Source organism: Saimiri boliviensis, chromosome 10 (assembly GCF_048565385.1).
Source record: "Saimiri boliviensis isolate mSaiBol1 chromosome 10, mSaiBol1.pri, whole genome shotgun sequence".
NCBI classification, from domain to species: Eukaryota; Metazoa; Chordata; class Mammalia; order Primates; family Cebidae; genus Saimiri; species Saimiri boliviensis.
The window spans coordinates 68,492,138-69,645,570 of NC_133458.1; the positions used below are offsets into that span (position 1 = coordinate 68,492,138).

Below are 1,153,433 nucleotides of genomic sequence, written 5' to 3' on the forward strand. Positions count from 1 at the left end.
GGAGAGTTCACTGTTTCAGAGTTTTAAATTTAAAAACTAACATTAGAGAATAAACATTGAGCAAGATCACATTAATGTTGTATATACACCCACACTTCCAGAGACTGAAAAGCTAAACTATAAACGGTTCATATGATCATCTCACCCAGCAGAGCTGGGAAACAGACTCTGAATAGTATGAATTTTTACAGTGAGCATCTACTACTCATATAATAACAGAAAAAGATATTTACATTTTGAAGAGAAAAGGAAATATTTGTCTCTTTGATAAAGTGTGGACTCCTCCGAGGAAAGGAGTCTTCCTGCGGAGCTGAGAGGCACTAGAGGATGCTCAGATAACCAAGTTGATTTCCTCTCCAGTATCTTGCAAATCAGAAGGAGGACAGGCAGCAAGATTTTCAAAGCACTCAAGAACAAAAACAAAACCAAAGCCACAGGCAACTGAGTTTTCCTCACAAAACTGTATTTGCCTGGTGCCTGAATCACAAAATGAGGCTGTCATTTGGCCCTCAAATAACTCTCCCAGCTCCTGAGCCAGTGGTCCATCATCCAAAGCCTGGACAGGCGCTGTACTGAGAGGCAGTGTTCTGAGTGACAGTTAGGAGAGTGGCAGTTGGAGCGGGGGTGGGCCTTGGTGGAGGAGGCCCTATGTCAGGCCCAATCTGCCAAGCCTCGTTCTGGTCAAAGAGCCATGTCAACGCACTCCTTATTTTCTTAGGCAGGCTTGCACCCAAATCTCCAAACCCATTTCATGTCAGGGAACAAGAGGCTCCTGGAGGGCGTGGTGTGCCACGACCATGTCATAACTTTCTCCTTAGCAGGAGGAAGATGTTTATGAAACTCCACCTGAGGAGCCCACCAGAGATCCTGCACAGTTATTATGTTAGTGCAAAAGTAATTGTGGTTTTTGCCATTAAAATAATGGTGAGAGCCACAGTTACTTTTGCACCAACCTAGTATTGCAAATAAGTAAGACTTGTGTGTGATGAAGTGTGCATTTTCTTTCTGGTAATGATGATGATGTTGGTACAGGGAGATGGCTACCCACGGGCTCTCCCAATACAGGCAGTATGGTGAGAGAAGTCAGATGACCAGGCAGGGACAGCTTGGATGAGCTCCTCTGCCCAAGGATTTCTAGTCAGGGAGGGGAGTAGAAGCAGAAACTTGTCCTGAATGAAGGCTGTTGCTGAGAAAAGGGTAACTGATACATTAACTCATTCATTAAACTGCTAATTAGTACATGTCTACTATGTGCAAGGAGCAGAGAAGTGGAAGAAACACAAGAAGAAAAAACATATTTCCTGTCCTCAAGATGCTTATAGTCAGTTGGAGGAGACACAAAAGTGAATGCCTAAGGGAGAAGGAAGAGCAATAGAAACCAACAGCTATGTAATGGATTCTGGGCTTGATACCTAGGTGATGGACTGATCTGTGCAGCAAACCACCGTGGCAAACGTTTACCTATGTAACGAACCTGCACATCCTGCACATGTACTCTGGAACTTAAAAGTTGAAGAAAATAAATAAACAAACAACAGCTATGTAGAGTCAGGGAGTTGGGAAAGAAGATGTAACTTCCATTTTGGGTCTGAGCTGATTATTGAGAGATGGTTGGGGTTGGGTGTAAAGAGTTGGGAGGAGGCATGTTCCAGGCACCAAGAACACCCTGAGCCAAGACAACGATGGTGGGAACTGTGGGGCACATACTCCACACAGAAAGTAATGCCATTAGGTTATAACATAGATCATGTGACCACATGTCATGTTCACCTCCTAAGACTCAAAAAAAAAAAAAAAAAAAAGGTCGATAGGAATATCTGTCCTGGTTCTCCTCCCTGAAACCTTCCAGCAGTTTCACATGTCCCTCTCATTTTCTCCCTGTCCAGTCCTCAGTATCTCTTCTAGTTTGTTAATGTAAATAGGCAATTTGAGCTAATTTTTCCAAAATGTAATTAACATGATTTACATGATTATATGTGAGGGGTATAACTACTGACTTGACCAAGATCCAGTCAAAAGAAATGCTTCCTCCTCCTCCTCCTCCTTCTCCTCCTTTCTTATCAGCCTCATAGTTGCTATTAACAAGGCACTTACTAGATGTAAAGTTGTTTATAACCTCACATGAACTACTTTGTGTAATCCTCACATCAACCCTATGGGGTATGTTCTCTTGCTCTCCTCATTTAACAGGTAAGTAAGGCCTGGCATGGTGGCTCACACCTGTAATCCCAGCACTTTGGGAGGCGGAGGTGAGTGGATCACAAGGTCGATTGAGATCATCCTGGCCAACATGGTGAACCCTATCTCTACTAAAAATACAAAAATTAGACAGGTGTGGGGGGTGGGTCTGAAAAAAAAAAAGAAAAAAAAATTAGACGGACATGGTGGCACATGCTGTAGTCCCAGCTACACGGGAGGCTGAGGCAGAGCAAGACTCTGTCTCAAAAACAAAAAAACAAACAGGTAAGTAAACAGAGGCTCAGTGGCAGTGTTCTCCCCACCCCCAAGATATCCAGGAGAAGCGTGCACTGTCAAGGAATTCCACATCTGCCCATACTCATCAAGACACAAAATGTGGTGGATGTGATCTCTTTTGAAACAGAAAATATGCATGCATATTTTATGTATTTGCTTTTTTTTTCACTCTTAAGAGTTTTAATTAATGAACCATGTAACATTTAAATCATGCAAATTAGACTGTGTGCTGGCATTGACAATGCCCTAGAGAATTCAGCATTCTTCTTTTCCCTTACTGTGAAATTTAAGGGCATAGGAGGTATTTATTTCTGTGTCCACAGCTTATACACACCACCACCACCACCACCACCACCACCACCACCACCACAATTTTCTCAACCATCCCATAGATACCAAATTGTCTCCATGAGCTCTGGGTCCAGGCTGAGTATGTCTCTCTCATTGTGTCCTATGGCCTGACTCTGTCCCCCCAATTTTCATGTGTTGAAATTTAATTACCAATGTGATTAAGAAGTAGAGCCTTTGGGAGGGAAGCAAGTCATGAGAGTGGAACCCTCGTGAATGGGATTAGCAACTTTATAAAAGAGCTGGAGAAACTTGCAACTGTCCCCTTTTGCATTTCTGCCCTTCTACCATGTGATGACACCTAGATGGCGCCACCAATGAAGAATGGGCTCTCTCCAGACGCTGATCCTGCTGACGTCTTGATCTTGGACTTCCCACCCTCCAGAACTATAAGAAATAAATTTCTGGCTGGGCACAATGGCTCACACCTGTAATCCCAGCACGTGGGAAATCAACATTGGCAGATCACCTGAGGTCAGGAGTTTGAGACCAGCCTGGCCAACATGGTGAAACCCTATCTCTACTAAAAATACAAAAATTATCTGGGCATGATGGTGAGCATGTGTCATCCCAGCTACTTGGGAGGCTGAGGCAGGAGAATCCCTTGAACCCAGGAGGCAGAGGTGGCAGTGAGCTGAGATCGCACCACTGCACTCCAGCCTGGGCAACAAGAGTGAAACAAAAAGAAAGAGAGACAGAGAAAGAAAGAGAGAGAGAGAGAAAGAGAAACTTCTGTTCTTTACAAATTATCCATTCTCAGGTATTTTGTTACAGTAACACAAATGGACTAAGACATTGTGTCAGTCTGTGAGCTCTCCCCTGGCCAGGCCTACTATGGCTCCAGTTCTTGGAGCACCAGCAGAGCGGGAAGGGAGTTGAGTTGGAGCCTTCATTACGGCTCCTTAAGTTCTTTTCTCTACCTGTTTCCCTCCCTCACCCATTTGAGCCCCATCACCTTCTTCTCTACCTAGTAGTCCCCATTTGTCCACCCATACACTACTGCTATGCTATACTCTAACACATGTGCACAAGTAGTTGTCATACTGTAGCTACTACCGCTTGGAGAAGCCCCATTAATTGAATTATGAGCCAAGCACAATAGCTGATGAAATCTTTACACAGCCCTGAGGTGGACAATATCATCTTCACCCTACAGATGAACTGAGCTTCAGAGACAAGGTCCAGTTGCCAGCCCTCAAACGAGGTACTGTCTACTCTGCACTACTGTCTCTGGCTAGGAGAGAGTTTTAGGGTCAACAAACTGCTCTATTTTCTTCTTTTCCATTTGATACTTTCTCTTCTTGTTTATATTTTTAAATAAAAGTAATGCATACATATGATGAAAAAATGTCAAATAACACAAAGTCAAAAACTCCCTCATCACCCCTGTTAACATCAATTGCCAATAATTCTTCATTTTAAGTTCTAACAACTTAAAAATGCAGCACACACACACACACACACACACACACACATTTCTAATTTACACAAAGCGATCTTATTCTATACTGTTTTATAAATTGCTTTCTTTCTCTCTTAATATCTGATTTTTTTTCTTATCAGAACATATAAAAAATTCAAATACTTTCCTGTCACACTGAAAATAAAATCCCAAGTTCTTACTTTGGCTATTACAATCTGATGCTAAAACTCAAAAAAGATATTACCATAAAGGAAAAGTATGAGTCTATGTCACTTACGAACATAGATATAAAAATCTTAAGCAAAATAGTAGTAAACAAAATCTAGCAATATGTAAAAGGGCTAATATATCAAAACCAAGGTGAGTTCACTCCAGGAATTGCAATGTAAATTTAACATTCAGAAATCTGTCTGTGTCAGACATTAATAAAGAGAAAAAACATGATCATCTTGTAGAGAAAACCATTTGATAAAATGAAACACATTCATGATAAAAATAGAAATAGAAGGCCAGGCGCAGTGGCTCAAGCCTGTAATCCCAGCACTTTGGGACGCCGAGGTGGGTGGATCATGAGGTCGAGAGATCAAGACCAACCTGGTCAACATGGTGAAACCCTGTCTCTACTAAAAATACAAAAAAATTAGCTGGGCATGGTGGCACGTGCCTGTAACCCCAGCTACTCAGGAGGCTGAGGCAGGAGAATTGCCTGAACCCAGGAGGCAGAGGTGGCGGTGAGCCAAGATCGTGCCATTGCACCCCAGCCTGGGTAACAAGAGTGAAACTCCGTCTCAAAAAAAAAAAAAAAAAAGAAATAGAAAAGAAGTACCCTAACCTGATAAAGGGAATCTACAAAATCTATGGTGATATAGGTCAGGATAGTTGTTCTTTCTCGATAAAGGGCAAGAGGGGGACTTCTGGTAGTAATGTCTATTTCTTGATTTGGTTGCTTGGGTGTGGTTGCTTGTGATAAACTGTACACGTATGAGTTGTGTACTTTACTGTATGTGCATCATACTTAATTTTAAAAGGCTGTAAAAAAAAAATATGGGGCAGCTGCCATGGCTGCTTCTGCAAAGTCTAAGTACTGGTCTATATGCTGCAACCATGCCCTACTGCCAACAGGAAGGGAAGGATGGAATCATACTTGTGACTAAAGATGACCAAAAAACTCCAACCAATGTAGAGCTGGTGGCTAATGACCTCAATGATCCATACTCAGCACGGACTGATGCTGCCAAATGAAGACAGTAACTGGAACTGCCTGTGCCTTGGGGGAATGGCCAGCGGCCCCTGTGGGGAACAGTTCAAGTTGGCCTTTTTCTGCTTCCACTATAGTGCAGAGGATCTCAAGGGGAAAGACTGTGTAGACCAGTTCTAGGTCAAGGAGGAATGCATGTAGAAGAAATACCTGGACCTCTATATCCAAAAGTGTGCCCTTGATCAAGTCAGGGTCAGCCACCCCGAATGAATATCAGCACAAGAGGATGAGGAGGAAGAAGAGGAGAAGTCCCTGGAATCAATCCTTCACGGATACCGAGGGACAACTGTACATGTGAATATTGACCTGATCCATGGCTGTGTCTTACAGTGGAGAGGAAGCTGGTGAACTATAGGCCAAAGTTTTCGGTGAGTGAAAGGGAGTAAATTGTAGATGAGTTGCAAGTAGAGATATATGTTACCAAATGGAGAGAGACATCAGGAGCATGGAAATCAAGCACCTAGGATTTCCTCACACTGTAGGTAAGGAAAAACTTCCTTCTCTCCCCCCGACCTTTTTTTTTGAGACAGAGTCTCTCACTTGCTCTGTCCCCCAGTCTGCAACCTCCACCTCCCAGGTTCAAGCAATTCTCCCTCCTCAGCCTCCCAAATAGCTGGGATTACAGGCACCCCACCATACCTGGCTAATTTTTTTGTATTTTTAGTAGAGATGGGATTTCACTATGTTGGCCAGGGTGGTCTCGAACTCCTAACCTCAGGTGATCGCCTGCCTCAGCCTCTCAAAGTGCTGGGATTACAGGCATGAGCCACTCCACCTGGCCTCTTCTCTCCTCTTTGGTTCTGTGGCTGGGCATAAGACAGATTTACTGGGAAATGCATAAAAGTTTTATTTAATATTTGTATATGCACAGGAGCCTTTGTAAGAAAAGTAAATATCAATAGAAGTTATTAGGCCCAAAAGCTTATATGCCTTTTTAAACAAAGAATAATGGCCAGACATGGTGGCTCACACCTGTAATCTCAGCACTTTGGGAGGCTGAGGCAGGTGGAGCACAAGGTCAGGAGTTCAAGACCAGTTTGACCAACATGGTGAAACCCCGTTTCCACTAAAAATACAAAAATTAACTGGGTGTGGTGATGCACACCTGTAATCCCAGCTACTTGAGGCTGAGGCAGGAGAATTGCTCAAACCTGGGAGGCAGAGGTCGCAGTGAGTTGAGATCATGCCTCTGCACTCCAGCCTGGCCGACAGAGCGAGAGTCTGAAAATAATAATAATAATAATAATAATAATAAATTGCATGCAGGGATGTGACAAGACAGAGGGGCTTGGGCTAAGGCCGGTAAATTGTGGGAAAGTGACTAAGAACTGTATGTGGGAAACTAATGGAAAATAGAGGTCACAAATTTTTGTAAGGTTTTGCTTGTAGATTTATCTCAGTGGCAACTCTGCCTCTAGCAATAAGAATATTCTTCTCTTCCTGGTATAGAAAGGGCACCTTGCACAAGGGAACTTTTATGTTCTGCTTCAAACAGAAAGAGGGTGGTCAGAGAGCCTTCCCTGCATCTGTTGTTTGCTCCATTGCCGTTAGCTCAGAGGAATCAATATGCCAGAGTGGCTTATTTTGGGATGGCAGGCCCTAAAGACCTTCAGCATTGTTCTAAAATGAGACAACACTCTTTACCTAGTCTCCTGAACCACTTTTACAGTTCGCCTTAATCCAAACAGTCCTGGAAACTTATTTTTGTTTTTGTTTTTTTTTAAAAGACAGGGTTTCACTACACTGGTCAGGCTGGTCTCAAACTCCTGACCTCTGGTGATCCACCTGCCTCAGCCTGCCAAAGTGCTGGGATTACAAGCGTGAGCCACCGCACCCGGCGGAAATTTACTTTTGTTAGGAAAACGGAAACTTACACGGAAGATAACTGAGCCATAACCCACACCCCAGGGGCCTGCTCCAAAGCCCTCCTCGAAAGTGGTGCCAAGGGCAGCAGTTATGATGACATCCAGTCCACACAGAAGTGCCTCTGTTGATCACCAATTAACAGTAAAATCGGGTAATATCTCATTCCAAGGTTGTCAGAGGCACTAAATGTGGTTTTGTGACATAATAGGCATTTAATGTTTCTCCCCACTGCTTCCTCCCCACCCCAGTATATTCATCAAGATCTCGCCAAGGGTATTAAGTCTAGGAAACCCAGGATCATGAAGAGAGGCTGAGAAGGAGACTGATTTCTCTGGCAAGACCTGCACTGACTAGTGACATTAAAAGAGGTGGTCTGGCTTCTCATACTGTGCTTCTCCCAGGCCAGCTATTTGTCAACGGCTGGGCCCTCAGACCCAAAACTGTTTTCCAACAATGCTAAACCAGTTACTCAATTTTCTTCACATTCTCCAATTGGAATGCTCTTCAGAGTCCACAGGACATGCAACGATATTACCTAATGGCTGAAGAATGTGTGGCTGACGTCTTAGGCTGTAAAATGTCTCAATTTCAATTTCTAATACATAAATATCAGTGGATGACATGTTCTGAACCCCTTGTTGATGTCTGTAAATGGCATGCTCTGAATTCACCTAAACAAAAGAATGGTGGGTGGGGGGCGACATAGGAAGATGTATAACTTTTAAGAGTGTAAAGGGGTCCTGAGTAGGATTGTCAGACATTTATTTATTTATTTATTTTGGAATCTCACTCTGTCAGCCAGGCTGGAGTGTGGTGGCGCGATTTTGGCTCACTGCAACCTCTGCCTCAGCTCCAGTGTAGCTGGGATTACAGGAGCCCGCCACTGCGCCTGGCTAATTTTTGTATTTTTAGTAGAAACGGGATTTCACCATGTTGGGCAGGTTGATCTTGAACTCCTGAGTTCAAGTAATCGGCCCTCCGCCTCCCAAAGTACTGGGATTGCCGCAGGAGCCACCACGCCAGGCCTGTATTGCCAGATTTAGCACATAAAATACAGGACTCCCAGTTAAACGTGTCTGAGATAAACTATTATTACATAGGATACTCTTGTGCTAAAAAAAAAAAAAAAAAAAAAAATCCGTCGTTTACCTAAAAGCCGCATTTAATTCGGTGTTCCGTATTTTACCCGGCAAATTCTAGGCCTGAGACCAAAAAGTTTGAGAACCGCGCCCCTAAGCGACAGCAAGTGGAACTGCAGCAAGCTCCCAGCAATTCCGGGTGCTGCACTTCCGGTCAGGCGGTCGGGCTGTGGGGCCCTAGGGCCAGCCCATCGCCGGAAGTCTCCGTGGGCCGCTGCCTGGCGTTCCTCGCCGGCCGGGTCCGTTCTGCTTCCCGGTGCCTCGGGCCTCCCGGGTCTGGTGCTGGGCGCCGAGCCGGCAGAGCTGGCGGAACCCGCTTTCCGCCTCCAGAGGGCAGCGGCCGCGGCCTAATCCCTTCACGGGCAGCTCGGTGCCGTCGGCCTCACAGCTCTTCCTGTCGCCGGGAGTGGCTGGCCGACCAGTGGGCGGCCGGGCCAGCCTCCGCCATTCCCGTGTCTCTGCGCCCGCGGGGGCCGCCCGAGCCGGCCACCATGCCGCTGGGCCTGAAGCCCACCTGCAGCGTCTGCAAGACCACGTCGTCCTCCATGTGGAAGAAGGGCGCGCAGGGGGAGATCCTCTGTCATCACTGCACGGGCCGGGGCGGCGCGGGCGGCGGGGCTGCCGGCTCGGGGGCGGCCGCAGGGACTGGGGGCAGCAGCGGCGGCGGCGGCTTCGGCGCGGCGACCTTTGCCAGCACCTCCGCCGCCCCTCCGCAGAGCAACGGGGGCGGGGGCGGCAAGCAGGTGAGCTCCTCCGGCCTCTCCCGCCGGCGAAGGCCGGGCAGGCGCTAGGCCGGCCCGGGGAGCGGGCGGGCACGGGCTTCCCGGATCGCGATGCTCCTGCCGGACTGGGACGCCCCCTCCCCACCTCCTACTGGGATCTTTGGTTTGGCCCATTCCGAAGCACCTGTTATTGTAAGAAATTCAAAGCATAAGGAAGCAAGAAAATGTAAAGCCCTTCTGAAAATCTCAGTATACACACGTCTACACAGTCGTAAACAGGGTCATGCCACAGATGCAGGACCTCATTCCTTGTTAATAAAGGTTTTGTCGTAATCAGGTTATGAAATAAGGATTATTGTCGTTATTGTAAATGGCAGCTTAAGTATTCCATTGTAGGAGATGCTATAGCGTAATACTTTCTCTGGCCTTACGGAGTAAAGTTAAGTGTTTTTCTCCTGTAGACACAACAAATGAATAGGTATTTTCTTGGCCTAGACTGACTCCTACTCCTGCCTCCTGCCCTATTATAAGCAGCTCACACCTTTGGGAGGCTGTGTAGAGGCTTGTCCTGCGAGCTCGGAGATTTGGGGTGCTGGACTTGTGGTTTTAGCCCAGTTACTGTAATTACCCCGTTTGAAAAGCAAAGGCGCACTCTTAATTGCTAAATGTTCTTATAAAGTGCATACTCCAGGATCCTTGTAAGATGGTTGTACTGGGACTGCAACCTTTCTACCCTTTTTACTTCTTTCTCTTTTTGTTCTTTAATTTGTGTAACAGAGTAAGCAGGAAATTCACAGGAGGTCTGCTCGGCTCAGAAACACTAAATACAAATCTGCTCCGGCTGCTGAAAAGAAAGTTTCCACCAAAGGAAAAGGGAGAAGACATATATTTAAATTGAAAAATGTAAGATGTCTGTTGACAGTGCCTTTTACTGTAATGATGTTGTGTATATCCTGCCACTGCCTTCATTTCTCCCCACTGAACTTGGACTCTGCCCTTGGAAGCCCTTCCTCAGTATTCTGGGGGTGGTCCAGACTCCCCAAAAGGGAATGAGCTCTGTTGCAGGAGGCTCACTGTTTATAAAGTTAATAATACTCTTTTACTTTTTCCCCTGGAAAATATAAAATACGGGTTTATGGGCCGGGCGCGGTGGCTCAAGCCTGTAATCCCAGCACTTTGGGAGGCCGAGGCGGGTGGATCACGAGGTCGAGAGATCGATACCATCCTGGTCAACATGGTGAAACCCCGTCTCTACTAAAAATACAAAAAATTAGCTGGGCGTGGTGGCGCGTGCCTGTAATCCCAGCTACTCAGGAGGCTGAGGCAGGAGAACTGCTTGAACGCAGGAGGCGGAGGTTGCAGTGAGCCAAGATCGCACCATTGCACTCCAGCCTGGGTAACAAGAGCGAAACTCCGTCTCAAAAAAAAATAAAATAAAATACGGGTTTAAAAGAAATATTGCCCGGCTCGGTGGCTCACGCCTGTAATCCCAGCACTTTGGGAGGCCGAGGCGGGCAGATCACGAGGTCAGGAAATCGAGACCGTCCTGGCTAACACGGTGAAACTGTTTCTACTACAAATGCAAAAAATTGGCTGGGCGTGGTGGTGCGTGCTTGTAGTCCCAGCTACTCTGGAAGCTGAGGCAGGAGAATCGCTTGAATCACGGAGATGGAGCTTGCAGTGAGCCGAGATAGCACCACTGCCCTCCAGCCTGGACGACAGACCAAGACTCCATCTCAAAAAAATAATAATGATAAAAAGAAATACCAGCCTTGAGCCCATTTTTTTGGGTTCTCTATGCAAAGGAAGAGGAGAGATTGTGGTTCTTAATATGGCAAGGTACACTAAGAAAACTTTTTTTTTCATTCTTTAAACATTTAAGTAAATATTAATACTGGAACTCATCATTTGCATATTTATTTGTTATAAAAGCCCCAGAAAATGTATCTTAACTTCAAATGATGATGGATTCGATGACTTTATGAGTCAAAAATTTTGTTTAGCCTTATCTCCTCTTCTGCTCTAAGAAAAGAGATTGCTGAAAGACCTGTGCTGGAAATAGTTAAAAGCATATTTTTATTGAAATTAAATTCTCACTTTTTATAAACAAGGGATAATGGTCAAACACAGTGGACAGTGCATTATGGACTATTTTTTAAAGTCTCAGTATGATACTCTTTTCTTTCAGAACAGGAGTGTTTCACTTAACCGGTAAAGACATTTCTGAAGTTGGGCATATTTCTAAAACACAAAGGGACCCTGCAGTAGACTTATGCAGATGACAGAGTATTAATTTAATACTTTTTAAATTTAATTTATTTTTTAAATTTTACTTTAAGTTCTGGGATACATGTGCAGAAAGTGTTTGTTACATAGTTTACATGTGCCCTGGTGGTTTGCTGCACCTATCAACCAATCATCTAGCTTTAAGCCTTTAATGCATTAGATATTTGTCCTAATGCTCTCCCTCCCCTTACCTCCCACCCCCGACACAGCCCAGTATGTGATATTCCCCTTTCCGAAGCATTTTCTTATTCAGAGTAGTTGCTTCAAATTTATTTAAGATTTTTATAATTTAGTTAAGTGAGGCATTTGTTGATTACACAAAACATGTTGTTTATATTTGTATCACATATACCCATTTTTTTCCTTTTAAGTATGGTATACCATGTTCTCAGTAATTATTATTATTCTCTGCAACCCCTTTCTTCGATGGTACCAAGCAAGACAGATCTGGGGAGGTCTAGTTTCCATGTTGTGGCATAAAAATATGTATTGCACCTTTGGTAGGGATTTCAAAAGTGGTTGGATGGTGGCAAATTACTAAGAATTCTCAAAGTTTCTAATGCCTTAGTTCCAGCTTGCTAGAAAATTGATGTTGAGTATTATGGCTAGTTCCATAGTTGAGTTGAAAAATGTCTTCAGGGAGACACTTTTTCACTTTGTATTCACCTGTACATTCTTTATTACTTGCATTTTGTCATGCTCAGGCTGTTAGAACAGGTATATTTTTATAACTGGAATGTTTATATGTAGTGGAGCACCGAGAGGACTTTGCATTAGATCTCAGCAGCATAATCAGAAGCTTGTCCTTTGTCTCAGAAATTGGAGTGGAAATACTGAGACTGCTTTGCTACAACATTCAGAAAATCATTTATCTTTTTATTGCAGTTCTTGTCACCAAACAATACATTTTAGTATTTCTCAAATTACAGAACTCTCCTAGAGCTGGGAAAATGCCTGTACATACATACATACTATGAATGTGCTAATTTTTTTTTTGTATTTTCATAGCCTATCAAAGCTCCTGAGTCAGTTTCCACCATAATCACCGCAGAATCAATCTTCTACAAGGTAATGTTAAACATCAGATTAGTCTAAAGGTCTCTGCTACTCTTTATTTGTATAAGTTGTGATTATACTTTTTGTTCTTTTCTTAGCTGTTTTCCCCCATAAGTGGCTATTTTTTATTTTTTGAGATGGAGTTTCGTTCTTGTTGCTTATGCTAGAGTGCAATGGTATGGTCTTGGCTCACCGCAGCCTCTGCCTTTCAGTTTCAAGCTGTTCTTCTGTCTCAGCCACTGAAGTAGCTGGGATTACAGGCATGCGCTACCACGTCTGGCTAATATTTTATAATTTTTATAGAGACGGGGTTTCTCCATGTTGATCAGACTGGTCTGGAACTTCTGACCTCAGGTGATCTGCCCACCTCGGCCTCCCAAATTGTTGGGATTACAGGCGTGAGCCACCACGCCCGGCAAGTGGCTGTTATTAAAACATCTCATCTAGAACTGAAGGGGGAGGAGAAGATGCCTACTGAAATACGATGTGAGGATCTTTTTTTTTTTTTTTTTTTTTTTTTTTGAGGCGGAGTTTCACTCTTGTTACCCAGGCTGGAGTGCAATGGCGCGATCTCGGCTCACCGCAACCTCCGCCTCCTGGGTTCAGGCAATTCTCCTGCCTCAGCCTCCTGAGTGGCTGGGATTACAGGCACACGCCACCATGCCCAGCTAATTTTTTGTATCTTTGGTAGAGACGGGGTTTCACCATGTTGACCAGGATGGTCTCGATCTCTCGACCTCGTGATCCACCCGCCTCAGCCTCCCAAAGTGCTGGGATTACAGGCTTGAGCCACCGCGCCCGGCTGAGGATCTTAAGTATTTTTTTAGTGTAGATTATAGGAATGGTTCTTAAAATGCTGATTGTATAGTGTGAAGCCATGGAAGAGTGAGCCATTAGTGTGATGGCATTGAAGAATATGAAGGACAGAGACAGGATTGGGACCAGTAGTGAAGCAGGAGCAGTGAGAAGCAAACCTCGAACACCGAACTGAGGAAGGAAGTGGCTTTTTATTCGGCCAGGAGCTGCTGTGGGGGCTACAGCTTTATTCACCAAGCTCCCCGAGAAGCAGCTTCTTTCCCCTTTTATAGGCTTACAATGCTAAAGGGGAAACTGAGGTGAAACTATGTCCATTGGCTTGACATCAGACCTTACAATCTTTTGGCTTCATTGATTTGCTAGTTTATACACAGTGTGAGTGGGAACAGGCAGGGTTGGGGGCTTACAGAGTCAAGACAAAGGCAGTAAATTATTAGTTGGCAGAAGTATTTCCAGGAGGGAGCCTGGGCTGTGCAGATATAGGGGTGTGACCCAGTGCCAGGCTCCAGCTCCAGCCAGTAGGGATAACATTCATTTGCAACTCTTTCAAGGTTTGTAGATAGCAGAGATACTGGGAACTGAAAAAGGAGTCCTCTTCCCAGCTCTTTGGTATTTTATTTCTTTTTTTTTTTCACCCTCCTTCCCATCTGGAGGGGAGGAGGAGGTGGAGGCCAGGAAGCGAGAAGGGGATAGGGGGTCTCCCCTCTTAGTAGAGGTTGTAGACTGTGTTGTCAAATGGGTAGAGTAGGCTCAGAGATTCTAAAATGCCTTATGTGGAGTTGAGCTGAGTAAGAGTAGTAGTGGGAATTAACACCTACTAGAAATCCATGGTGAGAGGAATTCCAAGATGTTTTGATAAAGAACGAGGAGGTCAAGTTTCCTAGGGTCAAAGTCCATGGAAATCTGATACCTCATTGAGAGAAGTGACAGATTGTTGTGTTTAAACCGGAAGTTTTAGGAAAGGAATTAGAACATAGACCTTTAAGGCTCCGCAGGCCTGGCATGGCATAGGAAGCAACCATTGAAGGGTATTTGGTATTTTGGGATCTGAACTGTCATTTAGGGGACAGTGGTGTGAATACTTTATACTTGACCCAGGTGGACGGAGAAACTCAAGTGATTATGCCCTTAAGTGTACTTTGTTTTTTTTTTTTTTTTTTTTTTTTTTTTTTGAGATGGAGTTTTCCTCTTGTTGCCTCAGCTGAAGTGCAGTGGCACAATCTCAGCTCACCGAAACCTCCCAGGTTCAAGTGATGCTCCTGCCTCAGCCCCCCAGGTAGCTGGGATTACAGGCATGTGCCACCACACCTGGCTAATTTTGTATTTTTAGTAGAGACGGGGTTTCTGCACGTTGGTTAGGCTGATCTCAAACTCCAGACCTCAAGTGATCCGCTCCCCTCAGCCTCCCAAAGTGCTGGGATTTATAGGCATGAGCCACCGCACCTGGCCTAAGTGTACTTTTTTTTTAAGCCCACAGTCTGTATAGTCAAAGTCTGTTCCTCCCCGCAGGAGTACAGTGGCATTCCTCAGCAGGTCTGGGAAAAAACAACAAAAAAAGTCTATACTCTTACTTTTCCCAACATCTCTCTTATTTTTCCAATGTGTCATACATTGTTAATAATAAATAGCTACAGTTTAGCAAACAGTTACTTTGTATCAGTGCCTAAGCATTTTATGTGCTTTATTTCATTCACTTCACTCTATAAGGGGGGTACTGTTATCCCTGTTTTCTGGATGAGAACATTGAGGCACAGCGAGGTTAATTAACTTGTCCAAAATCACATAGCCAACAAGTCATGGAGTGAGGCAGTCTCATGCCAGAGCTTAAGCCTAGAGCATAGTTCCTGGCTATATAGCTTTAGCAAGTGACTGGCTCTGTGATGAGGACCAACCTCTCTAGTGTTTATCTGTAAAATAGGAATTGTAAATAGTTACTACCTCAGTGGACAAAGTGAAATTATATGTGTTAAGCACTTAGCAGAATAAGCACTCAATGAATAGTAGGAGTTATCACATCTTCATATTTGTACATTACCTTCACAGTTGACAGATTAAAGCCAGAAGCAAGTTGTTGAGCTACAGATTTAGTGTACTAATGATTTCCATGTTTGTCTCCATGGAAAGGCATGTGCGATCTGTTACTGTGACTGTCTGTACTTTTGTATTGTTGTCTACCACCCATGTTTATTAAATGATAAGGACAGTAATGCAACAAAGTAGTAAAAGTAATGTTGCAAATGCCCAGTATTGTGGGGGGCTATCACAGCAGTGCCACTGGCAGGCAGCACCTTGGTGGTAAGTTCAAGAGGTCACTGCCAGCCACTAAGCTAGAGCCCAGATCAGGCATGCAAGAGGAAGCTGAGTGGGAGCCACTAGGGATCATGGCCAAGAGTGTGACCACCCAAGACCCAGAATGGCTGAGTGGCATCCCTGGAGCACGGCAGTGGCAGAACAACTCTGTGAACTCAGGTCTGGTGATGTCTAAACTAGTGCTGTTCACCATCTTGTGTGGACCCCTTTTGTTCATCAGAAACCATGAATCATCTCAGCAAATGAGGTGACTACTCAGATCAGTGACTTAGTCCTGTTTGGTGTTAGATATATGTGCACAACAGAGCACATATTAATAAATACCTACTGTATGCCAGGCACTGCTTGCCACTGGAATCTTTCACTCAGACGTTGTCTTTACTTTGCAGTTCTGCTTTCACACTGTGAACGCAGAGTCTGGGAGATGTTTTGGATTCATGTTCATTCAGCATACATTTGAGTGCCTATGATAAGCAAGTATTCTCATTTAGAATTTGAGAATACTAGTTATACATGTTGACAAAGCAAACCATAAATGCAAAGTATTTATATGATAAATAACTTTGGACTAGTGGCTGGGAGGAAGGACCAGCTGTAGATGGGTAGGAACTAGCAAGTAGCAGACTGGCCTGCATAGACCAGACCCATCCATAGTGACGCAGGTGCAACAGCCACCCTCAGACACATGGATAAAAGGTCCACCAGGAAAAAACTCCTGGCCTATCAGGTGCTATGTTGCAGTTCAGTTACTGGAAGTATTTCCTCAGAAGTGTTTTTAGGGTTAAGGTGCACATTCTTGAAGCTTTACCTTCTGCCAAGTCACTGTTTAAGGGAAGCAGCAATGAATTACACTGTTCCCATAGTCAAGGACGTTGTGTCCCACCAAGAACTACACCTACTTAAGGAGGTGCTGAATGTCAAAGATTTGGATCAACCATTATGGGTGTTCAGAGGAGAGATTATTTCCAGTTCAAGACCCAGGGAAGAGGACATAGGATGGATAGCAGAGTCATAGGGAGGATTTAACACAAGACATGTACGCATTAGTTGAGTATAAATAAAACAGAAATGAATGAGACACAAAGCCTTGAATGCCAGAAATACCAGTAGTGTTGTGGAAGGATATAAAACTCAACTGGGAGTAGAAGAGAAAGGCAGCAGTGAGTCTAGGAGATGTACAGTAGGTTGAGGTAAACATATCCTGAAGACTACTTATAATCCAAAGATTATTTTTGGTTTGAATTTGTTTTGGTTTGAATTCATGGTATCTGTTTTCTTTGAATGGATGGTTGGGGAGGGTAGTTCGTAGAATACATTCTTACCAAATCAGCATTGATTTTCAAGACAGTACAGAGAAAGACTACTGAGCTGATGTAGGAGCTTCTGCTACAGTCTCTATGGCTTTGAGCAAGCCATTTAACCTTACTACTGCTTCATGACTGTGGCCAACAAAGAAGGGATAGTACAGAGCACAGAGAATTTTTAGGCCAGTGAAACTATTAATACTCTCTGTGATACTATGATGGTAGGTACATGTCATTATACATTTGCCCAACCCCACACTATACACAGCACCAAGAGTGAACCCTAATGTGAACTCCGGTCTTTGATGATGCTGTGTCAGTGTAGGTTCCTCTATGTAACAAGTGTACCACTCTAGTGGTGGGAGGGATTATTGATAATGGGAAAGGATATGCATGTGTGGGGGCAGGCAGTATATGGGAAATCTTTCTACTTCTGCTAGTTTTGCTGTAAACTTAAAAACTCTCTAAAAAATAAAGTCTATTTTTAAAAAAGTAGGGATAGTACTATGGCAATGTAAAATAAAAGTAGGGCTGGGTGTGGTGGCTCACTCCTGTAATCCCAGCACTTTGGGAGCCTGAAGTGGGCGGATCACGAGGTTAAGAGATCGAGGCCATCCTGGCCAATATGGTGAAACCTCATCTCTACTAAAAATACAAAACTTAGCTGCGCATGGTGGTGCCTGTCTGTAGTCCCAGCTACTTGGGAGGCTGAGGCAGGAAAATCGCTTGAACCCAGGAGGCAGAGGTTGCAGTGAGCTGAGATTATGCCACTGCACTCCAGCCTGGCAACAGAGCCAGACGCCATCTCAAAAAAAAAAAAAAAATCAAAGTACTTTATGAACAAATGTTTTCTCTAAACTGTCGAACATGCACCCTCGTATGTGTATGTATAATTTTCATTCAAAAGTGAAACAACTTTAGCATTGGCCAAACAAATAAACAAACATGTATACATTGATCCATTGGACTACCTCGAACACCTTTCATTGACCACTTTGAAAACTTGCTTACCTATTAAGGTTCATTCATAACTGTGGTGTTCTATTTTTTTTTTTCAATGTGGGATTATCTCTCTTTCCCCCAGGGAGTATATTATCAAATTGGTGATGTTGTTTCTGTGATCGATGAACAAGATGGAAAGCCCTACTACGCTCAGATCAGAGGCTTTATCCAGGACCAGTACTGCGAGAAGAGTGCAGCACTGACGTGGCTCATTCCCACCCTCTCCAGCCCCAGAGACCAATTTGATCCTGCCTCCTATATCATAGGTGAGTTTGACAAATGGTACAGTTCTTTAACTTAGTTAACTCTCCAATATTATGTGAAGGAGTATGTTAGTCAGCTTGGGCTGTTATGACAAAATACCACAGACTGAGTGGCTTAAACAACAGAAAGTCACTTTCTCACAGTTCTGGAGGCTGAAGTCCAACATCAAGGTATTGGCAAAAAGGGTTTCTGGGGAGGCTTTTCTTCCTGGCTTGTAGATGGCCACCTTCTTGCTGTGTCCTCATGTGGCCTTTCCTCTGTGTGTACACATGGAGGGAGAGCTCTTTGATGTTTCTTCTTATAAGGACACCAGTTCTGTCAGATGAGGGCCCTGCGCTTGTGGTTTCATTTAACCTTAATTGCCTCCCTAAAGGTCTCATCTCCAAATACCATCACATTGGGGATTAGGGCTTCAACATATGAATTTAGAGGTTGGTGGGCGAATGCAATTCAGTCCATGACAAAAAAAGCGTAAGTATTATTATGTACAAAAAAATTAGAGGGCTTTATAGAAAATATGAGTTTGAGTGCTGTCAGTTATTTTGAGTTAGAGCAATATGCATCTACTAAGAAGTGATATGGATAAGATTTTTTTAGACTTACCTAGGGTTAAACTGTACTACAAGAATTTATTGCTCAGAACTAAGTTATTTAGGTTACTTACTTATACAAATCTACTAAAAAATAATTTAGAAAAGAACTATCCCAGTTATTCCATACTTGGAAATTCTGACACCTGTAATCCCAGCACTTTGGGAGGCCGAGGTGGATGGATCACGAGGTCAGGAGATCAAAACCATCCTGGCCAGCATGGTGAAACCCCATCTCTATTTAAAAAAAAAAAAAAAAAAAAAAAGAAAATTCTGAGTATGTATGCCTCTGCATGGTACACGTGTTATCTTAGGCCTATATAGCATAAAGGCTGATAATTGAAATGGCAGCTGCTGTGCTTTTGTTAATTTCAAAAGATACGATACAATTTTGACATAGACTCACAAGAATTTACTGATTAATACAACTTTGAAAGTTTTCAGATTTTTAAAGTTACTTCAGACTTTTTTTTTTTTTTTTTTTTTTTTTTTTTTTTTTTTTTTTTGAGGAGGAGTTTCGCTCATTACCCAGGCTGGAGTGCAATGGTGCGATCTCGGCTCACCGCAACCTCCGCCTCCTGCATTCAGGCAATTCTCCTGCCTCAGCCTCCTGAGTAGCTGGGATTACAGGCACGTGCCACCATGCCCAGCTAATTTTTTTGTATTTTTAGTAGAGACGGGGTTTCACCATGTTGACCAGGATGGTCTCGATCTCTTGACCTCGTGATCCACCCGCCTCGGCCTCCCAAAGTGCTGGGATTACAGGCTTGAGCTACCGCGCCCGGCCACTTCAGACTTTTTAATCTTTCTGCAATGAACTTGTATTACTTTTGCATCCTGAAAATAAGCATAAATGTTTTTTTAGAGAGAACTCCAGGGACAAATAGTATACCACTGTTATTCTCACCTACATGTCAAGTTTGATACATTACCAAACAGTTCTGGCCTTCTGCTTGTAAGTACGTAGAACAATGGACTTTCATTTACCTTATCTATGGGATAGGATCCCAGCACAGGCAGTGATGTGTCAGTCACCTTCAGGGAGCCTCTCCTGCCTCCTCTGTCTAATCCCCAGATTCTGATGTGCATCCCTGTCCTACAAGAGGCAGCATGGCATGGGGTCAGAACACCAGTTCTGGAGCCAGACTGTCTGGGTTCATGGCCTGCCATTTACTAGCTATGTGACTTTGGCAGATTTCTTAGTCCCTCTTGACTCACTTTCTTCATATGTAAAATGGGAATAGCGCCTACCTCAGAGGGTTGCTGTGCGGAATGAAGGTATTGATACGTGTAAACCTAGAACAGCGTGGGTACAAAATAAACACAATGTAAGTGTTCATATTGTTATTTTTAAAATCCTTCCTCTATCAAGTCACTGTTTTTGGGAGAATGCCTTATTCTTTAAGCAGTTGAGGAAAAAATGATTAAGAATAACTTCAGAGTAATGCGTGTCTCAAGGGTTAATGCCAGACTGCTCCCAGAGTGGTAGGAATTTTAACATTTTATGAAAATGATCTATATGCTTAAAAATGTATTTAACTTTTCCCTTGGCTTCTTTCTAGGACCAGAGGAAGATCTTCCAAGGAAGATGGAATACTTGGAATTTGTTTGTCATGCACCTTCTGAGTATTTCAAGTCACGGTCATCACCATTTCCCACAGTTCCCACCAGACCAGAGAAGGGCTACATATGGACTCATGTTGGGCCTACTCCTGCAATAACGATTAAGGAAACAGTTGCCAACCATTTGTAGTTCACAGATTAAAACTGGATTTCCAGGCTTGGTGTGGTGGCTCACACCTATAGTTCCAGCTGTCACACAAGTGCTCTCCAGGCTGGGCAACAGAGTGAGATTCCATCTCTTAGAAAAACCATAAAAAAACTGGATTTCCAATTCTCTTATATTCTTAGTACCATGAGATATGTCACAGGTATCTTTAAATGAAATTCTTAGCTAGAAAAATGACTAAAAAGTTTTTCTCTACTACCTAGTAATCATTAGATTGCTTATTACTAGTCACTTAGAAAATTAAAAGCAATAGAGCCAAGCACAGTGGCTAATGCCTGTAATCCCATCACTTTGGGAGGACAAGGTGGTTGGATCACCTGAGCTCAGGAGTTCAAGACAAGCCTGTCCAACATGGCAAAATCCCTTCTCTACTAAAAATACAAAAATTAGCCAGGTGTGAGGCTGAGGCAGAAGAATCACTTGAACCTAGGAGGCTGAAAGTGCTCCACTGCACTTCACCCTGGGCAACAGAGTGAAAAAACAACAGGCTGGGGAAAGTGGCTCACACCTGTAATCCCAGCACTTTGGGAGGCTGAGGCAGGTGGATCACAAGGTCAGGAGTTTGAGACCAGCCTGGCCAGTATGGTGAAACCCCGTCTCTACTAAAAATACAAAAATTAGCCAGGCATAGTGGCGGGCACCTGTAATTCCAGTTACTCGGGAGGCTGAGGCAGGAGAATTGCTTGAACCCAGGAGGCAGAGCTTGCAGTAAGCTGAGATTGCGTCACTGTACTGCAGCCTGGGCGACAGAGCAATACTGTCTCAAAAAACAAAAACAAAAACAAAAAATAAAATGGATAGAATAGAATGAAATATATTTTGAAGTTAAATTATATTCAATATGTGTATCTTCCCAGTCAAAAGCTGTAATTTCCAGAGAGACCATTAGGATCAGGTAGTGTCTATTTTTCTCCGTTATTTATTTCTAGTAACTCATAAAATAGATTGTATTTTTCTATAAGAACAAAATATTAAGGTATAGATGACTGACCAAGGGCTTAATCAAATAAAATGACTAACAGTATCTATCATAAAGCCACACAAGCCTTATGTTCTCATCTCAAAAATGCTGTGGCAGCTTTTTAGTGCTTTAACCATAAGAAAAATGATGGATTATTTTATTAGCCCAGACTTTTTAAAACTTTCATCTAGGCAGGGTGCAGTGGCTCACACCTGAATCCCAACACTTTGGGAGGCCTAGGTGGATGCATCACTTGAAGTCAGGAGCTCAGGACCAACCTGGCCAACATTGTGAAACCCTATCTCTACTAAAAATACAAAACTTATCTGGGTGTTGTGGCACGTACCTGTAATCCCAGTTACTTGGGAGGCTGAGGCTGGAGAGTTGCTTGAACTCGGGAGGTGGAGATTGCAGTAAGCCGAGATTGTGCAACTGCACTCCTGCCTGGGTGATAGAGCCAGACTCTGTGTCAAAAAACAAAAGCAAAAAAACAAAACTTTCATCTAATCCTTCTGTAGCAAACAGGCATTTAGAACCATTCCATTGATCTTCATAGTGCTGTTCTTTACTGTTTCTAGTCAAAATGAGGCTTCCGATCAAATCATAAGATTTTATACTGCAGATAGTCAGCTTCACCAACGCCACAGAGGAAACGTTCAGATCAGGCATTCCGCTTGATGGTTTCTTGGCTACCATTAAAACGAAGATTGGGCAGTCATGAAAGTCATTGATAGGCCATTACCATTGATAATTTTAAAATGTCTACCCTAAACCATCTGCTATGGACCCATAATAAGAGGCCTGTTGTATATGAAATTGTCTAGAATTCAGGTGCAGGTCTTCGCCAGTTAAGTAAGGGAGCACCGTGTAAAGTGGGGGAGGAGTGGGGTGCACTCATTTGCCTCCTCTTTCCTGATCTAACCAGCATTTTTCAACCCTGGGAAAATTTGCAGAATCTAAGTTGATTTTAACGATTTTGAGCTGCAGCACCTTTAACTCTTACCCTTTTTCTACAGTTATGGTTTGTCAGTTGGAAAGAAACAACTGTAGGTAGCTCCATGTACATAATTAGATATCTCTTTATTCACAAAGGGTATAGTAAAATTGTAAATAACTTTCTAAATGCTAATATTCAGAACTTTTGGATTAAAATGTATTTTTCAAAGTGTACTTATTTTTGATTTATTTATTTCATTTAAACAATTTAAATAGGGCTCTTTAACCAAAAATGGTATTTAAAGCCAAAACAGTATAGTGCTTAGAATTTGGAGTAGATAGATTCATCATCAATGAGTAATAAATTTTAGGAAAATCAAAAAATGACTAGTAAAATGAACACAATGGAAGATATTTATTAAAATGTAGACTTAAAAATCTATAAATTGACCATATGTTTATAAATTGGTAGATGTGTACTATCATTTTAAAATAAAGATTAAATTTTCATATTCCTCCTCATCCGGTGCGATGGTTCCCATTGCACATATCTCCTGCTGAGGCTGGACCTGATAGGGCCCTGGTCTGTGTTCCAGCCCTGTCTTCTCACTGCTACTAAATGTTTCCCCTGTACACCTGCCTTGTTTTTCTGGCTCTGAGCCCTCGTTCATACTTTTCTTTCCAATTCTGCCTTACACAGGCCTTTCTAAAGGCCTTCAGATTCTGTCTTTCTATGAGGCCTTTCCAGATTCCCGTGATTCTTTGAAATCAATCTCTATCTTACTGTCATCGCATTTAAGTTTCTACTTCCATCTTCTTCACTCCTATCCCTTTGTTCCTGGGCTGGCAGGGATGCTGTGTTTTATTTACTCATCTTTGTAACTTCCACGTAACCTAACCCAGGTTCTTGCTTGTGGGAGATGCTGAGTGTAGGGTCTGAATTAAATACTGTTAACTAAAGTGCTTGTTGATATTTTAGTTAATACTAGTTTATACTAACTTTGGCTGCAACTTTTAAATTCTATTGTGAATAGTCAAGTAAAATTTAGATTGTTATATTCTGGGTTAATATTAGATTGTTTTTAAGATTGTTTTAGACAAGATATTTTTAAGACGAGGTTTAAATAATTCTCTTATACAAATAAAGCTTAACATGAGTATTTGAAAGAAATTATCCCAAACCATTCCGATTCCTGGCTGTAAAAGACTTTTCCAGGCCTAATAGGTTTTCCATTTCAGTTGTTAAGTAGGTGAAATCAAATAGATAATAGAGGGAAATGTATTTATGTGCCTTACACACATGCATGTGTGTTCTGTCTACATAAATACATTGCACAAGCTTAGAATGAAGTTTCTGTCATACCCAGAAAAGGTAGAGGCATTTCTGTGGATTTTATCTGGCTTCCCTGGGCATGTGTTCAGAACTATGCTACTTACTTCATACCAGGTGTGTGAGCCATACCTTTGGTAGGAGGTTATACCTCCTACACCCAAGAAATACAAGCCAGGAGAAGGTATGTGCCAAGAAGGAACCCAAATGACTCACAAGAGGTGGGCAATTAATGATTGAGTTAGATGCACAAATGCACGGTCATTTATTTAACCACCTTTTTTTTTTTTTTTTTTTTTGAGACGGAGTTTCGCACTTGTTGCCCAGGCTGGAGTGCAATGGCACGATCTCGGCTCACCACAACCTCCGCCTCCTGGGTTCAGGCAATTCTCCTGCCTCAGCCTCCTGAGTAGCTGGGATTACAGGCACATGCCACCATGCCCAGCTAATTTTTAGTATTTTTAGTAGAGACGGGGTTTCACCATGTTGACCAGGATGGTCTCGATCTCTTGACCTTGTGATCCACCCGCTTCGGCCTCCCAAAGTGCTGGGATTACAGGCTTGAGCCACCACGCCCGGCTTAACCACCTCTTAATGGTGACCCACAAGAAAGATTGCTAGTAATAGTGGAAAAGTTCATACTAAACGAGAAAAAAGCAGAATGTAGAACTGTATGATAGCAATTCTTCAAAGAAGCTTTTTTTTTTTTTTGAAGTTGGGGTTTCACCATGATGGCCAGGCTGGTCTTGAACTCCTGACGTCAGGTGATCCACCCACCTTGGCCTCCCAAAGTGCTAGGATTACAGGCGTGAGCCGCCGCACCCGGCCCCAAAGCATCTTTTATAAAAGATGGAAGGAGCCCAGGCACAGCAGTTCATGCCCGTAATCCCAGAACTTTGGGAGGCTGAGGTGGAGGATCACTTGAGCTGCAGTGACCCATAATTGTACCATCACTCCAGCCCGAGTGACCGAAGTGAGACCTTGTCTCAAAAAACAAAACAGAAATACCTCCAGAATTTTAACGTGTCAACAGAGGTTTTCTGCGGTTACTTTTTCTGCTTTATAATTTGCAGTATTTTGCAAATTTTCTCTAATGAGCAGTATTTTCCAGATTTTTTACAATAAGCTCACGTGCATGCACACATGTTTGCATACTGCCCAACTGGTGGTTACCACTGGCTTTTACTTCACACATAGATGAGTATTTTTAAAGTAGTAGTTCTTAAACCCTTGCAAGGGAGATGAATGACCAGCTGAGGAAATAAATTCAGTGATTTCGTTATTTTTCTATATTCACATCATGATTTTAGGAAAGAACTCAGGAGTGACTTCCTTCAGCTTCAGCTACTCCTGGGCTGCGTGCACGCTAAGCTCTGTGGTAAAGGTCACCAACTTCTGCAGGGCACCTGTGTCATCTGAATTGGAGGTTTGTTGAGGGTGAGAGACTGATGCAGGTTAAAGCTGATCTTTCCTCTCCTCCGCTTGAAGTCTATCGTCCCTTCCAGACTGCCTGCGCTGCTGACTTAAGGCCCCAAACACCGAACACAGAAGCAACAGCCTTACACAGAGTGTTCAGCAAGCTCCCTCAATTGTGTAAGGTAAAGTTTCTTTTATAGATTCCTTATTCTATATCGCTCCTAGTGGTTCTGTTTCTCTGATCAAATTCTGGCTGATAACAATTGCTAAGACTTCGAAAGAGAAGGCAAGGAACTACTGTTTTTCATTATAAACTATTTAGAATTATTCGGCCATTTTCTTTTTGCCATGAATATGTAGTACTTTGATACATTTTTCAAATTAAAAAGTAATGAAAGAGATCACATAGGGAAAGATAGATTGGACTATTTTTAAAGTTTATAGATACAAAATTAAAAAGCAAAGAATAAAATGGGAGAAACAGCTCCCTCGTGTGGCTGTTGGCAGGAAGCTTCCGTTCCTCTCTGTGGGCCTCTCTAGGTAGAGCTTTGCACACAGAAAATGATGCGTGACAGAAAGACAGAAGTACACTTACAGCCAAGGTGGAAGCCACCATCTTTTCTATGACCTAATCTGAAAGAAATGACATACTAGCGCTTCTGCCATATGCTGTTGGGTCACACAGACCAACTCTGGTACAGTGTGAATTCACAGGACAACACAAGGGTGTGAATTCCAAGGGCAGAGACCACTAGCGACCATCTCAGAGGCACAGAGGGACACTTTATCCAGTTGGTGGTCAATGCAAATAGCATAGCTTTGTAGGAAAGCAATATGTATCAATAATCTTAAAAGTATTTATACTTTTTGATCCAGTAATTTCATTTCTAAGAATCCATGCTAAGGAAGATATAAAACGTGTACCAAAAAATGGGTGTAAAAAGAGATTATTTCCAGTATTTAACATAGTGAAAAGCCAGAAACAATCCAAACATCCAACAATAGGAAAGTGAATTTTGATATTTTTCTAATAGAATTTTGTACAGTCATCAGAAATACCATTTACAAATAATTTTTAATAATGTGAAAAAACTGTTTATAAAATGTTTAGTGTAAAACCTGGACAGAACTACTTAATGATTCTGATATTGTAAAAAAGAAATCCACATATACACATGAATACCTATGCATATAAAGAAAACTGGAACAAACAAAATGTTGACAACATAATTGGAATTACAGGATGGGCAGCCATGTTGTGTGTGGGTCTCTGGCCTGTGGGCCAGCTTGAATGCTCACTCTGAGTTCATGTCCAGGCTTAGAACACATTCAGGCCTACCACAGGCAAGTCTCCCTTCCTCAGCTCTGGTCATCTGCACAAATATCCCAAGCCTAGAAATAAGGCTTGCCTGTCCTTGTGTCTTGGATTATGAAAGTCTAGGAAAAGGCCTTGGGAACTCAGAAGAATGGAAAAACTGCTCTAAATGCTATGTGTATCAGCTTGCAGAGGAATCACTGAAATGGGGACAAGCAATAAAAGGACAACCCAAAGAGTGGCTGCAGCAATGGCATCGTTTTTCAGAGCAAGCTAGAGAATCCTGCCAGCATCCTCAGGCAGGGCCCCTGGGCATAGAGGTTAGGCAAGGGAGCATCCCAGCATGTTGATGCCCTGAGCATCAGAATAATGCAATAGAGGAACTTCCAAAGAATTCCTGTCAGGTTTTGTAAGCTGAACATTTCTAGGCAAATAAGATTTGATTTTGTGAATAAAGCTAGTTTCTTCAACTCAAGTGCAAATTCTCACAGATTGACAGTGACTTGTGATCCAAATGAAGAAAACAATTTTTCAAAGATTCTTATTCTTTGTAGACATGGATTTAGAGACCATCTAATCTAACTCCTTCATTCTACAGATACAGAAAATGAGGCCTAAAGAAGTTAAGAAAATACCATAGAAATGTCACTGCTGAACTGCCGTAAGTAGGATCCAAAAGAAATTGGGTAAATGCTATTGTGAGAAATACACTATTAGGTCCAAAGAATCTAATACAAATTAAAAGTCTAAATGTTATTTCTAAAGAATCCCTGCACATAGCTGAACTTACGTAGTTTCATTTTCTTTCTTTTCTGTTAAAGAAAAGGCAATTGGTCAGGTGCAGTGGCTCACACCTGTAATCTCAGCACTTTGGGAGGCCAAGGTGGGTGGATCACCTGAGTTTGGGAGTTCCCCATCTCTACTAAAAATACAAAAATTAGCCTGATGTGGTGGCGGGTGCCTGTAATCCCAGCTACTCAGGAGGCTGAGACAGGAGAATTGCTTGAACCCAGGAAGCGGAGGTTGCAGCGAGCCAAGATCGCGCTATTGCACTCCAGCTTGGGTGACAAAAGTGAAAATGTCTCAAGAAAAAAAGAGGCAATCACTAACCTATGTTGTTTATTAAACATGACAGCCTGATGAAGTAATTGCCCAACTATAACAGAAAAGCTACAATCTATTTTTTGTTTGTTTTGTTGTTGTTGCTGTTGCTGTTGTTTGAGATGGAGTCTTGCTCTGTTGCTCAGGCTGAAGTGCAATGGCGAGACCTCTGCTCACTGCAACCTCCGCTTCCTGGGTTCAAGTGATTCTCCTGCCTCAGCCTCCTGAGTAGCTGGGACTTCAGGTGCATGCCACCATGCCTGACTAATTTTTTGTATTTTTAGTAGAGATGGGGTTTCACTGTGTTAGCCAGGAAGGTCTTGATCTCCTGACCTTGTGATCTGCCCGCCTTAGCCTCTCGAAGTGCTGAGATTCCAGGCATTAGCCACCGCGCCTGGCTAAAGAGTACAATCTTTTTTTTTTTTTTTTTTTTTCTTCTTCTTCTTCTAGAGATATCTTTATGTAAACCAAGGAATGAGGACTCAAGATTATTTTGATACAGAATGAAAATACATAGGCTTCATTTATCTATTAATTTATACTTCCCATAGAGTTCTTAAAGAATTTCTAGCTTGTTTCTTTAAACATGTTTTATTAGCTTTCTAAATTATGTAAATAAATAAAACTGGAAAAACACAAAACCCAAAATCAATGTAGTAGAACTCCCTTGTTTCCCATACCCGCGTTGCCATAGTTAACAGTCGGTGTGCACCGTTACAGATGTTTTTTTCTATGAATATACAAACATTGGCTTATTTCTTGGACTTCATGTCGCAGTCTACGGAGAATCATGTGAACGAAATAAAAGCAAGACTCTCTGACCACTGCAAACCATAGCATTTCCAGATCTACTGACTCGGAATTCCGGTTTCTAGAGGACTGCACCCACGTGGCTCCGCACCTGCAGCAACTTGGTCTTTCTTCCTTTGCTGAGTTTGGTTAAGAGTAAGGGCTGATTGTTGAGTGGGCTCAGTTCACAGGTGCCTGAAATTCCGCAATGTTCCCTTCCCGCTAATTCCGCCTCTGAGAACCTTAGGAAAAAATGCTAACAGTTGGAGTGAATCGTCCTTAATCGCTCACTCCAATTATCTAGATGGGTCCAGGTTCGATTTCGATTCAGAGATGAGGACCAGGGGGCGGGGCGCTTCCAGGTGCGCCCCTGGCGAGGCCTGCCTCCCCGCGGAGCGGTCACGGGCCTTGTTGGCTGAGCTGGGCTTTTCAAAACCGGGTAATTTCTCCATCCTGTTGCGCCAGGCTTACCTGGCGGGGGGGGGGGGGGTGGGGGGGTGCTCAGGATTGTGTCAGCTGCGTCTCATTGTCATCTTGGAATGCAGTTCTCTGCCGAGCCCGCCGGAGCCTGTGGCTAGGACGGCGCGTCGGGTGGTCTCGGGGGCCCCTGCTGGTAAGTGTGGCTGGCGTCAAGGCCGCCTCTTGCTGGCGGAGTCCAGCAGTGTCCGTAGGGGGCTGTCAAAGTCTGGCCTTTTAGGTCTCGCCTGGGTATCCGCCCTGCCCTTGGGCTGCGGCCCGGGTTAGAGCCGAGCGCCCCGGCATCTGCGTTTCTGGCTTCCTGAGAGGGGCGTGGGATCTCGAGGAAACCCCTCTGCATGACCCCACGAGGAGAACCAAGCACCCCGCCCCCCCCACCAGTCCTGGACGGCTTCATAAGCCAGAGGATCCAGTGGCAGTGCCAAGCAGGGCACCACCCTGGTTATGAGCACTTAAGAGGGAGCAAAGGTCAGGCCCCAAGGTGGCCCAGACTTCCCTCCACGCCTCCTCTGTGGGGCCATTCCTCTCCACCCCCCAGCACTGGAGGAGGGGGCCGTGGTCGGTCTAGTTGCGGTCACAAACTGGCCAGAAAAGGCCACTGGAGTCTCGCCAGGCGATGCCCTTAGTCCCCTAGCCTCAGACGGACCACAAGAGGGTTCATCCGCAGCTGGAGGGGCGGAGGCTGGAGCTGAGTTCATTGTGTTTTGGAGTTTGGAGCTACTGGGCTTTCCTGGGGGGGTCTTTCCTGGAGACGCCCTTTCCCCAGCTTAACCCTAGGCTTTGCAGTTGGGTGTGTGGGGGCCAAAGGGTCCCAGGAAGCCGCGGAGAGCTGGGGCCTGGGCTCCAAAAGCTACAATCTTAACCTCAACTTCTGATAACACCATCTCTACTTCTAATCACCAACTTCTATGTGCCACCTGGTTAGCAGAAGCGGGATGCAAATAGGTTTGTTTTTTTTTTTACAAAAACAGTTGTACCTTACACACTCCTCCCCATGAATAGTGAAGGTGTGAGTGAAAAAGACAGCAATTTTATTTTTTTTGAAACAGGGTCTGGCACTGTCACCCAGGGTGGAGTTCCCTGGTGTGATCACAGCTCACTGCAGCCTCCACCATCTGGGCTTAAGTGATCCTCTCACCTCAGCCTCCTGAGTAGCTGGGAGCACAGTTGTGCACTACCATGTCCAGATTTTTTTTTTTTTTTTTTTTTTTTTTTTAAAGAGATGGGCTCTCACTATATTGCTTGGGCTAGTTCTCAAACTCCTGGCCTCAAGCAATTCTCCCACCTTGACCTCCCAAAGGGCTATGATTACAGGGGTGAGCCACCGCACCCAGCCAGCAATTTTAGAATAAAGGGTGAAGGTGCCAGGATTTTCCTGGCTCTTCATTCTTAGTCTGACCTAGGTGTGAGAATTTGGTCACTGTCTATAACTATATTTGGAGTTGTAATAAGTGGGGAAATATAATTTAAAAAACAAAATCCTTCTCTCAACCCAGGAATCCTCTCCATGAAGGTAGTAGAGAAAGAAAAGTTTTACTACTGAATAAACATTAAATGAGAACACAAGCACTTTGCTAAGAGACCACAAAGATAGAAGAAAATTTCACCTTTTTTTTTCTTTTTTCTTTTTTCTTTTTCTTTTTTTTTTTTGAGACAGAGTTTCGCTCTTGTTACTCAGGCTGGAGTGCAATGGCGGCGATCTCACCGCAACCTCCGCCTCCTGGGTTCAGGCAATTCTCCTGCCTCAGCCTCCCAAGTAGCTGGGACTACAGGTGTGCGCCACCATGCCCAGCTAATTTTTGTATTTTTAGTAGAGATGGGGTTTCACCATGTTGACCAGTATGGTCTCGATCTCTTGACCTCGTGATCCACCCGTCTTCACTGCAACCTCTGTCTCCTGGGTTCAAGCCCTTCTTCTGCCTCAGCCCCATGAATAGCTGGGATTACAGGCACAACCCACCATGCCTGGGTAATTTTTGTAATTTTAGTAGAGATGGGATTTCTTCATGTTGGCCAGGCTGATCTTGAATTCCTGACCTTGTGATCCGCCCACCTCGGCCTCCCAAAGGGCTGGGATTACAGGTGTGAGACACCACACCCGGCAATTTCACCCCTTTATACAGCCAAGCAGGTACAGCCTGTTACATGTTTGTTTTCAAGATAAATAGTCCTCAACTAAGAGAACTTGACAGTACCATTGGTTACACACAGTTCATCCTAACTTTACTTGATAATTGATGTGACCATCTGTGTTATCTAAGATACCAATTTTTCTGAGGTGGGGGCAGTGTGGAAACAGGAGTTACTTTTACAACTTGGTGCAAGGCGCTCACTGAGGTTAGGCTGTTACCATCCCACAGAGACTGGGAGATGGGTATGCTATCTGGTGATGTTTACATTTCAAAGACATGGCTTCCAGGTCCTTGAGAAAGACATTGGTCATAAAGCTGACAAAAGGCTGATTCAATTTTTAACTATCTATGTATTTCAGGCTGGGCACAGTGGTTCATGCCTGTAATCCCAGCACTTTGGGAGGCCAAGGCAGGAGGATCACCTGAGGGCAGGAGTTCCAAGACCAGCCTGGCCAACATGGTAAAACCCCATCTCTACTAAAAATACGAAAAACTAGCCAGGCATGGTGACATGTGCCTGTAATCCCAGCTACTCAGGATGCTGAGGCAGGAGGATCACTTGAATGTGGGAGGTGGAGGTTGCAGTGAGTCGAGATTGCACCACTGCACTCCAGCCTGTGAGACAAGAGCAAAACTCATTATCAAAAAAAAAAAAAAAAGTGTGTGTGTGTGTGTGTGTGTGTGTGTACTTCAAAGAGACTGAGAAAGTACTTACAAGTTTTTTCAGGTAATAACCTGACATAAAGGGAGGGGAGGAAAATTTCTTGCCTCATTTTCAACAGGTGGAATTAAACCTATTATTTTAAATTCATATTTATCCTTACAGTGCCCATCCTAAATTTGGAAGAGGAAGGACGTGAGCCAACTTTTGGCTCAGGCTCTCGTATCAGGGCTTCTATTAGTACATATGGTACCTTTGTTAGATTTTCAAAATGGCAGCCACTTTGGACTGATCAAGTTGCGAAGCTGAATTAATTGCTGCTGTAGTAAGGGAGAGCTATGCCAGTCAGGCCCAGGCTCCCTTAGCAGAACAGACTGCTGATCTTCTATGGGGTTTGGGGAAAGCTGGAAGTCTAAGGACAGGCAGACTGGAGAGGTACCAACAGGATGATGATGTCATCTAGGGTGGGGATTGATTTGGGAGCCCTACTTAGAGAAGTGAAGAAGGAGTTTAATCTGCTTCAGGCAGAAAAATGCCTAGGAGTAGAATGTCCAGGGCAGGTATGTCAGCTCACTGATGCCATCAAGGAACTAGGGTCCTTCTGTTTTCTTGCCCTACCATTACTGGCCTGCGTGTTTTCACCCTCATGGTTGCAAGATAATTGCTGTATCTCCAGGCATTATGCCCTCATTCCAGAAAAAAAGCCTGCCCCAGGGACTTCTATGTACGTTCACAGTCCAGAACTATGTCACATAGCTACAAATGACTGCCATGAAGATCATGGGACTCAGTAATTCACTTTCCAGAGTACAGGAAGGCAAGGGAGGTGATGTTGGAATGGATGTTGAATGAATTCATCTATAGGATATACCGCAACGTCAGGAATAAGTGGGAGACGGTGCAATAGAAATGGGCTGAATTTAATGAGGATAGGTGGCTGCTGGGGTGGCAGGGGTCAGGCAGTTGGAGTGTAAGAGGCCAGGTGGATGTAGCTACCATAGTCGGCAGTAAAGCCAGCGTGTTAATTACAGTGGTCTGACCTGCAGGGATATTTGGTGCTGCCTAATCATGGTAATACTAGAGTTATTAAGAAATAATTTTTAGGCAGCTAGCAAGAGTAAAGATTCTCAGTGGAAATTTTCTTGTAATAACACTAACTCCAGGAATTAGTGTTAGTGCATACCCAGTGTCTGATAATCCCCAGAGAGTCTGTGCCCTTGGATCCTGTGGGGAAGGCTTGGAGGAAAGCAGATTCATGGCAAGAACTTGTGATGTGATGGCAGGGCCCTTTTCCTGGCTCTTCATTCTTAGTCTGACCTAGGTGTGAGAATTTGGTCAGGGGCCATAACTATATTTGTAGTAAGAAGCAACCCCAAACCATTTCTAACAGAAAACTTGGCTTAAAGAGCCAGGCTGGCAAGCTTTGATATGCAAATGAAGGCCATTAAAAACTAGGTCCACCCAACATAGCTGATTCCCATCCTCTTCTCCTTGTCACCACATGTGCAACATGTCATGGTTCCCTCCAGATAACTCATGTATATTCAGATCATCATGGCGACCCACATTTGCATATTAAATAACTAAGGTGGAAGGGCCAGTTTTTTGCAGCCTACATGAATCACAAACCTGGTCAAACCAATCCCCTGGGCCCTAGGTAAATCAGACACTGCCTCCTCCAGCCTCCCAATATAATCAACCACTTTTCTGCTACACAAATGGTTTTTTCTCCTGGCTTGGAGCCCCCTCATCCCTCTATCTTTGTTTTTTATTGTTCTTTTTTTTTTGTATTTTTATTTTATTTCATTTATTGCATTTTAAGTTTTGGGGTACATGTGAAGAACATGCAAGATTGTTGCATAGGTACACACGTGGCAGTGTGATTTGCTGCCTTCCTCCCCTTCACCTATATCTGGCATTTCTCCCCATGCTATCCCCCACAAGTCCCCACCCCCCTCTGTCCCTGCCCTATTTCCCCCCAACAGACCCCAGTGTGTGATGTTCCCCTCCCTGTGTCCATGTGTTCTCATTGTTCAACACCCACCTGTGAGTGAGAACATGCAGTGTTTGATTTTCTGCTCTTGTGTCAGTTTGCTGAGAATGATGGTTTCCAGGTTCATCCATGTCCCTACAAAGGACATGAACTCATCATTTTTGATGGCTGCGTAATATTCCATGGTGTACGTGTGCCACATTTTCCCTGTCCAGTCTATCATCAATGGGCATTTGGGTTAGTTCTAGGTCTTTTCTATTGTAAACTGTGCTGCAGTGAACATTCATGTGCATGTATCCTTATCATAGAATGATTTATAATCCTTTGGATATATACCCAGTAATGGGATTGCTGGGTCATATGGAATTTCTATTTCTAGGTCCTTGAGGAATCGCCACACTGTCTTCCACAATGGTTGAACTAATTTGCACTCCCACCAACAGTGTAAAAGTGTTCCTATTTCTCCACATCCTCTCCAGCATCTGTTGTCTCCAGATTTTTTAATGACTGCCATTCTTTTTTTTTTAATTTTATTTATTTATTTATTTATTTTTTATTGCATTTTAGGTTTTGGGGTACATGTGATGAACATGCAAGATTGTTGCATAGGTACACACATGGCAGTGTGGTTTGCTGCCTTCCGTCCCCTCACCTGTATCTGTCATTTCTCCCCATGCTATCTCTTCCCATCTCCCCACCCCCACACCCCTCCCCCATTTCCCCCCAACGGACCCCAGTGTGTAGTGCTCCCCTCCCTGTGTCCATGTGTTCTCATTGTTCAACACCCGCCTATGAGTGAGAATATACAGTGTTTGATTTTCTGCTCTTGTGTAATGACTGCCATTCTAACTGGTGTGAGATGGTATCTCAATGTAGTTTTGATTTGCATTTCTCTAATGACCTGTGATGATGAGCATTTTTTTGTATGTTGGCTTCATGTATGTCTTCTTTTGTAAAGTGTTCATATCCTCTGCCCACTTTTGAATGGGCTTGTTTGTTTTTTTCTTGTAAATCTGTTTTAGTTCTTTGTAAATTCTGGATATCAGCCCCTTGTCAAATGGGTAAACTGCAAAAATTTTTTCCCATTCTGTTGGTTGCTGATTCACTCTAATGACTGTTTCTTTTGCTGTGCAGGAGCTGTGGAGTTTGATTAAGTCCCATTTGTCTATTTTGGCTTTTGTTGCCAATGCTTTTGGTGTTTTGGTCATGAAGTCCTTGCCTACGCCTATGTCCTGAATGGTTTTGCCTAGATTTTCTTCTAGGGTTTTTATGGTGTTAGGTCTTATGTTTAAGTCTTTAATCCATCTGGAGTTAATTTTAGTGTAAGGTGTCAGGAAGGGGTCCAGTTTCTGCTTTCTGCACATGGCTAGCCTGTTTTCCCAACACCATTTATTAAATAGGGAATCCTTTCCCCATTGCTTGTTTTTGTCAGGTTTGTCAAAGATCGGATGGTTGTAGATGTGTGGTGTTGCCTCCGAGGCCTCTGTTCAGTTACATTGGTCTATATCTCTGTTTTGGTACCAGTACCATGATGGTTTTTTTTGTTTTGTTTTGTTTTTTGTTTGTTTGTTTGCTTGTTTTGAGATGGAGTTTCGCTCTTGTTACCCAGGCTGGAGTGCAATGGCGCGATCTCGGCCCACTGCAACCTCCGCCTCCTGGGCTCAGGCAATTCTCCTGCCTCAGCCTCCTGAGTAGCTGGGATTACAGGCACGTGCCACCACGCCCAGCTAGTTTTTTGTATTTTTAGTAGAGACGGGGTTTCACCATGTTGACCAGGATGGTCTTGATCTCTCGACCTCGTGATCCACCTGCCTCGGCCTCCCAAAGTGCTGGGATTACAGGCTTGAGCCACCACGCCCGGCAATGATGTTTTGATTACTGTAGCCTTGTAGTATAGTTTGAAGTCCAGTAGTGTGATGCCTCCTGCTTTGTTCTTTTTGCTTAGAATTGACTTGGCTATGCGGGCTCTCTTTTGGTTCCATATGAAGTTTAAGGTGTTTTTTTCCAGCTCTGTGAAGAAGGTCATTGGTAGCTTGATGGGGATAGCGCTGAATCTGTAAATTACTTTGGGCAGTATGGCCATTTTCACGATATTGATTCTTCCTAACCATGAACATGGAGTGTTTCTCCATCCGTTTGTGTCCTCTCTTATTTCGTTGAGCAGTGGTTTGTAGTTCTCCTTGAAGAGGTCCTTTATGTTCCTTGTTTCATGTATTCCTAGGTATTTTATTCTCTTTGTAGCAATTGTGAATGGCAGTTCGTTCTTCATTTGACTGTCTTTAAGTCTGTTATTGGTATACAGAAATGCTTGTGATTTTTGCACATTGATTTTGTATCCTGAGACTTTGCTGAAGTTTATCAGTTTCAGGAGATTTTAGTCTGAGGCAATTTTCAGGGGTCTTCTAGATATACATGTCGTCTGCAAATAGAGAAAATCTGACTTCTTCCTTTCCTATTTGAATACCCTTTATTTCTTTTTCTTGCCTCATTGCTCCAGCTAGAACTTCCAGTACTATATTGAATAGGAGTGGTGAGAGAGGGCATCCTTGTCTAGTGCCAGATTTCAAAGGGAATGCTTCCAGTTTTTGCCCATTCAATATGATATTGGCTGTTGGTTTGTCATAAATAGCTTTTATTATTTTGAGATACGTTCCGTCAATACCTAGTTTATTGAGGGTTTTTAGCATAAAGGGCTGTTGAATTTTTTCAAAGGCCTTCTCTGCATCTATTGAGATAATCATGTGGTTTTTGTCTTTGGTTCTGTTTATGTGGTGAATTACGTTTATAGACTTGCGTATGTTGAACCAGCCTTGCATCCCCGGGATGAATCCTTCTTGATCATGGTGGATAAGCTTTTTGATGTGCTGTTGCAATTGGCTTGTCAGTATTTTATTGAAGATTTTTGCATCTATGTTCATCACGGATATTGGCCTGAAGTTTTCTTTTCTTGTTGAGTCTCTGCTGGGTTTTGGTATCAGGATGATGTTGGTCTCATAACATGATTTGGAAAGGATTCCCTCTTTTTCGATTGTTTGGAATAGTTTCAGAAGGAATGGTACCAGCTCCTCTTTGTATGTCTGGTAGAATTCGGCTGTGAACCCATCTGGACCTGGGCTTTATTTTGGGTGGTAGGCTCTTAATTGCTACCTCAACTCCAGACCTTGTTATTGGTCTATTCAGGGTTTTGACTTCTTCCTGGTTAAGGCTTGGGAGGATGCAAGTGTCCAGGAATTTATCCATTTCTTCCAGGTTTACTAGTTTATGTGCATAGAGTTGTTTGTAATAATCTCTGATGATGGTTTGAATTTCTGTGAAATCTGTGGTGATATCCCCTTTATGATTTTTTTATTGCATCAATTTGGTTATTCTCTCTTCTTTTTTATTAATCTGGCTAGTGGTCTGTCTCTCTTGTTTATCTTTTCGAAAAACCACCTCCTGGATTTATTGATTTTTTTGAAGGGTTTTTTGTGTCTCTATCTCCTTCAGTTCTGCTCTGATCTTAGTTATTTCCTGTCTTCTGCTAGGTTTTGAGTTTTTTTTTATCTTGCTCCTCTAGCTTTTCCAATTTTGATGATAGGGTGTCAATTTTAGATCTCTCCTTTCTTCTCATGTGGGCACTTATTGCTATATATTTTCCTCTAGAGACTGCTTTAAATGTGTCCCAGAGATTCTGGTATGTTGTGTCTTCATTCTCGTTGGTTTTGAAGAAGATCTTTATTTCTGCCTTCATTTCATTGTTTATCCAGTCAACATTCAAGAGCAAGTTGTTCCGTTTCCATGAGGCTGTGCGATTCTGGGTTAGTTTCTGAATTCTGAGTTCTAACTTGATTGCACTGTGGTCTGAGAGACTATTTGTTATGATTTCTGTTCTTTTGTAATTGCTGAGGAGTTATTTGCTTCCAGTTATGTGGTCAATTTTAGAGTAGGTGTGATGTGGTGCTGAGAAGAATGTATATTCTGTGTATTTGGGTTGGAGAGTTCTGTAAATGTCTATTAGGTTTGCTTGTTCCAGGTCTGAGTTCAAGTCCTGGATATCCTTGTTAATTTTCTGTCTGGTTGATCTGTATAATATTGACAATGGGGTGTTAAAGTCTCCCACTATTATTGTGTGGGAGTCTAAGTCTCTTTGTAAGTCATTAAGAACTTGCCTTATGTATCTGGGTGCTCCTGTTTTGGGTGCGTATATATTTAGGATCATTAGCTCTTCTTGTTGCAGTGATCCTTTTACCATTATGTAGTGTCCTTCTTTGTCTCTTTTGATCTTGTTGCTTTAAAGTCTATTTTATCAAAAACAAGAATTGCAACTCCTGCTTTTTTTTTGCTCTTTATTTGCTTGGTAAATCTTCCTCCATCCCTTTATTTTGAGCCTTTGTGTATCCTTGCATGTGAGATGGGTTTCCTGGATACAGCACACTGATGGGTTTTGGCTTTTTATCTAGTTTGCCAGTCTTTGTTTTTTGATTGGGGCTTTTAGTCCATTTACATTTAGGGTTAATATTGTTATGTGTGAATTTGATACTGCCATTTTGATGCTAGCTGGCTGGTGTGCCCATTAGTTAATATAGATTCTTTATTGTGTTGATGCTCTTTACCATTTGGTTTATTTTTGGAGTGGCTGGTACTGGTTGTTCCTTTCTATGTGTAGAGCCTCTTTCAGGAGCTCTTGTAAAGCAGGCCTGGTGGTGATGAAATCTCTGAGTACTTGCTTGTTCGCAAAGGATTTTATGTTTCCTTCACTTATGAAGCATAGTTTGGCTGGATATGCAATTCTGGGTTGAAAGTTCTTTTCTTTAAGGATGTTGAATATTGGCCCCCACTCTCTTCTGACTTGTAGGGTTTCCACTGAGAGATCTCCTGTGAGACGGATGGGCTTCCCTTTGTGGGTAACCCGACCTTTCTCTCTGGCTACCCTTAGCATTTTCTCCTTCATTTCAACCCTGGTGAATCTGACGATTATGTGCCTTGGGGTTGCTCTTCTTGAGGAATATCTTTGTGGTGTTTTCTGTATTTCCTGGACTTCAATATTGGCCTGCCTTGCTAGGTTGGGGAAGTTTTCCTGGATAATATCCTGAAGATTATTTTTCAGCTTAGATTCATTCTCTTCATCACATTCTGGTACACCAATGAAACGTAGATTAGGTCTTTTCACATAGTCCCATATTTCTTGGAGACTTTGTTCATTCCTTTTTACCCTTTTTTTTCTCATCTTGCCTTCTCGTTTTGTTTTATTGAGTTGATCTTCGACCTCTGATATCCTTTCTTCTGCTTAGTCAATTCAGCTGTTGAAATTTGTGCATGCTTTGTGAAGTTCTCGTTGTGTTTTTCAGCTCCATCAATTCGCTTATATTCCTAAGTTGTCCATTCTCATTGGCATTTCGTCAAATCTTTTTTCAAGGTTCTTAGTTTATTTGCATTGGGTTAGAACATGTTCTTTTAGCTCATGGAAGTTCCTTGTTACCCACCTTCTGAAGTCTGATTCTGTCATTTCATCACACTCCTTCTCCATCCAGCCTTGTTCCCTTGCTGGTGAGGAGTTGTGATCCCTCGTAGGAAGACAGGTGTTCTGGTTTCGAGTATTTTCATCCTTTTTGCACTGGTTTCTTCCATGTTTGTGGATTTATCCACCTGTCATCTTTGTAGTTGCTGACTTTCAGATTGGGTCTCTGAGTGGACGTCCAGTTTGTTGGTGATGAAGTTATTTCTGTTTCTTAGTTTTTCTTCTAACAGCCTGGTCCCTCTGCTGTAGGGCTGCTGAGGTCCACTCCAGGCCCTGCTTGCCTGGGGATCACCTGCAGCAGCTGCAGAACAGTAAGGGTTGCTGCCAGTTTCTTTTTCTGCTATCTTTGTCCCAGAAGGATACCCATCAAATGTCAGTCTGATCTCTCCTTTATGAGGCGACTCTTTGGATATACGGGGGTCAGGGAGCTGCTTGAGGAGACAATCTGTCCGTTATAGGAGCTCAAGTGCTGAGCTGTGAGCTCTGTTGTTCATTCAGAGCTGCTGGGCAGGTATGTTTAGGTCTGCTGCAGCAAAACTCATAAACGCCTTTTTTTTCCCCAGGTGCTCTGTCCCAGGGAGTTAGAGCTTTATTTATGAGTTTCTGTTGTGCTGCTGCCTTTTTTTCAGGGCTGCCCTGTGCAGCAAGGAGGCAGCCTAGTCACTGTCTGCCTGCAGAGACTTTGCTAAGCTGCTGTGGGCTCCACCGAGCTGCTGTGTGAACTTCCCTGCAGTCCTGTTTACATGAGTGTAGTTAGAACTGTCTCGGCATTGGTGGCCCACCTCTGTAATGGCGGACTCTCTCTAATGGCAGGTTGCCTCAGCAATGGCGGACTACCTCCACAGAGGTGGACTGCCTCGGTAATGATGGACACCCTTCCCCCACAGAGCTGGACCATTCTGGGTTCAGCTGTGCTTGCTGTGAAACTCTCAACCCAGAGCATTTCCAATTGCTGTTCTTTTTTTTTGGGGTGGGGGGGGGCGGGGGGAAGCGGGGAGTGGGACCAGCTGTGCCTGATCACCTGGCTCCCTGCCTCTGAGCCTTTTTGTTTGTTTTTTTTTTTTTAGTTGAACGGTCGTCTCTCTCCCAGGTGTTCCAGTCGCCTATTGAAAAGGCCCCAGGATCTGTGTGATTTCCCCTGCGGTGATTCACTGCGCTGGCTGAAACAGCGGTGCTGAGATTCGTGGGGCTCTTTTTTTTTGCCCAGGGATCTCCTGGCCTGGCTCCCTGTTTCAGACCCCTTTTTAATCAGATGAATGGGCAACTGTGCCTTCCTGGGGCTCCAATCGCCAGCTAAAAGGGCACCTGGACCAGTGTATTTTGTATGGAGAACCGCCACGCTGGGGCACCAGCAAAGCAGCCATGCCAGCCAAAACAGCTGTGCCAATCAAAACAGCCATGCTGGTGACCCATAGGTCTCCTCCACCTGGGAGCCTCCTGGTCTGTGGGCAATAAAAATCCGTCTGGAAATGCGGCGTTCACTCACCCTCCGCACTTTCACTGGGAGTTGCAATCCTGAGCTATTCCTAAACGGCCATCTTGGATCTCCCTCCAACCTATTTCCTGTCTTTGTTAAACTCTCTGCTCCTTAAAATGACTCCATCTGTGTCCATGTCATTTTATCTAAATCAGTGCAAGACCAAGGATCCTGGTGTTCCTCTATTCATTAGAGCCAAATCATTTGTGTCCTTAAGACCAAAATACATGGGCAAAGATCCTATTTGATTCTTGTAATTTAAAAATCTCCCACTTAGTAAACAAAGGCCTGATTTGAGTCACCACTCTATAGTAGTTATGGCCCCGACCAAATTCTCACACCTAGGTCAGACTAAGAATGAAGAGCCAGGAAAAGGGCCCTGCCATCACATCACAAATTCTTGTGATGAGTCTCCTTTCCTCCAAGCCTTTCCCACAGGATCCAAGGGCACCAGACTCTCTGGGGATTATCAGACACTGGGTATGCACTAACACTAATTCCTGGAGACTCAGAATTCCACTGTGACTTATCTGTCAGAGTGAAAGCATTACTGCTACATTGAGGGAGTAGCCCTCACAAACAGTGGAGTTAGGAAATCTTCAAAGCGAACAGAATTGTTAAGCAATATATCTCCTCCATTTTGTCAGGAGGGAGAGATGTCTGATATAAAAATCTGTGCTGATTTATAGATAGTGGCTAATAATGTAACCAGATGACCAGAAATTTGGAAAGAACACAACTGGCTCTAAGGTCTCAGGGAAAGGTATACCCAGAGTTCTTGGAATGGGCCCAAAGAATCAGAATATCTGTGTCCTATGTGAATGCTCACCTAAAAGCCTTCAGTGCTTATACTAATCAAGTGGTCAAGACAGCCTCTCTGTGGATGTCAGTTAGCTGTCTTTTCCAGCCACCCCAGTGCTTAAGATTCATGTTCAAAGTGGCCAAGATTGCAGAGATGTGGCCTCCACAATGTGGACTTTCTCCTCACAACTGACATGACAACCCAGCTATCCTGACAGCCTAATTGTCATTAAGTGTGCTTTGAATGAAGAGACCCCTAAGCAGGCTTTGTGTCAGCAACATGACTGTTTCTTCACCTGGGTGCAGGCAGGCTGAGTCTGAAGAGGGAGTCAGCAGACTGAGTGGTGGGATAGGAGTTGGTTTTATAGGTTTGGGGTAGGCAGTGGGAAGGTTAGAGAAGTTATAGTTCAGGGCAGTTTTTGCAAGCTGGGAGGGGGTTGTAGGATCTGGAGTCAGAGGTTGACCTATCAGTTGAGCAAGATTGGTTCCAAAGTCCAGTTGCCTTATCAGTTGAGGCAGGAATCAGGAGCAATAGAAGAATATCTCAAAGTTAATTAGGTGCTGCAGGGATTGGTCATTCTTCTCCTTTGGTGGTTTTCCAGTTACTTCAGACTTTCTAGTTCCGGGAACTCATCTGAAGGTGTACGTGCAGGTCACAGAGGTTACCACTGCCATCCATGGCACAGTCGGCCTAAAAGACCTCACATTCCTGTCTTTTTATATTAGTAATATAAAGGAAAAAGAAATGAAGAGTGGAGGGCAGTGGAGTATTAGGAAGGCCAGCACAGAGGGGTGATGGCCTTCTCAGGGCTTCTTCAAGTGGAATTGGGGTGGCGTGGAAACCTAAAAATGGGAAAGAATTTAGACTGCTGGGAGATCTTAGGGCAAGGGTGGTATTGTGGAGTTGTTAGAAGGAGCATTTGTCATATTGACTGATTGGTTATCACTTGTATGTGATTTTGTTGGAATTGAGAGATCAATCGGAAAACACAGGATCCAAATAAAAGAAGGATAAAGATAGGTATCAGAGGACTAAGGACTGGAAGAAGCCATGACACTCAGAGAGTATACAGACAGTCCAGCCAGATCCAGAATAACTGTTTGCCTGATTAGCGAGTTTTTGGGCTCTCTTAATCTACTGATGGCATCATATACGAGGCCAGACTGGTTTACATATAAACAATGTTCTTCATTTAGGAATAGGCAAAGACCTTCTTTTTCATCAGTCAGTAAATCAAGACCTCTGTGGTTTTGGAGGACAACTGCAGCTAGGGAATTTACTTGAGCTTGAAAAAGGGATAGCGATTGAGTTAATTCTGCAATGGTAGCAGAGAAATCGTTAGAGAGGCTACGGGAGGTGACGACTGAAGTGGTAAGGCCTGCTTTGCCTGTGCCGAGTACAGTAGTAATTCCTAACCCTACAAGTAAGGGGATCAATGGAATGACCTGCTTGTGTCATGTGGGGACCACAAGGGGAATAGGGAGGCTTTTGTCTCCATTGGCAAAATGAATTTTGGGAGTAAGGAAAACTAGGGAAAAGTGCCTGTGCAGTTGTAGGAAGGCAGATGTAGGAGGAAGAACCACAAAGGACAAAAAGTCCTTGGCTTAGACAGAACTGGAAGTGTAAACTGAAAAGGGGACAAAGTGTTCTGAGGGGGCTGGGGCTTTGGACCTATATGCCGAGGGAGCCAGCAAGGGCTGTGGCTGTTAAAGGTTGTAGTGGGGTTTGGTAGGGTAACTATGCGGAGGGAGAGCTTTTGTTTTCATGGTGTATAAGGAAGCATGTGATATCTATAAGTAACCACTCACTTTCATTAACAAGATTGGGTGTGAGCAAACAGAAAGAGGGGTCTGGAGGAGATTTCCTGGGGGATTCCAATAGGCGATTGTAGGGAAATGCATAAGGGAGCAATGATAGGAATAATTGTGTGTTTAGCGGTCCAAGAACGGGGCCGGGGGCGGGTGTTGACATACGGGAAAGATTACTTAAGTAGGTGTGTAGAAGAGCAGCAGCCTGTTGGGATGAGATATCTGGGATGTCTCTGTCGACTCCGTGTAGGAGGTAGAGGAGTTCTTCTGGGGGTACAGGTGGGGGTGTTGAAGAAAGTCTGGAGGTATAGAGAAATGGGAGAGTTCGTCCAGTCGGCTAGTAGGGCGGGAATGGCTGTGTAGTGGGATGAGGAGAGGGAAATGCATAGCCAGCAATCTCTGGCTAAGGAAGGGTTTGAGTTGGCTGGGAGAGAGTGGGTTAGGTTCGTTGTATGTTGGAGGTAATCAGGGAGAGGTATGGGGTAGCCGGAGAACGGGAGCGAGATCAAGAGTGAGTATACTAGGCTGAGGCAGGTAGATCATGAGGTCAGGAGTTCGAGACCAGCCTGGCCAACATGGCAAAACCCCATCTCTACTAAAAATGCAAAATTAGCTGGGCATGGTAGTGGGTGCCTGTAATCCCCTACTAGGGAGGCTGAGGCATTAGAATTGCTTGAATCTGGGAGGTGGAGGTTGCAGTGAGCCGAGATTGTGCCATTGCACTCCAGCCTGGGTGACAAGACTCTGTCTCAAAAAAAAAAAAAAAAAAAAAAGTGAGTATGAAACAAAAGAAGAGGACTTCATTGGGGTGGAAGAAGAGTTCCTTGCCACTGAAGATCATCTAACCACTCTAAAAGAGAGCTGAGGATGGCAGCCTGGGGATAAAACCATGAAATATCAGCCGTAATTGCCTGAAGGAAAAATGTAAACCAGCAATGTAAACAAGAACAGGGCATTCAAGTTACTTTGGGAATTCGAGTGAGCTTTAGGGAGGTTGGGGAGAGTACTTGTGACTCTGGCTGTCTGATGGGAACAGCTTCACCCTGGAAGGGTGAACCCACTGGGGAGAGTCTTGCAGGCAGACAGCAGTTGGGGTGATGTAGAAAACCAGAGATTGTAGAGACCTGGGGGTTAGGCTTTTAACTGGGACTGGCCTTCCAGCTAGGGTGTTCTCATATGGCCAGGTGTCTGCAGTGGGTAAGAGGAAATTAGCAGCCTAGTGGATTTCATGTCTGGCCTGTTGGAGGACTGTAAGATAGTCACCAAGAGGACTAGTGTCTGGAATAAGGTTAGGCCCAAGCAGAAAGGTGTGGCCATATAGAGTTCAAGGGGCTATACCCTGTGGGTTCTTTAGGAGTGGCTTGAATCCTGAGTCCGCTGCAGTGAGTAACTCTGGCCTTGGCTGGGAGGAGACTGGCCTTAAGGAGGGCCTTTATTAAGGGGGCATTGATAATAGTGGACCCTTGTGTAGTGAGAAAACCTCTTTCTGCCCATATAACAGCATGGTGGTGAAGGATGTGGAAGGCATATTTAGAGTCAGTGTAAATATTAACATGTAGTCCTTTGGCAAGAGTAAGAGCATGGGTTAGGGCAATTAGTTTAGCTTGCTGAGAAGTGGTGGCCGGGGGAGTGTGGCAGCCTCGATAATACTGAGTGGGATACAACAGCATAACCAGCTTTGGCCAGCCGACTAGGCTTTGAAGAACTGCAAACCATGTGTGGTCTGGGTCTGGATCAGGAAAAAGAGAAATATGGGGAAATGGGGAAGATGCTATATGGATTAGGGAGATACAGTTATGGGGTTCAGGGTTTATGTTGGATATTAAGTGAGAGACTGGGTTGAAGTCAGGACTGAGAGCAATGGTTACTATGGGTGTTTTAATGAATAGTGAATAGAGTTGGAGGCGGCGAGGGGCAGATAGTATGTGTGTAAGGTGTGAAGAGGAAATTAAACTTTGGAGGTTGTGAGAGCTGTAGAGGGTAAGTAGAGTGTAGCCTGTAATTTTAAGGGATTCTAGGAGTATTACAGCCGTGGTAGCCACGGTGCGTAAACATGACGCCAGCCTAGGACTGTGAGGTCAAGTTGTTTAGACAAGAAGGCGTCTGGTCTTGGGCCTGGCTCTTGTGTAAGAACCCTGACTGTGCAGCCTTTTTATTTCTACCGTGTGTTGGGGAAGAGTTGGGAGGAGTTGGGGAGTTAGTGTAGGGGCTGTTTCTATGGCTTTCTTTAGAGAACAAATGGTAGAATGGGGGAAGGATTTGGGTCTATGGGGTCAGCTAGGTTTCCTTTTGTAAGGAAGTGGTTTGGTTAGGAGAGCAAAACCTCCTGGTATCCAGAGGTGAAAGTATCCTGGGAAAGGGTTTGACTGAAGTAATGAGGGCTATCTCGAAAACCTTGGGGAAGAACGGTCCAAGTTAACTGCTGGGACTGGTGGGTGTCAGGTCAGTCCAAGTAAAGGCGAAAAGAGGCTGAGAGGAGGGGTGTAAGGGGATGGTAAAAAAGGCGTCTTTCAGGTCAAGAACAGAATAGTGAGTTGTGGAAGCGGGTATGGAAGGAAGGAGGGTATAGGTGTTTGGTACTATGGGATGGATGGGGGAGTAAAATCTGATTGATGAGGTGGGATTTGTCTAGTTTTTGGACAGCTAAGATAGGGAAATTGTATAGAGTCTGTAGGAATTAAAAAGGCCATGTTGTAATGGTTGGGTGATAACAGGCTTTAGGCCTTCTAAAGCCTGTTGTGGGATGGGGTACTGGTGCTGGGCGGGGTAAGGGTGGTTAGGTTTTAATGGGATGATAAGAGGTGCATGGTCATTTTGACAGGGATGGGGTGGATGTGTCCCATACCTTTGGGTTGAGGTAAGGAGATGTGATGGGGGGTTGTGAGGGAGATTTAGAATTGGGTAGTAGGGTGGCAATGAGGTGTGGCTTAGTCCAGGAATAGCTAAGGAGGCAGACAATTTTGCTAGGATATCGTGGCCTAACAGGGGAACTAGACAAGTGGGGATGATTAGGAAAGAACGTGGAAAGGAATGCTGGCCTAATTGACACCAGACTTGGGGAGTTTTGAGAGGCCTGGAGGCCTTGCCGTTAATTCTCACAACAGTTATGGAGGCCAAGGAGACAGGTCCTTGAAAAGAAGGCAGCATGGGGTGGGTGGCCTCTGTGTTGATTAAGAAGGGGATGGACTTACCCTCCACTGTAAGAGTTACCCAAAGCTTGGCATCCATCATGGTCCTGGAGGCCTCCAAGATGTTCGGGCAGCGTCAGTCTTCAGCTGCCAAGCCGAGGAGATCTGGGAAGCATTCGGTCTAGGAGCTTCCATTTGGAGCTCTGGGATCAGCGACATGAGTTAGACAGTCCGACTTTCAATGGGGGCTCCACACAGACAAGGCAGGGCTTAGGAGGAATCCCGGGCTATGGGCATCCCTTGGCCCAGTGGCCAGGTTTCCAACAACTGAAGCAAGGTCCAGGAGGGGTGGCTGGATGCTGCAGTCTGGGCACTTTGAAGTCTGTGAGCTGGTGGTGTGGCTGGGGTCTGACTGACGGCAGAGGCAAGCATTCATGGTTGTGAGATGCGCTGCTGCTGGGCAGCTTTTTTCCTATTATTATTATTTTTTTATGGTTTGCATGTCATATATATATATATATATATATATATATATATATATATTTTTTTTTTTTAATTGCATTTTATGTTTTGGGGAAGGCTAGGTTGATTGATTCCTGTTGTGGGGTTTGAAGGCCAGATTCTAATTTCTATGGCTTGTTGTAATGTTAGGGGCTGATTGGGTGATAAAATGCATATTGCACATTTTTAAGGGGTGAGAATAGAAGGATAACATTTAAGTTACTCCAGGTGAGATTATAGGACTGGGATAAGTATTGGGACTTCGGTATATATTTAGTAGGATCTGATGAAAAGGAGCCTAACTGTTGGCCGATTTGAGAAAGGTTGGATAAAGAGAAAGGAACGTGTACCCTAACTGTGCCTTTGGCTCCAGCCACCTCTCGAAGGGGCAATTGTTGGGCAGGGGTGGAGGAGTTAGCCATGGGACTAAACTGTAAACAGGATGGGGTATGAGGCGGGAAGGTGACAGGAGGGGAATAAGGAGGTGGGTTGTGGGCAGAGGAAGAGGAGGGAGGCTTTCTGAATGGGGGAGGGGTTAGGGCCTGGATTAGGGTCTAGTTCAGATAGGCGGGGAGGAGAAAGGTTGGAAGGGTTTATGGCCAAGGAAAATTCTGAGTCACTGGCGTCAGCAGGAGGGGCGGACGGAAGGGAGAGAAGGAGCAGAGATTAGGAAGGGATTGGAGTGTAAAGAAATGCCTGGACATATGACACTTCAGACCATTTGCCCATTCACTGACAAAAATTGTCTAGGTCTCGCAGAACAGAAAAAGTAAAGTGCTGTTTTCTGGCCACTTGGAACCATTGTTTAATTTGTATTGAGGCCAGGCCATGTTACAGAAAAAATGAGACCTATAGGTTTCGGATTGGGTGACAGTTGAAGAGGTTTTAGGTTTTTTTCAGAGGCAGGCTAGAGGTGAAGCCTGAGGAATAGAGGGTGGAATATTGCCCATAATGAAGGAGGTAAGTTTTCAGGAGAGAAGTAGAGACGAGAATGAGAGCAGCTACCCTGGTTTTCAGCAGGTGTCCCTGACTGCGTCCTGGGCTGTAAGGTGTTTGAGTGATCAAGGCAGGCGTCCCCCGCTGTTGACCAGACACCAAGGGAAGACTGTCTTCCTAAGTCCGTCACCAATGATGGAGTTTTTGAGCGGGAGGGAGAGGCTTGTTTCCTCTGTCTCTATACAGATAGAGTGTCTCCTTTGTCTCTACTTAGAATGAGAAAGATTTAAAGGAAAAGAGAGTGGGAGAGACTTGTCTCCTTTTGTCTACCTAGAAGAAGGATTTAAATGAGAAAGAGGGAGAGACTTGTCTCTTTTTCTCCAAAGGAAAAGAGAGAGAAAGAGGAAGAGACTGCTTACCCGATCTGAAGGTGGTGAGAGGGTTGTTGGGCTGGTCTGTTGTGCTGAGGTTGCAGGTGGGTCTCTTCACAGAGAGAGAGTGGGGATAGGGGGTTGGTCTCCCAAAGGAGTACCCCTGTCCTGGGTCTCAGCACCAAATGTTAGGTACACTCTGAATGAAGAGACCCCTAAACAGGCTTTGTGTGAGCAACATGGCTGTTTATTCACCTGGGTGTAGGCGGGCTGAGTCTGAGGAGTCAGTGGAGAGTGGTGGGATAGGAGTTGGTTTTATAGGTTTGGGGTAGGCAGTGAAAAGTTAGAGAAGTTACAGTTCAGGGTGGTTTTTGCAAGCTGGAAGTGGGTCATAAGATCTGGAGGTTGACCTATCAGTTGAGCAAGGTCAGTTACAAAGTCCAATTGCCTTATCAGTTGAGGTGGGAATAAGAAGCAATAGAAGAATGTCTCAAAGTTAATTAGGTGCTGCAGGGATTGGTCATTCTTCTCCTTTGGTGGTTTCCCAGTTACTTCAGACTTTCTAGTTCCGGGAACTCATCTGGAGGTGTACGTGCAGGTCACAGAGGTTACCATGCTGTCCATGGCACAGTCAGCCTAAAAGACTTTACCCTTGTTAGCAGCAGTGACCAACTAGGCAAGTCCACACCCGCGAGAGACCAGCCCACGTCTGGTGGCAGGTTGATCATATCTGACCCTCTTCTATCACAGAGGAAGCAGCAATTTGTCCTTCCTGTGTAGGACACACCTTGAAATTGTATTTGTTTTGTATTTCTCCAAACTTTTACCACCACCACCATTCATGTACTAAATGCTTTTTACATTGTTATGCTATCCCATGGATACTGCTTCTGGTCATGAAACTCACTTTATGGTGAAAACAGGGCAGGTATGTCAGCTCAGTGATGCCATCAAAGAACTGAGAAAGTACAGTGGCTGGTGTTACTTCTCAGTTTTATACCAGTGATCCATAAAGTGTTTGCTTCTATCCCCTAGGATTCTGAGGTTTGCTGGTTTAGAGATAATTGAATGACAAATGCTTCTACCCAGTGGTTTGGAAGGGAAGGGTTATGATGCTGGCTGAGTAAATTGATCCTAATGAAGGACTATAGAGGTGGTGCTACACACCGGGGGATGGAGAAAGTATGGATAGACTTTTGTGGATAACATTGGCTAATGACAATATTTAATGGGAGGCTTCTGCAACCTTAGACAGGCAGGCCTACCCATGGTTCACATGGGATAGCCCAAAACCTTCATTCCTATCTTTTTTTAGTTGGAGTCTTGCTGTCGCCCAGGCTGGAGTGCAGTGGTGTGATCTTAGCTCACTGCAATCTCCACCTCCTGAGCTCAAGCAGTTCTCCTGCTTCAGTCTCTCAAATAGCCTCAACCTCCTGGGATCAAGTGATTTTCCTGCCTCAGCCTCCCAGGTAGCTGGGACTAGATGCACACCATCATGCATGGCTAATTTTTTTTTTTTTTTTTTTTTTTTTTTTTGAGACGGCGTTTTGCTCTTGTTACCCAGGCTGGAGTGCAATGGCGCGATCTTGGCTCACTGCAACCTCCGCCTCCTGGGTTCAGGCAATTCTCCTGCCTCAGCCTCCTGAGTAGCTGGGATTACAGGCACGTGCCACCATGTCCAGCTAATTTTTTGTATTTTTAGTAGAGACGGGGTTTCACCATGTTGACCGGGATGGTCTCGATCTCTCGACCTCGTGATCCACCCACCTCAGCCTCCCAAAGTGCTGGGATTACAGGCTTGAGCCACCGTGCCCGGCTATTTTTTTTTTTTTTTTTTTAAAAGAGGTGGAGTCTCACTATGTTGCCCAGACTTATTTGTGTATTTAACTAATGTTTTCTTTTGTGCTTTTTCTTTACCCCATTACTACACAGATATCAGATACACAGATTGTGTTGATAGTGGCTAATGTTACAATTTAGTTTATAGATGAGAGAATATCAAGATAAAATAACTGGAACTAGGAGAGGAATGGATGATATTTAAATATCTTGGGCTTGGAGCCAGATGTAGCATATTAGGGGGATGTGAGTTCATTTCTGGTTGAGTGGATAATTAAATGTATTGGAATTATGTGTAAATTTTGCACTTTTTGATATAAGAACAACAGATAATAGTATCTGTAGGTAATAGAATATTTTATTTCAAAAACAGTGAAGAAGCTGCTAAGCATAAAATTTGTCATATGCTACCAAGATGTTGAATGTGCAACTGTGAATGCCAAGAAATTTAATTTCATTCTTTATTATCTTTTCCTCAAAGGAAATAAAATATAGAATCTGTTATAAATGTCCCAATTTATACTACAGTATTAATCTCAATCCTGATCATTACATAATTATAGCATTTACCAATCTGATTTTATAAATCAACCAAATTTGTTAAATTAAGAAGAAATTTACAGATGCCATTTTTCCCTGTTACAACATATGGACAAGCCATCAAAAACAAAACAAAACCCCAAAACAAGTGTATTTTATGCTAAAGTTACTTTCTGTCCAGGTCGAAACATTGTTCCACTTTGATTTTTCCTCTTCTTTGGATTTTGAAAGCTTTCATATCTGAAAAGAGATAATTTAATATGTGTAAATAGTACAATTACAAAAGATAATGGATTGTTTGCAAACTCATTATATTTTAAGAAATGAATGGGAAATAACTAGAAAAAAAAATGCCAGAAACAGAAATTAAAAGAATTTTTACAAATAAAGCTGCACTACAATAGAAAATGGAACAAAGGGGATGAAAAGACAGATTAGAAAAGATAAAATACTAAGGACAATGAATATAAAAAAATTACAACCTCTACACTTTTAACCAAAGAAATGTAAATTATTAAGATATGATTTTTCTCCAATCAAAAGGGCAAAGTTTAGAAAAATACTGCAACACACAGTATTAGTAGTGATGGTGCAGTGTATCTGGCATTCTCACATACTGCTGTTGAAATATATATTGTACAGTATTTCTGGAAGGCAATTTGGCAATACATTTCAAAAGCCTTAAATGTGAGCTCCCTGTTATGTAACAATTCCACCTCTATACCAGTGAAACAATGAGATATGTGCATAGATTCAGAGCTGCAAGAATGTGGATTGCCTGGGAGCTATTTAAATATCTAAAAATTGGATATTGTAGCATAGCTACACCATAAAATATTATTATTTTTTTTTTGAGACGGAGTTTCGCTCTTGTTACCCAGGCTGGAGTGCAATGGCGCGATCTCGGCTCACCACAACCTCCGCCTGCTGGGTTCAGGCAATTCTCCTGCCTCAGCCTCCTGAGTAGCTGGGATTACAGGCACGTGCCACCATGCCCAGCTAATGTTTTGTATTTTTAGTAGAGACGGGGTTTCACCATGTTGACCAGGATGGTCTCGATCTCTTGACCTCGTGATCCACCCGCCTCGGCCTCCCAAAGTGCTGGGATTACAGGCTTGAGCCACCGTGCCCAGCTCATAAAATATTTTAAAACAAACACTTAAAATGTAAAACAATTTTCAGGATGTATATGGGTAAAGGGGGACTGCTATATAGCAATAGGTACAAGAGTATTCTTATCATAATAGGAAACAGGGCTGGGCCTGGTGGCTCAGGCCTGTAATCCTAGCACTTTGGGAGGCCGAGGTGGGTGGATCACCTGAGGTCAGGAGTTCAAGACCAGCCTGGCCATTATGGTGAAACCCCATCTTAAAAAAAAAAAAGGGAAACAGTATGTAAGCATGTAAACAAATGCTTTGGGAGGTGGTGGAGTTAGGCAAAATTTGTTTCCTCATTTTTCCTTCTGTTTTCTGATTTCTATAATAAATACATAGAACTAATGTATGTATACATACATAGTGCGAAGTACTGCAAAATTAGTTAACAAAGGGCGGCAGCAGCTTCTGAAGACCAGGAATAAACATCTCTTAAATTGAATTACACTGAATCATTGACCTAGAATGATTCCCAGTCATGGGTCTCAGATTCATAAGTGGCCATAAACTCAATTGCAAGAATCTTATAAATCCAATGTATAACAAATACGGCTGGCAAATGAATAAATCTGAATGTATTTAAATGTTGTAGAGATTAATATAAATTATTAAGGCAAAACAAGTATTTTATAACAAATTTTTACAAATTATATATTAGAATCACTTTGAACTTAAGACGGAGTTTTCCTATTCTTGCCTAGGCTGGAGTACAATGGCACTTGGCTCACCACAACCTCTGCCTCCTGGGTTCAAGCAATTCTCCTGCCTTAGCCTCCCAAGTCACTGGGATTACAGGTATGTGCCACCATGCGTGGCTAATTTTGTATTTTTAGTAGAGATGGGGTTTCTCCACGTTGATGAGGCTGGTCTAGAACTCCCAACCTCAGGTGATCCATCTGCCTCCCAAAGTGTTGGGATTAAAGGCATGAGCCACCATGCCTGGCCACTTTGAATTTTTAATTTTCCTTCTAATTTCTTCAAAGTTACTATTCTTAAAAAATTGATGGAGTCTTGCTCTGTTGTCCAGGATGGAGTGCAGTGGTGCGGTCTCATCTCACTGCAACCTCCGCCTCCCAAGTAACTGGGAATATGGGTACATGCCACCACAGCTGGCTAATTTTTGTATTTTTAGTAGAGGTGGCATTTCACTGTACTGGCCAGGATGGTCTTGAACTCCTCACCTCGGGTGATTCATTCACCTCAGCCTCCCAAAGTGTTGGAATTACAGGTGTGAGCCACTGTACCCAGCCTAAAGTTACTAAAATTAAATGAGCATTATGAATAATTCAAATATAATCAAATGAACTGGTTAATGAAAACTCAATTTTGACTTCTGTACTTCTGACATTTTGGGATTTTTAAATGCATAGCTACCACACAGACTTTTTTGAATTGGCTTTTAAATATTCAAAATATTACTTTTTATTCTAAACAAGAACTTAAAATTTTAAGTGTATTACTATGTGACTTGTAATAGTAGCTATACTTCCAAATCAGAATCTGTTACTTACAGTTCAGCAAAATTCTTCCAGTCATCTTCACTAATGGATGGTCTTGTGTGGCCAAGTGCAGTCATTAAATGCGACTGATTAATAGCCAGTCTGGTTTTGATTGGTCCTGGTTGGTTAATGGATTCATCCTCCTTAAGTAATAAAAGAAATTGACAAAGAGTTAACTTAGGGATGTAAAGAAAAATGTGAGTCCAATTGTTATTTATTTTGGTCAGTTTTTCAAGAGATTATATATCCTCTTCCTTCTAACGAAACATCGAAAGCAAGAAAGTACATAACCATTTGAGTTACTGTGTTCTGGTCAAATCAAAGAGATACTATCAAAAAAGGGAGAAACAATCTTTAAGAAGTTTTAAAAATTATAATGAGGAGGAAAAAAGTCATACTCCACTTTGGCTCCGGTATCTGCCTTTAATAATGCTGATATCTGCCCTCAGTTGATCTCTTTGTTCTTGTGTAAGTTCTTGGCAACCCTCTTGTGAAGCTGTCCTCAACACTGGAGGCTGTGAAAACAACTGGTCTTTCCCAGGAACTCCGGGCAAATCCTGAGTCACAGAGCTTGGTGCAGAGAGACACTGTGAGCTCTGCATAGTAAATTGCAGTCATGAAAGATGGAAGTAGGGGAGAGAAAAAACTGTGTTTACCAAAGATAAAAATTAAACATTTTAAGCAATAAAACATTAACACAGATAAGTATACATGTTAGTTAACTGAAGTGAAGCAAGTTGAAAAGTTGTTCATATTCTATAAAGATTCATTGATATCTATGATATAGAACCACCATAGAGTGAAGACTGCCACAACACAAGGTAGGTTTTTTTTAATGCTTTGTTGCTTAAATCCAACACACTAATGCCCAAGGACAGGTTTCTTCGTTTTCGGAAAACAAATTTTCAGAAAACAAAGCTTCTGGGACATTTCTAATAGAAGAAATAAATAGAACTAAAGACTAAAATTAAAACACCACCTTACTATTTTTGGGACTAAAAATGGGTCATATATATATATATATATATATTTTTTTTTTTTTTTTTTTTTTTTTTTTTTGAGACGGAGTTTTGCTCTTGTTACCCAGGCTGGATTGCACTGGCGCGATCTCGGCTCACCGCAACCTCCGCCTCCTGGGTTCAGGCAATTCTCCTGCCTCAGCCTCCTGAGTAGCTGGGATTACAGGCACATGCCACCATGCCCAGCTAAATTTTTTGTATTTTTAGTAGAGGCGGGGTTTCACCATGTTGACCGGGATGGTCTCGATCTCTTGACCTCATGATCCACCCACCTCGGCCTCCCAAAGTGCTGGGATTACAGGCTTGAGCCACCGCGCCCGGCCCATTTTTATATTTTTAAAGTCTTAGTTAGGCTGGGCATCGTGGCTCACACCTGTCATCCTAGCACTTTGGGAGCTCAAGGCAGGCAAACTGCTTGAGCCCATGAGTTTGAGACCAGCCTGGGCAACAGAGTAAAACCTTGCCTCTACAAAAAATACAAAAATTAGCTGGGCATGGTGGCATGTGTCTGTAGTCCCAGCTACTCAGGAGAGGTGGGAGGATCACCTAAGCGCAGGAGGTCAAGGCTGCAGTGAGCCATAATTGTGCCACTGCACTCTAGTTTGGGTGACAGAGTGAGATTCTGTCTCAAAAAAAAAAAAAAAAAAAAAAAAAGCCTGAATAAAGCAAATGTACGAAAACACAGGAAACATAACCAAATATATGTACAAATCTTACATGTACCAATAAAATTACAGTGAACCACTATCAGTTTTGAGAAGAGATGTTGAATGCTAGCAGAGTAACAGTGATACTGCCCACATTTAATCAAAACACTTTCCTGTTGAAACATTATTAGTACACTTCACTGTGCTTATACTTTGCAGCAAAAGTATCACAGATAACATTTTGTTTTCAGGAATTTTTGACATTATTGTATCAAATTACTCATTATCCTCAACTGTTTGTGATAATAAAATTTAAGTTTACTATTAAATGGAACTCCTCCTAAAGACATTTAAAACCACTAGGTAAGAGAGATGAACCTGAGGGCCAGGCGCAATGGCTCATGCCTGCAATTCTAGCACTTTGGGAGGTTGAGGCGGGTGGATCATGAGGTCATGAGATTGAGACCATCTTGGCTAGCATGGTGAAACCCCGTCTCTACTAAAAATACAAAAATTAGCTGGGTGTGGTGGCTCACGCCTGTAATCCCAGCACTTTGGGAGGCCAAGGCAAGCGGATCATGAGGTCAGGAGTTCAAGACCAGCCTGACCAACACGGTGAAACCTTCTCTACTAAAAATACAAAAATTAGCCAGGTGTGGTGGCGTGTACCTGTAATCCCATAATCCCAGCTACTGAAGAGGCTGAGGCAGGAGAACCACTTGGACCTGGGAGTTGGAGGCTGAGCATGGTTGCACCACTGCACTCTAACTTGGGTGAAAGAGTAAGACTCCATCTCAAAAAAAAAAAAAAAGATAAACCTGAAAGAAAGCAAAGGTAAGTAATCACAAGCATGCGCTACTTTGGTTCCTTGCTTCCAGCTCTCTCTTAAAAATCTTAACAAGGAATGAAAATTACCGATTAGTATAGGTAAGAAAACAAGACTATCTTACTGAGGAACCAACCAACCAGGAAGAATATGAAGGGCTGGTTAAGACAGAAATCACTCCAATTTTATAACATACAGCTTTATGTTTTAGAACTATATAATGATGACTGCACAAGATACCAGATCAGAAGAGGTTCCATTTCCAAGTTCCGATTCATAAGAGCTTCCAAAGTAGAGCCGGTACATGTTGAATTTTGATTCATCTGGAAGGATCTCGGACATCTCTAAAGAAACAAGAGATTGATCTAAGCCACATTCTCCATCTCCAGCTGAATCGTCAGAGCCACTGCTATGGTTAAGAAAGACCATTGAAGACAGACTTAGGTCACTATCAGAGCTGGAACTTCCATCCTAAAATACACAAAAGGACAACCAGTTTAAAGATGTAAACAATTTTAGTCTCAGAAATAACAACATAGATAGCATTCTAATAGAGCAATACAAGAAACCTGAAGCATTTTTTCAAAAAGCTCATTAATTCTCTAACGGTTTTGAGGCACATGGTAAAAATTTAACTATTAAAATGTAAAGACAAGACAGAATTTGTAGATAATTTAACACCCACTACCCCCGCCCCTGCAAGCCAGAAAGTCTAATGAAGCTAACACTCAGACCCTCTGGGTTTTATTTTTATGTCTCTGACTTTCCATTCGTACTTTTCCACTCCAAAATGATGAATGAACCATGTTATAGAGTGCTTTCTCCTTATAGCAAGCTCTACAAATATACACCTTTCTTTGTAGTAAAGGGAGGGAGGAGAACTTCAATGGCTTGCCAAAATAAATAACAAAAATTTGGGGAGTATCCGATTTAGAAACTAGGCTCTGTTAGACATTCCAACAAAATGTGGTAAGGGTATACAGAATAATCCTTCCTAGAAAATATATGGGAAAGTCTATAACAGTTCAAATTATCTACTGTAAATAATAAAATCATGATACTATCTTTAGAGAAAAGGCTGATGCTAGGGATGGGATACAGAAAGAATAAGATAAACAATTTATTGTTTTTGAGACAGGGTCTCTGTCACTCAGGCTGGAGCGCAATGACACAATCATGGCTCACTGCATCCTGGACTTCCCTGGCTCACGTGATCCTCCTGCCTCAGCTTCTCCCTAGTAACTAGGACTACAGGTATGTGCCACCAAGCCCAGCTAATTTTTAATTTTTTTGTAGAGACAAGATCCCACTCTGTTGCCCATAGTGGGTATAGTTTGTGTGCCCATAGTTTGGTCTCAAAGTGGGCTCAAGCAATCCTCCTGCCTTGGCCTGCCAAAGTGCTGGGATTATGGGCATGAGCCACCACACCTGGCCAAGAATATCTTGTATCTAGAAGTAAGGAAGTGATCCAAGAATGATGAAGACGCGTTATAAGGATACAGGAGCCATACAAAAAGGGCTTCTATTGGCCAGACTGGGACAATTTGAGCTTCAAAATATCAACTTTTACTGATTTTTTAAAAAAACTAAAGTACAAACAAACTAAAAGAGCTAATCATTTTTCTGTTTGTAATGAAGGCTACATGGTATCCCAAATAATATCCTTGTAAACACCAACTTGTTTATTGCCAATTAAGGTAATGTTAAAGAAACAGACACCAAAATCTTCATAATTATAAATTCTCTGCAAACCCATATTCTAACTATGGAACACTCAAATTTAAATTTCTGTACAGTTTTACCAAAGTTGTTTAAAAAATAGCATTTTGCTGAGGAGTTTGAGGTTACAGGAAGAAAGAAGATACAAAAAAGAAAAAAATAGCATTTTTTTAAGGTTGAAATTTTGACACTTCTCTTATCAATCATAAAAATGTCCTAACAGCTTCGTCATATAACTTACCTGGAGTCCACTCGAGAGCAGCCTTCCATGTAAGGCTTCCAACTGAGCATTGTAAAGTAAAGCTTTCAAATCAGCTCCAGTAAAGGAGTCGGTTACTGATGCTATATGCTGAAGGTCAACATCATCTGCCAGAGGTAGAGAGTCACTGAGAACACTTAAAATTTCAAGACGTGATACCTGAAGAGAGAAAAATGTGTTTAACAAAAAATTAAAAATATCTTAAATTGTGTATCTCATGATTTTCTTCCTAAATTAACCTTATACATCTAATAAGTTTTATTAGTAAGCCGAGAAATGTACCAGCAGCCTACTATTTATCTTCCTTGGAACTTTTTCCCCGACAGAAATAATATAGGTAGGAAAACGAATGAAAATCAACATTCTTAAGGCTGGAAACGGTGGCTGACGCCTGACCCCTATAATCCCAATACTTTGGGAGGCTGAGGCGGGAGGATCACATGAGCCCAGGAGTTTAAGGACAGCCTAGGTAACACAGGAGACCCTATCTCTACAAAATAATTAAAAATAAAGTTAGCTGGGCATGGTAGTATGTGCCTGTGGTCCCAGCTACTCAGGAGGCTAAAGTGGGAATACTGGTTGAGCCTGGGACATAGAGGCTGCAGAGAGTTGTGATTGCATCACTGTACTCCAGCCTGGGTGATAAGTGAGACCTTGTCTCAAAAACAAACAAAAAAACCGACAAAATATTCAGTGTAAATAATTTCTTATTCACAGTGCTTATTTTCTAGATTTGGGCAAGTATGCCAAGAAGGTATTTCAAAAGGAAAATTTATAATAAATAGCTATATGTAACTTATATTCAGATACATACTTTTGACTATTCATTTGTCTATGTTCTTTCATTTATTTGTTCGTTTCTAAATTGGAGAACAAGAGTTGGAACAACAGGACTAGGAAGAATTGAAAAACTATGAAACCTGCTTACATGCTTACGATTCACATGCTTGATTCTGTATCAGTTTTTTTTTGACAAGATAATGGAACTATGATCTTTGAACACAAAAGAAGGTGAAAATACAGTACCTTAGGTTTCTTACATTTTTTTCTCCCAATCAGCCAACAAGGAAGGATTACAAAGTTTTCAGACTTGCATGGAAATGGCTGGGTCAAAGAAAGGCTTTGCATCTAATTCAGAATATTTTTTATGCTTTGAGCAAACAGTGGCTAAGGCCTTTGCCTAAGAAAGCTGGTCTTCTAAGGACAATTGCCATTACCTGGCAGAAGTAAAGCTCACAAGGAAAAAGTGTAGCATTTGTTGGGTTTTGGACTCTAATATGAAATTGTCACCTGATCAGGAGGAGGGCAGTATACACATTTATCTAGTCGACCAGGCCTAAGCAGGGCAGGGTCAATCAAGTCAGGGCGACTAGTAGCAGCCAATACATAAACACCTAGAGGAAAAAAGAACATTTTTTTACTAAAATCTGATCACATGATGACATTTTGTCAAAACATATTTCTGTATGTATAATTATTACCCTGTAAGCCTTCTACTCCATCCAACTGAGTCAGCAACTGGTTAACCACTCTGTCTGTAACTCCTGTATTATCATGACCCCTTCGAGGGGCAATGGATTCAAATTCATCAAAGAAAAGAATGCAGGGCTTTGCAGCCTGTGCTCTGGGAAAAACAAACAACATTTCATATTAGAATCGGGCTTCATGGTTTGCAAAGTGATTTGATATATATATGAATGTATTTTATGTATTAATATATATTTATGTACTTGTTTTAATCTTTACAATAAACCTTTGAAGACAAGGTATATGTAATGATGTATAAATATATATAAATGTTATGTGTATATATATTTATCTATTTATTTTAATTTTCACAACAAACCCTTAAGGCAAGGTATGTGTAATTACCCTCGTATTTAGTAAACTGCTGAGGTCAAGGTGTTTATTAAGACCCATGCCTTCTGGATAGACTAACAGGGATCAAAACAAAAACCTGAGTCTTAGTCAATAAGTCAAACACTTCTTTGATTCCTATTACAAGTAACCATTTTTATATTAATATATACTTATTAGCCACCCTTACTTGTTTCTTTTGCCCATTCAAAATTTGGCAAGCTCATTATGTTGGTATTGTTTTTTTTTTTTTGAGATGGAGTCTCATTCTGCTGCCAGGCTGGAGTGCAGTGGCACTATCTCAGCTCACTGCAACCTCTGCCTCCCGGGTTTAAGCGATTCCCCTGGCTCAGCCTCCTGAGCAGCTGGGACTCAGGCATGCACCACCAGGCTCGGCTAGTTTTTATATTTTAGTAGAGGCAGGTTTTCACCATGTTGGCCAGGATGGTCTCCATCTCTTGACCTCGTGATCTACCTGCCTTGCCTCGCAAAGTGCTGGGATTACAGGTGTGAGCCACTGTGTCTGGTTGTTGGTACTGCTTTGTAAGCGCTCTCTATAAAATAAATTTGATTTCCCTTTTTTAGTAATTTGAACTTTGACTTTTCGTTTTATTAATTTATTCACATTTTAATTCAAAAAAAAAGTGAACAGCTGATTGCGGTGGCACGTGCCTGTAGTCCCAGCTACTTGGGAGGCTGAGGTGGGAGGATTGCTTGAACCCAGGAGTTCTGGGCTGTAGCGGGTGGATTACAAGGTCAAGAGATCGAGACCATCCTGGTCAACATGGTGAAACCCCGTCTCTACTAAAAAAATACAAAAAATTAGCTGGACATGGTGGCACGTGCCTGTAATCCCAGCTACTCAGGAGGCTGAGCAGGAGAATTGCTTGAACCCAGGAGGCGGAGGTTGCGGTGAGCCGAGATCATGCCATTGCACTCCAGCCTGGGCAACAAGAGCGAAACTCCGTCTAAAAAAAAAAAAAAAAGAAAGAAATTGGGGGAAAAAAAGAATTTAGAACTTAAAAAATTTAGAGATAAATTAGGGGCAAGTATTTGCTTCATGTAAGAATCTACTCTGAGAATTCTTTGAATAAGCACTTATGATTCTACTTTGAGGAGTATTTCTATTGTAAATACAAAACCAAATTCCAAAATTTAATATCTAAAATGTCTTATATTTAAGTAGTAGTTGGTGAAATAGAGAATCCATGTCCTCTAGCTTAATAATTCACATAAACCACAGGTTTCAAATATCAGTTCTTCAAAAAACAAGACTTAAAAAAACCACTGATTGATAAATAACAGTTACTTTAAAAACATTCACAGGGAACCAACCTAATAAAAATATCCCGAACAGCTTGTTCACTTGCTCCAATATATTTGCTGAGTAACTCTGGCCCCTATTGGGTAAAACAGTTGAGATAAAATTATTTAAAAAGAAAATATAAATTTGGTTTCTAAGTCTAAATGAATCATGGAAATTTTTAATATGATTAAATGGATGTCTTGTGCATTTAAAAAATTAATGTGTGCTAGAATAAATATCATACCACAAGTTCTATGCCTGGTGTTTCTTCTGCCTGGAACATTTTCCCCCAGATATTCTCATGGCTTGTTGCTTCATTTTATTTAGATCTCTGCCCAAATGCCACTTCTTCAGAAACCCTTTCCTGACAAGTCCATCTGTGACTCACTCCAGTTACTCTAAGCCTCTTTACCCTGCTTTTCTTCCTACATAAGACTTACCAACACCATCTGACAGTGGATTCTATACTGAATGTGTCTATTTGCTTATTGTCACTCTTCACTAGTAAAATATAAACTCCAAAAAGGCAGTTTTGTTCACTGCTGAATTCCTGGTGCCAAAAACAGTATCTGCCACATAAGTATTGGATAATCATTTTTCAAGTGAGTAAGTGAATGGTTTAAGAAGGGACAAAGTCCCATCTATTTCAAATAAAAAATTTGTAGAGATATTACATTATCAGTATATTCAGTTACTGAAACAATTTATTTGCACAGGAGTTAAAGAATGTATCATTTTTAGAACATGTGGGGAAAGGTAAAGTCAAAAAAAGAATATATAAGCTTCCTTTAAAAGCCAACTGAAAAAACTTTCAAAATAAACTTTCCTGCATATAGCAAAATCAATACGAATAGTCTTTCCTTAAATTGGGATCTTAAAAAAAACTGAATAGGTCCTAAAGTGATCTTTAGTAAAAAGTCACTATCTCCAAAAGACCAACTACTGATCAGGATATATGACCAAAATAAAGAATTTCTAATATTCAGCCACATAGATATCTGTTAACATAATAATATTTAATTACATTTCCTCAATATAGTCAGAACTACAGGACTAGAAGAGGAAACATGAAATGAAATAACTAAGGCAACGCTGGGCATGGTGGCTCACTCTGTAATCCCAGCACTTTGCGAGGCCGAGACAGGCGCATCATAAGGTCAGGAACTTGAGAGAGACCAGCCTGGCCAACATGGTAAAACCCCATCTCTACTAAAAATACAAAAATTCACTGGGTGTGGTGGCAGCTGCCTGTAATCCCAGCTACTCAGGAGGCTGAGGCAGGAATCGCTTGAATCCAGGAGGAGGAGGTTACAATGAGCTGAGATCGTACCACTGCACTCCAGCCTGGGTAACAGAGCGACACTTGGTCTCAGGGAAAAAGAAAAAAAACAATGAAGAAATAACTAAGGCAAAATAACGGGAATAAGGCAACATCCTGTTACTTTCAGTGTTTCTCCATCATTGCCAGTACACCCAGGTATCCAGTTCACACATACAAACACAAACATGATAAAAGAATAATTTACAACTGGGCAAAACCCAGTTATACATAACTAAACTGAACTGGGTGTGGTAGCTAATGCCTGCAATCCCAGCACCCTGGGAGACCGAGGTGGGCAGATCACTTGAGGTCAGGAGTTCAAAACCAGCCTGGCCAATATGGTGAAACCCCATCTCTACTAAAAATACAAAAATTAGCCTCACCTGTAATCCCAGCTACTCGAGAGGCTGAGGCAGAAGAACAGCTTCAACCGAGGAGGCAGAGGTTGCACTGGGCCAAGATTGCACCACTGCACTCCAGCATGACCAACGGAGTGAGACTCCATCTCAAAAAAAAATAAAGTGCAAATAAATAAATTATTAAACTGATGTAAAAATCAAATTTGAATAAGGCTAGAATAACACATGATTCCTTTGTCTTAGAATCTGAGTGCCCTTTGGTAAACTAATATTGCTGATGTGCTGAAACTGTACAGCTATTAGATCTGCGACCACAATGACACACGAGTGGTGGACTGTGAGGCATTAACCAAAATGATCTGCCAGCATGCCCCTTAATTATCAAACTCACTTTATGCCTGAAAAATCTTAGATCTAGTCTCACTCTGACACAAGCAAGGGTGAGATATAGTCAACAAGCAACAGAGCCAGAAAACTCCTAGCTTCCTGCCTCAGTATGGTCTCCAGTCTCTAGTTGTCTACTCCTTTTAAGTATAGTTTGCCTTTTATCTGAGTATTTATGTGTAATTCTTTTCATGAAGATCTGCCTTAAGCAAGAACATAAAGCCCTACGAGAGAGGTGGCTCATTACTCAATTTCACACAACTTTTAATAGATGGAACACTGCTCCTACCAGCTTTCCAAATGTGAGACTAGCCCACAATCGAGAAACATAATGGTGTTGGTAAAGATGTGAAGAATCAGGAACCCCCCACATTGCTGGTGGGAATGGTGTAGTTCCTGTGAAAGACAGTTTGGTGGTTCTTTGAAAAGTTAGAAAATTACGCTCAGACTCAACAATTCTCCTCACTTTATACCCAAGAGATGAAAACATGTCCATGGAGAAATTTGTACATGAAAGTTTACAGCAACATTATTCATAATAGTCAAAAGGTAGATACAATTCAAATGTTAACCACTGATATATGGATAAACAGAGTATGGCAATATGTATACAATGGAACATTATTCAGTTGTGAAAAGGAATGAAGTACTGATACACACTACTTGGATGGACCATGAACACATTACGTTAAGGGAAAGAAGCCAGACACAAAAGGTCACATATTGCATGATTCCTTTATATGAAATATACAGAACAGGCAAATTCCTAGAGACAAAGAGCAAATTAATGGTTACCAGGGAATGAGAAGAAGAGTGAATGGAATGAAAAAGTTTTGAAATTAGAGAGAGGTGGTGGTTGCATAGCATTGTGAATGCACTAAATGCCAGTTAACTGTATACTTTAAAATGGCTAACCGCATGTTATGTAAATTTTACCTCAATAAAAAAAAGAATGATAAATGGACAACATACCTTGATGCTTATAAAATTCATTCTACTCTCTTGTGCAATTACCCCAGCTAGTAAGGTTTTTCCTGTTCCAGGAGGACCATACAACAGTATTCCTGTTCTTTGTCGTATGGGCAAGTTTGCAAATAATTCTGGATACTGAGAAATAAATATATGAAAAAGAGCTCAAGTCTAAACAGAAATTACTAAGTAGCACCTAAGGATCAATGTATAGAAAAAAATTCAGATGGTAATCACCACCACCTTTCTTTAGTAACATCAAGTACAACAGTAGAAAATAAAATTTCTACTAAAAACTATAAATGAACTCAAAGGAACTAATAAAATTTTTCCTAATTAAGAACACGTTCTATATAAAATGCATATAGCTGCAGCAGAACTTCTATTTTTCCTGTTTTATTAAAATACTACATTTAAAGAGTAAAAACCAATGTTTTAATAAGCATATGCCTTTCATGCATATGCTTCATGGGGCAAGTTATGAGAGCAGAGTACATTCAAATATATTCCATCAAAGATAGTAAAATATCCCAAGAGTATCCAGGCTGAACAAATGATCAACTGCTTCTCAAATTACCTTCTAAATCACCACTGCTCAAAATACAACAGAACTTTTTGAACAGGCGAGCCAAACATGAGGCTACTGTCAGCTACATCCTGGTCTCCTTTATTAGGTTTGCTTATTTAGTTCCTTCTATTGACCATATTCCCATTCACTTATACCTCTGCTCTGATCTAAGAAGCCCAAAGTCAGCAGCTAACACAGAATCTCCACATATTGTATCTGGATGTACTGAATCTCCATGTACTAATGCTCGATGCTCCCACCCTAGCACAGGGTCATGATCCTGCTAGCTAGTACTTCCACGCCTATGTTCTCTCACACAGGTTTTAATAGTCCTGGGTTGCAATCAACATGTCCCAGGCCCCAGTGGCCACTGTTTCCAGGAGTTAATTGCCATGCAGTTAAATGTAACCCAGGGTCCTTACCCATTTTTTTTTAATCCCTTTGCATGAGTCCTTGATCTCATGCAACAATCTTTGCCTCTCAGATCCCTGATTAAAACATACTACCTCCTAGACTCTACCATCTGATCTTCTGAAGAACAATCTATATTTGCCTCCTTTAACCTGCCATCAGCCTCGTCTGTGCTGCCTGCCAACTCTGCTTTTCAAGGACTGACATTCCAGGTCTGGAAATCTAGCTTCACCCATCAGTCCTGTGAACCTTGATAACTCTTCTCTTCCACCTCCTAGTTTATTCCTAGCTGATTTGACTCAAATCCCAGCAGATAGTTCATCTTGCTTTTAAAATTTGAATGATTAAAGCAAAAAGAATTAGACATCAAAATGTATTTACTGTAACTATCACCTCAGCTTTCTATTATAAATTTCTTATGGCCAAAGACTGTATTATACACTTTAAAATCTGTCAGCCTGGGCAACATAGCAAGACTCTGTCTCTACAAAAAAATTAAAGAGTTAACTGGGCATGGTGGTTCCTCCCTGTAGTTCTAGCTACTGTGGAGGCTGAGGCAGGAGGATTGCTTGAGCCCAGGAGTTCGAGGTTGCAGCGAGGTGTGAGTGTGCCACTGTACTCCAGCCTAGATGACAAGAGTAAGGTCTCGACTCTAATAAAAAATTAATAAAATTAAAATGTGTAAAATTACCTAAAATAGTGCTAGACATTTATTTGGTAATTCACTAAACACTTGTTGACTCACATGGAGATTGGGCAAGCTAACACATAAAGCCAAAGCCAATAATACAGTGGTTCTTCACGTTTTTTTGTTTTGTTTTGTTTTGTTTTAACATACCTTGGCAGGTAACTGGATAGTATCCATGAGTATCTGCCTAACTTCATGTAATCCACCAATCTTGTCCCAACCCAGGTCTCTGGGTTTATGCAGGTTGACACTTCGCAAGGACACAGGAATAAATCCTTGGAGAGCCTTCTGGAAGTCCAATGTTGTTAAAACTAATTCTGTTTAAAAATAAACAAAATTTCTTTTAGTAGTTATATTTCACTATACAAATTTTCAAAATATACCATCATCTTAGCTGGATATGCTAATTTTCTACTCAAATAACTGCTTATTCAAATACTACAATGGAATATATTTAATTCTTGTCTTACTACAATTATATTTCTCCACAATAGAAAGAAGATTCCAAGTTCAGGTTTTAACAGTAAAACATACCCTCCCTGGTGGATATAATCTGATGAGAGAGTCGAGAATGTATGGCTCGATCCACAAGTACTGTAAAATCTCTAGCCACAAACCCTCCAGTTTCTTTAGCTACATGCTGCAGGTCAAGATTGGTGAACTTGTTTATATCACAGTCCAGTTTATTTTTTATTACATTATGCAGAATTTCACGTCTTTGTTCCTAAAGAAAAAATACAAAATTCAAATTTCCAATTTTATTCAGTTATGTATTTTAGAATGTATATTTGGAGAAAATCAGGTTGAAAAATCTATAGTGACAGAAAGCAAACTGGTGGTTGAATGGGGATGGAGCAAGGGAGGGATGGGTAGTAAATGGGCTAGGAGACTTCTGGGAGTGATGAAAATGTTTCCTTAATTGTGTTAATGGTTTCATGGCATCTATGTATGTTAATACTGATCAAATTGTACACTAGAGAGTTTGCTGTAATTAAATTTTATCTCAATAAGGTTGTAAAAAAATCGCATTAATAAATGACTCTTTCTCCAATAAGAAGCATTTTTAGTGATATATGGCTTAAGAATTTTTTGGTTCCTATAAAACTTATTTCTAAAAATATATTCAATGACCATTATCTCAAATACCATTCTATTATCCTTAATAATAGATATAATACCTATGTTCTTCAACAACAGTTAACTAGCACAGGGTCTGAACATTTAGGGTAGATGCTAGGTGAAAATTTTAAACAAGAATTTAAAATATGTTTTCCAGTCCTGGAGCATACTTCTTTCAGCTCACTGCCACTAAAACCCTCATGAGTTTCCAAAGGGGACTAAGTGCCATAATGTGATGGTGGAAAAAAAAATTTAATGAAGTATTTAAAAGCCATCTGTTTATTTCACGCTGTACTTTCTCCAAGAAATGCCATTTTCAAAAAAGTCATTTTCTTGGAAAGTGCATATTAACATTTCAGGTGGCTATAAACTAACTTGTGCCTCTAGCACAATATGTACCAAATGCTGACTTAACTACCCTTAAGATCATTAAGAGAAGCGTAAGTTTAAAGCCATAAATTACTAATAAAATTGAAAAATAATTTCTATAAAAGGAACATAATTTCAATAGTCTTTACAAGTAGTGTATTACCTGATTAGGAGGCTGAATGTGTTGGATGCACTGAAATATGTGAACTCCTTGAGGAGAAACAAGTAAAGGATGTAGAGAATGCTGAGACTGACTTGTGGCAATCAGTGCAACCAAACTTCCCATGGAGATAAACTCTTTTATCATATCATTCAAAGCTGGAATTAAGCAATACAGTGTAAAAGCTTAGGAAAAATAAACATGAAATTTAAAAACTACACATTCATTGAAAATAATGATACTCTAAGGTTGTGTTTTAAGGTAGAGTATGTATGGTATTGCTCTTTCATGCCTTTAAAAAATTAATCCATCTAATTATTCACTGACTTATCTATCAAGGACCTAATACATCTAATGGAGGCACAAGGGGTACTGCAAACTCAGACCGTATACTCAGGGCAATGTCTAGTGAGGTTCCCTACTCCTGGATCTTATGAAATAAATGAATAAGAATGTATCTCTGAAATGAATATTCTAGGAGGATGATAAAATTCCATATTGTATTGTTTGTTAAACAAAATACAGCTCATATTCCTATGACTTCCAGAATAATCTCTATCCTAGTTCTTGTAATGTTTGATATGAGAAGGTCAGAAGTGAAATAAGTAATAATGTACATCTGAGTCCTGTCCTGACCTAGAAATTTGCCGTACTCCCTTAAACACTGGAGTAATAGATTTAGTGTTTAAGATCTAGTTTAAGAACAGTAACAGATCTAGTGTAAGATTAGTAACAGTGTATAGATTTCAAAATTTGAGATTAACACACTAGTTAATAATAATCCAAGCGACTCCTGCTTGCATTTTATATCTATTTCAACTCTTAACCTTGAAGCAAGTCAATGCTGCCAAACCCTCCAACCTCACCTCCTTACCACTCCTCTCCTTGCACTCTAAGCTCCAGTCAACAGGGAATTCCCCAACATACCATTACTTCTTGTACTTCTGTGCCTTTGTCTATAGACCACGCTCCTTTTACTTCTTTATTAGCAAGAAATTGCTTCATGCTAATTTCTACTCTTCCATCAAAACTCAGCTCAGTTATCAACTCCTCCAAAAAGCTGTCCCTGATAACTCCTCCTTATCCCACCTCACTCCCAGTTTAGGTTATATGCTCCTACACTACCCTGTGTATACTTCTCCCATAGTATTTTCTGTCACCTCCGCATTGGTCATGCTGGTCAAATTAATATCTCTGAATTTCCATTTATTGACCTGTAAAGGCCAGAGAATATCTTCATGTAGAATACAAAGCAATCCAAGAAAGCCAAGAAAGGGATGGCTACTCATACATAGTAGCCGTCATTAATAGTATCATTCTGTACTAACACTGTTCACTCTTCTTTTCCTCCTAGACTTTAAGAATACAGACAGTGCACAAGCATTTGATAAATATTTGTCAAATGAACAAAAAAGCAAATCTGTAAATTAAACAACAAGAAGAATGAAAAACCCTAAAGGACTAACCATGAAGTTGCAGAATTGTCACTGTTTTTACTCTACCAATTTTGCTAATACAGTCTATAGGACAATAGCAGAATGCTATCAGGGGCCTTAAACACAACTCTTGAAGCATATAATATTCTCTGAAGAGAGATTTATCATTAAGACTAAAAATACCTACTGACAAAAGAACAAGACCTTAAGCCAGTAGTGGATGCATTTACCATGAGCAAGCCGCTGGCTCTGCACTGCATCAGGACTGTACTCATGTTCCGGGACAGCAGGCAGTCCAGCAATGAGGTCAAGGTCATCCAGCAGAACAACAGATGGCTGCCTCCACACTGCCTCTGAGAAAGCCACCTCTAGGGTTTTTTGTATGTTTTCAAGCCTTTTTCCTTAATACGGAAGATATGAAATGGTTTCAGTATTATTTCAGTGCCGGGAAAGTTCAGGCTGTCCTTTTGAAAGCACTAGAAAAGTTCAATTTTAATTTAACTATAAAAATTTGATCTATATTTTGTTAATATACCAATCACAAAAACTTGTTCATAATTAACATGGTTCAATTAATACAGTCTCAAAAGGTGCAGTAAACTATCAAATTTTATAAAACTAAGAAAAGGACGCCGGCTGCAGTGGCTCATGCTAGTAATCCCAGCACTTTGGGAGGCCAAGGCAGGCAGATCATTTTGAGCTCAGGAGTTTGAGACCAGCCTGGCCAACATAGTGAGATCCCATTTCTACTAAAAATACAAAAATTAGCCAGGTACGGTGGCATTTACCCGTAGTCTCAACTACTTGGGAGGCTGAGGCATGAGAATTGCTTGAACCTGAGGCGGAGGTTGCAGTGAGCCAAGATTGTGCCACTGTACTCCAGCCTGGGCGACACAGCAAGACTCTATCTCAAAAAAAAAAAAAAGAAAAGAAAAGAAAAAGAAAAAGAAAAAAAAATATGCTACCATAATTTCTGTATGCAGGTATTCATTTATACCCAGTTTCATTCCATTGAGAATTTTAGATGGCTTACAACAAAATCAAAAATGTAGGATGTTGGAAAACATAAGTGAGAGTAAGGGATCAAGATTCATGTAACATCAAATGCAAATGCAGCTGCCTAGAGATCCTGTAGTTGCTATATTTAAATCACAAATTTGGCTTCAAACTTCCGGGTGAGTTACAAAGGTTAAATTTGCAAAGAATAGAAAACACACAAGTTCATGATTAGTTGGGACTATATGATAGCGGTACCCAAGGGGGAAAAATGAACTGTTCAAAGTAAAATCTTCCCAATATTTTAATTAATTAATTAATTTTTTTGAGACGGAGTTTAGCTCTTGTTGTCTAGGCTGCAGCGCAACGGCGTGATCTTGGCTCACCACAACCTCTGCCTCCCAGGTAGCTGGGATTACATGCCCAGCTAATTTTTTGTATTTTCAGTTGAGATGGGGTTTCGCTATGTTGGCCAGGCTGATCTTGAACTCAAATATGTAGAGTCACCTGACTTCAGGTGATCCACCCACCTCAGCCTCCCAAAGTGCTGGGATTACAGGCGTGAGCCACCATGCCCAGCCCAGTATTTTTTTAATTGAATAAATAATAATGTAAATGTTAAGGACTTTAAAAGTACAAAAGTATTACATGGTAAACTAATTCTCATTGCTGATCACAAACTCCTACTTTCTCTCCCCTGAAGCAACCATTCTCCCAGTTTCCCATAGCAATTTAGAGATCATTTATACTGATTAGAGTGTATTCTAAGTATTAATTTTTCAGAGCAGTATCAGTGAGCACTTCCAGTAATATAGTCCACGAAGAGTTCTGGCTAGAAAAAAAAAAATAGGCCTCTATCAAATATGGAGAGTTTTAGAAATTTTATCAAAAACATTAGAAAACCAAAGTCTTAAAATAACTAAGAAATTTCAATGACTAAATAATCAAGAGAAAAGTTAAATAAAGACTAATGTGTTATTTATCAGATTGATAGCATTAATTATAAAATTCGTGTCTTTCTAATGAAAAAGGGATTTATGTAGTGTGTTACCATACTCATACCTCGTAAAGCTTTACAGTCAACTCTCTCCACATGGGCATCCAGTTTGTCAAATGCTTCTTTACAGATTGCTTTGGCTAAAGTTGATTTTCCACTTCCCTAGAAAATAATTGCTTTGTAAGAATTCCCAAGATATTCAGTCACAGAAATAGTTTCCGTCATTGTGGTAACCACCAAGTTTCAGCCTAAATTTTATATAACCTCTTACAAAAAAAAAAAAACAAAGAAGGAGGGAATACCTCCCACCTCATTTTATGAGGCCAGAATTACACTGATAGCAAAACCAAACAAACACAATACAAAAACAGAAAACTGCACACTAATAATCACTCTCAAACATATTTGGACAAAAGCTCAACAGAACATTAGCAGACAGAATTAAGCAATGTAGCAAGAATGACACACCACAACCACGTGGTATTTATCACTGGTATGCAAGGCTGGTTCAACATTTGTAAGCACCTTATAGCCTAAAAAAAAAAAAATCATATAATTGTTATCAACTGACACAGAAAAAGGGGAGGGAGAACATCAGTCTTATTCATCACTCCCCCAATACCTGAAAGCAGGCACACTGAAATATTAGTGAACAAATGAGTGCTTTCCATATGTCGTATAAACAACCCTATATAATAGCCAAGAAAGATAAATGAAAAGTTATTAGTTACTGAAAAATGAACACACTGTAACCACTTACCTTTCCTCCTGTGAGTAAAAGAGCTCCATTCCTAAGTCCCGCAACAAGCGACATCAGCTGCCGAGACAAAGGGCGTCCCAGGAGGCTATGAGTGATGTGCTCCAAGGAGGACACGCCTAAGGAATTCACTCCTCTGTAAAAGACATATGTGGTTACATGATAAAAGACTGAAGCAGGATAAAATTTAGCTATAAAAAATGCTGAAGCTTTCCTTCCCAGTGTAGTTAATTTTATTTTTAATCTTTTTTTTTTTTTTTTTTTAGAAAGGGGCTTGCCGTGTCATCCAGGCTGGAGTGCAGTGGCATGAACCCAGCTCCCTGCAGCCTCAAATTTGGTGGCACAAGTGATCCTACCTCAGCCTCCTGAGTAGCTGGAACTTCAGGCATGTACCACCACACACAACTGATATGTGTGTGTGTGTGTGCATGCATTTGTTATAGAGACAGGGTTTTGTCATGTTGGCCAGGCTAGTTTCTAACTCCTGGTCTCAAGTGATCCATCTGCCTTCACCTCCCAAAATGCTGGGATTACAGAAATGAGCCACTGTGCTCAGACTAGTTAATAAACTTTAAGACTAAAATCTTAGAAATTTTCCCCTACTTGAGAGAAAGTATACTGATTAATGTCGTGTCTGAATCCTAGTTTTTTTCTTTTTTTTTTTTTTTGGAGACAGAGTCTTGCTCTGTCGCTCAGGCTGAAGTGCCATGGCACAATCTCAGCTCACTGCAATCTCTGCCTCCCAGGTTCAGGTGATTCTCCTGCCTCAGCCTCCCGAGTAGTTGAGATTACAGGCATCCACCACCACACACGGCTAATTTTTGTATTTTTAGTAGAGATGGGGTTTCACCATGTTGGCCAGGTTGGTCTTGAACTCCTGACCTCAGGTGATCCACCCACCTCGGCCTCCCAAAATGCCGGGGTTATATGCATGAGCCACTGTGCCTGGCCTCCAAGCTTTTTTTTTTTTTTTTTTTTTTTTTTTTTTTTTTGAGACGGAGTTTCGCTTTTGTTACCCAGGCTGGAGTGCAATGGCGCGATCTCGGCTCACCGCAACCTCCGCCTCCTGGGTTCAGGCAATTCTCCTGCCTCAGCCTCCTGAGTAGCTGGGATTACAGGCACGCGACACCATGCCCAGCTAATTTTTTGTATTTTTAATAGAGACGGGGTTTCACCATGTCGACCAGGATGGTCTCGATCTCTCGACCTCGTGATCCACCCGCCTCGGCCTCCCAAAGCTTGAGCCACCGCGCCCGGCCAAAGCTTTTAAAATTAGTTTTATTACTTTTAAAATGTGCAGTTACTGAAAGTTTTGCCCTAATAGAACTCCTTAAGGAATCTTAACACACAAAAAAACCTCTAACCCCCAAATGATTTTTAGTTTAGTAATCAACATAATCATAAATGGTTGCTTCTAAAGTATTGAAGATAACTAAAAACTTAATTTTCTCTTAAACATTATCTATGAAATTCAGTATCAATCTGCAGATTACATTACACAAACATGAAAATACTTGACTGTGACTGCCTACCACTTTATATTATCACGAGAGTCTAAACAGATTTTACTTTATGCTGGGCGCAATGGTTCATGCCTGTAATCCCAGCACTTTGGGAGTCTGAGGCAGGTGGATCACTTGAGACCAGCCTGGCCAAAATGGTGAAAGCCTATCTCTACTAAAAATACAAAAAATTAGGCAGGAGTGGTGGCACATGCTTGTAATTCCAGCTACTTGGGAGGCTGAGGCAGGAGGATCACTTGAACCAGGGAGGTGGAGGTTGTGGTAAGCAAAGATCGCACCACTGCATTCCAGCCTGGGTGACAAAGTGAGACTCCATCTCAAAAAAAAAAAAAAAAAAAAAAAAAAGAGATTTTACTTTATATTAATCAATACTGTTTTATAAACATTTTGACTTCATGGTTTAATCCTTTTACCAGAACATTTACAGATGATACCATTCTAGCACATCAAATCACTACTACTACCTCAACCAAAGCTTCCGTGAAGAATTCTAAGAGGTAATATTTATATGAGATTCTCAAATGATATAAGAAATATGGAAATTAAAAGGAGTTTAAAAAAAATTTTGTATATTATTTAGCCTTACTGAATCAAAAAAGGAATTTTAAAAATATTTGTTTTGAAAGTTGAGAAAAACACAAATAATCCCAAATTATTACAGTAATATAAGACAGTGAAGGAATAACTTAATTTGAAATATTTTTAAACATTCAACTAATGTTTTGGGTTTAACTTTTAAAATATATTCATTTGTTCTAAGAATTATTGTTTTATTCAAGCATATATGATCCAGGTGATATCTGGTTGCTTCATTCTCATTGATCAATCTCAAAGTAAAATTTTTAATAAGCTTCAGACTTCTTGTTATCTAAGAAGACAAGGTTATCACCTTCCAACAGGGACTGACAAAAACAAAAATAAAGAAAAACAAAAAGAAGACAAGGCAAATTACAAGCTACGTGTGAAGATAGAGACAATCCTTGAAAAAAAACTACTAATGCATTAGTAAGATCACTTATTGACATTAACATCTATTTTAATATTTACATTGAAAACTCTGCCAGATATAATGTCAAAACATGTCTCTAAACATGCTAGTTTGGCCATAACTTCTTACCCCAAAGAGCTCAGCTTTAAAAAAGGAAGAATAAAGTCAATTTCCTCACTGTTTTCTTCTTTTACCATAGGATCTAGAAGGACCTACAGTTGTAAGGAAAAATCAGTTTTACATTTCAAAATATGTCTTTTGCATGTTTTTCTCGGGCCCCAGAAAATTAAATTGCTGATTCTGATTATACCAGAGAGAACAGTTAAATTATGCATGCAACATTATTATTTAAACACCCTTGATAATAACAATGTACTCATCCAGGGAACATAAATATTTACGGTCAACAAGCAGAAAGAATGTTACTGCTTTAATACATTTTACAGATATATTTTAAATTTTAATTTGTGTCAATTATCCTTTTCACAATTCTTACACTTGTAACTTCTCTGAATGATATTCCTTCAATATTTCAAAAATAAAGGAACAACATCTAATTCCAAAACACTGAAATTCTAAATGACTAGAGTATCTTCAATTTTATAACGACAAGAATGAATATCATAATCAAAAAATAATCTTGTAAAAAGACCACTCTTGGCTGGGCGTGGTGGCTCACATCTATAATCCCAAGCACTTTGGGAGGAGGGCAGATCACTTGAGGTCAGGAGTTCAAGACCAGCCTGGCCAACATGGTGAAACCCCATCTCTACTAAAAATACAAAAATTAGCAGGATGTGGTAGCATATGCCTGGAATCCTAGCTAGTAGGGAAGCTGAGGTAGGAGAGTCACTTGAACCTGGGAGGTGGAGGTTGCTGTGAGCCGAGATCATGCTACTGCACTCCTGCCTGGGCAGTAGAGAGAGACTTCATCTCACACACGTGCACACACAAAAGACACTATTAAAATACTTCTGGAAGAGCTGGGCTCAGAGGCTTACACTTGTAATCCCACCACTTCAGAAGGCCAAAGCAGAACAATCACTTGAACCCAGGAGTTTAAGAAAAGTCTGGGCAACATGGTGAAACCCTGTCTCTACAAAACATACAAAAATTAGCCAGGCATTGTGGTGTGTGCCTGTGGTCCCAGGTACTAGGGAGGCTGAGGTGGGAGAATCACCTGAGCCCAGAAGGTTGAGGCTGCAGTGAGCCATGATCGTGCTACTGAATTCCAGCCTGGGTGAAAAAGTGAGACACTGTCTTTAAGAAAAAAACATGGAAGAAAAGAAAAGTGATCTGATAATATTTCTGAAGAGTTGGGAATTTAAGAACTGTCAAAATAATATGGGTTGTGCAGTGGAGTTGGATATAAAATAGGAATTTTAAAAATTAAACCCTTAAAACTACATTTTCATTTGTTTCAATCCTAGAAGAATTTTAAATCATGGTCCATTTACCAGTTAACACAATCAACTGTGTTCCTGAACTTAATTGTGCTAAAGCATTCATTTTTAAGTTTAGGATAGGTCAATAATTTGTACACATAAAGAGACTACAGAATAAAATATTTTAAATCAAGTTATTCCTTACTCTTATTCAGGTTTTTAATATACTTCATGATGCATGGTGTTACAAGGAAATTCACTGTATTATCAATCATATGTAACAAATATTATATAACAACATATTCAATAATATGCTATTACTTGTATTGTAGTCTTCTGCAGCAAATTGGGACTCAACAGAAAAATATTTTTTTCTTTTTCTTTTTTCCAAGAATGAACTATACTCAGAGAAAATTCCTTCAGCCCTATTAAAAAGAAAGTAATAAATGCAGAGTTAGTATTGAGACAGAGATTAAATAAGGTTTTATTTAAGGCTTTTTTTTTCCCTCAAATAGGGTCTCACTCTGTTGCCCAGGCTGGAGTGCAGTGGTAGGAACATGGACCTCCTAAGCTCAAGTGATCCTTCTGCCTCAGCCTCCCAAGTAGCTGGGAATACAGGCATACACTACCATGCCTGGCTAATTTTTGTGTTTTTTGTACAGATGGGGTGCACCATGTTGGCAGGCTGCTCTCGAACTCCTGTCCTCAGGTGTTCTGTCCGCCTCAGCCTCCCAAAGTGCTGGGGTTACAGGTGTGAGCCACCACATCTGGCCAAAGACATTTTTCAATATGTAAAATCTACTGTTTAATTATCATAATTATATTTCACTATTGACACGCTGTTCACATGTGTCACAGGTTGCAAGAAAAATTTAAAATGTACAACTATTTAAATAGAAAAAAGGTCAAATAACAAATGTACTCACCATCTTTAGTTTCCAGCTTAATAAATTCTTCCTCTGATATTACTAAAGGAAGCATGGTGGTAGTAGACTGCTGTAGCCATGAATAAAATACAGTTTTTATGTCTTCTTCACTTAGGTCTTTAGGCTGCCAGAGAAAGGAATGGTAATGAATTTTCCCCATATATAAACTTAACTTTAACACCCTTATTTTAACATCTCATCTTCCTAATAAGGTGTGAGCCTTACCAAAAAATCCAGTGAAGGATATTCACATTCTATGGGCACAGGTTTGGGATTTGACATTACAGTTAGTACAATGAGTACAGTGTAGCCTGAAGAAACATCTCTTAGATGGAAAAGTTTTAAATGTCCCTTTTCTCTATGCCCAGTGATACACCTACCATAATCTGGCTCACTCAATAATCATTCCACCCCCATTCTCCCTTTCTTCCCTCTACTATAGAGACAGAAAAGCAAATTCTCTTTTCTCTCTGAGACAGGGGCTTGCTCTGTTGCCCAGGCTGGAGCACAGTGGTGCAACCTCCACTCATTGCAACCTCTCCCTCCTGGGTTCAAGTGATTCTCCTGCCTTAGCCTCCCAAGTTGCTGGGATTACAGGCGTTCCTGGCTAATTTTGTATTTTTAGTCTGGCCTAATAACCTATTTTAAAAGATTTTTTTTTTTTTTTCAGACATTGCCTAGGCTGGAGTACAGTGGCATAATTATAGTTCACTGCAGTGTTGAACACCTGGGCTCAAGAGATCCTCTCATCTCAGTCAGCCTCCTGAGTAGCTAGGACTAAAGGCATGTACCACACCTGTTTCTTTTTTTTTTTTTTTTTGAGATGGAGTCTTAATCTGTTGCCCAGGTGGATGGAGTGCACTAGCAAGATCTAGGCTCACTGCAACTTCCACCTTCTGGGTTCAAGTGATTCTCCTGCCTCAGCCTCCCAAGTAGTCAGGATTACAGGATTAGCCACCATACCCAGCTAGTTTTTGTATTTTTAGTAGAGATGGTGTTTCACCATGTTGGCCAGGCTGGTCTCCAACTCCTGACCTCAAGTGATCTGCCTGCCTCAGCCTCCCAAAGTGCTGGGATTACGAGCATCAGCTACCGCGCCCGGCTTAACTTTTTTACATTTTTTGTAGAGATGGGGTCTTGCTATGTTGCCCAGGCTGTTCTCAAACTCTTGGCCTCAAGCAATCCTCCCACCTTAGCTTCCCAAAGTGCTAGGATTACAGGTGTGAGCCAATGAACCCCATCTACAAAGATCTTTAAGTTCTATATCTCATTTCCTGACTCTACCAGTTTCCACAGAATTAACTGAGTAGAAAAGTAAAACAGTATAGCACTCTTTTAGGCTATAATATTAATACTCAAACAACATGGGACAATGTTTCTAAATTACAACCAAGTGGCAAAAATATCCTTAAAAGCCAAAAATGTCCATATTTGCATTGGCAAATATACATATTTGTGTTATTATTTATCAAAGTTTTCTCAGGTTCTCAAAAAGTTAAACATAATTCCTAAGTATATTCCAAAGGAGCTGAAAAGAGGAACTCAAAAAGATACTTGTACACCAATGTTCACTGTAGCACTATTCACAGTAGCCAAAAATGTGGAAATAACTCAAGTGTCCATCAACAGATGAATGGATAAACAAATGTATACACACACAATGCAGTAGTATTCAGCCATGAAAAGAAATGATGTTCTGATACATGTGACAACACAGATGAGCTTTGAAAACATACATTAAATGAAGTAAGTCAGATACATAAGACAAACGTATACTTCTACTTATTTAGGATATATCTAGAATAAGTAAATTCATAGAGACACAATATACATTAGTGATTACCAGAGACTGGGGAGAGGTGGGGACAGGGAGTTATTGTTTAATGGGTACCAAGTTTCTGTTTGGGGTGATGGAAAAGTTTTAGAAGTAGATAGTGGTGATGGTTGTACAATATTATGAATGTAATTAATGCCTCTGAATTATATACTTAAAAATGACTAACGGCATATATATATTTAAACACAATAAAAACATGTAAAAGAATTTTGATATATATATATTTGAACTCACTAAATTCTCTCTAGGTTGTAACTTTAGAGATCTTGGAATTTTAGGGGTAATTTCCACTGGAGTTATCCTGACTACAGCATGCATTTCTATGTTTAGTCTCTTCCTCAGGTCATCTGGAATCTGCAATTTAAAAATAAATAACCAAACATATAAATATGTTCAAAGCTTAGTTAAGAAATATTTCACAGCATAAATATTGATATATTACCTTCTAAAAATTTAGATGAAACAACAGAAGCTATCATAACAACTGTCTGAGTCCATGCAGGCTGCTATATCAAAATATCCTAAACTGGGTGGCTTATAAATGACAGAACCTTATTTTTCACAGTTCTCTTTTGTAACAGCACTAATCCCATTCATGGGGGCTTTACCCTCATGAACTAATCACTTCCCAAAGACCACACCTCCTAATATCATCACCTTGGGAGATGGGATTTCAACACAGGAATTTGAGATGACACAAACATTCAAATAGCAACAGTGTAACCAGATGGATGTTCAGATATTGTTATATCGTGAACATTTCAATATTCTCCCTACATTTCCTTCCTTTTCTTTACATAATCTTCAGAATTAGAGCTTTAAATGAATGTATTTGACTGTACCCACCAAACCCATCTTTTAAACTATGGTACATTTACATCCTGATTAAATGCTATTTCTAATCTTTGAGCAGCCTTTTATTTTCAAAAGTTGAGAACAAACGAAGAAGCAGGAATGGCCAAAACTAATCATAGACAATCTGCTAATTGTCTGATTAAATGACTAAATACAGACAGAAACTTAGAGCTAAGAGTAAAATTTCTCCCACCCCCTAACGAATATGTTCTGAACTTAGATTGGGATGATGGTTGTACAACTATTATAAATATACTAAAAATGACTGAATTATACACTTTAATTTTTATCTCAATAATGATGTTAAAATTTTTTTTCAACTTCCCAAATATAAGAAAGCACTGAAAGACATAAAGACGACTACTCTCTAATAACTTCTAAAGAGCGGGTGCAGACATATTAATGGTAGACAAAAGTATACATAAAAACTCTAAGGTACATATTCTGACTTAAAGAGAATTTAACAATCAAGTTTCCTGTTTTTTTTTTTAAATCACCATACTTCAGAGGGTAATAAAGTCTCAAGTTAACATGAATTTGTTAGTTTTATCACCAAGTGATCAATTTTGATCTCTCAAGCCAAGTCCATTTGAGTACCTGATTTCAACTACTGTGACTTCTCACTGTCCATGGCTCTCCAACCTTCAGTGGAGTGGGAAGGGTAGAGTTCTTACTGCTATCTTAATATGGTTCACAGGACTTTACCATCAACACTTCTTCTCCCTGTTCTCACCATACAATTTCAAGGAAATAAAAAGATATTCCTGTCTAATGACAAACCAGCTAAATCATAATAAGCTCAGGGTTAAACATCTGGAATTTGAGGACACAGTGGGATCTCCTAATCAAACAGTGTAAAGCAGAAAGTAATGATCTGAGGCCAGGCACAATGGCTCATGCCTGTAATCCCAGAACTTTGGGAGGCGGAGATGGATGGATCATTTGAGACCAGGAGTTTGAGACTAGCCTGGCCAACATGGTGAAACCTTGTCCCTACGAAAAATACAAAAATTAGCCAGGTACAGTGGTGCACACCTGTAGTTCAAGGAGAATTGCTTGAACCAAGGAGGAGGAGGTCGCAGTGAACGGAGATTGCGCCACTGCCGTCCAGCCTGGGCAACAAGGCAGGACTCTGACTCAAAAAAAATAAAGATAAAAATAAAATAATGGTCCGGAGCTTTAGAAAATGATGTAGGCCAGCTGGGCGCAGTGGCTCATGCCTGTAAGCCCAGAACTTTGGGAGGTCAAGGCGGTGGATCACCTCAGGTCAGGAGTTCAAGATCATCCTGGCTAACGTGGTGAAACTCCATTTCTACTAAAAATACAAAAAATTAGCCAGGCATGGTGGTGCATGCCTGTAGTCCCAGCTACTTGGGAGGCTGAGGCAGAAGAATTGATTGAACCCAAGGCAGAGGTTGCAGTGAACTGAGATTGTGCCATTGAACTACAGCTTGGGCAATAAGAGCAAAACTCTGTCAAGAAAGAAAGAAAGAAAGAAAAAGAAAGAAGGAAAAGAAAAGAAAAGAAAAAAGAAAAGCATGTAGGCCAAAGAGATTAAAGCTTTGTAAGTTATTTGGATAAAGGTAAGTTATTTGGATTAAAACTATAGGAGGAAAAAAAAAATTCTACAAAGGAGCCAAACTCCCCTTTCTTTATTCCCTTTCCTAACAGGTTCCTCTCTTTATAACTATGAGTCTTACTTTACAGTGGTTCAAATTTAGGTTCAAATAGAGGGCCTATTGTCTTATGTCATATAAAGGTAGCATTAATATTTGTGGCCAGGATGAGGAGCTGGAACAATAGTTGCCCCATCTACTTCCTCTCTGTTATACAAATTAAAGAGTAGACACCACCAGGGTAAGCAGCTTCTGGGTGCATTCCAATCCAGGTGCCACCACACGCAGCAAGATTACCTCATGCCATAGATCTCTCCCTACACTGAGCCTTTTCCCTAATACTAACAAGTCCTTCCTTTGCTTTCAGTAACTGAGGAACAAATCTGCAAGCATTAAAGATGTAAGGTTTTGTACGGCACTCCATGCTGATGAACACCCGTCAATCTGCCTGAGTTTGAATCCTAGTTGTAACATTTACTAGCTATACAATCTCAGGCAAGTAATTCTGACCTCTCTCGGCCTGAACCTATCTAAACTTGTACCTATTCAAGCTTACTTGGCCAGAAAATATACAATCTTTATCCAAACAAGGTCTTTACTGCACAAGCATAAATGTGTCCCCCAATGCCTTTAGGCACTGTGTTTTTTTAAAATTGATTTTCAATTTATATATAAAATACTATTCTAATTCATAATTGGGGGATGTTTAAGCCACATACAATTTCTCCCAAATCATAAAACTTATACTAACCCACACTTTCCCAAGATGGAGAACTTCTACATTTTTGATGTATTTTATGGCATTCTTCAATTCTTCAAGCCCATTCCAGACTACTTGTAGCACACAGGTCTTCTCATCTTCTTCACTATGATCTGACCTAACTTTTTTTTGATCTAGTGGCTCTGACATCTGTTTCTCTTTTTCAGGTGATAAGACATTTTGTTTTGTTTTACTTTGCTCTTGCTTTGGAGAAAGTAGCTTAACTAGCTTTCCATAGGTCACAGTAAAGCTGGGCTCTACATCAAAATATTCCTGATCCCATGGAAATACATGAATGGCACAGTGCTTATGAAAAACAGAGGTTGCTGATGCATTATATATACTAGGAGGTTGAGATTTGCATACTCTGAAAATATTGTCTAGAGGAACAACCTTTGATTGCATATTTTTGAATGCGTGGATTTCAGTTAAACCCCAGGATGTCTCTTGTTTCTTCTCAGATCGAAAAGAAAAAATGCTTCCTATCATAGTCCATAAACTTGCTACTGATGACGAGTCAACTGGAAACTCTGACTTGTTTTCATTAGACTCAGTGATTCCCGCAGTATTTGACTGAAGTTGCTTGGTTTGAAGTTCTTTCATCACTCCTTTTTGGTCTCTTCCGTAACTATGAAGTTTTTTATATTCAGCATCTGTTTTTGAAAATGCAGATTTCTCTTTGGCTTGGCGTGTCTTTGGCTGAATAAGGAGCTTGGTGTCAGTTTCCAGCCTTCCATAAGTAGCAGTTGGTATTAGTGCAACTGTACAGAAAATAAACCTCATTAGTGCACATTCATTTCTACTTTGGACTCAATGCTATAGTGTATAATTTGACAGCAAATAGTACAATAGCACCTACCAATCTGAATAAATACGTAAGTTTGTTGATCAACCCAAACAGGAAAAATGGCTTTTGGAAAAACGATTCGAATTTGATCTAGAAGATGCTGTTCAAGGGAAACAGCATGCAGCTCCTAGAACCAACAGACGAAAAGATCAATTCACTTTATATTTTGTCCATTCCATGTCTATTAGGAAAAATCTCAATTCATTCTTTTTAAAAAACAAATTTAATGTGCATATTTATTGTATACAACATGATGTTATGAGCTACATGTAGATAGTAAAATGGTTACTATAGTGAAGTAAATTAACACATATATCATCTTAGTTACCCACTTTTTTTGTGGTAAGAGTAGTTAAAATCTACTCATTTAACATGAATTCCCAAATACAATTATATTACCTATAGTTGTCAGGTTGTACATTAGATTGCTACCAATTCATTCTTTTTTTATGTGAAACAAGGTCTCATTCTGTTGTCCAGACTGGAGTACAATGGTGTGATCTTGACTCACTGCAGTCTTGACTTTCTGGGCTCAAGCAATCCTCCTGCCTCAGCCTCCCAAGTAGCTGGGACTCTATAGGCATGCACTATCATGCCCAGCTAATTTTTGTATTTTTAGTAGAGGTGGGGTTTCACCATGTTGCCCAGCCTGGTCTTGAACTCCTGGACTCAAGCAATCCACCTGCCTTGGCCTCCCAAAGTGCTGGGATTATAGGCATTAGCTACTGTGCCCAGCCCCAATTCATTCTTACAATTCAAACCCAACTCGGAATATGTAATAAAGTTTAGAGAAGAGAAATCTAAAGACATTGATATTGTGAAGTAATTTAAGCTTAAATGAGATAGTTCTTATTTGGTTTTCTTTACCAGTATCTCCCAATCATCTGCTGAAAGGGGTTCCACCTCAACTTGTTGACAAGATACCACATAGGAACATGGCTTGAGAAATACCTAGAAAAAAATTAAAAATTTAAAACTACTTTAAACAATTTTTCTGTATCATACAGAAAACAAGAAGTTAGTTATCTTATGATTTTAGGTAAGTAGATATGTGTGTTTTAGAGGGGGTTGTATATGTAGTCTATGTAATCTTTCTTTTTTTTTTTTTTTTTTTTTGAGACGGAGTTTCGCTCTCGTTACCCAGGCTGGAGTGCAATGGCGCGATCTCGGCTCACCGCAACCTCCGCCTCCTGGGTTCAGGCAATTCTCCTGCCTCAGCCTCCTGAGTAGCTGGGATTATAGGCACGCGCCACCATGCCCAGCTAATTTTTTTTGTATTTTTAGTAGAGACGGGGTTTCACCATGTTGACCAGGATGGTCTCGATCTCTTGACCTCGTGATCCACCCGCCTCGGCCTCCCAAAGTGCTGGGATTACAGGCTTGCGCCACCGCGCCCGGCTCTTTTTTTTTTTTTTTTTGAGACAGAGTCTTGTTTCATTGCCAGGCGCCCGGCTGGAGTGTAGTGGCACAATCTCGGCTCACTGCAACTCCGCCTCCCCTGGTTCCAGCAATTCTCCTGCCTCAGCCTCCCGAGTAGCTGGGACTACAGGTGCATGCCAACACGTCCAGTTAATTTTTGTATTTTTAGTAGAGACAGGGTTTTACCATGTTGGCCAGGATGGTCTCGATCTCTTGACCTCGTGATCCGCCCACCTTGGCCTCCCAAAGTGCTGGGATTACAGGCCTGAGCCACCTCGCCTGGCCTCTTTCTCTCTTTTTTTCTTTTTTAAGAAATGGGGCCTAGCTCTGTTACCCACGCCAGAGTGCAGTGGTGCAATCATAGCTCACTGCAGCCTCGAAACCCTGGGTTCAAGCAGTCCTCCTGCCTTAGCCTCCTGGGTAGCTAGGAAAATAGGTACAAGCCACTGTGCCTGGCTATATCTGTAGTCTTTCATGTGACAAATATTTATTAAGTACTTATTCTTAGCCAGGCCTTACTATACTCAGCATTTTAGGAAAAACTGCTTCATAACTAATTACAGATGGAAGAAAAATACATCTCAGCACATTTCCTAAATAAACGTGGTAATAAAGATAATCATTAAAAAATGTAAGTAAAAAATTAAAGAAGAAATGACTATATCATCAAGTTATGGCTTGATCTAATAAATACATACTCTGATTATTTCTAGAAGTTTTGCAACAGCCATGCTGCTTCGAGAAAAGTAAAAAATACACTGAAATAGAAACTAGAGGCAAATATTTAGAAGTATAATCCTTCACAGCTAAAAATTAATTAAAACAAATAATACCCTCTCATTGTAGTTTAAATATATGAAACTCCAGTATGTCTCAATAAGCTGGAGTCACCATCTTACTTCCTTTCCCCTTCTATAGGCATCTCCAAGGATTAAAGAAGTACAATCCAAAGCCTCTGCATGTTAAATATTCTAGGTAATTGACCCTTCCTCTGTTTTTTTGTGGACTGGAGCAGAATTTCCGCGAGTCCCTCACCTCCAGACTCCTCAGTAAATTTCTCTTCAATATCTCCCTTACTGAAAAGGATGATTCTGGGCAAGCACAAAGCAGCTCCTGCCTACCAAGAAGCTACAGACTCCACAGTTTCTTAGCAGGCTTGCTGCAATAAATGATTTTTAAAAAGCAGGTAAAGTCACTTCAAAGCAAATGGGAATTAAAAACAAGTAAGATTCTTCAGAGTACTAATTAAGACATGAAAATCAGGAAGTTGATGTTGCCCACAGGGAAGTGCTCAGTACTCACAGAGCAGAACTGTAACTTGCTAAGCAATCCTGGGTAAAATACACCATCTCCTTGTATTGTAGAACAAAGCACCAAAGTTAATGATTTCTTTTTTTTTTTTTTTTTGAGACAGAGTTTCGCTCTTGTTACCCAGGCTGGAGTGCAATGGCGCGATCTCGGCTCACCGCAACCTCCGCCTCCTGGGTTCAGGCAATTCTCCTGCCTCAGCCTCCTGAGTAGCTGGGATTACAGGCACGTGCCACCATGCCCAGCTAATTTTTTGTATTTTTAGTAGAGACGGGGTTTCACCATGTTGACCAGGATGGTCTCAATCTCTTGACCTCGTGATCCACCCGCCTTGGCCTCCCAAAGTGCTGGGATTACAGGCTTGAGCCACCGCACCCAGCCCAAAGTTAGTGATTTCTAAGGTCCCTTTGGTGCTAAAAATTGTAATATTCTAGCAACAATTGAGAGTATGCAAGGGACTAGTGCTAGGTTTGTAGATTTCTCATGAGTAGCCTACTCTCATAAAAAACATGCATAAACAAAATTAGTCTGTGCTCAAAACAAGTAAAAAGACATGGCACTCTTGTGTATTGTCATGGGAAATTGGTAATAGAGAGCAATGTAGCCCCATCTATACAAGTTTTAAATGTATAGCACCCTTGGCTATTCTGTTTTTAAATGTTTCACTCCACATATATATCTGATTCTGAGAAAGGACAAAGCAGCTCCTGCCCACTAAGAAGCTAAGGACTAGGCTAGCCAGTCCACTTTCTGTTTCTATCAGTGATTCTTTAGGAGACAGTGTCTTCGTGGCAGTGCTGCAACACAGGATCATAAAGATACAGAGAGAGGGAAAGAAATAGACATGTTCAATGCATATTGTAATACATGGAAAGGTATTTGATATATTTTGTGGGATAATAATTTCAGAAAATATGTATGATCTCATTTTTCAAATCCTAAAGGTCTAGTGAGATCCCCCAAAACAGTAGATATTAATTCTGAGGATGGGATTGGGGAAAGGTAAAAACTCATTTTTTACTTTCAATGGTAAAATAGGTATAACGAACATGTATTATTACTATTTCTTCTTAAGAGACAGGGTCGGCCGGGCACGGTGGCTCAAGCCTGTAACCCCAGCACTTTGGGAGGCCGAGGCGGGTGGATCACGAGGTCAAGAGATCGAGACCATCTTGGTCAACATGGTGAAACCCCGTCTCTACTAAAAATACAAAAAAAAAATTAGCTGGGCATGGTGGCACGTGCCTGTAATCCCAGCTACTCAGGAGGCTGAGGCAGGAGAATTGCCTGAACCCAGGAGGTGGAGGTTGCGGTGAGCCGAGATCGCGCCATTGCACTCCAGCCTGGGTAACAAGAGGGAAACTCCGTCTCAAAAAAAAAAAAAAAAAAAGAGACAGGGTCTTGCTGTTGCCCAGGCTGGAGAGCAGAACCATAGGCCACGTAATTCCTGGGCTCAAGCACTCCTCCTACCTCAGTCTCCTGAGTAGCTAGGATTATAAGCATGTGCCACCATGCCTGGCTAATTTTTTTTCATTTTTTCTGTAGAGACAGGGTTTTGCTATGCTGCCTAGCCAGGCTAATCTTGTGAACTCGTGACCTCAAGTGACCTCCTCCCACCTTGGCCTCCCAAAACACTGGGATTACAGGCATAAGCCACTGAGCCCAGCCTTATATTATATTACTTATATTACTTCTACAGTTATTTTTAAAAGAATAACTTGATAAACATAAAACAAAAAATAGAAATGGGTATTCTTCAGGTTTATAATCTAAGCATGTTAAAATCATAAGGGAAGACAAAAATGAAAAAAAAATAATAATCCTGTGTGTAGGATTATTTATTTATTTTGAGAATTTGTTTCCCTTTTGTCACCAAGCTGAAGTGCAGTGGTGCAATCTCGGCTCACTGCATCCTCCACCTCCCAAGTTCAAGCAATTCTTCTGCCTCAGCCTCCCGAGTAGCTGGGATTATAGGTGCCTACCACCATGCCCAGCTAATTTTTGTATTTTTAGTAGAGACAGGGTTTCACCATGTTGGCCAGGCTGAGTCTTGAACTCCTGACCTCATATGATCTGTCCACCTTGGCTTCCCAAAGTGCTGGGATTACAAGCATGAGCCCCTGCACCTGGCTGAATTTTTATTTTTTTTTAATCAAGTGAGACCATGGAAGGTTATAAAATATGTTTGCAACAAAGTTCAATAATAGTAAGTAAAACCTAGTAATTCAAAAGGAAAAATAATTTCATGAAACCAAAATCAGGGTATGTGGAAAATGAGTTAAACAGTAGAATAAGAAGCAAGCAGGCTGGGCGCGGTGGCTCATGTCTGTAATCCCAGCATTTTGGGAAGCCAAGGAGGGAGGATCACAAGGTCAGGAGTTCGACACCAGCCTGGCCGACATGGCAAAACCCTGTCTCCAATAAAAATTAGCCAGGCGTGGTGGCATGGTTCCTGTAATCCAAGATACTGGGGAGGCTGAGGCAGGAGAATTGCTTAAACACAGGAGGCAGAGTTGCAGTAAGCTGAGATCATGCCACTGCAGTCCAGTCTGGGTGACAGAGTAAGACTCTGTCCCCAGAAAAAAAAAAAAAGGAAGCAAGTAGGGAGTAAACTACAAAATAATGACTTAAAAACAGAATGGTCAGCTTCAATATCTTACACTAGTTATATCATAGCATACAAGTTAGGTGTCATCTCATCTTAAAAAAAAAAAAAATCTAAACTTTTATTTCCATTGCTATATTATGTGACATTAGAAGAAAGTTATGGCCGTATTTGCTTACCTGTCCCCCATTTGAGAGTCCAAGCTTTTGACCAACTTGTCTGTTAATTTCAGCCACATTTTCGCCTTGATCACTAAAATGCCTGCCTTCTACCCAGCTCAAGAATGCAGGCTGGTGACTCCAGACCACTTCTATAGCTTGATTCTATTCATATAAGAAATGAGAGGAAAAAAGGTTTTCGATGTTTACACATTTTTCTGGATTCACATGAAAATAAACTATTGCTGCAATTCACACATACAAAAAGAGTTCTATAGGTAGTTCTCTGTTATCTACATTTGTTGTAGCATTTAAAAATCTATAATCATTTCCAATACCCAATGCTGGTGATGGTAATGAATGAAACCTATACCATTATATTCTTATGGCAGCGTTATAAATTTAATCAACCCTTTCAGAATTCAAAATGGCAACAGTCAATAAACTTACATAGCAATTAAGCAACATATAACTATTTGAGCATTTATTCCCAATTAATGATTCAAAGGAAAAAGAAACAACAGCAAAAGCTATTTGCGCAGTTATTTTCTACAATAGTGAACACCTGGGATTGTCTTAAATGTCTATCAATAGGGAAAATATTAAATAAGCTATAAATTTACTATTTTAACATGAGTAAGTAGAAACATATATCATCATCTTTAAAAATGTAACAACATAGTTTTAGAATTATGAAACACCAACCAGATGGAGTATGCAATCCATATTTATTTATTGGAAGAGTAATATATGCATGTGGCAAAAACACAAAAAGTACAAAAGGGGAAAATGTGAAGCCATGTCCCTGTTCTCAGAGGTAATTACTGCTGTTTCTTCTGTACCCTTCCGGAAATGTTATATTATGCAACTTCTTAATAATTTTAAGGGCTCATAACTATGAAGTTTAAAAAAAGTGAAATATAACATTTATTCTTATTAAAAGAGCAATTATGTAAAACATGTTAAGTTTGTGGCCAAGGACCAAACAAGGGTTTTCTACGACTAAACAATTACAAACTCATTATAGGGACCTCGGAAAATACATAAACTTGGAAGGAAACAAAGGAATTACCAATATTCTCTCCACAAAAAAGACAACCATGTGAACAATTTGGTCTATTTCTTGCTAATCCTTTTTTTTCTATGTGCAAAGTAATTTTTCATATAGTTGTGTATTATAGGCACAATTTAATATCCTTTTCTCCTACTCCCCTACTTATATTTATCATAAGCATTTTCAAACTTTTTTTTTTTTGAGACAGGATTTTGTTCTGTTGTCCAGGCTGGAGTGCAGTAGCACAATCACAGGTTACTGTAACTTGAAACTCCTGGGCTCTAGCAACCCTCTCACTTCAGTTTACTGAGTAGCTAAGAATACAGGCACATACCACCACACCTGGCTAATTTTTTCTATAGAGATAGGATCTCACTAGGTTGCTTAGGCTGGTCTTAAGCTCCTGGCCTAAAGTGATAAAGTGATCCTCCCACCTAAGCCTCCAAACTGTTGGGATTACAGGCATGAGCCACCATGCCCAGCCACATGTATCATTTTTAAAATAAAAAGAATTTGATTAATACATATCAAGACTAAATTTTAAAAAATCAGCCAGGTGTGGTGGCACACACCTGCGGTCCCTGCTACTTGGGAAACTGAGGTTGAAGGATCGCTTGAGCCAGGGACGTTGAGGCTACAGTGAGCCATGATAGTGCTATTACACTCCAGCCTGGGAAACAGAGTAGGAATCTGTCACATAAAAAAAATAAATAAATAAATAAAAGAGGCCAGGCGCAGTGGCTCAAGCCTGTAATCCCAGCACTTTGGGCGGCCGAGGTGGGTGGATCACAAGGTCAAGAGATCGAGACCATCCTGGTCAACATGGTGAAACCCTGTCTCTACTAAAAATACAAAAAATTAGCTGGGCATGGTGGCGTTTGCCTGTAATCCCAGCTACTCAGGAGGCTGAGGCAGGAGAATTGCTTGAACCCAGGAGGCGGAGGTTGCAGTGAGCCAAGATCACGCCATTGCACTCCAGCCTGAGTAACAAGAGTGAAACTACATCTCAAAAAAAAAAAAAAGACATATCAGAAACCTTCAGTTTTATTAATTTATTTATATCAAAATAAATTCATTAAGTTTAAAATATTAGGCCAGGCACAGTGGCTCACAGGTGTAATCTTCATACTTTGGGAGGCTGAGATGGGGGGGACTGTTTGAGCCCCAGAAACTCAAGGGCAGCCTGGGCAACCCTTATCTCTACAAGATCCATATCTCTACAGAACATTATTCATAATTTAAAATATTAAATACCAAATTCATTCATTTACACGGATTTTTTTTTTCTTTTTTTCCCTGAGACAGGATCTCACTGTGTTGCTCAGGCTGGAGTGCAGTGGCACAATCATCGGCTCACTGCAGCCTCAACCTCCTGGGCTCAAGTGATCTTCCCACCTCAGTCTCTCAAAGTGTTGGGATTACAGGCGTGAGCCAACATGCCCAGCCTTTATGTTTCTTTAAATGGGAAGAATTTCAAACAATGCTGGAGCAACTTCTAAGACAATATAATGTACTGGAAATTAACCATGTTATTATAATTTTAGGAAAGCCATCATCATGTATCACTTAGTTGTATAATTTTTCTCACAATTTTCACAGAATAGTCCAACTGTTCTGGCTGACAAATTCTTTCAACTGACTGTATTTTGCCTAGATTTGGAGTCAAAAGTCTTAAGTTACTGTATCAGCTATAACCATGTAAGCTATTTCAAGAATGAAGGTGTCCAAGCCCCAGATACTTTTGTGGGTTTTCATCAGAGTCAGCAATACATATTCCAGATCAATTCTACTTCATGTGAAGAAACTTAAGAGATGGAAATATGAAAGATGCCCTGAAATATCAAAAAAGGAAACTCTACCAGCTCATTGAAAAAAGAAAAACGAACCTTATTGAGGAGGAAAAAATACTTCTAATTATTTATTTGGTCAAAAAGTAGTAACCAGCTCCATAAAGCCATAATATGTGCCCAGTTAGATTTTGCAAACTTTGCAGACTAATGTTCTAAGTTCCTTTTCATGTCAAAATACTTCACTGAACCAGAGACCCCTGGCTATTTAGGTAAAGAAAGAGGAGAGACAGACAGCTAGAAAAGAACCTCTTTTCCAGGAGTCAAGTCAAATCAATTAATCAATTGATCTTCTTTGACCTAAACTGAGCTATCAGTATTACCAGAAAATCTGCAGGTAAAACCATCAGTTGGAATGCCTTAGGAATGTCCAGGTCCAAAGCCTGGGGTATCTCTTGTTAACACAAGGAAAATTAAAATTGTGTGGCCATATCCGAATGGTGATTTAGGTTCATTTGCATCCACTACGCATATGAACCCTTTCCCCCTACTGCAATCACGGTCAAGTCCTGAGTACAGAGAAGGTAACTTAGTTGAAGCAGTGGTTCTCAACCAGAGGTGACTTTGTCCTTCAGCAGACATCTAGCATTGTCTGGAGACATTTTTGGTTGTCACAAAGAGTGAGGGAGTACAGGCATCTACTGGATAGAGGCCAAGGGTGCTGTTAAACATTGTAAAATGTACAGGAGAGCCCCCAAAACAAGAAATTATCCAGCTCAAAATGTCAACAGTCAGGCCAGGTGTGGTGGTTCACACACGTAACCCCAGCACCTTGGGAGGACGAGGCAGGTAGATCACAAGGCCAAGAGATTGAGATCATCCTGGTCAGTAAGGTGAAACCCCGCCTCTACTAAAAATACAAAAATTAGCTGGGCGTGGTGGTACGTGTCTGTAGTCCCAGCTACTTGAGAGGCTGAGGCAGAACTGCTTGAACCTGGGAGGCACGGGTTGCAGTGAGCCAAGACTGTGCCACTGCACTCCAGCCTGGCGACAGAGTGAGACACCATCTCAAAAAAAAAAAAAAAAAGAATGTCAACAGTGCCAAAGTTGAGAAATCCTGACCTAAAGCATCTACTGGGTAGTCAGTTCTGAAAGAATGACTTGAGGAAACGAGAATACACACCAGGTGGGGTGGCTCACATCTGTAATCCCAGCACTTTGGGAGGCCAAGGCCGGTGGATCACCACCTAAGGTCAGGAGTTTGAGACCAGCCTGACTAGCATGGAGAAACCTCATCTCTACTAAAAATACAAAATTAGCCGAGCGTGGTGGTGCATGCCTGTAATCCCCGCTACTTGCGAGGATGAGGCAGAAGAATTGCTTGAACCCAGGAGGCGGGGGTTGCTGTGAGCAGAGACCGCTCCACTACACTCCAGCCTGGGCAACAAAAGCGAAACTCCATCTTAAAAAAAAAAGGAGAGAGAATACAATACTTGAAACACAGAATAGAGTCTATCAAGTGTGATGTGTCACATAACACAATAGTGAAGTTTTGAAAGGGAGAAAATGTGGGCAACAAAGAATTGGAAAGCTATGTGGAGGAGGTAGGATTCTGCTCTTTTTAAAGACATGGAATTTGTATGAAAGGAATAAAAGTGACTTAGGGAAGAATGGCATGAGTAAGAGAACAGAAGTGGGCAAAAGATTGGTTATAGAAGAAACAGTGATTGGGTGATGCAGAGTAAGCTATAGACAAGAAGGCAAATCAGCTGCCTGGCAATGGTACTGGCCTAAGAATGCCAGTTTCCTGCCGGGCGCGGTGGCCCAAGCCTGTAATCCCAGCACTTTGGGAGGCCGAGGCGGGTGGATCACGAGGTCGAGAGATCGAGACCATCCTGGTCAACATGGTGAAACCCCGTCTCTACTAAAAGTGCAAAAAATTAGCTGGGCATGGTGGCACATGCCTGTAATCCCAGCTACTCAGGAGGCTGAGGCAGGAGAATTGCTTGAGCCCAGGAGGCGGAGGTTGCGGTGAGCCGAGATCGCGCCATTGCACTCCAGCCTGGGTAACAAGGGCGAAACTCCGTCTCAAAAAAAAAAAAAAAAAAAAAAAAGAATGCCAGTTTCCTTATGTGTAAAACTACAGAAATGACCTAGATGCATAAGGTCCATATCGTCATTAATGTTCTATGACTCTAGGACGTCATTAATGTTCTATGATTCTAGGACAGTATGCTCAACTCTTTTGTGCATCCAAGTAGCACGAATAAATTTTTTAAAGTTAGAGATGCCTAAAGCCTATTCCCTAAGAGTTTGATTTAATAGGTCTGAAGATTGATCAGAACATCTATATTTTTAAAAGCTTCAAGGTGAGTCTGACACAGGCCAGAAAACCATTGTTCCGACCCTTCGTCTCATTACTGCACGATCTGTATTATGTACTCAATGCTTCACGCAAATAAAGTAATTCAAGTATTAACTCACAACTTGTGAACCTTTCTGCTTTCATAATTGTCTATGGTCTCCAACATAGTAATTCTTGGGAATATATCCTAAATGACCAGAAATAAAAATGTTTTCTAAACATAGATGTGTTATTTTCAACGTTTCATTAAAATATAGTTTAACACTTTTTTTTTTTTTTTTTTTGAGACAGAGTTTCGCTCTTGTTACCCAGGCTGGAGTGCAATGGCGCAATCTCGGCTCACCACAACCTCTGCCTCCTGGGTTCAGGCAATTCTCCTGCCTCAGCCTCCTGAGTAGCTGGGATTACAGGCACACACCACCATGCCCAGCTAATTTTTTGTATTTTTAGTAGAGACGGGGTTTCACCATGTTGACCAGGATGGTCTCGATCTCCTGACCTTGTGATCCACCCACCTCGGCCTCCCAAAATGCTGGGATTACAGGCTTGAGCCACCGCACCCGGCCTAGTTTAACACTTCTAATGCCTAAGAATTAAGTACAATCTAAATGGTCAATCATAGTGAACAATTAAATTATGGCAAATTTGTGCTAGAATACTAATTAACAAATTAAAATAATGATGACCTTTTAACAAAATAAAACACTCACAGTAACATTAAAGAAAAACACCAGGACACAAACTGTATCTGTGTATATAAGGACCTCATTTCTGTTAAATCAAGATTAGAAACAAAACTGGAAGATTTGATCCAAACTGTCGACATTAGTCATCTTTAAGTTCTGGGATTATGGTAACTTATTTTCTTGTTAACAATTTTCCATGCTTTCCAAATTTTCTATAAAACGTAAATTCTAAGTTTATATAATTTATCAAAGAATAAATGTGTAATTTGTAGAATCTATAAAGTCATAAACTTATTACATTGATAATCAGAAAGCAAAGTTGCCCTATTCTGCTAATACAGGTTGAATGGAAACAGCAATTTGTTCCAGGGCTAAAGACATTTATATTTCAAAAAGATAACGCATGAATTATTAAAAGTACTTCTTGAAGTCTCAAATTTAAAACAAAGATCAAGACCACTAAACTCTTAAACATTGATGAATGTATTGTAACAACTACATCTTAGGATCAAATTAGAGTTACTGTAAGAAAGCATTCCTACTATTACCTGCAGATTTGAAAACACGTTGAAAATCCCATGCGAGCTGACAGAGCACTGAACAAACTTCTACCTGGAACTTGGTGACAGTGACTGATTTGTCTGTCTCTAGCCATAAAGCCCATCAAGGACCAAAAGATAGTCTACTTATTGGTAAAAAATAATAACGACGACGATAGAGGATTCTGCTGAATTCATGTTTTGAAAGACGGACCAAAAAAATCTTCCCCTAGATATGGGGAAGCAACTCAAGTGGAAAGAAGGGATGCTTGAAATTATTGCAAGCTCTTTATTATTGCATAGATTAGCCACTGGTGGGCACCATGCATCCAGGATTTATGAGTATTAGGGACAAGCTGCTTCAGAAAACCCCTTCGCGCAAGCTGACCCCCACCCCCACCCCCACCCCCGGCTCCGGCTCCGGCCCGGCCCCCACCGCCTGATTGCTCTGCAGCTGCTTTCCATTTCTGAACGCCTATCTAGGTGCTACAATTAAGCAAAGCCTGATTACAGCCATGTGGGCAGGTCGGGGAAGGAAAGGGAAAACGTTTGTTATCCATACTTGTAAATTCCTGTTTTACACATACCTGTAAAATCCTGTTTTTTAAAAAACTGCCGCCACAAAAGTCACAGGATTCGCAGGATGATGTATTGTAAGTCAGTCACAATTAAACAAACCATTTCTGTGCCCGTTACAAGCTGATAAATTATCTCAGTCCTGAAACTCTCTTGAGCCCCTCTCACCCCATAAAAGTCCCTCATTTTGTGAGCTCGGGGCTGCCTCCTCTGATTGTTACCGGCAGCCTGGCAGGTTAATAAAACTTGCTTGCCTGACTTTGGGTCTATTCTCCTTTCCTCTTGGCTAACCTTACAATGAGAACTTCGAATACGCTATCCTTTTGCCCCCATAAGCACACTCAAATTCTTGGGATCATGTGCCTCTATTTTTAATTATGAAAATAGGGACGCTGTATCTCCCCCAGTGGTTACAACTGTGAAACTTCCCTACCACAACGTCCAGAAGGGAGACTGATCTCAGAGCTTCAAGTGATCCTAACTACGATACGTGGTCCTGACACACCACAGCTGTGTTCCGAGGGTCAGCGATGCCGCGCAGAACCATCACTGTATTAACCTTTCCAGCTTATGGGACGCGGTGGTCAGTCCCCGGGAATCTACCCGGGCTCAGCCAACAACTCTCCGCCTCCCTCTCGCGGCCGGGACGGCAGCAGCGCAGGTAACTGGAAATGGCTGGCAAGAAAAACACCTTTTAAAATAATAAAAACAAACGACTTCTCCGGAGATTTTCCAACCTGGAATAAGGAATATTTCTAAAAACAATGGTAGAATGTTAGGATGTTTCTAGGCCCAGTTTCACCAAGTGAAAAGACCTGGGATAAGACAAGCCCAGGGCTGCCCAGGACTTGTGGGACGCAGAGACTGCTCAGAGGGGCCCCGCCCTCGAAGGACCTCAGTCTGACCTCGGCGCGCTTCGGAAGCGCCCGAAAGGCAGCAGGCGTCCCGCCGCTTCCCAGAGAGGCTTCGGCCTAGTCCGACCCCAGGCTGAAGACCAGGTGGCCGGGGCCGGCACGTTACCTGCAGCAGGTGCAGCTGGGCCACGAGACGCCGCGGCAGGTGGAGAAAGCAGTCGCGAGCGTTGGTGAAGACCACAGTCACTGCCGCCCCGCCTCGCCCAGCACCCGTCAGGCGATCGCTGCCCCACATAGTTCCTGAGCGTCGCTTTGGGTTGTCCCACCCTAGCGCCGCAGCGGACCCGGGACCTGGCAGGCCCAGGGCGTCGGAGCCGGAGGAGATCGATCGGCCCGCCCCCTCTCCCCGCTGCGCGTCTCGTCGCACGCCTGTATTAGGTGGGACAAGCAAGCCTCTGTCACTCACCCCGCCTCTCCGCCGCGCAGCTCGGGGGCGGCAACTCGTTCATTAAATCCTCTCACGCCGGAAACGATGGCCGACGCTGTCGATTCTCCAGCCAATCGTGGGCCTCCTTGACCCATCTCGCTCTCTTATTGGGTAAAAGGGAGCTCAGCAGGGCGGATGTTGTCCTCCCTGCGAGTATCAAAGCAGGCAAGATGGCGTCGAGCGGCAGGGAGTTAGGGAGTGTATTTGAACACCACGTCCAGCGGGCGGTTTGCGACACGCGGGCCAAATATCGGGAGGGACGACGGCCTCGTGCTGTCAAGGTAAAGCGATTTTGGTTTCATTCGCTCTCCTCGGTACCTTTATATGAGTGCTAGCGCCATATGGCCAGCCTACAGAAATAAAGGCATGACAAGGCTGTTGTCAGATCTCTCTTTTAGAGCTGGCGTAAAGAATCTTGCTTGGGTCAGGTATCAAAGATTCCCACGACCCTTTTGGTCAACTATTAGAACATCAACTCCACGAGACTAAGGCTTGGTTTTAGTCATTGGATTTTCTGTATTTACAGTACTACTTGGCACAAGGTAAGCGCTCAGTGACTATTCGTTGAGTGATTGTTCCCGGTGAATTCTACCGACTCAATTTCTGGAAAAAAATGTCGACTAAAGGTAATCTGTTATATGCCTTAGTTAGGCACCGTCTCACACGGGCAGTTATTCTTTATGCAAAGGGAATGGCAGACATTTTATTTTGTGTTTTTTGCTGACTGGGTTGAACAGATTATTTGTTTTCAAAGCTCTGTTTCAAAAAAAAAAAAAAAAGCAGCCGGGTGCGGTGGCTCAAGCCTGTAATCCCAGCACTTTGGGAGGCCGAGGCGGGTGGATCACGAGGTCAAGAGATTGAGACCATCCTGGTCAACATGGTGAAACCCCGTCTCTACTAAAAATACAAAAAATTAGCTGGGCATGGTGGCACGTGCCTGTAATCCCAGCTACTCAGGAGGCTGAGGCAGGAGAATTGCCTGAGCCCAGGAGGCGGAGGTTGCGGTGAGCCGAGATCGCGCCATTGCACTCCAGCCTGAGTAACAAGAGCAAAACTCCGTCTCAAAAAAAAAAAAAAAAAGCAGATTCGTCCTAAGTTCATTTGCGAAATACGTTTAACGACTCTGCATTTCTTTCAGGTATATACAATCAATTTGGAATCTCAGTACTTATTAATACAAGGAGTTCCTGCTGTGGGAGCCATGAAGGAATTAGTTGAGCGATTCGCTTTATATGGTCCAATTGAACAGTACAATGCTCTAGATGAATACCCGGCAGAAGACTTTACTGAAGTTTATCTTATTAAATTTATGAACTTACAAAGTGCAAGGTAATATGCAAGTTAAGCAGTGACTCATTTTCTCCGTTCATATTTCTATCATTTTGGCCTCAAGTTTCCCTCATTCATACCTCATTCAACATAATCTAGCCTATATTCCACTTACCTTCCTCCAGCTTTTTTAAAGGTATACTTTACTGAAGCACTGTTCCCATCACATCATTCCCATGCTTAACAATTTAACGTCCTGTGGTATGGTAGATTAAAAGTTGGGTTTGAAGGCAGGGCATGGTGGCTCACGCCTGTAATCCCAGCACTTTGGGAGACTGAGGCAGGCAGATCACTTGATGTCAAGAGTCCAAGACCAGCCTGGCCAACATGACAGAAACCCCAGCTCTACTAAAAATACAAAACTTTGGGCGTGGTGGTGCGGACCTGTAGTCCCAGCTACTCAGGTGGCTGAGGCATGGGAATCACTTGAACCTGGGAGGTGGAGGATTGCAGTGAGCCAAGATCATGCCACAGGACTCCAGCCTAGAGTCCAAAAAGGCTGATGTATGCAATGCCTTATCTATTTTTATGTTATAAAGCGAGGCTCCATCTCAAAAAGAAAAAGAAAAAGAAAAAAAAAGTTGGGTTTGAGGCCAGGCACATGGCTCATGCCTGTAATCCCAGCACTTTGGGAGGTCAAGATAGGTGGAACACCTGAAATCAGGAGTTCAAGCCCAGCCTGGGCAACATGGTGAAACCCTGACTCTACTAAATACAAAAATTAGCCAAGTGTGGTTGCACAAGCCTGTAATCCCAGCTACTGGGAAGATTGAGGCACAAGGATCACTTGAAACCAGGAAATGGAGGTTGTGCTGAACTGAGATCATACCACTGCACTCCAGTCTGGGTGAGAGTGAGGCTGTCTCAAAAAAAAAAAAAGTTGAATTTGATCCCAGCTCTTTGGAAGACCAAGGTGGACAGATCGCTTGGGCCCAGGAGTTCGAGACCAGACTGGCCAACATGGTGAAACCCTGCCTCTACGAAAAATACAAAAATCAAGCTGGGCATGCTGATGCATGCCTGTAGTCCCAGCTACTTGGGAGGCTGAGGTTGGAGAATCAGTTGAGCCCAGGAGGCATAGGTTGCAGTGAGTCGTTTATGGGCCACTACACTTTAGCCTGGGGGACAGAGTGAGACACTGTCTCAAAAAAATAAAACAAAAAATTGGGCTTGGAGTAAGTTTTCCAGTCCCACTGGTTACTAGCTTCATGACCTTGGACAAGTTATTTAACCAGGTTAAACCTGTTTTTCCTCTTCCATAATATCTATATGGTAAAGGAACCTTCTTGAGGTTGTATGCCAATGAAATGAGATGATCCATACAAAGGGTTTAGCATAGTTCCTCCTGGTCAGAATACAGTAAGCATTAGCTATTGTCACTCCTTTCTGCGAACTGACTCAGTTTTTTCCAGCCTTCAATCTGACATAAGCCCTCTGCTCCAAAAAAACTGAAGTATGCAATACCTTATTTGAATCCTTGCTCCTCAAATGAGAGTAAGAGCATGGCTAAGTTATATAATGTCCTCCTAGTGCTTCACTTTCATTATAGGGTTGTTGTGAGGTATTAATTCAAGTGAAGCACTTATGACATTGCTTGGCATATAGTAAAATCTCAACAAGTATTGATCATTATCCCTGGATATAGGACTGGTTAAATTTATTTATTGTAGTACTTGGCAAATCATAGATGCTTACTATTTATTGACTGAATAACATTTTTATTTTCTCATTGGTATATATTTAGTATTTCCTCAGTTATTAAAGGTATGATTATAGTATTTTTCATCTGATTTTTAAGGCATAAATCTGATTACAGAAATACATTGTGCTGAAAAAGCTTAACTGGGTATGAACTAACTCTTCAAGGCCACAGAAAAGCCCCATTTTATGACCACAGTTTACATACTTCAGGCCAACCAGCTGGGTCCTTAGTTGTTTAAAGGCCAGGGAACAAATCGAAGAGATTCAAAGGGAAGAGAAGGCTCTAACAGTACATACTGGATGGGTGGTATGAATACAATCCACAAACAGAGCATCTTAATTCCCAGTCCACAGGATATATACATATACATTGCAAAAGCTGAACATTGGTCTTTAGCTCCAGGTATTGTATACTAGTTAAGCTCTCATTTTTAAGTAAATCTGGATTAAAAAAACATGCTATCTTGTATTTCCATTCAGGACAGCCAAGAGAAAAATGGATGAACAGAGTTTCTTCGGTGGATTGCTTCATGTGTGCTATGCTCCAGAATTTGAAACAGTTGAAGAAACTAGAAAAAAACTAGCAGTGCGAAAGGCATATGTAGTAAGAACTACTAAAAATAAAGGTATGGAAAGCATATTGCTAAATGCCTCCTGTGTGTCAGGCACTCTGCCAAGTGTGTCATCATGCAGTTCCCAGTCTAGTGGGAAGAGAGGCAAGTAAATCATCACAGTACTCAGTTAAGTGTAAACCTCAGGGTTTTCTGCAGCATACTGTGTAATCTGGGTTGAGAAGGGAGAAATGTTGGTTCACAAAAAACTTACTACAGTCTGTAAGACGTGGCTGAATTTTGAGGGATAAGTAGACATTACTTAGAAGGGAGAGGAAAAGATGGAAAGGCAAGCCAGGCAGGATGTTTAAATGCTTAGGGGAATAAATGAGCATCACGTATTTAAGAAACTTTAACTCACACAATATAATCAAAGCCCAGAGGTTTCAGTGAGAGATAAGTTTAGAATAGTGGATAGGAAGTGAATCATGAAGGGCCTTGTGTCCCATGCTAAGGAATTAAGGCTTTGACCAGAATGCAGTGAGAAGCAGTTGTGATTTGCAGACTAAGTGTCACTGCTAGTCATGGAGAAGTTCTACTTTTGACCAAGTAGCCACGTAAATGCCCCACATGCCCCTTCTACCAGATAGTGGTAGAGAGAAATAAAGTGGGAAAACTCTTGGAAAGCTTACTCAGAAATTTGACAAGAGAGCTGTTGAGAATCCCCAGTCATTTGTAGACATTAACTTGTAAGATACGTAAATAGCACCAGGAAAACCTGTATATTTGTGTGGTAAAGGAAATTATAAAATATAAAAAAATAAAAAATGGAAAGGAAATTATAAAATACTAGTGTGGAGGAAGACCTTTGACATTATCTGACCTGTGTCCTAATTCTTGTTGGTGAGGAAACTAAGTCTCAGAGTTTGTGGCTGGCCTATATTACTAGAGATAAGGACAAAAATAAGGATTAAAACCCAAGCTTTGGACTCTCTGTCCAGAGCTTACTTTTAAACTGCTTTAATCATCTCAGTGTTGGTGGTGGCCTAGCATTATTTTCATTATTTGCTCCCCTTCCCCTTAAGACCTTTTTGCCCTGCCCCCTCAGAATTAGATTCAGTGTTGTTAAACTATGATTTTTTTGGCCTTGAACACTTTAGTTAAGCTCTATTTTATCTGCAGCATTCTAGCATCTACACGTATTTGTATATTTGGTCTTTTCAAAAACTTTTATTAATGAAATTTCAAAACACACAGGTAGAAAAACTAAATGTATTAAAACTAAAAACTCCCATGTATTAACAATCATCAACAGATAGCCAATTTCATCTTTACCACATCTTCCACACCCCACTCATGGTGTAGTCTGCTTTTGGGAAAGTAAACCAGGGAAGAGGCCCTTTCCAGCCCTAGAAGTAGGCCACACATATTGCCATATTGCTTTCTTTAGTAACTAGCAAACACAAGCTAAGCAGCATGATATATCCAGATACTGGGAACCTCTGAAATTGCAAAAAAAAAAAAAAAAATATATATATATATATATATATATATATGCATACATATATAGTATATAATGATAAGGAAAAACTTTATAAGATCTACAGTGAAGTGGAAAATACAGAGGTGCAGAGAAGTACATATTATAGGTTTCCTTTTTTAGTGGGGAGAAAAAGAATGGGAGGAAGAAGGCAGCAAAGTAAGGCATACTGACAGATAAATAAAAAACAATAGTGCTTACTTACGGGGTGAAACCAGGCCATGGAGAGCAAGGAAAGGGTGACACTTGATGCTACATATCTTTTTAAATCCATTTTAGGTTTTAAACCATGTGAATATATTCCCTTCTCAAGAAATAAATTTTTTGGAGTAGAATTTGTTACCATTTTTAAGTGATTTTTAAAATTATATGATTCTGAATGATGCAAACAATAAATGACTTCTGTTTTCCTTTCTCTCACCTTTTAAATGGTAATAAAAAGACCATTATGTGACAAAGAAGAAATTGGTTACAGAGCATAAAGACACAGAGGATTTTAGACAAGACTTCCACTCAGAGATGTCTGGATTTTGTACAGCTGCTCTGAACACTTCTGCAGGGAACTCAAATCCTTATCTTCCATATTCCTGTGAATTGCCTTTATGTTATTTCTCCTCAAAATGTATGTGTTCATCTGGGAAGCATTTAGACAGAACATCAGACTCCTCTAAGGATGGTAGAAACCATGACAAAACAATGGAGCATTATAACCACAATGACTCTTTGCAGAAAACACAGATAAACCCTTTTAAAAAATCAGTGGACTGCCCTGGTGCACGAAAGGCTATTATTCCTTCAGAGGCAGTTGACAGATTTATGCCTAGGACAACACAACTGCAAGAGCGCAAGAGAAGACGAGAAGATGATCGTAAACTTGGAACTTTTCTTGAAACAAACCCAAGTAGTAATGAGGTTATGATTGGACCTCTGTTACCAGACATATCTAAAGTGGATATGCATGATGACTCATTGAATACAACGGCAAATTTAATTCGGAATAAACTTAAAGAGGTAAGGTTATTTAAAAAAAAAAAAAAAAACTAAGAGATGATTTGGTTACAGGATTAAATAAATGGAGAATTATTTGTGGGAACAATAGTAATTTTTTTTTCACCTTTTAGTTTTTTGATGTGTTTTTCTACAGTTCTCTGTTGAAATAACTGAATTTGGCTAACATTTTATTTGCTTTGATACTGTTAATACTTGCTTAAACAATGAACAAACATTTAATGTCATTGTAGATACAAAATATTAAAGCAGTATTTTCAGCCACTTAAATCAATCTGTGAGAGTGGAGCCCAGGCCTGCCATTTTTGTTAAAATCTCCCCAGATAGTTCTAATATGAGCCAGAGTTAAGAAGGAAAAGTATTATAAATTATTTCTCTCAAATTTAGAGTTTTTACAGTTTATATAAATTTCAAAATGCTTCATTTGCTTTTGTGATAAAGAGTAATAGAAGGTGATGAGATTTCTAAAAATTGGGCCTCCAGGTATACATTTCAAATGTAGACTTCTTAAATGATTAGGACCAGATTGTGCTGCCTAGGTAGTTTTTTTTTAAATGTCATTTACATAATTATTTTCCATTTCCTAAGCACAAATAAAGTTAACATTTGAGTTAACTTTTGAAAGACACCTTTTTGTGGGGTGGGAGTGGGGGCTGCTGTTACAAATCATAAACTGAGGGTTATGACATTTTCTTACGCTTACTCCAAGATGCAGAAAGTGCTTTTCACAGTTCTACTATGTTTTACAATGTGATTAAGGGAGGCTAAGGTAGGGCCAGGCGCAGTGGCTCACGCCTATAATCCCAGCACTTTGGGAGGCCGAGGCGGGTGGATCACGACATCAAGAAATCAAGACCATACTGGTCAACATGGTTAAACCCTGTCTCTACTAAATATACAAAAAAATTAGCTGAGCACGGTGGCATGCACCTGTAGTCCCAGCTACTCGGGAGGCTGAGGCAGGAGAATTGCTTGAACCCAGGAGGCAGAGGTTGTGGTGAGCCAAGATCGCACCATTGCACTCCAGCCTGGGTAACAAGAGCAAAACTCCGTCTCAAAGAAAAAAAAAAAAAAAAAAAGGAGGCTAAGGTAGTATAATTTCTTGTATGTACATTTTTTTACCTAAAAATTATTAATTATTACCTGATTAAAGAGGCATTATTTAATAATAATTAAAATCCATGGACACAGTTTTTGTGCTGAAGTCTTCTTTAGTTTTTCAGTTTAGGCTGGGCACAGTGGCTTACACCAATAATCTCAGCACTTTGGGAGGCTGAGGCAAGCAGATTGCTTGAACCCAGGAGTCCAAGACCAGCCTGACCAACATGGTGAAACCCCATCTCTACCAAAAATATATAAAAATTAGCCAGGCATGGTGGTACACTCTTGTAGTCCCAGCTACTTGGGAGGCTGAGGTGGAAGGATCACTTGAGCCTGGGAGACGGAGGTTGCAGTGAGCCAAGATCATGCCACTGCACTTCAGCCTGGGTGACAGTGTGAGACTCTGTCTCAAAAAAAAAAAAAGTTTTTCAGTTTGTGCTATCACCCTTCCTTCAGTTATGGCTGAACTGAGGCATAGACATATGTACACAGCTGTCTCAGCCAGAGCTGATTACATTTTCAAGAAAAACGTGTAAAGTCCAAAATCTAGGTCCTTCTAGAAATAGTAGAACAACAAAAAAGTAATTATTAAATAAAATTTACTATAGTTTCTAATAATTTTTCATTTCAAATGAAGACTCTTACTCTGTTTTGACTTACTGTACGCTTTTTGTACATTCTTTTTCTGATAGTGTGTTTGCTTTTCCTTTTTCACCTAGGAAATTGAGGATTATACTGCTTTCTGCTCATTTCTCTAAACGTTTCATTCCCCCCCAATCTATCAAACATTATCAATGTTTCAAGAATGCAAAACCAGGATCTCTATCTGTATCTGTAAAATAACAAGTGACTTTAGATCTATAAAGGAATGTTAAAGTAGAGCGTATGTTCACTTTTCTTCCTCCAATTTCTTTTTTCTTTTTAAATAGCTTTAGAAATTTAATGGAAAACTTCACTCTGTGCCTAGATCATAGGCTGTACCTTGAACTTAGGCCAACTCTGCCTAAGTGATGTCAAGGATTAAACTATTGGATATAATCTTACCTCTTCTAATAGCTTATTTACTCATGCACTATAGAAACTAAGTTTTAATGGTTTTTTTTCTTTAATTAGGTAATTTCATCTGTGCCAAAACTTCCAGAGGACAAGTCAAAAGATATGCATACAAGTCATCCACTAAAACAAAGAAGAAGAATATAGAGTACCAGCAGCAAATTAGTATTTTCTGGAAAGAGCATTTATTTTTTATTTTTAGCCTGTCATTTTAATTCTTCAAGAGATTTTACTGCTGGTATTTTTTAATGCACTCTTCTTTGTAATTTCATTCAAGCTATTTATCTCAGGTCATTTCTTCTTTTTTTGATCCATACTTAATGTTGCAAACTATTCTTGTCATTATAACATTACCTCTCATGTGCAGTAATTATATGTAAATTAACTGAAGCAAATATGGAAACTTTACAATATAAATAAAAATAGGCAACCAGGATCTGTTTCTAATTATAATACAATTATTGAATGAGTCATTGAAACATTAGAAGTCAGGATGTTTCCGAATGCCAGGGTTTCAAAATCAAGACAATTCTGTGAAGTAAAAAGTAGATTAACTATTAGAACAAAGCTGAAATTAGAAGCTTACATGCTTTAGTTAACTTTTAAGAAGAATTTGCTTGACCTGTGGCAATACAAAAATAAATCAGTATTTGTAAATTCTAGACTTCTGTTACTACTTGTGGCATATCCACACTTTTTCCTGTCAGTGGATCACATAATTGGAAATTTCAGTACATCCAGGCTCTCTATTTTTCTTTTTTTATTTTTAGTAGAGACAAGGTCTCACTGTGTTACCCAGGCAGGTACTGAACTCCTGGGCTCAAGTGATCCACCCACCTTGGCCTCCCAAAGTACTGGGATTGCAGGCCTGACACGCTGCACCTGGCCATTTTCTTTACTGATAAAAATAACTTGAGAGGGTCCATACCATGGTGTGTTGTTTTCATTTCTCCCTATCTTTAATGGCCTCCTGCCTAGTAGATTGAATTTGAGCATATCAGTTAATAAGGTTCCATTTCAGCTATGATGTACTGATCTAAATTTCCTAGGATGGCTCTAAGTGGAAAATGGTACTAACAGCAAGCTGCAGATAAGGAGGGTAGGCCCTACCTCCATGTGAGGTAATTAGATACAGTTTTTGCTGAAATCTCAAGGTAAAGGATATATTAGACATCTAGGCATAGAATTGGAAGAGCAAATTGCTGTCTGCTTAGGCTTCTCAGACTATAAATAAGCTGTATGATCTCTTACCTCAGCATCTTGTTAAAATGCAGATTCTAGTGGTGGTGGCCAGGGGTTGTGGGGATGGAAAATGAGGAGTTATTATTTAGTAGGTACAGAATTTCAGTTTTGGAAGATGAAAAGACCTCTACAGATTTGTTGCATGACAAAAGTTATCTGACACTTAAGGAGAGGAGCTGCTAAATGGATCCATGTGCTTCTGAATGGGTTCCTGATAAGTCTTGTGACCTTGTGTAAGTCAGCACTCCTCAACACCACCAACATAATTAATCATGAGGAGAGAAAGAAAAGAAACCTTTGTGGTGTCAAGCAGCAAAACAAAAAGATTCAAGTTCAGTTGGTTTTGGGTAGGGCTTGGGCTTCTGCATTTTTCCCAAGTTCCTAGGTGCTGCTAGTGTTCCTGGTGCACAGACCATGCTTTGAATAGTAAAGCTCTAGATAACTGGGCTACACATGAACTCTGGGAGCAGCTGAAGAACTGTCGGCTGTTCCATCCTAAGTTGTTACTCCCATCTAGTCCATTATGCTATATACTGTTTTCACCTATCTCTTTTCAGATTGGAAGCCTGCCTTTTCTACATTGCTTTTTCCCACATTTCCAGAAAGTTAAAATGTGGGGTAGAGGGAATAAACCACAGGGGGACAAATAGAGAGATGAGAGGGATAAGAATAGCTTAATAACATGTAAGTTAATTTACAAAATTTCCATATAGTTTATTATTTCAGGCATGGTGGCTCATGCCTGTAATCCCAGCACTTTGGGAGGTCAAGGTGGGAGGATTACTTGAGGTCAAGCGTTTGAGACCAGCCTGGCCAACATGACGAAAACCCCATCTCTATAAAAAATACAAAAAGTAGCCAGGCGTGATGGTAAATGCCTATAATCCCAGCTACTCAAGAAGCTGAGGCATGAGAATCGCTTGAACCCAGGAGGCAGAGGTCGCAGTGAGCTGAGATTGCACCACTGCATTCCAGTATGGGCAACAGAGACTCTGTCTCAAAAAAGGAAAAAAAAGTGTTTTTGTATACCAGTGGTTGAAAAGTACAGTTGATAAAGGAAGAATATGTAAGGCCAAATCAATTATTAGACTGACAATTATTAGACTGACACTTGCAGCTCAGAAAACTTTTGTCAGATGCATACATGAAAAACCTTCATAAGCACAAAGTACTCTATGTCTCCAAAATTTTAAAAACATTGACAGCAATTGGGTTGAAAGGGATCAAGTGTTCTAGTAGTTTGTGGTATACTTGCTGAAACTCTTCATTCAGTGTTCTATCCCTTAAGCCAATATACCCTAGATTTGGTTTGAGAAATACACCGAACTTATAGGAAACAGGAATTGTGTGTTGCTAAAGAGGTTAAAAGCTCAATGAAAATCTTGAATATAGTTACTGAAATAATCATGAATGTCTTCTTGGGGCCCAAATGCCAGGATGGGGCTGAACTCTCAATGATTGCCTTAATTTCAGCAGTGGGCTGCAGCCCAACAGAGGAGAGTGTCTAGCAAGTATTACTTTCTGACCCTTTAAAATTTTTCCTGAATCTATTTGGGCTGTTGGCACTAGTAACTATACCTTTGCTTCTGGTAAACATGGTCCAAATACCTCCAACAGAAGTCTGTCTTCTCTTACTGCTTTTTCAAAGTCTGCAAGAGATATCTTGCCATCATTGTCATAATCCTAGAGAGAGAGAAGATATTTCTTGATAAATGCTTGTTTTAAATTTTGCATGGAAAATAGCTCTCTAGGCTAAACAAATTTTACCAAGTAAAAGTTGTCACACTTCTGTAGACTCTCTACATAAATCAAAAATTATTGCGGCCGGGCGCGGTGGCTCATGCCTGTAATCCCAGCACTTTGGGAGGCCGAGGCGGGTGGCTCATGAAGTCAAAGAGATCGAGACCATCCTGGTCAACATGGTGAAACCTCGTCTCTACTAAAAATATAAAAAATTACCTGGGCATGGTGGCGTGTGCCTGTAATTCCAGCTACTCAGGAGGCTGAGGCAGGAGAATTGCTTGAACCCAGGAGGCGGAGGTTGCGGTGAGCCGAGATTGCGCCATTGCACTCCAGCCTGGGTAACAAGAGCGAAACTCTGTCTCAAAAAAAAAAAAAAAAAAAAAAAAAAAATTTGCAGAGTCCCCTTATTTTATTTTTATTATTCTAACAGGCATACCTGAGTTACTTTAAATATATAAAATGTAGCCCTGCTCCTAAAACACTTACACTCTAATTGGAGAAATAAGATAAAAATTAGGGGAAGTTCATTATTATTATTATTTTTTTAAATCTAGCACCGATTAAACATCTCAGGAGGGAAGTTCATTATTATATGGCTATTTTATGATAAAAATAAGTACAATAGGGTAATGATTTTCAAGCTTATTTTTTTGTAGAATTTGCTCCACAAAGGATCTCTTACTTGGGAGCCCACCAGGTAAAAGGGTAACAGTGAAGTTGCTCTGTTAAGGAGCAAGGCACTGGGAGTTATTATGGCAGTAACAGTTCTGAAGAAGACTTGGAGACCACTACTGAACCTTTAAGGATGGTTGGGATCTGGGTAGGTAGAGAGGTATGAGGAGGAAGTGCAGAAGAGTGGCCCACCTGAATTAAGACAGCAAATGAGTATAAATTAAGAAGACAAAGCTGCCTGGAGTGAAGCATTCATGACAGGGATCATGAGCAATTAAGTATGTTGTACAGGAGTAGGGAGTAAACACAGCATGTGTAGAGATTATGAATGCCTTTAAGCGCTTAATTGAATTGGTTTCAACAGGTTCTTGTTTTTTCACTTACGGGCATAATTACATCAGGGCTGCTGAGAGTTTAACCTACAGAAAAACTTAAGTAATTGTAAAAATTTACTCCATTAATTTTCTTTCAAAGGAGAGGTCCTAGCTAGCAATTAGAGAAGAGAGAAATAAAGGTGATCTAAATTAGAAAGGAAGAAATCAAATTATCCTTGTTTGTAAATGATATAACCTTACATTTGGAAAAACCTAAAGACTACACCAAAAACACTAGAACTGACAAATTCAGTAATGCTGTGGTATACAAAATCAACATAGCAAAAATCAGTAGTATTTCTATATGTCAACATTCTGAAAAAGAAGAAAAGTAATCGCATTTACAATAGGTATACATAAAATTAAATTTCTAGGAATTAACCTAAGAAATAAAAGAGTTCTACAGTGAAAACTCTAAGATACTAATGAAAGAAATTGAAGAGGAAACCCAAAAAAATGAAAAGATATTCCATGTTCATGAACTGGAAGAATCAATATTGTTAAAATGTCCATACTACCCAAAGCAATCTACAAATTCAATGTAATCTTCACAGAAATAGAAAAAACAATGCTAAAATTGATATGGAACCACAAAAGACCCAGAATAACCAAAGCTATCCTGAACAAAAAGAAGTGGTGGAATCATGTTACCTAACTTCAAATTATACTACAGTGCTACAGTAACCAAAACAGCATGGTACTGGCATAAAAATACACACATAGAGCAATGGAACACAATAGAGAACTCACAAACAAATCCTTACATCTACAGTGAACTCATTTTTGGCAAAGGTATCAAGAACATGTTAGGGAAAATACAGTCTCTTCAGTAAAGGGTGCTGGGAAAACTAGACATCCATATGCAAAAGAATGAAACTAGACCCCTACCTCTTACCATATACAAAAATTAAGTCAAAATGGATTAAAAGACATAAATGTAAGACCTCAAACTATGAAATGACTACAAGAAAACATCAGAGAAACTCTCCAGGACATTGGTTGGTCTGGCTGAAGATTTCTCACAAGCACAGGCAACCAAAGCGAAAGTGGACAAACTGGATCACATCAAGTTAAAAAACTTCTGCACAGCAAATCAACAAAGTGAAGAGAAAACCCATAGAATGGGAGAAAATATTAATATTTGCAAACTATCCATCTGACAAGGGATTAATAACCAGAATATATAAGGAGTTCAAACAACTCTACAGGAAAGAAATATAATAATAAAATTTAAAAATGGGCAGAAGACCTAACATTTCTCAAAAGAAAATGTAGAAATGTCAAACAGGTATATGAAATGGTACTCAACATTCATGGATCATCAGAGAAATGCAAATCAAAACTACAATGAGATATCATTTCACACCAATTAAAATGGCTTATATCCCAAAATCAGGGAATAACAAATGCTACCAGGGATGTGGAGAAAAAGGAACCTTCGTAAACTGTAGGTGGGAAGTTAAATTAGTACAACAACCATGGAGAACAGTTTGGAGGTTCCTCAAAACTGGACATGGTGGCTCACATCAAACCTAGCAATTTTGGAGGTAGAGGCAGGAGGATCGCTTGAATCTAGAAGTTCAAGACCAGCCTGGACAACATAGTAAGATTCTGTCTCTAAAAAAAGAAATTTAAAAAATTAGCTGGGTATGGTGGCACATGCCTGTAGTCCCAGCTGCTTGAAAGGCTGAGGCAGCAGGACTGCTTGAGCACAGGAGGTCAAGACTGCAGTGAGTTGTGATCATGCCACTGCACTCTAGCCTAGGTGACAGAGTGAGACCTTGTCTCAAAAAACTAACTAAAAATAGAGCTACCATATGATCCACCAATCCCATTGCCTGGTATGTATCTAAAAGAAATCAGGATATTGAAGAGACAGCTGCACTCTCATGCTTATTGCAGTATCACTCACAATAGCCAAGACTTTTAGGAAACAATGTGCCTCTCAACAGGTGAATGGATTAAAAAAAAAAAAATGTGGCTGGGTGTGGTGGCTCAACCCTGTAATCCCAGCACTTTGGGAGGCTGAGGTGGGCAGATCACCTGAGGTCAAAAGTTCGAGACCAGACTGGCCAACATGGTAAAACCCCAACTCTACTAAAAAAAACCCCCAAAATTAGCTGGGTATGGTAGAGGGTGCCTGTAATCCCAGCTACTCAGGAGGCTGAGGCAGGAGAACTGCTTGAACCGGGGAGGCAGAGGCTGCCTTGAGCCAAGATCATGCCACCTGGGCAACAAGAGCAAAACTCAGTCTCAGAAAAAAAAAAAGTGGTACACATATATAATGGAGTACTATTCAGCCATGAAAAAGAATGAGATCCTGTTGTTTGCAACAACATGGATGGAACTATAAGCCATTATGTTAAGTGAAATAAGCCAGACACAGAAAGAGAAACTTCACGTGTTCTCACTTATTTGTGGGAGTTAAAATTAAAACAATTGTGCTCATGGACACAGAGAGTAGAATGATGGTTACCAGAGGCTGGAAAGGGTAGTAGAGGTGTGTGCGTGTGTCTGTGTGTGTGTGGGGGGAATGGTTAATAGGTACAAAAACGGGAAGAATGAAGAGGACCTAGTATTTGATAGCACAACAGGGTGACCATAGTCAATAATCATTTCATTGTACATTTAAAAATAACTAAAAGAGGCAGGCACAGTGGCTCACACCTGTAATCCTAGCACTTTGGAAGGTCAAGGTGGATGGATCACTTGTGGTCAGAAGTTCGAGACCAGCCTGGCCAACATGATGAAACACTATCTCTACTAAAAATACAAAAATAAAGCTGGACATATAATTTTTGGCACCTGTAATCCCAACTACTAGGGAGGCTGAGGCAAGAGAATCCCTTGAACCTGGGAGGCGGAGATTGCAGTGAGCCAGATGGCCCCATTGCACTCCAGCCTGGGCAACAGAGGGACACTACTTCTCAAAAAGAGAAAAAACATAGTATTAATAATAACTAAAAGAGTATAATTGGATTGTTTGTAACACAAAGGATAAATGCTTGAGAGAATGGATACCCCATTTACCATGATGTGATTATTATGCATTACATGCCTATATCAAAGTATCTCATATACCCCATAAATATATACACCTACTACGTACCCAGAAAAATTAAAAATAAAAAATAAATTGATATCCAAAAAAGGGTGTGTGTAGTATAGGGAGCATACTGTCTCTCAAGAATGAATCCACCCTCAGCCTTAACAGGCCGAGTGACTGTACTTCCAAAAGAGGACACTTTGGAGACTGCATTAGCTAGATCTGAGACTCTAAAACCTCCCACTATCTATCTGTTTCTTTCCTGAACTCCAAGGTAATATAGGTGAACTGGGCCTGGGCTGCCTTAGATTCACAAAACCTCACTGGTAACCAGCTTAAGATCAAAGAATAGGGTAGAAATCACCATGACCATAGTAAAATAATTACCTTAAACTTTTTTTTTTTTTTTTAGACAGAGTCTCATTCTGTCACCCAGGCTGGAGTGCAGTAGCATTACCCCGGCTCATTGCAACCTCCATTTCCTGGGTTCAAGCTGGGATTACAGGTGCACACCACCATGCCTGGCTAATTTTTATATTTTCGATAGAGATGGGGTTTCACCATGTTGGCCAGGCTGGTCGTGAACTCCTAACCTCAAGTGATCTGCCCATCTCAGCCTTCCAAAGTGCTGGGATAACAGGCATGAGCCACTGCACTCAGCCAAGAATTACCTTGGGTTTTATTGAGAGATGAATTATGCACCTCATTTTCTAGGGTTACCATCTGGAGCAGCCACTGCAAAGGTGCCAACTGCAGCAAGGAGGCATGGCTGGGGCTATGCACTCCATGTAGCAGGTAGGAGCCCCACCCTCTTGGACACAGCTGTAGCCACTCAAGCCACAGCTGCAGATCCAGGCATCTCTGCACTCTTGGGGACTGGGAAGGGCCCCCTTCCCTCCACAGGCTTGGAGATAACTGCTCCTGGTGCCTACTCTGCAGGCTTGTGAGTGACTGCTGCCACTTCCTGGACTCTCTCTGCTGACTTGGTCCTCTGGACTTTGGACATTAACTAGCATTGGAGGGAGGCTGAGGGGGTGCTGAAGGCAGCTCAGGGCTGGCTTGTAGGCACCCCTTGGCACAAACAACCTGGGCACCATGAACAGCAGCAGGAAGCAGACCGGCTCTGGGGTAAAAAGGGGCAGGTCCCCAATTAAGCCCCACCTTCAAGCTGGGGAAGGCCTGGAACAGAGTGGGAACTTACGGTGGTTTTTCCGGGCTGCTCATAACTAACAGTGGACCAATCAGCACACACTTCTTCCCCTCTGATGCTCATAAAAACCCCCAGACTCAGCCAGACTCAAGGAGACAAGGAGATGACCTGCTTGTGGAGAGGAGCTACACAATTCAGGGTCTCTCCTCTGCTGAGAGCTGAACACGTGGAGAGGAGCTACCCACTGCCGTTCTCCTCTGAGCTGTTCTGTTACTCAGTAAAACTCCTCTTTGCCTTGCTCACCCTCCACTTGTTCACATACCTCATTCTTCTTAGATGCAGGACAAAAACTTGGGATTTGCTGAATGGTGGGACTAAAAGGGCTATAATACAAACAGGGCTGAAACATGCCCCTTGCTCACCATGTTGTGGGTGACAAGGAGAGAAGAAAGGAGGAGAGAAGAGCTGTGGCTCTTCAGAGAGTCCAGACCTAGGAGCTCCCCAAGCCAGGGATGTGACACCCTCGTTGGGGATCTGCAGTTCCTGGCATCTCCAAGCTTCTGGCCACTACCACATTCCCTGGTGCCAACTGTGGAAGCTGCTTGCAGTATACTTGGTCCATCTGTAGCCTCACAGAGAGATAGTGCCTGTGCTGGCACCTGGAGCTACCCACACCGCCACAGCCAGTGTGCCTATCTGTGTGCAGTGGCTGGACCCCATGGTCACTCACTCACGTACCCTTTGTCTGACTCACCCTTGGCAGGCATGGGATCCAGGCCAGTAGCATAAGCCAAGCACAAGTTGGTGGAATGAGTCCAGTGGGCCCGAGTAAAACTTAGACAAAGGTGCCACTAGCCACAGAAGTTTCTCGCTGGCAAAGTGATATCCCAAGAATCCCATGACAGTAAGTTTGTGATGAGGATACAATGAATTCATGGACAGGTGCAGTGGCTCACACCTGTAATCCCAGCACTTTGGGAGGCTGAGGTGGGCAGATCATGAGGTCAGGAGTTTGAGACCAGCCTGCACAACATGGTGAAACCCCGTCTCTACTAAAAATACAAAAATTAGCCAGGTGTGGTGGCACATGCCTGTAATCTAAGTTACTCAGGAGACTGACGCAGAAGAATCAGTTGAACTCAGGAAGCGAAGGTTGCAGTGAGCCGAGATCGCACTACTGAGATTCAGCCTAGGTGACAGAGTGAGACTCTGTCTCAAAATAAAATAAAATGAGTTTCACACATTAAAGCTTCCTGAAGGGCCTCACATTTAGAAAGCACTCTATAGGGGTCAACTATTTTTATTATTATGTTATTGTATTATAATGAATATTTAGATGGATTGGAGGAGTTAGGTCATAAAGACAAAATAGAGTAGCATTCAATTGTACATGCATGCATTGCATCTGGTCTCCCCTGAAACTAATGAGATTTTACTGATACTAAAATTTTTTAAAATAAGAAAATAAATATCCATTTTGTATAGTGATTCATTTAGTGCCCAGCTATTCTACAAATATTTATTGAGCACCACTATCAGCCAGGCATTGTTCTAAGCAATAGATAGGTCAGAGAACAAACAAAAAATCCTGCACTCATAAAGGATGCATTCATTATGGAAGAAATCATTTCCTTAGCTTTATCTAATATCTATTTGACTGAATATAATTCATTGCAGTTTTCTTACCATTTTCTTCAGTGTTATATCAACCAGTTCTTTTATTGCTTCATCAGTATCTTCTTCAGAAGACTGTTGGTGTAGACTGTTCTTCAACATGTCAAACATTTGCTCCTGAGAAATGTAACCATCTCCATTCAAATAAACTTCAAAACAGACTTTTTAAAGCAAAAGAAGTTAAAAGATTTAGACAACGGCAGTTAAAGTGTCATTAGTCTTCTCTTTAGTTATTTCAATTTATAAAACTAAAAGATAAAAACAATTGATATTCCATACAATTACTAATTTAATCCATTATATGGTAGAGATATTTTAGAATAAAGTACTCTTTACTACATTTTTTTCCATTAGATTAAATATTCCTTGGGATGTGAAAATAAAAAAATAATTTCTGGATATTTATATTGAAGGTTTAAAAATGATTTGAAGCTGCAATCAAGAAGCTTTGAGATAAAGTTTTTAAACCTTCAATCATGCAAACATATATACACATACATGTATAAACATGTGTGTATCTATATCAATATTATGATTCTGTTCTTACATAGAGTGCAAAAACGAAGTACACACTTCACTATATGCCTGGCGAAGAACATTTCTGGATATATTTGGACAGTGAATCAGTAATGTCCTTGGGATCTGCCCATCTGCACTATCCAAAATTATCAAATAACCTCTTTCTGGAGAATGCTTTCCATGGCTTAGAGTTTTGTAAGTACCAAACTTCACTCACTCATCCCACAAATGATCTTACTCAGGTCATTTGTGAATAAGGGAGTCCCACAGTGAAGGAACTTTTGTGGAGTTTGTAAATCTAATTAAATGTTTTCACAAAAGTAGGAATAAAACTTGAGAGTATCAGATTAGTTGGGTCTTTCTGCTGAATTTCTTCAATCTGTAGCATATATATGAGTTTGCAAAACAACCTGACCAGAAAGTAGTATTTTCTCAAAAATACCTATCTTTAAATGTATATGAAACATTTTTAGGAACCGAGATTAGAGAAATTTTCTTTGCTAACAGGAGGCTGTTCAATCATGTACAGCTGCATTCAAGTGTCACGACCATTTTCACCAAATATTAGCATTACCACAATTTACATTCAGAAAACAACTTTTCACTCTTCAGTGAGACTTTGGTATAAAACACTGCAGCAAACCTAAGTGGAAACTTTATTTATTTATCTATTTTCATTATTTTTTGAAACAGAGTCTCATCACTCTGTTGCCCAGTCTGGAATGAACTGGTATGATCTCAGCTCACTGCTACCTCTGCCTCCTGGGTTCAAGCTATTCTCCTGCCTCAGCCTCCCTAGTAGCTGGGATTATAGGGATGTTCAACCATGCCCAGCTACTTTTTGTATTTTCTACAGAGATGGGGTTTCACCATGTTGGCAAGGCTGGTCTTGAACTCCTGACCTCAAGTGATCCATTGACCCAGGCCTCCTAAAGTGCTGGGATTACAGGAGTGAGCCACTGTACCCAACTGGAAACTATATTTAAAAGTTATCTTATCTCATGAAAAATCAGAGTGGGAGAAAAAAAGTACAACACAGAGAAACTAAAAAATTCATAAATGTCAAAGAAAAGACAAAAGAATTATACATGTTTCCCCAGAGGCAGCCTTAGAAACTCAGCCTTGCCAGCTGATCAGAGTTAGCACAAGCCCTGACCCTTAGCTGCTGTTCTTAGCATGGGTTAGAAGCCAAAGACTCAACCTGGTGGTAACATTTGGGCATTCCGAAACCAGTGAAGGAAATGTTTTGGGAATCCCAGAGCTGGGGACTCTTCCATGACCTTACAATTATGCCACCCATTTCATCTGCTTTTTTTTTTTTTTTAAGCTATCATGAACTATTTTTGCAAGGCTGTTATAAAGAACACTGATTTTATATTTTTAAACATTTAAGCATTCACTAAGTACAAAATTGACTATATATTACTAAGGCAGTAATGACATATAGAAATCTTACACTTCAGCTTTTCTTCAAAAGTTCCTCGAAGAAACACTGATAATCCTTTAACCCATTCTTTAATATTTATGTAGTTATCATTGTCTTTGTCAAATGCAAAAAACACTGAAAGAAAAAGAATGTGTAAGTGTATTGTAATTTAGGGCTATTATATAATTCAACAGTATGTAAGTATGGATAGAAAAATGTGTCTCCCAAATTGAGGGGGAAAAGTTTTGACACAGTCTTCTTGAAACAATCAAAATTACTGGAAATGTGTTTTTTGCCATATTCGTAAAGATGGAGGATAATGTCTCCATAAGCAATGATGAGCTTCATTTGTGATGTTTTGTACAGTTACTAGGAGCCCAGAAGACACACAGTGGAGTTAATGTGATAATGTTCATTCTTTTTTTTTTCATTTTTAAAATTATTCTAGCCACACATCAGCAGAAGTGATGTTTATTCTAAAAAAAAAAGTGTCAGAAATTCTGTTCTAAAGAGTTTGCACAATATCTGAAGGTAAATTACTAAAATAACACCTTATTTTTTAATTGGAAATTTTATTGTCCTATAAAATAAAACATTATTCTTTTTGAGACGATGAATGTTAATTATTTTGATTGTGGTGATGGTTTAGTAGGTATACACGTGTCAAAACTTATCAAATTGTACATCTTAAAAATCTATTACTAGCCGGGCACATTCCTGTAATCCCTACTACTCTGGAGGTAGAGGCATAAGAATTGCTTTAACCTGGGAGGTGGAAGTTGCAGTGAGCTGAGACTGTACCACTGCACTCCAGCCTGGGCAGCAGAAGGAGACTGGCTGAAAAAAAAAAAAAAAAAAAAAAGATACTGCTAGCTTACTTAGCTCATTATTGGTTATTTCTCTCTCTCTCTCTCTCTCTCTCTCTCTCTCTCAGATGGAGTTTCACTCTTGTGACCCAGGCTGGAGTGCAGTGGCATAATCCTGGCTGACTGCAACCTCCACCTCCTGGGCTCAAGCAATTCCCCTGCTGCAAGCCTCCCAAGTAGCTGAGATTACAGGCGTGCACCACCACGCCTCACTCATTTTTGTATTTTAGGTAGAGACAGGGTTTCATCATGTTGGTCAGGCTGGTCTCAAACTCCTGACCTCAGGTGATCCACCTGCCTTGGCCTCCCAAAGTGTTGGGATTATGGGCATGAGCCACCGTGCCTGGCCCTACTGGTTATTTCTCAAAGCTGTACACGTATGAGATAGGAAATTCTGAGTGAGTTTGTATTGAAAACCATCCTCATAATCAAACCAATAATGTTTGCAGCCTACATTTCTGGAATTTATGCCTTCTAGTTTGGAGTTAAAAAAATTCTAAGTCTTTCATGAAAATGGAATATGTGTATGTTTGCTATTTCAGATAGGCTCTTTTTAGTCTTTTATGACTTCTTACCCCTATTCATCAACATATCATCAGTCATTCCAAATACGCTGTACAGGATTCCTCGAAATGTGTTACAATCTAGCCCAATATTACCAAATCTTCCACCAGCTCTTCCCACAAAGGTGTAGAAGAGTCTTATGAGACACTCTAGCTCACTTTTTTTGACTGTAAAATGAAAAGAGAAATAAATACAACTTAATTGCTGAGTTTTTCAATCCAATTAAATATGATCAGCGGATTAACATTTATCATACAGGAGCAGTGCTTCTTATGGTATCATTTTTGGACCATTTGTATGAGAATTAATCCCCTTTCCACTGCCCCATGCTTACAGTTTCCCAGAACTTGCCCTAGATCTGCTAAACCAGAATTGTTAACAGCAAGCCCAGGAATTAGCTTTTGAACAAGAGCTCAGCTTCTATGCCCCAGGAGTTAAGAATCTTTGGGTTAAGCCACTGAAAATTTTGGAACAGGAGACGGGCATAACAGTAAAAGTGGTTTAGGAAAATCCATCTGGTGAAGCTGTATTGCAGTAGGAAAGCTGGAAGCATGGAAGCCAGGCTTGGAGGGATAGTGTTTGGGATAGGGAGGTGGAAATAAAAACAGAAAGCTAAGGAGGGAGCCTGAGATGCTACAGAAACTCAGTCTTTGTGACTGATCAGATCTGCAGTTTTCAAATGGAAAATTTTAAATATGCACATACCTGGTTCTCACTCCAGACTTAGTAAAATGCTATTTTGAAGAAGTGCACAAGCATCTGATGCACTGTCAGGACTGAGAACCGATGGGTGAGACTTTGTGGGCTGGGGATCCAAACCTCAATAAGCCCCTGGGTTCCACTTCCATTTCTTATCCTAAATAGCTGAGGGACTTACACAAGTCATACAGCTTCTTTATGTCTCACTGCCATCACCTTTAACACTTAGTGATCTCTGAGATTCCTTCAGTCTCTAAAAGCATAAAATGTAATCCTTTTTTTGTTTTTTTAAGAGACAGAATCTCTCTCCCAGGCTGGAGTGCAGCAGTGAAATCATAGCCCACTGCAGTCTTGAACTCCTGGGCTCAAGGGATCCTCCTGTCTCAGCCTCTTGAGTAGCTGGGACTACAGGTATACACCACCATGTCCGGCTAATTTTAATTAAAAATTTTTATTTCAATAGTTTTGGGGGTACATATGGTTTTTGCTTACATGAATAAGTTCTTTAGTGGTCATTTCTGATATTTTGGTGCATTTGTCACCTGGGCAGTGTAGTGTACCCAGTATGTAGTCTTTTATCCCTCACCCACCTCCCACCCTTCCCACAGAGTCCCTAAAGTCCATTGTATCATTCTTATGTGTTTGCATCCTCATAGCTTAGCTCCCACTTATGAAACCATGTGATATTCGGTTCTCCATTCCTGAGTTACTTCACTTTGAATAATAGCCTCCAGCTCCACCCAAGTTGCTCCATCCAAAAGCCATTAACTTTTAAATTTTTAGTAGAGATGAAGTCTCACTATGTTGACCAGACTCCTGGGCTCCTGCCTTGGCCTCCAAAAGTGCTGGGATTACAGGTGTGAGCCACTGCACAGCCTGGAAGTAATTTTTTTTTTTTTTTTTTTGAGGTGGAGTCTTGCTCTGTCACCCAGTCTGGAGGGCAGTGGCATGATCTCAGCTCACTGCAACCTCTGCCTTCCGAATTCAAGCAATTCTCCTATCTCAGCGTCCTGAGTAGTTGGGATTACAGGCGCCTGCCACCATACCTGGCTAATTTTTATATTTTTAGTAGAGATGGGGCTTCACCATGTTGACCAGGCTGGTCTTGAGCTCCTGACCTAAAGTGATTCACCTGCCTCAGCCTCCCAAAGTGCTGGGAGGTGGGTGAGGGATAAAAGACTACTGGCCACCTGGCAGTAGATTCTTGAAACTACCTTATTATTTTTATTTTTTCTTTTTTTTCTTTTTTTTTTTTTTTTTTGAGACGGAGTTTTTGCTCTTGTTACCCAGGCTGGAGTGCAATGGTGCGATCTCGGCTCACCGCAACCTCCGCCTCCTGGGTTCAGGCAATTCTCCTGCCTCAGCCTCCTGAGTAGCTGGGATTACAGGCACGCGCCACCATGCCCAGCTGATTTTTTGTATTTTTAGTAGAGACGGGGTTTCACCATGTTGACCAGGCTGGTCTCGATCTCTTGACCTCGTGATCCACCCACCTCGGCCTCCCAAAGTGCTGGGATTACAGGATTGAGCCACCGCGCCCGGCGAAACTACCTTATTAATGGTGAATTCTGATGAGGCTGTTTGTATTTTCCTAAAAATGATCATATCAATGTACCCACTGAACATGCTCTTCGTGCAATGTGATTTTGATACTCCTCTCTTAGACTGATAGGGGTCTATGTCTTCTCCCTTTAAAACTAGGATTTTTTAAACTCTTTTAACCAATACAGTACAGTGAAAATCAGGCTCGGTGATTGAATGCAGCTGCTTTGAGGACAAAAAGTTGGAATGTTTTTCTTGTTCGGAATATGAAGAAAAATGAAGCTCAGGTATAGATGCATTATATACACTATATTAATGCCTGCCTGAAAGCAACCCTGCTCAACTCTGGTAGAAAGTTATCATCTGAATGGAAATGTTAGCACCAACAGTGGTGTGAAAATGGAAGTCTGCGAAAAGGGAGGTTAGAATAGTAAGTCAAGAGCTGCTCTGAGAGTCAAATATTGACAAGTCATCCAACAAAGCAATCAAATATTTTAGATACAATCTTCAGCAAGTAATAAGCTAACCTTTCCTGAATTTTATCAGTGTATCTCAGATTTCATGATATCTAAATACCTTGCACATGTGGTCAAGAAACCATTGTAAAGCCAGGCATGGTGGCCTTACTAGGTAATCCGGGCACGAGGTTGGCAGATTGCTTGAGCTCAGGATTTCGAGACCAGCTGGGCAATATAATGAAACCCCATCTCTACAAAAAATACAAAAATTAGTCAAGCGTGGTGGCACATGCCTGCAGGCCCAAGCTATTAGGGAAGCTGAGGTGAAAGAATGGCTTGAGTTAGGGAGGTCGAGGGTGCAGTGTGCTTTGTTTGTGCCACTACTACAGTCCAGCCTGGGTGACAAAGTGAGACTCTGTCTAAAAAAGAAAAACGAAAGAAAACCATGGGTCATTAATGAGGATGGTGTTGAGATACTAGAAATTGACCCATTGTAGTTTGGAATAATTTTAGATTAAGAGATGCAAAGATATTACAAAGAGTTCCTATATACTCTTCACCTAGTTTCTTCCTAATGCTAATGTCTTATACCATGGTGCATTTGTCAAAACTAATGTATTAACATTGGTACATTACATTGGTTAACTAGATTTTAATTGGATTTCCAGTTTTTACACTAACATCCTTGGTTTTAATACCAGAATTCAATCTGGGATACCGTATTCAGTTGTCATGTCTCCTCCAACCTGTGATAGTTTTCAATCTTTCCTTGCTTTTCATGAATATGAAAGTTTTGGATTTATTTTGTAGAATGAAATGGTCATCATTTTAAGTTTACCTGTTTTATAAAATTATTTTTTTCTTTTTTTTAAGAGATGGACTCTTGCTATGTTTCCCAGGCTGGAGAGCAGTAGTGTGAGCTCATTGCAGCCTCGAACTCCTGGGCTCAAATTATCCTCCTGCCTTAACCTTCCCAGTAGCTAGGATTACAGGTGCTTGTCATCACATCTGGCTGTGTGCCTGTTTTTCTCATGATTAGACTGTGATTGTCTGTTTTGGGGAATACCACCACAGAGGTAAAGTGCTGCTCTAGCCACATGTAAAGAGAAACATGATCTCAACATGATATATCACTATGGATGTTAAACTTTATCATTTGGTTAAGCTAGAGTCTGCCAGCTTTCTCCACTATAGTTACTATTTTTCTCTTTCCACAATATTCGTTTGAAGCTAGTCACTCAATAAGAGAATTAAGCTCTACTTCCTGGAAAGTGGTTATCTACACTACTATTTAGAATTCTCCCATAAGGAAGATTTTTCCCTTTTCCATTTATTTATAATTATTATTTATTTATGTCAGTATTAAGTCACATGTATTTATTTTATACTACGAGTTACATACTGCTATCGTCTGTTTGGGCCCCTCCCTGCCCACTACCAAATTCATGTTGAAATTTTATCCCCAAACATAATTATATTAGGAGGTGTGGCCTTTGGGAGGCAGTTAGGCCTCATGTTCTTATAAAGTAAGAGGCCCTAGAGAGCTAGCTAGTCCCTTCCATTTCAGTGAGGACACAGCAAGGAAGTGCCATCTATGAGCCAGAAAGCAAGCAGGCCCTTCCTTACTAGACAGTGAATCTGTCTCAACCTTGGGCTTCCCAGCCTCCAGAACTATAAGTACATTCCTGTTGCTTATAAACCATCCAATCTATGGTATTTTGTTCAGAAGCCCAAATAGACTAAGATGCCTATCAATATTATGTTACTTTGCCGCTCAAGTTGTTCCAGGTTTGGCCATTGGTAGTTTTCAGGTTGGCTCCTGTATCTTTTTAATATATCCTCATCTTTTTGCTTTTTAAACATTTCCATGAATCAAGATGTTCAGGCAGCACTGAAGTCTGGCCAGTACTTACAGCTCTTGACACTTTCACTAATGGATTCTACCAGTTTCCTCAGAGCCTTTTGGTCCATGTCCAGTATGGCTTTAACACACACCAGACTTCCCAGATAGCCTAGCTTCAAGCCTGGGCATCCTGAGCTTCCACAGTTCACTACCCCAATCCCAACATGGAATGTGACCATGGCAACATCCCAGCAACCACACACAGAAGATTCTCAAGTAACTAGAAAAGTATGCAATAATGGTTGCTACCACTCCAAATATGGTAATTTCATTACGGTTTCTGTGATCTAAAAATTTATTACTTTCTTTTTGAGACAAGGTCTTGCTCTGCATCGCCTAGGATACAGTGCAGTGGCGCCATCTCAGCTCAATGCAACTTCTACCTCCTGGGCTCAAGTGATCCTCCCACCTCAGTCTCCCCAGTATATGGGATTAAAGGCAAGCACCACCACACCTGACTTATCTTTTGCGTTTTTGTAGAGATGGGGTTTTGCCATGTTGCCCAGGCTGGTCTCGAATTCCTGGGCTCAATCAATCCACTCACCCCAGCCTACCTAAGTACTGGGATTACAGGCCTGAGCCATAGTACTCGGCCTATTTTTATTTTTTAGGCAGGGTCTTACTGTATCACATTGCCCAGGCTGAAGAATAGTGGCACAATCATAGCTCACTGCCACCTCGACTTCCCAGGCTCAAGCCATCCTCCACTTCAGCCTCCCAAGTAGCTGGGACTGTAGGCATGAGCCATGATACCCAGCTAATGTAATTAAAAAATTTATAACAATTCCAACATTTATCTTTTCTTTGGGGCTAAACACCACTTAAAGCAGTATTTGATATCATTTATACTCCTCAGCACCAACAGAACAGTTGAAAACATAAACAGTTGAAAACATTTGAACACATTATAACTAAGATTACAAAAACCCTAATCTCTTTTTTCATAAATGAATAAAGCACTATGACACCTTTATTTCTTACTGCTTTTTTTTAAAGACAGGGTTTCACCATGTTGGTCAGGCTGGTCTCGAACTCCCGACCTCAGGTGATCCGCCCACCTTGGCCTCCAAAGTGCTTGGATTACAGGCATGAGCCACCACACCCGGCCATAAAAACCTTAATCTTTAAGTGGAAATAATTTCCCAGGCTATCAATAGCTCCTTCAAAGATTACAACCTCCTCTAAACTCTAACCAACCACCCTTTTATGATATTCAAACAGGCTTCAGTCTGGGAGTTTCTAGAAAAATGAAAAATGTAAAAACTCACTTTTACCCCTCCAACTTTGATTGGACCGACTGGTAAATCCTGGTAGAGAGAACAAACATGTCATCTACGTCTGCTGGCCTTCACTGTGGTAAGGCAAGAAAATGTATTTAGAATTGTAGAAACTGTATTTAGAAAATGTAATTTAGAATTTAGGACACTACATTCTAACTTTTAAATAAAATATAAAAACAAAATTTAAAATATGGAGGGGAAAACAAAATTTAAAATATGGGGGAGGGGAACACGCAAAATAAAGAAAAAAAAATTTTAAATATAGTAAAGGCTGGGCATGGTGGCTTATGCTTGTAATCTCAGCATTTTGGGAAACTGAAGTAGGAGCATTGCTTGAGCCCAGGAGTTCAAGGCCAGCCTGGGCAACATAGGGAGACCCTATCTTTACAAAAAAATTTAAAAATTAGCAGGGTGTGGTGGTGCATGCCTGTCAAAGGTTCCAGCTATGGGGAAAGCTGAAGTGGGAGGCTGGCTTGAGCCCAGGAAGTCAAGAATGCAATGCCCTATGATTAAATACTGTTGGGGAGAAAATAAAAGTTTCCCAAAACTTTTCTTAAGCAAGTAACAAAATGAGTATTCATAGATTTTAAGTTAAAAGGCGGCAATTTTTTAAAAACTGTGAACCCTGTCACTTAAGTTTTAAGAATAACTTTTCTCACTTGGTTTCCAAGTCTTGTCTATGGTTCTGTATGAAATGTCAGAAAATTAAGCGATAAGTTTTTAATACATCTTGACTGAAGGAATGTAAATCTGTACTCTAATTAAAATACATTCAGGACACTCTAATGGTATTTAAAACATCTATATATACTACAGGCAGCCAAAGGAATCCAAACAATTACAAAGAGGTAGCATGAGTATAAAGTCCATTTTTCTATCTGGACATCCACCAATTTATGCGTTATTCCAGTACCATTATCCTAGTAACATACCTTGTACTTGTAAAAAATTGGTGTAAAGTTTGTCAAGAAAAAGGGTAGTTTGGAAGGGAGGAAGAGATGTTAGTAATTTGCAGAGTAGCAACTTTGGAATAGACATAACTGATAATATTACTCTGCCAGCTGGGTACGGTGGTTCACATCTGTAATCCTAGCACTTTGGGAGGCAGAGAGGGATGGATCACTTGAGCCCAGGAGTTTGGGACTAGCCTAGCCAACATAGTGGAACCCCGTCACTACAAAAAATAGAAAAAATTGGCCTGGTACGGTGGCTCACGCCTGTAATCCCACCACTCTGAGGCGAAATCACCTGAGGTCAAGAGTTCAAGACCAACGTGACCAACATGGAGAAACCCCAACTCTACTAAAAACACAAAAATTGGCCAGGCGTGGTGGCGCATGCCTGTAACCCCAGCTACTCAGGAGGCTGAGGCAGAATTGCTTGAACCCAGGAGGCGGAAGTTGCAGTGAGCCATTGCACTCCAGCCTGGGTAACAAGAGCGAGATTCTGTCTCAAAAAAATTTAAAAAGAGCTGTGGTGGTATGCACCTGAAGTCCCAGCTACTTGGGAGATGGAGGTGGGAGGATCACTTGAGCCTGGGAGGTCGACGCTGCAGTGGGCTGGAGTACAGTGAGCTGAAATCGTCCATTGCACTCCAGCACAGGAAAGAGAGTGAGACCCTATCACCAAAACAAACAAACAAAAACTAAATAAAAATAAAAAAATTACTCCGTCAAATATTCTTTTCTTTCCATACCTTGTGAGGAGACTATTAAGGCTACCATCCTAGTACTAGGAAAAACAGTGTTGCCCAGACAGTTAACAGTCTGAAAAAAGTAGTTTTTTGCCAAATCACTTTCTTCTCCAATCTAATAAAATAAACTGTTGCTTCTAGTGGGATATAATCATCATATACTGGACTAGTCTATAAACTTACACTTCTGTGTCATAACAAAAGTGATGAACATATGACCTGATAAATTTATCTTCTGGCATTTCCATGAACAATTCTAGAAAACTTTCTTCTGGATGTAAAATGTCCCTCAAATTTTCTGAGTATTCAAAAGCATGTAGATATCTTTTACTAGGAAATAGTATGTAGCTTTGAATATCAAATTTAAAGAAACCAAGAAATTTTTTTTTTTACAGCTAAAAATTTAGGGATATATGTCTTACCTATCTACAACTTAACATCTAGGAGTGTTTCTTATCTTTGTTAGTTTACTTGCAGTCCAAAGGGAGCTGATAAGAACACTGCTGTTTTTAAGTAAAATAGCTATTTATTCAGCCTGTTGTCATGCCGACATGTTCTGTGAATATGCCACTACAATTAGCACGCCTTTTGTAATTGGCAAAATTGTACATCAAGTTGTATTTCATGTTACCTGATTATATAAAAATGAAAATGAATTATCAATTCCTTTTAACATTCCTAGTAAACAATTTAGCAGTAGATATGAGGCACAAAATCTTAGTAAAATATGACACAGGAAGAGCAATAATGTAACTCTTATTTAAATTCAACTTGTCATAACTTGTTATTAATATACAAAGACAACAAACCTTTAAAATGTTACATTTACTAAGATTCTGGCAATAAGACACAGCATACCAGGCTTGCCACTCAACTTGTTTATGGTAAGGTAAGTCTCAGCTTCAATATGAAGCTTTTTTTTTTTTTTTTTTTTTTTAAATCAAAACCCTGCTTTTTACATGCTAAATATCTTGGCAAGTAGGCCATTAAACATAGTAATGAACTTAAGACAGCAAGAGTGAGGAGTTAACAAAAGCTAAACATTGCAGCCTAAACAAAATTCATACAAAAAATAAACTATCACTGGTTACATTAAATTTTCCTGACTGGTTAAAACTTAGTATAAAACATGCATTTTAGAATCTTTAGCTATCAAGTTCAAAAAGTACCAGTGTCTATTTAAAATAATTCCTCTCCCAAGCCAAAGTATAATCAAAATTAGTTCAAATGACATAACACATTCTAATGCTAAAAAATATTCATTATTATTGAAGTGGAGGTAAATCCCAGAGCTTTTGGGGCTTTCTCATGCTGCAAATGACTGTTTCTCTGGTTCACTCAAAGCAGCATATGACAGCATCCAAGGATGACACTAAGCTCAGTAAAGGGCAAGACTGCTGGTAGCCAGCTCTGACCTCCCAGTGAAGCATGGCTACTGTGTCCACAATACAGGATGTGTGAAGATCAAAGGCACACTATTCTGCTAGTTAAAGAGATAGCAAACCACCCCCCTCAACCCTAAAAGCTCCTTCCCCACGTAAATAAAAGTATACGAGGGGAAAAAAATTAAAATACACTTATCTACAGAGTAAGGGTTCTGAAATATTAATGTAATCCCTCCTTCAAAAATTTTAACTAGAGTTATCTGGTCATTTCTGATTACACATTAAAGGTGTATCCAGATTCAATTTCTGTTGCTTTATCCTTAGACACTTCTAGTCAAGAGTATTAATTTTATTCCCAAATATCTTAACCACTAGTACGACTGCAGTGTATTATCTCCCAGAGTTATCAAGCACTGAAAGAAACAGATGTTCAAGCAGCAGGCAACATTTATGGCCCTTTCACACAGTGGCATCTGAGTGGCTACTGAACAGTCCAGGAATAATTCTAAAAACAAGAAAATTCATGCATTTTAGTAAATATGTTGTAGGTTTCACAGTTGAAATCTCCTCAGACATTGCACTTTCTTTATAAGAGAATCCTGATTTTTCTTAATGTTATGGTGAGTCAGGACTTGAACTAGCAGCCTTCTTTTTCTTCTTCTTACTGTGTTTCTTATGCTTCTTTTTCTTTTTTGTTTTTTCCTGTAAAGATAATTCCAGATTAGACATTACTACATACAAATATGCAAATTAAAAGTATCTTTACCATGCTTCTTCTAAGCTACCACATGATTATTCCAAACAATCCACACAACCAAGTAAACTACTCAAAGCATTTCTTGAAAAGTCTCAACAACCAGTATCATATGAGGACTAAAAGAGTTCTTGTTGATTTTCAAAAAGATATGGAGAAACTCTTAAGTCATTAGCACATTAACATAATTTCTAACAAAATTTCCTGTAAGAAATAATCAATTGAATCATGCTCCCAATCACTATAGTTTATGCTACATAACTTCTAAAGGTAAAGCAACTGCAGTTACTAGAAAGGAGTAACCACAGAAAAACATAATTGTTTTTATAAAATAGTTTACAGATAGAACAGAAATATTAAATGTGCTACAGGTACTGCATACTGCTCAGACTGGCAGCACTATTTGAAGTTATCATTAATTATTAAATTATTATATTAAATCAACGAATTAGTACAAATTATCGATGTATAGTTAAGCAAAATAGATGTCTGATTTTTAGAACAAAATGCCACTAAAGCCTGGTAAAAAGTAGTTAAACTATGAGTGGATAAAAAGAGAGCTGGAGTTTTGTTGAAGTCTGACTCTCCTATTTCTGTAAAAGGCGGCAGAACTTTTAGAAACATAGATACTTGGAAAGGTAGTATCAAATGAGAGATTGCTGCTTGTCTATTGATATTCAAGAGAAGAAAATGAAAAGCAAGAAAGGAGAAGAGACCTATAAGGACGGCAACAGCAGAGCTTCCAATCCATTTCCTAACTATCAGCACTGTTCACTCTCCCCTCTCTCAAAGGCCTCTATCACTCTGTGGCACTAAGCTAATTTTCATCATTCTTTTTTCACTACATGTTTAAAGTACATAGAAAACTTTACAGAGTCCATAATCTTGTAATTTGGGCTTTTAAAACTAAGTTTTGGGTATAGGCTGCTTTTTCATAAAAGGACAGCTGACCACTCTCTTCTAAAAATTATTTTCTTCTTAGCTTCCATTATACCTCTCTGTTGGTATTCTTCTATTACAAAGACCTCTTCATGTACTTTGCTGACTCTTGTTCCTCTGCTTGGCTTTTCTGGGGCTTCCTTCCCTTGTTTTCCACACACTCTCCCAGTCACATGCTTTATATCAATGATGCCCAATCTTTATATGCAGTCGTACACTTTGACCTCAGGACTGTAAGTGCCTCGTTAACAGCTCTACCTGGGATGTCTAGTAAGGCATATCTGAAATTTCCACAACAAAAGGCTTCATTTTTCTCTCCAAATCCTCAGCCATCTTAGTAACTGGCACCACTAATCTGTCATTTTGCTTAAGTCAAAGAATCTAGGCTATCTTTGATTCTGCTCTTTGCTTTAACTCGACTGTCCACATCCAAACCGGGCAAATCTTATCATTTAAGTAGAAAATATATCTCAAATCTATCCTTGCCAGTCCAACTCCATTACTATCACTGCAGTACAAACATCATTCCTCATTTGTGCCCACTTATCTCCTTTACCAAAGCATTTACAAACGAAAATATTTAGGTTACCTCTTTGTTTAAAACTCTCAAAACAGCTTCTTCTAACATTCTGACGAAAGGTACTCTGTTGTGTGATGTAAGCAGGTCTCTGCTTACTTCCTACCCTCATTGTAAGGCATTCCTCTCTCCTCACCAGGTTTATACCACATAAGTTCTCTCAGTCCTTTAAATATATCAAACTTATTCTCACTATAGGTCCTTAAAAGCCCTTCTCTCTCCCTAGGATGTTCTTTCCTTTGATCTTCACATGGTTGGCTCTTTCTTGTAAATCAGATTTCAGCTTAATTTCACTTCCTCAGAGAGGATTTCATGAGCTCCTCCCCACAATCTCTCTCTTATGTGTCATACTCTTCTATCTTGTACTCCACTGTATTCAAAGATTTAGAAAACTGCCTACATAGAGACACTTCATACATACACACTAGCTGAAAGCATGAAACAGTGAAAGTATGCAAATACTAATCTGGTTATATCTTAATTAATCCAAACCACAGACCAAAGCCGTCTTCACTCGAATTACTTAAACATTCAGAAAAAAACAAAAAACAAAAAAACTTATTTGTCATCGTGGGCTTGGAGCATATAAAACGTTATTTCTGAATCATATATTACTAGGTAAGCCTTCCTATCAGAGAAGGCACCTCATTTTTAGAGTCAGGGAAATTCAGGGAAAAGGTTACTCAAACCTACAAATGATGTTTTCATTTTTCTTTCACCTTTCCCCAAGAAAATGCTTTCAAAGGTCATACCTCACATTTACACTGAGGGCCCCCTAAATTACTTTGCTGATATTATATTTGCAATTACTCTTTGAAAATAATCTGTTAACCATTTTCTCTTGGTTGATCTGCTTCTTGCTTGGATACTGCTTCTATTTTCCTTAATTTGCCTATTTTTTCTCTGTTCTTCTCGATTTGCATTAATAGCAGAGGTTGGCTTTCAAAGCTATCAAAAGAATCATCTTTATTTATTTATTTATTTATTTATTTATTTGAGACGGAGTTTCGCTCTTGTTACCCAGGCTGGAGTGCAATGGCGTGATCTCGGCTCACCGCAACCTCCGTCTCCTGAGTAGCTGGGATTACAGGCACGTGCCACCATGCCCAGCTAATTTTTGTACTTTTAGTAGAGACGGGGTTTCACCATGTTGACCAGGATGGTCTCGATCTCTTGACCTCGTGATCCACCCGCCTCGGCCTCCCAAAGTGCTGGGATTACAAGCTTGAGCCACTGCGCCCGGCCTAAGAATCATCTTTATTAATGAGTCATTTATTTTGTTGTATTCTTATTTTTTCATTGCAGCTAGTGCTTGGAGAGGCTTTTTCTGTTATTACCAGATTTGGCTGTTTTGGAAGTAACTACTCTCAAAGATAAAGGAAATCACCATACTTTGATCTCTTTTATTTCATATTGTAGCTTAAGAAAGTCAAACAGCATTTAAGCTTATATTTCTTCTTTTTTTTCTTTTGACAGAGCCTTGCTCTGTTGCCCAGGTTGGAGTGCAGTGGCGCAATCTCTGCTCACTGCAACCTCTGTCACCTGGGTTCAAGCGATTCTCCTGCCTTAGCTTCCTGAGTAGCTGGGATTACAGATGCCTGCTACCACACCTGGCTAATTTTTGTATTTTTTTTTTTTAAACTAATTGATTTTTTTCTCTTTTCCTCTACACCTAGCCAATGTGCATATGTGTGTGTGTGTGTGTGTGTGTGTGTGTATGTGTGTGTATATATATATATATATATATATATATATATATATTTTTTTTTTTTTTTAGTAGAGATGGGGTTTCACCATCTTGGCCAAGCTGGCCTTGAACTCCTGACCTTGTGATCTACCATGCCTGGCATGAGCTTATATTTCTAACAGTAAAATATTGAAGTGAAAACAGGACATGTTTGCTACCAGGGTATACTTTATTTTTCCTGAACCATTTTAACTTTCTCCTACCAATTAAATGAAGCTGCTGAACACCACACCTTTCCCAACAAATATTTATATGGTCCCAGTAAATCCAATCAAGCTTTACCTGACCCATTTTAAACCAAAACACCTATACTATTGTCTGTAAAAACGTTAAGAGATACTTGCTGTTGCTTTTTCTCGTTCTTCACTGCTTTTCTTCTTTTTGGCTCGTACCTAAAAAGTTTAAATTTTTGTGGGGAACAGAAGACAAACATGTAATTTGTACTCAAGGCATTTTTATTTCAATCTTTATCTTGCATCCTCAAAATGTAAACGTAAAAAACATTTTGACAATCATAGGACATTTAAAATAACTCCTGTTATATCTCAATGAGGTTTCAATAAAAAAACACATAAAGAAAGGACAATAAAGATGTGAAATCTCTAGACACCTTCTCTTATATTCCCTTTTTTTTTTTTTTTTGAGACGGAGTTTCGCTCTTGTTACCCAGGCTGGAGTGCAATGGCGCGATCTCGGCTCACCGCAACCTCCACCTCCTGGGTTCAGGCAATTCTCCTGCCTCAGCCTCCTGAGTAGTTCGGATTACAGGCATGTGCCACCATGCCCAGCTACTTTTTTTTGTATTTTTAGTAGAGACGGGGTTTCACCATGTTGACCAGGATGGTCTTGATCTCTTGACCTGGTGATCCACCCGCCTCGGCCTCCCAAAGTGCTGGGATTACAGGCTTGAGCCACCGCGCCCGGCCTCTTATATTCCCTTTCAGCACCTAAAAAAATGTGGTACAGTGGAAAAAAACATGAGCTCCAGACTAGGTGCGGTAGCTCTCGCTTGTAATCTCAGTACTTTGGGAGGCCAAGGTGGGAGGCTCACTTCAGCCTAGGAGTTCGAGGCCAGCCTGAGGAACATGATAAGACCCCGTTTGCACCACAGCACTCCAGCCTGGGTGACAGAGTGAGTCCTTGTCTCAAAACACACAAATAAAACATCAGCTCTGAAATGAGACAAATTCCAAAGTCTGAATCCTATCTCACTCTCAACATCTGTAAAATGGAGATAATATTCACCTTCAAGGGGAAGTGCCTGAAATATAGCAGGTATTTCTCTCACTCTATGGTGCTCAACAAATGGTAGCTCTATATTCAGTGTAGTTAGTATAAGCCAACAGATTAAAATTATTCTAAGTAAGAATTATCATCCCATTTATATTTTATTTCAATCTTTTTGAGTGTGGTACAATGGATTTAAATTAAACTGAGGCTGGGAGTAGTGGTTCATGCCTGTGATCCCAGACCTTTGATAGGCCAATGTGGTAGAATTACTTGAGGCCAGGAATTCAAGACCAGTCTGGGTAACCTAGGTAACTTCACCTCTATGAAAAAATTTCTGTGAAAAATTAGTGTGGTGTGGTGGCATGTGACTGGAGTCCTAGCTACTTGGGAGGCTGAGGTGGAAAATCACTTGAGCCCAGGAGTTCCAGGGTGCAGTGATCTATGATTGCACTGTTGCACTCTAGCCTGGGCAACAAAGCAAGAACCTACCTCTAAAAAAAATAAGAATAAATAAACTAAAGGTTGCCAAAGCTTATTAATATTTCATGTTAAGTCCAAATGTGAGATATTTCATATTGGCTGGGCGTGCTGGCTCAAGCCTGTAATCCCAGCACTTTGGGAGGCCGAGGCGGGTGGATCACGAGGTCAAGAGATCGAGACCATCCTGGTCAACATGGTGAAAACCCGTCTCTACTAAAAATACAAAAAAAAATTAGCTGGGCATGGTGGCGTGTGCCTGTAATCCCAGCTACTCAGGAGGCTGAGGCAGGAGAATTGCCTGAACCCAGGAGGCGGAGGCTTTGGTGAGCCGAGATCGTGCCATTCCACTCCAGCCTGGGTAACGAGAGCGAAACTCCGTCTCAGAAAAAAAGATACTTCATATTAAACTTCCTATCATGTAGCAGACAAATGTAATACAATACTAATATATTACATAGAAAGCAATACTTATAAAATTGCCTAACATTGAATTGTGTGGTTTCACTGACTACAATATTAAATATATGTCAAATACACAAAAATGCAATTAATAATAAAAGGAAGCATGAGGACTAAAAAAATACAACACATAAGGATTAGAGATTATAAGCTCACAATACAGATCATTAGCTCACTAGCTCTCTTTATGGAGCACCTAGGAAACAATTATTTTTACTGTTATTCTTGTTATTACAATGACTAAGGGTGACAGTAGATGTACTGCATTAATTTAGCCAAGCAGAGATGAGGGATGCTGTCACACCATGTCCTGAACAGCCCTGTATATCCTCCATGACTTTTGAATAGCCTGCTAAACATTCATGTGATTAATGTGTTTGTAATACAGAAACTAAACATTTTTTTTTTTTTTTTTTTTGACAGTCTCACTCTGTTACCCAGGCTAGAGTGCAGTGGTGCAATCTCGGCTCATCGCAACTTCCAACTCCTTGGTTCAAGCGATTTTCCGGCCTCAGCCTCCCGGGTAGTTGGGATTACAGGTCTGTGCCACCATGCCTGGCTAATTTTTTTATTTTTAGTAGAGATAGGGTTTTGCTATGTTGGTCAGGCTGGTTTTGAACTCCTGACCTCAGGTGATCCATCTACCTGGGCCTCCTAAAGTGTTGGGATTACAGGTGTGAGCCACCACTCCTGGCCCAGAAACTAAATTTAAAAAAAACAATTTTTGGCCGGGCGCGGTGGCTCAAGCCTGTAATCCCAGCACTTTGGGAGGCCGAGGCGGGTGGATCACGAGGTCGAGAGATCGAGACCATCCTGGTCAACATGGTGAAACCCCGTCTCTACTAAAAATACAAAAAATCAGCTGGGCATGGTGGCGCGTGCCTGTAATCCCAGCTACTCAGGAGGCTGAGGCAGGAGAATTGCCTGAACCCAGGAGGCGGAGGTTGCGGTGAGCCGAGATCGTGCCATTGCACTCCAGCCTGGGTAACAAGAGCGAAACTCTGTCTCAAAAAAAAAAAAAAAAACAAACAAAACAAACAAACAAACAAACAAAAAAAAAAACAATTTTTTTTTTAAGAGATAGGGTCTCAATATGTTGTCCAGGCTGGTCATGAACTCCTGGCTTGAACTCATTCTCCTGCAACAGCCTCCCAAATTGCTGAGATTATAGGTACCACAAGAGAGCCACTGTATCCAGTCTCTTGTGCAGGATTTTAAGATACAATGTATGGCACCGTATGGTTTTTAAAGGGCATATGTTATATACCTGCTAGAGCCCGCATTTTGTTTCTTCTTCTGGTGTTTTTGTTTTGTTTGTTTTCTGGTGTTATGGCATTTATTTATTTATTTTTTGAGATGGAGTTTCGCTCTTGTTGCCCAGGCTGGAGTGTAATGGCACGATCGTGGCTTACTGCAACCTCTGCCTCCTGGGTTCAAATGATTCTCCTGCCTCAGCCTCCTGAGTAGCTGGGATTACAGGCACCTGCCACCATGCCTAATTTTTTGTATTGTTTGTTTGTTTTTTTTCAGTAGAGATGGGGTTTCACTATGTTGACCAGGCTGGTCTGGAACTCCTGACCTCAGGTGATCCACCTGCCTCAGCCTCCCAAAGTGCTGGGATTACAGGTGTGGGTCAACGCACCCAGCCTGGTGTTACCACATTCAAGCATTTACACTGAAGTACAATTTCATAAAATTACACATTGTCATTACTGTTTTTATAGAGATAGGGTCTTGCTATGTCACCTGGGCTAGAGTGCAGTAGCTATTCACAGGTGAGATCACAGTGCATATAGCCTCAAGCTCCAGGGTTCAAGCAATCTTCTTGCCTCAGCATTAGCAACATATTTCATTTCAGGGGCAATTATAAGACACTGCTATAAAATGGAGAAAACTGGTCTTACAGGACTGAGTGCCACTGTTGCAGACCAAGAACAATGAAATCAGAAAGGAGAGAGGCTGAAACAAACAAAAAGGCAAGACTCAGGGAATGGGGAGATGAGGAATACAGTAGACAGAGACAGAGCTGGGCAGGATCGATATAGGAGGAGGCTAATACGGAAAGGACTAAGCAATCACGAAAAACAGCTCTTGTTGCAATCTGTTGCCACCCCTTGTAAGCACGGGTCAGATCCTCAACTTTTTTAGAATACGCTATTGGGGGTTAAATATGTTGATTGCTAAAGAAAGCTACAGTTTTTTTTTTTTTTTTTTTTGAGACGGAGTTTCGCTCTTGTTGCCCAGGCTGGAGTGCAATGGCACGATCTCGGCTCACCACAACCTCCGCCTCCTGGGTTCAGGCAATTCTCCTGTCTCAGCCTCCTGAGTAGCTGGGATTACAGGCACGTGCCACCATGCCCAGCTAATTTTTTGTATTTTTAGTAGAGACGGGGTTTCACCATGTTGACCAGGATGGTCTCGATATCTTGACCTCGTGATCCACCCGCCTCGGCCTCCCAAAGTGCTGGGATTACAGGCTTGAGCCACCGCGCCCAGCCGAAAGCTACAGTTTTAAAAATAAATGATTCTAGGGCAACCATGGCTTTTTTTTTTTTATTGTAACGCCAAGAATTATGCAAACTTTAGCCACCATTTACTAGGCTCCAGGTATGATGCAACGCCTTTCGTAATTTATCAGCTCATTTAGTTCTCACAATAAAGTAATATGATAGGTTTCCTTCTAACATTTCTTTTCCACCTCATAACTTTTCTACTCCCCAAAAAGTAGCACAAAACAAAGCTAAATAATATCAATTAAACTAAGATAGTATATGCAATGTTCTGTTTTAACAATGTAGGAGAATGTTGGGTTTCAACATGCTATATGTTACACAACTTCTTTCACGTAATAAGAATGGTAGTATAACAAAAAGAAAATATTAGAAGACTAAAAATAAAATATCTCAGATTAGAAAGGTATGTGGAAATATGGTAAATTATAAAAACTAAAAGATAACTGTCTTCCGGAAAAAAGGAAAACTGATTCCAAAATGAAATAACTTTTTTTCATACTAGAAAGGTGAATAAATTAAGTATGAAATATCTTTTTACTGATTCCTATTAATGAAATCAATAACTAAGCATTTTAAAGTAGAGAAAATGGATTTGATCATATACTCACCTCCTCAATATACTCTGATTCTGACAAGGACTCAGATGATAAAGGTTTATCTTCAGAATACATCTTTCTCTTTTTGCCGAGTCCTTTAATGTCCTATGAAAAATAAATACATTTATCCTGACTCAAAAAGATATACTTTGTCACACAGATTTTATGTTTCTATTTAATTCTTCTAATTATTATTATTATTTTTTGTTGAGACAGAGTTTCGCTCTTGTTACCCAGGCTGGAGTGCAATGGCGCGATCTCGGCTCACTGCAACCTCCGCCTCCCGGGTTCAGGCAATTCCCCTGCCTCAGCCTCCTGAGTAGCTGGGATTACAGGCACGCGCCACCACACCCAGCTAATTTTCTGTATTTTTAGTAGAGACGGGGTTTCACCATGTTGACCAAGATGGTCTCGATCTCTTGACCTCGTGATCCACCCACCTCGGCCTCCCAAAGTGCTGGGATTACAGGCTTGAGCCACCGCGCCTGGCCTAATTCTTCTAATTATTACAATTACCCATTTTTATTTTAGAATGTCTAAAAATTGTGACATTTAGCAGGATTTAAGTCTTTAATTCCACTAAAGCAATATTAAATAAAAAGAAGTAACTATGTCTCAATTTAGATGTAATATCCTTCTTATTTTCTTAAATTATACAGAACAGACTTTAAACAGTCATATGAAACCATGCAAATGGTTATAAGATTTGATTCCTTTGTATTCTAACTCTTTTGTTTCCACCCAGGATTGGATTAGACAGGCCCAGTACTGCAGAAAAGAAAATAAATGGGTAACTATTTGCAATGATCTAAAAGGATCTCTACACAGTAATTCCTAAAGTGTTAAATGTAAATTTGTGTTTAAAAAAATTTTAACCTCTAAGTATTTTTAATGTTGAAAAAATGAGTAACTCTGGAGAAAGAAAGGGGACTGAGACTGGGAGTAGCACGTAGGGACTTAAATACATATCTGAAGAAATAAAAAATTACAAAAACACCCAAAGGAAGTATAACAAAATGTTAAGATTTATTAGAGCTGCATAGTGAATATGCTCATTATCATCTTATATTTTTCATATAACTGTTCTGTATGTCTGAAGTAGTTCATAACAAAAACCAAACTACACAATGGAAAAAATGTTCACCACCTAATATTACATAAAAATTCAGGATGGCCGGGTGCAGTGGCTCATGTCTGTAATCCCAGCACTTTGGGAGGCCGAGGTGGGCGGATCACCTGAGATCAGTAGTTTGAGACCAGCCTGGCCAACATGGTGAAACCCCATGTCTACTACAAATATGAAAAATATCAGCTGGGTATAGTGGTGCGTGCCTGTAATCCCAGCTACTCAGCAGGCTGAGGCAGGAGAATCACTTGAACCCGGGAGGCAGAGGTTGCAGTGAGCTGAGATTGTGCCACTGCACTCCAGCCTGGGTGACAAGATTTTATGTTTTGAGACTCTGTCTCAAAAAAAAAAACCCCTCAGGATATAAAACGTTTTATATAGCATGAGTCTAATTTTGAAGACAGACAAAAATGTAGAAAGTAAACTAACAGTGATGATCTCTCTATGGGCGAGATTATAGGTGACTTCCTTTTGTTTCTGCAGACAGCATTTTATTCTGGCTAAAATGTTAAATGTTAATTGTAAGAAAACGGATCCAAATCTCACTACCAAAGATTAAACATCATTAAGATTTTTGGAAACATCTTTCTACAGGTATGTTTACAATACTACATAAATACTTGCCATTTGGAACCTATTCTTCTCACTCAATAATAACTTTCCAAGCCAACTACAACATCATTTATGGCTGCATTTAACATTCACTAAAATACATGCCAGAATTTACTTAACCCATCTCCTTCTGGAGGGCAGGCATGTGGGTTTCTTTGCTATTAAAAACAAAGCTGAAATAGAATGAAGTGTATATGAGTGCAAACTCTTTAATAATGATGACTAAATCAAAGACCAACGTAGCCTGGTTACACAGCCTTCACACAAATGATCACCTTGCTCTCCCAGCATCTCCTAAATCGTCTGTCACCCATTTATGAATCACACTTTATCAAGAACCTCCCTCTCAGGCTCTTTATCAATCGTATCAAATACAGTTTGTGTTTTTAGAGTTGCCTAAACGTATATTTGTCAATTTGTCTATGTGTGGTATTTTTTCCTTATTTAAGATCACTAATTTTTTGTGTTACATATTCTTAGAAGTTTTTCTTAGTCTGATCATTGTATTTAAACCTTGTTCAGTTTAATTTTTATTATCACTTTTTGCCATTCAGAATTTGAAATATGTGATCAAGTTTCTGAGTTTTGAGGCATAAGCCTTCCCCACCCCAGTATTTTAATATTCACCCTTTCTGTAGCTTTATTTTCATACATTTAAAATCTCTGACCTATTTGGGATTTATTTGGCCTTACAGACTGTCCCGCTTTATGTTTTCCAAATGTTAATCATTTTGTTCCAAGAAATGCCCTCTTTGTCATATTAAATTCCACAAATTCTCGAATTTTTACCTGGACTCTACACTGTTCCATTGTTTTATCTATTCCTGTACTAGTACTGCACTGTGTTAATTAAAACATTCTTATAATGTTTTAATACCCAGTATGGCAAGTCATACCCAGGAACATGTTATGACTCTTCATTTATTCAATCTTCATATAGGTCTCTGAATAGACTTGTATAGTTTTCTTCAAATAAGTACTGCTTACTTCTTTAAAATTTTCCTACAGATTTTTGGTTACTACTTTAAATGGGATATTTTCTTCCCACTGTATTTTCTAATTGAGTATTATCAGCACTTTCAGAACAATTTTAAATAATAAAGGGGCTAAAAACAATGATTATGTTGCTTAAAATTAAAGCTGTATATGACTATAATAAATACAAAAACAAAGTAAAGAGAAGCCAAGGATCAGAGAAAATGTTTTGTTCCAACATAAAAATGGACAAAGACAATGAAAGGCAATGCAAAGAAAATAAAATATGAATGACTAATAAGCATGTTAAGAAGCTCAACCATTTGTACACATTAAATTGGCAATAATGACATCTCCCTGGATTGACAAGTATGTGAATTAAGGGTACTTTTATACACTACCAGCAAGAAAGCAAAATAACAAGCACTTAGGCAAGCAAAATGTTGACAAGTCACATGTGTACAGACATCCTAAAACTTAGAAATTATAGACCAAAGTAGCCTTTAGAAAATTAACAGAAACTGGCCAGGCGTGGTGGCTCATGCTTGTAATCCCAGCACTTTGGGAGGCTGAGGTGGGCGGATCACAAGGTCAGGAGTTTGAGACCAGCCTGGCCAACGCAATGAAACCCCATCTCTACTAAAAATAAAAAAATTAGCCGGGCATGGTGACGTGGACCTATAATCCCAGTTACTCGAGAGGCTGAGGCAGAAGAACTGCTTGAACCCAGAAGGCGGAGAGTGCAGTGAGCCAAGATTGTGCCTCTGCACTCTAGCCCCGGTGACATTGTGACACTGTCACACTGTCTCAAAAAAAAAAAAAAAAAAAAAAAAAAAACCAAAACAAAATTAACAGTAACTGTGGAAGAGGAGAAATGGGTAAGAAATATCCACAGTAGCACTGTTTGCATTACTGAAAACTGAAAACAATCCAGATGTCCATAAATAGGAGAATGAAGGAATAATTTGTGGTGAATCAATTAATAGAATACCATAAGCAAAAGAAATAAACTTGAAAGTATCAATAAGGATAGATGTCAATAGTAATGCTGAATGAAAAGAAACAAGTTTTAGAAGGAAACACGATGATACCATTTTGAAAATACACAATATTTTTCTCATTCCACTAAGTATACCTAGTTAAAAAAAAACAACAACACAATATTCTTTTATTTATGAACACATACTAATATAATAAAAGTGTATAGGCCAGGTGCAATGGCTCAAGCCTGTAATCCCAGCACTTTGGGAGGCCGAGGCGGGTGGATCACAAGGTCAAGAGATCGAGACCATCTTGGTCAACATGGTGAAACCCCGTCTCTACTAAAAATACAAAAAAAAAAAAAAAAAAAAAAAAAAAAATTAGCTGGGCATGGTGGTGCATGCCTATAATCCCAGCTACTTAGGAGGCTGAGGCAGGAGAATTGCCTGAACCCAGGAGGCAGAGGTTGCAGTCAGCCGAGATCGTGCCATTGCACTCCAGCCTGGGTAACAAGAGCGAAACTCCATCTCAAAAAAATAAAATAAAAAAAGTGTATAAATGTGGATGGGAAAGACATACACTAGTTTCAGGATCAGCTGCCTCAGAGGAAGAAATGAGAGTCTGGGGAATTTTTTTTTTTAGAGACAGGGTTTTACCCTGTCATTCAAGCTGGAGTGCATGATCATAACTCACTGTAACCTCCAATTTCTGGGCTTAAGTGATCCTCCCACTTCAATTTCCGGAGAAACTAGGACTACCATGCCTGGCTAATTTGTCTTCTTTTTGTAGAGATGGGGTCTCACTATGTTGCCCAAGCTGGTCTGGAACTCCTGGCCTTACGCGATCCTCCTGCCTCAGCCTCCCAAAGTGTTTGGATTATAAGCATAAGCCATTGTACCCCGGTGCCCAGTCTTTTTTTTTTTTTTCCTTAACATAAAGCAAGACCTGAAGCCAATGTAAATCATTTATTAATTCTAGCTGGTACATATATTAATGTTTGTTGATTATACGTGTGTATATTACTCTGTATCTAATAGTTTAAATACATAAAAATCACAATGCAGTTTTAATATTTCATGTTTCTACATCACCAGATTTAATTTCACACACATATATATGTGTAAAATTAGATATGTGTGTGTATAATGGTTTTGAAAATCAGGAATTAATGTTGAATTACATCACATCCTTCTGGCAACTACTGAAATAATCATAAGGTTTCTTTCCTTGATCAGTTAATATGGCAAATTATATTAATAAATTATCCTTGAATTCTCGAAATTGGCCATTACAGTTTCCTTAAGTGTCTTTTTAAATTAAATTTTATTTTTTTAAAATTTAGAAACAGGGTCTCTCTTTCTCTCTCTCTCTCCTGGGATAAAGTGTAGTGGCCTGACTTTGAACTCCTGGGCTCAGTCTTACAAGTATCGAGGACTACAGGCATGTGCCATCAGGCCTTGTTAGTTTTTGAAATGAATTTAAAAAAATTTTTTTAATTAATTTTTTATTTGGGTTATATAAACCACTCCTAGGCATATAATCAAGAGAAATGAAAACAGACATCCATACAAAAAGTTGTGTTTATAAATGCCCATAGCATCATTGTAATAGCCAAAAGGCAGAAGCAAAATCAAATGTCCATCAACAAATAAATGGAGAAATCATCACATACACAGAACATTATTTAGCCACACAAAAATCGAAGTACTAATACATGAAATTTGAAAATACGCTATCTGAAAGACACAAAAGGTTGCATATTGTATGACTGCTTTTATATGATATATCCAGAATAGGCACATTCACTGAGTCAGAAAGCCAATTAGAGGTTGCCAGAGAATGAGGGACTAGTGGTGATTATTTAATGGATATGGAGTGTTTTCATGGGGTGATGAAAAAGTTTTGAAACTAGAGATGGTGGCTGCACAACACTGTAAATACACTAAATATTACTGAATTTTAGCTGTAAAATGTCAATGGTATATTGTGAACTGCATTTCAGTTTCATTTTCATTGATTGACTGATTGATTGAGACAGAGTCTTGCCCAGGCTGGAGTGCAGTGGTGAGATCCGGGCTCACTGCAACCTCCACCTACCAGATTGAAGCAATTCTCCTGCGTCAGCTTCCCGGGGAAGCTGGGATTACAGGCACACACTACCACACCCGGCTAATATTTTTTGTATATTTAGTAGAGACAGGGTTTCACCATGTTGGTCAGGGTGGTCTTGAACTCCTGACCTCATGATCTGCCTGCCTCAGCCTCCCAAAGTGCTGCAATTACAGGCAGGAGCCACTGCGCCTGGCTTTTATCATTTAAAAATATATATATAAATTCTGAGTAAAATATAGTGACATTGGTCTGTAGTTTTCTTTTATTACTGCCCTCTTTATATTTTTCTTTATTTTTAATAACCAGAATAACAATTTTAAACGTAAACTAGAAATTAAGGTAGGCATAAATTCTGCTTTAACTATATAGATAAGTTATAAATGAAGGTAAAACATCTATTTACAATAGTAAGAAGATTTTTCAATATTTATCTATGGCATTTTCCATTTGAAAGAGAAATTCATGGCTGGGCGCAGTGGCTCAAGCCTGTAATCCCAGCACTTTGGGAGGCCGAGGTGGGTGGATCACGAGGTCAAGAGATCGAGACCAACCTGGTCAACATGGTGAAACCCCGTCTCTACTAAAAATACAAAAATTAGCTGGGCGTGGTGGCGCACACCTGTAGTCCCAGCTACTAGGGAGGCTGAGGCAGGAGAATTGCTGGAACCCAGGAGGCGGAGGTTGCGGTGAGCCGAGATCGCGCCATTGCACTCCAGCCTGGGTAACAAGAGCGAAACTCCATCTCAAAAAAAAAAAAAAAAAAAAAGAAAGAGAAATTCATGTTCTTAATTGGAAAGGCCTTCTTCAAAATGATTTAGGAAATCAAAGGAAATAGGCCGGGCGTGGAGAGGCTGAAGTGGCGGATCACTTGAGGTCAGGATTTTGAGACCAGTCTGTCCAACAGGGTTAAAACCTGTTTCTGATAAAAATACAAAAATTAGCTGGGCATGGTGGTGCACACCTGTAGTCCTAGCTACAGGGAGGCTGAGGCACAAGAATTGCTTAAACCCAGGAGTGAGCTGAGATGGCACCACTGTACTCCAGCCTGGGTGACAGAGTGAGACTCCATCACCAAAGAAAAAGAAAAAAAAAAACAAAAAAGAAATCAAAGGAAATGGTTAATCTGCTAATCTGCATTATTTTGTATTTTTAATCTGAGATACTCCATTAATCTATACAAATTCAAACACTCAGCCTGGAATACTCTTTTAATCCTTTATCTTCAATAATGAATCCAAATTAAAAATAGCTTTAATTGAAACAAATATTACACAAGTGTAGGAACTACATCTCTTTTTTTTTTTGAGATGGAGTTTCACTCTTGTTACCCAGGCTGGGTAACAAGAGCAATGGTGCAACTCGGATCACCGCAACCTCTGCCTCCTGGGTTCAAGCAATTCTCCTGCCTCAGTCTCCAGAGTAGCTGGGACTACAGCACGCGCCATCATGCCCAGCTAATTTTTGTATTTTTAGTAGAGACAGGGTTTCATGATGTTGACCAGAATGGTCTCGATCTCTTGACCTTGTGATCCACCTGCCTCGGCCTCCCAAAGTGCTGGGATTATAGGCCCAAGCCACCGCGCCTGGCCAGAACTACATCTCTTAAATTAAAAAAGGTACACATTATTGTATTTAAGTCAACTAAGCATTATATTACACACTATCTTAAGGCAATGTAAAAGTATAGTTACCTTTTCTTTCTCAGTTGCATCTTTTGACTTCTTTTTCTTTTTTAAACTATCCTAAATAAAAAAATATATGTATAAATTTTAAATGCTAAGGACACAGCATTACAGAACAAGGACAAAAATACCCAAAAAGTGATTTGCTCTATGACTGAAAAAAGGCTACTCAATCCCAGTACATTATTCCAAAAACTTAAGAGAAATGAATGTTATGTATACATTTGCTTGTAAGCAAACAGGCTTTTATTTATTTGGTTGTACACCAAATTTACTCTTAAAATGTTAAGTATTGCCTATAATACCCACATGGCTTATTTTAAAATAGGACTTTGTGCCACTGCCTGTGTTTGCTTATGGTAGTCACATGTACTGGCATTGTAATTTGAGGAGGTAACTATTTCTGCTTTTGAATCCTTTGAGTTCTAGCTATTAATCTTCCTGAGCCCAGTTTCCTTATCCACTTTATCTGTAAAGTAGATTACCAAATTACTTCCTAGAGTTGTTGAGATTAAATGAGTTAATAAATTAAGTTCTTAGAATTGTACCTAACGCATAGTAGACACTCAATAAATTTTAGCTATCATCATCATGAGATTGCCTCTTCTGCTTTAAAAGACAAAGAGAAAACCAACATTTACTCATTACTTTCTAGATGCCAGTTTTTTGTCAGAAGACCTCTCACTGGGGCAAGTAGCTATCTGTTATAAATGCAGACAGCTGCTTTGGCTTCCTGAGACCTAGTATATAGCTGTTTGTTAAATTGTGGTCCATATATACCCCAGTATCAGAATCATATAGGGCATCTGTTAAAGATGTCGATTTCTAAGCCTAATCAGATTTGCTAAATCAGACTCTGGAGATAGGGCTCAGGAATCAACAATTTTATTGAGAACTTTGTAACTTTTTCCTGATGACTAACGTTTGACAGCCAACTGTGTGCCTGACAATCCTGGTTCGTACAGAACAAATTTAGGTACAGTATAGAAGAAAGGACACTGGACCAGATTTTAGAAGGTAAATATTCAACTTTTAATTCTAATACTAGCTGTATCATTTTAAGCAAATGCTCTTTCTCTAAACTCTAACTTTTTTATGAAAACGAGGACAATAATGTCAGTTGCCATGGAAACGTGGAGACATGGAAATATACATATGAAAATGCCTGAAGAATTATTAAATGTCACATGCAAGATGTTATCAAGTACATCAAGTGGCATAAAACATCAAGGTACAAATATCAGACTATCTTATTTTTAAACTGAGAGCAACTTAAGGTAGGAAGAAAAACTAAATGTCTTTGTATCCAATATATTAATAATTTAAGTAATTTACCTTACTGTCTGATTCAGTTTCTGACAAGGAGCTTTCAGAAGATTTATGTGAACGGTTCTTCTTCTTCCTTCTTCGTTTTCCTTGTTTTTTATCCTACATAAAATATTTTTAGAAACATTTGCTGTCTCAATATAATTTATACATTTATTAATATAAAACTTATCAATGAACAAAATTTAATGAAAGTATCAGCTTATTAATATATTTTTTCTTAATTAATACTTGATACATCACTTTCCTGTTATAAAGATCAAGTGATTTGAATCACGTGTAATGCCTAGCATCTAGTCAAACAGCATCTGATTTTTCAATTTTTTTTGTACTGATATTTTTAAGTCAACAAAACAAATTTTAAAATCTAAGAAATATATACCAATATTTAAGTTTCTAGATATCACTCATTCATGTTAGTGTTCTAAGTTATGGATAATTAATCAAAACCTGGAAGTCAATATTTCATGATAGGTTTCCACTTGACATTAAAGAAATTAAGAGATGTTATTTAATGAACCATTATAAGCAAACCTTACCTCATCTTCAGAATCAGAAGAACTGCTGGAAGAATCAGAGCTTGATGAAGAAGATGAATACTTGACCAAGCACAAAACAATGAAAGCTTGTGAGATGCGGGAATTTTTTTCTTTTACAAAGTCTCTCAAATACTTAGTGAAATCAATCTAGTGTCTGAGAAACAGATGCCATATTCATAAGTCATAAATATGAAAATGTAAAATGTCACACTTGTTCCCCATACAACAGCTCAACAGAGTAACATGTGGCCATGGTCACCAATCTTCCTTTTTAAATAGCAACAGAAAATTTACTAGGTTATAATGTGGTTGGCACCTTTTTTAAATATCAGTGATAGAACAAAACCACTCTTCACAAAGAACATCTAAGTTCCTTGACTCATCTAGGGTTTAAGTTACCTTGAGCATACAGGTTAAATAAATTATTCTTACTTTTTTTTTGTTTGCTCTTAATTGTAACATTTAGAAAAATGGAAAACTTTTGCTCACCCTACCAGATTTCTTCTTTTCTTTTTTCTTTCTCTAAATGGAAAAAATAAAAGTACAAGTCTAAATAAGCTGATGTGAGTTTCCAAATGCATCTATTAATAGCAGTATACAGCACTATTATGAAAATACAACTATGAGATTAAGAATAGCAATAGACACAAAGTGGTATTACCTGTCTTTTTTTGGATGAGCTCTCACTTCCACTTAACAATTTCTCCCTGTGTTTTTCTAGTTCTTTCTTCCAGTTCTGAAAAAGGTTATAAACACCATCAGGGGCTATCTATCCTTTCTAATACGCCTAATATGCAGAGACGGCCACTGATTCCTTCCCTTCATCCTCTAATACCTCTCACCTATCTCAGCTTCTAATTAAAGTCAAAAGAAACACAGGTGCCAATCTTCGACCCTTATCACCAAAGGACCCTCTACTAGCTCTTTTCAAAGAGAAACAGGTATTATTCAGAGAGGAGCAGGGATGGCGGTTCTGTATTATTGAGGAGCAGGTATTATTACTGAAGCTGAGGTCTCTCCTAGTCTGTAAAAGTTGAATTAATTGATATTGTGATTGATAGGTTATATACATGTTTGTAATCAAAACAAGCAAACAGGCTGGGTACAGTGGCTCACACCATAATCCTAGGACTTTGGGAGGCTAAGGTGGAAGGATTGCTTGGGCTCAGGAGTTGGAGACCAGCCTGGGCAACAACAGAGAGACTTTGTCTCTACTAAAAAAAAAAAAAAAAAAATTAGCTGGGCGTAGTGGCCTGCACCTGTGGTCCCAGCTACTCAGGAGGCTGAAGTGGGAGCACTGCTCAACCCTAACTTGGAATACAAGTAATCTAAGTCTTAAACAACTTATATTACAATATGGTTATTCTCTATTTTTTAAAGCATGCACATAAATACAAACTTGTATTCCCTATGACATAACACTTCTAAAATACAGTACCTCTTTAACTCAGAAAGCTATGCCCAAATACTAAGGGCATTCTTTTATTTTTAATAGAGATAAGGGAGGGTGTCAGGGGTCTTATTTTGCTGCCCAGGCTGGTATTCAACTCCTGGCCTCCTGTCTCAGCTTCCCAAAGTGCTGGAATCATAGGTGTGAGCCTCAACTGGCCAAATTACTCTGTTTTTTTTAACAGATACTTTTTACAAACCTCATTCATTTTTTCTTCAAATTCAGCCAAAGCCTTGGAGCCTTTCTTTTTCTTTTCTAGTTGCTCTTTTACTTCTTCCCTTAAAAAACAGAATGTACGAATAAAATTTCAAGCAACTCAAATTAGATAAATGCTTACAAATAAGACAACAAAATTTCATAAACTCTTCTAAATATCCTAATAGACCACTATTCAATGTTGGTACATTTCAAATTTCTTTGTTCACATCTAAGAAAATAAATTACCATATTAAAGCCTATCAGATAACATCGATCACTCCTTTTTTGAATAAGGATTATAAGAGCTAATACACCAACATCTAAGCACTTACAACAGGCACTATTTAAAACATATTTTCATTTCATTCTCACAATAACCCTGTGAGAAAAGATACGGATCCCCATTTTACAGATAAAGAAACCGAAGCTTGGATAAGGTAAGAAATCCACCTAAGGTCATAAACCTGGTAGTTTTCAGTGTTAGGATGCCCTAAAATCTCTCTGACTGAACGACTATATTCTATATATGACGCATTTAATAAGGTATCTGACATGCTGCTCAGAGAAGAGTTATTACAGCTTGCTGGACTGCTTATTCTTGGAAAGACGAACTTAAAAGACTGGCCCTAGGTGGGCATCTGGGAACTTGAATTTGGAGGATTCCTACTATTCTCTGATAAGAGCAGATCATTTTGCCTAAACTGTACAAACAATATCGTTGAGGCTAAAAACCTGTTTTCTTTCTGAGAATCTGGATTTTTTCTGTTTTTTTAAAAGAGACAAGGCCTGATCTCTTGATTGACAAGAGCTTTCATTTGCTCTGTCACCTAAGCTAGAATGCAGTGGTGCAATCATAGTTCACTGTAATCTTCAACTTCTGGCCTCCAGCAATTCTCCTGCCTCAGTCTCCCAAGTAGCTAAGACTACAGGCATGTACTACTACATCCAGCTAATTTAAAAAAAAAAATATATATATATATACACATATATTTCTTGTAGAGACAGCATCTTGCTATGTTGGCTAGGCTCATCTCAAACTCCTGGCCTCAAGTGATCCTCCTGCGTTGGCCTCCCAAAGTACTGAAACTACAGGCCTGAGCAACCACACCCAGCCCTGGAATCTGGAATTTTGGTTCCAGGTAGAGGCTGACCAGCCTCAATAAAAACCCTGGGCACTGAGTCTCTAACGAGCTTCCGTTGGTTGGCAATATCTTAATGTATTACCACAACTCCTTACTAAGGGAATTAAGTGCCGCTCATGTGATCCCACTAGGAGAGGACCTTTTAAAATCTTCTCCGGGTCTTATCCAAATTTCGCTCCAAGTGCCTTTTCCTTTTGCTGAATGTGCTTGGTAGTCTTTCCTGTAATAAATCTTACCATGAGTACGACTATCTGCTGAAACTCCTGTGAGTCTCTACGAGTTACTCAAACTGAGGGATGTCTTGAAGATCTCTGCTATACATGTAATATATTTACTTGGACATTTCCCCTTTAAAGTTCATTCCCTCTCCCCATTAAAACATACTTTGTTTTGGGATAATGTATTTTCCAGTATGCTGCAATGGTTAACAATGGCACTCATGCACACTGCTAAACAAACCTTACTTCCTATTTAACTCAAAGGAATGATTCCCTATTATATATAAGCATACTTTTTGCCCAGTTTTCAGGGGCACTTGGGATTCTGAAGTTAACAGCTCTGAAGCATGTGTCATATGTTGTCTCAGGAGTATGGTATTAATAACAAGAAAGACATACTAAAGAATAATACAGCCCATACTCTAATGCTTTATTTACAAAAATCAGTTAAGTTTTTCTAACTCATTGAAAAGCTGGCAGACAAAACTAGAAACAAAGCTGAACATTACTCTTCCTGATACTTACTTACACCTCAGTAAAGGACAAGACTATTTAAACTCACTAAACAGCTCTGACCACTGCAACGTTAAGGTCTTTTACAGGACAGAGAAGAGACTGGGATGAAAAATTTACCTGGCAGTGCTTTAGCTAAATTGGGTAGTGGGTTCTCAAATGTTTGCTGTATAATTGCACATGTGTTTCATACATTCAAAAGAGAGCACATAACAAATGTTACTAAAAAAAAAAATCACTTATCTGGTAATTGCTTGACAATCAATAAAATGAATTAAAGTCTTAAGAACAAGCTTTAAAAAGTTGATAAAAAGCTTATAAATAGGTAAAGTGTTTCACAAATACCATGTAGGCCTTGGTCGGTTCAGATAATCCTGTATTGTTGGCCCTGAAGACTGGATTGGACCCCTTGATCTTGCCATTGCTATTGGGTTCATATAGGCCTTTGGGAAAGAACAAAAATTAATTTCATTAAAGCAATCATTAAACATGCAAAAAACTCACTTATTCATCAAGTAATCTTTACTATAAATAAATAATATAACCAGCTAAGTACATGCAATCTGACTAATTAACTTTTCATTCTAAAAAAACTTAATCCTCTTTTAAGTCTTGAAAGTTTAGGAGATAATATCACTGTTGCAGAGAAAATGTGTGTGTGTGTTTTACAAGAAATTTGAGGAAATAATAGATAACTCTGACCTACTAATGTAGCTCTCTCTCCTAAGGCCCAGTAACTCTGTGAGGGTGGTATCAATATGTTCACTGGAAAATTAGGAAACTTTTTCCAGGCTGAGTGCAGTGGCTCATGCCTGTAATCCCGGCACTTTGGGAGGCCGAGGCAGGTGGATCACCTGAGGTCAGGAGTTCAAGATCAGCCTGGCCAACACGGTGAAACCCCATCTTTACTAAAAATACAAAAATTAGTTGGGCATGTGGCACACGCCTGTAATCCTAGCTACTTGGGAGGCTGAGGCAGGAGAATCGCTTGAACCCAGGAGGCGGAGGTTGTAGTGAACCGAGATCGCGCCACTGCACTCCAGCCTGGGCGACAGAGCAAGACTCCCTCTTATAAATAAATAAATAAATAAATAAATAAATAAATTTAAAAAGAAACTCAATTCCAAAGAAGTTAAATAAGATCTAACTCTAAATTCATTGTTTATTCAACGACATCTTGCTTCCCAGGAAATACTATGTCATATTGATGACAATTTTATTCATAAACAGATAACATCAAAAGTTACATACAGGCAACAAAAAAAATAAACAGAACACCAAAATGTAAAATGTTTGTGCATCAAAGGACACTATTAAGAGTGAAAAGGGCCGGGCGCAGTGGCTCGAGCCTGTAATCCTAGCACTTTGGGAGCCAGAGGCAGGTGGATCACAAGGTGAAGAGAGCGAGACCATCCTGGTCAACATGGTGAAACCCTATCTCTACTAAAAATACAAAACATTAGCTGGGCATGGTGGCACGTGCCTGTAATCCCAGCTACTCAGGAGGCTGAGGCAGGAGAATTGCTTGAACCCAGGAGGCGGAGGTTGCGGTGAGCCGAGATCGCACCATTGCACTCCAGCCTGGGTAACAAGAGTGAAACTCCGTCTCAAAAAAAAAAAAAAAAAAAAAAAAAAAAAAGAGTGAAAAGACGATTCACAGAATGAGAGAAGCAAATATTTGTAAATCATAAATCTAATAAGAGGTTAATATCCAGAACGTAAAATGAGCTCCTATAACAACAAAACCCCCAAGTAATTCAAAAATGGGCAAAAGACTTGAACAGATATTTCTCTTAAGAAGGGATACAGTAGGCCGGGCGCGGTGGCTCAAGCCTGTAATCCCAGCACTTTGGGAGGCCGAGGCGGGTGGATCACGAGGTCAAGAGATCGAGACCATCCTGGTCAACATGGTGAAACCCCGTCTCTACCAAAAATACAAAAAAATCAGCTGGGCATGGTGGCGTGTGCCTGTAATCCCAGCTACTCAGCAGGCTGAGGCAGGAGAATTGCCTGAACCCAGGAGGCGGAGGTTGCGGTGAGCCAAGATCGCGCCATTGCACTCCAGCCTGGGTAACAAGAGTGAAACTCCGTCTCAAAAAAAAAAAAAAAAAAAAAAAAAAAGAAGGGATACAGTAAATGGCCAATACAAAGTATGTTCAATATCACTAGTCATTAGGGAAATGCAAATCGAAACCACAAAGAGGTGCCATTCTATACCCATTAGGATGGCTATTATCAAACAGAAAATTGCAAGGGTTAGCAAGGATGTGGAGAAACTGCAACCCTTTCACATTGCTGGTGGGTATGTAAAATGGTGTGGCCACTGTGAAAAACAGTTTAGTGGTTCCTCTAAAAGTTAAACATAGCACTACCACATGAACTTATATTAACACTTCTAGGTATATACCCAAAAGAATTCAAAGAAGGGACTAAACAGATACTTGTACACAAATGTTCACAACTGCAGGGTTCACAAAAGCTGAAACATGGAAATAATGCAAATGTCCATCTACGGATAAATGGATAAACAAAACTGTAGTATATACATACAATGGAATATTATTCGGCCTTAAAAAAGAATGTAATTCTGATACATACTATATACAACCTGGATGAGCCTTGAAAATATGTTAAGTGAAATAAAATAAGAAAAACACAAAGGAACAAATATATTATTCCATTTATATGAGATACTTAGAAAAGAAAATAGAGTGGAGATTACCAAGTCTGGAAAGAAGAGAAGTTTAGGAGTTTATTGTTTAATGGTTACAGAGGTTCTTGTTTGGGATGATGAAAATGGATAGTGGTGATGGTTGTACAACACTATAAATGCGCTTAAGGTCACTAAACTATATATTTAGAAAAAGTTAAATGGTAAATTTTGTTATATATATTTTAGCACAATTAAAACATCTGCAAAAATTTAAATCATGCTGTCTACTACACTAACTATAGCAGAAAAATATTTTAGAGATTTTTTTTCAAAAACATTAAGGCAAAACAAAGCAAAAGGTTTCTTTGTTAATGGCAGTGTCTAGCAAAGAGATGATGTCTTACTAAAATTCACATTGCTACTTATATAAAGTCTGGTCTTTAACTGAGTCTCTTCTTATATTTATTTTTCCAAATTTAAGTCAATAAAAATTTTATTTATTACTATTATCTTTTCAAAGACAGGGTCAGCCAGGCGCAGTGGCTCACACCTATAATCCTAGCACTTTGGGAGGCCAAGGCGGGTGGATCACCTGAGGTCAGGAATTCAAGACCAGCCTGGCCAACATGGTGAAACTCTGTCTCTATTAAAAATACAAAAATTGGTCGGGCGCGGTGGCTCAAGCCTGTAATCCCAGCACTTTGGGAGGCCGAGGCGGGCGGATCACAAGGTCAAGAGATAGAGACCATCCTGGTCAACATGGTGAAACCCCGTCTCTACTAAAAATACAAAAAATTAGCTGGGCATGGTGGTACATGCCTGTAATCCCAGCTACTCAGGAAGCTGAGGCAGGAGAATTGCCTGAACCCAGGAGGCGGAGGTTGCGGTGAGTCGAGATCGCGCCATTGCACTCCAGCCTGGGTAACAAGAGCGAAACTCCCGCCTCAAAATAAATAAATAAATAAAAATACAAAAATTAGCCGAGTGTGGTGGTGGGCACCTATAATCTCAGCTACTTGGGAGGCTGAGGCAGGAGAATTGCTTGAACCCAGTGGGTGGAGGTTGCAGTGAGTCAAGACTGAGCCACTTCACTGCTGCCTGGGCGAAAGAACAATTATGTCTCAAAAAAAAAAAAAAAAAAAAGAAAGACAGGGTCTAGCTCTTTTGCCCAGGCTGGAGGAGTGCATTGGTGTGATCATAGCTCACTGCAGCTTCAAACAATCTCCCTACCTCGGCCTCCGGAGTAGCTAGGACTACAGCCGTGAGCCACCGTGTCCAGTCTCATTCAACCGACATTTATGAAACTCTTCTACTTTCTTTCTTTTTTTGAGATGGAGTTTCGCTTTTGTTGCCCAGGCTGGAGTGCAATGGCGCAATCTCGGCTCACTGCAACCTCTGGCTTCTGGGTTCAAGGGATTCTCCTGCCTTAGCCTCCTGAGTAGCTGGAATTACAGGCATGCGCCACCACACCCGGCTAATACTGTATTTTTAGTAGAAACAGGGTTTCTCCATGTTCCTCAGGCTGGTCTTGAACTCCCGACCTCAGGTGACCCGCCCGCCTCAGCCTCCCAAAGTGCTGGGATTACAGGCATGAGCCATCGTACCTGGCCAACTCTTCTACTTTTTTTTTTTTGTTTTTTTTAGACGGAGTTTCGCTCTTGTTACCCAGGCTGGAGTGCAATGGCGCGATCTCGGCTCACCGCAACCTCCACCTCCTGGGTTCAGGCAATTCTCCTGCCTCATCCTCCTGAGTAGCTGGGATTACAGGCACGCACCACCATGCCCAGCTAATTTTTTTGTATTTTTAGTAGAGATGGGGTTTCACCATGTTGACCAGGTTGGTCTCGATCTCTCGACCTTGTGATCCACCCGCCTCGGCCTCCCAAAGTGCTGGGATTACAGGCTTGAGCCACCGCGCCCGGCAACTCTTCTACTTTTTAAAGAAAAATAATTTTGATTGAATATGACTACCCTCAAGGTTTGTTTTAAGGCCTTATGCCTTGTCATAATTCAAAATAAGTAAAAGGAACAACGTATTTGTTGCATTTTATTTAACATAATCTTTGGAAATCACCATAATTTCTCCCTTTATAACAGATAAAAGTTGTATACTTCCAGATTTTTCTAGCAGAGTAAACAATATAAAACCAGCATAAACAACAGATACTGAGAAGTATTCCACTCAATGGACACAGCCTAATTACTTGGAATGAAAAAAACAAATCTTTGACATACTTTTCTACATGCAGGAACAAAGCTAGAACCCCTAAAGTCAGGAGGGTTTATAGAACCAGGGCAAGATGTGGATATCAAACACAATGTTAAAGACAGAGGCATATTGTTATATTTTTCGTATAAACTTTTATACCCTCAAATATTTCATTCAATTGATTCTACTAAGCATTTCGATTAGTTGGTGTGGAAGTATGACAAACAATGAGAGCAGAAATGCAGACAATGAAGGCAAGTACCATGCGCAGCTTAGCTCACCGTTTGTAAAACAGAGTATTATTTGTACTGTTTACAGTTAAGTTTGGCTCAAAGCTTTCTCCTACTTGGGTAATAAAATTTGGCCCAAAAGGCCAGGCGCACTGGCTCACACCTATAATCTAGAACTTTGGGAGGGTGAAGTGGGAGAAGCTTGAGCTCAGGAGAGACCAACCTGGGTAACAGCAAGATCTTCTCTCTACTGGGTGGTGGGAATAGGCTCAAAGCTGCCTCTGTATATGGTGAGCTGCAACCTGGCTTGATGTGCAAGTAAGTTCTAATCTAATCTAACAGTATACCCTCTTAACCAATCAACTGAGTCTCAGCCAATCACAGTAGCCCAACCCTCAACCAACCCCAAACAGAAGGCTGCCAAATTATGCCCAAATAAGACAAACTCAGAACTGCACCAATCAGGTAATCTCTGTAAGTCATTTCCTGTTGCACTTAGAGCTCACCAGGAAGTAGAACATCTTCCTCCACTTCTATAATCTTTTTCTTGCCAAATAACCTTTGTTAAATTTAACTGGTCTCAGGTTTTTTTAAAACAATATTCATCATATTCTAATTACCTTGGTATCATGTTGTAATTTTGGCAGTACCCAATGACAAAATATTTTAGGTTAGAATAGTAAAAATTGTTTATTTCCAAAGAGTGCAAATATATACATATCAAGGATATTCAGGTCTAAATTACTAAAACAGCAAACACTGAAAACACCCAAATAGCTATCAAACTGGGATTCATTAAATATATTAAATTATACCACCTATGAAATATTATGTAGTTACTAAAATGAATGAAGTAGATTCATAGTTCCTGATAAGAAAGATGTTTAACATTTCTCAAGTGAAAAGCAAAGGCAAGTTGCCAAAATGAAAGAATTATTTTAACAAATAACTAAAAATTTAAAAATCAGGCTGCATGTGGCAAAATATAAAGCGAAACATCCATATTCATTCACACACTGGAGAAAAAATTTAAATAATGACTACCTTTACAAAAGAAAACAAAAAATGTAACTATGCACAAACATTATTACAGTAATCATAAAGGTAAACAAAATGACAAAAATCCAACCACAATACTGCAATTCCAACTCAGAGAGCTGAACTTGTCCTTATGTAAAAATTCACAGATGCAGTAGCAAATTTTTCATTCTAATGAAAAAAATACATAACATTTACCATGTTTTACAGTCTTCAAGTTTTCTAGCATGTATCTTTAAAGTACATATTTTTACTGTCTTACTGTGTGTAAACTGCTTTCTTTTTTTTTTTTTTTTTTTTTTTGAGACGGAGTTTCACTCTTGTTACCCAGGCTGGAGTGCAATGGCGCGATCTCGGCTCACCACAACCTCCGCCTCCTGGGTTCAGGCAATTCTCCTGCCTCAGCCTCCTGAGTAGCTGGGATTACAGGCAGGCGCCACTATGCCCAGCTAATTTTTTGTATTTTTAGTAGAGACGGGGTTTCACCATGTTGACCAGGATGGTCTCGATCTCTCGACCTCGTGATCCACCCGCCTCAGCCTCCCAAAGTGCTGGGATTACAGGCTTGAGCCACCGCGCCCGGCTTAAACTGCTTTCTTAAAGTACATATCAACCTATTCCTACTTTTCAGAAGAAAATAATAGTAAAGTAGTATATTCACATGTTAGGACTACAAGTGCAATTATATGAGCTACTGCTGAATAAGGCTTACTTTAAACTTTTGACCACAAACACTATCTCAGTCTGCTTAAGTACACTCCAAATAGCTCCATTATTTATTTCAATTATAATAGCAATATTTTTAAAGTGCATCTTATGTTCTAGGCTCCATGCGAAACACTTGATAGTCTGCTCTTACTCATTAAACAACAACACTTTTCTTTAAAACTATGCACATTAAAAAGCTTTTAAAACAAGAAAAGTAACTATTTTTACAAAGGTATGACTTTTCAGGCTGCGCACGGTGGCTCAAGCCTGTAATCCCAGTACTTTGGGAGGCCGAGGCGCGTGGATCACACGGTCAAGAGATCGAGACCATCCTGGTCAACATGGTGAAACCCCATTTCTACTAAAAATACAAAAAAAAATTAGCTGGGCATGGCAGTGCGTGCCTGTAATCCCAGCTACTCAGGAGGCTGAGGCAGGAGAATTGCCTGAACCCAGGAGGTGGAGGTTGCGGTGAGCCGAGATCACGCCATTGCACTCCAGCCTGGGTAACAAGAGCGAAACTCAGTCTCAAAAAAAAAAAAAAAAAAAAAAAAAAAAGCTTTTCATTTTTGTATCAGTGTGAAAAGTAATGCTCCTAACATTAAGTGGGTGGTATGGTTAAGCATTCACTAAACTATAGAGATCGTGCAATTTCTTGAAACATTTCACTATGCCTTAATCATTTTACGTACTGTGACCTTGTAAATCAAGCATTCATATCCATATGCAACTAGAATTGTCTGTGGCTTCAAAGTGCTGCATGAGTTTAGGTAACAGAAAATTATTTATTTTTGAAACTCATGACAGTCAAATTGGGCTCAAGGGGATATGTATGTGGGCAGTTACAAAAAGAGCAATGCAGCAAAACTGGCTAAAGACACAATGTGCAGAATTTCATTTGTTCATTTGATTACATATTTTTATCTAGAGGATGTATCTATTTTAGAGGGCCCAAAGTAGCAGAAAAGAACATGAAGACAAATTCCAGAAAACAACAGGCACAAAGGGTGGCCATCATGAACTTAAGAGCCCTTTATGAGTCCTGAATTAACAGTTAAAATTGTCAAAAATGTACACCAAGAGTGAACCCTAATATAAACTACTGACTCCGGATGATGATGATGTGTCAATGTAGGTTCATCAAATGTAACAAATGTACCACCCCCCTGGTGTTGGCGGATGTTGATAATGGGAGAACTGCACAAGTGTGGAGGTATATGGGAACCCTCTGTACTTTCTGTTCGATTTTGCTGTGAACCTAAAACTGCTCTAAAAATAAAATTTAAAAAATTGTTCAATCTGAAATTTCATTTTTTTTTTTTTTTTTTTTTTGGAAAGCAATCCTATCATCTGTAAAACTATGACTGTATCATCAATGTAAGAAAGAACAGGAATTGTTCCTGAGACAATCTCAAAAAATGCCAATATTTTCAGAGGCAAATATTCATTCTGCTACTCAAAATCAAGTGTTATGGCAAAACCATGGAGTCAGTAAAAAGATCAGTGGTTACCTACTTGGGGGCAGGGGTGGCAGAGGAATGATTAGGCCAAACAGAGGATTTTTACTCTTTATACTATATTGGTGAACACATATCATAAAAAATTTGTTGGTTGCATGTGGTGGCACTCCTGTAATCCAAGCACTTTTGGAGGCCGAGGTGGGAGGATTGCTTGAGGCCAGGAATTCGAGACCAGCCTGGGCAATATGGTGAAACTCCATCTCTACAAAAAAAAACACAAAAAATTAGCCAGGTATGGTGGCGCACACCTGTGGTCCCAGCTACTGGGGAGGCTGAGGTGAGAGGATCCCTTGAGCCTGGGAAGTTGAAGCTGCAGTGAGCCATGATGGCGACACTGTAGTCCAGCTTGGGTTACAGAGTGAGATCCTGTCTCAAAATAAACAAATAAATAAGTACATTTGTCGAGGCCCATAGAGAATGAACAGTAAGAGTGAGCACTAATGTAAACTACTGACTGGATGATAGTAACATGTCAATGTAGGTTCATCAATTGTAACAAATGTACACTCTGGTGAAGGATGTTCATAATGGGGAGGTTATGCATGAGTGGGGCCAGGAGGTAAATGAGAGCTCTTTGTACCTTCCCCTCAGTTTTGCGGTAAAACTAAAACTGCTTTAAAAAGATAGTCTTAAAAAGAAAATCAAGAGTTATGACACACAGAACTGAGTGTCAGATAACTAAAGTTTTGGTCCCAGTTTAAACAGTCTTATCCTCCTCTATGCAATGAGGAGATTGAATTAGACAATCTGTGTCTTCTACCTCTTAATTTCTTGTTCTTAATCTCAATCTTTGAAATGCATACAAAATGTTACCAGAATACTCTGTGCCATGTCAGCATACCAAAAGTCTTAAATAGAGCCCAGAGCTATCAAAGTGTTCTAAGTAAATGAAGCTAATTTGCTAAGTTTTTCAAATGCTTTAAAGGGACGTTTAAGCTGAAATGTTTTTTCAGTAGTATGAAACATTTTAGGTCTGTATACGAAACTGTATCCAAGGTCAGGTGATCTCTGAACATTCAAGGTCCAAGGGTATTAAAAGAGCCCAAATACTCAAACACCTAAGGATGCTCCAGCATAACACCATTTCAGTGCTATGACAATCAAGACACCACAACAAAGCCTCATCTGCGGCCAGGAGAAAGAACATTCCACAATCTTGTAATCAAGATTCACTACCACAGTAGTTCCTATACATTTTCCATTATAAAGACTACAAAGTTTTTAAGGTGGTGAAATGGTTTGGATCCGTGTCCCTGCCCAAATCTCATGATGGATTGTAATACCCAAGGTCGGAGGTGAGTCCCGGTGGGAGATGACTGGATCACGGGGGCGGAGTTCTCATGAATGGCTTAGCGCCCCCCTCTCCCGACACTGTATAGTGATGAGTCCTCAAGAGATATGGCTGGCTGTTTAAAACTGTGTAGCACCTCTCCCCTGATCCTCTCTTGGTTCTTTTTGCTCCTGCCATGTAAGATACCTGCTCATGCTTTGCCCTCCACCATGAGTAACGGCTCCTGGAGGCCTCCCCAGAAGCAGAGGCTGCTAAGCTTCCTGTACAGCCCACAGAACTGTGAGCCAAATAAACCCTTTTCTTTATAAATTACCCAGTCTCAGGTTTTTCTTTATAAAAGCCATGCAACAACGGGCTATTACAGATAGGAAGTGTCGTCATTTCATAAACATAAGTCTACTTTAGTGCGAGATACACAGAGCTTGCAAATAATTGTTGTATAAAGAAGTGAGTCCACGAAACGTAGCACATTCGTTTTATGTGAATTTTCCTCATTTTGCTACTCAGTGGCTAAAACTTTGTCACAGACAAGCCCAGAAACTGTCAGGCTGGAACCCAAGCTTATTGGTATTTCATTATGTTTACTATCCCATTCAATCTGATTAATAACCTGAGCTTTCAGCCCTCCCCGCCAGTGACGTAGACATCTCCACCTCTGAAAAGCACTTTTTCTCTTAAATGCCTTTAGAATCTGTAATATCTATCAAGTACTATTTCTTACTCTTTCTGCTGTAAGTTATGTATGCATCTTTTATCTCATTTACTAGAGTAATAATTTTCATGCCCAGTACTTGCTCACACATCTTGCCTTTTGTGGTTTCAATTATTCTGCAAGGTTGTAGATAATGATCCCCCTTTACAAACGAAGGCACAGAGATGAAAAGTAACTTGCTCTAGGTCACCTAACTTCAGACGGAACAAAACTGACATTCCAGTTTTCTGCCAGACTCCAAAGCCAACTATTTTCACGCCATTCATTCCCTCACAGGTTCTATAGGTGCCAGGTCGTATAGGGCGCTGGAGATACGAAGGCAAATACTGCCATCCCATTTTCAAACGAGCCCGCTTGTCAATAAAACCAGGCGTGCTGCTGGCCCTCCCGGGCAGGGACCACGTAGTGGCCTCTGTGTCTCCCTCCCACTTGGGTGCGCAGAAGAAAAGTGCGACCTGGTGGGGGCCGATACGGGGGAGCGGGTATCAAAGGGCCTAACACTTGGGAGTTACATGGCGGGGAGGAGTTCCCCGAGCCCTCGCGGCTCTAAGTGGGCATCGCTGGCCCGCGTGCGGCAGGCAAAACTGCAAAGAAGCAGTGCCAGAGGGAGCGGCGGGGTGAGGGAAGAAAAAAGGGGCGGGCAAGAGAGAGTGTTGGGAACCCTAAAGCGCCAACTTCGTGCGCCGCGCACGCGCATCTGGGATGCGGCAGATGGTGTCGGGTCTCCAAGCCCCAAGTCCGAGGGCTGCCGCTGGCTATCCGGCCCGGCCGGGAACTGCGAGGGGTCTCGCTCTCCCGCCGCCCGGCCCTGCGTCGCTCCATTGTATTCGCCGCCGAGTACTCACCACCCGATTGTCCCTCTTCCCCATGGTGCTGGGCCGAGCGCACAGTCGCAGGCGGAGGGAAACCGGGCCGGAGACGCTGCCGAAGTGGTCCCGCCGCACGTCCTCCTGCCGCCTCCCCACTCCGCCCAGAGAGCGGCACTGCGCGGACCCGACGGCGCGCTTGGCCACAGCGCCCCCTGCCTTTGCGGCGGACACGGCGGCTCCGGCGTTCACAGCAGTTGGCCTGCGGGAGTCCGGTTGTTTATTACGGACCCAGGAGCAGGCGATGCTGCACTTCTGCACCGCAGCCCTACCGAGGCAGCTCGCTTCCGTTTGGCCTTGGATTGTTTTGCTTTCTTCCATTCTTTTTTTTTTTTTTTTTTTTGGAGACAGAGTCTCGCTCTGTCGCCCAGGCTGGAGTGCAGTGGCGAGATCTCAGCTCACTGCAGCCTCTGCCTCCCTGCTTCAAGTGATTCTCCTGCCTCGAGTGGCTGAGATTACAGGCGCCCGCCACCATGCTGGGCTAAATTTTTTGTGTTTTTAATAGAGACGGGGTTTCACCATGTTGGCCAGGCTGGTCTGTAACTCCTGACCTCAAGTGATCCGCCCGCCTCGACCTCCCAAAGTGCTGGGATTATAGGCGGGAGCCACTGCTCCCGGCCTGTCTTTTATTCTTAAAGCACTGAAATACTCATTCTGGGAGACACAAAGATTCTTCCAATGCTTATTTTGTGCTTGGCGGAGTGCAAGTGCTGGGGACAAAGTGAAGACCGAGGAGCCTTGGTCCCTCACGGAGTCCATCAGCTGGTAGCGGGGAAAGACAGTGCTGTCATGGACGCTGCTAACGAAATCACCCTTTAATTTCAATTCCATTCATTCATGACCTATGCATTCATTTCACACTAATTTTTGAACATGTAGTTTGTATAGTTTTCACTAACTGGGTGGCTGGAAGCTGGAGCTGGGTAGGGCACAAAGATGATTAAGAAAAACCCCTATTGTAAAAAACAAAACAAAACAAAAAAATCGCTATTGTCAAGGAGCCTGTTTATAAACCCGTAAGGGAGATAAACACACACAGGGCCAAGTTTACCGCGTGGGATATCATAATACTGGCACTACAGTACTGAAACTTCAAGGAAGATGATCTGGGCTCCAGAGAAGATAAGTTTTATTTAGTAAGTATTTATAGATAATGCGACCCCTCTGGGCTCACCTTGCAAGTGTCATTAGGAAGTAGTTGAAAATCAAATAGGATCGTCTCTGGACTCTTGAAAAATGGCAAAGTGGGGATTATACTCATTACATACAAGAACATGCTTTAAAATCATCTTTCCCAATCTCTGCCTCCCTCCCTGCATTTTTCATGCTACACTGTATGACAGATGCGCCCAACTCCCATTTACTGTCTCAGAACTTTTCCAAACTCTTACATGCAGCCCTTGGTGGTTCTGCTCCCTACAAAATGTTGATTCTTCCTCAGTAACCCACTTTCCAAAATGAGGCCTCCAGTCTCTCATTTCTCCTCCTCCTCCCTTACCCCTGACTTAAGCTGGGGACTCTGACTAAAGACAAGCTTCTCTTTATGCACAGGAGGAAGAGGAGAACTTGTGAATATTAAGTTAATCTTTTTTCCTGGCTCATTTTTCATTTTTTAAATATTCTATGCACTTGACTGATATTATTTTTAATACTCCAACATGATAAGCATGATAATACCTGTGAGAGAATATAGGTTTTTTTCTTCTTCACCCCCTTCTTACCTCCTTCACTTCCTTAGTTGGCTGATTTCACAGAACACAGAGGTTTTTAAAAATACGTTATAAGCCAACAGAAAGGTTGTGTTTCCTTTAGAAGTCTCTCTCTCTGCCAATGTACACAGCCCCTCCTGGATGAAACATGGATCCCTGGGGAGGACAGAGAAACAGGAAAATGACCAGGAGCTGTGGAGATAATGAAGACGGCAAGAGCTATCGGGAGCTCATCTGAGTGGACTCCATAAAGACCAAATTAGTCCAAGACTTCTCAGGATATAATTCAGTCACAGTAGAATTTACACATTCTCTGCACATGTGTGATCTGCTAATAAATACACTTCTCTGCTATCAGGGGGCCTATATACCCTCCCAAATGTTCTGGGCATAACTAAGAGATTACATTCCATTTTGGATGAGAAAAACTGAGTCTAAGAGAAGCGAAGTATTTTGTGCCAACTTCCACAGCAAGACTGAGCTCAGGAGTTGAAGGCCAGCCTGGGCAACAGGGCAAAACCTCATCTCTACAAAAAAATCTGCCGGGATTGGTGGTGCATAATAGTTCCAGCGACTTGGAAGGCTGAGGCAGGAGGATCACCTGAGCATGGGGATGTTGAGGCTGCAGTGAGCCATGTTCATGCTACTTCACTCCAGCCTGGGTGACAGGGTGACAGTGTGAGACCCTGTCTCAAAAACAAACCAACAAAAAAACTGTGAGTATATACAGTATCGCAGTACATGCAACAACAGGACGTATTGGTTGAGCCTTATGAAATTGCTGATAAGCAGTAATTTCTAACCTATGAGAATGGCAATTTCATATGGTTCAACTTTTTACATACGTATACTTGAAACCTTCACTGCTGGTTACTTCATACTGGTATTATATATAATAAAATCCACCAGTTGAAAATGTTTACTTTGATGGGTGTTGACAAATGTATAGAGGGTGGGCATAGGAATTTTTATTTCCCACCGTATTCCCTTCTTTCCTGATTTATTTTATTTAATAGGACTGCTCAACTAATCAATTCCCTTTGCTCCGATTCCACACTCACCATGTAACTTCTGGATGCAATTTTGCCTACATGGAGAGAAAACGATGAGCAGCAAACATGATCATCTTGTGCTCCTGACAACTCTAGTTTTCACTGTAAAATGTTTTAAAAGGATGTTTTTTTAAAAAAGGATTTGGATCATGAAAAGCAAATAGACATTCATTTTAATTAATTTTCCTCTTGTAAACCCCAGGTTGAGTACTATTACTGGATAAAGGCAGTGGAAGCTACCAAGGAAAGTGAGTCAGAAAGGAAAGTTCCTGGTGCTCGTGAGGGCGCCAACTGAATCAATGGGTTATAATTTCACTGTAATTTTCCTCTTGTTCCACCCTTGTTGAGGTGACTCACAAGCTATAAACATTCTTGGGCAATTATTTCAGGATGGCTTTGTTAGCGTTTGAAAGAAAACATCTTTACTTTTTCTTTTAAAAATCAGCTTTATTGAGGTATATTTCATATATAATAAAATCCACCAGTTTGATGAATTTTGACAAATGTGTATGATCATGTAACCATGACTACCATGAGGATATCATTTTCCATCTCTCTAGAAAGTTTCCTTTTGCCCTTTTGCAGTTAATCCTATAACCTTGCTAAATTTATTCATTCTGTTAGCTTTTTTTTTTTTTTTTTTTTCTTGGTAGAGCCTTTGGAGTTTCTGCATAGACACTCATACTGTCTTTGAATAACGAGAGACTTGCCAGGCATGGTAGCTCATGCCTGTAATGCCAGCACTTTGGGAGGCCGAGGCCTCCAAAAAGTGTTTTTCCCACACCACTTACCTAACATCCAAGTTTATTATAGTTATTTGTTTGTTGCCCCTCACTGGAAAATAAGCTCCATAAAAACAAGACATTTTGTGTGTTTTGTTTCCTGCCACATTCCCAGTGTCTAGGACAGTGCCTGGCACATTGTGGTGCTCAGTGAATAGTTACTAAATGAATGAATGAATGGTTTCATCACCATATCTGCCGGTCTGTTTGTACCTGTACCCACAGCTTTACCTGCCCTCCCATTAATCCTTTTCTCTCTCAAGTCCAGCTCTTCCTCTTGTTCTCCTGGCCCCTTCCTCTCCCCCTTCTCATCACCTTGGCTTCTGTTATTCCTTTTCACCCTCCGTCTCTCTGTTTCCACAATGGACTGTCTTCCATCTCGGAAAACAAGAATTTTCCTTTGACACCACATCCTCCCGGAGCTCTACCTCCATTTCTCTGTTCTAGTTTATGATTTAGCTTCTCAAACAGGCTGTCTACATCCTCTGTCTACCTCTCTAACCTCTTCTCTGACCACTCCTCCCCTGACTGAGTATGCTCTAGTTGCCTTGATGTTCTTTCTGCAGACCAAGCCTTCCCACCTTAAGGCTTTCACTTGCCTTCCCCTCAGCACCCCACCTAGCTGCCTTAGTTGCAGAGTAAATACCAAAGTCTGCGCATTGGCCAATGCAAGTACTTTCCACCTTATAGCATTTATAGGACTTAGACTTATCATAGTGTAATTATCTTATGCGAATATTTATGTTAGCTCCATGAGAGCAAGCATCTTGTTTTGTTCACTGCTGTATTTCTAGGGTTTGCTGGTGACCGGAACAGTCCATTAAGTGATGAATGAATGAGTGTATGAGTTTCCAGTGATGAGATGACTTAAAGCTAGCTGCTGATATATGCAAATAAATGCATGCACGGTACTGCCCTTAGAAGCATTGTTCTTTTTTTTTTTTTTCTTTTTGAGACTGAGTCTCACTCTGTCACCCAGGCTGGAGTGCAGCAGCACAATGATGTCTCACTACTTGGACCTCCCTGGCTCAAGCCATCCTCCCACCTCAGTCTCACGAATAGCTGGGACTACAGGTCCATGCCACCGTGCCTGGCTACAGAGTTTTACCATGTTTCTCTCTCTAGGTTATGATCCAGATATTTTGAAGGCCACTGTCCCAGGCACAGTCTCGCCAGCCTCCTGTCCCTCCCTGCCTGCTCTTTTATAAAACTACTGGCCTATGGGCAAAGTACTTCTCCTTGTGAAACTGGAAAACATTGCTCTTTGTTTTTAAGTCCCATCAAGCATGATTTCCATAAAACTCCTTCGCTCATCTCCAGGTGATTAGCAATGAGTTACACAAACCTTTTTCACAGCCTCTTTTCTTTCTTGTAAGCTTCTGAAAGGACTGCCCATTGCCTTACTCATTTTTGTAACTTCAGTGCTTAACATAGTAAACTAATGAAGGTTTAATAAATAGTCATGCACTGCATAATGATGACCTGCATGTATAACGGTAAGATTACAATGGAGCTGAAAAATTACTATTGCCTAGTGATGTCATAGTGTAACACATTACTCACGTTTGTGATGATAATGATAAATGGCTATTACTGATTTATGCATTTACTATACTATACTTTTAATCATTGCTATAGGGTGTACTTTTTTTCTTATAAAAAATAGTTAACTGGGTTTGGCCTGGTGACTCATGCCTGTAATCCCAGCACTTTGGGAGGCTGAGGCGGGAGGATCACCTGAACTTGGGAGTTCAAGACCAGCCTGACCAACATGGAGAAACCCCATCTCTACTAAAAATACAAAATTAGCAGGGTGTGGTGGCGCATGCCTGTAATCCCAGCTACTCTGGAGGCTGAAGCAGGAAAATCTCTTGAATCTGGGAGGTGGAGGTTGTGGTGAGCTGAGATCGTGCCATTGCGCTCCAGCATAGGCAACAAGAGCAAAACTCCATCTCAAAAAAAAAAAAAAAAAAAAAAGAGTTAACTGCAAAACAGCCCGAGGCAGGCCCTTCAGGAGGTATTTGAGAAGGCACTATCAGAGGAGATGACAGCTCTTTGTGTGTTATTGCCCCTGAAGTCCTTCCCGTGGGACAAGATATGGAGGTAGAAGATAATAATATTGATAACCCTGAAGCTGTGTAGGCCTAGGCTAATATGCGTGTTTGCATCTTAGTTTTTAATGAAACAGTTTAAAAAAATTAAAAATTGGCCAGGCGCGGTGGTTCAAGCCTGTAATCCCAGCACTTTGGGAGGCTAAGGTGGGTGGATCACGAGGTCAAGAGATCGAGACCATCCTGGTCAACATGGTGAAACCCCGTCTCTACTAAAAATACAAAAAAAAAAAAAAAAAAAAATCAGCTGGGCATGGTGGCACCTGCCTGTAATCCCAGCTACTCAGGAGGCTGAGGCAGGAGAATTGCCTGAACCCAGGAGGCGGAGGTTGTGGTGAGCCGGCGGAGGTTGTGGTGAGCCGAGATCATGCCATTGCACTCCAGCCTGGGTAACAAGAGCGAAACTCCATCTTAAAAAAAAAAAAAAAAAAAATTAAAAATAGAAAAAAATCTTATAAGTTATTTTTGTACAGCTGAGCAATGTGTTTGTGTTTAAAAATAAAGTGTTATTATAAAAGAGTCAATCATACCCTTGAAGTCCCAGCTACTTGGAGGCGGGGGACTGAAGTGGGAGGATAGCTTCAGCCTGGGAGGTGGAGGCTGCAGTGAGCCATGATCGTGCCACTGCACTCCAGCCTGGGTGACAGAGTGAGACCCTGTCTCAAAAAAAAAAAAAAAAAAAAAAAGGCAAAAAGTTTAAAATATTAAAGTTTATACTCTAAAAAATGTACATAAGCCAAGGTTTATTATGGAATAAAACATTTAAAATAAATTTAGTGTGGCCTAGGTGTACAATATTTATAAAGTCTACAGTAGTGTAATGGCCTAGATCTTCACATTCACTCACCATTCACTGGCTTAGCCAGAGAAACTTCCAGTCCTGAAAGCTCTGTTCATGGTAAGGGACTGATGCAAGTGTACTATTTTTAATCTTTTATACCATAATTTGACTGTAGCTTTTCTATATTTAGATACACAAATACTTACCAGTGTATTAGAATTTGCCTACAGTATTCAGTACTACACAGGTTTGTAGCCTAGGAGCCACAGGCTACAGCATCTAGCCTAGGTGTGCAGTAGGCTATACTACCTAAGTTTGTGTAAATACACTCTATGATGTTCTCACAGTGATGAATCCCCTAACAACTCTCCGACTGTATCCCAGTCATTAAGCAATGCATGATTGTTGAATGAGTTGTTTTTTTTTTTTTGGAGACGGAGTCTCGCTCTGCAGCCCAGGTGGGAGTACAGTGGCATGATCTCAGCTCACTGCAATCTCTGCCTCCCAGTTTCAAGTATTCTCCTGCCTCAGTCTCCTGAGTAGCTGGAATTACAGGGGAGTGTCCTACGCCTGGCTACTTTAAATGTATTTTTAGTAGAGACATGGTTTCACCATGTTGGCCAGGTTGGTCTCGAACTCCTGACCTCGTGACCTGCCAAAGCAGGCCTCCCAAAGTGCTGGGATTACAGGTGTGAATCACTGCGCCCAGGCAGGCTCATGGCTTTAATCCCAGCACTTTAGGAGGCCAAGGTGGGCGGATCATGAGGTCAGGAGTTCCAGACCAGCCAGACCAACATGGTGAAACCCCATCTCTACTAAAACTACAAAAACTAGCCGGGCATGGTGGTATGCGCCTATAATCCCAGCTACTCAGGAGAGTGAGGCAGGAGAATCACTTGAACCCGGGAGGCAGAGGTTGCAGTGAGCCAAGATCATGCCATTGCACTCCAGCCTGGGTGACAACAGAGTGAGACTCTGTCTCAAAAAAAAAAAGGGCATGAGCCACCGTGCCCAACCAATTGTTGAATGAGTTCTGAGGTCACTTAGCTGCTATTTACTTTTTAAACACTGGAAGCCTCTTAATGTAAAAGTTTAAAACACATTCTTTCTATCACATGGCCAGGTTGCAAAGAAGCAAAAAGGAAAAAACAAAAACAAAAACATAAAAAAACAAAGAAAAAAAACATTCTGTTAAAACTTGCAATTTAGTGAACTGTTACTCACTACAGTTATACTCACTTTACATTCAAGTGAAAAAGGAAATAGCCAGGAGAGTAATTCATCTCCAGAAAGCAGTTTAAAATTATTTATTATTTTTATTTGCTACCAATATTTTTATTGTAAGAATTACAAAAGGCATGACAAAATACAAACTATTTTCTCTTTTTGCTTCATTCAATTTAACTTTCACATAAGTGAACACATTGGATAATGATATTTCAACACCAATTTTTGAAAAAAACAATGGATTTTACCATCTGACAATAAATACCTAAATTTGCATTCTAGCACCCAGTAAGACATCCAGTTTCCAAAGGATTATTGGTATGCAGCCCTCTGAATTTTCTGACATGTTACCTTTGCCACTGCAACAGAATCACTACTGCAGTTCTCCCTCTCCCAATAAATCAGAGTAAGGGGCAGGCAAGAATGGCTATCTGACTTCAGAAACCCAGGGTCATAAAGCATCCCTTACTTGAGCTACTTTTAAAAACACATTTTTAATGATAGGGTATGTAACAAAAGTTTTGGTGGTCCTTGACTGACATATTTTACGTTACATATTTACCTTCTTTTCTATTCTCCCCCTCAGATGAGAAGGGTCTAGATAAACTGGCCTATATTTTCATTGGCCTCTTGGGAAGGGAGCAAGAACACTTAGCTCAGAGCACTCTAAAGACAGTAGCCTTAGAGATAAGCTTTCTTTCTTTCTTATTCTTTTGCTTCAAGAGGGCTTTCTGTGCGGAATGGAGGGATGGTTGCTAGAGTGAGAAAGCCCTTCCCCTCTTGCTATGTCTATACCTGAGGCCATTTTTCTTAGAGGGCAAAAATGTTAGAATAGGTAGGAGGATCCTTGCTTTCAGAGAGCTGTGCTGTACCCACAGGGTGGACCTGACAGGCCAGTGTGGTAAATCTCAATCTTGTGTACAAATAAAAGAGAAGAAGCAACATCTGATGCCAAGTCACCTGCCAACATTCTTAAAAGACTGTGTTCCAGGCAGTGAATTTCCATACTGCTTCTTGGGTCTGCAGAACTCAAAGCACCAAAACAGAGCCTTCTGTAGCAATATAAGCAAACGGAATAAGAATAATTATGCACCTTTAAGGAACATGCACCCTTATAAGTCTGTACCCTGATATGAAAATAGCAGAATGAGTTTCAAGTATGAAGAAATACAGTAAAAGTATGGCCTGTAGGTGGAGAGAAAACAGCAGCCTGGAATGTGGTGTATATTTTTGTTTAGTTTTTCTCTTGGTACCACAGCCAAAACTGAATGCTCTGTACAATGACTTGGTTTAAAAATCAAGATGCATACAAAGATGCTAGAGGCATTTCTAATGGGTGCCATGAGCAAAGTCTGTGCCCAGCATCAGGAACCATCTCTTGATGAACCTGGCTAGCCAGAGGTCAAGTTAGGAGTGGTGGCCAGGCCTAGCCAGGCACAGCTGTGGTCCCTGGTGTGGAGGAGGATGGAGAGCACCATGTGGACAGGCCAGGATGGTGGCAGGGAGCACTTTAGTGGTAGAGAGGAAGAGATGCAGGGGACAGGGATGCAGAGGTGTGGGGATGTTGGTCATCTTGGGCTGGTTCACACGGCCTAGATTAGTATCTGATACACATAATTTCTACATTTCTAGAACTGTGATTTCAAACACAGCAATTAACAAGTCAAAATTTCCAAATTAAGAATTTTTTTTTTTTTTTTTTTTTTTTTTTACTTTCAAAACACTTTCTATCATAAGTCAGAAGGAAAAAAGCTTACTGTATATGACACAGTAAGGTTTCTGAAACCTAGTAGAAAGCTTTAACCAGGCCCTATGGCAATGCAGAAACACTAACACATTTTACAGTGAAAACCTACTTTAACACATCTTACAATGACAATCCTATAAAACTCTCTAGTTCTAATTTGCACTCTACGGGAACCAATATTGTTCTTTTCTTAACACATACTGCTTTTCTATACCAAACACTTGCCCTTTAACCTTCAGATCAAAACCTCAAATACCCAAAAAAATGCAACAAGCTTTTGAGGCGTTGGGAATTGTTGGTTGCTATAATAACTTTGTCGGTTATTATACAGGCAATCCTTGCTTTTTATTACCGGGCTGGATTGCTTCTGTATACAGCCAAGTTGCCTGAAGCATGGAAACTTGGACTTCTCCATCTGACACGTTCTGGAAGCCTCAAGGCACAAGCTGACAGTTCTGCTTCTACAGAAAAACTCTCACACTGCTCTCCTCTCAACAGTATTGCCTGTTCCCACTACTGCACATGACACCTACGAGGGCACAAATCACGTGAAGGAAGCTTCTTCATGAGGCCGGACAAGAGGAGGCACCACCTAGGCACCACTCTCTGCCTGGCATGTACTCCGAGAGCCACCTGGCACAGTTCCTAAATTAAGACATATCTGAAATGCTTTTCTACCTTTAGTTTTTATTTTTGCTGTATTTTCACAATCTATTATATGCATACTTAATAAAAACAACTACAAAGTACTTTAATTCCTTTACTTAATGATAAAACATCTAGATACCCAAAATACTACATCTATAGATTCAAACCTACTAATAATGTTAAAAATGCATGCAGCTTATTTGGGGGCTTAGTCTAATTTTTACTTTCTTAGCTCCATCAAGACCATGACAATGAACGTTAAATGCAAGTTCTAACACTTTCTGCCTTCAGTTGTACTTTCACAGGACTAGTGTGATTCAGAAATAAATAATATACATGAATAATAATAGAAATAATTTATGCAAATGTAGAACAACTTGAAAAATATTCTCCACCTGTGAGGTGCTGTTCCTGGGGGTAGCTGATGCTATAAGTTCCATGTACTAACTAATATATTTACTACAGGTTAATAGGAAAACAAATGAATAAAAAGGAGCTATGAGATACATGTATATATTGTTGCGAATACAAGATCAGAATGAAAAGATATACCATGCACTCGGAGATTCAAGAAATGCACTACCGCTGGAATCTGTTTCATTATTCAGACTTTAAAGTCAAACTGAGAGTTGCTGGTGATCACAGAAATATTGCTAGCTGATACATATTATTGCATTTCATAAAACTTAAGATTAGAAACTTTCAAGTAAGGGTACAACGGGTATCTTCAGAACTTTAACCTAAGCACATCAACGGAATTTGGCTAGGAACCACAGAGAGTTAGAAATTAAATAGCTGTGTGGCTCGACGTTTGCTGATTAGTGCTATAGTCATAGTTCTTGGCAGTCAATCTGTACAGTTACATGTCCCCTTTGAGAAAAACCTACATTTGACAATCCAAACTCCTAAAATTGAGAAAGTGTTGTGTGACCAAAGCCACACAGAAGATTCCTCTCAACATGAAAATCCCCTGCTACATGAGATAATGTTTACATACCTTTAATTACCTGACAAAGAAAAGAAAAGAAACTGATAGCTAAAGAATTAGGAGCTTTTGCCAACTGAAGACAAAGCAGAAAATAAACACCTTTTCAAAAAGAAAAAAAAAAAAAAAACTTTTCCAGGCATATCTTTCACTATCACATATGTAGAATGATGGAAAATAAAAAAATAAAAAAAAAATCTTTCCTGCAAGTATACATCTTTTCTTAAAAAAACAAAAACAAAAACAAAACACAAAAACTGAGCTTAGCGCCTGAGAGATGCGGGGTAGACAGCTTCGCACACAGCAGCTGCTACAGCATCTCTTTTTACCCGAACTTTCGGAGAATTGTGTTGTACATGCACAGAAGACACCCGTTTGCTTCTAGGGACATTTTTCTTCCTAAGATTTGCAGAACAGGTGCCTCTGAGACAGCAGCAGGGCACTCTGACCTCGGACAGCAGCCCGCAGAGCCGCACATCATTTCAGACACCAGTAGGTGAGCGGGAGGCGGGGCCCCAGCCGGCCACGCCCACTGCCACTCCTGCCGAAGGGGCAGGGCCACGAGGCAGCGCACCCGGAAGGCTTTCAAGTGGGAGTCAAGTTTTGAACACGAGCAAATAGAGTTAAGACTGGCCACTGATAACAAACCCGGGGGTGAAATTCGGCCTTTCACATGGGGGCTTTAACTGGACTCTAGTTCTTGGGAGCAGAGGAGCAAATGAGGCGGGGGGATTTCTCTGTGGTCTTCTGACTGCCTCTAGTGTATGTGGCACTTTGGTTCAGTATGAATTACTGAGACTCATCTGCTTGCCACTCTGGAGGAAAGTTGGGCACGCACCGTCGAGTGTCTGCCACTCAGAAGGAATAATCTGCTTTCTGTGGTGCTGTGCTAAGGAAACTGAAAAACACTGCAACGTCCGTCCCTACTAAATTTCAAGTGACACTGTTGTGAGGAAGGTGACTCCTAAAATTAATCATTTGGGGGATAAGGAGTACTTAAGTAAACTTGTGAATTTAAACAAATCTCTGTATAAAGTTGCCAAAAAACTTCAAAAGTGAAGAAAATACATAAGTAGACACACTCCTATGTTATGCTCATATTTAGATTTTTTTTAAAAAATTAGAGTTACTTATGAATTTACATTTGTGATTACACAAACGTAAAAAAATCACAAGGTCTTTTGGTATTTTAGGGCTCTGTTTCAATATACCAATTCTTCAGACAAAAGTTTTGTTTACCGAATTACTGATGTGTTATTTATTTTGCTCACCTGATCTTTAAATTAGGATTTTAAACTTTAATCAGTGTTGAAAGGCCACCATGCTAGTGAATGTGAAAGCAGCAGAGAGGGTATGTATGTTATAACTGGGGCCACCAAAGGAGTTTTATACTTCTAATGAAACTATCCTGTTCACAGATGAGGGCTGCCTTTTTAGTAAGAAAGCCTATTTTACTTTAGAAAAGTAAGGTAATTAGGTACCTCAAAAAATGTTTCTTGACTAAATGACATGACTATGCTTTCTTTACTTAAATGGTCAAAATGAGTGTATTATCCATCCTTAAGCACAATTCATTTGCAGACAACTGTTCAGAACCTAGATAACAAGTAAAATAATGAAGTTACAGAACATTATAAAGACTAGTAATCACCCCAAAAAAACAAATGCTAGGAAACAGTTAAATATGTGCAGAAAAATAAAGTTAGAATGAAATCTCTTTTAGAAGTAACTCTTTAGTATTCATCGAATTTGTTTTTCTCTAAAAGTGGCATCTTGTGGAATATACTGGAATAAAACAAGAAAGCTCATCTCTTAGGACAGTGTAAATTTTTAGAAAGACTTTTGCCAAGAAAGCCACCTTCTTTTCCTACCATATTAACTTCAAATTACTGTAATAATATTTCAATAGATGCTCGAAAAGAGCCTGTATTTATTTTCAGGTGGTTCTTCTTTTCTTCCTAAGGCTAGACAAGGTAACAATATGTTGAAGGAAATCCACTTCTACTCATTTATCTAAATGTTATAACTTCCTGGGAATGCTAAGAAATAGAAAGCATTTTGAAGATCTGATTGGTACTTCATTAAGAAAATAAACAAAAATCCCCAGAAAGACTAGTCGAGAAAAAACATTCACAAATTGGATCCCTTCTGTTTCTACATTTCTGTTGCTTACAAAGGTCAGAAGAGAGAGAGGCCAAAGGACTATTTTTGGTTTATTTTCTGAAAAAGTACGAGATAGAAATGCTTGAGATATAGTTATGTATTAAAATTGGGTTGTGAATTGCATTGATATAGAAAGGAAGTCAGTAAGAAATGAAAATGCTAGTTTCTCATGCTTTTGAGGAAAACGGCATTTATAATTATTCTGAGGACTTAATTTCTTGGCAGGCTTTGGTAGCCTCAATAAGTTTTTCCACTGTGGAGAAGGAACATGTAAATATCTTCCTAATTATATACCCAAATGTACTTAATGGACATGATAAATGGTTTTGGGTAGTAATGTTCACTATTTTTCAAAAGTATTGGTGGCATAGGAAACACATGCCTTTGAAAAATTTATTTTTATTTTTTCAATGAACATTCTTAGGCATGTGTAAGAAGTACTGCTTGATGTGGCTGCCTCTTCCCTTGAAATGAGAAAAAAAGTACAGATGATTTCGTTTTGCTTGGAACAGTTTCTTCATAAAATTTGTTTTTGACCATATTAATCCCACAGTTGCCAGATGACCTTAGTATAAATTCTTATACTTTTTTTATAAAGAATTTTTCATAAGAATTTGTTCATAAAGAATATATCCCTCAAAATCTATATAACTTTGAAACTACCCTTTAAATACTTTCATTTTCTCCAGAATTTCCTTTATTTATTGCCCACTGTTTTATAATTTTTAAAGCCTTAGAAATCGTATACCTTTTTCTGTCACAATGTGAAACATGCATTCTTTTGAATTATATAAATATCTAAGAGTTTATAATAATATTCCAATATTTTCTTTCCAAGGTAAATATTCTGCAGTTTCTATACTAACATAATTAAGTAATTATGGTGGCATGTTAACTTTTAACATTATTTTTTCCTAGACCCAATTATGCAATAAAAGCCTGCTTTTGGAAAATGTGAGACACTCTCATGTGCTTATCATAAGAATAGTGAAATTGTCTAACACAGAATTTTAATATGTTTATGATATTAGGAAGCTTATGTAATTTAATTTCCACAATGGAACAATAATTGCCATTACTGACTTTAATAGGCACCACTTTTAAAGGAAGCAGCTACAGTTTCTTAAACACTCACTTTAAATGCATAATTTAAAATTCAAAATGTTCGGTACTATTTAAGAGTTTTCTCATCAAGATGGATAGTACCACATTCTGGAGTCAAACTATAAATTTCTCTATGGAAGAGAAACATGCTTTCTTTGAGATAGGAACATCTTATGCATTCTAAAGCTTTCATGTTGAGATTCTATTCTTAGGTGAATAATTTTGAACTATTTTTAGTAAGTCACCTGGGGCTAAATTAACATTCACAGTGTGTGCTTCCTAAGAGAAAATCATGAGAATAGAGGGGGCCGAAATGGCCCCAAGCTTTCTTCCAAAACAGATTCTTTGCACCTTGAGTTCCCATCCACTTCAAAGAAGGGACAAAGTGGGAGGCTCCAACCCATTGGGTTCTTATGCTTGGAAACTGTGTTTTTAAGATTAGGTCCTTTTTATTACTCTTTGCCGTGGGATTTCTTATGAAAGCTAAACGGACAGATTTCTCTGTTTTCCTTTTTATATGTAGGTTGTTTTGACTCCACCCTGTGCAACAGTTCCCAAAATGTCTGGGCCACCAGAACTCTAACATCAAACAGAAACTAGCAGGCACATCCTTGTTCTGGTCCTACTGTGAAATTCAAACATGATTTCAAATCTGTCACAATATTTTTACTTGTTATGAGCTGCTTCAGTGTAACCTTGGGGCAGTATGCCCGTTTCAATTAACCGCTGCCTAGCTTTTGGCAAAGATGTTTAAAACCATATATTACAGAAGAATAAGCTGTAGTCACTAAGTTCTTACTCTACTATCTGCTTCAAAATGCCCTAATGGCAATTTGTGTTGGATTTGGATTTCAGAAATGGTGAATCTGGACATAAAATACCTAAGTCAAGAGGATATTCACTCAAATGCAATAACTACAATGATGCAAGAGCTGGGGACAGATTTTTACAAAGTTCGGACAGGCTGAGAGATGCCCTTTCATCCTGTGTCATCAGAAGATAATTTACCAACAATTGAATGCCAGAATGTTGGTGCTTTAATTTTTCTTTACAAGCACTGCCTAGAAATGAGACAAAAGCAGATGCTAGAAATAAAAGTTGAGCTCTCTACTCATTTAAAATTCTAAAGAATGCTGAAAAATTCCAGTTCAGAACAGCTGCATTTTTCTTGAGTGAACTTATGAAAACATTTTTACAACAGCAAAAACTAAAGCTATGTTCACTCTAGCCATGAATACTAACCAAAAAGCTCAGGATGAATCAGTGCAGTGAGTTTTAAAATTCAATTTCTAGGCCCCAGCAAAACTGTCTTTGTATTCTGACCCTCAATCAAAGGAAAGGCAGAATTCACTTTTCCATGTGAGACTTCGAGTAGACCTGACCTTGAATGCTGTGGATTTATTATGTCTCAAGCATTTATAATGCTGACAACATGTAACCAGTGTTGTCACAATGGAAGTAGAAAACATGTGTATGGCCCATCTTCTTTATTATCTTCCTTTAGAAAACAATTTCCTGTTCCTTAAGCTACTGAATTAGAACAATGTTAAACAATACAGCAATTAAAAAAGAATAGTTCCCAACCCCAAAAGCTCTTCAGGAGAAACATCTAGTTTTTTCTCTTGTCAAGATAGTCATATAACATATTAAGCTGCAAAGTATTCAGTACAACTTGATAATGCATAAATATCATCTGAATTATTTTCTGAGTGTCGCAACAACCATTCTTGGAAAATCCTAATTCTAAACATGATCTAACTGTTGCATGCACTCTGAACTTGAGTCAGAAAGCACAGGTGGCTAAATTTCCCAAAAGATACTTTCTATGTCTTCTGGTTACTAGAGCCAACTGAGCACTAAACCACTTATAAGGCAGAGATGGTGTGAAATATAAAGGACTGTAGAGAAAACAGTAGGAGAAGGAGGAAAAGCTGTTTACAATGCCCAGGCCAGGCTGGCTCTGTAGAGAGCAGGAGTGAGCACAAGGCACTAGAAACAAGCACAGCCTGGGGGATGGAGAAAGATCATTTGATTAGAGTAACATACCCCTGAAACATGGCTAAAGACATACCCTCAGATAAAGACACTGACAATATCTTCTATAAAAATATAAAACACAAAGTAAGAGTTTATAGCAATTTATGTGCTGGTGATAAAATAAAACAAGATCCTACTCATTGTTTAGGTAACAAAAGTGAACACCAGCTAGAAGGACTGCATTAGAGTGAGAATATATGGGACCCTGTTAGGTTTGCAGAATTGAGGCCATAAACCATAATCTGAGACTGTGAACTTATGGAAGGTTCATTGAAAGCAAGCTAACAGGTGGTGCATGGAGACAGCTTAAGCAATCTGTTACTGGTTATACAGTGGTAGCAATATATTTCAGAAGTGCTGGGAGATAGACAGGATGGATACTTTGCTATCAAGGCAGTGTGTGGCAGAAAGTACAGTGTAATAGATGAGGAGAATGTAAAGGTCACTCCTGTCTCTAGTTAGAGTGAGAACTACTCTCCAAACCAAAACAGGAAACAATATCTGACACATTCCTAAAAACAAAAACCAAATAACAACAACAACAACCACGACTGAGAAAAAAAAAAAAAAGGAAAAAAAAAAAAAAGGTAAAGGAAATAAAGGAATTTCAAACTAGGAAATATAGGCTATTTTTTAAAACCTATCTGAGGTACACTCCCTAAATCTATAGCAAGTAATAAAAAGCTTATAGGGTATTTTCCAAAAGAAATATTGAAGCACGATTATCATATAGAAGGTTAAAACAGACTTAAAATAAGTAAATTCAGCATTTTGAAGACTAAATAGAATGCATGCACATCTCTTAAAATATACTAGAATTTTTTATCCTTTTTGCTGTGTATATAAAACTTCATCTTTTACTGCTAGCAAATTTACTGCTTTTGGCCAGAAAAGAAATGCTGAGGACAAGGGCTTTACTTTCTGATCTGAGAACACCATTTTGGTGAATCACCTTCAGTGAACAAATGACTGTTATTTACCGGTCACCTTGAGTCTTTAAAATTCAATTATTCTTGTTGTTTATAGAAAGTAACACTTTAAGAGATCACAGAATCTCTCTCTCTCACACACACATATGCACACACACACTCAAAAGTACCAAATCAGGCCCGGCAGCTGCAGAGAGATTACATCATAACTCAGCTGTGCCTGGATTACCCACTCCACACTGGCAGCATTCAAGGTTAGAAAAATGAAATGGCAGCACAATTGGTCAGCAGCTTCTCTTCTGGAATTTTTCCAGGTTCTTGAAACAAACAGACAAACAAACAAACAAATGAACATAAAGCTGCAATCACTCTTGCATTGATTTCAAAATAGTAAACTAGGCGGTTTCCTTGGAGAAGCAGAGCCTGTCCAGAAGACAGCAGCTGGAAGGCCTCCAGACAGCAATTCTCCACAGCTCTGTAGGGCTTGCTCAGGGGGACCCAGAAGCCACCAAGGGTGTTCTCTGCAGGATCAGCTTAAGGCAGCTGCTGAAACCTCAGGCTGTATTCATCTCCGAGGTGTTCTGGCTGGGAGGCAGGTGGGAATCCAGGCTTTCTCTGCACCTCTCCAGGTCCTGGAAGTATGGGTGAGACAGGGCGCTGTAGGCAGATATTCTTTTGGCTGGGTTAAATGTCAAACACTTCTGTAATAAAGAAAAAAATAATTGGTTGATACAGAACATATCAACGTAAATAATGTACTTACAGAGTTATCCTTTTTTTCACTACCATGTGTTAAGTGCATCTAGACTGGGAATGAATATTTATTTAAAGGGACACTAACTAATATAGAGACAGTACTCATATATATCCCTAATGTATAAAATGCCCCTCAGAAGACGACCCTTTAGGTGCCTATGGACTGTTTCTTGCCCAGAATTTCCCTCTAAGCCATTAAAGTACGCATATAACTTTATTTAGTAATACTTACAGTGCTAGTAAACTTAGTGCTACAGTCAGAGACTTCAATGTAACTTCTTACCCTGTCCCAAGGCTACATCACGCAGAGACAGGGATGTCTTCCTTCTAATTCATATCAAGGTGCCACATGGCTAGCAGTAGCTCTCCCAGGAGACCATTAGCTTCGGTTTGAGTCACTAAACTCTATTCCATACGGACAGCTCAAGAGTAGGGTTACCAAAGGTGAATGAGCTGGTGGCTGCACTTAATAGGCTCCTGGTCCTGGTCAAGTGGTTTGGGCAGTTTGGCTGGGCTACTAAGGTAGAAGGTGAAAGGAGAGAAAGGAAAACCTTTGCAGTAGCAACAATCTCTATTCCCAAACTGTCCATACCTAAATTAGTCTGAATGTGTCCCTAATCTCAGTCTCATTTCCTTCCACCCCTACCTCAGGTAATCTTGTTCCTCAAATCCTCTTCCTCACCTTCCATCAACACCTCCTGCTGGGTGCCAAGCAGGTGGCAAGCACTAATTAATGATGAGTAAGACCTCTTCAGGGCTTCTCCATCCTAAAGTGCACTGGGTATATGAAATGTCTATGCATTCCAGTCATCTATGTCATTTACAGACTTCATGTTATTATGGTTAACGGAAGACCTCTTCCACTTAAGAGGTCTGCATAACCATGATATTAATAGGACTGCTGCTCACAATGCTAGTCAGGTTCTGACTGGATTAGGGACCTCTCTTATATTCTACTGAAAGCTACTGATCTAGGAAAACAAATACAAACAGAAAGTTCCACATTTCCTTGGGTCCTCTGAAATCGAACTTATCCTGAGCTCTCCATCAGTCCATGGTGCCTAGCCTCCCTATAGGATCTTCTGAACACCAAGAGCTAAAAGGGGCATGTAGAAGAAACAGCTTGTTTGTAGAATGGTTCCAACCGTCTCTAACAGCAATAAACATCTCCAGAAAAGCTTTGCAAAGGCTGAATTCCCAAAGGGTGGGAAAGCAGGGGCAAAATTTTTGAGCCCGAGTTCTCTTTTCCAAGAGTCTAAGAAGAAAATGAGTGGCGTTAGAAAAGGAAGCAGTTAATTCAATCTCCAGGACATAGGAAAGAAGAGAAAAGAGCTGTGGGAATATGCTTACGATAGAGACACATGTCTCTAGAGGATTATGTGAGAATAAGCCCTTTCCTCACAGCTACACTGATGGCTTAAAGCTGGGAAGGGGGTGGAGAGAAGGCGAATGCCTTAGCCAAGTGTGGGGATGCGGGAGAATCTCAAGTTGGAAGTCCTAATACATATTGTCCTATAAAAATATAGTTAAATAAAGGTGTTTAAGTTCTATTATTGCTCTACTTCAGAAACAAGTAGAGCTGGCTTGAGAACTACTTCAAACACCTTATGTTAATAATATTGTTTTTGGAAGAAAATTTAATTTAATTGCCAAATAGTTTACTTATAAAATGAGCTTCTGGAATCACAACTTAGTCAAGAGTTGGATACTATGGTAGATCAGATAACTTTTAGTAAATATTCTCTTTTTTCTCTCCCCTCTCACCATAGGGGGAGCATCCTTTCCTCCACTAAAGTTGGCCTTAGGCATGGAACTTGCTTCAGCCAATGGAACATGGGCAGAGTGGTGGATGCTTCTCCCAAGTATGGGCCTTTGGGGGCATTGTATGCTTCTGCTTGCCCTTCTGGAGCATCCACCTTCTACATGAGAAAAACATGCCCCAGGGAGCTGCTGCCTCTCTGGAATGGGCCCCAGAATGAGATACATGGAGAAAACCTGTACTTTACCCACAGGCAGAAGCAGATATCAAAGGCTGTTAATTCAGGAGGTAGAGGATACACTCATTACTCATTGGGTTTCAGACATCAAGATCAACCCAATAGGTACACTCTTCTACCTATTGTTCTGGCCTCCAAGTACAGGAAATTATGTATACGGTTGAGTATTATGAGTCTGAGTCTCAAACAGAGCACAGAAGTCCTCATTTTCAGTGAGTTAAATGAATCAGTAATAGAAGAAGTATTGTTATATAGTTCTTTTGGAAAAACATCTCCCCAAAGTTGTGGATGTTTAAGAAAAGGCACATTAAAATGACAAACAAATTGCTTAAGGCAGCATGAAACTGTAAGCAAGGAAACATAATATTTACTTCTAAAGAAACATATGTCCAAGTGAATTGTGAGGCTTCCAAAGCTGCACTGAAATAAACATTCAAAGATGGCAGATTTAAAAAAATGTGGATCAGAATCCAAAAGCCACCAGCTGCTGTAAGTGTAAAAATGAAACCTCTGGAGGGAGTTGCCTCCTGTCCCATGTGACTGTGGCATGTGATGCCTATAGCAGCTACTGAACTGGTATTTGTGCCCACCACCCAGTCTGAGTAGGGCAGGTGTCTCATTGGCACAGTGCAGACCACCGTGGCATCACAAAAACTTACCAGAAGTAGGTCTTTGCCTAGTTCATCGATATCTGTCACAAACTTCTCAATTGGTTGGGCAGATTTTGCATGAAAAGCCTGCCTGGGAAGGGCAACATCTCTAGGCCAGTCTTCTTCTCCTGGGAGTCCAATTACGCTACAAAAGAACCACACATGGACATGAGCATTGGCTACTATGCAGAAGCTGTTTTCTCATCAATTTCCAGAGAAAGGTAAAGCCTAAGGGGCAGGCATGGGGGACAGAGTCCCAGGAGACCTTCACTTTATGACTGGCAGGGTCTCTGTTTAGCTCTGTCCTACTGCAATATGGTCATGAGGTAGAAGGTAATCTCATGGACGAATTATAAAACTTACTGGGAGGAGATAAGAGATTGCTCTGGTAGCAGATACAAAATGCAAGGGATGATGTAGAAATAGAAAATATATTACCAGGCAGTAAGCTGTGACTTAGTGACAAAGCAGGACTTACTGTATTCAGAGGAGATATCCATACCCGTATACATTTTCCTTTATGCTCAATAATGCTTTCTGTGTTTCAATGGAACACCCCAGTATTGACATGATTTTATGATGCTCGTCCAACATGGTTTATTAATGTATCAATTTGGTTGCATTTTTGGTTAATTATTCCCCAGTTATTAAGTATATACATTAGAATCAGAAGGAAAAATGAAGCGAAAAGGTGTGTTAGTCCTGCATTAAGCAAACACTATTTTATGAAAGTCTGTGGTATTCCAAAGTGAACAAACAATAAATTAAAAGACTATTATTTATATTTCCCCAGAAGACTATTCTGGGATCAGAAATATGGAAAGAATAGCAAGTGATAAAAAGCTCAGGTTTTGGAAATAGGCAGACTTGGGTTCAAATCTTGGATCTGCCATTTACTGACAGGTAAGGACAAATTACTAAACATCTATGACCCTTAGTGTCTTTATGTATATAATGATAATAATTTACAGTTGTAATGAGGATCAGCTATACTTTATTGAAATTTATAGTAATACATAAATTTATAAAGTACATAGCATAGCTATGTACCTGATACACATCACACATAGTCAATATCAATCAATACATTGCCAATTATTATAATTAGAAAATGTTGTTTTTAATCCAAGATGCATAGAAAATACATCACTACCACATTTAAAATATGAACTGCTTATATCCTATTTATGTATAATTTAAGATTCTTTAAAAATATTAATAGGTCAACATAACTTATGCATTATATGGATATTATTTGTAGTTTACATATAGGTCATAAGTAGGTTTGACAGAGAAAATCAGAGGATGCAGGGACTTATTTCTCACAAAGACTACATAACTCTGAACTAAAAAAAAAAACACACCATAGTTTAGTGGATAGGACATATAGCTATTCAAATACTGGACCAAATAATTTTAACTACAGTTAGAAATTGTGCTGGCCCACATTAGGGTCTTCTGCTTGGCCTATACTTGCTGGGACTAAGGTCCAGGAAGAGGTGTTCTTATGAATGTACTTCCGGATTGCAGGAAGACGTACTACAGGTCTCAAGATTTATAGGACTTCATCCCCTTCCCTCAGCTACACAGAGCCCAGACTACAGACTTCAGCTGGGAAGAGCAGATACCCCTGTCACCATGGCTTCTCTGCCTGGGTGTCTGGGGAAGACACTGTAATTCTGCCTCTATCAGGCATCCTGAGAGAGCTACATTACTGAGGCAAAGACAGACTCATGGACATATTTACTAGAACCAATAAACAGAAATGACAATGAGCAATATATAGATTTGTCCAATAGTAAGGTCTACAATAGAAGTAAAAAGAAAACAAAAATCCCATTATTAATTATGAAAACAAATCCACATGTAAGTGTCTGGATACAATGGGACAGGGTAGAGGAGGGAATGAAGGATGTTTGTTAGATATCTTTCAACATTTTCTTTCATTCCTTTTTAGTTTTTAGCTATCTGTATATCAATATTTTTGTGTATATTCACCAGTCACCTAGAAATTGATTGTATTAATAACAACTCCTAGAAATATTTAAAATCTTTTTATTTGTGGCTTTGAATATATCTACATTGAGTTAAATCTTGCAAGCATATGATCACCTGACTGCCAAAAGCCTTCAGAGAATAGCACGTCTCTGCATGTATGTGTGTATATATACACACGACTCTAGACAAATTTATATAAAATTTTAAACAAACACATAACAATTTATATATATATAAAACCTTAAGTCTATCCCCTCCTCTGATTCCTGTAACAATCTCCTAAGACATATAGGTCAGGTGTATTAGTCTCATTTCATAGATGGGTAAACTGAGAATGAGGAATGAAATGAACTGACAAAGTCACAGATAGCGAGTTCAGTCACAGAGCCCAGAGTGAGCTCAGTTCTATTCCAGTATTTTATTTCCATTTAACTATGACATTGTTCTTAAAAATGCTCTAAAATGTCACAGGCTAAAACTATTGTTTCACTTTTAATACTTGCTATTACTTGAAGGCTTAAATCCTCCTAAACACAGAAATGTTTTTCCCTTTAAGAGTATGTGAACATTGGCCAGGCGGGTGGCTCATGCCTGTAATCCTAGCAGTTTGGGAGGCTGAGGCAGGAGGACCACTTGAGCCCAGGAGTTCAAGACCAGCCTGGGCAACATGGTGAAGCCTCGTCTCTACAAAAACTACAAAAATTAGCCGGCCATGGTGTCCTGAGCCTGTAGTCCCAGCTACTTGGGAGGCTGAGATAGGAGGATTACCCGAGCTTGGGAGGCCAAGGCTTCCGTGAACCAAGATTGCGCCACCGCATTCCAGCCTGGACAACAGGGCAAGACCTTGTCTCAAAAAAAAAAAAAAAAAAAAAGTGAATATGGCTTTCCTTAAAAAAATTTGGTTTTATGTCTACTATAAATTTTTATGGCCCATGTATTTGTTGTGAAATTCTGATAGATCCATTAAAAAATGCTTGCATTTAATTCCACTATTTGAATAGCTGAATATAAGCCTTAAAAGTTGACATTTATACTGGCAAGCCTGACAGGGCACGAAAATCTATAAATGGCAGTGATGGTGGAGACAGAGTATTTTTTTAAATACCCCAGCAGTGACACTAGGGTGCAGCATTGACCCTCTACTCTGGCAAGGTAATGCATTCAAAGGAAATAGAACATCATTTTGATGAAACAATGCCAGAAACCACAAAGTAATATCTAAAGGCACAAACCATAGAACTCGACAGCTTCTTTTCTATTGGCAACCTATGATGTCAGGCCTTTGCCAAAAGTAGAACTGGCTTTTCCTCGGAAGCAAGTCAAACATGCCGATCAAATGTTCCTTCTGGTCCATTTCATGGGCCTCATGTACTAAGGGGGCACTAACAGTGTTAACAAGATAGCAGACATCAGTGCTGGAGGTAGACACAGCGGTCAGGTAGTAGAAATAAGGGAAAGAAGGTGATGGCCTTCAAGGCCTGGCAAGCTGCCTTCAGTCAAGATTCTCTTTCCTTTCAACAGAAGGTCACCAGCATGTCTGATTTCCCTGGTTTCTTCTTTAAGATCACATGCACACAAAATATATTCAACAGTCATGGGGGAAAATAGATGGGAGTTTATCACTGAGTGATTAAAGAACTTGCCATTCAGAAGCAGGGGTAACATGGAGGCTTTGTGTTGAATGTATCCACAGTACAGAGTAGTCAGTAGTAGGAGCAGTAGCATCAGCTGCCCTGGACCCAGGAAGCCCCCAAGCATAAAAAACTAGCAAATGTTATTCAGGCCTTAAAGCTATTAGGTTCTGACTCAGCAGTAGCACTGGCACTAACAGAAGTCTAGCTGCTTCTAGTCACCAACCAACAAAATCAGGTTCCAGTTTTATTAACTGTTTTAAGCAGTGATGCTTGAGCAGATAGTGCTGAAATGCAAATGTGTTCTTTAGGGGTACTTTTTTTTTTCTTTTTTTAAAGAATCTTACAGACTTCGAATTTCACAAAAATCACCGAGATTCCTATAAAATGTCACAGACCAATGATTAGGGCTATTTTTGGTCTAGAACTCCCACCTTCTTCCTACTCCACTCCAATTCTTTTTTTTCTTTTTCTTTTTACCAGTTGAAGATGCTGAAAACTCCACTCCAATTCTGATGGGCCTCACAAATCCAAAAGCCCAAAAAAGGATGCCATACTGCATGCTTTGTGAGAAGTGCCCCAGTTACATTCTAGAAACATTAATGCATACATGCCCTTACATGCATGAACATGCAGACATGAATGAAACTACATAGATCATCAAGGAGCTATGTAACTGAAACCAAAGAATCTGAGCATAAGAAAGGATCTTATGGAGAATTCAAGTCAGAGTTTCATTTCTCAGATGAAGTGAAGGAACAAAAAGGTTAAATAATTAATGATGAACTCTAACAATAACAATAACAGAGAACATTTTTAAAGTGCTTACCTATGTGCCGGGCACTGTGTAAGCCCTTCACAGGGTGTTTTAAAGGACTTTCTCAAAGTTGCTGAGTTATTTTGCCAAAGACTTAGGGTTTTCATTTCCTATTTTGGTGCTCCAAAGAAAAATGAGATGTGTAGCAAACCATCCCTGGCCCAGGAAAACAAAACAATGCAGAACCAACCTGCGTGACCGAGGATACTCAGTGGGGACAGGAAGCTCACTGGACAAGGATGGGATGGGTACGTGGCCACCAGGAGTCCTAACTCTGACGGTGGCTGCATTTGAAATGATCACAAGCAGAGAATGTACTTGAACTAAAGAGCTGGAGCTCAGCCACGCGAACAAAGAGAAGCAGCAAAAAGATCCACCACACAAGCAACATACAAGCTAGCAGAGCAGAGCAGTTAGGGCTCTGCATAAAACAGCGTTTCTACCATGTCTCCACTCACCACACAAATAGTAACGCTGTCTGCAGCAGCTGCTTGAAGTAAGAAAGACAAGAGATAAATATATGATATGAACGTCAGGGAAAGCCACTGTAAATGTTTTAATGCTACGGACACTGATATAAAATTATAGTTATTACTTACTCCAAGATTTTTCCTAGTTGATCGACATCTGAACTTCCACGAAAAAGAGGCCTAAAAGAATAAAGACACATTTTAAACAAGAAATGTTCTCAGATTACATTTTAATCATATTTGCCATTATGATTATTTAACAGGAAGTAAAATATTCTTTATGGGTTAGGAAGAAGTGAAAAATGGAGACATTTTTCCTTTGGTAAGTGAAAGTTTTCCCTGCATTTCCCTTATGGTTAAGGATCTTTCATGAATATCTGGTGGTACATGAATTCTGTTTTACAATCATGCGTATTCTATTTGCAGTCATTGTAACAACAGTGCTACTGTTAAATTCAGTTCCAGGTTTCAAAGATCTGCTTAACTTTGTGATAGGGTGGAACATACCACTGTCCTATTCTTGAACCACGAATAGGTGGGATTCTTTGAAACTTCTCAGAAGTTTCCATACTACTCCGCTATCAGAGTACTTCCTTGTGGGTATCTCGCCTTCCATTTGTCCTCAATGCTGTAGTGAACTACCTCTGGGTCTATTTTTCTAATTATACCACTTTCCTTCCTCCCAGTATTATGGCAGCTAACTATTACCAGTTCTAAATCTTAACTCTGGGCTTTAGTGGCAATTGTGTCCAGTTTGAACATACAGCCTTCCTTGTCTACACTGAGTGTTTAACTGGCAATTAAAAAAGGTCATTTTGTGACATTTCTGGCATTTCCCCAAGAAGATCAAGTAGCCCCATGAGGGAGAGACTTCTTGAGGTTTTCCTATAAATCCCTGCCATAGAGCTTTACTCTGACACATGTATAGTTACTAAATATTTTATTTGATTTTTCATATCCCTATGGTACACAAGTAAATGTTCCCTAACTCCTTCCTCAACAAATGCCATAAACAGGTAATTTTTCAACATTAATATATTAAAAATACTTGTAGCCTATTATTAGGTACCATATTTCTTTTTATATTATCTATCAATGTATAGAGCCTTAACTTGACCTCTTAAATATTTTCTGTGCATAATAAATGAACTCACTATATATGGTCATCTATGGAGAATCCTGCAGTCACAGTATTTCAGTGGTTAGAACACACCTTCACGTTTGTCAACCATACCTTCTATTCATGTTACTATGTCTGCAAATAATTATTTCCAAATGCAGTGGAAAAGAATTTACTTATGACAAAGTGATGGGGTAAATGATTTCCCCCCAAATTCATGTTGAAGTCCAACTACCAGGATCTCTGAATTTAACTGTATTTGGAGATAGAATCTTTAAATAAGTAATTCAATTAAAATAAGATAGGACGAGCCCTAATCCAATCTGACTGTTTTCCTTGTAAGAAGAGGCTATTTGTTGATCACGAGGTCAAGAGATCCAGACCGTCCTGGTCAACATGGTGAAATCCTGTCTCTACTAAAAATACAAAAAAATTAGCTGGGCGTGGTGGCGTGCACCTGTAGTCCCAACTACCCGGAAGGCTGAGGCAGGAGAATTGCTTGAACCCAGGAGGTGGAGGTTGCAGGGAGCTGAGATTGCGCCACTGCACTCCAGCCTGGTGCCTGGCGCCTGGTGGCAGAGTGAGACACTGCCTAAAACAAAACAAAACGAAACAAAAAAACTAGAGGCTATTTGGACACAAAGAGATATCAGGGGTGCACATGCACACAAAGAAATGAACATGTGAGAACCATGAGAAGACAAGCCTAAAAGAGAGCCCTCAGAAGAAACCAAACCTGCTGATACCTTGGACTTCCATCCTCTAGAACTATGAGAAAATAAGCTTTGTTGTTTAAGCAATCCAGTCTGGCATTTTGTTGTAGCAGTCTTATAAAATTAATATAAGCCACTTGCAAATCAGTAATGCAGCCAAATTCATAAAGAATCACAAAGTTGGGTTCTAAAAGACATCTGGATGGGTCTTAAAGGATGACAAGGTGAGAATTCGAAGTTTTTTTCCCAAAAGTTCCAAAAATAAAGTCAAAAAATGGAATCTAAACAACTATAATTTATTGAGCATGAATGTTGTATCTGGCCTAGTGCCCAGTGCCCCAAATATAATCTCACTTAATTCTCACAAAAATTCCAGGAGAAATGTAGTAGTACAATCAACCCTACTTTCAGATGAGGAAACTGAGTACTGTAGATGTTATATGACTTAATTAAGGGCACAATATTCCCATCTCCCTTTATTCCTTTTTAGTTACATTTGTACAGTGACATGTTGATTTTTCAAGATTTTTTTTTTACTGGGGAAAGGGACTATTTGGCAATGGACTGTCCTGGGAGTGAATCTCTACTTAGCTGTTTCTTCCTATATGATCTTAGGAAAGTCTCTTAATTTCTTTGACGTAGGTGCTTCATTTGTAAAATGGAAAAATCATATTGCTTCATAGGATCAACTAAGTGAGGTTATGAATATATCTCGCCTACTAGAATGCCCAGCTTACAGCACAGTTACAATTAAGTGGTAACTACACACACACACGCGCGCGCGCACACACACACACACACACACACACACACACACACAAATCTCTCTTCTTCCTGGCCAATATTATATAATCACATAAAGTATTTCACATGGTGAATTAGAAAGGAAGGGACCATTTACCACCATGTGGTGAGGTCCAAGTCACATTAAAGTCTAACAGTCTTTCCTCTGGGGTCACTATATATTGCTTACATGTTACAGTTCTTACAACTTTATCAAGAAAAGAATTTTCTAAAAAGTGAATGCCAAATTTTTCAATAAGGATTAATTAATTCTAAATTGGCAATATCACTTCCTGTATGCAGTTTCGCAAACTACAACAACAACAACAAAGTATTAAAGTCTATCAGTGAGATAAATTTTCTCAGGTCAAATTATCATGGGATTAAGTTACAGATTATATGTCTTTTTAAACAAACAACTCAAAAACACATACATATCATTTGTAATCTCAGTAACAGTGGCAAACAGCATTTAGAAGTTGGGTATGTTTTTTAACAGATGAGAAGTGTATACTGATATGTCTGTTACAGAAAGGAAATGATTCATGCATAATGGGGGATGAAAGATTTCATTTAGTTACAATACTTTCATTGTACTCAAAAGACAAGGAAGTCAAGGGTTAACCTATAGAACACCTTTGTAACCTGCATTTGACCTGCAGCTATGCTTTGCTATTTTTGATTAGTAGAAGAATTTTCTATGTTCATAAAGTGATCTTTCAAAAAAATATTACTGGGGAAATTATATTATTTTATACTCATTCCCACATTCCATTCAAGAGTTGTTATCAGTTAAGCTAAAATTGTTAACTTATCACCTTACAATTACTACGTATTGAAATAACTGGATTAAACAGAAAATCAATTAACTGATCTGCTTAGTAAACACTAATTGACTGATCACCCACTAAGCATATATGGCTGTAAATGGTGCTGGGAGTTACTAAAAAATACATATATATATAGAAAATATAAATTATGTTGAAAAGTATATAATTATAATGTATATAATATACATATAATGTAATAGTCATAGACATATAACATGTATTTATACATTAATAACAGGAGGCAAGGAGACAAGATACACAAATGCAGAATCAATGAATAGAAGTTTACCTCATTTTACCAGTGGGAGACAGAAGTCTCGGTAATCATTTCACCTTAATAGAATGTTAGGAGGTGGTTTGATTAACCTCCTTTTACAGATGAGAAGTAAAGTAACATCTAAGGAAACACAGATGAGTAAGTGGCTAAGCTGATCTGTCTGATTCCAGTGAACAGCAATATAGAAGAAGTGTTTTAGAAGGATTAATTTGGCAGGGCTTTACTGAGTCAATAAGAGGGGATGGAACCAAGCCAAGGAGGTCAACTGGGAAGTCCATGTACAAGTGAGATGACAAGGGCCTAAATGAGGTGGGACAAGGAAATGGCTAGGGATTCAAAGACATTTAAAAGAAGATGATCAGAACTTGATGGAAGTCTGAACATGACTTGAAAAGAGAAGCATGATTTTAAGTTTGTATTATATTATTAGTAAAGTCAGGCAGAATGAGATAGATGGAGGTGGTGGGGAGAGGAGATTAGAAGGTAACTAATTAGTTTTAAATATTTTCCTTTTATAATAAAATTATATAAAACATTTCACTAAAATTTGAGAATGAATAATATGCAAAAAAGGTAGTTAGGCATACTTATATATATAATATACCCAAGAGAATTAACATACAGGTCTACATCAAAACTTGTACATGAATGTTCACAGTTGCATTATTCATAATAGCCAAAAAGTAGAAACAATCCAAATGTCCATTGACTGATAAATGGATAAACAGAATGTGATAGAGACATACAATGGAGTATCATTGAGCCACATAAAAAGGATGAAGTACTGAGACAACACGGATGACCCTTGAAACCATTATGCTCAGTAAAAGAAGCCAGTCACAAAAGATCACTTATATTATGATTCCATTTATATAGACAATATAAATGTATAGGATCAGAAAGTAGATTGGTGGTTGCCGAGGACTAGGGAATTTGAGGGAACTAACTGTACACAGACTGAAGGTCTGCGCCCCTGAAAATTTCCTGTGTTGAAATCCTAATAATTAAGGCAATGGCATTAGGAAATGGGGCCTTTGGGAGGTGATTATATCATGAAAGGAATTAGTGCCCTTATAACAGAGACCCTAGAAGGCTCCCTTGCCCCCTTTGCCATATGAAGATACAGCAAGATGATTATCATCAATGAATGAGGAAATGGACCCTCACCAGATACTGGCTCTGACCTTGGACCTCCCAGCCTCCAGAACTGTGAGGAAGAACTTTTTGTTGTTTACAAGGCAATCCAGTTCATGGTATTTTGTTAGTAGCCCAAGCTGACTAATACAGACTGCTAATGGGTATGGTATTTCCTTTTGGGGAAATAAAAATGTTCTAAAATGGACTGTGGTGATAGTGGCACAACTCTGTGGATACACTAAACTGAAAAACACTGAATTGTACTATTTATATTGGTAAATTGTGTGGTATATCAATTATATTTTGATAGAGCCGTCTAAAAAGGTAGTTAAGCAATTATATTTCCAAGCAAACATTACAGATTCAGGAGAAGAGTAAAAAAACTGCTAAGAATTTGGAACCCATCCACACACACACAATAATAAATAAATAAATAAAAAAACTGCTAGGAAAACTGTTAGGCCTACATATATGAAAGCCTTAAGCACATGGTATTAAAGTATAGTGACAAACATTTTACCATATATTCAATCAAGTACTCGTCTGGAGACATGTGTTCCTCAAGTTTTGATAATCTATTGTTATGATCTGAATCTTTCCAAACACCTGATTTATCAGATTAGGGTTAAATAATAAACCAAAAATGTCTATGCATGGAAAAAAAGGCCCTGGTATGAAACTATTATCTTATGCTTTACTCTGGATGGTGAGATGATCAGTGATTTGTTTTCTGCATTTTTCTACTTTTCTATATTGCATTTTATGAGTGTTGGTTTTAAAATCAGAAGGAAAAGAAAGAACATTGCCTCTTGCCATATACTACACGTGTATGTTCCGTTTACCTCACCTCTGCATTCCCTACTTTAATACTGATGCACTTCTATGATATTGGTCTCTACACACAAACTGCAAGTTCTCTGAGGACAGGGCCAACCCTTACTTGATTCTGAATTCAGAGCACTTAATTTACTGCCCAGTTTGGCCATGATTAGAACTCAATTAATACATGCTGAGTGGTCATTGCTCCTCCCTGCAAGAAGGCTTTCTCTCCCTTCATTCCTTCAACTTCAGCTCCTCTTGTTTCAAAATTCACTTCCTTGGTTCATCTCTGGGTAATTCAAGTGCAAGCAGGTGTATCTGCAGAGATATGTATGTAGGATTAGATGTATACACACCAAGAGCCAACTCTGAATCCAATTTTTTTTTTTTTTTTTTTTTTTTTTTTTTTTTTTTAGATGGAGTTTCGCTCTTGTTACCCAGGCTGGAGTGCAATGGCGCGATCTCGGCTCACCGCAACCTCCACCTCCTGGGTTCAGGCAATTCTCCTGCCTCAGCTTCCTGAGTAGCTGGGATTATAGGCACGCGCCACCATGCCCAGCTAATTTTTTGTATTTTTAGTAGAGATGGGGTTTCACCATGTTGACCAGGTTGGTCTCGATCTCTCGACCTTGTGATCCACCCGCCTCGGCCTCCCAAAGTGCTGGGATTACAGGCTTGAGCCACCGCGCCCGGCCTGAATCCGATTTATATAGATTTATATTGTTGCGTCTGTTTATGCTTCAACCTGCCTGTGGCACCAGACAATGTCTGCCTGCAAATAATGTGTATTTAAAAACTGGGGCTGGCTGACAATTACTCTCCCACATCCGAAACCTTGCCAAAATCTTCACAGAAGCTCCAAGAGGCAAGCAGGATAGGAACTTTGCCCTCCAGTGCTTGCTTCAGCCAGGTATGCAGGCTAGGGATGGGCTCCTTGGAAGACAAAGAAAGAGAAGTGTTGAGAAAAAGTGTAGCAAAGGCAAAACTAAGAGTATAGGATTAAGGAAGGTGAGGAGGGGACAGACGCACTTGAAGGAAACTGGTCCAGAAAGGGAGAAGGGCTGGTGGGAAAGAGCACAGAAGAAAACAATTAAAAGCCCAAGTAATTAGATGGAAAGACTGTAGCAGAAAGAAGAATCTGAGAGGAAGTTCCCTCACAGAGACTGAGACTGACAGGAAAAACCCTCTGCCAGGGCAGGGAGGTGCCACTTACAGGAAAGCCTCGTGTCTCTAACACAAGTTAGAGAGTGTGCTGGCATCACTGTCCATAGGAGGGACTATGAGTCTGGTAATTTCCTTAAAAATAAATAGCTGAATTAATTTTTCCTTGTTACCAGATGTGAATAATTTATTTATCCACAGAGGGCTCATATTTACTGGACTATGAGTAACTTCCTTTAGAGAGAGAGGGAGAGAAAAAAGAGATGGAGAGCAGAGAGACAAACCCTACCATTTTTCAACTCAAAACTGAGGACTAAAATTAAACTAGAGCTCAAACTACTTCAGATTTCTGAAACATTACAACACTCATAAATTAATATATTTACTGAGTCAATTTTACATATGACTAAAATAAGTGGTCATTGAGATGAAAAAGTCATTTCCAATCACTTTGACAAAAACTGAATGAGTATCTCCTATTTGCAAAAAAAATTATTTCTCTTAAATAGTTAAAGAATTTCATTTCTCTTCTCACAGTGTGATCTCTTCCTGCCTTAGTCTTCTCAGGCTGCAATAACAGAGTACTGCAAACTGGATGACTTAAACAACAGAAATTTATTTTCTTGTGGTTCTGGAGGATGGAAAGCCTCAGATCAGCATGCCAGCGTCGTAACTCAACAATTTAGGGTTCTAGTGAGATTCCTCTTCCTGGCTTGTGCCTGCCTTCTTGCTATGTACTCATGTGGCTAGAGAGAGAGCATGCTCTCTGGCGTCTCTTCTTAGAATGGCACTAATCCAATCATGGGACTCCCATCCTCATGACCTCATTTAACCCTAATCTCCCAGAAGCCCCATCTCCAAATAGCATCACATTGGGGGTTAGGGCTTCAACATAAGAATTTTGGGGGGGACACAAACATTCAGTCAGTAACACATCCTTCCTCACATTACTGAATACAATATACCTTGCATACTTTTAAAATTAAAAAGCTGGGCTAGAACATTCTTGTCCACTATAGCAGCAACAAATGTGATTTGTCTTTCTCTGTCTAGAAGCCAACTCTTCATTTTATATACTTTTTGATGTTTTTTCTTACCAAAGTACATGTTTTTAACTTTAATTAATTAATTAATTACCTTTACAAAGCCTCCCTTATCTCTTGCTCTCCAATCACACTGTTCAGGGGCATTCTTAAGGCTGGGAAAGAAACAATGACGTATTTCCTATTTTCTAAGGGCTGGGTTTCTAACACATTATTGCATTTTAATTCTCACTCTAACCCTGAAGTTAGGCGACTAGCAAGTACTGAATAACTTTGCAACTGAAAGTTTTAGAACCAGGAATATAAATCTGAGTCAAACTTAGGAAGCTATAATTTGCAAGGGTAAAGCATTTATATTAGTATTACTAAAAAACTGGAGGCAATCAAGGATATGGTACCTCCATGGAATCACCCCTGTCACCATGAGCTTCTTTAATAGTAAGATATCGCAGGCTCAACACTCCGGGGAATACTGTCTTCTATCTCTTTATATAACCACAGAGCTTCAATAACCCTCCTGCTCCTTTGTGGAAATTCTAGCTATGATATTCACTATAGTTTAAATTGGGCTTAGGATTGAAAAACTTTAATGACAATATGCTGGAAGGTCATTTGGAGCAAGGGTAATAGTGTTGTGTGGAGACAGAATAGATGATTAGAGATGATCACAGACACCTGGCAAAATTAGTGCCACTGATTAATTAATGAGGCTTTGATTATTAACTGGGCTCAGGGCTTATCAATTGTCTTCACTCTGCAGCAGAACTCTGAAACAGACATACCACTCAACCAAATCAGAACCTCATCATACCCCGTAATAACCTTACTCTCTCTCACAACTCCTAGTCTTGCTTTATACTATGCCTTCCTAGGAGAGAAGGAAAAGCTTTACCAGGGAATTTGTTCATGAGTGGGAACCTTAGCACTGTTGTGCTTCAATATCTGGCAATTTGTGTAGGAGAGGGCCCAGGAATAGGGTAACCAATGATCCCCATTTGCCCAAGATTGTAGCAGTTTCAGTACTGAAAATCCTGTGTCCTGGGAAACCTCCGTCCCAGGCAAACTGGGATAGTTGGTTACCCTATCCAGGAGACTCAGAAGAGGCTGTAGAAGACAGAATTAAAAAAAAATAAGTTCTTTGTTATTTCAGGGGTCAGGCTGTTTAAAAAAATCGAATGAGTATACCTCAAAAAAATCAGAATGAAAGTGGTCCAGACAGACAGGTTTTATTCTCTTTTTTCATAATACTTCCCTGCTACTGTGTAATAAGGAACTAGACCAAGGGGAGTCCCCTCCTCATACCACAGTTCAATAGGTTACTTCTCTCTCTCAGTAAATGACCTTGTAAAACTATATGCATCTTGCCTCTTTTGCAGGGAAAGAGCATTGCCTATGGTTTGGTCCACATGGTTAAATTAATAGTCTGCAGGAAGTGCTGGATCTAAGGAGGCAACCACAACTGGGAGGGGTCACTGAGGTGAAGCTATCTACACATATAGAATGACAAGGAGATTTCATCCAATCTGATTGCTTGGTAGTGATAGGCTGTAAGCTGGGTTGAGAATGATTCTGAAGTGCTATGTAGGTGTAGCAGAAGAGAGTGCTAGATTAATCAGCAACACACACCTCTGAAAACGAACTAGCTAAGTGACTCACGTTTTCTCTCATGATAGGCTGACTTCAAAGCAATACTGACACAAGGAATAAAAATTAGAAAATACAAAAGTAAGTCTGTCTAATAGAGACATTTCAACAGCAAATACTACATACATTACAGTAACCAAAATGTAGCTCTCAAAACCACTTCTTACTTTTAACCTCTGAATCCACTGGTTTTTGTCTTCAACAGATTTTTTGCCAAAGGGAGTCTTAAGGGCTCTGTTGTGCATGTGTCTTTGGGTATATAATAATCATCACATCTATGCTCACATCCTTCTCTTGCAAAAACTTGAATATTGACATCAGCTGGATGTCAGCAAAATGACATCTTTCTGCGGCTGAAGGTTTTAACGTTGCCTTTGGGGGAAAATAATCACTAGACATTTTCTGAAATGGAAGTGTCTGTTGGCTGAAGTGGTTTCTTAAAAAAAAAAAAAAAAAGCTTTGCTCAAAATGGAACCAAAAGTATCAGTCATAGAGTATTACAAATGATCTAAAAATATTCTCAAATTGGATTCAATCATTGGTTAAAAATAGCCTAAACACTGAAAGACTGATTTTCTCATTTTTTCCTTTAAAAAATTATAATCTGCTCAATATATAAGGAAGGGCTCTGGCCCTTGAATGTCAGTGATGTTGTCTACCAGTCTCTAGTATTGAGAGTTTAGTGTGGTGATTAATCAACAAAAGCTAGCATTTATTTTGTCAGAATAAAATTTTGCTGGTCCAACAGCAAGCTTAATTTTTTCAAAAAGCTTATTTACTGAATTAGTATTTTGAATGATGCATCATGGATACTGTTAAAAATAACAAATTATTGCATGCCTGTATCAAAACAACTCATGTACCCCATAAATATATATCTACTATGTACCTACAAAAATTAAAAATAAAAATTTTTTAAAAAGTAACAGATTTTGCTGATTATAAAATATATATGCATTGCAGAAAATTTGGAATATAGTGAAGAGTAAATAGATGAAAATAAATTACACAGCATCGTTTCCATTCTTATCTCTTTTTATATACAAATGGATATGATGGTATCTCTAAAGGTCTTTTATTTTTTTTTGAACAAAAGAACTGAGTCCTGACTATAGTCCTTAGTTTTGAAGACACAGTGTGACAAGAAAGTGCATAACAAAGCTATGATTGAATAAAATCCAAACCTTGGTGAAGAAAAGAATCAAGGACACATTAAGAAAAATTATGGGTACATACATTTTCATCTATCTCTTAGTTTGTATCTTATGACAGGGAGCAGGAGTAATCTTTTCTTTTTCCTTTATGAATGGTAGGGACAACTGGTATCCTGTCTGAATATAATATGCCTATCCAGCACACTTTGGGTAGAATCCAATGATGTGTGATAACTCAACAATTTGGTACAGGAAACAGAGTCCACAACATTCCTCAGAAATTTCACAGACAATCTAGACAGAACAGACCTATTTGAATAGGGTTTTTTGTTCAGTAATATTTGAAAGACGCAACTTTTCATGGTGGACACATTGGGTTTGTGACCGATGCAAATTCAGATATGAATAAAACACAATTAAATGATTCAGACTCTTGAGCTGTGCTTCCACAGACCTGATTTCTGCATGGGTGAAACAAAGGAATTGGTGTTTGACAACTGTGGATGACTCATCAGAGGAAGTTCTTACCATGTGGATGTACTTGTTGAAATAAAGCTGGTTAACAAAGCTAGCCTTTTTTTTTTCTCTCTGTGGGCCAGCGAGGGTTTTGTTTTAGGAAATGGAAGTGTCAATGTGGACAAACTGTTCTGAAGTATTTATAGAATAATGTGTAGTTTCTTTAAACTGCCTTTGGACAAAGAATATATGAATGGAGAATAAGATCTGAATTTCTTTCACTGTCTTGTGTCATCTGAACTGTATTATGTTTATATAACGATTTAGCACTGTGATATGTACAGAGTGTGATAGGAATGTAGTGTAGCTACAGTGTGGCGTGCCAGTGGCTTCCCAATTAATTTTAAGAGCTCTTTTATTCATTAAGGATACTACATCTTTGCCACATTGATTCATTTTCTCCAAGATTATCACATGCTTTTTAACTTGGCAGTGTTTTTATTTTCTGATGAATAAAAGTTTTCAATTTTTATATAGTCAAATATATTAATATTTTTGTTGTGACTTTTTAGTGCTTTGAAAATCTATCTCCATTATAGGGTTACAAATACTTCTTATAGTTTCTTTATTCTTTTATGGTTTCACTTTTAATATTTAACTCTTTAAGCCATTTGTTATTTGTTCTGTAGTAAGGAATAGTGAGAATCTAATCAAGTTACCATTTTACCCCCACAAAATTGACCAATTATCCTTTCTCATTTGTTGCATATGCCATTCTGTTCTCCCAGATTTGTGATTTATGATAAACTGCGTCACTTCCTAAATTACGGTTTCAAGTCTCATTCTCTATTCTGTTCTGTTAATGACTGTCACTTCTGCTGGTACCACATTGTTTTTATTATTGTAGTTGCATAATGTCTTTTAGTGCTTGGTAGCAGGAGTTTTTCTTCATAACTTTTTTTTTTAAGAAAAAATTCTTGGCTATTTTTACCAGTTTAACTCTTCCAAATGCATTTCAGAAAATCCCCCTGGAATTCTGACTGGAGTTGCATAAACATATAAATTAATTTGGAAAGATTTTATATCCTTACAACTAACTATTCAATCTTCTTGTTCAGGAAAATGGCATATTTATTATCTTCCTAATATTCAAATATTCTCTATATCTAGGTAAGTCTTTTATGTCTCCCAATCAAGTTTCTTTCAATACAGATTTCACATATTGATTTACATCATCTACATTTTTGATTGTTATACTGGTAATGAGATGGAGCTGCTGTTAACTCCGGAGAAACTTTCTGCTGGTTTTTTAATCTTTGGACATGATCCTGACTGTTCTCCTGAGTCACGGATTATCTTAGATTTGAAAACTGTAGGAAGCAAAGGACAAGAGGGACATGTTGTGGGATGCAGTAGAGTCTGTTTTATATTCATAGTGAGAAGACTCTGGACCTCCCAGGAGGGCTCTAAAGGTTAAAAAACATGCAACCAAAAGCACCGAGGATTAGTAAAAAGGAGAAATAATGTGCTAGTAAGTGCTCAGAGGGATGACTCACTGCATTGGATCATCCTTGGGAAACCACCTACTAAGCAGAATTTAGCAGCTAAAGCGTTATTTTTGGTGCACAGTTTACTGCTACTTCCTCTTGGGAAAAAAAGATTAATCCTAGCTCCCTAAAACACATAAGAATGGTCATTCTGACAAACCAGCCTGTCAGGTAACAATGCTGTTTCTAGAACACGAGAAGATTGGGTCTCCGGTAGAGATTTCTTTAGAACAAGCCAGAAGCACTTTACAACATGTTATGGAAAGGAGTATAGACCAGGAGACAGAAGACCCAGCTCTTAATGCTGGCTCTGTAACTGATTAACAAATAAATCCCAGAGTGCAGGCAGGCCACTTAAACTCTGCTCATCTGTAAAAAACCAGATATCACAGCTTCTGTCCTACTCCATATCGCAGATGAAAATAACACAAAATAATAAACCATGTGAATGAAGCAGTTAGAACTGCTAAGAAATAAAATTAACCTGCTCAGTAAAAGTAAGGCTACTAATCAAGAGCAAATAGAATGAACTCTTACTCATTCCAAAATTATTCATTTTTGCTTAATACTGTATTATTACCTTCTTCTCTGCCCTTTGGTTTCTTTTCCTTGTTTCATTGTGACTAAATATGCAAGGAAAATTCAATGCTGTTATTTTGGTCCTATCTCTGGATGAAATCTCTAGATTTAATTTGCCCATAATACCTTACTGTGCTATTTACAAAGATCACTAAGAAAATGAAGTTAGGAAAATGACAAATAACGGGATAAATGCATTTCCTTATTTAGGTGAGGGCACTTTGGTTGAGGAGATTCTGTAACTTAGACATAGTCAGGCATGTGATAAGAGCAGGAGCTGTAATCAGTTTTGCTAATCATGATTTCTTAACAATACTATTTTTTCAAGTATTTAAATGTAATCTACCACAGCACATCTAAAAAAAGTTATAATTTTTTTTTTTTTTTTTAGATGGAGTCTTGCTCTGTGGCTCAAGCTGGAGTGCAGTGGTGCAATCTCGGCTCACTGCAACTTCTGCCTCCCCAGTTCAAGCAATTCTCCTTCTGCCTCAGCCTCCCAAGTAGCTAGGATTACAGGCATGCACCACCATGCTGACTAATTTTGTTTTTTAGTAGGAATAGGGATTTTCCATGTTGCCAGGCTGGTCTCGAACTACTGACCTCTGGTCATCTGCCCATCTTGGCCTCCCAAAGTGCTGGGATTACAGGTGTGAGCCACTGCACCCAGCCAAAATATGTTTATATAATATGAAATATATTAATATTATATATGTACATCTATATAAAATACTAGAAATAAGGATATAATGAAAATGTTGATATGTTATCTATGAGTTACAGATAATTTTCGTTCTCTTTTTTTTGATTGTCTGTATTTTCCTTTTTTTTTTTTTTTTTTGAGATGGACTCTCGCTCTGTCGTCCAGGCTGGAGTGCAGTGGCACAATCTTGGCTCACTGCAACCTTGTCTCCTGGGTTCAAGTGATTCTCCTGCCTCAGCCTCCCGAGTAGCTGGGATGACAGGCACCCGCCAGCACACTCAGCTAATTTTTGTTTTAGTAGAGATGGGGTTTTGTCATGTTGACTAGGCTGCTCTCGAACTCCTAACCTCAGGTGATCCGCCACCTCAGCCTCCCGAAGTGTTGGGACCACAGGCTTGAGTCACCGTGCCCAGCCTGATTGTTTGTATTTTCCTAAATCAAATTTCAAAAATTTTGCTAGTATATTACTTTTTAGTATGAAAATACAATAAAAGTTATTAAAATGCAGCCATATGTTGCTACACTTATGGCTTTAGAAACAGATGCATATGTAGACATAAAAAAATAAAAGCTTCAGGGGGGATTTCTTCTATACTGTACTTAAGACTATGTGGCCACAGAGGGCTGTCAGGTTTTACAGACCTACAGGTTAAATAGCAAGTGAATGTTTTACTCAAAAACTCCTTTTTAATTTAGAAAACAAATTGGTCTGATGTTGGAATATTAAGAAAATAAATGTCTACTTCCAACATAAAGGATAATTACTGACCAGTTAGACTTGTTGATCATCACTGGTAGTCTTGGCATTATAACTGAGGAAAACATTTTCTTTGAAAATGAAATTTAGATTCTAACTATAAAATAACTTCTGACAACTTCTGGTGAGATTGAAATCCTGAAAGGAATGTTAAAGAAATATATTAGAGACTTTCCCCTTAAGATCACTATTTTTAAGAAATTAAGTAGATAAAAACCAGTGTGACCTAAAAAATGTTGAGTAGCTAACTTTTCTTCAACATCGACAGCCATAATAATAATAATAAATGCAATTTACTAAACACTTACTACAGGAAAGGGGTTGCTTTGCTCTGTTTTACATATGTTGTCTTATTTAATCCTAATGACATTCTGCTAGGTAAATGTCATTATCCTCATTTCAAAGGGAGAAACTGAGACTTTGGGAGGTTAAGTCAAGATCAAACACCAAATTGTAAATCTCTAACATCTACTATTCAATAGCAGCCAATGATATGGCCAATGGTATACACACAAGGTGATTATCATGTTTTGGGGAAGCAGAAAAAAAGTGAGTCTTGAGATAAATTTCACAATTTGATCACTTGCTGAAAGGCACTGAAAAAAAAAGAAAGTCTGTACTGTGTTTGTTCATCTCATCTAATTAAGTAGAGCCCTTTAAAGCTTACAAAGGATTATGAGTAACAGTATTTAATATATTACAAATAACATGTTGGTATAATTTGTTAACAGACATTGTATGCATTGCTCATAAAATGCACCTTCAGATGGTATAATTTTAGCTATAACTAATGGATACTTTAGATTACTTTGGTTTTGCATGCTAAGAAGTTTAAAAGACATTTTCATTTTCTTTATATGAAAATTTATTAATTTATCAAAAGATAGAAAAAATAAACTTTTAGTATATCTTTGGCATTATTTTTTATTAACATCAGTATATTTTTAAAATAAAATGACTTATTTCAAAAGATTTACCTGGAAGTAGGAAGGCCTTGACACCAGGGAGGAGGCTGCAGGCTGAGCACAGGGCAGCTGAGTGACTCTGCCACGCCAATCCCATGTCCCACCATTGAACAAAGTTTTACTGTCTCAGGTCTTACTGACACACTCATTTGAGGCTGAACTTTTTTGGTACCTTTGCCCACTTGTTTGGGAGTTCTGCCAGAGGCCAGATAGAAGGATGCTTCAGAGCAAATTGGGGTCTGCCTCACTGAGTCTTGCTTTGTGCCTGCTCTGACAGGGAGCAGGACAACACACCCTGTGTTGACCCTCCAGACTGGGCAGGAACCTCAGTCCAGCTCTGCCATTGACCGGCTGTGACCCTCGTGGGCAGCATTACTCTGAGACTCAGTCTCTTTGGTCTATTCCAGAGTGGGTTCCTTGAATGCCTTGAAGGAACATCACTTACCTACTAAATTGTAATAAAAATGTCCACAAATGAAATATGTCTTCTTTACTGGTGCTTGAAGATGTTTTTTGGCACCCCCAGAGTTAAACAAACATTGGATGCCAATGATATGCAGAAAATTGCTTTTCAATGAGAACCACCATATCTCATCAAATCTAAGATGCCACCAACTGACTGCAATTCACATTCTGATTTAAAAAATAAATGTGAAAAAAATGTAGATCTTAGAAACACTGCAATTGTTAGAATAGGTGGCAAAGCAGCGATTTTCTTGTTGAGAGATGATGAAATGCTTCAGCTACACTGTATTCAGACTCTCCTGATGTTACCCTGGTACTTACATCTTCTGCTTCTTTATGGATCTATTTAATATTTCATTCAATGAATATGAATTTACTGAAAGAATTTTCTCAAAATATTAAAAAAAAATCTTGGAGCTTTGGAGAACACACACAGAAAGCTGCCTGCCTAAAGTTCTTGAAATAAAAAAAGTATGCATGAGACAGATTCTTTGCTAAGCACTTCTCAGTTACAATGAACACTTCTTGATAACCAATGAACAATAGCAACATTACTGAACATTTGTTCTGAAAAGGCAGTAAAAAGGACTATGAGATAAACTCTTCTGACATAACTTTGTGACCAGATCCTTAAGGTTCTTTTGCATATTAGTGGTCTGAGGAGCATGTTAGGATGCTGACAAAAATAGTCTCAATTAAAGGCTATTCTCTTCCTTCAAGAAAAGCTCTCTTGCTCAGCAATATTACTGGACAGCATGGCTTTGGTGCTTAAAGCTTTCCTGTTCTCACTGGAAAATTGGAGTCAGTGCCTTAGGCACCACCACGCTGAGGCACCCTCATGCTTAATGATCACATCAGACTATGCAGGCTTCAACCACTTTAAACAATTTCCTTTGTCTCCCCTTCCTTTTCTGTCAATTTTTTTGTTGTTTCGTTGTTATGGGTAGTGACAGTTTCTGGTTTCTTTCGTTTACCAACGGTTTCCTTTACCACAGCCTCTATTCCTCCTTCTGGAAGCCTGGCATGATTGGAAGCTGGAAGAAAAACCACAACTGAATAGGCTGGCACTTACTTTAACAGTCATTTCCAACCACAGATTAATACTGTTACTGGATTTGACTAACGGCTCTCAATCAGACCAACTGTCATCACTTGAGAACAGGCTAGCCAGTGAAAGCCAAAAAGGAAAATATAAGCAAATCCAAATCATGGTATAATGTTTCTGACTGCTCATCTTTTGAATCCAAAGATATTTATCTCTTGAAATATCTTCTTCTGGGTTCTCCTTGATTATATGTTTAATGTATAGATCAAGAGATAATATATCACTCAGCTGCAACTAGTGGGAGGCTGAAGTCAGGAGGTAAGGGTTGCCACAGGCACTGGCTGGCATAAGAGGGCACGCTGCTCAGCTGCCCATGGAACGTATATGTATCCTGCCCCTTGCTCTGCCCACCTGTGGAAATGGCACTGGAAACGGCTGGTGTTCAAGTGTGCTAAGTAGCCAACATCAAAGTGCAGATGAAAGGGGGCCCTCTTGGAGGTTCTGAGTTGATAACAGTGGTGTTGAATGCTAGCAAACAGGAACCAGGTTTTTCTCTTTATCATTTACCTCGACATAGTAAACTTTAGGTACAGTGCAGCAGACAGGATTTTTCAACAGATACAAAAGAAGGATGGTGTAGCACATGATATAGCATATGACTAGCATAACTAAAATAAGAGTCTGTCCCAACTTGGAGCTTCCAGTATCAACAGAAACTCCATTTTCTATGACTGAAGGCTTTGAAAACCATTAATGATCCCAGCTTTTGGTCCTGACAGAATCTAACCTACAGACGCAGAGAAGAGAATTTGGATGACTATTACTTTCTGGGTCTTACTCTGATGTTTCACACAAATTTAATCCCTTCTTAAATCTTCCTTCTTAAAAATGTATTGAATGGCATTCATTTAATATACTCTGGAGGGAAAATAAAGTAGAAAAATCTTTCTGGAGAGCAATTTGGCTCCATGTATCAAAGGACTTAGGGTCTTTAATATGCTTTGTATCACTATTCCGCTTATGAGAGATAGTCCTAAAGGAATAACCATGAGAACACAGAAAACTTATAAGGACAGGCATCACAGCTTTCCTTAAAGAAGTCTTGCAAATTTCATTCAAACTAGTATTTACTACGTGCCTACTAGGTGCCACAGAATATTTAAATACAAATAAGTAAGATCCAGCTATGTTTTTATAGACGAAATGCAGATTACAAAAAAGCATGATGTAATTTTACAAGAAATTAAAATGTTATAACGCACAGGAAACAGTTAAAAGATAACTATTAAACCATTAGTAATAGTCATCTCTTGGCCACTGGTTTATGGTTTATTTTTCTTTCCGCTCTCTTTTCTTATTTTTAACATAAGTATCTTGTAAAGAGCCATTTTGACACTATGTAAATCTCCTGATTAAATTTCCACTCAGTAGTTTTAGCATCCACTGATAATTTTTTAACTCTATCACTCACTCTGTATTTATTGGTTGTCAGTCTGTAGTAAGGCAAAGGTCTTTTTTCTCCCATTTTATTATGATCCTTTACTATAATTATGTATTTTGATGCCCAAATTGTTTCATATTTGTCCAGTGGTTCCTTCAAGCTAAATTCTGTGCCTTTTTGATATGTTTCCATATTATTGAACACGTTCTTACTTTCTGATACAATATATTATAGACTTATACTCTTCACTCTTTTTTTAAAAGTCCTACAACAACCACGTATACTTTTGTTAAATGAAAGAACATAATAAATAGTATTTTAAAAATAATCATACATGAGATGTATACATTATACAAATTTTTATGAGATTAAAAAAAAAGTTCAGATTGCTGATCCTACATGGTTCAGGAATATTAAAACCAATGGGCCTTTACTTTGAGTTCCACCTGAGATGTGAGAGGATAGCACCTCCCATCTCAAGTGGTTTCATTACAAACCAATATGAAAGGAAGTTATGTCCAGCGAGATCATTAAATGTGTAACTCATTGCTCTTTACTTGATTAAAACCAGTGAGCCAGCCACACAGCCTTAGATAAGAAAGGTAACAGTTAAAGTACATTCTGTTCAATTAATTAATGTCTCATAGCCAAACGTCTCTGTCTCGCCCCTTAGAAAACTGCATAGAAGAATGGTGAGACACCATTATTTTCATCTGAGTGATTGAGTTTCTTCCTGCTGACTGTTTGGAGTTCCCCTATGAGCTGGCATAAGGTACTTCTTCCTGTGGCTCAGAGAAGGACTCCGAGAGCCTGGGAGACTGCCCTCTGGATTCTGTGAGGAACTGTGGAAAACAAAGGAAGACCAAGTAGGAGCCCCCAAGTCCTCCTTGTGGAACGGTCAGCTGACTCCATGCCTTGACCCCAGAGCCCTGCCTAGTTTCTTTAAATCTTCTTAGATGGGTTTCCTTAAATTCACTTGCATACTCAGCCTTTTGCCAGACTCTAGGACCAGCTCTGGCCTTTGTGGTAACTGTGGTGGGATGCAGGGGGAAAGACACAAGGAGCTCTGCAATGATAACTCATCATTTGACTATTGAGTCATTTGGCCATGCCATCCAGCCTGTGGTGACTTCAGTTCATGCTCTGTACCCCAGGCTCGAGGCTCTATCTAGAATCCCAGTAGTCCAGGTCCTTGGCCTTTTTTGACTCTGAATTCTTCTAATGTCTTATGTTACCTCCAGCAAGAAGCCATCCTTTATCCTGTTCTAAAAAAATGATACACCAAAGTAACTTAACATTATGAACAGGAAATTCAATGGCTAAGTCTCACTGAACATGTACAATGCAAAATTCAAAAGTGAAGTGCTTTACACATACTCTTTAACCTCAGATCAATGCTATGAGGGAGATATATATTAACATCCTCATTTTACAGTTGAGAAAATTGAAGGTGAGGGATGGTTAGTAATAACTCATCATCATTGAGCTAAGAAATGATAGAGACAAGGCTGGGCGTGGTAGCTCATGCCTGTAATCCCAGCACTTTGGGAGGCTGAGGTGGGCGGATCACGAGGTCAGGAGTTCAAAACCAGACTGGCCAACATGGTGACACCCCACCTCTACTAAAAAAATAAAAAAAATTAGCTCGGCATGGTGGCTTGTGCCTGTAATTCCAGCTACTCAGGAGGCAGAGGTTGCAGTGAAGCAAGATTGCGCCATTGCACTCTAGCCTGGTATACAGAGCAAGACTCCATCTCAAAAGAAAAAAAAAAAGAAATGATAGAGACAACTAGTGGCTCTCATGACCACTTCACTCTATTGCATCGTTTGGCAATGACTATGAAACTGCTAGAGGACTTGAGACTCAGGTTGAACCAAAAAAAAAAAAAAAAGAAAATTTTTTTTTTTGAGATAGGGTCTACTTCCGTCACCAAAGCTGGAATGAAGTTGGGTGATCACAGCTCATTGCAGCCTTGACCTCTTGGGCTCAGGTAATCCTCGCACTTCAGCCCCCAAGGCAGCTGGGACTACAGGCATGCACCACCATCCCTCACTAATTTTTTGCAGAGACAGGGTTTGGGCATGTTGCCCAGGCCGGTCTTGAACTCTTGGGCTCAAGTTATCCGCTTGCCTCAGACTCCCAAAGTGTTGGGATTACAGGCATGAGCCACCACATCCAGCCAAATCCCAGGTTTATAAAAATAAAAAATGAATGAATTGGAATAACACTGGTAAACCTGATGTTGAGACTAAGTAGTGTTCTTCAGTTGGTTCTAAGAAAAGAAAGAGGTGATCCCAAGGAGCCTGTAAGTCCATGAAGAACTTGGAACAGGTTTGCCACACAGCAGCACACTCCAATAGTTCATTAACTCATTCAGCACATTTGGAGTCTGTGATGTGCTCATCACTATGCTGAGTGCAGGGAATACAGAAATAAGACTGAGGTGGTCCCTGCCCTTGTGAGGGAGAAAGAAAGAAAATGATTAAATCAGTGGTGTTATCAAGAAAGTAAGACAGGCTGGTCGAGAATAATAGAAAACACCTCTTTAAGGAGGTAGTATTTAACCTAAAGAATGAAACAGAGGAGTCAGGGCTGCTGAGGTCTATTCACTTTCTTTTTGTCTTTGGTGTAGCTGGAATTTTTGAGTACTCTTCAAGGGAGCCTTATGACTTGGGTTCTGTTTACAAGTCGACCACGATTTTATAATCCATGTGCTTTATCACGAATGCTTTCCTTCACCCTGTTCAAAACATCACAAATGTGATATAAACGGGACACTTGCTATTCAGTCTAAAATGGTCCTCATTTATTTATTTATTAAATACTGAAAAATCCCTTTAGAATCAGGGATAAGAGGAAAGGTCTTTGTGTCTCGCAGAGTTCATCCAAGTGTACTATTTGTTTCTTCCCTGTGGAATTGCCATATCAGCTTTAAGAAAGATGATGAAAGAAAAGAAATGGGCCCAGAAGGACCTAAGAAAACCAGGCCAAGCTTGTTGTTCACGTGGACCCTTAGGGGGAGAATGGAAGGCAAAAGCAGAGAACTGGGTCCAATTTTCTTTCTCAGTGCTATCCGTGCAGTGGTCAGATGTGGCACTCACAACCAAAAGTTTTTGAAACAGCACTGGTGAGTCCTGATCGATCTCCTTCAAATTTCTGAAGCTGATACATTTTATTATCTCATGAGTAGAGATACTGAAGATTCCTCTTAAGGCAGGAGGGGGAGACCTAGGGTCCCTTTCTTTGCTATAATCCCTAACTGCATTTTCTCTGGGAGAACAGAAATTCCCCACGGATTTGTGGGGTTGGGACAAGTGGCCATTTACAGCTAAGGAAGGGAGTATTTTTGAGGTTTAGAGAATTCAAATCATGATTATTACCTCATGTTCAAAGACTGCAATAAAAATGGCTATGCACCCTTCATGGAGCAATCTGACGTTTTGAGACTCTCTACTCCCTGGCTTCTGGAAATCTATTTTCCCTCCATCACAATATTTCCTCTACTGTTGAATAATTAACCCTAAGTGACTAACCTAGTCTCACAGGAAGAAGGCTTGTGAAATCTGCTCCTGATGCATGTAATAAGTGTAGATTAAGTAATGTGTACAGTCTGGGAAGGCCAAAATTCCTTTCCCAAGGCCTGGTCCATGCTGAAAACGAGGAAGGAAAGCTCACACTTTAATAATGAGCAGGCATTTCACGGGTTCACACATCACCAGGACCTTAGAGGTTTCTTCTATCATACAGAAGTCACCTGGATCAGCATGCTTGCCTCTCTTCTTTGTCTGCCAGTGGAACTTCACCACCCGAGGCTGCCCATGTGGGCCTCCAGATTGTGAGGCCATGGGGTCAGATATGGGGCCTGGTGCTGCAATGCCACGGGGCTGTATGTCCAAAGGGGCAAGCAGCCAGGCAGAGCCCTCTCTATCACAGCATGGCCACCTGTCTGAGAGGGAAGACAAATCCCATTTCATTGGGTTTGGCATGGAAAGCAAATTGTCCACCCCCATACGCAAAAGCACTTGAGTGGCGGAAGGAAAAGTACACACCCCAGGTGCAAATATAAAAGTGGGTCTCTTCAGGATGAACCTTCTGGTTAATTTGGTTTGGAGTCTATGGTGTTTTCACTCAGCTCTCATGGGTTTTTAAGCCGTATTACAGCTCCCAGGCTTTTAGGATAATTCTCTTAATGAAGTAATGAAATGCCAAAGAAATGGCATCATAGGGCTTTGCCCTTTCCTGCTTTTTAAAGGCCATCAAAATCATCATTCTCTAACATACCCATACAGGAAAAAAGATGAGGCTTATCTTGTTTTTAAGCTATTGTGTTGCCAGCATTTCCATCGTACAAGAAAGATAAGTAAATGCTTGCAAAATAAAGTCTGACCCAAGCTTCACCTGATATGCAGTTTCTATCTTGCTGAGTGCACATGATAATAAGATTTCAAATCAGCATTAGAAACCATGGTTCAATCCAGAAGTGTGCTCCTGCAACCCTGTGGGAGATCCTGATGACTTCACAGTGAAGCCAGCGTCACAAACAGGATTTCCTAAAGAGGTCTTAGGGTGAAGAAGCTTCATTCTAACTTTGGCTCTGCCATCTGGGCAGCACTGCTGCTCCTCCTCTCCTGTAAACAGGCAGTTGGAGGGGGCTAGGGCACTCCTTCCTATTGTTCCTCATGGCTCTCACTTCCCTTTCATCTTCGGTAATAGATGGAATTTATGAGTATGCTGGATGACCTTCTAAGTCTTTCCTTTGCAGTTTATTTACTTCGTGGATTCTCCTTAGCAAGGCTCCATCTTTTGATGGTTCTCACCCCAGCTGTACTTGTCCAAAGGTGTGGCTTTATCTGTATGGCATTTAACTGAATGGAAAAGGAGTCAAAATGTTTGTGATTCATATAGTCCAACAGTGATTGTGCATACACGACACTATTTCCCAACTTATACCTTCCAGTACAGCCAGGTCTTGCTTTTCTGAGAATGCGCTGCTATTTCTGTAGCTTGCCTCGTGAAATTCTTGTTAAATATCTAATTAAACATTTCCAAAATCCAGCTCAGGACTAACTTCAGAAAGCCCCTATTATTCTAGTTCGGGGTAATATTTAACTTTTTTAAGCTCTTAACAGTTTTAAAAATCTGTACCATGTGGTGTAGCACTTACATATACATGGTCTGATACTGCTTGCTACTACATGCTAACACATCATGCACATTTTTATTTCCTCATGTAGGTTATAACCTCCTTGAGACTCAGTCTTCATTTTCCTATCTTCCACAGTGCCCAGAATGATTGTAAGCACCTGGTAGGTTTCTTTCTTTTTTTTTTTTTAAGACAGAGTCTCGCTCTGTTGCCCAGGCTGGAGTGCAGTGACGCAGTCTCAGCTCCCTGCAGCCTCTGCCTCCCAGGTTCAAGTGATTCTCCTGCCTCAGCCTCCTGAGTAGCTGGGATTACAGGCGCCTGCCACAACATCTGGCTAATTTTTGTATTTTTAGTATAGATTGCGTTTCACCATGTTGGCCAGGCTGGTCACGAACTTCCAATCTCAGGCAATTGGCCTGCCTTGGCCTCCCAAAGTGCTGGGATTACAGGCATGAACCACCACACCTGGCCAGTACCTGGCAGGTTTTCAAAGAATATTTGCTCATTCATTAATTGAGATTAGTGGGATTCTTCTGGAAGTTCCATTTCCTTATTATGCAACTGAGTTAAATACATAAGTGTAAACATTAAAATTACCAAAGGAATAATGCTAGGACCAGTTCTGACTTAATATGTTTATGCTGTTTTGATTAGTAAAATGACATAACACCTCTGAATTTAAAATTAAGTGCTTTCTGGGAATATAATATAAAAAAATGACTAAACTCTACTGAAGAAAAATCTTGAGACTTTGTGACTGACGAGAAAGATGGCAAAATATTTTGAAAAAGGCAAGGAGCAAACAATGCACTTGGCCCATTTTATGCCAAAGCCACTCATAGCGATGGGCTCTGACCCACAGGCTGCAATATGTTCATTCATGTATTCATTCCTCATTTAGTTGGCGGCCACTTTACGCCATGCTCTGTTGCGTACTAGCTATACGGTGGTGAGCAAAATAGAGATGGTCTGGTTTACAGTTTCATGAGTGATAAAGCAAACAGGTTTTAAGCCAGAAAACACTAAAATAAATATAAGTAAAAACTGTGCTAAGTGCTATGAAGGAAAAAAGCCAAGGTGTTGTGAGAGTGAATTCCCAAAAGTACTGATTTTATTTTGGGTTAGGAAAGGTCTCTTTGAGGAAATAACATTTAAGATGAGATTGGAAGAATGAAATGGAGCAGCCAGGTGGTGAGTTGAGGGGGTGAGCGGGCAGTGTTCCAGGCAGATGACTCCAAGAATCTCTGCAGGCAGTTTCTTGAAGGTACCGATATAACTGCTGCTTCTGCACAGCAAAGCCAATAAACTTACGGATCCAAATAAAAAGAATATCGGCAATTCATACACTCATTCAACGCATCTTTATTGAATGCTGACTATGTGCTAGATATAGCTCTCTGCCTCTGAGATATCCAAGTAAACAAAGCAAAGATCCTTGCCCCTGTGGAGTTTAAGTTCTATAATATGAAATAAATGCACCAACATATTTTCATCTAAATATTGCAGGTTTGGCTACAGACCTTGATATATGTGTAATGAAACTTGACATGTCTCAGAGGAAGGAATAGCAATGTAGCAGATATAGGGGACAGCTGTTCCCTGTTGGGAGACAATTCTGCATGGGTCCCTTGTATTTCTGCACACCTTGCAAGTAGAGACATTAACTGCATTTGTGCTGGACTAGATTTTCAAGTAAACTGCTTTGGAAGGTGATAGTGTCTCCCTCTATAGCATGAGCAGGTTTGTTTCCTCTTAAACATAATAATACCTTCCTCTGGGGCAACGGTCAGGCCGACTTACTAAACATTATAAAAGATTCATGTTCCCAAAGCTTGGGGATTTTTTTTGGTAACACACATACTCTGTGTGTTACCAAAAAAAATCCCCAAGCTTTGGGAACACACTGTGTGTGTGTGTGTATGTGTATGTGTGTGTGTTTGTGCATGCATGCAGATGTCATCTGGTCCCCTTATTTTCCTAAGGGAATTGGGAATCTGGTGCAAATGCTGATATTGTAGCTACTGCTATTGGTGTGAATAATAAACTGGCCCTTGTCTCTAACCCAAGAGTCATGTATCTTTTGCCAGCATTCATGAAACTGTGGTAGACTAATTTGTTAACTTGTAAGTAGGGGAAAATCTCACATCCTTCACAGGTCTTGACATGAGTCAAGTGACAAACTAAAAAATGGGGACTTTTTAGTTGAGAAAGACAATGACCAAAGGAGTGGAGGATAAGGCTGAAGTCTATAAATTCAATAAAAGTAAACCTGGTTATATTCACCAGTTTTGAATATCAAGTGAACGGATGAATCCCAGATATTTGAGAGAGGTAAGTTTAGGTCAATAGAAAGAATTTCCTCACATAGAGGATACTAACCTTATAGAACTTACCATCTCAATAAGTGGTGCTGGCTGAAACGACAGATTCTTTTATAAAAGGCCTCACTAAAGTGATGGATGACAAACCATGTATTGATGTATTGACTGGTGCCCAGTTCAATGCATATTTGATGACCGAGTATTTGCCAAGTGACCAGTGACAAGATGATCTCATTATCTGTCAGAGAGGAACTACTGGGAAAAGTCACTAATCTGACCTCACAAGGGCCATTTTTAATCTACAAAATAGGAAATAGACTCTTCACTGCTTTACCTAATTTTAGTTTTTACTATGGATACACATATATAAACATATACTTTTGGGATATGTAAGTATAAAAATCTCCTTTACAACAAGCTACAATTCATAATAATCCTAATTCACAAATGTTAAACAATCCTGGTAAAATATGCTCCTATTTTAAAGCAGCTGTTTCCCAAACTAGATGTGAAGAATACTTCCAGGTAATTTTAAGAGGCATATCCTGAAAAAAAAAGTCCCATAGTCAAATATGTTTGGGGAGCTATGCACTATATGTATATATATCTTTGGAAATTCACAATTTACATTAAATAATAGGGCTTTGTTAAGTCCTGAGTCACAGAAACCTTTGTTTAACCCAATGTTTCCCAAATTATTTAGTATTGACCCATCAATTCACAGCATGCCCATCATTACCTCATAAAATACTACTCCATAAAACAGATTGAGAAATGCATTTTTCAACTGTTATGAAATTAAGATTTATATGGCAAAGACTGCTATAATGCCAACATTATCTATACAGCCTCCCTAATTTGAAGTGAAAAACACCAGTGAAGCGGGGGGACGGATGGGCCTCATAGGTGACTGGCTGTCCTGGTTTGCTTCTCTCATACAGATGGTTGGGACATCTTCACGTGGGGAGAATCATTGGGATTAATTGTTTCTTGTGTCCAAGGAGCCCGAATGCCCCAATTTCATGAATATTTTCATGTTTAAGGAAAGGATAACAATCATAGTATTGCTAACATTTATTGCTTCCAATCAATGTGCTAAAATGCCATTTTGAGCACTTTATATTATAAAATTCTCACAATACACCATGAGAGAGGTAGTTTCATTATCTATTTTCACACCAAAGGAAACTGAGGCACTGGTGATTATGTCACTTGGCCTGGGCTATGCAGCTAGTAAGTGGAAGAGCTAGGATTTAAACCCAGGCAGTCTGGTTCCAACATTATCTCCTATGCTCGACTACCTTTGGAATTACAGCATATGTTAGTAAACTTCCACATTACCAGTGCAATGCATACCACAAAACAATTCACTGTATCTTCTAGTTGAGTTGAGCCTTATGTAAGTAGCCTTCAGAGCTTAGGAACCATAAATAACACCCAGATCTTGTGCTAACACATCTTGAAAAGCATGTCTAAGTTTTACAGTTGTACTAGAAGAAGTAAAGTACTAAAAGGACAGCACGTACCATTGCTAAAACAATCGCCCCTTTGTATAGTTTCTTCTTCTCACCAGTTTGTTACTATAAGCAATAATGACTTTAAGTAAACTAACAAGGAGCTACAAACAATACACCCACCCTCTTTTAATTACAGCACTAAAACAAGGCCACTTTGTTAAAATGGTTCATCTCTAAAATGTTTTTCTTACCAAAAATGATACACAGATACATACATATTCATACATTTCCCCCTAAAACCCCAATCCTTTTTGTATGTTTTTAGTGGAGTGCGGAGAAAAGCTCCCACCAAGGGCTTTTGGCCTTCAGATTTGGTGCTCATTACTGTGTAGATATTCTCGGCCAGAGCGTGACAACAGCCATTCTGAACTGTGTTTTCTGCAATGTTGAGTGTTTATTCCACAACCTTCTGTTAGTTTTTTTGTTGTTGCTGTTATTTTACGTGTTGGTATATTAATTTTCTATTGCTGTTGTAACAAACTGCCACAAATTTAGTGGCTTAAAACAATAGTCATGTATCATCTCACAGTTTCGTAGGTCAAAAGCCCAAGTATGGCAGGGCTCAGCTGGTTCTCTGTTTAGAGCTGTACAAAGCTGACATCAAGTTGTCGGCAGAGCTGCATTCCATTCTGAAAGTTCTGGGGCTAAATCTGCTTCCAATCTCATACATGACTGTTGGCTGAATTCAGTCTGATGTGATTTTAAGACTGAGGTTCCTGTCTCCTTGCTAGCTGACAGTTGGGGGCTGCCCATGGTTTCTAGAGGTCTCTCTCTGGTTCCTAATGTGGCTACTACGTCTCAGAGCCAGCAAAGCATGCTTGATCCTTCCCATGCTTGGAGTCTCTCTTTGTGTCATTGCTTCTAGCCTGAGAAAGTTCTCTGTTTTTAAAGGGCTCTAGATTGGGTCCACTCAGATAATCCAGAATAATCTCCCTATTTTAAGGTTCATAAACTTAAATACATCTGCAAAATCCCTTCTGCTATGTAATGTAACAAATTCATAGTGTTTAGGGTGTAGATCTATTAGGGGATCATTCTGGGTACCACTTCTGGTAAACATTTCTGTGCCAAGATGGCTAACAGCAGTTAATGATAATGCTAAATCTGCCCCAAAACAACAACAACAACAACAACAACAACAACAACAACAACAACAACAAAACCAAAGGAAGAACTTCAGAGCTAGACACTAAATTCCAAATTTTACACATTTCCAGAAGACTTTAAGGTCAAGAAACAGGATAAAGATCAGAAGTGGGTTAGGGACTAGCAGTAGGAGGTCTTTGATATTTTAAGGAGCATAATCAATTGCTCTAGACCAGCAACTGTGCAAATGGTAGCTGGAAGAAACCACTGCCAGAAACAGGATAACTTCAGGGGGCTTAAAGAGAATACAGGAACAACAGCAAATGTCCTAGGAATGCATTTCTCTAATCGGAAATAATACTAAAAAACCCTTTTTTTCTCTTTTTGACATGGAAGAACCCTGGCGTCAGTTATTAACTCTCTAGTGGTGGGATCTTAGGGAGGGCCTGGGGATCTTGGAGACAGACAGGGGCATCCAGGGAGCTGGGGTACTCCAAAGAGAGGCTCTTTACCAGTGGGTCTGGAAGCACATCAATATTTTAACAATGGGTAAGGGATGCAGTAATATTTATAACAATAACACATCCAATAACATGAATGAGAGTTGACACTCTGACAGGGAGGAACACTACAGTACAAATACTTTCAAATTTTAATACTTCACAATGTACTGATAGATTGTGATTTTATTAAGCAATCCCACCAATATTGAACATTTTGATTAATTTCACTTTTTGTATTTACATATACTATTTTCAAGTAGAGAAATGTCTGTTAAGAAAATTGGGGGAAATGCCAGAAATGATATCAGAGGAACATATCACCCACCTGAGTTTAACCCAATTTGCCTTTGCATCACTTTCTCAATTCTCCTCAAGTGTCAGTTGTGTTCTTTGCTGCCTGCCTTAAGGGGACTGTAAATTAGGTACTTCATTTTATGTCTTTATAATTCTTTCTTATCTCATTCATCTCCCTTTCCATTTCATCTTTGGTTTTTCACTTTGAATAGCCTTTTATATATTTATTTTTTAGGTCTTTAGAGACCATTTCTTTCTAGTCAAAGGCGGGCTAAAATAAAACACAATTTTAGTCATACTTAATTAGACTTTTAAATCTGATGGTACACTCTGCCTGAAGCTTTTCAGGGGGAATTTCTGAGGTCCAATTACAGGGCTAGTCTCATAATAAGAACTAATAATTCATAATGAAATTATTTGCTTTTAAACCTCATCCAGATGCTGTTGTGAAAAATATAGTAACCCAACTACATTCCTATAGGGTCATTAACATGGCCAGTACAAACAGGTGAGGTCTGCTGAAGTAATAGCTCTCAGAGTTTCTGTGAAGAGTTGGATGTTGGTTCTGTGACAGTCTCACTACAGGGCAACCGTTTCATACCAGTCCTTTCATAGTATGGCATCCCGTTCTTGATGTACAGATTTTGATATCCTTCTCAGTTAGCTCAGGTATGCCCACTGGGTATTTACCAAATATACAAATGGAAACTGAATCCTTTTATCACTAAACTTTTGTACTGCTTTCACATATTAAGACAACTCAGCTGAAAATAAAGTTCTTGGGTTAAAGACTCTGCCCCCCAAAAAGCTGTAGAATTTTTTCTGTTCTCCTCTATTCAACAAGAGAGTAGTCTGGGGCCAGCCTGATTTTCTTTCCTTTTTGTATAGCTTTAAAATAAATGTATTTGATCCTTGTAGGCTATTTTCTTTCTCCCTGCAATTCAAACATTTTTCCAAATGTGCTGTGTCAGTCTTTGGAGTGAATTCCGTGGGTTGTCTTTTCCCCTTTCACCTTGTAGCACAACGCTGATGTTCTTCAATCTACCATCTATCTGATAAACAAATTCCTTTGTTCTGGTCTTGGTCACTGGTTCTACTGCAGGCCCATATCACAAGCAGTCCTAAGAATGAATCTCAGGGCTCCTGTTAGAAATCCTGACACAGAAGAATGAGCTCTTAGTATCTGAGTATCCTGCAGGGCAGATGTGAAGCCTGGAACTACTGTAACCACTCTGCCATGAGTGAAGACAGCCTTTGAAGATGCCAAGACATAGAAAATGGAATCCTAGGGAGACGGAGCTGCAGCTTCTGGATTAAGCCAACCCTGAAGCTCACCTATGAGGGAATCACCATTTATGTGAGTCAATAAGTTCTTCATTCTTTAGTGGATCCAAAATGAGTTTTCTGTATTCACAGCCCTGAGTATCCCAACTGCTAGTGTCTCTATCGATGATTTTCCCCCAAATATTGCAAGATCTTTTAATCTGTGTACTCAAGTCTTTCCTCAGTTTAGAAACATGTTTCTTTCTTTTTTTTTTTGAGATGGAGTTTCACTCTTGTTACCCAGGCTGGAGTGCAATGATGCGATCTTGGCTCACCGCAACCTCTGCCTCCTGGGTTCAGGCAATTCTCCTGCCTCAGCCTCCTGAGTAGCTGGGATTACAAGCACGCGCCACCATGCCCAGCTAATTTTTTGTATTTTTAGTAGAGATGGGGTTTCACCATGTTGACCAGGATGGTCTCGATCTCTTGACCTCGTGATCCACCCGCCTCGGCCTCCCAAAGTGCTGGGACTTGAGCCATCGTACCCGGCCTAGGAACATGTTTCTTTACTTGTGGCTTTGACTGCTGCATTTTAAGACCATCAGCTTCCTTTCTTTTTTCTTTTTTAGATTCAGGGTGTCACCATGTAGCCCAGGCTGGTTTCGAACTCCTGGGCTTAAGCAAGCCTCTTGCCTTGACCTCCCAAAATGCTGGGATTACAGGAGTGAGCCACTGCACCTGGCCTCATCATCAACTTCTTAGGCCAGATTTCCATTATTTATCTTTCATGTTTGTCAATTTCTCACCATTTTATAAGCCTTTTGTTCTTTTTGCTCAGTACTTTGAGAGAACTTCTAATATTGTCATTTATGTCAGTGGTTCCATTTCCTACAGTATTAATTCTATGTTTTACTGCTTCCTATCAGATTTTGACTGTGCTATATATACTTAGTTTCCTTACTATTCCATGTCTCATTCATTTCCCTTTCCATCTCAGATTGCTGATTCTACATTTTAGAGTGTTCAGTTCTGTGGCTTTTTGTGTCTGTTTTAGAGAGAACGTCTTTTAGCATTCTTTTGAGTTAGTCTACTGACTTTTAGAAATTTTCTTCTAACTTAGCTAAGCATTTTCAGAATTTTTATCTTTTGGCTTTTTGAGCCTTTTGGATAATGTTACTTTGCCTTATCTAGTAGTATTTTTTCAAAAGTTACAATAATTTTTCTTTTAGATAGTTGTTTTTCATTTTCTAAGGGGAGTAATCTAACCAGACAATTTGTAGTTAATGCAATGTAGATGTTACTTTGAACTTATTCTGTAAATTTTTAATTTTAATTTTTTTATTTTGAGATGAAGTCTCGTTCTGTCACTCAGACTGGAGTGCAGTGGCAGAATCCTGGCTCACTACAACCTCCACCTTCCGGGTTCGAGCGATTCTCCTGCCACAACCTCCTGAGTAGCTGGGATTACAGACGCAAGCCACCCCACGCCTAGCTAAATTTTTTGTATTTTTTAGTAGAAAAGGAGTTTCCTCATGTTGGTCAGACTGGTATCGAACTCCCGACCTTGTGATCTGCCTACCTCAGCCTCCCAAAGTGCTGGGATTACAGGTGTGAGCCACTGTGCCTGGCCTCTGTAAATATTTAATGCTCTCTGAGTAGCTTATATGTTAATATCTAGTATGTTTCATCTAATATTCTCTTATGTCTCTGTCCCCACTTACTAAATATCCTATTCTTCTTACTTCCAGACCCCTACTTCCTTTTGGTATGTATGTGTTTTCTGGTATTGGAAGCCTCTTACCTGAGAGAGCAAAAGATGTAATACTGTGGAGTAGGTAAGTCAACAGCACTGTGGAGATCTCAATAGGAAGGGCAGTGGGAAGAGCTGGCTATTTTCTGAACTGAAATCAACCTAGTGTTTCTGAAACAAGGAGAGTTGAGGGAGGGGGGAAAAAGGTCTACCTATTTCCAGGTGCATATAACAAACCTGTGTCACCAAATATATATATATATATTTTCCTGAGACAGAAAAAAAGCCAGTCACCCAGGCTGGATTGCAGTGGTGCGATCACGACTCACTGCAGCCTCAATCTTCCACTTCAGCCTCCCAAGTAGGTGGGACTACAGGCATGTGCCACCATGCCTGGATTTTTTCTTTTTTCTTTTTTTTTGGTAGAGACAGGGTCTCCCAATGTTGCCTAGGCTGGTCTTTAACTCTTGGACTCAAGTGATCTGCCCACCTTGATCTCCCAAAGTGCTGGGATTATCATGTGTGAGCCACTGCACCTGGCCACCAAATGGATTTTTCAATCCAGTTCTGGCTAAATGAAAATTCTTCCTATAATTTTGATAATTATTTCACTGCCAGTCTTAGTTTTCAATGCGGGATGTTTGTGCAGGCCAGTAGGTATCATTTTAAACTAAAATCTCCTAATATTTTCAATAAATTTTGATTGAGGGTTGACAGAGGTAAATGCAACAAGAAGCTGTTAACATGCAATCTGTAAAAAAGGTACTAGTTTAGAGAAAAAAAATGAAAAATGCCTAAGTACTAAGTTCACTGCTATTTTTAATCAGGGCTGTATGCCACCTAACAAAGTGCCTTTTGAAATCAAGTTTATTGCATGCTGATGCCTGGAGAATTCAATATGACTCTGGCAAGCAAAACAGAGCAATTGGCTTCCAAATTACTGCTGAATATTGTAATATTAGGATGTCAAATTATTACCAATTAAATGGTCGGGCAACACAGTGCAAACACATTTGGCAGGCTCTTGTTGCCCCACTTTCAAAGTATTGGATCTCCTCCCAAGTTTTGGACTGGAAATGTCCAGCAAACTTTGTGCCAGTGATAAGAGAAGAGCTGGTAGTATTCAGCTCAGTTCATGGTAAAATCTAATCTCCAGTAGAAATCTGCCATATTGAATTGTCCCTTGCAATGTTTCAATCAGCAAGTAAGTTTAGTCCACATGTCTGCAGTTGTCTGTGTCACACCTTTCTTTCTTCTGTTATAAAAGTCCACGTATGTGTGTGTGCACATATATACACACTCCTAAGCAGTCAACAACTTTTAATTAATCCTATCTGTGAGTAAATTATAATATCTGTAAATTTAATTTGGCAAGCAAAACTGGAGCAATAAATCACAAACCCAATACTATTACGTATTTCCAGAGAAGGTCAGTGTGAAAGACCATGCTGAATGCTCTATATTTCCTATAGTTAAAGTGAGAGGAAGAGAAGGACAAAGGGAGAGAAGGAAAGAGAAGGAGTGGACAGAGGGAAGAGGAGAAAGAAGTGAAGGAAGGGAATAAAAGAAGCTAGGTACTATCTTTTATTTCTGTAAGAATATATCCAATGTTTCTCAGTTAAACCAAGTGCTGGGTCTTATCAGAGGCCAGCTCCTTCAGCCACCACTGGAACACCAGATGGGAGGTAGACTCTCAGCGTAAAACAATACAGCAAGGGTATCAGACAGCCACAGACCACTCCACAGCAGGGGCCCATATGGAGTTACTTGGATTGTCACTACCACCTATCATTTTAGTACAAGATCTACTAGAATATTTTGATACATCTTACTATTTATTGTAATTTAGTACCTTAGTTGCGTTTGGTGGAAAATTGTGTAGGCATACAATAAAATCTCAGCAATCTACATTTACCTGAAATACCTTGCATTAATTACTCTATTTATTATTGTCTAATAAATGTATATGAACACTATAAAACAAATGTAAATGTGACATCATGCTTTAAAGGAGTCACCAAGGCCAGACTCAACACAGATTGGAGGTCCAAGCCCCAGCTAGAATAATTTTGTGCAGGTGTGGTTCTTTCTATTTTGTAGGGCTATGAGGTGCCTCCTGCTCATGAGAAAAACGAGATGGTAAGTTTGCCACCGACTACACATTAGACTGGTAAGAACTGACTTTCCATCCGGGACACAAAAGCATTATCTAATTTTCCTTTAGAGTTGGTCATAAACTTTCATTCCAGAGGTGCCCACCCTATACCTGGAGGAAAGGAGCATTCTTATCTCTGAAGACACGGTGACACAGAAAGCATCTGAACAAGCAGGCCTTGTCAGGTTGCCCCCAGTTTATCACCATTAGAGCATGCCTTTGGTCCTTCCACTCATGCTTCTGCCTGACTGTCCATAAAAACGGACAGTTGTCCCTGTTTCTTTGGGTCTTCATTTTTGAAGGCACCCATGTTACATAAAACATATTAACTACATTTATATGTTTCTCTGAAAAAAAAATGGCTTTCAGTGTATAAAATAACGACTCTCTCTGTCTTATAATCAAAAGTGGGTGGCTTCCTGCCTCCAGCTGAATATTTTCATCCGACTCAATGGTTGAAAGATATGACCAGGAAGACCTGAGACTTTATGACCAGGTAGACTTGAAACTACTAGTTTGATTATTTTCCTATTATAAGTGGCTGATGGAAATGCTTCTACAGTTATTCCAAGGAGTAGACCTGGAAGGCATCCATAGTAACGATGCATAAGCATCAGTGACTAAGAAGGAAAAATGACATGAAGGACCCAAATTCTGTCTGAAAGGAATATCAGAACTCAATATACATTATTCTTCAAGCCTAGGCACTTATGAAATTCTGTAGAATAATCTTTGAACTGCTGTGCACTAGAAAAAAAGCTGGTCTGAAAAACTGCTTGGGACATGATCTGAGATAATTTTTTTTTTAACTGACAAAATGAGGTTGATTCCTTCCCTATCGCTATGCAACTGATAAAAAGGAAACCCACAGTGAATTTTACAGTTGAAAGATGTCTCTTATGCATCAAAGCAAGCTTAACAAAAGTTTTACAAAATTACCATATTCACTTATGTTTTCCACTTATTATTTTTGACACAGTCTCACTGTTGACCAGCCTGGAGTACAGTTGTGCAGCCCTAGCTCACTGCAGCCTCCATCTCCCAGGCTCAAGCGATCCTCCCACCTAGCCTCTGAATAGTAGGAACTACAGGAGCACACCGCTATGCCCGGCTGATTTCTCTCTTTTTTTTTTTTTTTTTATTTTTACTAGAGACAGGGTCTCACCATGTTGCCCAGAGCTCCTGAGCTCAAGTGATTCTCCTGCCTTGGCCTTCCAAAGTGCTTGGATTACAGGTGTAAGCCAACCTGTCCAGCCTCCACTTGATACTATTTTAAAGTAGTGGTACAAAAGGTAGCAAGGCTTATGTAAGAGTTCTTGTCTTGCTTTACTGTTGACAGCGTTTCTTCATCTTTGAGAATCTCGATCCTACCTCCCACCTCAAGCTAAAAACAGAGTTTAGTTGAAACTTCTTGCAGAATAATTTGGTTTAGCTAGCAGAATTTTAAAAATTTACATGTCATTTGACCCTGTAATTTCACTTCTGGAATTTACCATACAGAAATACTTGGGCAAATGCTCCATAAAATAAGCACAAAGATTTTACTGCAACACTGCTTGCTTTAACATTGTTTGTATTTTTTTGACCAAAAAGTACCCTAAATGTCCATCAAGAGGATATTAGTTAATTATGAAATAAATGAACTGTCAGTTATTAATCTGTTTAAAAATGAGTTAAATCTCTGTGTACTGACATATTATAATAAAATAAAGCAAAAAAGCAATGTACAGAAGAATATCAGGTAAGCTTATTTCTGTGAGAGAAATGTACAGATCTACATGTGCACCTACGAATTTTATGCATTTATAAATGCACGCTGCTGTCTCTCGCTCTCTCTCGAATTTGTAACAAGGAAGATGTGGAAGTATATCTAGGGGGATATCTTTGGGAGTTTGGAGGGGAGTACAGGAAAGACAGTGTTCACATTTCATACTTCTGTATTAACATTAGGCGTTTTTACAACCAGACTAGGTTATTTTACTTTTTGGTTTAATCTTATTTTTCAATTAAATAAAACTAACAAGCATTGAAATCTCCTACTTTGATCCTTCCTACAGCAATTTTTGTTTCTTAAAGTGGCATGTGGAACGAAAGCTCACAGAGACAATGAGGCTCCCCAGGCAGAAGCATTTTTAAAGTCGGGACACACTGAGGACAGTTCACTAGTGTCGATCAACACTTTATACTTGCAAGTTGGAGCTCAAGCACCGCGAATTCAGGGGAAGAAGCCCGGACAGCTGCATCAACCTCAGCTTGGCTGGTTTCACATGCAAGAGCCCCAGTGTCTATAGCCCCTCCACAAACCAGAAAAGATGACAACGTGGGAGACAGAGGAACGAGACTTCAGTGAGAAGGGCACTGACTTATTTTCTTCTCTCTTCCTGACAAATGGCAAATTGTCTGTTTCTTCTTTAATTTATCCTTTTATTTGATGACTTAGACCTGCATTGTCCAATCAGTCCATGTGGCTATGGAGCACCTGAAATGTGGCCGGTCTGAACTGAGATGTGCTGTAAGTGCAAAATATACTTTGGAGTTTGAACACTTAGTTAAAAAAAAAAAAGAATGAAAAAATATCTCATTCATCCATATATTTCTATTTATTACATGTTGAAATGATATATTTTAGATGTACTGTGTTAAATAAAATATATTATTAAAAGTAATTCGACTTGTTTCTTTTTACCTCTTAAAGTGTGGCTACTAGAAAATTAAAAAATGTATTTGTGGCTCACATTACATTTCTCCCAGACAGAGCTGGTTTACACTTTATTATAGATATTCCACATGCCAATGCATATGTTCAAAAAAAGGAACAGCAGGGTAGAGAAATAGGCATGTCGCAAACACACACACCTACACACCTACACACATACACACATACTCACCTCCCCCCCACAAGTTGTTTTATTGCTACCCTCTATCTTGTGCCTGCCTAATTTTCCAGTGTAGCTTGTTATAGTTCAGTGTAGCTGCTATAGTTTATATAGCTTTGAGCTCAAGCTCTACCAGTGACCAGATGTGGGGTCCTGGGACGTCACAAGGCAGGATTAAACTGAATAATGTATACCAAGATTTCAGGGTTAGAAGAGTAATGAGTTTGTGTAATAAGCTCTATAGACACACACACACACACACACACACACACACACACACACACATACACACACTCTCTCCTCACACTCTTTCACTCACACACACACACTCTTTCTCACACCCTGTTTCACACACACACACACACACACACACACTTTCCTCACACCCTCTTTCACTCACACACACACTCTCTCTCTCTCTCTCTCCCTCTCTCTCTCTATCTTGAATTCTTAGTAAGGAAGAACTGGAAGTATATACAGGAGGATATCTTTGGGAGTCTGGAGGGGAATACAGGAAACACAATATTCACATTTTATACTTCTGTATTAACATTGGCCATATTAGACATAGTAAGAATTCCAGAAATGACAAGGATATGGTTTTCTCTGGAAGCAAAGAATATCAGAGTTGGAGGAGTGAATCTTTTTTTTTTTTTTTTTTGAGACGGAGTTTTGCTCTTGTTACCCAGGCTGGAGTGCAATGGCGTGATCTCGGCTCACCGCAACCTCCGCCTCCTGGGTTCAGGCAATTCTCCTGCCTCAGCCTCCTGAGTAGCTGGGATTACAGGCACGTGCCACCATGCCCAGCTAATTTTTTGTATTTTTAGTAGAGACGGGGTGGAGTGAACCTTGAGCATCATCCATGCCAGTGTTTTAGAACCCTTTTAAATCTCAGAGGCCCAATAGAGAGAAAAGATGAAAGCAAGATACTCTTGCTGAGTGTGGGAGCAAGAAGGGCTGAGAACTCCCTGGACCATACATAGGAGGGGGATCTAAGTTCTCTGAAGCACAGTTTGAATTCCATGGATGTGGTATTCCAGCCTCTCCATTTTACAGATAAAGATGCTCAGCTCCAGAGGTTGATGGTTTACCTTCAGTCACAGAGCCGTAGGGGCAAGGCTGGAACCCATTCTTAGACGTCTGGTTCCTAAGAAAGAACACTGTGCTCTGCATTACATCACTGCTGCAGCTGTGGTGGACAGCTTGGGTGCATGGAAAGAGTGGTGCAGGAAGGTGTTCTGACACAGGTGCAGACAGAATGCGATGCGGCTACTGGGGTGGGAGACAGCGCTTCAGGCCTCGTCGCTAAAGAAGCAGCTTCTAGGCTCACCTTTGAAAGATGACAGAGGCTGCTGGGTACCCAGGACAAGAGAAGGGCAAGGGTTCTAAGGAGGAAAACCTTGAGGCATGTTTTGAGGCCAAAAGGTAGGTCTCTTTGACTAATAGTGACATCTTGGAGAATAATATATGCTATGGCCAGAATAGCATATATTATTTTAAAAAAAGTCTTGAGAGCCAAGGATCCTATGGCAGTCTTAGCGAGGTTTTGAAAAGGGTGATGATAAGAATATTAATTCATCATAAACACATGAATGGGCAAGATACAGGGAGACAGACTGGTAGGTTACTGGGTGACTGTTAAAGACAGCCTCAATTAGGGAGACATAGGCTGTGATGGAAATGGGCCAGATTGGAGGGGCCCCATGAGATAAAATCCACAGGACCTGGATACAGAAGGATGAAGATGACTCCACGGTGACTCTCAGGACCTAGCTGGGGGTCAGTGGGATGAGGGTTCCATTAACAGAAACGGGGAAAGCAAGAGAAGCTAGTTCAATGGATTCATTGAAGAAAGGGTATCTGTGAGGTGGTTGGTGGAAGAGTCAGCCCATTAGGAAACTGCAGTGCGGCCCTAGGGCCCATCTGAGGGTCACCTGTAGCTTATCTAGATAGAACTCTTTGTAAACACCTACGTTTTGGAGAAGGGAGATGAAGAGCCAGGGAAGGGGATATGAGCAGAGGCACCCAAAAGTGTGCTTTTCACCAACAGTGAGGACAGGGAGGCTTTCATGGAGCGAGTGGCCACAAGATCGAAATGCTGCAGACATCAAGTGAGATAAGGATGGAGAGGAGGTCCCCGGATGCGATGATGAGGAGACCACCATCAACCTCTAACACAGTGGCCTAAGTGTCTGGAGAACTCTGAAGTCAAATAACCCTGGTCAAAGCCTTTTCTTGGGCCTCAGTTTTCTTACCTGTAAAATGGGGATGACAACAGTACCCCCTTATAAAGTTATTCTGAGATTTAAATGAAACTGCTCATTTCTTCATCCCTTCCAATTATAAAAATAATAGATAACATTTATCGTGCACTACTGTGAGCCAAGCTCTGTACAGTTCACCCTTGAACAACAGGTTTGAACTGCACAGGTCCACTTACATACAGGTACTTCTCAGTAAAAGTTACCAAATATAGCTGACCCTTCAACAACACTGGGGTTAAGGGTGCTGACCCCCTGTGCAGTCAAAAGTCCATGTAGAACTTCTGACTCCCCTAAAACTTAACTATAAATAACCTACTATTGACTGGAAACCATACGAATACCAAACAGCTGGTTAACACATATTTGGTATGTTATCTGCATTATACCCTGTATTCTTACAATCAAGTAAGCCAGAGAAAAGAAAATGTTATTAAGAAAATCATGAGAATGAGAAAACATATTTACTATTCACTAAGTGGAAGTGGATCATCATAAGGGTCATCTTCCTCATCTTCATATTGAGTAGGCTGAGGGTAAAGGGGAAGAGGGGTTGGTCCTGCTGTCTCTTAGGTGGCAGAGGCAAAAGAGGTGGAGGAGGTGGAAAGGGAGACAGGAGAGGCAGGCACACTTGGTGTAACTTTTACTGAAAAATGTCTGTATATAAGAGGACCTGTGCAGTTCAAACCTATGTTGTTCAAGGGTGAACTGTACAGAACTTGGCTTACAGTAAGTGCACAATAAATGTTATCTATTATTTTTATGATTGGAAGGGATGAAGAAATGAGCAAGTGATGAAGAAGTGGAGGCTACATGTGCAGACTCTATTCTTTCAAGAAGTTTGGGCATGAAGGGACAGAGAAAGACCAGGGGAATACAAAAGGGAGTGAGAATCTATTCTAGAATGGAGAGGTGAGGTTATGATTTGACTCTTAAGAGGCAAGTCAGAAAGGGATCATGGATGAAGTGAGAACCCAGAAGCAGGGTAGGAACGAGAGCAAGGGTTGAGGGATTTGCCTTACAAGCAGGGAGAATGCATCCTCAGAAACTGGAGGGAAGGAAGGAGAAGGTGAAGATAAAGAGACATTTTTGAATTGAAAGAAAAAAGGAGCTCACTTTGAGGGCTTCACTCATCTTAATTAACTGGAGACGAGACTGTATGTTGGGTTGAGAGTGTAGGTTGGGGCTTAAGGACTCTGGGGATGGGAAGAGAAGGGAATGCTAGCATGGAACTGGGTTTGAGACCAAAGGAGGGGAGCTGGAGGAGAGGGAACATGCCCACCAAAAGCCTAGATGCAAGCGCTGAACAAGCGTGTGCGCTCTAGTTGCTCTTATTTCTGTTTCCAAGTAGAGCTTTCTTTTCAGTGGTGGAACGTTTGGATGATGAAGTCCCTACTGTACAGTGTAGTGAGAACAGAGAAGAGAACATGAATTCTCACAGGGGTCACTAAATGCTTGTGTATAGGCTGGGGGACAGGGAGAGTGCAGGCTGAGTGACGCAGCTGCTCAGTCAATCAAGACCCTCAAACTGCTCTGTCTCCATGTATGTGCAAAACGCTTCCATCAGTGACATTTACTCTTACTCTGTAGTGACTCTGCTTAAAAATCATGGGTCCTGAAAATCTCCAGGTCATGCAATTAGGCCTGGGGAGATGGGAGCATAGGAGAATGGTAAAGAAGTTGAGAGGCTTTGGCAGAATTGTGCCCCCAGGGAGCAGACAGCTAAAAACACTGCAGTTCTCTTCTTAAGGGGATACAGCACCTACAGAAAAAAGGCCTGGTTTTAGTTATTCTGAAGAAGATTGTGAGTAAAAGTTCAGGAAAGAGAAGAACTTCTTCCTATGTGACAAGGAGTCCAAGAGGCAGACTTGAAAGGAGGAGCAGAGAGATGGGAGGTATTGGCTGCTAAGAACAGGGACGGGAACATGGGAGGAAGTAATAAACCAGTAGTTGTTAGTAAGAGGGAAGCAATGGCTTGGGAAGTAAGAGGGAAGAATGGTAGAGTGGCATATGATATATGATAGGATGGTTAGAAGAAGACTAAGCAGAGAAAATCTGGTTTGTGGTAAAGACCACAGAGTAGGCAGACCCAGGATGTGAGACTGGGGGGGCCCTGGAGTGGGAAGGTGGAGGGCCAAGAGATGCCCCCACAGGGAAATGCCAGGTCTGGGGGTGGCTTCTCAATATATGCCCTGAAAACAAATAGAGTTTTCAAATTCATGTTAAAATACATATTAAGAATTTTAAAAAAATCAATATTAATAACATTACAAAAGTATTAATTTGCTCTTACTTAGAACTACCATGTATGCATTACTCAACCAGGATTGGACATTTTCCTGGGTACCATCTTGGATATTTTCTCACTCATGAAAATGATTTTTAAAGAGATCTTCCCATTTGGCTGGTCCTTTAAAGGAAGAAAAAAAAAGTGTCTAGGAAAATATCCAGTAAGAGGTAAGAAATCTGAAAGTCTAGAGTGCCCTGGTTTCCATGCACGTGTTTTGACCTAACTTGAAATGATGAGTTTCTTCTCATAGGCTAGGGTGTGCCTTCTGGTGCCTCAGTGTTCAGGTCAGCTTGTGAAGGACCTCATTTCCTGGAGTTCACCAGGGAGGGTGCTCAAATATGGGGAGGCACCAACACAGTAACCAATGGGAAAATTGGCAAGGCACTCTGACATTTTAAAGACATTTGCTCACTGACCACTGACCCACAAAGGACAGTTTCACTGTCAGTTTCTCAGCTACTGGTGTTTAATTCATAGAAATTAGTGACGACAAGCCTAGAGAGGCCACCAGACAGAGGCAATATGACCGATCATGAAGCCTTGTTTGTTTCCTTCAAACAGTGACTCTATTTGTTACATTCTTCTTGGTAGCATTTGGCATTTCTTTGCTAAGGATTGGCAGAGCTGGCAACTCAGAACTTCTAAGAATTACTGTCTGCTTACCACAATCTTCGTATTCAAAGAATCATGTTTTCTTTTCTTTTTTTTCTTTTTGAGACTGAATCTTGCTCTGTTGCCCAGGCTGGAGTACAGTGGCCCGATCTCAGCTCACTGCAACCTTCACCTCCCGGATTCAAGCTATTCTCCTGCTTCAGCATCTTGAGTAGGTGGGGCTACAGGCGTGCGTCACTATGCCAGGCTAATTTTTTAGTAGAGATGGGGTTTCACCATGTAAGCCAGGATGGTCTCAATCTCCTGACCTCGTAATTCTTCTGCCTCAGCCTCCCAAGGTGCTGGGATTACAGGCATGAGCCCCCACACCTGGCCACATGTTTTATTTTCTAAATGTGCATTTGATGTGACTTTGCTGTAGCCTAGGAAACCCCGTAACTTTCAAACTACAGACAATAGTTCTGACTAGGATCAAAAGGCAACCAAGAGATACCTGGGGAGTTCATTTTGTGAATTTATTTTGCTGTATAGTTAAAAATCAATCTATCACATCCATCCATCCATCCATCCAGCCTCATCATTTAGGATAACTAGTTGGTGACTAACCAAATTTATAACAATGATTTTTTTTTTTTTTTTAGTATTAAAATACAACTCAATGTGGAGTAAGGATGGGTTACTCTGGATGAAAAATTAAAGGAGAAAGATAAAAAATGTAGCTGTTACCCGCTTTGTAGAATGCTTCTGTGGGCCAGTGTGGGTAATTATTAAGCCCAGATAACAGTGACAGATGATATTTAAACTCTCTGGCTCTTTGTCAAGAATCTGCTCTAAGACTCTACTGAGTTTATATTTCCTAGGTATTTCATTTTTGAATAAAGACATGCACCTCTTAATAATATGACAGAGAACGGGCCAACCTTTCCAATACAGGAGAGATTCTTTATCAAAGCTATTAAATAAATGTGTAATTTGCTTCTTGATGACTCTAAAATCATTGCTGCTAAATCATAACTACACAAAACATTCCAGAAAAAAATATGTCCTAAGCTGGGTGTGGTGGCTCACATCTGTAATCCCAGCACTTTGGGAGCCCAAGGTGGGTGGATCATGAGGTCAGGAGTTCGAGACCAGTATGGCCAAGATGGTGAAACCCCATCTCTACTGCAAATACTAAAAAATATTTTTCTACTAAAAAATTAGGTGGGCGTGGTGGCTCATACCTGTAGTCCCAGTTACTCAGGAGGCTGAGGCAGAAGAATTGCTTGAACCCAGGAGGCGGAGGCTGCAGTGAGCCAGGATTGCGCCACTGCATTCCAGCCTGGGCGACAGAGTGAGATGCCATCTCAAAAACAAAAAATAAATAAAATGAAAGGCCTAGTAGGTCAAACAACAGCAATGGTGGAAACTCAGCAGAGTAGAAAAATCAAAGGTGATGGAGTCAGGAAGACGGGGGGTTTGGTGCTGCCATTTAATTATTGTATGCTCATGGGCAAGTTATTCATTCTCCTTGTGGAAGGCTCTAGTTCTTTATCTGTAAGCTCTGGAGAGAAGCCTTCAGAATAGGGGTTTAAGTAGATAATGCACGTGAAGGCCCCCCCACCCACCTCCAGACCCGCTCTGCCACAGCATGGGCCTGTCACATGACAAACGGTAACTCCCTTTGTTTCTTTTCTTTTCTCTAGGTTATGGAGGATGGAGAGCCAGGCTGATGCATAAATGATTATTCCTCAAAGATTTTAAATAAACAACTAGGATGTGACCTCTAAAGAAGGCTAATCCCAACTTCTGGCCTTCCACTGAGACATCTTCCCTCTCCAAAAACAGACTTGTCATTACACCCACTCACAGTACCCTACACTTCTTCCCGGCATTTATCCCAGCTCCAACTAATTAACTAATCGTGCAGGTAATGCATCTTTTCTCTACTAGGATTTAAGTCACCCCTCTAGAAGTGTGCCTGGCATACAGCAGCCACTCAATAAGTTATTTGTAGATTGAAAGGAACACTTGTTATAGGGTTTCCAACATGTGACATATACTGTTGGTGACGTGAGATGATTTAGGGAGTAAAAATGCATTAACTTTCTCAATAATTTTAATGGTTATAAATTTATTCTAATGTGTATCAGACAAATAAATAACTGGTCAAATCTCTGATTTTTATACATAGCCATGATCCTCACAATAACGTTTTGGTCAAAATGAATGAACTGCATATGTGAGGGTGGTCCTCAAAGATTATAACGAAGGGGAATGATTCCTATCTCCTAGTGACGTCATAGCCATCTTAATGTTATTGTTGTGCAGCACATTACTGCACATGTTTGTGGTGATGATGGTGTAAATAAACCTATTGCATTGCCAGTCATATTAAAGTATAGCACATATAACTATATACAGTACATAACATCTGCTAATACAAGACTATGGTACTGGTTTATATATTAACTATATTATACTTTTATCATTATTTTAGAGTGTAGTATTTATAAAAAGAGAGTTAACTGTACAACGGTCTCAGCCAGGTCCTTCATGAGGTATTCTAGAAGAAGGCATTGTTATCACAGGGGATGATGTCTCCAGGTGTGTTATTGCCCCTGAAGACCTCCCAATGGGACAAGAAGTCAAGAAGCAAGACAGTGATACTGACCATCCCAATCCTGTGTGGGTCTGGGCTAATCTGTGTGTTTGTCATGGTTCTTACCAAAAAAGTATAAAAAGTAAAAAAAAAAAAAAATTAAAAATAAAAAAGCTTATGGAATGAGGATATAAAGAAAATATTTTATATAGATGTACAATGTGTTTGTGTTTATTTTTTTGTTTAGTTTTTTCTTTAGAGGGTCATCTAGGCTAGGGTATAGTGGCATGATCCTAGCTCAACCTTGAACTCCTGGGCTCCAGTGATCCTCTCACCTCAGCCTCTTGAGGAGCTAGCACAAAAGATGTGTGCCACCATGCTCAGCTGATTTTTTATTTTTATTTTTTGTAGAGATGGTGGGGTGGGAGGTCTCACTAAGTTTCCCCGGCTGGTCTTGAACGTCTAAGCTCAAGTGATCCTCCTGCCTTAGTTTTCCAAAGTGTTGTGATTACAGTGAGCCACTGCATCAGGCATGCTTGTATTTTAACATGTGTTATTACAAAAGAATAAAACATTTAAAATTTTTTTTAAGGTTTTTTTTTTTTTTTTTTTTTTTTTTTTAAACAGGGTTTCCTTCTGTTGCCCAGGTTGGAGTGCAGTGGTGTGATCTCATGATCTCAGCTCACTGCAACTCCTGCCTCCCAGGCTCAAGCAATCTTCCCACCTCAGCATGTACCACCATGCCTGGGTAATTTTGTCTTTTTTGTAGAGACGGGGTTTTGCCATGTTACCCAGTCTGGTCTTAAATTCTTGAGCTCAAGCAATCCACCTGTCTCAAATCCCAAAGTGCTTGGATTACAGGAGTGAGCCACCATACTCGGCCAAAAAATTGAAAAAGTTTATAAAGTAAAAATGTTACAGTAAGCCAAGGTTAATTCATCATTGAAGAAAAATACTTTTAGATATACTTTTAGACTAAGTATACAGTGTTGATAAAGTCTACAGTAGTGTACAGTAATGTCCTCAGCCTTCAATTCACTCACCACTCACTCACTGACTCACCCAGAGCAACTTCCAGTCCTGCAAGCCTTATTCATGTTAAGTGTTCTATATAGGTATACCATTTTTTAGCTTTTATATCATATTTCTACTGTATCTTTTCTATGTTTAGAGATACAAATACCATTGTTACAACTGCCTACAGTAGTCAGCACAGTAATATGTCATAGAGATTGGCAGCCTAAGAGCCATAAGCTATACCATACAACGTAGGTGTATAGTAGGCTATATCATCTTGCTTTGTGTAAGTACACACTACAATGTTTGCAAAATGACGAAATCATCTAACAATCCATTTCCCAGAATGTAATCCCGTTGTTAAGCAACAAACAACTGTACTTTAGGAGAAGGCTAAACAAAAAAGCAAACTGATAAAGAGTAGTAGAAAAACCCTGAGTAACTAACAGTACCAATGTCATAAGAATATGGCCAAAACAATGCAGGTGATAAAGAAATGACAAAATTTGTCATTACTGCCTTAGCATCAAGTGGGTAACCAGAGTGGTCACATGCCAGGATTCCCTGATTTAGGATTAGCCTAAAGCAATGAACGAGTCTGCTTTAAGAATCTATGGCTTGTGAGGTCTTACTGGGTCAATACTGAATCAGGAGTACTTAAGTCAGAACCAGGTCAAGATGGGGATGGACCCAGAACTCCTCTGGCATAAGAAAGAAGCATGCCACATTCAGATATCTGGGGGTATTACAGGAAATACCAAGGAGACAGGGTACCTACCCTAGGAGGGATATATGTCCAATATTTGAGTCCCACTTCTCAGTCCCAATACTGAGATGGAGAGATGAGTATTCTAGTCTTGGATTGAAACATAGAATGAATTTTCCCACAGAAAAAAATGTTTTGATCAATTACATGACGGGTGTTTTGTATATGTTCCAGGTCATAGAGGATTCTGCAAGCTAGGCTTGGAATCCAATGACCACTTATCGCTTCAGTGGAAAACGCTTTTAATGCTTTAAAATAAAATTGTTCCACAAGTGGAGATTGCCTATATTTAAACATACAGCAAATTTCTTAGTCGTGAATACTTAATTCTATATATCTCAAATTTTATCTTTCTTTTAACATCTTTAAAAAATGGACTTTTATCATCAATCATGACTAGTATCCAAGTCTGTAATTGTTGAAGGACTCTGTCTTTACAGTTGGGACTATTTTAGACACATAAATATAATTCCAATAAGCATTTCTCTAATCAACTCTTGGCTGTGCAGAGTTATTCCTGGGATGAAGCAGAATGACTGTCCAATCTCTGACTGTGCTCTATTGACAGTAAATTATTCTCAGTTCTAACTATAAGCCTTTAACCCATGTCTTCCACACCTGTTGGATAAAATGAATTGCTGAAGGTACTTTTAAAAACAAGAATTCCTGGCCCCAGCCCAGTAATGAATCAGAATCTCAAGGGAGAGGCCTGGGAGCCGCACTTTTAAAAACTGCCCATCCCTGGTGATTGTCATTCAACCCAGGGGTTCTTATCCTGGAAGCTGTATTAGGATCGGAAGACGTGTTAAAACACAGGTTTCTGGATCCCAGCCCAAGACTTCTGAACTGACAGGTCTGGGGAGGGGCCTGAGAATTTGCATTTCCAACAAGGTGCCTGGTGATGCTGAGGTTCCTGGTCCAGGGAGCAAACTTTCAAAATCACTAATTTAGCTGTTTGGCAAGCACTGCAGCTAAATTCAAGATTAACTTTTTCCCTCCCCTCCTTGGGAAAAAATACCAATGCTGGATTAGAACTTGCAAGACTCATACCCCTGCTACTTCTCAGCTGTCTAATGTTAGACAAATAAATGTACCACTTCATCTCAGTTTCCTCTTATTGGTAGGACTAAGAAAGGCAGCATAAAGGAAGAGGTTTTGACACTATACTTGGCATACGGTAGGGCTGCATTAAACATCTGTATACTCTCATCTCTTTGCCATGCTCTCGCATCCTATGAGCCACAGATTAATTTACTGAGCACTAGCAATAATTCCAAAAATTTATTACATGCACAAAACTTTGGTTAAGACCAATCAAACAACAAGCAAACAATGGCTGACCACTTTTCCTTGTGAGCTACCATGGAGCTACATTTTAAATATAACATGTCCAATGGGAATATATTGTTTCTTAAATCATCTAACTCACATTTTCCCACCGAAATAAAAATAGACAAGAAAAGGAGATTAGATTATAACTAGGTTTAATTTTGATTAGGCTGAACTTAATACCCAGGTATGGATTATTTTCCTGGCAAATCTTTATTATGTTATTTGGCAATTTCTTGTGACCTAAAAGTCAAACAAATGAATCACATGCTCTCTCAGAGGGAACTTGGAGGGTGTCTAGCCTACCCACCAACCCTATAAATGCTACTGAAACATCTCCAACGTGTGGAGGTCCAGCCTCTTCTTAGACACACAATGAGAACCCAGTATTTTCACAAACAACAATCTCCTTTTCAGATAACTGCCTAATCATTAGATTTCTACCGCTTTTAACAAAAAATCTTTCTTTTTGTAATTTCTGTATCCTTCGTCCTGTTTCTGCCCTCTAGAGTCCTGAACATGTCTAATCTCTCCCGTACATGGCAGCATTTAAAGTGCTCTGAAGTGGCACTGACATCCCCCTTGCCTATTCTTTTTCAGCCTAAATATTGTTTCTTTTCAACTATTCTCACCATCAAAATTCCATTAAAATTTTTCATATAATTAGCAGTCTTGGTTCTCCTCCTATGAATAAAGTCCACTTTGAGGATATTTCTTCACTAAAAAATGCCAAAATATGTGTAATGTTCACCATGTCCTATCATCACCAATAAAACAATGTAAATTATAAGAGCAGTGAGGTGTTGCTTCCCAGGCAGAGTTTCCAAAAGCTGCAAGCTACAGTCATATAAAACAACACTGTAAGCACTGAGAAGGCTGTTTCAAGACAGACTGGCAAGTGTCAGCCTGGGGCAGATGGATCTGGCCATCATGACCCCTAATGACAGAAATGTCATGCTGCCATTTAAACTCACAAAGATCCACGGTCTCTTTTCAAAGAAAGCAGAGTGAACAAAACATATTTCTTACTTTCTACGAAACATTTCTGCAAATATGCAGCCAACACTCCAGAGATCCACGGGGGTGGCGTAGCTGGACTGGAGCAAGACTTCGGGCGCTCTGTACCACAGCGTGACGACCTGCAATGGCAAGCAGATCTGAGTGTTACTGACGAAGACGGCTGTTGGCTTAGACTCCTCACAAAACCTGGTTTAATGACAAGATCTAGTTCAGAAAGAACTCCTATAAATCATATAAGGACACTGCAATAGAAGCAATAAGTAAATAGGACTCATCACTGAGAGGCCAGGAAATTACGTCATCCCCACAAACTGGGTTCCCACCTCCGACTCTGTGTCTAACTAGGAAGGCATAATAACAAGAGTTTCAGAAAGCAAAGCCTCAAAAACATTTTTTAAAACTTAGAAACTGTTTTTTTTTTTTTTTTTTTTTTTTACCCCTTAAGGCCCTTTAAAAAATAATACACGGAAAACAGGTGATGGCAACAATTACAGCTCAATCCCCAGGTCGGCATTATTGGCAAATTAGAAGATGATGCCATACAGAGCGGTATAATAGACTTTGGATTTTGGAGACTCAGAAAGGTGGGGGGTGGTTATAGAAAGGGGTGAAAAAGAAAAAACGATATATTGGGTAAAATACACACTACTTGGGTGACAAGAACACTAAAATTTCAGACTTCATCACTATACAATTCATCCAAGTAACCCAAAACCACTTGTACCCCAAAAGCTACACACACACACACACACACACACCACACACCTATGTATATATACATATATATATATATGAAGATGGTGCCAGGGCTGCTGGATGGTGACCCTGAAGTCTACAGAACACTCAGGACAAGTCAAAACTCCTCTTACCCTGACAGCTTGGGGAAGCAAAGTAAAACCCTTCTCCATGCTGCTCTTTTCAGAAAACAACTAAAAAATGGAGAAGAACTTGAGAATGTGTAACCCAATTGTTCATATCATATGTGAAAAAGCCAGCCAGAGGAAGGGATTCCAAAAAGACAAGAACCTCATTGAATACAGAGCAGTGTATAGTAATAGATGAAACAAACGCAACTGTAATTTTTTTTCTGCCAGGCTGAGGGCTGAAGAAAGCATATCATGTTAAGGCTGCAGATTTGAGTACATAGTGGGGGTTCAGGTGATTCCTTTTGTGGGGAAAGGGGTAGATAGTCTATTGATACCTAAAAGGTGTATTCTTTATTGTCAGATAAGGAATTCAGAATATAAATCTATTATATTAGAATTTTATAATATTCAGATCCCTTTTATCTTTATTGTTTCATCTAGTTGTGTTATTATGGATATCTATCTAAATTTTCTGAAATTCTGCTATATATATATTTGGTGCTATATTACTTGGTATGCTAAGATTGCAGTAGCAAGTCTCCAAAAATGGCAGCTGCCATCAGTTTCCTTCTCTCCTTATTTGCATACACTGTTTCTCGTATCAAGGGATGGAGTTCATTCGCTTCCCATTGAATCTGAGTTGGCCTTAGTGACTTGCTTGACTACAGAATATGGTAGAAGTAATGTCTGAGACTACCAATGTTACGTCATACGAAGCCTGAGCCTAGGCCTTTTCTCTTGAGATGCTACCTCTTGGAACCCAGCTGTCATGCTGTGAGAAGCCCATGAAGACCACGCCCTGGTTGACAGCCCTAGTTGAGCTCTCAGCTGAAAGCCTGCAAATGAGTCATCCTGGACATTCAAACCAACTGATCTCCCAAATAACTGCAGTCCCAGCCAATGGCACACAGAGTAGAACTGCCAGCTGAGTCCGGTCAGCTGACAATATTATGAGTGATAATAAAATAGCTGTTTGAAGTTTTGAGGTGATTATACGGCAACATCAAATTAAAACAAGATATTTAACAGGTTCTCCCTTTTTATCTCATCTAACTTATTTTGCTTTGAATTCATACACGGGTCAAGTTTTGTTTAAGTAATACCGGTCGATATCTAATGGAGGGATGGTTGTGATGTGAAATAAAAAACAAAACACAAAACTAATAATACCAAAAAAATGTTACTTATCATTTGCCCCCAACATATCTTTCTATCAATGCGTCACCTCCCACAGTACTTTCCATCAATGTATCACCTCTCATAGAACTTCTATACCCTTTATTACCAGTCACATCTGTACTGTACCACTGTTTCTTAAACCTGCCTGTTCATCAGAATCCTCACGGAGCTTTTAGAAAACTTAGGTGTATGGGTCTTATCTTGTGCCACTGAATTAGATTCTCTGTGGATTGAGCTTTTTGGGTTGGAGTTTTCCTCTTTTGTTTCTTCCATCTTTCTTCTTCTTTTTTTTTAGAGATGGAGTCTCCCTCTGTTGCCCATTGTCGCCCAGGGTGGACTGCAGTGGCGTGATCTTGGCTCACCGCAACCTCTGCCTCCCTCTGCCTCCTGGGTTCAAGCAATTCTCTTGCCTCAGCCTCTTGAGTAGCTGGGAATACAGGTGCACACCACCACACCCAGCTAATTTCTTTTGTATTTTAGTAGAGATGAGGTTTCACCGTATTGCCCAGGCTGGTCTCAAACTCAGGCAATCCTCATACCTTGGCTTCCCGAAGTGTTAGGATTACAGGCATGAACAACTGCACCCAACCCTTTCTTCTTCTTTTATTTTTTTTAAAGTTCTTCAAGTAACCCTCACCCTTGGCTAGGTTTGAATACCATTAGATTATGCAAACATATCCTATTGCTCTTATCTCCATGCTTTTGTTTATATCATTTTCCTAGCCTGGGAAATACGGTGAAACCTCATCTCTACTAAAATACAAAAGAAATTAGCTGGGTGTGTCTTCTGTCTCCTCTCCACATGTGTAAATTTCATCTATCCTACAAGGTCTAGCTTAGATGCCAGCACCACCCTGAACTTGCTGCTATCTGAAAAATCATACCTTGTAATATAGCTCATAATATAGTTTGTTCCTGAGGACATGGCCCTGCCTTAATCTATGCTTATATCTGTAAATGCTTATCACAATACTGTAAATACAACAATAAGGGTTTAACACCTATCTAATTCTTTTAAGGCAATCATTCCTAGAAAGATAATTGGGCAAAATTAAATGACCAGTCATTCCCAAAAAAGAAGGTACTGTTTTTGCTGAGAAAGTGTCCAATACTGGGCTCTAGTTTTTAGTTACATGACTTGTTTCTGCTTTATTAATATTTCTAGCTGGAAAAATACTTCGTTGCTTTCCTGACATGCTGTAAACAAAACTGCAGGTGCAAACTGTTCATAAGGTTCCACTTGAGTGGTTCACAGAAATATACAGACAACATGAGGGCACACACTTATCTTTCCATCTCAATTCAAACAATTCAAAATAAAGTCTAGCATCATAAGAAGAAAAGTTTAATCTGAATACAGGCTTATTTTAAGCTGTTCTAAGGAAACTGTGATTTATTTCTTTATTTTTTCTTTTGAGATTGGGCCTTGCTCTGTTGCCCAGACTGGAGTGCAATGGTGCGATTTGGCTCACTGCAACCTCCGACTCCTGGGCTTAAGCGATTCTCATGTCTCGGCCTCCCAGGTAGCTGAGACTTCAGGCACATGCCACCACACTCAGTTAATATTTTGGTATTTTTTGTAGAGACAGGGTTTCACTATGTTGGCCAGGCTGGTTAGGAACTCCTGACCTCAAGTTATCTGCCCACCTTGGCCTCCCCAAATGCTGGAATTATAGGTGTGAGCCACTGTGCCCAGAAAGAAACTGTGGTTTCTGATTGATTATCCATCCTAAAAAAACTTTAATAGGGCTGACTGTCTTCATTTTCAATACTTTAGTCAGCTATACCTATTATGAGCATCAAATAAATGTTTAGACAGTCAAAATAATAACAATATTGATATGTTAGGGAAATTCCCTTCTATTCCTTTTAAAATTTAGTTACCACTCAAAATGTAGAATGAATTTTCATCAAATGTTTTCTAAAAAATGTCTATTAATAATGACCATATGATCGTTAGTCTTTATTTTATTAATGATATATTAATTACATTAACAGATTTTCCAATATTGTAGCACCCTTGCTTTCTTGGAATAAATAATTTCTGATTGTTGTGCATCATTCCTTTAAGACACTCTGAAATTCTATTTGCTAATATCTATTTAGGATATTAACATATTCATAAATGAGACTGATCTGTAATTTTTTGTGTTAATTTTTCATGTTTTGATATCAGAGATATTCAAGTTTCCAATCTTTACTATATTCTGGAATAGTACAAATAACAGAATAATAATCAGTTCCTTGAGGGTTAAACAATCTTGCTCATAGAACTGTCTGGATCTTTGTTAGCAGTGTGTCTTAACAGTCTTTTGAATTTCTTGGTAATTAGTCTGCTCAGCTTTCAAACTCTTTTTGAGCAAATTTTGGTAATGATAAAGTAAAGGATTTTCCTATGAACATCCTTAATCTAGATTTAAACTTGCAATGACTTAAACTTGAACCTAGTATTTCTTTTTTATTTTTTATTGATTTTAATTTCATCTGTTTTCTTGATTATACTGATTTTCTTTTCCTTAATGTTATAAATTTTTGTTTTCTATCTGTCAGGTTTGTCAGAAGTTTAGCCATATTATTTCTTTTAAAAAATGGACACAATTTTATTTCCATTTTGGGAGGATTCTTGTTTTACTTTATTGTATAATTTGTTGATTTCTATTTTTATGTTTTTAAATTTTCTCCTAATTTCTGTTTTTCTTTGTTTTTTTTTTTAAGTTAAAATTTAGCTCATTTCAATTTTAATGATAAAATGCTAACTACATATTTGTAGATGAACTTTTCTCATTTTTGCTCATCTTTAAATACCATGTAATTTATCTTTAATTTTCTCTTTAATCCAAGAGTACACTACTATGATGAATAAATTGTTTAGAAAAGTGTTTTAAAATGTCCATGTAGGTTATTTATGGCTATCTTTTAGCGATTGAATTTCTACTTCTACTGAATTACAACCAGAGACTGTAATCTGTAGAATTTCTACTTGGTAGGATTTATTGTTGTTTTCTTTACAATAATGTATATACTTGGTTTTTGTTCTGAGAGTGTAATGGAAGTACTCACTTTAAAGTTCTTCACGGATAAGAGTTTGTCTTATATAAATCCTTACTTAACATTTATCTATACTTTGTCAAACTCTAAAAGAGAACTGAGTTTCTGTTTTCCTTCCCCCAGTATCTCTCTGTCCTTCTTCGAGTTTCTGCCTTGTGCTCATTGGCCTTATGTTTTTGGCAAATAAAATTTATAGTAACAAAAATATTATTAAAATCATAAAAATTTAGATGATGGTAGACACATGACATAAAATAAATACACAATTCATAGTAATTCAGTCACAAAATAAAATGGAAAAAGAAGCCCATTCATACTAGTAACAAAAAAATGTAAAACATTGAGGAATTAAAAGAAATTTACAAAATCCCTATTAGGAAAATGATATACTGTTGCTGAAGAACATAAAATAAAATAAATAAATGGTGATACAGACATGGCTAAGATGGGAAAAGGCCATATTATAACAGTAACAGTCATCCTGTATTAACATAAAAATTCAGGACAGTCCCATGATTTTGGGGAGAAATCTAACTTTGACAATAAAGAGGCTTTGTTAGAATAATGCTTAAGAAGAGCCATAAATAGTTTGAGAAATAGGAATAACGGGCATTTTTAAAAAAATACCAAAACATACTCTAAGGCGTGTTAAGTAGTAAATAAAATAGTAGGTGTTAACAGATCAAGAAAACAAAATAACGTCCAGAAAGAGGCTGATATATTTATGGGGCTTAACATTCTGATAGGTGGCCAAATTTCAGCTTAGTACCAAAAAAAAAAAAAGAAAAAAAGTTTCTTTCGGTAACTAAAAGAAAGCCAGGTGGGGTGGCCAGTACCTTTAGACCCATCTACTCAGGAGGCTACGATGAGATCACTTGAGCCCAGGAGTTTAGTTCAACTTGGGCAACAAAGGGAGACCCTGCCTCTAAAAAAATTTTTTTTTTAATTGAAAGTAAGACAAACGGCCATTAATTTGGAAGACAGTAAGTTTGATTTCTGCTTTATGTAGATAAAATTGCTTTAAAAAATTCCTATGGATAAAATTTTTAAAAATTTCATGGAATATCTAAATGTATGGAGCAGAACTAGAAAAAGGTACTATAGGAACACAGCAGAGGACCTTGGGATGTGAAGGATTTTTTCAGCATGATGGAAATCTAGAAACCTTAGATGAAGAGTCACAGATCCAGCTATTTAAAATTGAAATCCTTCTCAGCAAAAAACACTAGAAATAAAGGCTGGGAGAAAACACACATAAAGCCAAAGAATAAACATCCATATTTCATAAAGCACTTGCATAAATCTGTAAGAAATAAAACCATACAACAGAAAAATAGATGAAAGATATAAAAAGGAAAGTCACAAAGAAAAAAAACCATCAGAGATAATCTCATTAAAGAAAAGAGGAAAGAAAAGGAAGGAAGGAAAGAAACAGACACCCATTTTGTGCATGATTTGCAGGAATGAACAGAATGACACTGTTCAGGGTTGGCCATCATATTGAAAAAGTGTTTTAAATTGCAATATGGGCTCCTCTTGGTGGCTCATAATGCCTGTAATCCCAGCATCTTGGGAGGTCAAGGCAGGAAAATTGCTTGAGTTGAGGGATTGGAGACCAGCCTGGGCAACATAGTAAAACCTCGCCTTTTTTTTTTTTTTTTTGAGACGGTGTTTCGCTCTTGTTAACCCAGGCTGGAGTGCAATGGCGCGATCTCGGCTCACCGCAACCTCCGCCTCCTGGGTTCAGGCAATTCTCCTGCCTCAGCCTCCTGAGTAGCTGGGACTACAGGCACGTGCCACCATGCCCAGCTAATTTTTTGTATTTTTAGTAGAGACAGGGTTTCACAATGTTGACCAGGATGGTCTCGATCTCTTGACTTTGTGATCCATCCGTCTCGGCCTCCCAAAGTGCTGGGATTATAGGCGTGAGCCACCGCGCCCGGCCCAGTAAAACCTCACCTTTACAAAAAAATTAAAAAATTAGCCAAGTGTGGTAGTACATGCCTGAAGTCTCAGCTACTCAATAGGTTGACATGGGAGGTTTGCTTGAGCCGGAGAGGTCAAGATTGCAGTGAGCCATGATCATGCCACTGTACTCCAGCCAGGGCAACAGAGTGAGACTTTGTTTCAAGTAAGTAAACAAACAAACAAGAAATAAAAACACAAACACAAACATCCCCAAACTCCTGCAAATTGGCACAAACTTTTTAGAAGACAAAATAACAATATCTATAAAATTAATAGCGCACACGTCCCCAACCCAGAGTTCCACTTATGGAAATTTATCTTATAGAAATATTCACACTAGTATACAAACAGATATTCATAAGGATGTTTACTCCACAATAATTACCAAAAGGGGAATATCATTCAGTCATCAAAAAGAATAAGACAGTTCCCATCTTGCTTATTCCTGTTCACACAGAAAAGACATCCATGATACAGTAACTAAGTTAATAAATAAGTTTTGGAACTGTGTAAAATACATTTCAGTTTATGTTAAAAGATTATGTCTGGGTGTAACTATAATAATCATAGATGCATAGAAAAATGTCTGTAAGGACACAAAGACATCAAACTTTAAATGGACAATTGCCACAAAAACAAGGAGGGCTCAAGGAGGGTGGAAAGTGGAAAGGAAAAGAGATGCTGGGTGGTTATTTCAGGGGCACCGAGTTAGTCAGTTGCTGTCAGTAAGCACATTTACAGCTGAGAAAACTGAATTTCAGAGAAGCTGAGTAATCGGCCAGTGTTCATTAGCTGAGATTTGGAAGAGCTGGGATTCTTACCAGGACTGTCTGATTTCAACCCTGTGTCCCTTCTTCAATTTGCAAAATAGCACCTTCAACTCAGCCCCTCCAAACAGTCACAAAATAAGGGGCAAAGATACAGGTTGTAAGTAAAAAAACCAACAGGAAACAATTTTAAATTTACTTTGAAATATCTTAATGTAAAAATTTATAATGGCTTACAAATCCTAAAAGCTCAGCTATCCTTTAGGGTTAAGTGATTTCCTGAAAAATTGTTTAAGAAAAAGGTTTCTATTACTTTCCAGTGCTCTATATAACATCTACTCATCACTTACACATTTAATAACTTCAATGAAAGCTAAAATTTAAATATCTTGTTTTCATCCGTAATATTTTGCGTTAATCTCTGGGTAAATCATTGTAAACAAGTGAGAGAGAAATTAGACTATCCTCTATTTTGAACTATCGACATTTGTATAAAGAGACATCGTTTTTGGTTCAATCTTTGAGGAATTCAATTTTTAAAGAAAGTATGAATTGTGCAAGGCTTACATTTCCAGTTAACTCTCTAATAAAATAACCCCAACAATGACCTGGGCCTACATTTAAAAATAACAAGCTACTGGGCGGGGCGCGGTGGCTCATGCTTGGAAACCCAGCACTTTGGGAGGCTGAGGTGGGCGCATCACTTGAGGTTAGGAGTTTGAGACCAGCTTGGGCAACATGGTGAAACCCCATCTCTACTAAAAGTACAAAAAATTGGCTGGGGGTGGTGATGGATGCCTGTAATTCTAGCTACTAGGGAGGCTGAAGCAGAAAAATTGCTTGAACACGGGAGGTGGAGGTTGCAGGAGCTGAGATCATGCCACTCCACTCTAGTCTGGGCGACAAGTGAGACTCCGTCTCACAGAAATGAAAAACAAATAAACTACTATATTTTGGAATAGATATAAAAGACTACCATTTTCTAATAGTTGTTTCCTTATTTATGTAATATTATTCTATATATCAAGACAGCATCCACAGTTTTAATTTGTTAATTTACTTGGCTGTTATATAATCTCTGAACCAGAGTCTTTTAATCCCTACATTAAGTCACTGTAATTTTAATCATCTCAAATTACGACAACTTCTGTAATTTTGTAGGATTTAAAATAGCTACTGCAACTAAATCTGGATCCAAATTTTTGAGAACAAACTGTAACAAATTTTCCTGACAGTAAAATATAAATTCCCTTTGCTTAGAAATTATTATACTTCTGTGCCTCTAAAAACTTCCGATGGAAGATTGCCTAACTTAAAACCAGTTTAAGTCATGCATGAGCAGAAATTTATTTTTATTTGAAAGCTTTATAAAGAATGAATAATATCAATAAAATTGTCTCAAGGTTTTAGTGCATGAAAGTTCTCAACAATATAATCCATTCTACCAAAAGTTCTCTATGTTTAATAACTCTGTCCTTAAAAACAAAATATAATGCTAAATTTAAATTTTAAGACACGTTGAGGAAAACAATGAGTGCAACATATAAAGATCAACATTTAGAAAGCCGTAACAAAAGTAGCTACTGATGGTAACAATGCAGTTGTCTAGTAAGCAAAGACAACAATAAGAATTACAGACAGAGTTTGGTGATTGGAGCCAGCTGGAACCAAAGCAAATACAATGTTTAATTACAATCATTACACGTATTAACAGCCTCTAGAGGTGCGGAATGGATTTGGCAACATGCGGAATGGATTTGGAGGGGGAGCGGAAGGCAGCGGGGAGTTCAAGGATATTTACACAAGTGGATGTATCTGTTTATACTGCTTTGATCTCTATTCACATTTTTTTGAACCAGTTCAATAATAGTATAAGATAAAGTACAGCCAAGGCCAACTCTGACTTAAAATACATTTCAGAGTAAACTGTTCTCACTCAATATGACATACAACAATCTTTTATCATGCACCCTTTCACCAAGGTCTTAAAAAAGCTAGATGTTATCTGATTCATCCTCATTATATGGCCACAATGGCAGACTAGCACGGTATGAACATTGTGCTGGATGTCTTCTTTTTGTTGCTCCGGAAGCAGAAGTATATCTGCCACATGCCTCCAGTTTCTTATTGGCTTTGGCCAATGGGAAGCCTCGGCAGGAATTCAGAGAAAAGGAGAAACGTGAGGTCAGGATCCTTAACTCCTTGATTTTCCTCCCAGCAAAGCTGTCTAGAGCTGACTAAGTTGCCATCAGAAAGTCAATGTCCATCTCAAGCAGTCTACTCTACTCGATTTCTTCCCCCGGATTCCAGTAATTGCTCCCTCTCCTCTTCTCAGGCCTGAGAGTATGCCATCTATTTCCTCTTGGGACCCCAGCTAATACATCCAGTTTACAGATGGAGAAACTAGCATGGGTGGCAACTTCTCTAAGCCTCAGTTTTCTCATCTGTTAAAGATTTTTTGACTGGGTAAGCTGTAAGGTGTCCTCTGTTAACATTTTCAGAGTCCCTAAATGATATGGGAATGGCAATGAAGGTATAAAAAATATATATTTTACAGACCCAAGAAAGTTATCTTTAAATATCCTCGCTGTCTTTTTATTTAGTAATTACTTACGAAGTGTTCCAATATGGTGATAGTCTCTTTCTTGGGCCCACTTCAACAACATGTGTCAAATGCGAACATACATAATGGTTTATAAGGAATATAAATGTAATCCTTGATACCTATGGTATCTTTATTTTGTCAAAGTGAAGGTTTTCTAAACATTGCTCTTCTGCTTATTTGCATCAGAGCAATAGAAAACTCTCAAATACATGTTTTCCTCCCTATAGAAAACTAGTATGATATAGTTTTAGGAAGTGAAAACCAAAATTAGTGATAATTTTACTGACTTTTCACAGAGTTGCAAAATTTACTTCTTTTGGGGAGGGGGGATTGAGCCTTGCTCTGTAGCCCAGGCTTGAGTACAGTGGTGCGATCTTGGCTCACTGTGAACTCCATCTCCTGGTTCAAGTGATTCTCCTGCCTCAGCATCCCCAGAAGGTGGGATTACATGCCCAACTAATTTTTTAATATTTTTAGTAGAGATGGAGTTTCACCATGTTCCCCAGGCTGGTCTCAAACACCTGACCACAAGTGATCCATCCACCCACCTCAGCCTCCCAAAGTGTTGGAATTACAGGCATGAGCCATTGTGCCCAGCCAAAATTTAGTTCTTTAAAATTATATATTTAAATTAAGAATATGATAATCAATCAGAATTTTAATTCTGCCAAGCACAGTCTTCTCATTATAACACCTTAACTGGTTATGGAAACTATTAAGAATTAAATACCAATATAATAATGGAGTGATTTCAAATCCACCCATTTGTAATCTAAGAGCTAGAAGGAGATGTTTTGACACATGACAAAAAAATGTCTGAGGTCAATACAAAGATGACAGTCTCAGAGCATGGAGCATTGTGCCAATAACTTTGCCCTCACCAGTGCTCTGATGCATCCATTACCAGCAGGAGCTCTGTATTTCCTCAGACCTAGAGCTGCCTTGGCTCACAAGGGGCCACTGGCTCCCTTTAGATGTGTGGATTTCCCATCACTTGCCATTGCCGGTGTGGTTCTGATTCTCTCTGTGGGATTCTCTTTCTTTGATTCTCTTTCTGCAAGTCCAAATCCTACCCATTTTCAAGCCTGACTCACATATTGCCTCCTCCACAAAGGCTTTCCTGATTTCCCAGCTGGAAGTAATGGCTCCCCTCTGAGCTTCCACTGCACTTCTATAGTACTTCACCCTTTCTATCTTGCATTATAGGTTTTCGATTTGTTGGCCACAATGCATTTATAGTGTCAGGCACAGAAGGTGCTCAGTAATTACCTGATAGCTGGATATATGAATGAACCACAGGAAACCCCCAGTGGCGGTGCTGAAGATGGATAGAGGCAATGCCCTAGACTGGAGAATATGAGGACAACATTGCCCAATAATCACTTAATATCTTTGAGTAATCACGTATCTTTAACAAAGGAAATGTTCCTGTGGAGGGAGGAGCTGAACCTGATTAGATTTGGAGAATGCGTAAGAAGACTCAAGGGGCAATGAAAGGCATAGGGAAAATGAGCTGAATGGGTGTTCCCTCCAAAGAAAGACGAAACGCATCTTGGGGGAAGAGAGTCATTCAGTAGACAGCAGGGCTGTGCACTTGTGTCAGGGGAGGGATGATAATGACTCACTGAATGACCAGCAAAGGCGGAATTCAGGGACCCAGGCTTCTGACCTTTTGTGATAGCAGTGGCACTTACTATCTCTTTCTGAGTCGTATACTTCTCCCCCATTTTATCTATGTCTAAGCAGATCAACACAAAAAAGGCCCAGACAACAAATCTTTAGGTCAAAGTAAACTTCCATTCAATTCATGTGAATGTCTACTCTATGAGGCACCATGTTAGTCCTGGACAGTGTGGTCGCAAATTAGGAAAGCAATGAGTCAAATGAGTTGGCTGAAGGACAACTGGGTTGGGGGGAAGAGTGGTCTCTGTGTAGCAATTTAAGTGCAGAATGCTATGGTCCTGTCCTAGTGCTCCTCGTGCCTTTGTCTCTTTTAAATTATTGTTTTATCTAAGGCGACATCCTCAGGCAGTCACTTTTCTTATATGAAGCACAATCCTTGGGGAGCATTCCATGTGCCTATCCCCCAATCCATGCTGTACTCAACTCGGCAAAGTTTCTAACCCACAAATCCAACTGTCTCCTGGAACATCACCACTTAGTACTGCTACCAGTATCTCAAATTCAAAATGCATGCATTCTCTTTCCTCTGGAACTTGCTTTTCCTCTATTTCCTCTCTCTGCAAGCAAAATCACCACCTACCCAGTTTCCCTACTCATCTTGACTTTCAGCGAAGCCACCAGCAGATCCTGACAATTCCGTCGAGAACCTGTCCTCTCCTGCATGGTGCAAACAGCTTCCTCTGGGGTCTTTTCCTGCCAATATGCCCCCTGCCACTCTGTCTTCTCTACTGCATCTGAAGCTGTGCTCACTACTCTCCTGCTTAAAATCCTTCATCTATTCTTTGGAGATTTCAGGGTCAAGCTCGGCTCTAGTTTACCTCCAATGCTCTCATAATCTGGTTCCTACCCATTCTCTGGCTTCACTGTCTGCTCCCCTTTCAGATGAAAGCTTTCCTTAACTTGTCAGAGACCTTGAGGTTCTTCAAACACATGTGCTATGTCATGCCTCATGTGGTCTTCCCACAGGCCCTTCTTTGGAATGCTCTCTTCACAGCTCCATTCTCAATTCCTGTGAAGCATGCTCTGCCTAGTCCTCCTCAAGCATAAATAATTGCGGCACTTATCACACTGCATCACAATCATTGTATCCTTACAGTCTACTAGACCCAAAGCCAGCCCTATTAGGGTAGAGAGTATTTCTGAGTGGACTTTTAAGGCCAGTTCCTTGCAGAGTGCTGTATAAAGCAAGCATAAAATGAACATATGTTCCAACAAATGTATGGGTGGCCAGAAGACAGCAGAATGGAGACTTACAGGGCAGGACAGAGTGTTTCTATTATAGTATAAATTTTATAGGCCATAGTTGTGTCTCCATGTCCACACTAGGCATTCTAAGAGTCCACCAACATGATCCTTAGTCAACAGATGACTTTTTAATAAAGTGCAAAGACCATTTTATTTTTGTAAAATGAAGTTTTAAAATGCCTGAAGGGCCCATGTTTTCCTTCAGGCTTCACTGTTTAAATATCCTCCTGAACTCGTGAAACTTAAAATAGTTACCACTTGCTAAATGTCTATTATGTTTCAAATAACAAACTCATTCCCTTTGTAGAAGTACAGTATAGTGTAGTTTTGATTTTGACACTAAACAATCACACATTTGATCTCTCTCTGCCTTCACCATAGAAACCAAGCAAATATTTGTAGACATTCCTTCAACCTTCACAGATAAGTAGAAATGAAAAGTATTCTGAACACAGGATATGGCAGGCTGCAGGGCTCATTGTTTCCTCTTAAAAGTTGTTTTAACTCTTAAGGAAGTCTATTTGCTTTGAGAGGCCACATAATTACTTAGATTTGTAAGAGAATTTAAAAATCGGTTTTTTCTTCCCCTTCCTATGGAAACAGTCAAATGCCTCTAAAGTCTATGCCTTCTTTCTCATTGGTTACTGTGTTCCTTTTGACACAGGCTGAAAGCAAACCTACTAAAAGAGAACTAGCAGGTTATACGATTAATGCAAGTGATGAGGGAAATGGAAGCATAGTTTTATATTCCAAGTTCAAGCACACACATTCTTGAACATTAAAAATTCTATGGCCACTGCCTTCCTTAAATGGGGAGGATCTGCAGATTGTCAGCTGGCAGTAGTCATGAAGGTGTAGCTCATACAGTCCATTCTGCAGTACGCTCTCCTCCCCAAACACCTTCACCTAAAATGGGTCATCAAGATGTGTGCAGGAAAATAAAACCAGTCACAACATGTCCCAGTAATCCAGGATATCAGAAATGATTTAAAGTCCACAGAGGACTGGGGTGGCGGGGGGGCGTCCCACTATATTTTGTGCTTTAAGCTGTTAAAGGAAAGACATAAAGAAAATATGCTTCTGGCTGGGCACAGTGGCTCATACCTGTAATCCCAGCACTTCAGGAGGCTGAGGTGGGTGGATCACCTGTGGTCAGGAGTTCGAGACCAGCCTGGTCAACATGGCAAAACCCCGTCTCTACTAAAAATTAAAAAAAAACTAGCCAGGTGTGGTTGTAGGCACCTGTAATCCCAGCTACTGGGGAGGCTGAGGCAGGAAAATGGCTTGAACCCGGAAGGTGGAGGTTGCAGTGAGCCGAAATTGTGCCACTGCACTACTCCAGCCTGGGCAACAAGAGCCAGACTTCATCTCAAAAAAAAAATAAATAAATAAAAGAAAATATGCTTCTGAAGATTAGGGTGTTTCATGCTGTTCATTTAGCAAGATTAAAACTGCAAACTGAAAAGGAGGACACACCTGATAGAAGGACTCAGATTGCAGCACTAGAAATTTGGGTTAGAGAGAAGGAAGTATTTTCGGACAATAAGAACTGTTAAATATCAGAATGGATTACTGTGGACCTTTAATGTTTTCTCTTCTCCAAAACTTTTCATTTTTATTTTGAGTGTAAATAAGTAGGGGGCTACGGAATGAGAGAAAGGAAACATTTGTAAAGCACAAAAGATGTAACACACTGTGCTGAATTAACTTCATCTGTTCTCTTATATAATTTTCAGTTTAATGATGTGAGGTGAGTATCAATGACTCTATTTTTATAGATATGGAAGCTGAGACTCACAGAAGTTAAGAACCAATGGCAGAACCAGAATCTGAAGCAGGTCTTATTGAATTCAGGTTCATTCTCCTCACTGCGGAGTCTAAATGACCCCGGGTCTTTTCTTTTTTGGTCTTATGCCTAATGACAGCAAAAAAGTTTGTATTTCCAGAACAGTCAACATTTCCATAGTAATGCAGTTTACGAGAAAAGCTGACAAAAACAAAAGAAGTTGTTTTTCTAAGATAATGAGACCCCAAAGATGGCTGTCAGTTGAGAGATCAGGGTCATTGCATGTGCAAATGATGGGGTCCTGGATGGAGGTTAGAGAAGGTTTGCCTACCCATAATGCTCTGCACAGGATCCAGAAGTCGGGCACTGTGTGCACACGCATGTTTCTGCTGTTCTCTAGAACATCCCTTCCCTGGAGACCAAGCATCACCCTTCCTCCCTAAAATTTTCTCCTTTTGTACTTTATCTCTCTGCAAAGGAAATCAACATCTTACCAGCTCCTCACGTCAGGCTCTTCCTCAAATTCACCCCTCACCCATTTTTGCAGATGTAGTAGAAAAAGGGTGCTTTTTGTTTACAAAAGAACAAAATGCACAGAAGACTATTGCTGTGAAAATAGGAGAGAAGGAAAAAAACGCAGTTTGGGGAATCTGAATACTATCACCCAATAGTTTCTAACATAGTCACTAGGCAACATGTAAAAAAAATCATATTACTTGGCATAGACTTCTTTGGGTTTGAACAGAGTGCAATTCTATCTACTTGATAAAATCACCTGGATTTTACTATCTGATTTCAAAGTTGCTTAAAAAAAGGCCTAATAGGTAATATGTGTCCTAGCCCTTTATTTAATTTCCTTTCTAATAGTTTTCTGTACTTACTGAATTTTAAATGTCTTCACAATCTAAAATTCATTTCATATATCTTCTATGAGCAGAGATCAAAGGATCACTAAAAAGCAATATAGTTTTGTTGATTAAATAATTACAGAATATATAAATTCATTTGCTCTTAATGAGCCGCAATGCTTTTCTCAAAATTGTCTCAGTTTCTAGGAAGAACCACACTAATACCAAGGACTTACAGAGTATTTCTAGGTATATCCGCTGTCAGGAGAGATACATGTGTGAACATAAAAACCAGCGGAAGGCTTCTCACCTAGACTCAGGGACTCATGCTGCACACGTGTTGGCGGCAGTGTGGTTGTTGCATGCAAACACTACTTGAAAGGAAAAGTAACCCTCTGAGTTTGAGTAAAACTTGGCTTCTAACTCAGAACTAATTCAAAGAAACACTACCTTTCCATTTATAAACATTTCAAAGAATGTTATTGCTTTCTAGAAACCTGTGGCAGGAAGCTTCTTTTATCCTGGAAACTGTTAAGGGCTTTGAAAATGGCCTAAGAAATATTCAACAAAAATTATAGGAGACTATCATTTTGGACTAAACTCCTGCACTAGGCCCCAACAAACTGGAATAAAAGTTAAAATGGAGTCACCCATGCTCACCAAAGCAAAAATGGGTAAATCAGGAGAGACAGAGAGGTCAAAAGAGAAAGATGGCCTAATTTCCTAAACAGGATAGTTTCGATCTTAAATCAGCATAGTAATGAAGTTCCCTCTGTTTTAATCTTTACGACAAAGAGTAACTTGAAGTAACCTGATGTTAACCAGTTATCTTTCTATCGTTCTGTCTCCCTGTCCTTTTACATGGAAGTAACTTTGAAATGACCAAGCTGCTTTCTGTTCTTGTTTCTGCTTTCTTCTGCCCCTTTTCTGCCTGTAAAGCCGGTCTCCTTTGTTTGACTCACTGGAACACTTAGACTCTGTTTTACAGAATGTGGTGTTGTCCAATTCTAGAATCGCAATAAAGCCAACTGAGATCTTTAAATCTTTTGTAATCACAGAAGTGATTACAATGATATCTAAGAAAAACATGTAGATTTCATATTTTAACCATCTTTTAGTAACTGAAAAGCACTTTTTTTCCCTCATTTATATATTTATTTATGTATGTACATGAGTAAGTTCTTTAGCGGTGATTTCTGATTTTGGTGCACCCATCACTTGAGCAGTGTACACTCTACCCTATGTGTAGTCTTTTATCTCTCACCCCCACTTCCACCCTTTCCCTGAGTCTGCCTTTGCATCTTCATAGCTTAGCTCCCAGTATTCCATGTTTGGATCCCCTTCCACAACACTCTCTCATGGAAGCCATCTTTCTCTCTCCTGGATTTTCCCTCTGGAGTCCCCTTCCACACTCTCTCATGGAAGCCTGCCTTCCCTCCTAAACTCCATCTCTCTCTATGCTCTTCCACTCAATGTGGAAGCTGCTTTCCTCTCCTGGATTCCATCTGTCTGAATTCTCTCACATATTAAGTGTTAGCTGTGTCCTTCTCTCTCCTGTTTCTCTCTCTTTAAAGAAATTACTTTCTATAAACAAAACAAACAAAACATAGCTTAGCTCCCACCTACAAGTGAGAACATAAGATGTTGGTTTCCATTCCTGAGTTACTTCACTTAGAATAATGGTCTCCAGTTCCATCCCGGTTGCTGCGAATGCCATTATTTTGTTCCTTTTATGGCTGACGTAGTATTTCAGGGTATATATACACCACATTTTCTTTATCCACTTGTTGACTGATGGGCATCTGGTTCCATATTTTTGGAATTGTGAATTGTGCTGCTATAACATGCATGTGCAAGTATCTTTTTTTGTATGATGACTTCTTTTCCTCTGTGTAGATACCTAGGAGTGGGATTGCTGGATCAAATAGCATATCTACTTTTAGTTCTTTAAAGAATCTCCACACTGTTTTCCATAGTGATTGTACTAGTTTACATTCCCATCAACAGTGTAAAAGTTTTCCTTTTTCACCACATCCGTGTCACCATCTATTATTTTTTGATTTTTTAAATATGGCCATTCTTGCAGGAGTAAGGTCATATGGCATTGTGGTTTTGATTTGCATTTTCCTGATAACTAGTGATGTTGGGCATTTTTTTCATATATTTGTTGGCCATTTGTGTATCTTCTTTGGAGAACTGTCTATTCATGTCCTTAGCCCACTTTTTCATAGGAATGTTTTTTTTTTTTTTCTTGCTGATTTTGTTTGAGTTCCTTGTAGATTCTGGATATTAGTCCTTTGTTGGAAGAATAGATTGTGAAGAAAGGTACTCTTAAATCACAATTGTAGACACTTAATAGATAGAGGACTCTGACATATGGCAAAAACAGCAGCAGGGCCCGGTGATACCCTCTGTGAAAGCCTTCCAGAATATTCTGAGAAAGGAAGCAGATTTCTACTCCACACTCCTGCAGTACACCTCTCTTACAGCCCTTGCTGACGTGTAGTGTGATCAGAAGAATCTGAGTCCATCTCTGTTACCCCCATGAAATTGAATGTTACAGTGGCAGGGACTGGGGCTTCGTAGCTAATCTTTGGATCCCCAGTGCTTGGTGCAATATCTGACACAAGGCAGGCAGGCAGACATTCAATGACTATTTGTTAAATATATGACCAAGAAAAGTTTCTTTTCTGATAAAGAAGTTCTTCCAAATTTGCTCTTTTTTATTTATTTATTTATTTATTTTTATTTTTTGGAGACGGAGTTTCGCTCTTGTTACCCAGGCTGGAGTGCAATGGTGCGATCTCGGCTCACCACAACCTCCGCCTCCTGGGTTCAGGCAATTCTCCTGCCTCAGCCTCCTGAGTAGCTGGGATTACAGGCACGCACCACCATGCCCAGCTAATTTTTTGTATTTTTAGTAGAGACGGGGTTTCACCATGTTGACCAGGATGGTCTCGATCTCTCGAGCTCGTGATCCACCCGCCTCGGCCTCCCAAAGTGCTGGGATTACAGGCTTGAGCCACCGCCAAATTTGCTCTTAAACTCCAAAACATCGACTCCCCACAAAGCAACAAATCAAAACAAGAAGGAAAAAAATCCGTTTGTATTTGTGTGATTCTGAAGGTATGAAAAGCATTCTAGATTAATAATTATAGCAATAGAATACATTTTATGCATAACATATTTAAAAATATTTCTTGTAAAGAATAATTTTAGGCACTATTGGCATTGGCTCATATATAATTGCCTAAGGCATTTATTTGTTATACCGAGGTATACACAAATCAACATGTTTATTTTTACACATACATGCACCTATATAACCACCACTTAGACCAACATATAGAATACATCACCACAGAAGATCCTCTCGTATTTTTCCTAGCAATACCATTCCTGCACCTCTATTTATATAACCATGGATTAATGTTGCTGTTTCTTGAATTTCATATAAAGGAATCATGTGTCTTGTTTATTTTGCTCAAGATAATATATAAAAACCGTGCATGCTGTTGTAGTTATCAGGACATAGTTTTCTCCCTTTTATTTCTGTGTAGTATTCCACTGCATCATTATGCCAGAATTAGTTTAGCTATTTTTTTCTGTTGACGGTTATTTCTAGTTTTTGGATATAGTAAAATAAACATTCTACTTTCAACATTTTTGTATATGTCTCTTGTTGAATGTAGGAATGCATTTCTCTTGGGTATATACAGAGAGTAGGCAAATGTTTAGCAGATACTACCAGTTTTCCAAGTGGTTGAACCATTTTACACTCCCACCAGAAATGTATGAGAGTTCCAGTCTCTTACATCTTGGCCAATACTTTATATTCCCAACCATTCAAATTAGTGTGTGGTGATACTTTCTACACTTCTGACTAAACAATTTTTATTCTAAAATGATAATATAATCTGGATTTATTAAAGCACTAACTAGACTTTCTTGGTAATGATAGAATATTATCTGTCATTCTTGACAACATTTTAAATTGTCTTAAACTATTGTGTGACTCAGTAGTTTAAGACAATTTTAAAATGTTAGGCTTTTTTTTCTCACTTTTGTCCCTTCTATGTCTAACTTAGCAAACTCCCAACTCTTTAAGCATCTGCTTGTCCTCCTCTTGAGGTGTATAGATTATATATACATTATACACACGCGTGCGCGCACACACACACACACACACACACACACGAGTTCTTAGGCAATCTGGGCATTGAAAAAGAAATGAACTTAATTCCTACATTAGTTAAGCGCTTCTAAATTACATGTTAAAAACGGTACCACGTGTACACTGATTATTGTCCTTCAGCCTCCCTCCCCTAAAATAGTTGCTGTGGGTCCCCATTTTAAAATCCTATGCATGGGTGAATCTTTGCCTGTGCCTATGTCCTGAAAAGTATTGCCTAGGTTGTCTTCTGGGTTTTTATAGTTTTGGGTTTTACGTTTAAGTCTTTAATCCATCTTGAGTTAATTTTTGTATATGATATAAGGAAGGGGTCCAGTTTCACTCTTCTGCATATGGTTAGCCAGTTATCCTAGCACCGTTTATTGAGTAGGGAATCCTTTCCCCATTGTTTTTGTTAGGTTTGTCAAAAATCAGGCAGTTTTAAGTGTGCAGTTTTGTTTTCGGGCTCTCTGTTCTGTTCCATTGGTCTATGTGCCTGTTTTTGTAGCAGTACAATGATGTTTTGGTTACTGTAGTCCTGTAGTATAGTTTGAAACTGGGTAGCATGACGCCTCCAGCTTTGTTCAAAAAGAAATATTTAATTCAGCATTTACCAAGCTAAATGACTTTCCCCCCTCCTCATATAATACCTATTAACATTTTATAGAATTAGCGTTCCTTGGAAAACAAGTTGAAAAGCACTACTCTATGATAATATATGAGGTTGAACACAAATACTCTACAATAATATTTAAAATATATGTATGCATGTAATTTAATAAGAAAAATAAAAGCTGTGTATCTTGCTTTAAACAAGCAAAATATATGAAAATCTAGTTTTGCATTAAAAATGAAAGTAAAAGTTAAGAACACTTCAGGGCTTTGGTATAACCATTATGGGTGTCAATTACCACTGTATATTATTATAGATGTAGATAGTGAGGACATCTTGCTATCTATCTGTATTACTATATAATTTCTATTATATAGAAATACTCACAGATACACTCACATTCAGGTAGTGGCTTTTCTGAATAAACACCTTATTTACTTTCAAGTACTTCTTCATGATAAAAGTAGAGGGCAGAAAAAATTTTAATTACTTACACTTACACTTTCTGTCTGTACAACATTTAAGAAAACATGTTTTGTAGTATAATGTTGAAGTTCATCAATAATTACTGGGCAATCAACCTACCAACACAGAAGCTGAGACTATAAAGACAAATAATATATCATGTCTGTCCTGGAAGAGTTTTTAGTCAAGCTAGGCAAATATAAAAAGAAATAACTGTAATACTGTGTGGTTGGAAGTATAATAAGGCATTGAGAAAGTGCTACAGAAACACAGATGACTTCATTAAACAGAACGGGTGGTTTATTGCTCCTATAATAAAGTACACACCATGTCTATGTACAATATGTACAATAAATATATGACTGCAATCAAGAAACTAATATTTATTGAGCACCTATTATATATTGTAAATCTGCATGCCAGAATGTCTTAATTATCAAATCACTATTAATCTCATAGCATTTCATATTGTTCTCAAAAGGAATATAAAACATTTCTTAGATTTATGGGCAGTTTTATTATTCAGAATCAGAGGGAGCTAGACAAAAGTTTAATTTTACATTTTAGACAACAGTCTAAGGAAAATACCATCATATGCAAGCAATCCACTGGATTGGTAATCAGAACTATATAGATTACGTGCTTTCATTTCACAGTTAGAGCCAGCAGAGGGAGTAAATCTCTTCCAAGAAAAGACTGAAGGATATATGGAAAAATTAAGACTTCAGATGTAAAGAATGCCTTTGATAAAAAAGAAATTCTGAGTACTGAGACACATATGTCAAATACAGGAAAGTAATCTAACTATACTTTTAAAATTCATTAAATATAAGTGCAAGAGCAAGATCAACCACTGAGTAAACTGAAGGCTGCCATCTTACTGCTTCAATGAGACCTACAGGACTGAAAAGTATTGACTTCCCCATCTGAAAGCTATGACAATAAGAAAGTTCTGTAAACATGTTCTGCAGCAAAATATGACTAAGTGGCATTAACAAGAAGGAATTTCAATAGTCCATTTGCTAACGAGCAAGAGCTACCATCTATTGAGTGCCTGTTTTATTACAAAGGTAAATCCATATAGACCAATCACAGTACATTTCTGCCTGAATTTCTAAGGCTATGAAATTGCTACCTATGAAGAGAAAGAAAACTATCTCGGGCTAGGCACAGCAGCTTATGCCTGTAATAATCTAGCACTTTGGAAGGCCGAGGTAGGCAGACTACTTGAGCCCAGGAGTTCGAGACCAGCCTGGATAACATGGCAAAACCCTGCCTCTACTAAAAATACAAAAAATTAGCTGGGTGTAGTGGTGCATGCCTGTGGTCCCAGCTACTCTGGAGATGGAGGTGGGAAAATCACCTGAGCCTGTGAAGTCGAGACTGTAGTGAGCCGTGATGATCATGCCACCGCACTCCAGCCTGGGTGACAGAGTAAGACTCTGTCTCAAAAATGAAAAAACAAAAATAACTACCTTAAGAACACAAATTCCTTGTTGAATATTTCAATAAACTCATTTTTTAACAGAACTACACAGGACTAAGCCTTTCTTTGATTTTCCTTGTGTGGAGTATTGAGAGAAAAAAATATTATCAATGGACAAGTATTTTTACTGACTTTCATCTCTGGTACACCCATAATATTTTATCATCTTTGCTCTTCACAGGGTACTTCTTGTAGCCTTCTCAGTTGGTAATTTTACCATATTTGATTCACCTACCAAAGAAACTATAAACACAATCTGCACAGTGGAAAATTAGAATAGGAATGTCTGTTTTGCACAGGCCCAAACTCTCTTTTTGCAGGATATTATTTTCCCTGTCTTTTGCTTGCCTGTGAACCTATAACAAGTATAAGTAGGAGATATTTGTTTTTCTTACCTGGGTTAAGAGAAAGAGATACAAGCAGAGAAAGAAATGGGGGTACCCAGGCTTGAGAATCACTGGGTATGGGCTGGGTTCACAAGGAAACCCTGCTCAGCACTCCCTCCCAGCCCTATGTGATCCTGTTTCGTATGCCACAAGTTCTTTCAAAAGCTCTATTACCCAGTAACAAAGTGGGCTGGTGTGATCTAGCAGGTGACTCTCAGGACCAACAGGCAGGTTTATTTTTCCATTTTACTGTTACCTGTTTTCTAATTTAGTCGTTTATGTTTTAAACTTTTCCTGTGTCCTAGTTTATATAGGTATATTCTAATTAATTTATCACTATGAACTTTAGTAATCTTTTAATTTTTCATAATGAGTATATGTAAATACAATAGATGCTTGTTGAAAAGAATTATTTTTCTTTTGTGCTACTTGGATTGAAGGCTTTAGCAATCAATCTTTCTTTTCTAGAGTTTGCTGTGGTCATGAAGTCACTGTTACATATTAAATAGGCAAGAGATGAGGGGGATTTTACAGATTGTGATAAATTTATAGTGAAATTGGGATATGGCAAATTGGTAAGGTGAATGGTTGAAATGTCAGATTCCAGGTACCCTTGGGAACAAGCAAAGATGAAGACCTCATGTTACCTCCTGCTCAGTGCACAAAATGTCTGCTCATAATCATTTCCATGGTCATCTACTTGCTGAAGGTGATCTCTACTTGCTGAAGGATATCAGCCATATTTAGTCTCATCTTTAGTCATCAGTGAACCCATACAGTATAGTGGGTACATGATTAGATGGAGTAAGAGAAAGAGTCCCAGACTGAGATTTGGAAACCTGAGTTTTTGTTCCAGATATACCTCTGGATATTAGTTATAAATAACTTCTATACACTTATTATCTTGCAAAAAAGTAATTTTATATCGTTGGGCCCTAGTTTTCTCAACTAGAAAATCAAGAAGTCACATTTAATTATTTCTAAAGTCTTTCCAATTCCAGAATCCTGTAATTGAGAACAAATAAATTCTACATGCTCACTGACACCATCTGAACATCTCACTGTGTACCAATAAATCCAGGTCAATGATGCTGTTCACAGAAACTTAGCATTTACAGAAATCAAACTTTTACCAAGAGGAAAACTGAAAGAACATTAATAATTACCCAATATAATTTGTGAGTCCATAAAGAGAAACTGGAATTCCAGAAGAGACTGTGAAGAACCTTTAAGAGTTATTTAGCTTGAGCGACAAAAGGCAAAGCCACATATCACTTATCAATGCGGTTACAGGTGAGAGAACAATCATGTATGCATGTCATGTAATATGGGAGGGGCTATTGTCTATCTCATGTTCTTTTCAGAATCAAGCATCATTGATCAAACACAAATGTGTAGTGACTGATTGTGCTTTCATTAGGTAAGCATCGAAATTTATTACAAACTATGCTCAGAGTGGCTGTTTCTGAAGAAATGTCTGTCTCTGAAATAGACAACTGTATATATAAAGACCGCAGCAAAAAGGAAAGACATGGGGTATAATTTTTCTCTTCTTACCTATTGAAACATATCTCTGATTCTTGTCTTTAGGAATTACTGAAGAGAAAAATATCATCTCAAATGACTGAAATTACTTATAGACACAAGGATATTAACTTCCTATGACATATTAAAGTTTGGGAGAGAAAATGTAAGCTACACATGATATCTCTGAAAATTCCATTCTGTTTCATGCAAATGATCAGTGAAAGTGATAACGATACAAAGTTTTGCCAATAATAGACTCTTAAAGAATTAGGTGTAAATGGCAGTGTAAATATACAAATCATCTTGGTTTCTTTTAAACATTACCAAACAAATATGATCCTAGCACTAAGGCAGAAATTAGGGGGAAAAGCCTCATAGCTTCTTTGTTGGCGATTAAGGAACTCTGAAGTACAAATAATAATTCAGTAATAATAAAAAAATCAAGAAGCAATGTTCAAGGTAATAAGTGCTTCCCTGTTTCCAGTTCTCATATCTGAGGGCACTGGATCAAGCTAAAGGACAAAGAGATAAGGACAATATTGCAAGTTACGAACAAATGGCAGATAGAAGAGCTCTTCTGGGTTCTGATTAAGTGACAGCATTCTACACATTCTTTTGACTTGAGAAAGTCAGACTAAGAGCAGCGGCTAAGTTCCATGTGAAGCACCGCTAAATAAGCGTATCTGCATGCTTTCACATTCCGGCAGGACAGGATTCCTCCCCTTTCATTGAACAGAGACATGTTCTCTGCGCTCACAGCAATAATGCGCCTCTGCTTCAACTTCCATAAAAAAAGCATAAATGTATAGGCTGAAAGCACAGAGAAGTTTTGTGCTTTGGGACGTGGTGGCCGGGAGCCAATGTTTACAATCCCCTGGGTGGGGAAGGCAGGCTGAAAGGCTCAGGACGGCAGGCTTTAAAAGTCTTTGCTGTTGCCGCCGGTGACCTTCGCCTCTGTTTTCAAAGCAGCTCTCACATTAACCCCTTGGATTCTGTGTGCACTGGAGCTGCACAAAGGAAATACCTTTCTTTGAAGGACACCTCTCTCATGCACATCGGTTTCTGATTTCAGTTGGAGCAGCTCAGAAACACAGGATTAAGAAAGAAGCATGTATCCAATCTGCTGTCAGACCTATGGGCATGTCAGTGGTATTGGATCTGGATTTCGATGTGTGTTCTCTTCTACAAAGTGAAAGTTTCCAGCTTTAGGCAATGGACTCAAGGTTACAAACCAGGGGATTGTGAAACATGAGCATATTTGGTCTCCAGGGGAGAAGGAAGCATCCAATTTATGCAGAAATGCTCTTTTCCCAGCTAGCCAATGAGACTCGAGGCTTCCAGAGTGGGCTTCCTATTGGGATCTCCTGACTAGAAGAATGGTGCTTAAAATTAAAGACAGGCTAAATTGCTAACAGCCCAACTTAAAAAGCTGCTGAAGAGAAAACACCAATTGTAGAAATGAAAAAGGAGTTTTCTCATTATGAAATCAAAGCTGACCACATTTAGCTTATTATTATATGCTGCTGTTGTTTTGCTGGGAAAGAATTAATAATCTTTTATTCTTAATGATCAGGAGTAAAGATCCTGTAAAATCTTACCAGATATGTGTATTTTAAAATAGTCTTTACTAAACTACTCAAATGATAATATTCAAGAGTGGTATTATTTAAGGCCTCAAAATGTTTTCAGGACACAAGATTTACTTTGAAAAAACTTGTTGATACATCAGGGACTACAACAAATGCTTTGGTCTATGAGAAATTTTGTGGATTTAAAGATGTTTGCCATCTAAACATTGATCATCATTAACATTGTCACCCCTTTATTCAATGGACAGCATATGGAATTCTGGGGTGATAAATTGTACAATTCAGAGGCTATGAACTCCGAACACATTTCCTGTCTTCAAGAGGGTTAAGATTTCTGGAGAAGAAAATGAAAAGCAACATACACCAGAAAATTTAACTGATATGCAAAAAAGTCCTTAAGTCTTACTAAAATCATCCAATCAAATATGAGACAGGAATGAGAGAGAGAGAATTTTCTCTTTACATTTGGAGATGAAGCCTGGCCTCTATGTTACCAGGTAGCCATCTCTAATGTCATAAAGTACGTGTATACTGTAAGCTGGAAGTCCATCTCAGGAACAATGATGATATTCGAGAGAACTGTTTTTCAGGACTAATAATTGGATCATAATAAGTGCTTCTGGAAACAGTTAATAACATTTCAGCTTCTCAAAGAATGCTAAATAGTAATCAACGATCACCCTGGCTTTCATTACAGACCAAACAACCTGTTCCTTGTTATCTATTGTAGAAGTCAATGGTGATTAAGAAAATATATTCCACTCTAATGCAGACACTGACTAGAAAGAATGTTTTGAGAGGCTCAAAGAAACTCCAGAGCTGCACAACAGAGAAGATATAGCTGAGGAAAAACAGTCAAAGTTTATCATGGGTCTTTCATATGCCTGGCACTTCACTAAGGATTTCACACATTTTATGAGATTTAAATATAAAAACTTGTGAGATAGGCACAGAATTTTTTTCCCCTATTTTAGGTAAGATACTGATATTCAAACATGTTAATAACTACAGTAGTCCCAAATTAGCCACTTGTCAGAGTTAGAATTCAAACCCAGGTCTAACTCCAGAGTCTGCAAGTGTAACCACTGAGCATGACAACCAGGCAAACAGCTAGCACTGCAAAGAAGTCCCCGGGAAACAATACTTCACAGCTCGAACCAATTGGTGTACATTACAATTACTCTTTTATTGGGGACTCCAAGGCATGTCAATCTTTTAAGAAGGAAGCTGTGTTCAGTTGGAGATTTTTCATTGTATTACTGAATTAAAAGTCACATATGACTTCTATCAGAGGTTGAGAAGCTGCAATACTTGGTTTCTGCAATAGATTTGCTAACATTTATATATTAATTTCACATTTTAAATAGAATCTAAAAGTAGCAGATGATATTATGCTATCACAAATTTTCATGTTTTATAAGCTAGTGGAAAATGCTTTATTCATAGGCTACAGGATCCATATTCTCATCATTCCCAGTCTGGGCCCCTCACTCCCACCCGAAGCTTTTAAGACACTGTTTCTTGCCATCTTTTATAGTAATGAAATGTCACTTAAAAAGTTTTCAACTTACACTCCGGTTTTTGAAGCAGCTTCTATGTAACTAATAACCTAACAGCTCTCCATGAACTTTAATTATTGCAATAGAATTATTAGGCACCACCAGTTACAACTGAACTCCTCCACACACAGTATAAAGTTAAAACTGTACAAATGAAGCCAAAATATGCACAGCTAAAAGGAATGTTACAGGGGGGCCTCTCTTAGCGAACAAAGCAAGCTCAGTTTGGCTCTTTTTCCCTCGCGCTACCACATCCGCACATCGTTAGTTGGAAAATTCCTGATATATGCTGTAATTTTTTGTGCTTTTTTTTCCCCCCAGCACACTTGAGGCTTTAATGTCCAGATGCCATTTTCCCCCTTATCTGTCCCTGTTTGGGGCTCTGCCAGCTATGGTCAACAATTAATACAGCTGAAGAAAAAAATACAGTACGCTCCCTGGCAACTGGTACAGCCTCGCAGGAAATACCAAATAAAAACTTGATTATGTATTGTTTAACCATTTTGTTTGCCTGTAGGCCACCCCGTCGTCGGTGTAATTCAGACGAGCATGCTTCATCTGGACGGTCTGTGCACTGCACCATTGTTCCCAGAGTCTGTCACGCACAATCACTGGCTTCAGCCTGTGGCCCTCTAAATGAAAGGAGCAGATTTGTGGCAGCTTTCCAACCTGCATTCCTTTTAATTAGTCAACTTGTGGCCCAATGTTATAATAGATAAGTAACCTCTTAATATTCATGTAATTAATTTATTTTTTTCTCATTCAGTTATAAGCCTTTGCATGGGGGAGAAAGGGCTTTTTCCTATATGGGCTCTGGCTTATGAAATAAGCATGCTACTATTATAAAGAACATTAGAGACCATGTGTCAGTGATTCTTCAGGAGGACAATTCCAGAAACCACAGTATGCCCATACCTCTACTTTAAGCATATTATTTTTGCATTTAAAATAGTAACAGAAATCTTTCTTTTGCAATCAATTTGATGTATGTAAGATGAATCATCTTCTTGCCAACTTCAACTGGGCTGATACATTTTAACGGATAAATTAGTTCACTATCAGAGAGACAGAAAGCTTTTGCTTTTTTAGGATCCCTTTTAAAGCAAGGCTGACATGAAGAGTGACCAGGAGTTCCCAAAGTACTAGAAGTCCTTTGCCCTAGACCTCGATTAAGTCAGTAATTAAACTGTGGATGCTGTTAGCTCTTAGTACATGATGAACCTTTAAAAAGATAAGTTGATCTCTATACATACTAATAATCCCCTTGGTACCAGGAATCGGAATGGCTTTTAAAAGCTCCATATTTAAGTTCTTTCAACTATTTACATTTTTCTATTAAACCAAATTCTCCCCAATGGCAGTAACATCATTTTTACTTCTTTTATGTCCTCATGGATGATAGACATGGTGGGTGAAATACAGATATGTCTGTATTACTCTCACATATTCTCAGTAGCACTTCTCATGAGATTTAAGAGACATTTACAATGTCACATCGACAATTCACACAGGTACAAATGTGCCTACTAGGTGACAAGCATTGGATCCCAGTTGCAAAGACGACACAAAGATGACTGAAGAGATCTGTCATATCTGTTCTCCAAAGCTCACAGTTGAGCAGAGGAGGTAGATAGGTAACTTACCAATTGCATAAGCTCTATGCGAGGTTAGAGGTATATAATTTAAAAGCCTGGGTTCAAATTCTGGCTCCTCTTTTATGAGTTAGATCACCTTGGCTAAATAGCTTAACTTCTCCATACCTCTGTTTCCTCACTTGGAAGATGCAGAATCATAGTACCTGCTTCATAGGGCAACTGGAGAATTATATGATTTAAGATACATAAAGTACTTTGCAGGTGGCTGGCTCTATAAACTTTAGCTATCAGCAAATGTTATATACACACCAACTCCACAGGGGTGAAGTAGGGTGTAGAGTAGGGTTTTCTAGTGTTAGAGGCTTCAACGAGGAGGGGCAAGGGCATGACTGATAGAGAGCGCAACATGAGCAAAAATTGAGGAGTATGAAACTCCATGGACCAGATAACAGGACTCCAAGTGTTAACTGATGGAGCTAGGACCTCGTCCTGAGGAGAAGAGGAGGTACGATGTCAGATTTGCATTATTCTACATTTCCATTCCGGTAACTGCGTAGGGTGAAATTGTAGATGATCCCGAAGGCAGGGATCTCAATGAAAAGGCTGTAATGATCCAGATGCACCGGGAGTTATAAAACCATGGCAGTAGGAGAGGAAAGGCAGGAAGAATAACTTTAAATGAGTCTAATGAGGGAGAGAGAAAGATAAATTGAATCTGGGATAATTTCCAGGTTTCTGGCCTAGTGGCCAGGTAGATGGTGAGGCCATCAGCCCGAACAGGGACCCAGAGGGGAATGACTGGAAGGCTTACTGCTTAGGATGATATTTAGAAATATATTGGGGTCTGGGGCTCAAGGGAGTGGACTGAGTTGAATCTACAATGAGTTCCCTGCCTCCAGGATTACCTCCACGGAGTGGAGGGGACTGCTGAGGGAGACAGCATGCACAGGCTATGTGCCATAGGGCAGAACTTTTGGGGAAGGCAGAGGAGGGCAATCAGGTAAGAGAAGTGAGAGACGTGGAAGGAAAAGCAGGATACCACGATGTCACAGAAGTCAAGGTGGATATTTACAAGAAATAAAGAGTAGAGAAGCATACATGTACCTGAAGATGCCAAACAACGTGAAGTCTTTAGAATATCCACTACAGTAATATGATGGGAACAGAAGGCTGCCTGCACAAAATTGAAGGGTTAGTGATATCCTTAGTTACAGAAGAAAAGAGACAGATGACAGAGCCATCTGAAGCTGCTGTCTCTGACTACCATGCATTTCCCACTTGTCTCTAACTCTACCCATAACCTCTGGCTCCTTTAAGGCTTCTTTGGAAAAGAAAGGGTGCAGATTGTGCTTCAAGGCATGGGGGCAGCAAAGACATGATGGAACCGGGATCTGGAGAGGATCAAAGCGGATGGAATCAAGCGGCCAGGTAGTGAGATTAGAAGACCCCAAGGCTACAGACTCAGAAGTGAAGATGTGCACAGATAAACATAGGTTAATTTGCAAGTATATGTTGTAGGGAAGGACTGACAGAATTCACATTCAAAGGTTTATTCACTTGATAAAAATACAAACCTAATATTATCATTAACAGGGCAATCTCTGGTTTGTGAAGCCTAAAGCTTACATACTTTTAAAAAGCCGCAAATGCCACAAAATACAGAAATAAAATCACAATATTTTGATTAATAAACTGATACCTCCACTAGGAAACTCACTTGCCCTCTGGTATTTTGGTCACATACTTGTTGGTGGCCTTTCTTCTGACAACAATTTTTGAAATATTTTCTATAGGAAGGTAATAAAGTTGATCAAAAATTTTTATCAATAGCTGTGATGCAGAAAATATGCCACTTCACATGTGCTCACTGTAGGTGGGAATGCCACAGGTTTTAGCCACCATCAGATAGAATTTTGATAAAATCTATTTTGGTTGATCCTTTTAAGCCTGATTTTTTCCCTTATAAAAGAAAAATTGCATGGTTGCTTTTATCATTAAATACGTTGCATTATCAAGTATATTCTTTTTCTTTTCTTTTTTTTTGGAGTGCAATGGTGCGATCTCGGTTCACTTCAACCTCTGCCTCTTGGGTTCAAGTTATTTTATTGTCTCAGCCTCCCGAGTAGCTGGGATTACAGGTGTGCACCACCATGCCCGGCTGATTTTTATATTTTTGATAGAGATGGGGTTTTGCCATGTTGGCCAGGCTGGTCTCGAACTCCTGACTTCAGGTGATTGGCCTGGTCAGCCCCCTCAAAGTGCAGGGAATAAAGGCATGAGCCATCACGTCCAGCCTCAAGTATATTCTTTTTTTTTTTTTTATTCTAAAAAAAATTGTATTTAGTTAGAAGCATTCAGAATGTCAACAAAACAGCTGCAACTTTTTGTTGTTGTTGTTGTTGTTGTTGTTGTAATTACAGAGTGGTATTCAGTTAACAGAACAACAATTATTTCGTATAAGCTGCATCAGAGACAACTGAAGATGAAAAAACTACCATCCCCATATATAACTAATTTGTGCTGTGTACCAACAAGAACCTGCTTTAAATTTCCATGCCAATTTACAACCCCCATACTGTACCAGGCAAGGTTAGTGGCTATTGAAAATACCACCAGGACAGGGCTATCTAAAGACACATTCGGTAGTGTGTTAACTATACAAAAAAAGACACCGTACAGTTTAAGAACAAATCTTACACAGCCTTACATTTCCATTTTTTTCTTTAAAAGGAGTGAGTTGTGTACAGGGGGGTTAAATGCTTTATAGACAAGAAACAAAACTGCGCTACAACCAACTTATTCATCATCATCATCTTCTTCTTCATCTTCATCTTCCTCCTCGTCCTCTTCATCTTCCTCATCTTCCTCCTCCTCCTTCTTTTTCCTTGCTTTTTTCAGCCTTGACAACTCCCTTTTTGGCTGCATCAGGCTTTCCTTCAGCTCGATATGCAGCAATCTCCTTTTCATATTTTTCCTTCAGCTTCGCAGCCTTCTTTTCATAAGGCTGCTTGCCATCTGCAGCAGTGTTATTCCACATCTCTCCCAGTTTCTTCGCAACATCACCAATGGACAGGCCAGGATTTGGTTCTCCTTTGATTTTTGGGCGATACTCAGAGCAGAACAGGAAAAAGGCCGAAGGAGGCCTCTTGGGTGCATTGGGATCCTTGAACTTCTTTTTTGTCTCCCCTTTAGGAGGAATATAGGTTTTCATTTCTCTCTCATAATGGGCCTTATCCGCCTTTGCCATATCTTCAAATTTTCCTTTCTCTTTAGCAGACATGGTCTTCCACCTCTCTGAGCACTTCTTAGAAAACTCTGAGAAGTTGACTGAAGCATCTGGGTACTTCTTCTTATGCTCCTCCCGACAAGTTTGCACAAAAAATGCATATGATGACATTTTGCCTCTCGGCTTCTTAGGATCTCCTTTGCCCATGTTTAGTTATTTTTCCTCAGCGAGGCACAGAGTCGCCCAGTGCCCGTCCGGCTCTCACTTGCCACGGTGCTGTCTCTATCTCAAGTATATTCTTATTATGAAAAAACTTCCATCTTGACTAGGCATTGATGAGAACAGAAACATTTGCTTTCAAGGCACATGTCTGTTGCCTTGAAGAATTCTCCTCACACTAGCCTTTGGCCCAGTATGTTTCAAACCTTGTTTCTCTCCACTACCCACAAACTTTGGTACCAGAGACCACAGGACATGGTCATGTTGTAAAATGACCTCTGAATCTCAGGCAAGTCAGCACAGTGCTGGTGGGAGTGAATTCCAGGAGGCAATTTCTACACTGGGCTAGCCAGGCATAACTATGTTAGGGGGTTTCTCAATCTGGGCACTTTCGGCATTTGGAGATGGCCAATCTCTACTGCAGGGGGCCGTCCTTTGCATTATAGGATGTTTAATGGTAACCCTAGGCTTCCATCCACTGGATACCAGTAGCAACATCCCTCACCCCCATATTGTAACAACTCAAAATATCTCCAGGCATCAGTGAGTATCCTCTGGGGGATTAAATCATCTCTAATGGAGAACCATAGATATACATGTAACTAGTGAACCCCATATACAGCTTATAAAATCCAAATGAACTCAAGATCCCCTTAGCCAGAGCTCAAAAATGCCCGTGGTCACTCCATTGCCACCTGTCATGAAAACTGTGATGGGTGAGGTGGAAGGTTAATCAGCTGCATTTAAAATAGCTCACTTCCACAATTAAAAAAAAAAAAAGGACCAGATGAACATATTGCTAGAGCCTCTCCCATAACCTTGGTATGTGATGGGGGCTGAAAGTGAGAAACTCTGAAGCTTAAAACTCATTAGACACAGATAAATCCACTTCTGATCATAATTTTAGTCACAAGCCATGACATATTCTTAAAAATTCTCTTTTTATACTGCATAATAACTAATGATATGACATGTTTCATGCACAAACTGTGAATCTCAAGACAGGTGAAAATACATTTCAAATGACCTCATTAATCATTATAATATGACCTATAACAAATATTCTCAATTCTCTGGATAAACATCATGTTTATGTCATAATTGTGTAATAAAAAGAATATCTGTGTGTTATATATGCAAGCAACTAAAATTTTAACATTTCCTTTATCTGGTAAGATGAATGAAGACTTAGATGTAACTAGGTTTCCTGGATTACTTACATTTCTCTCTGGAAGCTCTGCAAGTGTATTATTTTAATCAATTAAATTTTTTCTTGTTTGTGTTTTACTAACAATTGCCTTTTTCCTGCTGTTATGATCCCTATGTTTATCAGCCTAACTCCTTTTCTAGTGTTTGCTTCTAATATGGACCTATTACATTTTAAAATGAATTCAAACACGTTTCCCAGGTCTTGCACAGAGGGGCCTCAGCCTATCTCCCTGATCTCAGCCCTGACCTCTCTCCTTCCCACCCACTCTGCCTCAGCCGCCCTGATCTTCTTGCTTTCCTTGGACAGACCAAACTCCCCCCTACCTTGGGGCCTCTGAATTTATTGCTCCTTATGACTGGAATGCTCTCCCGAATCTCAGCATGCTCTGTCCCTCATCTCGTACACAAAAACCTTCCCTGACCACTTTCCCTCTCTAAAATAGATTCCCGGTGTATCACACTCTATTGCACTGCTGGGCCCCAGAGAATTTAACACTACATAAAGTTATCTAGCATATTAATTTATCATCCACCTTCCTGACAAGAATGAGGGGAGATTTTATATGTCTCGTCAATTTCTACACTCTCAGCTCAGTGCCTGGCCAGCAGAAACTATATAGCAAAATTTGAAGAAAATGTTAAATAAGAGTATGGATCTAAATAAGAACTCAAGAGGTAGGTGCAAGGCTTTAATGACGTCATAGCTATTTGGGTGCTCAGAGCCCTCTTCTCTCTTTTGTTCTTTTACATTTCTAACTCTATTCCCTCGCCTCTTTACTTGTCTTTGCCCTCTCCAGGCAACCACTATCCTAAGTCTCCTGTTTTTGATTTCTTTCCTTAAAAAAAGTTAGATGAGAGTTTTAGGTGTTTCTTGAAAAAGCACAGACTTGGTTTTAGAGAAATATTTTAAAAATCGAATCTAACATTCTTTGTCATTGAACTGCGAAGTTTTGTCCATTTACACTTACTGTGATTAACAATCTATTTGGACATATTTACCAATTTATGTACTTGGCATTCTTTCTTGCATCTCAGACATTCCTTTTGAGATTATTTTCCTTCTTTTTGAAGTATATCCTTTAGAATATTCTTGGTTTTTGTGACTAGGAAAATTTCTTTACCTCATGAGTATAGAATTCCATATACACACAAAATAATAATAAAAAATACAGAATATCCAAAGTATTTCTACTATGATGTCCTTCAAGCACCGAGAGGAAGCATATAACAAGTAGTTATTCACCAAGTAACCAACCTTCCCCTAGGTTTTGGGTCCATGCTAAGGCATGCTTAGCAAACACAAATCATTGTTCCTGGTCTCAAACAGCTTTGAGCAGCATTAAAAAAAATTGGAAGTCACATGAAACCTAAGTAGAGAGCAAAAGATTTCATGTAAAGGATGAAGTGGGTGGCTTAAGAAGAGCTGTGGGCATTCAGAGCAGGAAGTGCCCAAAGAAAGCTGGATCCCAGTCAGGTCATGCTGCAGAAGCTCCCGAATTACATTTCCGCGTACTGCTTATGTGGCCGAACCACACCTTTACCTTGAAACTGAAAAAAGCCAGGGTACGTTTTCTTCTGAGATGGTACTGCGGCTTAACCGAATCCTGAATTGGGCACTAGATAGATAAGAGCAATGTTAAGACAAATGTTCTGAAAGACTCAATTAGAGAATAAGCAATTGTATAAAATGACAAATAGAAATTTCCAGCATGGCAGGTTGAATGTGCTACTGAGTTATTAGTCTAGGTACCAACTCCTTTTCTGAATGGGGGCCATTCCTGCATGGCTTTGTAAAACGAAACAAGACGGTGCAGGTTATACAAGGGCTGGGCTGAAAGCCTCAGGAATTTCTTTTAACTTTTTTGAAAGGTTAATAGCTGAAAGAGTTCTTATATGACACATCTTAAGTAGACTATGTGAAAGAAGTGTATGTTATTTGTGACATTAATTCCTAATCCATAGTACAATGAGTCACTTATTCACTGGAGAAGAATCTAACCTATTTGGGAAACGAAACTTTCTGAATATTAACTACCACATATTCTCAAGAGAAAGGAATCAGTGGAATACAAAATGACTCAGTACAGAAATAACATTAAAATGCTCATTTTGGCTGGAGTGGTGGCTCACACCTGTAATCCCAGCACTCTGGTATGCCAACGGGGGAGGATGACCTTGAGCCCAGAAGGCTGAGACTGCACAGTAAGCTGTGCTTGTCCCACTGCACTCCAGCTTGGGCAAAAGAGTGAGACCTTGTCTTAAAAAAAAAAAAAGTGAATTTTGACTACAGTAGGGAAAGAAATTTAGTTTCATAATTTATGAGCTGTTACTTTCCAGTCAACTACCTTCCACTCTACAGAGATTAAATATACAAAATGTCCTTCATGAAAAACATTTTTCTTGTCTTTGTAGAATTTGTCCTGTGGGTGGTAAAGAAGAAAAGCATAACCATGAAGGTCTGTGCTCCAGGGCCACAACTCAATTCTGTGCCATCCTCAACTACTTGCCTAGTGGTTGAAAGTATGCAAAGAACAAAGGCTGCAGAAACAGCACTGGATTTCTGGGACTCTGAAATGCCACAATGAGAGACAGTGCCTGAAAGTGAAGCAATTAATACTGTCTATGCAGTCCATTCCCAATAACACACTCATTGATTCTTAGACTCTCAGTAAAAATTCTGCAATTGTCTGGATTTGCACATCAACTTCCTGTATTCAAAGAATAGATTTGTGCGTAGCCTTGGAAAAAATATATTTCATTTTTCTCCAGGCTTCAACATCGTTTAAATGACACTGATAATGGAATGATTTCCTCAACATACTCATTTCAGGAATACCAGAAACATTCTCTCTTTTGAGAAATAATAACGAAAAAAGAAAGAATGGTCTCCCTAAGATGTTAGTAATCTAAATTCTAGTAAAAGTGATTTCTAAGTAATTAACAGGAATAAAATGGTTTTATTGTTTTATATTCATTTCTCTACCTGTCTTCATATTCAGGTACAAAGATGAGTATTACTATTATATAATTATAGGACTTTATTGAGTACTTTTTCGTGTATTAACTCATTTAATTCCTACAACCTATTAAGATAGGTATTGTCATTTTCTTCATTTTAGCAGAAAAGAAACCCTGGATACAGAGAGGCTAAAGAATTTATTTAAGGTCACACAGCTTGTTAAGTTGCAAGATAAGCTTTGTCTAAGAGATTTGGTTTCAGAATATGTCCCCTTAACCATGTACTGTGGTATTATACTGTGTATAATAGCAATGTACTGTGCTGTTATACTGCTTTTTGAAGGAAGCAAGATTTTTGTTTTTGTTTTTGTTTTAAATCATCTCTTCGCCTATATTTGAAAATGATAGGAGAGAAAAAGTAATATTCCAGGAACACTTGATCAATTCAAGACTTCAAAAACATGTTGCCAAGAAGGAAGTGAGAAACAAGGGATAAAATTCTAAAACAAGATCAATGAAGTCACTGTTTAAAGAAAAGAAAGGCCTTATTCTCTTGGAAGGGTGTGAACTATTTATTCACAAATACCTGATGAGATACAGAAAACGTGCGTGCGCACATACACACAGTCTCTCTCTCTCTCTCTCTCTCTCTCTCTCTCTCTCTCACAAGATAAATAAATGTAATATTAGAAAGAATGGTAGGTATATAATGTTTTAAATTCTGCTGTCTTTCCATACTCTTCCCTTTGGCCTCAAGAACACGATACTATTCTCTTAAGAGAAATGGCCGTTATCAAGTGTATGATATTATGGGCAGCAGATGAGCAGATGGAGGAAGACATAGTGGTGATGATGAAAGTTTTAGCATATTTAGTTGTTTAAAAAATCCTCAAAGTGAACAGACTCTTACTGGATTATATCCAAAATCTAATTTCTAAACTTGTTATTCTTTAGGAATAGTGAGGGAAGAAGGGTGAAGGTAATTAGCCCCAAGGAGAGAAAAACCTAAAATGGGCTGAAAACAAATTTGACACTTTTCTTTACTTCTTTACGTCTTTCTTTCAAACCCTGGTTTGATTATCTGACTTTGGAAATTGAGAAATAAATCTGTGTTATCATTTTTGAGAAATGAATGGATGAGCTTAACCAAGAATGGAGAATGGAGAAAACCCAAGACCACACAAATTTACCTATAATGAATCATCATTACCAATTGCTATTTGGTGAGCATAATCCCCATTTCTTCCCTCAAGGTGCTTTTTGCCTAAGGAAAAAAGTAAATTATGGTATTTGTTGCTGTTTACATTACAAAACCCTCATTAGGGTTTAGTCATATAATGACAAGTGAGGTATCAAATCTGCCAACTTTAGCAAAAGCTGGATTATATGGGGGGAAAAGGAGAAACAGAAAGATAGGTGGCTAATCAATTAGCACATAACCATGTCACTGTAACTTTAGGCCCAATAAATGAAGCCTTTATCATTTAAGTCCTGATGAAATTTTTTTTAAAAAAGGTTCTGTTTGTAAATGGAAAAAAGGTCATTTTATGATAGATTCATCTGCATTACAATCGGAATAAACATTACATCACTAGAAAATGTCTGATTTCTACAACTACTAGTGAGATGTCTTATGTAGATTCTTCGTTATACAATTTGTTCCATTTTGAATGGAAATGTTAATCATACTGGAATAAATTACTATACATATTTGATATCACTGCCAGTAAAACTAGCAGTGACTACATCAGTAGTGGCTACTACGTTCTAAGCATGCGCCAGGACACATCCACAACAGTATGTTAGGCAGTTGTGACCACAGATGCTTATTCGATTCAAAGAAATATGTTTTTATTTCTTATTTCTCTCACAAAGTAAATTTCATATCAGATTTTTGACATGAACATGTTTTCCCCTCCTTTTCTCTGCATCTACATTTAACAGCCTCCAGTTTCTATCCCATCTCATTCTTGCTCTCATGCAGTCCCTCATCACACATCTTTCTTAAAACAGCCTCCATGCTGGTTTACCTGCCAGCAATTTCTTAATTCACACCAAATCCTCACTACCAATTCATTCAGCACATTGTAGTAGAGTGTTTTTTCTTTAGGGTAAAAAAAGTTTTAAAGCATCCTGCTCAACAACCCACATACTTCTTGCTGCTTAGCTGTTGTGTGTGTGAACATGAGCTGTTGTTTCTCAGCCCCACACCTAGAACACACCTTTCCCCGTGCTTTACCAGGCAAACCCTCCTCACTCCTAAGCCTGGCTCAAAATCAGCTCCCCTGTAAAGCCTTCCCTGGCTCTCCCAGATCTAACAATGCTTGTCTCCTAGATTCACCAGGGTTTATCTGGCTAGGTAAGAGTGGCAGAGGCAACTTCAGATTTATACATGCATATATGTAACTGAAAGAACATATACAGATATATATTTTATGTGTACACTCAAATACTGAATATTACTTTTAATCATATAAATGTATTAATAATGAATATACTATTTAATATATGTTACACAAATATTAATGAAATTCGTATTTTGGAAAAGTTCTTAGTTTAATTTAATTTAATTTTTCTTACTGCCTCCTTGTTTTTAAAAGCAATCCTTAGCTTCCTGAATTTGCGTAAGAATGTTATCTGCTGATTGCTGGTAGATGCATCAGACTCAGATGTATTTGCTGATTGCTATTACTAAGGAATCTACAGAATCATAGTCCTGGTGGGTGTGGCAGGCATTCATTCTTAGTCTAATCAACATTTCCATGAAACTCTAAAGCTTTCTGCTTTCAACATATGTGGAGAATTTATGAAAAAAAGCACTGTACTTTATAAAACATTTTATTAGAGATCAGTGAATATATCAGTGTGTCTCTGAAAGAAACTTTTTCCTACCTATACAGTGGCCCTGCTGCCTTGGTGGGAATGTATCTCTAGATCAATGAAGGGCCTGTCATTCGTTGTTAACCCAACAGTCACCCCCGCCTTTCCTGGCTAGCATAATCCGATTTTCTTCCAGGTAGCAATATGCTTATCTACAGACTGATTGGTCTATGGGCAGCTGTGTGATTCAATTACGGGTGATGAAACCTAAAGTGGAAGTCTAAAAAGAGCTTTTGGAAAAGATTGTCTTCCCTGATTAAAGACACAATAAAACCCGTTTTGGCCCCCCCCGCTTCCTTACCTACTGCTTAGAACACTATTGTATGAGATAGAATGCTTGAAGTTGTGGCAGCCATCTTGAGGCCCTACGGGATGTTACAATCAATTAACCAAAGAGGAAGGAATGACATTTTCCCAGTATTTGGTTATTGGAACCAAGATGATACCATCAAGAAACAGCACCAATTGTAGAATTATCTGTTTCTAGACTTCTTATATCAGATCAAAAAATTATTCTTCTTCGAGACTAAATATATGTTATAAATGGGTCCAGAAAAAATTCTGAAGATTCCAGCTTTGGTGATTACTAGCAATGAAGTTAAGCAAGGGAAAGCAAAGCAGAATTGCCTAGGAAAGGAGAAGCTGATGACTGACCTTTTTGTCATGATCTATTTCTATTGCCAAGGAACACCAGATGGAGATGTGGGGAAAACTAGGGATGAGAGCTGACACCCAGAGGAGACCCCGGCAGACAGATGACTTGGACACCTCTGCACAGAAAGGAAAGTTACAGCCATGGACCTGAGTCAGACACAGAAAGGGCTTAAGTCAGAACATGCCGGATGCTTTATTAGAGGACAGGAGGAGCAGAAAGCGCCAGCAAAGGCAATGGCCAGAGGCACTCAGGAGAGACAAAGCAGCGAGCTCTCTCACATTCAGTCAAGGAGTGCAGGAGTGGGAGCTGAAACCCTTTTGGAGAACAATTCGGCGTTATCACATTTTTGAATGTGCATTCTTTGTCATTGGTCCCGGTAGTGCCTTTCTTAAATACTTATCCTACAAAATATTAGTATTTCAGTGAAAAAACATACGTCCAAAGATGTTCACTGCAGCCAAAAAATGAGAAACCACCCAAGGGTTCAACCTGGGAGACTGGGTAAAAATATGTAAATTTACACAGTGAAAGATATCCAACCAACTGACTAGTCATGCATTTGTGTAAAAGCAATAACTCTGGTTTTCCAGAATAACATCTAAATATAAACACAAGATTTTAGCAAGGAAAGTGACTAACAAAATTAGTTTAATTCCTGGTGTTTAAATCTCAACATGGATGCAGATACAAGCTACAATGACACCTGTCAGGGAAGTCAGTGTTCAGAGAGCAGCATCTCTTCTCAACCTCAGTCCTCCTCTAGCTCCTCTACTCAGAAATTTCTTATTTCACCACCCACATATACCCTATAAACACTCACTGAGCAGTTACCATGTGCCTGTGTATTGTTACCTAAGGTACTGAAATGGCTATTTTGCAGTGTTCATCTTTTTTTTTTTCTTTTTTTGAGACTAAGTCTCACTCTGTCAGCAGGCTGGAGTGCAATGGTGTGATCTTGGCTCACTGTAACCTCTGCCTCCCTGGTTCAAGCGATTTTCCTGCCTCAGCCTCCTGGCACACACCCCCTACACCCACTAATTTTTTGTATTTTTAGTAGAGACAGGGTTTCACCATGTTGCCAGGATGGTCTCAATCTCCTGACCTCGTGATTCACCCGCCTTGGCCTCCCGAAGTGCTGGGATTACAGGCATGAGCCACTGCGCCTGGCCAATGTTAATCTTTTAAAGATAGAAGACAGAAGCCAAACAAATGAGGATATGACCATATGAGAACTACTATATTACAGGCAAATCAAAAGTGCTTGAGAGGGTAGGTACCTAACTTTATCCTGGGGAGCTGAGCAGACTTCAGAGGTGGCATCTGAGTCTTGAAAAATGAGTAAGGAGATTGTTAGGCTGGGAAGGGGAAAGGCAATCTAAGCAGAATGTTTAATGACATGGAAGCATAAAATTTAATGGCATGATTTTTCAAGAAGGAGCAAAAAGGTCTGGATGGCAAGATCATAGGGTGTGTGGAAATGGGTTTGGCTTGGGTGGGAAAGCAAGAATGGAGAGAAACATTAAGAACAGTTGATGGCTGCATTCCAGGGCTCAGAGAATATGGACTTGAGTGTGTGGGCAATGGGGAGTCATCGGTAATTTTTACTCCTCCTTCACCTCCCCAAGCCTGCTTGTTTCCCACGGTGGTCCATGCCGTATCATTGTTCCCACAGGTCCCTTCTCTACACCAGTCTTGTCTTTCCAGGAAAAAGAAAATCTGCTTTTCTGACTAACTGTAGTCTTGATCTTTCATCCATTCTGGAAAAATGGAATTTTATAGGCAGGTAAGGACATTCTCATGAATATATGTGAAGACCATCATTTTAGGAATTTACCTCACATTCTTGATAGTAACTTTTTAAATGCTTTACTTTATAAAAGTTTTATTTTATCTTATTTTTTTCCCTGAATCTGCTTTTTCTAAACTAGTAAAAGCTAGTTTTCTGGAACTAGGTTACAGACAGACTTTGGCCCATTTAACAAGGTCAGACTGTTTATTCTTGACAGAATTCTTTCCCACTGTAAAAAGGTACTTTTAAATGCCACATTCCAAATCCAGTGCCAGTAAGCCACTGAAGCATATTTTCCCACAAGAACTGATACCATGTGCAGTCCCTACCTCACTGAAATCACCCAGGGTTACATAAGGTGTAGATAGTATTTAACGTCACCATGAAATCCATCAACTGAAATATGCCAGCCATATGTTTATAAAACATGTCCATACATTTCAAAACACTGGTAACCTTTAAAAAAGTAATAATAAAAATAGAAATTAAAAAAAGGGAAGGACAGTGCTAGAAATTTAAAAAAAGAATTTTAAGACAGAAGAAGAAAATGTCTTGTAACTTTATATCAGTATCCAAACCTGAAGCAGTAGAGCTTTTTCTCCCTTATTTTGGGGTTTTTATAGTTGAGCTGTTAAATTTACAGCCCCATTTTTAGATTCTGCTGGCCTTCAAAATAAATATACGAGCAGTGCTAAAGTAAATTCTCCTACGCTTTCCCCTTTTCTCTTGTGGATGTTTCCCTGAGATTTGAAGGTAGATTATTCCTCCACAGCCAACAGTAAAGTTCAACATTCAAATTTATGAGGGATTTAAAAATCATCAATATCCTTGTAGACAGATGCTGGGTGCAACAATGTCACTCACCCTGGGTTTCAATCCCTACAGAAGAGGAAAGAAGAAAGCAGGAGCAATAAGAGGAATGGTTCAGTAGCCAAAAGACCATCATTTAGAAACGCATTGGAAAGATTAGCAATAAAGTCAATGCATGCAACAGAAAATCCAACACTACAAAGTAATCATATAAAAGTTTGAGCCCAGCTTTTGGAGAAACCTATTGGAGATAATAGGAACACATATTTAATCTTCTCAAGGACCCAAATGGATTAGATAAAAGACGAAGGAAAACTACAATGGAGACATTTTCAACCCCTTCTTGGGACACCATGTTTCCTCCAAAGATCCCAAGAGATCTTAGCTTTAAAATAAAAGCATAACATACAGAAAATCTAAGTGCACAAGTCGGGAGATCTGGCAAGGTTTGCGATCTCGAATAAAGAAGGACAAAGAACAATAATTATCTGAAGGTAATAAATGGCTGCCCAGACAGAGATTCAAAGTGTAAATGTTACTCGCTCAGAGCTCAAGTTATTCTCAAGGAGTGATGCAGGCAATTGGGAAGATTAGCTGAAAGTTGTGTCTAAAAAAAATTAAAGGCCGGGCGCAGTGGCTCAAGCCTGTAATCCCAGCACTTTGGGAGGCCAAGGCGGGTGGATCACGAGGTCAAGAGATCGAGACCATCCTGGTCAACATGGTGAAACCCCGTCTCTACCAAAAATACAAAAAATTAGCTGGGCATGGTGGCACGTGCCTGTAATCCCAGCTACTCAGGAGGCTGAGGCAGGAGAATTGCCTGAACCCAGGAGGCGGAGGTTGCGGTGAGCCGAGATCGCGCCATTGCACTCCAGCCTGGGTAAAAAGAGCGAAACTCCGTCTCAAAATAAATAAATAAATAAAATAAATAAAAAGATTTTTTTTAGATGCTTATAATTCATGATGGAATGATATAAGCAGTAACACGGAGAATGCAGAGTAGAAAATTCATTCATTGATTCATTTGTAAAAGCAGGGAGTTGTGAAAGCATTTAAGTTCAAAGAATAGTGAAAAGCTGATAAAGAATATGTGCTTATGCATATGGGGGTGGACTCTGGGTAGACGTGATGAAAGGACAGAAAGGTAGGCTGGAGCTGAACTGCAAAAAGCTTTGTATACCATGCTGCAGAGTTGCAATTCATTCTTTAGGCACTGGAGAATCATAAGGATTCATTCATTCATTCACCATGTACTCAAGTGCCCACCTTGTACAAGAAAGGCACTGTGGGAAATGCTAGAATACACAGAATGTTATTTGGACTGAGTGAATAAAAATGAATATAGCCAATGTTACAGAACCTGAGAAGCATTATCTTGATTCAGAAACTTACATTATGATATTATCAAAGTCCAAGCAAAATATAGTGCCACCTCTCCTTTCCTTACAAGGAAGCAGTGACAGCTCTAAAATACAAGCAGCTCACGCAAAAGTCCAAGTTATTGAAATGTTGCTTTATATTCAATCCAAGGACCATATTTCACACTCCTTTGAGTATGAACATAACATTTGAGTTAAGCAAATTTAGGGGAGATGGAATTATCACATTAAATAGAGCTCTAGCCCCTGAACAAGCACAGAGGCACATTCCCAAAAATGTCAAATGTAGGAGGCAAAATGTTTTTTTCATTTTCTGGATCCCTGAGAAGCCCTTTGCTTGCAAGTCTTTCTGAAGCATTTGGTCTCATTAATCTTAAAACGATGCTTGGTCTTTATGTTTAATTTGGCCTCAGGCTTTTAAGATTTTGAATGGCATCATATAGGGTGTTTTTCAACCTGTATGAAAAACAGGTTCAGGCATGGTAACTCACGTCTGTAATCCCAGCACTTTAGGAGACTGAGATAAGAGGATTGCTTGAGGCTAGGAGTTTGAGATCAGCCTGGGCAACGTGGTGAGACTCCTATCTCTAAAAAAAAAAGCAAGTAGCTAGGCATGGCGGTGAGTACCTTTAGTCCTACTACTTGGGAGGCTGAGGCAGGATGATGGCTTGAGCCCAGAAATTGGAGGCTGCAGTGAGCTATGACTGTGCCACTGCACTCTAGCCTGGACAACACGGCAAGATGTGGTCAAGGAAAGGAAAGGAAAGGGAATAGTAAAGGAAAAGGGGAAGGGGAAGGAGGAAGGAAGGAAGGAAGGAAGGAAGGAGGGAAGGAAGGAAAGAGGGAAGGAAGGAGGGAAGGAAGGAGGGAAGGAAGGAGGGAAGGAAGGAAGGAGGGAAGGAAGGAAGGAGGGAAGGAAGGAAGGAGGGAAGGAAGGAGGGAAGGAAGGAAGGAGGGAAGGAAGGAAGGAAGGAACGAAGGAGGGAGGGAAGGAAGGAAGGAAGGAAGGAAGGAAAGAAGGAAGGAAAGAAGGGAGGGAGGGAGGGAAGAAAGAAAAAAAAAAAGACAACTAGACTCTCTCTATATCATACCCTGACAGATGCTGCCTAACACATGCAGGAAGAAAGCAAGGAACATCCAGCTCTTTCTCTGAGTAAAACATCCTCCATGCAGTAGCATTACAGTTGAACTGTTTTTGTCCAAACTAATTCACGACAGTAACCACTTATGAAGGAGCTAGAATTAGGAGAATCAAATGAATGACTATCTTTTATAAACAAGGAAATCAGTCATTTAATTCACTTCACAAATCTACTTGGTGAATTAGATACCCACATGCATGTACATGCACCAACAGCAGCTTTCTGTGCAGTATGGAATACGTTCTCTTTCTACATGGCAGAAATTCACAGTGGTCATCGATATTTGCCTTCACCGCGGAGGCAGAGTTAACCTATCAGATAGTAACTCAAATGTGTTTTATTACCACTGAGAACGCGCAATGGAGAACCTGGATGGGTTTTCATGTTTGTTTTGGCTCTGGCATTTTCCATGTACCCAGCTCTGGGAATCCTAAAGAAAACGTGTGCTGTTCCCAGCTCTATGCACTGCCCCCATTGTGTTCCACTTCCCTCATTGGTGAAAGTGAAAACGAAACCAGCACAAACACTCCATTGTTAACTATGAAATATGTACTGGCAACTGGATGTTTTAACAAAACAGACCTGGTTGTGTCATGGCAAGACATTGAGTGGAGAAGGAATCACAGGAGCCCTTCCTGCTTCAGAGGTGTGTCCTGCACTTTCGCTGAGGTGACGAGGCGACAGGGCTTTGGGTTTTTTCCATTATACTCATGTAATGTTCTTGGTTTGATTTATTCAGCATGCACTGGCAGCGTTTGGAGGCTTCTGTGGGAGCTACTCAGCTGTCCAAGCCGAGGCACAAACCCTGCCAGGTCTCCATAGTAAATACAATGCTCACGAACAGGAAACAAGCATAAACAATTTATTTTCTCCTGTAAAAGATGACATTGTTCTCCGATCTCTGGTCCTGCTTCACTGTGTCACTTGGTGGTGCCAACTAAGTGCTGTAGAATGAGTCACTTCAAACACACACACATACGCACGCACGCAAGCACCCCAAGCACAAATTGCATGATGCACACATTCACAGGGTCCATATCCAGGTGCATTCAAGAGGAGGATACTGGTGACCTCTCTAAGCATCCTGGCTGAGGAGGGAGGGCTTTTGACCTGGCTAAGGAGGGAGGGCTTCTCTGGCCCTCAGCCTAGGCAGGTTCCTGAGCCTTATATGGCCTCATAAAACCATATCCTTTTTTTTTTTTTTTAAATTGCACTTATCTCTGTTTCTAATTATACTTTTCTTTGTGTGACTATCTGATTCAGATCTATCTCCCCATCTCCCTTGTAAGCTCTCTGAGAGCATGGACCTTGTTTATTTCCATTCACCATCATCCCTCAGGTTTACTGACAACATCTGATAGAAAGTGATCAGTAATTTTTTGTTGACTGAAAGCCACAATTCAATTTCATTGATTTTCTCCCCTAGGCTTATCAAGAAGTCTCTGAATCCGCAGCATTCCTTCAGTGTTACTAAATGTTATCAACATTGGGATTAGAGTAAGGAAGATCATCAGAGGCATAAGAAGGGGATGTAAGCAATTTTTTTTTTTCAAGTTCCAGAGTACATGTGCAGGATGTACAGGTTTGTTACAAAGGTAAACATGTGCCATGGTAGTCTGCTACACAGATTATCCCATCACCTAGGTATCAAGACTAGTGCTCGTTAGCTGTTCTTCCTGATGCTTTCCCTGGCAATTTTTGTAATACTTATGGCATTAAATAAGTTAATGATCTCAAATAAAGCAATATTGGGAATCTTATCAGTTACAGATTAAAAAAAATTTCCAAATGAAGTTTTATGCTCTGTACAGCTGTTGAATAAACGTCTTCCCATGTTTAAAATTTACTTGTTGTCTTTTTGGGATTTCTATGGAATAAAAGGTGTTTTTGGAAAATGTGTATCTTTTATTAGTGAAGGTAATATGGAGAAAAAGATCCTTGGAGAAAGAGAATATAATTCATTTAGTGAGAATTTATTAAGTCACTAAAAAGATAGGAACATATTCCTACTCTTCCATTATGGTACAAAAAGGAATTTTTCTTTAAACTATATGGGTGGGTTAGGCACAGGCATTTGAAGGGAAAATGCTAACTTCATTAATAGCATTAAATGAGTGTACAAAGGCCCTCAAAATACAATGGCAGGCCACTCTAGGGTTCAGTGCAAAGAAGAAATTGATGGAAGACAGGCCAATTTTGGATTTCATCTCAGGAGGTGAAGCTACTGAGGTCAAAATGAGGTAAAAAAGCATGACCTCATTTTAGGTTACAGACTTCTCCCTCCCCATGGATAGCTTTATGATGGCTGTCCCGGGGAGTGACTGGCTCTAACTGCCTGGGTGTTGGTCATCACATGTGGTATATAAAAACATCAATACTGGTATCACCTTGGGTGGTCCCCAAAGTAGTCCCATGTACAGTGAGAGCAGCACAATGTGTGTGCTGTTGCAATGATGCACTTGGGTAATTTTAAGGGAGAGGACACAGATAGAAGTGAATCATTTTTCCTAAGCAAAGATACTTTTATAAGACATTCAGGTCCATAGTACGGCAAAAGCTTTATTGAGATCTACATAAAAAAAGAAAACTAGGAGGTACCAGTTCATGACCCAGTGTTTCTCACTGTGTCAAAATGTGGCATGAGCTAGTTGTTTTTCCTCTTACCATTTTAACAAGACTTTAAAAAAATTAAAAAAAAAAAAGGACTCCTAAATATTTATGGAACCTCTAAATACCCTTTGCAGAACCCGAGAGTTCCACAGAACACAATCTGATACCTTCTGAAGCACTGAATTTTTGGTACGGAACAAAGAGGAGTAGGGATGGTGGGTGGGAGCCGGTGTTATAAACATTAGAATTCTGTAAGCCATTTACAATCTATTCGGTGAATAGAATTCGGTGAATTCAAACTTAATCTGGTCACACTGCCTGCTTAAATGGCAGTTTTCCCACTTTCAGAATGAAATGGTTGATAAAGAGTTCCAAGAACACCAAATCCAATGGCAAAAGTATCACCCTCCAAGCTGTATGGTTAGGTTTAGAAAAATAAATAAATAAACATTTTGCATCATAAATGGGAAGATAAGACTGCTCCCTTCCTGAGCTTGCTGGTCACAGTGCTTCGTGACTGTCTGAGCCCTCACTAGGGCAGCTGGTGATGTTCTTGGCTCTGCTCTAAGATGTGTCAGACCCAGGTGCAGTCAGGTAAGAGACTGAAATTGCCAGCTGAGCAGCTGGTCTGTATTTCCCTTATCTTGACAAAAATGAGTTGCACAATGTACTACATTTCACATGAAAAGGACCTAGAAATGTTGACTTCAGAGTGACTCTAAATATAATTTCAGCTAGTCACAACAGTTATTGTACCAAATATGTGTATATTCTTGAAATACTTTTGCTACAGACATTATACAACTGCATGTGTCATGATTCTTACCTATCAGTCACCTGCAATGGAAAGAACCTCCCTAGAACCTGTTCTCACTGGTTTTCCGATGAGAATAAATGTAATTAGTTTAATAGAGGTCAGAGAAGTTAATTTTTCATGGTTTCAGAGAAATTTTTCTGACAAAAGTAACCCATGCCAGGTGTTAAGTGTAACAGGCCCCACTTTTCTGCACATTTCCAACTCCTTCTTTGAACCACAGGGGGCCTCACATACGTGCTTATGGACACTCCAGACTGCAAGTCCAAGCTCTGCTCATATGCTGCAAACAGCTGCCCCTGGGCTTAGGAGTGAATACGCAAGTGGCAAAATCTCTATTAGGAGGAAGGATGAGCCCATGCTGTTCCCATTTAGTCAGGGAACTGCAATGTCCTGTGTGTGGTATGGGGTGGGGGTGGAGGTCTCAAGGAACATGTTTCCTTGGCACCCTGGGTTGTATGCTCCATAAAGGGAGACGAGGCTGGAGCAGGGCCAGGGTAGGCTTCTCTAAAGCATGAGACCCAGGACAGGGGCCCCTTTTGCCTAGGATTAAGGCAAACACTGTTGCCATCCACATCTTAATAATACAACAATTAAAGAAATAGCTATGATACCCTGTATAGGTACATGTGCATGCAAGACACTATATTGAGCAGCAAGAATCCAATACCCCATAAAGACACCTGAATGTCATGCTGGAAGCAGCCTGGCAAAGTTAGGCATCCAAAGGATATTTAACTCTTTGATGAGTCCTCAATTTATCAGATGAGGACAAAATAAGTCATTTGGTACAATGTTACATACCACCTACAGCTATAACTATAGTCTAGGCCACTGTCCTAAATTAATTTCTACCAAAGGCCAACATATGAAGTATATTCTACTCATGAAACTTGTTTTTCAGAACAAGAAACTCATTTTCACTTGAAAAATAAAATAATAAAGATGAGAATATAAGGATTTATACCTTAAGATGCCTGGAAAGCTTACCTGTCTAGAACAACTAATTTCTCAATTAATCCAAAAGATGCCGTGTCTTGAATATTGGCATAGAGCACAGTGGCTCAGGAACTAAGGAGTAGGAGTTGAGGATCTACCAGGTGATCATGAACTTAAAAATGAAAATAAATACTGCTAACTACTTCCTCAAAGTTCCTATGTAAGAACTTTTTGAAGTTTTCAGAAAGAAGCTAAGAATATAAACTTTTATAATTGTTCAAACAGAAATATCATTTATTATGTAAATACATATATATTAACATAGATAGTAAAAGTTGTCTAGTAATTTACCCATTCTTTCATTTAGAGGATGTTAATTATTTTAGAAGAATATAACTCCTCTTCTAAAACTTGCTTTAATACCAAAACACAAGGGGTTAAAGAAAGTCTTCGAATAGGTAGTAGAATTACAATAATGCCACATTCCTCTATCTCTACAGTTTTCTGTTCAGGACAAGGAGTTCAATTCATACACATCATTTGTTTATGAGGTAGCAGAAAAGATTATGGTAAAAACAATACACAGACTATGAACTTGGGTTTGCATCAACTTTTCACTCCTAAGTTGAGACTGAGCTACAGCATGTATCAATAGCTTTCATGATTTTTGAAAGACCTATTATGAAAGGGCATTAATACTTATTAATACCTTTCATGATTTTGAAAATGGACTCAGCCATTTTAAAGTATATGTTCCAGTAAGTCCTTCAGCTGAGCATTACCAGCTATGAGAAATATTGAAACACATCAAATGAGACCATTAAATGTATAACATAACTCCTTCCCTATGCTTATTACAACTGCTTATATCTGCAAGTCAGCATTTATCAATTTATTCACTGAAAAGTATTTTCTGAGTGCCTATCAAAATAAACAAGGCACTGTGTGTTAGGGCTGAATAAGATGAGCATCTGCCTTCGAGGAACTTATAGCTTGATAAATAAAATCCCCAAATAACTAAAAACAAGATAGAAAACAGTATTATGGACCAGGCACAGTGGCTCATGCTTATAATCCTAGCACTTTGGGAGGCCAAGGTGGAACAGATCACTTGAATTCAGGAGTTCAAAACCAGCCTGGCCAAACGTAGTGAAACCCCATCTCTACTAAAAATATAAAAATTAGCCCAGGGTGTTCTGTAATCACAGCTACTTGGGAGGCTGAGATACAAGAATCGCTTGAACCCGGTGGGCAGAGGTTGCAGTGAGCCAAGATAGACAGGGTCACTGACTCCAGCCTGGGCAACAATGTGAAACTCCATCTCAAAACAAAAACAAAAACAAAATATTACTCTGGAAAGACTGAGAGAGTACAGAGGAATTAATTTTTGCAAGGGATACTAGAAAGGGTACCCCTGGAGTCAGGTTTTGAAAGATAAGTAAAATACTAGCCTTTCTCATAGTTTCAAGATGTCAGTTTTGAATCAGTTAACTTGTAATTCCTTTAACATTCCAAAAATTAAGTTGATTCTCAGTTCCTGTATGACATAACCCACTAAAAAATGTGTATTTCCAGGAAGGGGAGTGTAGTCTTTTTTTCTTCAAGAGACACTAAAAATAAGTAACAGTTCACCCTGAAAAATTATGATTCCAAGTTTTTATATGTCACCATGTGTATATAAATCAATGCATTACTATATTAGATGGATATTTTCTTTAAGTAGAAAAATACAAAAGAGTAGGGACATTTAAAAATGTAGTACCCTGTAACAACATATCCTTTATTATTGCCATTTAAATTCCAACTGTCGCTCTTTCAAATAAATTCTGAATTTGTTCTATTCTAGTGTCCTCAGTTGCTAACATGTCTTACTTACGTCATTATAGGAAATACGAAGCATGCAGTAAAAAACTAGGTACTGAAAAACTGTGTATTTATGACTGCCTTTCTCCCTTTCCTCTATGTCTACATTTTCCTGTTTGAACATATCAACTTTCAGCAAGAATGGAATGTTAATTGAGGTTACGCACAAGCTGGGCTATTGTTCCTCAAATTTAATAAGCAAGAAAAATAAAATAAAATCAAAACACAAACCAACTGGGTTTCCTGTTTTTATGTATGGTTTTTAGTGCCCTTTTGGAGGGATTAAAACAAAAGTGTCCATCTCAGTTACAGCTCATCCTTCCCTCAATTAATGTACCCAAGGAGAGGAGTTCCTTCCATCTACTTCCCTGATGACTCTCCGGATCACAAAACCTATTCAAGCTGCTCCCCAGGGCCCCAAAACAACATGCGCAACAACTTCCTAGGGAAACCCAAAGCCTACCTCACCCTTCCCACTGGGGAAATACACATAGAGTCAGCCCTTTCTGGTGTGATTATATAAGAATACAAAGGCTTGCTTGACCCTGCCCAAAGCTGAGACCTATCTTTAAAACATCATCTCGTGCCATCTCTTCTCTAAAGCAATGGTGTATGCTGGGCAAAGAGGAAGCGTGTAGGATTTACCTTCTAACAATGGCAACATTTTCCAAGGAGCCTCTGCACTAAAAGTTCTGATGCCCCAGGAAAAGTTTGTAATGTTTGGAAAGTAATTGGTTTTACATGTCCGGGTGGTAGCACCCCTATTTTGATTGGGGGCAGGAGGTGGGGGACACTTTAATAAATTGGATTTTTTTCCTAAGGCAAGTTATCTGTCTCAGAGAATTTCTAACTCCTCTCTTGAATTTCTACTTATCAGCTGAAGTATTACTGAAATTTGGGGAAACGATTTTTTTGCTGAACAGAATGATCAAAGATGCTGCCAATCATTTCTTAACAACAGGGCCGTGCTGTTGCTGATGTGAGAACCACTCTGAGGCTAAAGATGAACAATATGGCTTCTTTTTATTTTTTATTTCTTTGAATATACGAAGACATTTTCTTTTTCTAAAATTCTTTTTCTTAAGGACTAATTTACTGTATATAATTTATTCAATTTACTGTATATAAGGTGTGAATTTACCATATGCAAAATAGGTCTTTCAAAGAGAAGGGTGTTAACATCTATTTCCAGGCTGCTCTGTTTGTATTTGAGGTGCAGAATTTCACAAAAATCCATCTGAGAAATAATAAACTATATGGAGAAATAGAAGCTAAGCAATGTCAATAGAGATTACGGTTTTGCACCTGAATGGCACAAAGAAACAGGATATCATAATTGTCATTTTTTGCCAAAACAGGGCCGTTGGGTTTGCTGTTTCTATTGAGGCTTATATGAGCCTTCACCTGGCATGGTGGTGTTAAACATTCATGCATTATCCAAGTTCACTGTGAATTTGATTTCTTCTTTAGAGCTGGCACCACAGCTTCAGAGGAGTGATTTAACACACCTGTGTAGGCACTCTGTTTCTCAAACCAGGATGCTGCAGACAGGTCAACATTGCTCATACTCCTTCTTCCCTGACCTTGAGCTGTGTGTTCCCTAGGCATTGTGCATACAGCTCTGAAAACAGTGATTATGGCAGAAAGCAATTGGAAACTTGTAACTGATTCCTGTCCAGTGGCTAAGATGCAACAGGCTATTTCTGCAATGGGTCCTGATCACAATTAGCCCAGCCTGGATATGACTGTAGCTGTAGGCAGAATGCTTTTTGCCTACCCACTGGCATATAAAAAAGGGCAAAGACATTCTATCCACCAACTAGCCATGGGCAGTAGTAACATTAGGGACACGGAAGGGGGACAGACTGTCATTCAAAAGAGGAAAAGTGAGTTTAATAAAGGACAACACTCTCCCACTTACCACTGAAGTTAGAGCCATCTGGAAACTGTAGATGCGGGCAAGGCCGAAGTCAGCGAGTTTTATTTGTCCGTTGCTGGTCACCAGAATGTTTTGTGGTTTTAGATCACGATGCACTACTCGGTGTGAATGAAGAAAGTCCAGACCTCGGAGAAGCTGAAACATCATATCCTAATAAAATAAAAAAAAAAAAAGAGAAAATCAATAAACGCTCAAAACAGAAGTTCAGCCTCAGCATTTTGTGGCTGCTTGGCATGCAGCAGGCATTTGATAAGGATGGCTGATGGAGTGAATCTGTCTCCCTTCCTGCCTTTCCACTCACACACTTTCAACAACACTGCAAAAAATTTCACTCTCAACCTGTATTTTATTAATGAAAGGGCAATTTTAAAATATTTTTGATGGGACAGGAAACGTTCTAGAAGGTTATCTGTCAAAGTGGTCTCAGTGGCTCATGCCGGGGAGAGGAAAGAAGAGGTCGTGATGGGACACTTTTTGCTTCTATACTGTTTAATGTGTCATTTCAACAATTAAAATCCAGTGTATAACAATATTGTTATTAATGGTGATTATTATTTTATGGCACCTAATACTAAACACTCACTGTATATTAAGCACTATGCTAAGCATTGTCCACTTTTAGGCAGGTTCTTGCTGGGTTACCCAGGCTGTAGTGCAGGGGTGTGATCATGGCTCACTGTAGCCTTGACTTCCTGGGCTCAAGAGACCCTCCTGCCTCAGCCTTCCAAGTAGCTGGGACCACAGAAGCACACAACCATGCTAGGCTGGTTTAGTTTTTGTAGAGACAGGGTCTCACTATGTTGACCACGGTGGTCTCAGACTCCTGGGCTCAAGCTATTCTCCTGCCTCAGCCTCCCAAAGTGCCGGGTGTGAGCCACCATGCCCAGTCGTAATCAACTCTTTTAGAGTATTAACAGTCTTGATTTAAACTAGAGTCTGGAAAACCTCAATTCAAATCTCCAATATATTCATTTATCAAATCAATGAAAAAACGGGTATGTAAAATAAGGCAAGCCATTTCACCTCTCTAAGCCTTAGTTTCCCTCTCTGTAAAATGGGAAAGTAACAAAACCCACTTTATCATAGCATCATTGCAAAGCACTTAGCACCACAGTTAATATTCAGTAAATGGCAGCTCTTATTACTGTTATTATTAACCAGCATGGAAGAGGGGAGCATTCAGAATATAGACCAGTATCAGATCTTTTTCGAATTTTAGGATCAATATAAATATGTACAAGATTGAACACTCAGGAACAGTGTCGGAAAGTAGGAACTAAGACATTGGGCATGATGTCATGATTCTCTGAAATTTGTGATAATTAAGAGGGACCTACTCCCCCCAAAGGAGGATGGAGCCGTTTTATTAATACAAGGGTTAGAAAAATGACTGGGCACCCTCATGGATTTCGGAGCTGAAAGGGGCTATGCGGATATACTTATCATCGGCCGGATCACTGACTCCTCTGAGAACAGTATATCTGGTTACTGGTTTATGGTTTTGGTTACTGGTTTACGGTTTTGGTTACTGGTTTACGGTTTTGGTTCTTCCTTTAGAGTTGGGAGTTCTGTCTTTATATCCTAGCTTGTTTAAAACTAAAGCCTTAGTTTTTCCTTTCATTAGGGGGAGAAAGTAGCAATTACTTTTCCCACTACTAGGGGGTAAATGAAGTAACGTATGCCAAGTGCTGGTGCAGTTCCTGGCATATGGTAAGCATCTGACAAACAGTAATTATTAGGATGATTATTGCCAAGATAAGTGTCCTGATTTCTGGGGGAGACAGATTCACAAACAACTAAAGGAAAACATGACCACTGCTACAAGATCGATGTGAACAAAGCACTCGAGGGGGCACGCAGTGACCTAGAATCATTTTTGAGATCTCCCTAAGTGAATATTCTAAACTGGCAGGGGTTACCTTCTAAGCTTCCCAAAACTCTAGAGAAGACTGCACTGGGGAGGGAAAGCCCTTCAAGACCTGAGAAACACTGCAGGTCCAATAAGTTGCAATGAATAAACAGGAGTGTGAAAATGTAGCACAAAATGTTCAAGAAGTCCTCTCTGCTGCGGCAAATAAGTCTTTATTGGAAACACATGCACACAACTTGTAAGCACTGAATTTTAAAAAGCATAACTAACTTAAAGTAATGTCATGTTGGCTCGTCATGTTTAGCTTCTATACAGTTAAGTGTCACTCATTTAAAACAGTTCAAAGAATAAATCTGGGTCATGCTGCAGTGTTCAGACAATTTTAGCAGCCAGTTAGCAGAATAAAAATTTAAAAACATGTCTATTGCTTTTATTTGTGTTATAGCACATATTATGTGTTCTTAATTAAAAAAATTGATAAGATGTATAGATGCATGTTTAATGCAGAAAATAATGTTTAAAAAAATCCAGAGAAGAAGAAAAATCACTCAAAAATTCCACCATTTGGAGAACGGAGAAAACTTCACTGTTAATAACACTTTTTTTGTGTATCTTTCTAGTCTGTCTTTTAAAAATTACATATTTAATTATATTTGTATGTATATTTAAGTAAAAATGGTTATAGTTCTGTACACATTATTTTGTGGCTCTTTTAAAAACATGTAACAATTCATCATCAACATTTTGCCACTTTAATAAAATTCTGCAATGTGACTTTTTTATACAATGAGATTTTTAATGGCTGCATGGTTTTTCTCCTTGGGATATGCCATAATTATTATTATTCAGTTTTAGTTGTTTTACTGTGGCATTTATACTACAGGCCTAGTTCTCCTTTGTTTAAAGGTAGAGTAGATTAAAAGGGCTTGTTAATATCATACCAAAGCATGGGTTAGGCAGTATGAATCTACATGACTGCACTAACATTGATTCCATGTGCACAATGCCTATAGATGTAGGTTGATTCTATATAAGAATTACCATTCTTTAGATTTTATTAGGCTACTTAAAATTTTTATTTGGTTAGCAAATGAGTTTTCTTTTAAATCTCCAATACCTAGATACAATTGGAATTCTGAACCAATAAACACTGAGTTAATGACTTAAAAAACAAAATCTTGCCAAACATCTCATGACCTTCAGTAATTCAACCGTGAGTTAGGCTGTTGGGCGTTATGAGCCTGTTAGCACAATTGGTGAACCCCTCTCAGTCTTCAGCCATCCATTACTGCAATACCTAATTTCAAAGGTGAAATACATTTAGCTATGCCAGGAACTCTGGTCCCAAATAATCATAAGATATGGTCCCAATTCCAGAGGATGATATAAGTAAACACATTACAACATTAAATGAGGTAAGAAAAAACCCCTTTCCTACAGAATCACAAGAAGTGTTTTGATCAAAGACATTTCAAAGGATTCTCTACTTAAGCTTATTATCCGTTCGATCTCAATTTATAGTATTATGAGACATACTCTTAAATTAGCTTCTGAAGATTTTAATCTAAAGTATTCTGTCCCATATATGACTCAAATATTTCATAGTAACCCTAGTGATGCAATGCAATGAAATTACAGACACTACCAATTAAGGTTCTTTCAGTTAAACGCAGGTTTAAAAGTTCCCCTTTTTATGTTATACGGCACAGTTCTGGTATAAAAGGCTTGGACGTGTAGTCATACTTATGATAAACCGTCACTTGGGACCCTCATTCTATCTTTTTAAAACATGTGACTTGCAAACATGTTTCCACAGGACACCAATGTGGAATGAAGTCTGCTCCGAGAGATCTTAGGTGGGGCTTTCTGTTGGCAGTGCCCCTAAAAAGACTCTGGACCTTTCTGAACACAAGAAATCCCTGCAGTCTCGTAACTATTTCCCTTAGGTGTTCTAGAGCTCTAATCCTCTTACTTAAAATTAAGACCAACAAGCAAACTAAAAAAACTACTTTGGGCTTTTCTAAAGGGAAAAGATTTATCATGGGGCCTCATTTTTTTTCTTTTCTTTTTAGAGACAGGGTCTTACTCTGCCACCCAGGCTGGAGTGCAATGGTGTCATCATAGCTCACAGCAACCTCGAATTCCTGTGTTCAAACAATACTTCTGAGTAGTTGGAACCACAGGTATGTGTTACCCTGCCTGGCTACTTTTAAATTTTTGTAGAGATAGGGCTCTTGCTAAGTTGCCCAGGCTAGTCCTGAATTCCTAGCCTGAAGCCATCAATCCTTCTGCCTTGGCCTCCCAAAGTGCTGTAATTACAGGTGTGAGCCACTGCATCTGGCCTGGGCCTTATTTTCTTATTACAAAAAAGTATGATTAGTTCCAAAAGACACTAAAAACACCTAAGTCATATCATATAATAAGTCACAGAATGACAATTTTAAATAGACAGTTCTGGATGTAGAGACATATCTAGTACGATACATCCTCAAAGTTTTAGCACCAAAAATGTACATTGATAATTTATTTATTTAAATATTAAAAACAGGACATATCCAGCTTGTAGGCAAAGATAATCTTTTTTTTCTCCTTATACTTAGTAAACCAAAGTCTTCTGTTATTCAAGTTTTCACAGAAATCTCTCCATAATGGTTTGTCTGTTTCCTATGAAGGGCGTTAGAGGAGCCCGCAGCCTAAAATACATCACATATAACAAAGGCTTTTTTGCACTAAACCAGTAAAAACATCTTGAATTAGGTGAGGGTTACGATTACAGCAACAGAGGGAAAGGTCACCTGAGACTGGAGAAAACTTCTCTTGCACGTCTCCCCATGTTCCTCTCCCCTCAGCCCCTGACAACCACCATTCTACTGTCTATGACTCTGCCTACTCTACATAGCTCATACATGTGGAATCACACTGTAGTTGTCTTTTTGTGGGTGGCTTACTTCAGTTAACATAGTGCCCTCAAGGTTCATTCATGTTGTGGTGTGTGTCATGATTTCCTTCCTCTTTAAGGCTAAATAATATTCCATTGTATGTATATATGACATTTTGTTTATCTAGTCATCTATGGACGGGCAGCTCAGTAGTTTCCACTTTTTGGCTACTGTGAACATTGCTGCTATGAACACGGGTATATAATGATCTCTTTGTGACTCTGCTTTCAACTTTTTTTTTTTTTATATATATACTCAGAAGTGAAATTGCTGGATCTGTTCCCAGAAATTTAGTTCTCCCATAGTTCCCCCATAAAATGTGGTATAATATTGCTACCTAAGCAATGAAATAGTGATTAACAGAGTCATGTTAAGGTCCCAGAGGGTTAGCTAAGTGGCTTCATTCACTCCTTGGAGATTCCACGCACTCCTGTCTGCATTCTGGGAGAATCTATGCTACAAGTCCCCACGTCAGGCTTGCTGTATGTACACATCTTCTACTCTGTTTCAAAACCTGCAGCGTTCCTGGGTGCTCTCACGGATCAATTCGAAATGATAACAATGAGCTTCAAAGGTTGCTTATAAGCAGGTCTCCCCTACTTCTCACTCCGGTCCTCAGGAAGACCCAAAGAATGCTTCATCCAGAAAACAAAGGACAAAACAAATTCTGAGAAAGCAAGAGGAGGGTTCAAGAAGATTCCTTAAAATTTCCAGATTACCTGGAAAGTTGTAGTAGGTGAATTCAAAGAAAGCCATTAACTGGCAATCTAAAAGAGTCACACGTGAGTTTTGTTTCACAGCAGAGCATGGTCAAGCTGTGTCATAGTGCCTGTCTCTTTGCCACTGTTCGTGCTGAGCTAGGCACACATCGCCTCAGGGCCCCTCAGGGGAAACAAACGCATGGACCCTAAATGGAAACACTGGCTTCTTATTTTTACTGCTTCTAGGCAATTGGATAGAAGTGTAGTAAAGTGGCGTTGCATGTAAATTTTAATAATCAAATATGCATTCTGAAATGAGAACAGAACCCATTTTTTATTCATTCCTAGAAGTGATGATAATGCTGAGAAGGTTATCATCAGTCTCAACTAACTAGAAATTAAAAAAAAAAAAAGATAATGAATTATTTCCACCAAGCCTGAAAATGTTGGTGTTTGAGGAACAATGTAATAACTTAAAACAACAGTATGAAAGACTAAATCATTACCTCATCATAATGGCTATTATTAACCCACTGTGGAAAATCATCAGGAACTGAAACTACAAATATGCAATGCTAAATATAATTTCTTCAGAGCAGGAGATAAAAATCAGCACGGGGTAAAAAAGTAAGAAAACATGAAGCCTAAGTGCCTAGGTCGTTGTGTAATGACCCAAGTGGTTATCATTCTATACACATTCATTTCTGAGGCTTTTAAAAACATTTTACAATGTGCTGGGAATATTTCCACATTTCAACACACATTTTTCTATAATGATATTTTAGGCCAGGTGTGGTGGCCCACACCTGTAATCCTAGCACTCTGGGTGGCTGAGGTGGGAGGATCACTAGAGCCCAGGAGTTTGAGAGCAGCCTGGGCAACACAGGGAGATCCCATCTCTACAAAAAACAAAAAATTAGTTGGGTATGGTGGCTCAAGCCTGTGGCCCCAGCTACTTGCGAGGCGTAGGTGGGAAGATCACTCGAGCCTGGGAGGTCGAGGCTGCAGTGAGCCATGATTGCACAACTGCACCCTAGCCTGGGCGGCAGCTCTCAAAGAAAGAAGAAATTTTAATAAGCTTTCTAATAGCTGCAATTGGACAAAATGCCTTCTTATTTAAACATTCTTCCTCTCAATTCCCTCTTTTGAGAATTTTCCCCTCACTTTGTATTTCCTTCCTCTTCAAATGAGGTAATGCTTAGAGAAGCTGGTTTTCCACAAGAGTAGAGCAGATTATGATTTGTGTGTTGTAGAAGACACTGCTGGTTGTCAGCCATGAAGAGTTGGTCCAGGCCACAGAAGGCAATCACATTTCCTTTTGCTAGGAATTGATCCATGGATGAACATGACACCCAGTCCTGTATGGGCAAGCTGGCTCGAGAGTTTCATGAAGCATTTTCCGCCTTGATAAGAGGTGCACAGTAGAATGCTCTCTGTTGCACTTCCTCATCTCCCCTTCCTCACCCATGTCTTATACTGAATGCTACCGCTTCATAGCATCAACTTACAGCTGTAGCCAACCATCTTGAAACATAGTGAGACATCATCTGTACATATAAAAGGCCAGAGTGTAAACAAGGAAAGAGACTGGGTCTTTGATGACATCAGTGAATAGCTGCATCAACTTTCGGGCTGCCTGCCTCCAGTAATAAGATTATTTATATAATAATTTACATATTATATTTACATAACTCACATATTATTATGTAAATAATAATCATTTACTTGTAGTTATGTAAATAATAATGCCTTCTTCTGGAGCCGGTTTTTCATTGAGTGTTCTGTAATTTGCAGTTGAAAATTATTCTAACAAATCTAACTTAATTAAAATTATATTAACTTAAACCTGTTATGAACATTACCTTTCATTTACAGCCACCATGGTTCACCCCAGGGTGAGGTACAGACCCAATGGGGCCTATACCAACATTCTTTTCTTGTTTCCAATTACCCTTTCCAGGTGGTTATCCTTTTCTTTTTGAGGTGTGCACTTCCTTCCATTAATGTGTATAATATTGCTTTCTCCATCACTATCATTTCCTGTCAACTCTCTATATTACCCAGGGACTCTGGTTCACCCTGTCCACCCCACACTCAACATCCTCCTGCAGTACGCCAACATCCCTGGGAAGCCTGAGCTAACATTAGCTTCAGAACTTTTGACTTCTTTAACCTCATTCAATTTTGCCATCTACATAATACTCATGCAGATGGTTAGTCTGTTTTATAAATGGAATGCAAATGCATACAATTTTGTAACTATCTTTTTCACATCACACTGTATACTGAACTCATCTGCATGTAGATCTATTGGCAATATATCCATAGCTTAATTTTTAATGGTTCTATGTTATTCTATTTTTACTTATATACTATGATTAGCAAAAGGGTTTAAGCAGTCATTAAATCAACCACGAATTTTAAATACCACTATCTCTCATGTTCTAAATTACTTGAAGTTATTTTCTGGACTTTCGCTCTTCTGTCTTTGGCTCCGTTTACAGTACCTCTCTCCTTTAATTATTAAATATTTGGAGTAAATTTTAATATCTTCAAGGAACGTTTTCTCTTCCCATTCCTTTTTTTTTTTTTTGAGACGGAGTCTCATCCTGTTGTCCAGGCTGGAGTACAATGGCGCAATCTAGGCTCACTGCAACCTCCGCCTCCTGGGTTCAAATGATTCTCCTGCCTCAGCCTCCTGAGTAGCTGGGATTACAGGCTCCCATCACTATGCCCAGCTAATTTTTGTATTTTTAGTAGAGATGGGTTTCACTATGTTGGCCAGGCTGGTTTCTCTTTCCACTCTTTATAAAACATTCCTGAATATTTTCTTAAAATAAAAATATGTATTTATTTATTTTTAGAGGCTGTTCTCATTATGTTACCCAGGTTGGCCTCAAAACTCCTGGGCTCAAGTTATTTTCCCACCTTAGCCTGGCAAGTAGCTGGGACTACACTTGTGCACCATCATGCCTGGCATTCCTGGATATTCTTGTATGTTATGATTACAGACTGATTTTAGAATCATTTTATTGAGTGCCCATACCTTCCAAAAATTATTTTAGTATTTTCAATGATATTTAAAAATTGGTAAATTGATTTGGGGATAACAGATACCTTTACAATATTGCATCTTTCCTTTTCTTCACTTGTCCTTGTTGTGGGTTCCTCAGTCAAGTCGTGTCTTTTTAAATACAATTCCTATACCTTTGAGGCTCACACTGCAGCAGGCCTGGTTTGCCTTCTCCTTCCTCACATACACTATTACCGAGCCTTTCCCCACTGAGCTCAGTCCGCAAATCCATCTTGTACTCTCCATCTAGACTAAACCCTTAAAAGTGTAAACCTGATCCTATGAGATTATTCTCCTGCTTCAGGCCCCTCTGCCAAAGTCCAACTAGCTCTCTGGCCCTGCCTCCTGGTACTCTGGATTTCTGCCATCTTTACTCATTTACTGTCCCATAGCTCCATCTCCTGAGAGGGTTCTGCTTAAATTGCTCTTCCTCCAGATTTATTGGCTTCCCACCACATTGTGTTAATGGGTGTCAATAAATGCTCAATGACTTTTCATGAAGAAGTGAGGGCCCAAACAAAACTAAAGATGACCATGAAATCTATAAAGGCCATTAGCTTAAAAAGAACTCACTGACTCCTCTGAGGAGGAAGGTGATAAAACTCCAGGGGAATCAGAAAGAGCAGGTTTGGATTAGGCAATAGGGACCGAAGAGCCATGGCACATAAATTAGTATTTGTACCTGTTCGCCATTAAAACATGTTCATATGTGTGTCGAGACTTTGGGCTTATTATTTTAGAAATATAAAACTCCCATGCGTATAATGAACACCGAAGCATGGAACAAAAACAATGAAGGATGTTTCCTTTCTATCTTACCATTTCTTTCAGAAGCAACTTGCCCAGGGAGTCGAGAGACGTGGATTTCAGGACATAGTTCCACAGCTCGGGGTAGGACTATAAGCAAGTACCTTATCCTCTATGAAGTATTTCATGGATCATATCACTTTGCCTGAGTCTGCATTTGGATGCAGAATTGGACTATTGGCCAAATCCCCTAATGCTTTAATTTCGTATCATCATATCAGAGTGTCTCAAAGTACAGTCTCTTAATCCAGTGTTACTAAGTTCCATTCATCTTAGCCACTAGTCAATTGATTAAGCAAGTTCTACCTCCTTTCTTTCTTTTCTAGTACAGATTTTTTATTTCATTTTTTACTTTTGTCAACTTTTAATTTAGGATCAGAAGGTATACGTGTAGGTTTGTTACAAAGGTTAACCACACGACGCGGAGGTTTGGGGGTGTGAATGATCCCATCACCCAGGTAGTGAGCACAGTATCCAATAGGTAGTTTTTCAGCTCTTCCCCACTCCTCTAGTAGTCCCCAGTGCCTATTGAGTCCCAACCTTCGAAGCCTCGGTTTTTCACTTGTAAAAACCAGGATAAATCCTGCCCTGCCTCTATCATAGAACTACGAAGATAAGCTAGACATTTGATCATTTTTATATTACATATTTGATTTGTTTTATAAACTGCCAAGTGCTAGTCAGCTAGTCTACAAATTCCTTGAGGAACAGGAATGCAACGTATCTTTATATTCTCCACAGAATCCAACAAGACACCTTATACACAGAAATCCTTTGGTTTTATTTGATTAAATCAATCACCCAATAGTCTATAGATATGCATTAAGATGAATTATAGTGACCTTTGCTCTTGGCTTTGTGTAAAGGAGTTACGGAACATACTGATGAAACTGATTCCTGAGTCTTTTTTTTAGCAAAAAGGCCATAATCGTGCATTGTGGCTTATTGATTACTCACTAAGAATTTACTGACTGCTTGCCAAGTGGAGGGATGAAAGTATAAAGAAAGTTTCTTTTGGGTAGTATAAACCTAAGTGAGTCAGTTACACGAGACGTAAATTTCCATTTTTGAAGGCAGTATGATTTAAAAGAAAGCACTGGGTTTGGGGCTAAAAGCTTTGGATACAAATTCGTACTTGCAAGTTATGTAATCTAAGACAAGTCACTTACAACTTTTGCAGGCCTTGGTTTTTACTCTGTTTTTGAGGAAATGACCTCAAAAAAAGATTTAAATACCATATTATAGATTACATAATATATATTTATATATAATTATGTGCGTTATGGATATATATATAGGATATTATGATTAAGCACTTTATTTATTACAAAGTTCATACACATAATCAATTGCTACCACTCATTCAAAAGAACTATGAAGCCCCTACTATGTGTAAGGCATTGTGTTAGGAGATGTTACATAGAAGCACCTGAATAGGAGATGTTACATAGAAGCATAGAAGTATCCCAAGGAGCTCATATTTTAGCAGAGAGAGAAGAATATGTATCTACATACTTCATGTCAGTATGTGCCAAGGACCACAAATGGCACAAGAGCTCTAGGCACTGAGTAAGCACCAAGGAGGGAGCAGCATCTAAGCTAATCTGGGAGGAAGGCTGGTATTAGGTTTGGCATGGGGAAGCATCTGTCATAGAAGACACTCGCAGAGGAGTACAGGAGGAAGTGTTTATGTGTTTGTAGGCCAGCTACAATTCCAGCAGGCAGGGTCCTAAAAAGGGCACACTGCTAAATGGGACCACACTGCTAAATGGGCCCACACTGCTAAATGGGACCACACTGCTAAATGGCACCACACTGCAAGGGATTTATTGCTGGGTGGACACAGGGAGTTTACACTGCTTGATCTTACAGCCAGTGAGTAACTAGTGAAAATGCGTGAAACAATGGCATGTTATTATTGACATTTAGCATACATAATGGATGGGAGGTGGTGTAAGGGGGCTATGATACTATTCTGAACATAAGATAGAGAAGGTCTAAACTAGAATATTAGAAACAAAAAGCAAGGGGAAAGGCAATTCAAGACACAAATACGTTAATATTTGTTTTCACAGTTTGATTTTAATGGCCCATCTTTGGAGGGCTGCGCTACATTTCCAGGCTGCACACTATGTGATCTTGGGCCTGCTGTTTAAGCTCCCCTCCGCTAGCATCTAGCCTTGGTTTCCTCATCTGTGAAACAGGGACAACACTTTCTTGCAGGGTGGCTGCAAGGACTGAAAACAAAATGTGTAAACCTCCCATGTTGGGTAATGGGTTCAGCACCGGTGCCACTAAACGAAGATGAGGCTCTGGTACCCACCACTAGTGATGGTATCTGCTAACACTGTAAGTTCAGATCCACTGAGTTTTCCCATTAGTATGTGGACAGCCTTCCATCTTCCCTAACACTCTTTATTAAAATCAACAAATGCAACTTATAACCCTTAAAATATCCATTGTTTTAATTAAATCAAATGTTATATGGTCTGTTCTTAATTTTGAAGGTCTAGGTCCTTAGAAATCATCTGTTATTATTCACTGAATGTATGACATGTTTCTTTTTGTAAATGACCCAACTTGCTAAGATGGGTTTAAGTTGTTTTTCCCTATACCTGGACAGATTTTTCTGTAGGTCCCTCTGACTACTGAGATTTCCTGAAACTGTCCTTGGGTGCTTTTATAGGATAATAACCACAGACTGTAAGCATGAAATATACCGTTTTACTTAATCAACATATATATTCTGAAGCTACTATTGAATAGGGAAAAACATTACAAATGAACTTTCTTACATAGTTAACTCTGGTTGCTTTCTCAGCTTAACAAATAAGAACTAGAATTTGTGGTATGATTTCCTTATGTTATCCATTAATGCTGAACCGCATTCCAATACAGAGAGGGGGAGAGGAGCAAACAAGGACTCTGAAAAGAACACTTAGCTTCATTTGGTCAAAAATGGTCTTTACAAGGGTTTTTATTATGGGTCATAAAACACTGCTTACCACAATGTACCTCCTTGAAAAAGAAAAGAAACCCTTGCAGTGGTGAGAAACTGAAAACAACACATTGAGAGTCCCGGTGCCTCCTTCCCATAAACACATCTGTGCATATTATCTGTTTTGGGTACAGCTGCATGCACAGCTGTTTATGGGGACTCCACAGAGGCAGGACGTCAACATCTTTTATCTTGTGTTATTGCAAGGACTGACTTTTTAATCTGAAGTCAGTTATGACAGAGGTAGCCAATGCATTTCCAGTGGGAGGAGGATCATGGACGCCTCACTAACACCTTCTTTAATCTGCAGGAGGAAGAGGTTCTGGGTGGTCACAACTAGTCAGGAAAAGCATGGAGGCCCAGAGCAAGGGGGACCTTCAGGCCAAATGGAACTGAAGTGCTACCCACCAAGGCAAAACTGAGAACTGGGTTAACAATCTCAAGACTCTTACAAAGAAGAATTCAGCTAATGTTAAAATTGGTATCACAGGCCAGGTGTAGTGGCTCACGCCTGTATTCCAAGCATTTTGGGAGGCTGAGGCGGGCAGATCACCTGAGGTCAGGAGTTTGAGACCAGCATGACCAACATGGTGAAACCTCATCTCTACTAACAATACAAAATTAGCTGGGTGTGGTGGCGCATGCCTGTAATTCCAGCTACACAGGAGGCTGAGGCAAGAGAATTGCTTGAACCCGAAAGGAGGTTACAGTGAGCTGAGATTGTGCCATTGCACTCCAGCCTGGGCAACAAGAGTGAAACTCCATCTCAAAAAAAACTGTATATAGGAATTGCTCAGGGAAACATGGGCATCCCTATGGATAGGAAACTCTTCAGCATAACAGAGTACAGGTATCCAAGTACAGGTGCATTTACGCATTCAGTGCTACTCTGGTTTAGGGATAACCCTGACTAAAAGATAGGGTCCTGTAACTTCTTGAACTAGTTTTCTTAAACATGCCCCTTTTGCCTTCAAACTTTTCCTGGCCCACCTAAAATCCCCAGTCAGCTTTTGGTATTATTTTTTCTCCAGGCACCAAAAATTGGCTTCCGCTGTTCCTTATCTTGGTCCTCTAAGGCCTCATCTCAGAACGTGCCCATCTCTACAACTAAGACTGCTGAGAGAAAATCTTCATAACAAGTCTTAAGTGCTTACACATCATGGTCTCCAATTCATCTGGGCTTTTGGTATAGCCTTCTCTGGGTCTCTGGTAAGCTCCCTTTGCTGTTGTCTATGACGGCTACCACAAACATTCACCATTTGTTTGTGTTTCCATAATTACCTTTGCAATTATGTTTCTTAAGAGTATCTTAAATTTTAAACTCTGCCTTCACCCCTCACCTCACATTCATTGGTGGCTTCAACATTTAGTCACATTCTGAGGCATTCCAAGTCATAAGGCAGCTGGGGCTGCTCTCCCAAGCTCCAGACGTGCAAATTTCTGCAGGTGCAAATGTACAAATGCTTCCTGCTATGTTTTTTAGAATATTCCATGGTAACTGTTACCTCCATCTGTTCCAAAATAACAATACTGTTTCTTCACTTCCATCAAAACCTGTCCTTCCACATGTATTTCTTATCTGGTGTAATGGTACCACCATCTACCCAAATGATCAATCCAGAAATCTGACAGACCTTTTAGATTCTTTCTCTCCTCCCAAACACACATCTAATGAGTCACCAAGTCCGGGTAATTACAGTTTCTACGTTACCTTTCAAATAAGCCCTTCTCTCCCATCTCCTTGGCCCTTGTCAAGTAGTCAATACCTCTTGCCTGGATTACTACAACTGTGTTCCAACACAAATAAATCCTATCTTTAGATTTATGCATCTTTAATCTTTTCTCCACAGCACTAGGTGACATTTCTTTCATTTTGTTTTGTTTTTTTTGAGACAGGATCTCAGTCTGCTGCCCAAGTGGACCGAGTGCGGTGGTGAAACTCACTGCAGCTTCATACTCCTGGGCTCAAGCAATGCTCCTTCCTCAGCCTCCTGAGTAGCTGGGACTATAGCCACATGCCACTATGCTCAGCTAATGTTTTGTTTTTATTTTTGTAGAGACAGGATCTTGTTATGTTGCCCAGGCTGGTCTCAAACTCCTGGGCACAAGTAATCCTCCTGCCTCAGCCTCCCAAAACACTGGGATTACAGGTGTGAGCCATCATGCCTGGCCCTAAGTGATATTCCTAAAAGGTAAATCTGAATCATATAGAAGTTCCCCACTGTTCACCATAAGACAAAGGTAAAACTTTTGATTGTTATCTAACGCATTTTAATGTCTGCTTCCTAACTACCTCTGGATTAATTGCCAGCTGTTCCTACATCCCTGTTAACTATGCTCTGAGGGTGACATGCTCTATTACACCTTTGTCCTGTTGCAATGCTATTCCCTTTTCCTGGAATGCTTCCTCCATTGTCCTATTCCCTGAAATACACACATCTTCCAGCATACACATACACATTTCCTCTGTCTGGCTCTTTTCAACCTGTCTTTCAAGGCTTGCTTTAAGTAATTCTTGGCCACATCCTGGGCAATTCTCCTTGCATGCACAGGCCCAACTCGTATAATCCCACAACACTCTGAGCATAGTTCTGGCACAGAATTTATTCCACTTTACTCTAACTGTAATGTCACCCTCCCTAGATTACAGCCTCTTGATGCTAAGAAAGTAACTGGAAATGGGGGTGGGATGAGAAAAATAAAGGAGGATTCTAGGCATTTCATATATATTATTTTTTCCCAGGTACTTTGCATGTATTATTTCATTTCTTTTTTCTCAGTAACCCCTTGAATAAATTAATATTCATTCACTCATTCTACATTTGTATCATGGGCCAACTCCTGTGGCAGGCTGGAGAACAATGATAACTGGTTCCACAGAGCGAACAGTGGGAGCGGGAAGCTGACTTTGAGAAGTCAGAAAGGTGCATAACACACACAAGGTTGATTCCATCAGAAGCCTAAGCTCCTCCTGACCTGTGCCCAGGTACACCTGGTCCCTCTGCATCTTCTCAAGTCTCCGGCCTCAGACACTAAGTATGAAAGGAATGACCAAATGCTACTTTAAAAATATGCTACAACCTAGTAATTCCACTTCTAGGAATTCATTCTACACAACCAACAATTTTACAATGAATCAACACAAACACGTTCAGTGCTATTTTGTTTGAAAGAGTAAAAAAATGAAGATAGCTAAAATATCCACCAATAGAGGAATAGTTAAATAAATGATGATGTGTCTCTATATGTAATATCCAGCAACAGTTAGAAAGAACATAGGTAATTCTAACATACCAACTAGATATATCAACAGAGAAAGGACTTAGCCTTAGAGTGATGTATACAGCTTGATTTTATTTTGACAAAACAAGAGATAAATGTACATGTTTATGTAGGTGTGGCTGTGTTTGCATTAGGATGGCCAGACAAAACATAGGACACTCAGGTAAATTTGCTTTTCTAATAAACAACAAATACTTTTTAGTTTAAGTGTGTCCCATGCAATATGTGGAACATATTTAAATAAAAAAATCATTTGTTGTTTCTTTGAAATTCAAAGTTAACTGAATGTTCTGATTTTATTTGTTAAATCTGGCAAATTTAGTCTGAATACATATAAAAATGTTTGGAAAAAGATACAGCTACAGTTAAAGATTGTTACCTCTGTCAGGTGTTGAAAATGGTAGCATTATGGATGATTTTTAATTTTTGGATTCCTTCTGAATTGACCAGTTAAAATTATACATATATTTTAATGTTTCTTAGTCAACCAAACTTTTCAAGTTAGTAGCCAGCAGTCTTCTGACAAGAAAAAATGTAATAAGTCTCTGATAAAGTTTGTGAAATAAATCCTCTAAGGACCATTTAAAAAATACTCCACAGAAACAGGTAACATAGCACTTCAAAGTTTTATAAGTAATTGTATATAATTTTCTAAATTGTAGATAAACAATACTGTTTTATGTCCTCAACAGACTACAACTACTTGAAGACAGTAAGTACAAGTTATTTAGTTTTTTTTTTGTTTTTCTTCCCTGCTACTTGCTGACAGATCCTAGGGAAGAATACGTGCTCAGTAAGTTTTATGCTTTTAATATTTAAAGAATAAACTTATTGGAAAAGTAAAAGCTAGAACTGTTGCTGACAGACAATAAAATAAACCATTTCAGAGACAAACAATATAAATTAAGTACTGGGTTTTTTTTTTTTTTTAAGATTTATTCAGTTTGTTTAAAATATTTTAGAATGAAAATAAATCAATAATGGTCTCTCAGAACAACCCTGAACTTTGTTTAGGTTGAGAGTAAAAAGTTTAATCAAAGTTTATAGCTAAATAACCAAGGAAAATACCCTAAGTAAGAAGTTTCTTTTGACACAAATATTGTACTTTCATTCCTTGAATATTTCCAATCTCTGCCTCTGTTCTTCTGTTATGTTTGTCAGAATCAGCATACAGAGCCTTTCAAAAATGTTTTCCGGCCGGGCGTGGCGGCTTATGACTGTAATCCCGGCACTTTGGGAGGCTGAGGCAGGTGGATCTCGGGGTTAGGAAATCGAGACCATCCTGACTAACACGGTGAAACCCTGTCTCTACAAAAAATACAAAAAATTAGCTGGGCATGGTGGTACGTGCCTGCGGTCCCAGCTACTCAGGAGGCTGAGGCAGGATAATCATTTGAACTCGGGAGGTGGAGGTTGCAGTGAGCCAAGATGGCGCCACTGTACTCCAGCCTGGGTGACAGAGCAAGACTCCGTTTAAAAAAAAAAAAAAGTTTTCTGAAGGTTTTAAACTGCTCTCTAAGGCTGTAAGCAGGCAACTTTCTAGCACAGATTTTGGGGTCATCTCAGAGTGTCAGACATGACACTTGCTGGTTTGCCAAGAGGTATCAAGCTCACTAATGCTATCTAATATTTCTTTAATACCTGTATTTGAATGTAGTTTGCTTTTATTTTGCACTTTAATGGTATATTTAAGAGGAATACAGTGTTTACATTCATCTAAAAATACACATACATACACACACACCCCTCTACACACCAAGTTAGACTCTTCTTCCACAAAGTAGCACAATGGGTAAGCTAAACAAATTGTTTCTCTTCTTTAAAGTTTGTTAACTCTTTTTATCTGAATTTGCCAATTAAAATTTTATATGTATAATATATATATTCCTTTTGTACTTTTTGGGAGATAAAATGCAACTGGAAATTTAAAGTGTTTAATGTTTGAAAGCCTAGCTACGAGGCTTTATGACCTGTCACATATATTTAGTCTGCAATTAAAAATATTTTACTGGAGACTTCAGATGTGCAAGTAGGGGATGTTTGAGTTCCATATTATGATTTGCCAAAATAGGCTAAAAGGGAGTAGGGAAACATTTTGTCTCTGTGTTTTTTAAGTGCTCAGAAGAGAAGTTCCAGTGATAAGACCATTAGTTTGCTGCTTTATCTAGGTGAAGAGACAGGGGAAGGATCTTATTCAAATCCCTACATCCTGGGAGATTTTTGGACTGGATATATCTGACAAAAGACTTAATACTCACAATATATAAATAACTCCTGCAACTCAATTAGAAAAAGACACACAATCCAATATTTAAAAATGGGTTAAAGATGTGAACAGGCACTTCACAAAAGAGGAAATCCAAAGTCCAGCAGCTTATGAAAATGTTAACCTCATTACTCATCAGTGAATTGAAAATTAAAAGCACAAGATACCATTACAACGGCTTAAGCTGAGTATATCAAGAGGTGACAAAGATGTAGAGCAGTCACATACGCTGAGGGTAAAACACAAACGGTCTATCCACTTGCGAAACATTTCGGCAGATGGAGGAACAAAAATTGATCTCACAGATAAGCTCCTCAGTAAAAGCAGCTGTACACAAAAAGCACATACTTTTTAGATGAAGTAAGTCAGGGTAGTGATTACCTCTGGGGGAGTGGGTGATAGGCTGGGGAAGGCATGAAGAAGACTGGAATGTTCTGTATCTTGAACTGGATGGTTACACTAGTAAAATATCATCAAGCTGTATGCTTGAGATTGGTGTACTCACTTTATTCTACATCTCTTATTTTGCAACTAAAAAAAAAAAAAACAAAAAAAAAACCCCTGTCTTTCCAATATTCATTCACATCTGGGAAGTTATTTCAGTACAGCTATGCTATTCAGGACCTCCCTGGCAGGCTCATCATTAGAGGTTTCATGGACGGGGAAAGAGACTGTATTAGTCTGTTCTCACACTGCTAATAAAGACATACCAGAGACTGGGTAACTTATAAAGAACAGGAGGTTTAATGGACTCGCAGTTCCACATGGCTGGGGAGGCCTCACAATCATGGTGGAAGGCAAAGGAGGAGCAGGGTCACATCTTACACGGCAGCAGGGAAGACAGAATGAGAGCCAGACAAAAGGGGTTTTCCCTTATAAAACCCACCTGATCGCATGAGACTTATTCATTACCACTAGAACAGTATGGTGGAAACTGTCCCCACGATTCAATTAACTCCCAATGGGTCCTTCCCACAACACATGGGAATTATAGGAGCTACAAATTCAAGATGAGATTTCGGTGGGGACACACCCAAACCATATCAGAGACCTCAGTTTTCCTCTGGGATCTGCTGCTTCTTCTAAGTAGTACTCTACCTAATTTCCACCTGTACCAGTTTTCTCACTGGTAAATGTGAGGCTATGACGTTTCTCTCATACACTATTAATCAGGTAATATGCAAGTGTGTAATTGCTTTGAAAAGTTAAAACTATTATATGAATCTACATATTATCATTTTACAGCACTTGGAAGAATCCAAATTTCTCCAAGTAATGTTAAAGATATAACATTTTTATCACTGTGAACTTCCTGGACAGTTCTCAGTTTCTTGAAATACAAAGAGTAGAAAGTTTATAAGTAAGATAAAAAGTGTATGGTCCTCTTCCTTTCACTCTATAGTACACTGCAAGAGACTCAAGGTACAGGCTTTATGGTTCTAATTCTTACCTTTCTTGCCAGCGACCTTGGGTAATTTTGTGTATTTTATTTTTAATTGACAAGTAATAACTATATATATATTCATGGGGCGCAATGTGATGTTTTGATAAATGTATAAATTGTGAGATGATTAAATCAAGCTAATTAATATGTCAATTTTATTGACTCTAAAGTGCTATATTAAGATTCACTATTACCTTAATGCCGGCGTCCCCAAACTACGGCCCCGCGGGCTGCATGCGGCCCCCTGAGGCCATTTATCTGCCCCCCACCCGCCACCGCACTTTAGGAAGGGGTACCTCTTTCATTGGTGGTCAGTGAGAGGAGCACAGTATGTGGCGGCCCTCCAACGGTCTGAGGGACAGTGAACTGGCCCCCTGTGTAAAAAGTTTGGGGACGCCTGCCTTAATGTAATACTAAGAAAAACAAATGGTTGTCAATTAAACTATGACATGTTGTAGTTTATCATTTAGAAGTTTTAATTATACCCATTAAAAGGGTTTTCTTGCAGACTTCTTCATATTTGGATTGTTGTCTTTATCATTCTTGAACATACATTAAAAATTAAATTTTAAGTGAAGTAATTTGATGAAGGTATTCCAAGAATTTCATCACATTCAGAGTCCTGCTCTTTCACATCCTTTTCTACTCAGAGTTGTTGGATGTCTGTGTTTTCCACACAATTTTGTCTTCTGTCCCATGAAGGGCACTGATGATAGAGCAGTAGAATTCTACTGTGACCTCTAGGATTTTCGTGCATGCCATTGAGTAATTCTGCAAGTTTCAGGCATGTGTGCAGGCAATCACCACTGGATCAGGACTGATGCCTGCCAACAGTGACTTCAAAATGTGTTTTGCTGTCAAAAACCCATTCGTGAAAAAATGGGCAACTTAGAACTGATCAAATATGGTACTTTACTCTTTGAACCTCTTTAATAAAATAATATTTATCTTCACAGGAGATGATAAAGATTAAATTAGATAAGGTTGAGGGTAGAGTATTTGAGTTTGAAAATAACTTTCCATGAAAAAATTTAAAAGGTAGTCACTATTTCCAGGAACCTGTATTGTAAATAAGTCCGCTGCTTTTTCACTTTGGGCCCCAAATCTGCTTCATACTGTATTTAACCATCCAGCCATCCAATAAACACTGAATATACAGAAAAAGAATATACTGGGCACTATACTAAGTGCTGGGGACCCTAAATTAAACAGTCTTTTTCAATAAAAATCTTGTATTGCTATAATATTCTTTGATCTACCAGCTTAGCAATGACATAAAAATGAGACTATGAGACTAGATCTTAAGACAATTGATTAATGAAAGAAGCTAACTTAGTGCTTATTACATTTTTCATTATACACACTTAGATTTTTTTAATCACACAAAGAATATGTGAATACATTTGTGTTATGAAAAAGTATAAAACTTAAACATGGAGTTAAATTTCTACTTTACCAACCACTAGAGCTATCGGATAAAATACAAGACTTTCAGTTAAATTTGATTTCCAGATAAACAAAAAGTAATTTTTTAGTATAAGTATGTCCCAAATATTGCATGGAATATACTTATAATAAAACATTTTCATTATTTATTTGAAATTATTAAATTATTGAAAATTTAGGCACTATCTACTTTTATTTGCTAAATCTGGCAAACTTACCACCTATTCTATTCTCACTCTCTTCCAAAGAGAGAGTCCCTGTTATCAGTTTGTTGTATATTCTTCCAGTTTTGTTCCTGTAAATTACATGAGATATACATGTACTTCAGATAAATGGAACCAACCAGACTGTATCTACAGTCCTAAAAATGGCTTTTCTCCCACTCAACACTGTGCCTTAAACATAATTTCTTATAGATCTATGTCACCCTTTTTAATTGTCACATAGTATTCCATACATAGCAGTCTATTCAGATATCCCTCTACTAATGAACTTAGATTATTTCCATTTTTTCCATTATAATTAATGCTACAGCAAATTTTCTTATTCACACCTCCTTTTGCCCCTGTATCAGGATTTCTCTGAGAAGTGAAAAGGCTCAGTCACTGAACATGTACATTTTACTTCCAGATGACCTCCAAAATGCTTTACAGGTAGAGCATCTCTAATCTAAAAATCCAAAATCCAAAATGCTCCAAAATCTGAAACCTCTTGAATGCCAATATGATGTCACAAATGGAAAATTCCACGTATAAGTACTTAACCAAAACTCTGTTTCATGCACAGAATTATAAATATTATATAAAATTACCTTCAGGCTATGTGTATAAGGCATAAATGAAACATAATTTTGTGTTTAGACTTGAAACCTATCCCAAAGATGTCTCATTATATATATGCAAATATTCCAAAATCTGAAAAAATACAAAATCCAAAACACAGTTCTGGTCCTAAGTATTTCAGATAAGAGATACTCAATCTGTTCTAATTTATATTCCCAACAGTGGTGTATGAGACTATCCATTTCTTAACAGTCTCACCAACACCTGATACTATAAAACTTTTATTTTGCTTGCCTCAATTTATGGCGGAAATATTTCACTATCATTTTACTTTTCATTTCTCTTATTATGGGTGAGATTTGGGCATCTTTTCATACTTCTTAACCAGTTATTTTTCTATATGCTACAATTTATTATCTTAATAACCTAAAATCAGTATCAATTTTGCTGGATTGTATTTTGTAGAATCCATCTTTTACCTGTTTTTAGAAAAACACAGAACATTTCCCACTTCTAGTATTTTGGCATCTCTCCTAGATTCCATGACTCCTCAAAAGTTATGTGGGGCTCAGAAGTTGCAGCCACAAGTTATTGCAGTGCCCTGAGATATAATTTCCTATTCTAGGCCAAATTCAACAAGACTCAACTATATAATCACCTTCCCCAAACTGACAATTAACTTACCTATTTCTGCTTTTCCTTTACTCCAGACAATGAGTAACCAAGTTCTGTCAAGTCTTCTCAATTTCTCATTTCCTTCCAATTAATCATCATTGCCCCACTCCAGGTATAGACCTGATTATTTAATTCCCAAACCACAGGACCATTCTCTTTGACTGATCTCCTGTTGCAATTTCTCCTAAACAAGCACACTGCTACAAGATTAATCGGCTGAAAACATAACAATGATAGTATCAGCCACCCACCCAAGAGCCACCACTATTTCCCAGTGCCTCCACAATCAAGTTCACTTCTCTCCTGCTTAACTGGCTTCTTGTACTCATCTCTCCGGATGTGCCCAGCCTAATGGTGTCTTTCCCCAAGTGGAAACTGGCAAATCTTGAGCAAGACTTCAAATCCCTGGCTTCTGCTGGCTTGTGTCACTCATGCCTCAGAGTAACATCTTCGAGATTCTAAAAAAATCTGCCACTTTAGGAAGCCAATCCTTATTTTTCCCTCCTAATTCCTGTGGCTTTGTCATTTACAATGGTATTTGTACATGTACACTGGCATTTGTACACTTACACTGTATTTTTCATATACTGCTTTAAATATGGTGGCTATTCTCTATATATCGCATTTTCCCTTTCTAGGCTTGAAATTTTCTACAAGCTGCGTGTCCACATTAACATTCTGCTGCACAGGACTTACAGAATAAATAAGATATAAAAATAGGTTATATTTCTTTGCTAGATAGGCCTTCTTGCTCCCATTTAAAGCAGGACAATAAAAGCTGATATATTTTAAATACATCAACTATTAGAACTTTTTTCATAATTACAGGATTTTAATTATACACACAGGATGAAGAGACTGGGTTTTGATAACTTTGATGGAAAGAGGGAGAGACTGATTTAGTTTCTAAGGGGACAGACACTAGGGCTAAGAAGGATTAGAAGGCAATTCTTCTGCACTGAAATATTTTTATTTTCTTTTTTTTTATTATTATACTTTAAGTTCTGGGGTACATGCGCAGATCGTGCAGGTTACATAGGTATACATATCCCATGGTGGTGGTTTGCTGCATCTGTCGCCCTGTCATCTACATTAGGTATTTCTCCTAATGCTATCTCTCCCCAATCCTCCCACCCCCTGCTACTCCTCTGCTAGGATCCCACCCCCCAGGCCCTGGTGTATGATGTAGAACATTTTCAAAATTAGCATTTCAATTGCATCAGCTGCCATCAGGAAAGCATGATGACTAAGAACTGAGAGAAAATGCACAGAGAGTAAATATATTATATTATTCCCAGGGCTTTTACTTTTTAAGTGTTTCAGTACACAATGGAAAACTCTTAAAATTAACTCTAAACTTATTGTGTGTTCTAATGGCATACTGCCTGTTCTATACTCAGAACTTTTACAGGTAATCAGTTACAGAATTTGGCTTTCCAGAGAATCTGAGGATTTTTAATAGTATTTAACCGTATTTAAAGCAGCAACTATTATATCATCAGCAAGAAAGAGAAGGAAATGCAAAAAAGGCATTCTATAGTCAAGAAAGGTCCAAACCAGAAGGAAGAAAGGCCTTTAGGGACAATTGAGTAGATCAAGTGATCTTGGTGGGCCTTTAAGGGTCCACAGAAAATATAGTTGATGTCAGTTTAGGCAATTTTGAAATGCAGTATTATTACTGGTCAGACCCTTGGTATAGTTCTGTGACCAGTTGCAAAGTACATGAAGGTCACCAGAAAATACACAAGAGAATAATCTCCATCCCTTATATCATAGGATGCTGAACTGTCTACAAAATACTTTCTATATTTTAACTCATTTGACTTGCATATTTTAATCCTTGTTTTACAGATAAGAAAACTGGGAATCAGAGAAGTTAAGTGACTTGCTCAAGTCACATGGCTAGTAACCAGGTGTCTGGTTGTCAGGGACTCTCTTTCACAACACTGAATAAATAAAATGAAATAAGCAGCTGGTGTCTCTTGGCCTTAAGACCTCTCAGTACTAGAGTACTTCTCTAAATCTAGTTGAGGCCCTGCTTCCTGAGGCTCCATGGAAGGCAAATATATGACTACTCATATCCCGTCCCCATTCCCCATCCACAACTATGCAATTAATGAATGTGATTTTGCAACTTAAGATCAAGTGAGCCAGGGGTGGTGGCACATGCCTGAAATCCCAGCACTTTGGGAGGCTGAGGCAGGAGAATTACGTAGGCCTAGGAGTTTGAGATTACTCTGGGCAACACAGTGAGACACTGTCTCCACGAAAAAAATTTAAAAATTAGCTAGGTGCGGTAGTGCACACCTGTAGTTTCAGCCATTCGGGAGGCTATGGTGGGAAGATTGCCTGAGCCTAGGAGTTCAAGGCTGAAGTGAGCTATGATTTCACCATTGCATTCTAGCCTGGGTAACAGGAGTGTCTCCGTCTCACAAAAACAAAAACAAACCAAAAACCAAAACCAAACAAACAAAAGATCAACTGAGAAAAAAACAGATGCCAATGTCCAAAACCAAACCTGAAATTCTTCAGGGTTTTCATACCAAATTCTCATTCCTATAATCACATGTACATTTTTGATCCTTTGAGCCGCTTTCCCACTCATATCTAATAGGGAACTTCTGACTGCTCTGCAGCACTTGGTGTGTGCCTCCTGTAAGTTTTTGAAAGCACTCTGCTGTACTTCGTAGCCTTCTTTACTCCCGTGAGGGTGCACAATAAATGTTTACTGAATTGAATAAAAGCCATGTGTTTATTCAACATACATATGTATTTGAAAAATACGCAAGTGATTACCAAGGAAATAGGATAATAACTTTGATAGTACATAATGAGCACTACTGCAATGAAATGAGGAGACATAAATTATTACAATTCTTCACGGATAAAAAATATATACTGTACTTGGAATGAGGCTCTAGTTGAAGAGAATAAAATGTTAAGAATGAAAGCTCTAGTGAAGAGAATATTGCTGATTCTGGGGTAGGTCAGTCTAAATGAGGGCAAAGTTCAAACTAACATTGTTTTTAGAGCAACGTGCAAACAAATATAGTAACTCATTCAAACCAGTAAGAAGATGTTTTAAGTATAGGTCTTTTTTTCTGGGAATTAATTCTACATAAGTGAGAAAAACACATTTGTATGGCTTTTAGAAAGTTCACCGAACTAGAATAATGGGAACTTGGTTACAGTCCTAGCTACTCATCACCCTCTTTGAGACTCACTTCCTTAACCATAAAGTGGGGAGTCTGGGCTATATAAATTCCAGGGTATTTTCTGATTCTAAAAATTTTATAATTTCGTTGATTTGTGTATAAGTGATGGCTTCAGGGCTCTAAAATGGCCTCCTGAGCAGGTTAAAAAATGATTCCTCCAGTTTCGTTTACATTCCTAATTTGTAGATCAGCTTCTCAAGATTTCAATTTGGGTTGCCACTATGCCATATTTTGAAAATTACAAGAAAGAGTAAAATGGGAATGGGCTGAATTTACAGGATCTATAAAGCATATTGAGTCACAGTGATAAAATCTTATCATAATGAGCCATTTCTAAACAAAAGTAACACAAAGAAATGGATTTATGTCACAATGTGGAAAGCAAACCTTTTTAAGCATCCCAGTCATCTTTTAGGACCTGATGGAACAACTGGAATGCTGGCTTTGAAAATGTCTTGTGAATTTGAACTGGTTTTTGCAAGCCCTTCTTTGGCTTAATCCAGTTTTCACAATAAAAAAATTTACCTGGCATAAATGAAGTTTAGAAAAAAGGATTTAATGATACTTAATGACAGAGTTTTCGAAGGCTCATTACTTTCATTCCTAGGTTTTGAGGTAGAACATGGATTATCAGCTAAACTACTACAAGATTTATTTCCTGTACATACGTCATATTTGATCATTACAAGAATTGATAATAAAAATTATGGCTTGCAAAGTCTTCCTATTTTTTACAAAGGAAACAGACAAAGATTCTAATATATACAAAACACTAACTAGACAAATTCCTGGGGTGCTTTCTGAACTGCTGAGAGAAACAATGCCATATAAAAATGCCTTCAAAATGCTACAACTCTGTTTCTAGTGGTCTCTCACAATCTTTGTTTGTTTTCAAATAAAGGTATAAAATACTTCGTCACAAAAGAAAAACTGCTAAGAAATCTTATGCTAGATTGTTGCTGATATTTTAAGGAGAAAAGTGTTCGAGATACATTTTTGTCTTGAATTAAGTTGGGCCCTAATTCACAGCTGTGCTAAAGTTCGAGTCCCATGTATTAACGTTGTGCATCGTATGTTCAGATTTTTTTTTAAGTAGGATTTTTTTTCACTGGAGATAAGATAATTTAACTGGAGACTATCCTAATTCAATGATAACCATACAGCAACAGTAACCATAAACAGGTAACAATTCACAGAGATCTGTGAGGAAACAGCATAAAAATTGTTATCACATAGGCAGTTTTGTTAGCTTTTTGCAACAAAATTAGGCTGTACCTTTACAAAGCACATGGTATGTATTCTTCAATGGCTGTAAATATGCAGAGGTTAAGAGTATATTCTCCTTAACTCTGAATATAATTTTAGAGATGTTAAGCAAAAAGCAATATATTTAATGAATGGCCAGTACTTAATGAAAAACTTTTATTTCTGAATCCTATCATTGATACCAGGTGGTTTAATAATAAAATTAAATATATGTCTTCATTTCATTTCTGAATTTATTTTATACATTAAGAGCATTAAAATAATTAAAATTATAAAAATAAATTACCTTAATGGCCCAGAGGGCATGGAAATGCTAAAACATTTATGTAAGTAGGAGTTAACTCATTAAAGAGCACTGACACAGATATAAAATTATATTTAATTCTACTATGGTGACTTAGATAAAAACAGTCTAATGGGTTGTGCAAGAGTCACAAATCTAGCTTCTGGCTCTTCACTTGTGTGAACTTGGGCAAGTCATTAAGTAGCTATTCATGCCAGCTGCCTCCATCTGTAAAAAAAAAGGACAGTGCTATTTCCCAATTGCATGAGAATGTCCTAGGCTCAGTTTTGAGAAGTTTCCCTCAAAGTTTAATCTTTAAAAAAAGCCAAATCCAATCAAGATATAAAGGTATAGGAAATGCTAAGTTTCCTTAAACTTGCAGACTAGGCAATGTCTTCCAACGGCATTGCAGAGGTTGAACTCTTCCACGAAACAGTCATGTTATTGATTCACTACTAGGCTTGTGTCTACATGAGAAAGAACTCTGAGGGTAAACAGGAGATAAGTTTTGGTGAAAAGAACGCAGTGAGTCATTAGGACCAGAAGTGAAATGAAATGCTATACCAAATGCTGTTGAAACTTTAGGACTTAAAATGAGAAACTACTTTTTCCCATGAGAACTCAGTAATTATCATTTTAATGCAAGTTAGGAAAGATTTTCAAGTTCTTCGATGACATGTTTAAACACGAGTGTTTCAATGAAATATGCCATTTTATAAAATACAGTCACTGTTAATTAATGCCAAAACTAAGAGAATTTTTATGGAATTACATACAGACACATGACTACCAAAGCAGTTCAACATGATTGATGTTATTATTCTGAATACCATAGGAATTAGTAATGATTCGGTGCCTTCCCATGAAGTTCAAGCCAATGTTTTTTTGTCTAATTGGCTCATCATTGTTCACTAAATTGGTATTTTCTCTGCTATTCCTATTTCCAATCCTCTGGTATTCCTCTAGAATCTACACAATCTTCAGGTAATTGCTTCAACTGAAGCCTGACATTATACGACAGATCCTGAAAATAGGCCGAAGAAACAATTCTGAAATAGCAACGCTTTTTAAACACAAAGTAAGCCTAATTTATTTACTTTCTATATATTTTCATATTTAACCAAAGTAACAACCTACATGATAGTGATTAAATCTACTTCTGAACATCGAATTATGACCATTATTATTAAATTATATGCTTCACCTGTGAATACTGAAGCATATAAATTAATAACTTAATGTCACAATTTGATGTTGAAAAGTGGATTTAATCTCAACTAGAATTCAATTACTGATGATCCCCTAAAATTAGAGATCAGCAATAAGAGTAGATGAAAAATCATTTATAGTCTACTCATCTACAAGACAAGAAAAGATCCCGTAATCAGTGATTGAGCCCATACTCACGAGAGCTCACATTTATGCGTACCTTACTGATTTTCCTTTGTGATCTAACATTTGAAAAATTATAAACACGAAATGAGGCAAATTTCTCCAAATCTCCATATTATTTTGACATTAAAATCGAGAAATAAAAATATTTCTTAAAATTGCATAAGAAGACTATCTTTTGAAATTGGCATCGCTTGCTCTAAGAGGGCCAACTTAAACTGGTCCTTCAAGCTTCCTGCCTGACATCATGGCAGAAGTATGGAAGAAAACTGCCTCTACCCCAGATTTGTGGTTCCTTCCTATTTCCTACTGTCAATGAGGCAAGGGGACCCCTTTGTTGCTGCTGGTATTGGTCATAACTACTCCTCTGCTGACTTAGCTCAGGGAATGATACAAACAATTTACCTGGAAATGGGCGCCTTGCGTTCCACCTCTGCTTCACTGTGAGATCATAGACAAGTCCCTAACCACTGATTTCTGTTTTCTGATGTATAAAATGAGGGTCTCAGACTAGATAATGTCACAGGATGGGAACAGCCATAACATTCATCACTGATAATCTCTCTAGGCTCTCCTTGGTGATCCTGACACCACTTCTTCCACAGCGGAAGAGATGAAGTCTCAATAAACACAGTACCAGTGTTACTTCTACTCAGTTATCCTAATGGTTGCTTCTACCCCTCACTTAAATATTTTACATGGTGCCAGCATCTTCCTCAGTAACATTCAGGAAGCATCTCAGTAAAATCTAAAAATGATTATTCTCTGCACTGCATTGTCTTTGGTTCAATCATTTAGATGAACATCAGCTCATGTTTCCTGTACTCATCAGTACTGATCATTTCCAGAACTCCTGTCATTTTTATGCCCCCAAGCAAAATGGTCTTTTTTCAGTAAGGTTTCAGGTCCACAAATATGAACCCAAAACCTGTTGGAGTTAAAACATGGTAAGAACCCATTCTTTCTCTAAATAGTTGTAATGATTAGTTCAATTGAGTAAGTTGGAGCAAACATAATTTCACACAGGACCATCTCAGTCATTCCTCTGTGCCAGCAATCAGACTTTCACCAGACAAAGCCACTCCAAAGCATAGTACCTGCTTACAAAGGTTAGTCGGGACTCTATTTGGATAACAGCAGATTAACAATTTCAATCTTTAAAAAATAAAATAACAGTTTTTAGAAGCCTGTATTTTATTTAGAGTTTCTTTTCTCATCTTGGATTGCCTTTCTCCTCTATAACTCGCTCTCATTACCCAAAGCCTCTTGTGTTTGTGCTCCCTAAAAGTCGCCATAGTGTGTGGTGACGAAGGGTTGACAGTCAGTCAGCAAGATGGATCTTTCTGGAAATAGAAGCTGTCTGGAGCCCACCAATTTTAACTACTTCAGCTTGAACTGAAGAGGAGTTTATTGCTGCTCTTGCCCCCTTCCCTGTGGCAATAAATTACCAACAATTAAGAGTCCGTTTCCTTTCACCCTCTTGGCCCTACCACTCTTCTCTGCTCCCAGGAAAAACATAAAAACGATCCCCCAAAGGACAAAACCTGCCACCAAGGCAGCAGCACTGTGGTAATTTCCCAAGGCATTATGATTGATAATGATCAGCAGAGCGTGGGATAATAGCTCCCCTTAATTTACCGGTCCCTTTGAAGGGTTAAAATATGGCAGATGTTGATAGCCGACACTCCTTGCTAACAGGAAAGACACATTGCTGTGGGGCCCACTTCTAGGCTTTCCTTTCCCCCCGCAGCTGTCTGTGTAGGGCTAATTGTATCCACTTGTTTAACCTCGGGGAACGTCTGGAGGGGACCCAGTGCCACAAGGGTACCTTTTTTTTTTAACGGTCATTTCCTCTCTGGTGTAACTTGCATGACAGTATGTGACAAGCAGAAATTAATGGGGACACTGCTGTGCCAATTCCTCCTGAATTGCTGACACTGGCTACAGGCTGCCTGTTTGCCACCCAGCCAAGACCTCACATGAAACATGGCGAGGGGCCCACAGCTCTATTCACCAACAAGCCAGCTGGTCAGTGATGAGAGGCGCTGAAACAATGTGGTGCGCACAAACCAGGAAGAAAATGCTTTACAAACCGTTTCAAACCGAGGAGGTGGCATTTGCTGGGAGTTAATATGCTAGTTTATTTTCCTGAGTGGCAAATTGCAGGACTCCAATCTCCAAAGTGCTTTAGATATAAAAAGTATTCCTCTTCCAAAGTCTCCTAAGGTCTAAGTTAGGCTACAGATACCATTCAGGCAAAAGGGAACCACGTGAGATTTATTTCCAAGGAGTCTCTTCCAACAGTCAGCTTCCAGGAAGGTCTGGGAGCCAACAGGGTATCTCTTGCCTCTAGCTAACTACCACAGAGCTGCCTGGTTTAAAAATTCTATGCATGGGTATCTCTTTCACTCTTTCTCGCACATACAAGTGCACATACAAACATACGCACAAAAGAACCTCATGTTAAAGCCCATTAATTGCCCACACGTTTTGTAAGGTTGGAGAATCTGCTCCAACCTTGGCAAAGTCCACTTTCTCCCTTTAATATAATCAGAAATCAAACTCGGCTGGCGGTCACTTAAAATGGTGGCTCTGTTATAGGTTAGGTCCTGCTGATTTCGGCACAGATGAGTGAATAGAGGCATGTAAAATCGTAAAAAAAAGACACAGTAAAAAACTCACCTAAATACAATCTTGTGTACAACTCAAAAGTCAAGTTTAAGAAGAAAAGATGGAAAGGTGTAATGGGAAAATTACATTGGTAAGAGTTTTATCACAAATTTGGGAAGCCCTAAGGCCATTTCAAAAAGGCAGAACAAAGAGTCTCCTCAATTTTGTGGCTGGACATGGCATGTAGTGAAATATTGCTGCTCTGAAGTAGTGGAGATGCTCACAAAAACAAGAATCTATCTAATTCGCTTTTCCTTCCATTCAAAGTTTTAAGTGTACCAGTTGATGTGAATTGGCTGTAGCCAGTTTCTGAGAGAATAAGGATCCTTCACAGAAACCAGAGAATTCAGTGAACGGACAATGTAGGTTTCAATCTAGGTTAGACAGGGCTCTTATTTACTGGAGAATAAAAGAGAAGAGAATGCAGTAACTTAAAGTGTTGTATCAGGTACACTGCTGGTATTAATTGAAGGAGGATCTATGCTTCTACTTCAGGGGAATTCTTCCAATGCAGCATTAGAGTGTTGAGTTCAGGATGGTCATTCTTTGGCCATCCTGTTAAAGGGACAGGCAGTCTATCTTTCCAGCCACAAATAGGACTAACGAAATTCTCCAATTCAACTGGGCGAGAAGCACAAGACCAGAGGGGGAAGAAACGGGGTGTGCATACCCATCTCCACTGGATCAAGGCTCTGGGAATAATTTTGGTGGATGGGCTGTTATTTCTCTAAACATAATTTGTAAGACAGCTACTGAATTTAGGAAAGGCTTAAAATGTTTCTAACCCAGAACTGAAACACAGGCTTGGAAAAAAACACACAGGAAGAAGTCATGGAATTGGAAATGCTAAACAAGTACTATACTTGTTTAGCATCCAAAATATACTATATAATGCAACCTGAGCCTTTAAAAAATGTTCACTGTCAATATAGTCTTTAAGGATCTGCACTTTCTGATAATAAAGTACCATAATATTGATTTTTAACTTTTCAGTTTTGGGGTACAGGTGAGATTTGTTATATAGGTAAATGTGTGCCACAGGAGTTTGTTGTACAGCTTATTTCATCACCCAGTTATTAAGCCCAGTACTGAACAGTTATCTTTTCTGCTCCTCTCCCTTCTCCCACATTCCACCCTCAAGTAGGCCCCCGTGTATGATGTTCCCTTTTTTGTGTTCACAAGTTTCATCATTTAGCTCCAACATGTAAGCGAGGACATGCAGTATTTGGTTTTCTGTTCCTGCATTGGTTTACTAAGGATAATAGCCTCCAGCTCTAACCATGTTCCTGCAAAAGATATGATCTCATTCCTTTTTATGGCTGCATAGTATTCCATGCTGTATATGTACAACACTTTCTTTATCCAATCTGTCACTGATGGGCATTTAGGTTGATTCCACGTCTTTGTTATCATGACTAGTGCTACAATGAACATTCACATGCATGTGTCTTTATGGTAGAATGATTATTCCTTTGAGTATATACCCAGTAATGGGATTGCTGGGTCGAATGGTAGTTCCGCTTTTAGCTCTTTGAGGAATTGCCACACTGATTTCTACAATGGTTGAACTAATTTACACTCCCACCAGCAACGTATAGTGTTCCCTTTTCTCACAACCTTGCCAGCATCTACTATTTTTTGACTTTTTAATAACAGCCATTGTGACTGGTGTGAGATGGTATCTCATTCTGGCTTTGATCTGCATTTCTCTAATGATCAGTGATATTGAGCTTTTTAAAAATATGCTTGTTGACCACATGTATGTCGTCTTTTGAAACATGTCTGTTCACATCCTTTGCTCACTTTTTAATGTTTTTTTTTAAATCTTTTAAATTTGTTTAATTTCCATATGGATGCTGGATACTAGACCTTTGTCAGATGCACAGTTTGCAAATATTTTCTCCCATTCTGTAGGTTGTTGTCTGTTTACTCTGTTGATGGTTTTCTTCTTTTGCTGTACAGAACTCAAACTCAATTAGATCTCACTTGTCAATTTTTGCTTTTGGTGTCTTTGTCATGACATCTTTAACCATTTCTATGTCCCGGTTGGTATTGCCTAGGTTATCTTCCAGGGTTTTTATAGTTTTGAGTTTTACATGTAAGTCTTTAATCCATCTTGAATTGATTTTTGTATATGATGTAAGGAAGGGGCCTAGTTTCAATCTTCTCCATATGGGTAGCCAGTTATCCTAGCATCCTTTACTGAATAGAGAATCTTTTCCCCATTGCTTGTTTTTGTCACGTGTGTGGAAGGGCAGACGGTCATATACATGTGGCCACATTTCTGGGCTCTCTATTCTGTTTCATTGGTCTACGTGTCTGTTTTTGTACTAGTACTTGGTTACTGTAGTCCTATAGTATCATTTGAAGTTGGGTAGCATGATGCCTCCAGCTTTTTGTTTTTGCTTAGGATTTTTTTTGCTGTTTTTCCTTGGCTATTTGGGCTCTTTTTTGATTCTATATGAATTTTAAAATAGTTTTTTTTTCTAGTTCTGTGAAGAATGTCATTGGTAGTTTAATAGGAATAGCACTGAATCTGTAAATTTCTTTGGGTAGTATGGTAATTTTAAAGATATTGATTCTTCCTATCCATGAGGATGGGATGTTTTCCATTTGTGTCATCTCTGATTTCTTTGAGCAGTATTTTGTAATTTTCATTGGAGAAATCTTTCACCTCCCTGGTTAGCTGTATTCCTAGGTATTTTATTCTTTTTTGTGGGAACTATGAATGGGATCTGGCCTTCCTGATTTGGCTCTTGGCTTGGCTATTGGTAGTGTATAGGAATGCTAATGATTTTGGTACACTGATTTTATATCCTGAAACTTTGCTGAAGTTGTGGCTAAAAAGCTGCATAGCTTGTCAAAGGCCAGTCAACTATCCACATGTTCTATTTGTGAGTTAGGGAACTACAAATTGTATTTTAAAAGGCAATCCAGCAAGCAGCTGGATATAACACATGCTCAGGCCTCTTAGCCCTTCTTCATGCTTCCTTAGGTCTCTTACCAGAACAAGAAGAATAGAGATCTCTGTTATGGCTTTCCTGTAGCAAGCAAAAGACAAGGCGATGATTTTCCAGTCCATTTGCCCTGGGGAACATGCTCATCAATCACCAAAGGCCAGGACTTTGTTACTTTGGCTAGAGGAAAAAAAGCTCAGTGGTTTCTGTCCTGGTGAAATGGGACCCTCCCGTAACCTGTGTTTTAGATTAGCATCAGGGCTTGCTGCTTCCACCTTAAGAGTATCTGCTTTGATGGCTTATGGGCTCACAGGACCCAGTCTGGAACACAGCAATTTTAGCTACTATAGAAATGATTTGGTCTGAGATAAAAGCCGTTTTTTAAAAATGTGTTTGGTGGTGCCAGTTTCCTAAATCTAACAGGGGCATTACCAAAACTGTGGGTATTTGTCTTTCTATAAGTGATGTGTCCTTAGCAGTTTTCATTTACTGTCATTCACACTGGTCTATTTTCACCTTCATACTTTCAAAAGGCCACAATAGGATGGACAACAGACTTTAAAGGCAAAAAAGAAAATAAAGAAGAAAAAAAGCTTAAAAATAAACATACACAAATTCCTTTTGTTTGGCATCACTTTCCTCTTTTATCCCACTTAATTTGTACATTGTCCTTGAGTGGACAGTGGAGTTATATGCATGTATGTATATATGTACATACAATGAAGACTGGTGTTAGCATTTCATGGCCATGCACATACAATGAAGATTGGTGTTAGCATTTCAAGCCTCAAGTTAAATATTTTGCTTCAAGAAAAACTGGAAAGACATCTGACACTGCTCCATTAAACCAATTCTGCATTCATAATAACTTATTTATTCAGGGGCAATCTCCCTGTACCTGCCAATCCAGGATTTAAAAAGTACGGAAAGTCTAGATATTGTTAAAGAGATCCCTGTACCAGTGCCTGCCATTAGAGTAAAAAAAGGCTTGCAACTTTACTGTACTCTATACACAGACATTAATCTAAAAATCTACTACTCAGAAGCAATTGCTTCCATTTACAATCAAGTGAAATTTCTCCCTAGCTCAATTATATCATTTAATGGTAAAATGTCTGTAAGATTAAAGGAGCTAACGACAGTGTCAGTAAATCTTACTAGAAAACTAATATCATTTTTCCTAGTCCTCCAATGTTTGCTATTTCATCAATATTGTCAATAAACATGTACCAAATGTTTTTAATGTATACACACTGATTATTTTTCTTTTTTTTTTTTTTGTTTTATGGCATTTTAGGTTTGGGGGTACATGTGAAGAACATGCAAGATTGTTGCATAGGTATACACATGGCAGTGTGGTTTGCTGCCTTCCTCCCCCTCACCTATATCTGGCATTTCTCCACATGCCATCCTCCCCAACTCCCCATCCCCCACTGTCCCTCCCCTATGTCCCCACAACTGACCCCAGTGTGTAGTGCTCCCCTCCCTGTGTCCATGTGCTCTCGTTGTTCAACGCCCGCCTTTGAGTGAGAACATGTGGTGTTTGAATTTCTACTCCTGTGCCAGTTTGCTGAGAATGATGGCTTCCAGGTTCATCCATATTCCTACAGAGAACACAATCTCATTGTTTTTGATAGCTGCATAATATTCCATGTTGTATATGTGCCACATTTTCCCTGTCCAGTATATCATTGATGGGCATTTGGGTTAGTTCTAGGTCTTTGCTATTGTAAACAGTGCCGCAATGAACATTCGTGTGCACGTGTCCTTGTAGAAGAATGATTGATAATCCTTTGGATATATACCCAGTAATGGGATTGCTGGGTCATATGGAATTTCTATTTCTAGGTCCTTCAGGAATCGCCACACTGTCTTCCACAATGGTTAAACTAATTTACACTCCCACCAACAGTGTAACAGTGTTCCTATTTCTCCACATCCTCTCCAGCATCTGTTGTCTCCAGATTTTTTAATGATTGCCATTCTAACTGGTGTGAGATGGTATCTCAATGTAGTTTTGATTTGCATTTTTCTAATGACCAGTGATGATGAGCATTTTTTCATATGTTTGTTGGCCTCATGTATGTCTTCTTTTGTAAAGTGTCTGTTCATATCCTTCACCCACTTTTGAATGGGCTTGTTTGTTTTTTTCTTGTAAATCTATTTTAGTTCTTTGTAAATTCTGGATATCAGCCCTTTGTCAGATGGGTAAACTGCAAAAATTTTTTCCCATTCTGTTGGTTGCCAATTCACTTTAATGACCGTTTCTTTTGCCATGCAGAAGCTGTGGAGTTTGATTAGGTCCCATTTGTCTATTTTGGCTTTTGTTGCCAATGCTTTTCGTGTTTTCGTCATGAAGTCCTTGCCTACGCCTATGTCCTGAATGGTTTTGCCTAGATTTTCTTCTATGGTTTTTATGGTGTTAGGTCTTATGTTTAAGTCTTTAATCCATCGGGAGTTAATTTTAGTGTAAGGTGTCAGGAAGGGGGAGAGTTTCTGCTTTCTGCACATGGCTAGCCAGTTTTCCCAATACTATTTATTAAACAGGGAATCCTTTCCCCATTGCTTGTTTTTGTCAGGTTTGTCAAAGATCGCATGGTTGTAGATATGTTGTGTTGCCTCCAAGGCTTCTGTTCTGTTCCATTGGTCCACATTTCTGTTTTGGTACCAGTACCATGCTGTTTTGATTACTGTGCCTTGTAGTATAGTTTGAAGTCCGGTAGTGTGATGCCTCCAGCTTTGTTCTTTTTGCTTAGAATTGACTTGGCTATGCGGGCTCTCTTTTGGTTCCATATGAAGTTTAAGGTGTTTTTTTCTAGTTCTGTGAAGAAGGTCATTGGTAGCTTGATGGGGATAGCGCTGAATCTGTAAATTACTTTGGGCAGTATGGCCATTTTCACGATATTGATTCTTCTTAACCATGAACATGGAATGTTTCTCCATCTGTTTGTGTCCTCTCTTATTTCGTTGAGCAGTGGTTTGTAGTTCTCTTTGAAGAGGTCCTTTACATTCCTTGTTAGTTCTATTCCTAGGTATTTTATTCTCTTTGTAGCAATTGTGAATGGCAGTTCATTCTTGATTTGGCTGTCTTTTAAGTCTGTTATTGGTATATAGGAATGTGTGTGATTTTTGCACATTGATTTTGTATCCTGAGACTTTGCTGAAGTTGTTTATCAGTTTCAGGAGACTTTGGGCTGAGATGATGGGGTCTTCTAGATATATACAATCATGTCATCTGCAAATAGAGACAATTTGACTTCCTCCTTTCCTATTTGAATACCCTTTGTTTCTTTTTCTTGCCTGATTGCTCTGGCTAGAACTTCCAGTACTATATTGAATAGGAGTGATGAGAGAGGGCATCCTTGTCTAGTGCCAGATTTCAAAGGGAATGCTTCCAGTTTTTGCCCATTCAGTATGATATTGGCTGTTGGTTTGTCATAAATAGCTTTTATTATTTTGAGATATGTTCTGTCAATACCTAGTTTATTGAGGGTTTTTAGCATAAAGGGCTGTTGAATTTTGTCAAAGGCCTTCTCTGCATCAATTGAGATAATCATGTGGTTTTTGTCGTTGGTTCTGTTTATGTGGTGAATTACGTTTATGGACTTGCGTATGTAAGTTAAAGCACCCTTTTGTTGGATTATAAAAATATTGGGTTGAATTATATGAAACTGTCATTTTTGTAGGGCAAAACCAGCCAATTATTGGGAATGTCATAGGGTTTAATGTTGAATAGCACAAGCTCATTTTAAACAATAAATTAGAAGGAACTCATAATACCTCGACATCCATCCATCCATATATATATATATATAATATATATATTATATATTATATATATATATACTGTTAGTATTTTAGTATATTTCAGGCTAGTTATTTAATACATGTAATTAAAATATATTCCCAAATTGGGATCATACTGTATACATAATTTGGATTTTGTATTTCTTTAATCAATTATTCTTCAAAAATATAAGATTTTTTGAAAAATCATCCTGTGAGATGTATTCAATTTTTTAGATGAATTTTCATAATGTATTTAATCATACCCTATGGTACATTCTGATTTTTAATGTTTATTTCTTTATTATTTGGGAGGTTGAACATTTCTCATGTCTAACAGCATTCTGTATAAATGTACATCTCTGCAAATTTGTTCATGTTCCTATCCATATCTAAATTGGTTAATACTCTTTTTCTTAGTAGTTTATAAGAGCTTTTTATATATTAAGGATATTAAACCTTTGCCATACATTTTGCAAATATTTTATCATTTGCTTTTTAGTTTTATTTATAATATTTTAAGTTTAAAATTTTTATAGTCTAATGCATGTTATTATTTCCTTTGTGGTATTTTCTACTATTTTGCACTTAGAAAACGCTACTCCTGGATCTGATCAATATTTGCTAATATATTATTCTATCATTAAAAAATTAATAGCTCTCTCCTACACACATATCTTTTGAAACTATAAAGTATTTAGACTGTTTACAAAGTATGAAACAGGCCACTTGCATGGTATCCAAAGCTGAAAGTGCTGTCTTCAGCCTCCTAACCAGCACTAAATGTTACTAAATCAGTCCTGTTTCTAGCAAAATTTACAAGCAAACTCAGCTGTCTTCTTTTCTAAGGAAAATTTCCTGCTGTACAAAGGGTTACCTCTGAACAGTATCTCCATTATTTCACCCATGACTCCATTCCTAATTTTCTGTTTTCTGGCAGCTGCTCTCCAACCTACAAATAATGCGTGTCTTTGTTTAGTGTTCCTTAAAAAAACTGTACATTCTAAATGTGGAAGAAAGCTCAATTTATTTTACTTTGAAACCTGAGAAATCAATAACATGAACCATATGTTAATTATAGAACTTGGTGATAAATAAAGTAAGAAGTCCAGAGAAACTGTGGAGAAAGTGATGGTGGAGTTGAAACAGAAAAGGAGAGAAGTCCTTTCTCTTGATGTGTGATGCTATCATAAATCTCTCTACTTGGGAGCATACCAAAATGCAACTCTTTTTCCTAATTCACTCTAATGTAATTTGTGTTTTACTTCCTTCCAAGTTCCCAAGTGTTTTTATTAGGATCTTACAGCAAAGATAAGATGCCTACCATGGGCTGTTAGTACAGTGGCAGCATTAAGAAAAGATGATGTCAAAGACAAACTTAACTGATATTTGTGTCCTTTTGTGGTGTTTATTTCGATTTATATAGTTTTGTACTAAAAATATAAATCAACTCATCTTTAGTTTCTGGTAGAAATATTAAAGGACTTGAGGTTTACAAGATCAGTTGCTATAATCGGAGTAATAATCATAATGGGAGGACAAGAATTAGCAATGTAATGTTTCAGACACAGCATAATCACATGCTTTTTAAAAAGTCACTTTTTTTTTGGTTTATTTATGGTAAATAAATTTCTCCTTTTCTGTGACCCATTCAACCAATTCTCTTCCTGTGATCACTAAACTTCTCGAACTCCATCCTCCTGACCCAGAATATATTTTGGTAGAGGAAGGAAGTAGAGGGAAGCAGGGCCCTCACTCACAGCTTTTATACTATCTTAGTCTTGACAAACATTTCAAGTCTTCAGCTATGAGTAATGGTGAATTTCTCAGTTCCAGCCTTAAATATTAACATGTGATACACTAGTGAAATTAAAATTTCAACAAGTGTTCATTCCATACTAACCATATTCATAGAACATCTTAAACTGAGGATAGCTATTTCCAGATTGATCTAAATCTGACTGCTTAATAGTAAACTTAACTTTTAATGTTGCAGTTCCTAAACATAATTTGTAGGCCTTGCAGTCCCCAACTCTGCTACATTTGGTTTAGCATTCTAATCTAAAAGTGGTGTGACTATACTACAGTAGAATGATCAGTGTTTTCTTTGGTTTTGGTCAAGAAAGAAAAAATTAGCAAGTATGACCAGTGACAACAGTAAACAATGGTAATATAAAAATCAGAAAAACTGCTAGCTTAAATTTGTTAAAGGCTTAGAATGACAATTAGAAGAAAATGAGATTCTGACTACTCACGGCTTTCAATATATGAGGCTCAGAGTACTATGTTTAGCCACACTGGTGTCAGCACTAAAAACCTATGACTATGATCTATTTAAATTTCATATAGTTTTGGTTCCTTACCAGTAAAACAGGACTAGGAATTCTGACCCATGATATTTGCAAATCTGGTAATGGTTTACTAATTTAAGATCCTAGACAACTGTGAAATCATTAGTATACGTATATGAAACAAAAAGCATCTTTCAAAGATCAAATCATAGATGAGTGATGAATACTTTTTTTAAAGGAAAGATTTCCGCACAGTTTAAGAATTTTTAGTTGGAATTCTCCTATTCCTAAGCATCTCTTTAACACATATCTCCTATTAATGAGTAAGTATTTTTCAAATAGAACATTCTAAGAAGTAAAACTTCGGTGCTTTTAAGTAAGTATTGTACATATGGATGACGTTAGTCAAAGCACCACACCTGACTTCAGCTGGGCTTAGATTGTCTAATCCTACTGAATGGCTGGGGTTACCAATGCACAGGCAAGTAAATGTTCCAGAGGTTTGAGTCGACTCAGAATGTAAGAAATGACACATTTCCCACTTGTGTCATATGTCATACTGCAGGGGGAACATGTCTTAAGCCACAGTGTCTAGTAAGTGTCACCAGAGGGTACTTATTAGAAACTCCCTCCTGAGACTATGTTTGACAAGGGGGAATCAGTTAGGGCAGGACTGTCATTTTAAGTGAGCACCCCAGGTGGTGGTGATGCAGGTCATTCAGTGGCCCCACTTGGAGAAACACAGCATAGTGTCTACTGAGCCTTTATCAACCCTTTATTAGATGGTAACTCATTTCTGCAAAATCTGTTGAGTAAAAAAAAAAAAAAAAATCTGTTGGGTTTAGTCCATTTCCCAGGCATCCTAATTTAGCTAGCCATTACATGATAGTAGCCAAGTTTTTAAAGATTAGAACTACATTTTTTTTTTGAGGCAAAGTCTTGTGGTCTGTTACCCTGGCTGGTGTGCAGGGGTGCGATCACTGTTCACTGCACCCCTCAATTTCCCGGGCTCAAGCAATCCTGCCACCTTAGTCTCCTGAGCAGCTGGGACTACAGTACCACAACGCCCGACTAATTTTTGCATTTTTTTGTCAAGACAGGGTTTTGCTATGCATGGTTTTCCATATTGTTGAACTCCTGGGCTCAAGTGATGTGTCTGCCTTGGCCCCCTGGAGTGTTAGGTTAACAGGTGTGAGCCACTGCACCCAGACCACTTTGTCATTACTGACATTTAAGGAATTCTCTTTTAATTCCTAAAACTCCAAGTGTCACAATGTCCAGATGCCAAGCCCTTGATTAAATATATGAATCCATATTCAGGCCAACCTCTCCTCCTCATCTGATTTACCATCAGAGTCAATCTTTCAGGACAATTTTGCTCTTCGAGGGGGATGATGAGGAAGAGGAAGAAGAGAACGACAGTAACTACTACATTATTTTATATGCTGAAGACACTGGATTCTCATAACTGCCACCATGAGGTTTGCAAGGCTTCATTAAATAACGTTTTATGAAAGTACATATTCATTCAACAAATATTTACTAGAACCAGTAATTACTTTCTTAACTGCAATCAAAGGATTTTTAAATTTTTCCACCTTGCTTAGGAATGAGGAATAAGATACTATCTCAGATAACTGATGGATACCTACTTTGTATGCCTTTCACTAATTTAAAATTTCACAATGATAATATTGCAAATTGTTAGCAATTGCTCTAGTAGAATGGTGCTTTTTTTAAACCTATAAATGCCACAATATATATGGGCATCTGAAATGCTTGGGTAAGAATGATAGAATCCAAATGCATAAATATAGAATAGTATTTTTAGATATATACTCCTGAGTTATGAGAAGAGGGTCTAAGACTCATGACATCAATCTAAGATTCATGACATCAATCTTCATTAAACTTGATTCCCCATCCTTGGTGTAAAAGGTATTTAAGGGTCCCACCTTGGGAAGGAACAGTTTCTGGAATTCAGTATTTTTGGAACTAGTCAGTACTATTTTAAGGAGAAAATGCCTTAGAGTTTTGGAGGGATCAGTTATCGGTTTTAGACTATGTCTAAACCAAGCCAAATTCTTAGCTACAACATAGATAATCCCAGCGTCCCTGCCCACCAGAGAACTGAACGCACAATTGCAAAGCGAATGTGCCGCAATGTGACACACCCTCAGCTGACTTTCTATAATATACATATTTTAAAATTTTATCCTTGAAAAGGTACCATTTCCTCACTTGTACCATAGTGGTATTGAAGCCTACATTTCTGAGTTAATTAGAAGGTAAGCACGTAATACAGTTACAAACATGTGTTTACTGAGGATCCTCCATGTTCCAGGCAGTATGCTGGCCCTAGAGCTAATGCAAAAAGTCTCACCTAGCCGGGCAAGATAAAAAACAAACATAAAAAATAAATGAGATAATTTCAGCTAAGTGCTATGAAGAAGATAAAATAGAATAATGTGGTATAATGTGATAAACTATAACTAGTTGTGGAGTTGTAGCTGAGAGAGTCAGAGAAGGAATGATGAAGACGTGACGTGAACTGAAGGGTGTGGAGCATTCCAAACAGATGATCCCTCAGCATAGAAGCATGCTGAGCTAGAATTGAGCTGGAGAAGAGAAGGCCACTGTGGCTGGGAACAGTGGGCCCAAGGACAGGTGAAGGCAGATCAGAAAGGCAGGAAGTGGGGAGCACTACATCATGTATGACTTCTGATTTTATTCTATAGTCATGAGAAACCACTGGAGCTAAGTTTTTGGTAGAGGAGTTAGAGGATTTTATTTCTGCTTTAATAAGGTCCCTGTGGTTGTTATACAAAGGATGGTCCATAAACAGGCAGAAGCAGAAGTGGTGTGTTGAGTTAGGAAGCTGGTTGATGGGTTAAACTGGAGCTATAGCAATGAAGATATTGAGAAGTAGTCAGATTGGGGATATCTTTTGAGAATAACACCAAAAGCACTTACTGTTAGATTGGATGAAGACTGTGAAGGAAAGCAAAAAATCAAGAATTATGCCTAAGCTAGGGGCTCAAACAACCGGGCAGACAGGGAAGGCTTGAGTTGGGCAGAGGATTCTGGGTCAATGTTTTACATGATTGGCTATCTGCACCAAGAGCATGTGGGAGAGGTCAGGCTGGAGAATAGGTATTTGAAGATTCTGGACTAAATGACATCACTTGATTAGAAATGTAGCCAAGGAAAAGAAGAAGGCTGACAGTGAAGCCTTGGACGTTCTAATGTTTAGAGGAAGAGGAGCCAAAAAAGAGACTGTAACCAAGGAGTTTAGCATAGGCTAAATTTAGATGAGAAATATCCCTCCTTCTAAGCAGGAGAGCACTCTGCTATCTGTTGCCATGGTGATACAAGTGGGTATATACTACCTGCAAGTTTTAATGGACTTTGCAAACAGATCCAATGCCTAGGCTGAGGAAGCATTTTCTAAAGAGATTCCAACTTATCTGTTATTAGCTGAATCTAAGTGTCATTTGCCTATTTAGTGAGTCATTATTTATTTAGTGAGTCAGTCTTACAGTACCTTTAGAAAGAAACTAGCTTTTCTTAAACCCATATTTCCTATCCCCCACCACCACTAGCGACCCTCTGTACCCCACCAAATGTTCCCTTGGCTCTGTATAGCTCTGCCTCAGTTACCTTTTAGACCCTGACTTTAGACTCTCTCCAATCTAAGTCCCAAGATTCTTTCATTTTTAGTTATGCTACTTTTAAAAATTAATGCAGCTTTTTAATAGGATTGGAGATTTTTAAAAACCTACTAAATAACTGTTACGTTTGTTATTAGAATATCAAATACATGCATAATTCTGTCTTCTTTCTCTTCTGATATTTTCAGTGACTACAAAGGTTGGGAATTTGCAAAAGGATTTGTTTCTGAGAGTCTTCAGAATCTAGATTGCATAAAAATGTTCTCTTTTAAGAAGTTGCTTGAGTGACTGAGTTTTCCCTTGGAATGAAAGATACTTGAAAGCACAACATGTATGTTTCTGATTGGAGCTGGGAGAAACAAATGGAAATTATTAGTAAGATTACATGGAAATCTTACTAATTAGAAAGATTACACTGAAGATTTCATTTCTCTCTACACTTTAAATTTGAGCTTCTGAGTTTACTGGTATAAACTACCGCAGTTGTTAGAGTTCATTCATTCTGCATTTCCCCCTGAATTTAGAATATACTCAGTATTGACTCACTAACCTTCTGTCCTTCAAATCATCTCTCCTATTCCACTCCACGGTCAGCTGCTGGCGCTGCTTTGATTTATCCCCGTCTACTCTCAGACTGGCTGCTTAACTTTTGCTTAGCAGTATAGTCTTTAAAAAAAAACCCAAATCTCAAAATTCTCAGTGTGTGTTGGGGGAGGGGCAGTAAAGTTGTGGTTTCTATGGGGAAAATATTTCTTTTTCTTTTTTTGAGATGGAGTTTCCCTCTTGTTGCACAGGCTGGAATGCAATGGCATGATCTCAGCTCACCGCAACCTCCACCTTCCGGCTTAAAGCAATTCTCCTGCCTCAGCCTCCGGAGTAGCTGGGATTACAGGCATGCACCACCATGCCCGGCTGACTTTGTATTTTTTAGTAGAGATGGGGTTTCTCCATGTTAGTCAGGCTAGTCTTGAACTCCTGACCTCAGGTGATCTGCCCACCTTGGCTTCCCAAAGTGTTGGGATTACAGGCATGAGTCACTGTACCCAGCCCCGAGAAAATATTTCTTTTGAGTCAAAAGATTATATTAAAAGCTGATCTTCCACAGAATATAGGTCTCATTTCTGGTAGAAGTTTGGATGCCTGTTTTTTAAAAAACAGAATGCCTCTAAACACAATAGTTAACATACTATAAAATGATATACTTTGAATAAGGCATAAGGGTCTACACTGTGCATAAATCAACTAGGTAAAACATTATAATAACCAATACTGTAAAAAGCTACATTAATGGAGAAAGGCAAAAGAACTAAAAATGAAAGAATCTTGGGACTCAGGGTGGAGAGAGCCTAAAGCCAGGGGAGGCTGGGGCAGAGCTCTGGAGAGCCAAGGGATGCTAAAGGTGGGAGGTTGATAGGGGTGGTGCGAGTTTGTAGCGGGGTAGAGAATGAAGATAGTGAAGAGAAAGGATATAGAAAACATAGGGTCTTGAGTGCTAAGAAGAAAATAAACTGTCTGGGAAACCACACTGGTAAGTTAAAAGCCTTGAAAGATCCACTACATTGTGAGGAGTGAACTACTTTAAGTCAAATTGCTGTAGGTTAAGGCCCATCTTACAGTAAAAGATGGCATTGCTGATCTATGAGGTCTTTCACTCCAGAACTAGTGTTATTCCACCATTTGACTTTGATTCTTTAAAGAGATTTTATTGAACAGTCCTCTCAGGTATCTTTCACATAGGTACTTTCTTTTTAAAATTATTTCCTGTTACTATGAAAAGTAGTTTGCTGCATCAAATACCAGGAGAGAGAGGTGTGTGTGTGTGTGTGCATATGTGTGTGTGTGTGTGTGTGTGTTTTTAAAAACATGGTCTATCTAATTAGTCCAGCTATGATATTAGATTGAAAAAAAATTTCCTTCCGAGATCTTTATCATTATGGTGGAGTATTTGTTCTCTGAATTTCTTGCCTTGTTTTTGGGATCACCTTATTATGCAACATCTGCTCTGAATTTCAAATGTGATAAACAGAGTATGAGTGTCGGTGGCAGATGGCTAATGACCAGCAGCGACAGGGCATTCAAGCCTGCCTTGTTTTCTGGGAAGCGATATTTTCATGTTAATTTGCTCTGTGTCCTGCAAAGATGAGACAAATCACCTGCTCGTAATTCAGGCAAAATGGAGACCACCGGGAGCTGAGAGGGGCCATGGCTTGATTCCTTTAGGAGTGAGAGGAGAAGAAGATCTGAGAGACTTTCCGCATCCGCAGTACAGGAACCAGTCAGTCACTTTGCATTATGTCAATCGAGAAAGATGAATCAGCCCTGGGCATCCCATACTGCCATCAGAGCCACTGTTTACTGCAAGCAGATATTATTCATGAAAACAGATATTTCCCAGAGGCAGAAAACAGGTACCATTAACAGTGTGTGTCAGTCTCCGAAGTCTGGGTTTTGTAAAATAAACCTAATAGTGTGTTTTATCTCTTACTGAAAATATTACAACCAATAGAAAACTCTAAGAAACATTCAACTGAAGATAAAATAAAATCTAATTCACAGAGAAAACGATCCACACGGACATAAATCTGGAGCTTTTCTGATCCTCTTAAGCTCTATATAATTCACTTATTATAAAGATACATAAATCAAATAAAATTTTTATTCCAAGATTGAATCATCAAAAGAGGCCATATGGTCTTGAGCTCAAAGAACTCTGTCCTATTTTAGAGGCTGCTGTTTTTTTGTGTGACCTTTCAGTGCCTCAAACTTGTGAAACTGTATCACCAATTGCATCAAATACTTTTTTCCATCAAACCGGTTACATGCAGTTTCATGCACAGAATGTCCACAGAAAAATTCTAGGTTTTCAGAGTTTATAAGATAGTTGAGAAGTCAGGTCATATCCTAGGAAAGATTAATGTATTATGCAGACAAGTTTAAATACCAAATGAATGATTCAGTAAAAGAAGGCATTACGTTTGGAAAAGTCTGTACAGGAGAATACTTTACAGGAGTCTCTCCCCATCTATATCTTGTTCTGTACAGTTCTTTTTCTGGGTGGCAGTTACAAATGACTAAGAAAAATGGTGAGGAAATCTATTTATAGTTCTTTCCAACCCTCTTTCATAGGATGGCAGATGAGAGCATCAAAGAGAAAAATAAAAATCTGAGAGCTGTTTTTTTTTTCTCATAAAGCTCCATAAATGGAAGGTGCTATATAAGCACAGATACTCTGAATTTATCATGTACCCTAAAAGAAAAAATAACATAATCATTAAGGTATCAATTATTGCCTCATAAATCTGAGCACGGAAACCCAGAAAGGCAATATTAAATCTCAAATGAGCCAATAAAAATTTAATAAAGATGGCACTGAACTCCTCCACAATTAAACAGACCCAAAGATAATATTCTGAATTGGAAAGAGGAAAGCCAGATATGCCAACAATAAGCCTCTGAGGAAAAATTAGAATATCTGTTGACTTCACAGGAAAGCAGCCAACATGCTGCTTTATGCAAATATCGTCAGCCAAGAATGGATGCACCTTAAAGACATCAAGAAAAAGAGGTTAAATAACGTGATGAAAACCCTGAGATGAAGTATGAACGTGATTCCTATGTATCCTTATTTATTTTTTTAGAATAAGGTATATTTAGCGATGTTGGAAAAGTCACCTATGATTTTATTTTATTCTCATGAACTTCTGAATGACAATTTTCAGTTCAGCCTATACACGTAAAGTACTTTATTCAAGTCCTATATGAGCACTGTGCCATAATTAGAGTTTCCCTGATGAGTTCTTCCAACTATGAACCTTTATGAGTATTTATGTCTTATGGCGTGGTTTAATGTCTTTTTTATTTTTTAAAAACAAATGGCATTTAAATGCACTTCAAAAATTGTTATGTGATATAAGTAAGCTGGAAAAATAAGACACAGAGTGAATATTCAACAAATATCTGTACAAGCAATAGTCAGAAAAGCTCTTATTACAGCAGAGCATTCTATATAAAGAATTCATTTCTGTGTTCCCAATAGGTTGTTCATACATACTAACAATATTTGCTTGATCTAGTTGGTAAGACTTCCCATAAATGAGCCTATATAACAACCAAATATTTCTGTTCTCTGGTTGTGTGCTTTAAAACTTCAATTAACCAGAATTCAGAACCTCTCACTTAGCGGCTGTTTATTCTGCATTCCAATTCTTAAAAACAAAGCAACCACAGAAGCAGAAGGTACAAGGTTGATTAAAAATAAATTTGTATCAGTTATATATTCAGCCTAAAACTATCCATTTGATGGTTTTATTATACTTTAAAATGATTATTCAAGTTTTCAACAATGATCTTAAAGCACCACAAACACTCAAAACTTTGTTTTAAATCTTATATTTAATAAGGAAGGAAAATAGGTTAGTATAGTCTGGAAAATTTTTTTTAAATTAAGAATAAAGATAAAAGAGTCTTCTGACTAGCTTTTACGTTAGCAAAAAATAAAGTTCAATTAACCACTAACACATAAGTTAACTGCGTGAAATATTTCACTTGACTATGGTTTATTTTACTATGAAAACATCGATACACCATTAGCCAAAAACCTTCAATAACCAGAGCCCCTTGCCCCCCAACTCCACCTCTATCTGCCAATTTGGAACTAGGGGTGCTGATGCTGATGGCTGAAGAAATTTAACAGCCTCCACGACAATCTCCTGTTCAACACAGAATGAAGTGACATTCCCTTTCCTGGAGACAGACAAAAAGCTCAGAAAAAAACATTTCACTTTTAATGTCACCTTGTTCAAGAGCTTCTGGCAACAAGCAACCCCTTCCAGCAAGCCTCCAGCTCCAGCCTGGCTCAGCCACTGCCCCGAGGCCTCTCCTCCCCTTTCTCACTTTGGTGACCACCCTTCTGCCTGTTCCTTTTCCTATCCTGCTTGCCCCTCCACCCTCACCCTTGAGATTCCCCCACATCCCACTTCATTTCTACTCCTGCCTGATCAAGCCTGAGTCTAGTGAACCACTCTGGCTTATCAACATTTTAACTGCACAGATGTCTTTGCAAATGATTCCACTCAGTAGCCTCCTATATCCTACGAGAATTTAATGTAATGCTCAAAAGATCTATGCAGGTGGTAAGGTAAGATATCAAATAGACCAGGCGTGGTGGCTTACACCTGTAATCCCAGCACTTTGGGAGGCTGAGGCTGAGGCAGGTGGATCTCGAGGCCAGGAGATTAAGAAAATACAAAAAAATTAGCTGGGCATGTTGGTGCATGCCTGTAGTCCCAGCTACTCGGGAGGCTGAGGCAGGAGAATTGCTTGAACCCAGGAGGTGGAGATTGCAGTGAGCCGAGATAGCACCACTCCACTACAGCCTGGGTGACAGTGGGAGGCTCTGTCTCCAAAAAAAAAAAAAGATATAAAATATATGGTTGCCTCATCTGTCTGCTTAAAAAAAAAGGATACTCTCCAAATAATTTTGAACTTAGAAATGTATCAGTAAAAGTCAATGATTATTTTGATAGTCCATGTTTAAAGCCTTTGAAAGTCATTTTAAAAATAATTTTGAAAAGTAATTATATCTAAAGAAAACTTGACAATGTGTCTTATTTATTTAGTACCTATGTGTAGAAATCACTGTGTAAGACAATGTCAGGACACAAGGAAGATTGAATACATAAGATATGTACATTAAAAAAATCCTAATTAAAGGTAGAAAACATGATAAAGAGATAGAGATATGTAGAACAAGTGTTGTAAGGCACATGAGATTACACCCAGCTATAAGAGTTGATCAAATGGCGTTTGAGATGACACTTGAAAAATTTAGGCAGATAGCTACTGGTAAGAAGGAGCAAAAGAAACGGCATGAGAAGGAAGGCCACCAAGGTGAGCAGTCCAATTTGGCTAGAAAACTGTGTAAGAAAAAGGACTATGCCCTGCTCTGCATGCTGAACACGGGGTTTTTGACAAACTCATACAGGAGAGAACTAAAGCTTCAGGAGTAGAATAGAATACCAGAGGAAAGGGTTGCAGACACAGAAGACAGCCAAGAGCAGGTAACTCTCAGGCATACCTACATTTAGAGGGCCTTAATGTTCTTGAGATAGCTCAGGAAGAAATGGGACTATTGTTAAGCACCAGATTCTTTAGTGAGAGCCAGATAAGAAAAAACATATTATTAGTCTATAACAACAACAACAACAATCATTCAGTATGTCAAATTCTAAATGTATCAGTATCTGAGAACGTCATTTAGCTATCACTAAAGACATTTCTTACTCTGTTAAGAAGATAAACTATTTTTAGCTATTAACTTCCATCTAGAATGATGCTGAATTCTATAACTCATTTCTAAACAATGAGTGATAAGGCAGGGAGTCTGTTTAAGCTACCTAATTCACATAGACAAGAAGGTTTTCATGAAGACTTGCACATGATGTGCATACATGTAAAAGATCTACCGGGAAGTTCAGTTAAGCAGAATGCAAATAAGACCAACAAAACTTTATCAGCAGCATTCCTACTCAAAGGTAGGAAGAACTTCCAGTCAATACACTGCATCTAGTTTACTGACCTTTAAGGGTAGAAAGCACGTCTCAACCATCTTTGAATCCCAGGAGTTTAGCATAGTATCTGGTTACTTAGGCTTCCTATAAACGTTTCATGATAAGAAAATGAAGAAAGAAGGAAGGCCTAATAACTAGTATTTCAGATTCACATAGCATAGGCTGTCCTGGAGTTATTATACAATTATAAAATGTGCTCACAAATAATGTTCAAATTATGTCCCTCATAGACAATGAGCCATCAGAAAAAGACCGAGCTATACTTATTAAACTATGTTTTCTAAGGTCTAAGACAAGGCACAAATTGATTTTTTAAATAATTCTAATATGCATTAGAACTAAACAGTTTTTTTTCCACTTAGTTCTAAAATCAATAAACGAGAATACATACGTCCATACTTTGAACATCTCAGTTGATGAACTAGAATATACCCAATCTTTGAACATTTTATTTAGCTGATTTTTTAACTATATATTGAGTTCTTAAAGTTGTAATTCTGACAATTTTCATAAGGAAAAAATGCCATTGCTTAACAGACTATAACAGTTGACTGCCAGATAAGACATGAAGATGATTTTTGATACCTTTATAGTTTCAGTGGGCACTCCAGGCTCTGGAACTTTATCCAAGTAAGTGGTCAAGTCTTGATCGACATGTTCAAACACTAAAGTTAGTTTGGTTTCTCTGTCAGTTCGTGACACTGTGCACACATCAAACAACCTAGAAGAAAAAAGAAAGAGATTGAGTAGATGGCAATAAGCAAAGACAGCCTGTATGTTTTATACATATTCCTCAATGTGGTCTCATAATAGAAAAAAAAAAAGGCCAGTGTTGATCATTTCTTGTGATCATATGTAAAGATACCAAATGAAATCTGATACTTTAATAACAATATGAAGTTCAGGAGAGGGACAGAGTGTGTGGTTAAGGGTGAGAACATGTATAGTAACAATGAGAAAGCAATGCAATTGGAGCACAAGAATGCTTAGAGTTTCTTTAGTTAGGACCTTAGGTAGAACTTGCCAACAGGGATAATTTCAAAAACTTGTGGGCTAGGCAAAATATGTTTCTTCTTAGCTCACAATTTGAGAATTATCAGAGACAGAATGAACATTCTTTGGAGATGCTGAATGCTATAATCAAGATTTTCCTGGAATTTAAGGTGTCACAGCCACGTCTGTGAAAACAAATATGATGGAATATAGAGAAATTTAGTTTATTTCTAAGACAGCCCTCATCCTGCTGAGTCAAATCATTCCCTGGAAAGGGCATATATTTTTAGTTTTTAAAATTCCAATACCACAATCAACATTGTGAAATTTAAAGGTTTTTTTTTTAGCCGGCGGGGGCGGGGAGTGGTAGCCAGGGGAACCTACATTGGTAAACTATATTGCCCTTAAATGATAAAGCAACAGATTAACAAGTGTTTTGAATGGGTGAATCCAGTTTCTTCCATAAAAATCTTAGTATAAGTCAAAACTTAAGTTTTAAAAACAAAACCTTCAGGAGTAAAAAGAATTTTCAAGCCAAAGGACAAAATTTCCTTTAGTTTAAACCACAGTACACTATTTAGCACAACAGATTCTCACCAAATGTTTAAAGAATTAAACTACCCATAAACAAGTAAATTTTTTAACAAGAATGTAATATAAATACTAAGAAAAAGCTAATAAAATGCTATTCATATTACTTTAATTTTTAAAAAATGAATAAATGCCTTCTTCAAAGAAACTAACTATAAATGTGCATAGAATCCAATAACTAATGCACAGGGTTGACTATCAATTATCCAGCTTATATATTATCTGGTTTTTTTTATTACATTTAAGTTCTAAGATACATGTACAGAACGGGCAGGTTTGTTACACAGATACACACATGTGCCATGGTGGTTTGCTGCACCCATCAACCTGTCATCCACATTAGGTATTTCTCCTAATGCTATCCCTCTCCTAGCCTCCCACCCACTGACAGGCCCCAGTGTGTGATGTTCCCTTCCCTGTGTCCTTGTGTTCTCATTGTTCAACTCTCAGGAGTAAGAACATGCGGTGTTTGGTTTTCTGTTCTTTTGTTACTTTGCTAAGAATGATGATGTTCAGCTTTATCCATGTCCCTGCAAAAGACACGAACTCATCCTTTTTTATGGCTACATAGTATTCCATGGTGAATACATGCCATATTTTCTTTATCCAGTCTATCAATAATAGGCATTAGGGTTGGTTCCAAGTCTTTGCTATTGTGAAGAGTGCCACGATAAACATACATGTGCATGTGTCTTTATAGTAAGATGATTTATAATCCTTTAGGTATATACCTAGTAATGGGATTGCTGGGTCAAATGGTATTTCTAGTTCTACATTCTTGATGAATCGCCACACTGTCTTCCATAATGGTTGAACTAATTTACACTCCTACCAATAGTGTAAAAGCATTCCTTTTTCTCCACATCCTCTTCAGCATCTGTTGTTTCCTGACTTTTTGGTGATCACCATTCTAACTGGTGTGAGATGGTATCTCATTGTGGGTTTGATTTGCATTTCTCTAATAACCAGTGATGATGAGCTTTTTTTCATATGTTTTTTGGCCGCATAAATGTCTTCTTTTGAGAAGTGTCTGTTCATATCCTTTGCTTACTTTTTGATGGAGTTGTATTTTTCTTGTAAATTTGCTTAGGTTCCTTGTAGATTCTGAATATTAGGCCTTTGTCAGATGACTAGATTGCAAAAATTTTCTCCCATTCTGTGGGTTGCCTATTCACTCTGATGATAGTTTCTTTTGCTGTGCAGAAGCTCTTAAGTTTAATTAGATCCCATTTGTCAATTTTGACTTTTGTTGCCATTGTTTTTGGTGTTTAGTCATGAAGTCTTTGCCCATGCCTATGTCATGAATGGCATTGCCTAGGTTTTCTTCTAGGGTGTTTATAGTTTACGTCTTATGTTTAAATCTTGAGTTAACTTTTGTATAAGGTGTAAGGAAGGGGTCCTGTTTCAGTTTTCTTCATATGGCTAGCCAGTTTTCCCAGCAACATTTATTAAATAGAGAATCCTTTCACATTGCTTGTTTTTGTCAGGTTTGTCAAAGATCAGATGGTCACAGATGTGTGGCATTACTTCTGAGGCCTCTGTTCTCTTTCATTGGTCTATATATCTGTTTTGGTACCAGGACCATGCTGTTTTGGTTACTGTAGCCTTGTAGTATACCTTGAAATCAGGTAGTGTGATGCCTCCAGCTAGCATGATGCCTCCAGCTTTCTTCTTTTTGCTTAGGATTGTCTTGCCTACACAGGCTCTTTTTTGGTTCCATATGAAATTTAAAGTAGTTTTTTCTAATTCTGTAAAGGAAGTCGATGGAAGCTTGATGGGAGGAAGCACTGAATCTATAAATTACTTTGGGCAGAATAACCATTTTCATGATACTGATTCTTCCCATCCATGAGCATAGAATGTTTTCTATTTGTTTGCATCCTCTCTTACTTCCTTGAGGAGTGGTTTGTAGTTCTCCTTAAAGAGATCCTTCACATCCCTTGTAAGTTGTATTCCTAGGACCTCTGTTAAATTTTTAATGCCTTGCTGGTTCACCATGTCATTCTACTACATTTTTGGGCTTTATGGATCCTACGTTTGCTACTTCTCCGTGAATCTAAACTAAATTTTGAAAGGAAGATTAAAAAAAAAAAGTAAAAGAAACAAACAAAACACCAAAAAACCCACCACTGTCATTAAGTTAAATCTGGTGGGTCAAAATCAACAACTACACCAACAACTTCACAGACTTCACAGCCAGATCCAAACTTCTTTTTAATTGTGGGCAGTTTGAGGTGAGTTATACAACTCCATTAAAATTAACCAGAATCAACTGATATTTTTTTCCTTACATTTACCTACTTCTAAGCATTCTGATTTCTAAGTTTTAATATCTACTTCTAAACTTAATATTTTCCCCTGATGTGACTTATTCTGGAAAATTATTCTGATAAAGTAAAAACTAATAGATTAACCTAATAGATTATTAAAGATAGAACCATAAATCATGTTAAGTCCCACACTCCAAAAATATTATTGCCATCATGCACGGATTTAGTATGTGTGAAATTTATCAAAATTGTTCTTTCAGCTTGGTAATTCGAGGTGACTACCATTATTCATAGGCTTCTTTAAGCCATCTTAATTCTATTATTTCACATAATTGGACAACTTCACTCTTTTCTTTCTATTGAAGAAGAAAAAGGAGTTCCACAATCCAACTTTCTTTATATCTGTTGCTTGTATTTTTCTAATAAAATAAAACAGCAGTGAACCAAAAATAGCACGTCCTAAGGTACAAACACAGACCTGGTTTCATACTACAACCATTTCAGTCGTGTTTTTTAAACACCACTTTAAAAATATTTCCCAATATAATTAATACATTTAGCAAAAAAATTACATTGCTTACCACTGCCTGGAATCAATAATAAGTAACTCCAGTTCTTACTGTATTTATAGTTTATCATATATACAAAAGATATTATAGTAATCTCCAAAAGAAAAAATTTTCTTTTCCTCAGGGACATAACTGGAGAATAAAATGGTCCTAAAACACTGCTGCACCAAAAAGTCATCTGCCCCCTAGACCGTTGTCTTAGAAGTTACCTAACAACCCTGGCAGTACGCTCTGTTGCTTCATCTCACTGAAACCGTTTTCAAGCACTCTTTGCATGACACAATTTAAAAATAACATCTAACCCATCCATGTTGCTTTCCTCAGAGTTCTACTGCTCTCTTCAACATATTAAGACTCACTGATGTCACCTGCAGCAACTGGACTCCAAGCCTCAGTTTCAAAGGATGCTCAAGATAGGAAAGATGAGCTCACTGAAGCCACTACTAATTGTCCTAAATGATAAAAACCTTGGAGAAAAAGCACTCATTTCAATCAGTCGTTTTTTAAAATATGAAATTTTAAAGAGATGTGTAATAGTCCATAGAGCAGAACATTTTCATGTAAACTTTAATGTGTATACTTGCATATTCTTAAAAAATGGTATGAGGTAGAAGTGACTCTTCCAGGTTCAAGGAAATAATCCTCTTTGATTTTTAAGGTGCCATTATTATTAACTTCATTTGGGAAATGGAGCATATGAAAAGACTCCTCAGACATTCATAAATGGCATCAAGGGACATCAAAGTCCTAAGAGTGCCTATAGGATACTCTCCTTTTTGGCTCCAGGACTGGCTGGCCATCCACATCCTATAGACCCAGTACTCCATGGAAGACATCTGGGGAAATACTGCCCTTCACTAAACTATGAAATTTTGTCTGACTTAAATTATGTCTGACTAATGGTTAGTAAACATCACTGTAGTAAAAACTTACAGTTACATTAGTCACAATGGGTGGGAAATGCATTTTGAATCAGGAACTGTAAACATTAATCTTATAAATGTTAGAATATAATATTTATGATGCTTTTTTTTGTCTGCAACGGCTCCCTTTGGAATTGCCCCAAATTAAATAGTAGTCACTTCAGTGGGCAATAAAGAAAAAATAGAAACTTTATTTTTATTGAGATGGAGTCTCACTCTGTCACCCAGGCTGGAGTGCAGTAGTGCAATCTCAGCTTACTACAACCTCCTGCCTCAGCTGCCCGAGTAGCTGGGACTACAGGTGCATGCCACCCTGGCCAGCTGCTTTTTGTATTTTCAGTAGGGAAGGGGTTTCACCACGTTGGCCAGGCTGGTCTCCAATTCCTGACCTCAAGTGATCCACTTGTCTTGGCCTCACAAAGTGCTGGGATTACATGTGTGAGCCACTGTGCCCAGCTAGAAACTTTAATATAATAAATGAGTTTCACGCAAAGTAAGTGAGCTAAACATGAATTAAAATCCCTGGTATTTGGCTGGAGGTAAACAATCTGTAATATATTTATATGTATCAATAAAGAATGTGGCTAGGCTACCTAGAAACCCTATAGTTACAAAACAAAAGAGCCAGACAGGTCTGAACATTTGAATGTAAAAACCGGAAAATAACTTCAACTATGTGATTCCTTATATTGACCAACATTTTAAGACATTCTAAAATCTTTTTTTTCGGGCTAGATAATCTGTAACCTGACAAAAATACCATTTCAGTAATTATATGATAGCAGTTCCATAAGAAAAATGTAATCACAATGTGTTGAATATGAATAAAACATCTCAGATGGCTTTGAAAGGAAAGGATAAATAAATTAAATATTTATCCATTAGAGCTTAGCATAATGTAATCCAAGTGAATGTTCAAAAAGTCAAAGTGCGAACTGGTTATCAGCATTTACTAAGGCGATGCATTCTGTTTAGCTGTGCAAAATGCAATCCAAAAAAGGCAAATAGGTCGTTATCATTTCACAATTAAGTTGGCCAAGCCCCTAACTCTCCCACAAAGTAAGTTCTCTTGCTGTCTCTATTGTCCTGACCCGCCAGCTGCAGGGCAGAGAACAAGGCTTGCAGTCCAGCACAGCACTCAGCTTTCCAGCTGTCCTAGTGATGTAATTATCTAATAACAAAATATCTCTGTGAATTAACTCTGCATCCTACCCATTGTAATTCTTAATGACTACCTTCCTGTTCATGTTCTTAATTTAACTTGCTCTTCTGGAACTATTGCATAGACAAGCTGCCTTCATCTAATGGATGGGATTACATCCAATAGGTTTGGGATTTCCAAAGATTACAATTTACAAAGGTCTCCCAAACAACATGCTTTGTAAACACAAGCCCTGCCTTTCTATTGTGGTTACAATAAAAGGGAAATCTGTATTATTTACTGTGATTAAACTTTGACCTGTCACAGGAAGTTCTATGAGGATTTTTTTCCGGTCACTTTTTTTTCCCCATTCGCTTGAATGTTTGGACATCAAATACTTCAAGAACTGAGAGAGATGTCTGGCACAGCTACCTAAGGGCCACAACAAAATTTTATTTGAACTAGAGCCAGTATTTGGAATTGAGAAGAATTTTTAAAAATATCTAATCTCCTCCTCTTAAGTTCATGAAGCATATTCTGTGGCTACGGCTTGCATGCACCAAATTTATGTTCACACATCTCACTAGCCCTTACACTACTGGATATGGGCCACCATATTCTCTTTTTTTCTCATTAAATATGGACTGTGTGTGCACTTATTCTCAACCAGCACTGAATGGTATAGTGCCAGGAGTACTTGCCACCCAGAATAATGTGCATGCTGCTAGAAGCAAATTGCAATTTCAGCAGGACCCATAAACATTTACCAGCACCTACCATGTGCAGATGCTATACTCAGTTTTAGAGTTTCTAATAGATATGACAGGTATTGTCCTTAAAGCAACTTTACTATCTAGTTGTGGGAAAGAAGACTTACATGTAAAAATGCAGGTAATGATGTATGGCCATGTATTAGTACCAAATAAATTCTATAAACACTGTGTACAACTTTATGTATCACATCAAAGTAAATTCAATCCACATCCTATTAAGTAAACCACAGGTGATTTCTGCCTTCCTATCCATTTACCTCTCCTGGAAGCCATAACCTTATTTTCTGTTCAGGAACTACTCCTGTCCTAGAATCTGGCAATCTGGTTTTAAGGGCAGGGGCCCAGGGATGGCATGTGAACAACCCTGCATTGAGTGACGATGAATGAATCAGAGGTGGAACGAGACTATGAGAATCAGTCCCAGAAATTTGGCTAGGACTTCTGGAAGAGTAAACCTCTCTTTATACTGGGATTATCAAACTGGCAAAGTCTCAACCTGCAGCTACTGATGGCTGTCTTTGCCACCATTTTAGTCAACCTGTCATGGGATGCAGAAGAGGGCCAGAGCAAGGGAGAATGGGCAAGAGATTCCGGAAGACATTATTTATGCACCTGGACCCACTGTGTTTGATCTACCCCTGGATTTATTAATTATGTGAGTCACTAAAGTCAGTGTCTTGCTTATCCAGCTTGAGTTGGGTTTTTATTATTTGCAACAAAAAACTGTCCTAAGACATCTATAAATATTTTGAAATGATTAAATGACTTAAAAACATCAATATCTAACCTCAAGTATGTCTTACAGAGTAGACACAATGAATGAAGCTTAAGCACAAAAGTAGGAGCAGCGTCCTCAAAGTGACTGTCTCAGTTCTCTGACTTGGCTGGGAGTCCATTCACCTTAAATGGCTCCTCCATTCACATGTCCACTGGGCAAAAGTACCTGACAACAGAGAACCAGATGAATTCATCCCTCCCAAGGAGCCAGGCAGCTTCCTTTCAGACCCTACTTGGGGTTCCTGGTCTGAGTATAGAGACACTGCATGGAGAAAAAGCATAGGAGGAAGAAGACAGACAAGCTTATCACAAATAGGAATATAGAAACTAGAACAGAAAATAATGGTAAGAGGAAGCAAGGAGAAGAAAGAACTTAAAAATAATACAAAGATACAGGGTTCAATTAATTTAAAGGTTGAATCCAATGTGTAGAGGTGTGTTCTCCTGAAGCCTTCAATTAACCCTTTCCCACTAGCTGTTGCTGAAAAGCGGACGAGGACAGGAATGTCAAACCAACTCTAAAGCAGAGAATATTTTGTATTTAAACTGATAAGTTTATGGCTGCTATTATCTGACAAGGGAAGGCAAAGTCAACATTGCTTATTTTCTAAATCATTTTATTCCTATAGCCTTAAAAGAGACTATTCATAAGAAAGTTTCACTGTTTATCTTCTTTCCATCATCAGAGTTGCCATTAATCTAGTTTCAGCTTCCACATATATAGACCTGGCACTGTGGCTCCATGAGTTAATATCTTCTGAATCTGTTAACGAAAAATGTTTTATATGTGGAAAGGGAATCCCCTAAACTGGGTAAGTTTACAAGAGATGTGACCCTTGTACTACAGTAAATTTTGAAAACAGAGCAAACAGTAAAACTACGTATATGGAAACACATTCCTACATGTGATCAGCAGCAGAACTGATATACTACTAGCTGGGCCTGAAAAAAAGCTTTTTAGGATAGCTTAATGGTTACATGGGATGCCTATGTACAGCTCTGCTCATTCAAGATGAATTCCTGAACTGGACATTAAATAATAGAATTCAAACTTCTCCTAGAGTCCTACAGCAAGCACTACAGGCACTTCTATGTCATCAAACACAATTCTTCAAACTGCTAATACATTTCATCTGAATGAAAGGCAGAGCGAAGAGTAAGGCTGTAGCATCACTCTCTTATGCTAACTACATGCCATTGTGGGAAAAAGAAAAATATTACTTTAGAGCTGCAACAAAGAAGGCATATCATAAAATCCAATTTGTTGTCTTGCAGGGAAGAGAATGGTAGCAGGGGCAAAATCCATGGTAAGTGAACTCTGAGTCACTAACCGAGTGGATCACTATCACCCCAAAGACAAGAGAACGAAACAGCTAAGCAATAGCTGTTTTCAACAGGCAGCTAAACAATAATCAGTTGATACTTCTGAAGAGCCCAATTCCAATACAAAATACTTTTGGAAGTTCAAAGAGAACACAGCCAACTCTACAAAAAGTAGAAATCTGCCAGCTGAGAAAATTAGGGACTATTAGGTCTAGATTTGAATAAAGAACAATTCACCAACCCCCAGCTATAGGTCAGGAATGGGGCACTGTTTACCTCTTGAGGTCTCTACCTGAACATGATGAACTTTTAGTCTTTCCTTAAAAGTTGACTTCAACCAGCCACTTCACAAACATAAATTTGATGAGAGAATGGGGTGAGTGGAACTCCAAGTCCCAAGCCCTACTGGCAGGTCAGAGATGACAGATTAGCAAACTAAAGATAGCCTTAAACTGGTGGTCCCCGTTTGTGTTTTGCTTATTCTTTTCTTTTAATTCTCAATGGTACCCACTGCTGTGTCTGATACACAGCAGGTGTTCAATAAATATTTATTGAATAAATGACATTTTTCTAAATTATAACTTAGGGAAAAGTCAATGTAAAATAAAGTACAAGTGAGGATACTTTGAGATTTCATTAGGAAAGAATGGCATTTTGAGTAACCTAGATTTTGTAACTGATGTTAAATGAAGATTTAAACACTAAAATATTGTATTTACTAGTTAATTAAAAAATCCTAACAACTATATGAGATGGTATTCATTTTAGAGACGAAGAAATAGACATAAACATTCACTGAATGGTGATGCAGTAAACGTAAACAAATATTCACTGTGGCATCATTCATGACAGCCCAAAACTGAAAATAACCCAAATGCATAAACAAAATGTGGTATATCCATACAATGGAATATTATTTAGTAATAGAAATAAATGAAGAACAAATACATGCAACAACATGACTAGGCCTTGAAGAGATTGTGCTAAGAGAAAGAAGCCAGTCACAAAAGGCTATGTATTGCATTATTTCATCTATATGAAATACTCAACAGGCAGATCTATAGAAACTGAAGTGGATTTGTGGGTGCCTGGGACAAAGTGCAGTGGGGGAATGTGGAGGAATGGGGACTGATAATGCATACTGGATTTCTTTTTAGTGATGAAAATGTCCTAAATTTAGATCCTGGTGATAACTGTGCAACTCAGTAAGTATACTGACCTGAAGTCTTATACAGGTGTATTTTATGGCATGTAAATGATACCTCAGTAAAGCTGTTTAAATACAAGAAAAGGAAACCAACAGTGGTAGAGAGGTTTAATACTTTGCCTAAAGTACAAAGACAGTAGGTGGTAGAGATGGACTTTGAAATTCTGCCTCTGAATGCAGTGCAGCATTTGGAGCTGCAGTAAAGCAGGGGTCAATGAGGAGGAGACTCTGTGACAAGTAAGACATTCTGTTGACAGGCATTATGGGAATGCCAACGCCAAAATGTTTTTGGTAAATTTAGAGATCCCAATACATACTTTATATGCTGGGCTGAAAAAAAAGTTGAGAAAATTCACAGAAAAAAATTTTAAAAGCAAAGACGGTTGATATCTCAAGCCCTCTTACATTTTCCCCTTGACTAGTTAGAAAAATGGCATACTTCAATTTACCCAACAGAGCTTGAAAAAGAGATTCTGATTTCAGAAATAAGTGAGTTAAGCAATATTTTTAAAAGCAAAGTGAACAGCTCTGGCTTAAGTCAGATAGAGTGTGGAACATTCTGGACAACTTTCAACATTTAGTTCTCTGTCCATTTCTGACCTGTGAGAGTCCTGTTCTCCAGCTTTGGGCCCCTCTTGAGGAAAAATGACTAAGCAGCCAAAACTAGGCAGTCGCCTGTGATGAAGACTGTCTGCTGTGTCTTAGAAGAAAGCCAACCAAGCTTTACTTACACTGTAAGCCAAGAACCTTTCATAATCACATCATTAATAGGTGAGTAAATTTATCCCAGCACTAATTCATTCAGGTACTTATGATTAGGTACTGATCTAATAAAACAACCACTGAAGTTAGTTCCTTTTAAGGAAACTTTTGATCATAAACATAGGAGAAAATGTTAAACCTTAGTAACTTAAAGAAACACAAATGAAAACCTCAGTGAAACACTAGACCTTTCAAATTGGGTTAAAAAAAAAAAACTTGTTTAATGATAAAACTGCTGCACAACACTTGTGAAGGTTTATGAAAATGGGCCCACATCACTGTGGAAATACAAACCGGTAAAAACCTTTCTGGAGAATAATCTGGTTGTGTGTGTGTGTGTGTGTGTGTGTGTGTGTGTGTGTGTGTGTGTATACATACATCATATATCCACACACATTATATATGATACATAAATATAAATAAATGATACATACATAAATATAAATAATGATACATATATATGATATATATGATATATATGTATCATATATAATGTATGTATATAATATATATATGTATTATATAATATGGCTCTTAAAATGATGGTACTGATATATATTTATTGAAAATGGAATTTTCAATTGAAAGTGGAAAGATTCACAATATATTATTTTGAAAAATGCAAGTTTCAAAAGAGTATGTACGGTATGATTCCACATATATAAATATAACAGTAGAAAGATAAATCAAGACGTGGCCAGGTGCAGTGGCTTATGCCTGTAATCACAGCACTCTGAGAGGCTGAGATGGGCAGATCACTTGAGGTCAGGAGTTTGTGACAAGCCTGGCCAGCAAGGGGAAACCCAGTTTTCGCAAAAAATACAAAAATTAGCTGGGCTTGCTGGCACATGCCTGTAATCTCAGGTACTCAGGAGGCTGAGGCAGGAGAATCACTCGAATCTGGGAGGTGGAGGTTGCAGTGAGCAGACGTTGTGCCACTGCACTCCAGCCTGCGCAACAGAGTAAGTGAGATTCCATCTAAAAAAAAGATGTGGCCAGTGGTTATTCCTGGGCAATAAGATTTTGGAATGGTTGTTTTCTGCTATTTGCTTATTTAAACTTTCTACTGTAAGAATCTATTAATTTTTAATGAGAAAAATCATTATTTAAAAAGTAAGAATCATAAAAGCCTATTTTTTTCAATTTAAGTTTTTTTCTCCTACCACTCATGTACTTGTCGTCAATCTGTTCCTCTGAATAAGGAAATCCTAATAATCAATCCTGAAATGCAGTGTTGAAAATAAAATATGTAAAAAAATAATTTTTAAAATTTAGAATTGTTTGTCCTCTTAGAACAAAACATAAATTTTTTGTTTTGTTCTCTTAGAATCTTGAAATCTTTACAAATCTTAAAATACTGTTCTAAGAGAAAAAAATAATACGTATGCCTTACTGCCTCATTAAAGTATGTGCTTTTCAATCCCTTCCCAACAGGGAATGACTCTATAAAAAAGAATATGAGAAAAAATTATTTTTCTGATACTTGGCTAAAAAGGTCAAAGTAACAGAACTGCCATGAAACAAAAGAGAAACAACAATGGCTCACAAAGTCTTCAGATTACTCTAATGTTTCTTAAATAAGCCAAAGGAAAATTCTGCATGGTAGAATTCAGTGCCCTTTGTAATATAACAAGGTTCAAGCAACCAAAATAATTAAATTTTGGTCAAAAATAAAGATTCTTATAAAAATTAAAATATAACATCTTCTATTTTTTTTAACATCTTCTATTTTTAAGTTTGATCTACTCCAATAAAATTTCCATGAATTACTGTGTTAAGAACTGAGAAAAATTCTAGAAATATATTTTAAGATCACCAATGACAAACTATGTTAAAAGATTAGAATATAGACCACAGTTGGAGAAGTTAAAAGAACTGGTATTTCTACCAACTTCTAAACTTAAAGATCTAAAATTGGGTTGTTTTGTTCAGTTGTAAATACTTACAAAAATTAAATTATGATTTGCTCTATTTCTATAAGTCCATTTTATTTTAGGGTCTGATCTTCGTTCTAGAAGTCATGGTGTTAACAGTAATGAAAAAGTAAGGGAGATAAGAACTTGTAAACGTAGTTAGTTGCAAGTTTATCTATTTCAAGCCAGACTTTTTCTTTTGCAAAGAACCACAGGAACACCTCATATACTGGTAATCTATTAGGCATCTGGTTGTCCCATGTAAATGAGTATTTTAGATAACTGATTCTTACCCATGTTAATCCCCTAAACTATTTTTTAAAATTAAAGTTTTAGTGGAATTCTTGGTAATATGCATTGAACATTTTCTTGACTTTTTAAGCACAATATTATGTTCCACTGGTAGATGATTCATGGCCATTATTGTTACCATTACATTATAATCATTTCATTCAGCACCATTATTATGATCACTTATTTGAGTGTATACTAGGTACATACAGATAAGACCAAAAGATCCACAATGAGGCACATTGTAATTAAACTATGAAAACCAAAGGCAAAGAGAGTCTTGAAAACAGCAAGACAGAAGCAACTCATCACACCCAAGGGATCTGCAATAAGATTAACAGCTAACTTCTCAGCAGAAACTATGGAGGGCAGAAGGCAGTGGGACGGCAATTTCAAAGTGCTGGAAGAAGCCAGGCACAGTAGCTCATGCCTGTAATCTCAACACTTTGGGAGGACTAGGCAAGAGGAACACTTGAGTCCAGGATTTTGAGACCCACCTGGGTGACACAAAAACTCCCCCTCATCTCTACAAAATATTTTTTAAAAATTAGCTGGTCTTGGTGGTACATGCCTATAGTCCTAGCTACTCAGGAGTCTGAGGCAGAAAGATCATATGAGCCCAGGAGATTGAGGCTGCAGTGAACTATGACTGCACCACTGCACTCTAGCCTGGATATAAGAGTGACACTCTGTTTCTAAATAAATAAAGAAAGAAGTGCTGGGGGGAAAAAAAAACCTGTTAACCAAGAATTCTACATCTGGCAGAACTATTCTTAAAAGATGAAGGCAAAATTATGACATTCTCAGATAAACAAAAGCCGAGAGAGTTTGTTGCCAACAGATCTGCCCTATGAGAAATGCTAGAGGGGATCCTTCAGGCCAAAATAAAAGGACACTAGACAGTAACATGGAGCCATATGTAGAAACAAAGAGCACTGGCAAAGGTAACTAACTACATACGTAAGTGGTTTGTAACTTTTAAAACATGATTTAAATAACAAATGCATATGGCAGTAACTATAAATCTATGTTAATGGTCACACAATGTATGAACATGTAATTTGTGACAATAACAGCATAAAGGAGAAAGGAAAGAACTGCATAGAAAAAAAAATTTACATACTTCATATACTATCAAATCTAAAACAGTATTAATTCAAACTGGATTGTTATAAATTTAAGATGTTAATTGTAATCTCTGGGGTAACCACTAAAACATCTTTGCTTTGAAACTGCTCATACCTTCATGAAAATTTTCTTGAATTTCCTCTTGAATTTACCATTTTAAGAGCACCTTCAGTGAGCCTGGGGCTGTGGCAGGGACTTAATATATGCAAACTTATGAATCCTTTCTCATTTTATAGCTAAAGAAGCTAAGATTCATATAATAATTTGTTCAAGCATGATAGAACAGAGATAAGAGGTAGAACCAGGATTTAAATTAGAAACCTTCACAGGGCCTCTCTCCTTCTTGATCTGGACCTTCAATATCAAGATCTCCTGGACCTATTCTCTTCTTACTGAATGTACTATCACCACTATGACAACCTAAGCAGCAACAGATGATAATTATCTCCTTTATGGCCACAGCTTTAAAGAGTACCTGGAGGTTGGTAAATCTCCAACTTGTCTCTCCAAAACAGTACTTTCTCTAAATTCCGTACCCAGTTATCTCCTGGCCAACTTCATACTCTGAACATCTCAATTTCAAAATGTCTAGAACACAGCCCATTCCCTTTGGTGAATCTCACCCCCATCCAAATAATTTTCTAAACCCAGAAACCTTCAAATAATCCTACATTGTTTCATTTCCCCATATGTTCAATCAGCCACCAATTCTACCACCTAAATATTTTACCATCCACCACCACTACCCTGAGCTCAGGTACTCAACACTCTTGGTTAGTTTTTCCAAATCCTCTGAGACTCCTTATTCTCATCCCTTATTCTGGCCAGTGAGCCTTTCACAGTAACAATCTGATCATGACATTGAAGAAATGCTTTTAACCAGCAAAGGTGCATTAAAGATTTGTTATTTTATAAGCATTGCATTAGGTGCTAGGGATAGAAAAATCAAAGGATAAAATAAAATTTCTGAAATTGTTCGGAGCCTAGTGGAAAAAGTACACAAAATATGGGCTATTCTGTAAATGCTGAGGTATATATGTGTGTGAGGTATGTAAATGCTGAGGTATGTATGTGCATGGCATACATATCCACATATGTGTATACATATATATGTATTCAAATTCACACAGGTGCACACACACATCTTTCTGTCTCTCATGTATATACCTATGTCAATTTAAGCATTATCAAAAGAAGCCCCCAATTCAAACGTGGAGGAAAACTTTGTAGACGAAATGACATTTAACTGTCAGAGTATTAGGAGTTACCCAAGTAAGGGCACTTGAAACCAAGAGAAAGTGTGAGCACGAGGAAAGCAAGAAGTCCCACTGGAGAGAAATTTTGTATGCCATAAAGAACTTTGTTCCTCTGGAAAGTGGGTATCTATTTTTTATGGTTTTCACATAGCCCAATCTGATGGCATGGATAAGGGCAAGTGTGGTAAGACCACCCGTAAGAAGACTGTTGCTGCAGTAGCAACAGTAAGTAAAGAAGGCCTGTCCTAAGGAATTGGCAGAAAGGATGGAGAGGAGAGTACAGATTCCAGAAATATTTAGGAGGTTGAATTGGCAGGACTTACTAAGTGTCTAAATGTGGCGGGGGTGGAGGGATGGGGAAGGAGGAGAAGCCAAAGATGACTCACATGCTTTTGACTTTGGGGACTTGGTGCCACCCCCATGAGACACAGCAGTGTTCCCAGATCTTTGGTTTTCAGAGACCTGGAAACTTTCCAACAACTTTACAGCTCTGGCAGAAAGTTGCAAACTAAAGACATGAATATACGCTACCATCTACTATCAACATCATTTAATAAAGAAAGCCTATTTTAATATCCCAAATGTGAATACAGCTTTCTGAAAATTTTACCACAGGGCTCTATTTTTCTAATTGCATCACAGATGATGGAAAATTGGTACCAGGCCTCAGACCAACACTGGCAAGGAAGCCCTGAGATAGAATATAGGAGAAGACAGTGAGGCAGTAAGATGATGAGTTGAAGTCAGAGGAGTAGGTAGGCCTGCCCTGGCTAACTCTCCAGCCCTACAGGAATGTATATCTATATTAAGAGTTGTAAAAAAAGTTCAAGTGGTGTTGAGGCCCTGAAGAAGCAGCATTCAATGTACCTCGAGAGGAAGTGGCTAGGGAGCTGAGTCTCAAAGGACAGTCTGGAATTTGTCAGATAAACAAAAGAAGTTTGGCATGGTCCTGGCAGAAGGAACAGTATGTTCAAAGGTATGTAGGTACACAGGAAAATTCATATTTGGGGAATTGCGGATAGTTTGGCATGATTTAGTGATTACCTTGGAAAATGGCAAGAGAAGAGCTGGAAAGTACACAGAAGTGAAATTATGAAAGGTTTAGTAATCCAGGCTAAGAAGTCTGGAAATTATCTTATGGGCACTGAGAAAAAAGCAAAGGACTTTCACAGTGAGCTATGCTATGGTAGGATGTGTCACTTGCAAATACTATGCTGGTTGCAGAATGGAAGTTGGATTACATGAGAATAAAAGTGAAGGTGAGGAAAACAAGTAGGAAATACCTGCAACAGCCCAGGTGAAAAACAGAGACAGACTGGTGAGAGAAATAGTAGCAGCAGAGAGAGACCAGTACAACCAACAAATATTTACTGAGCACCTTATACTCTTGAGCTGTCTATCAAGATCATCAGGCAAGATCCCTGCTCTCTTAGAGCTTATTTTCTACTGTCGTTAAACAAAGTTGAATCATGTTTTGCAAGTTAAAATGTTTAAGTGTATCAACCGCTTTCACAAATCTATCTCCATTTTTAGGTTGCACTAAATTATATTCTACATGCAATTTATTAGACCATTTCCCTGTTCTTGTAACATTGGCTCATTATTATCTTATGACAAATTCCTAGAAGTGGCACTATAAAAATAAAAACGTACTTTTTCTGAATTGAAATATATACATTTATTTGAAAGTACTTGATCCAAACCACCTGAAAGATTATTGTACCAATTTATAATTATACTACTTTGAGGGAGAATAAAAAGGTTCTAAAATTAGATTGTAACAATGGTTGCAAAACCCTATAAATATAGGAAAAACAGTGAATCAAGCACTTTAGATGGGTGAATTGCTTTGCATGTCAAGTATGTCTCAATAAAGCTGTTTAAAAGAAATCAAGGGAAGAGTCAGTTTCAAGAAGAAAGAAGTGGTCGATGGTGTATATAAGATAAAGAAGTGTGTTCTGCTCTTTAAAATCCTTCTATTGTTGTCATTTATCCACAAGACAAAGTAGCAGTAGAAATAGCTAACATTTATTCAGTGCTTACTGTGTGCCAGGCATAATGCTAATAACTTTGTTTCATGTATTTAAATCTCTTAACCCTACAATGTAGGTACCATCGTCTTTTTCACAGATGAAAAGAATTAAGGTATAAAAGTTTAGTAAATTGCCTGGCATCCTAAAGACTGTAAATGAAAAGAGCCAGGATTTGTATTCAGATAACCAAGCAAGAGAACCCTCACTCTCAACCACTGCATACCTCCATCCCATGGCTTATTAGGTCACTCGTGATCTTGCCCCACTCACCACTCCATCCTCATCTTTTACTGGATCCTAAAAATACTTACAGTTCCTAGAATGTGCGTGGTTTTTGTGTTGTGCCTGAACACAGCTGTTACTGCTGCCTAGAAAACTGTCTTTTTCTCTGTCCATCTGGTGATCTCCCTATTCATCTTCAAAGATTCTGCTCACACAATCCTTACTGTCTCCCCTTCCACCCTCCCTCTTACACAGCCAGGACTCCTCTGTGCTATCACAACATACTTGACTCACTGCGGGTGCTCAGCCGTCGTTGTTGAATATGATATATAAATTAATAAGAATATTCAATTGTCCTATAAGAGAGTACACTGTATTTTTGGAAGAAGGCTGAACCAAGTCTGATAAATTAATTGGTGGACCAGGCTGAGTAATATTCTTTTGGGTCCAAAAAGAGGTGTGATTATAAAGTAAAGATGTTGATTTTTGGTTTGGCCTGTGAAACAATTCTGATGACAATTCCAAGAGTCTGAAATCGTTTTGCTCAATTAGAGTAGGGCTAGAAAAACTGGACTGCCTCTCATGGGACCTGATTTATTTGGTCATATAACTTCTTGTATGGAGTTTTTCATTTTCTCTTTGTCTCATTATTTTGAAGTTACATGGGATAAGGCAATTATTCTTTTATTAAACATATTCCATTTCCTAAAGAACAAGTCTCTGAAAAGTTACTGTCATGCTTTCTTTCCTCAGTAACTGTCTTGACATGTTCAAGAAATATTTTATTATCAGAAGGGTGATTTTGCTTATTTCCAAAGAGGGAAGCAATTTGCTACCCTTTAATTTAAACTTACCCTTAAATCCAAGGAATGTTTGGCTCATGAAAGGGAAAATAAGGTCCAGAATCTATTAACTTGTGATCCACAGCCTTCAAAGCAATTTACATTCAGTATACATTTGAGTTCATTTAGCTGTCAGAGTAAAGTCTAAATCCTCTGTGTATCTTGCCAGTACAAAAGTATACTCAGACCAAAACTAGGTCACAAAATGTTTTACAATGACAATGTGTTTCACTCTTCCAACATTTTGAGAAATTTCCAAGGAATTACAAAAAAGAAAGCTTCCTCAACGAAACAACTTCATGCCTTAAATCACTCCAAATAAGCCCAGCCCCAATACGGATTAAGGACACCATCAAAACAATAGAAGAGAACTAACCAGTGCCACAGCACACATTCAGTCATGCTATGTCTTCCAAGTCTAAATCTTCCAAGTCTAAATCAATAAGCCCTGTTTCAATGTCCTTCAAAGATTTTAATGTCCAGATAGTTTAATTTAACCAGTTTTTCTTGTGTCTGAATTTATAGATTTTTACATTATCCATTTTTGAATCAGTTTATACAAAGGTCTGATCTAAGCATTAGCCTGTTAAGTACATCTCTGTCAATGTCATTTACTAGCATTTCTTAGCTGTTACTAGGAGGTCATTCTACTAAAGCCACCCTCTTGTTTTACATTTAAGTGTTATTTGAATATAAGATTATTCTCTGAAGAATATTCACTGTAACTAATATGGAAAGTTGTAAACACCGAGCAATGCTATCTAAGTGGAGAAAAAAGGTACCACCACCAGTAGCTGAAATTAACTTGAAAAAGAAATCTCATCCAAAAAAAAAAATTCACTTAGTGCATATCATATTTTTTTCTGTAATAAGCAACAGATTTTTTTTGGAAAAATATAACCCTAGGAATAAATATATTTATACAATTTTAAAAAGTTATAGACATAAGGATATTTAATCACTACCCTCTGGGCTTGCATTTCTTTGTTTGAAGTAAAAGCAAAAAGCAAAATGGACGAATTAGCAGATAACAAGTAGATCTATGAGATCATAGTTTTTACTGACTTGCTTCAAGATACAAAAATGATAACAAACTAGATAGTTTACACAGACTCTTTTAAATCATTCTCGTAGAATAATTTGAGAGAAAATAGTATTTTTCAAGTCGCTATGTACACAAATATTGTTTATTTATCATAAACATTGTTTCTGCAGTCTTGGCTATTCCATGTCTCTTTTCTACATTTTAAAGATATACAGTTTAGTTCTCTTTCACAATTGAAACGGAAAGTTGGTAAGAGTAAGATATTTTCCCCTTAATTGTAAACATATTATTTTTTATTTAAAAGAAAATGATTTCTGTATCAAAATTCAAAAAAAAATTCAAAAAGACCCCTCAAAGTAGAAAATGTATATTTTAGTACCTGTTTAGCCATACAGGTAAATAAAATAATAGGGCACTTTAAAATATTCCACTTATACCAGTTAAAACTCTTTTTTCAAATACCACTATCAAGCGATGTACCAAAAATTTATCTCTAGGAGGTTAGTTTTTAGTCAGAGAAGTTATATCAATGAACAAATGTATCCATGAGCAAGACATGATCAGGTAACATGGTAGCCCCTGAACCAAACTGATGTACAAACTCTAAGATGGAAATAGAGAAAGCCAAAATGTGGGGATGAGGATGCGCAACCGGTAAAAAAGGACCAAAGACTGCGACTACTCCAAATCTAACAGGCTAGCCTGTGACGGCGACTAAACGGTACTTTTACAAAAAGTAGGTATGTTATCTGTAGAAAAGCAAACTCTGGAAAGACACAACTGGCAGCATGGCTCAGTCCTGTCATATTTAAGAGGGTTTGTGTGAATAAAAACGTCCTCTCCTGCTCTCAAAATGGATGCATCTGGCACCAGACATTAAGATCATCAGCTAACTCCCCTCTCCAGGTTCCATGTTGACAATGCGACTATCCCACCATAGCCTGGCTTTCCCCCCGATAAGCACGCGAGGGAGACGACGCTTTGGTTGGCAGTGGCAAGTATACTTGAGACGTACAGCTTTTACTGGAAAAGAATGTATTAACATTTTGGTTCAAACCTCAGTTTTCTTGCAAGGTCGGGAAGAGTCTGCCAACCCTGGACTCCCAAACTTCTAGATATGCTAATGAAATTGGGCTTCGGGGCATTTCGTGCCAGGTAGATACTGGAACATGGCAACCACATCACAGAATTGGCTCCCTATGTTTGGGCAGCCAGCCATCACTCTGACTGCCTCTTAAAAAGGCCCTGACCCTCAGACACACCTTTTCTTCACACTAACATAATGTTTCTGCATTTTGACTTTAACTCCTATTACTTGTAAATTATGAGAATAAAGATCTGGACTACCCTGGTTTGTTAGAAGAATTTCTAGAAAAATTATCTCTTTGGGAAGTACAGATGAGCAGTTTTGAAAAGGCTAATTCTTAGATTCTTTTATACTGAATGGTTTTGGTTATGAATTTCCTCATGGGATGGGAAATCCCCTGCAGGGCCTTGTCAAACACCTCCTCACCCTCCACTGAGAATCAGCCAGGCAGCAATGGGATCTTGGACACCTTCGATGTGCTAACACTGGAGATATTCCAGTGAGCAAAACTATCCCCTCTGGAAGTTACTAGAATCACTATCATGGGAGCCACTATAATAGATAATTCTATGTCTTTCCTTAAGTGTGCTGGGGTGGAAGTTAAATTGAAAATGACTTGTTCTGAATGATGACTTGACTTTTCAAGTGAATTATGTCAACACTGTTACAGAGAATTTTGTTCCTGGCTTTAGCCATACAAAGCCCAAATTTGTTCAATTCATCTGATGTAAGACTAAACAAAGGCATTCATTAATAAGCAGCAGAAAAAACAGTGCCAAAATCTTTGTATATTTTAGTGCATAATACATTTATCTTCTTCTAGGCAAAAGGCATGCAACTTGTTTCTAATTCAAAGAAAGATAATGGAAAAAAAACTGTTTACAGCAGAACAGTGTTCAATAATTCATAGCTTGATGATCTAATGAAATGACTTTAAAATGCCAAATGTCAAAATGCTGTATTAAATCTCTTCTTTTGCATTTCAACTCTAAGTTAACATTTTGATGTAAAACGAATTCAACAAATATTAACTATGTTTTAGGGATGGTTTGCCCAACTTTTGCTAAGCCCAGTTAAGCACATTAATTTTTATATATTTGCTGCATAAAAGAGTTCTTACTATTGGTAAAATGTCACCCTAACAATTTTTAAATGTCTACTTATCAGTGAATAAATCCACTCTTATTGATGGATGGAGAGTCTCTCTGTGGCTAAGGGAACACAAGGGTGCTGACCACTTTAAAGTCTTCCACAGGCTTGGGTCCCTCTTAGGAAAGCCAATCCCTCTGCTTCTTCCTCTTCAACATCTGGCTCCTCCTCCTCCTGCACTCTCTCCCTAACTCCAGACACTTCCTTCGGCCTTTACTTAGGGCTCCCAATTCCTTCCTGCTCCATGCAAATGTCCTTTTCTTGTAATAGAAGCTCAAAGCTATTTGTCGTCTTCTACATGGATTTTCTGTCCCTCATGATTCTTAGGAAAGGGTCTTCCTCTTCAAGACGAACCCTGTTTCTCCTGAACTGTGCCCCTCCACCATGTGCTAAGCTCACATTTCATCAGCTTTCATTCCCTATCATTCCATTCCCCTTTAAATGCTCCCCTCCTGGCTCCTTCTAATACACTTCCCATTTCCCTAATATCCTCACTAACAACAAAGTTTGACTGTGATAACCTCTATCAGATTGTCATTCTGCCAACCACATTCCATATCCCCCAATTTACTGAACAACAGTCTACACTTTGTGCTGCACTTTCTCACTCTTTAGTTACCTATTACCACACTTCCCCTCTTTCTCTTCCAGCGAAATCTTTCTCTCAAATGGATACCAGCAATTCTCCAGTACTGGATGAAGTCTTCAGGCTCTTCTACCTCTTGGGTACATCTGAGATACTAGAATGAGATACTTCCCCCTCCCTGAAACTCTCCCCTCCCATGATTCCCTGAGAGTTTTCTTCTACTTCTCCCTCTACTTCTCTTGTCTCTGCCTTTCTCTCTGCTCTCTTTTTTCTCCTTTAATCCTACATGCAGAGTCTCAAGTTTCCATATTCAGTCCTTTTTTTCTCACTTAAATAGGACTTTTTGCTCATTCATCTATTTAACATACAGGGTCCTATATGCCAGCAGCTCTGAAGATCTACTACAGACAGCAACTGTGTCTGAGGCATTTTTTTAACCACCTGTGCCATGAAAGTTGGTATGGGTGAACAAGTCACTTAGCTGGTGACTAAGCCTAGTCATGTGCTCAGTATACACATTGGGGTATTAGTGGTTTTCTCCTTATTGTGGGACAAATTATGTGAAAAAGTGTTATTCCAAATATGAGGCTCAAAAAGATCTCTATACATCTCCTTTAAGAATATCACAGGTCTGGCCGGGCGCGGTGGCTCAAGCCTGTAATCCCAGCACTTTGGGAGGTCGAGACGGGTGGATCACGAGGTCAAGAGATCGAGACCATCCTGGTCAACATGGTGAAACCCCGTCTCTACTAAAAATACTAAAAATTAGCTGGGCATGGTGGCGCGTGCCTGTAATCCCAGCTACTCAGGAGGCTGAGGCAGGAGAATTGCCTGAACCCAGGAGGCGGAGGTTGCGGTGAGCCGAGATCGCGCCATTGCACTCCAGCCTGGGCAACAAGAGCGAAACTCCGTCTCAAAAAAAAAAAAAGAATGTCACAGGTTTGCTGGATTCCCCTCTGGATAGAGCTCTCAATTTCTTAAACTTTGACTAAAACTCTGCCTTGGCTACTTACTGAAAGCACATTAACTCAACATGTTCAAAACTGAATTCATCATTGTTCCTTCAAACCTGCTCCTTCTCCTGTGAATGCTATTTCTAACAGTAACATCCCCATACTATCCCTTCACTCAAGCATAAAGCTACAATTCATCTTGTTGATCCTACCACTCTGTTCACTCACACATCTAACTAGCTACCCACATTGGTCAATTCTATGACTCAACTATCTCTCATATGCAACCTTTCCTCTAATTTCAAGGGTACTACCCTAATTTAGGCCGCCATTATTTGTTCTCTCTCCAGGGAATGGTCAATCTTGCAACTAGTTCACCTGTCTCTGGATTCCATTTCAAGCTAGTTTAACCTCTGCTATGATTCTGACCCTACCGATTGTGCATTATCACCATTCCTTCTCTTCTCCACACACTGTGGTTAACTCAACACCTTAGGTTCATCTGCCATATGTCATGTAATTCATCTCCATGAGTATGATGTGTCTGTTTCTTTTTACATCGTCTATCTCTTCTTTGGAGCCTAATTTTCCTGCTCCTGCAAATTAAGCTAAATTGTGTCTTCTGAACTAGCCTAGAATTGTATCTTTATCTCTGAATGGTCCTGATGGCTTTATTCTTTGTATTACAGTCGTTGGCATAGGTACACACACACTCTCTCCCCCAACTAGGTTATAAACTCACTAAAAGCAGAGACTAAGCAATACACAATCTGACCCACTGTGCACAGTCCCTAAATTAGGTGCCTTGCATTGTGGGGGGCGGGGTGGGACTCAACCTCTGTTAAACAAAAAGTCATCTAAGGCACTATTTATGAATATGTTCTATAAACATACTGCTATTCCCTGTAGCAACGTTAATTCTGGTAGTAAGATCTAACATGTAGCTGGATATCCTTTGCATCTCTGGGCCCATCCTAAAAACATCTTCAATTTAGGCAATCTCATTATCCAAGTTCTAGAATGGCCTCTGGGGAAACATGTATGCCCTTAACGACACAGACACCATAGAAGCAAGCTTCATTTCTTGGGATATATCCTCAGTCTGGTGAATATCTGAATTGTCACTTCTGGGAATAGAAAAAGGATAAAATTATCAATGCTCTACTTAATTTTCCGTCCAGTAAATAACACTTTTATCATTTTGTCCAGTACCCAATAACTTCTGAAACGATGGATTAAAAACCTTTATAAAGCTTCCAAATGTGTTTTACCTTTACAAGCAAGAAATTTCTTAGATGTGGAACCACCTAAGAAATTCTAACATGAATTGTGTGAGAAAAGTCAGTATTATTAAAATATTTTCTTTATATTTAAATATAAGCAAATAAAATAGATAAAAATTTCAAAATTAGCTAATAATGATACTTGAATCAATTGTAAATTTCATTTCATTCTTTTTATTTTGTTTGGGATCAGAGAACAACTTTTATTTATATTAGGAATTCTTTTCTTTAAACACTGGAATTAAGCTTTTAGAGAAAGAGATGTTTCTGAAATTCTAAGAAACAAACTGGAAAAATTATTGCCTTCAAAGTTTCTTTCTTAAATAACTTTCCCTACATAATCTCTCTCTCTCTTTCTTTTGGAGTGCAGTGGTGCTATATTGGCTCACTCTCACCACCACCTCCCAGGCTCAAGCAATCCTCCTACCTTAGCCTCCTGAGTAGCTGGGACCACAGGTACGCACCATCATGCCTGGCTAATTTTTGTTTTATTTGGTAGAGATGGGGTTTTGCCGTGTTGCCCAGGCTGGTCTCGAACACCTGACTTCAAGTGATCTAGCTGCCTCAGCCACCCAAAAGTGCTAAGATTACAGGCATGAGCCACTTTGCCTCCCCTCCTCTCTTTTCTTCTCCCCTTGCTTCCCCTCCTACATTCCTTCAGTCTCTTCCGTCCTCCCTCCCTTTCTTATTTGAATATATTCATGGGGAATAATCGAAATTTTGCTACACTGCATTATAGTGAAGTCAGGGTCTTCAGTGCATCCATCAATGTTACAAATTATATTGTACCCATCAAACAACCTCCAGTCATCCACCCTCCATCTAGACACCTGCCAGTCTCCACCTCTGAGTCTCCACTGTCCATCATTCCACACTCTGCTTCCATGTGTACACATTCTTTAGGGAAATAATATTATTCTCACACCTTAAAAACTGTCAAGTATTCTTCAAGGAAGCTTTCAAAATATTTGGGAAAATGAAAGGATGTATGTTTCATTCAATTTTCCAATGTAACTATCAATTCTTGCAAAGGAATTCCATTTTATTAAAAATTTGACCTAAAATTCCAATAACCCATCCTTCTGGGCTAGCAAATGTCTCTCATCTTCTAAAATCATGGGCTATATGCATTCAGCATTGAGAGAATTCTGTCTAGTTATCAATCATCCTCTCCTCTTGAAGTCCAGGCCAAAGACATAAAGTGCTCATTTATGTCGAGCAGCTATCACATGCCTTTTAAACTATCAGACTGTTCTACTTTATGTACACAGCTGCAGTTCCCACAGTTTAGGAGTTTACAATGTATGATCATTTCCTCTATATAAAAATGCAGTACTCTTTGCCTGCTTTCATTCCTTTAGGTGGTAAAGTGTGTTAATGATGGTGCCTACTCAATGCTGTAAATTAGAGTTTCTCAACCTTGGAACTATTGACATCTGAGGCTGGGTAACCGTGTTGTGCGGTACTGTCTTAAGCACTGCAGAATGTTTAGCAGCTTCCTTCACCTCTACTCACTAAATACTAGTCATATGCCTCCATTTGTGACAACCAAAAATATCTGGAGATGTTGCCAAATGTCCCCTAGGAGCAAAACTGTCCTCAGTTGAGAACTACTACTAAAGAGGGCCGATTCATGGCTTTGTGTTCTTTGAGTTTTTCAAATATGCCCTTCCCATGTACACCGAGTATTAAGATGACTGGCAGTAATTAACCTTTTCAAGTACTTCTTGTATAATAGTTACTATATTTGTACATATCATTACAATAAAAATTTTAAAGAAACAGGCTATCTTGCAAAGTTGCCTACACAATAAACACTTACTAAGTACTTGCAGTATGGTTAGCAGTATGTGAACCTGCATTAAGTCACAGGTTCTGCTTACAAGGACCTTTCACCATAGGTAAGGAAAGAAGACATGCACATGTGAATAACTAAGGACACTGTAGGACAAGATATAACACGAAGCTAAACCAGGTGATATAAACGTCACAAGGGAGGAGTGAACGTTAGTACTAAAGTTTTCAGAAATGCTCCTATGGAACTGATGACAGCCTTTGAAGATGAGTATCTTCAAAGGTAACACATCACACAGGTAACAAGGAGAAGAGCAAGTAAGCCATGGAGGGAAGCCGCATGAACCAGGCTGGCTGGAGAGTGCAAGCAGGCTCTGTCTGACAGCCACGAGGGCAGAGTCCTCATTTAGAGGACGGTGGGGCACAAACATGTAAGACAGATACAGATCACAGAGAGCTTTGGACCACAAATCGAAAAATCTGGGTTTGAGACAGCAGACATTCAACACCATTTTGGGGCACATGTGTGATGTGGGAAGAAGGCATCATATGAACTGGAAGATAACCCAAACAGAGAGAAAAAAAGTTACCCATACAGGTCTATACTGATGAACTCCTGGGACAGTACAAAAAGTTAAAAAAAAAAAAAAAAGGCCACCAGGAATGTTTTAAAGGGAAAATCTATTAGACTTGGTTACTATCAAACTATGACAAGTAGGAGAAATTAATCTTCAAGGTTCAATTCTGGAAGACTAAAAAAGTAAGTAAAGCCTCAACTTATTATAAGCCATCTACCGTATTCATAGATCTCAATATTACATACCTTAATTAATCTTAAGAGTCACTTCTCCACTGGTGTGTTTCATTTAATCACCTCATATGGATTAGTGACATTTTATAAATGGAGTCATGAAAAGAAAAATATAAAACATGATATACCAACTATATACATTAAGACAATTGAGAGCAGAGATGAGGCAATGCACTCATAATTTAGAGGAAACCCTGATTTGAGGTCTTGGTGGCCTAGAATTACCTAGACCTTCTACACTGGAGGGTATGTATCCCCTCTTATAAGAACCAGTCACTGAGCCAACCCATTACTTCGGCCTCATTCTACTTAGCTTCCTTTTTTAAACCCCCGATTAACTTGCAGGGTCTAAATACAACTAATTCACAAATTCAGCCAGCCAAAACAAATCAACAAAACTTTCAACAGTCTTTTGCCTCTTCATCGTGGATCTAATTCTGAGTCACACTCTTAAGGAAATGCCACATTTTCCAGTTGTCTTTAACTCCATCCGTTTCAGCCATCTCACATTGCTCTCAAACAATTACAGGAAAAGATTATCCTTACTCTTGGTTTTTATCTTGTTGTCCACTGATAGTAATGAAAAATACTAATATTAGGAGCATTCCTAATTATATGAATGATAGCTTGTTAATGCCAGATGGTTGGGTCCATGTGTTTTTTTCCAGTTTATGCCACAGATCTTTCTTGTATTTTGCCTTCTACAACTTGTTAACTAGTGCCTTTTTGCAGTGCAGAGTTCTGAATCTCAGCACTATCAACATTTTGAATTTTATTTGTTGTGGGGAGCCCTTCTGTGCATTGCAGGATATTTAACAACATCAATAATCTCTACCTATTACATGCTAGTGGTAGTAGTAGCAGCAGTAGAAATATCCATAATCTCTACCTCCCCAGTTGTGACAAACAAAATGAGTCCAAATACTGTCAAATCCCCTGGGGAACAAATCTATCCCTGATTCAAGACCACTGCTGTAATGTGATCTTGGAAGACAAATACTGGCCGTGTACTGTTTGTATAATTCTAGGTTCAAAGACTGAACAAATGAGTGGAAAGATTAGATAACCTATTAACTCTGAAAGCCTATAATTTCTTAACTTCTAAGTAAACATATTGCCCTCTCTCTTGATTCAAAGAGCTTGAAGTCTCGATGAAAGAAAATTGGTCACATAGCCCATGCCCTCCAAGTAGGCATACTAAGAGGGGCATGGCTAGACTTGGGACAAGTCAGAGGCTGAATTCATGTACTCTGCCCACTCCACACACTTTGCCACCATCACCTTGCCACTTCCTGTGGCTCAAGTCATTCAGGATCAAAGAGATGCTGCTTTGGGGGTTAGTTGGTAAAAGCATCAGCTTGTGAGTTAATTATATGCAAGGTGTCTCCTAGCCATCATAAAGCCATATAGCATTTCTTCTCAACGGTTTAAAAATCCATTTTCTGCCGGGCGCGGTGGCTCACGCCTATAATCCCAGCACTTTGGGAGGCCGAGGCGGGTGGATCACAAGGTCAAGAGATCGAGACCATCTTGGTCAACAAGGTGAAACCCCGTCTCTACTAAAAATAGAAAAATTAGCTGGGCATGGTGGTGCACGCCTGTAGTCCCAGCTACTCGGGAGGCTGAGGCAGGAGAATTGCTTGAACCCAGGAGGTGGAGGTTGTGGTGAGCCGAGATCGTGCCATTGCACTCCAGTCTGGGTAACAACAGCGAAACTCCATCTCAAAAAATAAAATAAAATAAAATAAAAAATAAAAATCCATTTTCTGTCATGATTTTCCCACCAAAATGAGTGAGCTCAAGATGTCACTATGGCCAAGACTGCTAATGCTCATCCATGAAAACTGCTCTTCATGAATTCCCTCAGCGTAATGAAAATGTGCTTTAGTTCAAATTAGAAAGGATGTTATGACCAGAAAAAACTACTGCAAAGTCTTGGCATGCAGTTCCTGACTAGTGACACTTACATGGCTTCAAAAGGCTCAGTAAAACTTTGAAATGGTTTAAGAATTATCCTAAAGCACTCCACAAAGGCTCCTGTTGTCCAGAACTCCTGTTCCAGGAGACCAGAAGTGTAATGACCCTCATGAACCTTGTTTCCCCTTACAATAAAATCCCTCTTTCTTGAGCTAGATTCACTTGGTCTCTATTATTTCCAGTCTGAACCCTAAGGTTACTGGCTATGGCACAAACTACTAACTGATTCTCTTCTGATTTTAAAATGTTATTAAAATAATATACTCTGCCTACTCCACACACTTTGCCACCATCACCTTGCCACTTCCCGTGGCTCTAAAAAACTATAGAAGATTTTAAAATCTTCTTGTGGGGGAAGGGGAGTGAAGAGTCATTGTTTAATGAGGACAAAATTTCACTTTGAGATGATGAAAAAGTTCTGGAGACAGCAGTGATAGTTGCTCAACAATGTGAATGTACTTAATGTCACCAAATTACACATTTAAAAATGACTAAAACTGTAAATTTTATGTTAGATATATTTTACCGCAGTAAGTTTCAAAAAAAATCTATCTTCCTGAAAAAAGCATGATTGAAATATACTGTCTATAGAAGCGTCTAATCCTCAACGTGAGGTAAACCTAGATAGCTGGGGGTTTTCTCCCTGTACTTAGGAATATATATGAAAGTATGTTTTCAACTCTCCCAAAGTTCAAGTAAAGTATTTTGAGCCTGTATCCAGGACTATCAAAAATGCCCCTGTCAAAAGGTAAACAATCGAAGCCTCAAGTGATCTTTTGCTTTGTCAGTGATTCCCCCCACCATCCCTTTACTTTACCACTACTTACATCCCTTTATCACTGCTTACCACTTTATTAGCATCTTTGTAAAATGATGTAATTAAATGTAAAATGGACATGCACAAGTTCACATGTGAGAGGCAAACCCTGATGGGAAGGAGTGCAGGATGTCAGGGAGGAATGAAGAACCCAATTTTGTGAACTGATTACCACTTACCTATATATTTAAAGCAGTCAGTTCATGTTATGACAAAAATGTCTCTGTAACCAGATGATGGGCAAAGGATATGGTGTATATGAATGCCAACAATAAAAACGAATAGAAATTTTGCAAAGCGTAGAATAGACTTAAATCTTGTTTAGCACACCAGACATTCAGAGCACTTTGCAGAAATCACATTGAGTCAAAACCTGCTGCGAGCCTTCCTCTGTGCTTCACTGAATTTCTTCATTTTGATAACAACTGTTTTGTCCATATTTTTCTACTGTTAAGACCATAAGTTAGATAAATGCAAGATAAATTGACTTTAAAGGACAAATACACATTTATTTAGGTTTTGAGCAACAAGACAACAATTTAAGATAAGCCATACCAAAATTGTAGCTTATACCAATTTTGGAGCTAAGCTCGTTTTAATTCTGTATCACTCCCTTGAAGTTTTTGGTTTGTTCACCACCTGTCCTCTGTTCCCCTGAACTTCATTTCTTCTTTCTCCCTAATCTATAGACCTTCTCTCAGATCCAGAAGTTTTTGCCATACTAATTTTTACCTTTTTATGATATTTTTAAAACTTTAAGAAATCATTTGTTTTCTTAATTCGATCTCTTCTAATTCAGCCATCTTTTATTCTACAGGTATTTACCTACTTTCTGAAAGTGGATCTACATCTATACAGATATATGTATAGATATATCTATATCTAGATATTTATATAGATATATCTACAGATATACATCTATATAGATGTTATCTAATTATAAATATATCTGTAAAATTATATACGTAAATTTATATCTATCCAAAAATAAAACATATTTATCTCTATAACTTTCTATATAGATACATATCGCTATATGTAGGTATAAATACATATTTTTCTTATTTCTCATTATTTTATTCTCCATCTATACTTCCTGATTGCCTTTCACTAGTACTATCTCAACTTTTCCCTCCATAAATAAATTTAAAAAGTGAAACTTTATACCTAACCAAAGCACCATTCAGCAATTGACTTTGTGTTTCCAACAGACACGACACAAGGCCTTCTCTTACCTATCATGATGAATAGCCAAATGATATAACCAAGTGAAAATTGTATTAACTGTAATTCTCTAGTAGCAAGCACAGGCAACATTCATCATAACTACCGTTTTATTAGAGTACAATAAAGGATATATCTTGAAGTATTTTCTTAATACTAAACAAAGGTTAAATTATGAGTTTTGGTGTTAAGTGCATTTTATCACATTCAAATCCTTTGAAAAGGGGACTCAGAAGAGACAGCAACTTTCTAATCACTAAGTCTTCTTATTAACTGGAGTGCTCTATTTCTCAGTGACGGCAAGTTAACAGAAAACTGCCCTGTAAATTAAAAAGAAAATTTAAAAAAACTAGAATCCTCATATGGTATTTTTATGTTTAGTGAGAGTTAAGCAGAATCACCTGCTATCCCTCAATACAAAGAATGCCCATTAAATAAGCAGATGAGTAAAATGCATCTGCTGTAGGGCAGTATCAGAAGCTAGCAGTCTCAAGCATGTGCTCCCAATTCTCAGGTTTCTGCAGCAGCAACTCAGAGAACACGCAAGGAAAGAGTTTTCTTTGCTTTTGCCTATATTGGCCAGTATTCTTACATTCAGAATGCTTGATACTCTCAGGTATAGTTGGCCAAACAGTTTGGTAGAAATGTTACAGACAAGTCTGAAACAAATGATTCACTTAAAGTGCCTTCTATAAAGTAAATGCTACTTGAAATAATTCACTATTAATTGGACAGGTATCCTGCCTAGTAAAAACTGTGTTTGTAAATTGTTTATCTTCTTGCTTTATTTGCTATTTACTTTAATCATCAATGGAGTTAAAGCCAATGTTCAACTTTCCAATGTCCTGAGCCCTTCTGAAAATTGTATGCTTTGGAATGAAACTCTTCATGTGATTTCTCAAGTATTTTGAGGTAGGTGTTTAGATGAACAACCAGAACATAACCCATTTTCAGCTGGAAGGACAGTCAAATAAACAAAAATATATTTCTGAATGAAAGACATTCAAAGGAATACATATTACTGCATATTTTCAGTATGATTATGTAACAAGACTCCACTTCAAAGCTAACTTTTTGTTTGGATTACATGTGCAAGAAGGTCAGGGCTATGTTTTCTGTAGGAATTTTTACTTTTGCTTATTTGGAAGCAGTTAAAGGGCCAGAATTCCTGGCTATTTAGAGGCCTCTGTAAAGATGAAAACACATAGGCCGGGCGCGGTGGCTCAAGCCTGTAATCCCAGCACTTTGGGAGGCTGAGGCGGGTGGATCACGAGGTCAAGAGATCGAGACCATCCTGGTCAACATAGTGAAACCCCGTCTCTACTAAAAAAAAATACAAAAAAAATAGCTGGGCATGGTGGTGCGTGCCTGTAATCCCAGCTATTCAGGAGGCTGAGGCAGGAGAATTGCCTGAACCCAGGAGGCGGAGGTTGCGGTGAGCCGAGATGGCGCCATTGCACTCCAGCCTGGGTAACGAGAGCGAAACTCCGTCTCAAAAAAAAAAAAAAAAAAAAAAATGAAAACACATAAACACATTTAATAATAAATATTTGTATTTTAAATATAGGCATATTTTTGCTATACTATAGCTATTTCCTTCACAGCAAACCACTGGTTTAAGACTTCCTTTAATAAAAAAATATTTCTACAGAAATATATCTGGATAATCTATAAAACAGTTTTAAAATTGTTTCATAACTTTTAAAACAAATTGGTTGTCAACATGGAGAAACTCTCAACAGCCCAGGAAAACTCCGGCTTAAAAAGTTTCAAGGTTTCCTGGAATTTTCAAGTTTTCTGAACATTTTCATCTCTAAATGTACTCAATAATCTTAAGAGTCTAAAGATTGTGGCTGGTCCTAAATATAAAACTAATTAATAACAACAATCTGGTTTCTCTCTTGGTAGACCTATTCCGGACCATGCAGAAAGTGATGAGGGACCCAAGGGGCAGACGCACAATTCCTTTTCCTTACTTGGCCTCATTGGTCACTAAGCCTTTCCTAAAACCAAAGCTGCAAACACAGTGCAACTCAAGTTTGAACTCCATTTCCTTCCACTCCTGCCCTACTTATTAGTTTGCACAGAAACAATAAAAGACCAAATGAGTTATAGCAGGACTGCTCCAACTTGAGAGGTAAGGGTGTATTTATTTATAGTCCAGGGTCAAAGCTACTTCCTTAGATTGTGAACATCTTAAGAACAAAAACTATCTAATCCAGTGTGAAATATAATGGTTCATACCTAGTGCCGTTAATTAATTAAAAATCGAAAGGAAGGGATGACTGCAAATTTTTGATGATGAAGAAACCAAAGTTCCCTGAAACTCACAGTTTGAACCAAGGTCATTCGGTATCATTAGCCAGAGTGTGTGGCTGCAAAGAGAAACCAGGAAGTGCTGAGTCATCGTGAGCATATGCAACATCCTCGTCAGCACTTCTGGTGCCAGATTCAAAGGTAAGAGTACTTCCTTTGACCTGCTACTCTCCGATCCTTTTCTCAGTAACCTAGGGTAGGTTATGGAAAGCTAACTGCCACCAAGTTGAGAAGCAGCATGAACCCTAACAAACACTACTTAACACCCTCATTTCTATATGCTGGTCTCTAGATATGGCTACGAAAATAAGTTCGTTAAAAAATAAATGTGTGTGTGTATATATATGTGTGTGTATATATATAGCATTTAATGCCTGTCAGAATTAAGCCATTGTACCTCTAGTTTCCAGTAAGAGAAGTCAACATAGTTTCCTCTTCAAATAATCAGCATGCCTTTGTCAGCAGGTAGTTGATGTGCATTTAATTTGCCAAACAGGTCTGACCAAAATAGTCAAATCCAAATGATCTTTGTATGGCTGAAACACTTGTAATATTAGACAGAAAAACTATATAACAGGGGAAATAACATGCTGGAGTCAAAAGGCTTGTGGTCTAGTCCTGACTCTGCCAGCAGACAGCTGACCTTGAGCCAGTCATTTACATTCTCCATTGTCTGCTTCTGTATCAGCAAGGTAGGAATAACAATCCTCCCCCAGTCTCCCTCACTGCTGCTCTAAGTGCAATTATATTAACAGCTAATAAGAAGTAGACAACTGTCATGACAAAAAGAAGTGATGAATTCATTACATATTTTTTAAAAAACAAAACTTCAGTCACAGGGTGGCTTCTATGCATTTTGTGAGAAACATACAATAATGCTACTGGGTTTGAATGTTTAAGTCGTCATGCAGGTTGAAAACGACATAAGAAGATAAACAGTAACAGTAAGTAGATGGGCAGAATTCAGTAGTATTGGGCTACATAAAAGTATACTTCAAAAAAGGCAATTATATAGAAGGAATATCACAATAATACTTTATTGTGAGAAAGAAAATTTGAAGTAAATAATCAGTACCTAGCATTTTCTTATAGAATTTCCACAGGTCTCCAGCATTGCTTTCTGCAGTATTTTACTCATCGTCGTACATTCTTCAGCTATATAAATAAGCATTGTGAACTAGCCTGGGATTCAGCTACAATTACAATGTTGTATCTACTAGAAATCCTGAGTGCTCAAACCCCAGTGTAGCAGGGGACTTTAGGCAATCATTTTTTTAGTCCCTTCACCATCCTTGTACACTGAGACATGTAACTAAAAATATTTATGCTCTCCCTACTGTGTGTAAAAACAAAATGAGAAGGTTATTTCTTGGCCTTTGACTCTCAGAAGGAAGAACCAACTAGGGTGGGTTCAAGTAAACAGTCTTGAGATTAAGTGTGGAAATAATTCTAGCACCTGAAGATGGCAGAAGGTGGCATTCAAGATGACGATGTAACTCAATCTAATAGCAAACATTTATTGAACACCTCCTATGTTCACAGTACCCATGCCTTGTCCTTGCAACTACTACCTGATAGAATATCATGCTTACCCAGAGAAAAACTAGACAGACTTGAGAAATTCCTAATGGACTTACTAATCATTTTGTCCAAGACAATGAAAGACGCACATAATATTAGAATTTGAAGAGGATTTTGTCAAGTTCAGCCACCAATCCTATGAAGAAAACCACCCCCATTCAAAATATTCTGAAGGAGAGGAAGAATTAAGGCAACTAAGTATTTGCCAAGTAACAAGCCCTTATATGACACCTAACGTCAGAGACATCAAGCACTTATATAATACCTAACATCATAGACATCAGTATGCATCCTAATTTTACAAATGAAGAAACTGAAGCTTAGACATATGAAGCATAATGGGGTTAAGATACGCAGCCATGTGGCAGAACTGGAACATGAACCTACATTTGACCTCCTCTCTTAGGTAACCAATAATATCCAATGATCAGTAAGTAGTAGTGTTTGTTATTTCCGAGGCCCCATGTGTAGCCTCAAACTTTTAATTTAAATTTTCACACTCCTTTTTTTTTTTTTTTTTTTTAAGAGACAGGGTCTTCCTTTGTCTCCCAGGTTGGAGTGCAGTGGTGGGATCATGGCTCACTGCAGCCTCACACTCCTAGCCTCAAGCCTTGATCTTCCCACCTCAGTCTCCAGAGTAGCTGAAACCACATGTGAGATTTTTAGGAATTTTTTTTTTTTTTCCAGAAATGGGACCTTACTATGTTGCCTAAATTGGTTTTAAACTCCTGGCCTCAAGGAATCCTCCCACCTCAGCCTCCTAAAGTGCTGGGATTACACACATGAGCCACTGTGCCTGACCCACAATCAAACTTTTTAACATGACAACACAGTATCGTTCAAAAGAATATCATATATTGAATTACCGAGCTGTGGTTCATAAATTTGTTCATGGCTTACCTACAGACATCAACCACTGCTCAATAACGTCTAATAACACACGTATAAAGTTGATCCCAATTCACGATCGCCAGAATATATTTTTAATTGTCATACTAACTGGGTGATCAGACCTTCCTCTATGTCAGAAACAAAGGTCACCAATGTGAGTTGACCGCCTAGCCCTAGGGCTGCAGTCTTCTAACCAAGGATCAATTTTCTTCCATGCAAGTTACAAATAAATTCCCAACCTTGGTCTGTATACCCATGATCTAAAGACTTTTTTTGGTCTTTCCCAACAGTGGCCAAACCAAAAACCAAAAACCAAAAAAATACTAAGAAACATGCAATTCATAGTAAGTCATGATTTGGGATTTTATTTCTATGTAAAATGGGATAATTTTTAAGAACCCCCAAATCCTTTAAATCACAAATCACTTTAGGGTAGCAATCTATTCCTGCCAGAATTCGTTTACTGGAATTACAAAGTAAAAAACCACGAAAAGATGATGGAGGTGAAAATCAAGGTTGTAGAAAATTTGAGAGGGAAACAGGGAATCATACTGCTTGCTTCAAATAAAATGCACCAAAGCTTTCTTCATTAAAGCAGCGGGTTTTGTTCCCTAACTGCTCCCCCACATATCTAAGTGCAGTGAGTACATTCCCAACTCCTACTGCCAAGTTAAAATGAAAACGTTCTCAGTCTAGAAATGATTGAGGTGGTTTTCTTTAATCAAATTAGAGCAGCCAAATGTTCCTTTCAAAGGTAACTGTCTACTCTGCAGCTGTATGCAAACTACCACATCAAATGTGAGGGAAAAAAATAGCGATAGAATTGTGTCCTTACAGTACAGAGCTAGCTGCAGAGATGGAGAAACAAAAGCATTTGTACAGTTAAGAATTACATTCACAGTGAGCTTCCAGAAATATGCTGACTTCACAAACTGTGAACAATGTATTGAAACTTCCAGTACATAATTAGCTATTTTGGGGAGGGGAGGAACATTGAGGGAAATGCCCCCTTAAAAACAGCTAAGCAGCAATAGATACCTTGAGTCATTTACCCTCCCGACCAAAGCTTCTCAATGAGAAACATTAAAAGACTGGCTGAGACTTCACTGGAAAAAAAAGTCTCATAGACCTTGCTTTTTCACTTCCTGTCTCCATCAAAAACACACCACAGTGAGTAAACTTGAGTATCCTGCAAGCTTCAATTAAGCTTGTAATGATTCATTTGCATGCAGAATGTATTCTTTTAAATAATCACACATGGGAAATTCCTGCAAAGAATTAATTCATAGTGGGCTTATTTTTTCAGTTTGTTTCCCTTAAGAAAAATCAATTGGCTAACATTCCCAATAGGATGTCAAATTAGCTTTTCTGTTACAATTTATATCAGCTGTTGGTTTCAGGGATGGTACATCAACAGTATGAAAACCTGGAAGATGACAATGAATTTAGAGAGCCAGGTGCAATCAGCAATGGAAGAATGAAACAACGTTCTTTCTAGTTATGGATCCTCTCCAGATGATTATACTGTCCTCATAATTAAGGAATATGGAATAAATAGGGGAAAAGTATATCTCATGTGATCCCAATATTTCTCCAGAGCAGCTGTTCTTAAACTTCTTTGCTTCTGGTGAAATTTGCAGACAACTTCCTTGGTTCACATGCCCTTTGACACTACCCAAATTTAAGGACTGCTGCATACCAAAATATTCCTGCAGGTAATAAGCAATTATTGGACTGCAGTCCTTCTGCTCCCAGCCAGGAAAGCCAGATGAATTGAAAAAAAAATAAAAAGACATTTTAATTATTCAAAGATTTATTTTAAGAAATGTATCAGACAGACTTCCAGTTCAAACTGGTGGACCCATTACATATATTTGCCTCCATTCTTTCTCAGTAGAAGAAATAAACCCATAATTATAAAAGGGTGTCCCAGATACACAAAAAGATGAACATTTAGTAAATTTGCTGGGTGACTGAAAATAAACAAACAAGGTGATGGAAGAAGTCACCAAAGAGACAGTGGTCTCCAAAGTGAAGAACATATAATAAGGAGCTGTATTAAGAAAATAACGTCTATTTGTAGGTATTTTGTATCTCTTTCATCACAAAATCATTATTTTTATTAAATATATAATATCTGTATATGTGCATAATTTTTATAATTCAGTGAATATCAGTGACACGCTCAAATATTTTTACTAGAAGGGAGGCCACGGCCCTTAAGCTACGAGAGCGCTGTGGAGGAAGCAGAAGCTGGACTACGAGTCAACAGGTGCGATGGAAAAAGGGAGGAAGAAGGGCAGCCACTTTCTACATTCAAGGGAGTAAACTGAATGTCTGTATATAGGATAATTACACCAGTTAGCATTCCCACTGCAATCCCCATACCTAAGATCTTGGTGTAAACCCTTTCTTGTTACGACATTTGAGAGTTTCTCCACACCCTCACAGCTGTTTTTCCCAGTCACCCAAAAGTAAAGCCTGCAAAGCATACTCTCACCCCAAGATTCCTATGCCAAACAAGTCTCCCCAAAATTTTACTCAGAAATGAGAGCTAGCAGAGACGGAAAGATTCTATTTAATAGTCTTACTAGCTAACCAGTCTTAATAAAAACGAATGGGCATACAAGGCAGTAAGGGACCAAGAAGGTCCAGACTTCTTACCTGCTAGAAACAACTAGAAACTAAACATATGAAACAACCATTTTTGATATTGGACTATAATGTGTAGTACAGGACTGTGATCCCTGAGAGAGGGGAAACAAATGAGGTGAGCCCTAGATTGCCCTAGCTTTCTGTTTGGAGGCAATTTCCGGACCACAGGCACAGGGAGGAAACTCACAGAGTTCTGTAGTCTTGCCCAGCTGAGTAGGCAGAAATCAGAGTTGAGAAGACAAGGAGGCCAAAGTGGCTAAAATTTGCAAGACACAGTACTGAAGAAGAGCTCCCAGAAATCTACATGGGGTTTATTGAGTCCTGGCTGAATATCAAACTACACATGTGGAACTGCAAGAAGTCAGGCAAAGGACAGCGTCTGAGGAAAGATCACTAAGGAGTTGTAAGATGAATGATTTCAGAGCTCACAGAGGGCAGGAAAATTTTCAAACTCCTTAACAGCCGAAAAGAAGAGACTACAAAAGAGTAATGTCTTAGCAGGGCTAACCTAGCCTTGAAGCAAAGCCTACATACACTAGATACTTTCCCCAACAACAACAAAAGAGACAAACTAAAAATAAGCCTTGAAAGTATAAAACTGACCCACAAGTAACTTTACTCCCTGTCAGAACAAAATGCAATTCTCTTTAAAGGAACAGAACAAAATCCAGCAGTTGACAATGTAATAGTTACAATGTTTGGCATCCAGTAAGACATTATTAGACATGCAGACATACAGAATATGACCCATAAACAGGAGAAAAATCAATCAATAGAAATAGACTCAGAAATGACAGAACTTATGGAATAGCAGACAAAGAAATTAAATAAACTATTATAAATACTACAAAAATTCCCAAGGCCTTAAAGGAAAACATGGGCAAAATGAGGAGAAAATGGGAAATATAAAAAATCAAATGCAACAAGTACCAAGATAAGCTATATGTCAGACCAAAGCAAATCTTACTAACTTTAAAAAGTATTAAAATCATACAAAATTGTTCTCTGATCACAACAGAATTTGACAGAAAGACATTAGAAAAATCCCTTACATGTTTAGAAATGTAAAAATCAATGGACTAAAGAATAACTAAAAATGGCTTAAAATAACCTGAACTGAATGAAAGTGAAGCCACAACATATTCAAATTCATGGGAAGATGCTTATATTAGAAGATCTAAGCTTCTATTTTAAGAAGCTAAAACTAAGAACAAATTAAACCCAATATAAGTAGGAAAATAAGATAAAGACAAAAGTAAATATCAAGAGACTACAGACAAACAGAAGTGAAAGTTAATGAAACAAAAAACCGGGTTATCATCAATAAAACTGAAAAAACTCTATGGTTATTTCAAGATAAAAAGAGGAAACATAAAAATGAGCAATATCAGGAATGAAAGAGTGGATATCACTATAGATTCTACAGACATTAAAAAAGATATGGGAATAGACCAGGGTGGTGGCTCATGCCTGTAATCCCAGTACTTTGGGAGGCTGAGGTGGGTGGCTCACAAGGTTAGGAGTTCAAGACCAGCCTGGCCAGCATGGTGAAACCCTGTCTCTACTAAAAACACAAAAAATTAGCCAGGCATGGTGGGGTGCACCTGTCGTCCCAGCTACTCGGGAGGCTAAGGCAGAAGGATTGCTTGAACCTGGCAGGTGGAGGCTGCAGTGAGCCGAGATCATGCCACTGCACTCCACCCTGGGCGACAGAGCGAGACTCTGTCTCAAAAAAAAAAAAAAAAAAAAAAAAAAAAGATAAGGGAATAAAGAATCTATACCAATAAACTACCCCTCCAAAAAAAACCCTAGAACAGATAAATCCTTTGAAAAATACAAATTATAAAAAGTGCTCTAACCTCTTAGGTCTCATATCTATTAAGAAAATAGAATTTATAGTTAATAACCTACTCAAAAATAAATACTACACCCAGATGACTTTATTAGTAAATTCTATTAAATGTGTAAGAAAGAAACAATGTCAACCCTACACAAAATCTTTCAGAAAATAGAGGAGGTAGAAACACTTCTCACCTTACTTTATGAAGCTAGCATTAACCTCAAAACAAAAACCAGAGTCATTATAAAAAAAATACATATAGACAAATATCATTCACAAAGATTCTTAACAAAATTTTAGCAATATATAAAAAGGTTACATCATGACCAAGTAGTTTATTCCAGGAATGTGAGCTTGGTTTAACTTCCAAAATTCAACCAGTATAATTAACAGCATAATAACAGAGTTTTTAAAAAACCATATAATCAATTCAATTATCCAGAAAAAAACATTGATAAAATTCAGTACCTAATCATGAAAAACTCTCTAAGCAAACTAGGAATATAAGAGAATTTCATCAACCTGATGAAGGACACCTAAGAACACTTAGAGCTAACATCATGCTTTAGGGCAAAAGTCTGAATAGTTTTCTCCTTATTATTGGGAACAAGGCAAAAACATCTGCTCTCACCACTTTTATTTAACATTATACTAGAGGTTCTAGCCAGGGAAAAAAATAAAGGAAAATAAACAAAAGACATATATGTAGGGAGGAAAGTACAACTGTCTATTCTCAGATGATGTATCTGTATATGTAAAGAAACTAAAATTTACAAAGAAGCTACCAGACTAATAAGAAAGGTTTTCAGATCACAAGATACAAGGTCAATATACAATAAAGACTATAGCTGCCAATGATATACCATTTAAAAAGAAAAAACAAGCCTTTTACAATAACAACCAAAAACATTAAATGCAAAGAGATACACTTAATAAAATGCAAGCAAGACCATTACACTAAAAGCTATAAAACTCTGATGAGGGCTCACACCTGTAATTCCAGCACTTTGGGAGGCCAAGGTGGGTGGATCCCCTGAGGTCAGGAGATCGAGGCCATCCTGGCCAACATGGTGAAACCCTATCTCTACTAAATACAAAAAATTAGGCATGGTGGCGCATGCCTGTAGTCCCAGCTACTCGGGAGGCCGAGGCAGGCGAATCACTTGAACCTAGGAGGTAGGGGTTGCAGTGAGCCAAGATTGCCACTGCACTCCAGCCTGGGGACAAAGCAAGACTCCATCTCAAAACAAACAAACAAACAAAAAAGCACAAAAACTCTGATGAGAGAAATTAAAGACCTAAATAAATGAAGAAATATACCATATTGACATAGCATCAATATCTATGTCCTCACCCTAATTAACAGAGTTTAAATGCTATCCCAATCAAATATCAGGAAAATTTTTGTGTTAACTAACAAGCTGACTCTAAAATTTATATGAAAATGCAAAAGAACAAGAGCAACAATAATTTTGAAAAACAAGAACAAAGTTGGAAAATTTATACTACCTGATTAAGATCTATACATTATAATAATTAAAATATTACATTGGCAAAAGGATAGATATATAGATCAATGGAAAAGAACACAGAGTCTAAAAATAGGCCCAAATGTATATGCTCATCTAATGTTTAGCAAAGCTGCCAAGGTATTTCAAAATGAAGAAAACATAGTATTTTCGATAAATGGTGTTGAAATAGCTGGATATCCATATAGGAAAAATGAACCCAAACTCTTACCTCAAGCTACACACAAAGACTTAACTTGACTGCATCACACATCTAACATTAAAACAAAAACTATACAATTCTAGAAGAAAACAGAGGAAAAATCCTGTATGCCCTGGAGGTAAACAAATATTTCTTAGATAGGACACAAAAAGTATAAACTATCAAAAAAAAAGATAAATTGGATTTTGGTTAAATAAAAATCTTCTGTTTGACATAAAGCATTAAGAAAATGAAAAGGCAAGCCACAGATCTGAAGAAAATATTTGTAATACATGTAGCTGACAAAAGACTTCTCCAGAATATATAAAGAGCTCTCACAATACAATAAGATAACTGAGTTTTTAAAAATGATCAATTTGAATAGAAATTTCCCAACAGAAGGTATCAGGATGGTCAATAACCAAATGAAAAGATATCCAACAACATTAGTCATCAAGTAAATGCAAATTAAAACCACAATGTGTTATTAGTTCACATCCACTATAGAATGATTAAAATTAAAAAGATTGACAATATCAGGTGTTCAGGAGGATGCAAATCAAATGAAACCTTTATACACTGGCATTGGAAATAGTACAACCAGTTTGGAGAAGTTTGACAATTAAAAAAAATTAAATACACAATTGCCATACTGGTCAGCAATCTACCTATAGGTATTTACCATACAAATGAAGCATATGCCATATCAATACAAAGACCTGTACACAAATATTCACAACAGCATTATTCATAACAGCCCCAAACTGGAGACAACATAAACGATCATCGCAGGTAAATGAATAAACAAATTGTGGTAAATCCCTATGATGGAAATGAACTACTCAAACAGTCAACAACATAAATAAATCTCAAAAACACTATCCATGAAAGCCAGATATAACAGAACATAATACTCTTTGATACTGTGTATATGAAACTCTAGAAAGGAGAAATATAACCTATAATGACAGAAAGAAGATTAGGTTTCCAGGGGTCCTGGCAGAGAAAGGGGATTGACTGCAAAGGGCCCTATGGGATAATGGGAGTATTTTAGGTATTGATTGTGATGGTGGTGAGTAGGTGAATAAATTTGTCAAAACTCAAAGCACACACTTAAAATGGGTGTATTTCACTGTATAAAAATTATACCTTTAGCTTTTTGGATTTTAAAAAAGCTAAAGGAAATTCAAAGATCACCAGTCATTTTAAAAATCCAGCAGCAGGAAAAACAAAAACAAAACAAAACAAAACACTAAACATTGACAGAACAGAGATAATGTGGAGGACTTTAAAAAAATTCACAGCAATTCAAACACATAGTGCAGAAAACCAGAGGAGAATGTTTTAAAAAGCAACAACAAGCAGAGAACAAAAACTGATGTTTTGAAGTTAAAAATATTTATTGCCAAGAGTAAATTTAGTAGACATTTGGAAAATAATATAGAAGTTTCTTTAGAACACAAAGCAAAAACCAGAGAAAAGAGATTCATTAGAAAACAGATTAAAAGAAGATACAGAGAAATCCCAACTACAAGATCAAATATCTGACTAATAGAAGAACCTCAGAAAGAGGATAGAAGAAATGATGAGGAAAAAGCTATTAAAGAAAATAAAACGAAGCAAATCTGCACTTAGAGTCCACAGAATGCCCAGCAAATTAAATGGCAGGGGTGAAATCCATCATATGTAGACATATACTATTTCTGGAGAATACAGTTTGTGATAAAGGCAAACATGGCAAGAAAAAATAAAAAGGCACTTAGAAACTCCAGGAAAAACAAAATGATACAAGAAAGTCAGGGCCTGAATAAGCACACTTAAAATAGGGCATATTTTAAACAAGTGATGCAGAGCAAGAAGAGAATCTAGATGTCTGTTTTTAAGAAAGAAGGACTCCATCATCTTCACAGGGTTATGATGTTGAACCTGGAGAGAAGGAAACATAAAGGCTGAGTATTTGGCCTAGCACTGAATTCTCTCTATACCGTTAGAAGAATGTGAGCACTGTTTCCCAATGTTGGACTTCAAGGGGTCAACCTTCAGAAAAAGCAAGGAAGCCTCTGTTGCAGTGCAGAACAGAATGCAAATAAACAATTTTAGCAAAGCAGCTGACAGAAATTGTGATGTTAAAGGGAGAACATAGGTGGAAGAAAGGTTGGGGGGATAAAATATTCTCCTCTTACTAAATGGAGAATCAAGAGATACTGCTCAAAGTGAAAGAACAAAAAAAATTGAAGTTTGGGGATATTATTTAAAATTATTATATGAAATAAAAATATCTATCTCACAGAAAGTGAAGGAAATACACAGTAGTATTAACAAGCTAAATCCTCATTTTTCAGAGTAGAAAGTCAATAGATACTATGTGAAGTTTAAGTATCAAGAACTAGAGCAAGAGCATATTATCTACATTTATGGAGACCATAAACAAGAAGCACTAACAAAATGCAGCATGATTAACACTGCTTGTTTTCAGGAACACCAACATTTAGAGTAAGTTCAACTATTCTGAAGCTTTGATGCTGAAAGGAAGTCCAGGCCACATGGGGTAGGTCAGTATAGGTGCTCTTTCAAAAACCCGAGCTCAGATCCCAGCCTATGCCAACCAACTTGCATGAACCACCAGACTTGAAAGCGAAGACAACTAGATTAATCAAACTCCCAGCTGTTGAGTAATTTCCAGCTGATGTCCCAGACATCTTGGAACAGAGATATGCCATTCTCACTGTGCTCTGTCTAAATTCCCCATCCACTAAATCCATGAACATAAGATAATGGTTGTTTTAGGGCCCTACATGTTGGAGTAATTTACTACATAGCAATATTAACCAGAAAAATTGCTTTAATGCAAAAATGTAATTACTTTAAACAAAAAACTGCAAATAACTCTCCTCCCCTGCAGATTTTGGTACTCTATTACAACTTCCTTGCAACACATCTGACAATTGACTGGGAACATCACAAATTTTTTTTTCTTTTCTAGACTGTTACTCCCTCCCTCCCTTCCTTCTCTTTCTTTTCCTAATTCTTTTATTACTACATACAACATGTAAATTGTTATATATATATAATTAGTTTATTGCTATGTAATATATTAGTATTATCAGTGATGTCACAAACCATTAGGTGATCACAATCAACTATTCAAAGCACAGGAGGAAGGTGCTTGGAATGGTAGCCCCAAACAGGAATAATGGGACAAAGTTCTTCATGGGACTGGCCACTTGGGCCCCACTGCTTGTAAAGGCAGCTATAGCCATTTATATAAGGCTCTTTAGGGGAATGTATGCCAATATTTTAATATGACATGCATATTATAAGGACGGCTATAGCCATTTATATAAGGCTCTTTAGACTCATTTTGGAGTAATACAAAAATGAACAGTCACAGCCCAGAGAATCTTAAACCATGTTTTCACAAATTTCCATGAAAACATCTAAATTAAATTTGCAAAAACTGATATGATGATTTAAAGTATCATTAAAATATCACTTAATATTATTGGCTTAAAATTATGTTCATAATTTAATAAAAACAGTAGTGGAAGGATTAGCTTAGAAGGGATCTATCTCAGTGCCCAATCTACTTGCTAATCATTACATTATTAAATAACTCCTAATTCTTAAGTCAGGATCCAATTTACTATCATAATGATTAGAGACTGTATAATCCTGAAGAGTTTTAAATGCAATACTGAGTGAATAGAAAAATAAAATATCTAATAAATTATAGTGTTAATTTATATTTTACTGTCAATAAAGTTACTGTGAAAAGAGTAATCTTTAAGTCATGGCTTCGCTATTTATTCACTCAGTCATTTACTCAATTGATATTTACCAGGCACTATTCTGGATGCTGGGGATAATGCAGTGAGCAAAACAAAAATTCTTGCCCTCAGGGAGCTAATATTTTAATGGGAAGCTGGCATTCAACATTAATTCATACAAATATTCAACAGATACTTGAGTGCTAGGCACACTGGGCAATGAAAAATTGGTTAAAATAAGGTGCCCAAGAAAAAGCAGACAGTGTTTTTGTGGAATTGTAAGAATGATACTCTAAGTTTACTCATTCCATAAGCAGTGGTTTGAGGGTTTTCTAAATATGCCAGAATAATATTCATCTATTTTCAGATCACCAGGGTTCAGATTTTGCAGTTTATCAAGAAACCTCAGATCTACTTGCTATCCCAAGTTCTCTCACTGTCTTTTCTATTTTCTCTCTTACTGCTACCTCAACTTAGCTCATCCTCTGCCATCATCTTCCCTTCTTTTAATGAGCATGTTGCCCTTTCAGATACTTAAATACATCTCTAGACCATTTTCTATTTGCTAATGATAGATTGACCTCTTAGTTTTATCAACTAAAGTGAAAAAAACCTATACCGTCTTTCCTAAACAAAGATGCTTCTCTTGACTCATCTCAAAAGTCTAGTTTCTCCAGGATTGGACTGGTACCACTTGGTCAGTTACATTCATACAGTTCTTCTTGAAATCAGTTCCATCACTTTGCATCAATCAACACTTGAGGAGTCATGTCTGTGAAACAGACTTCTTCCCTTCACAAAACTTTAGCTGAGAACCCAACTGGCATCACTTCTAGTCTAATTAGTTAGAAGTTAAATAGCCACTTACTAAGTTCCATGGGCTTAAGATAATCTGTAACAATTAGCAGAAATCTTCTTTTGTTTCTTAATATGCAAAAAAAAAAAAAATGTGTTATTTCAAAGAAGCTATGTTCTCCCAGTTCCAGGGAACTTAATTTAACATAATGTAAATGTATCTCATTCTGATCAGCACTGGGAGTTCCTTCTAGCCCAATTTCCAAATCTATCTCTTGGTTTTTCATAGTTCACAAGAAAATATCCCATTTTTACCCAAGGTTATTTAATAACTTCTTTAAGTGATTCTATATGGGTGAAATGTATACTATATCATCTAAAACTCCCAACTTCAAACCACTCCGACAGTCTCTTGGGTTCTTCTAAAAAGTTTAAAAATGTACTGGTCAGAGTAAACTAAACTTTTAAACTGAAGTTTAAAAGTCTACCCTTGAAATGAAAATATATCTTTTTTCAGAAAAAAAGTATTTATTCTTTGTAGAGACAGGGTCTCCCTGTGTTGCCCAGGCCGGTCTCTAACTTCTAGGCTCAAGTGATCTTCCTGCCTCAGCCTCCCAAAGTGCTAGGATTACAGGCATGAGCCACTGTGCCTGGCCTTCTTTTGTTTTTCTTGTTCTGCTGCTGGAAAGGTATGAATGTTAATGTTCCTAACTTTATACTTTGTATCTTCTAAAAATGAAAGTATTTTTTAAAAAATAAATGTTTGTTCTAATGATTAGGAATACCCACCACAGAAATTATGAGATTACTTTGCAATAAAAAGCAAAGAAAAAAAAAAAAAAAAAAAAAGAAAATTCACTAAAGATTAGTGCCCCTAAAAGGGAACTACTTCGTTGCTGTGAATAGAACTCTTAATGATTTAAACATAGAAGACAGAGAACAAAATTTTAAATGTCATAGGACAGTCATGCCTCAGAAAATAAACAAGCAGAAATTCCAATTTGTGACATAAAAATGAATAATTCTGTTTCAGATTTTGAAATTTAGAAAAAAGAGAAAAAACAAGCAAAGAATCCAAATCCTCTTTGGGTTAATTTGAATGGTGAAATACAAACGAAATCATCAAGCTCCCATCAGTTTTGACAATGTGTTCTCAGAAACATTTGGTCTACAGACCCTCCCACAATAAATCCATTAATAAGCAGGATAGAGCATTGGGTAAACCTGATACCAATTTCTAATACCCAAATGAAAGATTATGTTTTACCTTAATTATTATAAACTCAATACACATCTTTTCAGAAATACCTAGCTCCATTCATACTTTCACAATGTGAGGTGGAATGAAAGTGCTACCAATCAGTAATACAGATAACTGCGTACATGTCAGTTTCTTCCAGGAAATTATAAACTACTTGGGAGCAGAAATTCATTTTGTTGATAATACCTTATATTTGTTTAATATTGGATCTTTGTATACATGATTTCATTTGATCAGAGTAAACCACTAAGGTCTAAAGAGCAGTAGTAATTCCTATTTTATCATGGGGATATGGCAGCCAAGAGACAAGAGGAATTTACCCTAGGTCACTCAACCATTAAATAGTAATTAGAGAAATCAGGATAAGAATCAGTTTTCTGACTCCAAGTCCACAGGCAGGAACATTTTAAAAGCTTATTATTATGGAAAATTTCAAACATATAAAAATGCAGAGAAACTAGTACAATAAAATTCCAGTTTCAACAGTGATCAACTCATAGTCCAGTCTTATTGCATCTCTACCCCATTTTGAAACAAATTCCAGACCTCATGCCATTTTTTGGGTAAACACTTGAATATGCACTTTTTGTGACTGCTGCCTTACCCCATTCAACAAAAAGCTGAATATGGCAGACACTCATAAATACTTGCTGAATTCCAGAGACCTCACCTGTATTTTCAGACATGATTACCCATTTCGAACTAAAAAAAATTCTGAATTTCTAAATGACACATATTCTGTCATTCACAAATATTTATTCAGGGTTACAAGACGCCAGACATCATGCTAAATGCTTGGAATACTGCAAGGAATAAGACAACAGTCCCTTCTTTCAAGAATCTTGTACTCCACTGTTCTGCATACACACACACACACACACCAACCATGTGTGTCTCAAGGAACTGGAATGAGTTCAAACTGGAAGAATACTTCTTAACTAAACCTACCAGTTTGTTAAGATGGACTCCAAATTCTCTATACACAGATTATGAGGAGGAATAGAAGACAAGGCTTGAATGAAGTTTAGAATCATCATCTTTTAGAAATTGTCAGGAAGGTTTTACCTAATTCTGCTCTAACGGATTTTCCACTACTGAAAGCCAGAGAAATTAATTTAAAAAAATAAAAGAATTCAAACAACTGATCAAAATGTACTTACAGTAACTTACTTTCTTACATCAAAAATGTTCAAATCATTTTCAGCTTTTGCTGAAAGTATGCTCATTTCCTAATGTTAATGTCTTCTTTCCAGTATATAAATTAAGTCCAAGGTTTCACAGTTAACTATTAGAATGAATTATTTTAATTATTTAAATTATTTAAATTTTTAAACTCACTTTAATATAAACTATGTAGATTGGAGTAAAACAAAAATGAAACTTTCTTTTTTCAGTATTTCTTAAATTATTTCCTAGGAAACCCAGTAAGTATAATCCAACATACAGATCCATTCTCCCTCTTGACACTCCTTAGTATTAACATTATTTCACATGATAGAAATAATTCATATAGTGTCCTCCTTTATAACTGGACCCCTTTTCAATGATTTCACTCATTTGTTATGTATTCACCTTATTTTCACTGGATATAGGTTGTAAATAGACATGCTAACAAGACACTCTCTGCCTTAAAGAGCTTATAAACGAGGTAAGAAAGAGTAGAGGGTCAGAACTGAGTGGTCATGGGAGTTAATATTCCATCGTACGTAACAGAAATAATATAAGGGGGCAGATATCTGTTAAGTGCCATAAGGGAGGTCGAAAATTATCAGGGCTCAAAAGAAGTAGAGATGTTATCCAAATCGAGGTGTTAAGGAATACACAACAAAAAAAAGTGACATTAGAGGTTGGCCCTGAAGAATAAGCAGAATTTCAAAGGGTAGAAAAAGTGGTGCAGGAGAGGCACCAAGTACACATTCAGAGATCTGTCCAAATTAAGTTACAGAGGTGGACGGCAAGAAATCCACGCGGGGAAATGGAGTAGTTCATTTTCCTGTAGGATACATGTTAACAAATACAGAAGAAGAACATGAGAAAATTCTGTCAAAGCCAAAGCTAGTACAATATTGAAGACAAAAAACAGATAGTCAGGAAAAGTTTAATATGAATAAGTATTTGAAAACTCTTACTAAATAGACTTCATGTGTGTAAACCAAACCTAATAGTTAATACCCACAGATTTGCCAATGTCAACATTAGTCCAAGATACTTGCTAATGTGATACACAACGCTAAAAGGATAAAAAGCACTCCTCTGAGGGGTTTAAATTTTAATTTATTCTACTTAATTAATTCAGTCAGGAAACATATACTGGTTAACCAATGGTTATGGACACCATGTTATTTATGGATATAAAATACACAATTTTGATCTTCAAGTCAGCAAACATAAAGTCATTAAATCGAAAATACTTTTACATCTCAAGGGATTTTTTTCTGGTATGCAATGACCATTAGTCATCCTGTCCTGCTAATGTTTAATATAAACCTCTGTCTGAATCTCAGCCATCCTCAATCAGTTTGTATCTACGATGCATATAATCACAAAATAAAATTGTTAACTAACAATGAGATAATTTTTTTGCATTCATAAAACAACTCAAATTTTATGATTATAAAACAGACCAAAGGGGGTTGGACTAGGTTAAATTTAAGATTTCTTCCAATTAAAAAATCCTCATGCTGTGATTCTAATTCTACTCAACTGAATCCTTTAGGAAGGCCAGAGAATAGGAATAATTTAAATGGCTACTTAAATTACGAAGCCAGTAGATGTCCAAATTTCAGCAAACTACTACAGGCAAAGGAGATGGTCAAAATGCTTCATAATAATCCTGACTCCAATGGACTTCCATACTACAAATGTACACTTGGACAGATTCCTGCCACATGCCTTACAGTCCCTCCAGTTCACCTCTCAGGCAAGAGCAGCTACACGTGCAGCTGGTAAAATGAAAATCACGTATGGTAGCAAACTGGTGATATTCAAGACAATTACCTAGCAGTTCTTGGAAAAATCTTCTCTTTGATTGATGGCCTCCCTGCTCCACCAAACCTAGCATCTACGGATCATCACTTAAATGGTGACCTTCATGGAAGAATGCTTGTTATCAACCACTGGTACTGGTTTTCAGTGCTGCCTCCTGAACCCTGAACAAAGCTCAACTTCATACACCCTACCTTCTCCTCTTAGCAATTCACTGACACCCAGATATCATCTCTGCTGTGTTCTGTTACATCAAGAAGCTCACAATTAATTTACTTTCTATGAAGACAGAGCAACTCATCTGAACCTCATGAGAAATAGCAATAGTGTGATTAGTTCCCTAGGAGGCATGGAAAACACATATTTGCTTATGTGTCCGATGGTTGTTATGCCATCTAATTTTTAAATATTGTGATGTTTATTTCATTAACCAGAATGTTACATAATGGCACATTATGTAATATTTTATTAATCACACAAATACTAAGCATTTAAATTTTTCCTATTCTTCTTTGTCTAAAAGGAACTCAAGATTATTAATGAATTACCTGATGTTATTTACCTGTATTATCATTTAACTATAGCTATTTTAAATTATTATAATTAAATTATCATAATTATAGCCCAAATTCCTTAAAAGAAGAATTTGTTGGAATAATACTTTTGTACAGATATTCTTCAGTATGGCATACTGCAGAATTCAGGAATTTTATGACTTGTTATTTATTTATTGTTATATCATTTATTCCTGGCAAACTCACTTTTGTCTACATATGGTTCATTTTTTCCAAACTAGAAATGTATTCACCTGATTTAACTGCTTCCATCAAACAAACAAAAATTGCTAGTTTTAAGAACAAGTCCATAAGTTTAAAATGGCATGATAGACAAGTTGCTCAACCTACAGAGTGGCTTCCAACCCTAATAGCCAAGGTTTTACAACGACAGGCTGTATGTATGGGGTGTTTCCTTCTTAAATAACTTTCCTAAGAAATCATTGGTAGTGAGGCATTTTTTAAAAATAAGAAATAATTTATTTTTAATAGGAACCTACTTGCATAGATATTCATTTACCCATGTCTTGAACATAGGGAAATTATCCGCGAAGATATTTAAGTTTTTACAAGTTTTCCTCTTACAGATCATTTTTTCGTTGATTTCATAGAGAAATTCTAATAATTCTCTGTTGATAACAGTTGTATAAAAGAGATATAACTGCAATGTCAAAATTTTAGCATTATCAAGTTCTGTAGGAACAAAAAATGAGCAGAACACCATTGAGAAAATGTTTATTTACTAAACAACCTTGATAAATTAGAAACTTTTCAAGGAACTCTTAGAGACAGAAAGAACAAACATACTTTGAACATACTAAAATTTAAAAGGAGAATTAAACTCCTGCTCTTCCTGCTTTTATTGAAAAGAAGCCCTAGTAGATTATTATTCAACTACACTAATAGCAATTTTATTCAGGATTCCCATGAACTCATCCACTTGAAGACCTGGCCTTAGAGAGTCAAATATGTCATATTTCTTTTACTCTGTTAACAATTAGGTTTTCCAGAAAAAATTGTATTTTTACTCACCTTTTATGCTATATGTTACTGAGATCTTTAAAAAAAGAGAGAAAATTAGAAAACTCTCCTTGAATAATCAGTAAGCTTTACAGCCTCTTCTTTGGGTTTTTTGTTTTGTTTTTAAAGCAGTGACTAAATATTCAAATAATGACATTTAAACATCACAAGTTTATTCACTGATACGTAATGTAATGACTTAGTTTCCAGAACCAATACTTGAATTTGAATTGCTTTTACTGTTACACTAATCAATGTAATCTCTGGAGACAATACAGGTAGCACTTGCTTGTATCTTTCTTAGAGCACATGATCTTTATATATATGTATGTATATTTTATTGTGCTTTAGGTTCTGGGGTACATGCAGCACATGATCTTATCATGAATCAGGGTTATGGTGATCATCTTATTCCTTCAAACACCAGGAGAACTGCTTCAGGCGAGTAGCCAGGTGTGATTTACTCAGGTATCTTTCCCAGTACCCGGCCCCATGGTTTTTAAAGCACATAGCCTTCCTAAATCCTTTTTGAATAAATTGAGCTCAAATGTTCACTTACATTAGCTCTTTGTCAGTATCTCATATAGATCAATACATATGACCCTAAGGTGAAATTTAATCTTCAAAAAGCACTTGATTCCGATTAGCCTTTTGGCTGTTGCCTATTCAATCGAGAAATTCCTGGTAACTGAATTATCAGAAATGTCAGTTGTTTTATAAAACTGGTTCGGTTAAGTATAACAAAACAAGGCAATTAAAGATGAGTAAATTTTTAAAGAGAAAAAAGAACTGCTCATCTCATTACAAGGCAAGTTCTACAAGTGTAGAGACTTTGCTAGACTTGTTCATTGCTATATCCTCAACTTCTAGAAGAGTCTGTCACAGCAAATATTTAGTGAATGAACAGACTGCTGAAAAAGCATGTTATTATTTTATCTCTTTTGTTTTGAGTTCAGGCTGTTAAAAGGGGATCCATCTGTGCAGTGCAGAAACTCTAATACAGGTTCACAGTGAAGTCTTATTCTGGCAAAGGTTCCAGGATTGGGATTACGAAATATTTAAAAAAATAGAGTAAATTTACTTCCCAGACACTGACTGGCTGATCAAGCAAGGGCCTGGGGCACATCAAGTGCAGGTAAAGAAGAATTTCAAGTATTATCCCCGTGCATGCAGGCAGTACCAGTGCCAGCAATAACAAGTCAGTTTTTCTGGCAAATCCATCAAAACTAAATCTTAAACTTTTGAAAAAACTAATATGTTTATTATGCTCCTGTTGGCTTAGAGGCTTAACTATCTGTGGGGAGGGCCTATAATTATGATCAATTACTTATGATTTGAAGGCACTTATAAAACCATCTGCCCTTTTAAGAAACCATTAAAGAACCAGCCTTAAGACTGTAAAACTAATCCTAGGGGCAATAATAAATCACAGGTTTGGGGACCCAACTTTGACAATTCTCCCTTGGAAGGAAAAGAATTGCTGTCACCTGTCCTTATTTCCCCGACCTTGTCTGAGCAAATATTAGCAACCTCCAAAATCCAGAATTCTTAGTCTGGCCAAGTAAGTCATGGGGACCAATGGTTGTTCCAACGCAGAGACAGAAGAGAAGAAACAGGAAGGAAACAAAAAGGGAATGAAGATCTGTAGCTCGTGAGGGTGACATCATCAATAATTTCCTCAAGTGTCACTGAATTTCATGGCTCCTGATTGATAGTGTTTTCTGACATCCTACAGGCTAATTATCCTCAAGTACCTTCTTGGTTCCAGAGCCTGTAATGTCTCAGTTTGAATATGATTTGTTCTACAAAAAAGGTCAGGTGAATGAATTCCTTCCTGCAAAGTTGCTCTATGGCAAGAGACCCACGAATCTGCTGAAATAGAAACAATCCTTAGATATCTGAAGCGCTTTTAAATTTACAAAGTGCTTTCACATACACCATCTCAATTTATTCTCATGATTTTAAGAGGGAGATGCCATCATCACCACTTAACATGTAAAAATAATTTTAGAATTTTAGAAAACAATGTCTTGGTCTTCAGTTCATAAGTATATCCTCCTAAAATTCACAGTACAGAATCCAATTCATGGGTCAGTTAGAAACATCTAGAAACACATCAATCTCAGGAGGATAAATCAAGCGAAAAAGATGGATCAGACAAAATCTATCAGTACAATGGCAAAAAGTGTTCCTCTGTTATAAGAATGGCATGAGCTTTGTAAACAATAGTGTTATACAGGGGTGCCGTAGTACCTCTATGTTGGAAGGACATTGTTTATTCATATACATAACCACTCTTAACTGGGCACTCACAGGTAACAGACAAAATAAAACAAGAACTTTTGTCTTAAAATTGTAGCGGTAGAATTCATCTTTTGGGTGCACTTAGGTGACTTCTCTGGGAAGACAAGTGACTTACAGGGGACTAAATGTACCCTCCCCTTTTCCCTCCAATATCACAAAGAGCCTCCAAAAGGTGTTTTGTTGTTTTTAACAAAGAAAATACACACTAAAGAAGTCATCTATAGCTTTTATATATAATATCATCTTCCAAAACACTCATTCTAGCAGTCTCAGTATCTTTTGTCCTTCCTTTCCTTTCTAGCTAAAGCAGAGGTATAATGCTGTCCTATCTTTATAACCATTTACTACCTTCTTTATGTATTTATGATTCTTTGATGCCTTCTAGCTTGAGTCTAACTGCATTGGGAACAAAGCACCACACAAATCACCAGCCTGGGATGAGAGGAGATAAATAAAAACCTCCCAGGAAGATTCTGTAGATACTTGGTCCCTCTGAGTCTGTAGAGGGTTTGGTATTTCAAAGGTCAGTGTTGGGTCTCTCCACTTTGATGACTAATGTTAAACTGTTTGACTTTTTACAAAAATATTTAGCTGTGCTTATTTACATAATTTCATCCTCAGTGCACACAGTAGGCATGTATTTGTTGAACAGAAGCCCTAGATGGATAAGAAAAAAGATCTTTCGCTACACATGACCTCAAGTCGAAAAAGGTAAAATCACAATCCAATTTGTAGAAGTTTCTAGGCATTCCTTTTCAATGCATTTCTGTTTAAAAAGGAAAAGGATGGCACAACCAAACAATGTCAACCACACAATGGGGAAATTCCAGGATCACTAAGAAAACACCATTATCCTAAGTCACACATTTTCATTTAATACTGGCTACCACACAGGGGAGACTAAGAACTGCTGTTTCCCCACCCACTAGCACAACCCATCTGGGAAAAGCATGGGCAGAACATTTATGATCTAACCATACCACATCTTGGACTCACATTTAACCCTTTAGAGAATTAGTCTAAAGAGTAGTCCACCCAGAGATACAAGGATAACCGTTTTGGAAGAAATTTTTACGACGCTGTTTGAATTTGCGCATCAGCATTCAAACTCCTTAGACCACCAGGAGTCATTCTTGTTACGAAACATTAACAAAGAGAAACTGCGAGTATGATTGGCAAAAATACTCTGATGTTTTGCATCTTCCTAACCTGATTGACACTAGACTCCACCCATAAAATGCTCACTGATTATCACACCGCATCCTCATTCTCCAGTCTCACTCACTCTTTCAAAAATTCCCCAACTGCATGGCCAGGAAAAATAAGCGGGGGATAGCAGGGCATGTCTCAGGTTGGCTTATTCTGTCCCTAAAACGCACCCCCCTCTCCCGGACCCTCCTTCAGGGAGGGTTGGGAGAAAAAACTTGTAAGTTGTACAGCTGCGGAAAGCCCGTGCACGTCACGTTTTCTGACTTGTCTTTCTGCTCGCCGTCTGGCAAGGTCGCCGGCTCTGGCTCACGGCTCTGTCGACAAAACTTAACTCTCACACTGCAAGATCAACGGGTTACGCCGGACCTCCCCAGTCGCCCTCTGCCCCAAACCTTCCTGGGCCTGAGGATTCCCAGCTCGGCCCTCCCCGCCCGCGGCTAGGGCGCAGCTCCCCGGCTCACCTGACCACGTTGGGGTGCTCGAAGGTCTCCAGGTGCCTCAGCACTGCCACCTCGCGGATGGTGGAGAGAGGCATGCCCTCCTCGCCGGTCTGCACCCGCACGCGCTTCAACGCCACGAAACGGCCTCCGTTCTTCAAGTCTCGGGCCTTGAACACCTTTCCATAGGCGCCCTCCCCGATCTCCGCCACGCATTCGTACTGCTGGTCCGCGCGGCTCAGGCCGTCCTTCTCCATGCCGCCTGGACGCCGCCGGGCGCGTCGCTGCTGGGACGGGTTGGGGGTGCGCTCAACTAGCTGGCGGCCGCTGCTCGCCTCCTCCGGGGTTCCCCGGAGCTCGGTCTCGCTTTCTTTGCCTCCTGCCGGCTCAGGCGCTTGGACTCTGGGGCTCTCGAGGCTGTGGAGGCTGGTTGGAGCGACCTCCTTGCGGGGCTGGCGCAACCCTGGTGCCGCCGCTGCGAAACTCCGCCTGCAGAGTCGCCGCCGCCGCGAGCCGATCCCTCCTCTTTCCTCTCCGAAGCGAAGTCCTTAGCACAGACAGAGACGATTACATAGCATCTGCCCAAGCGTGTCTCAGTCCAGAATCATTGCACCTAAAGAAGGAGACGGGAGGATAAGAAGAAAGTGCAATCAGACAGCCCAGAAGCCTTCCTCGGGGTTCCTCCAGACTCCCCTCCTCCTCCTTCACGAAGCCTCCATCGCTACCCTTCGCGCGCTCCTGCCCTCTCCCAAGCCGCTTAATCCTTCCTGGTTCCTCCAAGAAAAGCGAAGTTACTTTTCTTTCCCTGCAGGGCTGAAGCAGTCTTCGCGCGGAGAGGTTGCAGGGGCCCCTCGGGGATGAGCGGCGCGGGACGCAGTGGAACGGGAGGGGGCGTGCCGAGCAGCCCAGAGTGTGCCGGGAGCGCGGGGGAGGGGAGGCACCGGGCACGTCAATGTCACGGCTTAATATTTATCCCTATATCATTGTGTTGCGCCGCCACCCTCTCCACCTCCTGAGGCCTGGACGTGCAGGGAGAGGGGGTCCAGGGGTGCCGGAGGGCGTTCACGGGTCGCGCACAGCTGGAGCGGAAAGACTGTGGGTCCATCCGTGTGGGGCCGCAGAATGCGGGTGGGGGCTCCCAGGACCCTGTAACCCGATGCTGGGAGTGTGCGAGAAGGGGTGGTCAGACATCTGCTCAGAAATTGCTTCCTTTCTTTCTACTTTCAGTTTTTCTACGAGGAGACATTTAAAAACGACTTGCACACACAAGTGGTCTTTTTGGGGTAAAAGAGTCCCGGTTGGAAACGGAATTCTCTCTGCAACTGGGAGGACCTCCCTGGCGGAAACCTTGGGAAGACCAGCCATCTGGTCCGGGAGGGTTGGGGCTACTCGGGGGTGGGCGAGCGAGAGGCCTTGGGGGAAGGGAGACCCCATCACCCACGGGATCCCAAGGGTGGGAAGAACGGGGTGTTCGCCACACTTTGGCTTGGGAGACGTCCTTAAAAGATACTTCAGGAAGAGGACAGCATAATCGCGCCTGGTCCTGAAGTTTTAAGCTGATTTCGACCTGAGCAAAACTCAACCTCTCTTTCAAAGGGTGGGGGGTGGAGGGTTAAATTCTGCGCCTCCAGGGGTGAGAAAGAAGGTCTGTGCCTTCGGGGTTCGGACTCGGGAACCTTTTCCCACTCCTAGGACCTCCCGGCTGTAGGTAGCGGAGGTGGCTGCCCCACTTCCCCTCCGGCTAAAGGCCAGGTCCAGGCTGCAGCTGGACGCCTCGGAGCCCTGTGCACAACAAAGCGCCGGAGAAGGGTACCCTAACCTTTCCTCACCATTCAGCAGTGATCAGGGACTAGGGGGCCTCCCTCCCTCACGGCCGCCGCGGCCTCGTCAGTACTTTCGCCACGCCGGCCGCGTGTCCGGAATTCCCGGGTCACCTCGGAATTACCTGTCCTGCAACCGCTGGCCCGCACGCCTTTTGCCAGGAATTAAACAAACAGCGCGACCCCACAGTGGGCGGGTGGAGCGGACCGCGGCCAGAGCAGGGATTCTGGCACTCACTCCATTCAGAACTTAAAATCCGAGGAAAGAGCCCCCAGGGACTGCCCGGGGTCTGAGCCGGGTCGAGGAGGGCCACACAGGTAGCCGAGGAGTCGCCGCTGGCCGCCCAACCCGCCTTTCCTCCGTCCCCCCCATCCCCCTCCCGCTCGAGTCTAGCCCCGGGCTCCGCAGCGAAGGAAGCGTCGAGGACGTCCCACCCCCGCAGGGAACTGTGCCTGCTTCCCCCGCAGGGCCCCGCACCGCCCCGGCTCTCCCCCCACTCGCCCCCCAGAAGGTCGGCTACGGCGGAGAGAAACGGGAGCAGCAATGCCTTTTCCCCCCCTCTCCTCCACTTTTTTTTGTTGTTGTTGTTGCTTTCCCACGCTGGCTGAATGTGACTTGACCCCATTTCAAAAAAGTTTGACATAGTGCTTCAACATTTCCGCATTCCTCCGCGACTACAAAGGCTGCAGCCGCCTCCTTCTGCTTTCTGTCTCTGCTCTCTGTCTTCACACTCAATGAAATCCTTCATGCGCCTCTCCCGAAGCCTGCCAAGCACCACAAGGGTCGCCACCAGCACAGCGACAAGAGGCCACACCGGGGACCGCGACTCCCGCGTGTGCGCACACGCAGATGCGCCCATGTGCACACGGTCGGGCGCCCTGCGGGTACCAGGGTTGCTCACCGCGGGGCGTGTGTTTAACTCCAATATTTTAAATTATAAAAGTAAACTTGGAAACTAAAGCAAACATGCGTTTTCGCGGGGCTCCAAGCCTGGGCACTGGCCGGTTGCGTGCACTCTTCTGTGCATAACACGCCCGCAGGAAGCCTGCGTTAACATTTATCTCGTGGAGGGGAGGTGGAGCCCACACCCACACCTCAGCGAGCTGGAGGGGGAGGTTTGGAGGGGGAAATATGGGGGATAGAAGCACATTTTCCATCATGGAGTCCCCAGAGGCAGTGCATTTTAAACCCTAAATGTGAATTTATGTGAGTGTCCGAGTAGAGTTCCAGTTCCGTTGGAGAAACTGGATGAGGAGTGTTCTGCGTGGGTGTGTGTGCGCACGGATACGTGGAAGCAGGATCTCGGTGTCGTGGGTGTCCCTAGCATGGGATCTCCCCTATCGTCAGGAGATTCCTCTAGCTCCCCAAAACTGGCCCCCATAACCAACCACAGTTCGTAAGGGGTTAACCAAAGTCGGTTCCAGGGAAACACGGGTTCCCCTCCCTCACCCCCGCCCCCCCCCACCGCCACCCTCCACTTACCCCCACCCACAGTTCTGCCTCGGACCCAAGCCAATCCCTCAGATCTCCCCCGGGACCCCCCAGACCGCAGCCCACCCACCCGAGCGCACAGCTCCTCACCTGAGGGGCCCAGTCGCGTCCGGCCTCCCGAGGGGGCTGCGAGTGTCAGTCGGCTCTGCGCACGTGTCCACGGCCAGGCGGAGCAGGTAATCAGACTCTGGGGAAGGAGTTACTAGTACTCTCTCCGGCGAGGGGGTGGGCACAGCGGCGGAGGGCGGAGGGACGGCGGAGGGCGCCGCCCGCGCGGCTCGCTGGGGGCGGACGGGGCCGCAGAGCTCCGGCCGGTGCTGGGGGCCCCAGCCGGGGAGGCAGCGTGGGAGACCGCGCTGGGGAGGCGGGGACCCACGAAGCCAGCTCTGCGGGAGAGCCACCCCTCGGTGGGGCTGGGGGCTCCTGGCGCAGAGGCAAGCTAGTGTGCAAATTAAAGCCTTCCGGAGAAAGGGGAGGCGGCCCGAGCCCCGGCAGTGTTCCGAGCTCTGGGATCCCCAGCTCCGGTCTCCGCGTCGGGGGCTAGAAGGGCTCGAGGCGGGGGCGGGGGAGTTAAATGAAAATTTCCGGCTTTCACTGAAACTGGAGTAGGGGGATCCCGCGACTAAAATAAGCGGCGTTAGTGGGAGAGAGTGGGGACGTGTCGGGAGTCGGCGGAGTTTCCAAACCCAGGGTCTCCAAGAGTTAGGGTTTTGACAGGGTAAAGTGGGGGTTATCCTCACTGTGTGACGTGGACGGATGGGACAAACAGAAAACAACCAACAATAATTATGAGGGGCCGATGGGGGTGGTAAATACCAATACTTTCCAAGAAACTGAAAAATCAGACCAAAAAATAACTCTTATTTTAAAAAAAAGTTTGGCAGGATGCCTTACAGAAAAGAAATACTAATCTGTCCAAGCACTTTTCACTTTCAGCATGAGCTACGTTTGTTTTGTTTTCCTTCGCTTCCTTTCGGCCTCACAAAGCCCTATATTTTCCTTTTAGAGGATATGGTTTGGAAATTGTCAGGCACTCTTATGGTTAACGATCTACTTGAAGGGGCTGGCGGGTTCACAATTATTAAGTGGTTACTAACTGCTGAGGGTTCACTAATGTATTTCAGAGGAGCTAAAAAGACTAAAATTTAGTGCAAATAATAGAACTGCAGATAGTAGATATATACACACAAAGAGGAGTGCTCAGTTTAAATGCATTATTGGAATTCTGAAATTTGAAACCTTGTAAGAATGTATACTTTACCTGCTGATAAACCCTTGAATACAATTATTTTAGGTGAAAATGAGATTTTGGACAAAAAAAAAATGTCTTTAAAACTTTCTACAAAGGAGTAAAAGAAAACTTGAAATAGCTGTCTTTTTGGAAAGAATTTAGTATTCTCCAAAATCTGTATCTGTAGAATACTTGAAACCCTTTAAAACATCTAAAAGCAAAACTTTTCACAAAATTACTTACTTCAGTTCTTTGTAGAAAAATTAAAACCCAGCAAAATTCTGTTTGAGTTGGAAATACTACTTCTATAAATCTTTTGACTTTAAAACCATGTTATTAATCTCACAGTAAATCAAAATTTTGCCTTTTTAAATTGATTCTATATTGCAGTGTGAGGTAGGGCTAGGGAAATAAAAATTGATGCATTTCCAGTGGCATATATTTTGCAATGCATTATAATACTTTTTTCCTAAAAAATAAAAGTGAATAATTGTATGTCTTTAAGCTTAAGATAATTCATAAAATACATTTTGTGTTAAGAGCATATCTTCTAAAATAAGATCCAGTTTTCTGAACAAAATTTGCATTTGTAAAGCTATCTATAAACTCACATACCTTATAAATTGAAGAAAGCAAATTAGATTTTATATTTACATAAAATATTGGATCACTAGAAATCACTAATTAGACTTTAAGCCAGAGACACAAATGGGTATCCTCCATTTTGGTACTTGTTCACACTTATTTGCTTTTTAAAACAAGATTTACTTGATGGTAATTAACATGTTTATATAATCCAGAAATAATTGCCAGTAAATAGGAACCAGCACATCATGACTAGAATTTATTTGACTAAATCATTTATTTAAAAAATAGTAAGCTACAAATATCTTTGAAATTCACAGAGAAGTGTCTTTTCCACACTGGGTTGAATTTTTAATTACTGAATTTGACAACAACCATTTTTAGATCAGAAATTCCATGATTTAGGTTACTAGTTGATTTGGGCAATGTAAAAAACAATGAAACTTTAATTATATATGTTAATACTGAGTGTTAACTCTCTGTCCTTTTTTCCTGTTATTGCCATCTTTTATGTTAATTTATTGTTGTTCACTCTTCCTGGTTATGGTTCACATTAAATCCCAGTTGGTTAAAGCTTCAGACCCAAGGAAGTTTTACAATTGATTGTAAAAAATTAGTAAATACCAGATTATTTTTGTTTATGGATAACTTCTGCTGTGGGTAACAGGTTATCATAACAAAATTTGTTCAGAGTTTATGAACTGTGAACCAAATTCCAACTTCTTTGTTTAGGAGTCTTCTGAGAATGAATATATAGGACTCTAGAATGACTCCAACCAGTATTTTCACACCACATATCAGATATTCTAAAGTTGCAAATCATCTTACAGATACTTAAAAATTAGAATTCATGGACTTATTTCCAAATATGGTGGTGTAACTTACACTGAAAGACTTATTAGTGTCACATAAGGAATGTGTTTCATGTGTGAGCATTTATATATCAAATATCTGTAAAGTTTTGTTTTCACTTAAACAAACATAAAATTTTAAATTCTGGTCTATAATTTTTAACCTTGTTAAGGAAATGAGTAATTTATTTAAAAATAATAATTGCATGATGTACACCTAAGTCTAATTCATTTCTGATTTATATTGGTTATTTGAGTTTATAAAATACATTTTTCAGAAACTCAGAAATGAGATATTGCTATAACCTACTACACATTTCAAAAAACATTTCTAGTTTAGCTTTGAAACAAGTTACCCTACTTTTTAACCTGATTTGTGTGTTTATGTAAATGTTATCTTTATTGAGTAATTATGAAAAACTATAATTTAAACAGAAATAGGATAATATAAATGCAGTGCATTTTAATGCATTCTTCTCTCCTTTCTCAGGCATTTCCAAGATATTTTCTTGGGTTTTCCACTAAACTATATTATTGAAAGTTTGCTGAATATCTTAGGAAAAGTCAATTGTATTATCAACTTTTTGCTTTGTAAAATTCTGAGCTTTAAATGATTTTTAAAGCTCAGTCTTCTATTTAAATTATTTCTATCAATTTAGAAATGACCTGGATTTTTCTTTTTATTGTTTCATGTGATCTATTGGATTGCATATGGGCAGTGAAACTTGAAATGATTTTGATATCTGCCATGAGAGAAAAAAATACATATAACCTAGTAGCTTATAACATTTAAGCAGGAAAAAAAACCAAAACATTACTATCTTTTGGAACATTCTGCTTCCATTGGTTCTACTACTCTATAATTTTCCTTGTGCAACATGTCAGTACTATGTTCATATTTGTATAATTGCCATCGTCTTTTAAAAATTTTCCCTTTTTGATAGACACCCATATCTTCTTTTTCCTTTGTGTGTGTGTGTGTGTGAATACCTGTATGTTCTTGGCATATTGTTATGACATGTTTGAAACATGTTCTTAAGATCCTTTCATCATCTATATTAGAATTCTGAGTAACCAGAAAAATAACTATGGAAATATACTTACAAAAGAATGTGATAATCACATTAAAATACCTATATTTTCTTTCTATTTACAGTGACCTGTAATTTTCACTGGCTTCTAACATTTCTTTTCTGAGATAATACTTGCATCTCAGCTGCACACAGGGCCTAAAAACTGTGTTGCCATAGCTGCTTTTGGTTGAGCTAAAAGGTGTGTACATGCTAGATCACTCAGTTGGAGCAGCGAAGGTGTAATACAGTGGGGGTGAACAATGATAAAGTGTGATCTTGGAGGTAGAAGGAGGGACAAAGAAGGCACCCAGGGAGAAACTTCTGTGAATGGCCTGGCAGCAAGGACAAGTGAAGGAAGCACATGCTGAGGTTGTGGGGCTGAGGGATGCAGCTTTAGTGCTAGAGGTATGGCGTAGCCAGGCAACCCGATTCTTTCAGAATGAATGGCCTTCTGTGTCTATCCTATTATGCAATTAAATCTGTCTTATTAAATGAAGTTATATACTGTTTATGATCTATATTCACATGTAAATCTATTTTATGTTGTCTTATTCTGGATTTTTCCTGAAAATAACATAGAATGGAATTCTTTGCGGAATTATTTCAATGGCTAGAAGAAAATATATCAGGACGTAGGTCTGTGGATCAAGCATTTTACCGTAAATTGAAGCAAGGTTCTGATTGCTAAACCTTGTTATAAAGTTTTTCAAAATTACTCATCTCTTTGCATCCCCAGTACCTAGCACAATAACTGGCAAGCATTTTATGTCTAATAAATGTTTGTCTACAGAAACGTTGCCTTCACATCCTTTAGACCCTCTTCTTTGGGACTACTTCTTTCTATTTCCTTCAGAGAATACATTAGAATAATTTTTTAGATAATCTTAGCAAAGTATTTTAATAAAGTTTAAGGATCTATGTGCCAATTTCAGGACCTCAGCAATATGTTTTCTCTACCTACGGTTCTTTACCTTTTTAGCCCTTTTTTCTAAGTCCTATCACCCTTGCAACGCTCAGCTCTTCCATAAAACCTTTGGAATTCCTTCAGCTGGAAGACATCCCCCTTTGCTCTAACTCCTTGAGGTAGTTTGCTTTCTATCTTACTGAGCCACCCTGAGTTCCCCCAGAGCATCCAGCAGATGGGTTGCAGACGTCAGAGTCCTATCCTCCCATATTATTCTTGTTTTCCCTTTAACAATCCTCCAACTCCTGGTTGTGCCCTCTGGCTCTAGTAAGTGGTCAATGAATGCAGCAACGGTTCTTGTCCCTTTCTGGGAGTGTTGCTGAGCCAAGCAGGCACAGAACAGACTGGAACACCGTGACATAACTAGAATAACATTTGAAAGTTGATGACTGGTGTTCCATGTTGCTTAAACAGGAAAGCCAGGTCATCCTGCTACTTGGGGTAAATTTGGTCTGTTTTTTCTCATGTTGCCGATATTAGTCATTTAAAACATTTTTATCTGAAAGAAAATGTGTTTAGGTACATTTCTAGATTTGTTTGAAAGACAAATTTCTAAAATCTTGGTTGAAGAAAATGTGTTTAGATAAATATCTCTGTTGCTTCAAAATTCCAATTAAATATATTTTATTTAAAAAGAGCAAATACTAGACTTTGAGGTAGATACTATAGAGCCCAGAGTTTGGAAAGATTGCTGATTTTATTTGTCAATATCCTTAATATCTATGTGACCATGTCCTAAAAGATAGAATCCTTGATTTCTAAGTCAGAAGACTTGTGTTTTCATTCCCAGTTCTTTCTCTCTTGGTACTTACTATTCATTGCATCCTTGCTGACCAGTCCATTTAATTCTTCTGACCTTCAGTGTCCATTCCTATTAAATGAGTTTTCTTATCATTCAGAAAGATATTATAAAATAGTCTGGAGACAGACAACAAACCATTTTATCTTCACAAGAGAAGATACAAAGATATAATGGAGGTTGCTATTCTGGGTATTGAAAGACCTGAAATTTAAACTGGAGTTGGCCACAAACTACCTGTATGACCTTGGGCAACACACTCAGCCTCTGGGCTTTAAGGTCCTCATCAATAAATGATGATTTATAATTTATTGACTGGATGATTTCTGTAGCTGCTGCAGCTTGAAAATGCTGTAGTTCTGAGCAGCATGACATGCCAGGTGCCGTAATTATAGAATTGTTTTTATAAACCTCCTAAACAAGAGTAATATGGGAGGATAGGACTCTGATGTCTGCAACCCAGAGAGGTATCTGGATTTCAAATGTGGATTATATTAATTCTCTCTAACTTAACCTGTAGGTTTTTAAGACTGAATAAAAATGAAGACTTCTAGAAAAACATTAGGGAAATTCACTAGTGTTTCCATTAGAGAAGGGGAGGTAGGCTTTAATTATTTGGCCAGAACTAAAAGTGATAAATTAATCAACCCTCATTAATAAAAATGTGATAAATAAATTACAATAGTATACATAGAACCAGGATATCCAAGATTAGAAATGTTGGGTTATCACAGAAATTCTTCAAAGGTGTCCTGAAGCTTATCTGTAAACTATTAAAAACGTCAGTGCCAGTTGGACTCCAGTGAGACAGTGGGAAGGTGGGGGTGGGAGGGTCAAAGGCAATATATTGTGAATTTAAAAGGTTCCAGCATATTTCTTCAGTTATTGATTAAAAGCCATTATTAAAACGTGAGTAGAGGAACAGCTGTTCTCTCTGTGTTCTTATTTTCCACAACATCAGACCATGTGCATTGTTTGAAGGTCCTCTCTAGATGTTCAGGGGAGGGAAATATAGGCAGTTAGGACCAGACAGTCATGGAATAAAAGTCTGGCTTTATTATGACCTTAGGCTGTTCTTAAGCTTTCAGATCACCCATTTCCCTTATCCCTAAAGTAGGGGTACTATAATCTGCCACATTAGGCTGGTGTGAGGATTAAATAAATGCCTGGAATATGCATTTTGCATGTAATGGACATTTAATAAATATTTGTGTATAGTCAGTATCCCTTTCACAAAATCATATTTTCCATTTTTTTCTCTTTTGGGAGACAACTATCCTTTAACGGACATGTCTTTCTTTTTAACTGGAGTGAAACATCCACTTATTGCAGAAGAGCAACCCAAGAAACAGCACACCCGAGATTATCTTGGGCCTTGACAAAAACCATAGCTGACTCTAGGTATGTGAGGAATGGAGGAGAGGGTGGATTTTCTCATCGGAGACCTCTGCGTCTTGTTCAGATCTTATCTCAGTACTGCTGAATCTCCTTATTCTGTTCCTTCCTGTTTTTCTTACCCCTTTCCCTCCACGTAGTTCTGTTTTTCCTTTTCTTACTGCTTCGATGTGGCACAGTGACCACCCAATAATGTCCCTTAAATCTATACCCCATATATTTGCTGGTATTTTTCTTTAAAACCCCTAATTTTCTGCCTTATTGCAAGAGGTACCTCACTGGTTACTCTTCCATAGTCACTATGTCCTCTTCCATTTCGGTTGAAGTGCTGAGTGTCTCCATGTTTGTCACTGACATGGTTTGGCTCTGTGTCCCCACCCAAATCTCATCTTGAATTGTAGTCCCCATGTCAAGAGAGGGAGGTGATTGGTTCATGGGGGTGGTTTCCCCCATGCTGTTCTTGTAATAGTGAGTTCTCACAAGATTTTACGGGTTTATAAGGCAGTTTTCCCTGCTCTTACTTGCTCTCTCTGCTGCTGCCTTTTGAAGAAGATGCCTGTTTCCCCTTCCACTAAGATTGTAAGTTTCCTGCAGCTTCCCCAGCCATGTGGAACTGTGAGTCAATTAAAGTCCTTTGTTTATAAATTACCCAGTCTTGGGTAGTATCTTTGTAGCAATGTGAAAACAGACTAATACAATCACCATATCAGTCTCTTCCCTACCACTTGCCTTATCTTTTTGGCTTAGCATGACATTGCATTTCCTACCCCATACTCTCTCTCTAAAAACCCTCAAGGGGAGCTACCTACCACACTTGTCCCCATGCATTTTTTTTTAACCTCCCACGGATATTTCCACAGTTCCTTGGCTTCTTGACCTTTGATATGCAAATGTTACCTTGTCAGCCATTTTCCTCCCAGCTTTCTTATCCTTATCCATAGGCCATCAGGTACCTTGACCACATAGTCCCTGTGCTTTTCTTCTCCACTGACTCCTACTAAGAGAGGCTTTAAAAATGTATATAGGACTATATGCATGGTGCCATAAAGGATGATGGACTCAAAGTTAGGAGGGGCTGAGGACTTTATATTCGGAGTCCTAGTCCAGCATCCTTGAACAGTAAGTATAGGTTGAATAAAAGATATATCATAGACCAGGCGCGGTGGCTCAGCGTGTAATCCCAGCACTTTGGGAGGCCGAGGCGGGTGAATCACGAGGTCAAGAGATCGAGACCATCCCAGTCAACATGGTGAAACCCCGTCTCTACTAAAAATACAAAAAATTAGCTGGGCATGGTGGTGCGTGCCTGTAATCCCAGCTACTCAGGAGGCTGAGGCAGGAGAATTGCCTGAACCCAGGAGGCGGAGGTTGCGGTGAGCCGAGATCGCGCCATTGCACTCCAGCCTGGGTAACAAGAGCGAAACTCCATCTCAAAAAAAAAAAAAAGATATATCATAAGAAACACAGGTGCTATCAGAACATTTTCCACCTCAGAAGTCACCTGGTACACACTTCTAGGCCACATCTTACTTATTGGTTTTTTTTTTTTTTTTTTGAGACAAAGTCTCACTGTGTCACCAGCCTGGAATGCAGTGGTGCCATCTCAGTTCACTCCAACCTCTGCCTCCTGGTTCAAGTGATTCTCCTGCCTCAGCCTCTGAGTAGCTGGGATTACAGGCATGCACCACCATGCCCAGCTAATTTTTTTTATTTTTAGTAGAAACAGGGTTTCACCATATTGGCCAGGATGGTCTCGATTTCTTGACCTTGTTGTGATCTGCCCACCTCGGCCTCCCAAAGTACTGGGATTACATGCATGAGCCACTGTGCCTGGTCACTTATCGGTTTTCTTGTCATGGATTCCATATTATCTCCTTTGAGGATGAACTCTTAGGCATGGCTGGTAAAAATCTTCATTTTTATTGTTCCAACACCCTCAGTCTCCATCTTTGGGTTGCACGATCATGACCTCCCTCAAAAGCAGCATAGAGAGTGGTGGATAGGAAGCTCAGGAAGCTAAATCAGTCTGACCCACCTGGGTCTGCATATGTCAAAAAGAGCCCTGAAATCCAGGCAGGGAAACTTAAACCTGATTATTAGGCAGAAAACACGATTTAAGATCTTCAAGCAGAAAGGGTAGCTCTTAGAGCAGTGATAGGACAAAAGCTTTGCAAAAATCTATGACTTGGCAGTCACAGGTGCAAGAAGGGGGAGTCCGAGAAGCCAACCTTCAGGATCCTGCAAGTGGTGAAAAGACCCCGGGTGATAGTCTAGGAAAGAGGGGAAAGAAAGAATGTCTACCAGAGAGAATTTGAAGTAAACATTTGACAGGGTTTGGTTAAGAAGACAGACAATAATGAGAAGAGTGATACATATACAGCCTGCCAGGATACCTCTAAGCACTTTACGTAATTTGCCCATTTAAACCCAATTATCTCCATTTTGCAGACAATGAAACTGAAGCATGGGACCAAACTCCTTATTAGGTTTTGGGTTTGAGGTATTAAAAAAAAAATGGTGCCGCTCACAAGAGATAAAAGACAGACGGCAAAAGAAGATGCCCTGATGAAGGTTTTGAATTTGAGATGGGAGCCAAATAAAAATATCTAGTGGCACAGGGAGTAGAGAGCTTTTTATCTTTGCCTAGCTCTGCCTCAAAATAACACCCAGACCTACCATCCTGGAGAAACCCACTGCTGTTTCCAGATGACATTCTACTTTTCTTCTTTCCTGTCTGTGGGGCCAGCTTCATGGGTCCTTCAGTGTAGCACAGGCCCTAGCCTTGGTATAATTTCAGCTTTGCCGTCTTAATAATTTTTGAATTAGGTGTCCCACATTTTCATTTTGTACTGGGTCATGCAAATTATGTAGTCAGTGCTGCCTACCCGATAGAAGCTCTCGGGTGGACAGTCCAGATGTGGACATTCATTTTACAGTTTCAGGTTCCTTCACCTTCAAGGAATGTCTGCTCCTTTGTCTCTTTCATGAAATTGTTCTGTCCAACACCGTCACTGATGCAGTCAGATGCGGATTTTCTTAGTTGTTAGGCCCTGCACTTCTAACACTGGTTTTCAATATTTTCTCAAAATTCTCTTCTCTCTTAGCTGTCATGACAGACGACTTCTGCCACTTCTTGATTCAATGTTCCTTTGTCTTGCATTGCCAGCTTTTCCTCCTGGTCTTGCCTGACATCTGGAGGTATCTTCTAAGACTTAACAATCAGCAGTTGAATTGTTCCTTTACAAGCTCATTTACTCCCATGGAAGTTATCAAGCCTTTCCCTGTGCTGTGCACATAAAAATAGGTTTCCATCATCCTTCTAGGATTCATTGTCTCACCCCTAACCACAAACCCGACCTATTTCACTCTCCTTTTCCTACCTGCCTACACTGCTTCCCACTTGCTGACTTAGTAACTCTTTTCAAACTTATGGCCTCTTCTCACATTAGCCTTCATCTTTGGCTTTTGCTAGTCAGTGTCAGGCCTTCTCTGATTCCAGCTGTTTTAGGCCACCCTGGAAAATACTTTACCTAATGCAGTCCTATTCTGAGCAGGCACTAGAGGCTGATGCTCCATGGGGTTGGCCCTAACTCTGTTAGAGTCCTTCCCACAACTTCTGCAAATCTTCTGTCCGACACTGAAGCTGAGCAAGTCTGAGACTGAATTTTGCAAATCAGAGCCACCCAACCCACCCACCCACCCTTTTTTTTTTTTTTTTTTTTTTTCTGAGACATGGTTTTGCTCCGGAGTACAGGCTGGAGTACAGTGGGATGATCTCTGCTCACTGCAACCTCTGTCTCCTGGGCTCAAGTGATCTTCCCACCTCACTCTCCCAAGTAGCTGGGACCACAAGCATGCACCACTACACTCGGCTAATTTTTGTTTTTTGTATTTTTTGTAGAGATGGTATCACCATGTTGCCCAGGCTCGTCTCAAACTCCTGAGCTCAAGCTATCGAGCCACCTTGGCCTCCCATAGTTCTGAGATTACAGGCGTGAGCTACTGCACCTGGCCTCCAAGCCACCCTCTTCTACGTTTGCTAAAAGAGCAGCTTTCTTTAACAGCACACCACTTATAGGCAATGCTACTGTGTTTCTCTAGTCAATTCTCTATCCTGCTTTCCAGAGATTATTTCATTTCTTCTCCTATCTTCTCTTTTTTTTTTTTTTTTTTTTTTTGAGACGGAGTTTCACTCTTGTTACCCAGGCTGGAGTGCAATGGCGCGATCTCGGCTCACCGCAACCTCCGCCTCCTGGGTTCAAGCAATTCTCCTGCCTCAGCCTCCCAAGCTGGGATTACAGGCAGGCGCCACCACGCCCAGCTAATTTTTTTTTGTATTTTTAGTAGAGACGGGGTTTCACCATGTTGACCAGGATGGTCTCGATCTCTCGACCTCATGATCCACCCGCCTCGGCCTCCCAAAGTGCTGGGATTACAGGCTTGAGCCACCGCGCCCGGCTTCTCCTATCTTCTCGAATTTCCAGCACCTTCTTCCCGGCCTCAGTGTCATGATGCCTTTGCTTTTTATTTTATTGAGAAAATAGAAGACATCAGGGGAAAAGTCCCATGCACGTTCCTTGCTCACTCTCCTTGAACTGCTGCCTTCATTGTCCCAGGACTTCACTCCCTTGCTTCTTCTCAACCTCCCTCACAGCCACTCCTATTCACTCTCCTTGTTGGTTACATCTTCCTCTTCCCAACCTCTAGATTGCTGTATTCTGGGGCTTAGTGCTCAGACCTCATCTTCCCCTCTGCACTCTCACTCTGGGTAACCTCATCTAGTTCCATGACTTTAAGTATTATTTGCATATTGACTCTCCAAAATTTATATCTCCATTCAGATATCCTCTTAGAATTTCAGACACGTATATCCATCTACTTACTGGATATTTCTGCATGAATGTCTAACAGACATCTCAAACTTACACATCCAAAACTGACCTCCCAAAATCCCTTCACCTACATTTTTTTCGTCATAGAAAGTGAAGAAATGTATTCTTTTGTCACGTAGTCAAAAATTTACCAACCAAGTTTGACTCTTGTGTTTTTTGCATACTCTATAGGCAATCCATCAGAAAATCCTGCTAGCCTTATAGTCACAGCTTGACCACTGGTGCAGCCACCTTCGTCTTTCACCTGGTCTATTGCATTTGTTGCAATAGGCTCCCAACTGATCACCCTGGATCACAGTCAAAGTGATCCTTTTAAAACCAAAGCCAAATTATATCAGTCCTCTTCAGTATTCAGATCCTTCAGTGACATCTCATTTCTCTCAGAGTAAAATCTAAGTCCCTTTCATGGTTTGTAAGGCCTTACACAATCTGACCCTACCCCACCACTACTCTGATTCTTCTCATCACTCTCCCTCTTGCTTTCTCCATGACATCCAGACTGGCCCCCTTGCCATTCCTGAACTCATCAAGTATGTCACACCTTTGAGTCTTTGCACTTGCTGCTCCCTACAGCTGAAATACTCTTCACCCACAGGTCTGTCTTCCTCATTTCCTTCAGGGCTCACTCAAAAGTCACCAGAGGGGCATTCTCTGACTCCACTACATAAATTGCATTCACCCCAGGCCTTCCCTTTCTCCATCTTACTTCAATTTATTTTTTGTTCTCAGCACTTGTCACCATCTGACACATTATAGGCTTATTTGTTTATTTGTTTAGTGTCAGCCTCCACCATACTCACCAGAATGTTTTCTACAGGAGAGCCAGAACTTTGCTATATAGGCTCTTGTATCACCAAAACAAGCATTTGGCATATAGTGGGCCCTAAATAAATATTTGAATGAATAAATGAACTCCCCTCCTATTACCCAGGCTTGCAACTGGCCTGTCCTTGGCAAGGTTACAGTTTACTAGTTAAGAATAACTATCTATAATACTCACTTTAGTATAATCTTCTGAAATTTAGGTATTTTATTTCCAGACAATTTCCTACTAGCAGCCTTCAGCTGGGATTGTTAAACTTTTACTTAAGGATAATTTGTCTCATACACCAAAGATAAAATATAAAATGCTTACGACTACAGAGCAAGTATATTCAATTAATTGAAATTATCTCCTACACTGGAATGTGTGTATAACAAATGTGAGTTTTGTTTAAAACATTTGTCTTTCCTCATAGAGAAATACAGTCTGAAAGCCAGAGGTGGCCAGATTCAAGTCTCAATCCAACAGCTTATTGCTTCAGCTTCTTGCATGCTTGATGAGAGGAGTAGCATAGTGCCTAAGACTAGGGACACTGGGACGAGACTATGTTGGTTCAAATCCAGGGTCTGTCACTTGTTAGCTTTGTGACCCTGGGTAAGTTGCTTAACTTCCCTGAGTCTCAGTTTCTTTATCTGGGTTGATAAAATAGTTGATAATGAATATGACTCCCTAGTTTATTTTTTTTTATTTTTAGACAGGGTCTTGTTCTGTCACCTAGGCTGGAGTGCAGTGGTGCAGTCAGCTCACCATTGATTGCAACCTCAAACTTCTGAGCTCAAGCAGTACTTCCTCAGCCTCCGGAGTAGCTATGTCCTGATGATTTATTGAGTTAATCCATGTAAGCATTTACAGGATTGGCACATAGAAAGTACATGTTAGCCATGATTATTACTAATATTCTTCCAGAAAAAAACAGCTGTCACTTCTTAGAGTTTTACTGTCCTTGTTCCTGTGCACGTGGCACAGGATTTACTGCATAGCACTGAGTCCAACTGGTACAGTCATCACATCCTTTGAGCCCTTGCCACTAGTGTTGTATGTTCAGTCTTTTTCTTCCTTTTCCTTTTTCCCTTTCTTTTCTTCCTTCTCTCCCTCCCTCCCACCCATAAGTTCTGCCTTTTCTTACTTTTTTCTATACATCCTCTCTCATACGCTAGTCTATTCTGCATTTGCTCTCTCTCTTCTCTCTTCCTTCTGCTGTTTCTACTCTCATTCACAGAGTTAGAGTTCTGGAGGGGAAAGACTTGTCATGTCACCAGGAAGAGTCCTCATAAGCAAATCTTTCCCAGTTCTCACTTCCTGGGTAGAATTTTGCTCTTTCAAGCAGACCCTACTTTTAGAGATCAGAGACTCTGATCATCAAAGACTGCTTGTTGCTCAAGTTGATCAGAAATGCTATCCCAGCACTTTTAACCCATGTGTGGGTTGTACCAGCAATGTCTATTTCTTTAAAAAACAGTGACTCTCTTATCAACAATCATGGGCTAACCGTAAAATTGACCATAACCAATTGTCTTGATTGCTACTCCTAAGGGGCATTGATAAAATAATGTGGTTGTTTTGGTGCCTAATAAAGTTCAACTCCAATGATTGTGAGAATGTAGGAACAATGAAAGACATGTTCAGTGGAAACATTTTTTTCCCTTTCTTCTATTAGATTAGGAATTCCTCAAGTGAAGACCATACATGCTCTATTTATTTTTAATATATATGACTAGTGCCCAGCTTAGTGCCTTACAATACATGCTCAGCAAGTAAATGCACCTTTAATTTTTGCTTCCCAAGAATTAGGCAAACATGGTAAAAAATTCTGAGAACTCAAAGCCTAAAACCATGAATAAAGGCAGTGCTTTGTGTGATTTTCATTCAGGCAGCCTTGTAAAACACACAATTCTATGCACTAAATTGTCACCCTAATGAGATAATTATCACAGATCTGTACAGTCCTATGCGTTTTTATGACATCTCTTTTGTGGTGATTATTATAAGTTATAGTGAAATATAAATATACATTAATTCTTTGTATTATTTGAAAAACTCCTTGGGGAATTAACTCACAATTTACTCCACACATTCTATACCTGTTTGCTGAATAAATGAATGAATGATTAAATGAATGACATTATACTTAGATTCATTCAGAATATTTGAAGAGGTTTATATAAGTGAATGGTTTTATTAAGTAACAGTATCTATAGACTCTACTGGATTATATTAGACTGTAAAATTAAGTGAATATTAAATTATATTAAACATAGTGTTACTTTTTGCTATTCAAAAGGCACTTCAAGATTTTTAAGCTACAAAATTAAAAGAAACCAACAGGTCTCCTAAAAATATGTCTTCATCTTTTGTTTTGGTCTGCCAGTACTTTACTAAGTCTTTAAAATAAACCTGCTTTTACAAGTTATAAAAAGCAACTTTACATTCTGTTCGAAAGTTTTAAAGTTAAATTACTTTGAAAAAGACTATAACACCAAACCAAAGTGATGAAAATATTTGTGCTTTAATTTTTCTTCAATCTATTTGTATCTCAACATATTACATTTCTAGACAAAACTGGTTTGTACATCTCTCTTGCTTGAGCAGGAGGAAATCATTATAATGAAAAGAGTTATTGAAAATGGTCCATGTTGTGTAATTCCCAGGATAACTGGGCTGAGTAGCAAATATTTCTGTTGTGAACTGTTTTATACTGAAATGTGCATTATTAAACCCATTTGTTGAACACATTGAAAGAGGGAATATCTTCCTAACCCGATACTGGAAGATGTTTATTTGCCATTTTTCTCCTTCCCCTTCTCAGATCTGGTTAGATGTTATTTCTGGGCTTCCTGGAATTTATCCACATTTAAGGGGCAAAAATATCATAGATGAAGAAATCAGAAAAACAGAATTTAAAATGTATAAACATATATTTTAAATAAGATCACAAGAAATTTAAAATAGTATACATAACAGAAACAGCATGTGGAAAAGCATATAGAACAATGTGGTAAGTGACCGTTTTTTACACTGTTACAAACTTCCAATACACCTGAAGAATGAAGAAAGCACAGTGGTTACCAGACTATAGGAATCTGAAGGTAGCAAAAAGGAAGCTCATAATCAGGGTGGTTTGGGGGTGATTTCACACACTTTCTGCTTTTATAAGGATATAACTTTAGATATACTGTGTATTTAAGTAATATATATTTAACTCTTGCCCTTTAAAACATTGTATATGCAATCGGGTTGCTTTTATTTCAACTAGATTAATCTTATGTATGTCCAATTCCATATTCCAAACAACCCTAAAAAAACCTCAGTTAAAAAAAATCACTGGACTGCTCCAATACTAGATTTGAAGATAATAGTAGCAGCTGGAGTAGAAGGAGCAGAAAGCTGCTTTCCACTACAAAAGAAAACATTCTTCCTCTTTGATGATTCTTTTTCTTTCTTTTCCAGTAACTCTACTTTTTTAGAATCGTATTGAAAGTAGCACATTCGTGTATAGATACATTTATTTATTCATTCATATGATAAATATCTACTGGGTGTCAACCATACACTAGCTCTAGACTAAGCACTGGGACATGTTATAAGAAACTTTTAACGTGGCATTAGACTTCAGGAGAGATCTCAAGGTTAACAGTATAAGAATGGGGGTTAGGTATGTGTTGGTAATAGTGCCTTTGCAGTAGATGGAAATGGAGGGAGTTAAGTGAAGGGACAGCTATATATTGAGGTGAAGAGGAGGGGAGGGTAGATGAGACCTGTTTATAGTTGATTGTTTTATGAAGTCTTTGCATGAATGGTACAGGGAAGATACAAAAGGCTTTGAGGTAAATGAGCAAGAATGATGTTTGTAGAGCTGTTGGAGAGAATGTTCCCAGCAATGAATCAGCGGATTGCTGTTAGCATTTCCAGCACAGTGGAAGCTAGTGTGAGTATGTTATAGGCAATCCTAGGTTTTCTCCAGCAATGCTTGTCAGTTAAAGCAGACAAATTAGAGTATGTATGATATAAGTTTATCCACCGACACAGTGGGTAATGAGAACTGGAGACTCAGTGTTAGAAAGGATGATAAAAGGGGCTGAAAAGAAGAAACTAGAAGAGGGTCCCATTTTATAGAAAGTTAATGAAGGCATTAAACTATGAGGGTTTTCGTGTTTATTGAAGTTGGTGAATATAAAGCAAGGTGGGAGGTGGGAAGATGGAGAGGTACAGTGGTAGAACTGGGGTTGTGTGGAGAAGGAATATTCTTAGCACTGGTAATGATTAAATTCAGTGAATGATCTTGCTGGTGCATAACTCAGATAGGGTGGGGTTGGAGGATTACAGGTAGCAAGATTATGGGACTATATAGTTGAGGTATCTCATGGCTCCCTAGCATGAATTTTGAAGTTATCAGAGGTGATGATGAAGAATGAAGATGTGGAGGAAAATCAAAACCAGGTTCTGCATTCTTTTAGAAACGTGAAAGTGGGTCTCATAGGAGTTCAGGAAACAACAGCCCTGGTGCCTTTAAGATAGTAGAACAAAGATCCAGTGTAAATTTTAAATGAGAAGAAAGAAATAGACAATTGAGTAGTGAGTAGTTTAAAGACTTGTGAATTACTAGAAGAAAAATCCCAAGAGGATCAGAATTTATTCTGAAGACGCTCATATACTCTATTCCAATCAGACAGCCATAATTTACCAGACTCTTTTCAAATCAATATTAGTTGTTGTTGATTTGGTTTTTCATCATTATAAATACTGTCTATAAGTATCTATATGTTATTTTATTCTGCCTTAATTCGTTTCTGACACTGTTTTTGTAGTATTTCTTCATAGTTTCCAGACTTTAAAAATGCCAATTAGTGGGAGGATATACTTTTCCAAATATCAGATATCATAAGTTTTTTAAATATATATCAAGGCTGTGATCCAATTGGCAGAATCACTAAACTAGAGAGCATGTTATTTTTCAAATCATCTGTATCTGAAAAGAAAACACTGTATTCTTCCTAATATTTTTCCCTGAATACCAAAATGTATTTAATCTCACTCATATGATTATACTCTTGGACTAGTTTTCAAAGCCACCATTATATTAAGTATGTAAACTGTAACTGATATAATTTAATTTACCTTTTGTGTTAGAATAGAGAACATACATTTCTATGATTTTCTTGATGTATAAATAATGATCTGATAACTTTACAGGCACACAAGTATATTCACAGATATTCTGGTCATTACAAAGCCAGTTTCTCAAGCTTGTTGCTAAATAATTTCTATACAAAGCACACTATATGCTATTTAAATCACAAGTCTCTTCCTAGAAATTTATTTTCTTCCAAGAAAATTCTTTAGTAGGGGTAATATATGCTAGCAGTAAAGGTTGATGGTGACAAACACCTGTCTTTTACAGTCAAGCGCTAAAAGGCAGGTGTTCTCACATTTATTATACTTCGATTGTTTTCCATCACTATTATAACACTTATATGAAAATTGATAATTTTGAAAGGTTTCATAGCTGTAGTACTCTTTGTGCTTTATCACTAAAAACAAACAAACCCTATTCATTCAGTGGGATGGACTTACTACTTTTCACTCCTTATTTAAGTAAACCTAGTTTATGGAATTCCAAAGTAAGATATTACTGCTTTCCTACTTTCCTTCCTGCAGTGTTAATTCTTTGGAAGACAGACATCTTGCCTGCTGTACCACTCTCTTAGTCTAACTCTTGTTTGATATAAGATCAAAAGGTTTTTCGGTATCAATCAGGCAGGCTGTCTTGTCTCAATGAGATTAAGTAGCCTCTAGAGAGAAGTGACACCAGGGAGGAGGTAGATGAACTGATAGTTAGCATACAATATGGCTGTCTTAATTCCTTCTAAATGATAGTGTGTCTAGTCTGATGTCTTTCTTTTATATGTGTGTCCATGGCTCATTTGTTCAAGGCAACCAAGCAGCACACACCAGACCTGATAATCAGTGGTTTGGGTTTCTAATAAAGCTGGAGGGACACATCAATTCTTTCCCAGGCTTAACATTTTTTTTTTTTGTACTAGGGAAAGGCCCTAATATTTTCTTGTTTCTTTGATTTTTTTGTAAGGATATTCATGAAGTACCAAAATATTTTATTCAAATAAATTATAAGGTCAATACCTACTATCAACCCCCAAATTGCTTAAAGCAAATGTTATCAAAAGCAATTATTGAGCCCTAGACAAAGCTATGTAAGCAGGATATCAGTCCTGCTTTAGGTAGACTCTATCTAGAAGTTTATAAATTGAGTTTTCCATAGTCATATTTAACAAGGTTTCTTGAGATAAAACTTTATCTTATTATAGAAAGTGAAGCAGTGTTTTCAAAGGAGCAAACAAAACACTGGTATTTATTAACAACATTTTCTTTCAGCATATTTTCTCTCACTTCACTTTCAGAGATCTAGCAGTTGCTTCTCTAAAAAAAAACATTGTTAGGCACAAACTCCCTGAGTTTAGCTTCCTTGCCATCATCAGACTTCTAGACGTGAACCTATTTTTATCTACTTCCTATTATCCCAGAGGCAACATTTCTACCCCTTTTTAAGTCTTAGCCTTCAATCTGTGCCCAATCTGGCTTCCTCTGGTATCCCCTGTTCTCATGGTTTTGACCCGTCATTTTTCTTCTGGCTGTGCATGTGCTCAAGACATTACAGAAGTTAAAAACAAGTGATCCAAACAACCATTCTTTCTTTAGCTCTTTTCTTTAACCTAGCTTCTTTTCTTACTAGGTTAATGCCTTACATTTCTCCATCATCAAATTTTTAAGAAATATATTTACATAACAATTACTCTAATCATTAGTTCTATTTTCTTTGCAATCCACCCCTGGCTGATTTCTGCTTCCACCTGCTGATCTCTCCAAGGTGGTAACAGTGATGAAGCAAAATCTTCAAACCACAGCACAGTAAGAAGATGCTGAGTTTATGTGGACAATGCTTTTGTGACTATGACTATTGTGGTGGGTTTCCTTGCATTCCATCTTTCCACCACAAGAAGGGAGAGATGTCACCCTTCTTGACATTGTACAGCTATTTCCTTTGTAATACAGAAACTGTCTCTTACAGCATCTTTTTCCACAGCTGGCTTTCATTACTTCTTGATAGATACCTAAATATTTCAGTTTTTTCTACTTGATTTTCCTTTAACAATAACTGTTGCCCAATTAAATCATTTATCTTTTCCCTTGTATAAGTATTTGTGGTACTGAATGAATGTTTATCAAGCACCATTTGGAATCTCCTATTCTCTCTTGCTTGGCTTTTTCACAGACTGTTGATCTCAATTACACATGGCAGTTTGAATTAAGTTTATTTAACCACTTTAAAATTAAGAATGAGTTTAGAATTTGTTTTAGAATTTTTCCCATGCTATAGAGATGATTATGTGTAAACTGAAGACTAACTTTAAAATCCAAGAGTTTGTCATATAATAGATCATACACATTTATAAATAACATTCAGAAGTGTGACAAAGAAAAGCAAACATTATGCTTTAAAATGTTCACAGATGATAATAACTAATGTTTATTTCCTGTTTACTATGAGGTAGGTGTATAACTAGGTTCTTTATGGGCATTAATTTATTTAACCTTTCCATCAGCCCTAGAAGTTTGGAATTTTATTATTAGTTCCAGAAAGGTTGCAAAACTTGCCCTAGACAGCTCAAAACTGGTGTAGTTGGGATTCTCAAGTCTCACCCCTGCATCATATGCCATTCTGCCTCTCCAAGAATGTCTACATGTCGGTGAGTTTGATAAAACAAATACTGCCATGGCTTCTTGATTCTAAGATACCATCAAGTGTAAGCTGCATCATCTATTTAATATCACCTTTCCAGGATAAAGTGTATTGCTACCAACAGAGTGTGTGTGTGTGTGTGTGTGTGTGTGTGTGTGTGTGTGTGTGTGTAGATATATCATACTGTATCTAGTCTCTTGGTCTCAAATTATAATTTTTGACATTGAGAACATGTATGTCTTAATTTTTCATACATATGGGAATTTTCAAATATTAAAATATATAAAATATTTAAGTATCTAATTACTATACTAATATGAATTATGTATATATTATATGTGATTATATATTATGTAATAACTTATAACTATATGCTTAAGTATATTATATATTTTAAATACAGAAATTAGTATTCCTTTCCTCTCATTTTACCCTCTATATTAAGTCTTTATTCTACAAAATGGTAAAAAAAAATTAATCATATTGATTTTAAGGGAGCTCAGTTTTTAAGATTTTAGAATCCTCAATCAGGATTTATTTCTACACACTTTTCCTTAAGTTCCATCTGAGTTTCTGGAGTTTGTGCTAAAATTACGCAGTTACCACGAAGGGGATATTTGCTCTTCATTTGTCCTCAATCTTTCGCTGGCTTCTGCTGAGAGAGGAACGCCACATAGTTTTTGGTTGCCTGCCTCTGTGTCTTCGTCCTATGTTAGAAGACCTCGACCTCACAGAACTCCTGATTGTGAAGACTATGAACGACCCCCTCCTTTTCCCAACTGTCGGGATTCTGGGGTCTGTTGGCCTTCTTTCAGTCACATATATGCCTCTCCTTGGGGTACAGTGGCTGTCAGTTGTTCTCTGGTATCACACTGGGGGTGCTTGAGGCTCCTCCTAATCTCCACCTCATTTAGCCCCTGGAACTTCATTCTGCCTTGAACCCCGGGGAGAAGTGGAGTAAGGCTCCTTCCTAGATCTTTTCTTATCTGCCCTTGGTATAGCAACCAAGACTTCTCCTTGTAGGGGTAGAAAAACGCACCCTTTTATTGTTAAATAACTACTCTTATCTCTATGGTATAAACCCAACTTCTTCAGGGTTTTTGCTTTTTATATTCAGTGCCAATCTTTTAGTGCTCAAAATGCTTCTTTAAAAAAAAAAAACTGGGCAATTCCCAAATCAAAAGCTCATTGGCTTTCAAGACTAAGTCCTCTATTATAAATTTTTTAAAAATCTATTGCCTTTTTGTTTTCCCCTTGTTAAATTGTGTCCTGTTTTCTCTGGGACAAATAAATGTTCCCAGAGGCTGTGAATACGATTTACTCTAGAGGTAGTCATCACCAAGACAACAGCAAAAAAGTTGGTTAATATCTCCATTTGTAATTCCTCCCCATATATTAAAATGTAAAAATATATAACATATAAGTATAATCATATAACATATATTAATATAAGTAATTCAACATTTATGGTTTTATATATTATATGTGTGTGTAACATGTATACGTATATATGTATAGAATTTTTTCTGCCTTCTTATGTGAAGACAAATGTCATCAGGACACCCTGGACCAGCACAATGGCAGTAAGAGTAGTGTTAAAAAAAATACATATGAGAGATATCCATACGAGAGATATTTCAAAGAAAGAGTGGTTGCAACTTAGCAACAATGTGAAGACATGGCACTGTCTACACTGGTAGGAATGTTTATATTGAAAGAGTAGACAGATTTTGGCAAATCACCTTACCTTACTTTGCTGTTACAGAAATGGCCTTGCAGGTTAATGAACCTTAGACACAGGTTTCAGCATTTTTCCATCCCTTACAATCTGCTGTGCTTTGAATGTTTGTCTCTTCCAAAACTCATGTTGAAATTTAACTGATATTGTCACAGGCAATGGTGGGACCATTTAAGAGGTTATTTGGCCATAACAGCTCTGACCTCATGTGTGGGATTAATGCCTTTCTAAAATAGAGGGCTTGGCCCCTTTTAGGTCTTTGTTCTTGAGCTCTTATGCCATATGAGGAATAGCATTCCTGAAGGATGCTGCATTAAAGGCACCATCTTGGAAGCAGAGACTGGGCCCTTATACCAAACATCCTGTCACCTTGATCTTAAGCTTTCCAGCCTCCAGAACTGTGAGAAATAAATTTCTGCTCTATATAAAGTACTCAGTTTCAGGTATTCTGTGGTAGCAGCAAAAAACAAAGACACAGTCACATAGTCACATTATACTCAACAAATATTTATTAAGCATGCATTACATGCAAATATTTGAATAAAGTGTTTCAAAGAATTCAGAGATGATTGAAACACGTGCTTGAGCTGAAAATCATATAGTAAGGACTAAGTATATATCGTACTTCAAAGAATATAAAGGAAACTTCATACAGCTCAAAAGCGGCCTGATCAGAGAAGCGTTTTGTACATTACAGAGATGTAGAATTTAGGGATCTTATTAATAATAATTATATTGGACTTGGAAGACATCAGGGAGCCAGCAAGGAATAAGCTCCAAAATTACAGAGTAACTAAAGTTAGAACTAAATATGTAATCAAATTAGAAAAAAATGAAAAGTTATGATGTCAAGTATGACATGGTAAAGAACAGTGATATAGGCAAGCTCATATCCTGCTGCTGGTTGTATCTTTCTATCTTTTTGGAAAATCGTTTTTTACTCATGAATCAAAATCCTCAAACAAGTTTGACCAAAGGAAATCATTTGGTAAATGTGCAGGAATGTTTTTATAAGTCTTTCATCACAGCAAAATTAGGAAAAGCTCAGGTTAAATACTTTGTATAGTATTATAATGGACATTCACCTAGCAATTTTACTGCCAAATAAGTTTTCTCAGAATTGCCCCTTCACCCATCTCTTTCCACTTAATCGAGTTGGGGCTGTTATTTAACAATCTAGCAAGGTACAACTGATTAATCTAATTGATGGAATTGCCTAGGAAGTTTAGAAAATAGCAAGAGCAAGAATAGAAACCACCTAGGTACGAGAAAGAGAAAAACACCAGGTGGACCAAGAACATACACACTCCTGGAGCTGTTGGTAGATTTTTTTTTTTTTTTTTTTGCCACCACAGGAAGCTATCTATACAAAGAGAGAAGAATAAAACATGTACATACTAGAGACAGTTCTGATAGCTTAATAACCTCTGCTTCTGATTTGTTCCAGAGGTTCCAGAGGTTTTCTTACCCTTAGTGTCCATGAAAAATATCTGATCATTATAATAGTTTGAGTTGTAACCAAAAAAAGATTCATTTGTGTTAACATGATATATGTCATCATATATGCCTATGTCTGTGTGGGTTTGTAAAATAGAGTATATCCCAGGCAAGGAGAGATCAGATATAAAAGAGTGCTCTGTCCATCTCATACTGAATATACAAAGGCCCAGGGGAACCTTCTGGGGGAAAAATACCATACCAAGTATTTGAGTCGGGAGGCTAACTTGCAAGGATTTCATTTGCATGGGTCCACTGAAAGGACTTGACTTTGAAAGAAGAAACTTTGAAGGTCTGAGGGGTTGAATAAGTAAAACATAAATTGGTTTAAAAAACACAAAGATATACAATAAAACTCTCCCTACCATCCTTGTCCTCTGATCAGTTCCCATGCAGTTCCTTCCACTGATAAGTACTGTACTTAATATTGTATGCGAATTTTCATAGTTGCTTCAAACATATACAAACAAAAACAAGTATTGATTCTTATTTTTCATTTGTTTATAAAGGTAGTATATTGTACATACTGTTCTGTACCTTACTTTAAATATATATACATTTATATATCTATATTGTTATAGATTTATTATATATCTAAATATATATATATATATCTTCTTTATCAGTATAAACAAAGATTCCTCATTTTTTTACAGTTTCCCAATGTCCTATGGTATAGATACATTATCACTTATTGAACTAGATCCTATTGATAGACACTTAGTTGTTTGGCTCTTACAAATAATGCTACAATAAATAACTTTGCACAAAAGTCATTTCTCACCTGTGCATAAGTATCTGCATGATACATTTTTCCATAACTAATTGTGAGTCTTTAGTGTCTTTTGTTTTTTGAAAAAACTTACATGATTATGTTTTCTGTGGAGATGTACCCTGGTGGGAGAAAGGATGTGTTTCTATAAAGTTAAAAAGCTGTAACATGTTTAGGGCTGAAGCCACTCTGTTACAAGGACTCCTTAAGACAGTCCAACCCGGAGAAGATCCAAGATGGCCAATTAGACACAACTCCAGCGCACAACACCCAGTGAGAGAGATGCAGAAATCCAGAGATCTCCTAGCTCCAACCAAGGTACCAGGTGCATTTCAACAGGTTTGGTCTGATGGTAGGCAAAACCCACTGAGGGCAGACTGAGGCAGGGAGGGGTGCTGCTTCACCCAGAAAGTGCATCTGACCGGTGAGTCAGAGGCTTCCCCTCTGGCAGTCCAGTCCATATACAGCGCTTACCCCAAAGCCTCAGCAATACACAGAACAGGGGATCTTTGCCAGTCAAGCACCGGGAATCACAATTGTGGAATTGAACAAGAGCCTGTGGACTGAGCGCTATTGCCCCCTCCTCCCACTCAGAGAGAGAGGGAGCTGTAAGTGGGAGCAGCTGGGTCGGCCCCTACCCCATGACAGGAGAGAGAGGAAGCTGAAAGGGGGAGATGGCCAGGTGCGGCTGGGTGAGTCCCTACCTTCCCCTACAAACCCCAGAGGGCTGAAGCTCTGATTCTAGCGGGTTGCACAGCCAGTGCCAGAGTCTGAGATGAACCCTGAATGATCTAGCCCAGTGGAGGAAGGGCACAACCCACCACTAGAGTAGTGGGACTGGGCTACATGTTTTAACAAAAAACAGGGGAATCCTACATAGTAACGGGACAGCGTTCTTGACAACTCAGCAGCGCCTACAGGTCAGTGGAAGAGGCAGGCCTAATCTCTCAGTATAAATGAAAAAGACACAGGAAGCTTCCCTAGTAACCTGAAGGAGTCCCTAGAAACCCAGTAGTGCCTCCACAGGCAGACAAGCGACCTCACCAAGCAGCTCCCTGACATCACAGCCAGGTAAATCCACAGATGGGAAAAAAACAGTGCAAAAAAAGATGAAACCATCAAAGACCAGAACACCTCTTCTCCTTCAAGGGATCACAACTCCTCAACAACACAGGATCACAACTTGACCAAGGAGTGCAACGAATTGACAGAAATAGGCTTCAGAAGGTGGATAATAACAAACTTTTCTGAGCTAAAGGAACATGTCTAACTCAATGCAAAGAAACCAAAAACCTTGAAAAAAGGTTAGACAAAATGCTAACTAGAATAACCAGCTTAGAGAAGAACGTAAATGACTTGATGGAGTTGAAAAACACAGCATGAGAACTACGTGAAGCAAACACAAGTTTTAATAGCCGAATCGATCAAGCAAAAGAAAGGATATCAGAGATTGAAGATCAACTCAATGAAATAAAAAGAGAAGGCAAGGCAAGACAAGACTAAAAAGAGGGAAAAGAAGTGAACAAAGCCTCCAAGAAATATGGGATTATGTGAAAAGACCTAATCTATGTTTGATCAGTGTATCTGAATATGATGGGGAGAATAAATCCAAGCTGGAAAACACGCTCCAGGATATTTTCCAGGAGAACTTCCCAAGCCTAGTAAGGCAGTCCAAATTTCAAATTCAGGAAATACAGAGAACTTCACAAAGATGTTCCTCAAGAAGAGCAACCCCAAGGCACATAATCATCAGATTCACCAGGGTTGAAATGAAGGGAAAAATGCTAAGGGCAGTCAGAGAGAAAGGTCAGGTTACCACAGATAGAAGCCAATCAGACTCACAGCATATCTCTCGGCAGAAACCCTACAAGCCAGAAGAGAGTGGGGGCCAATATTCAACATCCTTAAAGAAACTTTCAACCCGGAATCTCATATCCAGCCAAATTAAGCTTCGTAAGTGAAGGAGAAATAAAATCCTTTATGGACAAGCCAATTATTGAGAGATTTTGTCACCACCAGACCTGCCCTGTAAGAGCTCCTGAAAGAAACACTAAGCACAGAAAGAACAAGTAGCAGTCACTGCAAAAGCAAACCAGTTGGCAAACACCACAAATGCAATGAAGAAAATAAGTCAACTAATGGGAAAGAAAACCAGCCAGTAACAAAATGGCAGGATCAAATTCACACATAACAATATTAACACTGAATGTAAATGGCCTAAATGCCCCAATCAAAAGACACAGACTGGCAAACTGGATAAAAAGTCAGAACTCATTGGTGTGTTGTATTCAGGAAACCCATCTCACATACAAAGACACACATAGACTCAAAATGAAGGGATGGAAGATGATTTATTAAGCAAATGGAGAACAAAAAAAAAGCAGGGATTACAATCCTAGTCTCTGATAAAATGGGCTTCAAACCAACAAAGATCAAAAGAGACAAAGAAGGATACTACATAATGGTAAAAGGATCAATCCAACAGGAAGAGCTAACTATCCTAAATATATACACCCCCAACACAGGAGCACCCAGATACATAAAGCAAGTTCTTAACGACCTAAAACGAGATTTAGACTCCCACACAATAATAGTGGGAGACGTCAACACTCCACTGTCAATATTAGACAGATTGACGAGACAGAAAATTAACAAGGACATCCAGGACTTGAATGCAGAGCTGGACCAAGCAGACCTAATAGGCATATACAGAACGCTGCACTCCAAATCCACATAATATACATTTTTCTCAGCACCACATTGCACTTACTCTAAAATTGACCACATCATTGGAAGCAAATCACTGCTCAGCAAATGCAAAAGAACAGAAATCATAACAAACAGTCTATCAAACCACAGCGCAATCAGACTCGAACTCGGAATCAAGAAACACACCCAAACCCACACAACCCTTGGAAACCAAACAACTTGCTTCTGAGTGTCAACTGGATAAATAATGAAATGAAGGCAGAAATAAAGATGTTCTTCAAAACCAACTAGAATGAAAACACAACTTACCAGAATCTCTGGGACACCTTTAAAGCAGTGTCAAGAAGGAAATTTATAGCAACAAATGCCCACCAGAGAAGAGAGGAAAGATCTAAAATCAACACCCTATTGTCAAAATTGAAAGAGCTAGAGGAGCAAGATAAAAAAACAAACAAACAAACCCAAAAGCTACCAGAAGACAAGAAATAACTAAGATCAGAGCAGAACTGAAGGAGATAGAGACACAAAAAAACCCTTCAAAAAATCAATAAATCCAGGAGCTGGTGTTTTGAGATCAACAAAATAGACAGACCGCTAGCCAGATTAATAAAAAAGAAAAGGGAGAAGAACCAAATTGATGCAATAAAAAACGATAAAGGGGATATCACCACTGATCCCACAGAAATACAAACTACCATCAGAGATTACTACAAACAGCTCTACTCACATAAACCAGTAAACCCGAAAGAAATGAATAAATTTCTAGACACATGTACAAGAGCAGAAAATCAAACACCGCATGTTCTCACTCATAGGCGGGTATTGAACAATGAGAACACATGGACACAGGGAGGGGAGCACTACACGCTGGGGTCCGTTGGGGGGAAATGGGGGTGGGACGGGGAGGTGGGGAGGTGGGAAGAGGTAGCATGGGGAGAAATGACAGATACAGGTGAGGGGAAGGAAGGCAGCAAACCACACTGCCATGTGTGTACCTATGCAACAATCTTGCATGTTCTTCACATGTACCCCCAAACCTAAAATGTAATAAAAAAAAAAGTAAAAACAACAACAACAACAACAAAAAAAAACAATGAGTTTGTATCCTTTGCAGGGACGTGGATGAATCTGGAAACCATAATTCTCAGCAAACTGACACAAGAACACAAAGCCAAACACCATATGTTCTCACTCGTAGGTGGATGTTGAACAACAAGAACATGTGGACTCAGGGAGAGGAGCATCATACACTGGGGGCTGTTGGGTAGGGTAGGGGAGAGACAGCAGGGGTGGGAAGAGAGGGGAGGGTAGGGAGGGATAACATGGGGGAGAAATGCCAGATATAGTATGCACCTAAAGTACAATAAATAAATTAAAAATAAAAAAAGATAGTCCAACCCAAGAAGAAGAGCCATGTTTTTGTCTACTTTCGCAGACAGGATGAGTAGTGGTCCTAAACATAGACAAATAGATGAAATTGGGGTGGAGATAGTAACACTGGGCTGTGGCTCAAATTTGAGGCCATGGTTGTGTTATGGGCTACTGAGGTTTGAGCAGAATTTTGCAAAGATGAGTGACTCTAGCAGTGCAAGTGGCAAAGGGTAGCACAAGGGTAACTTGTTTCCATGTTCTTATATTTTCTCACATTTTTCACAGCTAATGTAAGCCATAGCACTGTAAAGCTTATTGACATTTGAGTAATATATGTTAGAAAAGGTTGAGAAGAATAGAACCATATTAATGGTGGTTTTCTCTAGGAGTACAAGGTAGTAAGTGAATGTATCACTTTACCCATTTCTTGACATTAATAAGTGCAACCTCTGTTGAGAATTGGTGTATATCTCTCCTGATCTTTTCTCATATAGGTACATGTATTTACCAGTGTAAATGATTTTCTTTTATTGTATGGCGAGGATGTTTCTACCTATACATATGATTGTGAAATTATCTGTTTTTACATTGTATATATTTTGGAGATCTTTCCAGGTCCAGATGTGAATCTAGGTCTAGATCTAGAAGAAGCTCCCAAAGGCATTCTGCACGGTCATGGTCTGGGTCCTACTCCCACAGACGATCCCCTACAGGTCTCCCAAGTGGGGATTTTCACAGACTGCACAGCCGCAGTAATTTTCTCAAATCTACTTGCAGGTGCAATGTTGGGAGTCTGGCAAATCCTGATCTTGACTGTTGTCTTGGAGTATTTGGGTTGAGCTTGCACACCACAGAAAGAGATCTAAGGGAAGTTCTCTCACTGCGGTACCATGGGTGATGTGTCTAAAGTATGACCAGCAGTCTAGGTGTTCAAGAGGATTTGCCATTGGATTTTTGAATATGTGGGGGATTCCAAGGAAGCTAAAGATTGTGCCAATGGAAGGAGCTCAATGGGCGTGGGATCAGAGTTGATTTCTCTATCACAAAAAGACCACGTACCCCAACATCAGGAATTTACATAGGGAGACTACCTAAGGCAGCTCTCCCATTGGGATCACTACCATAGAGGATATGATGGAGGCTACAACTATCAGGATTACTGTAGCAGATCATACAGAAGAGTAGGTGAAGGAGAAAGATGGAGAGCTGGCCAAGAGAGGGATCAGATTTATAGAAGGCAGCAGTCTTCTGCTTACTACAGTTGTGGAGGATACAGATCACGTTCTATATCTCTGTACTCATGTCCTTGCTATTAAAGCACGAAGTTGAAGACTTTCTGAAACCTGACCTACAGATAGGATGTTGTTTGTGGATAACATATTTTATGGACTTATGTTTAAAAAGTGAACAGTGCTTTTGAAGTTAGGTAACTTTTACACCTTTTGTGATGACTACTTTTGGTGGAGTTGAAATCATGTTTTCATTCTGCACTGGTGTAGTTCAGGTTTTTCTCTGATTCCAGGGTATTCTGAAGACTGAAGTTTGTGTGTAAACTGCTACCAGGTTGTAAAAAGTAACAATAAACAGTTTGATATTTTAAAATATGTAAAGATTGATTCTAATGTTGAAAAAAAGTGTACATTTTTATTATGCCCTTAGAAAAAGCCTTCAAAATGTTAGAAAGCCTTCAAAATGTTAAAGGTGTATATCTTTGGGTTGGCTCTAAGTTTACAAATATTTATGTTCATGCTTATTTTATTTTAAAAGTTTTTTTATAAGAATTCCTTTTATAATTAGCAAAATTCATTAACTACAATACAATTTGTACTACAATATAGTACCTACAGTCCTGTGCCACAGGAGAAGACAGACATAGGAAGAGTTTGAAGAAGTGGGTTTTAGAGTTTTGGGAGGAGGGATCAATTAAGAAAACCTCTCTACCGCATGGACTTTGCACCAGCTGAGAGAGGGGCAAATGGAGATCAAATTATCACTATTACCAGAACAAATACTGCATAATATCAGTTGTATGTGGAATCTAAAGGAGTCCAACTCATGAAAGTAGAGAATAGAATGGTCATTACAAGGTATATTAGTCCATTTTTATGCTGCTGATAAAGATGTACCTAAGACTGGGCAATTTACAAAAGAGAGGTTTATTGAACTTACAGCCCCATGTGGCTGGGGAGTCCACACAATCATGGTGGAAGGTAAAGGGCTCATCTCACATGGCAGCAGACAAGAGAAGAGAGCTTGGTCAGGGAAACTCCTTTTTTTTTAAAACCATCAGATCTTGTGAGACTCATTCACTATCATAAGAACAGTGCAGGAAAGACCCACTCCCATAATTCAATCACCTCCCACCAGGTTTCTCCCACGATATGGGGGAACTGTGGGAGTTATAATTCAAGATGAGATTTGGGTGGGGACGCAACCAAACCATATCTTTCTTCCCCTGGCCCCTCCAAATCTCATGTTCTCACATTTCAAAACCAATCATGCTTTCCCAACAGTCCTCCAAAGTCTTAACTCATTTCAGCATCAACTCAAAAGTCCAAGTCCAATGTCTTATCTGAGAGACAAGGCAAGTCCCTTTCCCTATGAGCCTGTAAATTCAAAAGCAAGTTAGTCACTTCCTAGATACAATGGGTGATCCACCTGCCTTGGTCTCCCAAAGTGCTGGGACTACAGGCATGAGCTACCATGCCGACCCATTTTGGGGTATCTTTTCTTCAGCACCTTACTCTACTGGTACCAGTTTACTGTATTAATCCATTTACATGCTGCTGATAAAGACATACCTGAGACTGGGCAATTGACAAAAAAAAGAGGTTTATCAGCTTTACAGTTCCACATGGCTGGGGAAGACTCACAATCATGCTGGAAGGTGAAAGGCATGTTTCATGTGGTGACAGACAAGAGAAGAGAGCTTGTGCAGGGGAACTCCCCTTTTAAGAATCATCAGATCTCATTCAATATCACGAGAACAGCTCAGGAAAGACCCATCCCCATAATTCAATCACCATCCACCAGGTTTCTCCCATGACATGTGGGAATTGTGGGATGAGACACAGCCAAACCATATCACAAGGGTAGAGGAGAAAAATGAAGAGTTTTTAATCAAATGATACAAGTTTCAATTAGACAAGAAAAATGAATTTTGAGGTCATTGTAGAACAAGGTAACTATAGTCAATAATAACATATTGCCTGTTTCCAAACAAATGAGAGTACATTTCAAATGTCTTCACACAAAATGATAAGTGAGGTGATGAATATCTTAATTAGCTTGACTTAATCATTCCACTTTGTATACATGTATCGAAACATCACACTGTACTTTGTAAGTGTAGACAACTATGATTTGTCAATTAAAACTAATAATTTTTTTTAGGCAGTCTTGCTCTTTTGCCTAGGCTGGAGTGCAGTGGTACAATGATGGTTCACTGCATCCTCCATCTCCCAGGTTCAAACAATTCTCCTGCCTCAGCCTCCTGAGTAGCTGGGACTACAGGCATGCATCACCATGCCCAGTTTATTTTTGTATTTTTAGCAGAGATGGGATTTCACCATGTTGGCCAGGGTGGTCTTGAACTCCTGACCTCAAGCAATCTGCCCACCTCGGCCTCCCAAAGTGATGTTTTTAAAAGTAAAATAAATAAATAAAAACACATTATTCTAAAGAAGCTTTCTCCCCCTAAACCAATCACTGTTATTACTAATAAAGATGAAAGGATATACCTTTACGTTTGTTAGCTAAGCTGGCTTGCTTAGCTAACAAAACAAGACAGTTTTATAAGGGTGGTCTCTGAAAGTTTTGCCATAAGTCACCTTAGAGCAAGGAAAGGCAAGGAAGAATGCATCTTCTCTGTAAGGAAGAGGCTGACAAGCAAAGCTCTGCTCCTTCTCTTAAACTCATCAATCAGAAAATTTATTCTTTCCCTGTGGAGGGCAAAGAAAGTGCTACTTTAGGGATCCTTGTTCCACATGAAAATGCGTAGCCAGAAAAACATGGAGATGCCCCATTCCCAACACTGGGGAATGTTCAGTCAAGTCAATACCATAGGAAGATAAACTAAGCAAAGTACCAAAAATAATTTCTGCAGAATGGTGAAGAAGAAATTAGAATAATTCACTGGAGTAGGACAGTAGAGATGGTCTAAATAGACTACCCTTTAAGATGTATGCCAGTTAAAAGGTGGGAGAATGGGATGTAGGTTGAAAGAGAGTGCATAGAGAAAATAAAGTTTACTTTTTATTTTAATTTCATATAATCATTTAAAAAATTTTAGAATCAGAGAAACTTAAGCCTGTTTATAGCTTGAGGAGAGAGAGTGAAGAGGGGGAATTTAAACAGGAGAGAGAGAGTAACTGGTAGTGTGGCTGTCTGGAGTTGGTTAGAGGCAAAGTAAAGCATATTTGTTCTGAAGCAGGCGGTTTCATCATCAGTTCAGCCCAAGAATGAAGTCATGGAGAGTAACTGGGAGCTGACTACAGATAGTTGAACCATATTTGGTCAAGTATGAAGTCCCCAACAAATTTGTAATTAAATTGATAATACAGTTATTTAATTTAACTTAATTATTATAAGGGCTTAGAAGCAAAGGAGATAAATATTTTGTTACATTTGGTTTGGAGAAATTGGCAAGGCAGAAATAGCTTATAAAGACTGGGCAAACAACCCAAGCAAATAAATAAAATTTAACAGATCATGAATTTTTTTTCCTGAAAAGAAACCTGTTCTAGAGAATAAAATTCAAAAGGAGTTTTGGGACACATAATGTTTAGGTTATAGTAAACATAAGAAATAAAAGTTCACTTTGTTGACCAACTCTGAATTATGCTTTATTGTTATTATCATGTCAAGTTCTATTAAAATAAGCATAGTTAATAATGCAAGCTAGTATGTCAAATACGTTACTAATAGAAAATCTTAAGTGATAATGTTAAGTGTCATAAATGATCTACTGAACTGAGAATATAAGCCTATAGCAGTATTTGATTTGAATTACATATACGTATGTGGACATGTTCAATGAGACAAAGCAGATAAACATACAAGCATTGGTTTTATCTAGTTACTATGATCATTCAATCCTTTGCTCTCATGAACCTTCAAAACTGGCAAAAGAACAAAGTTAGAACTGAACAGTGCTGCTATTTTTAATCAGTCATGTGTTCCAAATACATTAATTGCATACCAGCTCTTTGAAATAAGTGTGCTTGGCTAAGAGACAGGACATTGTGTTTTAGAAATAAAGAATTTCCCCAAATGTCTACTTTTTATAAATGTAATTCATGTTAAGATTTTATTACAGATTAATCATAAATATCATACTGACTACAATATGAAGTTAGGAACTACAATACTTAATATATGACCTTCTTCATGTTGGATCTCATTTACGCTATAGGCTGTTTTAATTGGAAGATACTTTATGTGCATGGGAGGTACTCATCAAGTAACAGAGATTCAGGGTCAAGTTACCAGTTTGTATAAAAGCTAAAAGCATGGAGGGTGGAAGGTAGGAAAGATGGAGATCAGAAGCAGGTTGCCATGTTTAAGCCAGGACTTAGCAAACAAGGCAGGCTTGTCAAATCAAGGTCAGAACATGTAGTAATCAGTAAAGTAAGGGAAAGTAGAGAAACATTCTAATAAAGGATAGTCATGTTAGTGAGAGGTTTTAAGTAGCTTAATTCTTCTCTCTCTAACTGATCCCACCTATCAATTGAACTCCCATTTAGTTAAACCATGTTCTGTGAATTCACATTTTAGTGCATTCCATGAAAATAAGTCATCTATTGTAAGTTAACAGGGTGTTTCTGAACACCATGTAAGCGTATGTTTCTGGAATGATTATACCTGTAGTGATGATCATTCTCAAGAGCCCAAAGCCTTCCTTGGGATGTGTCTGTGAGCACCTGCATGCCTTGGTGGAAGAGTGGACTGGAATTAGCTGTTGGTCTGTATTCACGGTGATGATGCAGAACAAAACCAGTTAGGGGTCAGGGTCTTGACTTTGGGTTTAGTTGTACCCTTTTCTAACCTATTGAGCCAATTTGCCATAGACAGAGTTGGATCAAAGTTATGCATATTTAACTTAAGGAAAGGGTATTTTCTGACCCTTCATCTTTAAAATACAGTTTTGAAATCTTTTTAGTAAAGCCAATCTAGACTTTTTAGTCAAGGAAATAAATAAATAAAGACGGGTAAAAAGGTGTGAATGAAAAGCATTCTATACTTGTTTCTGAATACTGGTAATAAGTGACAAGATTTCTTTGGTAAAAATCAAGTTTTACACATTGTGATTAGACATTTATTCTTGTGAATATAAAGCTGTTTTATTTAATATCTTTCAAATTATCACTTCCATTTTCTAAATTAGGGGTCAGTGCGCTTTCTCTATAAAGGGAGAAAATATTTTAATTTTTGTGGATGATGCTGTCTCTGTGGCAGCTGTTCAACTCTGCAGAGTGAAAGTACCCATGGACAATATGTAAATGGTTAGATGTGCTTATGTGCCAGTAAAACTTTATTTACAAAACAGGTGACAGACTGCATTTGGCTCTGCTAGCTGTTTAATTACATTTAGGAAATTGAAAGCATCAGTTTGCTTTTGATAATAATACAATTATTAACTTGACAGCATTGATTGGATACTTACTCTATGCTAGGTACTGCTGTGAAATCTTTATTAATTCATTTAATCCCCCACTAACCCCAATTCTGTGTTTATAGGTGAAGTAACTTAAGATTCCACAGTCTGCTTGAAGCAGGGATTTTGACCTTAACAGTGTAACTCCAGAGTCTGAACTCTTAACAATGAAAAATACATATCACCCAAGAGACACTCTACCCTTTTCTAGTGTCAGTTTATTATTTTGCACTTGGGAAAGCCTGGCAGATGAATTTACCCCACCGTACCTGAGTTGTCTAACTGATAGCCATTTCTCCCACTTTGTGACTGGCTGGCCCCTGTTCACTATGCTGCAGCTTCCCCATGTGGATGTCCACAGGAAGGAAGACGTGGGCCAGGTCACATCCCTAGATACTGCTCTGACTCTGCATGCCACACACCACATAGAGGTGAATCTAAATGATCAGGAATTCTTTGTGTGATTAACGAGATTTCTGACTTAGTGGGGCAACATTTGAAAGTCTACCCTGTATGGCTCTGTTCCCATGCCCAAAAGAAAAACACACACACACACAAAAGACAAACTTGGTATGGGGGAGCCCTTGGTGGATCCACCCCTGTTTCTAACCTTCCTAATTTTGGGGCTCCTCTCCTCTTTAAGGGGCTTCTTCAAAATGGCACTGTATGAATCCTCATACTGTGGGGATTCACCTTTTTGAGAATTTTGCTGCCCAACCCACAGACTGTGATCTGGAGCTTGGTTCTACCTTCTTCCCCAACACTCCAGGTAATCTACGGAATCCAGTAACCTGTAAGGACTCCATCAAAGAATTATCCATCTTCTAACTACTGATTGGGCTTAGCTGATGGAGAGCCCTGGAAGTGGGTAAGAGGGAAGCAAAGAGGAAGAAGAGAGAGGTCAGGATGTGTATTCCTTGGATCCTGTTTTCAAGATATCAGAGATGGTTAATTTTTTTTTTTTTTTTTTTTTTTTTTTTTTTGACGGAGTTTCGCTCTTGTTACCCAGGCTGGAGTGCAATGGCGTGATCTCGGCTCACCGCAACCTCCGCCTCCTGGGTTCAGGCAATTCTCCTGCCTCAGCCTCCTGAGTAGCTGGGATTACAGGCACGTGCCACCATGCCCAGCTAATTTTTTGTGTTTTTAGTAGAGACGGGTTTCACTATGCTGACCAGGATGGTTTCCATCTCTTGACCTCATGATCCACCCGCCTCGGCCTCCCAAAGTGCTGGGATTACAGGCTTCAGCCACTGCACCCGGCCAGAGATGGTTAATTTTTATGTCAACATGGCTAGACAATAGGCGCCAGTTATTCAGTTAAACACAAATCTGGATGTTGCCATGAAAGTATTTAGTAGATGTGATTAAAGTCTATAGCCAATTGCCGGTAAGGGAGAGAGATTATCTTAGGTGGGTCTGACTCAATTCATTGAAAGGCCTTAAGAGATAACTTAAGCTTCCCAGAAGCTTCTGCCTGTGGACTGTTGCTTCACCCCGTGCCTGAGTGTTCCAGCCTGCCCTTTCTTACGGTGGCCTGCCATACAGATATTGGACTTGCCTTGTCAGCCCCCACAATCACATAAGCCAATTCTTCACAAGTCTCACAATATATAGCTCTTACCAGTTCTGTTTCTCTGTTTGGCCTGGATTGATATAGTGGTCTTGAACTGGTTGTGTCTTTTAATCAAAGGTCAATGTTCCTCTGAAGCGGCTAACTCTGCCTAACTCTTTATCCTTCCTTTTACTGGAAACATTTCCAGCCCGAGGGTGATAATAGTTTAAGTTACATCCCATTACTAGTAGTTGCTTTACACCCACATTTGTATATAATCTCTTTGTAAGTCAACTACCCTTGAATTGTCCTATTTTGAGTGTGCTGTCTCTTTCCTCTTGAGAGTTACTAGATTCACTAATTAAGAATACTTAAAATCTAAGGCAATCATCATATACATTAATTCATTTATTCAAAATACTGGTGAGTGCCCTTTAAGAGCTTGCCAAGTGATAAGTTCAAGGGATACAATGGTTAATTTAAGAGCATGGATCATGTATTCTTGAGCTTACAATTTAGTGAAAGAGGTAGACAGCTAAACAATTACTGTTTTGTCGGGGAAATTTTATGTTGAGGAAAGCCAGCGTGTTGTGAAAAATGCAGGGTCAGGCATGGTGACTCATGCCTGTAATCAATCCCAGCACATTGGGAGGCCAAGGCAGGCAGATCACCTGAGGTTGGGAGTTTGAGACCAGCCTGACCAATATGGAAAAACCCCATCTCTACTAAAACAAACAAACAAACAAACAAACAAACAAACAAAATTAGCTGGGTGTGGTGGTGCATGTCTGTAATCCCAGCTACTTGGGAGGCAGAAGCAGGAGAATCCCTTGAACCTGGGAGGCAGAGATTTGCTTTGAGCTGAGATCGCACCATTGCACTCCAGCCTGGGCAAAAGGAGTGAAACTCCATATCAAAAAGAAAGAGAGAGAAAAAAAGGAGAAGTTTCTAACCAAATACTATTGAGTTTAGGCATCCAGGAAAACTTCCTGGAGGAAGAGATCCCTAAGCTGAGACGTGAAGTAGGAGAAAGAATGAGCAAGGCAAAAGTGTGTGTGGCGTAAATGGTATATGTGTGTGGTGGGGAGAAGGTGTCTCAGACAAGGGAGTAACATGTCCTAAGAGAGTGTGGCTTCTTTATAACCCGGAGAGTTGCTGGGTATACATGGGGGCAAGCACAGGCTGCAGAAGCTGGCAGGCACCAGATCGTGGAAGACTTTGCTGTCATGATGAAGAGTTGGGGAAGGGGAAACCACTGGAGGGTTTTAGGCCTGGGGATGTTGTAATCAGATTTGAGTTTTAGAAAGCTTTCTCTGCAGAGTGGAGAAAATATCAAAGGGCCAAGCCTGGAGTTCTAGTTACGCAGGCAGAAGATGATGGTGACTTGCACAAGAGCTGAGACTAGCCCAGGAAAAGAGAAAATGGTAGGTTTTTAGAGATGTTTAGAAAGTAAATTTGACTGATCTTGAGGAAAATTTGGATTTTGGCTCTGGGGATTGTGGAAGATAAAATAAAAAGAAGATCTAAAGTCCCTTAGGTTTCAGCATTGGGTGGGTAGATGATGGAGCATTTCCTGAGATAGAAAACACAGGTTTGGGAGAAGATGAGTAACGTTATGAACATGTTAAGTTTGAGGAACCTATGAGATGAGCAGGTGGATGGTGAGTAGTAGGGTTAACAGGCCTGAAGGTCAGAGGAGAGTTTTGAGAAAGAGGTAAAAATCTGAGATTTATCAGTAAATAGATAAGTCTTGCTGAAAACTCTGTAAGTCCTGGAGTCAAGAAATCAGTTAAGACTGGGCATGGCAGCTCACACCCATAATCCCAGCACTTGGGCAGGCTGAGGCTCTGTGGAGTCACCTCAGGTCAGGAGTTTAAGACCAGCATGGCCAACATGGTGAAACCCTGTCTCTACTAAAAATACAAAAATTAGCTGTGGATGGTGGTACATGCCTGTAATCCCAGCTATTCAGGAAGCTGAGGCAGGAGAGTCACTTGAACCCGGAAAGTAGAGGTTTCAGTGAGCCGAGATTGCACCACTGCACTCCAGTCTGGGCAACAGAATGAGACTCCGTCTCAAAGAAAAGAAAAAAAAACATTATTCTTAGCGAATTGACACAAGAACAGAAAAGCAAACACTGCATGTTCTCACTTATAAGTGGGTGTTGAACAATGAGAACACATGGACACAGGGAGGGGAACATCACACACTGGGGCCTGTTGTGGGGTGGGAGAGCTAGGGGAGGGATAGCAGGGGGTGGGTGGATTGGGAAGGGATAACATTAGGAGAAACACCCAATGTAGATGACGGGGGGATGGATGCAGTAAATCACCGTGGCATATGTATACCTATGTAACAATCCTGCATGATCTGCACATGTACCCCAGAACTTAAAAGTATTTAAAAAAAATCAAGCCAGGAGAAATTCTTTGCTGTCACACACAGTTAACTCCTGGAATAGTTTTCTGTTAAGATCAGTTTTAGAAGTATTTGAATAGTTGCTCTTGAACAATAACAAAATGTGTAGTGATATGCTGTAATATTATAGCTAAATACCTAAGGAAATCCAATCAAAGCTAAAGCCTATTCAGGTGCGGTTTTATTTGTTTTTAATCATATCATGCAGAGGGCTTTTTGGTTTTCTTTTTTCTGTAGAGTTGGGGGTCTCTCTACATTGCCTAGGCTGGTCTTGAACTCCTGGTCTCAAGTGATCCTCCTGCCTCAGCCTCCCAAAGTCCTGGGATTATAGGCATGAGCCATCATGCCTGGCCCTTGCTTGAAGCTGTAGATATCCCAGTCTGTTGGCTATGCTCAAAAATAACGGTGGCAAATATTTATTGTCATTGACAGTGTTTCAGGCAGCATTCTAAGCACTTTACAGGTATTAACACATTCATTCTTCAAAATCAGCTGTGAAGTAAGTACTATTATTATCCACATTTCATGGATGAAGGTTCTGAGGCACAGAGGTCATGTCATGCCCAGGCTCATACAATTGGGTCCAGAGCTCTAGCCCTTGGCTACACTGCTTTGCTACTCTCTGATGGGCTTCTTATAGCCAGCCTGATCTGCTGAAGCTCAATTTCACCTCTTCACAGCGGGATTGGCTACCTGTAAATTTGCCAGAATAATGAATGATAGATGGAAGTGCATTTAAACTATCCAGTACTGAACTTTTCACAGGCTTTTGAAATAGTAGGAGCCCCAGGTGAATTCTCTTTGAAAAAGAGTTACTAAAGTATATTTTATCACATTTCTAAGGAACCATTAACTTGGGGGAAGAGTCCACCTCTAGCCTCTCTAGAAGGAGTTTGCCAGGATGAACTTATTTCTCGGTCTGGATTTATTTTGGGAAATGCTCTGGGACCCAGGGAAAGGCTCTGGATTCAAGACTCTTGGCACCAAGGCTCCCAGGAAGTGGTTAGGCTAGAGTTGGCTAATGTTTCAGGCAGTGAGATCTGCTAATCCCTAACATCAGTTATGGTGGGCCACCATCCTAAATCTCTGCTCAGTTCCTAAGCTTTCATATGTAATTAAACTTTCATATGAGAAGAAATAAAGTTTTGATTTTGTGCCTTTTTGGAAAGTGCTTACATAAAACCAGTGACTCAGTTGGCTCCAATAAAATAATTATTTTATGCCACTCTGAGAGTCCAGTGAACTGGTGATAAATAAGCAACTAGTAGAGGATCTGGAAACTTTCAGTCCTAATTTAGCCAATGTGGTTCTGCTCCTCTTTTGTGGCCAAATTACACTGGAAAAAGCATTTGCAAATACCTCTGGATACCTTGAAAGTTCATCCTGCATTAATGATACGCTGTGTGCGTGTGTGTGTTTTCATACCAAAGTCAATCCCGTTGAGGGGGCAGAGATTGAAACATTTAATTTAAAGAAATTAAAGCAAGAACTAAATATCAGGAAACTCAATAAAGGGAAATTGAAATTAAAGTAATATTCCTTGAACAGCGAGTATAATTTTAATAAAATCATAAAACACAGTTACACAAAAGCACAGAGAACCCACAAATATAAGCAATAAATCTCTTTGGCTAATTTGGAGTGTAAGCAGGTATAGAAGGTAGGAAATGTGTTTGTTGATTCCTAGAACACTAGCAGTGAAGCCCAACGATAGAAGGGTAGAAAACTCTGTTTTGTTAGTGTCTTGTTTATTCTTGAAATAGAACTTTTATTCCTGTTATTTTGGTTCTGTCCATTTTCCACTAAACTGACAGATGTTTCAGTTTATCACAGCAGCGTCTGGTCAGTCTGGAGATCAATTAATAAGGTGTCTTTGTAATCACCTGATAAATCATATTGAGATAAAAGCCCTTTGCTCATTCAGAGATGGAGTAAAATATGTGGGATCCAAAACTGGTTCACAGGCCATTTGCTGATAAGCTGTTGTTTCAGAAGAATTTAAGCTTTTAAGAAATCCCATCCTACTCTTCTGGGTTTCCAGTTTGTTTTTACTAGTAACTGCACATTAAAACACCACTTTGCTTTGCTTAACAGATGACATCTAATACGATGGGTGACAAAAGACAGATTACCAAAGGAAGTTGGGGGAACTCTTTCTAAACCATTTTAAGAAAAGAAAAGCTTTAAGCCAGGAGTAACTAAACCCAGCCAGGCCTAAAGTCAACATGCACAGACTATGTATTGGGGGCACTTCTATCCCTATAGTTGAATAATTTTATAGCTTAGTGCAACCTTTGTGAAGAAATGAGTCTGCTGTTGGATAGAGCAAGATAACACAGAAAGATTATAACTATCTCTAGATCAATTAGGGTCAAAAATATAATATTGTCTTAATTATCTTGTTCTTGTCAAAAATGCAGGATAAAGAATGCCCGTAAATTTCTCACACTACATACTCCTATTATTTTCTAAAGAGCTTTGTAGCAAATTTAATGCCTTTTTGGTATTTATTTGATTCTGCTTTGTTTTCAGGTAAGGGCATATGAAAACACTAGATTAATAGCATAACAAAAATTTTACATGTGTTAAAAAATTTCTAGAGGGCATCATAGGCATTTTCTATTCATACTTCAAGACCCAGCTGAAAGGTCACCTTCACAGGACGCTTTCTCAGCTTTACTCATACAGTCAGTTATTTCCTCCGCTGTTTCCACAGAACTTAGTCCAGACCATTGTATAGCATTTTAATCTATTACTTTTAGTGTAATTATTTGCTTCCCTTGAAGCTGGAAATTCTTCAGAAACAGAGGCCTTGCTTTAGTCATTATGTCTTTAGCATCTAGCACAGTGTGTGTCATACAGTAGGTATGTAATAATTACTATGGGACAACAATATTTATGGTAAATGAATGTAGAAACCCATGTTTAGCTTGCAGATATACAGCTGCAATTCAGAAGTTGAAGCCCTTTCAGACTTCATTTTTGCCATTAGCTTGTCTGATGACTGTTAACAAATTCAGCATGGTCTGGTTCGGTTTTCTAGTCTTCCAAGTCTCCCAAAGAGTGATTACATTGGATTTGTTATTTTGAATTCAGCTTGAGGTTAAAAGGCTATAGGAGACAAAATTGGAAATCTTTGGGCTTTAAATAAAGACTTGGAGGGGAGTAATATCAGCAAGATGGCAGATAGGAGGTCTTAGGCTTTTGTCCTCCACACAGAAAGTCCAACTAGCAACTATTCAGACAAGAAGACTTCTGTGAAAACTGCAAAACTTGGAAATGAGACTGAGATACCTACATGGACCACAAAAATGAAAAACTATATTAGAAGGGTAAGAGGAACTGTCTCACTTTCACCATGTCAGCACAGTGCCACACAGAGAAAATTCCTCAGGCCTATGGTTTCTAAAGTAGGAAAGTGAGCCTGATTGGACATCCAGCTTCCCCAGCATCATGGGACACCCACTCTTATCTTGCCTTATGGGGAATACTATGAGTAATGGTGGGACTAGAGTGCTTGGAGTCAGGTAAAAACCAAAAAAGGGGGCGGGATTCAGAGTAACCACTATGCAGATCTTGGTGGTAGCTCTATATTCCTGCCAATGGTGGCACCAGTGCCTGGCCAGTAGGTCGGCCAGACTGCAGAGTCCAGTAAATGGTCTCACTGGACAGCAGACCCCAATGGTAATCCCTCACAACCTCACAGCAAGGGCAATGGAACCTAAATAAACAGAGATCTATAAAATGATGGACAAATAATTCAGAATAAATCTCATAAAGAAGTTTGATGACCTATAAAAGATAAGTATAGAAAATTAAATAACATTTGGAAGCCAATACCTGAAAAAAAAGTTAAGTTTCATAAAAAACAAAAACAAATAAAAACAAAATAGAAGACATAGAAATGAAAAAGACAATTGCTAAATAGAATAATTCAATAGGAAGCTTCAACATCAGATTCAATTAGGCAGAAGAAAGAATAAGTGCCCTCAAAGAGGGAACATTTTAAATTTTATAGAAAGAGAACCATAAAGAAAAAAATGAGAAAAAAATGAAGAAAGTCTACAGGAATTGTGGGGTACTATCAAGAGAACTGAGTTTTGTATAACAAAAATACCAGGAGAGGATAAAGAAAGGGCCAGGAACCATATTTTAAGAAATAATAACTGAAAACTCTCCAAATCTGGGGAAGGATGCCAACATCCAGGTACCAGAATTCCAGAGGACTCCAGTAAAATTCAACCCAAAGAGGAGTTCACTAAGACACATCTAATCAGACTATTAAAAATCAAAGACCAAAAAGAAAAAGATAAAAAAAGAATTCTGAAAGCAGTGAGAAAAAGGAGACTCATCACATAAAAGGGAGTCCTAACGCAGCTATTAGCCGATTTCTTAGCAGAAATTTTGCAGGCCAGGAAAGAGTGGGATGATATATTAAAAGTGCTGAAGAAAAAAATATTTGCCAATTAAGAGTACTGTACCTAACAAAGCTATCCTTTGAAAATGAGGAAGAAATAAAAACTTTCCCAGACAAACAAAAGCTAAGGGAGCTTATCACAAGGCCTACTTTACAGAAATTGCTACAGGGAGTTCTTTAAGCTGAAACAAAGGCTGCTAATTAATAACACAAAACATATGAAATTATAAAACCCAATGGTATAAGTAATATGTAGTCATATTCAGAACACTCTAGTATTGTAATAATGGTGGTGTGTAAAGTAATTTTATCTCTAGCATATGGGTTAAAAGACAAAACTATTGAAAACAGCTATAACTACAATAATTTGTTAAGGGATATAAGTTACAAAGAAATGTAAATTTTGACACTAAAATCATGAAATGTAGGGGATGGGGAGTAAAAATGTATAGTTTTAAAGTATGATCAGATCTAAGTTGTTACCACTTTGTAAAAGCCCGTTATAAACGTAAGAAGTGTTATGTAACCCTCATCATAACCACAAAGAAAAAATCTGTAGTACCTGCACAAAACATAAAAAGGATTCAAAGCACCCACTACAGAAAATCATCAAACCGCAAGGTGAAACAAGAGAGGAAGAAAGGAACAAGGGATCTACAAAAGAAACTTAAACAAATGACAAAATGGGGGTGGTAAGTCTATATTGATCAATAATTACTTTGAATGTAAATGAATTAAAGTATTCAATGAAAAGATACACAGTGGCTGCATAGATTAAAAAAAGACACAATGATATGCTGCTCATAACAGACTTATTTCATTCTTAAGGACACACATACACTGAAAGTAAAGGGATATAAAAAGATATTACATGCAAATGGAAACCAAAAGATAGCAGGAGTAGCTATATTTAAATCAAAGTAGAATTTAAGCCAAAAACTAAAATAAGACAAAGAAGGTCAACATATAGAGAAAGGAGTCAGTTCCCTAAAAGGATATAACAATTATAAATACATATGCACCCAACTTTGGAGAACCTAAATATATAAATCAAAAATTAAATGATCTCAAGGGAGAGATAGATTGTAATATAATAGTAATGGACTTTACTAATCCCACTTTCAACAATGGACACATCATTCAGACAGAAATCGATAAGAAAACACTGGACTTGCATTGTACATTAGAACAAATGGACCCAACAGATAAATACACACATCCCATCCAACAGCAGCAGAATACACATTCTTCTCAAGTGCACATGAAACATTCTCCATGGTAGATTATATGTTAGGCCATAAAAGCAGCCTTAACAAATTTAACAGGACTGAAATAATATTAATTATCTTTCTAAACACAATGCTATAAAACTAGAAAATAAGAGAAATCTTGGATCAATCACAAAAATGTACATATTAACAAGCTCCAGAACAATTTGTGAGTCAAAGAAATAAAAAAAGAAATAAAACGATCTCAAGACAAATGAAAATGGAAACACAACATATTAAATCTTCTGAGCTACAAAAAAAAAGCAGTTCTAAGAAGGAAATTATAGCAATGAATGCCTATATCAAAAAATAAGTATTACAGATAGCAACCTGAAATTATATCAAGAAACCAGAAAAAGAAGAAAAACTAAATCCAAAATTAGCAAAAGGAAGGGAATAACAAATATCAGAGTACAAATAAATGACATAGACTATAAAAGCAATAGAAAAATTAATAGCAGGAAGAGTTGGTTTTTGGAAAGATCAACAAAATCAACAAACTACACACACACACACACACACACACACACACACACACACACACAAAGAGAGAGAAGATTCAAATAGAACCAGATGAAAGAGAAGACATCCCACAGAAATACAAAGGATCACAAGAAACTACTATAAACAATTTTATGCCAACAAATTGGATAACCTAGAAGAAATGGACAAATTCTTAGAAATATATAACCTATCAAGACTGAATCATGAAGAAATAGAAAATCCAAATAACTAATAACAAGTAAGGAGATTGAATCAATAATAAAAAGGCTCTTATCAAAGGAAAGCTAAGGACCTAATGGCTTTACACCTGAATTCTACCAAACAACCCTTGCAAAACCCTTTCAAAAAACTGAAGTGGATGGAATACTTCCAGACTCATTTTATGGTGTCAGCATTATCCTCATCCCAAAGCCAAACAAAGACACTATAAGAGCTGAAAATTATAGGCCAGTATCCCTAATGAACATAGACGCAAAGTTTTTCAACAACATACAAGCATACCAAATTCAACAGTACACTGGAAAGGATCATTTAGTATGATCATGTATTGGCTTCCAAATGTTCCATCCTTTGGATTCAAGAATGATTCAACACACAAATCAATAAATGTGATATACCGTATAAATAAAAGGACAAAATTATATGGTCATCTCAATAGATGCATATAAAGAATTTGACAAAATTCAACACTCATGATAAAAACTCTCAACAAATTCAGTATAGAAGGAATATACCTCAATAAAGGTCATATATGACAAGCCCTCAGCTAACATCATATTCATTGGTGAAAAGTTAAAAGCTTTTCCTCTAAGATAAGGAGTAAGACCAACATGTCCTTTCTCACTACTTCTTTCCAACATATTACTGGAAGTCCTGGTCAGAGCTATTAGGCAAGAAAAATAAATAAAGGGCATCCCAATAGGAAAGAAAAGATTGGAATTATTTGCCAATGACATGATATGGACCACTAGGATGTAGAAAATCCTAAAGACTACACTAAAAGACTGTTAGAACTGATAAGTGAATTAAGTTGCAGGACAAAAAAAAATCAGTGTGCAAGAATCAGTAGTGTTCCAATAAGCTAATAATAAACTAGCCAGGAAAGGAATTAAGAAAAAAATCCAATGTAATAAAAATTAAAACACTTAGGAGATGAACGATCCCTATACTGAAAACAAGAAAACATTGATGAAAGAGGAGGGGCTTCAAGATGGTTGATTAGGTGCATCTGGTATTCACCTCTTCCATGGAGAGGAACCAAAATAGTGAGTGGATAATCACATTTTGAATAGATTATCTAAACGAGAACACTGAAAGAGAGAGTTGGGAGAGAGAGAGGGGAGAGGGGAGAGGAGAGATGGGGGAGGGAGAGGGTAAGGGATAGGGAGAGCACACTAGCTCTTTCCACAGAGAGAGTTCATGCTGGGTCCCACAAACCCCCAAGTGCTAAGCAGCTGCAGCATGGCATATTTTGAGAGCTTGGCTTCTACCTGACTATGTCTTGCCCTGGGGTTCAACAGTTTCTGCAACCCTACATCCTTAGCGTCTTACTGACAACAGAGAAGTGATGGGAGGGACTGACAGCAACAAAGGAGAGAGAAGTGAGGCAGCCTGTTCAACTGGGATTGGCTAGGAGACTGGAGAGCTACCTAATGTGGGTAAAGGGTAAATGAGTGACCCCTAGTGGTCCACTTTCCCACCATGTACACCTATAATTCTAACCATGGGAAAGTCCCTTCACGTAGGGAGCTTCCTGAGTACTGTGAGGCATTACTCCAGAGAGAGAGAGCTCATGCGTGATCCCACAGACCTCCAAGTCCTAAGAAGATGCAGCATGGCACACTTTGAGAGCCTGACTTTACCAGACTGTGTTCTGCCCTGGGGTTCCACAGTCTCAGCATCTCTACATCCTTGGAGCCCCACTGACATTCCACTGCCCACAACTGCCGTCACTAAGGGCTGCTGCAGGGCAAGGCACAAGTGAAGGATACGCTCCTGCTCCCCTGCTCCCACTGAAAGCAACCCCATCCTCTCAGTAGCAGAGCAGCAATGCAGCCACAGCTGTCCCCCACCCATCTGACCATTTTGTCAGTGGCCTGGGATCACCTTGTCAGTGGCCTGGGATCACCTTGCCACTGGTTATAACAGCTAGCAACTGTAGGCACCACTTGGAGTCCTGAGGACAGGTCTGCCTGACCCAGCTCCACACCTCCAGTACCCAAGTACGCCATTCGGGGGCCTGGGGATTGCCCAACCTAGTTCACCACCATTGGCACCTGAGCATTCCTCCCAGGATATGAAGTCAGGCCCACTCAACCTGCCTCAGCCACCATAGCTGGCACACAGCTGTATGTGCCATTTGCAGGTCTGAGGACTGGCCTGCACAGCCCATCATAACCAACACCAATGTGAACTGCTTGGTTCCCCAGAAAGTTTTCCCACCACTGCTCTTTCCATTGCCCATGCCATGCCCACCACCCAGGGGGCTGGGGAACTCACCTATTTGCCGAGCCTACTGCTGCCATTCCAGGCACCCAAGTCGGTCACTTGTAGGCCCATGAATTGGCTGGCCCATATGTGCTAACACCAGTGCCTGCATACATCACTCTGGGGCCCAAGAACAAGCAAACTCAGACCACTACTGCCACCACTGGGGCCTGAAGACTAGCCTGCCTGGTATCCTTGTCTGAGCAAAACTTCACCACAAGCCTCTACTAACAATCACATCCTAAGTCACTGAGGAAATCACAGACACCACTGATGCTGTTTACAGCCAAAGAAATCATACAGCAACGACACTACTATATACATTCAAAATCAAAGCCAAAGTGCCTTACCGAATCTTCATAGATAGATCTTCAGGAAAAGTCCTCCACTATGAAAGCAAATTGAAACAATTAGAAGCAACGCATTACACCAGATGTGCAGATACCAATGTAATGACACAGGAAACATAAGTAGGAAAATAAAATACCTCCAAAGGAACACAATAATTCTCTAGCAACATCCCAATCAAAAGGAAATTTATGAAATAATAGAAAAGAATTCAAAATGTTGATACTAAGGAAGCACAATGAGATACAAGAGAAAAAGTAGTACAAAATGATCAGAAAAACAAATCAGTATATGAATGAGAACTTTATCAAAGAGTTACCTGTCATAAAAAAGAAATAAACATATTTTGGAAATGAAGAATGCATTGAATGAAATATAAAAATCAAAAGCTTCAATAACAAGCTAGATCAAAGAGAAGAAAAATCTCAGAACTTAAAGACAGGTCTTCTGAAATAACCCAGTCGGACAAAAATAAAAAGAACCAAAAAGACTGAGCAAAGCCTTTCTGGCATACAGGACACCATAAAGCAACCAACCAAGTATTCTAATTCTTGGTGTCCCAGAAGGTTAAGTGAAAACTAAAGGGTTAGGAAACCTGCTTAACAAAATAATAGATGAAAATCTCTCAAGTTTAGTAAAAGACTTAGATGTGCAAATACAGGAGGTTTAAAGATCCTCAAATAGATAAGATTCAAAAATTCTTCTCCATGGCACATTATAGTCAAACTGTTAAAAGTCAAGGAAAAAGAAAATTCTAAAAATAGCAAGAGGACAGTATTTAGTACCATAAAAGAACCTCATCAGAGTAACAACAGACATCTCAGCAGAAACCTTACAGGCCAGGAGAGAATAGGATGATATATTCAAAGTGTAATAGAAAAACACCTGCTGCCAATGACATTATACTCACAAAGCTATGCTTCATAAATGAGGGATAAATAAAAGTCTTTCCCAGACAAGCAAAAGCTGAGGGAATTCATCCCCACTAGATCAACCATATGAGAAATACTTAAGGAACTTCTATACCTAGAAGGGAAAGAACAATAACTACCATCATGAAAAGACATGAAAAGATTTAAAACAAACAAAAAAAAAAAACCCAAAAAACAAAAAACAATGGCAGAGCAAATACAGATAAAAAAACTCAAATGTTACCACTACAGAATACTACCAAACCACAATGATGAACAATAAGAAAGAAAGGAGCAAGGATATATAAAACAACCATAAGTCAATCAATAAAATGACAGAAATAAGCCCTCACATATCAATAATAACAATGAATGTAAATGAATTAAATTTTCCACTTGAAAGATATAGACTGGTTGAATTGATTAAGAAAACCCAACAAAAAAGAAAACTCGAATCCACTATATGCTGCTTACAAGAAGTTCATCTCAGTTGTTAAGATACATATATTGAAAGCAAAAGGTAGAAAAAATATTCTATGCAATTGGAAACCCAAACAAGCAGGAACACTTGAACACTTGATGTATTATATAAAACAAATATTATTAGATCTAAAGTGACTGATAGACTTGAACACAACAATAGTTGGGGACATTAAGACCCCATTCCCAGCGTTAGACAGATATCGAGACAAAAAACTAACAAAGAAACATTGGATTTAAACTGTACATTAGACTACATGTACCTAACAGACATTTACAGAACATTTGGTTGAACAGCTGCAGAATACACATTTCTCTCCTCAGCACATGGAAGATTATTCAGGATAGACCATATATTTGGACAAGGTGAACAAGTAAGTGTGAACGAATTTTTCAAAATTGAAATCCTGCCTAGTATCTTTTCAGAACACAATGGACTAAAACTAGAAATCAATAAAAAGAGGAACTTTAGAAACAGTACAAATACATAGAAATTAAACAATATGCTCCTGAATATCACTGAATCAAGGAAGAAATTAAAGAGAAAATGGAAAAAAAAAATGTGCTGAAACAAATGAGAGCTGGGCATGGTGGCTCATGCCTGTAATCCCAGCACTTCGGGAGGCCAGGGCAGGAAGATCACTTGAGGTCAAGAGTGTTTTTTGAGACCAGCTAGGCCAACATGGTGAAACACCATCACTACCAAAAATACAAAAATTAGCTGGGTGTGGTGTTAGGTGCCTGTAATCTAGCTACTTGGGAGGCTGAGGCAGGAGAATCACTTGAACGGGGGAGGTGGAGGTTGCAGTGAGCTGAGACTGCACCACTGTACTCCACCCTGGGTGACAGAGCAAGAGTCCATCTTCACAAAACAAAAACAAAAACAAATGAAAAGTGACATACAACACACCCAAACCTATGTAATACAGTAAAAGCAGTGCTAATGGTGAAATTTCTAGCAATAAATGCCTACATCAAAAAAGTAGAAAAGTTTCAAATGCACACTCTAATAATAAACCTCAAGGAACCAGAAAAGTAAGAACAAACCAAGCTCAAAATTGGGAGAAGAAAAGAAATAATAAATATCAGAGCTGAAATAAATGAAATAGAGACTTAAAAACAATGCAAGGATTGATGCAATGTAAAGTTGGTTCTTTGAAAAGAGAAATGAAATTGTTAAACTGCTAGCTCTTCTAACAAAGAAAAAAGAGAAAAGACTTAATTTTATATAACCAAATCCCAATTGAAAAAGGAGACATTACAACTGAAACTATAGAAATATAAAATATCACTAGAGACTATTATGAACAACTACATACTAATGAACTAGAAAACCTAGAAGAAATGGATAAATTCCTGGACTCATACAACCTCCCAAGAAACAGAAAGCCTGAACAGACCAATAATAAGTAATGAGATTGGATCAGCATAAAAAGTCTCCCCAAAAAGAAAAGTCCAGAAGCAGATGACTTCACTGCTGAATTCTACCAAGCTTTCAAAGAAAAACTAATACTAAATTATCTTCAAACAATTACAAGAAATTGAAGGGGAAATTCCTTTTAACTCATTCTGAGACAAACATTAGCCTGATACAAAAAAACAGAAAAGGACTACAGACTACAGGACGATATCCCTGATAAATATAGATGCAAAGATTCTCAACAAAATTCTAGCAAACTGAATTCAACAGCGTGCACGCGCGCGCGCACACACACACACACGTGACCAAGTGGGATTCATCCCAAGGGTGCAACAATGGTTTCACTACACAAATCCATAAATGTGATACATCAAATCAATAGAATGAAGGGCAAAAATTGTATGATCATCTTGATGGATGTAGAAAAAGCAATTTAATAAAGTTCAGTCTCCCTTCATGATTAAAAACTCTCAAGAAACTAGGAACAGAGGGAACATACCTCAACTTAATAAAGCACATATATGACACACCTAGAGCTAACATCATACTGGGTGAACTGGAGCAAGGCAAGGATGCCCACTTCCACCACTCCTACTCAACACAGTACGCGAAGTCCTAGCCACAGAAACCAGGCAAAAGAAAGAAAGAAAAAGCATCCAAATTGGAAAAGAAGTGGTCAGATTGTTCCTTTTTGCTGATAGTATGATTTTATATTTAGCAAAACCTCAAGACTCCACCAAAAAACTTTATATCTGATAAATACATTTAGTAAACTTTCAGAATACAAAGTCAATATACGAAAATCAGCTTTTCACTATACCAGTGATGAGCTTGCTGAAAAGAATATCAAGAAGGTAATTCTATTTATAATAGCTAAAAGAAAGCAAATTATCTAGATACAAATTTTTGAAATTAATTTTAATGTTAAGTTCTGGGGTACATGTGCAGGATGTGCAGGTTTGTTACATAGGTAAATGTGTGCCACGGTATTTTGTTGTACCTATCAACCCCCCACCTACATATTAAGCCCAGCATGCATTACCTATTTTTCCCAATGCTCTCCCTCCTCCTACCCCATACTCCAATAGGCTCCAGTGCATATTGTTCCCCTCCCTGTGTCCATGTGTTCTCATCCTTCAGCTCCTATTTATAAGTGAGGACATGTGGTATTTGGTGTTTTTTTTTGTTGTTGTTGTTGTTGTTCCTGAATTAGTTTGCTGAAGATAATGGCTTCCAGCTCCATCCATGTCCCTGCAAAGGACATGATTTCATTCCTTCTTATTGGCTGCATAATATTCTGTGGTGCATATGTACCACATTTTCTTTTCTTTATATATATTTTATTGTACTTTAGGTTCTGTGCAGATCATGCAGGATTGTTGCATGTGTACATACACGGTAATGTGGTTTGCTGCCTCCATCCCCCTGTCACCTATATCTGGCATTTCTTCCCATCCCATGTTATCCCTCCCCAACCTCCCTACCCACTGCTGTCCCTCCCCTAGTCCCCCCCCAACAGACCCTAGTGTGTGCTGCTCCTCTCCCTGAGTCCATGTGTTCTCATTGTTCAACACCCACCTATGAGTGAGAACATGCGATGTTTGATTTTCTGTTCTTGTGTCAGTTTGCTGAGAATAATGGTTTCCAGATTCATCCATGTCCCTATAAAGGACACAAACTCATTGCTTTTTATGGCTGCATAGTATTTCATGGTATATATGTCCCACATTTTCCTTGTCCAGTCCATCATTGATGGGCATTTGGGTTGGTTCCAGGTCTTTGCTATTGTAAACAGTGCTGGAATGAACATATGTGTGCATGTGTCTTTATAATAGAATGATTTATGATCCTTTGGATATATACTCAGTAATGGGATTGCTGGGTCAAATGGAATTTCTATTTCTAGGTCCTTGAGGAATTGCCCCACTGTCTTCCACATGGTTGAATTAATTACCTTCCTAGGACAGTGCCAGGTGTGCACTACTATGCCTAGTTTAATTTTTGTATTTTTAGTAGAGATGGGATTTCTCCCTGTTAGCCAGGCTGGTCTCAAACATCTGACCTCAGTGATCCACCTACTTCAGCCTCCCAAAGTGCTGGGATTACAGGCATGAGCCATCATACCAGGTCTTCTTTTCTTCTTTATTAGTCTAGCTAACAGTCTGTATATTTTACTTTTTTTTTTTTTTTTTTTTTTTGAGACGGAGTTTCGCTCTCGTTACCCAGGCTGGAGTGCAATGGCACCATCTCGGCTCACCGCAACCTCCACCTCCTGGGTTCAGGCAATTCTCCTGCCTCAGCCTCCTGAGTAGCTGGGATTACAGGCACATGCCACCATGCCCAGCTAATTTTTTGTATTTTTAGTAGAGACGGGGTTTCACCATGTTGACCAGGATGGTCTCGATCTCTCAACCTCGTGATTCACCCGCCTCGGCCTCCCAAAATGCTGGAATTACAGGCTTGAGCCACCACGCCCAGCCTATTTTACTTTAAAAAAAAAAAAAAAAAACTAGCTCCTGATTTTTTTTTTTAAGGATTTTTTTGTGTCTCTATCTCTTTTAGTTCTGCTCTGATTTTGGTTATTTCTCATCTTCTGCTAGCTTTGAGATTTGTTTGCTCTTGGTTTTCTAATTCTTTTAGTTATTATGTCAGGGTGTTGGTTTGAGATCTTTCTAGTTTTCTGATGTGGGCATTCAGTGCTATAAATTTCCCACCGAACACTGCTTTGACTGTGTCCCAGAGATTCTGGTACACTGTCTCTTTGTTCTCACTGGTATCAAAGAACTTCTTGATTTATGCCTTAATTTCATTATTTACCCAGGAATCATTTGGAAGTGGGTTGTTTAATTTTCATGTACTTGTGTGGTTTTGAGTGACTTTCTTAATCTTGAATTCTAATTTGATGGTGTTGTGGTTTGAGAGACTGTTATGATTTCAGTTCTTTTGCATTTGCTGAGGAGTGATTTACTAACAATTATGTGATCAATTTTAGATTAAGTGCCATATAGTGCCAAGAAGAATGTATATTTTGTTGTTTTGTGGTGGAGAGTTCTGTAGATATCTATCAGGTCTACTTGATCCAGAGCTGAATTCAAGTCTTGAATATTTTTGTCAATTTTCTGCCTCAATGATCTGTGTAATATTGACAGTGGAATATTAAAGTATCCCACTATTATTGTGTGAGAGTCTAAGTCTCTTTGTATGTCTCTAAGAACTCGTTTTATGAATCTGGATGCTTCTGTACTGGGAGCATATATATTTAGGGTAATTAGCTCTTCTCGTTGAATTGACTTATTTACCATTATGCAATGCCCTTGTCTTCTTTGATCTTTGTTGGTTTAAAGTCTATTGTGTCAGGAACTAGGATTGCAACCCCTGCTTTTTTCTGTTTTCTATTTGCTTGGTAAATTTTCGTCCATCCTTTTATTTTGAGTCTATGTGTATCTTTGCATGTGAGATGGGTCTCTTGAATACAGCACACTGACGGATATTGACTCGTTATCTAGCTTACCATTTGTATCTTTTAATTGGAGCATTTAGTGCATTTACGTTTAAGGCTAATATTGTTATGTGTGAATTTGATCCTGTTATAGTGATACTAGCTGGTGTGATACTAGCTGGTTATTTTGCAGACTCGTTTATGTAGTTGCTTCATAGTGTCCCTGGTCTGTGTATTTCAGTGTGTTTTTGTAGTTGCTGGGAACAGTTTTTCCTTTCCGTATTCAGTGCTTTATTCAGAGCTCTTCCAAGGCAGGCCTAGTGGTGATGAATTCCCTCAGCATTTGCTTGTCTGAAAAAGATTTTATTTCTTCTTTGCTTATAATGCTTAGTTTGGCCAGATACAAAATTCTGAGTTGGAAATTCTTTTCTTTAAGAATGTTGAATATTGGCCCCCAGTCTCTTAGGGCTTGTAAGGTTTCTTCTGAGAGGTCTGCTGTTAGGCTGATGGGCTTTCCTTTATTGGTGACCTGGCCTTTCTCTCTGGCTACCCTTAACATTTTTTCTTTCATTTTGACCTTGGAGAATCTTATAACTATACGTCTGGGGGTTGATCTTCTTGTGGATTATCTTACTGGGGTTCTCTGGATTTCCTTAATTTTTATAATGGCCTGTCTTGCTTGGTTGGTGAAGTTTTTTTGGATGATATCCTGAAGTGTGTTTTCCAACTTGGTTCCATTGTACTCATACCTTTCAGGTACCTCTGTCAGTACCAGGTCTTTTAATATAGTTCCATAGTTCTTGGAGGTTTTGTTGGTTCCTTTTCATTCATTTTTCTCTAATCTTGTCTGCCTCCCTTATTTCAGCAAGATAGTTTTTAAGCTCTGATATCCTTTTCTTCCACTTGGTCTATTCAGCTATTGATACTTGAGTTTGCATTGTGAAGTTTCTTGTGTTTTTCAGCTTCATCAGTTCATTTATGTTCCTCTCTAAACTAGTTATTCTGATTAATAGTTCCTGTAATGTTTTATCATGGTTTTTAGCTTCTTTCCAATGAGTTAGAACATAATCCTTTAGCTCAGCAAAGTTCATTATTACCCATCTTCTGAAGCCTACTTCTGCCAATTCATCCATCTCAGTCTCAGTCCAGTTCTGTGCCCTTGCTGGAGACATGTTGCTATCATTTGGAGGGGAAAAGACACTCTGGCTTTTTGAGCTTTCAGCATTTTTGTGTTGATTCTTTCTCATCTTCATGGGTTTCTCTACCTTTGATCTTTGAGGCTGCTGACCTTTGGATGGGGTTTTTGTGGGGTCTTTTTTGATGTTGTTATTGTTGCTTTGTTTGTTTTTCTTTTAGCAGTCAGATCCCTCTTTTATAGGGCTGCTAAGGTTTGCTGGGGGTCTACTCCAGACCGTATTTTCCTGGGTCCCTCCTGCTCTTGGAGGTATCACAAGTGGAGGCTGCAGACCAGTAAAGATAGCAGCCTGCTACTTCCTCTAGGAGGAGGAGTACTCTCTCAGAGTGGCACCAACTGATGCCAGCAAGAAAACTGCAGTATGAGGTGTCTGGAGACTCCTGTTGGGAGGTGTCACCCAGTCAGGATAAGTGGGATTAGGGACTTGCTTAAGTAAGCAGTCTGGCTGCCCCTGGGTGGAGTGGGTGTACTGTGCTGGGGGTAATCCCCCTTTTCTGGGCTGCCCTGACTCTCCAGAGCCAGCAGGCAGAAAAGACTAAGACCATTGATTCATGATACCACAGACACCCCTCCTCCTAGGGGCTCCTCTCAGGGATATCAGGATTCTGTCCATAAGGCCCTCACTGGGAATGCTGAAATTCCCAGAGACAGGCCTCTCCCAGTGAAGAGGAGTGGATCAGGGTCCTGCTCAAAGAAGCAGTCTGGTCATGAAATGACCCAGTTCCTGTGCTGCACCGTAGAAAATTGCTCTTGGTCCAGACTGTCCAGTCTCGCTGGCACCAGTGGCAGGAGGGAATATGATCAACTGTAGCTGCACTGATGGTGGCTGCCCCTCCCCACTGGGAACTCAGTCTTCTTAAGCAGTCTTCGGCTTGCTGTGCTAGCTGGCAGGGATTCCAAGCCAGTAGGTTTTAGCTTGTGGGGTTTCATGGGAGTGAGGCCACTTGACTCCCTGGCTTCAGGTCCCTTCCCATGGGAGTGGACAAATCTCCTGCCTCATGGGAATTCCCAGAGCTGGAATATGCAAATACTCTTGTGTCTCAGTGTCTGCTTAAATGTATGTCCACTTGAGCAGCCACTGTGATTCTTCACAGCTCTGTGCTTGGGACCCAAGGCCTTGGTGTTAAGAGCTCACAAGAGTACCTCCTGATCAGTGGTTTGCAAGGATCCATGGGAAAAGTGTGGTTTTCAGGGAGGGGTAGCATAATCCCTCACCACCTCTCTTGGCTGGGAGAGGGAGCTCCTTTTGCTCCATGCAGCTCCAGGGTGTGACCTTGCAGCACCCTGCTTTTCCTTGCTTTCTGTGGGTTGCACCAACTACCTGATCAGTCCCAGTGAGAGAACCTTGGTGTCTCAGCTGAAGATGCAGAATTCACTCACCATTTTTCATCCTGAATACAGCTGTTTCTATTCAGTTTTCTTGTCTGCTCCTCCCAGGTATAAATTTAACCAAGGAGATGAAAGATCTTTACAAAGATTACTGTAAAATGCTGATGAAGGAAATGGAAGAAGGCACAGACAAATGGAAAAAACATCCCAAGCTCATGGATCAGAATAAATACCATTAAAATGACCACATTGTCAAAAGCAATCTACAGAGTCAGTGTAATTCCTATGAAAATACCAATGTCATTTTCATAGAAATATAAAAAACATTCCTAAAATTTATTTGAAACCAAGAAAGAGCCCAAATAGTCAAAGAAATCCTGAGCAAAAAGAAAAAAGCTAGAAGCATCGTATTTCCTGACTTCACAGTATATTATGAGGCCATGGTAAACAAAAAAGCATGGTATTGGTTTAAAACAAGATAGAGTTCAATGGAACTGACTAGGGAATCCAGATAGAAGTCCACAAATTTATTGCCAACTGATTTTCAGCAAAGGTGCCAAGAACATACATTGAGGAAAGCATACTCTCTTCAATAAATGGTGCCAGGAAAACTGTCTACTCACATGCAGAAGAATGAAACTGGATCTCTACTTCTCACCATATAAAAGAAAAACAACTAAATATGTATTAATGACTTAAACTTAAGGCCTGAAATGAATAAATAGGAAACATAGGGAAAATACTTCAGGACATTGGTATAGGCAAAGGTTTTGTGGCTAAGACCTCAAAAGCAGAGACAACTAAAACAGCTCTGTGCTTGGGACTCAAGCAAGGCCCTGGAGGTGAGGGCTCACAAGTAAAACAAAAGTAGACAAAAAGTCTATATTAACTGAAAAAGCTTCTGCAAAGGAAGCAATCAACAGAGGAAAGAGACACCTGTTGAAGATGGGAAAATACTTGCAAACTGTTTAGTCAACAAGGTACTAATATCTACAATATATGAGGAACCCAAGCCACTCTTTAGTAAAAAATGCCAAATAATCTCATGAAAAAGTAGGCAAAGGACATGAATAGAGATTTCTCAAAAGAAGGCATATGAATGGCCAACAATAAAAAATGCTTAACATTGCTAATCATCAGAGAAATGCAAATCAAAACCATAATGGGATATCATCTTACCCCAGTTAGAATGGCTAGTATTAAAAACAACAACAACAACAAAATATAGCAGATGCCGACAAGGATAGAGAGAAAAGGGAATCCTTATACACTGTTGATGGGAGTATATATTGGTACAGTCAATATGGAAAAAGGGATAGAAATTTCTCACAAAATTAAAAACAGAACTACCATATGATCCAGCAATCTTGCTACTGGGTATTTACCCAAAAGAAAGGAAATTAGTATATCAAAGGGATACCTGCATCCCCAGGTTTATTGCAGCACTATTCACAATAGCAAAGACGTGGAATCAACCTAAGTTGTCCTGGACCTGGACCTAAGTGTCCATCGATGGATAAATGGATAAAGAGAATATGGTATACACACAATGGAATACTATTTATTATGTTCCTTAAGAAATAATAAAATTCTTGGCCAGGTGCAGTGGCTCATGCCTGTAATCCCAGCACTTTGGGAGGCCAAGGTGGGTGGATCACAAGGTCAGGAGTTCAAAAACAACCTGGCCAAAAACACTGTCTCTACTGAAAAACAAAAATTAGCTGGGCTTGGTGGCGGTATGTGCCTGTAACCCCAGATACTTGGAAGACTGAGACAGGATATTTTCTTGAACCCAGGAGGCAGAGGTTGCTCCACTTCACTCCAGCCTGGGTGACAGAGCAAGACTCCATCTCAAAAAAAAAAAAAAAAAAAAAGAAAAGAAAAGAGAAAGAAATAGTAAAATTCTCTTAATGTGACAACAAGAAATAGCCTGGAAGACATTATGCTAAGTGTAATAAGCCAGTCGCAAAAAGACAAATATGGCATGATTTCACTCATATGTAAAATCTGAAAAACTCAAACTTACAGAACTAGAGAGTAGAATGGTAGTTACCAGAGGCTGGGAGTTGTGGGAGGATGGAAAATGGGGAGAAGGTAATCAAAGAGTAAAAAATTTCAAGTTAGATAGGAGAAATGAATTTTCAATATCTATTGAACAGCAAGGTGACCATAGTTAATAATAATGTGTTGTATGTTTCAAAATTGCTAAGAGGAGATTTTAAATATTCTCACTACAAGAAAATGATGGGTATGTGGGGTGAGGTATCCTGATATAATTATTCCACAGTATATTAATGTATCAAAACATCACACCACACCCCATGCATGTATACAATTATTTGTCAATTAAAAATAAAAATTTAAAGAAAAAAAGACTTGAATGTAAGGCTTAATCAGTTTCTATATATCAAACAAGAATGCACCATGTTAGTTACCACATAACATTCACTGTAGAAGTATGGGTGGGCAGTCTTTATGTCACCATTTTTAAAATTCAGCTAAATTTTGTTGCATTAAAAAAGAAGTTGTATTGAGATATAACAGTGTGAACAGAGATAAGCAACACACAGGTAAGATATCTATACAATATAGGTAATAGACGGATTAATATTCAGAACTTATTGAGTTCCCCTAAATCAGCAAGAAAGACAAGAAACAGCCGATAGAAATATCGGCAAAGGATATGCATAGGCAATTTACATACAAAATATCACAATCTGATAAAAAAAATATAAGAGAATGCTCAAACTCACTAGTAATTAGGTAACTGAAATGTAAAACAATAGCTTTTTTTCCTGATCATTTTAGCAAACATTTAAAATGATGGATAGTATCAAAAGCAGACAAAAATGCAGAATAATAGGAACTTCTGATAGGGATCTGTCCTTTATTACTTTCTTTATTAATCACTAAGCTCATATGTTTGATTGTTTACAGCTGAGTCTCCCAACTAACTTCCCTGATTCTTTTCTCCCTGAGTTCAGCTTGCATAGTACTACTAGATACATCCTAATTCTTTTTCTCTTACATACACATACACACACAATGCCTTAACATTATTTGTAACAACCTCAGCCTGGAAACCACTAACTGATTAACAACTATAGCCTGGATAAAAAAACTTGTGATATATTCATGCAACAAATTATTTATGGTAAAGAAAGTGAGTATAAACTACAAGAATTAGCATGGATGACTCTTCAAAAATACTGTTGGGTAAGAAGCAAAACAACAAAGAAAACATCAAGCATGATTGTATTTAAACAAGTTCAAAAACGGCAAAACAAATTCAAAAATCCCAAATGGAGGAGAGAGATCCAAGATGGCTGATCACTAGCAGCTCGGGATTGCAGCTCCCAGTGAAAGCGCAAAGAAAGAGAGGATGCCACACGTTCACATGAATTCTTGTTGCTCACGCACCAGGAGATTCCCAGCGGAGGAGCCCCATGGGTCGCCAGCGCAACTCTTGTGACCGGCGAGGCGGTTTTGCCTGCGCCTTGGAGCGTCGGTTCTTGGTGCAGAGTCAGAAAAGCACCATCAATCTTAACGCCACTGATTTAGTCCACGCAGTGCGTTGCTCAGATTTCGGCGCTGAGAATCAGTAAGTTGGACGTCCACTCAGAAACCCAATTACAAAGACGGTAAATACAAAGACCACAGATGGATAAATTTGTAACGAAGGGAAGAAAACAGCCAAAAAAGGCTGAGAATACCCAAGATCAGAACGCCTCTCTCTCAGCAGGGGATCCCAGTTCCTCATCAGCAACGGAACAAGGCTTGATGGAGAACGAGTGTGTTCCAATTACAGAAGCAGGCTTCAAAATGTGGATAATGAGAAACTTCTGTGAATTCAAAGAACTTGTTTTAACCCTAAGAAACTAAGAACTTTGAAAAGAGATTTGGCGAAATATTAACAAGAATACACAATTTAGAGAGGAATATAAGTGAATTGATGGAGCTGAAAAACACAATACGAGAACTTCGTGAAGTATGCACAAGTTTCAACAGCCGAATTGATCAAGCAGAAGAAAGGATATCAGAGGTCGAAGACCAACTCAATGAAATAAAACAAGAAGACAAGATTAGAGAAAAAAGGATAAAAAGGAACGAGCAAAGTCTCCAAGAAATATGGGACTATGTGAAAAGACCTAATCTTCGCTTGATAGGTGTACCTGAATGTGACGAAGAGAATGAATCCAAGCTGGAAAATATGCTTCAGGACATTATTCAGGAAAATTTTCCCAACCTAGTAAGGCAGGATAATATTCAACTCCAGGTAATACAGAGAACACCACAAAGATATTCCTCAAGAAGAGCAACCCCAAGGCACATAATCGTCAGATTCACCAGGGTTGAAATGAAGGAGAAAATACTAAGGGCAGCCAGAGAGAAAGGTCAGGTTACCCACAAAGGGAAGCCTATCAGACTCACAGCAGATCTCTCAGCAGAAACCCTACAAGCCAGAAGAGAGTGGGGACCAATATTCAACATCCTTAAAGAAAAGAACTTTCAACCCAGAATTTCACATCCAGCCAAACTAAGCTTCACAAGTGAAGGAAAAATAAAGTTTTTTGTGAATAAGCAAGCACTCAGAGATTTCATCACCACCAGGCCTGCTTTACAAGAGCTTCTGAAAGAACCACTACACATAGAAAGGAAGAAACAGTATCAGCCTTTCTAAAAAAATACCAAAAAGAGCATCAATATAATGAAGAATTTACGTCAACTAATGGGCAAAATAGCCAGCTAATATTAAATGGCAGTATTAAACTCACATATATTATTATTAATTCTAAATTTAAATTGACTAAATCCCCCAATCCAAAGACAGACAGGCAATTTGAATAAAAAACTAAAACCCATCAGTATGCTGCATCCAGACCCATCTCACATTCAAGGATACACAAAGACTCAAAACAAGGGATGGAGAAGGATTTACCAACCAACCAGAGAGCTGAAATAAATAAATAAAAAGCAGAAGTTACAATTAAGCAACAAAGATCAAAAGAAGCAAAGAAGGACATTATATAATGATAAAAGGATCAATGCAACAACAAGAAGAGCTAAAGACCCTAAATATATATGCACCCAATACAGGAATACGCAGACATACAAGACTTATAAAGAGACTTAGACTCCCACATAATAATAGTGGGAGACTTCAACATTAATATTAGACAGATCAATGAGACAGAAAATTAACAACGATATCCAGGACTTGAACTCAGATCTGGAACAAGTAAATGTAATTAACATTTATAGAACTCTCCACTTTAAATATACAAAATATACACTCTTATCAGTACCACATATCAACTTAGAAGTTTAAACGAAATGTTGGCTGGCTCCTTGTTTGTTATTCTCTTCCCTCATTTTCTTTCATGTCTCCATTATTAAGGACAATTATAGGCATACCCATATTTAGACTGCATTCTAGCCCGGGCAATAAAGCAATACTCCCATCCTCTCTCCCTCTTCCTCTTTCTCTTTCTTCCTCTTCTTTATTCTTTTTCTTATTTAAAAAAAAAAAAAAGAACAACAAAAGAAAACTGTAGCAACTATATCAGATGATTGAGGGTGGTTGCAGCCTACTTCTTACTCCTAGGCTTTTACAAATATTGTACTCCCAGGATCTGTTAATTCAGCAGGGCAGAATATTTAAATGATATAACTAGGAAACATTAGGTTAATACATCACAGTATTACCTGAATTTTGGCTATGCTGATGTTCCATATTTTATGAATAGCTATAATCCTTAAAATATCTGTTCAAATCTCACCTTGTCAGTAAAGTCTTCTCTCTTCTCCTCCTTAGTGTTCTCTATTTCTACTACCCTGTTTTATCTTTCTTTACAACACTTATCATAATTTGACATATATATTTGCTTACTTATTTTCTATCTCCTTCCACTAGAATGCAAGCTTGAGCAGCAGCTTTATGTACTTAGTTTATTGCTGTATTACAGGTATCTAGAAAAATTCTGGCATAAGTATATACTCAGTATTATTTGCCAAATGAATGAACAAATGAAAATTGAAAAATTAGTTTGATAAGAAAGAAAATAATGATTTCTAATTTTTTTATGCTACAGTATTGGAAAGGTATTCCATGAGAAATATTTGTCCCAGAATCTAAAGAGAAATCTCTCTTCAGATAGTTCTCAAGCCAATTTTAGACAGATTTACTTGAAGTATGTTTTATATCAATTAAAAAAATGGCAAAACTAAACTATCTTATTTAGCGATGCATATCTAGGTGGTAAAACCATAAAGAAAAGCAAAGAAATGGTTATTCCAAATATTTGGGTAGTGATTACCTTATGGTTTGGGAGTGAGGAATGGGGAGGGAGAGAGCTGTGATTTGGAAGTTAAGCTCAGGAGATTTCTGGGGTGCTTTTGATCTTAGACTTCTTGATCTTGATGGCAATGACATGTTAAACAGACACATTTTATGTTTTCTCTTTATTTGGTTATAGTTCATAATTTTTAAATTTAAGAATACCACGAGGGAACTTCCTGAGGTGCTGGTAGTTTTCTATTTCTTGACATGAATGGTGGTTGAGAAATGTGTGATTTAAAAAAATTAAATCTACTTAAATTTTCCGCACTTTCCTCTTTGTTCTATTTGGCTAAAAAATTGTAAAAATAAAGTAGATAAAAAACTTTTATGAATTACTCCCGGCGTACAGAATAACGTTCAGACTCCTAACCTTTCAAATTCCTCCACATATTGACTACCACAGCCTTTCAAATCCTAACTCCCACTGTTGCCTTCAATAGAAACCAATAATGATAGCTCAAAATAAATAAAAAACCCCCCAAAAACTCCAATCCTCAAAACTTCAAACAAAACAAAAAAGTCCCCAAAGACACTAATTTTACTAAATGTCCTTTAAGAAAAAACTTGACCTTGCCTCTTTTTATTCTTTATTTGAAGGATTTTGTATTGCCTACCACATGTTTTCCTAAGATGAATCAGAGCAGGATGAAATGCTTGCTTAGTCTTTGATGATAATGAATGTGTGTTTACACATTCGTCAGAAAGGACAGATTTCTCCCAAGTTGTTACCTAACTGGTATTGTGTGTTTAGATTAAGAATTTTCTTTCTGATTTAAAACAACTAAAGCCAGTTTTTTAGAGAACATATATATATTTATATTTATTATATATTTATTTTTCATACATATATATTTGTTTTTCACTGTGTTTTCTTGGGCACAAACTGGTTATATATATGCTGTTAGTTACTGGTTTGTGCCCAAGAAAACACAGTGAAAAATGACCGAAATCAAGCCCCGTGTCTTCATGTGCAGACTCTCAGCTTCACACTTAGTCATAGTTAACTTCACACTTAAACGCCATTGAAAGAAGCAGGGCCAAATGTTCCTGGAAAATGGGACTCTTAGGTTCACAGACATTTGCTGCAAATACCTGAGCCCCATGCTTCGGGAGGATCTCACTAAGATTGATGTGCAGCTTCCAGGGGAAAGAATGAGGGAGGGGCAGGATGTGGTCTTGGTGAATAAGAGGCGGCCCTCCTTCCCCACCCCTCTTCTGAGTCAGCATGCAGACACACGGCCCCACATGGTGCAGTTCTGGCTCTCGGATGAGCTGTCACACCCGGTCCTCCCTGTCTGTCTTCATTAAAGCACTTGGTGATTTCCAGCAGCCCGATTTGTCATATGAATAGTTTTGTTCTGTCTATAAATTAGTCAAGCAATGAATTTTTGAATCTTTCTGATAAGTGACACAGTGGCTTGAGGTGGTGTTGGGCTTGCTTCTTGGTGGATTTGCTTGCCTAATTTGGTCCTTAAAATGGTAAAGTAACATCAGCTCTTTGTAGACAGTCTCGCAAAAATTTGAGCCCCTGCTTTTGGAACCAAGTCAGCTGGGTTGAAATTCCTGCTTGCCACCTTCCAGACCTGGGATTTTATAGGTGCATGCATTCCTTTTTGCTTTAGGGCATGAAACATGTGCTCAACACTTGGTTGCTGCAGTGGGAACTAAGAGTCATTCTTGCTGGTGGTGCTGGTGGCAGAAGTTATGGCAATCTTCCAGAGAGCAGTGGCAGATTAGCCAGCGCCCATGTCTGGGTTTCAGGGCTGGCAGTGTGGCAGAGTGGGTCACACTCTCCAGTGCTGGGCAATAAAACAGTGTTTTCACACTGGACTCAACTTGGCTATTCTCGCAACTCTGGGAGTTCTGCAATGCCCTTTTAAGCACATTCCCTTTTGCTTAAACCAAACTTGGTCTCTTTTAAATGTAACAAAAGATATTGACTGATACACTGACCTTGTGAAAATTTACTTTCTCATCTATAAAGCAGCTTAATAATATTTATCTCTAAGGGTTACTGGGAGATTTCAATGTATTAATGCATGCAAGCACTGAGTGGTGTCTGCACTAAAATACTAACTATTAATTATTAATAATGTGCTGGACACAGGACGAACATTGAACTGTCTGTAATGAGAGTGCATCTTGTTATCAGGAGGGCCTCACTGTTTTAGCTTTAGGAATGATAGGATTAAAAGTAATTTGGGAATTTTTATGACTCACGACTTTAAGGTGGTTGGTTTAGGCAACCATTTTGTTTCACTTATTTAAATTTAATTTATGGACTGGTAAAGGCATAAACATTAATTTTACAGCTTGATTATGACATAAAGCAAGATACTGAACATTAACACCACCACAGAGGCCCACTTTGTGCTCCTGCCCCTGTTGTTACTTCCTCCAAAGGTACCACGGCACAGATTCCTATTACTATAAATTTGTGTTGCCCGTTTTTGAAGTTTATTTGAATGAGATTACATAGTATATACTCTTTTTGTTGCTAAATGTTATACCTTTGAGATTCATTAATGTTTTTATAATTTTCTTCATTGCAAAATTGTATTCCACTGTACATATATACCACAATTTATCCATTCTATTGTCAATGGGTGATATGGTTTGGCTCTGTGTTCCTACCAAAATCTCATGTCAAATTGTATCCCCAGTGTTGGAGGAGGGACCTGGTGAGAGGTGATTGAATCATGGGGACAGACTTCCTCACTGCTGCTCTTGAGATGTACTCGTCACAAGATCTGGTTGTTTGCAAGTGTGTACCACCTCCCACTTCACTACCTCTTTGTCCTCCCAGCCATGTGAAGACTGTGCCTGCTTTCCCTTTGCCTCCCACCATAACTGTAAGTTTCCTGAGGCCTCCTCAGAAGCAGAAGCCTGTACAGCCTGCAGAACTGCAAGCTGATTAAACCTTTTTTCTTTATAAATTACCCAGTCTCAGGTATGTCTTTGTAGCAGTGTGATAATGGATTAATACAATGGGCATTTGGGTTGCTTCTAGTTTGGTGCTATGGAGAATAATGTGCTAGGAATATTCTCATCCTCATAACTGTGTTTTTGTGCACATATATATGCATTTCGGTTAGGTTTATACCTGTGGATTGAATTACTGAATCATAGGGCGCACATATGTTCAGCTTTACTGGCAACAAAATTTCCAAAGTGGCTTTTACCAATTTACACCCCTCAAAGCATCCTATGAGTTTCTGTTGCTGTATATCCTCACAAATGCTTGGTATTGTCAATCTTTTTAATTTTAGCCATTCTGGGGTATGTGTAGAGATATCCTATTTTGTTTTCAATTTGCATTTTCCAGACAACTAGTGATGTTGAATACCTTTGCATGTTCATCGGCCATTTGGATATCGCTTATTAAAGGCCTGTTCAAGTTTTTTGCCCTTTTAGAAAAAAATTGAGTCTGTCTTTTTTAAAAGATTTATAAGAGATATTTATATAGTCTAGATATGAGTTGTATGATTTAAAAGTCAAATATCTTCTTTCACTTTGCATCTTGCCTTATCATTCTCTTAATCACGTCTTTTGATGAGTAGAAGCTTTAAATTTTAATAAGTTCAAATAATCAATCATCTTATTTTGGTTAGGACATTTTATTTTGATTAGACTTTATTTTTAAAGCAATTTTAGTTTTACAGAAAAATTGAGCAAAAGAACAGAGATTCCCATATACTCCCTGCTCTTCCAGTTTCCCTATTAATTTATGTCTTACATTGATGTGATACATTTGTTATAGTTGATGAACTGATATTGATACACTGTTATTAATATAAAGTCCATCTCTTCTTATATATTTATAAATATCCTATTGGTTCTGTTTGTCTGGAAAGACCTGATTAATACACACTGGCAACCACTAATCTTTTTACTCTCTCTATAGTTTTGTCTTTTCCAAAATGAGATTTGTTGGAAATACACATATGTAGTCTTTCAGACTGGCATCTTTCACTTGGCAATATGCATTTAAGTTTTCTCTATACCTGTTTTTAGCTTATTTTTTCTTATTGTTCAGTAATATTAATATTCCATTGTAAGGATGTACCACAGTTTGTTAATCCATTTATCTGTTGAAAGACATCTTGGTTGCATTCAATTTTAGGCAATTATTAATAAAGTTCCTATAAACATTCATGTCAAATTTTTGTGTTAATGTAAGTTTTTAACTTATGTGGGCAAATATATAGGAGTATGATTGTTGGATCATAAGGTGAGACAAGGTTTACCATTGTCATAAAATTCCATTTGTCTTCCAAAGTGGCTGTACCATTTTGCATTCCTACCAGCAACGAATAAGAGTTATGGATGGATATGTGTGCTTGGGTGTGTGTGTGTGTGTGTGTGTGTGTGTGTGTGTTTGTGTTTGTATACTATATATGTATATGTGTTTCTGTTTGTGTATATATGTGTGTACGTAAAACTTAACTCCAACTTCACATCAGATATAAATATCAATTCCAGATGGATTGAAAGATAAATCAATAAAGGTTCTAGAATATAACATAGGAGAATATTCTGTTTATAATATCCTTCAAAGCATGAACTTAAGAGAATTAAAAACAAGTCACAGACTAAGGGGAAATATTTGCAAAACACATATCTGATAAAGGTCTTGTGTCCAAAATATACAAAGAACTCTTAAAACTCAACAGTGAGAAAACAAATAACCCTATTACAAAGTGGGCAAAAGACCAAACACTTCACCAAAGAAGATATACAGATGGCAAATGGCATCTCAACAGATGTCCAACATCATATGCCATCAGAGAATTCCAAATTACAAAAAGATATCACTACACATCTATTAGAATGGTTAAAATCCAAAACACTGATAATACCAAATGCTGATGAGAATGTAGAACAATCAATCCAGCATAATTTATTTAAAAGACCATCCTTTTTCCACTGCATCATAGTAACACTGTTGTTGAAAATCAGGTAACTGTATATCAGGACTATTTCTGGATTCAGTTCTATCCTCTTGGTCTATTTTTCCTGATGCCAATATCACTCTTTTGGCTACTTTAAAATAAACTTTTAAAAAGCTTTAAAATAAACTTTGATAGCTGTAAGCTAATCTTCACAATTCTCTTGGCTATTCTTGATCCTTTTATTTCCATATGAAGATCAGAAACAGCTTGCCAATTTCCATAGACACAGACAGATAAACAAAAACGTGCTGAGAACTTGATTGTAAGTATTTTGAATCTATAGATTAGTGTTATCAAACCTTTTGGTCTTGCAACCCTTTTACAATCTTAAAAAGTATTTAGAACTCTAAAGAGCTTTTGTTTATGTGGGTTATATCTATTAATGGTTACCATAATTAAATGGAAGACTGAGAACATTTAAGACTTATTAAATTACTTAAAAATAACAATAAACCCATTACATGTTAAAATATATAAATAAGTGAAAACAGCTGTATTTTCTAAAACAAAAACATATTAAGTGAGAAAAAGAACCTTGCTTTATGTTTTTACAATTTTTTTAAATGCCCAGCTTAAGGGAAGAGTGGGATTCTCTTATTGCTTCTGTCTTTAATCCACTGTGGTGTGTTGTTTTGATTGTAGTACATAAAGAAAATCTGGGCTCAGGTATATGTAATTGAAAAGGGAAATGTTTTAATAGTGTTTTCCAGAAAATGGTGAATATTCTTCTATGATACTACAATGAAACATAAAAAGTGGTAGTTTCTTCAATTTTAATTGTAGTGTTTGATACTTAAAAAAAAAAAACGGATTTTAATTCCCTGGTGATTTTTAAAAAAATCTTCTCATCTATGTTTTTTCAAAATATCAGTTTACAGCTACTTTAAAGTCAGTGTCTTATAACTCCAATATCTGTATCACCTATGGTTCTATTTTTAATTGTCTATTTTTTCTCTTTATTTTTGTTTGGCCCCATTTCCTACTAAGGATTTTTTTAACTGAATATAAGAAATGTATTGTAAATATTGTAGAGTCTCTGAATGATAAAAGCTTTTCCAGAAAAGATTTAATTTTCTTTCCTGGATGGCAGGTAGAATACGTGCAGAACACTTTAATCTGGCTATGGCTTTTATATTTCTGTATTATTCTTACTCCTAGGTTATATCTTATTCAGAGCTTTAATTGAAAGCCTGAAGTGTTTACTAGTGTCTCTTTTACTTGGTAGTTCCTGAATTCCAATTTTTGTTTCCTTGGTACCATGAGATTGCCTAAATATCTGCTTAGCTTTTTAGCTTCTTAGCAGCTTCTGTCTAGTTTCTGCCATCTTGCCCTATGTGTGCTCATTTCAGAAATCAGGAAATGCTTCATAGGAAAATTTGCATGCTGAATGTTGGAATTTCTTCACTGTAACTCCCTTTTCTCCTGGAGCTGAATTCTTATATTCTGGGCCTTAATTTCTCTTCTATGTGTAGAACGTATATTAAAAGTAAGAAAAAAGTTTATTACAGAAAGCAAATATGTCTTAATATTGGGGAATTTATTAATATGATTCATCAAAATGTTTAAAAAATGAACAATCCTTTCTTAGAAAACTCTAAATGTTTTTCGTAGTAAACTATAGCTTGATGACTGCTTTATCAACAGGACTTAAAAAAAAACTTATTTATCTATCCAAGGGGTTGACAAATACCGTACATGGTTTAGTCTCTTGTTTTTGTAAATAAAGTTTTATTGAAACACTGACATGACAATTTATTTATGACGTCTATGGCAGTCTGATGGTAGAGCCATTTCTATTATTTCTCTAAGAATATAACACAGGCAGAGTAGCTGAGAGCTTAAGAATTCAGGCTTTGATCTGGATTCAAATCTGTGCTCTACCACTTTCTATCTATATAACAGGAAATGTATTTAATATTCCTAAGCCACCGTTTCTCATAAAATAGTAAGAATACTTTATAGGGTTGTTGTGAGGATTATATGAGATAATGCATATAAAATCTTAATTGTAAGAGTACAATAAATAGTACTTTTTATTATTATTGCAAGTGAATGGTACAGCCAAGATTTTTTGGACTCATTTATCTTACTATCTTTAGGACTTAGAGTAGTATATAGTCTTCAACAGAGAGAGTTCTCACACAGCACAGAGAAAGTGAGTGAAAGACTATTTAGGGATAATTAAACAATAAGGATCTTCATAGGCCTACAGAATAGCAATATTGACAACATATGTACCTAAAAGTATGAAAGGAAAATATGCAGAGTTTGATATTTTTGTTGGTTTGCTTCAAAAATACCAATAAATACATTGCAATGCAGTGAGAGATTATTTTTTAATCTGATGACAGTGCATGACTTCAACTGGGTCAGAGAAAACTAAATTGAGGGTTGAGCCTTGGATGAGAGGGAATGAAGGCCTGCTCCAGGGTGGCAAAGGGAACAAAAGAAATGCATAGATTTCAGAGACATCATGAAGGAAGATGCAGACTCAACAAAGTTTCTTGAGTGTCTGCTGTGGGTTAGGTGTCATGCTAGGAGCCTGCATAGTTTTCTCATTGATTTGAAGGTGACAAACCGAGGCTTTGAGAGACTAAGTGATTTGCTTAGTGTCACGGAACTAATAACAGATTTAATGTGGGGCTCTAATTTCAAGGCCAGCTTTGATTTTTAAAGATACCTCAACTACCTCTTTTGGAGTCAATGACAAACTGGACATGGAAGAAAGATGAGGTGGGAAGCGAGATAATTGAGAGCAAAATACCATGAGAAATCAAGAAGTAAACTTATACCAGCATGCATATGTATACACATGCGCGCGCGCGCGCACACACACACACACACACACACACACACACAGAGTCCCATCCTCCCTGTTATGGTCTAAATGTTGGTGTCTCTCTCAAATTCATACATTGGAACCTAGACCCCAACAAACATGATAGTATTAAGAAGTGGGAGTCCTTTGGGAATAAAGTTATGAGGGCTCTGTCTTCTTTAATGTGATTGGTGCCTCTTGCAAAAGAGGGTGAAGGGAGCTGCCTTGTCCCTACTGCCATGTCAAGATGAAACAACAAGGTGTCCTCTGTGAAGCAGAGATTCCTTACCAGCCACTGAATTTGCTGGTGCCTTGATCTGGATTTTCCAGCCTCTGGGACTGTGAGAAATAAATGGCTATTACTTGTAAGTCTGTAAGTCAGCCTCCAGCATGAGCATCCAGTTTTCTCTGACCCTACTGAAATTACGTACTGTCGTCACATTTAAAAACCATTTCTCCTGCATTTAATTTATTTACTGATATTTTTGAGCACCCAGCCTAAGGTATTTTATTATAGCAGTCTGAATGGGCTAAGACACTCCGAAATGTATAACAATACACACAGATTCTCTAGTTAATATCCATAATCACACAGAATCCACAAATTTCTTATCTGACAGCAATGTTGTGAAATAAACTTGTGTAATATGCTTCCCAATAAGAATGAAATACAAACAGATATAGTAAAGATTTATGGCTAATTTTTATGGAACAATTATCAAATCATAGTACTGTGGTTACATGTGTTAGGCCGTTGAATCACAACCCTGTGAGAGTCTTATGAGATAGATATTCTCACTGAATCCATTTTACAAACAAGGAAACAAATGCACAGAAAGATTGCCCAATGTCAACTATAGTGTACAGCTGGCATTGTCTTTCAGCTACAAATTGGAAATTGGAAGCATAAGTCTACTCCATGTTCTGCTTTGCGCAATTCCTATTTTTAGGATATTTAGGTGCTACATGGCAGGGGTTGTAGGCAAATCAGATAAACAAACATTATCTTTCTGCATTGAGGACCCAGTGACAAAATGACAATGTATTATGATCTTTGTGTATATATGAAAAGCGTATCTTAGAACTTTGCCCATAGCAAACAGAATAAATGTACTATTTTCTCTGAAAAAAAAAAAAAAAAAAAAAAAAAGGAGATGTTGCTTCTAGCTAGTGTTCCCTCTTCCTGTTTCTTAGGTATGGTATGCATTTTTTAGTTGTTTACCTCTTTTTCTCTGTTATTTATCTTTCTTGCTGGAGACTTACATTTTTGAAAAATGCCCATCAATTTTTACTACCAGTCCCAAAACAGAGCTTCTCTTTTTAGCTCCTCGCCAGTCTTGAGCATCTTCCTACTCCACTTTGGAAGCTGAAAACCTCACAGGCCACGCTTTTATGGATGCCTGGACATCCCCAGTGTGGGCAATGAAGCTCTTTATATAGAAGATGGAATTGACTTGGTATGTATTTGAATTTGCTGTTCCTAGAACCAGAGATAGTTTATTTGTGGCCAACAGAAAACTTACTAATCTTTCTCTTTTAAGGGACCAGTGACAGAAACCCAGCACAAACTTAAGCAAAGGAAAAATATTTTGGGTGACTGACTGCATTTTTTTTCTTTAATCTGTGAAAAGTCATATATTATTTTTTAAAAGCCACACTTGCATATATAACAACTGAAGTGAAAATAACTGCATATAGTTGCATTAGTTTCTAAGCTCACCCTTACAAACAGGAGTACTTATTCTTAATATCAGTTACTCAAGTGCAACAATGTATAAGTTTTGGAAGAAATAAGTCAATATAAATGTATGAAATGTTAGGAAGGCATTTCTAGGTATAGTAAATGTAATGATTCAACTTTGCTTTTGAAAAGTACAATAGCTAGAAAATTATTTTTTAAAACCCATATTAATTTCTTATTTTGATAAAATTCTTAGAGAGAAATAAAACATGAGAAGCTCTGCCATGAAGATAACTAATGGGAAGGTGTTCTTGATTATGTTAAAGTAAGGCAAAGTATCTTTAAAAACTGTGAAAATGTATTTTAAAATGCAAATTTTCTATGCAGTATGATACAGCAAAAATATATGAGAAACAATTTGTTTTTTGGCTTAATTGATAGAATGTGTATTTTATTTAACCTTGGTTACAGGTCAAATGGATTTAAAAAATTAACTTTTGCTAAGAACATGAGACAGTGGTAAGGGGTCAGTTGAACTCATTTAATATTACTGTTTTGAAAAAGTAAAGACTATATGGTATAAAAATATTTTTTAAAAATGGACTATATTGGTCGTAATCTTGTTCAACATATCTGTAAGCCTCATGCTTATAAAATCTGAAGCAAAAATAACTACTGATCACCCTGTTAATCCTTTGGGCATTCCTAGTTGAATTAAGTTTGTCCTTGTTAAAGAAATTATCTTCGTTTTTTCCCCCTCAGGCATGCATGTAAAACAGTTCCTCTCTCAATGTATGCCTTAGGCAAAAAGTTCAGTGCTCAATTACCTGCTGTCTGAAGTCTCGTATTTTGCAGTAAGCAAGTGAAATAGCATTTTAATCAGAAGTCTTGACCTCTGCTCTTCTTTTCCCTTCACAGCCATACAAGCTATTTGGCATATGAAGGTCTTGACCTGAGAAAACCATCTTGGATAACCACAGCAAGGAAAAGGAAAAATGCAACACCTAGGAGATTTCAGTAAACAGTAGAATCATGCCAACCTAATCTGTGTTAAAATGCTTGGAATGTGGGAGCCGCTGATGATGCCTGTTGTCTGTGTGTCTGACTGAATCCTTTCTTTTCTCAGAGCAGCAAAGCAAAGCCTGGGAACCAGGCCAAATGCCTGCCACTTACCTTAAATTGATCAGCCACTTTGAGATTAAAACCCCTGAAAGCTGCCACACCGTGAAAACAAGGCCTCCTTCACATTAAAGGCAAATTGCGACTTTGGGTTTGCTGTGATCTTTTTTCCATTTTATCCAGTTTTTCACAGTGTACTTTTTTTCCCCCTTTCCATTTATGCTCCAATATAGAAGCCAATAGTTACAGCATCTTGGCCAAGCATTCATTAAGGTTTATAAGAACAAAATTTATGGTTATTTAGGAGTTGGCGCAAAGGCAGGCTGTTGCTGGAAAAAGAAAAAGAAATACAGGTGGGAAATAGAAGCCTTCATAAAAGCCCATACTATACAGTAGTATACTGAGCTCTAGTAGTGGGCTGGGAGGAAAATGAAATAGTATTTGAAACCAGCTACTCTTCTATTCTGAATTATTCTCGTTATGGCTCTGCAGATTATTGAAACAAGTATGCTGGTTATTACAAGAGATTTATCTGTCTTGGGTAAACGCTTCCATTTATAGGAGCTGGCAGTAGAGATAAATATATGTGTGTTAATCAGGCTGATTTGCCATTTTGGCTAAAGGACAAAGAGCATTTTAAAAAGTGCATCCATACACACACACACACACACACACACACACACACACACACACACGACCAGAATGAGGGCTGTCGCATAAAGAGAAGAGTCACATTATCCTCCTCCTCAGCAGACCTTACATAATGCAGGGCCTGTGTTCCCAAAAATCTAGGGTGTGAGTAAAACACACCCTTAATCTTAGAATTCTGGTAGTAATGTGGAATTCTGATACAGGCTGGAAGGCTGTATTCTCCTTCAGGAAATACTGTTAATGATTCTTCCTTTAAAAAAATACCCTGATTTTCTTCACGAGGGGAATAAGAAAGCTCTTTGCCCCATCTTTGCAATATTTATGAAGTAAGCCCTTTAAAAATATAGTTTAATTTCTACTCATTGTTGTCTAAGAACTACCCAGGGTATTTTCATTTATTGAAAAAATATAAAGTTTCAGTGTTTCATGATGTAAACTGTTCCTAAAATATCACTTATTTTAGCTGACCCGGTAACTCACTGTATGACCTGGGAGATTTTAATTTAGATGTTCAGCCATCTCCTATTATCCAATAGGAATACTAATAACAATGATGATAATAAAACATACTCTACCAGGTACGCTGTGATGAGGCATTTGCTTCTACGTCCATAACTTTGCACATGCTAGTATATTTTACCCTTTTCTCCCCATGAAATTAAGTTCATCATTTTTACTGATACTGTTTTGAAAATCTTCCACCTGATTCTTTTTATTCCTTTTTATCAGCATCACTTCAACAGGGATGCACATACTGATATTTTGACCCGCATTTGTTCACAGGTTGCTCTGCAACAGACCTATTTAATTGTGCATGGATATAAGTACTTCTTCCTAACTACACACTCTTAAAGCTCCCCAAGGGCAAGGGTAATGACCTTCTTGATATCTTGTTCTTATTATAGTCCTCTGTTCTGAAAAGACACTCATTAAATTTGGAGAATTGAAGATGGGCAGAATCTTTTGTGTCATTTCATAAAATTCCAGCTACAACTCTGGATGCATGAGCACATATGTGATCATCATTTGCAGATAATACTGATTATTTCTGAGCCTGGGTTAGTCTGTTTAGTAATCATAAGTCATTTACCTTGTTTTGTGGAGTGTCAGAAAACCAGAGCTGTGATAAAAGGAAACAGAAAAAAGCTATGGTTCAGTCTGTTGGTCAACTCTGTTTCTGCCTCTTTTTAACCAGTTTGTGTTAAAATTTTGTCACTTAAATTTTCCACCACACCTAATAAACTTGTATCTTGACCACAAATTTTATAATTTCCAAGTCTTCATATTTCCTATTACTTCTGATTCTTCTGTATTTCTTTAGCTATCAAATATTTCCAGAAGTCCTAGTATATATTTAATGTTAGGGTAATGATAATTCAAAAGTCGCTATATAAAATGAAGTAGTTGGTAAGAAAATACAAACAAGCAAATGACTGCCTGTAGCAGTTTGCTTTGTATTTTGTTGCAAAGGGTAACAATTAGAGGACAATCCAAGAAAATACATTGAAGAGTCATATTCCACCATGAAACAGTCAATATGGACGGTTGAGAGAGTATACATTGAAAACGCCATCACAGAATGTATAAGATTTGAACAGGGTCTAGAGGGATGAAGGAGAAAGGAGGTAAGGATCTTTAAGTGGGGGAATGGCATAAACAAAGGCACAGAGGTGGGAATGATCTTGGTGAGCTCACAAAGCAGTCAACCAGGCTTCCGATGGAGAGGTGGGAGTGTAGCTAAAAGTGTGGCTGGAAATAGGATTGAGAGAGAGACAAGAGCCAACTAATGGAAGGTCTTCAAAGTCAAACAGAAGAGTTGTCACTGTCTTGGGAAAAAAGCGGGACACTCTTAAGATTTGGAGTCCAAGAATAAAAGATTTTAAAATGATTATCCTTTTTTCTTTTTGGTGCAAAGAGCATCGAACCTGGAAACAGAATGCCTAGGCTGTGGTCTTGGTTTCACCATTTTCAAAATGTGCAATCTTGAGCAAGTGAGTGAATCTTTCTGAGCTTTAGTTCTTGCATTCATAAATGGGGGCTGACAATATCAGCCTTGCTAGTCAGGTTCAGCACACCATTAAGCCACTGTAGCTACACAGGTGTGAGGAAATGAGGATCTGGAGGGTGGCAGTGGCTGCAGAAAATGAGTGGGAGAAACAAATCAAAGAGATGCTGCAGAGGCCGACCTTGTGTCACACAGGTGACTTTGGTCTGCCTGTCTCCAGAAATAAGTAACACTTCCAATTCACTGCTTTCCCTGAAACTTTATCTTGTCACCTGAGGTCCTTTACACATTGTCACATTTTGCTGTTCTCTTTCTTCCCTTGTCCATTTTGGGAATCACCCAAGAGGGTTCAGACTCTCTCTGAGGAGTCACCAACAGATTTCCAAAAGACCTCTGTTGTCTACTGAGTTTCTTCACCACTCAGCTTATATGCTTTCATCTATTAACCTGTTAACATCTTTCCTTAATAATATACATCTTTTTTTTTTTTTTAGTTCAAATGATTGTTTTATTGCAAAAGGAAATAAACTAAGTTAAACTACCACATGTGAGTTACAGGTGTCACTGCATGAATGTATTGACTGAACATCTGCTGGGAAATGAAATGTGAAACTCAAGCATACTTTTAGAATTATATACATATTTTTGTTTAAAGCACATTTTAATGGTTCTGTAAAAGTGTAACATCTTCCTTAGAGCATACAAATGATTAGTATCAAAATCAGACATATAAATACCATGTGAGTTCATTAATTTTTCATTATGCCTGTTGCAGAACTAGCCCTGTGACCAGGTTCTGGCTGTGGCTTAAATCACATGCACACTACATTAGTCCTTCCCTCTTCTTCTGTTCTGGGCTAAGGGAGTCCAGAATAGGCACCATTAGCAATTCCTAATGAAAGCTCTACTTCCTACTTAGAAGCAAACAGTAGGAAATTAAATCGGTTCAATCTAAAAACATACGGTGGTAATTCTGTTTCACAAGGGATGCTGTTTAAACAGTTAACTCAGAGTGAACTCCTCCTGTTCTTTGATTGGGAAGCCTTTCAGACCTTAATTACTGTGTTCTGTGAATCTGTGACAGATCTTGGTAATGTACCTTATTTTCTGTAGCTCTACAGAGTTTCTGCAGAGTGTGATTCTAAACGACTTTTATTTCCCACCTAAAACAATTCTTGAGAGTGGTGCCAGCAAGAATCACTTTTTGATTATCATAACCCCACAGAAGCACTCATTTTAATAACCACACATGCATGAGAGTACCTTTGAGGGAGTCTGGGAGTCCAGTGGACAAGTTCCAGCACACCATTAAAGAAGAAAATTTGAGAATAGATGCATTGAAGAGGGTAAGAAAAACAATTTCATTTACGTATGTCACTCTTCTAGGTACAGCGCAATACCAAGAGAGACCCCTTTAGCCCATGATTCTCCTGCAGGAAAAAGTGAGAGTATAGTGAGTGAGCACCCAGCTTACTCAACCATGGGGTGGTGCCAAAGAGGCCCACTTGTTTCTAGCCCCACCCAGAATACTGAGGTGGTTAGCACTGCTGAGTGGCTGGGAGAAGCTGGAAGAAGGGAAGAGAGATGGGGATTCACAGCAACCAGGGCGTGGAACTCAACCAAAGGCCTTGGATTCTACTAACTACTTTGGGGACTTCATCAGAAAACCTGCCCATGAGCTGCTTGGGAGACCTCGCCTGCAGACCCCTTCAGCTGGCTCTTGGGAACCCCCAACACTATGTACCTCACTCCTGCCCCTGACTACAGCTGGCCTTGTACATGTCCTCCTGAACAGAAAGTAAAAGTCTCTGCAGATGGCTTGTGAGCTTGCACAGACAACCAGCCTGATTCTGAAAAAGAGGAAGAAGGTATATAAATTTAAGCATTTCAGGGCACTGATATAGGCATAAGAAATGGTAGCCTTTTATTATCTACCATGGCTTGTGTGATTGAGAGAAGACATACAATCTTAAGCATTTTTCTTGAGGAGGGAACAAGAGATATTGAGTGGGCAAATCCATAGGTAAGTTTTGAGACAGCCTCAGAAATCCCTAGTCAGGCCTGTTGGTGATGGTGTTTCTTTTCTGAAGCTAGTCAGTGGAGACTTGAGGAGGTGATTACTTTTTCAGGTGTCTTTACTTTCAGGAACAAGAAAAACCAAGTGAACATGATACTATCAGAGGAATATAATAATTTTCCAGTAACTGACCCTAAAGAAATGGAGATCTACAAACTTCTCACAAAGAATTTTAAATAATTGTTTTAAGAAAACTCAGCTGTGTTCAGCATCTGTTCAACACAGACAACATGATCAAGTAAAATGAGAAGTTTAGAAAGAGAGAAATTATAAGAAAGAACCCTTATGAAATTCTGGAATTGAAGAACAGAATGAATAAAAAAATATGCAACAAAGAGCACCGAAAGCAGACTCGATCAAGGAAAAAAAAAAATAAGAACTCAAAGACAGGTCATTTGAAATTATCCAGTAAGTGAAGAAAAAAGAATGAAAAGAAACAACAAAGAAGCCTATGGGATTTATGGGACACCTTCAAGAGAATGAATTTATGAATTAATGGAATTCCCAAAGAAGAAGGGTGAGAGAAAATAGAAGAAAAGCTCATTTAGAGAAATAATAACTGAAAACTTCCCAAATCTGGGAGAGATATGGACCACCAGGGATATAACACATTTTAATCAAACTATCAAAAATCAAAGTCAAGGAGAGATTTTTGAAAGCAGCAAAAGAGACTCATCACATACAAGAGAATCCCCATTAAACTATCAGTGGGCTTCTGAGCAGAAATTTTGCAGGCCAGGAAAAAGTATATGATACATTCAATGTGCTTAAAGAAAAAACTGCCATCAAGAGTACTTTACCCAGCAAATCTGTCTCAGAAATGAAGAAGAGAGAAAGACAAACAAAAGCTAAGCTTCTAAATTCCTTAATAAGTGGATATTTAAGATCTCTGGATCTGCAACAAATATGCCTTTTTTTTTTCTTTTTCTTTTTTTTTTTTGAGATGGAGTCTCCCAGGCTGGAGTGCAATGGCACAATCTAGCACATCACCACTAGACCTGCCTTGTAAGAAAGCTAAGGGAGTTATTTGAACTGAAAGAATGCCAATTAGCAATACAAAAATATATGAAAGTATAAAATCCACTGGTAAAGCTAAGTATATAGTCAAATTCTGAATACCCAAATACTGTAATGATGGTATGTAAATCAATTTAAACTCTAGTATAAAGGTTAAAATACAAAAATATTAAAAATAACCAGAACTACAATAACTTGTCTATATATATATATATATATATATATATATATATATAGTATAAAAAACAGACTGTGGTATCAGAACACAAAATGTGGGGATAGACACTAGAAATGTAGAGTTTTTATATGGATATTTCAATATGCCTCACATAGAAAGACAAATACAGCATCATCTTATGTATATGTGTAATCCAAAAAAGTTGAACCTGTAGAAACAGCAGAATGGTGGTTATCAGGGGCTGGAAGGTAGGGAAAACTGGGAGATTTAATTAGAGTGCAAACTTTCAGTCATAATGTGAATAAGTTCTGGTGACTTAACGTACAGCATGGTCTCTCAAGTTAATAATAATACATTCTTGAAATTTTTTAAGAGAGTAGATCTCAGCTGCGTGTATTGGCTCATGCCCGTAATCCCTGGCACTTTTTGGGGCTGAGGCAGATGGATCACCTGAGGTCAGGAGTTCAGGACCAGCCTGGCCAACATGGTGAAACCCCATCTCTACTAAACATACAAAAATTAACCAGGCATGGTGGTGGGTGCCTGTAATCCCAGCTACTTGGGAGGCTGAGGCAGGAGAATTGTTTGAACCCGAGAGGCAGTGGTTGTAGTGAGCCAAGATTGTGCCATTGCACTCCAGCCTGGGAGACTGCATCTCAAAAAAAAAAGATAAAAGAAAAAGAAAAAGAAAAAAAAAAAAGGCATATTTGTTGTAGATCCAGAGATCTTAAATATCCACTTATTAAAGAATTTTGAAGCTTAGTCTATCATCTTTCCTCATTCCTGGTTTTCTCCATGATAATACCATCTCTTTCTACTCTGACTGTTCTCCTAGAACATGAGTGTAAGTCGCAACAAATTTTTCTTTTTTAAATTTTCTAGTGAGAAGTATAATTCGATTCAGTCATTTCACCTACTGTCTGTGACAACTTCTTCCTCACATAAGGAAATTTATTCCCTTAAATGCTGAGGTGGTTGCATTTAACATTGCTCAAGGTGTACAATTAGCCTGACTATGTTTTAACTCTCCTGTCTATTCCTCATTCCTTAATGTTCTCTTTGGAGGGGAGCATAGAACAACAAGCATGGACTTTGGAGTCATATCTAAGTTTGAATTCATGCTTATTCACTTCTTAGACGTATCACTTTGGGCAAGTTATCTAACTTCTCTTAACTTCGGTTTCCATAAATGTAAAGTAATGACACTAAAACCAGCCTTTTAGAACTGGTGAAATAGTATATACAAGGAGCCTAGCACAGATGCATTGCATCATTGCCTGGCATGCGGTAGCTTCAATAAACTACAGCTGCTGCTAAACCAATAATGCTTCTGCTACTAATCTTGCTATTGTCACAATCAGATTCATTTGTCTTAACCTTTTTCTCTACCCCCGAAAACTTTATTATTTAAAAAAAAAATTTTACCTTCAGTTCTAAGATACATGTGCAGAACATGCAGGTTTGTTCCATAGGTGTACATGTGACATGGTGGTTTGCAGCACCCATCAACCCATCATCTAGGTTTTAAATTTTGCATGCATTAGTTATTTGTCCTAATGCTCTCCCTCCCCTTAACCTTGACCCTCAAAAAAAATTTTTTTTAGTACTTTAAGTTCTAGGGTACATGTACAGAATGTATAGGCTTCTTACACAGGTATACACATGCCATGGTGGTTTGCTGAGCCCATCAACCCGTCATCTACATTGGGTATTTCTCCTAATGCTATCCTTCCCTCCACCCCCCACCCCCCACCCTCCCAATATAAAAAATATTTTTTAAGAACATTATACTGGGCTGAGCATTACATAGTGGCTCATGCCTGTAATCCCAACACTTTGGGAGGCCAAGGAAGGTGGATCACTTGAGGTCAGGTGTTCAAGACCAGCCTGACCAACATGGTGAAACCCCATTTCTACTAAAAAAAAATATACCAGATTAGCTGGATGTGGTGGAGAGCACCTGCAATCTCAGTTACTTGGAAGGCTGAGGCAGGAGAATCGCTTGAACCCGGGAGGCAGAGGTTGCAGTGAGCCAAAATCGTGCCATTGCACTCCAGCCTGAATAACCAGAGTGAAACTGCATCTCAAATAAAATAAACATTATGCTGATTGAACATTGTGTTTACTTTTAAAGGATGTCTTTAAAAGTCTTCCATTCCCTCCACGTTTCCAGTCTCACTTTTCCAGAGTCTTCAGGTTCCCTTCTCTCCTACCTAGCCAGCCTCTCCCAACCTGCCAAGTCTTCGCCAAGTCAAGATCCCACCCCTTCTGTTCTGTTTGTCTGCATTAGAACATAAACTCCCCAGGGCAGGAAACTTGTCTTTCTACATATTTGTCAAATACCGTGTACGTTTAGAGAGCTAAACAAATAACAAATATTACCCAGTCAGCATGAACTTGTTCAATAAATATCTTAGGTATTATCTCTAGGCTCTAATTACACCAGTTCTATGGACATGAGATATATAAACAGAGAGCTGGCTAAAAAAATAAAATTACATTTTTGGCTTCTCTGCATCAGAAAGAGGCTGTCGATGTGGATGGATAGCTAAGTGCTTCCTATCTCCCACTCCTTGAGAGCTGAGTTCCAGCTATCACTCACATCACGTATCACATCAAAGGGCCAGCCATAGGTCAAAGATTAGTCCAATAAAGTCATCTTTCCTCTGCAACACTGACCATAGACAAGCTGCTAAAACCTCTCGAGTGAAATTTCTCTAGTACGTGTAGGTTGTGCTACACAAATACCTGCCTATGCATATGTTGTTTCCTAGTTATTGTATTGATCTGGCTCTGTATTCTTAACTGGACTCTAGACTCCCAGAAAGTGCCCTTTCCTTCTTTCTTATTCCCTCACAATACTGGGAACTTAATATGTACTCAAGAATTACTTGTTTTGACTTGAAAAGCCACCAAACTGATGGTCTCCTCCGTGTAAGATTTTGGCTAATTTCTCATTTCTAAGTGTTTTCAAAATGCTTATATAAAATATTTTAAACATACAGAAATGAATTTATAAAATGATACTTATGTACCCAGTGCCTGGATTAAACATATGTTAATATTTTGCCATGTTTTCATCAACTTTCTTGTGTTAAATAAAAACAGAGAGAAAATCACCTCCATTCCTCATTACTTCTTCCAACCATCTCTCAAGGTAAGATATCTTTCAGCTGGACTATATCATTCTCATCTAAGGTTTTTAACTACTACATGTGTAATTATCTATAAACGATGTATTTTTGTTACATGTGTTTTAAATTTTCCATCCATAGTGTTACTGGGTATATTTTGCTGCACCTTGGTTTTCTTCCTGCAAGATTCTATTTTTGAGATTTTCCATGTTAATATTTGTAGATCCAGTTCCTTAATTTTAGCTCCTGACAATAGTCCATGGGTATATCCATGCACTCTTTTGAAGGGGCAAGTTCGAATATTCATACCTTTTTATTGTTCTAAGTAGTGTTGCAGAGAACACTCATAATAATCATCATTCCTGGAACCTGTGTTATTACAGGCAGTATTAGGTGTTCTGGAGCCTAACGGCTCCACTCTAAACCACAGCTCTACCACAACAGTACGACCTTGGGTGTGTTATTTAACTTCTCTGCACCTTGGTTTCCCAATTAGTAAAATTAGGATAATGATAGAACCTTCTTGAAGAGAATAAAGCAAAAAACGGTCTTCCTGTATTTGTTCATTCTCATGCTGCTAATAAAGACATGCTGGAGACTAGGTAGTTTATAAAGAAAAGAGGTTTGACTCACAGTTCAATATGGCTGAGGAGACATCAGCAGATTTACAATCCCGGCAGAAAGGGAAGCAAACACATCCATCTTCACAGGGCAGTAGGAAGGAAAATGAGTGCCCCAGGAAGGGGGAAGCCCCTTATAAAACCATCAGATCTCGGGAGAACTAACTCATTCTCACGATAACACGATGGGAGAAACTGCTTCCATGATTCAATTATCTCCACCTGGTCCCTCCCACAACATGTGGGGATTATGGGAACCACAAGTCAAGATGAGATTTCAGTGGGGGCACAGACAAACCATATCACTTGCACTTAGTAGGACCTAACTTTCTAGGTGTCTGCCCTAATGATAATTGTAATTGACAATTACAGGTCAGGTGCTGAGCATCTTTTTAATATCTATTGCCAAACTGATTTCCAATTGGTTGTACCAGCTTACACTCTCTCCAGCACTACATGAGTTTCTGCATCTCCATATCCTTTTCAGGACCTGGCATTAGCAGTGTGACTTTCTAATTCTTTCAAATACAAGCAGACTCAAGAAAAAAATGAGGGAACAGGAAAAAAGACGTGTGCTGGTAACAAGTAATCAGAAAGGTCAGGTGGCCAACAGAAAGGAAAAAATTAGTGAAATATTTGGGAAATTGTGAAAAAGAGACTCTTTTACCCCCTCAGCTTAATATTGAGTATGACTGACAAATAAAAATTGTTATGTATTTAAGGTATACAAAATGGTTTTGATATTAGTATACATTGCAAAATGATTATCACAATCAAGCTCACTGACATATCAATCACAGTATTACATTTTTTGTTGTGTGGAAAGAACATATGAGATCCACTCTCTCTCTCTGTCTCTTTTTTTTTTTTCAGGCGGAATTTTACTCATGTCACTCAGGCTGGAATCCAATGACCTCCCAAAGGGCTGGAATTACAGGTGCAAGCCACCACGCCCGACCTACTTTTCATTCTTGAGTCTCTGATCAGGTTGTTCTGGCTGCCTGTCTCTCCCCCTGAAACCCATTGTACAAGGTTCCATTGCATGGAAATCAGTCTGTTTATTTCTATTGTCTGTTTATCCATCAATCCATCTTTATCTGTCTATATATCTAATAATCTCCCACCTTTTTTCCAAAAGGATTTAAAATAAGTTTTAATAAAATTATATTAATAGATATAATTCATAAGATAAAGTATGATAATATATCTATTCAATAAGATACTATAGGTAAAATTATATCTATTCAATAAGGTTAATAAAAGTGAAATGATTATAAATTTACCTGAAATACTCTTTCCCAGCCCCTCACTCCCATTCAACCACCTACCCATCACATTTCTATCATATTTTAAGATCCAGCTCAAAATTCCTTGTCAATCTGATGCTTCTAGGTTGCCCTACCACTGTTCCATGTACATAATTTTATAATAGCACTTATTATATGATTTTATAACTAGTTGTTTCTTGTAAGTTTTCTCACAAGACTACAAGGTCCTTGAGGTGGGAACCCAAGTTTTGCTCAAAATGTCTGGCATGTATTAGGCACACAAATCATTATTGAATAAGTGGATGACTAGAAAAAATGAGAAAAAAGGAAAGAAGAGGAAGCAAGTGTGCTAAGTGTATGGATTAACATGTACTTCTGTTGCTGAGCATCAGATTTAATTCTGGAAGCTAGGGCAAAAGGGAAACACAGAAAGTCACGTAATTCTCATCAAAAAGGAATGGCAAGCATATTCTCAGGGAGGCAATATTTATGGCTATTTATGTCTGACTAGCCTTTATTTGGGGGCCTTTGTAAATTGTTATAAGTAACATGAAATAAGTAATATGTTCTAAACTGATTTTTTTTCAAGCAGGAGTTTCATATTAAATAAAGCATATCTCCTTATCTAATAATGGATGGCAAGGTTGCCAAAGAGCTATAACCAGAATTTCCCAGTACTATTGACAAAAGATCCCTAAATTTATTAAGAAATGTGACACAATATTACCATGAAAATGCTTTCACTTTGTTGTCAATGAGTTAGTATGCCACCAAAGGAAATAGTGTGCTAATCACCAATTAATGTAATTCACAGCAGCATTAAAAAAAACATACGTCAAGTGCCTTCTTTTTCAGCATATTTATTTTTTAAATTTAAATTTCTCTTTGAAATGACAAATAGTAATTGTGTATGTTTATGGGGTAAAATGTGATGTTTTGATATATATATGTACACGTTGAGATATGCTCATATCAAGCAAATTGATGTATCAGTCACCTCACGTAATTATTTTTGTAGTGAGAACATTTAAAATTTATCATTTTAGCAATTTTGAACTCTGCAACCCATTAACTATGGTCACCTTGCTGAGCAATAGATACTGAAAAGTTATTTCTCTTATCTAATTGAAACTTTGCACCTTTTGGTCAACCTCTTTCCATTCCTTTCCCCTCCTCTCACCTCTGGCAATCACCTTCTCACCTTTATTTCTATGAGTTTGACTTTTTTAGATTCCATATATAAGTGAAATCATGTGGTATGTGTTTTTCTGTGCCTGGTACATTTTAGCATAATGTCCTCCAGATTCATTCACATTGTTACAAATGACAGAATTTGCTTCTTTTTAAAGACTGAATAATATTTCATCATATGTATGTATAAAAACACTTTCATAATCTATTCTTGCATTGATGGACACAGGTTTGTTCCATGTCTTGACTATTGTGTATAACAGCATATTTGTTTTGAGACATGTGGTTCAGTAAATAGAAGATGCATCTTGGAATCAAGCATCCTTCGGCTCAGTTCCTAGCTCTGCCACTTATTTGTCATGCAATCTTGGAAAAATTATAGTATCTCTGAGCTTCAGTCCCTCATCTGTAAAAATTCTATAAGCAGTGTATACAGCAGTATATGTCACACACCTAGGGATTTCACATAGTAGCCACTCATTCAATTATGGTTATTATTGAAGGCAAAAATGCAATGCTTCCCTGGTTGCCTTTTATTAGGATATTTGAAATCATTCTATGTGTTTTAAGAGTGGTAAGTGAGGAGTGAACACCTTTCAGGTTGTTTCCCTGGGGTGGGTTGCCTCTGACTGTTGCTTTGCTGATTATGGCCCAAACTATCACTGTCTTAGCACTTACCCTGGGAATGAGCCCATATGTTGCCAAAAGGGGAACTGAAATGTTTGCCTATCTGAAGCCTTCTTGCTTTGAGTGGTACCATTTTCTTCCTGGCATCTAACCCTGCTGAAGAAGATACTAAAATTTTCCCATATTTATGCTTTCTCTTTTTGTATTTTTTTTCTTTTTAGTAGAGTTGGGATTTTACCAAGTTGGCCAGGCTGGTTTCAAACTCCTGACCTCAAGTGATCCTCCCACCTCAGCCTCCCAAAGTTCTGGAATTACAGGTGTGAGCCACTGCACCCAGCCTATGCTTTCTCTTTTTAATCTTCATAGCCTGCATCCTGGTCACTGATCACTACTCATCTCGTTTCAGTTCATTCTAAAGAAATGACTAGGATGATCTTACTGAAGCTCTGAGTTCAGGATTTAATTACCATTTTCAAGAATTTAAGAGACAAGACATACTAACCTACTCAGATCGTGAATCCGTTCATAACAGTATTTTACTTCTGCACCAAGGAACATTTTTTGAGGAGGCTCAAAAGGTTATGAAAATACCCATTACCTTTAGTAACTTCCTAGTAAGCTGTTACCTATATATCTAGAATCGTTTTCTTTTCTCAGGATTGGCTCCTTGAGACAGACAGTGACATACTGTAGGGTAGAAAAAGCACCAAAGAACAAAAGGATAGAGATCCCCGCCCCCCCACCCCCCCAAGTTAATCTCAAACTTTCTGCAGATAATGGGAAGCAGTCACCCAAGGCATATAAGCTAGAGGTGCTTGAGCTAGAGGTGATAATTGGGGTCATGCATTTTTTTTCAATAAAGAAGAAGTGAAGACAAAAATGCTCTGGTCTGGTGACTTCTGATTTCCTCAGAAAATAGAGCTTCAGAAGGAAAAAGCAAAGAGATGTCTAGACACACATAGAAATGAAATGATAAAGGTCTGCCTACAAGGAAGGCTAATAGTAACTATAACAATAGGCACCATTGACTTAGAACCTTCTGTTCCTAATTTTCATTCCCTTTTAAAGTCCTGATTTGTGCTCATCAGAAAGACTATTTAGCATCTATTTAGGTGCCGAAATTCTGTAGCTTCTCCGTAAAGTTTTATTTATTTATTTATTTATATATTTTCCGTAAAGTTAAACTATTCAGTTCATCAATCACAAATATTTATTCATTGACTACTGCAAGAAAGAAAATGAGCCAGGTTTTGTAGCACAAATAAAGTAACATATGACTGCAGTGGATATTTGTAGGATTTTGTGTTTGTGTGTGTGTGTGTGTGTGTGTGTGTGTGTGTGATCAATATTCAAGCTCCTTTTCACTTGCGGACATGCCCCAATGTGTGGTTCTGGTGAAATCGAAGCAGAATGGGGCAGATGTCCCTTTTGTCTTACCCCTCTTGTATCTAGAGTATGAATATATGATGTAAGCTGAGGTCATGTCTCCCCCTGGTAATTTTATCCTGAAAACAGTGACCCAAAGACACAGGATTGTTTAGAAATTATTTGTGGTGGCAAAGAGAGTCCAAGAGCAGTGATGTCCCCTGGGGCAGGGATGATGCAACCAGCAGCAGTATTTTAACCAGATTGTTCCTATGGCTTGACTTTGACTATGACTCTTGTTTTGGAGTCTCTGATTCTCACATGCTTTCTGAATCTGTTTCTCCAGCTTCCCTTTGATATTTTGCCTCAGTTACCTAGAGCAGATTTCTATTATTTGTCAGCCAAGAAGTCTGACTGATGAAATACCAATACAGCTCCTTTCTACACACGCTGTGTCTGGGATTCAGCCTATTTCCATCTTGTGACTCCACCATTTCAGCATGGCTTCCAGGGTTGCTGCAGCAGAGAAAGGGAGTGTGTGAGAACTCATAATCTCTCTTAAATACTTTGGCCCAGAAGCACACAAAGCACTTTTTCTCATGACTGTTACCCGAACCAGTCACATGACTTCACCTGACCGCAAGGACTCAGGAACTAGACACCTGTGTATCCAGGAGGAAGAGGATGTTCACATATGTGTGGGCACTAGAAGTCTGTGTCATAGAGAGTGTAGATGAAGTGGTAAGAGTTCACTAAAAGCTGAAAGTGACAGAGATTTAGAAGGTCAGAGAAAGTGTCTCAGAAACAGCTTGAGTGCTTCCTCAGGTTGCTCTGCACCAACATCTCCTGAAACCATTACTCTTAGCCGCAGAGCCCAGGTTGTTCCGGTACCCACTGCTACCCAGTTGCTGGGTGGGCTGGGCTGTGTAGCTTCTTCTGCCACTTTTTAATTTGAGTGAAATGTTGCCCAGCAATGTGTGGAATCTCTTTCCAAGTAAATAGCAAAGGGGCTGAATGCAGCTACCTGGAAGGGCTAGGAAACAGACTGCCTGTGGATCAAACGTGACTAATGGAAAACAGGGGTCAGGACGGAATTAGGCAGATACAATCCTTTTTTCTTCCTCTTCTTTGAGGCAATTTCTCTGTAAGGTCAGTCAGTAGACCTGTTGTGTCTCTTCACGGCTCATTATAAATCAGTGGCCAGCATGGAAACATTAATATTTCTCCTCGTATGTTTTCCCATCTTTTCCTGTTTTATTTTCTTTCTGCCTCACTCTTGTTGACCTAGGATTGTATTCCCAAATAAACCATCCACACTTAGTACCTGGCCTGAGGCTCTGCTTTCTAGGAAACGCAGACTAAAAGGAGGCTTCCTGCCATACAAATTAATATTATACACACTTATTTGAGCTTTAAAAATACTAATTATATGCAAGACTTACATTAAGAAAATTTGAAGAATAGAAGTTTAGTCTGTTATAAATTAAGAGATAATGGTGTGCTTTCAGAAAGCATTCCTTTCCGTATTTACCAGTCTTTCACTGTCATTTCGGGAGAGGATGAAGAGTTTTAGGAACGTTGAGATCATAATAAAAGCTTACAACTTGCAAGTTCTGTGAAACTAAACTATATTGTTGCAAAGGTAAATCTAGTCATCACACAAGGATGGAAGGTAGCACAGAACAGTGTGGCTATCAAAATAACAAATAGAATTTGTAATGCAGAGTATTTAGTATTCAGATACAAAGCAAATAACTTAAGATATAGATAGGTACAGGTAAGCAGATGGAATAGAGTCAAATCAGTTAGCCAAGTTCAAAACAGTTGAATTGTTTGAGGACAGACTTGAGTTTTACTAAGCTATACATGTTTGATAAACATTCATATTATTCTATGAGGTTCTGAATGGGAGGCGCCTAGAAAAAAATAACTTCTACTGGAAACATGTCAACCTGATTCAGAATCTGGAAAGATGGCAAAAGAATATCATACTATAGGTATTCACTATCTAAAAGTTCTAATCGAGGAGATTAGAAATCCATTATATTATACCTGAATCTCTCCCACAATATCTTCACCTCTAGGCCTTCTGCTTTTGCTTGCAGAATGCTAATCATGGGGAATTTGCATTCTCAATTGAAAAATGGTTTCTGGGGTCATTGTGTGAGTGTATGTCTTAGAAGTAAAATTTGCTGCCCTTTAACTTTAACTGATCCTAGGTCCTTAAATCAAACAAAAACGGTCTAAAATCTAACTGCTCTTCTATATGACAGTACTTAAAATACTTGAAGAGAGTTTTCATATTTCCTCAGGGAAATATGAACATAAAAACATCTCCTGTGCTCCAGGCTAAATATCTATCACTTCATCAATCACTCTTCCTATGATTTTGCATTTTGAGTTTCTAAGTGAAGGAGAATCAGTCACTTTCTCTGATTGAGGCATCATATTCTTCAAAAGGGTAATGCCCAGAATTGAACACAAAATTTTAGGTATTGTGAGACCTGTGTAGACAGGATTGTCAGTTTCTTTATTAAAGATTCCCTACTTCTATTAATGCAATCTAAAATTACACTCCTTTTTTTTAGTGGCCACTGTTGATGGCAATAAAACATAGCCAGCTGCTAAACTATTAGTTTTTTTCCCTTCTGTTTCTTCCCAGCCATGTGTCTTTCATTTGGTCCTTGTTTTAATTTGTTTTGAACCCCAAATGAGTGCTTTACATGAATTGTTATTAAAGTTCATTTTATTTGATTCAGGCCATCATTAATGCCTGTGGAGATTCTTTTTTGATCCAGAATCTGCTAACTAATATATTTACTATCTTCTTAGATTTTGAACACAGGCCTTCAATGATAAGCAACTTGACAAGACAGAACCAAGGATGACACTGTGCATATCAGTAGATAGAGCAGGTTGACCTCAACCTGATATTTAATCTGTATTCATTGGGTACCATCATCAGTCATTTAAAATGTGTAGCTGTACCAAGCTTAAGAGACTTTGTCAGGAGATTTGTTGAAATACATTTCTACTTTTTCTACCACTTTTCTCTTCTACTGCCTAGTGACACTCAAGAAAGAGAAAGCAGCTCTTGGCATCCTGCTTTATTCCAGGCACAGTCAATGAGGCCTTGGTGTTACCAGCTGGCCTGGTGTTCACAACTAGGTCTTGGTTTTCTCTTGTTGGATATAATCAATTTCACAGAACATGCCCCATCAAATCAGACCCACTCTGTGACCCTGATGGATCAAGATAATGACTCTATAATCATGTTTGAACACAGACAAAACATTAATGTTGCCCAAGTCTGATATGGTTTGGTTGTGTTCCCATCCAAATCTCATCTTGAATTGTAGCTCCCATAATTCCCACATGTTGTGGGAGGGACCTGGTGGTAGATAATTGAATCATGGGGGTGGTTTCCCTCATACTGTTCTGTGGTCTGACGAGATCTGATGGTTTTATGAGGGGAAATACCTTTTGCTTGACTCTCATTTTCTCTCCTGTCCGCTGCCATGTAAGATGTGCCTTTCACCTTCCATCATGTTTATGAGACCTCCCCAGCCATGTGGAACTGTGAGTCAATTAAACCTCTTTCCCTTATGAATTACCCAGTCTCAGGTATGTCTATATTAGCAGCGTTAGAACAGAAATACAAAGTCACAAGTTATCAAACCTTTCTCTCTCTTGCCTAATGTAATGGACTATTACTTCTTTGGCAATTACAGCTTTATCTTTGCTCTACTCTGCTCTTCCTATAGGTAAGGTTTACTGAGATACCTAATCATAGAATTGTCTCCACTTTCTTACAGAACCCAACCTAAAATGAACTTCCACTTCCATAGAGCCTCCCCAAAGGACTCAAGCCCACATTTTATAATAGGTTATTTCTAACACCATCTTGCTGGGTGCCTCATGGTTTCCCCATAATGAACGTTATCCCATGTGGCAATGTGTAATAAATCTAACTTAATCAGCTAGAATTGTGTTTTTGGTAGTCTTTGGGTGGAGGTGTTGACACCCTATCAGAAAAGAAGGAAATAGTGTCCTACACAAATGCATACACACGCTCTCTCTCTTAACAGATTTATTATTTTCATTTTGGCTCTGGGGGTTAGATAGGAGTCCACAGTCACAGAAACCTATTAGCGTTTTCTGCAGTTAGGATCCAGAGTGGCCCCTGGCTTTCCTAAAGTAGGAGTTGGCCTTGTCTCCCTCTGCATGAACAGAGCTCTGTTCATGCTGATTTGAGCACTGAGAGTGGAACCCAGGGCAGAGTATATACTATCCTGGCCCTGTGTCCTTAGCAGAAGTCTTCTGCTTGTGTTGTCACCAAATCCAATGACGCTTAAAGTGGCATAAGGAAACTATTGGCTTGTGGTGACTGTGGTATCTGGCTCTGGGAGAGTAATTCTTCTCTTGAGTTATGGGCAAGCCTGGCTCATGGGCTGAGGCCAGGGGTGGGCTAGAGATAAAAGCTTTTCTCTTCTCTGCAGTACCCAGCTAGAACCAGAGTCACTGAACCAGACCTAGCATTACAAATATTGTATTCATGTGTAGCTCATATTCATTTAGTTTCAGGGAACGTCAGTGTTTTCTTGGCACTGGATGCTATTTGCACTTAAAGCCTGTGATTTTTTTTTTTTTTTTTTTTGCTACCAGTTTACATACTAACTGTTGCCCTTTAAAACAGACTTTATCTTTGCATTGAATTTAATAAATATTTATTCAGCAACTATAGAGCTGTAAGAATACACAGATGAGTGAAATATAACTGATTTAAAGCAGTAGATAATCTGGAAAAGGAGATCAGACATATACATGAATAGCTGGTGTTACCCTTTCAGCCAACAAATATTTATTAGGCAATACTTGTTCAAAGGAGTTCAAAGGATAATAATCTGTGTATTGAGCACCTTCTTTACATTAATACTGAACCAAGAACTTTTCTCTGGATAGCTCCCTTAATTCTCAGAACAGTGCTTTGAGATTGATGTTATCACTCCATTTTGTAGAGGAGATAGCTGTGGCTGTGGTATGACTTGCTGAGATCCCGGGACTAGTCATGTGTGAGAGCCTGGATTCAAACCCAGACACGGTGACTTTGGATCTGTGCCCTTAACAAACACTTATCATTTGTGTTTTGTTATTCTTTGGGTTCACAGTTGTTTGAGATGTTGTTGATCTCTGAGAACCTCTGCTTTGAGAAAGCTTGGAAAAATTGTGATGCAAGTGGACGTTTTAGAAGGTGTTTGAATGATTTTCCTGTAGTCACTTCTCCTAGGAGCACATGCAAACACATAGGCACCAAAGCAGACCCTGGTGTCTGCGGCTGTGACTGTACTCCCGTTGTTCTATGTATTCTGTACAGTCTTGGGAAGTTATTTTTAATGCAACATGCCAGAGTGGCATGTTGAAAGATCCATAGTAACCAGCTAACAGTAACAGCAGGGCCTGCCAAGTAAAAGTTCTGTAAATCAGTCATAAATGCAGTTACAAAATTGAGGCCAGTATCGTGTGCATGAGGGAGTGTCTCTGGAGAAGGCACAATTCATGCACAGTTTCATGGGATCTCCATGAAATTCCATGGGAGTAGAGAGCTCTCTGTCAAAAACAAAACAAACAAACAAACAAACAAAAAAAACCAAAAAAATAAATTGAGATGGAAAGTGAAAGAGGCTTTCTAATAGGAAACTTTCTCCTATGCCATCAGATAACTCAGAAAAGCGAAGGAAAAACAGTGTGATGAATGCTTTAGATACCAAGTGTCCTCTTGTCTCATGTTTTTAATATTTTTGGAATCATTTCTTTTCCACGACCACAGCCCACGTTCAGGCCTTAATGACTTGGTATTCTGCAAAGCCTCATTGCTTTGATGTATCCTCCCTCAAATCCACCAAACGCCAAACAGTAATAATTATCCCAAGCAGAATTTTGAATATCTTACTTATCTTTTGAGTGAGAATTTTACAAGGCGCTCCCAAGCACTACCAACCCCCACCAAAAATCTGTAATTTGAAACACTAGAGGCTTTCTCCTATGATAGACTTACAGAAAACTCTTTGAGGGAGCAAGATGCTTTACCTGGGATTTGAGAACTGTCAGGCTTTGAGATAAGGACTTTCTTGTCAGGCTATAGGGACATCGCCAATGAGTACTAACAAATTATATGTTGCTTTTAAAAAGTTGGAGAAATCACCCTCCCTGATTTAGCTCCCTGCTGTTACAGGAGATCTGGTCATAGGAGGCAGACCATTCATGAGTGACAGTATATTATAGAAGTATAAAATACACCACAGGCAGGGAATTGGAGCACTGACAAAGCTCAATAAAAGAGTTAATCTGTGCCTGCTGGAGTGGACTATGTTGCCCCTTCCCTTTGATGCCCCTTCTGACTTTACAAATAGCTGGCTCTCTCTTTGCTTACCTATTTGCTTACAAATCACTGTCCTCTTTGCAGAGGAGTGTTAGGTATGGGAAGAAAAGGATTGGAGAAACCCAGAGGAAAAACTTGGAGCAATGCCACCACCTGAACAGCAATTTTAATTTAGATAAAACCCTTCTGCCTATATAACCGAGGTTATGACCTGGGAAGATATGATTTGGCTTACAACTTTACAGAAACATCGGTACTGGTAAAATGAGGTGTGGCTGTGAAACCCAAAGGACTAGAGATAAGTTTAAGTGGAAAGGTCTTTCCAATATGCTTGATGAGGCCGCTACCCTGGCTGGGAATTCCCCACTTCAGGTGTTCTCTCAGAATGAGACTCTTGTTGAACAGAAGGGAGTCACGAGGCTGATTTTACTCTATTGACTACAAATGTTTTTTATTTCAGTAATTTTAATATTTTGCCAACTTCTGTTTCTTTTTATTGTGGTGATATATACATAATGCGAAATTAATCATTTTAGCTATCTTTAAGTGGTGCAACTCAGTGGCATTAAATATATTCATGATGTTGAGGCCAGGCGTGGTGACTCACACCTGTAATCCCAGCTCTTTGGGAGGCCAAGGTGGGCAGATCATGAGGTCAAGAGATCAAGACCATCCTGACTAACATGGTGAAACTCCGTCTCTACTAAAAATACAAAAAATTAGCTGGGTGTGGTGGCGTGCACCTGTAGTATCAGCGTCTCGGGAGGCTGAGACAGGAGCATCACTTGAACTTGGGAGGCGGAGGTTGGAGTGAACCGAGACCGTGCCACTGCACCCCAGCCTGGCGACAGAGCAAGACTCCATCTCAAAATATACATACACCCCAGCCTGGCAACAGAGCAAGACTCCATCTCAAAATATACATATATACACGTGCATATATATATATACACGTGTATATATACATATGTATATATATTCATGATGTTGAACAACCATCAACACTAGCCATTTCCAGAACTTTTTCATCATGCCAAATAGAAACTCTGCGCCCCTTAAACATTAATTGCCTATTTCTCCTTTCCCCAGCCCCTGGTGACCTCTACTACTTTCTGTCTCTATGAACGTGCCTATTCTAGGTATTGCATATAAATGGAATCATAGAATATTTTCCCTTTTGTGTCTGGCTTCTTTTGCTCAGCATGTCTTCAAAGTTCATCCGTATTGTAGCTTGTATCAGAATTTCATTTCTTTTTAAGGCTGAATAATATTCCATTGCATGTAATATACCCATATTTTTTATCCATTACTGGCATTGTGGCTCGTTTTCACCTTTTGACTATCATGTATAATGCTGCTATGAACATTGGTGTACACATATCTAAGTCCCTGCTTTCCTTTACTTTGGATATATACCTAGCAGCAGAATTGCTAGGTCGTTTGATAATTCTATGTTTAACTTTTTGAGAAACTTTGGAGACTTGTAAAGAGAGTATAAATCAAAGAGGCAAATTCATTTCAGAGTCGGAGCTGAAACTCAAATGAGGAGTATTAATAAGATTTAATACTTTTTTTTTAAAGTTAGTACTCACTTAAAAAAAAAAGTGACTGTTGACCCTGATACGCACAGTTTGAGTGGAGCAGTGGAGACAGAAACCAGGCATATTTAAGATGGCGGAATCCTGAGCATACTTAAGTGTTGTGGGAGATGTGAAAGTGGGGAGACAGTCAGCAGAGTGAGATCTCCAAGAAGGCAGGAGGAAGAGTTGCCTTGGCTTGCTTTGAGAACCTGCTTTGTCATAATGAGAGGCAAGGACAGCTTCAGGTGCAACCCAGTGTAATCAGTTAAAGGTATTTATTGAGTTTGGCATAATGCAGGAAGATAAAGTGAAACACGACTTGGATTCTACCGTAAATGGCACAGTGGAAAGGCTTGAACCCTGAACCAAAAATAGAATGGAAAATGCTAAATGTCACAAGATGAAGGTGAAAAGCAGGTGATAGATCCTCAGCAGAGGGACAAGATACTTTCAGCTGTGGAGAAGGACAAATAACGAGGGAAGCCTTCACTGCGGTGCAAACTATTCTGGAGGGCATTTGAGATCTGGATAGGCACTGATGCCTGGTAAAGTGGGGGAAAGGTCATGCTACCCAAACTGTATTCTACCACATACTTAGGTATTATGTGAAAAATGGAGCAGTGGTCAAATTAATTTAGAAAGTGCTGTATCTAGGAAAACCATATTGGACAATGTGAGGCATTTTTACAAGCTGAAGGGGACACTTAATTATGCTGGGATGACAGGTATACATTAAGACTGTTCTAGGCTGGCTGAGATGAATGGTTATCTTGCTTCTATACTGTATTTTACCTTTGGAGATTTAAATGAACATTAGAATTTTAAAAGGTTCTGAGAAGTACTATATCAAGGAAACCCATTTTATGCTGGTTAATCCGGCATTTTCCAAATTTATTTGACTGTGGAATCCCCACCCTGCTTTCCCCCCTGAGGAGTACTTATTAGCACCTAATAAATACTCCAAAGGCAGAGAGATGAAAGAGATGTGGGGATCAGGGAGGATTTGGTTTGGCAGAAAGAGAGCAATGGAAGATGAGATGAGAAATGTGGGTTAAGCCATGTCCGAGGCTTTTGAGGGCCAGATTTAGAACTTTTACTTGATGAAAGTCTTTTCTTTCTTTTCTTATAGCACCAAATGGTGCTGTGTGCATACAACTCAAAAAGAATTTTGAAGAATCATGACTTTTCAGGAGGATAAAATGGCATATTTTTCCTGGTTTTCCTACTGCTGTTCCTTCTTTAATCTCCGAGATTAGTGGAGACAAAACCCTCCAATTTTGGAGTTTTCTTCCATTTATAAGGTATTAAGGGATGAGTTGTAAAACTCCTATCTGAAGTCATGTCTTCTTCTCTTAATCTGGTTTCATTTGTGAGGTCTAAAGGATTAAGGCATCGGAAAATGCATAGGTTTTGAAAAGAAAAGTCATCTAGATTTCATTTGCTATTGTGACTGCTATACTTTAAATACAGATTTGAATGCAAAGAGTTAGCATGGTTAGAGCAGCCTAGTAATAAGTGAAGATCAATGATGATTATTACATGATTATGGTTATGCTTTTCTTAACTAAGGGTCACATATCTGGCAACCTGGTTAACTGGATGATAGACAGGTAAGAAACAGGAGTAATTAAAAACAAACTTCTTGAGAAGTTATGACACAAACTCTATATACACTAAAGGCCACAGACAATTCTCAGAAAAACTAATTTATTATTTGTAAAGCCTTACTTATTTGCACACATACTTCCAGTAAATTAACTGAGCTAGATTTTTAGTACATGATAAATTTAACAGCAAATTAAAAGGGAAGAAAAAATTAACAGTGGTAGGCAAATTTAAGTGAAAAGAAAAGCGTGAACTATAAAAATTCAATCAAAGGACTAACATGGTATAAGGTTCTGAAGGCATTTTAGAGGCAAAAAGTTCCATCAGATCTCAGTTGTTCTCACTGAGGATACAATTTACAAGGCTTACCTTTGATTCACCAAAGGATATTAAAACATGTACCATTACTCAGTTTAAGGTGGCAAGAAAGGTCTGCATGTGGTTCTACACTTTGGAAGGTTGAGGTGGATGGATCACTTGAGGCCGGGGATTCAAGACCAGCGTGGTCAACCTAGCAAGATCCCATCTCTACAAAAAATAAGAAAATTTGCTGGATATGGTGGCTTGTGCTGTAGTTCCTGCTACTCGGGGGGCTGAGGTGGGAGGATTGAGCACAGGAGGTCAAGGCTGCAGTGAGCTGTGATTGTGCTACTGTACTCCAGCCTAGACAACAGAGTAAGACTCTGTCCCAAAAATATATATATATGGCAAGACATATATGACATTTTGGAAAGAGTTCAATCCAAAATGCTTGTGATTTTAAAAGTTTGGTCACTTGAAAGTTTTGTTATCTGAGACACTCAATATATAAATCTGATATTCTATCCAGGTGTCTTTTCCTTTAGAAAGGAGTTCATTGTCAACCTTTTTCCAACTGTATTTCAACATCAATTATTAATCCTTTAGGTTAAAAGAGGATCAATATGGCAACAAAGTGTTTTGGAAATAGCCTCTTGTGATTTGAAGATTAAATAAATCATTAAATTAAATTACTATATAATCAAATGTTTATGGCTGTTTGAAGTTGGCTGTCCACTGGCACTCTGTAAAGAGACATTGGCTGAATTATGTCATAAAATATGGCAGCTAAACTTTTATCTTATCACCTTAAAAGCCACTTGTGGTTCTTATATGGGGGTGTTGGCTGTTCAGGATAGTGAGCAACAATCCTGTGTGTCAAGAAGCAGCTGTGGCATTGTATCAGCTGCCTTCCAGGAAGAGAGGGTCAACAGTGCAGTCCACACAGAGCTACTTTTTTTCTTTATATTTGATTTTGAAATATTTTTGCCCACTTTAAAGGTACTTGACAATTTTTGCCTCATCAAAAAGTGGGGAAAAGAAAAAACAGACAAAGCTGCCTTTAAGCTAGACACAAGTAGAATTTGGAAATTATGAAAAACAAAAAAAAAAAAAAACAAAAAAACCACTCATACTCAGTTTGCCACTATTAAGAATAACAAAGCACCGTTCATAACATAGGACCATCATTCTTATTTCTTGGAAAACAAAAACATTTCCACTTCTTATTCTAAATTGAGCTAGACAGCTGAACAGTAAATCATAATTAGAAGAGCACATTTCCTCTCTGATAATTTGAACATGCTAAGATTGATCAGTCTCTTATGTGATTTAATGTGGTTTGCTTTTATCCATTTTTTATTGATTAGAAATATTGGTAGATTTCTTAGAAAAAAATATGTCTCTAATGTATTAGGAAACTCTGGAATTTTTAAACAATTAGCTATAAAAGGCTATGTTGAAAGTATGTAGGATAATCTCTTGACTAGCAGTTTGGACAGAGAAAAACAAGCACACAAACCAACCTATTGTATGGCTCAGGGGCATTATGGCTGCCATTCCATTGGAGAGGTTGCAAGGGACACAAAATTGGTTCAAGCCATACAGTTTGATTTTTTTTTTTAAGTAGTAGAATTTTAGGACTTGAGGGAATGCCAGTGTGTGATCCTGGACCAGCAGCATTTGCACCACCTGGGAGCCTGATGGAAATGCAAATTCATGGATCTTACCACCCCAGGACACCTGGATCAGAATTGCTCAGGGTGGAACCACAGTAACATGTGTCATAGAAACTCTCCCAGGTGATCCTGGTGTCTACTAAAGTTTGAGATCCATCTGCTGATTGACTTTCCTTTCTGAGATCACTGTGGAGCATCATTAACTCTATGGATTGTATGGGGAATATTTACTAGCTTCTAAGGCAACCCATTCCATATTTGGATAGCTTTGATTTTTTAGAGATAAATCTGATATTCAGCTGATAAGTGTGTCTCTTTTGTGGCCCTAATTCTACTCATTAGGAGTCACACAAACAAGCCTGGTTGCTTTTCCTCTGCAGGGTTGTGAGACAACCCTGAAGAATGAGTAAGGGCAGACACATTCTGGGTTTGAATACTAGCTCTGTCATTAATGCATGTGTGATTTTGTACAACTTTTCTGACTTTCTGAGTTTTCGTTTCCTCATCCACAAAGGGAGGATAATATCAGCACTTTTCTACAGTGGTGTGGTGAGGATTAATTGAGATGATGTATGTACTTAGCACATGGTGGTGACTATTATTCTGGAGGATGCCCCTACACATTTTGAGACAGTTGTCATAATCCCTGTGAGTTTATTTCTATCCAAGGTAGATGTCCCAAGTTCTCTCCACTGTCAATGTTATGATATGCTTTCGGATCCTCTCACCATTCTGATTACTTTTTACCGAATACCCTTCAGTTTCTATATTCATGTCCCTACCAAAGTGTGGCTCCCAAAATGGAAGGAGTACCATATTCCAGCTTTGCATAGTTGAACACTAGTATGGCCTTTTGATTTTAAATAACTAGTCTTCTGTCAATGTAGTCAAACATACCTATTTTGACTATTATGAGTACTGTAGACTCACACTAACCCTGCTTTCAACAAAAACACTGAAGTCTTAAAAGAAGTATTACTTTTTTAGCTGGGTGTGGCGACATACCTATAGTCCCAGCTATTCAGGAGGTGGGAAGATTGCTTGGGTCCAGGAATTTGAGAACTGCCTGGGCAATATGGTGAGACTGTATCTTTAAAATAAATAAATATATATTTTTTGAGATGGAGTCTCACTCTGCCCAGACCGGAGTGCAGTGGCACAATCTCAGCTCACTGCAACCTCTGCATCCCGGGTTCAAGCAATTCTGCTGCCCCAGACTCCCAAGTAGTTGGGATTACAGGTGCTCACCACCATGCCCAGATAATTTTTATATTTTCATAGAGGTGGGGTTTCACCATGTTGGTCAGGCTGGTCTCAAACTCTTGGCCTCAAATGAACCACCCACCTTGGCTCCCAAAGTATTGGGATTACAGGCATGAGCCATTGAGCCAATAAATATTATTTTAATTACACAAATGATATGTATTCAATAAGCAAAAAAGAAAAAAAATGCCACCAATAATCACTATACAGGGATAATTATAGTTGACATTTTAGGATACACTTTTCCAGACTATAAAATAAGATATTTGGTAGTGAATGTTTTGGAACAGAGCCAACAGCATGGACTTTGGAGCCTAAGAGAACTATATTCAAATACTAGCTAGTTGTGTAACACTTGAAAAATTGTATAATCTCTCCTAATCCCGTTCTTCACTGGTAAGATGGGACTAGTTAGATTTATCCTTTTAGCTGATGTGAGATCAAATGAGATACTATTTGTGAACCACAAAACAAGATTTCATCTTGTTTTGGTACTCTTATCATCATCATAACTACATAAATTACATGGATATTTTACCAAAAAAAGAATTACACCTTCTGATTTGATATCAGCTCTTTTTCAATAAAAAGCTTTCCATTTTAATAAATTTATTCTTTTTATTTCAAAATTATGATAGACTTACAAAAATTTGAAAAACTATTCCAAAGAAGTCCTGTGCACCCTTCAATTAGCCTCCCATGCAATGGCAACCTTTTACATAACTGTAGTACATTGTCAAAATCAGAAAATTGACATTAGTATAATACCATTAACTATACTATAGATTTTGTTCATATGATCCTTTCCTATTGGGAATGTTTTAGATGCATATTCATGAGTATGTGTGTATGTTTTTCCATTACTAACAATGTTATGTTTAACCCTCTGGTAGCTAAATATTATGTGCATCCTTAATTATTTAATGAACAAAAGTTCTATAAGTGTAATTGTTAAGATGAAAGCTCTGAATGGCTTTTTTTTTTCTGTTTTTTGAGACGAAGTCTTACTCTGTCGTCCAGGCTGGAGTGCAGTGGCACAATCTTGGCTCACTGCAAACTCCACCTCCCAGGTTCAGGCAATTCTCCTGCCTCAGCCTCCTGAATAGCTGGGATTACAGGCATGTGCCACCACACCCAGCTAATTTTTGTATTTCCAGTAGATACTAGGTTTCACCATGTTGGTCAGGCTGGTCTCGAACTCCTGACCTCATGATCCACCTGCCTCGGCCTCCCAAAGTGCTGGGATTACAGGTGTGAGCCACTGCGCCCGGCCGAAAGCTCTGCATGGCTTTTTTATTTCCAATACACATGGCCAAATTGTTCCTGAGGGACTTACCAATTCACACTTTCACATGATGTATATGAGAAAGTCTATTTCTTCACACTGTTTTCAGCACTGAGAATTATAATTATTTGTAGCTTATCAGTTTGGTAGATTGAGGGATTACTGTTTTAATTTGATTAATAATGCATATAGTTTTATTTATTATTTACATTTCTTCTTTATATGGTTGTCAGTTCAAGCTAGTTCAAGCCTGAGCCTTTAAAACACACACACACACACACACACACATATACACAGACACACTCACACACAGACACACTCACAACACTGTTCCATGCCTCTCCCATCCCGTACTTCCATGCCTCTCCCATCCCGTACTTGTACATAGTGTTTTTTATATGGGCCAGAGTGCAGAAACTTACACTGTAATCATTTTGTTAAATTCAGCCAAATGTTTCAGCTTTTTGGATCCTGATTCTCTTATCCTGTGTTTGCTATCCTTTCTGGTTTGTTTTTAACTGCAAATCTGATAAATATGCAAAAAACATCTTTTTATTCTCATCTTTCAAAACAAGGTTAGCAAGACATGGCTCTACCCAGAGCCTGTGGCCCTCGCTCTGGAACTGGTGCCTGTCTTGACTTTAACCAGTTAATTAGATGGATTTACGGGATTACTTCCTGGTAGGGAGGGCTGTCACCTCCACTATGGATAGCGTTGGAATCCCAGGTGTTCAAATGCTCTTTCAGCCTTAGTGTGTTGATCACTGCAGCTGTGTGTTGAGGTCCTCTGATGCAAAAAGGATCACAAAGGTTTGATTTCCCTGTTGTCTGTAGACTTCTAAGAGGTTGGTAATAATATCTCATTTGTCCTTTTAAGTCTCTCCTCATCCCTCCCCCAGTTTCTTTCCATAGCAGTCATTCAATGAAAGTATATAAAACTGAGTATAAATTTTCCTGGTTCTTTTGCACTTAGGGACAAATGATTCACCTCCTCTCCCTTCCCCACAGTTAGGCCTTTCAATCCTATATCCAAGTAGCAATATATGCACAATAAGACCTCAATTAAATAGACTCCAATTACCAAGAAATCTAAATTAATTAGATAATATTATGCACTCCATCGTTGAAAAGGGAGAGAGATTGCACAAAAATGTTTATACCCTATAGCTTTAAAAGAGTACTTTCTTATTTGTTTTCTGGATTTGTAGAGCTACAATAAGAATTTATTATTGAAGGATGAACTTGAAGCACTTAGAGTTTCTAGGTCATAACAACTAAATTATCTTCTTTAATGAGAAAAGCAGATCAACACACTTAGAAAATATTTTCAAGGAGAAGTGAAGCTTATACATAAATTTCTGGTTATTCAAAAACACATCAGTCTCAAACATTCTAGTTAATTGAGATTTATTATGCCCTCTTTTCACTTAAGTCTAGCTTCTTTGTGGTTTCAGACCATGAGCATCTTATCATTAGTTATTTTCCCAAGCCTTAACTCTACATTGCTTACCTAAACACTATAAACCTATCTCACTGAATCCTCTCAACAAAAAAATATACAGAACCTTTTTAGAAGAAAATAATTTACTTGGACTTCTAATGGGGAGGTCAATTATTTTAAATACCATACTTCTATAGTACGCACAGTGATAAAACTGGTTTCAGACTCATGATACTTACAGCTCCTATTAAAATAACAAAACAAGGGTATATTTAGGAATCTAATACAAATAAAAGGACAAAACAATGTAATTTGGATGAACCATATATGATCCATGTGATGGATGGTTTTGTTTGAACTTTGGGTTCAATATAAGAAAAGAGGCTTATGTTGTCTTGATTCTTTTGATTTTGAGCACTATGAGCCATTGTTTGAATAATCATTATGAGTAGTATCATTAATTTTTCTCTTAACCAATTATCTTGTTTTTAACATTAGCCTTTGTTTTGATGGAGCAGTCATTTGAATAAGGCATCCCAAAAACAATAATAAAAAGTGGTTAAAAGTTGTTTTTATAACAAACTTCACCACAGGTATACTATCACCCACACTGTTAACGAGCTGGGACAATTTGGTCTGTACAAACCGGGACCTGCAATACATCCACTACCAAGGCTCCCAGGATGTGGTGGTCTGACTGCTGTTGTGAGTAATTTGAGTTTAGTTTCCTTTTATTGCCATGAACTCTGTGGTGGCTGGGCTTTCCCATCACTTTTCTCTACTTAAATGACTCTCAGCCTCTTATTTCTGCAGCTTGCCCCAAGGCCTTTTGGCTTTTCCCATGGTGAGAAGAAGATAGTAAACATGAATAAAGCGTGGGCACTAATGTTATCTGTTGGTGGTCATCAAGATAATCTCAACAAACTTCTATCCTACTTTTTTCAACTTTTATTGAAAATTCCAAATTGAAACATTCTAAGGTAACTTCACAGGGGTTGATATTTTGAGACACTTTTTAAACAGCTTTATTACAATATAGTTCACATACCACACAATTCACACAATTAAAGTGTACAGTTCAATGGTTTTATTACATTGGTGCAAAAGTAATTGCACTTTTGCCATTACAATTTCAATGGCAATTATTTTTGCACCATCCTAATAGTATATTAACAGAGTTGTGCAGCCACCACCAGTTGATTTTAAAATATTTTATTCACTTCAAAAAGAAACCCTGTACCTGTCATCTATCACCCCCCTATTCTTTTATCCTCTATCACCCCATTTCCCCAGACTTTTTTTTGTTTTCTGTCTCTGAGGCTGGAGCACAGTGCTGTGATCATAGCTCACTACAGCCTCTACTTCCTGGGTTTCACTCCCGCCTCAGCCTCCTAAGTAGTTGGGACTACAGGTATGTGGTACCATGCCTGGCTCTTCTCTCTTAGTTATTAAACCATCACTAATTTACTTTCTGCCTCTTTGGATTTCTCGGTTCTGGCCTTTCATATGAATAAAACCATATAGCATGTGGTTTTTTGCAACTAGCTTATTTTACTTAACAAAATGTCTTCAAGATTCATCCACCCTGTAGCATGTATCAGTATTTCATTTCTTTTGAGAACGAAATCTTTCATTGTATAGACATACTGCATTTTGTTCATCCATTTGTCAGTTGATGGATGTTTAGATTGTTTCCACCTTTGGACTATGATAAAACATTCATGTAAAAGTTTGTGTTAATATATGTTTTCATTTCTCTCAAGTATATATCTAGAAGTGAAATTGCTGGATCAAATAATAACTCTATGTTTAATTCTTTGAGGAAAAACAAGACTGATTTTCAAAGTGCTGCACCATTTTACATTACCACCAGCAAACCATCATAGCACACTCCTTTTACTGTTTTTTTTTTTTCCTTAAATAAATAGGTCATTGTAGGGACCCTAGCAAAATGTGGGCAAACCAAACCTAGCTTCCTTTGTAATATTTGAAGACATGAGATCAAATAGGTAGACTGGAGCAGCAATTAGTCCCTTCCAAGAAGACATGTGTGCTATACTTTGCCACAGATATCACTACTCCTAGTTTTTCCCCAACCCGGAGCCCCTGTGCCAGTAGCATTTATCATCACACCAGTCTCTTGTTTTACTTATGCTCAGTTCCATACATTAATTTTCACACCTACTTGGCCACTATGGTCATTTCAGTTTGTGATTCATATATAAAATCAATTTTTATTTTTCTCTTCTGAAGCTAAACTTTTATGGATATTTCTCATAAGTTTTCTGAGACAAGCTAAAAAGCAGCATTAATTATCCCAAATACTGAACAGCTGAGTTCAGGCCAACTCTCAGATGAAACTCATGTATGCCACCTTTCTTGGCCTGACTAGTTTTGTGCATTCATTGAGAAAGGGGGTCTGCCAGGCGTTGTTTTCTATCTGATGGTAGGCCAACAGATGCTGTGAAATCATGCCAACACGTGCCAAGCTGTCACCTCTGCATCCTTATTTATCAGGGAGTCCATTGTACAAGTCTTCTGCCTGCTATTACGTCATGTTTACTTGCTCAGAGAGATAAAGGCCCATACCCAGATGAACAAATTCTTTGGAAAGTGCTATTTTTACCCAATTTGCTCAACCACATATGAGTGACAAATATTTCCATAGGATTAATGAATAGGTGTTTCAGTCTCCTTCACCCTTATTAAATACTAGCTTTTACTTTCACGCTTGGAACTGTTGAATTTGTGGATGAGAAACATTTTCCATATGTAGTGAATCCAAGGACTTTTTAACCTGTTAGATTTTGTTGCATATATTGGTCACTCTTTTAAATAATAGTTTTCAATCTAACCAAAAATCAAATAACTTGAGAATCTGGTATGCCTTCATTTGGAATATTCTCATATTTTAAAAGTAATGTACACAGAGCTTATTTTCTTGATAAGATTGAGAATTGACCAAGGGAATCATGTAGCTTTAGCCATCTGTAGTTTTATCATTAGCCAAAAAATTTCTTGAGCTTCATAGAAACCACATAGAAACCAAATGACTTGGTTTTATTTCCATTTCTCTAGGCAATAAACCAATTTTTCAGTCTCCATGGACACCCACTTAAGCAACAGTATTTAGATCTGTAAAAACTGCTATCTGACTTAGAGTCTGATGGTGGCCTGCCCAACAGCACTGGACGTCAATTCAGGCTTGACCCTCTAAGGTACCGAATGGGTAAGAGATTGCACATGAGCATCTGGAATAGTGCCAAGCTACTGTTTCAGGTTCTTAATTTGTGGAAGTTCACAAATAATTATGGACCTTGTCTTGAAAGCTGGGCAGTGAGAAAGTCCAAAATAAGGCAGTGGAAATAGAAAAAAAAAAAAAAAATTAAAGGTCTGGTTGAAATAGATTTATTTTCCACTTGGTTAAGCAAGAGCCCTCACATACTGATGGGTATGTTAACTCAGTTAAGAAAGAATACATATTTGGAAATCCTTGTGGAAAGCCCAAAATAATACTTGAAGTAAGAGAAGTCATAGGCTTATGTGTTACTACATATGAAAGACAGCTTTGAATCTAGGCAGTAACTGCAAAGTCTGCCCTTTCAATCGCAGCAGCAATATAAGAAAAGATTGAACTAAATTGCTTTGTGTCATATATTGGTCCTCTAGGGCTGGTTTCATCTAGCCTAAAATAGTGATTAAACAATTAATCCGGTTTCGAGGTTTTGAATATGTGGTTCTTTGTTCTTGCTTGCATTGTGTAAAACTCCCTATTTCCCAGTTACTCTAAAATTAACTAATTGAAAACTAGGTCTTGCAGATCATTAAACAGCATTGGAAATGTTGAAAAAGAAAGGCATATGAAAAGGCCATGTTAATTGGCATTAGGAGACGCAATACAACTCTGTGATAAATATGCCAGACCATTCCAGGTATCACATTTCTGTTTTTTGGGGTTTTGCCTCCTTGTCTGTAAAGGGTGTGGGGTGGTTGCTAATATTCCTTCTAGTACTAATATTCTAATCATTAATGAAAAGTCAGTTTTCATTTCACATACAACAAAGGTTATGACATGGTCTTGAGAAATCTAGCTTTCTACAGGAAGAAAACATTCAACTTCATGATCTCAGGGAATTGGATGAAGGAATCAATCTTGGGCTGTTTGAAAAAGCTCTAATCATTCCTATTTCTCCTTGTACCATGGAACATTTCCATGAATTCCACAGAAAATGAATTCCTGGGGAGTAAGAATAGGTGCATTTTCTCAGAGACTTTTATTTTTGGTTTGCTCCTAGAAATATGAGATAAAATAAAAATAGAATCTAAAAATGTAAATTGTTTTTTAAAAAGAGGAGATAGTAATAGATGACAGTTAACTATCAGAAATCAGCAACAGTTTTGTGGATGTACAATGAACTAATGATTTGAGGTGATATATTTAAAAATTACCTTGGGAACAGGAGATTTAGTATTAATGCTACAGAAGAAGTCTTTAGCTTTACAAACCCAGGAATTGTCACATATATATGTAATTATTCCTCGACAGCACCTTCCCTCTGTTCAATGTTTTCCATCTCACTCAAGTCACATGGGCACACAAGGAGGGAAAAACATTCCAGGCAGAAGTGACAACATGAACTAGAGAGAGGAAGTGTGAGACTGCATGGCATGTGGAGGCAATGCAAGGGGTATAAAGTGTAGAAAGAGGCTGGATTATTCAGAGTTCAGGTGCAGGTAATAGAAACCACGTGAGCAATTTTGAGCAGAGTTTTAATATAGGCATGTGGTGCTTACAAACCTGTGGGAAGGAGCAGAATAGCAGGCTTCCAGCAGGCCCTTCAGAAATGATTCTTAAATTGACACTCAGGACCTAGCTGCCTCTTCGCCTCAGGAACACACACCTTAGCCATAATCTGTTTATAAAATAAGCCAACTCAGAACCAAGCTGCACCTGTTAGATTCTTTTAGCAAAATAGAGTCTTAGTGCCTTGCCCGTCTCTCCCTTTAATTCAATACCAAAATCAAATCTTGGAAGAGTACGTCTGATTGGAGAAATCTAAATCACTTCCAGAACTCTAACTGCAAGGAATTTGGGGAAATAAGTTCTTTAGTTTTCCTTCTTCTATTGTAGAGCAAGGGACACTCAGAAGAGATATGGATGCTGAGCCCACTGATCTATCTCATCTGCTGCAGTAGCTGTTGCAGAAGTCTAGAAACTCATAAGGAAGGCCTGAAGTAGGGTAGTCTGGAGGGTGCCATAATTACGATAGTACAATTCAATCAGTCTTTATAAGGCAAAAACATAAGACCATTTGGAAACAAGAGTGAGAGAAAGGATGATTTCCAATGTTCTGATTTAACATAGACTTGATAAAAATTATGTTGAAGAAAGAGCAGATTTTGAGGGTAGGTGTGAAGAACTGAAAATGGGAAATGTTGAAGAGTTTAGTTTTATAGAATTGGAAGTGATAGAGGGGATACTAAGTTGACATGTCTAATAAACACTTTGGGTTTTGGTCTGAAGCTCTAAAGAAAGTCCTGAGTAAAAATATAGATTGAAGCTGGGCATGGTGGCTCATGCTTGTAATCCCAACCCTTTGGAAGGCCGAGGTGGGAGGATTGCTTGAGCTCAGGAGTTTAAGACCAGCTTGGGCAACACAATGTGACCCTGTCTCTATTATTTTTTTTTTAAGTTAAAAAAATAAATATAGGTTGAGAAGTCATATGTGGCACTTAAAAGCCATGCATGTGGCTAGGTGCGGTGGCTTATGCCTGGGAGCCGAGGCAGGTGAATCCCCTGAGGCCAGGAGTTTGAGAACAGCCTGGGTAACATGGCAAAACCTGTCTCTACAAAAAATACACATACACACACACACAAAATTAGCTGGACGTCGTGGCTCACACCGGTAGTCCCAGCTACTCAGGAGGCTGAGGTGAGGGGTTAATTTGAGCCAGGGAGGTTGAGGCTGCAGTGAGCCGAGATCAAGCCACTGTGCTCCAATCTGGGCAACAGAGTGAGACCCTGTCTCAAAAAAAAAAAAAAAAAAAAAAAAAAAAAAAAAAGCCACGCACATTGATGAAATTTCCTGGGGACAGCAAGTAGAAGGACAAATGAAGATTCATGGCAGAACAACTTTGGAGATGACTAACGTTAAGAGGTATGAGGCACAATAGGACCATACAAAGGAGACTGAGTGACTACTGTGGTGGGAGGAGAACCAGGGGAGAAATGTGAAACAGAAACCAAATAAAGAGACAGTTACTTAAGAAGGTCAAAGCAGCTGTGATGTCAAGTAAGATCACGGCTGAGGAGTTTCCAGTGGTTTTGACCATTAGGAGATCCTTAGCAAAAGAGGCCAAGGCGTTGAGTGGGACTACCCTGTGTTGATTTAGGTATGAATGAAAAGTGATGAAGAATGGGATAATCTTTGTTTTCTGGAAACTTGGCTCTGAAGGGGAGGAAAGCTTTGGAGAAAGGACACAAAATGGAGCGAGACTTTAATCTTAAGCTCCAAAAGTCTTAAACAGGCTTGGATGCTGAAGGAAAGGAATCAATGAACAGGTAAAGACTGATGATACACGAAAGAGTCAGGTACTAGATACTAGCTGCCAACAGGTTTGGAAGAGGAGTCTAGAGTCTGTACTACTCCTCCTTAGACAGGGGGAGGAATATGTATTTCTCTTACACATGGCAGTGAGGGAAATCATGAATGAAGAAGCAGATATGTTTGTAAAAGGTAGAAAAGAACAGAATAGAAATCACAGCTGATAGATTATTTTCCAGATGATATAAAATGGAGATAATTTGCTGAGAGAAGGGAGAGTGGGCATGGGGTTAAACAGAATGGAGTAAGAGGTTTGCAGAAAAAATGGATTGGGGGAAATGAGTGAGAAGTTATCAGGGACCCGTGTCAGAATTGCTAATCAGGACTGACCATGAAGAGTGGGGAGATTTCTGAGGAAAGGCATAAAGTAATACAATTGTCATGATCATGAGGCCTTTGGTTCTTTACAAAGTGGTGGTGGGTCCTTACAATGATGGTGTTCCTCTTTAAATATATTTGTTTTGGAGTTGACCAACTGTTGATTAGGTAAGCCTTTCAAATCATTGCCATTGTTGTCATTGTCATCATCATCATCATTATTATAATCTGTTGTTAATCTATTAATAAGATCAATCTTTTATTTCTACTGTAACTTTCAGTGTCTTGGATAAAAATGAGACAAAATGGCAAAAGTGTATCATTAAAGAAAGAATGCCTAAGAATTTACATTTTGAAGGACTTTTCTGTGACTGAAAGCTGTCTCTTTAAATTAAACCTGATTGAGAATCTGAGAAATATTCTCAACACATCCTCAATATTATTAGTCATTAGGGGTATACAAAATGAAACCACAATGAGATATGACCAAGTATTTATTAGAAAGTCTAAAATGAATAAGGCTGAAACTTAGCAGGTATTGGCAAGGATGTAGGGCAACTGGAACCCTCATACACTGCTGATGGGGATGAAAATGGTCCAACCATCTTGGAGAACAGTTTGACAATTTCTTGGAAACACACACACACACACACACCCCCACACACACACTACACATACACACACACACTCACACTCATGCTGTATAACCTAGTCATTCTATCTTCAGATGCCATAAGTCTTTAGGTTACGCAAGGGGAAAAAACTACATGAGTATACAAAGACACAAACAATGTTCATAGCACTTTTTTTTTTTTTTTTGAGATAGAGTTTCACCTTGTTGCCCAGGCTGGAGTGCAATGGAGCGATCTCGGCTCACTGCAAACTCTGCCTCCCAGGTTTAAGTGATTCTCCTGCCTCAGGTTCCTGAGTAGCTGGGATTAGAGACATGTGCCACCACTCCTGGCTAATTTTGTATTTTTAATAGAGATGGAATTTCTTCACTTTGGTCAGGCTGGTCTCGAACTCCCAACCTCAGGTGATCTGCCCACCTTGGGCTCCCAAAGTGCATGATCCACTGCTCCTGGCCTACATACCACTTTTAGTTGTAATAATAAAAAATTGAAACAACAAAGGTATCCATCAAAGATGAATGGATAAACAAATTGTGGTATATCCATACAATGGAATACAAATGAACAATATAAAGGAATAAACTATTGCATGATGAATCTCAAAATAATTATGGTGAGTGAAACAAGCCAGACAAAAGAGAATATGCAGTGTATTATTCCATTTGTAAAATTGTTTACAAAATTCAAACTAATCCATAGCAACTGGAAATAGATCAGAGACCTAGAGACGGGGGTGAGGGCAGGACAGGGCTGAGAGAGGAATTACCAACAAGCACAAGGAAACTCCTGGGGGTGATGTGTGTGTTCATTATCTCGATTGTGATGATGGTTTCGCAGCTACATTTATAGGTCAAAACTTATTAAACTATACACTTTTAATGTGTGCAGTTTATTATACTTTAATAAAGCTATCACAAAAAATAAATAAATTGTATGTTTAAGAACTGGGGCATGATTTTATTATGTATTATAATAGCACACTTTGAACTTTGTATATCTTTTAAAAATCATGTTTTGAAGACTATTTTTATCATTGGCAAATGCTCATAATATTTAGAGACAAGCTTGGTTCTCATTAGTTAATATTTGTTGAAGGTTAAATAAATGATGTAGTGTTAAATAAAAACAAGATATAAAAAATACATACAATATGATCCCAAATGTGGTAACTTTCTTTTTCTTCTCTCTCACTGCTGAAAGGTAATACCCCAAAATGTTAACATTGGTTGTGTCTGTTAGGTGGAATGATATATGATTTTTATTTTCCTTCTCATGCTTTTGAGGCTTTTCTAAAATTGAGCTTCCGTTACTTTCACAAGCAGACAAAAACCCAGTAAATGCTCTTCTAAAAGATTTTTTCCCACACAAGGGAATTCATTTAGTGCAAATATTTTTAGAAAATATATTACTCTAATTGAGGTACATAGCATCTTTTCTTGCATTTTTTTCATAGCAACACGTTAGCAAATACTTTTCAGGATTTTGCTGTGGAATGGTAGAATGTGCTAGAAAGAAGGCCTGCTATACCAACTTTAGCCTGCCAGCTTGTGATATGCCATCTAGAAAGGCCTACTTATAAGTATGTTTTATGTAGCCTCAGGAGTTCCCTGACCTTTATCACTTCACCTCTAGCAGTCCTTTAATAAAACAAGGTCAAAGACAAGCACAATAAATTCCCAGGGCCATTCCTAGCACAGTTCTGCAGGAAATGATCATCAAAGATGTCCTGATCAGTAAAGGAGAGTCACTGAAAGTAGGTTTTTTGGTGCAGTGCAGATAATTTTTCGCTCTTTTGTCTAATCAGTGGTGACCTTTTTTCTTTTTGCGCCAAAAAAGAAAAGAAAGCAAGTGCAGAGCAAGGCATGTGGCATCAGAGCAAAGGAGAAATCTCTCCCCTGGGAAGGTAAGAGTCAAAGGTGGTGAAGAGTCGGGGTTCTCCCACACAAACATACTCCGGAAGATGTATTTTCCTTACTGTCCCCAAGAATATGACGGACATTTGTCCTGTGAGACTTTCATTTTGATTTTCTGCTTGTGTGAGAAAGACAGTTGACTGGGTGCCGTTTGAGTGAGGTGGGATTTGGTAGGAGGGTGGGGTCTGGGCCATGAAGGAAAGAGATTGGTGAGACCAAGGTAGTCCTATGTCCTGCTTTGTCAGGACGTTGGGATTGTATCTTATAGCCCGATCTGTTCTTATCCAGTAACATGAACGTTAAAAATAAAGCAGGGATGGAACTTTCCTCATTTGAAAATCATCTGGTGGATTACAACATTTTAGCCTTTCATTTCTTATTATTTAAAAAGTTATAAGCAAATCCTTGAAAATGTGTTTGTTTATGTCCCTGGGACCCAATGTAATCCCTCTGCTATGTAAACAATCTTATCCTTGAATGTCAGTTTGCAAATCAGATCTTCATGCACTTTTCTTAATTAGTCTGTATTCTTCTCTAGATTTCCCTAGAGGTTTTTTTGTTTTTGTTTTTGTTTTTGAAATGAGGTCTGACCATGTTGCCCATGCACGATCCTACTACTAATTAGCATGGGAATTTCAACCTGCTCCATTTCAGACCTGGGCCAGTTCACTTTTCTTTAAGTAACCTTGTGGTCCCCACTCCTGGGAGGTCACCATCTTGATGCTGAACTTAGTGCAGACATCTGATGGGCATAGGGCACTACAGCCCAGAACTCCTGTGCTCAAGCGATCCTCATGCCTAAGCCTCCTGAGTAGCTGGGACTAATGGCATGTGCCACCACATCCCGCTAGATTTCCCTTGAGTTTTGAGAGGGACATCTGGTCACTCAGTCATAGTTCTTCAACCTTCTGAATTTTACACTCTCCCTTCTTGCACCTCCTCAACTGGTCAGGCCATACAGACTACCATCCTTGGGTGGAAACTATGAAAATCCAGTTCCTCTTTCTTGCCTAGGGTCAGGGAAGGTAAGTGGAACTGGGAATGGGGAGAAACCTCCCTCTGGGAACAAAGTTTTAGGCATTAGAGGTGAGAATTACAGATGCTTCCCTCACCCCAGCTTAGAAACATGGTTATACATGGAGACCAAGTGCTAGTGCTAGAATGCTATGATGGTAGAGTTTAATGCATTTGTGTTTAAATAAGTTTTAGTAGGATCACTTGGGCATTCAAAGTCTTTGATAAAAAGCAGTCATATGTGTGTATATATGTGACATATCTATGTCACATATATATTATATATCTACACAATTTTTTGTTAAACCAATCATTTATTTAACCCAAGCCTTTGAGCAGAACAACACATTCCCCAATCATGTTTGACAATAGGATTGGCCACATTTAATTGTGGAAGAATAAAGTGATATAGAACGCCTCCTGGGTTCAAGCTATTCCCCTGCCTTAGTCTCCTCAGTAGCTAGGACTACAGGTGTGCACCACCACACCCACCTAATTTTTGTATGTTTAGCAGAGACGGGGTTTCACCATGTTGGTCAGGATGGTCTCAATCTCTTGACCTCATGATCCACACCCCTAAGCCTCCTAAAGTGCTGAGATTACAGGCATGAGCCACCATGCCTGGCTGGTAGGGAAGGAATTTTCTAAAGAAATATACTGCTGGGTTCAGTCTTCAACAAAAGCATTTAGGGACTCTGAAATAAGACCTGGGCAATCTAGATCTTGGGAATGATATTTGGGATACATTAAAAATGCCATTTTCAATATTTAAGCCCTAAAATATATTTCTAACAACAGTTTATTAAGGTACTCTAGTCAATAGATTATTGTTCTTTTAAAATATAGTTGTATCCTAGATAAGAAATTGTTTGCCGCATTAATGTTTGAGTTGGGAGGATTATAGACATGTGACATTTATACACACAGGAGAGAAAGTCATTTTGAAACAGAAAACGGCTTCATTTCATAAGCATGCCATTAATACATGATTCAAGATGTCATGGTTTGGCTGAGATAATCAAATTCCTCAGATAAATCAGCTGAAGGCAGCTGTTTCATTCAGGAGTGATTTAGAGATACATAGATTGAAAGGGAAAAACGGTAAGTGTAAGGTTATTACTGAAAATGAAAAATGATTAAAAATTACTATTACGACTATTGGGTCAATTAAAACATTTTATGCTCATTCATCTTTCAGGAAGCCACCTACAAATGAAAGTATGGCACTAGCTCTACTTTGAACAAATAGAGCTTGTTTGATGCTGAAAAGATGTAAATGCCATTATTTTGAGGCTTTGCAAACTTTGGTGCATTTGCAAACTTTGGTGATCATCATAGAAAGAATGAACTAACATTCTCTGAAAAATCCCAGTCCAATAAAGTTTGTTCTTGATAATAATAAAATTTCATGTTTATAAGGTGCCTTTCATTCAACTCTTAAGACTTCACATATAGATGTGTTTAAATATGCACAGTCATATATCACTGTCTTCATATATCATAGCTCAAATATTTCAATTCCTTGGACATAAGGCAACTCTTTATTTCATATGAGAAAACACAATCTCTACTCCTGCCACACAAATTCTCTACAAATAACACCTTCTTATTAATGTTTCTATATTGCTTGAGCTGAAGGATTGTCAATGCAATCTTTTCTTAAAGCAATGTTTTAAAAATTTCTTTAAAACAAAACACCTGTGTTTTCTGGCAGAACAACAATGCATCAGCCAAAATACTTTTATTTAATGACTAACTGTGGTTAGCTAGCGCCCCATAATTCATTTCATAATTGGAAAAAAATGTAACATTTGCTGACATCATCTGAGTGCTGATCTGGACCCATTGAACAGGGAGTTTTCCAACAAAAACAATTTAATTTTCCACTTCACAATTCAGGAAGAATTTAGGATTAGGGCATTCATGGAATCTAGAAATGGTTTTCATATTCAGAATTTTAGCTCAAAATTTGGACAGGAAGAGAGACAATATAGTTTAATTTCCAAGACAAAAGTTGATCTGTAAAATTCGAATACTTTTTATGCATATTAATACCAGTCTGAGATCAAACATACTAAGCTCTGAAGAGAAAAGTATTGGGAATGAAACATAGTGAAAAATCTAATGAGTGAGGAAAGATAGCTACCATTAAATTTTATTCCAAAAGAGTTTCTTAAACAAATATGTACTCACCTGATTTTTGCCTACTCAGATCTCAAGTTTACCTGAGTTTTCCATGCAAAATACACATGGAATGCATAAATAATTATTTAAAAGTAATGTACTATCAGTCATAGTGGCATTATTTGATATTGATGTGGTCATGGGTCCAAAACTGTATGCACTCCAATGCAAACATGGCCGAAGAGTAGCCTATCTTTCTTAAGAAACTTTATCTTTGTATCAGAGAGGAGACAGAGAGGAAATTTATTTTTAGAGTTGTCATTTTCAATATTTTTTCCTCTTCTCATTTATTTATTTTCTTTTTATTGAGCTATATCTATATCTTCTCATTTAAGCACTGTCTTGCATGAATTTTTAATTATCTGCTTCTTTTCTTGGCTGGACTTGGCTCCAAAGTCATGACTCGGGTTAAACCTATCTGTCTGCCTACCCTATGCCCATGTCTGAGCAGTTGAAATGGCTGGAAAATACACACACACACACACACACACACACACACACACACACCCCTGTGTTGCTTGGTCTCTGTTTAAGTTCTACAGACATAAATCTCAGATGGGCACTCAACATGTCCAGAATCTTACTAAACTTTCATAATATTTTCACCAGCTTACATGTCCTAATAACCATGTCATGTTTTCCATGTGAAACTCCTACATTACCCAACCTCTGCCATGCTCATGCTCACTATAAGCTTGTGTTATATGCATCAGGAAAGTAGGAGCATTTAGACAGGAACTCCCTCATATTTCTCTGTGAAAGCCACCAGCCTGCCAACATCATTATTCCTCTTTCTTCACTTCCTTCTCATTTCTATGGTTGATGGGCTTGGCCAAGGTCAAAAGACAACCTGGTCAAAGGCCTTTATTGATTATAAATCCTTTCCAGGGACTTCATTTCTATAGTTATCCCCTCTGTCTCATATCCACATATCTTTGGAATTTCTATCTCATTTTTTTGTTTCCCTTAACAATAATTGTCTTCAAAGGGTTATCTAGAGTTGCTTGCTGCTATGGACTGACTTGCATTCCTCCAAAATTCATTGGTTGAAGCTCTAACCTCCAAAGTGTCTGTATTTGGAGACAGAGCATTTATGGAGACAAGGCAAAATGATAGATTTTACTTTATAAGGATGAAGCTCTAAACTGACAGGACCACTGTCCTTCCGAGAAGCAGAAGACACACCCAAGGATCTCTCTATCCACACACACGCACAGGAGAGGTTGTGTGAAGATGCAATGAGAAGGCAGCCATCTGTAATCTAGGAAGAGAGGCCTCACTAGAAACGCACCCTGAGAGCACCTTAATCTGGGACTTCTAGCCTCCAGAACTGTGATAAAATACATTTTTGTTGTTTAAGCCACTCAGCCTATGGTATTTTGTTATGACAACCCAAGCAGACTAATACATTGCCCTTATTTTTTCTACTTGCAATCCCTTTTAATTTACCTCAATTGAATGTCTGTTCCTACAACTTTATTGACTGTGCCATGGTCAAAATTATTAACAACCTCCCTATTCGTAGCACTAATAACCATGCCCTCATTTCTCTCTTGCTTGCTCTCTCAGCAGCATTTAACAAAGTTGATCACCACTTCCTGCTGAATTGTTACTTTTCTTGGAAACCATGGTACTCTTTTGGTTTCTTTCTTTTATTGGCTGCTGCTTATTATTCTTCATCATGGGCACTTCCTCCTCCTCTGCCTGAATGCCTAAAGGTAGGACCAACCCAAGCCCTGGTCTCCCTTTTCTTTATCTACATAGTTTCCCAGTCAGCTTTGTTCAGTCCAATGGCTTTAAATACTATTTGTGTACTGACAGTTTCCAAATCATATGCTTAGCTCTGATCTCTCTTTTGAGCTCCAAATTTTATATTTAGATCTCTCTTTGACAGCTTCACATGAATATTAAATAGCTATCTCAATTGTAATGTACTCAAAATAGAACTTTATTTGCCAGCCTTGACTCCAGTCCTATTTGGTCTTTTCCTCAGTATACAGGATCACCATCCACCCATTGCTGAAGCCAAAATTCTAGGAGTCAGCCTTGATTCCTCTCCTTTCTTCATTTACTCTCACCTCTAAACCCTTGGTGAGTCTTGCTGACTCTACCTCTAAAAGTATTTTGAAACCTACTTTTTCCAGTTCCCATCACTACCCTTTTAGTTCAAGCTGCCGTAGTCCCTACCCTGGACTATTTTCACAACTTTCTGACTATACCAGGTTCCCTCCTGTTCCCCAACCCATGCCCTAGTCCAAATGGAAATCGAATGAAATGGATATGTGGTATCCAGAGTGGTTTTTAAAAATAAGTATCAAATCATGACCGTCTAATTCCTCTAATAACTTCTCTAATGACTTGTCATCAGAATCAGAATAAAATCCAGAGTCAGGACCGTAAAAACTCTAGAGCTTGAAGCCTTTAAAGTAAATTCTATAAGAGAATTAAGTCCTGCAAAATTATTTCACTATTAAATAAGATGTTAGTTGTGGATTTTTCATAGACCACTTTATTAGATTGAATAATTTTTCTTCTATTCCTAGTTTGTTGAGTTTTATAGTGAAAGTTTGCTTAATTTTGCCAAATACTTTTTCTGTATCAATTGTGATGATCATGTGGTTTTTGTCCTTTATTCTACTATTATGATGTATTATTTTGATTGATTTTCATATGTTGAACCAACCTTGCATTCCTTGGATAAATTCCACTTACTGATGATATATAATTGTTTTTATATGTTGCTAGATTTGGTTTGCTGGTATTTTGTTGAGGATTTTTGTTCTCTTGCATGTCTTTGTCTCATTTTGATAGCAGGATAATACCGGACTCATAGAATGACTTGAAATCCCTGTTTTATTTTTGGAAGATTTCATGAAAATTTGGTGTTAATTCTTCTTTATGTTTGGTAAAATGCACCAGTGAAGGCAATTGGACTGGACTTTTCTTTGTTGGACATTTTTTTTCTTACTAGTTCAATCTCTTACTTGTTATAGACCTATTCAAATTTTCTATTTCTTCTTGAGTCAGTTTTGGAAGTTTGTATCCTTCCAGGCATTTGCTCATCTTAACCATGTCATCTAATGTGTTACAGTAATTCCTAGTATTCCCTTACATGCCTTCTTTTTTCTTTTCTTTTTCTTTTTCTTTTTTTACCAGGGGAGAGCACGAATGCAGTCCCCCACTACCACAAATTACGTAGTCGAGTTTCCCACATTTGAGGAAATCGCAGGGGTCAGCACATCTGGAGTGCAATGGATAAGCCTTGCCCTGGGAAAACCACCTTTGTGATCATGGTATCTCCCCTGCCAGGTAAGTATGCCTTCTTCTTTCTGTAAGATCAGTAGTAATGCCATTTTTTTCATTCTTCATTTTAGTAATTTGAGTATTCTATCTTTCTTGGCTAAAGGTTTGCCAGTTTTAAAGTTGAGTCTTCAAAGAATCAACTTTCTTTGATTTTATGTATTTTTTTATTCACTGTTTCATTTATTTTTGCTGTAATCATTATTATTTTCTTCTTTCTGCTTACTTTTGGCTTGGTTTTCTCTCCTTTTTCTAGTTTCTTGGAATGGAAAGTTAGGTTATTGATTTAAGATTTTTCTGCTTTTTAAATATAGGCATTTACTACTATAAATTTCTCCCTAAGCATTGCTTTAGCTGCATTTCATAAGTTTTGGTGTGTTGTGTTTTCATTTTAATTTATCTAAAAGTATTTTCTTTTTCTTTTTCTTTTTTTCAGACAGGGTCTTGCTGTCACCCAGATTGGACTTCAGTGGTGTGATCACAGTTCACTGAAGCCTCGACCTTCTCCCAGGCTCAAGTGATCCTCCTACCTCAGCCTTTTGAATAGCTGGGACTATAGACATGCACCACCATTCCCAAGTAATTTTTTTTTTCTTTTTCTTTTCTTTTTTTTTTTTTTTTTTGGTAGAGATGAGACCTCCCTATGTGGTTCAGGCTGGTCTTGACCTACTGGGCTCAAGCTATTCTTTCTCGGCCTCCCAAAGTGCTGGGATTACAGGCATGAGCCATCATGCCTGGCCCTCAAAGTGTTTTCCAATTGTCCTTTTGGTATCTTCTGCGACCCATTCATTATTTAAGAGTATGTTGTTTAATTTCCAAATATTTGTGAAATTCCCAAATATCTTCTGTTACTGATTTCTAATTTCAATCCATTGTGTTCAGAAATCATACTTTGTATCATTTCAATCCTTTTAAATTTTGATGGCCTCGCATGTGGTCTATCCTGGAGAATATTCCATGTACTCCTGAGAAGAATGTGTATTCTGTTGTGTGAAATGTTCTGTTAGGTCTAGTTCATTGATAGTATTATTTAAGTGTTCTATTTTCCTGTTCATCATCTATCTGGTGTTCTATCTACCATTGAAGTGGGACTGTGAAGTCTCCAATTACTATTATTGAATTGTCCATTTCTCTCTGCAGTTCTGTCTGGTTTTGTTTCATGTTTTTTAAAGCTCTGTTATTAGGTGCAATTCATATACATATACATTTATCATTGCTATGCCCTCCTGATGGAGTGACCAATTTATCATTATAAAATGTTTTTTTATTTCTAATTATAAATTTTGGGTTAAAATGTAGTTTGATATTAGTAGAGTCACTGCAGCTTTTTTTTTGTTGTTTACTGTGTATGATATGTTTCCCCCCATCCTTTTGCTTTCAACTTATTTGTGATTTTGGACCCAAAGCTCTTGTAGACAATATATAGCTTGATCATGTCTTTTAAAAATCCTGCCTATTTCTGCTTTTTAATTGGAATACTTAATCTACTAAATTTAATATATTTCTAATGTTAATATTTGTGTCTGCTGTTTACTCTTGCTTTCGCTATACCTTTTGGTTTCCTATTTCTCTAATAACAACTTATTTTGCATTAAATAGATATTTTCTAGTGTATCACTTTAATTCTCTTGTCCTTTATTTCACTATCTTTTGGAATTATTCCCTAGTGACTGCCCTGGGGATTACAAATAACATCTTAAATATTAATCAAGTACACAGTAATATAAACTGAATTTCAATAGTATACAAAATCTTGGCTTCTATGTAGTTCCATTCTCTCCTTTTTCTTTTGTGCTATTATCATCATACAAATGACCTCTTTATATATTACATGTCCATTTATGCAGATTATAATTATCATTTTATACAGTTTTCTTTTAAATCAGATGGAAAATAGTTAAAAATGAAAAAATTACATTTACACTGTCTTTTGTATTTACCCATTGTATTGTTTGCTAGGCTGCCGTAACAAAATACTACAACAGACTAGGTGGCTTAAACAACAGGCATTTATTTTCTTATATGTCTAGAAGCTGAAAGTCCAAGATCAGAGTGTCAGCAAGTTCAGTTTCTCCTGAGGCCTCTTTGGCTTAGAGATGGCTACCTTCTCGCCATGTCCTCACATGGCCTTTTCTCCATGTATGCACTTCCCTGGTGTCTCTCTCTCTCTTCTTATAAGGGCACCAATTGGATGGGTGATCCCTCATCCAAAATAATTGGATCATTTAACCTTAATGACTTCTTTGAAGGTCTTATCTTCAAATATAGTTACATTCTGAGGTGTACTGGGTGTTAGGACTTCAACACATAAATTTTGAGGTGCCACAAATTAGTCCATAACACTATTGATACAATTACCTTTATTAATGCTCTTTATTTCTTCACAAGAATTTGAATTCCTAACACTTTTTCATTTTAACCTGAAGGACTCACTCAGTATTTCTTGCAAGGCAGGTTTGCTAGTGATGAGTTCTCTCTTTTGGTTTATGTGAGAATGTCCTACTTATAAAGGATAGTTTTGCTAGATATAGAATTACTGTTAGATGTCCTTTTTCTTTTAATAATTTGAATACTTCATCCAACTGCATTCTGGCCCCCATGGTTTCTGATGAGAAATTGGCAGCAAATATTATTGAGGACCTCTTGTATGTGATGAGTCACTTTTTATTTGCTGATTTCAACAGTTGGTTGTGTCTAGGTATGGCCATTTTTGAGTTTATCCTACTTGAAGTTTGTCAGGCTTCTTAGAAGTGTTGATTAATGTCTTTCATCAAAGTTGGGAAGTCAAAAAGCTTGAGCTATTATTTCTTCAAATATTTTGTCTTTCTCTTTTCTCCCATTATGCATGTGCTGGTTTTAACTAATATCCTCTATTCTGTGCAATGTCATTCTCATACTTTCCTTTAATTCTTTAGACATGGTTTCCTTGTATTATTTGAATGTATTCATAATACTTGATTTAAAATATTTAGTTAATAAGTTTAACACCTGTCTCAACATCACATCCCAACATTCTTTAGGGACAGTTTCTGTTGGTTGCTTCTTTTCCTGTGTATAAACCATAGCTTCTTTCTTTGTATGTTCTATTTTGTTGTTGTTGTTGTTGTTGTTGTTTTCTTTTGGAAACTAAGCACTTTGCACAATACAATTAGACAACTCTGAAAATCAGATTTTCCCCTGCCCTAGAGTTTGTTATTATTATCACAGTTTGTCTAGTGACTTTCCTGAAAAAATTCTTTAACGTGCAGATCCTTTGTTAAGTGATCACTGAAGTCTCTGCTTAGTTCACTTAGTGATCAAATGACAATTGAATAGACATTTTCTTGGAATCAATTAATTTCCTATCCTTTTTCAAGGGTCTCTGTGTATGTGTTGGCAGGAAGTTTACAACTCTGCTTTAGCTTCACTTTCTGCTTGTATAAAAGGTTTTATGTCGTTTTATACAAACTACATATACAGGGTTTTGTACAAACCTTAGCTTCAGGCCTTTTCAGCTCTTTTCTGGACATGCACAAAACCCTATGCATATATGTGGCCTCCTGGATTACAAGGAATATGTCAGAGCTTTTCTAAACACCCAATGGCCATCTGCTTCTTCAGTTCCATCTCTTTTCTTTTCTTTCTTTTTTCTTTCTTTCTTTCTTTTTTCATTTTTATTGTAATTAATTGACTACAGTGATTATGTGCAGTTCCTTTTACCTTCAGTTGTGTAGACTCTGAAGTTACTTACGTGAGCACCTTTTTTGCATGCTCACTTCAGTGACGTTATGTCATGCATTTGTAATACAACAGTTAAATTCTCTATTCACAGTCTGTATTTTTTCCTGGAATTCCCCCAACCTCTTAAATGATTTTTAAAAATTTATATACATTAAGTTTCTTTCTTTGTACTATAAAAATCACTTGGGATTTGACAAATGCATAATGTCATATACCCATCATTTACAGTATTATACACAATAGTTTTCCCATCCTAAAATTTCTCTGTGTTTAATCTATTCATCCCTTACCACCCCATCCCCAAATCCCTGGAAACCACGATTTTTAAAACTGTCTTTATGTTTTAGTCTTTTCCAGAATGTTGTATAATTGAAATCATACAAACATAGACCCATTTCAGACTGGTATCTTTCACTTAAAAATATCCATGTCTTCTCATGGCTGATAGCTTATTTCTTTTCATTGCTGAATAATATTCTATTGTATAGTATCCATTCACTTATCTATTCATCTTGGTTGCTTCCAGTGTTTTGTTATTATAAATAAAGCTGATGTAAACATTCACGTGCAGGTTATAGTGTGGACATAACTCTTCATTTCACTGGGTAAATACCTAGGAGTGCTATTGTTGGATCATATGGTGAGCTGTAAGAAGCTTCCAAACTGTCTTCCAAAGTAGTTGTACCTTTTTTCATTTCCAGCAGCAATCAATGAGCATTCCTGTTGCTCTGCAACCTCATTTATATTTGGTATTGTCAGTTTATTGGAGTTTAGCTATTCTAATAAATGATAAGTAGTGGCATTTTATTGTTGTTTTAATACAGAATATCCTAATAAAATGATGTTAGGCATGTTTTCAAGTGTTCATTTGCCATATATTTATCTTCCTCTCAGCTGATGCTTTTTTTTTTCTTTTTTGCCACAACTGTTATCACTGCCTCAGGTAGCCGCAATGTTAAATAATTGTTGTTGCTGAATTTTTTGATAAATATGTTGTGGAAGAGGATGCTCACATTAAGTGAGGTTTCAGGTAAAATAAAACAAGACCTTTTAATGGAGTCTCCAGGAAACCAACAGACCAACACAGATAATGAGAATTCTCTGAGTATGGTGCTTTTGAGATCAGATTCCATTCTGCTACCATCAATGGCTGCTAGGCTGCTGGTTTCATTATAATTGTGGGGATTTTAGTTTTCAAGGATACTTTGGAATCCAGGAGAGGGGCATGGGATTAAGCAAATTAAAATGCCACAGATATTGCTGTACTTACAAAGATTCAACCATTTTTTCTTGGATAAGCCCTCGCTGGATTATTGCAAGAGTGCAGTAAATTTCTAGAGTTCTTCAAAGTTGATTTGGATACTTTTGCCAATGTTTCTATTACTTTTACGGAAGGGTAGCTTTTTTATTGCTACTTTATTTATATTTGTTGGTATCATTTTCCTTTTGTCTTAGATCTCTCCTTAGTATTTATTTTAATATATGTATGATGGAAATAAATTCACTCATTGTTTGTCTGGAGATTATTTTCTCTTGCCTTTATTTTTGAAGGACATTTTCACTAAGTGTAGAATTCTTTGTAAGCAGTTTGCAGGGGGAGGGGGCAGCAGGGTACTTTAAATACATTTTTCTATCGTCTCCTGACTTCCATAGTTTCTGTGAGAAGTCAGTTATTTTATGTTGTTCTTTGAAGGTAGTGGGTCCTTTTCCTCTAGTTGCTTTTAGTATTTTCTCAGTTTCTATGATTTTCATCAGTTTTACTACTGGGTGTTTAAGTGTGGTTTCTTTGTATTTGTCCTGCTTGGGATTTACAATGCTTCTTAAATCTGTGGTTTAACGTTTCTTGTCACTTTTAGAAAATATTTAGTCATTATCTTTTAAAATACTGCTTCTGCTTTATACTTTTTCTTTTATTATTTTTCTTATTTAATTACATATACATTATATCTTTTCAACTTATTTCATACACTATTTTCCATATTTTCCTTATTTAAATCCCTGTGATCTCGACATTTTCTGATTATCTTCCAGTTCACTAGTCCTCTCTTCTGCTATACTAAATTTACAGTTAAATCTATTGTGTTCCTGTTTTTCAATTTTTGTACCTTTTGATTCTATAATTTCCACATACTATTTTTCTATTAGTTCTAATTCTATGGTGAAGTTCTTCATCTTGTTATCTGTGTTTCTCAATATATATTACAGTAATTTTAAAGTTCAAGTCTGTTAACTCCAAAAGCTGGGCTACTCATTCTTATGTTGAATATATGAGCACCATAGTTTCCTATGCCCATTAATAAACTCATAGAAAATAGTCATTAAGGGGTTATATAACTAAGGTCTTTTACACTTCCATCTGAATTTGTGAACCTTGAGTTTTGTTTCCATTTTATTTCTTTGATTGCTGACACTATGAAATTGTGTTTTTACTGAAAAACAAAACAATCCTTTGAATCTAAGACTCCAAACAAGGTCAACTAGATTCTTTCCCACTTTTTCTTTTTCACGTCTCTCCATGTGTTTCTTCCTCTGTGTTGCCTTTTTTTTTTTTTTTTTTTCAGGTGGATACATTTTTTCCAAATTGAGAGGAAAGAGAGCTCCTCTTTGTAATGGTTTCAACATCATCTCAGGATTGAGATTTGCTCTCATCTTTGAATCAGTGGATGTGACCAGAGATACTGACTGCTTGATTATAGTGATTGGACAGGTCTGGCATCAAGACCCCCATTAGGTATCTTAGTCCATTTGGACTAGGTCCAAATATATCCCAGTCTGATGTATTTTGTTTTGCAGAACAAAATGCATCAGACTGGGAAACGTATAAACAACATAAATTGTTCATAATCCACGTGGCTGGGAAGATCACGGTCTAGGCACCAACATACTCAGTGTCCGGTGAGGTCTTACTCTCTGCTCCATAGATGGCTCTTTTTTGCTGTGTTCTCGAGCAGAAGGGACAAACATGCTCCCTCAGGCTTCTTTTCTAAGGGCACTAATCCTATTCACGAGGGTGGAGCCCTTATGACCTAACTACCTCATGAGGTTCCCAGCTCTTAGCACTGGAGATTAGGTGGCCACATATGAATTTGGGAGGACACAAACATTCAGGTCATAGCAGCTCCTCATGAAGCTGGTGGTAGACTCAGCCAGACCCACCCACAGGGACTAAGAGTTGGGAAAAAATGGTTTCTCAAAGGAAAACTGAGGTATTCTTATTAGAAGAGGGAAGAGATGTTGAATAAGAAAAAGTAAGATGACCAATGTCTCTGATGTATTAGATCATAATCATAAGAATCATCAGAATGAGTGTTAAAAACAGAGATTTCTGTTTTTCATTCCTATTGAATCAGAATCATTAGAGGAGCTGTCCAGAGTTCAGTGGTATAAATAGCATTAATTACTGCTCCAATCTGAGTCATTGCTTTTGCTAAAATGTAAAGAAGTAACTGGAATCTTTTATTTTTCTGTTCCTCTTAAGATACACTTCTTAGCTAGGTTCAATATCCAAGCTAAAGAGGGCTAGATAATTACTGATTGCATTTAGATTGTGTAGATAAATACTTGAAATTTGCTATGGTGATGATCTGAAATACATATTGATATTTCTTTTTTTTGATAGAGTCTTGCTCTGTCAGCCAAGCTGGAGTGCAGTAGCATGAACTCAGCTCACTGTAACATCCCCTTCCCAGGTTTAGCAATTCTCCCACCTCAGTCTCACAAGTAGCTGGGATTACAGGTGCAATCACACCTGGCTGATTTTTATATTTTGAGTAGAGACAGGGTTTTGCCATGTTGGCCAGGCTGGTCTCAAACTCCTGACCTCAGGTGATTCACCTGCCTCAGCCTCCAAAAGTGCTGGGATTACAGGCATGAGCCACCATGCCCAGCCCATATTGTTATTTCTTTAAACTACCATTTATCACCTTTTTTACTTCTGTGGTATAAAACCAGGAACATGTCTTACTTTAAAAAGAGAAGGAAACAAAACAGAAAACTTTTCTAGTCTAACTGTCACCTTCTCTCCAAAGGTAAAGAGCAATAAATAGCTATAGTATGGACTTGTTAAAAGAGATCACCTTTTTCGTGTCTTGAATTGTACCATGCTCTTCTGTTATTTTATCTGTTTAGGCTTCATCACTAGAAGAGAAGATATCCTCAGCAAATGAAAAGTCACAGTGGCGTACCAATTAATTATTTGCTGCTCATATGACTGATTTAAGTGTGTAGTGTGTGAAGTGGCTTTGAGATAGGTTTTCTGACTCCCCTGCATTTTCAGGAAGATGTATCAACTGCTCTTGAATCCATGCACCTGTGGATCTGAGTTTTACAGCCAATGTGTACCAGTGCTAAAGGGATCCAAGCTATGACACATATTTATATAAAATTAGCATCATGGATGGCATGTGCTTGGAGATGTCATTCAATAGTAATAATAACAATAACAGCAATAATACCAACAATAACAAATTGAAGTCAAAACTAACAATTTTTGCTATGTGCCTTCCATTGTGTTAACATTTTTCATGGGTAATCTCATTAAATTCTACATGAATGCTATGAGGTAGTTGCTATAATTATCCCTATTTTATGGTGAGACAATGGTGGCACCATGAAAATTTAGTAATCTACTGAAGTCTACATAGCTATGAAATGGCTGAGACAGGATTTTAGGACCACCAGTCAGTTTCCATCCATATCCACCTACTCTTTGCGCCTAGTGACTAACGGATTTACAACGCCAGTGGGGATGCATTCGGTGGGGATATATTCAGTGAACATACAGGAGGACAAGATTAGCTGGATTAGATTAAGATGGAATCAATGACCTTGACTTCATTAACTCCATACTCCACTCAGCTAAATAAGCCTAGCAGATCTGAGTGTTTTGGAAAATTTGCCTCTGGGTTGAAAGCTCCTGACCTGGGAAGAACAGGCTTTAGAAGGCTTTGCTCTCTGCTGTGGGATAGACAGATTGGATTCACAGAATGAGGGCAAACACACATGCAAGTGATCACCTTTATTCTTTATAAGCTCAATGAAAGCAAGAACAGAGCTCATTCGTTTCTGGCCACCACCAGGAAGCTCTCATTTATTTAGTCTGTGTCTCCAGAGAAAATTGTTCATAATTTTTCTAAAATACTATCTCCATATTAATTTTATTTCTCTAAAAGTGACGGTGGATTGTTCGAAAACTTTTCTCAGTCTTTTTATTAGCTTCTTGGGAAGTACAGAAGTAGCCCTCTGATCTCTAAAGTTGGTTTGAATTAGGTGCACAATTAAAAGTCCATCAAGTTGGGAAAGATTTGAACTTTCTAATACTGTTTTATCATCATTTTTCTAAAACTAGTATCAACAAAAGAAAAAGGGAAAGCCTGCTTCAAGGATCCTATGCAAAGAGCTCTCAGTTTGTTTTTTCTCGTAGTTATTGTCAGTCCTTAAGAAATGTACATATCTGTTGCAATAAGCAAGAGTTGTGGCATGCTCTGTGAAGATGGGCCAAACCTCCTGCAGAACTGTGTGAATGGAATTCAGTATACACTGAAGCCTAAAAACATTGTAAGAGCATTCCATTCTTCTCATGTGACTTTTCTTTCTTTCGTGTTCAGCTGTATTTGGATCTCTGTGGGGAGCAAGTAAGAGTCTGTGGATTCAATGAAATGGAAAAGCAGGGGAGGCTTCCAGAGAGCCTCTTTCAAGGTCTTCATCCTTCAAGGTCTTCATTTGTCTATAACACTTGATAGATCAATTTAGTCCAGAATTCACTAATACATAAGAGATTGACTTGCCCTATTATGCAAACATAGAAAGCCCCAAATCAAAACCCCTGCCACTGACCCCGAGCCCCAAGCTCTAGGAGCTGTGAGGTTGAGACAAAAAATTGTGAGAGTCAACAATGGCACTGACAACCATACGTTATTGACTCAGACTGATTGAAAATTAAAGCACCAACCCCAGAGGAAAATTTGCAAAGAAATCAGGGTGTGCTAGGATGCTCTGAATTCCTGAGCTCTTGCTCTTGCCTTGACTGGATCATTATAAGTAAAGACAAGTTGGAAAAACTACAAAGTGCATTTATAAGTTCTTCTCCCTTTTAAAAAGTTGTCATTAACTAAGGTCCTATGTAAAAAACTAGGATGGGATTTGGAACACTAAGTTGAGTTTCTGCTCCTCAACTGATGTGACTTTAGGGAATTCATGTCTCTTCTTCATGTCTCTATTTTTTATATTTGTAAAAAGTGAGATAATTATATTTTCTTCCTTCCTAATCCTCCAAGATGGGTATCAATCAGGTTGTGGACAACAATGTGTTGAATTCTGAGCAAAGAAGGCTCTGATGAGAAAAAGAATACTCTTTTCTCCTACTGTTGTATTTTTCTTTTGTTAAGAGTCAGTGTAGTTTGCCTCTAACAGACAACAAAGTAGCACAGATATGTCCTGTCTTGTTCCTGGTATCTTCCTTCTCTCCAAAACATTATCAGTGACTCACCAATAGGAAAACAGAGTTTAGGAGACAGGACTTGTCAGTTAACTTGCACTCCCTCTGCTGGTTGGATGCCTTGTATTTATTTTTCCATGACTCCCAGGCTGTAAGGTTTATTTACTTATTTGCAGTAAACTTGGAAATTATGCATATGTTTTGGAGAGTAATCAACTTAGAATGAATTTGCAATATTCTATGTTTTCCAGTATCTGGAAGAGTTGCCATTTTATTTTGTCCCAATGTAAAGGCCAGGTTCAGAAAACTCTTTTATCAAGGCGATATTATCAGGAATTAGCAACTCTACCCAACTCCAGCTTTCTGATGGTACATATAAACAAAGGGGTAAGAAATACTTATCTGACATCGGGTATCAGTCCTTGCCCTTAAAACACTAGAGGAGTAGCTCAGTTCACACTGGAGCAGTTTGATAAAAGCAGCCAGAACCATCAACTATGTTTACATTAATGAGTTCATAGTAATATGGAAAAATAAACGGATCGGTTATCTTTAAAGGATGATAGAGAAGCAATTTATTATTTTGAAAACAGGAAAACGAAGTGAAAGGATCAAGCAATTATCCTGTCTTTTTTTGTGTGTGAATTATAGTATGGTGGTAATCTAAAGTCAATGAAAGAAGTATTTCTTTTTAAAAGTATGCTAGCCAGTAAATGTAAAAGAAATGATAGAATAAGAATGTAATTGTTTTCAATCCCTAATCAATTAATGGATACAGGCGTCAAGCATCAAAGTCTACTGACATCACAAAAAGCTACATCTCCTACCTCCCAATGAAAGAACATGCTACCACCTATGAACTTGCCAAATGTATTGAATTTGAGACTGATCAATTCCCTGGATCCAGTTGCCAATTTGCAAGAAACACAGAGGACAGAGGAAATGTTGAATTGCAGCATGTGTGTGAATTCAGCCAAATCCAGACTGAGGGAAGTTCCACAGGTCAAATGCCCTGAGTTCTTCAACACATATATTACAAATAAAAGAAATGGATAGAGACGTCTATAGAATAAAGTTAAGAGACATGTCCATTTTTTTTTAAGGTCAAGTCTTAACCAGAGTGTCTAAGATGCCTTCGTGGGCGATAAAACTATGAAGAAACAGAAGGAAGTCATTAACACGCTAGTTAGGTTGTGGTTATTTCTGGGAAGAGGGAGGGCTTTGCTATTGGAATGGGGCACGTGGAGGTGCTTCAAGGAGGTTGATAAAGTTTTATTTCTTGGCCTGGGTGGTGGTTATTGGGTGTTAACCTTATAATAACTAATTAAGGTATGATTCGTTTGTGTGGGTTTTGTTTTTTATTTTACCAGGACAATTTTTTTTTTTTTTTTTTAAAGGCTTCCAGGATGAGAAAGATGCCTTTTGGCAGCCTCAGTTTGTCCCCCTCATCCCTATTTCTTTCTCTTCACCACCCCCTCTCTGCTACCCTATCTCTCTTTCTCCATCTCTCTATCTTTGTAATCACTGTCATTACTCTCCATGGTTCTCAGCTCTCAGCCATTCCTAGACTGAGCCTTTGGCATCTCCCTCATGTGGCTCTTTTAGATCCAGATTGAAGTTCTCTGTGTGTTGTCTTGGTCTCATGTCATGACCAAGTGGAACAGCTGGAAGAGAAAACAGATTGCAGAAAATCTGCTTGTACTTTGCTGGTTTTCAAGGTCTATCTGCCAGATAAATTCCATTTCATCAGACTTAATGTTCTCTTAAATGTGTCTCATTGTATATTTTTGTATATTTATATGGTTTTCTATTTCTTTTAATCTGGTTTATACTGTCAGTTAAGAGTGAGTTTAACTTAGGTCCAAATGTTAGACCCAAGAAAGAAGTAAGTAAATATTATAGAAAAAGATATTTAAGAAGCAACTATTTTTACTGAGTACCTTTCATATGCCATGAGCCAGGCTACTTTGTTTCACAGGAGTAATAAAAAATAGTAGCCACTATTCACTGAGCACCTAATATTTACTGGGCATGTACTGTGTGCTAGGCGGTAGGAAATAAATATGTTTAAGAACTATATTATCCCTAATCCTTCAAAGGACGTTATGTTTCTACAAGATGGGTATCATTGTCCACATTTTACAGAGAAGAAAAGTGAAGCCGTGAAGGGTAAAATAATTTGCTCAAAGTCACTTGAGCAAAATAGATAGTTACTTGTGAAAACAAAGTTGAATCCATATCCTTCTGGCTCCAGAATTTGTTCTTTTGCACCATAATTAAATATTGACTTATAAAATAGCAGTCTTCATTATATAGTTAAAGCACCATTTTCTAATAACCTCATGATGAAGTACAACACTGGACTCGAGTTTCAATATGAATTATAAGATTTACTGTGGATGATGATGTTTTGGGTTGGCTGTTTTTCCTGCTATGGGTATAAAGCACAGCTGTTATGGCAAACAGATACAATCACATTTGAGTATTAAAAATTAAAGCTAATCTTAGAGAAAACTTCCCAAGGGCTCTGCCAACTGTTGCCTTTCCTTTTCTACCTCTGGCACGGCTTCACCTCAATGTGCTTCATGTCACTCATGCTTTGTTTTTCTCTTACTACCCAGGGTAACAAAGGGCTAATGTGTGATGGGAACATATTGCTGATTTCTTAGTGAATCAGTGAAAATAATCTCTTCTGTCCTATTATTACGGTTCTCACAAGGCAATTTTGCCCCATATTATGTTCAATTCTAAGCCCTTCTGCGTTTGGACAAATCGGAGACAGTAAACAGAATCAGAATAAAAGGGAATATATACATTTGTTATAAAATTGTTCATTATGTAACCAAATTCTCACCTGGAAAAAAGTCACTTAATGTTGAAAGATTTTCAACAACTGGAATTGCACAATCCAGTTTATTTAGTGTACAGGAATAAACATGCACAGACAAGGGGGTAAGAACTTGACTGGGTTTCTTGTTTAGTAGCAGTCTTATAAGGAAAATATTTTTATTCCATTTTAAAATTGCTTTTTAAATTTCTCTCTACTCTCCTTAGGATTTTTGCTCTCACAGATTTTCAAGTGGAATTTGAAAAGATTGTGATTATTTTTGGCTGTGGAGTGGAAGGAAGAGAATTGTTTCCTGGTTTGTTTGAGCACGAATATATTGGCAGGCTTTTTTTTTTTTTTTTTTTTTTTTTTTTTTTTAAAAGCTAATCTGCCACAAATCCTGCAGAAGAAGCATTAGCAAAGACTATTTTTGTATGAATCTTACCTTAATAAGGCTATTTATTTTTTCGTGTTTTTGAAAGTATGGATATTGCTGATATAATTTTTTCTCATTTATAAAGAATGTAAAACACACACACACACACTCACACACACACACACGTCATAGAAACCGTGCTATTCTTGAATTTCTTTAAGAGCAAAAAGCCCTCTAATCCTCTAATATCTGAAAACGAGTCTGGCTATTTTTGTTTGTTATACATCCAAGGATAGATTTTTAAGGTGCTCAGCAGGGAGGGCCTTGAGAACTATTTGTACGTTAAGATCTGGACTAACTGAATATTTTTAAAGCAATCAAGTTAAATACCTTTCTTTTGAAGAATCCTGGCTACCCTTAGAGAAACTCAACACTCCATAGACACAGCAGTGACACGTAGACCTACAGATCACTTAACAACGACAGTCCCAAGCATCTGACTCTGCTGTACAAAGGGAAGGTTATTTGGCCAAGTGAGATGCTAAAGTCAGTGGACTACAATAAAGAAAATCCCTTAATAATTAAAATGCAGAGTCTAAAAACCAGACATCCCTCAACAGCCAGCGATTCTCAACGCAGCTGTCCATTAGAATTACTGGGAGGGCGTGCATGTGAATGCTCTCAAGACTACTGATGCTCAACCCCCTTGCAGTTCTCAGGGTATGGATCAGAGCCATCAATGTTTTTCAAAGCTCCCCAGGTAATCTTTATATCTCCAAACATATTGCAAATTCTGGGGAACCACTGAATGACTTACTCTTTGGTCAGAAAGTCTGATTTAAATAGAGGAGAACATCCGCAAGATTTGCTCACTGGCAATTCCTTGATTTCATTTAGAAGGCATTACTCTACATTACTGCATGGAGGGATTGTATGCAGACTCCAGAGATATTTTGCCAGAAATTTATGGCACCAGAGGGTCCAGAAACTTTCCAAATGATACATTTTCAGACTAGAAAAGGCTTATGCATTTGGGTTGGTATGAAACAAGTGCTTTTTGGAGTCTGTGAGAACTTTTTAAACAAGGGTATTTAGAGAAAATTAGTTAGGAGACCTTCCTCTCCTCCCCTTCATTTTTACTTCCTGAAATGTATTCATGACGCCTGGGACTGACCAAGGTGTTATAGTCCTCACCTGAACAGTGCAGAGTAATGTTTTCCATAATGAAAGAGCCCACAGGTCAAACCTTATATGAAAATTCTGACCTTCCTGCTCTCCAAAGCCATCCTCTCCCACTGATAACAAATTCCAGTTTCTTGAGACACAGTGGGCATTTAAAAGAATAAAATGGAAGGCATTTTGTTTGCTTAGTTTATCCTAAGCTCTGAAACAAGAGTGGTGTGTGGAGTGGATTTGCTTTCTGGACACTGTGGAATTTTAGCAAAAAAAAAAAAAAAAAAAAAAAAAAAGTATCCATTCGTAAATTGCAAACAGAGTTTTCTATATCTTAAGAGTTAGAGGCTTAAGTTTTATCTTTTAAGCACAGTGTCACTTCATTCTGGAGAAACTTCTCCCAACTAGTGCAAAGGCAATCTTTAAAATGAAGAAGTTTGACACAATTTGGCTCCAGGGAGATAGAATGCACTAGGTAAATGAAAGTTTTCTCTATTCAGGGACGCATTGCATCTCTACACAAAATGTTTCCTTTAGATAGAAAGATGGAAATGCTTTTGTCCTTCCCTCCCTCCCTCCCTCCCTCCCTCCCTCCCTACCGCCCTCTCTCCCTTCCTTCCTTCCTTCCTTCCCTCCTTCCTTCCTCTCTCCTTCCTTCCTTTTGTTCTCTCTCTTTCTCTTTCTCTCTTTCTCTCTCTTCTTTTTTTCCAGGGTCTCACTCTGTAACCCAGCTTGAAGTGCAGTGGCATGATCCCAGCTCACAGCAGCATTGACTTCCCAGGCTCGGATGATCCTCCCACCTCAGCCTCCCAAGTAGCTGGAACCATAGGCTTGCACCACCAACCAGGCTAATTTTTGTGATTTTTATAGAGACTGGGTTTCACCATGTTGCCAAAGCTGTTCTCAAACTCCTGGGCTCAAACAATCCTCCTGCCTCAGCCTCCCAAAGTGCTAGGATTACAGGCATGAGTCACAGCCCCCAGACACTTTTGCTTTCTAAGTACAATCACAAGTCACTTAATGATGAAGATACCTCTGAAAAATGCACCGTCAGGCTACTTTATCATCATGCAAACATCACAGAGTATACTTATACAAACCTAGATGGTACAGATGACTACATGACTAAGCTAGGTGGTATAGCCTACGGTTCCCATGCTATGAAGCTGTAGAGCAGGTAACTGCACTGAAAACTGTAGACAATTGTAACAAAATGGCATTTGTGTATTTAAACATATCTGAATATAGAAAAGATACAGTAGAAATATAGTGTAAAAGATAAAAACTACCCCCATAGAGGACACTTACACGAATGCATCTTGCAGGACTGAAAGTCTCTCTGGGTGAATCAGGAGTGGTGAGTGAATGTGAAGGCCTAGGACATTACTTCATACCACCATAGACTTTATAAACACTGTACACTTAGGTTAAACTAAATCTATAAAAATATTTTACTTTCTTCTGTAATAACACTTCCTTTTATAATAACACTTAGCTTAAAACACAAATACATTATATAGCTGTACAAAAATATTTTATTCCTTTATATCCTTGAGCTTTATGCTATTAAAAACATTTATTTTTGCTTTTTAAACTTTTTTTGTTAAAAACTAAGACACAGACACATTAACCTAGGCTTATACAGGGTGAGGATTATGACTGTCATTGTCTTCCACCTCCACTGGAAAGTCTCAGGGCCAAAAACATGCATGGAACTGTTATCTCCAATGATAACAATGCCTTCCTCCCGAAGGACTTGCCTCAGGCTGTTTTGCATTTAATTTTCTTTTAAGTAAGTAGAAGGAAAATACTCTAAAATAACAAAAGTGTAATATATTAAGGACACAATCAGTAACATAGTTGTTTATCATCAAGTATTATGTATTACACCTAGTAGTATATGCTATACTTTCATACAACTGATAGTGCAGGCTTGTTTACACCAGTATTGCCACAAACATGTGAGTGATGTGTTGTGTTACCATGTTACAATGGGTACAATATCACTGGGCAATAGGAATTTTTCAGCTTCATTCTAATCTTATAGAGCAACTATCATACACGCAATCCTTTGTTGATCAAAAGCTCCTTATGTGGTGCACGACTGTGTAAATTTAGACCAGTGCAAACTATGCATGGGGCAAATCTGGCCCAGCACCTGTGTTTGCACTGCCTGCAAACTAAGCATGGTTTATTATATTTTTTAATGGTTGGAAAAAAATCAAAAGAGAATATTTCATGCCATGTGAAAACTATGTGAAATTCAATTTAGTGTTCATAAATAAAATTGTATTGGAACACAGCCATGCACATTCACTGACATATTGTCTGTGGCTGCTTTTGCATAAGGACAGAATTGCAGAGGTTTTAATGGAGATACTATGTGGCCCACAGAGTTAAAAATATTTAGTATCTGACCCTTGACAGAAAAAGTTTGCTGATCCCTGGTTTAGACCACGCTGTGTTTGAAAACCATTGTTTGTTCTTGTGGAAGGTTGTATGTGTGCACGCACAACCTCAGTTGCTCACTGAAGATTGGGAGTGAAAATGCAGGAAATGGTAGATAAAATATGGATTTTCATCTTTAGGGCACAATGGTGGAGAGATCAACAAAGGAATCAGCTGAAGGCTGCCAAAGCTCTACTTGACTTTTCCACTACATAAACTGTGTATGGCGTCTGGTGTTTATTTTAAGCTGATTAACATGGAATCTGGGAAATACAATCAAGCTGGACTGTTGTTTTCTGATTTCATCCTAGAGACAAAGGGCCACTCCACACTCCTGTGATATGGGTGGAGCTTCCCCTGAAAGGAATGGATCTTCTTACTCTCAGTTATCCAGGGAAGAGGAAGACTCCATCCGAGGCAGAGGACTTGGAGGAAACAGTTTTTGCTCTGTAGATTTCTAGATAGTGGGACTAGACTCCAAGCAGGGCACAGCAATGTCACACCCCAGGACTGACCTTTGTCTGGAACCACTCCTCATCTGAAAGTTTCATCAGCAATATCCCACCCTCTAACTCAAATTCCCAACTTTCCAACTCCCACACTTTATCACTCCCTTCTGTCTTAAGACTTCCATTTCCTTGTGCCTTTCTTCCCTCTCAATCTTATGGCTCCTTTTTGGATTCACTTTCCTTTTCTCTTTTCTCCTTCCTTCCTTCTTTCCTTTCTTCCCTTTTTTTCCACAGGGTCCTACTTCGCCACCCAGGCTTGAGTGCAGGGGTACAGCAAAGGCTCACTGCAGCCTCGACCTCCAGAGCTCAGGTGATTCTCCCATCTCAGCCACTCAAGTAGCTGGGACCACAGGTGCCATGCTCTGCTAATTTTTTTTTTTTTTTTTTGGTAGAGAAGGGGTTTTGCCATGTTGCCCAGGCTGTTCTCAATCTCATGGGCTCAAGTGATCTGCCCACCCCAGCCTCCCAAAGTGCTGGGATTACAAGTGTGAGCCACCATGCCCACTCTACTTCTTAATCAACCTAAATTTCATCATTCAATATTTCAGTGATCCCCCTCTCTGGTCAACAACTTCATTTGATTTCCAATGTCTTTTGCTTCTCTTGCCCTAATAATACTCAACCTGAGATAAATCCAGGCATTTGCCTTTTCACTCTCTTTTATCTGACCACGGAGTATTTTTGCAAAAAAATCACGTGGCAAAAATTCATGATTCAAATTTCAACCTGGCGATATCTCCTTATTCAAATGGAAAAGAGATTATCATATGGAATTCTCTGCCTACAGACTTATATAATTCTGCTTGGTCTTTTTCTTCTTTTCAATCTTTTTTTTTTGAGACGGAGTTTCGCCCTTGTTACCCAGGCTGGAGTGCAATGGCGCGATCTCGGCTCACCGCAACCTCCGCCTCCTGGGCTCAGGCAATTCTCCTGCCTCAGCCTCCTGAGTAGCTGGGATTACAGGCACGTGCCACCATGCCCAGCTAATTTTTTGCACTTTTAGTAGAGACGGGGTTTCACCTTGTTGACCAGGATGGTCTCGATCTCTCGACCTCGTGATCCACCCGCCTCGGCCTCCCAAAGTGCTGGGATTACAGGCCTGAGCCACCGCGCCCGGCTCTTCTTTTCAATCTTAAAGCAACTCCCTCCCTGTCCTCCCATGCAGGAGTTTGGCTCCTCTACTGAAGACTTGGATTCTGGTCCCTCCCTTTTTACATGGACTTTCGCTGTCTTTGATTTCTTCCTGCTTATCTTTATCTTCTTTATCTCTGTTACCTCTTTCTCCTAAGCATAGAACTATGCTCAAATCTTGCCTTAGAAAAATCTCCCTTTTCTACAATGTATCTGTATTGTTTAATATTTTAAATGTGTATTTCTCATTGACTAAGTAATTCTGTCTTGAGTTTATTGCATGGAAACTAAGATGTTCACTGAGGTATTTCTACACACAATAAAACATAAGAAACCTAAATGTCTGTCAGTAGAGGTTTGATTAAACAGAAATATATTTGTATGCCTTCATACAAATGGAATGCCACAGATCCAGTAAAAAAGAAAAAGATCAATCTGTATCCACTGACATAGGAAGAGACATATTTTTAGTTGAAAGGGGTCAGTTTAGGGATATATACAGATTCAATTTTTATCAACTGTAGTTAAATACACATGTATAAATGCTAGGGTCTTTTTATCAGGCAAATCTCACATGCCACAAAGTTATATGTAAGTCAAATATATTTTTTATTTTGTTATAGCTAAACCTAATTTCTTACATGTCCTTTCTGCCTAGTGACATAAACCCATTCTGAGTCAATTCAGGTTAAATTTAACTAATTCAGAGTATTCTCCGTTAATATAAATCTTGTCTCCTTTCCTTTCTCTGCAGAGAAGCATCTGGTTTTTCGGGGAGCTTGTGTAGTTTCCAGGAAAAGGGGTATCAATACTCAGCTGCCTGTTCATTCATTCATATAGTCAGTCAACAAGTTTTGATTGTGTTTCATATGTCAAGCATCGTTTTAAGTTTCTAGTAATATAGTAATGAACACGACAGTAAAATCACAGCAGCAGCAGCAGCGGTAAGAAAATCCTGACTCCATGAAGCTTAATTTCTATTGGGTGCAGATATAACAATAAAATAATACATAAGTGAAGTATGTAATATATCAGGTAAGTGTTTTGGATACAAATTAAGAAAAGGGGACAGGGAGGGTAGGGCAAAGGATGTTGCTGTTTTAACAAGGATGGCCAGGGAAACTCATCCTGATCAGGCGACCTTTGAGGAGAGAGCAGAAAGAGTGGAGGGCAGCAGCCACAGATGTGTGGATTCCAGGCAGAGGAAAGAGCTATATTTGCTCTCTTATTCAAGCATGCTTCATGCTTGACCTGCGTGAATAAGAGCAAGGAGACCTGTTTGGCCCAAGCAGAGTGAACAAAGTGGAGAATGAGAGCAAAATAGTTTGAAGACAAAGTGGGGAGTCGTGATGGTGTGTTGTTCCTTATCGCTTTCTGGGTAGCTTAGCTCAGCACTGCTAAGGGTTCTCGGTCCCTTCTCAGGACATTTACCTGCCACTATTACTCTTGCTTCCTTCTGCTTTTGAGCCTTCGCCCAAGCTCCAGATACATTTTTATGTAGAAAAAAGTAAACTAACACAAGCTCCATATCCAAAGCCTTTTAGAACCTCAACTCCTAAGACTCAGAACTTTTCTCTCAAAGATTTACCTCTGCTCAGGATTCCAAATTTATCCAAGTTTCAAGATTTATCTCTGCTCAGGATTTTGTGTTTTTTAAATCTTAAAATTGAGGGTGGACTTTCCCTTTCAGAAATTTTGCTGTAACTGCCCTCATCTGGAATAATGGATGACACGTAACTAGTTTAAATAGGGAAAGAACAGAGGTAAACATAGAATGTAATAAGGAATTCCTAGAAATGAAAAACACACTGATTAATATTTAAACAATTACACCTTACCTTATCATCCTATTGTTAATGATAACTATCTCCTGTGTTTTGTATTCTAGGAGACTTTTCTTTACTATGGCTTTCTGAATCTCTTGAACATTTTCCCAGTTGCCATGTATTCATTTTGTAATCATGCAAAGCTATAAAAATAAGCAATAAAATTATATAGAAATAAGACACTGTCCGTTGGTCCACTTTTGTTCTTTATCTCCCTTCCCTCTTTCCTCTACACCTGCTCAGCCAAGCTTCTTAAAGAAAAACCTGTACTTTCTCTGCCCCACTCCTTAGTGCACTGTGATCTGACATTAGCCTCCAACTCACTATGGAGACTGTTTTTCAGTTTAGTCAACTTAAAATGCCAAGTAAAATGGATGTCCAGCCTATTTATCCCAATACTTTGTCTGCTGTGTGTGATACTATTGACCATTTGCCTTTCTTGACACTCTTTCCTTCCCACCTCTTTGGATAGACAATCTTCCTCGGTCTCCTTCTCGAAGCGTCCCTTTTCCTTGTACTGTGTCAATGTTGGTGTTCTACTAAATTCTGTCCTCAAACTTTCTCCCTCCCATTACCAATCTTGAAAAACTTTTGTGGATACATGCCTTCTCATTGATGGCTCCAACTTCTCATGTATATAACTATTAAACATTAATATGTATCTTCAACATGGAAAAATAATGCGGATTTAAAACTGCTGTATTCAGTGGCTGATAAGACGTCTCTGGCTGATGCACTGACATCTTGTTTGGCTTCTGCATACATGATTTTTTCACTCTCTCAAACTGTCTCTTCTTCCTTTATTTCTCATCTCAGGGTTTAATGGCTCTATCACTGTTTCCAAAGCCAGAGATGGAGGCAACTTCAATTATAGCTACCTGCCTACTCACCATCTTTATTCCCTATACCTACTCCACATTTAATTGCACTCCCAATTTTTGGAGATATGTTTTCTAAATATTTGTGAGACATTTTCCTCTCCACCCCTATTGCCTTCGCCTTGGTTTTGGTTTTGCTAATTCCGTGCTTGTGCGACTCTAATAGTCTTCCGGCATCCAGTTTCACCTCTTCTAATCTGTTTGACTGCCTCAGGCTGAATTTTGAAAACTGAAACTTGTTCTGTTCGTCCCTTGTTTTCATATTTAATGGCCATTCATGGTCTTCAGAATAAAATTTAAATTTGTCAGCATTGCATGCAAGGCATTCCATGATTCAGCCTCTGTCTACTTACCACACTAACTTCCTACTACACGTAATTTCGTTGGTGTTACTGATCCTCTTGGAGTTCCCTTATATGTTCTTATTCTCTCTTACCTCTAATTCTTTGCATAAACGACGACTTCTGCTAGTGATATCCTTCTTCCCTGTCTCCCAAGTCTGCAAAGACTCCATTTAAGACCTTGTATTCCGCCGGGCGCGGTGGCTCAAGCCTGTAATCCCAGCACTTTGGGAGGCCGAGGCGGGTGGATCACGAGGTCGAGAGATCGAGACCATCCTGGTCAACATGGTGAAACCCCGTCTCTACTAAAAATACAGAAAATTAGCTGGGCATGGTGGCGCATGCCTGTAATCCCAGCTACTCAGGAGGCTGAGGCAGGAGAATTGCCTGAACCCAGGAGGCGGAGGTTGCGGTGAGCCGAGATCGCGCCATTGCACTCCAGCCTGGGTAACAAGAGCGAAACTCCGTCTCAAAAAAAAAAAAAAAAAAAAAAAAAAAAAAAAAAAAAAGACCTTGTATTCCAATAAAGTACCTTTTAATTTCTCTGCCTCTCCAATTTTACATCTGTTGCCCATCTTTAGTATTCCTTCTCTGCACCACCACACTTCCCAAGCATTATCACTCTACACTTTCATCATCACATTTTTTATCTGTTCCTACATGAGCCTATAAATTCCCAAAGTGTAGGTACTGCTTCTGGTTCTCTTCTTGGCTAGAACACTACTTGACATTACATCTAACAAATATTTGTTGTCTGATTTAATAGCCACCAGAGATATTTTCAAAATAATTCTCTCTCATAGTGTATATATGAAATGGATTTTTTGTTTAGCATAAGAAACAATTTGTTTTGCTAGAAAATGTGTCTGTGCTAAGAGCAAAAAATAGTGTACCTAGATGTTCATAGCGGTATTATTTGTCATGGCCAAAAAGTAGAAGCAACTCAAATATTCATCAACTGATATTTGTGGTATAAATGTACAATGAATATTATTCAGCCATAAGAAGGAATGAAGAACATTCATTTCTTCATACATAATAGAACATTATTTGTAATACAACATAGATGAACCTCAAAAACATACTAAGTGAAAGCAGCTATTCACAAAGACCACATATTGCATGATTCCATTTATATGAAAGTCCAGGAAGGAGAAATCTATAGAAACAGAAAGTGAATTGATATTTGCTTGGGTTTGGGGTGGGTAGCAAAGGGAGGATGGAGAAATAGTGAGATGGCAAAATTGATGGTGATAATTGCATCTTTCTGTAAATATACTAAAAATGGCTGAATTGTACACTTTACATGGATAAATTACAAGGTACAGGAATTATATCTCAGAAAACTGAAGCCAGTGGCCAGTATTTTAATTCCTTTCCACACCAGTGTGGGCACCAGTCATGGACTAATGCAGCACCAAGGTCTTGGCAGTGCTTGGAATGGAAATGGCCCTAAAAATTCTGGCTAGATTCGCCTAAGACTAACCAGGCACATGCTCAAGAGGCCAGATCTATCACAGCAGGTGTGGGAACAGGTGTTAGTAGGCAATGCTTTAGGAGTTCTGGACCAAGTGCAATCAAGAGAGTAAGTAAACTGTTCCTATCATTTGCCTGGCCATCCCAAGAAAGGTTCAGAAGAGTTTTTTCTTGTGTTCTTCTGGAATGGAGAAGACTTGGGGTTTGGTTGGTTTTCTTGGATCACTTTATGATGGAACAGGCATCTTCTGAAAGACTCTAAGAATGAGGATAAAATACTACTTGCTTAGCTGTTTTTTCTTGTATCTAGTATCTGATGGCTTTGAAGCCATTACAGTTAGAAGGAAGAAGAAACTTAAAGGAAAATAGAAAGATTGTAACTTTATCACTTGAATTCTGATGCATGACATTCCACTTAGAAATGTTTTATTGAACCTCTCTGTGATTAATGGAAAGAGCCCATAGTTTCCTAGATTTTTGGAACATCTTTTTCAGCCTTCTTAACCTTTAGCATCCTAATGATTTGCATCCTAATGATTTGCTCAATAAACATGTTTGAATCCACAAAAAAAAAAAAAAAAAAGAAGAAAAAAAGAAATGTTTTATTGAACACCCACTCTATATTCTGGGCTGTAACTTATTAATTTGGTTTTGTTGTTGTTGTTCTTGTTAAATGTAGAATATAAATTTATTAAAAAGCAGAAAATAATTCTTAATTACTATCGTAATTAATAATTGAAAGCATCCAAAATCAACAATAAACTTTGGTAGAATTTAATGACAGGCAAATTCTTCACAGTGAAGTGGAAGTCTATTCACTGAAACAAGGTATTCAGTTTGAAGAAGAAGTTTTGCCCCATATATGACAAACAAATGATTCTTCTTCTTAGACAAACATCTTATGTATTGGTTATTTAAAATTATGTAAAAATTAAAAATAGCTAAAGGTTAAGAAGTTATTCAAATAAGAAAAAAACTTGGATATCATTAGGAATAAAAATATGGCAAATACAAATCACAACAAAATACTGTTTTTTCAGTTAACTTTTTATGAATTGGGTTCTGAAGGTGACATGAGTATTATCATCCATTTATCAATCTATCAGATGGATTGACTGTGAATTAACTAATGGGACAAGCAGGTATGGGTCTGAGAGACAGGCACTCTAGAATCTTGAACACATTGTGCTCAGAGATATGTGAAACGTTCAGCACTGCTGGAGTTTACAACGAAAGAGGAAGGAGAAGACTGTAGAATGAAGCAAGATGTAAAGCAAACTAAACATGGCCTGAGAAGGACTCAATACTTCTATATTTGAGTCCTAGTGGATGAACTGTAACCTATCTTAATATATAGACCATATTGAAAAACTAACTTGGGAGTATGTGCCTGTAACAGTAGCTGAGTCCCGGCCAATCCCAGTAGCCATACTTGAACCCCTCATAGACTGCAAAGTGTTGAAAAAAGGCAAATGCCAACCTGTAACCAATCCACTATGTCACTTATTATTATTATTTTTTGAATAAATTTATAGAATTTGTTCTGATCGTGAGGCATCCCTGGAGTCTCACCAAATCTGCAGTGATTCTACGGGCTGCATGATTTACCAATTTTTCATTGCTAAATTAAACTCCTTTTAATATAATTTGGCTGAAGTTTTCCTTTTAACAAAGGTAAGCAAGAAAGGGTCAAGATCATGGAGGACATTGGGCAGGAAATAGTGAAGACCTTTGACTAGAGCCTGAGGATGAGGAGGAGTGAGTGAAAGACTTTCTATAGGGGAATCCGAGTCAGATTAGAGTTTTGGGAAGAGTACTCTGACCATGATACAGAACGTAAACTGCAGGTAGGATGAGGCTGAAGATAGGATAGTCACTCAAGAACTATGGGTGGTCTAATGAGATGTGAAACTTGAACGCCGCCAAGAAAGTGGGGCTGGAGCGGAGAGCAAATGCAGTGAGCAGCGCCTACAGCACTGCCACGTCAGTTTGCAGAGTAAGTTAAAAGGAAAACACCACAAAAGACACAATTAGCCTCTTCAGTTTTAACATAGGTTCATCTTCAAAGTGAAGGTGTTGTTTTTTGTTCCTACTGTGTAAGTGTAGGAAGGAGACTGTTAGTCCAGAGCTGGGTGTCACATATGGTCAGTAAAATTCTCTGGGCTGCTTTCTGCATGTCACAGTGGTTAACCGGTCCTCACCCTGGCTGTAGGTGTCTGATAATACAAGGATTTGGATGCAAATTGTAGGTAGCTCCTATCTTAAGGCTCCTGCTCAGACCCTCGGGGACTTTCCTGGAAACCCTGAGCTCTGTTGTTATAGGGAATCTGCTCTACTCTAAATGGCAACCAGGGAGAGACTTAGGCTCTGAGGAGAAAAGAACTTTGCAAGTCTTAAGAAAGATTGTGCAATTCTTTAAATTCTCATTTGGAATTATTTTTGCCTTTCTAAGAATGCAATACATCTAGTTACTGACCTTTTAATATGTTCTGCTTAGAATGAGGCTAATAAATATGGGTTATAACTTACCCCACTCATCATCCCACTTTTTTTTTGTTTGTTTGTTTTTGAGATGGAGTCTTGCCCTGGTGCCCAGGCTGGAGTGCAATGGTGTGATCTCGTCTCACTGCAACCTTGGCTTCCTGGGTTCAAGCGATTCTCCTGCCTCAGTCTCCTAAGTAGCTGCATCTCACTTTTTTTAAGAAAAATTATTTCAGACAGTTTCACAAGTTGGCCAAGAAATGCACAATTTCATTTTTAAATTATAAATTATATTTTTATGGTTTAAGAAAAAATTGCATGACTAATATATTTTAAATTACATAGACAATAGTAAGTGAGTCTAACTCTAGTTAGGTTAGTGGACCTATATGTAACAGTCAGGAATGATTGGTTTATTTATGCTAGGATTAAGCTAAATTACTTGGGGCTAGTGAGAAAGCATATGAGAGGTCGTTTCACAAAAACCAAGAGTGATATATTGAGAGAAAGTAAAAGCTGTTCTTTGCTAGGTGGTCAGAAGTACATGGGAAGCGCATAGACATAAGGACAGATATTTCAAAGGTGGAGGTGCTCAGAGCACAAAACCAAAGGGGGATGTGTGTTCTCTAGATATTTTGCAGATGAGGAACCTGAAGCCCAGAAAAGTGCCTTGACAAGGTCACATAACTGGTTAGTGGCAGGGCCTAGATGAAAACTAACCCCTCATGACTCAAAGTCCATTGCTTTTTCTTTCTTTCTTTCTTTTTTAGATGGAGTCTAACTCTGTTGCCCAGGCTGGAGTGCAGTGGTGGGATCTAGGCTCACTGCAACCTCCGTCTCGTGGGCTCAAATGATTCTCCTGCCTTAGCTTCCTAAGTAGCTGAGATTATAGGCATGTGCCACCATGCCTGGCTAATTTTTGTATTTTTAGTAGAGACAGGGTTTCACCATGTTGGTCAGGCTGGTCTTGAACTCCTGACCTTGTGATCTGCCCACCTCAGCCTCCCAAAGTGCTGGGATTACAGGCGTGAACACCTCACCCAGCATGTCCATTACTTTTTCTAATATCCCACATTATCCTGTGATTAAATACAGAGGTGGTGATTTCAGTGACTATAGAGCCACACAGGTAAGGACCAGAATAGAAAGAGTGGTAAAACTATATGAGAAAATGACAAAAACTGACTTGCAAAACTAAAGTAATAAGTCAGATTCATCTTTCTAGATGGAAGGAAACAATAGCTATTTCCTTAAGCATGGAGAGTGGAGAAGGTTGGGGAGGCATGAGTTAGTGGCAGAAGAGTGCACTGGGCCCTTATTTGGTATTTGGTTCAGGACATAGTATAATAATCCAGCTTTAAGAAAAACCTTCAGGTAATATTTTTCACACACACTCACACACACACACACACACACACACACACACACAAGGCAAAGGGTGAAAAGGTCTGATTAAGAAGCATATCCAATAGAAGGCACATTGTTAAATAATTATATTACCCTTCTAATTGCTGGGGAAGTGGGTGGAGATCTGTTAAAACTTTACAATAGACAAGACGCAACAAGGAATCTAGATAACAGCCAACAGAACTAGTTATAAAAAGATTAGAAGCACTTAAGTTGACCAAACAGCAGGAGCAGATAACACACATCTGCAAGTTCCAAAGGCATGAGCAAGGCAACTGGTGAAGCTAGGATCTTCAGCCTATAGAGTGTGAAGGAGAAGGCTGGATAAGAATCTGAGGCATTCAGGTGCCAACTGTGTAAGATATTTCAGTAAGCCACTTTCTAAACAAAGTTGATCAGAACTGGAACTCAGTTTTCTCATATGCGTGAGAAAGAGAACTCCAGGGACCTATGATTCATAAAACTCCAGTGTAGTGTTCCAAAGGGGTAGGAAATAAAAACACAGATTATCTAGCAGCTCCTACAACCAGGCACCGCATCAGACTTTTCTAATTCTAAGCACCCATCAGCTTAGTGATATTATCCTTATTGTAGAGTTTCAGAAGAATCAATTAATTTGTACAAGGCCATTCTACTAATAACTTAGTGATGGAGTAGGAATTACTACCTGGTTATGTCCAGTGTTTATGTATTTCACATACAGCACGAAGTAGATTGGTGGAACGAGTCACGATTTTTTTGCCTACTCTGTCAAGGCTCTAGCGGAAGAAACCCATAGAAGGCAGGTCAGTTCATCCTGTGTTGGTGAATGTGTGTATGATCCTGCAGGAAGTGATGTTCCACAAAATTTCCCAGGTAGTTTTTAGTGGAAAATTGGAAGGAAGTTGTCTGACTCTGGGTCTCAAACATTGTTCAGAGATACCAACAGTTCCCTCATAACTGTAGGATAAAATTGAGTCTTCAAACTCCTCATTCTGGCATTCAAGACCCTTGCAAATTTGTCCCTGCTCTTCTGTTTAAACAGTTTTTATTGTGAACTACAGCAAATACACAGACAAGTATGTAAAACATGTGTGTGCCATTTTAGAAATGATAATTTATAAGATTCTAATTACATTCTAGGCACAATGACAAGCACTTTCTTCCCATTATATTCAATCTTTGCAAAAATTTAAGGTTTATGAAGGCAATAAAGACCTATTTTATGAAGGAAAAAGCAGAGTCTGAGGATGGGTGGGTGGTAGTTCAAGCAACTTGCACAAAGTCATACAGCCACACAGCTAGTAAGAGGGAGAGGGATTTGAACCATGGTATGCTGGATGGTAGAACTGTCTACTTCCTGTTTGGCAAAACATGTCCCCCCAACGCCACTTAGGTGCATTATCCACTTCGCCCTGCCCCGTCACCATCTCTGTTAGGCACAGACTTGGCCACAGAGGCTGCTCATTACAGTTATCAAGATCCCAGGTGAGGGAAAATAATCATGGGCAGAAACAGCCAGGAAGCCAAGACCCATGCATGGAGGTAGTGACTATTTTGCTACTGCTTATTTGCTTTGGGGCAAAAAAAAAAAGTCACAGTTGAGAACCGCATATTTGATTCCCTAATAGAGAACACAGAGAAGTTGCCAGCGTAAGTATGTTCCAAATACTTCATGAACCTAGAAAATTAAGTGGTTTTTATCTGAAGGTCAAATCTAATTGTGCACTTTGTAATTTATTTGCTAAATTTAGCAATCCTAGTCCCTAAAGAGAAAGGCTTCACATTATCTCCCATTCTTGGAAGCAAAAAATAATTGAAAATAGCTAAAATAAACACAGAGCGAGAAGCCCAGAAGCAAGAGTCCATGATCCCTAAATATATACAGCAAAATTCTTCAGTCCCTCAGTTCTCCCTCCAGCTCTGCTGCTTGAGACACCACAGTTGAAAGCAGGTGCTTTAGCGAAAGGATTCATGTGAATTGGGAGTTGGACTTGAACTCTGAGTGAGTCTGAACAATCCAGTTAATCTCACTGAACCTAGTTTTCTCATTTGTAAAATTAAAACATAGAACCAGGTAACCTCTGAGGTCTTTCCAATTCTAAAAATATTATCCTTTGTGTAAAGGAAGTGAGGGGAAATCAACATTTGGTGACCATATATTAAATTCTCAGTATTGTACAAGATACTTTAATATGTTATATAATCTTCAAAATAATTCAGAGAAGCAAGTTTTACTATCCTTGTAATCAACATATGGCAATTCTCAAAGGTAATCTTCATTTTTTGTCTTCTCTCCCTTTAAGGAAAGACTACATAGATGTATTATAGAAATTAGTTAAATTCCACAACATATTAACTAGACATGGATAGTTAGTTCGCTGATGATTTGGTGGGGTGACAAAGTACCGATTATCACACCAGATTTTCTGCCCTTAATTGTGAAGTTCCAATCTGCCACTAGCTGTCATATCTTCTCAATTCTCAAATTTCTTTCTCCCAAACCAGTCTGTTGTCCCTAGTCTCCTTCCTCAATGGGATTAGACGCAGTAATAAAGTAGAATTCAGTACATTTTCTAAGTGTGGAGAGGCTATTTGAACTGGCCAATTGTCACCAAGAACTATCTTTCAAGCACTGAACATCTGTTGGTAAAAAGCTCTGGCTGACTTTCAAGAGAAACTCTTTAACTTCTATTGATAAGTAGTTCAGTTAAGTAGAAAAAAAAAAACAACAAAAACCTTATGAGATTAATCAAATAGAAAATGCACACAAAAGCATTGTATTCTACAACATGCCTTAGTGTTATACTACAGTTACAATTGGGTTAAAATGGCAAAGATGAGGAGCATGAAGTCATAGTAAGAAGCCTTTTGAGTAAGGCTCTTTTCTTTCAGCATAATACTCTTGAAATTAACCTACAGTTGTGTACATCATTAGTTTGTTACTTTTTGTTACTGAGTAGTATTCTACTGTATGAATGTACCACAGTTTGATTATCTATTCATCCTTGTTGATCATTTAGGTTGTTTCTGGCATTTGGTGACTATAGATAAGACTGTAAAAATAAAAGATAAAAATTTTCATATCGGTTTTGGTGTGGACATATGTTTTTATTTTTTGTGAGTTAATACCTGAAAATAGAATTGCTACCTGTATGGTAAATTTTTGTTTAATGGGTAACTGCTAAACTTTTCCCCAATGTGATAATACCATTTTACATTTCCACAAGCAATGTATAAGAATTTCAGGTGCTCTGCATTTTAATCAATATTTGCTATTGCCATTCTTTTAAATTAGCCACTCTGATGGGTGTGTAATAGTATTATATGATGGTTTCAACTTGCATTTCCCTGATGACTAATGAAATTGAGCATCTTTTCAGGTGCTTATTTGCCATCTGTATATCTTCTTTTGTAAGTTGTCTATTCAAACCTTTTGTCTATTTTTTTAAAATTGTATGGTTTGCTCTCTTACAAGTTTTGAGAATTCTTTTCTGTATCCTGGATACAAGCCCTTTATCAGATATGTGATTTGTAAATATTTTTTCCACTTTGTATCTTACTTTTTAATTTTCTTAACATTGCCTTTCAGATCTTTTAAAGTACAGACGCTTTTAATTTAATGAAGTGTAATTTACCAATTTTTTCTTTTTGATTCATGACTTCAGTGTCCTGAGAAATCTTTGCCTAACTCAAGGTAACCAAGATTTTCCCCTTTTCTTTTTTCTAGATATTTTATCATATTAGCACTTTTGCTTAATTCTGTGAGCCACATGGAGTCAATTTTTTGAATACGGTGGCAAAGGTTCACATTTTTTTTGCATGTGGATACCCATTTGGCCAGTACTATTTACTGAAACAACTCTTCCCCATTGAGTAAACTTGACATCATTGCTGAAAATCAATCGACTGCGTGGATCTATTTTTGACTCTCTTCTCTGTTTATCCTTAAGCAAACACCACATTGACTTAATTAGTGTAGCCTTTTACTAAATCTTGAAATGTAATGGTGAAAACCTCTAACATTTAGTACATTCTTCTAGAGTGTTCGAATTTGGAAATACTAGGAGGGGATATTTCTTTTTCCTACAAAAGTATTCTGAACGCTTGTACATATTCTCGAAGCATCCTTTGCTTCCTGCAGTAATTTATATCTGTACTACTAAGCTTTAAGTATTCCAAGAGTTCATTATAAATTATTGCTTTTATGTTCTCTTGCAGATAAATCACCTCTTAAGCAGATCACTTCGTGTCTATGATGTGTGTAATTTGTCGTGGAAGTACTAATCCCAGATCTCCAGCACCATGGAGGCAAGTGGTAGCACTACTGAACAGCTCAACTTTTCAGACTGTCGAGTGATCTTGCTCACCCATAGTTTCCTAATTCGTGGACCTCTGGCTTCTCACCTCAGAGGCTTTGTAAACAAAACAGGTTGTATGGGTTGCATTTAAAATGCAAAAAGCTTACCTTTAAGTGTTGGGAATTCCAGGGAACATAAAGTCACTTTCACCAATTCAATCTATAAAAATGAGAAATCAAGAATGTTAGTCATGCAAATTATAAAGTCACAAATCAAGGAGATTTCTGCTGAAGACAGAGCTTTATCCTTGTTTTTTGGATGCATAGACCTTCCTTTCTATCACGAAAGGAATATTTTGGACAGAAACAATTCATTTGCTAGGGTATTTTCAAACTGGAATAAGTGTGCCTTATATCATACTTACCAGTCTATAATTATTGTTCAATCTATAATTTTCTCTTCCCAAATTAGAAAAGGCAAAATGTAATATGAGTTTAAAGGTGGGTAACAAGTATCTTTGCATAATAACAGCTCATTTATCAATATTATTGAAGGAATAGAACAAAGTATCAGCTTAAAAAGACATTTCCTTGTCCTGGTAATGGATAATACTGAACATAATTTATTCTCACCTAATAACTCAGGGACTACTGAGGGTGTGGTGTTGTTTGCCCCTGCATTAAATAGTCCCAAATTATTGTGCTTTTTTTTTTTTTTTTTTTTTTTTGAGACAGAGTCTTGCTCTGTCACCCAGGCTGGAGGGCAGTGGTACTCGGCTCACTGCAACCTCCATTTCCTGGGTTCAAGCGATTCTCCTGCCTCAGCTTCCCAAGTAGCTAGGACTACAGGCATGTGCCACCACGCCTGACTAATTTTCTGTATTTTAAGTAGAGATGGAGTTTCACTGTGTTAGCCAGGATGGTCTTGATCTCCTGACCTCATGATCTGCCTGCCTTGGCCTCCCAAAGTGCTGGGATTACAGGTGTGAGCCATCGTGCCTGGCCACATCGTGCTTTTTACTTCCTATGTTCATTTACTAGTTCCCCACCCCTGCTGTTGGTATGCCTTTTATTTTGCAATGAGATAATGAGATTTTCAACAGCTCTATTAGATATGAGATAAGAAGCTGCTGGAATTGTGAGAAAAGTTCTTACATGAGTTTTGTGTGGGGCCCAAAGGCTTCTATGAGTTCGTGATTTTTTTTTTCATTAAACATTCTGACATGGTTTGCCTTCTAAGTGACTCAGAAGTTCTTGGCTTTGTAGTAGATAGTCAAAATTACTGGAAACGACCAATCATGTATGCATGTGTGTATGTCTGGTGTGGCATCTATGTGCTAAGTATGTGACAGGTAAATACATGAATATATTCACATAATATCAATTTTAAGTTCCACAAGAGCATCTCTATATGCCTGTATCTGTATAAACTAAGCTTTCAATAAATGTTTGTTGAATTAATGAAAAACTATATATAGTTTATGTTTCTTCATTGGTGACCACCATAGCAACTTCAACAATTTTGGAATTCCTGCCACCATGTGGGAAATGTGTAATGTCCACCCTGGAAAAATGCCCCAATTCCTTTTGGAAGAGAAGGGTATTCTGATAGCATTGTTATGACTACCATCCACACTTGTTTCGAGGGTTAAAATTCCAGCCAGCCAGCTTTATGCAGAAGGGTGATTCACTATTTCTGTGTCCATCCAGCTCAAAGTCCCTCTGGGACTAGAGCACCTTTAGTCTAATTTTCTTGAAAACAATAAAGAGCGTATTTGCCACTTTCCACTTAATAAAATGCTATGTAGAATACTGATATAAAAAAGCAGTTGTAATATCAAGCTTTTCATACTTCTATTGGATTAAAAGAGAGTGCTTTTTTTTTTTTTTTTTTTTTTTTTACTGCTAATGCTATTAACAGTCACAAAGATAAAGGGGAATTTAATGGTTTAAAAGCAATTAATTATATTTCCTTCCTGGAATCAATCAGTAAAACACAGTTGATCTGAGAATAGAGAAAGGGATATTGGATCCAAATCCCAAAGATCTCATTTGAGATAAATTTTAAACTTTGGACTAATAACATTGGGCTATATCAACCATGAAGTTAGATATTCGCTTTGACAAAGCCTTGTTTCAAACATTTTTTATCCTCTTTAATGATGTTGGAGGACTACATCAATGAAGAACCAGTTACTTCTAATGGTATCTGTAAATTTCTCCTTTTTAATAATTATTAGATTGGTTTTTACATTCACTTTCTCTTCAAAATAATTCTAATGTAACTTGATGCTTAAAATAACCAGTTTGGGTTCCCAAATTGAAGCTGATTTTGATTTTGAACCAATTTCTGTTACTCATTGACAGCAAGTTGTACCAGTAGCATGTGAAAACGTAGATCACATACTGTAAATCCCAATATAAAGATTAGAGGTAGGGAGAACACAAAAGAATAACAGAATCTTGTGAAAGTCTCTATGCAAAATTTCTGACTATCTCTTTGTATGCTCAGATCTATATGGGCAAATCTACATGCCCTTCTAATCAAGATAATCCTGAGATTATGACATCTGTTGGGGCTCAAACTCAAGATTAAGTGTCCACCCTGCCGGTTGGAAAGATACGATGAAGAGTTAACCTTATGATATGGACATGTTAATGTGACATGAATCTTTGTAAAACTCTAACAAGCCTCCTCACTGTCAAACTTATAGCCATTCTTTTATTCTGAGCATTGCATTGCACAACTGACCCAAACTGTATTCATGCAGCATTCATTTTACAGGAAAAAGTATTATCACGAGTGGTGAATGTATTGGGAAACTAATGAAGCTTAAACCTCAGGGTGCTTTACTTGCACAGGTCCCTTCTAAGTAAATCTTCACATCTATACAATTTTTTTTTTAAGACATAAGGGTCTTGCTATCTATGTTGCTCAGGCTGGACTCAGAGTCCTGGGCTCAAGTGGTCTTCCCACTTTAGCCCATGGAGTAGCTGGAACTATAGGTATATACCACATAGTTTTGTATTTGTTTTGTTTTTTAATTTTTCTTAAAAAGGGCCTCAATGTTATGTAAGTATTCAGTCCACAAGCCCTGGCTCTGTCCAGCTGTATCCAGTGGGGTTTCTATCTGTGATCAAAATAGCTGGTTTGTGAGCAGCAGTCTTTTCTAAGAGGCACACATCTAAACATTACCCTTTTTGTCCCAGTGGTTATCTAGCTTGGTTTTATTTCTGACTCTACCACGTTGATTTACAGTTTGCACGATGCATCTGTCCAAAAAGTATTTTTCTAAATCAGAATTTCCCTATATCAGGCTTGTCTATTCCCCTCTTGAATTTCAGTTTAATTTCTGAATCCTTCCTTCCATCACATAGTAGTCAGTCATTGCTCAGGTATTCTGCACACATCTGGTCTGGTGCAAACAGCACATAGTCAGCCTTGCTTAGGGTTTGGCAGATGAGCTGCTAAACATGGGAGACTGGTGTGTATCTGCAAATCTCAAATGCGTCTTATCCCTGGAGTTGTGTGTGCCTGCCTCAAATATTTACAAATATTTTTCTTTCTAGTCATCTGTCTCCCCCAAATATTATCAACAAATACATTGTTGGAAGCATGCTGTGTGTCTGAGTGTCATAGAATCTCTAACACTAGAAGATTTCTGGGGCTATGACGGAAAGAGGCAAAAACTGGAAAAGTTACTATACATTGTTTTGGTTTATAGAAAGTCATATTTAAAAAATAAAAGTAAACATGTCTTTTCCTAGATTTGCAGACCCAGCTTTCTTTAATGATTTAAAAAATGCCTAGGGAGGCCCTGATAGCTGTGCAAATGTTTGAAAATTCTATTACTTTGACTGAATTGAGGGAATTTTAATATCATCAGGTTGGGTGGGCACCAGTAAGATCTGTTTATAATTGTAGTTCCCTGATGCTGGTCACAACTTAAAAACATACTTTCCTATATACTTGTTGACCAGTTTCTGAATGGAGGCAAGGCTTTGCGTCTGCAGTGTTTAGGCTGTACACTCCCATACTGACTTTTTAGTGAACAATGGAATACAGTGTACTGTGGGAAAACCACCATCCCATGCTGATTTCCAGGGCCATTAGAAATGAACAAAATCCAGTATATGATAGAGTCCCTCTTCCTGCTTAGCAGGCTGGACAACAGTTTGCTTTTCAGCAAGACAATCACTTAGCCCAATCACTTTGAAACACACTCGTCTTGTTACAGACAGAATCAGGAAGTTTTCCGGAAGTGCTGAATATGCCCTCCAATTAGAGGATCTGACTCTACTGTCCCTTCTTAGACATAATGCCACGAATGGTCTGTGTAAGGGAGGACTCTGGGACTTGTTTCTAAAGAATTTTTACATTTTAAATTGATAAGGCTGAAAAATATCCACATACACATTGAATGGCTCCTTTTCTTTTCAGGTTCCTGTAAAAATGAGATGTCTATTATGACTCAAGGATGGTGCAGAAAGAATTATTAAAATAAACAATTTTATTTTATACAAGATTGCTTTCTGTCTATGCTCATTGATTTAGAACTATGTCTGAGTCTGCATGGAATATCTAATACTTTTCCTTAAGAGAGATTAAAAATTAAGTCCCCTGCCTTTCCCTTCTTTTTCTTCTTCTTCTTAAGAATGTTCTCGGCCGGGCGCGGTGGTTCAAGCCTGTAATCCCAGCACTTTGGGAGGCCGAGGCGGGTGGATCACAAGGTCGAGAGATCGAGACCAACCTGGTCAACATGGTGAAACCCCGTCTCTACTAAAAATACAAAAAATTAGCTGGGCATGGTGGCGTGTGCCTGTAATCCCAGCTACTCAGGAGGCTGAGGCAGGAGAATTGCCTGAACCCAGGAGGCGGAGGTTGCGGTGAGCCGAGATCGCGCCATTGCACTCCAGCCTGGGTAACAAGAGCGAAACTCCGTCTCAAAAAAAAAAAAAAAAAAAGAATGTTCTCAGGCTTTCTTCCTGCCACTTTTCCTGGGATCATGACAGAGCTACACAGATGAAGGAGGATCTCAAAATAAGCATGTCAGTGCAAAGAAGTGAAGAAAGAAAAAACAATGGTGGCCTAAAAGAATGCAGAGGTTTCCAGAAATGATGTACCTCCTATAAAAATCTTAACTGCTCAGAGAGTCTCGGTTTTATGGAATGCCTCTTTGGAATGATTTTTTTTTTTTCCCCAGTGGCTGCAATACATAAAGGCCACTGAGATTTGCTGTTACCCTCCCTCTGCTTTTTATATCCCCTCAAGTTCGGGTCAGTTTTCACCCATCTAAGCCTGGGTGGCAACTCTGGTTTAAATGCCATTTCATGCCTGATAAAATTTCATTAGGGATTTTAACTTTTAATTTCTTTTATTGACTTATCGTGCAGATGGAAAGAAATGTTTAGAAAGGGAAAAAAAATTTAAATGGGGGATTTACTGAAGTCATGTTTCAGTAAGGAAGGAAATACCATTGACTTTATTACAGCTGCCTAATGTTTTCCACAAACTGTAGAAATAATGCGTTGTATCTTGGTGACCTACAATAGCAGCTGACTGCTTGCACATGATGGAAATGCAATCTGGGTTTGCTAAAAATTAACTATTTAATGTCCTGGTGTCCTGCATCTCATTGTGTCTTGTGTCTGATTTCTTTTATATGGCCTTTTCCAGTCGTGGACAGTCATTTGCTACAGGGCTGAATGCTGTGCAGCTTCCTGAGAAGGCGCTGGGGACAGATGGGGAGAGGCTGCACCAAATACCCGTATGTCCGTGTTTGCTGAGCCTACATGATTCTAAATGCTGATGTGAAGATTTCTCTTCCTCCTTCCTGTGCCCCCTTTGCCTGCCCCCCATCCTCCACCAACCAAGCCCAGAAGACCTTTCTCTCCCTGGCTCCTTTTCTTTTCTTCTCTCCCCGTCTCTCCTTTTGCGGGGCCTTATCTGATATGTTCATTGATGCGATAAAACAAAAAGGGAAGTTTTTGATTGCACAAACACACCCTTTGGCGAGATTCCAGCTGAAGAGTCTGTTAAGGAAAGCGAGAGCTGTGTAGGGAGGCCTGGGTGCCGGGTGTGAGGAAAATGCTAGCTTAGGAGGGGAAAATAATAACATGCTAGAGTGGCAGTGGTGGTTGCAAGAGGTCTGGAGGGTGGGTGGGGGGAGTTCAAAAAGGAACTTGCTTAATGAGGCCTCTCTGAAGATTTACTGCTGTGGCTGCTGCTGAGAAGAGGATCCGGAGAAAAGATGTTCTGCCCTGACTAGCTTCACAGGAAGTCAGACAGGGCTTGGATTCTCTGGCAGGCAGAAGAGAAAGCCTGTTCAGCCCACAGCATCTAGGGACTTTCAGTCTGATGGTTTTTAAAGAGCCCTCTTCCCTGCACTGCTGATGACTTTTATACATATAGTTCTCAAGGCAGAAAACCAAACAGAGAAACCATTCTGGATGGAAGCCGTTCCCCAGTTTGTCAGGAAAACGTTCACATTGATTCCCAGGGATACCATTCCCTCCCCTGACTGTACCTCTCATGTAGCTCAGGGTGCATCCTGCAGCCATCAGCTTCTTGGCTGGGAGGACACAACAGACCATCCGTGGAGTTCAGAATGCTGTCTGTCCTTTACCCAGTGGATTGAGGCCTGGCCTCCTCCCATTTTCTCCTGCTAAACCCAAAGCATTTCTCTCTTCCAGGGACTGTAAGGCAAACTCTGTGGTGCGAATATAGCAGCAGGCTGCCTGCACTGAAATGGGAATGCTCTCTTCATGCTAAAGGAGTTATAAGGATGTAACTGCTAAGAGAAAATACTACCTTTCAGGTGCAAAAGCTTCATCTCTCTATCATTAGAGAAGATACTATCACCGTCATTTTACTTGTGGGAAAACGATGGCTTAGTGAGCAGAAGCAATTTGCTCAAGGACACAGAGATACTGGCTTTAGAACAGTCCTGCCCCATCTGACTACTGGAGCACACATGCACCGTGCTCTCACGGACAGGCTGATGTCATCTTGAGAACTCATTCTGGTTAATAAATCAGAATCCTTCAAGGGGAAGAAAGACAAATGGGGTTCTGGGTGTTTTTCTCACAAAAGACAGGAAAGCAGCCCTCTGGTGTACCGTGTAAATCACAGTAAGTGAGACAGAATACGGAAAGACATACAGAGTCCAGGATTCCCACCCATGCTACGAGCTGAGGCTGAGCTGAGCTTCAATAAAGTGAACTCAGCTTACCAGGAAGGCTCAAAGTAAATCCAAGGAAGGACTAAGTGTAGCCACAGTGAGAGAAGAAAAGCAAAGGAATTCTTTAATGACAGAGACAGGTTCTTAGATCATTTTTCCCCCAAGGACTGCGAAAAACAGGGCAATGGGAAGAAGGAAGTCCTCCCTTCTTCACTGAGTAGTATGTAGCAACAGGTAGAATACCCAAGGAATCTTAAGAAGAAAATTACTTCATTGACATTTGTTTCCATAAAAAATACACAAGATCCCTACTTGCCTACTGAATATATTTTCTCTTTCTTCTTTAGTAACAAAACCCTGATTTTTTGGAGGGTGAGGTGGGGGACATAAGTCGTCTCTCTAAAACTTTTATTTCTCAACCTTCCTTGCTGCTACGTTCTGGCAAATAGGATTTAAAGTCAAATTTATTTCATGGAACATCTAGGACATTTCCTTTTAAGAAAAACAGACAGATGGCAGCTCTTTTGTCATCATAAGGTACAAAGCTAAGTGCTAAGGATGTCTGAGCAGAAATGATAGAAGCCTGTGTCTCTAAGGACATCTTCTTGGCCACATAAAGACTCTGAATTATCTTCTCTCAGATTTCTTTTACAAAAAAGAATAAATTCCTAGTTTGTTTGAGCCACTGTGACAGGGTCTCTGTTACTAGCAGGAAAAGTCAATTCCTAACTGATACAGAAGGGAAGCTGCTTTTTTTTTTTTTTTTTTTTCTCAATATACTGGTGGTACACATGACACAAAGAAATGAATGTTCAAAGTATGAAGAAGGCCTATAAATACAAGGGAGAAATTCTAAATATATTGCATTCACGAGGAGAATGTCATAATCTTTAATGTCAAAGACCCTTTTGAGAAACCGTAGAAAGTCATGGAAAATCTCCTTAGGAAAATGCATATATACACTTCTGTATGAAGCCTTCACACACAATCTCAAGCATTTTATGAAATCAGTGAAGCCTGTCAACAAAGCCCTTGTTAGGGATTTCTGCATTGGGTTACAGTTACTTCAAAAGATAGAAAAGAAGGGACTAGATCTGGCTTGACTAACAGACTGTGTATCCAGGGAGACTCACAACTAGACTGAGTTACGTGGGTAGTCTTACATCTTCCGAGGAGCCTTCTAGGAGAGCAATCTAAATCTTTTGGACTTGAAATGGGCTAGTAAGACTGTTTGCTAGAGTAGAAATAAGAGGTCTGAGGTCTTGTAGGACTCAGGGACAGTCCAGGCCATCATAGGGAGCTTCAAGAGGCTTCTGAGGCTAGCTGTAGCCCAGTGTTAAAACAAAAAATGTACAAAGAGCTGCTTTAGTCTGAAAAACTGAGGAATGGACATTAGGAAGTGCTTCATAATTGAATGTGAACTATCTTTAAAGAAATCCACTTCTGTTTATTGGATTATAGTAGATTCTGAGTAGTTTCACAGGATTTTATGTGTTTGTGTGACACACTGATAAGACACTCTGAACGGTTGGTTAATAAAAATGTAACAAGATATTTTACTCATAGCACAGGTGTTTCATTGTTTGGGCATTCCATTTCAAACTGCTGTGATCTGAGGCTTTACTGAAAAAAAATGATGTAATACACAGTGTCCAGTGTTTTGTGCATTATGTCTGATGGCAAGGACATATATTTGGAAGCTGTTTTGGTTTAATTTTCCAACAAAGTAATCCTTCTCTCATAAATTATAATTGGATGATGCCACAGAATAGGCTTAATCCAGTTGTAAAAATGTGTAAGTCAGATAATATTAAATCCCAATTGGGAAAAAAATGTATAACTCATTTCTTTAGATCTTTATCATACATGATTTCTTCTCAAATTATTTAGATATATTTCACTCTTTTTAAAAAATCAGGTAAAACAAACAAACAAAAACCCAGAAACAATAAACAAATATCCTGATTTGTTCATTTCAACCTCCAAGATTACACAAGGAACATAATAACGGTGTTTGTGGAACATTTTCTCAAATTGTAATAGTAAATTAGAATATTCTGGGGCAGTTCTCGAATTTCAGTGCAATAAGAATCACTTGCTGAGTATGTTAAAATGCAAATACCAAGGCCCCTCAGGACTCATTCAGGGCTCCACGCTGCTATTGGTAGCTATTGTGCTTTAAAACAGACAGAATCTAAGTTTATAGAGCTGAAGTTTCTTTTGATAAGTGTGAGATTATTTGCTTACTTTATTTGATTGTTTCCATTTGAAGACTGCACAAATACTTTAAAACTATTGTATTGAACAATAATAGGAATAATGACATCAGGAAGAAAGTAGGAGGAAAAAACCTTGGTCCCCGTAGCCACCGTGTGAAGTGGGATATAGAGTGACATCTGACAACCCATGAGATGGTGTCCATGCCTGGAACGTAACTGACCATCAATCAATGGAGTGAATTCTGGTGACCTCATCATTTCTATGGTGCCTCCTAAAGGCTGTGCCACCTTAGGATTTGAAAACATCCTTCTCTTCTTAGACCATTCAAGTTATGATTGAACTGATGGCAATATCAGGAAGAGAAACTTCTAAGCCCTTTTCAGAAGCTGTTCTATCTGCATCCTGTCATAAACCCACAGATGGTCTCTTCTCCCTTTAGGAGACCTTGAACATTCTTGTTTTACAATGTTAGGAATTATAATATTTTCAATATGCTGCTCTAAAAGTGCCATTTATGTTTGTAATATACTGTCTTTTAACCTAGAAGTATGTATCATGTAAACTACAGATGACTATTTTTTATATTTATGCAGAGGATCTCAGTTACTCACTGTCTGCTTTCACTAAATCTTCATATGCAAGGAAAGCTTTCCTCTCTCGGTTTGACTCCATGTGTTAAGAGGCTGGCAAAGCTGGGTGGAGCAATGAGGCTCCTTCTGAGAGGGGCTTACCCTGAGATGGGGTGAGCTAGTGCGGAGACAACTGTGTTAGAAAGGGAAAGTTCAAACCAGGAGAAGTCTAATGCGTCAATCATCAGGGAAAGCTGAGGTGTGGATAGTTAGGAAAAAGAGAAGGAGAAAGGCCCACACAAAAGTAGTGGAAACTGGTAAGAAAGGTGAAAAAGAAGGAATAGAGTCCAGACTATTTTTTATGAATGGGTCCAGGGTTCTTAAATTTCATTTTTCATAGCATAAAATTTCATTTTCCTGACAAAACAAGCCTTTGTGGGTCACATTTTGAGTAATCATTCAAGGTTTCTAATTCTTTCAGCGACCTCCAAACACAGATCTGTAGCAACACTGGAATCTCACCTATTTATTTGCAGAGGGTCTTAGGGTATCTAAATGGAGCTGACTCCACACCCTATATCCTCATGTGATTTTGTTACAGTTTCTCTCTTTATTTCAACCACCTTTGAAGGCATTGAATGGTACCATCATCCCAATGCCACTGCCCACCTGTGGGCACTGATGACCTTGCCTGGGATGGAGCCCATCAAGGCCCTTCAAGCAGCCAGTCCTCAGAGTGTGATGGCAGAGTGGCTTTCCCCAGAGCCCTCAAAGTGAGAATGCTACTGTGTCCAACCTGACATGGGGAGAGCAGTTCTTCCTCCCAGCTGGCTGTCACGCTTGGTGTCGAGGCCCCAAACAATGTGGCTCCTGTCTCACAGAGTTCCTCAGGAAAACACTTCCTTCAGTTTCTGCCTTTCTCTGCAAAGCTCAGAAATGAATCCATGGGGCTGAGATGAGGAATTAGAACCCATGGCACATACCATGTTATTCTATCTATTCTTTTTCCTCTAAAAGCCCACTACTCCCTTTTTCTGTTTCTTCAGATTCAAACCTTCAAGTAACCCAACTCCTGGGATGAGCTCCACTGGTGCATTAATCATGCCTGGGTATGTCTGGATCTCACTGGGCAGAATGGCCTCTCTGCTTCTGGTCCACTTCTTAATGCAGTTATTTGTTGGCCTGCTTTGCAGCCTCAGCACCTATGTGGACAGAGTGGGACATCTTACGTGTGCTACCCTATAAACAGGTAGCATTCCAGCATTTGTCCATTACTTTCTTAGAAGTCTAGGAAGCCACTGAAGCAAGCAGCTGAGTTAACCTCAAAGGTAGGGGGTCACATGGTTCTCATATTATAGCGATTATGCATTTGCCAAAATAATTGTAAATCTCAGAACCTGAGATATTTGCTGCACGAATTCCGGGATTTAGTTATGAGCCCCTAAGAGTGAACATGTTGTCTAATATCCTCAGTAGATCTGACTTTCAGTTACAAAGAGTAAAACTGGATAATTAAACTCTGTGACTATTAATTACCTCTCTGCCTAAACAGAGCCTGCTCTGAAGAGCGTTATGCTGTGGGTGAGGCTCTGGTCTCATGGCACCGCCAGCCCACACTCTTCTGTGCTTCTACCTCCACCTCACCTTGTCTAGGGAGCCCTCTGTCCCTTAGGGGAAATAAAGGCCAGAAGCACTGTGGCTAGAGATAAGAAACTGGGGTCAGAAAACCGTTTCAAAGCATAGCCTTGACACCTATTAGCTGTATGACCTTTGGGAATTTCCTTAATAACTATAAGCCTCATTTCCTTATCTGACAAATGGAAATAACCTCAGAACGCTGACATGAATGTCAAATGAGATTCTTCTGCCACTTAGTTAAGACTTGGTAAAAGAAAGTTGTTCTTATTCTTGGTTTTCCCTTGTATGGCTCTCTCCCAAGATGTCCCATGTCCCATATACATCCTCTCCCTCCCTGCACACGAAACCTGCTATCAGAAAAGCATCAGAAAAACAAATTTCATTGTAGCTTCTAAGTGCATTATGGGAAGGAGATAGCACGGTTGTGGTACATGGTGGCATATAAATACTTTGAGTCAGTTAAGGTACATGTGATGGATCTGCAGACCGTATTTTTTCTGAAGGTATTTGTGTGATTAAATGCAAGAAGCCTAAACGCTTTCCCTTCATTCAACAAACTTTTACTGAACACCTGTTACAGTGTGTGAAGCACTGTGCTAAATATTCCTTATATGTACGGTAGCATTAGAAGCTGATATTGTCTCTGCACTCATGGAACTTTGAATCTTACAAATCAAAAAAAGGCTAATAGTGGAATGTCAAATACTGGCAACCATGTGGAGTGGAAAAGTAAACTTTAGGCATCTTCATGTTCACAAATTACTACATTCCATTTTATAGTTTGGTGGGGATAGGGGGAGAAAAGAGAATTTTAGGGGAGCTAGGAAATTGGGAGGAATGATGGTGAATATGGATTAAAACATAAACAATTAAATAGATAATTTAATTTCTAAGTAGAAGAGCATTCTATTAGGTTGAAAATAATCACACACAAGCAGCTGTAAGATCAAATGATCTCTTGATTGAGACTCGAGATTGCAGATTAGCTTCCTAAAGCAGTTAAGGCTCAAACTCAGTAAAATATTCCTTTATGGCTTGACCAAGCACTAGGATCATTCCATAAAAATGGATATTCTAGAAAAATGGAAGTTGGCAATTTTCTTAAGAATTTTATTGAAAAAAATTCTCTTCTTCAGCAATCAAAAGAATGTACTTCTATTCCTCTCTATTCACAAATTAGAAAATACAAAAACCTAATATAATTGCCGAAAAAATACAAAATTTTTACTAGGTGCTTTGCATGAGACTACCACATTTCACCTAAAATGAAATCCTAAAATGAGATTACATAAAAACAAAATTTTCTTATACAGTAAACAAAATCTTTGAAACTTTTGAAAGGCTACTAAATCTTGTATAATATATAGTTTAATTATTCTCCAAATTTGATAATTTTTTACAGGATTTAGAACACACAAATATTAACACCGCCTTCTCCCGTGGTGCTCACACATAAGCTCTGTGATAGGAGCACTTAAAGAGATTTCTTTTTTTCAGTCCCAATAATCTTTGACATCACTCTGTGATGTGGCTTTTATGCTCATTTTACTCATAGGAAACTGAGGCTTAGAGAGGTTAATGTCATTTACTGGCAGGCAGAAGAATCAGTGTTTGAACTTCCAGCTCTGAGCTTTCTCCACTAAACCAAGTGGCAGCACACAAGTCTCTATGGGTGACAGTCCTGGTAGCTTAGAGTTTGCCTTTAATCTGAAAATGGCTTATAATTTATTTTCTAATTTAGAAACCAAAAATGATGTGGATTAAGTTACTTTATGAAAACAATTTGCCAGCTCTTGAAGCAAATTTAAATCATTTTTCTATGACAAAACTACAAAACCTCATAATAATTTGACCTTTAGATTGCAAGAAAAAAAGGAAAGAAAGGGTGGGCAAAGGGCAACAGGGAAAGGGAAGGATAATCAGGCTTTAGTGCAGCAGAGAAGAGTAAGAGATCGATTCCACGAGTAATTCCTGCATGAATGAGGGACACTCATGCCTGGGCCTTCAGGACCTGGTTACCTGCCTATCGTAGGCTCCCACAGGCCCCGTTGACTTTTATACTAGGAATGCTATTAGGATGGTATCAGGACTGTTTATGCTGGGAAGAGAGTGGGCATTAGAGATTAGGTACCTCCTAGAGCAAGAGGCTCACTGAAATATAGTACTTTGTATTTAGACTCATGCACAGACTAAAACAATTAAACATTGTAAGATTTTTGAATGTTTCCTGGAAGTATATTGTATTTGCTTTCAAGTATGTGCAGACAGTCATCTGTTAGATTCCACTTCTGTCACAGAAAACAATGTGATAGGCCAGTTTTACCTTTGAGTTCCAGACCTTGGATGAGCAACATGAGAATGTACACTCCATCACAAAAGACTTCTTTGCTGAGTTGAGGTGATCTTCCTGGAGTGTGGGAGGGCAATCCAGGTCATCATAGAAGTGAGACTCCAAGTATGGGAAAGTGTGACTACATGTCCTTTTCATTCATTCTTTTGGATATGGTTAGGGTCATGGGCTCTAGAGTCCAAAGGTCTGGGTTTGAATCCCAACTTTGCCAATTCTTAGTTGTGTAACCTTGGGCAAGTTACTTAATCACCTTATGCCAAGGTTTGTTAAATAGTAATGTGCTAAATAGGAATAATAGTAATGCATAGGCATGTAGTGGGGATTATATACAATGATTTCTATAAGCCATTCAGTACATAGTAAGCTTTTAAAAAATGTTAGCTGTTGGGGCCGGGCGTGGTGGCTCATGCCTGTAATCCCAGCACTTTGGGAGGCTGAGGCGGGTGGATCACAAAGTCAAGAGATTGAGAACATCGTGGTCAACATGGTGAAACCCTGTCTCTACTAAAAATACAAAAAATTAGCTGGGCATGGTAGTGCGTGCCTGTAATCCCAGCTACTCAGGAGGCTGAGGCAGGAGAATTGCCTGAACCCAGGAGGCGGAGGTTGTGGTGAGCCGAGATTGTGCCATTGCACTCCAGCCTGGGTAACAAGAGCGAAACTCTGTCTCAAAAAAAAAAAAAAAAAGTTAGCTGTTATGGGACAATTGATTCTTAAATGAATATTGATTAATCTCCTAATATAAAATGTGTCTGTCTTATCACTCAGGAGCTTTTAAGAAAAGAAATTCTTTCTTCTCTGTAATTTAGGTCAGAAAATCTAAGGAAATATATAGGTTGAAAACCTTCTAACCACATTTCCATAATGAAAGGGGTAATGTCCTTTTCATAGGGCAATTCTAAAGCTGGAATTGGTGGGGGTTGTATCTTGGAGGAGGTTTCAGGGACTAAGTCTGTAGAAAGGGATCTGGCTCCTGGTAGAAAGATTTAGGACATTTAGCTGTTAGTTCTATTCCTGAGGCTGGAACTAGGCATTATAGAGCTGCTTACAAAGCAGAACAGTTTCTGATATTTCTGGGAATCAGAAGTTGTGCAAGTGTGTGTGTTTATGTGGGCGTGGGTAGGTAAAGGGAGTGGGGATAGATACAGGAGGCTTAAGAACAAAGTGAGTTGAGGTGAGGCAGCTTGTCTGCAAGAACCGCAAACTTTTACCTGGGGTGGAGGAGATGGAGAGACTGTAACAAATCTAGGCTCACTGGGGTTTGGTTTGCACATTTGTCATGCAATTCCTCCCCCCTCTTGAATTTTGATTTAAGATGTTCCTGGCCCTTTAGGTGCAGCAAGGTGGCATACGAAGAAGAGAGTTCTTTCTGAAAGAGGACCCGCCAGAGCGGAGAGACTCTGCATATCATTACAAATCTGAAGTGAAAAGGCAGAGAGTATATCTTTTCATATTGCAAAGAAGCATTATCTCTTTTGCTTTATTATTAGAAATTGTTTCTAATAATCAAGTTTTCTGAATCGTCACCTTAATACATCTAGCAAAACACATTTTTAAAGCAGTGCCTAATATAACCAAGGATTTATTGCACTCTCATTTTTTAACTACTATTATAACACAGAGAATGGCAAAAGGCTTTAAAAATGTTTCTACTATATAAATACAATTAATACACACTTTAGTAAAAATTCAAACAATGTATAAATTAATTAAAATGGATTTAAAAATTATTGTGTATGTCCATGGGCTTTGACCACATTTGGTTACACACTAATTCTATGTTTGGTTTTACAAAGGAATTATCTGTTAAACTAATATTAATATGTATTGAGAACCTATACTATACAATGTGCCAGGCACTTTGCTAGAAGCTTACCCTAAAGGAATCAGGAAGGTAAACATAGTTTCTGTCCTCAAGGAGTTTATCAGAGAACTGAGATGCTACAATAAGTGAACGTGTAGTAAAAACATATGTTAGACCTAAAGAAAGGCTCATTCCTGCTCCAAGATGGCCAACTAGATGCAGCCAGGAGGAACATCTCCCACCAAGAGACCAGAACATTGGGAAGACTGGCACACTTCTAGCAGATCTTCAGAGGGAAGGCATCAAGAGTGGACAGAGGGAAGACACAAATGCTGGGCTGAAGCAGGAGGAAGCTGGAAATGCTGCACTGGCTACAGCGCATTGGCTCTCATTCCTGGCCCCCAGTGATTCCTGCCGAAGGGATGAGTTGAACAGGCAAGGAGCAACCCACTCTTGCCACGGGCCTCTGGAATCCCACAGGAGGAGACCCCTTGATCACCACAGACCCTTGTTTTGGCAGGGAGAGCTGCTTAGAGAAGTGGTAGGGGCAGAACTCCAGCCAGTGCAGAGCCCAGAGGGTTTGGTGTGGGAGTGTCTGTAGTGGAGCACAGCCAAGGGTGCCCATACCTCTCGATTCCACTGGATCCCATAGGAGACTTTAGCCCTTAGGATAACTGTTGGACCTGAATTCTGCAGAGTGGTCTTGCCCATGAGATGGGGCCAGTCCAACCTGAGCACCCCTTGGCCTGCTGGCCTCTCCAGGGCCCAGAGGCTTGGCTGTGTCTGCTTGCATTGGAGCCCCCAGGCACCTGCTGGGGGCCTATGTCATAGCTCTTGCACTGGAGGACCACCCATTGCCAGGAGAATGCTCCAGCAGAGCTGCTCCCACTGAACACACACCAGCCCACCTGTGCCTGCCCCTGACTGCAGCCTTCCCCACACTGCTTTGCCTGAACACGTTCACCCACAGCCACCCACCCCCATTGCTTTGCCAGCGCATGCATGCCTGAGCGGACCTTGCTTTCCCTTCTCTGCCAGTACATGTGCACCCTGCTGTGTCACTGCTGCCGGTGTAAGTGTGCCCTCTCCCCATTTGACCCACCTGGGATGGTTAATACTGAGTGTCAACTTGATTGGATTGGAGGATATAAAGCGTTGATTCTCAGTGTGTCTGTGTGGGTGTTACCAAAGGAGATTAACATTTGAGTCAGTGGGCTGGGAAAGGCAGACCCACCTTTAATCTGGGTGGCACCATCTAATCAGCTGCCAATGTGGCTAGAATATAAGCAAGCAGAAACATGTGAAAAGAGAGACTGGCCTAGCCTCCCAGGCTGCATCTTTCTCCCATGTTGGATGCTTCCTGCCCTTGAACATCGAACTCCAAGCTCTTCAGATTTGGCATTTGGACTGGCTCTCCTTGCTTCTCAGCCTGCAGACAGCCTATTGTGGGATCTTGTGATCATGTGAGTTAATATCCTATAAACTCTTCTCTCTCTCTCTCTATATATATATATGTGTGTGTGTGTGTGTGTGTGTGTATACATATATATGGTAGGAAGGTGGTGTGTTAGGATTCTCTAGAGGGACAGAACTAATGGAATACATATATATATATATATATATATATATATATATATATATATATACACACATACACACAGACATGGAGCCTGCCAGCCCCACCAGTGCCCCACCCCTGCACTGACACTGCAAAACCTGGTAGAGACACAACAACAACAACAAAAACTTCAGGCCAATATCCTTCATGAACAGTGATGCAAAAATCCTCAACAAACTACTTGCAAACTGAATCCAGCAGCACATCAAAAAGCTAACCCATCATGATCAAGTAGGCTTTATCCCTGGGATGCAAGGTTGATTCAACATATGAAAATTAGTAAACATGATTCATCACATAAACAGAAATAAAGAAAAAAAAACACATGGTCATCTCAATAGATGCAGAAAAGGCTTTCAACAAAAGTAAAAAAAATCCATTTTAAAAACTCTCAATAAACTAGGTATTGAAAGAACATACCTCAAAACAACAAAAGCCATCTATGACAAACCCTTAGCCAATATCATACTGAATGAGCAAAAGAAGGAAACATTCACTTTGCAGAGGGCAGAAGAGAAGAGTGCCCTGTTTTACCACACCTCTTCAACATAGCATTAGAAATCTTGGCCAGGGCAATCAGGCAAGCGAAAGAAATAAAGTGTATCCAAATAGGAAGAGAGGAAGTCAAACTATCCTTGCTTGCCAATAACATGACTTTATATCTAGAAAATCCCAGAGTTTCAGTCTAAAACCTCCTTGAGCTGATAAACAACTTCAGCAAGGTCTCAGGATGCAGAATCAAGTACAGAAATCACTAGCATTCTTATATATCAACAACAGACAAACCAAGAGTCAAATCAGGAATGCTTTCTCACTCACAATTGCCACAAAAAGAATAAAATACCTAGGAATACAGCTAACTAGGAGGTGAAAGATCACTACAATGAGCATTATGAAACACTGTTCAGAGAAATCAGAGATGAAACAAATAAATGGAAGAGTATTCCATGCCCATGGATAGGAAGAATCAATATTATTACAATAACCATACTAAACAAAGCTATTTACAGATTCAATGCTATTTATATCAGGCTACCAATGACATTCTTCACAGAACTAGAAAAAAACATCTAAAATTCATATGGAACCAAAAAACAGCCCAAATAGTCAAGGAAATTCTAAGCAATATGCAAAAAGCAGGAGGGATCACACTACCCAACTTCAAACTATACTACAGGGCTACAGTGACCAAAAGAACATGGTACTGATGACAAGCAGACATATAGACAAATGGAACAAAATAGAGAGCCCAGAAATAAGGCCACACACCTACAACCATCTGATCTTTGACAAAGCTGACAAAAACAAGCAATGGGGAAAAGATTCACTATTCAAAAAATGGTGCTGGGATAACTGGCTAGCCATATCCAGAAGACTGAAACTGGAAATTGAACCCCTTCCTTACACCATATACAAAAATCAACTCAAAATGGGCTAAAGACTGAATGTAAAGCCCAAAACTGTATAATCTCTGTAAGACAACATAGGCAACACCATTCTGGACATAGGAATGGGCAAAGATTTCAAGACAAAGATGCCAAGAGCAATCGTTAACAAAAGCAAAAATGGATAAGAAGGATCTGAAAGAACTAAAGAGCTTCTGCAGAGTAAAAGGAGCTATCAACAAAATAAACAGACAACCTACAGAATGGGGGGGAGGAAATTTTTGCAAAGTATGATCTGACAAAAGTCTAATATCCAGCATCTCTAAGGAACTTAAGCAAATTTATAAGAAAGAAAAACATTAAAAAGTGGGCAAAAGATATGAACAGACACTTTTCAAAAGAAGATATACATGCAGCCAGCATACATACAGATTATTAGAGAAATGCAAATCAAAACCACAATGAGATACCATCTCACACCAGTCAGAATGGCTATTACTAAAAAGTCAAAAAACAACATGTGCTAGCAAGGTTGTAGAGGAAAGGGAACACTGACACACTTTTGATGGGAATGTAACTTAGATCAACAACTGTGGAAAGCAGCGAGGCAATCCCTCAAAGAGCTAAAAATAGACCTACCATTCAACCCAGCAATCCCATTACTAGGTATACACCCAAAGGAATATAAATTGCTCTATCATAAAGACACATGCATGTATTGCTCATTGCAGCACTATTTGTGATAGCAAAGTCATGGAATCAACCTAAATGCCCATCAATGGTAGACTGAATAATGATAATATGGTACATATACACCATGGAATAATATGCAGCCATAAAAAAAGATTTAGATCATGTCCTTTGCAGGAACATGGCTGGAGCTGGAGGCCATTATCCTTAGCAAACAAATGGAGGATCAGAAAAGCATATACCACACATTTTCACTTGTAAGTGGGAGCTAAATAATGAGAACACCACGTTGACACAAAGGGAGGAACAACAGACACTGGGACCTATCTGAGGGTGCAGGGTAGAGAGTGGGAAGAAGGAGAAGAGCAGAAAAAAATAAATATTAGGTATTAGGCTTAGTACTGGGATAACAAAATAATCTATACAACAAACTCTCATGACACTAGTTCATCTGTGTAACAAACCTGCACATGTAGCCCTAAACCTAAAAGTTAAAAGTGTATATATAAAGATGAATCTATATTATTTCTTCATATATATTGTACATATTTACATAATATATGCAACATATATGAAGAAATAACAGATTCATCAATATAAAAGTAAGTATAATATATAAAATTACACATAATGTTTAATATGTTCTTAAAATATATCACTTAGATAATTTCAAATTAATTTAAGATTAATTTGTGATGTCAAGCATTTTTAGACAATCAATAAGAGAAATTCTGATTATCTGAACTTTCTGGTTGTTTGGATTTTGACCAAACGTGGGTTTATTATCCTTATGTTTTAGAAGCAAATGTAGTCAATTACCAAAATAAATAAATAAAATAAATAGATATCTATCATAGTCTAGAGATAGCCATAGGCAAGGCTGAGGGACAGAGGGGCTAAAGGAGGTTCCTGGATCTTTCTTTGGGCTTCAAATGTGACTATACAGAGCTCTTGCTGGGGAAAGCTGGTGGGACCTGGGAAAGGATCCCAGCCCTCTGCTGGCCTCACAGGCTGAGTGACTGATTTACAGTGCTTGGGGCCAGTATGAGTTAGAGACAATCAGCTCATCTATTTGCAGAGCCAGCTCATCTATTGACTCTAGAGTGATGTGGATATTACTGACTTTTCTGTTTTACATGAACCCCACTGAAGGCCTGTCCTGAAGTTCTGCCTTCAACAGTGTTGCTGTCATAACCACCATGGAGGAGGTGAAGGTAGCATAGAGGTGACTTCTTCTCTGTATGAATTTTCTTCCCTACCCCCACTTTGAACAGCAGGTTGAATTGGTGAAATGTTGTGTGTGTGAAGCAAGTGCCCCATCTTAACTCCTGGCTTTAATTGAATTGTTACCATTAATTTATCCTACTTTATCATAGTAGATAGCTTTGAAATTGTGTTCCTAGTACAATCACTTTATTTGGTAAATCCCTCCTTGAGTGGCTTTTGTGGGAGTGGCCATTTTGTATAATCCTGCTCCTTGGCTATATTTAATTGGTACATTGATAAGCGCTTGACTACATAGGCAGGTACATAATAGGTCAATCACAGTCTCTTTTTTTCTGGCTTTGACTGTGGCTACAGGTGTTAATATTTGCATCAGAGATTGGAGACTGACTGACTCAAGCTAGGACAGTTAGAGCCTTTCCTAGAATAGGCAGATAGAAACTCAGAGAGTTGAGCTTAAGCGATGGGATATAAAAATCCAGTTGCTGTGAGTAGCTGTGTTTCCTGCCACGTGGAGAGAATCCGTCTGGGTGAACAAGAATGAAACTGACAAGCAGAGCAAAACAGAGACTGTAGCAAGATGCTGGTGTTACTTAGAGCCCTGGTTACAGTTGTCCTTAAGGCTGACCTGCATCTCTGCCCTTTCTGATATGTCACGTGATTGCTCCAAATTAAAACACCTATTATTATATTATTATTATTTTGCTTATGTTGGTTTAAGTTAGGTTTCTGCACAAATCTTTATCAGATTTTCTTTTTTTGTTTTAGTTTAATTTACATTGCTATATTAAATGCATTTATTGTATGCCCCCTGAAATCTTTATGGAACAAAGCAGTTTCTAAGTCTAGGAATGAAGGGGGGAAAACACATATGAGTATATTTATATCTTATACTGTGTGAGGACGAAAGAAGGGGTGGTAAGGGTAAAATCAGCAAGGAAAGTGAAATTTGTGCCCAATTAACAATTTTGGTGAGCAATTTTCTAAAGGCCATTTTTAAAGTTAGAGACCTAAGGTTTGGAAAACCCACATTGTTCTCAAGTAGTGCATTCTTGAAATGCTTCCACTTTGATTTAGTCCATTTTTAAAAGGTATCTACATTTGCTATCCACTAACAGTCTCTTTCAAATTGTAGATAATCAGTAAATGTTTATTGAATGAATCCATGCAATGTCCCTAGCTTTGAGGATCAGGATAGTTCATTTAATTGACCTTAGGTAAGCTATTAAACTTTCATAGCAGTTTCTCTTGTGTTAAATGGATATTGAAATATAGATGATTAAATTTAACATGAACTTTTGAAATTATTTCTGAACACCTATTGTTAATACCACTATTTCCATCGTTAGCTAGTGTTCATTCTTTAAGAGTCTGAAGTGAAGCATTGGTTCAGCACCTGCCTCATTAGTCAGCTGCCTCACTTTGAATCTGTATGACCTGGAAAGGAGACTATGATGTGATCCATACAATAGCTTCTACCTTAACCCTCAGTATAGAATCAGGACCTGTTGCATCTAATTTTATTTTTGAGTTTTTATTTATAACTATTTGTAAATATATTTGATGTCTTTTATTCTTCCAAAGAACTTTCAAATGGAAGAAAAATTTACTTATTTTTCTTTTTTGAAGGAGAGTCTCAATCTGTTGCCCAGGCTGGAGTGCAGTGGGCCATCTTAGCTCACTGCAACCTCTGCCTCTAGGGCTCAAGCGCATCTCCTGCCTCAGCCCCTCAGGTAGCTGGGACTGCAAGTGTGTGCCACCAAGCCTGGCTAACTTTTAAAAAATATTTTGTAGAGGCAGGGTTTTGCCTATATAAAGCTTTATACAGGGTCCAATGGAGCTACATGGTAATTACAAGAGAGGATGGTAGAAATCTTCACGATCCTTTTTTTCCATTTTGGTATTTCAACTTGCTAGAAATGCCTTTAGCATTGCTATTTAATTATTCTCAACTATGCTTTTCTAAAAAGATGAAAATAATAAGAAAATGGAAGAATAGTAAAATCTCCTGGAAGGAAATAAATAAATCATCATGGTGGCATCAAACTTTAGTTTTCCTTTTGTGTTACGCAAAGTATTGCATTACTTAAAAGTAAGGAATAAGAGAAGTATGGAGATACATTTTTGCAGTCTTTCGAGGATTTAAAGTTTTCCCTTTTCTTCCCATAATGGCAAATAAAAAGAATTTGATAGAGGAAAGCATTATTCGATGAAACGGAAAAGAGACAGATAGCAGCTTCCTAGGCTCTGATGATGATAGTAAATTGGTCAGAGAAGTGAAATCTAAGGTGTGAGTCCTCAGATGACAATATTCTGGGTATAATTTTCTCTTTCAAACTTAAGAATCAGAGAATGAACAATTCATTTCTAAATAAATAAAGAAAATATGGTATTCTCAACCAGTTAGTCACTCAACAGCAAATATTTTGCAATAAGAACTTAAACCATTCTATTTTGCTGAAAAGATGTTAAAAGTATCTTTTATTGTTTCAAATTGTTTCAAAATTTGTTCCATATGGTTTACTAGCAAATCAATTCTGAAGGCAGGTGTGTTTACAAAGGTAATTGGAAGAGAATATAAGATATAGAAATAAAAAAGTAATTGGATTGATTATTTTAACTGGTGTTCATAAATCCAGAAATAAAAGTTTTTGGCACTATGGAGCAAAGAAGATGTCAGTCTTTGTGCTGATGGCAATGGTGGCTTTCTGGAGCAGCCACTGCCATGATGCCTCTAGGGAGATGCAGCTGGGGCTGTGCACCCAGGCATTCCTGTGCCCTTGGGGGCTGGGAGCAGGCAGGAGCCCCACCTTTCCAGGTGCTGCTGTGGCTGTCCAAGCCATGGCTGGCATCTCTGTGCTTTCAGGGGCACCGGAAGCTCCTCTTCCCCCACAGGCTCCTGCTGCCTGGCCTCTCCCCACTCCCAGGAGCTGCTCTGATTTTGGAGCAAAGTTGAGGCCAAGCCCAGGCACTGTGACAGCCTGGCTGGGTGTGCGCAAGCTCTGAGCAGTGCTGATCTGCCAGCCCCCTGCTGCCTTGGTCCCCTCTGGACTTTGGGCATCAGGAAGCATAGGAGAGAGTCCAAGGGGGTTGCTAAGGGCAGCTCTGCACTGGCCTGCAGGTGCCCCTCGGCATGAACAGCCTGGGCACTATAAACAGCAGTAGGAAGCAGACAGCCTCCTGAGCAGAAAGGGGCAGGCCCCCGGTGAAGCCTTGCCTTCAAGCCAGGGAAGGCCTGAAGCCTGGGGCCTGGCCTGGCAGTCTCACAGACCAAGGTGGGAGCTTATAGTGCTTTTTCTGGGCCCACCCATGGCTACCCATGGACCAATCAGTGCACATTTCCTCTCCTCTGAAACCCATAAAAACCCCAGATTCCACCAGACTCAAAAACGATGAGAGGATGACCAACTGCAGAGAGGAGCTACCCACCCCAGGGTCTCCTCTCTGCTGCGAGCTGAACACTCATTGGGACACCCTGGCTGTGGACAGCAGCTACCCACTGTGGGTCTCCTCTGAGCTGTTTTATCACTCAGTGAAGCTCCTACTTTGCCTTGCTCACCCTCTTTTGTCCACGTATCTCATTCTTCCTACCTGCAGGTCAAGAACTCGGGACCTGCCAAATGGCAGGGTTAAAAGAGCTGTAACACAAACAGGGCTGAAACATGCCCCTTGCTTGCTGCATTGTGGGTAAAAAGGAGAGCAGAGAGAAGGAGAAAAGAAATATGACCCTTTGGGGAGCACAGACTTAGGAGCTCGCCAAGCCAGGGCTGTGACACCCTCTTTGGGGCTCAGCAATTCCTGCTGTCACCAGCGCATTCCTTGGAGCCAGCTGTGGAAACTGCTTGCAGTGTGCCTGGTCCAGCTGCAGCCTTGCAGGTGCCGGCTCCTGGAGCTGCCTGCCCCACTGCAGCCAGCATGCCTTGTTGTGAGCAGTGGCCAGACTTCACACTTGCTTACCCACACACCCCTCACTGCTCTGCTCAGCCTTGGCAGGCATGGGCTCCAGGCTGGTAGCATGAGCCGAGTGCAGCCTGCCAGGCTGAGTGGGCACAGTGGGCCCAAGCAAAACTTGGGCAAAGTCATCACTGGCCACAGAGATTTCTGGTTGTCAAAGCAATACCCCAAGAATCCTGTGACAATGCAAACACAATTCCTATCTGTTAAAAATTTCAAATGTCTCACATTTTGATATGGCTAAACAGAGAAGAACCATGAATATGCTAAAACCTATTAAAGAGTTATTTGAAATCGGGAATCAATACTTACACTATGGATATGCTGCAGGCTCCTGTGTGATAGGTATGGCAGTTAGTTGGATTTTAAATACATTGTCCATTTTGGACATAGATACCTACAAAAGCAGGAAAATATGGAATGAAAATTTAAATTTGCTATGCATAAATTCTTATTAAAATTTCTAACTTTTTTTTACTATCCCTTATTCTTATTTCTATCAATTATTTGCAAAATGATTTAAAATATTTTAAAAAATAAAAAGGGTTTATTGGCCCCAGATGGTATAGGGTGATTTTTTTTTTCCTGGTATAATGAAGGTTAATGAGCTCTACTTGATGTAGTTGAGTAAGTTTAACAATGTACATCAATAAGTGAATGGATAAAGGAATGACCCTAGACCCAATCAGTAAGAATGTGAGGTGATTTTCAAAAAGAATATACAATAAAAGAAAGCAAAATAGAAAGGACATCAAACTGAAGGAAAAATACAGTGCTTGAGAAACAGAGCCAAATATAGCTACAGGTTGTAGCAACTACTGCAGTCTTCTTAGCTACAAAGAAGGCATGACTGCTCCTGTGCTTCTCATCAACATTTAAAAGTTACAAAGTTACCCAATCAATGAATGCATCATGATCAAATCTTTTCATGTATATGGGTGTGACTATTTTAACAAATAAAAGAAATCAAAAGTAAAAAAACCCCAAAAAACCCCATACTCAATTCAGTTACAAAGTTGGAGACAGAGTTGTGCATACCTATAGGTGTGTTATCTGAAAGAAGATATTGTGAGAACGTAGTCTCGTGAATTTGAAAAAACTATGTATTACACATCAAAATGCAACTTTTAATGAGTCTGCTGTTTCTATAACCCAACTCTAACTCACTGCTTTGGAACTTGCGCCTTTATTCTTTAGGTAACACTTATACTTCATTTCTTGCTGCTTTTCCCTTCTCAGTTGACAGTTCCAGTTTCCACAGAGGCAAAAATAAATAAATAAGTAAATAAAGCAGCTGCATTTAAATATATATTTAAAATTTATGATGTATATGCAAGGATGTTTATGGAAGCATTACTGATAGCACTGATGGATTTAGGATAACTTAAATGACCATAAGTATGGGAAAAACTAAATAAAATATGGGAAAAATTAAATATGGGAAAAACTGAATTTATGATAACTTAAGTGACCATAAATATGGGAAAAACTAAATAAAATATGGGAAAAACTAAATAAAAAATATCATACCCTGATATTCTGGAATATTATGGAGCCACTAAAAATCATATAATACTGGTATTAAAGGCTATTCATAACATACATTTCTGAGTAAAAAGAAGGAGGTTATAGAATGATATGTTTAACAAGATCCCATTAAAAAGAAGAGATCCTCTTTCTATGGATATATTAAATGTATATTGTATGTATATAAACATATGCATCTATTTTATATACACATATATCTTATACACACATGTATATTATACAGCATATGTGTTTGTGTTTAAAAAGAGTGGAAAGGTACTCATTGGATTTGTAAGTGATTGTTCTGGGGAAGGGGGAATGGGGATAATTTTCACTTTTAATTTCAAACATTTCTATATTGTTTTCTCTTCTTCGTTTAACAAGAAGGCAATATATATTCATAATTCAAAACATTTTTTAAAGATAGAGTATATCTGCTATTGAGATTGTACTTTATAAGTGGATGTCCATTATTTCTCTCTCTCTCTTTTTTTTTTTTAGAGATGGGGTCTTGTTGTGCTGCACAGGCTGGTCTCAAACTGCTGTTCTCAAGCAGTCCTCCTGTCTTGGCCTCCCAAAGTGTTAAGATTACAGGCATGATCCATTACGCCTGGCCAGATGTCCATTTTTACGTGTCTCCTCTAAAAATGCATTATGTGTAAAACTGGGTCTTCAGTATCTGACTTTTCATCCCACGCTCAAATGTTTCCTAGACTCTTGAACCTGCCATTATCACTTCTGAAGCATAGAAAAGGCACAGAGAGGTACAATGATTTTTAAAAAAATCATCATCTAAGCTCTTGAGAGTGGTAAGTCAACAAACTAAATTATAATTAATATTTTGCTTAGCCACCAATGGAGTATATCAAATTTTATTAAATATGATTAATTAAAACATTGTTGGAAATAAACGCAAATCACTGATCACCTCAAAGTCTTTGCAGTCACTTTTGAGCAGTGCAGCTCTAAGGCTGACTTGGATTTTTTTTTTTCACTCCCAGTCTCATCCTCAGCCTAATTACTGGGAAACAGAAAGCTGAATTTGTAATTATTTTATGGGGGCGATTTTTCTGTCCTCCCACCCCCACTTTCAACTCAATTTAGAGTGCTTTCTTGTCTGACGATTGGCCGACTGGGGAATATCTCCATTAAATCCCCCCAAAATGAAATCATGTATAGATATATTGTAACATTCCCTGACGTTTGCGTTTTCGAAAATGCATTAGTTCTATTTTTTAAATTCATTAATTCATTTATTTCTGCAAAGCGTGAGCGCCTTTGTCTAAGTCAAACACACACACGCACGCGCGCGCGCGCACACACACACACACACACACACACACACACACAAAATACCCAGGTACTCAGGCCCACACAGTCAGTCATTTACTAAACCAATCTCGGCCAAAGAGACTGTCATCCTTCAGCCCTACAAAGGGGCTCAGTGTGTGCATCTTGCGCAGAATTAGTGCAGGCAAACAGTTCCTGGAAGGGTGAACAGCTAGCTCATGTGTAAAATGATTGCACATCAGTTCCCCAGCTGCTGCAGCCCAGCGCCAGAGCCGCAGAGGCCAGGGAAGAGCCTTCCCCTGAGGCCAGCCAGGCAGAGACGCGGAACATAAAACACAACATTCCAGCGGTTGGCATCTGGGCACGCAGCTGCCAGGCGCAGCCACTGTGTGGCCGCGGGGGCTGCGGAGCGGGCGGGGGCAGAGCAGGTCCGGCGCCAGGCATGCAGAAAGCGGCCTGCGGGCCAGTTTGGCTCTGCAAGCTGTGGCCTCATTACTGAAAGCAACAGTTTTATCTAGAAAGTGTGCTGCGGGGGGGTTTTGGAATCCCGCTCTGGGGCGAGGATTTGAGGAGTAGATTTAGCACTCCCAAGGCTCTGGGGTGGGGGAGAGCATTCCATGTACCTTGGTGTTCATGACTCAGGCAAAAGGGAAACCCCAGAATTACCACAAACCCATCCCGATCCTGGCTTGGCATCACCAATCAGCTAAAAGCAATGTTTTCATTTAGCATTTAGGAGTGCACGTTTGTGTTTGTGGACGCGTATGCCTATTTTTAAGAATGAATTCTACTCCTGATTTTCATCTTTGCAAATAGATTGGGAGTGGGGGGTAGGCGGCTAGTAATGCCTATTAGAACTTCAAGGGATTGGTTTTCACATGAGAGAGCTTCAGAAATGAGAAATCACTGAAATTATCTGGTAGCAGCTTCTGAGGGACATTTGCCATGGATTCACTTTTACATTTCAGTTCATTTGAAAACCAGTATGGTTAAATTAACCAAAATCTAAATTAAAAAAAAAAATTTTCCACGATTCTTCCAGGCCTACTTCACATCATCAAACCAGGCCCTGCTGGAGGCCCCATTAAAATGGCAGCTCCCACTGAGAGAGAGACAAAAGCCCCCTCTCTGAATGGGGATGCTGAAACAGTGATGGACTCTCAGAACTGCTTTTTTTTTTTTTTTTTTAATCCATTAAAAAAGAGTTACCTCTGCATTGACTGTGAGAGAGTATTTATTTCGCTCTCCACACTGTGGGAAACAGAGGCGTTCTGCCTTATAAGGACACCCAGACCTTCTTGGGAGAGGAGAGAAATATGAATCCATAACATGGCTGAACAAATTCCTCCTCGCAACTGAATTCATGGAATGTTTCGGACGTGAACAGCTTAATTTTGGTGTGGTCTGGGACAAATTAATATGACTCAAATCCCACCTCACAGAGGAAGCATCTCCTGATGAAGTGGGTGGGGTGGGTACACTCACTTCCTTCAAAATTCTGTTGAACAATCATCTCTATTAAATTTAAATGTGTCTCACTCTCTTCCCCACCAAGAAAAAAGCTAAAAAACAAAAACAGAGAAATCAAGAACAAACTAAAAATATGTCTAAAAAGCCTAACTGCAAAGTGTTCAGCAAATGATGATTTGATATTTTAGGCTGTATGAATGATAATGAGTTTGTATACAACAGAATAAAGGTTTCTAGAGGATAGTCCAGAAACTTTGTGTTTTGGGACTGAATACACTAAACATGGTTGCTCTTTTAGGTTCTCATGAAATCCCAGTAATAATTATTCCAACCCGAGAGGTTTAGGGATAAACAAGGACATATCATCCTCTTCTTCCAGAAAATGAACTGGACTTTTCACCTTGACACTTAATCAGATACCGTTCTTCTCCCGTAGACATGCTCAGTCTCTTTAGCAGGGAGGGACATTTATGCATTAAAATAAACTGTGATGTTATCCTCTCCAAGACTAAATTTATTTACTTTTACAAAATGAGAATAATTTCTTTACTCTTTCAAAATGGAAAAATAATTACTAGCACATATGGGAGTAGGTACTCAAGTGAAAGTTATTATAAATACTAGATATACAGTGGGATTTAGGAACCCACTTGCATGTTGCTCACACACGTTACCTTGTATTTATAGAAGGCAGTGGTGAGAAAGATTACTTTTCAATGATGAATAATAGAAATCACATTTATTTGGCTTTGAAATGCATCATATGCTTATTCTTTCTACAGATTTAGGCATGTCATTATGTTTGGTTAACGGTAAAATTTGATTACGTTTCCCGAACCATCAGAGGTTCTTCAAAAAGCAAGATGGGTTGTTAGGCACTTTGAGGTGGAATGCCCGGCAAGATGACATTTTTTAGATTCCCTTGGGCTGTGTAAGCACATGAGACCATTAGAGATCGTGAAACACAGACAGTCCTGGTATAACACTCTGCGTGACAATCTCTGTAGTGGTAAAGGATATGTATGGAAGACACTAGAACAGCGCTTCCATTCTAGAGTGGGGTTCTCAGAACATATGTCCCTTCCCAGATGCATCTGCTATACATAGTATAAGAATAATATTTTGATCAAGAATCAATAGGAGAGACATTAAATATCACTGTTAAGAGACTTTGAAAAGTGCTTATCAATGAAAGATACAAATTTATGCATTCCCTTTTCATTCCAAGAATCATACATCATCAGAGGCAAAAGGAACATCCTTCAGAATTGGTTTTCAAATGCTTTTTTTTTTTTTTTTTTAACTTGGAATAGACTCCTTTTAAAAGTGAAATAAAAAGAAAGAAAAGTCTACATGACAATCCAATATGTAAAATAATTACAGTATGTCTTACTGAACTGAGGAAATACATAGGGTTCCAGAAGTTCATTTTGAAAATCACTGTGTTAACATGTTTCCTAAACATCCTGCAAAAGAAGCTATACAAATCATCTGAGGATGCAAAAGAATAGTAACAAACATGGAGTCCTAAAATATCAGGGAAACAGTATCATTGTACTAAGATGGTACCTACTCATATACACATGAAGAAATGGGAGGCTGATTGTTTACAAAAAATAACCAAAGGTTGCACAGCTCCTTTTGGACAAATGCAGGCCCTTAATTCAGTGTTTTCTCCCTGACTTGCAGGCCACTATCTGATGCTGCCTCTGGAGTCTGGAATGCCTTTGAAATCAGGCTGTATGATACTCTAATCAATTTTAATGATCTGAAGCTTTTATAAATTGGTGAAAAAATGTTATAGCACAAAACAACTGTCTACATTGTTCTGTGCTGCCATGAAATTGATCATGATTCTCAGTGATATTTTTGTGTTCGTATGTTGATGATAATCATTCCTTATATTTATGTAGCTCAATATGCATGGCTTAAACACCACCACATGCATTCTGGAATTGGACATAGGACATGACATCCCTGACCAGTAAATCCCTTGAATGAGTGCATTTTCCCCCTCTGTGCATGTCTCCTTCTCGTCCATTGTCTGTCTCCTTTTCATGCCTGTCAGGCAGTGGCCATGACTGTGCACTTATAAAGGTCAGTGACCCAGCAGAGAGGGCAGGCCCAGCAGAAGGCGTGTTGATGAAGCATTACAATGCACACTGAATTTGTTAGCTCTCTGGCTTACTCCCAGGGGCAAGCTACAATTGTTTCCTGTGTGGCATGGCACCCACCCGGAACTCTTATGGTATGGGCCATTCCAACCAGGAATCTCTAAACCACATCCTACAAAATAAACACCCCACATTTCCCAGCTCCCTGGATTCTTATACCTGGCTCTCCTTCCCTTAATTTGTGCGTTATACCCAATTGAGTGAATTAAAACAGAGTTTTCTTTTATTAATATAAACAGCCACAGGGAGGTTTTCAAGAGATTATCTGAAAAACTGGGAGGCCACGTAGATAATAATAAACTCATATCTTTCAGGTTGAAAACTTTTAGCAGGCTGAGGTCCTAAGCCTCTTTATATTACAAATACTAAATTAAACAAAAACAGACATGGCATTTCCTTTGAGATTGTCTCAAGGAAGGCAAGCATTTGTTTCTCTCTTTGGAGCATCTACCTTTTAGTAAAGCAATGATGATCAGAAGTAGAAACTTATGATTCAAAATACAAGGTCCATCTAAAATTTCAAACTTGCTTTAATTTATGCTACAGGTGAAAAACTTTTTACTTAAGTGAAACTTTTAGTTGCCTGCATGTGTTCTGGTTCTGATTATGTTGCAGTAGTTTGTATCAGACTGTCCTTCCTACAGATAACAATTATGAACTCTGGACAAAATATTAAAAGACAATAATTTAAACATACTGGAGAGACAACAAAGCAGCTAAAAACTACAGAGAATTTGATCCTTGGAATAAGGAACCATGTTAGATAAAATCAATGTATTTATTGATTTTCCCAAAGGTGCTGTGCAGTCTACTTGGCGCAGGACAGCTAGAACTTAAGCAGAAAGCTACAGTCTTATTGGCCTGAGGAGTCAGCAGATAGTGTTTGGATCTATCACAACATCTGCAAATTGAGGAGTAAAAATCCCAGAAAGAAAGATCACAGAAGGGGTAGATAGGCCCCAAATCTGCTCAGAGTGTCCTCTCTAATCCTTGGTGACCCTGAACTGCACATGTGCAGGGGAAACTCGAAGGTGACCAGTGAAAAACTGTAGCCGAGAGACTGAAAGAACAGAACAGAGATTTTTAAGCTCTTATTCACTGTACCAAGACAGAGTTTGGAGTTTAAGTCCTACCAAGTTTGAGGGGCTTGGTAGTTTTTCAAGATTTCCACTTAAAATCTAGAAAAGTCATGCTTTAGTTATAAAGACTAGAAATCCGATTCCAGAGATTTGCTTTAGGACTAATAACAAAATGGAAACAGACCCATCAAAGCATAAAATCAAGCCTCTAAAAGTTCATGGTGAGCTGCCAGTAATTTAAATGCCATGTACCACAAAATTCTGTACTGTTGAGAGGAAAAAACAGAAACTAGAGTTTAAAACGTATTCTTTATGATGTCCAGTATATAATAAAGAATTACTAGACATATGAAGAAATGGGGAAATGTGACCTTACAGTAAATGACCCAAGATGACCCAGATGTTACAAAGACTTTAAAGTATCTATTACATATTGTTTAAGGAATTAAAGAATAAGATAGTCATGTAAGCTGACAGATGGAGTATTTCAGCAAAGAAATGGAAACTATAGAAAAGACCTAAATATAAAATTTAAAGCTAAAATGCACAATGTTTGAAATAACATTTACTGGATGAATTTAAGAGTAAAGGATATAATTAGGGAATTAGAAGAGATCAATAGAAACTATTCAGTCTAAAGAACAGAGAGAAGAAAAGTTACGTAGAAAAGTATGTGAAGAGAGCTTCAAGGTCCTATGGGAAAGTATCAGACAATCCAATATATATGTAATTGTCTTCCCAGGAAAAGAAGACAGGGCAAATAAAAAAAAATTAAAAATAATAGATGAATAACGGGGAAAAAAATCAAGTTATAAATCCACACAGCTCAGCAAGCTCCAAGCTAGGCAAGTACAACAAAACAAAACAAAACAAACATCTAGGCACAGTTTAGCCAAAGTTGTCAGAGAAAAAAGATATCACATACAGGGATCAATGATATAATTAACCAACTACTTTTCAACAGAAACAATGAGACAGATACAATGTAACAATATATTTAAAGTGCTGAATGATAAAACCTGTCCATCTAGAATTCTATGTCCAGCTAAAATATCCTTCAAAAATGAAGATAAAGGCTGACCTGCTGAAGGTATATTAAAGGAAAATTTTCAGACTGAAGGAAATAATACTAAGTACAAACTCAGATCAACAGAAGAAATAACACCAAAAATGTTTTTTCAAAAGTGGGTAAATATAAAGTATTTTTTCTTTCTTTCTTTTTAAGTAGCTCATTGTTGAGCTCAACATTTAAAACATTGCATTGTGACATTATAATATATGTTGATATATAACATGTGACTGGGAATTAATGGAATTTTACTGTTTCTGGGCCTTCACATTTTACATAAGGGGGTCAAACATTGTCTCTAAGTAGGTTGTGGTAAGTTCAATAACGCATATCATAACACATAGAGCAATGATTGAAAAAATACAAAGATGTATTGTTAAATCCATAGGAAAACAAAAACAAATACTACGAAAATGTGTTTGAGCAAAAATAATGTAGGAAAGAAGAAACAAAGGACAATGATGGGGTAAATAGAGAATAAATGACAAAATGGTAAACCTAAATACAACTATATCCATACTTACACTAAACATAAATGTATTAAACACTAACCAAAAGACAAATATTGCCAAATAGTATAAAAAAGCAAGATTCCACTATAAACAGTCTATCAGATATGCACCTTACATTTAAAGATACAGATAGGTTGGAAATAAAAGTAAAAATATATGCAATGCAAACTGTGAGCAAGAGAAACATGGTGTGACTGTATTAACCGTAGACAAATACAGACTTCAAGCAAAGGAATAGTAGTAGAACTTAAAGGCATTTCATAATGATACAAAAATCAATTCATCATAAAGACAATAATCATAAATGTGTATGCAGTTAATAAAATAACTTCAACATGTAAGGAGCAAAAACAGACAGAACTAAAGAGAGGACTAAACAAATCCACAATTATGAAGACCTAACATCACTCTCTCAGTAACTGAAAGAATAACTAGATGAAAAATTAATAATATAGAAGATTTTGATACTAAGAACCATCTTGACCTAACTCATATCACAGAATGCTATAACCAGTAATGTCAGAAGATATATTCTTTTCAAGTCCATATAGACCATTCATAAAGATAGACCATATGCTGGGCCATAAAGTAAGACTCATATTTCAAAGGATTGGCATTTTACAAAGATATTTTCTTACCACAGTGGAGTTAAATTAGAAATTAATTACAATAAGATCTCTTGAAGATTGCTAAATGAACTTTGGGTTAAAGAAGAAATCACAAGAAAAATGAGAAACTTTCAAAATTAATGAACATATAACATATCGAAATGTGTGGAATGCAGGTAAATCAGTTCTTAGAAGAAATACACTTTGAAATGCTTATATCAAAGGCTGGTAGTGGTGCCTCATGCTTGTAATCCCTGCACTTTGGGAGGTTGAGGTGGGCAGATCCCTTGAGGTCAGGAGTTCGAGACCAGCCTGGCCAACATGGCAAAACCCTGTCTCTACTAAAAATACAAAAATTAGCTGGGCATGTTGGCACACACCTGTAATCCCAGCTTCTCAGGAGGCTGAGGCAGAAGAATTGCTTGAGCCCAGGGAAGTGGAGGTTGCAATGAGTTGAGATTGTACCACTGCACTCCAGCCTGGGCAACACAGCCAGATCCTGTCTCAAAACAAAACAAAACAAAAAAGAAATGCTGATATTTCAGTTAAAGAAAAGTGCAAAATCTCAAACAACCATCTATGTCTGAGTCCCTGAGGGAAAAAAAAAAAAGAAAGGTGTAAAATCAATGATGTAAATTTTCACTTTAAGCTACTACAAAAAGAACAAATTAAACTCAGTTAAATCATAATATGTAAATAAAAGAAATAATAAATGTAGGCTGGGCACAGTGGATCACACTTGTAATCCCAGCACTTTGGGAGGCCAAGGTGGGTGAATCGCAAAGTCAGGAGTTCAAGACCAGCCTGACCAAGATGGTGAAACCCCATCTCCACTAAAAAAAAATTAGTTGGGCATAGTGGAAGTTGCCTGTAATCCCAGCTACTGAGGAGGCTGAGGAAGGAGAATTGGTTGAACCTGGGAGGAGTTTGCAGTGAGCTGAGATCGCACCACTGCACTCCAGCCTGGGCAACAAAAGTGAGACTATAAAGTAAAATAAAAAATAAATGTAAAAATGTAGAAATCAATGCAATAGAAAAGAATAAAGAAAATTAACAAAAGCCACAAGTTTTTTGGAAACAGAAATAAAATTATAAACTCCTAGCAAAGCCAGTTTTCAAGATGTTGGGGGTTAGAATAGATGGTTTTTCAAGATCCCTTTTAATTCCATGTTTTGCTTACATCACAGGGCGATATTTCTAAGAGCAACACGCTTTATTACAAATGTGTATAGAGACAATTTAGAGAGCTTTTAATTTTTCATTCAAAGCAATAGGAAATACTTTTTGTCTTACCTGCCTCTTGAAGGGCCAATAAAATATACAAAAATTAATGGAAAATATGCAGAAGAGAGATTTTAAAAACTATTGTGTGATAACAATTTATATTTGTATTGCACATTAGAAATGATCCCTGTAATTATTATTTTTTCCTAATTATTAGAAATTTGAGTCAAACCTAAACGGGCATGGAATTGAGCCTGAAATCTAATTCACTGGACGCCATTGAGTCTTGACCCCACCGTGCTGAAAATTGAGGATAAATATAAAGTAACACTGCCATCTACTGGATTCTATGTGTTACTGCCATTGTGGGAGGACCCCTATTTAAATTCAGATCTAATCATTGATGTATTCCACCACCTTATTTTGTGTTTTTAATTCATTATTTTCTTTTGGTATTTTTTCTGTAATCTGTTGAATTTATTTTTAAAATTATTTCTTCCGTCATTTTAGGATACATTGTATTACTGTTTTTCTTTTGTATTTTATCTCATACTATTTTTATTATGAAATAGTTCAAATATACAAATGAGTATATGATGACCTATGTGCCCACACCTTAGCTTTATGGAGTTTTAATGAACCTAACTTTCTGCTATAAATGCTTCAGATTTTTAAAAATAAGAAAACATTACAGATTTAGTTGAAGAACGTTTATTTTTTCTCATTTCTATTTCCTTCTGTCTCTAAAGTTAATCTTTCTCATGAGTTTGATGGCTATTAATTCCATGCATATTTTAAGGTTTTATTCTGTATTTTCTAGTTAAACTATTTATTTCAGTAGTTTTAAATTTTTTGTTAAAATGTTTATACAAATATTATGTCTACTCTACTAACATTATATTTTTAACATTAATTCATGTTGATTCATGTACTTCTGGTTGATCATCTTACTGCCTCTGTAGTAATATTTTCTTTATATATGTACATTTTCCTACTTATTCTTCTGTTGATGGACATTGAATATTCCCCCAAAGTTTTCCTTTTTTCAAGAACTCTTAGAATGATGTTCTTTTACATTTCTTCATGTATACATATGTAAGAATTTCTGTAAAGTTACTGTTTTGCTTATACATCCCCCCAAATAATCTTGAAAAACTATGTAATTCCTTGAACATTTTATTTTAGGGAAAGGGTCTTGCTATGTTGCTCAGGTTGGAGTGTAGTGGTGTGATCATAGCTCACTGTAACCTCGAACTCTTGGGTTCAAGTGATCCTCTCAGCTGAGCCTCCCAAGTAGCTAGGACTACAGCTGCATGCCATCACACCCAGCTAATTTTTGAAAACATTTTATTATAGGGACGAGGTCTTGCCATGTTGCCCAGGCTGGTCTTGAACTCCTGGACTCCTGTGATCCTCCTGTTTTAGCCTCCCACAGTGCTGAAATTACAGGTATGAGCCACTGTCCCTGGCTTCCTTGAACATTTAAAAAATAACATTAAAATTCTTTTATTTTAAATTTCAATAGTAGTAAATAATGTGATTTGGGGTTTATTAAAATATTAATATTTTAAAACACAATGGTTCAAATATTGAAGCAGCACCACTATCGGTATAAAGAAACATGAAGATGCTCTATTGGAATAGTCAAATTTTACATTGTTCCTTTTTTCCCTCACACTCACATTTCTATTTCACTCCATAGAGTTTTATCCCAATGCATTCCTTTAATATATGAAAGTATTTTCTCAATCACCTTCATAGTTCTCCACAATATACTATAAATCAAAATTTAAAAAAATATTTTTTCTCTGCGATTAAAAGGCTAAAAGGTGAAACATTTTATTCTGTACTAAGTTATTAGCACTATTATTAGTAGTATAAAATTGGTCAAAGCAAGACAATAATTATTTTGATAAGTAGTTATTAAGCATAAATATTAAAACTTTAAATATTAAAAATGTATTTTGATGAAATATATTTGAGCTTTTTTTCAGTTACAGGCATAACTCGGAGATATTGCAGGTTTAGACGGTAGTGTTCTGTTTAAAAACCAATGTATAAACGTTAATTCAAATACTTTACTGCTAAACAATGCCAACAACCATCTGAATCTTCTTCAGTGAATTGTTATCATTTTACTGGTGGAGGGTCTTGCCTTGATGTTGATGGCTGCTTACTGTTTAGAATGGTGGCTGTTGAAGGTTGGGGTGACTGTAGCAATTTATTAAAATAGGACAATGAAATTTGCTACATCCATTTACTATTCCTTTCATAAAAATTTCTCTGTCATGCAACGCTATTTGGTAGCATTTTATTCACTGTAGAACTTCTTACAAAATTTGGGTCAATCCTTTTAAACCTGCTGCTGTTTCATCAACGAATTTTGTGTATAATAATATTCTAAATCATTTGTTATTTCAACAATGTTCACAGCATCTTCACCAGGAGTTGATTCTATCTCAAGAAACCACTTTTTTGGCTCATCCATAAGAAGCAACTCCTCAACTGTTTGATCACAAGATTGCAGCAACTCAGTCACATCTTCAAGCTCCACTTCTAATTCTCTTGCTATTTCCACCCCATCTGCAGTTACTTCTTCCACTGAAGTTTTGAGCCTCTCAGTCATCTACGAAGACTGTTAATGCTGATAGTTCAGCTTCCTCCCATGTATTACAAATGTTCTTTCTTAGTGACATCTAGAATGGTGAATTCTTTCCAGAAGGTTTCAACTCAGTTTACCCAGCTCCATCAGAGGAATCACTATCTATGACTGTGATAGCCCTATAAAATATATTTCTTAAATAACATGACTTGAAAGTCAAAATTACTCCTTGATCTGTGGGCTGCAGACTGACTGTTGTGTTAGGCATGAAAACAGCATTAACCTCCTTGTATTATCTCCATCAGAGCCCTTGGGTGGCTAGGTGCATTGTCAATGAGCAGTAACATTTTGAAAGAAATCTTGTAGGTTTCAACAGTAGACTTAAAATTATTCAGTAAACCATGCTATAAAGAGATGTGCAGTCATTCAGGCTTTGCTGTTCAATTTATAAAGCCCAGGCAGAGCAGATACAGTACAATTCCTAGGGTTTTTGAAATGGTAAATGAGCATTAGCTTCAACTTCAAGTCACTAGCAGCATCAAACCCTAACAAGAGAGTCAGTCTGTCTTTTGAAGCTTTGAAGTCAGGGATTGACTTTGAGAAGGCTGTTTCATCTACAATGAAAACCCGTTGTTCAGTGTGGCCACCTTCATCAGTTATCTTTGGAAGATCTTCCAGTTCACTTGCTGCAGCTTCTACAGCAGCACTTGCTGCTTCACCTTGCACTTTTATGTTATGGAGATGGCTTGTTTTCTTAAACCTCATGAATCACTTCTGCAACTGCCTCACTTCTCAGCCTTTGCAGAATTGAATTGAAGGGCTTCATAGGCCTTTGCTCTGGATTAGGATTTAGCTTAAGGGAATAACGTGGCTGGTTTGATCTTCTAACTAGACCACTCAAATTTTTTCCCTATCAGCAAGAAGGCTGTTTCAGTTTCTTATCATTCATTGTGCAGTGGTGTAGCACTTTTAATTTCCTTCAAGAACTTTTCCGTTGCATTTACAACTTGGCTAACTGGAGCAAGAAGTCTTTTGACAGGTTTTCCTCACTAAGATTAATCATTTCTAGCTCTTTTGAAAGTGAGAGATGGGTGTCTTCCTTTCACTTGAACACTTAGAGGCCATTTTAGGGTTATAAGTTGGCCTCATTTTAATACTGTTGTGTCTCGAGGAATAGGAAATCCCAAGGAGAGGGAGAGAGGTGGGGGAATAGCCACTTTGTGAAGCAGTCAGAACACACACAATGAGTATTGATTAAGTTTGCTGTCATGTGGCATCCCAAAACAATTACAATAATAACATCAAAGATCACAGATTACCATAAAAGATATAAGAATAATGAAAGAGTTTGAAGCATTGCAAGAATTACCAAAATATGATGCAGAGATGCAGTGAACACATGCTGCTGGAAAAATAGTGCCAATAGATTTACTTGATGCAAGGTTGCCACAAACCTTCAATTTGTAAAAAATATAATACCTGCAAAGTGCCACAAAGAAAAGTGTGGTAAAACAAGGTATGCTTGTAGTTTGTATTGTCATGAAAGTTCAAAATAAATTCTATTTTTCCTTGTTATTGGTGTAGCTAAAGCTGCTAAGAAATCTTGTTCATATATGTAAGTGAATGTGGTTGGAATTATTTTGCTAAACTATGTTAATTATTTATTATTAACAATATAACTCACAAGGAGTTATACTGTTAAAAATTAATGTAATTATCATTAAAATTATGTTAATGATCTGTCAGCTGACAACTCAATTAGGTCTACCTTCAATTATATTGGTAACAAAGATCTGGAAATGACTTGCAAAATATTTTGTTATACAGACAGTGTAGATACTTTCTCAGTTTTTTGGAAATACGAAAAAAGGGTTTAATGGAAAAAATGTTGATTACACTTATTGATCTTTTATTTAAAGTCACCTTGTTTAACTGAATATAATCAGAAAGTTTTGGGAAAATAAATGTCTTTTTAATTTCAGCACAGCTTTGCTAACAAAGTAATTTTTGATAAAATTTTGTAATTTCATGTAAAGATTAAATCTTAGAACTACAGATTTATCTGATTTGATTCATTCAAACTGGCAACTTGAAATTTAATTTGCATAGTTAGTCCTCATTGTCAGATTTATCAGCCAGATTAAACCTTCTGTCAAAAAAGTGACTTTTTTATTTCAAATAAACGTGTTAATACATAGTTTAAAATATATTATGAAATCCTGTGAGAAATAAAAATATATCTTATAAAATAGACTAATAAAAGATGTTAAGATGAAGTTAATGTGATGTAGCTCTAATATAGATTATTCATTATATAAAGTCATAGTCGACTGTAATGGTGTTTTCATCACTTAATTTGAAATAACACAATGTATTATGTAGCCAAATTACATTCCTTTTGTGAAAAAAGGAGTAAGCAAGGACATGAAATTCCTTTGGTAAGAAAGTGTGACTTTGCATGTGTGTGTGTGTGTGTGTGTGTCTGTCTGTGTGTGTGTGTGTGTGTGTGTGTGTGTGTGTGTGTTTGAATGTGTATTGAACTCCAGTTTAACTTTTAGAAATAATTAAGAATCATGTAAAAATTAGAAATAACTTCAATAATTTTAATAGGCATTGTAATCAAACTACCTATCTATCCATCTAATAAAAAATAAGAGTATATTGGCTGTTAATATATTAGACCATAATCTAATGGGAAATGAAAACAATTAAACATGTTTTAAGGTGATACCAGATCATCTTATACAATCTTATATATTTGTTATTATATGATTATGTAATTGTTATAAATAACTCATAATTTGATAAATGTGCTTTAAGTATTTAATGAAATATTTTACTAATTTATTTATTATTTAATAAAAATAGCATTTATTGTGCTTTCAAAACTCTGAAAATATTAACTGATCTATTTCTTATAACAACCCTATGAGGTAGCTACTCCAACCCATTTTATAGCTGAGGCATAGGGAAATATCTTAAATGCTGACATAGGTAGTGAGAGGCACACTCCAAGTTTATGCCAAAGAATATATATTGAATCTGAAAGATAGCCATAAATTTTCATCCTTAAATTTTATCCAGTTCATTAAAAAATATTAGATAGTTCCAAAAATCTCTTTCTCAGAACAATTCATTTCAATTTCTTTAAAATGAATCAGCATCGCTAACTTGTCTTGTTTCAGTTGTTCAAAGATTCTTTTTTTTTTTTTTCCAGATAAGGGCATGTTTTAGGATTTTGAGACCGGCTGATAAGAGTTTATTGCAATTAAATATGTGAAAAGGCCCTTTTGGCATTATTTCTTACTACTCTTCTTGCACTGCTTTTATGGGACTCTTCCTCATGAAGGATTGCTTGATAATAAGAGAGAAACTGAAGAGATAAGGTCACTAAATGAATGTTCTCTCTCCTGTCTTCCCACAGCCCAATATATTTCTATACACAACACCCCAACATGGGCCAAAACATTCTTCTCCTATCACCTTGTGTCTCTATCTTAAAAGAAATATGTATAAGAGAGAAAATAACTTCGGGTTATGGTGTACTGGCCAATTACTAAAGGAAAAACAAGTATTTCTAATTGCCTCTTTGTTTTGGTGCTTCCGAAGTTTATACACCAGGGGCAACATAGCATAATAAAGATCGGAATGGGTAGAAGCACGTCTCTGTATCAGTCAGGATAGACAATTTGTGCTGCAGTAACAAACAACTCCCAAATTTCAGTGACTTAAAATAGCAAGGCTTGATTATTTCTCATCTAGCATGGCATCTTGTATTAGCTGGGTGCTCTGCTGTACTTTATCCCCACTCTGGACCCCAGACTGATGCAGCTACCTCCATCCAGGTTGTTGCCACTTATCTTGACAAAAAGAAAAGATCTCTGGAGTGATTTGCTCTGGCAATTCAATTCTCTGATCATTGTAAAGTGGAAAGGATATTTGTAAAAGGGAGGAAGAAAAGGACTAACTATATGAACATTAGAATGAACAGGTCAGGCAGTTTTCCAGGTAGATCACTTTTAGGAAGGAATAAATATGAAAGCTGAAAGTCTAAAGTTGATTTTCTAAAGCTCATTCTAAAACTCAGCATCTTCACTTAGATGTCTAATATGTATTTCAGGACTACTAAGGCCAAAATTAGAATTCCTGATCTTCCCCCTACATTGCCTCCATCAGCAGTGCCCCCGATCTCAGTTATTGGCAGCTGTATCCTTCCACTAAGTTAGGCTGAAACTCTTCGAATTAATATTCACTGTTTTTGTTCTCTCCCAATCCATATCCAATCTACCAGCAAATCTGATGATTACACTTTCAAAAAATGCCAGAATCTGACTACTTTTTGCCATCTCTGTTGCTTTCATTTTGGTGAAGGCCACCATCAGCTGGTGCCTGGAGAGTCACAATAGCCTATAACTTATCTCCCTATTGCCTTCCTTAGCTGTCACCTTCTTCCTACAAGTCCAGTCTCAAAATAAAGGTTTGGGACAAAAAAAATTTTGCTAATTTCAATAAAGCTTTGCTAATATAATAACTTTTTGATAAAAGCAACCTAAGAGGTACATAAGATGGCTCCCATCGTACCCAGAGTAAAATCCAGTGTCATCATGGCTTATGAAAAGTTACTAAGATTAGCCTCTGGCTCGTCTCCAACTTTATGCCATTTCACTTTCTCATTTAGTTGTTCTGCTCTTGACACACTGGCCTTACTTTTGTTCTTCCAACGTGCTAAGCCTATTCCCATTTCAGGGCCTTTGCACTTACTATCTTCTCTGGTGAGTTCCACATGGTCTGCTCCCTCACTTCCTTCAAATCTTGCTTTGGATCATCTATCTTTTCAGTAAGGCCTTTGTTAAGCATCTTGCTTTAAATTGTAACTGATTTAATGTCTAGAACTAACACAGAGATAGAAACTCAATAATCCTGATGAAATGAATGAATCAACCAACAATATTTTTATATGAATAGACGCATATTTTCTTTCATAGCTTTCTGCTTATTGTCTTATTTGAGTAGGTTCTTCCTACACTTAGATTGTACTTTTAGTATTATAGGTTTTATTCCGTTAATTACTTTGACATTTATTTTATATATGGTATGAGATAGAGATAATCTAATTTAATTTTAAATGAATGACCACCTGTGCTAGCATCACTCAGTAAACAATTCATTGTTTTCCTACTGAATTGAGATGATGCCTTTGTCTCATATTAAAAATTTCACATATTCTGGAATTTATTTTATGAATCTCTATTCTCAGTGATCTACTTGTTTATTCCCTTACCAATATAATATTGATTTGATTAAAATCTCTTAAAAGTATATTTTGATATCTGTTAAAACAAATCCTCCCACACTACCCTGTTTTGACACTGTTTTGGGAGAATATTTTCTTTTTTATATAAATGTACCAATTAAAATAATTGAAGTTTTAATGGTATTACATCTTAACATCCAAGAATATGGTATTTTTTTTTTACATATTTCAGGTGTTATATTTTGTTCTTCAACAAATGTTACAATTTTTAAAAGTTGTGAATTTTGTATATATAAAATATCTTATTGGTCTTATGCCTTCTTGTTAAACTTATTCCCTAGTACTTTAAGTTTTTCTTTTTTATCACTTCAGATTCAACAGCATTCAGCAAATATTTATTGGGTTTTCTGCCAACTGCTGTTAGTTCATAGGACAATACCTGTCCCACCCCCTGCTAAAAAAAAAAAAAAAGAAAAAAAAGAAAAACTTCACCCTCATGGAGCCCACATTCTAGTAAGAAAAAGTAATCTAAAAAAGCAAAGTCAACAAAAATATGTAGTATGTTAGAAGATGAGAAAGACAATTGAGAAAAACAAATGACTATGTTGGGAGAGGATGACAGTTTTCAATGGGGAAGTGAGGGAGGGTTTTACGGAGAAGACAATGTTCTGGTAAAGACTACAAATCAGGGAGATAGTCACCTAGGTCTCACAGGGAGGGGCACCTCAGGTAGAAGTCTCCGAAATGGAAAGACCCTGAGAAGGTAGCTGGCTAGGTGTGAATGAGGAACAGCAGTCTTTGTATGTGGAGCAGAGAGAGATAGATTAGAAGGAGAAGAGGTCAAAGTAATGGGAGCCAGACCCTGAAGGGCCTTGGGTGACTCTGTAAGGAGATTGGATTTACTCTGAGTGAGTTGCAAAGCCATTGGCAGGTTTTGAACAGAAGAGTGACACGATCTGACTTAGGCTTTCATAGAATCCTTCTTGTTATACTGAGAATAGACAAAAGGAGGAGCCAGGTTGGAAGCAAGGAGGCAGCAATCCAGGTGAGAGGTAATGGAGACTTGGCCCAGGTTGGGAGCAATGAAGGTCAGAAGATGCAGTTAGTTTCTGGATATGTATAGAAGAAAGAGCCAAAGGAATCTTCATTCAAATTAGGTGTAGTGGGTAAGAAAAGGAGGGAAGTTAGAGATGAATCTATGGCTTGACAGACTGGAACAGTAGAGTTGTCAGTAATTGATTTGGAGAAAACTACAGAAAGAGCAGGTTTGAAGGGAAGCTGAGGAACCCAGTTTAAATATGTTTGAGATTTGCAATGCCTGTTAGACATCTAAGAGGACATATTGAGAATAAAATAAGAGGAAATGTCCAGGATGGAGATATAAGTGTTGAAGTCATAGGCATATAGATAGTATTTAAAGCCAAGAGCCAGGATGGCATCATTGAATAAATGAATGTAAGACAGAAAAGAGAAGAGGTCCCAAGACTTGAGCTCTGGGACACTAACATTAAAAGGTCATGGACTTGGGAGCTCGTAGGGGTGATGGAAATGTCTATGTTGATATGGTGTACAGGGCATATGCTTATGTACATTTTTCATATTGGACACATAAGAATTGTGCATGTCACTATATCCCTGTCTATAAATTTTGCAAAAAATTATTAAGCTTACAAACAAAAGCTCTCAAAGATTAAAGAGGGACAAGCAAAGCAGTCTAAGGATGAGCAGCCAGTGAGGCTGGAAGAAAATCAAAAGTCGGGTGTCTTGATAGCCAAGTGGAGAGAATATTTTAGGAAGGAGGAAGTGATCATTTGTGTTAAATGCTGCTGAGAAGCAATCTGATAGCAATATTTCCAATGGAGCAATAGTAGTTATAGATTAAAGTATGTTCAGAAGAGAATGAAAGGAAGGAAGTCAGACAGTGAATTTCAACGTTATTGAAAGAACTTTTCAGTAAAGGGCCGTAAAGGTGAGGAAAGGCATGGATATGCTATTTAGAGAAATGAGTCAAGATAGGATTTCTATGTAAACATTTTTTGTAAAATTTCAAAATATATCATACATACTGAAAAGGGTATTATTAGACTTATATATATAGTTTAAAAATAGTTATAAAGATAGTACTCATCTAACTACTAGCCAAATCAAGAGTAGAACGTTTTGACACCAAGACAATCTGAATGTCCTGTTTTTCCCAAACTGTGCCTGCCCCTGTAGGAAGATTTACCTTTATAGTAGTCATTTCCCTACTTTCCATGACTTCCCACCCATGTAAAGATCCCTAAAACATATAGATTTGTATCTTTTCTTAAATATATATATAATATATATGGAATCATAATGCATATTCTTTGTGTAAAAACACAGGTTATTTTTCACCCAATATAATGTTTGTAAGGCCTATATTGTTAATGAATCTAATTTTAAAAATTTAATTGCTATATAGTAACTAGAGTTTGCTCGTTCTACACTATAATCACTTTATTTTTGATTAGCATTTGGATTGCTTTGTGATTTTGGCAATTAGAAATGATGCTACTAGGAGACTGGTGCTCAACTCAGGAGATTTTGCTTCCTAGGAGACATTGGTCAATGTTTTGGGACTTTTTTGATTTTAACAATTGGCAAGTGCTACTGGCATCTAGTAGATAGAAGTTGGAGTCCTGCTAAACATCCTACAACACACGGGATAGCCACCCATGACAATGAATTAACATACCTATAAAGTCAATAGTGCTGATCTTGATGAACCCTGCTCTGGGTTATATTGTTGGAAGAGAAATTGCTGGCTGATAAAGTATATTTATTTTCAAACTTATACAATACTACCATTCTGTTTTCTAGAGTGGTTGTACCAATTTACACTGCCATCATCAGAGTGGGAGGTATATATCTGCACCAATGCTAATATCACCTTCTCAATGCTATATATCTGTACCAACGCTAAATATCACCAGCTTAAAACTATTTTGCCAATCTACAAAGGACATGAACAGACACTTCTCAAAACAAGACATACAACAAACATATGAGAGAATGCTCAACATCACTAATCATCAGAGAAATGCAAATCAAAACCACAATGAGACACTATCTCACACTAGTCAGAATGGCTATTACTAAAAAGTCAAAAAAGAACTGATATTGGTGAGGCTGTAGAGAAGAGGGAACACTTACACACTATCGGTGGGGATGTAAATTAGTTCAACCTCTACGGAAAGCAGGTTGGAGATTTCTCAAAGACCTTAAAGCAGAACTATTGTTTGACTCAGCAATCGCATTACTGGTTATATACTCAAAGGAATATAAGTCATTCTATAAAAATGACACATGCACATGTATGTTCATTGCAGCACTATTCACAATAGCAAAAACATGGAATCAACCTAGGTGCCCATCAGTGGTGGATTGAATAAAGAAAATGTGGTACATATACACCATGAAATACTTCACAGCCATAAAAACAGTGAAATCGTGTACTTTGCAGCAATATGGATGCAGCTGGAGGCCATCATTTAAAGAGAATAGAGGCCATCATTTAAACATAAGAATAGAAAATCAAAAAGTGCATATTCTCACTTATAAGTGAGATCTAAATATTGGGTACACATGGACATAAAGAGAGGAACAGTAGACACTGGGGTCTGTGGGATGGGGGTAGCAGGGAGTGGAACAAGGGCTAAAAACTACCTATTGGGTACTATGCCCACTACTTGGGTAACAGGATCATTTGTACCCCAAACCTCAGTGTCAAGCAGTATACCCATGTAAAAAAACTGCATGTGAACCTCCTGATCTAAAATAAAAGTTAAAGTTACATAAATTCTTTTTGTCAATCTAATTAATTATATTTCATCAGAGTTTTAATTAGTATTTTATTTTTAGCTAATGGGGTTAATAACTTTTTCAAGTCTTTGTTGGTCAAGTTGATCAATTTAAAAAATTAGCTTATCTTCCTCATCCTCATTTATTTGTAGGTATTCTTGACATAATCTGGCTCCTGGACTGTTGTTGGTTATACGTGGTTCATATCTTCTCTGTGGCTTGTCTTCGTATTCTTATATGATATCTTTTAATGTATATGCATTCCTAATTTTAAATAATAAATATTTCTCTTTAGTGCTTTTTGTGAGGTGCTTAAGAAATCCTTATGTATCCCAGATTCATGATGATTCTTCTAAAATCTTTATTTAACATTTGAACTTTTTCATTTAGATCTTCAAATCACCTGGAAATGATTTTTTGTTTGGGAGTGTGATATAGAGTTCAGTTTCACTTTTTTCATATGGATAACAAATTTACCTTTCATGACTTATTGGAAAATCTGTTCTGCTATTCCCTCTTTCTTATAAATCAAGAATCCATATATTTGTGAGGCCCAGTTTCTGGGCTGCTGAATCTGTCCTATTGATCTACTGTGCAGGTTCAGCCTTCCAGGAAGCAGACTTTGAGATTCTGATAGAAGGGAGTTTATTAAGGAGGGTGATCGGGATCAGCACATGTGGAAAGGAAGAAGCAAAAGTAAGATTGAGCAGAGCGAGAAACTGGGCTGCAATTTGGTCTGAACAAAGCCTCAGTTGACCATATGGGAAACTGAAGCCAAGATGGTTACTAAATGTTGTTCAGAGTAGAGATGAGGGGTACACAGCCTTTATATTACATATAAATTATTGGATATGGACTCTCTTCAGCTGAAATAAGTTATTTCTTCTGGCAGCATTCCCAGCTTCTGGGAAAATAAGTTCTTTGATCCCACAAGGGGATTTCAGTGGTACATCACACAATTCACCACAGCCCACCTCTTGAGCTGCTTGGATTTATTTCTTCATTTGTAGGAGCAGATCTTCCAGGATTCTGGAAGACCTCTTTTAGAAACCAATACGAAGAAAGATAATGGAACAAACTACAATCTTATGTAAGAATGTAGGCATTCTTAGGACTGAAAGTTATATTCATACTCTTCCTTCTCTGTTCTCTATTCTAGATTTCCTCACCCTCATCTAGCATGTCTGCTGGTCTTGGTGGCTCAGTGTTATAAAACCTTAAAACCTGAGGGTTCTAAATCCTTGGTTATCATGCACTTCCCAGGCCGTGACTGTTAAATTGTTCATCTACTGTCAAAATTGGCAAGAGAGTACTGATTCACCCAAGATGTCACTTACATGCAAAACATTCTTCTCTGCTATCACTGTATAACAGCAGCTTCACCTTTCCTGATGTCGGGGTAACTAGCCATTGCTGTAACTCCTCTCTTACCTGCTAACCTTTGACATAAATATTCAGATGGCTTAAGCAGCAACCATAGCTTGTGTTTCAGCAGGACTCTTGCTGTGGGTCAAGAACTGTGGAGGGTCTGAAATTTTACACTACTTGCAAGCTAACAAGTTAGCTTGCTGTAATTTCATGGATGTTAGTGGAAGACTTAAGACTCCAGTTCCTACTCAGGGCAACATGAAAAAGACCAGATGAACCTTGCACATGCTGTAGGTTGCATGCTAGAAGAGCAATCCCAAATGTAGGAAATCTGAATCTTTTATAATGGATAGCAAGCCTCCTGAGGGAGAGACTATTTCCAAAACTTCACTGTAAAAATAATCTTAAAAAGATATTCTGGATCAAAGAAAGTCAGTGTCTCTTCTCAAACAGCTTCAGAAACACAAGATACCCATGGAGAATTTTCTCCCGGCACTATCGTTGTTTTATAAACATGTTATAAACCCTACAGTATTTAGTCATTGTATTTGTCAGAAAAGGTAATTTTCTTTCAACAATATTTTTAAATTATCTTATATTACCTATTTTAAAAATTATTTTTGGTGCTCTCTGTATCTTTCTGTAAATCAAAATTTCCGTTTGGCATTATTTCTCTTTAGACTGAAGAATTCTCTTAGCCTTTTTTTTTTTTTCACTTTTGAATCTGCTGGCTATGGATTATTTTAGATTTCATTTACCAGAAAATGTATCTTTTTTGATAAATTTTTGAGGATTTTTTAAAAACTGGATATAGAATTCTAAATACAGAATTCTGGATATAGATTTTTTTCTTTCAGAATATAATTTTTTAACCTAATAATTTATTTGATTCTCCTCAAGTGGAGATCATTTTTCTCCCTTTTATTTTTAGTTGACATGTAATAATTGTACATATTTATGGCATACAGAGTGATATCTCAATACATGTAAACAAAGTGTAATGATCAAATTAGGGTCATTAGCATACTCATCACCTTAGAAACATTTATCATTTCTTTGTTTTAGAAAGTTTCAAAATCCTCTCTTCTAGCTTTTTGAATATATACAGCAAGTTATATTACAGTTAGCCATATTTTCCCATCAGTGCTATAGAACACTAGAACTTATTTCTCTGATCTGGTTGTAATTTTGTATCTATTAACTCTCTTCCTATCCTCCCCTCCACCCTTCCCTTTCCAGCCTGTAACAACCACCAGTCTACTCTCTATTTCTATTAGCTCAACTTTTTAAAGCTTCCACATATGACTGAGAACATGTAGTGTTTATCTTTCCATGCCTGACTTACTTCATTTATCATAATGTCCTCTAGGGTCATCCACTTTGCCATGAATAACAGGATTTATTACTTTTTATGACTGAATAGTATTTCATTATGTGTATACATCACATTAACTTGACCCATTCATCTATTGATGGACATTTAGGTTGATCTCCACATTTTGGCTATTGTGGATAGTGTTTCTTTCTTTCTTTCTTTCTTTTTCTTTCTTTCTTTCTCTTTTTTTTTTTCACATTGAAAAAAGGTTTATTTAAAAAAGTTCTAGCAGCAAGAACAGTAACAAAAGAAAAGGAGAGACAAACAAAACAAGGAGGTTGTATATCACAGAACTTGTCTCCATTCTTAATCAAGTTCTTTATACCGAGCAAACATGACTCTTCAAACAGCATCTCGGTAAGTCTCGTTGGACTGTCTTTTGCTTGTTCTTCCTGGGGCTCCAACATTGGGGCCCCTCATCCGGCTTTCAGCCTCCTCTGATGAAGCCAATCCAGGATTGCCATATCCCAGGCCTGCCCCTTTCCTCCAGCCAGTGGCCTGTTGGACACAGCTTCCTTTGCTGCTAGTATCAATATCTTCTTTATCAACAAGTTTACGATCACTGTCAGTTTCCCTGGAGTATTTAATCCGTTTTCTTTCTGGACAGTCAAAAGACAGGAGCTTTTCCCTGCGATCATTTCCTCTTTCTTTAAACTTTCCCTCTCGTTCTCTCCTTTCCAGATAGGCTAGCTCCTGCTCAGATTGTTTTATCTTCCGGTGGATTTCCAGGTTTTGCTTGTGCAGGTCTGACAGCTGCTGGTGTTTGATCAGAACTTCTTTATTGGGAAACTGCCTTCTGCAGAGCAAACAAGCCAGTTTATTCCAGTCGGTGAGTTTGTCTTCTTCATTCTCCTTCTTTGTTAGCTCCTCTCGCTTCTGGGGCTGTGCTGTTCGAGGCTGTGGGGGTGGGGTCTGTTCCTCCTCCTCTTCCTCCTCATAGTCACTGTCTCCTCCATATTCACCCAAGAGGCCGATCAGTGGGTTTACCACTTTAGGTGGAGGGGGACTCTCTTCCTTCTTCACAGTAGGAGGCAAGGACTTCTTAAAGACATCTTCAGGAGGGGCCTTCCCTTCGCTGGCATTTTCCTGAAACCTTGTCACTCCTCTGTCTTTCTTCTCCTTGCCATCTCTTTTAGACATTTCCTTCTTACTACTTGACTTTCCTTGACTGGTGGGTTTTTTTTCCTTGATCTCTTCTTCCTCAGGTAATCCAAGATCCTGGGGCACATAGACTTCTTGCTGGGTATTGGGGTCATAGTAAGTTCCTGCCAAGGGGTCATAATAGTAGCCAGTAGCAGAATCATATATGTAGCAGTCAGATGATGACTGTTGTCCTTGTCGATTTGTATCTGAAGACCAGTCTGAATTTCTGCCACCTCCCCTCCTATCTCGGAAATATTTTTTACCCTGATAGTAATGCATGTGGTCAGAATGGTCCCCAGAATCATTTCTTCGTTTTCCAGTGGCCAGGTTTACAGCCACCATCTTCCCATCAATACTAAATGATGGATCAAGGTTCTGCAAGATCTTCACCACACGAAGAGCTTCCGCATGGGAGTCAAGGTCAATGAAGCCATAGGTATGGCCCATAGGGCCTGTTCTGTTCTTGATGATACGAACGTTGGCAGTAGTAAGGCGGACATAGGGCTCCAGCACTTCGACTATCACCTCAGGTGGTGTGGAACGATAGATACGCTTTAGCATGATGGTTTTGCTCTCTCCATCCTGGCGTGTCTCTCCAGACCATGATTCTTTCTCTCGGTCTCTTCGGAAAGTTGCCCCTTCCCTTCGAGGAGGCAGATACCTTTCTGCTTCTCTCTTTTGATGTCCTAAGCGGGACTCTTGTCCTTCTTCCCTCTTCCTGGGTTCAGGTTCCTTATCAGCAGGTTTTAGGGGCTGGTTGGGTTGTTTTTCCAATGGTGCTGGTATAGATGTTTTCTGGGGCTGAGGGTAGGTTATTAATTCTTGCTTGGCTTCTGTCACTTCCCTTGGGTTCTTGCAGAATGAACAGGAAGATCGGTGCCCACCAATGCTTGCCTTACATCGTTTGCAGTACCAAAAATCCAGGCTTGGTACATACTCGAGGTTAACTTCTTTGTCTTGGATCATTAGAGTTCCCTGGTTGGCCTCCATGCATCTGATGGCATATTCCAAGAGTGAAAACTCCATGCAGACATAGCCATAGTCGTAACCTGTGTTATACTCCTTCAACTGCAAGTTCTTTACAGGCATACCATCAGGAGTCCGAAAAGCATTAAGAATCTCTTCTTTTGTGGCATTTTCAGGCACCCCACTTAATTGAATAAGCCTGCTGGGTTTCTCCTCTCTCGGGCCGGTCCTATAATCTTGATCCTGAAGGTCCCGTTGGGCATCTCGGGCAGTTCTGCTCTCTGGAAAAGACTTGCTCTGGCCAAAGCCAAACATCTGGCTTCCTGGCAACCTATGATCCACATCACGGTACTCCATGCTTCTGTAATCGGTGTCTTGCCGCCCAAGAAAGTCCAGACCGCCTTCTTCTTTAAACAGATCAGCATCTGAATTCTGCTGTTCACCTCCAGAAAGCTGTGACTTATCTTGGTCTTGAACTGGACTTTGACTGTTCTGAAAGTCAGCTGGAGACTCATGTTCAAAGGCTACACCTTGTGTTTCTGCTTCTCTTGTTTCTGAATGCTCAAATTCTCCCTTCTGAATGCCAAAAGCAGACCTTTCTATCGTATGGTCATGTGTGGATTCTTCTCTCCTGTTCACATTCATACCAGAATGTTCTCTATCTTGTGTAGAGGGCTGAATGTAATCCAAAATATTTGGATCCACAGGGGGCATCTCCCTATCTTTAAATTCCATACAAGGTCCCATCTCTCTGCCCCTAAAATCCTGATCAGTCCTAGACTGGTGTCTACCTCTGAAATCTGAATGTGGTGTATCCCTGTCCCTAAAGTCTAGATCAGCAGTACCTGAACCTCGGCCTCTAAAGTCTACTTGTGTTCCATCTTTGTCCCTGAAGTCCAAATCAGATACATCTCTATTCCTAAAATCAGAACGGGACTGTTCTCTGGCCCTGAAATCCAAATCTGATAAATCCCTTCCCCTAAAATCTGCATGGGATCCATCCTGGCCTCTAAAATCTAAATCATAAGTGCCCCGTCCCCTGAAGTCAGATGGAGGAGCACCCCTACCTCTGAAGTCAACAGCGTGAGCATCCCTGTTTCTGTAGTTCATATGAGGTGCCTCCCTACCTCTATAATCCATAGAAGTACCATCTCCACCCCATAGTCCATAGGTGGTCCTTCTCTATCCCAAAAATCCCCAGAATGTATGTCCCTACCCCTGAAGTCCAACTGTGATGAATCTCTGCTCTGAAAATCAGAAGATGAAAAATCTACCCCCCTGAAATCATGTCCAGGTCCCTCCCCTCCTCGATAGTCACCATGCGGTAGGTCTCTAGCTCCATAGCTGAAAGAATGCTCCTCTACATTTGAAAAAGGAGGCCCCGAATGCCCCTGGAAATCAAAAGGAAGTGAATCTCTGCCAGGAAAGTTGCCAGAGTGTCTCTCTTGAGCATGACTCTTAAGGGGAGGAGGAGGATAATCCCTGTTCCACCCGGGAGCAAACCTTTCTTCTTGGCTCCCACTGTAGAAACAAAGACAGTGTTATTTATATTGTCCAGAGAGTTTGAAATCTACACACCAGTCTAATCACAGCACATTCTTCTGTAAACGTTTTTTTTTTTTTTTGGCAGAGTTCTGTAACAAGGTCCTAGATCGAAAAGGTCCAGCGTATAAGGATTCTCTTTTCTCCATATCCTTACTAGCATTTATTATTTTTTTGTCTTTTTGATAAGAGCCATTCCAAAGGGATGAGATACTACCTCCTTGTGGTTTTGAATTACATTAACCTGATAATTAGTGATGTTGAGTATTTTTCTTTTACTTATTGGGCATCTGCATATCTTCTTTTGTAAAATGTCTATTTAGATCCTTTGCCCATTTATTAATCAGATTTTTTTTTTTGGTTATTGAATTTTTTTTAGTTCCTTGTATGTTCTGTATATTAGACTCCTGTTGGATAAATAGTTTGCAAATATTTTCTCCCATTTTAAGTTATCCTTTCACTCTATTTGATTGTTATTATGATTATTTGCATAAGTCTTTTCATTTGATATAGTCCAATTTATCTATTTTTTTGGTTGACTGCGCTTTTGAAGTCTTACTCATAAAATATTTGCCTAGACTGCCTAGACAACTGTCCTGAAGGGTTTCCCCTATGTTTTGCTCTAGAGTTTTATATTTTTGAATATTACATTTAAGTCTTGAATTGATTTTCATATCTGGTGAGAAATGGGGGTCTAGTTTCATTCTTTTGTATATGGATACCCAGTTTTCCTAGCATCATTTATTGAAAAGATTGTCCTTTCCTTAAGGTATATGGTCTTAGTGCCTTTGTCAAAAACATGTTGGCTGTAAATAACATGGATTTATTTCTGGGTTTCCTGTTCTGTTTCATTGGTCTGTATGTCTGTCTTTACACAAAATAACATTTTGTTTTAGTTACTATAGCTTTTTAATATGTTTTGAAGTCAGGTGGTGTGATGTCTCTAGTGTTGTTCTTCATGCTTAGTATTGCTTTGATTTTCTGGGTATTTTGCAGTTCCTATGAACCTTAGAATTGTTTTTCTATTTCTGTGAAGAATGTAAGTAGTATTTTTATAGGCATTGCATTATATCTATAGATTGCTTTGGGTAGTATGGTCATTATAACTATATTAATTTTTTTCAATCCATGAACATGGATGTCTTTCCACTTTTTAATTTCCCTTTCAATTTATTTTATCAGTTTTTTTTTTATAGTTTTCATCATAGAGATACTTCACTTTCTTAGTCACATTTATTTAGAGAGTATTTTCTTTTTTTGTAGCTACTGCAAATAGGATTGATTTCTTGATATCTCTTTCAGCTAGTTCATTATTGGTGTATAGAAATATTATTGATTTTTGTATGTTGATTTCGTATTCTGCAACTTTACTGACTTTATCAGTTCTAACACTTTTTTTGATAAAATCTTTAGTTTTTTCTTCATATATGATTATGTCATCTGCAAAAAAGGGACAATTTAACTTTCTCTTTTCTAATTTGGATACCCCTTGTTTCTTTCTCTCACCTAAGTGTTCTGGTTAGGACTTCCAGCATTATTTTGAATAAAAGAGGTAAAGTGGGCATCTTTGTCTTGCCCTCGTTCTTACAGGAAAAACATTCGCCTTTTTCCTATTCAGTATGGTATTAGCTGTTGGTTTGTCATATTTGGCTGAGTTCTATTTCTTTTGTGTGATGATATATTCCTTTCATTCCTAATTTGTTGGAAGTTTTTATCATGAGGAGATATTGAATTTCTCAAATGCTCTTTATGCATCTATTGAGATGATGATATGGCTTTTGCCCTTCGTTCTGTTTATCTGATGCATTACATATATTGATTTGTGTATGTTGAACCATCCTTGCATCCCTAGGATAACTCTCATTTGATCATTGTATATCATCTTTTTAATGTATTATTGGATTGATTTTGTTGCAGATTTTTGCATCTATGTTCATCATGGATATTCCCCTGTAGTTTTCTTTTTTGTTTCATCCTTGTCTAGTTTTGATGTCAGGGTAATGCTGGCCTCATAGGATGAGATAGGGTGAATACCCCTCTCTTCTTCCTTTTTTTTTTCTTTAGAATAGTTTGAGAAGAATTGATGTTAGTTTTTTTCTGAGTTTGGTAGAATTCAGCAATAAAGCCATCTAATTCTGAACTTCTCTCTTATGAGAGGATTATGTTACCGATTTGATCTTATTACTTGTTATTGGTCTGTTCATGTTTTCTATTCTTCCTGGTTCAATCTTGGTGGGTTATAAGTATCCAGGAATTTATCTATTTTATCTCGATTTTCTAATTGTTTGACATACAGTTGTTCATAATTGTCTTCAATGATTTTTTGAGTTTCTGTGGTATCAGTTTTAATATCTCCTTTTTTGTTTCCAATTTTGTTTGTTTGTTGTTTTTCCATTTTTTTCTTAGTCTAGCCAGGGGAATTTCAATTTTGTATATCTTTTCAAAAAACAAAACTTCTGTTTTGTCGATCTTAAAATTTTTTAAGTCTATTTTGTTTAGTTCTATTCTGACCTTTATTGTTTATTTCCTTCTACTAATTTGGGGTTTGTTTTATTCTTGCATATCTAGTTCCTTGAGGTGCATTGTTGTTTATTTAAAATATTCCTACTTTTTTGATGGAAATACTTATTGCCATAAACTTCCTTCTTACTACTACTTTTGCTATATCTCATAGGTTTTGGTATGTTGTGTATCTATTTTCATTTGTTTTGAGAAGTTTTAAATTTACTTTTTAATTTCTTAATTGACACATTTGTTCAGAAGCAAGTTACTTAATTTCCATATATTTGTATAGTTCTAAAAGATCCTCTTGTTGTTGATCTCTTATGTTATTCCATTGTGGTCTGAGAAAATATTTTATATGATTTTGATATTTTAAAAAATTAGTTGAGACTAATTTTGTGGCCTGAAATATAGTCAGTCCTGAAGAATGTTCCATGAGTTGATGAGAAGAATGTGTATTATGCAGCTATTGGGTGAAACGTTCTGTAAATGTCTGTTAGCTTCATATGTTCTATACTACAGTTTAAGTCCTATGTTCCTGTGTTGATTTTCCATCTAGACGATCTTCCAGTGCTAAAAAGTATGATGAAGCCCTATTATTGTATTGGGCCTATCTTTCTTTTTAATCTCTAATAATATTTGCTTTATATATTTGGGTGCTCCAGTGTTGGCTACACATATACTTACAATTGTTATATCCTTTTGGTAAGTTGATTTCTTTATCATTATATAATTACCTTTGTGTCTTCTTATGCCTTTTTGACTTAATGTCTATTTTTTTCATATAAACATACCCATTCCTGCATACTTTTGGTTTCTGCTTGTGTGGAATACCTTATTCCATCCATTTACTTTCAGTCTGAGTGCCTTAACAGATGAAGTGATTTTCTTATAGAGAGCATATGGTTTGGTTTAGTGGTTATTATTTATTTTTTCATTTTTTTAAAAAATTATACTTTAAGTTCTGGGGTACATGTGCAGATCATGCAGGTTTGTTACATAGATATACACATGCCATGTGGTGGTTTTCTGCATCCATCGCCTCATCATCTACGTTAGGTATTTCTTCTAATGTTATCCCTTCCCAATACCCCCATCCCCTGCTATCCCTCCCCTAGCCCGAAAAATCCATTCAACCAGTCTATATCTTTTAATTGAAAAATTAAACCATTAACCTTCAAAGGATGGAGGAAAATTCATCAAGCAAATGGAAAGAAGAAAGAAGCAGAAGTTGCAATTTTAGTTTCTAACAAAACAGACTTTACCAATAAAAATTTTTAAAAAGACAAAGAAGGGCATTACATAATGGTAAAGAGATCAATTCAACAAGAAGAGCTAACTATTTTAAATATGTATGCACCCAATACAAGCGCACCCAGATTCATAAAATAACTTCTTAAAGACCTATGAAGAGAGTTAGATTCCCATACAATAATAGTGAGAAACTTTAACACCTCACTCTCAATATTAGATGATCAACAAGACAGAAAATTAAAAAGGATATTCAGGACTTGAACTCAGCTCTGTATCAAGTGGACCTGATGGATATCTACAGAACTCTCCACCCCAAAACAACAGAATATACATTCTTCTCAGTGCCACATGGCACTTACTCTAAAATTGACCACATAATTGGAAGTAAAACACTCCTGAGAAAATGCAAAAAACCTGAAATAATAACAAACAATATCTCAGAAAACAGTGCAATCCAAACTCAAGATTAAAAAGCTCACTCAAAACCACACAACTACATGGAAGTTAAACAACCTGCTTCTGGATGACTCTGGGGTGAATTATGAAATTTAGGCAGAAATCAAGAAGTTCTTTAAACCAATAAGAACAAAGAGACAATACACAAGAATCTCTGGGACACAGCTAAAGCAGTGTTAAGCAGGAAATCTATAGCACTAAATGCCCACATCAGAAAGCTAGAAAGATCTCACATTGACACCCTAAGATCACAATTAAAAGAACTAGAGAAGCAAGAGAAAAAAAAATTCAAAAGCTAGCAGAAGACAAGAAATAAATAAGATAAGAGAGGAACCAAAGGAAATAGACATGAAAAACTCTTCAAAAAATCAGTGAATCTAGGAGCTGGTTTTCTTTGAACAAATTAATAAAGATAGATAGACTTCTAGCTAGACTAATCAAGAAGAAAGGAAGAAAGAATCAAATAGACACAACAAAAAATGATACAGGGGATATCACCACTGACCCCACAGAAATACAAATTATTATCAGAGAATATTATAACCACCTCTACACAAATAAACTAGAAGATTTAGAAGAAATGGATAAATTCCTGGACACATACACCCTTCCAAGACTAACTCAGAAAGAAGTTGAATTCTTGAATGGACTCATAACAAGTTCTGAAACTGAGGCAATAATAAATAGCCTATAAACAAACAACAACAACAAAAAAAAAAAACAAAACAACAACAACGACAAAAGACCATCCAGGACCAGATAGACTCACAACTGAATTCTACTAGAGATAAAAGAGGAGTTAGTACCCTTCCTTCTGAAATTATTCCAAACAATTTAAAAGGAGGGACTCCTCCCTAACTTACTTTATAAGGCTAGCATCATCCTGATACCAAAACCTGGTTGAGGCACAACAAAGAAAGAAAACTTTAGGCCAATGTCCTTGATGAACATTGATGCAAAAATCCTCAATAAAATACTGGTGAATCAAATCCAGCTGCACATCAAAAAGCTTATCCAACATGATCAAGTTGGCTTCATCCCTGGGATGCAAGACTGGTTCAATATATGCAAATCAATAAATGTAATCCATGACATAAACAGAACCAATGACAAAAACCACATGATTTTCTCAATAGATGCAGAAAAGGCCTTTGATGAAATTCAATATCGCTTTATGTTAAAAACTCTCACCCCAAAACCTAAAATGCAATAAAAAAAACTCTCAATAAACTAGGTATTGATGGAACATATTTCAAATAATAAGAGCTATTTATGACAAACCCACAACCAATATCATACTGAATGAACAAAAGCTGGAAGCATTCCCTTTGAAAACCAGCACAAGACAAGGATGTCCTCTCTCACCACTCATATTCAACATAGTATTTGAAGTTCTGGCCAGGGCAATCAGGAAAGAGAAAGAAATAAAGTGTATTCAAGTAGAAAGAGAGGAAGTTAAATTGTCTCTGTTTGCAGATGACATGATCCTAAATTTAGAAAACCCCATCATCTCAGCCCAACTGCTCCTTAAGCTGATAAGCAACTTCAGCAAAGTCTCAGGATGCAAAATCAATGTGCAAAAACCACAAGCATTCCTATATACCAACAATAGACAAGCAGAGAGTCAAATCATGGATGGACTCTCATTCACAATCGCTACAAAGAGTATAAAATACCTAGGAACACACCTAATAAGGGATATGAAGGACCTCTTCAAGGATACCTACAAACCACTGCTCAAGGAAATAAGAGGACACAAACAAATGAAAAAGCATTCCATGCTTATGGATAGAGAAAATGAATATCACGAAAATGGCCATACTGCCCAAAGTAATTTATAGATTCAATGCTATTTCCATCAAACTAACATTGACATTCTTCACAGAAATAGAAAAAACTACTGTAAAATTCATATGGAACCAAAAAATAGCCTGTATAGTGAAGACAATCCTAAGCAAAAAGAACAAAGCTGGAAAAATTACACTACCTAACTTCAAACTATACTACAAGTCTATAGTAACGAAAATAGCATGGTACTGGTACTAAAACAGACATAGACCAATGGAACAGAATAGAGACCTCAGAATAAGACCACAAATCTACAACCATCTGATATTCCAGAAACCTGATAAAAACAAGCACTGGGGAAAGGATTCCTTATTTAATAAACAATGCTAGGAGAACTGGCTATCCATATGCAGAAAACTAAAACTGGACCCCTTCCTTACACCTTATATGAAAATTAACTCAAGATTGATTAAAGATTTAAATGTAAAACTCAAACCCTAGAAAAAACCTAGGCGATACTGTTCAGGACATAGACACAGGCAAAGATTTTATGATGAAACTGCCAAAAGCAATTGCAACAAAGGCTAAAATTAACAAATAGGATTTAATTAAACTAAAGAACTTCTGCACAGAAAAAGAACTATCATCAGAGTGAACAGACAACCTACAGAATGGGAGAAAAAATTTGCAATCTACCCATCTGACAAAGTTCTAATATCCAGAATTTACAAGGAACCTAAACAAATTTACAAGACACAAACAACCCCATCAAAAAGTGGGCAAAGAGCATGAACAGACACTTCCCAAAAGAAGATATTTATGTGGACAACAAGCATATTTAAAAAGCTTAATATTACTGGTCATTAGAGAAATGTAAATCAAAACTTCAATGAGCTACCATTGCATGCCAGTCAAAATGGTGATTATTAAAAAAATCAAGAAACAATATATGCTGGTGAGGTTGTGGAGAAATAGGAATGCTTTTACACTGTTGTTGGGAATGTAAATTAGTTCAACCATTGTGGAAGACAGTATGGCGGTTCCTCAAGGATCTGGAACAAAAAATATCATTCAACACAGTAATCTCATTACTGGGTATATACCCAAATAAATACAAATCATTCTATTATAAAGATACATGCACACATATGTTTATTGTGGCACTTCACAATAGCAAAGATCCAACACAAATGCCCATCTATGATAGACTGGATAAAGAAAATGTGGAACATATACACCATGGAATTCTATGCAAACATTAAAAAAATGAGATTATGTCCTTTGCAGGGACATGAATGAAGCTGGAAGCCATTCTTCTCAGCTAACTAACACAAGAACAGAAAACCAAACACTGCATGTTCTCATTCATAAATGGGAGCTGAAAAATGAGAATACATGGACATAGGGAGGGGAAAACACACACTGGAGCCTGTTGGAGAAGGGTGAGGGGTGGGGAGAGCACCAGGACAAATAGCTAATGCATGTAGGGCTTAAAGCCTAGGTGATGGGTTTATAGGTGCAGTAAACAACCATGGTCCATGTATACATATGTAACATAGCTGTATGTTCTGCACATGTATCTCAGAACTTAAAGTAAAATAAAAATTAATCAATAAAGAAATCAATAAATTAAAAAAATAAAAATTATATCAAGTATCTTTTTGGACCATAGCGGAATAAAATTAGAAATCAATACAAAGAGGAACTACAAAACTACAGAAATAATGGAAGCTAAACAATTTGCTCCTGAAATATCCTTGAGGAAACAACAAAATTAAGGCAGGAATCAAAACATTTTTCAAAACAATTGAAAATGGAGACACGCCGGGCGCGGTGGCTCAAGCCTGTAATCCCAGCACTTTGGGAGGCTGAGGCGGGCGGATCACATGGTCAAGAGATCGAGACCATCCTGGTCAACATGGTGAAACCCCGTCTCTACTAAAAATACAAAAAAAAACTAGGTGGGCATGGTGGTGCGTGCCTGTAATCCCAGCTACTCAGGAGGCTGAGGCAGGAGACTTGCCTGAACCCAGGAGGCGGAGGTTGCGGTGAGCCGAGATCGTGCCATTGCACTCCAGCCTGGGTAACAAGAGTGAAACTCTGCCTCAAAAAGAAAAAAAAAAAAAAAAAAAAAAAAAAAAAAAAAAGAAAATGGAGACACAACATATGTAAACCTCTGGAATACAGCAAAAGCAGTGTTAAGACAGAAGTTTATGGTGTAAATGACCATATCACATATCAACAAGAGAGAAAGATCTCTCATTAACAACCTAACATCAAATCTCAAGGAACAAGAAAAACAAGAACAATTTAAACCCAAAGCTAGTAGAAGAAACAAAATAACAATGATCACAGCAGAACTAAATATGCTTGAAAGCAAAAATCCATAATATAACGGATCAATGAAACAAAATTTAATTTTTTAAAAGGATAAACAAAATTGACAGATCACCAGCTGAATTAATCAAGAAAAAACAAAAGAAGATTCAAATAAGCACAAGCATAAATTAGTAAGGGGGCATTACAACTGATACAACAGAAAAAAATGGATTATCAGACACTCTGCTGAACACCTCTGTGTGCACAAGCTAGAAAACTTAAGGAAATGATAAATTCTTGGAAACATACAATCCCCCAAGATTGAATCAGGAAGAAATAGGAATCTTGAACAGACCAATAATAAGTAATGGAATTAAATCAATAATTTAAAAAATCTTACAACAACAACTAAAAAAGCTCAGGACCAGATGGGTTTATAACCAATTTTTACCAGATATACAAGGAAGAGCTAGAACCAATCTTACTGAAACTATTCCGAAAAACTGAGGAGAAAAGAGTCCTTCCTAACTCCTTCTACAAAATCAGTATTACCTTGATACCAAAATCAGGCAAAGACAATACAAAAAAAGCAAAAAAAGAAACTACAAGCCAGTATCCCTGATGATCATAGATGCAAAAATCCTCCACCAAATACTAGCAAACTGACTCCCACAGCACATTAAAAGAAATAATAATTCAAGTGGTTTTTATTCCAGGGATGCAAAGACAGTTCAACATCCACAAATCAATAAATGTGATTCATCACATACACAGAACTAAAAACTGAAACCATATGGTCATCTCAATTGATGCCAAAAAGCCATCTATTTGATAAAATCCAACATCCCTTAATAATAAAAACCCTCAATAAACTAGGCATCAAAAGAACATATATCAAAAATAATATGACATCCATAGGAAACCCATAACCAAACTTATACTAAATGGAGAAAAGTTGAATAAAAGCATTTCCCCTAAGAACTGGGGACATTTATTTCTTTATCTTGTCTGACCAGAGCAATCAGAAAAAATAAATAAATAAAAGGCATCCAAATTAGAAAACAGGGAGTCAAATTATCTGTTTACTGATGAAATGATCATGTACCCTAAAACCCTATAGACTCCTCCAAAAAATTCCTAGAGTCGATAAAAAATTCACTAAAGTTTGAGGATACAAAATAAAGTACAAAAATCAGTAATATTTCTATACGCCAATAATTCAAGCTGAAAATGATATCAATAACTCAATCCCATTTATGAAAGCCACAAGAAAATAAAATACTTAGGAATACATATAACCAAGGAGGTGAAATGTCTCTACAAGAAGAACTATAAAACACTGATAAAAGAAGTTGAATATTACACATACAAATGGAAAACTTCTTATGCTCATGGGTTGGAAGAATCAGTATCATTAAAATGACCATACTGCCCAAAGCAATGTACAGATTCGACGAGACATCTGTCAAATTACCAATGTCTAATTTTTACAGAATTATATTTTTAAAAATCCCAAATTCATATGGAACCAATAAGAACACCAAATAGCCAAAGCAATTCTAAGCAAAAAGAATAAAGTCAGAAGCATAATAATGCCTGACTTGAAATTATACTATATAAATGAAAATAACATCATACTGGTGTTAATGTTATTTTATCGATCTAAAAATACAGATCAACAGAACAGAATGGAGAAAGCAGATATACCCAATTAAATAAGTAGTGCTGGGAAAATTGGCTAGCCATAAGCAGAGTAATGAAACTAGACCCCTATCTCTCAATATATACAAAAATTAACTCAAAATCTTCTGAAGACTTAAATGCAAGACCGGAAACTATAAAAATCCTCTGGGAAAACCTAGGAAAAATCTTCTAAAGACTTAAATGTAAGATCTGAAACTATAAAAATCCTATGAGAAAATGTAGGTCAACTCTATTAGCCTAGGCAAAGAAGTTTTTTTAAAGATCCCAAGAGTAACTTGGGAGTAATTAGACAGAAGGGATTTACTTAAATTAAAAATTGTTTGCAAAGAAATAATAAACAAAGAAATAATTAACAGAGTAAACAGACCACCTATAGAATTGAAGAAAATATTTGCAAATTATGCCTCTGACAAGACTAATATCCAAGAATTTACAAGGAACTCACTTAAACAACTCAACAAGAAAACAAAAAGCCGAAAACAACCCTATTAAAGGCTGGGCAAAGGATATGAACAGTCATTTCCTAAAAGAAGACATACAAACAGCTAACACATAAAAGTAATCAAAACAGCATGGTACTGGTACCAAAACATATAGATCAATGGAACAGAACAGAGGCCTTGGAGGCAACGTAACACATCTCCAACCATCTGATCTTTGACAAACCTGGCAGAAACAAGCAATGGGGAAAGGATTCCCTGTTTAATAAATAGTGTTGGGAAAACAGGCTAGCAGTGTGCAGAAAGCAGAAACTGGACCCCTTCCTAACACCGCATGCTAAAATTAACTCCAGATAGATTAAAGACTTAAACATAAGGCCTAACACCATAAAAACCCTAGAAGAAAACCTAGGCAAAACCATTCAGGACATAGGCGTAGGCAAGGACTTCATGACTACAACACCAAAAGCATTGACAACAAAAGCCAAAATAGACAAATGAGACCTAATTAAACTTCAGAGCTTCTGTAAAGCAAAAGAAACAGTCATTAGAGGGAACCGGCAACCAATAGAATGGGAAAAAATTTGTGTAGTCTACCCATCTAACAAAGGGCTAATATCTAGAATCTACAAAGAACTAAAACAGATTTACAAGAAACAAACAAACCCATCCAAAAGTGGGAGAAGGATATGAATAGACACTTTTCAAAAGAAGGCATACATGAGACTAACAAACATGAAAAAATGCTCATCATCATTGATTATTAGAGAAATGCAAATCAAAACCACATTGAGATACCCCCTAACACCAGTTAGAATGGCAATCATTAAAAATTCTGGAGGCAATAGATGCTGAAGAGGATGTGGAGAAATAGGAACACTTTTACACTGTTGGTGGGAGTATAAACTAGTTCAACAATTGTGGAAGACAGTGTGGCGATTCCTCAAGGACCTAGAAATAGAAATTCCATTTGACCCAGCAATCCCATTACTGGGTATGTACCCAAAGGGTTATATATCATTCTGCTATAAAGACACATGCACACGTATGTTCATTGTGGCACTGTTTACAATAGCAAAGACCTGGAACCAACCCAAATGCCCATCGACGATAGACTGGACAAGGAAAATGTGTCACATATACACCATGGAATACTATGCAGCCATAAGAAACGATGAGTTCATGTCCTTTGCATGGACATGGATGAATCTGGAAACCATCATTCTCAGCAAACTGACACAAGAACAGAAAATCACACACCTCCTGTTCCCACTCATAGGCAGGTGTTGAACAACGAGAACACATGGACACAGGGAGGGGAGCATCACACACTGGGGTCTGTTGGGAGGGTGGAAGGGAGGGACAGCAGGGGTGTGGGGAAGTCGGGGAGAGATAACATGGGGAGAAATGCCAATGTTCTTTTAACTGGGGTGAGATAATATCATATATTGGTTTTGATTTGCATTTATCTGATGTTTAGTAATGTTGAGAATTTTTCATATATTTCTTGGCCATTTGCATCTATAAGAGATTTGAGAAATGTCTGTTTAGATCTTTTCCCATTTTAAAATCAGATTATTTGTTATTTTATTATTTGAGTTCCTTACATATTGTGGATATTAATCACTTGCCAGTTGAATAATTTGCAAATATTTTTTTCCCATTCTGTAGGTTGTCTTTTCACTTTGTTGATTATTTCCTTGCTGCATGAAACTTTTTAGCTTAATGTGATCCAATTGTCCATTTTTGCTTTGGTTGCCTGTGCTTTTAAGGTCTTGAGAAATTTCTGCTCAGATCAATGTCCTGGAGCATTTCCTCAATGTTTTTTTGTAATGATTTCATAGTTTCAAGTCTGACATTTACGTCTGTACTCCATTTTGATTTGATTATTGTATATGGTGAGAAATAGAGATATAGTTTTCTTCTTCTGCATATGGATATCCAATTTTCCTAGCACCATTTATTGGAGAGACTGTCCTTTCCCCAATGTACGTACTTGGTGTCTTTTTAAAAAATGAGTGAATTGGCTAGGCACCGTGGCTCATGCCTGTAATCCTAGCACTTTGGGAGGCTGAGGCGGGTGGATCACAAGGTCAAGAAATCGAGACCATCCTGGCCAACATGGTGAAACCTCGTCTCTACTAAAAATACAAAAATTAGCTATACATGGTGGTGTGCACCTGTAGTCCTAGCTACTTGAGAGGCTGAGGCAGGAGAACTGCTTGAACCCAGGAGACAGAGGTTGCAGTGAGCCAAGAATGCACCACTGCACTCCAACCTGGCACCTGGTGACAGAGTGAGTCGTTGTCTTAAAAAAAAAAAAAAAAAGAAGGTCAATTACAAACACATGGATCAATTTTTGGGTTCTCTATTCTGTCCATTGTGGTTTAGGGGTCTGTTTTCATGCCAGTACATGCTGTTTTTTTTTTTTTAAGTTACTACAGCTTTGCAGTATTTTAAGTTAGGTAATGTGATGCCTTCAGCATTTCTCTTTTTGCTCAGGGTTGCTTTGGCTATTCTACATCTTTTGTGGTTCCACGTAAGTTTTAGGATAGTTAGGACTTCTGCCAAGATGGCCAGAAAGGAACAGCTCCGGTCTGTAGTTCCCAGCAAGAGTGAGCCAGAAGGTGAATGATCTCCACGTTTCCAATTGAGGTACCAGGTTAATCTCACTGGGACTGGTTAGACAGTGGATGTAACCCTAGAAGGGCAAACTGAAGCAGGGCGGGGCATTGTCTCACCCAGGAAGTACAAAGGGTGGGAGAACTCCCTCTCTTTAGCCAAGGGAAGCCATTAGAGACTTTTCCAGACACTCCAGCACTCTGGCTCAGATACTATACTTTTCCCATGGTCTTCACAACGCAAAGACCAGGAGATTTCCTTTGGTGCCTACAACTCCAGTGCCCCAGGTTTCCAGAAGAAAACTGGGTGGCTGTTTTAGCCACAGCAGGTTTTTTTCTCATTTTTTCTCATACCCCAATGTCACCTAGGATACCAGTGAGACAGAACCGCTCATTCCTCTGAAAAAAAAAGGGGGCTGATCCAGGGAGCTAAATGATCTGGCTTGGTGAGTCCCACCCCCTGAAGATCAGTAAGCTAAGATCCACAGGCTTGAAATTCTTACAGCCAGCACAGCAGTCTGAGCTTGACCTGGGACATTTGAGCTCAGTGGGGGAAGGGGCGTCCACCGTTACTGAGGCTCAGGTAGGCAGTTTTAACCTTGCCTGTGTAAACAAAGACACCGGAAGTTTACACAGCAACTGGGCAGAGCCCACAGCAGGTCAGCAAGGCCTCTGCAGGCAGACTGTGATTAGACTCCCTCCTTGCTAGACAGGACATCTCCAAAAAAAGGCAGCACCTTGTCAGGGACTTATAAATAATGCCCCCACCTTCCTGGGACAGAGCACATGGGAAAAGGGGTGGTTATGGATTCCACTTCAGCAGACTTAAATGTTCCTGCCCAGCAGCTCTGAAGGGAGCAACAGATCTCCCAGTACAGCTCTTGAGCTCTGGTAAGGGACAGACTGCCTCCTCAAGTGGCTCCCTCACCCCAATTTATCCTGACTTGGAGACACCTCATACAGGAGATCTCTGGCTGATATCTGGTGGGTACCCTTCTGGGACAAAGCTACCAGAGGGGGGAACAGGCAGCAATCTTTGCTGTTCTGCAGTCCCATGGGTGATTCCCAGGCAAGCAGGTTCTGGAGTGAACCTCCAGCAAACTCCAGCAGACCTGCAGCAGAGGGACCTGACTGTTAGAAGGAAAACTGAAAAACAGAAAGAAATAACTTCAACATCAACAGAAAGAATGTCCATTCAGAGGCCCCATCAGAAAGTTATCAACTGCAAAGACCAAAGGCAGATAAACCCACAAAGATGGGAAGAAACCAGCATAAAAAGGCTGAAATCACCAAAACCCAGAATGCCTCTTCTCCTCCAAGGGATTACAACTCCTCACCAGCAAGGGAGCAAAACTGGATGAAGAATGAGTTTGAGGAATTGACAGAAGCAGACTTCAGAAGGTGAGTAATAACAAACTTCTTTGAGCTAAAGGAGCATTTTCTAACCCAATGCCAGAAAACTAAGAACATTGAAAAAAGGTTAGACAAAATGCTAACTAGAATAACCAGCACAGAAAAGAACCGACTTGATGGAGCTGAAAACTTTAGCACGAGAACTTCATATGTAAGTTTTAATAGCTGAATCAATCAAGGAGAAGAAAGGATATCAGAGATTGAAGATCAACTCAATGAAATAAAATAAGAAGGCAAGATTAGAGAAGAAAGAGTGAAAAGAAATGAACAAAGCCTCCAAGAAATATGGGATTATGTAAAAATACTAAATCTATGTTTGATTGGTATACCTGAATGTGACAGGGAGAATGAAACCAAGTTGGAAAATACTTTTCAGGGTTTTATCCAGAACTTCCCCAACCTAGCAAGACAGGCCAACATTCAAATTCAGGAAATATAGAGAATGCCACAAAGATACTCCTTGAGAAGAGCAACCCCAAGGCACATAATCATCAGATCTACAAGGGTTGAAAGGAAAAAATGCTAAAGGCAGCCAGAGTGAAAGGTCGGGTTACCCACAAAGGGAAGACCATCAGACTCACAGTGGATCTCTCGGCAGAAACCCTAAAAGCCAGTGGGGGCCAATATCCCATATCCTTAAAGAAAAGAATTTTCAACACAGAATTTCATACCAGACAAACTAATCTTCATAAATGAAGCAGAAATAAAATCATTTATGGATAAGCAACTCCTGAGAGATTTTGTCACCACCAGGCTTGCCTTACAAGAGCTTCTGAAGGAAGCAGTAAATGTAGAAAGGAACAACCAGTACCAGCCACTGCAAAAACATATCAAATTGTAAAGACCATTGACACTGTGAAGAAACTGCATCAACTAATAGGCAAGACAACCAGATAGCATCAAAATAGTAGGATCAAATTTACACATAACAATATTAATCTTAAATATAAATGGGCTAAATGCCCCAATCAAACGACACAGACTGACAAATTGGATACAGAGTCAAGACCCATCCGTGTGCTATATTCAGAAAACCCAAATCACATGCAAAGACACACATAGGCTCAAAATAAAGGGATGGAGGAAGATTTGCTAAGCCAATGGAAAACACAAAAAACCAAAGGGTGTAATCCTAGCCTCTGATAAAACAGACTTTAAACCAATAAAGATCAAAAAAGACAAAGAAGGGCATTACATAATGGTAAATGGATCAATGCAACAAGAAGAGCTAACTATCCTCAATATATTTGCACCCAATACAAGAGCACCCAGATACATAAAGCAAGTTCCTAATAACCTACAAAGAGATGTAGACTCCCACACAATAATAGTGGGAGAATTTAACACTCCACTGTCAATATTAGACAGATCAATGAGACAGAAAATTAACAAGGATATCTAGGACTTGAACTCAGATCTGGACCAAGTAGACCTAATAGACACTACAGAACTCTCCACCCCAAATCCACAGAATACTCATTCTTCTCAGCACCACATCATGCTTACTCTAAAATCGACGACGTAATTGGAAGTAAATCACTCCTCAGCAAATGCAACAGAACAAAAATTATAGCAGTCTCTCAGATCACAGTGCAATCACATTAAAACTCAGGATTTAAAAACTCACTCAAAACCACACAACTACATGGGAACTGAACAACCAGCCCCTGAATGACTACTGGATAAATAATTAAATGAAGGCAGAAATAAAAATGTTCTTCAAAACCAATGAGAATGAAGACACAATGTACCAGAATCTCTGGGACACATTTAAAGCAGTGTTTAGAGGGAAATTTATAGCACTAAACTCCCACAGGAGAAGAGAGGAAAGATCTAAAATCAACACCCTAACATCATAATTAAAAGAACTAGAGGAGCAAGATCAAACAAATTTAAAAGCTAGCAGAAAATAAGAAATAACTAAGATCAGAGCAGAACTGAAGGAGATGAAGACACAAAAAAAAACTTCAAAAATCAATAAATCTAGGAGCTGGTTTTTTCAAAAGATCAACAAAATAGACTGCTAGCCAGACTAATAAAAAAGAAAAGAAAGAAGAATAAAATAAATGTAATAAAAATGATAAAGGGATGTCACCACTGATTCCACAGAAATACAAACCACTATCAGAGATTACTACAAACACTGCTATGCACATAAACCAGTAAATCTAGAAGAAATAGATAAATTCCTGGATACTATAACCCTCCCAAGACTAAGCCAGGAAGAAGTTGAATCCTGAATAGATCAATAACAAGGTCTGAAATTGAGGCAGTAATTAATAGCCTATCAACCAAAAAATGTCCAGGACCAGACGGGTTCACAAGGTACCTCCTTTCTACCAGAGGTACAAGCAAAGCTGGTACTATTCCTTCTGAAACTATTCCAAATAATACAAAAAGAGGGAATCCTCCTTAACTCATTTTATGAGACCAATATCATCCTGATACCAAAACCTGGCAGAGATACAACTAAAAAAGAAAATTTCAGGCCAATAACTATGATGAACATAGATTCAAAAATCCTCAATATAAAATAATGGCAAACTGAATCCAACAGCACATCAAACAGCTTATCCACCACAATCAAGTTGGCTTCATCCCTGGGATGCAAGCCTGGTTCAACATATGCAAATCTATAAAGTCCATCCATCACATAAACAGAACCGAAGATCAAAACCACACGATTATCTCCATAGATGCAGAGAAGGCCTTTGATAAAATTCAACAGCCTTTATGCTAAAAGCTCTCAATAAACTAGGTATCGATGGAATGTATTTCAAAATAATAAGAGCTATTTATGACAAACCCACAGCCAATATCATACTGAATGGGCAAAAATTGGAAGCATTCCCTTTGAAATCTGGCGCTAGACAAGGATGCCCTCTCTCACGCATCCTATTCAACATATTATTGGAAGTTCTGGCCAGGGCAATCAGGCAAGCAAAATAAATAAAGTGTATTCAGTTGGGAAAACAAGAAGTCAAATTGTCATTATTTGCAGACGACATGATTGTACATTTAGAAGACCCCATCGTTGCAGCCTAAAATCTCCTGAAACTGATAAGCAACTTCAGCAAAGTCTCAGAATACAAAATCAATGTGCAAAAATCACAAGTTTTCCTATATACCAATAACAGACTTAAAGAGAGCCACATCAAAAACGAACTGTCATTCACAATTGCTACAAAGATAATAAAATACCTGGAAATACAACTAACAAAGGATGTAAAGGACCTCTTCAAGGAGAACTACAAACCACTGCTCAATGAAATGAGAGGACACAAACAGATGGGGAAACATTCCATGTTCATGGTTAGAAAGAATCAATATCATGAAAATGACCATACTGCCCAAAGTAATTTACAGATTCAATGCTATCCCCATCAGGCTACCAATGACCTTCTTCACAGAACTGGAAAAACCACCTTAAACTTCACATGCAACAAAAAGAGAGCCTGCATAGCCAAGTAAATTCTAAGCAAAAAACAAAAACAAAAACATAAAAACAAAACAAAGCGGGAGGCATCACATTACTGGACTTCAAACTATACTAGGCTACAGTAATCACAACAGCATGGTACTGGTACCAAAACAGAGATATAGACCAATGGAACTGAACAGAGGCCTCGGAGGCAGCACCACATATCTACAACCATCTGATCTTTGACAAACCTGACAAAAACAAGCAACGGGGAAAGGAGTCCCTGTTTAATAAATGGTGTTGGGAAAACTGGCTAGCCACGTGCAGAAAGCAGAAACTGGACCCCTTCCTAACACTGCATGCTAAAATTAACTCCAGATAGATTAAAGACCTAAACATAAGACCTAACACTATAAAAACCCTAGAAGAAAACCTAGGCAAAACCATTCAGGACATAGGCGTAGGCAAGGACTTCATGACTAAAACACCAAAAGCATCGGCAACAAAAGCCAAAATAGACAAATGGGACCTAATCAAACTCCACAGCTTCTGCACAACAAAAGAAACAGTCATTAGAGTGAATCAGCAACCAACAGAATGGGAAAAATTCTTTGCAATCTACCCATCTGACAAAAGGCTAATATCCAGAATCTACAAAGAGCTAAAACAAATTTACAATAAAAAAAAACAAACAAACCCATTCAAAAGTGGGCAAAGGACATGAACAGACACTTTACAAAAGAAGACATACATGAGACCAACAAACATATGAAAAATGCTCGTAATCACTGGTCATTAGAGAAATGCAAATCAAAACTACAATGAGATACTGTCTCACGCCAGTTAAAATGGCAATCATTAAAAAATCTGGAGAAAACAGATGATGGAGAGGGTGTGGAGAAATAGGAACACTTTTACACTATTGGTGGGAGTGTAAATTAGTTCAGCCATTGTGAAATACAGTGTGGTGATTCCTCAAGGACCTAGAAATAGAAATTTCATCTGACCCAGCAATCCCATTACTGGTTATATATCCAAAGGATTAGAAATCATTATACTACAAGGACACATGCACAGGAATGTTCATTGCAGCACTGTTTACAATAGCAAAGACCCGGAACCAACCCAAATGCCCATCAATGATAGACTGGACAGGGAAAATGTGGCACATATACACCATGGAATACTATGCAGCCATGAAAAACGATGAGTTCGTGTCCTTTGTAGGGACATGGATGAACCTGGAAACCATCATTCTCAGCAAATTGACACAAGAACAGAAAATCAAACACTGCATGTTCTCACTCATAGGTGGGTGTTGAACAATGAGAACACATGGACACAGGGAGGGAAGCATCACACACTGGGTCTGTTGGGGGGAAACAGGGGAGGGACAGCGGTGGGTGGGGAGTTGGGGAGAGATAGCATGGGGAGAAATGCCAGATATAGGTGATGGGAAGGAAGGCAACACATCACACTGCCTTGTGTGTACCTATGCAACAATCTTGCATGTTCTTCACATGTACCCCAAAACCTAAAATGCAATAAAAAATAAATAAATAATAAAAATAAATAAATACATAAAAATAAAGATGATAAGCAACTTCAGCAAAGTCTCAGGATACAAAATTAATCTGCAAAAATCAAAAGCATTCTTATACACTAATAACAGACAAATAGAGAGTCCAACCATGAGTGAATTCCCATTCACAATTGCTACAAAGAGAAAAAAATACTTAGGAATACAACTAACAAGGTATGTGAAGGACCTCTTTAAGAAGAACTACAAACCACTGCTCAAGAAAATAAGAGGACACAAACAGATGGAAACCCATTCCATGCTCATGGTTAGGAAGAATTGATATGAAAATGGCCATACTGCCCAAAGTAATTTATAGATTCAATGCTATTCCCATCAAACGCCCATTGACTTTCTTCACAGAATTGGAAAAAATCACCTTAAACTTCATATGGAACCAAAAAAAAAGAACTTGCATAGCCAGGACAATGCTAAGGAAAAAACAAAAACAAAAACCAAAGCTGGAGGCATCATGCTACCTGACTTCAAACTATACTACAAGGCTACAGTAATGTAGCCTTGGTACTGGTACCAAACAGAGATATGGTACTGGTACCAAAACAGAGATGTAGACCAATGGAACAGATCAGAGGCATCAGAAGTAATGGCACACATCCACAACCATCTGATCTTTGACAAACCTGACAAAAACATGCAATGGGGAAGGGATTCTCTTAGAAATGATGTTGGGAAAACTGGCTGGCCACACGCAGAAAGCTGAAACTAGATCCCTTCCTTACACCTTATACAAAAATTAACTCAAGATGGATTAAAGATTTAAATATAAGACCTAACACCATAAAAACCCTAGAAGAAAACCTAGGTAATACCATTCAGGATATAGGCATAGGCAAGGACTTCATGACTAAAGCACCAAAAGCAATGACAACAAATGTCAAAATAGACAAATGGGATCTAATTAAACTTAAGAGCTCCCACACAGCAAAAGAAACTATCATTAAAGTGAACCAGTAACCAACAGAATGGGAAAAAATTTTGCAATCTACCCATCTGACAAAGGGCTAACATCCAGAATACAAAGAACCTGAACAAATTTACAAGAAAAAAACAAACAGCCCCATCAAAAAGTGCACGAAGGATATGAACAGACACTTCTCAAAAGAAGACATTTATGCAGGCAACAAACATATGAAAAAAGTTCATGATGACTGGTCATTAGAGAAATGTAAATCAAAACCACATTGAGATAATATCTCATGCCAGTTAGAATGGTGATCATTAAAAATCAGGAGACAACAGATGCTGGAGAGGCTGTGGAGAAATAGGAACACTTTTACATTGTTGGTGGGAGTGTAAATTAGTTCAACCATTGTGGAAGACAGTGTGGCAGTTCCTCAAGGATCTAGAACTAGAAATACCATTTGACCCGGCAATCCCATTACTGGGTGTATACCCAAAGGATTAGAAATCATTCTATTATAAAGACACATGCACATATACGTTCATTGCTGCACTATTTACAATAGCAAAGACTTGGAACCAGCCCAAATGCCCATCAATGATAGACTGGATAAATAAAACGTGTCACATATACACCATGGAATACTATGCAGCCATAAAAAAGGATGAGTTCATGTCCTTTTTAGGAACATGGATGAAGCTCTAAGCCGTCATTCTCAGCAAACTGACACAAGAACAGAAAACCAAACACCGCATGTTCTCACTCATAGGTGGGTGTTGAACAATGAGAACACATGGACATGAGGAGGGAACATCACACACCAGGGCCTGTCAGGATGTGGGGAGACTAGGGGAGGGATAGCTGGGGGTGGGGGGATTGGGGAGGGATAACATTAGGAGAAATACCTAATGCAGATGATGAGGGGGATAGAGGCAGCAAACCATCATGACACATGTATACCTATGTAGAAACCTGCATGATCTGTACATGTACCCCAGAACTTAAAGTATAATTTTTAAAAAGTTTTAGGACAGTTTTTTTTCCAATTTCTGTAAAGAAGGTCATTGGCATTTTGATAGGTATGCATTGAATCTGAGGATAACTTTGTATAGCATGAACATTTTAACAGTATTAATTGTTCCAGTGTATGAAGATGGAATATCTTTCCTTTTTTTCATTTCCTATTTTTTCTTTACTGTCCTCTTTGGTTTTGTTTATCAATGTTTCATACTTTTTGTGGTACAGATATTTTAATTCTTTGGTTAAATTCATTCCTAGTAATTGTATTTTATTTGTAGCTGTTATAAATGGGATTGCTTTCTTGAATTCTTTTTCAAAGTGTTTGCTTTTGGCATATAGAAATGCTACTGATTTTTCTATGTTGATTTCATATCCTGCAACTTTATTGAATTTGTCAGTTATAATGGTTTCTTTGGTGAAAATGATAATATGGTTTTGTCTTTCTTTTTGTTGAAGTGGTATATTATGTTTATTGATTGCATGTCAAAGCATCCTTGCATCCCTGGGATAAATCCCACCTGTTCATGATGAATGAAATTTTTAATGTGTTCTTGAATTTGGTTTGCTAGTATTTTTTTTTTTTTGAGAATTATTGCCATCTATGTTCATCAGATATATTGACCTGTAGTTTTGTGTGTGTGTGTGTGTGTGTGTGTGTGTATCTGTTAGTTTTTGTATCAGGATAATACTGGCCTCATAGAATGAGAAGTATTCCCTTTTTCTGTTTCTTTAAATAGTTTATGGGGAACTCATATTAGCTCTTCTTTAAATATTTGGTAGAATTTAGCAGTGAAACCATCAGCTTCTGAGCTGTTATTTGATGATGGATTAAAAAAAATGATTATGGCTTCTATCTCATTACTGTTTTTAGTCTATTCGGGTTTTGTATTTCTCCATGGTTCAATCTTGATAGGTTTTTTTTTTTTTTTTTTTTTGAGACGGAGTTTCGCTCTTGTTACCCAGGCTAGAGTGCAATGGCGCGGTCTCGGCTCACTGCAACCTCCGCCTCCTGGGCTCAGGCAATTCTCCTGCCTCAGCCTCCTGAGTAGCTGGGATTACAGGCACGCGCCACCACGCCCAGCTAGTTTTTTGTATTTTTAGTAGAGACGGGGTTTCACCATGTTGACCAGGATGGTCTCGATCTATCGACCTCGTGATCCACCCGCCTCGGCCTCCCAAAGTGCTGGGATTACAGGCTTGAGCCACCGCGCCTGGCCCCTTGATAGGTTTTATGTGTCTAAAAATTTAATCATTTTTTTCTGGGTTTTCCAATTTATTGACGTGTAGTTGCTCACAATAGTCTAATGATCCTGTGAATTTCTGTGGTATCAGTTGTAATGTCTCTTTTTCATCTCTGATTTTTTTTATTTGGGTCTTCTCTTTTTTTCTTTTAGTTAGTCTGGCTAAAGATTTGTTGATTTTGTTTATTTTTATAAAAACCACCTTTTCAATTCATTGATCTTTTCTATTTTTAGCCTTCATTTTATTTATTTCTGCTCTGCTCTTTATAATTTCTTTCCTTCTACTAATTTTGGGTTTGGTTTCTCTTATATTTCTAGTTCTTTAACATGCATTATTAGGTGGTTTATTTGAAGTCTTTGTACTTTTTGATGCAGGCCTTTATTGCTATAAACCTCCCTTTTAGCACTGGTTTTGCTGTGTTCCATTTTCATTTGTTTCAAAAAATTTTGAATTATTCTGCTTAATTTGTTTGCTGAACAGTTATTCAGGAACATATTATTTAATTTCCATGCATTTATATAGTTTTTAAAGTTCCTTTTGTTATTGATTTCTGGCTTTTTTCCATTGTCATCAGTAAAAATGCCTGACACTATTTCAAATTTTTTGAGATGCATTTTGGTACATCCTTGAAAATGTTTCATGCACTGAGGAGAAAAATGTATATTCTGCAGTCATTTGATAAAATGTTCTGCAAATGTCTTAAGCTTATTTGGTCTATATTATAGATTAAGTCCAATGTTTCTTTGTTGATTTCTGTCTAGGTGACCTGTTCAGTGCTCAAAGCAGGGTGATAAAATCACCAGCTATTATTGTATTGAAGTCTCTCTGTTTCTCTGTCTCTCTCTTTTTCTCTCTGTGTTTCTTTCTCTAGCGCTAATATTTGCTTGTTATATCTTCTTGCTGAAGCAACCCCTCTGTCATTATGTAATTACCTGCTTCATTTCTTTTACAGTTTTTGTCTTGAAATATATTTTATCTGGTATGAGTATAGCTACTCCTGTTCTTTTTTTTTTTTGGTTTACAGTCATATGGAATATCTTCTTTTTCCATCCCCTCATTTTCAGTCAATGTGTGTCTTTATAGGTGAAGTGAATTTGTTGTAGGCATCATATAGCTGGGTTTTGTTTTTAATCCATTGGGCCTTTCCATCTTTTAATTGGACAATTTAGTCCATTTGTACTCAATGTTATTATTGATAAGTAAGGGCTTAATACTGTCCTTTTGTTTTCTATTCTTTTTTTCTTCCTGTCTTCCTTTGTATATAAGTGGTTTTCTCTGGTAGTATGTTTCAATTTCTTGCTTTTTATGTTTTGTTTATCTAAATAGATGTTCTCTTTGTGGTTGCTTTGAGGCTTGCAAATAACATTTTATAACCAATTATATTTAATTGATGACAACTTTGTTCACAAAAAAGAAAAAAAATGGCAAAGAGAAAATTTTAAAACTCTACGCTTTATCCCCTTTGCTTTTTGACGTTTTGTTGACTCTGAGTACATCTTTTTATATTGTCTATTTGTTAGCAAATTGTTGTAGTTATTATTACTTTAGATAGGTTTGTCTTTTAGTCTTTGTACAAAAGATATGAGTGGTTTATCCACTATAGTTACAGCATTACAGTATTCTGCATTTACTCTGTGCATTTAATTTTACCAGTGAGTTTCATATCTTCAGATAATTTATTATAGCACATTAGCATGCTTTTCTTTCAGACTGAACAACTTCCATCATCATTTCTTGTAAGACAGGTCTGGTGATGATGCAATCCTTTTGTTTTTGTTTATATTTTGTAGAAAAATTTTTATTTTGTAGAAAATTTATTTTCCATTTATGTTTGAAAGATAACTTCACTGCATACAGTATTCTAGTTTAAAACTTTTTTTCCTTTAGCACTTTGAATATGTCAACCTATTCCCTCTTGATCCATAAGATTTCCATTGAGAAGTCTGCTGCCAGATATATCAGAGCTCATTTACATGTTACTCACTTCCTCTTGCTTTTAGGATCCTTTCTTTATCCTTGACTTTCCAAAGTTTAATTAGCTTAAGCCTTAAGGTAGTTTTATTTGAGTTGAATCTGTGTGTGTTTTTGATCTTCTTGTGTGTGGAGGTGCATGGAAACATATTCAAGCTTATGTACAAGGCATTTGAGGTTGGGGTACACACGGTCTGTTTCTTAGCCCTTTCCCTAGGGGGCAGGGAAGACAAGGAATTGCTTGTCAGCTGAGACACGTGAGGGGTGGCAGGGAAGGGCAGAAGTAGGAAAAGCAGCAGCACAGCAGGCAGCAGGCCACTTTCTGGGCACAGTTACTAAGGCGCGCAACCATGGTGAGGAGGATCCTTAGGACTGAGCTAGAGCTGCCTGCAGCCACCTGGGCACCCTGTCTGTGCCTCTTGGCTTCCCTCCATCACCACAAATCCAGAAATGGGCAACCTGCTCAGACTGCCAGTTACCAAATGGGCACTCCATGGCATCTTAACACCTCTACTGCCCCAGACCTCAGTGGGCAGCAAGAAAGCTTTCTGGGATAAAACCCAGGAGGCAGCATGCAGCTTTCCCTTATACTCCAGGGAAACAGAAAAAAGACAAGGTTAAGAAGTTTGTTACTGGAAGAAGGAAGTGAGGACTTACATATTAGGAAGACAATCATAATCAGCCACTTTCCTTCCCTCCTGGAGGCACCCCTCCAGCAGGGAAGTTTGTCAAGGAAATGCGGACACCGATCATATAGATGTTCGCTGACCGGGGGGGTGGGGAGTCTTATTCAATAACCACTGTTGCCTGAATGGGGCCAAAGAATGAAGGTCCCTTTAAGGGTGGAGAAAAAGAGGGCAATAACTTTTCTGTTGGGGGAGGAAAAGGATTCGGTGTGTCCTTATTCTCACTAGAAAACAATCTCTTCCTTATTCCCCATAGAAGGGAATGAAGTGGGGAGAGAAATCTCTCCCTGTTGTTCTGGTTCCTGCTTTTCCTTCTCCTTTAAATCTCCTAATTCCCTTCAGGTGGAGAAGATGAGGGCTCTGACTCACAGCAATTTGGCAAATAAAGAGGATACAATGCAGAGCTACCAGCGCCCAGGTGGTCAAAATAGTAACATTAGTAAAAGAACCTGGCTCAAATCCTCTTTTTAGGCAGCGACCTACCTGCTCCTGTGATTCCTTGATCAGGAAACCAAAGGCATTTCTGCCGAATTTAGAACATAAGCTTGTGTAGAGCCCCGGGCTCTACAGTGCACTGGACAGCTTTACGTAGCTGTTGCACTCTTTTAAAAAATACCTTCTGCTCTTTGGTCATTTCTTGACCCATGATAACCCAACCCCTGATATTTTATGTGCCCTCCTAATGAAAGTCAGGACTGTCCCTTACCGAGATTCCCCGAAAATTGATGAGCTGTCTTCCTTCATGCCTAACTTCAAGGTGATCATGTCAGGGACACCACTTGCAGAGCTTATAGCTTGCAGTGAATGCCGACAAGGAAGTACTCAGACAATTCCAGCTGAGCAGGCCTGGTGGGTAGCTCTTCTGAGAGTCCGCCCCAGCATCCGTCTGCCAAGTATTTATTGAAAGGGCTTGTATTAACTACAAACGTCCACTAGATGGCCACTCGAGGCGGGTTGCTGAGGCACCTGTGACCTTGTACACATTCAAACCTCATTCTCAGGAGGCTGTTTTCAGCATTCCTTATCACACCACACACTCCACTCCCTGTCCTGTTTTCAGGGTCAAGGAGTTTTATTCTCAAGAAAAAATAATATACACAGAGTGCCTTAGTATTTTTCCATGCCCTGACCTCAAATGCCTTATACATAAGCTTAAATCTGTTACTGTGTGCCCGCCACATGCTTGTACCTGGATATTCACATTTTTTCCTCAAAGGTTTGAAAATTCTTTGTTTTTTTTTTTTTTTTAAATAAATTGTCTATCGCAATCTTTTTCTCTACATGCTTTTTAAGGCCAATAACTCTTAGATGTGCCCTTCTGAGGTTATTTTCCAGATATTGTTGGTGAACTTCATTGTTTTTTTCCTCTCCGGTGGTATATTTTCATATAGCCTGCCTTTGAGCTCACCAATTCTTTCTTCTGCTTGATAAATTCTTCTGTTGAGATATTCTGATGCATTTTTTAGTTTGTCAATTAATGTTTTTTTGCTTCAGAATTTGTTTGAATTTTAAATTGTTTCAATTTTTGTTAAATTCCTCTAATAGAAAATTCTGAATTCCTTCTCTGTGTTGTCTTGAAGTTCATTGTTTTTTCTCAAGACAGCTATTTTGAATTCCCTGGCTGAGGCAACATATCTCTGTCACACCAGGATAGATCACTGGTGCCTTATTTAGTCTTTCTGATGAGGTCACATTTTCCTGGATGTTTCTGTTGCCTGTGGATATTTGTTGATGTCTGAACATTGAAGAGTTAGGTGTTTATTCCAGTCTTCACTGTCTTGTCTCATTCCTACCAGTCTTTCTTGAGAGGCTTTTCATGATTTCAAAGGGGATTGAGTGTGGCTACCTAAGCCTATGGTTACTGCACTCATTTCAACACTAGGGAGTGCTCTAAGCCCAGAAACACTGCAGCTCTTGTAAACTCCTAGAAGCACAATCTTGGTGGAGTTGGGGAAGATAAAGGAGAATTCCCTGGGTTCTTAGACAAAGTCTCTTGCTCTCTTCCCTCTCTTTTCCTTTGATCAGAAGTCTCTCTCTCTGCTCTGGGCCTTCTGGAATTGTTGAAAGGGTGGCATGGGCACTCCTATGGTCACCCCAGCTGGCACGGCTCTGGGTTGTACCTGAAGCCCATGGTCTCCCAGACCAGCATAGTTTTGGTGCTTGCCCAGGGCTTATGACCACCACTGCGTGGCTGCCACTGATGTTTATTCAAGGTCCACAGCCACTTAGTCAGCAGGTGGTGAATCCTTCAAGCACTAGGTTTGTCCTTGGCTCTCTAGACTACAGAGTCAAACCATATCACCAAGTCACTTTAGTTGGCTTATGGTGAAGCTGGCCAAAACTCAGCTTTCTCCCACTGAGGCAGAGGATCCCACTCTGACTCAGGGCTAATCTAAATGCTTCCTTCATGGACACTGGCAGAATTCTACTTGGTGTTGTGTTCCACTGTAACAGAATGGCACTGAGTTCAAATGCAAAGTTTCACACTTACTTTGCTTTTTCTCCTTCAAGCACAGGGATTATCCCCCAACATTGTGCTGTTGGGGTTCAGGGAGGTGTGGTGTAGGCAATGTAAGACTGTCCTTCCTACCTTCTTCAATGCCTCTTTCCTTATCAGTATGTTAAAACCAGATACTGAGATCACTCATCTGATTTCATGTTCTTATGAAGGTGAATTTTTCCATGAACAATTGTTCAATTTGCTGTTTTTGCAGGGTAATAATTGCTGGAAGGATCTATTCAGCCATCTTACTCCTCCTCCTCCAAATTATATAATCTAAACATTCTACAGTTAAGTTTGTGAGGCCAAGCATGGTGGCTCACACCTGTAATCTCAGCACTTTAGGAGGCTGAGGTAGGTGGATTGCTTGAGCTCAGGACTTTGAGACCAGCATGGGCAACATGGCAAAACCCTGTATCTACAAAAAAAAAAAAAAAAAAACAACCACACACACACACACAAAAATTAACTGGGCACGGTGGCATGTGCCTGTAGTCACAGCTACCCAGCAGGCTGAGGTGGGAAAATTGCTTGAGACCCAGAGGCAGAGGTTGCAATGAGCTGAGGTCATGACACTACACTCAAGCCTAGGCAACGGAGCCAGACACTGTCTCTACATAAATAATAAATAAGTCTGAGATTCTCTTAGAGTTAAATTTTGAATAAGATGTGAGATTCAGGTCACATTTCATTGTTTGGCCCATGGATATTTAATTGCTTCATATCATTTGCTGGAAAGGTTATTCTTTCCCATTGACTTGGTTTCACATCTTTGTCAAAAATCAATTGAGCATAATGTGGGTTTATTTATGGAGTCTCCATTCATCCCATTGTGTCTATCCCTCTGCCAATACCACACAGCCTTGATCAATACAGCCATATAATAAGTCTTGACATCTGGTAGTTTTCAAGATTTTGTCTACTTTCTTTTTTTTCCTATGTATGTATGTATTGTTTTAGAGACAGGGTCTAGCTCAATCATGCAGGTTGGAGTGCAGTGGTGCAATCATAGCTCCCTGCAAACTTGAACTTCTGGTTTTTATTCCTTTCCTTTTTTTTTTTTTTTTTGAGACGGAGTTTCGCTCTTGTTTCCCAGGCTGGAGTGCAATGGCGCGATCTCGGCTCACCGCAACCTCCGCCTCCTGGGTTCAGGCAATTCTCCTGCCTCAGCCTCCTGAGTAGCTGGGATTAAAGGCACGCGCCGCCATGCCCAGCTAATTTTTTGTATTTTTAGTAGAGACAGGGTTTCACCATGTTGACCAGGTTGGTCTCGATCTCTTGACCGTGTGATCCACGCGCCTCGGCCTCCCAAAGTGCTGGGATTACAGGCTTGAGCCACCACGCCCGGCCTCCTTTCCCTTATTTTTATGTAGATTTTCTCTTGGGAGGAGAACCACCAAAAGTTTTGCGTTTTGTCATGTTCTTCTTTCTCCTAGAGGAAGGAAGTGTTGACATAAGATAATACCAAGAAGCCTTTTAGCCTGTAAGGCAGGATTTTTCCAAAGGTCCTGAACACATCAACTTTCCTGAGTCTCAGAGTAATTTGGATCATTACTCTCTCTTTTTTGTGTTGTTTTGGTTATTTTTAGAAAGGTAACATTTGTGATGTATTTTTCTAATTAAAAAATTAATATGTATTCAGTTTAAAAATCAGAAACAACTAGAAAACAACAACAACAAAAAGAACAAAAGACACCTGGATCCCACTTTCACAATTGTTCATTAACATTTTTGTTCAAGTCTTTTACAAACATGCAAATATTACCCAACAATAAAAGCATGTGCTAGGTAATATTTTGTTTTTCCACTTAGTAAAATATAGACTCTGTTTTTTCATATCTTAAATAGACATTTATGAGACAATTTATAAAATGATTTATTTGGAAAATTTCGAAGTTAAACAAACAGTAGCATAATGAACCCCTTTCTATTTATCAACCAGTTTCAAAGTTATTAACGTTCTGCTCTTCTCCTCTTTTTCACATTCTGATACTCTTATTTTAGCTGTACCTCCTCTGAGGTAAAATTGGAGTGCACATACATACAATGTAAAATTCTGACAAAATAGTTTGACAAACCGGAGTACTGGCTATGGTATGGATATACTTTGTCTCCACCAGATCTCATGTTCAATAATCACCCCCAACCCCTTTTGGAGGTGGGGCCTGGTGGGAGGTGTTCGAGTCATGCAGGCTGATCCCTCATGAATGGCTTGGAGCCATTCTCAAGATCGTGAGTTCTCTCTCTCAGTTTCTGTGAAAACTGATTGTGGAAAATAGTCTGGCACCTCCCTCCTGTCACTCTTCATCTCCTGCCATGCCTTGCTGCTTCCCTTCACCTTCTGCCATGAGGGGAAGTTTTCTGAGGCTCTCACCAGAAGCATATTCTGGTACCATGCTTCCTCTACAGCCTGTAGAACTGTGAGCCAAAGAAACCTATTTTCTTTAATTATTCAGCCACAGCTATTTTATATATATATACTTTAATTTCTGAAGTACATATGCAGATCATGCAGGAGTGTTACATAGGTAAACACATGCCATGGTAGTTTGCTGCATCCATCCCCTGTCATCTACTTTAGTTATTTCTCCTAATGTTATCCCTCCCCAATCCCCCCAACTCCCTGCTATCCCTCCACTAGCTCCCCTGTGGTGTGTGATGTTCCCCTTTCTGTGTTTATGTGTTCTCATTGTTCAACACTCACTTATGAGTGAGAATATGCAGTGTTTGGTTTTTTGTTCCTGTGTCAGTTTGCTGAGAATGATCGTTTCCAGCTTCACCCATGTCCCTGCATAGGACGTGAACTCATTCTTTTTTTATGGCTGCCTAGTATTCCATGGTGTATATGTGCCACTTTTTTTTTTATCCAGTCTATCGTTGGTGTGTATTTAGGCTGATTCCATGTCTTTGCTATTGTGAATAGTGCTGCAATGAACTTATACATCAATGTGTTTTTATAACAAAACGATTTCTATTTCTTTTGGTATATACCAATTGCTGAGTCGAATGGTATTTCTGTCTGTAAGTCTGAGGAATCACCACACAGTCCTCCACAATGGTTGAATTCATTTACACTCCAACCAACAGTGTAAAAATGTTTCTTTTTCTCCACAACCTCACCAGCCTCTGTTACTTTTTGACTTTCTAATAATAGCTATTCTGACTGGTGTTAGATGGTATCTCATTGTGGTTTTAATTAGCATTTCTCTAATGGTCATCGATGAGGAGATTTTTTTATATGTTTTTTGGCTGCATGTATGTGTTCTTTTGAAAAATGTCTGTTCATATCCTCTGTTCACTTTTTAATGGAGTTATTTTTTTTCTTGTAAATTTGTTTAAGTTTCTTATAGATGCTGGATATTAGACCTTTCTCAAATGCATAGATTGCAAACATTTTCTCCCATTCTGTAGGTTGTCTGTTTACTCTGATGATAGTCTCTTTTGCTGTACACAAGCTCTTTAGATTAATTAGATGACATTTGTCAACTTTTGCTTTCGTTGCAATTGCTTTCGGCATCTTCATCATGAAATCTTTGTCGATGCCTATGTATTACATGATATTGCCTCACTTTTCTTCTGGGGTTTTTATAGCTTTGGGTTTTACATTTAAGTCTTTAATCTGTCTTGAGTTGATTTTTGTATATGGTATAAAGAAGGAGTCAAGTTTCAATTTTCTGCATATGGCAAACCAGTTCTCTCAGCACCATTTATTAAATAGGGAACCCTTTCCCCAGTGCTTATTTTTGTCAGATTTGTTGATGGTTGTAAGTTTGTGGTCTTATTTCTGGGCTTGCTTGTCTGTTCTTGTACCAGTACCATGCTGTTTTGGTTACTGTAGCCCTGTAGTATCATTTGAAGTTGAGAAGTGTGATGATTCTAGTTTTTATTTTTACTTTTTGATGGACTTCTATGGGCAGAAATTAGATTCCAATATTTTTGAAAGACAAATGGTATGAAATGGGAGAAACTGGAATTTACTGCTACTATAAGTGTTTTTTTTTTTAGGTAGAATATGAATTTACCTTTGAAGTAAGACTGCATTGATTTGGTAAAGCATTTTAATGGGCTCTTTGAGTCTACAGGAATAGAGCAAATACTTTATTCTGAAATGAGAAGTTGAACTTGTGAAAGAAAAATAAATCTTGGAAATCACTATGTTAAAGGGAAAAGTCAAGCTAGGAATGGCTTAGGGAAAATCTGCTTCTCATTCTGTTCAAAATCATCCCTCTCCTCACTGAGATAAATGCATATTCGATTGCCTTCTTTGGAAAGGGTAATCAGAAACTCAGAAGAATGCAACTGTCTCTTACTTATCTGTGACCTGGAAGCCCCCTCCCTGCTTGATTTGCTCCTCCTTTCTGGACAGTACCAATGTACATCTTACACATATTGATTGATGTCTCATGTCTCCCTAAAATATGTAAAACCAAGCTATGTGCTGACCACCTTGGGCACATGTCATTAGGACCTTCTGAGGCTGTGTCCTAGGTGAGCATCTCCTACCTTGGCAAAATAAACTTTCTAAATTAACTGAGACCTGTCTCAGATATTTGAGACTCACATTTTGGCAACCACGGAGAGATTCTCAGTGAAGATGCCCTGACTTGACAAATCTGTCAGTGCTTGGTACCAGCATGAGCTAACTTTATGGCTCAAGCCAATAGGACAATTTGCTGAGGTCTGGGAGTACCCACTACAGAGAGTCCCTGATCCCCAAATTTGGTCAAGATCTAAAGTTTATTTTGCTGTACAATTCCCTTTTTTGGAGTTTTACTTGCTTCCAACAAGGAAGGCAAGCTTTTCTGTTTCCATAATGATGGAAGACAGAACTCCTTTATGGTGTTTGAGGTCACTCCAGCAGAAAAGATGGGTTCCAGGTTTTTTTGTTTTGTTTTTGTTTTTCCTACTCCTACGATAGTAGAAAGCAGTCTTGGCTTAAGTTTAACAAGCCTCTGGGTTTTTTTTTGTTTGTTTGTTTGTTTTGACTGTCTTGCTCTGTTGCCCAGGCTGGAGTGCAGTGGTGTGATCTCAGGCTTCCTGCAACCTCTGCTTCCCAGGTTCATGCTATTCTCCTGCCTCAGACTCCCAAGTAGCTAGGACTATAGACACACACCACCAAGTCCAGCTAATTTTTATATTTTTAGTAGAGATGGGGTTTTACCATGTTGGCCAGGCTGTTCTCAAACTCCTGACCTCAGGTGTTATACCCACCTTTGCCTCCCAAAGTGCTGGGATTATAGACCTGAGCCACTGCACCTGGCCAGCCAGCCGTTCTTAATTTCTCCTTACCATTAGAGTGCTCAGTGATCAACTCTACTTGACTTGGTCAAATCCAAGTGAAATTTTCAAATTATGGGTAACAAAGCCTCTTTAATTTGGCCAAAATTCCTCATAGTGAAGAGGGAGACCCAGGCATCTCAGATCAACTTTCCTTTTGACTATCACACTGCATTTCAATAGAAGAAAAGGTTGACCGACTGGCGACTGGCGTCTCTGTTTTCACCTTTCTGTAGGTGGCAGGCTGGGCCTTGGGGAAACGCTCCAGAAGGCACTATTTTTACTTAAAACAAGATCAAACCAGAAACCTTTTCACATATGAGTCCTAAAACTGAAACCAGAACCCTTTCATATGTAATTCCTGAAACTGTAAACCAAAACCTTTTCACAGGTGAGTCCTAAAACTATGAATCTAAACCTTTTCATATGTAATTCCTGAAGCTGTAAACCGAGACCCTTTTCACATGTGATTTCTAAAGCTATGAACCTAAGATTCTTTCACCTGTAATATCTAAAGTATAAGCCTATATAAAGGCAGAACCTCCCTTTGTTAGATGAGTTGAGTTTTGGACAAATTACCACCCAGGCGTCTGGCCGTAATAATAACAATAAACCCTTCTTCCTTCTGTATTTGGTGTTCAAGAGATCCGTTTCCTGCGGCCGCTCCTGCTACAACAGCAGCAAAAGAGGAAAAACTCCCCAAAATCCATGTGCTTAGTTTCTGTGTGTGCTTCCCATCTTAAAAACAACAACTGCCAGGCCGGGCGCGGTGGCTCAAGCCTGTAATCCCAGCACTTTGGGAGGCCGAGGCGGGTGGATCACAAGGTCAAGAGATCGAGACCATCCTGGTCAACATGGTGAAACCCCGTCTCTACTAAAAATACAAAAAAATCAGCTGGGCATGGTGGCGCGTGCCTGTAATCCCAGCTACTCAGGAGGCTGAGGCAGGAGAATTGCCTGAATCCAGGAGGCGGAGGTTGCGGTGAGCCGAGATCGCGCCATTGCACTCCAGCCTGGGTAAGGAGAGCGAAACTCCGTCTCAAAAAAAAACAAAACAAAACAAAAAAAAAAACAACTGCCACAACAACAAAACACTCACAGACAACAAATGTTCTCCCATTTACTTTTCTTCCATCCTCTATCTTCTTTCCCCTTTGCCATCTGCAGTACTAACAAATGTAGTTTCAAAGATTATAGTTCATCTGTTGTTGGATTCTAGTCTTGCCTAGTGTTTTTCAATTTTTATTATTTTTTATAATTTGAACTAAATTCTATTTGTTCTTGACTGTAAGTCTTCAAAATAACATTTTCATGTTTTTCTCTTTCTTTTTCCCACCATTTTTTCTCATTTGGAGTAACTGAAAACTAAGCTGTGCTTTTGTAAGGTCCTGTGAACTGAAGCTAGATAATTTAAACTTCAGAAGAAAATACAGCAACCTATTTACATGCATAAGTCATTTTCACACCTGCCTTCTGATATGTGGGCTTCAGAGTGGGTTTCAAATGCAGAAATTTCCCGTCTCCACGCCTCCATTCCGAGACCAGAGGGGTTTCAAACATAAAATTCTTTGTCTAGTTTTCCCACGTGTGGGCCAGGTAGGGAAAGTCAGGTGGGGCTCTTATGTCCCAAATTCCTGCAGAAAGCTCTGGGAGGAGAGGGCTCGGTAATTCAGGGTTGTAGACCAAGTAACCAATCTGGTATTAGAGTCAAAGATCAATCACTCCAGAGGAAGTTTGAAAGAACTTCTCTCATTGGATGAGAACATGAATGGGGAGGGAATAACTCAAGGGTTAAAAACTTCAGTTGCTCCTATCTAAATGGATGTCCTGCTCTGGGTTCCCCACCTGCAACAGCATAGGAGCCATCTTCTCTTTCTCTCTCTCTCTGTCTAATAAATTACTCTTCTGTAAAACTCTTTGGGTCCATTATTTTATTCAAATGGTAAACTAATCACGCCTCTGGGGCCCCTTTCCCCATTCTTCAGGGTTAGAGAGGCCAAGAACCTACAACCTCTGGTAGCTAAGTACACTCCCTTGGTTGCAGTGGGACCAGAATTATTAACTCAGAAGATAGTTATGGTTAGCAGGAATATTTAGTAGTTTTTCCTCCTTTCATTGTAATTTTTTTCCTCTACGTCAAGCCTTTAGTTTTGTCTCACTAAATGTTATAGTCCACTTTTAGGGAAATTTAAAAGAAATAAGGATCAGGCCTATGTCCACAGGCCTATGAACACTTTGGAGAATACACCCACTTGGGGGATCCTGTTACTGTGTGGACTAGTGGACTGCAGAAGAGGGAGGCAGCTGTTTGTAGGAGGAGCAGCTGCAGACACAGCTTTCAGAAACAGGGACATGTTCTGGACCATGTGAACATTGCCCAGATGCATAGAAATACAGGCCAAAAGAACCCCGATAGAGCATAGACTTCTTGATGACAAGAAGAATTGGGTTTGGGGTTTGGAACATCTAAGTTACATTACAAAGAGATATAAAGATGTGGATAAATATATTTCTTATTTCAATATTCAATTTGATCTATATTAGGCTATGTTTCATTTTATAGGCATTGGGTAGCTCTTAAATCCCAAGCTCTAGAATGGTGCTTGAGACTTTTCTGTTGTGAGTCTGGAAATGAGCTTCTGGGATGGCATTCCTTGGCACTGAAAAGTTGAGAAAACATGTTACCATGAGGAAGCCCTCTAATCAGGCAGAGATGATGGTGGTCATGGACGACTTCCCAGTGGAGGTGACTCTTGAACTCAGCTGTGAACGACAAATCAGAACAGAAGGAAAGAGAATGTTACATAGACATAGGGCAATCTCAGCAGAGAGAACAGCATGTTTATAGCACAGGTTGAAAAGTAATGGGAACAAAGAGGGTAATGAGTGGGGGAAAAAAAGCCAGGGGAGATGAGATCTAAGGAACAGGTGGAGATAAGGCTGTACTGACAGGCGACAAGAATGGCTAAAGGAAGACGTTCATCTGTGAATGGGAAGAAGAGAATGGAGAGAGTTCAAGTTTATGATTATTTTTGAACTCTTCTCTCTGCTGAAGCAATGAGTTGGGAGAAGGGCAAGGGATACAAGGAGTATGTGTGTGTGTGTGTGTGAGAGAGAGAGAGAGAGAGAGACAGAGAGAGAGAGAAAGAGAGACAGAGAGAGAGAGAAAGAGAGACAGACAGCGAGCGCTGGTAGGGGGTTATGTGGAGGTTACCTTCCACATAAGTTTCTATTGACACCAGGTTAAGTGAAACTCGTGTGGATCTGTGGGTTTGAGTTCAGTAAGCTTTCTCTTTTACATTCACCTTATTTAAATCTTTGCTGTCACAGTGAAGAAATAATTCAGAAAACATATAAAAGCAATTGAATTTAACACAGATTTTATTGACCAATAATCAGTTATAATGTGACTAGTGGATACCAAAGAAACATATTAATTATTTGAGTCTGAAAATGCATATTTAAAACATTAAATAATTGACTCTCCTGTATGCCAAGTTTTGCGTGTAGGCCCATTTCGTATCTTAAAAAGGCTTAGAATTCATTCAGGGAGGCAAAAGCAAAATCTATGATTAGAGGTAAGCCAATAATGTCATGAAAGTGCCATGAGAATAGAAAGAGGAAATAAAATCATAAAGATATAAATAAACATATTTGAACTACAGGTGATGTATCTTCTTAAATTACTTGTATATCATATGCCAGAGGGCCTTCAATGGAAAATCCTAGGTAGAAGGACACTCTTTCTATGTTCCTACCACGTCTGAGTGGACCTGAATAAACAGATATTACTGGTATTTTAATTTTTTCCTCTGTTCCATATTCTATAGAGACTAGCTTGCCTTCAGCCTGACCAATTAGACGACGCAGGAGGTCTTTGACTTCATGTTTTTTCCACACATCCCCACTCTGCCAGAGGGAATTTGTATTCTGTACCTTATCAAAGTACTGCTCTATTTCAGCCTTGCGAACAATACTGTTGAGACCCTTCCTTTTGCCCAGATAGAAAAGTGTGCTTGCCTGCTTGGATCTGCACATGCGCTTGTACTGTCCCCTGAAGGATCTATTTAAGGATGAAACGTACTTTTCTATTAGTTTGGAATCCTGATCTAGCTCTTGATTTTCTGGCCAGAACAGGAGGCAGGCCAAGAAATAAGGGTTTGGATATTGATGACTCAGTCCTACAAATTGCAAGACCTCTCGGAGTTGTTTTTTTAGCATATTAAGTGGTTGAATGGACTTGGAGTTGGGCTTTAGGCAACTGAGAATAATGTTGGCCAAAATGGAATTTTGTTTCTCATTTGTCATGCACTTTTTTGAGTTTTGGTGCAGTAGGAGGGCATATTCATTCACTATAATTTCCATGATGTTTGCGGCATCTTTGTATTTTGGATTAAGATATTCCAAGAGTCCAGCAAACCTATCTGCTCTCAGAGCTTCTAGCTTTTTCCTGCAATTCTCCTCCTGGAGCAATTGACTCCCTTTATGTAATACATCTGAATCCAAATGGCAGAAAAGTTCTGTGTATTTCCTGAAACAACGACTGACTTTCTTGCTTAACATGACTTCCACAATTTCTTTTTGGGCATACCTCATTTTCAGAAGAACCATATAATCAATAAAAAAGTCAAAGCACCGTTTCAGATCCAATTGTAAATGTTTTAGGTGAGATGTGAATTTGCTAAGAGCCAAATAATATTCATTTTTGGGATCAGGAGGAATGGTCCACTTTCCTGATAAAAATTGCACCATGAGGTTTTTGGATAATTCATTTTCTTTGTGGAAAAAGGGAGTGAGCTGAAGAATCTGGATAGTGTAAAGACCAACTTCTATTTCACCCAAGAAACAAGCGGTATTATACATGTCATATCGTCTCTGGGACTTCTGTGGTGACCAGGTCTCAGTTTCACAGTTTTTACTATCAGTTTGCTGTTGGGATTCTTTGAAAGCTCTTGAGGCCTTTTCGGCAGCTTCTAGGAGATGTGTTAGGTCGTTAACAGTAATGTTCCTACAGTTTTTGTTCTCATCCAACCACCATTTGATTTCACTTTTGTAGACTTGACCAAGTGTATCTGAAATATAGGAATTTTTAGGTGCTTTCATTTTGGCTTGACATGCCCAGTCCAGAGCAGTGTTAAAGTCCTTCTCTTTAATGTAGAAATGTCTTGCTAAGGCTTGACAAATGAATGCATTTTGTGGGAATCGTCTACTTCCTGCACTCAAGACCTTTTCAATGTCTTTGTTCTGTAAAGCTTCCATTAATGGGGAAAACAACGTGTCTGTTTCATCTCCATACTCCCTGCGCTGTCTTGTAACCAGAAGAGTTTGAACATCATGTTGAAATTTGTCTCTTCCTATTCCAGAATCATAGAATAAATTCTCTTCTAATATCTTCAATGCAATTTGACATTTATCCAAGTGATAGCTTCTTTCCAGTTCTTTTAGACAGTACACAGCAATCAGAGGGTGAATGATACGCACACCTGTGTATCTCCCATATTCTGATACTTCCGTTTTTATTAGAAGTGTAGAATAAGTTCCCATCTTGTCTTCCAGGCTTTCAGGTTCCCAGGGTGTACTAGTGTATATGATTCCCAAAAATATTTCACACTGTGAAACTGAAATTGTAGAATCAGTAACATAAGAGTTGAGTAAAGCTAGGAAGGAAATGAGTTGTACTTCCTTGCTGTCAACATCCTGTCCTTTCAGGATATTCCTGACTACATTTTCTATATATGTTTCATCAAAATTGCTTTTCATGATCATGAAGGAATAAAAGTTTTCACAATTCTTGTGCTGCTTTTCAATTTCCTTCAGTTTGGCCCCAAAAGCTCTTCGTTCCTTGGAAGAAAGTTGATAATTTAGTGCAATACTGTCTGCCGATTTTGCACTTTCATCTAGATTCCGGGATCTCATGCAATTTAAAATAATTACCAGCGTATTTTCATATCGCAAATCCTTTTCTGCTAAATTTGAATGGATCACATTTTGTAGAATGTAGACATTTTCTTGTTCTTCAAAATCATCCACAAGGAGGAGCACAGGATGGCTCTTTGCCTTATAGGTGACCAGATTGGTCACTTGCTCTCCAATTTCTGCAAAATCAGTTGTTTTGTTTTTTAACACAGCACATCTGAACTTTTTCTTTAAGTCCCAGAGAACATGCATAGCCAGTGTGGTACCCCCACAGCCTGGATGATGATAAAGATTAATGATTTTTGCAAATATTGGTTTAGGAGACTCTGCCAGGCATTGTATCAAATCTTTAAGGTCTTCGTAACTGTCCCTTTTCACAAAATCTGAAGAATAGTTTTCAGAAGAAAAATAGAAGTTCCACCATGATACTTTGCCACCTCGATAAAAGTGTTCTTCTTTAGATTTCCTAAACTCCAGGAATTTAGATTCGTCTTTCTCTATGTCTGTGTCTCTACACTCATTTTCACAGAGGATTTCCAGTGCAGTCAAGACATCCTCTTCCTTTTTCTCTAGGATAACTGAAGAAGATCCATGGGCGGGCAAAAACCTTCTTGATGACTGAGTCACTGATTTTAGTTTAAGGATAGTGCTATTTACCAATTCTATATTTAAAGTGGAAATACTGTGGTTTGTTAATTCATCTTCTATATTCATTCTTGTTTGTAATAGATCCTTCCATCGTTGGTAAATATGTGAGCTTACAGAGATACACAACATATTTTCCATTCCTTTGAGAGCTTGATAGAAAGCCCAGAAAGTTTCAATGAGTGGATCTACTGGGCTTTCCACTGTAGAGAGTAATAGAAACACTACCAAAAATTTTCCTCTTGTCATTATATTTTCATCTGTGAGGAACAAAATCAGTTTCCTGACTTCTGAAGCTCTTTCTCTCTGCCATAAATGTGGTTCTAGAGGTTTGTATGTCTCGCTTTTCAAATCTGATCTGCCATTGCAGAAAATCCAGCTGGGCTGCTGGTAAAGATTGAGAGCAGAAATCTTCTCCCTCATGTTCGTTGTCTTGTCTTCATACTGATTTGGAAAGTGAAGGTTTGCCACTCGGCTTTCATTGTAAGCTTTGACCACTCCCTTGATCCGAGATTCAGGATCAAACTCCAACACAGCAAACCATTTAATTTCCTTTAAAAAATCTAAGTGCTTGATTTGGTTTGGATGGCATTTATTTATTACAAGAATGTACCAGTCATAGTATGAATTATCTAGTGAGTCTCGGTTTCCTATGAGAAGTTTAACCAGCTTTAGTCCTTCACTCTCCTTCTTCATTGCCTTCATTCTGTGCTCTTCTTCAGCCTCTTTCCTAGATGCTACCAGTGACTCTAATTTTTGTAAAAATGCTTTGAAATCTACATCCCGTTTGTTGGGATTGGCCAGGATATCCCTAGAGCTAGCCCCTTCTCTTACAAACAGTGAAGGATTTTGGTTTTGTTTCCATATTTTATCTGTACAACTTTGCATCTGAATATAGAAATACTTATCTTTACATACAGAGTGTTTTGGAATAATATCGACTTCAATGACAAACCTGTCACATGGTGTATTGTTCTGCAGAAGGACTTCCACAAACCTTGGCTCCCGAATACACTTCTTGGCTTCATTGATCTCACTTTCTTCAAAATACTTTTTGATCATTAGATTGAAGTGGTCAATGAAGACATCCTTACTGGTGATGTTCACACCAACAATTTCTCCATGGGGTTTGTCCTTGACTCCAAAATGGATGGTGCCATTGGTGCGTGAATTCATACAAGCTGATGCAAATCGGAAGACTTCGTTGCTAAATTTCATCTTAATGTCCTCTTCTGTGGCTCTTTCTGTGTCGGTGAGAGCTTTGAACTCATGTATTGGGTCAATGAGATTGAGTGGTCCTGTTTCAGGTTGTAGGGTATAATGTTCTATGTAGCGTTGGCTGTCATGGAACTGATCAAAAGGATATGGCATGCAAGTCAATTGTTCAGGTTTTAGCTTATCCTTTTTCTTGTCTTTGGCATTTACTACTTCATCGAACACGTTTTCTTTCATAAGAATCGATTCTTGTTCTTTGATATCTCTGATCTTTCCGGGATCATAATCAATACTGGATGACATTGAATTTTTTTCTTTCTTTTTGGTCTGTTTTGGCTTTTTATGGTGTTCTGTTTTGGAAGATTCTGAATGATTTAATTGTCCAGGATCATGATTGTCACTTTCAGGGGACATATTATTCAATTTGCTATATGACCGTTTTATCAAAAGTGCTGGACCTCGTGGTAGCCCCATCTCTATAAGGTCCTTCTCAGTTAATTCCTGCAGGACTAATCCTGTCACTTCTTCATTGAGCAGAATTTGCCCATATTTCTCATCAATCTTAAGGTCTTCAGTTACCCACTTTTTCACATGCTCTTTGGTCCAGTCTTTAATCATTTCAGGTAGAGTTACTTGTTTGCTCATATCAAAACTTCAACTTCTTCCTTAGAAAAAGTAACATAATAAGTATTTTAGAATTATACTTTATTATTGAAATCATATAGTCAATTATGTATACATTCTCATACAGAAGATACATATGTATAGATAGATAGATAGATAGATATGCATAATATTGCTCAGGGCTGACTCTTAAAACTGCTTGATACTAACTTTAGCTGTTTTACCATCCTAATTCATATCCTTGTTTCTTAGATGACTCTAATTGTAATTACGAAATAAGCTGTAGCTGCTAACTAGGTGAAACAACTTTTATCCTTATGATAATTCTCCCTTTTAGCTTAACATGGTGAAAGTTGAGTTTTTGTAACTTAAAAACAGAATCATAAGTAACATAGAAATTGGTTCTCATAGCATACAGGAATATTGCAAACAAACTTTAAAATAATGAAACTGAATAGGTAGAGGTGGGTTGAGAAACAGGGATCCACAGATGGCTATCTTTGTTGCAGGGTAACAAAGCAGTTGATTAAATAATCATCTGTTTTCTTTTGGAACTCAAGCTGTTAGGCCACAAGTCTAGGGGTGGGGGAACCTGGTAGCAAAATGTCAAGATAATTGATTTGGTTGGCTGATTCTTGTGCTCTCAGAAGGTACCCAAAGAGACTGACTGTAGTTCAAGCTGGACCCACTGAAACTAGATAGGGAAAACAGTATGAGTTTTTAATTTTGTTAGAGCCTTTTTCACCTAAATTATTGATATGAGGCTAATAAAGACGATCCTACAATTATGTACTTTGATGAATGGCAAGAGCTGCCTATTTTCGACTCCTAGAACAGGGGTTCTCAACCTCAGTTATACATTAGAATCACTTGGCGTTCCACATCTGAGACTGTGTTAGTTGTTGAGGGGTGAGGGTGGTGTTTTCAGGCATTAGTTTAAAAGTTTGTCTTGCTGAATATATTGTGCAGACAAGACCAACAGCAGTGGTTCCCAACGTGTGGTCTCCAGACCAGCAGAATCACTTAGAAGCTGGCTAGAAATGTAAATTCTCAGGCCCCACTTAGACCAACTGAATCAGAATTTAAAAGATAAATAAATGAATTGGTCTAAGTAAGCAGAAAAACCAGAAAGTGAGAATTTTTTAAGGACAGACAAAAAAACATGAAGTATCAAACAAAACAAAAACACTAGAATAAACTATAAAGGGAGAAAATACAAGCATTTTAAACCAGGGGTCCCCAAAGCCCATGACATGGACCAGTGCCTGTCCCTAGCCTATTAGAAACTGGGCTGCACAGCAGCAGGAGAATGGTGGGTGAGCTGGCAGAGCTTCCTTCATCTGTATTTACAGTCACTTCCCAAAGCTTGCATTACTGCCTGAGCACCACATCCTGTCAGATCAGTGGCAGCATTAGTTTCTCATAGGAGTGCAAACCCTGTTGTGAACTGTGCATTTGAGAGATCTAGGCTGCACACTCCTTATCAGAATTGAATTCCTGATGATCAGTGATCAATCACCATGTCCCATCACCCTAGATGTGACCATCTAGTTGCAGGAAAACAAGCTCAGGGCTCCTACTAGTCTATATTATGGGGAGTTGTATAATAATTTCATTATATGTTATAATGTAGTAATAATAGAAATAAAGTGCACACAAAATGTAATGCCCTTGAATCAACTCAAAACCATTCCCCACTGCCCTGTGGAAAAATTGTCTTCTGTGAAACCGTCCTAGTTCCAGAAAGATTGGGGACCGCTGTTTTAAATGATTTGATTTGTAATTTTCAAGTTCCTTAAACCTAATGAATGCTATAAGTTTTAAAAAAAAAATTAATACACAGCCAATCACAAAGTCTAGCCAAACTGCAAATTTTAAACATCTGTGCTTGGAGCTTCTTGAAAAAGTTCACCTTGAAGTTATGCATAAAGAATAAGCTAAACTGGGGCTTCAGCTTGCAGCCCTGTGATTGGCCGCAGAGAAAACTTGAACTACCCACTTATGGTGTGAATACCATATTTGTACCAGAATGATTTATGTCATCTATAGGCATGCAACCACTGAGTATAGCAGCTCCACTTGCCTTGATAAAACTGTTCCTCGTTGTTTTAGAGCCTTGAATTCTCTTACTCTGGCTTCAGTCTGTGGGTCACAACTAGTCTGAGCCAATTAGCAGAACTATGAGCAACCGGCACAATGAATGCTATAAATATATTTTAGATGATCAATTCTGTTCATCTGTAGTGTATACAGAAGTCACTTGTAGGTCTTAGGGGTCCCACAAGAATTAGCCCATATATTGTAACTAGAGATAACTGTTATTTATCTTAAATAATGTCATCTGTTCATTCATTTAGCACATATTTAATGAGTACCTATTACGTACCAGGCATCATGCTCAGAAAAAACAGTGATAATCAAAACAGATGTGAAGTTCTTTCATACTTATCATCTATTAAAGAAGATAAAAAAATAAAATAAGTCACACACACACACACACTCAAAAAAGTTTATGCTGACAAAGTGTGGTAGTGCTTTTTGTTAGACACAAGAAGGGGTCTGGGCCTGGGATATGTGAGAGGGAAGACAGTGATAACATTGGGCAGGTGAAGTTAAGGGAACTGCTGGGGTCATGTGGGAGGCAAGTGAGGGAGAAAGCCTTGGCGACAGATTAGGGAGTAAGAAATGGTTTACCTATTGGTCTACCTATTGCTCCACCTTTTGGTGGACTTGCCAAAGGCTCCTCTAGTGGGTCCAAGGGGTATAACAAGGTGCTGTTCCAGACACGGGTAGTTCCTACTCCTGCACCCAGAGCCAGGTCACTCACTGGCCCTCCCATGCAGTACTCTGGGCAGAGGGAGCCTGAGAGCCTGGTAGGGTCATCCCTGATCCTCCCATCTCCCCCAAAGAGGCCCTAAGTGTCATCTCAGGTAAGACCGAGGGAGGGGCCCTGCCTCACCTGCTTACAAGCATTATGTAAAACCAATAGTATAAGCAGTAATTAATAAACAAATTTCTAATAAAAACTTTTTTGATGTCATTACATATGAGATAACTACCATAGTATTTTAAACCTTAGTCTTAAGATATTTCATACTTTGAAAATTTGCTGAATACTTACTTTTTATACATTTTTAGTCATTTTAATATTTTGTATTAAAATGTGGGAAGCTGCAGGGAAGACAACACTCATGTCCTCAGATACTATTTCTGTTCTAATTATTGCTAGCTCAATAGATACGTCATTTATCTTTCCAATACATTGGCCTCTTACTCGATCGACTTTTATCTTGATATCAACCCATTTCTATTCCCGTGGTCACATCCTTGACATTATCATTACTATTATGGGTTGAATTCCATCACCCCAAAATTCATGCTCTGAATTCCTAACCTCAGAATGTGACTTTATTTGGAGACAGGATTGTTGTAGATGTGAAATTATTAGAGTGGACCCTAATCCAATATGAATGATGTTTTTGTAAAAAGGGAACATGGGCACAGAGGCTTGCTTACACAAAGGGAGAACAGCATGAAGACAAAAGCAGAGATCAGTGTGATGTTTCTACAAGCCAAGAATCACCAAAGATTGCCAGCATGCTACTGTGAAAGGCATGGAAGAAATTCTCCCCTGTAACCCTCAGAAGGAACCCACCCTGCCAACACCTTGATCTTGCACTTCTAGTCTCCAGGATTCTGAGATAATACATTTCTGTTGTTGAAGTGACTCTCTGCTACTTTATTATGGCAGCCCTATCCAACAAATGCAGTTACTGAGAACTACAAGCCCTCTATCCTCTCTGTTTCAAACACTTCCCTGTCCCCACCATCTCCTGCCCCTCAGGCTCACTGCCTTTAGTACTCAAACACTAGTAAATATTTCTTTAACATCAACACCTTCGATCCATGGATTCTACTAATGTCTCACTTTTCCTCACTTCATTCATGTTTCACTTTCCCTCTTTTACTGGCTTATTATTGTTCTGAATATTCATCATCATCACTTAATTTCTCCTCTGTGGTACAACTTACTAGTTAAACTACAATGCTACTTATATCCACCATTCAGTCCATAACAGCTTGTCAGAGCATGGCTGAACAATGGTCCTCCATACCCGGACTGCAGCATGCTAGATGATGACCCTTCACACCTTGGAACATGGCTGGACAATGACCCTTCACACCTTGACTGGAACATGACTGGACAATGGTCCTCCACACCCTGATTGGAACATGGCTGGACAATGGCACTCTCTACCCTAACTGAGCTCACCTTAATGCTCTCAGCTACCATGCTCTATTTCTCTGCTTTAGTGACTCTTATTCTCCTAAATGATCATTTCACTGTCTCTCCTCTCTCATCAAACCTACAACACCTCCTCACCATGATTACCTTGCTTCTTGTTTAAGCCATCAGAACTGAAGCAGTCCAAAGAGAGTTTCTCCAAACTCCTGAAACCACATCTACCCACTGACCTGCTTTCTTCACTTTTCTTGTGTTACTACATCACATGTTAGTATGATAACACATAACATCAAAATATTGGCTGAGTGCAGTGGTTCACGCCTGTAATTCCAGCACTTTGGGAGGCTGAGGTGGGCAGATCACCTGAGGTCAGGAGTTCGAGATAAAACCCAGTCTCTACTAAAAATGCAAAAATTAGCTGAGCGTGGTAACAGGTGCTTGTAATCCCAGCTCCTCGGGAGGCTGAGGCAAAAGAATGATTTGAATCCAGCAGATGGAGGTTGCAGTGAGCCGAGATCATGCCACTGCGCTCCAGCCTGGGGGACGAGAAGACTTCATTTCCAAAAAAAAAAGCTCAAAATATTTTTTAGCAAGAATTCCACCATTTCCCACCCCTAGATGGTAGCTGAGAAGAGATGTAACAACTTGAAGCTATTATATATTTAATATTATTTTCATGTTAATTTTGCCATCTGTCAATTATAAGCATCTTATATGATTTATAATTTATATTTAGTTGGAGCTGTTATTTAATTCAGGTGACAATGATTTGGGCAAAAAGGTTTTAATAATGCTTTGACATAACTTTTTGGCTCTTTCTGTGACTTCAACATTACATCCTAGGCTGTTGGCATAGTTTTAAACATGACGTTCATGTTTAGCAAGAAGCTACATATTGTGTATAAAAGGGGAGGAACTGTGATCAGAAAAATGATGTCGTGATTAATTTTGTCTCCTCTTAGTGAGCCCGTTTTCCCACTTATAATATAGGAAAATCAGACCAGAACTAGTGTTGTCTTGGTTGTTGCTTGTTTTTGTCCTGTTTTTCCAAAAGAAATGCACCTGAAACTGCTGTATTTAACATGGGTGTCGCTGCTCTGGTTGGAGCTGGGGAGAAGAGCTGTACCTTACCTCCATTCTGTTCTGAGATAATTTTGAAACCCAGAGTTCTCTTTATTTGTACACTAGGCCCTCCCTATCAGTGGATACCACATCCATGGATTCAACCAACTTCAGATTGAAAATATTTGGAAAAAAATTGTATCTGTACTGAACATGTACAGGCTTGTTTTCATTGTTACTATTCTCTGAACAATACAGTATAACAACTGCGTAATATTACACTGTACTAGGTATTATAAGTAATCTAGAGATGACTCAAAGTACATGGGAGGATGTGTATAGGTTATAGGCAAATACTTTGCCATTTTATATTAGGGACTTGAGTATGTGTGGGGTTTGGTATCTGCACAGGTCCTGGAATGAATTCCCTGTAGACACTAAATTTCAGGATCTACTGCCTAAGGACTATTATTTTTCTCTTTGTGGAGACTAAGTAGGAAGAATCAAACTGGCCTGGTCTGGGCAAGCTCTGGTGCTCACCCCCTTTTTTAGGAGGCTGGGCCTCACTGGACTCACTCACCTCTTCACTTTCTGTGCCTCTAGGAAAGGATGCTCAGAATCCCAGCAGCTGACCAGCAGGCCCGCCCCTGCTCTAACGCTCTGTGTAACTGAAACCACAAAGTTAATAGTTTCATTTTCTCGAAGTGCATGTTCAAATTAGGTATTTTTACCCAGTTTCTATACAAGCTAGTGGTGAAAAAAAATCTTTCATGAAATGAAGGCTAAACCTTGGAGGGCTTTATTCTTTAATTAAATGTAACTTATAGGACAGAGGATGGCATAGCTGCACAAGGCTACAATTTTCTACACGGTTTTATATGCTTGGATTCCTGATCTTCAGGTCTACTCTTTACCCAGGTTTTCTAGCCTCACTCCCAGAGCCTTCCAACTCTAGAAATATACTGCACCCTTCCCATGCTTGCTGGAAGGTTTCTTTTTTAAAAATTCTGCAGTCAGCACAAGTTACATCTAGTGATACTTACATAAAAGCAGTGATATTTCTTATTCCTCTTAAAATGGTCTCATAAGAAACAGCTTATGCACACTTGTAAGTATATTCATTTTCAAAGTTTTGTTTTACTTTTTAGAATTAATTTTTAAAGATAGCTTTTATTTTTTATTTTATTTATTTATTTTTGAGATGGAGTTTCACTCTTGTTACCCAGGCTGAAGTGCAATGGCACGACCTCAACTCACCGCAACCTCCGCCTCCTGGGTTCAGGCAATTCTCCTGCCTCAACCTCCTGAGTAGCTGGGATTACAGGCACACGCCACCATGCCCAGCTAATGTTTTGTATTTTTAGTAGAGACGGGGTTTCACCATGTTGACCAGGATGGTCTTGATCTCTTGACCTCGTGATTCGAGGCCTCCCAAAGTGCTGGGATTACAGGCTTGAGCCACGGCGTCCGGCTAAAGACAGCTTTTAAACAGAGTTGACTAAACAAGACTTTAATGATTAGAAACTTACTAGGACTTTTCTGAAAACTTCTATCTTTATATTAGAAACATAAAATAAGTCTTCATGAGGCTGTTTGATGTGGATCCCTTAAATTAGTTCCCCTTTCTTGAGAATTTGCAAGAGTCACATTCCGGAAAGCAGCTATGAGGAAGCAGAGCTGTAGGTAGAACAGACTTGTTCCTTGTTCAGTTTGCCAGAGGATATACTTGTTGAGAATGTATTGCATAAAACAACAATATCGCAACCAATTAAAATGCAATAGACCAGATTTCTGCTTAGGAAATGTTTATGGAACAGATTCTCCCTCTAACTTTCTGCTATGAAACTGTTCAAATATACAGAAAACCAGAAAGAACAGTAAAAAGAATACCGTTCTCCTAGGTAGTATCTCTTTGTATACTTAAATCCTTCTAAGAAAATAAATAAACCTCCAAAAATATGTGGCAGGTATACTTAATCTCTGTTCCAGCATTCCACGTTCAATGTAAAGCCAATCCTATGGGCTATATCTTCAAAATATGCCCAGCATTTGACCACCTGTCACCACTACCTCCTAGTCTAAGCCATCCTCATCTCTCTCCTGGATTACAGGAATAGCTCCCTCACCAGGTTCCCTCTTGCTGTTACTGATCCCTTCAGGGACCTCTCAAAAAAGGCAGCCAGAGTGACCCTGTTAAAATGTTAACAACATCATACCAATATTGTGTCCACCCCTGCTTGTAGCTTTCCATCTGACAAGGCCTCACACAATCTGGTACCCCATTAACCCTCTGATATTACGTCTTTTATTTTTCCCTCCCAAATCTGGCCCAGCCGCCTGACCTCTTCATTGCTTCCTGCAGGAGGCCCCTGTCCCTGTTTGCAGCCACTACACTTGCCTTCTCTTCCTGGAATGTCCTTGGATACCAGCAGGGCTCACTCACTTTCCTGAGATCTTTTGTCAAATGTCACCTTCTCAGCCAGGCACTGTTTGGCCAGCCTACTGAAAACTTTATACTACCTCCCAACACTTCCTATCTCTCTTCTAGCTTTATCTTTTATCTACTTAGGACTTACAACAAGCAAATATTTTATATATTTTGACCTACTTATTTTGTTTATTTTCTGTCCCACCATTATTCTATGCATTCTAATGAGAACAAATTTCTTTATATTTTCTTCATTATCCTGCATTGCTTAGCACCAAATAGATTCTTAACAAAAATCTGTTAAATGAATAATATATTTCCTTAGAGTAGTTAAAAGTAATAAATATTTGAAAGCCCTCAAGCTAGCAATGTCTGTGAGTCAAAGGACTTCCTCACTTTTTTAGGGTAATTACTTCACTTGGCTGGAAGCCCAGATAGAAATCTGGGGAAATCTCTTACTGAGCTACTCTTAGGCCAGAACTGACTCCAGCTTCTATCATCTGGTCACAAAAGAATGAAAAGGAAGTTTTTTCAAGAAGGAAAAGAAAATTAACAAACATGTTTTCTCCTGCAGTTTTTGTAGGTACGCTACTTTCATAAGACACCTTGCCAACTTTGCACTGTGTCACTCACAGGGGCTGAATGAGGCCATTTCTCACAAAGCATTACTCCCTGGAGGTAGGTCCCTTTTGACTCCAAGTCCCCAGTGTCTTAAGACCTCTGCTGTTTTCACCTGCAGCCTCTGCTGGGAAAACTCATCTTCTGACAAGGGGCTTACCGCTTTCCACTGACACAATCCACTCAGGTGAGATGTAATACCTTCTTTAAGCCAGAGTCCTCTTTCAGTAATTTAACCAGCCACTCTCTCTCTTGAAATCCTAAAGATGGAAAAAACAGAGTCCAGATTTTTTATTTCATTATAGCCAGTGCAATTTAAGAGTATCTGGATATATGCTGTTGGAACTAAGTAACAATCAAAATTATCATGATTATTAGTGTGGACAAATTTTGTGACTGCCTTGATATAACACTTGCCTTTTTAGGGGCCCTCAGTGTCCGGTTTTGAAACAATCGTAAATGCAAATATTTTTTAGCTACATTGATTACTGACAAAGGGGCTGCAGGTTGCCATCCTCAACACTCCAGCTTTCTCCCTTTGCTGTTCAGGTACCAAACCAGCAAACTCTCAGGGACAAGCACAGGTGCCCACCCCATCTTTGAGAGGCCCTCAGCAACACCCCAGATATCCATGCCCTGGGGAGTTCTGCAGGATTCTTAGAACTGAAGTAGGAGAAAAACACTTCAGAATCTTAGCTGTAGCCCAAGAGAGCCACCCACACCCTCCTCCCAGAGTCTGGCAAAGGGAGGCCACACAAGGAAGTTAGTTTCGTTTTCCTGAAAGACACTTACCATTTTTTTTTGTTTTTCTTTTCAACCAAGTTGCTGTATAAAATGTATGTAAATGAAATACTTTAATAGAAGAGTATTTAGCCTCTGCAAAGTATTACCTTTGATGAAATGTAAAGCGTTTAATAACATCTTACATTATGAAGAAAGAATTTTGCATAATTTTACAAGATCACAGGTTCCTTTAGAATCTTCTGTGCTTAAATTCCTGACCCTTTTTGCAGCATTACTCCATTCTCTTTTGCAAAGCCTGCCTGTCACAATCAGAAACCCTCCCTCCATCCTAATTACACTTAATAGTATGTTTCTTTTTAGAAGAGGACTTATAAAGTTATTATCAGTTAAATATATTGCCATGTATTTAATCCATTGATGTTTCTAATTAGCAGTTTTATAAGTAATGGTTTATGTACAAACATATATTTATTTAAAAAGTACAGCTGAAGTTTTAAAAAAAATAGCTGTCCCCCCAAAGGCATAACAAATAAAGGTTTAATGATTCAGTTTACTTACCAGGATTTTCCTGAAAACTTCATCAAGCTTGATACAGTCATTTGAACTTTTGCTGTCTCATTCCTCTTCTGATGGCTAGGTGACATAGGATTGTAACAATCCTTTTTTAAAAAAACTAAGGCATGAAATTGTGAAGTTTTCTGTTCTCCCAGCGCTCTGACTTTCTGTGGGTGTGTCAGAGCACCGGGGAAACAGAACACCCTGTACAGAAAAGCAGGAAGAAGTTGAAGGGTAGAGAGTTTCAGTTTCGTTTTAGAACATTGTTTTTTCTTGGGTTTAGAAGGATCTAAAATATTTTTAAATCAATAACACTACCAAAAATATCAATAAATTTGAATCACTGCTGAGAAGCTGCTTACCAGACAGATTTTTAAGTCATAAGACTTAAGAAATAAGGAAACAAATAACAAACAAAAAGAACCAAAGACCCAAAAACCTACCTGCAGGACAAAGAGAATGGAAATAGTTGGAAGAAAGACCTAAATGTCTCAGTGCAGTCTAAATTCCTTTTACGTATGTTAAAGTCCTCAGTACTTCCCAATGTAACTGTATTTGGAGATAAGGTCTTTCAGGAGGTAATTAAGTTAAATGAGGGCTTTAGAGTGAACCTAATTTAATCTGACCATGTCCTTGTAAGAAGAGGAGATTGGGACACAGAGGGATGACCATGCGAAGACACAAAGGAAAGATGGCCATCTACAAGCCAAGGAGAGAGACATCAGAAGAAACCAACCCTGATGATGTCAGAGGTGTTTGAACCAGAGCAACTCCATTTTGAGTGAGGACTAGGAATTTGAGGCTGAGACTTGCCAGTCTGCATTCTCAGAAAGGTGGGCATTCCTAGCCTCTAGATGTTTATGGTTAGGGGCACAAATTAATAATGTTTACTAAGCAGACCCAGACTTGGGAGTGTCCAGATAACCCGATATCTGGAGAACAAAGGCATTTCTAATTTTGCTTTAAAGATAATCATATTAATTCCTGTCAAATATACTAATTAAGAAAATTAATTCTTTATCACAAACCCTTGTAGCAAAACACATCTCCCCATATATACAAGCATTGTACCTAGAGGGTGGATGAGCTCCTCCTCTTTCGGGAACGTCCTGCTCTGTCTATGGAGTTGCTGTCCTTTTACCACTGTACTTTCTTAATAAACTTGTTTTTACTTTGCACTGTGGACTTGCCCTGAATTCTTTCTTGCACGAGATCCAAGAACCCTCTCTTTGGGTCTGGATTGGGACCCCTGGGGTCCAGGCTTGAAAGTAGCAGGTACAGCTGGATGCAGGAGCTCATGCCTGCAATACCAGCACTTTGGGAGGCTGAGGCAGGAGGATTGCTTGAGGCCAAGAGTTTGAGATAAGCCTGGACAACGTAACAAGACCACATCTCTGAAAAAACAAAAATTAATGAAATAAAAAAGAGAATAGGAGATACACCCAAGAACTGGGCTCCATACAAATGGAGACTTGCATTAGAGAGTGCATTCTGGAAATACAGTGTCCCAAGGGAATCACTTAAATAAAGAAGCAAGAGGGAAACAATAATAGTAAGCAGCAAGGCCAGAACAGTGACCAGGGGTCTGTGGTTACCTGTATGAGGTCACAGTTCACTTCTAGGAATAAGATGCACAGGCAGCCAAAACAGTATGACAAGTATAGCCAAACTTGCATAATCAAAAAGACAAAGAGCTGGAGAGCAGATGTTAGCCACCATGTGAGAAAATTATGATACTGCAGTTAGTTTGAAGATCGCAGCCACTTTATAGACCTAGAGTCCATTGATTGAAGATAACTTTCTCTTAAGGAAAGCCTCTGCAATGTCACAGCAAGTAAATATGATAAATAATTTCCCAATCCTTCCCCACAGGGACATGCACTCATTTGCCTCAGTGTGCAAAAGTATAGGATTACCTATACCTTTTGAGGGCTGTTATATACAGGTTACAAGCTGACCCTGATGCCTAGGATGTAAAACGCCACTGTAGTCCTCTGGTTAGAGTAGTGGGTTGTTTACAGAAAGAAGAGAAACAGAGTTCTAGCGTGAGTCTATCTCACAAGTGGGTCCAATGCATTTGCTAACTCACAATGGTTATTGCTGTAGTCCTCAAGTACACAATTGTGATATTCTTATCAGCTTGCCAACTCTCACATTGATTCCATGACTTACAGAATGAGAGCCATTGCCATAGAAAGGGCCATGTAGAAGTTCCTGAATTGCTCCCATATTCTCCTGTCAAGACTGTAAATCAGATGCAATTCTTCATCCTGAGAATTTCAGAAATGAGAATTACCAAAAAAAAAAAAAAAAAAGAAGGAAAAAGCAATGGTTCTTGTAATAAATCTCCATTCAAATCACCTGTATTGCCCCAACAAAAGTAGATGAATTAAGCATATTGGCAGTGGAATACCATAAACTTAATGAAGTGGTAATCCCAATCACAGATGCTCTGCCAGATTTGGTGTCTTCATTGCAATAGATCAACACAATCACTTAATATGTAGCTACTGATGTCATTAATGGACTTACTTTAAATCCATAATTTAAAGTAAGTCCATTAATGACAATCGAAAACAGTTTGCATCTACATGGGAAGGAGAGCAGTATATATTCATACATGCACTTTGTGGCTATATTAAGTCTGTTAATATAGTCTGCAAGGACCTTGGTCATGTTGATATTCCACTGAACATCCTATCTGTACTCTATGTTGATGACCTCATGCTAATTGGACTAGACGGCAGGAAGTGGCAAGTACTCCTAATTCTGTAGTAAGATAAACACATGCAAAAGGTTTAGAAGATATACCACACAAGTCTGCGAGTTTATCACATAGATGAAGTTTTTAGGGATCTTATGGTCTGTGGAGCCCAGAAAAATAAAGAGCTTTGTAAAAGATTCAAAACATGATGTAAGCTGCTCTGCTATTCAGGCCATGTGGCCCAGCAGATCCCATGATGCTGAAAGTATTTACTGTGGATTAAAATGCTGTTTAGAGTCCCTAAGAAGGCCTAATGTGAAACACATTGCAGATTCTCCAGTATTCTGGAGTAACGGCAGGACTCTTGTGCAGAGAACCAAGTTGATGTTTGAAAGAGTGGTAGAAGGCCGGGCGCGGTGGCTCACGCCTGTAATCCCAGCACTTTGGGAGGCTGAGGCGGGTGGATCATGAGGTCAAGAGATCGAGACCATCCTGGTCAACATGGCGAAACCCCGTCTCTACTAAAAATACAAAAAATTAGCTGGGCGTGGTGGCACGTGCCTGTAATCCCAGCTACTCAGGAGGCTGAGGCAGGAGAATTGCCTGAACCCAGGAGGCGGAGGTTGCGGTGAGTCGAGATCGCGCCATTGCACTCCAGCCTGGGTAACAAGAGTGAAACTCTGCCTCAAAAAAAAAAAAAAAAAAAAAAAAAGAAAGAGTGGTAGAAGAGACTGAGTGTCTGACCATGAGATAACAAGTGGTATGGTTTGGCTGTGTCCCCACCCAAATCACATCTTGAATTGTAGTTCCCATAATCCTCATGGGATGTGGGAGGTAATTTAATCATGAGGGCAGTTACCCTCATATTGCTCTTGTGACAGTGAGTGAGTTCTCATGAGAGCTGACGGTTTTATGAGGGGCTTTCTCCACTTTTACTCAGCATTTATTCTTCCTGCCACCATGTGAAGAAGGACATGTTTTCTCCTTCTCCCACCATGATGGTAAGTTTTCTGAGGCCTCCCCAGCCATGCTGAGCTTTGAGTCAATTAAACTTCTTTCCTTTATAAATTAGCCAGTCTCTGGTTTATCTTTATTAGTAGTGTGAGAACAAACTAATACAAGTGATTATGTGATTAGAGTTTTCCAACACAAGTTGGATATTATCACATCTTAGGAGTCATGATGTCAAGTAAGTGCAACAGCCATCTGTCAAATGCTGGAATGGCACATTCAGCTCATATCTCAGCAGGTGAATACATAGAGGTGACACAGAACTCCACATCACCTATCTTAGTTGTGCTATTGCCTCTCCTTCAAATTATACTTAGGGTATAATAGGAATTCCTCATGACTAACTGAGAGAAGAAGTAGAAAGTAAAATATGGTTCCCAGATAGGTCAGTCTGACATGTTGGTGCTAAGTAATAATGGACAGTTGCCATATCACAGTCATACTCATCAGTTACCCTGACAACAAATGGTGAAGAGAAAGCCTTCCAGCCAGCAGAGTTACAAGTAGTGTAGTTGGCTATTATTTTTTATGGAGGGGGAAATAATCTGAAGCATGAATATAAATAAAACCTTAAGCAGAGAAGGCATGGAGGGAGCAAAATGTAACATTGGAAACAAGTAAGTTTGAGGTAGAGGCGTATGGATGGACCTTTGGAAGTGATTATACACTTTGTGGATTCTTTAGCCTGATGTACACCAGAGAGCATCTACTGAAGAGAAGACACTAAGCAACCACAGAGAGAAACTCATCACACAGATGTTAACAGCTTCTCTCTTCAGCCACTGCTGTGTCTGGACAAAGGGCCTTGGAAAGGATGATGAGGACTTTTGGGCACCAGCAAGAGTGAACTCCATATTGGCCCCACAGTAGCATCTAGGTGGGGGTGTCTGAAACCCCTGAAGTCCCAGAGGAAGTGTTACAGTGCCCTTTTAGCTCTGCCATCCACAAATGGCTTAAGTGTTAATAGCTCAGTGGAGGGTCAGTGTGACAGACTTTTGCATCCACATCTGAGTTCTTGTCCGGTGTCCAGGAGGGATGAGGTAGCACGAATGACTTGAAGATAGTACATGCAGGGGATTTTATTGCCAATCAAAGTGGCTCTTAGACAGAAAGGGAGCCGAAAAGTGGACAGGGTGGGAAGGTGATCTTCCCCTGAAGTCTGGCCATTCCCAGCCAGACTCCTCTCAGAACTTACACTATCAAGCTGTCCCTCTGAAGTCAGGCCACTTCTGTCTGACATCCCACCATAGTCTCTGATGTCCAACTGCTTCTCTTCCTCCTGCTGGCTGAGACTGGGCATTTTATGGGCATAGGATGGGGGCAGAACAGGCCATGAGTAGTTTTGGAAAAGGTAACATTTAAGTGGGAAAACAGGAATCCAAGTTCTCACTTTGAACCACCGTTCCAGGCTTGAGGGTGGGGCCCTTGCCAGAAACCCACCCTCTTCTGCCCAAAATTTCCCTGCCTCCTCTCCCTATGGAGAAAAAAAAAAATACTCCCTATGAGTAAGGAAAGTCCTTACTCATCAACGTAAATACTAGCTTTGTAATGTTTGCCAAGTCATTTAATCTCTCTTTTTCTCAGTATCTCCATCTATTCAGATGAGGATGATAGGGATCCTATTAAGATCACATAAGACAAGGTTATCTGTAAAAAAGTCCTTTAGAAATCACCAGGCGTAATGTTAGGAATGAACGTGGTATGTAGAGCTGTGGTTCGCAGGCATATCTCACGAGGAAAGAGGTATTACATGTCACAGGATTTCACACCTGATCAAGGAGGGGAATAGAACTATCATATCTCCTATAACCCTGAGACCTGTGGATTTCTTCCAGTGTTCGGGAGCAGATTTTAGCTGGAGGAAGCTTTTTGCTTTCATTTCTCAGGTAACTAATATGTGTAGTAATCATTCGAAGTTGGTGTGCCCCTTTTGTTTTCTCTGAGTAACTGGATCGTGTCCAGTTTCCTGTAAAAGAACTTTCTTGGGAATGATTTCTCTTTCTGTTATAAATACAAACTTCCTCATAAATCAAAGCATTCTGGAACTTGAAGTTGACTGGCTAAGTCAGGAGCCTGTAATAATCCATGTTCATATTGATGCTCTGCCTCATTCAGGGTACACTGCTCAGTGGGACCCCTGGGAGATCTGACTCATGTCTTCCAAAGAACAGAGTCTGTGAGCATCAGAGGCTCCTAAAGAGCCACATCCCTCAGTGCTTTAAGTATTCATACCTTACCTCATTCTTCCTGAATTTTCCTGAACATGTTGAGCAGAAAGGTACATGGTTAGGCATGTATTAAACTTCTTTTTTTCTCATGTAAGCATCTGTGTGTGTTTCATTTATATGGGAGAGAACAGATATGCAGAAACAAATGACTAGAAAATTAAATGGTCTGTTTTATTTTTCTTCCTTGCATTATCCCATGATCTGTAGAGCAAAGGAAATCCATGGTCACCATTTTCCCTGGGGCACATGTTGGGGATCAGTGTGGTTATCAGAACTTGGCAATCAGAATATATAGCTTCCTTTAGCTTCAATATTCAAAGAGGCTTAATTTTCCTGTGACAGATCTTGAAGAAGAGTGCAGACCACTGAGAAATCTGCAATGAGACGGTGTAACCGAGGTCGTGGGACATGGGGGAGACTTGGCTCCCGCCCCGATGGGATGTGCCCTCAGGTTCCTGGGCTCTCATTCACCCAAGAATGGGGAGGAGGACCCTAGCAGTGCGGTGATATCATTCAAGTAAATATCGCACCCAAAGAGCTTTGGAGAAAGTGATTTATTAGGCTGAGAGAGAGAGAGAGAGAGAGACAGAGAGAGAGAGAAAGAGAGAGAGAGAGAGAGAGAGAGAGAGAAGGAGAGAGAGAGAGAAAGAGAAAGAGCTCCCACGCTGCCATGGGAGGGGATTCAGAGATGGAGTCTGCACAGATAAAGAGAGAGAGAGAGAGAGAGAGAGAGAGAGCAAGCTTTCACGCAGCAGTGGGACAGGATCCCAGGGAGAGAAATCCGTATAGGTAAGTGAGTAGGGGGAATTTAACCCCGGAGTTACTCCTGCCCCTTTTAAGTTCTTGAGAAAGGGAGCTTTTCCAAACTTCCTCGGGAGTGATTGATCTTCAACTCTGATATTGGCTTGGTTGCCTGGCCTGCAATTAAAGCCTCCTCCCTTAGAGGTTTAAGCGGGCTTTCTAAACAAAGGAAGCTTACCTGAAATTTTACCCAGCCTGCTCCCTGGAAAGTTAGACAAAGAACTCTAGGTGTCCGGATAGGGAGGTGGGTGGAGGCATGGCGCTCGGAAGTTCTTGCCTCTGAAACCATGCCCCGTGTGGACCAGGGAAAAGAAGGTAACATAGTCCCTCAATGGGATCAGGTCAAACCGCTTAAATATATAGGTTCCCATAGTCTTGGGATGCCAAAAACTGAGCCAAGGTATTTAATGGCCAAGAAGAGGAGAATGAACAACAAAGGAAACTGAGAAGTAGCTGCAGAAAAGGGGAAGACCAAGGGTAGAGAGTGTTTCAGGAAGGAGGAATTGGTCAAGAATGTTGACTACTGTTGAGACAGTACAATGAATACTGAAAAAAAATCCATGAATTTAGCAACAGGGAAGTCATTAGTGACTTTACAGAGGGCTGTTTTGCTACAGTGATGGGGTCCTATGCTAGACTGAAGTGTATTTAGGATTGAGCAGCAGGTGTGAAATTTGCAATAGCACAAAAAGACTTAAGAATGACTGTGAAGTGAGTGATAGAAATAGTACTGCAGTTGCTAGAAGTGAGGAGGTGGAGGACATGGATTTGAGTGAGAAATTCTTTTCATTTTTTGCCTTAAATAACATTTACTTGAGTATGTTTTAAGCTGGTGTAAAACATTCAATTGAGAGAAAAAGTTGAATACACATGGAGAAGAAAAGAGAGAGTGAATGGTGTAAAGTTCTTGAAGTGGATAATAGGCTAAAATCCAGAGCAGAGGTGGAGAGAGTATTCCCCTCTCTGGTACTCAGAGAGATGCAGACCGGGATGGAAGCACAGGGAGGTAAGTATGTTTTATTTCAAAAAGATGAAGGAGTTTCAATCTGGTAACTTCTGTTTTCTCTGCGAAGTAAAGATTTTATATCACTTATCTTGACTGGTGTATATGCAAAATTTAACACTCTCTTCCGGCATATTTGTAGATTCTATTTGCTAGGCACATAGCCATTTAATTTTGTGGGTTATGGGTTGTATTTGATGTGATATTGCATGCTGTAGCATTATAGATCTCTTTAGAGTTTTGATAGTTTATGAAAGACTTGGAACGTGTCTATAAGGAGAAAAATTATAGAGATTGCAACTAACGGTGATTTTTCTTTCTTTTGACACATTTTTAAAAATGGATGCATCATATGCCATCATACAGATGTATTATAATTATTTGCACATTAAGAACTATTAAATAATACTGTAATGAATATACTTATACATGTATCTTTCTCTCTTAATATTTCCTAGCCAGGGAATCACTGAGTTAAGGAATTTGAACATTTTTAAATCTCATAATACATATTGCTAAATTGCCCTTCAGAAAGATATCCAGTTTATTTAGTCAAACCCAAAAGACAGAATATAACTGAGAGATAAATATGCTAATTTTAAACTAGAAGACATCACAGTATGTGGAATCTGTTTTAAACTGACACTTTCTAAATTGGGACCATAGATGGCACTAAAGGATTAAGGAATATAACCATGTTTGTAATTCTCTGTTGGAAGGGATCTTGAATGGACATCCCAGCCACACTCTTTCATAGCAGAGAAACAATAAACAGTTGTAGAAAAACAATCCTTTCTGTCTTTAACATGATATGTAAATCACTTTGGTCACCCATTCTAAACTTACACTTTTACTCTTAGTGGTCTGTTGTACTTGCGATTCTGTAACAACGTAAGCTTGTTGGAATTATCTTGTCCTCTAGGCCAGTGGTCCCCAACCTTTTTGGCACCAAGAACGAGTTTCATGGAAGACAATTTTTCCACAAACCAGAGAGAAGGAGTAATTTCAGGATGATTCGGGTGCATTACATTTATTCTGCACTTTATTTCTATTATTATTATATTGTAATATATAATGAAATTATTATACAACTCATAATGTAGAATCAGTGGGAGTCCTGAGCTTGTTTTCCTGGAATTACATGGTCCATCTGGGAGTGGTGAGAGACCATGACAGATCATTAGGCATTAGAATCTCATGAGGAGTGTGCAAGCTAGAGCCCTCGCATGCACAGTTCACAATAGGGTTCCTGCTCCTATGAGAAGCTAATGTTGCCACTGGTCTGATAGGAGGCAGAGCTCAGGTGGTAAAACGAGTGATGGGGAGCAGCCATAAATACAGATGAAGCTTTACTCACTGGCCTGCTGCTCACCTCCTGCTGTGCAGCCCAGTTCCTAACATGCTGGTCCATGGCCCAGGGTTTGGGAACCTCTGTTCTAGGCTGCAGAGTGTACTTTACCATGTTATTTGCAAATTCCTTACAATACCAGTTGTCTTACACCAAACCTTGCCACCTTTCATTCTTCTGCTTCTAAAACTTCCTTTTTTTTTCTTTTCAAAAAGGAAACATATAAGTCATAAGTCAGAAAGGCAAAGAGCTCTCATGATCTGATCATAAAACTTAGCACTGTAAAACTGCAGATATGAATTTATGTGATATACTTAACTTGCTAAGTTGTACGGTGACTTTAATATCAAGCTGATACGTTCTGGTAGGTAGGGATGGTTTTGAATGTCATCACTGTCTACTGTTTTTACCATCCTTCCTTAGGAGTTGCTTTGGTGACTTCTTATCCAGCATTTCTAGATTTCAAGAGTCCAGTGACTGAGAAGCAAGCACGCTTGCAGGGAGTCAACTTTTCTTGGAAGACCAAATGACCCCTGCTGGTATAGATGAAACTTACGTTAGGACTACCTGTATTAACTTAGCTTTCCCTCTGTAACCTCCTTCAGCTATGACAGTAGAACATGTGTTCAGTCATTATTTATGATAGGGAGACAGGAAGGGGAAGGAAGCAATGGGAGCATTCATGTTTGTATCTTTTCGAAGATAGATTTAAAACGCTAATGTTTATAGCTTGCCACTCACAATAAAAATACATTAGATTCAGAAGACATGAGAACTGAGTCTACCTTTTAAAACTGGTTTACTCTATCTAGTTAAAACAAGTAGCCATTGCTTCAGAACCCTTTCAGAACCACAACACACACACACACACACACACACACACACACACACACACACCCCTCTCCTTGATCTGGGCCTTTTTGTTTCTGTGTCAATAAATGTCTCACTGCTGTGGAGCAGCATAGTATCAGAGATAGGAATTGAAATTCTAGGTACCCAATTCTAGAAATGTGAAGAATATCACCTCATCTTTCTCTCTCTACAGATAAAAGAAGTTTGCAGTTGGTCTTACTGCAATGGAAACATTGCCTGATAATATATAGATACGTATGAAGATGTTTTTAGACATAAATAAGTGTATATGTATATACATTAAATATGTATTGAGAGAGACATATTCATTTTGATTCTAGCTTATTAATTCTGAAAAAACAATTATTTTCCTAGCATTCTTATGCAAAGTGGAAGCCGCCTGAACAATGAACAAATTGATTAGTTGATGTTCTGCAGCTGCTTAACTCCAGAGAGCTTTCAGGCTTTAGAAAGGAACTTAATATACAAACACACAGCTTCTTGAAGCCTCCAGTATGATCCCACAAAGCAGCCTTTGCTGCAGTTGTCTGGGAGAGAGTGGAGAGTGATGCAGACATTTACTTATCAGTTGATGACATTGGAGGTGTTTCCTAACATCTCTGAACATCAGTTTCTTCATTTACACAGTAGGGATAATGCATCATAACATTATTCTGAAGGTTAAGGGAGAATATATTTTAAGCATCTGGCAGAGTTTGACGTGTATTGCACACCAAATTGCAACAATAAATTAATTAAGTGAATCATTGAAAAACCTCTGCCTCAGGTTAGTCTTTTGCTTTCCAATTCTATGTGTTTCAATTCGATTCAATTTCAATTCACTCCAATGACATAGCCTTTTAGCTATAAGAAGCAAGACTCCCCAGATACTTTATATCTTTCACTAACCCTTCTGACTAACCTGGCAGTTGCCATGGTAACATTAGTCCAGTCCTCTCAGTTATGGAGGCTCCTTTATTCCAGCACTCACTCTTTTTCCTTCTTCTACAGTCCAGCAGGTGAAATGGCCACACCATTAAAGCCAAATTGTTATACATTTTTATGAAAAAGTAAATTCTGGATTTTAGTGATAGAATTTTGTTTTAAATTTCTACAGTCGGTCTCTGAATCTTGGTGTCCTTCCGTCTTGGCCACAGCTCCTCTTAGGTAGGCAGACTACAGAGTTCAGATTCCTGTATTTGGAGAGCCCTGGACCATATCAGAGTCACCACCCAACACAAAAATCATCTGTTTATACTTCCAGATCTTCACCTCTCAGGGATTCAGTTTGGGAGAAAGGAGAAAAGGAAATTAAAGGGAGGAAAATGTGGAATACAACAAGGAGAAATGAAATCAGAATAAAAAAAGGAAAACCAGGAAGAAAGAGCCAAGGAAAATTGAAAGACAGAAAATAAGAGTAAATGAAAGGGAAGAGATAAATACATACCTAAGTAATTACAGAACAATTTTTCATGAATTTAATTTCAATTAAGATGTGTGATTAGAATGTTAAGTTCTCCTTATGTCGTTTTTTTGTGCTTTATTGTTGTAAAAAATCTATGAAGCAGCAGAAATATCTGTAAGGTAAAAAAATTAAGACTCTATGTCCTCTACTTCTTTCTTCTTTCCAGAGATTCTTACTAAATATTTTCTGTATATACACTAATGTTGATTCATATCATTGTATCACACACCAAAAAATGACCTGTGACATAATGGTTTTTAACTAATAAGATATGCGGAACTTTTCCCCATGTTTTTACATTTAGATTTATCTCATTTTTTTTTAATACTACAATGTTCTAACTCTATTAATTTTACTAGTATTTAACTGGCCCCTAACTGATAGGTATTTAGATTTTTTGTTTCTTTTCTTTAAACAGATAATCTGAAAACAAGAAAACCTAAAAACACTACTGGAAAAAGTTTGGACATTTTATTGACATTATTGTTATTTAGCAACTATTACATTGTGTGTAACTACTTGACAGTGCTTACGCTAAGTGGTGCTGCATAAGAATACTGAGTACAAGTGAGATGCCACGCTGAGTTCTCAAAGAAGGAAACAAACTTTCTTTTATGTCTACTTCTTGGTTCAGTTATTTAAGCAAAGGCAACAGGTTGGTGAAAAGATTTGGACTTTACAGTATCTGTCTGCCAAGAAGATATAGCTATTTATAGTAAATTAATAAAAGCATAGGCCACAGAACTGAAAGGAATCCTAGAGTTTATTTGGTACTCCCCTCTCATATTATAGATTAGACAACTGGGACTGGGCACAGATAGTGTTTGGTTTTACCTCAACACTACCGCATCAACACTACATACACAGGACTGCTTTGCTAATATCATTTCTATATTTGTAGCCTAGTTACTAAATGATGTCTCATTTATTTAATATTGTTTTATCTTCCATCTAATAGGGGAAAGTAGACGTGTGACCAGGGCTCCAGCAGGGTTTTGTAGGCAGCATTACAGGGTCATGAAAGAGTCTTGGGTACTTCTAGGGAGGCTGCACAGTGTATATGACATCAGCAAGTGTAACCAGGTTTTTTCTTGGGTGCTGGTGAGGGACAGCTGCCCCTAGAGAATGCTGTGGGTTCTTCGTCTCCAGCCTCTTAAAGAATAAGCGATGGGACCACTGCAGGTGCGCCGTATACTCGTAAAAGTAAATATCGGACCCAAGAAGTGTTGCAGAAAGGTGATTTTATTTAGGTAGAGAAAAGAGAAGAGAAAGACTTCCATGACGAGTATGGAAGGGGATTCCAGAGGGGAAATCCCAGAGGGGAAAGGGAGCTCCCACCATGTGGGAGGGGATTCCAGAGAGCTGGAAATCCAGTGTGGATGAAGGAGCAGGGGAATTTATCTTGGGAGAAATTCCCACCTCCCCAAGTTCCTCTGGCCAGCGAAAGGAGTTCTTTTAAACTTTCGCTGGGGTAAGTGACTCTTAGTTTCTTCCTGTGCCCTCAAAACTCAAACATAAACTGTTAAATCTCCCGGATGGAGAGAGATGGGAGATGGGCATGGTGCTGGGAATTTCTTGCCCTTTAAAACTATGCCCCCTTGTGGACCCAGATTTAAATTTCCCAAGCATTGGGTATGTTTTATAATTTTACTAAGTATACCCTCCTGGATCATTTACATGTTTCTTGTTTTGCTTGACTACACCTGTCATACCTGTTCGTCATATATTACAAATCGTACTCAATGTCACCTGCTGGAATACCCTTTCCTCTATAGTTGGTGAGTTCCTTTTGCCCACCAAAACCAAATATGCTTTAAGAAAGCTAATTGAATGTTGCCAAAAGGATATAATCACTCCTTCTTCTGTGGTGTCTCTGCATTTTTACACATGTCTACTGCTGCATTTAGACCACAGTATTATAATTAGCTCTTTACGTGCTTGGTCCACAGTATAAATATAGTAGCATAGTAAAGGTTTTGATAGAGGTGTAATGAGAGCATTACAGAGGTCCTAATCCATTTGGAGAATGTCACCATTGGGAAAATCAAAGCAGGGTGGAGGTTGCCTAGTTCAGCGTCTTCATGTTTTGCTGGGGAAACTGAGACCCTGAATGTCTGAGTCAGTTTCCTCCTCTGTAAAATGTCTAGTTATCTGTGATCTGTGAGTCAGAAACTATTAATTATTTTATACATAATGAGAATCAAGTTTTATATAATCCCACTCTTGTGACTCTCTAGTTTCTGAAGGACAAAGCATTTTGATAAGAGTCTCAGTGAACTGCAAAGGAAAAATAGCTCCCAAAGTTATTTAAGTGCCTCTGGGAGACAAATTCAAAGAAACTTGGTTATTGAAAATACAGTAATTTATTTGCCTCCCATTGGTGGTGTTTTTATTAAATAGAAAGAGGGCAGGCAATTCAGCTCAGTACAATTAAAAACTGTGTATTGTCTGTGTTCTAAAGTGTGTGTCCTGGTATGAATGGGGTGAGGCTCATTGACTGATCCCCAAAGACTCAGAGGCTCAGAAAGCCTCTGTCATAAACCTAAGGTGGGATTCTGCGGGGATTTTCACAAGTGTGAAAACAATCTCCAAGTTTATGCCCTATTAATGACAAGCAATTGAGCTTCATCTTCCCTAGGAACATATTCAAATCAGAAAATTCTTGGTCAAGAATCAACAAACAAGTAAATAAACTCTGCTAGGGGCTCAATAATACTTGAAATTAATGAAGTTCCCAAGGTAAGGCTGACAAGAAACATTTGTGTTTGTTCCATTCCAGGATGCCATGCCCAGAAAAATCATTGGTGCATTGGAATAGTCTTTGGACTTGGAGCCAGAAATGCAGTTCAAGAATCAGCTCTACCATTCATTGGTCTGATGACTTTAGGAAGCTCAACTCCCAGAGTCTTGGTTTCTCCATTTGTAAAGTGGGCATACTGGTTCCCTCTCACAGAGTTTTTGTGAAGATCAATGTAAGTCATGGATGTGAAAGTTTAATAAACTTCAAGCTTAATATGGTAATCACAATAAACAGTGTATCTAGGACATGAGAAGGAAGGAGAGTTAACACTTAAATTCAAGTGCTGTGTCTGATTTCCGTGTCAGTGGGAAAGATAGTTTTGCTTTCCAATACTTTGTGAAATGAAAACATCTATATTAATGTATATTTGAACACAAACTTTAGAAGACGATATAAGAATGATTTAGGATTAAACATGGTTTTTTTTTAGCAATGTAGAAGCAGCAAATAAGAACTTTTAAAAAATAATTTTTAAGTAAAATATAGGGAAATGACCACCTATATGTTGTTACTATTCTGAGAACACCTTTTCTTGTATGTGCTCTAGGGGAACTGAAGGATCATATGGACCTTGATGTCTGAGACTATATTTCAGTTTAACTGAAACTGTCTTGTTAACATGGAAGCGCACATCAGAAATCCAAGGAAAACTGTATTTTAGTAGCAGGTTTTTAAATTTTTTCATAAAAGTCTATCAGTAGAATATACTCTTTAAACATAATAAGCGTCAAAAATTGATTCTATTCCAAGTTAGAAGTGGTAATATAAAGTTAAAAACTAACACTAGCTACGATCTTTTTAGTAATGAAGAAAAAACTTTAGGCTGGTTTTTAAAGATTAATTTGTTAATTAGGTGAACATCTGGGTTTTGGTTCATCACTTCCCTTGGAAACCTTGATTAATTTATGAAACTTTCATCCTCATTTACTAAAAAAGCAGTGAGTCATCCGGTGTTACACACCAATGACAGCAAAAGTTAATTGGATTCTAGATCCTTTCACATTTCTGCTTACAGCAATTCCTTGCTGCTTTCAGTGGAACCATGCGCTAAGGGAGTCTGTGTATTTGTGTGTGTGTGTGTGTGAGAGAGAGAGAGAAATGAGAGGAATTACAAGTAATTGAAAAGTGAGCTTGAAAAAATAAGAATATATATTTGTATTTTCTTCGGTTTGGTGTGAGAAACTCTGGAGGTATACATAAAATAGCCAAACCAAAACCCAAAACTATGAAACACAATTACTTAAGTGCATGCGTTTTTGTTTTTTTTTAAATAGAATTTTGATTTGTGAATCATGTGAATATATTATTATCTTTCCAGGACAGAGCTGTTGACGGTTGTTTGTGGATTAAAGTGTTTCAGGGTTGGGTTTAGGAAGGGGAAGACAGTAATGTAGTTAGTGTCTGCCCTCCAAATAAGAGATGTATCAGCAAACTAAAAAAAACCCCAAAGAAGGAGGGGGCACAAGACTGAGAAAGGAGGAGAGAGATGAATGGAGCTGTGGTGGATGGCTGACTTACTTTCTTCTGGCCCTGCTTACAAATTGCATTCAGCTTAGAAACCCTTCCTTAGACATATACTTGTATATGGCACATGATCTTGGTGGTGTGAAACAATATCCACTGATGAAGGTAACTTCATCACACTGGTTCTTAATCTCTTTCTGCTTTTGCTTTGCCTCTCATTGTTCCTTCATCCTGTTTTCCTTATCAACTTTATTTTTTGGGTATATTTTATCTTGTGATTTTATGCATTTATATGAGGTACCATGAATCTCTTCTGGAAATGGAAGGGGTATGAATAAATACATGTATAACTAATCTGGGGAAATGCCGACAGGTTATTTCGGAGGGGTGGGATTACAAGTGATTTTAAGTGTTTTATGGTGAGTCTTATGCATTTCCAAGTACCCCTATATTTTTACAAGGGGCATGAATTTCTTTTCTAACCAGATACAGTAGTTTTTTTTTTTTTTTTTTTTTTTTTTTTTTTTTTTTTACTAAATCTAGAAGAAAAGACTTTTGGTAGAACTGATGAACTTTTCCAACAGGAAAATATAAAGACTTAATTTTCTTTTCACCAGGTGCTTCTGTGAAAATACAGGAGGGGCAATGTACCTACAGTGGTTTGCTTGAAACTTTTAAAAAAGAAATTCTATTTTTAAGATTTCTTTTCTTCTATTTAAAATAGTAGACTATAAGAGAGAAGATCTTTATTTTAATAATTCCCTATAATCTAGATTTTATTGCACATTGGGAAATAAGTATGAAAAAACCAAAGTCTACAATCTGATTTTTATGGGATATTTTTACTCTATGAGACAAATAATTAAGCACAGAAAGCAAAAACAGAATAATTTATTTGAATCCATCTTTCCTTGAACAAAAATAAAAATAAGACTGTAATAGTCATTTCCTTAAGTGTTTACAAGTCTTCTCAAAAATACCACTGGTGACTGGAAAAAAAAGAGAAGGCATAGTTTTGTTTTTGTGACAACCATCCTTATTATTTTGTAGTACATATAACAAGATAGAAATTTGGACATAAAATTCAAACATAAATTTAGTGTTCTTAACACTAATGAAAATGTAACAAAACAAAGTCTGCTGAAAAATTTACCAATGTAAAATTTCCACATTTGTAGGAGACAGGTTAGTCTCTGTGTTGATGACAGTGAAAGTATAAAGTAAACTAATCGAGCTTTGTAGAGATATTTCATATAAAAGGAATGAGGAAACCCCAGTAACTGTCTTAATTCCATCAGCACGAGAAAGACTGTCTGCTGAGGAATATTTTCCCAACATGTTTTTTTGCTATACAAGACATTGTGAATATGCTGAAAAACCTGCAGTTCAATTTGCATAAGTGCCTCTATTCTGCATGTAAAGAAATATTGAGTAAGAGGGTTGGTCTTGGTTTCTTCACTGATTCTGGATAAATACTTTCCCACTGTTTTTTCCTTAAAATGTTTCTTCAGAATTTCACTCCAATGTACTGGTTAGCCCATGAAAGTTCACCTAGTAAAGAGACAACGAGCTATGTAAACAGTTCTACAGATTTTTCAGGTCTGCAGGTAAACAAACCGTAAGTTACTTTATTCCTTTCCAGGGCTACAAATTAGGTGAATGTCTTGAGCTAGCTTAAGAAAATTACATTTATCAACAAATAAATGTGAGAGTAAGCAATTATTAAACTTTATAGATAATTTCCTTTTGAAACTAAAGGTTTACTTAATTTGAATGTCCTGTTTTCAATACACTAACATTAAGTCTTGTGTTCAATATAAACCCTAGCAAGAGAATTTAACGAGGTCAATAGACAACACTGAAATATGTCCAGCCATAAGTTAAATAAATAAATAATTGGTCTGAGTACTAGAATATGAACACAGACCAATTTACCAATTGGTTAAACAGCAGCCCAATTAGGTAACCGACATATGAAGTAAAGAAAATAACACTGTTAGAACAGTCTAAGAGCCAAAGAATAAAATTGTTTGGCTATCTTTCCTACTCAGAAGTAACTGCCAAATAAAAGAGAGCAGTGAAATTAGAATTCTTTCCACAGAGCTGGCACATTCATGTTGGGAAATAGAGATGGGAGAGAGTCACCAACCACCTATAATAATGCATTATTCATGAAGTTGATCTTTGAATTTAATTGGACCTAGAGGAGAATAAAACCATAGGCAATCAGGAAAGAAAAATGCTCTCTGCATCTATAGGTGGCATTTATTCTACTGAGAAATATTTATTTTACTAAGAATCACTAATCTTTAGTTAAAAAAAGTAAACAGCAGCCCACTGAACTATGAAATCTTGAAAAGATCGAGTCTTATTTATTCTCTTGCCCTACCGCATAGTAAATGTCCTGGAAATGTTTGTGAATTAATTATAAGTAAAATCAGTACAAAATAGTTTCTGATAAAGAAACAGGAAGCATTTCACTTATTTAAACAATTTAGAATAGGTAACATAAATCTGAATTCAAATAAAATAATGCTTTAAAAAATATTGACTCCCCATTTAGATAAAGGTGGAAGACAGAGGAGGAAAATTTTAGGAAGAATATTATGGCTAAGGGAGACAATTATAGAGAAAGAGAAGAAAAGAGAATGTTAGACTTGATAAAGGAGGGATTCAAAGAATGAAGGTAAAGGAAGAGAGAGCCACTGGAAGACAAAGACGTACATAGAGAAACTAACAAACACAAAAAAAGACTGAGAAAATGGGAAAGAAGAAGTTGAGAAGAGAGAGGCTGTGGGAGTTGGAGATGTTACTCAGATTGTGCTGGTAGCATGAGCCAGGGTCTTGAGGGTGACTGCCTTTTGGAGGAGCATGTGCTAACAGCATTAATTTTGAATACTTTTTTTCATATGCTTGATAAAGAGCATTTCTGCTATGTTTTCAATTCTCAAATCTTATTTATGAAATAAACTTTTATATCTTTAAGAAAGTCAAAAGATTTTGCTAGTGCTGAAAGTCATCTAGTTTCAAAGGGTGTTTTTGGAAAATCGATTTTTTGACATGAAAAACAACCTAATCACTTTATTTTGTGTTCTGAAATTGTAGCTGTCATATTCACAATTTTGACTTAAAATTTATTTCATTCTTGAGAACCTTAAAAGATAAACTCCAAGTTGTCATTTGATTTGTTTGCATTCTAAGGCAAAAAAATTGATAGAAGAAAGGATAGAGAAATGAATTTAAACAGGATACAAATTTTAATTAGATTAAATCTTAGAAAGCAGACTTAATCTCAAAATTCTTTCAATGCCTTATATTTAACAACAAACAAATTTCCCCTACTTTTCTATTATAGACAGTAAAGAGAACTAGGTATCATTTTAGAGTGCTTTTATTCTTAAAATATTATGTAATAATATCCTATTCTTGTGTTCTACTAGATTGATAATACAATGCTTTACTTTTTTTTTTTCCAAACTATAAGTTCCTACCTCCATCAGAGTCTGTTCCTAATTTATGTGACTCTAGGTAAATTTTATCTGATGAGGTTCTCTGAAGTTATCTTGCCACTTATTTTGTCCTTAAATGACACACAGTCCCCACCCACCCCCAGGACTAGGTTTCTTCCCCGTAAGATGATTTCCCATGCATTTGTACTCCTTGCTGTTATTTTTGATATTTACCCAGAAGTGTGCATGAATTGCTTTGCTGGAACTATTTCTTTTGCCAGAGGGGAAGTTTCTGTAAGTGGTTATTGATGTTCTTTTCAAAGTCAATAAATGACAAAGAAATAATGGAAGATGATCTGTGGCAGTTATGCCTTCAGGCAGCTACAGCCCACACACACACAAAAAAGTTCATTTTATTATTTCAAGATTGCAGGCTTGGTTTCTCCATGGCAGGAAGGAGAGGGAGACTTCTTAGTGGCAGCCTTGAGCTTAACTGGATAAATAGGTTCTCAGCTTTGTCCTTAGCACAGGTTTTGTCCTCTCTGGCTAAGAGGCCAGTCCTCACTGGGGTTCCACTCACTTGGGAATAGGCTACTTTGAATAAGAGGCTGGGCATTGGATACTGACTGTGCTGTGGACCTTTTGTAGGCTTATATTTTATTGGTCCTATTTCTAGTGACAGATCATCATGGCTTTAAAACTACCATAGCTACTGGAAAATCATCAAGTAATCATTAAAATGGCTACAAAATTGGCCTGAACATTCCTTTCATACTCAGATGTGGATTCCTTGGGGAAATACTGTGAGAAAGAAATGTACACAAGAGATAGTTGATTCTAGAGTTCTGAATCTAGTCCACTAGCCCAAGTGCATGGCCCTAGAAGATATTTGTGTGTTTCCCTGTTTTGTTTCTCAAAATTATTTTCAGGTGGGGAAGTATGTTCAAATGCACACAAGCATTATATCTTGTTTTGTATTTTTCTTCTGTGCCTTTCAATCAATTCTGGGGAAAGCAGCGCCTAAATGTTTCGCCTCTCCATAGCACCATTAAACGAAGAGTTATACTTACTCTGGATGGTCTTGCTGCTGGGCAGGGATGTGCTGAATAACTTCATAAATTGTGCTGTGCAAATCTTGCCCTGATACACCATCAGAGGCTGGAACAGACCTACTTGGCATCTAGAAAATGTGACACATTAAAAAAAATTAGCTCAAGACTAGTAAATAGTTTTTCCACTATGCTGCATAGTTGAAAACAACTGGCAGTAGTGATGATTAGAGAATTTGAACTATTTTTCTTCTCTAGAAGGTTGACTTCTTCCTTGCTACACTTTTCTGCACTTACCCTATAGCAGTTTGTGCAGCAGCATAGCTATAAGGTCAGAAGAAGGATAGCTTGACAAAGCTATGACTTTTTTTCTTCATTTAAGAAGAAAGCTGGAAGTACTGTAAAGGAAATATCATAGAAAGAAAAAAATAGCAAAAGAAGATATCAGGACACCTTAGAATCAGACAGCATATATTATCATCTTTTCTATACCTCAATTATCTTTTTGACACTATTTGCCAATTATGTGCGCAAGGGCGGCTTAAGAGAAAGAACAATATACAGCCCAAATCACACATCATATTGCAAATAAGTAAAGACAGGACCAAGGAATATGGAACCCTCAAAGGAAAATGCTTTGGCTTAAATGTAGTAATGGACTGAAAAAACTAAATGCTTGGATGAATGTGGAAAGAATAGTGTATTTATGGCTGGTAAAAATCAACAGGTATTTTTATTGAAACTGGTATTTGTGTTTTATTAATTCCCATTCCTTATGCTTCATAACCTCCTTCTTCCTGTAAACACTCCTTCCCAATTATTTAGCCAAAGTCTAGTTTTCCTCCCCATCCCAAGTGCTTCCTATTTTAATCCTACTTCTGTCTACTTTCAGTCCTTTATATTTATACAGCTCCATCTCGAGGGCTCTTTGCTCTTGATAACTCTGAAGAGTTCACTGTCTCAGGCTAATTTGACCTGCTTGGAACATCTTAACTTTTTGTTTTTCTAGAAATCACTAATTTCCATTCCACTTGCTAAAGCTCTCATATGAAGCCTTAGGAGATGTGATTTGCCCTGACATTTTTGTGTCAAGGAAATTTTGGTTTAGAACAGATCCTTGAGATCAGCTCTTGATATTTTTTGGTATGAAGATATTCAGGAGCTAAGGTAAAAGCAATCTATCGATGATCACCAACGTACTCACCTAACCTAATATAGAGCTGTTAAATAATTAACTTGCTCACTTAATGCAATTGCTTTCTGTCTAACTCCTGAAAGAGGTGCTAAATGTACAATGAAATGTGCAAAGGGTAGAGAGAAAAGTAATCCAATTGTGCACATACCACACAATATGCCAAGAGATTATTTTGCTTATCTTTTTTTGTGACAGGGTCTTGCCATGTCACTCAGGTTGGTCTTGAACTCCTGGATTCAAGTGATTCTCCCATCTCAGCTTCCTGAACAGCTGGGACTACAGGTGCACGCCATGGCACCTAGCTTATTTTTATTGTTGAAAACTCAAAAAGTTAATAGTTTAATTTATTTCCCTTCTTAACTTTAGTTTTGAGGTCTTGGTTTTATGATCACCTTTCCTTTTCTTTTAAGGGCCATCGCATTTGGTTCTATCTTCCCACATATCTGCCATTCTGGCTTCTCATGCAGATCCTCCTCCTCTTGTCCCTAATCCTTCCCCTTTGGTTGTTGGTCTTGATTTCTCACTTCTGCCCCAAAGCACCTGCCATGACCAATTAAGAACCTCAGCAGATTTCCTTAGGAGCTTTCAGCTTTGAAGATGGGCGTGGCTCCAAATCAAGTTATTCTGTTTCCAACAGAAATAAGCAGGGCTTCTGTTATATAATTAATACCCCTATTTCTCTGCTTCCAGTTCTTCAGGACTATAGTATTTTGAGCCAACTGAGGTCCTTCCGGTAAAACTCCAAAACTGAGTAGTGATTAATCACATGGTAAGATTTAAAATTTCTTACATAAACCTCACTCCTTTCCATTGAATTCCTAGGAATAAAAAGTGTGCATTGTTTTAAATAAAGAAACTAAAACTACTTATTCAAAAGTTCAGTTATAAGACTTAGCTCTTCAGTTTCCTCCTCTCCAATTTGAAGCCACACCTTAGAAGTGTGCTTTTTGCCATCGTGAGAAGTTGTTTGAAATAACTGATCCATCAAATATTTGTTGTCTTTTGGTTGTGGAAATGAAGGGTGAGCTAATCCTGCCTGAGACTGAATAGGGTATTGCAAAGTCTTTGCAGGGCAATTCCCCTCTTCATCTGTGACTGTTACTGACTCACCCTTAGGGAGGATGAAATCCAATCATTCCCTCTCCATTACTCACATGACGTTTCTCAAATAAAGTCTGTGGCCAGGAAACTTACTGGATGAACCTTATACATTGATAGAATCCTCTGAACAAAAGAAGTCACCATTCTCTAATGACAAATAGTCCTTTTAACAAATGGAAATGAGAATGCCTGGAAGCAAGTAATCTGTTTTATGGTGCCCTTCCTTAAATGGACTGTTATTGCGGAATAAGGAAGCAGAGGAAAACTTGGTTCTATACAAATCTATAAAAGGGTTAATAAGCTGATTAGCTCAGAGAAACATTCTGCATGTCTGTTAAACAAAACTGATTGCTTTAAAAGATGTTTGTTTGTTTGTTTTCCGGACTGAAATGACTTCAACTGTATGAAAGCTCCCTTGACATCTCATGTACCTTCAAGGCAATAATAAAGATGTATACTTGCATATTTTGGGTCTATATGGCAACTTCCTTCTGAAGAGCATGAAGTATCTTCAAGGGTGTGATCGATTGTCTTTGCAATGTTGTCAAAAGATATGGGGGGCAATAAAGGGGAAACTGAGGAACACAGAGAGTTCAGTAAAATGATGGATTGCAGTCACCCAAGTGATGCAGAATGACTTAAATCAGGGTCTCCTGATCCTCTATTTATTCAGTTTTCTTTAATTAATTCATTAATTTATTTGAGACAGGATCTTGCTCTATTGCCCAGGCTGGTGTGTGGTAGTGTGATCACGGCTCACTGCAGCTTTGAACTCCTGCACTCAGGTGATCCTCCTGCCTCAGTCTCCCAAAAAGCTGGGACCAGAGGCATACACGACCATGCTTGGCTAATTTTTAAATATTTGTTGGGCTGGGGTCTCTGCTCAGGCTAATCTCAAACTCCTGTGCTCAAGCAATCCTTCCATCTTAGCCTCTCCCTAGGATTACAGATGTGAGCCACCAACACCTAGCCTATTTATTCAGTTCTCCTGACTTTCAACCTAGTTAGTTCTCTCTTTACTGAGATTACCAGGTAAAGACTATTTATGAATTAGCATAACTTCCTTATTTGTGTTAGCTTTACTTATAAAGGCAAAGAAAGATGCTTTAGCTCCCCAGATCTGGCAATGCCATACATTATGGAGTAAGTCAACACTGCTTAATGCAGTAATGAATAATGTAGCCACTTGACCACACTGCCCAGTGCTTAAACAAATGCTGCTTACACCTCTGGTGAAGCAGAATCGGCCACTAGGAAAACCAACCCTGGAAACACCAGAAGCGTCTGGAAAAGCAACAAATTCATATACTCCGAAGTCATCCAGAGCATCTTCATGGCCTGAAATGTAAAACAAATACTACTTAAAAATCAAATGCCTTCATTTGTTGTTGTTGTTTTTAAAAACCTTTGTAAAACTTATCTTTATTGCCTGCTTTAAATGGTATATAGGTACAAAATGAATTTAACATTTCCTAATCCCTGTGGTCACATTGCCATTAAGCAGTGTTGGCAATCACTCTTTCTGAAGCTGAGAATTGAAATTGAATTGGCACAGTTATTCTTAAAGTCAGACATGAGAATAGCCTGTTATATCTTTAAATACACACATGTGGGCAAGCGTGGCCTTTGTAACTCTCAGTTACCAGACACTCACGGTCACCAGGGCTTCATTCAGCCTGAAGGTCACAGCCACTCTTGATCCACCCATAATATCAACTGCACCCTGTTAGATCTAACAGAAACCACCAGAACTAAAAAGAATAAATAACTAACTATAGCTTCCCATACAGAAAAAGTACAATACATTATAATATCAATCCACATAAACTATCATCTATAGAATGATGGGGGTGGAGGTGATTAGAAGGAACTAGATGGTCTCTGGGGCCCTTGCCAGCTCTGATGTTCTGTCATTTATAAGTCAGGAAGGGCTAGAAAAGAGGAAGAAGGCCCACATTTATTAAACATTCAGGCTTCATATCAAGCACTCCACCTATATCATTTTATTTAATTCTCATAGCAACCTTTAGTGGGAAGTTTTTATCTATATTATAGAGAAGAGGAAGTTGTGGTCAAGAAAAATAATTTTTCTAAGGTGATATGAGGGGAAAGTGGCACATATAAAACTGAAACTTGGCTCCCTGTGACTCTGTGGTCTGAGCAAAAAGTCTATTGTTAACTCAGTACAGTCAATATTGATCATAATGAGGGTTACAATGTGGACAAAGAAGCTACCCTGGCCTCTGCCAGACCTTCCTTTCCTCTTCTCTTTGGGACGGAGCTGCCAGCATAAAACCTACCTTAGGAATTAACAAAGTAATAGAACCCTTTGGAATTTTCAAAATAATAATAATAATAGGATCAATGGATTAGCAGAACTAACTTGATTGATCTTACTGACTGTGGGCAAGTGACTTCATCTCCTTGATCATTAGTCCTCTTGCCTGTAAAATGGAGTTAAGAGTGCCTTCCAGGCTGATATTACAGACTTGTGTGACTTACATAAAACCAGTGCAAAGGATAATATTTTGTAAAGTGAAGGCATGAACCCAAAGGTAACGGACTGCTAATGTTATATTAATTTTAGCTTATATTAATTCTATTACATTAATAATATATAGTATTAACAATATTAATTAATATGCATTAAAACTGATAATAGCCCTTTCCGGCCTGGCCATTACCTGAAAATGTTTGAGCTTTCCTGTATTCTGTTTCTGGTCTGAAAAGACAAAATAGGTATTTTTATCAGGGATAATAATTGAGGAAAAAGTATGTAAGGAAAAAAACTGTTTTCATAGAAACAGATGCATTACCTGCCTTCTAGTTTCTGTTTTATAACTAAAATCAAGAAAGAAGAAAAATGGTAAGGTATTTCTTAGTACACATATGTACAGCTTCAAAAAAAAATTTTTTTTTTTGAAATTTTAACCTACCTTTGTAGGGCTGATATTTTTTCCATAGGAAGATAAGACACATGGATACAATCAAAAATAGTGATATTCCAGTTATGCTTGCTAAAGGTGACAATGATTTTCCTTTTTGTGCAAGCTTCTCCAGTCCTAAATAAAAAGATAAATATATTTTTAGTAACAAATTACTACAGTATATAACTTGACTTTTTAAATGCCTTATTTTAAAGGAGATGCTATTGAAAAAACATATAAACATGTATTATTAGAGAGAGACACATAGAGAGAGAGGGACCAATGGAAGGAATGCACTTATTTTAAAACACACACTAAACTCCCTAGGGATATCTGTGATTGGAAATGTGGCGTACTGCCCAGGTTAGAACTGATTATGTTATACTAGGTGTAGCAAATATCTCATGTCATACTTCTCAGTTATATTTGCCACCTTAACTTACATGTTTCATCTCATTGTCTCTACATCCCTAAATGCTAAGTTGCTCTCTCATTTTTCTTCGATTTTGCTTTTCTAGCATAATTTAAGTATGAGAATATTCTAGGGAGATGGTAAGTGATTAAAGGTGTGAGAGGGGAGGTGTTCATTTCAAACACACTTTATTAATTTTTGGCCAATAAAGAAATGTCTCTTACCATAAATTATGAAAAAAATTAAAAATAAAAAAGAAACATCAATTCTTAAAATAGGATGTATGTGTGATTTTTCAAAAAAAATAATTAAAGTCCCACCTTTTGACTAGAATTCACTTTGTTTTGTAAGCCATTCCCTTTATTAATATCACTATATAAAATACTGTGCTAATAACATCTGCTGAGAGCTTACAATATGTCAGGCTCTGTTCTACGGGTGCATGATACATATTAACTCACTGAATCTTTACAACAATTCTATAAAGGAGAGATTATTTTATCATCCCTTCCAATAGATGAAGAAGCTGAATTTTGCCCAAGGTCACTCGGGTTATAAGTGGTAGAGTCCAGATGTTACCCAAGACTCAACACATAATGATGCCTCCCTTTAATAGAATTTTAACACAACTTATTAACTGTGGCTATGTTAACACCAGCTTCAGGCTATAATATGTTTAGTCATATAGTTAATCGATATAATAGGAATAGTTTTAACCTCCAACAAATGAGAGTAGCAGATGTCTTCCATATTACCATGTAAATCAGATATGGATGTGGAAATAAATCATGGCAGTTGCCTGTCTGTCTAGATTAATGTGGGATTGAAAGTCATGTGATGCCACTTCCTCTCAGCAGTGGTGAATAGCCTGGAAAATCTGGATGTGGTGAAGACAATGGTGGTTACACGGCTCTGCAATAAATATCCAGCCCGTGCTTTGTCATCTTTCACCATAAAGTCTCTGCTGAGGTTTCCAATGGGGAAAACACTTAATCTTTTCTTTCTCTCAGTATGAGCCTACATTAACTCTCTTGGCTTTTCCACCCAGAATACTTTCATTTCTTAATCTTACAGGAGTCTTTTAATAATGTAGTGTAGATTATAGTTGCCAAAAATCTAGTAAACACATCATGGAAATCAGGTTATCTCTTCTAATTTCCCCATACAACACCATTCACATATTCCCCTTAAGTCCTAAAGAGTTAATCAAAGTTGTTTTTAATTATCAAAAATCTTCACCATTTGTGATGAGAAGTTTATAAATTTCTGATATGCATTCAGAGAATTGCATTCTTAAAATGTTCTATGGGATTATAATAGCTGTGTCTGACTTACTGTCTGTTAACAGATTTTAAATTAAACTCTTACAAACCTTGGCTAGAAGAAATTTTTGCAAGGCAGCTTAAAATGAATTAGAATCACAATTTATTGATCCTATATATAGACTAGAACATCACAAAGCTTACTAGATTATTTTTGTCTCATAATAAGTTGTAGAATAATTTATGTTCTTCCACTGTTAGAAGGTTGACCTTTTAGTTTGGAATCACTTAGCACTTGGGTAGTCTCTTTGTGAGATCTTAGCCTTTTCTCAGATATTATGCTCTTGTGGGATTGTTCTCTCTAAAGAGCTGTGTAACTTTAGGTGAGCCCCTTGACTCTCAGGGCTTTTATTTTCTCATTAATATAAGGAGGAGGCAAGAGTGACTTGCCTTTAAGTTCTCTTCTTGCTCTGATGACTTGGGGGAGCCAGAGAGGTTTACATTGAGTTATGTAAATAGGACACTATACGCGTGGCATGCTAGCAACTCAGTCTCCAAAATATTGCACACTCACACACATATACGTTATTTTAACACAACCTATTAACACACACGATGCACTTTTAAGTTTAATTTCCATTATTTTTTCCCCTCATTTTCTCAAGTGTAGGCAATGTAATTATAGAGCAACACTTTTCTGAGTTTTAAAACATAGTAATTTCATTATCATTAAGTCCAAAACATTTCCTAATTTTCACTGCAATTTGTTATTTGACCTATGGGTTATTTAAAAGTCTGTTGCTTAATTTTCTTAAGTTTGGGAGTTTTCTAGTGTTGTTTCTGTTATTGATTTTTAGTTTAATTTCATTCATGGTATAGGGCAATCCTTTGAAGTTTGTTGATTTTTTTAATGACTATAAAAGTAGTCATATGAAAGGGTGTATCGTGCAGTGGCTGCATGCAGTATTTATGCTATTTCAACTACTGGGTTTTCTCTATTTCTACTGAGTTTTTGTCTGTTTTATTAGCTACTGAAATAAATATGTTAAAGTCTCCCACTTTGTGAATTTTTCTGCCAATTTTTGCTATTTATTAGGTGTACTTCCTAATGCTTCCTGTCTTAAAGAAATTATCTAATTTTTATATAAGTTATCTTATACCAGTACAGTAAGTCCTCACTTAACATCATTGAATGATTCTTGGAAACTGTGACTTCGAGCAAAACAACATATAATGAAACCAATTTTACTGCTGGCTAATTGATACAAACAAGAGCTGCATCTCTACAACATATTTTTGGCCAGAAAATTATCAGAGTTCTACATAAAGATCTCAAACACTTCTAATATGAAATGCTAATATCAAATAAATGTGAGCTCTACATACATTTAATAAAGACTAATAAAAACAAGATTGTTATTTACCCCATTTTTGGTGAATCCGTGAATGATGGCAGTGGTAGTGGTAATGAGTGAAATCAAGGAATAAATGTTTGCAAAGTGAAAATTGTAAAAAGCACCTCTAGCATCATGCAGTTCAAAAACTAACATCACAAATCTGCCAGTCTTGTTGAACACTTTCATACCACATCATTTATTGTCATGCGCTTATATGATTATCCTAGACTTTATAAATTTTTATTTGACAATCATTGTATGCATTCATTCGTTCATTCGTTCCCCAACCTGCTTATTGTAGTTCAGACCTGTAGCTGGCTAGAAGCCTATCCTGGAAGCCCAGGACACAAGGCCAGAACTAGCCACGGACCAGGTACCATCCCATTGCAGGGCACAATCACACACATACTCACACCAACTCAGATGGCGACCATGTAGATAGGACAATTCACCGAATGTGTACATCTTTGGGATGCGGGAGGAAGCTGGAAAACCTGGAGAAAACTTATGTAAGTATGGGGAGAATGTGCAAACTGCACACACACAGTGGCCCCTGTGGGAATTGATATTTTTCTCTCATCAATATTATAAGGAAATGATGTTGAAATGAAATAACATTATTAGACGTCCTGCTACATAACTATACTGGCTTTCTTTTTTGTATGGTTCATTTGTACTTCTATTTAATTTCAACCTTTCAATATCTTCATACATAAGGTATGTATCCAGTTTGACATTTGTTTTTTAGTTGGAATATTTAGTGCACTAAGACCTATTATGATTAGTAATATATTTCCATTTAGATCTACAATCTTACTATTTTTTCTATATTTCCTACCTTCTTATTTATTTTTTCTCTCATTTCTTGTCTTAATTTAGATTAATCAGAATTTTATTTCTCTTTTCTTCTCTATTTCCTTGTTATATATTTTTATTTGTCTTTTAGACTTTAGGGCGTAAACAATTCTAATCAAAATTAATAGTTTTACCACTTACTGCTTCTATGATGCAACAATTAGTTTCATATTACAGTTGGGAAATCTAAGGCTCCAGGACTCAAATTTGAATTTAGCAATGTCTAACAACAGTTCTGTGCTCTTTCCACCACTCTTGCCTAATCATTATTCAAGAAACAGAAATCCTTCCCCCAAGTTAAGCCCAAATCTACTCAGTTCTATTAATTGAAGCAACAACAAATAAATCCTTTCTGTATATGATGCCATCGTAATTGTTTGATGAAACTCTCACATCTCCCTGAGAATCCTCTTCTTCAGATTCAACATTTGTAGATCATTTTGTTGTTCTGTACATGATTGTTTTCCAGCTTCTCTACCATGCTAGAGGTGTACTTTTGGAAGCCCAACAAAATTTAGTCAATTTCATTTCTAAAATATGAATTTAGAATGACCCATACTTCACTGTGGTTGTCAATAAGCTAAAGGCAAATAGAATGCTCTCTGAGACAACGACAGTGATAAAAAAGTTAAAAAAAGGAGAAAAATTGATAAGAAATAATAATAAAAAAATTGATAAAAAATACCAAATAATAGAGTGTCAAGATTTAATACACATCGTATGATTTAGGCACCACTTTTAGCAAGTGAATTCTCTATTTCTTCACTTTAGATCTAACAATAAAATCAAAAGTAGCTAAGGGAATTTTCAGATAATGCACAATTAAATATATATTAAATATGTATACATAAAATGTACTTTGGTTTTCCATTTACAAAAGAAAATTCATGACACCATTTACAGGTACAGATAAAGAAAGAGTCTCAAGAGAAACTAAAATATTTGCCATAGTCAGTAAGTCCTATAATTGACAGTAGACAGGTTTTCTTCTGACTGCAAGTTCAACTTTTTTTCTGTTACTCTGGCCAAAGATTGGTTTTTGCAATAAGCAGGTAGGCTCTTACATATAAGCTTTTCCTCTAACTTTTTCTGACATCAGACTTCATGTGCTTCAAATCTTCCATTTCTTAATAGCCAGACTGCCTTGACCAAAATTCTATAACCCCTGAAGACTCCTTAAAAGAGAATTCAATGCTAATTTATTCTATTTAAGTTTTTTGCAATGTGCTTTACTATGAGCAAAACTGCAGAAAATCACTTGAGTAATCTCGGCTGTTTTTTCCCCTCTTAAACTTGAGCATATGCTAATAATTACTATTTCCAAGCAGTTCTCATTCTAATAGTGAAGCTTCATTCTGGCCTGCATCGGTTCTTTGCCAGACACTTCTGTGATTCTGCAATTGGGCAGTAGGCTTAATATACAATGATAAGATGTGTTAGACTAGATAAGATACATCTCTTCCCTTCCCCTTCTTTTTTAACTTTGTCCCTTTTGATATGTATTTACTAAAATGACCTAATTTGCACACATTTTCTCCTACAGAGGATCCCACTCTTCCCCTTCTCCATTACTTCCTTATTTCTTTAGGCTCCTTCCTCATTGCCCTTTTGCCTCTTCCCTTGGCCTGAGTTTGCCCTACATCAGAGAGCTTTCCTGTAGTGACCAGCGTCTGTCAGCCCAAAACCTTGGCTGTGGCAAAGGCCAAAATTCTTCCCCATGGAGAATGAGGAATAGGGACAATCCTTTTCTTGGAAGAAATGATCTTTCCTGTTAGGCCTCTTCTCTAGAGCATCCTGGCTGTCTGGTCTCAACGCTGCTCTTCTGTCTCAGAACACACAAGATTTACTAGGTCCAGCATTTGAAATTTGTTCCCTTTCACACATATAAAAAGTGCCAGATATGTCAAGGATCAAATCAAGGGGCACAACTGCTGTAGTCTCAACCTTAAGCAAGTGTTTTTACAAAGATAAACTTCCAGAACCTGAACTTGAAAATAAGACAGCAAGGAAATTCTGACTGTATTGACATAGAGAGTGTATAGAGATCGCTTCTGCAGTTCTGGATACTTGCAGGAGCTTCCTTCTTTTTCCTTTCGGAGAGTTTATACTATTCTTTAGCACATAGCATGCCATTCTCCCCATTATTTAAACATGATGGACTCATGTGCCAAAGCCATAGTGCAAATACTATTTGCCTCCTCCTTAGGCAAACAAATAAAATGGAATAACATGTTAAGTGCAAATATGGGCAAGAGGTGTGGTATCCATGGCATCACAACCCTGCTGTTTGAGACTGCACTCAAAGCAGGACAGCCATATGCTCCAGTCTGTGTATCTATTTCTAGATCAAAATGAAGTCTTGAGATCTCTCTTATCCAATCTGTTCACTGGTTATGGCAGCTGAATCATGTCCCTCTGGAGACAAAGGTGCCATATTGAGGAGTGTACTATTTCCACACTCCATCATAGGCCCACCTGACACACACAGTTATTCAATGCTGGATGCTCATGGAAACATCACCTTAGGTCTCAGGTCTGAGTTTCAGATTTGTAGTTCTATCTTAATTGTCATTTCCAATGGCCCAAAGTGAAATACATTTCCTAGAGGCCTTGACTTGAGACATTTCTAGAATAGAAAAATTAGTAAATTCATTTTCCTGCCTTGAGTCTTTTTCCTGTTCTCTTCTTTAATATGGGGAACACAAATAAATGTAAAAAATGGAAGCTTTATCATACACAAATTGAAAACATTTCTGTTATGGCTAAATCTCAAACTATGCCCACATGGCCTTAGGGAATTCTATTTATACAATTGAATGCCTTCATGAAATGTGAACATTTGAATTCTGATCAGATGATTACATTTCCATAAACATTATCTATCTATCTATCTATCTATCTATCTATCTATCTATCTATTGCATGTCACAATAGCAATTTAGGCTCAGTTAAAACTTTAAAATAGGGACATCTGCATTCAAGGAAGTCCTTAATTAAGGTAATAAAGTCTTGTTTTTCAAAACACAAATGCTCATTTATTATTTTAATAGCTATTCTTTTCTTGAAATATATCATAGGCATTATTTTCAGTTACAGATATTTCCTAACTTTATATTAATATGAAATTATACATATATACAAACCAGAGTATCTCTATGTACAAAGCATTAAATTAGATAGGTGATGAGAAAGTACATGTTATATTCTTTCTCCAGTTATATCTAATATTCTATTCTCCAGTTATATCAAAGGAGACAGTTTGTGTAGTGGTTAAAAACAAGGGCTTTGGGCCAGGCACTGTAGCTCATGCCTGTAATCCCAGCTCCTTGAGAGGTCGAAGCGGGTGGATCACCTGAGGTCAGCAATTAGAGAACAGCCTAGCCAACATGGTGAAAACCCATCTCTACTAAAAATACAGAAAATTAGCCAGGCGTGGTAGTGTGCACCTGTAATCTCAGCTACTCAGGAATCTGAGGCAAGAAAATTGCTTGAACCCAGGAGGCAGAGGTTGTAGTGAGCCGAGATTGCGCCACTGTACTTCAGCCTGAGCAACAAGAGTGAAACTCCGTCTCAGAAAAAAAAGGGCTTTGAACGCAGATATTATTTAATCACTTACTAACTGTGTGAACTTGCCCATTGTCTCTGTTTTCTTTAGGATATTTCCATGGAGATATAAAAAGGTCAATTAATATCTCAGATTAGATGTGAATCATAGTGAACAGAGGTGGAAGTTACTGTTTGCTGCAGTCTTAGAAAAGCAAAATAACACAGAACTAATTGTTCTCTCCAGCCTTCCTCTCCCCACTGAAAATCCCCAATAAAACTTGATTACTTCCTGACCTTGTCATTTTCCTTCCATATCTGCGACCTTGGAGTCATCTTTGACTCCGTTATTGCTAAAACAAAAGGTTTAGCCAAATGTTTTGCCTCATTAAGAAGAGATTAATCTATTTCTTACAACTTCACTGGCTACATCAAATACCAATTTGGTTCTGGAAACATCTCAAAAGCAGGAATTTTAACTTTCTAAATGATTTCAAATTCTTCACAGATCTCAAGAGTTTATTAATCACAGTGAATAGTCAGTAGGCTCAATTGATAGTTGCAGGTGATGGTCATTTTTAACTGTAGGTTGGTGTATACCTGATCTGTATTGCAGAGGTTCACTGACTTGGAAACTTAGAAAAACAAATGTTTAACAAAACACATCAATACTAGTCATTTTCTTTGCCATTTTGTTGCTGTTTGAGTTAAAGCTCTGTGGACATTTGGGGGTTGGAAAATCGCTCTAAAAACCACAAGCAGGTCACTAATATTGACAGCTCTGAATCCCTCTGAAAAATAAGCACCTGCTCTTCTTATTTACTATAATAACAAATGCTTGGTCTTTGTACAGGTCAAACAGGTTTTTTAGATTTTGCAAAAGGCAATTATCTGACGTTAAGACTGTAGCTGTCTTTAGACCTTGGTAATAAGATCTTAATCAAATATTGGGGGCTTCTGATATTATGAGAATAACTTGGTTAAATATTAATGTAGAAAGTTTAGGCAGTGGGAAAGCCTTACTGTAGTATACTTCTATACATTACAGCCATGTTTTCACTTGCAGTGAGAATGAAAAATAAGCTGAAGATGACACCTGGATTGCTACTAAACTATTTTATGTACTTACTGTAGCTTACTGTACAATTATGTCTTGGTTTGCTACTGCGGTAAAAAGCTGGTTAGGCCCATAAAAATTAATAAAATAGAAAATAGAAAGCAAAGGATGTACCTCAGCTGTTTATGTGTGTGCCACTCATATTAGATTGTGAGAAGGAATTCTTGTTAGGAGGAATTATCTTTCTCATATGATATTCTTAGTGCTCACTCCAATATTTGGCCCATAATGCATGCTAAAAAAATGAATGAATGGATGCCTAATTTATAACAAACTAAAGCACATATGGTTTTTGGGTCTACAAGAAATATATATTATTATCTACTGCCCAAATGAAGTAATTCAGGTAAAAATTCTAGAGCTGCATTGTCTGACATGGTAACCACCAGATATGTGGCTATTTACATTCAAATTAAAATTAATAAAGATGAAATAAAATTAAAAATTCAGTTTCTCAGGTGCATAACAATGTGTTAAGTGCTCAAAAGCCAAATGAGATTAGTGGCTATCATAATAAACAGTCCATTTTCTTCATATGAAAAAACCCCACCATGACATTCCAACACACCCAGGTGATTTTTCCTCTTAAGACCTTAAGGAGTCCCTAGGAGGAACCCATTCACTTTACATTTCTTCATCAACCTGTAGGTTTATGATAGTCTTATAATTCTTCGTGGCTCTTTAAGCACTTTTTAATTCAAATTCAAAATGCTCTGGAGATAAAACATACTAAATAAACGGTTGTCACACTTGAGTGTTCTGAATATTCAGATTCCCAGGCACTATCTGAAAGATCCTGATCCAATAGTTCTGAAGTGTCTTAATGAAGCTACATTTTTAGCGACCTCCTTAGGTGATATTGATGCAGATGGTCCAGGGGCAACATACTGAAAAATTCAGCCTAAGGATTACAAGAAATTATATTGTCGCATCACTTATTCAACAAAACATATTGAGTTTCTCTGTGTTATGGGTCTTATTCTAGGTACCAGTGCTATAAAGGTGAAGAAAGAGAAGGCATCAATGGAAAAGATATTAATGAGTAGTAGCTTTTATGAATTTGTTTTTCCACCAGTCATAGGTACCTTAACCACCATGTCCTGTCCAAACCTGCTCCCAGATTTTGCCTAAGTGGCATTTGACTGTTTTTTTCTGTGTGCAAAGGAGAGTCTGAGAAGGACTTGTTAGTAGTAGTACAAAAAGTCATAGAAGAGGAAGAAGAAAAAGAAAAAGGAGAAGGAGGAGTGGGGAGGGAAAGGGAAGGGGAGAGAAAGAGAAAAGAATACAAAGAAATGAGTAAAGAACAACAAAAGAAGGAATAGGAGAGAAGAAAATGTATCTGAGAAATAGAAAGGAAGAAAATGGATACAACTTGGTGACTGAATGTGGGACCAGGCAATAGGCAAGAGGAATGAGCCCGAGAGGACATTTAGCTTTCTGTCTTACGTTGGTAGTTAGTAGGGCCATTCACTTAAACAGGCAACACAGACAGAATAGCAATTTTGGGGGTAAGAAGACGGTTCAGTTTTGATACATTGGACCTGTATGCTTCTTCTGGTACTTCCAAGCAGAGGCATCTAGAGGCAGCTGGGTGTATGGTTTTAGAGCTTTAAAGACATAGATTTGGGATATACCTGTGTTACATGAAGCCATGGGAATGAATGAAATCACACAGAAAATCATCTGGAGATTTACAATCATTCTGTAGAGAGAGAAGAGAAGGTGTAGTGGGATAAGAATTTGGTGGACATCAATATTTTAGGCAGTAATTCTTAACTTTTTGTGGGTTGATTACATTTCTGAAAATCAGATTTCTAGAGATTTCTAGAGAAAGCCAAATTTCACAGACTTACAGAATTTTGTAATTTCCAAGATGTCGAGACTCCTGTTGTGAACTTCCATAGATTTCAGGTGTTTAAATGTTGAAAGAGGAAGGGGAGCCCATGAAAGACAGTGAGAAGGAGAGTCAAATAAAAGTAGGAAACCAGATTCCCAACTTATGGAGATTTATTCTCATCTGACCTAATGCAACGGTGGAGATAAACCCTCTAAATGAGGACTTCTCTTATATTCCTGTTTGTAAAACTGGGCTTTTCAAAGTGCCTAGTTTGAAAGTTTGAAACAGGCTAGTTTCTCTTATATTCCTGTTTGTAAAACTCGGAAGGCAAGAGTGCACATTTAGAAGTAATTTACTAAATTCCTTTTTTCTTCATAGCCCTTCGCAATTGAATTGAATTTCTTCCCCATTTCGTTTTGAGTTTTCTTTCTTTGAGTCATAGATACCACGGCTTAGTTAACTTTGGAAACAGAGATTTTTAGAGTATATGAATAATCCCACAATGATTTTCCTTCCCACATAGGTATAAGATAGTAGAAGGGCAAGACCAGCATGCATTTCTGTTTTATTAGAATCTGTTCCTTGTATGTCACACATACCTACAGAAGTGATGATAACTGTAAAACGAGTTTCGTCTTGCCTGCCGGTTATGTTGTTGTAAGCACAGCACACATAGTCAGTTGTCTTCTGGGCTACTTTCTCGGATGCAACTTCTAAGCGAGGCCCATGCTTAATAATATATGTTGTATTGTCAGTCCTTCGAATCCAGGAGTAAGTGTTGGGGGGATAAGAATCAGCAGAACAATCAAATAGGATGGCCTCTCCAAGGTCAACAGTAAACACTTCTCCTACTTTTAGCCCTTTATCAGAATTCACTTGAAGTCCATAAGGTCCATCTGCACCAATATAAAAAAAGAAGTAGATGAGTAACATTAAGTAATCAAAACATAGGTTTTGAGTTTGGGAGAGCTTAGTCATATTTTACTGTTTTTGAAAGTCTTCATCTTAGAGTTGGACAAGCAGGTCCTTGCATAGACTCCTAATAAATGATAAGGACCTTAATATGTTTTATCTTGATATCCATGAAAGTGAAAATTATTTGCGATTTGATTTGAAATAGTGATTTGAACTAATATGAAATAGTGCTAAGCTTTTGAGTAATGTACTGATAAATCTGCAATCTTGTAGACAAACTCAATCTTTCTTTTTTCTGTGACTAGCTTATTTTTTATATGCTGCTTTATTTTGTTTTATTGTTATTTTTAATTGACACATGATAACTGTACATAATTATGGGGTATAGTGTGATGTTTTGATGTATCAAAACATGTGATCAAAATATCACACTGTAGCCCATAAATGTATACAGGGTGTAATGATTAAGTCAGACTAATTAGTACATTCATCACCTCAAACATTTATTATTTCTTTTGGTGGGGAATATTCAAAGTGTACTGTTGTTGCTGTTTGAAAATATTCCATAAATTGCCATAATTGCAGTCACTCTGTAGTGCTATAGGACACAAGAACTTATTCCTTGTATCTAGCTGTCCGTTAACTATTTTTGTATCTGTTAACAAACTTTTGGCTACCCCTCCATCATTCCACCCTTCCCCATCTCTAGTAACTACTATTCCACTCTCTGTGTCTATTAGGTCAACTTTTTTAGCTTCTACACATGCAAACTCAATATTTCTAAAATAGTCATTGTACTTGAAAATACTTTTGCAACTGATTATGACCACAATTTTCTCTTTAACAACCATACTTTTGGTATTATCTATTTTTCTTCTCAGTGTAGGGTAGGCCATGTAAGTATTTATAAAAGACATTGTTTCACATGGAACACAATGGAAATAGACATAGGAGTGTTCGGTATTTTCACAGCATTTTAACAGTTAAGGAATTTAAAAAATCCTCCCACCCCCACCCCAGCTAAGCTTAGGATTCCATTTGGAAAATAAATTACATCTTCTTTATCATTAACTAATATGCATTGATCATCAATAAACGACTTCATCATGAATATTTCCTGGTGTTTCTTTCCACAGTGCAGTACTCGTGTAGCATTGTATCATTTCTATAGTGTCAGGTTACCAGCAGGTGAAGACACATTTCCCATTGCTTTCTTCAGAGAATAAAGAAAATTTAAAAAATACTCTTCACCGAGATAGGTTTTATCATTCAGTCTAAATCCTGGTTTACAGTCTAAAAATCTTTGAATTTTAGGTGTGCTTATGCTCTTCTTCCAGCTGATCATTACCAACATCTATTGGATATTTGCCATGAGAAGGAACTTTAAGTGCTTATGCATAAGCATTTCGTGTTTTTAGCAACCACCGTGAGGTAGATGTTATTATTTTAATTTTAGGTTGAGGAAAAAGATATTTAAACAATTTATTTGCCCATGGTCATATAGCTATTAAATAGCAGAGCTGGGACTTTAAAATATTTGCACTTAATCATTCATATTACTTCTCTAAAAAGCAATAAACTATAATTGGTATAATTTTCTATATCATAACAGTTTATTGTTGTCTAACTATAGTACTAGTTCTACAATCAGTCTCATTATTTATTAATATAAATTTTGTAATCATCCAATCAAGTAATGAATCAAATATTTATTTGAGAGATGCTATAATATATTTAGTATATGGGAGTATGAGATAATATATTTAGTATATGGGAGACAGAAAGAACTGTAAGACATAATTCATATTCTCAGGGAATTTACAACCTGTATTATAAACATTTACAAACATATTACAAACATATTTTAAAAATTTACAAACATATTACAAAATATGGCTATTTTGTAATATGTTGGGTTGTTCAGTAATGACCTAATCTTAAAGGTCCCAATTGTTTTTAAAGTATAAAATATTTATCTCTCAACATGTAGAATGATATAATGTAGTAACTACACATTAGGGTAACTAATTTTTTCAGTCATTAGCTAGGCATTCCTTAGAAGTCATTTGAACTTTTTGGGTCTCATTTTTTTCACCTTTTAATATAAAAAGATGGATTAGAGGACTGATTGTCAAGATTGTCTCTAAACCCTTTGAAACACCATGATTCACGCCATGCCATTAAAAGTAATGGCAAAAACTGTAATTACTCTTCCACCAGCTTAGTAAAAGCATTTTGGATATTAGCCAACCAATCTAAAGTTTGCAAATTCCCAGAGTGGTTCTCTATCATGTCAGCATTTTCTGACTAATCTGCCATTGAGGAGACAAATTTTATAAGCTGTAACAGCAAATGAATATACAAAATAATAGATTATCTTTAGGTAAAGAACGTAAACTTATCTATGTTTTCTTTCTAGAGTAAAAACATACAGAGAAATGCGAAGGAACCTTATGGGTCTTTATTAACATACTGCATGAGGTAAGCCAGCTTTCAGAAGAAAACATAAAAGTTAGTACTTTCAATTTAAAGTAATCAGGAACTGAAGGTACAGGATTAAAATAAGGAGAACTATCTCTCCCTTTCCTGTTACTGTATAAGAAGCCCATTCTTATATTTCAGGCTATGATACAGTCTCAGGTGAAACCACTGTGATAAAAGATTTAGAACAGGGTGCTGTAAAATGGAACTCTTTTATTCTGCCTTGCACTAAATAGTAAGCAGTGTAATGGGAACAAAAATTTGTTTTTGCTCACTCAACCAAAATCAATATTGAGATTTTACTCTGTACATGGTACGATTCCAGGCATAGTGAGGAAATCTGATACGTTGACCACATACTATATATAGGTATTATCTCAGGCCCTGTGGTTCAGCAGGGACCCTAACAGCATTGATAGAACATTAGAGGGAAGGAAAGCTCACCAAGGAGGGGGCACGGTTACGGCTCACATTGGAGGAAACAAGCAGGAGGAATTTACCATAGTTTAGGAGAGCAAGAGACCTGAGTCTATGTACAACAACTAAAGTCTGAGAGTCTTTCTGAGAATAGAGCAAGGCAGACTTGATAAAGAAGAAAAATGTGGTCATAAAAATACATCCACTCAATTTAGGTCTTCATCATCCCCCCTGGTTTTGGGGGTATAGAGAATGTGGCTACAAAAACAAATTGTCTAGTAATTTAACACACATAAAAATGAGTGTTACTTCCTTTAAAGCTTGCTGACATTACTCAAAATTTCTTGGGGAACTCCTCATTTGGAGTTGCCTTAGGACCCTGCAGCATAATGGAGTATTCTCACAAGCAGTGATTCTTCGATTTCAATTTCAGAGGGTGGGTTTAATTTGTAGAGGAAGCCCATAGTCATTTAGCACCAAGGCTGGCAAATAAGGTCAATTATCTAATTTAATAAGATCATTCTAGTTTAAAATAAAAATACCTTTAAAGTAAGTAATCTGATTATCTTAGCTTATCTTCCTTAATCTTCCTTAATCATGTTTGATTTTGTTACTTCCTCATTTATTGGGTTTCATGATTGGCATAACATTTTCTCTTCTATCTGTTTTATTTATATATCTGGCTCTTCAGAATCAGCTTCAAATCCCTCAAACTTCCTTGCCCCCACCTCAAGCATCTCTTCCAACTCTTGGAGCCTAACACTTTGAAGCATTTCAGTTCCTTGCTTCTGATGTTTCTTAAAAAGCAACATAGTTTATCTATTTATTTAAGAAATGCATGTTTGTTTGTTTTTTGCAGAAAATCCTAAAACTCAGAGAAGCACAAAGATGAAAAGAAAGTCATTTGTAATTTTCTTGATCAGAGAACCAACATCTGCATTTCAGTGGATAATTTTCAAGTCTTTCTTCTATGCATCGTTTTTCTCTCTCTCTTTATTACACATGCACAGAAGTCTAACTACATCTCACACCCTACACATTGCTTACAGCATACTTTCTTCTGACTCTGCTATGATGTTGTTTCCTTTAACATTAGCACTCCAGGCTGACCATCCCTCTACTTGGAGGGGCAGGCTAGTGCATTATTCAAGTGAATGGGCAATCCAATTGGAGATATTTGGAGTGATTCAACTAGAGTAACCTCTGATACTGAAGATGAAAGCAGAAGGACAATTCCATTTTGACTTTGGATTATGGTTTACTTTCTTGCCTTTGGCAGAGAGCTCTCAATAGAAATGAACCCTTTGCCTCAGGGATGGCTGTTTACTAAATGACTTGTAAAATCACATATCATCTGTTCTCTTTAACAATTTATGGCTGGGTGGGAACGGTACCTAAATTTACATCATGATGCTGTTTGCCACCCTGCTTGGGAGCAGATGGTAAGTATTTACTGTGAATGACCTTTTTTTTCCCCTTTAATTTTTATCACTTAGAGTTCTCCCCTGCAGCATTGCCATATGTTGCACACAAAATGCAATGGTTACTGGGTTATTATTTACAACTGAAGCTTCAAGGCATATCATGAACTGCAAGTACATATTTGTCTGAGTTATTGGCTTGACATTGTATTCCACCAAGGCCAATACCAGATTATGACATCACAACCTCATAAGTATATATTCAGTCTTAATAGATTTTATTATACTTTTTTTCTGCCAAAATAAAAAATAGTTCCTACTTTCATGAAAAAAAATCCTTCAATGGAAACAGTGCTTTTAGAAAACAGAATAGTTGATTTTGCTAACAGTCAGGAAAAAAAGTGCCAAAGCACTATAAGGAAGAAGCTGTCATCTTATAATGAGAATTTAGCCTTTTTACAACATCATCAAGTAACACTGGAATCTAAAAGGGATATGAAGAAAGATAATCTATTCCATTTTAGTCAAGCTCAAAAATCTTTATTGAGTTCTTAATCAACAAAACCAACCAAACAAAACAAGAACAGGGCGAAAATAGTGATAGTAAGAAAAACTATTAAATTAATGAGTCTGGGTTGTGTTTGTAAATGTTATGTGGTAGGTAGTGATTGCTTAACACAAACAAGACCCTGATATTTGATTTTTTAAATCAAATAATCTATAAATGAAGGAGTCCATAAATGAATAAATAAGCAAATGAATGGATATTAATAAGATGAGATGTTGACCATGTGAAGGATTCTGCATTTGAGTGTAAAAATAGTAAAGACAAAAATTAATAATGCAATGTTCACAATTACCAATTAATAAGAATCAAAATCTTTCTTAAGCTATGTAGATAATTCACCTTTACAATGTGTAAACAGAACCCACATTTGTAAATTTTCTAAATGTTCTTCTTTCTACTGTCATTAGTCTTTGCATGTGATAGATGTTTCTCTGTGAGATTTTCATAGATAATGTTTAAAATAATATAAAGAAGAAAGTACGATCTGTAAGCAAAAGATTCTGTGAAGCATAAACTTACTCAAATTAGGGTATTCTCATTCTTTCAAATAACATCGTGAAGGAAAGAAGGGTTAGGAGACTAAAGCATAATATTTAACATTTGCAGTTTTGATTATTATTTTCTCTCCCATTTTTATGTTTTCCACACTATGTATCACAGCATATTCTGTGATAATAATGAGATTGGTGCATAGACTTGCACATGTTGAAAGAAAGATCTTATTTTTATTTTGCTAGACTGAGATGAACTATATAGCAAAACAAAAGTATATTTCAAAAATAATATTTGCATGTACCTGTAATCGCTTATGCAATTTTCTCCAGGAGTTTTTAAAATTTAAATCTATGGGTAGCGTTTAAAGATAGGCAGGTAGGGATGGAAAGACATAAAGATAAATAGCTAGAAGAAAGAATTGATGTAAAGAAAATATTTTACTATAAAAAATAAAGTATGTTTAATTTAGGAATGGTAATATTTAGCTAGGAAGAAAGTTCTTCTCAAGGTATTATTTCAGTTTTTTTCTTTGCAGCCTCTGCATTGTTCTGGGTTCTTGAAATTAAGATTCTTGCTTTCCACTGGAAATAAGGTCACACAATGGACTGAATCACGAAATACAACCTGAATGGCCCCTGGCCAGTATCTCAACTTGATCTTCAAGAAATAGGGTTGTTCTAGTAGACATATTTCATGCAAGACAGTGCCTGGGAGGTGTGATTAGAACTACTGAACTGCAATAATGGTAAAAGCCAAATGACGTCTGGTACTTATATTCTCTGTGACTATCGTGGGAGATATTCTCAGAAAACAAAAAACAACTCATGAGTTAAGAAAAATAAACTTACAATATATGATGGGCATAATGATATCACTTTCCATCTCACTGACAGGATTCTTCACCAGGCAGCTGTAATTCCCAATGTCTTCCTTCGTCACTGGAGCAATATGAAGGGTATTGTTTTGGGGAGAAAAGAAGTAAGTGGAGCTGGTGTGGACAGGTCTCCCATGTTTTAGCCATTGGTAAGCTAGCCGAGTGCCCCCTTCTACCTGGCACGTCAGGGTCATGTTCCCCACATACTCCACAGCCCCAGAGGGAGGATGAATCTGCACCACTGGCTTTGTGATGGGATCTGCAATATTAAGGGAGATAGAAATGATTTTTCTACTCATGGAATTATAATAAAACCCTATGAGATCTTTCAAACATGAACTCCTGGAGAAATGATTCCAGCATTTTATAATGTAAATGTAGACAGCTCAGGTAATCATTAAAGTAGAGAATAAAAAGCCAGTGAAAATGCAAGATGACAAAATATAAGAATATCATTTACAGTCAGAGATAATCAAATTCCAGAACTTACTCTTTAAGGATGGTCTAATGAAGTCTTTACTTTATATGTGGCTGAGAAAGCCAGCTCCCTTATTCGCTGTTCATTGGGCTTTCACCAACCCCATAAAGGTACACGTTCACATGTAAATGTATGTCGTTATTCTCCTCTGACTTGTCCTAATGTCCCAACAGCAGCTGGTTGGGATGGATGTGGTGAACTCAAATTTCTATCATCTGCAATATATACAGCTAATATATACTATACTTTTGGGAAACTGAGGGAGAGTTTTAGCAAATCACATATGTACAACTATTCTTTCTATGTATGTCATGAAGTAATTATACACTTTAATTGCTTTGCATTTGTGTTGTAACATTATGTTAGCCACTTTAACAAACCAAAGGCTACATTTCAACAGTGACTCAATCTGAAAATAGGATAATAATATATTCTTGGGCTTATATCAAATTAGAGAGAGAGAAAAAAAAATCTAGTAGAAATTCCTGTTGGAAAGTCAAGTCATAGAGAAATAGTCTTACTTCATGGTCTGCCACACAGTTGGCTCTTAATATTTGTCAAAACAAATTTCCAAAAATGAGCAAATATTTTCTCTCTGAATTTTAACTGTAAAGTTGATGGATTATATAAGCATGGTAGAATTATATAAGCATCTGCAACTATTTCTGGCAATTTACATTAATCTTTGAAGTTCTTGACTTAATTGATAAAAACAGTGGCTTGCCCAGAGTTACACAGCAGTCAGTGGCAAAATGAAGAGGGCTTCACATCTGGCAATGTTTCTCTCCTGCATTTTGGAGAGAGATGTATTTAGTAATCTCATTCTATGTATGACTACAGGACACAGAGAGAGTAGGATGATACATAAGTGGGAGATGATTGTGTCCAATGTTTAGACTTCAATTTCCTGTCAAGTTTTTAATTAGGGTCGATGCAGCTTCCTCAGGTAAATTTATTTTGACTTGTGCTCATGTTTTTGTACACTGGAAAATGTGCATTAGGGCACAAACTGACAAAATTCTTCATCCCAGAGAAGACAGAAGAAAGTGAAAGGTAAGAGAAAAGAGGTTGAAAGGTAACTTATACAGGAGCTGAGTAGTTCTGAAGTCTCCAGCACATTCAAGAAGGGTGTAATCAACTGGCTCATCTATTTAATTTAATCCTTCATCTTCCTGGCAAGAACAAAAGATTTGGAAAGGCTTTATGTTTATGATAGTATGATTTAAAAACAAAAATAAATTGTGTACATTTAATTTGCAGAAGAAGCTCATATTTCAAATGTACCTGTGTGTGGAATTAATTGTAGGTGGTATGAGCTAAATAGGTAACTCATCAACAGTCTTGTATGAGAAGAACCAATCATTAGAATAGTCACTGGTATCGTGATTATACAATTGCTTAAAACAGTGTAACTGAAATGTAGAAGTTTTTCTTCTAAGAAGAATTTTGGCACAGTCGCTAAAGCCCTATTGAGGCTTTACTAAGTTTTTTGATGCATTTTCCTGAGCAGATTCAACTTTCCTACCAATTAACAAGAAAGGATATTGTATGAAAAGTTTGGAGGGAGACAGAACACCACATAGGAAAACATCATGGACATTCCCTTTAGATAGCTCTTTTCTTTCCCCACGGCTGCTCTCTAGGCATCTACTTCTACATTCTGCGTCTTTACTCCCCTGAAGCCTCCCCAGTCTCCTCTGTGGCCACTCATTTACTCCACAGATACTTGTTCAATCTACTAATGGTCAGCAAAGGTTTTAAGCACTGAGGACAAAGCAGCAAATAATACAAAGTCCCTGCTTCCAGGAACCTCATATTCTAGTTGGGGAAGAGACACAATAAACAAATAAAAATCTATAATATGCCCGGTAGTAATAAATGCTATGTAAAAGAGAGAAGCAGAATTGGAGATACAGAGTGGCTCTCTCTCTTTGTCTCTCTCTGTCTCTCTCTCTGTCTCTCTCTCTGTCTCTCTCTGTCTCTCTGTCTCACTCTCTCTGTGCTTGAGGAAGTGAGAATGTATTTTATACAGGGTGGTCAGTAAAGGCTTCACAGATAAAGTGACATTTGGGGGAGACCTAAAGGAAATAAGGGAGAGGTACATGCTAGTATCTTGGAGAAAATCTGTCTAGGTAGAATAAACAGCAAGTACAAAGGCCCGGAGGAGTGAGTGTGTTTTCGCCTGTTCCAGGAAGAGCATGGAGGCCAGCATGGCCAGAAACAAGTGAGTGAGGGGGATACAGAGAGGAAAATGGGCTCAGGTAGGTGCTCTGTATGTGGGGCATTGCAGATTGTTAATACTTTGACTTTTACTCTGAGTGAGATAGAAGCAATGGGAGGATTTTAAGCTGCAGGAGGCAGGAATAGAAGCAGGGAGAGTTGGTAGCAAAGCTATTAGGATAGTTAAGGCCATGGCTGATTGTGGTATTGAGTGGGGCAGTACTGCGGGTGGTAAATGGTTGGATTTTGTCTGTATTTTCAAGGTAAACCAATAGGCTTTCTTGTGGACTGGATGTGGGATGTGAGAAAAAGAAGAGGTCAACAGTGACTGGAAGGTATTGGCTGGAGCAATTGATAGAGTGGAATTTGTATTTATTAAAATGGGGAATACTGTCAAATAAGCAGGTGTAGAGAGAAAAAAATCAGAAGTTGGGTTTTGGACATAGTATATTTTACATATGTCACTTACATAATTCAATAAGGAAAATAAGTGTCTGAACGTTAGCTGACCCCACTCCTCCTCAGAGGACATTCCCAGGCATGTCTACTGTCCTTAAGTATCATCTTTGCGCAAGTCTCATCCTCTCCTAAACAGTGTACTGAAGCAAAAATCTTCATGACAAAATAGAGATCTTCCCAGGGTGCATTCTACTCTTAAGAAAAGATTTTCTCCATCTTACCAAATTAGCAACATTATACTTGATAGTTCCCAGGCAAACAAACAATAAGTTATACTGAGTGCTTGATTATCTATTGCTGGGCACTAGGTGTATCTCTTCAATAAGACATGGATGTCTTATTTAATCTTCAGAAAGCCTTGGGAGGCAGATAATGTCATTAGTGACATGAGACATTGAGGCTTTGATGATTAATTGATTTGTGCAAAATTGTGGAGCCAGGATCTAAAGCCCAGATAGTTTAGTTTTTTAAGCCTTTGCTAACTACCATACTAGACTGCTGCCCACGTACACTCACAGGGGACTCACCATCAACAGTGACTTGTATCTTCTGACTGGCAGATAGAGTTCCATTTCCCTGAATGTTGACCTTCACGATGTAATTGCCTTCATCAGGGAACTGCAGTGGGTTGATTAGCAGAGATGCATTGGGCGGCATCATGGTGAACTTGTGTTGGTATTCCAAATCAGGAACCACAGACTTATTCACAGAGCCCAGTAAGTATTTGGGCATCGTGTGGGGTCTCTCAAATAGCCATATGATCTGGATGTCTGTTGCTGGAGTGTGGAAGCCATAGTGCACGGGTAGGTAGAGGGCCTGACCTCTGATGCCATGGACAGTGTGTGATGGCACTGTCACTTTCAGCCCCAAGCAAGCACCTGTTGCAAAGGAAAGAAAAGTTGTGAAGGTCTTGAGCCACATTTCACAATCTAAAGGGGCAACTACAGAGAGAACCCGATCAGATGATAATCCTTTTCAAAGAAGAGTGGCTTCTAGGTACTGACTATTCTAGTACTGGTTACATATAGAGGTAAATATTTGTCTCTCAAACCTTCTGCATTTAAAAAACTCCACCCAAAGACTGTGCTGATTGCATGATTTCTCTAAAGGCAAGATAAAAAGGAAAAGCAGAAGTTATTTTCTATGGCTGTTACAGAATAATGGGAAAAGGAGAACTAAGAAAGTTTACTGCTTCTAAAGTCCAATGAAACCATTAAAACATTTGGAATTATGACTACATTAATGTCAGTCATATCATAAACTAATCAAACTATGTGATTTATGAAATACTCGGGGTTATTTCCTCCTAAGATTTTCCCTTAAAGCCTTCTGAAATGACTGAATATTCCATTATTGGAAGTTCTTCCATTTAGCCCAATGCTTGCCAAATGCAAATACCCCAAGGAGAGTGGCATTAAATCATTATCAGTCATGACGTTATTTCCACCGTGAACAGGCATCTGGTTGGTGTATTTGAGGAACAGCAAGAGGCAGGTACAGATGGAGCACAGTGGAGGAGGAGGAGCGTGATAAGATATGAGGTCAGCATGGTGGCTGGGACAGGCTAGCAGGACCTTAAGATCATGGGAAAGATTCTGGCAATTTTACTCTAAGACGGGGATGCAATAGGAGTTTCATGAATAGAAAAGGGCTATGATTTTTCTCATGTTTTATTAGACCTAGTCTAGCTGCTGTGAGAATACACTGGAATGGGTGCTACAGCAGGAACAGGGAGAACACTTATGAGGTGACTGCAATATAATGGGCAAGAGACAACTGTGCTGGAGACTAGGGTGTTAGCAAAAGATGTTGTGAGAAAAGGCTGATGTGACAAAAGGATTCGCTGACACTTTGAGGGTGTCAGAAACAAAGAGGATACCCAGCTTCTTTACTTGGACCAACTGGAAGAATGGAATTGCAGCAAATAAATTAATCATGGGGAAGACTCTAGGGAGAATAGTTTCTTGTGGGGAAGATGAAGATTCAGTTTTGGGCATACTCAAGATGCCCATTAGATATCCAAGAGGCAATGTTGTAAATTCCTGATTAATGTGAACTTAAGAGAGAATGAGGGGCCTGGAGGGCTTTGGGGCTTGGAGCTCTGCCCAGCGGATAGCCCTGGGCAGTGCTGGGGATTGTGCAGCCCATGCATTCACTGCTGTGTCTTCAGGTTTCTTCCTAGTTTCTGGCAACTGGAGATTTCCCCATGTTACCTTAAGCCATGAGATACTATTTTATTTTATTTGGCATTTCTATGTATTTGCAGGGGGAAGAGAGTCTTCCTTAGCTCAGGTTACCATGTTGCTGGAAGCTCTTTCCTTCAAAATCCTCATATTAAAAGGGGCAATATGATACCTATATCATAGGAACATTTGACATATCAGGGGAGAGAGTGAGAGACATTTAAATATAGAATATTTTGAACAGTGAAAGGAAAAAACACAGAATAAAAAAGAAGCTGCAGACAACGGGTATAGACAACACTTCTGGGGAGTTTTGTTGTGAAGAGGGGCAGAAAGAAGGATCAAAAATGTGAAATCAAGAGAATATTTTTGCTATTGGGAATGTTCCACTGCAAAGGGAAATGTTGATGAGGCAGAATAGAGATGGGTGAAAGTGAAATAAAATCCTTAAGCAGGTGAACGAGATGGAGATTAGATATAAATAGAAGCATTTTACAATTTTAAACTTCTTAAATACAAAATGTTCATCCTCTTTGATCACTTCCCCTTTTTCATTTCTATCAGGGAGTCTTTAAGCTTCATCCAAGTCATGTCATGAAAGGTCATCAATATTAAAAAGGGAAAGGTTGAACAGTCTGTTTGCCTTTTGACTTCCCTGGAAAAACTCAAAGATGTAGGCCTGCTCCTATGAGGAATTCAGTTCTACCAACAGTAGAGCATTTCACAGCTCAGCCTAGAAACCAACACTAGGCTGAGAAGGTCTGAATGGATTCTGACCAATTTGTGCTTGTCATTTGGGAAAGCCATTGCAAAAGTCCTTCTTTGCTTTTTTTGTAATTGACTTCTTTTGTAGTTATGGTTGAAAGATTGATTGAGATTTATTTACTATTCTGGAAATGGCTGGGAGGCACTATATTACTATGGGGTGACAATATCACTGGAATAGAAATATTGGTGACTTCTGTATCTTGACTCATATGTTGAATCTTAAATATGAAAAGATTGGTTAGAGAGTCCATGACTAAAATTATGGGAGAAAAATTTTATTTAATAAAATATTAAATACAATACAAATACTGAGGCTCTGAGAAAAGTAAAACTACCTTAGTAGAAGAAGAAATTTTTTTATAGTATTTATGATCATTATTTAGGGGGAAAAATTAGTTTTGGGGGCTACTTTAGACTACATCATGTAATAATACCTTAAATAATATATTGCCATCAATATCTTTGAATAGGTTCAGTGCTTTCTTATTAAATAAAAAGTTTTTTAAAAATATGTATGCTTTTAAAAATGTTTGTATAACAGTGAGAAATAGCACAGTTGTTACAGTAACTCTTTGCTTAGAGATTGCCTATACCATTTTTTATCAGATAAATGATAGGTAACAAGCTATAAAAATGTCAGCAGGGAATGAAATTTTCTTTATACAGTATCTTATCTCAGCTGTCTAAAATCTCTTCTTTTGTAGGAAAGACATGAACCTATCAATATGATGTAATCTTTTTTTTTTTTTGGAGACGGAGTTTCGCTCTTGTTACCCAGGCTGGAGTGCAATGGCGCGATCTTGGCTCACCGCAACCTCAGCCTCCTGAGTAGCTGGGATTACAGGCACGTGCCACCATGCCCAGCTAATTTTTTGTATTTTTAGTAGAGACGGGGTTTCACCATGTTGACCAGTATGATCTCGATCTCTCAACCTCGTGATCCACCCGCCTCAGCCTCCCCAAGTGCTGGGATTACAGGCTTGAGCCACCATGCCCGGCCGATGCAATCTTTACTTGCAGTGAAATTTGGGAGTAAACAGATAATTGAATACTTCCTCCACATTCTAGGAACACATACTCTCTTGCTATTGATGTGTCTCTTACTACAGATGTGATAAATTCATGCTGTCAAAAACAGCAGTTTACTAATTTTAGAAAAATTAGCTTCATTTTGAGAAATTTTCAACTGCTCTTTTCTAGTTGTATGACAAAACCCAAAGGACTAAAACTATTATTTTGGAAAATCATCCTCTGCATAAACAGATGAACTTCAAGAAAATAAATAATATAAAAAGTCGAGTTGCAGTAGCTCATTCATGTAATCCCAGCATTTTGGGAGACTGAGGTGCACGGATTGCTTGAGCCCAGGAGTTCGAGACCAGTTTGGGCAAGACGGTGAGATCTGTGTCTCTATTTTATTTGAAAATATACAAACACAAAAATAATAAATAATATAAAAATCGATGAAATTTAAATTTATTTTTAATATTCCAAATATTTGGACTTAAGTGGAAATTCAAATTCAATTAAATCCACTAATACTTACTGGGTATAAGTAACAAAAACTCTTGTAAACTATAGTTCTGTTAAATAAAAAAAGAAAATATCTTGACTTTTTGCATATAAGGCATTACACAAATCTGGAGAAATATTTACAATACTAATTATAATCTGACATACAAAATTACAGCAATGATCTCTCCTTTACAGATCCTCTCACACTCTATAACAATAGCATTATAAAGGAGTATCCAGTGCCAAGGCACACTTGAAGTCCTACTGTAGAATTTATCAATATTTCAGCAACAAAGGACTCCCTAGACCAGTTTCAGTGTATTGAATATAAACATAAGATTTCACAAAGTGACCTCTGCTGTAGCTCAAAATAGCTGGCATTTACTTCCCCATTATCATGTGTGACATTAACAAGCATAACACAAGTATTGTTGACTGAAAATAAACTCTTGCATCTTTAGAAAAAATAGAAATTATGATGTATTTTGAATAAACTGCACAAACTGCACATTTTAGGCTTCAAAATTTTAAATGTTTTTAAAAAGAAGAAAGAAACAAAAATTCAGTATTCCTAAAAGCAAGAAGATTGCCAAATCACCTGTGACCTTTACAACATGCTACCTATGAAGAAAAGCAAATTTGTAGAAGCGAGAAGGTCTTAAGGTATAAAAACAGCTTTAGCTCTTTATGAACATGCTATTTTCCTAATGTACATTTATTTTATTTTAGTTGATTCCTTAACTAAATTGTCTCTAAGTTCTTCTTAAAGCAGTTTCAAAAACACTTATAAAATGACATCAGTCCTACTGTTTTAAATATAAAAATAAGTGGGATAATGACCCAGAATACTTTTAAAACCAAGAAAAATGCACAAAGATAGAGACAGTTATAGTAATTATTTACTTTTTCAAAAAATTTTAGAAAATAAAAATCTATTATAGACTTAAATTTGATAACATAAATACTGTAATAACTGGAACAATCAACTCTGGGAAACTCAAAGACTTAAAAACATTTACAAACTGTATATTTCAAATGTGTGGGATAGACACAACATTAGGTATAAATTTGAATAATAACATTTACAATGCAAACTTTAACAAAAAATAGGAGTGAAAGTAAGGCTCTAAATAACTGAAGAAGCCTGAAAGTTAAATTGCTTATTTCACTAAGCTGTTCTTAAATTTTAAAAAATACAGCCGTTTTAAAGCTCTTCTCTGTTGAATATAAACAAGTAACTGATTTCATTTTTAAAACTGATAAACAGGAAGAATAGAAAAGGGAACATCTGGTGAAAATCATGTTGACAGACGAGCAATGCGAATGTTGGAAAGAGACTCCTTTAAACTCTAAGGATAAAGAGGAGAATGAGGGAAAAATATTAAAGTAAGATGAAAATTTTTAATAGGACTAGCCATTGGGCAAAGAGAAAAGCTAAAGGCATTTTGGAGTAATAATCTTTTTAAACACATTCTCCCTTTTGTGTAGGAAATTTGTTAGTTTGGAATCTCACTTCTTCCTTATTTCTTAAGATGTGACTGTTAACTTGAAGCAGTAAACTGTTTGCAACTATATCTTTAATTAAAAAGAAAACCATTTTCATAAATTATTTAGAGTTTAACTCTAAGTAGTCACAATTTCATGACCTATTAGAATATTTGCTGAAAGAAATGCATTAAAGACTATTGAACATATATGTCAACTCTAAAAAAAAGAAATTCATTAGATTTTTAGAATATCTTAACTCCTTTCATGAGTTCTATGACAATACTTGTCATTCCAAGAAAACAATAACAATCTATTTATTGAAACTCATTTCTCTTAAATGTTCTGGCTTCTTTGCTGAAACAGTGTGTTATTGTTAAAACGTTCTGACCTGCTCTTCAATTATCTGAATGCATCTACAGCTTAAAGCAAATATTTACCTTATGTCCACAATTAAAAAAACAAAGCTAACAAACAGCTAAAACACAATTCACACTGGGCCTTACCGAAGAGAAGAAGGTATAATTTGCACTGAAAGACCCCAAGTGTGTCATTGAAGGGCTCCATGAAAGCATCCTGTCCCATGCATGCAGTTCCCTGTTCTCGGTGGTAACTTGGACCAGCAGCTGCTGGTTTATTTGCTAGGGAAATTAGCAGTGAGGTAACAGACCCTATCTTGCCTCTTGCTTCTGTGATTTGAATACAGAATGAATGTGTATACAAAGGACACAGGGAGTGGGAACACCTGTTATATGTTTTGCAAGAATACGGGCTTATGACTTTCAGAAGAGTTTCTTAGCAACTATCAGTAATTGTCTATATATTTCATAAATTATACTTAGTTATTAAAAGTCACATGAAGGAAAACATCCTTTTGAGTGACTTTACTGAAAAATAGCATGCTTTCATAACAAAGGAATATTGTAAAATTTCCTTAGAAACAAAGGCTGGTTTTCTATCATACAAAACTGTGCCATTATTTTTTTAAAATTTAAAAAATTATATGAAAATTGAAGTAGTTCATGGATCTGCTAAACAGTTATAAATCTTCAGGAAGTCACTAAAATGTAAAAATTATACCAACGAATCAAAAGAGAGCTCCAGAATATCTTTTAAAATGTATTTTTCTATGTGGTGCTTCCTACTACAATGACTGATTTCATTTAATCTTTGAATTCATCTTATTTTTAAAAGCAAATCATAGGTTTGTTTCCAAGTGGGGCTGAAGCATGGACCATGCATAATTATAATGAAAAGCTCAGGTCAACAGATAATATCTGAGGCCATATTTCACAGCTGATGCATAGAAGAAGTGAACCAATGATCTAGAAATGATCTTACCTCTACTGCAGTGTCCAGGCTACAGTTTTCCAACCTGGCCACTTGATTGTCACGGCAGCAGATAGTCTGAGCATGTCTGCTTAATTTATTAAGTTATTAGTTAACCCCTATTTCCAAGAAGGCTCTGGTCCTAGCCTTTTGTTATATAAAATGTTAAGGGTATAACCAAATCTGCATTAAATTATCAAATCAAGTAAAAACCTTGCATACACCAGTTTAACAGTAAAGGCCCACTGAAGAAGTTCAATGACAAGAGGGGAAGGAAGAATATACTTCAAGCATAATTAAAGTAAAAAAGGAATGAGTAATTTTGGAATCCAAGTTTGAAAACACTCTTTGCATTAAGGCTCTGAACTCTTCTAGAAGGACTTGCATAAGCAAAGAAAGTAAGTGACTATTGGGAAAACTAAGTCCTCTTCAGAGATCAGTTACTTTAAGATCCCTCCATGCTTCGGAAAAATGGCAAGAGCTCCTCACGCTCCCCACCCCCCTGCAAAATAATAACAATACTACAACTTTCTCTGTGCTGTCTCTAAATCTTGTACATACATCTATTGCAGTACTTATCTCCATAGTCTTAACTTATTTTATTGGATGTTTATTTTCTCTTTGGGCTCCTCGAATACAGAGAATAATCTTACTCATTCATGAATCTTGGGGATGTAGCATAATGCTTAATTAGTATTTTTGTTAAGTTGTTCCCCCAGAAAACAAAACTCCAAATGCTCCTTGGCCCCTGCCTTATGATTCTCAGCTGATGTGTAATAAATACAAATAAATTTTAAGATTGGATTGTAGAAAATACAATTTGGAAAGTAATATGGAAGTTCTACAGATATCACGTAGCCTCCCCCAACATCTTTTAGATTGATATTAATATCCAATTGCCTTTATTAAATTAGCTATCTCCAGTGTTTTTCAATCTAGTGCTGCATTATGATAAAGTTTATTGGGTCCCTGGCAAAAAGACAAATAAAGATAATGTACTGTGTTTTTCCCCTAGTGTTAAATATATTCAATTTAAAGTTTTTTATTGAGACTTTTATTTCTTTGTTGTATTTGAAAATATTCCCTCTTCTATGACATAAGGTGGTAGTAGATGCGACATTAAAAAATAAATGCCAAAATGAATCTTACTTGTAATCTTTTTATTTCATGGCACACATTAAAATATACTACGGCACATCTAGGGAAAGGGCTACTGGGATAATCATGATAAAGCGCCCTCTAGTGGTAAAGTATTGATATAAACTCTTACCTGCCGCAGTAACTTCTGATTACACCACGTTTATACAGGAAGTAAGAAAAAGAGTGCTCAAGCTTAACTTCAACTCTTGTTAATTTTCACGTGATTCTTAAAAATAGTTTGAAGTGTTTTATCATTATAAGAATTTTCCTACCATCCATATCACATCACACCTGTGACCCACTGGGAGGTTCTGCTCTACCACTCCAGCCAGAAAAAAAGGGCCTATAGTGTTACTATTTACCAATCTTAGTCATATTTGCATTTAAAATGAGAAAGCTGATTAACCTACAACAATCTATATCCATGGTGATTAAACTGCAAGCAATGCAAGGAGCCACTAGGATAGAGTGTGTGTGTATGTGTGTACACATGCATTTGCAATGGCATCTGGACACACACTCTTGTGCAGGGGTGTGTGTGTGTGTGTGTGTTGTGTGTGTGTGTGTGTGTGTTGTGTGTGTGTGTGTGTTGTGTGTGTGTGTGTGTGTGTGTGTTGGGGGCAGGGCTTTTTATTACTTCTCAAATCACACTATATAGTTTATAGTCTATTTAAATTGTAGATTGGTATTGCTTCATACAGTTAATGTCTGCTGCATGAATTTCAAACAACTGCATTTAAAACTGCAAGTAGCATATGCATGTTTTGCAGTGGCAGAAACAAGAAGGACAGGTGGTGAAATGCCAAGGTCAATGTAGATGTAGAACAGTAGGGAATAAGAAGAACTGGGGAAAGAAAGTGTTTCTTATTGTTGTAATCAGTAGATTCTCTCCAGTTTACAGGATGAGTAAGCTGCCAGAGGAACCTATCACATAGGCCTATGCCTGTGCTAGTGTTCACTTCTATAAAGTCCACAAAGCTGCCTCCCAGAAGCCTTGATCTATCTTATATGGCTGCTAAATGACTATGCAGTAATGTCTTTCTTCCTGGGCACCTCTCTAGGTCACCACTTTACCTTCAGCAAGTGTTTTGTTTTCTGTTATGGCCTGTTCAAGAAGTGTATCCATGTAATCTTGGAGGGGCTGCATCTCTCCACTGCTTTGGTATTCATGAAGTCGTAAGACATTTTATCTTTCTAATCAAATCAGGATCTCAGCTTTTATTTAAGCTTCCAGAAGTTCCTCCTGTTTGGGCCATTAGAAATATTCCCTTATCCTACTTCACTGCTAATCCTATTGCCCTGAATCATATCAATTTATTTAACTCTCGGCTCTGATGTTCTAATCTGCAAAAACGGGGTTAGCACTCCTTTCCAAGGAATTAGTATCCAGCAAGCCTTCCTCAAGATTTGCTGGCAGACCATCTAAACTTTCCATTACTTTGACCTATCACTAACAACAGCTCTCGGGCAAATATGAAAGTCCTGAATAAATCTTATATATAAATACCTTTTTGAAAATTGGAAAGGAAATAGCATGCTCGACTTTTAAAAAGTGTTTTTTAGGGTGCTAAGTTTTTTGTTTTTTTGAGTGTAGACAGGTAAAAATGAATCACATAAGGCTCGATTATTTTATATAGTGTTAAGTTATGCTGAATTAGAAAATATAGTTTATTTAGATACCAGTGCTGATTTACTTTATTTATAGTTACAGTCTTTTTCTCCAGTTTATAGAAAATAAACTAAAATGTACGAGTATTGGAGTAAAACAAAGTTTAAATACTTTCTTGCTTTTTTCAGCGTCAAATAGATAACACTCATTTTTCTGAATTTGGACAACAGAAATAAACACATTCGATTAAAAAAACTGTTTGGGGGGATCATCTTTAACTTTGTATTTGAGTGTGTGAGGGAGAAAATTCTGGGGCTGAATCTGGGTTCCAGTTATAGATCAAGCTCTCATGAAATGTGTGGCCTCGAACCTTTATATAGATAATTTTTCCCATCTTTACAGAATGGATTTGACATGCTACAGCTGGACGGCTTATCAGAATCACTGAAGATCTTAAACAAAAAAACAAACAAACATCCCCAAATAAAACAACAATAATAACAGTACATGCCTCAGGTGAATCTGAAGTCAGGTTTGAGAACCACTGAACTTGGATCACCCCTAATGTATGCTTTTAAACGAAATTGTAAACTGCTTGTGACCACAACCATACAGTATTAATCTAAAGTGTTTGCTATAGTGTTGCTTTGAGCTCAACAATCAAGAAATGTTTACTGATTTGAGTTTTATTTTATATGCACGGCTGGCAGTTTTTCTTTTGATGCTTCCATGGACTTCTAAATATTGAAGATTTTCACATACAAAGAATAGTCGGAAAATTAAGATCAGAACAAGTAAAAAATAAACTAAACTAGACTTGCCCTAAATGTGACCAGAATTTCTTTAAGGGGTTAGAAGTAACAGTCAGAGAAGCATATAGGTAAACATACAATTTCAAAGAAATTGCTGAACGCAGTGATACAAGTATGCACAAGGTGGTTCTGTTGGAGTAAACTGGGCAGAATAAAAACTAATAATACCTCATAATTGTACGGTGCTTTACAATTTATACATTTCATTCACCTACATCATCTCATTTATCTTTACAAAACCCTATATAAAATATTACCTCATTTATAAAAATAAAACGAGGCTCTGAGGGGTGAGAAAATAGAATTTCAGAATCAGAAATAACCTCTGTTAGTGTCCCTCAAACTTCAGTCATTTGCAAATCACCTTTATTAGTTTTGCCATATCTGACTACCTAACACTTTCCATTAGGTTAACATACTTGAACATTTTTTAATTCTAAGAAATATTTTTGAAATTATGGGTCTGTCACATTTTTAAAAGTTAACAATATAAGAAAATAAACTTTAAAAAATGGTACCATGCTTTATAAATCATTCTTCAACATAATACATGAAACCCGTAACACGTCTGATAACCAATCCTTCAGTTTCTGCTTGCACATGTGCAGTAATCTTAGGCAAGTTCCTTAATTTCGCCATACCTGCTTCGTCATCTTTAAAATGGGAACTCACAGGATTCTTGTGTGGATAAATGAAACCATACATCTAAAGCTATTAGCAGTTGCAGACAGGTACTCAGCTTTCGATAAGTGTTAGCTATTATTGTTAGCTTTAGGGTCACTTTTTTTTTTTCTTCTTCTAATATTCTCATAATTGTAAAGTCCTTTTAAAATTGTGCCCCCAAAGACATTCCTATTCCATTCCCCAATTTCACTAAACAGCCTAAAGTTGAAAAGAGGACTTTAAAGTGACACGTGTACAACAATAATGTATTGTCCTATTTCCCGTCTTCATTTGTCTTAGAGTACGGAGGTAAAGTAACAGACGGGAGGAGCTGGGAGCGGTGGCTCACCCCTGTAATCCCAGCCCTTTGGAAAGCCGAGGCAGGCTGATCACCTGAGGTTGGGAGTTCGAGACAGCCTGACCAACACGGAGAAACCCTGTCTCTACTAAAAATACAATATTAACCGTGCGTGGTGGCGCATGCCTGTAATCCCAGCTACTCGGGAGGCTGAGGCAGAATAATCGCTTCAACCCGGGAGGCAGAGGTTTCGGCGAGCCGACATCACGCCATTGCACTCCAGCCTGGGCAACAAGAGCGAAACTCCGTGCCCCTCCCCCCAATAGGCGGGCATAAAAATCCTTTTATTTTAGAGCTTGCAGGGGATGCCAAGACTGGGGTAGAACAGGCCTAATCCTGGCGGGCCGCCTATTGGGCAACCTAGAGAACACCCTTCCTCAGGCCAAACCCAGCGAGCCCGGGGTAGTCTAGAGTTCTCAGGTCACTTCTCAGTGACAGCCCTTCCCTGAGTTTTTTCTCTTTCCTGTCAGTTTCTCGTTCTCCCACCCCGCCCCTCTAGACCAGGTGGGGTTTCCTCCGTCACACTCCTAAGGGACATCGCGCCAGTCTGGCTTATACACTCTTCTGGGTTTCGTCTTTTTCTCAACGCCTAGTCACCTATGACTTAGGTTTCCGATTCCCCGAAGAGGAACTACCTAGTGCAGGCACCTTCGTAAGACCGGCGATCGCTGTGGCCACTCTGAGCAATAAGATTTACCGGCTCTTCTGAAGCGCCCGTTCTTTTGCTTGCTGGGAGTTGTAGTCCCTGGTCTGGCCTGTTTGGTTCATTGTTGCTTGCCGCTGGGGGCCAGAAGACTACAGTTCCCAGCATGCTCAGGGAACGAAAGGATGACCCGGGTGGGCGCCTCCACGTGACCACCCACTATGGCTTCCCTGTGTCTGGGCCAGCTGTGAAGTGGCTCGGTGTGATTTGTTAGCTCTTTGAGGCAGGGTACCCTTCTAAGCATTTCGACATGCAAAAAATCAAATCGCTCATGACCCGACAGGTAAGTCGCATCGGCTGAAGCAAAGGCTTCCTTCATTTCGGCTGTGAGAGGAGCTGAGATGTTCTGTCCCCGACCAGTGGCCGGCGGAGACCTAAGTTATGGGTGGTGGCAGGTGTCAGGGGGACTGGTAAGCCGGGGCACACCCTGCAAAACTCACCTGGGCCGCCTGGATTGGAGCCCTGCTCCAGCGAGTATCCGCCGCCCAGAAACATTCCTTTAAAAGAGGTCATTGAAGGAATCAGGATATCTTTGTCTCCCCTCCTCCTCTTTTTGCAAGAACAGCCCCAGCTTCTTTGCAAGGTCTTCCGCATCCAGGCTGTCAAATGCGAGCTGATAGCCTGGGTAGGGTGGTGTGGTCTGTGCAGTAGAGGTGATCTGGAAAGAGTGAAAACGGATTTGAAGACAAATTTGTAGCATTTGGATTTTGGGCAAGTCCCCAAATTTTGTAGGTTACGTTTCTGGATGTGAAAATAATTATTTTTATTCATTCTATTTCACAGTTCTGTTATGGGGATTCATCAATAAGCTAATATATGTGAAAACTCTTTGTGAAATTCTACTTTAAAAAATTATTTTTGTCATGGCAAAATGCTGATCTTTTCTTTTTTTGGCCATAGTGAAAAGTCATGAATAAGAGCTTTGGCTATTTTGTAACCTGTCTCATAAATGTTAGGGACTTCGTAATAATGCCTCTGCTTCCTTTAAGAAGTGCAGAAATTTTCTTTTATGTACGTATCGATTATGGCTTTGTTTTAGCTCCCTTTATTTATTTCAACTTTAATATTTCACTACAATTGGCCATTGTTTTATTATTTTAATGTGAAAGATGATTAAGATTATAGTTTTAAATCTGCATGGCTTTTAGAAGTTTGGAGAATGTGGAAGATAATCGTTTAATGCAAGGTTTGTGAGTATTTTTCTTGTTTATTACAAAAAAGAACTCAAATTCCATATTCTTATTTGAGAATTCAGAATTTGAGGGATATATGAACAGGTTACAAATTGTTTATTTCTCTTGCAAAATACACAGATGATCCTTACATAATTATTTTACTTATGTCAGATGATTTTGTTAATGTTATGAAAAGATAATCAAAATGTTCTGTGAATAATAAAAATATTTAAGTAAGTGGCTAGTAACATTTGGGAATTCCTTACATGTGTTGGGTACCGGTGTTATGCATCCTGCCACTTCTTACTTGACAATGAGTTTGGGTCCTGCTGTATCTTGTGGTAGCTGTATGACTTTCGGCAAGTTACATAACAGTTTTAAGCATCCGTTTTGACATCTTTAAAACAGGAATAATTTGTACCTTATGGAGTTAGCCTGATAGTGGCTATATGATATAATGAAGTTAAAGAGGTAAAGGTCTTAACGCAGTTCCTGGGCATTATCAAGGAAGTGCTTGCGTATAGAGACCACTACATTGGCTGCGTTGATGGTGGGAAAGTAGGAAAACTGAAAGCAGGCTGTTGCAGTAATTCAAGCAATAGATAAGTTCATGCTGACTTCGGTACCTGTTTGTTGGATTTTTAAATCAATATACACTTTTGTACACGATGCCACTAATACCTCTAAACTACCTTTGGAATGCTGAATTTGGACTTTTGTGCATCAGCTAAGTTTGATACTTTCTCAAGTTCAGTGTAGTTAACATTGTCATAATTGTACAGTAGCTGTAGTTGGTTTAGTTTTTTGACCTCATTTTGTAAAAATGAGGAGGAGAGAAAAAAATTTCCACTAGCAATGATGGGAAGTGTATGTCTCCTGAATGTGATGCAATTGTGCTGAAAATGGTAACACTGAAGCCTTAGTTCATTGCTTATTGAATTTCAGCAGGTCAAACCTGTGTTTAATTGGAGTGGAAAAAATACATCAAAGAACATATACACAAGGCTGAAATTATACTGGTACAAAGTGAGGTAAAATTAGGAGTTTTGCACACATGTTTAAAGTTATCCTAATTATATATGTTTGTGGCTTGCCTTTCACATATTTGATACTGATGTACAGTTCCTGAATCTATGAGGTATGAAAATAGCATGCTGCCTATTTACATTGAGGGTTTGAATTAGTACGGTTTATTATTGAGTTAAACTTATTAGGATTAAAATAAGCATATAAGAAAGTATTTATTTTTTTGAATCTATAGAATATGCTAATAATATATATTGAGTTAATATAGAGAGATAGGAAATTAAGGTCTGTGAAATTTAAGTTTTGGGGCATTTCAGCAGTCCTGGAATCTTTGTTTGCAAAATAATGGGAGGGAAGGGAGGCTTTGTTAGCTCTCTTTATTTAGATGAGATCTGTTCGTCTTTCTCCATTATGCTGTCCTCTGTTCTTTCAGTCCGTTCAACAAATGTTTATTGAGCACTATGTGCCAGGCACTATTCTAAGTAAAAAAATAGACAACTGTTAAGGCAGACATGGTGATAAACACTTTAGAGGAAAAGAGGTTAGGAAGTCCTGGGAATTGTTGGTCATTTGAGGTGACTTATAATTTTAGATAGGATGGTCATGGAAGGCCTCTCAGAGAAGGTAATAAAAAAATACCTTAAGGGGGTGAGGAAGTGAACTCTCTGATGTGGATATTTGGGAAGAAACATTTCCAGTGGAAGGAAAGGCAAATGCAGAAGTCCTGAGGCAGGAGCTTGTTTGAGAAATTGCTCAATTGTTTGAGCAATTTCTCAAACAAGTGGCCAATGTGGGTGAGGTGAATGAGAAGAAGAGTAGTGGGAGATGAGGTCAGGATAAGGTTAGATTTCTGAACGCAGGAAGCTAAATCATGTAGTACCTTACAGGTAATAGCAAGGCCTTGCTGTTTATTCTGAGTGAAATGGCAAATAAAGGAATGATATAATCTAGTATAACACTTCAGACAGACCATTCTGACCCACGTTTTAAGAATAGATTGAAGAAGGGAAAAGAGCAAAAATGGGGAGACGAATAATGAGGCTAGTGTGGTAATCCAGGTGAGAGGGTGGGTGTAGGCCTTCCGCCCTAGTGGCAGAAGTGTTGAAAGAGATCAGATTATGAATGTGCTGTAAATGTAGAGGTGACAGAGTTTCCTGACAGATTGGGTTTGGGATGTAATGGAAAAAGAAGCATCAAGATGACTCAAAATAATTTGGCCTCAGGAGTTGGAAGAATGGAATTGCCATTTCCTCAGATGGATAAAACTGAGGGAGGAACAGATTGGAGGAAGGTACATGGTTTTTAGACTTGTTAATTTGAAAGCCTCTTAAATATTCTAGTGGAGAAATAAAGTAGGCAGTTGGCCAGATGAATCTGAATTTATGGGGTGAATCCAGGGTATAGCTAAAACTCTGGGAGTTACAAACATGCAGATTGTATATAAACTGGTTAAGGTCACCAGTGGAATGAGTGAAGATATACGAAGAATCTGAGGTTGGAGCTTTTGAGAATTCAGTGTTAAAAAGTCAGGGGGAAACGGTGGATCCAGGAAAACAGAATGAGAACAAGCAGCGTGTGAGGTAAGAAGTCTTTAGCTTCCCAAATGGCACCTGGAATATAGCAGATGCTCAATAAATATTTGTTGCATGAATATGGGATAAAGAGAACAACCAAGAAGGGTGCCATGAAGCCAAGTAAAGAATTTTAAGGAGTAAGGAGTGATTAGCTGTGTTAAATGCTGCAGATTGGCCAAGTAAGGTGAGAGTGAGAATGAGAAGTGTGCTTTTGGATTGAGCAGCATGGAGGTCCTTGGTGCCCCGAATACAGCAATTTTCATGAAGTTGTGGGGTGGAAAGCCTGAATAGAGCGGGTTCAGGAGAGAATAAGAGGAGAGAAATTAGGGACTGGGTGTAAACACTCTTGAGTTTTGCCAAAAAGAGAAGGAAACACAAATCATCACAGATCCTTCTTTGGATGGATAAGACACAGTTGCTGGTTTCATAAATGGAAAACGAGGATTAATGTAGACATAACCGAAGTAGTTTGAAGTGTTAATCTGATTTGGGCAAATAAAATGGAACAGCAAGTGTTAATTTAGGCTGAATTTTTTATATGTCTAAACTGGGGAATTATCAAAACAAAAATCAAATGTGAAAGAAAATCAAATAGATCAAATAGTGGTTAATGATTAGCATTAAAGTTTTAACTTAATAAAGGCAGAGAACTACACTGATAACTGTAACTTCATGGTTTAGAGAGATAAAGTAAGAATGACTTTGTTAATAGAAATTTATAAAATTGATAAAGTGTTAAAGATCTATAATTCTAAAGTACAGTTGAATGTCATATGTTGTGTTTTGAGACATTTATGTAATTCTTCATTTGTGTTTTGATAAAAGGAAAACATTTCTGTCATAATAAAAATATTAAGAATTACAGTTAATGAAAACAGAATGCATGAGATATATGAGACAGTATTTTTGGCTTCTCACATACTTTATCTCTTTTACTTCTTATAATAGCCTGTGAATCATCATCATAGAATATAATGCACAGAAAGGATAGATAGGTTGTTCAAAACCACAGTGAGAAAGTCAGGATACAAACTCAAGTGGTCTGCTCCAGAGTGCATTCCGATAATCACTTCACTCTACATCCTCCTAACACGTACACGGGGTTTTCAATTTGTATTACTTTTATTTTGTACATTTGGCAGTTGAATTGTTGCGTGGTGACTATTATGGAGGTAAGACGTTTTTCTAGATGTTGGTATATATCACATTTACATTTCAGGCATTGGTTTCTTTGCAGAGTTGTTCTGGGGAAAGAGAAATTAAACATGATATATTCCTTCAGGGATTTCTGTTAGTTTAGTTAAGCAAATCTATGCAGATGGTCCCTGATTTATTATGGTTTCACTTAATGAATTTTTGAGTTTATGATGGTTTTATTGAGATTATTAAATGTATTTTCCACTTACGATGGGTTTTAACAAATTTTTTAATTTTAAGTTCAGGGGTACATATGCAGGTTTGTTATATAGGTAAAGTCGTGTCACACGGGTTTATTGTACAGATTATTTTGTTACCCAAGTATTAAGCCTAGTATCCATTAGTTATTTTCCAGATCCTCTCCCTCCTCCCACCCTCCATCCCCAGGCAGTCTCAGTGTCTGTTTTCTTCTGTACATTTCTATGTGTTCTCATATGATGAATTTATTAGAACATAACCAATTGCAAGTCAAAGAGCATGTGTACTTTGAAAAACGTTTGTTTAAATATGTTTAAAAGACATGGCAATTACAGTTTAAAAATATATTTTAGGGGTGGTCATGATTTTGAATCAAATTGGGAAGTTTTACTTTCACATGAGTGTATATATAATGTATATAGAAGTTTAGTTTGATAATTCAATCTTGCTTTCTTAACCGCTTTTGATGCTGTTCCTTCATGACTATTGTGAGAATTCAAGACAAGGAAGAACAAATCACCCAAGATTAGTAACATACTGTTTTTCTTCCTTACTCATTGAAAGGTATATTAAATCTCATTAGTCCTTTTTTTTTTTTCCAGCAAGCATTCCTATACATTTTTTTTTTTTTTTTTTTTTTTTTTTTTTTTTTTTTTTTTTTTTTTGCAGTCAATTGCATGTTCCTGTGGGAACAATGTGCTAATTTGCTGGAGATTGGAGCCTGACCAATGACTTCTATCTAATAATTTACTCATTTCTTTGTTGTTTACTCTGTTTCCAGAACTTTGTTAGCCACTGGGCTATAGAGGCAAATAGGACTTCGTTTTTTCCTTTCCTTAGGACTTGAAGTTTGCAAGAGAAAGATATATTTAAAATTTAAAACTTTACCACTTCGGCTGAGGTATTGTCTTGGAAAATGCACATTCATGGTCCAAATCCAGAAAAACCTATTTATTAGGTTTATTTTAGGGCATAGGAATCTAATTTTTAGCAAGTTCCCTGGGTGATGTTGATGGACATGAACAAAGGGTTGTACTGAGAAATACTGTGTTCTTTGAAGCATAAGGATTTAGGAAGACTTTGTAGAGGAGATAATTCTGAAAGTGGTATATTGCTTTCTCATTTCTTAGAGTGGTAAGTGTGCCTGAGAGAGGCAGAGAGGAGAGAGGGTGGGTAGGTTAGATATTCTGAGGTAATGGAAGACTTGGGGTTGAGGCAAAGCACTTTGTAATAAAAAAATTATAGATATGACTTACGGTATTTTACAACAGGGAAGAGAGAATACACATCTCCATAGTTTAAAGATAAGCAAGTTCTGCTCTAAGTCTCAAGTAGTCAGCATAAGCATACCATGTATTTTGGTTCCTAAGGACCCCGGTATAGGGCAACTAAAGGACAATTTGTATCATAAGTCTCTCTTCAAATAAATAACAGCTAATTTTGCCTAAAAACTGATATTGCAGGGACATTAAGTGTCTTCTTTGAATAGCCTATTTTTAAAGAGAGGCTTTTAAAGAAAATTTAAATTGCTGATTTCTTTCTATTTTAATAATTTCCCCTGGTACAAATAAAGCTTTCATAATCCCTCAATTGATGTGAATATAGAAGTGCAGGGCACCAAAGAACTAAAGGAGGTAGGAGACTGAGATATGAGACTTCAGTCTTAATTTACGCAGCATGAATTGGATACGTTGGTGGGAAAGATTCAGGTAAAATGAATTTGCGTTATTCAAAAATATTTGATTAGCTTAGTTGGTTAGTATATTGTATCCGTGAATCATAATACTATTGCATAATACTATTCACCTGGACTTTTTCCCAGGTGAATTTAGTAATTATTATTGTATATGCAAGCGCTTTTATAGAACACTTTTTGTTATGTAAGTTTCTTTTGGCTGTTTTTAAACCATAGGTAGGTTAGACTTCTACCATTAGTTGTAAAGGTGCTGTATAATACTCTTTTATTATAAAATACCAAAAGTACATCCTTTGATGATTTAATAATAGTGCTATTGTATTAAGTGATAATTGCTTTTAGAATGTATCTTCCATATTTTGAGGTAGGAAAATTTCTATTTTTAAAGTGATAATTTCTATTTCAGCAGGTATATTCTATCCTCTTATAATTCTTCAGCATGATTAAAATTCTCTTTATCTTATTATTTTTTTTAAGGGTCTGAAAAGCCCTCAAGAAAGCCTCAGTGATCTTGGTGCCATAGAGAGTCTCCGGGTCCCTGGAAAGGTATTGATCTACATGTGTGAACGTGACTTTTTGCCTCCTTAAGAAAATATGATTGCCTCTGGATAGTAATTGATTCACAGAAGCTTCTCTTTCCCACAGGCAGATGGTTGTTATGATAAGCTAGGTACATATTTATTGTACAGTGGGTGTAGGGCATGTTTCATTACACATGGGATGTAGTATGCACGATTCATTATAGTAAAGCAGAAAATGCAAACTTGATACATTGGAAATTTATTATATTAAATTATTAGCCTGAAAGCAGTTATATGTATGTGTGTATACACACACACACACACACACACACACACACACTTTTATTGACTTATCTGCTGTAATTTGTAGAAATAAAATGAAATAATTGACTGCTGACTTTTTATACTCTTAACACTCTGTGCCAAAAATCATGATCATATAGTTGTTGTCGAGCAGAGGTTTTTGAATAAGCAGCTAAACCGTAGTGTTTATACTGAATTGTATAACTTATCTCCTAAATTGTAGATATTTTAGATTTTAATCCTCTGACATTCATGTGAACTTCTCAGTTTACAAATTTTACATAGGTTGTTTGAGAGCTAGCTGGATTCTCCTTGGAATTATCAAGTATTGTTAAATCCCTGCTGCCTCTCTGGAGTGTTGCTGCTTGAAGCTGCCCATGTGAACAGCCACTACATCACAGATTAAGCTGGCACTTCTGAATGTCTGTTTTTGGCTTTTTAAATTTGAGGTTTGTATGTGAAAATACTGTTTGTTTTCTGCATCTGGCGTTTGAATACACAGGGCTTGCTTCTCTTGATCAGCAGTTGAAGGCCTCTCCTTCCACCTCTGTGTCAGCTCCTCAGGAGGATGATTTCTCAGCTCTTTCAGGTGCCTGACCTGTTAAATTGAATTTTGTATTTACTGCATTGCTTTTATTTTGGGTCAGACCCAAACATATTCTCCAAATGCAATAAAATGTAACCAACCCTTTTGCATGAAATGGTTCAGATAAAAACTTTATAAAAAGTGTATCATATAGTTTTATACAATGTTATTAAAGATTATCGACTATGAAAAGGTTAAGAAATAAGAGATAACCATGAATCCTAATTGACAATAATTCTCTTTATTTCTTTGACTTAAGAAAAGGATTATTATGCATTATGAACATGCCTTGAATTAGATTGTATTACATATTGCAGAATCAATGTCAAATTGATGAGTGAGCCTCTTTAAATAATACTGACTGTCTTAATAAGAACTTTCTGTTGGGTTTCAGCCATGAGCCTTGATGTTTTCCCAGTAGTGGTTGGTAGTGAATTTATGGTGATCTCATTACATAGTCTTCTTATTGACTCTCCAACCCTGGCTCCATCAGTGACCAGTGCTGTCTGTACTTTTAGGATACCTGGCCTTGGGTAGAGTGGCCAGGCTGGGATCACAAGGTCAGCAAATATAAATGGTTCAGGTGAAGAGTAAGCCTAGAGCACGGTCTCTTTAGCACATGCTAAGAAGCCAAGTTAGTTAAATAATAAAGCAGTTAATAGTAAAAAAGGTATTAATACTGTAAGCTTACATTTAACCTTAAGAAATCCCTATAAGCTTCATCTGCCTATTTGTTCTTTCTGTGTTCTCCTATAGCAAAACCAAAGATGGGGTGAGCAGAGCTGCTGCCTTCTTTCTGGGTGGTTCTGAGGACATGAGAGTTGCTGGTTCTGGCTAGCAACTGGTAAAGCTAGACTGGCAAAGCTCCAGTCAGTAAACTGAGTTTGGTATGGATGAGATTTGAAGACAGTACTGAGATTAAGAGTTAAGAAGACTCATTCAGAAATTCCCTACACAGCATAGCTTGATGTAACTTTAATGTTGAATATTTTTCACAATTTAGATGTGACTTTATGCCTAGATCATACACATATATTTTAATGACTTATTTTTATATAATTGCTTTGAAATTAATGTTGTAAGTAGTTCTTGATGACCTGAAATTTGATGTCATTGAAAAAGATCTTCACTTAAGATCTTTTTAAAATTAAAAGTATTTTAACAAAGTGGAAACTGTTAATTGAAATGATTATTTTAAAATAATCTTCGTGTTTAACATAAAATTAATGTATACTGTAAACAGAAAGCACAATAAACTAAAAAGGTATCTAAAAAAAAATCACAAAGATCAACACTGTAAAGGTTAACATTGCCTTCTGATCTTTTCCTTATGCATATTCAACAAATTTACTGAGTTTCTATGTGCCCAGCCTATAAATTCTTATATGGCAAACCTATTAACTTCATTTAATGCTCTGCCTCACTGGTAAATATAGGTACTGTTTTTAAAAAACATAAGTGTAAGTACCATTTTTAAAAAACTTTCTAGGGACTAGCAGTATAGCGGTGAAAAGACAAAAGTTCCCTGTTGTCAGAGAGCTTACTTACATTCAAGCAAAAGGAAACAGGGTGATAAACTTTTTTTCTTTTTTTTTTTTTTTTTTTTTGAGACGGAGTTTCGCTCTTGCTACCCAGGCTGGAGTGCAATGGCGCGATCTCGGCTCACCGCAACCTCCGCCTCCTGGGTTCAGGCAATTCTCCTGCCTCAGCCTCCTGAGTAGCTGGGACTACAGGCACGCGCCACCATGCCCAGCTAATTTTTGTATTTTTAGTAGAGACGGGGTTTCACCATGTTGACCAGGATGGTCTCGATCTCTCGACCTCGTGATCCACCCGCCTCGGCCTCCCAAAGTGCTGGGATTACAGGCTTGAGCCACCGCGCCCGGCCGTGATAAACTTTTTGAAATTGGCAGTTATTTTGCATGAAGTAGTCAGTATAGATTTTCTAACCTCCCTCCCTGACCTCTTAAAAATGTTATTATACTCTAGAAATTATTTGGAAGCTTGGGTTTTTAACATATATGTATAGATACATATATATATTCTATATCTATATGTATGTGTGTATATATATTATATATATGTATGTCTATGTATATATTACATATATATATATATATATATATATATATATATATATATATAACATAGAAAATTCTCCTGTTATATTACTAGGTTTAAAAAACAAGGTACCCATTAGTTTTGCTTAGGGAGGTACTCTTTACACGTAGCAATTTATGCTATTTAAGTAGTCACTGTAAATTCTTTCTTTTTTTTCTTTTGAAATGGAATCTCACTCTGTTGCTAGGCTAGAGTGCAGTGGCCCAATCTTGGCTCACTGCAACCTCTGCCTGCCAGGTTCAAGTGATTCTCCTACTTCAGCCTCTCAAGTAGCTAGGACTACAGGTCACACTACCTTGCCCACCTAATTTTTGTACTTTTTATTAGAGATGGGGGTTTCACCATGTTGGCCAGGATGGTCTCAATCTCTTGACCTCGTGATCTGCCCACCTTGGCTTCCCAAAGTGTTGGGATTACAGGCGTGAGCCACTGCACCCGACCTGTAAATTCTTATATGGAAAACTTATTAACTTCATTTAATAGCTCTGCCTCACTCATAAGTGTAGGTACAATTTTTAAAAAACATATCCCTCATCTTCAGGAATGGGCTCCTTTCCTTTTCCTTTTCTTTTCATAATGTCTTTCTGGGTTGGGACAGAGAATTGAGATTTCAGTGGCATTTTCAAGAAAGAAATAGTTAGTTGGGGTTCTGTTACATGAAAAGGTTCTAGTATAAAGGATAAGTAGGAGAAAAATATTAGGATGAATTATGGCTGTTTAAGTTAAAAATGGTCAAATATTGGCAAATTTTATGTGCTTCAACTTGCTAGAAAAAGGAGGGTAGTGAGGGAGAATTGAAGGGCACTAGGTGTGCTTGATAAGCCAGATGGTATCGTTTATTAATTTATTTATTTTTGAGAACAATGTATATTCAAAGTGGTAAGAAGCCATCTGGTACAATTTCTGCATTTTATAGACAAACTGACCTTGTGCCCCATTTTAAGAGCAGATGCAATTCTACTGGTAATCTGTATACTGGAAATTTGGAATTTGGGCAGATAAAATAGTCTAGAAAAGTAGAAAACATTTAAGGTTCTTTTCAGAACTTGCTAGAGCAAAGAAAACTTTGAGACAGATTTCAGGAATCTTAGCTTAAATAGCTCAGTGCCAAGATCAGTGATAACCAAACTTCGCTGCATATTTAGAATCATTGGTTCTCAGGCCATGGCCAATTCCAATTAAATCACCATTTTTGGGTGGAGACAAATGTCAGTAATTTTTAGAGATTCCCTGGTGATTCCATTGTGGAGCCAGGTTTGGGAACCATTGGCCAAGATGAGAATATCATCTCAAGAATGGAGCAACAGGAAATAGAGGAACTGTTCTAAAAAATCGTTTCGAAGTTTTACTGAGAATTTTTGTAGGATAAGGTTGAATGAAACCTAAAATTTCAGTCTTTGAAATGGATTCTGTTATACTTCAAATTTGCGAGGTTTTCGTGTAAAGATATAAGAAATTAGGTAGTATTTACTAAGTTTGTTATCCACTTAAACATGAGAGGAGTTTTACTTGGTTACAAGATTTAAGAATAAAACCAGTATTTATTATAATATATGATAATAATCAGAGCCACAAAGTTATTAGTTATAGAACTTACTAGGACTGTGTTTGAGGATATTTGTTGAACCCCGATTAAAAATAAAAATACCAGTATTCAGAACCTTATAAATCTACATCCAGCCTTCATTAATACTTTCCATTGTACTTCCACAATGGCACAATATGAACCTGAAAAAGAGTATTGATACCAATATTTTAATGAATTTTTACTCAAGTATTGCTACCTGATAGTATTCATTAATGATAAGGGTTTCCTTGGCCTTGATTTAATTAACTCATAAATAGTAATGGGATTCAGCTGTGTTTACTATTACAGGATTGGTTTACCTTTTTTTTTTTCTTTAATGAAAGAAAAACATAGGATGAGGTGACAAAATAAATGTCTGTTGCAGTCAACATTTGAGAATATAATTATTTAAATATAAGAAATAATTATTTTATACTTTGTCCATTCAACAGTATTTATTGAGTACCTGCCTACTCTGTACCATTTCTACTTATATAAATTCTAGGAATTTGAGCAGAATGTTTTTCTAGAGTTTCTGTCACTTCTGTGAAATCAGATAAACCAATTTGACTTGACTTCTTAACATCCATTAAAAGAATCCTGAAACCACATGCTAACTGCAGAGCTTGTTTTACAGTCTTACCAAAATATGTGGACAGTGTGCTTGAATAAGTCAAGAAATGTAGGATTAAGTATTGACTTAAACATTCAGCTCGTTGAAAGAAAGTCATTTTAATGATTTGTGCCTCATTTGTGAAAAGATGCTATTGAACTAGATGATTTTTTAGAGTCCTTATAGCTCTAATGTTTTATGCTTTCTATGTTATAATTTTTATAGGAGAAATATGATACAAGAAATATACATTCTAAAGAATTTTCTGAGCAGTGTTTTTTTAGAAGATTAACATATTGGTATCTGTATCAGAGAAGATTAGCATGGATGTATATGACTATGAGACTTTAGTGATTGTGAGAAAGACTTTCTATTTAGGATTATGTGTCATTTAGGACAGATGTCTTCTGCAGGTGATACTAAGGGAGACTATGGATCTACAAAATCATTTATGAGTTTTTCTTAGGTGCTCATGGCTAACAGTATTTAGTTGTGTTCTTTTTAAACATTAATAAAATTTTGCCAGGTTTGTCAAAGATCAGATGGTTGTAGACATGTTGTGTTGTCTCCAAGGCCTCTGTTCTGTTCCATTGGTCTATATCTCTGTTTTGGTACCATGCTGTTTTGATTACTGTAGCCTTGTAGTATAGTTTGAAGTCCACTAGTGTGATGCCTCCCGCTTTGTTCTTTTTGCTTAGAATTGACTTGGCTATGTGGGCTCTCTTTTGGTTCCATATACAGTTTAAGGTATTTTCTTCCAGTTCTGTAAAGAAGGTCATTGGTAGCTTGACGGGGATAGCGTTGAATCTGTAAATTACTTTGGGCAGTATGGCCATTTTCACGATATTGATTCTTCCTAACCATGAACATGGAATGTTTCTCCATCTGTTTGTGTCCTCTCTTATTTCGTTGAGAAGTAGCTTGTAGTTCTCCTTGAAGAGGTCCTTTACGTTCCTTGCTAGTTGTATTCCTAGGTATTTTATTCTCTTTGTGGCAATTGTGAATGGCAGTTCATTCTTTTTTTTTGAGGCGGAGTTTCGCTCTTGTTACCCAGGCTGGAGTGCAATGGCGCGATCTCGGCTCACTGCAACCTCCGCCTCCTGGGTTCAGGCAATTCTCCTGCCTCAGCCTCCTGAGTAGCTGGGATTACAGGCACGAGCCACCATGCCCAGCTAATTTTTTGTATTTTTAATAGAGACGGGGTTTCACCATGTTGACCAGGATAGTCTCGATCTCTCGACCTCGTGATCCACCCGTCTCGGCCTCCCAAAGTGCTGGGATTACAGGCTTGAGCCACCGTGCCCAGCGCGGCAGTTCATTCTTGATTTGACTCTCTTTAAGTCTGTTATTGGTGTATAGGAAAGGATTCCCTGTTTAATAAATGGTGTTGGGAAAACTGGCTAGCCATGGGCAGAAAGCAGAAACTCTCCCCCTTCCTGACACCTTACACTAAAATTAACTCCCGATGGATTAAAGACTTAAACATAAGACCTAACACCATAAAAACCATAGAAGAAAATCTAGGCAAAACCATTCAGGACATAGGCGTAGGCAAGGACTTCATGACCAAAACACCGAAAACACTGGCAACAAAAGCCAAAATAGACAAATGGGACCTAATCAAACTCCACAGCTTCTGCACGGCAAAAGAAACAGTCATTAGAGTGAATTGGCAACCAACAGAATGGGAAAAAATTTTTGCAGTTTACCCATCTAACAAAGGGCTGATATCCAGAATTTACAAAGAACTAAAACAGATTTACAAGAAAAAAACAAGCCCATTCAAAAGTGGGCAAAGGATATGAACAGATACTTTACAAAAGAAGACATCTATGAGGCCAACAAACATATGAAAAAATGCTCATCATCACTGGTCATCAGAGAAATGCAAATCAAAACTACATTGAGATACCATCTCACACCAGTTAGAATGGCAATTATTAAAAAATCAGGAGACAACAGATGCTGGAGAGGATGTGGAGTAATACGAACACTTTTACACTGTTGGTGGGAGTGTAATTTAGTTCAATCATTCTGGAAAACAGTGTGGCGATTCCTCAAGGACCTAGAAATAGAAATTATTTGACCCAGCAATCCCATTACTGGGTAATTATCCAAAGGATTATAAATCGTTCTACTATAAGGACGCATGCACACGAATGTTCATTGCAGCACTGTTTACAATAGCAAAGATCCAGAACCAACCCAAATGCCCATCGACGATAGACTGGACAGGGAAAATGTGACACATATACACCATGGAATACTATGCAGCCATGAAAAACGATGAGTTCATGTCCTTTGTAGGGACATGGATGAACCTGGAAACCATCATTCTCAGCAAACTGACACAAGAGCAGAAAATCAAACACTGCATGTTCTCACTCATAGGTGGGTGTTGAACAATGAGAACACCTGGAGACAGGGAGGGGAGCACTACACACTGGGGTCTGTTGGGGGGAAATAAGGGAGGGACAGATGGGGTGAGGAGTTGGGGAGAGATAGCATGGGGAGAAATGCCAGATATAGGTGATGGGGAGGAAGGCAGCAAATCACACTGCCATGTGTGTACCTATGCAACAATCTTGCATGTTCTTCACATGTACCCCAAAACCTAAAATGCAATAAAAAATAAAATAAAATTATGCTTCTCATTGCTTCAGATGCTTTGATATTCTTTACACTTCTTTCATAACAAATCATGTAAGTTCATTCATACAGTCCATTTGGCAAACATTTATGGAACCAGGCATTTACTAATCAATGAAGTTACAAAGAAAGACTCTGTTCCTAACTCAACCTGAGTAAGGGAGACAAACAAAAATAGATAATTGCAGAGGAGTAGAGGCACAATAGAGTTTGTGTGAAGGTATGCACAATGGTATCAAAGCTAGGAGAGGATGTAGACTAGATAGAAGTGTATTCAGGATCTTTTACAGTTGATGATTAGTTTTTAAAGGAAAGATTACAGTTTTATGGGGTGAGCTGTTGAGTGGAGGTTGGGGACCAGGATGCTGATTAAGAAGAAAAAAGGAACATAAGGTATAGGAAATGGAGAAGAGTTACATTGGAGGGACATTTAAATAGGACCGATGATTTTATTTGATTTGGAAGTTGGAAGAACCTGTGAAAGGCACTGGGGTTGAGGATGCTGTGATGTTGTCTTTTCTCAGAATAGACAGTGTTTTTTTTTTCTGTTAGAGAAACTGTCTGGTGAGATGTTTGAAAACAAAAGAAAAACAATTAAGATGTACGCACTGGATTTTTCTCTCTGTATCTCGATTTTTGATATGTCTTTTCTTCAGTGTTAGCCCCAGAAAGGACAGGCATGTGGCACACATTAAAATACATCATCTTAATCACTTGATTGGGTTATAAAGCTGGATTAAAATGTGATACAATAACCTTTTATAAAAGTGTTCTGTACATCATTTTGCCAAAACCTCTTTTTAAATTGTAACTCCAACACTATTCCACTAGATGGCACTAAAGGTCTGAAGAAAAACAGTAGGCTTTAAAAGATAAATTTAAAACACACAGAAACTGATGAACCGGCTATCTTTGATGAATTATTATTGTTGTTCTTGTGGGATTTTAGGAGAATGTGCCATTTCCTTATGTAATCAGACATCTGGCAATTCATTATAAATTTATGTGGTATATGGTTTTAGGGTGTTTGTGTTCTTGAAATAAGTTTTGAATCTTGTTTCATTTGGAAAGAGATAAAATCTATCTGTTCAGTGATTTATGACTTTTGTAATACTGACTGAATATTGGAAACTTCATATTTTGTTCTTCCTTTTAGCTCTTTTTAGATTTTGGTGACTAATTGTTTTTGGGGTTTTTGTTTTGTTTTTGGTTTCAATTCGAACTCTAAAGTGATGTTAACTTTGGTAAGATTATGGCTTCTGTTTTTCTTTTCTTATAATAGAATAGCTTTTTTATGTTGATGAATGAAGAAATGCAAACAGTAGAAAAAAAAAAGAGTCTTCGATAAGATTAACTGTGGCAAACCCCAAATCTTGCTTGTAAAATTTCTCTCCCTTCTCAACACACACTACGTACATTGCATTCTGCCATCGAGCTATAATCAGGTCTAATGAGTTAAGTACAGAAAGGGTAGTTGGTATGCATTTCATTTTTTATTATATACAGTTTTTTGCAGAGTTTTGAAATCTGACCTATGAAATGAAGATTTGCATTCATACTTTTGTTTGAATAAAAACCTAGTACTGAAGATTATGAGATTGCAAACCATTATATAGGTTTAAAAATTAGGTTAAATTACTTTTCAAAAATTGCAGAGAATATTAAGTTTAATAATGGTAAGGAAAACTGTTAAGCTGTCATAACTAACTTTTTAATAGAAGTGAATAGAATTAAGAGCCTTGAATTTGGGTTAGTATTTTTAATTAGTGTGGTATTTTGAATAATTTAAAAATAGTAGTTAAATACAAAATTTTCCCTACTAAACTTGAATAAATTCCCTTGAGTTTCTACTAAATTTGAATAAATTCCCTTGAGTTTAATAAATTCCCTAAACTCTTAAATGGGAAATTGCCGGTATAGTATAGTTCCTTACAAACCATAAACATACTGGGAATGTATTATAATACCTTACATTTGAGGGCTCACATTATTTTATAGACCTGAATCCCAAATTCTCATAAAACCTTTTTTTGTTATGTTGAGAGGAAAAGTAGCTTGGCTAAATCAAAGATGTTGACTTAAATCTCTAATATGATTTTTTTCTTCATTTTTCATACATTTATGATGTACATTTATGTGCATGCTCATGTGGCTTTATCTCAGACATGATCAAAATAGAAAAATAGGCTAAGTGGTATTATATGCAATCTTATAGCGTGTTGTGACTGCTGGAAACAATGCCTCCAAAACATTGAATCCTGCTTGGTTTATTACATTAAGAAAATATTGAATATTTATGCCTGTTTTTGATATAGCACCTGGAGCAGTGATATGTGTTAAGATGCTTTATTTTTAGTGAGGAAAATATGGTTCTAATCTATTTTAAAAAATGAATTCAAACAAATCTCAGTTGTTGCATCTTATTGTCTCTTGGCATACATGCAGCCTCTCCCTTGTGACATTTTTCTATCCTGCGGAAGCCACCCTTTATTGCTTTAACCTGTTGTACACTCTTCCGATACAATATTTTTACTTTTGCTTTGCTTTATATTTGTAACCCTGTTCCCCAAATTTCTAAATTTGAAATTTTACCTATTCTCTCTTATTTTCCAAATGCCACCTCTTCCATCAGATGTGAACTCACCATCTAATGCCTTCATTCTGTTTGCATCACCCTTATGCTCTGCCATGCATTGTCATTGCTTACTTATTTCTCCGACCTCTCCTATTACTTTAACATGTGTTTGAGGGAAGAGCTATATTTTACTCATTTTTGTTCCTTGTGTGACCTAGTATGGGAAATTTTTACCTAGTGGGAATTTTAAAAACTATTTCTTAAATGGAATTATTTTTTGGGAAAGATAAGGTTACAGAGCTTTGAAAGTAGGCAGGTTAGTTTGTAAGGATAGTATGGGAGAGAGATTTGATTTGTTCATTTTTGCCTTTTATGCTTTTGTTTCCTCTTCCCTGTTACTCCAGTTCAGTACTTTAATTGTAGTTTTTTTCTCCAGCTTTAATTCTGGGGTGACGCTGATATACTTTTTCCTTAGTTGATTACCATTGACAGTAAGTTGTGTGGCACATTTGGTAGACTGTAGTTACTGACAAATTATTTTTGGATTTTCAAGTTTTAGAGAGCATTTAATGTCACTGTTAATGTGCATTTATTACTTACTATATAACACAAATTTTATTGTAAAATTAAATTCTTTTATGCATTTTTAAGGCTGAAATATTTTATCCCAGATTTAGCGTGAATATCTAATATTATTATAACTTTTTTCTTAAATCATGTGTTTAAATATGGTAAAAGAAATTTCATTTGGTATTCATTTCCCCCAATTTGCCTTGTAATTTTTTTTAATAGGAAACCTCTTGTTCATTTTGGTTATGTAAAATTTGGCCTCATAATTCTGTATTGGCCTGCCACTATGGTTCTGTTTTAGGTGAAGAATTATGTATTTTTGTATCTCCCACCCTAGGGAATCAGTTTCTATTAAAATTATTGAGTAATTGTGTTAAGAATATGCAATCTGGTTGCTTCTGTTTATTTTTCTAATTTATGTGTATAAAATATTCCTAAATCAGTTCACATTTATTGTTATCTCTAATTAAAAGAAAGAAATGTTTTACTAAGAGTTTGTGGAAAATTTTGACTATCAAAACAAGATCATATGGTCTTTTCCTTTCTTTTTGTCTTATATTCATTTTTGGGGAATTAAGTGTAAATTAATTTTAGTTTGATCAGTAATAATAATTAGTGATTATTATCTACAGTGTGCCTCGGCACTGTGGAGCAGCATGATGGGGAATGAAGAGAAGTCTGAGTTTTCAAGAAGTGTGCAGTCTGATTGAGCAGGCAGCCCTGAGTGATGAAACATTTAGAGAATGATTAGGTAGAAGCAGAGCTTTACAGGCTACTGGTGCAATGGGATTGAAAAGAACACAGGAATCAGGATTCCAGAAGAGGGGTTGAATAAGTTCCAGTTCATATGTATATTTTCACATAGAAGCTATATAATTGTTTTAAAGGAGAGGATATTTTATAGGGAAATAATGTTACATGGGGACATTTGTTTTGGTTTAATTCTATTTTGTATGCTATTTTTCCCCCTGCTTTTCTAGGTTTTATTCCTTTCCTTAGGCCAGGTTTCATACAGTTTAGAGTGTCAAGTGTTCCATGTCAGTTCTTTGAAATTATATGGGGTTGTATGCTCTCTGTGATATTAATTGCTCAGTTTTTTAGGAAAGAATAGCATTAGATATACATATAGACATTGTATTCTTTTTACAGATTCATCATGTTTTGGAAATGTATACTTGTGAGATACTTCAAATCATGTTTTTTCTTTGGCATTCTTAATAACTTTGTATATTTGTTTTACAGTCATTTTGAGAGGAAAGCAGGGGTGCGAGAGAGAGAGAGCGAGCGAGCGAAAGCGAGAGCGAGAGAGTGAGAGAGCTCAAGCATGTGTGTTTGTCCTTTACAGGTGAAAAAAACTAGGCATGAAGAGACTAAGTTGCCAAGGGTTAATAGTGGAATTGCAGCTAAAATCCAAGTATCTTTAATGTCTTATCAATCAATTAGGTACTGTATTGAGAACCTCAGCATGGTGTTATATGTCATTGACCTTTATGCTTTTAAGATGAAAGTACTTAATCATTGCAGTCTATTTGAATTTCTGGCTTGGCTCTCCATCTGATTAAAAAAAATCTTAGCTGTTTTTATAATCTTCAAACATTTTTTCTTGAACAGTATCAACTGCATTTATTTGCTCATGTTACTGTAGAATTCCTCAGGAGGCAATGTTGCCATGTTGTCACTTGGGCCTCATTTCCTCCCCTCCCTCAACTTACAGCATTTGAAGCTGGTATTTCAAAAGCCTGTGGACTTTCAGGGAAAGAGATTGCCAGGAAGTTCAGACTTCCTCTTCCATCTCATTTCTTACTCTTATTTCATATTTCCGCCGGATACATAGAGGTTGCCTGTTAATAAGGCTAGTTGGGAATCTTCCCTTGCACGAGTGTGAGTTTTAACAAAGTCTGTGTGGCAGCACCATTGTCCAGGGTGCTAAATGGATTGACGTGTTGTAGATAAACCCCTTCCGGGAGGTAGCTCCCACTGTTAGGACCTTGGATTTCTTACTGCACTCATAGTAGCTAATTGCAGGCTGACTCAGTGATGGCTATATCTTTGACCTTTTTTTCTCAGTGTATTTTATGAGTTAATACAGAAGAGGGATTTTCCTTTCCAGCATTTTTGATTATTCAGGTTTGATATTTATGAGTTTGCCTTCTCTTTTAAGTTTATTGGAATTTTACGTTTGAACAGCCAACTATTTTCTTGAATTTTAGATTTGTTCTAATTTTCTTTACCTTGAACTTACTAATAGGGAATACTTTTATAGTTAATTTTACAAATGCAAAATATAAGGTAATCTCTAAAAGATAACTGAGCAAAGCTTTTTTTTTTTTTTGCAAATAAAAAATATGCCCTGCAATAAAATCATCTAGAATGTGTCTGTTTGAAAAATATACTGTTCTTTAATTGACCAGATAATTTTTGTGTATTTCCTTAGTATTTTTATTGTGTTCTTTTAATTACTGTAAAATGATTTAAAATAATAGTTCCTTTTGTGTATATAAATGTATTTGAGGTTAATTTTAATTTATAAACCAAATGGCTAACTTGTTGTATTCCTATAATAATGTCTTGATTATAATGTGGCAGGGGAGTGGGTATCTGAATTGTAAAAATTACTAGTTAACTGAAGCTTTATCTCGTTATGCAGTGAAATTGCATAGGATAAGGATGCTGACACTGGGGGTAGAGGTTTGTCTGTCAGGCTCTTTTTCAAATCCACAGAAGCTCTGTTCTGTATCATTAGAAATAAAGCATTTTATCAAATACAGAAGTTTATGTTCATAATCAGATATTAATTGTAGCAGCAATCCACTTTGAAGGAAGCCTCATGAGTTACAGAACTAAATTTGTGAACCTTTTCTGGAGAGCTGAGTACTGAGATTTTTTTATTAGAGTTTATGTCTTCTGCTTAGGGCTCTAAAGTTGATTGTGACCCAGAAGTTATTGAGGTGTTCTTCCCTTATTATCTGGTGGGTGAGACAGATTTTAGAATATTGTTTAATAGTAAGTGTGTATCTGTGATACGTATATATGATAGGTTTAGGTAGTCACTTTTTTGTTGTTGTTGAATATTTAAATTTTTATCAACCTTGTTGACAGACAGGGAATTGAGAATAAAATCTGGATATTCAAACTGGCTAGTTTTTTTCTCTTGTTGTTAGTGGTAGTGTTTGGCTATTTCCTAATTTCCTGTGAACTTTTCTGGTTTCTTTAGTTTGCATTCTTGGTCAGAATTGTTCCAGGTACATATGTGACTGTTAAGACAAATGATCATTTATTTCCATGCAGATAGAATTTTGAAAGGTACAAGTACTGTAATTGTGATTTTTTTTTTCTTAAAGGAAGAATTCAGGGAACTTCGAGAACAGCCAAGTGACCCTCAAGCTGAACAAGAGCTTATTAATAGTATTGAACAAGTGTATTTTTCTGCGGATTCATTTGATATTGTTAAATATGAGCTGGAGGTAAAAATAATTTCATTAAAACGTATCTAAGTCCTATTTTGTTCAATGATTCAATTTGTGAGATTTGAGTGCTTTTTTGAGGCATTTATATATTTTTGGTACTAAAATAGGTCTGTGATTACCACAGTGTGATTAAATCAACTGTCAGCATTGTTTGATGATGAAATTATTTTTTAATGTAACTTTACAACTGTAGAATATTGGTCAGGGAAACATTTCTGTTTTTTTTTTTTTGGTTTTTAATTTTTAGCACCAATGCATTAGTATGCTGTTTCTATCCTATTTTATATATTGTTTATGTGTAGGGAAGCTCAGACTTTTAATTATGAAATGTGTATTTACATAATTGTTTAGTCATGATAAAGATTCTTGTGCCATAATGTTTATAATACTGACATTTTAAATTTATAGGAACTTTAACAAAAGCCAGAACAGTGAAATTTAGTTTTAATACAACCAAATGCTATATGCATTACATACAGCTTAGTCAGTTCCCAACTCAGTTTGATGTTTCATCAGTCAATTGACTGAGAATGTTTCCCTGTATACACAATGGTATACATATTTTGGTTCCTTTCCGATACTGTTCTCTGAAAGCTGATGTAATCCAGAATGTGGTCCAACAACTGTCACACAGTAGTATTTATGGTTTGTAATATTCCAGAGGAGAAATCTATTTTGAGCTCTATCATAAACAAATAGGGATGTATCTGTGGATGGTAGAGTTGGGGTTAGGGTTAGGGACTTTCTCACATCCTCCTGTCAGAGGTCATGGCAGCATTGTCTGCCGGCCTAGGGTCCAGGGTCCCCAATAGTCCCCCGGGTCCCCAGAAGGTAGAGCAGCAGTAGTGAAAGTAACAAGGTTGGATGAAGGATGGAACCAGAGAGCTGTGTGCTAAAGATGTGTAGGCTTTTGTGGTTGGAGTCTAAGAGGGAGGTTGGGAGGACAGGCAGCGTGGAGGGCAGTGGGATGTGATGCTGTTTTGTTTGCATAGATTGTAGTTCACTAGTCAGAAGGGTCCAGGTAAATGAAACCAAATTAAACAATTTATTTTTTCTTCTTCATTCATGATTTTTTTTCTGTAGAAGCTTCCACCTGTTCTCAATTTGCAAGATTTAGAAGAGTACAGAGACAAATTGAAACAACAGCAAGCTGCAGTAAGTAAAAAAACCATGTTTTCTACTGACAAAACTGCAGATGAAGCACAACAGAGAGGGATAATGTTTGCAGATTTACGGTTTTAACTAATAATTAACATAGAAACAAATCTTGTTGTTTAACATGACTGATTCAAATGATGCATTTGTATTAAAATTTAATGCCTATGGCTTTCCTTACGTTACTTTGATAGATTTGCTTCTAGAACTTGGCATTTTCTCTCTGTAATCCTAAATGTGATCAAAGAACTTTGAACTTTGTTTTAAATTAGTAAGTACCTTTAGGCTCCTTGTCATACATACATGATTTCCCTACCCACAGTTTTGTAACTGAGTATTCTTTTTTTGGCTTTTGAGACAGGGCCTTCTGTTGCCCATGTTAGAGTGCGGTGGCACTGTTAGGGCTCACTGCAGCCTCTCTCTCGGATTCAGATAATTCTCCCATCTTAGCCTCCTGAGTAGTTGGGACTACAGGCATGTGCCACTGTGTCTGGCTATTTTTAAAATATTTTGTAGAGATGATGTCTCACTGTGTTGCCCAGGCTGGTCTCGAACTCTGGGACTCAAGCAATTCTTCTGTCTCAGCCTCCCAAAGCACTGGGATGACAGGCAAGAGCCACTATGGCTGGTCCTGTAATGGAGTATCCTTTTCTCAGAATAAAGGTCTCCGTGAGATTCAGAAAATCTGAGTTATAGTCACTATTTAACTATGAAGTTGTGTAAATCATTTAACCTCAGTTACTCCCTTTTGTTTATCAATAAAGTGATAGGTTAGGCTTACATTTTCTTTAATGCTGTAAGATTTCTGTGATTGTATAATTTCTTCATGTTAGGCCAAACCCACTTTATGAAATTCAGACTCTACTGTAGGGGGCTTAATTAATGGTAGCATGTGATCTTATTTTTTTCAACCAAAGGACCAGTAGGAATAAGTTTATCTGTTTGAATTTAAGATATGATTTTTAATAATACAACTGGCAAACAAAGGAAGATATACTTTTCTGTTACACTCAGAAGTCTCAGTAGTGGTGTAGGGCAGTCTTGGGCAGGAGAAGGCAGTTGAGTTCTAGAGCAGCAGTTACCAGTTCTTTTGGCATCAGGGACCAGTCTTGTGGAAGACAATTTTCCCATGGACTGGTGGGGGGTTGAATGGGGATGGTTTCAGAATGATTCAAGTGCATTTCATTTATTGTGTACTTTATTTCTATTATTATTCTATTATAATATATAATGAAATAATTATTCAACTCAGCATAATGTAGAATCGGTGGGATCCCTTAGCTTGTTTTCCTGCAACTAGATAGTCCCATCTGATAGGAGACAGTGACAGATTATCAGGCATTAGATTCTCATAAGGAGTATACAACCTCGATTCCTTGTATGCACAGTTTACAGTAGGGATATGGTTAGTGCTCCTATGAGAATCTAATGCCATCGCTGATCTTATGGGAGGAGCAACTCAGGCTGTAATGCAAGTGACCGGGAGTGGCCGTAAATACAGATAAAGCTTCGTTTGCTTACCTGCCACTCAATTCCTGCTGTATATCCTGGTTCCTCACAGGCCATGGATCAGTACTCTATATTACTAGACAGCCTGCCGAATGTTTGGAATTATTAAAACGATATTTAGGATTAACATTGATATTTCTTGGTTAATTGAAGTCTAAACACCATTTAACATTTGATTTTCCTAACTTTAGTGGAATCCCTCTTTATAGACAGAAACAATGAGTGTATCTAAAAATTAATTTACATAATTTCAAAGATGCTTGAGGCAGATTAAGAAAATTGACAGGGTTAATGCATTAGTATAGTGGGCATGCAATGTTTTGTTCTCAGTTGGCCTGGGGAAGGGGAGCCAATTGTGTTTCTGGAGTAAACACTCCCTAAATACCTTCTGTGTGTCCTGCTTCATGCTGCATGTGCTGTATCTGTTAGTGAAGTTGGCAGGTACCCTGAAATGGTGGAATTAGAGCCTCATGTTCAAAATCATTCTACTTCTAACTTGCATATATTAATATTATTCATAGAATACTATATACAACCTTAGATATCTTTATAGCATTCCAAGAAACATGTTTTCAGCTTTTCAGAAGTAGAGGACCAAACTACTTGCCTGTCTTCTTATGCAGCATAAAGGATCTAAGGGTATAAGCAAGTTTTGTTTCCAGATATTATCTCCATAAATTCAGTTGATTAAAAATCTGCTTAGCAATTTCATCTTTTTCAATAAAATCCTATTCCCTTAAAGATGGTTACACTTTTTGATTAATGTTAGGTAAATCAGATAATGAGACTCATATTATTAACAACAATAATGATCATTTATCGAGTTTCTGTTAAGGACAGAACCTGTGCTGTGTGCTTTATTATATCACCTCTTTTACTAATTTCATAGCCTAGGGAAATGTATATGGCCATGGTATGCCAGTAGCTGTTCTAGAAGTTATTGGGGAGATCTGTGGACTATTCTTTTAAAAATTCAAATATAAAATGTCATAGAAAGCATGAGGCTTGTTCTTTTACTTCCTTTGTTTGATTACGTCTTCTTATAGGTATCTAAAAAAGTAGCAGATTTAATCCTTGAAAAACAGCCTGCTTATGTAAAGGTAGGATAATATTTGTTATTTTTTATAGCAGAATTTTTAAATGGTTGAGTGATTTACATTTGGAACTGTCAAAATATTATAATTATTTTTTTGTCTATAATTCTGTAGCAGCATGTTGACTCTGTGTTTGTGTGCGTGTGTGTATCTATGTATGTATGTTTTTCTTTTTCATTTGGGGTAATTTATCAAACTGAAGACGTGAACGGTTTTTATATATGATTCTAAAGTGATCTCTTGGGGTTCTTCAAACTTTGGAAGAGCCAGTGAAAATTACTCCCATTAACAGACAAACAGATTCAGCAGTATTGACCACTCATTGGCAATATAACAATCTGGCTTTAAAATATGATAAAATTGGAACTGTATAACTGAATGTGTTTTCATTAGAAAATCAGAGTGTTCAAAATCTATTGAAATGTCTACCAATGTTCAAATGAAGACTTTCATTGTCAAAGCATCTTAGTAAACAGAAATCATATTTGTCATATCCTTTAATTACCTTGTGACGTTCTCTTGGGTAGAAACATTTAAATAGATATATTACTGGTATTTGTTTCTTTCTGTCCGCAACAAGTTGGGTCTAGATTTCCTTACAAGCAATACTGACTAAATATTTTGTCATCTGTCATTGTGAAAATCATTTGCAAGTAGTCACTTTAAAAATTTTGTGAAAAATATACTAACAGTTTTCAAGTTCAGGTATTTTTGATGCTACTTTGTTTTTCAAGTAGGTTTTCTTTGAAACTGACTAGAGTTTTTGTTAAGAGTACTATATAAATAAGAAAGAAAAATAAAATACCTCTGATAATAACCTGTACCTAATCTTTCCGTAGGAACTTGAAAGAGTTACCTCATTGCAGACAGGTCTTCAATTAGCTGCTGTTATCTGTACAAATGGGAGAAGGTATTGCTTTTGATGACATTTTGTTCTTTAAGCTGGACAATATTTCAAGAATAACTATGGAATCTATAATTAATAATTGATTTTTTAAATTATGGCTGTGGTTTCTAGAATATCATTCATTAAGCAAATATGTATTATGATCTAAAGACTACACTAAGAGGGTTTGTGGGAAATATCTCTAAATCTACTTATGGTTTTAAAAAAATTCCTGTTTTTGTATTGTTTAGACTAGTGCTTCTCAAACTATTTGTGGTGAAGGACCTATTTTTTTCTTTCTAAAATTTCCAGTCTGTTACAGGCTGTTATTTTTAAGTAATGCAATAAAAACAAATTAGTAATAAAATGAAATAAAGAAGGAAAGACATATAATACAGTGTGGATTTTTAAAAAATTATTAGAGTCACAAAAATAATTATTCTGTCAGCTTTTACACTAAGTGTTTTAAGTGCTTATTCTCAGTTTCTGTACTTTTTTGTTATAGACCACTAGCAGGTTGTGAATTGGCACCAATCTTCTCACGGTGTTTTGAGTCATGTTGGTTTAGACTGGCCATTGAGTATATTTGTCAAATAGTAGTTTAAATCCTTGGTTTTAATAGTAATCCATTTCACTGCCATTAGTTACCTAATTGTTCTGTGCAGATATTATTATTATAATAAAAAACATTTATTTATTGTTCACTTTTGCAGACACTTGAATATTGCAAAAGAAGGTTTTACTCAAGCTAGTTTAGGCCTTCTTGCAAATCAAAGGAAGCGTCAGTTGCTGATTGGACTTCTGAAATCTCTGAGAACTATAAAAACATTGGTATATATGGATCATTTTTAAAAATATTGAAACTGAATTTTGTGGTTGAAACAGACTTTACTTTTGATTTTTGTTTTTTTCAGCAAAGAACAGATGTACGCTTAAGTGAAATGCTGGAGGTAAGTTAACAAGTTTTGGAAATTTGAAGTCATAGTGATATTGTATGGAAACATTAAAGCAGACAAAATTCAGAAGTGCATTTTTCTCAAATTGGTATGTGATATAAAGAGTATTTTTAGACACATAAAGATACTTGCTCTGGAGCCTTTTTCTATTGACATGGCATATACTTCATTTAGAAAAGCAAATATATTTAGGGAAACATTTATCTTATAATAACACTGGAATGTTAACTATTTGATTGTATTGCATCCAAACAACAATAAAAATTAACATCTTTTTTATCTAACAAATAGTAATAATTAAAGGAAAGTGCGATACTGTATTTATGTTCAGTATCATGTATTAATTGCTTTTCTGAGAGAGCCATCCGTTTTCTCTTTGATGCATTCTTAGCATTTTCTGTTTACTTCTGTCATAAGGTTCACCAAAGCATAATGTAACTTGCATGTTTCTTATAATACCTGAGCTCCTTGGGATAGGTACTTTGTCCTTATCAGCATCACCAGTGGTTTGAATTGCATCTGCTCAATTTAGAATTGAGCATAGGGAAAAGTTTTTGTGGTTTTCTATATAATTATTTTATTACTTCTCAACTATTACTGCTAACTAGGGTTTTAGAAACTCATGAAAAATTCATTTGGCATTAAGTTACTGTTAGATCATAAAAATACTCTGAGGTTATTAATATGTTGTTTTTTTTTCCAAATTTACTTCTTTAGAACTATTTATTTTTTTGGTGGTAAATTGTTGAATATCCATTACAAATAGAATGCATACTATTTTGGAGCATTTTATATAGGCATTACTGTAAGAAGATATATTAACAGTTAAAGAAAACCTTTCTTGGAAAGCAGCTAAGGATTTAATGTAAGATTTATCCATAAGTCATGGTCTCAGAAGGCTGTTACTTTGAGGGAATAGAATATTTTAAATATTTCTTCTATATGTATATTTTAGGCCTGGAAATAGTTGCCTCTTATATTTTGTCATTTATCTATCATTGATATTCTAAGAGGAATTAATTTTTTTTTGATTCTGTAACTTTTGGTTAGAATTTGAACAGAGATGTGTTTCTGTCAAGGGCTTTAAGAAAAAAATGTTACTAGTCTAATGACTCCTGTTGTTGCTATCTTAAAGGAGGAAGACTATCCAGGAGCTATTCAATTGTGCCTTGAATGTCAGAAAGCTGCCAGCACTTTTAAACATTACAGTTGTATAAGGTAAGGTCACAGAAAAGTTTTCAAGCAGATTCTATTGGTCAGCTGTTTATGTAGTAGTTGTGTAACAATGTTAATAAACATTGAAAGCTAGTATAAAGTACTAGTTCTAGTTTAACATTCATGTTTATATGTGGGCAGTACAATAAAATTATAAATAATAGGTTTTAAGGTGTGAAAGATTAGATAGTTATCATTCCTGCTTTTTTTGGTTACCTCATTGAAATTATTTTTCATGTTTTTTCCAATCCAATTGCTTCTATTTTTCTTGTTGATTTTATTTATTTATTTTTAACACTTTAAAAAATTTTTAAGTTCTTGGATGCACGTTCAGAATGTGCAGGTTTGTTACATAGGTGTACATGTGTCATGGTGGTTTGCTGCATTCATCAACCCATCATCTACATTAGGTATTTCTTCTAATGCTATACCTCCCCTAGCCCCCTACTCCCTGAAAGGCCCTGGTGTGTGATGTTCCCCTTCCTGTGTCCATGTGTTCTCACTGTTCAAAACCCACTTATGAGTGAGAACATGCAGTGTTTGGTTTTCTGTTCTTCTGTTAGTTTGCTGAGATTGATAGTTTCCAGCTTCATCAATGTCCCTGCAAAGGACACGAACTCATCCTTTTTTATTACTGCATAATATTCCATGGTGTATATGTGCCACATTTTCTTTATCCATTCTATCATTGATGGGCATTTGGGTTGGTTCCAAGTCTTTACTATTGTGAATAGTGCTGTAATAAACATACATGTGCATGTGTCTTTATAGTAGAATGATTTCTAATCCATTGAGTATATACCCTGTAATGAGACTGCTGGGTCAAAATGGTATTTCTGGTTCTAGATCCTTGAGGAATAACCACACTGTCTTCCACAATGATTGAAGTAATTTACACCCCTACCAACAGTGTAAAAGCATTCCTTTTTCTCCACATCCTCTTCAGCATCTGTTCTTTTCAGACTTTTTGATGATTGCCATTCTAACTGGTGTGAGATGGTATCTCATTGTGGTTTGATTTGTATTTCTCTAAGGACCAGTGATGATGAGCTTTTTTTCTGATTCTTTAGAGTTATAGACAAGAATAAATTATCTGGCCGGGCATGGTGGCTCATGCCTGTAATTCCAGTACTTTGGGAGGCCGAGGTGGGCGGATCACAAGGTCAAGAGATTGAGACCATCCTGGTCAACACAGTGAAACCCCGTCTCTACTAAAAATACAAAAAATCAGCTGGGCATGGTGGCACGTGCCTGTAATCCCAGCTTCTTGGGAGGCTGAGGCAGGAGAATTGCCTGAACCCAGGAGGTGGAGGTTGCGGTGAGCCGAGATTGTGCCATTGCATTCCAGCCTGGGTAACAAGAGTGAAACTCTGTCTCAAAAAAAAAAAAAAAAAGAATAAATTATCTGTTCATATTTTCATTGCATCTCTTGGGAATTCTTCCTTAACTTTGCCCAGCTTATAAATATTGAGGATGTTATTGCAGCTTGTTTTTAAGATCCAGATGGTTCAAGCATTTGGGTCATTATGATAAGAAGTCTTTTGGAAAATTTAAGTATAATTTTAGTTTATGTAATAATCATGTTTGTAATATTTAAGTGGTTTTGTATTTAATGTGTTATGTCTTTCGTTTATTATTAAATGTACAGTAGAAAAATAGCCACTGCATATTTTGGTATTATTTCTAACTTTATTAATAGCATTTTGGTTTGCTTAAAATGAAGAGTTTGCATTACTTGTGATAGTACCTTGGAGAAGCTCTGATCCCTAGGTGTAGTTTCCAATATTCCTCTAAAGCCATCACAAATAAATGTACAATCTAAGTAAAATAGTGTGCTTGCCAAGCAAATCCAGTTTCAAGTTAAATTTATACCTATTCAAGATTGCGTCCCGTTTGTCTCTCCTGTATGGAAATTCTGGCATTCAGTGAGCATGACTCACTGTTGTTACAGATGTTGTTTGCTAGTACCTGAAAAGTAAAAATATTATAGTGGAGCAAAACATTAATATAGGTTTGAATTAATTAAAAAATTTCTCTCATATCATAGATCTTTGCTGGTTTTAGGCTAAAGGCTAGATAGTTTCCTCTCAGAGATGCTATTTAAGTCCCTATGTCGTTTTTTTCTTTAAAACATGCAGATTGAAGTTGTACATTTGTTTGTTTGTTTGTGATGGAGTCTTACTCTGACGCCCAGGTTGGAGTTCAGTGGCATGATCTTGGCTTACTGGGTTCTGACTCCTGGGTTCAGGCGCTTCTCCTGCCTTAGTCTCCCAAGTGGCTGGGATTACAGGTGCCCACCACCATGTCTGGCTAGTTTTTGTATATTTAGTAGAGACGGGGTTTCGCCGTGTTGTCCACATAGGTCTCAAACTCCTGACCTGAAGTGATCTGCCAGCCTCAGTCTCCCAAAGTACTGGTATTACAGGCATGAGCCAACACACCCAGCTTGAAGTTACACATTTTTTATTTGGTTAGGATATTAATTGAGTAGTACCAGTGATACTTTAGTTCTGTCCATTTTGAGAGTGATTAACTGTCATTATTAGAAACTCGATGATGTCATTTACACTTACTTGGTTAAGTAAACAGAGAATTAGTTTTAGTATGTTGAATGTATTCAGAAATTTCTAACAAGCCATTCTGGGTCCTGAAAAAAACAAATCCACTTTAACCAAAGCATCCATTTAGTGATAAATCTGTTATATGATAACAGCTTGTTTACTGGGTGAAAATAATTCAGACAGTTATGTATTTACAGAGTGTTTATGGCAGGTACTTTGCTTTGAAATTGGCAGTATGGTGATAAGCCACATACAGTGTAATCAGTATAATCCCTGGTTTCATAAAGAGCATAATCTATCAAGGACTTAACATAAAGTAGGCACCAGTAGATTTAGGTTTTAAAGACAAGGAAGTTGTGCATCTAGGGGAAACATTTGGATCTAACTCTCCTTTGGGGATCAAGACTAAAGGAGGACCTGAAGGAAGAGCAGGAGGACTTAACGTAGGCCAGGATATGAGGGTTGTGAATAGGAACTGTCTATACCAGGAATGAAATCTTTGTCGCAGAGATACCAAGCAAAATGAAGACTGAAAATATGTATATATTGGATTTATAGCAACAGAGAGGTCATAGCTGACCTTTTGGGGACAAATATGGTGGGAGTTGGTTGAATTATCAAGTGTAAGGTGGGGAAATTTTGTGACGAGGACAGATGTGGAATTATGAGGGAGAAACATCAATATTTGAAAATTGGTGGGAAAGAGAAGCTGAAAATAAAATACCATAGCACAATAATATACTAAGGCTTTGCAGGGATTATAGCAGAGATTGACTTTGGAAAGGTCACTATCCATTATAATGGGAAAGAAGGAGCGTGGAATTTGTTGGCAGGAAATTGAGGGAGCAGGTGATGTGTTGAAACTTTCATATAATTAAAAATCTATTTTAGCTTTGCTAAAGTAAATGTCTTACATGATGAGTGTTAACTGTAAAAAATGTCTTTGAAAGAAATTCTTATTTGAGCTTTTAAAAATTGATATAAAAGTGCTTCTGAGCACTTTTAAAATTAATGGATATAGTGATATGTGGAGGAGGCGTGGCTACAGTTATTGAATGAGATAAAAAGGTTGAAGCTGAAAATATTTAAATTAATAGTCATTTTATTTTCGGTAATACAGTGTATAAGAAGCATACTGTTTTTAGATATGTGAGTCATGCATATGGTAATAAGAAAAATTGGTCTTACTCTCTGCAAATAGGTAAAAATACATTACAAATACATTCACACATACCAGGGAATTCTTTGTAATGGGGTTTTACTTTAGATATCTTAGGAAAACTGTTAGATAAAGTTGTGTTTTTAACTTGGTGATTTAGTGACAGTGTCAGGGTGACTCAGAGAGCAGAGATTAGTTGCAGCTGTCTGGTGGATGATGATAGCCCCTCTGCTAGCGTTTCTTCTCCACCCCATACCAGCACAGTGTCCTTTGCCAGCCACCATTCACCTGCCTAACGCCATTCCCTCTTTCCCTTCACATGTTGTTTTACTCTTTTTTGGTCGGGGAAGGAAGAGTGTTCATTTTATTTTCCCTGTTTCAAAGATGCGGTGAGATGAGCCAGAGGGGTCTTAATAGCGACATGCTCAGGAGGTTAAAGGTGAAGCCAAAAGTGGACAGAGATAGCCCGGCTCCTGTTGGCCCAGTTCTTCTCTCCTGTGCACCCATGTCCTCCTAACTAGGATACAACAAAAGGTCCTCCTCTCATCTTTTGTTTATATGCTAAAGCATAATAAGTTTATTCACTTCTTTTGTAGATGATACGATGTGGGATATAGGGGTAGAGTTAATTGATATGTGGGTCATGTTGAGGCCCAGCGTTCTTTTATTTTTGTCTTTATAAATTAGATACACCTCTTTTTTTCTGTGTGTTTTTCTTTCTTTTGCTCTTTTTCCTCTGGTCTTCCTAGTACACTGTTGCTCTCTAGTTGGGCCTACTCATACAGGATTCATCCACACTTTAAAAATGTATTTAATTGACTTGGGCTTGTGGAACTTAGCCAAAGGCAAGATTTAATCTTTGCTTGGACCTGAGTGAATTAGAGTGAACAAGCATTTTGCATTCTAGTAATCATAAGAACAGTAATTAACTTCCAACTGAATTTATATATTGTCATTTTTTTAAGCATTTATATATATTCTAATTCTTGTTGATGACTAGAGACTCATACATATTTTCCCTTAGAAATGGTTTTTAAGAGAATCACCCCATGATGTAGAACATTTCTGAATTCTGGTGTGACTTTTTTTTTTTTTTTTAATATTTTAAGCAAGTTGATATGCACAGTGTACCTGATTGTCTACCTCTTAATTTTTCCTTGGCAGATTGTGTGTTCCTCTTTTCTTTCCTAGTCACATCACTCCTTTATTGGAAATAAGGTTTTTGTTTTTGGTAGAGAGCAGAGACCCTGTGGTCTAAGGAGAGTTACTTGGAGTAGCTGACATGGAAAAACTTGGGGCTGACTCTTAAGATTCTGAAAGTAGGAAAAACAGAATTTACATATTTGCTTCTGCATAAAGACATATTGACTCTATATCTTGTAAGTCTCACATTATATGCCTAGGTAGTTTAATACATGAAATGCTAAGTATAATCAGCCCTCTGTATCCATGTGTTCTGTATCTCTGGATTCAACCAGCCAGAAATGGAAGGTATTTGGAAAGAAAAAAAGCAGCAGCAAAAATAACAGTACAACACAAAAAATAACAATGCAATATACAAATAAAAATTAATACAATATAACTGTTTACATGCATTTACATTGTATTAAACATTATAAGTAATCAAGATGATTTAAAGTACAGAGGAGGATGTGGATAGGTTATATGCAAGTGCTGTGCCATTTTATATAAAGGACTTGAGCATCCATAGATTTTGATGTCTACAGAGGGTCTCAGAACAATCTCCACGTAGACTAAGGAATGACTGTCATATAGTGATGCACCCAGTGCACACCAGTTTTCACTCAGAAAAAATGAAAGAACTAGCACTTCCTCTGCACCTTGTATCTTGAGATGTGCCATGTTTCAGCATCTTTAATAAAAGATACAGTAATCCCAGTTTTGTCCACTTTTATAACTGACCGAGAACATTTTTACATTATTTGACATTTCCTGAGTTGATTGAGTAATTTAGTGGGATTTATTGAGAATAAGAATCAGAATGTGTTTATGCTAAAGTGCATCTGTGAATAAAGTACTTAATTTCTTTTTCACTTGAAATTTGTCTAAATTTGTTTCAAAAAAAGTAATTTTTAAAAGTCAAAACTGGTTTATTACTGGATTTCATTTGAAAGAAACTACTTGAAGAAGCCTGATAGCATGATGCACTGAGAAGTTTGCATACTACTGAACTAGTTTGCTGAGTACTGTACTTTAACATAAACGGATGTATTAAATGTCTCACAATCTTTCAAGAATCCCTTCATTTTTTTCTCAGAATATGATCTTGGTAGTCTAGTGAAACTTGTAGGTTGTAGAAAGTCTTTACATCATATGGTAAATGAATGCAGCTTACAAATATAGCAATACTGGGAACTTTTCTTCCCCTATTGCATTCAATTAATTTATAGCAAGATGTGCCTACTTTCTTTCTCTAAGGTCAAAGACCTTAAGGAGCCCTGCCTTGAGTAATATTTGAACATTGATTGTTTCTTCTGGGTTACCAGGCCTCAGCTTGATCCATTGTCTAGATCCTGAGTCTTTGTTGCTTGGTCAGCTTGGACCAAGTTTTTGATGCCATGCTATGATGATACCACCTGCACTCCTTTATCTTTTATTTTAACTTATTTTTCTCTGCCTCCTTCTGCCATGTTGTGTTGTTTTAAATAATGTAAAATAATAGTTACATATGGCAAAAATCATAATAAACAAGAGGGTTTTAAACAAAATGCAAAGGATTTTCTTTCTGCCCCATTCACCTTTCCCTTTCCTAATCCCTGGAGTAAACCACTTTTACCGTTTACTAATTAAAAAAAAAAAAAAAATATATATATATATATATAGTACACACACACATAATTTGTATGTATACAGTATACATATACTATATATGTATACATGTACACTGTATACATATACACATATATGGTGTTTTAACTTTCATCATTTGACCAACTAAAAGGTCTTCTGCTGAACTCTAGCATGGGCTTGGCAGACTGCCTTTAAAGGGCCTGATAATAAATATTTTAGATTTTACATACCATAATGTTTCTGTTGCAACTATTCAACTCTGCCTTTTTAGTCTGAAAGTAGCTGTAGACTAAATGTAAACAAAGGGATGTGGTTCTGTTCTAGTAAAACTTTATTTAGAAACATAGGCTTCCAGCTGGATTTCGCCTTCAGGTTCCAATCTCTGATCTAGAATTACAGTTAATAAAGTGAGATGTTTTGAACATGTTAGCATATTAGCAATGGACTCTGAGCTTTGTGGTGATAGATTAGGTCAGGGATTTTTTTTTTTTTTTTTGAGACAGAGTCTTGCTCTGTCACCCAGGCTGGAGTGCAGTGATACGATCATGGCTCGCTGTAACCTCCACCTCCCTGGTTCAAGCAATTCTGTTGCCTCAGCCTCCCAAGTAGCTGAGACCACAAGTATGTGCCACCACACCCAGCTAATTTTTTCTATTTTTAGTAGAGATGGGGTTTCATCATGTTGGCCAGCTGTTCTCGAACTCCTGATCTCAGACGATCCTCCCGCTTTGGCCTCCCAAAGTATTGGGATTACAAGCATGAGTCACTTCACCCAGCCAAGGTTAGGGACAGAGTTAAGTAAAGTTAAGTAAAGACAGAGATCTAGTTAGATCCAAAGTGATCTTAGGAGCTCTATTATAGCCCAGTCACGTATGATTTGAAGGATCATGTAGGCACTTCATGGTACTTAGACGTTGTTGGTTTAGCTTCACAGTGTTTAAAAATCAGGTTTTCTCTGAGGTGTCCTGATAAATTCTCTGCTTCCTGTAAGTAGATTGAAAACCACTGGAATAGGCTCTGATTTTAAACAGACTGGAATGTCAACGTCTTCGGGCCATGGATATACAGTATAAACTTGGAAGTACATTTACTTAAGCTAATTCTAAAAGTTTTGGAACTTTACTGAACCATGTACAAATTGGGCAATTGACTAACATGTTTTCAGCATGTAAAAGAATCATGAAATGCTAGCGCTGAAAACAGCCCTTTCTCTCTAGCCAACCGTTATATAGGAAACTGATGCCTGGAGATATTAAAGGATGTGACTTAAATCATATCGTTTGTTAATAACAGACCAGGGAAAGATTATTAAAATATTAGTGCTGTGCCATCTTGTCTTTTTGTAAAGTCAGATTTTTTTCAAAAATCTTGATTTTTATGCAACCTTTCTAGGACTCATTCTTGTGAGTGTATGTGTGTCCTAAATCATCTGTTTAAAGAACACTATTAATTGGTTCTGTATGGCTAAGTTATTTTTAATATTTCCTGTAGTGATGGTAAAAATGCTTTGTAGAATTGTTTGATTCATTCCATTCAGCTTGCAGATAGCTTTTAAAGGCTTTTAGCCTTCCATCTTAGAATTGCTAATTTTTTTGACCATAATGTTGCATTTATTTATCAAAATGTTTATGAATGGATCCTTTTAACATACTTTGATTAACTGATTGAAATGGCTTGAATTCATGTTTCTAAATGATGGCTAAGAGCTTCTTTAAAAGCTGTACAGTTAATGTCCATTATTTAATCATTATAATTTATATATATAATTAATTAGTAATAAATTGTCAAATTGCAGTTGTACATTTGAAAGTATTTTTAATAAAACCAAATTTTTGATTTATAGATTTTTATGTTTATAATTTTCTACATACTATTTACCTTACCATATTTGCATTAAATCTTAATAAATAGAATATGTAATCATTTACCTTTAATAACAACCATAAAAATATCTAGGTTTATTATAATTTCATATACTAACACTAAGCCCCATTTGTTTTGATCGAGAAGCTGAACAAACCATTGCTGTAACCTGTGAATGAATTCAGATATGTTTCTTTTTCCCCCAAACTTAAAATACTGCCTAAAGGAATATGTTTACCAGTTCTGAATTACTCATTATTCCATTTATACTTGCCTCTCTGTATCTGTTACTCTAGGATCAGCCTTGGGTGAAATTTTGAACTCCACATGATATTGGAATTGTCTTTAACTCTTACTTGTCTCTCTTTTCTTGCTAAGGCACTTGAAGACCCAGAGTTCAGTGTGGTTCTTTTTCTTCTAAAACATTCTCTTCCCTTTCCTTCTATCTCTGTAGTTTTATTTATTAAGGTAGAGAATAGGGGCTGATGGAATGATGGCAAAACTTTGCCATTTTTCTTCTGAGTTAGGTAGCAAATTTAGTTCTGGGGAGTCACTGGTGAATAAGCCACAGTGCCTTAAAGGCATGTTCCTTGGAGACATAGCCACAGGTATTCCTTACTGTAATACAGGATGCTATAAACAGAGTATTATGATGGTTATGGAGGTAGTTACTTAACAGGAAAGGATTTCCCAGAGAAGACGGCATTTGAATTAAGCCTGGAAAGATAGATGGTTGGTTGTGAGTCAGAAAGGAAGAAGGGATATTCTAGTTATTGTGAACATTATGTATAAGAACCGAGGGTGTGAAAGTCTGGAGTTTGTTTCAGGTGCTATGCAGAGTACATAAGTGAATGGGAAGTTAATTTTTCATGTCAGATTGTTAAAGATCTACATGCCATACTAATTTGGGGCTTTTCTCCTTAGTTTAATAGGGAGATGCCAAAAGATTTAAAGCAGGAGATAAATGTGTGGTTTTTGTTGTTGTTGTTGTTGTTGTTGTTTTGTTTTGCTCTACTCTACTTAAGAGCTGCACTCATGGTGGTTAACGCCTATAATCCCTGGGAGGGTGAGGCAGGCAGATTGCCTGAGGTCAGGAGTTCGAGACCAGCCTGGCCAACATGATGAAACCCCATCTCTACTAAGAATGCAAAATTATCTGGGTGTGGTGGTGAGCACCTGTAATCCCAGCTACTCAGGAGGCTGAGGTAGGAGAATTGCTTGAACCTGGGAGGTTCAAGAGATTGCAGTGGGAGGCAGAGATTGCAGTGAGTTGAGATCGGGCCACTGCACTCTAGCCTGGGTGACATAGCGAGATTCCGTCTCAAAAAAAGAACACAAAGAGCTGCACTCAGATATATTTAGGGACCAGGCAAGTAACATAAATGTGAGGCTGCCAGATGTAAGACAACAGTAAATGGTAGAGCCCACAGGAACAGAGAGCACTTGCCTTGCCTAAAGCCTCTCACATACAAACCATTTGACAACACTGCATCTGCCAAATCATGTAGAATATTGACCAAATCCAATGTGAAGTTAGACCCCTGCTCAGAGCTATTTCTGACGGCTTTTTGAAGGATGTTATACAATGTTTGGTTGATGGTATTTGTCAAATAAATGGATGAATTGATTTAAAGTAAGTGTGTTGCATGTGCAGATTTGTTAGGAGGCTATTTATTTCTTTATTTTATTTTAAGTTCTGGGGTACATGTGCAGGATGTGTAGATCTGTTACATAGGTAAATGTGTGCCATGGTGGTTTGCTGCACCTATCAACGCATCACCTAGGTATTAAGTCGGGCATGCATTAGCTATTTATCCTGATGCTCTTCTCCCCACCCATCCCAATAGGCCCCAGCATATATTGTTCTCCTCCCTGTGTCTCTGTGTTCTCATTGTGCAGCTCCCACTTATGAGTTAGAACATGCGGTGTTTGGTTTTCTATTCTTGTGTTAGTTTGCTGAGGAAAATGGCTTCCAGCATCATCCATATCCCTGCAAAGGACATGATCTTATTCCTTTTTATGGCTGCATAGTATTCTATGGTGTATATGTACCATGTCTTCTTTATCCAGTCTATCATTGATGGGCATTTGGGTTGACTCCATTTCTCGCTATTCACATGTCTTTGTTATTGTGAATAGTGCTGCAATGAATGTACACATGCATGTATCTTTATAATAGAATGATTTATATTCCCTAAGTAAAGGGTGATAATTGTTTGAATTAGGACACAGAATTAAGTAAAGATAAGCACAGATAGATATGGGAAATACCAAAATGAAATGGTAGCATCATCAGGATTTGATTACCAATTACATATATAGAGAGAAGAATGCAAGATGACTCTGAGATTTTCAGCTTTGTTTGAGTAGGTGGTGATGCCATGAATTGAGACAGAGTACATGGGAGAAGGAACAGCTCTGAGGGAGAGAAGATACTGATTTGTTTGTTTTGGTTTTCTTGGGGTTGGATGAGGATTTATTTAGTTCTTTGAAAGTGTTAAGGCACTATCAAAGCTATCCTTTTGGGGGAATTATTTTGGGGACAATAGTTTTCATTCTTCATCCACTTATTTATCCATTCATTACTTTTTTGGCAAGAATTATCCTAGAATAATTTTTTTAAGGAAATTTCAGTCCTACCTACAAGTATTCCCTTAATCTATGTCTGAGGATTTGGCTATATTTCAGGCACAAATCCTGGTTAGAGATCTTAATTTTTCTAATAAGGTATCAGCTCTACACTCTTAATTGTCAAAGGATACAGTTTTGCTCACTTTCAGTTTTTACTGGAGAATATACTCTCCAGTCCTCAACTTCAGTTCAAAGTAGGCTTATCGTATTTGTAGACCATGATCTACTTCCTCTAGATGTTTGGACATTTATTCTTGAGAGCATCAAAAACTGTGTACTTGTATTATATTGGTTTTACTTTTTTGACAGATTGCGATGTGTATCTGTCTATACACCTATCTCATTCTGGTATTATCTCTTCATCTTGCATTGAAAGGCTCTATAAGAAGCAAATGTAAGGAACCCATTATTGTATGTATTATAAGAATATTGTCAGGGGTGTTTTGCCTTTGGAGATCATGACCTGGCAAAATTTTTTCTCAGAACTTAATGCCAACAAAAGTGATTTTTATATTTTTGTTTTGATTTCTTTTTTTGTTTTCTGAGACTGAGTCTCACTCTGTCTCCAGGCTGGAGTGCAGTGGCATAATCTCGGCTCACTGCAACCTACACCTCTCGGGTTCATGATCTCAGCTCACTGCAACCTACACCTCTTGGGTTCATGATCTCGGCTCACTGCAACCTACACCTCTCGGGTTCAAGTGATTCTCCTGCCTCAGCCTCCTGAGTAGCTGGGTCTAAGGTGCGCACCACCATGCCGAGCTAATTTTTGTATTTTTAGTAGAGATTGGGTTTCACCATGTTAACCAGGATGGTCTCAATCTCTTCACCTTGTGATTTGCCCGCCTTGGCCTCCCAAAGTGCTGGAATTACAGGCGTGAGCCACCGCACCCAGCCTTGTTTTGATTTCTTTTTCCCCTTTGAGCTAATGATATGTTCTTATGTTATAGACGCTGAATTATGTACTGTGGCCCTCCCTTTTGCTTTGGCTGCCAGGAATTTGAGAGTCAAGTTTATAACCAGTAGACAGCAGTTTTTAAAATGTTTGTCTGATTTTGGTGTGCTAAATGTCTTTCACTTGTTTGTACTATTTTAGAAACAATAAGGTTTTATTCTTTCTTGTTACAATATGTTCTCTCTGCTTGCATTTATTTTTTTAGATATCACATCCTTTTTAGTAATCAGATGTAGTAATTCAAATAATGTTAGTTCTGTTAATTGTTTTTTACTGACCTAGTAAGAATTAAAGGGGGAAAAATCTAGATTCAACCACGTGTCCTAAGTGTATGAGTTTAACTCAGTAAATTTTTATAAAGTAAATATAGATATGTAATTACCACCCAGAAGTAGAAACGGAGTATTTCTAACAGCCCAGAAACTTCTCTCATGTCTTATCCTGGTCATTCTTCTAAAGGTAAGCACTGTTCTGGCTTCTGTCACCGAAATTAGTTTTGCTTGTTTAGAACTTTAAATAAATGGAAGCATACAGTATATAACTATTTTTACTAACTTCTTTTGCCAAACACATTTTTGGGGTTCACATACATTTTAATTGCTATAGGATTTCATTGTGTGAATGTATCACACTTTACTTATCTAATTATTCTAGGCAATTGTGTTGTCTCAGGTTTTTGCCTATTAAAAATAATGCTGAGCCCAGACATGATGGCTCACACCTTTGGGAGGCCAAGCATTTGGGGCACTTTGTGAGGCCAAGGTGGGCGAATTCCAGCACTTTGGGAGGCCAAGGCGGGCAAATCACAAGGCCAGGAGATGGAGACCATCCTGGCTAACACAGTGAAACCACCTCTCTACCAAATATACAATACATTAGCTGTGTGTGATTATGCACACCTGTAATCCCAGCTACTCAGGAGGCTGAGTCAGGAGAATCGCTTGAACCTGGGAGGTAGAGGTTGCAGTGAGTCGAGATTGTGCCACTGTATCCAGCCTGGGAGACAGAGCGACTCTGTCTAAAAAAAAAAAAAAAAAAAAGCTACAAGCATTCTATGTGCTTTTCTGTTCAGCAACTAGACCTGCTGGGAGGTACAGTGTGTGTTGTTTCAGTAGATACTAGGGTTTTCCAAGAGGTTATATCAGTTTCCTTTTTCTCTAGCATCAAAGGAGTAGGTCCATTTGCTCAACATCCTTGTCAACATTTGGTGGTATCATTTTTCATTTTTAAATTATTTTAGCCATTCTTGTCATTCATTTTTTGTGGTGTATTTATAGTATTAATTTGCATTTCCTGAATGGCCAGTAGGTTTCAGACAGAATAAAAATAAAGGGTAAAAGTCTTCAGATAACTGAGAATGAAGATAACCAATTGGCTATTAAACACACAAACATTGTTTATGTAGACACACTATTTCTGTGTTTATCAGCCAATTGGATATCTTGTCATAGATCTGAAGACTTTTTTCCTTTATTTTTATTCTGTTCTATTGATCTGCTTATGTATCCTCATGTCAGCACTGCTATCTTATTACAGTAACTTAGTGTTGATAAGCCTAACCTATTTTAGAATATGTCCTTCCACAATGTTCTTCAAGATTTTCTTGACTATTCTTAGCCCTTTACATTTTTACTTAAATTTTATAAGCAGCTTGTTAATTTTCACGCACACACACAGAAAGCTACCTGTGATTGTGGTTAGAATTTCTGTTAATATAATAGATCATTTTGGTGAGAATTATATTGAAGATTTTAGTATATTAACACTGGCCAGATGAAGAGGCTCACACTTGTAATTTCAGGACTTTGGGTGGCTAAGGTAAGAGGATCACCTGAGCCCAGGAACTCAAGACCCGACTGGGCAACATGACAAAACTCTATCTTTACAAACATTAAAACAAACAAACAACTAGCCAAATGTGATGGCACATGCCTGTAGTCCCAGCTACTGGAGGCTGAGATGGGAAGATCTGTTTAGCACAGGAGGTCAAGGCTTGCAGTGAGTTATGTTCATGTCACTGTACTCCAGCCTGGGTAGCAGAGTGAAACCGTTTCTGAACAGCAACAACAACAACAACAACAACAAAAATGTATTAACATAGCATATACTTCCATGTATTTAAGGCTACTTTATCTCAGTATTTTATTGCATATTTTTTGTTAGACTTATTCCCAGGCATTTGGTTTTTAAAAATAGTAAATAAATACTGTTTTCTAAATCTTTATTTCTAATAATATAGAAATTATTTTTATTTTGGAAATTTTACTTTGAAATTATATATTTCTCTTTATTATAATTTTTTTAAATTTTTTGAGACAGAGTCTCACTCTGTCACTCAGGCTGCAGTGCAATGATGTGATCTCAGCTCACTGCAGCCTCTACTTCCTGAGCTTAGGTGATCCTCCAGCCTCAGCCTCCTGAGTAGCTGGGACTACAGGCATGAGCCACAAATGCTTGGCTAATTTTTTTTTTTTCTATTTTTTGTGGAAACTGGGTTTTACCCTGTTACCCAGGCTCGTCTCGAACTCATGAGCTCAAAGTGATCTGCCTGCCTCAGCCTCCGAAAGTGTTGGGATTACAGGCATGAGCCACCACACCTGGCTATCCTTTTTCTCCTTAAAAATTGCTGTCAACCTGTTTCCTCAGTGCAGTAGGCAGCACGCCAGTCTCATAAAAGTTGTCAATTTTCAATTCTTCAGTTTTTTTAGTTTGATCTGTAGATTCTTGAAGACATTCTACTCACACAATCCTGTTGCTGGTGGCAGTGACTCTTATTTATTCCCTTCTAGTTCTTTTTCTTATTGCATTGTCTATATATAGAATCAGCAGCATGTCTTACTATTCATACTCTTAATCTTTGATTTTGTTGATTTATTATTCAGTTAGTATGTATCTAATTAGCACTCAATTTGTCTCCTTTAGAGATAGACACATCTAACTCTGTTTTTTTAAATAGTGAACTGAATTCAAAGCTGCAAGATACTTTGGAACAGATTGAGGTAAGAAGGATTATATCCTAAGTCAAATGGCTTTTTCTTTTCAGAAGGTTTTGAATAGTATTAATGCAACATTGTGTTTTGGCTTTCATGTTATTACCAATGTCTCTAGTTTTCTGTATTTCTTGATTTTCATTTGGAATATCTATCCATGGTCAAGTTAGTGTAAACATTTACTTGTAAATTATGGGATCCCAAAACAGCATCTGACAATATTACCATTTCCGGAAAAATTCCCAAATTATTAGTCATAGGTATGTTCTCATATAAATTATATAATAGTCAAAATACTTTCTATTATGTTTTAATTATCAGTTACTTTATTATTTTTAAATACTTTCTATTATATTTCAATTATCAGTTACTTTATTATTTGGTATAGTGGATTAATTTACTTATAAGTGATTATTGACTGATGAAAATCCCCCTAAATTCCTAGACCTCATAATGATACTCATATAGTTCATCAAAAATATAGAAACTAGGAAGATAGAGATATGTAATTGTGAGCATGAAGCATGTTTTGCCTCTTACATATATTCAGAGTTCATCTCTTTCCTTGTCAATCTTTGCAAAGGAGGGTATTCATTTTAATAAATATTATTTTGTTTCTTCTAGTATTTTACTGTTTTCCTGATAAGAGTATTTATAAAAGTTGAGATTGACTTTCTAATTACCCCTTGTGAAAGTAATTTTTGACCACAAATGCAATTATTTGCTATTAAATAATTGTGAGAATGACAGTTTATTTGATAGTCACAAAAACAACTGCTTTGAGTGGCTTAAGTTAACATTTCCCTGAACATTTTAATGAAAGCTTTCTTTTGAGAGCTCAGTATTTCTTCACTCTTAATAGATACCATTTTGTATTTATATTAAAAGCTCTTATTTAAAAGTGAAATCATCGAGATAGAAATCTATAAGTGTAGTAATTTAGATATTAAAGCTTAAACCTTGAGGCATATACTTTTCAATTCAATATAGTTTTGTTGAGAATTCCTTTTCATTGCTTACAGGAAGATTGTTCTATTGTTTTCCAGTAGTCCCTCAAATTGAGTTTATATGATATTTTAGCAGATGGTTGAGGAAACATTAAGTAGTAATAAGAGTAAAATTCATTACAAAACTATTATTTCGTTTCCTATAAAATACTAGGCATGGGTTTTAAGACACAGAAACTCAAATGTTAATATGTTGGTAAACTTGATTGTAGTTGCTAATAAATTTACAATTATAATTTATAACTTTATTTAAATTTGTTTTTGACTTTGAAATCTGGTATGATAGTAAATGTAATTAAATATTAACTAAAAGTGAGAGATTAGTGTTAATGTTTTCTTATCATTGCCTTGAAAACGTAATTCCTTAACCAATTTTTGCTGCTTCTTTTAATTTCATAGGAACAGTTGGATGTAGCTCTTTCCAAAATCTGCAAGAATTTTGACATTAACCATTATACCAAGGTTCAACAAGCTTATCGACTTCTTGGAAAAACACAGGTTTGTTTCAAAAGGATGTTTGCATTTTTCTTTAATCAGCAATTTGTTGTCCTTCTTGATTAAGTCTGAATGTTATTAATCTCATGTCCTTAGAAAGTTTTATTTAATGGAGTACATTTTTATGCGGAATTAACAATGATAAAATCGTTGTTCTCTTAGACTCAGAGTGTATATAATGTAATTAAAACATTACAGTAGTTTATTTTCAACTATGAAGTACTTGTCAGGGTTAATATTTTCACAATTTTATGTAGATTTTCCAAAAAGTATATTGTAAGATAATTCAGTAGGAGACAATATGTAGTTTCTTTTATCTCAGCTCTTGGTTCTGAAACAAGACTTCCTAATTTGCAGCTTCATGAGTTGTTAGGTAGGGCAGTATGACTCCCTCAAAATGATATGCAAACATTGTACATTTTGCACATTTATCTGTAACACAGGTTGATTTTATTTATCAGATATTTCAGAGGCTCCTATTATCCCCAAAATGATTAACTTCTCTCATAATGTATGGTTTTGCATACTTTTACCGTTCAAGGGCTTCCCTGAAAAACTTGAAACAGGTGTCATGATTTTGAAAGTTAATTGAATCTTTTGTTTGTATAGGATTATATGTTTACCTACACAACATTTAATATTAATAGATGTAAATGTTTTCTTTCCTTAAATGGTCCCCTCTTTTAGAAGGAAGTTTAAGAATTTACTAAACAATTTAAACTCTACATTTTGAAACCTGAATAAATAAATTTTACTGTTTATTGTACTTTGATTATCATGTCTTAAGCTATACCCAAGAAAAAAAATCCAAGAAGAAAGAACTTAGCAATTTTGAGGGATATGTTTAAACACCTTTGAAAATAGGATTATAACTTCTCATTTCCCCCATAACATTAAGTCTTACATTCCATAAATATTTTTGGTACCTCCTACGTGCATTGCTCCAGGTGTCTGGATATAGGGTTTTATGTATCTTACCTTTTAGTGAGGGATACTGACATACCTCTTTTTATTTCACTTCACTTTATTGTGCTTTTTAGATACTGTGTTATTTACAAGTTAAATGTTTGTGGCAACCGTGCGTCAAGCAAGTCTGTCAGTGCCATTTTTCCAACAGCATGTGCTTATTTCATGTCTCTGTGTCAGATTTTCATGATTCTTGCAGTATTTCCAACTTTTTCATCATTATTACATCTGGGATGATGATGCTTAGTGAGCTTGAGGTTACTGTTGTAATTGTTTTGTAGTCCATGGACCGTGCTCATATAAAATGGTGAGCTTAATTGACAAATGTTGTATGTGTTCTGACCACTTGCACCAACTGGCCATTCCTCCTTCTCTCTCCCTCTTTTTGAACCTTTCCATTCTTCAAAACATAACAGTATTGAAATTAGGCCAATTAATAAACCTACGGTAGCTTCAGGTCTCTCGCTTTAAATCAAAAGCTAGAAATGATTAAGCTTAATGAAGATGGCTATACTAAGGGACAGATTTTCATTGTACAGGAAACAGCCTTCCATTGGAAGAACATGCCACCTAGGATTTTCAGAGGTACAGAGGATAAGTCAGTGCCTGGCTTCAAAGCTTGAAAGCACAGGTTGACTCTCTTGTTAGGGGCTAATGCATGTGGGGACTTTAAGTTGAAGCCATTGCTCATTTATCATTCTGAAAATCCTAGGGCACTTAAGAATTACTAAATCTACTCTGTGCTCTGTAAGTGGAGTAACAAAGCCTGGATGACAGCACATCTATTACAGTATGGTTTACTAAACATATTAAGCCCACTGTTGAGACCTCCTGCTCAGAAAAAAATGTTCCTTTCAAAATATTACTGTCCATTGACAATGTACCTAGTCTCCCATGACTTTGATGGAGATGTACAAGAAGATGAATGTTGTTTTCATGCCTGCTAATATAACAGTTATTCTATAGCACATGGATCAAGGAGTAATTCTGAGTCATACTACTTCAGAAGTACATTTTTTTAAGCCTATAGGCACCATAGATAGTGATTATTCTGATGGATCTGGGGAGAGTAAATTGAAAACCTTCTGGATTTACCAGATGCCATTAAGAACATTTGTGATTCCTCTGCTGGGATCTCAGGAAAGTCAACTGAAAACCTCCCATAAAGGATTCACCATTCTAGATGCCATTAAGAACATTCGTGATTCATGAGAGGAGGTCAAAATACCAACATTAGCAGGAGTTTGGAAGAAGCTGATTCCAGCCTTCATGATGGCTTTGAGGGGTTCAAAACTTCAGTGGAAGAAATCACTGCAGATGTGATAGAAACAGCAACAGAAGTAGAATTATAAGTGGAGCCTGAATATGTGATTGCATTGCTACAGTCTTAAGATAAAATTTGAATGGATTTAAGAGTTGCTTCTATGCATTAGCAAAGACAGCAGTTTCTCAAGATGGAATCTAGTAGTGAAGACGCCATGAACGTTGATGAAGTAACAAGAAATAATTTGGGATATTACATGAGCTTAGTTGATAAAGCAGTAGCAGGGTCTGAGAGGATTGAGTCTAGTTTTGAAAGAAGTTCTACTTTGGATAAAATGCTGTCAATCAGCATTGCGTGCTACAGAGAAATCCTTTGTGAAAAGAAGAGTCAACTAATGCAGCAAGCTTCATCGTTGTCTTTGCAGAAATTGCCATAGCCACTTCACCCTTTAGCAACTAACACCCTCATGTGTCAGCAACCATCAACATTGAGGCAAGAGCCTTGACCAGCAAAAAGACTGACTTGCTAAAGGCCCAGATGATTATTAGCATTTTTAGCAGTTTTTTCAAATTAAGGTTTATATGTTGTTTTTTAAGACATAATGTTATTACACACTTTAAATAGACTACAGTACAGTATAAATGTGACTTTTGTATGCACTGGGAAACCAAAAAATTTGCTTTGTGAGGTGTGCCTGTAAATGAATATGGTGTCAGGTAGTAACAAGTACTGCAAAGAAATATAAATCAGGGTATGTGGATGCAGTGATAGAAAGTACTGATTTATATAGGCTAGTCATGGAAGGTTCCCTGAGAAGATTACCGTTGAGAAGTGCACTGAATGATATAAAAGAACCCATGCATGCAGAATGATGCAGTGGGTAATTAGAAATATGGTTATGTACAACATATTTAAGAAAGAGTAAGATAAGTACCTGTTATAAATACAGAACAACAGAGCAGTGTTCACAAGTCACATTTATTTTGAGTGCTCTGATAATGTGGTTATATTAAGGGTTATTTGCAAATAATAACACCTACAGTTATACATCTGAGAGTAATAGTAATCTTTGTGTTGTAACTATTATTTGAAAGGATGTTTCCCTGGGTTTTTTCAGTCTGTTGAAATTTATTTATTTTAATAATGTGAAATTATGTTGTATGTTTTTTCTTTCCACAGACAGCAATGGATCAGCTTCATATGCACTTCACCCAAGCCATTCACAACACCGTGTTTCAAGTTGTTCTTGGATATGTGGAACTATGTGCAGGAAACACAGACACAAAATTCCAAAAGCTGCAATATAAGGATCTCTGTACAGTATGTAATGACTTAATTACTGTTCATATATCTCTCTTTTAGATTTTAAATTCATATTTTCTTTATCTTGGCACCTGCTAGTTGAAAATGCTACTAAAATAAAAATAAATCTTTGCCAAAATTTTTTTTCTCCAAAGTTGTTCTTTTGCTCATAGAGAAATTGGAGGACTCAGTCACACAAATAGTAAAGGTTACTGAAATTGGAGTGTGATTGCTTTTCAGTCAACTCTTTACCATCTCATAGCTTCTTTTACCGTTCTCTCTCAGGCTCCAAATTATTTTCTATAATTGCATCTAGCAGGCTTCTAAGCAACCATCATTGCTGGTTTTCTGTACAGATTTTCAACCAGTCTTTTCATGTGTATAAATGCTGCCTTTGTCAACATCTGTAACTGTTTTTTTCTTTTTCTTCTTAGAGAAACTTAGGTCTTTAGGTAATATAACCCAACAGGTGAGAAGTAGACTGACTTGGGTTCTATTTTTGAAGTAGGTCCTGCTGATGTAGAGTGTGAGGAAAAGAGAATGATGAATAATTGGGAGAATGGTAGTGCCATTTGCTTTTACGGGGAAGAGTGGGAAGGAATAGGACTTGGTGAAAAATCATGTGTTCTGTTTTGATATCTATTAAACATTCAAGTGGACTTGCTGAGGAGGCATTTGCATAGAAGCACCTAGAGTGATCATGGCTGAGTCTATAAATTTAGGAGTCATCAGCATCTACTTGTATTTAAAGTCCTGATGCCAGGTAAGAAGAATAAGGTGAAAGGGTATAAATAAAGAAGACATGAGAGTCCTGGGCCTCATGACTTTCAGGGATTAGATAGAGGGGTGAGACTAGAAGAATCTTAAAAAGAGCAACTAGCTGTGTAAGGAGGAAAACTAGGAGATGGTAGTGTCACTACAGCTTGAAGAAGGACATGTTTCTAGAAGAATGGAACCTATGTCAGATGCTGCTGGGTCTGAATATGGTGACATTACAGGATTGACCATTTGATTTAAGGATGTGGAGGTCATTGTTTACCATGATCTCTTCGATTTTAGCCTAAGAATGCACTATGTCTCTGACTGGAGACATCCTTGAGTTCTCTCTAATGTCAGCTCAGGAAATTATAACACTTCTAGTTAAGTAGATATCTATTCCGTTTTGTAATTGTGTCCAGGAATTAGTGTAAAATTAAGTACACTTCAAGTAAGTAGATATCTATTCTGTTGTGTAACTGTGTCCAGGAATTAGTGTAAATTTAAGTAATCTTCATCCTTTAATGAATTTCTTTGTCAAAAGTGCTGATTACATGTCTGTTGGGTACTAGAGAGATTTTCTTACCTGAGCTACAATAAGTATTCTGGAAGGGTGTGATTATATATGATGTATTAAAGATTAAGTTAATAATGACAGTGGAAGTATGTTAATATGGCAAAAAAATATTTTTAAACTAATTGTGTAAATCATGAGGATGTTTTACAGATTTTATGATTATAAACTTTAAGTGTGATGTAATTGCTTAATGCGTCTTTAAATGTTCAGTTTTAAGTATAGTTATCATTTGGTAAATAATAATTTTGAATTGTGTTGTTTATTATTTTTCTTACATATGTTATTACTTTGATAGTATATATTTTAAATTACCCAATCATCTTTTTTATTCTAATAATTTTTATTAATTTTTAAATTCTAATATTGCTATCACTAATAGGTGGTAAAGCAATTTATTATGTTAGCAGTTTTTTTCTGTTAAAGCAGAAAATAACTCTTAAAAATTAAACCAAACATTTTAAAGAAATTAGATTTCTGTCCTTTCATCTTTTTAAATTTGGTTAAATCTGTTGTGTTTGTATGTGTATAACTTGTACTTTGATTTATTGACCACTTTTATATGATTTTTAAAATGTCAGAGACGTATATTGTACTCATGCTTCTTGAGAAAGCCCCTCTGCACATTTACATAATAAAAAGCTGAAATGTAATAGTTGGCTCACACATTTTTATGAACAAAAATTTGTGGTCAAGGTGTTTACTGTATCATTATGTTTTTTCTGAGTTTCTTTCACTTTAAAAAAAAGCTGACTGTAGGCCAGGCATAGTGGTTCATGCCTGTAATCCCAGCATGAGGAGTCCAGGGATTTAAGACCAGCCTGGGCAACATGGCAAAACCCAGCCTCTACTAAAAATTAAAAAAAAAACAAAAATAGGTATAGTGGCACATGCCTGTAATCCCGGCTACTAGGGAGGTTGAAGCAGGAGAATCACTTGAACCCGGAGGTGGAGGTTTCAGTGAGCTGAGATCACACCACTGCACTCCAACCTGGGTGACCAAGTAAGACTATCTCAAAAAAAAAAAAAAAAAAAAAAAAAAAAGCTGACTATAAAATAATCTTTTGAAGTAGCTGTGTATATTTAAATTATCATATAACAAATAGCTTATCCTTAATTTCATCTTTGGTAATACTTGTTAAAATTATCCCCAAGAAACTTACAGAACGGTATTATAAAATTATCTGTGTATGTATGATAGTAGGTGAGATACATGTATGTAAAATTAAATTAAGGAAACCAGTTATCAATATTCTGAAGCAAAGTCATAGAAAACATAACAATAGGCACATAAATTATTATTCATCTAACACAGTTTTACATTTTTGGTTTTTATTCAAGCTGTGCTAAAATATTAGTTGAAGTAAGTTTGAAGTGGTGAGAATAATATCAAATATTAGTGATGGCTTCATGGAGGAATTTATTTTTAAGAAAGGAGTTAATAGAATACGGTGAAGATTACAATGCATATTAAGGTAACTCATTTTCTTTGGCTTTTCTCAATAAAAAATTAAAGAAGTTTAGAAATCATCTCAAGCCTCCTAGAAGTTAACCCCAAGACTCGTAGTCAGTGCTGCTACTGGCAAATGTGAGTGCAGAAACGTCTTTGTAACCTGTTAATTTATTTCATAATATTGAATCATATTTGATGTTTAAATCAGGTAAGATTAGGAAGAAATTATTTCTTACCAGTTCTGTTTGTTTTTTACTTAGTTTGATGAAAAGATATTAACTTTTAGTAATTGAGTTCTGTAAAATACAGTGATTACCTAAGGAGAGGAAAGATAGAGGGAACCCTTAGGAGCTGAATAAAGAAGCTGATGAAAGGAAATTTAAATGTATTTTCCTGGTAAGAAAAAATATCAAGGCTCTGGCATAACTCAGGCAAGAGAGATAATTCATGAAAGAACCTTAAATTAGAATGTAAGCTTCTTATTTTTCAGTATGTGGCAATGGGTGATCATTTTAGCCTCTGATTAAAAGTAACTGATAATAATTATTGAAGATGTATTCATGGGAGAGTAAATGTGACAGAGAAGTGTCAGGTAAGCAAGAAACAGGAGAGTCCTCAAAAGATGTGCGGAGTGTTGACTGTGCCATGAAATGAGAAGAAAGAGTCTAGGCATTTTGGCAGTTTGTTTTCTCTGTCCACAGCAATATTTTGAAGGAAGTCTTTAATCATAAATAGAGTTTAAAAATAACACTGAAAATCAAGATGAATGGTACAGAGTAAAAGGGAGATTGAGTTCCTGTGAACAGGGAATAATTGTGCTTCCTTTAAATGGAAAGAGAGTAGAAATGAAAAGAGATAATCATCTGCTTGCTTTATTCATAGTATCATTTTAAACAATTCTTAGATATCAGCCTAAATGAGCAACAGTGAAATTAAACTAGATTTTTTTTTTAAATCTCTTTATAAAGAAATCTGGTACAAAATTAGTATTCCATTTTTATTTACTCTGGTATAGAGAACCTCAAAGGTCTACAAGCCAGCAGCATCCTTTCCCAATGAAATTTCTGCCGTTTGTTTCCATTCATCATTGCTCTGAGTTTAAAAGTTTAGTTGGTTTTGAGCTTTTTGAAATCATTTTGCAGTTGAATGTACTATTTTTTCTTTACTAAACCATGTTTTTTGAATGGTTTAATTAAATGCATAGTTTTAATAGGTTATCTTTCAGTCTGTTTTCCCTGGTTTTCTTGAGTGTATTGGTTTACTGTTTTTATATCAGCTGTTTTGTTTGTTTGTTTGTTTTTAATGGGTACATTATTTTGAAACCCAAAGATTTCCAAATGACAATTCAACATACATCATTTCTGGAAGGGACAGTATAAAGGGCTCATACTTGTACTTTTATTTACTTAAAAAATTAAGCCTTGTTTGTGATCGCATTTACATTTTGATGTACTCCACATGTTTACATCAATTTGTAGAGAGATTTATAGACAACATTTGGAAGCTTTTAATTTAGCACTTTTGTAGAGAAACCTTTGTGGTTTATTTGAAAGTTTGTGAAGTATTCATAAGCATTTTTTTTCCTTTTTAAAAATAACGTTTCTTTGGCAGACTGATGGATTTTCCTGGGGAGCTTATTTCAAGATGCTAATTAGGATGTTATTGATTAATTTTAGGATAATAGAGTTGGCTAGGCTGCCTGAAGTTTTCTCAACTGTTTTTAAAAGTGTTCCTTTCCAAATGATCTTAATGAGCTCTGAGTTCTGTTTTTATGATGAATTTCATAATGCAGTAAAAATATACATCATGGAAAAATATTCTCTCTCTCTCTGCACACACACACACACACACACACACGCATACATACACACATACATTATTTGGGGGAAAATAAAATGTTTCTGTTAGAAAAAACTTTTGAAGTTATTTCATTATGTGTTTTCGTAGTGTCTGGCACATTGGAGGTATTTCCTGAGTAATTAGATTGCCGTATTTGTCTCCAACTGGTGTGGTGTTAACACAATTATAGTCTGTTTAGGTTAAGTGAGAGGGAAAGAAAATCAACATTGAGCACCTTCTCTGAGCCATGTACTTTATAATAGTACATCATAGAAAGACAAACTATAATACTGATCTAATGTTCCATTCTTACAGGCTTTTTAAAGTTTCATTCTTAAATATCTTTATTAAGATCCCTGTAGAAGATATAGTTTATTTTGTTATTAGTATAAAACCCCAAAGAGACATTCTTCTTTTGGGTGAAAACATGTTTCTGTTCCTAAATTCTCAGAATACTTTCTTTTGTGAGGAATTAATATTTTCTCTCATGGGATACTGTGAGAGTGTATTGACTCTCTTTACTATGGATGCTAAGCTTCAGGAAGTTAATGCTAAAGTTAATGTTCATGTTTAGAACCCATTTTGTTTTGGATTCTCTAAAGATTAACTGCTGCCTCATTATCCCTTTTCTGTTTTCCAGCTTCTTAAACTGGTATGTTATTTATATGTCTTTATGTTACTCACAGTCTTTATAGGGTTAGACATAATGTAAGTTATATAAATAGTGGCTAAAATTAAGCAATCATTAATATACATTCTCTTAAAAATATGCATATTTTATGCAATTAAAACATTAATTGTAGGAAAAGACAAGCAAAAAGAGGAAAGTAAAAATTGTATATGTCTGCATGCAAAGCTGGTTCTTTTGATGTGTATATAAGCCTTACAGCTTTTAAAAGTAGCTGCACAAACTTTTATAACTTTTTCCCACTTGTTACATTATAAACAATTTTTCCATTTCAGTAAATATGCTACTTGCATAATTTTTAATGACTAAATGGTATTTCAGTGTAAGAGATTCTGTGGATTAATTAACTGGTTTCCTGTTCTTGGATATTTATGTTATTTCCAACTTTTGTCCTTATAAACAGCACTGTAGTAAATATTCTTAAAGCTAAATCTTTGCGTACTTCTTTAATTGTTTCTTTAGAATAAATCACGAGAAATGACTTTGCATTACCTTTCAAATACTTTACATTTTAAAGGCTTTTGGGTTTTGTTTCCTAAATTGCTCTATAAAAATGATATTTCAACTTACATTCTTGATCAGCAGCATCTGCTTTTATCCCTTTCCCTAAGCACATGAAAGCTGATTATCTTTTATTTTATACCAAAATCATCAGATGCCAGAAGGTAGCATATCAAAAGTAATTTGTGTTGCATATCACTCAGGCATATTTGTGATGGCAAGGAAATTAAACATTACATTGATTGTTGAGGTTAATTTGCTTGATGTGGTTGTATAGGTGAGTAGACCTTTCTTGCTGAATGCTACAAATTTGAATATTTGGTTGAAGAGAGAAACCTTTTCACTTCTAAGAATATTAACATTTACTTGGTTTGCTCAGATCAGTTTCAGAATGAACTAAGAATTCAGCTGTCAGATTTATTTTTATCGCATATATGGAGTGCCTACCTAATTTCGTAGCATAAAATTTTATGTACTGATTTCTAGATTTAAGTAGGTTTTGATAATTTTAAAAATTAAAACTTAATGACCAAAAGATAAGTAAGGAAAGTTTATTCATTTCTTCCTTTTTTTTCCCTGCCATTTTCTCTCTGGATCATCAAAAATTGTAAAGAGTCTGAAATTTTATTCTACTTGCAAACTAATAAGCTAGCCTGTTACTATTTCATGGTTTCTGGTAGAAGACATAGACTTCATATTCTTAGCACTATAACTTGCTAAGTGTAAACCAGTTCCCTTGTCATTACTGAGGTTTTCTTACTCAGTCATCAGTTCAGATCAGCAAGAACAAATAAGATTTTAAAGAGTTTATAATCTAGTTAAGGTTACATTAATTATGTTCAGAGGAAGAGTAGGAAAAGGCCAAATGGCATAAAGTATCCAAGGGGTCAAAATACCTCTTTGAGATTTGTAAGGAAGGTAAAAATTGGATCTCAGATTTCAACGTGCACAACAAGAACAGTGTGTGTCCAGGAATGGAAAGGAAATATCATGAGCAATGGCTTGAAAGTAGGAAAGCACAGGGCAAGTGAAAGGAACAGTAGATGGTCTGGCTTGGTTTAAGCGGATTTTTCAGTACCATGGTTTGGTTGTTTCTAATGCACCCAGGGAATAATGAGTGCCTATGGAGCACATGCTTTGGGGAACCATTTATCTGGGTAACCAGTGTTACTCTCTTGACTGGAAGTGGCGGGGTGTTCTGTTCACTTGAAACTGGTCCAGGTCTGGCAAGGCCTCTATATTTTCATATCTAAGAACCCTTAACATTATCAATGTAATTTAGACTGCTGGGTGATATTTTTCAGGAGGGGGATTGGATTGGAGATTGCCGTGTGTGTACCTATGCAACAATCTTGCATGTTCATCACATGTACCCCCAAACCTAAAATGCAATAAAAAAAAATTAAAAAAAAAATAATAAAAAATAAAAAATAAAAAAGAGCCAACCAATCTTTATATGGTGGCACACAGCTGCCAGCAGAAAGAAATAAATAAATTTATTAGTAGGAAGCCGTTTTTGGGCCACCTTGCCCGAAAGGAAACCATTTTTGAAACCTGCCAAAAACCTGATTCTTTATTTGCTAGTGTTTTTATATTTAAATACTTCCTTTTTTTGTGATCTCAGACAGCATGGAGGTTATTAGTAGCATCTTATCACTTGAAGCTTTGAAGATAATTACATGTTCTGATTATACATGCTTTGCTTGTTTTATAATAGTGAGCTATCTATTTGATTAAAGTCATTTAACAGCAATTAGAATAACCTGCAAACTAAAGAAGAACTTTTTATTTCACAATTTAACCGGTGCTAGTTACTTAATTCCAAGTTGGGATTATTAATATCATACCTACTACATGTCTTATGTGTATGTACATATTTGGCATTAATGATAAAATGTCTGGTAGATGAGAGTGAATGTTTTTCTGCCCATTTATATTTGTTTTTAAAATCATGAATGAATCCACTTTTGCTAAAAGCATATGAATATTTTTGTTTATGGAGACTCATAGTTTTTAAAGCTTCAGAGGGACTCTAGGAGATTTGCTTTACCTCTTGGATTTAGATACATGAATTGTTATGCAGGAGTCATGATTAAGTAAGTCACAAAGTTGGGCTCCAAGCCCAAACATGTTTCGTCTAGTTCAGTGCTCTTTTCACTATACAATACTACCTCTCTGGTTTCCAGTGGTTAGAATCTTAAGATAATCATATTTCATACATCTAGGCCCTCACAGAAGTACTTAGATATTGGAGAGATCTTGTAACTGCTGGCCCAAAGACTTCCGTAGGTCCAGAGTTACCCCCAGAGATGTTTTCAACTCTGTAGGCCTAGTGCTGTTTTGACCAGCAGCATGTTTTCAGAAGCCACTCAGCAGGATTGTCCCGAGCAGCTTCTGATGATATGAGCTTGTAGTGCTAACAGCATTCATCTAAAGATATTGAAAACCCTTTGTTGTTTTTTGAAATCCATCTATCACTGTGTGTGTTTTGGGTGGTGGAGGCACTGGGAGTTTTGGATCTCTGTGAGGATGCCAAAACATCTGTTCCCTTTATGTTTGTTAGGATGTGATTAGAGTGCTAAATTAAAACGTGGAACAAGAACAAAATAACTCATTACTACCATCCCTAAGATTTTGCATGTTGATGTTCTGAAATAAAAAGCATTACTTTGAAATTTTTCTAGGGATTTGGTGATAGAGATTTCTTATGGGTATTAAAGTAAATTATAGAATAAGAAGCAAAAGACTAGCAGCTCCCTACCTGTACCCCGCCGCCATATTTACTGCTTTACTTCGCATTTAAATAACTTTCATAAGATGACATTCTTTCATTGTGTGCTTCAAATTTACAAAGGCTGCTTATATTCATTTCTGGATTTACACTGTTCTTTGAAAATGGCCTAAACTTACATTTTATAATCAAGACTAAGATGTTGCTGGTTTTGATAAGCTAGTTTCATCATTTTTATTTTAACCAGGTAGGTTGGTTGAGATGGTTAATAGTAGAAATGAAAGGTGCCAAGTGTTACTCTGAACTGACAGTGATAAGAGATGAGAAATCAGATTTGTGGATTTTGTGAAAGTCTTAATCAAGATTGGATTAAGGAGTGAATTTTGGTGTTTGAATTGTGAAGCATAGTAGAAATGTTGTGAGCTTCTTGCATGGGACATCCAGATTTGTTCATCTTCTCCAAATCCTTCCTTGTAGGATATTTTTTACCCTTTTTGATCACCAAATTTATTAGATATGTATGTTGTCTCTGTTATAGAGTTTATGGATTTTTAAAAAATTAGGATGCTTAAAATTTTCTTTTTGTGTGTGTTTTTTGAGATATTTCCCAAAGATTACATGCCTATTTTATCTTTTCCCCTCACTTCACAACCTTTGCTAAATAAATTGATGCTACTGGCTTTTCAGCTGAAGAATAGCATTGGAAAATAGCTTTAAACACAGAAAAATATTTGGTAATTTTGATTTCTGATCTATTCTTAAAAAATTTCAAGATAATGTTATTTAGCTCTTGGGGGTATCTTACTTTGTGAATATTTTCTAAATTGATTCCATCAAGACTTTCACTGCTATTTTCCATATGTGATGTGAACATAGATCTGGGATTACAATACGGTGCTTCTCTGCTATGATATTCCTAGTATGATGCCAAATGAGTCTTCCCTTAACCTGAACTGAATTTCAGTATTAGGTATTTAGTAATAAATGAATGACTACAATCACTGATGAAACAGGAAGATCCAGATACCTCTAACATGCTTATGAAAGGTGAAACTGAGAACCAGAGTGGTTTATTGTCTAAGGCATGTGACTGGTTACTTGTGGAACTAATGCCAGCTGGAATCCAGGGATTCCAATTCTTTATTTGGTCTCTTTCCATTGTGCTCTGCAGATGTGAAGAATTGATGTTAGGGTGGAACACTCAGGTTCCTCTTTTAGCCTACCTTTTATTTTTTGATTACTTGTGTAATTATTTGCTTATTCTCTGGCTTCTTTGACTCTCTTTCACTATGATTCATTCATGTCTTTGTAATAACATTCTCTAACTGAAATTTGGAGGTGATTTTTATAAAGTAATTAGAAAATATTAGTTGCAAATGATTTTAGTTATATGATGTTAAACGCAGGAGATGCATTTGTCGCTGTGAGAATTCATACCAGTTGGTTGCATGGCATAATGGAAAGCGGCCCAATTTTAAAATGAAATGACTATTAACTTATTACCAGTATAACCTTCAGAGATTAACATAGCTGAGCTTAAATTTATCAAACACATTGTTTTTTAAAAAGTCAATCCCAATTCACCTTTTCTTCTTAAACTATTTATTGTTATGTACTTAATAAAATGTTTACATTTGTTTCTATTTTAGATTATAAACTTAGGCAAGAATCATCTCTTTGCTGGTGCTGCATATATCGTAATCTTACGTTTGTACATGTGAATATATTTAAAGATAATACAATTTGGGTTCTTTTGGGAGATGTTTAGGTATGTGCAGTGGTTTAGCTAGATCTCTGGATTATTTACACTTGAATCAGTTCAGTGAGAAGAAAGGCTTGCTATAACTTCACTATGTAACTTTAACTTTTTTTGAAAAAAAGATTCACATTAACATCTCTATGTGTATTATCTTATCCAAACCTGTTAAATTTCAGCAAACCCTCAAGAGATAACATAATGAAGGACCTCCTTTTTTTCAAATAAATAAGCAAATAGTGTAGCTGGACAGTGGTTGGCTGGAGAATAGAAAATAGTAGGTCTAAGTTTTAATTTTCTGGTTTGTTAAAACTGTGAGAAGTATAATAGAAATTAATTAGAGGACTATAACACAATTATTTGTACAGTCATAATTTTTGTTTGGGAAAAAATATGACTAATACTGCGTTTCTCTTATCTACCAGAAGGAATGTTGGGATATACTTAGATTAAATTTATTTGCATAATATAAGAATTTATGCAAAGTTGGGCTAATAAAAGTTAGAAAAATTGACATATAGAGGAGCACCTTTATTTGGGTTTATGTTTGCTGAGTTATAGCCCAGAACTTTTTGGGGTTTTTGCTTTGCTTTGTCCTTGGAAAATGCTTTTAGACTTTTCCTGATCCTGTGTATTGGTATTGGCTTTCATCATATATGTATGGTATAATATTTATGTCAGGTGTAATTATGTGTTAAAAAGAAACCAAGTGTATTAGTCTGTTCTGACACTGCTAATAAAGTCATACCCAAGACTGGGTCATTTATAAAGGAAAGAGGTTTAATTGACTCAGAGTTCCACATGTCTGGGGAGGCTTTACAATCATGGCAGTAGGCAAATGAGGAGCAAAGTCTCATCTTACATGGTGGCGGGCAAGAGGGCTTGGTCAGGGAACTCTACTTATAAGAACATCAGACTTATTTACTCTCACAAGAACAGTATGGGGAGAAACTACTCCCATGATTCAGTTATCTCTACCTGGCCGTGCTCTTGACACAAGGGGATTATTACAATTCAAGGTGAGATTTGGGTGAGGACAGACACAGCCAAACCGTATCACCAAAGAAAAACATTAAGACTGGCTCATTGTAAGGGTAGCTATTATAAAAGTAAATGTGAGAAATTACTCAAAATTGTTTTTCACAGCTGCAAAGTTCTCTTTTGTATCCATGAATAAAGTTCTATGAATCTCCTATGTTTGAACATTTAAATATATTTCACTGTTTTTCAATTACAAATAATCCTTTAATAAATAACGTTGTGCATACGTATTTTCACATTGTTTGAGGTATACCTTCAGTTTAAATTCCTAGAAGTAGAATTGCTGGGTTTAAGAGAAAATACACATGTAGGTTTTGTTAGATCATGACAAATTCCCCTCCTTGGGATTGCACTATTTTCCATTAGCAAAGTATGAGAGTGACCATTTAATCACAAGCTTTCCAGCAGAGCATATATGATGTCAAAGATAAAGCTGGATACTAGTTAAAGTGTTGAGGACAGGTTTTAATCAGTAAGATACTATTGTAATAGGGAAAAGAGTCCAGTGTGAACTGACTCAACTTTGATTTATACAAAGATGATTGGGCGGTTTTTAAAGGGAGAATGAGGGAAGTAGGGTGACGTGGAATGTTGAGCAGGGAGTTAATGGAATCAGAAAAGTGAACATTTACAAAAAGTGAGAAAGAAGTTGGTCCTGTAAACCCATTTGTGTTTGCTAACTGATGTTTATGGAAGTTAGGCCTCTCACAGAGACTGGAGGACAGGGGCCCTATCTTCAGATGTTGGAACAAACACTGCGTTTTTTTGACAGCCTTCAGTTTTTTCAGGCAGGCACTTTAAGGCAGGGCTAAGTCATCCTAGGGGTGTGGCTTGAGCCGTAAGAAACTTTGTTAGATGTTTCGTTCCAGTATTTTTAGGCCATGGTTAAGAAGATAGCTCAGAGGACCTGACTAGAGTTTGATTAAGGAGAGAATCGTTGTCAATGGTCAACTTTAAGATTGAGATTGGTGAGCATTTGCATCTTCTTGTAATTTTAATTTATATTTGTCCTATTACAAGTAAAGTTGAACATGCTTTGCTGTGTCGAAGGGCCATTTTTATATCTCTGTTTATGAAACTTGTTCATGTGCATTTTTTCTCATTTTTTTGATAGGATTTTTCGTATTTTTTTTCCCTCCAAACGTTTAAGAATTCTATATGAATGTGGGATATCAGGTCTTTATTGTGAATATATATTGTGAATATTTTATTGAGTTGTCATGTGTCTTTTGACTTCACATATGGTATTTTTTTGCTATACAAATTGTTTTTATTTTTATATAGTAATATCAAATTTTACTTTTATTACTTGTAAATTTTGTGTTGTAATTAGTAAGTCTTTTTCTATATTAGTGTTAGAAATTGCTTCATGTTTTCTTCTGGTATAGTTTTTTTGACATTTAGATCTCTTATTTGTTTGGAGTTTATTCTTGCATATTCTTGAGGAATATGTCTAATTTTATCTTTTTCCAGCTAACTATGCAGTTTTCCCAATACTATTTGTGAAGAAAAGACTATCTTCATCTAAGTGATGTGAGATGCCATCTTTATCATATACCATATTTTTATATGAGGCCAGATCTTTTTCTGGACTTTTTTCATTGGTATCTCAGTAAATTTATAATTAAGGAACATTGATATCTTATCATGTTGAGATATCCTAACCAAGAATAAGGGATTTCTTTCCATTTGTTCAAATCTATTTTTATGTCTTTTGGGAGTATTTTATAGTTTTCTTCAGTTTTCTGTCATTTCTTGTTAAATTCCTAAAAATTCTCTCTTTTGTTTTTATTATAAATGAAGGTTTCTCATTCAGTATATCTTCTAAATGGATATTTGTATACAAATGCTACTGGTTTTGGCATGTATATTTTATAACTTGCTACCTTGCTGAATTCTTTTATTGTTTGAATTCATTTTATTATTGTTTTTCTAGGAATTTCCAGATATATTTTTATGTCATTAGCAGATATAAATAGTTTTATTTCTTCTTTTCCAATTCTTTTGCCTCTGTTTTCTGTAATCTAATTGTGTTGGCTTGTACTTCTGAATTATTGTTAAATAGCAGCCCATATGCTGTGCATCAAACTGTAGTCACAGAACCATGAAGAAATTAGTGAATTAACAAGTGTTCTCATAAATAGCAGTGTAAACAGTTACATGTAGTGGAGATAGTGGGCATCAATGTTTTGTTTGTGACTACAGTGGTTGTGCCTTAGAGTTTTCTCACGTTCAGTAAATATCTTTTCCTTCTTATTTCCTCATACATTTTTGTTAGGAGTGGGTTTTGAAGTTTCTTAAAGCCCATGTTGAGAAAAAATTTTTTAAAAAATCAGCATCTATTTAGATAATAATTTGATTTTTCTCCTTAGGCCTATTAATAGAGCAAATTATATTAATGGATTTTGTAAGATTAAGCGATTATAGCATTCTTGGGATAAACCCCACAGTCTGACTCCAGAGCTTAACTTCTTTATTTTAGTAATTCCTAGTTTAGTTTCAAAGATTTGATATACTTACATGTAAGTTAGTATTTTCATTAATTGCCAAATAAATGTTTTGATGAATGAGTTTAGAGGGAGAGATCATTATGGGAAGAAAAAGCCTTTTGAAGGAGCAAGGACCACTACTAACTGTGACATCATGATCATCAACCACACCATGCCATAGCTTATTTCTACTGGCTGTTTATCTTGAGGAGTCTACTTACCCAGTCTTCGCCTTTCAGTATTTTATGAGCATAAATTGTGGTCGATTGCTCATGAACTAAAGAAATGCTAGAAAATCCCAGATGATAGAGCAATTGCTGCATTATGACAAATGGGAAGCCTGCAAAATAGAATAGAACAAAAAAGCATAATGGCAAATTGTTTTTACAGAGGGAAGCAAAATCCATGCATTTCCATTAGGGAGAAGATTTGAGATCATATATTGTTTCATAGCCTTGTTTATATTAGAAGTTACTTTAAAACGTTATTGTCTGATATAGAATATCTATTCCAAGGGAAAGAAAGAGGAGAAGGCAGAGATTAAAAAACTTAGAAATTGTCAAAGATGTTTACTTAATTTACACAAATGAAATGATAGAACTGTAAATCCAACCTCCTTTTTGCAAGTTGTGACTGAGGTCCAGGCCATGTAAAGCTGTCTTTGCATGTTTAGGATCATGTCTTTCAAAAAATATATTTGGGGATGTTTACACTGCTACTTACGAGACCAACTGCTAATTCAGTGATTCCTTTATGGTTCCGTGACTACAGTTTAATTCACAGCATATGGGCTGATGTTCTTAATGTGTAGGAGAAAGCCATATTGAGATGGGAATTACTTAAAATTTTTTTTCTCACCATTGAATTTTCTCTTTACATATGTCAGTTGAAGAAATTTTCTTAGTTATCTCTCAGTTTTGAATATATTTGATTAATTACATATTTTGTTGTAACTAACATAATAATTTGAAAGTTATATCTTTTCATTTTCTTTAGCATGTTACACCAGACAGCTATATTCCATGCCTTGCAGACCTGTGCAAAGCACTGTGGGAAGTTATGCTCAGCTATTACAGGACTATGGAATGGCATGAAAAGCATGACAATGAGGATACTGCTTCTGCTTCAGGTAGGAAAATTATTTTATTTTATTTGAAAAATTGAACTATAAATATCCCACATTACTGGAGTAAGAAGAAAGGAAAGGGGCAGGAATGCCTTTGGACTTCAAGGATTAAAATGACCATAGACTAAATGTTCAGCAAAGAAAGTGATTCAGCTACTTCAAATGTTCTGTTACCTTTAGAGAGTAACTGGGCCAAAGGACTTCTTAAGCGGCACGTAGAAGCAGTTTCCAGAATTGATGGCTTTAGGACTGAATTTATAAATTTCTGTTGTTAATATTACTAGTTGCAAACTAGATAAGACATTAGTCTGTCTAAATTTACTGTGAAATGAATGCTAGATGGTCAATATTAATCTGTTTGGTCAGATTTCAAGTTACAGTAATAAAGCTGGGTTCTAAGAATTCATAATTATATTACTTTCCTTCCTGAAAATGATTAGAATTTCATTTTAAAAATCATGTTTTAAAATATTCATCTTTTAATGGAAAATGTAACTTTAAATGACTATGGTATAGTCAGCTAAACAATAAAGAACAAGTCTTTGAAAAAATTACTGTATTTATTAGTCATTCTGTTTAAATTGCTTCATTTGTATAGTTATAGACCTTAAGTGATTATGCTTGAACAGTAGCTGAGATTGAATATTCAGAATACTTATAAAAATAGTAAGTGATTTCATCAGTGTTTTGTTTAATACAGACAAAATAAATTATACTGCACATTTTTTTATATTACATGCAATTTATTGTTGCTATTTAATCAAGTTACTTTAGTAACTTCCCATTTCTGAGGTGCTTGGTTTCTGTTGTTGGGTGAGTGGACAACACACCCAAATTTCACTGTTTGATTAAACATTTTGGTGGTTTATAGAAGGCATAAGTTTAATCTTTTTCTTGACTTATAATAAGCTCATAACATTAGAAAACAAAATAAGAGAAGAATTCCATGAATGGATTTTTATCTATTTAGAAGTATTGTTGGGGAGAGCAAAGGAAGGAAGAGAAGAAGAGAAGGCAGAGAGAAGGGTGGGCACACAGCCAGGGCTCCAGTTCAGACTATTTTTACCCTAAACTTATACTCTTAACCCTGTACTACCCCTGGACTATGGACTCTACAATCTGACAGGCCTGGCTTCAAGTTTTCACTTCCATTTACCAAAGGTGAGAACTTGAAGACCCTGCTTAGTTTTTCCACATTTCAGTTTGCTCCTAAATATGGTCAGTTACAAAGCAGAGCAAAACAAAACAAAACCCTTAGAGAAGTAACACATCTACCTGCAGGGTTGTTGTAAAGCTTGGAGAGCATGTAAAGTACCTATACTGCTGGTGGTGAACATCATGAAAGGAAATGGATCAAGAGATAATATAATAATAGTGAAATACCTGGAGACTCTTAAGCCATATTTGTTTTTCTAGTACATTAAGGAGAGACCAAAGGAAAAGTTTGGAATAGAATTAACACGTATTTTAGATAGAAGAATTTAGGTGACAGTTACCTGTATATTCATCATGGTAAAGCTTGCTTTTTGCTTTAGGCCAATAGTTTACATTCACTGGAGTACTGAGTCAAACTTAAAACTCAATTTGATCCTTGTTACTCAGTCCTCTTTATTAAAATTTCTTGACCCTAATCTGTATATTTTATGGATATTCAAGTGCTGAAGCAGTCAGCTAATAGTATCTAGGACTGTAAAAAGTTATTTGTTCACCTGAAATTAATCCTTTCATATTCAGGAATAAAATTGTAGAAATTAGTAAACTGAACATTACTCTTCATGGAACTTCATAAAACTGAAGAGGACTCTAGATTTTATCTGCTATATCTCTTTAGTGATAATATTTGATACTTTTTGGTAACCTAATGCATTAATGTTCTGAGGTAAAATTCTAAAGCTATACTTCAGGTGCACTGCCTTAGGCTGCTGGATCCATACCATGCATATAATAATAAGGCTTATGTTCTAGGAGTACCCAGAGGCAAAGTACTCATGTATCTATGTATCTGAGGCCTGGTATTTCCAAGGGCTTTTTACTTGTTATCAGTGGACACCTTCCCAATCTGAGACAAGATGGTAACAGAATCACTTAGGTGTTCTGCACGGGTTATTCACCCAAAGCTTCATCTTTTTAATATAAATGTGTGTCTAGATTTTTCAGTTGTCTTTACAGGGAGAGTTGTTTGGAGGAAGATCATTGATTTTACCTATTAAACTAGACATTGTTAAATTGTTTATCTGGAGTGGATAAAACTATTATTCATCATGAAAAATATAAAACGTGTGCATTATCACTTCACTGCCTGAGCTGTTCATGTAGACTGTCCTCTTAGTATGCATGTTAATTGATAATTCAGTTAACTGGTCCTGTAATGCCCTTCTCACAGCCTTTTACATGGTCTTGCAGTAGGCAGTATGCTCATTGAGAACCTGGTCTCTGGGACCACACTGACTCAGGTGGAGTCTCAGCCTCAGTCACGTGTGATCTGAGTGGTCTTAGGTATATTTAGCATTTCCTGGTCTAAGTTTATGTTATCTTACCAAATGGGTTTAATTCTAATACCTATTTTTGCCATTGTTTTGATTGTATAAATATTGAACATATTTCATGTATCTTACCTAGACTTACAATATATGAGAGGCCAAATAGAAATTATTTGGAAAACGCACACACATTGGATTAAATCTAAAAATATATGTTGTCTTTTATTTTCAGAAGGGAGTAACATGATAGGTACTGAAGAAACTAATTTTGATCGTGGCTACATAAAAAAGAAATTAGAACATGGCCTTACACGAATATGGCAGGTTTGGTTTTTTTTAAATTATTTTTTTCACAGAAGCAATAGAAATGTCATGTCAAAGTTGTTTTAGAAATTCAGTTTTAAATTTTTTATTTGTGTATTCTTTGCAGATTTAATCATATATTTCTGTTTGGAATTAGGCTATCACTTAATTTAATTTCTGTAATGTATTTGGTGACTGTATTTGGACTGCATTAAAAAAAAGTCTTTTAATTGAAAATCTCCATTGGAAATAGTCATATATGCCTTGAGTATATCTTTTGTTTTAGAGGCCTAGCGAATTTCTGCTATCCTAAAGAAATGTATGCCTTTTTAGTGAGATGTTTTATTTTATTTGTCTTTGTTTTCTGAATTTTTTATTCTGTTAATTTTAAAAAAGGAGTAACTAAGTAGGTGGCATACTTAGATCAGAATATACTTTAGAATGAAGATTTTTTTTTTTTTCTCAGTCAATGATCTTTGTGCCTTTAGGGAATCTTAGATGCTTATTGGCTGAATATATCTGGTTTTAGTCAACATTTGGGCTCCTATAACAAAATGTTCCAAACTGGATAGTTTATAAACAACAGAAGTTCATTTCTCAGAATTTTAGAGGCTGGAAGTCAGAGATCAGGGTTCCAGCATTGTTGGGAGGGCCTGCTTCCTTGTTCATAGACATTGTCTTGCTCAGTCCTTACATAGTAGATGGGATGAAGGAGCTCTCTGGGGTCCCCTCTGTAGGGTGCATTAATACCATTCATGAAGGCTCTACCCTAATGACTTAATCACCTCACAAAGGCCCCACCTGCTAATTTATTATCACCTTGGAGGTTAGAATTTCATTATAGGAACTTTGGGTACACACGAACATTCAGACCATAGCAGTAGCTTATTAAGTTTTTCAGTTGTTGTAATCAGATAATTTGTTACTTCTTAGATCACAGTGTAATTCCGTTGAAAATAACTTACTCTTCTGAACTTCTTTGAACCTTGGAAGACTGTAGACCCTTTGGCCATGTGATCATCTTTTAAAATGTGTTTTTTATTTTTCTAATGAAGCTGATCTTTATTTTGACCATCTTTTTTTCTCTTTATTTATTTTTTCAGACAGGGTCTCACTTTGTCACCCAGGTTAGAGTGTGGTGGCAGAGTCATGGCTCAATATAGCCTTGACCTCTTGGGCTCAGGTGATTCTTCTGCCTCAGCCCTGAGTAGCTGGGACCACAGATGTGCACCATCATGCCTAATTTTCATCAATTATTATTTGTGGACATGGAGTCTTGCTATGTTGCCCAGACTGGTCTTGAACTCCTGGGCTCAAGTGATATTTCTGCCTTGGCCACCCAAAGTGCTGGGATTATAGGCATGAGCCACCATGCCCAACTTGACCATCTTTTTTTTTGACATTTCAACTTTTATTATAGATAAAGGGTATCTGTGAAGGTTTGTTACATGAGTAAACTGCATGACACTGAGGCTTCAGCCATTCAGGCAATAAGCATAGTACCCAAAAGGTGGTTCTTTGGCCCACGTCTCCCTCCCTCCCTCCTCCATCTAGTGATCCCTAGTGTCTCTTGTTCCCATTTTTACAGTCATGTCTATTCAATGTTGAGCTCCCACTTGTAAGAACATGTGGTATTTGGTTTTCTGTTCTTGCATTAGGTCAGGTCGCTTAGGATAATGGCCTCCAGCTCCATCCATGTTCCTACAAAGGACTGAAAGAACAATTTTGTTCTTTTTTATGGCAACACAGTATTCTATGGTATATATGTACTACATGTTCTTTATCTTATCCACTGTTGATGGGCACTTAAGTTGATTTCATGTCCTTGCTATTGTGCATAGTGCTGTAGTGAACATACACATGCATGTGTCTTTATGATAGAATCAGTTATTTTCTTTAGCGTATATGCCCACTAGTGGGATTACTGGGTCAGATGGTACTAGTGGGATTGCTGGGTCAGATGGTAGTTCTATTTTAAGTTTCTTGAGAAATCTCCAAACAGCTTTCCATAGTGGCTGAACTAGTTTACATTCCCACCAACAATATATAAGCTTTCCCATTTCTCGACAGTTTCACTATATAAGTTGTTTTCACACTGCTATAAAGATACTACCTAAGACTGGGTAATTTATAAAGGAAAGAGGTTTAATTGACTGGCAGTTCCGCATGGCTGAGGAGGCCTCAGGAAATTGACAATCATGGCGGAAGCCAAAGGAAAAGCCAGCACTTTCTTTCATGGCAGTAGGAGAGAAAGAACTGCAGGGGAAACTGCCACTTCTTTTTTATTGTACTTTGGGCTCTGGGGTACATGTGCACTTCCTACATCCTGCAGGATTGTTGCCTAGGTACATAAATGCCATGGTGGTTTGCTGTCTCCATCCCAACCACCCCTCCACTGTCACCTAAATCAAGCATTTCTCCCACTGTTATCCCTCCCCACCTTTCCCTGTGCTGTCCCTCCCCTCCCCTCCCCCACCACCTAGTCCTGTGAATGTTGTTTTCTTCCCTGTGCCCAAGTGTTCTCATTGTTCATCACCCATCTATGATTGAAAACATGCAGAGTTTGTTTTTCTGTTCTTGTGTCCGTTTGCTGAGAATGATGGTTTCTAGATTCATCCATGTCTCTACAAAGGACACAAACTTGTCGTTTTTTATGGCTGCATAGTATTCGATGGTGTAGATGTGCCACATTTTCTTTGTCCAGTCCATCATTGATGGGCATTTGGGTTGGTTCCAGGTCTTTGCTATTGTAAACAGCACCGCAAGAAATATACGTGTGCATGTGTCTTTATATATAGGATTTGCTTTGAAAAAAAATGGTATAGGAAAATGTATTTTGGAAACATACATTTCTTCATGAATCAGTTAATATAATTTAGTCTTCTAATTTTTAATAATGTATTAGATATGCTATTTGATTTCATACTTTAGTATTTAAAATTTATGTGGTGGTTGTAAGAGGTTTGACATATATTTTGTCATATGACTCAAACTCATATAACCATATTAAACATTAAAATTAAATACATATTTAATTTATCATTAATTGTGGATTTAGGCTGACTTTTTTCTGAGTATTATGTGCAGAAGAATGGAAAATCGTATAGTTATTGAATATACAGCCAGGGTCAGATGTGATTTGTTTCTGACTTAGTCTCCCAATAGGCCTTAATTGTACAACCTATGATAGAATTTCTAGTAATTCAGTGTACTTTGAAATACTGACTTGGCACTTTATATAGTTAGTTTCCTTTCAGTTTGGCAACCTGATGGCATTCCTGGTATAGGAAAATCTGTTAAACATAAAGTTTAGTAAAGCTGTTCTTATTTAAGCATTTGGCCAGTTTAATGGAAGTCATCATATTTTTAAGTATAGATTCTTGTGTTTTAGGTTTTGAGCTTTAGAGCAAGCTTGTCCAACCTATGACCCATGGGCCACATGCAGCCCAGGACAGCTTTGAATGTGGTCCAACACAAATTTGTAAACTTTCTTAAAACACTGTGAGATTTTTCTTGTGATTTTTAAATTTATTATTATTATTTTTAGCTTATCAGCAGTTATTAATGTTAGCATATTATATGTGTGGCCTAAGGCAATTCTTCTTCCATTGAGGCCTAGAGAAGCCAAATTATTTTGGGGGTCCTAACCAATCAAACCATGAATAATGATTTTTATCATATCTAGTATGAAGATATAATTTTTATCTTAATATGGGTACGTGTGTTTGTGTCTTCTATGTTGGATAGAAATTTATATAACTGTTAAATTATAGTGATGATTGTGACCATTACTATTTTGTATCTGATATTAATGGGTTTGTCTCTGTGATATCTCCCTTAAGGATTTTGGCTGTTGGCCTAAATAGATATTCTTTGTCAAATTAAGCATAATTTCTGTCTCATTTTAATCTGGAACTATAGAGTAAATGGTTATGATACCTCATTTTCTATATTTTGGATCTGCTTGAATTTTTTTTTCTTTGTCTTACAGGATGTTCAGCTAAAAGTAAAAACTTACTTGCTTGGAACTGATTTGTCTATATTCAAATATGATGATTTCATCTTTGTTTTGGATATAATCAGCAGGTAGTGTTTAAGATCTTGTCTTATTCTTTAGTTTGAGTAATTCAACCATAAAAATCAAGAAATAATGAACTGGTGAGTTATCATTTGTAACTTCTTTATGGAAATGAAGATAATCATACATTCATAATTTGATGGCTGCTGTGTTTTTATGTTGTGTATTTAAATATTTCTGCCCTCTAGATATTTGTAAACCTTAATGGATTTATGATCTTTAGAATTTTTTCACATATCCAAATTTTTGCAGTTTTTTTTTTTTAATCTTTGAAGAAAAGAACTTGCACTTCTTTTTCCTCCATAAGGATGTTGCTGAAATTTACTTAAACTTTTTTTATCCAACTAGGTTGATGCAAGTTGGAGAAGAATTTTGTGGTAGCAAGTCTGAAGTTTTACAGGAGTCTATTAGAAAACAAAGTGTCAATTATTTCAAGAATTACCATAGGTAAGAACTCTAATAAAATATGAATTAACTTATTTAAGTAATGATAATACTTTTGTCTAATACTTAATCTTATAGCATTAATTGATTTTAAACAATTACTTTTGAATTTGAATGTGTTGTACCTTTTTAAAGATGGTTAAGGGTTTTTTTTAAAACAAAATATAATGAAATGTTCTCATTATGTATTCATTGTAAATTTTAATGTATTCTTTGTCTTGAGGGGCTTAAAATATTGAACTGATTCCTTTATGAGTAAAACATGATTAGTAGATCAAGGTTCCCAGAAAGAATTTGGACACTGTTCCATGCCTGCATACATATGGGTGTGTGTATAAGGAAGTTAAGTCAGTAGAGGCAGTGCTCGGTGAGGGGGTGCTTGAGAGCATATATCTTTTAGAAGTAAGAAGGTTTCTGGAGGAGAGGATATGATATTCAGAATCTTGCTACAAAGCCAAATTTGTATACTGCGTTGCTTTGCAAAACAATCTCAGCTAATATTTACAAGGGTGACTAGGAATGGTTTTGGGGAGTGGAGGAAGGTGGGAAAAATGTTCATAATGGCAGTGTGATTATACGCTTAGAGCAGTAGTAAACTGAGGGAAGAGAAAGCTAACATTAGACTTCTCTTGTTATATGCTAGACCCTAAGTTGTATCCCTTACATATATTTTGTCCTTTGAGTTGAGTTATATCATACTTTTTATTCTGAACTTTTACGTTTTACAATTGAATTTAAGTTTTGATATCCATGTTATTTGGTGCCAGAGAGTCATGATTTGAAATTCTGCTTTTTCTTCTTTTGTTCATAGTCAACACCTGCTCACAGTGATATATGCCATGTCAAAAGAGAGATGACTGAACACCAAACCAATGATTAATTATTAAATATGTTGACTATGAGTTGTCTGTGTTAATTGCAAACAATTAAGTAAATTGTTTGGAAAGGATTTAAATCGAACTATACTAAAGCAGAGCCCTTGAGTTTCATAATAGAGAATGTTTAAAAATTAAAAAAAAATTTAATTGAATACACCTCAAATAGTGGGAAAGGACCAGTGGGAAGGGACCAACAGGAAGCCCTAACACTGCCTTTATTTATAACTTTGTTTTCTGTGAAAACTTAAACCCTGACTAAAACAAAGGGCTGGTTCCTTAAACATTCCTGTATAGAAGGGGGAGGGGCCTGTTAATCACAGATAGGGAATAAAAAGGAAGCACAAAGGAGCAAGAGCCTCACTTTCTCTGTAGTATGAATCATGCCAAATGTCTCTCTTCCCAGAGATTGCTTTGTATCCAACATGACAACTGGGAGAGCTTTTGGTGTTCCTGGCGTCTAGCATGTGTGTACAATATAGAAACACTGATCTATTTAGTGGCTTCCATTCTGTGTTCTGTTTTACTTATTGTCGAAAGGTGTCTGTCATCTGTAGCAACTAGATATGGAGATTTTGACCATGATGGAAATTCTTCACAGAGTTCACATTAATGAAATTAGAGAATACAGAAATGAATGACTTAAATCTTCCACAAACACTCAACATTTAAAATAACTTCTTTTAGCAACATTTGTGAAACCTATTTCTCATTGATGTGGCTGTGCTATATTATTTAAAGGAAAGCTGTGTTGAGTAATAGCAGACTTAGGTTCTTGTCCCATTTTTTGCTGCTTACGAACTGTCTGATATTGGCAAATTTTTAACCTCTCTGGCCAGTGATTCTATGAATTATAAAATGAAGTGGCCAGATTAAAAGGTCTCTCCGTTAGTTCTGTACATCATGACCTGTTTTCTTGCAGTATTTTATATTATAAAAATTGGGGCAGGTTAAACAGGAAGGATTTAATTATTACATAGTATTATTCTTTTTCCCTAGTATTTAAACAAAAGTTTAAGGTCATTTAGTTTCTATCCTGTCTGTAGTCATATTTCTCTCTGACAGTTGCCATTGGGAAAATTATAGTGGAAGTCATTTGGTAAAGTTGGTGCAAACCATCAATGTGTTCTAAGGTATACTTGTTTCTTTACAAAACAAAATAAACTTGACAGGAACTTTAGACATGATGCTAGTGTACATACATTGAAATGACTAAAGTCATTGCATTAGTCAGTGATGAATCTAAATCTGCAAAATCCCAAATTAATATCCCCTTTGCCAAATCATACTATATAAATACTGAAAAACTGTATGAAACATGGTGAAATATAGATGAGGTGTTTTTATTTTGCTTTACTAGAGCTGTGATGTTTAGTGTAATAGTATTGATGATCTTGTATAATCTGTGAATTTTGTCTTTATATTTTAGCATCAATATATAATCAGCTAAGGATATTTTAAGTATGTGAGTTGGTGACAAGCTTTTAATTTAGTCCTCTAATAAAACTGTCATTTCCTATGTATTACTTTTGCAATACAGTACAAACATTTAGTTTAGTAAACATTTGAGAGAGTTTTTCTCTCAAGGATGATATTAACTAATAAAAGTAAACATTTCAGTTTACTGCATTATTATGAATGGGTTCTCAAAGTTGATTAAGATCATGATGATAATCCTATAATTATTTGTGTCATACATTATTTCCTCAATTCTTGTGTGCAGTGTACTTTTCGTCTCACTTTTTGGAGTGTTCATTTTCTCTTTTTAAGAACACGGCTTGATGAACTGAGAATGTTCCTAGAGAATGAGACTTGGGAACTTTGTCCTGTTAAGTCAAATTTCAGCATCTTGCAACTTCATGTAAGTGTCTCTAAGAACAAAGAAATATGTCTTTTAGTCATCTTTTTACTTTTTCTTTTTGAAAAAATTATCCGAAAATATATGAAAACATTTACAAAATAAACTAAGATACAGTTTCTTATATTCCTTCCTTGGAAGTCATTACTAGGCAGCATCTTTTACAGGAATGATCCTTTTATGGTTATGAAAAATCTGTCTTCTTTTACAAAATTCAGTTTACATACTTCAGGAAATCTCTTGCCTAAAAAGAGTTACAGTTAAAATGCTATTTTTTGTTTGTTTTGAATTCAAGAAAGGGCCGACTGCTGTATTTAAGTTTTGCAGAAAATTAATTACCGTATTTTGGCATAGTTTAATACAAATGCTTATTTATATTTATAGAATATTTTTAATTTCTTAAAGTGACTAGTAGGTTCTTAATTTGTGCTACAATTCTTAGATTTGCCTGTAATGAAAAAATGCCTCAGAAATAAAAGAGGCACTTATAAAAAATACTCTTAACTAATTTGTATTAGTTAATCAATTCCTTGAATACTTAAAGAAAAAGCAATCTGTGAAAAAGTCTTTAATTGGTTTGGTTTTTCCCTTGGTTGAAACACATTGTAGATGAATATAAATATTCATGTCTGAAAGATTGTGTTCGGCAAATACCAATTGTCAAAATGCAGTGCATATAGCTAGATCCTTGTTCAAAAAGTACGGCGTGTTTAGTTTCTGCCTTTGGAAGGAATGGCTTTCTAGAAAGCAATTTTCTTATTCTGGATAAATGTAAAGAATACATGATTACAAGTTTTTTTAATAGGGATTATCTTTATGCTCATATTTTATAATAGCTTCTTATCTAGTTTTATTATATTGTTGTCCTATTATAGAAATATTAAAAACATTGTAACATGGTGATTAATACTTTAAAGACAGCAAAATTAATGCTAATGTTAATTAGTATTAGCAAGATAACAATGAACATTAAATTAACATAGGATTTAAGAATTCTAAAAGATTTAAGGTAATTCCTTAACATTATTTAGAATTCTAAGTTTAACATTAATTTTAGAATATCTATTAAATAATTTTATTTGACTTCTTATTTAACCATCAAATTGTGTGTTGTCATGTTGTTACACTTAGTATAATTGTAAGACATGTTTTTAAAAAAAGGCATGTTGAAGCATTCCCATCTAGGTAAACATTATTTCCTTTAAAGTGGTTACCTTGAAAACTATTCATAACTTAGTGTTCACCTAATATGCATTCCTGTGGATTTGATTTTCTAAAAATTAATCTCATTGATGTATATTCACACCTTGTTTAGAATTATAAAAATAATGGCATGATCCTTAGGCATTGTAATGTATATGATTAAATGTATAGTTGAAATGTAAAATGAAAATAAACACATATATTATTTAATACTACAAGCCAATGTACCTTTCAAGAATTTTAATGATACCTTTTAAGAATATCATTGAATATGAACAAATTTAAATTTGGGATTATTCCTTTTAGATAAAAGAAAAATGTTTGTTAAATCCTGTGATAAATCATTAAATCAAGGTTTTTGTAATTCAAAGGAACTTTAGAACTTATTCCAGCTTTTCGTCTAATTAGCTATGCAGTGTTGAACTTTGCACTGAATCCCTTCAGACTGCCTCAGTTTTCTCATCTGGTTATTGCATAATTTAGACTAGGTCTTACAACTCTTAAGCTTCGCTAGAAATAGAAGACACATTATATGACCCTGGCATAAATGTTCGTGTTGTCTGTTTCTTGGTATATGGAGAAAGGTAAATAAAATTTTGTAGACATCAGTGTAACACAGATATATATATTTTAGACTTTGTTTCTCATGTATTTGTATAGAAAATATTAAGTGATGTAAGCATATGAAAAAGCAAGGTGTGTATTGATTAGGATTTTTGCTGTTGTGTTAAAATTTTTTGAAGACATCATTCAAATTTCTTAAGCTATTTAAAAAAATGATCTGTGCGGTTTCTTTAAGGAAGCCAAAAGTAGCTTGATGCAGATGATACTGTTTTAAGTGGTATCATTCACTGAGTTGTCTTTAGGAAAACCTTTAATCGTGTATTTCCAAGTATGTGCTTTTAGGCAACTTGTATGATTTAAAAGTCAATAACCTGAAGGTCAAGATGTTATTTTTCTAATACTCTACATTTATATTGATGGATTCTGTTTATGTACTAGAATTTTATTGTTGCTAAAAGGTGTCTGGCTCCTTATTTTAACATCTAGGAATTTAAATTCATGGAACAGTCTCGTTCCCCATCAGTTTCACCTAGTAAGCAGCCAGTCTCAACTTCTTCAAAAGCAGTGACCTTGTTTGAGCAGTACTGTAGCGGTGGGAATCCGTTTGAAATTCAGGCTAACCACAAAGATGAAGAAACAGAAGACGTCTTGGCTTCTAATGGGGTATGTGAAACATAAGTGAGATTTCTTTTTTTTTTTTTTTTTTTTTTTGAGACGGAGTTTCGCTCTTGTTACCCAGGCTGGAGTGCAATGGCGCGATCTTGGCTCACCGCAACCTCCGCCTCCTGGGTTCAGGCAATTCTCCTGCCTCAGCCTCCTGAGTAGCTGGGATTACAGGCACGTGCCACCATGCCCAGCTAATTTTTTTTGTATTTTTAGTAGAGACGGGGTTTCACCATGTTGACCAGGATGGTCTCGATCTCTCGACCTCGTGATCCACCCGCCTTGGCCTCCCAAAGTGCTGGGATTACAGGCTTGAGCCACCGCGCCCGGCCGAGATTTCTTAATTTAAAAACATTCTATTCAATGAGTAAGGCAATTTACTACATTTATGTGTCCATTTACTACCATTCTGCCTACCTATATACTTAATGTACCTATGACATTACATTTATAGATAATGACTCTATAATATGCATTATTGACCTTGTCCTCTTAAATGGTAAATTTGTTTGCTTATGTTCTTATTACATATGTTTTTATTATGTTGCTAATCAAGTAGTAATATAGTTTTTTCACTGAATACTTATGTGATTTATTGTATAGACAGATGAGTGAGGGAATAGATATCATCTGTCCTTTTTCTTGACACCCTTTATGAGTAACTGGTTTATTTTGTTCCATGTCCCTTTAACTAAGAGAAAGTGATAATGTCTTGCTTAGTTGGCAGGCAGGGATATTTTTTGAGATTTAGAAGTACAGTGTTTTAACAACACTTTGAGGACCTCAAAAACAGTATTAACTAGACATAGTGTGAGTTAGTGGAAAGGATTTGAAGGCAGATAATGAATATCATCTTTATTATTTATCAGCTGTGTGGCCCTTAGCAAATTATTTTAATTCTGTCACCCTCAGTTTCCTGATATTTACAGTAAGAAGAATGCTTGCTTCACAGTTACCTACATGAGGTTTCACAGTATTTTACTTGACTTAATATTTTGTTTGATGGTTTCTTCTTAATTTCAATAGCGACCCAGTATCATTTTTATTCTCAATTTTATGAAGCTGAAGTGAAAACTATTCAGATATGACAAAAATATGTTGAAGGATTTGTCTTTATATTTTATTGTAGTAGAATTTTTTTTATTTGATGAAGGTAAAATTCATGAAATTTAAATCGTTTCATAGTAAGCCATATTTTATGATTCAGTGATTCTTTGTGACATTTTGCCTCTGTGAAGTTGAGTAAACCAAGAGGAATTTAAAGTCATCCCAATTATTTTAAAATAATGTATCTCTCTATATAAGTGATTCATTAGTTAAAACTTATATAACATTTGATTCTTATTATTTGCAGCAGTGTGTTCTATAAAGTTGCCATGAATACTGAATTAGCAAATACTGAACCATTACTCCCAGAGCAAATATAGGATTAAGTTCCTATGAGCCTCTGGTTGCAGCATGTTTGTCAGCCCATCAGTACATAATCTGAACTCACGGCCAACAATGCCATAACTCATGCCTAAATGAAGCTTATCACTTACCAGACACATGTTTGTTTGTAAGGCACATCACAGTCTTCTTGTACTTTGAAACATTAGACAGCACTTCAGTGCTACACTTGCAGGGGCATTCTAAACAGTTCTATCACCAACAAAAAGCACAAAAATATAAAACATTTGGCACTAAATTGGTCATGAAAAGGAAACTTGTTTATAGTATGAGAGCCTAAGCAAGAAGACAGATCATGCCTTATTTGTCCTCAGCTGGGAACATGCATGTTGGATGACTGAAAGTTTTCACTGTTCTGCACATATTTATGAATAACTCCCAAAATGTCATGAGTATTGACTTTAGAGTTACAAATAAATTTTAGTGAATAGGCAAATTTGCAAATATTAAATCCTCAAATAATGAGTATATATGATACGGTGTGGTCACAAAGCTCTGTTGTTGTAACCAGGACATCCTAGCTTGTGTAGAATACCTTTCAGCATAGCAACAGGATCACATTGTGTATAGGTATAGAGGATTACCTGTAAGACTTGTTTGCAGTTATTAAGGTGTGATCTAATCTTTCCAGGTGCAATTTATGTCCTTGAGAATCAGAGTCCACATTTAAATATGACCTTTCATAGTGCTTTTTATTAATAGAGTAGACTCTCAAAATATGGTTGTTGAATTACGGGACTAACCTCTTGCCATGTTGTTATCATACTGGTTTCCTCAAATGTCATGTGGAGATAAAACTTCCTCATAGAAGTGTCTGTAGGATTAAATGAGATAATTCATGAAAGCACTTAGCATAATACTTGGTTAAAAACTCAGTATTAGCTATCATTTAATCATATTGTTAGCCATTATTTAAGCATATTAATCTGTAACATTAATAGATGATGATGATGATCATAATGAAAGTGCTGTCACTGCTTCCTTTATTATGCCTGAATTTCACTGTCCTTCCCATGCTGGCATTGGGCCATGGTACCATAAAGATGATGAAAACGTTAGGAAGAGACCCTTTCTCTCATGAGTAAATCTACCATTTTTGTCCTCATTGTCAGTAGGTCCTTGCATTCTAAGCTTAATTTTCTAAGTTACCATTAGAATTAAATCTTATCATAGTGAATTAGATAGAACATCAGCATGTGTGTTGCACATATTTATTAAGCTGAAGTAATACTTCCAGGGTGCCAGAATTGGATACTGAACCTCTTTTTCAAGAGTTTTATTAGCAATTGGAAATAAGTATGGTGAAACTTCTGAAAGATTTTAGGTTAAAAAAAAAAAAAAAGCAAAATGTATACTCTTCTCTTTTTAGGCCAAGTGGAATGTTTGTTAGGTTTTTGTTTATGGCGATTTGAGTTTGTTACACATTTTCAAGCTTTTATAGGTGTAATATTTTTATTTTGTGCCGATTAAGGTAGAAATGATGAAGATAATGGAAGAATAGTGAGATTCTTGGTGACAATATTAAAGCTAAATTGAGAATTCTCTTGTATTTAGCTGTTGCTTATAAAATGGAGTACTTTCACTGTGTTGAGACACCCCACAAAAAGAGGCTTTTTATACTCACTTTTTAATATCCTGTGTTTTCTTCAGTATGAATCTGATGAACAAGAAAAGAGTGCCTATCAAGAGTATGACAGTGACAGTGATGTTCCTGAGGAACTCAAACGAGACTATGTGGATGAGCAGACAGGAGATGCTCCTGTGAAAAGGTGATTATTCATATATTGTGTGGTATTTAGCATTTTATCTTGTTATCTTAACATATAGGATTTCCTTTAAGGTTAAGAAAAAAACAAAATTTAATTTTTTTTTTTTTGGTACTTATAATGTCACCTGACAGAATCATTTAAAAATAATTCCTGGAAGGCTAAAAATGTAAGTTGTTCCCCTTAACATTTCATAACTGAATTTCATGAAAAATAAAATAGTTATATGAAAAGTTCACAAAACTTTTGGTGGCATCACACAAATCAGTTCATTTAACTGTGAACTGGATTGTTATTGTGTCAAGAGAGAAACTGATTTAGTCATTTATAAGTTTTTAAATGGCTACTTTTAATGTAGCTTTCCTTTGAGTTATATAGTTTGTTTGACATTGTTTTTTGTAGCAAGATTCTAATTTCTTTTTTTATGGCATCACAAAGTTAGTCATTTTAAAAATCTGTTAAAATTACTTTATTATCTTGTTGAAAATATTGGGTATAATCAGAGATCAGTTTTTGCAGAGGAAGAAACCTTTAGATTTTTAAAATCAATGCTGCCTTGGTGGCCATTTATTCTTTACATAGATTTAATAAAAGAAAAAACCTCAAAGAGAAAATGGTCTTTTGTTTTGTATGTGGAGTTCTTGCTTCAATCTTGTAAACACAGAAAGTTGCCATACTTTCCCTATGTCAGTTGTGTTCACTATTTGAACCTTCTATCAAGATGTCTCATTAGTGGTTGAGTTTTGTTTTATGAAAACTGACCTCTTCAAAACTATTATAATTACAACAGAATATTTTCTTACCTTTTGCCAGTTAAATGGGCCTGATTCTTAGATGTTGAAATGACTTGATTTCATGACTATCAAACATTTAGCAACCATAGATATACTTTTTTCTTAATGACAGATTTAGGTATACTCTTATTGTTTAACCCCAGGCTATCTATTTGATAACTTGTTTAACTTGAAATCCTGACTGAAATAATTCTGTTTTCAAAAGTGAGCAATTCACGTATTTGTCAGTATTTTAATTGAAAAAATTTGTCCTATTGGTTTTTGCATATGTATGATATTAAGTGTCAGTATGATCTACTGTGAGCTGAATAGAACTATTTTGTTGGAATTCTTTATTAGATTTATTTTGGGCATATTTTGGCCAAAAGGAAAGGTCCATTTGAATTGAAATGTACAAGTAAGATAGTGTCTGCCAGTACATGTATATATGTCTCAATTTTTGGTAGGGTTATTGCAGCCCCTAAACTTCTTACCCCTAAGAAGTTTGAATTCAGTGAATTGGTAACTGAAGCCAATAAATTAATAGTTATTCTCAGTTCTAATTTGTGTCTCTTGAACAATTTTTCTTTTATTTCACCCCTACCATTCTAGTTTATACCAAAATTATCTCTGTGCCAGATTATTAAATCAACCCTCTTACTTTGGCTCTTGTCTCTAGGCTTGCCCACTTCCAAACAACTCTTAGATCTAAATTTATGGGTATTTTTCATAGATACAAATTAAGTCATGTCACGTTACTGGTTACTTTTTAGTGACTCACCGCTGTATTCAAGATAAGGTTCATGTCCCTCAGGTCTGATTGCTTTCAAGGATCTGGCCTTTACTTGTCTCCTTTCTTGTCATTTTCCCCTCTGTCCACTTGTTCTGCATGTGCATGTGGTAAACTCCTTGTTTTTTCTGAGTACACTCTATTCTTTCTTATCTCTGACCCTATTTTATGCTGGCCCTTTTTTCTGTGCTTACCATATAACTTTTATTTTTCTATTGAACCTAATGCTGCCCCTTAGCCCCAAATACTGCCATCAATATTCTATACTTAATTCAGATTCTTAGGATGGTATTTTTTTTAATGTTTGTAAGTTTCTGAAATGAAGAAACATAGTATATTTACACTTAGATATATAATTATCCTGGAAAATCTGTTTTTTAAAGTGATGTTGCTTTTTTAGTGGTTGATAGATAATGTTTTAGAATTGAAGAAATGCATTATGGTACTTCAGTTTTTTGCTTACTTGTCTTATGGAATGTAAATTTTATAAGGATAGGAAGTTAATCTCTGTATCTTTACTTGATGCATAGTAAGATTTTCATTAAATAATTAGTTATGAAGGTTAGGGCCTAATCTGAGTAACTTATTGGTTTATTACTTGACAACCCTAACAACTCTGTTTTGTTTTTCCATATAAAGTGTTTCTCGAGAAACTCTAAAAAGCAGGAAGAAATCAGATTACAGTCTAAATAAAGTGAATGCACCTATTTTAACAAATACAACGTTGAATGTAATAAGACTTGTTGGTAAGTAGCTGCACTTTTTTTTTCAAAAAAAGAAAAAAAGCCACTTTAACAGTTAAATTAGTTTGTTAGTGAATGACTTTTACTTGTGGTTTTCATTGTCTGGTATACTCTAGTACTTTCTGCAATAAGGGACTTAGGTAATCATATGTCAATGCTTCTCATTTTAAATGTTCCAAATATAATAATACTAATAGTATTGCCAGTTTCTCTTTTTTACTTACCTATTTATTCTTTGTATCATCCAATTTTTCTAAAATACTTCAGTTAATTGAAATGTGATGAAAAATTCTTTAGGTAGGTTACAGGTACATGTAAGATAAGAAAGTACCAGTTTCACATTTATACAATATTTTTCTACTTAGTTATTTAATAGGTCTTTACAATCTTCTGTCAAGCAGAGTGGATAGTGACTCTGGCATTTTTAGACATAAGGGGATTACAAGCCAAATGTTCAGATTATAGGAAATGTTGTTCTTACTATAGATAAGACCTTATTGATGATTTTTTAGAAGGCAAACAACATGAAGAAATGACATTTTAAATATTCAGGTTTGAGGATGCTGTGGATTTTTTTAATGTCAGTATTTCAACATCTTATATGCTTTTAGCCTTTCAGTCTCACAAATAAGTCTATATATTTGACAAATAAGTTATAAGTTATAGAGATGTCTTCTCATATTAACTTTCATTATTCCAATCAGGAATTTTAGTGGTTTTCCATAAAAATCTCTATATTCTATTTATGGAGATAGTATTTACCTAATGCGTAGTTTGATTATATTAGCTCTGTTGAAATGGTCTGTGTTCTTTAAGATAATTCTGAAATTTAATTGATGAATAGGATAAAATGTATAGAAAGCTTTTTAGGAGTCACACTTTCTTTAGAAAGAGCAAAAAATGTTACTGAATTGAGAAGAAAAGAAAAGTATACATTTTTATGATGCTCAGAAAAAAGGATACATTCTAAAAAGCTATTCCATAGCTAATTATTGCCAGGAGACTTAGCTTTTCTTTTTCCTCCAAGAGAGCTGATTGAACATAGTGTCAGAAATACCTCTCTAGAATTTAGAGAATCAGAATTGCAAGGGTGTGGAAAGGTCATTGGTATAAGTTCCCATGAAGTTGGTTGTCTTTCTGTAATGTCTCTAATATGTGGTGGCCATATAGCTTCTGTTTCATGACTTCAGTTACTGGAAACATAGTGGTTTGGAAGACTACTCATTGTATTATTAGACTGATCTCATTAGTAGAAATCTCTTCCCTAAGGTAAACCAAAACCTGTTTTTCTGTGATTCTATCTAGCTTTTGGTCTGAGTAGTGCCCTTAGAAGCAAAAAGAATAAGTTTGTGCTTTCTTTTTCTTCTATTCATCCATGTGATCACTTTTTAGATATGTGGTGGTAGTTATCCTTTCATTCCTTTTCTCATACTGACCACTCCACAATCAATTTTTCAGCCTTCATGGGCCTTTATCTTGTCCTCACTGATAGAAATTCAGACCTTTCAGAATCCTTGTCGTCCTCCTTAGCCTTCTAGACTCAGCAGTTTTCGGTGTCTGAACACACTACTTGAGATGTAGTCAGCTTTTGCTAGATTATGAAGTAACAAGGAACTCTTGATGCATCAATGACTTTCAACCACAAAGTTTTATTTTCCACTCATGATACATATTGTCTTTTGATTATCTGTAGTTCTGCTCTGTGTGTTTCTTCATTCTAAGATATAGGCTGAAAGAATAGAACCAATGAATCTGGAACATGGGGAGAAGAGCAAGAGCAAACTATGTGATGACTGCTAAAGCTTCTGCTTCCATGTGGCACCCTTCATTTCCTCTGACATCATGGCCAAAGCAAGTCAGGCTTGACAAAGAGGGAGAAGTATGCTTCTGCTGCAGGAAGCACTCCAAGTCAAGGGAAATGGGCAGGAATGTAAAATGCTCTTACAGGGAATTGGGAAAAATAATATAATCAAACACATCTAAGCAGTTGTTTACATTTTTTACCTTACTTAGTTCAAATGGGGCTGGAGATAGTCATGTTGCTGTTTACTCTGAAGGCATATTTTCATTATAATCAAACAAAATATAAGGCTGAGACAAAGTTGAGGAGGGAGCACATCATGCTTTATCATATCATGTTAAATGCAGACATCAAATATAATGCTTAACTTCTTGGTAGGCATAAGGGAATTGAAGAAACAATGTATTCTGCTATCCTCATTACCTGAGAAAAAGAGGCCTTTATAATAATGGTAGAAATATGCTCCTGGTGCTGAATTCAGATGATAGTATCAACAAATTCTTATATGAGGATTACTGATCAACATAGTGGGCCTTGCTTTTGAACAGTGCGTTTATAGAAACTGACAAAAGCCACATTCAGGAGCCTTTAAAGTATGGCACAGTCCTGAATAAAGCCTTACTCTGTGAAGAGAATTTGACTATTGTAATTTCGACTTTCTCCACTTCCATGTCTTTTGCTAGACTTGCAATTAGGAAACAATGCCAAGTATGACAATTTAACTTTTGTATCTTCTCATTTAGGACTGGGATTAGGTGCTGCCATTATCATCCCAGTTTCCCCCAGTAGATATTTATGCCTATCACTTTCTCTCTCCCTGGGATGTTTTTACCTTCATTCAGTGTTTAGATATATACAAAACAGAACTTTAAGGAAGCCACTGAATCAGGGGTCTCTGACTAGTAAATGCACTATTCCATCCCCTGTTGTTATCACTTAGAAGTGCCTGAAGATTATAAACTGGCAAAGGTAATGCCTCTTCTTACAAAGGGAGAAGTATGGTTGTGTAAATAAGACAGATTAATTTTTGGTGCCTGAGAAGATGAAGGAACTAATTATTGAGTAGTTGGGAAACACAATTAGAACATTAAAGGCATATTTAAAATGTCCTTTTCAAGTAGTATTTACTTGACAGATAATTAGCAGAGAGTAAACAAAAAAGTGTTAATGGGGCTTTGTTACCCCAGGTGGTACCTAAATTTATTAGAAAGGCTCAGGGAGGCTTTGCATTAGTGCAGAGGACTGATCAGAACACTTGTTTGTATTAGATAAAGAGAAAATTCTGTCGGCCTGATAATTTCTTTCAGATAGAGAAAGAGAAGTTTTAGGAAATGTGTCTCATCAGTGAAATAGCCTTGGTATTGACAGTTCTCTCTCCTGGAAGCAGCTCTCACTGGAGCAGGTGTGACAGGTCTGAGGAGCAGGAGCTAGGTTACCGAAGTCCATGCTTATAACAACTGCCGACAACAAAATTACTACTTTAGTAGCTAGAAAAAAATATACACTAGCACATCCATCTGTATTTGAAATGAAACTAGGATATGTGCATCTAAGGGATACTTAGGTATAATGTGCCTGAGATCAGCTTATGTGGTGGAGAGAACACAGACATGGGAGGCGAGAGATCCACTCCTTCATTGGCACATTCATTTCATTAGGAGAAGATCAAATACTAGATGGCAGACTGATGAATTTTCCCAGCAGTTTAGTTTGCTGGCATACTCTTTATCAATGAGCATTTTAAATAGAAAAGTAATGAATGAAAATGGTTAAAAATTAAAATACCCCAAGGTATAAGCAGGCCTCAGACAAAACTAATCAGTTTCTACTGTTTTCTTCTGGAAATATTAGTGTTAGTACAAATATATTTAATATGTATATCTCCTCTCCTCTATTTTTTTGTTGTTTTTGTTTTAAAAATTGGATTATATGATCTATACTGTTTTTAATCCGGCTTTTTTACTTCAAGTATCTTAAGGTTACACTTAAAATATCTTACAGTATTACCTATCTTATGTATTTATTTCATTCTTTTTTCCTATTGTATAGATGCAATATTATAAGTGCCACAGTTTACACGTGTTCTACTTTTAAACATATAGGTTGAGTCCTTTCATACTATGAACTGCCACAGCAAGTATCCTTGAAGAAATATCTTTGTAGATAGAGCTATAGAACTAATTCCTATAACTACTTCCTCCAGCTGGATCAGAGAATATATACATTTTCAGTTTTGATGGATACTTCCAGTTTATCAATGAGGTTGCTAACAGGCTTACAGAAAGAGTTCTGTTACTTTACCCATTCATCAGCAGTATTTGAGGATAGCTCTTTTCTTAGTCTCAGCAACACTGTGTATCCTCCAGCTTTGGGTGCTTGCCAGTCTGATAGTTTAAAAATGACATCTCTTTTAAAAATGTATTTAATTATGAATGAATTGAAGCATCTTTTCATATGCTTAAAAGACATTTCTATTTACTTGTGAACTATATATTCATATCCACTGCTCGTTTTTATGTAATGAGGAAATCATAGGTTTTAATTTCAACATTAAGGAAATTAGTTCTTTTCTTTGCCATGTATATTGCATTCATCATTTTTAGTCCAACAGATTTTTTCTGAGTCACTAAGTCACTACTTTATTTCAGGTTAGCTGCTGGAGAGACAGTCATGAAGAAAACATAGTCTTTGTACTTAAGGAGTCCAACATGGGAAATAACATACAAAAAAAAAATTACAGTGTATTGTTGTAAGCATAAATAGAAAAGAGGCAGAGCGAAAGAATGATGATTAACTTTCCTTTTTGGGTAGCAAGTAAAAGTACTGACTCACTATGGGGGCTGACATCCTAACTGAGTTTGAAAGATGAATAGGTTCTCATAGATGAAGATAGACGTTGGTAAAGGCATTTTAGACAGAAAGAACATGTGCAAGACACGATGTATTCAGAGACCGCAGTAGTCTATTTTGCTAGCATGTAAGAAACATGATGGGGGCTGGAGGCAGAAGCAGAGGAGATGTGACAAGAAAGATGGGCAAGAACCGGGTATCAGAGGGCCTCATAGCCTGTCCTGTACAGCTTGGACATAAGCTCCGTAAGGGATTTCTAACAGGGGAGAGACCCCAGCAGATCTGTTATTTTTAAAAAAGTGTAAATAAAGGATTGACTTTGGCTAAGGGGAAACCAAAGAAGGTCAAAGACTGGATGGCAGACTGTTGAAGTCTCCCAGGCAAGGGATGTTGAGGACATAAGCCTGTATATGGCAGGGGCCATTGTAATAGAGAGAAGACGACAGATTTGATAGATTTTAGAAATACAACAGACAGGATTGGTGAATCAGTGATGAGGGATCACTCAAATTTTAGGTTTGTATGATTAACCAGTTACAATGCTAGAAATGTAAAAGGGAAGATGAAAGGATGATAAGGAGTTCAAGAGCAGCCTGGTCAACATGGCAATACCCTGTCTCTACTAAAAATACAAAAATTAGCCAGACATGGTGGAGTGCTCCTTAATCCCAGCTACTTGGGAGGCCTGAGGCATGAGAATGGCTTGAACCCAGGAGGCAGAGGTTGCAGGAAGCTGAGACTGCACCACTGCACTCCAGCCTGGGTGACATGGCAAGACTCTGTCTCAAACAAACAAACAAACAAACAAAACACAGATTGCTGTCCCCCACCCCCAGAGTATCTGATTCAATAGGTCTAGGGTGTAACCTGAGAACCGGCATCTTTAACAAGTTTCCAGGTAATGTTGATGCAACTGATCTAGGGACCTCATGTTTGGAACCATTGGTTCCTGTTATTTGCCTAATTAAAATATAAAACAATGTGTATTTAACAGGAAAATTCTTGATTACATAACAGATAATTAAAATGGTAGCTTCTTTTTTTTTTGAATGTAAATTGTTTTTAAAGTATCCTTATTTCAGATATGTGGATAAAGTTCAATGAAGTCATAGTGTAGTCTTACAGAAGTATCACAATACATTTTTGTTTGTTTTAAAATTTTGAAACCTTGTTTTATGATTAAGTTGTATTTTAAGAAACAGTATTTTCATATGTAATGCTTAAGGAAAAAAAACTGTTATTCTCTTTAAGCTACAATCTAGTATTTCTGTTTATACTCACTATAATAATGATATATCATTATAATATATTTGTATATTTTTAAATACTATAATCTTCTATATTTTAATACTATAACATATTTAGATATTATTTACATGAATTGATATTTTTAACATTTAAAAATATTTTCTGAGTTGCTAGCTGTATGTATAGCCTGATCTTTTGAGAGCATAATCCTAAAAGCACCATCCTTCAGTTATGTGTCATAAGAAAATGATGTTGGAGATTTGGGGGGCTGAGATATAATATTTAAAAAATAGAAACTGGTAGCCAGGCACTTAGGTAATGGACTTCTTAATTTTTTACTCTAGTCTTCATGTTATTATTCAATACCTTTTCCTGAATTGCTTGAGCTGAGCCAACTTTCCTTTCCTTTATGCCTCGTATATAGCTTTTCCAGTTTATCTTATGTACTGTTATGGCTTTATATGCTATTTATATTCATTGATGATTTCTCAAATTAGTGTACTGAAATAAGAATAATGAATATGCTTCCAACTCAGAATCTATTCCTGCTTGTGTCCCATGAGATTATAAACTCCTACAGATGAGAAAAGTGTCTTAAATCATTTTTGTAGCATCTATACGTGGCACCTGGCCAAGTCCTTTTCACTTTTTTGTAGGAAGCCAATAGATGTTGAACTGACAAACCTTAATTTTTAAAATCTTCAACATAGAAGAAACTCATTTTCTCTTTTGTCATATCCACAATGGGAGAAATTTCTCCCCCACGTTTCCAGCACTTGTGTATTCCTTCCTCTACACAGAAGGTGTGGCTTGGCTGACTGCTGAAACCCTGAATTCCTCTGGGCCATCTTTCTTGTCTTAACCACACTTCTCCTCTGTGTCTCCCATTGATGAGTTGGCTAAGGCAGGCCCACTGCTCATTCTCTTGTTTCTAGTTCTTGTCCATGCTGCTACTTGGTTGGTTTCTTTGCCAGTCCCTCTGTGTGTCTCTTCCCTATGGTCTAGATTTGGGATTAGAGACTTTAAAGCAGTACTTCCCCTGTGAAGCTTGTCCTCATCTACAGATTAGGTTAGGTTCCCTTTATGTAACATCCTTTACCTCTTCCTTATGCATTCATCATCATCATAATGATATTAATTATTAGCAATAGCTAATAACTATTAGCAGTAGCTAAGATTTTCTAGGTGTGTATTGGATGCTAGGTAAACACATCATATGCTTTGTAAATACTTCATACTTCACATGCATTTTCTTATGAATTCTTCACAATATCCATTTTACATACCAAGTAACTGAAGCTCAGAGAGATAAATTGTAACACATCTGATAAGTGGTAAAACCCAGGCTGCCTTATCCTAGAGCCAGTAGGCTCTTAACATTCCTGCTTCACAGCAAGTGGAAGAAATCAGGGACATTAACTGTCACTCCTAAACAAAGTTAATTAGTCACAGATCAGAAATAATATAATATAGCTTGGAGGCAGGAACAGTAAACTCTTACAATTGGTAATTTGGGAAGCGATGCCTTTCCTGGGCATCCATTCTGCATTAGATAACCTTCTGCTTCAGTGTTTCAAGGCCTGCTGTGTCTGCTTCTCGCTCTGCCCTCTCTGTGAGGAACTCTGAAAGCGGGGAGTAAAGGATAGAGTGCATCTGAACTACATCTTGAACCACTGATAACATTTTTTTAAACTAGGCAGGCTCACTTCAGAAACATGCATTCAAGTTTTTATCAAGGTAGTATATCTCACAGCAACACAGTCAACAAACAGTAAGGAAGCACTTGTGATGAAAAGCACTGCCAGCAGTGTGGAGGCAATTTCTTGGTTTGTTTCAGTTTGTCTTCTAGTTATTTCCCAGAAAAGGCTGAAGAGAAGTAAATGTTTTGAATTCATGTCAGTCTGAAAATGTCTTTTTTTTTTTTCTCTTTTACTTGAATGACAATTTAGCTGTGAATAGAGTTGTAGATTAAAAATTATTTTCATCAGAACTGGAACTTCTAGCATTCTCTTCTGTCTCAGGTGAATTTCTCTCTCTGCCTTTGAAAGCTTTTCATGTTTTTCTCTTGATCCAGAATTTTATGTTGATGTGCCTGATTTCTTTTTCTCTAAGTGTGTTGGATAGTTTGTGGGCTCTTTTGGTCTGAAAGTTCCTGTGTTCCTCAGCTATTACTGACACTAGTATTTCTTTGATAATTTTTACCTCTATTTTCTCTGTTCTTTCTTTTTAAAACAATTTCCTCCTTTACTCAAATTGGTCCTTTATATCTGTTTTCTCAGATGTTTCCCATAGCATTGTCTTTTGTCATAACTTTTAAGAGACCTAATTTAACTTTAAACTCTCTTTTTTGCATATTCTTTTTTTTTTTTAACTGAGTTCTACATAATTATTATATTTCTCTTTTTTAGCTTGAATTATTTCCTTTGGGATCAACTTTCCTATTTATTTTCAAAGTCTGAGTTTTCTTTGTGTGTCTGGTGTTTTTGATTATCTATTTAGATTTAAAATAGAAGGCTTACATAGCCATTGTGTGTTTATTGGGAGTAATTAGGACTATGTTCTATGTTCAGCTGGCTCTTTCTCTTCAGTAGAAATTCTGACTGGGAACTTTGTATCAAAATAGGAAAGGGCTTGGGTGGATTTACTGGCAGCCTTTATGGGGACAGATCCTTCAAATCTCAGAATGAGGTAGAAGCCTTAGCTTTTCAATTTATTATTTTTTTTAAGTTCCTTTGCCCCCTCATCTCTTTTTTTTTTTTTTTTTTTTTTTTTTTTTTTTTTTAGTTTGTTTATCATTTCTCTTGGAGAGGAATCCTAAGGTTTTCTGTTTTGTTTTGTGGGCAAATTCTAGCATCCTACACCTCTAACTGCTGGAGAGGAGAGAGGAATAGTGGTGGAGGGGGAGTGGAGACTGGTACAGTTTATCCTATATGTGAACTTATAGTTGGATCCTTTTTCAGTCCTGTTTCTCACTCCTGCTGTTCCAGCTTGATTCTAAGTAGTTATTGTCCTACTGAATAGCTTCCACCACCTTTGTGCCCCTCTTATGGTTTTATTGGCTTGTTTTTCCATCAACCTGTTCCCATTTACTGTCTGTCATCTAGAGATGTCAGATGTTTTGAGCTGCCAGCTGCCTATTTTTATAAAAAAAGTTTTATTGGCACACCCATGCTCATTTGTTTGCATATTGCTTGTCTGTAGCTGCTGTTGTGCTACAGTGGCATAGTTGAGCAGTTGAAACAGAAGACAGCAGAGCTGAATAGTTGCCACAGAGACTCTGTGATATGCAAAGCCTAAACTATCAACTCTTGGGTCCTTTACAGGAAAAATTTACCAACCTCTAGTAGAAATGTTTTCACATTTTTTATTTTCTTGGGCTCAAACTTACTAGCTTTGCCTTCTCACCCTCTTCTCTTCATAGATACGGAATTAATTCATTGTAAGGTTCTCTTATAATTCAGTAAGATCTGCGGAGGCATATATGCCTCCTCAAGCCTCCAAATGTCTACTGCCTGCCTGTTTTGTTCTCTTGAACTGGAAAGACAGAGTCCTCACTCTTCACTCTGTAATATACTGATGGTCTGCTTATTGATTATTGTCTTCTATGTATGGCCTTTTAAGGTGCAACAGCCGGGATTCTGTGTAATTCCTCATTCCTTAATACAAGGCAAAAGTATATAGTTAGGCTGCAAAAAGTGTTTGTTGAATGAATAAATTAATATCCTTATGTTTTAATTTTCTTTTCAAAGTGGTAAGGAACAGGTATTTTTTTCTTCTGAATACACATTTAAAAGAGTCTTTGCCTATGAATAATTCATTTTTGCATCCTTTCTCAAGATTAGGTATTTAAACAGTGGTTAATATTGTAGGGAATGGAGAGGAACTTGTATTCTAGATGCATGTCAGCCTACTTATTTGCATTCTACCTCATTCTACTTATTTATCTGTTTTTCTTTTTTTTAAACTGAGTAATGTAATATTTTTTTCTTCACAGTGTTGCATTATTTTATATGTTAACAAGCTGGAGCTTAAGTAACTATATGTTTTGTAACTGAGAAAATATCTGCATAATGATCCAGAGTGTTTTAGGAGAAGTATATTTCAAATATTTTTCAAATGGGATTTTTCAAAAATATGTCTGACTGTGTGAAATAATTGTAAAGGATGATTCTGAAACAGAAGAATTTTTAAATAGGAATAAAAATAAAATCTGAGTTGAGTGGTTGTTACTTTGTTTTCTTGTGTATTTGTGTTTGTGTTTTTCTTCTTGACCATCTGTTACTTAAAATCATTTCCCACATAAAGAAAGATGTACTGAGTTCTTAAAGAAATTATTTTGATAGTAGACATTTTCATTGGAGTATATTTGTCATTTCTTGTACTGCAGTAAATGTGTTTTCTCTTGAGTCATGGTGTCTTTAATAGTACCCATTTAAAATTATAGCAGTTATGTGAAGTAGAGACAGCACCTGAATTATTGGCTTATTTGGAAATTAAGCACATGGCCTATTTTAAGATCCTCTGCAGAAGAAGGTATAGAACATTTTTACTAGATATGCTTCTTTACCTATTATTTCCCATATAAAAGAAGCAGAATTGTGGACTTGTAGTTATTTGATTCATCTCTAACGAACCCTTCAAATACGTTAGCAAGTTTGTAAATGCAGAAGTTTGATTTGTTGTTTTTTTTCTGTGACTATATCTGATTATATATGTAGAGGAAAAGGAATGAGATATTGGCATCTTCCAAAAAAAGGAATGAGAAAGATATGTTCTTTGCACTTTGTGGATATTGAGCTTTTGATTGATACAGTAATAAAGAAATGTTCTTGGCCTCTGACACAAGATTTCACAGGGCTAGGATTCAGGGGAATGGGCAGTCCCTTGCATGCATCATTTCTCCTCTTGCTTTTCTGCTTGTGCTATGTGTGTATAAGCTTATGAAAAACAAATATTTTCTCAAATATATTGTATTTTACTCTATTAAACTTACACATTTTCCAAGAAATTATTTGAAATGGAAATGCCTAGAAAAGAGAACTGGTGTTGTTCATTTGTACAGTGTCATTTGTAGAAGAGTATAAGAGTTCCATAAAAATTTGCAAAACAGGAAAATGTAGTAAGAGGAAAATATCATTTGTATTATTTATGTTAGTACTCTCTAACATAACTTTCAAAGATGATAGAACTGTTCATTATCTATGCTGTCCAATACAGTAGCCATTAGCCACATGTGACTACTGTGTACGTGAGACATGGCTAGTGTGAAGGAGTGTAATATTTCATTATATTAAAATATTTTAGTAATTTTACTGTCTTTTTATAATTAAACACTAACAGATTTTAATTTTGTTTTACTTAATTTTTGATTCTTTTTTCTTTTCAGGGAAATATATGCAGATGATGAACATTCTTAAGCCAATTGCCTTTGATGTTATTCATTTCATGTCTCAACTATTTGATTATTACTTGTATGCAATATATACCTTTTTTGGTCGGAATGATTCAGTAAGTCCACCTTTAGAGGGAAAAAAATCTTTTAAAATTTACTTTATAAGTGTTAAAGTTTTTCATTCTCTCTGTAGAAGATACACAGAAACATTATTTTGCAGATTATGCATCAAATATAAAATTATTGATATCAGCTTTCTGTCTGCCTTATTACCTTATTTATATATTAATTTTAAGCTGTGGTATGATGAGCACATTCAAATTTTTGGCAGAAAAAGTACAACATCTGTTTTTAACCTTGAGATATTTTGGCAATGAAAAATGTACAGGTTACTTTATTTAAATCTTGCCCCATGTAAAATACAAAACAGTAAATGAGACATTTTAAATACTGGATAACAACCTTAGCAGTCACTAATACATTTAAAAGATAATGAAAAATATTTATTAAAATAATTGAAAATCTGAACTGACCCAGCCATCTGTCTTCCATAGAATTAATGTTTTCTGCACCTCCTTTTTGTGTTTCCAAAACTTTTATTGAATGTATCTTTTTCTACTACTCACAGAAAATAACACAATATTAGGCAGGTAACTAATTTAATACTTTAAAATAATTATATGGTTTTCACAGATATTTGGCAGTTTTCTGTGTAAAAACATTTCATTGAGTCCTATGAATATATAATAATATTACTTATATTTCATATCTTTTTAAAAATGCAAATTTCAATGCATAACTACATTCATTATGTAAATAGTTATATCCTTGCTGTGATCACAAGTATGTTAAAGACATAATCATTTTATATAGGCCCTGAATTTCTTGGGTTTTTAATTCTGAAAAATATTTCTTAGAAAGAATGCTAGTATGACCAGTGACAAAATGTTGCTGCAGAATTTATGTACTATAAAGTATGTATTAATTCACCACTCTGAATTTAGAAACTCACTAAATAAATATTAACGGAGGCAGACATTGTAGAGTTTTAGCTAATTGTCAGAATGTTTTCGTCTTGTACGTGAGTCTTACTTTGTCTTTTGGGCTATGCCACTAAACCAGTGCTGGCTAAGAAAATTCACAATAGTGGAAATATTCTGTATTAGCACTGTCCAGTATGCTAACCACTAGCCACACATGGCTGTTGAGCCTTGAAATATGTATGACTAACTGACTTAGGTACTGAATTCTTAATTGTATCTAATTTTAGTTAATTTATCTTTAAGTATAAATAGTAACGTTAATAGTATCCTATGGGACAGAACAGTTGCAGACCATATTATTGATAAAATATGTTAAAATAAGATCTTTCTGAAACTTTTGGGAACCGAATGTTTTTGGGCGTGATTTCCCAGCTGATTATGCACTGACACAGATTTTTTTTCAGAATGGCATTCATTAGTACCTGAGACATTTAGCAAAGTATATTTAGGTGCTTATTGTAAAATATATTGGATATTTGATTTAATGTTTGTTATGCACACGCTAATCTGAAAGTTTATATTTAAAGCATTTTCAGTTTTGTAAGACTTATTAAGAACTATTTATACTGAAACAAAAGAAAATCTATAAATAAATAAGTAGCACAAATAAGCACGTGTGTGTATAGTATTGAAGTGGTAGCTTTTAATTTCCTAAGATAATAAGCTTTTCAGGCCCAACAGAAATCATGGAAGTTTTTATACTCATAAATAAATATTCTGAATTGCCCCATTAGCTGTTGAATCTTAGTGTTACCAGGGGAGGGGCATTCAGGTAATGTGTAGAATGGGAAAAACGGGTTATATGATTGTATCTGCTTTTCTGTCAGAAGAAAGGAACTTGTGTGAGAGAATTTAGATAGATACTCCTTGTAGAAAAATAAGCATCTTTTTCTAAGGGGTTGTGGTTTCTAGAAATCATTGGTTGGGGACACAGTATATATATTAGTCCAAAGGATTGCTCCTATTGATACTAATTCCTCCAGAAACTACTGATATTCACTGAACTGCTTATAACGTACCACCTCATGCTCTATTTTTATATCTGACCTATTGGATTCTATTATAATATGTTACTCATAGCATTGCTTCATCTTGCCTTTTCCCCAGCTTTCCATTATTTACCTCTTAAGTTACATTTTCTTTGATCTTTCTGGTTCACTCTTTTTTGTAAAGACCATTCTATAACTTACTTAAAACAATAGTAAACACATAGTAGACACTCATGGTGTATGGACTGTTGTTCTAATTATTTGCCATCCCAGGAAATCTTTTGAAGGTTCTTACTGGACAACAGTTTGTGAGCCTCATTTAAGGTTACCTTTCATTAGGAAAACTGTTTCTTTGTAGAAGGTCTGTAAATAGGTATCTATATATTTAAGAAATGAATTAACTTCTAATTCCAGGTATGACAGACTAAGACCTTTCTAGATAATATTTCCTGCAGAAAACAACCATAAAATCTGAATGTTATGGAAAGGGCAACTATTTGAAGACATTGGAGAGTAAATGGAAGCAGCAAACAGACTCTGGTTGGACGTTCATGCTAGTCTGCAGATGGGAGAAAGGGGAGCTATGAAAATAAATTTTATCACCATGGCTTTTAGCTTAGGGCTAAGTGCAGTCCATGCAGCCCATTGGAGGCAAGCATGGGAAAACCTGAAGTCTTTATGGACTGGAGAATCAGAAAAGTGCACCCAGAAAACTTGGGACACTGAAGAGAATGGAGGAAGTGCAGAAGAAAAAAATCAAGTGAGGGGATTTTCAAATTCAGTCCACCTATATCTCAGACTGGGAGATACGTGATTCCATGATCAAACTGACCGCACCCCAGTGAAAGAAAATAATATATAAGCAGAGACCAGAGCTGCTACACAGGAGAAAGTTTATAGTTAAAGCTCAGCCAAGAAACTTATGTACTGAAAACAAAGGAAATGGTATTTATGGGAGAAAAATGACAGTATCCAGAATCTTCAGAATAAAGTCGGTGATACAATCCAACTTTACCTAACAGACACAGCACCAAATCAATCTAGTTTAAGATATTGGAACCAAGGGATAAGGATTTTAAATGAGCTATTATAATAATCTTCAGTGAAGTAAAACAAAATACATTTTAAATGCATGAACATCTTGGCAGAGAAATAGTAAGTCCTAGTAGTGACAATAATAAAAAACCAAAGGGAAACCCTAAAACTGAAAAATACAATTTCAGGAGACAACAAAAAAATGTATTCAATATACTTACTGGCCAAATGGACATGACAGAAGAAAGAATATGTAAACTTAAAGAAAAATAAATCAAAATTATTCATAGTGAAGAACATAATATTTAAAAGCAAAAAAGCCTCACAAACATGTTAGATTATATCACATGTTCAAACATACATGTAATTGGAATATCAGATGGATAAGAAGAGAGAAAAGAATGGGTCAGAAAAAATATTTGAAGAAACATTGTCCCCAAATTTTGCAGATACAAGATGCTAAATGAACAGCAAGAAGAGGAAGCATAAAGAAATGTCCAGCAGGTTATACTATGATCAAATATTTTTTTGAAAACCATAATAGACATATTGTATAAAAGGGACCAATAATCTAATTAACAGCTGATGTCCCATTAGAAAACTATGGTGGCTAAAAGAGAGTTAAACAATACCTTAAAGGTACAAAAGAAAAAGAAACACTGTCTATTCAGAATTTTATATCCAGTAAAAACATCATTTGAAAATGAAAGTGAAATTAAGATACTTTTATATAAAAAGAACAAAAAAACTAAGAATTCATCACAAGGGACATATAAGAATTCCTAAAGGAAGTTATTCAAACTGAAGAGAAATGATAACACAAGAAAACTTACATCTTTAGAAAAGAGTGAAGAGCACTGGTAATGGAGTCTACCTGTGAAAATTCAAAAGATAATTTTTTTCTTTATCCACTTACTTTCTTTATAAACCATAGAGCTGTTTAACACTGAAATCATAGCATAGTCTTCCTGGAGTTCATAATATATGTAGATGTATTATATATAAAAACTGTCACAAAGTATGTGGGGAGGGTATGGATGTATAAGGTTGCAAGATTTCTGTATAGCAAGATATCTGTATAGCAGCGATGAATATTATAATCCACAGAATGACCATGAAAAATAATACAAATGACTTTAACTCTTAGCCAACAGGAATATTAAATTAGAAATCTAAAAATATATTCATATAATTACAAAAGGCAGTAAAGGAAGAACCAAAGAGGGAAAACAGAAAATATAACAGTAGGTGGAAACTCAGCTAATCATTACATTAGATGATAATGGACTCAACTCTCCAATGGCAGAGACTGTCAGAATGGATTAAAAATAAAGCCCACACTAAAAAACAAACAAACAAAAAGACACACTTTAAATATAAAAAATCGGCTGGGCATGGTGGTTCACACTTGTAATCCTAGCACTTTGGGAGGCTGAGGTGGGAGGATTGCTTGAACCCAGAAGAACTCAAGCCTGGGCAATATGGCGAAACCCAGTCTCTACTAAAAATACAAAAAAAAAAAAAAAAAAAAAAAAAATTACCCAGATGTGGTGGCTTGTACCTGTAGTCCCAGTTACTCGGAATGCTGAGGCAGGAAGACTGCTTGAGCCCTGGAGGTTGAGGCTGCAGTGAGCTGTGATTACACCATTGCACTGCAGCCTGGGCAACAGAGTGAGACCCTGTCTCAAAAAAAAAAAAAAAAAAAAAAAAAATACACACACCAAGAAAACAAAAAAACCCCAAACAATTGTGCTGGAGATTCTAGCATTTGTCTTAAGAAACATAAAGCATATGAATTGGAAAAGAATGTAAGTTGTCCTTAATTGCAGATGATACGGCAAATCCTAAGGACTCCACAAGTAAGCTTCTAGAAGTAATAAATATGTTTAGCAAACTCCTAGAATATAAAGTCAGGATACAAAAATCAATAATAATGAACAATTTGAAAATGAAAAAGTTTAAAAAGCTTTACTTAAGATAACATCAATTTTTTTTTTTTAGAAATTTAACAGATAATTTATAGAGTTGTACGCTGAAAATATTAAAGCCTAGAAAGGGAATTAAAGATTATGTAAATAAATAATGAGATATACCACGTACATATAGTAGAAAACTCAATATTGTAAAGATGGCAGTCTTCTCCAAATGTGTAGATTCAGTATAATCCCAATCAAAACTGTAGCAATGTATTTTTTGAAGATATTTAGAAGTGTATTTTAAAATTGATACACAAAGCAAAAGATTCATAATAGCCAAAACATTTTTGAAAAACAGACTTAGAGGATTTTTATACCTGATTTCACAAAAACTTACTCCAAAGCTACAGTAATTCATAAAGTATGGAACTGACCTAACAGTAGACATATAGATCAGTGCAACAGAAATAGACACACTTACATGGACAATTGATTTTTGAAAAGGGCACTAAGGCAGTTCATTAGAAAAAATAGTTATTTTTAACAAATACTGCTAGTACACTTAGATAAGAGTATGAAAAGAAGCCTCAACTCCTTCTTCATACTATAAAAAGAATATAAATAACATTGTTTATAAGACCTAAAGAACTTCTAAAACTAAGAAACTTTTTGGAAAAACTAGGAAAAAATCTTTGTGACATCTGGGTTAGGCATATGCATCTTTGAAAAGATACAAAAAGCATGAAGCATAAAAGAAAATAATGATAAAATGGGCTTCCTGGTAGTTAACATTTGCTAAAGGAACAGAAATATGAAAAGTCAAGTCAGACTAAGAAATTTTTGCAAACCAGATTGAGAAAGGGCAGGTTTACACAAACTGCAAACAACTCTTACAACTCAATAAGAAACCTGCTTAAAAAATGAGAAGAGATTTTATCAGGTATCTGCATTGTAAAAGAAGATATCAGAATGGCTAATTAGCACATGAGAAGATGTTTGACATCACTGTCATTAGAGAAGTGCACGTTAGGAGCACATTGTAATACTTCTGCGCAACCACTACAATGGCTAGTTAAAAGGACTGACGGTATTAAGAATTGACAAGTTTGTGGAATCTTTTAGTGTGCTCCAGCTTCCATAGCAAAATATTGTAGACTGGGCTGCTAAAGAACAGAAATTTATTTCTCACAGTTCTAGGGACTAGAAAGTCCAAGATCAATGTGGTGGCCAATTCATTTTCTGGCAAGGTCACCCTTCCTGGCTTGTAGGTGGTGGTTTTCTGCCTGCATCTTCACATGGCCTTTCCTTCGATCATGTAGAAAGAGAGCAATAAGCTCTCTAGTGTCTCTGGTTTTGTTGTTGTTGTTGTTGTTGTTGTTGTTTTTTGAGATGGAGTTTTGCTCTTGCTGCCCAGGCTGGAGTGCAATGGTGCAATCTTGGCCCACCGCAACCTCCGCCTCCTGGGTTCAAGCGATTCTCCTGCCCCAAGTAGCTGGGATTACAGGCATGTACCACCATGCCCGGCTAATTTTTTGTATTTTCAGTAGAGACGGGGTTTCACCATGTTGACCAGGATGGTCTTGATCTCTTGACCTTGTGATCCACCCGCCTCGGCCTCCCAAAGTACTGGGATTACAGGCGTGAGCCACCGCACCCGGCCCTAGTGTCTCTTCTTAAAATGGCACTAATCCCACTGTACCAGGGACCCACCCTCATGACCTCATCTAAAGCTGATTTTATCTCCCAAAAGCCCCATCTCCAAATATGATCACATTGGGGGTTAGGGCTTCAACTTAAGGGAAAACACAAATATTTATTCCATGACATGGAACAACTAGAATTCATGTGCATTATGTGTAGAAATGAAAACAGTACAGCTACTTTAGAAAAGAATGTGGAAGTACCTTATAAGATTAAAAACATATCTGATATATGAATTAGAAAGTCTACTTCTAGTTATTTACCCGAGAGAAGTGAAAATAATATATGTCTAGATAAGGACCTTCACATGAATGTTCATAGTGACATTGTTCAAATAGCTCAAAACTGGAATCCAAATGTTAATTGAATAAGTGAAGAGATTGTACTGCATTCATACTACTAAATACAATGAAGCAATAAAACACCACAAAATACCACCAGACTCAACACGGATCAATCTCAAAAGCATTCTAAGTAAAACACATCAAACACAAAAGATTATATACGATGTTATTCCATTTATATGAAATTTTAGAAAGGGCAAAAACTACAGTGAGAGAAAGCAAGTAATGGATTAAGGGTGTGGGAAGGTGATAAGGACAAAGGGTATGAGGACATTTTTAATGGGGAAGGAACTCTTCTTTATATTATGGTGCTGGTTGCAAGACTGTATGCAACTACTAAATTCATCCAACTGTACTTAAAAAGACTGAATGTAATTTATATATAAATAATACCTTAATGAAAATAGAAGAAAAATGGATTTTAAAACCTAGAGAAAATAAAATGTATTATTATAAATTTGGCATATAAAATTAGTTCACGTTTTATTGCACAGTGTTACAACACAACTATTTTCACTTAACTCTCTGACACATGTAAATAATTTCTCATTCTTGTATCTCAAATGGTAGAGAAAGAGGAATAAATGTTCATTTATGCTTACTTGCATGTATAGTCACATTCATACATAATTTCTATGACTTAATGAAATATATTTTATAGCTTACTATTAATAATGTTTTTAATTTATTGGCTCATAGAGAACATTGTAACATTTTTTCAAATGCCTATAAGTATATATCATTACCTCTAAATTAAATTTCTTTTCATCAATGGAATCATCACACAAGAAGCTGACTAACTGGCTTTTCATGTCTTATTCTTACCCTTCTCATTTATGCTCTTGTGTGAAGGTTTTTATGAATGCTTTGGCTTTGTTATACGAATAGAGTACTATCTATACGGTGAAATGTTTACCAAGCCTAATAGAAAATTGTATTGATTTTTTAATGAGAATTTAGGCTGTTGCTAATTTGTATAAGAAAAATAAATGAGCAAAAATATAAATAACTTTACATTGTTCTGCTGCTACATGAACACAGCACAGCATACCTTACATACAACAGAGTGTAATATCTTTATCTAAAATCTTTAGTTTTGCAACTAAAAATAATGACTTGTGAGAAAAATTCTGGAGAACTCTCTCCTGATAATTCTTAAGATTGATAGATGTTAGTGTGCCCTGTAAATGCACACAAGTAAATGTTTCTTTGGTTCCTTTGAGATTTGAGTTCTTTGCTTGATGTGCTAGAATTTGTCAACGCAATATGGAAACCCTCTGAAGGCTAAGTATCTGAGTGAAAACTCATCAAATACTTTGGTTATTTTGAAGATGTAACATTTGTAAGATGATCTCTAGAACGATGTAACAAGCCTTTTTCTTTTTCAGTTGGAATCAACAGGACTCGGCCTTAGTAGTAGTAGACTAAGAACAACTCTCAACAGAATACAGGAAAGCCTTATTGATCTAGTAAGTAATAAATTGGAATCAATTCTTTTGGAGTATATAAAATGGAAATTAGCTATTCAGTCAACTTCATATAAATGTGTATCTGTATGTGTATTGAGTAGTAGCCAAGTCCTCAGAATTAAATGAGTGCATATAGGAAGTAAAACAGAGGTTGCTTATAGTCTGATCAGAGAGAAACTAGTATACATGAAAGAATGTGATATTGGGCATACATCAAACACAAGTTCAAAAAGGAGAAAGGCTTATGTGAAAAACTAATATTAGAGGAGGACTAAAGGAAGAAGTGACACTTGGCTAGACTTCAAAAATCAGGCATAGGATTAATGGGAAAGAGAAAAGTCTTTGAATTAAGGTATACAGGATAAGCAAGGGTCTTGAGGTGGGTGCAGCCCAAAGTCTGACAGATCTTATGATTGGGACACTGGTCTATGCTGCAGAGTTAGGTTGCAGACAGTGTTTGAGACACTTTATAAATGGCTTTGAAATTCAAGGAGAGTTTGGGTTTAGTTTGCTGTGTAGTAGGGAGCCTGGTTCTTGATGGTTGTCACAGGATGAAATGCATGTTTTAAGAAGATAGTTTAGACAGCAACACAGGGTTGACCTATAGTGTTTCAGCTAACATAGGCATTTAACATGAGAAAAACTTTTTTCTTGTGGTTGGTCACTTTAGCCAGTAATTTATGTTGTTTAGACGTTTCTCTGCATCTACTTTAATCCCAGGGTTCTCTGAATTTTCCTTTATTCCTTAACCTAACACAAACAAGCAATCATTTTCTTCCTTTTTCATAGGCTCTACATTATGTGCATACTTTTGTTATTGAAGCTTTTTTAAAACCATGATTATTAATTCTTTTAAAAAATACTTATTGCAACAATTGTTATATGAGAGGCATTGTTATAGGGCTGGGAATTCATCAGTGCACAGAAGAGATATTTCCTGTCTTGGGACTTTTATTTTTTTGGAGCAGAAAGACAAACAAATATATCATATAGTGTCAGATACTCATGAGTACTCAGATGAAACTGAAGTAGAGTGTGATAGGATGGGGATTTTAAACAGAGGTGTCAATAAAGTGAGAGAGGCATGTGCTGCTGTCTCAGGTGAGTGCTGCTTGGGCAGAGGAAATAACTGGTATCCTTCTTTCTTAACATCACATTTTAAAAAAATAGAGTGATACCACTTACCTTGGCACATAGCATTGCTTCAGTAAATGTTCATAGAGTAGATGAACATACTCCAGTACCTGAGTTTCTTGTTTCTTGGCTTAACTGGACTTGTTTTTCTTGGTTTTGGTATTCGTTTAATTCTTGATTTTCAATTTTAGAGTCAAGGCTCCTTATTTGACCCAGCCTTTTTGTTTTTGTTTTTCTTTCTTTTTTTGTTTTTAGTCTTTGTTTTGTAAAATCCATTAGCTTTCAGCCCCACTTGCAGTTTTCTGTGTTTCCATTTTTATTCTTCTTATTTGATACTTAAGTATAACCTTGAGTTTGAGATCTTACTCTCCACACCTTAGTCCACAGCTAAAGTTTTTCTTCTTTCTGACTGAAAGCCCCAAGATTGACGGGCCAAATTTTACCACTCGAGTCATTCACTCTGGCATTTCTGTGTCATCCCTGCTAGCTACTGTCTTGTGATCATCCAACTCCAGTCCTAGAGTTGACCCTTAAGATGTGAATTTCTGCTTCAGGTTTTGCCACATGGTGTATAATGAATTATTACTCATACGGATAAACATTGGTTTGTTATTTTAGAAAATATATTTGTCATTTATTAGACCTTGCTTAATCACAGGATTTTTTAAGCTGGTATGTATTAATTATCTTCACTTCATTAATTTGCATTTACATTGACAGAGTACATTAATTGTAAATTAATCATTTACATTAACAGAATACAGTAATTTCTTGCTGCTCAATACATTCTTTGGCTATTAAAATAATTTATAGCTTAATCAATCTGAAACCAACTAGATTGAAGTAATATTTTTCCTTATATTTCTCTTGCATGTCAGTTAAAATCTTAATAAATACTTTTTGGTAATTTTATTTTCTCCATATAGATATTCTAAGTTTTACTTCTCTTTAAGCTGTAAAAGGCAAAATGGAATCACTGTGGCCTTAAAATGGCCACCTGAAATAATTTATCATATAAATTCAATGTAAACTAAGAAAATTTGTTTGTCACATCAAATAAAAGTTTAAGAAAAGTTGTCTAACAGAAAAAGTAAGAAAGGAAGCTGGTATATGTCATAGTGACAGCAGAAATGTGAATTTTTAGTTACCCATTTGGTAATGCTAACTAAATTCTTTAAGACCTTTAGCCAACGTTTTTATTTTGAATGATTTATTGATTTATTTTTGAGACAGAGTCTTGCTCTGTCACGCAGGCTGGAGTGCAGTGGCACGATCTCGGCTTACTGCAACTTCCATCTCCCGGGTTCAAACTATTCTCCTGCCTCAGCCTCCCGAGTAACTGGAATTACAGGTGCCCACCACCATGCCTGGCTAGTTTTTGCATTTTCAGTAGAGATGGGTTTACCATGTTGGCCAGGTTGGTCTCAAACTCCTGACCTCAGGTTATCCTCCCACCTCAGCCTCGCAAAGTGCTAGGGTTACAGGCATTAGCCATTGTGCCTGGCCCTTTAGCCAACTTTAAATCTTTGACAATAAAAAGTACTTTAAATTCGTCCAGAAAAATTCATAAATATGAAACTTCTTTGGAGTAGTACCTTGGTGGCAGGAAAGGCTAAAAAAATGTGACTTTCACCATGAGAATAAAGGTGGTTAAGGTTTCATTTCTCAGTCTTTAAAGGGTTACATCCTTTACTTATTGTACTCATGTAAACGGAAACACCTAGTTTAAGAGCTTTTTAAGTACGCAGTAAGCACATACCATTTATTTATGTCATCTTGACATTTTCATGACTCTCTTGTTCTCTTCAAATGTGTTTTTCTAAACATAAACACAGAACTTTAGTCTTTAAGCAAATAATTATCAGAAATTTTATTCCTCAAATGCCATGCATACAACTGAGAACAAAGGAAGATATTTTAATGAAAACCTCTTGAAGTGGGGGCAGCAATTCCAGTGATCTAAAGAACACTTTTGTGAAAGAGCTCCCTGAGTAGAAGGGACCTCAATGCATATGTGTTGGAGGCACTAAGGAGGTAGTTAGATAAGTACTTTTTGCTCCTCTTGTCATAAGAGAGATAACTGTATTCTCTCAGGCTGTAGATATACCCTCTCCTTGCCTTCCATTATTTTCTAGAGTTACCTCCCTGTTCAATTCCTAATTAACTAGTTAGTACCTAAATTCAGAGAAACTTTTAGTTTTATAAATATGTTGTGTATGTGATATCTAATCAGAAAGAATGAAATTCAAAAGTAACTGCTGTGGTTAAGTGTGTGGTATTCATGGGATCCTTGAGCTATTTTGAGTTTGAGATTGTACAATATTGTCAGAAAGTTCAAATCAGATTCAGTGTAATGATAAAATATTTTATAAGGAGAAGTGTTCGATGCTTAGGAGTTTTGCTATACTATTCAAGCATAATCTTCCAAGTTTTTACTCACAGAAGGGAACTTCTGTGCTTATTTAATCTGTACAGCATTCCTGCATACCTAGTAACTGTCAGCTTCTGCTTGAACATCTCTAGTATTGTTTTTTGGGAACTCATAACCACCTAAAGCAGGCCTTCTTGCCTTAAGTCTGCCTGATAGAATGTGCTTTGTTATGATGTAGCCAAATATGCTTCTCTCTTGAACTATTTTCTGTTATTTCTATTTCTACCCTTTTTGGACCACATTGACCAGCCTAGCCATTTTGCACAAGTGAGTCATTTCTTCTCCCAGTTGCTTTATTCGTTTTACATGTTTCAGAGTTTTAGGTCTCCTCACCAGTCTCTGACTTGTTCTGAAATAGGTGTTTACAATGTGAAGTAAGAAGAAAATTGAGAGCACTGTAACAGGTATTGGAAGCAGACAGAAAACTAGGACCTATGTGATGAGGGTGCAGATGGGATACAAGATAGTTGGATAGCTATCTTTATTACTAATTCATTCGACAAAACATATTGCATGCTTAGGTACTTTGTGGTAGACTGATGTTCCCCCGACTGGAGGAGGCAGTTAAGGAATAAAGATCTAATTTAACATCAGATTATGTTGAGATCAATGAAGAACTAGGTGAGAAGGACAGAGAGGGAAAGGGTGCAATTTTATTTGGGCAGTTAGAGAAGATCCCTCTGGGAAGGAACACTGAAGCAGATCCCTAAAGGAAAGAGGAGAGTGGGCCACCCTTATTCAACAAAGGTTTATTTCTTATCTGTTTGTTGAACACTATATATGGTGCCAAGCACTATTGTAGGAATTAAGGATACAATTGTAGCAGAAGGCAGGGAAGCCAGACATAACTGCCTACTCATGTGGAGTTTATTTTCTAGTAGGGGGAAGATATTTTGGGGAAAAGTGTTTTAGGCTAGAGTCAGTTATAAACAGGTAATATCACGGCAATAGGTTTCGTTTTTTTCCTAGAAGGAATGGATTGAAGCTTTAAAACCAGAGTGTTATGATCACATCTTTATTTGAGAAAGTTCACATCACTTTTGTAGAAAAATTGAGCCAGTTAACTATGTGGAAACTGGGATAAAAATATAGGAGAGGTTAAAGACAGAGCTCTATTCATGGACTTTTATAATAGTCCAGTCAAGACTGCTAAGGAGTCTGCAGCCTGTTTAAATAACATCAGGAGGGAACAAACAAGAGAGATGTCTGTTTAGGCATGTTTTACTGATTGGATGTGGAAGGTGAGGAAGAAGGGGAGTCATGAATGACTATGGTTCCTTACTAGGTTTGTACCAGTAACTACCAGAATTAAATAGCATAGACAACCTATTGGTGCCAAACAGTATTTAATTTTGTGAATTCTTATCTTCCCCCGCTCCCTGCCATGGAGTAGGGTTATTTCCTTTCTAGAGGGAAATGAATAATGGAGATATGAGATTGACTAACTTGCACGGTTCCATGATCCTACTTTTCTCTAGAGGAAGCACAGTTATTCCCAGACTAAGTTTTAAAAATGCTAACTGAGTAATTAGAGATTGAAGAGAGATACTGTCTTTAGGAGAAGATAGGAAATAAAAAAAGAACTAGAGAATTAAACCATTTTCTAACTTGAAAGATTTTGTAATTTTTATTTGCATTTTGCTAAATTTATAGGACTAAATTGTACTCCTAGAGACTTATACATTTGATGTCTCATTTATTCATATGGAAAATAATTGGAGATTTGTTACTATAAAGTTGCTTTAAAAAGTAATGTAGCTTTATATTTTGTACACTTTTAGATTTGTTTACATCCAACTTTTGTGCTAAATTTTGAGTGTCTTTTAAAGCTGTTTTATTTGCATTTAAACATTCAGTTGTGCTGTCTGCCTACTCACATGTTCTCACCTTTAAACTCCATAATAGAGATAATCATGGAGTGTTTTCCATACTGAAAGTAGTATGTATACTGCTGGGGCTGTATTATATAATGTTTAGCATCTCTTCTAACTCTGTCATTCTATGATTCAATCAACATTAAAAACTTTGAGTGGGGGCAGGGGTTAACTTGTATTCAGGCTAACTTTAAAAAACATAACAGCACTTTTGTACTATGAGCTATTGCTTAACTTACATCACTTGTATTCTATTTTTTCTTTGTAAATTTATCTTATAGAACTTTTTTCAAAATGTAATGAATGGAGTTTGTTGCCATGTCATTACTGCAAACCTCTATACTTAACCAAAAGTATAATGTCCATTTGTAATTCAAGCTCATTGTTATTAGAAATATATTTGATTATAAAAGTTATTAATAGTCTTCACAGTGAAGTGACTCTGGATTATACTGTCATCAGCGATGTTAAGATTCCTATGGTGTCACTACCTCTAACTCTCTCCTTTGTGCCCCAGAAAAGAACAATTAAAACTCTCTTTCTCTAAGGTGTAATGCAGCAACTATTCATAAATAACTGTTACGATGATGTCAGTATTCAAAACAGCCTTCTTTTATGCTTGCTGTACAAAGGGAAACTTATTCACCGAAATGTATCTTTATTGAAATGTTTGGAGTTATTGGTAACTGTTAAACTGGCAGTCTTCTGCTACTCTGTCAGCCACTCCAAGTAGCCAGCCTAGCACATCTTTATCCATGATCTCAAGATACTTCCACCCTCCTGGAAAAAAAAAAAAAGATAGCTAGTGTGCCAGTGAGTTGAAGTTTTCGTTAACGGTTTGTTAAGAGCTTAGAAACAATTGAGTCCCTTGCTATCTACTGAGAAGTTGAGTAAGTGTATCTTTGAAACTCTTCCTTTGCCAACCTGTTTGTTTATATTATAGGATATGTTTTTATAAAGTCCAAGAATGTACATAACTCATATCCAGGGCGCTCCTTGCCTGGCATGAGAATACCTAGAAAAGTAAATTAGTAGTGAGAAGATTTCTAGTGACTATATCATCAGATGAAAGTAAAACTGAGAAATTTGAAGTCTGATGAGTTATGCTGACCACAGATTAGACTGCGTCACTCCTGTTGACTACATGGCTATGTACCTGAATCCGTGGTTCTCTCCTGGATGGTGCTGAAGGGCCCAGCACCCCCTGCTCCCCGGGTATCCCTTTCCTTTTGTTCACATTGACTGTCTTCCTTCTTATCAGTAGTCTGTCCCCAGACATATATGGTACAGTTGGCTCTTTTCCAGTTTATAACTTCATTCTAGTCCTGCCTTTTTGAGATGATATACCAAGGTAACCTTGATTAAAATTTGGGTGTGAGATGGGTAATCAAACCATAATTTTGGATTTTATCAGTGTGGTTCTCAAGGGGTAATCATATTTCTCTCATTAACAAGTTCTTGAGGCCCATCTCACTATTGTCTCTATGAAACATCTGTCAATTCATAAAGAGTCCTTGTGTTGGCAGACTTTAGGTCATGCACAGATGGTGGCATATAGAGTTGGCTGATATTATATAGGCTTATTCTCACTTAGGATTAAAAAGGAGGTTCCAGTAGTTACAAAACATGAAAGCAGGATAAAAAGAACTGAAACTAAATGTAAGTAATGTATGCCCCAAGAGTATTTTAATTGTAGTTCTATTTTTGTCAAAATCAGGTAGTTTATTACTGTTAGATTTGCTATTCCAGGTTGTATGTGTATTCTATTTTCAGGAAGTTTCAGCTGATCCTACTGCCACGCTCACAGCAGCAGAAGAAAGAAAGGAGAAGGTGCCAAGTCCACACCTCAGTCACTTAGTGGTTTTGACATCTGGGGACACACTGTATGGGTTGGCAGAAAGAGTGGTAGCCACGGAATCCTTGTAAGTTGTTCAAAACAGTTGCATTGCTATTAAATATTTAAGAAAGTTTATGAAAGTAAGCATTGTTTAATTAGACTTCTAATTAGCTGCACACATCTACCACTTCTAGATATCACTTATATGTTTCTGAGAAGTATATTTCTAACACAGATTACCACTTGATTTTTTTAAACTGCATGGTTGGTTTTCCATTATAGAAATGGAGAGAAGGAAACCTTTTAATTTTCAGTCTTTAACAACATGATCCTTGCTTTAAGTGCAACTTTAAAAAGCATTATACTATGCTTCATATTTTCCTAGAGAAAATGATTCATGATCCTAGAGAAGCTGTAGTTACAGTGTCAGTTTAGCGTTAAGTGTAGTTGACCCTTGACATCAATGTTTCCTGGCCTTTATAAATCCCCAAAGTTATTAATACAGTTAATGCATATGACTTCTTCTACACTTCTATAAAATGTAGTCCAATATAACCTAAGAGTTGCTGCATTAATAACAAAAAGCAGAAAAAGACAGTGCCCAGTTGCAGTGCATCTGCAGGCAGTAGTTCAGGCTCCTTCACCAGCCCAATGATTCCCATTCCTGGACCCAGCCTCCAGTACTTGTCGTTCATTTGTAATACTCAGCCAAGTTACAGTTTGCTGCCTGGTAGGAATGTTTGGGTTACTTCTGAAAAGTGTCAGATGTTAAATCTGAGCTTTCAAGAGTCTGTTGTATATAACTGAATGAGATCTTTAAAAGAAATCCTTTTAAAAATACCCTTGTATTCTTTTGCAATCTGCTACTCTGGGCTCACATCTTACAGTTGAAGTACATGACTCTACACCTCATCATAACTTGCTTGGCTCCTTTGAAGTTGCTCTTCTTTTACCTCAACTTCCATTCAGTCATAAACTCAGCACTATTTATTGTGTAGATTGTAAATGAACATGTCAAGTGGTAGTACAGGGTCATTCACTAAAGTGAAAAGTAATTTTAATTGTTAAAAGTTTTGCTCAGAAATGTTAAAAAATGCTTATACAAAAACATGACAGGCTCTAAATCCCACACAGTTTGTTTACACAGTGGGTTATTTATTTCCTTTAGGGTATTCTTGGCTGAACAGTTTGAGTTCCTTCAGCCACATCTGGATGCTGTGATGCCTGCAGTCAAAAAGCCCTTTCTTCAGCAGTTTTATTCTCAGGTCAGAGATGGTCTTGTATGTCATTTCAACTGTGAGCAAGAGAGGGCTGTCACAGATTAGATTTTTTGTTTGTTTTTAAACTAGAAGTTAGTCTTCAGAGCCCAGAAGAGCCGGATAGAATATTCATTTATTCACTCATGAGTTCCTGCATTACATACATAATATCGAGTAGCTCACGTAACTTTTAGACTAGTGAGAGAGAGAACACCAGTTAAAACTATTAAAATAAAGCATGGTAAGTGCTTTGGTAAGGGGAAAGTGCCATGACAATGTTTTTAACCCAGACTGGAGAAGGAGAGAGGCTCTGGGTGGGAGAAGGTCATCTAGAAAGGCTGTCTAGAGGAAGTAATGTTTAAACTGGACCAGCAAGGTAGAGAGGGTGAATGAGGGATGGATTCCAGACAGGGAATAGCATGTGTGAAGACCTGAAGGTGAGAAAGAGCATGGTGCGTGCCAGCAGCTGAGGAAAGCTCAGCTTGTTACAGCAGGGAGGAGGGCTGGGGATGAAAAAGATGGCTGGGGTAATCAGCAGGGGCCACTACCAAGTAAAGCACCCTGCTTCGGGAGTTGGACTTTATTTAGAGGGCATCGAAGCTCCTGGAGGGTTTGAAACAGGTGAGTGGCATGGTCAGGTGTGTGTTTTAGAAAGAGTTTTCTGGGGGCATTGTGAAGAAAGGATTGTAGATGGCAGTCCTAGATACAGATAAACTCATTAGAAGGCTGCTACAGTATTGCAGGGGAGAGATGATGGAATCCTGACATCATATTGTGGGAGTGGAAATGGAGAGAAATGGAAGAATATGAGAAGTAATTGCTACGCTCCATGAAAAGCTCTAGTTCTTTTACAGTTGCAGTGTCTAGGGCCTCAAGTTTATTGAATGTCTCCAAATTATGTTTTGAGTAAGGCCTTTGCCCTCAAATATTTAAAATATTTTCATAATTTAAATCTCCAAATATATAGTGTTTTATTTTCAGATATGATGTATACTGGAAATACGCAAATATTCTTTATCAATATGATACTTTTAGAAAATAATTGTTTTCATTTCTGTGAAATTTATTTCAGACAGTCTCAACTGCCAGTGAACTACGCAAACCAATTTACTGGATTGTAGCTGGTAAAGCCATTGATTATGAACAGATGCTGCTCCTAATGGCTAATGTGAAATGGGATGTAAAAGAAATTATGTCACAGCACAACATATATGTAGATGCACTGTTAAAGGCAAGTGTTCTGGGAAACACCTTTGCTAAAGATCAGTCTACTAAGAGAAGTGTTCTTTTATTGCAGTGCCTCTAAAATATAAGATTATAGTTACTACCATATTTCTAGCATTGTGGTATTAAAGCCCCTGAATTGAAATAGGCTTACTTTCTGAATTTGTCTTCTATTAGATCTAAGAATGCATCATAGATTTATTGGCTTTGAACACTAATTTACCATTTTGAATTGTTGTATGCTGTGGCTGACTTTCATATTATGTAATCTCAGTAGCCATCCCTATAATGACAAGAAGATATTTCTGTTTAATTAGAAATGATTTTGTAGTTTAGCATAATATTCATTAGCAAGAGACCATGCCTCTGATTATTCCGAGGAGAAATCACACTACTTTTGCACACAAACACCCCTTTGCAGCCAGTGACCTGTGTTCATAAGTTTCCTGGAAATAATTGTGGTTCTTTTTTTTTCATTTATGCATGAATAGATAACTGTAGATCACCTGACATGTGTCACACACTGATAGAAGTCCTGGCAGTATAGCTGTAAATTCAGGAACTTACGTACCCTCAAGGAATTTATATTCCAGGTCAGAGATAGCAGTAAACAGATAAACTGAGATAAAATGTCAGATGATGAGTAATGCTGTGAAAAAAAACAAGATCATGTGAAGAGTGAGAGAGAATGCCAGGATGTGGGTGGAAGAGGAATACCATGTATTTGTGGTGCTCAGAGAAGGACGCTGATAAGGTGAGACTGGAGATGAGGCCTGAGGGAGTAAGGAAATAAGCTATGGAAAGAGCATCTGAGAAAATGAAAGCAACTTTAAGAAAAAAATTTGTTTTCATTTTTGTCAATGAAAAGAAAATTGTCCCTTCATAAACTCCTTACTTTAATCTAATTTACACCATCATTCTTACCTGCTTAGATCAAGTCAACAAATAAGAGCCTAGGACATCTGAGAACCAGTGCACAGAGTAATAGATTTAAAATGGAGATGGTAATGGAGTTCTTCAGTCCCCCAACTCCCTGCAATTTATGGTCCTCTTCTGGAGGCCTAGGTTAAAGACTTTGAGGCTGTCTCCAAACTCCAGGTCTAATCATGCCAACATCAGTCAGCAATTGCTAGGAATTTCTATAGAGATCTTAGCAGGGAGTGACACCAGCGGTGCTCTATATTTGCCACTCTGGAATTCAGAGATCATTGACCTTGAAAAATAATTAAAGAAAGAACTTGGTTTCTAGAGTAACAGGAAATTTCAATTGCAGATTTTCATTTGGAATGTAACAGATGAATGTAATTTATAAATACATTCTTTCTTTTTAACAATTCTGTTTTTGAAAAATTGAATCAATTTTTATGACATGCTGTCTTAGTCGTTTGGGATACTACAAAAAAGTTCCACAGACTTGGTGGCTTATAAACAGCAGGTATTTCTCACAGTTCTGGAAGCTGGGAAGTTCAAGATCCAGATCAAGGCTCAGGCAGATTTGGTGTCTGGAGAAGGCCCAATTTCTCATAGATGTCACCTTGCTGTACCTTCACATAGTGTAAGAAGCAAGGCAGCTATCTGGGCTTTTTAAGGAGGATGTAAATCCCCTTAGAGCTCTGCCTTCAGGACCTAATCACCTTTCAAAGGCCCCCAACTCCCAACACTGTCACCCTGGGATTAGGATTTCAACATACAAATTTAGGGAGGACACAACATTCAGACCATAGCACATACTAACCATGGTACTTATAGGGGTGCAAGAAAAAAAAAAAAAAAGACTTACTTGCTCAACAAGTACACATACTATGAGGAGGCTGCTTCTTTCAGTTATTCGTCATTCCACTTGTAAGAAAGAACTTGTGTTATTCAGATTATTAACCTGAGTCCAATTTTTAGTAGCTTAAGGCCTTCTTTAAGCATAAAGGTTAATTATCTGTGATAACTTTTGTTCTTTCTATTACTTTCCTAAGTCTAACCATCTAAGTCTTCGCAGCCTGCTTATGTTGCCCCAAAAGAATCATAAGAAAAATGAAACGTTTGTATGATTCATTTTTTTACAAGCATTTTTGAACACTGAGTTTAGCAATAAGTAGAATGTTTTTGTACAGAAAGCATTTTGTACATATAGCTTTATCTTTTAAATATAATATTGATGAAAAATACTGAATTATGACTTTTGAAATCCAAAGCAGTTTAAGGAATGCATAAATAAATACAGTAACAAATACTATCGCTCTCCTAGATCCATGAAATGAAACAGATAAAGAGCAATTATTTATTTTTGATTTTCAAAGGTAAACTTCATGAATCGACAATCTACTTTTTAATAATTAAAGGTAATGAATTTTAAAAAATAAATTAGCAAGAAAAATTGTGATTTAGGAAGTAGCAAAAGAGCAGAGGATAATACAATTATTATGCAGTAGCCTGAGTCGTGATCAGATTACATTTTTTTTTCTCCTGTATGTTATTAGAAAAGTTGTACACATGTCATTCTTGTTAAGTATTGTGTAGCTTCTCTATTCAGGTAACTATAAAGAAAAAAATCTCATTTTAAGGCTTCTTATATTTAAAATACGCTGCCAGGGAAGAGTCAACAGCATTTCCTTCTGTAAATGGGTATATTTATATAGTAATGGTCCAAAGAGACCAAAAACACATTCATTGAAGGCTAAGCCTTCTGCTGTTCCCATCTTATTATTGGAGTTGTCTACTTAGTACGATCATGTCATAAAAGTTAGTAAAAATATTTAGTTTTTCTGTAGGTAATAGAGTCTATTTTATGTTTTATTTTTTTCTTTGGTACTAAAAATTTGCAGCTAGAATATGATTTTTTAATCATTTGGTATTCAGGTTGAGGATCCCAAATTTGAAAATCCAATATTGGAAATACTCCAGAAGCTAAAACTTCTTGAGCTCCAGCATGACACTCAAAGGCATTGCTCATTGAAGCATTTCAGAATTCTGATTTGGGATTTGCAGATTTGGGATGCTCAACCAGTAGGTATAATGCAAATGTTCCAAAAACAGGAAAAAAATCTAGAGTCCAAAAATACTTCTGGCCCCAAGCATTTTAGATAAGGAATTCTCAACCCATGTAATTATTTACTTTTAAAAAATGTTTAGGAAAGATGATTATTTATTAGATTGCACTCTGGGGTGTATAGCTGCAAATTACAAATAGTTCTGAACTGAAAGCATATCAAACCATGTTTTTAAACCTGGGCTTCTTGAAGATATTTTTAAAGCCAAATTAGGTCATTCAGCTCTTCTATACTGACAACCATAGGAAACTTTGAGACATTTCGATATTGTTATCATTGTTTAATCAGTTAATGACACTTACTTCTTTTGCAATAAAATGTAGTGTACTCTGTATTATAATATAACCTACTCAAACTATTGCATATATGTTTTTAAGACCCTCACACTATTCTGAGTTTCTAAATCTTTTTTATTTAAACTGTTTTTATGGGTAAGCATTGTGGCATTTTAATGATATTCACAAATGGCTACTATTTATCTTCTTAGGAATTTGAGCAGTTTAACAGGAGGCTAAATGAAGTTTCTAAGAGAGTTAGAATACCCTTGCCTGTGTCTAATATACTTTGGGAACACTGTATACGATTGGCTAATAGAACTATTGTAGAAGGGTAAGTTTTTCATGAAAGCATTATTTGTTTCTTAGATGACAAATTGTAATACATGAATAACATATGGTATCACTAATGTTTGAAGAGAATAAATAGAAATAATGGTAACTAGCAGACAAGTTTGAGATAAAATTAGAGAAGAAATCTTAGACCCCACTGTTTCTGTCTCTGCTTTCTTTTCTCGCTGGTGGCATAGAACCAGCTAGTAGGTGAGTGAGGAATACAGAATCTAATGGTTATCTGAAAGTTAAACTAATAATTATATTTCCCTAATAATAAAATTATGATGATGATGATGTTATATCTAAAATTTTTTGAGCATTAACTATGTGTTATTTCGTGAACCAAACATTTCACAGGATTATATCATCAAACCTGAAATAAATTTTCTTCAGTAGGTAATATGATTCTATTTCATCAATGAGAAAACCTAGGCTCAGAAAACTGAGGGTAAACAGGTTAGGTAACTTATCTAAGTTCACCTAGTTTTTAAAGGCATATTTACTCCTGATTTCTCTTTCTTTTTCTTTTTTTTTTTTTTTTGAGATGGAGTCTTGCTCTGTTGCCCAGACTGGAGTGCAATGGTGCAATCTGGGCTCACTGCAGCCTCTGCCTCCTGGGCTTAAGCAATTCTTGTGCCTCAGCCTCCTGAGTAGCTGGGAATACAGGTGTGTGCCACCATGCCTGCTAATTTTTTTGTATTTTTAGTAGAGATGGGGTTCCATCATGTTGGACAAGCTGTTCTTGAACTCCTGCTCTCAAGTTGATCTGTCCACCTCAGCCTCCCAAAGTGCTAGGATTACAGGTGTTAGCCACCATGCCTGTTTGTACTCCTGGTTTCTGATGGCAAAATCAGCCCTCATAACACTTATATCATTGTTAATAATAATCACCAGCATATCATTGTAAACTGTAGAAATCTTTCTTTCTTTTTTTTTTTTTTTTTTTTTTTGAGATGGAGTTTCGCTCTTGTTACCCAGGCTGGAGTGCAGTGGCACTATCTCGGCTCACCGCAACCTCTGCCTTCTGGGTTCAGGCAATTCTCCTGCCTCAGCCTCCAGAGAGGCTGGGATTACAGGCACGCGCCACCATGCCCAGCTAATTTTTGTATTTTTAGTAGAGACGGGGTTTCACCATGTTAACCAGGATGGTCTTGATCTCTTGACCTCATGATCCACCCGCCTCGGCCTCCCAAAGTGCTGGGATTACAGGCTTGAGCCACCGCGCCCGGCAACTGTAGAAATCTTTCATGTGTTGCAGTTATAGGTCTAGTAATAGTAATTTTCCCACTTACTCAGAGACCATGCTTACTCTGCCCATAACATCAAGGATACAAGTAAGAATCAGTAATACCTCTGAAATATCCCTGAAAAGCAAACAGCTATTTCAAAGACTCTGCACAGTGCTCTAGAATTGCACATCAACTGAATTTTGACACTATCATTTGTCTGGTTTTTCTTGTGCTCTCATTTTTTTATGCAAAAGAATGAATTAGTAAGTGGTAAGGTAACAGTGACAAGTTGACAACAGTCGTGGCACTCTGTATTGAAACCAACAGTGCTATGAATTATAAAACAGCTCTGTGTCAACAATCACAAATGAAGAGTATTTTAAATAAATTTGTTAAATAAAGTAGAAATATTAATAATATATGTAATATTTCTGTATAAAATACTCTGTTTTTAAAAAAGCTTGGCCACTTTAAATAAAATAAGCTTTCATTTTCTTGCAACTTTCCTTAGGATAAGTACCTCATTCCCTACGATTAAATTTTCCATGTTCTGTATGATTGATTAAAGGAATGAAACACTGACTTAGTGAATAATAAAGTGATATACTGTTAGGGTTAGTATATTTGTTTTTATTACTAGTTTACCTTGAAACACACTGTGTTTCAGTAGTGTAGAATGTTAGGATAACTCTATAAACTTTTTGTCATGTGAAATATGAATATACTTTCTATGCTTGATTCTTACACATTTCTTTACATTTTCAAAGTGTTCATGGGAGAATTGTTTGATTTGTTTCTTTTGCATTAAATACTTACAATATTGAACAGTTGGAGTATTCAAAGCTTAGTTTTATAAAATAACTCTTGGCAGCCAAATCAACTGGAATGCCAGCTTAACTTTCTTACAGACAATTATGTTAATTGAATATAGAAACCTGTCATCTGTGGAACAACAAAGAGCCTTGAACTCATTTGATCTCTTTGCAAATGAGAAAACTGAGGCCCACATAGGTAAAATGACAGGGCACAAACACAACCCGGTCTTTCTAACTCAAGGCTTATCTTCTCCGTTTCCTATAATCCTCTTATTTCTGGGGAATCTGTACAAATATAGGTTAGAGAAAACTTCAAATACCTGACAGTTTTTTGTTTCTAATTATCCTATAATGTGTTTTTTTTACTGTTTTGCATCTTAGATATGCCAATGTCAAGAAGTGCAGTAATGAGGGTCGTGCTTTGATGCAATTGGATTTTCAACAGTTTTTAATGAAACTTGAAAAACTAACAGATATTAGACCCATTCCCGATAAAGAATTTGTGGAAACTTATATTAAAGCCTACTACCTAACTGAGAATGACATGGAACGGTGGATCAAAGAGCACAGGGTGAGAGCTGGAAAACAGTTAATTAAGTTTTTATTCCTTTTTCTTTGTGCTGTTCTTGTCAGGTATGTTATTTAATTCAAAATCATGAGAGTAAAATAGAAAGAAATATTGCTTTTTTAATACAAATTATTTAGGTCATTCTTTACCATATTCAGATTAAGGACACTGTATCTAAGCAGTGCCCTTTGACTTACCAAATCTTTTTCAGCCCTTTGTGAACTGTTACTGTAATTACCTAGAAATACAGCCAAAGTCAGAATATTACCTGTATTTTTCCTGCAACTGTATAATAGGAAAAGGCTGAAGCTGATAAATACTAAGACAGATTAAATACAGAAACCATGAAATGATTCATAAGTCATAATCTATTATATAACTTAAAACGTCTCATACAAACCCTCTGGTACTTCTCAACAATGAAGTGGTAACATCCTACACACTGACATGTTTTAGTGGTGATTGGAGACATTAATATTTAAATGCCTAAATTTAACTTGCATCTTACATTAGATTTTACCTTTAATATAGATTTATTTTTCTTTTATATGACTTTATAGATAAAGAAAAATACTATTGTTATGATGCCAAATTTTTGACACAGTTCAACTTAGTGTGCTTGGTCTGAGAAGTTTTTCTGTTTATGGCACGTGTTAAAATCATCACCAAATCCTCATTGCTTTAATAACCTAGGGTTCACATTTACTTAACCTATGAACATCGTGAGTAAAAGCCAAATCAAGTTTTATTTCATTTGGCTAAGAAAATAAAGAATTATTTTCATTTGTATAAACCTGCTCGGGCTCATCCTTTCTGGTTTCAACACTGTAAAGAGATAAAGTGAACATTAGCCTAGCCGAATTTTGTGTGAATGTCCCCACTCTTAGTTAGTTTTGGATCTTTAGAAGCAAAGCAGGAATGTGCATGTTATTTTAAATGAGTTTGGCCAATAAACCAGATTGAGAAAACCTTCACCGTGTTTAGCCCCACTGACATTTGAGAACTGAAATGTTAAACCTAGATGCAGATGGACTGCTGAATGCTGCTAGAATCCATTTAGTAAAGTAAGCTGTCAACACTTCTGGGTTGGTACTGAGGAAAGGATTTGGGAAAAGAGTACAAAGTAGCTGAGGAGAAAAGGCACAGCTCTAAATACACATTATTTGATGCAAAAATGATGCCCATTTTTGGATTTCCTCTTTTAATACAGTGGAATGATTTTTTTTAGCTTAATACTTTGAAAGAGCTTTAACTGATTGATATTTGTAATTCAGTGACATTTTCCCAGCAGCAGCAGGGACTCTTTCCTGTCTTTGAAGGAAACTCCCCACAATGATGAGTCCAGTGATCACTGATGATGGATCCTTACTGAGTGCTGAATGGTTAAATGAGATTACTTACCAAGTAGGGACAGGTGCTCTCAGAGATCAGATACACAAACTGAGCAGTTTGCTAGGTTTTTAAAATCAATTCTTTCTCCTTTTTTGAAATTGTACTATCTTTATTTAATGGTTACCTTCAATGAAGACAGGTTTTCCTTTCTTACTTGATAATAGTACACAGCTGTCTTTCCCTATCTGAACTGTTGCTTTTCAACCTCCAGTACCAAATCCATCGACAGAAATTTATGATGAATCCCTGTTTATTCTCATCCCAGCAATTCAGTATCTGAAATTCAGGAACCAGACAGATTTGGATAGCAAAAGATTCTCGTACTCTTAATTTTATTGCAGATCCCAATTACAATAAAAGACACTGACTTTCTGATCCTAGTTACCTTATTCATTTGTTGTATCTTAGAAGAGTTGTTCTGTTGTTGAAGATTTTTTTTCCTTTTAGGGTACTAAATTTGGATCTTTCTTCTTTGAGCAGGAATATTCAATGAAGCAGCTGACTAATCTGGTGAATGTTTGCCTGGGATCCCATATCAATAAGAAAGCAAGACAAAAACTTCTAGCAGCTATAGATGATATAGACAGACCTAAAAGATAATGAACACAGCTCTTTTTCCTCAATGGCATTGATCCTCTCTCAAAATAGGTGACCTGAAAGCCAGTTTTTTATGCACTTCTGATAACTATCTGCTAAGAAGACTTTGTGCATGGTTTATTTGACTGGAAAGTGGAAAACATTGAAATGTGTGTGATGTTCTCTTGACTTTTATATGCTGTGGTCTCTTCAACTTTTGGTCTCATTTGTTGTAATCTGAAATGATACTGTTGCCTTGTCATAACAATGATTATGTGACTACAGACAGACATTTACAGAAGAATGTACCATAAGTATATAATTAGAAGAACAGTGGCTTAATATATCTATGGGAAGTTTATGGATAATGAAGTTGGCATTTTTCTACCCTCTGAGCTTAATTCTTAATAAGCATAATATGAGGGTGAATATGTAGTATCTCCTAATTATGAGGACTGCATGAGAATTTAGAAGTACATGTAAGTAAAATAGTTGAAAAATCAGTATGTTCTCTGTTTTTAAAATGTCAAAGTTTATGTCAGGGTTAATTTAGTTATAACAAAGTCATCATAAATGATGAAATTTAATAAATAAAGTATGATCAGCCTATGTGAGACTACATTTTGATTTTTTGTGTGGCATGCAGATATCATAAAATTATAGTGCAGTTTTTAGTGTGTTTTAATTTTAATTGTATTCACAAACCAATGGTGAAAAGTAATTTCACTGAGTGTGCCTTTTCATTGCCTGAGTAGCATAAAGAATCTTAATTATGAGATTTTCTTTTATCTTTATAAAATATGGGATTTTTTTGGTTGAAAGTTTTGGTCTCTTTAAATTCAGATTATGCCTTAGAACTGACTGACTGACTCAGGAAACAGTTGTCTGCTAGTGAAGCATAAATGTATGGTCATATGTTCACTCTTCCTAAGTATCTGTTTTTGTAACAGAAATGTAAAATAATTTCAGTCTAGCCAATGATGAACTCTAGAATCCACTTAGTCAGTGAGTATGTGCTGTTCCTCTAAATTTTGCCCTGAAGCCAGGGATCTTTTCCTAATATATGTGACATGAAAATCCATGTTCCATGTACTCTAACTAACTATCTGATAAGGAATTTTGTATGTCTTCTCTCTGATTGGGGAGTGGAAAACATCTAAGCTTGTGTGGTGTTGGTTCAATAATTGCCATGCATGACCTGTAAGAGCAGCAGCTCACAGAATCCTAAAGAATCACATGAGAAACAGGCCTTGTGTCTTGTGAGTCTTCTCAGACCTAAGGTGGTAAAGTAGATGGCACAGGATGGCATGTGAGCAAGCATGGAGATGATAAGGAAACAACTACTACTGTATGCCCATCATTTCCTATGCATGTCTGTAATGGCACAGTATAATGTGAAGCACTTTCAGAATATGTTTATGTGTGTTTGTATGCTGAGTGTGTTCTTTTCATCCTCTCACTTCACAGTTCATTTACTGTCAATTTAAAACTTTCCTCTTGTAAAAAGGTTATGAGTTTGGTGCCATTATGATCTACTTGTGGCACTAGATTATGTACTTGTGAAGTAGATTCTGCCTGTAGCCATTATCTATATGCAGCCACTTGAGGAAAAAAACATGAGATAAGCTTGGTCCTTGAGTTTAAATGACATATTTAGCTGGGCACATAAAGAGCTAGTCAATCTTTTTTTTATTTTTCAATTGAGGACAGGGGAGTGGAAAATATCTAAGCTTGTGTGGTGTTGGTTCAATCATTGCTGCTTATTTTTCTTTTCTACATGGATATTATAGTCGGTTTCCTTTATTGTCTACTTTAGTTGGCCCTAGATAATATGAACAGCAATTACCTGCCTGGTAGAGCCCAGTGTTTTCCAAGGTAATAGGAACTGATACAAAAGAATTACTTATTTTGTTAGAGACTCGACCATGCAATTTGACAGACCTTTTAACCTACCCTTACTTTGCCTTCTCCATATTCAAAATAAAATGGTAAATCTTTTTAATGCTTTTTGAAAAAAGATTTGGTTTTTTTTTTTTTTTTTGAGACGGAGTTTCGCTCCTGTTACCCAGGCTGGAGAGCAATGGCGCGATCGCGGCTCACCGCAACCTCCGCCTCCTGCCTTAGCCTCCTGAGTAGCTGGGATTACAGGCACGCGCCACCATGCCCAGCTAATTTTTTTGTATTTTTAGTAGAGACGGGGTTTCACCATGTTGACCAGGATGGTCTCGATATCTCGACCTCGTGATCCACCCGCCTCGGCCTCCCAAAGTGCTGGGATTACAGGCTTGAGCCACTGTGCCCGGCTGGTTTTTTTTTTTGCATTAAAAAGTAGTTTAATAAGTGCTAGCTAGCATCAAAACAGTAACAGATTTGAGTCATGAAATTACCTAAAAACAAGAGTTACCAGACATTTCTCAAATATATTATATAGCAATATTGAATTATGACCATATAACATTTTGTGAAACTAATTTTAAGATACATAGAATTGAAAAGCTGAGAATGTAAATGGAATTATACATGTTCCAAAAACTATATTATCAAAAATTTCTTCTTTTTGAGTCTAAACTTTCCTTAACTTTGACATTTTATAGAAAAGTGGCCTTTAGAATTCAAGATTTTAAGTTGAGATGAGAGCATGGTAAATTAGAATTTCCTGAGAAAGAATGATTCTTTTCTACAAATACATTATCTTGCATTTAAAAATGCTAGGGAGATACATAGCCATTCAAATGAACTAGTTTGCTTTAGTTTATAAAACCAACAGAGATGTTGCAAGTTCACTTTAACTAATAAACTCATTTACACAACTTATGAAATGAATTTCTCTTGAAACCAGGGCCATATGGTATTTTATCATATCCTTAAATAGAATTTCTTTTGGAAATTTCTATTTAGTTGAGTGCTAAAGTGAAACTTTGTTAGATTAAATAGCTTTTACTTTACTCAGTGAAAAGTAGTAAAAGGCTTGTAATTCAATTTGCTTTGTAAGCATAGTTATCTTTTGTAATAAAAAATTAGATCTGAAGATGAATTGATGAATTCAAGTTGTGCTCAAAGCACATAGTAGTACAGGGTGGGGGGATTTCCATATATATGTATATATATTCTCTTTGGAGTAATTTTATTCAGATTTGTGATTAACAAAATGATATTTAGCTTCTGAATGATTAATGACAAGAAAATGATTAATACTCTGGTGTAATCTTTGTAAATGTTATGACTGGTGCAGCTTTCTACAGATTTTTTCTTAATGTGGAAAATATTTGTTCAATTCCTATCATCCACAGATTTGTAAAGACCATGAAAAAGTTTAAGCTGCACAGCTCTCACAAGGACAAAACTGTGTCAGGTTTATAAAAGAGAACTATTAGCGGTTTCAAAATGAATGGAGAAAAATAATTCATTCTCTTTGATATGCTTTTTTTGATTGGCACATCCTTTTTGAATATTGCTAAGTATACCTAGATCATTTTCTTCAACTTGTAAACAAAACCACCACCAAATATTTTCCTTTATTAGAAGGATCCCTTTGGAATTTTGGTAATTTATTGATATGATTAATATAGAACTCTTTTTGGTCTGTTTTTGAGTAAAAAAAATTTTTATAAGTTAATTTAGACATCACTGTTTGATCCCAAGACTGAGAAGACTTGGCTCTGCTGAGGATTTCGAAATTTGCCCTGTAGGTATTTTTTCACACTGAGCTGAGCCTTTCCATCCAGGAAAGGGATTTTCTTGATCAGCAGCTTTTGTTTTACTCCGTTCCTTCCCAATCCTTGCTTGGTCTCTTCATTCTGCCTATCAGTACCAAAAGGATTTCTGCTTTAAAGAAAAGGCATTTCCGGGCCGGGCACGGTGGCTCACGCCTGTAATCCCAGCACTTTGGGAGGCCAAGGCGGGTGGATCGCGAGGTCAAGAGATCGAGACCATCCTGGCCAACATGGTGAAACCCCGTCTCTACTAAAAATACAAAAAATTAGCTGGGCATGGTGGCACGTGCCTGTAATCCCAGCTACTCAGGAGGCTGAGGCAGGAGAATTGCCTGAACCCAGGAGGCAGAGGTTGCGGTGAGCCGAGATCGCGCCATTGCACTCCAGCGTGGGTAACAAGAGCAAAACTCCGTCTCAAAAAAAAAAAAAAAAAAAAGAATATTTTAGGCCGGGCGCGGTGGCTCAAGCCTGTAATCCCAGCACTTTGGGGGGCTGGGGCGGGTGGATCATGAGGTCGACAGATCGAGACCATCCTGGTCAACATGGTATAACCCCGTCTCTACTAAAAATACTAAAAATCAGCTGGGCATGGTGGCACGTGCCTGTAGTCCCAGCTACTCAGGAGGCTGAGGCAGGAGAATTGCTTGAACCCAGGAGGCGGAGGTTGCGGTGAGCCGAGATCGTGCCATTGCACTCCAGCCTGGGTAACAAGAGTGAAACTCCGTCTCAATAAAAAAAAAAGAAAAGGCATTTCCATAATGTGTGCATTTAAAGTCAACTACACCAAATAGCAAGCATGCTAATCTTCACCCAAAAAGAAAGGATGTTATAGTCAAGGTTTCCATTTTGACACTGCTCAGTACTACAAAGAATCTACACTAAAGCTTAGTGACACCATCAGGTAACCACTGGGAGACCATTTTTGCTGGCTACCTGCTATCTGCCTTACCTTACTTCTGTCATCCCTGCTTTCCTAATCACAATCCCACCTTTAAGCACCCAACCAAAATAATATCCTTTCTGTGAAACTTAACCTTCTCAAGGAGAGATGCTGCGGAGAAAAATCGATAGGGAATGGTGGTTGTCATGATGGTAGTACAACTTTAACAAGGATGGTGGCAGAAGGCTTCCCTTGGGAGGAAGGGAAGAGGCTTGCCATGCAGTTGTCTGAGTGAGTGTTGCAGGCTGAGGGAATGGTAAGTATGAAGGCCCCAGGGTGGAGGCTGCCATTCAGAGAACAGCAAGGAGGGCAGGTAGATGGCATAGTAAGCAGGAGAGGGTAACAGCAGAAAGGATGTGGCAGGAGGGGACACATACAGGGAAGGACTTTGGATTTCACTTTTAGATGGAAGCATTTGAAGGGCTGTGAATCGAGTGATGACCTGATTTGTGACTTAGGTTTTACCGAAACCACTCTGTGTGTTTGAGAAAGGGCTATAGAGGGACAACAAGCAGAGCAAGGAAACAAGGTAGACACTCATTTGGTAAACCATGCAAGGCATGATGGTGGCTACGATTGCAGTAGCACTACAGGCTATGGTGAGGGGTGGCCAGATGCTGGGCATATTTTGAAGGTAGAATCAATATGATTGATATTTGAGAAAAGAGTGTGCTTAAAGACTTTATGGAGGAAGTAGAAGTCTTTGGGAAGATTGGATTTGTGAACAAAATCAAGAAAACAGTTTTGGACAGGAAAGTTTGAGATACCTGGAGATAAGTAAGTAGAGGTATAGGAGATATAGCTGCACACAAGTCTGGAGTTCAGAGAAGAGGTCAGGGCTGTAGACGTAAATGTGGGAGTCATCAGAATATAATGTAAAACCAGTATTTCTTTAGGAGGCAGAAAACTTACAAACATGGGACAGTAAAAATTTTTTTAAAAGGCCCTTCTCCCCATCCCCTTGCCATTGTTACCATGAGAGGTGAGACAGGACTAGGGTATTGTGCTATAGGGACAGTTTTCTAGAGCAAACATGAGAACAGCTTGCCACCTAGGGATCTACTGAGAACTTTGGACATTGTAACTCCTTTGACTGGGAGGAGAAGCCATCGCCCTTGCAGGAAGATACACTCTGGTGCAGCTTGTCATTCAGGTGACTTAGTGAGTTTCTGGGTCATGTTGTCTCAGAGTGTCTTCCTGCATTGGATACTGGCTGGGTGTTAAAAATGCTCTAGTGGATAGGACAGAATCTGTATGCCCTCAGGGAGCTGAAATCTAGCAGGATAAATACATGTAAGACAAACATTTCATGACGTATTGGTGACTATTCCGAAGGAAAATGCTGGGGTAGGGGTCAGGAAAGACTCTTGTGAAAGACATTCAAGTGGAGAAGGATGAGTAGGAAACATGTAAGTAAATCAGCAGATGTTATTTGATAACAAGTGACAGGCATTTTGAGAAATGGACAGTGTGGGCCTGGCTGTACCTATACAGGCCCTCGAATTATAATTTTAAACTGCACCCAAATGAACTAATCACTTCTGCTGGCCCATTAGTTGAGGGAAGAAGGGCGTCTATAGAGAAGAGAGACCCTGAACTTCATCTGTGTGTTCTGTTGTGCATCCTTGACAGCACCTGGCATAGAATCTTGGTTAGCTAAGATGGATGAAATGCAAGTACTCAGGCCCTTTGAACTAGGAGTTTTGCCTAAACTGTCCTTAACAGTTGGTGAGTTCCTTTGGGGCAGCACTGTCACAAGTATACTGCTTACACTCCACGAAGTTTTCTGTCCTGGATCAAACACTTAATAGTGACTTTTCAGTATTGTTGAAAGAACATGAACTACTCAGTGATTGTTGAAGAGAGATACACATTGGTATCTGAAGCTAAAATATTAGTGGTTTAAAAAGAAGCACAACTTACCTAAATTTCTTAAGTGTTTTATTTTATTTATTTATTTATTTTTAACAATTGCAAGCTGCATAAGTTGAAACTTGCCTTGTATTAGACTGCCCTAGACCCCTGGTTCTCAAAATGTGATTCCCAGTAGCCTCAGCATTCATTACCTGGGAACTCGTCAGGCAGATTCTTGGGTCGCCCTACCTTGCCCCCAGACATGCAGAATCAGAAACTTGGGATGGAGCTTAGTGATGGGGATTTCAACAAGTGCTGAGGCACACTAAAGATTGGGAACCATTGCCTTGCGCTTACTTGTTCACATATACACAGAATGAAAGTGATCCAGAGAAGTTCACCTATAACTTTCCCCTAATTAAAAAAAACTACAATATAGCTATTCCAAATAGACTGATGAGAAGGCCTTGTTTCAGTTTTTAGAAAATTATTTACTTTTGTTCGCTTCAATAATTGTTACTATTCTTCAAGATAAATCTTAGATGCAGAGCAATATTACCTTTCCTGTACGAGCCTCTGAGTGACTGGTGTTTGAATAGGCCAGCAAGCATGTTGCACCTCCTTCACACTGACTTGGGTTGATTAATAAAGATTCTCCCAGGAGATTTTTAATTGATGCATGAGTCATGAGCAGTGAGACAAGTGGAACTGCAAGAATAATGTAATGTATCATATCTTAACAGCGATTTGGTCTTTTATTTTCTCAGCAGTTAATTGAATCAGGTGGAGAGAGAAACCAGTTCACGATTTGGTAAGGCAAGCTAGCCATCCAGATGGTTAGTGTATGTGAATCAGCTTGTAAAATTTTATTTTGCTGAAAGTCCCCCAAATCTAGGAAGTGCTAAAACATCTGACAGAATTGGTTAATGTGCAACTTTGCCTTTGCAAATACAGAAGCATTTGTAGAGGCACCTGTTTCTATTACAAAGCCACAGCTGAACTCTGTACAGGTGGTGTTCAGGAACATCTCATTTAGCTTTTAAAATGAAAAAATTGAGTTATTAAGCTGAAGTTATTCTGGGATTTCTGCAAAGCTCAACACACACTAAAAAGGCTATTATAATTCTTTTCCTAATAGAATACATCAGGGTGACTGAATTCATCAGTCAGAATTACTAGGGGAGGGGAAAGTTGGAAAAGTGACTTTGAAACAGGCACAGGTCACAGCTTTTTTTGTTTTTGTTTCTTACGAAGCAAGTTTTAAGAACTACACTTTCTGAGAACCTTCAAAGATCTATCCTTTCTCAGAAGAATATGTGTGCAACTTACTTTTGTTTTGCAGACAACCTACAAAGCAAACCTGCTCCCCCAACGTGTCCCCTCTGTATGGACACCATCTGCTGGCTCCTCTCAGCAGCCCTTTGCTGTCACCACCTCTTTAATGGCCTCCCGTTTCCCTATCCACATTTACCCAGGAATTTTCTCAATGATGGCTTCCTGCCAGCAGCATCAATTCCCCAGTCTACCACTAACACCCCATTCCAAGCTCTTCATGCTATGTTATCTTGGATATACTACCTTGACTTGTCTCCTGAGCAAGGGGCTATCCATTGCATTTGTGTCTCCAGCAATACTCAAGCCAGCACTGAACAATTAGTCACAATAACCTTAGTGTATAACGTTCACCAAGCATGCCTTAAATGATTTACCTCTATACATTTAATTCTAACAAATCTGTATGGTAGCTAGCATTATTATCCCTACCACTTACAAATAAGAAAATTATAGAATCCATTTAATTTCTGTGTAATTCAGTGTTAGTAAGTGCAGGAAATGGATTTGACTCATCCAGCAATCAACCATGATTCCATAGCCTGTGCATTTATCTATTACTCTAGAAGTCACCCGAAGCAAATATTTTTGTTTGATTAATTTAGGAAAATACGACTTTTTCTAGACAGAGTTAATGTAGCATTCCTCTCCTGTTTGTTTTCGTGTCAGCCTGACATGAGTTGATGGCTGGGGCTCTACTGAGTTTGTTTCCTTGCCTAGTCTCCAGTTACCCTTCTGTGCCATCATTTTAAAGAGCATTTCCTTTCTCCAAGATGGGAATAATCAGCATCTACTTCCTAGGGCTACTGTAAGAATAGGAGAATGAAAACATTCTCAGAACAGTGTTTTGTATATAGTTCAGTAAATGGTAGTCGTTATTATTAACCTTGTTTTGTGGTGGAGGTGACTGGATCTCAAGAGCATTAGGCAATTTTCTCAAAACCGCAGTGCAAGGGGCAGAACCAGATCTTGAGTCCAGGGCTCTTCCCATCAGTGCTTCCAGCAGCCATGTGATGCAGGTATGGCCACTGATGGATCTCATCACATTTCTTCAGGTTACTAGTCTTCCAGAATTACATCCCAGTATCAATTCCGTGTATTTCACTCCTTCCCAAAGGGTTAGTTAGCATACTGCAGAATGTATGCTGGTCCTAAGTGGGACTCCTTCAATTTTTAGTGCCTGCAGATTTCATAGCAGAGCCTGTTGCTAGTAGTGAGTAATGTGATCTGCTTTGGAGAAGTAAGAATCAATGGTTACTCCATGTACAGGTGAATGCTTAAAAGCCTCTTCCTTCATGCATTCTTTTGGTAAACCACCTAAGCCACACTCTTCTGCTAAGAATTTTATGTGATAATGGTACTGTTCGTGCTGCCACACAAGCTCCTAAGGAAATTCTATGTTCACTTCTACTTCAGTTGTGGGGAAAGTTTTCCCTTTATTCTTCTCCCCATGCAAGGTATAAAGATCTCCCATGCTGTGTTCATGGGGCTTAAGTTTGGAGTTGCTAAAAGGTAGGGAGCCCACAGGCATTAGAAACATCCACACTTAGGGCAGCCCAGCACTGAGTCTCTTCTACTCCGCTCCTTCACCCATACAATGGAATCTCCTTTTCTGCTTTGCACCCTCAATTCCTTCCTCTCTTATTGCAGTCACCCTCACTGCAGCTCCTTTCTTGAGCTCCAACCTTATATTTTGGGTAACACAAGAAGTGATCTGCAAGTAGGCATCTTTTAGTTCACACTTAGCTCAGCAGTTTCTTAGACTCCTTTTCAGCTTGTTTGAGGATTGAAGGAGCAAAAATGACACTTGGATGCTAGTGAGATGCAAAGAAAACAGAAATACACAGAAAACCAACAGAGGCATTAATAGGGAAATAACCCTGCCTTGATAAGTATCTTATTAATAAGATTGTTGGGATAGTACTCCCATTTCTTTTAGAAGAATTATTTGTAGTTTGTAAATTTATAAATTCAAAAACCTAACATTTTTCTCTCCAAGCTCATATGTATACACACACACACACACACACACACACACACACACACACGTTTTCTCCTGCTCCATCATCACTGACTAAACAAATGTACTACCTGGTATCTGTTTCTTTAGATAATGGGATGGTTATTTTAAAATCTATTTGAGCTGAGGTCCATCAGTTACCTCTTCTGAGTCATTAATCTTTGAGACAAGGCTTGTTGGAAGCAAACTAACTGCAGTTTTGTCCCTGAGAGTTAAGTGTGTGTCAATAATAAAATTCTAAGTGAAATTATAATTAATGCACATCCAGGGACTGAGATTTAGCAGTGCTTGATATACTTGGTAAGTACTCTAGCTTTTAAAGCTCACTTGTTGGAAGCTGGTTTAAGTACTTTTTAAGCCATCATGGAGAGATGAGCCACTTGATCACTTTCAGCATATTAGAGGAGTTTTCAATATATTGGCAATTTGAAATCTTGTTTGGCTGGAATTTAACCATGATGATAGGAACTTGGCTTTTGTGAAGATAATTAAACCATTCTGATGGTTTCTTTGTTTTTAGCTAAAATCAACTTTGTCTTTTCTTATAAAAGGTCAAGTATCTTTTTTTCATTTTGCTATTTTTTTCCTCTTTCAGCTCCCAGATTTCATCTTTAGGAGAATCTGAAGAGACACTTGGGAAGAGATTATAATTTGATTAAACTAATCATGGCATAGAAGACTTTGTGCAGGAATGGGTTGGGCAGGGATTGACCAGGTAGTGCTATGAGCTATTATTCTTTGAGCTTCAGGAACAATGTATAAATGATATAATTGTAGCATTTGAAACAGGAAGATTTAGCAATGACAGTATCACACTAGAACTGTCCACCTGGTAAGATAGTGTAGGAAGGCAAAAAAATAATTTTAGTAAAGATAGATACACTGATCATGCAGAAGAAAGACAAGAAATTATCTCTGCCATGATTTAGGAGAGTGGAACAGCAGGGAGGTGGGGAATGGTGAATAGGCAGGTGGTGTCAGCAGTCTTTTGTAAACCTGAAGTCTAGGAACATAATGCTCACCCAGGATCCAGAGAATCTGTATGGGACATAGCACAGGGGCCTGTTAGCAGGGGTCTTAGAATATGTAGCTGCAGGGGATAACATGACTGAGAAGCTTCCAGAGTAAAATATAATAGTTTTGAAGCTAATAGGAAGCTTAGAGTTCACCTAGTACCAGCTTCTACTAGGAAGGTTATGGATATCCATTATCCACAGGTCTGTATATCCAGAGGGTAGGATACCTACAGCATTCTTAGCTACTTCCTAAGAATTTCCAGTGATAGGAAATTTGTTTCCTTATGAAGATAGCTTTGATCATCAGAGATCTTCCTAGATCTGAAATTGCACTTCATAGAGCCTACAGTCATTGTCTCAGGTTCTGCCCTCTGACCAGGGAGAATACAGAAACCTATCTGTCTCCCTTCCATTAATGCTGCCTGCAGCTGCATTTACTGACAACAGCCAAATCATATATAGAATGTTAATTCATTTTGGGCATGTAGTCAACAAAAACTCTTGTTCATTCAGTGCTATTAAAATCCTTCCCCATCAACATGTATATGATGGGTTGTTTTAAATGTAAACTAAATATTGTAATAAATTTTCTTCTAAATATTATTTTATTATTTTTGGCTTTGTTGTGGCCTGTCTGGAATATTTTGGTTCCATATTCTGTTGTCAGAATCTGCAGCATGTCCCATTTTGCTGCTCAAGTAATAAGGTATTTCTTACAGGTCATCATCCAAGTGGATATATTTGTGAGTGGGACAGAACCAACGGCAGAGCTCTTGGGCCCAGGAAAAGGCAACTCCAGTGATCAGACCTCTTTGAACAGATGTATTCAAGCCCTGATGCCTTGAATAATACACCTTTTATCATTTTCCCCATGCTTTTCCAGTTTGACCAGAAAGGTAATGTGAAATTTTGTGAAATTCTTTGCTGAAAACAAAATACTAACAACACCCTCAAAATGAAAAGTGGAAATATTTTTATATTCTTGTCCTCACTTGAAACCATAATGGCTTTTAGTGCTGATTTTTTTTAAGTACTTACAACCTGTTTTTTAATATTCCATTTTTGAAGTCTGCCAAGTATTCCATGATAAGCTCACCAGATAGTTGTGAGAGCTAATGCCTCTCAATCAGAATGTTATTCACCTAATTCCAAACTTCAGACACTTCTCCATTCATGTAACTGTGCAGAAATTTTGCTAGTTCTCACTTCTAGTTCCTTTATAACCACAAAAAAGGCTTGAATTCATGTAAACTTTCTAGTTGTTTCTTTACCCAGTGAGGTATCATTGATATCTGACTCTCATTTATTTTAACTGCATTTGTTCTTTTCTTTCTAATTGTAAATAACATTCCTTTTTTCTCTTTAAACCTAATTAATATTATTTGATGTGCTTCAAGCAGTCACATAGTTTCATCCTTTTTCCTTCTTAGAACACATATGTAAAAATCCTTAGAGTTGTCCTAAGCCACCTTATATTGCAGATCATGCTACATGTTATCCTCCTGTAAGGTCACTGCTACTTTTTTGTACGTGATTCTGGTGATGCACCTCTCTTCTTATCTTTTGAACTATTTACAGTGGGGTGAGCAGAATATACTTTACTCAGGTACCCTGGCTTATTTAGATGACTTTCTTCTTCTTCAGAATGATTGCTTGGAACTCTGTAGTTAGAATTTATTTGTTTTTAGTCCCTTTTTTTTTTTTTAAGTGTTCTTCTCCTAGAGCTAAATTCCCCTGTAGTTTCTGGACACAGTACTGTGATATCTTTCCTGATCATTAAAAAAAAATCTGCTTCATCTTGGAGGAGACTGTATAAAGCATAGTGCTTAAACAACTCAGTTCCAGATTCTAACACGCTAAGTGAACTTGGGCAAGTTATTTAACCTCCTTGTGCCTCTGTTTTCTCATCTGTAAAATTGGAATAATAGAATAACATGTCATAGGATTAAATTAGCCAAAATATATTTAAAAAATACATAAAGTGCCTGGCACATACAATACAGGAATACCTCCTTTTATTGCATTTTGCTTTATTGTGCTTCACAGATTTGCATTTTTTACTGATTGAAATTTTGTGTTAACCCTGCATCAGGCAAGTCTATCTATTTCTCCAACAGCATGTGCTTACTTCATGTCTCTGTTACATTTTGATAATTCTCATATATCAAACATTTTCATTATTATTATATTTATTATGGTGATCTGTGATCTTTGATGTTACTATTGTAGTTGTTCTGGGGTGCCACAAACTATACCCATAAAAGACAACAAATTTAATGGATAAATGTTGTGTGTTCTGACTGCTCCACAAACTGGCTGTTCCCCTACCTCTCTTTCTCTCTTTGGACCTTTCTACGCCCTGAGATAAAAAAACATTGAAATTAGGCCAATTAATAATCCTTTAAGTATTCAGCTGAAAGGAAGAGTCCTATGTCTGTCACTTTAAATCAAAAGCTACAGTGATGAAGGCATGCTGACAGCAGAGATAGGCCAAAAACTAGGCCTTTTGTACTAAGCGGCCAAGTTGTGAATGCAAAGGAAAATTTCTATACGGAAATTTAAAATGTTAATCTAATAAACACACAAATGATAAGAAATTAAAATAACTTTATTGCTGATATGGGAAAAGTTTGTGATTTGGACAGATGATCAAATCAGCCACAACATTCCCTTAAGCCAAATCCTAATCCAGAGCAAGGCCCTAATTATCTTCAATTTTATGAAGGCTGAGAGAGATGAAAAGCTACAGAAGAAAAATCTGGAGCTAGCAAAGGTTCATTAATTGAGGTTCAAGTAAAGAAGCTGTCTCCATTATATAAAAGTGCATGGTGAAGCAGCAAGTGCTGATGTAGAAGCTACAGCAAGTGAACTGGAAGGTCTGGCTAAGGTAATTGATGAAAGTGGCCACACTAAACAGATTTTCAATGTAGGCATAACAGCTTTATAATGGAAGAAGATGCCATCCAGTACTTTCATAGCTAAAGAGAAGTCAATGCTTGGCTTCAAAGCATCAAAGGACAAGCTGACTCTCTTTTTAGGGGCTAATATTAGGTGACTTTGAGTTAAAGCCAATGATCATTTACCATTTCAAAAAACTAGAGCCCTTAAGAGTTATGCTAATTCTACTCTGCCTGTGTTCTATATATGGAAAGACAAAGCCTGGGTGATAGCACATTTGTTTATAGCCTGGCTTACTAAATATTTTAAGCCCATTGTTGAGGCTTACTGCTCAGAAAAAACGATTCCTTCCAAAACATTACTGCACATTGACAATGCGCCTCGTCAACTAAGAGCTCTGACGGAGATGTACAAGAAAAAGAATGTCATTTTCATGCCTGCAGTCCATTGAGTCAAGGAGTAATTTTGACTTTGATGCCTTACTCTTTAAGAAATACATTTCATCCTCTTACTCCCTCTCTTGCCATGTGACACGCCTGTACCCCCTTTGCCTTCTGCCACAAGAGTAAGCTTCCTGATGCCATCACCAAAAGTGGATGCTGGCACCAATTTTCTTGTACGGTCTGAAGAACCATGAGCCAACTAAAGCTTTTTTCTTTACAAGCTACCCAGCCTCAGGTATTCCTTTTTATAGCAATGCTAACAGACTAACAATGAAAACTTGTACTAAGGAATAGGGCATTGCTATAAAGATACCAAAGATGTGGAAGCAGTTTTGGAACTGGGTAATATGCAGAGGTTGGAAGAGTTTGGAGGGCTCTGAAGACAGGAAGATGAGGGAAAGTTTGGAATTTGTTAGAGACTGGTTAAATTGCTGTGACCAAAATGCAGATAGAGATATGGGCAGTGAAGGCCAGGCTGATGAGGTCTCAGATAATAATTAGAAATTTGGGGGAAACTGGAGAAAAGATCCCTTGTTATGCTTTAGCAAAGAAGCAGACTGCATTGTGTCCATTCCCTGGGGCTTTGTGGAAGGTCAAACCTGAGAGTGATGAACTAGGGTATCTGGCAGAAGAAATTTAGAAATTTCAGTAAAGTGGGCAAGATATGGTATAGCTGCTTCTAACAACCTATGATCAGATACAGGAGGAAAGAAAGAAATTACAGTTGGAACTTGTATTTAAAAGAGAAGCAAAGTGTAAAAGTTTGGACAATTTGCAGCCCATCCATGTGGTAGAGAAGGAAACAGCATTTTCAGGAGACGAACCTCAGAGTGCTGTGGAGCAATTACTTGCTATAGAGATTTGCATGACAAAAAGGGAGCCAAGTGCTCATATCCAATACAAGGTTGATGAAGGCCACAAAGGCATTTCAGAAGTCTTTCAGGCCATCCCTCCCATCATAGGCCCAGGTGCCTATAGGAAAGAATAGTTTTGGAGACCAGGCCTGGAGTGCCACTGCTGTACGCTACCTTAGGAGGCTGCTTTCCTGCGTCCCAGCAGCTCCAGCTCCATCCTCAGTTCAAAGGGCCCCAAATACTGCTCAGGCCACCACTTCAGTGGGCTCAAACCATAAGCTTTGATGATTTCCATGTGATGTTAAGCCTGCAGGCACACAGAATGCAAGATAAAGAGTCAAGAAGGTTTGATAGCTTCCATCTAGATTCCCAGAGGAAGTGTAGGAAAGCCTGGGTACCCAGACAAAAGCCTGCTGCAGAGGAAGAGGCCCTGTAGAGAGACTCTACTAGTAGTGCCAAGGGAAAATGTAGGGTTGGAGACCTTACACAGAGTCCCCACCAGGCACTGCCTAGTGGAGATGCATGAATTGGACCACTACCCTACAGACTTCAGAATAGTAAAACTGCCAGCACCCTGCACCTGGAAAAGCTGCAAGCACTCAACTCCAACTGGTGAGAGAAACAGGAGCAAAGGTGCCCAAGGCCTTGGGAGCCCACTTCTTTCATCAGTATGCCCTGAGTTCAGGACATGGAGTCAAAAGAGATTATTCTGGAGCTTTAACATTTAATGCCTACCCTGCTGGGTTTCAGACTTGCATGGGGCCTGTTGCCACTTTCTTTTGGCTGATTTCTCCTTTTTGGAATGAGAATGCTTACCCAATGCCTATACCACCATTTTATTTCAGAAGTAAATAAAACGTTTTTGATTTTATAGGCTCATAGGTGGAAGGAACTTGCCTTGAGTCTCAAATGAGACTTTGGACTTCTTAATTAATGCTGGAACAACTTAAGACTGGGGACTATTGGGAAGGTCCAATAGTATTTTGCAACGTAAGAAGAGCATGAGTTTTGGGGAGCCAGGAGTGGAATAATACAGTTTGGATGTTTGTTCCCTCCAAATCTCATGTTGAAATGTAATCCTCAATGTTGGATGGACGTGGGGCATGGTGAGAAGTTTTGGGTAATGATGGCAGATCTCTTATGAATGGCTTGGTGCCCTTCCTGTGGTAATGAGTTCACATGCTATTAGTTTTTTTTTTTTAAAAAAAGGCTGGCATAGCCTTTCTCTCTTGCCCCTTTCTCACCATGTGATACACCTGCTCCCTTTTGCCTTCTGCTATGAGTGGAAGCTTACTGATGCTCTCACCAGAAACAGATGCTGGCACCATGCCTTTTTTTTTTTTTTTCAGTCTGTAGAACTGTTAGCCAAATATACCTATTTTCCTTATAAATGAAAAAAAGATTCATAAGGCTACAGCTGCCACAGATAATGATTTCTCTCATGGCTAGACAAAGTAAATTGTAAACCTTTTAAAGGTTTATTTTTTTTTTATTTTCAAACCTTTTAAAGGTTTTTCTACCATTTCTAGATGGCATTAAAACACTCATGAATCATGAGAGAAGGTTAAAATATCATTGACAGGAGTATAGAAGAAGTTGATTTCAAACATGAGGATAACTTTGAGGAAGTCACTGCAGAGATGGTGAAAATAGCAAGAGAACTGGAATTAGACATGAAGAAATGAAGTCACTAAAAATGTGACTGAGTTGCTGCAATCTCACAAAACTTGAACAGATGAGAAGTTGCTTCTTATGAATGAGCAAACAAAGTGGTTTCTTGAGATGGAATCTAATGCTGGGGAAGATGCTTTGAACATTGTTAAAATGGCAGCAAGAGACTTACATCAACTAAGCTGATAAAGTGTCAGCAGCATTTGAGAAGATTGACACGAATTTTAGAAGAAGTTCTACTGTAATAAAATGCTATCGAACAGCATCACATTGCTACAGAGAAATCTTCAGTGAAAAGAGTCATTTGATGTAGCACACTTTCATTGTCTTATTTGAAGAAATTGTGCATAAAAATGTACATGCTATAAAAGCCACCCCAACCTTCAGCAATCACAATTCTGATTAGTCAGCAGCCATCAACATCAAGGCAAGACACTTCACCAGCAAAAAGATTATGACTTGCTGAAGGCTTGGATGATCATTAGTATTTTCCAGTAATAAAGTATTTTAAATTAAGGTATGCACATTTTTTAAGACATAATGCTATTACACATTTAATAGACTAAAGTACAGTGTAAACATAACTTTCATATACACTGAGAAACCAAAACATTATTTTTGGGATTAACTTTATTGCAATATTTGCCTTGTGGTGGTGGTCTGGAATTACACCCACAATATCTCCGAGTTATGCCTATATTTATCCAAAGACAACAAGATATTTCCACTCCCATTATGATTGCAGCACTATTCACAATAGCTAACATACAGAATCAAACTAAGTGTCCATCGACAGATGAATGAGTAAATAAAATGTGGTTTATATACACAATGGAATACCATTCAGCCATTTAAGAAGAATACAATCCTATCATTTGCAGCAACACAGATGAACCTAGAGGACATTATGTTAGGTTGAATAAGCCAGGTACAGAAAAACCAATATTATATGATGAATTTTTCTGTTTTCATGCTGCTGATAAAGACATACCTGAGACTGGACAATTTACAAAAGAAAGATTTATAATGGACTTACAGTTCTACATGGCTGTGGAAGTCTCACAATCATGGCGGAAGGCAAAGAGGAGCAAGCACACCTTATATGGATGGCAGCAGGCAAAAAGAGAATGAGGAAGACACAAAAGTGGAAACTCCTAAAAAAAAAAAAATCAGATCTTGTGAGGCTTACTCACTACCACTAGAACAATATGCAGGAAACTGCCTCCATGATTCAAATATCTGCCATCGGGTCCCTCCCACAACATGTAGGGCACATGAGATTTGGGTGGGGTCACACAGCCAAACTATATCATTATACCCCTGGCCTCTGTCAAATCTCATGTCCTCATATTTCAAAACCAATCATGACTTCCTAACAGTCCCCCAAAAGTCATAACTCATTTCAGCATTAACTCAAAAGCCCACAGTCCGAAGTCTCATCTGAGACAAGGCAAGTCCCTCTCGCCTATGAGCCTGTGAAATCAAAAGCAAGCTAATTAGTCCCTAGATACAATGGGAATACAGACATTGGGTAAATACAACCATTCCAAATGGGAGACATTGGACAAAACAAAGGAGTCACAGGGCCCATGCAAGTCTGAAATCCAGTGGGATGATCAAATCTTAAAGCTCCAAGATGATCTTCTTTGACTCCAGGTCAGGCTGATGCAAGATAGCTTCCCATGATCTTGGGCAGCTCCGCCCCTGTGGTTCTACAGAGTACAGCCTCCCTCCCAGCTGCTTTCATGAACTGATGTTGACTGTCCGCAGCTTTTCTAGGTGCATGATGTGAGCTGTTGGTGGATCTACCATTCTGGGGCCTGGGGGATTGTGGCCCTCTTCTCACAGCTCTACTAGGTAGGGACATTGTGTAGGGGCTCTGAGCCCACATTTCCCTAATGTACTACTCTAGCAGAGGTTCTCCATGAGAGCCTCATGCCTGCAACAAACTTCTGCCTGGGCATCCAGGCATTACCATACATTTGAAATCTAGGCAGAAGTTCCCAAACCTCAATTCTTAACTTCTGTGTACCCACAGGCTCAACACCATGTGGAAGCTGCCAAAGGTTGGGGCTTGTACTATCTGAAGCCATGGTCTGAGCTCTGTGTTTGCCCTTTTTAGCCACAGCTAGAGCAGCTGAGACACAGGGCACCAAGTCCCTAGGCTGCTCACAGCTTGAGGACCCTGTGCCTGGCCCATGAAACCACTTTTTCCTCTTACGCCTCCAGGCCTATGATGGGAGGGGCTGCCATGAAGACCTCTGACCATGCCCTGGAGACATATTCTCCATTGTCTTGGGGATTAACACTGGACTCTTCATTACTTATCCAAATTTCTGCAGCTGGCTTGAATTTCTCCTCAGAAAATGGGATTTTCTTTTCTATCGCATTTTCAGGTTGCAAATTTTTTCAGCTTTAATGCTGTTTCCCATTTAAAACTGAATGCCTTTAACAGCACTCGAGTCACCTCTTGAGTGCTTTGCTGCTTAGAAATTGCTTCCAACAGATGTCCTAAATCATCTCTCTCAAATTCAAAGTTGCACAAATCTCTAGGGCAGGGGCAAAATGCCACCATTCTCTTTGCTAAAACATAACAAGATTCACCTTTGCTCCAGTTCCCAACAAGTTCCCCATCTCCATCTGAGAGAACCTCAGCCTGGATTTCATTGTCCATATCATTATCAGCATTTTGGGCAAAGCCATTCGACAAGCCTCTAGGGAGTTCCACACTTTCCCACATTTTCCTACATTCTTCTGAGCCCTCCAAACTATTCCAATCTCTGCCTGTTACCCAGTTACAAAGTCACTTCCACATTTCCAGGTATCTTTTCAGCAACACTCCACTCTACTGGTATCAATTTACTGTATTAGTCCATTTTCACACTGTAGATAAAGGCATATCTGAGACTAGGCAATTTACAAAAGAAAGAGGTTTATAATGGATTTATAGTTCCACATGGCTGGGGAAGCCTCACAATCATGGTGGAAGGGAAGGAGAAGTTAGTCATGTCTTACATGGATGGCAGTAGGCAAAAAGAAAATAAGGAAGACACAAAAGTGGAAACCCCTGATGAAACCATCAGATCTAGTGAAACTTATTTATTACCATGAGAACAATATGGGGGAAATCGCTCCCATGATTCAATTTTCTTCCACTGGGTACCTTAGATAATATGTGGGAATTATGGGAGTACAATTGAAGATGAGATTTGGGTGGGGACACAGAGCCAAACCATATCGCATGATGTCATTCCTTTGTGGAATCTTAAAAGGATAGTATTACAGAAATAGAACAGTAGTTACCAAAGGCTGGGGAGGGTAGTGGGAAGGGAATGGGGGAGATTATGTAATAGGTACAAAATGATAGTTAGATAGGAGAAATAAATTCTGCTTTCTGTAGCACACACAGCAGGGTTAACAATATGGTTATAACTAGAACAAATAACTGTAAAAGAGGGTTCTGAAAGTTCTCACAGCAAAGAGATGATAAATGAGGTGATGGATATACTAAACAACCTTATTTGGTCATAATACAGTGTATACATGCATGGCAACAACACATTGTACCTCATAAATATGTACAACAATTGTATGCCAATTAAAAAGAAAATAAACTTACAGAAATAGAATTAAAAGGGGGGTGCAAATGTCAAAACTTACAAATATAAGTATATAAACTCAAATTGAGTTTTACTGAATCCTAAATATTTACGAAGTTGCCAAATGATTCAGCCTTTTACAAATCTGAAATAGTTTCCCTTCTTTACTAGTAAGAATCTAAGAAGGGAAGTCACATTTATATTTTATCTTATTATTTGAATTGCTATTTACCGACAAGAGAAAAAAACAACATAATAAACTAGTACTATGAACCACGAAAACAGAATTCAGATGTTTGAAAATTGTTCTTCCAGAACAGTGGTACAACTAAAGGCAATTTTTGATTTCACAAAATTTTTCAACTTCAGTTACATTAATTACTAGTTTACAGGATTTTAAAGAATGCATTTAACTTAATAATACACTCAAACAGAAAAAAATTTTGCAAACAGTAATTTCAGTCTGTTAGATATTTATGACAAGTGTTATTTAGCTTGGCAGATATTTGAGTGCCTACTAATGGTCAAAAGCAGTACTGCACTCTAAAGCCTCATCTGTTCTAAAGCTGGGGAAATTATTTGATTTAGAGTCTACAATAACCAACCAACTCTCTTGTTTTCTGTCTTTAAAAAACTGAATCACTTGGGGAAAGAAGGAAAATAAAATTTAATACGTATTATTTTAAAAATACAACATACAAAGAACATTTCCATTTTCTTGAAAACAAAGCTTTCTTTTTGTAAGAAACAATGACAGGTAAATGTGTAGTGGGCTGCAGTATGATGAAAGGACCATGGATATGGAGACCAAACACCAGTGTTCTCATTCTAATACTGTCACATTCTATGTGTTGATTTCCACATCTAAAATGAGGCTTTTTCTGGCTTTATAATTATGACCATAGAAAAATTTCCTCAGTAATGATTAAACTTCCAAAAATATAAATAACATGATTGTTTTCATTTTACAGCATTTTGTAACTGAAATTATAGTTAACAAAAGTTAACAGAGGTAGGTTACCCTGATTGATGGACTAGACTATTTGGGGATTTTAATTTTCTTCTTTAAATCCTTGGTTTTGTCCTGAATTTTCATAATAAGCACAGATTACTCTTACATTAATAAAATGCATTTCTTTTTCAAGTTGAAAAAAAAAAGTGATTTATAGTTCTTTCAATAGCATAGGTTACATGATATCCATGAAAATTTTCCTCCTCATTCACACTCAATAATAAAGTACATATACTAGTAATCATTTGGGCTATCACAGAGATATGTTGCATTTTTAATGTGGTTGAATGGGTGTTTCTTTTAATAAGAATAATTTTAAAGTGGAACTGAGCATCTTGATATAACAGGAAGAGAATGGGTTATTCCATCCTAGTATATCTAGCTGAGAGTCCCAACCCTTCTGTTTTCCAGCTGTGACTTTGGGCAACCTGGCCAACATTTCTGAGATGAGTAGGGCTAATGTATGAGACTACTGGCAAACTGTTTCTTGAACAGAATGGTAATGCTCTCTTCTGTATTCCACTCTGGAGTGGTGAGTCTGGAGCTCTGGAAACTTCATATCCTAGGTTTCCTTGCCAGCTGGATTCCAGTATGGTTTTGTCAATGGGAACTATTGGCTGGTGATTGGCAGGGTTCTAGATTCTCTCAGCATCTGCCTAGTTGCAGATGACAACTCCAGCTCCAGTGTCAGTTTCCAGTTTCACTCAGCACTTCCAGTCCTAGCTGCACTAAGTTAGAAGAGCAGCTAGACGTTCTGCATCAACTGATCCAAGCACTCCACAGTGTAGGCCCCAGAGGTATCAGCATCAACCACACTGCACATCTCCTGCTGTATGTTCTCCCTCAAAAAGCAAAGCACCATGGGGCTAGACCCTCACCTCAGGAGTCCAAGCATCAGCTCTGGAAATGGAGGAGGGGTCTCTCCTTTGATCCCCTGGGTTCTAACAATTTAATTGTGCCCTTCTTTTACCCAATGTGAATGCATACTAGTCTAATCATATATATAGCTAAGGAACTCCTTTCCTCATTTACCCTTGCAGTGATTTTGTAAAAAATTTGTGCCTCAGTAAACCACTTTTTTTGATCCTTTGGCTTGCTTATGAGTTGTCCAAATGGTGCATTTTAAAGTCTACCATGTCATAGATCTATTATATTTCTTAAAACCGTTAATAAGAGATCAGTCAATAAACCTGACTACATCTGCACATCTGCAAAGAGTGCATCAAAGTCTGAAACTTCCTTTATTCTCTGTAAAGGCAATCTAACCCCAGGAAGTTTCACTTCCTAAGCAGGTAAATTTCCAGTTAATCAAATAACTGATTCCTCCCAATAAAATTTTAGTCTTTCCTCCAAACCACTCACTTTTGAATCCTCACACCTTCATTCCATTTTTTTTTTGCTTTTGGTTGGAGGTGGGGAAGCAAATAAACTATAGTAATACAAATTGTTACTTTAAAAAAGACCTCTACTTTAAAATTTCCTAGAGAGTCCCTTAAAATGTTTTCAGTCAGTAGGAACTCCCTCCAAGGCAATGCTCAAAGTACTGTCTTTTTGTCCATACATTCAACTTTTAGTTGTGACAAGACATTGTCACTGATGTGATATATACATGACATATATAATGTCTCTGGGTAAGAAAAAGAATGTAATATAGTTCTAGCATTTCCTGACAGATTCAATAATCAACAAGTAAAAGAAATCCCATCAACCTATAAGTATGTTATTAGTCAATATAGACTTGATGGATGAAGTTATTTTGTGAAATTTCCTAAATTCTAAGGTGTGTAGAAGGAGGATAACTGGATCTCGATTATCCTCTGGGTTTCATGCTTCTCTGGATCAATTTTAGAGAACATAAAATTTCAGTGTCTTTTTCCACTTTGATCACTTTAAATCAGAAGGAGTACCTGGATGAAACAAAAATGAGTTTTTCTAACTTCCATATTGACTACATGTACTCCAGCAGTTTCACATGTGTTGAGCTTCCCTGTCATACAGAAGTTTCAGGATTACCTTGTCATGCTCATTTAAATGTATGATTGATTGGTTTGTCTCTTTTCTTACTTTTCTCTCCTACTGTTTGAGGTTCCTAGAAGGAGTTGTTTGGAGTTAAGAGAGAAGGGGATGGTCTGAAAGCTTTGAGGTCTGTTGGAAACAATTTTAGACGTGTAAATTCTGCAGAGCTTAAGACTTCTGTCTTTATAATAGAGACATTTCTCTCGACACACTATGAGTGGTCCTGGCTGGTCCTAAAGGAAATGCAGTCCTTTCAGGCTGTGTAGGATGAGGTGCTATTGCTGGGGCAACACATCGGAGTCTAATTGCAGGAGTTAATTTACTACCTGGAAACTAGAGGAGGGCTGTGAAAGGAAACTGTGGTGGCATCTGATCCTGAACCAGCTAAGTTTTAAGTCTTTAAGAGGAGGTAGTTTTCAAGCAGAAAATGAAAACAAAAAAACAAAAAAACAAAAAAACATTTTCACAAGAAACTTGGTGAGACTCAGAGCACAAGAGGTAATGCTCATGTCCAGGTACAAAATTATGCTCAGATTTGGGAGAAGACAATCACCTTGACATAAACCACAGTGTAGCTCAGGTACAGTGAGGACTGAAGGGATAAAGCATTGTTTTCTGGCAAAACTTTAGGGTTTTGCCATTTTAGCAATTGAAGGTGATTATACTTTGGGCTGCTTCTGAAGATAATATCCAGAAGGATCCACCATGGGGATGTGGCCAAACACAGGGGATGTTCACATAGCTTGGCAAATGACCAGAGGACAAGGCAGCATGACCCATGCTGGGAGAGGAACACCACCTGCCTAGGGTGTGAGTCACTCCTGGGGGACGTGTGTGCTGGGAGCTGGTGCTTTCCAGTTAGACACTTGAAGGCTACCAAATATATACCCACAGACTGATTGAAAGTGGACATTTTCAGATTACACTTTAGTTATATATTTAACTTTATATTACTATCATACGTTAAACCTCACATATGTCTAAAGTGAAGTTATGAAATATTTGACTTGCAAAATATTTTTCAGTCTAAAAGTCATAGTTTTCATTGTTTCATCAAGACCATTGTTCTTGAGATATCTAGTTAAAATGTCTTTAATTCAGTCTTCTTATCTTTGTGGTTTTCTGATGCCACCAAACTAAGATTCCAGATAAAAACAATCATCTTTTGCAATGACTAAAATCAAACATCTTAGATTTTCTGTCCAAATCATTACCCTATTTACTGTCACATTTCAGTTCTGGATGTGTCTGAAACTAAAAATAAAAATATTTTCTATATCACAAGCAAGCATATTTGAATAGAAATTTCCAGTTAACCGCAGTTTCTATTCTACCTTTACTAAAAGAAAAAAAACAAATATAGAAAGAAAGACCTCTAGAGAAACATTTTAGATCTCTGGCACTTTGTATCTGGATGAATTGTGCATTTACTCCAATTGGGCTTTTTTGCTCGGTTTTGCTGTGTGCATTTTGATGGCATTTTTAGATGAAATCTAAAAATGTGTCTCTCCTGCACTAATGTGGTCTACTGCCAAGCAGCTGGACCATTACAATGGAAACTCTGAGTTTGTGAGACACTACCACTTTTTAAAATTTATCTTTAGAATCATATCTTATTTTTCAGCAAGAAGGTGTCTTTATATTTCCCACTAATTTCAGAGGTAAGATTGACAAGTTAAATTTTAGTAATTTTAATTAATTAATCAAAATAAATAGGTGATTGTATAGTTAGTTCTAATTGGTTTTCAGCTGTCCATAGGAGATGATTAAATGTTTTGGCAAAACTTCGAAAGCTCAGCAGAATTGACAGACCAACTCTTTCTCCATTAACAGATATGGCTGATATATAGTCTGGGGAAGGAGAAAGAGGAACTGTTTTTGATAGTGGATTAAGGGCAGACCTCTGCCATGACCAAGAAAAGAAGTGCTCAGATGAACTCTCCCTTAACTTCTTGAAGGGAACTTAATCCTACCTCTTTCCAGAATGACTATTCCATCTTCTTTATTTCTGCTTGACCTATTGACTTCACTCTCCCTGTTGGGTGTGCAGAACTTCCTCCAGCATTCAGAAAAGTGGGAACGTGCTCTGGGAGAATGTGAGGGTGATACTATAGTAAAGTAAGTAATGCAGACCCAAGAACAAGTAATTTAAGTGCAATCCTGTATTAAAATTACTCCAGATGACAGAATGTGTACGTGGGGTCTGCATGAAAATTCATCAAACCTGAGACAGAAGGACTATATCCTTGACCTAAAGAGGATGGCATCTGAGCCATCTCAGTAAGAAAAAACCCAAATCTCTCATTAGACGGCCACCAGAGAAGGGAAGCCATGTCCACCCCATTCTAGTACCCAGGAAACACACCACTCTGTCAGCTATGATGGTGTCCCTGAATACTTTCTCCAGTTTTCTAGCCAAGCCACTCTTAATGCTCACCAAATCTCATCCTCACTTTACTACTGTTGACATTTCCAGGGCCTAGCAAACAGTAGAATATTTCATGTTACAGAATGTTCTATGCCAAGAGCAAGGAAGAACTGTGAACTGCTCATACATCAGCAGTCAGCACTTTCCAAAACTGAAACACTGTTTTGTATTTTTTGGATTGATAATGGGCTACACTTTTCCCTCAAAAATTAGAAAATAAAATACATATTATAAAATGACTGGAATTGCTGGTAATTTTTCATTTTTAATTCAAATATTGTCTCAACTCAAAGATCCTTTTACCTACTGTCATTTGGATTCGTAACTTCAATTTGTAGTTACACTCTAACTTTATAGAACATCACAGTTAGAGATGTTAGTCTTTAAGGAAATAATTTCACAGCACTGTTTCTCACATTCTACAAGTTTTAGTCAACAGTGGCATTATATTCTCTATAGCTACAGAGAAAAAAATTCATCCTTAAGGAGCTAACAAATTTTCATTCCAAGCTAATTGAGTCCCTCATTTCAGGCACCTAAAAGTCCCCCACAGACTAGCCCAACTCTAGCTCCCCATAAAGGGAATCTTATGTGTATGCTCTACTTGCTCTTGACTACAGCATTTTAATGATAATCTTCTATGAATGTGAAAACACTTCTCTGAAAGTATGCATGGCCCAGATAGCCCATTCTAAAATCCCACAATTCTATTTTTGGAGAAACTGAAAAAGTGCAAAATAACTGAAGATGAAGAAAATAATTCAGAACATGTTGCTAAATCCATTATCATTGATGGTGTAGACAAGGACAATGGCTTGAGATTATCTCCTTCCAACATCCTCTAGCAAGCACCTGGAGTAATTTCTAAATAATTTTATCATGCCTTAAACCAACTTTGTATTTAATCTAGATATGGTTATTATTTTGAAGGTTTGCCAGTGATAAACACTGTAGAAATAAACACATAGAGACTACAGTTAAACAGAATTATTTTACTAGAGCTGAAGAGGAATGTTTAGGTAGACTATCATTATCCTTCCAAAGAGGATGCTAGGATGTAAAGGATGAAAACATTCCTAACCTGTGTTTGCATTATTGCTCATTTATTAAAAGAAAAATTAAATTGTCATAATTTATAAACCCCTTTCCATTGTCACATGGTTCTAGATTCCACCACATGATTTATAGCTCTTTATCCATAGTGTGATCAATCAACTACTACCAAGACTAAATTTCCTTTCCCAGTTATCTATTTAGCCACTTCTCTGGTTCTTACTCTAATTAACATGTATCTAGATTGACTTTTCAGTGGCTCACAACTTGCCAATTAATATTGATGGCCTATGGCTTCTCATTTTAGAAAAATATATTCCCTCTTTAACAATTCCCTTTAAACAAGTAACAAGTTTACTGGTGTGAGCAATCACCTGACCTTGGAGGATGGGGCCTCTCCATGACCCATAGGCTTTACAATTGCCAGCTGGCTTTTTTTCTGGGTTCTGCATATGTTTTACAGCATAAGACTCCAGTGCTAATTCTGAATAACTGAGAAACTTATTCACCTCTCCAATTCTATGATCCAAATGCTTCCATTTCTGTCTAGAGTCCAGTGTACAACCTCTTCTCAATGAGTTCTGTTTCTGTCTGCTGTCACCTATCAGGGCTCCAGTCTGAACGATGCTGTGTAGAATGCATGAAACAAAAGCTTGTGGAGCAACTGAGAGCTGTCTGTCTCCTCCTTACATTAGCCATTGCAGAGCACGTGAGTACTAACTGTATTACAGCAGTGAGAAAATCCCTGACCCACATTCCCACCTTTCCCTTACTTCTACTTCTCACAGCCAGAAAGAAAGTTTGGGCAGAAGAGAGCAACAGGAATGTACTTCAAAAGCATATCCACATCACACTTGCACAGCTTATCTCCATATTTGTGCTTCTTTTGCTCTATTTTTTGATATGATAAGGAATGTACTATCAGCAGACAAATAGTGGGTGGTTTTAAATCTATCATCAACCTTTTCACATAGTAGAGAACCAAGGTGCAAATGGCTTTATACACATTGTCCCTAAGTTTGGGAAACTGGTGAGCATAAAGTTGGATTGAACAAATGAATGACTGAGCTGGGTCAACACCAAGCCCATAATTTTACTGTTCCTCAAGGAATGCTTCAGACTCTGCGTTCATTCAAAAGTAGCATGTGTACTGAAGTTTAGCTTTTCTCCTTTTCTTCAGCTCTCAACTAGACCCTCCCAGTCAATGCTGCCCCAGGTCAGGACACAGGGCATGCAGGGACATTTAGAGGGTATTGAAAAAAACAATAATGATATTCGATGTATGGGGAGGCTGATGAAGGGAAAAGGAGTGTAACATGTTTCTAGTACATTCTTCCTTCTCTTTTACCATATACTCTTTCCTACCACATAGTTCAGAAGGGTAGGAGTTGCATGGAAAGTGTCAAAAGCTGCTTCTGATTTGGGCCTAAGCATTGAGATCTATTTTGCCATTTCTAGCATAAACCAAACAGCACGTCTACAAATAGCACACTGGGGAAACTGCAGGGTGCTGTGGTTATACTGAAGGATCAATACAAGAGACTCAAATGCAATGCAAAGACCTTCACAACATTAAAGAAGGATAATGGCATAATGGATGAAAAGTGGTAAATATCAGAAACATGTACTCGAGTTAGAGAGTATTTTATTAATTCAAGCAAGAGATGCTAAGTACTTGGAATCAGCCAATGGTAGTGTCAACTAAAAGGAAATAGCAAGTATGAGAGGAACTCTGTGGGCAGAACCAACTAGAATTAGTATTTCATAGGTTGGGGAAGGTTAAGGAAAATGTGGAGTTGGAAATGGCCTCAAATTTCCAGCCAGGAGACTAGAAGGATGTTTATGCCATTAACTAAGAAAGGAGATTGGTGGAAAGAAAAAGATGTAAAGAAAGAATGTTGTAGGTAGAGAAAATGTTGGATTGGATTTATATTTCAAATATAAATAAAAGCATAAACAAATGAACAATATGGTCCAAGTTTGTCAAGAAACTTAAAGATTGAATTTTAATCTTATTCTTGCTGAAATTTATAGTCTTACAAAAACCCAGTTCTTATTGGGAGTTTAATGACTAAATATATATTAAACTTTCTCTAAAACCCTATTACCCTCTGAAGGAAATAACAACCAACAAATTATGACCATGAATCAAGATACCTGTAATCAAATAGCTAGTAACTATAAATAGTTCATAAAGAAATCACTGCTTCTTTGAAGCAGGCTATAGACTCACACTTCTCTAATAGCCTCTAATTCTAAGCAAATAAATATGTGTAATTTTTCAGGTTATTAAATAAACTTGTAATGATAAACCATTAGAATAAGTATGTTCACCATTTTCATTACAACAAAATGTCCAAAAGATTAGGGCAGATACACTTGGAGAATATTCCTTATATCATGTTTATATTTAAATTTCCTTTATAAACTTACTTGCTGTACTCAAAATATATGAAATTACAAGATCATATACTCTTTAAAAGTATAATCCACCATATTTTGGTGATATGAAGCCATAGTCAATTTCAGACTTTTGCAGCAATAATGATTATTTTGCTTTTGGATAAAGTGAGCAAGTATTTTTCTAATAACTAAACTGACAGTTTAAGTGCTCCTCTTAGTAAGCTTCACATTTAATTCTCATGAAAGGTTTATGGAAGGTTCTTCTCTATAAAACTAGTGTGGTATGTTTAAATTTCAATTATATGACAAGTTACACTCATTTAACCTTTTATGCAAGATTTCTGCTCTCTGAGTTATAGTTTTTCTGCTTCTTCCAAGTGGTAATAATTTCTTGTAAGCTTAAAAGCAAAAATCGCTATGCACTCAAAGCCAAAAGGGAGACAGGTAAAAAGACCTGTAAAAGGCTGTTTTCTTTCATAACCTAGATCGATCCATCATTCATTTATTTATTCATGTAGCAAGTATCTATTGAGTGTCTCCATGTGCAATTACTGTGACAGACTTCACAGTTATAAAGTTGACTAACATAGGCCCTCTCTTAAAGTTCAGTAAGGGATGTAGACATGTCAACTGACAATTACAAATACTGAATGATAACAGCAATAATGGAATAACTTACCAGGTGATGTGGAAACAAAGAGGATGGAGGACAATTTATACCAGGATGGAGAAGGTCAGAGAAGACCTTCAAAAAGGCTAAGCCTCAGGTGAGTCTTGAAGGATGAATGAAGTCCCTATCTCTTTAATGACTATGTTTGAATAAAATATAAAGGTACCAAATGCTATGATTGAGAGGGCCCTAAAGGTACTTGCTTATAAACATAATTCCTAGTAACATGCCACTTTGTAAGTCATTTTATATTAAGACTCTGCCTGAGGAAGATCATTGTCAGATGAAAATTTTTTTACCTAGAAAAGTTGACACAAGAATAAACCACCATCCATCTATATATTTACACATTTACTTAAGCCATTTCTCAGTAATGGGCTAGATGAAGAAATGGGATTCTAAATAGAGATATTTGGCAGCAGGGAGCAAGAAGAACCAAAATCCCATAGAAGGGCAGATCCCAGTGAGAATACAGCTATAGGGGCTCAACAGACACTAGAGTCTTGGCAGGGTTGTGGCTACAGGTGGATGATGAATAGAACAGCCCTCAAGAGAAGAAGAGGGAGAAGTGGACCAACTCATAATTTCTCCTCATGTTAAGTCTTCCACTTCCCAGGGAGGGAACAGAAAACACTTGATAGTTTGATCTCCTTAAATTAGAAGGAAGCCAATCCAGTGAGCAAAACCCAAAAGGCAAAGCTTGGGCTTCAGTTTTTGTTTGTAATTGAAAAGGCATCAAAAATAGCTACTGAACTGTCAAAAAGAATGTGAAGGTCAGAATCATGTTTAACTACAAACACAAATCAAAGGTACAGAGTTGACTCCAAGCTGGCTGAGAGGATAGAAAACTGGCATCTATTCAGCCCATATATACTGAAAAGCAAGCAGTAGGTAGCCTTGCCTATCACAAAGATATTGTAAGCAATCTGGTGGTGGTGTTGAGGCGCTCTCCCTGCTCCTTAGCTTGCAGGTGCCTATTGTGAGACCTTGTGATTGTGTAAGTTAATACTTGTGTGTGTGTGTGTGTGTGTGTGTGTAAATGGGGGGTTAAGTATTCTCTCTCTCTCTCTCTCTCTCTCTCTCTCTCTATATATATATATATATATATATATCCTATTAGTTCTGTTCTTCTAAGAGAACCCTGACTAATACAGAAGCCTAGCAAAAAGAAAATCTTTTAGAAAAAATTACCCCATGGACAAAACATCCCAAATAAAATGGTGGGCCCACCCATATCCAGGCCAGCAAAGGCTAAATGAGGATCGTAGACTTCTACCACCATCAAGCTATAAGGAGGCATCCTAACCTACCCCGACTTTTAACAGGGTGTTGTGAGAGAGAGCTGGATAGGGAGGCAGAACTTTTACCCCCACAGGGCAGTGCCATGGCTCATTCTTCATCATCATACCTGCTCACTCTCCACCTCACCCTACTCTCTCTACTTTCCTCCTGATGAGGAGCAGCATCAGCAGGGAAACCTAAATTTCTACCTCTTCTCAGTAGCATTACAAAGAAAAAAGAGAGCAGACACAAACTGCCAATATCATGAATGAAACAGAGGATGTCACTACAGACCCGAAAGACAACAAAAGGGTTAGAAGAGCATACTACAGATGACTCTACATACATACATACAAACATACATTTGAAAGATTAGATATACTTGAAAGCTTAGATAAAATGAACAATTCCTCAAAAAACAGAAACTACCACATCTTACCCAGCAAGAAACAGATACTTTTAGTAGTCCTATAGTTATTAAATAATTCAAATTTGTAAGTTAAAATTTTCCAGAGGGGCCGAGAATAGTGGCTCACACCAGTAATCCCAGGTTTTTGGGAGGCCAAGGCAGGTGGATCACTGGAGGCCAGAAGTTTACAACTAGCCTGGCCATCATGGTGAAACCTCATCTCTATAAAAATATAAAAATTAGCTGGGTGTGGTGGTAAGTGCCTGTAATCCCAGCTACTCGGGAGACTGAGGCAGTAGAATTGCTTGAACCCAAGAGGCAGATGTTGCAGTGAGCCGAGATTATGCCATTCTAGCCTAGGCAACAAAGTGAGACTTCATCTCAAAAAAAAAAAAAACAAAAAAATAATGTCAAATAAATAAATAAATAAATAAAACCAAATCTATGTAATCTCTCCCAGAAAAGGGAAGCAAAGAGAATGCTTCCTATTTCATTTTATGAAGCTAGTATTACCCTTATACCAAAATCAGATGAAAACATTAAAAAAGAGAGAAAACTACAGACCAATATTCCTCATAAATATTGATGCAAAAATTCTTAGAAAAATATTAGCAAATAGATTTCAGCCATATACAATGAAAATTATATACCATGATCAGGGGGTTTATTCCAGGAATGTAAGGTTGGCTCACTAGCTGAAAATCAAATTAATCACCATCTTAACAGGTTAAAGAAGGAAATCACGTTTGTGAAAAGAAATACAGAAAAATCATTCAACAAAATTCAGCACACATTCATGACAAAAACCCAGAAATACTGTAATAAAGGAGAACTTTCTCAACTTGATAAAGAGTATCTTCAAACAACCTACAGCTAACATTATAATGAATGCTTTAGTTCCAAAATCAGGAACAAGGCAAAGATGTCCACTCTCTTCTTATTTAGTATAGCACTGGAATTTCTAGCATGAAAAGAAAGAACAAATAAACAAAGTGGAAACAAAAGTCATACATGTAGGAAAGGAGGAAGTCCAACTGCCCCTATTTGCAGGTAACATGAATATCTGGATAAAAATTCCAAGGACTATATACAAAATACTTTTAGAACTAATAAAGTGAGTTCAGCATGGTCCAAGGATACAAGATAGGAATATAATCAAAAGAAAAAACTTTATTCTGCAAAAGACTCAGTTAAGATGATGAAAAAACAAGCTTCAAGCTGAAAGAAAAATTGTAAACCATATATCTAGTGAAATACTAATATCTAGAATAGATAAAGATTTCTCAAATCTCAATAGTAAACAAAAAAATCCATTAAAAATTGGGCAAAAAACATAAGAGATTTGACTAGAAAGGATATACAGATACAAATAAGCACATGAAAAATGTCAAAACCATTAGCCATTAAGGAAATTAAATTTGCAACATAACTATCAGAATGGCTAAAATAAAAAATAGTGGCAACACAAAATTCTGGAAAAGACAGAGAAACTGAATAGTTGCTGGCAGGAATGTAAAGTGGTACAATCACTGTAGAAAACAGTTTTGTAGTTTTTAAAAAACTAAAAATGTGATTTCTATATGATCCAGTAATTTCACTCCTAAGCATTTATTCCAGAAAAATAAAAATTTATGTTCACATGAAAACCCACACATGAACATTCATAACAGCTGTATTCATGACAGCCAAAACTGGAAGCAATTCAGATGCCCTTCAACAAATAAGTGGTTTAAAAACTGTGGTACATTCATACCAAGGAAAACTATTAAGATACATGCAACAACTTAAATAAATCTCTAGATAATTATGGTAAGTGAAAAAGCCAATTTCAAGGGTATAATCTATATAATTCAATTTATATAACATTCTTGACAGGACAAAATTATAGACATGAGAACAAATTCATGATTGCCAGGAGGTAGGGAGGAGGTGGAAGTGAGAGGAAAGTGAGTATGGCTGTAAAAGAGCAACAGGAGGAATCCTTGTGCTGATGAAAAAGTCCTGTATCTTTACTGTCAACGTCAATCTCATGGCTGTGGTAGTATAGTTTGGCAAGATGTTGCCACTGCAGAAAACTAGATAAAGGCTAAAGGTGATCTCTCTGTATTATTTCCTACAACTCCAACTAATACACAATTATCTAAAAGTAGAACATTTAATTAAAAAAAAACAAAACAAAAGTGTGCTGTTTCTCTGCTTAAGGGGACTGGAGAAATTATGTGGGGGCCTAGAAAATAAGAAAGCAAGAGCCCACGCAATCCTGGCTAAGGAATTAGAAACAAAAAGAAACTAGGAAGCAAGACAAGATTTCCTTTTTATGACTTGGTAGAACTAACAGTTGAGCCTGACGTGGAAGGTAAGGTGGTTGGGTTATGGTCAATTGCCATTTGCCATATGCTCATTGTATTAGTCAGGGTTTTTCAGAGAAACAAAACCAGCAGGATGTGTACATAGAGAGAGATTTATTTTAAGGAGGGGTGTGTGTGTGTGTGTCTGCATTCAAGCAAGTAAAGTTTCAAAAACTAGGAGATAAACCATGACTCACTTGGTGGGAAAAGATAGTTATAACCATCAGACAAGATATCCTATACTTCCATGCTATCTTTAATACTAGTAGAAAAAGTAACTTAATAACTGCTGGAAGATGACTGGCTGTTTTCAAAACTATCTGAAGTTCTCTCAGGCCATCTGTGGAATAACTCCATTTTACTTTCTCTTCTACAATTATTTTAGGTGTAATCTTGCATGCCACAATTTTGTTGTCACATGGGTCACCTGGGTATGATGGTTCGATTTATAGATTTCTCTTATTCTCTGCTAATGTTCCTCTCTCTCCTGTTCATCCCCAAATTCCAAGCAATAGGTCTTGATGCTTCTCTTTTAACTCATAAGACATTTTAAAGATCCAAAATCTAAGCCAGAGAGGCTAGTCTAATTGAACAGCATTATCAAACAAAAGAGCTAATATTTTATCTCCAAAAATTTCTATAGTGTTTATTATTAGAATGCTTTTCTCTGTACTATAGAATCAGAGTTATTTATATTTTCTTATATATTTACATATTTTAACACTTCAGGCCTTTAAAAAGTTTGAGCTTAGAATGGACTCACTTTAAATACTTTTGTAAATTAAACACAATATGAAATAAATATACCCTAAAATGTCACGATGGCTTTGTTTACCTTTGCTTTTGGTTGGAGGTATTAAACTCAAAAATCTGAAGCACAGCATGGTTTTTGGAATACAGCTTACTTGGTCCAAATTGCCAGGAGTGCATCAACACATACAAGACTCATGCAAACTAGGAACAGATGGCCTATTCTGATGGAAAAATTACACACAGAGGCCCCTTCCTCTGCATGGCCTCTTGGAGCTGAAAGCAACTTGTAGGGGTTGGTTCTGGAGGAAAGGAAGATCTTCCATTTTTGAGGGCTGAGTGAGTGGTAGGATGCAGTAAATCTTTCACTACTTCTTGTGAAGAAAGTAACAAATGCTAAACCCTTAAAGATTCTTCTGGTCCAGGTTTAAAGTTGCTCCCCCAACATCACATATCAGTATCCTGAACATGTCCTTGTTAGTTTCTCTATCCATTTTTACATGCTCATTTTGGTCCTTTCCACTACACACCCCTTCCGAAATAGTTCTACCACACTTACTATGGTTCTACTGCACGTACTATGGTGCTACTTCTTCATGTGGTGCTACTTCTTCATGTGATCCTCTCACTGTATGCTCAGCTTGGCCAGTCTTTCTAAGCAGACTATTGGCCTTTTCTGTATCTTTCCCTGTGGGTTAGATTTTCAAGGCCATTGGTCATGTCTGCTACTTATCTCTGAACTCCTTTCATTTTGCCTACACTTCTCAGGTAGTGAGCTGGTCACCAGAGTATAACAGAAGGAACCACAACCTCCCAAGATTATGATGGAATTCCTTGGGGTATGCTTTTTAGTAATTTAAAGAAATTAATTTCCCATTTGAGATTTGAATATAATTTTCTGTCTACTAATAACTTTAGTTGTATTTCTTCTCCCTGGATCTATCTTTCTAGTTCAAAAGTTATTTCACCAAATGGATTAGCTTTGGTTTTTAGAAAGTATATTATTTAATTTTAATCAAATTAATTTAAATTTAATTAAAATTAATTTTAATCATTTAATTTTTTATTATTATTATTTTTATTTTTGGCAGAGTCTCACTCTGTCACTCATGCTGGATCTTGGCTCACTGCAGCCACTGTCTCTTAGGCTCAAGCCATCCGCCCACCTCAGCTTCCCAAGTAGCTGGGAATACAGTGCCCGCCATCACACCTGGCTAATTTTTGTATTTTTAGTAGAATCGGGGTTTTGCCATGTTGCCCAGGCTGGTCTTGAACTCCTGAGCTCAAGCGCTGTGCTCGCCTGAGCCTCCCAAAGTGCTAGTATTACAGGTGTGAGCCACCATGCCCGGCCTCAGTATTCTCATTTTGATTTTTACTTTTAAAGATGTATTTTTCAATCTGAATCTGACCAAAATTTTACATAAATGAAAATTTAAAAGTACTTTTTAAAAGGCAAAATCTTTCAGGATACCCTATTAGAAATCTTATTTAGAGAGTGCCAAACTAAATCTATTTGCATAGCAAATTCCTACAAATTGCTTTTTTAAAGGAGGATTAAGAGGCATTATAATTAACCTTTTGCTTTCTTTAACACAGCATCAAAATAACAAAGTACTTTGCAAATTAGGTAGCTTTCTAGTTTGTCAGGGAAAAAAATGTTCTCAAGTATGTCTTATGTAAGAATGATTATTCCTGATGATTTGAATTATAGAAGTACATATAATTTTAGAATCTTTAGGAAATGTAAAGTAAGCAACAAAAATAATCTTCAAATATTAATTCAAATGTATATATTAATAGCGATTTTTTAAATAAGACATCACTCTATGTGGAGTAGTAAATACTAAAACAAATAAAATTCACTGGTTTTGTCAAAGAACAACAACAAAAAAACCCAATCAAAACAAAACTCTTCTTGTCTATGCAGGCAGCTCAGGAAGGCAGGAAGGCAGGTAAGGTCAGTTCACTGAAGATCAAATGTTTTTTAGCGAATATAACGAACCATTCAATAAAAAATAATCTTGTAATCACAAAAAGAACTACCATAAACAAGAAGCTGTCATGGCCATTTGTGTCTGTAATCCTAGCACTTTGTCAGGCAAAGGAGGGTGGATGGCTTGAGCTCGGGAGTTAAAGAGCAGCTTGGACAACATGGTGAGGATTATGCCATGTTACGTGTGTGTGGGGTGCATGTGTGTGTGTATGTGTGTAATGCTGCCTCCTGGTTGTATGTTCTCCATGGAATAGTTCTGGATTCTTCATCTGTTTTAAAATGAATTTTGGGTGATTGTCTCCCTGTTGCATTATATTGCATGATATCAATTTAAGGAAAGAATCCTTTGGATTCGTTAACAAATAAGAAGCTGTGATGTAACAATGAAAAATTGCAGGGGCTTAAAACATTTGTAAAGTGTGCATTTTACGATAGTGAACATGATATTTATCAACCTTGAATTAGGACAAAAATTATCCATAAAAGAGAGACTACACTAAACAAATGTTGACTAGTTGTATCTGACAGGAAAGATTTTCCTTTTTTTAAAAAGATAAATCATAGATCCAGCCCTGCCAAAGAGCAACACTGGTTCATTTCACGTAACTGAAACGTTGACTTATTTTTCACTTAAAAGTTTTCAGAATATTCTATGTTTATTCCCAAATGGTAGATCAGGTATAATAAAAATAAACACCAATCATCCTCCTAGGAAAGACTTGAGTAGAAAGTAACGGATTCTTATGCCTTTCACACAAAAGACACATATGACAATTAGTTTATTCTCCTCATGTATGTTGTAAACAGGAAAATGTGACTTTGCGTGGTTATTGTTGGCACTCATTTGAAAGTATTTCTGGGAAAAACATCAAAAAAAAATATTCCATGTTGCTAACTGCAATGTATGTAAACAGGGTTTTTCACCTTTTAGTGACTCATCTTGACTTGATACTCAGTCAGAATTAGAAAATTCCTAAATTTATACGTGGAAGAAAGATGCTTTGGGATGTCCCTCCCCAGTAAACTAATACTTAATGTAAGTCTGACTTCAGGCATTGTTATTAACCAGGGATATTAGTTGATCCTGAAAGATCTAACTTACGTTGTAAAAGGACTGGGACTACGAGAAATCAGATGTAGGATCCAGAAAATGAAGATTTTCTGGACTGACATTGTAAATATATAAAATACCTTAATATTGTACTCCCAAAAGTAACTTGAAGCAATTTTTAGTACAACATACATACATATTTAAAAAATAAATCAGACATACATGAGGAGGGAAAAAAACTCTACCAGGTTTCATTTACCAGACAATTTCTGATATACTACAAAAGCATTTGTTTAACTTTTCTGGCAGCTGGAGACAAAAAGAAAATAGGGCATGTTATGTAGAAATCGAGTCTACTTTAAGGCAATTCCAGGTACTTTATGGGGATCAGAATTGAACTGAAGTTTGTATCTTCTTATGAAACTTTTTTTTTTTATAAGACAGCTTTGTGTTGGAGGATAATGCCCTTTCAGACAGGACACAATGGAGAGGTGTTGGAAAAACTTGTAAGAATTCTTTTTTTTTTTTTTTGAGACAGAGTTTCGCTCTTGTTACCCCGGCTAGAGTGCAATGGCGCGATCTCGGCTCACTGCAACCTCCGCCTCCTGGGTTCAGGCAATTCTCCTGCCTCAGCTTCCTGAGTAGCTGGGATTACAGGCACGTGCCACCATGCCCAGCTAATTTTTTGTATTTTTAGTAGAGACGGGGTTTCACCATGTTGACCAGGATGGTCTCGATCTCCTGACATCGTGATCCACCCGCCTCGGCCTCCCAAAGTGCTAGGATTACAGGCGTGAGCCATCGTGCCTGGCCAAGAATTCTTTATTAAAATATGGTTGTCATACTGACATCCATCTGTCTGTCTGTCTATCTGCCTGTCTGTCTAATCTATTTATCCTATCTGTCTTTCTATGTATCTAATCTATCTGTTCTATCATCTATTATCTATCAATCAATAGATCATCTATCAGTTTATCCTATCTATCCATCTTCTATTATCTATCTATCCTATCTGCTTATCCTATCTATCTATCTATCTATCTATCAATCATCTCTATTTATATCCTATATCTGCTTTCAGAGGTACAGTTGGTATATTTACAGGAACTAAAATAGAAAAACCCATATAGTGTACTGTGATGCAAATCAAGTTATTCTCGGCATATACTGCTCAGTTTGCCTTGCCTTCTTTTGGGAATTGCATCTCTCATCTTCTGGGAAACATTCTTTCCACCACTGCAGCCATAACAGAGCTCTCATGGTTTTATCCAAAGTCATCGTCTCCCTGGCCACAAAAATTAGTTCAAGGATGGCACCTACTTCAAGTTGAGCCAATCATAACCCTTTACTAGGACTTTAAAAACTGAATCCAGAGAGTGTAAGCTCAGTGCTGTTTCATGGGTGAAGCCGAATCTAGAGATATGAGGAGCTGTACATACTCATGTTTCCAGCATGGTAGAGTCCAGGCTGAAAGAATGAGCCTGGCATATAGGACAGGCACAGACTTGGAGAGACAGTCCTGGCACTGTCTCAGGTCCTGAAGCCCAGCCCCTCTTGTGCCTTCCCAGTCCCTCTTGTGCCTTCCCAGTGATTTAATTTTGTGAACCAAAATTTTCCTTTCATTGTATAAGTTACAGTTGGTGGTGGTGTTGCATGTAGTCAAAGGGTCCTGACTACTTTCGACAGGGATTTGCAAGTTTTACTGCCCAAGCATCCTTTTCTTCTGTTTTTAGTAAAAGCACTTTGATTTTCTTTTTGTGAACCACCCCTCCTCATTCCAGTAGACTGGATCACACAGACCCTTCTCATATACCCGCTTCTGACTGCAAGCATCGACATATCATCCAGATATGGCTAATGAGAGCTACTCTTAATTTTAATTGGAGCTAGGGGGAAGAAAAGCTAGAAATGCTAAGGATTCTTTATTATTATTAATCAAAGATGCTTAATAAATAGATCCATGGCTCAGTATAAGCCATTTTACCTCGAGAATACATATGTATCAAATTTTGATATATAAAACTGTACAACCAAACTCTCTGTTCAACAAAAGGTAGGAAGAATGGAAAAGTGATTTCTTACCTAAAGAGAGCCTTAAATTTACAGGTAAACTTTACAGTTTGCAAAGTAACTTGGTAAGGCTGTTAATGTCAGGGCTGTTGCCATTTTTATCCCTTGTTGCCACCTGCAAAAAACAAAGTGTAGTAAGGCCCAGTGATTCATCTAAGGCCAGAAACTCTGGTCTTGGACCCATGCTCTGTCTGACTCCAGAGAGAGACCTTCCATCACCACACTCAGCATTCCTCCAACAGGCTCTGAGGGGCAGCCCCAGTGCTCTGGGAAGACTGTGCTCTTTGTCTGAGATTTGTTGTTATCTTAATGAAGAGATTCTCATAAATCATGACTCTTTCTAAAGCTAAAAGTCCTCTGCCAAGTAAACACGAGTACTTATTGCAACAATAAAATCTTCAAAGCGTTGGTTCTGACAAAGGCCATGAGAAAGGGTTATTTCACCTAAACCTCCCTCTACCATTTATTCAAGTATAGTGGGGATTGGAGAATCACATTTTAACATAGAAAGTCACCTAGAAAAGTGTTTTCCAAGACTGTTCTCTCAAGATAGTCCCAGAGCAAAATATACCCATGGTTTTAGTAGTTTCCTAGGGCAGCTGTGTAACAAATTACCACAAACTGGGTGACAAAACAACAGAAATTTATTTTCTTGCAGCTCTGGGGGCCAGAAGTCTGAAATCAAGGTATTGGCAGTGGTGGTTCTTTCTGAGGGCTCTAAGTAACAATCTGTTTCATGCCTGTCCTCTTCTATCTGCCAGTGATAGCCAGCAATCTTTGATACTCCTTTGCTTTCAGATAAGAGTGTGTGTGTGTGGGGGGAAAGGGGGTGTGATTTAGACTTTTAACTGATTGGATGAGACCCACCCACATTAGGGAAGGCAATCTACTTCCTCAGTCTACTGATTTCAATGTTAGTTTCATCCAAAAATAACCTCACAGACACACCTAGAATACTGTTCGACCAAATACCTGGGCACTCTATGGCCCAGTCAAGTTGACACATAAAATTAACCATTACACTTCCAAATAAAAGTATACCCTAAGCCAAACATTACAATTTTTTTTTTTTTGATCAAGGTTATAGAGCCAAAGACTTGCCTTTTCTCATCCAAAAATTAATGCTCCACTCAGAATATTTTCAGGTTAAGGGTGTCAATGAGAAATACTAGTCTTTTTATGCTATATTTTTTTTTTGTGTGCAATCTGAATTATACCTCATCAAACTTTTTGCAATTAAGATTTACTGAAGTTATTTAAAGCTACAGATTCTCTTTATATTGTCCCTGTCATTAAACAACTCATGAACTTCCTTCATGAAGGATCAAATTGTCTAGATATCCACTGGCCAGCTTCAGAATAAAGATAAAATCTCAAATCACCACAAGCTTTGATTCAATAGCAGTTTTGATTCAATAGCGTACCTTCTGTGAAAAACAGAAAACAGTTAAAGAAGCACAAATAACAAGATTTAGTGAAAATACTAACCCCCCAAAAGGACAGATACAGTTGATCTCTTTCATGTATATTAAAATGTTTGAATATTGAGAATTAATTCTGAGATTGATGACTCTCAGTTACTATAAGGTTTTTAATCACTGTCAAAACAAACAAAAAACCCCGAAAAACTTCTCTATTAACCCTCAGCTATTTACCAATAGTTGCCTTTACCAGACTGACATATTTTAGAAACATTCTATCAATAAAATTAGGCCCAATAGGGTTTGAAGATTCTGCTTGAGTTTTAGAGTCACGCAGACCTCAATGATACTGAGTGTGATGATGTATGGGAGTAGAACAAGTTTCAGAAGGGGCTTTGCTTTGTGTTTTGTTCTCACTGCCGGAATAACATAAATGTGTTCTTAGTGTGGGCCCCCTTTCCCAAGGAGACTCTTCAAGATTTTGTGCTTCATCACCAACATAGAGTTTGCTGGGTACTGCTTCCCTTTATAACTCACTTCTGTGCAGGACTACAGATAGGGCTAGGAAAGCAAGGAATGTTGTGAAGGGTAGCTACACAGCCCTAAGATGCAATGGGGGTCTCTGGGTCTGGACCTTTGATTTGCAAGTAACAGGGAGTAGGTTGTCTCTGAAGTAAACCCAAGAATTACGACCCAAGAGCAGAGGTAGGACCAGACCCTGCAGCAAGATCAGTAGCAGCAAAAGTCAATGGGAATTGAGAAGACCAGGTCTCACACCCATTTTCCAGAAACATTGGGAGTCTCTGTAATTCTTATATGGCCTTAGGGGAGGGGAGGGCCCCTAAACACATGATTGAAATTGAACTTCTTAACATTTTAGCAAGTGTAAAATAATACTTGCGTATTTTGTCAGCAGCTTTATTGAGGCAAAACTGATGTGCTATAAACTGCATTTAAGATTCCTTAATAATAGCTAACGATGTTGACTATCCTTCCATGGTCTTACTGTAGTCAATATATCTCTTAGGCTGAACTATCTATTGTATATTTTGCTCATTTTTTTTAAGAAAAGAATAGTATAGTTTATTTATGGATGCACCAACAGGCAATATGTAATTAATAGTATTTACATATATATTTAATATTTTATTGCACTATTTTGCTCATTTTTAATTGGGTTTTTGTTTTCTAATGTTTGAGTTTTAAAGGTTTTTTAGATAGTCTAGATGCAATTGTTTATATGCAATTGCTTCATCAGATATGTGATTTTCAAATATTTTCTCCCAGTTTATTACTTTTTTCTTTTAATAATGTCTTTCAAAGTGCAGTGCATGACTGTGTTATAGTGCAGAAGCTCTTAGTTTTTTTGCAGTTCAATTTATAAATGTTGCTTTTATGGATCATGCTTTGGATGTTGAGTTTAAGAAATCTTTAATCCAAGTCAGAAAAAATTATTTGTTTCTTTCAAGAAGTTTTATAATTTTAGGTTTTATATTTAGGTTAATTATTCATTTTGAGCTAATTTTTATATCTGATGCAAGCTATGAATCTATTCTTTTGTTCTGGGGGTTTTTGTTCTGGGGGTTTTTGAGAGTGCTTTTTTTTTTTCTTTTTTCATACAGATAGCCAATTGCTCTGGCACCATTTCGAAAAGACATTCTTTCTTGAGTAAATTATCTTTGTATTTTGTTGAAAGTCAATTGACACATATGTGTCTCTATTTCTGCACTTTCAACTATGTTCCATTTGTCTATATATGTCCATCATGACAGTACTACCAAACCATCTTGATTACTACACCTTTATAATAAACCTTGGAGTAAAAGCAAGTAAGAGTGTTGAGAGCAGACATCCTTGCTTTGTTCCCAATCTTGAAGGGAAATAATTCAGTTTGTCACTGTTAACTACAATGTTAGCTGTAGTGTTTTTGTAGGTATTCTTTAGTAAGATGAGTAGGTTCCCCTTTATGCCTTTCCCTGAGAGCTTTTGTTATGAATGGATGCTGATTTTTCTTTAAATTGCTTTTTCTGTGCTATTCTTTCGCCATTGAATTTACTCCAGTGGAACCAAAGTGGAATCAATAGCAAAAAGCTAATAGAAAAATCTCCAAACACTTGGAAACTAAGCAACACACTTGTAAATAATCTATAGGTCAAAGAGAAAGCCTCAAGGAAGTCAAAACGTAAACTGAACTGAATGAGAGTAAATACAACATATTAAAACTTGTGGGAAGAAGCTAAATCACTACTGAGAGTGAAACGCATAGTCCCAAATGCTTACATTAGAAAAAAATCTCAAATCAAAAATCTAAGTATTCACCAAAAAGAAGATCAAAGTGTTTTGAGAGCCTCCAAGTAAATTGGGGTTTTAGTATCAGAGTGGCTGGCAACCTTGCCCTAATGGAAATTGAAGGGGAGCTGGGTGTGAGTGTTTAGAGTGTGCCTTTCATGGAATACTTCTTTTTCCTTTTCTTTTCTTTCTTTTCTTTTTTTTTTTTAAACCAGGCAGATGGCCTAGAGCCTAGTTGTTTGACCAGGGGATCTTTTACACAGGATCCTTGTTTATAGCTATAGATGCCTATGTGGTTCTTTTGTTTATATCTGCCTGATCTTTGCTCTGGCACTGTGAGCCCATCTTGTGCTCTCCCTGGCATTTGGGGAAAACTCAACTTGTGGCAGTCCTTACTTAGTTCTTCAGATGGAAGGTGCCAATGCAATGCACTATCACAATAGTGAACAAGTTCAAAGATTTTCTATTTACACCTTCTGGGTAAGGAGGCTGTAATGAGTTGGGAGGGCAGTCCTCTGTCCTGGGTCATGTGAAGCAGGAATTCAGAGTCAGGTAGGGAGGGAAGAGCACAGGGCAAGTGGCAGTACATGTAATGGATTAGAGTGTGGGTCACTTTAAGTTCCCAGGCAAGAGCTTGAATGGTTTGTCCAAAAGAAGTAGAAAGAAAGTGGAGAGAGATCCCTCTAAATTCTTATCTCTGGCCACCAGTTTGAGCTATCTGGAAGTGGTATAGATCTGGAAACTATGTCACAGGTGACTTTCAAGTTTATGAAAGTAAAATTCTCAAAGTCAAGGGTGACTGAGCCCTGCTTCTGTTTTGAGAAAGTTAAACTTGTATTCAAAATGAATGCTTAAGCAATATACAATTGAAAGTTATTACACAAAGGAACTCAAAGAAAGAAAATTTTTTAAAAAAGAAGAGAAGTCAATAAAATTGGAAACAGAAAAGCAACAGAGAAGTCAGTGAAACAAAAGGTGCTTCTTGTCCCACTCTGCTGGTAGTGACTAAAAAGAAACAAACAAACAAATAAAGGTGGTTCTTTGCAAAGGCCAGTAGGATTGTCAAGCCTCTAGAAAGATTTACAAATGCTAAAAAAGAAAAGACACAGATTACCAATATCAGGAATGAAACAGGGATGTCACTATAGACACTGCAGACACCAAAAGGATAATAAGAAATTATTACAAACATTTGAATAGCCCTGTATCTACTAAAGAAAGTATAATTCTAATTTAAAATTTCCAAAGAAGAAATCTCCTGGCCCAGATTGTTTCACTGAAGAATTTTATCAAATGGTTAAGGAAGAATTAACACCAATTCTAAACAATCTTTTCTACAAAACAGCAAAAGAGGGAACACATCCCAATTCCTTTTATAAAGCTATTATTACTCTAATACCAAAACCCTACAAAGACCATTCAAAAAAGAAAACTACAGACCAATATTCCTCATGAATTTAGATACAAATTCCTTTAAAATATTAAAAATACAATTTAGTAATACATAAAATGAATTCTAAACAATGGTTAAGTGACATTTATGCCAGGGATGCACTACTTGAATATTTCGAAAAGCAAACAATGTAATCCACACAGCAATAAAATATAGGCAAAATTACATGTGGATTACACTTTCCTCACTGACCAGAAATACAGCTAAATTACAAACACGGAAATGTTTTTCCACCAGACCTTCTCTGAGCATCGCTCTTCATTTACAAAAATCATCAATTTATCAATCCATGCCATCATGATCACTACTCTATTATGGAGCTCCACCTACCTTGACAATATCTCTGACCCAGACCAGTATCATGAAGCATTTATTCCATGTTGTCTTCCAATAGTTTTATAGTTTTAGGTCATATATTTAAGTCTTAATCCATTTTGAGTTGATTTTTTTTTTTTTTATGTGAGAGTGTTCTAGTTTCATTTTCCTGCATATGAATACTGTTTTCCCAGCACAACTTATTGAATATACTATTTCACCAGTGTATATTCTTGGTGTCTTTGCTGAAAATCAGTTGGCTGTGTGTGGGTTTATTTCTGTATTCTCTATTGTGTTTCATTGGTCTGTATGTCTGTTTTTATGCCACTACCATGCTGTTTAGGTTACATAGCTTTGTTGTATTGAAGTAGGATATTGTTGCCTTCAGGTTTGTTCTTTTTGCCCAAGATTACTTTAGCTATTTGGGGTCTTCTGTGGTTCTATAAGAATTTTAGGATTGTTTTTTCTAATTCTGTGAAGAATGCCATCGGTATTTTGAAAGGTTTCTATCAAATCTGTAGATTGCCTTGTGTAGTGTAGAAATTTTAACAGTATTAATTCTTCTAATCCATGAAAGTAGACTATCTTTCCATTTCTTTGTGTCTTCAACTTTGTTAATCAATGTTTTATAATTTTAACTGTAGTGATATTTTACCTCCTTGGTTAAATTTATTCATAGGTGTTTTATTATTTTCATATATATTGTAAACAGAATTGCTTGTCTGAATTTTTTCCTGGATAGTGTGCTATTGGCCTATAGAAACACTATTGAATTTTGTGAGCCCATTTTGTATCCTGCAACTTTACTGAATTTTTTAGTTCTAACAGGTGTGTGTGTGTGTGTAGTCTTTAGGGTTTTCTATACATAAGATCATGTAATCTGCAGGAGGAGAAATTTGACTTCCTCCTTTCCAATTTAGATTCCCTTTATTTCTTTCTTTTAACTAGCTGCTCTGCCTAGGACTTTCAAAATTACGTTAAATAAAAATGTTGAAAGTGGGCTTCCTTATCTTCTTCCAGATCTTAGAGGAAAAGATCTGAAACCTTTCCCATTTCATTATGTTAGCTGTGAGTTTGTTATACATAGCCTTTATTATGTTGAAGTTTGTTTCTTTTATGCCCCATTTGTTTAGTTTTTAATAATGAAGTAATGTTTTCTCAAATGATTTTTCTGTGCTTATTGAAATGATCATATGGCTTTTGTCTTTGATTCTGTTAATGGGATCAATAATATTTATTGATTTCCCTATGTTGAAACTATTGAAACATCCTTGTATCCCTGGGATGAATCCCACTCGATCATTGTGAATGAGCTTTTTAATGAGCTACTGAATTTGTATGTTGGTATTTTGTTGATAAATTTTTCATCTATGTTCATCAGAAATGTTGACCTACAGTTCCCCCCCCAACCCCCACAGCCGAATTACATTTACTATACAAAAAAGAAACAACTGTTCGGCAAGAACCAGAAATCGCATGACTGTGTAACAGCAGTGAGGGTAGTGAACACAGGACCGTCTAGATCCTCAAAGCCTGTGTGGTTTGTTCATAATCCCAAACAAGGGCCCTGTTGGCAGCAAGAGGACAGGTAGGGCCAGGGCAGGGAAGCTGGATCAGGAAGCCAGGGTCTTTGGGGGAAATGGCAGGACTGCCTGGCCGGGTTTCCCTTACTTACTTGGCAGCTCACACAGGCCCCTTCCCTTATCTCCGGGAACCAGTCATGGGGCTTCAAGTCCACTGGTGCCTGGTGGCACCCTCCGTGGGGCCACCTTGGGAAGCATGTGCCATGGAGTCCCTGCTGTCGGGGGTCTTGGCCCTGGAAGGGCTCCTTCTGACTGCTGGCCATGCTGTGCCGTGCGGCCTAAGGCTAGGAGGTAGAGGTGAGCACCAGTGCCGTGGGCAGGGGCTGCTGGGGGCAGATGTGGGTAGAAGCACTGGACAGAGAAGCGGCCAATGGCTTCAGAAGGAGAGAGGTGGCCTGCCCTGCGTACCTGGGGCTCAGCACGAGTGCCGGGCTGGTGGGACTTTGAGGAGGGGCCTAGCCTCCGGAGGCCCCCACGTGGACGTGGACAAGGCAGTTCCAGGCTCCTCCTTAAGAAGCAGGAGCAGGTCGGGATGGTCCCCATGCCGTGCGACCTCACAGGAGAGCAGCAGCTGTGGGGACACCAGGACCAGCGACAGAAGCTGCCGAGAACAGGAGGTTGCACGCAGGTGTGGGGGTCCGGATGCCACCGGAGGCAGTTGAGCTGCGGCCCATCAAGTATTCGTTAAGTCTACAGAGCTCTGCCCTCTTCAGGGTGGGAGAGATGCTGTTCTTAGTTTTGAGTGGTAAATGTCCCTGAAGGTGTCACATCACAGCAGGTTCTCAGCCCCATGTCAGAAGGAATTTGGGGAGCCACAAAAGTGTGGGCTCCCAGGCGCACCTCCCTTCTCCCCTCTCCCGAGTGTTGCTTGGGCTCTGTCCACAGGGCCACACCCTCCAACCACTGCCAGCACGGTGACCACTGAGGTCAGAGCGGCCCATGGGAGCCGGGGAAGAGGTCACCTGAGCTTCCAGAGGGAGCACCGGCCCCGTCTGCTCTCCTGGCCTCTGAGCAGCCCCGCTATTCGCACACGTGGATTCACAGGACAACTCCTTCCCATCGCTGCCAGAAATCCCCTCCCGAGGCGTCCCAAGTGCGTCCACCTGGCTGGCATGGCCATGAAGTCACCAGTCTACCACGGGGCCACACCCAGGCTTCCCTGAAGGCCTCTTAAAAATTTAGAAAAAGGGTGAAGTGTTCTCTATATAAATAAGAAAGGCGAGCCAGCCTACCTGCCAGCGGAACCCAGGCAGCTGGGGAGGCCCGGCTTGTTTCAGACCAAGATTCCCGGAAGCACCGGCAGCGCAGGCGCGCACCCTCCTTCAGCCTGCCTGCGCGTGCTCCGTGAGTCCTCCTCCCCGCATCCGGCTCAGGTGTGAGGAAAGCCCAGCGCTTCCGAGGCAGCTGTGTGACCAGTCTTCCATGCAGACGCCGCTGGCCCTTCCTCTGGCCGGGAGCGTCCACCTCGAGCCCTCCCAGCATCTGCACAGCGGCCCCACCCGTCTCTGCTAGGAGATACTGCAGTTGCTCCGTGAGCAGTTGAGGGGAAGGGAGGGGCTCTGGGGCTGGCGGATGGACTTGGACCTCTTAAGGCTGTTGCCCTTGCTGCCACCGCCCCGTCCCCGCTGGCCAGGGAGTAGGAGCGGCCGTGCATCATGACCGCGTTCATGCCGTTGGCCATCGAGAAGGACTTGAGGTGGCTTGATGGTGACGGGCAGTGGAAGCTTGTCGATGAGGTGCGCCGGGGCGCAGGAGACGGTGGCCCGCAGCAGAGGCCCTGCAGGCTGAACACTCAGTTGGGCCTCCACATCTTCTCCATGTCGTGCCGCCTGAGCGCGATGCGGGACAGCTCTGTGAAGGACTTGATGACGTTTAAGTTGCACAGGGGGCTGACCTCGGAAAAAGGTCATGCAGTTCTCTGCGAATGCGCCGGCCTGCTACGTTAGGACTTTGCCGCCTGAAGGGCAGGTGCAGCCGGTTTCCCACCAAGATCCGGGGGACTCCGGGCGCATGCTTGTCGATCTCCTTTATCCAGCAGTCGATGCTGTCAAAGGTCCAGCGGTTGGTGACGTCATACACCAGAAGGATCCCCTGAGCGCCCCTGGAGTAGGACTTCAAGATGGTGCAAAACCAGCCCTGGCCGGACGTGTCCCAGAGCTCCAGCTTCACGCGCTGGCGGTCCAGCAGGATGGCGGTGGTCTTGCAGTCGATCCCGTTGCTGTAGGCATACGGGGACTCGGCCGCGCCGTCCTGCAAGCTCTCCAGGATCTCGCCCTTGCCCACCAGCAGGAACTTGAGAAGGTAAGTCGTAGCTCTTCACCGGGCTGCCCTGCGAGCCCATGGCAGCGCCGCCTGCGCCCCGGGCCCGCCGCCTGAGGAAGCACCGCCGGAGGCGGCCGCGACTTGAGGGGGGCTGCGCCCCGCACCTGCGCTAGCGGCGTTAGTCCAAGGGCGGCCGAGTGGGCGCGCCCGGAGTCCTCTGGCCCCGCGGCGGCCCCTCCCTGTCCGCCCGCCGCCCGGGCTCACCTTAGCCTCCGACCTATAGTTTTTTGCTGTTGTTGGGTTCTTGTCGGGTTTTGGTTTCATGATAATGCTAGCATATAGAATGGGTTTGGAAGAATTCTCTCTTAATTTTTTCTATTAGTTTGCACAGGATTGGTACTAGTTCTTTAAATGCTTGGTAGAATTCAGTAGTGAAGCTGTCAGGACTTGAGCTTTTCTCTGACGGGAGACTTTATTAGCCATCCAATTTTGTTACTAGTTAATGGTCTGTTCAGATTTTCCTATTTATGATTTAACTGTGGCAGGTTGTGTATGTCCTGAAGTTTATTCATTTCTTCTAGGTTTTCCAATATGTTGCTATCTAGTTTATAACAGTCTAATGTCTGCTTTTAAGTTTATTTTATTTGAATATTTTCTTTTTAAAGTTAGTTTAACGAAAAGTTTGTTGATTTTGTATATCGTTTTTAAAAAGCAACTTTTCGCCTGGCGACAGAGCAAGACTCAGTATCAAAAAAAAAAAAGCAACTTTTTATTTTGTTAATTTTCTGCATTTTTAGTCTGTTTCATTTATTTCTCCTCTGTTCTTTGTTATTAATTCTTTACTTCTACTAATTAATTCTTTATTATTTCTGTCCTTCTAGTAATTTAGGGTTTGGTTGTATTTTGATTTCTAGATCCTGAGGTGCTTCATTAGGTTGTTTATTTGAATCTTTTTACTTTTTTGATATAGGCATTTATTGCTATGAAATTCTCTTTCGTAGTACTTTTGCTGAATCCCATAGATTTTGGTATGTTGTGTTTGCATTTTCATGTATTTCCAGAAATTTTTGTTATCCTCCTTAATTTCTTTATTGACCTATTGGTCATTCAGGAATATGTTTTTAAATTTATTTGTATTTATACAGTTTCAGAAGTTCCTCTTGTTACTGATTTTTAGTTTTATTACATTGTGGTCAGAAAGAATGCTCAATATTATTTACATGTAAAAAAACATGTTGAGAATTATTTTGTGGCCTAATATATGATCTATCCTGGAGAAAGTTCCATGTGCTGATGAGAATTGTAGCTGTTGGGTGGAATGTTCTCTAAATGTCTGTTAGTTTCATTTGATTTAGAATATAGTTTAAATCTGATGTTTCTTTGTTGGTTTTCTGTCAGGATGATCTGTTAATTGCTAAAAGTGGGGTGTTGAAATTCTCTACTATTACTGTATCTTTATGTCTAGTAATATTCACTTTATATATTTGGATGCTCTGGTTTTGGGTGCATTTATAGTTATAATTATTATATCCTCTTGCTAAATTGACCTCTTTATCATTATATAATAATTATCTTAGTCTCTTTTTACCATTTTTGATTTAAAGTCTATTTTATCTGATATACATATAGCTAGTCCTGTTCTATTTTGGTTTCCATTTGCATGTTATATCATTTTCTCTTTCTTTAAGTCTATGTGTGTTTTTACAGGTTAACTGAATCTCTTATAGGCAGCATATAGTTGGGTGTTTTTTAAATTCACCCACTCTATATATTCTAATTGAATAATTTAATCCATTTTCATTCAAGGATATGAACTCCTGCCATTCTGTTAGTTGTTTTCTGGTTATTTGGTAGACATTTTTTCTCCTTTTCCTTTTTCCCCCTCTCTTGTTTACTTTTGTGGTTTTGTGGATTTTTATAGTCATAAGCTTTGATTCCTTTCTCATTTGTGTATCTGCTGCAATTTTTTTCATGATTCCTCTGAGGCTTACATTGATAAATATTATAGCAATAAATGACTATTTTAAGCTAATAACAACTTAATTTTGGTTGCATGTAAATATTCTAGACTTTTACTCTCCTGGACACACTGGTAATTTTTTTCGCTTTAATTTACATTTTTTATATTGTGTAATCCTTATCAATTAATCTTGATTATGGTTATTGTAGACCATTTTTACTTTTACCTTCATAGCAGAGATGTGAAAGATTATATTCTTTTTTTTCTTTTTCTTTTTCTTTTTTTTTGAGACAGAGTTTCTCTCTTGTTACCCAGGCTGGAGTGCAATGGCGCGATCTTGGCTCACTGCAACCTCCACCTCCTGGGTTCAGGCAATTCTCCTGCCTCAGCCTCCTGAGTAGCTGGGATTACAGGCACGCGCCACTATGCCCAGCTAATTTTTTTGTATTTTTAGTAGAGACGGGGTTTCACCATGTTGACCAGGATGGTCTCGATCTCCTGACCTCGTGATCCACCCGCCTCGGCCTCCCAAAGTGCTGGGATTACAGGCTTGAGCCACCGCGCCCGGCCCGAAAGATTATATTCTACCATTATAGTAATAGCATATTCTGAATTTGATTATGAGTTTACCTCTACGAGTGAGTTTTACATTTTTGTGTAGTTTCATGGAAGAAATTAAGATCTTTTTGTTTCTAAGTGAAGCACTCATTCTAGGGCTATCATAATGGTGATGAATTCTCTCAGCTTTGGCTTGTCTGGGAGACATTTTTCCTCTTTCATTTCAAAATGATAGCTTTTCTGGGAATAGTATTCTAGGGTGGAAGTGTTCTTCCTTCAGCACTTTTAATGTATTATTTCATTCATTCTTTCTTGGCCTGCAAGGTTTCTGCTGAGAAATCTGCTAATAATCCAATGGGAATTCCCTTACCTGTGAGTGGACACTTTCTTTTGATGCTTTGAAAACTCTTGTTGTGTTTGATTCTGACAGCTGATTGTAATATGCCTCAGAGGGAACTTATTTGGTTTGAATATAATTGGGATCTTTTTAGTTCATAGATCTGGATATCCATATTTCTCTAAAGACATGGGACATTTCCAGCTATTATTTTGTTAAATAAGCTTTCTGTGCCTTTCTCTCTTTTCTTTATGAAAATTTCATATTGTAAATTTTTGTTTGCTTAATAGTTTCTCAATAGGCTTTCTTTGTCATATTTCATTCTCTTTTCTTTTTATTCCACTGACTTATTTCAAAAAGCTGGTTTTAAGTTAAAAAATTCTTTGTTCTGCTTGATCTAGTCTGCTGAAGCTTCCAACTGTCTTTTTAATTTTTTTGTTGAGGTCGTCAGTCCCAAGATTTCTGTTTTTTAAAGTGATATTTATCTCTGTTAAATGTGTCATTCAGATAATAAATTGTTTTTCTGATATGTTGAATTGTCTATCTATATCCTTTTGTATCTTGCTGAGTTTCTTTAAGTTCACTGTTTTGAATTCCTTTAAAGGCAATTCGTAAATTTTGATTTATTTGGGTTCAGTTACTGGAGAGTTACTATATTAGTTTGATGAAATCATGTGTCATTGTTTCTTCATGTTTCTTATATCCCTGCATTGATAATACCTGTGTATCTGATGGAACAATCACCTCCCCAATTTTATACAGTAGCTTTCATAGAGAAAATGTTTTGCTTGTAGCCTTGTCCTAGGGTGTTGGTTGGGTATGGTGCATTGTCTTTGGTTCCCAATGTACAAGTAGCGTAGGCTCTGTGCGTTTTCTTTTGCAGTATTAAATGGCAGTGATGCCTGTGAGTGCCTCAGTGACCTAGGCTGGAGGAGTTTGTGCAGCTGCTTTCTGAGTCAAGCCTAACTTCTCCATTGGGGTTAGGTATGCTGGCTATTCTTTGTGCTGAGAGTATGCAGTGGGTGCTCTGCTGGGTCAGGAGTGGGCTCCCCACTGGGGACAGGAGTGCCAGGCTATTCCACATGTCAGGGGTACGCGGGAGCTTCTTTGCTGGATTGGGCAAAAGCCTCCATACTGGGCAGAACTGCTAGTTTTCTGGGGAGCAGGACATTACATGAGCTTGTGTGCCAGAATTATGGCTGTTCAGCTGGACTTAGGCTCTGAGGAGCTGGGTTTGGGGTATTGCAGGCATTAGGATGGGGAAGATGGAGTGCCTCCTAGGTAGATTATTACCAGTGTGTATGAAGCTGTAGCTACTCAGCTGGGGAATAGTGTTACCATGTATATGTGCCATGTAGTGGCAAAAGAGCCTCAGAGGTGGAAAGGTGCAGTAGCTACTGGCCCCTAGAGCAGAAACCGCTTTAGAAATGGCTTTGGTTTCACAGTGTGGCTTGGATCATGGGAGGGAAGAGAAGGGGAACAACATAAATATCTTTTTTAGTGTAACGCATCCATGTGAACTCCAGACGACTCACGAGGCTGGTCTCAGGGCCTACAAGGACTGCAGGGTTTTTGAGCAGCGAAGATTGTAGGTGTCTGCAGCTTTAGTGGGGAAAGTTGTAAGTCTCTTGCTTACCCTTTTCCCACAGGGAGAGTCTCTCCTGGTTCCAAGCTGATCCCAACTAGGAAGACAGAGTGGCAAAGGCAGAGTGGGTTTTTTTCCCCTTTTAGCGTGGACATCCTGAGTCTCTGCTCCCCAGAGTGTCTGCCACTCCCGTTGTACTCCAACCCTCTCCTTTAGATACTCTAGTCAATGTGGTTGTTTATTAATTGTTTTGATCCTTTTTGTGTAGGGGGATGAATGTTAGGCACCTTTAGTAGGCCATACTGTTGACATCACTCCAGAATATTCTATATCCCTTATAAGACCAATAAGATATAAAGGTTTGATTCATAAAACCCCCAAAATCTATAAACATTATGAATTAATAAATCAATCAAAATTTCAGTTGTAAAAGGTGTTTTCATTGATAAGAATAAAAAATTTTCCTTCAGTAAATGAGGTATGGTATAAACTTACCTCACCCAGGTTCTGTTCAGAAGTCTAAGAATTTGAATACTTTGTTTAGTCTTTCATTTTCTTCACATTCTTTTTGGGAAACATTCCCTGAACTATAATTTTTAAAAAGTGAGAGGTGGGCTGGTCTTTTTAGACTACAGTCCTTATTAAGATTTCCTCTATTTTGTTGATTTTAAAAATCTTAACTCAAAAAATGTATAGCTGTTCTCTCCTAATGAGAGTGTCTCTTGTCACTTAATGGTTGTGTGGCATTGAGCAGGTTAGCTGGCCAAGCCTTAGTTTTGTGATTCATAAAATGATAATATTACCTTTGTGGATATGATGTTTCAGGAAATTAAATGATATGATATAAGTAAAGTGCTTAGCATAGCATATAACCAAGGTAAAACCTCATTTATCCTTATTGAACAAACTCTCCTGATTTGTCAGATGAAGCCATGTTGTTTCTTCCCTTTTTAAAACATACTAGTGGGTGCCTAGGGAATGCTGAATGCTTATTACTAGAAGCTGCTCAAGATGGTGTGGTCAAAGACCAACAGCATTGGCATCACCTGTATGATCACCTGGTGTTAGCAACCCAACCTCAGACCTGCTAAATAGGAGTCTGCATTTTAACAATCTCCAGATGATTCATAATCACTAAAGTTTAAGACTCACTATTACAAGTATACCTGCATAACAAGTGCTTGTTCCAAAATCATTTGATACTAATTACTTTTGCTTTTGTAATTACATAATTTAAGTAAGTATCACGTGAAGCTAATAAGAGTGTGAAAGACAGTTGTTGTTTTTTTCTGAGAAAATTAAGTTAAATTCTTTGGAACAACAATGATGAGTGAGTTACAAAAATTGTTGAATTAAGGATGGGTGAGACAACTGTAAAGATTGGAAAATGCTAAAAATATATGCAGATTTTTTAAGTTCTTCTCTTGCATGTTTTGCTTACAGACCAGCCGTCCCCAAACTTTTTACACAGGGGGCCAGTTCACTGTCCCTCAGACCGTTGGAGGGCTGCCACATACTGTGCTCCTCTCACTGACTACCAATGAAAGAGATGCCCCTTCCTGAAGTGCGGTGGGGGGGCCAGATAAATGGCCTCAGGGGGCCGCATGCGACCTGCAGGCCGTAGTTTGGGGATGCCTGTTATAGATTTTACGTTGAAGAAATATAGTAAAATTTACTCATTGTCTGGTGCCACCCTGAGAAGAGTGTACACTCACCTTAAAAAATGAAAGAGATCTGAAGGAGTTAATCACTCTCAGTTTTCGGCTAATCACACACACTGGATAGCTAGTACTTTCTGAAAGGGCTAACCAAATGACACTCTCTATGTCTGTCAAAACTCCAATCTGTGTTCCTTCAAATATGTAAACCTATGGAAGCATGCTTGATATAAATGACTAAAACTAAGAGACCAATGTCTCACTTACTTTGTTGGATGAAAAACACTGCCATTGCAAAGACTTTGAATATCCTGGGTGCAAAAATAATTTATAAATTTTAATGATGGTGCTTGGAACTTGGCAAACAATCAATTTTGCTCTCTGCACAGCAATCTCTATAAATGTAGTCATCAACAGTCATCCCCAAAGCTGTGAATTAATTCCTAACTGATTTTCAAATTATTGTGAATTTGCTAACTAATAAAAATTCTGAACACAAATGGGCTTATTCAGGATACATGATGCATATCTAAGCCACCAGGGAAGTGTCTGAGTGGGCTTAGTAATATGTCTTCCACCACTTCTATTAAATTTTACAAACTAGAAACAGCCAATAAAGAAATGTTTTTCTGAAGCATCTGTGTATACCTCAAGCTTTAGCACATGAAGACAAGCTATTTGGCAAAAGAAGGGAGATTTAGAGTATGAAAGCCTGTATTTGAGGCTAGCCTCTGTCATTTAGTTCCTGACTTAATGTCATTAGGAAATTGGTAATGAATATCTGATGGAAGCTTGGAAAGGAAAAAGGAAGTTGATTTGTTGATTTCTTACCATGAGTCAGTAATGTTATTATATTTACATATTACTAATTTAATTCTCAAAATGCTGCAAAATTAGACATTAGTTTCATTTAATAGATGGGGAATATGATATGCAGTTACTAATGGCAGAGGCAAATTGGAACCAAATTCTATTCAATAATAGAAGTTGTGTTCATTTCATTATACCAACCTGCTTACAAATAAGAAGTTTGTGAAATTCACATACATATATGTATTATAAATAAAATGCCAAAATGTTATATATGTAAGTATTATGCTATATATATAAATGTTAGTATTATAAATAGAATATCAAAATGTGTCCCATTTTTAACTGAGACTACAATGGCCAAGAACAATATGTTAGATGTGTTACATACCTACAGAATGTAGGTATAGCCCACACTAGAGGTTCCAAGGGATTGTAAATATGTTTTTCCAATATTGTTCCATCATGTACTTTGAGGCACTTAAAGGAATGAAGAGGCCTAAAGAGAAAGGATTTCTTTGGAGAGTTGTAATTATTAAATGATCTTCAGCTTCCTTTTCTCCACCATTGGCATAAGGCAGATGATGGCTTCTTCTCCAACATAAACTAGAGTAGAAGTGCTGAAAAGAGGCTCATTGAGAGGAGAGAAGTTGATATGCTGAAAGAAGTGTGAGAGAAGACAGAAGTCAGATGTCCACCACAGAGCCTGTAATTTTGAGACAGGTTGAAGCTGCCCTGGCTTAATGGCAGGTAGAGAGGGTTTCTGGGCTTGCATTCAGTGGAGCAAAGATGAATGTTCTCCAGGAATCAAATGTGAACTTAGTGAAGAGGAGCCAGTCTGGAATGAAGAGGTGACCTTACCAGAGGGGGTATATAATAGAGTCCCAGGCTGAGAGAAAGTCAGCTAGTAAGAGAGTAGTGTCTTGCCTTACCCTTTGCCTCCATAAATAAAGCCTCCGTCAGAGGGTCAGAGGGTAGCAACCTCTGGGCAAGCATGTCTGAGGACCCGGCACTAGAAACAGCCAGGTATGAATAGGTCCTGTACATCCAGAATGAATAAAGACAGATCACAAAAATAACTACAACATAAGACTAATTTTCCCCCTTCTAGTCCTGCCATCCCTATGCCTAAATCTGGAGGAGTCAGAACATCAGCTAGAATGGCAGAGGGGAGGGGGTACTGCTGATCAGCATTGTCTCCCATATCTCCACTATAGTTTTCTCTGCTGGAGCCTAAGGATGGAAAAGGTTTTAGGTTGAAAGAATTTTGGAGTTATGTACTTATTACACTCTCTTAAACATTTTAATTCCAGATATGAGATTGTTCTTGTGAATGCAAAGGTGCCTTCCCCAGACATTATCAGGCAGTATGGAAGAACCAGTTTACAAAATGAGTTTAAATGAAATGATGAGAATGACTGAAAGTGCTTGTGATTTCTCCCTCAAGAGGTGAGATCATTCACACATCAGCTTTATGATTATCATCCAAAGTGTGGACTTGCCACTGGCCCTCATTCACACTCAATAGGTTGTGGGTGATGTTAGAGGTCAGGTGATTGAGGTTTCTTGGTGTCGATTTGGAAGAATTCCTTATGATCAGTCAATATCTAGTGCCCAGCACACTGCCCCACATCTTAAAATATCAAACATTCCATCAACACTTGTTGAATTGAATGTAGTCCAAAATCTTCGTTTTACAGATTTAGAAAGTGATGTTCAGAAAGGTGACGTGGCTTGACTGAGGTTGGATAACAAGTTAGAAACATAATTGAAGTCTCAATTATGTTCTCTTTCAGGCCATGGTCCCCTATTAGGTCTCCATTCTAGTGTAAACTGCTTCAAAAAACCCAGTTATGACTCTGAGTAGGCTAGATTATATTGTTTTAACAAATTAGCCACAAAATTCGGATTTGACACAAAGTTCTTATTTTCTTGCATGTCCCACATGGCTGATACTGGCTAGTTGAGGGCTCTTCTATAGGAAGCCAGATTGTCAGAGGCTCTTTTTCCATCTTATGTTCCTGTGACTTCTATAGTTGCTGCAATGGAGAGAGCAATGAATAAAGCACTTTTTTTTTTCACTCTCTGGAACTAGAAGTGACATACATCATTTTCTACACTCAGGCCATTGGTCAGAATAAGCACATAGTCCCATTACATGCAAGAAAGCTAGGAAATCTTCCCATGTGCTCATGACAGAGAGAATACCTGGATATAATGAGGCTAGTAACTGCTATCACATGAAGAAATTAAAACTTGCCTTAACCTTTGTTTTCTTATTTATAGACCCAAAGTCAGAAATAGTCTCTGTCAGTTGTAAGGTCACACATGAGGATTGCTGATGGATGGCCAAGCCAAAATATTTCTTTAAAAGCTTTTAGTGTGCCCTATATAGATAGGCTCATACTTGCTTAAATTTCTGCAAAACAGACATTGCAGCCACATATTAGAGCAATCTGGTAAAGCAGTCTGTAGTGCTGACATGGTAAAAGAAAGTCCTGTGATGAGATATTTTGTTAATAGGTGTTATGTCTTTTTTCAAATGAGAGTTTTCCAATAAAAAACAAGCCCCATATTCCCAATAACTGAATCATCTCCTGGCATGAAGATCACACTGCTTTCATAAATAATATATCCTCACAATGAATCATTTCATCTAGAAAATGTCAAATGCTCATGTTCAGAGAAAGAGCAGATCATGATGGCATATATTGGTCACATGGCTCCTCAGACTAGTTCTCAAAAATCTATGTTTTTATTGCCATTCCTAGATATTCTAATTCCAGAGACTTGGAATGGGGTCTAAGAATCTGCATGTTTCATAAGCACAACACCTATTGGGCTACTCATGATCCTCTGTGCTCACTGAGAAACACTGGTATATAAAGAGCGTTGGTTATAGAGTCAGACTTTGAATTTTGGCTATGCCACTTACAATCTGTGTGACTTCACTTTTCCATACCTGTACAACCACTAATAGGTTGTTATAAATGTTAAATAAAGTAATGTATATACAATGACTGGTACATAGTAGACACTTGATAAATGCTAATTCTCACATACAGTAAAAAAGTATATATCTATTTAGTTCATCTTTGAGGCTGTTTGGGAGATTAATTATATTTTATCCCCTCAGTGTAAGAAACTCAGCACTGCCTGAAAACTTAAGTCTTTCTTCTTTAAACTTTCTGTTCCTTTCTTTCTCTTTTTCTTCTTCTTCTGGAATTCTCACAATGCACATATTGATTTGCTTGGTAGTATCTCATAAGTCCCTTAGGCTTTCTTCCTTCTTTTCTGTTTTGTTTGTTTGTTTCCCTGACTAGATAATTTCAAATAATCTGTATCTGTATTAACCAATTCCTTTTTTCTGTTTAATCAGTTCTCCTGTTGAATCCCGTTAGTAAAATTTTCAATTCAGTTATTGTATTTTTAAGCTCCAACATTTCTGTTTGTTTTTTAAAAATATTTTATCTTTGTTGATATTTTTATTTTGTTCATGCCTTATTTTCCTGAGCTCATTGACCATCTTCGTGACAGTTGTTTTGATTTCTTTATCAGGTAATTCATATATCTCTGTATCTTTGAAGTTAGTTTACTTACTATATTTTTTGATTGGACCATGTTTTCCTGTTCCTTCTATTAATATGTAAACTCTGGATAATTTCTTGACAGTCTTCCTTCAGTTCATGAATCCTCTGTATCTCTGCCCTATGTCCAATAAAACTATCCCATCAACTGTCTCTCAAATATTATATTTTCGAATTGTAGAAATTATATTCAATCCTTTTACCATTTTATTGTACTTTGTATAATTGTTTTATCACTTGCATGTATCGTCAACATTTTAATATGTTTAAACATAGTCAGCAAAGTTGTTTTATAGTCTGTATATAGCAATTTCAATAGTTGATATAGTCTCATACCTTTTTTTCCCCAGTTGTCCCCATGTAGCCTAGTTCCTTATGTGCTGAATTATCTTTGTGTGCTGGAAAGCATATTTAAATTTTTCTTTTTTGACTATTTAAAAAAACTTATACTAAAAAAAATAGAATATTTAAATGTGCTTTTGCCAAGCACTTGGTAGCATAAGTATTTCTGGAGAACTTAAAATAAGTTCAAGAGCTTACACTAGGGAGTGAAGTGAGCTATAACTCCATAAGAATTGTTTCTTTTTAATTCATCCGTATCTTGGAGGTATAAACTTTTGAGGATGCCAGCTTAACATGGAGAAATTTTTTTGTCTGTTATTTGCCTGTTCTACTTTTTGGTCAAAATTAAGATTCATGTTGGCAAATACCCTCAGTGTACAAGTGGCTTCTTATTATTTTCTCTTTGCTTTTTGATCTTAGGCTTTTCTTTCTTCTTTTCACTTTTATGCTTTTAACAAAATGATTTTAATATTTAATGAAAAATTTTAGTTGTTTTCTAAGACAAAATTATATGAATTACCTGCTGAACCACTAGTAGAAGTGAGTTTCAGCTGTGCATTTTTCTTAATAAAGTGCTGCATGCTGCTTAGAGAATTTTTTGAATAACATACTGATTACTTTAGATGCTCTTTTTCCCTCTCCTTAAGTCCACTTTCGGTTGTATAAGCAAAACGGTGATTTTTCTATACATTCATAAAATACTATTCTGGCCTTCCACCCCTTCAATAGGTGAGTCCTTAAAAAAAATGAAAGCTATCACATATTTTGTTGCTGCTGTCTCTGTAAATCTAATATCCATGTGACATTACTTTTCTATTTGTTTCTGAATTTCTGATTCACTGTGGTGTTCCCAAGCTGCCCTGTTATGTAATGATTGTAGGACATACAAATTATTTCTGACTTTTTTTCTAGATAATTTCCCATGAAATGTATCCTATTCTTCTCCTGTAGTTCTGTTTTATTTGTCTGATGGGATCCTCCAGAAAATATTTTAGAGCAAATGTGAAAACCATTATTCCTTTCTGCCTCATGTTTCAGTTGGAAAACATCTTTATTTTACCAGTAGGTTTTCTTCCCAATGGAATCCTCTCAGCATTTAGGGTGGGCAAACAGGCTCTCAGCAGTTACTCAACATACTGTTGCAATAAGATTCAGAACATCAAATTCCATTTTTCATGGATATTCTCAGATTGAATTCTTTTTATTTTATCTTTCTTTACTGGCAAAGCTACTATCTTCATTTGGAAGAAGAGATGAAAACGATTTGTGCTTTCATGATTTGCAGCTTCTTACCTATAACCTCTGTGAAGGGAAATGTATTTTTGACATTGCTATGTATTCTCATGGGAATAAGAAGAGTACATCTGTTGCATGTAATGAACCTTTGTAAGCTTTTGTTCAGGGCTTAGATATATGGTCTAAGAAGGTAAATATTGCAGCCAGGCCAAGTTGTGATATTAGGATAGAAACCCACTCAAAGTATTTTAGAACGTAAAAGGATTAATTGTGAGAATGCAGGGCAACATTATAGAATTCTGTGTAAGAAATACAGCCAGGTCTCTTAAGATACCATTAGGAGAAATACCTAATGTAGATGACAGGTTGATGAGTGCAGCAAACCACCATGGCTTGTGTATACCTATGTAACAAACTGCATGTTCTGCACATGTATCCCAGAACTTAGAGTATGTATATATATATATAAAAGAATAATCACACAACTATTTGTGGACTTATATCTCTAAGGTACATCACCGTATGGTTAATAGTTTTTATGTCTCTTATTTAAAATTCCCAAGAGAGAGAATTTGATTAACCCCGCTCAAGTTAGGTGACTGTCAACATCCAATGTTCTATGGCATCTTTGCTATAGACGCCAGCAAGGTCACCTGGTCTAGACATATCTGCCAAAGCATGGGTAAGGGAACAGTCTATTAGATAGTGTTGTGTACAAAGAGGTAGCAGGTGGCTTATTAGTACATCAACACACTCACTGTTCTAGAATGGGTAGAGATTTATTCACTTTTTAAGCACATGAGTTTCCTTCTTTGATTCAATCATTCCAAATTATACTAAGAGTAGAGGGTAGACATGTTATTTCTTATTATTAACTGCCTTGTAGGCTGATGGGTTTTTTCTGTTATTTTTGTTGTTGATTAAATACTCCAATTTTACTCTTCATGACCACTGATAAGATTAACTTTCTATGTGTGTTTTTCTAATCACTAGGTTTCAAACTTTGGCTTCATTTCCTTTCTGATCTTTCAGAATTACTTTCTTCTATTCTTTCTAGTCTTCCAATAAATTGGAGGAGGGTTACTTTCTCCCAGTTAGGAATACCTGTTTGTTCCTAAAGTACATAACACCTGTGACAACTTTTGAGTCAAACATAATGCCCACTTTTCAGGTTCCCCTCTCTCACAAGATTGGGTACAAACTCTGGTGGTTCTCCCAAGAAATACTCCGTTCCTATGTGTAATAGGGGCATCATTTTAGTAAGCACTTGTCTTCTAATTAATGAATCTGTGCCTATCTTCTTATACTTGTTAACCTTTGGATTACCTCTACTGCCTTTTCTGTAAACTGCCTGTGCATATCCCTTACCCATACTTTCTTGTTGATTTGCTGAAGTTCTTTTTATGTTCTAGATATTAATTCATTGTCAGATTTTTCTTTAATGCTGTAATTTGTCAATTCAAGATGTCTGTTTAATAAGGGACAGTATTTCTTGTTGAAAAAATATTTTTTTATTTTAATGTAAGGAAACATTTCTTTTTGCCTTTTGATTTACACTATTTGAGAAATTTTTTCTTGCTCTAAAATATTTTTATACGTATTCTTTTTAAAAATGTATAGACTGATCTTTTACAATTATATATTTAATCTCCTAGGAATCTATCTTTTGATGTGAGATTTTTTTGGAGTTCAGTTTTATTTTTCTCCATGTTGTGAGCCTGTTTTTCCAACATCATCTATTAAATAACTCATTATTTTCCCCTGGTTTGTAGTGTCACCTTCATTATATATTCTGGAAAATCTTATCTGAAAATTATTTTAAGATAAAAATTAATACTTCCTCAATACATTTCATAGAATTTAACCATCAAATGATCTCAGGCTGTGTTTTGTTCATTTTTATGTAAATATGTATATATATATATATATATATCTTTAGAAATTTGTTTCATCTAGGTTTTTCAGATTTATTAGTGTATGCTTGCATACTGAACATATATATGTGAATGTCATAATTATAGTACTGTTTTTATAATCTCTGTGATACCTATTTTTTCCACCCTTGTATTATATATATTTGAAATAAGAAGTCTCTTTTTCTTTGATCAGTCTCACTGGAGACCTTTATTATTTTTTAATAATATTTTTCAGACACCAAATTGACATTACTGTTAAACAGTCTTATGCTGGAAATAACAAATATTTCTATTCTATAAATAACTTACTTTTTATAGAATATTAAGAATTATAGAATGGTGGCTCTGTTATATCAGTGTCATGTTAGTTTTAACTAATATGGTTAATTTAGATAGTTTTGGTTTAGTTGATCTTCTTTCTTCCTCTGTCTCTCATTCCTTATTTCATTGATTTCTGTTTGAAATACTTGTCCCTTTGCGATATGTGTTTGATGAGTAATTTTAGATCATTTAGTTCTGCTATATAACGAGGAAAGTGAAAAAAAATATGAGTAACAAGTAGTTAGTAAATTGTGAGATATATTAGACATAGAATGAGTTGAATAGAGCAGATATGTGCTTAACATAGATTTAAATCTTTTACCCATATTGACACCTGTTCTACTTCTTGTGTCCTCTGCCCAAGAAATGCAGATAAAATCCACATAAAAACTAAAAAAGTAGGAGTTATTTAGAAATATTTGTTGTTTCCAACATAAGATTGTTTAACAGTAATGTTAATTTGGTCTCTGAAGAATATTATTAAAAAATAATAAAGATCTCCAGTGAGCCTGATCAAAGAAAAAAGAGGCTTCTTATTTCAAATATATATAATAAAATAGTAGATAATAAAGTTACCACAGAAATTATAAAAACCAAATCGTGATAATTGGAAAGCTACAACAGTAGCCACAAGTACTTGCCCCTTCAGCTCCTTGATTGGCTCTAGTCACCTTTTATATCCTGTATTCCATTGCTCAAACCTCAACTCTGGTTTCTCTCATCCACATCTTCATCAGGGAAAATGTGATTAGAGAGGACATGTGAAACTGTACTCAGTGATTCAGGTAGTATGGCTATACTATCATGCTAATGCTCTATCCTAAGTGTGCTAACCTATCTTTCATCTCCTTCCCAGAGTTTCTTGCTAAGTGCTTTCAATTGCTTAAGTAAACTGCATGACTTGAGCATCTTTAGTCTGTGAGTCTTTCTGGGTTAGCTTGCCTGAAAATATACTTGGAGGTTATTGTTGCCTGAAGGTAATTTCTCATATGACATTCCTCTTCTTGTGTTTTTGCTTTTACTCAGTTGCTCACTTTCTGGTTTCTTCTTAATGATATCTAAAGTTTAAGCTTACTTCTAGGAATTGCTCTAGGCATGTTCCATACATGTAGAGATGTAATGCTTTCTTTATCAAAGTAGTATTAATACAGTTAGCCCTCCATATATGCGGATTCCACACCTGCAAATTGAACCAACCATGGATCAAAAATATGTTTTAAAAAAGGTAAAATTGACAATACAGTGATTGAAAAAAATACAAATGAAAACTATAACAACAATTTATGTATTCTTTACATTGTATTAGATATTATAAATAAAAATAATCTAGAAACAATTGAAAGTATATGAAAGAATGAATGTAGGTTGTATGCACATACAATACATTTTATATAAGGGACTTTAGCATCCTTGGATTTTGGTATGGGGGAGGGGTCCTGGAACCAATCTCCAGGTGGACATCCAGGGACAACTGTAGTTAAAACTAATATGATGATGATGATATAAGATCGATACCATTCTATAATTCTTGCTGTCTTTTTAAAAGCAAGGATTATTGGCTGGGCAAGGTGGCTCACACCTGTAATCCCAGCACTTTGGGAGGCCAAGGCAGGTGGATCACCTGAGGTTAGGAGTTTGAGACCAGTCTGACCAACAAGGTGAAACCTAGTCTCTACTAAAAATACAAAAATTAGCTGGGCGTGGTGGCAGGCACCTGTAGTCCTAGCTATTCCAGAGACTGAGACAGGATAATTGCTTGACCCTGGCAGGTGGGGGTTGCAGTGCGCCAAGATTGAACCACTGCACTCCAGCCTGGGTGATGGAGCAAGACTCCATCTCAAAAAAAAAAAGCAAGAATTATTTGGAAATGTTCATTGTTTCCATTATTGGATTGCTAAGGCTACAATTTTGCTATTAATTTTTAATCTTTTTTGCATTATGGCCAGACATCTTTTGTATGGTATTACTTCTTTAAAATTAATGGATGTTGTCTTTAGGATCTTAAATATAGCTGTTTGGTAAACATTCTGTCTATATTTTAAAAATGCATGTTTTCTGTTTGTTGAGCATATTTTTGTTTGGTATATTTTTATTTGCTTGAGATTGATAGTTGTATTTTTCAGGTATTTTACCATACTGTTAACATTTTATTTGCTTGATCTAGCATATTCTAAGACAGATGTGTTAAAATCCTTGGTTCAGCATTAAGAGGTGGTACCTTTTGGAAAGTGATGAAGTCATGAGTGTGCTTACCTCTTGAGTGGAATTAGTGCTCTTACAAAAGAGGCCTGAGATTCCAGCTACTCAAGAGGCTGAGGCAGGAGAATCGCTTGAACTCGGGAGGTGGAGGTTGCAGTGAGCCCAGATTGCGCCACTGCACTCCAGCCTGGGGGACAGAGCGAGACTCCATCTCAATAGATAAGTAAAATAAAATAGGCCTGAGGAAGCTCTCTTACCTTCTTCCACCATGGGGGGTACATAGAAGACACCTTCTATGAGGAACAGGACCTCAGCAGACACCAAATCTGTGGGTGCCTTTGTCTTAGACATGCCAGCCTCTGGAACTGTGGGCAATAAGCTTCTGTCTAAATTACCCAGTCTAAGGTCTGTTGTTACAGCAGCCTGAATGTATCAAGATCCTGCCCTTTATGATTTTTTTTTGTCTTTTTTGTTTGTTTGTTTGAGATGCAGTTTCACTCTTGTTGCCCAGGCTGGAGTGTAAGGGTGCAATCTCGTCTCACCGCAACCTCCGCCTCCTGGGTTCAAGTGATTCTCCTGCCTCAGCCTCCCAAGTAGCTTGGGATTACAGGCATGTGCCATCATGCCTGGCTAATTTTGTATTTTTAGAAGAGACAGGGTTTCTAAATGTTGGTAAGGCTGATCTCGAACTCCTGACCTCAGGTGATCCACCTGCCTCAGCCTCCCAACGTGCTGCGATTACAGGCGTGAGCTACAGTGCCCTGCTGTTTGTTTTAAATTCTGTTTAGTCAGATACTAAGAGAGGACTTCCAATTTATTTTGGTTCGTATTTCCCTAGCATAACTTTTCCCATTCATTTTTAATCTTTTGTTTTCTTTTCGTCTTATGTACATCTTGTATTGCCTGTTGTGCTTTGTGTCTTATGTGTCTCTTGTTGTCTGTTGGGCTTTGATTTTTTTTTTCCAATAAGAGAATTTCTGTTTCTAATTGGCAACTATGATCACCTTATTATAATTGTTATATGAAAATTTACTTTACACATCTTAAGACCCATGCTCATTAACTTACCCATATTGCTTTTTAAATTACCAAATCTGTGTCTTTCTCCTAAAAGAGAGAAGCTTTAGCTAGCTCTCAGGTCACGATTTCTTCTTGCCCTGATCAATATTAACAAGAATTTTAGCTTGGGGCATTTATTTCACAATTTTGGGGTTATTGTTAGCTGAGGTATTTTGTCTTTAACCACAGAGAGTTTTAAAACATACTTCTGTGAATATGTCCCCTTCTCCATTTTAATTTTTTTTGTGTGTTTTTCTGGTACTCCTATTATTGATTTTGGCAATTCTATTTCTATACCTCTTGGTTTTTCTTTTCTGCTTTCTATATCTTTATTCTTTCCTATTTTCTCTGAGATTTCTGACCTAGTTTTTAACTCACTACTTAATTTTTCAGTGGTGTCTAAATTATCATGTGTTATTTGTTTCAACTATTCAGTATAGTGTTACTTTAGGTATTGCATTTTTATAACCAATAGTCCCACTGGCTTCCTTTTTTCTTGTTTCTTTTTAAATCAATTACTAATTTTTGTCACGCATGGGTTTTCTCTGCTTCTATAGTTTGTCTCAGGTTGTTATCAGGAGAGGGAATTAGCACCCTAACCAGTTTGTCACCTTGGCTGTCCCTCCCATTCCTTAGTGTCTCTTCTTTCTTGACTCTCTACCTTTTTTTCATCATCTGATGCATAGTTGAATGGGTGAATGAATATTCATAATCATCATCCTGTCTATTCAGATCCCAATTCTTGAAACTAAGAAGCGGAAATCCTGCCAGCAACAGTATTAAGTGCAGTCCTGACTACTGTATGTAGCTTTTTCACAGGTCTCAAATTAGGACTGGTGTGTCTGTTGAGAAACCATGAATTTTCCCAAAACATGTTTTGTCTCTCAAATATCCCCACAAACACATCATTCAAAGTGGAGAAGCTGCAAACTAGCATTGTGTGTGAAAAACTCTCTGGCTAAAAATAGAAATCACCACTATGGAAAGAAACCCGTAAAATGTTTTGGGAAGGATTCCCCCTTTTTGGATTATTTGGAATAGTTTCAGAAGGAATGGTACCAGCTCCTCTTTGTATGTCTGGTAGAATTTGGCTGTGAACCCTTCTGGACCTGGGCTTTTTTTGGGTGGTAGGCTCTTAACTGCTGCCTCAACTTCAGACCTTGTTATTGGTCTATTCAGGGTTTCAACTTCTTCCTGGTTTAGGCTTGGGAGCAGGCAAGTGTCCAGGAATTTATCCATTTCTTCCAGGTTTACTAGTTTATGTGCATAGAGTTGTTTGTAATAATCTCTGATAATGGTTTGAATTTCTGTGGAATCTGTGGTGATATCCCCTTTATCATTTTTTTATTGCATCAATTTGGTTATTCTCTCTTTTCTTTTTTGTTAATGTGGCTAGTTGTCTGTCTATTTTGTTGAACTTTTTGAAAAACCAGCTCCTGGATTTATCGATTTTTTGAAGAGTTTTTTGTGTCTCTATCTCCTTCAGTTCTGCTCTGATCTTAGTTATTTCCTGTCTTCTGCTAGCTTTTGAGTTTTTTGATCTTGCTCCTCTAGCTCTTTCAGTTTTGATGATAGGGTGTCAATTTTAGATCTCTCCTTTCTTCTCATGTGGGCACTTATTGCTATGTATTTTCCTCTAGAGACTGCTTTAAATGTGTCCCAGAGATTCTGGTATGTTGTGTCTTCGTTCTCATTGGTTTCCAAGAACATCTTTATTTCTGCCTTCATTTCATTGTGTATCCAGTCAACATTCAAAAACAAGTTGTTCATTTTCCATGAGGCTGTGCGGTTCTGAGTTAGTTTCTGAATTCTGAGTTCTGACTTGATTGCACTGTGGTCTGAGAGACTGTTTGTTATGATTTCTGTTCTTCTGCATTTGCTGAGGAGTGATTTGCTTCCAATTATGTGGTCAGTTTTAGAGTAGGTGTGATATGGTGCTGAAAAGAATGTATATTCTGTGTATTTGGGGTGGAGAGTTCTGTAAATGTCTATTAGGTTTGCTTGTTCCAGGTCTGAGTTCAAGTCCTGGATATCCTTGTTAGTTTTCTATCTGGTTGATCTGTCTAATGTTGACAATGGGGTGTTAAAGTCTCCCACTATTATTGTGTGGGAGTCTCAGCAAACTGACACGAACAGAAAATCAAACACCACATGTTCTCACTCATGGGCGGGTGTTGAACAATGAGAACACATGGACACAGGGAGGGGAGCACTACACACTGGGATCTGTTGGGGGGAAATAGGGGAGGGACAGTGGGGGATGGGGAGTTGGGGAGAGACAGCATAGGGAGAAATGCCAGATATAGGTGATGGGGAAGAAGGCAGCAAATCACACTGCCACATGTATGCCAATGCAACAATCTTGCATGTTCTTCACATGTACCCCAAAACCTAAAATGCAATTAAAAAAAAGATTTTTAAAAAAAAAAAAAGGAAACCCTTGAAACTACAGAAAAATAAATGCCATCCAAAGACCCTTTTTGGCCGAAGGGATCTATGGACAATGAATTAAGTTAACTTTGGACTAAAAAGATACATGTTGTGAATGATTTCTCTTCTCTTAACCACTGGGAATTTACTATGTGATAGTTTTTAGAGTTAAAAAAGAGGAACAGCCTTACTTTGAGAGCCTGACTAGGATAGTAGGACCCACCAAGATGGCAATTTAAAAAGCAGAGGCATTAGGTAGCCTTGATTTAAATCCTAGCTCAGCCACTTACGTGTGATTGTGGTAGATAATTTATTCAATTTATCTTCCACGTAATTTTCTCATCACTAAAATGAGCATAAAGAGAGGACTCATAGTGTTATAAAGAGTAGATGAGCTAATGTCTATTGGTCTATTATATTGAGTACAGTGTTTTAATGATTGGTATTTATCTCTCTCTTTCTTCTTAAATGATCTCTATTAAAGGGATGCTCTCCATAGCTTTAAGTTCACAATATTCCTCTCCTGATGAGAGCATACAGAAGCTGCAATGTGTAAGTGCAATGAAGAAGAGACTATATCCAGAGAAATTTCTTGCTGCACAGAGACTAGCCACTGATTCTGCTATGCAGAGATCTTAAGAGTTTATAGCTGGTTGTATATTTAGTTGTATGGCCTCTGTATGAGAAACCAATGTGCTAGCTTTAATCAGCCAGTCTGGCAGGTTTGGATAGAGACAGATTTCTCAATCTTTTCTAATTTTTTTTCATTAATGACATCTCAACTGGCTGTATTGAATTTCTATTAGGCTCTTCACTTGCAAAGGATTTTATTGGAGGCAAAATTCTCCTAATTAAAATAACAGGTCTCTTAAGAAAAAGAGACTGTAGTGACATGAGGTGACATTGCTGGTCAATAGGTTAAGAGGGATGGCATAGCTTGTGTCTCAGTGGAAGGATTTCTGGGAAAGCTAGATAGAAGGCATTGAATTTCTGTAAATAGAAAATGGACATTGATCAGTGGCTTAAGAGACTGGCTGGCCCATGCTTAAGATAATGGAAAATCTCTGAAAATTCTCAGAGATTCTTGCTAGTCTGAATGAAGGAGGATATTTTATCAGAAAATCTTCCTGCCCTTTGTTTGTTATAGTTTCAGTGACTGTGTTTTCTTTCCTTCAATGCTTCATATTATTCAGAGATATTAACCAAATGTTAATTTCATGTCCAGAAGAAAAAAACATCAGAAATACAGTTATTTCTTAATCTGTAAGTGTGGCTTCTCTACTTTCCTTTGCCCACACATGCACATATTATCATCCTTTTCTGTATGTTTCCAGTTATTGTTTCCTATAACCCCCTGCTTGATACAAGTTACTAGTTCAGTAAAATCAACTTTCATAAGCTTAAGTTAGGAGTGTCATCTTGTTTATTGTCAAAATAGCAAATAGAATTTCCTTCTGCGTTTACCTGATTGCTCTTCTAAATATGGATTCTGATCTACCCTCTTCATAAAGAATTTCATTTTAAATCCAAAAGTGTTAACTCCTGTGATAACTAGTTAAGTTGTAATCTAGCCAGTGGAAGAACCACTATTTTAGCCCTTGTCAAGACAGTGAGTCCTCCTTGAACCTTTGTCCTGAGATCATGTTCTGAGATTGTTTCTTACAACTGAAGCTCTTATGTCCAGTGTTAATGAGGAGGGAAGATCACACTCAGCTACCACCTCCAGCCACATGTGTCACTTCATTCTTGCATCAGTGTTTATGGTTTGAGGGTAATGCTTCACTTAGCAGGTTTTGATTTTTACCCTTACACCAAAAAGAAGCAATCCCTACTGTAAAGAAGGTTTGACTTGATAACTACTATTGATAAATATTTGTTTTACAGCGAGATGGAAGGTGTATGAAACATCTATTTAATCAATGTCTAATGAGTGAAGGAATGAATGAGAATGATTGTAGCTCAAGGATGATAGCATTTTTGTGATGTTTTCTTCAACGTTTTTCCCTGCAGTAACTGAAATATTCATTTGCACCTAAAGGCCTGTTTTGGATCAAAAAATAGGAGTCAAAGCAAAAGGGAAGCTGATCATCTGAATACTGGTCTATCTCTTGAGAAATCATGTTTTATGATATGATGAGAAATTGTTTTTGTTCCTCAAGATTACAAAGATAATAGTATCTCTTTTTATCCCCCTCTGGAACATAAGGGAAAGATGTAATCCTTATATATCCTTTTAGAAGAAGTTTCTCAGGTCTCATAAAGCCACAGTTTTGGAACTTCTCAGATAATAAGAAGAATCTACAAATTGCTCCTGTTCTCCTTTATTAGTCCGTCCAAGTTCTCATTTAATGCTCATTTTTTCCATTTCATGCTTTCCAGATCTGAAAATCTTTCCAATGGTGCCCTCTATGCATTCTAATGATAGTTAATTAGTTGCTTTTCATCTAGCCTTATTCTCTCTCCCAAACTATATTAACAGCCAATGATTGTAACACTTCTAATGATCTGACATGATATTGGACAGATCAAATCTGGTCCCAGAATAACGAATTAAAAAACAAGAACAATAGAAGGATATTCTTGCCCTTGATTTCTTTGCTGTCCTTCCTAAACTAATGCAATATTGACTGACAGTGATGTGTGGTTTTGTGTTATCAAGGACCTGAGAACAGTGTCACTGAGTTTACAATCAAATTGAGAGTAAAGATCATTGTACTAATAAAGATAATAACCTTGATATTTTGTGCATGGTTTCTAATCTATACTTTTAGATTATCTTTCCCACTCCTAAAGTACAAACAAGATGGGATGTTAGCAGCCCATGCTGAAATGAAAAACAGCATGGAATGAGCAGGAGACAAGATGAATGAATGAAAGATGAATAATATATTTCTTTAGAAAAATATGCAAATATACATCTTTTGCTTTTAACAGACTCTGTATTAATTTATACATATATATATAGCATAAGCATTTCACATAATTTGGGCAGAACTATGTGCAATTCTATAATAAGCTATTTTATTTTCTTCACGCCCTACAATATTAGCATAAAACATCTAAAATATTTTAGCAATATATTATCACATTTGTACCAGAGCTGCCAGAAATACTCTGTTTTCCATGTTTGTAAACAAAAATAGAGCAATACTACATAACACTGTGATTGGAAAAATACCTTCTTTTCAATTCCCCCCTTACATGCAGTAAAGGAGACTTAAACTACTTTAGTATCCAAAATTCATTTTCTCTGTAGAAATATAATTTTCTCTGGGTGCGCTAAATATATAACCATAACAAATCAATTTATTATCTTTCCACAACTAAATCATTTCTGAAAGGCAGTGGCAAAATACAACATAGATGAGACTGGAGATTTGGAGGATTTCAATGTATCTCCTCATTTAGTATACAAATTAAATAATGGTAACTCTGATTACTGTTGCAAATTCACAAATTAATTTTAGCTACCAGTAATGATACTGGCTTATTAAGGGGTTTTCAAAAATCTGATACTGGAAAGTAAAGAGAGATATGGAACTATAATACTGGATTTTAATGAGAAACATTTAAAATGAATTGATTTATGGTTAAATTTGTAGCAATTTTTCCCTCTCCTGTTTTGCTAATAACAAGAAACAAGAGGTCAACCACAAATTGATTTCTAATTCATCCTCTTGAATTTTTCTGGAAAAGACTGAGATCTTGTTAAGCTTTGAAGCTGGGTGGAAAGCAGTTAATGGACTTATATGGAGTCTTTTGATTACCGGTTTTCGACAAATTTATCTTTTACTTTTAGATAGCACCCAAGGGCAAGAGGTAATCTGCTTTATAAACCTTGAAGTAATTTGCTTTATAAATCCTGGAGTTTAGGAAAGCGGAAAACTCTCTTTAAAGAGAGTATATTGTCTTCCACTAAGAACTATAGTTTTGGCAGTTTTGTAAAAATTTTTAGTGATGGATTCTTTGTGACCTCTTAGTTTATAGATGTCAGCAACCAAAGTACATTCAACATTAAGACCAGTTCCTTACAGCAGTTAGGGCCTGCCCAGTGGACAATATTATCCAAAACCAAGCTGAGCATATACTATTTCCCACAAATTGACTCTAAATTTCTTTTGCATTCAAAGCATACATCTTCCTGCCAGGTCTTTTTCTTCACATATTTAGTCATCTGTCTATTATTAGAAAGCTACTTTGTCTTGCAGAGGTCACCTAGTTTGTGTGGTTTACACTGTAAGGACGGTAAAACTTCTCAGTAACATCAGTATTGATTGAAATTAAAATTAAAAATCAGATCCATAGTCAAATACAGAAGTACTCTAATTCAAAATCCAGAGTTAAAAAGAAAAATATTGTGAGTGATTTTAATTTTTCAAAGGTATAAATGGCTCAATATCAACAAGGAGCACCCTGTATCTGGCTAGGTCAATTTCATTGTGTTTCTTTGATACTTTGCTTGCGTTACTGTGACATTTGCATCTCAGTCCTGGATGAATGATGGAGTTCACAAGTTGCAGTGGGAGACTCCATTCCTAGACTGTCTCCCAAAGCAATAGTACCAAGAATAACTTTCTTCAGATTTACTATGGACAAATTCACTGAATAATTCTTCACAAATGATATGTTCAGTTCCTGGGAGGATGGAGATCACTTTAGATGCATGGTCTTTCTCCCAGGAAATGATGGCTCAGTGATGACGACACTGTGTTTGCTTCACATTCAAGCAGATGACTCTTGCTCTATGACGTTCAAAGGGATCATCTCAACATTCTCCTCGCCTTGGCTGTTGGCTGGTACATTCCTCGGCTCCTGATGGCAGATGAAAACCGGGATGTTGTCGGCCTCCGCGGTAGCAGCAGCAGCTGCGGCGGCGGTGGCAGCAGCAGCAGCAGCGGCGGCTGCGGCGGCTGCAGCGCGAGAGGAGCGGTTAGAGGGGCGGCTCCCCCAACGCTGGTTCCATTGAATTTTGAATTGGGCCCATTGGCGCTTCACGGTAGTTTGGACCTGGAAGGGAAAAGGAGCCTTATTTTCGTATGATAGTCAGAAATGATCAATGCAAAGTCTGGGAACATGATTCTTAGACCTTATCAGAAGTTAAAGTTGAATTGTAATGCTGATCTAAAGAGCTGAGCTGTGTATGCTGTGGCCACAGAATATACCGACTTGGAAGAAGAATTTGCAAATGGAAGAACTGAGTTACTTGCCTAAATTACCCCTGGGAAGGTTGTTTGCTAGTTTTAAGAAAAGATTTCTTTCTTTCTTTTCTTTGAGACAAGAGTCTTACCCCGTCGCCAGGCTTGAGTGCAGTGGTGCTCTGTGCCTCCCGGGTTCAAGCAGCTCTCCTGTCTCAGCCTCCCAAGTAGGTGGGACTACAGGCACGTGCCACCATGCCCAGCTAATTTTTGTATATTTAGTAGAGATGGGGTTTCACCATGTTGACCAGGATGGTCTTGATCTCTTGACCTCGTGATCCGCCCACCGCGGCCTCCCAAAGTGCTGGGATTACAGGAGTGAGCCACCGCGCCTGGCTTAAGAACAGGTTTCTTCAGCTCTTGTAACCAATGAATAAAAGTTGATTTGGTTTCATAGGTAATGTGTACATGTCATAATAAGGAGAAAGTTTGACAAAACTTTTTATATGCTACCATCCCTGATAAGGCAGAAGTTTTTAATTTAAGTGTATACATTATTGGACATGAAAAACATATATGTAAACCATAGCACAGTACTGGATTTTATAATAATGGCTTCATACCGTTAACTTTTCCTTGTCTGACATGACTTGAGATGGGGTGTGCCAGATACACCTCTGGTTAATGCCATAACAACTTTTTAAGAATAAGATTTCGCCAGGCGTGGTGGCTCAAGCCTGTAATCCCAGCACTTTGGGAGGCCGAGGCGGGTGGATCACGAGGTCAAGAGATTGAGACCATCCTGGTCAACAAGGTGAAACCCCGTCTCTACTAAAAATACAAAAAATTAGCTGGGCATGGTGGTGCCTGCCTGTAATCCCAGCTGCTCAGGAGGTTGAGACAGGAGAATTGCCTGAACCTAGGAGGCGGAGGTTGAGGTGAGCCGAGATCGCGCCATTGCACTCCAGCCTGGGTAACAAGAGCAAAACTCTGTCTCAAAAAAAAAAAAAAAAAAAAAAGATTTCAATATTTTTCTTTTGAAAGACTTCTAAAATGTAAACAAACCTGCCAGACTGGTTTTATAAATATGACAAATTATATATTGAACACAAAAGGTGGAGAAGGTGCTAACATCAGGAAACTCTAAATTTGAAAACTACAATAACCACAACTGAAAATAGTACCACAGACAGTGAATTTGCTTGTCTAGCTCCGCTTTTTATAGAACCCAATTCAATTTAGTAGTTAGGTTCATCCTTCTTATTGTCTCCAAACTTATTGCTTTTCTCTATAGCTGAACAAAACTAGGAAAGAGATTATTACAATAATCTCTATTCTGTATTTCTGAGTTTCTGTTGCTCAGTACATATGACAAGCTTACATAAAAATATTTGCATCAATTTATTAATACATTCTTAGTTCATTCTGCTGCCAAACTAATATATGACAGCAAAACACATGAGAGAGAATCTGGGGAATATATAATGTGAAATAAGTCATGTAACTACTTGATCATGGATTACCATTTTATCTACTTTACGTTTGTACAAATCTGTAAAAAAGAGAAAATGACAGCAAAACCGATTAATGTTATACAACTATATGTAAAATGTAAGACTGAATGCTTCTGTGGCAAATATGGTTTTTTTCTGCATCTAGTAGAGTAACAATTTCTTCGGAGAACTATTAGTATTTTTCATATATTTTTAAAAATTTTACTCAGGGAACAACAAAGTCAAATGATTCCTCAGAAAGCAAGTAAAGGGAATATAGAATTTGTAGCTGGAGAAGTTTATCTTCACGTAGCAGAGCAACTGTAAGATTCGAGGTGACAAATGGCAATCAGAATTATTTAGCAACCTGATAATCTGGAATACTAGACTTTCCAGATTATGGAGGCAACACAGCCTGAGTTTTGTTTTATTTTGTTTTGGAGGTAATGAGTGCTTGCATGCAGAGTACTTTATGTCTAAAGTGATTTAAAAGAGACAAAGACAAAAATTTTAAGTGCTAAGGAGTAAGATGTGCCATGCAGCTGAAAGTTTTATTGAAAAAAGCCACACAAAGAAACAAAGGCTAGAATAACAAGTTTTGGGTATTTATTGAGTGTTTACTATGTACCATATCACAAGTATGTAATTTGTATTAACTTATTTAATCCTTGCAGCAGCCCTACCAGAAGGGCACTACTATCTTCACTTTATGGATGCGGGGGCTGAGGTTATGCAACGTGCCCAAAATCATGTAGCCAGAATGTGGCAAAACCACAGTACTTGGAAGAAGAATTTGCAAATGGAAGAACTGAGTTACTTGCCTAAATTACCCCTGGGAAGGTTGTTTGCTAGAAAAGCTAGAAAAGATTTCTTTAGCTCTTATAACCAATGAGAGCCTGGCTTTATTTGGGTGTTACTATTACTGTAGCTTTAAATGCCAGGGTTATAATCTAGGAACCATCAAATGTCCCACTGAGAAACTGGGAAGTACACAGGTTCAGCACATTTTTGGAGAAACAGTGTTTCCAGTCAAGGGAAGCTGATAATTTCCACAGATTCAGCATCTCTTAAAACCAAGATTATCCTTATAGCTGAATCTTACACAGATATTTAGAAGTATCTAAGCAGGTAGTTAGAGTTTAGAGTTAGTTTTCAAAAGCATCCAGCATGAAAAAGAGGTCTCTTATTCCTCACCTGTCCTTTTAAAATAATTCTCATGTGAGTATCTATTTATATTAATAAAGTACTCAGCCCAGCATGAGGCCAGAGCATTTGAATTCTATTTTAATTTTTAGAAGTTATTATTACAGAAAGGTTCATGGCCTTCTCTAATTGCACCCAGAAGTATAATCCATCCTTTTGTGTGGGGATGGCAATTTGCTTTGACTTGTAAACTATACATATAACTATACATAGGCCCTTAGCAGCATATAAAAGATGCTTGAAGAATTATAGACTAATAAGGACAATTATCTCCTACAGTATCACAGGTTGAGCCTGATGCTTCTTTGATGACAAGAATAAGGGCATTTAATCTGAAAAACAACAACAGAGTTTTGTTGCTCCTGAAAATAAATGTTATCATTTGTAAATGTGATAAGTATAACCAAAAAAGATTTGAATTCTGTAAATTCATCACTTACTACAAAAGCAACAAACACAATTCACTTTATGTTTTTTTCTGATTATATAAATGTGTGTATTGCCAACTTAAAAAATAGAGCCTGGCCTCACAGTTTGAAGACATAATTATTATACCTGGCTCTATTAATGAGCTTTGTAAAGTTGGTATATTTAGGCCTCAGTTTCTGCATTTCTACAAAACAAAATAAGGTCAGGGTCTTCATGGTTTAATTTGAATGTTTTTGTCTTTCACCTTTTCCTGAGTTCATTATAAGCAGTGAAGTATAATAGAAGGTGGGGTTTACCCTAGGAGGTCTGATCCAATGAATGCAAAGATTGTAAAGCCTACTCCTTCACGCTGTCATCAAATCTAACAGACCTGCTGCAGTCTGAGTTTAGGATTTAAAAATCATGATTAAAAAACAACAACACTTGGAAGTTAAAAAGTAATTGCACACCTTAGATGGTTTTATATGACTTCTGAAAGCCAGATTCCTACTATCTATTAATTAGATGCTAAGGGATAGTTGTGAATATTATTTACAAAGTTGTTGCCAACATTATTTTCAGCCTTTTGGAGGACACAGTGGCAATATCTCTACTGGTCTCTGATTTTATCTTACAGAATTTATATGCTCTATAATTTAAGATAATTGAGTACTTGATTATAAAATCAGGGCTTTCTTATTCTCATTCATTATCTTTTTTCTTACCTTTAGGAAAGATTCCTTCTTCTAAAATATAACAATACATAAGTACCATTTATATAAAGTTAAACTTTTTGAAAACATTTAACCATTGTATTTCTTAATTTTCTTAAATAATGTTTCCTGCTACACCCCAATTCATTAAGTAAGGGTCATTCACTGCTTGAAAAACAAATGTGATTGTGTCTAGAAGAGTGGTTCTTAAATGGTCATTAGCATCAGTATCACCTGGGCACTTGGTTAGAAATGCAAACTCTCAAACCCCACCCCAGACCTACTGAATAGAAAACTCTGTTGCTGGGACCAAGCAATCCCTGTTTTCACAAATCTTCCAGGTGATTCTGATGTACTCTCAAGTTTGAGAATACTGGTCTAGAACAAAGAAATTATTGCCTAGCTTTGAGACTCATGATCTTAAAGCTGGCTTTCTTATGAGTCTAGGAGGACATTAAAAATCAGGCTATATTGAGTGGGAGAATTTCTAAACAGAAAAACTTCTCTTTGCATATGTTGTGAAAATCTTACTGGTCTGCAGATAGTATTTTACTAAAAGCTACAGGGTAGAGAACATGTAGGATATGAGATAGGTAGAGACTCTCACAGACATGAAGGGGAAGTGATGAGTACACAGCCCTAACAAGCCTAAGTGGAAGAGGAGAGAAAGACAGACACACAAATGGCCTTGCATTTCCCCTTCATTGTAGGAACTTTTGGGAAAATGAGAAGAAATCAAGCTAGATATAATTTGCTTTCTTAGGAACACTCCATTATATCAAGTCTTTCTTTTTGATTCTGAGAGCACAGTCCTGAAAACTGCTAGCTCTGAAAAGAAGTTCTCATTTGCCTCTGGCACCATGACCAACAGCGGAGCAGCAATAGCTACGGCAAGTACTGAAGACAGATTTACAGCCTCTATGTGGTGTGAAGAAAGGAGCTGGAGTTCAAGGCTCCTCGGGTGGCTTGGAGGAAAGAACTCATGAATCAGAATAGGGTTGTGTCTTCATTAAGGAAGCCACAGAGTGAAAATACCTCTTGAGTGCTTAGTAGTAAGGAGAACCAGTGTGAACTTCAACAGTGGGTGCTGGCATTATAACTTGGTAGCCAGTGCTCTTTTGGACAAAGCCTTTTGAATTGAGTATTTTCTATAAAGATACTGCTGTAAACCACTAGAGGCTAGCAGAATGATCTCTTGAAAGCAAGATAAGCTACAGCAAATAAACCAAGTTTTAGCTTTTGCACACTCCAATTTTTGCCAGTTAAATTGAGATGCTTCTGATCATGCTACTTTGATCTATAAACTATTTTATTCACAATGTACAGGCAATAGCAAGATACAAAAAAAGGGAGAAAATCCAGTGTGCTGTTAGTACTTCCATTTCTAAGCTACTTATTGGAAATAATTTGTGCATTTTTATAGCTGCAATCATCTTTTTGAGATCTCTTAGGTATGTAATAATTTACTGATATATTTGGATAATCAATGTCCACTCACTTGGAAGAACTGTTGTAGAAAATTCTTGATACATAAATATGCTCACATGGTCATCTCCTGATTCCTGTTACTTTAATTCTTCAAGTTACTTTCCTGCTTTTAATCTACCCATTGGCTCTCTACATGATTTATTTTCATAATGATCATTTCACTGTTAACACACCAATCATGAATCAAAATTCAAAAATGAAATAATTTCATTGATAAAATACCAATCATAATCAAAATTAAATTGCACGTAACACAATATGATGTGATCTCATCATTACAATGAATTAGCCCCATAGATTCCTGCTAAAACTCAGTATTCAGCCAGGCATAGTTCCATCACAGCCCTATCTTAGATACAGCTGGAAATAGCTTCTGGCATGTGTGAGTGCCCTGCCTGTGTTCAATGATGTAAGGTGATGCATCCACAGAATGCCCAGCTGAGACCCAGATGCCTAAAATCCATGGGGCTGTGACATTGCATTAGGCACAATATGCAATTTATACATTATTAGAAATGTCACACTTGTACCTTCCCCCAGTAATAGGATCTTAATGAAAATGGAAATGGTTTCATCAAAATCAGAGATAACATATACTCAAATGAACTTGAGACATTCAATTGTTAGGGTACCCCTGGGTTTGCTTTCTATGTCTGACACTTCCAGTGACAGTGTCATAGTTAAGACACAATACATGTTGTGGTATTTTACAAATGCATGCAATCCTTTCTAGGTATTCCCACTGAGCCTGATTTCTTAGCCCTATTTTGATATAATTTTAGATAAAAAATTTATTTTGCATGCCACCTGAAACAACCCAAAAGGCATGGATATACATTCACAAAAATTTACATAAACATGGGGTGACTTATGCCCTACTCATTTATTCGTTTTTATTATTCTCAAAAATATTAAAATTCTAAAAAATATTGCCACTCTAACAGCTGGGAATGGAAGGATGTCTTTTCATTTCTATTCTAGGCCCTTAGTCTAGCCCCTAGCAACAGTAAATGCACAATATATTTTTGTTGAATGAGGAAATGAGTTGGTAGATGAATAGATGAAGAAAGGAAGGAATGCAATGTAATAATGAAAATGGAGTATAGGAACAATAAAAACTTTGTCATGTTGGGGTTGGAAACGGTATGAACAAGTCTCAGAATAGCAAAATATTGTAAGTGCTCACTAAATATTATTTAACTTAGTAAAAAAGAATAGAGAATAAATTATTAACTGACAATGGTTAGAAATGTTTCTAATTACTAATAGGAAAGTAATATATTGATGTCTTGGCAAAATGTGATTTGCCTTGTATGGAATTATTCTTAATAGGAATTGATTTCAAACGTTCAAAAATACTTTGTCATTAAAAGTTGTGTGGTCCTAGAAAAAGTATACTAACACAGCACCAGGAAGGGATTATAGACATAGATAAGTTAATTGGGACTTAATTAAATTGAAAATCAGGAAATCTGTGTTCCAGTCCTGGTTATAACCATAACTGCATTTGTGACGTTGGTTAAGTCACGTGATCTTTCTGGAGCTTAGATATCTTCCCTGAAAATGAGGAAGATTTTTGAATCGTGTTCCCTAAAACCCTGGAAGTTCTTTGGAAGGACGTCTGTCGGGTATAGAAGCTCCACTTTTATGTTTTGTAGATTTGGTTTCTAGGCAAGATTTGGTTGGAAGAAAAGGTACCCTGGCTAAAAACACCCTGAGAGCAGAATGGATCAGCCATATGGATCTGTAGATTTTACTGATCTAAATATTCACATTGTAGATTATTTGAGAATCCATTTTGAATCTTAACTTCAGGGTGATTTTCAAAACGCTGAATAAGTAGTAGGACACTATGACCAAGCAACTAGAAAAGAAGGTGAGGAACCAGTAAAAACTGACTGGAGATTGTCTCTGCCTAGTGTGAGGGCTTGGGTCTTCCAGAGGGAATAGGAATATGACTTCTCTTTCTAATGGCATCCAGAATAGCTTTCACTATTGCTGCTGAGGGTGCTGATCTGTTCAAGATGCAACCCAAGGAAATTAGCTGCCTGTCCGAATCCTATTTGCCATTGTACTACACGTTCATAGATAAGATTCAGCTTGGAGTAGTGGAAAAAAACATAATGTTGCTAATCACAAAACCCTATAAAGTCAACTGTATAAGTGAGATGAAATGACATGTGTATGGAGGCCCTTTGGAAATTGTAAAATGCTGCCTTTACATAAACAGGCGATAGTATTATATGAAATGCATGCTTACCTCATTGTTGCAGAAGCAGTAGATTGTTGCAACAAATAAGCCCTAAAAAGGGAAGGAAAAATACAGTTGAAGTTATTTTTGTGTGCATTATGTTGTCTTAGTAAACAATATAATAGACTGTCTGGAGAGGAATGCTTCACTACTGCAATAGTAAGTCAAGACTCGATGAGAAAAAAAAGCAAGAAAAAGAATTATCTACCATTCATAGTCAGTGCTGTACTACAAGAATATTCCATTAGAAATATATTTTTCTTGTTATGATTCCATTGTTTGGGTAAAAAGACAGTGCAGTAAATCTTATTAATATATTGCTCCCTTCAACATGGAAATTTATAGCAGCATATGCTGATTATAGTGAATTTGAAAAAAATCTATACCTAGAAAGTTTAAAAACAAAGATCTTTTTCTGTTTTTTTGTTTTGTTTTGTTTTTTTAAAATACGATTTTACAATAAAAGGAACCAGAGTTCCTTGGAGAAATTGCTAATTGTAGGACTGGAGTAAAAACAAACAAAGAAACAAACAAACACATGGAGACCTTGTAGAATTCAGTAGAGGAATCTTTTACAAGGATAGCAAGCACAAGTGTCAGTGGGTGGCTGTGGGTCTGCGTCCTGTGTTGTCATGGTGAATTAGTGCAGTAGTACACCCACCACCCAGTTCATTTCTCAGATAAGGACATAGACTAAGAAACTGCCTGAGTCCTGGTCACTGCTTGGAAGATTTCTTGTGCCCAACTTTTGATTATGGCCAAAAGAACAGCTTGAATTATTCAAACAATCCCTAAACTTTCTTTCTAACCCTATTAATTTTGACGTCCTTCTCACATTAAGCCTAATATAGAAAATAAATCTCTTTTGAAATTTGTAATAGAGACAGCAAAACTCTGGCCTAAGAGCCTGTGATAGAATTATTCCTGCCGAGGACTCCCACATCCTATCTTGCTCTCCAAATACAACATTATGCTTTCAGTGAGGCTTTAATCTGGAGAAAGGTGAATGGAACTAGAGCAGCCATTCTCCTATCCAGTGTGGCAGACACTGGACAGTCCAGGACAGCTTCTGGGAGCCCACTGCATTCTCTCCTGCATGAGGAGAGGCCTGGATACAACTTCCCTTTATGGGCACTGGACCATCATAAATGATTCCTGACATTTACGTGACAAAAGGAGGGTGACAGAACAGGAGGGATGGACAGCTTTGTACAAACTCCTCATTACCCCAAAGCCAGCATTTATTTATAAAGGATGATCTGATAATTTCTATGCCTATGACCAGGGAAAACATGCCTGGATGGGACCAGCTGAGGGCCTTGGGAATGACAAGAAAGCAGGCACAGAAATAAATGCAGGAAGGAGCCTCAAAAAAAAAAAAACTGGTGTCCTTCAAAATTTTGGCTGGGCTTGTTGAATTGGAGGCTTAAATGTTATGACGTTTAAGATCATGGGCTTTAGAGTTAAGATCAGCTAGCTGAATAAGCACAGTAGTTGAATAAATACACCTTTGGCTTCCTTACCTGGAAATTAACCAGAGAGTGCATCACGTAATCATATATCTTCCCAAGCATCTGGTTGGAAGGTCTCCAGGGAAAGACAACAAACTGGATTCCCAGCAGGGGCACAAGGATCATGGTGGCCTTCACAGCCTTCAGGTACATGTGTGATTCTGCCTCATGAGTTTCCCTCATTTTGGTCACAAGCACCCGGACAATGTTGAGCAAAAAGAAGAAATTGACCTGCAAATATATGATGTTCTGAGCAAATCGTACAGAAAAGCATCACTTAAAAATGCCCACTGTCCTCAAATTCTTGTTTATCTAGTGTGAGCGGCAAATGTTACCTACATAGAACATGACAATCTACCTCAGAGGTAGCACAATTTACTCAGCATTTCTAGGGCTCCAGAGAGGTAGTTTAATTTTATGTTTCCTCCAGCAGTATGTAAAGGAGTTCCAGTTGCTCATCAGCCTTGCCAACACTTGGTATGAGCCTTTCTATGGGGGAGCAGGTGGTGGAGGGGTGTAGTATTACCTCATTCTTGTTTTAATCTGCATTTTCCTGATGACACGTGAGCTGAACACCTTTTCATAAATTTATTAGTCTTTATTTGGAACATTGCAGATACCTTATTGGACACTAAGGTTTTTCTTTTTAGTCTTTAAATGTTGTCTTCATTTTAATGTAGTTGATTTACCAATCTCTTCATTAAGTGCTTTTCGTATCCTGATTTAGAAATATTTTTGTACTGAAGCTCATGAAGATACCTAATGTGTTTTTTAAGGAGCACTATTGTTTTGTCTTTCACATTTAAACCTACAGTTCACTAAAAACACATTTTTGTGTGTGTGTCTGGTTGTGGAAGGAGTCAGAATTTACTTTTTCCCCCCACACATATGCATCGCCTAAACACATGTCTGATATTTTTTCTGTATGTATATCTAATTGGCCATCTCCTTCCTCTGCTAAAAAGTGCTGTTGTCATAAATCAAGTGTCCATATTTGCATGGGCACCTCTTTCAAAATGAGAAAAATCATCTATCAAGGTATAAATAGTTCACCTTGTTAATTGCTAAATCTTTTTTTAGTTTTAAAATATACTAATGTGCATTTCCTTTAGTCATGAAATTAATAAGAATTCCAAATATATCACTTTCTGTTAATTTATGTCATTCACAGTGAAGTGAAGTATACACACGATCATCTCAGATACACATGTATAATTTGGATCTTAGAATCAACATTTCCTTCAAAATTTCTATACAGTTAAGGCAAAAAATATTTGTTTTAGAATTTTAAAGATAAGAATAATTGCTAAAGTTTTTACTTCATTTTACTTCATTTATTATTTTATTAGCAGATATTTTATAACCATGAATTTATAGACAGCTATTATTGTTTTTGTTATTCTTAACAGATAAAGATATAGAGCAGTGCTAAGGTTCAGTGACCTAGAATTAGAGATTATCTTCCAAAAGTACCTGAAAGATTGTTTAATCTAACTTTTTCCTTAAAAAAAATCAGGGGACATTTTTTGGTTAATTGATATCTAAATTTTCAGAGCTAGTAGATGATAGAGCTAAGCCATGGAGGCAAGTCTACTGAATCCCAAGTAAATAAGAACCATAGGCCAGGCGCGGTGGCTCAAGCCTGTAATCCCAGCACTTTGGGAGGCCGAGGCGGGTGGATCACAAGGTCGAGAGATCGAGACCAACCTGGTCAACATGGTGAAACCCCGTCTCTACTAAAAATACAAAAAATTAGCTGGGCATGGTGGCACGTGCCTATAATCCCAGCTACTCAGGAGGCTGAGGCAGGAGAATTGCCTGAACCCAGGAGGTGGAGGTTGCGGTGAGCCGAGATCGCGCCATTGCACTCCAGCCTGGGTAAAAAGAACGAAACTCCGTCTCAAAAAAAAAAAAAAAGAAAAAGAAAAAAAAGAACCATAGTGTCCTTAGTAAGAATCTGACATTTGGTTGTGAGGCCACTATTTATTACTAACTCACTAATTGAGCTTGTGTTGGATATTTGAGTTTCTTGACCTTAGGTTCACAGAACCAAAGACTTTTAGACCTCTGGAATGTCAAATTTTGCAAAGATCCTAGCTGTTCATAACACAAACAAACTTCTCCTAAGCAGAATCACTAGATAAAATAATAAATGTTACAGAGAAAATTTCTCTGCATACCAAAGATGTTAAAAATTATTTTTTCGGGAGTGTTCAAAATGCTCATCCAGAACAGACACTTAATATCAGGTAGACACCATTTATATAACACCAAATATAAAATTAAAATAATTGATCAATTTTAAATGAATTGGTTAATAAGACAGAAGTTTATTTAACTATCTAAAAAAACAGAAGGGACATTTTTTTCTAATTTTATTTTGGTATGAAACATGATATCTACCAGATTAGCAGACACAATGGGAAAAGATCTTTAAGAATAAATTAAAAATATAGGAAATTGACATCTTCTGGGTCACAAACTATTTTTGGCTATAAAGGTTAGTTTTGAAACCAAAATTGTTTTTAAAATTTAGTTGACAATTTTAAAATGTGTAGAATTATTTTTCTACCTAGAATAGAAATAAACATTATTTTTTCTCCAAAATTTCAAGAAATAATATGACCTTTTATAATAATTTAACTCTTATGGTGTGCTTTAAAGGTTCAAGACCCATATCAGTAGGTCCTTTTGAGGCCGGGCTAGTGAAGTTGATTTCCATTAGAAAGGCAGGGAAAGATAGAAGAAAGTCTGGATAAAAAGTCTACTTGAACAGTTACTAACTGATGCTTTCTCAATGCAGGAACAGAAGGTAGTCTACAACTTAAGACTGCTTTCATTTTTCTCACTACAATCTGAAGAAAACACTGTCTTTAAGGTTAATGGGAAAGATAATGTCAAATTATTAAATGTGGTTAAATATTAAATATGATATTTCACTTTCTTCATCTGATCATGGCCAACAGGTAGTAAAGCAAACATGGGTAGAAATAAAGGAGCTAGCATTCAGAATCAGACAGTCTCATTCTCTGTCCCCCTTTTACTCTAACTCAAATTTCTTCTTAGTTCTGAGATTTTTGAGTGAGATTACTACAGACTTGGGTTTAGGTTTTTTCTTTCTTTTTTTTTTTTTTTTTTCCTAAGAGTAAAACAGCCTTACATATTACCATTAGAAGGTTTCTTTTAAAAACAACATGGCAATGTGTGTGAAATGCCTAAAATATTTTAAGTGTGTAATTGGGGTATTTATGATGATGGCCCATGTGTCAAAGATGAAACTGAAGATGGTTCTGTTCTCTAGGACCTAGGGGAAAAGGTACAAGAATTGCACACTTTAGGATATTTCACTTTCTTTATCAACAAAACCTTTAAAAAATTCTTGCAGCCCTTTGACCTCTTACCTTTACCTAGGAGAATCTAGTTATAAAAGTCTTAAAATATGAGCTACATTGCTGTTACAGTGTGTAATGAAAATGAGCTCATGATAACCCCTCCGTGTGTATAAGTAAAAAGCATTTTTTTGAAGATTCTAAAATCAAATTGCTTTTCTTACTACAGAATGCCATCAAATGAGCTTCATTTTGAAATTATAAAACATATGATACATAGAACCATACACATACAAATCTCAACTAAGAGATATCACTATTAATATTGCATTAAAAACCAATTCTCACCACAAGTGCCGCCATGACAGGGCCATGGATTATGTAAAGCAAATGGGTATCTGCACTCAGCCAGCAGCTGTAAAAAAGGGGGGTGGGAAACACATTAACACACAAATCCATTTTATTTATGCATATGTTAACCTAAACATCACCATAAAATACTTACTTGTCATTGAAGTACAGGGCCCTGGTAATAGCATGGATAGTGGTTGGCACCAGCGGGAACCCTACAAATGTGAAAAGTACAAATCACACTTGGTTTCGTGGTCATAACCTATAAGTAAAACTGCATAGAAAATGGTAGTGTACTTGCAAAAGTACTGGCAAATTGAGTGTGTCTGTCAAGATGTTCCCCTGATATTTTCACAAAAATTACCTTTGGTCAAGCCAGTTAAAAATGCTCCCAGTTAGAACACCATGTGCTTTCAGAGAGATTGGTTAAGAGCCTTCTGATAATTAAAAGCCTTTTGCAAATTGCTGAGTGTAGTAGGTACACTATGACCGTTATTACCATTGTTATGTTTATAATGATGACTATTAACTGAGGCTTGAAAGCTTTTCATCGTAGGTGAACTGGGCTCTCACGGAGAGCTGCTGCTCTCCTGGTTAGGGAGGGTGTGTGAAAGTAATAGTCCCATTGCCCCTAAAACCATAGCTGATGTTATTCTTTCTTCAAGGCTTTTTTGTTTTTCTCTCTGTTTATATCTCATGCAGTGACTGTGTTTCCTTTTAATATGAATACTTCAGAGAAGCCAGTACATTTCCTACCTTCTGTAGGTTCTGGTTAGAGAACCTTTATGAAGGCAGCTTACTGTACCTCCCTGACTAAACTCAAAATGCTAGTAAAAAAGAAAAAGTTTTTAAATTTATAAACAGAAAAATGGAGACAGTTGTTGGAATGCATCCTTCCAGATTATAGTTTTTTCAATCAATTATCATTCTATAAGTGTAACCTAAAGTTGTAATTTTCATTAAAAAAGAAAAAATTGTCTTTTTACATGTATCTATAAACAATAGAATATCGTTTGATTTGATTGAGACATCTGTAGGAAGAGATTTTGCTATTGTCATCAGATTGAGAAATGTGTCTTAGGAAAGAATTAAATCAACACACTTTTATTTTCTGTGAGTTACATACAAAAAGAGGTCTCAAAATATTGAATTTTCACCTAAGAACAACCTCAGATTCTACAGGAAGCATATATTCAATAGGACCATCGATTTAATGTTTGGCCTGAAATAATTTTGAGTTTGTTTACACAAAACATGATTGTGTTATTCACAGCAGTTCTAACATACCATTTTCCTACATGGGCTCAGAAATGGAAACAAAGTCTCTGGTTTTATTTTGAGATGCATATTAGAATTAGATGGCAAGAGAGGCATATGGAAAACTGAATCCCACCTCATCATTTTGTAGAAAGGAAAGTGCTTTCTACTTCATCTGCAGAAGGATGTAGACCCCATACCTTTGAACACCCATGGCTCTTTGCCTTCCTCTAGCTATGATGCCTTCTTTTATGTAGTTTCTTTTTTCTTTTTTTCTTTCTCTTCTCTCCAAGGCCCCAAGATCCATAACAACCCATTCCTCCCACCAAAGATAATAAGGATCAGAATAATCCAGTTTCCGTAGGATTCATGCTTTTAAAGGTAATTAAATAAATTCTATTTGTTCAATGTAGAAGTCCATGGGGGGAATTTCCTTCCTTTGATTTCTAACACGGGGGAAACCAGCAAGGCAAGGCAAGGCAAGGCAAAGGAACAGTATGGAGAGAGCTGCAAAATAAATGATTTTCCTGAGAACTAAACTTCAGTATTTGAAGATACTTTAATTGGAGAGAAATTGACTAATAAGTGGTGCCGTGCATACTTGGAAGGGAGTAACTACTGAAAGAACCATTCTTTGATTTTCTGTTGGGGAGAATTTCAATTATTTGAGATTGGTTTCAAATCCTAGAGTTGGTAACATTATTCAAAGCTGAATTAAATGGATGGGCTTTATATCACCTGCAAACAAATTAGGTGCTATAATACAACTTGGCTTTTTTAGGCCAAATTTTCTGCAGTGTAACTTTCAAGAATCTTTTAAAAATATATAGGTTTTGCTTTTTTTCTGGCATTGTAAAATTTAGAACCTATCATACTGTCTTCATGTGAAAAGAATTTTCAAAGGACAATAAAAATATTCTTCAGAAGAGACTTTTTCTCTTGCTTCATTAAACTTTTTAAAGTTTCTGTGAAACTGTTTTTCCTTGAGAAATTAGTTGGTAGTAATTTCACCCATTTTTCTTTTCTCCCAGCCAAAGCTAATGATTCCTTAAAGTTCTAAGAAAGGAGTCCTTGCTTTAAAATATGTCAGTTTTGTTCTCAGAGTTCAGATTTGGCACCGCATTTTTCAGTGGTAACGAGTTTGGTGGAATTTTGGGGTGTGTGTGTGCGTGTACGCGCGCGTGTGCGTGTGCATGTATAGAAAGATACTCTTAACTTTAGCATGCTAAAACATTACATTTTAGAACTATTTGGTTGACTCTCCAAAAATCTATCTACAGAAGTGCAAATCCCTTTAATTCTTTTTTTAATTTAAATTTTTATATTATTGTGGCAAGAACGATTAACGTGATATCTGCCCTCTAAATATATCTTTAAGTGCATAGTACAATATTATTACCTATAGCTACAATGTACAGCAGATCCCTAAAATTTCTCATCTTGTATTACTTAATCTATACACCCATTGATTTGCAACTCCTCATTTTGTGCTTTCCTTACTAAGTGTAAGATTCTTTGGGATTCTACTTGAGTCATTCTAATGAAGTTTTAAATATTTGTTGATTAAAGAAGCTTAAGGTATCACATAAATAATTTATTTATTATCATTGCCTTTGTTTTTGATACAGCTGAGCAGCTTGTTCCTTTTTTCCTTTGAATTGTTTATGTGTTTTAAGCAGATATCTTCATTGAGCTGTCTACGATGATGCCAAAAAGTTTTATAACTAATTTACAATGCATCAGTATATTCCAAAAGCAGTATAAATTGTTCCTTCTAGGGTGCCCTTGTTTCCGCTGAATGTCACAGACAAGAATCAATTTACAGCCTTTTCTTCACATGGGAAATTTTCTGATTGTGGCAGATGTTTTGAACAATCAAAACTGGTAAAAGAAACATGCCATATATATTATTTTAAAGGAAATAAATCTGGCAGAAATTTTGTGTGTGTTTGTGTGTGTGTTTGGGGTAGAATGTTGTTTTCAGGTGTTTGATTGGAAGGTATTTGTACAGCACCAATTGTTATAATTGTAATGATCAGATTGCTATTGGAGTGATTAAACTGTATCCAGTCTATTCTTGGCATGACCAGATTTGGAAGTCTAGAAATTGTTGAGGCGGTGTGCATAAGAATGAGGAGGCCAGGGAAAGGAAAGATTAGTCTCTGTGGAAGGCTGGAGCTAAAAGAAAAAAAGTAGTACAAGGCCATTTTGATTAAATTTTGTCCTGTTTTGAGGAAAGGAAAGAGCAGGAGACCCTGTTAACTAATGTAGAATCAGCAGGATAGTCATAACCTGATTTCTAACTTCACTGAATGGCTAAGGAAACAGGATGGAGCTGCTGCTCTCCTGGTAAGGGAGCAGCCATACAGATGAGGTGATCTGGTGCATATCCTAGACAGCCTGTACAGTTCACAAAGACCCCTTTCTCAGTCTTTTGCTGGAGGGTTCACTATCCCTAGGCATGGTCACACTGTATTACAATATCCCTCTCAATTTTCTTGGCCACAGTTCGTTGAACCAGGGTAGGCTACCTGCCTTCATTTGGATCACAGATTCTCTTGTCCTGCTATTCATAATTGGCACTTAAAGATGGGCATTTAGTTTTTGTGAATGCATGGAACAGAAACATGTATACTCAGGAAACTTTGGGGCAGGATGCATTTACTATGGAAACTGGAGGGAGTGGAGACCCTGTGGTCTATGGTTTGTAAAGAAAGTGAAGGGTGAAAACAGATACACGAGGAAAAATAAAGATAAAAGGCAGAGGGAGAGAGCTTCTGGTTTATCTGGTCCTAGGCTACAGCCCTTTTAGTTGCCTGGCTATATTTCTGCCCTTGGCTTCCATGAGATAATCTAGATTCTGACAACTTCTCTATATTTGCTTAAGTCAGAACATCTTACTCTGTTGCTTGCAACCGAAGAATTGTAGCATAATCAATTCAATTTTGAGGCATCCTGCCTATCTGCCCCACTGACGCATTATTATAGGATTATCCCATTGGGTCTGGGCAATGCATTTGGTTAAAACCATGTACTTCTGTTATGTAAGGGTATTATGGAAACCAGTATGGCATGAAACCAGCCCCTTTCTGCAGAAAAGACTCTAAACTGCTTCTATGACTTCCCAGGTACATTTCTGTAAAATTGGTGACAATACCTGTTGGGCAGGGCTTTAAGTACAGAGGTGGTGTTTTTAAAAATTCCTTAAATTATCCTTTCTTCTTACTACATCTCTCCTACCAGTATTTGTAGGGGCTCCCCAACCCGCTCCATTAAAGGACAGGCTTAGTTGAAGGCCATCCACAGCCTCTGCTCTCAGAGTCACAGTCGCCTCATGAGTGGATGTGGTGAAGGAAGCATTCGGCTATGTAGTCAGTGAGAGATGGCCCACGAGTTTCTCCTCTAGTATGGAAGTTTTAAGGTGAGGCTGAAACTTTATTTGATAAGGCAGCATGTGTTTTTATTGCAACATTTTTCTTTCATTGCTTCAACATGTTTGCTTCCCTTGCACCAGGGGGAGCTGGACTTTCATCAGCTCTGGGGGAAAGTGAGCAATTCTAGAGCATCTGTGAAGGACTTTAGCACCCTCCCTTAAGTTTGTACAGAAACAACCACAGCTTAAACAATTCAGCCCTAAGCTTCCCAGAGCCATTGCCGTGTGATATGATGCCACATAGGCTCTACTTGGAAACCTTGTGGTTATATCTGCCTCTCAGCTGGACTGAGCTTTCACTGGAGGAGTACTGCTGATGGATTGACAGGAAGATACGTTCTTGAGGAAGGAAAATGAAGCCAGGGTAAGGGAGGTACAGAATTCAAAATGTGAAATTCCCTTTTGCTATATAAACATGTGATGAATAAAGCAGAAGAAGGCTTAATCAGATCTTCTCTAATCAGGGCATGTTTTGTGTCCATTGTTAGCTGGGTTTGTTCCCTGAAGTTATCCTTATAGTCATACTTTCCTTCTCTGTGCAGATCCTCATGTTCAGCACAGTTTGATTGGAATTGGTAAAGGGTTTCTACCAGGTCTTTTGGAGACTGAACTCCTGCCAGTACCTATGTTCCATTATTCCTTAAAGGACCTGGGCCCTGACTCTATTCTGAGACCAAGATTAGAAGAAAACTGAAAGCATACAGACAGAGGTGAAAGTGACTCAAAACTTAGCTGTGGAAAATACATACCCCAGCCCAGCAGATAATACCATCGCAAATGTTGCTCCTCGGTAAACACGGCCACCACAATGAGAGTATGAAGATAGATTCCTTCACAGAGCATCCAGAAATAGTTGCAGGACATCATATACTGGTGGAAGAAATGCAAAATCTTGCAGCCCACCTGTCAGAAAGAAAGGAAGATATTCAGAAGAAGACACAGGTAAAGATGTGGCAGTGAGCACAGAGTAAATGTGAAAAGAAGCCAAAGTATCTGCATTCAGTTTGCAAGGCAGTTTCCCAAGCATCTGTCAACATGTACTGCCTGCTATACCCATAAATCAGAGTGAATGCACATATTATTGGTATTACATATAAATAGCCAAATAAGTCAGTGGAAGACTAGTCCACAAAATGTTCTTTCTTGTTACAGTCTGGGGACTTAAACGGATTGATTCATTTTCCTGCAATATGTCAGACTCATAACCTTAGACAGAACCTAGGGATTTGATCCATGACTTTATGGCTCTTTTTCTATGGTCAATGAAGAAAATAACCCAGATATTTTTAATGTTGTTCCTCAAGTTCAATGATTTGTTAATGATGTCCCTTTAGCAATAAAGAGGAGAGAGTCAGGTGGTAAATTTCATGTCTGAACCCAGGAGGTATGCTGAGCCTAGCTGCTGTTTGTGGTTTTGTTTTCATACAGGAGCCTTGGTTTGTATATTGGAATCAAGCCCTCTCTAGGCACAGAGATTAGGATGACATCCTTGCTGAGAACTCAGTGCAGATGTAGGAGCCACACTCCTGGGAGAGTCACTAATATTGTTGTCTGTATAGGAATAACCATTGCTTGTACTGTATAATAGAATTCTTTTATTCACTAGTAACTCCTGGAATAGGAGTTTTTTCATCTTGGTACATTAGCATTTTGGAGTAGATTAGTTTTTGTTGTGGTTATGGGGGCTGCCTTGTATATTTTAGTAGTATGACTAATTTCTATCCACTAGATGCTAGTAGCATCTCCCACACAATCTTGCAATCAAAAATGTCTCCAGATGTTGCCCAATCTCCCCTGGGGAGCAAAATGTCTCCAGCTGAGGATGTCTGCCTGAGGGTACTTAGCTATGTTTATCTCTCAACAGCAGTAATAACCACAGCAATGACAACAGAATTTAGCATTCAAAATCTTAGGTATTAGGGAATGGTTATTTGCATTATTATTATTTTACCAAATATTCTGTTTTACATGATGTTGCTTCTTGTTTTGAATTTGATTACATTTTAGGCCTTTTCTTTAAAAAGTAAAATAGCCATGAAGTAACTTTCATGTTACTTCAAGTAACTGCAGCGACCTTTTCCAAACCATGCATTTTATTTAATGTGTAAGAGAAGTAATTCATTTACTCAGAATCTGATGTGCTGAGTCAACAGATGTTCTATTGTATTTCCTTTACTTTCACTGCACATAGGGAAAAGCCGCCTGGGCCCAGAAGGTAGATATGGCATTGTCAGAGGTAGAACTAACTTCTGATTCTGTCCAGAGTGGTATAGTGGTGCAGATAATTAAAAACACCCGGTAATCTAAAAGTAATTTATATTTGGCTCAGAAAAGCACTGGATATCCTCCTCCCGACCCAATCTGATTACCTTCCTAACTGGAATTATTTGATTTAATATAATGTTAGTTTTGCATTTTCTAAGCAAGTACTTGCTATATCTACATAACATCCAAATATATAGGTAAAATGTGAAATTCGGTTGTTACTCTGGATTCATTTGGAAGACTATTCTTATTAAAAATTTTCCTTCTGGATCCAGAAAACAAGTATATGTTTTGGGGGCTGTCACTTGGGAAGAAAGAGATGATAAGGGAACAAAAATGATGGTCTTACACCAATATCATCTAGAGCAATTTTGGCTTCAAGCTTTACATGCAGTTAATTATTGTTATTTTCAGTATTTATGGTCTATAAAGTTGTTGCAAAAACTGAAATAGCAAATTCTGAGCTCTTTCTCCCAGGGGAAACACATGGTTAGGTTCCTATAAACCTCTGGTCACAACATTTTCATCCAGCAATCAATAGCTAACTTTGTTTTATGTTTTGTTTAAAGACACCTTATTTAACATATGTTGCTGCTTTATTCACACTGAACTCTCAGCCAGTAGCACTATAACTTCTACTTGAAGAAAACTTATTCGATATACACATTTTCTCTGTAAGCCACATCACAGCTTTCTTGCACTTAGGAATACCATACGACACTTCAGTATGGTGCTTGGGGGCTATTTAAAACAATAAAATCACCAACAAAATGCATAAAAATGTAGCACTAAGTAGACCACAAAAAGGACATTTGTTTGTAGTATGAAAACTGAAACAAGAAGGCAAAGAGAGCATTGCCTTGTTTAACCTCATCTGGGAGCTCCTTGTTTAACCTCAAAAGGTGGCTCCAATTTCTGGCCACTCTGTGAGTGTCTGTGAATGATAGCGAAACTGCTAGGAGTATTGATTTGGTGGTTACATATAATTTATAATGAAAAGGCAAATTTGCAAAGGTAGAATTTATGAATAATAATGAGAACTGACAATATTTGGGTTTGGCATAAGATACTGTTTGGAGGCTAAAGCCTCAAAAGCACACACAAATTTTGAAAATCACCAGTCTATTCATTTTTAAAATAAATACCTCATAAAAATAATTAGAAATATTTAGGCAATCGAGCTGACTATTAGAATTTTTCACAAAAATAGTTTACCACTTAGATTAGCGGTTTATAACTAAGGTGGTTTATCGGTGTCACCTGATGATTTTTAAAGAAATACACATAATCATACATCATCTCTGTTTTTGTTTTCAAAATATTTTAGATATTTCTAATTTAGGCCCCTGGTTAAAAATCTTGTGCCCATGATATTCAAGGTAATTCAGTTGCATTGAACAAACATTTATGGAACACCTACTATGGAGCCAGGAACTAATCTACTTCTGGGAATATCAATATGAATAATATATTGTATTATGGCCCCTGACTTAATTATAATCTTTCCATCAAGGGTGGAGTAAACTAGGCAGTAAACAGAATGATGGGGCCTCTTGCCTAGGGTTAGTCCTTACCACCATTCTGAGATGGTTTCTTGATTAGCAGCATGGGATATTAAAGAAGTCCCTCTGAGATCAGTTCAAATAAGCTAAGCAATGTTCCACTGTCTTTCTAGGGATAAATCACACCGGTGTAATTTTGTTTAAAGTAGTATGATCTCCCAAATTGTAAGACAAAATCTATATTCAAATAATATAAATGCATCACTCCCAAGTAAAACAAGAAATACTTGAAGCCAAAATAGATAAAATTTGTGAGTTATGCTCTATTTTATTTTCTTCATTAATATAAAAAGAGATAATTGCCACTGTAAATGATACATATTCTGTTGAATACAGTGAGTTCCAAGTCGCTCTTCAAAGAATCAGTATGCCACTGTGTTCAGTTTCCATGTTCCTCCTTTATTTTAAAGTTTAACTTCATCATTTTCTTCATCTCCTTGCCCCTAGTTTTAGTAAACGACTTTCCTGGAAGTTCTAATTAGTAGTTCATATCTGTTCCCCTGATTACCTGCACTTATTCCTGTCATTGAAACTGCACATCCCCCTTGTGCATCCTGCTCCTAACCCACATATTTAGAGTCCTGACTCATCCTAGTCACCTGCCCTGCCTTGAGTCACCCCTGATCATCTGCTTTGATCTGAGTCACCACTTTTCGTCATCTATTCCGTAACCATCTTTCCTGCCAAAACTGCTCACCCTGCCACTTTGGCTCATACTCCTTCTGTCTTAAAAATAGCAAATTGGAATCAGCTTAGACTGTGTGGTCCAACCCTAGCCAATAGGAGAACTACACAGAAGTTGGGACTACCTGCATAAAGGATAAGAACCCCTTTCCCTCCTTTGTTCAGTTATGCCACTGTTCTTGCCACTGCTCCATCCATGAGACACACCCTTCTATAGAAGTAAATTGCCTTGCTAAGAAAGTTTATATTCGAGTGCTATTTCTTTTGTGGCACAGAAAATTTACTTCTAACAATTCTAAGAAGTAAAACCATACTAGTTGGCTTTAATGAGTTGTAGCACTATTCAATGACCTTACTATCAGTTCATGTTTTAATAACACATACAATTTGTTGAGCAATTATGTAACTTTCAAGTGGAAGGGATCGTTCAGGTTTTTTGATTGAGTACACTATTTAATCTATCATTTCCACAAAATGACCCAAAGGGTGTTTATAATAATTTGATTAAAAATGGAATCAGAATTATAGAATTGAGGTATTTCTTAGTCTGATAAATCAAGTCAACCTCTAAACTTTATAGAAGACAGATGTTCAGTAGTGAATTTGTTTCCTATTTATATTTTTCAAGGACACGTAAGAAAATTCCCTTGATCTATATAACATAGGAAATCTTGTGTGGCAATATGTTCAAGAACTATTGATAGAGGAGCAAAGAATGCCTCCAAATGTAAACTGCTTTGGAATTTTTGTTTGTTTGTTTAGAAAAGACCAACCTTATAATAGGTAATCAATGTTTTGAGGTGTTTTTCTATTATGGTAGGGGTAGAGGAAGAACTTCAGTATGAGAAATAGAAAGGAAACCGGAGCTGATCTGTGGAAACAATGTAAAGTAATGATCATGGCCTATGTCCTACTTTTAAATAATTGAAAATCTACCATGAACAGTTCTTGGCATCATTTGCACTACAGGCCTATTACCAGGTATAACAGGGAGCTAAGGAATACTATCTTGCCTTTCAGAATGCATTCCATCATCTTCATAATGCCTGACATACCATATGGTTTTATTTCTTTAGCTCAAAGCTGTTTGCTTTATTAAAATGCCAATACCTCAGGAGGGGATTACACATTTTATCCTATCACTCTTTGAAACCACAGAGTAGAAGAATTAAAGAAAGTAAAGAAAAGTGGCTGGGGGATCATAGAGAATGCAGATTTGGAATATGGTTTATCAAATATTTATTGAGCTTGTATTAGATGCAGGCAGTAGGCTAGAAGATCCACTGTTGTCAAAAAAAAGTCTCTACTCCTAAGAAATTTACTGTCTTGAGAGGTTCACAAAGAGAAGACGCTGGGAAGTGTTGCCAAAAGTAAGTGCTGTCTACTGGAAAACTTTGGCAAGGGCCAAGCCTGTGCATATTTCATTGTCAGTGTATACTTAATTCTCATGATACATTTCATGTGCACAAAAACTCATAGCTTTCACAAAAAATACTGCAATTTCTCCCTCTCATTGGTAAAATTGGAGTATTAGGTTCCACTTCTGTGTTGATTTTATATAGTTAGATATAATAACACACTAAGGAAAATTTTGTGAGATGTTTTAGTTTTGTTTTGCTGTCAAACAGATTTGGCAAAGGAAAATTAAAAATAAGAGCCATATGTTTCTTATATTCTGCCAGGATTTGATTAAAACGTATAGTTAAGATCTTTTGGTTTTTCAAAATGGTGGCTAAGTTTGATGCAGTAACTGTACTTGTATTTTTGTGTCCCATCCTGGGCTAGGGCTGCAAAAATAAAGTTCAATGCTTATGATCAAGGAAGTTATCTTCTGGTGGAGAGACAGATATATAAACAAATAAGTGCTACAATGTACAATGATTTCTAAAAAAGGTAATTTTTCTTGCCAACTTTAAGACAGTTAAAAATTCTCTTTTCAGGTAAGTCAGAGGATAATAAATGGATCGAACTAGTGGGGCTTGTGTTATTAACTTAAATTATCTACCCAGTTTGTGTTAAAATTAACAAGGAATGGATTAGCAGATTCTGCCAAAGTCAAACATTCTACTCTTCTTCCAACTTCTGTATTTTCTGGGGGCTGCAATACAGGCTACTTTATAGTAAAAGAGGTACCTGACTGTTAATTTATTTTTCAAATTCAAATGGACAAAATTGAGGCAAAATGAAGAGCCCAAGAGTATCTTCCCTGTTTAGTTATTAGGGGGCCAAATAAATACGTTTGGAAACTTATAGCAAAGAACTAAAACCACATTTCCTCTGTACAAGCATATTAATAAATAAAATATTTAAAAATTACTTTGAAATGGTCTGAAAGGTACCAACTTCCTAATACTTTGCACTAAATCAAAGCTGCAAATTTTATTTTTGCCAAGTTTTGTTTCAAAACAGAAATAAACTTTGTTATATGTTCAGCATGATCTCTAATAATTAAACATAATTACTTATATTTCCCTGAAGCTTCTAAAAATGTTTTCTCATCAGTTCACTTTAGCTCAGAAGGAAGGGTGTGAACTTATGTTTACTTGAGCAAGTGAAGAAGAATCAATAAGTTAATTTTGAAATATTTTGCCTGAAGGAAAAGACATTTTCAAAGAGCCTGAATAATGAAGATTTGTGGTCTATGCTGGTTAAATTTGCCAGGTTAATTTTTTAAATTAAATTTTATTTAATATATATCTAGATTACATATTGAGTGAACATGTAATTTTTGTTAAATATGTTTCTACCTGATTCATCTTTATGTCTCTGCTGCCTCCTCCATCTCCACCCTCAGGACTTAAACCCAGTAATATTTACATAGAAAGTGAGCAGCAGTTGCTTATTAAATCGAAACGAATGTGGTTTTGGGGAGTGTTTATAGTGTTGTTCGATTGAAAATATTTTAACTCTTAATTCAATATTATTTTATCAAATATTCAAACAAGAGCTGCTTATCTGTGATCTGACAAGTTCCAGGGACCTTTTTACCTAACAACACTACAATTCTTACAAAAGTCTGCAAAGATCAGTACATATCTGCAGGGGTCAGGCTGCTGACATCAATAGAAAACTTACAATGCTGGGTGAATTCCTCTGGGAGCATCTTAAATTTTTGTCAAGTTTTTCTAAGTTTCCAGGGTGAATGTTTTAGAAGATGGCAGTCCCTAAGGTCTGGTATGCCCTGTCATTTATCCCCTACAGCCTTGGGCAAGCTGGTGTTTTTCTTTGCACTGTGGTCTTCGGACTGGACATGACTATGTGCCTTTGGTATATGCAAAGACTTTCCAAGGGCCATGTGAATATTCAATGGCCATTTGTGCCATTTTGTAGCATTCTTTAAGCCATCCTTTTCCATCTATCCTTTCACTTTACAACAAAAAAGAACACTTCATCTGGAACAAAGTTTACTGTGTTTCATTATTCAAGTGTTAAACAACTTTCAAGTGTCAAACAATGGGACAATGGGAGAAACTCCTTTAAAGATTAATGAAGATCCCCTAAACCTAAATGAGGTATTCTGTTTTCTCTGTCAGATCTCTTTAAGTAAATAAATTTGATATGGGGTATTATAGCTTGTTGGATGTTCTATGAAAGGTATGGCTATTAGGTCATCTTTTCATTCATACACTTAAACAATATGTATTGAACAAGTATTACATGCTCATGGACTCCTTCACATTCACATGGTTATGGAGTCAGTGAAAGACTAGGCATAAGCATATGCGCTAAATCTTAGGTCCCTCTCCTCTGACTCTTTTTTTTTGAAATTTACTTCCTTCACTTTTGGGGAGCTGTAGTTGTCCTAAATTCTGTCTTCTACTCTTCAAGTCAGTAAAATTGAGAGTTTTCTATCACAGTTTTACCTGTCCTGGAAAGGGATAAAACCATGGAAACTTTATGCACAACTATCTCCATTTTAAAGTGTCATATCATTCTAGCATCTCCTTGTCTTGTCACTCTCCAGGGTCTTCAGATAATTTCTTTTTGTATTTTGTTCATGGTTTGTAGTTTTTATCTGCAAGAGGTTTTGCCAGACAGGAGCTACTCGGCCATCACCATTTTATTTTAATCAATTTTAGATAATGAACCACTGTAATATATACTCTGTAACATCACATGAAAATTGTGGTTGAGTAACCTGAAGGAGTTCCTAGAAACCCAATAGCGCCTTGACAGGCAGACAAGCAACCTCATCAAGCAGCTCCCTGACACCACAGCCAGGTAAATCCATGAAGATGGGAAAAAACCAGTGCAAAAAAGATGAACCCATCAAAGACCAGAACACCTCTTCTCCTCCCAGGGATCACAACTCCTTAACAACACAGGAACACAACATGACTGAGAATGAGTGCGATGAATTGACAGAAACAGGCTTCAGAAGGTGGGTAATAACAAACTTTTCTGAGCTGAAGGAACACGTTCTAACTCAATGCAAAGAAACCGAAAACCTTGAAAAAAGGTTAGACAAAATGCTAACTAGAGTACCAGCTTAGAGAAGAACATAAATGACTCTTTGGAGTTGAAAAACATAGCATGAGTATGTGAAGCAAACACAAGTTTTAATAGTCGAATCAATCAAGCAGAAGAAAGGATATCAGAGATTGAAGATCAACTCAATGAAATAAAAAGAGAAGGCAAGAAAAGAGAAAAAAGAGTGAAAAGAAGTGAACAAAGCCTCCAAGAAATACGGGATTATGTGGAAAGACCTAATCTACACTTGATTGGTATACCTGAATATGATGGGGAAAATGAATCCAAGCTGGAAAACACACTCCAGGATATTATCCAGGAGAACTTCCCAAGCCTAGTAAGGCAGTCCAACAGTCAAATTCAAGAAATACAGAGAACTCCACAAAGATATTCCTCAAGAAGAGCAAACCCAAGGCATATAATTGTCAGATTGACCAGGATTGAAATGAAAGGAAAAATGCAAAGGGCAGTCAGAGAGAAAGGTCAGGTTACCCACAAAAGGAAGCCAATCAGACTCAGTGGATCTCTCAGCAGAAACCCTACAAGCCAGAAGAGAGTGGGGGTCAATATTCAACATCCTTAAAGAAACGAACTTTCAACCCAGAATCTCATATCCAGCCAAACTAAGCTTCAGAAGTGAAGGAGAAATAAAATACTTTACGGACAAGCAATTACTGAGAGATTTCATCACCACCAGACCTGCCCTCCAAGAGCTCCTGAAAGAAACACTAAGCATGGAAAGGAACAAGTACTAGCCACTACAAAAGCAAACCAGATGGCATTAAGCCCAAAAATGCAATGAAGAAAATGAGTCAACTAACGGGAATGAAAACCAGCCAGTAACAAATGACAGGATCAAATTCATACATAGTAATATTAACATTGATTGTAAACAGCCTAAACACCCAATCATAAGACACAGAGTGGCAAACTGGATAAAAAGTTAAGACCCATTAATGTGCTGTATTCAGGAAACCCATCTCACATACAAAGACACACATACCCTCAAAATAAAGGGATAGAGGAAGATTTACCAAGCAAATGGAGAGAAAAAAAGAAAAAAAAAAAAGCAGAGGTTGCAATCCTACTCTTTGGTAAAATGGACTTCAAACCAACAAAGATCAAAAGAGACAAAGAAGAACGCTACATAATGGTAAAAGGATGAATCCAACAAGAAGAGCTAACTATCCTAAATATATATGAACCCAACACAGGAGCACCCAGCTACATAAAGCAAGTTCTTAATGACCTAAAACAAGATTTAGACTCCCACACAATAATAGTGGGAGACTTCAACACTCCACTGTCAATATTAGACAGATCAACGAGACAGAAAATTAACAAGGACATCCAAGACTTGAATGCAGAGCTGGACCAAGTGGACCTAATAGACATATACAGAACGCTCAACCCTAAATCCACAGAATATACATTTCTCTCAGCACTACATTGCACTTACTCTAAAATTGACCACATCATTGGAAGCAAATCACTCCTCAGCAAATGCAAAAGAACAGAAATCATAACAGTGTATCAGACCACAGCATAATCAGACTAGAACTCAGGATTAAGAAACACATTCAAACCCACACAAACACTTGGAAACTGAACAACTTGCCTCTGAGTGTTGACTGGATAAACAATGAAATGAAGGCAGAAATAAAGATATTCTTTGAAACCAGTCAGAATGAAGACACAACTTACCAGAATCTCTGAGACACCTTTAAAGCAGTGTCCAGAGGGAAATTTATAGCAATAAATGTCCACATGAGAAACAAGGAAAGATCTAAAATTGACACCTTATCATCAAAATTGAAAGAGCTAGAGGAGGAAGTTAAAAAAAAAATCAAAAGCTAGCAGAAGGCAAGAAATAACTAAGATCAGAGCTGAACTGAAGGAGATAGAGACACAAAAAACCCTTCAAAAAATCAATAAATCCAGGAGCTGGGTTTTTGGAAAGAGCAACAAAATAGACCGTTAGCCAGACTAATAAAAAAGAAAAGAGAGAAGAATCAAATAGATGCAATAAAAAAAGATAAAGGGGACATCACCACTGATCCCACAGTTGCATACATAAACAGGACTTCAATGGCGAGCATCCTTCTTAGTGTCACATGTAATTGAATTAGGCTGATAAATAAGCCTTGCATCTCTCCTTTATGAGAAAAAAAAGTGCTTATGGATTTTACATGTAATAAGTTCAAGGGCTTTGAAAAGTTCTGGATGATTTGCATGCAATGTAAATAATTTAAAAATATGAACTACTAGTTACAAAGTAAAAGCAAGTATACTATCAAAATTTACCTACAATTTTTACAGGCAGCTATGTTTTTAAATATTTTATTTGAGCATTATCTCAAGACCAGAAAGGCATTAACATAAACTACAAATCATAAGGGCAGGAATTGTCTCAGAAAAAAAAAAAGTATTACAACTAAATAGATAAACTGGGAGGGGAGGGGAGGGGAAGATTACTCCTGAAATGTAGACAGACTGTTACTGAGCTTCTGAAAATTAAAAATCATGCTATTAATTATTAAAGTGTGGAATACATATCCCATAATATCTGAATTATATAAAATCTACTTTTTGAAGAAAGCTGTTTTATTTAAAATTTCCCATATGATTATCCCACTACCACAATTTTTTTTTCTTTTTTAAATTTTTCTTTAGTTGTATACTATATCCAGCATTTCTCCCCATGTTATGCCTCCCCACCCTCCCCACGCCCCAACTGTCCCTCCCCTATTCCCCCCAACTGCCCCTACTGTGTGATGCTCCTCTCCCTGAGTCTACGTGTTCTCATTGTTCAACACTCACCTGTGAATGAGAACATGTGGTGTTTGGTTTTCTGTTCCTGTTTCAGTTATTTACTATTGACCTCTCATCTCAAAAACTCTGCTATCTCAGTTACCTCCCTCACATTTATATATTCTCGCTTGCACCAGCCTCCCTTGGGCTGGGCAGGAGTCCAGTTTCCACCCTGGATTTTATCCTCTCTAGTGTCTTGGCTCTGAGCATCCATTCTAAGCTAATCTTTCTGTGCCTACCTAGAAAGAAGCTCTGACATAGCCTGGTGGCTCAATCATCCTGAAAAAATCAAAGGTTAGAAGATATTCATGTTGCTTCCAGAACTTGAAACTCATTTGACTTTACTTACCTAAGAGGCTATAGAAAATACAACTTGATTGTTTCAGCTTCTGAGGTGCAAAGTGCTCAGGTTTTCAGTAAAAACTAATCTTTCTGTGTTGTGCCTTTCAGACCCAGATAAAAAAATTAGAGAGAAAATTTTATTTCTGAAAAATGACAAGTATCTTGCTAGCTTCCTTTAGATGTAGCAAGAACAATGCTTTTAATTCTGCTCCTGACTTTCTACATGAAGATCATCGAATGAGCAGAAAGAACAAAAAAAAAATTTTTTTTAGATATTATGGAAATGAAATGCTCAATTGACACAAATGACAATGAGCAATTTTCACATCACTCAATAACCTGAGGATGTATTCAGCCCTTATTTATGCCATGAATTATTTTGAGTTTAATTTTTTAAAAAAATGTGGAAGGAATAAGTTTCTCACCCTTAGCCATTCAGGAGATAATGTGACTTTCCAATAACAACCCAGGGAAGAAACTACTTGAATGGGAAAAGGACCACAACCCCACAGGGATTCTCTAATGACAGTGAGGACAGGGCATTGTATATATATGTTTTCTTACCCTCAACAAAATAATAACAAAAAAACCTGATAGAACTAGTGTGACAACATTTGGGATGAGGCAGCCTTCCTCCTCAAAAAATAACTTCTTAATATATTCCCATGGGCATTTGTGAGGAAAATCATTGCTGATTCAGTGACCCAGAATTGGTTCAAAATGAAAACAAAAACAAAACCAAAAAAACTCACTCCCTGTCTTTAGTATGCTTAAGAACAAACTGTCTTTAAAAATTATGTATTCTGGCTTATTTTTTTAAGAAAACATATGTCCGAATCACTGACAGATGACATGCTGATAGATACGCTTTTCTTTATTTATGACTGTGGTTGTGGTTCTCATGTTAGTTGCAATTTCAATAAATATTTGGAGATTGAAAATGTCCAATAACTTCTCTTTCTCCAAAACTTTTTTGGCTGCTTTTCTTTGTCTCTTCTTCTTCTTTCTTCTTTTTTTCTCCTTGTCTCTACTTTTCTTAGCTAGGGAGGACCTTAATCTAATGTATTCTGGAGTGTCAGTTTTTCAAGAAAAATTCAGTATTTTAAATAATTTATTTCAAGCAATTTTAAATATATGATTTTTCATGTGACTTAGTAATGTTGATGACATGATTCTCAGCCTTTGGAAACTATTTTGTCTGTATCTTTAAAGTGAAAGAATTCTACTCTTAGAAAAGATGAGTCTTGAAAATAGCAGTAAAATCTTTTCTAGTTCTTGTTTCTCCCCTCTATATTGAAATCTATTACAATAGGGACAACTGCTTTCATTATACCTGAATTTATAGTTTCAACTGTAATCTAATAATCTTTTGGATGGGAAAGATTTCAAGAAATTGGACTTCTATGAATGCATTTGTGACAATATGCATTTTCAAGGTGGAATACAATACAAATTTTACCTTATGTGTCTCTCTTGGTGATGCCACATAAGCAGTTTCAAAGATGAATAATGCATAAAACATGAGTCCTTGAGAATTCTTTCCTTCCGTTTCTTAAACTGATTTTCCCATGTCTAGAGAGAGCAACCCTATGCTGCTTGTATATGGAGGGTTCGTCGAGAGATCTAACAAAACTCTTATTGGAAAACAATGACTGTGTTAAAATAGAGAAAGTGCTAAAAACAAATAGCCTAGTTTATTTCCTCTGGGTGAAGTATATGCTTCACAATTTACAAACGTGAATTAAGCTTTGTCATTGTAGTTATTTGGTTTTAGCCTATGCTATTTATATGTACTTGATGAGAGACATGTGTTTCCAAATTTTCTTTTATGGAAGAAACAGACATTTAAAAATATGCAAAAGGCACGGTGTGTTCTCACATATGATGTTGCCCATTTACCATTGTAAGTGGCTTGCTACTGGTAGCTTCTTTTCATTTTGTCTAACTTCAGAGAGAAATGGGCTCTTTTAGGTATATAGAGAAAAATATCCAAATTTTTTGTTTCTTTATTTTCTGTGGAAAACAATGCAGTTTGAAATAGGTTAAAATGTGACCAAACCCCGTATGTGTGGTTGCAAGACTCATGAAGCTATTTCCATGTGAGGTTTGGCTCATTATGAGGGATTGTGAAAGGGATGTCATAGATATTTTTTCCAAACTGGTATAAATTCACTTCAGCCTGAGGGCTAAAAGTTACATTTTTGGTGGTCAATAAATAGTTGATTGATTGGATGAAATTCTATCTTTAAAATGTTTTACCATTTGTTCTTAGGAAGTTTGCCCTTGCATAGCTAAAAACAGCAAGTCTGTTAGGGTAAAAATATATTGGTTGGAAGAACCAGGTGCTAGTCATGCCATAAACATAAGCTTCTTTTCTTTCTTTCAAACTTACTTTAAGATTGCCTAATGTGTGTGGGTGAATCAATCTCACTCTTCCATACCCAGAAGAAAGTTTCCTGTTAATTTCTCTGGCTTCCTGAATCTCACACTCATATTCTCCTAGGAAATCAGGTGCATAGTGGCAGATCCAGGTCCCTAGACACCTGCTTACAGAGTTTATTAAAGGTTATTAGGAAATAGAGGAGCTGCAAGGCATATGTGGGTTGACTTAGTGGTAGGTAGGGGACAGCCTTTGTGCTGTGGCTGGCAGAGTCCCTGGCATGTCTGCCTCTAAAAAGCCTATGAAAATGGCAACATCTAGCAATGACAGTGAATGGGACTGCGAAGAGCAATTAATAGAATAACAGATTTGTTGGAAAAGTCAATTGCAGCAATCTAGGGAGTTAGTCATAAGGCAAGAGTTGACAGCAACCTTCTGAGCAATCACTTGCAATATTAGGCCCTTGAGAGTTTTAAAGAACTTTATGCTTCTTTGGGCTCCAGGACAACTGCTGGAAAGTAAGTAGAACAGTTTTTGTTATTCCCATTTGATGCAAAAAGCTACATGATTTCTAAAATTTAGTAGCAAACTCAAAAAAAACCTGAATTTTGACTATTTCAGGAAGATAGGTTGAAGAAGATCTCATAGTGGAGAAGAAGTCCCTTTTACATTTATAGGTGGGAGGCATGGAGATATGGGCATGAGACTCCCACAAAACGAGGGGAAAGAGTCTATTAAAGAATTTATAATACTTCATCATGTGACTGAGCATGCTCCCAGATCAATGTGGTTGGTTATTCAAAAACTGAAGCTTCATTTCTTGGCCTACTGCCTATAGAGAGTAACTTTCCTAGGATTTCTACTGTTCATGGAAAATAGCCAAAATGTGACTATTCTCTACAAAGAGATTCTTAGTTAATTGCTTCTTCCTCTGTTTTCATCTCAGTGGGGGTCAGCTTCCCTCATTAACTGTAATGGGCATGTCCAGTTACGGGCAGTTATCACTTTGGAATGGCTAAGCCCATTTCTCTAAGAAGATGTCTTTCTTAGGCAATAAAGAATGACAATCAAGGGTACCAAGTGGTAAAGAAGAGAGAGGTTTGCTCCTGTGTGAGAAATGTCTGGGTTTGAATCCCATCTCTAAGTATTCATGGTACAGATAACACTTGTTCTCATCAAGCCTCAGTTTCCCCAGCTTTAAAAATGGGGATAATTCCACCCATTGCTAGGATATTGCAAAAATTAAATGAGATAAATTTTCTTTAGATCAATTGACACTAAAAAGAAACATTCATCAGGGTAAACCCATTTAGTCACATTATTCTGCAGGTAAGACAGGACTTTGTCTCTGATAACAGATGCCATGGTTTTAAAAGATCTGATAACAGATGTCATGGTTTTAAAAGATAGATTATAATGTCTCTCTGCATATATTCATACTACAAAAATTATTAACACTGCGGAGTCATTAGAAGCCAAATTAAGCTGCTTTCCCATGCCATGCCACTGTCACACAGGATGCATGCTCTGGGCAGATTTCACGCATATTTAGTTATTGTGTTGGCAGAACTGTCAAATGCCAGTTTTGGAAGAAAAGGCTATCTACAGATGTTTGCATAACACAGTTAAACAGAGAAACAAAAATGAAAGTATCCCTTGGCCCTTCACTTTGAGCTGGATAGCTTCTATTTGTGCTTGTAGATGTGCTTTCCATCCTGTTCCCTCTACCCTGGGCCCACAGAAATAAATCTATACATCTCCAGCAGGGATTCCTTGCCCTCTGGTTTCTGGTTGAGCTCAGCTAATAGGGACCATCAGTAGAGACTGAAAGATGAGAGTGAGTGAACAATGGATATTTATTTCTCCACTTCCTTTTGTGGAGTTGCCACAGGCTGGCTGTGTCCTAAGATGGAAGTCCTGAGTTTCCGTTGGCCTCCTTTACCACACCAACTCTCTGTCTTTGGGTTCATACACCTTTCCACCCATTTGTCTATTCAGGCCTCGAGTGGAAATAGTCCCCATTTTTACTATATCCTAGTGCATTGTCTATGCATTTGCATTAGAATAAAACATATGGATTCATCAATTTTGCAGAATAAAAATGATCAAATATTGGCAATTTTATATTTAATCGAATAAACAGTTACATCGTTAAACTATTTTGAATAATTCAATTAAAGCACAGTCCATTAAAAGGAAAAGATTTGTTAAAATTAAGGAAAGCAGGCTTGCAAAGGAGACAGCAGAGAAGCACTTGTGGAGTTTTTCAGATGAAAATATTTACTGAGGACAAAATAACTATTAAATAATAGAAGCTATAATTATAAATTATGTAAACACTGAATCGATAAATAAAAATTTCTGTAAAGTAAGTGTTTACTTTGTGTCACAGTGCCACAGTGATTTGATTTTTTAAAAATTAATCTGGTAGATTTGGAAACCTAATCAACCAGTTTGGTGTTGCTAAACCCTCACTGATTTACAGAGACACATCTGACAATGTAAATTAAAGAACAAAAACTGAGAGTAAGGAGACCTGAATTTCAGTGCTTGATCCCCACTCCAGTCAATTTTATGATTTGAGGGAAATCACTTTGCCTTTTTATCTTCAAGTTTCTGATCTGTAAAATGAGGAGTCGGGAATAAATAACCTCTAAAATCCCTTTTAGTTCTGGTTTTTGTTAGTTTGTAATACCAGGGACTGATATCAATGAAAAAGCAAAACCTCAAGATGCTCCTCCTCTGTCCTCCCCTGCCAGTTAAATTGCTTCATCCAGTAGTCAGCTGATAATTTCCAAACTTGACAGCAAAGAAATACCCAGGATATATTCCTCGGCTCCACCTCATATCTACTGACTCTCTAGCATCATGTGGACAGTAACTATTTCATATTTATGAAATCTCCCCTGTTGATTCTGAAGTAGAGCCAGGTTTGGAAATCACTGTGAAAAACACTATCTTGGATAGAAAGAGAGAAGACTGACAACAAATATGGGTTACTCTGAACAACTCTCAGGACAATTCTGGTAGAAGAAATCCAGAATGGTTCTCAGTAATGGAGCTAATTGATTTAATTCTCTTGTTCTCTGTAGTACTCAAATAGAAGGAGGACACACACTATACTTGCTTGTTGTAATTGTGCATGAAGACATGAGTTTCAGGGATGTATGCTTGGCCTAACTTTTGCATTTCCTGTGTCAGTATAAACCTTTTTGAAAGCATAATGACACAAAACATGATCATATTTATATGGTTGATTAGCATAAGGGAATAGCTACACACAGTGGAGATGACTGGGCTAAGCCCAGCCTGGCATCAGAATGAAGAGGGGATCAATATTTAGGCACACCTGTAACCATTTGTGGCACACCAGGATCACTGAGAAGCACTGCCTTACTGTACCTAGGATCATCTATGTTCACAAGATGTGCTCAATAAATTTGTCTTAGGTGTTAATAAATTATTGGTTAGTCCTTTACATCCTTTGTTAGTTGTATTCCTAGGTATTTCATTCTCTTTGTAGCAATTGTGAATGGCATTCATTCTTGACTTGGCTCTCTTTTAGTCTCTTATTGGTGTATAGGAATGCTTATGATTTCTGCACAAACAAATGGAAAAACATTCCATGCTTGTAGTTAGGAAGAATCAATATAGCGAAAATGGCTATATTTCCCAGAGTAATTTATAGATTCAACACAGCCTCCACCAAAAAGTGCACAAAGGATATGAACACATGGACACAGGGAGGGGAGCACCACACACTGGGGTCTGTTGGGTGGGGGGAGGGGATGGGGAAGGAACAGTGGAGGGTAGGGAGGTTGTGTAGGGAAAGCGTGAGGAGAAATGCCAGATATAGGTGACAGGGGATGGAGGCAGCAAACCACATTGTCATGTATGTACCTATGCAACAATTATGCATGTTCTGTACATGTACCCCAGAACCTAAAGTGCGCTCGCTCTCTCTCTCTCTCTCTCTCTCTCTATATATATATATATATATATATGTGTGTATATATATATAATTGGTTAGTCTTAGAAATGCATGGTTTTTTTATGATTCTTATTTGCGTATGATTCAATTATTTTCAGTTCTTTAATAGAGCATGTAATAATTTCTTCCAAAAACCACATAGAAATGATATGCCTCATGAAATGCAAACCTCGACTGTAGAAGTAAATATGATTACACATGTAAACAACTGCTTAAGTCCAACATGAACACCATGTTAACTATTTGCAGGTACTATATCCTTTAAAATAATAATAAAAACAAAACTATTCAGTACTTACCGGGTCCCTTCGCACAAGCTCTCCATTGGGGACTACTTCAACCAGATGAATAATGATAATCATAGAATTCAGAATGTAGGTAAGAAACATGTTCTTGTGCAGGGTTACCCTTTGGCAGCCAAGGCTCCTGGAAGAAAAAGTAACATAAAGCATTAACCAGTGCCAAAATGTTGGAGTACTTGGAAAAAAACATTTTGGTAATATTTTTCATATTTTCTTTAAAAACAGATGAGAGACCATATAGAAAAAAGTAAGGCTGGTCTCATCTTTCAGATTTATTACTACCTTTCTGCCTGATTTTTAAAAACACTTTTCCAATCATAGAAGCTCATAGTGTTCAGTCCTCAGGGTGACTTCATACAACAACGGAAAGAGCAGGTGATAAAATCACTTTTAATTATAACAAATGTAAAATTAGTTAACAGAAGGACTGTTAGATTAGAAACTATTAGGGTTTGGAGTGTGCTTCAAATGAAAAGCATACTGTTTATTGATGTAACCAGGCAGAAAATATGTGGCCAGTGGGGTCACAGAGCATGAAGTCAGAACCGAGGCTACCTGTGACAAGGTACTGAATCTATGTCCTTGAGCCATTGCATACACCCGCTTCACGTCTCCTGGCATTCTTCTCTCTCACTATTTCTTTTAACATCTTCTTAGATCTTATATTCCAACTAGAATAATCACTGTAGTTCCTCTTTTCCAACCCTCCTGATGGTGGAGCTCAGACACAGGCAGAGAATTCTTAATAGGCTCAAATGAAGTTTCATTATGAGGCATATTGTGACTTGGATCCAATGAGAGCTATCCAAATGCTGCTGCTTCCTGGCAGAGTCATTCCCCACTTTTGGGTATTAAGCAATTTGGTGGGGCTTTTATTATTTTCTCCTCCATTCATAAACTTGTACATATGTGTTGGTGTGAATGTTTACATGAATGAACATTAATTTGAATGTCCTATTTCATTTTTTGATGCAATGGAGAGAGCCTATGTCATGGCTATAACAAATTTGTGGTGATTATTCTAGACAAATGAAAATCTTATATTTACCATATTTGATAATGCAAAAAATGTTAGTATAGTGTCATTCAACATGTGAAAGCTTAAAACATGCAGTTACTGATACCAATGACTCATCACACTATTCCTAAAAAAATCTTCATGGAATAAAGTTAGAAATGAAGAGTTTTGAAAAGGAAATTCTGGGGAAAGATAAAATACAAAATAGCCTGGGTTTACTTACAATGCATTCCTATATTTCCAGTTCTAAGGAAAAACAGTTGTCAATTATCTGTGGTAAAGAGCAAATTTAAGTAATAAAGGCAGCTGTTAGAGGATATTTTAACTATTATAGGTACAGTTTTCAACTTTTTGGGAAGCACAAACGGTAAATCATTAATGAATAATATTTTTAAAAATTCAACTTGTTGGAGCAGGGGTAGGATATAGAATTTACATCCAAGAGGCAGGCTCTGATAAAGATAGGATTCAGAGAAGAGCTTTCTCTCTCACACACACTTCTATGGACTACTCTATTCAGCAGTACAGAAGTCTGTTAAATAAATCAAACTCAACTGGTTTATCATAACATTAAAGGTGAGTTTCAAATTTAAATTTAAACAAAAAATTATTTATGTGAAACATCATGCTCATTTATACTGCATAAATTTCTATCTTGTGACTGCTGCAATCAGTACAGGTGAATCTGTGACCTGCCATTTTTCATACAGTCACAAGAGCAATTTATAATTCTCACTGGAAGTTAATTATGGGATTAATTATTTAATTCAGCCTGGCTTAGACCAGTGATAATTGACATTATCTAGAACTAAAGAGTATGAATGAACATATCATAAAGCGATGTTATTCTTATGCCTGGTTTTCTTTTGACTGGGGAGAGTTCAATATTCTGCTGTTGTGCATTAGCTTAAATAACTTCATTAACTTCATTCTCCTATGTAAACCCAAACTACCCTGAATAAAATATACTTCCTCCACTTCCAGCTTACTCTCTTGTGTCCCTGCTTTACTTTTCTTCTTAACGCTTACCACCTTCTGACGCAGTATATATTTATTTATTGCCTGTTATTCTCTCCATTTCTCCCACTAAAATGCAAGTGCTAAAGGAATTTACATACCTAGAACACTGTTTGACACATCATTGGGCTTAATAGTCATTTTTTAAAATTTAAAAATATAATTAAGAAAAATTTTCTGTTTTGAGCCATGATCACTAAACAGCTTTCCAGTATATCAAAGAATTACATTAAATGCTAAATAATTTCCTTCTTTATACTTCATGTTGTACTGAACATTTGCCAAATTCTTCAGTTTCATATTAACTAGCTAATATGGAACATTATCCTATTGTTCAACGTTAGTTGAAAATAAACATTGTACAGTATATATACATACAAACTTTATATAGATATAGTATATATAAAGTACAGTATATACTAAAAATACAGTATACATAAATATATGAAGATATAGTATATATAGATATAGTATATATAAAGAATACTGTATATATATAATCATATGTATGTTTTCATTGAAATATAGAGAAAATGATAGCTTAAAACTAGATAAGTTGCTAGCCTCCAAAGAAGTATAACTAATACATGAGTTTCTGTTTCTTGAAAGTCTTAATATGATTTTTGCTCATTGAGTTTTAAAATTTTTATTATACTTGATGACATTTATAGTCATCTTTTTGAAGTGAGTCAAAGGTACTGCAAATTTTTCAAAATTTATTCAAGAATCCAAAATATATTATTGTGTACTCACTATGATCCAGAACTGGTAGATATTAGGAAGATAACAGAGGACAGGGACCTTATATACTATGCCTTTTTTTTTTTTTTTTTTTTTTTTGCTTTTACTGTGATAATTGTTCTGAAGAAGAGGTATGGGATGCTAGAGAGAATTAACTGAGCTTAACATTAAAAATCCTCAGCAAATATCATGTCACTTAAATGAACATAAGAGAAGCTGACAACATTTTCTGTCAGATCTGAGATGTCTTAGGTAGAAATAGCACCAACTTGACACTAACTATATTCTATTCCCTTGATAAAAAAAACAAACAGGCATTTAGATGGACAGAACATTGCTTATTATTTGAGTGACGGGAAATCGTAAGTACCATAAATTATCCAATAGCGGGAGGATGAGACAACATAATCTACTTCTACAACATAATCTACCAATCAAGGTGTCATTCAAATATGAGGAAGAGATAATGATTTACATGAGTATGAATCTCAAGATGTCATATTTTAAGGTTAAAACAAAAAGTCATTTTCATGGTTATAGCTTATCTGGTGTAAATCTTTCAAATTGAGGAATTTGTTTCAAGTTATTAGTACCTTATGTGTGTGTGAGTGTGTGCTTTTTGAGAGCTTGTAGTTTTATAAGACAGCATTTAATTTAGGTCTTGAGCTTTGCTGATTGTGTAAATCAGTTTGATATCACAGGGGAAGGAACAGCAGTATTTTCTCCTATATAAGACAGTGTAATTATAGTCACATTCAAAGCAAACAAAGAAAGTAGCAAAAAGAAAACAAGTAAAAGTTGTGAAGTTAATGGTGCATGGGAAAATATGAATTAGGAATCATTTCTGTAATTGGTAAAAGCCCATCTTATCTTCTAGTGTAACATTAAGTTTTCATTGACCTAGAGATCATATGTTATTCATGATGAACATGAGAACTGAGAGGAAGAGAGGAAGTGATGTGAAATGGATTGCATTAAAACTCCTGGAAAAATTCAAAATACGGTATATTATATATCTTCCCTATTTGACAAGGACTTTATCCTTTTGATTTGGCAAAAATCCTTATCTTTAATAAATTGTGTTTCAATAAAAATTCTTGCTTTTCCTATTACTACTGTTCTGTGGGTGAAGAGTATGCTGTGGTATGATCAACAGTTAGTTGTCTTTGGTGTCTGTCCTGCCACTGGTGAGTTGGAAGAAAGGAGGCCATCTTTGATACCATTGATTTCATGGTTTTCTTGGAGCAACAGGAAGGTAGCCAGAGATGTAAAATGGTGGTGGGTACTATACAAGATAAAGATTCATATATCCACCCAATATGTAGAGGTGACATAGAACAAAGAGAATACTGAGTAAGTAGTAGAGAAATCAGTCTTCCTTCAGGATGCCCCACTGGAAGCCACCTTTGTTGACCTTCATGATTACTTTTTTGTCAATGTGGCCAATGTAATGTATTGTAGTCAATAATATGAAGAGACTGTCTTCCAACGTATATTTCTATCAACTTTCAGGCAAGAAAAATGAATATTTAAAATACCAATCAGAAAGGCATGGGTAACAATCAGTCAAAATAAATGCTAATGAATGGTCTGTTATGCTTTTCATGAGATGATACAGTTACAGTGAGAGGCTGAAGTATTAGGATTATTCCACAGAAAAGCAAATTGATAAATTGTAATTAAAATTTATGAGTAAGTGAATTTATTGGAAATTTGCTGAAAATTGTCAAGAACAAAGCTCAAATATAATGCCCACTTATGTGTCTTTCTTAAACCAATCTTTCCTAAGAGTATCTTCATTTTAGCTCTCTTGCTGACACTTACTATCGGCATCCAGCAGTGAGAGATCTTGCTGAACTAATTTGATTTTTATATTTAATCCCTTTTCATATTATCACTCCAATTTTTTTCTGCAAATGTTTTAAACTAAATACTATTCTGGTAGTGCAGTCTTCTATCTTTAACTGGTGTACCAGAAATGACCTGTGTATCATCTTGAATATTATTTAAACTTTTGAACAGTTAAGATTTTTAATGCTGACTTTTCTGTGAATTAAACCTGAGAATTTTTTTTCTACCCTTCTCTTTCTCTTGGAAGAAGATATAGAAGATCAATTTTCTCCTATTAAAATGAAGACTTTGTATACATTTTTACATTAATTTTCCAGCAGCACAAGGAGCATGATTTCTGTTTGCTTTAAGGTGCAGTTTACAATCTGCCCCCACACTCTCTTGAGGGTTCAGTCAGAATCATTTTGCTTTGGGACTAACTGGATTTGAGAAATATTCTATTTTGCCCATGTGCTGTACTTTTACACACCCATCATCAGGAGCTTAATATAGAAATGATCATTGAAAAATATTCTTAATTTCTTTGCTGATTTGGCTCTGCCTTTTACCTTCCCCTGCATGCTCAGAATAAAATTACATTAAGATTAAAAGCATGCTTTAGTAAATTAATTCCAAGGAATAGCTCAAATTTTTAGTGAAGTATTGGCAGTTCCAAAGCCTCCTGTATAATCAGTGACTTTAAATGGCTCTGCAGGCCTCCTTAGACTGCTTTTTGAGGAGGACAGTTGCAGGGTTCCTCCTTTTTTAAAGGCACTTTTAAGGAGTTCTGAGGGCTTTCCAGTGAGATATCAGTAGAATGATTATGAATGGGGCATCAGCTCTCAAAGTGGAGCTGGGTAACTTTTCACTCTAGTTTCATGAAAGTTTTATAAAATTGTTTGGGGTTGGCAAAATTACTGAGACCTGGGAATATAGAATTAAGCAAGGGAGTGATGATATTTTTTGCTCAGGTTGCACACAGATGATGCCATTTAAGTGCATAAATTATGAAACCTTCTAAGATCTTAGAGGTGATGTAGAGTATTTGAAAATAAATTCTGGAACAAATTTGCTAATTCACAAAAAAATTCCAGTGATATATCAGTATTATTTTCTACTTCCACAATCACTTTTGATGTTTCTGGAATTCAAATTTAAAAAAAGATGAAAGGATCAAGGACATAGTTAAATTTTAAGAAAACAGATGCCCTTGATATTTTTCATTTGGGTAAGGTTTAAGATATGATTGAAAACAAGTTTAAAAATTTATATAGCTTTTTTGGGTTTAAGTATGTGGCATCTCAGTATGTGTCTCTTGTGTCTGCTCTGAAGAATCAGCTATTTCAGTTTATTTCTTCTCATTATTAGACTCAGATGATAAATCAGTAAGACTTGTTTTTCTTCTCCAGATTTAAGTTGCTGTTTCGTGGGTTCTTAGAACTGAGAGACGGTAGGGCAAAGTTGGGTGATTTCTAGACAATCTGCCCCCACACTCTCTCAAGGGTTCAATCAGAATCATTTTGCTTTGGAACTAACTGGAGTTGAGAAATTTTCTACTTTGCCCATGTGCTGCACTTTTACATACCCATCTTCAATAGCTTGATATATAAATGATCATTGAAAAATATTCTTAATTTCTTCGTTGATTTGGCTCTTATATCTCCGCACTTATTTAAGTGGCTCTAGAAATAAGGAACTAAAAAATATCCCTTTGACATTATTACCTTTAAAGTCCTAACTACAATTAGTTTCATGATTATAAATTTAGGGAATTTTTCTTTCAATTTTTATGATTATATTTAAAAATTTTTTTAATATACTTTGGTGGCATATTTTAAAACAAAAGTTATTTGAGAACCATGATGATGATTTGTTTGCCCTAATAAAGTGCAATTGAAAAATGAAGATATTCCAAGATTAATCATGTTATGTGATTATTGTATTCTGATCATTATCACTGAAAGTACTCTTCTATTCTAATTTGAGTAATTAATACTTCATGTCTGTTTATCAGTCTTTCTCCCGTTAAATCATTTATGGAAAGAGCTCATTGTCTGTTTGCTTATGCTATCATTTGCTATTCAGTTGAAAAATTACTATTCAATTCTATTGCTTAGTCCATATAAGAATTTTTTTTTTTTTTTTTTTTTTTGGAGACGGAGTTTTGCTCTTGTTACCCAGGCTGGAGTGCAATGGCATGATCTCGGCTCACCGCAACCTCCTCATCCTGGGTTCAGGCAATTCTCCTGCCTCAGCCTCCTGAGTAGCTGGGATTACAGGCATGTGCCACCATGCCCAACTAATGTTTTGTATTTTTAGTAGAGGTGGGGTTTCACCATGTTGACCAGGATGGTCTTGATCTCTTGACCTCGTGATCCACCCGCCTCGGCCTCCCAAAGTGCTGGGATTACAGGCTTGAGCCACTGTGCCCGGCCCCCATATAAGAATCTTGACTAAGATACAGACAAAGATTGAAAGATGATGAAGGAAAAAAGAATAGCACTTGTGCTAAGGACGTATTTACAGGTGATTATTCTCCCCTTGGTTTAACTTTCCTTAGTATTATCCTGTCAATATTTTAACAAAAATTAAATTAAGATTCTATTATTCTGTTTTTTAAATTTATTTTTTTATCGAAGTTAAGTATAGATGTATAATTTACCATCTTTACCATTTTAAGTATATAGTAGTGATAAATACACATATATTCTGTCCCCCATTCTATATGTGAATCACTGTACATTTAATCACATACCACATTTTTTAAGTGTGAATGATTGTCATCTGAGTCTACAAAAGGGCTTTTGTTTATCATTTCTATGATATTACCATGACTATCATTGCTTCTAATAATAACTGTAATAATAATGATATCAAACACATATTTCACTTATGTGTCAGACATGAATCCAGACACCTTACATGTATTATTTCATTTTTATCCAATTTACTTCAGTTTCTGACATATGTACTGAACTGTGGTGTGTCTAGAAAAAATACACATGTGGCTTACTCTGAATCTACATTTGTGAATATACTTCAGAAAACCAGCTTAGGACAATGTTATGACTGCTTTATTTTCACTAGGATTTGTTGTGATGAAAGCATATGTAACAGTTTCTAACTTAAATGTACCATTACCTGTAAAGATCCTATTTTATATTCACCTAAAATGACAAGATAATTTATTCAAGTTGTTCCTTGTGTGTTTTCTCATATTTTGCTTTCTAGCATAATTGTGTACCATAAAACCTAAAGACAAGCATTATTTAAATTAGGTTTTGCAGAAACATGCTCTGATGTGCTTGCTTATTCCTTAGTTTTACAAATGCTAACAAGTAATAATTAGGCAGGGTATATGTTGATTTGTCGCCATGGTCTCTAAAAATTAGAGTGGGGGTAAAAGAAGGTGGAGCATCCTCTCCTCCACCCTCAACAGAAACTTACCCGTAGTAAAAGGAACCTTTACCATATTACAACAGTGTACTTATAGGTTCACAGGACTGTCTTATTTTGGGAAGCCCCGAGGCATAGTGCTTTTGAAAATGATATACATTTATCCTGTTCTCCCCGCAAAAAGGGTTAAAAGCATATTTAAATTCATTTCACTTTTCTTACTACTTCATGAGTCCTAATATTGCATATTGCTTGTAATTTGCTGAAGACCCTTCCCCACGTCCGCCTTGCAGAATTCACCATTTATTTCTGTAACTTTAAGGAGGAAATAAAGAGCAGATGCTGTAAGTGTACTTACTTGAAAAACACGAAAATCCCCAGGGAAATCACTAAGGTGAAAATTGATAAAGAATGACCCACGATAGCCAAATAGTACAGGATGAATGCATTCTGGACAACAAAAAGTAAAAAAAAAAAAAAAAAAAAAAAAAACACAAAAATTAATGAATGATTTATCAGAGAGAAAATTGTTTCTATTCCTAAATATGTGTAAATCAACAAATGTTTTCCTCCTTTTAAAAACTTACTACAATTATAACAAGTATTTCAGAGAATGAAATTATGTTTATCTTTATTCATGTTATGTTATGAAAATAAATTGTAATTTTCAAAGAATAATGACCCTTGAGATTCACAAATATATTTCAGAAGTAGTTTTTTTTCCCTTTTTTTTTTTTACTATGCTTTAAGTTCTGGGGTACATATGCAGACCTTGCAGGATTGTTACATACTTATACACATGCCAGGATGGTTTGCTGCATCCATCCCCACCGTCACCTACATTAGGTATTTCTCCTAATGTTATCCCTCCCCAATCCCCCAACTCCCTGTTTTTCCTCCCCTGGTCTCCCTAACCCCCAAAAGGCCCCAGTGTGTGATGTTCCCCTCCCTGTGTTCATGTGTTCTCATTGTTCAACACTCACTTATGAGTGAGAACATGTGGTGTTTGGTTTTCTGTTCTTGTGTCAGTTTGCTGAGAATGATGGTTTCCAGATTCATCCATGTCCCTGCAAAGGACATGAACTCATCCTTTTGTATGGCTGCATAGTAGTCTATGGTATTTATATGACACATTTTCTTTATCCAGTCTATCATTGATGGGCATTTGGGTTGGTTCCAAGTCTTTTGTATTGTAAACAGTGCTGCAGTGAACATACATGTGCATTTGTCTTTATAATAGAACAATTTATAATCCTTTGGGTATATACCCAGTAATAGGATTGCTGGGTCAAATGGTATTTCTAGTTCTAGATCCTTGAGGAATTCCCACACTGTCTTCCACAATGATTGAACTGATTTACACTGCCACCAACAGTGTAAAAGCATTCCTATTTCTCCACATCCTCTCCAGCATCTGTTGTCTCCAGATTTTTTAATGATCACTTTTCTAATTGGCATGAGGTGGTATCTCAATGTGGTTTTGATTTTCATTTCTCTAATGATCAGTGATGATGAGCATGAAGTAGTTTTAAATGCATTAAAAATTATCCTGTCAATTTCAATAATAATATAAAGTTCCTTGAGATTATTCAAAAATATATTTCAGAAATAGTTTTAAGTGCATTAAGAATTATCATCCCTAAGCCCAGTAAACAATCCTGGTAGGTTTTAACTTCTGGAATCTTTTAGACAGTAGATGCCTAATTCTATATCACAGAACTGGCAGAGTAATAAGCCACTTTCCAAACTGTCCTGACTCTCAGTATATATAGAGGGTGCAGAGAGTATGGAGGTGGGTTTCTGTGCCTTTGTTTAAAATGATATCATTAGTATTTAGTTGGTTGAAGCTGAAAACTTTCCCCTTGGCAGCCATTTGATAGTTCTTTTTTTCACAATCATGGTTAATTTTATTTATTTTCCTATAATGTTATGTTGATTTGGAAAAATGTCTTCATAAAATGCGTCATGTCATAGAATCTTTTTTCCTAGTCATCACAATCTTTCCTTTCCTTATAATATAATTTTATCACAGAGAAAGGAGAGATTGATCCAGTTATGCATCTCTCTCTGTCTTCTCTGTCTCTCTGTTTCTCTTTGTGTCTGTGTTTTTGGTCTTCGCTTTCTCTCTGTCTTACTCTCAATATTATTTTGACACTAGCCTTTACATTTTGTATTATTTAGCCAATCTCTTCAGTTATGATTGAAGTAGACTTGAATCTATAGCAACTAGAGATTTTGTTTTCACTGGCTGTTTTTATTAGTGAAGTATAATTTGTGTATTATTTTGTAGCTATACTTGAATCTCTTGACTTTTGGTCTTAAGTTCCTTCCACAGTTTGTTGGGTCTTGGTATGAATGCAAATGTAGTATAGATAAGTGGAATAACTTTTATGAAGTTCTTTAACTTCCTGGAATAAATGTGGCATTTATATGTCCTTGAACATTTTGATTCTTGTCAATTTCCTCAGGAAGAGTCACTAATTCTGCTAAAATGCATTCAAACTGTTCAGAGCCCTTTGTTGATTATGTGCATTATTGCTGTCCTGAAATGAACATTCCTTTTCTAGACCTTAAAATTTTTAAATAGATTAATTAGCTTCTCCTAAGTTGTGCCTCTTGTATCATTTGACCAGGCATTCCATATTTTTTTGGCATTTTCATTGTTGATACCACTCTCCTAATACCACTGTTTACCCTTACAGGGAGTGTTAATAAAGTTAGAATAGTTGGTTTATAATTGGAGCTGATAAAATCTTGAGATAGCTTTCTTGGGAGGAATTTAGGAATCTTAAAAAAGAAATACACACACACTCACCTCCTATCTTTTCTCCCAGTAATTCATTTTCTGGCTATTTTTCTAAGTTCACTAGTAGACAATATCAGGAGTGGCATTTTCTAAAAGTTCTTATTTCTAAATAGTTTGCTATGTAGAACAGTCTTTCCCCTTAAAATACTGTTTTTAATTTGGATATATATCTGCACCCCCCTTCTGTCTTTAAAAAATCTTTGCACACTTTATTTCTAAGAAAAATGTATATAACTTAATTCATATTTTCAATTGCTTCCAGAGTACTCCTTTTAAAAACATTTGTTCTTCTGAAGTACAGTTGTCCAAATGCATAAGATTAAATCAACAACTCATAATAGTTGCCATATTTGTGTCATTCTCAAGGTTGAGTTTTTTTTTTTTTAATGAACTCTAAGTTGGTTTCTTCAAATTTTAATGTGACTATATTTATATAGAAGATCTGTGGAAAGCATTTTAATCATTATATTAGGTGCCTAGAGAGGAGCATTTCTTCTTTAAATTATTTTCTTCTTAGATGTAGCCAGCGTGTATTAGAAGGCCAATGACAGCACTAGGAATGATTTTGACTTGCACTATTTTCAGCCATTCAGTTAACATGATTATAATTTTTTTCTGTAACATCATAATCATTACTCATTTGGAAAATTCCCTGCTCTGTGACATAGCTTATTAATCAGACTTTATTAACAGCTCTCCATTAGGGTGTAGACACACATCTGATTATCAGGGTGACTAAACCATTTGTAAAGAGATAACTGGCTGTGGTGCCCTTAGCCTGTGCTTGTGATGAGGTGTTCCTCCTATTCAACTGGTCTCTAAGCTATTTGTTCATTTCATTTGTTTTTGTTGTTTTGTTTTTTAATAAAAGAAAACTTTTCTGTACCCTGAAAGCATCTGAATAACAAACAAAAGCACTAATGTGCTTTTAGCTTTCAACTGAATATTTAGTATACAAGCCTATCTTTGAAGGAAATAGTAGATTTATATTAGAGTCAGCTGGGTTGCTTAGAAATACCCTGCACAACTAAACATTGACCAACTGCAACTCCCAGCTCTGTGGGGTGAGAAGGCTGGTTGTAGACTTAGTGAGCTTTTCAGATTTTTGATGCATCTGAGGAAGAAAGAGTATCTGTTCTCTACCCCTCGATTTTCTTAGATAAATTTTTCTAAGCAGAGATAATATTCAAGATATTTAACACCAGTAAAATGCAAATTCTAACAAATAAGAATGAACTTTCACTGAAAATGATCTAAACAGCCATACCTGTATCAATGGGCTGATGAGATGCTCCACTTTAGGAGTTCTTTCTATGCCTTATAGTAAAAACTAAGGTCATGGCTAAAACAAGGGAAGCATGTTATCTTATGACTTTTGGAAAAATCTGTAATTTTGAAACTCTTCCAGGAATAGAGGATGCTAGAGAGTCCGTTGAAATGTTGTTTACTTTCTGGCATCATTGGGAATCCTTCCATCTGTTCTATGGACACTTATCCCCCTGCCATAAATGGTCTGTTTCTGTATGCTCACAGAACTTCAATTGACTCTTGATTCTGAGTACCAACCAAGTTGTGAAATGTCATTTTCGCTAATGCTACTCTAGAGATTCCCTAAAATTTACCAGTTATCATATGACTTCCTTCCACAAAATCTGTTGACTTCTTGGTAGCAGATATTTTACAGTTATGCATTCATTTCTTTGTACAAATAATGACATTCTCACCTAATTGTGAAATGTGAAGTAGAACCTACCTGCAGTTTCTCAGGAGTGAAAGCATTGCACATAGTATAGTTGGACCAGGTTCGATTGTTTTCAGGATGTTTAAACCAAACACCTTTTTCATCACAGTATTTTGTAGCCCTTTCTGTTAATGAAACATAATAGTTATTACATTAATATCTCAAAATCCCAAAAAGGAAAAATAATAAAGCTTAAAAGCCATTCCAACATGTTAATCACTTTATAGAACTTTAATGTGAATATGTCAATAGAGACTACCACGAATCATGTATTATACAAAGTGTACTAATATGCATTGTCTCATTTTATCTTTAGCAAAGCTATGCAAAGTAGGCATTCCTATCTTCATTTTAAAAATTCAAAGCAGACAGTGAGAGGAGTCAAGGAGCTTGAAAAGCCACTGAGATTGAACCAGGATGATTTAGATCCAAAGACATGGATATGGGTCAGACTCCAATATGAATGCTACCTGTACTCTACCTCATAATTTTTAAGAAATATATATATATATATATATATATATATATATATATATATAAACTTATGCTTGAAGTTTTGGAGAATATGTGCAGATCTTGCAGGATTGTTATGTAGGTATACACATGCAATGGTGGTTTGCTGCATCCATCCCCCCATCACCTACATTAGGTATTTCTCCCAGTGTTATCCCTCCCCAATCTCCCCACCTGCCACTATCCTTCCCCTAACCCCCAGTCCCTAACAGACCCCAGTGTATGATGGTCCCCTCCCTGTGTCCATATGTTCTCATTATTCAACACCCACCTATAAGTGAAAACATGCAGTGTTTGGTATTCTGTTCTTGTGTCAGTTTGCTGAGAATGATGGTTTCCAGATTCATCCATGTCCCTGCAAAGGACATGAATTCATCCTTTTTTATGGCTGCATAGTATTCTGTGGTATACATGTGCCACATTTTCTTTATCCAGTCTATCATTGATGGGCATTTGGGTTGGTTCCAGGTCTTTGCTATTGTAAACAGTGCTGCAGTGAACATACATGTGTATGTGTCTTTATAATAGAACAATTTATAATCCTTTGGGTATATACCTAGTAATAGGATTGCTGGGTCAAATGGCATTTATATTTCTAGATCCTTGAGGAATTCCCACACTGTCTTCCACAATGGTTGAACTAATTTACACTGCCACCAACAGTGTAAAAAAGCATTCCTATTTCTCTGCATCCTCTCCAGCATCTGTAGTCTCCAGATTTTTTAATGATTGCTATTCTAACTGGCATGAGGTGCTATCTCAATGTGGTTTTGATTTGCATTTCTCTAATGACCAGTGATGATAAGCACCAAAAGCAATGGCAACAAAAGCCAAAATATGGGATCTAATTAAACTTAAGAGGTTCTGCACAGCAAAAGAAACAATCATTAGAGTGAACTGGCAACCAACAGAATGGGAACTAATTTTTTCAAGCTACTCATCTGGCAAAGGGCTAATATCCAAATTCTAATCTACAAAGAACTAAAGCAAGTTTACAAGAGAAAAACAAATAGCCCATCAAAAAGTGGGCAAAGGATATGAACAGACACTTTTCAAAAGAAGACATTTATGCAGCTAACGAACATATGAAAAAAATACCTTGTAATTTTTTAAGACATTAAACTTTTGATTATAGGATGGAAACTACTGGAGAAGAACAAGACCATACCTTTCTTTATTTATTTGCAATGTTTTTTCATTAGATTAACTGTATAAAACTGTAGTTTTTAGATCAAATGGTCAAATCTTCCCAATCCCATATGGTTAAATCAAATAGAACAAAGAAGTCCACAACTAAGGGATATGTCAAACGGTCATTTTTCTGCCTCTCAAGAGATTTCATTTGAATAATCTCTCTTCATCCCGCAGAAAATGTATAGGAATCGAGGCTTTAGTTTTTACTATTTACTTATTAAAATGCCTCATAGATGCTAGTTAATGAAATTCTTAACTCAGCTGGATTGGCATATTAAATGGGGGCCAGGCACTGTGCTAAACACTTAGCAGAATTTTCTTCTTTAACGTTAATGATGACACTTCGAAGTGAATATTGTTTTCCCATTTTATATATAAGTAAATTTTCCTTCCGTATCTAGCGGGTAGTAAGGTCAGGAATCAAATCTGAGTCTATTTGATTCCAAATCTATTGCAGAGCTATTAAGCACTAATTAACCCTCTTATTTCTGTGGCAATGTGTTAAGTGGTCAAAGGGAACACAACAGCCACGCCCTTATTGTTAAGATGCAGATGTAGGTGAGTGGGTTTGGCATAGAAAGAAAAGATTACACTGGCTTGACCCATTTTTTTAAATTGTTTAGCAAAGAGGAGGAAAGCCTGGCATCTTACCATCCCTCCAACCTGCAGGTCAGTGATTCTGGGGTTGCTCACTGAGGTTAACAGTTCTACTTATACTAAAAGTTTTCTGGAGGAAAAGGACAAGAAGACTTTCTTTGAGCCCTGAGAAAGAACCTTTCCAAGTGCTTGCTTTGTGGTGCCTGCTGCTTTTCATCAGGCTTATTATTTTTTCAATTATTTTTGTGTGATATATACAGTGCTGGTTACAGTATGATAAAGCCTTGGTACTTTTTGAATTTTAATTTTTTAGACAGTGTATATGTATCAGTACAAAGTGAAGTTCCAAAATTGATAGAAATAATAAGTTCTCATGGGGATGACTTATGATATCTTTGCTGAAATTCACACTAAAATATTAGGCCATGATAGCAACTACTGTAATTTTTAAAAATAACATTTGATAACTTACTATATGCCAGACCCTACATCAAGTGCTCTGTCTTAAAAATAAGTAAGAAATTGTCTTTGTTCTGTATTTTGCTTATTATTAACTTAGTATATATCTGAGATTCTGGGTAAAGTGCATGAGACTGGGAAATCACAACAATATATATTGGGAGTAAAAAGTGGTCAGAATGGTGAGATAATATTTATCAAGACATTATTACCAGTAGGATAAACACACTGTAAAACTAGTATATTGTGAGCAAACAACTGAAGTGGCATTTAAATAAAATTAGAATTTAGTTGAATTGTTGTCTAAAAAAATCCTCTCGTTTGTATTATAATACTGTTCTACAGTATTCTAATTTGGAACTGGAAATCTCATAAGTGATCAAGTTTATCTATATTTCATTCCCGTGACCTAAAGAATTTTAGGTAATGTTGTTGGCAACAAGATGATATTAAATTCTAACCTCTGAATTAGCCAAGCAACTGAAAGAAAAAATTAGGTTGAATTAAATAACATAAAATAATCAGCAAGTAATATACTTGCCAAATTTAATCTGAGTTATTCAGATATTCTTTAGTTCTTCAAAGCACCCATGCAATATGTTTATTGTCTGAGAGAGCAAATAGCAACCCTAGATTGGCATAATATGCAGGGAGATTTTGCAAGTGTATTTGGAATCTTTACATCTTGGATAATTTCTCAGGGAAAATATTTTTGAAGCATTTTTCTATGTTGACAAAGGCAAAGTATTATTATACCTATAGATAATGCTTTTATAGATGGCTGTTTTCTTTTTTAGCACAAGATGTAGAAGTCAAAATCATGTGGTAATATTTGGAAAACACTGCCATAGTGTTTTGTTTTGTTTTTTTGTGGCAGTGTCTTTCTCTGTCCCCAGGCTAGAATGCAGTGGCGCGATCTCAGCTCACTACAGCCTCCAGTTCCTAAGTTTAAGCAATTCTTCTGCCTCAGCCTCCTGAGTAGCTGGGACTACAGGCACCTGCCATCACATTTAGCTAATTTTTGTATTTTTAATAGAGACAGGGTTTTACCATGTTGGCCAGGCTGGTCTTGAACTCCTGAACTTGTGATCCACCCGCCTTGGCCTCCCAAAGTGCTGGGATTACAGGTATGAGCCACCATGCCCTGGCTGACAAACTGTAAAGTATCTCTATTGGACACTAACAATGGTGGAAAAGGGTTAGCACTAATCACAAAAAATTCATGTTGAAAATTTGTCAATGATTTTGCTAATGCTATTTGTCAATTACAACCCTTCCAAGCTCATTTGCAATTTTTAAAAGTGGCCACATTTCATATTTATTATATTGCAAAAAGTAGTTTTTTAAAATAAAATGAACATAATTTGGTTTTAGTGAAATTATGTAGCCATGTATGGGAAAATACATTGTATGCAGAAAGAGATATTACTCTTAAAGGAGGTCATTCATCTCATGAACAAGGCTATAGGAAATGGTATTTTTTGTTTGTTTGTTTGTTTGTTTTAACTAAAGTCTAGATCTAGGCATTTCTTGGCATTAACTGTTGCAACTATCAAGAATTTGTCCTCCTTCACCTCATGAGTCTTTCAGTATTTGAAGAAAGGATTATGTTTGCTCTGGGTCTTCCTTTTACAAACCAAACATCCCCCATTACTCGTTCCCCACAGCTTATTGTTTGCTCACAGTCTGAAGACTTTCCACATGTGCTTTGATAATTGTTATTTCTCTCTAAAATACTCTATGTTTGGACTGACCCATGAAAAGTAGGGTATGCCTCTCTCACTGTAGAGTCACATGGAGTAACTACTTGCAGATTCTGACGTCCTATCCCTTGAGATTCAAATTCTATTGATCTGGAGAGGGGGCAGGCATCTGCATTTTTTTAAAGCTCACAATTTTTTTTTAGTTTTTGAAAGGACATCTGGATTGAGAATCACTGTCCCAAATCATATTTGGACCATCTTGGCTTTGTGCCATTAATGTTGTTTGTTTGGCTTTAAGTGTGGGGCTGTAAATGCTTCTTTGTTAAATTTTGCTTTTTACATTCCAGCATATTCCTTAGAATGTCAGCCTATTTTGAATTTCAGTACAGTTGTTTGCTCTTTCACTATCTGTCTTTTACCAAAGACTTTTTCCAAAGTGAAATCTCTGTCATTTCATTAATGTGCTTTGTACATCATTAAGATGTAAGCTTTAGATCAATAATAAAATACTAAAGAATTTAAGTTTGATGTATATATATATATATATATATATATATATATATTTATAATTTAAGTTTGGAATATATGTATATTTTTCAGATATACTTTTAAAGCGAATTTGTCCCTCAGCTGAAAGGTTTCTATATAAGAACCAGGCTGAAAAGATGGATCAATGCCTGGAAATCTCTGATTTGTTGAACAAAACCTTGCCTTGTAGTCAATATTTATATATACTTTGGCAAGAGCCCCATTGCTACTTTGGAACTGGTCTAGTGGCCTCAATTGCACAACAGCTCTTTATGTCAATCAAGTTACTTCTAATGTAATAGTCAAATCAAGATTAATGAAACATCATTTATTGGGAAGAATCAACAAGGGACTGAAGGATTATCATCAAATAGCATTTAGTTAGATATTCCAGGAATGTAGTGGGTTTAGGACCTGGCACAAGGCCCTTTCTTTCTTCACATCCCAACTTTTCCATCACAGTGGGAATTCACAGAAGTGGCTGGCCTGCACTGGTTTTAAAAGTGGTCCTGTGCAGTCCTACTTCCATTATCTTGACTTACTGAGGTAAAATTTTGTTTTCAGGGACAAATTCGATCTTTTACTCTTGAAGGAATCACAGAAAGCATCTTTCAAACATTGTTTCAGGGGTAGACTCATTTGTCTTCTTTAATTGGGATTTTAGAGCCACTTAACCCCTGTAGGCTCAGGCTCACTTTACTATTGTGAACAAATTTCACCCATTAACAGGGACTTCTATATTGTGCCCGTAGCTAATCCATTTAGTTTCAGCATCTGGGTATCCTTTGTAACTAAGATTTCTACCCCCTTTTCAGTGAGACAATTGAAGATTTTTAAAAACTCACATTTAAATAAAAATATTCATAGAGTTTTAGAAAAGCTATGTTTATAAACCAGAATTTAATACCAACATGTACAACTGACCAGCAATATAACTTAAAAATAAAGGACAGCTTGTAATATGTGTACAACTAAGTAGTATTTCAATTAAGGAAATGCCTCAGAACTGCTAAAATGTGGAGTATGATTAGTTAGGTACATTTTGTATCTGATTTTCTTTTCAAAACCATGAAAACCGGAAAAGCTTTATAGCGAGAACATAAAATGAAAATAAACAGTCTACCTGATGAATCAAAATCTGGAAAATAATCTGGGCAGAGCTGATAGGACAGTACTCCAGCCGGTGTGTCATCCCAGCACAACCATCCATCCCAGGTGCGATTGCAGTATGGACCTGGCCATTTAGAAGAAAATTAATATTGAAGCCATGTGGATGTAACTAAAAGAGAAGTTGATCCCAAGACAATATTACATGTAGCTGAACTCACTACACCAGTCATAGCCACCTACATTTCAAACAAACCAAAGTCATTTATTTTGGAAATAAAGTTTCTAAACTTTATTTATTCTTTATTTATAGCAAATCTGTGACCAAATTATCTCACTGACAAACAAGGTTCTATTCCTATTTTGTAAAAGGTTCCAAAGGTGAGCTATCAAAAAAGCAAATAGCCCCAAAGATTGCAAGACCCTGTCTCTCGAAAGCAGAAACAAAAACTACCCCAAACCATGAAGATTTACATCTACAAAGATAATCAAAAGAATCAGATTCAGGCTTTCAAGAAAGTTCAAAAAAATTATTTTAAAAATGAAGAAAATGCTCAGAAAACTTAGAAAATATCAGTTTTGTGTTTTTATTGTCTCATTGGCTTCAAAGAAATGGTTTCTCCTCTGGTCAAAGTTATATCTAATCCCTGTTCAGTTATTGATAAATACTGAGACTACCGCAGACAGAAGAATAACATGTATCTGCCTTTCGGTTGACTTGATGTTTTTGTTTAAAGGAAAATGCTAAAAATAAGAACTACACACTAAAACTTGAACTATTTGAAAGCAAAGAATGTGTAGTAACAGAGTATATTTAACCATTTTTTTTCCCTACTAAGTTGGGTTGTCTTAAAATGCACATGGTTGTAGGCCAGATGCAGTGGTTCAGGCCTGTAATCCTAGCACTTTGGGAGGCTCACTTGAGCCCAGGAGTTGGAGACCAGCATGGACAACGTGGCAAAACCCCATCTCTACAAAAAATTACAAAAATTTTCCAGGCAAGGTGGCATGCACCTGTAGTCCCAACTGCCCAGTAGGCTAAAGTGGGAGGATCATCCTGGGTGAAAGAGTGAGAATCTGTCTTGAAGAAAAAGAAAATATTTGACTGACTCTCTCCAAATGCCTCAGGGGACAAGTAGGGGAATTTAAAGGGATGTTACAATGACTTTGCCTATCACATCTCCCCTTTTGTTTTTCTATGGGTCCTCTACAGCTAATAGAATAAATTTAGACCTGAAAACATATGGGCAGTCACAAAAAGCCATTCTAGAAAAGGTGGTAGACAAACAATGTCTGGCTAGGAGGTATCTTTTCTAATTCTCCTGGAAACTGGGGCCAGAAAGGGTGGAAGAATAGTATGGGTTGCCAATCAATTGACAATTAAAGGGAAGGTACTACCTAATTAATCCAAGCAAGACAGGGTTTGATAGATTCCACCTAGGCAAGTTCTCTGCCCACTATTTTCCAATTCCCTTTCCTGTCAGTTTCCCTGTCCCCTCCCTCTCTCAGTCCTATATTGTTCCTGCTCACCAGGTGTGAATACTGAGTTATTGCAGTAATTTTATCATGAGGGCAGATGTTAGCCAAACTGTAGTCAGATGAACTTGAATAAAGAAATTAGGCATATCCATTGCATGAAATACACAAACATACCACAGTGTGAAAACTGCTGGCATATTAAATTAAAATTATTCAACACATATTTAACCATGAAAGAAAATATCTTTAATGGTGTTTCAACATGTGTTCACATATATCTTTCTTTTTACCTTCTCCTTGGTATGGGGGTAACTGCCTCATTCGTTCATAGCATTTGTACTGTGCATCCATCATCTTCTTTCGTCCTACGACATAAAGAAATGGCTCCGGCTCTATTGTTGAATAGGTTTGATTTGAATTGGTAGGAAAAATTGTGGTTGGGTTCTGTATTAAAAAGAAAAATCAGTTACTTATAGACAGGAGGAATGGGTGAGCACAAATGAGACAATGAAAAAGTTTACAAAAACATTTATTTTTCCTTCTCTAAGCAATACTTATTCATGGTCTCCATGTAGAATTTTTTTTCATATATATAACTAAAAATGTATTTACATTTCACTTACAGATTCTACCTGCAAGTCTTATATTTGCATGTTTCCATTTGCTATTGAAAATGGATAACACATACACACACACCTCTTTATCAGCTAGAATTGTTTTAATTTTACCATGATTCTAAAGTTTAGAAGTAAACAAAACAAATAATCTGATTTCCAAAAAATACAAATATTAAATCAACTTTGCCTTACTCTTAAGAATCATGAATCATGTTATTAAAAAATAGACATAGCTCAATAAATGTGCTTTTTTATTTGATTCTTTTAGCTAAATTTTATTGGTGCTGTGTACACTGCCAGAAATTTACCCCATTTATTCCATGGAATAAAGAAAATATGTTTTCTGCTCCTCATAATTGACCATAATCTTTTAAATTGGTTTCAATAGCAGATGATCTGTACAGGGCAATTTATTTTCCCTAATGAAAATCAATGTATTTATTAGATATTTTTATCAGCACATTTGCATTTTGGGTACAGATTGACAATAGTTTTTTTCAGTTTCAGTTAATCATTACCATCAGAAGCCTCTGTTTTTTAAAGATAATATGTTTGTGGGTGTTTGAAAAGATCACTCTGTCATACTGTCCTTTCTAACTTGTATTTATATAGATTTTTTTTTTTTTTTTTTTTTTTTTTTGAGACGGAGTTTCGCTCTTGTTACCCAGGCTGGAGTGCAATGGCGCGGTCTCGGCTCACCGCAACCTCCGCCTCCTGGGCTCAGGCAATTCTCCTGCCTCAGCCTCCTAAGTAGCTGGGATTACAGGCACGCGCCACCACGCCCAGCTAGTTTTTTGTATTTTTAGTAGAGACGGGGTTTCACCATGTTGACCGGCATGGTCTCGATCTCTCGACCTCGTGATCCACCCGCCTCGGCCTCCCAAAGTGCTGGGATTACAGGCTTGAGCCACCGCGCCCGGCCTAGATTTCAATTTCTTTTGTGGCTATGGCGAATGTTTTTAGTGGTTCAGGAATCTGTGACTTTTTAATATGCATGGTATGCATAGAGATTGTTTGTTTGTTTGTTTGTTTTTTTGAGAAACCTAAAAACATCAGCCTATACTGACTTTCCTTTTTCTGAAGTTAGGAATACTGCTTAATGTCTATCATACCCATTTTAACTTCAATTCTAAGATTGAAGTTTCTCCAACTGTATTGATGGCAGAGTGGTGTTACATACTCTTCTGTATGTGCCAGTTTCTAAACAAAACTCATCCCTATTGAGTTGACATATATATTTCTGGATCTTCATGGTGAATTCTCATTGTTTTCCATGCATGCCATTGTGTATGTCCAACATGACAGCACATCACTAACTGCTAAGCTGTCCAGCACACAATCCAATCAAAATTCAGAGTTTGGAGGGAATAGGGAGCAAAAACAGTCAGGATGGCTACAGATACAAGGTAGAATTTGAATTGAACTTTGAATAAAATTATGTAGTTTCTGTATAGGCATAGGATAGACAGAAGGCTTTTGGGATGGAGGGACCTTTCCCACAGAAGTCTGGAGGTTGGAAATGACATGCATGAGCTATTGAGAGGAAACCATCTTGCCTGAAGGGGAGCATGTTTGAAGGTAAGAAGGTCAGGACTTTGCTTTCAAGACTCTGCATTATCTGATATTCAGATAACAAAAAAGAGTTAAAACTTGTTTTGTCACTTTGAGTAGGTTAGCCACCTCTCACTAGGTCTGTTCCCTCAACCTAGGAAATGTAAAATAAGAAGACTAATAAGAATAATATTTATCATCTATGATATTGTGAAGATGAACAAAAAAATAAACACAAAGTGTCAGTGACATGAAAGGTTGAAAAATGTTTTAGCTAATATTGTTAAAACATGATAGCGTAACATAATATAATATGACAAAGATGTTTTATAGATTTTTGATCAGTGAAGGTTGTCAAAGGAGAATTTTTAGTAAAACTCATGCAGCAGGCATGAGATGTCCACAGGTTAAAGTTGCAGGGTGAGGTGGGGGCAGCCAGGAAGTTGAAGGCCTGGCTAGACTAGATTCAACCATGCTGAAACAACAAAGTGCCACTCTTAGCACCTTCTCAAAAAATCAAAACATAAAGGCATATTTGAATACAAGGAATGTAAAACAGTAATAGTCAAATGGCCCAGATATTTAGCCTAGATATTTGGGAAAAAAATAATTCCCAAGAAACAAGAGCTGCTTGCAAAGGAAATTGTTATTAGGGGAAACTTCTTCCTCTTGGTTAGTAAGCCCTATTTTGGATTAGTTTTGGAGATGATAGCAAGCCATCCCAGTGGAAATAGCTTGCAAAGAGAAGAGGGTGAGTATTCACTATTTTTATAACATTACTGTGACTTCAAATGGACACCAATTGTGAATAAAGTTCATTCTACTCTTTAGACATTTTGTTTATGTCTAATTTTAATGTCTCAAATTTATGTCAGAAGAGAAAGTAATGAACCCACAAAAATGATTAAAACTGTGAAAATCCTTTACCAATGTAGCTGAACACAATTCTATTGATATATGACACTTCCCCCTGGGCTTCAGATCAGTCAGCAAATATTGATCACATTTGATGAGCCCAACAATGTGCCAGATGCTGAGGATACAGTGCTCAATAAAATAAGTATAGATCCTGTTTTCATACAGGTTGCAGTCTGGTAAGATGGATCTACAGTATAAAATATGTTTCCAATACCAGAAATTATGAACAATAAAGACTCATCAGTCATAAAATTCTTAGATATTCCTAATAGAATTGGAACATGGTTTGTGAAACTTTTTAAAAAAGAGTATTTCGAGGGGATTCCATGTTGAGGCTTCTTCTTTTAGTTTATTACCCAACATTTGTATGAATATGTGTGTTTTAAAAATTCAGTTAAATATCAGGTAACCATTAGAAAAAGGATGGCTCATGATGCCTTCACAATAGAGGTATTAATTATTACTTCAGCTTATACATTTATTTAAGATTCTTCTTTTGTGGCTCTAGTAATCTTCAGTTAATATGAGAATGATAACTTGATACATTATTAATTTCTGGGCCATTTTTCTCACCATCTTCAAATTAGATGGAATATGATGTCATATAAAAATCTTTTCTGTCACTTGTATTAGATATGCTAAACACTAGGAAATATTTTGCTTAAAGCTGGCTTTCTTCCCAAAAGTAACATTCTGAATTCTCTTTTTATGCAACTGACACTCAACCAAGAGATTTTCATATAGCCCATGGATAAATAGTATATCCAAGGATATCAAGTGGAAAACCCTATGCTTGTATTTTAAATTACATGTTTATTTGCTTTAATGCAGTTTTAACATCAGTAACAGTGGAAATATGACAGTTTGAATACAAGTAGTTATAGTTCATGCTGATGAAAGGAGCTTCCATCTTATCATTCTTGCAATATTGAAACAAACTCTAGTGAACTTGTTTAAAGCTGATTCAGTAGAGATTGTCTCAACACTGAAGGAATGAAAAATTAGAGCCTCTGTTGTCAGATGAGCAGTAGTCATCTGCGTCAGTTCCTGGTCTGGTTCACGTTTGAGCGTTGAAGATGGAATTTTCCCAGCAGTAGATGAATGTCTCAGTGACCTTCTTCCTAAAATAACATACCCATTGGGGCATTCTGTTTATATATAGAGTCATTCTTTGGTATACTTAGAGGATTGGTTACAGGAACTCCTGTGGATACCAAAATCTGAGGATGCTTAGGTCCTTCATATAAAATAGTGTGGTATTTGCATACACCTGTGTACATCCTCCCAATTTATTTAAATTTTCCCTGTATTATTTATATCTAGTACAATGTAAATGTGATGTAAATAGTTGTTATACTGTATTGTTTAGGGAATAATAACAAGAAAAATAGTCTGTATGTTTTTAGTACAATTTTTTCTTGAAGATTTTCTATCTGAGATTGGTTCAATCTACGGATGTATGATCCATGGATTTGGAGGGCTGACTATATAGATAGAGATAGATAGATAGATATAAACATATAATGTATATGTATGCTTATATATATGTAATATATGATTCCAATAATGGAATTACTACTGCTTAAAAAATAACACATATACAGATTTCATAAAGTTTATTAAATGTTAAACTTTTGCTGATAATTTTATTCAAATACAAATTACTGGGAAGGTGGTATTATTTTCAGCAATACAGAGACAAAATAAAACCAATAGTGATTAGATGAAATTACCAAGCAATGTAAGATACTTAACATATCTTACTTATTATTAAGTGTTATGTCTATACTACATATTTGGGGGTTTAAATAAATATATGATTATATGATCACATCCAGATAGAAATGAGATGTTAAGGGCATATTGTTTTTCTGAATAAACATCAGTGTTTAAAACTTGGCATATAAACCATCTTACATGATTTTTTAACAAACAAACAAATATACAAAACTCATAATTGTTGTCCCATGTAGCAGTTTAGCTGCCGTATATGTGATGTCACTCCTAAAGGATCAAGTAAATGGCGCCACACATACGACCACCAAGCTGCCACCAACAGCAGTAGTCAGCAGCTGAAACATCATTGTTTATTTCAGTCAACAAATATTTTGAGTGCCTTAACATGTCAGGCACTGGTTCTGGAAATTCAGCAATGAACAAAACTGGCAAGCCACCTGCTCTCATGGAGCTTACATTCTAGACTTTATCCACACTAATCATGGAGTCCAGAAGAAAGCAATCTGATTTGAAATGGTCATATGCTTATGCAATTCCTACTGTGATGTAGGACAGTCAGGTTGCTTTTGGGTTACAGGAAGTTTCTAGAAGTACAGAGACAGTTACAGAGCTGTTCTTCATGGAACTTTGGTAAATGGTTCATCTCTGCAATAGTTCAAGCCCACTGAGTATATAGACCCAAGCTACTGTGCTGAAGGGAGAGCTTCCTATTGATTGCCACAGGCAAAACTGCTCTAAAAAGAATATACACACTGGGGTCTACTGGGGGGAAATAGGGGAGGGACAGCGGGGGGGGGGTTGGGAGTTGAGGGGGATAGCATGGGGAGAAATGCCAGATATAGGTGAAGGGGAGGAAGGCAGCAAATCACACTGCCACGTGTGTACCTATGCAACAATCTTGCATGTTCTTCACATGTACCCCAAAACCTAAAACGCAATAAAAAAAGAAAAGGAATATAAACCTAGAATCCACAAACTGTTGTAACCAATGGGATTTGATGTCACCATCCTTAATGTTGATAATATATATAATTATTTTTGCTTTTCCGTTACTTATGCTTTTCAAAATAAGAAAGGACAAAGTACAATGTTGTGAAAGTATTAGCCCTGATTCTTCCATATAAGATCAGATGCCTGGCTGGTGTACTGTGTAATTCTAGTTACATTATACAAACAACACAACTGCATATATTGTTAATTCAAAGCAAATAGGTGAATATAGCTAAGTAAACAAATAATAATAACATTTGCTCTGAAGAACCTAATGTTTTATGTCTTCATTATTGTCATTGGAATTGTTGTCATCAGCATCATTACTAGTATTTTTTTCTGAGAGCTCACTCTGTATCACCACTGTTTTAAACTTACTGTATACCTCAGTAAGGAAGGAGAAGAATTGAATGGGTGGTTATGATTAACAGAAAGAGACTAATGGAAGTTGGTGACCCAAACTGATATTATAAAAACTATATGGAAATCGAGTTGTTAGAGTTTAATAGTGTATTTTCACAATAATCTATTGTCTAAAAAGTAATATTTTGGATTAATTAGGAACATTGTTATTTAAAAATATATTTTTTCTCTGAGAAGTGTCAGTGTGAACATAACAAATGTTTTGAAGAAAATGAACATATCAGTTTTGTTTTATGGACGAATCCTCCAAATCCAAATATGTAATCCAAGTACAGAGAGAGTGGCAAATGTCTCTCTGTCACAGCAAAGAGAGCACAAAGCTGTTTAAGTGCCCCATTTAGTTATGCTTGCTGGTCAAGAGATGCCCACAAACCATAAAATGTTTCTGTGTATGACTCATGCAAAGATGTGAAATTTTTTCAGTATTTAAATTGTAGATTATATTAGGTAAAAGTTTTGAATAAAAATGACCTACTTTAGTTTATTTAACACACTACGAATTATCTATAGTTTTGATAGTAAAAAATTAATTAGATAATCTTTAAATGATTTTGTTAATATTTAGTGGTTTCTTTAGTTTTTCTTTTGTCATCTTCAATATAATTTCTTTTATGAAACATGATTATTCAAAAATATTCAAATATACTAGATCGCTTAGGGTTTCATTTGAGCTATAAAAATAACAGTATCAATAATATATAGCTATATTTTTACATCTATAGAAGATATCATAAGGCCTGGGTATTTACAGCCAAGTTATTCTACTAGTTTCCATGGTAGTTTTTGTTTAGTGTTTTTATATTTCCAAAGACATGAAGTAACCTGCGTTTCCAAATACTGATTACTTTTAGAAAATTATACTGTAGGTTGTCTAAAGAAATATTTAATAGAATAAAATGATAAAATAGCCTGACAATAAGTTATATTCATTATCCAAATAGGTGCAAAAGGGTTGCATTAACAGTCATTTCCATAAATCATTTATTTGATGTATAATTTTACACAATTAAAATTGCCTTACAAATTCAATTAACATTTATGGAATACTAGTAATATTTTTCTTGAATAACATAAAGACAAACAGTTTAGACAGACTTGCAGGCCTATAAATACATATTAATAAACACGGGAAATCCTGGAACCCTATGCAAGCTTTGTGTGGATGAGTAGGACAATATGAGATACTGAGTGATCTTTGCTGCCAGCTGTAATTCATTGGCAAGTGTTATTCTGATGTGATAGAAAGGATAATGAGCAAGGCAGTTCCACACTAATTTGTGTAAAATTTACTCATCTCCCATTTATGTGCTATTGAAGCTGATGTGATGGTGGGTTAGCAAAGTTGACACAAATAATAGGCATTGATAGTGTTTTATAAGATGATTATATTTCTGGTTACTTGGTAAATCTTTTAGGAATAAAACAATATAGAATTACATAAACTAAACACAATTTAAAAGGTTAGAAAAGGGTTATAGAATAATAGTGATATATAAAGACTTGAAGATTTTGTAGTCAGTTTTTGATGAAAAATACATTTCAGACTGAAAGAGTTCAGATGTTTTAAAAGGATTGAACAGCCCAGAACCTATAATTCAAATCATAGTTTGGAACTATAATTCAAAATGTAGTTTTTCAACATGAAAAATGTTTTATCTGAGAACATTATTTACTGTCTATGTTAATTTCTAAGATAATATGGAGATGTCTCAAGTTTAGTAAACAAAGCTAAAGTTTAGTAAACAAAGCTCAAATTTCTAGGTAGACCATAAACACTAATTTAAATTAGAGAAAGTTCAGAGGGGAGATTTGTTAACAAAATATTAAGTAAAATAATGGTTTTGAGGAAATTAGTTTTGGATCTGGAAACCAATGCCTACCCTTGCAAATGCTAATTCAGTCACACTCAAAACATTCTTCCTTATTCAACATTCCTCATTAGCATGGCTTAGGATGATTTTGTTTTACTTACATGTAGAAAAAGAAATAGTGCCAAGAACCGGCTTGTAAATATGAACCTCATTTTTGGTTGTTGAAGATTTCTTTGTCCTAGAAAAATATAAAAGCAACAAAGACTTAAATTAATACATCTCTAATATTGGCTATTGCATTTCATTTACTTTTCTTTCTATTGACTTAAAGAGGATCAACATCCCAAGACATCCTAAAAAAATATAACATAAGAAAAAAAGCTCAACATCACTGATCATTAGAGAAATGTACATAAAAACCACAATAGATGCCATGTCACACCAGGTGGAATGGTGATTATTAAAAAGTCAAAAAACAATAAATTCTGATGAGGCTGTAAAGAAATAGGAATGCTTTTATACTGTTGGTGAGAATGTAAATTAGTTCGACCATTGTAGAAGATAGTATGGCGATTCTTCCAGGATCTAGAACCAGAAATACTATTTGACCCAGCAATCCCATTACTGGGTATATACCCAAAAGAATGTAAATCATTTTACTATAAAGACACATGCACACGTATGTTTATTGCAGCACTATTTACAATAGCAAAGTCATGGAACCAACCCAAATGCCCATCAGTGATAGACTGTATAAAAAAATGTGGTATATATACACCATGGGATAACATGCAACCATAAAAAGGAATGAGGTCATGCCCCTGCAAAGGATGAAGCTGAAAGCCATCATCCTTAGCAAACTAACACAGTAACAGAAAACAAAACGCCACACATTCTTACTCATAAGAGGGAACTGAATGGTGAGAACACATGAACACAGGGAGGGGAACAACACACACCAGGGCCTGTTTGGGGTGGAGTGTGAGGGGAGGAAACTTAGAGGAAAGGTCAATAGTGCAAAAATTTTATTTTTTAAAAAGAAAAAAAATTACATATGCACTCACATATTTGAAAAAACAAAGAACAATTAAAAAAAGTATTTATAGATCCTGTCAGTTGTAAATTACTGTCTACAATGTATGCCTATTATACTTGTCCCCAGAAGAGTAAATTCTATTCAATTTACATATTGGTATAATAGGAAATTGAGAATGTAAATTATAGTTTTGAAACGTCATTTTATATGTTGATCATTATTCATTGTTTCTGATTTATTTCAAGTCCACTCAATAAATTAGAAGTATTGAGTGCTGAGTTGCTACATGAGATGTAAATATAAACTGGATGAGATATGGTTCCAGTATAAGAAACTGAGCATTTGAGTGGGGAAGGGTATGAATGATATAAGATGTGACAAAATAACTCAAATGCAGACTGGGTAAAAGGTTCAATGAAATTTCAAAAATGTAGGGCCTTATAAGAGGGTTACATAATTTTTGATTGGGGCATCAGGAAGGGAATTATATTTTGAGCTAAAATTTGAAAACTTGAATAGCGTTTTGAAAAACAAAGACCTCCTAGTCAGAGAAAGCAGATAAAAATAAGACATGTATCTAGGAAAATTTAGGATAACTAAATAATAATGAATATAATAATTTAATTTGGCTGGAGCATAGAGCCTCTTAGAAAGTGGAAATAAGGCTGGAAAAGTAGGTTTTCAGTGCTTAGGAAATTTATTACCCAAACTACTCTTTTGGCATTCTATGTATTTCCATGTATTTTCATCTACATATGTAGACATCCTAACAACCTTACCTAATGTTAAACCCTTTCAGATAAGAATTATATTTTAGATAGCTGTGTATTTCTGTCACATCATAAAATTGCTTACACAGGCATATTGTTATTGATAATGATGATGCCTTGTGATCTAAAGAGTTAAATAAAATATGGAATTCCGATTTTTTACAACTGTATCTTCACCACACCACCACATTGGCAAATCTAAATTTATTATTTTCTCTGTCCATTTTCTTGAATTTCCCATATCAGTGACTTGCACAATTATCCATGAATTGTATGAATGAGAGAGTAGGTATCATCTTCGATTCCACTCAGTTCTTCATTCCAAGCATCTAGTCTCTAGGCCTCTGATTCCATCTGCATTTCAGGATCTTTTCAAACATGTCCACCCTCTGTACTACCATAGTGCAGGCCACCATCTTTCTCTTCAGTTCCCTGGCAACAGCTTCTAGACCAGTTTTTCTGCTTCAAGTCTTAATTCTTCCAACATGTATTGTATATTAAAATGAGTACAATCTTATCCTTCTTTAGCAATTCCCTACAAACTTTAAGTAAGTGCAAAGAACCGTTGGCTAGGAATACGATACAGGACCCTCTTACAGTAACAAGCACCAGTATGATCATGAAGAGAATCACAGAAAAATTAAAATTGTCTCTTAGATTTGTGGCTTGGTAAAAGGACAGATAAATTCAGGAGAGGAAAGGAGATGGAGGAGGCAAACTTTTAATTTGTGTCTTTCTTCTTGATTGGGAATATTACTACTTGGATATATTGTGTGAGACTTATTTCCTGGTGTGAAAGTAGAGCTTTTGATACATATACATACTTGTGAAGCTGACACAGTTTTCCTTGTCTACATCCTGCATTTTATGAAGAAGTCATAGACATACATTAAATTCCTAAAGGCTACTGTTTGTAATTGTCCTGTAATTTAGCCTCTGAGAAAAAAAAGGATATGTAAAACACCAAGGGTGGTGCCAGAGTTAAAAACCAAATCTCCTCTTGACATGATCTTCCTCAATAATTCCAAATGTGAGAGCTAAGATGCTCAGAAGCCAGCTTCGTTATGAAGGTAAGTATGTGGTGATTAGATGGTTAATTGATAGTACATGGTACTATCCATGTCTGTATTTGACATTTTATAATTTAGAAGTTGCTGTTTGACTCAACAGTGTCATTAAAATGAGGAGCATTGGAGGCCATGGGAGACTTCTTACTTTAAGGTGAATGAACTGCACAGTTATCTTGCTATAGAAAAGGGGACCCCTAGGGTCTTAAAGTCCCGCATATGACATTTACAAATGTATCACAAACAGCTTAAAAGAACAAAAATAGTGTGAGGACAGATCTGAGAGTGAATATTTGGAAACAGCAGAGGAGATTTAGAAAAGGAACAACTTATTTTGTTTTGCATATTAATTGAGGAGGTCTTAATTTTAAAGACTTGCATTATTTGGAACCATAACAAATACCTCATGCCCAAACTTACAGTAGGTCTCTGCTCACCAAGTCTGACTCTAGTTAGAAAAGTTACACTGCAAATTGTCCTGGGTTAAACAATGCCTTGTAGATATGGTTTTTTGGAAAAAAGAAAAAAAAAAAAAGGCACTTTACGGTGATTCCTGAGGAGGGGAGAAAAAAACATATACAGCTAGAGCTGTGAAAAAAGGAAGTGCTTTATCAGTTTCAGAGAGAAAAGCAAGGCAAAGAATAGAATCAGACTGAAGAATGAGGTAATTCCCCTTTCCTGAGATTATTAGAAGGAAGAAAAGAATGAGAGAGAGAGTTAATGAGAGTGACAACCAGGAAAAATCCAGGATGAACTGACAGGAGCCAATGGAAGCTTAGTTGAAGAGAGGATTAAAAGACAGAGTGAAAGGATGGATAGATTGAAGTGTAGAATCTAGAGATTGATTAATGTGGGATTTAAAATAGACAGGTTTAGGGTGATACTGGTTATGTTCACAGTTCAGAGACCTTCAGGAGAAAAGCTTTGACGTGAGGCTTAGGGAGTGAAACCTGGACCCAGGTAGAAAGGACATCATGAAACAGCACCTTGAGACTTTTCAAATTGGAATAGAATTAGGTGATTCAGAAGACCAGCAACCAGAAAATCATCTGGTATACCAGGAAGATGACTCAAAGAAAAACAGAATCAAGTTTAACTGTGACATAATATACTTGTTTACTTGCTTCTTGATGAATTAACATCTCCATGGCAAGGATTTAGTTCACTCTTGCAACCCTAGAACCTACAGAAGAACCTAGAACATAGTAAATGCTTAGTAAATGTTGGTTGCTTGATTTACTGGATGATTTAGGGACAGAACCTAAGGAATGTCAATCTGAAAATTTGGTAAGACAGGAAGCATTGTCCTTTTCCTAAAGTGCCCTAATTGTGGAGCCAAAAAAATCTAATTTCTGCTTCTCCCTTTATTATTACTTTTATTTTTCTGTTTTGAACAAAGAGCTTCACCTTTATGCCAGTTCCTTATCTATAGAATGACTACTTAGCCATGGCCTCCTTGAATAGGAGAAGCATATGAGACCTGCCTCAGTAATCTGGCTCCTCAGGGTAATGATTTCCAACATATCTTTTAACCAATTTTTTTTAAACAAAAGCTCCAGCAGGAGCCCCCATGGAGCCTAAACCAGGTCAATGTGGAGACTAAAAATCTGTTTGTGGTAGCTGATTTAGAACATCCAAATGAAGAAACCATTGTCAGAGGTTCAGTTACTGGTGAGACAACCGAATCTACACTGCATTGTATTTACAAATGGGCATTTGCCACTAATCTTCTCTCCAGAAAATTGCATCCTGAGGTTGCAAAAGTGGGTGATTCAGTGAGAGCCATTTTTTTCTGTGAATAAATAAAGTCTAAATCAGTAAATCAATGGTAATAATTGAAAAGAATATCTTCATGTAAGGGGAACAAATTTCCTTGAAAAGTAAAGTTATGTTATCTTTTTTTGTGTGGAAAGAGTACAAAATGTCGATGTCTGAAAATAATATGTCTATTCTCATAGATTGGCATTTCCAAAAGCATGTTCCATAGAAGAGCAGTAATCCCATGAGAAGAAGCATAAAGTTTCCATGGCCAAATAAGTTTAGGAAATTAAGTATTTCCTATTCTTCTCTAAGAGATTTGCTACAGACATTAGCACTTTAAAGACTCTAATTTTTTCTGTACGGAAAAAGACTGCTTTGATGTTTCTTTTTTTTATTGCATTTTAGGTTTTGGGGTACATGAGTATGTTAGGATATTAAAAGTTTCTACAAAGTCCTACAACCATGGATCCTCTAAATAAATCCACTTAAATTAGCTGTTCTAGTTGTATTTGCCAATATTAACGTGTAATGAATACTCAAGGAATAGATGGCTAGCTCTGGGTAATAATTGACTTCCATTGATTTCCTGAATGAAAAGTATGTTGGTCTCTTGATTAGCAGAAGAGCCTGCAGTAAAAGGCAAATGTTGCAGACTTATCAGCATTTCTTTATTATATTGCAAAAGAAATTGCAGGACTTTGCTGCAACTTGTTTGGCTAATTGAAACTCTGGTAAATATATAATTGGTTAAATGTGTTGGTGCTTGGTTTTGAAAGTCAACTTTCACAAATACGGATGAATTACCCTTCTATTATGTCTTACACAGGAGACTTTCTGAGTTGAACTAAATTGGTTGGCACAAGTTATAAACCCTTTTAAGCCAAGTTTTAAAATATTTATGTAGAATTCAAAGCCACATACATATGAAACCATTCTATAAATACCAATAGGAATTTAAAATGCTGGGATTAAGATATAGTCCTTATACAAAATGTTATTTTGTCCTTATATACACAGTGTTGAAAAAAATCCCTTTTCAGGAAAAAGTATGCCTGATTTTATTAAATGATGGAACTGGAAGGGATTCTAGAATTCACATATCACAAACTTTTCACTCTATAGATGAGCTAAAAAAAAACCTACTGACTGATTTATTTCAAACCTGTTTGAAAGTTAGTGGAGGAGCTCTAGTTAAAACTCTTATAGAATCCATCCTAGTTCATGTTCTAAATTACCACTCTGTCTCACATCAAAGATTTTTCCTAGTTGGCTTCAATATTCTGCCATGAAGTGCTACGGATGGGTCTAGCTGGGGTAGAAGTAACCATAACGACAGTTCATCCTCTTGCTTACTTTAATTTCTGTTAATCACCTTTAGAAATTCTGTTTGGTTCTGATATCAAGAGTATTTTAAGAAAGAATGTGCTTAGACCTAATAAAATGAGGTTAAATAAAAGGACATATGGGGTGTTATTCAACGTATTTAATAGTTGTTGCCACTGAAACATCGACCAGTTAGAACAATTTCTGGCTGTTAGCCATCGGCCCTGTTGTACAAATACTCACTAGCTTTAAAGCAGTCTGGGGTTCTTAATTTTCTGCCTCTCCCCCATAACCTTGCTCTGCATTGTATATTTTTCATTGTATGTTTGTGTTTTCAGCAATGAAAGTGGGGTAGAAAGAAGGAGAGCACTTGTGTTTATAAATTCACTCATCAAATATTTACTGAATCCAGATGCAGTTCTTGCTCTTATGGAGTCTTTCTGTATTGCAGAGACGGCTTGTATGGGAGCTACCTTCAGGCACCCCGTTAATATACATCTCTCTCAATCCTCTCACCACTTATGGCATTTCGTACAAAGATATTTCATCTAAAACCTTATAAAAGACAAGCTTGTTCCTGCAGTTCTAATTTCAGTAGCATATATTTACTAATAAAGAAAAGCACCTTCAAATGTAATTTAATCACAATAAACTTTCCTTTTCTTCCTATTAAATTATTTAAGAATCCATTTCCATGAAATTTGAGTGCTCTTGGAAATTATCCTTTCATCATGGCTGTTAAGTAGTTCAAAAGGTTCTGTAAAAGTAGTTAGATTCCCTTGAAAAACAGAGCGATTAAGTGAGATTAATGATATCAGGGATGGCCAACCAAGTTGGATCTCTAAGTGTCAGCAATGATATACAATAGTTTCATCATAGCGGTTGTTTCCCACCATGACCCTAACAGCTAATATTCAATGGTCTGATCTGAGGGACTTTATCTAAAATGATGATGTCAAAGTCAATTTCAATGTAGCAATTGAATTTTTCAGGTGAACAGAACATCCTGCTTAGAAAGCTTAGTCGTTGTGAGAAATTTGCATATGACTCATCTTGCCAGTTCACTTTTTAAAAATTGACACATTATATTACATATTTATGAGATATAATGATCAAATCATCAGTTCACTTTTTAAAAATTAAGTATACAAAAATTACAGTACATAAAACAAGGTTTAATCAACTTCAGAAACTTAATCAGGAATACCAAATAATCTTAACTAATGTGATTTTGTTTGGGGATGCAAATGAGTTAATAATTGAGAAGTTCAGTTAGAATGTGTCTAGAGGCGTCTAGGTGATTTTGATCCATAGGTAATCCCATTCATATTTTTCGGATAGCTGACTCATATTTCTATGACATCTTGTATTCCTCACTTCTCTCTGGTGGTGGTGTGCATGCAGTGATAGGAGCTAAAGGGAGCAGTGTAGAACTAAACCAGAATTTATGCAAAGTCAATGACCTGAACTGGAATAACCGAGTTGACCAAATTAATCTGAGTAGGATATGTAGCTTTCCCTAAAGGAAACCTGACTAGCAATAGCTTCTCCAAGTGCAACTTGACTCTAACTTAAGTTTACTACTTCTCTGCCATTGCTAATGTGCAGGTTCTGGGACTTGAACTAACTGCTGCCAGGTGAGTGACAGGCAACAGAGCTCTTCCCTTGGTCTTTGTTCTCAGAGAACATTGATGCTCTTTGGAAAGATATAGATGAAACCTAACGTTTTTCAAGAAAATCTATCTGTTATCCTCGCTGACTGATACACAAGAATATATGGTAGTCTTTGGCCAAATTAAAATATTAAAATGGACTCCTTTTTTGGGGAGGGGTTGGGAATAGAGGATAACTAAGGGGAAAAGAAGGAAGGAACTAAAATGAACTGAATGCATAGTGGAGCCAGGCAATTTATACACATTCCATTATCCTCAAATGAAGTGCAAGTAGGCATTTGAATCTCCAGTTTATATATAAGGAAATAAAGGTTCACAGACGTTAAATAACTTTTTTAAGATCTCACAGTCAGTAAGTGGCAGAGACAGAACTTGAAAATAGTTCCTCAAAATGTATTTTCTTTCCATATTTCACACTGATTCTAGAAACATACATATTTAAATCAACATGCACATTAAAAATAATGAAGTTTGAAAATAAGTTGTTAATGATTTTTCTCTTTAATCGAGCTGCCCTATAAGATTACTTAACTATCTTCTGGCTAAGGTTTGTTGTATTAACTGTGTAAGTTTGTAAGTGGTATACAACTTTATATGTTAAAATTCTTAAAACATCCAGACCCTTTAAGAATTTTTTTCCTCTGGATATTATAAATTGGTCCAGATTTGATTGTAGAAATGTCCATTATAACTTTGCCTACTATAGTGGAATTTGAAAATAGTCTAAATATCCCAAATAATGAATTTGTTAAATAAACTTTCACATAACTGTATGAATAAAATACTCCGAAGCCATTAAAAATTGTGTATTGGAACATTTTAATTACCTAGATAGATGTTTGTGGTATGTTATTACCTTAAAAGGTAACTACAAACTGAATGTATGACATAATCTCATTTTTGTAAATACACATTTACATGTGAAGAGAAAAAAGGCTTAAAGAATATAATATGCAGCAAGCACTATGAGTATACATGTATTACCTTTTTTAATCCTTTCAATAGTCTTTGCATGTAGATACTATTATTGTTACTGTAATTTTGCAGCCATGAAAACTGAATCTTAGAGAAGCTAGGCAAAATACTACATTTGCTATGTAACAATCTCCAAATCTCAGTTTTTTTTTTAAATAACTGATTTTTTCCCTCAAATTACATGGTAACTGTGGAGCAGCTGAAGCTCCCTCTATGGATCTGCTCCATATGATTTTCTGTCTGTGACCAGGGCTGATAAATAAGGAATATGTTGTTCTCAGGGCAGAAGATGGTCCTACCAGGGGAGTGAAACTTGGCTCAGATGAGGTAAGACACAGCTACTCACAGCCTGTTGCCCTAAGCAAGTTATAACATTAAGGCGAAAGTTAACGAATTAGGAATATATATCTTTTTTCTGAGGAAGAAGAAAGCAAATAATTAGAAATACACACACACACACACACACACACACACACACAACACAGAGGAAAACTGCACAAGTTTCCACGGCAAGGTGACGAAACCTCTCCAGGTGATGGGATTAAAAGTGATTTATTTGATTTGCTTGTCTACATTTTCCAATTTTTGCAATATACAGGAATTGCTTTTGAAAAAAAAAGAGAAAATGAACTATCTTGTTTTTATTCTATGTTTTGTGCACTGTTGCTGATAGGAATGTTCTGTGTGGTGTAGCTTTGGAGTACAGAATAAGAAAATAGTAGGGGGAGGAGGAAAATTATACTTGTTTCACCTTAATTGCTTAGCTCTTCTTTCAGTTGGTCTTCAGATAACTGGAAATACACTTTTTAAATAGTTTGACAATAATCCCCAATAAGGAACAACCCTCAAATTAAAAGAAGGCTCTTAAACCAATGGGAATGCCATTTCAGTGAGAACTATTCTCTATAATTAAGTCTTTATTCATGAACCAACAGCAAGTTGCAATAAAAAAATGAATTAGTGCTAATTAGCAATACATTGAATACAGAATGTCTGATGGGCTTTCTAATTACATCTCTTAAGAGTGCCCTGGTGGTGATTAGGTGTTAAAAAATGTATTTCACAAATGTAATTACAAAACTATAATGGGAAATTAATCTCAGTGGCCAGTGAAGAATAGTTGTAATACACCCATAAAAACAGCTTCCAGTAATATACAAACAAAGGCAGAAAGCATTCCACTATATTAGAGAAAATTGCTCAAGTTTCGCGTTTTAATTCTTAACATTGTTTGGGTTCTTTGGAAATTTCCCACAACAGGGAAAAATGACAAATTCTATCTTACATTTCACAATTGCCTTCCTTAAAAAAACTATCATTGCACTATTGTTTAAGTATAGCTAAAATTAGTGTTATTTTTGTGCTGCAAATAAGGAAACCCCTGACTGCAAAGTAACACACAATGAGATAATTTCAATATCTAACTTCAGCAATATTTGATGGTCAAAGAATGCCAGTAGGATTCTTTAACCATGTATTATTTCCTTTCTTCAGCAATGTCTTTTTCTGTCTCCCACCACACGCAAAACCTGTGATCTGCCATTTTGGGGAGACACTCAAATAGTACTCATAAATATGCCTACCGTGATTCGTAAGTTTTTAAGACCTAAGAGAGATAAATGTTCAAAATGTTCAATACCCTCATCTGCTATTCCTTTCTCTCCTTTTCCCCCTTAGGCAAAACTGTATTGTTTTCAGTTTAGCGCAACAAAGAATTTAAGTTTCCTGAAATGAAATAACTTCATACCATAAGAATGATGTAGGCTGGGTGCGGTGGCTCACTCCTGTAATCCCAGCACTTTGTGGGGCTGAAGTGGGTGAATCATAAGGTCAAAAGATTGAGACCATCCAGGTGAAACCTTGTCTTTACTAAAAATACAAAAATTATCTGGGCATGGTGACATACACCTGTCGTTTCAGTTACTTGGGAGGAGGCTGAGGTAGGAGAATTTCTTGAACTGGGGAGGTGGAGGAGGTTGCCGTGAGCTGAGATCGTGCCACTGCACTCTAGCCTGAGGACAGAGTCAGACTCTGTTTCCAAAAAACAAACAAAAAAGAATGACATGACATAAAATCTGTCCGGTTACTCTTTCCTGGTATTCTCTTAGGAAGACTGAGTTAGTGTTGTCTATTCACTCTGGTAATAATTGTGACTGACATCTTCTAAGTTCCTTCTAAAGCAGACACAGCCATACAAGACTTATGTAGAAATCTTAGTGGTGCAGCAATATTTCCACGTAGTATATCACCTCCTCACTGAAGAAGCTGTTGCAGAAAGAGCTTGTATAGTATAAGCAGTGGGGTCGCTATGAAAATTTATCTTGCCATTTCTGACATAGTCCCACCACCCACACTATTTAATAAAAAGAAGTGTCAAGGAAGGTACCAGTTCTGAGTAATATCAAGGACACCTGAAAAAGGCCTGCAATTCTAGCATATTTTCAGTGGTGTGTAGATAAGATTAGATATATTCAAATGGGGGAAAAATCCTACAAAAACTTAGTCACCACAATGTTCTTTGCAGAACTCTCCCCCCAAAATAATTTGAGTTCCCTTTTCAAAGAATCTGTTGGCACATCCAGTTGCATCTGCTTTTGTCAAAGCAGGAAGAATTTGATGACATTGGTTGTAAAAATAGTTGTACTTTCATTTGGGACATTTGGAAGGACATAAGTTAGTGTGATAGATTCAGGAAAGTTTAGACATGAAAGATGTTTGAGTCAGACAGTCAGACATTAGAGATTATCTAAATGAAACCCACATTTGAAAATGAAGAAACCAAGCCTCAGGGAGGAGAAATAACTTGTCCAAAGTTAGAAAGTGTGTACTCAGCAATGGGAATCAGGTATGTGCTGGATGGTCTTCTGTGAACATTTCACTATGTCTTTCTCTCCTGTCTTCTCCCCTGTCTCCTTCCTTTAGGGAACTTTGCCAAGCTTCTTATCTCCACTATAATCCATTATAAAGACTAAATCAAAAGATAAGTAGATAAGCCATGTCTATAAAATGAGATAAGAAGACTACCTAACTCTCCTGTGCAAAATAGAAGGCAAAATCACATGCACACACTTCTTACCATCCCATTTTAGCTAGAAGTTTGCACGAGTTAAAAGGCCTAGGAATGTTCAAAATGGCACCTCCATCTTCCCTTCTCTTTGTCCGCCCCATGTACAGGAAGGAGCAGGCAACATGGTGCCAGCTAGGCAAAGACCCTATTTGTATAATAAGATTAGGGTGGTCAGCCAGCTTCCCCACACATTATGTAAATATCACACCAGATCCAACCAATTTTTGGGCCCTATGTAAATCAGACATTGCCTTCTCAAGTCTGTCTATAAAATCCAGTGCACTCTGCCACAGGCCAGAAGTCCCACTCAGGTGTCCCTCTTTCTCAAAGGAGAGAGAGCTGTTCTTGCTCTTTCTTTTGCCTATTAAACTACCACCCCTAACTTCACTCCCCGTGTCTGTGCCCTTAGTTTCCTTGGTATGAGGTGACAAACCCCAGGCATTTACTCCACAATGATGCTTTACCAGTTTTCTGGCATTTATAAGATGACTGATATAGATTGGATTCACTGAGATAGGGTACACTGAAGGAGGATTAGGTTATTGGAGGAGGTTCATAAGTTTAGGACATGAAATTATTTTTTATTAAAGACCAATTTCCCAGTTTCTTATCCATATTCTCCTGCAGGTGTGTTTCTCAGTTGTACACTTAAGGCAACATAAGTGACTTTTAGAGCAGTCACAGAGATAATGTTTACTGTTACTTACTGTATTTCCTTAATGTCCTTCAAACAAAAAGCAACAATCTCCTCACTACAGAAGAATATTGCTTAATGACCATGAGGAAAACAAACAGGATTCCGTTGCTGTTACAACTTGCTGCTAAATATCCAGATGGCTCAGTTGTTTGTTGAATTATTTGATCAAATAGTGGTTGATTGTGACTGTTTTTTTTTTTTTGGCTTCACTTGGTCATTGTGGGACATAAGACCAGGAGATTCTCAGCTTCCTAGTTTATTTTCCTATGCATGAACTTCTCCTCCAGGAAGTTGGCTAACAAACAGGTGATATGATTTGACAGTGTCCCTACCCGAATCTTGAATTGTAACTCCCACAATCCTCACATGTTGTGAGAAGGAACCAGTAAAAGGTAACTGAATCATGTTGGTGGGTTTTTCTCAGGCTGTTCTCATAATAGTGAATAAATCTCATAAAATCTGATGGGCCTATTAAACATCTTTTTCTTTATAAATTACCGTGTCTTGGGTTTATCTTTATCAGGAGTGTGAGAATGGACTAATACATCAGGAAAGAATAATGTCCCAAAGGGCCAAATTAAAATTAGTTTAGGGTCAGTGAATATTAAGCAACTTTAATGTAATAAGGAGACCCAGAATACTTACACACACACACGCAAACACACACACACGCACACATGAGTAAATGGACTAATAAGGTGAGAAAGTGGTTAAAAAGAAGTGGGGTTTTGGGGAGAAGTCAAATGTTATATGTCAGTTAATACCTGATGGAGAAAACATTAGTTTAGGAGCAGTACTTCAAAGGGAGAAGCAGCTGTCAGGGCATTGAGAAGTGGGGAGGGTAAAGAGCCAAGAGTGAAAAGAACAGAGTCACCACCGTGAGGGGCCCTCAGTGCAATGTTTTCAAGACAGCTTTGATGTTGAATCAGGTTCCAAGGAAAGAAAGAAATACTGAGAAAGGCACAAGAAACCAAAGAAATCTTTCCCTCCGCCATTGTTTGTGCAGAACTAAAATCAAGCTGATGAAGTCTGCATTAAAAATAAGAAAAAATTGTTCACATGGACCAAGATGAAGAAGACAACCTTTCTTCAATTTTCATTTTAAGAATTAATATACCCAACTTTCTGCAACCTAGAATCTCTGATTAACTTACAAGTTCCAGAACCATTTTATATGTCATATGACATACTCAGAGGATCTTATGAAAGCATGTGCACTAAATACAATTCACACCTATATTGGCATTTGGCATATAGCCAAAGAAAAATAAGTGTACACTTCATGAATATTGACATAAGATAATTCTAATGTACATATTATTTTATAAAAACAAACAAACCCTCAGTGTGCTTAGTCAAGAGGAGGGGAAAATGAATCAAAGCCAAAAGTAGTTATATTTTCCAGTTGGGCATACTACACTCTCAAAACTGTGGCTATCAGCATGTGGATTCATAAAGAAGGGTAGACATTTTTTTAAAAACAAAATTCAATCAAAGCATTAAATAGAATTACTTTTATATGCATGTTTTATTGAATTTAAGCTGTAATTCTAATTCTGCTTCTATTAACATTGAACTCATATAGCAATAAATAAGCAGAGTTATGACTTTAAAAAGTAGTTGAATGGTCTAGTGGGTAGGGTCATTGAATTACTTTGACCTAACCCTGTTTGAAATGAAGATTAGTCAAAGTATTACAGGTAGAGAGCTAAGATTTCTGGCAAATCCTTGTAGTGATCTATTTGTTATAATAGCTGTGTGCCTAGAGTGGTGCCTAAGGCCTTTACTTTAATTACCCAAATTAACTCTCAAAAAACCTAAGAGGAAAGCATGTTTGCAGATGAGAAAGTGGAAGATTTGGAATTTAGTACCTGGTCTGTAAGATTTTACTGTCCGTGTACCTATTGACCCTAGGTACATGCAGTGATGGAGCCCTGCAGTAATGTTTCCCTGATTTTGAGGAGTAATTTCTATAGCACTCTGTTAAAAATTGAGAAGTTGGGTTTCTCTTTCCTACTCCCTCACTAAAACTAAATTACCTAGCTATTCTATCTCATCTCATGTGATTTGCTTGTAAGATGATATGGACACTCTGCCTTTGAGAGATGGAGTGTATATTCTCTCCTCTTGAATTTGAGTACAGCAAGACACCATGGTACCATATTGGCTCAGATAAAAGCATGGGGAAAAGGGATCCTGTAAGATTCCCACGCAAAATTCTCTTATCCAAATTTCTTTCAATTTCCCCCCAGAATATTGAGTTTTACACAGGAAATGATGAAGTCTTATCTGTTACACTACTGAAAATCTAATTTAAGGTGCTACCTTCTCCTAGAGTTGCAGGCAACTCTAAAATTCAAGTATTAGAAATCTGGAAAGGAGAAGATTCTAATAGGGCATTTAAGAACTAATAGGCTTCCTAGGTCAAACCATATAAATAAACAGAAGCCCGAAATCCTTTTAGACCCTTTAGCATATAGGACAAAACAAAACAATGAAAAAACTTTTAAGACAACTTAGCAAAAAATTTCCAATTTAGAATCAATCTAATAATCTAGAGATTAACTGATTTCAAAGCAGAAACTAGCTTTATTTTCTTTCTAAATCTTTGGCCAGTGCAACATTTAGAATACTCAGGTATGTGGAGATTAACTTTTTGCCAAATATAGAAGTTTCCAGTTTATTTGCTCAATAAAATCATTCACTCAAGTAAATCTTATTTATTCCAGAATACTGTTGCATGTGTAGACTGTGTCTCTGACTAAGGACTTAGAATCAAATAAATTGTATATATGATAATACTATATTGTGAAAGTCTAAATACAGAACTGAAGAATTCCTATGGTAAAATTAATAATATTATATCCCAAAACATGAATATTTTTAGGTTTAATACATTAAAATACAATTAACTTATGTCATTTGTTTGACCTAAAGCTTCCTTCCAATCAAGTTAGTTGGGCATTACATTTATAAGGCTTTTAATAGTTTTTTAATTTAGAAGGGATTTTTCAGAGATGATTTGGAGTAACCTATGTCTTTATAAAAACCAACAACTCTTACTAAAGACTTTTGATATTTTCTTTTTATAAATTTCTTTATCATCAGCAAGGACATTTATTTATTATTTCACTGATAAAAGTGGAACTCAGAGTATGGTGGTGGATAATAAATAATTATTCACATTGATTATCTAAAACTATGCCTTCTCCTAAAAGTTATTTTTAAAAATCAGAGTAGGCTGGCATTTCTCTGCTCCACATTTTTCTGGCTCAGAGTAACATCAGGAGCTACTTAGAACCCATCCAATATCCATGGGGGAAAGATCTCTCATTAATATTAAGATTGAGTTCATCTTTCACCGGAGGTCAGAAAGTCTCCAAGTCTCTCTGTGACAGACCCATGAAGACTGCTATCTGATCTGCTGGTCCAGGCAGGCACCCAGCAGTGAATAGCAAGGCTTTCCTGAAGGAGTTTTAGTTACTTGAGAACATTTTTTTTTTTTTTTTTTTTTTATCTCTCAGAAAAGGATTCAGTTCCAATGCGGAGAACATTTAAAACTACAAAAAACACTGCAGCTTACACATGTATACCCCCCAAATTTTTCATTGCTAAGCCTCGACAAAAAGAGATGAGTCTCTAAAGAGAGGTAATTAGGGTGTGGCATGGTGGCTTATACTTGTAATTCCAGTGCTTTGGGAGGTTAAAGTAGGAGGACTGCTTGAGGCCAGGAGTTGAAGACCAGCCTGGGCAACATAAAGAGATGCTGTCTCTACAGAAAAAAGTTTATAAAAATTAGCCAGGTGTAGTGGCATGTGCCTGTAGTCCTAGCTACTTGAGAAGCCAAGGCAAGAGGACTGCTTGAGCCCAGGAGTTCAAAGCTGCAGTGAGCTATGATAGCACCACTGCCCCTCCATCCAGCCTGGACAACAGAGCAGGTCCCTGTCTTTACAAAAACAAACAAATAAAAATTGTGTAGGAGCCTGATGAGATTCTGTTTGGAGAATGGGTTAGGGAAGAGCAAGCCTGGAAGCAGAGCTAGTTAGGGAATGGGGCCTGGGGGATTAGGGAAGCCTTCATAGAGAAGATGACCTTGAATTGAGAGCAGAAAGAGAAGTGTAAAAACATGCAAAATGAAAAAAACCTCTCTCTCTCTCTCTCTCTCTCTCCTCTCTCTTACTCTCTCTCTCTCTATATGTATATATATGTATATATGTATATATATACACACACATATATGTGTATAGACATACATGTATATGACATGTATGTGTATATACATATATGTATGATACAAACATGTAATTAAGAAAATAAATCATGAACACAGTAACTAAAAATTCTAGAATAACAATAGTTATCTCTGAGTGGGAAGGAGTGGATGGTGGAAAAAATTGAGGAAGGATTCACAGGGTACTGCTAAAGATCTTTTTAAACTGGGTAATGGGTATTCATTATGCAATTACTTTTATATCATATATATTATAAATATTTAATATCTACTCAACACTTTAAATTCTTTAAAAACAAATAATATATAAATTAGTAAATTAATATTTGGGAGAGTTTAAGACAAATCTCCCATTGTTGAGAGATCTAAACCTAGGCTTACATGGATTTTTATAATAATCACTTCATCAATAATTTATTGAACACATTGGTATATCCTCAGAGGTGAGGATCATACACAATAAAAATGACTAGGTATGTGAAAAAGTGGGAAAATAAAATTCCTTCTGAAGAGGGAAAAAATATAGTAAACTCATAGACAATGCAGTTGTTGGACATTGCAGACCAACACTTTAAAACAATTATTAAACATACATTAAGTAATTACAGAAAATGATGAATATAGTGGATGAAACTGTAGTGAATGATGGCCATTGTGGATGAGGTGGTAGGGAATTTCAGGAGAGATTTAAAAAATTTAATAAAGAAGCAAATGAAAATTCTAGGAATTAAAAAGTCCTGTATCTGAAATAAAAATTCACTGGATGGGCTTAACAGCAGATTGGACTTAGCAAAAGAAAGAATCTTCCTTTTTGGGTAGGCATGGACTATTGGCATATGAGTAAATGTAGAGAGGTGGAGGTCACTATCAGATTCCACAGTTAAATCCAACCATAAATCTGCCCAATTTTAATTTCCTCCACTTGGAACACTTTTTTCACTTAGAACCAGCCAAGCTTAATGCTCTTCCTTAGGAACCAACTCTAAGCCCCAGCTTAGTTCCCATTAACTACAGCCTCTTCAGTGGTGGGTGAAAGGTAGGCTGAATAATGTTCAGTCTTTTTACTACATGTCTGGCAGAGTATGCTTTCTGATTATTACAGAAAGGACCTTAAAACATTTGGAGATCTGGTGTGACCAGACATCATGCTATTTACTTTAGCCAGCAACCCTGTGTAGTACCTGACATCTTCATTTTATTGGGGAAGCAACTCAACTGCATCCCAGAGAGATTAAGAGACTTACTCATGGTCTTTCATTTAGCAAGAGGTAGAATCTAAATTCAAACCCAAGTCTTTCTGATGCTAGAGCTCATGTTTTCATTTTCCCAGTACCTCAGGGTAGTTTCTTCTTTTAGAAAAGCCTTTCTTTTATTTTATGGCACCACAATTTGTAATAAAAGTAATTCAGGGCCTTAAAAATACAAGTAAGATGAGATTTTGTAAGGTTTACATGGAATCAGCAACCTTTTGAAGAGTATAAACATGGGGATACCCTCTTGCTTAATTAAATCCAGCTGGGGACCCTAAAATATTTAAGATAATTATGTTTTTGATGAAATGAATTATGACTTGTACAGACAATCTGAAAAGTCTAATTAAAAAGCAATTTCTCTTGCAGAGTGGAAGATGCTCTTCAGCAGTTCTTGAAGAGCTCCATGCAGTTTGGCTGCATCTGCCCCTTACATATGCAGGGAGATCATATGATTCCAAGGAAAATTATATGGTTCTAAATAGCACTCAAAAATTTTTTTCCTTGATAAGTGGCGATACTGACATGATAACTGTTTTCCTTCCAACCAATGCTTATCATATGTAGGAACCGGCATCTAATTAAGACAGTAAAGCTTGTTACGTAACAAAACAAAATAAGGTAAATCAGAGACCTCATGAAGTCCAGGAATGACTATTAACATTCTTTTAATATGTGTCCATTGCCCAAAAACAGACACAGAGCTGCTGCCTCCACACTTTTCTGCACTTGAGAAAGCCTGGAAACCTCGCCTCCATGTGAATCCCGACTTCTTCGCTTCTCAGTGCACGTCTAGCATGGTCTTAACATAGTACTGGCTTCAAAGGAAATTGGGGTACACATGAGTAATCCCAAATGACAATTGGGAGCCCCAAATGTTCCACAAAGGATGTGAAAAAAATTATTTTGAAGGAAAAATCATTTCTGTAATAAATGTTTTAAATGAAAAAGCTCTTTCAAATAACATCTACTAAATGAAGTACATATATGTTTATTTACTAGGAAACCTTATAATTTCTAGTAGATCTATATAGTACAACATAGAACCACGTGTTTCTCACAGAATAGCTGGTTTAAAAAGCAATTGTTTCACTTTTTACATTTTCATTTATTTGAGTTGTAGTTCCACGTTTTATTCTTAATGTTTCTATATGTATTATAAAAGATAATGTTTTCTAGAAAGTTGGTTTTTCAATAAAACCACTTTAACTTTCTAGATGGCATCGTGGAATGAGTAAGCTAACATTGAATCCCTGCCATGGTCTTTACAGTCTGTGTGACCTTTAGAAAGTTAATTTTTTGAGACTCAATTTTTCCATTTGAAAAATCGAGATCGTAATGCCTCTCTTGCAGCATTAATGTGATCTTCAAGGAGGTTAGGTCCATAAAACAGTTGGCATGCAATAATTATTTAGTATGTAGATATTTGTTTTTATTTACAAATAAATACATAGATACTTGTTTTTATTTACAAATAAACATATAGATATTTATTTTCTTTGCAAATAAATATATAGATATTTATTTTCTTTACAAATAAATATACAGATATTTAGTTTATTGTGACCTGGGCCTACTCCATTTCTCATTTAGCATAAAGTAGCCTCTAGATGGCCTCATAAGTCAGAGAGAGGGTCCAGAATTAGGCAGGTAGAAAGTCCTTTAAAAGCTTACAGAATGAAGATGATAAACTTTATCTTCTTGTACACTAAGATTATTAGGAGAGAGTCAAACATTTATGGGGTTATTTTTACACATTCCCGGTAAACTTTTTTCTTTCATGACCAAATTTTAAACTGTAACATTAAAAAAAAATAGTGTTATATGTATACACATACTATCCTTTACACCACCTCTTCTCATTATAATTATAAGGAATAATCTCCAACAGAATCTTAAAATTATTCAGTCTGAAACTGGTCTTTTTGAATAATCTCAGCTATTATATCGAGGCTATTTGGCCATATTTTTTCATGTGTCTTGTTACTAACCTTAATAGCTTAAAAACTGCATTTCACCAACACTGAGGATAGGGTGTAGTAATAGCAACAATAAGAGCTAATATTACTAGAACTTACTATACATCAGCAATGTTGAAAATGTTTTACATATGTCATCTCATTTAATTCTCACGATAATAGATAGGGTAGGTACTTTTGTCATCCTATTTTACAGATAAAAAATGAGGCACAGAGATATTAAGAAGAGAAGGAAGATTAACTGTTGTGCTCTGTCCTGGGAGCATCATATTAAGACATGTTGTCCTAGATATCCTGAAAGCAAATGAGCAAAGAACTTTCAGATTAAAGAAAGGATGAGATCCTGTCTCTCTTCTTTACCTTCTCTATTGAAAGCTTCCTTTGAGTATATCATTCTTTTTTTTTTGAGACGGAGTTTCACTTTTGTTACCCAGGCTGGAGTGCAATGGCACGATCTCGGCTCACTGCAACCTCCGCCTCCCGGGTTCAGGCAATTCTCCTGCCTCAGCCTCCTGAGTAGCTGGGATTACAGGCACGTGCCACCATGCTCAGCTAGCTACTTTTTTGTATTTTTAGTAGAGACAGGGTTTCACCATGTTGACCAGGATGGTCTCGATCTCTTGACCTCATGATCCACCTGCCTAAGCCTCCTAAAGTGCTGGGATTATAGGCTTGAGACATGGCGCCCGGCCTGAGTATATCATTCTTATATAGAACAAGCTCTGCGTCCTGAGGAGATGGGGAAAGCATATTAGGGGATGCCCTAAGTACCTATGAAGCAACATTTATAACTAAAATTAGAAGGAAATGTGAAGACTGTATATAATTACTGGAATTGCAAATAATATTCAAGTCATATTGACCCATATTCTTGTCCTGCTTTTACTGCTAACTATACCCATATTATCTTAGGCTAATCAATATATCACTCTAGTTTCACATCTATAAAATGAAAAAGTTTTATTAGCTAATGTTTAAGGTCCCTTGAAACTTGTCATCCTCTAGTTTTTATAACAGCTCAAGAAACTTCATCCTAATTTTTAATATATTCTTATCTTTTTATTTATTTATTTTATATGTATACTGTATATATATATATGATTGCACTTTAGGTTCTGGGGTACATGTGCAAAACATGCAGGATTGTTGCATAGGTACATACATGGCAATGTGGTTTGCTGCCTCCATCCCGACTGTCACTTATATCTGGCATTTCTCCCCCTGTTATCCCTCCCCAACCTCCCTATCCCCCACTGTTCATCCCCTAGTCCCCCCCAACAGACCACAGTGTGTGATGCTCCCCTCCCTGTGTCCATGTGTTCTCGTTGTTTAACACCCGCCTGTGAGTGAGAACATGTGGTGTTTGTTTTTCTGTTCTTGTGCCACTTTGCTGAGAATGATGGTTTCCAAATTCATCCATGTCCCTACAAAGGAAATGAACTCATCATTTCTTATGTTTGCATAGTATTTCATGGTATATATGTGCCACATTTTCCTTGTCCAGTCAATCATCAATGAGCATTTGGGTTGGTTCCAGGCCTTTGCTATTGTAAACAGTGCTACAGTGAACATACTTGTGCATGTGTTTTTATAATAGAATGATTTATAATCCTTTGGAAAAATTTTTTCCCATTCTGTTGGTTACCTGTTGACTCTAATGATCGTTTCTTTTGCTGTGCAGAAGCTCTGGAGTTTAATTAGATCCCATTTGGCTATTTTGGCTTTTGTTGCCAATGCTTTTGGTGTTTTAGTCATGAAGTCCTTGCCTATGCCTATGTCCTGAATGGTTTTATCTAGGTTTTCTTCTATGGTTTTTATGGTGTTAGGTCTTATGTTTAAGTCTTTAATTCATCTGGAGTTAATATTAGTGTAAGGTGTCAGGAAGGGGTACAGTTTCTGTTTTCTGAATATGGCTAGCCAGTTACCCCAACACCTTTTATTAAACAGGGAATCCTTTCCCCATTGCTTGTTTTTGTCAGGTTTGTCAAAGATCAGATGGTTGTAGATGCGTGGTGTTGCCTCTGAGGCCTCTGTTTTGTTCCAAGGGTCTATATCTCTGTTTTGGTATCAGTACCATGCTGTTTTGATTACTGTAGCCTTGTAGCATAGTTTGAAGTCGGGTAGGGTAATGCCTACAGCTTTGTTTTTCTTGCTTAGGATTGTCTTGACTCTGCAGCCTCTCTTTTGGTTCCACATGAAGTTTAAGGTGGTTTTTTCCAGTTCTGTGAAGAGGGTCATAGGTAGCTTGATGGTGAGGGCATTGAATCTGTAAATTACTTTGGGCAGTATGGACATTTTCACAATATTGATTCTTCCTAACCATGAGCATGGAATGTTTTTGTGTCATCTCTTATTTCCTTGAGAAGTGGTTTGTAGTTCTCCTTGAAGAGGTCCTTTACATCCTTTGTTAATTGTATTCCTAGGTATTTTACTCTCTTTGTAGCAATTGTGAATGGGAGGTTTGCTCTTGATTTGGTTCTCATTTAGTCTGTTATTGGTGTATAGGAATGCTTGTGATTTCTGCATATTGATTTTGTATGCTGAGACTTTGCTGAAGTTGCTTATCAGTTTAAGGAAATTTTGGGCTGAGAAGATGGGGTCTTCTTCTAAATATACAATCATGTTGTCTGCAAATAGAGACAATTTGACTTCCTTATTTCCTTATTGAATATCCTTTATTTCTTTTTAGGGCCTGATTGCTTTGGCTAGAAATTTCGTTACTATATTGAATATGAGAGGTGAGAGAAGGCATCCTTGTCTAGTGCCAGATTTCAAAGGGAATACTTCCAGTTTTTGCCCATTCAGTATGACATTGGCTGTGGGTTTGTTGTAAATGGCTTTTATTATTTTGAGATATGTTCTATCAATACCTAGTTTACTGAGAGTTTTTAGCATAAAAGGCTGTTGAATTTTGTCAAAGGCCTTCTCTGCATCTATTGAGATGATCATGTGGTTTTTGTCTTTGGTTCTGTTTATGTGGTGGATTATGTTTATAGACTTGCGTATGTTGAACCAGCCTTGCATCCCCAGGATCAAGCCTACTTGATCATGATGGATAAGCTTTTTGATGTGCTTTTGCAGTCGGTTTGCCAGTATTTTATTGAAGATTTTTGCATCTATGTTCATCATGGATATTGGCCTGAAGTTTTCTTTTTTTGTTGAGTTTCTGCTGGGTTTTGGTATCAAGATGATGATGGTCTCATAAAATAATTTGGGAAGAATTCCCTCTTTTTGGATTGTTTGTAATAGTTTCAGAAGAAATGATACCAGCTCCTCTTTGTATGTCTGGTAGAATTTGGCTGTGAACCCATCTGAACCTGGGCTTTTTTTGGGGTGGTAGGCTATTAATTGCTGCCTCAAGTTCAGCTCTTGTTATTGGTCTATTTAGGGTTTTGACTTCTTCCTGGTTTAGGCTTGGGAGGGTGCAAGTGTCCAGGAATTTATCCATTTCTTTTATGTTTACTAGTTTATGTGCATAGAGTTGTTTGTAGTAATCTCTGATGGTAGTCTGTATTTCTGTGGAATCAGTGATGATATCCCCTTTATTGTTTTTTATTGCATCTCTTTGATTCTTCTCTCTTTTCTTTTTTGTTAATCTGGCTAGTGGTTTGTCTGTTTTGTTGATCTTTTCAAAAACACAGCTCCTGGATTTATTGATTTTTTTGAAGGTTTTTTTGTGTCTCTGTCTCCTTCAGGTCTGCTCTGATCTTAGTTATTTCTTGTCTTCTGCTAGCTTTTGAGATTTTTTTTATCTTGCTCGTCTAGCTCTTTCAATCTTGATGATAGAGTGTTGATTTTAGATCTTTCCTTGCTTCTCATGTGGGCATTTGTTGCTATAAATTTTCCTCTAGACACTGCTTTAAATGTGTCCCAGAGATTTTGGTACGTTGTATTTTCGTTCTCGTTGGTTTCAAAGAACATCTTTATTTCTACCTTCATTTCATTGTTTGTCCAGTCAACTTTCAAGAGCCTGTTGTTTAGTTTCCATGAAGTTATGCGGTTCTGAGGTAGTTTCTTAATCCTGAGTTCTAATTTGATTGCATTGTGGTCTAAGAGACTGTTATGATTTCCGTTTTTTTGCATTTGCTGAGGAGTGATTTACTTCCAACTATGTGGTCAGTTTTAGAGTGGGCGTGATATGGTGCTGAGAAGAATGTATATTCTGTGGATTTCGGGTAGAGAGTTCTGTGTATGTCTGTTAGGTTTGCTTGGTGTAGATATGAGTTCAAGTCCTGGATATTCTTATTAATTTTCTGTCTCATTGATATGTCTAATATTGACAGTGGAGTGTTAAAATATTATCTTTAATATATTTTGATACCTAGGTTCTTTTCAAATTGTACTTGACCTCTACCCACAAGTCTAGCTTACTGTCTCAGTCATTGAAGATAGAATACAAGAGATTTCATTTGCCTTTAAAACAATGAAATGATATTGACATCCTGTAGATCTAATCTGCTCCAGTTTGCTGACTGGGTTATTTGTTTATGTGATACTCACCTAATAAAAGAATTTGTAAGTTTAGTAAGTTCCAGTTGTGGCGTGACAAAGGGACCTATCTATTTTAGAGGATTTATGTCTAACTTCCACATAGTGAAAATATACTGTTAACCCTTTATGTAAGGAGAGATGAAAATCTTTTTGGTTGCTCTATGTTATGATGAAATTTGAACTTTAAAGGCCTAATGTTATTAGATGAAATTTGAACTTTAAAGGCCAGAGTTATTAGAGTGTTTGTTTGTGTCAGTCTGTCTCCTTACATAGCAAGAGTAGATGGCCCATACCAATGGAAACCAGAAAGGTCTGAGCAGGATTTGTGTGAAGATTAGTATCCTTATGAGTGAATTATTCCACATCTTTGAATCTCATACCATGTTGTATTTTGCAGTTGAGTTCCATATACAGGATCTCAATTACACTTCACAGCAACCCTTAACAGGGACCGCAAATGGCTCATGCCTGTAATCTCAGCACTTTGGGAGGCCATGGCAAGTGAATGGATCACTTGAGGTCAGGAATTCTAGACCAGCCTGGCCAACATGCTGAAACTCTGTTTCTACTAAAAATACAAAAAATTAGCTGGATGTGGTGTCACATGGCAGTAATCCCAGTTGCTGAGATGGCTGAGGCAGGAGAATAGCTTGAACCCAGGAGGCGGAGGTTGCAGTGAGCTGAGATCGCGCCACTAAACTCCAGCCTGGGCAACAGATTGAGACTCCTTCTCAAAAAAATTGAAGGAACTTGCTTGTGGTTTACCATCTATACTAGATGGTAAACTAGGCTAGATATAAGACAAGGAAACCAAGGCATTTGCCATTATTATCCGATTAATAAGTGCTAAAGTAAGGACTAGAACCCAGATATTCCAGCTTAAAGCCCTTTTCTTTGCCCTGTTGTGCTGCCTCTATGATGTGCTTGAGGCCCCTTCAGGTCTAATTTTGAAGTTGTGAGGTCTGGTCAGATTTGCTTTAATACACTCTATTTACCAACAAAGTAAATAAATGTAGCAAATTCGCTTTTCCTTATGTGTAAAAGTCAATTTAAATATAAGCCTAGAGGAATTTATGCTCTTTTTTGACATCCTGAGAGCCATCTGTTTTCTGGAAGTTTGTGGCTACAATTTTCTTTTGGGACTTTCGTAAGAAATAGACTTACACCTGGTATTATCAGGGTAAACAATAAATAGAATGGTTTACTCCTCTCTTCCCTTTTTCTTTTTTTTTTTTTTTTTTTTTTTTGCTAATATAGGGCTTAGAGCAGGAAAAGACAAAGAAGATATTCATAAACACTCAAAACAAAGGGTAATTATGGAATGGTTTTCACCTACACAGAAGTACAGAAGGAAATTAAAGTCCCTTACCCTTCCTTCTCATTCTACAGTATTCCAAAACTCTTTCAGTCATGGTTGCCACATTGAACAACCATGAAGAATGCTTCAAATCTTCTGGTCAATGCACTTTGGAGATCTGATAGAGAAACACTTGCAGAGCAGCATTTTCCCTCAAATCACAGGCTAGACATAGCGGGTAACATTCTATGTTTAAAGCAGTCATTAGAACTTTGCTTATCTGTAATTTTATTCATCCTCAGAGCAGTTACTACACTCTACACAAAGTAAAGGATAAGGTGAGCAAAGATGGTGAAATTGTAGCCTATGTGCTGACATAGTCTGAATGTAACTCCTATGCTCAATTAAGAGGTAAGCTTACCATCAAAGAAATAGAAAATAATTTGTTTTTACATGTTCGATTTTGGTTACTATATGCTATGGCAGAAAAGAAAAAAACTATATAATATGTAATAATTGACCCCTTTAAATTTGAGGTTAGCCACATATTTATAGTCTTTTAAACATTTGTAGCTATAATACTTTCGTAATACTTTACTGAGCCCTCAATATGAAGAGGATCTGTGCTGAAGAATTCTGATTAATGCTTCAATACTATAAAATAAATAATTGGTTTTTATCAATATCATATACAATTAATTATTAGAAACAAGTAAAACCTTCAATATAATAATATATTAATATAAGAATCTAATCTGAATTATGGCAGCTCACTAAAGTTGACATCACTCTATTGCTGCTACCAAATCTAGTTATTTAATTTCTTACATTCAGCATCATGTCTGTGTATGTATTAATGCACTCAAAATAATTATTTATTGAAAACATTAACTTGATTTCATGTGTACATTTTAAAGTGCTACTTCAGTTTTCCAATAAATTTTATTTTCTCTTTCTGTAAGAATGCAACCAGTTGACCAATAGATAATCCTAAAAGTTCTGTTATTCAGATACAGTAACTTGCCATTATGAGCCATTAAGAATGGTAGTAGCACAAATAAGCAGTACATCTAGGTTATTTAAAAATACTTTCAGAAATCTAATGGAAAAAATAATATCATACTCATGCAGCTTAAAATTGTACCACTCACTTATTCATATTATAAGGCCATGTGGATTCCAGCAACATCTATGTCCTTTCTAAAAACATGAACATGCTTTTCTTCTGGATACAAACACATCTTCAAGTGCTTCTGACATCAGTAGAATAAGCCTTTTTCTTCATACCTTCTAGGTAAATACATCTTGACAAATTGAATTACACTGATCAATTAATGATTCTTATCATTGTAAATCACTTTCTTTCAAGCTATTCTCAAGGGTGGCTGTAAGGAAGACAAAATATTTCTAACATATGAATTCTTGTGTGTGGAAAAAATACATATAAGCAGAAAATTTGTAGGCATTCTAAAGGAAATGGCATGAAGTTATTACCCTATAAGAGATGAACTCTTAGGCACCATCAGTTACTATATCCCTGACTCTCTTTGTTTGTGGCAAAGGTGTGTCAAAGCATGGACCTACTGTTTTATTTTGACCAAAAATGCATGCATGCTTGGAAAATCTCATCTGATTGGTAATGATGAATGGCACAAATAAAATACATCATTGTGATTATTATGAATAGTATTACTTTAGCTTTTATATTGTTGTTTATGTTTCTCAAATATATCTGCTTATATATGTTTTCGTTGCTGCACTTTTGTCTGATTGATTCTATTGAAATATATGCACATACACCATTTGCACATTTTTCACAACTGAGTATCTCTAAAGTAGAGTTGGATCTTATAATTGCTATCCCCCAGAAGGCAGTCATGATAAAGCTGTCTGTCCTTTCTTACCAATGCACATTCAGATTTGTAGAATGAGCATCAGAATTCAAAGCTGAGTAGAAAAATATGAACATGGACAATTTTTAGTCAAAAAGTGATTTGAGGAATGTCAAAATCTGAATGTGAAGTTTTAGCGTAGATTAAACAAGTTTGCTTTTATCTCCATTTCTATTTCAATGTTACCACAAGACTGATACATTATAAACATATATGTATAAATGGATCTAAAAGAATTCTTTCAATAATCATAAAATAAAAGTTTTAAAAATAAAAGCATTGAGTCATAGTATAACTGAATGTATTTTCTTTTTAGTTATACATGAAATAATGTGTGTGCATAATTTTCATTATTATTCAAAATCAGTGTGACCATATGCCAGGGTCCTATCCTTTCTTTTACAAGTCTTACCTTAAAATTTTCCTCAAAACAATGTAAAATGTTTAACATCTCCCTCTGTTAAACATATAAAAAGATTTTAATATGGCTCTTCAAAACCATGATAATCCCAAACTAGTAGGTGGCAGAGTTGGTTGATTGTTGTGATGTGATCCAACACTATGGTGCATCCACTAGGATGGCCTCAAATGCCACACTACGAAGTTGTTTCGTTAGGCTAAGTTATTTTACAAAGCTTCAAAATTTTGTTTTCACATTGATTCAGGAATTCACTGCTAAGAATTTATTCTAAGGAAGTATTCATATATGGATAAAGATTTTTGCTTCAGCGATACTAAGTGGGACTAGTATAATTACACCAAACAATGAAAACAGTGTAATGCCTCATAACAAGGAGATGGACACATTGTGGATTGCTATGCAGCAATTAAAATTTATGTTGGAAGAGAATTCAGTATCATGAAAAGATGTTGTAAACATATCCTAAAATAAAAAACAAAAAGGAGGCTATGAACCATTATGACTAGTAGAACCCTTAAAAGAATAAATACATGCAAGTCAAGAGAGTCTAGAAGTATGTTACATGTATATACATAAAAATTATCTCTAAGATGATAAAGTTTTCCCATAATACTACTTATTTTCCAAAATGATCTATATATTTTTTATAATTAAAAAGTAATAATACAGTATCAGAAGTCCTCTATACAGTATAAAAGGCCTAGAAGAGAGGGTGATACTGTATTACTCTTAAATTATCATGGAGTTTTAGGAGACTAAGATGCAGAGCTGTAAATTATCATTTTGAAAGTGAAAAGAAATTATGATTTAGAGCGTGAGAGTAAGTTGAAGGAAGATAAACTTAGGTAAGACATTGGGTGGTTTTTTGCACATTAGAACCATGAGAGTATAAAATGCATGGGCGTTTGAGAAGCAGGTGTCATGAAGTTGCAAGAAGGATATCAAGATTAACCACTGATATCATAATTTTGCTTCTGCCTAGTCTATTCTGGACTTCAGAAGTAATTCCATCTTAATACAGGGAGTGAGAACAGAAGATTTTTTTTACTACCCAATACCTATCACAGTGCGAGGCACAAAGCCCAAATGTTGAAAATGCTTCTAAACCTCAGGAAATCTGAAGTAGTGGAAAGAACTTTGGATTACTATCAAAAGATCAGAGTTTGATTTGAGATCATTTTTTTTTTCATTTGCTAGCCATATGGCTCTGCACTAATGACTTGCATTTCTGAGACATATTTCCACCCTATAAATTTAGATGATGTTAATAATGTCCTTCAGATAGCTGTAAAGATTAAACGATCTTATATTATAAACTAGCAGTGATTTGTTCTCATAAATTATGCCTATTTTTGCAAAAAAAACCTTTTAAATATAGCATTACAATTCATAACAGTGCTTCCATCTTTTTAGAATCCTGAAAGATTACATAGCTGAGAACTAGGAGCAGGTGAACTATATTGAAAGAAAAACAAAACCTTAATTAATTATTCTTACATTCCAGCTATCAAAAGTTTAAGGATCTGGAATACTAAAAATGAAACAAAACACACTGAACTTCCTTGTGTATAGTTACTGTGAAGACAGTGAGACTCATCAACCTCTTAGGGTTTCTTTCTATCTCACGATTGTAATGAGGAAACATTTTCAATCCAAGATAAGGAAATCTCATTGAGTAAAATATTGACACAAGGAGAATGTTGAAAGGAATTAGTTCAATGCAACTAAACAGAAAATCCAGAAATAGGTCCAACTCCTCTTAGGAATTTACTTTTATAGGGAAAATGTGACATTTTATATTAGTAGGGACAAAATGGATTATTTAATAAATGGCACTGGAACAACTTCAAAGCCTTGGGGGGAAAATGGGGTTATTCTTCAGTCCCTACTGCTAAACAAATTTTAGATGAATAAAATAAGTAAATATAAAAACATGAAACATTAAGAACAGTAGATAAAATTAAGAGTATTTATTTAGTCACAGAATAGAAAAAGAACTTCCAAGGGTGACATTGAACTTAGGAGACATAAAGCCAAGATTGATAATTCTGGTAAGATAGGAATTTGAAATTTATTTCCAAGGACACACACACACACACACACACACACACACACACACACACACGCTCCAAAACATAAAAAATCAAGAACTTGGAAAAATATTCACAACATACATGACAGAAAGTAGTCTGAAGTCCATATAAAAACAAATAGCAAATCAATAGATGAAAACACATAAAAATGAATAACAAAAAATATAAATGTCCTATTCAAATATGAGAAAACTCTGCCCATAAAGAAATACTTGATTTTATTATAACTAATGCTATTCACAATTAAACATGTGCCAATTAATGTCATGAGTTTTCTTGCCTGTTAGTTTAGCAAAGACTAAACTGTCTCCTATTGTCCAGCATTGGTATTTGTATGAAGAAAAATGTACTTCTGCATTGTTGGTGGGAGCATAGAAATACAATCTTTTTGAAGGTCAATATCTACAAAAAACCTAAACCGAACCATTCCTATGAATTTACTTGAAGTATACTAGTATGTGGAGAGTATACAAAGATGTTTATTGCAGCAGTTTTAGAAATGACACAAAACCAGAAAAAATCTAGAATACTGAATTTTTCTTAATGAAATAGAATATTATATAACTATTAAAAAGAATGCGATCAATCTCTAAGGGATTATATGGAAAGACCTGCAACGGACATTGTTAAGTTAAAAATAAACTATATATTGATATTTATAGTTTCATGTCTTTTGTGTTTCTAATAGACATATATTTACATTTACCAGAATATATCTGGAATGATTAAAAAAAAAAAAAAGAAACAGTTTAAAATAGGTTCCTCTGAGGAGGTGAGTTGTAGGATTGAGAGAAAATACTTATTTTTATGTAAATCTTTTGTATAAACTCTTACAGAATGATCATGTTAATTATGTAATAAAAAGCTTAAGCCATGCTGAGTAGTGAATTATGCTTATTAACTGCGCAACATAATCTTATATTTTTTTTAGTTCTCATATGAAGCCCTTTCAAACTTTTACAGACTTTAAAGATGTTTAGTCTTCACTCATACATACCAGTGTTTTCCTCTGTTTTTTTTCTGTTGTATGAATTTAAATTCCATAAATTTGTTTGTCATATATCTAGAATTCTATATATGCCGTAATTATCTGGTTAGCTTAACATAACTTAAATGAAAACTGATATGGGACATCAATGTGATAATTTCAGAGTAATGATTCTAGAATTCAGCTTTTAAAATTTACATACTGGCTCTCTCGTTTGTTAGTAGGGTGACCCTAGGAAAGTTACTTGACCACTCTTAGCCTCAATTAACTCATTTGTACAATGAGGTGAATGATAGTCTGCCTTTATATTATAGGGCAGTCGAGGAATTAGATATATAAAATGTTTAACAGTCTTCAGCACATAGTATTCGATAAAGATGTTGAGCTTTATCATTATTGATAGTATTAATAAAATATCTTTGAAAGACATTTTCGAATTCAGTTATGTTACAGTATAGTCTGTGATATGGTTAGGCCGTGTCCCCACCCAAATCTCATTTTGAATTGTAATCCCCAGGTTAAAGGAAGGATTTGGTTGGTGATTAAATCATGGGGGAGATTTTCCTTATGCTGTTCTTGTAATAGTTAGTCTCACAAGATCTGATGGTTAAAAGGCTGTTCCTCTGCACTTGCTCACTCTTCTCTCTCCTGCCACCATGCTAAGAAGGTCCATGCTTCCCCTTCACTTTTGGCTATGATTGTAAGTTTCCTGAGGCCTCCCTAGCCAAGTGGAATTGAGTCAATTAAACCTCTTTCCTCTATAAATTACCCAGTCTTGGGAAGTTCTTTATAGCCGTATGAAAATAAACTGATACAATCTATCTTCAAATATAAACATTTTTCAAAATGTGTTCATAAATATAGAATAAATTGCTGTTATTGTTGAAGCAACTATTTTTCATTTGTTGAAAAATATCAGAGTTACAAATATTATCTTCAGTTTCTCAAGCAGAAATAATGGAATATTTGAAAAAAGATGAAAAATAGCTGGTAGATATTAATGAAAAAAGTGAAATGAAGATAGACCCTGAATCGAAATTGCCAAATGAGTTCACAAAGAGGAAGTAAATGCCATTCAACCTGATCAGGGCAAGTGAGATTACTGGTGTATGAGAACTTAATTCAGTTAGTTTATTTTTACTATCTTGACAGGTAATGTGTAAGCAACATATGTGGCATTTTACCAGCTGTTTTCCCTACATTTCACTTATGCCATGATTTAATCATTGAGAGGATAATTGGAATATTTGCCATTTGTTGCATCAGAAGAAGCATTGTTGACTATTTTTATAGTCCTCATTGTTCCTTATTGTGCTATTTTTATTTGCGTAAGTAAATATTTCTAAACTTAGAAAATGTATTTTATTTCTAGCGAAGACTTAGCATTTCTCCCACCCTACTTAATTCATAATAATTCCATGTATAGCTATATAAAAGAGAAAAATGTCAACTATACAAAAATTAGTTTATTTACCTTGGAGAGCTAACTATAGCTATGATTATTCTGACGAGAAATGTAGGTTTCTTCTATAGAAATTGCCTGATTTTCATTTATTTATTTTAAACGGTACCTGGTACTCTTCCTACCTGAAGGTGGGGCCAATTTTTTGGAGAACACTTATACTTTGAGTTCTATTAAATTTAAAGAAACAAGGGCCAAATTTTGGTGGGTATTTTTAGATTTATACTTTTTATATTGGCCACCGTAAATGCTGTTGGAGACCGTTAGCAATAAACAGGTGCAATTTGAGAAAGGTCACCATGACTTCCTGCAAGTTAGGGTTTTTATGAGGAAACCATGGCTATAAAACATTTGGTGTTTCTCAGCTCCCTGTGTAGATGGCAAATTTTCTGCCCTTTGTTTCACAGCCAGTGAAAGGTCCAAACCCTTCACCTGGTACATCTAATGTTATTTTTTAAAATCTAACAATTTGTCACATTAAACTCTAATTTAGTAAATAGCTGTGGGGACTATAAGTTACAGAACTTCAGAGTTCCAATTCATTGATTTGTTGCCAGTAATGCTAAAGTTGGGATCAGCCTGGGTGGACCTCACCTTTCTTCAGTGACCCAGGCCACAGGTGTCATTGGATACGAAGGCACATGGTAAGAAGATAAGTCTGGTATAGCAGCAGTTGGCTCTCCCTTCTATGCATGAGAAATATTATACTCTCCAGATCCTATTGGCAAGTAGGAACAACCTCATTTTTTATAGATACAAAGGAATAAACCATGTATCAAAGTGTGTACAATCATATTTCCCAAATATACATTTTTTCCTTAACCACAAAAAACAAAGGTACCAAGAAAGTTAATCCCCTAATCAGAAAGCTAGGGGGAGAATCTGCTGCTGACAAATAAAGATTACAGGGCTATAAATTCCCTTTAATTTTCGTCTTAGATTCTAGATTCTGTTTTTCTAAACCATTCTTTTTGTAACCACATAATTCCAGAGCACTCTTTTAACTCATTTCTGGGAACCATTCAGAACTGTGTATAATCAATAATATGAAGATGCACAGATATTGCCTTATCTATTACGTATCTATTAATACTATTCTATTCCATTACATATCTTTTAAATAATTCAAATCTGCATTAAGAATTAAATAATTCTCTTTATCAAAATCTCAAAGGATACAACATTTTAAATGCTAATTTTTGTTATGTGGCCAAGCTCTGGCTTTATAGTATCATTTTGGAGAAATCAGAAAGCTACCAATAAATTTCTAAATGTTCTCAACTTCAGTGAATTCTGTTCCTCTTTCCACCATTTTTTTTTTTAAAAACAATAGTTCCAAGATAACATCCATAATTATAAGTATGTAAATGAAACAATTTGTGAATGTTTGCATGTGTGTCTGAGCAGGGATTTTTTTTTTTTTTAACACAGCATGAGGCATATCACTCACATCATGGAAAAAGCCAGATGCCTAATCAACTTAAAAATTGAGTATCCAATTTTTTGGGTGATAATCTAGCAAAGATATAAAGAAAATGACTAAATATCTCAATGCTGATACCCATTTATCAATTTGTAAGATATTTGAAACTATCCTTTCTATTCAAGATTTATCATCATTCGTTGAATTGAATATTATATGATTGTTTGCTTTAGATACTGTGTGTGTGGAAAGGAAGCATATCTTCATCTCCTTCATTTTTGGCTCTCTGGGTCCTTTGAGGGCTTTCACAACTGGGGTTGAGTGTACTTGCAGGTAGGTGTGTTCACATACTTACCTGTCTACCTAACCATCTACTTACCATGTCTTTTTCATGTAAATTTTTAGGTGTCAGAAGTGTTATAAAAGTGAAGTATTTCAGAGTTGCAGGGTAATTCTTTCTACAATTTCCTTCAAATTTTCCCATTTTGAATCTAAGTGAATTGAGTCAAAAAGAGCTGAGTGGTTTTCACAAGGTCACAAAGCCAATTCAAGGCACAGTCAGGAAAAGCCCAGCATGCTATCTGTGCTCCAGGCTTCTTTCAGTTGCATTATCCTGTCTTGTTTTCTACAGTTCCTCTCATGTTAGTATGAAGCTATATATGATTAAGAAAAAAGAGCAGTATTTAAGTTAATGATTTTTTAAAGTCATGTTCTGTTATGCCACTGGCAAACCTTTTGGAATCAAAAATTAAAGAATGAAGCATAATCAATTTATTGTTAATTGGCTTATTACTTTCTGCTTTTTTCAGTTTGTTGAAAATGGGTTAAGAAAATTGAGATGATTCTACTGCTACATTATTAAAGTTAATGTTTTAAATTAGCATTTGAAGCAATTGTGAAGCAACATTACTAAAAATGTTGCTTCACAATACTGATCACTTTGAAATAGAATAGAATATGGTAAATTAAAAATTTATTTGCTAAAACAAATGCTCAAGAACACTTCATCCATGAATGTGTTCCTGGATTAATCAGGTTGCAAATTTGTTTCCCTCCTTACCACTTAGAACCTAGAAGAATTGCTTTGAATTTTCTCTCCAATAGTTTCAAATAGAAACAGTTGACTACTTCATTCTAGATAGTATATTCCCTTCCCTAAGGACTTGATTTTGACATGCTTCTTTACCCCTCACAGTCCCCTCCCCTTTTTTTGGTAGAAGCTCAGAAGATGCTTAATAAAAGCCTCGAAATAGACTAGGGATAAAGGAATGAATCTATATATACATTGTTCTTGTAATTGCTACATTTCCTATTTAGTTCCTCTCCTGGACTGTGGTTATCGAGGGCAGAGACTGTGTCATATTCATCACTGTATCCTGTCATCTACTAGATATTCAGTACTGCTTGCAGAAAGAATCAATGATTTATTCCGACTTTTATTTAGGTATATGTCTCATGTTTTTACCTAGTCTGAGAGTTCTTTGAGAAAAGAACTCATTTTCTGCTGATTTCTGTAAACTTCAAATAAGTTCTTATTATACTTCAAAAGTACTAGTCAATAAGCAAAACACACCTTTGATTGCTTTTTTAAATCTAGGAATTTTTTCTGTTTTTTAAGTATAAACCATGCTATTGAAATAAAATTCAGTTCAATATAAAGAAGTTTCTAATATTTTGCTATTATTATTTGATATCTAATTCTAACATCTAATATTTTGATAATGAGGTAAGTTGGTAAGTTTCCTTTTAAAGTCATTTACTTTCTAAGATCCAAAATCTAACAAATGTGCATATTACTGCCTAATAATAATTTCGCTAATGGATGTTTATACTTTATAGATAATGTATTCATAACTCTAAGACTCTGATTATAACACTATGTAATTACATTTCCTACTTCTGTCCTTAAATATGTTTCATCATACTGGTAATAAGGTTACTCATTAAGTAAAATGAAAAATATATAAAGAAATAAAAAGTTGGCTACAGTCTCACCACCCCCAAATGCCTCAAATGTTTTGGTCAATTTATTTACTATTTGGCTTTTTTAAAACATATATTTCCAATTTTCTTTTCCAAGTTATATTCAAATTGTGACAATATTCTTATATCTCATATATTTTACTTATTAGCTTAATTTCTAATTGAGGAGAAAATGCTTTCTAGTACTAAGTAAGCAAATGTAATTCTGAATTGTTCCATACTTATTGATTGTGCTCTCTTTCCACAGGGGGCTCACATATGTAATTGTTCTTACAGATAAAAATGAAAATAATGTACATATTGTATATGTGTGCAATTTTTATAAATATCTGTATCTACAATCCTTTGCCCTTAATAATACTCCACAACCTTTTCCAGAAAACGAATCTTAAGATACTTACAGTAAAGCATGCTATAAAGTGAATGTTGTGTCCTTATTGGTTTCTACTACAAAACTAAAGTCTTTAGGACAAGTCATATAACCTCCAAGCATCAATATCTTCATCTTCAAAAATAAAAGACTCATATATAAATGTTTATCTTATTGGGTTGTTTGGAAAATTAAAGGAATCCATGCCTGTAACATGCTTAGAAAATGTCTAATGCATACAAAATACTTCATAATTATAATTATTCTTACTGGGAAGTTCTTATGGTCGAATACATTAATTCCAAATTTTGAAGCTTAAAGTTTTTTCTTTTCATAGACTCAGTGAAACAAAAAATGATAGTAGTTTCTTTTTCATAATAATATTTTAGAAGTCATTTAAACATTCCTATTTTCCCTCGGTTCTATGCATTCCTATCTTTCCCCTTGACGAATGTAAGAAATGTTAGGAAACATTACCTTTTAATACTAGTTCCCTGTACTTTCCTCCAATTATTAAAAAGATTTTTTTTTTTAAATGGAGTCTGGCTTTGGTGTAACAGAAGTTGCTAGGCTACTAGGGGCTTGCAGGCTATCTCAGAAGTGACCTAGTTGGCTTTCTCAATGCTGCGTTCTAACTAACAGCATGAAATACTTACCCCATCAATGGCAGATAATCGTTGAGGGATAAGGAAGAGAGAAGAATATGAGGCAGAGCAGCTCAGGTGTGTATGTTGCACATAGCAAAGGGGCCAGGAACTCAATTCAAACCTGCTTCGTTAGAGGACAATGTATTCTTTCTGGCTACCAGTACTATAGTTCGCATATTTACTGAAATCAAGGTGGGAGATTTAGTCTAGAGATTTAAATCAGTAAGTTTGTCAACTTTAAAGTTTAACACTCAGAAACCAGATTGACTTGTGATTTCCTTGAATATAAAATATTTCAATAATGGCTTCAGATATTTTTCTTCAGGTAATGTTCTTTATGCAGTTTAGAGATTTGTTTCATATTAAGTTAATTTAAAAGTGACTGACATTGGAAAAGAACTTTTGTGAGGAGGAGGCATGGGGAAAAAAAACCACAAACAAATGTATTTTTCTTTATACAATGTGTTTATATATAAAAAGTAGCTTTAAAGTTTTTAGTGGAACTTCATATTCACCCAGTAACATATTTTCTCCTTTTTTCATCTTTCTAGTACGTGTCTTGGCAAATGGAAGATTTTCAGGGAATTACATATGTATTTATGTTTATAAAATATTTACATATCATTATACTAAAATAAACAAAACATATTTATACGTGTATATATGACATATAACTTTTTATATGTTAATATATATTATATACTTTTCATTAAAAAGCATACATTTATATTTCAGTGGTATATCTAAATATTGTCTATCTACATGCAGGTTGTCCCAAAATGTTTAGTACAGTTTTAAGCTTTAATCACTTCCATACTATAAATGCTACAAACTTATAAAAATAATGCTTGAAATTTAATCGCTTAAATTATTTTATACTTAGTTTTGTGATTTTTTAGTAATAATTCTAAAATTTCAGTTTGCTTTAGGATTTCTGAATAAAGATGACAAATTACAAGTAACCAGCCATCTTTAGCAAATAACTGACTGGTTCTACAAAGAGCAAAACCAACATAAATTTTTCCCACTTAAAAATGTTGTCTAGGGATGGCCCTTTGTATAAGCTTCTAAGACAAAATAGTAGTCCAAACCTATTATAAAAGATAAACAACAGAAGCACTTTACTCAATGAAGGCCCATTTCATCAGAGCAGAATTCTGTGCTCCATTATGTAGGTTTGATTTAGTGGGAAAGCAAATGTTATTTTCAGAGTCAAAATGATAAAGCTGATGTATCATTGGAGAACACAGACCTGTTTAATTTTTTTTCTTTCTTTTTTTTTGAGACTGAGTCTCACTCTGTTGCCCAGGCTGGAGTACAGTGGTGCGATCTCGACTCACTGCAACCTCTGCCTCTCGGGTTCAAGCCAGTTCTCCTGCCTCATCTTCCGAGTAGCTGTGGTTACAGGTGTATGCCACACACCTGGCTGATTTTTGTATTTTTAGTAGAGATGAGGTTTACCATGTTGGCCAGTCTGGTCTCAAACTCCCGACCTCAGTTGATCCACCCACCTCGGCCTCCCAAACTGCTGGGATTGCAGGTGTGAGTCACCACGCCAGGCCCTGTTCAGTTTTAATAACAGGAACGAACATTTTCGTTATTTTTTGCCTCAAGGTGTCAAAATTTTAAATTTAATTTGTTAGTATGTTCAAGAAGCATAGTAATCGAAATGGTTTATTTGAGGTTTCAGAATATAAGATATCATTATCTACAACTCTGAAATAGTTTTTTCCTCAGAGTCTAAAACTGCTCAGAAAATGTTCTCTTACCTTTGATTAGTGCAAAAGTTAAGTCTATGTTTAAATAAATTCTGTACACTTCTAACAAAGATTGATGCTGGCCTGAACACTTTCAGGCACATTGCTGTATTACACACATTTCTGCATTACCAGTGCCTAGAACAATGTCTGTTCAAAGTACTTGCTCAATAAACGTTTGGCAAATTTCTGAGAAATTGAAAATCTTATGGTATAATATAAAGAAGCCCTAAAGCATCATTCTCTATCTAATTTATCAAAATGGATTTTATTCAGAAATGTAATATAATCTTAAAGGACTTTAATAGATAATTAGCAATATATGTTATTCATCATGCAGCCTTTAAAGAATAACTTAAACACACAAAAAAGGTCATACTAAAATTTCCTAAAGTTCAAGTTCCTTAATACTAATATTCTATTTGACCACAAAATACTTGGTCTGATTAAGCCTTCTGATTTACCCCCATTCAGTTTGCTAATTTAGCCTGATACTGATAGCATTTATCCAACTTTATCAAAAATTTTGTGGGAAAGGAATTTGGCTTTATTTCTGTAGGAAATCTTGGTCTTCATCTTCTCTTATAGTAATGCTGTGCTCTATAGCTGTAGGCATATGATTATACAAAACAAGTTTATTTGAATGCATATTGCATGCATGTATGCATGAATGAATGAATGAATGACATCTGGACATATGATAAAGATATAAAGATGTTGGTATAGTTTGGATATTGGTCTCCTCCCAAATCTCATGTTGAACTGTAATCTCCAATGTTGGTGATGGAGCCTATTGGGAGGTGATTGGCTCATGGGTGTAGATTTCTCATGACTGGCTTAGCACCATCCTCTTGGTGCTGTTCTATTGATAGTGATGAGTTTTTGTGAAATATGGTTGTTTAAAAGTGTGTGGCACCTCCCCACACTCTCTCTGCCCCCGCCATGTAAGGTACCTGCCCCCCCTTTACCCTCTGCCATACTTGGAAGCTTCCTGAGGCTTCCACAGAAGCAGACACCCCCATGCTTCTTGTACAGTCTGCAGAACTATGAGTTAATTAAACTTCTTTTCTTTACAAATTACTCAGTCTCAGTTATTTCTTCACAGCAATGCAAGAATAGACTAATATATATATGTATAGATATACATATATATACGTAATATATGTATAGATATACATATATATACGTTATATATATGTATATCTATACATATATACGTTATATATATGTATATCTATACATATATATGTATATATATACACGTATATATGTATATCTATATATACATATATATATAATATAGTTGCAAAGCAAAGCAACAATTTGAAGAACTGCAAGAAATACATATTTATTATTATGATATTTTCATTTATTTTTATATCGCCTACCCTATAGATGTCAGGTAACTTTTCATCTGTCTTTATTTCTTCTAATTCATAGTTGGATATCTTGTATCTGAGACATACAACTTTGATTAACATGTTGGGACAAGGCACAGTTTCAAAGAACACCAGATATTAGTATTTGCTCAATTAATCAATAAATAAAAGAAAAGATGATAAAGGTTTGGATTAAGTCAGTGGTTACCACTCTGAAATACTTTGAATAGTCATTGGAGAATCAAATGAATATTAATATATGTAAAAGCAAAATTTAAGTCTGTGTTTAGAGTAACAATTCAACTTACATTCTCCCTATAATAGCAAAAGCCTTACAAATATCACTATTTCTACATTTCTAAATGTAAAACACAGCTCTTGCTTGCATTGCTCTTTATTGTACTCTAGTTTCATAGCATGATCTCTCAGGTAAATTGGTTAACCAAATTGAATAAAGATATACTAAGAGGTATTTTGACTCTTATTTTTACAACTTAAGTTGTAAAAAAAAAGCTCTTTTCAATTATTCCTATTCTTAATTAAGAGGCAGGTCAACATAATTGTCTCTTATTGTGGAAATGAGGAAACAGTGTTTGAGAAGGTAAGTGATCATCACAGAAAGTCAGTGCCAGAGTTGTAATTTTTTATTTATAATTATGATTTATTCGATGATTAAATAAAAACTTTCAGACTGCCTAGTCCCTTCTCAACTACTGTTAATATATGATTTGGCACCTCAGCAGGTGGACCAGTTTTTGTTTGTTTGTTTCATTTTACATGCTATAAGCTACATTGGTTATGTGACTATTCCCACCTTTTAATCTGACTTTAATCCCGCATCACTCAATCATAACACTCCCTTTTTTTGATAAATATATTAGACAGAAGGTCTATAATTTCATTTACATAAAAATAATCTCAGATCATCCACAAGTGGTACATTTTAAAATTCATTAGAGATCTTTGACATGCTCTTCTATTAGCAAGGTTTCAGAGAGCACAGATGGCAATTAGTCACACAGGTGCTGGTGGTTAACTCCTTTGACTGAGGAGAGCAGCACCATGCATGAAAAGAACTTTCAAGTCTCTGGAAACAAACAGTAATATTAGATGTCATTCAAAGCATTTCCTGTCAATTCTCCAGCCTTATTACATCCTTATATAAATTCTTTGCTCATTTTCAAACTTTGAAAATGGCTGACTCTTGGAAAATCCAGTCCTAGCAGGATGGAGGGTCCTTTAAGCTACTGATTCTCCAAGTGCAGTCCCTGGACCAGCAGCACAAGTATCACACTGGAGAGCTTGTCAGAAATGCAAATTCTTGGGCCTCATTCCAGACCTACTGAACCAGAAACTTTGGTAGTGAGGCCTGGCAATCAGCATTTTGATAAGCCTTCCAGATGATTCCCATGTAAACAAATATTTGAGGACCTTTGCTGTGAGTTACTTGGAGGTACCTGGGGAAAAGGCTCCCTACAGAGGTTATAATGGAATGTACAAGTTAAATTATTATCATAGCTTACATTACATTTAAATTTGTCCATTACATTTAATGTTTAAATTACATTTAAACATTATTTGGCCACAGAATGTTAAATTCTTTTTTAATGTCTTTATTTTGAATTCATTAGAATTAATGTAATTTAATTAAAAATTTCTCAGCATAACACTATGCTGACACTATGCATAACACTAAATGTGCCTTCACTCTGTGGAGAAGAATTTGATTTAGGCAGTGGAAGAATGGAAATTAATTGAATAGGATCTGGACTGAGTTGTTATTAAAGTCTTTGCATATTGGCAGGGTTTTGAGTTACTAAATTATTACCTTTGGTTTCTCATATGTCCATCTTCCATGCCCTATGATTTCAAGAACGTATCCCTCCATCACATAACCTTTACATATTACAAAATAGAGAGAAAATTGTGTGCCATATTGGAAGATGAAGAAATCAGTAATTATCAATGTAGAGAGCTAAGATGGAAAATATTTCTTTTGCTTGAATTTATTTTTGTGTATTCCACAAAGCAATTTTAGAATTCCATGGGAATATGGATATATGTGATATTACAATCATATTTACTTTCTCTTACCCCTTATGTCTTTAATTGTGTTCATCCTTATACTAGTTTCCATGTCAACTGTGAATGCTACTTGTAATGGAAGCTTAGAAACAAACAAAAGAAAAATCCTCTAGTTTAGAATACTTGAAATAACACAAAGATTGAGTTAACCAAATCTTAATCAAAATTCAACGTGCAGCTAAAATTTTAACATGATGAAATCATCATCGTGAATTATCAAAAAGGTTGTTTTACATTCATTGATCTGAAGAACACTTAGTACATATACTGGATAAATAAATTAGCAATGATCATGAATATGATTAACATACTCAAAGTTAAAAATGTAATTCTTTCTCATATTTTAAAAAACAAAATGCAATGTGAGTATGTGTTTTGCTAGTATGAATCCTATCAAATACCCTAAAGTACTATCATTGATAGCCATGAAGAAATAATTGTCATAACAATATGACATGAATAAAAGAATGTAGTAGTAAAATAAAGCAGTTTTCACTGCTTCAAAAGTTCCACTTTTTCAATTTTGGGAGAGACACAGCTAAAGATGATGAAGTCTGTCTAAAGGCAAGTGCAACCTCTATAATAAAAAGCTATCTACACAAGCCTCAAGGAGAGTGTATCTGGTGTTGAAAGGTTTATCTCCAAGAGTGTAACAGTGCTAAAGACAGGAGGGAACTCTTGCCAGTTATTCAGTCTTCTCTACTCTCTTCTATCACTACTTTATAAGTCCTCCTGTTATTTGTGCTGATGTTTGCTGCATCTCTTTTTGCCTTAGGCAGAGGAGAGTAAAGTTCGGGAGGTTAGGTTAAAAAAGACCCTAACCAGCAGGGAATGTAGTTTATTGATGGGGCTCTTTGCAGATGGATAAGGAGAGTAATGAAAAAGCTAGGTAATTGCTCTTCATGGCGTGCCAAAACCTCAGTCAATGGCTGATATACATGAAACAAAATTATTAAAGCACTTTATATCAGACACTGGAATGGTTCCCTAAATTAGAACAGACAGTTGCTATCAGGCCATCTGGTTAGGTTTTGGAAGAGCGGACAGATTGCGGCCTAGGGATGCAATTCTTTATAATACAAATGGCAGAGGTGATCCTTTGCTGAAAGACCCAAGAGGACTTCTGCAGGAATTCAGTACAAATGTACATCATATAGCCTTGATTCCTCATGTCCAAAGCAAAAAAGAAATTAGCTACTCAATCTTAACTACTTTTCTTTTATAAGCTTTCACAAAATGGGGATGATGATAGTACTCGCCTTCCAGGAAGTACTGTGAAGAGTATGAAGTAGGAAAATACTGTGAAGAGTATGAAGTAGGAAAATACCTAGAAACACATTTGAGGGATTAAAGATGATCATTCTCTAAAAATAACCTGGGGACTAATGTTTAAGAGGATAAAAGTGGGCCGGGCGCGGTGGCTCAAGCCTGTAATCCCAGCACTTTGGGAGGCCGAGGCGGGTGGATCACAAGGTCGAGAGATCGAGACCAACCTGGTCAACATGGTGAAACCCTGTCTCTACTAAAAATACTAAAAATTAGCTGGGCATGGTGGCGTGTGCCTGTAATCCCAGCTACTCAGGAGGCTGAGGCAGGAGAATTGCCTGAACCCAGGAGGCGGAGGTTGCGTTGAGCCGAGATCGCACCATTGCACTCCAGCCTGGGTAACAAGAGCGAAACTCCGTCTCAAAAAAAAAAAAAAAAAAAAAAAAAAAAAAAGAGGATAAAAGTGATGCCAATTTTCTCCTTTTTATCATTGTTTTATTCAGTGAAATTGGTAATCCAAATTGAAAAATAATAGCATAGTTTTGTTCAACTTCATTTTATTGCTGTCTGAAATATGTAATAATGGTTTCATTTTGCTTAATAATGTCATTTTGCTTAAAGTCACAGTTATCAAGAACCTATTGACAATATTAGGCAGGGACTAACTGTGCTCCCTTTTTCATGGAACTCAGTTAATGTGGTTTTTATTTTGAACAAGCCAAAGGCATGTTTGATAGATACTTTCATTTTTTCTGTATTGACTAAAATGCTCAAAAATGGCTTTGCACCAATTATCCAGTATGATTTTATTTCTGCAAGAAGTTCCTGAACTCTTTCCTTCAGACGACTGACACTTTTTACAAATTATGCTTCATACTTTCAATGTAATTATCAGCCTTTGACCTGTGTTGAAATGCAAAGACCAGTAGGAGAAATGAAGCACAAAACTGCTATGGGTTTCTGTGTTAATGAAGCATTGTGATAAGGTTCCAATGGGGAGGAGATTGAAGAAAAAATTTAAAAAAACGTGACACTGTTAGATGTTTAGGCAGGTACTGGCAGATTGAGGTGGGGTAGCACTCTGAAAGGCTGGATTTATTCTGATTCAAAGGAAATATACAGATGGGGTTCTTAGCTCATGAAGTTTAGCAGGTAAGTAGATCTAAAACATTAAGTATCAATGTTTTAGAGGCTTTTTTCTCGTTTCCTAGTACATTAAAAAGTAAAACTTTCAGTTTTCTTCTGCTACAAATGTTATTTACTTGGGAAATAACTCTGGAGGCCACTGCTCATAAGTTTGGTAGCCGCCTGCTTTTACTTTCATAATGTTTTAGCAGTTGTATAGACACTCTTATTTGTCTAGAGACCACCTTTCTATCTCACATTTTAAAATAGAAAATAATTAGACTACCATTGGTTAATAAAGGATCAATGCCTTTATCTAACAGAAGCATGATTTTGAAAATGCCACTATAAAAAGAATGATCTAAAGTAAAAATATGACTATAATCGTTTTGTCAATGTCATAAACTTCTGTATCAAAATAGCTAAATATTAAGCTAAGAAACATAATTTAGTATCCATCTATCAAGTGTTTGACAAGATTGCGTAACAGTCTAATATTTAGCCCTTCAAGTATGTATTATCTCCAGTTTAAAGAGTAGAAAGTAAAGCTGAGTATGATTAAGAAGCATGTGCCAAATCACACAGAGTAAATGGATGAGCTGAGATTTGTAAAGTACAAGAGCCTGCTCCAAAGCTCATTCATTTCCCTATACACCATGCTGCCTTTTAAGATGTGGTCTCTCTGGTCACAAGTGCACAGAATTGCTCAATGAGTAATCCTGACTCCTTCAAAAATAATTGTCATTCTTGTAAATAAAGGTATCAATGTAAGCACACACTATCTCGACTGTGTTAGCACCCTTTCCAACAAAATTCTACTTTTACTAATTACAATATCAAAAGAGGCCATTCTTAGGAAGGGTATTCATTTCTCATAGTGATAATGAGGGACTGTTAAATTCATATGTAACATTGATTGTAGAACTGAGGATGAATATTCTTCTGAAACTAGAGTTTTATTGTATTTTTCTCTTCCTCCTTCATTTTCCGGTCAGATCATTGCAGCACAAGGCTTTACTGAAGAGGCTTACAGCTGTTACAAGAAATATTATTCTAATCCAAGTCCAGAGAGCCTACAGTGTTTAGAAATATATAGATAATTCCATATGGAACTATTCAAATACAAAAGAGAACATTTATTGAGTTATACTAGGTGTTTTATGTACAGTGTTCAATCTATATAGAATTCATTAGAGAGATTGATTCTTACTTTCATCTTACAGATGAGAAAACTAAGGATTAGAGAATTTAAAACTTGCCCAAGATCATTATATTAGTCAGTAATTAAACCATGATGCTAACCTTCCTACCTCAGCAAACTATGTTGCCTCTCAACATTCTTTACAAATTGTTTTATGGCTATTAATCCTTCCATAATTTTCTACTTGAATACACAGAGAAATGAATGTAAATCCACTGCTATTGAATCTTGCTGACCTACGATTTTTTGTTTTATAAGTTTATACATTTATGCTCTGGTTCTCCAAGTACAATCAACATTTCCTCTAATAATAATACATCCTTTATATGAGACCTAGGTAATTACACAACTGAAATCTATGGGATAATGTATCTTAGACAAGCTAAAGGGCAAATTTTATTCCTCCCAGTAAAATAATTATACCTAGCTGGATATTTCTCCATGTAAGCTTAAATTTCTTAAGTACATGGGGCCGTCTTGCTTTTTATTCTTTAGCACTTAAGCAGAGCTTTCACCAGTAAGTATGAGGATTACATGACATTATGTATGCTAAAGTTTTATGAACTGAAAATGGATATACAAATAATGATTATTATGACACTGTTACTTCTATGAATAAACTCACAGTTTTTGAATGCATGAGTAAAAAATGTTTTCATAGAGATCTTAGGACATTCTCTCCCTTGGTCCAGTAGTTTTCACTTGTGATATATAGAACATTACAACAGTGTCAAAATTTAAATAATTTCTTATTGAAAACTAGAAATAAATAACTTATTTACCAAGGGCTGTGTATGCTCTTTATGGACTTTGGCTTAAGAGACAAGGTGATGACTTCTGTGACTACATTATGAAGTTAGATGAAGATTAAGCCATATTGTGGGACCTTTGGAATTACCAAACAAAACTGAACTGTCTCAGCTAATGCTATAATATATAAAGTTCTCTGGTTAAAAACAGAATTTTCAATTAAAAATATATTTGAAATAGTTTTTTGCCTCCACTCAAATCTCAGCCTTCTTAACCTGTATCATATTGAATAATTTTATCTATTTAATGCCTTTATTTGTATGTATGTGTATACTAGTGCAGATAATCCATTCAGGTTAATATTTGGTTACGATCTTTGAGGAAAAGGAGTAACTAACTGGTGAAGCTGTCCAGAATTTCTTTCTCACTTCCAGTCATTGGTTTTAAGTTGTATGTGCAACAAGCATAAGAGCATTTTTAAAGTGTGAAATAAATCCTGATAGCTGTTTTCTATGCTAAATGTCTCTTGCCCCTAGACAGACACACACTATTTCATGGAAGTGAGTGGCATACTTTGTCACTGGGCCTTAACCATTAATTTTATTTGCGCGCTAATGATCAGCTTAGAGAAATCTGTCTCATAATGCCATGCATTTCTGTTTAAGAAATGTTAATGTGTTCTATTAGCTAATTTTGGAAAAAACCAGAGACTTTGTAGAAAACGCTGAATTATTTTTACTTCATATAAAGAATATAATCTCTAAGAATTATAGAGAATAGTGAACTGCATAATCTTTTTTCCCCCAAGAGAAAATCTTTTTGTTCCTTTTATATATTCATTAACTTCTGAATATTTTTGTGTTTTCTCATGAAATTTATTTTTACTATTATTGACTTTTTTTGGCTGAAATGAGAATAGAAGTCTTCTGATGTCATTTTCCCTTCACTGTGTTGCATTAGATAATGCTTTCATTAGTTTAGTTCTATAGAATACATTTTCAACTCCTCAATTTACATTTTTATGATTATTAGTTTAAGGTTAGCCCTTAGTAATTAGCTTCTTATTTAATCATTTTTTTTGCAATTTTATTTCAAAAATTAAGAAACGTAATCTTTATGTCAATTACCTAACTGGCTTGTTACAATTCTTTCCCTGAAACACATTATGCAAACTTCCTATCCTTGTTTTGACTATATATGCGCATACACACACACACACACAGACACACACACACACAGACACACACACACACATATATAAGTCATCTGGATGAAAAGTCAACATTTTAATCTCTTACAAAAAGTTAAACAACATAGTTGATAGGTTTTTATTTTCCTGACTAAATTAATGAAGATGACTAGTTGATATGGTGGTGTTTTAGTCAGGTCCCAAGAAAATGCATTTTATGGTATCTCATTCTTAAATGTAAACCTACTTTATTTACAATGGGCGTTATTAAATAAAACATTTATCATATTTTTCTGGTAGAAAATTAGCCAAGTAATATGTTCAGCATGTGCATTTTAAAATAAATCACTAAATTGTAGCAGTGATCATTTTGCTATAATAATGGATAATTAATGAAGAACAGAAAATATAATAAGGGACTAACTTAAATTGTTAACAAAGCTACACACTCAAAATACTTTGAATATCACAAAGTCTCTTTCTTTATTGGGACCTTTGTGGTTATTACAGTAACAAAATTAGCCAAGAATGCTTAAATATGTGTTCTGCTGAAAAAGCAGATAGGCCTGGATAATGTATCTTTTAGTGTGTCTGACTTCATGGACAGATGATTATCTGGTTTATTCCTACCCTCTGAGGTATCCGCATCATTTTTAGTGTGAAGAAATATTTATTTTCTGTCTCAATTTTTTCTGCTATAGTTTTATGATAGTTTTTCTTCCACCTTCAGTGGAGATGGTAAACACTTAGTTTTTGGAATTATCATCTTTTTAACATTACTGTAGGCTCAGATCTGCCCTCAGGTTAGTGCTTCTATCATGGGCTAGTTTTTATTACCTTAATATTAAAACCATTCTGTTTCTTGATCTTTAAAATACCTTTGCCTTCTTTCCTATATTCTGGTGATACTTAACCTGGTTTTGTTTTTTTTTTTTTGATTGCAGACTCCTTTTGTGCATCTGATGAAAGTCATTGACCTTTCTCTAGACCAATAGTTGTACATGCTCAAGACTTCATGAATCTTTCCTATGTGCTCTACCTCCTAGAGCTTGTACGTGCACCCTCTGGAATAGAGGTTGTCAAAATAAAATAATCGGCTCAGATTATTGTTTAAACAGTGGATTCCTGAGATCAATCCCCTGAGATATTAGTTGAACACAACTGAGGAGGATCTAGAATCTCTATTTAACAAACTCTAGGTGACACTCATGTATGTGATGGCATTATATTCTGAAACAGATTCCTCTAGAGTCTAAGAGTCTCAGATGAAGAATTTCCACTCTATTCTCCTTCCAGATTTTGTATTTTTTAGCTCTTAGAATCTCAACTCAGAGATCTTATATGCTTTATTCAGTACATGATGTTATAACATGTTGATAAGTTATAATAGCTCTCCAGGAAATTTTCTTCTCACTCTCATTCTTTCTATATATAAAGTTCACTAAAATCCCTGGGGCAAGGATTTATTAAATCCCAGTCACTTAAATCAAAGGCCCATCTCTCCTCTGAAGCTTCTTTGAATTTTTTAGCCTATGATTATCTATATTTATTGACTTTATCACTTGTTTGGCAAATATATCATGTTTTATGGATTCAAAATCTTGGTTGCATTTAGGGTAGGTGTATGATTATCATGTTTCTGCCATTTCAATCAGGAGCTTTTAGGATTTAGTATTATATGTCTGTTTAGTAACCAATTGCTCAGCCCAGTGTTCTAGTAACACTGAGAAACTTAAATCATTGCTGGTTGATGAATGCATGGTTCTATATAGAAGTGACTGAAATCTGTGACTCTCCATAAGAGTCTCTGACAACGTATTCTTTGGTCAATGATGACCAAAGAATCTTTTCTAGATGATATATGTCTCTGGAATCAGATATATATGACCTAGGGTTATATCCCAGCTCTGATATTTATTGTGTGTTCTTGTGCAAGTTACCTAATGCTCTGAAAGTCTTGATGTTTCCCTGTGGTACTGAAGGGGGAAAGGTGGAGTATTCTATGGCAAAGGCTGTGATGGAGAGAGCATGGTGTGCTCCAGGAAGTAAAAGAAGCCTCCCTCTGGTGCAATTCTAGAGAGTAAGAAGAAAGAGGCAGTTCACACCTTTGTATTTCCTGAACTGGAGAACCCACGTCAAAGCAGGGATTTGTGAGGCCACTGTCCTCTGCCAAAGACATTGCAGGTCTGCGGTGGAGTGTTGCAGAGGAGCATACAGCAGCAGAGATGAGAATATGAAAAAGAGTAAGAAACCTCCTGGTTTCCTACTAGGCTTTCAATGCCTAGTCCCATTCCCTTGGTGGGATTGTGGGGAGAAGATAGAGTAGCTGCTTCAGTTTCCCTATACCACCCTAGGATTCTTCCAACAAAATACTAGTTGACAAGGTGACTGTGAATTAGTTTTTGTTACATGCAATCAAAAACTCCAATTAATTCAGTAGGACTTGAAAAGCAGGTAATTCAGTATTGGACCTGGTGACTTTTTAGTGCCTGTGAAACAGTTGCATGAGTATATTAAGTAGGAAGACAGCAGTCAATGGTTAGGATACTACATTTTTGTACGGATGGTAGGTAAATACATTGGCTTATTTGAATACATTCACTTTGTTTTTGGTAAAATTGTAGTTGAAACTATTTGGTGCTGATGCTCAACATTTTAAATACATAGTACCACGTAATAAAATTTTGTTTGAATTGGGATCCAATAAAATGTTTACCTTTACTGATACAAGTTCCAACTATTTTGATCTTTATGTAACTCAGTGTATTTCTTTATTTGAATTTACTTACAGCAAAATTGGAGACAACTTTAGTGCCCAGTGATAATCAGTATATTTTAAATGGCTAATAAACACTATCTTTTCCTATTCCTTTTAAATAATTTATATTTGTTTCATCTCTAACTGTTCTAATTTTAACATATGCTCAAACTTTATGACAGCTCTAAGAAAAAAGATATACATCTTCATTATGTAAGTGGTATAAACAGAATATGTAAGTGGTATAAACAGAGAATGGGAATATGTAAACATTAACATTTCTCTGTAAATCAATTTAATTCAGCATCTCTCTTTCCCCATTCATAATTAATCAAGATTCAGTAGAAAATAGTTCAATATTAATAGCAAAAAATTCAATTTCATTAACAAAAATGACGAGTGATTAGGCATAAGAAAGCACGATAGCCTTATAAAGACTGCAAAAATTCAGATATGTTTTGGTTTATAATTTGTAAAATATGATTGCCATGCAAATTCACTCCACAGGGCTGAATAAGACATACAAATTGGATCATACACTCCAAAGTATCAAAGTCAAATTATGGCTTTGTAAATGAAACACCAATCTTATTTTTATGATAAAAGAATGACATAATTGAAGTTAAATGCTAGAAACTGGGGGAAGATATATTCGCTTCTACATTTGCATTAAATATTGACTTTAGAATAATATATTGAATACTTTTATTATTAAAAAATCAGCTGCTTAGGTGTTTTATGTTCTCTTGGTATATGATAGGCAATCTATGGTCTAGAGGACACCACAAGATTGTGACTTATGTGCTTACATACAAAGAAAGTTTTGCTGAGTGCGATTCAAGTTCTATCCTATCCATTTGTCCATCTGCAAATTTCAAGAGCTATGTGGCTGGAACTCTTCACCCTTTTTAAAGAGTTTGGCCTGTGGCTATCCACAGTAAACTGAATCTCCGGACTTCTAAATAATCCCTACAGTCTGTGATAAGGCATTAGACAAATTTCTGATGTTTTTACTTTCTAAGAATCCCATTGATAAGTATTACATTAAAATTCACATACGTGGCTGTTTTTTTCTTTGTATATAAACACAGTATAGCTGATTACATAAAATTTGGAAAATTAGAAAAAATAGAGAAAAATTCACCAAGAACTAATAAATAAGTAACAGTCTTTTTTTAAAATCATTTTGATATATTTACTTCTCAGTCTATTTTTCTATGAATACAAATATATACAGTGATATATTGCTTAACAATGAAAAGAAGTTCTGAGAAATGCATCCTTAGGCAATTTTGTCATTGTGCAAAGATTATACAGTGTACTTACACAAACCTAGGGGGTATAGCCTGCTACACACCTAGGCTGGATGGGATAGCTTATTGCTCCTCGGCTGCAAACCTATACAGTATGTTACTATAATGGATACTGTAACCAACTGTAACATGATGGCAAGTATTTGTGCATCTAAACATATGTCAGCACAGAAAAGACACAGTAGAAATACAGTATAAAAGATTTTTTAAATGATGTAGCTGTATAGAGCACTTATAAATGGAGTTTTCAGGACTGGAAGTTGCTCTGGGTGAGTCAGTGAGTGAGTGGTGAGTGAATGTGAAGGCCTAGGATATCACTGCACATGATGTAGACTATTTATAAACACTGTACACTTAGCCTACACAAAATTTATGAGAAAATACTGTAATCTTAAGAATTATGAGCTTTTAAATTTTTTGAACTTTTTGTCTCTTTTGTAACAACACAGCTTAAAATACAAATTGTACACAATGTACAAAAATATTTATTTCCTTATAAGATTTTTTTTAAATTAATTTTTTGAGAACCTTTTTTGTTAAAAACTAAGACACAAACACACACATTAGCCTAGGCCTACAGAGTTTAGATCATCCTTACACTGTTTTCCATCTTCGTATCTTATCCTACTAGAAAGTCTTCAGGGGCAAAAAGACACATGGAGCTGTCATCTCTAATGATAACAATGTTGTCTCTGGAATACCTCCTGAAGGACCTTCCTGAGATGGTTTTGCAGTTCACTGATTTTTTTTTTTTAATAAGTAGAAGAAATACATTCTAAAATAGCAATACAAGGTATGGTATAGTAATATATAAACCAGTAACATTCATTTATTATTATCAAGAATTATGTAGTATACATAATTATATATACTACACTTTTTGTTTTGTTTTTGTTTTGAGACAGGGTCTTGCTCTGTTGCCCAGGCTGGAGTACAGTGGCACTATCTCAACTCAGTGCAACTATGCCTCCCAGGTTCAAGTGATTCTCATGCCTCAGCCTTCTAAGAAACTGGGATTATAGGTGCCCACTATGGCACCTGGGTAATTTTTGTGTTTTTAGTAGAGACAGGGTTTCACTGTGTTGGTCAGGCTGGTCTCAAACTCCTGACCGCAAGTGATCTGCCCACTTCGGCCTCCCAAAGTGCTGGGATAACAGGCATGAGCCACCATACCTGGCCTGTATATGCTACACTTTTATACAACTGGCAGTGCCGTAGGTTTGTTTACACCAGTGTCACCACAAGCATGGAAAGTAATGCTGTGATGTGAGCATGGCAATGGCATCACAAGACGATAAGAATTCTTCAGCTCCATTATAATCTTATGGGACTATTGTATATGCAGTCCATATTTGACTTAAATGTCATTGTGTGGCCTATGACTATACACACACACACACACACACACACACACACACACACACAAGAATGTACAGTTATTGCACAGTTGGGGGTCATACTGTAACTAGTTTTTTTGGCCAAGATTTTTTTCCAAGTGAGATTTTTTTCCAGGCCCAATTTTTTTAAAACCAAAATTATAACAACTACACATTAGTCTATCAAATTGTTAAAGCTATCATATTTAGTATTATTTATTTTTTCTTCTGTTACTGACTCAGTAATTATTTCAATTAGTACTTATTATATACTTATATGTGATAATAATTGCTACAGTACTTCTGTCTTTTAAATTTCAACAAGACATAAACTGCTTAACATAAAAACAAAAAATAAAAAAGCAGAATAGAAATTGAAACATTTACAGCATAACTTAAGACCAATCATGATATTTATGACAATAAACATAGTTGGAATACACTCTTCCATTAAAAGATAGCAACTTTTAATTTTGTTTAAAAACCCAACTATAGGGCTGGGCGCATTGCGTCACACCTATAATCTCAGCACTTTGGTGGCTGAGGTGGGCGGATCACAAGGTCATGAGATTGAGACCATCCTGGCTAACACAGTGAAACCCGCCCCCCGCCCCCCCGTCTCTACCAAAAATACAAAAAATTAGCCTGGTGTGGTGGCACTTGCCTGTAGCCCTAGCTACCTGGGAGGCTGAGGCAGGAGAATCGCTTGAACCTGGGAGGCAGAGGTTGCAGTGAGCTGAGATTGCACCTCTGCACTACAGCCTGGCTGACAGAGGGACCCTCAAACAACAAAAACAACAACGATACCATGCTTACACTGTTAAGAAACTAAACAAAATAATGCCAAAATTAATGAATAAAAGAAAAATAAAATTTCTTCTGATACTAAATATTAATAAAATGGAAGAAGGGTTAAAAAATTAAAATCAGATGGGGGTAGAGTCTCCATATGATAGATAAGGCTGGGTTTTTACAATTTTTAAAAAAGTCTTCCAGTGCGTAGGCAAATATGGTACTAATTACATTAATTTACATGTCTCATTGTTAGTAAATTTGAACATTTTTTATATATTTTGTTAAGACTTTTTTTCTCCCTTTGGTATTTGATTTCTATTTTCTTTGCATATTTTCATATTAGTTTGTCATTTTTTGAAATAATTTTAAAACATGTTAGATGTATTTTAAATAACTTATCTATATAATTTTGCCTTTTTCTTTGTAAATTTTGTTTATGAAGGTTTTTTTCATACAGAAAGGATTTTAGTTATTTTGCTTTTCTCCTTCGAATGGCCTGAGATATAGACTCACCTATATGATTTTATAATTCTTCATAGATCTTTTAATTGGAAGTTGGAATGGGACTCACCAAACTTCTTGGCAACAGTGTGACCTAAATGATCATTTCTTTATAAAGGCAGATTTGGCCAGGAGGAGCTTGTGGCAAATCTTCCCACAGCTTTCCTCCAACTGCTCAACAGCAAAGATATTTATGTCACTGAGAATCTCTACACCTGTGGTCAGTGATTTCATGCTGCTCATGGCTCATTTCATGCTGAGCAGCAGGAAAGGCCACTGTGCAGCTTTCCCAGGCTGAATATGAACTCATCTTTTCTGGAGCTGTCCCACACTTTCCCCAGACTGCAGAGAGGGCAGACAACATGCTGTACGGTACTGCTGCTTGACTTTCTCTTTAGGCTGCTTCATGGATAAGGTTGGGCCTGCTGTATGTTAAGTTGGTGGGATGGAAAGGAGAAGGCACTCATGCGATATGTATCTTGGCCTACTTTGTAAACAGAGAGCCCCTATACAAATGCTATTCCAGTTGATATTATTATCAGAAATAAGGGTACCTAGTCAGCTCTTGAATAAAATATGACCTTCAGGTATGCTGTTGCTTTTCACATCACATAGATTAAAAATCCTGCCCTCTCTCTGTAGAGTGCTATTTTTGTTAAATTTAGACTTTGAAGGGCAATAAATATTAAAAGAATTTAAGCTATCCAATGTAAATTCTGCCTTTAGATGGACAGACTTAAAGTGAATTTAAATTCACTTAAGAAGTTGCATTTAACAGAAATTTAATGTGATATCTCCTCATATTGGGATTATACTGAGCTAAAAAATCCAGGTCAAATGAACTTGCCTGCTGGACTTTGATGATGTTTTGCCAAAAAATGATGGAAGCCCCATCTTTGGGGCAGCTGAAGCTAGGCTGGCCAGGACTCTGAGAACATGTTTTAAAAAGACCCTGTGCTGGCAAGAAGTATACAGATTACTTCATGGGACTTCTAAATTACCAGTTATTTTTGCTGGATTTTTTACACAGTATTAAATTTTTAAAAATCTAAACAAAAATAGCTGTCAACTTTCTGAAGTTAAATGCTAGTCCTGCTATTACCATGGGATCGACCTCATATCACCCTTCTTTCATCATCTGACAAGGGTGGAGATTGGAGCAAAAGCAAGGAATCTTACGCTCCATGCTTGAGTTTCTCTTGGACAAAGTGAGCTTTTCTCTAGCAAATACGCCTAACTAGGGACTAGAGTAGAGGCTAAACAAGTGAAACAGTAGTAAGACGCTTTCCTAAACATATACATTTGAGCACACTTTCTCCCCTTACTAAAAAACAGTAACAACAAAAAAAATACTGCTGCAAATTAATAAATTCAGAAAATGCTAATATGAAAGAGAATGCCATATTCTAAGAAATTTTTCTACTGTAATCCCATAGACAATATTAATATTTTATTAATAAGATGTTAATAGTTCATTAACTCTAACAAGGTCCAGTTATCATGCCAGGTATTTTATTATAGAGAAACCCCTACATCCTGTATTTCGCAGGAAAGTATTTTCTCACACCTGTTGCCCTGATGTAATTATTAATAACATCCCTGTTCACTCACAAAAGCGTACCAGTTTGGGTGATAATTTGTATCATCATACTATTTTTGTGTGACTGATTACCTTTTATCTTAAAAGAGAACTATGAAAAAGATACTATTATTATGATTCCCCTTTTGCAAAGAGGAACTGATTTATATAAAGGTTAAATAATGTATTTAAAGCCACAGTTTTTAAGTGGCAGAAGCTGGAAGTCTGACTAGGCTGTCTGACCTCAGAGCCTGAAATGGTGGCTTCCCAACATTTGTCCTGAAGCTGGGCCCATGAATGACTTTTTGTTTGTTTGTTTGAGGCAGGGTGGAATGCAGTGGTGGAATCACAGCTCACTGCAGCCTTGACCTTCCTGGCTCAAGTGATCCTCCTAACTCAGCCTCCTCGGTAGCTGGGACAACAGGCACACATGACCACACTTGGCTAATTTTTCTATTTTTTTGGTAGAGGAGGGGTTTTGCCATGTTGCCCAGGCTGATCTTGAACTCCTGGGCTCAAGTGATCCACCTGCCTTGGCCTCCCAAAGTGCTGGGATTACAGGTATGAGCCACCACATCCTGCACAACTTCTAATTCAAAGAGTGTTATTAGATTAGAGGATAATCTGGATTCAGACTTGGATTCCCTTTCTTAAGATAAAGTGCTATGTATGCTTTCATTCTCATCCATAGTCGGGTAAAAGAGGTATGTGAGTGTATGAAGGGACAAGCTCTCAGAAGGCACATTTGCTAGCGCCCTGAGATGAAAGTGCGGAATGGAGATAGAAATTCTCTCACGTGACTTTAGCAAATTTCACAAAGCAAGAAAAAGACCCTTGAACTCATGGTACAGACCTCTCAGGACTCGTTATCTGATTTGTGGGAACTCTACTCTTGGCAGATCTGGATCAAAGCTAGAGGCTGCATATTCTAGCTGGCAGTTAGGGTCATATGAAAACATTGTGTTAATTTATAGATCACAGTCTCCTTTGTAGTTTATGTTATACATAGTGCTATAGATAGTACTGCAGTTTATTGATTTCTAATTTCTGAATGCAGAAAACTTTGGGGGTATATAAACAGGTAAGTGAAAAGTACTAGTAAGTTGCATTTGAAATATCAGTTATTATGTTAACAAATTTACTTTTTTGATACTTAAAATTTCCAGTGTCTTAAAAAGTAGAAGCGTACTATTTCATTTGAATAATTTTTGTAGGTGGCTTTGTCCATGAAAACCACATTTGTACTAATATTCTTTTAACAAACAATTTGAAGCCGGCCATACTTAATTTGCTCATCTGTTTTATGGATAGGAAAGCAGAGACATGGGTGATCTACTAGAAGTCCACACAGGTCAACAATGTGGAGTTTGAATTCGAATTCAGGTGCTCCCAGCTCAATCACAGCAATAGCTAATCCCATGCAATTATGTTTCCTCACATTTGGAAAATCATACCTGAGTATGCAAAGCAAGTAATTGGTCCCAGTAACTTAATGTCCCAGTAATGTAATGGTCTGTTTCTGAATCCACTTGACTTCTGTATCATGGACTGCCAGGTGTGCCATCTTTTCAAAGGCCTCAGAACATTGTACAGGGGAGAGTTTGCCCCTAAAAAAGGAGCTTATTTCCATAAGCTGTCCTGATTGTTTAAGCATGAGAACAGATGTTTATTTCAAGGCCACATTCCTCATGCTCCAGAACACTGCTTTCCTTAGACTTCCCTGACAGTGGTTTTCAAATGGGTATACACATAACCATGACTATGGAAATGCTTTCTAAGGGTTGCGGGGGCGGCATATGAGTAATTTTGAATATCAGTTATTGGGTTCTTAATCTCTGTATATTCTCTTTCCTAAGACTGATCTTCCTTACAACTTGTCTGAGGTATGCAGAGCTCTCTTTTCTCTAACTCCTGTTCATAAACACCCTTCTCCCACTTTACAAAAGAACAAACAAAACACAAAAACCCACCTCCCACTCATCTTGGATAGTGCATCTTTTGGGGGTATAGACAATCTCCTGGCTCCAAATACTAGTGCTTTGTTGACAAAGTGAATGACTCTAATGTCCAGTTAACAAAGCTTTTTGCAAGTCTGGTAGTTTCCAGTTCTCTACTTTGAACAAAATTATAAGAGGATCTAAATATATTGTTAAGCTGGAAAATGATTAGGCATAATTCTTAATAATCAATCATCATGTGATTTTTGAGATATAACTAGGGAGGAATTTATAGAACCGAGAGAAATAACTATAATAAAACTCCAGTTTCACCTATTTTTTAATATAAACATGTTTTCTCAGCACTGAGGTCAGAAAAAACAAAATTATGAATAGAAGTGAGGGTGAGCTTTGTGTACTTCTAGCAAAATGTAATCTTTGAGCATGGATACATGAACTAGTTAAAATAAAGAAAAACAGAAAACAAGCAAAATACTTCATCTCATTAAGAGAAGCATGTGTAAAAACAAAAAATCTTTACTTTAGATACTTAGGAATCATTAGAATTCATAATGTATTTATGTTGTCTTAGGTAATTGTGAATTGATAATAACTGTAATAATTCAATCCAGAAGAAATGTGTGAAGTGTGTGTGTGTGTGTGTGTGTGTGTGTGTGTGTGTGTGTGAATTTAAATTTTGTTTCCTGGGACTTTTATTAAGATTTAGATTTTTATGCAGTTTTTTCCCCTGAGAATTGTAATGCTGTGATTATAAAAATTTTCAAGTACAAAAGGTATTATCTTGGATTGAATACCTTCCCTGATTTTTGGGAAGAGAAATGGAAATATAGTTAAAGCATATGACAAAAATAAATGATATAGAATTTCTAATTGTTAAGTTTCTGCCAATTATTCGAGGAGGGATTTGTAGTTGATAATTTCATTTTTTGTGACTTTGTGTCTTCATGTTTACAGTTGTGGGGGTGGGGGTTGTATAATTACCACTTATTATTTTAGCTGCTGAACTCTTTATTCAGGTGGAATCTTAAAATCTAAATGATAAGTAAGTATTCTTAGACTGTTTTTTATAATAAGGGCAATAACATATTTTTCCAATTATTATCTTAGTTATCAAGTCTATTCCCCTTTCTCAACTAGGGAAGGTAGAGAGAGAGAAAGGGGTATCTGATAGAAAAGGCAGAATGAGGTCCTCTCGATACGGAATTTTCCAGTTTCCTGAGCATTCTGAATTTGTAAACCATTTAAGATACTCAGCTTAGAAAGTTATTAGATAACATAAAGACAATAATCCTGGAGACTAAAAGATGAAGTTAATAATTATTTTTCATAGAAAGTTTCCTAGAAGAATAATTTTAGGTCAAGATTTGTGGTTAAGGTAAGTATCAAAAATGAAACCATCAAAGTAAAAAATTGAGACCTTGATTTTAAAATTCATTCAGACCATCTGATTAGATAAACCTCTATTAGGTCTTAGGTCTTGACTAAGACCTTATTAAATAAAATTAATGGAAAGTGCAAAGCCAATGCAACGATGTGTCTTTGTAATGTAACTGAGATGTAAACACCATAAGCAGTGTTTAAATATTACCATGATAAGTACATTCAAGAGGGGCTATCCAGGAGCTAACTTATCCAAAATGACCACATGCTGCTGGTAGAGTAGGGTTGTAAACAGCACAAATAGACAATTCAGTTTCAATTACTAAAAATCTCATCTTCTGAAGAGATCAGACTGGCAACATAATTATATGCAATAATTTGCTTCAGAACATAAATGATAGAGTTCATCATTTGTTGCACTTTAGCTAACTACAACAATACGTCAAAATGTGAGGTAGAATCTTTTATTTAGAATATAATATTTAATCAGCTTTGTTCCTAAAAATAATGACCTGGTTAGACAGCATTTACTACATATTCTATGTATATGGTTTTGTTTTCCCTATAAAGAAAAATTAGTAAAGAAAATGGTCAGTTTAGGCTGGGCACAGTGGCTCACACCTATAATCCCAGCACTTTCAGAGGCTTAGGTGGGTGGATCACCTGAGGTCAGGAGTTGGAGACCAGCCTGGCCAACGTGGTGAAACTCTGTCTCTATTAAAAATTAGCCAGGCATGGTGGCACATGTCTGTAATCCCAGCTACTCAGGAGGCTGAGGCAGGAGAATTGCTTACACCCAGGAAGTGGAGGTTTCAGTGAGCTGAAGATTGTGCCATTGTATTCCAGTCTGGGCAACAAGAGCAAAGCTCTGTCTCAAAAAAAAAAAAATAAAATAAAATAAAATAATCAGATAAAATTATCAGTTTTGTCAATGTTGGCAGCTTTAGTATTTTTAGAATTCACAATGACTGTAACCAACCATTTTCATTTGGGCGAAACACACACACACTCTCACACATACACACACACACACACACACACACACGAGAGAGAGAGAGAGAGAGAGAGAGAGAGAGAGAGAGAGTTTTGTGACAATTGTTAAACGGTATCAGATAAGAATAATATCTGAAAGTGATGGCAAAACATCTAGTATATTCAAATAACGGAAAGGCATTGATGGTTTTGTCCAAAACGCCTGCATAATTTTTACTTGTGAACTTCTTGTTGTTTACTTAGCTACTACTATGGTTCAGCTGCAAAGAGTGCAGCTGTGATACCAGCTTCTAGCAACCCAACACTAGTAATTTTGATTCTTAAAATTTTCACTTCCAAGAAGTCTGCTAAAATCATCTGTAGTACTTAAACGTACATTTTCAATTTATATCTGCTTACTCATATCTGAGAAATAAAAAATTATTAGAAGTGTATAATTTAAATATTTGAAGAAGGCATTATGAGTGAGTCTAAAATTAGAAAACCAACCCAAAACAAGACATAAAAGGTTGCAAATTACTTAATTTCAAAATATATTTCCACAAATGGAGTAACTATTCTGAGTATATGTAAAAACACTATTTATAAAAGCAAGTCTATCCTGAGATTTTCAAACAAGTTGAAGAAAATTCTTTTTGAAAAAGGCAAAAAGCCACTAACAGAGTGTTAACACTGCACCACCTACTGGACAGCCTGTCAACTCCAGAGAAATGCACTCAAGAACTTGCAATGCGCAGGGAGTGTTCTAAGAGGCTTTGTCAGGAATGAAGCTCTGGATATACACAGGCAAAACTTTTTCAACTCATTTGACAAGCCATGACCCTATTTATTACTGAGGGCTTTTTGCTGACATAATTCACATGCTCATAATCAATTCTTAAATGTTCAAACAACAATAACAACAACTTCATTTCATGTGTTTTTCATGCCAGCTGTTTTGGGGTCCACTTCTACAAATACAGTAGTAACTTTATTTGTAGGCACCAGGTCAAAAGTGACAGCAACAGTGAAGAAGAGTTTGGTAAAATGTTGTAGGAGCTTCTGATCTACCATTTCCTGGCCCTTTGGGAAACAAATTTGAGAACCACCGTTTGCAGGGGGAGCATCTCCTGGGTGGAGGGGAAGGAAGGTGCTAGTGACTTCTACTGCCAGCAAATGTATCTGTAGTTTTGGACTGTAGGAGTTAAATTCTGCAGTATTCTGCTTTATTTTACAGATGCCACAAATGTGAAATTATATCCTGACGATACAGTGTGTTAAGCCCATCTAAGTTTGGTAAATATGATTGAGATGAATTTTCAATATAGGTGACACAAATTAAGAAAAAGGTCTGTTAGCAGTCAGTGAAACAGATAATCATAATAAAAAGAATAGGACATTATATTGAAATATTTACCCTGAAATCAAAGAATGTCAAAGTGGCAAACAATGTGCAGAGCATGTCAACCTCATGGCTACAAGAATGTACACCAAAACTCAGGAGGTGAAGTGGTAGAAATAGTTTAATGCAGAGAAAAGCCTGAGTCATCACATTCTAGCATTGTCATTTATCAGCTGAGTGATCTTGGACATTGTTAATTAGCCCCTCAGACTTAATTTTCTCATCTGTACAAGGTAAATGTATTATCTAACTTACAAAGTGGCTATGAAAATTAAATAAGGTGAAATGCCCAGCTCAAGTTCTCAAACCCTAACAATTGCTCAGTAAATATTAGGAGCTTACCAAAGTCATGAAACCTGTTGGCAGAGCTGGAGGTGGAGCTTGGGTGTCCTTACAGTTTATGTGACACCCTTTCCAAGGCCACACTGTTTCAGGTCTTACATTGGGTCATTTAAAGCTAAGGTTCAGCTTTATTGGTATGCAAATGAATGGGCCTACACATATGATTTCAACCAAAACTAAGGTCAAAGATTCATCTTTGTGAACCCATTGATTTGCTATATTTTATTCAGCACCGTCTTTACAAAGCCACTTTCATGGCTAGAGTATGGCAGAATCAGATTTGATATAAAACCTTTATATTAAACCACATCTTTGTAATTGTTTCTCTTTGGCCTTTTCCCATCCTCCCTAGAGGATATAACTAGAAGCCTAATTTCTTTGATAATTAGCATTATCTCCAAACATAAGTAGAGCACATTAATAGATTGTTATATTGAAGAGAATTTGTGACTCTCAAATAGCAAGAAATTGAGGGAGCTCATAGGAAGCAATGCTGAAGTAGAGTTCCCTTTCTCCCTATGTAGCACTCCTCCCCAGTAGAAAGGGGACTTATTTTGTCCAGATGGACGTGTGGACCATATTCAGTGTAGCACATCTCACAACTTTTGGAAAGACCCAAGAAATTCTTCTTCACTGGATGAGGTAAACACAGCACTTGTTTCTATGGCAACAGTAAAATAACAAACATATCCATCTGTCTAGCTACATAATGGACACCTGAACTCACACCTTCTTCTTTTTTTGAAGTGTATTGTGTTACTTGAGAGGAAAAAAGTTTTCAAATAAATGACCTTTTATTCAATTATGGGTTATTTTTAAAATATGCTATCTCCTTTCTCATCAAATTTCACCCATGGTGGAGATATTTCACTGACAAGATGTTGGTTGTCATCCTGTGGAAAACAGTGTAGATTGGTTTGTGTTGCCCCATCAAAGGTGGGAATCAGAGGGAGGTAGATTTTGGTTCAATATGTCAAAGAGTTTCCAGAGCTGCTCAACAAGGTAAGAGCTGGGAAATCCTGAGGAGGTACTGGGTGTTAAGGACAGGATCCTTTAAAAGTTTGGTCCCGATAATGAGCAAGATCCCTTGTTATATGAACATTCTGTGGAGGTAGGCTTACAAAATTCATGCTGTAGAAAGACATTCATGAAAACTTACCTTTTTTTTTTTTTTTTTTTTTTTTTTGCACAATGAACTTTGGAAGCAGAGTAATACCAGTGGTAAAGACACAGAGTGAGATCAGATTTCCTGGCAGCTCTGTCAATAAGCTCTGTTCATTATTAGCTGTATCGATCGGGCAAGTTATTGATGTTTTCTGTGCCTCAATGTCCCCATTTGGAAAATGGGTCTAATAACATAATAACAGTGTTATTATGATGATTCCATGAGTGAGTACATGTGAAGTGCTTTGAAAAGTACTAGGCTCAGACTAATCTTCTGTGCTATTCCACCAAATGTTAGTATATTCTCCGTCTCTACAAAGTTATATCATATTTGACTATACAAGAGGATATCTGTGTGATCTGAAAGCAAGCAGGGATGGTAACTACATGGTACAAATCCTGTAGCATCCTACTCTATTACCATGGTAGATATTGTCTTCCAACATGTCACTAAATCCCACTGCACCTAGATGTGACCTCAGCATCCTTCTCTAAGCAGAGCTCTAGAGATCTGCTTGTCATTTCTGCTTTTGTTAGTTTGTTTAAGAAATTTGGATTTAAACTTTAACTGTAAAACTTGTCAGGGTCAGAGATTACATTGCTGTAATCTTACATTGCTGTATGTACTCCACTTTTTGCTCTCATTTGACATTTTTATATGGATTCATCGAATTACTACAAGACTGCTTTTATCTGTTTATTTTTTTCTCATATGGGAAGTTATACATTTTTAATAAGCCATCATGAAAATTTGTGTATAAAATATGCTTTGTCAGAAACATCATTTCTATTAGAATTCATGTGTTAGAAAATATATTTATTTCTTATGAAATTCTGTGTCCTAGAGATTGGCAAGTAAGGTTTTCAACACTTGCTAGAATAGATCTGTTTCTACTTCTTATAGAATAAGAACCATCTTACATATGCAAACTTTCCTTAAAGAAAGGAAAGAGATCAAAGAAGATAGAAGTTAAAAAAAAAAAAAAAAAAAAAAGAAGATAGAAGTTAGACAACACAAGTGACCTCAATGATTAAAGTTAACTCTGTCATAATTCATTTCCAACAAGGGTTTTATATTGATCATTTACCCTTTCTGGTTGTGAGAACAAGGTATTTAAACCTATGGGAGGGAGGGATGAAAAAGTACTATAGCAATAAAGTCCAGCAATAGCACATTGGGAAAGCAGAAAGTCTGAGCAGGTTTATTTCCATTTTAATCTAAGCACTGTGTTCCAAAGGGAAATCCAGTTTCCCGGGATAGGATAAATGCAGAATTCTGAAGGCAAAGATAATAGATGTTCAAATTGCCAGGCCACATGTATATATATATATATATATATATATATATATATATATACACACACACACATATATATATATATAATATGTACATGTCATTTTAAAAAGTATGCAGTATCACTATTGAGCACTTATTCTGCACTAGACATATGCTGAGAACCTTACTCATTCAGTCTTTATTGACACAGTAACTCTGAGAGCTAGGATCATCCCTATTACGTGGGAAAATTGAGGCGTGAGAAAATTAAATTGTTTTTTTTGTAGGCCATGTTGGCAGTAATCAGCAAGAGCAGGACTTGCTCTTAGAATCTCTGACTCCAGAGTCTGGCTACTGAACGGCTACACTGAGGGGACTGGCAGTGCTGGTTACAGGGAATTGCCATGTTCCATCTCCTTTGGGCTCGAGGGCTGCTGGGAACTTCTGTGTGGGCAAGTCTGAGCCAGATGAGATGGGATGTCAAGCAGACATGCTACTTGTGTCAGTACTCTGCACAGCACTGGAGAACTCCTTGGATGAATAAAAGGAGATCAGGGTTTGATAGTTGGAAGGGGACTTTTATCTGATCATGCTCCAGCAATGCCCCTTTATTTCCGTGCTCGAAAACAGTGCGGATACAGTTAATGCAGAGACCTGAGGGACTATGGATAGGCTAGAAAAAGGCTGACTCATTCTCTCATACTAGCTATGAGGAAGAAATAACAGGCCTCCATACTCCTGGGGTCATTTGGAATAGACAGGGTTAGCAGCCTGAATAAGTTTGATAGTGGTTTAAACTGCAAAAAGTCACTTATGGAGCAGGAAAAAACAAAAAACAAAAAACAAAAACCCCAAGCATTTCAAATGATGTCTGCCTTCAAGTTGTTTTGGAAGGATTTATCTTTTCAAACATTTATCAAAGGGGAAACATTGAATTCCAAACTTGGTAAATAGTTTATTGGTACAGGCCAGTAATCATATCAAAGTGCCATCAATTAAGCACAGCACTGAGTTTATCATATGTTTATTAAAACAGGTAGAAACATAAAGCTAACATATAATCTGAGATCATATTTTTAAAACAGGCCTTAGTAAATAAGAACTTGATAGGAGGTAAACTAGACTTGGGCTTATTAGTGGACAGATATTTATCACATTCATAAATGAACAAGTTTTTCTGCTCTATTTATACTTTAATGAAAACATTCATATCCACTGAGGTATTTTACAGTAATAATAAAATAAATAAAACTTCTGTAATACGGAGGTTATTCCAATGGCAGTTGCTTGGGACAAATATTTTACACTGTAACTTTAACCAAATACTGAATCCTGCAAAGAGTTCCTAGATGAACATGGGCATGGAATTATTGCTGAATCCATTAAGGTTATTTATAAGTCAGTGACATACTTGGGGATACTTGAATATTTTTCTCCAGAGCAAGTGTTTGCCTTAAAACAGTAGGCTAGGAATGGAGGATGAAAATAGAAATGGAATTTGGATGCACCTTATTATCAATGGCCTGATATCAGCATGAAAGCACACCTGACACTCAAGGGCATTGATACTCTTGAGTCAGATATAAATGGGAAGTATTTTCCTAGCATTCTGAGTTCCTGTTCAAGAACAAATGGTCTACACTGTTTGAGTTCGAGTGTATCTTTAAATGTCCTTCACTTTTTCGTTAAAATTTACTTTAAAATAGTTTGTTATTTTTTTCTGATTGCCTTTAACAAAATACATATTTTAAATTGTAAAATCTAAACTGGAGATAACTTTGTTTTGTAATTTATTTTATATGTAAAAGCTTTCTCTCATACCCATTCTACTTCTCCAGTATAACTCCTCAGAAGCAGAAACAGTTAACAATTTAAGGTTTACTGCTAGCTATTTTTCTGTGCATAGACATGTGTAGATTTTTTCTGTGCACATAGACGTGCATAATTTTACAAAACAGGATCTTTTAAAGTCTATCTCTATATATTGTCCTGAAACTTTCTTTTTACTTAATATATGATGACCATATTTTATGTCAGTACAAATAGATCTGCCTCATTCTTTTTAAATAGCTATATGGCATAATATATTTGAGTATTTCCCTATTGATTGGCATTTAGGCAATATGCATTTTTGAAATACTACAAATTATATTGCAAAGAACCTTCTAGATGCACCTAAAGATATATACAGAAAGACTTGCATTTCTCCAGGGTAGAAAATATGTAGAAATGTTGGGCCAAACCATATGAGATTCATAATTTTCACAAGTAATACAAAATTTCCTGCTTCTCTTTGATTGTTAGTGATGCTAAATGTCTTATCACAACTACCTTGGCCCTTTGGTTCATCTTCCATGACTTCCAGTTTATAAATTTTTCCTTTTGATTTTGAATTTATAAGAACTCTTTGTACCTGAGTGTTTAATAACTTTGGAGTCAGAGAGATCCGAATTTGAATCCCAGTTTTGCCTCTTTCTTGCTAGATGACTGGCACTTTACCAAATGTCTCCAATTCCCAGGCTGCTTATATATAAAACAAGAATAATAAGAATCACACGTGATAGATTTTATTTCTTTAAACAATTTAAAAATTGACAAATTAATATATATTTATGGTATGCAACTTTATGTTTTGATATATGTATACATTGTGGAAGGGCTAAATCAAGCTAATTAACATATGCAAGAAAAAAATGATAGTTTTTTTTTCTTAAGTCTTAAAAATAACACGGTGATTGTAAATCTTTAGAATGGTGCTTGGTACAGAATATGTGTTCAATAAATAATATTTATACTATATATTGTAACTTTTTTCCATGCTGTTGACATATTTTTATTTTCAGAAATTATCATTATATAGAAATATTATATTTAGATATAGTCAAGTCTTTCATTCTCTCTTTATCTTTTGGCTTTTGGGTTTTGTGTTATGTTTATCATTATGACACCTAGATTATAACAAATATATTCTCTTATATTTCGCCTAGTATATCAATATTTATTTCTGAGTATGATAGAGGTATGTATTTGTTTTGAATTTTCTGTCATTTTGCCACTGATTGAAAATGCCAGTGTTATCGTATACTAAATTCCAATGTGTTCCTAGATTCTTTATTTTGTTTCTTTTATCCTTTTATCCTTCTCTGTGTCAGTACTGTGGCACTTTAGCTATTTCAGCTTCATGGTGTGTTTTGACCCTTGAAGAAGTAAGACCCTAACTCCTTTTAATCTTTTAGTTATGTTTATTTATTTGCTTATTACCTAGCTATTATAAAGACACATGCACACACATATGTTCCTTGCAGCACTGTTTACGATAGCAACTGCCTAGAACCAACCCAAATGCCCATCAATGATATACTGAACAAAGAAAATGTGGAATACTATGTAGCCATAAAAAATGATGTTAGTGTCCTTTGTGGAGACATGGATGAATCTAGAAACCATCATTCTCAGCAAACTGACACAAGAACAGAAAACCAAACACTGCATGTTTTCACTCATAGGTGGGTGATGAGCAATGAGAACACTTGGGCACAGGAAAGAGAACAACATTCACTGGGCTAGGTGGGGGGAAGGAGCGGAGGGACGAGGCAGGCGAGGATAACACCGAGAGAAATACCTGATGTAGGTGACAGGGTTGGGGGAGGCTGGGGGATGAAGACAGCAAATCACTATGGCATGTATGTACCTATGCAACAATCCTGCAGGATGCAGCATGTGCACATGTACACCAGAGCCCAAAATACAATTAAAAAAAAAAAGGCTTTTAGGGAAATGTCACCTTGTCTATATTATAATTGCATAAAATAATGCTTAGCTCAGACTAGGCATTCAATATAAGTGAGTTGAATAAACAAACTTAAATCTCATTGTCTTTATTAACACCTATTTTTTTTTTTGCTGTTTCTTATTGTTGAAATTAATCACAAATACAGAAAACAACATAAAACAAAAATATAAATATGCTTCTAACTACTGCCCTGTATCCAATTTTCAGAAAGAAATAAAATAGTTCTTGTGCCTTATATAATTATTCTTCCAGTAGTAGTAGTTTTCAAAGGAGTCATATTGATAGAATATTTCTTTGTATAGTATGGTTTGATAATGTTTATTTAATTATACAATTTAAAATGACATTATTTACTCTGCTATTTGTTTTAGAAAGAAAAAATATTTCATGGATCTTTCACCTTTAGTGAGTTAGAAGAATGCCATTTGAAGTAAATGGCATTGTTTCTCTGTATCTCACAGAGAATCAGTAGAGATACTATGAGGGAAAAGGTAGGTTTCATATGTCTTGCTGTTCTTGATAGTCTTTTAAATAAAGACTTTTTAAATTATATTTATCAACATTTAACTGGAATGAAAAAAAACAACCTTTTTTTTTTCTTATATACCCAGTTCTTTTCTCATATAAATTTCAAATATTGGAAAGAAATTACTGGAAATACTGGAAGAAAAGAAAATATTAGAAACATAGGTAGTGATAAAGCAAAGAATCTGAGATGCTTCACTCAACACCATTTGAATTATGGAAGGATGGGGAAGAGAGTATGTTAAATGGGATTCCTAGGAGGGAATGTGATCTTGATAGCTTGCCCAACAGCATCAAGATGACCTGAGAACTTACTAGAAATGCAAATCCTTGGGCCTCACCTTAGACTGAATCAGAAACTCTGGGAGTGGGGCCAGTAATCTGTGTTTTGACAAGCCCTCCAGGTGATTTCGTTGCTTATTAAAGTGTAAAAACAACCACTTGAGTACAGTAAGGAGAGTAGTGTGTTGGGATGATATGGGAAGTTTAAGAATCTGACAAATAAAAAAATCCTTGTCCCTGTCATCAACTTCCATGTCATGAGGATAAAAGGGAAGTTGGAAAACTTATTTGAGAAAATATGGTAAGACTGGCAGCAAATTGTAATTTTAAAAATTAGTAAGCACATTAGGCAAGCTTCTACCACACCTCTTTCTTACCCAGATTCACACACACAAACCAGGCTGTCCAAAAGACAGCCCTACTTAATTGGATACTGAGGAGCCAAAACTTTTCTACCTCTTCTCCTCAGTCACTAAGATGCAACAAATCAGTTTCCATGATTCTGTTCAGCAGAACCAGGCCAATCTGTTTTTCTACAGCTTGCTTATTAAAAAGTACCTTTCACACCCTCCTGGATTACGTACCAAGACCTTTGCCTTTTTGTGGCTTAGCAGAATGATTTATTCGTGTCATTAGTCAATCTATTATTTCACCCAAAATATTTCCATTACCTGAAATAAACCTGCAGTTCCAAAGATGAAAGCTATGTTTCTCCTCTTCTCACTTTTAGCAGTGGTGTTAAGTTGCTGGCAAGATACTCAGGTACTTAAAACTTTTTTTTTTTTTTTTGAGACAGAGTTTCGCTCTTGTTAGCCAGGCTGGAGTGCAGTGGCGCGATCTCGGCTCACCGCAACCTCCGCCTCCTGGGTTCAGGCAATTCTCCTGCCTCAGCCTCCTGAGTAGCTGGGATTACAGGCACGTGCCACCATGCCCAGCTAATTTTTTGTATTTTTGGTAGAGACGGGGTTTCACCATGTTGACCAGGATGGTCTCGATCTCTTGACCTCGTGATCCACCCGCCTCGGCCTCCCAAAGTGCTGGGATTACAGGCTTGAGCCACCGCGCCCGGCCTACTTAAAACATTTAAAAAAATATTTCTACTCATTACTTTTAATGGAGCAAAGCGAATCTTTGAAGAAATATTTTGGTCTTTGATAAATATTTTCAAACCATTTTCATAAACTGGGGACAGCAAAAGAGATTATCAAACATTACCTCCCAGCCACTCTCTCATACTTCTCACTGGAATTCCTATCTCTTATAACTCAACTTCTTTTTGGAGATCAGGGCTTTCTCTTCTCTGTCTGGTGGCTGACATAACGTGACAATCCCTCTGCTGCGAATTTGCACCCTAAATCACAGAAAGATATGAAACTTAATAGCTCTTAAATCTTTAAGTTTGTGATGCTCATTCTCACAACACAGCGTATATTCAGTATTTACTTGTCTCTGAATATATTAGAAACAGCTACTTAAAATCCAGATTTCTGATGAGCTCAAATCAAGAGATGGAACCCTAAAAAGTATGTTGCAGTAAGAGAAAAAGAAAAAGAAATTGGTTTTCCTTCTTCATTTGCTTCCTCTGAGGACTGAACTATGTCATACTTCTGCTTTCTCTTTAAAAAGGCAAACTTTTTATTCTTTAGGATTATGATGAAAATAAAGCTTTTAACCAAGGAATCAGTGACATGTCCACTTTTTCTAATCTTCCATTGACAATTAAAGCAATGCTCTACCCTAGAGAGATGATGTCATTCTCTAGGTAATTTAAACCAAAAACAGAATAAACATAAACAAGCACACTGACGATTGGTATCTACAATTTTGAAAAATATATCTGCTGGTATGTACCCATACAATGAGGCTTATTTTATAGATATAAAAATTATTGATCCACTTTCAAATTTTACCTTCCCCTTAAACTGGTGACCTTCAGCCACTGCCTCCTTTATGCACTGTAGGATCCTACTTTTCAAATCATCTGGCAATCTTTACAATTTCAATTACTACTTCTGTTTGTTCTAATGCAACTTTTATTGGCTTGATATGTATAATAAATCATTTTAAATTTCATTTGATTTTTCTACTGAAAAGTTTATTTGCTGTGATCATGTGGACAAAGACATTGACACGTAACTACAGAATGGTGGAGGCACATTTCAGTGGCATTTCTCAGCTTCTAACCATTACTAAAATTGTGGTGTGGGATAGTGAAGAGAAGGTTTGAGATTCACATAGAAATTGTGGGCAAGGGATAACCAAAAGAAGCTTGGGGGATGCAGACAGAATTTGGCTCAAGCTCCAACTTCATCACTTAACCAGTTCTCATCTGTAAAATGAGGATCATAACAATAGTTAGCAGTTATTGGCTGCTGTATGCCTTGTGCCATGATCAAATTTTTTCCTACATTATTTAAAATCCAGGAAAAATACTTTAAGATAGAAATGATTCCTTCCTTAAAGGAAACTGAGGCTAGGAGAGACTGAATAATACTAATGGAAGTATATCCTCTTGTATTTCCTTTTCTGTTACTGTACCACCATGTCACGGAGTGTTGGGTGCAGATCAAATGAGATGCTGAATGTGAAAGCACATAGTAGGTTGCGTGCATATGACTCAGCCAAAGCTTAAGTGTTTTGTATATGAACCATGCTATTCTATAAAAATATATTTATACACTAATAACATTATTTTCTTTCAAGTGTAACCTGCATCCTCAAAAATTCTTTAAAAAACATAAGGTGTTATTGACTAGCATAAAGCTTAATCTTGGACACACAGACGTTGCTTTGGGCACCATCCTTCGTTCCCTAATAGTAGTTTTGCTTTTTCAAAAAAGCCCAGATTTTTAAATTTTCCAAATAAATAAATACAATTCCTTCTCTATTATCCCCAATGTGAGGCAGGGGTCATAGGATTAAGATATTTATAACTTTTAATAAAGAATGTTTAAAAGCATAACTGTCATCAACTGTCACCATCACTGGATAAAAAGAAGGGGTATTTTTGATCCAGGAAAGAAAGCATATAATCCTAGAACAAAGTATGATTCTTTAAATTGAACATAGTGGTAAGAAAAACTCTTAACATTATCTTCTATTTTTTTTTTTTTTAATTTTGCTGCCAAACAGTGAAACACTGAAACCCTGTCATGGATCAGCATGGATCATTAGACCACATTTGATAATCACTGTTTTAGTTTAAAAGCTATATAAGACCCTGAAAAATCATAGGCTGTTCAGCAAACAGGCCCTGGGTAAGAATGTGTGCTCTGCCTTTAGTAGGAGTACAGGACTGTGATTCAGACCATGAGCTCCGTAGTTAGGTATTTTAGGTTTAAATCCTGCCTGTGTTTCTGGTTATATGATCTCTATGTCTCTAGGCCTTACCATTTCCTGGAGTTAAAATGAGTATAATAATAAATCATATAATTCTCATAATGATAATGTGATATGATATGTAATTATATAATTCTTATGATTATTATGAGAATTAAATGGAATTATTCACCCAATAACTTTTTTTTTTTTTTTTTTTGAGATGGAGTCTTGCTCTGTCCATCAGGTTGGAGTGTAGTGATGCAATCTTGGCTTACTGCAACCTCTGCCTCCTGGGTTCAAGCAATTCTCCTGCCTCAGCCTCCTGAGTAGCTGGGACTACCCTACATGGCCGGCTAATTTTTTGTATTTTTAGTAGAGATGGGGTTTCACAGTGTTAACTAGGATGGTCTCAATCCCCTGACCTTGTGATCTGTCCCCCTCGGTCTCCTAAAGTGCTGGGACTACAGGTGTGAGCCACTGAGCCCAGCCTGAGAACCTTTATATTAAGCCCTCAATAAATGTTAGTTTTAAATTTATTAACACTATTATTAATAAAATAGTAATTATTATTTTTATTTCTTATGATAATTTATTTAGCTTCTTTGATTTTCAGTCTTCATATCTATAACATGGAGATAAAAGTACCTAGTTTTCAGAGTTGTGGTGGAGCCTGAATGAGGTAATGCATGTTTATATATAGTTTGGCATGATCAACAAACCTGATAATAGTCTTAAAAGCAAAACACATGCATGGTTTTCACTTAAAGACTGAGCAATATCTATTCTAAAGCTCTACTTACAAGTGTTGTAAAGAAGAATGAAAAAACAATGAAGGCATTATCATTTAAAACACACCTCCAGCTTGGATATAAGTGATGGGAAGACTAGATATACTTGCTTTCTCTTCTGCATAAGTTTATATTTTCAGGTGTCCTGGACAATTCAAGGAGTCACTCATGGTGCATTTATCTCCCACATCTATTGCCCGCTAGTCGTCATTGTGGTCATATCTAGAACCCAACCCTTTTTTTCATTTAATGTGGGCAAAATCTGGCCAGCTAGAAAATTCTGGACAGTGATAGAATAAAACAAAGAGATAAATTCAGCCTGTATTACTCTAATCTTGGCTTTTCAATAAAGGATATCCTAACAATTTTCTAATTCATGGGGAAATTGGATAATCTAATATAAGCATATAAGATTTGAGATACATATCCTTTCTTTTATTCTTAAAATGAGCTGGAGCAATGAAAGGAAAAAAGCTTTAGACTAAAGCATGTTCAAATATAGAACATATGAAAAATTTAAAAACAGTAAATAAAAGAGTTAAATGAGAAAAGAAAATAACCTCAAATATAGTAAATAAGTTTAAAAATATCAGAGATAGTAAATAAAAGTCACTTGCTGTGTAGCCTAAACATGGAAGTACACACACAGTTTCCTTTGAGTATCAGAACAGATCTCTCCTGTTGCACAAGTACAGAGTGCCAACATAGTCATCATATAGGGAAATGAACCATTTAGAACACATGGAAAAGAGTCGCCATGCTCCAAAATAGATCTTGGAAAGTTTATCATTTCCAAGTGAGTGAATAGGAAACTTGACTATTTTTAGCCTAATTATAATTCAATGTATTTTTACTTGCCATTTTTAGACGACTCTTCTCTCCATATCATTAAAACCACACATACCATGGGTTTCTGACTAATTTTCATGTAATAATCAATGTATAGTTTTGAAATTCTATTTAAAGCCATGTTTTGCTAAGAGTTGTATTTTGCATTTTGTTAGTAGAAATTGCACCTTTAAAATAATAAAGCAGATTAGGTTTTTGCATTTTACCCTAATTTTTATGAATGAGATATCAACTTGGCAAAGCATAATTTCCCTTTTGTGTAAACCACAAGGCAGAGTGGAATACTATAAGCCTGCGTATATTCCATGACAGCTGTAGAGGTTAATATTTAGAATTAGTAAGAAAAATCACTATTTAATTCTCTCGGTTTTCTGTCTGTGGATTTGCTGCTCAAAGGCACACAAAATGCAAAACTGAAAGATATTTTATATCCTAACAACAGAGCTTTAGCTGTCATACATTTATAATGAGCACACTTCCCTTTTCTGATCTACTTACACATTGAAGCCAGACTTCCTTGGTTCATTTCCAAATCCATCATATTAGCTGTGTGTTCTTCAGTAGGTTACCTACCTCTCTATTCTTCAGTTTTTTTATGAGTAAAAGAATGCAGTAGTACCTACCTCCAAAGATGGCTGTGAAATTCAAATACATTAAAATCTATAGAAGGCATAGAAAATTACTGACTCATAGTAAGTACTAGGTAATTGTTAGCTATTATTATTATGTTATTGAAATATTTCAATGTGTATTTCACATCCAAGTTTTCTCCAAAGTTTTCACAACTTACTTTTTTTAGAAAGTAGAAATTACACATCTTGGGGAATCAAGGATTGATCAAAGTTTTACACTTGCCTCTGTTTATATTCCAATCAGTCCCAACACTATCATTTAACTTCTGAAAATCTACCAGAAAGAGAGTACTTTGGGTGCTAAGTGGTGAATGTGTGGAGAGGGGCACAAGTGCTGGTGAGCAGGTCAGATGGAAGGCTGTTGGAGTGGTCCAGGTGACAGATGACAGTGGTTTGGCTGCCTTAGAGGCAGTGAATATTAAGGTTTTAACATGCTTAAGTTTAGTATAAAGCTTCTTCAAATTTGGGAATAAAGACCTAAACTTATCTGATCAAAGAACGCATCATTAACATTGACATTGATAATACACTTTTTTTTTTTTTTTTTTTTTTTAGATGTACTTTTGCTCTTGTTGACCAGGCTGGAGTGCAATGGTGTGATCTCGGCTCACTGCAACCTCTGCCTACTGGTTTCAAGCAATTCTCTTGCCTTAGCCTCCCTAGTAGCTGGGATTACAGGTGCCCGCCACCACGCCCAGCTAATTTTTTGTATTTTTAGTAGAGAGGGGGTTTCACTACGTTTGCCAGGCTGGTCTCCAACTCCTGATCTCAGGCGATCCACCCACCTGAGCCTCCCAAAGTGCTGGGATTATAGGCGTGAGCCACTGTGCCGGGCTGCATTTTTTTTTTTTTTTTTCTGAAGGGAGTCAGTGTTTACTTCACTATGTCGTAACCTTGCAGAAAGCAGGGGCTGTAGGAAGAGGGTAAAATAAAAGTAATTAATTTTGGAATGGGGACAAAGGGGGTTGAGAGAGAGATTGTGGAAAGACTTAAGCAATGAGGCCTTTCTTTAGGAAAGCTGACTTCTGGAATAAATGAGAATACTATATGAATGGTAGGTACAGGACAAACTAGGAGAAGAGGAGGGGACATGAGAGATAAGTTCTGCCTTTTATGCAATGTAATCCAGGGCCAATCTTATTCATATGTTTAATTGTCTTTGAGGTCATCTATAAGTACATTGATGGACATATTTTTTGGCTTATGGCTCCCTTCAACTTTGCAAGTCCTTTAGGGAGAACACTAGATGTGGAGTCAGAAGGCTGGAGTTCTTATGGCAGAACTATCACCTCCTGGTTGGAAAATATGTCATCTCTGCCATGATCTCCTCTTTAATGAAAGCACTGGGTTCCTGAACAATAATAAGGGTAAAATAGTAGTTATCAAGAAGATGTATGGCATTATTTCAAGTGCTAGAAATGCCTCTTTAACAAATTAAAATGCAGACCATAACTTCCAGTTTTGATATTTGTGGATTCCACATTGCTGCTTTCCAAATATGCCCAGATATTAATATTTTAGTAGCTGAGAAGAAATGCTAAGTTTCTCATTGACCTTCTGTTCACTAAAACAACACATCTAATTTGAAGAATATATATTTTCCTCATGGGATGTGATACAGTTGTTTTCATTTTGAATGAGAAAAGAAGCTAACCAGTAAATTATTATTTTTTTCTAAATTGACCCTCAAGCAAGGATCATTCACCACTTTTCTGGGATTTTGCCTAAGTACCATCTTTATAGTCTATGTGATGTAAGTAATGAAAAAGTAGTCTAATGTCATCCTCACCTTTCAGTCCTATATCAGGCCCAGGGAAGATGGTGCTAAAGCAATTTGCATTGCTGTGTGCTCTGTGCCATGAACTTCTCTGAATCTTAGCCAAAAGTAGATTCCATTCTAATGTCCATAAACACCAATGTTTTCTATGATACATTCTCATACTTGAAAGAATTCTATCTTAAGGTTAGAAACAAATAATTGTGCTGGAAGTTGGGATAATTAATGGATGAGTCAAATCAATTTAAAATTTAAATTTGGCAGCAGTACAATTTTTCTTTCTTTTTCCCTTGTTGCCTGCATTGACTTTATGAACACCTCACTAGAGAGGAAATCTCAAAAGGCAAAGCTTTTTTTAAAAAAATGACTATTATCAAAAGAGATTTTTTCTATAATACAATAAGTACAGTTTCATATTTATTAATAGCTGACATCAAATTAAAATGTATTTGCAATTAAATTTATTCGATATCTGCCTACTTAATAGACAGATTTGGGACAGACAATAAAAACCTAGAAAATCCTGGAAGAACTGTGTCACATTTCACTTTTTTTGTGTGCTGTAATATTATATTTGTATACTTAGCTATCTGGAATGTTCACATAATATGGAGTGTGAGCCTGAACTATTACAGATTATACCAAAAGGCTGGAATTTGGTTGTAGGTATAGTCACAGTTCTAGTGGCCTGATTGGGTTGGAGAGCTGAGCTTAAAGCCTTTGAGACTGGCTGAAATATCCACTGAGAGGGGCTCCTAATTTTACCTGCTACTTAACAGGCTCTGATCAACTAAGACAATTAATATTCCAAATTATATTAAAGTAAAAAGAGTAAAAAGTAAAAAGTCACCATCAAAATTCCATTTGAGGACAGCTGCAGAGAGAGCATAATCTTTTGGTTTTGGGCAAACTTAGGTTTGAGTTCCAGCTCTGCCACTCAGAGACACATAAACCTTGCTGGGTTCCTGTAAGTGTTCTGTCCCTGTTTTCTCACCTGTGGAATGGGCTTGATAATATACCAAATGATTGCCATGAGAAGTCATTGAGTATCATTGTATCCTGTGCACAGTAAGGGTTCAATGAATAGTAGCTGTTTTATTACCATTTTTAGTTATACTTAGAAAGTCTAGGAGATATTAACTTGTGGAAAATTGGCTACTCAAACAATTTAGGATTAATTACTTTCAGGGCTTGGGTCTGCATTGGGAAGATGAGAAGGTAAAATGCTTTCTTTTTTCCTTGCCTATAAGAGGTATAAATACCACCTAAGTAGCCTAGTGCAAGAGGCAGAGGAGAAGTAGAGGTATGACTTTGTGATTAAGAGGGCAAGGAGCTGTTGGGAAACAGTTCTGCATGATTAAACTGAATGCTATGTTCTGAATATGTGTGCTATGTTTTAAATGCTCACTAAAGAAAACCAACTCAAACCTGAAATAGAAGAATGGATCTTAAGAGTATGAATGAATTATTGGTTTGGAGGAAGTACTATAGATAAATAGCTGAAAGCTCCTGGGAAACAGCTAGTTGATACCTTAACAAAGAAAACTTTAAGCCTCAATGTGCAAGAATCATTGCAGAAGAAAACAACCCACTATATTTATGGCCACATTTAGGGAAATTTTAATTCATCTCTCTAAGAGAAGAGAGAGTCTCTTGGATGTGCTGGGACAAAGGGATAAGTGATGACTCTATCCTTTGTAATCTGGTAGAGAAATAAGAAAAATTAGCAGGTAGCTATCTATAATACAAAAGGAAGATTAACCCATCATTGCACAAGTACAAAATGGCATGATTTGTAATTCAAAAATTGCTATATTTGGCCTGCAAAATTTATCTCTGCAACTTTTGAGTCCACAAACAGTCTGGGAAATATTTGGTATATGCAGAAATACTGAAATTTCCAGATCATTATTCATGAGGGCAGGGGCTTATAAACTCATTTTTCCCCCAATAAACGATTATAATAAAGAGAATAGGAAGAATATTCCAATGAATACATAGCAACAGAGAAGAATACTTTGCAGACTACATGGATATTTAATATATACATATATATTGATATACACAAACACACAGCTCACATGCATGGGACCTCTGGAAACTCTAAGAAAAGAGATATCAATCATGACATGATATGACATCTTGGTTTGGGGGAATAAATGCTGTCCAGGAAAGGCTAAAAGAAGGAAGCAACATGTAAGTTAAGCTTTAGGAGACTGCAACATTTCAAAAAGGGAAAATAAAGTAAGGCAGGCATTTCAAACTGAAATTATTGTGTACAATCAGCATCTCCATTTCCTTGCTTCACATTTATTTCTCAACCCACATCCAACTAACAATTGAAATTGCTCTCAATTAAATCCAACTGCAAGCTCTCAATCCTTATCCTACTTGATGTACTGGTAACATCCCACATGAATGCTCACTTTCTTCTCCCTGGCTTCCATAAAATTACCTTCATTCATGCATTCATTCATTTATTCATTCATTCATTCTCTCTCTCTCTCTCTTTTTCTCTGTTTCCTGTCTTTTTTTTTTTTCAGGATTGTTTTCATTTTTCTTTAAATATTGGTGTTTTCCAGGATTCTAACATGTTTTCTTTTAATTTTCTACCTTTAATTTTTTCCTCTATGTTTTCTTTATTTCCTTTTTTCACTTTTCCAGAGATAATATGCTTTATTCCTATGCTGTGAGCTGAAATAGAGTCACTATGTCTCTTAAATTTATATTTCTAGTACCAGATTCTCTCTTGAGGCACTAATTTCTACATCTGCTTCTACTTAACATTGTCATGTGGAACCAAAGACATCATTTTTTTTTCCTCCAAATTCAACGACTTATCTTCCCTCTCCAAAATATTCCTTGTCCAGACTTGGTGAATGACATCATATCTCTTTTATTATCTGTGAAAGAGAAGCAGCATGTAAGTTAAGTCTCATATGCATTTAGTAAATAGTTACTGAGTTTTAAATATGAGCAAAGCTCATACTGGAATTCATCATACAATTTTTCTCTTTCATCCCACCTCTAACTTCTATCGTTCACCAAATCCTACAAAATCTACCCTTAAAATAATTTCTCTTTTTTTTTTTTCCCTTTTCTATCTCCAACAAGGTGGCCCTAATTGATTTTTCCCTCTGTCACCGCAGCAAGACCTTGGGTGTCTGGTTAATCTGTATTCATCCCTTTTTCAATCTAATATGCCTCTAATTTTTCCACCAGAGTGATCTACCCGAATGGCAAATTGGATTATTTCAGTAACCTATATTAACTTCTTCAAGGACCCCAACTACCTTCCAATGAAATGTAAACCCTTAAGTGTGTTAGGCATGCAAGCCTCTTTGTGTATGGTCTGTGTCCTGTAGAGTCCACTGGGCAACCAAAACACCTGTAGTTTCCCCAAGTCACTATGTTGTTTTAAACCACAATATGGTGTCCTGCCAATAGCACTTCATTTCTTCTCCTCTTTAGCTCATTCTGTTCACAATTCAATGCTGAATCATGTCCCCTTTAGGTGACTTCCCTAGAAAATTTTTCTGATGCCTGGGTTAGGTGTCTGGTTAGGCACAGTCATGGCATTTCTCTATTGGAATACATACCACAGGGCTGCATAATGTTTGTTAGTTTGTCTGTTTTTTCCAGTCCCTGTGAAACCAGGATCTGGAATCTGTCACAATATCCCCTGACTAGGACATAATAGGCATTTAGTAAATATTTATTGAGTTTTAAAATATAAGCAAAGCTATTAGGATGGAAATTTGTTATATGTGTTATGGGAGAATGATTAATACATTTTAAGGAAGGAGGAAGGTAAGACTTGAAATGTTGAATTCCGAGCCACTGGACAAATAAAGGGCAGGGTGTGAGATCAGAGTTGCAGGGAGACATGAGAACCAAAGAAAAGCAGCTCTGCAATGGAACCATTGATGTAAAGGGACACACACACACACACACCCCCCCCCACACCCACACCCCAATTTTGAGGCAGAAGAACACAGACTGAGGTTGACAGGCAAGGGCACAGGGTTGAAGGTGAAGAATGAACTCCAAATCAGGAGTCAATTTTTCTGGTGTCACTACTGCTTCAGAACTAAAATTAGGGAGCTGTTGAGGTTTTCTACCTGACTTGGATATGAAAACTAAACTTGGATTATGTCATGAAACAACTACTCAGCTGAAAAGAAGTTCTAAGTCTTGCAGTCCTTGGACAATCACTGAATAATTATGAACATAAGGGGACAAAATTAGAGATTAAAAAACAAATTTAACCATGTGTGTAACAGTGAATTCAGCACAAAGAAACTTAATGTGACTGAATATTAGGAGAATAATTATTTTGTTAATGGTATTAAAAACTTAAACTAGAGGCACGGCAGTGATGCTTAGAGGAAGAAAAATGTAGCATCCATGGGAAAAACTGGAAGTAGCCTGAGACTTGATATGAGAGAGGAAAGGCATACATTTTACTGAAATTGTTAAACAGAAATTTTAATGAAATAGAATAGTTAAATATTTCACTGAAGTAGGTAATTTATTTGAGAAATAACTCTGTAGGTTTAGACTATCTGTGTTATTCTGGTACAAAGAATACCAATTTATACGCTATTTTTAATAAAGAGAGACTTTAATTTTTAACAAAGACAGAATCATATAACTCAGGTATTCATTGGTACCCTGGAGGTACCAGGCAGCTGTGCAGAGCTGCAGGAATAGGCTAGGAAATGCTGCCAGCTCTGATGAGGTATATGTTGCCTTGCCAACTTGTATTAGGGACCTTTTCCTGTATTCTGTGATCCACTCTTTCTTCCCTGAAACTATGTTTTTCTTAAAAACAAAAACAAAACTACATTCTAATCAGACAACACTGTTTTTGAAAAGCCAATTTAAAAAAATTACAATTAGAGGTATTGAGGAACAGATACTGATGACATGTTTCTTTCTACTGATTCTTCTCCAATGTTCTATTCTCATGATTTACTTTTAATATAAAATTTTAAAGATCTCAAATCTCTCCATATTGCTGGTTTTCTAAATGCATAAGGGAAGCCAGAAGCATATGTTAATATGACTTTCTGTGTTTTGATACTAAAATTGAAAACAAATTAGTATCATTATGAAAACATAAAATCTTACTTGGTTTTGTAACACTCATTATATGAAGTTCTAGAAGATCACATTCACATTGAAAAGCACATAGTTGTCACAGAAATCATGCTTTTAATTAAGTAAAAGATCCATACCTGAATGGGATGATTACTTATGTACCGGTGATTCTCTACCAGACACGACATCCTTGAGGATAGGGATATGACTTATTTGTTTATGTATCTTCAGGCTTAGTGCAATGCTTGGCATATAACAATCAAAATGTTTTGAATGAAAGACATTTTAAAAAATATAACACTTATATAGAACTTACCATGCACCAAGTACCTACCCAAATGCTTTACAAATATTAACTCATTTAATTCTTAATCTACAAAGGACATTAAGGCATGGAGAGGTTATATTATGTGCTCAAATCACACAGATAGAAAGTTATGGAGCCAGAAGTCAAACCTAAGCAGAACGGTGCCAGAATTTGTATTCTTATATTAAATCTCTAGATAGATGCTTCTAAGTTGTAAAAAAATATAAATATGTATATAAATATACTATTCCATCATTGAACTTAAAAATACCTGGGTTCACATATATTAATTTACTTGGTTCGTGGCTTTGAGCAAGTTCATTAACCTAGTAGGTCCTCAATTTTCTCATACGTAAAATCATAATAATAGCTTGTACCTCACAAGGCTACTGTGAGCTTAAAAATAATTTTTGAAAAAGTACTAGATTATCATTGGCACTCGGTATATAGTAGTTAGTGTGCCAAGAGGAATGATGCTATTTTCCTCTTTCTCCCCTTTCGAAAGGGTACATATTTGTACCTTACACATTATACAGGTCTTAAGCAAAAGGAGATGAAATTGTATGTTTCATCAAGTATTATTTTCAACATCTCTTAAAGCTAGAGTTCATTTACTAAAGCATTTTCTGGATGAGCAGATCAGCTTCAAACTCAATAACTTGTTTTCTGGAAAAAAAAAAAAGTTTTCCAAAAAGCTATTATGGTCTGAATATCTAACATCAAATATTAAAATATTTTTCTTCTAATTGTAAGATCAAGCTATACATATATATGTCTGTTTATACATATATATTTTTTAAAAGAGAAAACTATTTGACCAGCAATATAACAAACAGCATTTTTTTAACCAAGATCCTCCAACATCAATGAGCTCTACCAGGTCTGATGGAAACCCTCTGGGTCAGTGGCTTTCAATCCTAGTTGCATATTACAATCACCTAAAGAAATACATCAAATTGTAGACCCCAGGCTACAGGTATTCTGATTTAATGGAATGGGGGTAAGGTCTGGCATCTGTAATTTTGGAAAGTTCTCCTATTAATTCTAATTTGCAGCCCGAGTTAGGAACAGTGGTTTAGATTATCATTGAAAACATTACCGGTCTCCTATTTCCATTTCACTTGGACTGTAATAAAAACCAACAGTAGATAAGATTTTCATTCATGTTAACATTGATACAGTCTGAGAGGTTCATCAAGAACAGAATTGCCATGGCACAACTAAACTAATAGCTCCCATTCTTCAACTGATCAGAGCAAATGCTATCCATCCACCATCAATCATTACCTCTAGTTTCAAAATGAGAAACAGAAGCTGTATTTCTATCAGTTATTTCTTTTTAATTTTGAGAATCATGAAACCAAACAACTCCAAGATTATTTGTGTGTTCTTAAAAACTAGTTATAATGAAGATTTCTTGTTTACTTACTATGTTGATGTCAATGAATAAACTTAGAACATGTGATAATATGACCAGATATTATTCTTGGGCTATAGTTTATAAAATTAACTATAGGTTAGAGGCATTGAACAAGAACACATCCTGGCTGATTGATGTTTTGAGCTATATTTAAATATTGAGTAGAAATGAGTATATACTGAGAATACCAACTTAAACTGTAAAGGTTTTATAAGTCTGATTATCTTAGTTTCTCTCATAATACTAGTGTATAAACCAGCAATTTAAACTTTTAAAGGTGAGTTCTTTTACTACTGAACCCATAGGCTAGCAATATGCATTAGAAATTACACTTTATAAATTCCATAACACTAAAAGGATCCTACTTCGTCATTAATGGTAAGCCAACTGGCCCAAATACATAAAATATTTGCTTTCTATGATCATTTAAGACAGACTCAAACTCAGACACTCTGTAATATGAAGATTAGCTTTAAGAACTACATTGTAAAACTTTGATTTATTTTGAAAATTTTACTTTCAGTCACCCAATAATTTCAACAAATAGCCTTATATAGGTAATTTGGTTCCAGTTAACCACAGCCAGGAAATGGTCAGGGTCTCCTGAAGATCAGCAAGTGGAACCTTGCCTTCTCTTCTTGCATATATCACATAATATTAGGTTAAAGCTTTCATATAAAACTTTTCTTAGGTAGATTTGCTAAATAAAGCCGGTATGATAGTTTACTAATCTCAATTGTATTGTTGATTTTTGACTTTGATTGGATTTCCTTGGACCGCAGGGAAAATGAATGTTTTGAGAAAAGGAATTAATTTATTACAGCTTTTCTTGATGTCTTTCATCCAGGCTTGGGAAGAGCATCATGAAAAAGAGTACTCTTTTGGAAACTATGTACACAACATATTTTCCTAATAGGTGTGAATAATGACTGTTATGCATAAATGATTGTTGGAAAATAATTCTCCGTAGAACATGACTTAACAAGCAACTCCATTCACTACTGTGCTAATTTCCAATATCCAGAGCAACCATGACACATCTTATAGATGCCGATATTATCTGTTTGTCAATTAATAAACCCCCTTTGAAAAAAATTCACAACTTTAAGCCCCGTAATTTTCCTACCCAATAAGTTGGAGAATGAAACTTTTGAGGAAAGATTGATATTGACAACACAGTAAAAGTCACAAGAAACCAAACTATTCTTCAATATGAAACCATAAGTTTTTTGCTCTTCCCAGGACACCTATTTTTCATTTTTCTTTAACGAGGGTAAAGTAAAGCATCTGAGACCTAGCTGACCGTACAGGAGAACCTCAGGTACCACAATCAAGCCACAGTTCTGTAATCAAAAAGCAAGGTGCCTATCGCACCTGCACTGTTAAACATCCCTTGTATGTTTAAGTCCCAAATCGTTAAGCCCAGCTCATTTCCAGACCCTCCTTACCTGGAATTCTGCCACTGGGCGGCTGGGCACAGCTCAGTAGAAGCGAAGGGTGTTCGCAGGTGGTGGCTCCAGGGACTCAGGAACTCAAGCTTCAGCGCCCATCTCCTGGGCAGATGTCAGCTGCAGGGTGAGGCGCGGATGTGCGCACCTCTCCAACCCTGGAAGGTCCGCCAGCCGCACGGCGCAGCCCACCCAGGGGCTGGGGGGCTGGCTTTCCTAGTTGGACGTGAGAACAAACTGCGTTAGTCTTCAGTCCTTCCTCTCTGCTCCCTCCTGATTTTTCTGACACTTTAATTCTGTCTTAGGTGGTTCAGACCCAAGTACAGGTTGTATTATCAACTAAAATACAACTGCTCTTTCTCCAGGCTTGCTTTCTACCTCCCCAAAGTCCGGGAGGCTCACCTTCCCGGAGCCTTCCAGCGCTCGCCCAGCTGTGAAGCTGTGCGCAAACTTCTGACTTAAGAATCTCAATCCTTGCCCGCGCTCCCGCCCCACCCCCGCCCGCCTCCCAAGGAGCGGCAGACGAGGTGGCAGCGGAATTGGTGAGAGCCAGCCCCCTCTCCCGACCCTGCCCCCCAGTCAGCCCCTCCTGTCCCAGGAGAGGGAGGGGGCGAGCTGGTGAGCTCCCAGCGCCTAGCGCCAGCCCTCCTCCCGCCCGGCCCGTGAGTAGGGCTGCGCTCGCTGCTGCTGTCTAGCTCCAGTCGGGGCTGGGGCTTACCCTGTGAGTCTGGGAGACTAAGCGCCGCCCGTGTAAACACAGGAAGCGGGCGAGGGACCCGTGTTGGACTCTGAGTAGGGAGGGAGAAGGGTTCGACAGTCTGGGCTGGGAGATTTGTAACCTGTCCCTGGAGACAGCTTTCTGGGAGCCCTGTCTCCTTCCCGGAGGATGCAAATTCCGGAGGGAGGTGAGTTTCCAAAAGAAGCTTACCCCAGAGACAGTGCGACCCTGGCATCTTCAGCCGCCACTCCGGGGACAGCACCAGGGAGCCTGTGGAGGGAGGGTCGGTAGTGGGCTAGGTAGTAAAAGTCGGGTGAGGGCGTGGGAAGACAGCTGGATAAGAGCTGGGGTGCTAAAAGAAAAAAAAAAAAAAAAAAAAAAAGAACTGAGAGGCAGGAGATGAGAAGACCCTGGGAGAGTGTCTGGAGTTGGGCGGCTATAGATTGGGGGCACAAGTTGGATTTGGAGAAAGAGTGCCTCGGGTAGGGGACTGCTGGTGAGCACAGTGTTTTAGGGTGAATGAAAACAGAGAGGACAGGAGGGAAGACAGGGATCTGGGGTGCCTGACTTGGTGTCGGACACTGCGATTCCTTTTCTTTCCCCCCAAAGCCCTCGATGTCAGCAGGAGTCCGGGACAATCCAATTCCAGGCAGGGCGCAGCGGAGGCTGGCGGGCGCGCCCTGGGAGGCAGGCAAGTTGATTCTAAGGATGGATCACCCTCAACCCCTTTTAGCCCACATCTGGGTGGAGCAAGGCAGGAGCCAACACTTTTTCTTCCCAACTCTGTTTAGGCGGTGTTGGACTAAAAAAGCAGCATCTGGTGCGTCCTGGGACCACAAGGTGGCTGTGTACCGTCGAGGTTACTAAACACTGTCTCCTTGGCAAAAGAAATAATAACAAAAATGTAATAAGAGGGAAAGAGAGCCAGACGGCAACAGCACACTTTCCCTGGTGGTCTTAGGTACTCAAAAGCACACGGGGCAGCACCAGGTGTCAGAGCAAGAGGTGTCCTGTGAATGGGGCCGCAACCCTCACCCAACCATCCCTGGAACTCTTCCATGGAAAGATCAGTGACTGTAAGCAAAAGCTGTGCCCATTTGATTTTGCATGCTCCTGTTTTATTTTGAATCCTCATGACTGCCCCAGAGAGACAACAGGGACCCCCAATTTGTGTGGTTGAGACTTTCAGGAGACCCGATAGAGGACAGACTCCAGGGTCAGATCAGCCCTCTCACCCAACATTCCAGGGATTTTGTTTTTCCAGGCTCCCTCTTCTATAAGCTCCTGGCTTCCCTGCCACCTCCAGTCTGGTGACCCAGAGGGCTGTATGTGACTCACTGTGCATTCAAACCCTAAGGCACCACCTCACTGCATAGGAAGATTGTACAGTCCCTTCATTCCCAGGATCTAAGTGGGAATGATCTTGTTAGCAGTAGGAAATGTGACTAGGAAAGGAGGCTGGGCAACTGAGAGAGAAGGAGGCTTTGAAAGGAACACACACACACACACACACACACACTCAGAATAGCATAAATAAAGCCTGCATGAGAAATCCTCTGCATACAGAATTTAGATACAAATCTTCACTCCATGCTATCTGTCTGTCTTGGGTTCAGTAGCTCCTTGCTTTCCACCTGCTCTTGACCAGCCAACACTTGACCATGACCTCCTTTAATAATTCTCTTTTGGACCATTAATTACCTTCTTTTGGTGCAAATAGTAGAGAAATATTAAAGTTGTTTGAGAGTCTTCTATGGTCAACTGCTGGGGGCCAAACATTGAGAATTTCTCATGGTTGTAGCCCAAGTCACTGAAACAACAATGACTCAGGGAGGTTATTGCTGAGTAGAACTTGTTGCTGCCCTCAGCATTGTGTGATAGAACAAGTACAAGGAGATTTTTCTGCTGGAGGTTAAATCCTAGGGCAGCCTACCTGATACTGACAACCAGTTTTCTGAGAGCAGGATGGGCTTGATTCCGTAAATCTAATGAACATATGTGGGATGCAACCCTTAACCATAATGTAAACAAAACAAGGTCTAAACATTATTGAGAAAAACTGGCATGAGTATATTATAAAACTTTAAACTGTGTGTGGTCTAAGCATAAGCAACCTTGGCTGATTAAAGCCTGAACTGCGTTAGACACAATATTGGGGGAAACAATGAGAGTTCTCTGTAGGCAGAATATTTCAGGGAAGGCAACAGAGCAGAAGCAAGATCAGGGATGAAACCCTCTAGTCCCCTAAGAAGATTAAATTGACTTTGCCAGTAACAGGTATTTATTGAACACCAAAGCGGTTATGTACCTGTTGGAAACACTTGGACTTTACAGAAATTTAACTCTACTGCTTTCCTAATATGATCACAATGTTTTCTACATGGACACAGTCTGTTAAGTTTTTGGAGGGTAGATGTTAACATGGGGATGGTCTGACAAGAGGAATTGGCATTGTTTTGAAAATGTTGTGAGACCCATTACTGGGTCTTGAAGTCAATTTAGTGGGTGCATAAGCAACATTTAAAAAATGAAGTGGAATGGGATTGAAAATATCAGAGTTCGTTGCATTTGAAAGCACAAGAGTGGTTTCGTGAAACTTGTCTTCTTTCTTTGTGTGTGTTTGTGTGTGTGTGTGTGTGTGTGTGTGTGTGTGTATTATATAGCAAAGCAAAATGTATTTCTTTCTGTGGATCACAAAAATACCTTAAGACACTTAGTTAGAATAAGCTATTCTTCAAGTAGAATACATTATATTTACAAATAAGCTTTAAAATGAAATCAGTTCATCAAAGTGGCACTCAGAAAATAAGCATCTTAAAAGGTGGTAGTCACACATTCCTGGTACTTTTACCAACTATTTATTTCAAAATTCTCTGTTGTTATGAGATGTTGCCCCTTTCCCTCTGTCCGTCTTCTGCTTTAGAAAATTTTCCCTTTGGACAGTTACTAATTTAGGGAGAAGTATTCTGTGGATCTTGTCTACAGACTTTTCAATGCAAACTCCACTTCAATTCTGAAACCCTCCAACCCCATTGCTAGGTGTGAAGTCCTGCTACTATCAAAGAGTCATCTGACCTCTCAACTCTGTCTCTCCAAGCAAAGTCTACCAGAGTTTGAACTACACATACCACTTTCTGGTCACTTATGGTTTGAGAATTCAGTGACTTTTCCTTAAAAATCACTAAAGTTTTTGAACTTCAGCGAATGGAGGGAAGATTGCCCATTTGTTGTTAAAGACTAACTCTATTAATACCTGTTCCTGTTAAATATGGTTAATGTGAGGGAGGTCACACTTTATAGAGACCGAAAAAGTTCATTTAGTCCTTCTTGCAAAAAACATTGTTATAAGATTAAATAGAGTTTATTCTCTTTTTAAAAGGAATTTAGAGAAAAAATTTCTGGACTCTCTCAGGAACTCAATGGTTAACTTGAATAGGAAAGTTTTCCTTATATTGAAATCCAGCTCAATCCATTATGCTTATGTGTTGGTAATTTAGGAAATATTTAACACCACCTAATGTTACAATATACTTGGCCAGCCACTTATGGGGTGCCCCAGAAGCACAATATGCAGCTCCTACCCTCAAGAAGCCCACAGTCTATTCAAGAACATTTGTTTCTTTCTCTTGTAATCTCCTTCCAAATAGACAACAGCTAGTGATTATTCTTTTTATAATTACTCTTCCTAAATTTACAGGCCTCACCATGACAGGGCGAATAATAATTTGCCTTAGTGAAAAATATATGTTTTCCTTTGAAAACAATTTGAACTTCGACCTGATAAATCATGTTCTCTTGAAGGAAGTATCCTGCTTCGATTTCCCACTTCTCTATCTGAAATAGGAACGGGGGTACTTGTAAGTCTCTCTTCTCTCTTCATCTTTCAAAGGGTGTCACACAGTTGTGTTTCTCTAGAGAACATGTCTTTCAGCAGGGAAAAAACAAATTCTACTTGAACTAGGAAGTGTCTTTCCAGATTGTACTTATATAAACTTCACTTGGGTTAACTGTTAACTTAATGAGTAAATAACTCAGAGTAGGGAGAGATTGTGGGGGCTTACACCATAAAGCAGCAGTGGAAACTAATTGCTCCATCTCTGATGAAGTTCAGAAATGTCCATTTCCTATATTTTAAAGAAAATTCTAATGGAAAGCTCAGGGGCCAGAAAAAAACTGCAGAAGCAAATATATGCAGACATTCATTCATTAATTCATTCAACAAATAATGAAAAATTGAGGCCCCAAAACTTATATTCTAGTGGAAAGAGGAAAATACATAAGAAACAAAATAAGAAATAAATTGTTAATTTCAGAGACTGACAATGTTAAAAGAATATTGACAGAGGACTGAGAGGCAGGCATGGGGTAACCATTTTAGGATGGTCAGGAAAAGCTCTCCTTGAGCTGAGATGTAAATGAGAAGCCAGTCATCCTGACTTCCCTAGTAAAATTCTCATAAAGTGCTGCTTTACCTCCCTTTAAATAAAAATAAATGCCATTTGGGTCAAGAATCTACTCTTTGTGATTGTTATATTTGTGTGTGTGTGTGTGTGTGCACGTACACGTGTGTGTCTTTTTAAAAGACTCTGTAATTTATTCCTGTTTCGTTAGTGCTCAGGGATCTAGGAGGTGAGAGGCATGAGATAGGTAATGATAATATTCTTTACTAATATCTTGTTCAATATACAGTTAAATTAGGAAAGAACCCTCAAATGGCACTAACATTTCAGCTTAGATTGTCTCAGGATATGTTTGCAGAGTGCTATTAAATTGCAAAGAAATATGGAACTTCCTCCAAAACTAAAGCAAAACTTGTCTTAATGTCTACAATTCTTACTTTTCTGTTTTCTGATTACAAATCAACAGTAAGTTTGCCTTACTGAACATCTACTATGTGCTCAGCATTTTATAAGGCATCTTAATGCATTTTCTTATTTTAATACCATGAGGTAGGCGCAATTATTATCTGCATTGTACAGATGCAAAGACAAGTGATAAATGATTTGGCAAAGCATTCAAGATGCTAACACAGGCAGTCTAACATATATATTAATATTTATTCAGCTAACCCTTGTTTAGTTATTATTCAGCACAGGTTTAAGTTTACTTATAGGTAAAAAATAGTGAGGCATAAGATTATTTTACTAGGCAATTCTATACATATAAACATATTTTTAAATAAACAAAACAAAAATCTTTCAAACAAATATTTTCCAATTCAGACACAAACTGAAAACCTAGCCATCTAAATAACAGAGAGTTTTGTATTTTCATCTGAGTATAGGCTAATGGAGGAGGCAAGCCATTTAAAGAATTAATAATAATAATTCAAACATGGGCAGCAGAAGTATTTCCCAGTGTCGTGGGAGCTCAAAAGGAAGGGGATTAATTCTGCCTGGAAGATATTTGCTTTTACTAGTTATCGTCTCTCTGAAATCTAATACACCAGCATAAACAGATTCTGGCGTGAGTGAGTGTTAGGAACACAGAGCTGTACATGCTCCAGAAATGGACTTTTCCTTTTTTACTATATGAGGTGACATTTAAAATTACATAGTAAATATATGTAAATGAAATTGTGTAACAGTGCAATGTATTGTCCACCCAATTTTTCTTTGTATACTGCATTTAAACGTTTATCCCAGATTCTTTTCACTCCATAGTTTAAACAGAAATGTTATTTGGGTGATAATTTGCATGGCTGGGGCATTGAACGTGTAGATAAGAAAATGAAATCAGTATAAAACACTGAGAAAAGATACTTTTAAGGCAAAATAAAAACAGGAAATGCAACAACCCAATTGCTAAATTGGAGGCCTAAATTGAAAATGTTGTAGAATTTGGGATCTGCTGTCCGATCAACACCAGTTCTGGCTGGTGGGAGAAGAAGGAAGGCGAGAACAGAGAGATTAAGTTTAAGTCTTCAAGGGGCACAGAATCAGATGAGCTGCTCTGCTTCTTGTAGGCTTTTCTAATTTTCAAAAATCCTATGATTCTGAATGACTGAAGAATAGACCCGTGATAGGCATTTATAAATACTTCAGAAATTGAGTTTAATTACATATGTTACTTAGAAAGGGAAGACAACAAGGGTGCACAAATGTTACAAAGATAGAAACCGAAAAGAGAAAAGGAATCTTTCACCAAAGAAAGAAAGAAATGACCAGAAACAAGGGAACGGTTGGAGAGGAGAAAGGAACTGGAAGAGATGAGATATTTTATCCCTGGGGTGATTCTTAAACTCCCCTACTCACCCAGGTTGTCATTCTTAAAAGTCGATTACAAAGCACTAAACTGATTACAGATTACTGTGTATATTGTGGGGGAGAAAGTGAAAATCACATCTTAAGAAGCTCATTAACTGCCCCTGTCACTTTAGCTTCTGCTTTTACCAGCTTTCTCTTGCCTACTTCAAAGGGGGGCAGCATTTTCCCATGTCCTCTGTATTCCTGTTCTATTTACAGAATGTTTTCTCTCTGTTATTGTTTCTTTCAAATATCTCTTCATATTTTACCTTGTCATTTAACCCTTTTTGATATTCTTTTCCCTTATACTCAAAATCTCTCCTCATACTTGATGCAGCCTGCTTTCCCCCTTCTAAAAAATATGTTTTTTTTTTTATCATTTAGTGATGAGCCACCTAGATTCTCAGCTTTTTGAAAACAGCTCAATACTAAAATATTATTTACAAGGAAATATTTGTATCTTTATCATGAATCTGAGTTGAAATTTTCATAAAAATGGCCAAACCAAAATCACACTCTGTGATATGCAGAATGATAGATTTGGTTAAGGGATTTAGGGTGATGTTTTAATGTGCTGCAAATAACCTAAAGATCTTGCTAAAATGCAGATTCTGATTTTCAGGTTAAGAGTGGGGTCTGAGATTTCTAACGAGCTCTCCTGCTGGCAAAATAATCTTGGGTCATCTTTTAAGTAGCAAGGCTTTAGAATGATTCCCCAGAACTATGTATACGATCTTATAAACTTTATTCTTTTAAAATTTGGAAGTATACTTAAGTCTATAAACTACATTACTGCATGACCATGGAAAGTAGGACTAATTCTAGTTTTCCTTCTCTCAGAAATATATTCTCAACTATCTGTATGGGAAATATGGAAGACAGCTGCCCATGCTGTTGAGGAAGACATGTCTCTTGTGATGCAGGAAGTTGGGAAATAAATTTATTCATGGGGGATTTTATAGGTGTGATTTATTTTTCCTGTAAAAAGATTTGATTTTAAAAGAACTAATATCCCTGAGAGACAGAAGGGAGTATTGGTGGTGGAGATGATTGGCGTTAGTGGTGAGATTAGCAGTGCTGGTACACAGGTGGCAATGTTGATGGTGGTGGTGGTAGGCCTGGAAGAAGTGGTGTGGTAGTGATGGTGGTTGTGGTATTAGTTATGGTGATGGTGCTTGTGCAATAGTGGCAGTGGAGACAGTTGTGTTGGTGGCAGCAATGGCAGTACTGATAATGGAAGTAATGATGATTTGATGTGATTATTACTAGTAAGATAGTGATGGTGGTGCTTATGTGGTTGTTCTGGTGTTGCTGTTGGTGGGATGATGATAGTGGTGGTAGTAGACATAATGGTAGCAGTGGTGGTGATAGTGATAGTGATGGAGCTGCAGGTGTTAGTGTTGATGTTGTAGTGATTTGATGGTGGTGGACATGTTGATAGTTATGGTGGAGGTAATAGTACTGGAGACTGTTGTGCTAATCATAAAGCAGTGTCGTTGTGGTTGTGATGGTGGCAGTGATTCTTGAGATATAGGTAGAGGTGGTAATTGTGGCATTATTGGTAGTGATGGTGGTAGTATCAATTTATACTAAATAATAGAGCAGATGGGTTTTCAATCCTGCTTCAAGTCATCTCCCATCTTTCTATACTTTCGCAAGTTGTTTAATGTCTCTGAGCCTCAGTTTTCTCATAAAAAAAATATTGCTAAAAATTCTGAGGTGGGGCTGGATGTGGTGACTCACAGCCAGCACTTTGGGCAGCCAAGGTGAGTGGATGCCCCGAGGTCAGGACCAGCCTGGCCAACATGGAGTATCCTGTCTCTACTAAAAATACAAAAAGTAGCTGGGTATGGTAGCACATGCCTGTAATCCCAGCTACTCAGGAGACTGAGCTAGTCAGGAGGATCTCTTGAGGCTGGGAGGGCAGAGGTTGTAGTGAGCCAAGATCATGCCATGGCATTCCAACCTGGGAAACAGAGTGGGACTCTGTCTTCAAAGGAGGAAAAGATTATCAGATGGGAGTATCACCTGAGCCCAGGAAGTCAAGGCTGCAATGAGTCATGTTCATATCACTGCACTCAAGCCTGGGTGACAGAATGAGACCTACTCTAAGCAAATACACACACACACACACACACACACACACACACACACACCACTTAACTATGAGTATGATATGAGGATTAAATGAAATAAAGTATGTGAAACCCTTAGCAAAGTTTAAACAGATCCTAGTCAATAAATAATGATTATTTATTGGTGAAATTACCTGACTCCATATTTACATTTTTTTTTTTTTTTTTTGGAGACAGGGTCTCACTGTGTCACCCAGGCTGGAGTACAGTGGTGCCATTTCAGCTTACTGCAGCCTTTGCCTCCTGGGCTCAAGAGATCCTTCCACCTGACCCTCCAGAATAGCTGGGATTACAGGAGTGTGCTACCACACTTGGATAATTTTTATTTTTATTTTTTTTAGTAGAGACAGGGTTTCACCATGTTGTCCAGACTGGTCTTGAACAACTAAGCTCAAGAGATCCACCTGCCTTGGCCTCCACAACTGCTGGGATTACAGGCATGAGCCTCTGCTCCCGGCCTATCATTCTTAACTTGTAAGTGTCCAACTAGTGTGAATTTGGACATTTTTCTTTTGATTTAGTTGATGCTTTCTTTTTTTTTTTTTCTGGACATATTCTCATTTGCTCAGAAGGAGAAGTCACAGTCATTTCATAGACTTTTGATGGTAAAATGAATAAAGGTAGTTCAATAATTATCCTATTTTAAGATTTCTGTATGTAATTTCAGCCTTTTAGAAATTGATACTACTATAATTTAATAATGTGTTTTTTTCTTTCCAGAAATTTCAGCAATTCCATAAACTGGGAGGTCAGAGACAGTGTTCTTGTAAATGAATGTGGGTGACTTTCCATACATTTTTATATTGCTTGTGATTCTGCCACCCACAGTTCCATCTTCCTCCTGCACACCAAGTGAGTGCTCAGGAAATTTTAAAAAGCCATACAAAATCCCTTTCTTGAAAACTTTCAGTGACTCCATAAAAAATCCAAACTTGCTGGCCAGGCATTCAAGACCTTCCCAAGATATATTGGAAAAACCTCTGTAGCCAGTTTCTGCCCTGTTTTCTCTTTATCCTAACTTATGTTTTGGCCAAACTAGGCAATTCCCCCATTAGTAGAAATAATGTTAATTTATAAGGTACCTACCATGTGCTAGATGCTGTGTTTAGCATTTTCATTCAGTGTCATATTTGGTTTTCAACCTAGTAAGGACCATGTTGTTTATCCTTACTTTTTAGACAATTAAAGCTTAGAGTACTTAAGTAATTTTATTGTAGTCACAAAATAAATAAGGATTCTAACATCTGTATTTGAATTTATTCTTTCCAAGATCATGTGCTGTCTCTTTAAAGCTCTCTTGCTCATATACTTCTGTGCATTTTTTCATGGTAAGCTTCCATTCTGGAAAGTACTCTTTCCTCTATTTGGTCTGTAAAATACTAAAAATCCTTCAAGGGTTCATTCAAATAGTATTGACTGCTTAGGTTTGAATTCTAGTTGTGAGATTTTGGAGAACTTTATCTCTCTGTGCTCCAATTTCTTGGCTAAAAATTAGAAATGATAATAATTGTATTTTATCATAGAGTTGATATGAGGAATAAATATACACAGATTCTTACAATAGATGTTGTACACATGTAAGCACATGTGTATATGCACACACATATACATTCAATCTTTATAGCTGTACCTATGAAGAAGTTAGACAGTTTGTGTACTATTATGTCAGTGTTTTTTATAAAAGCAGAAGTTATCTTAGATATCTGGGAAAATCCTCTTAATAGGAAAAATGATAAATCCAAAACTCAGAGAAGGTTTGTAAACCTGTCCTGGGTCACATAGTTGGTGGGGCAGCCAACTCTGGAATTTAGAATTTTCACTTCCTGTGACGGAATGTTTTTTTAAATAAACCAGACAACTCTGCCTTGTAAAACCTTTCTATCTTACCTCTGAACCTCCTTATTCTTTGTTCCTCTCTTACGAGGAACATTGCATTATAACTATGTGAGTATGTGTCTTATCAGTCAAACTCAATTGTGACATCTTTACCTGCAGGGTGGCTTTCTCATTCATCCTTCTTTTCCACACAATATTGATACACATGTGCACGCGCATAGCTTTTCATGAATTGATTTAACATCTGCTATTACAGTAATATGAACTGATTATTCATCTGTTAGAAATTGAAATTGAGGTGTTTGCACATCCACTTTCAGTCTTCTCAGCAGCTCTGAGGGATGGGTATAATTTTACAGAGGAGGCAAATGAGATTCAAAGATTCAGAGAGGAAATGACTGGAAGGTTAACTACATAAGTGTTTCAAAACCAGCCAAAGCAAAATGGATTATTGGGTCATTTACTTATAGCTATCCCTTTGTTGGCTTCTTTGAGCACAGATACATAAGAACTTTTGGTTCTTATGTATTTGCTCTTAATTTCAATTCCATATCAATTTTTGTAATATTTTTGATTCTCATATATGTTTTGTTTATTTAATCAAGTGTTTCAGGAACTTGAGTTACATAGTTTTTCTGTTTTTCAAAAGTAATACATGTTTGTTGTAGAATATTTAGAAAATAAAAGGAAAGGAAGAAATCACCCATAACTTAGTCAGAGATAAGCAGCATTAACATTCTGGCTCTTCCTGGTAGTTTTTTCATGTTAGAAATATTAATTGTATCTGCTTCTCTTTCTCTTATTTAAAATAATATTTAAATTGACATAATTTTAAAAACAATTTTTTTCTAGTAATCATCTAGAATCTAATGAATAAAAGTGTTGTACACAAAAGCAGTGTGAAATGAATTACTTCAAACCCAGGATATTATATCTAAGTGCATTTAAGATACGAAGTTCAAAGAAATATAGAATACATGGTTTACATGCATTGGGGTAACTCTTTTCAGATATTTCCCAGTCTGGAATCTGTTTACTTCTAGCTGCAAATATAGCAGCACAAATAACTGAAACTGCTATTGTGGTGGCTGGCACCTGTGTAGAGACAACATTTGGCAGTATAGCTAAAGGGAATCCATTCTCCTGGGTAATAGACATCAGCATTTAAAACGAAGCACATTGAACTTTTCAACTAGAATTAGGGAAATGCACAGGATAAAGTCTCTGTATAGCATTTTAGGTTTATACTTTGAACAGTTGTAAACAGGAGATTGATACTTCTTTACATTTTGTATAATCTTTCTAATGAAAGTAAATAATAGTTAATTCCCCAGAAGTTCCCATTATGAACACAAGTGAGCAATGCAGAATGTAAGTGAGGTGGGACGAGATTCTACTAGACCAGAATATTGATGTTAGGTGGACGTGAGAGTTTGCCTACTGCCTACTGAGTGAGACCTGAGAGTTATGGCAGTATGAATTAGGTATGACTAACAATAACAGAAGAACTAAAAAGCCCCTTATAGTTTAATAATATGAAAGTTTATTTTTATCTTCAAAAAGCTGATGGAGGTAAATATTTGAGGGATACTATGGTTAATAGGGTCTGTCTCTACCAAGTCCCCGAAGACCTGGGCTCCTTCCAGCTCACTGCTTCTCCATTTTTTGGGTGAGGCCTATGTCCTCATGAGCAAAGATAAAGTTCCAGTGACTGAAACCACATTTCCAGCAGCAGGAAAGCAATTTCACATTGCTTTCATAATGTGAAAGCAGTGCTGAGTATCTGCAACAGAGATATCAAATATTTGCTACCTCATCTTTTACAGAAAAAATTTGACAACTTGTGCTCTGGAATCTAGACTATGGTTTCACAAATCTTAAATTAATCCATCTTTTTTTTTTGTAATTGTCAGGTTTCTAATTTTTAAAAAATGGTTTTTATAAATTTGTATTACATTTGGAGGCATCAAAAAATAAGATTTAATACTATTTTGTATATTATTACTTGGATAAGAAAGAGGAAGAAAGGATGGGGTGTAAGACTTAAAATAATACAGATTTATTTCTTAAAAAAGTCTGAAGTAAATTGTGGCAAAATATTAGCACCTGTCAAATATTGGTGATGGGCATGTGCAAGTCTATTATTTCTTTAGTATGTTTAAAATTTTCCATAATTAAATAATTTAAAACGTTTAAAAAGAGATGATCATGACTTCCCTTAAAAATAAGAAACTGTAGTCAAGTTTCAATGCCATTCCAATTTGTAATGTCCAGAGGAAGCTTCCTACAGAATGGTGTGTTAAGCAGGTTGACTCCTATTAGAGTGTGATATTTTTTGTGATTGAACCTCTAGAATCATATCAGCAGTTCCTGAGATTCTACACATCTGTAAAATGTGTCTGCCTCTGCTTGTGTACTACAGAAAGTGCACCTGCATCCAAAAACAGAAAGGAAGGCAAATGTCTCCTAGAAAAGTAACAGACTGTTAGAATTGGTATATTTCTAAGATGATAATGTTTAAAGTAATAAGAGCTTGCTGGTTTTTGCTGGCATAAAATCTAGATCATTTAACTCATAGTAGGATATATTATTTAGGAAGACCAAAAGCCATTATATAGACTCCTTTAATATTTAAGTTTATGTTTTTGTTTTTTTTTTTAAATGGGTACTTGTAACCTATAAGCATGTAGATATATAAGGAAAAAAATAGCAACTCTCTAAATTATTTAAGATTTGCTCCTTAAAGGCAATAGATTATCTCACAATAGATTGAACCTTTCTATATTAAAGAAGTAATGTTGGCATGTATTTAAATAAGAAGAGAAATTTCTAAACCTTTAGTGCTGTAAAATTGTATTCATTCAGCTTTCAGCAACATACATAATCATTAAAAAGCTGCTTACTGCCAAAATTGGACAGCTTTACCAAATACAAGTTTAATTAACTGGAAAAAAAGTTAAATTTTAATAAATAATTAGGGTAATTATTAAGCACTATGGTGCACTTAAAATGTGTTGTGTAAACACTAGTGTGAATATCTTCCAAGTTTGATTTCCTACCCATTTTAAGTCATTATCTTTTGAGACTAAAACTAAAGCAATGTATAATTTTTTAAGGAAAAGGAAAAATGTATAAAACAAGAAACAACCTTTATTTGGATAACATGACAGTACATTTTATGTCAGTTGTCAAAAAAGCAAGCACTTACTTTGGTGCAAGGCAGAGTGTTATATACTGAAGATATAAAAATGGATAAAATATGGTTTCTCTAAGAACTCATAGACTAGTGGTAGAATGAGAATTAGAAATGTAAGTACCATACAGTTAGACAAATGTTTTAACAGAGGTGTGTTACAAATGATTTAAGAGCACAAAGGAATCATTCTGATAGGAAGGACACAGAATGTACCACAGATGTACACATACAGTTAACGTAAACAGGCAGAGAGGGAAAGTAGAAAAGGCATCTCATGCAGAGGCAAGAGCACCGGGAAAGTCATCCAGGCACAAAATGCATACCTTGTTTGAAGAAATGTGAATTACTTCATCTTGCCACAATACAAGTCTATGGGAAATAAATGACCTGAGGTGAAATTATAAAGATGGTTAGGGACAGATTTTCATGGAAGGCTTTTAAGGAAGAGGTTAAGTATGGTCAGATACGGGTTTTTGAAAACAAGTCATCATCAGTTGAAGGGGAAGTAAATGGGAAGGATGAAGACCTTTATAAGGATATCCAATGGTCAGGATGAGAGACAAGACTCAGAATGACTGATTTAGATCGTTAGCAAGACAATGAAAAAGAGGATATACGTAAAGGAAACTTGCAGAAGTAAATCTATTTGGTGATGAGTGAGAAAGAGACAAAGATACACACACACACACACACACACACACACACACACACACACACACACACACAGAGAGAGAGAGAGAGAGAAAGAATGGGTATTAAAGGTAATGACATTACCAAGGTAGCATGTGAATTAGGAACAGGGAAGCAAGAGATACAGTTATTTCTTTTCCATGTTTGATGTCTTTGGGTTATTCACGCTGATTTGACATTCATGTGAGTATAACAGCATTCAGGTCTAGAATTCGGGGCAGAAGTGAGGCCAGGAGATAGAAATTTGGCATTCATTTGTAAATAGACGAGGATTGAGGCTGTGGAATTAAATTACTCAATAATAAAGCATAAAACAAGATAAAATGATCATATATGTAAAACTTTCTGATAAGTATGTGATACCTTAAATGTATTTGTTCCTTTTTGAAGGAAGAACATTGCTATTTGAAGTTTCTCTTTTCATTCCTTGACAGAAATTTGGCTTGATGATTGACATTTTATCTCTCATTAGTATTTTTCTAATTTTTTTCCAATTAACAAGAAGATTTTAAAATTATGCATGGTGCCCTACTTAGCACTGTTTCATGGCCCTTTCTTTCTTTCTTTCTTTCTCTCCTTACTTCTGGAAGCCCCAATCCTGGGATCAATTTACCAATGTCTTTTATTGGCCTATAGTTATATAGGTAGCTAAGGAAGCCAAATTACAGCAAAATTTAGGGAAGCCCTTCTAGCAAGAATATTCATGACCCTTCCACAATGTTTTTTTATTACTAATTTTATGTGTAACAGATTATCATAAGATTTATACATAAGAATCATGTTACTTTTAAATAGCACATTTTCCTTAATAATATAACAGTAGAAAAGTATATATATTTCAGTGAAAAAAGGAGATGAAAATAAATTCCTGCATTTCTCTTGCATTTCAACATTTTCCTTTTTATTATAGAACATTAATTATATGTGGAAATGGTTCAACAACTTTGTTGTCTGAGTTGCCTACTCTCTAAATACTAGAAATAGAAAAAATTCAAGACAATTTTTACCTGCTGCCATCTAACTCTGACTAATTCCTCCTAGATAAGTGTTCAAATAATCATATTTGATACTTATGGATCTAACTTAGCTAAAAACTTTATGTATAAATTTTAAATTATTTGAATTATTTATTTGATATTAGATAAATATCTAACTGATATTAGATAAATATATACATTTACCTCTATTTTAATTTAAGATTATCTAACATTTAATAATGTCCTAAAGCAATGGTAATTCAATCCAAGTAGTCCTGGTTGGCTTAGGATCAGATTTGACCAAATAAAAATGGGAAAACCCAAAGTAAAAAGTTAACACACAAGGAAAGTCTTCACTCACTCCTAGAGGTAGGATCAGATTTGGCCAAATAAAATGGGAAAACCCACAGTAATGTGTTAACACATAGGAAAGACTTCACTCACTCCTAAGGAAGCCCAGAGGGAGGCAAACTTTGGTGTTGATGGCTCCAGGGTTATCAGAGATATCATCTCCGTCTATTTTGCTGCTCTGCCATCTTTAGAGAGGCAATCTATGCTTTCTTAGGAATCTCACACAAGTCTTCTGCTCACATCTCATTGACTGAGCTGTGCCTTTACACTAGAAAATCTGTGAAATATAGTCTTTTAGCTAGTATCCCTCACCCTAATAAAATTGGATTCTGTTATGATGGTGAATGTAGAGAATGGATTTGGGGAAGACAGTAAGCCATCCTGTCAGTCAGCACATTGTCACAATGTTGTTTTAATATAAAATATTTTTAAACTTACTAGGTTAATTTCTAAGTCCAGTGATGGAAATTTATAACATCTTATTTTCCAACTCATGCTTTTAGATTTAAATTTATAAAATAATATAGATTCTGGTATCCCAGTGGCAGAAACTCAGTGTAGTGTAATCTATAAGGCCATTTAATTCAGAAAATAAGGCATTTATTAAATGTCATATGGTAAAAAATCTCTAACCTTTTTGATGTCAGATGTCAAGAAAATTAATTCCTCTTTCAAATCTCCCTATTAACTTATGAAACCATCTGCTAAGCCTGACTGCCTTTATTGATTTTTTCTTTTTTTAAATTTTTAATTTTTTAAATAGATTTAGCAGGTACAAGTACAGTTTTATTACATGATACATTGTGTAATGATGATGTCTGGGCTTTTAGTGCACCCATTGCCTGACTAGTGGACATTGTACCCAATATGTAATTCTTCACTTTTCACCTCCTCCTGTCCTAATTAATTTTTTCTGATGGTATACCTCACCTTCTCTCACACAGACCCATCTCTGTGCTTTTAATAACTGGTACTTGACCCACCTCTGCTGACTTCCTTGACAACTACAATCTTTATCTTCTAGATTTTCATTTTCTAATCTCCTGCCATTATCAATTTCTGATTTCCTCAGTTTCTAAGTTCTCAATCTTCACTACAGAGGTCTGTATTCACCTGAATGTATGTTAGAATCTGTGATCTCCTGAAAACACTTCATTTCCAACTTCTCAAACTCTGAATAAGTGTGAAATTTAGAATTAGGCAGATATAAGTCAAAATATCAACTTTATCATTTACTCCTGTGAATACAGATAAGTAGATTAATTTCTTTCAGCCTAGGTTTTCTCATCTGGAAAATTATAATGAACATGTCTACCTCACTGGTTTGCTGAGAGAATTAACCAAGATACCACATGAAAACGTAGCTGTCCAATATTACCCTATTCCAACTATCACTATAATTGTTTTCAGAGAAGGTACAATGTTTATGTAATTACTCCCTCTGAGATTATCTTGGAACAGAGTGGGCTCTTCATTAAGTGGTGCATGAAGGAAACTCCTATCTTTACATCTCACTACAATCTGCATGCTTTTACCTAGGGGCATATCTAAGTTAGTAGATCAATATGACACTGGCATCAAGAGATCATGGTTCTATTCTTAGAACCCACTTCTGCCAGTAGACCTTAGAGAGGTCAAATCAGTCTGTTCTATCTTCTAAAGCTCTAAATTCTACGTACTAAATCAGTCTGAGTTTAGAGCTTTGGAAAGCAGAGTTTGGACTCTCAAGTTTTTTCCCAAGAGGTATTAAGTTTCTTAGGCTCTTTGTCCATTTTTTCTATGATGAGCTTTATATGCAATGGATGTCAGAAAAGACAGTCTGGATTTCTTCACAAAAGGTTATTTTATGCTATTGTCACAAGAACTTGCCCTGCAAAATTGTTACCTTAATTTTCATAACAAAAGTTTATTTTAGTGGCTTTTTTCTGAACCGAGAAGATCTTATCAGGACCTTATCAATGCTGCCTCGATCATTAGACTTAGTTTTATACCTCAATTGACACACAGATACATGGAAATATAATTTTTATAATGTATTGATAGGACATTGAAATTGGAAAGTTTCCAAAATCTAAGGATTGTAAGTTACATAGAATTGTTGAGTTTCTAGTTTAATCATAAATACTTACCAATGTTTTCACAAACTATTTAAGCCCCAGGTAGAGCATGCATTTATAAAATTGATGCTTGTTTGAGTAGGTATTAGTATGTTGGCTGTCCTAGTGCTAAGGGATGATGGGTTTCTGACAATGTATACAGAATAATCAAATGATGCCCAAACCCTGAATCTTGGAGATTCAGATTCATCTGGGCATGTTTTGAGGGTTGAGTAGTGGAGCTGCCAGGGGCCATGTTTATGAGGAACCACTGGAGCCCAATGGAGAGAAAACAAGGGCAGGTTTTGGGGCTGACAGCTAGTCCATCTCAACTCTCCCTGGCTATCAAAAGGCCTGGTGGAAGAAATGGCTACATGCCATTTTATTTATGTCATGAGGAGAACATACTTTCATTTAGTCATGGTAAAGTGATACTCAGATTGTCTAGCTCAGCTTCCTTTGGCTCAATGCCAGAGTTCTGAAGTGAGGAGGAGATAATACAGAGTCAAACAGCAGATGTCGCTAATATTCCTGTACAAAGCTGAGGGCTCAGAGCAGTGCTCTCTTTGGATTCAGCATCAGGAGAGTTGAAGTGGAAGGAAAGCCATCTGTTCAGTGATGCAGGTAACAGAAGAACATTTTACAATGGCTTCACTGGGCAACATCGAGGGAGCAATATATAGATTTTTCTTTAGGATGCTGGGCACTGTTTGGTCAGGAACAATGCCTGCAGTGAGCTGGGACTGATTAGGCTGTGTTTAAAGTATGGAAGAAGGTGGCAATTTTGAGCTACACAAATAATATCTCCTAGATACCAGATTTGAGTCAAAGAGACAGGATTGGAAATTCCTGTGATATTTGAATGAGAGAGAGAGAGAGAGAGAGAGAGAGAGAGAGAGAGAGAGAGAGAGATAATAGAGGAAGAGAAAAAAAGAGAGCAAAAGAGGGGTATGAAGAAAGACAGAAACTGTAATATTAGTAGGCGGACAGTGATAGCTAGGAAAAGACATAATAGGTAAACATCTTTCATTTTTCACTTTTGCAATAATCAGGGTTTACATATTTAGATGAGTGAGAACTCATAATCTTGTATCAGAATGTGATGATATTTTATAATACTTCAGTATTTTCAGGGTCCTCTCCTGTTAGGGATGCTATAGTGAGGTGGTTACAAATGAACACTGTGAGGCCAGCCTACCTATATTCGCCTCCTGACTCTGTGTGATGATGAACAACACATTTAAATTCCCTAAGCCTCAGTTTCCTTATCTGTAAAACAGAGATAATAGTATCACTGTCCTCACAGGCATTTTTAAGAAAAATTAAATAAGATAGTTATATGATAAATTTGGCATATACCAGAACTCAATGCATGTTTTTAATATATAATATTCACTTCTTTAGGCTGACTAGAGTTTTTATTTGTAAAGTTTTTATCACACCAAATGGAAGACTTTGTTAAGATACCATGACAGTTGTAACTCTTGGAAATTTTTTATTCTTCCTTCTCAAACTAGTTAAAGTATTTCACAGTGTATCAGCTGTGATCCAATTCCACAGTTCATACTCAGGCAAAACTGCCTTCTCAAATAAAGGGAGTTTGGTACAGAAACTACAAAATCAGGACAAAGGATATTAAATTGCTACTTCCAGTGTGCCTTACTTTGAACCTGATACTATGGAATTTTGCCTGCTATTACAGTATCCAATTCTTGCTTGGAATAACTTTGCATTTCCTCACATTTTACAAAGCATTGGCTTGACTGACAATTTGACAATCAGATAGCCTAGACTGATGCCATTGTATCTATTTCATAACTTTGTTTACCAATTAATGCAAGCAATTTCCACATTTCATGTAATAATTGAATATTAAAAAGAACAAAAGCAAAAAAACAGTGGATACTTAGAACTAACATTTGAACCCTGTTTTAACTCAGTTGGACTCTTTTCCTGAAAGCTACAAAGACACACACACACACACACACACACACATACACACACACAAACACACAGAAGTACAAAGAAGGCAAAGGGCGTTTCATTTTGGGATTGAATTTTTGCTCTGGAACCCAGTATAAAGCTCAAGTAGGTAGGTTGGTCTTCATGGAAAGGCTCTTTTTTTCTATATTTGGTAAGCTACTTTTCTTCAAGACCCCTCTGTGAGTCTGGAATCTAACCATGAATGGTAACACCTGTGCTGATGTTTAAGAAAAAGTAGCAAAAGAAGGAGAGAAAGAGAGAGAGAGGAGAGAGAGATAGAGACAAGGAGAGAAGGGTACAGACAAAGATACAAATCTATCTGTGTCTATCTATATCTATCGACCAGAGAGAGAGACAGATATAGATACAGATCTATCTATCTATCTATCTATCTATCTATCTATCTATCTATCTATCTAACCATCCATCCATCTATCTATGAGAGAGAGAGAGAGAGAGAGAGAGAGAGAGAGAGAGAGGGAATTTCCTCTGCTGCCCAAAATGAAACTGTATTAAGTTACATATTCCAGAAGTCTAGTCCTAGCCCACAGGAAGAAGAGAGGAGTGAAAGAAACAGCCAGTGTTTCTTTGAGAAAAACAAAACAAAACAAACAAACAAACAAAAAAACACCAAAAAACACAAGTTCTGGACTTCTAACAGACTTGTGGATAGAAGAGGAAAAAAGAAGAAAGAGAGAAGATTGTGTAGACTTACTTTATAGTAGAAACCCCAGAGTCTTCACCATTCAGCCTTCATGAGAATTGTCTTAATGTGACCAGACTTGTTAACCCATAATCCCTCCCCAAGAAATTCAATGCAGTACATGCTCTTCCTTGGTGTCAGTGTGTTTTTCCACCAGATTCTTGTTCCTCCTTGAGGTGTAGTAAGAGGGAGAGGAGTTGAAGGAAGGAGTTTTAGTTCCTCCATAGACCAAAACTGTGCTAATTGTGTTCTTTCTTCTCTTGATTAAATGGAGTGAAATGTGAGGTCTGTGATCAGCTAAGGCTGACGGTGTTCCTTCTGAGGGAAGATGTCTGCAGACATCAGTAAGTCATTCCTGCACCATTGGAGTGGTTTTCTTGGACACACTCAGCACTCTGTTTTGTACAACTGGTATTAGTGATACAACTAGTTCAGCTCCTCAGTTCTTGCTACCTATTACAGGGTAGCAAGTTACCCTAAAACTTAGCAACTTAAAGCAACAATTGTTTATTGCCTCGAAATAGCTATACTGGGTGGTTCTGGTTCTGAATTTCTCATGAGGTGGTCCATAAGGTGTCAGCTGGTGCTCCAGTCGTTGGAAGGTTTGACTGGGTAGGAGAATTTGCTTCCATGATGGCTCACTCACAAGGCTGTTGTCTGGAAGCCCCAGTTCTTCCAATGGACCTCTTTCTGGAGCTCCTTGAATATTTTTATGACATTGCAGCTGCTTCCTTGGGAGAGTGTGATCCAAGAGGATAGACCAAGGAGAAAGCCGAAATATATTTTATGTCCTAATCTTATATGCCGTAACCATCACTTCTGCCACACACTGTTCATTAGAAGGGAGTCATTATATCCAGCCCACACTCAAGAGGCAGGAAATAAAACATTGCCACTTGAAAGAAAGGCTATCAAAGAATTTGTGGACGTATATAAAAACCATGCCACTTTCAAATCTTTTATAAACCCACTAGAAGCTTCTACAAGAAGTCTGCTTAAAACATTAAGGCTGTCTAACCCCTCTGTCAAGGATTTGCCATCTCTTTTATTCCCTATCCTAAATAATTCTTATTTTTTTTTCCAATTACACTCACCCAACGGTGTTATACACTGAAATGGATAGAACTATAGAGCAATTAATGGAATTAAATCTCTTTAATTATCAAGAAAATGTTTATTTCTACTGAAAAAGGGAACTTACTTTTCTTAATTATTGTTTGAAAGATGGATCACTCTTTTTTCCCTATAGTGGAATTAAAATTCAAAAGTTTACTCTTTAACATTTCTTCTTATTCTGTTTGGCCCTACCTAAAAAAGTTTCATTCAGTGACAGAGTGCCTGTATGTATGTGTGTGTGTGTGCATGTGTGTGTTTAGTCCATGCTCTTGTACAGAACTAATATAGATTTTTTTTTTGTTATCACTACAGAGGGATAATTATCACCACAGCTGTGACACATTATGTTTATGATTCCAATGAGACATGACCCTCTGACAGGCCCCTGTGTGTGTTCCCCTCTATGTGTCCATGTGTTCTCATCATTTAGCTCCTACTTTTAAGTGAGAACATGTGGTATTTGGTTTTCTGTTCTTGCATTAGTTTGCTTAACATAAAGGCTTCCAGCTCCATCCATGTTCCTGCAAAGGACATTATCTTTTTCTTTTTTACAGCTGCTTAGTATTCCATGATATGTATGTACCACATTTTCTTTATCTAGTGTATCAGTTGGTTGAGTCCTTGTGTTTGCTATTGTAAATAGTGCTGCAGTGAACAGATGTGTGCATATGACTTTATGATAGAATGATTTGCATTCCTTTGGGTATATACCCAGTAATAGGATTGCTGGGTCAAATGGTATTTCTGTCTTCCACAATGGTTGAAATAATTTACACTCCCACCAACCAACTACAACCTCACCAGCATCTGTTACTTTTTGACATTTTAAGTAATAGCTATTCTGATTGGTGTGAGATGGTATCTCATATGGTTTTGATTTGCATTTCTCTAATGATCAGTGATGTTTAGCTTTTTCTTAAATGATTGTTGGCCACATGTATGTCATCTTTCGAAAAGTGTCTATTCATGTCCTTTGCTCACTTTTTAATGGGGTTGTTGTTTTCTTTCATTTAAGAATTTAAGTTCCTTTCAGATGCTGGATATTAGACCTTTGTCAGATGCATTGTTTGCAAAAATTTTCTTCCAGCAAATGATGTATTTTTATTAATGCTTCCTGTCCATTCAGTGGATCCCTTCTCATGACACTAAAACAATATGGTTTATATAATCCACGAAAATGAGCAGAAATTTCATAGTTAAATTTTAAAAAAAAACCTGTTGTAACAACAAAGAGCAAACTCAGGTTTTCTAACAAGCTCGTCATGCAAATATGTGCTAATGATTAAAGATAAAGATTTGCAGTTGGAAGGCTTTTAATCCTAATTTTTGGTCTGGCATTCAAAGATTAATAATATAGACCTATAGTATTTGGAACCAAGTCACACATGATTTCAAGTGTCTTTGTGAGAAATTATGTAGAGTCTACTTTAAGACTAAAGTAATTAAGTTTTTTTTCAATATCTAGCTAATTCTAAGACTCTTAATATTACTATTGAGAATATTTAACTTCAGCAACGTTACAGTTGCTAATGCTATGTATAACTAAAGATGGCTTATTTTATGCTGAAAACAAAAATGATAGTGCCACCATAAGCATACACATACACACATTACAATAGAATATATATTTAGAGTTCCATTCACATCAAATACATATGTTTTCTATTCAGATTAATTTTATCTAAGTCTTTGTTGTTAGAAGCAATAGTTATATACTACCTAAATGACCCCAATATTATTAGAATATCATGTAGCTTTTATTTAAATGTGTAATAAACATGTGGATGTGAGAGAGGATATAAGATAAATATCATGTCACTTGTTGAAGAAGTAATTACTGAAAATGTGCTGTGGGCAGATTTGACTAAATTATACTCTATTGAACACAAAATTTTCATCATAAATAAATCATACTGCTAGATGAGGTAGTCTTTTACAATTCTTTAAAAAACAGCAAAATGAGCTTTTTTTTTTTTTTTTTTTTGCATCTTGTTGAGAAGGGTACATTTATACCCTATCTATATGTCTTTTTCTTATACTTTCTTATTTTATGCCAAAGAGAACATAGACTTTATACAATATGATGACCTTAGCGTTTGGGTAAATGTTTTCAGTTGATTCGAATTTTAAGGTATATCAGATGTATTTGTTTGGGATAACTGAACATGTTTTGTATTAAATTTAGTGTAGCCTGCTTCTTAAATTTCTTTTTCTTGTCTTTTGGTCTTTCTTATCCCCACAGTAGGCTGACTGGGAAAAAGAGACTCTCTTCTTTATTTAATATGGGTGCATTAAACCTTTGGGAATTTTAAGCTGTCTTTTCAGTATGCATAAACACTTCAAAAGCCTGAATAAGATAATATGGCTCTAAAAAGTGATTTCTTTACCACCTTTTTACTAGAATATAATTCATAGTCAGAGATAACGCATAATGCTAGATAATGGACCCTATAGAGTAAGGCATGCCACTAAATTCTTACATTGACCCTAAAAATAATATTGTCCCAGAAAAAAATATTTTAAATGAGGAAAAAATCTTCTAGTCATGCTGTTTGTTTGTTTGTTTGTTTTTGACTTTTCTTTAGTAAGAGAACAATAACATTGTCTGCTGTGTAGGTTTTCCTTTTGATAGGCTTCAGGGGCTATATACTTTAATGTGTAATTTAAAAGAACATATACATATGTATATGATTAAAACAGAAAAAGCATGCCTGGGAACCTGTGGTAAAAGAAAACTACAGAACATGTTTAAAAAGCAAATGCAAATTTAAATGAAATAAATGATAACTAATTTTAGGCTCTAGGAAAATGCCTCAAAACTTTTTTGTAATAAACATACTAAATATATCCTGGCAGGCTTATAGAACTAGGAGACCATTTGGTATGTCATTTGACTCCATTTGCCATCTATCATAATGCCCACCCTATTTGGCGTTGATATGATATCACTACTGAAAATAATATTGCAATATCAGGTTCACACTGACACCTCACAGTCCTTAAGATGACTTCTGGTTCTCCCTCTTGACCTTATTCCAAGCAAAGAGACAATTGGCTCCTTTGGTCCTTCCACATTTCATGCATAACTCCATCTCTGGAAGCAATAAAGGGGAACTACAGGGTAAATTCAAAGGTAGTACTGTAAATTTCCTATGATGTTGTGAGACTTTGGGCTTTTACCATCAAGCTTTAGGCATTGCTTGAAGACATTTAGTTAAACAGATCCATATGCCTGAAACAGTTTCCTACCTCACTTGTCTTAGTGAATTATTCCAGAGGAAGGAGGGTTTTTGTTTGTTTGTTTGTAGAGAACTTGTTATCTCTAGGAGAAAGCTCAATTTCTTGGATTTCTTCCCATTGGGATCAGAGAATAATATTTTGAGATCTTTACAGCAGTGTTTTTCAAATTGAAAAATACAACTCATAAATGGGCTGTGATATTGATTTAATGGGTCTAGATAAGCAATTACAATTAAAACACAAAATATAGCAAGTTAAGAGTGACCTAACTATGACAGAATAGAGGATATCAGCCTTTATTGCATAGTAAGGTCTTAATTTCAATAACATATATATGTAAACATATGAATATGCTTACTGTAAACATATGAATGTTTACTGTAAATATAGGAATATGAAAAGTATTTGATGAAAAGTACTTTAAAAAGTAGTCATGTATAACAATATAATTTCACAAATGTTATGCTTTACCAAAAGTTCAATGATTCAACTCAAAGAAATTACCATCTTTATGGATAGAAACACATCTATGTAGCAAGAGAGTTGTAAATATTAATTTCCTATTTGTAAAAAGTTTGATACACTGAAGAGTGTTATCAAAGTTAACAATAAGGAGAAAAGGAAATGTCCCATTATTCAAAATACATGCTCCTCAGTATCCTAGAGGCCTAGTGGTTACAAAAGTGTTGTCTGGATCTCAGAAAGACAAAGTTTGTTTTAGATAAAGCACGTTCTCTTGTAGGTGTCTAAAGAGTAACCAGGAATGACGGACAGTCAAATAAGCTTTCTACTTTCTCAAACAAAACTTTAAACTGTCAATGGTTCACTAAGTGATTATTTTCATGTCTTGTTCATTTTTCCTTTGCAAACTTTTTTTTTTTATGCAATGAAAGCTTTAAAAATGCTATAGAATTCTTTTTATTTTGAGGACACAAAGAAAGCTTAGAGCATTTACCCTTCTGAAATAACTTCAAAATATATCTTCTTCTTCCATGGTCACCCTAATTTTTTTTTAATTTTGAAATTTAGAAAGTTTCTTAAAATTGCTCAGCATCTCATGCACTGTCACGGGGCATTAATGAGCCCCTTTCATCATGGGTAGCTCCTTTGCATAGTTGGAGACTTCACCAAATTATACATTGCTAACAATATACCAAAATCAATTTCCCCATGAAACTCATCTTTATGCAAATCCTGTTATCTGATAAGGAAATGATTACCAATGTGGGGCATGAATTCATTCGTGTATGCATTGCATATAAAATAAAATATTTTAATATAAATTTAAAGAAAATTGAAATGGCTTCTATTTTTCCATGTTAGTATTTACATAACATTTTCCTACATTCAAATAAGTCCTGTATCTTAATAGCTTAAGATCGTTTCTCTGTTTTTCATTTTCATTTATTTTTGTGTCTGGGGGGGCAGGAGGATGAGGATGGTAAAATCAGTTACTATACTTCAAAATTTTATATTACACCAACTTTTCTCCCTGTCTAAAGAAATACAAACATGACGTCATCATTATTTCTACATCCTAAAATCTATCCTACTTATCTCCATCTTCGGGTTGCATAGTCCTTCATTAGGCACAAATAAAGATGCACTAATTGTAGACAGTGTTCTTATTAGTCATAATATTCATTCTGATTGGTTGGAGCTGAGGTTATGTTGTTTACTATATATTTTCAGTATTTTCTTTTACTATCACTCTCACTACTAACTTTTTGAAAAGTTGACACATGGGAAGAATATTCACAATACTTTCAGCAAGGGCTCTACAGGCAATTTTAGACACATCACCAAATCACATATCACTGTTTCTAAACAGTTATCCTCTCCAGAAGACTTGCAGGAAACACAAAGAAAAGAGATGCCTCATTAATGAAATGTAAAAAAAAGGTGAATTTAATAATATATGAGGGAAAATTTTCTGTGATTAATATCTAATATTCATACTTTCAGTACCTCTTCCTTCTATGCCATACGTCATGAACTAAGACACAGAATACCACCTCTAAATGTGATGAATAATATTGAAAAATCAAATAATAGTGTGAAGAATAGCAGAGAGTTGGGATTTATATGAATTCTACTTTCGCAGAAAGAAACTGTCTCTTAGTAGAAAATTTTTGTTCAGATAAAGCCTAAAAACTCTGAGGTAAGTCTAGAAGTAGAGTCAGTTAAAAATCATCTGTTTTCTGCCTGGTCCCATTGTTCTGTCTTAAAAGGTTAATTCTATTTTTATTAGAGAAATATCTTCCCTGGACATTCCAGGTTTTTAACTAATATTCCAAGAAGCTGGCAATATTTCACTGAATTTTGATGATTATTTCCATGGAAATGTGGGAATGTGGAGACTGGTAATATTTGTCTATTCACACAGAAACTCAATGCCAGGTATGTTGATGTAATCTGGCAGCATTGTTAATGATGGTTTCTTGAAAAAAATGTTTTTCAACTTTTTTGAACTTGGTTAAAAATAAAAACTTCCATGTAAACTTTGAAGTGATTGACAAACTTTGAAACTCTCTAAAAATCCATAAAATTATAACCCGATGTGTTGAAAAAAAGTTTTCCCTCTAAGATTATAAATTCAAAAAGGTGACTAAGATGGAATATAATTACTTTCATTTGAATGAACAAGGCACTAGGGTTAGCAATGTCAATCTCATGGAAAAGTGTAATGAAATCTCTAATGATCACAGAAGGTCTGGATCTTCCATTCACATTTCATTTAAAAGATATTCTGCTGGTACTGATAAAAATGAATGGAGTTATTAGAAGCTTAGCACACTTATTTCTTCAGTATAATACATTTTTAGATATCTAGCATGAAAGGGGAAATTGATTATTTCATTAACCACTTTTGGTTAATAGAAGGGTAACCAATAAACAGAAGGGTAGTGAATAAGAGGGATGGTTTTTAATCACTGCCCAATCCTTTCCAAGAACAATGGCTGGGAGCTCTTCCTTTCCTCATTATCACTTCCTTACAGTTATAAGGATTCACCCATGGTGATAGAAAATGAATATATTCATGGAAAGCTCAGAAGAGACTTGGCAGGGTTTTAAGCATTGCTTCATCTATAGGCAAAGTGCAGGCAGCTGTGGATGATGAACCCTACAAATTGGTGATATGAATAGATAATTGGCTAATTATACAAGAAATCTGAAATGAGTTCTAGCATGGTGATCAATCTATAGGTGTTGGATTAGGCATTCTCAACACACCGGTAAAGGTGACAAAGGAATAGGGAAACCCCTAGGTCTAAAGTTGCCCCCTCAGGCCCTGTGACCCCCAAGTTTACACTTTATCACCCCTTCTCCTCAAGACCAGCCCCACAGGACTCATTTTCTGTCATTAATTCACCAATCTATTGTGACAAAATGCCTAGGCCCGGCTTCCTTCAGGGCTAGGCTTTAATTCTCAAGAGCTGTAATCATCATTAGCTGTGTTCCACTGTTAGTTATCCTGTTTCAGGAAAAATCCCCTGCTTTAATTCACTGAGACTTAATAACTTGTTTCTAATCAATAGAATATGGTGGAAATGATAATATGTGTTTCAGAGTAACAGACATCATGGGTTACTCCTTGCTGTCTCTCTTGGGTCACTTGTTCTACAGGAAGCTAGCTGCCATGTTGTGTGAATGCTCAAGTAGCTCTGAAGAGAGGTCTATGTGGCAAGGAACTATGACTTCCTACAAACAGCCATGTGAGTCAGCCACCATGGAAGCAGATTCACTGCCCCAATCAAAACTTCAGATGACTCTATCCCAACCAACACTTTAACTTCAAAGAGGCCCTAATTCAGAATCAAATAGTTAAGCTTCTTCTGGATTTCTGATTCTCAGAAGTTATATGAGATAAGAAATGTTTGTTGTTTTAAATGGCTAATATTTTGGAATAATTTGGTGTACTGCATTAAATACCCAACTCACCTTGTCTGGAGATTATCTCTGACACATCAATGCTATGATAACCCTCTTGTTAGCATGAAGATGTCCTGAAGCCAGGTGCAAAATAGAGTCATATGGTCAAGTCCAGCTGACAGTGGATTCAGTGGTCTATGGATCCATGCACTTATTTCTTTAATATCTATGTGCTTAAAAGGATGGATAGATTTAGCAGACGATGGAATGCACATGCTGATTCCTTGACCTTTGGAATAATAGCCATTATGGTGGAAAAGGCCATCAGAAAGCCCCTTAAACTCTATTACACAATGCAAGATAGTACATCAGAAGCATCATAGGTAGAATGGCTACATTCAAAAAGTAAAGAATGCTGATATTACCCCTGTGAAAACAAGATTTACCACAGTAGATAATGGTGCACTTCTGAAAATTAAAAAAAATGATAGCTCCAGTTACAACTTATATGCCATAGTGATACCTTTACTAGAACAGATAATATAGTTTCTGGCACAGGGCATGAGGCTATTGATAAGAGTGTTTCCTTCAATTCTCATCAGAAAAGAAGATTAGAAGCAGTTCACATTCATTTGGGATGACCAAAAGTAGACATTCATGGCCTTGTGCCAGGGATATGTTGTCAAATTTTATCATGTGTAGAATCTCTAGAGAGCCTCAATAGAAGTACTTCATCGTAGACTCTTAGCACTGTAGAGTAAGGTCATGCTATACTTCCAGGAAACTGTTTTTCATTCGAAATCAGTTCCTGATAGAGAACATTGAAAAAGACCATCATCCCCAATCCTAACAACAAAAATAGGTCATATGAGCTACTATAAAATTGTAGTCTCTCAGAAACTCTTCAGAGAGCTGATAATATAAAGAAATCCAAGCAAGCTAAATTCCAAAAAAGGAATTATCCCTTTTTAGGAGAGAAGATATCCATGCCTGCTGTCATCATGGGGCATGATGGAAGAAGGGGAAAACCTTCCAACAGATGGGGGAAAGGAGGAAGATGCAACTTTTAAGTGAACTTTGAATGGCTGTATGTAGAAGACAATGAATGATTAGATTCCTGAGAATCCTAGTCACAGAGCAAGTACAAACACAGCCAAAAAATTCTGTTTCATGGGATTTTCACTGAATGCACAGCAGCACTTTGTAAAGGACAGGTAGAAGGAAAGAAAGTTAAGGGGTATATCCCCAGGGTGCATAGAGCCTCATTAAGTGCAAGGCAGCTGGCCGCTGAGGTTTGAGGGTGGATCAGGAGAGCTCAGAGAGGGAGCACCTTGAGTGTGTTACAACCTTCACCAAGTTTATACTTGGAAAACAAGTTTATACCTTGGCAAATTGGTGCCTAGAAAGAAGGTTAAAGAATTAAAAGGCAAAGAAAACTCTCCAAAGAAAACGCATCCATAAAGCTGCCAGTTGGTTGGTAGAAAGAGATTTTTGGCATCTTCCTTTACTCAGGAAAGACCTAATCTCACCATACAATAGAAAATCCAGTGGGGAATTGGATCCAACTAAAGATTCTCTAAAGCCAAGATAGATTATACAGCTCTAGGTAATACTCACTCAGCAGCCCGACCTAGAGGTCTGTCTGAGGAAGAAGCACGTTATTTCCTAGGGTAATTTCACAACATTAATTTAATCCCTGCTATTCTTTTAGACATAATACTTGTCATTTTTTAGGGTAATTCAAGAGTATATAAAGAGGCAGGATAAGTCACACACATTCAGAGAAGAAAGAGTTAGTGGAAACAGACTTACAGATAACACAGATGTTAGAATTAGCTGAAAAAGTCTTTAAGAGAACTATGATAAATATACTACATAATTTAAAGTTAAAAGTTTTATGGGGGAGCGGTGCGCTATGGAACCGAGAGTCGTCAAACCACCAGGGCAGGATTTCGTAGTGGAGCGTCTCAAAAGCCGCTACGGTCTCGGAGGCAGCTTCCCCGAGGAGTATGATTTTTCATATTTTGATTGGTCTAAATGCAAGAGAAGATCTCTAACCTCCCCAGCCTAGGTGATGAACTGGATTCTTTCCATGATTTGAAGAAACAGGAAAGAGAAGAAGAGTTAATTGAGAATGATCATAGAGTTAGTACCTCCAAAATAACCAAGCAGTCTTTGAAAGAAATAGAAAAAGCTAATATGGCCTCATCAAGAACTCAGACTGAATGTTGTAGTGATGCAAGTGACTCTCCTTTGAAACTTGTCAGCTGTCTAAAATCTAAAGCATCAGACAAGCCGAGTTTACTTCCACATCATATCAGTTAGATATATGACGAATTATTTCAGATACATCTGAAACTGCAGTGTGAAACTGCAGCACAACAGAAATTTGCTGAGGAACTTCAAAAGCGAGAACATTTTTTAATTGAAAGAGAACAACTGCTTTTCAGACATGAAACTGCCTTGAGTAAAATTAAAGGTGTCGAAGAAGAGGTTCTAACAAGATTTCAAATTATAAAAGAGCAACATGATGCAGAAGTTGAACACTTAACTGAAGTTCTTAAGGAAAAGAATAGAGAAACGAAGAGACTGAGGTCCTCTTTTGATGCATTGAAAGAATTGAATGATACCTTAAAAAAGCAGTTAAATGAAGCAAGTGAAGAAAACAGGAAGATGGAGATTCAGGCTAAAAGAGTTCAAGCTCGTTTAGATAATTTACAGAGGAAGTATGAATTTATGACAATACAGAGATTAAAAGGAAGTTCCCATGCTGTTCATGAAATGAAAAGTTTAAAACAAGAAAAAGCACCAGTTTCAAAAACTTACAAGGTACCACTTAATGGGCAAGCTTATGAACTTTCAACTGTCTTCATGGACTGGATTGCGGATCATTATCTTAGCAAAGTGAAACATGACGAATCTGGAATGGATGGTAAAAAACCACAACTCAAGTTTGCTTCCCAGAAAAATGATATTCAGGAAAAGTGTGTAAAGCTTTTGCAATGATGACAGAGCAGCTACAGTGGATGCCATTTGTGAACACCAAACTTCATGAGCCTTTTGTAAAATTTATATATTGGTCCCTAAGGCAGCTAGATGCTGGAGCACAGCACACGACTATGACATCAACATTGAGGAGATTGGGTGAAGACATTTTCAAAGGAGTGGTAACTAAAGGGATCCAGGATAGTTCTTTAGAGCATTCTGTGGAGAATAAACCAAAGACGGCTGCTTTCTTTAAGAGCTCCAATTTGCCTTTGAGATTTTTATCAACTTTAATTGTTCTCAAAACAGTCACTCGAATTGATTACCTGGCTCAGGCATTTGATTCTCTTTGTTTGGACTTGAAGACAGAAGAAGGAAAAACCTTGTTTTTAGAGTATCAAGCTGTTCCAGTAATATTAAGTCATCTAAGAATATCCAGTAAAGGACTTCTGTCTAATGTTATTGATAGTTTGCTCCAGATGACGATGGAATCTAAATCCTTGCAGCCTTTCTTGGAAGCCTGTAGCAACTCTTCATTTTTTCGTACTTGCTCTGTGCTGCTTTGAGCCCCTAAGCTTGATCTTCAAATACTTGAAAAACTCAGTATTATTTTACAGAAACTTTCCAAAATCAAAAGTAATAAGAAGCTCTTTGAACTTTTTATGATTCATCTGATGCTTCAAGAAATACAAAGGACAACAAACCCAGAGCATGCCTTTCTCTGTATTAATCTGAATTCAACTCTGTTCAATTTGGGTTTAACAAAATGTAACTCCCTGGTCTCCAGTGCAAGCCATTAAACTGGCTTATTTTTTATTATAGTAGATATGGTGCCTATTTATAAACATGTAAAAATTACCAAAGTAACAACAATTCTACCAAGTAGAGTTATCAATAGCATCATTTATCATGAAAAATAAATGATTTGTTTGAATTTTAAAAATGAAATCTGTAGAAGGTATTGGAACTTTTGGAATGCTTCAGTTCAGGTAAGGTAGTACTAATGTGCAAGATGGCATTTCTGGAATGTATGACACTGACGTTATTTTTTCTAAAAATATATTAGGAAAATTCTTAAAATTATGTGATTATTTGGAATAAATTTGGTGCTTATGTGAGAACAAGGTTAAATAATACTGTTTTTCCATTTTCTTAATATACTAGAATCCTTCTTTTTGGAAGCAGAAGTATGTATCTTTATCATTTTGATAGCATAACTTTTCTATATACTACATTCTAGATTAACAGATACTGATTTTTAAAATTGTGCTCTTTGTGGGATTAAAAAATTATTTTTTATTGTGCTGTTAATAAAAAAAAAGTTTTATGGTTATTTGGAAACATAGTCCCCAATTCCTTGATACTCTTTGTTGAGAGGTGATATCTATCTTACCACCCCTTAAATATAGACACACTTTGGTCTGCAATCTAATATAATTTTTATCTGTGATCCTATATGACTTTGGGCCTTTATTTAAAGAAATCGTGCAGCTTTTTTTTTTCTTGTGTTGTTGGGATGTTTCCTCAGAGTGAAGCCAGATGTCAGATAAGGAGTTTGACTACTTTCAGATTGCCATCCTGGAGAGGACATATGTAGATATGTGGACCAATAGCCCTAGCTGAGTTTCCAGGTGATAGCCAGCCTCAATTGTCCACTATGGGTTGAGACTTCTTGATATGCAGATCAGTTAAGCCTTCAGATGACTGCAGCCCCAGCTGACATTTTAGTGCAACCACATAAAAGACATCAAAATCTGAATCTTTCCTGAATTACCACAAAATCATGGGCAATAGAATGGCTATTTTCAACTGCTAAGTATGTGAGTAATTTATTGTGCAGCAGTGGTAACCAGGACAAGTAGAGAACAGATGGCAGAGTTCAGCAGAGAAATTTAAATTATAAGAAAGAAGCAGGTGGAAATTCTAGAACTGAAAAATATATCAGAAATAAAATCTCAGTGATGGTTTGACTGAACATGAGAAATGAGAGTATTAATGAACTTGGAGATGGTTAATATAAATTGTCCAAATGAAGCAAATACACACATTCTCTCTTTTACACATATACACACACTCTGTCTCTCTTTTACACACACACACTCTTTTTACACACACACACACACACACACACACACACAAATGTACCTGAGATATAATTTCTATGGCACTCCTTAGAGTTTCTCAGAAGTATGCTCCAGTAACCCAGGGTGGTAATTTGACTGTTGATGCATCTTTTATTGCTTCTTTCCCTTCTGTGTTTCCCTCCCCTACCTCCCATTAAATTACTTGCACTTGAATCTTCTCAAGATCCGCCTTTGAGGAAAGTCAAACAATACAGGGTTATCTCATATAAAGTTAATAAAAATTCTAGGAAGTCAGTTATATTATTAAACTCTTTTTAAACCTTTTACAGGTGAGGAAATGAAATATTAAAGAAGTTAAAAATTTTGGCCAAGCTTATATAGCTAGGAAATAGCTATATGATAGCATTAGGAGAAATACCTCATGTAGATGACAGGTTGATGGGTGCAGCAAACCGCTATGGCACATGTATACCTATGTAACAAACTTGCATGTTCTGCATGTATATCTCAGAACTTAAAGTATAATAATAATAATAAAATAAAGAAAAATACATGAGAACCCGCACTTAACCATATTCCGTGATAACATATCTTGTAATGGCATTGTATGTAATAATTTATAGGGTGCTCCCAATACATTATCTCATTTATCTACAAAACAAATGAGTGAGGTGGGTGGGTAAAACATATATTTTTGTTCAGAAAAGAATATTTTATTGGAGGAAGAAGATATTTAAAGAAAAAGCAGCTCGTTTAAACAAATACAGCTATCTATGGGAAGTTCTAAGACTAGAATGGGGTCTTTTGACATGTAACTCCTAGTCTACCATACAGTGTAATAAGGCTGTACGTAACTGAGAAAATGCTATTTTGTACTTCAACAATTCCCTTGATCTCAAATACTTCTGAAGTTGAATGACCAGTTTGAGGTCAGTGGTAATATCCCCTTTTTTTCTTCATTAGTCCAGCTAGTGGTCTATTTTATTTTATTTTATTTTTTGGCGACAGAGTTTTGCTCTTGTTACCCAGGCTGGAGTGCAATGGCGCGATCTTGGCTCACCGCAACCTCCGCCTCCTGGGTTCAGGCAATTCTCCTGCCTCAGCCTTCCGAGTAGCTGGGATTACAGGCATGTGCCACCATGCCCAGCTAATTTTTTGTATTTTTAGTAGAGACAGGGTTTCACCATGTTGACCAGGATGGTCTCGACCTCTTAACATCGTGATCCACCCACCTCGGCCTCCCAAAGTGCTGGGATTACAGGCTTGAGCCACCGTGCCCAGCCTATTTTATTATTATTATTATTATTTTCAAAAAAACCAGCTCCTGAATTCATTGATCTTTTGAATAGTTTTTTGGTGTGTGTCTGTCTTCTTTGGTTCAGCTCCGATTTTGGTTATTTCTTGTCTTCTGCTGGTTTTTGGATTTGTTTTCTCTTGGTTCTTCAGTTTTTTAAGAGAACTAGATGTGATGTTAGGTTGTTAACTTGAGATTTTTCTATCTTTTTAACATGGGCATTTAGTACTATAAATTTCCCTCTTAACACTGCCTTAGCTGGGTCCCGGAGGTTCTGATACAGTCTATCTTTGTTCTCATTAGTTTCAAAGACTCTTAATTTCTGCCTTTGAAAATTAAAAAAATATGATCAACATTTTTTTGAAACAACAAAGCCAAATTGACCATAGGTGGATGTATGATGGCTGTAAAAATGGAAGTTATTCACAAACATAAACTTATTTCTTTGTATGAACAGCCAATTTCATGTTTCTGAAAGCTCAATAACCTGAATCAATGTGTTTATTGACATTTTATTCTATTTGCAAAATGTCTGTTTTTCATAATGAAAAAAGTTCTGGAAAAAAATCTAATTCTAAAGCATGTATTCATAAGTCGTATAATGGTACAAGGAAAATAAAGCACCAGCAATTGCAACTCTTCAAAGACTTTTTCCCCTAATTCAAAACAGAGAAATGGCTATTTCACAGATTCACATAATTAAGAACTTTAAATGGCTTCTTAGGGTTGGAACTCTTTACTATCATTTCTAGGAGTCCCCTCAAGCCACTTCCACAGAAATTAATATCTGTGAAGAACATCCTACTTATTATAAGCTCCATAGCATAATAAGGCAACTATAGTTAACAATAATTTATTGTATATTTCAAAGTACTTACAAGAGTAGATTTGGAATTTTCCTAACACAAAGTATGATAAATATTTGAGGTGATAATTCTCAATTTTCCAGATTTGATCATTACACATCATATGCCTGTATCAAGATATCACATGCACTCCATAAATATGTGCAACTACAGTATTTTGTATTTGTAAATTTTTTTAAATAAAATATATTGTTTTACTCATAACCTAAAATTGGAAAATAAAATGTCTCTGGTGTATAAAAAGAACATTCAGTTAGTGAGATTTCGCTATCATAACTACTTTTACAACCATGTCCAAAGGAGAAGAAGATGTATACATATTTATGGCTGTGTTAAACTTGTCATGTACAGCTTCACAGGTTATGTACTGCTCTATTCCAGGGGTGTCATTCACTTAGATTACAATATGAATAACTTCCTTGACGTAATGTACAACAGAACTGGTACAATAATATACACAATGACTCTGCTCATTAAAGTCCACTGAGATCTTAAGATCATAAAGAATGGACAATCACAGCTAGTTAAATTATAGTTATTGGTTTAATCCAAATATACAGTTCCACTGTTTTAATTTGAACAAAACAAAAATCAAATGCAAGTGAAAACAAAAGCCAAAGATGTCTCTGTGTGGGATAAAGGGACCTTTGCCTGGTAAATGTGTTTTATGCTTTCATGAGAATCTTAGCAGTAATGATTCTCGATTTTGTCTTTCTGCCAAACATGTTAATTGATTTTAATAGAAAGTAAAATAGACTGTCAATATTAGCTAAAGAGAATAAACAAACTTAGTGAGGAAAATGAAATATTTCCCCCAGACTGAATTGACATAAAAGTAAGAATAAATTACAATGAAATGCAAGGTATTTATGTAAAACGAACATTTTCTTATGGAATGGCTGTTGCTATTACCAGTGCTCCACAAGCATTATCTAATTTTATACTAACAGTCTTCTATTAGTAGAAAAAGTTATTTTACTTACTCTACAGTCCAAGAAATGGAAGAAAAATTATTTAGTAATTTGCTGGAACACATACAGGTAGTAAGTGACAGAGCTCTGCTTAAACCTACATGATATGAATCCAGAATTTTTTTTTTTTGAATCCAGAGTTTCTTAACAGTTACCATACAATACCTCTTAAAATGTTGTTTAATTAAACATACAAAATGCCAAAGATAGTTATGAATTACCACTTTAATGATAGCATGCTTGATTATCTGGTACCAGGCCACATGAGCACCATATGCTTCTGCCACTGGCATGAAAGAGTAAGGGGCAGAACACTTATAGCTAAAGTAAAACTTTAGAGCTAAAACAGGCCTCAGCCTCTATCACCCAGCTGCCCCTACATCTCTATTTTGTGTTGAGCATAACAGAATTCTTTAAGAAAATAAAAATTGAAAAGCAATTGGTAATGCAAATATCTTAATTGAAGCCATTCTCTTTCTGGAACTGGAATATACTGTGCATTTGTAAACATTTAATTTTAATCCTTGCTTTTTGTTTGTCTGTGACAGAAGAGTCTACATTTCTAAAGCAAATATGAGAAGAAGAATGCCTTGACTATCCTTGAGAAGTTCTTCATATTATGAATCTCATGCCCTAGTGTTTCTCATGACCAGGGCTCTTAATAAAATGATTGTATTATTAAAGGAGTCCAATATACCAACTCTCTGAGCAATCTTTGCTCAGAGAAAGAAATTTCATAAGTGAAATCAGTAAGCTGCTAAGAGTATGGCTACATGCCTAGTATATTTTCATAATTGTTCAAAAATTCCATTAGTGGGAATTATTTAGGATCTATTATATCTTAGTTTCTAATTTGGAAGAATCAAGAAAGTGAAGGACAGATTTTGCAAGAGGTAGGACTACCTTGAGAGAATGTTCCATTCAATATTTGTTACAACAAAGTCCAGCATCTGTCAAACTGATTCTCATCTCTTGGTTTAAGGAATCTTGATTATAAACAGGACAGGAATAGCCAAGCATTATGGTATATTCAGAGTAGGGGCCTTGATTAGTCAGTATATATCAGGGTCCTTCTTACATAGTCTGGCGTAGAAGATGGAAGTCAATTCAGTAAATTAATAATCGGCCAAAACAAATATGACATTTTCCCTCAAAAGCTTCCTCAGATTTGTCTGAAAAGAACTGTATGTCTTTCAGAAAATATAAGATAGCTGTTTTTTAAAAAACTGGAAATTATGCTTTAAATTTACAGAATGATTCTAAGAGAAAGTTTTCTTATTTTCAGGATATATTCAAAAGCCTGTTGAGAAGGAACCAGTTTAAAGCAGTAGAATCAGTGTTCACTACACTGGACATATATACATGACATGAATTTCTAAAAGATAGAATGCTCATAGGATGTGGAGGAGGAGGGATGACAGGGAGAATAATGAAATAATTTTATCCAACTTTAGCCATTGTACCACTTGGAGATCAAGACATGATTTTCTTTTGCTCTGAAACAGAGCTTTTCAAATTGAGACTGTTTTTTGGGCACCCAATGCTGCTTAATAAACTGTACATTTTGTATTATCTGTTAGAAAAAATGTTTGGGGGGTAAACATTTTAATAATGATCTAAGGCAAATATGAATAAATAAATAACTAGGTTACAAAATTCTCATGGCAAAGAAGAGCTGCTTTGGGCTGGGCCATTAGAACCAACAGAGGGCACATATATATCCTCTGCCATTTGTATTAATTCCATTGAAACACTTTAGAAGTGATGTTCTCAGGAAAAAAGGAATCTTATTAAGAATTTGATTCATTTCAGCCCTATGCTCACTAGGACTGATACTTAAAAATTGCTGATTTCCTAGATAGTGAGGATCAGAGGAGAAGAACACAAATGAGTGTATATTTATTTACTCTTCAGTCATAAAATAGTATGTAGTAACTCTACAACTGTAGTCCTCCTGCATCTGGTGTCATCATCTCCTATGGATCCATTCTCCACCTCTTGGTTCTGGGACCTGCTTATCAGAGAAGATATTTCAGGAAATACATATCTTTGCCTGGAACACTAAAGATCAAGTCAATTTGATTTGACTCTGGTTCCATAGTTCCAATACCCAGGCTTCTGCTTTGTCATTAGATATTAAACATCTGTTTATAATAAATTCTTATTTCTCATTGTTTAAGTTCTTACTTTAAAGCCTTCCCAGTTTCCAAGCTCCAAAAGATATGGCCCATGTGTTTTTCTTTCCAATTGCCTTTCTCTTCTTGTCCAGGATTCTCTTCTTGTCCTTTCTTTCTGCTGTCTCTTCTTTCTTCGTTCCCATAAAATTTTGTTCATATTACTGTTACAGAACCTAGCACTATCTTCTGGCATGGAATACATTGTACTAATTGGATATTCTCAGAGATGATGATACAGATTTGAGCATATAGAAAGTTTTCAATAAACTTTTTCAAATGAATGTGTCACTCTAGCTCTATGTTCCCTATTTATAGAAGGCAATGGGGTCAAATCTACTGCAAATCTATCTTACTCTTGGTTAAGCACATGCAAGGGATCCTTAGAATGTCCAAGTAGTCTTTGAATTCAGGTTCAAATATTGCATTCCAACATACACAAAGTCCACAGGGTGATGGATAAATGACTAGTTCTCTCAGTCATTCCACTTGTTCTCATGTTTTTGTCCTGGGGCTTCAATTCTTATTTCTATACTCTCTTTATCCCACCCTTTCTTTCTGCCAGCCCCTAGAAAAGTCAATCTTCTCTCCTCGGTTGTTAGTCATTGTTAGTCACTTCTGATTCTGTTATTGAATACAGGAGTAGGATCTTGAAAGTAAAATAGGGAGGAGCAGGAGCTCCCCAAATGGCATTATCTTCGAGTAAAGAATATGAAAAACCAATGTTCTTTTATTATTGCAAAGGATTTTTATGAATTTTTAAATTTATTCTAGAATATTTATAAATTTACTATGTTGGTCAATAAAAGAGTTGGTAATGTAGCATTTACAAATTTATATTCCTATAAGAAGATATTCTCTTCTGTCCTTTTATGTTAAAAGAATGACTCCTAGTCCATCCTGGGCTACATTACAAAGACCCTCTTTATAATCTTGATCTCTGTATTGTAGGTTTTCCTTTATTATTCTAGCCATGATCTTAAATAAAATGATTGTAGGTGCCATGAGATTAAAAAAAAACTGAGTAGCAGTGACCTAGGTGTTTGGACTTGCTGGGGTAACTACTGATCATCTTGTCTATTCTGAAGTAGTCAAAAAGAAAGCCACAGGAGACAGAGGCTTCTAAAACGTGGCCATGCTTGAAACCCCATAGCCTGACTATATTTCCAAACTTCTCAGTGGTGTGAATTAATACATAATCTACTTTGCTTTCCCAGCTAACTTGAGTTGGTCTTCTACTATTGGCAATCTAATAAGCTAAATTTGATGTTATAAACACAAATCAAATCACTACAACGTTATTTTATCTGAGACCAAGAAATTGTCTTGCTTTAGTTAAAAGCTTAATATAGGAGACAGGAATTTGTATCTGAACTGATAAGATAAAGGAATTAAGATAGCAACAAGGTGAATAGGGAAATATTTTTTCAAGAGGTCCAAACCACAACCACAAAAAGATTTATTTCTATATACGCTATTCTAGTGACTTCACTCATTTCATAGACAAATGGAAGAAGGAATTTTATTTACTGGAGCAGACTGGAAGGGGAAGAATCTTTCTAGAGCGAGATATTCAGACTTCGGTGGGCAGTGAGGTAGAGAAATACAAGGAAGAGGAAATGTAGACCCAGTTGGATATTGCTAAGAAATTCCAGTCTATTAAATATAATAATAATGGTGACCATTTTTATTGGCTATTATGGCTTTTAATGCCTTCTACGTGCTAGGCACGCCTCATGCCTTATTTTCATTTGTTGTAACAAGTCTACAAGTGCTAATAACTATTTTACAAGAAGGAAACTAAGCTCAAAAAGCTGGTGAAAACCACAGACTTAAGGGTGAAGGATAGAGTTTGAACTCAAATCATTTGAATTCCAAAACTGAGGTTTGTTTTTCCCGACTACACTTATCTACCCACTTGAAACAGAGAGACCAAGGCAAGCAGTGACTGTCAATATGTTGACTTCCAGGATTTCTGGCAGAAGATGCCAATGAGGGCAAGAAAATTAATGAACTGTCAACTTACTTTTAGATATTTCCCTGGATTAAAAGAATACATTTACTAAAAGGCAAATTGTATAGTTTCATAGTTTAGGTAATAGACCATGGAGCTAGGTTCCCTGGGTTCAAATTATAGCGTCTCCATTTGTTAGTCATGGCATCTTGGCTAAGCTATTTAACCTCTTTGTTCTCCATTTTAAAAAATGGGCTGTTATGAGAATCAAATGTGTTAATGTTTTTAAAGCTCTTAGAAGAGCAATGAGCATATAGTAAGCATTACGTAACCCTTTATTAAATAAATAAGTGCCAGAAGGTATAAGTGTTGTGGCTTAACTTTAGTGTTGTGTATTTTTAGCTTTGAATGGTTTCCTTTAAGTCAGGGTTTCTCAGGGTTGAAACCATTTTCTTTTTGGGCTGTACTGTACTTTGTTATGAAGGCTGTGCTGTATGCTATATGATGTTTAGCAGCACCCTGGTCTCTACCCACTAGATGTCAGTAGCACCTCCCCAACTAAAAATGTCTCCAGACAACACCAAATTTCCCTTTGGGTGGGGGCAAAATTGTACCTCTTCTGCTTGTAAAGCTTGGATTATGTGCAGTTATTACTAGCTTCAAACTTATAAAGTGGAGCTAATTGCTTTATGTCATTTCTACCACAGACATTTCAAATCAAAATCAGAAATATGTTAGCAAAGTTCTTGAAAGAATGAGATGACTTGCTCTCAAGCCTACTCATTTTCACTTACTCATTTCTAAATATTGTATTTCTCTATTCCATGTGCTCTGGCATTTCTATTTCTTGGCGTATTTCCCCTCTGTGCCCTTCTCTGTGTAGCAGCGCTGCATGGCTACCAGCAGGTGGTATCCATGAATAATGTGATCTACATCTTTTCCCTTGCAAGCGTCATCAGATCACCTTTCCCACACTTCCGTGTCGTGGCTTACATGCTGAGAGTTCTATAGAGATAATTGACATCTTTCCCTTGCTTGAGGAAAACAAAAAGTTTTGAAATAGCGTTTTGTCTTCCTAATTCTGTGGGCTTCTTGCAACACTTTGTATCTAGCAGCGGATATTATGTATAACTCTACATGAGTCCAATGGCATTTCTTGTAAGCAGATGATTAGAGTCATTTGCTTTGCTGAATATTCAGAATTTGGCTACACTGAGTACCCAGATTATGTTATTTCACTCTTCTTAGGTGACTACCAGTGACTACATCATGCAGTTCCATGTGTGAATGTAGAAACTAGCTTAAAGATAATAAAAGACACCTGAATAATACTTTTGCCTACTGTGTTTTAAATGCCCACAATTGCAGAGTCTTCCCATTAGTATACCACGGTTATACTTTTGATGGGTTCTGGCTCTAGTAATGAATCATAATCATATGGAAATAAGTCAACATTTCATATGCCACAGAGTACTTAAAGGTATTTATTATTTCATATTTCAGGAAGATGCATATTAGATAGTAATATAATTTATAAAATTTCAACAAATTTCAGTATATTACAATCTTGTCCCTTTCCATGCAGCAATCTGAATTTACCAGTTTTCCTTCTCTGGATTTTACATTACGATTTTTAATTTGGTGTAGGGGGAGCCCTAGCACCACTACTGAATTGTCAAAATATTGATATCAGCTCTTAGAAAAATGGATACAGGAAATCTTCAGAAATAATGTAGCAATTTCTAGCCCCTTTCCAGGAAGTAAAGTTGAGAACTAATAACCAAAGCAAAGTTGAAGGGTAGGATTCCACATTAATTTAATTCATCTGACACATTGGATGGCTTTTGCTGTTTCACTTCTCCTGGGCCCCTTCTATACTGGCTATAGAATTAGGTACAGCCAATCATTTCCTATAGCGTCACAATCCATATCTGGCCTTGTAGACCAATCAATACTGTAGTGATCTGTATTGATCTTTAAGAGAGTTGGCATGACTGGTTCCACCATTTGATCAATTCTTGGGTATAGATCCAGTCTTAAAGTTCTGTTCCTCATGAAAATTTGATCAAACAAATTACCTAAATAGAACTTTGACAGCTTAGTAATAGATTATCCTCAATCAATAAAATAAGGTGAAGCTTTATTACTCAATATGTACCAGATAATTTTAGATATATTTCTTTTGAAGAACTATTATTAATAGAAGTTGGGAAAATATACTTCTATAATATTTCACTTTTTTACATTATTAAAAATGTGTGCTATGTTTATCTATCTATCTATCGCCACATACATCTTTCCCTCAGGTCTGTCTATCATAACATTTTGTTATATTGCTTTGGTTCTTGTTAGTTTTCAGAAGAGGTCATTGCTGGAAATCCCTACATATATCATACTGATCACATTTCTATTTATGCTTTTTCAATCATCCTCCAAAATTTAGTGTTTAGTTTGCCATGCAACTATTAATCCTGCCTGTTTTATAAGTAGTCTCATACTCATTGTTTCCTTCAATTTGATACAAATCTTATATAGATGAGAGTAGTGGAAATTATTTATCCATCTTTCAGTTGAAGAGCATATAGATTGTTTACAATTTGTCTCTATTACAAACAGTGCTGCAGTGAACATTTGTGTGCATGTCTTCTTGTGCATATGTGTGAATGAGTCTCTAACAGTAGATTGAAAAGTGTCTTCAAATTTATCAGATATCTCCAAGTCATTCTTCAATTTACACTTCCTCTATCCATTTATAAGACAGTTCTTATTATTCCACAATGTCATCGACAATTAGTATTATTCAACTTTATTTTATTTGCCAGTCTAGGAGAATTAGATGGTATTTTATTTTGGTTTAATTTACATTTATACTATTACTACTGTGTTTCCCTATGCTTATTTGCTATTGGGTTTTACTTTTTTAAAATTTTTGTTGCTGTTCTTTGCTAATTTTTAATCTTTGGTTCCACAACCTTGTTTCTTTGATTTGTAGAATATTTCTACCCTAACCTTAACCACCCCAATCCTCCAATATTACCTTGTTATTTCTGATTTCATGGTTATTTTACATGTATGCTTTACTGTATGTCATTTTTTAAACAAGTGTATTTAAAATTTATTTTTCTTATAGGAAAACAGCTTTATTTTATTCAGTATTAAATAAATAATACATCTCGCCATTAAAATATTTAAATGATACATAAACACATATTAAAATTAAGATCTCCTGTAATCTCACCATTCCTCAATAACTGCCACTAACATTTCAGTGCATCTTTTAATGCATCTCTTGTGCATTCACTCACTCATATGCACATGTTAATAATTTTACATATAAATGTATCATATCATAGACAATTTTCCCCCTTCTACTTCCTTATCACCTTCATTTCTATCTTCTATCACTGTAGGAAAGGCATGTCAGTAACCTCAAATGTGTTTCAGTATTTTACCCTGGACTAAATATAATTTTTATTAAATTTTATTTTATTATTTTACTGTATTATATTATTATATATATATTATATGCTAATTATTTTATTTGTTATATTTTATTTTTATTTATATTATTGAGTTATAGCCTTAGTAAATGCATTTTAAAAGTAGAGTTTGATGAGTTTTGACCAATATGAAAATACTGTATAACTATCACTCAAATTATAATATGGAACATTTCCTTTACCCCAAAATATTCCTTGTGTCTCCTTTCAGCCATTCTGCTAATGAGTAGAAGTATCTTGTTTTAGTTTTCATTTGCAAAATCCTGAAAAATAATGATATTGAACATATTTTATGTACTTAGATAGTTATATATTTTCCTTTGTAAAGTGTCAATTCAAATCTTTTATCCAATTTTGTTTTATATTATTTTAATTTTTTTTCATTTTTAACTTTTGTGGGTACTTAGTAGGTATATATATTTATGGGTTATACGGGATATTTTGATAACAGGAATACAATGTGTAATAATGCACAAAAAGGCTGAAATCTGCAAAAACCAGAATGCTGCTTCTCCTCCAAGGGATCACAGTTCCTCACCAGCAAGGGAAGAAAACTGGATGGATAATGAGTCTTATAAATTATGGCATTAAGCTGTTTATAATGTCTGTAAGATCTATAATGTTTTTCATTTTCACGCCTCTACTAATAATTTGTGTGTGTGTGTGTGTGTGTGTGTGTGTGTGTGTGTTTTCTGACTAGTCTTACTAAAGATTTTTAATTTTATTGATCTCTTTAAAAAAACAGACTCCAGTTTCATATATTTACATTTGTTAGTTTTTGGATTCTATTTTTATTGATGTCTGCCTTTATATATACTATTTCCTTCTTTCTGTTTGCTTTGAATATAATTTGCTGTTCTTTTCTAGTTTCTAATGGAGACAATTAGATAATTGATTTTAGACATTCTTTTTTTTTGTATTAGCACTTAAAAACTAAAAATTTCTTCTAAATGTTGCTTTAATTGTATACAAAAAATACTGACATCTTTTGCTTATTATCATTAGTTCAAAATATTTTCTGTATTTCTTTGGCAATCTTGGCCCATGAGTTATTTAAATGTAAGCTTTTAAATTCCCAGATATATAGGTCTTTTCTAGATGTATTATTTTGTTATTTATAATTAAATTTCATTTTGACTAGGGAACATATTATGTAAAAGTTCCATTTTTTAAGATTTATTTTATTTTCCATCCTATGTTCTATCTTCATGTACATTTTATGAAAAAAATATGCTTTTCAGTTGTTGGGTATAGTGCTGATATAATTGGCAATTAGGCTAATGTAATTAATGTCAGTCCAGTCTTCTATATCTTTACTTATATGTATTGATACCTTTGTGATTTTTTATTGTTTTATATTTCTTTCTGTAAATTCAAATTTCCCTCTAGAGTTTTTTTTTTCTTTAACATTTTTGTAGAGCAGATCTTTGAACAATATAATCCCTCAGTTTTTGTTTATATAAAAATTTATTCATTTCACTTTCATCTTTGGAGTTTTCTTCACTGGATGTAGAATTCTTAGTTGACAACTTTTTTCTTTTAGCCTTATAAATATGTCATTTTATGTCTTCTGGCTTGCAGAGTTTCTGATAATAAGTCATTTTTATTTAATCATTGTTATTTGCATACCACATGCCATTTTTCTCTGTTTTTCAGATTTTCTCTTTATTATTGACTTTCAGCAATTTTAGTATGATGTATCTAGAAGAGTTTTTTTTTTATTTTTATCTTGCTTGGACTTGGCTGAGGTTCTTGAATCTGGCATTCAGCCAAGAAAAGCATCCAACTCACAGATCTGGTTCCATATTACTCTACCTTTCAAGAGTAGATTTCCTCCTGGTCTCTGTTAGCCTTTCCTTTGTGTTCCCTGGGGTCTCCCTTATACATGTATCCTGTAGTTGTCAGCAATGAGTTGATCCATTCGTACTCTGAATTTTAGTCTCTTTTTTCTTTTGTTTCTTAAAGTGCCACAACTTCTCCCTTACATTCCCAGCCTTTTTCTGAGATCAGAACTCTGATTTTTGGAACTTTTACATAATAGGGCTGTGGATTTCCATAGCCGTAGCCACTGGCACTGGGCAATGTCCTTAGATCAGCTATTTCAAAACTCAAAATTTCTATTTATTCCAGTTGCAGCTTTCTTTTTCTTTTTTCTTTTTTTTAGATTAAATGTTCCCCCGGCTTCTATTTACTTTTGTATATTTTCCAGAATCTTTAAATTTTTTTTTTCAATTATACAATTTTTATCATTGTTAACTGTGGGAAGTTAGTGTGTAATCAAAATTACCCTTTATAGGTACTAGAAGTTAGGTCTTAACTTTTTAAACTTGTTTTTTTGTACCACTAGATTATTAAATATTTTTCTTATTATTTTATAGAATCATGTTTGTTCTTAGAATTTGCATATCTTTTTTGTCTAAGTTGTATCTTCTAGTAGTTCTTTCAGTGAGGGTTTATTATTACTACAATATCTTACTTTTTTTCTTAAAATGTTATTTTGTTGTCACATTGCATGGTAAATTAGGTCAATATAGGATGTTAGATTCACTGTTATTTTCTCTAGGCAGTATGGCTTTGGTTGCTTTTAAGATCTCTTTAGCATTCTGTAGTTTAAAATAATGTTCTCTCTCTCTTTTTTTTTAATATATTGTGGATTAATTACAATTTATTCTGTTCATAACCTGTTCATGATTTCTGAAGCTGATTCTGAGTACTCATGATTTTTTATAAATCCTGGAAATTCTCAGTTATTCTTTTCAAGTATTGTTTCTTCACATCTTCTTCTCTCTGGAAAGCCTATTAACTTAAAATAGTTTTTAAAATATATTCTATATTCTTTATTCTTTTCTATTTTTGTGACTAATATTTAGCATCTAATCTAATAACTCTTATTTCAGTTTATCTATTGGTGGCTTAGCTTCACATTGTATTTTTAACTTTTGTTACTTTTTTTCCTGTTTCTGTTTCAATTTCTATTTTCTACCTTTAAGATACCTTAAATATTTTTTGTTGTTGTCTCAATTCAACAGTTACAATATTTGATGGACTAGGCAGGGAGGGCCTTATATCAGTGTTGTTGTGACACATGACTTGTGCATTCAGGGCCCTCATTTCCTATGTCCATTTTTTCATAGTGCCTTATCCCTCCTGAGTTTTTGAAATACAAGCCTCTTGGTAACAAAATGCAACATTGGTCCTTTTTGTAAAAGAATATGAGTAATCTTAAAGAGATGCAAGGTAGGACTTCCCTTGTTTTAACCACACATAAAGTCCTAGATAAATATATCATATAATACATGTTTTAAATTATATTACTGTTAGAGACAGGTGTTTTGATCAAATCTAGACTAAGTAGTTACACTTAAGTGATTATTACTTTTAATCAGAGTTTAACAGAAGCAAATGACAATCTTACTGATAGTTAGAACAAAAGAAAGAAAACTAACTCCCCATCTAAGACTTTAGGAAATGAAGCCAAGTAATTATTTTGGGAATAAGGATGAAGTGCCAGTTCTTTATTGTCCAATAGTACTTCTGCATAATTATTCTGACCTAGAATGATCAATAAGCTACAAACACAAATACTTACTGAAGAAAACAAATTTTAATTTGCTTGTTTTTTATTTGGACTCCCAGTCTTGGAAAGGAAAATATTTCAATTTGTATTTTCAAGTTTCAGATCAAACTGTATATAAAACATCTAAATTACTGTATATAAATTATCTGTATATAAATTGCAATCAATATAGGCTTTATATTCTTTATAATTTATCTTCTTTTCTGTATAATCAACATCAAAACTTGCCTTTAGCTTGTTCAGTAAATCACAAATTAAAATTTTCATATATATATATTAGAAAAAATATACTGTAAAAAAATCTTTGTATTCATTAAGAGATTTCCCTTAATTTAATGGATTGGGTAAAGCAATGTACTAAGATATGAGATACCTGGGTCACACTTTTGGTTATATTGCTCGGTGACCCTTATTTTAACTTATCTGAGTTTTTTTCTCTTATGAAAAAGGAAGAATCATCAATATAAACAGAAAATCACTAGCATCTCTAATAATTTTAACATTGTATGAGACATCTACTCAGACCTACTGATTGTAAAACACCTATCATTTTTCTCAGTTCCAGTCTAGCTCTCCACACACTTTCTAATTCTTTCTCAGTGCCCCAAAGATCAAAATTGCACTTATTCTGAGCTGTGGGCCACTTTGCCCAGTGATTCTCAAATTATGTACTTCAAATCTTTGAGAACTCACAGAGTTGTTGAAGTTATAAAGACACTGTAAACTCTTCTATGTATCAAATATTTTCTAGAGACTGAAAGTGGCTCATATACATGCACTTCAATTTTTCAAATATAGGTTAATGCCCCTGTGATCAGCAAAATAAAACAAATAATTTTAAATGTTTTTAAGTTCAGAAAAGATTTTTGTCATTTTGAGTTTTCCAATCAAGGTAATATTAAAGTCTAACAACTCTAGTAATACTTGGAAATTTTGGCTTTTGATAATGTTGGGAATAAGTAATCTTGAGCTGTTTACTTCCATTTCTTACATTTCAACATGAGTTGCCTTTGAAAACAAATCCAGCTGTCAGTTTTTAGCAAGCCTTCTTAGAAATTTTGCTATAGGAAAAAAATAGGGTTAGCAACTTGATACCAGCTTTGTGTCCTATGAAACACATATACTATGGCATACTGTATGTACTTTTGATAACATATATTTCACTTTCTATAATTATCAAATTCATTAAATTAAAGCACTAGCTCAAAGTTGCTCCATAAAAAAATAAAGATCATTTTAAAAGTGAGCAGGGAGGAGGTGGTGTGGTTTCTCTGCTGAAACACAGCCACATGGTATGTCTGACTATACCCTCTCCCCAGGGATGCCATAGGATGCTGGAAGACAGGAAATAAGTCATTGCCTTCCTGCCCATTAGTTTCAGTCTGTACCAAACCCTTTGTAGTACTTCAGGAAAATAAGATTATTCACCATATACTTTATACCTGGCTTTCTAGCCTCCCAATTTTCATGCTTTCTTCTATTGTATCCCAAGCATTTTGCTATTCCTCCCATCCTCTGCACATCAATACCTTCATGACTTCTCTTGACAATATCTTCTCTAACCCATATGCTAAATAGTTTTATCCTCCTTGGTCATCATAGTAATTAAATAGAACTATTCTGTAGAGCTTTTAGCTATCCACAGCACAAACATCCCATTTCAATTCCTTTTTTTCCCAAGGAAGGAAACTACCTCCTCTAAAAAAACTGTCTTTGTAGCATACCAACTGGTAATGGCTTAACGAATAAAAATATGAAAACATAATTAACTTACAGTGACATGGACAACTACATCAGTGGGAGAAGAAATAGGTCTGCAGTATAATAGAGTTCTAAATATGCATGTTTGAATTTGTGTATTTATACAAAACTTCAACCCTCTCTTTGTTTGATTTACTATTATTATTATTCCACCAGGGTTTGATTCAATTTTCATCGGGTTGTCTGCACAAACTGTCCTCCAATGTGACCCCCAGAATTGTCAACTTAGATGCTCAAATAATTCATATAACAGAACTATTATATCATTATAAAAGTCATCTAATATTTGAGTATTTGGGCCTATTTTATTTGGGTGCTATGTAGTTCTTCCTTGCTGATAACATTTTATGTGTAAATTGTATTCACTTCTTTGATCAAAATTATGCAAATACTGAAGTATTTACTTTCCATTGTATCTAATATAGACACTAACAAAAAAGTAAGAGAGTAAGTTCAATATCAGGTGGGGTGTGGGATGATTGCTTAGGCTGAAGCATCAATTAATGTAGAAAGGGATAAGAATAAGCATGGAGACTGTGATAGGCAGAATTTTAAGATGGCACCCAACATTCCTTTTCTCAGGTGTACACATACCTTTTCACAGTTGTTCAATCAAATATTAATCTAGGTCCCCTGTGAAGATATTTTGTAGATGAGATTAATGTCCCAAATCTGTTAATGTAAACATAGGCAGACAAATTATGTGGACCCAAGTTGACTGAATCTCATGAGCCACCTAAAAGTAGAAAATTTTCTTTTTTTTTTTTTTAATGATACTTTAAATTCTGGGATACATATGCAGAATGTGCAGGTTTGTTACATAGGTATACATGTGCCATGGTGGTTTGTTGCACCTATCAACCCATCATCTACATTAGGTATTTCTCCTAATACCATTCCTCCTGTTGCCCCCAAACCCCTGACAGGCCCCAGTGTGTGATGTTTCCCTCCCTGTGCCCATGTGTTCTCATTTTTCAACTCCCACTTTAGCAGATCACAGAAGAGGAGGTCAGAAATCTGAAGCACAAGAAGGATTTGTTAAACCAATGATGGCTTGAAAATGAGGGGAGATACGTGGAAAGGAATGCAGGCAGCCTCTGGGAGCTGAGAGCAATTCCTGGCTGGCAGACAGCAAGGAAATGGGAATCTCAGTTCTACAGCTGCAAGAAAATTAATTCTTCCAACAGCAGGAATGAGCTTACAAATGAATTATTCTTCAGAGCCTACTGATAAGAACTCAGTCTATGTGAAACCTTGGTTTTAGCTTTGTGATTCCCTGAGTAGAGAATCTAGCTATGCCATGCTCCATGCAAGGCTTTTAACTTTCATAACTGTGAGATAATACAGTGGTGTTGTTTTAAGCCACTAAGTTTGTGGTAATTTGTTACTTGGTAGTAGAAAACTAATACAGAGGACACTGCAGTTATTGGAATGAGGTACAACGGCAGCTTAGACTATGATTGTGGCAATGGACATAGAGAAAAAGACAGAATTGAGCTATTCAGGGCTAATATGGATATGACTGTGTTACAGATTGTGGGATGAAGGAGATAGATTAGTTAAAACAGGTGTCTGGCTTTTCATCATACATAGTCACATCAGAAGACCGCTGTGCTAAGTAAATTATTAGGAAGTTTTAAGAGTTGGAGAATGTTAATTGGGTTTAGATATGTAGAGATTAAAGTGTCTTGAGACACTTAACAGGAGCGGTCATTTGGCAGCTGGATATGAGTCATTGGTATTATGAGCCAAAAAACATCTGAGAGAAGTCTCAATCAATTTAGAAGTTAATTTCACCAAGGTTAGGGACCTGCATGTGACACAGCCTCAGGAGGTCCTAAGAACGTGTGCCCAAGGTCGCTGGGCTATAGGTTTTATGTGTTTTAGGGAGACAGTCAATACATGTAAGATGGACACTGATTCAGTCCATAAAGTCAGGACAACTTAAAGTGGGGGCTTTCAGGTAATAGGTGGATTCAAAGATTTCCTTATTGGCAGTTGGTTGAAAGACCTGAAATCAATAGGAGGAAGTGTTTGAGTTAAGATCAGGGCCTGTAAGGACCAAGGTTTTTATTATGCAGATGAAGCTTCCTGGTAGCAAGCTTCAGAGAGAATACATTGTAAATGTTTCTTATCAGACTTTAAAAGGTGCCAGACTCTTAGTTAATTCTCTCCTGGATCAGGAGATACAGCTTTGCAGGGCCATTTCCATTTAGGGTCTGCTATCTGTCATGTTGGTATCTTACTGCTGTAAAAAGTCTGCTTTGTCAGCCTTAAAGTCTGTTTTAATGTTAAATGATGGCCAGCTGTGCCTGAATTCCAAAGGCAGTAGAGTATAATGAGGCAAGTCGGACCTTCACTTCCCATGATGGCCTGAACCAGTTTTTCAAGTTAACTTAGGAATGCCCTTGACTGACAAGAAGGGTCCATTTAGTTGGTTGGGGAGCTAGAATTTTATTTTTATTTTGTAGTATGCTAATGATAATTAAAGTCCTTGGCATAGATGATATCACTGATGAAGAGCGTGGCATGAAAAGAGAACAGAGCTTTAATATTCTCTAAAGAAGTTTGCTTATGAAATGGAGAAGACCAGGAAGTAGCTGGAAGTGTATATTAGTCTGTTCTTACAGTGCTATTAAAGAACTGCCTGAGACTGGGTAATTCATAAAGGAAAGAGGTTTAACTGACTCACAGTTCAGCATGGTTGGGGAGGTCTCAGGAAGCTTATAGTCATGGTGAAAGGCACCTCTTCACAGGGCAGCAGGAGAGAGAATGACTGTCAAGTGAAGGGGGAAAGCCCTTATAAAACCATCAGGTCTTGTGAGAATTCACTCACTATGAAGAGCACAGCATGGTGAAAACTGCCTCCATGATTCAATTATCTCCCACCAGGTTCCTCTCATGACACATGCGGATTATGAAAACTACAATTCAAAATGAGATTTGGATGGGAACACAGAGCCAAACCATATCAAAGTGTTCGTTTTATTTTATTTTATTTTCTGTGGGAGATAACAGTATTTAAAAGCCAACTAGAAGGAATCAGATCAGAAGATGTTAAACACACAAGAGAGAAGGAGGAAGAAATAAGGAAGTTTTCTGAGAAGGTAGAAGAGATAAGATCCAAAGTACACATAGAGATTTCAGTTCCTTTCTTATAAAAGGAACAAAGGGACATTGATGGATATACCGATCTGGTGCAAATAGGTTTGCATATCAGGAAAAATGAAATAAATAGAGCCTTACAGTCTGATGGCTTCTTTTTCTTCCAAAACTTCTTTGAAAAACACTGTCATCTGTTAAAAACATGGGAAGGAGAGAGAGTATTATAAATGTGTAGAGGGGTAGATAAATTCTAAAATATTCCTTGTGGAAAATGGGGGACTCAATTGAATAGACCTAGACAGTAGTCTGTGAACAAGCCTAAATGTCACAACATTAATGAAGATTTTCTTGCATCTTTCCAACAGCTGTCAGCCTTTACCTTCTCTTACTCTGAGGTAGAACTAATCTTTAATGTCTTCTTCCCTTGAAATAGCATGGCACATTTTTCGTATCATGATAGAGATCATCTCACTGTATTAAACCATGTGTTAGCATGTCTTGTTCGTAATGATTGACTCTGAACTGAACAAGACCATTTCTGATGCTTTCATTTATCTTTGTACTTCCATAGTTTAGCAAATAATGAAAATAAAGTGTTATTATTAGAACCTGGTAAAAATAATAATAATAGCAAGTTTTAAGAATAAAAGTTATTGAACATTTATTTGTGTCATTTGCTAAGTATATTTTTGTTTCCTTATTTGTAATTTAACTTTGTCCATCCTAATTTGTTTATTTAATAGATTAGGAAACTAAAGCTTAAAGGGATTGAGTATCTCCGTGGTGACACTGCTACTAACTGGAACATTTTTTTGAACTGAAGAGTGTTTGATTAAGAACACATTCTTTTGACCACTGTCTTCTACTGTCTCTCCAATACTAATTAAATGTTTAGGAAAATTCTTATGTTTCAGAAGAAATTTTTAGTAAATATTTCAAAATTTTCTTCCTTAATCTATTGAAGACAGAATGAGGTCACAGAGCAAAATCAATTTATTTATTTATTTTGCATAGATGGACTTTATGTAGAGAACACTATCATAAAGGTGCTGCAAAAGGAAATTAATGTGTGAATATTCTCATCAACTGAATTAGAACTCAACATCATCATTACTGCATCATGCAAGGCTACATAGCAACTTAGTTTAGCCAGTCATGAGTGTCTGCTTAGTCTATTCATTAATGAAAAAGGAAGAATGATCAACTTTGGTTTCCATACAGAAAATGATCCCAAAGTTGGTCAGATAAAAATAGGGTCACCTCAGAAAGAGGTTCTAAGATTAGTTTGAAAAGGGATTTAACACATTGCTGAAATGTAAGTGCATATCCAATCCAAAAGAAATAACAAAATGGAAGCCTTGTTACTATCCCCCAGAGTACTGCTTTCTTAGGAAAACATACAGAGAAAGAAAGACAGAAGGATAAAGCACACAATTTAGAAATAAATGGAAATGCTTTAATGTGTTAATTATTTCTGGGATGATCATGCAATCTGTGTTTTTTGGTCCATTTTATGTATTTCTTTAAGCTGTTCATTGAGAGAAAAGAATACATGAAAGCATGAAAAATGAGAGAGCTTTATTTTGTCACTTACTAACAACCAAGGAAGGGGAAAAACTATAATGATATTTAGTAACCCATGAATGTGAGTTTTCCAATTTCTAATATGATAAATCAGCTTTTCTCAAATTTAGATTACATTTATTGTAAATATCTATCTGTCCATCTATATATCAATTATCTATCCCAAATCTCTTATATATTGAAAATTTTTAAAAATATATTTTTGAATATTTATGTTTTAACCTAATACATGTTGTAGAATTTCAGATCTAATGTCATAAAAGTCATGATATATTGGTATATGTATGTACATTTGAATTAAACATGTAATAATATTTACTTAAAAGCAAGTTTCACATATATAAGAACTAAGGATTTTATTATAGTTTAAATTTCATTTTGAGGGAAGAACGTAATACTGACATGTATGATTTTTGGTTGGGACCTAAATATATGTTCAAATGTTGATTAAAAGGTAACTATAGTAGAAACTATGAAAATATGTGAAAACTAGTTTTAAAAGCTAATTATTTGTAATACATGAGTTTTCTACATAAAATAATCAACTGGTTTATCTGTATATATTACATATTATTTATGATTTATGAGATATATCTGTATGGATGCTTTTGTAAGCAAGTAACAGAAAATCAAAATTGATTTAGTGAAAAGGAATTTTATTTACTCACATAACTGGAAGATGAGTGATAAATGTAGTTGAGTATTACTGCAGTGAACCCACTTTACTTTTTACAAGTCTTCTACTGTGAGGGATAATTTTCACATAACAAATACACCCATTAAGGGTTCTGTTTGATGAGTTCTGATAAACATATGCAACCACAATCCTAATGAAGATCAAACATTTTCTTCACTGCCCCAAATTCTTCTGTGATCTTTGTAGTTAACCCTCCCTTACCCCCATCTGTAGCCCTTGGCAGTCACTTATCTGATTTCCAACTTTATGGACTAGTTTTACTGTTACAGAATTCCATAAATCATCTGTCATGTCTGGCTTCTTTTGCTCAGCATCACATCTTCTTTTGAGATATATGTAAGTGATTGTATGTGATAGTAGTATGTGTATCTGAAGTTCATGCTTTTACATTTCCAAGTAGTATTACATTGCAAGTATACACCACAATTTGTAAATCCGTTCACCTGTTAAGGGAATTTGGATTGTTTCCAAGTTGGCTATTACAAATAAAGCTGTTATGAACATTTGAATATCAGTCTGTGTTGGCATATATTTTCATTTTCCTCGGTGAGTAACTAAAAGAGGAATTGCTGAATTTTATGATAAGTGCATGTTTATTTTCCAAAGTTGCTGTGCCATTTCACAATCTTACCAAAATATGTGGGAGTTCAAACTGCTCTACACTGAAGCCAACATAAGATATTGTCAATCTTCTTAATTCTATCCTATTATACTGGTGTCTAGTGGCATCTCATTGTTTAATTTTCGTTTCCCTGATGAGGGAAGATGTTGAGAATCTTTTCTTAGTGCTTTTTGGCCTTTTATATATATATTCTTTTTTTTTTTTTTTTTTGAGTCGGAGTTTGGCTCTTGTTACCAAGGCTGGAGTGCAATGGCGCGATCTCGGCTCACCGCAACCTCCGCCTCCCGGGTTGAGGCAATTCTCCTGCCTCAGCCTCCTGAGTAGCTGGGATTACAGGCACGCTCCACCATGCCCAGCTAATGTTTTGTATTTTTAGTAGAGACGGGGTTTCACCATGTTGACCAGGATGGTCTCAATCTCTTGACCTCGTGATCCACCCGCCTCGGCCTCCCAAAGTGCTGGGATTACAGGCTTGAGACACCGCGCCCGGCCCATTTATATATATTCTTTAATGCAGTTTTAAAAAAAGTCTTTCTACCATTTCTATTGGTTTGTTTGCCTTATTACTGAGTTTTAAGAGCGATTTATATATTCTGGATACGTGTTGTAGGGGAAAGGGTTAACCCAGCAGTCTTGAGTTTGTCAAACGTTGTGTATTCGCCAGAAGGGCCTGTTTTCATCTCAAGCTTTTGGCCAGCTACTGGAACTTGAGCTCACGGAATGCTGTGACCATTAAGAGTGTTTTTCATGCTTAGGGGCTTTGCGCCATACTGTAACGATTTGTCTAGATAGTTCATACAAATAATGTTATTCATATTGAACGCATGTACTAAATACTTTAAAATGTTTTACTGTGTTGTACACTTTAAAATGATTAATTTCATGTTATATGAGTTTTGTCTTCATAAAAAACTATAATAATTTTTAAATTGGGAAAAGGGGACCAGGTGTGGTGGCTCATGCCTATAATCCCAGCACTTTGGGAGGCCAAGGCAGGTGGATCTCCTGAGGTCAGGAGTTTAAGATCAGCCTGGCCAACATTGTGACACCCCATCTCTACTAAAAATACAAACAATTAGCTGGGCATGGTGTTGGGCATCTGTAATCCCAGCTACTCAGGAGGCTGAGGCAGGAGAATCACTTGAACCTGGGAGGTGTAGGTTGCAGTGAGCTGAGATCACGCCATTGCACTCTAGTCTGGGCAACAAAAGCAAAACTCTTGTCTCAAAAAAAAAAAAAAAAAAAAAAAAAAAGGGAAAAGGGAACAGGATTTGAATAGACATTTCTCCAAAGAAGATATGTAATTAGGGGAATGCAAATCAAAAACAGAATGTGATACTACTTTACACCCACTAGGGTAGCTATAATCGAAAAGACAGATAATAACTGTTGGAGGGGATGTAAAGAATTTGCATCCCTTATCCATATTCATTCATTGCTGGTGGGAATGTAAAATGGGGCAGTTGCTGAGGGGATCAATTTGACACTTCCTTAAAAAGTTAAAAATAAAGTTTATCATAAATTCTAGCAATTCTGTTCCTAGGTAGAATAAAATTTTTGTGTGCACTTGCACACAATGCACAATATTCATAGTAGCATTATTAATAATAGCTAAAGAGTGAAAACAACCCAAATATTCATCAACAGATGAATGTATAAATATAGTATTGTGAACCCATTAAATATTATTCTGCGGTAAAATGAAATGACGTACTGATACATGTTACAAGATGGTTGGATCTTTAAAACAATATTTTCAGTGAAATTAAGCCAGTCACAAAAAGGCATAGATTAAATAGTTACATTTATTTAAAATGCCTAGTATGGGAAAATTTAGAAACAAGAAGCAGATTTGTGTTTTCTCAGGGCTGGTGGAGGTTGGGGAAAGAGGTGGGGTAAAATGGATATTTACTGTGAGGCATGATACTTCTTTTAGAAGAGACAAAATTTTTGAAATAAATTGGGATGCTCATTTCACAGCCCTGTGAATATACTAAAAATGTTGAATTGTGCACTTCAAGTGGGTGTAGTGTGTGGTATGTGAATTGTAGCTTAATGAAGCTGTTTAAAAAACAATCACTATGGGGGCTGATATCTTGCAGTTGAATTTTAAATCAAGTGTTGACGAAGTTATGAATATATTCAGCTTATCTCTACTTATATGCACTCAACACAACTTGCAACCTTTTAAAACAACATTTAAATACTACTCATACTAAAAAATGAAAATACTGCATTATTTTAGCATCACAAACACTCATAAAAACCTATGTGAACCATTCTAAAATCAATCAAGAATTTGCTGCATAGGCTTGCAAACTTCTCTAAGAAACATAAAATTAAGCATATGAAATAATTTTCAAAACAATGCAATTAATAAAATATCTAGCAATATTAGTGGATAAGACCTGAAAGGAGTAAAACTAGCAACTATATCTTGATATTTCTTACTGAACTTTTTCCTTTCTAGTTCAAGACAGGTCACTCTGTGCTAAATTAATAAAGCTTATTTTTTTAAATAACAGTTTTTTATATTTAACAAATGCTTGCATTTTTAAATGCTTTACTGCTTTACTGCTTTTGACCTCCAGGATAGGTACTTAGGGTTTCTAATTGTGAGAAATGGGAAGAAGGGAATCAGAATCTGCTGGCTCCTGAAAGCCGTCCATCAGAGAACAGACACATCTCAAATCTTTCATTAATTAGCTGTTTGATATAACTTCTACAAGTCTTGCCTTCTTCATTTATAAAATGCATAACACAATATCTACTTTAGCAGGGTTATGAAAATTAAATTAGGCAATGTATATAAATCCTTACGTAAGTATTTAATATTATGAAAATATTATTATTGCTTTTGTTGCTATTTTATTATTTTGACAAGCATGTCTAGGATTTAAAATTCCTGACCTCAAAGGATTATCTAGTGCTCTAAACTTTCTGAAGCAGATTCTGAAAGGATGAGTTATTTTCCCTTCTTTATTCAGAGATGGTAGATTGGTCAGGAGATAGAGGAGTCTGTGGTGGGAATAACATAAATGATTCTATATAATGCTTCTATAGTCTTTGTGATCATATGCTGTGAGGGTCACACAGTTTGCTAATGGAACCTTGAAGCTCTGTTTTATTATCAAAGTACTGAGTTCTCCATTTATGTACAAAAAAACTGGATTACATGTCCTATCCTATGATGAGTGATACAACCTGCAAACTCTGGCAACCAGTTCTGAAAACACACAAAAGATTTTACAGATTGAACTTTGAGTTGATATTGGAAAATTGGGGAGGTATTTGATTTTTTTCATTATACACCTTATGATTGTATTCATTGACAATCATATTGAGCAGCTCAATTTTCCTTCACTTCTGCAAAGCGAATTCCTCTCCAAACACAGAAATATGTGTCTATTGTTTGATATTCTTTCACCCAATTACATCTCAAATACTCTCTAAGAATAAATTGTTCATAGAGTAAAAATGCACAAATAAACTTACTTGACATGATAAACTGTTTTCTGTTTTTAAGTAAAACTACATCACAGAATGGATTTTCCATTTGGTTAACTTCCAGTGACCTGAGAATGAGATAAAATGAAAAATGAAATAAAAAGAGGTTAGAAATTTTTTTAAGAGATTCTCTCTGTCAGATGCTCAAGTAATTCCTTTCTACTAGACTGAAAAGAAAATGTTCCCTAGCTCAGGGTATATACCTACTAAATTGGAAAGGGGGCATTTCCATGTTATTCGTGCTACTCAAAGTTTTGGTTTAAAAGATCATTGTTTTATGTGCATTTATTTGTAATTATCTCAGAAGAGTGAATATGAAGTGAGTGGCTTTACTGTCGCTTGAACTTTAGGGAGTGCACACAAGAAAATTATGATTTCTTCTCCTGAGTTGTTCTCTCTTTGGTGTTTTCTTTTTGCTTCTGCTCTAGCTGAGCTACCCAACTTTGACTTTCACCTCACTCAGTCTTACTTGTTGATGGTCAGTAGCTTTTTTACATAGTTTAGCATTTTTTCCTATATAGGGTTTTTAAAAAATGAATGCAAGCTTTTCTATAAATTTATTTATCCATATCATAGTTCTTTGGGAGTCCTGTTACCTGTGTTCCCTTGTACATCTAGCCAAGTTAAGAAGGAGACAAAATTGCCAAACAAAGGGAGATTGAGATTCACAAGTCAAGGAACATTAGAGGTAAAAGAAGAGACTTGGAGATCAGTCATAGAGATTCTGCTTTATAGATGAATAAGCTAAAATCCAAAGGATGAAGCATGCCTTCCAAGGTTGTATATCATTAGGTGACATTAAATCCTGTTTCCAAATCATCACTTATGTCTACAGTAGACTATCTACTTTTTTTGTTGTTGTTGACAGAGGACATTGATAGCAGTAAGTGATACCAACTGTGGATTCAGGTCTTTTTTCCACAGACCCACTCTGTAGACATTTAATTTGTTATTGAATTAACAACACTGCAATACATTGACAGATTATCAAAGAATGCTCTGGCCTTGGTGGAGCATGAAGTTAGTCCTGTTTTTATGCATATCAGTACAGTAGAAACAAAGGATACATTTTAGTTTGCTATTCCTGACATAGGAAGCTTTAATTTTGAGTTTCCCAAATATATATCTAGGGAACAGTCAACAACATCTCTCAATACAGCTTTAGATGTCTGTGTCAGGGGCTTGGGGGCTCATCTTGGTGTGAGGCTCTAAAGTAAACCTATTAAGTCCTGAATTTCAATGAGTTTAACAGAGTATATTCTGATTTATCTCAAGACAGAGCAATTACACAGTATTTTAGAAAGTCATTAAAATTTAATATATATTCGTGATGTAAAAAAAGGAGATAGATTAGCAGAATTTGCTAATTCACTAATAAATCCATAGGGATAAAATATATTGCCTTAGTCTTCTCATCTTTCAAAAGTATGACTACTTTCCTTTTGAAATGCTACTTGAGATGTTTGTCATCTTTAGGTGAGACCATGTGTCTGTTTCATTTTATTTACTGAAAGTTTTCTACTAGCTACTAATTAATTGGTAATTTATGCTAAGCATTCCAGTTCAGTTTCCTGACAAATCAAATCAGAAATCGAAACATGACTTACAAATTCAAATAAGGAGGAAGCACTGACCAAAACAGAAATTAGTGTTCACGATCATCAGTGTGACTTGCAGCTTTATATTATCAACAAGAATAGGGACAATGAAACTTTTATAGTGCTACTAATTGCTGTCATCACAACTTCAATGAGCAAGAAAGAAAATGAAAGATTTTCCCTAAATTGCTTACTCATTTTGTGAGAAGTTTTTACTACTCAGAAGTATATTACTATAACATATGAACATTGGTTGTACTAACTGATTAATTTAAAAGAGGATAGTTAATGGTATCAGTCAAAGTCCAAATAAGAAAACAGACACCTTTTCAGGTTTTTAAAAGAGGGGAGGTTTAAAACAGAGGGAAATTACTGGAACCTGCTATTTTTTTTTTTTTTTTAAGAGAGAAGAGCTGAGGCATCAAAAAAGCAGAAGATGAACCAACCTACAGCTTAACAACAGCAGGACAGCACCACATATGAGAGCTGGAGAGATGAGATAAAGAAGTGGTGTTATCAGAGACCAAAAGGTAGGTCCTCCTATGGGAGTTACAATTGTGGGGGCAGTTGGGAAGTCGCATGATGGAAGTTTGGACCAGCAGGATACTTGATCCCTGACAGAGACATCAGCAGAAGTAGAAAGAGAAGGATAGAAATACATTGAGTTTTTTTACCCTGCTTTTATCCTTCAAATTTTGCCATGGCTACTACTGGTCATGTGTATTTGAAAATCGGAAGACAAAGGAGCCAAATAAATGTCATTACCTGTGATATTCTGAAAAGCAAGAGAAGTGGTAAGGGTGGAGAAAGCTTACACAGTGAGTATTCACTGATATAAAATAAGAATACCTGATATATTCAAAAGGACAATATTTATCTTTTCATCAAATAAAGGGTGACAGAAAATTTCCAAAATTTAACAATGACAACTCAAAATACAATGCACATTTGTCACTTGGTCTTTTAGAAATACAAAGGGATAAAATAAAACATCTCTAGCTTTAATTTTATATTAAAAGCTTTTCTTCAAATGATTTACCTTTGCTTTCATTATATATCTGATGAATATTAAATATTTGTACACATAACAACTGTGTCTTTATATTCATGCCAATGTTTTTATTTTTATTATTTATTTATTTTATTACACTTTAAGTTCTGGGATACATGTGCAGATTGTGCAGTATACACGTGCCATGGTGGTTTGCTGCACCCATCAATCCATCATCTACTTTAGGTATTTCTCCCAATGCTATCCCTCCCCCAGCCCCCTACCTTCAATGGGCCCTGGTAAGTGATATTCCCATTCCTGTGTCCATGTGTTCTCATCATTCAACTCCCACTTATGAGTGAGAACATGTGATGTTTGGTTTTCTCTTCTTGCACTAGTTTGTTGAGAATGATGGTTTTCAGCTTCATCCATGTCCTTATAAAAGGCATAAACTCATTCTTTTTTATGGCTGCATAGTATTCCATGATGTATATGTGCCATATTTTTTATTATCCAGTCTATTATTGATGAGCATTTGGGTTGGTTTCAAGTCTTTGCTATTGTGAACAGTGCTGCAATAAACATGTGTGTATTCATGCCAATATTTAAGAGATTCGCTGTAAACATTACTACAGTATAATCTATGCAGAGTGTGTCAGACAAATGATAGTATTGGCAACAATTTAGTCATAAATCAACAAAACTCCCATTATTTTAGCCATAGTTACGTAGTTGTTTCCTTTATCTAAAGCAAAGATCTAGACCCAGAGACATGGAGACAGTATCTTTATTTTCAATCAGTCAACTATGATTTTCCTATCTTTGTGACTATAAATATTTTAAGTATTTTAGGAGGGGTAAGAGAATAACAGCCCTGGTTTTTAATCCTTAAGAGACAGTAACAACAAAAAAGACTATATTAAAGTGTTTAGTTGTACTGGCCAAAAGAACAAATAAGATTAAATGTAGTATAATGGGCTTAAGAGCACAGTTTTCATAGTAGACAATGATAACTGTTTATTTTTAGTTGTGTGATGTTTTGCAAATTGCTTTAGAGCCTTCATTTATTGTAGTAGGGATAGAAATATGATCTATCTCATGGAGTGATTATGAGAAGTGATTAAGCATAGGAAGCAATACTAGGTACAGAATATACTATCTTCAATTAATGATAGTTACTATTCATAATAATATTAATGTTACTACTACTAATAATGACAAGAGTAGATGGGCAAGACTTAGGGGAGAATAGAATTGGGCTTTGAAGGTTCAGTAGAATTTGAATATATTAAGGAGGTTATCATTTCAGAAAGTACAAATAGTTTTGAGAAAGGCTTACAAGGAGGAAAAAAGCACTCAGGGAGAGATGTATAGGTCCAGTGGATTGAAGGAAAGCTAAGTAAAAAGAAGACCATCAGGTAATTGAAGATGTCAAAAGTAGGAGAATGATAGGGTTCAACCTCTCTTCCAAGTATAGAATAAAACTTTTCAAGTTTTTTTTTTTTAACTAATTGAGATGTAGGCAACAAAATAAAATACACATCTTAATTGTTCAGTTTTAACAATTGTGTAGTCCCTGTCTAAACACAAAAGAAAGCAAAATGTGGACCATTTTCAACACGCCAGAAATTTCCCTTATGTACATTTTCAATAATTTCTTCTCCCTATCACAGCTTCCATGACTTTTAAATGTCTGTAACTATTTATTTTATCCATTTTTTGACTTCATATAAATGGAATTATTGAATAAATATTCTTCCATGTCTATCTTCTTTTATTTAACACATTATTTCTGAAATTGATCCATTTGCTGGGTCTTGTACAATTATCTACATTTTAGGAGATCTATATGGTTCAAAAATAGCATTTATAATAAATTTTATTTATTATAATGTACCTTATCACTTAAATGCCTTACTTATGATGTTAATTTGTGTTTCCTCTATATTTTTTGAACATTTTGGCTAGATTAATCTTTTTAAAAAATCAATTATTCATCTCTTTATTTTCCCAACTTTTTGTTCAATTTCTATGTCACTGGTTTCTACTTTTATTTTTATTTTTTTTCTTACTTGAATATAATTTGCTATTCTTTTTCTAGCATGTTCAAGTGGACTCTTATGTTATTATTTTTTACTTTTATTCATTTAAAAAAACTTTCATTTCAAGCTAAAAATTTTTCTTTTGGTGTAAGTGCATCCTTTATTTTTATACACTGTGGCTTTATTGTTATTTACCCCAATGTATTCTCTAATTTTCCTGTATATTGGGCATCTTGTATATGGGCCTATAATTTGTAGATTTTTTACATATTTATAATTTCTCTATATTTACACATATATATAGTATTCATTTTATGTATTTATATTTATTCAAATGTATTTATTCAAATCTGTTTCATCATATATATTAAAATTTCTATAATTTCTATATATGGTAAGTATATTGCTAGATGTATTTATTAATTTCTAATATGATATAATTGTAGTCTGAGAATAATTCTGTATGATTCTAATTATTTGATATGTATTGCAATTTGTTTAAGACCCACAATGTGGTCTATCTTAGTGAATGTTTCAGATCACTTCAAAAAAATGTATATTCTGCAGTCAGTAGTAATATCCTATGAGTGTCAATTGCGTCAGGTTGATAATGTTTTTAAAATCTATATTTTCACTGACTTTTGGTATACTTATTCTAATAGTTACTTAGAAAAAGTTGGCTAAAATCTCCAACTACAATTGTGGATTTATCTGTTTTTTCCATTACTTTTGTCAAATTTCATTGATGCCTTTTGAAATTCTGCAATATTAACTGCATACATGCTTGGGATTTTGTTTTCTTGGTGAGTTGTTTGTTTTGCCATAAAACATGCTCTTTTCTTTCTAGTAGTACTCTTGTCTTGAAATCTTCTTTGTCTGCCATTAGTATAGCTATGCAAGCTTTCCTATGCTTAGTGTTTTTGTGAGACTATTTTCTACCTTTTAATTTGAATCTGTGTCAAGGATGCTTTTCGAAAACAGCATATGTTTGGGTCTTGTTATTCAGTGTAGTAAGCTCTTTTAATTGGAATGGTTATTTCATTTACATAGAATGTAATTATTGATAAGGTTGTTTCAGTGTTCCGTTTTGGTATTGTTTGTCACTTTTGTACTTTTTTTCTGTTCTTCCTTTCAGGCCTTCTGTTTGATAAATCACATTTTTTGGGGGGTATTTTATTTTGTCAATAAAATGTCTCTCGAATTGACATTTTAGTTATATCTCTTTTTAAATTGGTTGCTTTAGAAATTACAACAGAAATTATTAAGTCACTGTAGTCTACCTTCAAATAATAATAACATATGACCTCACAGTCTGCATAAGAACCTTATAAAAGTTATAACAGTATAATTCCATTTATTTTCCCTATTTTTTGTTCTCAGCTTATCATAATTTACTTCCAAATATGCTCTATTGTCCTTTTTCTTTTTATTATTTTTAAAATAAACAAGTCCTTTAAAATTTATAAATGTAACTAAATTTAAAATAAATATCGTCAAGGTAATTTAAAGTTTTTTTATGTTTACTCAGGTATTTACTTTTTTGATAGCTTCATGCATTTCTAAAAAATTTGGTTTTCTTTCTTTCAACCTAAATAACTTATTTTTCTATTTATTGATATACTATGTATTAATGTATTGGAGTATAGATTTGCTGGAGATAAACTATTAACTTTTGGCTATCTGATAATATCTCTTTTGCTTTCATAGTTTGAAGATATTTTCACTGGAGATAGCATCTTAGATTTTACAGTATTTATTTATTTATTTATTTATGTTTAGTACTTAGTTATCATTCCGTATGCATCTGGCTTTTATTATTTCTGCTAATGGTAGCCACCGTTTATATTATTTTCTTCCCATATATAATGAGTCTTTTGTTCTTTGGCTATGTTTACAAATTGTTATTTATTTTGATTTTCAGGAACTTGATTATTCCGTAGATAGGCATAGTTTTCTTGGTATTTATCCTTTTTGCCTTGTTGAGCATTTTGGACCAGTGGGTTGATGTCTTTCCCTAGTTTTTTAACGTGTCATTCATTACCTCAGCATTCTGTCCCATCCTCTCTCTTTTTGAGGGACTACAATATATATAACTGTTATGTTCACTTTTTTCATTTTTAAGTTTTAGTTGGGATTCTTCCTATTTAACTGATCTTCAAGCTTTCTGATAGTTTTCTTTATTGTTATTAAATATTTTGTTTTGGACATGGCACTTTTCATTGTTATTATTCCTGTTTGTTTGAGACAGGGTCTTGCTCTGTCACCCAAGCTGGACTGCAGTGGTTCTATCATGGCTCACTGCGACCTCTGCCTCCTGGGCTCAAGTGATACTCCCACCTCAGCCTCCTGAGTAGTTGGGACCGCAGATATGCACCACCACACTTGGCTAATTTTTATATTTTTTGTAGAGATGGGGTTTTGCCATGTGTCCCAGGCTGGTCTCAAATTCCTGGACTTAAACAGTACACTCACTGGGTCTCCCAAAGTCCTGGGATTACATCCTATTTTTTGTGAGTCACTGGGTCTATCCATTTTTTTTTTTATTATACCTCTTATTTCTCTGATACATTTTCCCACCTCTTTACACATTTCATTAACCTTTTCTTCTGGAACCTCTCAAATTTTAGTCACAAGTATTTTAAAGCCCATGTCAATAATTTCATGGTCTTGAAAATCTCTGGGTCTGTATTTATTAACTGTTTCTTCTGAACAGGGGTCTAATTTTGTTACCTTTACATGTGTCCTACAGTGTTTTATTGTATACTGATAAATTTGTATAAATATCAGTAAAGATAGAAGTAAATTGTATTTACCTTCAGAAAGGGCACACCACCTTTTTCAGACTGCTAAAGAGGTGTCTAAGTCATTCTGATTTGTAGATGTATTGGATCTGAAGTTTGTTTGTCTTTATTTTATTACTGACTTTAAGCACTGTTAGGCTAGTGACAGCACATTCCTTTTAGTGAGATCTAGGAAATGTGTACTAACAACATTCTGAACAATTACCTGGTTTCCAGTCAAGCTACCAATTTTTGTAAATATAAGAAATACTTTCTTTCAGCTGCTAGAATTTGAAGCAACTGTGGAGTTTTTTGTTTTGTTTTGTTCTTACTTTCCAGCCCTACCTGTTGCTTACTGGGCTGTAATGTATCTTTTTTAGCACTGAGGTCTCCCCAAGGCCTTCAGAGAGCAAATGCTCTTCACTCTATGATGGTCTAGACTTCCCTGGATGTGTTTCTTTCAGTTCTACGGGTGTGCTTCCAGTCTTTCATATTTGAAAGCCTCAGGTTACTTATAACATCCTTTTTTTTTTTTTTTTAGCTTTCTTTTCTTGACCTCCAACCTGCTAAGGTTGCTGCTTCAAATATACAGGAAACCTTGCACATTTGAGGAATAATTTCTCTGAACTTCCCTTCCTTCCCTGCCTCTGGAGAATAGTATAATATTGCTGAATATTTGGTGAAGAGCTGAGGGAAATAACTGACAGGTGGTAATTACATAGATAGCCGAGTTTTTTTTTTTTTTTTTTTTTTTTTTTTTGGACAATCTCAGTTGTTTTCCTAACTCTTTTATGGCATGTTCTTCTTTCTCTCATTAGTATTTTAAGAATATAAATGCCTTGCCACTTTTTGTCGTTTAATTCATTTGTATTTCTTTAACTCTGTATGATCTTAAAACTTGTCCCATTCGTTTGGTGTTGATGTTGAGTGTTAGGCAAGCATTATAGTTTCTTGCGACTTGATAAATCTGAATAATGAGAAATGAGAAAGCTCTATATTTCAAATTAAATAAGTCTCATAGTAAAGATGATGTGAATTAATAAAACTCGAGATGTAACAATTAGAAAGTATTTGTACATATTAAAGGGATTTGAGTGTACAAGGAAATCTGAAACTAACCTCTAACCTTTAATCTTTTTCTCTTCTTTCTTTTTAAAATTTAATTTTATTCATGCTTGCCTTGGGATGGAGACTAGATCATTCAGTAAAAACATACAGTAAAACCAATGTCTTATAATGTACAACTTTTAAATTACAATAATGTGGTACCTTAATTACTTCCATGCACCTAAGTCCAACATTTTTTTATAAGCGCAATCAGTACTTCTAGGAGCATTTTATAATAACGTAATTCCTAATTAATTTTTCCTTGTAGATAGAGCAAGCACCTCCAAAATATAAATTCCTATACACAGTAAGTACATTACTTAAAATGAACTCTTAAGTAAATTAAGTACATGGACAGTCTTAAGATAAACTGACATTATATATTAATCTAGTTAAGCAACAAACCATAGTGCCAAATGGAAAAAGTGTATTTTCAAATAAATTTTAAGAACTAATTTAATTTTTATAATTAAATACAGAAAATATACTGATTTGCTAAAATAAATAAGATGTGATGCCTCAACACTTCACTATAAAGAATGCATACCAGAACATTTATAAACAGCAGATGAGTCTTATTAAGAATAGTTTACAACAATAAATGCTGGCTAAATAGAAGTGCATATTGTGAAACAGTATGGGTGGTATATGTTTTGCCACATACTTTTGTTACCTTGAGGTAGATAAGACATGTACCAAATTTGGCATTCATTTTCAATTGCTGCTGGTATCATGTGTTTTAAGCAATGTGTACGGTATGAAAAACTTGAAAATATGAATGAAAACGTCTTAGAAAAAATAGATATTTTCATGCAATTATGTACAGTCTCACTGTGTAAATTTCAAGATAAGGTTTGTTTCCTGTAAAACAGATCATTGTTCTATGAGAGAATGTTCTTTACTTGTCTTAGTGCATTACTTTTGTCTCCTCCTGTGTTGCATTATTTTGCTCGTCTTTATTTTTGTGTGCAAATGACATACCAGTTAAAATGAAAACTATCTCACATGTAGAAAAAGAAAGTCGGGATTTTAAAAACCAAAAACTCATAAAAATCCTTATTAAATGACACCATCTGATTCAAGTAAAAATGACTTAAACACTAGTAATAAAAAAAGACAAAACACATTTCATGAAGAATACAAAGATAGATGTCTGCTGAGTGTTTTAGTTCAGATGTTTCAGAATGCTGCCATATGTTTTATGAGGAATTTGGGGGAAGATTTTATACCAGAAGGTTAACACCTTCTTGTTAACATGTGGCCTGTATTGACTTAAGTGCCGGATGCCTAGGGACTCAAGCTGCTTGTTAAAGAGGAACAGAGTCTCCATTGTTGTTCAGAATTCCTTCCTCATTTCCTCTCTCCTCAAGCTTCCCATCCTCTATTGGCTCAGTTTCTAGCATTTCAGTATCTTCTTGCCTGCCAAAGAACTTGTCCAAGTCACTAGTGTGTTTTCCTTCTCAAAATGTTCATCCTTCCTTAGCTCACAAAACTGATTTATGAGAAAACAGTCCTCCCCACCCCTAACAAACTGGCTGTCCCAAGAAGATTGGTACAAGGCTTCTAATTGAGCCAGATTTGCTATTCCTTTTTCCTGTTTTTCTTGGCTCACTGACTTTAATATCAAACTTTTCAATTACAGTTGGGACACTGAGCTATTCAAGTCATTTAATTTATCAACAACATCAGTAGGATTATGTTGGGAACTAAGTTCCTGCAATAAAAGAATCAAAATTGAATCTCTGATTCTTTTCCCTTTCTTTTCTAGCCAGTTGCTGTGATGCTTCCTCTAGCGCTGCTTGGGCTTTAACCAGTCCATTCCTTTCACATTTTGATTTGCCTTTCTTATATTTTTCTTTGCTTTGTTATTTCCAATTGGAAAGATCTATAATAAGCTTGGGTTCATACTAATGGTTAATTTCACTCTCTCTCAAAACTAAGTTATCTAAATATGATGACTACTTCATTTTGTAGTTACAAGTATGGCTACACTCCAGATCACAATATTTTGATGATGATCTCAGTTTTGATGATGATCTCAGTACTGCCAACAAGGCTCAGTAGAGTAATTGTTATCAAAAGCAGGATCCTCCAGATACTTTTCCCAGTCTCCATCCAAATATTTTCAGGGATCAACTTGTACTTCTGCTTTATCAGTGACATCAGACAGAGCTCTTGGATCAAGCTGAAATTCATCAATATCAAAGTTGTTATGTATAGGCTAATCATGTTCTGAAAACTGACAATCATGGTACATTTCCCAGTTATAAATGTGACTGTGAGTTTCATCCATAGGCAAAATATTATCAACTTCATCTTCAATATGAATAGGATGGCTTGAAATTGGCTCATCCATTGGAAAAGAATATATGCTCATGTAAGGATGAGAGAGCACTTCTTCTGCTGTTAACCGATTCATGGGGCTAAATGTCAAAACTCTGTTCATAACAGGAATAGATTCTAAAATTAGCTGCATCTGTTTAAGTTCATGTGCACCTGCCAAAAGGGTTTTACCAGTCAGCATTTCAGCAAAGATGCAGCCTGCTGCCCACATGTCAATGGCTTTCATATAATTATTAGGAAAAAGTAAAAGACGTGGGGATCTGTACCATTTAGTAACCAATCCTTCAGAAAGATGACCTTTATGGGAATAATGAGTATCCATGATCCGTGCAAGACCAGAGTCACCTATCTTCAGCACCAAGTCTTCAGTATTAGTGAAAAGAGTAGCTGGTTTGAGATCTTTGTGCAGTACATTTGCAGTGTGAATATACTTGAGCCCCCGTGGCAGCTGATACATGAGAAGCCTGGCATGCTCTTCCAGTAAAGGGCCCTGCTTTGGCACATTAGCCAAGTCTGTTTCCATATACTCCTGAACAATGTAAACACTGTTCAGTTCCATAAGAGATCGCATATCATCTGTTAATTGGCTTCCACTGGGACCAAGAATTTCAAACGTTTTCACAATGTTATAATGATCAAGTCTTCTAAAATTTTGATTTCACAGAGAGCATGTTTGACCTTCTGGGGATTGGTAAGGACAATTTTCTTGATGGCTACTCCTTTGTCACAGTCATTGTCTATAGCAGAAAAAAAAAAACCATTGCCTCCACAACCCAATGGTTTTAAGTCCATATACCTAGAACCCAGATCAAAACCATGAATGTTCATTAGACTTTCAAATTTCTCTGCCATTTTGAAACCCTTACCTGGGAGAGACCCCTTCCCACTTATATCACATCAGAGCACAGATGGAAAGCACCATCTGTGAACCAGAGAGTAAACCCTCATCAGACTAAATCTGCCAGAGCCTTGATCTTGGACTTCCCAGACTCCAGAACTGTGAAAAATAAATTTCTGTTGTTTATAACCACCCAGTTTATGTTGTTTTGCTATCTAGTATAAACATCTAAGAAAAAATAAAAAACATAAGTTGACTCAAAAGACTTGAACCAGCAATCAAAAATTGCTTCATAACGGGAATCCATGGTTCACAAGTATTCAAACTCTCAGGGTAGAATGTAGTCTAGTCTTATACAACATCTTACAGTTAAAGTGAAATAACTTCTCAAGTCATGTTATGAGACTGGTGTGATATAGATGTCACCAATATTTGAAAAGCATAGTATGAAAAAGGAAAATTGCAGGCCAATTTCAGTCCTGAATTGTTATAAAAAATCCTAAACAAAATATTAACAAATATACTCCAGCAAAACATAAAAGAATAAGAAAGTATGGCCATGTTGAACTTATCTAAGAAAACCAAGTTCAGTTTAATATTAGAATATCAATTAATGTAATTTATGACATTAAGGGTTTAGAGGAGAATAATTTAAGGGTTTAGAGGAAAATCATGTGTAAATGAATGTTTGGCATTTAAGAGAGATGGCATAACAGATAAGTGGAGAAATGCAGGGTTTTCAACAAAAGGTGAAGAGACAATTGTAATTCATTATTATTCAATATATGTAGAAAAATGTAACATTCATTTTAGACAGAAATCTTAGAAAACTGAGAGAGATGTATGATTTCTTAATCTGGTAGAGGTTATATATAAAATATCTATAGCAGCACGATACTTAACAATGAAAACATAGAAAACTTTGCTTTAAGATTACCAATAAGAAAAGAAAGTTTATTTTTACTACTTCTAAGCATGGCATTGGAGGTCCTAATAAGAAAAAAATGAATTATGAAAAGTGGAAAAGAAGAAACAGAATTGTCTTTATTCACGTTTGTACATAGAGGCATGCAAAAGCTATGATAGATAGATAGATTCAAAAACTATGATACTAGAAATAGTAGATGACTTTTTCGAGATTGATGAATATAAATTCAATATTAAAAAATTATTTATCAGAGCGATGTCAGCCAGAATGGCAGAATAAGTACCTCTACAAATCATTTCATTCATAAAAACAATAGAATGCTGGCAAATAGTCTTATAATCAAGTTTTCCAGAAGTCTGAAAATTAGCTAAAGGCTTGCAATGATCTGGAGTGCATTTATTCAAGAAGAACAGAAAAACAAAAAAATTTTACTGAGAAAAGAAGAGTACATTTTGTAGCATTTTAACTTGCCCTATTTTTGAGGTGGGTGGGCTTTTCCTACTAGATATCAAGATTATTATTATTTTTTAGTAAATAAAACAACATGCTTCAGTAATAGAAATACAGAAAAATGAGCAGAACAAATTACCTCCCCCCCAAAAAAAATCATGTGTAAATGAATGTTTGGCATATGAGAGAGATGGCATAACAGATAAGTGGAGAAATGCAGGGTTTTCAACAAAAGGTGATGAGACAATTGTAATTCATGTTTAAAAAAACAAAATCAGACGACCCCTGCCTCATACTCTACCCCTCCTCTAAATCCAAGGTATATTAAAGACCTAATTGTTAAAGGGAAAACTACTCATTTAAAGAAATTAATATAGAAAAATATTTTTGTTATTTTTGAAGTTGGGAAAACTTCTTTAAAAATAGCAAAAGCATTCATCATTAAAGTGATAGATAATTTAACTACATTAAAATGAACTATTCAGGCCCTCAGAGTATTAGAAGAAAGTTAAGACAAGTGACTTTGAAAGAAGTGAGAGAAGATATGTGCAAAAGATAGACAATTGATTTGAATTTGGAATATATACATAACACTCCTGCATATTTTTTTAAATAAAATTTTTCTGGCAAATAATCTGTGAAAATGTGTTTCACATCTTTAATATCAAGATATGCAAAATAATAACACAATAGTATAACACTATAAACCCTAAAGAATTTCAAAAGTTTTAAAAGTAGGAAAATACCAATTGTGTTAGATTAAATTATTGGTTCCAGTACTTTATTCCTCTGTAACAAAATTATACATGCACATCCTAGTTGTGGCCTCGTGATGCATAAAATGAATATCATTCATCTTGACTTTGGGCTTGTTATTTAGGATTTGCTTTGGCTGATGGAATATAAGTGTACATGACAGAAACAATGGTTTAAATTATTATTTTACTGTGGGGTTTGCTCCTAAGCTCTCCTACAAAATTCCTATGCATGTAGTAATAGCATATAATATTCACAACATTAATGATCTTTACATTGATTGAATTTTCTTTATTGGTGAGTAATCTAAAAATTATGAGGTGTTTCATGAACACACACACACACACACACACACACACACACATACACACACACACACACACTTTTTGCTCTTGCACCTTGCTCCCAAGTTTATTTTCAATGTTGGGTCATGATGCTCAATGCCTATTTTCTTGGAAAAGTAAGGAATTCCATTATGTTCATCCTGAATTAGTTGCCTTTTTATCAACAGCATTTTCTACCTCTTGCCTTTTGAAAGACAACCAATTGGCTCATTGAGTATTTGTATAGTAGTCTAGAGAATGACTTTCCTCTGAAACATTGGAAATCTCATAGTGATTGCTTCTGCAGTTGTCTCTGTTTTGGGGTATAACATCAGACCAGTGTCTTTTGTGTGCAAAATGCTGCTGTGGAAATCAGAGAAGAAATCAGAGAAGCTGTTTTCTTCTCTGATTTTGTTTGCAGTTGCCCTCCTTGCAGGTCTCTGGCCAGTCTTCCTAAGATGTAATTCATTCAACCAATATTTATCAAGCACCTGTGCAGTGAGTGACTAAGTACCTGATCCCCTGCAGCTTACACCCTATTGAGAAATATAAAATCTAATACTGTAACATCAAATTTCTCAATTCACGGGTGTTAATAAAACCAAAAATCATATAACTCCTTTTCCAAGTTCTCTGTCTGCCAATGCTTGCTGTATTAGCCTGCTTGCTGTATTAGTCTGCTTGCTCTATTAGTCTGCCATAACAAAATACTATTGACTGGTGGCTGGAAGTCAAGATCAATGTGCCAGCAGCATTGTTGTCTGGTGAGGGCTCTTCCTTTAGGTTGCAGATGGCCACCTTCTCACTGTATTATCAGTGGCCTTTTCTGGGTGTGGTGTGTGCACTTGGAGAGACACAGTGAGCTCTTTGGTGTCTCTTCTCATAAGGACACTAATTCTATCAGATCAGGGACCAACCTTTATGACCTTATTTACCTCCTTACTCCAAATATAGCCACACTGGGGGTTAGGACTTCAATATATACATTTTGAAGGAGACACATAAATCTTGTCCATAACACTTGCTGATCTTGTTCATGACCCTCTTCTTGACTTAGAGATTCCATTGCTGGGACCCTCAGAATTAACTTCATTACTCTTTATAGTATGTAGTGCTTTTACTTGAGCCATGTAGCTCAGCCTCATGGCCAGTTCTGTCCTCAAACTTATTATCGTCATCAACTCACATTGATTAGATATCTACTTATTTTAAATTGCCTTATTTGAGTACTATGCAGCTTGCCCTTATCAGATTGACTGTTAGTGAATGCCCAAAGTCACAACTGGAGCTCAATTCCTTCTTACATCTTCATCTAACCTTCCTGAGACTTCTGCATTTCTGCCACCAGTTTAATGTCTATAGACTGAGGCTATTTATTACTCACTAAATGACAAATGGCCTGTCATTTTTAGAAATGCTGTCTTATGACTTCGTAGCACAGATATTTCCCAAACAGGCTTTGTGAGGCCACCCATGACCTCACTGGGGCTTGCTGCAATCTCATGCTCTATGTTGTAGTATAATTGTTAGCTCTAAGGACAGAGGCTGGCTCAAGAATTTTACCCAACTTAGAAAATCAAATAGATGAATTAATTGCTATTTATATATCAGTTGTCTCTGAGAAACACATAATTGGGTAGGCTTCTCATTTCAAGAAGAAAAAGATGGGGTAAAAACTCATTTGGGACAAGGAAAATCAATCATAGTGAGAAAGTCCTTTGAGAACTGTGGATCCTTGCACCAATTGTACCCTCTCAGGTGGGTCCCCTATTTAAAAAGGGGAATATTTTTAGAACTGAGTGCTTCAGAATTGGGCATTTGTGTCATAACTATGGCTTATGTTCCCATGATAACAACAAACAAGACCCCATGGGATCTTCTCCACTTTAATGGGGTGAATTGTTCAATTGACAGAGGAGATTTAGAATGCTTTGTCAGACAAACTAACACAGGTCCATTTTCCCATCTAGAATAAGCTTTTCTAAATAACTTTTCATAGATGAAGCTTCTTGTAAAGTAAATACTACCAGAAATATGTTCTCTTTTTAGAACTATAGCTCAATGTTTCAGTCATGGCATCAGTCATTTTCCTAGAATCATATGTAACTGGGAACATTGTGTATTTCATTGAAAATACCCTGTAGGCACCAAGAAAATCATAAAAGTAGGTTCTTTCTGTGGATTCATTAAATTATTAACTTATTGCGAGATCATTCCAGAGAGTCTATAGAGACTTGTCAGGTAGGATAATGGAACATATTGTCTTTTAGAAACAAAGCATTTAGTCCATATATTATTCGACTGCTCTGAGATCCAAGAGTTGTTCTCTCCTAATTCCCACTGTCAAGATACTGTGATAACCAGGGAAATGCTAGAGTGATCATTCATGCAATGATGATTAATACCAATCACTTATACTTTCTTTTTAAAAGAATATTATAGATAGCAAAGATAAATCATTTTTATTTACAAGGTGAGCTGAGTTAACCCAGCTCCATAAGGTTATAAAGTAAAATGATATTTTATAAAATCTCCAAGAAAAGTTCTAAAAGTTTAAAACATTCACTTTATTTTATCCTTTGTGCTCCCATTGTAGGCTTTATGTTCCATAATTTCAGAGCAGTAGTTTACTAGATACGTTAGGTGTCCGTTTCCCTAGTTTGAATATACTCACATAAAGACAAGGCCCAAATCTTTTACTTTGTATAAACAGTACCAAGCATGGAAGTCAGCACTTACTGTTCACTCAACGTAAGTGAATGAGTGAATAGCTTATGCACAATGATTAGAATAGATTACTTTTCCTGTATTACTGTGAGTTTAGCAAAAAACGAAAAACAAAAAACCCAACAACAAACAAAATATCTGCAAACCTACCTTTAATAGGAAACGAAACAGGTTTTCCTCTATATAGTAACATGTAAAACTTTAGCTTATGGAGTAAATGGACCATAGATTTTAATATAAGATAGTTAATTATGACTTTGCTAGATATTTGAATTTTATATTCTGAAAATAAGGCCAATATATTAAGAAACATATCTTAGCTTTCTTTGTTAGTTTCTGCTTCTACCATCAAAGAAATTAAAAGTTTCGTATTTTAGTAGTAAAAGTTTTGTGAAACCTATGCTTTTGTTTTAGTTCTTCTACTTTTGCCTTCTAAAAAAAGTGACATTTTGGCTTTCTATAATTTCCTGTAAAATAGAAATGATAATGACAGTTTTGTCTTTTTAAGAAGGATGATTATAACAAAAAATAAAATGACAATATGTGGAAATATTTTGCAAAAACATAAAGTGCCAAGCAGCAATAGGGAAGTATTGGAACACAAACAGATATAGGAATATGATGACGAAAGTATTGGCTAATGAATTTCTTTTCCCCTTTACCTTTATTCAGTATTCAAAGCTCTTTAAAATGTTCGTTATATAGAGGTTGGATTGGAATGGACACTACTTAATTTCAAACTACAGCACTGTAACTTCTACCCTCCCTAGCTGACACTTCCATAACTATCTGAACACCTTCCGCCCTTGCCTTAGCCTGTCTATCCAAGATAGGCCACTTCCTACTAGTGGGGCAGGTGCCTTTCCTCTTCCTTATGTTTCCTTTCTACAAGTGGAGCTCAATCTATATAAACTAAATATCTCTTCTCTGCTTTACTGGTTCTGAGCTGAGGAAATAGAATAATTTGTCTGAGTGGTTAACTTGGGTAGGATAACAGGACATGCTTGGCTCAGCACCACTTGGCTCTGAGATCAAGCTGGCTTAAAAGACAAGCTCTCCTCTACTTTTTTGCACTGTCAAGTCTTACCTACATAGACTTCCATGATGCACAAAGGCCTTCCTCGGTGTGGCACAATCTACAATTGGGTGTCCAAGTCTCTCTAATCCAGGGGTCCAATATTGGCAATCCTACTTTGCCATGCCACCTAAAGCTAGGTCCTCCAACCTAGCCATTGGTTAGTATAAGTGATTGTTTACCCTTGATAATTATTGCTTATTTTATTTCTCAACTACTTCAGAACCTGAACAGTGAAGAGGTATGATCTTTATTGCTTTTTGCTTTCCTTCACCCCTGAGTTCTGTACATGTATGCTGGCAGTGTCTAAAAAAAAAAAAAAAAAAAAAAAAGGCCTTCTAGCCCCAGAGTCTGTTCACATTTCCTGCTCTTTCCTCCATTTTTGCCTAGTATTTCTCATTCCTCTTTTCCTGATTCTCTGGCCCCCATTTTTGCCTGTATCTTGACACCCAATGTTAATTTCAAGTTTCCATTGCCATTATAGTCCATGCATTTTTACTTTTGGGAAGAAAACACCTTCACAGGTGGTCAACACACTTGCCCTAACCAAACCATCCCATTGATAAAGGGAGGTTGACACATCCTGTTGCAAATGAAGGTCAGCACCCCTGCCTGACTGTAGTTCTGTTAGCCTTTCCTGTGTTTTTGCAGCCTTGTCTCTCTTAGCCCATAGAGATTTCCCAAAGACATTGGGAGCTACTTGAATGCTGGAAAAAATGTTTCACTTTTCTCTGATCCTGCCAAAACGTTGTTTATACTTCCTCTGTGCATGAGATTGAAATTGCCTGCGAGAAGGTTGGAATTACCAAAAATTTCTATTTAGATTCTGAGTGGAATGCAATTCAGGAGATTATGCATTGGTATGCTTTCTCTTCTTCTTCTTTTGTATTTGTTGGTATTTAGTTTAAATGTCTCGTTTATTGTTTTGTCAGTGCTGTGATATGATATCACTTTGTAACCAGCATGGTGCCACTAATTCAAAGGTCACTGAGATACTCAGCTGGTGTTTATATTCCATTTCCTACTTGGAACACTGTGTTTAAAGTTCTGATTGACTTCACCAAGTTACTGAGGTCAGGAAGACCTCATCCACTGAGAAGACAGAAATTTCAAAAAAATTAAAAATTGTCTTAGAGATTTGAAATGTGAAATATAGAAGGAAACACTAAGTCCTTTAAACTCTCAGTTTAAAAATATAAACTGATATGAGACAGTAAGTGATTTGCCTGGTAGAAATTATACTAAATGTCAAGGCAAGGACTATAAGAAAGTTGACATTATGCTTGATTTAGGTCTTTTCCCCTACTTCACATCACTGTCTTCTCATTACCAGAAAAGTGTAAAAATATTTCATCAGACACTTGCTAACTGAAACAGTTTACTCAGTTTTTCCGTAAAATTGATTACTGAAAAATTACTTCTTGCTTTGAGTATTTAGTACTCTCCTCAAAGAGCAAAGGCAGTCATTTAATTCTTTATTTCTTATTTGTGAAGTTGATAGCTAAGAGTAATTATTCTATTAGGGTCTCATAGAGATTAAAGCCTTACTGAAGGTTGAGGGAGTAGGCAGGATCTGTGATGCTACTAACTTTGATCTGAAATTATAAACATGTAATCACAAAACCACTGTGGTTCCAGCAGTGACTGGCCTGTACTTCGAAACACAATCTACTTTCATAAAAGGGTGAGGGAGTTCACTCTGCCTGCCTTGAGTCCATGGCAGCAGGGGTATGGCTGCATAATTCTTTTACCAGGAGATGAAGAATTGAAACCAATCATTCAATTTAACATACTTGGTATTTTCTGACTTTTACGTATTTGACAATATTTTGAGTGAGTAATGATATCCTATTATTATTAATGTGTACATTTTTAACTCTAAAGACATTAAGCACATTTTTATGTGTGTGTGAATCAGGTACATTTCTTTTTATAAAGTGCCTATTGAAGTAATCAGCCTATTTTTCTATTAAACCACATATATTTTTAAACATTTTTTAATATATAAGAGTTTTCATGTATTTCCAAATAAAGACCATTGCCTATTATATTTCTTATATTTTTTTCTAAAATGACATTTTCCTTTTATAATATTTGAGAGCTAGACATTTTTAATTTTAATGGAGTTAAATTTATTGATCAGTCTTAATGGTGGTTCCTTTTTGTAGCCAGTTGACAAGTGGAGTGAATTTATTAACATATTTGGCAACTGACTGGCTGTTAGCTAGCATAAGAGAAGGAGGTTTTCTTTTCAATATTTAGGCTGGCTCAAGCCAAATCACTTGTAGACTGACCCAGTTATGAGAACACAAATGATGTGAATGATGTGTGCAGAGTCTATAAAGACTGGGCTTAGAAGTGCCATAACATTACATCTACTGCATTCTATTGGTCAGAGAAAGCCACAGACAAGCCCAGAATTAAGCAGAGGAGTAATAGATCACCTCTATGGTGTAAGTGCTACTAAGTCACATTGAAATGACATGATACTAAAAAGGGATGAATTCCTGCAATATATCAGAGATCTTTGTATAAGATTTCAGAGGCCAGCAGAAGCAAGCCACCCCATGCCAAAGTCTTTGTAAGCACCATCATCACTGTAGTGTTTAAATGCAGTAACCACTTGACTTCTCATTGCTTTGTGCTTCATCAGAATTTCATCCCATGCCTCCTTGGTATTCACTGGAGTAATTAGGATGCCACCAGAAGCCATAGGATAACAGTGTTACATTTTCTCACCCTGTAAAAAGATTAGTATACCCATCCAATATGAGAGGAACCCAATTAAAGAATTACATTTTGAAGGTCTTTTTCAGCGGCCAGACCTAGTATAAATTACTGCATCAGAGAGGAAATCAGCAAGACAAAGATAGCAAAGTTATAAAGCATTTTTGAAAACAGTTTTCATGAAATAAGTTATTACGTTGTGGCCAGGTTTCAGGATATACAGTAAGTGGCAAAACACCCAAACAGCTGGCAAAACCAGAAAGCTGTCATCATCTGTAGGCTTGGAAGGACAAGGACAGTATTTACTGGAAAATTTTTGGTCGCATGGGAGTCTCATCTGAAAGAAGCTGTAGTTTTGGTAGAGGAGCACAGCCTTAGCCAACCCAAGGCACAGCAAACAGGAACAGAAAGATTAAGTATCCTGAACTCTTTCATCTTGCCCTTAAGCTTTCAGACAGTGCCTAAACTTGTCTGAAGAAATCAGAAGCTGGAAGGGAGGACAAGCAAGCCCAGTTCATCAGTCAGTCTTGAAGTACAAGAAGGTCTGTCTGGACAGACAACCAGATAATGTCCAGCCATGTGCATAATAAAAATTTGTTGAATAAATATACTGTTTCCTTATTGAAAAAAAATCCTACAAATTTGAACACCCTAGTTGCTTTAGCAGAAACCTCCACTAGCTTATAATTATTTTTCAATATTAATGCAGGTTCTCATACTCATTTTTAATTCTCATAAGAATTTTCTCTCTTCCATAACCACCTCAACTCCAAAACTCAGTTGTTAAATTTTCCAGTTAAGAGAGCCAATAAATTATCTTTTTTTTTTTTTAAAAGAGCTTGTTCAATTTGAGTTTCTGTCACTCAAAACCCAGAGTCCTAATGTGACCTTACTTGCTTTCTTCCATCACACTTGTTGTATTTCAGTTCCTGGAACATGTTTCTATAAATGTGTCAGTACTTACTGCAGAATTATAAGTGATTAAAATTGAAAGTACCCTTTTCCAGGTACTCCATACAAAACAAAGGAGACAAAACAGGCACAAAAGACAGTGACACATTGGCTTGCAGTTCCCTTAGTAGAAGACAAAAAGGTATCATAAGATAGTGTTTGCTTTAATTATTTAGACACTAGTGTATTTAGGGCCCTGAGTCCATTATATCCAGCATTTGGAGGAAAATATATGATTTTTACAGGAGTAAGGAGCAATGGTACATGTAGTTATATAGATTCTTGACTTCAAGACATTTTACTGCAAATCGGAATTACTCTCTAAAGTCTCGAAGATAACACATTTCAATCTTTTTTAGGATTCATTTTATCATTTACCTAAGGAATGTGAAATAACAATGGTTTTGATAATGCAGCTACTACTAATAATCAGAACTATCATTTTTGAGGGGTTGGCTCTGTCCCAGGCACTGTAATAAGAAATTAAATATATTTTATCTCATCTTCAAAGCAATTCCACCAGTTAGATATCATTCCCATGCTACGTATGAAAAACTAAATCTCAGAAATTAAGTAATTTCCTGCATTATGTATATTTGATTATCTGAACATGAGTTTCTCTCATTATTACATTAACTATTCTTATATCTTAGCATATTTTAATATTCATATTAATAACATAAAGATATTTGCTTAAGGGGAGAATTGAATGGGATGAGATTTTTCTCTCCATAAGAGAAAGAAGCCTTAGCTGTATGTTTGAATAAACATCTTAAAGTTAATATATTACAAAATCTATGTTAAAACTGAAATTAAAAAACTAGAAAAATGAAAGACAGACATATATGATCATTATTTTTACCTGGCCAGTGAAATTAATGATGGAGAAATCACCCTATCAACAGGATTTGTGGGATTTAGGGGTGGCAGTAGAACTGATAAGACTTGTTTGAAAATAGAGGGCTCATAATCTCTTTTACAGAATTTTAATGTGGTGTTGACAGTTTTCTAGCATATAGATAGTATAGTAAAGTTACCCTAACGATGGAAATGGTAATTGTGGCTTCATACCTGATATCAAGGTGATTTTATTGTTTTTCATCTAAAATTGATTACATAAAAGAGAGTAAAGCTTGATATCAGTTCAATTGAGGATTTGATGGGTCAAATACAAAGCCAAATGTGATCCATACAAACTTTGTATTTCTTTTTAAAATATCATACGAGGCCTATACAAATCACTCATACATGTTTATATGAATGTAAAATAGAATAAACGTTAAAGAAAGTATGATAATTAAGTACAAACACAGGTGCATGACATTTATGTAGGGCCTTTATCACCAAGTGTTCAAAACCTAATGGGACTAGTATCTCATGATGCATTGTGATGTTGGGAGCAAGAATGATTTGCAGTGTTTGTACCAAACAATTTGCCAAATGCTGTCAGGTAAGCTGAAGATAGCATCCAGCCTCCTATTTTTTTGTTTTCTTAGCCTTCCAGTCTTGCCTTCCTAAAAATTAGATTTGAAATATAAAAAATAAAATGACCAAAATTAAGATTTTCATAGCAAGAGTCAATTTTGATTAAAGTCCAAAAATTTCCAAAACCTATCAGTATTTGATAAACTTTGGATATTGATGGTTCTCCTAACAGAAACGCTAAGTATATGCAGTACAAGGAACAGACTTCTCCAAAGGAATCAAAATGTGTTTGTCATTTTTAACTCTAATTATTAGATGCTTTTGTCTGCATTTGATTATCCCAATCTTTACAAATATACTGATTAAAAAAACACTAGGATTTCTCTATAATCTGTGGTATGAAATAAACAGTTTGGTTTCTAAAAGTACACAGCACTTTTATTGATTATTCTTATCAATAAATAAGAAATGATATTGAAATGAGAATGAAGCAAATGCCCGAGGGCTGAACTGTTTTGCATAACTTGATCTCTCCATGGCAAGACTACTTTGAGGCTGGAGGGAGAAAGCTGAAATAGTCCAGCACTGTTGGTTCTATCAAATGCAAGTGAAAGTCATATCTTCATGGGCAACTGCTCAGTGAAAACCCAAGAGGTGTTTTGTCTTTGTTTGAACAAAAGAAAACAAAACCCTCTTCTTTTACTGACTCTGAGAGAATTTTAATTAAGGGGGGAAAAAAAAGTTCCTCACTGACGAGTAGCTAAATGTAAAATTAGAGCAAAAGTCAATCTCACTAGAAATAAAACACTGGGAACTGTATGTTTCTCTATGGTTCTCAACTTAATAAGTGCCATCTTTACTTTTCGAGATCATGAAATGAGGGAGAAACATCTTCAGTTTTGTGTAAGCCTGAGCACTTTCCCAAGTGAAATTTTTAAATAAGTTAAATGTCAATAAGCCAGAATTACCCAACTGCATTTTTGAAAAAAATGTTCATGAACATTTTTTTAAATGGGGAAAATGTTGTCAAATGTTCACGTTGGGAAACATTAACAATAATAACCACTTTTAAGTGGGTGATTGATTTTTGCATATACAATCAAGGTCCGAGAGTGGACTGAGAAGTGAAGAAATGTATGGTGGCAGCATAGAATGTGCCACCCAGACATAGAAGCTTGGAGTGTATTTGTTAATTCACTGGGGCTCAATATACCTGTGGTAGGCTGAGTAATGACCCCCGAATATGCCCATATCCTAATCTCTGAAACCTGTAAATATTATCTTATTTGAAAGTGGAAATTTGCTGATATAAGTAAGGATCATGAGACTATCCAGAGTGAAGCATATATCATAAAAAAGAAGGGTGAAGGATAAATCAGTGTCAGAGAGAAGGCAATGGGACATTGGAAGTAGAGGTTGGAGTGATGAACTTTGACCATAGAGGAAGAGACCGTAAGCAAGATTCAAAATGACATCCTTGTGAAAGACAAGTAAAGAAATTCTCTCCTAGAGCTAACATAAGGGCACAACCCTATTGATACCTTTACTTTAAGCTGGTGAATCTGATTTTAGTTTACTAGACTTCAAAATTGTAGAGAATAAATCAGTAATGTTTTAAGCCACCAAACTTGTGGTAATTTGTTATAGCAGCCATAGTAAACTAATACAATATCCTGTCTCTGCATTTTGAAAGTTTATTTTTCTTCTATTTAATTTTAAAAGTGAATGTTTTATCTCTTTGGAGGAAAATCTGGGAGAAATATGAGAAAATAGTATTGGAGAAAGATGAGTTTTGACATGAAAAGAATTCAGGAGAATAGGTAATATTAAGAATGAAATAGCAGGAAACAGAGAATAGTACCTATCCCTGTAGAAACCATGAGGTAGAAAAAACATAGTAAACCCAAATAAAGAAATAATCTGAATTTATCTGGTGTAAACTATAAGCTGTCACCGTCTTAATACTTCTCTATTATAGGACATATATGAGATATTTTTGATATCTGCCAGATCTCTGATCACTGCCAACCCTCATTAATTATTTTTAAGTATTGCAACAAAGGTAATTAAGCTAAGTTCAATGGACTTGCCCAAGGTCATTTATTAATGTGCTCTAGAGTAGGAATTAGAATATATTGTTTTCAGTCCTTGCTTATACATCAGACTCTTGCCACTTTTCTGCACAACCATTACTAATTGTTACTACCAATTGTTCTGTCACTGAAGACATCCAGAAATTTAGTCCATGGGAAGGTTAACTAAGGGGTCCTATGTGGGTAAACTACAAAGCCAGAAGTCAATAATGGACTAGGCAGAGTCAATTTTTTCAATAGGCACAATGTCCAGGGCCCAAGAAAATATTTTATTAATAATTTTTAAATGAGAAAACACATATAATAATAATATGTAATCATGAATCTGGCTTTGGAGTCTACTCATCTTTAAAGCAACAGGGCCATAAAATATAAATTTTCTTTGTTTTTTTAAGGAAGGAAAGGGACTATGAAGGCAAAATTGTTTAGGGTTCATAAAGTTATTATGGGACTCTGGAAACTAGGATATTTAGAACCATTGCATCTGTACATGCAGAAAACAAAACCAATATTCATTTAAAATATCCCATTTGCATTGTGAGAGCATAGGTTTAAGATAATTTTGTTTATCGACTCTTATATAAAAATAAGCCAGGAGGAGTTGGCTACCATCTATGGAAGTGAAGGAGAGAGTGTTTTATCAGTAATAAGTTTTTTGCTATGTAAATTTAATTGCAATTGTACATGGAAGGAATTTAAGCCAGAATGACCCTGAGACAGACACACTGCCATAGCTTTCCTCTCTCATGATTTATTTTTATGTCAAGGAATACCTGTCTCTCATGGAATACCTAGTGATAGCTAAGCTGAGACAATGATCCACTTAGCCTTTTAGTTGGTCAGGGAAGGACAGGGAGGGGACATGATTTGGCCTGCTGGAGCTTCCGGGAAGTAGCATGTCCCCTGGAGCAGTCTCATTCAATTGCTTTAGTGTACTCTACAAATGTTAGTATTTTCTGTGTGCTATGAAGTGAAAAAGGTGAGGAGACATTGATCAATCTAGGCTTCAGTTTCTTTACCTATAAAATTTAGACCTAGGACAAGACAACCTCTAATTCAATTCAAATCGATAAACCTTTTGAGAGATAATTGCACTAACCACTGTGATACAAAGATTAATTGAATATTTGTCCAAAGTCATCTATTTCAAAGACTTCACACCATTTGTGGTGAGGCAGGCATGAAATCTTCTTCCAGTAATACAAGTTACACTGTGATAAATATTGAGGGTGCATAATAATCGAAGTAATATTAAAACTCAGATAAAAATTAATTACAATAGCAGGGGAAAAAACAGGACTTCAAAAGGGAGGTGACATTGAGCCCAAATATGCATGTCAGATCTACAGAAAAATTGATTAGGATTCCATCCCTAAGGCAAGGAAAATAAAGTAGAACTGTGGTCCTAATTTTAGAGATAACTCAGATAAAGAGAAGTTAAATTGCTGCTTGTTTAAGGTGCACACAGTATTGGCAGAACTGAGAAAGAAACCAGCCACTTTTTCACAGAAATTCCCAATGTAGCAGCTGGGAAAATGGCATTAGCTTCAAGCATTCATACTGTCCTTCTGGGAAAAACTTATAAAATAATTTAAAGCACATGACAATTTCATAGGGAGCTATTAATCCATGGCTAAAATAAGAGTAAGAGGACACCAAAGCATTATTAGAAGTGGTTTCCTGCCTTCCAGTCCCTCATTGGCACAGAGCACCCTCAGTAATCTCATAGTGTATTGAATGAGATTGCTGAAATGTGGAGATACGTGAAAAGCAGACATTTGGTTCATTCATAATTGAAGAGAGAATTTAAATTGAAAGTGGTTCTCTAGACTTATTAGGAATGATAAATGACTGAGATAAAAAATATTAGGAAGTTTAAGTCAACATAATTATTAGTTAGAAATGAATGTGGGTGCTTGAGGGCATGAATAACATTTGCTAATAGTGCACCAGGCAGCCTGTATGAAATAATTTACAAACTAGATCAAAATATGAATCTTTTATTGTCTTTTTGTTTTTACTTTTTATTCTGAGAACTTTAAAACACACAGAAAATTAAAAGAAGTAGCACAATAGACACACTTTACCAATCACCCAGCATTAACAATTATACAGTGCCAAGTTTGTTTCATCCAAACTCTCAGTCCTGCTCTTATTGTTTTTTTTCAAAAAACAGTTTTGATGAGATATAATTTACATACCACAAAATATGCCCATTGCAACTATGAAATACAAAGAATTAGCAGCGCATGGTGGCACCCTCCTGTAGTCCCAGCTACTCAAGAGGCTAAGGAGAGAGGATTGTTTGAGCCTTGGAGGCAGAGGTTGCAATGAGCCAAGATCGTGCCACTGCACTCCAGCCTGGGTGAAAGAGCAAGATTCTGTCTAAAAATAAATAAATACAATTAAAATGTTTTATATTTACTTTTGAGTATGACATCTCTGGTCCTCTTTTTCTTTTTTTCTCATCTGATATCTTTTTTTTTCTCCATGAAGGATTACCTTTAATATTTCTTGTAGTGTAGTTCTACTAATGATGCATTCTTTAAACTTTCATTGTCTAAAAAGGTGTTTAATTCTGCCTTTAGATTTGAAAAATGTGCTAAACAGGTATACAATTCTAGATTGGCAGTATTTTATCTTCCTTTCAATTGTATGAACATTGTTCCAATGACTCCTCGTTTGCATTTCTATCATTGAGAAATCTGCTATTTTTAATCTTTACTCCTCTTTATTAAACATATCTTTTTTCTTTTTTTTCATTTACAAATTTTATTTTTAATTTTTTTGGGCACATAGTAGGTATATATATATCTTTATGGAGACATGCAATATTTTGATATAGTCGTACAGTGTGTAATAATCACATCAAGGTAAATGTGGTATCCATTTACCCTCATTTTTATAGCTTCTTCTTTTTTTTTTACCACCAGATTTGACAAATTTGTTTATGATGTATTTTTGTTTAATTTTCTCTATGTTTCTTGGGCTTTGGGTTTGTTGAACTACTTGAATCCATGGGTTTATCATTTTCATTTGGTTGAATGCCAGATAATTTGAATTACCATCATGAATGCTAGATAATTTTTATATTCCTATAAATATTATTAAAATTGTTTTCTGGGGTGAAGTTAACTGTTTCATCATTTGGGTCTTGCTTTTTAAGATCAAGTAGAAAAGTAGATCTTAAGATATTGGTTTATGTTTAAAATTTTTTTTCTACCCTGGATCTATATTCCTTCAGTCCTGGCAGGTTACTCATAGCTTCACATGGATAATTTTTGTATTTTGTATTCTCTTTTAGCTGTTTCTGATAGTTACTGCTCTGCTAACCACAAGCTACTTTATTAAGTAGCTTAAATGGTGCCAAAACAAACAAATAAATAAAATAACATTTATGCTTTCTTAATTTAAAGATGCTATCAATAAAATATTTTGAAATGAAAAATATGCTTTTTCTACCTTGTCCTCTAAAACCTCCTGAAGAAAAAATTGTGACACAGCCAGTCTCTGGGCCAACGTCTAAATCCTGGATTTTTAATGTGTTTCTAAATTCCAGGAGAAGTCATGGTTTAATTAGAAGAGGCCTGAGATAGGAGAGGATTACAGTTTACAACATGAGATAATCAGGGAAGTGGGAAGACAGTCACTTCATAAATGATGATAATGGCTGACAAATATACTCTGTAAGGTACTGTGCTGTGTGCTAGACATAAAGAATTGTGAGTTATAAGATTTCTTTAGGCACTTTATAGTAAAACAATTTTTAGACCAAAACAAGTGACCCATCAAGTTGAATTACAATAATACTTTTAGCCTGAAGGAAGTAGTCTCTTTCAGTATCAGATACATTGGGATGATAGAAGTAAATCTTTTTCCTCCATTATCCTTCCCAATATTTTTATTTCAAATTATTTTCCTTATGATACTATTTTCAGTAACATGGATTATCTTTCTGTTTTATACTTTGCAACATATATGATATTCTCATGGCATATAGTGTATCCATTACATGTGGGAGGCAGGTGGGTTTCATATCACATTAGCTCTGATCAGTTGACATTTGAGGCCAACAGGAAAAAATGCTATGGTCAATTGGAAATGTGTGCCTTACATACAGAAGAGAAAATCAAGACAGTTATTTCATGTATTTTTAAAATTTCACTTACTTAATATTAGATGTATACATTTTAAACTCCCAAGTTCAAGTGATTCTTGTGTCTCAGCCTCCCCAGTAGCTTGGACTACATGTGTCCTTCCCAGTAGCTTGAACTACACGTGTATGCCACCATGCCCAGCAAATTTTTTGTATTTTTAGTAGAGATGGGGTTTCACCATGTTGGCCAGGCTGGTCTCAAACTCCTGGCCTCAAAAGATCTGCCTGCCTCAGCCTCTCAAAGTGCTGAATTACAGGTGTGTGCCACTGTGCCTGGCCATATTTGAATTTTCAAAGAGAAAAAGAGGATGCAAAGTGTTCAAAGAGAAAAAGAGAGAAACAGCACTATTGCATCACAAAGACAGCAGTCACTCCCAGGGTAATAGGTGATAAGAAGCTTAAGTTTTGAATGTAATGGAAGAAAGTAATACCTCCTTAATAGTTAAGTTGTGAAGTTCCTATACTGAAAGACGGCTTTGGAGAAGTACCTAACCAAAGATTAAAAACTAAATTCAGATGTTATTGGTATCAGATATAAAAAGACAATATTCTAAGAGAAAACTCAGCAGAGAAAATGGCAGGGGGGATCAGTAGTGCCTACATGAACAAGAATTCTTAATTGTTCAGAAAAGTTACTATGCTTTTAAAATGCAAGGATTTTACCATTCCCTGGTAAGAAGGAATTGAAAGTTTATAACAAAATATCATTTAAATACAAAATATAGTTGTGCAAAATGTAGAGAAAAGTAAATATAATTCTTTTTTCAGAGTGTGGGTTCAGTGATGTAGACTGTAAGAATTCCAGGTAAAAAGCCTCTCCAGATATTATTATATAGCTAAATTTCTGAATTTGGTAGGCAAATTCTACCACTGTAGGTAAAATTAGGCATAGGTGCTCATACTAGGTATAAAAAGTGTAAATGTCATTACTTAATAAATGTTAATTTGTCTGGATGAATGACTTGACAGTAGTATAGTTCACAATCACTAATGAGAACTCAGTGTATATTACCCCCTCTATTACTACACAAATAACATGCACAGTGAAATGACCTATTTAAAAGCTACTTATATTTTTAAATGGAATTATAGATAATTAATTTTCAAATTCTCAAAATAGCTATACTTTTTATAGTAGGGAGGAAAGCAATATTTACAAAAGCACTCTGAGACTCATCATGAAGATAACATTAATGAAATAATGCAGGGAAAGCACCACTTTCCTAAGGAGAGCTTACTACCAAGCTACTTTTTTTTTTTCTTAAATGTAGTATTGGCCCTATTTCTCAACGTTTTTTCTAGGTCTGAATTCATTAGATTTGTTTGCAATGAAATTCAAGCCTGAACATTAAGAAACAATAGAAAAGACTGCATATTTTTCTCTAGGAATGTATATATGCAGCTATGTCTGCAGCTATGTATATAGTTGGGACTGTGTGTGTATAGCTGGGAATATAGCTATATATATGGGAATATAGCTATGTATATGTATATAGCTGGGAATATAGCTATATATATATGGGAATATGGCTATGTATATATATATAGCTGGGAATTTAGCTGTGTATATAGTTATGTATCTAGCTGGGAATGTATGTCTGCAGCTATGTTAGGACACACACGCTTATGTGTGTGGGTGTTTTATAACAATGAAAATAGACAAGATAACACAATAAATTAGTTATTTACATATAGATACAAATTAAATAGGAATTAGTCAATTCTCTGAAGAAATAGTGAGAAAATACAGAAACAAAAAGAAGCACAGGGTAAAACAATATTTTTAAAAATGATTCATATATTGAGTTATTTTATTCTTTAAGAACTCTGAGAGGTTAGGTAAGAGAGTATTATGAGATGGAAAAGGAATACTCTCAGAATTTCCACGGTCAGGCAGCCCTGGCCTGCACTATTTTATCTGAAGAGAGAAATTGAGGGAACTTTTTTTTTATGTTTACCCCAGAGATACAGGAGATAAAGTATAAAGGAAAGAGAAAACATTTTGAAAATAACCAGCATCCTCAAAATTAGATAACTGAGTATTCATAAAAGAGTAAAGTTGTGAAACTTATTAGTAATTATAAGCAATGGAATGATAAGTGAAAGAAACAAGTAAGTTAGAATATATGTGACCACCCATAGTCATGAAGTCACATACAGTTGACAGTCGTGGTTTCCAACCCGATTTATTTATTTATTTATTTTTGTCATCGATGTGAGGAAAGCAGCTTCCTTTGAGTACTTCTCTCAATGCCAAGTACATCCAACACTTGTCACCAATGTGTGATGATTAATCAGGTTCAGATAATACCAGTGTCCAATATCAATTAAAAGAGTCATTTGGCAAAAGCAAAAGGAAAAATCTCAGTTTTCGGGACACTTTTCTATGGAGAAAGGACAGGTAGGTCACATGTGGTTTCATCTGGCTTGACAGTTTTGATTTGACTATCAGTGCCCCTTAGCTCTTTCCTATGAGGTTTGTAAGTGCTGGGTGAGGCCTTCCATCTAAAGCCTCAGCTTCTGACAGGTGGCTGTCATTCTTAGTTCTGTCCAATTCTGAGGAGTGTTTTCTTTCCATCCCATTTCGGATTTAGGGTGACAAATGTCCCACCCCCTTTCTAGCCCCAAGGTCTTGGACTATACCTTCCGAAACTTTTCTTCGTAAGTATGAAAGGCCTTTTATTAAACTCATCAGGTTATCCTAAATTAGTCTAAAATTTAGGATATGAAGTTTCCTAAATTTTGTATGAAAAAGGCCTTTTATTAAACTCATCAGGTTATCCTAAATTAGTATAATTCCACTGTGCCATTTGTTTTCTTCTGCATCCCTGACTGGTAACATGAGCCTAAGAAAAATCAGACAGCTTGAAAGAAATAGTGATAAAATACAGAAATCTGCACATTTACTTAGCTTATCACCATCATTGTGATGGACTGTAATATAAAGAGACTCAACATTGGGTTCTTCCAATTTTACGTGAAAAGTTATTGGTCCTGGGAGATGGCTAAATGAATTATCACGTCCTCTTGAGGTCTCGAGACTGGGGCAGGAAGCTTCAGAGAGACAGATGTTTGTGGAGCTGAAGAACATACCTTCACTGATGAATTGGTCCAGAGCTCAATAGTTCCAGAAAGCAGGCTCAGGACAGGAGTGTGCTTAAGTCACATAAGAACCTTGTACAGAGCCTACTTCGGTATCATCACAGGACAGAGACATAAAGTCGGAAATCTTTTTTGGGTTTTCTAAGTTTAACTCATGATAATTTCTATGTTAAAAAAAAAAAAAAAAGGTCCATACACTTGTGCCAAAGGAATATCCCCACTTCTCTTTTAAGGTCTTACATATTTGCTTGGAAAGGCATGCTGGGTGCTCCCTCCAGATGGTAAGTCCACTAGTTAGTCAGGTACTATCTGGGCTCTCTCTGCACTTGAACTATCCCATGACACATTGCCACTTCCAGAGCAGATACATGGAGGTAAAATACCTAAAACTCAGATCAAACAAACTATGTATCTTTTAGCAGGTCTAGTAAAAAGAAAAGTTTGTAAATGATAGGTGGAGTTTTGAGATTGCACGTGTATTTTAATTACCTTGGTAATTCTCATCTCTTATTATGAGATTTGGATGCATACAGTGCCCAATATCTGCATATTTCTATAGGATATATGTATTTGCTTTCAGGAGGCCGATTATAGTAAAGGGAGGTGACACTTCTCTGGTGTGATGCAAGGAGCATGATGTCCGAAAATGACCCCAGGCTCTCAGTCTGAGTTTCCTGAAAATGAGCTAGCTGGGACATTGGGTTTCTTTGCCCTGCAGTAGAGATTTGTGCAGTCTTGTAAAAAATGCTGGGCAGATACTGTTCCCATATGGCTGCTATAAATATGTCACACTCTAATCGTGACTGGCTGGGAAGGTTGTTCTCATGCTTGCCCTGCAAGAAATGAGAGAGATGGCTAGGTGACATTTCTTCTCTGCTCTAACGTGGATTCATCTGGAGTTCCAGCAGATTGCTCAGGCTCCCATTTGCCCTTCTGTAGGATGACAATGGGTAATTGAAGTATGTATGTGACCTTAGTTTCGTAAATTCTCCTTTATTTATTAAAGTGTATCTCTTACCTGAGTTGCAAAATATTGAGGAATTCATTCTAAACATTAACACATGATAAAAGCAGAGCTTCACATGGGTTCTAACATCATAGTGGTGTTCTGAAAGGTCCTGACTTGCACAGCATATGGCTAACAAAAGCCCCTGAATTTATGATTTTGACAGTAATCTGGTGACTGTAATTTGGTTTTTACTATTGATTTATTTTCACTAATTTGGGTACAAATACAGTCATACTTAGTGTCAAAAATTTTTTTTAAATCCCATCTTAGTAGTAGCCTAGTTTTACCCTCTTGAAGATAATTATCCTCCTCAATTTCCCAAAAACATGACAGGATAATTCAGGGCACTAAAAGCAGTGAGTGAAGGAGTTATCAGAGCTCTTTCCCAGGACCAGGTAAATCAAAGACAGAAAGACTGACCGGTTTACTCACATGCTTCATATTGTAACCATGCAGAGTCCCTGTTGATGTTTGAACCTATAATGCCCAAAGGATACTTTTCCATGGTGTGATGAGGCCCTTGCTGGTTCTACCATATGCAGAACGAATTGAAACCCGTCTAGTTATCTCTGTGCTTAGTTGCAGTTCTCAGAAATATAATTGCACCAGTATGGCTTTTTCCTTAATACCACCAAGCCTCAGCCACCCACAGTGTCAGAAGTGGCTCTTCAAAAACATGATGACCAGAGGCGACAAAGCAGAAACCTGTGAACCCAAATTCATGCATCTGTTTGACCCAGATAAGATATTGAACTATTTGCCCACATTTAGCACCTATTGTTCTTTTACACAATTTCTGGCTTTTTTATATTACAGAAAATGAGTTGGTAGTGAGATCAGCGAAGACGTTTCTAGTTGAAACTCACTGTGGTCGTTATTTTGAGATGGGGTAGGAAACAGGACATGAAGGAGCTGGTGAAATTCCAGTCGGTGCAGAAACTTCTCATCAAGGCCAGTCCTGCATTGGCACAACAATTTAGGAGTGGTGTTATGACTTAGTTTCTTTACATTACTTTTTTTGAGATGGAGTCTCCCTCTGTCGCTTAGGCCAAAGTGCAATGGCATGATCTCAGCTCACTGCAATAGCTGCCAAGCAATTCTCACATCTCAGCCTCCCAGGTAGCTCAGATTACAGGCGTGCACTAACACTCCTGGCTAATTTTTTGTATTTTTAGCAGAGACATTTTAGCATTTCTAGCCATGTTGATCAGGCTGAGCTCAAACTCCTAGCCTCAAGTGATCTGCCCGCCTGACTCTGCCATTGTCCTTGAGTACACATGCAGCTCACCCAACTCCTGAGAGCTAATTGGGAAGACGCTGATCACCAGTTTCAAGTGCTTCTATCTGTTGGGAGACCACCTTTCCCTGGAGCCAACTGTGATTAATTATTATTATTTTATTGTGACTATTACTATTTTACAGAGTTTAATAGCTGCCTATCACCTGATGGTTGCCCAACATTCCTGGTGGGAGTGAGGTCCAGGGACCTCTCCTGCTCTGCTCATACCTGACTGGCTACCTACTGTAACAAGAAAACCTTTGAGCCTAAGCCATGTTGCTTGAAGGAGCAAAATTTTTTGTGCCCATTGACAGTGTAAGGCAGAGTTACACCAACACTTTTCTTGTTTCTGCCCATTTGAAGAGGATTCAGTTTCTTTATGATTTTAAAAGAGTGCCTTGTGGATGTTTGAAGTGACCAGAACATTTTAGAACTCTCTGACTCCTGCTTTCTTCTAATTTCCTAAGAGCACATAAGAGTCTCCTGATTATTTAAAAAGACATAGAGATCAGGGGAGGAGTGTTGGGTATTAATAATCTCGAGAGCAAAAATTTACACTTATTTCACATAAGCCTCAAGCTGCTCATGTGAGGAAAATCCCACATGTGTATGCTCTCTGACTTTTGAGTAACTCTCTCAGAATGTGGCTCCCACACCTACCTCCATCTGTCCTATTCTCTGCTCCTCCCATCATGTGACTGGAGTTTCCTATAACTAACACCATCACTTGTGCTCTGACTTCCACATCACCTTTTCCTTCCCAGGAACCTTAAGCTATCGGATATCTCTTCTTTCTACTGTCTTTTCAATGTTACTTTTACACAGGGTCCATTTAATGAGTATGAATTGCTCAAATCTTTCCCGTCTAAAACAACAAACCAAGCCTCCCTGGTATCTTCTTCCTCCCAGTGATTTTCCTCTTTATTATGCTCCCAGTTGCCATGTCTTCTCATGTCAGTCTTCAGTTAGTTCTAATCTGGTTTCAAACACTACCATTAGCTCCCATGTAGGATTTCCCAGTGACTTCCATGTTGAAATGTAAACCTCATCTTGACTAACTTCAGCAACACTTGATGCTCTTAACTTTGCCGTCTTTTCTTAAATACTTTCTCTTCTTGGTTTCCATGATACTATATAAATTTTTTTCTGCTTTCTTTTCTATTTATCTTTCCATTCCTTAAGTGCTTCTCTTCTGTAGGGTTTTGTTTTGTTTTGTTTTGTTTTGTTTTGTTTTTGTTTTTGTTTTTTACCTACCTGACCTGTAAGTGTCAGGAATCTCAAATTTGATTTCTAGGGCCATTTCTCATCACTATTTTAACTATCTCTTTGTATACTATTATCCATATACTTAAATGATCACTATACATCAATGAATACCAAATTTATGTGTCTAAGAGCTCTCCTTTGAGTTTCAGAGCTATTTGTTCAACTGCATACTTGTCACTGTTTGGATATTTCAAATCCATAGCCACCCAAGATTGCCTAACACTGAGCATATGCTCTTCCACTCAAGCATGATTCTTATACATTTCTTAACTTAGTGAGTAGCATCACATGCCCCCAATTTTATAACCCAGAAATCATTCATGACCTCCTTTTTTCTCATCTATCATGTGCAATGCATCATAATACTTTGTTGATTTTATCTCTTAAATAACATTACTTTCTCTATTTCTCTCCATTATCTGTTACTATTATTTCTTACTTGACTACTCTAATAACTTCCCATTTAGATTTCTTGCATACATTCTTATTTCTCTTTAAACAGCCTATCGTATGGTGCCCAGAATAATGTTTAAAAACACAAATCAGATCATTTCACTCTCTTGCTTAATTCTTTTAATGATTTCAACTTGTTCCTATGAAGAAGTCACAAATATTTAATGTGTAGACAATGCCTTTAGCTGATTTGGCCCTTGTCTGCCTGTCTAACCACATGTCTTACTACCCTCAAATCTAAGTTCCTACCACTGGCCTGCTCATACTGAACCCCTTTTATCTCTCAGCCTTCAGTCAGACTGACCTTTCTACCTGGATTAATTCTTACATCTCACCAACTCCTGCATATATTTGAGTCCTATTCATCTTTTACATTTCAGCAAATCACCACTACTTTAAGGAAGCCTTTTCTGATTCACTAGATTTAATCAGGACCCCTTCACGGCATTTAATTTAACTATAATTTAAAAGTGTAAGTGTGGCCTTATGTTAATGTGCATATAGTCTACTAGACTGTACACTCCATTAGAACAGCTCCTTATAGTATAGAAATTTAAT

General features: G+C 37.4%; 12 protein-coding genes, 1 long non-coding RNA gene, 1 other non-coding gene and 3 pseudogenes across 38 annotated transcripts; 5 read left to right on the forward strand and 12 right to left on the reverse strand.

The window, feature by feature from the left end:
* The first annotated feature begins 8,685 nt into the window (after window positions 1–8,685).
* GATAD1 (GATA zinc finger domain containing 1) lies at window positions 8,686–59,548 on the forward strand. 2 transcript variants are annotated; one of them, XM_074379434.1, is made up of 8 exons: window positions 8,686–9,252; window positions 10,009–10,134; window positions 12,526–12,585; window positions 18,088–18,271; window positions 20,422–25,473; window positions 27,205–27,267; window positions 52,514–52,607; window positions 56,015–59,548. In XM_074379434.1, the coding sequence occupies exons 1-5, from the start codon at window positions 9,001–9,003 to the stop codon at window positions 20,610–20,612; spliced, it is 813 nt and encodes a 270-aa protein (XP_074235535.1). In that variant the 5' UTR covers window positions 8,686–9,000; the 3' UTR covers window positions 20,613–25,473; window positions 27,205–27,267; window positions 52,514–52,607; window positions 56,015–59,548. The 2 variants fall into 2 exon arrangements, with proteins under 2 accessions (XP_074235535.1, XP_039328609.1); XM_039472675.2 differs by lacking the exon at window positions 52,514–52,607.
* PEX1 (peroxisomal biogenesis factor 1) lies at window positions 50,566–96,018 on the reverse strand. 3 transcript variants are annotated; one of them, XM_003921202.4, is made up of 24 exons: window positions 95,733–96,016; window positions 87,727–87,870; window positions 83,083–83,166; window positions 82,228–82,342; window positions 81,360–82,129; window positions 78,372–78,491; window positions 76,301–76,424; window positions 75,696–75,799; window positions 74,119–74,201; window positions 71,482–71,614; window positions 70,787–70,883; window positions 68,959–69,129; window positions 67,296–67,450; window positions 66,179–66,368; window positions 65,795–65,961; window positions 63,981–64,115; window positions 60,974–61,038; window positions 59,263–59,405; window positions 59,072–59,175; window positions 57,764–57,940; window positions 56,044–56,274; window positions 53,710–53,907; window positions 53,324–53,454; window positions 50,566–50,898 (listed from the first exon to the last, which is right to left on the reverse strand). In XM_003921202.4, exons 1-24 carry the CDS (start codon window positions 95,859–95,861, stop codon window positions 50,814–50,816), a joined length of 3,855 nt encoding a protein of 1,284 aa, XP_003921251.1. In that variant the 5' UTR covers window positions 95,862–96,016; the 3' UTR covers window positions 50,566–50,813. The 3 variants fall into 3 exon arrangements, with proteins under 3 accessions (XP_003921251.1, XP_074235533.1, XP_074235532.1); XM_074379432.1 differs by lacking the exons at window positions 50,566–50,898; window positions 53,324–53,454 and having other exon boundaries at window positions 53,820–53,907; window positions 56,044–56,147; window positions 95,733–96,017; XM_074379431.1 differs by lacking the exons at window positions 50,566–50,898; window positions 53,324–53,454; window positions 53,710–53,907 and having other exon boundaries at window positions 54,339–56,147; window positions 95,733–96,018.
* Window positions 96,019–96,181: 163 nt separating this feature from the next.
* RBM48 (RNA binding motif protein 48) lies at window positions 96,182–104,815 on the forward strand. Of its 2 annotated transcripts, none has more exons than XM_003921204.4 (5): window positions 96,182–96,334; window positions 97,192–97,382; window positions 99,564–99,709; window positions 101,617–102,185; window positions 104,397–104,815. In XM_003921204.4, exons 1-5 carry the CDS (start codon window positions 96,224–96,226, stop codon window positions 104,481–104,483), a joined length of 1,104 nt encoding a protein of 367 aa, XP_003921253.1. In that variant the 5' UTR covers window positions 96,182–96,223; the 3' UTR covers window positions 104,484–104,815. The 2 variants fall into 2 exon arrangements, with proteins under 2 accessions (XP_003921253.1, XP_074235534.1); XM_074379433.1 differs by lacking the exon at window positions 96,182–96,334 and adding an exon at window positions 96,344–96,595.
* Window positions 104,816–107,692: 2,877 nt separating this feature from the next.
* LOC141580089 (calaxin-like) lies at window positions 107,693–127,081 on the reverse strand. The gene is made up of 4 exons (XM_074379435.1): window positions 123,483–127,081; window positions 117,624–117,779; window positions 116,213–116,317; window positions 107,693–114,398 (listed from the first exon to the last, which is right to left on the reverse strand). Exons 1-4 carry the CDS (start codon window positions 123,544–123,546, stop codon window positions 114,232–114,234), a joined length of 492 nt encoding a protein of 163 aa, XP_074235536.1. The 5' UTR covers window positions 123,547–127,081; the 3' UTR covers window positions 107,693–114,231.
* Window positions 127,082–127,172: 91 nt separating this feature from the next.
* Window positions 127,173–160,083, reverse strand: FAM133B (family with sequence similarity 133 member B). Its single transcript, XM_039473007.2, has 11 exons — window positions 159,948–160,083; window positions 149,087–149,184; window positions 146,870–146,948; window positions 145,882–145,956; window positions 145,710–145,742; window positions 145,221–145,280; window positions 144,691–144,783; window positions 143,365–143,415; window positions 135,880–135,972; window positions 130,934–130,981; window positions 127,173–127,274 (listed from the first exon to the last, which is right to left on the reverse strand). The coding sequence occupies exons 1-11, from the start codon at window positions 159,969–159,971 to the stop codon at window positions 127,188–127,190; spliced, it is 741 nt and encodes a 246-aa protein (XP_039328941.1). The 5' UTR covers window positions 159,972–160,083; the 3' UTR covers window positions 127,173–127,187.
* A 7,598-nt stretch (window positions 160,084–167,681) lies between these two features.
* CDK6 (cyclin dependent kinase 6) lies at window positions 167,682–630,105 on the reverse strand. Of its 5 annotated transcripts, XM_074379436.1 has the most exons (10): window positions 629,992–630,105; window positions 575,232–575,316; window positions 550,455–550,506; window positions 396,274–396,862; window positions 339,770–339,905; window positions 288,784–288,951; window positions 234,993–235,102; window positions 185,692–185,742; window positions 180,656–180,791; window positions 167,682–177,944 (listed from the first exon to the last, which is right to left on the reverse strand). In XM_074379436.1, the coding sequence occupies exons 4-10, from the start codon at window positions 396,504–396,506 to the stop codon at window positions 177,798–177,800; spliced, it is 981 nt and encodes a 326-aa protein (XP_074235537.1). In that variant the 5' UTR covers window positions 396,507–396,862; window positions 550,455–550,506; window positions 575,232–575,316; window positions 629,992–630,105; the 3' UTR covers window positions 167,682–177,797. The 5 variants fall into 5 exon arrangements, with proteins under 5 accessions (XP_074235537.1, XP_039328700.1, XP_010343625.1 ...); XM_039472766.2 differs by lacking the exons at window positions 550,455–550,506; window positions 575,232–575,316; window positions 629,992–630,105 and adding an exon at window positions 399,652–399,739; XM_010345323.3 differs by lacking the exons at window positions 550,455–550,506; window positions 575,232–575,316; window positions 629,992–630,105 and adding an exon at window positions 397,045–397,143.
* On the reverse strand, window positions 266,674–274,461 carry LOC101040819 (high mobility group protein B1 pseudogene; annotated as a pseudogene).
* On the forward strand, window positions 399,648–475,262 carry LOC101041147 (uncharacterized). Its single transcript, XR_012512113.1, has 3 exons — window positions 399,648–399,737; window positions 471,875–472,007; window positions 473,150–475,262. It is a non-coding gene; the product is annotated as an uncharacterized LOC101041147 (long non-coding RNA).
* Window positions 518,832–518,995, reverse strand: LOC120365524 (U1 spliceosomal RNA). Its single transcript, XR_005580442.1, has one exon. It is a non-coding gene; the product is annotated as a U1 spliceosomal RNA (small nuclear RNA).
* LOC104652673 (RNA-binding protein 6) lies at window positions 600,456–603,530 on the reverse strand. 2 transcript variants are annotated; one of them, XM_010346660.3, is made up of 2 exons: window positions 602,489–602,575; window positions 600,456–602,414 (listed from the first exon to the last, which is right to left on the reverse strand). In XM_010346660.3, the coding sequence occupies exon 2, from the start codon at window positions 602,403–602,405 to the stop codon at window positions 600,639–600,641; it is 1,767 nt and encodes a 588-aa protein (XP_010344962.2). In that variant the 5' UTR covers window positions 602,406–602,414; window positions 602,489–602,575; the 3' UTR covers window positions 600,456–600,638. The 2 variants fall into 2 exon arrangements, with proteins under 2 accessions (XP_010344962.2, XP_039328551.2); XM_039472617.2 differs by having other exon boundaries at window positions 600,456–603,530.
* A 10,320-nt stretch (window positions 630,106–640,425) lies between the features above and the next one.
* On the reverse strand, window positions 640,426–655,305 carry SAMD9L (sterile alpha motif domain containing 9 like). Of its 6 annotated transcripts, none has more exons than XM_074379440.1 (5): window positions 655,119–655,305; window positions 653,977–654,076; window positions 651,351–651,438; window positions 647,849–647,914; window positions 640,426–645,499 (listed from the first exon to the last, which is right to left on the reverse strand). In XM_074379440.1, the coding sequence occupies exon 5, from the start codon at window positions 645,481–645,483 to the stop codon at window positions 640,741–640,743; it is 4,743 nt and encodes a 1,580-aa protein (XP_074235541.1). In that variant the 5' UTR covers window positions 645,484–645,499; window positions 647,849–647,914; window positions 651,351–651,438; window positions 653,977–654,076; window positions 655,119–655,305; the 3' UTR covers window positions 640,426–640,740. The 6 variants fall into 6 exon arrangements, with proteins under 6 accessions (XP_074235541.1, XP_074235540.1, XP_039328982.2 ...); XM_074379439.1 differs by having other exon boundaries at window positions 640,426–645,503; window positions 655,119–655,304; XM_039473048.2 differs by lacking the exon at window positions 651,351–651,438 and having other exon boundaries at window positions 655,119–655,304.
* Window positions 655,306–671,612: 16,307 nt separating this feature from the next.
* On the reverse strand, window positions 671,613–713,790 carry HEPACAM2 (HEPACAM family member 2). Of its 6 annotated transcripts, XM_074379442.1 has the most exons (11): window positions 707,721–707,876; window positions 707,276–707,304; window positions 703,943–703,951; window positions 701,791–702,172; window positions 698,081–698,365; window positions 691,535–691,831; window positions 680,522–680,647; window positions 680,402–680,426; window positions 680,270–680,307; window positions 678,850–678,923; window positions 675,307–675,420 (listed from the first exon to the last, which is right to left on the reverse strand). In XM_074379442.1, exons 1-11 carry the CDS (start codon window positions 707,797–707,799, stop codon window positions 675,307–675,309), a joined length of 1,458 nt encoding a protein of 485 aa, XP_074235543.1. In that variant the 5' UTR covers window positions 707,800–707,876. The 6 variants fall into 6 exon arrangements, 4 of the variants coding, with proteins under 4 accessions (XP_003921257.1, XP_074235542.1, XP_010343670.1 ...); XM_003921208.3 differs by lacking the exons at window positions 703,943–703,951; window positions 707,276–707,304 and adding an exon at window positions 671,613–672,342 and having other exon boundaries at window positions 675,311–675,420; window positions 701,791–702,141; XM_074379441.1 differs by lacking the exons at window positions 703,943–703,951; window positions 707,276–707,304 and adding an exon at window positions 671,697–672,342 and having other exon boundaries at window positions 675,311–675,420; window positions 678,811–678,923; window positions 701,791–702,141.
* A 177-nt stretch (window positions 713,791–713,967) lies between these two features.
* Window positions 713,968–877,843, forward strand: VPS50 (VPS50 subunit of EARP/GARPII complex). 6 transcript variants are annotated; one of them, XR_012512115.1, is made up of 30 exons: window positions 713,968–714,111; window positions 721,172–721,240; window positions 735,541–735,663; window positions 736,750–736,821; window positions 739,377–739,430; window positions 740,264–740,334; window positions 741,024–741,141; window positions 741,225–741,260; window positions 742,402–742,484; window positions 757,418–757,460; window positions 758,858–758,956; window positions 762,363–762,503; window positions 777,310–777,442; window positions 780,152–780,243; window positions 784,214–784,308; window positions 784,649–784,747; window positions 787,390–787,480; window positions 789,731–789,907; window positions 793,007–793,125; window positions 795,325–795,431; window positions 806,714–806,835; window positions 815,136–815,216; window positions 822,429–822,577; window positions 823,661–823,757; window positions 824,824–824,982; window positions 828,504–828,625; window positions 831,053–831,242; window positions 833,112–844,978; window positions 860,665–863,226; window positions 868,686–877,843. XR_012512115.1 is itself a non-coding variant. In XM_003921207.4 (28 exons), the coding sequence occupies exons 1-28, from the start codon at window positions 714,079–714,081 to the stop codon at window positions 833,229–833,231; spliced, it is 2,895 nt and encodes a 964-aa protein (XP_003921256.1). In that variant the 5' UTR covers window positions 713,968–714,078; the 3' UTR covers window positions 833,232–877,843. The 6 variants fall into 6 exon arrangements, 1 of the variants encoding a protein (XP_003921256.1); XR_012512116.1 differs by having other exon boundaries at window positions 860,665–860,765; window positions 863,142–877,843; XR_012512117.1 differs by having other exon boundaries at window positions 860,665–860,765.
* Window positions 877,844–881,600: 3,757 nt separating this feature from the next.
* LOC101042523 (ras-related protein Rab-40C pseudogene) lies at window positions 881,601–882,433 on the reverse strand (annotated as a pseudogene).
* A 24,641-nt stretch (window positions 882,434–907,074) lies between these two features.
* CALCR (calcitonin receptor) lies at window positions 907,075–972,141 on the reverse strand. The gene is given in 14 exon segments (XM_074379444.1): window positions 907,075–907,197; window positions 907,249–907,359; window positions 915,053–915,094; window positions 916,567–916,785; window positions 920,232–920,298; window positions 920,389–920,449; window positions 925,674–925,827; window positions 943,729–943,855; window positions 944,973–945,020; window positions 952,092–952,183; window positions 956,293–956,405; window positions 962,398–962,508; window positions 964,151–964,304; window positions 972,069–972,141. Coding segments are annotated over 14 exon segments (1,473 nt in total). The 5' UTR covers window positions 972,120–972,141.
* Window positions 972,142–1,087,690: 115,549 nt separating this feature from the next.
* Window positions 1,087,691–1,089,330, forward strand: LOC101043158 (coiled-coil domain-containing protein 138-like). Its single transcript, XM_074378811.1, is given in 3 exon segments — window positions 1,087,691–1,087,838; window positions 1,087,841–1,088,773; window positions 1,088,776–1,089,330. Coding segments are annotated over 3 exon segments (1,632 nt in total). The 3' UTR covers window positions 1,089,327–1,089,330.
* Window positions 1,089,331–1,126,139: 36,809 nt separating this feature from the next.
* On the reverse strand, window positions 1,126,140–1,128,169 carry LOC101031293 (mitogen-activated protein kinase 6 pseudogene; annotated as a pseudogene).
* Window positions 1,128,170–1,153,433: the final 25,264 nt, after the last annotated feature.

What these genes read in the sequence shown, in the direction of transcription:
- GATAD1 (XM_074379434.1), top strand. Translation starts at nt 9,001, where the DNA reads ATGCCGCTGGGCCTGAAGCCCACCTGCAGCGTCTGCAAGACCACGTCG. An exon ending in GGGGCGGGGGCGGCAAGCAG is followed by an intron (nt 9,253 to 10,008) that starts GTGAGCTCCTCC and finishes TTTGTGTAACAG; the next exon opens with AGTAAGCAGGAAATTCACAG. An exon ending in TCCTGCCTCCTATATCATAG is followed by an intron (nt 18,272 to 20,421) that starts GTGAGTTTGACA and finishes GCTTCTTTCTAG; the next exon opens with GACCAGAGGAAGATCTTCCA.
- PEX1 (XM_003921202.4), bottom strand. Translation starts at nt 95,861, where the DNA reads ATGTGGGGCAGCGATCGCCTGACGGGTGCTGGGCGAGGCGGGGCGGCA. An exon ending in TCCATCTTGGGAAAGTGTGG is followed by an intron (nt 78,492 to 81,359) that starts GTTAGTATAAGT and finishes TTTAAATTGCAG; the next exon opens with ATTCCAGATGACCTGAGGAA. An exon ending in GTTCGGGATATTTTTATTAG is followed by an intron (nt 59,406 to 60,973) that starts GTTGGTTCCCTG and finishes TGTTTTTCCCAG; the next exon opens with AGCACAGGCTGCAAAGCCCT.
- RBM48 (XM_003921204.4), top strand. Translation starts at nt 96,224, where the DNA reads ATGGCGTCGAGCGGCAGGGAGTTAGGGAGTGTATTTGAACACCACGTC. An exon ending in GACGGCCTCGTGCTGTCAAG is followed by an intron (nt 96,335 to 97,191) that starts GTAAAGCGATTT and finishes CATTTCTTTCAG; the next exon opens with GTATATACAATCAATTTGGA. An exon ending in AAGAACTACTAAAAATAAAG is followed by an intron (nt 99,710 to 101,616) that starts GTATGGAAAGCA and finishes GGTAATAAAAAG; the next exon opens with ACCATTATGTGACAAAGAAG.
- LOC141580089 (XM_074379435.1), bottom strand. Translation starts at nt 123,546, where the DNA reads ATGACATGTTTGTTCTCTCTACCAGGATTTACCAGTCGGTCCAATCAA. An exon ending in TCAAAGTTGGAGGGGTAAAA is followed by an intron (nt 117,780 to 123,482) that starts GTGAGTTTTTAC and finishes TTCATTTTACAG; the next exon opens with TCAAAAAAAGTGAGCTAGAG. An exon ending in TGATATGTTGATGAATAGGG is followed by an intron (nt 116,318 to 117,623) that starts GTAAGAAGTCAT and finishes TTTTTCTTTCAG; the next exon opens with TGTTTTTTGCATTTGACAAA.
- FAM133B (XM_039473007.2), bottom strand. Translation starts at nt 159,971, where the DNA reads ATGGGGAAGAGGGACAATCGGGTG. An exon ending in GCTCATCCAAAAAAAGACAG is followed by an intron (nt 145,743 to 145,881) that starts GTAATACCACTT and finishes TTTTCCATTTAG; the next exon opens with AGAAAGAAAAAAGAAAAGAA. An exon ending in AAACTGAATCAGACAGTAAG is followed by an intron (nt 143,416 to 144,690) that starts GTAAATTACTTA and finishes TTTTTTATTTAG; the next exon opens with GATAGTTTAAAAAAGAAAAA.
- CDK6 (XM_074379436.1), bottom strand. Translation starts at nt 396,506, where the DNA reads ATGGAGAAGGACGGCCTGAGCCGCGCGGACCAGCAGTACGAATGCGTG. An exon ending in GAGCACCCCAACGTGGTCAG is followed by an intron (nt 339,906 to 396,273) that starts GTGAGCCGGGGA and finishes TTTTTCTTCTAG; the next exon opens with GTTGTTTGATGTGTGCACAG. An exon ending in TGCCCACTGAAACTATAAAG is followed by an intron (nt 288,952 to 339,769) that starts GTATCAAAAATC and finishes TTATTTTATTAG; the next exon opens with GATATGATGTTTCAGCTTCT.
- LOC104652673 (XM_039472617.2), bottom strand. Translation starts at nt 603,515, where the DNA reads ATGAACTACAGAAACAGGGATGCTCACGCTGTTGACTTCAGAGGTAGG.
- SAMD9L (XM_074379440.1), bottom strand. Translation starts at nt 645,483, where the DNA reads ATGAGCAAACAAGTAACTCTACCTGAAATGATTAAAGACTGGACCAAA.
- HEPACAM2 (XM_074379442.1), bottom strand. Translation starts at nt 707,799, where the DNA reads ATGGGACAGGATGCTTTCATGGAGCCCTTCAATGACACACTTGGGGTC. An exon ending in AAAATATCAGCCCTACAAAG is followed by an intron (nt 680,427 to 680,521) that starts GTAGGTTAAAAT and finishes TCTTGATTTTAG; the next exon opens with TTATAAAACAGAAACTAGAA. An exon ending in ACGCTTCTGGTGTTTCCAGG is followed by an intron (nt 675,421 to 678,849) that starts GTTGGTTTTCCT and finishes CACATTTTCTAG; the next exon opens with ATGCCAAGTAGGTCTGTTCC.
- VPS50 (XM_003921207.4), top strand. Translation starts at nt 714,079, where the DNA reads ATGCAAAAAATCAAATCGCTCATGACCCGACAG. An exon ending in TTGTTAAATATGAGCTGGAG is followed by an intron (nt 735,664 to 736,749) that starts GTAAAAATAATT and finishes TTTTTTCTGTAG; the next exon opens with AAGCTTCCACCTGTTCTCAA. An exon ending in TTCAGCAGTTTTATTCTCAG is followed by an intron (nt 823,758 to 824,823) that starts GTCAGAGATGGT and finishes AATTTATTTCAG; the next exon opens with ACAGTCTCAACTGCCAGTGA.